The sequence below is a fragment of the Homo sapiens genome, chromosome 2 (assembly GCF_000001405.40).
Source record: "Homo sapiens chromosome 2, GRCh38.p14 Primary Assembly".
NCBI lineage: Eukaryota > Metazoa > Chordata > Mammalia > Primates > Hominidae > Homo > Homo sapiens.
The window spans coordinates 177,494,020-178,647,452 of record NC_000002.12 but is presented as its reverse complement, the minus strand read 5'-3'; the positions used below and the strand labels follow the sequence as shown (position 1 = coordinate 178,647,452).

The window sequence follows — 1,153,433 nt, the reverse complement described above, 5'->3', positions numbered from 1 at the left end:
CTGAGAAAATCATCCCAGAAAAGGAAGTGTCTGTGCCTATCCCTGCAGAGCCAGAAGTTCCACCTGCTGAAGGTACACGGCTTCTCCATAAATCTTGGAAAGATGACAATTGTCTTCATCCTCTTGCTTTGATTGTAGATGAATCTTACGTATTTGTCTGTCTGTATTGAAGTTATTGATATTTGGGGGGTCATCTGAATAATCTGTTATAGAGTGTTACTTAATGTAACTAGGTTGATATGTTAGAATAGTAGTTGCAGTATTCTGTTCTAAATATAGTCTAAAATAAAATACTATGTTTTTTAAAGTTGAAGAGACTCCTGAGGAAATAATATATGAAGAAAAAGCATCTATAACCATTGGTAGAAAAGAGACTCCCCCTGTTGAAGGTATATATATATATATATATATACATTTTTTTAATCTCCTGAAGATTCCTGTTAGAATTACAAAAGCATTTACAGGACAATATTCCTTCTTGAAATTATATACAAGAGCAGTCTAGCATGTTTGACTGCTTTATTTTTGAAATAGTTACACTTCTTTTAAGTTAGAATCTTTAATTTAGTTACTGTTGTTGGTAATTACAATTTCCAAAAGGTACAGTTTACTGAAGCAAAATGGAATAATTGCCTTGGATCCTCAAATGATAACACGGTATCAAATTTTAAAAGTCATCTCATTTGCCATCAATATACATTGAATAATCTAATTAATAGGCAGTTCAAGTAAAAGAACTTTTTCTTATACGTGAATTTTTCTATACATGAATTTGTATGAATTGTATATTTTTATTTTGTGACTGTAATCTTTGCATCAATGTGAAATTTGTATGAGTCTTTTTGAAGAACTTTACATTGCAACCTCATCTCCTTTGTCAACATTCTTTAAAGAACGTGAAATTGAAAAGTATATTAAACCTGAAGAGCCCGAACCTGAACCACAGCCTGAAGAAATACCAGTAAAAGGTATTCAATCCAGTGGACTTAAATCTTCTTTATCATATTCTTTCTCTTGAAATGTATATGGTTTATGTTGTTGTACATATGTAGTATGTCTGTTCCCATTTGTATGTAAAGTATTCTTTGTTGTAAATGTGAGCCTCATTCTTAGGTTTCCATGTAACTTGTACTGTTTCTCTCATGTCAACTGTGGCTTGTCTGGATGCTTTGTTTGTTGTTGTTATTGGTGCCTTTGCTGTATTTCTCATCATCTTTGTAAAGGGTTGATATTTTTATGTTTTATGTTCTGTGTTTTATGTTGGATACTGGTATTACGTACCTTAAAAAGTAAACTTTGTACTTCATATATATATATATATATATATATATATATATATATATATATAATTTCTATTAAATATACTACATATCCACATGCTAACATATACATATACTAACACCTCTGAAATACTCTTTCAAGAACCTGAACCTGAAAAGGTTATTGAGAAGCCAAAACTCAAACCAAGACCCCCACCTCCTCCACCTGCTCCACCTAAGGAAGATGTGAAGGAGAAAATATTCCAACTTAAAGGTAAAAAATGCCACTTCCAAAGTTTTATTAGCCTGCTTCAAACTTCTATCCAGCCATCTGAAATGATGCTTGCAAGAAATGTATGACTTTTAGAAGTGTGTACTTTCAGACATGATTGTACTGTGAGATTGCATAGAGCTGTCTCTTCTGCTGCCCCATGGTTCCTGGGTTGCTTGTCATGCCATGCCTGCTGCTGCAAAAGTCAGAAAGTACATTGATAGCGTCATCCGGGATATCTGAATGCAGGCACTGTCCAATTAACTTTCTTTTGTGGAGTGGGGAGAAAGAGTTTTCTGATTTCAAAGCCTGATTGCTATACATATCATTGCGATCTTATGCTTAAGGAATGTATAAGAAATCCTTGCAAGATATTTTTAATATTGCAGTAACACATTTACATAAAAGCCAAAACTTTGTTCTTAAAGAATTGCATGTGCTTTTAAATATATTACAAGTAATATAGTTATGATTTCCAGTAGCTGATATGTGCCTATATATCATGAAAGGAAAGCATATGAATGACTTGTTACAGTTCCCCCATCTCTTTTTTTTTCTTGCAACTTAAAGAAGTGTTCTGTGTGGTTCTCAGGGGAGCTGGAAAGAGTGGTTATGAAGACATTTGGTATCCAGCATTTATTATTAAACTTCCCTTCCCCCTTCTTATATTTTGATTTTTCTATGAATTGACACAATGTTACTTAATTTTAAAAATATCAGTTTCTTTAAAAGCTGAAATAAACTGGCAGAAACATATTATTCTTATTTTAATAAAAAGTTGTCTTGTGACGTCATATGATTCCCCAATCTAAAATTATCTAGATATAATCTTAGATATGCACTTTCCCTATACAGACCTATGTATCTTCAAACCACAGTCTTCCAGCATAAGACATTGCTGCTGGTGATTCTTGCCCTCTACAACCCTCATAGCCATTAGGGGGACCTTCTGGCACCTCTTGAAAGGCCACCCATCTGTTAATTGACACTCCATGAAGACACACACATAAATACATTTCCCTTAATGTAAAATATATGCTTAAAGGAAAATTTCTTCCTCCTGCCAATAACAAAAATTGTCTTCTTTTTCTGCTGGTCTTTAATTAACTACTGAACTTTGGAGTAAAACTGCAGTCTGTTTTCATGGTTCGAATGCTGCTTGTATGTTCTTTGAAGGCTGTTCTTGGCTGTTATTAATGCTTTCTGGTTATAAGCAAAGCTTGGTTTTGATTCTTGGAGTAGAAAGTTAATCACTTGCTTCAGATTAAATATACAAATAACAAAAGTAAAATCATATTCTTTAAAGCTATTCCAAAGAAGAAAGTTCCTGAAAAACCTCAGGTTCCAGAAAAAGTGGAGCTTACACCTCTGAAAGGTATTTCACAGGCTGAAAAATACATACTTATGTAGTACCCCTTTACCTGACTCCTTGCTCTTTCTGCCTCCATCGAATGTTCTGTCTCTCTTTTTCAATGATCAGAGAGTAGTCCCATTCATTTCTTATATTTCTGTGGCTTTTATGGTCCTGGCTCATGAGTGTTGCTTCCTTTGTCTCCCATCCATTTCATACATGTATAGACATGGTCTATCTTTGTCTCATCTACATATGTCTTCTTGCATTTTCCTAAACTTAAAAATAACAAATTTTACTGGTTAGCCAAAATTGATATCAAGAGACATATGAGATTAAAATGCTGAGAGCTAGTAGTAAACTGTTTTGACATTTCACCTGACATAAAAATTTTAGCCAATGTAATAAGCACTAAAAATAAGTCCTATCTTCCTTTTATATTATTAAGGTTATTTGTAGGGATTTCCTTAGGACTTTCATGTCACTCTCTTCTCACTGGCTCTAAGTCATTCTCTGAGGGGTACGGAACTCACATTTCAGAAAAATTTCCTTATTACTGTAGGTAATTTTTCAAAATGTATTTTTCTGTAAACAATATTTTCCCTAATAAGGTCTCATCTAAAATTAGACCCTAAAGAAAACTAAATGAATTATAAGAGTCTAGAAAACATCTATCAAAAATAAACATAATTTTTCTAATGGGTAGTAGTGTTCTGTTCAAGTAATCAACACATTCAGACCTAGAAATTAAGACTGTTTCTGGTCACTCTGAAATTTTGGGGAAAAAAGTCACCCATATAAATATACATTTCCTGATTTCATAAAGAGGCAATTACAAAATAATGTTATCATGGATATTGATCATAAACATTAAAATAGCATATAATCACATATAATGACTTTAAAAATAATAGCTACAATGTTGGGTTCTCAAACATCAATAAGATTTTTAAAATCAAATAATAATATAAAAAATGCACAGATATATTTTCACTATGTTCATTATATCAGTAAAGAAAATCTATATTATGCCTCCTCACTTTACATTAATTAGATGCATGTGCTTCCTTCTGGGTTTGAGCAATAAAAATAGTTATTAAGAAGATTGGTACCTCTAAAATAGTATTGAAGGCCAACACAATTTATCCTGGATAAAATACGTAATGTTTAACTTTAAAATTTTTACTTAAAATATTTGACATTAAAAAAATGATTATTCAAAACGAAATACATATTTGCCTATTGTAGGTTTAAATTTTTGAAATAAGAGTTAAGCAGTTATCTTTATCACATAAAAAACCATTTAATGAATTGCAAATATCTTGTTTAAAGCCCTAAATAGGAAGTTTTATAGAAATATCTAAAAATTCAGATTCCTAATAGCAAATAGTTACACAATACAAATAAATACTGTTTTAAATTAGATTTTAATTGACATTAGTAGAGAGGAAAATGGTTTAATAATCACCACGTGTTCCTTTCTTTCACCATTCAAATCTATGAGGGCCATAATAGCAAAAGAGGCTGCTCTATAAAATAGCATCATCCACCATGCTCAGTATTCACTGTAGACGCAACAGGAAATTTTGAATTCCTTGCGTTCCTTAATTTGAATGAATTTAAGAACATTTTCTTATTCATGAAAAACGAGCTTCCAACACCAGCTTTGAAATTTTATAATTCTATAATTTTAAATATTTTATCCAGCATTATTTCAAAAAGGAAATCTTAAGAAAGGCTACTCTTCTTCTGTTCAGAAAGTGAGATATGGCCCTTCCCCAGCATCAAAGTCACAAACCGGAACTCTTGGCCACCTTCTTCCCTCAGTGGAGAAGACTGAATGATGGCACTAACACTTGCCAGTATCATTTTCATACATTTAGTGGTTGGGTAGATAACATCGTAGATTTGGACAATCTACAATTGCAGTTTGGGACAAAGATGCTGTCAAGAACCCTGTAATTTGATGAAAGATTCATAAAGTCAGTATGGAGCAACATCCTCTACATGCATTTAAAATGAATACATTTGCCTGCAGTTAATGGAGTTGAATTTCATCACAAGGCTGTATAGATATTTGCAGAGGAGATAACTTGAAATGTATCATTTAAACTTAAATTCTGTGGTATTTATATGCAGCGAAAATTGTTACTTAATGCACTACAGTTAACTAGTTTTAGGAGAGACATTTTTCTTGTTGAAATTCCGTTTTTATATAAATTCACTTCAAAATTTGAAATCATATTCTTTTAAGTGCCTGGAGGTGAAAAGAAAGTTCGCAAATTACTTCCGGAACGTAAACCTGAACCAAAGGAAGAAGTTGTTCTGAAAAGCGGTATAGTATTTTTCAACCATTCTGTCAGCGTTAAGTATATTTTAAAAATGAACTTGAAAGCTTACAAAATGTTTCTGTCCTTTGGTTTTCTTTGAATTGGTTCGCTATTTATCAAAATTTGTTTGTAGTTTCATTGAAAATTAAGAAAAATGTCATTTCCAGATCTTTTTTTTTAAAAAAAAAAGACAGAAATTTTGTGAGCATTCACAGTATTTTGAAATTTAAAATGTTAATAGACATAACTAAGTTGATAATATTCTAAACTAACAACAACTATGACTGCCATTTTCATAACCAAATTATGTAGTAAAGTACACTAAACCTATTAAATACCTTACATGAAACTACTTTAGCTTAAATTCAATATTCAGTTTTAAAGTGTGACACAGGATCACCACAACTAATAAATAACATTTTTAAAAAACTGAACATTTCTTTCTGACTAATAAAATATTAAAGAATGAGAAACAAGATAGTCAAATGAAGAATTAAGTTCTAACATTGTCTTCACATAGAATTACTGATTTTTAGGCTACATTTCTTCAGATATCTCTGCTTAAGTAAACTTTCTACTTATTTACATACTCATTAAATCATTAACATTTAATTATTATTATAATTCGTTGCTATTCAAATTATTCATTTTGTGTTGGAGCTGTTTCTCCCACAGACTTGTCTCAGAATAGACCCTCTATCTAGATAGAAACAAAGTAACTTTGAGTGCTATTATAATTGACAACCTTTGATTTTAAAAAAAACAAAACAAAAAACACTTTCGGTGTAAATGCTTACTTTCCAGAGTGCTAGGTAGCATGCTTTTTTTCATTTTCCTTGCTTTGTACATTATTTGCATTTGTCAAGCTTATTCAACATCTTCATTAGTTTGTCTTGGTTTACATATAAACCTTTTTGTCTTTAAAGTTCTAAGAAAAAGACCTGAAGAAGAAGAACCTAAAGTAGAACCTAAAAAACTAGAAAAAGTTAAAAAACCTGCAGGTAGGAATCTCAGTGACAATTTGTAAGATTATCTTTTAACAAAATGGACATTTAACAAAAGGTTTATCTTGTAAACATAAATGAAGTTAGATGTAAACATGGCTTCATATTTCATCTGTGATGTAGTCTCTGTTTTCCATTGTCTGCTTTCTGTTTAAATATTTTTATAGTAATTCCCAAATCCATTCATGTATTTCCCTGCACTTCATTCTTATCATTACTTTGCAACTTAAGTTCTTCCAGTAGAAATGACTGAAATAATCAAGTGGCTATTCATGGGAGGGTGTCAGCAAAGGTTTCATAATCTGGGGGCTTTTAAATGGGTTGGTTTTTATCATTAGCCTATTCTCAAAGGGCAAAATTATTGGGAACTATTATAGAAGTGATTTAGAAGGAGAGAGCTAAGGGGAGTGGAAGATAAGTGGATGGAATAAAAGGAAGAAAAATAAATGGAAGCAGAGTCAAGAAAATAAAATAGAAATTACTTGATAAACTATAAGGTTTTTTAAAAAACCATCCATAGAGTTTTTGAAAAATAAATTGATATTTCAGATGAGGTGCTTCCTAAATATTCAAATATTAACACTGAAAAAATAATCTTATCTTAAAGTACCAGAACCACCACCTCCAAAACCTGTTGAAGAGGTTGAAGTACCTACTGTTACAAAAAGGGAAAGGAAGATTCCTGAACCAACAAAAGGTACAAATCTACTGTCATTCTTAGTTGTCTCTAAAAATGCAAATATGTATCATTTAAAATATCATTACACTGACATCAAGATTTGAACACATGACCTTAATCTGTTAATCACATATGGCTTAATTTTCTTTACCATCTCACTCTCCTATGCAATTGGCTAATGATTACTCAGTTGCTAAATAAGTTACCTGAAAAAAAATTGTATTTATGGGCAATGAGATAAATAACAACATTAAAACCAAGAACATTGCCTTACTATATTTTCCAAATATTTTGTTTAAAATGAAAACTAATCAAATACTTGATTTGATAATTATATGTATATAAATTCTAATATCTTCCAAGATACGTGGGCTTAATTTTAGTTTTGACTTTGTGAAAAACTTCAAAAATCCTGTAATAATCTGCCCTCTACTCTAAATTATTTCAGTGCCTGAAATCAAGCCAGCAATACCTCTCCCTGCACCTGAACCGAAACCAAAGCCCGAAGCAGGTGAGCAAGCTTATCCTCAATGTCAACAGCATATTCTTTCTGTATTCACACACATAACATGTACTTAATAAAAGATAGTAGGTGAAAGTCAGTATGTATCAAATGATTTCTAACGTCTCAAAATGCTTAATATACTATTCTCTTAAAAACTAGTTATTTGAAGATTTCAAAATTATATCAGAAGAGGCAAATAAGCTACCAAATAAGTTTTTAGGAAGTGACAAATTGATACACTAATGCAATGGACTTCTCTCTACAGAAGTGAAAACAATCAAACCACCTCCTGTGGAACCTGAACCAACCCCCATCGCTGCCCCAGTAACAGTGCCAGTGGTTGGAAAGAAAGCAGGTATTTATCCTGTAGCTTTCTTTTTGCTAGTTTGTTTTGGTGACTTAATAAAAGTATTCACACTTGATTAAAATTCAAGCCCTGTTTATGCTGCAACATAGGTATCATTTCAACTTCGGAGGTTTATGGTAAGTTTCTACCTTTTCTTCATGTGATATCCTTTATCCACCTTGTCTCTTGCCCAGTGGGTGAATATTGTGCCTTAACTGGAATGTACGTTCCTGGGTTGCACCATTTCTTTCATATGCTTTGGAGATTAAGTAATGAATATGTTTGGGGCTGATAAAAACTAAGGAGACAGGCAGAGACCCTGTAAGGGTATACATATAAGAATCCCATGAAGCTTCAAATTTCCCTTATACCCTATTGGAACAATTTCTCTTTTTTAAAAAAGTGTGTATATTGGGATAATGTAAAAGTTCTGGAAATGGATAGTGTTGATGGTTGTACAATATTGTGAATGTATTTCATGCAACTGAATTGAATACTTAAAAATGGCTAAAATGGTAAATTTTATGTTAGGTATATTTTACCACAATAAGAAAGAAAAAGAAAAAAGAGACTCCATATTTCAGTCTTTTAATCTGTATAAGGAATTAGATCAATAATAATTTTCTTAAATGTTCTAACTTAATGATATAGGTATCTCAAGTCCAAACTTAAAGCACCTATTAATTGTATATGAACTATTTAGTATAGTTCATCATTTAAGTGATAATTTGAGATATAATTGATCAAAACTGATTTGATGTGTAATTGATAGTCATTGATAAACATACACATCCTGACTATTTGCCCTTTGGCTCACTATCTGGGTGATGAGATCACTCATATCCCAGACCTCAGCATCATGAAATATATCCACATAACAAAACTGCACATGCATCCCATGAGTTTAAAATAAAAGTTGAAATTATTTTTTTAAAAAAGAAACAACAAAACCAAAAATAAAACAAAGTAAATTTAAAGCGGGGGCGGTGGTGGTGGGGTGGGGAGAAGGCATGTATTGATAATTTTCTAAGATGTGAAGAATCTAAGATATTCAATATAATGCCTTGACAATTTGTTCCTATGGAAAAATGATCATCTCCACTGATAAAGCACAAAATAAAAAATTCAGGGTGAATTTAAAAAAAAAAAAAGAGAACTATTTGTTACATTCCACAGTGAGATGTGCATAGGCCCCGGGAATAACATTTAGAAATGTCCATAATAGTTTGACAGAGAAATTTTTTAATTTAATTTTCTGAACCTAATAATAAAAATTGGCTTATATCTTTAATAAATCAATAAATAAAACTATTTGGAAAAATTATATTATTTTAGATTATTAATTCAATAATTAGTCATTTTATATTTGTTTATATATTTTTATATAAATTATTTAGAAATTTTTTTATTTAAAATTATCTCAAAATATTTGGACATTACCATGTTTAATGACATAAAAAAATACACTATATTCTTTTGACTGTAGTTTAATTTTTAATATTTGTGTTATATTTTGTTGCTGATGTTTATGATTTGGGCATATTCTTTTAAACTTTTATAATGTCAACGTAGTACTTTTATTATTCAGAAAAAGGTGATGAACTGCTCTTGTCTAATTAAGTATGTATAAAAATAAAGCTATTCTCAGTTATCCTGGGGGCTGAAGCTAGAGAACTCATTCCACAGTTTATACTGTCCCTGTATTAATAATGGAATCAAACTCTAAATGTCAGAACTCTCTTGCTTCTGCCTTACTTCATTGTCTAAAGGAAATCTTCAAAGAAACTCATGCATGTGTGGTACATGGACTCTTTTTCCTTAGTCTTCCCTGGATTTGTTTGTCTGCCCAATTTAGACATAAAAAGAAAGGCTTTTGGTAACCTCTCAGCCATTTCCCTTTTCCCTACACTGATTTATTGACAAAACCTTATTTCCTTGGTTCACATAATCAGGACTTACATAAACATATAAAATATTTTGCACAGCTAGGCAGGAGCAAAACTTTTCCTCACAAGGCAACAGTAAGCCTTCCAAAAATGGGAAGATAATAAGGCACTTGCTGAAAGAAGTTGTTAATCCTAAATATGTTGGCAGTTTAGCTTGAGCTCTTCAGTCTCAGAATATGCCTTCCTGGAAATGTGATTATCCATAGAAGTCATATAAATGAAACCAATTTCTCTTTATGCGTTAATATTTATAATGGAGCATGACTCACCCTCCATGGTTTACTATTAAACATGAAATAAGTCCGAAAAGTGTTTAAATGCTGAGTTTTATTTTTATTTCAGAAGCCAAAGCACCTAAGGAAGAGGCTGCCAAGCCAAAAGGTCCTATCAAAGGTGAAATTCATTTTTCTAGTACTTGCATTGTAACCTTCCACTCTGAATTTCCAAAGTTCATATTCAAGGGGAAAAAAATTTCAAAATTCATAACAATTTTTATTTTTTCTAATTGATTCTACTAAAACTAGCATGTTTTCTGATATTTCAAATAATACTTTTAGTATTATGCAAGGAGATATATATATATATATATATATATATATATATATATATATATATCCAACTATATTTTAGCATAGTGAATCCCATAAGTTCTTAGCTTCATTTTTCATATGCATGGTATTTATACATGGCAGATAAAATAATTAGACATTAATCTGGCTATTTTATACTTCAGATTAAAACTTGAGAAAAGGGACATTTATTATTCATGGATTCCTTATACCATCTCATTTTCCTGCCTGAAACAAGGCAGTATAAACTCAATTGGCCTTTCAATTGCCTGGTCTTTAGTTTTCTCGTCTTCTAATTGCTTTACGGCTGGTTTTATCCAGCAGGCAGCCAAGTATGAACTTTCTGACTCCTAAGGAGATGCCAAATCAACTTTTTATTTTACTTTGAATTAGGTGTACCCAAAAAGACTCCTTCACCAATAGAAGCCGAAAGGAGAAAGTTAAGGCCAGGAAGTGGTGGAGAGAAACCTCCTGATGAAGCCCCGTTCACCTACCAGCTAAAGGCTGTGCCACTGAAGTTTGTGAAAGAAATCAAAGACATCATCTTGACAGAATCAGAGTTCGTTGGCTCTTCAGCAATCTTTGAATGTTTGGTCTCCCCTTCCACTGCAATTACAACCTGGATGAAAGACGGTAGCAATATCCGTGAGAGTCCCAAGCACAGGTTTATTGCAGATGGTAAAGACAGAAAGCTGCACATCATTGATGTTCAACTTTCCGATGCTGGTGAATACACCTGTGTTTTACGTTTGGGAAACAAAGAAAAGACCTCCACGGCTAAACTTGTTGTAGAAGGTAATTTCTAGTCTTCTGAACATAATCTATATTAAACTTTAATGTAACAAACCTTAGTAGCAACTTGCATTGTAGTTTTACAAAACCTCTTATTTCCAAGTTTTATTTCATTGAAAATATTGTATTTATTGAAATATATACTGAAATTCTCCATAGAACTTCCTGTGCGTTTTGTAAAAACACTGGAAGAGGAAGTCACAGTGGTCAAAGGACAGCCATTGTACTTGAGCTGCGAGTTAAACAAAGAGCGTGACGTGGTCTGGAGGAAGGATGGCAAGATTGTGGTGGAGAAACCTGGCCGAATTGTGCCAGGCGTCATTGGCTTGATGCGGGCTCTGACCATCAACGATGCAGATGACACAGATGCTGGAACATACACAGTTACTGTGGAAAACGCCAACAACCTGGAGTGTTCATCTTGCGTAAAAGTAGTAGGTTAGTACTTTCCTGGGAGATTTCGTTCTGCTTATTGTTACACTAAGAAAATGGAAGAAAGGACCTCGTTTCCCAGTATTACAATATCAGAAATCTTGTACCTAAGAGGGGAATAACAATATATCCTACAGTGGATTAATTATGCCCAGTATTGTGAAATTTTTCCTATTCCTGAAATTTACTAAGGAAGCTATGTATATTACTTGTTCAGACCTTAATCATTTTTTCTGATCTTATTTTCATATAGAAGTCATTAGAGATTGGCTGGTGAAACCTATACGAGACCAGCATGTGAAACCCAAGGGGACAGCTATTTTTGCCTGTGATATAGCAAAAGATACTCCAAACATTAAGTGGTTCAAAGGATATGATGAAATCCCTGCGGAACCAAATGATAAGACTGAAATACTGAGAGATGGAAATCATCTGTACCTCAAAATTAAGAATGCTATGCCAGAAGATATTGCTGAGTATGCAGTGGAAATTGAAGGAAAAAGATACCCTGCAAAGCTGACACTTGGAGGTATAAAATCTTACCTTTTATTCAAATTATAAGTTTTGCGTATGTGTAAAGCCAAATAACACACCAAAACACATAAAAGCAAAGCATCGTTGGGTTGTCTAAAGCATTATGTTACTTCATCCCTGACCAATACAGAGCGTGAAGTTGAACTGCTTAAACCAATAGAGGACGTTACCATTTATGAGAAAGAAAGTGCAAGCTTTGATGCAGAAATCTCAGAGGCAGACATTCCTGGACAATGGAAACTGAAAGGAGAACTTCTAAGGCCCTCACCTGTGAGTAATTTCACATTTTAAATTGTTAGTCATATAAAATAACCACATCCAATATTCAGGATCTATATCCTAGATTCGGGTTGCTTTAATAATAATGGAGTTAATGGAGTCTTCTAAAGTCTCCAAGAAGGAAAGAAATTTTACGTATCATTTGGGGACAACTTGAACAATTTGTGTAAAATGTTATGACAGGGAATTCTCTGCTTACTTTTATTAGTAGTAATTTTTAAAACTCTATAGAAATTTGTATCTGAAACACTTCTCCTATAGGGAATTTATCTCTTTCAAATGGTTACTAAAACTATTGTTTTTCAGACTTGTGAAATCAAAGCAGAAGGTGGAAAACGCTTCTTAACTTTGCACAAAGTCAAACTGGACCAAGCTGGTGAAGTCCTCTACCAGGCCCTTAATGCAATTACAACTGCCATTTTGACAGTAAAAGGTATGGGGCTTTTAGAATTTGGGGAGGGGTCTCAACTTTATTTCACTTCCCTGTGCATTCTGAAAAGCCTCATTCTTAATGTCTGATTTTCAGAAATCGAACTTGACTTTGCTGTGCCCCTGAAGGATGTCACTGTTCCAGAAAGGCGACAGGCTCGATTCGAATGTGTCCTCACCCGAGAGGCAAATGTTATATGGTCCAAAGGACCTGATATAATTAAGTCATCTGACAAATTTGATATCATCGCTGATGGAAAGAAACATATTCTTGTTATTAATGATTCTCAATTTGATGATGAAGGGGTCTATACTGCTGAGGTGGAGGGCAAGAAGACCTCAGCTCGGTTGTTTGTCACAGGTAAGCGAGCTAATGAGATCTGTGACATCCCATAAAGGCATGCAAATATATGACTTTAAAGATAGGACGCCAAGTTCTAAAAGCTGTGATAATGCATCACTAATTAACTTTCACAGTGTTACCAAAACAACCCCCCTTAATTTGTTTTTAGTGGAGCTCTATTTGGAAAGATGAATAAATAAGTGCCATGTGAAATGGGTCCCTTTTACTCAGGCAGATTAGAATGGAATCTTTCTGAAGGTGAATTGTGTTTCTGAGGCATTATCTATGCTTGCATTTCAGGTATAAGACTGAAATTCATGTCACCTCTTGAAGATCAAACAGTAAAAGAAGGTGAAACAGCAACTTTTGTTTGTGAACTTTCTCATGAAAAAATGCATGTAGTCTGGTTCAAAAATGATGCCAAACTCCATACAAGCAGAACAGTACTCATCTCTTCTGAGGGCAAGACTCACAAATTGGAAATGAAAGAAGTGACATTGGATGATATATCTCAGATAAAAGCTCAAGTCAAGGAGCTGAGCTCCACAGCACAGCTGAAGGTCTTAGGTAAATGTAACCAAGTATAACCAGATAGCCAGTTTCTGAATCATGGGAGTGGGGAGTAATAAAATATTTTGCAACCTTTTACTCTTTAATAAACTTTAATTTTCACATTCTTCTAATTTTATGCTAAATGTCTTTTACAGAGGCCGATCCCTACTTCACTGTGAAATTACATGACAAAACTGCAGTGGAGAAGGATGAGATTACTTTGAAGTGTGAAGTGAGCAAAGATGTACCAGTGAAATGGTTCAAAGATGGTGAAGAGATTGTCCCTTCACCCAAATATTCTATCAAGGCAGATGGCCTGCGCCGCATCTTAAAAATCAAAAAGGCGGACCTTAAAGATAAAGGCGAATATGTGTGTGACTGTGGCACAGACAAGACCAAGGCAAATGTTACTGTTGAGGGTGAGTTGCTCAACAATGTAAAATTTACCCTATCTGAATCTGCAGTTTATTAGTTCAGTCATGCTAACAAAACTGTATCATTTCAGCTCGACTAATAAAAGTGGAAAAGCCTCTGTACGGAGTAGAGGTGTTTGTTGGTGAAACAGCCCACTTTGAAATTGAACTTTCTGAACCTGATGTTCACGGCCAGTGGAAGCTGAAAGGACAGCCTTTGACAGCTTCCCCTGTAAGTCAAGATTAGCTAATTATATAGGAGAGGGGTTGCTTGGTTGTGTAGGGTGAAAAAAGGCATAAAATATCTTGATGATTTGTAGGAATAACTATATAAATGATGTTCTTTCTTTCCTTCTAACCCTCACTCCAAACAGGACTGTGAAATCATTGAGGATGGAAAGAAGCATATTCTGATCCTTCATAACTGTCAGCTGGGTATGACAGGAGAGGTTTCCTTCCAGGCTGCTAATGCCAAATCTGCAGCCAATCTGAAAGTGAAAGGTATGCTCTACTTGTCAGCCACGTTTTTGTATTTTCTCTGCAAGACTTCCTGATACACCCCTGCATTGATCAAGGGTCATCAATGGAAACGTATTCTGACTTCATCCACTGTCCACTTCTTTCAGAATTGCCTCTTATCTTCATCACACCTCTCAGTGATGTTAAAGTCTTCGAGAAAGATGAGGCTAAGTTTGAGTGTGAAGTATCCAGGGAGCCCAAAACATTCCGTTGGCTAAAAGGAACCCAGGAAATCACAGGTGATGACAGATTTGAGCTTATAAAGGATGGCACTAAGCATTCAATGGTGATCAAGTCAGCTGCTTTTGAAGATGAAGCAAAATACATGTTTGAAGCTGAAGATAAGCACACAAGTGGCAAACTGATCATTGAAGGTAAATAGTTTTATCAAATAGTCCACCCCAAAATCATTTTTTTTGCCTTTAGTTTTATATTTCTTCTTTAAAGTGCTTCAATTAATAAGTTCTTTCTTTTTTTTCTTGATAGGAATCCGGCTCAAATTCCTCACCCCTCTCAAAGATGTAACTGCCAAAGAGAAGGAAAGTGCTGTATTTACTGTGGAGTTATCTCATGATAACATCCGAGTTAAATGGTTCAAGAATGACCAGCGCCTACACACCACCAGGTCGGTCTCAATGCAAGACGAAGGGAAAACTCATTCGATCACATTCAAAGACCTGTCTATTGATGACACCTCCCAAATTAGAGTAGAAGCTATGGGGATGAGTTCAGAAGCTAAACTCACTGTGCTTGGTAAGTGCTTTTTAAATTTTAATTTTACTGCATTAAATTCAACAGAAATTTGTGGAGTATCTATTCTATAAAATAGTCTTCTAAGTGTTATATTGCATGAAAGCAGCCCAACTCCTTAAGAAGCTATCACATATGTAATCAGGCTTATTTCTAAAACACTTTACCTTCATTACTATAAGTTAATGAAGATTCTAGCTTACACCCACAAAATAGCCAATTAAAAGCCAACTTAAAATTCTTCATTAATTATTGAGCCCTGTCATGTTTAAAATAGGAGTATATAAATACTTTCTATCTCTTCATTTTATCAAAATTATTTCAGAGGAATGTTTTTCAAGTTTCCCATAAGAGAAGATATTACATAATTTACATTAATAAGCCTCATTGTTTTTCTTGGCCACCTAATATCAACAAGATTAAACATGAAGGCTAACATATATAGACATGATTAAAGGCAAACTATTAATTGATTAAGAAAAACTAACAATGTGAACCTGAAAGCTTAAAAGTAAACTAGACATAATAGAGTTGCTAAGAATTAGAAATTTACCCAAATAATGGAGGAACACAAAATTGTATTTGAAGCTAAATTTCAGTCTTTTTAGCTACTGTTAATAAAATGTTTCAAAATTCAATATGAATGGATTAGATCTTGATAAATCCCACACACTGATTCCCTTCCTAATATTTAGAGAACTTTTGAACATAAACAGGTTAAATGATTGAACACTTGACACAATTTTAAAAGATACTCAGAACTCTGTGAGTTGTGTCTTAAACTTTCCAAGAGATTGTCATTTCCCTAAGGTGATTAATAAAAGCTTTTCACTTATACTTTACTTGCAGAGGGAGACCCATATTTTACAGGAAAACTTCAAGATTATACTGGTGTAGAGAAAGATGAAGTTATTCTACAGTGTGAAATTAGCAAAGCAGATGCACCAGTGAAATGGTTTAAGGATGGGAAGGAAATAAAGCCATCCAAAAATGCTGTTATTAAGGCAGATGGCAAGAAACGCATGCTAATCCTAAAGAAAGCCTTGAAATCAGATATTGGACAGTACACCTGTGACTGTGGGACAGATAAGACCTCAGGAAAACTTGACATTGAGGGTAAGGAAATTTCCATGAGTTTCACTCTTGAAGCATTGGGGTTATTTGTGCCAGAGGCTAATGACCCATGCTGGCCCTTCACTTTTCTAGATCGGGAAATTAAACTGGTGCGACCCCTGCACAGTGTGGAGGTGATGGAGACTGAGACAGCACGCTTTGAAACCGAAATCTCTGAAGATGATATCCACGCCAACTGGAAACTCAAGGGAGAGGCCCTACTCCAAACACCTGTAAGGCTATTTCTGAACTTGTCAACACCTAAAGGAGCTGTGTGAATTAGAAAAGAACAGGTGAAAGTCAGAGTGGATGCAGGACATTTAAAACATGATAGCAGTTTCTCTATCAGACCCTAAGCCAAAGAGAGATGTCAGGGTCTATGAATGGGCTCAGACTGGCACACTTGCATTACTTTTGATCCAGCAGAGTGAGTATAAGGTTGTAGATACTCTGTGATGCTGCTAGTTGGCTCAGAATTATACAGCTAAAATAAATGTGGCTTTCCTCTTAGTACTTGTAAGCTTTACTTCCTAAAAAAAGAGCTCAAAGTTATATAAAGTTTCATCACCATTTATTTGTTGCATTCCTTTAATTAAGATAATCTATCCTTAGAACAAAATTTCAAAGAAAATTATTTTCTATGAAAGTTTTTCTGTTTTGTTGGTACAGGATTGTGAAATTAAGGAAGAAGGCAAAATACACTCCCTTGTTTTGCACAACTGTCGCCTGGACCAGACGGGTGGGGTGGATTTCCAAGCTGCCAATGTTAAATCTAGTGCCCACCTCCGAGTTAAGCGTAAGTATTGTATATTTTTCAGGGAAATTAAATAAACACTTTTTCAGAAAATGAATGTGAGTGAAATTAATTGGACCTATTTTATTAGTTAGAAAATATTATTAAAACACAAAAACTGGCTCTCTTGTATTTGCCACTTTGACATTCCAATACAGAAGTGGTTCAAATCGTAAAGTTTTGGAAATTTTGTTGACCTTGCCATTTGAACAAAAGAAAATTTAGCAAATCAGATTTTCCTGCTCTGTAGTCCTCTCATTGAAAGTAGATACACATACAATGAGAATCTAACTCAGAACCCTTAAAGACCACTTCCCTCAAGTGGCTGTGCAACTAGAGCACCAGAAAGACAAGCTTTGCTGTGTGGGCATTTTAGATTCAAGAAAGAAGGTGGGAAGCATTAGGCTAACGTTTCTGGAAGGTGCAAAGTGTTTGATGGATAGGGACAGCCTCTGATTGAGGGCCCCTTGTCCTCTCCCAATCAGAGTCTTAGTTATTTTGGAAGTCACATACCTTATGTAGCAAGAAGAACTTGACGCCTGGCAGAGAGACAGATGCAGCACAGATTTCTCGCTGACCTTGTACGTCAGAACGAAAGGGCCCCTACATATACTCGCTCTCTGGCTACCAGCTCTCCCCTTCTCAGCGCCGTGGGGCCACGTTCACGTGGGAGTTAAAATAGTGGCCAGTCCTGTGGCTTCTTGAAGAAAGCAACCATGAAGATTCATATCTAAGTCTCTATTTATTCTTTTGGGATTACAAAATGAGTAACGCAAAGCTGTTTCTTCCCTCTCGAAAAGCACGAGTAATTGGTCTTCTGAGGCCTTTAAAGGATGTCACCGTGACTGCAGGGGAAACAGCCACCTTCGACTGCGAGCTCTCCTACGAAGATATCCCAGTGGAATGGTATCTCAAAGGGAAGAAACTAGAGCCCAGCGATAAGGTAAAAAGCAGGCATGCCTTGTCTTTCCCGTTCTTTTTCTGGAGTTCTTCCACCTTCACTTGTATGTTCCTTATTCTTTGCTCTTTCTAATGTCTCTTCCTCTGTCTTTGCCTTTCTCTTTCCGCCTTTAGCCTGATTTCTGCTGAAACTGTAAAGCCAATTTTTTGCATTTTTTCTTAGGTTTAACCTGATGATTTTTTTATTGAAATTGAAATAAATTTAAAGTATGATCATGTTTTAGTTTTTTGAAGAAAAGACAAGACTCATTGACTATGAATGATAGTTTGATTAACCAGAAGGCAGGAAGGATCAAAAAGGCTTTCTGATTGCACGCTCTGCAGCCATGGTGCACATTAAGTTTTAAGACTAACGCTCTCCATCCTATTTAGTGTTCTGCATATAAGGGGATTAAGAGGAGAAGACTGAAATTCCATTTCGGGCAGTTGATCAAGTAGTTGAGATAACTTCTGGGCAGATTTGCTCTTCAAGCATTTCTCCAAAGCTATTTTTAACCTTCAAGTGCTCTGGGCTGTGCGATATCTGGAATGCAAGTGGACTATTTAAAGTGCAACTGATGGTACTGACAAGAAAGAAGGGCTCTGTGGTTATCCACATATGTGGATGAAATATTTTTTTTAAGCTTTGGTAAATAACTAGCTCCTGCTTTTAGCTTTTACTAACATTCTTTATGCCCAAGATTTTACCCATAAGTAAAAACTAAGGGATTATTCAGATAGGCCCACAATACAATTTGCCTAAATTGATCTATATGTTTTGTCCCCAGAAACAACATATGTCTTTAAATTATCTTGACAATCCATCATTAATTTTGAATTCTTAAAATAAAATATATGGAATATGTCCAGCCTGGGTTGGAAATAAAGCACAGGACAGTACATTGTTCTGTGACATATTCCCCCAATATTTCAGAAATACTATTAAATGTGCTATAAAGATCTCAACAAAAATCAAACTTTGAAGACTTAAAGGAATATAATTAAAAAGTGATTCAGTTTAACAAAAAGCCACAGCATTGACTGAAGTATTTGAAAGCAATGCCTTCAAGTAACTGCTTTGAAACAAACAAACAAACAACAACAACAACAACAAAACTAGTATTCCACTAAAGTGATTACAGGGTAATTCACCAGCAGTCATCTGATAGGTAACGCCTGCCTGTTATACAGATAATAAGATCTTCTTGGTCTCCTTTTCCAGTGACCAGAAAAAGCAGCAGTACATTCCATTTGTAGCATGGGAATTAAGTTACATATCACAAAACCTTCCTTACAATGAGGTCTTCTAAATATTGAACTGAGGGAGGCACCTCTACCTTCAAGCTTATTGTTTGAAAAAATATATTTTGCCTATCATGCATGATTTAATTAACTTCATGTCTAAAGGCAGAGAATTGGTTGCTTTTTCAAGATTCTTTCTAGATCTGCAAATTCATGATTTATATATAGGAACACTGCTTAAAGACAAATGATATTATTTTTTCATTACCAAATATCTTTTTGTCATAGTAAGAGCTTCTTATTAAAAGATCAGTCTCAGTTCTAATACAAAAACTGCACTATTTTAATTCAAATGTAGACTCCTAAAAATCTTATTCACATTTTATTTTTAAAAAATTCTCATTGTAACTAAAATTTTTTCTAGGGTTAGAAAGGATCAGTTTACTATAATTCTATAGGGCCCCTTTACATCTCTTTTGGCATAGGAATTTTAATCCTTTACTCTAGGCACCCGAAATACCTTAGCCTTTTGTGAACTTGCTCTTGCATTACTTAAATGTCTCTTTTCAAAAAGAACTTAAATATAAACTTTGAAGTAATAAAATCATTTTGTTACATGTGGCAGATTTTGTTTAAATTAAGTCTGTCAGAACAAACTTGCTCTTGTCAATGTAATTCCGAACTTTAATACTCATTTTATGTAAAAATTTTCGCCTTCAAAACTACAATAACCAAACAAGCAAAAACAAGCTGTAGGAATAGGAAATATGAAGAGAAACTTGTAGACATGAGTTGTTTGCATTTTTTCTTTGTTGTTGTAGTTGTTTTTGGCTGTCAGTTTAAGAAAGGACTGCCAAGTTCCAAATGGCATTTGATAATTTTAAAGTTAAATTTTAAATTTGATAAAATTAAAGTTTAAATACAAAACTTTAATAGTTTTGTCATGGTCATAAGCCTACCGTATTATATTAATATGCTTCCACTATAAATAAATATTTTTAAAATCTCTAACATTATTCTTACAATCTACTGCAAAATCTTCAACATTCATTTCATTGGTTTATTTTTATAAGGCACCTACCAGTTTTCCTTTTTTTTCTTTTAACATAGTGGAGGTAGATTGTATACAAGCTGTTTATTGAGACATACTGCATTCTGAGCAGTGTCCTAGAGTAGCTACAGAGGAACTCAGATGATAAAGCAACATAATATTAATAGATAAAATATATCTGTGGGTGGGTTAGAAACTGAGACACCTTTTCAAATAGCCAAAAGTTGCATGCCAAAATTTATACTGAAATGTTATTAAAAAAACAAATTTTTCCCATTTCAGCACCATGCCCTCGGATAAGTAGCTCTGTTCCAAGGGCATATTTAACTACCCCCTCCTAGCTGTTATTTTTCCTTATTATGTTTTTTGGCCACTCTCAATTATTAAGATAATTATGTGACTAACCATGCCCAGTTCTTAATTAAAGAAAACACTTTTAGATGAAACCTTATTTCTGATTCTTTTCTTTACACTAGCATAACAAATAGTTCCACTGGTGAAAAACTTTACATTATTTTTAACGCTAAGTAAACTCTTAAGCAGTGCAAAATCAGTCTGGATGACAGGGCACAGCTTCTTAGGAATTTTATATCATAGAACTGGAAGAACCCCCAAGTCTCTTATCTTTGCTGTCAGAATGACCCCTATCTGTCGCACCATTGACATCTGATTTTCCCATTCCTGATGCTTAGACACATGAAAAAGGAAGAAGAGTCCAACTTTCATTTGCAGTTTTGAACAAAATTAATAGGTTGTACAAATTATTTAATCACAGGTTTAATTGGTTTGCAAAATAAGTTTAATTGCTAAAATAAATGGGAAGAAGAGTTATAGCTTGTTGTTGCATGGCAAACACCTTACATACAGAACATAAGGTTTACTTTTAGCTTGCCATAGCTGATATTTTCTTTCATCCTTTCATGAATTCGCTTTTCTAAGTTCTTCCTTTATATGTATATAAGCCCAGGGGCAGAATGGGGGCACACATATATATACACATATACGTATATACTATATGTGCTGTATATCTACGCATATGCAAAAAAGACCACAAATGTAAACAGAAACTGGCCTGGGCAATTTCAATGTGAAAGGCCACCTAGTAATTATATAAAGGTAACTATGAAACCCTAAAATTTTCTTGAAAGATCCCAAACTGCATAGTATTCCATGGTGTATATGTGCCACATTTTCTTAATCCGGTCTATCATTGTTGGACATTTGGGTTGGTTCCAAGTCTTTGCTATTGTGAATAATGCCACAATAAACATACGTGTGCATGTGTCTTTACAGCAGCATGATTTATAGTCCTTATACCCAATGCTAGATGATGAGTTAGTGGGTGCAGGGCACCAGCATGGCACATGTATACATATGTAACTAACCTGCACATTGTGCACATGTACCCTAAAACTTAAAGTATAATAATAATAAATAAATTTAAAAAAAAGATCCCAAACTATTGGTTGAAATGATTTTTGAATGCATACGTGCTAAATAGATGATTATAAAACAACTTGGAAAGCTCTATTTCCATTTATTTTTATCTAAATGAATTAAATGCACCCATATACTAGATTGCTGTTTCATGTATTCTTTTTTTAAAAACAACTAGGTGGTCCCACGTTCAGAAGGAAAAGTTCATACACTTACTCTGAGGGATGTAAAGTTAGAAGATGCTGGGGAAGTCCAACTAACAGCAAAAGATTTCAAAACTCACGCCAACCTCTTTGTGAAAGGTAATTACAAGGCTTATTTTAAAAACATGTATAAGGCAGAGGCTCATGAACAATGCCAACTCTCAATTATCTTTATATGATGAGTACTATAGATGTTTAAAATCAACCAAATAATCAAAAGTCTGATTTTACTTTTTAGCATAACAAAATAATTCACAGACTATCTTTTTAAAGAGCCAAAATTGACTAGCATAGGTTTTACTTCCTCCTTCCATCTCTATTGTTTTTATTGCACATCCTAGATTTTCAAAAGCCAGCTGGAGGAAGAATTATTATCAAGCTAGGTATCCATCACTTTATTAACCAAGAGTTGGCTGTTATTTCCTTAATGTTTCCTAGTTTTTAAAAATGATTTTCCTCTTGTCTGTACAAATAATGATAAAATATCATTTTTAGAGGAAAATGTCTGAGTGTAATCAAAACTTGAAAATAAAACTTAGGACAGAACAAAGCCCTGGAGATGGCAGGGGAAAGTTGAGAAGGTACCAAAACTCTTGGAGAAGGAAAGGAGTACCTTGGCTAATGAGTATGATTCTTTCAGAACCCCCAGTTGAATTCACTAAGCCTCTTGAGGACCAGACGGTCGAAGAGGGAGCCACTGCAGTGCTGGAGTGTGAAGTCTCCAGAGAAAATGCTAAGGTGAAATGGTTCAAAAATGGGACAGAAATCCTCAAAAGCAAGAAGTATGAAATTGTTGCTGATGGCAGGGTCAGAAAACTTGTTATACATGACTGTACCCCAGAGGATATTAAAACATACACTTGTGATGCTAAGGATTTTAAGACTTCCTGTAACCTGAATGTCGTGCGTAAGTATTCTTCTTACAAAGGACTTTTCATTTGCAATTCTTTAATAACTACAACAACAAAACAACACAACACTTTTTGCATGCCCTTCTTGGCCTAACTGCATTTCTTGGCAACTTCTAGTATTGACACTGACCTAACCTGATCCTTTATGTGTTTAAAGAAAAAAAGAAAAGAAAAGTCTTATTCTATGTCTGGTCTGATTAATGATGGAGCAATCACTTTTCCCTATGCTTCTTTTCTCTCACTGAGTAGTGAGTAGATGTGCTCTTTGTCTACATGGGGTCAGCCTACTGTATGGATATCCTGATATGGATGAGGAGAAACTGAATTTTAAAGATAAGTAGGGAGTCCTAATTTTAAAAACAAAGTAAAAGTGATTTCCATGTGGAAGGAAAATGAATTTTCAGGTGTGGGGAACAACTAGAAAATGAGCATGAAATTTCAGTCTGAATAGGAGCATACTAGAGATCTGCTGTAATATGACAAAGCACATTCACATGATTCAATCTCTGAGAATAAGAATGGATAAGAAGATGGAGTGAGGCCCTGGATCTTTTGAGTCCTGGACTCTTTGAATGAAGAGAACTCTAATGGTTTTTAACATTACTTCTTCCTCTGGTGAAAAATGTAATGTCTTTTTTCAAAATGCCACATACTAGCTTATTTGTTTCATTCATTCCTTTGTCCAGTGATGACATTTTTCTGCAAATTTTTTGTGCAATATTTGTTTGTTTGGTTTGGTTGCTTCCCATCTGTCAACAGCTACAACCTAGTGACTCTGTGCTTCATGCATCTTGTACCATGTTTTTCTTACCACTTTGTGGTTGCTCTGCTCAAGCTTATGTCAAAGTAGCTTCTTGGGTCTCCTTCTTCACCTTGACATCTACCTTCACTCCAAGAAGGCTCAGCTGCAAGGAGCATATTTTCAAACCTATTAGACAGCATTTGTCTCAGAATCTTATTGCTCAAGAATGGTCATCTTGGGAAGGACTCACAGGGAGCTCTGAAAGAAGGAAGGGCAAGGGGGCAGCTCCCTAATCCTATACACCAGCTGAATTAATTCTACAGATGAATGAAATAACAGATGTAAAATCCTAATCACCCTCCCATACAAAACACATTGCTTTATTGCACTAATAGATGTTATGCCTGACTTATATGTGACGTCTTCAAAGCTGATTTTTTTAAAAAGCTAAATGTATGTTTCAATTACAGCCTCATGCCTCTTAGCCATACACAAGGCTGGCCATAGTGCTTCACGTGTTCTATCTTTGAATTCTGCTAATTTCTCAAAGATTGTGCTAAGTGCCTTAAATAAGACAATGTTTCTTTGCCACTGGTGTCTGAAGTTTCCTTTGACATTATCTTTCAAGTCTGGTGCAGTGCAAATGAAGATTTTTCCTCCAGCTATTATTCAAAAGAACTGAGATGGCTCCCTAGTATATATACTGTACACACACACATGCACACTAGTTGAACATATAGAATGCCACATAATTTTATGTAAACTAAAGAGATATCTAAAAAGCAAAGCATCATACCTGATGGGCAGCTTCAAGTGATTTCAAAGTCAGTTGTAGTCTATTAAGATGGAAAATCCCTAAAAAAGAGTCACTTTTTCTTAATGTATACTATGGTAATGTCAGAGTAAATTTCCAGAAACCTCATTTTGAATTCTGATGACATTCTCTTACAGCTCCTCATGTGGAATTCTTAAGACCACTCACCGACCTTCAAGTTAGAGAAAAAGAAATGGCTCGATTTGAGTGTGAACTTTCCCGAGAAAATGCTAAGGTCTGTGACTGTATACCTGTCATCTTGTACTGTCAAATAACTTTATATTTACTTTTGGTCTAGCCAAAATGGAAAAAAAAAAGTTAGTCACAACTTCTCTGGTCACCACTTTACTTTTAAAGATAATTGTAGTATAAAATGTATTCTTGACTTTAATTGCTCTCTTTTTAGTATTATTAATTTACTATTACTTGAAAAACACTGGACTCACAATCAGGAGATTTAGATATTAGTTTGAACCATATGAAAGTGCTGTTTTCTTAGATCAGAAAGTCAAATATCAGCAATTATATTTCTTTCAACTAAGTACCTCCTGTTGCTATTAACTACCATTGGCAAGTTTCTTCAAGTCTGAGCCTTAGTTTACACATCCAAGAAGTTAGTCTGCATAATGTCTAAGGCTCACTATAGCTCTAAACTTATATGATCCCATTGTTTTTAATAACTGATAATAGTATCACAGCAGCTAACTTAACAGTAATTGGTAAGATTGTTCTTGCTTTTGGGGTTTGTTTATATTTGTGTCTGCCACCTTGGTTCTTCTTCACACTATGAAGTCTTGTTGGTTGCTTTCAGAAAAACTCAGGATCATAGTTTTTCTTAAGGACACCTGTGTGAAGGAACAACAAGAAAACTGATAATCTATTTATCTTAAATATAGGTTAAGTGGTTTAAAGATGGTGCTGAAATTAAAAAGGGCAAAAAATATGACATCATATCCAAGGGAGCAGTGCGCATTCTTGTCATCAACAAATGTCTACTGGATGATGAAGCTGAATATTCCTGTGAAGTAAGGACAGCGAGAACTTCTGGCATGCTGACAGTTCTGGGTAAGAGTAAAGTCATTCTTTGTGAAGTATATGTGTTGGGAAAAAATAATAATTTCCAGCTTAACTCAATGTGGTTTTTGTTTTTTCAATGCTTGCAGAAGAAGAAGCTGTCTTTACCAAAAATCTTGCCAACATTGAAGTTAGTGAAACAGACACTATAAAACTGGTTTGTGAAGTCTCCAAACCTGGCGCAGAAGTGATTTGGTATAAAGGGGATGAGGAGATCATTGAAACAGGAAGATATGAAATACTGACTGAAGGACGGAAGAGAATCCTGGTCATTCAGAACGCTCACCTTGAGGATGCTGGCAACTACAACTGTCGACTCCCAAGCTCTCGAACCGATGGCAAAGTCAAAGTACATGGTATGAAAACTACAGTGAATAATCTTTTATTTCTAACAATTCACACTTGCTAGATTTAAAGTACAAAGACATATGTTTCTAATATCTTGTAACTTTTTCTTCCCAGAACTGGCTGCTGAATTTATCTCAAAGCCTCAAAACCTTGAAATACTTGAAGGAGAAAAGGCTGAATTTGTCTGCTCTATATCAAAAGAAAGCTTTCCAGTCCAGTGGAAGAGGGATGATAAGACACTTGAATCTGGAGATAAATATGACGTTATTGCTGATGGTAAAAAGAGGGTCCTAGTTGTGAAAGATGCCACATTACAAGATATGGGCACTTACGTTGTCATGGTAGGGGCCGCCAGAGCAGCAGCTCACTTGACAGTCATTGGTAAGTTTGTTCTTGCTTTTAGGGTTTTTTGTTTGTTTGTTTGTTTTGTATTTGTATTTACCACTTTGATCATTATTCATACTATAAAGTCTTGTCGGTTGCTTTCAGAAAAACTCAGGATCGTAGTTCCTCTTAAGGACACCCGGGTGAAGGAACAACAGGAAGTTGTCTTCAACTGTGAAGTCAATACTGAAGGTGCCAAAGCCAAATGGTTCAGAAATGAAGAAGCTATATTTGATAGTTCAAAATACATCATTCTCCAAAAAGACCTAGTCTACACCCTCAGAATTAGAGATGCACACTTAGATGACCAAGCCAACTATAATGTGTCTTTGACCAATCACAGAGGTGAAAATGTTAAAAGTGCAGCCAATCTAATAGTAGAAGGTAAGTAATTTATATACCACTAGAGATTTTTTCATCAGTTTCTGTTATAAAAATAATTAAAATCAACATATTTTTCTCCTTTACAACAGAGGAAGACCTTAGGATTGTTGAGCCTCTTAAAGATATTGAAACAATGGAGAAGAAATCTGTCACATTCTGGTGCAAGGTGAATCGTCTCAATGTAACACTGAAGTGGACCAAAAATGGTGAAGAAGTGCCTTTTGACAACCGTGTCTCATACAGAGTTGATAAGTACAAGCACATGTTAACCATTAAAGACTGTGGCTTCCCAGATGAAGGTGAATACATTGTCACTGCTGGACAAGATAAATCTGTTGCTGAGCTTCTCATCATAGAAGCCCCGACAGAATTTGTGGAACACTTGGAAGATCAGACAGTCACTGAGTTCGATGACGCTGTCTTCTCCTGCCAGCTCTCCAGAGAGAAAGCCAATGTAAAATGGTACAGAAATGGGAGAGAAATCAAAGAAGGCAAAAAGTAAGCAAGATCTTTTTATTCTCTATTTCTGTAGCTATATATACACTTTTGACAATTTAGTGGCCATCATTGCAAGCTAACTGATAATCCAATGTCTCCTTTAGATACAAATTTGAAAAAGATGGAAGTATACACAGACTCATTATAAAAGATTGCAGGCTGGATGATGAGTGTGAATATGCTTGCGGGGTAGAAGACAGGAAGTCTCGTGCTAGACTTTTTGTGGAAGGTACATATTAAGTGAAAAAACAATTCTAATGTTACCAATTTTTTAAAATTGTTAATCAAAATGTAAACATATTTGTATTTATTTCACATTTTCTTTCCAGAAATTCCTGTTGAGATCATCAGGCCTCCACAAGATATTCTTGAAGCCCCTGGTGCTGATGTTGTCTTTTTAGCAGAACTCAATAAAGATAAGGTGGAAGTCCAATGGCTAAGAAATAACATGGTTGTTGTCCAGGGTGATAAACACCAGATGATGAGTGAAGGAAAGATACATCGACTACAGATTTGTGATATTAAGCCCCGTGACCAGGGTGAATACAGATTTATTGCCAAAGACAAAGAAGCCAGAGCTAAGCTTGAACTGGCAGGTCAGTCCCTTTATTTTAAAATATCCTTCCAATATCACAGAGTTTAGATTTCAGATTTCACAGTTATTTAATGAGGTAATCCTTGTGAGGGTCTTTCATTTCTAGCAAGCCCTACCCACATGTTAACAACTCTAATTTTGCTCACTACAAAGTAAGTGTCTTGAGTAAGAGGAAATTAATAGCAATAATCTTTACATGCCAGAGCCTTGGACAGTTGCTAGTACATGATGACTATTTATGAACTTAGGCTACAACTAAGCTATCACCCTGAGAGTCTTGGCAAATCTAAAGACGGTCTTATACTCTCCTACTTTACAAACCCCTGTGTGCCTTTTAGGTATGTTCTCATCCTGACCCAGGACATCCTTATACACTGTCCTTATGAAAAAGCCATTAGTGTACCTCTCATTCATAAGAAAAAAGTTTCTCTGATTTATTGAACTAAGTATGCAGTGCCTACTCTATCAAAAAACAAAACAAAACATGTTTTGCACTACACTGAGTCCTATGTTACTATTTTTGGCAAGGAATGCATGTCTTATGATTTTATGCCATTCTCAATCCTCTACTCTCCAATCTAATTTGCACGCACAACAACAACAAAAAGCTATGAGAACTCTAAGCCACTTAGTTTTCTCTGCTATAAAGTTACTGTAGCTTACTTCCAAGGTTATGTAACCAATATTTTCTAATAAATGCATAATAACATGATGTAGCTTGGCTACGTTTAATAGTCGAAAGCGTTCACATGTTATCTTTCTCACTAGCTGCACCAAAAATCAAGACAGCTGACCAAGACCTTGTGGTTGATGTTGGCAAGCCTCTGACAATGGTGGTGCCATATGATGCCTACCCCAAAGCAGAAGCTGAATGGTTTAAAGAAAATGAACCTTTATCTACAAAAACCATTGATACTACGGCTGAACAAACTTCTTTCAGAATTTTAGAAGCCAAGAAAGGAGACAAAGGGAGGTATAAAATTGTGCTTCAGAACAAACATGGAAAAGCAGAAGGATTCATCAATTTAAAAGTTATTGGTAAGCCCTTGGGTCTCTCAGACTTAATTGGCAAAGCACAATTTAAAAGCAAGACAGCACACTAAAAAAATTCCTCTATATGTGAATTTCAGATGTTCCTGGGCCAGTACGTAACTTAGAAGTGACAGAAACATTTGATGGTGAAGTGAGCCTTGCTTGGGAAGAACCTTTAACTGATGGTGGAAGCAAAATCATAGGTTACGTTGTTGAAAGACGTGACATTAAGAGAAAGACCTGGGTTCTGGCCACAGACCGTGCAGAGAGTTGTGAGTTTACTGTCACTGGTCTACAGAAAGGAGGAGTTGAGTACCTATTCCGTGTGAGTGCAAGAAACAGAGTTGGCACTGGTGAGCCAGTAGAAACTGACAATCCTGTAGAAGCAAGGAGTAAATATGGTAAGAAGTTTTAAGTAAATTCAAGTTAGCTTTTAAGTAAATTGCAGTCTTTGCCTTCATCATCGTTACCCCAAACTCATATTTTCTTCTTCTGTGGTGAAATCCAGATGTTCCAGGCCCTCCTTTGAATGTAACCATCACTGATGTGAATCGATTTGGTGTCTCACTGACATGGGAACCACCAGAGTATGATGGAGGTGCTGAGATCACAAACTACGTCATTGAATTAAGAGACAAGACTTCTATCAGGTGGGATACTGCCATGACTGTGAGAGCTGAAGACCTGTCTGCAACTGTTACTGATGTGGTAGAAGGACAGGAGTACAGTTTCCGAGTGAGAGCCCAAAATCGAATTGGAGTTGGAAAACCAAGTGCAGCCACACCCTTCGTCAAAGTTGCTGATCCAATTGGTAAGCCCATCAAAAAAGGGAAATAATTACTGCATGAAATCCAGATATTAGGCCTATCAATTAAAATAAATCAAGTTAAATGAAAGTTAATAAAAAGGTAGAATATCATAAAAATTTGGATAAAGTTTTAGAAACCCAGACTGTGCCTACTTTACTTAGTGAATTTGATAAACCTGTTAATGAGGATGATATAATTGATTACAACACTGTTTTCATAAATTGTCACTAACGTAAATGGTATGCTCCAACTCCTTCTTTTATTCCAGAGAGACCAAGTCCTCCTGTAAACCTAACTTCCTCAGATCAGACTCAGTCATCAGTTCAGCTCAAATGGGAACCTCCTCTGAAAGATGGAGGAAGCCCAATATTAGGCTATATAATTGAGCGATGCGAAGAAGGAAAAGATAATTGGATTCGTTGCAATATGAAACTTGTCCCTGAACTGACTTACAAGGTAGGTCATTTGCATATAAAAAAGAATATTCAATGTGGATCATGGACATAACTGTATGTGTTTTTTACAAATATTAATTCATAATCGTAGGTTACCGGATTGGAAAAAGGAAATAAATATTTATATAGAGTATCTGCAGAAAATAAAGCTGGTGTTTCAGATCCATCTGAAATTCTTGGTCCTCTCACCGCTGACGATGCATTTGGTAAATAGATATTTTATTTTTAGATCGGGGAATAGCACATAGCTACTTTGGGGCAACAGGGACTTAAATATGGCACTGCAAACTCATTAACTTTTCTTCTTTGTAGTTGAACCAACAATGGATTTAAGTGCATTTAAAGATGGTCTGGAAGTTATTGTCCCAAATCCTATCACGATCCTGGTTCCAAGTACAGGCTATCCAAGGCCAACTGCAACCTGGTGTTTTGGAGATAAAGTACTAGAAACAGGGGACCGGGTGAAAATGAAGACCTTGTCTGCCTATGCCGAACTTGTCATTTCTCCAAGTGAACGTTCAGACAAGGGCATTTATACACTGAAATTAGAAAACCGTGTGAAAACAATTTCTGGGGAAATTGATGTCAATGTAATTGGTAAGGAACAAAACATTTATCATCTAAGGTGATTTGGCAGTATTAACAAATATTAGTTCAGACTATTAACAGTGACTCGTGAGTGCATTTTTTTTCAGCTCGCCCAAGTGCACCCAAAGAATTGAAATTTGGTGATATAACCAAGGACTCAGTACATTTGACTTGGGAACCACCTGATGATGATGGAGGAAGTCCGTTAACTGGATACGTTGTTGAAAAACGAGAAGTCAGCCGGAAAACATGGACTAAAGTGAGTTTTGAGCAGCACTGCATCAATGCCAAAAATGAGAGTAGGGGAAATCCCAGAAGGTTGGGATGCCATACAAAAGTCTTATGTGCTACAACTTCTTACCTTTACCTCACTGAAAATGTACAAAAACTTTTTAAGAATGCATCGGTGCTAATGCTTCCTGAGGTAGCTCAACCAAGGATTGTATAATTGTAATTGTCTTGTCTTGTGAGCCTTACCAAATTTGTAATAAAAAAAAAAATTCCCTACTGACTTGGTACCTGCTAAGTACCCAATATGTACCCATTAAGCTAGAAGTGGAAAGTAAATATTTATTTCCCTGGTGGTCACACTTCTTATTCCACTAGAATACCTTAGTTGACCTAATCAGCCATTATTTCCTTGTGTTTATATTAGTTACTATTCTTTACCCTGAATTAAAATCATATTTCTGATAAGCAAACTGGTAGAATCAACACCTCATTTGCCATCTTTTTTCATGTGTACAAACTATGAAGCAGTTTTTCTTATATTGAGTCAAATATTATCATGTATCCTACTTTGCAATTTTCCCTAATATGAAATTAATGTAAGAATAATCCCTAGCATTCAAAACAACTGCAGTTTGTATCCCTGGTCATGGTAAAAATCTTTTGGGTTGGCGAAAGGGTTTTTTGGAAATAACTGATTAACTGTATTTCTTTGTCCCAGGTTATGGACTTTGTGACTGATCTAGAATTCACAGTTCCTGATCTTGTTCAAGGAAAAGAGTACTTATTTAAAGTTTGTGCTCGTAACAAATGTGGCCCTGGAGAACCTGCATATGTTGATGAACCTGTAAATATGTCAACTCCTGCAAGTGAGTACATTCTTGATGATTTCTTACCTAATCTTGTTGCCTGTTTTTGCTTTTAGACCTAGAGTTGAAGTTATGGGGCAAGGCAGGGGTTGGCAATGTGAAGAGAACTGCATAGGTGGCCTGTGTAAGACTGACTCTCTCTTCCAAATGTTGTAGCGGTACCTGACCCACCAGAGAATGTTAAATGGAGAGATCGAACAGCCAATAGCATCTTCTTAACATGGGATCCACCTAAAAATGATGGTGGTTCACGCATCAAAGGATATATAGTTGAAAGATGTCCACGTGGTTCTGATAAATGGGTTGCCTGTGGAGAACCTGTTGCAGAAACAAAGTAGGTTTTTAATTTGGCATGAGAGTAAATGTGTACTCCTAGTCACTAAAATGGGCTTTGTTGGGGAAAATTTAAATGTTTGTCTTTTTTCATTGAGAATCCTATGCTGCCGGTGTATCTGTCTGATTTTTAAAGGTGCTGCTGAATGTACTGCCTGCTCAGGGTTTTCATGACAGTATTGAAATGAAAATGTATTCAGTTATAGTGTTGAAGTAATCCAGGTTTAATTTAAAGACTAGTATTATACCAGGGGTTTGAATTTTTGAAAGATTATGAGTACTACACAATGAAACGATTATCGACATCACAGTAAAACATCCTATTCTGTTTTCTGACAGAATGGAAGTGACAGGTCTTGAGGAAGGCAAATGGTATGCCTACCGCGTGAAGGCCTTAAACAGGCAGGGTGCTAGCAAACCAAGCAGACCCACAGAGGAAATCCAGGCTGTGGACACACAAGGTATCTATTTTTGATTTTTGTCTTATCAAATAGGCCTCTGACCTTAAATCTGCTTGAACTTGATAACATCATAAATAATCTTTTCCAATTCAGAGGCCCCAGAAATCTTCCTCGATGTGAAGCTCCTTGCTGGTCTCACTGTAAAAGCTGGGACCAAGATTGAACTTCCTGCCACCGTAACCGGAAAACCTGAACCTAAAATAACTTGGACAAAGGCTGATATGATTCTGAAGCAGGACAAAAGAATTACCATTGAAAATGTCCCTAAGAAATCCACAGTGACTATTGTTGATAGTAAGAGAAGTGACACTGGCACATATATCATTGAGGCTGTGAATGTGTGTGGCCGGGCCACTGCTGTGGTGGAAGTGAACGTCTTAGGTAAGGAAGGTTCTCATTTTAAAAGGGGATAAACTCTTTGCAGTTACTTTCTTGAAAGAAAAAAATAAAAAAAATGGTGAACAATTTTTTTTTCTGCATCTGTAATGCCATACACAGATAAACCCGGACCACCAGCTGCCTTTGACATCACAGATGTAACCAATGAGTCATGTCTTCTAACATGGAACCCACCACGCGATGATGGTGGATCTAAGATCACAAACTATGTTGTGGAGAGACGAGCAACTGATAGTGAAGTGTGGCACAAGCTCTCATCCACCGTCAAGGATACAAACTTCAAGGCCACCAAATTAATCCCCAATAAAGAGTACATCTTCAGAGTTGCTGCAGAAAACATGTATGGTGTTGGTGAACCAGTTCAGGCCTCTCCAATAACAGCCAAATATCAGTTTGGTAAGTTTCTCAATCAGCTGATAAAAAAAAAAGGATGCTTATGTCAAACTTGCATTTTGGTGTCATATTTATATACAGGACATATAACATTTTACACCATTATCCTGTCTATAGATCCACCTGGTCCTCCAACTCGCCTAGAACCTTCTGATATCACTAAAGACGCAGTGACTCTCACATGGTGTGAGCCAGATGATGATGGTGGCAGCCCAATCACAGGATACTGGGTTGAAAGACTGGATCCTGATACAGATAAATGGGTTAGATGCAATAAGATGCCAGTAAAGGACACAACATACAGGTATGCTCAGAATCCCCATCAAGATGTTAAGACAGCAGTATATTCAAATGTTTACTCTTTAGTATTCCTTGGGATTACAGATGATTATATATTACTAAAAAAATTTTAAACTACTTTTACTCATATTTTCTATTACCTCATAATTTGAAAAATTATATAAATTCCATTCAAGGGCACATTTCTTAGTTTACTCTAAAATATTAACCTTCAGGAAGTTTCAAAGTGTTTGATCCCCCAGTATATTATGATAATGACCACTGTCATAGATATTATAATTAGATTGGTATGTTTGGCCCAGTCTAAAGTGTGTGGCAGTTAAAAAGCAATTTTTAATTTATATTGAAGTGCTTTTCAGTTAAATTTCCAAATCACCTTTTCACAATTTAAATAAATTAGTCTCTTCTGTGTAAAATAAACATAGGCTTCTTCTGCTTCTTACCATGATGATACACATGCACTTTGTTCCTAATTCAGAGTGAAAGGTCTCACTAATAAGAAAAAATACAGATTCCGTGTGTTGGCTGAAAATCTTGCTGGACCTGGAAAACCAAGCAAATCAACTGAACCAATCTTAATAAAGGATCCCATAGGTATTATTTATATAATTTTTGTGGTTATTTCGAAGTTCATATGAACTCCTTTTTGACAAACCTAAACAATGATTTCATTGGCTTGCAGATCCTCCATGGCCCCCTGGAAAACCAACTGTAAAAGATGTAGGCAAAACATCAGTAAGGTTGAATTGGACAAAACCAGAACATGATGGAGGTGCAAAGATTGAGTCTTATGTCATTGAAATGCTGAAGACTGGAACAGATGAGTGGGTCAGAGTGGCGGAAGGGGTTCCCACCACTCAGCACTTGCTCCCAGGGCTCATGGAAGGACAGGAATACTCATTCCGAGTTAGAGCTGTGAATAAGGCTGGGGAAAGTGAACCCAGTGAACCCAGTGACCCTGTGCTTTGCCGGGAGAAGCTATGTAAGTCACTCTTGATGTCTGGGATATATAAATTCTTCTAATATCTGCCTGTGAGCTACGATATGAGAAAATATGAAAAATTCATTACTATTATTTCCTCCTGGCTACATTACTTCTTAATGACTGCCTGCACTTTCAGACTGACTATTGGGTAATAAAAAAAAAAATGAATTTGTTTTCCTTCCTTCTTTTTCAGATCCTCCATCACCACCACGCTGGCTTGAAGTTATTAATATCACAAAAAATACAGCAGACCTAAAATGGACAGTTCCTGAGAAAGATGGAGGGTCCCCCATCACCAACTACATTGTGGAAAAGAGAGACGTCAGGCGAAAAGGCTGGCAAACAGTGGATACCACTGTCAAGGACACCAAGTGCACAGTCACCCCACTGACTGAGGGCTCTTTATATGTGTTCCGAGTTGCTGCAGAAAATGCTATAGGACAAAGCGACTACACCGAAATTGAGGACTCTGTGCTGGCCAAAGACACCTTTAGTATGCTCTTGCACTTAATCTTTGTGACAATAAGTGCTCTCGCACTTAATTTTTGTGACAGGAGATTATCACCTTTCCTCTGGTTTTCCTAATCATTGTTTATTTTATTTTCAGCCACTCCTGGACCACCCTACGCCCTGGCAGTGGTTGATGTGACAAAACGACATGTTGACCTAAAGTGGGAGCCACCTAAAAATGATGGTGGAAGACCAATACAGAGGTAGAATTTGAATTAATTCATAAAGAATAACTTACACTTGGCTGCAAATTCTTAACTGTGTTTTTTCATTAATGCTAATGAAATGCTTTGTTGTTTCAATAGATATGTCATTGAGAAGAAAGAAAGGTTAGGTACCCGTTGGGTGAAAGCTGGAAAGACTGCAGGACCTGACTGTAACTTCAGAGTAACTGATGTCATCGAAGGAACAGAGGTCCAGTTTCAGGTTCGGGCTGAAAATGAAGCTGGAGTTGGCCACCCAAGTGAACCCACAGAAATCCTATCCATTGAAGATCCAACAAGTAAGTAGTGCTGATTATACACAAGATATTGTCTAGAACTTGATGAGACTGTGGATATGAATATTTCACTCTTTTCTCAGGTCCTCCCTCACCACCCCTTGACCTACATGTGACTGATGCTGGGAGAAAACACATTGCCATTGCTTGGAAGCCTCCAGAGAAAAATGGTGGAAGTCCTATCATAGGATACCATGTTGAAATGTGTCCAGTAGGCACTGAGAAATGGATGAGAGTTAATTCTCGCCCAATAAAGGACTTGAAATTCAAGGTTGAAGAAGGTGTTGTTCCTGACAAAGAATATGTCCTGAGAGTGAGAGCAGTCAATGCTATTGGTGTCAGCGAGCCATCTGAAATCTCTGAAAATGTGGTTGCCAAAGACCCAGACTGTAAGAGCACAAGGTCTTTTATAGTTAATAAAATACCCTTTATTCATGCATTGCATTTTGACATACTCTGTTTTTTGCTCTTTTGAATGATATCTTACAGGCAAGCCAACAATTGACCTGGAGACTCATGACATTATTGTTATTGAAGGTGAAAAGTTAAGCATTCCTGTTCCCTTCAGAGCTGTCCCAGTTCCAACTGTTAGTTGGCATAAAGATGGCAAAGAAGTTAAAGCAAGTGATAGATTAACAATGAAGAATGATCACATCTCTGCACACCTTGAAGTTCCCAAGAGTGTCCGTGCAGATGCCGGAATTTATACCATTACACTGGAGAATAAGCTCGGCTCAGCAACAGCCTCAATCAATGTCAAAGTCATAGGTAATCATTCTTTGAAGAAAAACCAGACATTCTTCACATGTAGAGGAAATTAGTTAACTTTGCAGTGCTATTAATAATATAATTGGCTTCATGAACTGGCCACTTGTAAACTAAATGTCACTTCTGATTATGTCTTTCCATAGGAGAAGTAAAACAATTCTAAAGAGATGAAATCGCTAAACGCTTATTAGACTAATTTATACTAGTTTTAGTTAATTGCATGTGAAATACTAATTTAAATAACAGATATTAGCATACCCAAAGAGCATTGAAATGACCACAATTTTTTAATTGCACAGCTTCACATTTTCCCATAGTGTTCTTAACCAGGGATAGTAACATTTTCTGCATTCCCCCCAGCCCTGCAAATAATGTCTGGAAATTTGTGGGGCCATTTTTGCTTGGCACACAGACTTGAGGTAGATACCACTGACATTTAGTAGTTGGGAGCCAAGGATGCTAAATGCTCTGCAGTGTGAATGACACTCCAGCACATCAAAGATTATCCTACCCAAAATACAGATAGCCCCACTTAGAGACAAGTGCATTATTAAAATGCTGATTTTTCAGGATTACTAGAATAATTATCCATTTTTGTAATAGGCCTACCTGGACCATGCAAAGATATTAAAGCAAGTGACATTACCAAGAGTTCTTGTAAGTTAACTTGGGAACCTCCAGAATTTGATGGTGGAACCCCAATTCTTCATTATGTCCTGGAGCGCAGAGAAGCTGGGAGGAGAACATATATACCAGTCATGTCTGGTGAGAACAAACTGTCATGGACTGTGAAGGATCTCATACCAAATGGTGAATACTTCTTCCGTGTTAAAGCAGTCAACAAGGTTGGTGGAGGAGAATATATTGAACTGAAAAATCCAGTCATTGCTCAAGATCCAAAGCGTAAGTTTGGACATGGATGCACTATGGCTAAGAACTAATAAACCATAGTTTTGTTTTAAGAAGGTGGTTTTCCTGATACTAACATTTTTTTCTTGTTCTTCAGAACCCCCTGATCCACCTGTAGATGTAGAGGTTCATAATCCTACAGCGGAGGCAATGACTATTACATGGAAGCCACCTTTGTATGATGGAGGGAGCAAGATAATGGGCTACATCATAGAGAAGATTGCTAAGGGTGAAGAAAGGTGGAAGAGATGCAATGAACACCTGGTACCAATCCTGACCTATACAGCAAAAGGACTTGAAGAGGGGAAAGAGTACCAATTCCGTGTGCGAGCAGAGAACGCCGCGGGTATTAGTGAACCTTCTCGGGCTACTCCTCCAACCAAAGCTGTAGATCCCATTGGTAAGTTTTGTTTCATGGAGTTGCCACTTTCCCATTTTGAAATAAATGAAAATAATGTTTTGTCAGTTATTTTCATCAGAATTGAAAACATTTATTGGTTATGATCACTATAGATGCCCCCAAAGTCATTCTGAGAACAAGCCTAGAAGTGAAACGAGGTGATGAAATAGCACTTGATGCAAGTATTTCTGGATCACCTTACCCAACTATTACATGGATAAAGGATGAAAATGTTATTGTACCAGAGGAAATTAAGAAGCGTGCAGCACCCTTGGTTAGGAGAAGGAAGGGTGAAGTTCAAGAAGAAGAACCATTTGTCCTGCCTCTGACACAGCGTTTGAGTATTGACAACAGCAAAAAGGGAGAATCTCAGCTACGCGTCCGAGATTCTCTCCGACCTGACCATGGTCTGTATATGATCAAAGTTGAAAATGACCACGGTATTGCAAAAGCTCCTTGTACTGTCAGTGTGTTAGGTGAGTCATTAAAACTACACTTTCCAATGGAAAAAGGTTTTAGTAAAACATAAAAATAAAAAGTTTGGGAGAGAGTTAAAAGAAATGGGACATAGCTTCAGCAAGTTATCCTCAATCATATTTTATCTGCTGGCCATGTAAAAGAAATCACCTGATCTTGTTATTTATTAGCTAATGGAATACAAAGATAGATGTGGGAAAACCACAAATCATGTCAGAGGAGCATGCTCACATTTATATTTTCCATAGCAACCCTTCCCACACAAATTTTTGATTACTGTTCTCTTCTGAAATATTAGATACACCGGGACCACCAATCAACTTTGTATTTGAAGATATCAGAAAGACCTCAGTCCTTTGTAAATGGGAACCACCCCTTGATGATGGTGGCAGTGAAATCATAAACTACACTTTGGAAAAGAAAGACAAGACAAAACCCGACTCAGAATGGATTGTTGTCACTTCAACACTTAGACATTGCAAATATTCAGTAACAAAACTGATTGAAGGAAAAGAGTACCTCTTCCGTGTAAGAGCTGAAAACAGATTTGGGCCAGGTCCACCATGTGTTTCAAAGCCACTTGTGGCTAAAGATCCATTTGGTAAGTTTCCTTTGGCATCTAAAGTTTGCCTTTTTACCATGTACTTTGGTATATAATTACTACAGCTTTTAAAATTGCATTTTTATGTCATACTGGGAAATTTACTTCAAATGTTATTTTTTTATCAGGACCACCTGATGCACCAGATAAGCCCATTGTGGAAGATGTTACCAGCAACAGTATGCTAGTGAAATGGAATGAACCAAAAGATAATGGAAGCCCCATTTTGGGTTACTGGCTTGAAAAACGTGAAGTTAACAGTACACATTGGTCTCGTGTCAACAAAAGCCTTCTGAATGCCTTGAAAGCCAATGTAGATGGCTTATTAGAAGGACTCACCTATGTCTTCAGAGTATGTGCTGAAAATGCAGCTGGACCTGGAAAGTTCAGTCCACCTTCAGATCCCAAAACAGCACATGATCCAATCTGTAAGTAGTTCCTTAAGAAGAAGGTGGAGTAGAACAAGCTATTGTACATTTTAAAACCATCAGGGAGTTTGATTTGTCTATCTTCATTCATTCTAGCTCCTCCTGGGCCACCTATCCCAAGAGTCACTGACACAAGCTCTACAACTATTGAACTAGAATGGGAACCCCCAGCTTTCAATGGTGGTGGGGAAATTGTTGGCTATTTTGTTGATAAGCAGTTGGTTGGCACAAATGAATGGTCACGCTGCACAGAGAAGATGATCAAGGTCCGTCAGTACACCGTCAAAGAAATCCGAGAGGGTGCTGATTACAAACTTCGGGTGAGTGCTGTCAATGCCGCAGGGGAAGGACCGCCTGGAGAAACACAACCTGTTACTGTGGCTGAACCACAAGGTACTTAACGTTATTGGAATAAAATTATGGATATTTTCTCTATATGGGACTATTTTTTAATCTTTCATGGGCTAATGCATGACTGTTCTCTTTCAACAGAGCCTCCAGCTGTGGAACTGGATGTTTCTGTCAAGGGTGGAATACAAATAATGGCTGGGAAGACTCTTAGAATTCCAGCTGTGGTGACTGGTCGCCCTGTACCTACAAAAGTATGGACCAAAGAAGAAGGGGAGCTGGATAAAGACCGTGTTGTAATAGACAACGTTGGAACCAAATCTGAACTAATTATCAAGGATGCACTGCGAAAAGACCATGGCAGATATGTGATTACAGCTACAAATAGCTGTGGTTCCAAATTTGCAGCAGCCAGGGTAGAAGTTTTTGGTAAGGAATGTTGCACTGATTTTCACAGGATTTTCCCAAGTGATACTATCTTATTACATTGATTTTTGGCTTTGTTTTGTTTTCAGATGTCCCTGGTCCAGTTCTTGACTTAAAACCTGTTGTAACAAACAGAAAAATGTGTCTACTTAACTGGTCTGATCCAGAAGATGATGGAGGAAGTGAAATAACAGGCTTTATCATTGAAAGAAAAGATGCCAAGATGCATACTTGGAGACAACCAATAGAGACTGAGAGATCTAAATGTGACATCACAGGTCTGCTTGAGGGACAAGAATATAAGTTCCGTGTTATTGCCAAGAACAAGTTTGGCTGTGGCCCTCCTGTTGAAATAGGACCAATTCTTGCAGTTGATCCACTAGGTAAAAGAGAAGGTTTCATTGTGTTTATAGAGTAATGTTTTGCTTCTAGTTATATTATTTACTGAGCTTTATGGCTTCAAACTCCCAACAGTCTCAAAATCTATAGCTAAAGAGTAATAAGAAAAGTAAATCAAAAAACTATTAGCAACATTAAAGATATCATATTTCCTATAATTTCAATGTAATTTGTGGCTGTAAGTATATTAATCATGCATGGTTTCTTGTACTGAAAAACTTGGATCTACAGGGGCTTAATAATAACCTAGAAGTAGTTTAGACATATTATATCTCTCCAGTAGAACACATTGGAAGTCGGGTTTTTAAAACTTACTAGCGTAGTAGTTAAAGAGAATTCAATGTTCTTCTAAAAGATTAGACAATTCCTGAGAATAAATGCCTTAGTCTTCCTCTATATTCAAAAAGTCCCCATACTGGAAGGATAGAGAGGCCCAAAACCAGAAACAGCCTCCAAAGAATAGAAAACCAACCAGAGGGAATCTCCCAGAAATCAATACGAAACACTAAAATTGCACACACAGTAATGCACACTGACATCCCATCTAAGAAAGCAAAGGCTTTGAGGAAGACCCATTCCTCAAGAGACAGAAGAACTTATTCCTTCACCATCACCCCCTGAAAAAAAAAAATACATCCTATATCACTGCTGCAGCTCATCTATGAACGTCCAATATACCACAGGCTGTGCCAGAGGCACCAGAACAGAGCTGAGCTTCCACTCCTTCTGGTTGCAATAACAGTCAACAAGTATGGATTGGGTCTAGTTTTACCACTGAAAGCTTAACTCTTAGTTTGGTCCTTCAGGAAAGAAAACTTCAGCAGCATTACATACATCCTCTTTCCACCATATTTTGAACCCACATGTGAGGCAACATGACTCAAAGTATGTTCATAGACATATCCACTATCTGTTAATAAAAGAAAAAACACTTTGCTCTCAGCTGGTCATTCAAAGCAAAGCTTCACAGACTTACTTTCCTAGTTCAGTAGAATTAGAAGCATCCCCAGTTACAAAGGTAAACAATCTAAAATGTTAAATTAAAAAAGCATACGTGCCCTTGATTTATTTTTCACTGATAATCTTGATGAAAAGTTTGCTAAGAAAAATTCTGTCTACATGAATGTCTATAATTTTGGCAACTGACAAGTTTTAGGAATGATTTTAAATAAGGATGTAAGGTTATGCCAAACAGAAGGCTATTTTTTACATAATTAAGTTGAAGTGAAATATTATTTCTTACATGAATATTTATCTCATGCTAATCATTTTCACTTGCCTCTGGCTAAAGGTCCTCCAACATCTCCAGAGAGGCTCACATACACTGAAAGGACAAAGTCCACTATCACACTTGACTGGAAAGAGCCCCGCAGTAATGGTGGCAGTCCCATCCAAGGATATATCATTGAAAAACGGCGTCATGACAAACCTGACTTTGAAAGAGTTAACAAGCGACTCTGCCCAACCACATCTTTTCTGGTTGAAAATCTTGATGAACACCAAATGTATGAGTTCCGTGTCAAAGCTGTCAATGAAATTGGTGAAAGTGAACCATCCCTACCTCTTAATGTAGTCATACAAGATGATGAAGGTGCGGAATCTGAATATAATAATAATTTTAATGCATTTTACAGTGTGCCTTTATCCCATAAGTTGAAAAAAACATCCTTATGACTTTGTTACTGTTTTTCTTTCTCTTCTCTTTGCAGTGCCTCCAACTATTAAGTTGCGTCTGAGTGTTCGAGGAGACACTATCAAAGTTAAGGCAGGAGAGCCTGTCCACATCCCTGCAGATGTGACAGGCCTTCCAATGCCTAAGATTGAATGGTCCAAAAATGAAACTGTAATTGAAAAACCCACTGATGCACTTCAGATAACCAAGGAAGAGGTATCCCGAAGTGAGGCAAAAACTGAGCTTAGCATTCCCAAAGCGGTCCGGGAGGACAAAGGCACTTACACAGTTACTGCTTCCAATCGCCTTGGCTCAGTGTTCCGAAATGTTCACGTTGAAGTATATGGTAAGTGACTTGCTTTCTTACATCAAAAAGGCATCCAGTGTCTGTTTAAGAATTGCCTTCTCAATATTCTCTGTTGATTCCTTTCCAGACCGCCCATCCCCACCAAGAAATCTTGCTGTTACTGACATTAAAGCTGAATCTTGCTACTTGACATGGGATGCCCCTCTTGATAATGGTGGCAGTGAAATCACCCATTATGTTATTGACAAACGTGATGCAAGTAGGAAGAAAGCAGAATGGGAGGAAGTCACCAACACTGCTGTAGAGAAAAGATATGGGGTAAACTCTTCTGAATATTTTCTTATACACATTAAAAGTACATGACTCTGGTTTGATGCCATTTTAATATAACCTTGGAATTTGATAATTAAACTCAAAACCACACACGATAAGCTGTTATTTTGTTATTGTAGTGTTTAGCCCCACACACATAAGGCTCCTTAGTACATAGCGTTTGATACACAGATACTCTTTTAATTGAGATCCACTATCAGGTACAATACATCTACATATTTTTATTTTAAAAAAAGCTTTCTCCTTTTCTCTGTCTTCCCATGTTTTGAGTCTATATATTTATTTCTTCTTACAGTCATCCCTCCCAAAATAAGTTGAATTTTTAAATGAGTGAAAACCAACATAAGTATATTCTCTTCAATAAATTTCTGTTTTTCTAATTTCTAGATCTGGAAACTTATCCCCAATGGTCAGTATGAGTTCCGAGTCAGGGCAGTGAATAAATATGGAATCAGTGATGAGTGCAAATCAGATAAAGTAGTCATTCAAGATCCTTATCGCCTTCCTGGACCTCCAGGAAAACCAAAAGTTTTGGCACGCACCAAAGGATCAATGCTAGTGAGCTGGACTCCTCCTTTGGACAATGGTGGCTCTCCAATTACTGGCTACTGGCTGGAGAAAAGAGAAGAGGGAAGTCCTTATTGGTCACGTGTTAGCCGAGCACCAATAACCAAAGTGGGATTGAAAGGCGTGGAATTTAATGTTCCTCGTTTGCTTGAAGGCGTTAAATACCAGTTCAGAGCCATGGCAATAAATGCTGCAGGAATTGGTCCTCCCAGTGAACCATCAGATCCAGAGGTTGCAGGAGATCCCATATGTAAGTATGCTTCCGTTTCTGGGGACTAATTTCTAAAGCACAAAGTCACTAAATGGATAATTCTGCCTTAAATTTCTTATATTTTTCTATGCCAAATTATTTTATTTATTAAAATAAAAAAGGTTCATGTTCACATAGACTATCGGAAGTATATATTTATGTGTGTATACATACATGCACAGATATATACATACACACATACATAAAATCATACAGTTTGTAAACTCTTGGATTAAACCAAATATTTTATGAGGAATCACAATAATAAAGACCTGGACTATAAACTCCTATGTCTTCTGATACTTTAAATAAATTTCTATCTCATTAGATACTGGGGAAATCATCTCTCCCACTAAACAGTCAGACCTTCCAGTAGGAATTCAACAAAAAACAGAATGTTGTTAGCTTTTCTATAATATTATTGAACAAAGATTTAGGATTCTCAGGCATAGTCTGTGAGGTCAAATAAGAGAGAAAAATTCTTCTAAAAGATCTGTGAGCAGATTCGTTCAAAAATTAAAAAATACTGTGGCCATAATAATTCATCCTATTTGCTACATATCTGATTAGATTCTCTATAGAAGAAAAATTCAATTATTTGTTAAAAAGAAAATTTTAAATACTCAAGTGCTATGTGGAGCATATATACCTATATAATGAGGTAGTTATTCATTCATTTGCAAACTAGTATTGAACATGTGCTTTGTGCAAGGATCTATATTAACCACTGGAGGGGGAAAAGTTAAGATTAAAAAGACAAGTACAGTAAAAGAATTTCTGTAATTGTAAAGCACTTTCAGAAAGGTAAAGGATTGTTATGGGATTATTGTAGACACTGATCCTGTCCCTAAAGGGCATTAAGATTAGTTTGTGTTCAAAGGTTTACTAGCTATTGATGGAATCCTTTTTAAATTTTCATATTGTGGCAAATTAAATTTAAATCATGTTTTCAGTAAAGGCTATTGTAGAATTTCTTCAAAGGGATCTCAAAAGTAAAGTAGTTTTTTACCAATCATGTATAAATAGAATGTAAATCTAACAAGATAGGAAGTAGTCTTTCTATTCCCAGTTAGTTGTTTGCTTTCTCTGTTTTTGCATTAATGCTAAAGGAAAATAGACCATTTCCTTTATTTCTCTTCTCTAGAAGGCAACTGTATTTCCTTTTAGCATTTCTATTTTAATATTTTAATAGATTAAAATAATATATGATCATGTGTAGTAAAAGACTCCAGCACTTCATCAGCTTCAAAATCTGATGAAGCTTTTTTTTTTCTTTTGTTATTAGTTCCACCGGGGCCACCTTCTTGCCCAGAAGTTAAAGATAAAACGAAGTCAAGCATCTCACTAGGATGGAAACCTCCAGCCAAAGATGGTGGCAGCCCAATCAAAGGATACATTGTAGAAATGCAAGAAGAAGGTACTACTGACTGGAAAAGAGTAAATGAACCAGACAAACTTATAACTACCTGTGAATGTGTGGTGCCTAATCTGAAAGAGCTCAGGAAGTACAGATTCAGAGTGAAAGCTGTCAATGAAGCTGGTGAATCTGAACCAAGTGATACAACTGGGGAGATCCCTGCCACTGATATTCAAGGTACTAGTACTTACTCAGTTTATGTATTCCTCTTTTGATCTTATTATGAAATTGATTAATTTACTGAAGATATTTCAATTACTTTTGACAAATATGAGCTAAATCCTGTTAAATTGTATGTGGTATTACAGAGGAACCAGAAGTTTTCATTGACATTGGAGCACAGGACTGTCTGGTTTGTAAAGCTGGCTCACAGATTAGGATTCCTGCTGTCATCAAGGGACGCCCAACACCAAAATCATCTTGGGAATTTGATGGAAAGGCAAAGAAAGCAATGAAGGTAGGAAAATAACCATTCTCCTCTTTTTTCCACTGAATCACTATAAGGAGTATTTATACTACAACTGACTGTCTCCTTTTCTAATAGGATGGAGTTCATGACATACCCGAAGATGCACAGGTAAAAAAATAATAATTAAAATAATTCAGAATATGGTTGACTTCAATATTGCTATGATTTCATTCAATGTATGACTACTATTTTCTTTGTACAGCTGGAGACTGCTGAAAACTCCTCAGTAATTATTATTCCGGAGTGTAAACGATCTCATACAGGCAAATACAGCATCACAGCCAAGAATAAAGCAGGACAAAAGACTGCAAATTGCAGAGTTAAAGTCATGGGTAAGAAAGACTTTGAAAGTTGCTACAGAATAAAAACAAATTATTTTTAAGCATTTAAGGAACGTTGCTTATATTGTGATTTACATCCAACAGATGTACCAGGCCCACCCAAAGATCTGAAAGTCAGTGATATCACAAGGGGTAGTTGCAGACTTTCATGGAAGATGCCAGACGACGATGGAGGAGACAGGATCAAAGGCTATGTTATTGAGAAGAGGACTATTGATGGAAAAGCCTGGACCAAAGTCAATCCAGACTGTGGAAGCACCACATTTGTAGTGCCTGATCTCCTCTCTGAACAGCAATATTTCTTCCGTGTGCGAGCAGAAAACCGTTTTGGTATTGGCCCACCTGTGGAAACCATTCAGAGGACCACTGCCAGAGATCCGATATGTAAGCTTTAAAATCTAAATTTAAAATATCTTCTCAAAATTGAAGTATATTATTATAAACAACGCTTAATACTTCCTTTAATTATTTTTACAGATCCTCCTGATCCTCCTATTAAACTCAAGATTGGCCTCATCACAAAGAACACAGTGCATCTGTCATGGAAACCCCCGAAGAATGATGGGGGCTCCCCTGTTACCCACTATATTGTTGAGTGCCTTGCATGGGACCCTACTGGGACAAAGAAAGAAGCCTGGAGGCAGTGCAATAAGCGTGATGTGGAAGAACTGCAATTTACTGTTGAAGACCTAGTAGAGGGTGGGGAATATGAATTCCGAGTCAAAGCTGTCAATGCTGCAGGAGTCAGCAAGCCTTCAGCCACTGTTGGCCCTGTGACTGTCAAAGACCAGACATGTAAGTACCAATGTACTGACAAAGAATGTCCTCCTTACAGCTGCCTTCCTAGGTGTTCAATAATAGTTCACAATTAAAAGAGCTATATCTGTACCTTAGGAAGCTACTATGGCTTGAATGTAGACATGGGCACATTACTTAATTACTCATTCCTTCAATTTCCACAGAATTTTCACATTCCCTTACCTGTTACCTTTTCCCTGTTCAAAGGAGATGATGTCTGTAATTTCCTCGCTGTAATTTTCCTCGCAGTCTGTTTTATTTATCAGAGGCTAAAGCAATTTCTCTGCATGCTCCTCAAAAGGGACAGAAAGTAACCAGTCATTTTCTTAGCAACTGCTGAGACCCATTTATCTTCACAATCAAGTTTTTATTTCTCTATATGAGAAAAGATATATCCATTTTAATGAAGTATATATATATATATATATATATATATATATGGTAATAATTCTTCCTCTGATAATTACCATCACTACTGTTGTGTATTTGTTTATTCTCTCATCTAAGTGTGAAGAAACTGTAGTCACTACCCTCTTTGAATATTTCTGTCCTAAATTTGTGCAAAATGGAAAATTGCTTTCCTTTTATTAACAGTTATATTTCTTAAAAGGGGAATTCACCTTCTTGTGTATCCCTTCATAATTCTGTGTAAATATTAAAGAGAGTATCCCATGATACTCTCCTACTACAATCTCCTCTCTTCCCTTTTGTCAGGATATGAGAATATAATAATACACATCATTACATGCATAATGATGCCAAATAAAGTGAGGCAAGCACAGATACATAGCCACATGTAGATCCAATAAAAGATGCTGACCCCGTGTACCTGCTCCCCAAACTAGCGTAATAGTGTTAAAGACAGAACCATTCTTTATATTGGGCTGAGCTACAAAGTCTGCCTACAGTGGATCCAAACAACTTTATAGTAACTGTGAATTCTACTTTCTATCCCTCAATGCTTTTTGCTCCTAATGACAACTTTTTTTAAATAATCTAGGCCCACCATCAATTGATCTAAAAGAATTCATGGAGGTTGAAGAAGGAACCAATGTTAACATTGTGGCCAAAATTAAAGGTGTGCCATTCCCGACACTAACCTGGTTTAAAGCTCCTCCAAAGAAGCCTGATAACAAAGAACCTGTTCTCTATGACACCCATGTCAACAAACTGGTGGTAGATGATACTTGCACTTTAGTTATTCCGCAGTCTCGCAGGAGTGACACTGGCTTATATACCATCACAGCTGTAAATAATCTGGGAACAGCATCAAAGGAGATGAGACTGAATGTCCTGGGTAAAGACTGCATGGTTTGGTTAAAATTACTTGTTTTTCTGTTCATAAATAACATTTGGCTTTAAAATCATCTGAGTGATAAAGGGTTCCTTCTTTAAACCATTTTAGGTCGTCCTGGCCCTCCAGTGGGACCCATAAAATTTGAATCTGTTTCAGCAGATCAAATGACACTATCTTGGTTTCCACCTAAAGATGATGGTGGGTCTAAGATTACAAACTATGTAATTGAGAAAAGAGAAGCTAACAGGAAGACATGGGTCCATGTCTCCAGTGAACCTAAGGAGTGCACGTACACGATTCCCAAATTGCTAGAAGGCCATGAATATGTATTCCGAATCATGGCCCAGAATAAATATGGCATTGGAGAACCTCTTGACAGTGAACCTGAAACAGCAAGAAACCTCTTCTGTAAGTAGGAGAACATTTTCACATACAAAGCCATTTTTACTTTTTTTTTAAATTTCTTATAATCAATATGATCTTTTTCACAGCTGTCCCTGGAGCACCAGATAAACCAACAGTTAGCAGCGTGACTCGTAACTCCATGACTGTCAACTGGGAAGAGCCAGAATATGATGGAGGCTCTCCTGTGACAGGGTACTGGCTGGAAATGAAAGACACCACTTCAAAGAGATGGAAGAGAGTTAACCGAGATCCTATCAAAGCCATGACTTTGGGTGTTTCTTATAAAGTGACTGGTCTTATTGAAGGTTCCGACTATCAATTCCGGGTATATGCAATCAATGCTGCTGGCGTGGGTCCAGCAAGTCTGCCATCAGACCCAGCGACTGCTAGAGATCCAATTGGTAAGCCTGGAAACCATTCCTTTTTTTTAAATCTTATTTTCCAAAAGTGCCTTGGAAAAGTCAAGAATACTAACGTATACTGGCTCTTTGCAGCCCCTCCTGGTCCTCCATTTCCCAAAGTGACAGATTGGACTAAATCATCTGCAGATCTGGAGTGGTCTCCCCCACTAAAAGATGGTGGATCCAAAGTAACTGGATACATCGTTGAATATAAAGAAGAAGGAAAAGAAGAATGGGAAAAGGTAGGAAAACTTGGCACTAAGGAAATGCACTATGAATAAACTAAAAAATGTCATAGTTATTCTCAATCCCATTAACTTCTGTCTATACTTTTTGGATTAAGAAATCAGGAAAATAGCATAATTTTAACTCACATTCCAAACATCTGTTAATGTCAGAAATCGAATCAAAAGTTAAGTCATGTTATTACTAATCTTTTGGTTATAAACCCTGGAATGTGGAATAAATAAATCAAGGTTTAATCATTTGACAATAATTTTAAAGCATAACTCCTGCCAAGTTATTCCATTCAGTGTTGCCTGTAATATCTGATCCCTAAAACCTAAACCAGCAACAATTTTCCCAGAGTAAACAGTTAAATAGGCTGCTGGTGATGCTTTAGGAAGCCATTAAAGCAAGAAGCTACAAAGAACTATTCTAATTATAAAATGTCTATGATTTCTCCCCAGGGTAAAGATAAAGAAGTGAGAGGAACAAAGCTTGTTGTGACAGGATTAAAGGAAGGAGCATTCTACAAATTTAGAGTTAGAGCAGTCAACATTGCTGGCATTGGAGAACCTGGAGAGGTCACAGATGTCATTGAAATGAAGGACAGACTTGGTAATTATCAATCCTTCCTTATGCCATCAGTATTTATGTTTCAGATTGAAGGGGAAAAATCACATTTGTAATTTTCAATTGCTTCCAGTTTCACCTGACCTTCAGCTAGATGCCAGTGTCAGAGATAGAATTGTTGTCCATGCTGGAGGGGTGATCCGAATCATTGCCTATGTGTCTGGAAAGCCTCCTCCAACCGTCACCTGGAACATGAATGAAAGAACCTTACCTCAAGAAGCCACCATTGAGACCACAGCCATTAGCTCATCCATGGTCATCAAGAACTGCCAGAGGAGCCATCAAGGCGTCTATTCTCTTCTTGCCAAAAATGAAGCCGGAGAAAGAAAGAAGACAATTATTGTTGATGTATTAGGTAAATACTTTCAATTTGTCTGTGCAACTTTTTAAACCAACATTCTTATTATATTTACACAAAGCTATGCTGTATGCTGTGTAACAAACATTTTGGAAAATAAGAAAAATCACCCATAATCATGTTGAACATTATTAGAATTTTTAAAAATTTCCTCCTTACTTTTTTATTCTATGTGTATTCTGTATGGTGGGTGTAAGTTTACAAATTATATAATTGAGAAAACAGATGCTAACAAGAAGACATGCATCCATGTTTCCAGTGAACCTAAAGAGTGCATGTACACAATTCTCAAATTGCTAGAAGGCCATGAATATGTATTCTGAATCATGGCCCAGAATAAATATGGCTTTTTTATAGAACTTGCCCCCATAGTGTCTATTATGTTGTTATATAGTTTTCATAGAAGCAACTTTCCTTAAACTGTACATGAATGTTTAACAATCTGCAACTTTCCTTAAACTGTACATGAATGTTTAACAATTTGCCAGTGCTGACCATTTCACATCATGAGACTCTACCCCTATCGCTAAATTATCATAATAATGCAAAAACCTGTTTGAAGGGTTTCAGTATTCTAATTGAAGAGAAGCATCATAGTTGGTTATCAATATTGCATTTCTAGTCACTGAATATAGAGTTGAACTCTATGAGGCTTTTTCATGGCTCTCACTGGAGGCTTTAGTCCAGTGATTTGCTCAGAACACGAAGCCTTTCCACTCAGGGCTCTTTCTAAGCATGTCTCTAGGCACAACAATACTCCAGCCACAGTTTTTATGTGAAAATTGCCAGTTCTATGTTGAATATAATTAATATAAGAATGGCATAAGGAAAAATATTTCATTAAGCAGTAGCCCCACAAACTTTCAGGTTAGTTTCAAGCACCTAAAGCTCTTTTGCCTAATGGTTATTACTTTAATTTGAGAACTGGTACATTTCCACGTTAATTATTTGCAACCTCCTCAAAGTCATTCTGAAATTTGGGGCCTCCTATGCTGCTTGTTGATCCACTGGTCATCCAGAAATAAACCATCTCTCTCTCCGTTTCCCCTGCAGAGGAAACTGGACATAGAAACTGACTATGCCACTCTTACCCATCTCTTGTATCCCTCTGCATGCTTGCCTCCCAGCTCCCTCCTGTCCAACTCACAAATTGCTTTTAAAAAGCATTTTTATTTTCCCTTCAGCCTCTACTAAAACCATGGTAACCAATAACTGTTGCAAACCTACTTCATTAACAAATATGGGGCTTGATGCTATGGCTCACACCTGTAATCCCCTGACTTTGGGAGGCCAAGGCAGGTGGATCACTTGAGGTCAGGAGTTCGAGACCAGCCTGACCAACATGGTGAAACCCTGTCTCTACTAAAAATGCAAAAATTAGCCTGGTATGGTGGCACATGCCTGTAGTCCCAGCTACTTGGGAGGCTGAGGCAGGAGAATTGCTTGAACCTGGGAAGCGGAGGTTGCAGTGAGCTGAGATTGTGCCACTGAACTCCAGCCTGGGTGACAGAGCGAGACTCCCATCTCAAAAAAAAAAAAAAAAAAAAAAAGTGGTTGACTGTTTTTGTATTGACTAGATAGCAGAAGGAAAAACTAACTCAATTAGTAGACACAAAACCTTACTTTCTTCAAAACAACATTTTTGTCTCCTTTTAAAAAAACAAGTGTTGAGCATTATCTTTCATTGAAGGCAAACAGCTTGAATTATTTTCTTCTTATTTCCAGATGTTCCAGGTCCCGTTGGAACACCATTCCTAGCTCACAACCTAACCAATGAGTCCTGCAAACTGACATGGTTTTCTCCAGAAGATGATGGAGGCTCTCCAATCACCAATTATGTCATTGAAAAGCGTGAATCTGACCGCAGAGCATGGACCCCAGTGACATATACAGTTACCCGACAAAATGCTACTGTCCAGGGTCTCATTCAAGGAAAAGCCTACTTTTTCCGAATTGCGGCTGAAAATAGTATTGGCATGGGTCCATTTGTTGAGACATCAGAGGCACTTGTTATCAGAGAGCCAATAAGTAAGTAAAAAAAAAAAAATGTATACTTAATCACTTCTTTACTCATTTAGTACAAGACTATGGTGAAAAAATATGTGTATAAATGCCGTACATTTCATTCACTTGACAAGCAGTTATCACACAACTACTCAGTATCTGATTTGGTAGTATTTGGACAGTGATTGTGAAAGAGATTTTACAAATATGTATAATTCATTGAATTTCTTTTTGTTTTTTTTTTTCTTTTTGGTTTTGTTTTGACACATAGTCTTACTGTTACCGAGGCTGGAGTATAGTGTCATGATCTTGGCTCACTGCAACCTCCACCTCTGAGGTTCAAGTGATTCTTGTGTCTCAGTCTCCCGAGTAGCTGGGATTACAGACATGCACCACCATGCCCAGCTAATTTTTCTATTTCTAGTAGAGGCAGGGTTTTGCCATGTTGGCCAGGCTGGTCTCAAACTCCTGGCCTCAAGTGATCCACCTGCCTCGGCCTCCGAAAGTGCTGGCATTACCACTCCTAGTTCATTTATCAAATTTCTTCCATCTATACCTCACAGATTTTTTTTTAATTTCCCACTTAATGGCATTAATAGAAACTGAATTATTTTCCTACTTCTAAAACTACCAATTCTGAAGACCTTTCCTAAATTATTTTGCCTCAACAAACCTCTATTTCCTCATCTGTCAAGTGAAGAAATTCAATTGTATTGGGTCCTTTTTAACTCTAATAGTTTTATGATGAGATCTCTTTTGCTATTTATGGGAGCAGAGAGTTTAATGTTTAAATGCAATCTTCAGAAAAGGAATATTCACTACATCCTACTACATTCTTAATGTGACATTTTTTTCTACCACAATTCCTATACTTATATTCGCAGCTGTACCAGAGCGTCCTGAAGACCTGGAAGTCAAAGAAGTTACTAAAAATACTGTAACTTTGACTTGGAATCCTCCTAAGTATGATGGTGGGTCAGAAATTATTAACTATGTCCTAGAAAGTCGGCTCATTGGGACTGAGAAGTTCCACAAAGTTACAAATGACAACTTGCTTAGCAGAAAATACACTGTTAAAGGCTTAAAAGAAGGTGATACCTATGAGTACCGTGTCAGTGCTGTCAACATTGTTGGACAAGGCAAACCATCATTTTGCACCAAACCAATTACTTGCAAGGATGAGCTGGGTATGTGTCTACTACAATTTATACTTCTGAAACTTGCACATTTGTAGATTTGTAATAAGACATCAATAAAAATGACTTGCCTTTATAATTACAAATTTTAGCACCCCCAACGCTTCACCTCGACTTCAGAGATAAGCTCACGATTCGAGTTGGTGAAGCTTTTGCCCTCACTGGCCGTTACTCAGGCAAACCAAAGCCTAAGGTTTCCTGGTTCAAAGATGAAGCTGATGTGCTGGAAGATGATCGCACTCATATAAAGACTACACCAGCAACACTTGCTTTAGAGAAGATCAAGGCCAAACGTTCAGATTCCGGCAAATACTGTGTGGTTGTGGAGAACAGTACAGGCTCTAGGAAAGGTTTCTGTCAAGTTAATGTTGTTGGTAAGTCTTATTTAGTGGAAAGAATAGATCTTCTGTTCTTTCAAAAGCAGAAATGGCAATAACATTTTGTGCCATGATTTTTTTTTTCTGCAGACCGTCCTGGACCACCAGTAGGACCAGTTAGTTTTGATGAGGTGACCAAAGATTACATGGTTATCTCTTGGAAGCCTCCTTTAGATGATGGAGGCAGTAAAATCACCAATTATATTATTGAGAAGAAGGAAGTGGGTAAAGACGTCTGGATGCCAGTGACATCTGCAAGTGCTAAAACAACATGCAAAGTTTCTAAACTACTTGAAGGAAAAGATTATATTTTCCGGATACATGCTGAAAATCTGTATGGAATAAGTGATCCTCTGGTGTCTGATTCAATGAAAGCCAAAGATCGTTTCAGTATGCATTATGTTTCTTTTTAGTGATTCAATGCTTGATAAAACTAATATAAAGAAATAAATTTCTAACGCATTTTCCAACATTTGTTACAGGGGTTCCTGATGCACCTGATCAGCCAATTGTTACAGAAGTTACCAAAGACTCTGCATTAGTAACCTGGAATAAGCCACATGATGGAGGAAAACCCATCACAAACTACATCCTGGAAAAGAGAGAAACTATGTCTAAACGATGGGCTAGAGTTACCAAAGATCCTATTCATCCATACACTAAATTTAGGGTTCCTGATCTTCTAGAAGGATGTCAGTATGAATTCCGGGTTTCTGCAGAAAATGAAATTGGTATTGGAGATCCAAGCCCACCATCCAAACCAGTCTTTGCTAAAGATCCAATTGGTATAGTATTAATGGATTTATTCAGTTTTCATGTTATCTAACTTTGTTTTCAGCTATATGCTAATTCGTTTTTTACTTTTATTTTTTAGCTAAACCAAGTCCACCTGTTAATCCTGAAGCAATAGATACAACATGCAATTCAGTCGATCTAACTTGGCAGCCACCACGTCATGATGGTGGGAGCAAGATTCTGGGTTATATTGTTGAGTACCAGAAAGTTGGAGATGAAGAGTGGAGAAGAGCCAATCACACCCCTGAGTCATGTCCTGAAACTAAATATAAAGTCACCGGTCTTCGGGACGGTCAAACCTATAAGTTTAGAGTGTTAGCAGTCAATGCAGCTGGTGAATCAGATCCAGCTCATGTTCCGGAGCCAGTCCTAGTAAAAGACAGGCTTGGTGAGTAAAATGCTCTCACTTGTGTTTGCAAGGAAAATAGATGTCTGATTGTATGTGTTTAATTGTAATCTGCATTATGGATCAAATCTGAGTGTTCTGTTCTCTTTATTCTAGAACCCCCTGAGTTGATTCTTGATGCCAACATGGCAAGAGAACAACACATTAAAGTTGGTGATACTCTAAGACTTAGTGCCATCATCAAAGGAGTGCCATTCCCAAAAGTAACTTGGAAAAAAGAAGACAGAGATGCTCCAACTAAAGCAAGAATTGATGTGACTCCAGTTGGTAGCAAGCTTGAAATTCGTAATGCTGCCCATGAAGATGGTGGAATTTATTCTTTAACAGTGGAGAATCCAGCTGGTTCAAAAACTGTCTCAGTAAAAGTACTTGTATTAGGTAAGAATTTTACTACTTAGGCCATTAAAAATAAATTTTGATAATTTTGAGCTCTTATATGGATAAAATTACTTATCAAACTGTTATTTAACACTTTTTAGATAAACCTGGGCCACCTAGAGATCTGGAAGTCAGTGAAATTAGGAAAGATTCATGTTACCTTACTTGGAAAGAACCACTGGATGATGGTGGTTCTGTTATTACCAATTATGTGGTTGAGAGGAGAGATGTTGCCAGCGCCCAGTGGTCACCTCTCTCAGCTACATCAAAGAAAAAGAGTCACTTCGCTAAGCATCTGAATGAAGGCAACCAGTACCTCTTCCGAGTAGCTGCGGAGAACCAGTATGGACGTGGTCCTTTTGTTGAAACACCAAAACCAATCAAGGCTTTGGATCCTCTCCGTAAGTTGCTTTCTCTGAATACAAAACTATTGTTTGACTGTCTTTAAGAATATTACTTTTTCATCATAACTTCTTCTTTGAAAAGATCCCCCAGGGCCACCCAAGGACCTGCACCATGTAGATGTTGACAAGACTGAAGTCTCCCTAGTCTGGAATAAGCCGGATCGTGATGGTGGTTCTCCAATCACTGGATATTTGGTAGAATATCAAGAAGAAGGCACCCAGGACTGGATTAAATTTAAGACTGTGACAAACTTAGAGTGTGTGGTTACTGGACTACAACAAGGAAAGACCTATAGATTCCGTGTAAAAGCTGAAAACATTGTGGGTCTTGGTCTCCCTGACACAACTATCCCGATAGAATGTCAAGAAAAACTAGGTAATTTTTGGACTAGCAGTATTACCTTATTTCTTTTTAAAATTATTCATATAGGTGAAAATCAAAATCTAATTTTTTCATGTTTACTTTTCAGTGCCTCCATCCGTGGAGCTAGATGTGAAATTAATTGAAGGTCTTGTGGTAAAGGCTGGAACCACAGTCAGATTCCCTGCTATTATAAGAGGTGTGCCTGTTCCTACTGCAAAGTGGACAACCGATGGGAGTGAGATTAAAACCGATGAGCACTACACAGTTGAAACAGACAACTTCTCATCAGTACTTACCATTAAGAACTGCTTAAGGAGAGACACTGGGGAATATCAAATCACAGTTTCCAATGCAGCCGGTAGCAAAACAGTAGCCGTACATCTTACTGTTCTTGATGTTCCTGGGCCACCAACAGGTCCTATTAATATTCTGGATGTTACTCCTGAACACATGACTATCTCATGGCAGCCACCTAAGGATGATGGAGGAAGCCCTGTGATAAATTATATTGTTGAGAAACAAGATACAAGGAAAGACACGTGGGGTGTTGTCTCTTCCGGAAGCAGTAAGACAAAGCTGAAAATCCCACATCTGCAGAAGGGCTGTGAATATGTTTTCCGAGTTAGAGCAGAGAATAAGATAGGTGTTGGTCCTCCCCTTGACTCCACACCTACTGTTGCTAAGCATAAATTTAGTCCTCCGTCTCCTCCTGGTAAACCAGTGGTTACTGACATTACTGAAAATGCAGCAACAGTGTCTTGGACCCTGCCAAAATCTGATGGTGGCAGTCCAATAACTGGCTACTATATGGAACGTCGAGAAGTAACTGGCAAATGGGTGAGGGTCAACAAAACACCTATCGCTGACCTGAAGTTCAGAGTGACTGGACTCTATGAAGGAAATACATATGAGTTTAGAGTTTTTGCTGAAAATCTTGCAGGACTAAGCAAACCATCCCCAAGTTCTGATCCAATAAAAGCTTGCCGGCCCATCAAACCACCTGGACCACCTATTAATCCTAAACTGAAAGACAAGAGCAGAGAAACAGCTGATTTGGTGTGGACAAAGCCTCTCAGTGATGGTGGTAGCCCCATTCTAGGATATGTAGTGGAATGTCAGAAACCTGGCACAGCACAATGGAACAGGATTAATAAAGATGAACTCATTAGGCAATGTGCCTTTAGGGTACCTGGACTAATTGAAGGAAATGAGTACAGATTCCGTATAAAGGCAGCTAATATTGTAGGAGAGGGTGAGCCAAGAGAACTAGCAGAATCTGTGATTGCAAAAGATATCCTTCATCCTCCAGAAGTAGAACTTGATGTTACTTGTCGTGATGTTATTACCGTGAGAGTAGGCCAAACTATCCGCATTCTAGCTCGAGTCAAAGGCAGACCTGAACCAGACATAACTTGGACTAAGGAAGGCAAAGTATTGGTCCGAGAAAAGAGGGTGGACCTTATTCAGGATCTACCTCGTGTTGAGTTACAAATTAAAGAAGCTGTTAGAGCTGATCATGGCAAGTATATCATCTCAGCTAAGAACAGCAGTGGACATGCCCAAGGTTCAGCCATCGTTAACGTCCTTGACAGACCTGGGCCTTGCCAGAATTTGAAGGTTACCAATGTAACCAAAGAGAACTGTACAATTTCTTGGGAAAACCCACTAGATAATGGTGGCTCAGAAATAACAAACTTCATAGTAGAATATCGCAAACCAAACCAGAAAGGCTGGTCAATTGTTGCATCAGATGTCACTAAACGATTAATCAAGGCCAACCTTTTAGCCAACAATGAATACTATTTCCGAGTTTGTGCAGAGAATAAAGTAGGTGTTGGGCCAACCATCGAAACAAAAACTCCCATTCTGGCTATTAACCCTATTGACAGACCAGGTGAGCCTGAAAACCTTCACATTGCAGATAAAGGAAAGACATTTGTCTATCTAAAGTGGCGGAGGCCTGACTATGATGGTGGCAGTCCAAATCTGTCATATCATGTTGAGAGAAGGCTTAAGGGCTCCGATGACTGGGAAAGAGTGCATAAAGGAAGCATTAAAGAAACTCACTACATGGTTGACAGATGTGTTGAAAACCAGATTTATGAGTTCAGAGTGCAAACAAAGAATGAAGGTGGGGAAAGTGACTGGGTGAAGACAGAGGAAGTTGTTGTGAAAGAAGACTTACAAAAACCAGTACTTGATCTGAAATTAAGTGGGGTCCTAACTGTCAAAGCAGGGGACACCATTAGGCTTGAGGCAGGGGTTAGAGGCAAACCATTCCCAGAAGTTGCATGGACCAAGGACAAAGACGCTACAGACTTAACAAGATCACCAAGGGTCAAGATTGATACCCGTGCTGATTCATCTAAATTTTCTCTTACTAAAGCAAAGCGAAGTGATGGGGGTAAATATGTAGTTACGGCAACTAACACGGCTGGCAGTTTTGTGGCCTATGCCACTGTCAATGTTTTAGATAAGCCTGGTCCTGTGAGAAATCTGAAAATTGTTGATGTGTCCAGTGATAGGTGTACTGTTTGCTGGGATCCACCAGAAGATGATGGTGGCTGTGAAATCCAAAATTATATTCTAGAAAAATGTGAGACAAAGCGAATGGTTTGGTCTACCTATTCTGCTACTGTCTTGACACCTGGTACTACAGTAACACGTCTCATAGAAGGAAATGAATATATTTTCAGAGTCCGTGCAGAAAATAAAATAGGCACAGGGCCTCCAACAGAAAGTAAACCAGTCATAGCCAAAACCAAGTATGATAAACCTGGTCGCCCTGATCCCCCAGAAGTCACTAAAGTAAGCAAAGAAGAGATGACTGTGGTTTGGAATCCACCTGAATATGATGGTGGAAAGTCTATAACTGGATACTTTTTGGAGAAAAAGGAAAAGCATTCAACACGATGGGTCCCTGTCAACAAGAGTGCAATCCCTGAGAGACGTATGAAAGTACAGAATCTCCTCCCAGACCATGAATATCAGTTCCGTGTCAAGGCAGAAAATGAAATTGGAATTGGAGAACCAAGCTTGCCTTCAAGACCGGTGGTGGCAAAAGACCCCATAGGTAGGATGTCCTTGTTTTTTCTGATATTACAGCAACTCTTAATCTCAAGCACAGAAGTATTCGATAAATAAGTTAATGTAACATCTAAATCTGTAACATCCAAACTGTATTTAGCAAATATTTTTCCAAATAGACCTTTTACCAAAATACCTAAAAGGTACAAACAATAGTAGATTCTCATTTTTATGAAGGAAAATAAAGAGGACACTAATTGAAAAATTGGATGACCTATATTTGATTAACTGAGAATAGGCTATATAAAATTACACATTGAAGTATCACTAGTAGTAGTTAACTATATGTATATTTTACTTTCAGAGCCACCTGGTCCACCAACCAATTTCAGAGTGGTTGATACAACCAAACATTCCATAACTCTTGGGTGGGGAAAACCAGTCTATGATGGTGGTGCACCGATCATTGGATATGTTGTGGAAATGAGACCAAAAATAGCAGATGCGTCTCCTGATGAAGGCTGGAAACGGTGTAATGCTGCAGCACAGCTTGTACGCAAGGAATTCACTGTTACCAGCTTGGATGAAAACCAGGAATATGAGTTCAGGGTGTGTGCCCAAAACCAAGTTGGTATTGGGCGCCCTGCAGAGCTAAAGGAAGCTATCAAACCTAAAGAAATACTAGGTAAGTCCTTCCCTTAGCATGTGATTCATTCACACTTAATTTCTTATGATTTCCCCACATTCTGAAAAATCAATTAATGACCTTAATGTCATTTGCAGAACCTCCGGAGATTGATTTGGATGCCAGCATGAGGAAACTGGTCATAGTGAGAGCAGGATGCCCTATTCGTCTCTTTGCTATAGTGAGAGGACGACCAGCCCCTAAAGTCACTTGGCGAAAAGTTGGCATTGATAATGTGGTCAGAAAAGGACAAGTTGATCTGGTTGACACTATGGCCTTCCTTGTCATCCCCAATTCTACCCGTGATGACTCAGGAAAATATTCCTTAACACTTGTGAACCCAGCAGGAGAAAAGGCTGTATTCGTAAATGTCAGAGTATTAGGTGGGTTACTAAAATGCTTCTCCCTCCCACTTCAAAAATGAATTTGTTAATAGGGATGCTGAGGAGACATGTATATCTGATTTTATGATTCTTTACAGACACTCCTGGGCCTGTGTCTGATTTAAAAGTTTCAGATGTCACTAAAACATCATGCCATGTGTCCTGGGCCCCTCCTGAAAACGACGGTGGGAGCCAAGTGACACATTATATCGTGGAGAAACGTGAGGCAGACAGAAAGACATGGTCGACCGTTACCCCAGAAGTTAAGAAAACAAGCTTCCATGTAACCAATCTTGTCCCTGGGAATGAGTATTACTTCAGAGTAACTGCTGTCAACGAATATGGCCCTGGCGTCCCAACAGATGTCCCAAAACCAGTGCTTGCATCAGATCCTCTAAGTAAGTATTATGCTTTCTTCCTCCTTTTAACCCCAGTCTCCTATTTTAGCAAGGTCAAGATACTAATACCATTTTAATCCACTTCTGAAAGAGATTTCATTTGTAGAGACCGAAATAGTGTAATAAATATCTATCTCACTCATGAAACACTTTTTTGATCTGTCTCATCTTATATGTTTTGCTTTTAATGTACTGAACTACAGGTTCTATGTACATTGGAGCAAATCCATACTAAAACTCTTATGTACATTAACAAAGGGGATTTGATTAGGTTACCTAGGTAATCTTCTAAATTATGTTTTTCTTCTAGGTGAGCCGGATCCCCCAAGGAAATTAGAAGTGACTGAAATGACCAAGAACAGTGCCACCTTAGCCTGGTTACCTCCCCTACGTGATGGAGGTGCTAAAATCGATGGCTACATCACTAGTTACAGAGAAGAAGAGCAGCCTGCAGATCGCTGGACAGAGTACTCAGTGGTAAAAGATCTGAGCCTTGTTGTCACTGGCCTAAAGGAAGGAAAGAAATACAAATTTAGAGTAGCGGCCAGAAATGCTGTTGGAGTCAGTTTGCCAAGAGAAGCTGAAGGAGTGTATGAAGCCAAAGAACAACTGTGTAAGTAGTCTTTGCTTCATTTATGTCATGTGGTAAGTTTATTAGAATTTCTTCTTTTATATGTAGACATTTCTCCCTGAGGAATCTAGCTCTAGAAATTCTTGAAAAACAGTAGAGAACAGTGGCTTTCAAACACATGAGTGGGCCAAAAACACACAGTAAATAAACTTATACAAACACATATATAACTAAAAAACATTTCCTGAAACAATACCCATTTATTATCATGTGCATTCTTATGTTTTCTACCCTATTCTGTGTTTTTAAAAATATTGGCTGTACAACAAACATATGAAGAAAAGCTCATCACCACTGGTCACTAGAGAAATGCAAATCAAAACCACAATGAGATACCATCTCACACCAGTTAGAATGGTGATCACTAAAAAGTCAGGAAACAACAGGTGCTAGAGAGGATGTGGAGAAATAGGAAAGCTTTTACACTGTTGGTGGGAGTGTAAATTAGTTCAACCATTATGGAAGACAGTGTGGCGATTCCTCAAGGATCTAGAACCAGAAATACCATTTGACCCAGCAATCTCATTACTGGGTATATACCCAAAGGATTATAAATCATTCTACTATAAAGACACATGCACATGTATGTTTATTGTGGCACTGTTCACAATAGCAAAGACTTGGAACCAACCCAAATGCCCATCAATGACAGACTGGATAAAGAAAATGTGGCACCACATTTACACCACAGGATACTACGCAGCCATAAAAAAGGATGAGTTCATGTCCTTTGCAGGGACATGGATGAAGCTGGAAACCATCATTCTCAGCAAACACAAGAACAGAAAACCAAACACCACATGTTCTCACTCATAAGTGGGAGCTGAACAATGAAAACACATGGACACAGGGAGGGGAGCATCACACACTGGGGCCTGTCAGGGGTTGGGAGGCTAGGGGAAGGATAGCATTAGGAGAATACCTAATGTAGACGATGTGTTGATGGGTGCAGCAAATCACCATGGCACATGTATACCTATGTAACAAGCCTGCACATTCTGCATATGTATCCCAGAACTTAAAGTATATATTAAAAAAAATTGGTGGTAATACAAGCATTAATTTGCACCAGTATAGCTCTCCACCAGAAGAAACTTATCCACCTTCCCAAAATTAATATCTTTTCATTTTACTTTCAGTGCCACCAAAGATCCTTATGCCAGAGCAAATAACTATCAAAGCTGGGAAAAAACTCCGAATTGAAGCCCATGTGTATGGAAAGCCTCATCCCACCTGTAAATGGAAAAAAGGAGAAGATGAAGTTGTCACATCCAGCCACCTGGCAGTGCATAAAGCAGACAGCTCTTCAATTCTGATCATAAAAGATGTGACTAGGAAAGACAGTGGTTACTACAGCCTCACAGCAGAGAACAGTTCTGGGACAGACACTCAGAAAATCAAAGTTGTAGTCATGGGTAAGTTAAGTATTAGACAAATGGCCATCTAAATATGAAGCTCAGAAATATTTTTACGTATCAAATCCTTGTTCTTACATTTCTTTCCTCTTGGTTCATGTAGATGCCCCCGGCCCCCCTCAGCCTCCATTTGACATTTCTGATATAGACGCTGATGCTTGCTCCCTGTCATGGCACATCCCTCTGGAGGACGGAGGCAGTAACATCACCAATTATATAGTGGAGAAGTGTGATGTAAGCCGAGGTGACTGGGTCACGGCTCTAGCTTCAGTCACAAAAACTTCCTGCAGGGTTGGAAAGCTGATCCCAGGCCAGGAGTACATCTTCCGGGTCCGTGCTGAAAACCGATTTGGCATTTCAGAGCCTCTCACATCTCCAAAGATGGTTGCGCAGTTCCCATTTGGTATGTTTTTGTGAAGGAGAAAAAAAGTTGTTTTCTTTCTAGTTTGTTACTTAATGTAGAAACTGACATCTTCCTTGTCTTCATCTCCAGGTGTTCCTAGTGAACCAAAGAATGCACGAGTCACCAAAGTCAACAAGGACTGTATTTTTGTTGCTTGGGACAGACCAGATAGTGATGGAGGGAGCCCCATTATTGGTTATCTGATTGAACGCAAGGAAAGAAACAGTTTGCTGTGGGTGAAAGCCAATGATACTCTTGTCCGGTCAACTGAATATCCTTGTGCTGGCCTTGTAGAAGGTCTTGAGTATTCATTCAGAATCTATGCCCTAAACAAAGCTGGATCCAGCCCACCCAGCAAACCCACAGAATATGTAACTGCAAGAATGCCAGTTGGTAAGTTTTGGGGTTTTTTTATTGTTGTTGTTGTTTTAGTATTATGGAGGCACATTTAAATCTCGGAGTCTAAGATTTGGACTCCAAGACACAGAGAGTAGTAGAGATCTGAAGATTACAACTCCCATTTAAGAATATGTTCTATCTCTTACAATGAAGATGACATATTAAAAAAAGAAAAGGACATATAATTTCCTTTAAAGCATACAGCAAGGACTCAAAAGTGCATACTAGTTGGACGGTTATTAAAATGGGATAATTGTCTTCCTGTTGAGCTTGTTACTTAGCAGCAGGGATGATAATGTGAAATATGGAAGTTTAAACTTCTGCTGGTAAGATAAATGGTGAGTGTACCTCTTTTTGTTTTAGATCCTCCTGGGAAACCTGAGGTTATTGATGTCACCAAGAGTACTGTATCTCTGATCTGGGCTCGTCCAAAGCATGATGGAGGCAGTAAAATTATTGGCTATTTCGTAGAAGCTTGCAAACTTCCTGGTGATAAATGGGTACGGTGCAATACTGCACCTCACCAGATTCCCCAGGAAGAGTACACAGCTACTGGCCTAGAAGAGAAAGCTCAGTATCAATTTAGAGCTATTGCCAGGACCGCGGTAAACATTAGCCCACCTTCTGAACCTTCTGATCCAGTGACTATCCTCGCAGAAAATGGTAAGATTCTGCTGAGTATTATAGGCAAAGATGTAACAGCATTCATGATGGTCATTTTTCCTAATAAAAAACTAAATATACACCTAAGGAAAAAAGGAAAATTAAAATGATGTTTTGTATATAGACACAAACATTATGATTATGGAGAATCATAATAACATGCTAAATTAAAAAGCAAGATACACAACTGTGGCAACTATATAATTTCAATAGTTATTCAATAGTGCAGTTATTATTTGTCTATTAAAAATAAACAAAATGAAATAACACTAAAATTCCATTCTTGAAAGAAGCAGCATATGAATTTCCCACTATTATTAATAAGGATTACATAATATAGCTTTGCATACATTAAGTCCTTTATCTTATTTCTTTCCAGTCCCTCCCAGGATAGACCTGAGTGTGGCTATGAAATCTTTGCTTACTGTGAAAGCTGGAACTAATGTCTGCTTGGATGCTACTGTTTTTGGTAAACCGATGCCAACAGTTTCTTGGAAAAAAGATGGCACACTGCTAAAACCAGCAGAAGGCATAAAGATGGCCATGCAGCGGAATCTGTGCACCTTGGAGCTATTCAGCGTGAACCGGAAGGACTCAGGAGACTATACCATTACTGCTGAAAATTCAAGTGGTTCTAAATCAGCCACCATTAAGCTTAAAGTGTTAGGTAACTAATAAACTTCATTGGAATCCCATATTTTACTTTGGATAATGGGATGTAAATAGGATTTACAGAATAATGTGGGAGAAGACATTCATATTCTAATGTGTATTTCCTATGCACAGAATTATTCTTATGACAGAACCACGTTTTAGAGTTAAAAAGAGCTTTAGAAATCACATATTTCAATTACCTAATTTTACAAGTGAAGAAACTAAGATTCTAAAAAATTAACTAACCTCCTAGGTCATATAGGAAATTGACAATAGAAAGACTGCAGCCCAGGTCTCCAGACCTCTACTCTATACTCATTCCCCATTCCACATATTCACTCTTCTTCCTTATTCCTTCAGATAAACCGGGTCCTCCAGCATCTGTTAAAATCAACAAAATGTATTCAGATCGTGCTATGCTTTCTTGGGAACCGCCTCTTGAAGATGGAGGCTCAGAAATCACCAACTATATTGTTGACAAACGTGAAACAAGCAGGCCCAACTGGGCTCAAGTCTCTGCAACTGTGCCTATCACCAGCTGCAGCGTGGAGAAACTTATAGAGGGCCATGAGTATCAGTTCCGTATTTGTGCTGAAAATAAATATGGAGTAGGCGATCCAGTCTTCACTGAACCAGCAATTGCCAAAAACCCATATGGTAGGAACATTTCCCGGTGGTTTTTCATTTTATTTTTTAAAATTATCTTTTAGCCTGGGAAATTAACTTTTCAATCAATTTCTGCAGACCCACCAGGACGCTGTGATCCTCCTGTTATTAGCAACATAACCAAAGATCACATGACAGTCAGCTGGAAGCCACCAGCAGATGATGGGGGCTCACCCATCACTGGCTATTTGCTTGAAAAGCGGGAAACCCAGGCTGTTAACTGGACTAAGGTCAACAGAAAACCTATTATAGAAAGAACATTAAAAGCAACAGGTCTTCAAGAAGGTACCGAATATGAGTTCCGTGTTACAGCTATAAATAAAGCTGGACCAGGCAAACCCAGTGACGCATCCAAGGCCGCTTATGCTCGGGACCCTCAGTGTAAGTGTTCATGAACGAGTTCCATATCCTGTGTTAAAAGCAGCATTAAACACCCAGGAAGGAAGTTTTCATGAAAATTTCCTATCATTATTTATTCTCAGATCCTCCTGGCCCACCGGCTTTCCCTAAAGTATATGATACAACTCGCAGCTCTGTGAGTCTATCTTGGGGCAAGCCAGCCTATGACGGCGGCAGCCCTATCATTGGTTATCTCGTTGAAGTAAAACGGGCTGACTCCGATAACTGGGTGAGGTGCAACTTACCACAGAATCTACAGAAAACCCGCTTTGAGGTTACTGGCCTGATGGAAGACACACAATATCAATTCCGTGTGTATGCCGTTAATAAGATTGGATACAGTGACCCCAGTGATGTGCCAGATAAACACTATCCCAAGGACATCTTAAGTAAGTATTACCAGGGGGAGTACATAAGGCTTTTCCTATTAATCATATTCTAAGAGGGAGACTAGAACTCCCTTAGGTAGATTAATTTATTAACAAGGTGTAGAGCTGGTAACTCCAAGAGTACTTTTTAGGAGAGCTGGGTGGGTACTTTACGGTATTGTGGAACAGGCAAATCAAATGCACATGATTTGTGGTTTTGAAAAGCTTTTCATATATATAAGAATTTCCTGTCTTCAAAAGACATGAAATGAGAGAATTTTATTGGAATGTAAGAATTTTATTTTAGGAATAAAGAGGCCTTTTAACTAAGTAGTGAGCTATTTACTATTCTTAGGGTTTCTGTTTTCCAATCCACCATCTCCCTAAGTATGTGACTGGTGGGCTCTCCATCTTAATTTCCCTTCTTCTTATTTCTTCTATTTGCTTATCCTCCATGATAATTTCCCCTTTATTTGAATTACTTGATATTATATGTCACCCTCCAGGTACTTTTCTTCCTACTATGAAATAATAAAGAGAGCTAGAATATGTGGCAGAATACCTTCATGGAATATAGAAAGGAAAAAACAAGAATGAAAGGGAGCCAAAAATCAATCGTCTACTTTCCTTTTAATATATGTAGCATTTCAGAGTACATAAGGCTCATGAAAGAGGAGGTACAGATCCTCCGGGGGGAAAACCTGGTTAAGCCTAAAGCATAGTGGAAAATGGAAAGATCAACAATTAGTACAGAACAGAAAAATGATTTTGAGGATTGTATTAAGGAAGTTTTAAAGAACAAGAAATCAGCTCTAGAAAATAAATGTATTTTAGGAGTGACAAGGCCAGTCCCTGGAAATACATTTGACTATTAAATTTTTATTTAACTTCTTCACCCAAAATTAAACAGTTCCACCTGAGGGAGAACTTGATGCGGACTTAAGGAAGACACTCATATTACGTGCTGGAGTTACTATGAGACTATATGTACCAGTAAAAGGACGCCCACCTCCAAAGATTACTTGGTCTAAACCAAATGTCAATCTAAGAGACAGGATTGGACTGGACATAAAGTCAACTGACTTTGACACTTTCTTGCGCTGTGAAAATGTGAACAAATATGATGCAGGAAAATATATCTTAACCCTGGAGAACAGCTGTGGTAAAAAGGAATATACCATTGTTGTGAAAGTGCTTGGTAAGTCTATTTCAAAAAAGAATCATATATATTTTAAAATAGCTTATGTATTTTTTACACATTCATTTCTTATTTACCTACTATTTATCCAGATACTCCTGGGCCACCTGTCAATGTGACTGTTAAGGAAATATCCAAAGACTCTGCTTATGTTACCTGGGAGCCTCCCATTATTGATGGCGGAAGCCCCATCATAAACTATGTGGTACAAAAACGTGATGCAGAGAGGAAATCCTGGTCTACAGTGACAACTGAGTGCTCCAAAACAAGCTTCAGAGTAGCTAATTTGGAGGAGGGAAAATCCTACTTCTTCCGAGTGTTTGCTGAAAATGAGTATGGCATTGGTGATCCCGGTGAAACTCGTGATGCTGTCAAAGCTTCCCGTAAGCAAATGAACCATCATCCCATCATTTTGAGTTATATCCTTCCTTTGTTATATGGGGCTTACACTTATCATTTCTCCTTTGCTTTAGAAACTCCTGGACCAGTTGTGGACCTGAAAGTGAGGTCTGTATCTAAGTCATCCTGTAGCATTGGCTGGAAAAAGCCTCACAGTGATGGTGGAAGTCGGATTATTGGATATGTAGTTGATTTCCTGACTGAAGAAAATAAGTGGCAACGAGTTATGAAATCCTTAAGCCTACAGTACTCTGCAAAAGATTTGACTGAAGGGAAGGAATATACCTTCAGAGTGAGTGCTGAGAATGAAAATGGAGAAGGAACCCCAAGCGAAATCACTGTTGTGGCAAGGGATGATGTTGGTAAGGCTCTATGCACACATCTTCATTTTTCCTTTATTGTCATCGAAAGTGCACTCTTGTGTCCCACTCACTAGCTTATCTAAAAATCCGTTAAAAGCTAGAACTATTTGAAAAAGTTAATCGCCTGGCCTTAAAAATAACAGTAATTTATCTCTGCTATTTTACAGTGGCTCCTGATCTTGACTTAAAGGGTCTACCTGATTTGTGCTACTTGGCTAAAGAAAACAGCAACTTCCGGCTTAAGATCCCCATAAAAGGCAAGCCAGCTCCATCAGTCTCCTGGAAGAAAGGGGAAGATCCTCTAGCAACTGACACTAGAGTCAGTGTTGAGTCATCTGCGGTTAACACAACTCTTATAGTGTACGATTGCCAAAAATCTGATGCTGGAAAATACACAATCACACTTAAGAATGTTGCTGGCACCAAGGAAGGAACTATCTCCATAAAGGTTGTTGGCAAGCCTGGCATCCCCACTGGACCAATCAAATTTGATGAAGTCACAGCAGAAGCCATGACCTTAAAGTGGGCTCCTCCAAAGGATGATGGAGGTTCTGAAATCACCAACTATATCCTAGAGAAGAGGGATTCTGTGAACAACAAGTGGGTGACGTGCGCCTCAGCTGTCCAGAAAACCACCTTTAGAGTAACCAGACTTCATGAGGGCATGGAATATACCTTCAGGGTCAGTGCCGAAAATAAATATGGTGTAGGGGAAGGCCTGAAATCGGAGCCAATTGTTGCGAGACATCCATTTGGTAAGTGTCTTAAATTCAGAAGACGTAAAGCAAAACACGGTTTTGAGGAGGCTTCTTATTATAAATCTTGCATTATCTACTTTTTTCTAGATGTGCCTGATGCTCCCCCACCTCCCAATATTGTGGATGTCAGACACGATTCAGTATCTCTAACTTGGACTGACCCCAAGAAAACTGGTGGTTCTCCAATTACAGGTATTTTGTTTGTTCTTATCCTACAGCTTTTACATCAAGATTCCTCACAAATATTTCCCTGAGAACAGTTGAACATGTGCTTATCGATAACATTATCTGCTTATACAGAAATGTGTTTTTATTTCAGTACATATGGTTAATGTTTAATTTTATTGAAAATATCCTAATGTAATAGTTAATAAAGTATTTCTTAATTATAATATCTATTTTTGTAAGTTAAAATTGTTCACCAAAAAAGACAACAACTATGCATATTCCAAGAGGAAAAAAAAAATGGCACTATGCTTGGGTAATAAAAGTATAGATACTAGCAAGAATGACTACTTGTTCAATATATATGGATATGTATAAATAATTTGGGCAACACATATATATTGTAAAATCAAGCTGCATTTATACTTGATACATCCCTGGGTCTTTTGTAGGGTATCATCTCGAGTTCAAGGAAAGAAACAGCCTTTTGTGGAAGAGAGCTAACAAGACTCCGATAAGGATGAGAGACTTTAAAGTGACAGGATTAACTGAAGGTCTTGAATATGAATTCCGAGTTATGGCAATCAATTTAGCAGGTGTGGGCAAGCCAAGCCTACCATCAGAGCCTGTTGTGGCACTGGACCCAATTGGTAAGTCATTATATGAAGAAAAACCCAGGTGCATGTTTTACATGAAGAAAACTGGTATTTGTTTGACTGGTTTTGCTTTTATGTTTTAGATCCTCCTGGAAAACCTGAGGTTATTAACATAACAAGGAATTCAGTGACTCTCATTTGGACTGAACCTAAATATGACGGTGGTCATAAGTTAACTGGATATATAGTGGAGAAGCGAGATCTACCTTCGAAGTCTTGGATGAAAGCCAACCATGTTAATGTCCCAGAATGTGCCTTTACTGTAACTGACCTTGTTGAGGGTGGAAAATATGAATTCAGAATTAGAGCAAAGAATACAGCAGGTGCTATCAGTGCTCCATCAGAAAGTACAGAAACCATTATTTGCAAGGATGAATACGGTAGGTCCATTTTACTTTTTATGTACTTTTTTTTTTAAAGCAAATTAAGCCTCCTTCCTTTTCTGATTAAAATGTATTTTTTTCTTTGCAGAGGCACCAACAATTGTCCTTGATCCCACAATAAAAGATGGGCTAACAATTAAAGCAGGGGATACCATTGTTTTGAATGCCATTAGCATTCTTGGCAAACCCCTTCCAAAATCAAGTTGGTCCAAGGCAGGAAAAGACATTAGACCATCAGATATCACTCAGATAACTTCAACCCCAACATCTTCCATGCTTACTATCAAGTATGCCACTAGAAAAGATGCGGGTGAATATACCATCACTGCTACCAATCCTTTTGGCACGAAGGTGGAACATGTGAAGGTAACAGTCCTTGATGTACCTGGTCCCCCAGGTCCTGTTGAAATCAGTAATGTTTCTGCTGAAAAAGCAACACTTACATGGACACCTCCCTTGGAAGATGGCGGCTCACCAATTAAGTCCTATATACTTGAAAAGAGAGAAACCAGCCGACTTTTGTGGACAGTGGTTTCTGAAGATATTCAGTCTTGCAGGCATGTGGCAACCAAACTTATCCAAGGAAATGAGTACATCTTCCGGGTCTCAGCTGTAAACCACTATGGCAAAGGAGAACCTGTACAGTCTGAACCTGTCAAAATGGTAGACAGATTTGGTATGTAGAGCATGTGAGGGAATTGACATGGAAACATTTATAGCAGAGTTTAGGAAATCATGGATTTCTAATAAATTTGCTTCCTTTTCAGGTCCCCCTGGCCCTCCTGAAAAACCAGAGGTATCAAATGTCACTAAGAACACTGCCACTGTCAGCTGGAAAAGGCCAGTGGATGATGGTGGCAGCGAAATTACAGGATATCATGTAGAAAGGAGAGAAAAGAAAAGCCTGCGATGGGTGAGAGCAATAAAAACACCAGTTTCCGATCTCAGGTGCAAAGTAACAGGACTGCAAGAAGGAAGCACCTACGAATTCCGTGTCAGTGCAGAAAACAGAGCAGGAATTGGTCCACCCAGTGAGGCTTCAGATTCTGTTCTGATGAAAGATGCAGCATGTTAGTATTTGTCTTTTTCAACACCGTTCATTCCAGAGTGCCAATATTTTATCTAAATTACCCAAAAGCCAAACTCTGAATATATACTTTTGTGTCTTTGTTTCTTTCTCAGATCCTCCAGGACCACCTTCAAATCCGCATGTCACTGATACTACCAAGAAATCTGCTTCTTTGGCATGGGGCAAGCCTCATTATGATGGTGGACTTGAAATCACTGGCTATGTCGTGGAGCATCAAAAAGTAGGAGACGAGGCCTGGATAAAAGATACCACAGGAACCGCCCTCAGAATCACTCAGTTCGTTGTTCCTGATCTTCAGACTAAAGAAAAATACAACTTCAGAATCAGTGCCATCAACGATGCAGGTGTTGGGGAGCCAGCGGTGATTCCAGATGTTGAAATCGTAGAACGGGAGATGGCTCCTGATTTTGAACTAGATGCCGAGCTTCGAAGAACACTTGTTGTTAGAGCAGGACTCAGTATTAGGATATTTGTGCCAATTAAAGGTCGTCCTGCTCCTGAAGTGACATGGACCAAAGATAACATCAACCTGAAAAACCGAGCCAACATTGAAAATACGGAATCATTTACTCTTCTGATTATCCCAGAATGTAACAGATATGATACCGGTAAATTTGTCATGACCATTGAAAACCCGGCTGGGAAGAAAAGTGGCTTTGTGAACGTCAGAGTCTTGGACACGCCAGGCCCAGTCCTCAACCTGCGGCCTACAGACATCACAAAGGACAGTGTCACCCTGCACTGGGACCTCCCTCTGATAGATGGAGGCTCACGTATAACAAACTACATTGTAGAGAAACGTGAAGCAACACGGAAATCTTATTCCACAGCCACCACTAAGTGCCATAAATGCACATATAAAGTTACCGGCTTGTCTGAAGGGTGTGAATATTTCTTCAGAGTGATGGCAGAGAATGAATATGGAATTGGTGAGCCAACAGAAACTACAGAGCCCGTAAAAGCCTCTGAAGCACCATCTCCACCAGACAGCCTTAACATCATGGACATAACTAAGAGCACCGTCAGCCTGGCATGGCCTAAGCCCAAACACGATGGTGGCAGCAAGATCACTGGCTATGTGATTGAAGCCCAAAGAAAAGGCTCTGACCAGTGGACCCACATCACAACCGTGAAAGGGTTAGAATGTGTTGTGAGGAATCTAACTGAAGGAGAGGAATATACCTTCCAAGTGATGGCAGTGAACAGCGCGGGGAGAAGTGCCCCTAGAGAAAGCAGACCCGTCATTGTCAAGGAGCAGACAATGCTTCCAGAGCTGGATCTCCGTGGCATCTATCAGAAACTGGTCATTGCCAAAGCTGGTGACAACATCAAAGTTGAAATTCCAGTGCTCGGTCGACCGAAGCCCACAGTGACATGGAAAAAAGGAGACCAAATTCTTAAACAGACACAGAGAGTTAATTTTGAAACCACAGCGACTTCAACCATTTTAAATATCAATGAGTGTGTCAGAAGTGATAGTGGGCCCTATCCATTAACAGCAAGGAACATTGTAGGAGAGGTTGGTGATGTCATCACCATTCAAGTCCATGATATCCCAGGGCCACCTACTGGACCAATCAAATTTGATGAAGTTTCATCTGATTTTGTAACCTTCTCTTGGGACCCACCTGAGAACGATGGTGGTGTACCAATAAGCAACTATGTAGTGGAAATGCGGCAGACTGACAGTACTACCTGGGTTGAGTTAGCAACCACCGTTATACGTACTACCTATAAAGCCACCCGCCTTACTACTGGATTAGAGTATCAGTTCCGTGTAAAAGCTCAGAATAGATATGGAGTTGGACCAGGCATCACATCAGCATGCATAGTTGCCAACTATCCATTTAAGGTTCCTGGACCTCCTGGTACCCCTCAGGTAACTGCAGTTACCAAGGATTCAATGACAATTAGCTGGCATGAGCCACTTTCTGATGGTGGAAGCCCCATTTTAGGATATCATGTTGAAAGAAAAGAACGAAATGGTATTCTCTGGCAGACTGTGAGCAAAGCTTTAGTACCAGGCAACATTTTCAAATCAAGTGGACTTACAGATGGTATTGCTTATGAGTTCCGGGTGATTGCAGAAAACATGGCAGGCAAAAGTAAGCCAAGCAAGCCATCAGAACCTATGTTGGCTCTGGATCCCATTGACCCACCTGGAAAACCAGTACCTCTAAATATTACAAGACACACAGTAACACTTAAATGGGCTAAGCCTGAATATACTGGGGGCTTTAAAATTACCAGTTATATCGTTGAAAAGAGAGACCTTCCTAATGGACGGTGGCTGAAGGCCAACTTCAGCAACATTTTGGAGAATGAATTTACAGTCAGTGGCCTAACAGAAGATGCTGCATATGAATTCCGTGTGATCGCCAAAAATGCTGCAGGTGCCATCAGTCCACCATCTGAGCCATCTGATGCTATCACTTGCAGGGATGATGTTGAGGCACCAAAGATAAAGGTGGATGTTAAATTTAAGGACACGGTTATATTAAAAGCAGGTGAAGCATTCAGACTGGAAGCTGATGTTTCAGGCCGCCCACCTCCAACAATGGAATGGAGCAAAGATGGAAAAGAGCTGGAAGGCACAGCAAAGTTAGAAATAAAAATTGCAGATTTCTCTACTAATCTGGTAAACAAAGATTCAACAAGAAGGGATAGTGGTGCCTATACCCTTACAGCGACTAATCCTGGTGGCTTTGCTAAACACATTTTCAATGTCAAAGTTCTTGACAGACCAGGCCCACCTGAAGGACCTTTGGCTGTAACTGAAGTGACATCAGAAAAGTGTGTACTATCATGGTTCCCTCCACTGGATGATGGAGGTGCCAAAATTGATCATTACATAGTACAGAAACGTGAAACCAGCAGATTGGCATGGACAAATGTAGCCTCAGAAGTCCAAGTAACAAAGCTAAAGGTCACTAAACTCTTGAAAGGCAATGAATACATATTCCGTGTCATGGCTGTAAATAAATATGGAGTGGGAGAGCCACTGGAATCAGAGCCTGTGCTTGCAGTGAATCCTTATGGACCCCCTGATCCGCCCAAAAACCCTGAAGTGACAACTATTACTAAAGATTCGATGGTTGTCTGCTGGGGACATCCTGATTCTGATGGTGGAAGTGAAATCATCAATTATATTGTGGAACGGCGTGATAAAGCTGGCCAACGCTGGATTAAATGCAACAAAAAAACTCTTACTGATTTAAGATATAAAGTGTCTGGACTGACAGAAGGACATGAATATGAGTTCAGGATTATGGCTGAAAATGCTGCTGGAATTAGTGCACCAAGTCCTACCAGTCCATTTTACAAGGCTTGTGACACTGTGTTTAAACCTGGACCACCAGGTAACCCACGTGTTCTGGATACAAGCAGATCATCCATTTCAATCGCTTGGAATAAACCTATCTATGATGGTGGTTCAGAAATCACTGGGTATATGGTTGAGATTGCCCTGCCAGAGGAAGATGAATGGCAGATTGTCACTCCACCAGCAGGACTCAAGGCAACTTCGTATACTATCACTGGCCTCACAGAGAATCAGGAATATAAGATCCGCATCTATGCCATGAATTCCGAAGGACTTGGGGAACCTGCCCTTGTTCCTGGAACTCCAAAGGCTGAAGACAGAATGCTGCCTCCAGAAATTGAACTGGATGCTGACCTGCGCAAAGTTGTTACTATAAGGGCCTGCTGCACCCTGAGACTTTTTGTTCCCATCAAAGGAAGGCCTGCACCTGAGGTGAAGTGGGCCCGGGACCATGGAGAATCTTTAGATAAAGCTAGCATCGAATCCACAAGCTCTTACACCCTGCTTATTGTTGGAAATGTAAACAGATTTGACAGTGGCAAATATATACTAACTGTAGAAAATAGTTCAGGCAGCAAGTCTGCATTTGTCAATGTTAGAGTTCTCGATACACCAGGCCCCCCACAGGATCTGAAGGTAAAAGAGGTCACTAAGACATCTGTCACACTCACATGGGACCCACCTCTCCTTGATGGAGGTTCAAAAATCAAGAACTATATTGTTGAAAAGCGGGAATCAACAAGAAAAGCATATTCAACTGTTGCAACAAACTGCCACAAGACTTCCTGGAAGGTAGACCAGCTTCAAGAAGGCTGTAGCTACTATTTCAGGGTTCTCGCAGAAAATGAATATGGCATTGGGCTGCCTGCTGAAACCGCAGAATCTGTGAAAGCATCAGAACGACCTCTTCCTCCAGGAAAAATAACTTTGATGGATGTCACAAGAAATAGTGTGTCACTCTCTTGGGAGAAACCAGAGCATGATGGAGGCAGCCGAATTCTAGGCTACATTGTGGAGATGCAGACCAAAGGCAGTGACAAATGGGCCACGTGTGCCACAGTCAAGGTCACTGAAGCCACTATCACTGGATTAATTCAGGGTGAAGAATACTCTTTCCGTGTTTCAGCTCAGAATGAAAAGGGCATCAGTGATCCTAGACAACTGAGTGTGCCAGTGATCGCCAAAGATCTTGTCATTCCACCAGCCTTCAAACTCCTGTTCAATACTTTCACTGTACTGGCAGGTGAAGACCTAAAAGTTGATGTTCCATTCATTGGCCGCCCTACCCCAGCTGTAACCTGGCATAAAGATAATGTACCACTGAAGCAGACAACTAGAGTAAATGCAGAGAGCACAGAAAATAATTCACTACTGACAATAAAGGACGCCTGCCGAGAAGATGTTGGCCATTATGTGGTTAAACTGACTAACTCAGCTGGTGAAGCTATTGAAACCCTTAATGTTATCGTTCTTGACAAACCAGGGCCTCCAACTGGACCAGTTAAAATGGATGAAGTGACAGCTGATAGTATTACTCTTTCCTGGGGCCCACCCAAGTATGATGGTGGAAGTTCTATCAATAATTACATTGTTGAGAAACGGGACACTTCCACAACCACCTGGCAAATTGTATCAGCTACAGTTGCAAGGACAACAATAAAGGCTTGCAGACTGAAGACTGGATGTGAATATCAGTTTAGAATTGCAGCTGAAAACAGATATGGGAAGAGTACCTACCTCAATTCAGAGCCTACTGTAGCCCAATATCCATTCAAAGTTCCTGGTCCTCCTGGCACTCCAGTTGTCACACTGTCCTCCAGGGACAGCATGGAAGTACAATGGAATGAGCCAATCAGTGATGGAGGAAGTAGAGTCATTGGCTATCATCTAGAACGCAAGGAAAGAAATAGCATCCTCTGGGTTAAGTTGAATAAAACACCTATTCCTCAAACCAAGTTTAAGACAACTGGCCTTGAAGAAGGTGTTGAATATGAATTTAGAGTCTCTGCAGAGAACATCGTGGGCATTGGCAAGCCGAGTAAAGTATCAGAATGTTATGTGGCTCGTGACCCATGTGATCCACCAGGACGGCCAGAGGCAATCATTGTCACAAGGAATTCTGTGACTCTTCAGTGGAAGAAACCCACCTATGACGGTGGAAGCAAGATCACTGGTTATATTGTTGAGAAGAAAGAATTACCTGAGGGCCGTTGGATGAAAGCCAGTTTTACAAATATTATTGACACTCATTTTGAAGTAACTGGCCTAGTTGAAGATCACAGATATGAGTTCCGGGTTATAGCCCGAAATGCCGCAGGAGTGTTTAGTGAGCCTTCAGAAAGCACAGGAGCAATAACAGCTAGAGATGAGGTAGATCCACCACGAATAAGTATGGATCCAAAATACAAAGACACAATCGTGGTTCATGCTGGTGAATCATTCAAGGTTGATGCAGATATTTATGGCAAACCAATACCAACCATTCAGTGGATAAAAGGTGATCAGGAGCTTTCAAACACAGCTCGATTAGAAATAAAGAGCACCGACTTTGCCACCAGTCTCAGTGTAAAAGATGCAGTACGTGTCGACAGTGGAAATTACATACTGAAGGCCAAAAATGTTGCAGGAGAAAGATCAGTTACTGTGAATGTCAAGGTTCTTGACAGACCAGGGCCACCTGAAGGACCTGTTGTTATCTCAGGAGTTACAGCAGAAAAATGCACACTAGCTTGGAAACCCCCACTTCAGGATGGTGGGAGTGACATCATAAATTATATTGTGGAAAGGAGAGAAACCAGCCGCTTAGTTTGGACTGTGGTTGATGCCAATGTGCAGACTCTCAGCTGCAAGGTTACTAAGCTTCTTGAAGGCAATGAATATACTTTCCGTATAATGGCAGTAAACAAATATGGTGTTGGTGAACCTCTTGAATCTGAGCCAGTAGTTGCCAAGAATCCATTTGTAGTACCAGATGCACCAAAAGCTCCAGAAGTCACAACAGTGACCAAGGACTCAATGATTGTTGTATGGGAAAGACCAGCATCTGATGGTGGTAGTGAAATTCTTGGATATGTTCTTGAGAAACGGGATAAAGAAGGCATTAGATGGACAAGATGCCATAAGCGTCTGATTGGAGAGTTGCGCCTGAGAGTAACTGGACTCATAGAAAATCACGATTATGAGTTCAGAGTTTCTGCTGAGAATGCTGCTGGACTTAGTGAACCAAGCCCTCCTTCTGCTTACCAAAAGGCTTGTGATCCTATTTATAAACCAGGACCCCCAAACAACCCCAAAGTCATAGACATAACCAGATCTTCAGTATTCCTTTCTTGGAGCAAACCAATATATGATGGTGGCTGTGAAATTCAAGGATACATTGTTGAAAAATGTGATGTGAGTGTTGGTGAATGGACAATGTGCACTCCACCAACAGGAATTAATAAAACAAACATAGAAGTAGAGAAGCTGTTGGAAAAGCATGAATACAACTTCCGTATCTGTGCTATTAATAAAGCTGGAGTTGGAGAACATGCTGACGTCCCTGGACCTATTATAGTTGAAGAAAAATTAGAAGCACCAGACATTGATCTTGACCTAGAACTAAGGAAAATCATAAATATAAGGGCAGGTGGCTCCTTAAGGTTATTTGTTCCTATAAAAGGTCGTCCTACACCAGAAGTTAAATGGGGAAAGGTGGATGGTGAAATCCGAGATGCAGCTATAATTGATGTCACTAGCAGTTTCACCTCTCTTGTTCTTGACAATGTCAACCGATATGATAGTGGAAAATATACGCTTACATTAGAAAACAGCAGTGGAACAAAGTCTGCCTTTGTTACTGTGAGAGTTCTGGACACGCCAAGTCCACCTGTTAACCTGAAAGTCACAGAAATCACCAAAGACTCAGTATCAATTACATGGGAACCTCCTTTGTTGGATGGGGGATCCAAAATAAAAAATTACATTGTTGAGAAACGTGAAGCCACAAGAAAATCATATGCTGCTGTTGTAACTAACTGCCATAAGAATTCTTGGAAAATCGATCAGCTCCAAGAAGGTTGCAGTTATTACTTTAGAGTCACAGCTGAGAATGAGTATGGTATTGGCCTTCCTGCCCAGACTGCTGATCCAATTAAGGTTGCAGAAGTGCCACAACCTCCTGGAAAAATAACTGTGGATGATGTCACCAGAAACAGTGTCTCTCTGAGTTGGACAAAACCTGAACATGATGGTGGCAGTAAAATCATTCAGTATATTGTGGAAATGCAAGCTAAACACAGTGAGAAATGGTCAGAGTGTGCTCGAGTAAAGTCTCTTCAGGCAGTAATTACCAACCTAACTCAAGGGGAAGAATATCTTTTTAGAGTTGTTGCTGTAAATGAAAAGGGGAGAAGTGATCCTCGGTCCCTTGCAGTTCCAATAGTTGCCAAAGATCTGGTAATTGAGCCAGATGTAAAACCTGCATTCAGTAGTTACAGTGTACAGGTTGGCCAAGATTTGAAAATAGAAGTGCCAATTTCTGGACGTCCTAAGCCAACCATTACCTGGACTAAAGATGGTCTCCCACTGAAGCAGACCACAAGAATCAATGTTACCGATTCACTGGATCTCACCACACTCAGTATTAAAGAAACTCATAAGGATGATGGTGGACAATATGGAATCACAGTTGCCAATGTTGTTGGTCAGAAGACAGCATCCATCGAAATTGTAACTCTAGATAAACCTGATCCTCCAAAAGGACCTGTTAAATTTGATGACGTCAGTGCTGAAAGTATTACATTATCTTGGAACCCTCCATTATATACAGGGGGCTGCCAAATCACCAACTACATTGTTCAGAAAAGAGATACAACCACCACAGTATGGGATGTTGTTTCTGCTACTGTTGCTAGAACTACACTCAAAGTGACCAAACTGAAAACTGGTACAGAATACCAATTTAGAATATTTGCCGAAAACAGATATGGACAAAGCTTTGCCTTAGAGTCTGATCCAATTGTAGCTCAATATCCCTACAAAGAACCAGGCCCTCCAGGTACACCATTTGCCACAGCCATTTCCAAAGACTCCATGGTCATACAGTGGCATGAACCAGTCAACAATGGTGGAAGCCCCGTCATAGGTTACCACCTGGAGAGAAAAGAAAGAAACAGTATTTTGTGGACAAAGGTCAACAAAACTATTATTCATGACACCCAATTCAAAGCACAGAATCTTGAAGAAGGCATTGAATATGAATTCAGAGTGTATGCTGAAAATATTGTTGGTGTAGGCAAAGCAAGCAAGAATTCTGAATGCTATGTAGCCAGAGATCCCTGTGACCCACCAGGAACCCCAGAACCAATAATGGTTAAAAGAAATGAAATCACTTTACAGTGGACCAAACCTGTGTATGATGGTGGAAGTATGATTACAGGCTACATTGTAGAGAAACGTGATTTGCCTGATGGTCGTTGGATGAAAGCTAGCTTTACAAATGTCATTGAAACTCAATTTACTGTGTCAGGTCTTACTGAAGATCAAAGATATGAATTCAGAGTCATTGCAAAGAATGCAGCTGGTGCAATAAGTAAACCCTCTGACAGTACTGGACCAATAACTGCCAAGGATGAGGTTGAACTCCCAAGAATTTCAATGGATCCAAAATTCAGAGACACAATTGTGGTAAATGCTGGAGAAACATTCAGACTTGAGGCTGATGTCCATGGAAAGCCCCTACCTACCATTGAGTGGTTAAGAGGAGATAAGGAAATTGAAGAATCTGCTAGATGTGAAATAAAGAACACAGATTTCAAGGCTTTACTTATTGTAAAAGATGCAATTAGAATTGATGGTGGGCAGTATATTTTAAGAGCTTCCAATGTTGCAGGTTCTAAGTCATTCCCAGTAAATGTAAAAGTATTAGATAGACCAGGACCTCCAGAAGGGCCAGTCCAGGTTACTGGAGTCACTTCTGAAAAATGCTCTTTAACATGGTCTCCACCACTTCAAGATGGTGGCAGTGACATTTCTCACTATGTTGTTGAAAAGCGAGAAACCAGTCGACTTGCCTGGACTGTTGTTGCTTCAGAAGTTGTGACCAATTCTCTGAAAGTTACCAAACTCTTAGAAGGTAATGAATATGTTTTCCGTATAATGGCTGTCAACAAATATGGTGTTGGAGAGCCTTTGGAATCTGCACCAGTACTAATGAAAAATCCATTTGTGCTTCCTGGACCACCAAAAAGCTTGGAAGTCACAAATATTGCCAAAGACTCCATGACCGTCTGTTGGAACCGTCCAGATAGTGATGGTGGAAGTGAGATTATTGGTTACATTGTAGAGAAAAGAGACAGAAGTGGCATTCGATGGATAAAATGTAATAAACGCCGCATTACAGATTTGCGTCTAAGAGTGACAGGATTAACAGAAGATCATGAGTATGAATTCAGGGTCTCTGCAGAAAATGCTGCTGGAGTTGGGGAACCAAGTCCAGCTACAGTTTATTATAAAGCCTGTGATCCTGTGTTCAAACCTGGCCCACCTACCAATGCACACATTGTAGACACCACTAAAAATTCAATCACACTTGCCTGGGGTAAACCCATCTATGATGGCGGCAGTGAGATCTTGGGATATGTAGTAGAAATCTGTAAAGCAGATGAAGAAGAATGGCAAATAGTTACTCCACAGACTGGCCTGAGAGTCACTCGATTTGAAATTTCAAAACTCACTGAACACCAAGAGTATAAAATACGAGTCTGTGCCCTCAACAAAGTTGGTTTAGGTGAGGCTACATCAGTTCCTGGTACTGTGAAACCAGAAGATAAACTTGAAGCACCTGAACTTGACCTTGACTCCGAATTAAGAAAAGGAATTGTTGTAAGAGCTGGTGGATCTGCCAGAATTCACATTCCATTCAAAGGTCGTCCAACGCCTGAGATCACTTGGTCTCGAGAGGAAGGTGAATTCACAGATAAGGTCCAAATTGAAAAGGGAGTAAACTATACCCAACTATCAATAGATAACTGTGATAGAAATGATGCTGGAAAATACATTCTTAAGTTGGAAAACAGCAGTGGATCAAAGTCTGCTTTTGTAACTGTGAAAGTTCTTGACACTCCAGGACCACCACAGAATTTGGCAGTCAAAGAAGTGAGAAAAGATTCTGCCTTCCTGGTATGGGAGCCACCCATCATTGATGGAGGGGCAAAGGTCAAGAACTATGTGATTGACAAACGTGAGTCAACCAGAAAAGCGTATGCTAATGTGAGTAGTAAATGCAGCAAAACAAGTTTTAAAGTGGAAAACCTTACAGAAGGAGCCATTTATTACTTCAGAGTCATGGCTGAAAATGAATTTGGAGTTGGTGTTCCAGTGGAAACTGTTGATGCCGTGAAAGCTGCTGAACCTCCTTCCCCACCAGGAAAGGTTACACTCACTGATGTGTCCCAGACCAGTGCATCACTTATGTGGGAGAAACCTGAACATGATGGCGGTAGCAGAGTCCTGGGGTACGTTGTTGAAATGCAGCCCAAAGGAACTGAAAAATGGAGCATTGTGGCTGAATCCAAAGTCTGTAATGCAGTTGTTACTGGTTTGAGTTCTGGACAAGAATATCAGTTCCGTGTCAAGGCTTATAATGAGAAAGGAAAAAGCGATCCAAGAGTGTTGGGTGTTCCTGTCATAGCCAAGGACTTGACTATACAGCCTAGTTTAAAGTTACCATTTAACACATATAGTATCCAAGCTGGAGAAGATCTTAAAATAGAAATTCCAGTTATAGGCCGACCAAGACCTAACATTTCTTGGGTCAAAGATGGTGAGCCTCTTAAACAGACAACAAGAGTAAACGTTGAAGAAACAGCTACCTCAACTGTTTTGCACATTAAAGAAGGTAACAAAGATGACTTTGGAAAATACACCGTAACGGCAACAAATAGTGCAGGCACAGCAACAGAAAATCTCAGTGTTATCGTTTTAGAAAAGCCTGGACCTCCAGTTGGCCCAGTTCGGTTTGATGAAGTTAGTGCAGACTTTGTAGTCATATCTTGGGAACCTCCAGCCTATACTGGTGGCTGCCAAATAAGCAACTACATTGTAGAGAAGCGAGATACAACCACCACCACTTGGCACATGGTATCAGCAACAGTTGCAAGAACAACAATTAAAATAACCAAACTGAAAACAGGCACGGAGTACCAGTTTAGAATTTTTGCTGAAAACAGGTATGGAAAAAGTGCCCCACTGGATTCTAAGGCAGTTATTGTACAATATCCATTTAAAGAACCTGGACCACCTGGAACTCCTTTTGTGACATCAATCTCAAAAGATCAGATGCTTGTGCAATGGCATGAGCCAGTGAATGATGGAGGCACCAAAATTATTGGCTACCATCTTGAACAGAAAGAAAAGAACAGTATTTTATGGGTCAAGTTAAATAAGACCCCCATTCAGGACACCAAATTCAAAACAACTGGGCTTGATGAGGGCCTTGAGTATGAGTTCAAAGTTTCTGCTGAAAATATTGTTGGCATTGGCAAGCCTAGCAAAGTGTCAGAATGCTTTGTTGCTCGTGATCCATGTGACCCACCTGGTCGCCCTGAAGCCATTGTTATTACAAGAAACAATGTCACACTGAAATGGAAGAAACCTGCCTATGATGGTGGTAGCAAAATAACAGGTTATATTGTAGAAAAGAAAGATCTACCTGATGGCCGCTGGATGAAAGCCAGCTTTACCAACGTATTAGAAACTGAATTTACAGTGAGTGGACTTGTAGAAGACCAAAGATATGAATTTAGAGTAATTGCAAGAAATGCAGCTGGAAACTTTAGTGAACCATCTGATAGTAGTGGTGCCATTACTGCAAGAGATGAAATTGATGCACCAAATGCCTCTCTGGATCCAAAATATAAAGATGTCATCGTTGTTCATGCAGGAGAGACTTTTGTTCTTGAAGCCGACATCCGTGGCAAACCTATACCTGATGTTGTTTGGTCAAAAGATGGAAAAGAACTTGAAGAAACAGCTGCTAGAATGGAAATTAAATCTACTATTCAGAAAACAACTCTTGTTGTCAAAGACTGTATACGGACTGATGGAGGACAATATATTCTGAAACTCAGCAATGTTGGTGGTACAAAGTCTATACCCATCACTGTAAAGGTACTTGACAGGCCAGGGCCTCCTGAAGGGCCTCTGAAAGTTACTGGAGTTACTGCGGAAAAATGTTACCTGGCATGGAACCCACCTTTGCAAGATGGTGGTGCTAATATTTCACATTACATCATTGAAAAGAGGGAGACAAGCCGACTCTCTTGGACCCAGGTTTCAACTGAGGTACAGGCCCTTAACTACAAAGTTACTAAACTTCTTCCTGGTAATGAGTACATTTTCCGTGTCATGGCTGTGAATAAATATGGAATTGGAGAGCCCTTGGAATCTGGGCCTGTTACGGCCTGTAATCCTTATAAGCCACCAGGTCCTCCCTCAACACCTGAAGTCTCAGCAATCACCAAAGATTCTATGGTAGTAACATGGGCACGCCCAGTAGACGACGGAGGTACCGAAATTGAGGGCTACATTCTTGAAAAACGAGATAAGGAAGGCGTTAGATGGACCAAGTGCAACAAGAAAACATTAACGGATCTGCGGCTCAGGGTAACTGGTCTTACCGAAGGCCATTCCTATGAATTCAGAGTTGCTGCTGAAAATGCAGCTGGTGTGGGAGAACCTAGTGAGCCATCTGTTTTCTACCGTGCGTGTGATGCCTTGTATCCACCAGGTCCCCCAAGCAATCCAAAAGTGACGGACACTTCCAGATCTTCTGTCTCCCTGGCATGGAGTAAGCCAATTTATGATGGTGGCGCACCTGTTAAAGGCTATGTTGTAGAGGTCAAAGAAGCTGCTGCGGATGAATGGACAACCTGCACTCCACCAACAGGATTACAAGGAAAGCAGTTCACAGTGACCAAGCTTAAAGAAAACACTGAATATAACTTCCGTATTTGTGCCATCAATTCTGAAGGTGTAGGTGAACCTGCAACTCTACCTGGCTCAGTGGTTGCTCAGGAGAGGATAGAGCCACCAGAAATAGAACTCGATGCTGATCTCAGAAAGGTGGTCGTTCTGCGTGCAAGTGCTACTTTACGCTTATTTGTCACTATCAAAGGTCGACCAGAACCCGAAGTTAAATGGGAAAAGGCAGAAGGCATTCTCACTGACAGGGCTCAGATAGAGGTGACCAGCTCATTTACAATGTTGGTGATTGATAATGTTACCAGATTTGACAGTGGTCGGTATAATCTGACATTAGAAAATAATAGTGGCTCCAAAACAGCTTTTGTTAACGTCAGAGTTCTTGACTCACCAAGTGCCCCTGTGAATTTGACCATAAGAGAAGTGAAGAAAGACTCAGTGACGTTGTCCTGGGAACCACCACTTATTGATGGTGGAGCTAAGATTACAAACTACATTGTCGAAAAACGAGAAACTACAAGAAAAGCCTATGCTACCATTACAAATAATTGCACTAAAACTACTTTCAGAATTGAAAATCTACAAGAAGGATGTTCTTACTACTTCCGAGTCTTGGCTTCCAATGAATATGGGATTGGTTTGCCAGCTGAAACAACAGAACCCGTTAAAGTGTCTGAACCACCCCTCCCACCTGGAAGAGTAACTCTTGTTGATGTGACCCGTAATACAGCTACAATTAAGTGGGAGAAACCAGAAAGTGATGGTGGCAGCAAAATTACTGGTTATGTGGTTGAAATGCAGACTAAAGGGAGTGAAAAGTGGAGCACCTGCACACAAGTTAAGACTCTAGAAGCAACTATATCTGGCTTAACTGCAGGAGAAGAGTATGTCTTCAGGGTAGCTGCAGTTAACGAAAAGGGAAGAAGTGATCCAAGACAACTTGGAGTGCCAGTAATTGCAAGGGATATTGAAATAAAGCCTTCAGTTGAGCTTCCTTTCCATACTTTCAATGTAAAGGCTAGAGAACAACTTAAGATTGATGTGCCATTCAAAGGAAGACCTCAAGCTACTGTGAACTGGAGAAAAGATGGTCAGACTCTTAAAGAGACAACTAGAGTCAATGTTTCTTCTTCAAAGACTGTAACATCACTATCTATTAAGGAAGCTTCAAAGGAAGATGTTGGAACTTATGAATTATGTGTTTCAAACAGTGCTGGATCCATAACAGTTCCTATTACTATAATTGTCCTTGACAGACCAGGACCTCCAGGTCCTATACGTATTGATGAGGTTAGTTGTGACAGCATAACCATTTCTTGGAATCCTCCAGAATATGATGGTGGCTGCCAAATTAGCAATTACATTGTTGAAAAGAAAGAAACCACCTCTACAACATGGCACATAGTTTCACAAGCAGTTGCAAGAACATCCATTAAAATAGTTCGCCTGACAACAGGAAGTGAGTATCAGTTCCGTGTTTGTGCAGAAAACCGCTATGGAAAGAGCTCCTACAGTGAATCTTCAGCTGTTGTTGCAGAGTATCCATTCAGTCCCCCAGGTCCTCCTGGTACTCCTAAAGTTGTGCATGCCACAAAATCTACCATGCTTGTAACCTGGCAAGTGCCAGTTAATGATGGAGGAAGTCGAGTAATTGGCTATCATCTTGAGTATAAAGAAAGAAGCAGCATTCTTTGGTCAAAAGCAAATAAAATCCTCATTGCTGATACTCAAATGAAAGTCTCCGGCCTTGATGAAGGACTGATGTATGAGTATCGTGTATATGCTGAAAATATTGCTGGAATTGGTAAATGCAGTAAATCTTGTGAACCAGTCCCTGCAAGAGATCCTTGTGACCCTCCTGGACAACCTGAAGTCACAAATATCACAAGAAAATCAGTGTCACTTAAATGGTCTAAACCACATTATGATGGTGGAGCTAAGATCACAGGATACATTGTTGAACGCAGAGAACTACCAGATGGCCGGTGGCTGAAGTGCAATTATACTAATATACAAGAAACATACTTTGAAGTAACTGAACTTACTGAAGATCAGCGTTATGAATTCCGGGTTTTTGCAAGGAATGCTGCTGACTCAGTTAGTGAGCCATCTGAATCCACTGGGCCTATTATAGTTAAAGATGATGTTGAGCCTCCAAGAGTTATGATGGATGTCAAGTTCCGAGACGTTATTGTTGTCAAAGCTGGAGAGGTCCTTAAGATAAATGCAGACATTGCAGGGCGACCTCTGCCAGTAATTTCCTGGGCCAAGGATGGTATAGAAATTGAAGAAAGAGCAAGAACAGAAATCATCTCAACAGACAATCATACTTTGTTAACAGTTAAAGACTGTATAAGACGAGACACTGGGCAATATGTACTAACACTGAAGAATGTTGCCGGCACTCGGTCTGTGGCCGTTAATTGCAAAGTACTTGATAAGCCTGGTCCACCAGCAGGACCACTTGAAATAAATGGCCTCACTGCTGAGAAATGCTCTCTTTCCTGGGGACGTCCCCAAGAAGATGGTGGTGCAGATATCGACTATTACATCGTAGAAAAACGTGAAACAAGCCACCTTGCATGGACAATATGTGAAGGAGAGTTACAGATGACATCCTGTAAAGTAACCAAGTTACTCAAAGGCAATGAATATATATTTAGAGTAACTGGTGTTAATAAATATGGTGTTGGTGAGCCCCTAGAGAGTGTAGCTATAAAGGCACTAGATCCATTTACAGTTCCAAGTCCACCCACGTCTTTGGAAATTACTTCTGTGACCAAAGAATCTATGACACTTTGCTGGTCAAGACCCGAGAGTGATGGAGGTAGTGAAATATCTGGATATATAATTGAAAGGCGAGAGAAAAATAGCCTAAGATGGGTGCGTGTAAACAAAAAACCAGTTTATGATCTAAGAGTGAAATCAACAGGACTTCGGGAAGGATGTGAATATGAATATCGTGTTTATGCAGAAAATGCTGCTGGCCTAAGTCTTCCAAGTGAAACCTCTCCCTTAATTAGGGCAGAAGATCCAGTGTTCCTACCATCTCCTCCATCCAAACCCAAAATTGTGGACTCAGGCAAGACAACTATAACTATTGCCTGGGTTAAGCCGCTGTTTGATGGTGGGGCCCCGATAACTGGATATACTGTAGAATACAAAAAATCTGATGACACTGACTGGAAAACTTCCATTCAGAGCTTACGAGGGACAGAATATACAATAAGCGGACTAACAACAGGAGCTGAATATGTTTTCAGAGTAAAATCTGTCAATAAGGTTGGTGCTAGTGACCCCAGTGATAGCTCTGACCCTCAGATAGCAAAGGAAAGAGAAGAAGAACCTTTATTTGATATTGACAGTGAAATGAGGAAGACCTTGATTGTCAAGGCTGGTGCCTCATTTACCATGACTGTGCCTTTCCGAGGAAGACCAGTACCCAATGTCTTGTGGAGTAAGCCAGACACTGACCTCCGTACTAGAGCTTATGTTGATACCACAGACTCTCGTACATCACTGACCATTGAAAATGCCAACAGAAATGACTCTGGAAAGTACACATTAACAATTCAGAATGTTTTGAGTGCTGCTTCACTGACCTTAGTTGTCAAAGTTTTAGATACCCCAGGTCCTCCAACCAACATTACTGTGCAAGATGTAACCAAAGAGTCTGCAGTGTTATCCTGGGATGTTCCTGAAAACGATGGTGGAGCACCAGTGAAGAATTACCACATAGAAAAACGTGAGGCCAGCAAGAAAGCATGGGTCTCTGTGACCAACAACTGTAACCGCCTCTCCTACAAAGTTACCAATTTACAAGAAGGAGCTATCTATTACTTCAGAGTCTCTGGAGAAAATGAGTTTGGTGTTGGTATACCAGCTGAAACAAAGGAAGGAGTAAAAATAACAGGTATGTTTTAAGAATAAGGAAATTCTACATATCCACGTTAATTTTGCTAGAATAGTGTGAGTCATTCTAATTAGTCGTTATTTCATCTTAAATGCTTTTGGGTTCACACCCTTCACACCCCAAACTATTCATACTATGGCACAAAATGGAATCTCTAGTGAAGAGTCTTTCATTGATTAAAAAAACAGAAATTTACGTAGCTAAAATTGGATAATATATGTTGAATTTAAGTATTATTGAATCTAACTGTATATATATGTAGGTATACATGTTTATATATATATATACACAGATTATATATATATAGTATGTGTGTATGACATATATCATATGTGTGTATGTGCGTGTGTACAGAAATTGTATATAAAGTTTTTTAAAAGATTGTTCATCTTGTTCCTCTTTTTTATCCCCATGGTGAATTTGGAGTAAATTTTATCATTTAATCTGGTCATTTTACCCTTAATTTGGATTTGAATGCTATAGCATGTAATGACATAGCTTGTGGGAGCCTTGGTTGGTTCAGAAGCAAAATGGGTTATGTAAAAAGGAAGACTAAAATCAACATAAAAATATGGCCTTCATTTAAAAGTTTTCTTTTGACAATACATGAAGAGTGCACATTTAAAAGTGCTGTAATAATTATTCACTTTCTTTTGATGCTTTGTTTTCTTAGAAAAACCAAGCCCACCTGAAAAACTTGGAGTAACAAGTATATCCAAAGACAGTGTTTCCCTGACCTGGCTGAAGCCTGAACATGATGGCGGAAGCAGAATTGTACACTATGTCGTTGAAGCACTAGAAAAAGGACAGAAAAACTGGGTTAAATGTGCAGTGGCAAAGTCAACCCATCACGTTGTTTCCGGTCTGAGAGAGAATTCTGAATACTTTTTCCGAGTGTTTGCTGAAAATCAAGCTGGCCTGAGTGACCCGAGAGAGCTTCTGCTTCCTGTTCTTATTAAGGAGCAACTAGGTATGTCTAATTTTGTGTAGAAGCAAAATTTGAAATTATTTGCATTGATTTATGTTAATTTTCAGAAACACTTTTTCACTTTCACTTTCTATACTCATTTTTCAGAACCACCTGAAATTGATATGAAGAATTTCCCAAGTCACACTGTATATGTTAGAGCTGGTTCAAACCTTAAAGTTGACATTCCAATCTCTGGAAAACCACTTCCCAAAGTGACCTTATCAAGAGATGGTGTCCCCCTTAAGGCAACCATGAGATTTAATACCGAAATTACTGCTGAGAACCTGACCATCAATCTCAAAGAAAGTGTTACAGCTGACGCTGGGAGATATGAAATCACTGCTGCCAACTCCAGTGGTACAACCAAAGCTTTCATTAACATTGTTGTGCTAGACAGGCCTGGTCCTCCAACTGGCCCTGTTGTTATTAGTGATATAACTGAAGAAAGTGTGACTCTCAAATGGGAGCCACCTAAGTATGACGGTGGAAGTCAAGTTACCAACTACATTCTACTCAAAAGAGAAACAAGTACTGCAGTGTGGACTGAAGTGTCTGCAACAGTTGCAAGAACCATGATGAAAGTCATGAAACTGACCACAGGAGAAGAATACCAATTCCGCATCAAGGCAGAAAACCGCTTTGGCATCAGTGATCATATAGATTCAGCTTGTGTGACTGTCAAACTACCATACAGTAAGTTGTCCAACTTTTCAAAGATCCAGGTTTTCTTTTACCATAAATGTGTTATTGTCTGTACTAATCTATAGGATTTCTCTCTTTTGTAGCAACACCTGGACCACCATCTACACCATGGGTCACTAATGTTACTCGAGAAAGCATCACTGTGGGCTGGCATGAACCAGTGTCAAATGGAGGCAGTGCAGTCGTAGGCTATCACCTGGAAATGAAAGACAGAAACAGTATTTTATGGCAAAAAGCCAACAAACTGGTCATCCGCACAACTCACTTCAAAGTCACAACAATCAGTGCTGGACTTATTTATGAATTCAGGGTGTATGCAGAAAATGCTGCTGGAGTTGGAAAACCTAGCCATCCTTCTGAACCAGTCTTGGCAATTGATGCTTGTGGTACGTATTTGTCATGGGAAGGGCAGTTCTGATAACAAAAATGCAAATCTTACTTCTGCGAAGCAAAATATTATAAGTGCCGCTAATCTGCTTCTCTTATTACCACAGAACCCCCAAGAAATGTTCGTATCACTGATATTTCAAAGAACTCTGTCAGCCTTTCATGGCAACAACCAGCTTTCGATGGAGGTAGCAAGATTACAGGCTACATTGTTGAGAGACGTGACCTTCCAGATGGCAGATGGACCAAGGCCAGCTTCACCAATGTTACTGAAACTCAATTCATCATCTCTGGCTTGACTCAGAATTCCCAGTATGAATTCCGTGTCTTTGCTAGGAATGCTGTTGGTTCCATTAGCAATCCATCTGAGGTTGTAGGGCCCATTACTTGCATCGATTCTTATGGTAAGCATGCTTAGCACTTTGAATCAAAATTGCTATTTAACTCAGTATTTCCGCATACCTTTTCCTGGTTCTAATCCTATAGAATAACTTTTACTCTGTGCCTTAATGGGGTTTTTGGAAGAAATTATGGACTAGCTGGGAGTCTGAGGAAAATTCCTTAAATACCTTTCCAGCCCTCTTGACTTGACTGTAAAGTGAGAGATTTAGACCTCAGGATATCTATGGGCCTTTCCAACTTCAACCTTTTATGATTGATTGTATGAGTTGGTGCTTTCATTCTGTTTTAAATTATCAGAGTCAATAATTAAACCATGGTTGAGTTCCTAGAGAATATTGCTCTTAAATAAGCCACAGACTAAACAGAGACTTCATTTTTTGGTTTTTTTTTTTTTGTTTGTTTGTTTGTTTGTTTGTTTTGAGACAGAGTCTCACTCTGTCGCCCAGGCTGTAGTGCAGTGGCACGGTCTTGGTTCACTGCAACTTCCGCCTCCTGGGCTCAAACGATTCTCGTGCCTCAGTCACCTGAGTAGCTGGGATTACAGGCATGCCCCACCACACCCAGCTAATTTTTTGTATTTTTAGTAGGGACGGAGTTTCACCATGTTGGCCAGGCAGGTCTCAACCTCCTGACCTCAGGTGATCCACCCACCTCGGCCTCCCAAAGTGTTGGGATTACAGGTGTGAGCCACCATGCCTGGTCTAAACACAGACTTTGATGATGATAGTATTAGCAGCAGCTAACATTTATTGAGGAATTTTCATGAATTCTTTCCCTTAGTTCTCACAGCCCTCATATTAGCCATCTTATAGAAGGGAAACTGAGGCTGAGAGTGCTTTTGTAACTTCCCCGTTAGGGATGGAGTGGGAATTCAGACAGACAGACTTCAGAGCCCTCTCTATCATGGTTAGTCCAAAATGCGTATTCTTCACCATTCTGGAAAATAAGTGGCACATTCAACTCAACAATGTTTTGAAAATTAAAACGTCATGAGAGTCAGGTATCCTGTGACACTTTACCTAAAAGATCTCCATTTGCTAAGAGAAAATTGAGCCACTGTAGTGTCTGGGCAAAAGTATCCACTTCCATCTTCATGCTGAGAATCTCAGGGCTGTTCATTATTTATGAATCAGGCTTTGTGGATACTGAATCAGTGTTTATGAGAGTATAAAGCAAGTCGAATTTAGTTATCTTTCTTGATAATTCCAAACAGCATGGCAGAAAATCTGTCCAGTAATTATGTAGCTCTGTGGGTAGAGAATTCAGACTTTAAGTGTCTGACATGAACCATCCACACTTGGATATCAGTGAACTGGGATGGGAAAAGAAAAAGAATAGGAGGTGCGTAGAAGAAAAGGAAAGAAAAGCTAAAGTGAAAGGAAATGTTTTAACAGCTTCTTCCATGATGTTCTCACTACCATATCCCATTTCTTCACTGGAATAAAGCAACTAATGGACTTTAAAACACATGTAAAAGGTGCTTAAGTCCCTGCACAACTCACAGTCTTTCTACCCCATCTGAGATAGAAGAGTGGCCTATAAATTTTTAATTTTTAAATAATAATTGCATAGAATTATAATGATGGTGTGTGTGTATAATTTAATAATGGCCAATGACCTTACTTTAAGGTTGGTGCAACTATTTTTTTTTCCATCCTTATAATATTTTAAATATTTCTCATCTGTTTTTCTTGCAGGTGGTCCTGTAATTGATTTGCCTCTAGAATATACAGAAGTTGTCAAATACAGAGCAGGTACATCTGTGAAGCTCAGAGCTGGCATTTCTGGCAAACCTGCGCCTACTATTGAGTGGTATAAAGATGATAAAGAATTACAAACCAATGCACTGGTGTGTGTTGAAAATACCACGGACCTCGCATCTATACTCATCAAAGATGCCGATCGCCTTAATAGTGGATGCTATGAATTAAAACTAAGGAATGCCATGGGCTCAGCCTCAGCCACCATCAGAGTACAGATCCTTGGTAGGTGCTGAATACAGACCACTGTCATATTACATTTGCCTAAAGCTTAGTAATTTTGAACAAGTAGGCTTTAAAGAAGTACTAACATCGTGTTTTGTCCTTTCACTGATAGACAAACCAGGCCCACCTGGTGGACCAATTGAATTTAAGACTGTAACTGCTGAGAAGATCACCCTTCTCTGGCGGCCTCCAGCTGATGATGGTGGTGCAAAAATCACTCACTACATTGTGGAAAAGCGTGAGACAAGCCGCGTTGTGTGGTCTATGGTGTCTGAACATTTGGAAGAGTGCATCATTACAACCACCAAAATTATCAAAGGAAATGAATACATCTTCCGGGTCCGAGCCGTGAACAAATATGGAATTGGCGAGCCACTGGAATCTGATTCCGTTGTAGCCAAGAACGCATTTGGTGAGACATGATTTCATTAGAAAACTGAAACGTGAAAAATTTAAAAATAAACTACGCTAACCTGTGCATATGCTTTAATTTTCTTTTATATAACACCTGTCTCATTACCATCCTTTTCACAAGGTGAAAAATATAAAAAATAAAACCAATGTTCTTGGAAAGAATGCGAACATCAAAGGTATAATTTATCAGTAATGTGGATTCTTGTACCTTGTTTTCCCTTCCTTTCTAAATAGTTACACCTGGGCCACCAGGCATACCAGAAGTGACAAAGATTACCAAGAATTCGATGACTGTTGTATGGAGCAGGCCAATTGCAGATGGCGGTAGTGATATAAGTGGCTATTTCCTTGAAAAACGAGACAAGAAGAGCCTAGGATGGTTTAAAGTACTAAAAGAGACTATCCGTGACACCAGACAAAAAGTAACAGGACTCACAGAAAACAGTGACTATCAATACAGAGTTTGTGCTGTAAACGCTGCTGGACAGGGTCCATTTTCTGAACCATCTGAATTCTACAAAGCTGCTGATCCTATTGGTAAGTGCTCATACCTGCAGCATCTTCACCTGTGTCTTCTATATTCACCTGTGTGACTAAATTGTACATGATTGTGTAATTATTTTATTGTGAATGGCCATTCCAGATCCTCCAGGTCCACCTGCTAAGATAAGAATCGCAGATTCAACCAAGTCATCCATCACCCTTGGCTGGAGTAAGCCTGTCTATGATGGGGGCAGTGCTGTTACTGGGTATGTTGTCGAGATAAGACAAGGAGAGGAAGAGGAATGGACTACTGTCTCTACCAAAGGAGAGGTCAGAACTACAGAATATGTGGTATCCAACCTGAAACCTGGAGTCAATTACTACTTCCGGGTATCTGCTGTAAACTGTGCTGGACAAGGAGAACCTATAGAAATGAATGAACCTGTACAAGCTAAAGATATACTTGGTATGTACCTACTGGTTTGATTATGTTTTTTAATAAGCATACTTCCAGGAAATCACTCTTTTTTGCTTTTAAAATTCACTGTATGTATCCATTTTATGTCTACAGAGGCACCAGAGATTGACCTGGATGTGGCTCTCAGAACTTCTGTTATTGCCAAAGCTGGTGAAGATGTACAAGTGTTGATTCCCTTTAAAGGCAGACCTCCACCTACTGTCACATGGAGAAAAGATGAGAAGAATCTTGGCAGTGATGCCAGATACAGCATTGAAAACACTGATTCATCCTCATTACTCACCATTCCTCAAGTTACTCGCAATGATACAGGAAAATATATTCTCACAATAGAAAATGGAGTTGGTGAACCTAAGTCTTCAACTGTGAGTGTTAAAGTGCTTGACACACCAGCTGCCTGCCAGAAACTACAGGTTAAACATGTTTCTCGAGGCACAGTCACTTTGCTCTGGGATCCTCCTCTCATTGATGGAGGATCTCCAATAATTAATTATGTCATTGAAAAGAGAGATGCCACCAAGAGAACATGGTCTGTCGTGTCACACAAATGTTCTAGCACATCCTTCAAGCTAATAGATTTGTCGGAGAAGACTCCATTCTTCTTCAGAGTTCTTGCAGAAAATGAAATTGGAATTGGGGAACCCTGTGAAACTACAGAGCCAGTGAAGGCTGCTGAAGTACCAGCTCCTATACGTGATCTCTCAATGAAAGACTCAACAAAGACATCTGTCATCCTCAGCTGGACCAAACCTGACTTTGATGGTGGTAGCGTCATCACAGAATATGTTGTAGAAAGGAAAGGTAAAGGTGAACAGACGTGGTCCCACGCTGGCATAAGTAAGACATGTGAAATTGAGGTTAGCCAACTTAAGGAGCAGTCAGTCCTGGAGTTCAGAGTGTTTGCCAAAAATGAGAAAGGACTGAGTGATCCTGTCACTATTGGGCCAATTACAGTGAAAGAACTTATTATTACACCTGAAGTTGACCTGTCAGATATCCCTGGGGCACAAGTCACTGTGAGAATTGGGCACAATGTGCACCTTGAATTACCTTATAAGGGAAAACCCAAACCATCCATCAGTTGGCTGAAAGATGGCTTGCCACTGAAAGAAAGTGAATTTGTTCGCTTCAGTAAAACTGAAAACAAAATTACTTTGAGTATTAAGAATGCCAAGAAGGAGCATGGAGGAAAATACACTGTTATTCTTGATAATGCAGTGTGTAGAATTGCAGTCCCCATTACAGTCATCACCCTTGGCCCACCATCAAAGCCCAAAGGACCCATTCGATTTGATGAAATCAAGGCTGATAGTGTCATCCTGTCATGGGATGTACCTGAAGATAATGGAGGAGGAGAAATTACTTGTTACAGCATCGAGAAGCGGGAAACTTCACAAACTAACTGGAAGATGGTGTGTTCAAGTGTTGCCAGAACGACTTTCAAAGTTCCTAATCTAGTCAAAGATGCTGAGTACCAGTTTAGAGTGAGAGCAGAAAACAGATACGGAGTCAGCCAACCACTTGTCTCAAGCATTATTGTGGCAAAACACCAGTTCAGGATTCCTGGTCCCCCAGGAAAGCCAGTTATATACAATGTGACTTCTGATGGCATGTCACTAACTTGGGATGCTCCAGTTTATGATGGTGGTTCAGAAGTTACTGGATTCCATGTTGAAAAGAAAGAAAGAAATAGCATCCTCTGGCAAAAAGTTAATACATCACCAATCTCTGGAAGAGAATATAGAGCCACTGGACTGGTAGAAGGTCTGGATTACCAATTCCGTGTATATGCTGAAAATTCTGCTGGCCTAAGCTCACCTAGTGACCCAAGCAAATTTACCTTAGCTGTTTCTCCAGTAGGTAAGTGATTATTATTCAAATACATTTAGTTTAGCAATTGAACATATTAGAAACAAATATATCAAGGAATGCTTTTCTTCTCTGCATCACCTTCTTACATATCTTCTTGTCACTAGAGAACTGGTCATGTAAAGCAAGAGGAATTATTTTAAGTCAGTCTAATAAACTAATTTGAAGTTCATTTTAAAGACTATGAAATGGAAAGTTGAAATTAATGACCAATATGAGTTTGGGAGATTGAATAAATTACTTATTATAAAAATTTTACTTATTTATTAAAATTATAGAATAATTGTATTGTTCTTCCATGGATGATTAAGACCTGGTTACAAATGTAATGATGCATTTACCTTCCTTATAATTTTTTAGACCCACCTGGCACTCCTGACTACATTGATGTCACCCGGGAAACCATCACACTTAAATGGAACCCACCATTGCGTGATGGAGGCAGTAAGATTGTGGGCTATAGCATTGAGAAACGGCAAGGAAATGAACGCTGGGTGAGATGCAACTTTACTGACGTCAGTGAATGTCAGTACACAGTTACAGGACTCAGTCCTGGGGATCGCTATGAGTTCAGAATAATTGCAAGAAATGCTGTTGGAACTATAAGCCCGCCCTCACAGTCTTCTGGCATTATTATGACAAGAGATGAAAATGGTAAGCATTTACAACTTATTTCCAATGAGACTAAGAGCATTCACATTTTTAAAAAACACATTTGGCCCCTGGCCTGTAAAATGGTAACAGAAACAAATTACCCAAGGTTGCTAAGTGGATGAATTATGTCTTTCTACCTTTCAGATGAAAAGAAGAAAAAAATAATTGGCATCAATTATTTTTTCTATTATTTCACTCCATTCCCATATAAAGAGCATGCAGCAAGTGGGAATGAGTTTTTAGCTTTGTAATTTTCGCCACTTAACAGTACATAAAGAAAAGGTTCTCGAGAATAAGTGTCCATCTTTACTGAAGTTATTAAAATACAACATACATCCAACAACACAATCATCCCCTTGCTTGAATGCAGCTGATGGCCTCTTAAAAGAACTTGTGTGACTGTGCAGCAGTATTAGGAAGTACATGATCTGTAAATGTTTCACTTTCCTTTTTACAAAGAGCAATGCAAAATTAAAAACATGACAGGCATTACAAAGGGAATAATAATAGGCAAATATTTAACCCCATAGTCCAAATTCTCAATTATCAATCCTACTTTCAAAATAGGCTTTGGTAGCACAGTAGAAGTCACTACTCTTCCTGGCCTTGTGATATGGCACTACTGAAAAATATATATTTATGTATGTCTTTATTAAGCCAAACTAATACATAGTATTTCTCTTTCTTTTATAGTTCCACCAATAGTAGAGTTTGGCCCTGAATACTTTGATGGTCTCATTATTAAGTCCGGAGAGAGCCTTAGAATTAAAGCTTTGGTACAAGGAAGACCAGTGCCTCGAGTAACTTGGTTCAAAGATGGAGTGGAAATCGAAAAGAGGATGAATATGGAAATAACCGACGTACTTGGATCCACCAGCCTATTTGTTAGAGATGCTACTCGGGACCATCGTGGTGTATACACAGTGGAAGCCAAAAATGCATCTGGTTCTGCAAAAGCAGAAATTAAAGTGAAAGTACAAGGTACTTTTAAAATAGCTTCTTAATGCTACAATTTATGAACTTGGATTAGAGACATGCCTAGTTGTATTTTAATGGACAAGGAAAAAGAAACTAACTCTAGAAACTTTTTCTTATAGATACACCAGGAAAAGTAGTTGGGCCAATAAGATTCACCAATATTACTGGGGAGAAGATGACTCTGTGGTGGGATGCCCCACTCAATGACGGTTGTGCTCCCATAACCCACTACATCATTGAAAAACGGGAAACCAGCAGACTTGCCTGGGCACTAATTGAGGATAAATGTGAAGCCCAAAGTTACACTGCCATTAAACTAATAAACGGCAATGAATACCAATTCCGTGTTTCTGCAGTTAACAAGTTTGGTGTTGGCAGGCCACTTGATTCTGATCCAGTGGTTGCTCAAATACAATATAGTAAGTTTGCGTTTTTACTAAGCGGTACTATGTCAAAAGTTTAACCTTCCAAGCAAATGCATCTAATTGATTTGGGGTTTTGTTTTTGTTTTACAGCTGTTCCTGATGCCCCTGGCATTCCAGAACCTAGCAACATAACAGGCAACAGCATTACCCTGACATGGGCAAGGCCAGAATCAGATGGTGGCAGTGAAATTCAACAGTATATCCTTGAAAGAAGAGAAAAGAAAAGCACAAGATGGGTAAAAGTGATCAGCAAACGACCAATCTCTGAAACAAGATTCAAAGTCACTGGTCTGACAGAAGGCAATGAGTATGAATTCCATGTCATGGCTGAAAATGCTGCAGGAGTTGGACCTGCAAGTGGCATCTCAAGACTCATTAAATGTAGAGAGCCCGTCAACCCACCAGGTCCTCCCACAGTGGTCAAAGTAACAGACACATCAAAGACAACTGTGAGCTTAGAATGGTCCAAACCAGTGTTTGATGGTGGCATGGAAATAATTGGGTATATTATTGAAATGTGTAAGGCCGACTTAGGAGACTGGCACAAGGTGAATGCAGAGGCATGTGTGAAAACAAGATATACAGTCACTGATCTACAAGCAGGTGAAGAATACAAATTCCGAGTTAGTGCTATCAATGGTGCTGGAAAAGGCGACAGCTGTGAAGTGACTGGCACAATTAAAGCAGTTGACCGGTTAACAGCTCCTGAGTTAGACATAGATGCAAACTTCAAACAGACTCATGTTGTTAGAGCTGGGGCCAGTATTCGCCTCTTCATTGCCTACCAAGGTAGACCTACTCCTACAGCTGTGTGGAGCAAACCAGACTCTAACCTTAGCCTTCGGGCTGATATCCATACAACAGATTCCTTCAGCACCCTCACTGTGGAAAACTGCAACAGAAATGATGCAGGGAAATATACCCTTACTGTGGAAAACAACAGTGGTAGTAAGTCAATCACATTCACCGTGAAAGTGCTAGACACTCCAGGCCCACCTGGCCCAATTACCTTCAAAGATGTGACCCGGGGATCTGCTACATTGATGTGGGATGCCCCTCTTCTTGACGGTGGTGCCCGAATCCATCATTATGTGGTAGAGAAACGAGAGGCAAGTCGCCGTAGTTGGCAGGTTATCAGTGAAAAATGCACTCGTCAGATCTTCAAGGTCAATGACCTGGCCGAAGGTGTTCCGTACTATTTCCGTGTTTCTGCAGTAAATGAGTATGGTGTTGGTGAGCCCTATGAAATGCCAGAACCAATTGTAGCCACAGAACAGCCTGCTCCACCTAGGAGACTTGATGTTGTTGATACTAGCAAATCCTCCGCAGTCTTAGCTTGGCTTAAACCTGACCACGATGGAGGCAGCCGGATCACTGGCTACCTGCTTGAAATGAGACAAAAGGGATCTGACTTCTGGGTTGAAGCTGGTCACACCAAACAGCTAACTTTCACAGTAGAGCGTCTTGTTGAGAAAACTGAATATGAATTCCGTGTGAAGGCCAAGAATGATGCTGGCTATAGTGAACCCAGAGAAGCCTTCTCTTCTGTCATCATTAAGGAGCCTCAAATCGAGCCCACTGCTGACCTCACTGGAATTACCAATCAGCTTATAACTTGCAAAGCAGGAAGCCCATTTACCATTGACGTACCAATCAGTGGTCGTCCTGCCCCCAAAGTAACATGGAAACTGGAAGAAATGAGACTTAAAGAGACAGATCGAGTGAGCATTACAACAACAAAAGACAGAACCACACTGACTGTAAAGGACAGCATGAGAGGTGACTCTGGAAGATACTTCTTGACCCTGGAAAATACAGCTGGTGTTAAAACATTTAGCGTCACAGTTGTGGTCATTGGAAGGCCAGGTCCAGTAACCGGCCCCATTGAGGTCTCATCTGTCTCAGCTGAATCGTGTGTCCTGTCATGGGGAGAACCTAAAGATGGAGGAGGCACTGAAATTACTAATTACATAGTTGAAAAGCGTGAATCGGGTACAACAGCTTGGCAGCTTGTCAATTCCAGTGTCAAGCGCACTCAAATTAAAGTCACTCATCTCACAAAATACATGGAATATTCTTTCCGTGTCAGTTCAGAGAACAGATTTGGTGTCAGCAAACCTCTAGAATCAGCACCAATAATTGCTGAACATCCATTTGGTAAGAAAAATAAAAATCCTATTTCAAAGTCTCTATTATTAAATGTTTCCCCTGAATTTTATAAAATTGTATTCATACTTAATACCTTTGTTTATATTTAGTCCCACCAAGCGCTCCTACCAGACCTGAGGTCTACCATGTGTCTGCCAATGCCATGTCTATTCGTTGGGAAGAACCCTACCACGATGGTGGCAGTAAAATCATTGGCTACTGGGTTGAGAAGAAAGAACGTAATACAATTCTTTGGGTGAAAGAAAACAAAGTGCCATGCTTAGAGTGCAACTACAAAGTAACTGGTTTAGTAGAAGGACTGGAATATCAGTTCAGAACTTATGCACTCAATGCTGCAGGTGTTAGCAAGGCCAGCGAAGCTTCAAGACCTATAATGGCTCAAAATCCAGTTGGTATGTATCACAATTTAAGGGCATATTTGTTTATTATTACTGATTCTAGTAGAACTCAGAGTGGTATATTTTAACCTTATTTTTGCATCCCTTCCAGATGCACCAGGCAGACCAGAGGTGACAGATGTCACAAGATCAACAGTATCACTGATTTGGTCTGCCCCAGCGTATGATGGAGGCAGCAAGGTTGTGGGCTACATCATAGAGCGTAAGCCAGTCAGTGAGGTAGGAGATGGTCGCTGGCTGAAGTGCAACTACACCATTGTATCTGACAATTTCTTCACCGTGACTGCTCTCAGTGAAGGAGACACTTATGAGTTCCGTGTGTTAGCCAAGAATGCAGCAGGCGTAATTAGCAAAGGGTCTGAATCTACAGGCCCTGTCACTTGCCGAGATGAATACGGTAGGAAATAGTCAACATTCTCCTTTTTAAAATTATCTCAATTTATGTGAAAATAAACTCTCAGATATTCATTCATATCTGTTTTGCCTACTGACAGCTCCACCCAAAGCCGAACTGGATGCCCGATTACACGGTGATCTGGTTACCATCAGAGCAGGTTCTGATCTTGTTCTGGATGCTGCAGTTGGTGGCAAACCTGAACCCAAAATTATCTGGACCAAAGGAGACAAGGAGCTAGATCTCTGTGAAAAAGTCTCTTTGCAGTATACTGGCAAACGAGCAACTGCTGTGATCAAGTTCTGTGACAGAAGTGACAGTGGAAAATACACTTTAACAGTGAAAAATGCCAGCGGGACCAAGGCCGTGTCTGTCATGGTCAAAGTGCTTGGTAAGCATGTCAAATGTTCTCACATTTATATAGCATTTTCCAGTGTGGGCAGAAAGAATGATCTTCATCATGGCTTGTCATTACACCTGTTTCAGATTCCCCTGGCCCATGTGGAAAGCTCACCGTCAGCAGAGTAACACAGGAGAAGTGCACTTTAGCCTGGAGCCTTCCGCAGGAAGACGGAGGAGCAGAAATCACTCACTACATCGTGGAAAGACGCGAGACTAGCAGGCTCAACTGGGTGATTGTTGAAGGCGAATGCCCAACCCTATCCTATGTCGTTACCAGGCTCATCAAGAACAATGAGTACATATTCCGAGTGAGGGCAGTAAACAAATATGGCCCTGGTGTGCCTGTTGAATCAGAGCCAATTGTAGCCAGAAACTCATTCAGTAAGTATTAACACTTTTAAATAATTTGACAGTTGAAATGTAATAGAATCAGGGGGAGAAGGGAGAAGGGCAGTCTTATCAATAGTAATTTTGTGCAATTCTCATCATCCTTATTTTCATAAACAGCTATTCCATCACCACCCGGCATACCTGAAGAAGTTGGGACTGGCAAAGAGCATATCATCATTCAGTGGACAAAACCTGAATCTGATGGTGGCAATGAAATCAGCAACTACCTAGTAGACAAACGTGAGAAGAAGAGCCTGCGCTGGACACGTGTCAACAAAGACTATGTGGTGTATGATACCAGGCTGAAGGTGACCAGCCTGATGGAGGGTTGTGATTACCAGTTCCGGGTGACCGCAGTGAATGCAGCTGGTAACAGTGAGCCCAGCGAAGCTTCCAACTTCATCTCATGCAGAGAACCATCATGTGAGCTCCAAGAATCATACATAAATACAATGCTCCTCAAAACTATATGACAGATAATTTTCCAACACACAATCTCTAAGAATTTTTAGAATTTATGAATGGTCTAGAAAAGCACATGCTTATTTGCATGATCATAAATATAGCTTAAGTCAGAGAACATTTTAACTATTACATCTGTTAAGTTAGCAATTAGAATTGCTAAAAGTTGTACAGCATTTTCCAATTAATGAAAAAATATTCTATCAATATGAAAAGAATCTATTTTATAAATTTTCCTTAGAGAAAAATGCATTGTACTGTAATAACTGAAAAGAAAAATGGCAAAACTCCTTTTAAGAAGAGGTTTAGCAGGAACATACAGTTTCTAGTGGTTTCATAAGTTACTGACAAAGTAATTGTGACAAGAGCTTCAAAAATAAGTGGCAAATCCTTTTACAGAGTCTGAGCCCAAGAACTATAAAGGAATAGTCACTGGGACTGAATTGGGGAAGCTAAGGAAACCAATTCTTGTATTCATTAGAAATGTATTGGTGGCAAGTGATACTAACCCAGTGAAAGATAAGCAACTAAAGAAAAGTCCCTAAGAATGGGTACTTTAAGTAATGAGCTTAGCTAATAGAGAACACACAGTAAAGCTGGCCAAAGAAGTAGGGAAGAAATATCTACTTTCCTAAAGCAATTTAATTCTTAAGATAATAATATTAAATTATAATGTGGCACTCTGTGCTGTCCTATAATATCAGGAGCCCAGTTAATAAAGATTATCTTGGTGAGTGTGGACAAGAGCAATAATGCCTTTGTGAGTCTTGAAAACAAAAAATACAAATCTCAACATTTCCTTATTTGCCTAATATCTGCATCTCACTTTTTAAATTCCACAGATACCCCTGGACCACCTTCTGCTCCAAGAGTTGTGGATACCACCAAACACAGCATTAGTTTGGCATGGACCAAACCCATGTACGATGGTGGTACTGACATTGTAGGATATGTTCTGGAAATGCAAGAGAAGGACACTGATCAGTGGTACCGAGTGCATACCAATGCCACAATAAGAAATACTGAATTCACTGTGCCAGACCTTAAAATGGGCCAGAAATATTCCTTCAGAGTTGCTGCCGTGAACGTGAAGGGTATGAGCGAATACAGCGAATCAATTGCTGAAATTGAGCCCGTGGAAAGAATAGGTATTTATCACAGAAGCTTTTAGGTGAATTATTTTCTTCTCACACCTGTCCATGAATTAATTAAATTTTGTCATTAACTTTCCAGAAATACCAGATCTTGAGCTTGCAGATGATCTAAAGAAGACTGTGACCATCAGGGCTGGGGCCTCCTTGCGCTTGATGGTGTCTGTATCTGGAAGACCACCTCCTGTCATAACGTGGAGCAAGCAGGGCATTGACCTTGCAAGCCGGGCAATTATTGACACCACTGAGAGCTACTCATTGCTAATAGTGGACAAAGTTAATCGGTACGATGCTGGAAAATACACAATTGAAGCTGAAAACCAATCTGGCAAGAAATCAGCAACAGTCCTTGTTAAAGTCTATGGTAAGCATTTTACTTAAAATTGGCTATACAATGAGTAGATCCTCTAAAACAATATAGCTTGACCTATGATTGATCACCTCTCTAGAAAGGAACTATGTTGATTATATTTCCCCAAGAAAAAAAAAGCTATCAGGCAAATAGGAAATATGAATCTTTCATTCTGTTTTTCAGATACTCCTGGTCCCTGTCCTTCAGTGAAAGTTAAGGAAGTATCAAGAGATTCTGTGACTATAACTTGGGAAATTCCCACGATTGATGGTGGAGCTCCAGTCAACAATTACATCGTTGAGAAGCGTGAAGCTGCTATGAGAGCATTCAAAACAGTAACTACCAAATGCAGCAAGACACTTTACAGAATTTCTGGACTTGTAGAAGGAACCATGTACTATTTCAGAGTGCTGCCAGAAAATATTTATGGCATTGGAGAACCTTGTGAAACATCTGATGCAGTACTGGTCTCAGAAGTGCCTTTGGTGCCTGCAAAGCTAGAAGTGGTCGATGTCACCAAATCCACTGTTACCCTTGCCTGGGAAAAACCACTCTACGATGGTGGTAGCCGACTCACTGGATATGTTCTCGAGGCCTGCAAAGCTGGCACAGAGAGATGGATGAAGGTTGTCACCTTAAAACCCACAGTCCTAGAGCACACTGTTACTTCCTTAAATGAAGGTGAACAATACTTATTTAGAATAAGGGCACAAAATGAGAAAGGTGTGTCAGAACCAAGAGAGACTGTCACAGCCGTGACTGTACAAGACCTCAGAGGTATGTACCAAATAGCCAAAAAAAAAAAAAAAGTAAAGTAAAATGAAAACATTCAGAATTCGTAACAATTTACCATAAAAATAATGCTTAAGAATAAATGCCTGATTTCTTTCCCATAGTGTTGCCAACAATCGATCTTTCTACAATGCCTCAGAAGACCATCCATGTCCCAGCTGGCAGACCAGTAGAGCTGGTGATACCTATTGCTGGCCGTCCACCTCCTGCTGCTTCCTGGTTCTTTGCTGGTTCTAAACTGAGAGAATCAGAGCGTGTCACAGTTGAAACTCACACTAAAGTAGCTAAATTAACCATCCGTGAAACCACTATCAGAGATACTGGAGAATACACACTTGAATTGAAGAATGTTACCGGAACTACTTCAGAAACCATTAAAGTTATCATTCTTGGTAAGGATGTGTGACAAAGATACAAGCAAGTTGATGTTCAGTCACCCAATTTTGATTTGAAGTAAAAATTAATTTCCTGTATTTCTTCTCTTTCATAGACAAGCCTGGTCCACCAACAGGACCTATTAAGATTGATGAAATTGATGCTACATCAATTACCATTTCCTGGGAACCACCTGAATTGGACGGTGGTGCTCCACTGAGTGGTTATGTGGTAGAACAACGTGACGCTCATCGTCCAGGATGGCTGCCCGTTTCTGAATCAGTGACTAGGTCCACGTTTAAGTTTACCAGACTCACCGAAGGAAATGAGTATGTGTTCCGTGTGGCTGCAACAAACCGCTTCGGGATTGGCTCTTACTTGCAGTCTGAGGTCATAGAGTGTCGCAGCAGCATCCGTAAGTCCACAGGCCCTTCCACCACTCTCCCCACCTCTGATTCTGAATGTTAACAAAAAAGAATTTGTTTTTAATATGCCCTAATGTAAATAAAAATAGGTCACAAAATTAACCCTGTGGTCTTTCTAAGGTTTCTAAACCTCCTTTTCTCAGGTTTCTAAACCTCCTTTTCTCAGAGGTTTTCAACACACTTAGGCTTGATTTTTTTTTTAATATCTTCACTCTTATGAAAGAGAAGAGGAGGGAGTTAGGAAGAAAGGAATGGAAGGAAGAAAAGAGAGAAGGGAAGGAGGAAGAGAGGAAAGGAAGGAGGACTGGCAATGTTATAGTGAGAAAAAAATACAGAGTGCATGCTTAATAAATGTAGAATTGAAGAAAATGAGGAACAGCAAGGAAAGTACAAAATTAAACCTCAGCATCATGCAATATACCCATGTAACAAACTGCACATGTACCCCTGAAGCTAAAAGTCAAAAATTTTTAATAAAAATAATTAAATAATTAAATGATTTAAATTAAAATTTACAAATAGTACAAAAGTGAAACTATTGGAAAAATAGTCATGTGCCTTATGTACCTTTTAAAATACCAACCAAAACCTAAGGAAAACACAAATATATGAGTCATTGTTTTAACGTATTCATATTGCCATATCGTGTTAACCTCTGTCTTGCTGCAGGTATTCCTGGACCCCCAGAAACATTACAGATATTTGATGTTTCCCGTGATGGCATGACACTTACTTGGTACCCACCAGAGGATGACGGTGGCTCCCAAGTGACTGGATATATTGTGGAGCGCAAAGAAGTGAGAGCAGATCGATGGGTCCGTGTAAATAAAGTACCTGTGACAATGACACGGTACCGCTCCACTGGCCTTACTGAAGGCTTAGAATATGAACACCGTGTCACAGCCATTAATGCAAGAGGGTCTGGGAAACCAAGTCGTCCTTCCAAACCCATCGTTGCCATGGATCCAATTGGTAAGGACATTTTGTATCAGTCAAATTGATTGAGTTACAATTTATATGTGGGAAAATTCACCTTTTTGAAATATATAGTTCTATGACTTTTGAAAAATGTACTGTTTTGTAATCACCACCACAATCAAAATGTGGAATATTTTTATTACCCCGTAAAGTTCCCTTGTGTCCGTTTGTAATCAGTCCCTTCCCCACCCCAGCTGCTAGCGATTTCTGGCAAATAATTTTTAATATTCTTCTCTGGAGTCAATTTCCACTTCTTTAAGATGAGATTCATAATATATGCTTTCTATCACACTTAAAATTTTAAAACAAGTTAATATTTCTGGAAGCACTTTAAAAACTGCTGATAAATGTAAGATAATAATAGTGATTACAAATGAAGCACATTTAAGAGAAAGGAAAGTGAAAAAATGTTAAGTATTTTTAGCTGATAAAATGAATAAAATTTTCTTTTTTCTTTCTTTTGTTTTTTTGTGTTTTTTTGAGACAGAGTCTCACTCTGTCACCCAGGCTGGAGTGCAGTGGCATGATCTTGGCTCACTGCAACCTCTGTCTCCCAGGTTCAAGCAATTCTTCTGCCTCAGCCTCCTGAGTAGCTGGGATTACAGGTGCCTGCCACCACGCATGGCTAATTTTTATGTTTTTAGTAGAGACGCGGTTTCACCATGTTGGCCAGGCTGGTCTTGAACTAACTCCTGACCTCAAGTATCTGCCCACCTTGGCCTCCCAACTTGCTGTGATTACAGGCATGAGCCACCACACCCAGCCATGAATAAAATTTTCACAAGACAAAAAAACAGGCTAATGTTAACAGTCCGTTTCAACAACTCATTGAATTTGTTAGGTGGCACAGCTAATTTTCAACTTTGCAGCAACTTTAACCAGTATATTCTTATTCTTATTCTCAGCTCCTCCAGGAAAGCCACAAAACCCAAGAGTTACTGATACAACAAGGACATCAGTCTCCCTGGCCTGGAGTGTTCCAGAAGATGAAGGAGGATCTAAAGTCACAGGCTACTTGATTGAAATGCAAAAAGTAGATCAACATGAATGGACCAAGTGTAACACCACTCCAACCAAGATTCGAGAGTATACTCTAACACACCTACCTCAGGGTGCAGAATACAGGTTCCGCGTCCTAGCTTGTAATGCTGGTGGACCTGGTGAGCCTGCTGAGGTACCAGGAACAGTCAAAGTCACTGAAATGCTTGGTGAGACATATGATCATTTGCTTTCTGCAATAATTGCCATAGACTTATTTCTTAGTCCCCCTACCCCAAATGCTAAATTGAAACCCTACCTTTTTTTCCAGAATATCCTGATTATGAACTTGATGAAAGATACCAAGAAGGTATCTTTGTAAGGCAAGGTGGCGTCATCAGACTTACCATACCAATCAAAGGAAAACCATTCCCAATATGTAAATGGACCAAGGAAGGCCAGGATATTAGTAAGCGTGCCATGATTGCAACATCTGAAACACACACTGAGCTTGTGATCAAAGAAGCAGACAGGGGTGATTCTGGCACTTATGACCTGGTTCTGGAAAATAAATGTGGCAAGAAGGCTGTCTACATCAAGGTCAGGGTGATAGGAAGTCCCAACAGTCCAGAAGGGCCACTGGAATATGATGACATCCAAGTCCGCTCTGTGAGGGTCAGCTGGAGACCTCCTGCTGATGATGGTGGTGCTGACATCTTAGGCTACATCCTCGAGAGACGAGAAGTGCCTAAAGCCGCCTGGTATACCATTGATTCCAGAGTCCGAGGTACATCTCTGGTGGTAAAAGGCCTCAAAGAGAATGTAGAATACCATTTCCGTGTTTCAGCAGAAAACCAGTTTGGCATAAGCAAACCCTTGAAATCTGAGGAACCAGTCACACCAAAAACACCATTGAGTAAGTGCCCTTTCAACCACAAAATTATAAACATTATTTCAGCACTTTTCTGTTTTTAAATGAAAGTCATTGGCTTATAATACTTGGGACTGTATTCTAATACATGTGTGCTTTCCACTTATATTTACAGATCCTCCAGAACCTCCAAGCAATCCTCCAGAAGTACTCGATGTAACCAAGAGTTCTGTTAGCTTGTCCTGGTCCCGGCCCAAAGATGATGGTGGTTCTAGAGTCACAGGCTACTACATCGAACGCAAAGAGACATCCACTGACAAGTGGGTCAGACACAACAAGACTCAGATCACCACCACAATGTACACTGTCACAGGGCTTGTTCCCGATGCTGAGTATCAGTTCCGCATCATCGCACAGAATGATGTTGGCCTGAGTGAGACCAGCCCTGCTTCTGAACCAGTTGTTTGCAAAGATCCATTTGGTAAGGAATTCAGAAGAAGGGGTTAAATTAAAGAAGCAAGCCATGTTTGGTCCTTTTATTTCACCAGTAAAGCTGACTCCCTTTTCATTATTTTAAAATATTTCAGATAAACCAAGCCAACCAGGAGAACTTGAGATTCTTTCAATATCCAAAGATAGTGTCACTCTACAGTGGGAGAAACCTGAATGTGATGGTGGTAAAGAAATTCTTGGATACTGGGTTGAATATAGACAGTCTGGAGACAGTGCCTGGAAGAAGAGCAATAAGGAACGTATTAAGGACAAGCAATTCACAATAGGAGGTTTGCTGGAAGCTACTGAGTATGAATTCAGGGTTTTTGCTGAGAATGAGACTGGGCTGAGCAGACCTCGCAGAACTGCTATGTCTATAAAGACTAAACTCACATGTAAGTAGCCTTTGGTTCTCTACTTATGATTTACAAACTAAACAAGTTAAGGCTAATTCCCCCTCTATACTAAGTAGAACCCTGGAAAGCTTTATTGGAGAGCAAGTGTTAAGAAAGAAAAGCAAGTACACACACAGGAAATATGACAAGTTCTACAGGAAACCATTCCAAGCACACAACCTCAGCAGATGTTAGATGGAGTGAACTGAGCACTTTCCTTGAGTAATTCCCTCTAATGCAATGGTTTCTTTTTAAAAATATTTCCCAACAAGATTTGAAAGGTCAACAATTGTATGCCACTTCAATGAACCTAAGTAAGGGCAAGAATACTACAGAATTATAGAGAGAATTTACAGTCCCTTAAAAGCCTATACATTATTAATCCCCTTCCAATCATAAAGAGAAAAAAACACTCTACATAAAATGTGACGATGTGCTCATTGAATCCCTATTTACCATATGATCCTAGGAAAATCACTTCAAAGAGTTTTTAAGAATTAGGCTAATATGTAAATCATGGTATGTGTCAGTAAATAAGGTAAATTCATTCCTGATATACAAGGACAAAGGATTACAGATTGAGTATTAACAGTCACTTAATATTATCTTTCATATTGTTCAGCTGGAGAGGCCCCAGGAATACGCAAAGAAATGAAGGATGTTACCACAAAATTGGGTGAAGCTGCTCAACTCTCATGCCAGATTGTTGGAAGGCCTCTTCCTGACATTAAATGGTACAGATTTGGTAAAGAGCTCATACAAAGCCGGAAATACAAAATGTCTTCAGATGGACGCACACACACTCTTACAGTAATGACAGAGGAACAGGAAGATGAAGGTGTTTATACCTGCATAGCCACCAATGAGGTTGGAGAAGTAGAAACCAGTAGTAAGCTTCTCCTGCAAGCAACACCGCAGTTCCATCCTGGTTACCCACTGAAAGAGAAATATTATGGAGCTGTGGGTTCCACACTTCGGCTTCATGTTATGTACATTGGTCGTCCAGTACCTGCCATGACTTGGTTCCATGGTCAGAAACTTTTGCAAAACTCAGAAAACATTACTATTGAAAACACTGAGCACTATACTCATCTTGTCATGAAGAATGTCCAACGTAAGACTCATGCTGGGAAATACAAAGTCCAGCTCAGCAATGTTTTTGGAACAGTTGATGCCATCCTTGATGTGGAAATACAAGGTATTTTATTTTTATTTTCAGTGCTTTTTATTTTTAAAGAAAAAAAAATCTCAAAAACACACTATGAAAACCACCACAATTGTATTTTCCCCCAACAGATAAACCAGACAAACCTACAGGACCAATTGTGATCGAAGCTCTATTGAAGAACTCCGCAGTGATCAGCTGGAAACCACCCGCAGATGACGGAGGCTCCTGGATCACCAACTATGTGGTGGAAAAATGTGAGGCCAAGGAGGGGGCTGAATGGCAATTGGTGTCTTCAGCCATCTCAGTGACAACCTGTAGAATTGTGAACCTCACAGAAAATGCTGGCTATTACTTCCGGGTTTCAGCTCAGAACACTTTCGGCATCAGTGACCCTCTAGAAGTGTCCTCAGTTGTGATCATTAAGAGTCCATTTGGTGAGTACAACTTGATTTCTGTATCTTCCTATGGTAAAGTTCCATCTTTGCATAAAATTCTTTTAAACAGAAAGAAATTTTGAAAGGAAATAGCAAAGATTCAGATAAAGTACAAGTGCCTTTTCTTTCACTTTAATTGAATGTTTGCATATCTAAAAGGAGAAATATATATCCTAACCCCATTGTAAAAATAGAACTTTGGTTTTTGATATGTCTTAGTATAAAGTAACCAATTTCATCTTTCTGGAATAGCTATTTTTTAACAAAATTTTGGACTCATATAACATTCTTTTTTAAAAAAATAAGCTTTAATAAAGCTGCCTGTTTCATCTCATGACTCAAATCTTTTTTTTGTTTAATAGAAAAGCCAGGTGCTCCTGGCAAACCAACTATTACTGCTGTCACAAAAGATTCTTGTGTTGTGGCCTGGAAGCCACCTGCCAGTGATGGAGGTGCAAAGATTAGAAATTACTACCTTGAGAAGCGTGAGAAGAAGCAGAATAAATGGATTTCTGTGACAACAGAAGAAATTCGAGAAACTGTCTTTTCAGTGAAAAACCTTATTGAAGGTCTTGAATACGAGTTTCGTGTGAAATGTGAAAATCTAGGTGGGGAAAGTGAATGGAGTGAAATATCAGAACCCATCACTCCCAAATCTGATGTCCCAATTCAGGCACCACACTTTAAAGAGGAACTGAGAAATCTAAATGTCAGATATCAGAGCAATGCTACCTTGGTCTGCAAAGTGACTGGTCATCCAAAACCTATCGTCAAATGGTACAGACAAGGCAAAGAAATCATTGCAGATGGATTAAAATATAGGATTCAAGAATTTAAGGGTGGCTACCACCAGCTCATCATTGCAAGTGTCACAGATGATGATGCCACAGTTTACCAAGTCAGAGCTACCAACCAAGGGGGATCTGTGTCTGGCACTGCCTCCTTGGAAGTGGAAGGTAAAAATAAATAAATTATCATCAAGTTGAGGCTAAATGAGTTATTAACTTGGGGGTGGAGGCTATTGCACTTAAACACATACTGTTAGATGTTGCTAAATTATATTCTTTTTTTTTTTTTTTCTGATACAGTTCCAGCTAAGATACACTTACCTAAAACTCTTGAAGGCATGGGAGCAGTTCATGCTCTCCGAGGTGAAGTGGTCAGCATCAAGATTCCTTTCAGTGGCAAACCAGATCCTGTGATCACCTGGCAGAAAGGACAAGATCTCATTGACAATAATGGCCACTACCAAGTTATTGTCACAAGATCCTTCACATCACTTGTTTTCCCCAATGGGGTAGAGAGAAAAGATGCTGGTTTCTATGTGGTCTGTGCTAAAAACAGATTTGGAATTGATCAGAAGACAGTTGAACTGGATGTGGCTGATGTTCCTGACCCACCCAGAGGAGTCAAAGTTAGTGATGTCTCACGAGATTCTGTCAACTTAACATGGACTGAGCCAGCCTCTGATGGTGGCAGCAAAATCACCAACTACATTGTTGAAAAATGTGCAACTACTGCAGAAAGATGGCTCCGTGTAGGACAGGCCCGAGAAACACGTTATACCGTGATCAACTTATTTGGAAAAACAAGTTACCAGTTCCGGGTAATAGCTGAAAATAAATTTGGTCTGAGCAAGCCTTCAGAGCCTTCAGAACCAACCATAACCAAAGAAGATAAGACCAGAGCTATGAACTATGATGAAGAGGTAGATGAAACCAGGGAAGTCTCCATGACTAAAGCATCTCACTCTTCAACCAAGGAACTCTATGAGAAATATATGATTGCTGAAGATCTTGGGCGTGGTGAGTTTGGAATTGTCCATCGTTGTGTTGAAACATCCTCAAAGAAGACATACATGGCCAAATTTGTTAAAGTCAAAGGGACTGATCAGGTTTTGGTAAAGAAGGAAATTTCCATTCTGAATATTGCTAGGCATAGAAACATCTTACACCTCCATGAATCATTTGAAAGCATGGAAGAATTAGTTATGATCTTTGAGTTTATATCAGGACTTGACATATTTGAGCGCATTAACACAAGTGCTTTTGAACTTAATGAAAGAGAAATTGTAAGTTATGTTCACCAGGTCTGTGAAGCACTTCAGTTTTTACACAGTCATAATATTGGACACTTTGACATTAGACCAGAAAATATCATTTACCAAACCAGAAGAAGCTCTACCATTAAAATCATAGAATTTGGTCAAGCCCGTCAGCTGAAACCAGGGGACAACTTCAGGCTTCTATTCACTGCCCCAGAATACTATGCACCTGAAGTCCACCAGCATGATGTTGTCAGCACAGCCACAGACATGTGGTCACTTGGAACACTGGTATATGTGCTATTGAGTGGTATCAACCCATTCCTGGCTGAAACTAACCAACAGATCATTGAGAATATCATGAATGCTGAATATACTTTCGATGAGGAAGCATTCAAAGAGATTAGCATTGAAGCCATGGATTTTGTTGACCGGTTGTTAGTGAAAGAGAGGAAATCTCGCATGACAGCATCGGAGGCTCTCCAGCACCCATGGTTGAAGCAGAAGATAGAAAGAGTCAGTACTAAAGTTATCAGAACATTAAAACACCGGCGTTATTACCACACCCTGATCAAGAAAGACCTCAACATGGTTGTGTCAGCAGCCCGGATCTCCTGTGGTGGTGCAATTCGATCTCAGAAGGGAGTGAGTGTTGCTAAAGTTAAAGTGGCATCCATTGAAATTGGCCCAGTTTCTGGGCAGATAATGCATGCAGTTGGTGAAGAAGGAGGACATGTCAAATATGTATGCAAAATTGAAAATTATGATCAGTCTACCCAAGTGACTTGGTACTTTGGCGTCCGACAGCTGGAGAACAGTGAGAAATACGAAATCACCTACGAAGATGGAGTGGCCATCCTCTATGTCAAAGACATTACCAAATTAGATGATGGTACCTACAGATGCAAAGTAGTCAATGACTATGGTGAAGACAGTTCTTATGCAGAGCTATTTGTTAAAGGTGTGAGAGAAGTCTATGACTATTACTGCCGTAGAACCATGAAGAAAATTAAGCGCAGAACAGACACAATGAGACTCCTGGAAAGGCCACCAGAATTTACCCTGCCTCTCTATAATAAGACAGCTTATGTAGGTGAAAATGTCCGGTTTGGAGTAACTATAACTGTCCACCCAGAGCCTCATGTAACATGGTATAAATCAGGTCAGAAAATCAAACCAGGTGACAATGACAAGAAGTACACATTTGAGTCAGACAAGGGTCTTTACCAATTAACAATCAACAGTGTCACTACAGATGATGACGCTGAATATACTGTTGTGGCAAGGAACAAATATGGTGAAGACAGCTGTAAAGCAAAGCTGACAGTAACCCTACACCCACCTCCAACAGATAGTACCTTAAGACCCATGTTCAAAAGGTTACTGGCAAATGCAGAATGCCAAGAAGGCCAAAGTGTCTGCTTTGAGATCAGAGTGTCTGGCATCCCCCCACCAACATTAAAATGGGAGAAAGATGGTCAGCCACTGTCCCTCGGGCCTAACATTGAAATTATCCATGAAGGCTTGGATTATTATGCTCTGCACATCAGGGACACTTTGCCTGAAGACACGGGTTATTATAGAGTCACAGCCACTAACACAGCTGGGTCCACCAGCTGCCAGGCTCACCTACAAGTGGAACGCCTGAGGTACAAGAAACAGGAATTCAAGAGTAAGGAGGAGCATGAGCGACACGTACAAAAACAAATTGACAAAACCCTCAGAATGGCTGAAATTCTTTCTGGAACTGAAAGTGTACCACTGACACAGGTAGCTAAAGAGGCTCTGAGAGAAGCTGCTGTCCTTTATAAACCGGCTGTAAGCACCAAGACTGTAAAAGGGGAATTCAGACTTGAGATAGAAGAAAAGAAGGAGGAGAGAAAACTCCGGATGCCTTATGATGTACCAGAGCCACGCAAGTATAAGCAGACTACCATAGAAGAAGACCAACGCATCAAGCAGTTCGTGCCCATGTCTGACATGAAGTGGTATAAAAAGATACGTGATCAGTATGAAATGCCTGGGAAACTTGACAGAGTTGTACAGAAACGACCCAAGCGCATCCGCCTTTCAAGATGGGAACAGTTCTATGTGATGCCTCTTCCACGCATTACAGATCAATACAGACCTAAATGGCGTATTCCTAAACTGTCCCAAGATGATCTTGAGATAGTGAGACCAGCCCGCCGGCGTACACCTTCTCCTGATTATGACTTTTACTACCGACCTAGAAGACGTTCTCTTGGGGACATCTCTGATGAAGAATTACTCCTCCCCATTGATGACTACTTAGCAATGAAAAGAACAGAGGAAGAGAGGCTGCGTCTTGAAGAAGAGCTTGAGTTAGGTTTTTCAGCTTCACCCCCAAGTCGAAGCCCTCCACACTTTGAGCTTTCTAGCCTACGTTACTCTTCACCACAAGCTCATGTCAAGGTGGAGGAAACAAGAAAAGACTTCAGGTATTCAACCTATCACATCCCAACGAAGGCTGAAGCTAGTACAAGTTATGCAGAACTGAGGGAACGGCATGCCCAGGCTGCGTACAGACAGCCAAAGCAACGGCAAAGAATCATGGCTGAGAGGGAGGATGAAGAGTTGCTTCGCCCAGTTACGACCACCCAGCATCTCTCAGAATACAAAAGCGAACTTGACTTCATGTCAAAGGAGGAAAAGTCTAGAAAGAAATCAAGGCGACAAAGAGAAGTGACAGAAATAACAGAAATTGAGGAAGAATACGAAATCTCAAAACATGCTCAAAGAGAATCATCCTCATCTGCGTCTAGACTACTGAGACGACGGCGCTCCCTGTCTCCAACTTATATTGAGTTAATGAGGCCAGTGTCTGAGCTGATCCGGTCACGTCCACAACCGGCTGAGGAATACGAAGATGACACAGAAAGAAGGTCACCTACTCCAGAGAGAACTCGCCCACGATCCCCCAGCCCTGTGTCTAGTGAGAGATCACTCTCGAGATTTGAGAGGTCTGCAAGATTTGATATCTTTTCCAGGTATGAGTCCATGAAAGCTGCTTTAAAAACTCAGAAGACATCAGAAAGGAAGTATGAAGTTTTGAGTCAGCAGCCTTTCACACTGGACCATGCCCCTCGAATCACACTGAGAATGCGCTCGCACAGGGTACCATGTGGCCAAAATACACGTTTTATTTTAAATGTTCAGTCTAAGCCAACTGCCGAGGTTAAATGGTACCACAATGGTGTGGAACTCCAAGAAAGCAGTAAGATTCATTACACCAACACGAGTGGAGTCCTCACCCTGGAAATTCTGGACTGTCATACTGATGACAGTGGAACCTACCGTGCTGTGTGCACCAACTACAAGGGCGAAGCTTCTGACTATGCAACGTTGGACGTGACAGGAGGGGATTATACCACCTATGCTTCCCAACGCAGAGATGAAGAGGTCCCCAGATCTGTTTTCCCTGAGCTGACAAGAACAGAGGCGTATGCTGTTTCATCATTTAAGAAAACATCTGAGATGGAAGCTTCGTCTTCTGTCAGGGAAGTGAAATCACAGATGACGGAGACAAGGGAAAGTCTCTCCTCATATGAACACTCTGCATCTGCAGAAATGAAAAGTGCTGCATTAGAAGAAAAGTCACTGGAAGAAAAATCCACAACCAGAAAGATCAAGACGACTTTGGCAGCAAGAATTCTAACAAAGCCACGGTCCATGACCGTCTACGAGGGCGAGTCTGCAAGGTTTTCTTGTGACACCGATGGTGAGCCGGTACCAACTGTGACCTGGCTGCGTAAAGGACAAGTGCTAAGTACTTCTGCCCGCCACCAAGTGACCACCACAAAGTACAAATCAACCTTTGAGATCTCTTCAGTCCAGGCTTCCGATGAGGGCAATTACAGCGTGGTGGTAGAAAACAGTGAAGGGAAACAAGAAGCAGAGTTCACTCTGACTATTCAAAAGGCCAGGGTAACTGAAAAGGCTGTGACATCACCACCAAGAGTCAAATCCCCAGAGCCTCGGGTGAAATCCCCAGAAGCAGTTAAGTCTCCAAAACGAGTGAAATCTCCAGAACCTTCTCACCCGAAAGCCGTATCACCCACAGAGACAAAACCAACACCAACAGAGAAAGTTCAGCACCTCCCAGTCTCTGCCCCACCAAAGATTACTCAGTTCCTGAAAGCAGAAGCTTCTAAAGAGATTGCAAAACTGACCTGTGTGGTTGAAAGCAGTGTATTAAGGGCAAAAGAGGTCACCTGGTATAAAGATGGCAAGAAACTGAAGGAAAATGGGCATTTCCAGTTTCATTATTCAGCAGATGGTACCTATGAGCTCAAAATCAATAACCTCACTGAATCTGATCAAGGAGAATATGTTTGTGAGATTTCTGGTGAAGGTGGAACGTCTAAAACCAACTTACAATTTATGGGGCAAGCCTTTAAGAGTATCCATGAGAAGGTATCAAAAATATCAGAAACTAAGAAATCAGATCAGAAAACCACTGAGTCAACAGTAACCAGAAAAACTGAACCAAAAGCTCCTGAACCAATTTCCTCAAAACCAGTAATTGTTACTGGGTTGCAGGATACAACTGTTTCTTCAGACAGTGTTGCTAAATTTGCAGTTAAGGCTACTGGAGAACCCCGGCCAACTGCCATCTGGACAAAAGATGGAAAGGTAACCAGTTCTTAAATGTCTCTTTCTTTTATCTTCTAAAATATTTTATCTTCTAAATTCAGCTTCCCAAAAAAAGCTTAAAATGAAATCACTTTTTAAAACACAAATCATTTGCATTCTACAGGCCATTACACAAGGAGGTAAATATAAACTCTCTGAAGACAAGGGAGGGTTCTTCTTAGAAATTCATAAGACTGATACTTCTGACAGTGGACTTTATACTTGTACAGTAAAAAATTCAGCTGGATCTGTGTCCTCTAGCTGCAAATTAACAATAAAAGGTAGGTTGGCTTTTGTTTTTACCCACATTTCTTCAGAAGATAATATTAGGGAAATATTTTCAAACATCCCCCCTTATATACACATACAAGAAAGTATTAAAATAAAATTATTTTCCTAATTCCAGAATACAATTTGTACACCAAAGCAGAAACACACATTTGAAGTTAGCATATGCTTTTCTATGAGCATAAAAAGCAGTTATTAAGTACCTAGTTATATGTGGTATTATATAAGATTCCATAGTGTCAGCCCCTGCTCCCAGGAATATTTAAGAATAAAGTCAGTGAATATACAAAATGGCACTACTTGCCTAAACCTTCACAGTTGCTAATTTTCCAAAGCAGTGCAAAGTTAATTAAAGAACTATTTCTATTTTACCAATTAAAATTAGTTTGCTTTCATTTCAATCTTCTGAAAGATAATTTAATGTTTTGGTTACTCAAAATCTCCCAAATCCACTTATCTCCTAAATCCGTTGACTATTCTTTTCAAGACTTTTTTCCTTAAGTCATATGAATCATCTTTGGCTCAGTTTAGTTTAAGGAATCATTACAGTGATCTCAAAAGTCACACATGATAATTTTCCAAAAGTGGAACTGAGAAAGTATTAGGTATTACCTACATTGCATGAAGAAGTTGACTTTTTTTCTTTTTATGTTTTTCACACGCAGAATCTAGAAGAGTAAAAGGTGGGGGTCTCTTTCTAATTAAGTTTGCCTTACAGAGGTTTCTTTTTTAGCTATAAAAGATACTGAGGCACAGAAAGTCTCTACACAAAAGACTTCTGAAATTACACCTCAGAAGAAAGCTGTTGTCCAAGAGGAAATTTCCCAAAAAGCCCTAAGGTCTGAAGAAATTAAGATGTCAGAGGCAAAATCTCAAGAAAAGTTAGCCCTCAAAGAGGAAGCTTCAAAGGTTCTGATTTCTGAAGAAGTCAAGAAATCAGCAGCAACCTCCCTGGAAAAATCCATTGTCCATGAGGAAATCACTAAAACATCACAGGCATCAGAAGAAGTCAGAACTCATGCTGAGATTAAAGCATTTTCTACTCAGATGAGCATAAACGAAGGTCAAAGACTGGTTTTAAAAGCCAACATTGCTGGTGCCACTGATGTGAAATGGGTACTGAATGGCGTAGAGCTTACCAACTCTGAGGAGTACCGATATGGTGTCTCAGGCAGCGATCAGACCCTAACCATCAAGCAAGCCAGTCACAGAGATGAAGGAATCCTCACCTGCATAAGCAAAACCAAGGAAGGAATCGTCAAGTGTCAGTATGATTTGACACTGAGCAAAGAACTCTCAGATGCTCCAGCCTTCATCTCACAGCCTAGATCTCAAAATATTAATGAAGGACAAAATGTTCTCTTTACTTGTGAAATCAGTGGCGAGCCATCCCCTGAAATCGAATGGTTTAAAAACAACCTGCCAGTAAGTTTAATTATGAATATATTATTGAAGAAAAACTAAAATACCATGTCTTCCACATCTGAAGAACTTCAACATTTCTTTTCTTTTTCCTTTGTCTTAGATTTCTATTTCTTCAAATGTCAGCATAAGCCGCTCCAGAAATGTATACTCCCTTGAAATCCGAAATGCATCAGTCAGCGACAGTGGAAAGTACACAATTAAGGCCAAAAATTTCCGTGGCCAGTGTTCAGCTACAGCTTCCTTAATGGTCCTTCGTAAGTATCTCCTCACCCTTCTTCCTTACATGTTTAAGGCCTTTAGATCGTTTTTTTGCCTCTCTTTCAAGCACAGAAAACTCTAAGAAGCCTTATTAAATTCCATGTGAAAGAGGGACAGCCAACTGATGTGAATTCATTCTTGTAGTCAAACTTTCTTTATAGCTACACAGAAACTTGGATAGATTACATTTCAAAGTAAAGCTACCAACTGCCGTGTAACATTTATTTGCAGGATGCACAATATGTCAATTACTTTCTATATGACTAATCATTTTTCTCCTAGTGATTCCTAGCACCTGCATGTAATGTAATGATAGAAATATAAGGATTCATGTTTTGGAGACATTGAGCTAGCTCTTGACAAATGTATGTATATATGTATTTGCTTATGCTTCAACAGCAAATTGTTTGGGTTATGCTGCTGTGTGTGTGTTGAAGTTTCCATTTCTGTAAGTCAGCGTCATATGTCATCAATTAACCAGATGTCATTGATGTTCACTGTGTATCTGCTATGCTCCACAGCTCTAGTTGAAGAACCTTCCAGAGAGGTAGTATTGAGAACAAGTGGTGACACAAGCTTGCAAGGAAGCTTCTCGTCTCAGTCAGTCCAAATGTCTGCCTCCAAGCAGGAGGCCTCCTTCAGCAGTTTCAGCAGCAGCAGTGCTAGCAGCATGACTGAGATGAAATTTGCAAGCATGTCTGCCCAAAGCATGTCCTCCATGCAAGAGTCCTTTGTAGAAATGAGTTCCAGCAGCTTTATGGGAATATCTAATATGACACAACTGGAAAGCTCAACTAGTAAAATGCTTAAAGCAGGCATAAGAGGTGAGCAATAAAATTACTGGTAGAGGTAGACAAGCCAAGTAACATGGTGTAGTCTTTAGTACACACAATTCAGTAGAAAGCAAATCTTTATTTTTTTCAGTGATTCTAAGACCTTTTTTTTGTCATTGTTCCATAAAGGAATTCCGCCTAAAATTGAAGCTCTTCCATCTGATATCAGCATTGATGAAGGCAAAGTTCTAACAGTAGCCTGTGCTTTCACGGGTGAGCCTACCCCAGAAGTAACATGGTCCTGTGGTGGAAGAAAAATCCACAGTCAAGAACAGGGGAGGTTCCACATTGAAAACACAGATGACCTGACAACCCTGATCATCATGGACGTACAGAAACAAGATGGTGGACTTTATACCCTGAGTTTAGGGAATGAATTTGGATCTGACTCTGCCACTGTGAATATACATATTCGATCCATTTAAGAGGGCCTGTGCCCTTATACTCTACACTCATTCTTAACTTTTCGCAAACGTTTCACACGGACTAATCTTTCTGAACTGTAAATATTTAAAGAAAAAAAAGTAGTTTTGTATCAACCTAAATGAGTCAAAGTTCAAAAATATTCATTTCAATCTTTTCATAATTGTTGACCTAAGAATATAATACATTTGCTAGTGACATGTACATACTGTATATAGCCGGATTAACGGTTATAAAGTTTTGTACCATTTATTTTATGACATTTTACAATGTAAGTTTTGAAACTAACTGTTGGTAGGAGAAAGTTTCTTATGGAACGAATACCCTGCTCAACATTTAATCAATCTTTGTGCCTCAACATACTGTTGATGTCTAAGTATGCCTCAGTGGGTTGAGAAAATCCCCATTGAAGATGTCCTGTCCACCTAAAAGAGAATGATGCTGTGCATATCACTTGATATGTGCACCAATACCTACTGAATCAGAAATGTAAGGCATTGGTGATGTTTGCATTTACCCTCCTGTAAGCAACACTTTAACGTCTTACATTTTCTCTGATGATGTCACACAAAATTATCATGACAAATATTACCAGAGCAAAGTGTAACGGCCAACACTTTGTTCGCTCATTTTACGCTGTCTCTGACATAAGGAGTGCCTGAATAGCTTGGAAAAGTAACATCTCCTGGCCATCCCTTCATTTAACCAAGCTATTCAAGTATTCCTATGCCAGAGCAGTGCCAACTCTTGGAGGTCCCAGAGTGCAGCCAATGCCTTTGTGTGGTAGTTCTAAATTTTAATTGCACCTGAAAAACCTGGGCACCTAAGCAATGAGCCACAGCAAAAAGTAAAGAACAACAACAAAATAAAGCTGTTGTTAAATTTTAAACAATATTACTAATTGCCCAAAATGTCAATTTGATGTAGTTCTTTTCATGCAAGTATAAATTCAATTGTTAGTTATAATTGTTGGACCTCCTTGAGATAGTAACAACAAAATAAAGCAAGCTATCTGCACCTCAAAATGTGTGGCTGGTTGTTTTCTGTGAAATTCTGGGGTGGGGAAGTATGCATCTTCGTGTATCACAAAAACGATCATAGATAGATAAGGCAACTCAAGTTCAAAACAGCCCATGCTGATCTAATTAAACTAAAGAGCTTCTGCACAGCAAAAGAAACTACCATCAGAATGAACAGGCAACCCACAGAATGGGAGAAAATTTTTGCAATCTACTCATCTGACAAAGGGCTAATATCCAGAATCTACAATGAACTCAAACAAACGTGTAAGAAAAAAACAACCCCATCAACAAGTGGGCAAAGGATACAAACAGACACTTCTCAAAAAAAGACATTTATGCAGCCAAAATACACAAGAAAAAATGCTCATCATCACTGGCCATCAGAGAAATGCAAATCAAAACCACAATGAGATACCATCTCACACCAGTTAGAATGGCAATCATTAAAAAGTCAGGAAACAACAGGTGCTGGAGAAGATGTGGAGAAATAGGAACACTTTTACACTGTTGGTGGGACTGTAAACTAGTTCAACCATTGTGGAAGTCAGTGTGGAGATTCCTCAAGGATCTAGAACTAGAAATACCATTTGACCCAGCCATCCCATTACTGGGTATATACCCAAAGGACTATAAATCATGCTGCTATAAACACACATGCACACGTATGTTTATTGCAGCTCTATTCACAATAGCAAAGACTTGGAACCAACCCAAATGTCCAACAATGATAGACTGGATTAAGAAAGTGTGGCACATGTACACCATGGAATACTATGCAGCCATAAAAAATGATGAGTTCATGTCCTTTGTAAGGACATGGATGAAATTGGAAATCATCATTCGCAGTAAACTATCGCAAGAACAAAAAACCAAACACCGCATATTCTCACTCATAGGTGGGAACTGAACAATGAGAACACATGGACACAGGAAGGGGAACATCACACTCTGGGGACTGTTGTGGGGTTGGGGGAGGCGGGAGGGATAGCATTAGGAGATATACCTAATGCTAAATGACGAGTTAATGGGTGCAGCACACCAGCATGGCACATGTATACATATGTAACTAACTTGCACATTGTGCACATGTACCCTAAAACTTAAAGTATAATAATAATAAAATAAAAAATAAAAAAAAACAGCCCATGCTAATAAGTTCTTTTAAGCAAATGTTTAAATTATCGTTAGATGTATTCAGCAATTTTGTTTAAAAAGCCTAGATATAGTTCTCATGGATATATTTATCCCCAAAAGTTTATCTTCTAAATATATCAAGAAAAATATTTTTAGGAGAGCTGATTCAACTCGGAATCAGCTGTGATTCAATATCTTTGATGGATTTTGAACATCTACAATTCACAATCTTTTGTGCTAAACACCACAGGGAACAATACAAAGATGATTAACACGGTATAGATACTGTCCCTCAAAGAGCATAGTGAACGGAAAAGGACAACTTCAGGGAAAATGATCAGTTGTGAATCTGAGTCCATATTGGCTACTGCAGCTCCAAATTGAGACAGAACAAATAAAGGACCTCAGAACTAAAGAACTATTTTATTCCCAAGTCTAGATCAGTTGTTTTAAAAGCATGGTAGAATGACAGTATATGGAAGACTGACACTATTTTAAATAGTGTCATTCTACTATGCTTTTTAAACAACTGATCTAGACTTGGTAATAAAATAATGCCAAAAATATCTGTATTTGTCCACTTCAATTTGTTAATCATAATTATAAGCCTATGATGTTATTTGCCTAAATTCACCTCCTTAATGTAGGTACAGGTGACCAAAGCTGAAGCAAATGTACTGTCAGTTTTCATTCTCCAGAGAAAAATCCTGGGTCTTCATTAATTTATTCAGCAAGTTTTCCGTCTTAAGTCAGATTCCCTAAAAGCAGAGCCTGAGACGGGGATTCTTGTCTCAGAAATTCTTTGAGGGATTATTACTCTCAGGGAAAAAGGGAATGGGGCAGCCAGCAGATAGGGCAGAGGAAGCAAGCTGAGCACGAATGTGGTCTCAGCAGAAGCCTCAGCCAGATCTCACAGGGAGCTTCAATCGTACCACAGAGTTGGTTCCATCTAGGAGCAAGGGGGCTGACATTTTGTACCCCCTTACCAACCAGTCAATGGCTACAGGCTATAAGCTGAGGGGCTGAGGAGGGATGGAAGAGGGAAATAAACCTTCCCAAGTGAAGAGGGGTGCCTGTTGGCCAGGACAATTCTCCGTGGACTAACGCAGCCAAACAGTGAACAATCGAGAAATCGATGGAAGAATACACATTTCCTGGGCATCTAAGTGATGCCAACAGAACCCACTACATCATCTTACAATGTTAAATGCCTATTCTTACCTTAAAATGAGAGGCAGGACTGGCTAGGTGATGCCTAAGGATGATTCCCAGCCTTGACATGCTGGTATTCTCACATATCCTATCCGTGGCTGATATAGTCTGTGCGGATGAAAATTCCAAAACCGAAGACAGGATTTCGCACTTGCTAAAGTTGGAGCTCCCAGGCGCTGAGATCCAATTTGGGCCTGGGAGAGTGGGGAGGGAGAGCAATCTGCCCAGTGAAGGAGAGCTGCGCTAAAGGCAAGGTTTTACTTCTTTTTATCCCTTAGCGAAAAGCCCACTGCCTCTGAAAGTAGCACGGTGTGGCCACACGGACACATGGGGGAAGTCAGTCAGAGGCGCTCCAACAGAACGGCCAGAAGCCCCTTTCCTGGCTTACCAGGCAGCCTCCTTCCCCTAACTCCTCCAGAAACAGCGCTCCTCTGAAGACGCGGGGGGAGGGTCTTCCGGCCCCACACCCCACCTTCCGCAACGCCAGGAGTGGTTCCTCAGCATTATGGCGTCATTTCCGAGTCAGACCCGCTCTTCTCTCCCCATGTCAACAGAGGGCGACAGGGAGCACCAAGCCGAGGCGTGCTTTTTGGTTCCAATCTACGCCCTCCACAAAACCCATGAGCAAGCTTCACTGTCATCCTGCCCCTTTTTTTTATTCACGTCTATTTTATAAACCCCACACCCTGGCTACATGATCAGCCGAATCATGTTGCAATTACATGTCTGCATTCAAAACCCTGAGGGCCCCGCTCAAATCTAGGAACTGCTGTTTACTAACTTACTTCACCTGGGGCAGGTTACCCAACTTCTCCATTCTTTGACATTCTCGTCCATAAAATGAGAATAACAGCAGCAACCTCACAGTATTATTGTGACGATTAGACAAGTTACTACTTGTAAAACTCAGAACAGCGCTTAGCAGAGCACCCAATAAATACCAGCAATCATTATTCTGTTAGGGACCACAGTACAGAATATTGAAGCTAGGGACTAGAGAAGCAGCACTTTAGAGGGGACCTAGCCTAGGTCTCACTGGTACTCATTAGATGTACGGCAGGCCACCTTTATTCTTGGGCAACCTGTCCCAAGATCCCCCAGTGGAATCCTGAAACTGTGGATAGTACTGAATCCTACAAATACTATGATTTTTCCTTTTTTTTTTTTTTTTTTTTTTTTGAGACGGAGTCTCACTCGTCACCCAGGCTGGAGTGCAGTGGCGCAATCTCGGCTCACTGCAAGCTCCGCCTCCCGGGTTCACGCCATTCTCTGGCCTCAGCCTCCCAAGTAGCTGGGACTACAGGCGCCTGCCACCACGCCAGGCTAATTTTTTGTTTTTAGTAGAGACAGAGTTTCACCTTGTTAGCCAGGATGGTCTGGATCTCCTGACCTCGTGATCTGCCCACCTCGGCCTCCCAAAGTGTTGGGATTACAGGCGTGAGCCACCACGCCTGGCCATGATTTTTCTTATACGTACATGCTGATACGGTTTGGCTGTGTCCTCACTCAAATCTCATCTTGAATTGTAGCTCGCATAATTTCCACCTTGTGAGAGGGACCTGGTAGGAGATAATTGAATCATGGGAGCCGTTTCCCCCATACTGTTATCATGGTAGTGAATAAGTCTTACAAGATCTGACGGTTTTATAAGGGGAAACCCCTTTTGTTTGGTTCTCATTTCTCTCTTCCCTGACACCACGTAAGATGTGACTTGCTCCTCCTTGCCTTCGCCATGATTGTGAGGCCTTCCCAGCCACGTGGAACTGTGAGTCAATTAAACCTCTTTTCTTTATAAATGACACAGTCTCAGGTATGTCTTTATCAGCAGCGTGAAAATGGACTAATACGCATACCTATGAAAAAGTTTAATTTATAAATTAGGCAAATTAGGCACAGTAAGAGATTAACAACAATAATAGAATATAACAATGTACTATAATAAAAGTTTTATGAATGTGATCTCTCTGTCTCTATATATCTTATTGTACTGTACTATGGGTAACAGAAACAGCAGAAAGTGAAACCACAGATCAGAGGGGACTAGTGTATTCATTTTCTAGCACTGCTGGAACAAAGTACCATAAATCGAGTGGCAGACACAACAGAAATGTATTGTCTCGCAGCTCTGGAGGTTGGAAGTCCAAAATCAGGGTGTTGGCAGGGTTGGTTCCTTCTGAGAACTCTGAGGGAAGAATCTCTCCTAAGCCTCTCTCCTTTTCTGTAGATGGCTATTTTCATGTTCACACGACATTTTTCCTGCATGTCTGTGTCCAAATTTCTCCATTTTAGGATACCAGTCATACTACTGAGGCTCATCCTAGTTACTCCACTTCAACTTAATTACCTCTATAAAGCCTATCACCAAATAAGTTCGCATCCTGAGGTACTTGAGGTTATGAGTCCAACATCTCTTAGGGAGGGACATAATCCAACCTGTCACCCTAGATGTGGCGGACATGGAACAGCACCTCTTTATAGTAAGTGTTCTGAGGGAATTTCTGAAAAGACAGATTTTTTCTCTATCCAATAGTAGCTGATTATGTAGATGAACCATAGAGGTTGTTAAACCAGAAACGATGAACCATAGAGGTTGTTAAACCAGAAACAGCCCATAAAATAACAGGTTAAATTGATATCTCCATGGTGACTGATTCAAGAAGATTGTTTTATGATCGTGCTCCAGAAAGAAAAAGTAATTTTCAGTTTTGTTTACTCTGCCCCAAACGTAATTTTGAGAAATTCAGGTAGAGAAAGTCATTTCCTTGTAATAGGAGAAAATAGTGACTGCTACTTAAGTAGGACTTTTGAAAATAGACTGGCCCATGGGTTTTTATTCTAAGGTTATAAAATATGAAAACTTGCCTTTATGCATTTTGGTACCTCTGGGTCAATGTTTCCCAAACTCTGCTCTTCAAGATGTTGTGGAAAAACTGTTCCACAGCCTAATAAACTTAGAATTTGGGTAATTTTTCTTCTCTATACAGGATTTCTCAGTCTTTTATGAGCTATGAATTATGTTTCCAGGAGGTGACACAGTGTTCCCCAAATTTATTTGAAGACAGAATTTGCTTTTCATTGGTGCTATGCATAATGCAGGTTGAGACAGGCTATATGAGGTGGAAACACTGAAGATGTGGAAAGGAATAGATCTTGGTTGAAGAGGCAACTGAATATCCTCTAAGAAATGAAGTTAAGTGCTATGATCAAAGAAATCTGGAGTGTTTGGGAGCACATTGCTGAGGCATCTTATCCAGTCAGAGAAAGGGGCAAACAGGCAAAAGCTGCAACCTAAAATATGGGATAAGAAGGGGCAGGCCTCACTTTCCAGGCAGAGGACCTTTGCACCTGCAGAGACCTAGGGGCAAAGGATGGCACAATACATCCAAAAAAGTTTAAAGAAAATTTTTTTTAAATTTAGTAGAAAAAAGATTATAGTGGAACAACCTTTGAAGGGCTGGGTGCAAGAGGCAAGGCCACCTTGCAGAAGGCCTCATATACCATATAATAGAGTTTGGGCTTTTCCCTAAGAGGTAAGGGAATCACTAAAGAGATTTAAGTCAACTAGAGACTTGATAAAATTTTATTTTTACCAAGTCTTTAGCTGTTCTGAGAAAGCTATGACATTTGTTTGCTTTCTACATCAAAGAGCTTATTTCCGCCTATAGAATTCCACTCACAGGAAGACTTCACCTACCACCAAATTTCTAACCCATGATGTCCCTTTTAATTATAGCCCTGGGAGGTTATAGGCAATCGTGGAAAGGTCTTTCCTAAGATTTTCATGGGACTTGGGGGTGCATGTCAATGAAGCCAATCTGTTAGACTTCCCAGGCATAGGAAAAGTGGCAGCAAGGGATGGATATAGGAGGACACCTTACTGCCCAAAACCTTTTAAGTGACAAAGGCCACTGCTATGGCATTGGCAGTGAAGAGGTAGAAGAGTCCTGCCCAGCAAACCAAGTTCCGCTGAGGATGCCGTGTCAAGAATACAGCCGATGGAGATGATACCCATTCACTCCTGCTCTATTTTAAGAAGAGATGGAAAGCAGGTAAGAGGAATGGGCAGCTATGCCAATGCTTCTCAATCTTGTAAGAATTCTCTGCAAAAGATAGTGTGGCCTAAAGGTCGGGATTCCAAACATGAAACTCATGCTTATCCTGAGATTGTTAGTGATCCACAAGGTTCCCTGAGACTGTGTCTATGTATATTTTTTAGGTTTCATTTACAAAGATGCCAGTGGCTTTAAAAGTTTAAGAAATGCTGTCCTACATGTGTCTACGAGGCAGCAGACTAGATAGATAGGATTTGTGAAAATAGATTGGCCCGTGGGTTTTTATTTGAAATTATAAAAAGTGAGAGTTTGGTTTTGTGCTTTTTGGTATCTCTGGGTCAGTATTTCCCCAACTCTGTTCCTTGGGATGTCTAAGCCACCTGAGAAATACCTACACATAGTTCCCCCTAAAAAGAGGCAGTGATGAACTCCATTTTTGAAACCCTACAAAGGCTCGATGCTCAGAATTTCCTTTCCTTCTGCATCCAGGAGAGGCTGCTGCCAATGAACCTTGTGGTTCCTGAACCAGCAGAGCCTCAAGGATGAATACTTCTTGCTATATGCAATAGATACGAATTCCCTGAGTTATAGAAGTCTCCAGCGATGTTGAGGGGCCTCTGTCAGACACCGGTCTCAGCCTTATGAAGGGATGTAGCACATGAATGAATGCAGCTTTTTGTTGTCAGCTGCCACTTCTGAGACCACCATAATCAACTTTTAGCTTTTGGTCAGATGAGGGACACAGGTATTCCTCGTTCTCCAACTTGCCAAGAAATTCGGCCCACATGCATAAGGCAGGCCAGCTGTTTCCCCTTCACTTCCATATCCCTGCCACAACCCAAAGAAGCCAAAGAGAAGGGACACCACCAGGCCCATGAGGCCAAGACCAGGTGGGAGGCTGAGATGCTCTGTCCTAAAAACCTAAAGGACCACTAAGGGGAAGAGAATGAGACCCCAGAAAGAAAGCTCAAAATGGAGAATATTGAGATCCAGGTCTTTGAATAACATGCCCAGAGTCACATGGTTAGCAACAGAGCTGGAACTAGAGGCCAGGTCTCTGTTTATCAGTGTTGTCTTTCCACCCCTTCAAAACACCAAGAACCAAACCTGCTGGAGGGTGAGCAGGCAAGAGAGTGCTTGATTAGGGAGAAGAGGGCTCTTTTCCACTTTGAGAATCATTGTAGTTCCAGGGCAGGGTCAACAGCAAAATGCCATCAGGTTGCTTCCTGTAAAAAAAGTCCTTCATTTCTAGTGTAGGGAATTCCTCTTCTCAGAAAGCTCAGGCCAGAGATGCTGAACCCTTAACTGGCATCTGAAATATAGTCAGGAAATAGGGTGCTTACCTGACCCAGCGTGTCACGTGAAGGGACAGCAATGGGAGAGCTTCCCAGAAACTACACTACTGGACCCTATAGTATTCACACAAAAGAATCGTTCAATCATTGCAGGAAGAAAGCATCCTAGCAAAATAATCTGCCTATTTCTTGGTAGGGGTTGAGACAGAGGGAAGCAGACTGAGAGTTCTTGAAATATTTAAGATACGGGATTGTAGCCACTATAAGAAAGGTTTCTGAGTGCAGGGCATTGTATAGAAATTATTCCAGAGAACTTGGAGGATTTGGCTTTATTAATTGCAGTTTGACACTGGGATGAGTACATTTCTTACTTAAAGGGAAGTAGCTTTCTCTTCCAGAGAATTCTCAAAGGCATGTATAAAGCAGTATCCTTGCAAGTACTGTACTTCTTATTTTTCCTTAACACACAGGGTAGTTGAGAGAAGAGACTGAAAGAGCACTGCCTTCAGCCCAGTGACCATTCTTTGAGCTGTTTTCTCTTTCCCCATCTGAGGGAAGAGTGGAGTTTTGTGGTGATGGCAGTCGTCTCCTTCACATCTGCTCCAGATCAGAAACTCACCACAGCTATTAATCTGCTGATGTGAGCACATAGTACTAGCTTCATTTTCCAACCCCACATAAAAATGTCAAAACTTTAGTCAGAAAACCAGAGAGAAGCAAAAGGCAGGGTGTATGGAGATCTACATTTACCCTAATATCACCTCCAGTAGTGCTTCTCAAACTTTAAAGTGTGTAGCAATCACCGAAGGAACTTTTGAAAACGCAGAATCTAGTTCAGCAGATCTGGGATGGGGATGCTGAGATTCTGCATTTCTAACAACCCCCAAGGGAACCTCGGCCCATGCTAATAAGGACCTATTTGGCCTTTCTGACTGCTAGACGATGGCCACAAACTTTAGTGAGACAGATATATAAAAGAGATAGATCTATATCTATCTATATACACATAGAAACACACATCCCCCACCTCTTCTAAAATGCAACAATCAGAATTGAGAATTTCCATCCAGCTCAATGGTTTGCAAAGCTGGCTACCCATTGGAATCACTGAAAAACTTTCAAAAAATACTGATGATTGGGTCTCACCTTGCCCCCAGAGGTGTTGCTATAATTGGTCTGCGTCAACCTACCCATGAACCTAGGAAATTTAAATGCACCCTGCGGGGCGGGAGTTCTTTTTTTTTTTTTGAGACAGGGTCTCACTCTGTTGCCCAGGCCGGAGTGCAGTGGTGCAATTACAGTTCACTGCACCCTCAACCTCACGGGCTCAAGCAATCCCCACATCTCAGCCTCCCGAGTAGCTGGAACTACAGGCAAGCAACACCACGTCCACGTCCAGCTCTTTTTTTTTTTTTTTTTTTTTTTTGGAGACATGAGGTTTCACTATGTTGCCCAGGCTGGTTTTGAACTCCTGAGCTCAAGCAATCCGCCCAACTCTGCCTCCCAAAGTGCTGGGATTACAGATGTGAATCACTGTGCCTGGCTGCACCCTGGGGGTTTGTAATGTGCAGCCAAGATGGAGAACTCCTGATCTAAACAAATAAGGTGATGCACTGTATGCTTTCGTTTAAAGGTTAGCTATCATCACTACTATCTTTTCTCACATCACAGCACTAATCTTAAAATAGCCAACCAGCTTTTAAATTTAAATGTGCAGCAAACCAGTCACGTTTTTAAAAAGCAAAGTGTTACGCTTCCTCAAACTTTCAAAACATGCTGTATTTAAGTTTTTCTCAGTGGCATGGCAAATTTATTAAACATTTTCCCCCACACTGTTCACATCACTCAGGTTTTATTGAATTTATAAAATTACTACAATATTTTCGACAAGCAGAATTTTTATGACAAAAATATAGAGTATACACCTTTTGGAATTTGGAAAAGAAAAAAATACTCACAAAATAAGTATACATATATTTTTAAATGAAGTTTATTTTCCCCTGGGAATAGAAATTCTATTCTGAAACTTTTTCAAAATTAAAGTGTTTAGTTATAGCAATCAAAATCTGTATTTGCTATTAGGTTTCTAAGTTAATTTAGAGACTAGCTTTTTAAACCAATTCCATTATTTCCAATTTCTTAACTTCTAAACTTACAAATTTTTCACTTAAATACCCATAACTACTTTTGCAAGAATCATTTTATGTATATATATGTATGTATATATATATATGTATGTGTATATACACATATATAAGCTATATATACATCTTATAACTAGCTACAATAAAGACATTTAAAAGGCCAAAAAAATTCATGTGCTTATGTTTCTAACAATATTTAAACACGCAAAGAAAAGACTATTTTAACAGCAATTATGCTACTTTCTAATGCTTGCTTATTTATGTTTAGGTTAAAACAATAGTTAGGGTGCAAATGTGAATGATAAATACTATTCAACTAGTTAACTGAAAAAAAGTGAAAATTTTGGAAAGCCAATTATAATTAAGATAGTCATTGTATCTAAGATATTAAATAATAAAGCAGTGAGTTTTAAATTCACTCAAGAATTAGAAAGCAAAAAAATTACAAAAAAATAATTAGAAAGCAAAGATAAATACTAGCAACATAACACTTAGTGAGTGGTCAATGAATATTAACTGAAGAAATTTTTTAAAAGAGGTAAATAAATGTATAAACAATCCTAAATTAAATGGTTAACAGACCCCCTGAACTCACCGCCATTCCCAAGTGATTATTTTCTTTTCTGAAATAATATACCTAATATAGAAATAGTAAGAAGGCCATTTTGGGGAACTCTATAATCATCTATCAAAACTGGAGAAAAAGATAAAGTGAATAAAATTTTAAAAAGGTAGACAGAATGAGAAAAGTTCATATGTCTTTTTTTGGCTAATTATAGACAACATTGGAAAGCTCTTAGAAATTTACTAACATTCAACCATGATTTCCATAAGAGCTCTTCAGGACAGGTAGAAAGGAAATGTTGAGAAACTACACAGAATTCTGAAAACCAGAGGGCAAGAAAACTCACACAGTGAGTCTTTCGTTTTCTCTAGAGTAAGACACTAATGGACTTGAACTATTAAAAACATCATCTAAGACTATATCCACTGCCGTCACACTCCCCCAAAAGAAAAAAAAAAAAATACCTGCAGGAGTCAAATCCCCAAAAGTGGCAAATGCCAACATACAGTAGAGGAAGCCATATGCTACAAAAAAAAAAAAAAAAAAAGAGAGAGAATGTTATAAGACCAAAAATTGGTAAGTCATCGGTATATAGCTTCCTCACTCAAGTCACCTTCAAGGACCCTGCGTGAACATGGCCTGATTCACAAAAGCAGGAAAGAAAAGTTGCAATCTGTGCCTTTTCCCCTCAAAGGTCATGGCCTAGATTAACCAAATATGGCAAGGAGAATGGAGGGCAACTCATCCCTGTAAGGAGGTTTGCCACTAAAGCAAAACCACAAATGAATTCAAACTCTTCTCTCCAGTGATGACTAAGGGTGATCAAAACACAAAAAGTGACTAAGGTAAAGCACTGATATGCTATTGAATTTCACTTACCTAAACTAGTACTTCTTAGAGAAAAAAAAAAAAAGAATATTGGCACTTTTTTTTTCCTGAGCACCATGTGACAAGGGTCTTTGAATTCATGAAGGCACTATTAATAAGTGAAGGATATACACATTACTTATACATACATATGCACTTAGCCTAAATAAAGACATGACAGGCTATGTTTGTTCCCATTTTAAAGTATATGTATGAACTTAAGAGTTCATCCTAGTTGGATAGTGAAAACAGAAAACAGGGAATCAATTTTAAGTTGTTCAACTTTGCTTATTGTGAGTAAAGATATATATAATCTAGCAAAGTTATGCAAAGTTAGAATATACCCATTGCCCTATATTCTCGATGATAGTTACCCCTGCCACCATTCCCCACACCCTCTTAGTAAGCCCATGCAGACATCATTAATCAAGTAGGTAGGTCATTCTCCGCTAATCCTAGCTGAAAAATCAAAGTCTTAAAATTAGCCACAACATCAGAGATGACACAGGAGTTAAAAAAAAAAAAAAAGGCAGTTTGCTATCCATGGTCATGATGGTAAACCACAGTAAGTGTGCGTACTTATTGCTACACACTTTTCTCTAGCCAACAACTGCAAAACAAGAAAAAAAAATCAATAATAAGCTAAATGAGAGCTGTGTTCTAAAGCCTCCCCAAGATGAGGCACCATTGCAAGAGGCTATGGACAATCACCCGAGGATGCCAATTCTGAAGGCATGCTGAATCACTTGGATAACCCAGCAACCCCTAGCGACCACAAATACCACTGGAATAGGGCATAAACAGAAATGTTCTAATACTGAAAAGATATTCATTTTATGCTCATTTACCATATAAATTTGTCAAATGAAGACTTTTAATTACATGGACATGTATATATTATCTGACAAAAATCTGGGTGGTTAACCCTTACTATCTGTAGGCCATACTTTTGATTGTTGTCAAACAAAAAAAAAAACCCACAACTCTCTATTTTGACCAAGTAGTGGTAACTTCTACAGCAAATTTGTCTCATCTTCTATAGATAAACTTTTAAAATCAATTGGAAAACTAAAATGATTCCAAGTTGCATTGTCCACAACTAAGAAACTGTGCATACAGATGCATGCACAGATAGAGACACAGGCACACACACTGTCACACTCACGCATACACAATTAAAGAAAACCACTGGAAACTCTAGGACTGTCTTTTGAAAGAAAATGGCCTCGTTCTAGCTATCCAGAAAAAAGCAATCCACAGTTCCTTGCATAGAGGAATTAAAAAGAAAATGCCTGTCCAGCCAACAATAATAGGGGTCAGAATTGTTCAACTGTCACACACAAAAAAATACTCAAGTAAAGGTCATAAAGCCAGCTCCTTCTTTAGTACCAGATGCATCATAAAAATGTGCCACTGGGGCCAGGATCCTGACACTGGGAGGCCAAGGCAGGCAGATCACAAGGTCAGGCATTCGAGACCAGCCTGACCAACACGGTAAAACCCCGTCTCTACCAAAAATACAAAAATTAGCCAGGCATGGTGGTGCTCGCCTGTAATTCCAGCTACTTGGGAGGCTGAGGCAGGAGAATCGCTTGAACCTGGAAAGCAAAGGTTGCAGTGAGCCGAGATCGCGCCATTGCACTCCAGCCTGGGCGACAGGGTGAGACTCTGTCTCAAAAAAAAAAAAGTGCCACTGTTTATTTAACCACCCTGCTATGGATGAGCTAATCCAAACTATTGCAATGTACATCTATTTAAAAGTCAATACACAGGAAAAAGGTCTGGAAGAATATATACTAGAAAAGAATGGTTACCTCTAGGGGATGGAGTGTCAAGGTGAATTTTGGTTTATTCATACTGTCTAAATGATTGCTTAATAACTCAGGTATTGCTTTCAAAAAGTAAGAGGAAGGGTGGGAAATACCCTGTTCTCTCAGAATTTTAAGTCCAGAGTGCTGGGAGAAAAAGATGGCAGCACTGAGCGGGACTGAAAAGTTTTCCTAGAACATCTCCTTTCATTACATGACTCACCATTGTTCACTCATAAAATGCTTCACCGCATCCAAAAGGAGTTCTGCCTACTAATACCAGAAAAGGTTGAGAAAGAAGAGTGTGGTTATAGCTCCTGATGGCTGATTCTATTCTCTCTCCTTTGTTCCTAATTGTCCCCATGCTGCCAGATCTGGCAATATACTTTATATTGAGATTTAAGTGAGTAAAAGTCTTTGTGCCAAACTTGCAAAAGCACAGAGATTATCAACAGCACCCTCCTCCCACCTTGCCAGAGTAAAAGTGAAGAAGGAATTCATTATAGTCATACATTTTACTCATCTTTAATATTCTGAATATATTACCCATGGAAACAACCCTTCATTTATGTCAAAAAAAATTGCTTAATGCATTAATATCCCTTTACATTAATTTATTTGGTTTATCTACAGTAACTAAGCAAAACTGAATCCACCCTGTCATATATTCTAGGTTTTGTGGATACATTCTGAATTATTTATTTATTCAACAACTAATGCTAGTCCAAAAAAATCAAGAAGCATGTGAATTTAAATACTAAATAAAGGGATAACTTAAAGGCTTAATGTTTCAGGATACAATAAGATATTCATCATTCTAATCAGTCTCATGAGTTAATCCTGGTGCTGTGCATCTTGGCTGCACTGGTAGTCCTGTACTTCCGCATCTCTGTTATAAGGCTAACATGAGGTAAAGCACCTGGCCCACAGTAAATGCTCTAAATGTTTTATTACCAAAGAGACCAACAAAAAACTTTTTGGGGAAGAGGAACATATTATGGGACAGAAAGGGCAAATTCTATCCTATGAAAATATACTAGATTAGTTACTGTATTTGGAGAAGAGGCAGCATAAGGACGCCAAAGATGGAGAGGTCAGGTCAGGCACGGTGGCTCCCGCCTGTAATCCCAGCACTTTCAGAGGCTGAGGCAGGCGGATCTCCTGAGCTTAGGAGTTTGAGACCACCCTGGCCAACATGTATTTGGAGAAGAGGCAGCATAAGGACGCCAAAGATGGAGAGGTCAGGTCGGGCACGGTGGCTCCCGCCTGTAATCCCAGCACTTTCAAAGGCTGAGGCAGGCGGATCTCCTGAGCTTAGGAGTTTGAGACCACCCTGGCCAACATGGTGAAAAATTTTTGTAAAAATACAAAACATCAGCTGGGCATGGTGGTGCGTGCCTACAGTCCCAGCTATTTGGGATGTTGAGTCACGAGAATTGCTTGAGCCCCGGAGGTGGAGGTTGCAGTGAGCCAAGATCGTGTCACTGCACTCTAACTTGGGCTACAGAGTGAGACTCTGTCTCAAAAAAAAAAAAAAAAAATTAGAGATCAAAGTTCCAGAGATGGATATCAAAGCAGATAATAAGGGGACCCAATAAAGACAATAACAGTCACATCCAGGGAAAGAAGAAAATGCCAGCATCAAGCTAATAGCAGGCACTGTTTTCTTTAGCCACTTTTACTTTATTTACAGCCATTTGCCACGCCCATGGGACTCTACTTTAATGAAAGATAATACAAATGTCCTTACAAATAAAAATCTCCCTCCTTCGAGTATGCGGCTCTGTAGCCGTAGAAAGAGTAGTATGGTTACCTACTCCCACTTCCCCTCTAGAAGAGAATCTCATTATCATACCTCTCTGAATCCAGACACAAAAAAGATACTTAAAATATCTGAAAGAGATTTAAAAACCTAAACTCAGAGTAGCTTCTACCTAGAACACAATTATTTTGTTTTAAAACATTAACTTATAAAAAAAATCTGAAGCAGACCATTAAAAAAATTGAACATAGTATTTAAATTAAATGTTCCCCAAAACACTTTGATTAGAAAATAGATTAAAATTTTACCTATGAAATAAATGCAGGCATTTTGCTTATGTAAGTCCACAACATTTTCTGAAAGGTGTACAACTATTTACAAGAGGTTATGGATACAGTGATGGGAATTTACCATAAAGAATGAAAATTTATTTTTTCACAGTTTTGGAGGCTGAGAAATCCAAGATAAGGCACTGGCATGTTAGGGCTCAGTCTCTCGCTTCCAACACTATGTAGAGCACTACGTCCTTTGGAAGGGAGAGACATTTGGCAGAAGAGCAGGAGAGTGTTCACCCACGCCCACAAGCCCTTTACACGGCGGCATTAATCTATTCATGAGGGTGGTACCCACATGACCTAAACACCTCCTGGTAGGCCCCACCTCCCAACACTGTTGCACTGGGAATGAAGGGAATCTACTATTTCTGTACTCCATGTATTAAGAGTATTACATCTACTGGCGGTAGGTAAGGCATAACAAACATCATCTGCATTATCTTATCTCCTATACTTCATATTTATATGATAAAAACAAAATATAATACCAATAAAGCTTAAAAGCACATCAAAATTGTTATACTCTTTTTAAAACTTTTAAAGTAACTATAACTGATTGGATTTCTTAAGGCTTGAATGTTTCTTAGAAAGATAACACCTAACACCTGAACATTTCATATGAAGTCTAGTTAAATGCAGGGTCGGCTGGGCACGGTGGCTCACATCTGTAATCCCGACACTTTGGGAGGCCAAGGCAGGTAGATGACCTGAGGTCAGGAGTTCAAGACCAGCCTGACTAATATGATGAAACCCCATCTCTATTAAAAATACAAAAATTAGCTGGGCATGGTGGCGAGCACCTGTAGTCCTAGCCTGTAGCCTAGGAGGCTGAGACAAGAGAATTGCTTGAACCCAGGAAGTGGAAGTTGCAGTGAGCCAAGATCGCGCCACTGCACTCCGGCCTGGGCGACAGAGACTGTCCAAAAAAAATGTAGGGTCAACATTATCAAACACTAGATTTTCCCATATATTAGTAATTCTTCCTATGGTGAAACATTTTCACTCAAGAATAAACAGGTTACTGAATTGAGAGAGATAGGAGAGTGCAGTGTGGCTCATGCCTGTAATCCGAGAATTTTGGAAAGTCAAGGCAGGCAGATCCCTTGAGCCCAGGAGTTTGAGATCAGTCTGAACAGCATGGCAAAACCCTGCTGCTACAAAAAAATACAAAAATTAGCCAGGAGTAGTGGTGCATGCCTGTAGTCCTAGTTATTCGGGAGGCTGAGGTAAAAGGATCATTTGAGCCTGGGAGGTCGAGACTGCAGTGAGCTGAGATCACTCCACTATACTCAAGACTGGGTGAAAGAGTGAGACCCTGTCTCAGAAAAAAAAAAAAAAACTGATAGTAGTAATAATAATAATGATAGTAAACAATATTAATAACTAACACTTATTCAACACACTACGTGCCCAGCACTTTTCTAACTGCTTTTTATGAATTGATTCTTCTAATCCTCACAACCCTATGAGGTAGGTAGTACAGTAAAACCATATGAATTAAAAATCACTAGAATGAATTACAAATTAATACTAAAGAATTTTTATTTTTTATACACTATTAGAATTTAAATCTAGACTTTCAGTGAAACATACAAACCAACCACATGAATTTATTTCCTCTACCTCCAAACCACCAAAAGATATTAAAGGAATATAAATAGTATTAATCCACAAAAAAGCACAGACGACAAAGCCATGAGATTTTAACAAAGTTTATACAGATAAAAACCAGGAGGAAGTGCAATACCTAACCTAGCAGAGTGGAGGAAGTTAAAGCCTAAGTACCCAAAAGGGAGAAGCCCAAAAACACACCCCACCAAACCTCTACTAAGTTCAGGACTTGGAAGCACTAGGTATTGTAGAAGATGAGAGTGAGGTATAGGGCTGAAATCAGGACTAGAAGTCTGTATAAAGAGCAACTGGAACCCAGGTCCTCTCCCCTACTCTCCACAGCCAGCCTACGCCCCACCCTCAACCTCCACTGACAGGAAAAACTGAACCTGAGGGTCAGCAGCCAGAGGAGGATTTGGGGGGTGGGGCCGGATGGGCATGAGAGAGGATGAAGATAGAGGGATTAAGTAAAAGTCATCATACAAATCTTGGGGTCCTCAGCTGTCTTTTCTTACCCTACTATCAGGACCCAGTTTTCTAGAGAAACTGGCCCCAAAGAGAAGACCTCCACTGAAATTTAGGGGACCTCAACAGAAAAGGCCAACTCTACCTGATGGCCCTTTAGACAACTTATAAACCCTGCCCACATATAAAGACCTATGACATTAGCTTTTTAATACATGACTAATATGAATAGATGATTTCTAAGAAAGGCTTCAGAATGAAAGAGCCCAAAACAAATAAATAGAAAGCAGAAACATGGTGGGGGAGGGGGAGAACCATTCAAGAAACAGGAAAGATGTAAGAAAAAAATCTTAATTTTATCCTCAGGGAGATATGGGGAAACAGTTAATCTATAAAATAAAAATAGGTTTTTATGAAATGAAACAGAAAAAAAAGACCTCTTAGAAATTAAAATATATATATAAAGAAAATTCAACAGAAGAGCTGGAGGATAACAAAAAGAACAAAGATAATATAACTTAAGGAACAACTAGAGAGAAAAAGCTTTTTAAATTTAGAGGCGGTCCAACTCTGGGAGGTCCAACATTCAAATAACAGAAATTCTAGAAAGATAGAACAAAGAAAATGGAAGAGAGAAAACTGTCAAAAAGATCACACACACACACACACACACACACACACACACACACACCCAGAACTGAAGCAGACAAATCTCTAAATTGAAAGATTCCACCAAGTCAAGTAGCCATCAAGATGAATGAATAAAGACCCACATATTATTATGAAACATCAGAAGTAATGAGAAGTTCCTAAAAGCTTACAGAGTGTAAAAACAGATCCCAGGTAAAGGAACGGTATCAGAATTCTCACAGAAAAACTAAATGCCTTAAGACAATGAAATGTTGCCCTTAAAATTCTGAAGGCATGTTATTTTCCAGACTCCAAACTACCAATCAAGAGTAGAGACATTTTCAGACCTGTAAAGCCTTAAAATCTTTACTTTCTATGCACCTTTTCTTAGGAAGTTACTGGTGGAGGAGCTTTGCCAAAAAAAAAAAAAAAAAAAAAAAAAAAAAAAAAAAACCTAATGTGAGACTAAAAACTAAAGGGAGTTTCAGAATGACTGCTGAACCATAGAACAGGCCTGGAGGGCAACAGTACAAATGGCAGAAGATGAAGGACTGTGGAAGAAATGTCCCTAAAGGATGACAAAATATTTTTAAAAACTTTTTTAAGAGAATTGATACGATTATCTGATGTTTTTCAGCATTTAAGCCTTTGGATAGTCATTGTGACAGGTACATTAAAAACTAAGCAAATTTGAAAATCAGGCAATACCAACCCCAGAAAAAATAACATTCTAGTAAAAAGGAAATAATGATAGTTAACCATGTGGTACATCAGTGAACTACATTTATGTCTATCTATTTCACAAAAAGTTTGTTCTAACTAAAAGTTGTGTGAATATAAATCTATTTTGGGAGGGGTGGGGGAAGAAAAATGTGGGAGGTGGAGAGTTTAAGTAAAGTAAATCCTGTCTACCATAAAAGGTATTCGAGAAACTGTTTCTGAAATTGATAAGTCAACAAAAAGTAGTATAACATTTTCAAACAGGAAGGTAAATACTAACACAAACCACTAAGAGTTCCAAGTGTTTGTCTTTGGAATGCTAAACTGGGGAAGAGGGAACTACACTTTTTCACTATAAACCTTTTAGTTCTATTTGATTTTTTCAAACTATGTACATTAACTAGTTTAATAAAAAGAAAGCTAAAATTAAAAAAAAAACAACAGAATTTCAAGTTAAGAATTCAACATGAATTCAAAGAGTGGATTGGGGAGACAGAAAGACATGAACAAGAAGGCCTACCTACCAGCTACCTACCATTCATTTACCCGCCAGGGTTATTAAAAGACAGACCTCCTCAAAGGAACTCCTGCAGCCTAATCTGGCTTTCTTTCAGGCCAGGACACTCCCTCTGTACCAAGTACCCAGATCAAGGCTCAAAGTACAGACCTAGAGGTGCCTTATTAAATAAAAGAACTAGCAGAGTCCAAATTAGTGGTATTATCATGTATATGGAATTAGTGTAAACAGCAATCTGGTATTAACATATCACAAGGGCGCATTTCCTGAGATCTTGTGATTTTTACATTTCTAAATGTGATAATACATACTGAAAAACTACAATTCAAGGTCAAAGGTTCTAGGGCATCTGTGGAAATGAAGATACTCTATCTTCTGCCTTGGAATTTAAGTTTAAGCAATAGCATCCATTTCTGGATTTTTCCTGACTGAAGATCATGCAATAATCCCATATGATGTAAGAAAATTCAAATTCAGCTCATTTATAAAAGAATTGTATCAAAATCCCTTTAGTCATGGAGGCCTGCGATTCCCAAAGAATAGTGAGCAAGCACTTGAAATGAAAAACAAGCACTGCTTTTGCTTAGAAGATCACTGATAGGCTGCCAAGAGAACCTCCAAATTTCTCAATAACTTTTCATGTTTCTCAATAACCCCATGACCTAGACAAAGCAAAAAAAAGGGACTACTAATAACTAATAATAACCAATAATTTTTCTATAAAGTATAGAACAACTTGACAAGCTAAAATTCTTACAGAATTGTTATATGGTTCATCTTTTTCTTAAAATTCAAAAAAGTCAGGCACACTTGAAAATAAAGGACTCCTCAAAATGCAAGGTTCCCTTAAGCTTTATAGGTTTCTTCATGCTACTAATTCACTGATCAAAACCTGGATATAATTCAAGATATATTTATACTCCCACAAAAAAAATGATTTCACAGATGTGTTTGGTTCCTAACAATAACAACAAAAAGTGGCTCCAAGTCATAACAAAAGACATACTTAGGGATACCGCAAACCTGTTCAAGGACCTGTTTTAAGGGGGAAAAAATGATACAAACCAGAAATAATTGCATTGTATTTTTAAAATATTCACAGAAAACTCTTCACGAACCCATCTATTTGGGTAAAGCAATAGAAAATGGATGTGATTATTTTCTATAAGTTCAAAAGCTTGTTACGGTGTTTTCCTTATAAACCTATTACTGCAAAAAAACTCACTACCAGAAAAAACTCCCAATCAATAGCACCCTGACCTTCATGGTCTTAATACTGTGCAAGTTCTTACTACAAAATTTAAAAAAAAAAAAAAAACAAGAAAAACCTGATTACCTGCTCAACGTCATAACTTACTACATTATCAAACTTTTTTTTTCAAATTAGACATATGAAGTACAACTTATGAGCAGGCAAAGACTCCACTGAATATAGAGTAGTCTGATGACCTGTGTGTTATTTAAAATTACAAACACTTCAAGTAGCATACAGTTTACCCAAACACATATTAATGTATAGACTGTTTATGTCCATCTTAAACTTAAGATGGAAGGCCTATAATTACAGTTTTTTAAACAAATACCAAATATTAATTATTTTAAAATATCCCACATAAACTTACAAGATAAATTGAAATAAAATGAAATAGGTCACACCATTCTAAGCTCACAGGCAACAAAAATTATGCTTCATTTGTGTCTTCACCAGCAGGCCTAAATATACAAACAAACTCAAATCCATTAGAATTATATTAGTGCCTAATAAAGATTAGACAGAATATCAATGAATGTAAAAAATACAATGTATTATATGATGTGTTTGAATGCAAAAACCACGCATTTATTAAACATATGATTAACTTAAAAACAACACACCAGTTTGTTTTAAAGTGCTCCTTATCCAAAACCTTAAACAAAACTATCAGCCCAAAATGAATTCAAAAAAACAGATTACAAGGCAAACAATGACAATAGGTATGGACAGGCACTACCAAAAAATGCTATTTGTTCTTTAATTAAATAATGCCATTCTCAAGTGATATAGAGCAGTCATCTTGACAGAATTCCTTTTTGTATAAATATTCATAAATAAAAATGTCTCTAGATATTGGAAAGAGCTGCAAACAATACTTTACAACAGCAGCTTAATATCTATTTTAGGAAAAAAAAAGCACTAAAATTCTCTTCCATTGAAAGTTGTTTATTTCTCTAGTGTAAGTGAGCAAAGTCACTACAGCATTAAAATCTCTTTTCTAGAACAACGTAAAGAACAACGTATACACATCTTAAATTTGGTAGGTCACAAAAGTTAGAATGCAATCATCTTTTGAGGCAACAAGAAAATAAATACATAAAAATTAAACACTTTAACCCAAAATTTGGTATTGACAAATCAGTAGTGTCAACTTCACATATGAAGGACAATACAGTCTGGTTATTTAAAGATGCTCAATATGTCATGGTATTTGGGCTAAAGATACTTAGAATATTGTGTTTCCTTTTTGATTAAAGGAATACAATACAATCACCATCAAGCTGCTATCGTAACTCATTTTTAGCTGTGGTAAAGTGACCATTTGGTCCATGGCACAAGTTACATATATCACACTTCTGTCAAACTGAAACCTTATAAGATTTCATGTTTATAAGCTACAATACACCCTGACCATGCTGTCAGTCCCCTCAGAGTTTTTAAGAAAAATATCTACATTTGTCCTTATGGATGTCAAAATGTTACACCATCATTTGTTCAAAAAAAAAAGATGCACATTCATACTGTGAAGTTATTAGGAAAATACTCTTGCAAACAAACTATATAAAGATAAAATACACTTCAAAAGTATGTGGTTTGTTTTCTTGTTTGTCTGTTTTACAACATTCTATAAAGTGCAGAGTCCTAAGGGAAAAAACTACTCCCTATAACAATAGTTTAATTACAGCAGCTTTTGCATAGCAATACTTAGAGGAAGTTGGACACTTCAGTTTCTTCAGGAAGAGAAGGATGGAAGAGTATCTTCTGATTCAGATTGTTTTTTGGCCATAAGTCTGCTTTCTTCAGGAATGGTTGCTGATGCCAAATCTCCATTAAGTGTATTTTTTGAACAGTGAACAGGTCCTATGAAGACATTGATAAAAACGTTAAACATCCTGTCAATATTAACTCCAGTCCTCTGTGAAAGAACATTTTAAATTTCCTGTTCAGGGACATGAAATTCCTTTAGCTTCTGGCTAATTTTGTATTTCCTTGTTTGTTTCATGCAGGAAAACTTAACTTTTAGACTAGAGTATCAACAGCCACAAGGAGAAACATCAGAATTCATAAGATAAATGATGAAATTGCCTGAAGTAGAGATTTTTGTTTTGTTCACTGCTAGAATCATGGTTGGCACATAATAGGTAGTCAATAAATATTTGCTGAATTGAATTTAATCTTTATTAATTAACTATTGCTTTTTCAGCCTATTTTAATGCTGTTAATATCCTCCTTGTTCCTAGGCAAAGAAACCAAGACCCATAAAAGGATACATGCCTTACCCAAGATCACACAATTGGTAACAGAACGAGGACTAAATTCAGGTATTCCTCTTTTCATTCTAAGACTTTCTGAGCAAAGCTGACAAGGTACCTCATACTGAAAGATCCCATTTCTCCATTTGTAATGCAGCTCACAGAACTATCACTGCAACTCCATGTTAACACAGCTGACTACACTGGCATAGTCCTGTTCTAAGGCAGTTGTACCTTTATATATATAGTTTGAGTTTACCATCATCATTTATTACTTTCATACTTTTTGAAAAAGCTTGTTAAAGAAAATAGAAGCAGTTGCATCTCACAAGAAGAATATTTTTGAGTAACAACTTTCAACTAAGACTGCCAATTGCAAAATATATACTTTCTGGAAAGAGCACTAATTCAATCTTTGCTTTGTCAGCTAATTGAAACACTAAACTAGTATAAACAGGAAAAAATCTAAGGATAAAATTTCTGACCTAGTCTATACTTGCTAATTTAAAGATGTTCTAGAGAAGTGAACTATATGTATGCGCGTGTGTGTGTGTGCGTGCGTGTGTGTGTGTGTGAGACTAGTTTTGTTACAGTCCATAACAGTTAAACTGGGGGATGCTAAATATAATAGAGCATGTACACCTAGATCTTTTGAAAATTGTTTTCAAATATTCAGGACTAGAGTAACTAGAAGAAAAGAATTCTAAAGAAAAATGGATGGCTTTAAAAAAATTATTTTAGTAATCACAAATGATCCCCTTAAAAAAAAAAAAAGATGTCGCACTTAAAACTACAAGGTAGCATACAGAACTCCTTCATGAACTCTGGATTAAGAGTCATGTGTAAAAGGCATAAAGAATAAAGAGAATCAGAGTCTATCTTACCTGCCTCAGATAACTTTTTTCACATACTCAACCTCTTTAACCCTCCTCCTCTCCTCCTCTTCTCTTCCAGGTCTTGCTTGATTGGCCCAAGAAAGTTTCTTTCTCCCTTCCCCTTCCCGGTTTCTTTCCTTCATTTCTCCACCCACATCTCAATTTAAATTCAAAATGTTAATGAGCATAGAATAGTGCCATATATTAATAAATAGATGATTAATTCAGTTTAAAAAAAAAGTGGGCATTAAAAAAAAAAAAAGATTCTATCAACTCCTAAAAATCCAAAAATGACCAGCAATCCTTTTTAAAATTGCCATATGTATGAACTAAACCTGTTTAACTTTCTGGTTACATAAAACAACTCCAGCTTAATCAGTGTTTTCAATACACTCAAATGCTAGAAATACACCATTGTTTTGTCCCATTTCAGCCATACTATGAATTCACTGGGCTCTTCCAAAGAATGGTTAGCTATCCAAAGAGCTAACCACCACTTATCATGTCATTTCCACAAGAAAAATAAAATCTGTTTTCCAAACAACTGACTTACAAATGAACTAACTATTGGAACACGACCTGTTCCTTAATTGGAAATTGTACATAGTTTCTATCCCACATGCTTCCTGAGAAATAGTAGAGACTTGGAGAGTATAAGTCTATTAATGGAGATGTAATAATAAGACTATATTTGTGTTCACTGCAAATCATGGTCACTACTATCTTACTAGATATTCTGACACACTTTCAAAGCTTCTTCTCTGAAGAGAAAAATTTAAAAATTTTAACATAAATCACAAAACCTTTCCTAAAAACATTCAATCACAGTATGCTGCCTCTTTAATAAGGAAGAAAAAGGTAGAGGAATGAATGCTACTATAATTCACTGTGACTACCAGACAAAATTCTTTTCCTTAGCCATTTCTAGGTATTTTAGTAAAGTAACAATGCTGACTTTTATATGAACTTGGAACTTGCCTTTATTTTCCCCTAGAATCCTGCTAACAATTCATGCCTTCTTCTAAAATGTTTTTTAAGTCCTAGTGGTGGTAAAAGATCATGATATTCTATAAATATATATCTGAGATACGATATTTACAAAGCAATCCTCAGCACTCCTTAGTTAGTAACAAACCTGTTTGTAAGGGGATATATGAGCTTTCATTGATTGAGCGCTGTTTGCTTACCTCTGAATTAAGGAATCAAAGAAACAAAGTACAATGTTCAGTCAGTATACTTCATTTCCAGAAATTACAGAGCCCCACAGTAATTTTGCTGAATATGCCAAAGAAAGAGACAGAATCTATGTCACTTACTATCTGGGTCTTCAAGAGGAATATCACTACAAGAATCTGTATCTGAGTAGGTTCTTCGGCGTCGCTGGGAGAGTCGGTGAAGTGTAGATACTGGTTCTTTTATAGAGTGGCTACTCCTGCAAATTAAGTAAAAAGCATTAAATTGTAAGGCCTTACATAAACAAAAACACACTCAACTGGAATTTTAAATGACTTCTCTTTAAGTGAAAAAAGAATTATTTTTATGCTCAACGTCCCGTGTTAGCAACATTCTACTCAGAAGTCAAAAACAAGTGAACCCATTTAGAAGACAGCTGGTAACCTGGAGAATATGGCTTCTGAGCTGAACTAAAAGGAAGAGGGGTACAATGAAGAAGTAGTGACTTCTGTAGGGGAGACTCCAGAGAGCAGACATATCAGTCGGTTTACAAATGTTTGAAAACTAGAAGTCATAGGTTTCATGAATGCATGTATTTTAAGTCAATCCATATCTGATCAAAACCAGCAGACTGAAAGAGATGGGCAAGGAGTTCATAGAGCTAGAGGTAGACTCACTGACAACAGCAAGAGAAGATAAAGATGGCAAAAAGGGGCCTAGAAAAACTCTTTTAAAAATCTGTCTGAAAAATTTAAACAGAGAAGCAAATCACCACCACCTAACAGCATCTCAGCTACTATTTTTGTAACAGCCCAACTTTACTGTACTTAATGACAACCTTGATTCATCAGGAAACAAATAAGATTTTAAAATTATTATTTTATGAGGTAGAAAGGATAGAAAAATTTCTTTCATAAAAATAAAAGTTGGTCAAAAATTGATTAAGCTTCCATTTTTCTGGAAAATTCAGTTGGTGGGACTCTTGATTCCCTGACAAGGTTGGATATATACATCATTGGATTCCTCTGAGTATTTGACAGTTTAATCAAAGATTATACAATCATCAGGGGAAAAAATTAAAACATGACAAAACAGCATTTAACAGTCCAAATATAGAGAAATAAATGCCAATGTCACTATAATTAAATCACTTTCCAAAGAACTAAATAAGACAACCATAGCAACTTAAAGGACTATTACCTAACAAAATAATAGTTTAACAACTTAGCATTTTGGTAAGATCTATCCAGAAGGTAAAATTTTTAAACGTATTGATATGAATATGTACTTTAAAATATCAAGTGGTTTTCTCTCTTCAGCAAGATCTTTCTCTCTTAATGAAACAACAGCTCAGCATGAATAGATGATGCTATAAACAGCTGAGGTAAAATGAGCCCTAGCTGTGGAGTCTCAACACATCAAAAATGTACTTCTGTCTAACCATCACTTGATATACAGTCATGCGTCTCTTAATGACAAGGATGCATTCTGAGAAATCCATCGCTAGGTGATTCTGTCACTGTGCAAACATCACAGAGCGTGCTTACACAAAACTAGCTAGTATAGCCTACTACACATGTAGGCTATGTGGTATAGCCTATTGTTCTTAGGCTACAAACTTCTACTGCATGTTACTGTACTGAATGTTGTGGGTGACTGTAACAATGGTATTTGTGTATCTAAACATACCTAAACATGGAAAAAGTACAGTAAAAATATGGTATTATAATCTTATGAGGCCACTGTCACATATGCAGTCTATCATTGATGGAAAAGTCATTCTTCAATATATGACTGCATTTCAAACATCTAAAAAAGGTAAAATGGCTGGCAACGTGCTTACCTTGCTGGTTAATTCATTCATTTTTTTCTTTACTGACTACCTACTGAGGCCAGGCCCTTATACTAAATACTAGGAGATAAATACTGAGAGATAAAATGCTGGTTTTGAACCAGACCTAACCCATACAGAGTTTACATTCCACACCACTTGTTAAAGGCCCAAAGAACTTCCCTAGATGGATATAATTTGAGAGAACTTAGTCAGAAGAAAAGGTTCTTTTACCTCTCTGAACTGCAAGAACCAGGGTGGCTGACAGAACGCTTCATCTAGAAATTTTGGAAAAAAAAAAAAAAATTAGCATAATCCATATGTCAAGTAGAATCATGCAGCTCTAATTTACTATTATCATAATAAACATAAATTTACTCAGAGAAAAAGATAACTGGCAAAAAAAAATTTAATCTTTCACAGACTCAAGCAACATAATTAGTACAACATCAAGCTTTCTCCCTAATAACCATTAATTGGAATCTTTTTCAACACACACCAAAAACATGCTGGATTCTTTTTTCAAAAGTGAAAACCAAATTTTATACATAATACATATATATGTGTGTGTATACAAATATAAAAAACAGGGTATATAACTATAAATAAGATATAAATGTGATAAAAAAGGAGTATCTAGCAAGCCACAAAATATTCTAATAAATATCTCTTTTTTAAAGGACAGTAGTAGAGTCTGGCAGCAAAGCTTCTCTTTATCATTAATTATTTAGGTAGCTGATATACAAATGTTCTAAAGTGTGGTTTTCATGGAAAACAGCATTAATAATTCAAGACTTTAAAGAACTCAGAAGAAGAACCCTAAGTCTCAGTGGATTTCCAAAACATATATTTAAAAAAATAAAGAATACCTAATTAAGCAGAACATTTAAAAAATATGATAAATACTAAACATAATTTGGAAGATCCAACTACTCCATCAAAATATAAAGGGAGGCAGCCAAGTAAAACTGATTATTTCAAAGTTTAACATGGTAGCAGAAAAACAAAGATTATACTAAAGGTTTAGGGTGGTTGCTTTTGTATACATGAGCCCAAGAGTCTAACAAGCCCAGGTCTAACATTGATGTTATGCAAATGCCTTCTATATTTGGAACATGAGCCACTAGTTGCTCTGAGAAATACCAGTTGAAATGCTAAGAGATATGACCCACCCAGTTTGTAGTCTGGGAACATCTGATAAGATTGACATTAAGATGCAAATGGCCACTAACATCTCCTTTAACAGAAATTACTTCCTTTAGGCTTACTAACCCAAGGACATCCCCACTATAATAATCACTCAATCTGTAGGTCCAGTGATGGTTGTCTGAACTTTTATGACAACTTGAAATAAAGTTAAATGCAAGTTTACTCTAAGATGAATTCATTGAGATTAACTATATAAAGTGCTTATAAAGATCAGATTAAAGCACTTACAAAGATCAGATTAAATTGTTTTGGAATACTCAAATTTTCAGCTTTATTTTTCATATAAATAAATGTAAGTTTTTCATATAAATAAATAAACAATGTTATTTAAAAAAAAAACATGAAGATTGTCTGACCTTACTTTCCATGCTATTTGTCTCTAGAACTAATAATTATTTTAGTTTCTTATATGTAAAATACGCATTGACTTCTCTGGACTACAGAGCATTTGTAACATAAGGGATTTCCTGAGAAGTTCAATGCAGAAGCAAGGCAACTCTGAGGTGTTTTACTGCATTTGACTCTAAAAAGTACAGCTTAAAAAAAAAAAGTGTACCCTTTGTCTATCAACCTCAGGAACACAGCACTACACATCCATCTCAAAACACTGGTTTCTTTGTTCACACATACTTGTTAATTAACAGTTTATAGCATATCTACAATTGTCCTAAAAAGCAACATTGTCAAACTATGTTTTACTCAACACCACACCACAGTCCTGTAAGATGGTATTAAAAAATACATAAAATGGGCCAGGCGCAGTGTCTCACGCCTGTAATCCCAACACTTTGGAAGACTAAGGCGGGCAGATCACGAGGTCAGGAGATCGAGACCATCCTGGCTAACATGGTGAAACCCCGTCTCTACTAAAAATACAAAAAATTAGCTGGGCATGGTGGCAGGCGCCTGTGGTCCCATCTGCTCAGGAGGCTGAGGCAGGAGAATGGCATGAACCCAGGAGGCGGAGCTTGCAGTGAGCTGAGATTGCGCCACTGCACTCCAGCCTGGGCGACAGAGCAAGACTCCATTTCAAAAAAAGAAAATATATACATATATAGTATTTATATATATATTTATTTTATTTGTGTATATATATAACGGGCTCAATTGTCAAATAAATTTCAGCAACACTGTACACTACACTTCCACCTCTCAGAGATTCATAATACACTTCAGCATAAAAGAGGGTGTGACGGCTGGGCATGGTGGCTTATGCCTGTAATCCCAACACTTTGGGAGGCTGAAGCAGGAGGACTGCTTGAAGCTAGGAGTTTGAGACCAGCCTGGGCAACAAAATGAGACTCCATCTCTACAAAAAATAAATTTAAAAACTTAGCTTGAAGCCAGGAGTTTGAGACCAGCTTGGGCAACAAAATGAGACCCCCCCCATCTCTACAAATAATAAATTAAAAAACATAGCCAGGCACCGTGGTGTGCACCTGTAGTCCCAGCTACTCAGGAGGCTGGAACTTGGGAGTTTGAGGCTGCAGTGAGTTATGATGGTGTCACTGCACTCCAGCCTGGGTAACAGAGTGAGACCCTGTCTCTAAAAAAATAAATAAATAAATAAGTAAAAAGGCTGTGACAAGTCCCATCAAACCCAATTCATATCATTTAAGTTAACCTAGCAATTCCCAAATTAATCTGGCCATAAAACTCATTTTCATGGTACGCTTGCCTCAGAGGAAACTATTAGCCCATCAAATACTGATTAGAAAACAATTCTCTAAATAAATCTAGGCAATAATCTTTACTAAATCTCATAACTAAATTTGCTGGGATAGGTAAGAGAACCTAGGAAGAAGTTAGACCCTATTCTCCTAACAAATAGATCTTCAGGTAATTGCTGAAACAGCAACAAGGTGGCATTCTTACTCCTATAAATGGACTCCTAAAAACACTTTGATGCAATAAACTTGAAGTCTCATTAAAGCTTATCTCACCTACAAATTTCTAACAGCATGCTAGAGCAAATTTATTAGCTCAGAAAGGACAACGAATCTGCCACCCCTGGCAAAAAGAGGACTTGTTCTGAGCAATAAGGAAGTAAGAAACTAACACTGAGCACCTAACAGTAAGCAGGTCAGATCGTTTGCAGTGACTCTCTGATATACACTGTATTTTTACACATGAAGAAACTGAAGATCAGCTACTCTGAGGGTTCAGATCCAAATGCTTAGTAGAGAATACCGTTCCCACCGGAATATGTTTCAAATTCCTTCTAACTCCTTTAAAGATATACGTAATTGTACCCCATTGTGACTAAAATCTCATTCCATTGTGTAATTCTTACCAAGCAGAATAGAGCTCCCCAACTTTTTCTTTGTCACAGCACTTTGTAATATTTTCCTAGACACTGGGGAAAATGGATGAAGCAGCCTGTGGGCAGGCCATGCACAGCCCCTCCAAGGAGAAGGGAATGAGGACACTAGCACAAGTGCTCAGCTCATCAGCTAAGAAGCTCGAATATGAAACAGTACAAACAAAAAAATTCAACTTGTTAGCTGTTCCCCGCCCCCCAACTGCCTGCTTCCACCCTTAAAAATAAATACCAAAATGAAACGAAAACCACATGCAACATTACTACTGAGGGAAAAAACCAAAACAAGAAGTTCAAACCATTTGAACAGGAGAAGGTGACACAGGAGAAACTAAGGGATCCGGATGGTGCAGTTGAAACATCTCAGGTTTAAACTTGGCATTGGCTATCTTCACACATTCCTCAAGCGTTGTGATGAATGTGTTACACGTGGCACTAAGCAGAGAAGAGGCTTCATTCATGTTCTGAAAAATTACACAAAGACTTGAACAGATTTGCATACAACTACATGGAATCATATACAACCTTATCATTAAATAATAAGACATCTCCAACAGACACATTACTATGTTATGTTCAAATTTATTTAAAATACAGTACCTTAGAAAATTAAGCTGGGGCAAAAAAAGAAAAAAGAAAACATTAAAACATCTATGTATAAGAAATGCCTGTCTCCTAAACAATGTATGAAACTAGATTCTAAGAAAAAATAAGCTTTGCATTTAATTATCATATTGAAAAACTGTGTACAAAAGTTTATCTTAGAGAAATCTAACCTAAACAGTAATTTTCACTTTCCCAAAAGTGGACACAGACATGGAATACCCTTAGAGTTAATTAGTGGCAGTACAATTCATGCCTACCCTCTATCCATTCTCCCACTTCTTCCTTGATAGAGTAAAAAGCCCAATTTTGTTCAGGATCGCAAAGTGCCCTGATCCTGGGGGATGAATAGAGACTGATCTAACCTAGTCATGGCTATTCCAACACTCTTTACTAAATGCTCATTTTTTCCTAGTTTCCTTTGAGCCGGAAAAAAAAAAAAAAAAAAAAGATGAGAAGTTGGCTAGGGAATTTCTGGGATTTTTGTTTCCCGATTCAAAACCAAGCACAGCAAGTTGAGAAGGACTCTCTCTACCCTGGCAACCCCACTGCCTCCTGCCTCTTTGTGAGCTTGACAGTCATCTTGACACCTGGGGCATTAGGAGAAAAACTCAACACACCAAGAATGGCAGAGTGGAAGGATGGAACAAGCCTGGGTCCCTAATACTGTCACTGAGCTGCTGTAGCAAGTGTGAGGTCAACTACCTCCAGGGAGCTTGTGGTCAGTTTGTCCTTGGGCTTCTTACACAAGATTCCTCCCCAACAGGAGAAGGCCACAGAAGAAATAGGAAGATTTCTTGCCCCACTTCTACCAAGTTAGGCAAAAAGGGACAGGCAACATGCTGGCCTTTCACCCAGAGAGTGGTATAGCTCACTGGTCCTATTTTACCATGAAGAATGAGCCTATTATAGCCCGATCCTACTAATCTGAGTTTTGATTCCTAAGTCACTGTTCTGAGAAGGATTTGTTTTAAGTTATTTCATAAAGATAAGTTATCAACTCTCATAGTTGAAGCAGGGACCTTATTACCAAAAAAAGAGAATAGCAGCTGTCCAGTGAATTTATGCCGCTAGCCTGGAGAACAAAGCCTGGAATGCTTCTTCCCCACTCCAACCTCCAAATTATCAGACTGGCTGCAAAGACAAGCCTTGACCCCTGGAGAAATATGCTACTTCATGTTCTTCTCTGGCCACACAGACACAATCGAGAAGATGCTACAGATTTCCAGATAGTATACAGTAGGCAGAACCCAGAAAAGCTGAAAATAACTCAATGTGAAAATGCCTGTCATCTTATGGAATGACTGAGGATCCCCCCAGAGTACTCCAAAGCATAACCACACGTGAAGAGATCCTCTTCGCTCTACCTCTGCACTAGGAGATGAATGATTCTCATCATGGTGAACAAATTCCTGTATTGTATGAACTTGCTGCATTAAGAGGTCACAGTAGAGGCGAAGTTCAGACATTTTGGTTTTCAGCGATTCACTGGTTTCACTTATTTCTGAAAAGAATATACATAAATATACAGTTAGATCATTTTCATATTCTTTGAGCAATGTAACAAAATGTAATCATTTAAAAAAGCAATGAATATAAATACCTATAGCTCAAGAAATGTGAGACCTTGGAAACAGGATACAAGAGCCCTAAGGAAACATCTTCTCTTCAGATAATTGGGAAAAAGCTGACAGTTATATGCCTGCCATGTTTAGGTGATTTCCAGAGATAGGATGATGACCACTGGATGTTTTATACAGGATATTTCCATTCCATTACTCATCTTCCATTTAAAAAGTGCTTGGTTTTCTTTTGTGAATTGCTTTTTTATTTTGTCCTTTATACATTTTTTCCAGTTCTGATGTTGGTTTTTCTCTTAACAATATAAACTGATAGTTTGTAAAAGTTCTTACAAATTAAAGATAGTAATCTTTCCTCTATCTTATATACTGCAAATACCTTATCCAGATCTGTTAGCTTCCTTTCAGTTTTCTTTATTTTGGCTTACAGAAGTTTTAAATTTTTATGTAATTAAAACTATTGTTTATAAACATTCATTTATTTTCTTCTGTTTCTTTCAGTTTCATTCTCACATTATACTATTTTCAAAATTTTTTATTAAGAGCATACTTTCTTCCTTAGTATGTCCAGACAAACTAAACATCCAGCCATAATCTCAGCCACTCACAAGCCAATACCTTTTAAACTAGAAGTATAAGCTACAGAGGAGGAAAATTCATAGAGTAAATTTCTGGTGCTTCTCCACACTCCCTGGGCCAGGCCCCAGTGGTCTTGCTCTCTGGTCCTAGCCACAAAGCCACTTTTGCCAGAATGGACAAAGCAGCTCTATCTGCGCATTTAATCTAACCTAAATCAATTCCTGCTCATATTTAAGCCTATTCTTTCTCCTTTTTAAAAAAAACTGTGGTAAAGTATACATAAACATAAAATTTACTATTTTAACCACTTTTAAGTATTCACTTCAAAATGTGCCATTAAGTACATTCGTATTTGTAAAATCATCACCACCATCCATCTCCAGAACGTCTTCATCTTCCCCAGCTGAAGGTCTGTACCCACTAAACACTAACCCTGTTTCCACCTCCCCCTGGGCCCTGGAAACCAACATTCTATTTTCTGTCTGTATAAGTATGACTGCCCTGGGTATTTCATATAAGTGGAATCATAGACTATATGTCCTTCTGTGATTAGCTTTTTTTTTTTTTTAATCATTATTATACTTTAAGTTTTAGGGTACATGTGCACAATGTGCAGGTTAGTTACATATGTATACATGTGCCATGCTGGTGCGCTGCACCTACTAACTTGTCATCTAGCATTAGGTATATCTACCAATGCTATCCCTCCCCCCTCCCCCCACCCCACATGATTAGCTTTTTTTACTTATTGTAATGTCTATAAGGTTCATCCACAGTGTAGCATGTGTCACAATTTGCTTTTTAAAGCTGAGTAATATTCTATTGTATATTTTGTTTATCCATTCCTCTACCAATGAACATTTGGGTTATTTCCATCTTTTAGCTATTGTGAATATTCATTCCTTCTTATCCTACCTGTAGCTATATTCTGTAATGTTTTCATATATTTCAAAATTGTTATAAATTCAATCCTCAGCCTTCATTTCTCAATACCTATAATTTACTTGCTTTCACTAATGTAATTAATTTGCATTTAATTATATAAGTAATACATACTTAATAAAAAATTTTGAAAAATAGAAAAAATATAGAAAAGAAAAATCAAATAACTGTACTATGGTTTGAATATCGTTTGTTTCCAGCAAAACTCATGTTGAGTCTGGGTCCCCAGTGTGGCAGTGTTAGGAAAGTAGTACTTTTAACAAGTGATTAGGTCGTCAAAGGAGTGAGTGAGTTCTCAACCTCTTGGGACTAGATTAGTTACTATGAGAGCGGGTTGTTATAAATCGAGGCTGCCTCTTGGGTTTGATCTCTTTCCGCACACACCCGCTTTCCCTTGCTTCCTCCGCCATGCTATGATGCAGCATGAGGCCCTCACCAGAAGCCAACTAGATACAGCTGCCCAATCTTGAACTTCCAGCCTCTAGGGCCATGAGTCATACCTCTTTTCTTTATAAATTACAGTCTCAAGTATTGTGTCAAAGCAACAGAAAATGAACTAAGACAAACTATAATCTCACTATCAAGAAATTGTCATTTTCACATTATATCTGTATATAGTTGAACTAATAACATAAATCATTTGCTTTGCTTTCAGTTTCTAAAAATCTTTTTGAATTGGCAATATGCGTACATGGTAAAGTCAAAAGATACCAAAGGGTATATACAGTGACAACTGAGTCTCCTTCCCACAAATTCCACTTCCAAAGGTAACAATCTGACCAATTCTTACATACCTTTCCTAAGCCAGCCAATGAATACTAACAATACACATAATTCTGAATCCTGCTTTTTTCAATGATCATTTAACCCTGGGCATTTTCTCACATTGAAATTCCTTTTCAACATCTTACTGTCTATATATCAGCCAGTGAAAGCACGAGTTTAGGCTGGGCGCAGTGGCTCATGCCTGTAATCCCAGCACTTTGGGAGGCCGAGGCGAGCGGATTACCTGAGGTCGGGAATTCGAGACCAGCTTGGCCAGCATGGTGAAACCCCGTCTCTACTAAAAATACAAAAATTAGCCAGGCATGGTAGCAGGCACCTGTAATCCCAGCTACTCGGGAAGCTGAGGCTGGAGAATCGCTTGAACCCAGGAGGCAGAGGTTGCAGTAAGCCGAGATCGCGCCATTGCACTCCAGCCTGGGCAACAGAGTGAGACTCCATCTCAAAAAAAAAAAAAAAAAAGAAAGAAAGAGTTTATTGAGCCATTCCCCTAAATTTATAGCTTTTACAAAATGTTTACTATGATAAAGATATACGTAAATCTACATTTCTAATTATTTCCTTGGGATAGATACTAAAAGTGGACAGGCTAATTTAGTTACATTTATATTTATATTTAAGAAAGTACTCTCACCACAAGGGAAAAGTTTATAGTTACCTTTTTCTTTTTTAGTCCTTGTATCAGTCAAACATGCTTTGGAGCTCCCCAGAGCGACCAGCCACCTCTGTCTTTCAGCTGCATTCACTGCCTTCATGTAGAAATGCTGCTCTCCAGGAATGATTAATTCCATTCTTGTGTTGTCTGCTGAATGAACTATGATGATAAACAAAGGGGAAATACAGTTATAGACTTAAGTAATTTAAGGGTAATCAAATAATCATCTAATCACACAGTATCAGATGCTTCATATACCAAAAACATTGAACTATCATTCATGATGCAGGCAGTGCTGCTCCCTGAGGGGCCACCCAGTGGCACTCCCCAAATCAACATTCTCATATAGACCCGGGGTAACAATGGTGCCAAAGCGATGACAGAGTATGAAAAAGAAAACAGGGACATACTAACTACTGAGAAGTGACAGCCCTCCCCCACCTTGGGGCCACTTATCCTATTAAATACAACTGCAATGAATGTTACACTATCACATATTTTTTACTGATTTCCTTGAAAACAAAGTCTTTGTTTTCATATATAGTGCCTGACACATAGAAGGAATGTAATAAATGACAACTACAGCCACCTTCTGTCAGAAAAGTAACTCTATGATATGCCCTTAATTATGGATCATAGCATAACACATGGAAGGCATGTATATTTTGAAGACATTCATCTCTTCCCCTCTTTCTACCTCTTCTCCTGCACACACACACCTCCTTTGATGCTCTGAGAAAAGAGAGCTAATCAGGAATTATGATGAGCCAATCCCAAGTCTTTGTTGTAAAACAAAATTTGTGTTAAGCTGTCATTCATCAACAAATATTTACTCAGCTCAGAGCAGTGCTAGTAGAAGAGAAGATAGAGGGGAAGAAAAAAGGTGTCTTTGCTTCTATACAGTTGACAATTTAACCAAGAAACAAACTGACACACCAAAAACAATCAGAATACACATATGTTTAACTCTTTGGTGCAGAGATTTCTTGTGTAATTATGAGAGAAAGTAATTTAAAAAGGCTTCAAGAAGAAGGGTTTGATGAAAGCGGGATTTGGTTAAGAAAATGAATGAGAAGAAGCTTAAATGAGAAAATAAACACAGAATGTACTGAGAATATTAGGAAACAAGCATAAATAGAGGCTTCCATTGTAATGCAAAGTAATATTCATACTCGTTTAGCCAGTATAGTGGTGCAAGCATGTACTCCCAGCACCTGTAGACCCAGCAACTTGGGAGGCGGAAGGCTGAGGCAAGAGGATCGCTGGAGCCCAGTACAGGCTGCAGTGAGCTACAATCATACCACTGCACTCCAGACTGGGCAACAGAGCAAGACCCTGTCTCAAAAAAAAAAAAAAAAAAAAAAAAGAAGGAAAAGAAAAGAAAACAAATTCATATTCATGAATGGACAAGCTGGGAGGAGCCAAATTATGAGGGTCCCAGCAAAATCTGGCAGAAGCCCCAACTTAAATAATTAATTGCTATAAATATTGACCAGATGTTTAGTGTATTATGGCAAGTAAGTGCCACAGAAATGTTGCTATCTTATTATTCTACTTATATGGGTCATTCTTAGTTGCAGACACTGAAACATACAACCATGCAACAATCAATTATGAATGCAAAAGATTTCTAGGCTAGGGTAAAACTACTGAACTCCTAAAGCTATAAGAGTAACTCTTCCTTGCTACTTGCCAATACTAGTGAAAGCACCAATACCTACTTTAAAAGAAAGCAATGCTCTAATTTCTAATGATGTTGCTACAAGATGAAACTAAAATAAGATGACTCATTTTTAAACATACCAGAATTTATGCATCCAATCAAGGGTGGTCCCCTCCAAAGTTGTCACCTGAAAAGGCAACAAACTTAAAAATGATGCTTCCAAAACATCAGAAAAGATGGACAAGACCTCTAAACACAAAACTACAAAACATTACTGAGAGAAATTAAATATCTAATTAAACAGAGTTAATGGAACAGAAGACTCAATATCATCAAGAATATAATTCTCCTCAAATTGATCTGTAGATTCAACACAATTCCAAACATTCCAGCAGATAGCTGTGGAAATTTATAAGCAAGTTCTAAAATCTGTAAGGAAATGCAAAGGGCTTACAATAGCCAAGACAGTACTGAAAAAGAACTAAAGTTAGGAGACTTTGGCTATCAGATACAAAGAGAATAAAGCTAAAGAAATTAACACAATGTAATATCTGCACAAGGATTAACAACAACAACAACAACAACAAAAACAGGGCCACAGAACAGAATAGACAGTCTAGAAAAAGACTCACATATACATGGTCACTTGCTTTGTGACAAAGGTATCCCCATGGGGGAAAGGTTGCTATTAAGTCAAGTACAGACCTACTATAGACCTAAATATAAAAGGTAAAACAATAAACATTCAAGAAAGTAACACAGAAGATGTCTTCAGTGGGTCATAAAAGGATCCAATAAAAGAAATTAACAAATTGGATTTCACTGAAATGAAGAACTTCTGTTCCTCAAAAGGTATCATGAACAAAATGAAAACATAAACTACACAGTGGAAGAAAACATCTGCAACACAAAGACTCAACCAGACTATACAAAGAACTCCTACATATCAACATGAAAGATAGCCAAAGTTAGAAAATGGGCCAAAGACTTGAAAGAGGACTTCAAAAGAAGACAACATTCAACCCTTTTTTTTTTTCCTTTTTGTGGAGACAGGAGTCTCATTTTGTTGCCCAGGCTGGTCTCGAACTCCTGAGCACAAGCGATCTGCCTGCCTTGGCCTCCCAAACTGCTGGGATTACAGACATGAGCTAACACTCCCGACAAGAGGACATTCAAATGGCTAACATCTAAAAAAGTATTCAACATCATTAGTTATTGAAGAAATGCAAGTAAAAAACCACCATGAGATACCACTACAAACACCAGAAATATTCCGAATTTTTTAAATGGATAATACCAAGTTTTGGCAAAGATGCAGAACAACTGGAACCCTAATACTCTGATCGATTGCAGAAAAAATTTATATAATCACTTTGGAAAACATCTGGCATTATCTGTGAAAAAGATTATTGGCCAGGCACAGTGGCTAACACCAGTAATTCCAACACTTTGGGAGGCCAAAGCGGGCAGATTGCTTAAGCTCAGGAGTTCAAGACCAGCCTGGTTTTTGCAACACGGTGAAATCCCATCTCTACAAAAAACATAAAAATTAGCTGGGCATAGTGACATGTGCCTCTGGTCCCAGCTACTCAGGAGGCTGAGGTAGGAGGATCACCTGAACCCAGGAGGTGGAGGCTGCAGTGAGCCATGATCACACCACTGCATTCCAGCCTGAGCAACAGAGTGAGAACCTGTCTCAAAAAAAACAAAAAAAGAAAAGAAAAGAAAAAAAAGAAAAAAAGAAAAAGATTCTCTTCTTGACCAAATTTTAGTCAGGCTCATTTGAATCCTGTACTCACCTAGGCTTCCTTCTCCATCCTTGTAGAATCCAGTTTTAGCAAGAATCCTACTAAGTCAGTTTAGCCAGAATCCCCTAACACCATATTTCATCACCCGCCCTTGATATCTGACCACATTCTTCATTCCCTACCATTTCCCAGCAATGTCTGATCACCCTGGCCTCAGCCTGCCTTCAGCAAGAATCCTGTTAGGTCAGTTTAGCCAGAATCCCCCCACTTACCTTTTAGTAACTTTCCCTCCACTGACACTGTCTCCCCCTAACCCTGCTCCTTGGCTATAAATTCCCACTTTTCCTTGTACTTGGAGTTGAGCCCAATTTCTCTCCTCCAATGCAATAGTCCCTAAATCTATCACAATAGTCCTAAATAAAGTTTGCCATACCATTTCAACGTGTCAAGAATACTTTTTTCTTTAACATCTATTAAAGCTGAAAGTATGAATATTCAGTGCCTTAGCATTCCACTCCACTTCTAGAGATACACTAAACAGAAATGCACACATATGTTCAATAAATGTGTAAGAATGTTTATGGCAGCTTTAGTCACTGTAGTCCCAAAACGGAAATAACCCAAAAATCCTTCAGTACTAGAATGGATACCAAAATTGTGAGATATTCACACAATGGAATACTGTACAATGAGAATGACTGAACTACTGTTACACAGAACAATATAGATAAATTTTACAAACATGATGTTGAGTAAAAGAAGCCAGACACAAAAGAAAATACTGAATTATTCCATTTATAAAACATTAAAAGACAACACTTATGTATGGCAATTAAAGTCAGATTAATCGCTACCTTTCAGGAAGACTGTTTGATAGCTATGACCCAGAGCTCACCACGTCAAAGGAAACACACTTCATGAAGGACAAGTATTCAAGCTAGAGTGGAGAAATGAAAACGACCAGGAAGGAGTTTAACAGTCACTCCCCTGGTGCTCTAGTTTTTCCTTCACTCTCTTTGAAGAATTCAGTCCTTTTCACTGCCATTTTATCTGATTTCGCCTCCACCCCACACACTCCAACCACACACACAAATGAATCAATGGTCCATAAAATCTTCCTTCACGAAAATTACAGCAGGACCTATTGCTTTATTTCTCCCCTTTTGGAAGAAAAGGAAACCATCTCTATCACCCAGAGGAACTTACCTCCAAATTCAGCAAAGAACCAGAGTTTATGACTCCAACTTCATACCTTATCAAAACCCTACAGAGCTGGCCCCATCATCTTTAGAGTTCAGCCTCCAACTTTTACAATATCTTTCTATTAATTACAACAATAATGAAATAGAATGCTTATAGACTGAAGGTGGACACTAAAGTAGTATCCACAAGAAATTGTTTGTCAAATCCAAATTGGAAGACTAGCAAAAGTTATTTCCATTCAAAAATACATTTGTAGAGGGAGAATTATCAAAAACTGTGTTTAATTGTGTTAACTGTGATGAAATGCCACTCCTGACTGCTAAGGATATAAATGGTATTAGATGATCCCTACGTGGTTAGAAATGCTTTTTTTCCTCGTCTGGAGTATGCTGAAGAACCCTTGACTATCTAACCTCCAATTCCTCTAATTCTGTATATTCACTTACCTTTAATTTCACAAACTGCCATCTTTATGCTTCCTTTGCTCCCTTTGCAAACATCATCTTGTGAATCATAGTAGGATAAGATTCCATTATCTAAAACAAACCAACGAGGCTGCCAGCCTAAAAAGACCATAAATAACAAAAGGTCAATTGGAAACACATTACTTTCACCACATAGAAAACTGTGATTTCAAAACCTGCCATCCACATTATTTCTTGGCTCTCAAATAACATTCCGATAATGAAATTTTCAATCACCAAGCCTTACCAAAAATGTTTTTGCATCAGTCTCCACTTTATTGGGAGAGGTTTCTGGAGCAAGCTCCAGAGCAGCAAAAACACGGGGAGTAATACTTCTAATTCTAGCTCACAGTGTTCTCATTAACAACCCATAAGGCCCATCCTCAGTAATAGCCCTAAACCGGGTATAGCATAACTGCCCTCTTTTCCTAAAAAGGAACAGAGTTGGGGTTACGATATTATGGGAAAAGCCACAGAAGACAAGGGTTCTAGCCTTACCTATAGTATCATTCTTTAATGGATAATCATACCCTGGGGACAAATCTTTTCATTTCAATAAATCTCTAAAATTCCCAGTCCCTAAAATGTGTAGGTTGAACAAGATGACCTCTCAGGTGCCACCTAGCCCTCTAATTCTGCAATGTGCCTCTTATAAAATACATATTTCTAAGCAAACTCCCTTAAACACAATGAGTGCTAAATGAATTCCAGTCTCTTAAATAGAAGCTACATACCCTATGGTGAGAACACAGATTCCCCATATGACCCCCTCTTCCCTTGTCTGCAGTTGCACAGCTAGGGTTGAAATCCTAGAAACTGCAATTGTTCGATTGATATTTATTCAGTGACTAGAGCTCACATCTATCACAGACTTGGCTCCATGCCAAAGCTGACGACAAGGATGATGACTTTCCTTGGCACCCAATTCCCACTCCTCTTTGAAGCCAAACTTGGTGTTCCCCGGAGTCTTATCAAGCATGCTACTAATTTACAACAGTTCACTGACTATTAACATGGTGACCATGCTGGGAGCAGTGTGACTGTCCTTGTTCTTTCCATGACTATTAAATAACAATTCAGCACAAATATTCATGGCTAAAATGTACATTTTAAACCATGGATGTTCGTATCCCGGTCACTTTTGCCATAGCCTGCCACATGATCAATTTGATCTTTCCAGGGTCAGATAGTGCCGAGAGGGGAGATGGGTCAGTCATCCTTACACTTTAATACAGATCCAGGACTTAATTCCCCAAAAGGATTTATCTGTAACACTTTTGAAATGACAACACTGAGTCATCAAAAAGATTAAATTTTACTTTGTAACCCTGTTTAGGAAGGCAGGGAATGCAGTAATACAGTTCAGAAAGAGAGATATCTAAAGCAACTAAAAACCAGCAACTTTCAGGTTCCTGGAAGATTCCTTTTTATGAAACAACAGAGTATTCCCTAGTGAGACCTAAACAAATTAGAAGGTAAGTTATTTTGGTACATGGACTTTATCTTGTTCATCACTGCATTCCCAGCAACTAGAATGGTGCCTGGCACATAAGAGGTACCAAAAAAATCTATTTCTCAAGTGACTGAATAAATAAATGAATGAATGAATACCCCAAAAGTGAGATATTTCAGGGATTGTTGCTGTTGTTTTGTTTGGTTTTTTGAGACAGGATCTCACTCTGCTGCCCAGGCTGAAGTGCAGTGGCATGAACATGGCTCACCACAGCCTCAACCTCCTAGGCTCAAAAGGTGCTCCCACCTCAGCCTCCCAAGTAGTTAGGACTACAGAAGTGCCACCATGCCTGGCTAATTTTTTAATTTTTTATAGAGACGAAGTCTCATCATGTTGCCCAGGCTGGTCTCAAATTCCTGGACTCAAGTAATCCTGCCATCTTGGCCTCCCAAAGTGCTAGGATTACAGATGTGGGCCATCACACCCTGCAGATATTTCCTATTAACCATGAGAGTATAGACATACAATATATCTTTGAGAGTATATTGTATTGATCATGCATGGAAATGATAAAAACATTATCTTTCCAAACACTAATTTACCTTGCCAAACAAATTATAAGCAGGGGGTGGTGAAAATACATTCCTCCACCCAGGTCTAGTGTGCCTATAGGACAAATTATGATTTTGCAAGCCTGCAGTACTGCAATTCAATATCTCTTTAAAACAAATATTGGGCAAAATGATTCATTTAGAATTTGCAGCAACGTGAAAGGTGAGTGGTTGAACACATTAATATAATCAAGCCTGTTAATTATCTCTACACACTTTTTGAAGAAATATTTAATAAAACAATTTCTAATTGGTTCACACACTTATATAACAGAGGGTAATATCTGTGAAAAAGATTCACAGGTATTCCCTTTTTAAAATTCTTTTTTTTTTTTAATTCTTTTTATCTCAAACTACAAAATGTTACTGAAATTCTTACTCTCTACAAAGGATTCTCAAATAACACTTTTTTTTTTTGAGATAGAGTCTCGCTCTGTCGCCAAGGTTTGAGTGCAGTGGTACAATGTGGGCTCACTGTAACCTCTGCCTCCCAGGCTCAAATAATTCTCATGCCTCAACCTCCCAAGTAGCTAGGACTACAGGTGCATGCCATCATGCCTGGCTAATTTTTTGTAATTTTTGTAGGGACAGGGTTTCACCATGTTGGCCAGGTTGGTCTCAAACTCCTGACCTCAAGCTATCTGCCTATCTCAGCCTCCCAATGTGCTGAGATTACAGGCATGAGCCACCGTGCCTGAACAACACTATCATTACACTTAAAGATCACTTAGTATGAACAGCTGCTCATTCTTATGACCTAAGATGAACTAAAATTAATAATCAGCACACCATCTACCCAAATTTAACTTTTAAAAATAAATTCTTCCAAACAAAAGATTTCTTTTCAACCAGCTTCTACAATGCATACTAGAAGTTGACTAAATGCCCTGCAAAGACTAAAATCTAAATCACATGTGATTAAAAGCTCAACCCCTGGTTATTTAGTACCATAGGAGATAAGGAAATCGCCACCAAGCCCAGGTTTCATCTCAACTCTTAAATTATGACTCATCTCAGTAATGGCCCAATGGTTCCACAACACCATGCTTAGGAACACTTGCAATGAGATGAGCATTTGCATCTCAAAGCATACAAGCTAATGTCTTTTTTTTTTTTTTTTTTTGAGACAGGATCTCGCTCTGTTAGCCAGGCTGAAGTGTGTGGGTACAATCATAGCTCACTGATCCTAGCTCACTGCAGCCTCCATTTCTCTAGCTAAAGCAATCCTTTCGCCTCCGCCTCCTCAGTAACTGGGACTACAGGTGTGCACTACCACACCTAGCTGTTTTTTGTTTTTGTTTTTGTTTTTTTAGTAGAGACCACGTCTCCCTATGTGGCCCAGGTTGGTCTTGAGCAAGCAATCCTCCCACCTCCGCCTCCCAAAGTGCTGGGATTACAAGCATGAAGCACTCTACTGTCTTTAACAGTTAACACTATACCTCAACCAAACAGTATAACTGCTCTCACAATGGCCAAAATGAAAATGCCCAATAAAAAATATTTATCTAACTTTTAAATGTTTCCCGTTAAAACATGTCACTTATAGAAATAAATTGAGTTTTTAGTTTGAACAAAATAAAACATCTGTGTATCATAAATGTTAAAAGCATTTGCTGCTACAAATCTGGCTTTAGCATTCTAATAAATCAAAAAGCAGGTATAACTGTAGCTCAGTGCTTATGCCTTAAAAAGTTTACCTGCACATTTTGCACAAGATCAGGTGGACACAAGTCGAGAGTACCACACAATTACTGAGGGATGTGATACTTTTGGCAGAGCGAAGAAGTGGGCAGCAAGTCATGATTTGCCTATTATGCTAGACCCCCCCCCCCCAAAAAATCTGTTTACTGTTCAAATTTATGTTAAAACCATCTTCTCACTTAGTGAGGTCATGGAATTCTGGAGTTGGAAGGCATCCCGGGGCAAAATAACTAATCACCCTGGCCTTATCAGACTGAGGTCCTGAAAGAATAACTGACTTGCCTTCATTGTTGGTTGATGGCAGAGATTGGACTACAACTCAAATTTAAGGAGCTTTTAAATAAGCCTACAGGCTGCCAATGTCATGGTAAGGGGCCCTTTCCTGCTGGTCTCTCATTTCTTCAAAGTTTTTCCTTCCAACCCACTTCACAGGTGAAAGTGACTTGCCTGTTCCCCTTCTGTGTATTGACACTTTCTTCCACTATTTCTCAGTTAACAGAATTCCCCAACGTAAGGATACTTCAATGACAATCCCTAAGAGAATATTATCTGGGGACAGCTTCCAAAATCATGCTCGCTAAGCTTGAACAACCTCAACAAGACAACGTTTTAAATAAAATGTTAAGGAAATTAAAAGAAATACAAAAAAGAATTAAAATTAAATCTTGTAGTTGAAACAATTAAAGGGTCCATTCCAGTCCAATACTCCGACAACTCAGTTATTAACAAAATGCTCTTAAAGTATGAATACTAAGTGTGAATAAGGACGGAGATCGCAACAACACATGTAGGGTGACTGAGAATTGTTCCTGAGGCTACAGGAGGCAAGGATTAGTATTATTACACTAGCAAAGAAGTGGCAGGTGCACTTCCCACCCTCTAGAAGGTGCGCAGCCTCAAACCCTCCCCTGAAGAGGCCAGAAGGACTCAACAAGCCCTGGAATCGAGTAGAGCGAATTCGCTCTGAGGGTCCGCGGAGGCCAGACGGAGGAAGAGGAGCCCCGACCCGCCTTCTCAGCAGCCCCCCGCCTCTCCCCTCTTCCCTCATCACACGAGCCCCCATACCTGTGAGATAGTTGGTCCACTTGTACAACACCCCCTCCATGCTTCAGAGCCCCACACCGCGCATCCTCCCGGCCCGGCGCCGGCCGCGGTGATGGGGTAGGCGCAGGGCCTGGGGCAGCCCCTCCCGGCCCGCCCGGGCCCCCTCCGCCGGCACGAAGCCGCTTTCTGCCTGCGCGCGCCGCAGGGACGTGGCGGCCTTTAGAGGCCGGGACAGCGGGCGCAGCGTGGAGCTTGGGGGCCGCGAGGCGCGGGCCCAGACATTCCCGGGTAAGCCTCGGCGGCGGCGGCCGCGACAACGGCAAAAATGCGCCCGCGACCGGCCTCCTGCTCGCGCTTCCGCAGCCCGGCTGCTCCCTCCGGCGCCCCGGCGCTGCCTCTTCCTCGCCTGCCTTCCTTCCCCCTGGGCTCCCCGTTTGTTTTCATTGACCCCGACGTCGATTTCACTTCCTGGATGAAAGGGGCCGGATCGTCCCGGGAAACCCCTCCCCGGCGGCGGGGCTGAAGGAGCGGGCGCGGCCTGCGGCCTCGCCGCCTAGCCGGAGGCTGCGCGAGGAGGGCGGGCCGGCGCGTCACACCCTCGGCCTGCCAGCCAGGGCCGCCTTTACTCCTCCCACGGGCCGGTGGCCAACAGTCCCGAGGCTCCCAAGTTTCCCCTTGGCCGCCAAGGCCCAGGCTGACCGCCCCCGGGGGACAAGACCTTCGAGCTCCGCTGCGCGCGCAGCCCCGGTGCCTACCTAAGGAGGAGCTGCCCGCACACTCATCCCGCGGGCACTTAGTTCTCTCGGGTTTTCCTGGGTTTTCTTCAGAAATACATAATATCCTGTTTCTTCATGAAATCCTGTTTTTATTTTACATAAAATCCTGTTTTTTCTTCAAAAATACATAAAAGCCTTCCTATTTCTGTTTGCTTCGTATTTTCCTCATATTCAAGGGGTCTGAAATTATCTCCTAGGAAGGCAATGTGCAGCAGACGGGGTCCTCTGACAAGGAATGGCGAGGGCCCCCAAGGAACTGTCATCACGCCGATAACCTTGGATAGCCACAATTTTATTTAGAATATAAAACATGGAACTCGACTTCGGAATTTTAGTCTAGAAATGGGGACTTCCCCCTAGCTTTTATGATTTTTGAAACTCCTGCTTGGACGCAATTGTCATCTTGCATAATCGACAGTAATTTTCAGGTTTATGGAATTTTGCAAACTTTAAGCAAAGCACATCAATCAGGCTCAGTGCTGCGGCTTTTCTTCGCATCACCGAGGTAGAATAGCACCTCTACTCCCAGAACTTAATCCAGGCGAATGCAGAAGGCCTTTGCTGGTTTTCTGGTTTGGGTAGTCTTTGGGTATTCACTTGGAAACAAGGCGAATTGATGGATGGATAGAGTGATGGATGGATATGTAATAAATATAATATAGTTCAATGACAGGATCCAGATGGTGGGTGTAGGAGAGTTTACTGTAGAATTCAACTTTCTGTGTATTTTAAAGGTTTTCATACTAAAATTGGTGGTGAAGTGGTGTTGTCACACAGATTTGACCAAATCCCTGCTGCGTATTAGCTGTGAGATTGGGACAACATGCCCAATACTCAAGTTTTCTTGACTGATGTGGACAATTACGTATCCCATGGGATGGTACAAAAAAGTCAAAAGAACATTCCCCGCACTACCAGAGGCCCTCGAATCAAGGGCGGCCCCGAGTGGCGGGGAAAAGAAATGCAAGCCAGCGGAGGATGCTGAATTGTGGAGGTCGGCTCTCGGAAACGCCTGCAGCCAGGCAGAGGAGTTGCGGTACCGCAGTTTCGTTGCATCGGGCTGGCCTTCAGGTTGTGCGACTCAGCCTGGAACCTCTGAATGCAAGATTCCGACCTGAGAATGCGCTTCAAGGACACCTCCGAAGCACCCAGAAAGCCACCGCCAGCCTATTTTTTACGCTCCTTTTCCAGCATGCCTCTCCCTCCCCCCAGTATCTATCTGCTCGTTCCCTAGGGGTCTTAGAAGCCTTTTGCTTCCAGAAATGACAACCATATTCCCTGACTCTACGACATCCCAGGCTGTTTATTTCGTCTTATGCCAGTTTCATTTTAGAAAATGCGAATGTTGTCACCGAACCCTGAGGAAACCTGCTGTAAAATACGCGGGTTTAGCGAGAAGAAGCGGAGCGAGTGTGCGTTGCGATCTTAAAGACTGAGGACAGCCAGCCCGAGGGCCTAGAAACAGCGTTAACCGCGCTGAGCCCGCTGCGGGAGGCGGAGGGGTTGGGGCCATGAGAGGGCGGGGCCGCATCTATGGCCCCGCCCCGGCCCTTTGTGACGCAGGACAACGCCTGCCACGCGTCGGAACTCGGCCGCGGGACATCCACGGGGCGCGAGTGACACGCGGGAGGGAGAGCAGTGTTCTGCTGGAGCCGATGCCAAAAACCATGCATTTCTTATTCAGATTCATTGTTTTCTTTTATCTGTGGGGCCTTTTTACTGCTCAGAGACAAAAGAAAGAGGAGAGCACCGAAGAAGTGAAAATAGAAGTTTTGCATCGTCCAGAAAACTGCTCTAAGACAAGCAAGAAGGGAGACCTACTAAATGCCCATTATGACGGCTACCTGGCTAAAGACGGCTCGAAATTCTACTGCAGGTAGGAAATGCTGCGAGCTGCCCGTGCGTCCAGTTGCACAAAATCTTGCCTGCCTCCACCAAGCGGAAGCCTCATTGGTTGGTTGGTTGGGGTTTTATTTTTTAACGGTAAAAGTTGAGCCCTTTATTCATTAAAAAAAATCACATTATATGGCAGTGTTTCTCTAATAAACTGAATATTTTTATTTAAAGTATTGAAAATGTTGTGGCAATAAATTATCAAAAATACGATACATCCACACACACATCAACCACCACCATTACCCTTGGGACCTCCAGAATTAAATCAAGGTTCTGCCTATAAGGATGTTCACATTTTTCCCTTGCCAGAAGTATTGAGTCTTTACGGAGGAATACATGGAATAAAGAGATTTAATTCTGGCCTTCAGAAGCACGATTTTTATAGGTTGTGGCCACTTTCTATCAAGAAAAACAGTTACTTCCCTGGTGACTTCTGGTGGGCCCTGCTCCCTCATTCCACCTGGTGCCTACTCTGATTTAATTGATGGCTTATTACTCAGAGGGAGAATCTTTTCTTTACCCTGTAAAGATAGGACTGGGAAAAACAGTTCCATCCATTTAGAATAAAATAGAGAAATTTAATAAGAATTTATACAATTTTATAATTTAATAAGAATTTAATAAATTATATCATTAGAATTTAATAAGAAAATATACCATTTTAAATTACTATTAAAATGACTTTTTGAGGCTAAAACTGCCCTATCATTTTTTTACAACAAACCCAGGGAGTTAAATGAGTTCTTTGTACAAGCCATGCACCTAGTTAGGGGCTGGAGACCCATTAAAAAGTTAACTGTTGAATAGTTTTTGTAAAGATAACAATTTTAAAAAATGAGATGGCTGTTAATGATTAACTTTGGGCAAATCATACTTCTTTCTGGTGATTATAGGGAAGTTTGAGTCAAACACCCCATTAAGGGTTTTAGAAAGAGTGATTATATGGGAATGATGGTTAGAGAGGACTCCAATTTTAAATGCCCAGCTGTATTTTCAAGTTTGATTTCTTGAAATCAGTTTACTTAAGTATTGCTTTTTGTTATAGCCGGACACAAAATGAAGGCCACCCCAAATGGTTTGTTCTTGGTGTTGGGCAAGTCATAAAAGGCCTAGACATTGCTATGACAGATATGTGCCCTGGAGAAAAGCGAAAAGTAGTTATACCCCCTTCATTTGCATACGGAAAGGAAGGCTATGGTAAGATGTTTAATTTTAATTTCTTGTTTTAGTTATATTTAAAAAATGATTAATAGATTTCTGGGTATATAGGTCTGAAAGAATTGAAAGCACAGTCTCAAAGAAATATTTGTACAGCCATGCTCATAGCAGCCATGTACAATAGACAAGAGATGGAAGCAAGCCACATGTCCATACATAGAGAAATGGATAAACAAAATGAATACATGCATATATGGAAGCCAGGCACAGTGGCTCATGCCTGTAATCCCAACACTTTGGGAGGCCAAGGTGGTAGAATCACTTGAGGCCAGGACCAGCCTGAGCAACAGCAAGACCCTGCTCTACAAAAAAAAAAAAAAAAAAAATGAAATGGAATATTATTCAGCCTTAAAAAGGAAGAAAATTCTGAGACATGCACCAACATGTATCAGCCTTGAGGACATTATGCTAAATGAAATAAACCAGTCACAAAAAGACAAATACTGTATAATTCCATTTATGTGAGGTACCTGGAGTAGTCAAATTAATAGAGACAAAGTAGAAGGGTGATTGCCAGAGGCTGAAGTGAGAGGGAAAAGGGGAATTGTTGACCAATGGGTATAGAGTTTCATTTTTGCCAGATGAAGAGTTCTGGAGATTGGTTGCATGGTAGTGTAAGCGTACTTTACTGAACAACACACTTGAAAATTGTTATGATGGTAAATTTTATGTTATGTGTATTTTACCACAATTAAAAACAAAAAAGTGAAATAAAAAATGATAGATGAAATAAAGAGAACAGTAAAGCCCAATGACCTTAAGCTCTATCTAGTTCAGTCCAGTCCCTTCTTTTTGCTTATAAGGATAATATGACATTGTTTGAATATAGATCTCTGGCCAGAGTTCTTTCTTCTACATTGTGGCAACACTCATGATGATTATATATATTCTATAAGCTCTACCTTAAGCATTTTTATTTGTTTTCAGCATATGTTATTATTACATAAATATTTATAACACAGATCTTTGGTAAGCAGTACCAAAGTTAAATTCATAAAACTCAGAAACTGGAACATGTAGGTTTAGAGTAAAAGGACAGGACGGGCACATTGTAAAAGGAACAGCTGAGATATAATGGGCTGTCAGTCATTATTACCCCAATACAGGACAAGCCTTCAAATGTGCAAGAAATGATCTTATTCTTTCAATATCTTGTCATTTTAAAAATCCTACAGCAAAAAGATCTGAAAACCTAGGTAAAGCAAATAAGCGGGAAAAATGTTTGTAACATGTATGAAGACTTGCTAACCAATAATGAAAATGACATATCCCTAGAAATGGGCCAAATTCATAAATAAGCACCCACTAACAAAAAACTACAAATGGCCTTTAAGTCTATGAGAATACTTAATTTTATTCATAAAGAGAAATTAAAAATGAGACATCATATTTCACTCATCAGATTAGCAAACACAAAACAACTTGGCAAAAGCATGGAAAAACCAGCATTATTGCTGGGAATGGAAATCATTCAACTTCTCTATCAACTGTTATCAAAAGTGAAAATGCAGGCCCGGGTGTGGTGGCTCATGCCTGTAATTCCAGCACTTTGGGAGGCTGAAGTGGGCAGATCACTTCAGGTCAGGAGTTCGAGACCAGTCTGGCCAATATGGTGAAACCCCGTCTCCACTAAAAATACAAAAATTAGCTGGGTGTGGTAGAGTGTGCCTGTAATCCCAGCTACTTGGGAGGCTGAGGCAGGAGAATCGCTCGAACCTGGGAGGCAGAGGTTGCAGTGAGCCAAGATTGCGCCACTGCACTCCAGCCTGGGCAACAGAGCGAGACTCCATCTCAAAAAAAAAAGTGAAAATGCACGTGCCTTCTTATCCAATAGTTCCATTTCCAGGAATGTGCACAAAGGTATATGTAAAAGAACATTCACTGCAGGCATTTTTGGGTGGGAGGGTGGCAAAAGGTTGGAAACCACCTGCCTATCCATCAATAGGAAATTAGTTAAATAAATTATAGTATATCTATACAATGAATTACTGTGTAACCAGTAAAAAGAATGAAGTAGAGCTATACTTATTAATATGTTAAAAATAAAGTGGAGGCCAGGCATGGTGGCTTCATGCCTATAATCCCAGCACTTTGAGAGGCTAAGGTGGGAGGATCACTTGAGCCCAGGAGTCTGAAAGCAGCCTGGGCAATGTAGGGAGACACAATCTCTACAGAAAATTAAAAAGTTAGCCAGGCGTGGCGGTATCCGCCTGTGGTCCCAACTACTCAGGGGGCTGAGATGGGAGGATCCCTGGAGCCTGGGAGGTCGAGGCTGCGGTGAGCTGTGATTGTGCCACTGCACTCCAATCTGGGCAACACAGCAAGACCCTGGCTCAAAAAAAAAAGTGGACAAGACTATATTCCACTTTTGGGATATATATTGAGCATCAGTGCCAGGCTTTGTTCTAGGCACTGGGCATAAAGCAGTGACCAAAGTAGACACTACTCCCAATCCTCTATGAGCTTTCATTTCAGAGGAGGAGTTTCACATATGCATGTATCTACACAGAATACATCTGGAAGAATATGCAGTCATCTGATGACATTAAGTGTTCCTGGGAAGGAGGCCTCAGGGTCAAGGATGAGAAGATTTCTTTTCACTCTAACATTTTGTACCATTTGAAAGTTTTATAAGGCATGTATTAATTTTTCCAAAATTAAAATTTTAAATTACAAAAATTGCATGTAGCAGAACAGAGAAGAAAATTTTTAAAGCAGGCAGGAGGATGGGCAGCCTGATAGGCTGTACCTTGCATCCTTAGTTAGGTTCTTGCTCCGTGTTGCTGCTTGAAGGCTATACAGAAAGAATCTTTGCCTCCTTACCCTATTTAGAGCCACTGCTGACTCCACCGGTTTGAAATAGTAAAGATTAATTTTCCACAATGAGATATTGGCATTGCTCCCAAATATTTCATGGAAGTGGCATGCCTTCTTTGAGGCAGTTGTCTTAGTCATTAAGAGTTCTTTCCAGCAAAATCGGGGCATCAGTGCCCCACACTGGATTGGCGGGTGGTGGGGGGGTGTCAGTGCTTTGAGTCAGACCCAGTCAGGCTTAAAACTCCTAAAGAGACAATTTCCAGATAACTTCAGCTTTATTTTTAATGCTTTTTGCCAATAATTTGATCCCATCAGAACAGCTCCCATGGTACCATAATTCATATATCCTGTTTTTATTTGTATAGGAACCTAGGAGAAAGAGAAGGAAAATTGAAAATAAATTAAGTCAAATGCAATACTTGTGCTAAAAATGTTGTCAAAAGTTGAGGCCACTTCTAGGCAAAATGTTGGAGGCAGAGTTTGCCTTTCAGTCTCTTTCTCATTTTCAAAGTTTTCCTTTCTGTCTTGCGTTGTGTCTTCAGATGCCTCCACATTCTGCCTACCACTAGAGCACCCACTCTCCTATCTGCCTAGAGCACACACATCTGTCATCATCAGGTGCTCATCCAGGGTTCACCGCCATCAGGCAAAGGACCACTTAGCTTATCTTTTTCATAAACTAATTTATGCTTAGATATGAATGACTACCCAGGCTGCCTAAGCTCTTAATAAATCAGAAACTTGCTGCAGAGATATAGAAGTTTGATGTGAAACAAGTTCATATTCAATTGGAGGTATCTCTAACAAACATTAAAGTGATTAATCTCACTAGTAATACCACCAGCACCCTCATTTTACAGAGTAAGAAACTGAGGCCCAAAAAAAGTGTTAATTGGACCATAGTTAATACTGACCTTGCCTGCGTTACATTAGGCATTGTAATCCAATACCTTGGATTACATTATTTTAAAAGTTGCAGTGTAGACCTTAAGTAACTGTTTAACAAACAACCTCTTGATTAAATAAGCATTTAAAAGTAAGTTGTTATTAAGACCTAACATTAGCTATAACTTTATTTTAGGTAGTACTTGAAGAAGTCTTTCTTCTGCAAAATATCCTTGTCTCATGTCACAGAACAACCCTGCATGTCTTGAAATGCATGTGACTTGTTAGTGCTTAAATAACAATACATGCGGTATGTATATATTCTTTACCTTAATTCCTACTTCTTTGATCTGCTTCTCTAAATATAAGTAATTCCGTAGCAAATGCATATTTTCCTCATTTTTATACTTTAGTTTTTTTTAAAAAAAAAAAAAAAACAAGAAAAAGAGGTAATTGGCAATATATCCTTTTTTTTTTTTTTTTTTTTGAGATGGAGTCTTGCTCTGTCACCCAGATTGGAGCGCAGTGGTGTGATTGATCTTGGCTCACTGCAGCCTCTGCCTCCCGGGTTCAAGCTATTCTCCTGCCTCAGCCTCCGAGGAGCTGGGATTACAGGCACACGCCACCATGCCTGGCTAATTTTTGTATTTTTAGTAGAGATGGGGTTTCGCCATGTTGGCCAGGCTGGTCTCGAACTCCTGGCCAGCCAGGCTGATCTCGCCCTCCTGGCCAGGCGCAGTGGTATAAGCCAAATAAGAATTGCTTGAACCTGGGAGGCAGAGGTTACAGTGAGCCGAGATCGCGCCATTGCACTCTAGCCTGGGTGACAGAGGAAGATTCTTGTCTAAAAAAAAAAAGTGGTATAAGCCACTGCGCCCGGCCAATATTTTCTATGTTTATAGCAAAATTGTTCAAAAACTGCATATGTACCTACAATATTTTTTCTTAAGAAATTCAAGTTTTGGGCTGGGCACAGTGGCGTATAGCTGTAATCCTAGCACTTTGGGAGGCCGAGGTGGGTGGCTCACCTGAGGCTAGGAGTTCAAGACCAGCCTGGCCAACATAGTGAAACCCCGTATCTACTAAAAATACAAAAAATAGCTGGGTGTGGTGGCTTGTGCCTGTAATCCCAGCTACTTGGGAGGCTGAAACACAAGAATCACTTGAACTCGGGAGGTGGAGGTTGCAGTGAGCCAAGATCGCGACACTGCACTACAGCCTGGGCAACAGAACAGATTCTGTCTCAAAAAAAAAAAAAAACGAAAAGAAAAGAAATTTGAATTTGTGTTTTGAGTTTGCCTTGAATTATTGTCAGGAGACAATAATTCTGTCATAAGGAGATAACTGGAAAAAATAGGAATGGGTTTTATAAAACAATCATTGACTCAATCTCTAGCTCTTCTACTCTAAAGTCAGGTAATATGTGGTGCATTAGGTTAGGACTTTTATGTTAGTCATATGATGCATGGGTAGATCTTTCTATGTTTTCTCTTTGAAAACTACTAATCTGCTACTCCTTTTGGCTATAACTCACAAACTCTTTTCTCTTCAGACTATATAAAGACTTTAGCTAGAATGCTTCACTTTTTTATTAAAGAAATTGCTGTTTCCTTCCAAGGACAAACATTTTAAAAATAAATGATATGGGTCATTCATTCGGCAAATATTGGACTGCCTGTAGTAGATTAGGCACTGTGTAGGACACTGGCAATATACTGATGACACAAGCTACCCGCTGCCCCTTAGCAAGTCATTTTTGCAAGTCACTTTTATGACATATTTATCTGAAATAGCCCATCACTTATTAAAATCACCTGTGACATCATGGCCTGGCACGGTGACTCACGCCTGTAATCCCAGCACTTTGGGAGGCCAAGGTGGGTGGATCCTTTGAGGTCAGGAGTTTGAGACCAGCCTGGCCAACATGGTGAAACCCCATCTCTATTAATAAAGTATAAAAAATTAGCCAGGATTGGTGGCAGGCACCTGTAATCCCAGCTGCTCGGGAGGCTGAGGCAGGAGAATTGCTTGAACCTGGGAGGCAGAGGTTACAGTGAGCCGAGATCGTGCCATTGCACTCCAGCCTGGGTGACAGAGGAAGATTCTTGTCTAAAAAAAAAAAAAAAATCTGTGACATCAGCTAATAGGTTAACTTAATTAAAGAGAGCAATTCTGGCCAGGCACAGTGGCTCACATCTGTAATCCTAGCACTTAGGGAGGCCAAGGCAAGCGGATCACCTGAGGTCAGGAGTTCAAGACTAGCCTGGCCAACATAGTGAAACCCCATCTCTACTAATAATGCAATGCCTGGTGTGCACCTGTAATCCCAGGTACTCAGGAGGCTGAGGTAGGAGAATGGCTTGAACCCAAGAGGCAGAGGCTGCAGTAAGCGGAGATTGCACCACTGCACTCCAGCCTGGGAAACAGAGTGAGACGCCGTCTCAAAAAAAATAAATAAAAATAAAAATAGGTATTCAACTTATTGCTTAAAAATGTATACAATTTCTTTGTAAAATTGTTACTGAATTTTTATTTTAATTCTTTTTTTTTTTAATAGAGACAGGGTCTCACTATGTTGCCCAGTTTGGTCTCAAACTCCTGGGCTCAAGTGATCCTCCTGTCTCGGTCTCCCAGAGTGCTAGAATTACACGTGTGAGCCACTGTGCCCAGCCTGTTACTGGATTTTTCTATCATTGCACTTATTTTTTAATGTCTATAAAAAATTTGAAAGACAAATATATTAATACTTATGTTTTATTTATGCTTCCAAATAACTACACAAAATCACTTTCTAAAAGATGACTCATCTATGCTTTGCAATTTTTCTGCCCATGCATTTCTTCTCTGTGCCACCTCTCTTCTGTGTTGATGATAGGAGAGTACAGTTGTCTCTCAGTACCTGTTAGAGATTGGTTCCAAGACCTTCTCATGGATTCCAAAATCCACAGAAGCTCAAGCCCCTGATACAAAATGGCATCACATTTGCACATAACCTCTGGACATCTTCCGGTGTACTTTAAATTATCTCTAGATTACTTATAATATCTAATACAATGTAAATGTTATGTAAAAGATTGTTATATTGTATTGGTTAGGGAATAATGACAAGACAAAAGTCTGTACATGTTTATTACAGACACAACTATCCTTTTTTTGTATGAATATTTTCAAGCCGAGACTGGTTGAATCCACAGATGCAGAACCCACAGATATAGAGGGTCATATCCATGCATTAATAAAAAGTTTATGATTTTTACTTAAATTAATCAAGAAATAGTGGTCCCATAGGTCCTTTGAATTGACTTGGTTTGGAAACATATGGAAAAAATATTCCTAAAAAAGTATTTATAAAAAAAAGAGAAAAAAAAACAAAAAAGAAAACTATTGAAAAGCCGAAAAAAGTTATAAAAGATGAGAAAAAATTAAAAATTGTGAGTATTCAGATAGCAATTCTTATCAACATGAAATAATATAATATGGTTATGGCAGTTCATGAATAGATATTTGAACTATATCTTTACATAAGTTAAACTGTTAAAATTTATACCCTTAGCAGAAGGCAAGATTCCACCGGATGCTACATTGATTTTTGAGATTGAACTTTATGCTGTGACCAAAGGACCACGGAGCATTGAGACATTTAAACAAATAGACATGGACAATGACAGGCAGCTCTCTAAAGCCGAGGTAATTCAAACCAATTTCATGTGTATAGTCTAATTTTTTTATCACAGTTTAAATACATCTGTGTTACAACTATTACTTTTTAGGTCTAGCTAGCATGGGCTCTGATCACTGCTTTTATAGAGCTGGTCACTAAAAAATAATCTAAGCGCTTAGAAAAAGCTCTAAGCTTTTTCAGTATAAACCTTGTGAGTCATCCTGTTCAATTGCCTTTCTCCCTGCAAGAGAGTCATTAAAATCCCGAATTATTTGTCTCTACAGTGCTCTTCCAGTTTCTAGATTACACTAGCATATCTCTTTTTCAGACAGCACTGTAAGAATTTGCAACAGGGCAAATAATTCACGCCTCATAGGATGATGAAAAGAGCTAGCAAGGGTCTGAATTGAGTGGGCTAGAAAGTTGGTAAACAGGAGCCAGAAGTTCAGCCAGCTAGCGTCTGTATCTCAGCCTTGTAATAAAGATCTTGTAATAATAATGATAATTGGGCTGGGCATGTGGCTCATGCCTATAATCTCAACACTTTGAGAGGCCGAGGTGGGAGGATTGCTTGAGCCCAGGAGTTCAAGACCAGCCTGGGCAACACAGGGAGACCCCCGTCTCTACAAAAGATTTAATAAATTAGCCAGGCATGGTGGTGCATACCTGTGGTCCCAGCTACTCAGGAGGCTGAGAGGTAGGAGGATCGCTTGAGCCCAGGAGGTTGGGGCTGCAGTGAGCTGTGATCATGCCACTGCACTCCAGCCTGGAAGATAGACTGAGACCTTGCCTCCAAAAAAAAAAAAAAGATAATAATAGATAACATTTATTTTATACTTTTAGTACCAGGTACTATTTATAAGCACATAAGTATGTGAACTTATGTAATCTTCATGATAGTTTATGGGGCAGACACTATTGTCATCATCTTCGCTTTTAGATGGGGAAAATAATAATCAGGTTAATCAGCCAAAAATCACACAGTAGTAAGGGGCAAAACCTGGGCAATCTGGCTTCATGACTGTTCTTACATTTCAATTTTTTAAATTTTTCTTAGAGACAGGGTCTTTCTCTGTTGCCCATGCCAGGGTGCAGTGAAGTGATCATAGCTCACTGCACCCTTAAACCCCTGGGCTCAAGCGATCCCCGCAGCATGCCACCATACCCAGCTAATTTTTTTTTTTTTTTTAAGAGATGGAGTCTCACTACATTGCCCAGGCTAGTCTTGAACTCCTGGCCTCAAGTGATTCTCCTTCTTCAGCCTCCCAAAGTGCTGGGATTACAGGTGTGAACCATCATGCCCAGCCCACTACTATATTTTTAACTTTGGGCCTAGACTGCTTCTTTCAGAGAAAATCATGAATGTTTCAAGTCTAATACTATTTATTGAATTCTAATGTCTTACTTAGTCCCACTGACGATACTCCTGCTTAAAATTAGTAAACCAGCTGTCTCCCCTCTTAACTAGTTAGGAGACATTTAAAAATGTGTAACTCTACCACATAAGTAAGTAGTAAAAGCTAACTAGGTTGATTTCAAGTAATAAAAATAAGTCTTTTTCTCTGTTTCTTTTTCATCTCCCTCTCCAATCCTTTCCCCACCCAGTTCAACTTCTTACACCAGGATATTAGTAATGACTTTCCCTTCAGGCATCTTGGTTGGCCAACAGTGGAAGAAGGAGAAGGGAACATGTCCTGTTCTTAAGAAGAAGGGCAGTTACCGGGGTGGCAAATGGTTCCCAAAGTGTACTTCTCTATTGACTCCTTATCACCCTTTTTTAGAGTGAATAGCAGCTGCAGATGAATTCGCATAGTACCCAAGAGCTCAGCCTATGCACACAGACCACTCATTATCACAGGCACACCAAGAGCCACGTTCTGCAGTATGAATACTCCTCAGTAAGACATTAGATGATCTTAAGTTCTTTTCTGGAAAATAAAAATAGAGAAAATCCAAAATAGTAATCTACTTATCTACAATTTCCCCAGATGTCTATGTGATATCAGCTGCTTTATTGCCAGATGGATGAGAGTGATTTTCACTAACTTGAATAACAATAGCTGTCTTTTATTGATGGCCATAATCATTATTCTAATCCTCATATCAATCCTACAATATAGATACTTACTTATCTCCTTTTACAGATGACAAAACTGAGGTTCAGAGAGGTTAATTTGCAGAAGACCACACAGCAAATCCAAGACAAAGCCTGAAGTAGAAACACGAACTAAAAAAACAAAAACAAAAACAAACAAACAAAAAACTTTATTCATTGTCAGAAAGATTAAGTAAACTATTTCATCAGTGTACAGGAAGGAACATTTAAAAAAGAAAAAGAAAAACTTTCTTTAATATTAATAAAGACGGAAAGGACGGGGGAAATACAGTATTTTATTAAATTAAAAAGTGGAAATAGTGTGGAACCCATTACTAGCAAAATTAAGGTCATGTTCTTACCCACTGTCTTTTTGTACCTCTGTACTGTAGTTTACTGGAAAAGGAGTCAAGTTTAAGCATCAGCAATATTGGTTATGTAAAAATAATTTGACTTACTTAGAAACTGAGAAATATTTGAAGGTATTAAAAATTGTTTACCCCTACATAGGATTGCTAAGCTTTGGCTGGAAGAAAAAAATGTGTCTGCCTCATGTAGGACCAAAGTCCCATTTGAGAACAGTTGATGTATCCTTCATTAAGGTCCACTGATTGCTCTAAAATAAAGTCAACTTGCAATGGGTTGACCCTGGGATATGTATTGCTAAAAACCTCTCAAACTCTAGCTTTCAAAAATACTCTTGCCTCTATAATGCCAGCCTTACTGAACATTACCTCCAGATGATTGTGCATTGCTTTCTTTAGTTATTATAAGGATTAGTGCTTTCCAAAGGAAATACAATTGTTACACATATAATTTTAAAATTTTTATAGTCACATCTTAAAAAGTAAAAAGATACAGGTGAAATTAATTTTAATGTTATATCTTCACTCAATATATCTATAATATTGCCATTTCAATATGAGATCGATGTAAAATTATCAATGAGATAACTTTTTGAAGTCTTCAAAATCTGTTATATATTTTATATTTATAGTAACATATCTCATTTTGATCTAGCCATGTTTCAAGTGCTCATTAGTCACATGTGGCTAGTGGCTACTATATTGGACAATACTTTTAATGTGTGTTTGCATATAGAAATTTTATATAATTAGTGAATACTTCAGGATTCTTTATTTGACATTATTAAAGAGATTATTATAGTTATGTAGACTTGGAGGAGAGCTATAGAAGCATAGAAAAACTTAAAATACTAAATTTTATTTCAAACCCCATGGTTGTGTTTTATTGATTATACAACATATTCATTAGTTTTAGAGATTATAGAAATGCCAATTGGGTTTCTTTCACTAATGGCAGTCATGCGTGATTTTCCTTTGATAATAGGAACAGCATGGATTATTAGAAAGCATTTAGTTTCAACAAAATTCAGTTTAAATATTAATCTTCGAGTATGTACCACTAACCATCTATCATCTTAGGGAAAACTAATTTGAAGACCTGTTTCTCTCCAAAACATTGCTTCAAAGAATAAGAAAAATAAAACCTCAAATAGCTTTTCATACTGTTGTATCATTTACTGTAAGTAATCTTGCACATGAGTTTCATTATTATAACTATTCCTTAAAGTTACTGGAAATTCACTGTGATACCTTTTAATTAAAGGAATGTTATTTTGGCCTTCCAGATAAACCTCTACTTGCAAAGGGAATTTGAAAAAGATGAGAAGCCACGTGACAAGTCATATCAGGATGCAGTTTTAGAAGATATTTTTAAGAAGAATGACCATGATGGTGATGGCTTCATTTCTCCCAAGGAATACAATGTATACCAACACGATGAACTATAGCATATTTGTATTTCTACTTTTTTTTTTTAGCTATTTACTGTACTTTATGTATAAAACAAAGTCACTTTTCTCCAAGTTGTATTTGCTATTTTTCCCCTATGAGAAGATATTTTGATCTCCCCAATACATTGATTTTGGTATAATAAATGTGAGGCTGTTTTGCAAACTTAACTTGCAGGAATGGTATGACTGTGTTTCCTACTGCTTTATTCTGTAAACAAGAATTGTAGCACCATGAAACAGACCTCTGGGTCCCAGTGGGCATTTTTTCCCCTTTCAGGATGTAGGAGGACATGTATAGTATGTCAAAAACTGCAAGCTTTTCCCAACTTTAACCTTACCAGCATGTTAATATCCAGTTTTTTTATAGTTTAAAAGTTAAAGTGCCTCATATTTTGAAAATATCCATTAAGGACCCAGGAATTAGCATTTCACTTGTTTATACATTTTTATAACATTATGAAGACGATATAAAAATCCTAGAACTGAAGAGTCTTCCTTTGGTATATGTGCAGGAAGATAGTTGTATATCTCTGTTCCACAAAGAACGCAACACAGTCTCTAAACTTTTTGGTGTAAGCTTCTAGCCTTGGGTATTTTCCAGTGGGGAATGTTTAAAAATATTTGACCAAACCAAAGACTTTTTGCCTCTTATAGCAAGCATAAAGACTGTACTGCCTGGCTTTTGTATTCCTTCAGACATTATTGTAAATGTGCAACTCCTCTTCCCTCTTGTAAACCTTTATAAGATGTCTGCCACCCCAAGCTTTTGTCTTGATAGTTTTAAATTGATGCCATGAAATTTCTTAGTTTTCGTTCCCTTTCTCTAGTTATCTCTTTCCTTATGTCACCTCATTTCCCATCATTCTTGTCACTAATGATGAATGATCATTACAAATTGGTATGCTGTCAAATTTTGATAAATGTGCCAAACAAAGGAGGATATACAGTGCCATGGCAATTTTGTGTCATGGTCAAGTTATGATATCATATGACTTGAGAATAGTATGTAAGAGATGCTGTAGAAGATCACGTTGGTACCAAAGAAAGGGCACATGTCTATCGGAACATAGATTTTGCATACTGCATGGTATGGTCAGGCTTTGTGTCCACACCCAAATCTCATCTTGAAATTATAATCCCCATAATTTCCATAATCCCCACATGTCAATGGAGAGACCAGGTGGAGGTAACTGAATCATGGGGGTGGTTTTCCCCGTGCTGTTCTCATGCAATCTGATGGTTTTATAAGTGTTTGGTAGTTCCTCTTGCATTCATTCTCCCACCCGCCACCTTGTGAAGAAAGTCCTTGCTTCCCCGCCTTCCACCATGATTGTAAGCTTCCTGAGGCCTCCCCAGCCATGGGGAACCATGAGTCAATTTAACCTCTTTCCTTTACAAATTACCCAGTCTGGGGCAGTTCTTTATAGCAGTGTGAAAATGGACTACTACACTGCATATATAGGAAAGTATGGTCAGACAGTAAATAGCTCTGTTCAAAATAATTGAGTTCCAAACAAGTAAAGTTTTTTCTACCTTCTGAAACTTGCTCTTTCCAAACCATTGTTCATCCTTTAACTTCTTTACACTATCAAAAATTCTATTTAAAAATAGAGGGCTTTCAGATGAGTACATACAAAAACAAACAAAAGTATACATAGGGGTAACACAACCATGAGATTAGTAAATAATACATATGGCTAGCACATAATTTGACACCTTATAAAACAAGAATCTGTACTATCTTTTCCTTCCTCCCAATATTTCTTCATTTCTATGCTCAATTTTCTAATACTTTTTCACATGCTTAATCATTTACTCTTTCATCGCCTTCCCTCAAAAAAACCTGCTCCGTTGAAGTAAACTAAGTAACTCAATATTCTTTATTTTGGTTTGGAACCTGTCTCAATTTTTTGTATCCATATTAAGAAGTCACCCTATAATCTAAACTTTGTAATTCTAATTTTTTTGTCCCATTATCATACAAAGTGCTTTTAAACTTGTTTTTAAAAAATGACAGATAATGCCACATGAATAGGAAGATGATTCATTCTAAAACTTGTATTTACATAATTAAAAATAAATTTATAATCATTCTACATACAATACAGTGTACAAGTATTTCATATATCTGCATGATTGCCTTATGCCTTCATATGCATATATGTGGCATTGAGTGCTGTGACTACATTTTGAGTTCTAGAATTTTTTTTTTTTTTTTTTTTTGCAGGTGCAAGATTTAATAGAGTGAAATAGAGTGAAAACAGAGCTCCCATACAAGGAGGCGACCCAAAGGGGGTTGCCATTGCTGGCTGGAATGCCTGGATTTATATCCTGATCCTTGTCCCTCCCGCTGTGCTCTCAGGCAATAGATGATTGGCTATTTCTTTACCTCCTGTTTTTGCCTAATTAGCATTTTAGTGAGCTCTCTGATTGGTTGGGTGTGAGCTAAGTTGCAAGCCCCATGTTTAAAGATGGATGTAGTTACCTTCCCAGCTAGGCTTAGGGATTCTTAGTCGGCCTAGGAAATCCAGCTAGTCCTCTCAGTCCCCACTCTCAACAGGAAAACCCAAGTGCTATTGGGGAGGTTGGCCGATGACTGCTCTAACTGCTTCCTGCTGAACTGGGGCATAGGAGGGGTTGTGCAGCTGAGATTTCCTTGGGAGGGGTGCCTTCGATGTCATTAACACCAGAGCATGGGCTGGGAGACCGGTCCGGGGGTCTACGGTGGATCTTAGTCATGGACTGCATCTGGGGCTCCATTTGATGAACCATTTGTAGTTTTACAGTTTCAATTCACCTTGGAGGTCCCTTCGTGGTCGCCAAAGTGTTACCGGGGGTCCTTGCTCCCAGAGCTCCCAAGAAGGTGGTGGGCGACTTCCAAAATGGCGGCAGGCCACTTCCAAGATGGTGGCAAGCCCCGTGTTCTCTGACCTGGGGTTGTTGGCCTCACGGATTCCAAGGAATGGAATCTTGGGCCATGCAGTGAGTGTTACAGCTCTATTAGAAGTCATGGGTCACAGAAAAGAACCGTGGAACCCAGTGACTAGTGTTCAGCTCAATTAGGACGAACCCAGGCACTTAGCCGTGCAGGAACAATGGCAAGCCTTTAGCCTGATCAGGAGCGGCAATGGGCGCCTCACTGGATCAGGAGCACAGCGGACACCCTGCCAGATTCAGAGGGATGGGAGTCAGCAGCGGGTCTGTGACGGTGGCAAACAGCAGTGGTGGACGGCGAGCAAAAGCTCAGCTCGAGCCTTAACAAACATGGACCAGAAGAGTGCAGTTGCAAGATTTAAGACAGTGAAATAAAGTGAAAACAGAGCTCCCATTCAAGGAGGGACCCAAAGGGGGTTGCCTTGAGTTCTAGAATTTTAACATTTTATTCATTTTATAATTATTTTAATAAAGGTAAATAGTAATTTAGGTTGTTTGTGTATGAAAAATTCAGATTTCTCAGCAGAGTAGATTAAAAAGATCTTTCAGAATTGAATATGTTAAATGTTTTAAACATTTTCAAAGAAACAGATGTGTCTTACCTGTCTTAACTTCACAATGACCGTATTGCGTTTTATGAAGACAAAACTCGTGAGCATATCCACATCATAGAATGGCAGCCCATTACTACTATCAGTCACCTTGTTAACTGTGTACACAAAACCCCATGTTGAGTTCAGTGTGCTTTTAATTTGATACTGCAATTAAACATTTAAGATTGCATTAAATTATTAACACATTTTTCTCATTTTACCAGACCAAAGGCAATAGTTGAAACACCAAAAGTTGCTACTTGTGCAGTCTTGTCATCCTTACATATTGAACTGAAAGTTGATTGAAAATAAAATTGGTATTTACAAAAATCTCTTAATTATATAAAAAGTTATCTAGGCCAGGCACGGTGGCCCATGCCTGTAATCCCAGCACTTTGGGAGGCCGAGGAAAGTGGATCACAAGGTCAGGAGTTCAAGATCAGCCTGGCCAAGATGGTAAAACTCTGTCTCTACTAAAAATACAAAAAATTAGCCAGGCGTGGTGGCAGGCGCCAGTAATCCCAGCTACTCGGGAGGCTGAGGCAGAGAATTGCTTGAACCCAGGAGGCAGAGGTTGCAGTGAGCTGAGATCATGCCACTGTACTCCAGCCTGGGTGACGGAGCAAGGCTCTGTCTCAAAAAAAAAAAAAAAAAAGGTGAACTAAAATGATAGACTACATCCCAAAAATGATTCTAAAGTGACTGGCATGATTCATAATCTCTGAATTTTATATGTAAATCTTTTTTGATATAAACAATGTTATTAATTTTCATGACAACTTAAGAAATAGACACTACTGTTATAATTGCTACTTTATAGATAGGGAATATGATACCCAGACAGGTTAATTTCTTTTTGCTTTTCTCATTTTAATTTAATTCATCAAAGCAAACCTAGATAATTTAGGGAAGGTTTGTGGCACAACTGCACCTAAAACACCAACACGGTGTATTCATTTTTCATTTTATTTCATCCTCTTGTGCCAAATATCAAAACAAGGAACTGCATGAAGTCTCACATACTTCTGACCATCAACAGAACACTGAAAGCACCCATAAACTGTCTCCCTTTTGAAGTTCCCCATTCCACAGAGTATGCAAGGCCCTTTGGGAATGTTGTGATTAAGTAAGTTAACTCGGATATGGGTCCCTTCTTTGAGTGAAATATCAGTCATGCTGAGAGGTTTGTCATAGTAGTCAGAAAAAAGATCATCCAAGTAAAGCTGTGAACGAGAAATGACATCCATCACTCTTCTATCTAAAAGGACAAAAACAGAAAAGAAATGTGTTAGAAGTGAAAATGAAAAATACATAATGCAAACAGCATTAATAAATATGTGAATCCACTAGTCATGAAATAATTTGGCTTTTTTTTTTTTTTTTTTTTTTTTGAGACAGGGTCTGGCTCTGTCACCCAAGCTGGAGGGCAGTGGCACAATCTCCACTTACTACAACCTCCGCCTCCCACGCTCAAGTGATCCTCCTACCTCAGCCTCTCAAGTAGCTGGGACTACAGGTGCACACCACTGCAACCAACTAATTTTTTTTCTTTTGTATTCTTTGTACAGATGGGGTTTTCTCACATTGCCCAAGTGTTTCAAACTTCTGAGTGCTAGCAATCTGCCTGCCCTGGCCTCCCAAAGTGCTGGGATTATAGGCATGAGCCACCATACCAGCCAGGCTTTTAAATTTAAATTTTTCCTTAACAGATGAGATTACTGAATAGAAAACCTCATGTGTTAAGCCAGGAAAGAAAAAAAAAAGACATTCACAGTACTCTTCAATAAACATACTTCTTTCAAATAGGATATTTCTCAACCTGTACAGCAGTGCAAATGTTGCCGTTTCTTCCCTTTCAAATCCTCCTTTTGACACTGAAGTGACACAAAGGTCTACAAAAAAAATTGTTAGAAGATGTTATAACTTGAATAATTCATATTTTATTGTTTGATGGGGTGATGAATTCTAGTACAAATCATTCATTGTATTGTTTTTAAAAGTTGACTTTTACATACTTTTGGAAAAGGTAACATTCACATGGTACAAAATTCATACAGAAAGGAGATACAGTGACAAATAGGTCTCTGGCCCACCCTGTATCCAGCCACAGTCTTCTACCTCAGGGGCTTAGGGGCACCCGTGGTTTAAGTTTCTTATGTTTGCTTCCAGAAATACTCCATATATTTTATAAGCATAAAGAAAGATGCATATATACATGTATGTGTATAAAATTATTTATGCCCAAATAGTTACATATTATACTCAGCTCTTGAAAAATATCTATTAAAAGTATTATATTCTTATTGGCTTCATAGTATTCTCTTGCAAGGATGCACCATTATTTAGTCTCCTTAATGTTGTTTCCAATCTCTTGTTATTGAGGACTGAATATACTTGCACTCATATCATTTCATATATGTGTAAATATATCTGTAGGATAAATTCCTAGAAGTGGAAGTCCAAATTATATATATATTTTAAATTCTTGTGGATATATCAGTCCATTTACATTCCTCCCAACCATCAATAAAACTGTAAAAACCTAAAGTTATCCAATTAGAATTTACTTAATAAGACCTAGTATTTGGAAGCATAATAGGGTGACTACAGTCAAAATAATGTAATTGTACAGTTTTTTCTCCATCTTAGACTGAGAATTTGTACATTTTTAAATAACTAAAAGAGTATAATTGGATTGTTTGTAACACAAAGGATAAATGCTTGAGGGGATGGATACCCCATTTTCCATGATGTGATTATTATGCACTGTATGCCCGTATCAAAATACCTCATGTATCCCATACATAAATATATATATAATCTACTATATAGCCACAAAAATTAAAAATATTTTTTAAAAAGACAATTTACTTAACATGTAGTTTTGTTTTGTTTCTGGACTCCCTATTCCCTCCTCCTACAAAATTGCAGAAATGAACAAGAACAGGTCTAAAAACATTTGTAAATTACCATGGCTAGGGGCTGCCTTTCCTGATCCCTTGGGCTACACCTGGACTTGTTCCAGTTGGCCAACAGACCTTAAAGACCTGTGAAATGTAGAGACCTAAAGTGAGCTGCACTTAGGTATTATACAAGGTGACAATTTTGGAGGAAGTATTTTCACTTTTTAAAGTTATTTTTTAGGAAGAGTGCAAGGGGAAGCTGGGTCTATGATAAGTAAAACTGAAGTAAGAAAAGCTGTCTTTAGAGGCCCTGGTTTGGGCATCCTAACACTTCAGGCATCCTACTATCTACCTACTCCTCTGTTTGCCACCATCAAAAACTACCTATAAGAAGGTCATTTATTATCTCCCCATGTAAGCTAAGGAATACTTTGTCAGTAGATGGCATTTTAGCTCTTATTTATAATTTTAAATGGGGTAGTGGAGAGTTTACAACCTTCACCAAGAAGCAGAAAAGTGGAATGGGGAAGCAGCGAACGGAGGGTCTTTCTCAGCTATTTTGCCAAAGCATAAGATTGACAGTGCTGAGAGCATCTTCTATAATTGTTAGACACGAGAAATGAGAGAAAAGAGAGAGAGAGAGCACATGCCCTAATGAATGCTCCTTAAAAATATAATCATTTGTATTTCATGCAGACCCTTAACTCACCAAAGGCACCATCCAGGTATATGAAGAGTTCAAAAACACTGAAAGCTATGGTTGTATGTGCTGGGAAAACAATAGCTTTGTCCCTTCCCTTGGGATTCTGTTCATCCATAAAGTGAAACTATATTGAATAAATAAATAACATAATTAAGGATCATAACATGTAAGGATAGCTTTTTGGAGAAATGAAACATTTCCTATAATCCTACCAAAAACAAAACAAAAAATTCCCAAGTAAAGGATTATTCTGCTTGAATTAAACCATTTTTTATAGCAGAGATCCAATTGGTCCAACAGAAACTCCTGGTCTATATTAGGAAATACCTCTGCACTTTTCACTTACTTTGGTATTACAGCCCATGATTAGTGCTACCACAACCATAATGCTCTGGAGCAGAAGCCTTTTTTTTTTTTTTAACAGGAAATCTTAGAAAGCAGTGCCAGAGTTAAAGTTTTCAGCCTAGCCTGTCTACCATTCCAAAGCCCTCCAGAGCTTTTAGTAGCTTTCTAAAGCAATCGCTAACAATCAAGTAAATGTTTCAGTTTGTGCCTCAAAAATGATCCAATGTTAATCAGAATTTGACAGGCAGCTGAATATGCGAAAATAACTTTTATTTGCAAAGACTTGAAAAGATTATCCTTGAACCCTATCTTTCTAACAATTGGTTTTAATCCAATCAAGTCATTATTAGGTGTCACTGAATGACAAAGATAAACAATATCATAATTGAGCTGAAAATTAAACACAGATACTTTTCCAATTTTTTTTTCAGAGACAGGGTCTCTCTCTGTCACCCAGGCTGGAGAGCAGTGGCACAATCATAGCCTACTGTAACCTTGAACTCCTGGCCACTCCTGCATCCTAAGGTGTCCCCGCCAAGTCCTGAGCTCGAACCTGCAAACTGCTGGTTGGACGCGAAGCCCATGGTCGTCAGCTGAGCCCGTGGCCCCGGGCCCCTAGTTGGATGGCTGCTGGCCCCAGAGAAGTCCGAAGGCAAATGGGTGGTTTGGAGAAGAGACTGCTACATCTTCCCCAGCACAAAAGCACGGCTTTTCAAAGCCTCCCAAATTCTAAAAGACAATGACCCAAACCCCGCAGGCAGCCCCCTGCCTCAGCCTTCCGAGTAGCTGGGACTATAGGCATGTGCCACCACAACCAGCTAATTCTTTTATTTTTTGTAGAGACAAGGTCTCATTATTTTGCTCAAGTTGGTCTTGAACTCCTGGTCCCAAGCTGTCTTCCTATCTCAGTCTTCCTAAGCACTGGGATTACAGGCATGATCCACTGCACCTTGCCGCTAATATTTTTTAAAGGATTTAACTAACCTTGAATAAAGCATGTATGGCCATTGATAATATTAACTTTGAAAAACTATTTGAATATAAAAATATAAATTCAGGCCAGGCGCGGTGGCTCACACCTGTAATCCCAGCATTTTGGGAGGCCGAGGCTAGCGGATCACGAGGTCAGGAGATCGAAACCATCCTGGATAACACTGCCGGGCGTGGTGGCAGGTGCCTGTAGTCCCAGCTACTCGGGAGGCTGAGGCAGAAGAATGGCATGAACCCGGGAGGCGGAGTTTGCAGTGAGCCAAGATCGCGCCACTGCACTCCAGCCTCGGGGACAGAGCGAGACTCCGTCTCAAAAAAAAAATCTATAAATTCAGCTTTAAAAAATTCAAAGTGTAAAAACTCTATCACTTAAATCAATTCAACTTAAGCACTCAATTTTTATTCTTAAAACAGCACTTAAATAGTAATATGAGGGACTCCAGTATGCATGTAATTTCACAAGGATTACTGTTTTTGCATTATGTTACACATTTTTTTTTTGGTTGGGGTTTTTGTTTTGTTTTGTTTTTTTGAGACGGAGTCTCACTCTGCCACCCAGGTTAGAGTGCAATGGCACAATCTCGGCTCACTGCAACCTCCACCTCCCAGGTTCAAGTGATTCTTGTGCCTCAGCTTCCTGAGTGGCTTGGGATTACAGGGGTGTACCACCACACCTGGCTAATTTTTGTATTTTCAGTAGAGATGGGGTTTCTCTGTGTTGCCCAACTTGATCTCCAACTCCTGACTGCAAGTGATCCGCCCACCTCGGCCTCCCAAAATGCTAGGATTACAGGCGTGAGCCACTGTGCCCAGTCAAAAACTGTATCACTTAAAAATAAAATCAATTCAACTCACTCAATTTTTATTCTTAAAACAACACTTAAATAGTAACTTGAGGGACTCCAGTATGCACGTAATTTCACAAGGATTACTGTTTTTGCATTATATTACACATGTTTAGAATCCCAAGATTTGTTTTTTTTTTTCATATTCTAGAACAGACATTGCTGTGCAAAATCCTATACAACTGCAGCTCTTTCATCAGAACATTTCACAAAATACACAAGCCTGACTAGAAATTCAATACTTAAAAAAATTCCCATGGCAACACTTTAGTTAGTAAGAGAACCCAACAAGTGTGGTTTACCCGCATTGCTTCCCCTCGAATTCCAGCATGCACAGACAGTGAGCACTGTCGTGTGGTTCGGATGCTCTCCATGACCACACACAATACTGCCTTTCTGCTGCTCCTTGACTGACGTATCAAGCTGTGGTCAAAGTTAATTTTTCTAAAATAAAGAAGATACATTCACAAGACTCTATAACATCTAATTACACATAATCAAATACATTTTTTGCTATCATGTGTTATTCATTCATAGTTCACCTAATAGTAAATCAAGGCAATCCTAATAGTCAGAAAATACACCCAAAAGAAATGTAATAATTTGTCTCTCCTCTCTATTTTCTTAAAACATGCTTATGCAGAATGTTTCACTCTGTCTGTTGAAAGTCTGTTGAAGGGGACTCTATTTGTTGCAGACAGATTGCTGTATTATTTAAATCTAATAATTAAGCAAATGTGTGTAGAGCCAAAGTAATTTTGTGGAACAATTAAAAGTTTTGTTTAAGCCAAGTGGTTTTTTTTTTTTTTTAGCTGGGCAAATCATTTTAATGTGTAACAGTAGGCCAACTGGGGAGGACAAGACCCCAAGCCCCAGCCTTTCTCCTGATGCCCTGGGACCTGTGTGCCTGGGCCAGTCCCATGCCTGCCCCAAGCCCTGAGGCCCACAAGTCCCAGAGAAGAGTGGGAAAGAAAGTTGGGTGGTTGCAGCTCAGCCCCAAGAGTTCAGGGAGGGAAAAACAGGGGCTAGTTGAATTTAGCCTTGGAAAAATCCATCTCCGGATGCTGATCCATGAACTTCTTCAGAATCTCCTGTTTCTTCTGTTCGTCTGAGGTTGGCAGCCCCATGGACTTCTGTTACTGGTCATAGATTGTCTTTTCCACCATGATGTGAGTCTCACTGTCCAGGTCTGACAGCTTGGAATTCTCAGGGTTAATCTTCTTGGTATTGATCTCAGGGTCACTGGACACCAAGCGGCTCCACCACTCCATCTTCTTGATCTTCTCCAGATGCACAGTCACCACCTTGCCGTCCTCAATGAGCCACGAGCTCTCCTCCGCCTTCACTTCGTTGTAGAGCTCCCCATCGATGATCGCTGGCTGCCCCTTGAGCCCCACCTGGAGGTGCCGCCGTTGGATGCCACCACCACGTCCTTCCCTTTCAGCTGGAAGTCCACACAGAAAGGGACCGCCAGGTCCAGCTCCGACAGGGTCTTGGTCCAGCGGTAATCAGGCAGGTCTGCCCTGTTGCCTAGGTTGGGCTTCAGTTTTCCTTTGTCCTTCTCATCTTCCTCCTCCTCATCTTCCTCAGTCTTCTGCTTCCCTGGGGAGTCAAGGCTGCCATTCTTGATCTGGGCCTCATGATTCTCTGCATCCTATTTCTGGTCAATCTCTAGCTGCAGCCTCTCTGCCTCTTCATCAGTTAGCTCCTTGATCTGGGGCCCTGAGGTCTCTGACTTCAGCCAAGTGATTTTTGATATCTATCCTTATTCAAAGTTTGGATATACTACCAATGTATTTCAAACATATCTAGCAAATTACACTAGTAAAATACAACCTCAATGTTTTAAGCATTCTTTGTAATGAAGTTTATATACCTAAAGTATTTAATGAAAACACTGAAATATATTAGGATTATTATACTGACCGTGTAGTAATTTCTTTGAGTAATGTTGATACTTCCACTTCATGTTTGGTTACTATACCAAATGAAGCTTTCACTGCAATGGAATCTGATCCAGCAACGTTAATCCCAACGTCATTTACAATATGGTTACCTCGCCTTCCATAGAGTGAAACATCTGATTCATCTTCATAATTCAGTAATTGATAAGATGAAATACCTTTATAAGAAGAAACTCAGTATTTTTTAAACATCTTTATCTTATGTAGATTATATATAGTAACATGTTAAATTAACAATTGAAGACTCAAATACCCAAATGTTAGAGAAAGGCAACATGACTCACCAAGACTTAAAGTAGTAATTCAATTAATCTTACAACAAAAAGAAACACATAGCCAGAATTCTTAAAAGGAACTCAAATTTTCTATTCAGCCAACAGAACTTCTTAAGCATCAAGATCCACCGGGCAATTAAAAGAAAAAATAAGCGTTTATAAGTAGTAACTCATCAAAATATCAGCTTATTATATAACCTACCCTTCAATACATTTCAGTTTACCAATTGTAATAATTGAATTGTAAAAAATAAATACAAATTATTTTCATCTCATTTGACCATGTAACATAGGTAAGCCCAAATAATATCCCATTTTATAGATGAAGAAATATGTCATATTCTAAGTTGATTTGGTTAAAACAATTTATAAAATAATTGATAGATTTGAAAATTATTTGACCAATAAGAGATTTGATATTATACAAACTTTTGGCATTGTTAATCTTAATAATGTTATTACACTAACATCATAATAAAAGTTGCTTTAATCATTGAAAATGTGTATTACTAACATAAGTAGCATATATGACCTATGTTTAGGTTGCCAATAATACAGATGAATGAGTTGGCACTCCCAAACATTTAAACTTACCAGCTGAAATTTCTCTGTCTCCTAGGAGAATATCTTTCAGTGTAAAAGGTGTTGAAGTAAATTTATATCTAGGAAACAGAAAGCATCGCTTCTTTTTTACCACCAGACTTAGAGGTTGATATTTGTCAGCTTCACTGAGGCTTGGAACAGGAACTAATCTCCCTCCATCTCCAACTTGCTTGACAAAGCTCTTGGTAGCAGCAGCAAACATATTAAAATCAAAACGTCATCAACTGCAACCCCCAGATAAATCCATTTTTAAAGAGGAAAATCAGGCACAAAATTAAGCATTGCTTGTTTTTAAATATAATTATACATCTTAAAAATACAAAGCATGGTTTCACCAAGTAGTTTACCACTGTATAATTCCCTGCCTCTGCTCATGTGCTCAGGTAATGAATTATAGATCAACGGTGTAAAATGATATGCTAAGAGCATGTTTAACTTGGAATGGCAGGCTATAGCACTAAAATATACACAGAAAACTAATAACGTAAAAATATGACCAATGTCTATGATAAGGATCACAGTAGATAGTGATTTGCCACTGGCAATGGGCCAATTTTAAGGGAAGCATATAGTGCTGTGGGAAGCAATGCAATTTAGGCACTAACGATAGTCCCGGATACAATCTACAGTGGACCTAGTCCAAAGGGAATTCCTTCACAAGTCCACCACCGGAATTTTGGCAACACCAAAGTGCTGTTTTGAATCCTCATGGCATACAGCTCATTGATTGAGCATTTCATTCATTTTCCATCTTATATGCTTACAAAACTGTGTTTAATATTAAATATAAATTCACAGATATAAACAATTATATGCAAATCTTTATTTAAAAAATAAAGCCACATTACATATAAGTAACTATATAAACTATTACCTAGTGGTTTCTTACTCTGAAGTTGGGCACACAGACTCTCTCTCTTTGAAATGGAGTCCTGCTGCATCTTTTTGTTTCATTATTATCCCAGCTACTTAACCTTTAACAAGAGCTATATAAAGTTCTGGCCTGTTTTTAAGTAATTTTGTGGCAAAAAATGAATTTTACCTGAGTGCTGAAATGTTTTGCCATAGGTGTTATGCGGAGTTCATATATTGTGAAATACTGACTATGTAGCCCTTCCAATAAGATATCCATTAAAACAGTGATGGATAGTAATCTATATACATACATATATAGACGGAGAGGAAGAGAGAATAGGCTCTAATTAAAGCATCAGATGATATAATTTGATTAGATTCTGAACATCTTTCACTTGTTTCAAGCATCCAGGGCTTACATGCTAACAAAACAACAAATCGCTTTTTTTTTTTTTTTTTTTTTTGAGAGGGAGTCTGACTCTGTCGCCCAGGCTGGAGTGCAGTGGCGCGATCTCGGCTCACTGCAACATTTGCCTCCCGGGTTCAAGCGATTCTCCTGCTTTAGCCTCCCGAGTAGCTGGGATTACAGGCGCATGCCACCACGCCCGGCTAATTTTTGTATTTTTAGTAGAGACAGGGTTTCACCATGTTGGCCAGGCTGGTCTCGAACTGCTTACTTCAGGCGATCCGCCAGCCTCGGCCTCCTAAAGTGCTGGGATTACAGGCGTGAGCCACCGCGCCCGCCCATAAATCACTTTTAATAATATCCTTTCGTACGAATAGCATTGTGCAAGCAATCTTCCATAACACCGAGTAAGCACAGGGGAGCATTTCTGCTAGTGCCTAGCAAGCCCCTGGAGAAGCGACACGTCATCTAATGGCCCACCAAAGGTGCTGCATCCCAGGCAAACGCCATTACAACCGACTACCCAGGTCCCCGGAAAGGCCTTCGTTTACTCCTAACGTGTTTTGCTGGGATGCACTGACCCAGCGTTCCATCTCGCGACGAAAGCCCAGAAGACAAAGGAGCCCGCCCGGCGGGAGAGGAGCGGGTGTTTGGACGTCCCCGCGTGTTCCTAAACACAGGGCTCGGGGACCCGAAGAGCGCACCGCAGCCCCCTGGAGCGTATATATCCGGGGTCTCAAGCTTCAGGACCAGGCCCGGGAGACTCCCTGGAATTCTGCCTTCGTAATTTTAGAATCTTTTTCTTAAAGTGACCCAGCCCCCAATCCGTCCTCCCCACAAAGGCTTAACTTTAGGCCTCAACGACCCTAGACCCACGCCGGACAATCCCTCTAATCCCTCTCTCCCGGCAAGAAACGGCCTCCTGCTAAGGACAAAGAACTGCGGCCTAGGGGCCAGTTACTACAGGCTGGTCAGGGCCGGCAGGGGCGGGCGCGGAGAACCCCCGGGAGCCCAATGCCTGTGCCCACGCGGGAGCGGGGCGGAGCCGGGCGGGAAGGGGGCGGACCCTGGAAGGGACAGGGGCGGAGTTGGGCCGGGACGGAGGCCCGCAGAGGAGCAGCGAGGGGGCGTAGCCGGAGCTACGGCACCAAGGCTCCGCCCCCACCCTGCCTGCCCCCTCGCTGGAGCAACGCAAGCAGGAGGCGGGGGAGTCGGAGGAGGTGGCGGCGCTGGAGCTCCTCCCGGGGACCAGCGACCCGGGGAGCGAGCACGTCGCTCCGCACCGCTCTTCCTCCAGCCGCTGAGCCGTCCCTTCTCGCCATGTCCCAGAGCAGGCACCGCGCCGAGGCCCCGCCGCTGGAGCGCGAGGACAGTGGGACCTTCAGGTCAGCGTGCGGGCAGTCAGGGCCCCAGGGCCGGGAGCGTTGGGCGGCAGGGCCGGGGCGCGGGGAGCCGGCCCTCCAGAGGCATTCTGGGTAAAGCCGTGCCCGGCGCCCACGCCTCCGCGGCTGTGGGTGCTCGGCCCCGCCCTCTCGGCGGCGAGGGTTGGGGTCTGCGGCCGGGCCCCGCCCCTCTCGTGGTCCCTGGCGGCGCGCGGGGCGGGCGGAGGTGACGCTCGGTCGGCGCGCCCGGGAAGGGATCGTCAGGTTTTCCCTGAGAGGCTGCGGCGCTGCTGCCAGCCCTGTTCTGTTGAGAATCTCTCCTACCCGCATTCAAGTGCTCTCTCTAAAGACCTCGCTCACCCCGCCTGCTCCTGCGGAGTGACTGCCGCAGCGGGGCCGGAAGACAGGTGCGCCCCAGCCTCGCCAGCTCTGGCCCTGGCCTCCGGGGAACTCGGCGCCTCCCTCGTCACCGTCGGTGGCGGTTAAAACTGGCCTCTACGCTTCTGCTTCAATCTCCAATTTGGCATGCAAAGCACACCTTTTTGTGGTTTTTGCAGTTTGGGGAAGATGATAACAGCTAAGCCAGGGAAAACACCGATTCAGGTATTACACGAATACGGCATGAAGACCAAGAACATCCCAGTTTATGAATGTGAAAGATCTGATGTGCAAATACACGTGCCCACTTTCACCTTCAGAGTAACCGTTGGTGACATAACCTGCACAGGTCTGTATACACAGTTAACCTGGATGACCGAGTGGGTTGGCAGTCAATACTTGGTGTTGCTTTTCAGTTCGGAAAAGTTCTCTTTTTGCCAGACAGCTGTGAGGAACAGGCTCTGAAACTGAGACCTCTCATCTCAGGTCGTTAGGGCTTTTCAGCTGCATCTGATTCTCTTCCTAATTTTCTCTTCCCCACATACCAAGGAAGCTTAGAAACTAAAAAGTTACCCAGCCGGATGGCTGGATCCTGCATGGCTCTTCTCATACCCTAGGATCCTCCTAGGGTTCTTCTTAGAATTAGAGGGAAGCAGGAAAGGTTCTTGGAGCAGTCATAGCTGGGTCAGTAGGTACTGTGAAGTTTCATAGATTATAGCGGATGCCAGGAGGCATGACCCCAGAATTTTCTGAGCGTCTCTCCTCTCTGTATGGACTCATTTGGCACTTTAGGTCCATTGTGCTACTTTTGATTCTGTATCCAAACAAAATGAGGAAGGGGAGAAGGTCCTCATATATTACATAATAACTTCTAGTTTTTGAAACTGAACAGATATTTTGTATATTATCCACTTTTTAAACAAGAAGAAACAGGTTCAGAGAGATTATAAGTAACATGCGTATAGCAATGAAGTCACAAAGCAATGAAATTTTAAAGTTCATGCTTTCTTTTGGTCTGTGAGCTTGAGCAAATGATAACTAAAGTTGCTCATTTGTAAATGTGGACATTATTTTTCTTATGTATCTATTTAATTGCAAACACAGAAAACATTGGATGCTAAATTTAATTTGGAAGAATGCCAAGAAAAAAATTTAGTAGGAAGGCTCAAGTTCTACCATCTGGAAAATCTGAAGACAGCATTTGTTTGTGTCCCTGGAAGTTTGGAGTCTTTTATTTTAATTGATGCCACTTTAAGAAAAGTTTAAAACTTTTTGTGTGAGGCAGTTAGATTGTAGGTGCTGGCCGGAAGGGTCCCCATGGGAACCATAGAGTCAACACTGCATTACTTACTTTAGCTAGTCTATTTCTAGATAGGAAGAATTCAAGAAAAGGGAGGGTTTTTCCCTCTCAATGTGTTTTAGACCCCAAATTAACAACCTATGGCAACCGTTCTGCCTACGCCCTCTTCTCACACTACCATGGCTTCCTGTGCAAGCTTATCTGCCTCCATGGCTTCTGATACTGTCTAAAGACTAATATTCTGAAATGTCTGTCTACATCCCAAGCCCAGTTACAGAATAGTGTATCAGTCTGTGCTTGCTGAGCATCTTTGCCTGGATGACACAGAGGCCCCTCAAGCCTCTCATTGTCCCAAACTGAATCCATCTTTTCCCTCAAACCCATTCTTCTTGCATTCCCTTTCTATGTAAAGGCTCCACAATCACCTAGTTCAGTAGAAATGTAGGCTTTTGTCTTCCTAACTACTTCCCGTCTTTCTCCCTCTTGTCCAGTCTGTTATTAAACTCTATCCATTGGCGTTTAATAATCCACTAACTATCCATTGAATCTGTCGGCTTCTCTCTTCTGGCCATTGCTACTGCCTAGGCCACCATCATCTCTCACTTGGATTGTAGCTGCAGTCTTGTAGCTACACGTTTACCTTCTAGTCTTGTGATGTCCTTTTGTCACATTACAACCAGTGTTCATTCTTTTTTTTTTGAGACAGGGTCTCACTCTGTCACCCAGGCTAGAGTGCAGTGGCATGATCTTGGCTCACTGCAACCTCCGCTACAGCCTGCACTTAGGCTTGTTGTAACATATCCCATTCCATACTTCAGGTGCCTATTAACAGACAAAAATCCCACACTACTCTGTTGGCTCTTGAGGGCAGGGACCCTGTATGCTATATCCCTAATACCTGTGTTAGCAGATAAATATATGGTTTCTGTGTCTTCTTACACTTGAGGGCCACACTTGAAGGCCACACTTGAAACTTATTCCATGAGGGTATGGGAGTTTGAACTTAAAAGGAAAAAGATGGAATTTATCATTTGCCATTGTGATTGCTTACTGAAATTAGACATCAGTCTTATCCCCAGTCCCAACTTAGCTACCCATGCAGAAGATACAGACCGTCCAGAAGATACATAACAAGCTGTCACCTTATTCCATAAAACTCTTTCCTGTTGTACCCAACACATAATCATGACTGCTCAGCCTAGCAAAGCAGTTTGATACGTTATAGGACAGGCTGTCAGAATAAAATTATGCACATTTTGCTATCAAACAATTCTGCTGTAAATGGTTCCTTTAAAAGAAACTTCTTGCTGCAGAAGAATTTCCCCTCCAGGAATAAAGGAAGAGTAAAATACTAATCTGCATTTCTTCAGAGGTGTGACACGGTCTACTTTATTACCATGTTATATAATAAACATATATAATGTAGAAATAAGGATTTTTATGCAGGTATGCATAGAATTATATAGAACTTTAAAAAGTTATTTTTTAAAATTTTTTCACATGGTGAATATTTTATTACAGTATATAACCATGTAGTATATAACATGTACATATTTTTATGTACAGTATATAACGTACATATTTTTATTACCTAGTATGTGTATGTAAAATCTATAGTGACTTTGTTTTGTGTATTGAAAACATCTTTGTAAGCTGCACATTTTTGTGGGAGATAAAGACTTCTTTTTTTAAATCTTAATTCAGGTGAAGGTACAAGTAAGAAGCTGGCGAAACATAGAGCTGCAGAGGCTGCCATAAACATTTTGAAAGCCAATGCAAGTATTTGGTGAGCTAAATTTCTTTGTATTCAGCAGCTCAAAAATATCATGGCTGAGGTAAGATTAAAAATTTGAACATGCTTACAAAAGCAACAAAGTGAACAGTTGTTAGCATCCTACCTCTCAAATTCTATTTCCTTATGAAAACTTATCATCCATTAAAGAAAACTTTATCCAATCAAATCCAGCAATTAGCTATTAAATGAAGGTGCTCATGAACTAGGCTTTACTGTTTTTTTTTTTTTAATGGGATACAACAGTAGAAAATCAGTGCTTCTTGCAAATATTAATATTAACATTTTGTATTTAGACTTTGATTATTTCTACATTGAAGAAAACAAAGTGTGAGATGGAGAAAGATCCACTAAAAGTACTCTTTTGGGAATTCTAATTTTGAAGAAGCAGGCAGAGGTTTTCTTTTATTATATAATGTATACCAAAAGAAGAGAATGTTAAGTGGGATATTAATTCTTGACATATCTTTCTAAAGTAAGATTTTTTTTTTTTTTTTTTTTTTTTTGAGACGGAGTCTCGCTCTGTCGCCCAGTCTGGAGTGCAGTGGCGGGATCTCGGCTCACTGCAAGCTCCGCCTCCCGGGTTCACGCCATTCTCCTGCCTCAGCCTCCCAAGTAGCTGGGACTACAGGCGCCCGCCACTACGCCCAGCTAATTTTTTGTATTTTTAGTAGAGACGGGGTTTCACCGTTTTAGCCGGGATGGTCTCGATCTCCTGACCTCGTGATCCGCCAGCCTCGGCCTCCCAAAGTGCTGGGATAGATTTTTTACTACTTTAGGTGTTTCTAGATAGAATATTGGTCCTGGAGCATCTCACATATTAAAGTAGTGTCCACTGGGTGCACTCTGGAGCTTGGCATGCTTTCAAGTTCTTCTTGTGCATACACTTACATATGCCTGAAGTACGATCTGTGTAATCAGCTTATAGTTGACAGTAGAGACCCAGGGAATTTGGGATGGGTTTTTTGTTCCCTAGTCATAGAAAGGCTTTTGGATTAGGGGTGTAGTTAGGTTCTCATGTAGTATTCCTCTCTTTTTGTAAATCATTCTAAACCGTTTGGGTAGTTTAGAACTAACCAGTGACATGGCAACCCTCTAGATAAGCAGCTGCCCAAGACAAGCCTTGCATTTCACAAGATGATGCTTGATTCTCTAGGGTCATGCATTATAATTGATCTATGCCAGGCTGGGCGGGGTGGCTCACGCCTGTAATCCCAGCACTTTGGGAGGCTGAGGTGGGTGGATCACTTGAGGCCAGGAGTTCAAGACCAGCCTGGCCAACATGGCAAAACCCTGTCTCTACTAAAAATACAAAAATTAGCCAGGCATGGTGGCAGGCGCCTGTAATCCCAGCTACTTGGGTGGCTGAGGCACAAAAATCGCTTGAACCCGGGAGGCGGAGATTGCAGTAAGCTAAGATTGTGCCCCTGCACTCCAGCCTGTGAAACCCTGCCTCAAAGAAAAACAAGGCCAGGCATGGTGGCTCACACCTGTAATCCCAGCACTTTGGGAGGCCAAGGTGGGCAGATCACTTGAGTCAGGAGTTCGAGACCAGCCTGGCCAACATGGTGAAACCTCGTCTCTACTAAAAATACAAAAAATTAGCCGAGTGTGGTGGCACGCTCCTGTAATCCCAGCTGCTTGGGAGGCTGAGACACGAGAATTCCTTGGACCCAGTAGGCAGTGGTTGCAGTGAGCTGGGATCGCGCCATTGCACTCCAGCCTGGGCGACAGAGCAAGACTCTGTCTCCAAACAAACAAAAAAAAGACATGCCAAATGACATGGCAGGTATTGGGTTCTCCCCCACTGGTGATGGCCATGCTGTTTCTGTATAGCCTGAAGGTGAACCCAACCATTAAGTACATTTGTAGAAATGAGGGGTATGGAGTGTCCTTTCTGCATCTTGGCACTTTGTCAGCAAAAAAAGCTAACAAACTTTACTATATTTGTGCTTCTTGACAGATAAAATGGGAATTACTAAGCTGTAATCAGGCCTAAAGTGGCCTGACTTAATACAGAGACTTTCTCACTTCTCCATCACAATTATTTGGGTAGCTTCGGCATGCAGCATTGTAAGTGAATACTCATATCTCATCAGCCTATGTAAAGCTTGAAATTCTCACAGTTGGAAAAAAAAAACCTTGAGGAAGTGGCAATAACTAAACCTCATTTGTCATGGAAAAATGACTCCAGTTGCCTAGGTGGTACTAACCTTGAAATGCCGCTTATTCAGTTTTAAGTACTGACCTGCTAAGTAACTAGTAATTCCAGACTCCCTAGAAGAGGTTGTTCTCTTTTTCCCTAATCATAATCCCCACTTGCTAAAACCAAATTCATCTAAGCCATCTATTTTCTGCAGGATACATGTAAATCTTAGAGGATTATCCCAGCACTGAGCAGATGATAGATCAAACAGATCTCTCTTCATAGTTCTGTGGATGAAAAAACAGTATTTACACATAATCTGTATTATTCACATTGCCAGGCTAAATTTTCTGGATCATTGTTACTCTTCTGTTTTTTGTATAGTTGTAACAGAGTATTCTTTAAATACATTTTTATGGCATGCCTATTATGTACAAAACACCACAAAGCTTATGTAGGTAAGTGATACATAGGCCCTACCTCAAGGAGCTTACTGTCTGAACAGGGGAGAGGTGTGGTGAAGGATGGACAAATTATATGTATTTGTAAGAGTATATAATTTATGGTAAAACAATTTCAAGAAAGGATTAAACCATGTGTTATAATGTTTCAAAGAAGGGAGAGATTATAAACCACTGGGGTAAAAGGATAGGCTTCTTGGAGGAAGTGACATTTGAGATATATCTTGGATGACCGATCAGATTCCCATAGAAGAGGTCTGAGAAAAGGGCATTCCATGTAGAAGGAATGACAAGAGCAAAGACATAGAGAGTTAATTAGAAAATGCTTGTCATTTATTTCATAATTCGGGGGAAATTATTTTGTTTTATAACACTTTTAAAAAATATTTAGCTTTGCAGTTCCTGACCCCTTAATGCCTGACCCTTCCAAGCAACCAAAGAACCAGCTTAATCCTATTGGTTCATTACAGGTAAGTTGTACAGTTCTTTGCCTACTGATGAAATATATAATAAGTTTGTAATGTCAGAGGGGCTAACACAAGGAATTAATATTTTAAAGACAAGATAGTGATATATTTTGTTTTCCAACTTACGATCATTAGATTAACAGAGCTAACTTGAAATTATTTTCCTATTTATGTTCTGGGTTTTCTTTCATATACAGTATTTGCCTTTGGCTTATAGAATTCTCATTTAAGATCAACAGGCCCTCAGTGCACATGGGTAAAGTGTTTTATACTTTAAGAATAGTTCTTGCTACTCTTGTGACAAATCTCTTTCTACTTCTGTTGAGACAGAAGACTTTATAGAGAGCCTAAATCAAATCAGTGAACCTAACTGAAGAAAAGGAGTCTATTTGCTTATTCTACCAAAAAAAAAAAATTTTATCTATACACACACAAACACACACACATATATTCAGCTTTGAATTTCTATATGCAGAATATCCTTCTTGCAGATTATCCATGTGCTCTGTTAGGCCATTTCCCTCCCCATTATTCAGCCAGTCCTTTGGTCTCCTTTTCCTGCACAGTGAGCTTTTCTATAGTTTTCTTCACCTTCTGTCCCCCACTTTATGCAAGTCTGTTGTTTGCTGTCCCTACTCCTCATGTGTTCTTGGCCAGCTGTGGGTTTGGAAGTCTATAGCTAGGAGGGGAGGGACTTTAGGAACTGATGGCAGTGAAACCTGTAGATGGTCTCCTCTGGTGTTGCCAAAGAGGGCGGTAGTAGCCTGTTTTTCTAGTTGATGTCTGATACCAGCTCACTGTGGTTTAATGCAAGAACACCATTCGTAGCACAAAACTGCTTCAGTTTTGGTATTGGGGTATAAAAATATAAAATGCGGGAATGTCTTTGAGAAATAGAGGGTCTTCCCTCTTTTTTCTGTTGCAGAATATCACTATTCTTTTCAAACATATACATAGAAATGGGATCAAAATTAAGAAAACACTTATGTGATTGAGCCATTGCATAAAATTACTATTAAAGCCTCATCTTGATTTTATAGGAATTGGCTATTCATCATGGCTGGAGACTTCCTGAATATACCCTTTCCCAGGAGGGAGGACCTGCTCATAAGAGAGAATATACTACAATTTGCAGGCTAGAGTCATTTATGGAAACTGGTACTTATTTCTTACAATTAAAGGCATTTGAAATATTTTCAGATGATGAATGACTATCGAAATTTCTGTCGTAATGTTTTCAAATATTTCTATGCAGAAAAATTGATACACTCCTCTTTTATTGTCTCTGACTTTCTGAGGTTGAACTTAAGTATAAATATTTGGCTTAAGATACTTAGTCTTCTTAATTTGATATTTTTAAAAATCATAGATTATTAATAGAAAGACAAACTGTTGGCTCTGTACTTTAAACAGTCTTCATTGATAAATTACTGACTTAAAAAACCTCAATTTGGAGAAAAAGCTATAGTAAATCTCTTGGATTTTAACAGCTATTCTATCTAGAAAATAGGACTAGAGGAAGATTACACTTGAAAATTATATGATTAATAAGAGACTACATGGCAAATAATTGCAGTGAGATAAAAATGAAAATTATCTTTCTTAATTATAGCAACTTCTATGTTATAAAGGATATAAACTATAAGAAACGCTGTCACTTTAAAAAGTACTAGCGAGAATTCCTGTTAACTTCTCTGGCATGTTTTTGTTATTTTCAAAAGTGGCTTAAAATGGGATTTTAGCTTAGCTAGATAATAGTTTCAAGTAATAAGAAACTATTTGCCTTTGGGAGGTAGTGTGGCCAGTACAGAAAGCACCAGGCCAAAAGCAGGAACCTCAGCTTCCGTCCTTGATGCAGTCCTTGATTCGCGAAGTTAAGCAAATTACTTAATTTCTCTGGACCTCAGTTTTTTAATCTATAAAACAAAAGCATGGAGGTAGATATTTATGGTATCTTTCAACTCCACCATCCCCTGTGCCTTTCTTATTCCTGTTAAAAGGAATTTCATATAATCGTCAGTTTAGAGAAGATCATAAGCAGGAAATAGACATTGAGAGAGAGGAGTTATAATTCAGATGTATTTTAATAAATCTAAATAATTGGTCAGAATTAAACCAAATATGGTTCAGTAATGCTAGACATAGGAAAATACAATTATTATAGAAAAACAGAAAGCATAACTATTAAAGAAAAACTTAAAACAAATGTCTTCAAAAGTGTAAGAATTAGTAACTATACAGGCCTGGCACAGTGGCTCACACTGATAATCCCAGCCCTTTGGGAGGCTGAGGTGGGCCGATCATATGAGGTAAGGAGTTTGAGACCAGCCTGGCCAACATGGCAAAACCCTGTCTGTACTAAATACAAAAAATCAGCCAGGTGTGGTGGTGGGCACCTGTAATCCCATCTACTTGGGAGGCTGAAGCAGGAGAATTGCTTGAACCCAGGAGGCGGAGGTTGCAGTGAGCCAAGATGGTGCCACTGCACTCCAGCCTGGTGACAAAGTGAGGGTCCGTCTCAAAAAAAAAAAAAAAAAGAATTAATAGCTATACAAACAAAATAGCATAACAAACAAAGTTATCAGGTCAGTAAGAACATAGTCTAGTATATAATAAAAACCGTGAGGTTCTCTGATTAAACACAGTACTTCATACGTTTGATCATCCTCTGTGGACACTAATTTCTTTTCTAAATCTACCATTTCTTTTTCTTTGTTCAGGAAAGGGGGCATCAAAAAAGCAAGCCAAAAGGAATGCTGCTGAGAAATTTCTTGCCAAATTTAGTAATATTTCTCCAGAGAACCACATTTCTTTAGTGAGTAATGTTGACAGCTATGATGTTAATGTCATTAAGCATTTCTTGCAGTAGGAAACTTTCCTTGATTTCTTATTCTATAGCTACTTCAGAGTTGTGATTTTTAGAAATCTCTTCATTATTCAGTTATACCCTACCCCATTTTTAGCTGCTTCCTGTTTGTGAGTCAGGATCACAGAGGCAATTAGGTAAGAGAGCTTGGGAGACACAGTCAAATTCAGAATAATAGGACGGGATCTAAAGATGATAGGCCAGTAGTGCCATTTTTGCCTTCAAAGTGACAGCGCATTTCCATCCCTTTGTTTGTTCATTCATTCACTTAGCAAACATTTAGTGAGCTCATACTGTGTGCTAAGTGTTGTGTTGGGTACTGGGGTGCAGTGAATAAGCAGTCCCTGCCTCTAAGGAGTTTATAGACTACTGAAAGGAAGGAATTCTATAGGCTAGTCCTTACAGAGTGTGATGTGGGAACATAGAAGAAGGCATCCAACAAAAACAGGTTTGGAGACAGATTCCAGGAAGAAGTAATGTCTAAGCCAAGACCTGTAGAATGGGGGAAAAGAATTCCAGAGAGAAGAAAAAGCGTGTGCAAAGGCCAGGAGTGAAACATCGTATGCAGTCTAGGAGCCCTAAGTGATTTGTTGTGTGTAGAACATAGTGTTGGAGGGAGGGAGTCTCAATGAGGCCAGCAAAGTAAAGAGGGATTAAATCTTAAAGGGACCCCTATATAAGGAAAGTGAACTTTATCCCAAGGGTAGTACAAAGTCATTAAAGAATTTTAATCTGGGAAGGACAGGATCTAGTCTATACATTACAAGGAAATCACTTGGCTGCATTATGGTAAGTGAGTGAAATTAGGATCAAAGAGACCTGCGAGAGTGCTGTTACAGAAGACACGTGAGACATGACAGCTTGAACTAAGGTAGTGGCTGGGAAAATGGAGAGAGATGGGTAGATTTTAAAGTTATTTAGAAAACTGAGGTAAAGGGGCATGGTAATTGATTGGATGTGGGAAGCAAGGGAAAGGGAGGAAATTACTATTTTAAACTTGGCAATAGCAAGAGGGGAGCAGATAATGAACTAAATATATTGAATTTGAAGTGCTTATGGAATAGCTTATGGAATAGCTAAGTGAATATATCGAGTAGCTGAACAAATAAATTCAGAGCTTAAGAGATTGGCCTACACATGATATATAACTTCAGATTCTGATATTCACAGATAGGTGTGTCATGTGGTACATTATCTGAGAGTAGTGTATTAGGTGGGAAATAAAAAAGTACAACTGTAGCAACTTCTTCACTGAGCTTATGATAAAATAAGGGCTCATTCTTTAGAAAAAAATCAAAGACTATATACAAATGAGTAATATAATTTGATTTTACATTTTTAATAGAAAAATATAAAACACTGCATTTACTGCTTTTGGAATTTGAGTCAACAGTATCACCAAAATTACAAAGCACAGACAGATTTACAGGTGAAATTGGTTAAATCTTCAAAGAAGAGATCATTTTCAATGCTATTTAAACTCTTTTCAGGCAATGTATAGATAACATAAAGGAAACTTTTAAATTTATTCTCCAAAACCAACATAATACACCAAAACCTGACAATAGCAAGTTCAACAGAAAAAAAAAAATTACAGATCAATATGCCTTATGGTGAAACACCTTTGTAAAATGTTCAGTACAATATTAAAATAATGATATAGCATTGACAAGTAGGGTTTATTTAACTAAGACTATTTCAAGGTTAATAAGTTGGTTACTTTAATTAACCACATTAATGTGTCAAAGAGTAATATATAATCCTCTCAATGGATGCCAAAAAAATTTTGATAAAACTCAGCAATCATTACTGATAAAAACTTGGAAAAAAACCAAAATCATGGTTATATATTTATACATTATACTCATTCCCATTAATATCAGAAATAAGGACGCCCACCAACACCACTTTTATTTAACCTTGTTCTAGAAGTACCCACCAATTAAAAACAAATTAGACAAGAGAAAACAGTACGAAGTTGGAAATAAGAGGAGATAAAATGGTTACTAACTGCAAATGGTATGATTGTATCCCTTTAAAACCCTAAAGAAAAACTACTAGAAACAAGAGAATTCATCAAGGTAACTGATTATGAAATTAATATACAAAATCAATAACTTTTCCATATTGCCCAGAGTTATGTAGGTAACAACCAGAATAATTAAAAATAAAAAGCTAAAAATTATTGTATCTGGGAAGGGGACCTGAAGGTGGAGAAGGGGCAAGGCAGAGGTTGTTGCTTTTATACTTCTGTACTATTTGATTTTTTGCTGTATGTGTGTATCACTTTGACAAAACTTACGAAGCTTCATAACATTGGTCATTTTATAGAAAAATAGAAAATCCTATTCTGAGAAAATATACTAGAAAAAAGTCAGTAGTTTTCTTATTTACAAATAATAACTAGAATATAGAAGATCCCAATTTAAATTGTAGACAGGGATAGGCTATATGAAAATAAACTTAGAAAGAAATGCGTAGGACCACGTGAGGAAAAGTCTACTAAAGAATAGAGCAGAAAACATTGTAAATATATTTAAATGTAATGTGGTCTCACTCAAAACCTACCAGCGTTTGGCCAGGCACAGTGGCTCACGCCTGTAATCCCAGCACTTTGGGAGGCCGAGGTGGGCGGATCATGAGGTCAGGAGATAGAAACCATTCTGGCTAACGCGGTGAAACCCCGTCTCTACTAAAAATACAAAAAAAAAAATTAGCCGGGCCTGGTGGCGTGCGCCTGTAGTCCCCGCTACTCCGGAGGCTGAGTCAGGAGAATGGCATGAACCCGGGAGGCGGAGCTTGCAGTGAGCAGAGATCCACGCCACTGCACTCCAGCCTAGGCGACAGAGTGAGACCCCAACTCGAAAAAAAAAAAAACCTACCAGCGTTCATTTTGGACCTTGATACACGTTTATTGAAGTTTATCTGGAAAAAAACCCTCAAGAATAGCCAAGAAAACTGAAAAGGAAGAGTTGGGAGAGCAAGGGTGTGCTGCTTTACTAGAGAACAAAACATACTGTAAAACTGAACTTGTCAGACAAGTTACTGGGCCAGGAATAGTCAGAGGAGCGAATAGAGAATCCAGGCGTAGATGCTAATCCACATAGGACCATAGTATATAGCAACAGTGAGATTTCAGATCAGTGGGTGAGAGGATGGATTATTCAATAATGATGTAGAAACAGTTTACATCCACATTTGGGTGGGGGCTATATATATATATTTGTTGATGTGTATGACATCTATTTAGAATGCTTCCTTATTCCTTACACCAAAGTGAATTTCAGATGGATCAAAGATTTGAACATAAAAATTTGAAACAGTATAAATATTAGGAAACATGGAAGAGTTTTTCTTTTTAAAAATCTTAGCATGGGGAAAGCATTTTAACTTAAAACCTAGGTTAAAAGATTAATACATTTGACAACATAAAACCTACTGCACAGCAAAAAATCTGTAAATTAAGACAATAAAAAAGTGGGAAGAAATTATTTTCAACATAGAACTATAAAGGAACTGTTTTCAGTACTACCTTTAAAGCTCTTTTGTACACATCTGCTGCACACAGCAGCACATGCCTGTAGTCCCAGCTACTCGGGAGGCTAAGGTGGGAGGACTGCTAGAGCCCAAGAGTTTGAGAGTTAAGCCACACAGCAAGATCCTAACTCTTAAAAAAGAGAAAATTTAAAAAGCTCTTATGCATCAGTTAAAAAGACAACCCAGTAGAAGAAATGCAAACGATTAAGGGAAAAAAAGAAAAAATATTCAACTTTATTCATGCAAGATAAAATATTTTCACCTTTTAGATTGGCAAAAACTACAAAATTTGATAATAGCTGGTATTAGTGAGGGTATGAGAAAACAAGCCCCCTCCAAGACAGTTGGTAGGAGTATAAATTGGTTCAGAAATCAGTTTGGAAGTATTTATCAAAATTAAAAGTGTACATGTTCTTTGACTTAGCAGTTCCACTTCTAGAAATAATTCTACAGAGAAACTCATTCAAGTGCAAAAGAGTGTTTATTGCTAGTAAAAGCAAGAAACTAGAAACAACCTAAAGCTCACAGTTGGAGATCCGTAAGGTAAATACAGTGCATATATGTGCACTGATAAAAGAAAAATGAACAAGATGTAGAGGAGTAAGTTATCATTTGCTTTAAAAGATTGTGTGTGCTTGCATATGCATAGAACATTTATGGGAAGATACTGAAAAATGTTTAACAGTATGTCTAAGAAATAGAACAGAGGTCTTCAGGGAATGGGTGGTAAGGAAAAGAGACTGTACTCTTCATTATATATTTGTTCTTAGTGCATGTATATTTTTAACCATGTAAATAGTGTTCTTTATTTAAAAACAGTATTTTAAAGTTTCTATAATGTAAATTTTTATTTGGTAAATCTAATAAATTACTTAATTCCATATCATGCCATCTCTAAAATCTTTTGGAAATTGCCTCCCCTCTGTCGTGCTCATTAATAAAACAATATTAAGAGTAGTAACCCTACTTACTTCAGAAAGTAGTTGTTTTTATTAATGGCATATGAAAGCAATTTGAGAACCATAAACTAATATGGAAATATAAGGCATTCTAAGGACAGAGATGAAAAGGGAAGGATATAGGGGAGGATAAAGGAAAGAGGAAAAGCAGAAAGAAAAAGGAAAAAAATACTCAGTTGGGTTCTGGGATAGAAGTCTGATAAGAACTTTTTGACATCCTGTCATTTATTTGAATGACTTGTTCCTCAAACCCAACGCGCACATTTCATGTTTTTTTTAGTTTTTTTTTCTGTTTTTTTTCCTGTTTGATAGCTGTCAGTTATAGTGATTGGTATTTAATACAAAAAAAACCAAAGATATGAAAATTGTTCTATATTTTAATCTGCAAATTGCTCCATTAGGCAGATTTAATTATTTGTGGATTTACTTATGGTGCTTCCAGATATCTTGTACCTCTTAATGTGACCATCAGAAAACTTGACTGAGAAACATTTGTACTATACAAAATACAAAATGCTTTCAGTATATTATTGCAAGTGCTTCTTAAAAACATATAGTATTGTTAAATGTGTACTTTTTAATGTTGTCTTGTTTAAATTGGAAAATTAACCAAATGTTATCCATTTAAACATGCTTTATAACATATTAAATGTGAGTGCTTAATAAGTACTTTTAATGATACTGGTACGGGTGTTGGAACCCAGTCCTAGTCAAGAGTCTAAATCTTCATCTCTGTTTTTCAGACAAATGTAGTAGGACATTCTTTAGGATGTACTTGGCATTCCTTGAGGAATTCTCCTGGTGAAAAGATCAACTTACTGAAAAGAAGCCTCCTTAGTATTCCAAATACAGATTACATCCAGCTGCTTAGTGAAATTGCCAAGGAACAAGGTTTTAATATAACATATTTGGATATAGGTATGATTTTTTTTTCTTTGGCTTTCCCAAGACATGTTTATTTAAAAATGTGTTTGAGGAACAAAAATGTGTTTGAGGAATAAAAATTTCTATTACAATTTATTTTATTGATCAGGGATTCTAAGTATATATAATTACTAGGCCAGTAATATATATAATTGATATGTCCCATTCTTGTGGATAGTAATAATAGCTAACATCTATACAGTTATAACAAAAACAACAATAGCAAAGATAGAGTTTTACTGTGTGCCAGACACTGTTCTAAGATTACACGTATCTACTTACTGAATCCTCAGACTAACTCTATGAAGCAAATTCTGTTATCCTTATTTATAAGTAAAGGAAGAAAGGCACAGAAAGGTTGAGAAACTTGCCCAAGATCACATAGCTAGTCAGCGGTAGAGCAAGATTTGGGGAAGAGTCCCAGAAGATACCCTGGCTGTTAAACTAGCCCTGCTGGGCAAATGAAAAGGCACCTACATTTCTAGCACAAGTACAAGTTTGTGGTGCCCAGACCTTTTCTCTCTACTTTGTCACTGTATGCTGATTCTGGGAGGTAAATGGAACCAAGTCAATTTATAGTTTTATCCCATCTCAGCCATCATCATCTGTATTTTCTCTAGCCCTTAATCATTTGGATAGACAAATATGGACAGATGGGAAAGCAAGTCAGTATGGATTTTCTTTTAATTCAATTTATAGAGCTAATTAGTTGTGTGTGTTTGGTGTCTTGATTTTTTTTTTTTTTTTTTTTTTTTGAGACGGAGTATTGTTTCTGTTGCCCAGGCTGGAGTACAGTGGCACAATCTCAACTCACTGCAACCTCTGCCTCCTGGGTTCAAGCGATCCTCCTGCTTCAGTCTCCCAAGAAGCTGGGAATACAGGCATCCACCACCAAGCCTGGCTAATTTTTTTTTTTTTCCCCAAGATGGAGTCTTGATCTGTTGCCCTGGTTGGAGTGCGGTGGCATGATCTCAGCTCACTGTAACCTCTGCCTCCCAGGTTCAAGCAATTCTCCTGCCTCAGCCTCCTGAGTAGCTGGGACTACTGCTGTGTGCCACCACACCCACCTAATTTTTGCATTTTTAGTAGAGACGGGGTTTCACCATGTTGGCCAGGCTGGTCTCAAACTCCTGACCTCATGATCCACCCACCTCGGCCTCCCAAAGTTTTTTTTTTTTTAGTAGAGATGGGAGTTTCACCATGTTGACCAGGCTTGTCTCAAACTCCTGACCTCAAGTGATCTGTACACCTCAGCCTCCCAAAGTGCTGGGATTACAGGTGTGAGCCACCGTGCCTGGCCAAAGTATCTTGATTTAACATGTGTGAGAAATTTTATATCCCTATCCAACCACAGAAAGATGTGGGGACCTTGCTTGTCAGGGTCCCCTGACCCTGGGAAAGTAGGGCACTTAGGGGCTCAAAGAACTCCTGATATTCTGTGCTACTTTGGGATTGAAGGACGGGTGAAGTGCATTGTCTCAGTAAACCAATAATGATGCAGAACCTGGGAAGTCAGTGCAGACAGATGGTTAGAAAAGGTGGCTGATGAAAAATTAGCTGGGTGTGGTGGCACATGCCTGTAGTCCAGTCTACTAGGGAGGCTGAGGTGGGGACAATGACTTGAGCCTCTGAGGTTGAGGCAGCAGTGAGCCATGATCATGCCGCTGCTCTCCAGCCTGGGTGACAGAGTTAGACTTGTCTCAAAAAAAAAAAAGAAAAGAGGCTGGAGGCCAGGTGCGGTGGCTCACACCTGTAATCCCAGCACTTTGGGAGGCCAAGTCGGGCAGATCACCTGAGGTCAGGCGTTTGAGACCAGCCTGACCAACACGGTGAAACCCTGTCTCTACTAAAAATACAAAAATTAGCCAGACAAGGTGGCGTGCACCTGTAATCCCAGCTACTCGGGAGGCTCAGGTGGGAGAATCACTTGAACCCGGGAGGCAGAGGTTGCAGTGAACCGAGATCGCGCCACTGCACTCCAGCCTGAGTGACAGAGTGAGACTCTGTCTCAAAAAAAAAAAAAGAAAAGGTGGCTGATGAGAGACCATTCATCCAATAAATATTTATTACTGTCTACAGTTCATTGAGGGTTTAGAATACAGAGATGAACGACCCATGTCATGAATAGGACTATGGAGGATACAGAATCTGGGGGAAAAAAGGAAACCCAAGATAAATTTTTAGATTATGAATTAATGATGCCTCTGAAACATTTCTTCCCAGTTTTGAGAACTAAATAGTTCTTGTAGATATGGAAAGCCATCTAAAAACCACAGTCTGTTAATTTGGCTAGTTTATATGCAGCTACCTTCAAAAGAACCTAGATATTCTCCAAAGGAGATATACAAATGGGCTGGGCAAAGTGGCTCACACCTGTAATCCCACCCCTTTGGGAGACTGAGGCATGAGCATCGCTGGAACCCAGGAGTTTGAGACCACCTGGGCAACATAGTGAGAGCCTGTCTCAAAATTTTAAAATTAAAAAAGAAAAATGACCAAATGACCAAAAAATACATGAAAAGATGCTCGATATCATTAGTCAATAGAGAATGCAATCAAAACCACGATAATAAGGTACCACTTCAAATCCACTAGGATGGCTATCATTAATGAAATGGAAAATAGCAAGTGTTGGTGATGATGTAGATAAACTGGAACCTTACACGTTGCTGGTGGGAATATAAAACAGTTCAGCCTCCATGGAATAAGCTTCTCAGTTCCTCAAATGAATTGCCATATGACCCAGCAACTCCACTCCTAGGAGTATAAATAAAAAACTGGTATTTAAACAAATGCCTATACACACAGGTATCTGTATATTCATAGCAGCACCATTCACAAAAGCCAAAAGGTAGAAACAGCCCAAAACATCCATCAGTGAATAAGTGGATAAACAAATTGTGGACTGTCCTTCCAATGAAATATTATTCAGCTGTAAAAAGAAACGAAGTTCTGATACATTCTACAACATGGATGAGCCTCAAGCAGAAGCTGGAGGGTCAGGAGAAAAGAACCTAGATACTAGAACTAGAAAGCCTCTTTACTCATTAAATAATCCCATTGTATCTGGATATTTTCCACTAAATAGAGTATCAAAAATAACATTTTTATTATGCCTACTTCAAATAAATCATACCGCACACGTTTCTATTTCTTCCTCTTTGCCCTCATTTCAGCCATCTTTAGTAAGAGTGGCTCATCAGTTGATGGGAAGAACGTTTGTTTCCTGGGTCAGGTATTGTTTTTAAAATACCATGACCCATTTACAGTATAAATAAAGAACTAGACTCTGCACAGACTTAAAACCTAGGAACATGAATGGACAACAGCATAAATACATACAATTATTATGTATCAATTAAACATTTTTTTTTAATAGAAGACACAAGGGAGGTTTTGCCTTGACCGAAGTTATTCCTGGTTCAAATGCCTCCTGAAAATGACTTCCTAGTGGAAAATACAATCTCTCCAGTCCTCTAGCAAATGGTTCTTTCCCTTTTGAGAAAGTTACTGTGTGGTTCAGTAATTTCCAAATAGTGTTCAACTAACTATATTAGAATTGCCTTGGGAGCTGTTATTTTTTTAAGTGTAGGAATCAGCCACCCCCAACTGTATATTTCTGATTGAGTGAGCTAGAGTGCAGCCTAGATATCTGTATGTCTTTAACACTGTCAGATCATTATGAAGTGTAATGTGTTTGAAAACTGCTACAGCTGAGCAGTTGTGGTTTTTTGTTTGTACAAGCAAAACAAAGATTGCGAGTGGTGTAGTATACCATGGAGGCTTAAAAAGAAAGACAATAATAAGAATTGTATTGTTTTTACAAAGGGATCCACTTTATACATATTGGACATTAATCGTCATCCTTGAATGTGTCATTACAGATGAACTGAGCGCCAATGGACAATATCAATGTCTTGCTGAACTGTCCACCAGCCCCATCACAGTCTGTCATGGCTCCGGTATCTCCTGTGGCAATGCACAAAGTGATGCAGCTCACAATGCTTTGCAGTATTTAAAGATAATAGCAGAAAGAAAGTAAATCTGGAGCAACTTAAAAAATCTTTCAGTAGCACATAAAAAGTTCCCCTCTGGCCCCTTCCCAAGTAAAACTTTTACCGTAGTGTTTATGTCTTGTTTCTAAATCTCTTCATAGATTCCATCAACACTCCAGATTTAATTATCTCCTCATAGTTGTTATTAAGCTCTTTTTAATGGCTTCAACTTTGTATCAGTATACTGTATTTATAAACTTTGTACCACAAGAGAGAGTGTAGCACCCATTTTACAGTGCCATGCACATCAGAGAAAGAAACTGCATGTTTGTTGTTGATGATGAAATAAAAATGCTAGCGACAGTCTTTCTTACTGGTGCTTAAGCTCTTCTTTGCACAAAGCTTTATAAAGGGAATTCAAAGGAAGCCCTTTAGAATTAGAGTCTTGAGGGACAGCACTAACAGGCCTTTATTAAGTATGATTGATTGTTAAATTTCAGGGAACATGATTGGTCTGCTGTGTATTTGAATTCATGTAACAAAGAACTGTTACGATGGGATTCTGCTCATTTTATTAAAAAGCTACTGACTTGACTGTCATCCTGTTCTTGTTAGCCATTGTGAATAAGATTTTAATGTTGATAATTCTGTTATTTACATATCTCTAATTTACTTTGAAATTCAAAGGTGAAAATAAAAAATGATGGCCTAAGTAAAATTTACAAACATACATGTAATGGGTTACTTCCTTACTTTCTCTAAGCGTATGCAACCTTGTATTTTTCTTTGACATAACCATACACAGGTGAATTACTAGTTTAAAAAGCATTTGACCATGCATGTTGGCTCATGCCTATAATCCCAACTCTTTCGGAGGCCAAGGTGGGAGGATCCCTTGAGGCCAAAAGTTTGAGACCAGCCTGGGCAACATAGTGAGTCCCCATCTCTACCAAAAAGAAAATCAGGTGTGGTGGCACACTTTGAGTCCCAGCTACTCAGGAGGCTGAGGTGGGAGGATTGCTTGGGCCCAGAAGATCAAAGCTGCAGTGAGCTAGGATCACAGCACTGCACTCCAGCCTGGGTGACAGAGTGAGACCCTGTCTCAAAAAAAAAAAAAAAAAAAAAAAAAAAAAGCGTTAGTAGAATTACCCAAAAAACCTTCCCAGCTTATTCAGTTCAGTTGCAAGAATGTTCCAAAGTGATGAGTGATTAAAAGGTTAGGAAATAAGTCTAATGAACAGATTTTAACCTTACCTTTTGTGTTTCCATATATAATCTTGTAACATCTCAAGTCTTCCATCTGTCAGCGCCGGCTCGTGCTAGCTTTCTACATTAGGTGGAAGTCTCAGCTCTGTGTTTGGAGTGCAGGGAAAGCTTCATAGAGGAAACATGAATGAAGGTAGGTCTCATGTATTCATACAGAAGGAAGCATGTAGCAGGTATTTTTGTCTGGAAAAAAATCATATCTGGAATTCTTTGAGAACAAAACTACAAAATAAAGGAAAACCAGTACATGTAACTTATTTTAAATTCTAAAGAGCACTTACCATAGTTCCATATTCTAAGCTCCATTTGTTAAACCATAGAAACAGGTACTTTTTTGGCAAGGTAAGGAATAGACTTAAAAGACTGGAAAAAAAACTAGGCATAATAGGATCTTGTGACTCTTTAAAGACTGAACTAAGGTTTTAGTAAATGGTCTTGGATATGGGGGAGGCACAATGAACTCTCCAAGATGACATTAGACTTCTGCATACTGAAATCCTGACTTGGATAAATTGGGGGAAAATTTCATAAGGCTGATGAAAAGGATATTACGTGGTTGTAGACAGTCCGTATGTATTGATAAAATGAGGTCTGAGGATAAGGTGCCCAGAAGATAAAATTGCTGCTGCCTCTGCTTTCCCTGCTTCTGGCTCTGGAGGAAAGTGCATTACACTGTTCGAATGTCACTTCTCAGACTATCCAGACCTTCTAGGGAGTTAGGGATTTTCTTGGACCATCAGGTGTATTCTTTAACACCATTTTGTTTAGCCCTCTGCTAAGGCTCTTAACCAATCTAATTAGTCAAACTTGTTAAATATAGGTTAATTTCTCAAATAGGCTCAACAGGTAATTGTGTCATAGTCATCTTCATAGTGTCAGTTCTAACAAGAACATCCATTAAGTGATAAGTGACTTTAAAAGATGAGGATGGCAATAGCACAATATGATAATACTAATTCAATAAGTTATTGAGCACTAATGTGCCCAGCACTATAGCAGCCTCTGGGAATATGTGGGCCCATATTGTGTTATTTGATGAAGAGCCGCTCCCTTGTTCTCGGGGTGTGCTGTGATATGCCACACAGTCCCCTTCCCTACAGAGGATTTTGTTTTCTCGCTCTGGCAGTGTGCACCCAACGGCCCTCAGCTGTCAGTAGAATTGCCCTCTTAAGTGAAAAGAGCCACCTCATCTGAAGTCACACTTCCTTCTTGGGCCAGGCTGCATGCAAAGACTAGTCCCATTGCCCCATATTAGAACAATCTGAAAGACCATCCTAGCTTCAGAGTTCCCCTTAGTGTCAGCTAAGGCCACCTTTGAGATTGCATCATAGTCCATATTCTTCCTCCACCCAGTGGAGTTTCCTTTCTTTCCACAGGTGGCAATCCAAATCTCCTACCCACTAATCTTCATCTCAGCATCTGTGATACTTGGTATCAGAAGGGTTGCAGGAAAGTAGGTGCTCCAGTGTGCTTTTGGAGCCATTTCTCTTGCCTTCTCACTTATAGGATGAGAGTCTCCTCACTGGGGCAGGGAGAAGTTAACTGCTAGCACACCCTGACAGTGCAGTTATTAAAACTTTGACTAGTGGTGAACTGAGATGGCATGTCAACACAAAGAAATGCACCGGCAGGCACGAAGATCAGGTGGGAAACAGTGTAGACAGTGGAACTGAAGAGTTATTACTGAGCTAGACCGATACCTTGGAAAAAGATAACAGAAGAATGAGAATGGGCCAGGCATAGTGGCTCACACTTGTAATCCCAGCACTTTGGGAGGCTGAGCCAGGAGTTTGAGACCAGCCTGGGCAACATAGCGAGACCCTGTCTCTACAAATATTTAAAAAATTATCCATGCCCAGTAGCTTGTGGCTGTAGTCCTAGCTATTTGGGAAGCTGAGGCAAGAAGATCACCTGACCCCAGGAGTTTGAGGCTGCAGTGAGCTATATTTGCACTACTGTACTCCAGCTTGAGCTACAGAATGAGACCCTGTCTCAAAATAAAAGAATGAGAGTGATTAGTTGGTAATTAGAAGCTGAGTGTGGGACCAAGAGCCGTGGCTCATGCCTGTAATTCCAGTGCCTCAGAAGACTGAAAAGGGAGGATAGCTTGAGGCCAGGAATTCAAGACCAGCCTGGGCAACATAGCAAGGCCCATCTCCACAAAAATTTAAAATCAGCAGGGCATAGTGGCATGCATTTGTTGTTCTGTTACTCAAGAGGCTGAGGCCAGAGGATAATTTGGGTCCAGGAGTTCAAGGTTACAGTAGCTTACTGTGCCACTGCACTCCCAGCCTGGGTGCAACTACACACTCAGCCTTAGTGACAAAGCAAGATCTTGTCTCAAAAACAAACAAAAACTCAGTGTGAGGGCCAGAAAGCCTCCCTCGTAGAATATGAGACTCTCAGGTTCTCAAGCCAATGAGGAGAGGAAGCTGAGGACCAGGCCCAGGACTTAGTCATGAGAATAAAACTCCAAAGAAGTTAGGACCCAAGCTAGGCAGGTCTACTGTGCTGTTGTCAGGACCCTGATTGGGAAAAAATGGAACCCTGACACATGGGATGAAACCATCTGGGTTGATGCACCTGAAAAATCTTCAATCCTCAGGTTTCCAGAACCTTCTAAGGCTACAGAAGTGCCCCTCTCTTCTCTAATAAGGGCTAGTGTGCTCCCTCTTTTGCTTGAAGACAATGAGCTCTCTCTCCAAGGACAAAACATACACTCCTCAGGATCCTCCCCAACTTCCTCTCTTGGCAACTAAGCCAATTAAAAAAAAGTTAAACTGGCGGGGTGCAGTGGCTCATGACTATAAATTTAGTACTTTGGAAGGCCGAGGAGGGTGGATTCCCTGAGGCCAGTAGTTCAAGACCAGCCTGGCCAACATGGTGAAACCCTGTCTCTACTAAAAATACAAACATTAGCCGGGCAAGGTGGTGCGCGCCTGTAATCCAGTTACTCGGGAGGCTGAGGCAAAAGAATTGCTTGAACCCAGGAGATGGAGGTTGCCATGAGTAGAGATTGTGCCACTGCACTCCAGCCTGGGCTAAAGAGGGAGACTCTGTCTCAAAAATAAATAAATAAATAAATAAATAAAAATAAAAAATAATCATGACCCCTTGTCCGATTTCCAGACCTGAGTCCGTTTTTGGATCCAGGCCCATTAACTAAAGAAGAATCTGGGTCCCCAGGAGGAAGGATTGTGTAATACCACAAGTGTGCACAATAATGATTCCTCTAGTCCTTCTCCAAAGGGACCTATCACCATTACTCAGGAAATCATACAGTGGTGAAAGGGGAATACTCAACATTTTGATATCTGTTGGAAACAGGGTCTGAGTTAACAATGATATCACAGAACTCTCACTATATGCCCTTGATTAGAGTAAGGGTTATGGAGGCCAAGTCCTAGGGTGTCCTGGCCCAAGTCTGGCTCACAATATATCCACAGACCCACCTAGTCCTTGAGTGTATAATTGTGATAAATACACTTGATTAGTGGCACCAGGTTTCTCGGTGTGTGTGGTAAGAGCTAACATAGTGATAAAGGCCAAGTGGCCAGGTGGAAGCTTTAAAAATTGACCTCTTCTCCATACCAATACAGTAAATCAAAAAATAATATTTCAGGGAATGGCAGAAATTAATGCCATCCTAAAAGACCTAAAAGATTCGGGGATGATGGTTCAAATTGTATCTCCATTTAATTTACCAGTCTAGCCCCTCCAAAAACCAGATAGTGGGCTACCACAAACTTTATGAGGTAGTAGCTCCAATTGTACCTACAGAGACAGCTACAGGCATCTTTGTTAGAGCAGACCCACATGGCATCAGGTGGACTTCTAGTTCAAAAATGGCAGTGTAGACGCAAGCTGGCTTCACTTCCACACCAGAAAACCAAAAACAAATATACAGCACTGAGATTATCACCAACAATATCCCAGAACTCAGATATGAGGATGAGTCAATTCCTGGGGACACAGAAGTGAAAAAACTCTGAGCATGGTAAAAGAATCAGATTTTTATATCTGTGGTGCCCCTTGCCACAATCTGTCCAGCACCAAGTGTGTGGAAAACTTTCCCCAACTCACAGTTTCTACAATGGAAAAAGTGAGATCAAGGTAGACAACCAACCTCCCTACCATCCTGGATTCCCTGGAAAGAGACCTGTCCCTGACTCACCCCATGGGAAGTATCATGAGTACCTTGAGGGAAAAACATTACCGAGGACAACCAGAGACAAAGGGAGGAGGCAGGACTTCAATCCCCAGCCCTGGAAACTCTGCTCTGTAACTTGATCAAAGAAGATGCCAGATCAGAGTGGTTACTCAGCAGCACCAGCTGTAGGAGATGCATTCCACAGATCCTCTTGGCACAAACCTTTAGCCGGCCTTTCACACTGCCAGGATATCCGCTTTGGGACCTCCCCCATTTGAGAAGGGCATCACTCTGATGAGTTTCTAGAGTGGAGGCAAACCTGGGCTTAAGGTGCCATCAAGTTCCAAAAGGGAGACAGTGACCTAGTGGGAAAATAAGAAATTTAACAGATAAGTCACAAAGAATCTCTAAGCAAACATCCCCGACAGAAAACAAAACAATCAAGACAGAGAAGACTGGAATAAATAATCCTTCAATGCAAAGATATGGACGTACATCCACAAGAAAAACAACAGCAATAGGGAACCATGACCTCCCCAAATGAATAAAGCAAGGAACAAGTGTCTGAATCTAAGAAAATGGTGATATGTGAGCTCTCTGACCAAGAATTCAAAATAGCAGTTTTAAGGAAACTCAGTAACCCCCAAGATAACACAGACAAGCAATCTATAAGTTTATCAGAGAAATTTAACAGATTAAAATAATTTTAAAAAAGCAAAATTCTCATTACTGAGAAATATATTTGCTGAACTAAAAAAAAATTAGATGAACCACAGAATGGATCAAGGAGAAGAAAAAGTCAGTGAGCTCAAAGACAGGCCATTTGAAATTACACAGTGAGGGGGAGAAAAGAAAAAAGAATGAAAAAGAATGAAGATCACTTACAAGATATAGAAAATTATCTCAAAAGACCAAATCGAAGAATAACTAGTGTTCAAGAAAAAGTTGAGCAACAGCAAGGGGTAGAAAGCTTATTCAAAGAAATAATAAAATTTTTTTCCCAAAACTTAAGAAAGATATAAATATCCAGGTATGCAGGTCAGAGAACACTAAACAGATTCGACCCAGATAAGACTACCCGTAGGCATAGTCGAACTCTCAAAGGGCAAGGACAAAGAAAGGGTCCTAAAAGCAGCAAGAGAAAAGAAGCAAATAACATAAATTCCAATTCATCTGGCAACAGACTTCTCAACAGAAACCATACAGGCCAGGAGCAAATGGGATGAAATTTTCAGTGTTGAAAGAAAAAAATGTCTGCCACACAAGAATACTGTATCCAGCAAAGCTATCCTTCAACCATCAAAGCAAGATAAAGTCTTTCCCAGATAAACAAAAGCTGAGAGAATTCACCACCATGAGGCCCATCTTAAAAGAAATGCTAAAGGGAGTTCTTCAATCCACAAGAAAAAAAAAAAAAACACCAATGTGCAAAAACAAAAACATTTGAAGGTATAAAACCCACTGATGAAATTAAGTACAAAGACAATCCCCAAATACTTCAATACTGAAATTGTGGTGTGTAATCCACTTATAACTCTAGTATGAAGACCAAAAGACAAACCTACCAAAAACAATAACAGCTACAGCAACCTGTTAAGAGATAAGCAATATAAAAATATGTAAATTGAGACAAACAAAAGTCAAAATGTAGAAGGGATGGAGTTAAGGTATAAAGGCTTTTTTTTTTAGTTTTTTCTTTTCTTTTTTTTTTTTTTTAATCTAAGATAAGTTGTCATCTCTTTAAGATGACTTGGTATATCTATGTTTTATGTAAGCCTCATGGTAACCACAATGTAAAAACCTATAATAGACACACTAAAAATGAAAAGCAACAAATTAAAACATACTCCAGAGAAAATCACTTAACCACAAAGGAAGACAATAAGAAAGGAAGAGAGGAATTATAAAACAACAATTAGAAAACAAGCACAAAATGACAGTAGTAAGTCCTTACTTGTCAATAATAACACTGAATGTAAGGGGACTCAATTCTCCAATTAAAAGGCTGAACTGATAAAGAAACAAGCCCTTAACTATATGCTGCTAACAAGAAACTTACCTCCCCTGTAATGACACACATAGACGGAAAGTGAAGGGATGGAAAAAAAAATCTATGCAAGTAGAAATCAAAAAAGATCAAGAATAACTATACTCACATCAGATAAAATGGACTACAAGTCAAAGACTATAAAAAGAGACAAAGAAGGTCACTATATAATGACAAAAGAGTGAATTCAGCAAGAGGATATAATAATTTATATATCTACGCACCCAACACTGGAGCACTCAATTATACAAAGCAAACATTAATAGATCTAAAGGGAGAGATAAACTGCAATACAGTAATATTAGGGGACTTCAACACCCCATTCTCAGTAACAGATAAATCATCCAGACAGAAAATCCACAAAGAAACTTTGGAGTTAAACTACATACTAGATCAAATAGGCCTAACTGACATTTACAGAATATTTCACCCAACAGCTACAGAGTGCAATGGTGTGATCTTGGCTCACCGCAACCTCTGTCTCCCGAGTTCAAGCAATTCTCCTGCCTCAGCCTCCCAAGTAGCTGGGATTACAGGCATGCACCCCCATGCCCAGTTAATTTTTGTATTTTTAGTAGAGATGGGGTTTCTCCATGTTGGTCAGGCTGGTCTCGAACTCCCGACCTCAGGTGATCCACGCACCTCAGCCTCCCAAAGTGCTGAGATTATAGGCGTGAGCCACCATGCCCAGCCCAGAAGACACATTCTTTTCTCATTATCCAGAACAGACCATATTTCAAACAAGTCTCAACAGATTCAAAAAAGTAGAAATCACAACATGGCACCACGTATACAATATGCAGCTGTTGATCTGACAAATGCATCCTTTCTATATTAGAAAAGAGGATCAGAAACACATTACCTTGGATCAGACAATAGTGAACATGTATAATCTTCTTAGAAGCATGTTAACTCTTCCAGCTTTTATCATAATATAGTCTGAAGGACCAAGACCAGCTGGGCATCTTGCAGAACATCACTGATTCACTATATCAATTATACCATGTTAACTGGACCAGAAGAGCAAGAAGTAGATAATATATTGGAGCTACCGCACATATACTCCGAAGGTGAGAGACAAACCCTACAAAGATTCAAGGAACTTCTACTGGTGGCTCTCTAGTGGGTCCACAGTCCAGGGCATGCCAAGATATGCCTTCCAAAATAAGCAACAAATTATTGCATTTTGTACCTCTCACCATAAAGAAGGTAGCATAAAAGAATGATAGGTTTCTATGGGTTCTAGAGGCAGCATATGCCATAGCAGGAAATACTTGCTGTTACCTATACACTGGATGACATAAAAGGCTTCCAATTTCAAGTGGGACCCAGAGCAGAAAAGGGCTCTGAAGCAGGTCCAGGTGGCAGTTTTACCACTTTGCCATACCACCCAGCAGATGCTGTTGTATTAGATATATAGGAAAAGATTCTGTGTGGAGTTTATGATAAGTCCTAATGGGAAAATCACAATGCAGACCCAAGAGTCTGGCCATGCTATCTGTAGCAGAGAAGTAAACACCTTTCAACAAACAGCTGCTGATGTGCTGCTGGGCTTTTATAGAGATATAGCACCAGACAAAGGGATGTCAAGTAGCCATGAAGCCAAGAACAATGATCATGAGCTGGGTTCTATACATGTAGAACACAAACATAGGCAAAGGGCACAGTATGTTACATTAGCAAGCAGCCTAGACTCCCATGTCTCTACCACTGTTGCACCAGTGTCTCTCCCTTGGCTTACATTTATTGTCACTGATCCCATATGACGAGCTGATGAAAGAGGAAAATGCATGAATTTGACTCACAAATGGGTATATTTTGGCAAACAAAATAGATGGTGTCTATAGTACTGTGCCACTCAGGGGTGGCCCTGAAAGTCAATGGTAAGGGAAAATCCTCCCAAAGGGCAGACCTTCGGGCAGTATACTTTGCTGTCCATTTGTGTAGAAAGGGTCTCAAGGTTAGAATATACATGGGTAGTGGCAACTGGCTTGGTCATGGGATCAGGGTCCTGAAAATAGACTAAACTACTGGGAACAAAGAGATTTTGAGATAAAAATGGTGGATTGGGCACATGAGAGTGGGCACAAAGCGTTAGGAGCTTTGTACTGCGTTTGATCTATACTACAAAGTATCCATAATGGAAAAGGCCCTGAACAACCAAGTCAGTATCAGGACTTGGCTGGTTAATAACATCCAGCATCTGGCATTGGAATAACTACTGTGGCAGGATTGGAGGCTATGTAACAGACCTAACAGGATGCGCTCCTATACACTGAGGCTGATCTAGTTATATTCACTGCTGAATTTTCAGCCTGCTAACAACAGAGACCAATGCTGCAATGCTGAGTGCCTATTCCTCAAGAAGACCAATCAGTCACTTGGTGGCAAGCTGACTTACAATAATGATCCTAACAAGACGCAGTGACTCATTTTGACAGGAATAGACACATATTCTAAATGATTCTCCTTTTCTATCTGCAGGGCATTGGCCAGCATCACTGAGGGCTTTCAGAGAGTTTGAACTACCTCATGGGACCTGTTTTATAGCAAAGGAGGAAAGAGTGGGCAAACGACCACAGCCTCTGCTTGTCTTATTATTACATGCTGCATCACCCAGAAGCCTCTACCCTGATAGAATGAATAATTAACTTGTTGAAGGCATACCTAACACGAACACCATCCTTTAAGATGAAGTGGACACTTTAATGGTCTTTATGTAGGGCTGTGTTCTTAACAGGTAGAATACATGGGTCCAGGAATCAAGAGGTAGAAGCAGGAATGGCCCTGCTTTCTATCATTCCCAGTGATTCTCTTGGGGGAAATTGTGCTTCCTGGCTCCACAACACTGGGTCCTGTCATTTAGAGGTCCTGCTTCCTAAAGGTGAAACACCTCCACCAGCAGATGTAGTTTATAGTTCAGTGAGACCCAAGAAGAGACTCATCAGTTTCATTGAATTATAAGCTACATCTGCGGGCTAGGTACTTCAGGTTCCTTGTACCAAGAAAGTAGCAGGCAAAAAGAGGAGTCACATCCTGGCAGGGATAATGGATCTTATCATAAAGAGGAGGTAGGACCACGGTTACAGTTGGAGGAAGGAGGAAAATGTTGGTAACCAAGCACTGCACGTATGCACCTCTTGGTATGCTCTTGCCCAATTCTGATTGTAAACGGACAGTGTAGCAGCCATTATGAGCCTAAAAAGATTATAGGGACCGGGGACTCTGAGCCTCTAAGGATCAAGGACTGAGTTTTATCACCAGGTAAGTCACTGAGACCAGCTGAGAGTGTCACTGCATCCAAGGTCACCCCCATCTTTGGGTTCCTTGCATCCAGTGACTGGGCAACAAAGTCCTGACCTTCTTGCTCCAATATGGGACATCAAAAGGGCCAACCAGCTTTAGAGTTTCCCATGGGGTCAGCTGAGAACACTGTTGACACTGTATCACAACCCAAGTCCTCCTTCCACCCAATCCTGATTTCTTTCCATTCCTTCCACGGATGATGATCACAAAAGCATTCCCTAATAAACCTTCTGCCTACTGTCTCCTGAGTCTGCTCCCTGAGAGTCCCACCTGAGATATGGAGTTATAGTTTAGTGAAAAAAGATGATAAGAATATCATATAAATCACATAATTTAAGATATATAAAATTACAAGTCAGCATTGGAGATACTCTGGATTCTCTTCAGATCATATATCTTTTGCCTTTTATTAGAATTTCTAGAGAGAGGATAAATTATGAGTTTGTAGCCAGTTTTTTCTTTGCTTTTTATTTTTGGCAGGGTTGCTATGGTTTGGATATGGTTTGTTTGTCCCTTCTCCTGCAAATCTCATGTTGAAATTTGATTCCCAGTGTGGTGGTGTTGGAAGATGGGGTCCAATGGAAGGTGTTTGGATCATGGGGGTGGATCCCATATGAATAGATTTATGCCTTCCCTTAAGGATGAGTGAGTTCTCACGCTATTAAATCCCAAAAGAGCTGGTTGTTAAAAAGAACCTGGCACCTCTTCCCCACCCCTGCTTCCTCTTCCCCAGCCCTGCTTCCTCTCTTGCATGTGATCTCTGCACACACCAGTTTCCCTTTACCTTTGCCATGAGTGGAAGCAGCCTAAGGCCCTCACCAGATGCAGAAGCCCAATCTTGAACTTTCCAGCCATCTAAAATCAGGAGCCAAATAATTTTTTTCTTTATAAATTACCCAGTCTCAGGTATTCCTTTAAAGCAACACTAAACAAACTAAGACAAGGTTTCTGTAGAGAGTGTGTGTATGTGCCGCGACAAAAAATATTTGCATTTTCAAAAGATTTCTTTCAACATTATCCAAAACAGTATGTAGGAAATGAAATAGAAATTATGCTAATTTGAGGACAATGTCCACTGTGAGTAATGCTGCATCTAGAATAACACTGCATCTCAAGGTCCAAAGAAGTTAAAAAACATGAAACAGCCCATATTGTAATATGAGTTCTAAAAAGGATAGTTTCGTGGAAGTTTCAGAGTATTATAACTAAGCAGCAGCTCTTACTACATTGAAAAAATGAATTTAAGGCAATAAATTATAGCTTTACCTGAAAAATTGTAAACTTGTGGAAATTACTGAAGATGTGGTCTACTCAGAACATTTACAAGCTTGACAACATATTCAGAATTACCAGCTTGACAGTATATTGAGATAGCAGATCATGATGGCTTTCTGCCACAAATACAGCTGATATCAAAAAGGAGACGATAACAATAAGCTAAGTCTTAAATTTCTTGTACTTAATTTATCATTTTCTGATTTCCTCATTTCCCTCAATAATTTTTTTAGATTAAGACTTATCAAAAAGGCCATCTGCAGAGAACAGTGTGTAATGAAGATCTGATAGCTATTCAGTCAATTTGAATATTAGAGAGGGTGAAGTAGATGGATTGGAATATGTGGGTTTTTTTTGCTTCACTGCTTGGGCTGGGGCAAGAGTGGGACATCGTGGAGAGAAGACCTGAATAAACTAGTTTTTCTTTCTATGCTGATCTGAGTGAATGGATAGCTGCCACATGTTTATAGCATTCTGTGCTAATAGATACAGTAGAGGTTTGAAAAATATTTACATATATCTCACCAAAAAAAAGAGGCAGAAGACAGAGGCAAACTGTTTTCAAGTATATGAGCTAAAACCAAAGAAAGGCTTGGACTTACAGATGTCTCCAGTCATAATTTTTTAAAATAAGATGAACAATTGGAGCACATTTAGATGGCAGATTAAGAATTAGATAGTATAGTAAATGCTGGGTTCTATTACAAATATTTACATTCTTATTTATGAGCTTGTGCTTTCATTCTAGTGCAATCTCCGTTATGGCCAGATGGGTGTGTTACTGCACAGGATTTATTTGAAATTCAGAAACTGACAGTACCTGTGCCTGATTGCTTGGTTTATTTTATTCATTTTATCTCATATTTCTAGTTAAGAAAGGTAGTTTTAATGGCAAAAGAAAGCAGGCTAAGGATTTAATATTTTGTTCATGCACTTAATAAAGGACTTAAGCAAATGCTTTGTTTTTATTTGTTAATAGTAGGACAGTAATAAAAATTAGTGTTAATAAAGATCAACTCACATGATGGGACTTTTGCTTTGAAACACTGGGCTAGGAACAAATTCATACTGAGCTTTAGGATTTTAAAGAATAATTTAGCTAGACTTTATTAAGGATTGACTATGTTACCTACACTGGACAAAACATTTTACATACATATATAAAGCCATTTTTCTAAGAAGCTGTACAGAACAATAATTAAGTGAGCATCTCTAAAGACAGACTGCCTGGGTTTGAATTCAAGCTCCATCACAGGTAAACGGCTGTGTGATTTGGGGCAAGTTGCTTAACCTTTCAGTTCCTCAGTTTCCTCATCTCTAATTTAAGGGTAACTGACTTCTGCTTCCAAACATGATATAATAACATGTGTGGGCTAGCCCTCCTTTCACTGTAAACAACTTTAAAACTGGACAAAAGACAGAAGGCAGCTCCTTTCAGACATTGTATATGATAAAGAAAAAAATTACTCAATGAGGCAAGGTACAGTGACTCACTCCTGTAATCCCAGCACTGTAGGAGATTGGGGCAGGAGGATTGCTTGAAATCAGGAGTTTGAGATCAGTCTGGGCAAATAGTGAGATCCGCATCTCTATAAAAATAAAAATAATTTAAAATATTAGCTGGGTTTGATGGTACCCTCCTGTAGTCCTGGCTACTTGGGAGGCTAAGGTGGGAGAATCACTTGAGCCCAGGAGTTTGAGGCTGCAGTGAGCTATGATTGTGCCACTGCACTCCAGCCTGGTGACAGAGCAAGACCCTGTCTCCTGAAAAAAAAAAAAAAAAAATTTTTAAATGATACTTGTTAAAGCACAATAAGGCAGATTTTAGGACTATCTCAAAAGGTATAGGGACCGTTACAATGGGATTCTGCAGTAGGGGAGAGAGGTTAGGTTCAGCTATGAATATAGCATGGGCAAGAGGGAATTTATAGCCAAGGGGCAAGGTAGTGGCAGTGGATAGACAATTACTAAGAGGAAACATCAAGGGTAAGGGGAATTCTGCCTAAACCAACCAATCTAACAGGATTCTTGCGAAGTCAGACCAGATTAATCAGATGTCACCTGTGGGATGGTAGAGGCTGAGGAACCCAATCAGATATCAAGGGTGATCAGATATCAAAGGTGGGGATTCTTGCTAACCCAACTAAGCAGCGTTCTTGCTACAACTGGCTTTTACATGGAAGTGCACAGATGGGCTTAGTAGAAGGCTCAGGAGCCTGATTAAAGTTTGGGGCCAAGCAAAGAATCTTAGACAACAGCACAGATTGCTAACCTGAGAGAGGGGAAACACATGAGATGATCCCCCTGGTGGCCCTAGATTTCTGCTCAAGAGCCCATTTTGGACTGCAGAATGGAAAAGTGAAGTCCAGAGAGACCTCAGGGATGCTGAATTGCCTAGAGTAAGTAGGGTAGAGTACCTGAGGATAAGGAGTGGTGTAGAGAAGGAACTACAGAATCCTGCATAGGGATTCCCCTGAAGTCTTTAGCCAAATACAAAGCTGTGCATGTGCAGAGTAAGACTCTGTGAGGGCCAGCAGAGAACAGTTACCACTGATGAGTGACAAGCTGAGTCAAGATTCCACAAGTCCTCCAGTGTTGGAAAACACAGGTGATCAGCACTGTCCAGCAATATATATTCTGAATATGTGTCACGTTTTCCTGCTTTTCTGATTCTCTTATATTTTGATAGATTATATGCTGGACATTACAGATTCTACATTGCTGTGAATCAAGATTTTGTTGTCTTCCTTTAAAGAGTATTGAGTTTTTTTCTCACAGACAGTTAATTTAGTGATGGATCACATTGATTCTTATAGGAGGGGTATTTTAAAAGCTTTGTTAGCATGGGTTTAAAGTAGCGCCTTCCTAGAGACTAAAGCACCCCTATTCTTCAAGTATGACTCTTTCCACAGCATTGCAAGTCACGAAACCCGCCCAGATTCAAGAGGTGGGCCCAACTTTTCACGGGTAGAGTTAAAAAAAATCACATTGCAAAGGGTCTGCCTACAGGGAAGTATTGGAGACATTCTTGCAATGGATCTACCACAGTTCATTTCAATCTGTTTCTTCTCCACTACCCGCATATTTCTGATGCCAAGCAATAGGTCACATTCATATCATAGTGTGACCTCTGGCCCTGCTTTTATATGTAGGGTGTATGTGAACCCGCATAGTCACTAGTAGGAGTATTCCTAGAAACCATTCCAGTAGTGGTATGACCATTACTTAACTATACATGGATGTGACTACAAACCACATACATATATCCCATTAAACCCAAACTCAATGTAGTCTCAACTCAATTTATCCCTTGGCCAAATCCCAGAAATGCCCGTGATCACTCCAAAACTTTAAAGTCGGGGGTTGTGCCTAGCCAGAGCAAGGAAGAGTATTGGGATGGGAGACAAGAGGGAAGTCAGAGTGGGAAGAGACAGCAGGTCTAACTGTCAAGGGCCGAGCTTAGTTCCAGAGAGTTGAGGTGCCAGAAGTCAGAAAAGCAGTGAAGACAATAAGCCAATATGAAAGGAAGGGTCAAGGCTTTAATCCCATGCTGTGATAGAATGGCACCAATCCAGGGTCAGGTGGATCAGCACAGCTTTGCTGAGAGAACCCTTGAACAAAAGGCTCCTGCAGTTTTATGGACCCAGGGCCTGGGATGAGGAGAAGGTGAAGGACTTAGAGTGGAAAAGTACTCAGTACTGAGTCCGAGTGGGGAAAAGTGTCTTCAAGCTTCCTCCTGTCCTCCAATAAGGAGATGTCTGCAGGAGTCCCTGAGGAAGCTCTCCCTCTACATAGAGACCTCCAAATGGACCCCATAATGACTTGGTCACTCTGAGTCATTGTTCTCTGGCATCCTTAATTCCAATATTCTTCACATCACATGAACTCTTTGAGCCTCAGTTTCCTTACCAGTAAAATGGGGATAAACTGCTCTACCTTCCTCTCAGGTTAGAAAGATGAAATGAGATAATAAATGTGCAAATGCTTTGAAAACCTTGAAGATGCACAAATGTAAGCCATTTTCTCCTTAAAAAGTTATGAAATTGAGGTGGCCAACTCTAATATAAAATTCCCTCTGTAACATTTCAACTTAACAGGCTTTAAGGGATCAGCTAAGTAAAAAGCAAATGTTTTACCCAAGCACAGGATTCCAAGGTTATTTATGGCATTCTCTGAATCTCTGTAGTACTTCCTATTGTTACAATCTGTCCTGCATTGTCTGATGATGGCCTTTTATCTTAAATGAGGCTGAGACTTTTTGTTACTATTACATCGGCACTGTCTGAAAAAATATAATGCAAACCATATACATAATTTAAACATTTCTAGTAGCCACACTCTTTGAGAAAAGAAACTGATTGAATTATATTCTATTTAACCTAATATGTCAAAAACATTATCATTTTAACATGTAATAAATATAAAAATTATTAAGATATTTTACATTCTTTTTTACATACTATGTCTCTGAAATCCAGCCTATATTTTATATTTTACATTTACAGTACATGTCTTTTTTTCCTTTTTTTCTTGGAGACAGAGTCTTGCACTGTTGCCTAGACTGGAGTGCAGTGGTGCGATCTCAGCTCACTGCAACCTCTGCCTCCTGGGTTCAAGCAATTCTCCCATCTCAGCCACCCACGCTCAGCTAATTTTTGTATTTTTAGTAGAGACAGGGTTTTGCCATGTTGGCCAGGCTGGTCTCAAACTCCTGGCCTTAAGTGATCCGCCCACCTTGGCCTGGCCTAGCTGTCACTGACTTTGTAAGGAGTTTCTGCAAATGCTTCTTCAGACTTTTCCCACGTTTTTTAAAACCCCTATTTATATTACTACTTAATGGCAATTTCTTCCACGGTCACAGAGAACACAAAGACCTTTGATTTGCTCTTTCCACCACAGAATATCACTCTAGGAAAGCATTCCATCATAATGTATATAAGGTGCCTAAACTGTGCTATAATCTTAAGCATTACAGGGACTCAGAATGAGGTCGTTAAAGCAGTGTTTTCCAAAGCGTGTTCCGCTGACCTAATCCCATACTCAGCGTATGCAACTTGATATTTTAATTTGTACCCTAGTGATCTAGTCTTATGCCTTCTGGGTACATATTGCATCATATCTTTAAACACATCCAGCTTCTAGAATGGTGCTGTACACGCAGGAGGTCGTTGAGCTTCACCTTCCTGCTAATGACAAAATCAGCAATTGCCTTTAACCACAGGAACTTCAGCCCGTTGGTCACTAGGGGGAGACACACACGTGGTGGGCCTCTCCAGGCTCCTCAAATCCCGCCAGAGTCGCCACTGTGTAGTCTGCCCAGAGAAACCACACCCAGTCTTAGGAAGAGGAAACTGACTGCCATCCATTTCACGCTACTGTGGCCGGCGAGCTCAGAGTGGAATCATTTGCAAGGCAGCTCCTCCAAGAATAACCAAGCCGAGATCTAGCTGATCAACGATTGAATTTAGAGTAAAACTTGACAGAATAAAACTCCCTTCGGTTTGTCCGTACTACCTGGGTTTGCAGAAATGCTTTTCCTTAGCATTTAATTTTGGGACCTGTAAATATAACTGCTTTTTAGATGCATTCCATAATCCTCAATTAACTTACTGCAGTAAAAAGATAATTAGGTTAATATAAACTGCTCCAAGGGGTTTCTGATCAGACTGAATTTTATTTCATTTGAAATAAGGTCGTTGTTTAATCTTGCAAGTTAAATAATCTTGATTTTACGCTGAATAGGGGCCTGAGATAGATGAAAGAAAATTTCCTTTTCATACATGTGAGAAATAAACTGTTTCTTACACTCATATTCACAAGTGTGACCGTTAGTCCAAGTTGAGGCAATTAACATATTTAGGAAGAAAAAAACTTCCTCACAGAAGGATTGGCATTGGCCCTTCTGAACAGTATTGCAAAGTCTGAAGGAAAAACCCTATTGACACCACTTTCTAGCCAAATGCTATAGGACGATATCAATACTTACTGTACTGAGTGGGCATTTATTTAGTTATTTCACAGTGAAGATATCTTTTCTGGAAAATTCCTCATAAGAAAACTGAAATTCAAGCTCCTGCTCGTTCTTCAGCCACCGCTACTCGTTCCTGCTTTTTGTGCCCATAGGTTCTTCTGCCCAAAACAAAAGCTGTTAAATCACCGCGGCGGCGCTGACGTCAGGGAGCAGGGCCGCGAGGCCCCACCAGGTCGCCAATGAAGCCTCCCCTCGGCTCTGCCGGGGGCTTTGCGGGGCGCATAGAGGCTCCCAGGCGGATAGAGGCTCCCAGGCGGAGGAGTCCGGGAACCCCTAAAGACCCTTTAGGAAGCAAGGTCCGGAAAACCAAGCACGAGCAAGAGGCCCCGGGCGGCTGTATCCCTGCCCGGCGAATTCAGAGGGAGCGGGCGCCGCGGCCACCCAAGAGCAACGAAGACGGCGGCGCGGAGGAGAGGATGGGGAGGGGTGTGGGCCGCCCAGAGGCGCGGAAGCTGGGAGCACCGCGCGGCTTAGGAACTAAAATAAATGCTTGTCTGAATCTGCCCCGGGTGGGGGATGAAGGAACAAGGGCTTGGGAGGAGACCGATACATTTTAGAAATTGCCGGTGGGGGAGCCAGGGGCGGTGGCTCACGCCTGTAATCCCAGCACTTTGGGAGGCGTAAGGCGGGCTGATCACCTGAGGTCGGTAGTTCGAGAGAGACCATCCTGACCAATATGGAGAAAGAAACCCCATCTCCACTAAAAATACAAAATTAGCCGGGTGTGGTGGTGCATGCCTGTAATCCCAGCTACTAGGGAGGCTGAGACAGGAGAATCGCTTGAACCCGGGAGGCGGAGGTTGTAGTGAGCCAAGATCATGTCACTGGATGTTATTTGTTAATTTTTTGATGTACACTGCAAGATCACACAAGAAATGAAGCTATTAAGCCCAGGTATTGGGCCTTTTATAGGGGTGTTTTTTCATGGTGAATGGGTAAATATGTCTCTACTTTGTGTGCTTATTAAACAACCCTGACTATGTGGTCTTGAAAGGAGAGATCCTGCCTTAGTTTCGCCTCTCATTAGCCTTATGTGAGAGCTTTTTTTCAGAGACAGGCAACCAGGAATATTTATTCCAGAAGCAGTCATTGCAGTGGAGAATTTGGGGTTTGAATCATAGAAGACAGAACTAGATAAAATCCTAGATGTTACCTCCAATCCCTTCATTTAAAAATTTGAGGTCACCCAGGCCAGGTGCAGTGTCTCACGCCTGTAATCTCAGCACTTTGGGAAGCAGAGGCAGGTGGATCACCTGAGGTTAGGAGTTCGAGACCAGCCTGGCCAACATGATGAAACCCCGTCTCTAATAAAAATACAAAAACTAGCTGGGTGTGATGGTGCACACATGTAATCCCAGCTACTAGGGAGGCTGAGGCAGGAGAATTGCTTGAACCCGGGAGGCGGGGATTGCAGTGAGCCCAGATGGCGCCACTGCACTCCAGCCTGGGCGACAGCGCGAGACTCTGTCTCAAAAAAAAAAAAACAACAACAAAATTGAGGTTACCCAAATTAAGAGAATTGGTAGTTAAGACAGACCAAGATTAATAACTTTTAGACATTTGTAGACCCTAGTTATTGGGGGTGCTAGACTCTTAACACTTTTCCAAGAAAAGGGGTAAATCTTGTGTTTCTTAATTCGGAAGGAAAAAAAAAATCTACCACTTGCAATTTGGCATGGGCCAGAGGCAATATTATCAGTTATATGCCTCTACGGTGTGATATTGAGTGATATACATGGAGAGAATATGGGCTACATTTTATGGTTTACTGTTTTGGGGAAATGAGGCCTTTGACATGCAGGGTAATTATTGCTGGGGACTCTGCTCAATAGGAGGCCATCACCTGGGCCCCATGCCAAAGGGAAAGCTTGTAAATTCCACTTCCCTGGAAGGCTGATAACGTGTAATAATCATGACATGGATTACTTGGTCCTGTTGGGTCCCAGCTTGTGAGATTCTTTCTGATCAAAGTTACCATCATGGGCAAACTGTGGTTAAATAGGCTTTAATCTCTGTGTTCATAAAGTTCTATTATCCTGGTCCAAGAGATTGGCAGTCTATAACTTCCTTTTTTTTTTTTTTAACACAAACATGAAATTAACACTTTTTGCTCTAAACTAATTAAAGATTCACGGGAAGTTGCAAAGGTAGTATGGAGATGTCCCTGTACCTTTCACCAAGTCCTTCAGTGGTTACATCTTACATAAATATAGTGCAATATCAAAACAAGGAAATTAACAATGGTACAACATGGATATAGATGTCATTTTTTTATTTAAAAATTTTACTTGTGGTAAAGTACACATAACATAAAATTTACCATCCTAGGCTGGGCATGGTGGCTCATGCCTGTAATCCCAGCAATTTAGGAGGCCAAGGTGGGGGCAGATCATGAGGTCAGGAGTTCGAGACCAGCCTGACCAACATGGTGAAACCCCATCTCTACTAAAAATACAAAAATTAGCTGGGCATGGTGGTGCTCACCTATAGTCCCAGCTACTCAGGAGGCTGAGGCAGGAGAATGGCTAGAACCCGGGAGGCGGAGGTTGCAGTGAGCTGATATTACTCCGTTGCACTCCAGCCTGGGCGACAGAGTGAGACTCCATCTCGAAAAAAAAAAAAAAAAATACCATCCTATTTTTAGGTGCACAGTTCAGTAGTGTCAAGTACATTCACTTTGTTGTGCACCCAATCTCCAGAACTCTTTCTCTTGCAAAATTGCAACTGTGTATGTACCTTTTAAATACTAATGTCCCATTTTCTACTCCTCCCATCTCCTGGAAACCACTTTTCTATTATACTTTCTATTTCTATGAATTTAACTACTTTGGGTACCTCATATAAGTGGAATCATACACTATTTGTCTTTTTGTACCTGACTTATTTCATTTAGTATAATATCCTCAAGGTTCATCCATGTTGTATATGCATCAGAATTTATTTCATTTTTAAGGCTGAATAATATTCCATTTTATGTATATACCACATTTTGTTTATTCTTCAGTCAGTGAACACTTGGATTACTTCCTTCCACCTTTTGGCTATTGTGAATATGGCTGTGTAAATATCTTCTCAAGACCCTGATTTCAATTCTTCTGGATATTGTTATGGGCTGAATGTCCCCACAAAATTCCTATGTTGAAGCCATAATCCCTAGTATCTCAGAATGTGACTGTATTTGGAGACAGGGCCTTTATAGAGATAATTAAGTTAAAATGAGGTCCTTAGGGTGGGCCCTAATTCAATCTGACTGATGTCCTTATAAGAGGAAATTTGGGCACACTGAGAGACACCAGATACTTGTATGGGCCGAGGGACCACGAAGAAACCACACCTACTGATTGATGCCTTGATCTTGAACTTTCGGTCTTCAGAGCTGTGAGAAAATAAATTTCAGTTAAGTCACTCAATCTATGGTTTTCTGTTATGGCAGCCCTAGGAAACTGATGTAGGTATATACCCAGAGGTGAGATTGCTGGATCATATGGTAATTCTATTTTAATTTTTTGGGAAACTGTCATACTCTTTTCCACAGTAGGTGCACCATTTTACATTGCCATCAGTAGATCACAAGGGTTCCAATTTCTCCACAATCTCATTGACACTTGTGTGCTGTTTGTTCGTTTGTTTATAGTAGCCATCCTACTCTCTGTGATGTGGCATCTCATCGTGGTTTTGATTTGCATTTCCGTAATGCAATGTAGTGATGTTGAGCACCTTTTAAAGTGCTTGTTGGCCATTTGTGTATCTTCTTTGGGTAAATGTCTATTCAGGTCCTTTGCCCATTTTTAAATAAAGTGTTTGCTTTTTTGTTGTTGAGTTGTAGGTTTCTTATCCTTTAAAAACCCTCTTGTTGGACCTAAACCCTGGGAGAACTGATGACCATAGAAGTTTTCAAGGAACCTAATTTTAGAAAGAGAGGGGGCTACAGATATGTAGATTAATTGTGTGACTTACTGTCCAAACCGGACACTTTTGAGAAGGGGGTGCTAAACATCATTATAATTTTATATTTTAAAAAATATTTATTGACCAACAAATTCATGTTATTATATTGGTGGACTTATAACAATTGTATTCAATTTTCAAAGAAAAAATTCTTTTTTAAAAAATAAAAATCTAGAAAATTTAGAAAGTTTTATTCGTAAAAGAATATACAAGGATTTAAAAACAAATTTAAAAATGTATTCATATTGATTATCTGAACATTAAAAAAACTCAACAGAATAATAACTTTTGGTACATATTTGTGTCCACTAATCAGTTACTTAGATGTATCTCTAATATTGTATCACTGGCATTTTCCAAAGTGCGTGTCTGGTCTTATTATTTTTCATTTTCTTCTTAAAATTGCCTGCAGTGTTCTTTGACATTGTGTTTTATGGTTAATAATTTTGTGATTGTTTACATCTTCAATTGTTTCTTCACAGTAGAATAATATTTTTAACTGAGAAACTACTCTCTCTCTGCAAGTGCTGAAATACTTGGTAAATTTGGGGCAAATCCTGCTAAATGGAGGATATTCTAAAATAGTTTTTGTTGTGAAATGTGTAAAATTTCAGCCTAAATATTTTCACAAGAATTGTCCTTTTGCCATTCGTCAGAACGCCTGAAGCAACAAATAGTTTTGACAAGACAAAATATGTCAAATAAATTGTCTCCAGATTCTTTTGAATGTTTTGTCAATTTAAATGCTGCAAAACCATTGGGCGGTCTTGATTTTATTCCACTCGAATGAAGAATATAAATTTATGCAATTAAAAATAAGAACTAGATCAAAAGATTCTTCTTGTAAGTCTCGACATTCCAAAGTCCAGTTAGAAAATTTTAAGATTATGTCTACATTGTTTGAGCCCTCATCATTTAATTTATTCAGTTCCTGTCTTCTGTGAAGGAATAAAATGTAGTGTTATCCTGTTTGGAAGTTTTGTTTTTCACTAATTGCAATTCATTAAAAGCTTCAAAAACTGAAGTTTTTAGCATGCTATTCATGGAATATTTAGATTAACAATTTCTAACTGATTTTGTGCAAAGTACAAAATTTAGGGGACTTGTTACATAAAAGTTCAATACCATTGTAAGATACTTAGGATGATTTACAAAGTAGTACTTCAAAGGCTCAAATATTTTAAAATTCAATTGATGATAGATAGTAAAAAAGGTATATAACTATGCTGAAAACTTCAGGGATTTTAAAAATTGAATATCAATTTTGCTAGAAAAATTTTGTAATTTGATTACGTATACTGGAAATTATATAAATATTTGTTAAATGTGACAGCTACTTTCATTGGTAAGATTTCTCTGTTTGAACACAGTTTTGAATTATACTATATATATACTATAGCCAAATATATATAATATATATAATATATATTATACTATATAATATATATAATATATATTATACTATATAATATATATAATATATATTATACTATATAATATATACTGTAGCCAAAATCTAGTATATACATATTTTTGTCTTATTTTATATCTAGTATATTTTTGCCTTGAAGTTTTCTTAATAAGAACATTGCTTTTACCACAATGCTATACCCACCGACATTTGCATCTTCACAGCACAGTTGAACTTTTGAACTGAATTTTTAGTAACGTTCACAAAATAGTGTCAGATATTTTATTTTCGACACAATTAACTTCTAAAAGTTTTACTTTGATTTCATAAATTGGATGAAAAAAATTGAACTACTTTTGGAATTACTTCAGTTGATTTTCTATTTGAAGCATCTTATGCCAGTGGTATAAAATTGACATTATTTAACTATCTGCAAAGTTCTGCTCTTGGAGCCAACACACTAACAGCTATTACTTCATGTTAATGTACACACACGAAACTTGGATTAAAAAATGAGTAAAGGTAATTTAGAAGTAGAGACATGTGAACTGAATGAAACTCATGCTTCACGGAATGCTATGAAAATGTCCCTTCTGCTTTGGGAGGCTGAGGCAGGCAGATCACCAGAGGTCAGGAGTTTGAGACCAGCCTGGGCAACATGGTGAAACCCTGTCTCTACTGAAAATACAAAAAATCAGCCAGTCATGGTGGTGCATGCCTGTAGTGCCGGCTACTCAGGAGGCTGAGGCATGAGAAATGCTTGAGCCCTGGAGGTGGAGGTTGCAGTGAGCCAAGATCTCACCACTGAACTCCAGCCTGGGCGACAGAGTGAGAATCTGTCTCAAAAAACAAAACAAAACAAAAACAAAAAAAAACAAAAAAACAAAGCCCCTTCTGCTGCTCTGTGTGTCAAATCACCATCTTTAGGCATGAAGTTCTTAAAATAACAACTAACTTTTCAAATACATGCTATGGCTTATTCACAAGATTTAAATCTGGTTTTCAAGTTAGAGACTGAATATACAAACAGACAAGGCCACATCATATATGACAATAGAACTCTTACCCACAGCCTCTACAGCAGGGGTGTCCAATCTTTTGGCTTCCCTGGGCCACACTGGAAGAAGAATAATTGTGTTGGGCCACACACAACATGCACTAACACTAATGATATCTGATGAGCTAAAAAAAAAAAAAAAAAAAAGTAAAATAAATCTCATAACGTTTTAAGAAAAGTTTATGAATTTGTGTTGGGCCACATTCAAAGCTGTCCTGGGCCACATGTGGCCCACAGGCCGTTGGTTGGGCAAGCTTGCTCTACAGTAACCGGTCCAGGAAACCGTATTACAACTCCTACAACAATCAGTCCAGAACAGTCAGGACTTGTTCAATGGCTGCCAACTTCCCTGTTTTTAACCCCTCTTCCAACTCAGGACCAACCAGAGAAAGTCAAACATGCTCCCTAAACCAAACACCTAAGAGGCCTTGCTTCCACTTAGCCCACCCGCATCTCTTCCTGCCAACAACTTCCAAACCAAATATATCTGAAATTGCTTAAAATATAGAGCTTGACTATTCTCTTTCCTGCCTTTGAGTCTCTGCCAAATGCAAGTGATGGAGGCTGACTCTCTTGCTATAGCTAGCTCTGAGTCAGTAACCTCTGCCCTCATTTGGGTGGTCTTCTCTACTTCCCATCATTGATTTCATGATGGATGAAATGACCAATAGTGGATGGTAAACATTGATGAACACTTGGTACAAGTTACATATCCTTTATCAATTTTCTTTTCCTTTTTCTTTTCTTTTTTTTTGAGACGGAGTCTTGCTCTTGTTGCCCAGGCTGGAGTGTAATGGCTCACTGCAACCTCCGCCTCCAGGGTTCAAGTGATTCTCCTGCCTCAGCCTCCCAAGTAGCTATCAATTTTCTTAAAAAACAAATATTCAGTACTCTATCTCTTATTACATGTGTCCTTTTTTAAAAAGCTAGCTTCTTACAACAAACAAAAAGTTGTTATCGGGCCGGGCGCTGTGGCTCATGCCTATAATCCCAGCACTTTGGGAGACTGAGGCAGGAAGATCACTTGAGGTCAGGAGTTTGAGACCAGCCTGGCCAACATGGAGAAACTCCATCTCTACTAAAAATACAAAAATTAGCTGGGTGTGGTGGCGTTCGCCTGTAGTCCCAGCTGCTTGGGAGGCTGAGGCAGGGGAATCGCTTGAACCCAGGAGGCGGATGTTGCAGTGAGCTGAAATCACACCACTGCACTCCAGCCTGGCGACAGAGCAAGACTCCGTCTCGTTAACAACAAAAAAAATTATTATCAACCAAGAAAATAAATGAACAGTAGTAGACTTTCACCATGCAATAAATACTAGAATTACTATAGCAAGAGTGAACGGACTGTTATACACTCTTCCATAAGACTGTTAAACCTCTATGTACTCTATAACTTTCCACAATTTTCATTGACCCTGCTTCATGTACCTTGCATGCCAAGGCACAGACCACAGCACAACAGACACACCAAGTAGCTGAGCAGTAGCATCAACTGCTTCTCCCACACGACTGGAAGGATCCGGCTGTCCTCAGCCCCTCAGTCTGAGCATACTTTGTCTTATCATCAAGAACCATGGCTACTCTCCTTGAAATTTTAGGACGTATTTAGTTATATTGACTCCTGCAAGGGTCTGTGAGAGAGAGAGAGGATATTGTTAAGGTTTTCACTTTCTTTTTTTTTCAGATTTAATCATGTGTTAAGTGAGAATCTTGTTCATTGTATGCATCTACTCATATACTGCTAAGTATATGAGTGAGACCATGTCTCTAAACTAAAAGTAAAATGTAGATCTCTAATAAGCTCATGCTGGCTTATTTATTTATTTATTTAGAGACAGAGTCTCACTTTGTCCCCCAGGCTGGAGTGCACTGGCATGATCTTGGCTCCCAGCAACCTCAACCTCCCTGGTTCAAGAGATCCTCCTGCCTCAGTTTCCCAAGTAGCTGAGACTAGAGACACATGCCACTGCACCCAGCTAATTTTTGTATTTTTTGTAGAGACAGGGTTTTGCCACATTGCCCAGGCTGGTCTCCAATTCCTGGGCTCAAGCAATATGCCCTCCTTGGTCTCCCAAAGTGCTGGGATTACAGGTGTGAACCACTGCACCACAGTGTCAAGAGGCTCAGGAGCTGATTAATAAGTTTCCCACTGGCCAAAGAGGAGACAATTTAAGCATCAGTAAAAATAATAACTGCAACGGGTTAAAACATATTTAAATTATTACTCCTAGCATTTTGGGAGGCCGAGGCGGGCAGATCATCCGAGGTCGGGAGTTTGAGACCAGCCTGACCAACATGGAGAAACCCCATCTCTACTAAAACACAAAATTAGGTGGGCGTGGTGGCACATGCCTGTAATCCCAGCTACTCGGGAGGCTGAGGCAGGAGAATCACTTGAACCCGCGAGACGAGACGGAGGTTGCAATGAGCCGAGATCGCACCACTGCCCTCCGGCCTGGGCAACAGAGTGAGACTCCGTCTCAAATAATAATAATAATAAAGCAATTGGGGAAGATGAGCAGCTTAAAAAATAATAACCAAAAAATACTATGCTAACATATAGAAAATTCTGAGAATGAAGTAGAAAATTAAGTATTTTGGAGGAGAATCTTAAGGAAGAGAAGGGTTGAATGTGAGGTGGTTTGATTTTCTTTGAAAGAAAAATTCTCATTCTTATATTTCTCTTCTAAAATTTTATAAATCTGAATTTGAAGGGTAAAGTACTAAGCTGTTACATTTGGGAAGTTTACTCTTGGTAAACTTTAAAAATGATGGACAATTTCAGGAATAAGTAGGAAATACTGAGCTTTCATTATTTATACCTTAGAGTACTTGCTATATGGATGACCTCGTTAAGAGACTTGAGAGCTTCCTGGCAGAGATTTATTTTTATAGTTTTCACTCCCTCCCAACCCATCAAACCCATTGTTTTAAAGAGAAAACAGCCCTGTTAGCATGTATGTTAGCAGAACCTGTGCTGTTGAAGCAGGCTGGTCTTCAGGCAGACAGCTGTCCACATTGCACAGCTGCCTGGCCAAGCAGCTGCCAGACAGGCCGTGCAGTTCTGAGTCAGGCCAACCCACATCCTTCAACGGTCAACCCTTGCCATCTGATGGCTTTCTGTCTGAGTCAACAAACTGTTGTCACGTATTCAGTTGTTTATCCCATCGTATCCTCCAATTCTGTACTTAGCAAGCTAAAACAAAACCAAGAAACCACTGCCTACCACCAGCAATAGTTTAATGTAACTGGGGCTATATGCACTTTTATAAAAGATTAATTCTCTGGCATGATTTTATAATTGGGCAGGAAAACTGACTTATGGCAACTGTGACTGTATAATCACAAACTATGCAAATGAAAGTTTCATCTATTATGTCTCTCTATTTTCAATTTGCTTCCCAGTTACTTAAGTACATATGGCAAAGGGGGTGGGGGCATTTCTTTGTCATTTCAAGTGTTTAGCATTTTCTCAATCTTCTCTCGCCACCTCCCCCTTCCCTCTAAGCTGATAACTTCTGGTGCATACACAGAAAAGGAGACAAGACTGACTTCTTTGTGTGTTCTTGCCAACCACATCAAAGTTTCTCCTCAATAGAGCCCTAGGAACTTATCCCTAGGACGTGATATTACAAGGTCCTCACATTTCTGTGATTGGACAGTGTCAGGATAGACTGGGTACCAGCCCATAAATGCACCACAGTGAGGCCAGGCTGTAGAAAGGCCCCAGAGCATGTGAGTTTATCACATTCCAGCAGGATTGAAATAGGTTGACTACCAATGTTTGTTTTACAAAAAACAGATTTTGGGATTCCAGTTAACCAAACAGTTGGTATGTTGTTTTGACACTCTGAAAATATTTCTTCCTCTACTTCTTTTGAAGAAATTGGAGACTTGGAGATTAAGACTGATAAATCATCTACTTATAATACGTGTACAGATTACAAACTAAACACATCATCATTGTTTTATTGAAAGTGTTTTCACCATTGACAGATAGAAAATAGCCCCCATGAAATCTCTCTTCCCAAGGGAGAATTATTGAATGAATGTAAATGAATCCCTAGAACTTTCCCAAGAGACCAAGATGGAAGAAACTCTCACCTAAGTGATTGTGAGTTTCCTGCAGACTTCATGAACTACAGCTTTTCTCCCATAATCTAGAAACATGGGAAACTGAAGGCAACTCTAAGTCTTTTTTTGTTTATTTATTATTATTATTACTATTTTTTGAGATGGAGTCTTGCTCTGTCTCCCAACCTGGAGTGCGGTGGTGTGATCTCGGCTCACTGCAAACTCTGCCTCCTGGGTTCAAGTGATTCTCCTGCCTCAGCCTCCCGAGTAGCTGGGATTACAGGCATGTGCCACCACACCCAGCTAATTTTTGCATTTTTAGTAGATGGGGTTTCGCCGTGTTGGCCAGGCTGGTCTCAAACTCCTGACCTCAGGTGATCCACCGCCTTGGCCTCCTGAAGTGCAGGGATTACAGGCATGAGCCACAGTGCCCAGCCTTAAGTCTTTTAATATTCAGGAAAATTCAGTTCAAAATTCAGGAAAAGAATCTGTGTTTTAGTATTCGATTTGAAAACACATGAAGAAGACCTGGAAATATAGTCAGATATAAGTACTCAAGCTTTATATCCTATGTGAAGTCTCTTGCTTCAAACAGATAAAAATATTTGGCAAATTTAGTAATTTTTGTAAAATTAGTAATGTAGAAAAGTCATCAGGACATACTGTACACAAAAAAATCTCTTTATGTAATTCATTTATAATTTATTGAGTTTCCTGTGCTGTTACAAATGTAACATTCTCATATACAACATTCATTGAAGAGGCACAATTCTTATTTTGAGGTGGCACAGATTAGACAAATTTTTCAGTGAATAATTCCTCTTTCATTAGGAAATTTAACCACAAGCTGTATTTTCGTAGAAAGTTGCTTGAAATTCTTTTCCTAAAAAAATTTAATTTTTCTATCTCAAAATGACCGTATGCAAACGAACAGTACATAACTACTGTCTTCATACCTTCTAATATAAGCAGAGTAATTTCACAGTGGAGTTTTTTCAAACAGAAATTAAAAATATGTATTATTTTCAGGGAAGAAGCTGACCTGGATCAAGAATGTCCTGCTAGACCTTCTTGTTAAGTAGGTGATCAAGAGTGTGCTTTGCCACAGGATTTCCCTGCAGGCTTTCCCTACCAGTCAGGACCTCATCAGTCAACTGAAAAACTCCCCTTAGAGACATAGACAAAGCCTAAGAGAGAATGGAAGGTGAGGTGGGGGTACTGATTCTTGGCTTTGAAGAGTAAACTTCTGGTTATCTGGCTGGTTAGATTGCCTCTAGGAATGTATTTTTACGTTCTCCGGTTTAGCAAAAATCTTGCCTTTTAGGTTTCAGAGTTCTGTCCTCCCCACTCTTTATCTCCATATTACAGGGCTGGCGTTGGGACAGAAGTCAAGAAAATGACAAAGTGGCAAAGTGAGTCACAGGTCACTGAGCTCTAATTTTTTTTTAAATGTCTTTTTTATTACTTTTTTTTTTAAGACAGGAACTTGCTCTGTCGTCCAGGCTCAGGGCAGTGGTGCAATCATAGCTCACAGCGGCATGGGCGTCAGGCTCAAGCCATCCTCCTGCCTCAGCCTCCTGAGTAGCTGGGACTACAGGTGCGCACCACCATGCCCGGCTCAGTTTCCGGTTCTTGAACTAGACTTTCCTACTGAGTGTCACATGAAAAAAAACAAACAAAAAAGACTGAGGCACAGGGACAAAGGAAAGAGTATTTAGCTGGCACACTCTCACCTTAGTTCTCCATCTACCTTAAAATGTCCCGGGGGCAGAGGGTGCTTGTTACAATGAGGATTCTCGGTCCACACCCTAGATCTGTGGACTCAGAATCTTTGGAGGGAAACTCAGGAATCAGCCTGTAAACAAATATCCAAGATGATTTTCGTGGCCCACCTGGGATCCAACCATATGCCCCCAAGAAGCAAGATCCCTGCCCCAGTTAGAGAACCTACTTTTTTCCCCAGATTCCATTTCTCTTGTATTCATTCTTGCCTTGTTTCTTCATTAGCATTTCATGTTAACCATTTTGTATGTGATCTTGTCTGGAAAGTTTTCTACTTTTGAGCAAACTTTTAGGCTCCGGATATAAGGAATAAGGCTTTTAGGCTCAGGATGTAAGGAATAAGCTTTCAACTTGCACAACTGCCAGTAAGTTCACTGGACACTTTCATTTCCATTGCTTTTTCAAAACTAGGTTTAGTAACTTTGTTTCCAGATGGGGAGAGAGGATATTAGCAGAATTGGAAAAGCAGCATTCTTGAGCACTGGGTGTTTCAAATGTTTGTGACACAAAAGTGGGGTTGGGGTGGGGGGATGATAAATAAATCAGCATAGGCTACTTCCCTGATCATCATCATCAAAATATCATTTCAAGAGCAGTCATTCTGGATACCGACGGCTTTGTCAGTGAGTCTTTCATTACACAGAAGAGAAAAACACTTCCCAGGGTTTCCTCAGCGCCACCACCAAGTGGTGTTACATCACCAGAAGCATGGAAATTAATCCATTAATTTACTTGGACATTTTGACATAAAAAAATAAATGATTGTTTTCTAAGCATTTCAAATCTAAATTTTTTAAATAATTTTTTTTCATTTTTGGGGGAAAATCTAAAATTTGTACCGGGCTACCAGAACTAGGACTTAATGGGATTCTTTCTGTTACAACATGTTACTACTTGATGGCGGATACTGGGGTAATGGAAGGGGAGGGTGCATATGCACGTGGCCTTCTAGAAAAATCCCATATGCAATACATATAAGAAAATACGCTAACTTTTAAAAATAATAAAAGCAGATCAATGGTTGCCTCAGGATAGAGGATGGGGAAGGATTACAAAGGGGCAGGGGAAACTTTTGGGGATGATAGATATGTTCACTATTTTGATTATGTCAAGGGTATATACATACATCAAACTGTATCAAGTACTGTTCAAATATGCGAAGTGTATTATATGTCGGTTATACCTTAATCAAGCTTTAAAAAGAACTTGAGTCCAGGCGCGGTTGCTCACACCTGTAATCCCAGCACTTTGGGGGGCTGAGGCGGGTGAAACACTTGAGGTCAGGAGTTCGAGACCAGCCTGGCCAACATGGCAAAACCCCCGTCTCTAACTAAAATACAAAAATTAGCTAGGTGGGTGGCACACGCCTGTAAACCCAGCTACTCGGGAGGCTGAGGCACAAGAATCCCTTGAACCTGGGAGGCGGAGGCTGCAGTGAGCCGAGATTGTGCCATTGCGCTCCAGCCTGGGTGACAGAGCACTCAAGACTCTGTCTCAAAAAAAAAAAAAAAAGTACAGCAATATCAATAAAATTAACAAAAAAAGAACTTGAAAAGACAAAAAAATTCTAGCAACAATTTTATTAAAAAACTAAATAGATGAGAATTAAGGGAAAGTGGGTGTCTAAGATAAAAGAAGTAATAGTTCTAGCATATTCTCTAACAGTATTAAGAAGTTCAATTGCTCACTTTATGAATTAAGTGTTAGAAGAAACAGGTGGAACACAAATAAGATGATACTTTGCTTTATGAAAACTTAATATTCCTCTCTCTACAATTGCCCTCACTTCTATTTGGGAGGAAGGAATGGCTAGAAAAAAAAATTGCAGAAAATAAGAACATTTTTGTTTTATGTTTTTTTCTTACCAATTTGAAGATACCAAAGTAACTAATAAAATGTATTTATGGGGTCATATGGTAATATGTAATCCATGAAAAATTAATAGTATTCACTAGGAGGCTAACTGAAGTGGTTTTCAATATTGAATGTCTCTGAAACTGTACATAAATACTGTATATTTTACAAACAATGACACAGTGTAAAAGAACATACATGTGTATCTATGCCTTTCACTATGTTAGGAGCAAGGCTGGAGAAAATGAACTAAATCAGATGTTGTTTTGGAAAACAAAAGGATGCATATGACAGGTAAGTTCTTTTCCACTTATCTGTAAGCTGCCTTAATCATGAAGCTTCATTTGCTTAAGATGTTGGACATGTTGGTCCATCACAACAATTTTTAAAGACCTCCTTCTTTAGATCTCATTTTGGACGTAATAAAGCTAAGTCTTTCTTAGATAATTTGCCATCTTCTTTAAAAGCAAAAGCTACAAAAAAAGTCTTTCAATTCAATAACAAATATATGCTCTTACAATTATGTATTAAACAAAGGTTTAGTTTAACAGAATGATTATGCAATGTACAGTTTAAACGTATCAGTTTTACAAAAGAAATTCAGTTAGGACTTACAGGACCGAATCCTACTTTGGATAGTATTATTTCTAAACAACTGGGAAGCTTTTGGGGAAAAAAAACCCCAAATACTTTAATCTTAACTCCATTTATACATTTCTTTCCATCTTTCCCCAAAAGAACATTTCTAGAGCACAAAATAGATTCAAAATTGTTTAATTAGATACATTTTATATATCCTGAACATAATGGCTCCCATAGAAATAAACTAGTATTTTGTACACAAACTTTATTTACTGTGCCACATTCATAATATACTGGGCCAAGTGCAAACATTTATTACATCCCCTGGTGTGTGCAGAGCTCTGCTCCCACAAACACCTCATTATCTAGGATGACAGAGAACAAGATTAGACAAGATGGATAATTAAAATCCACAAGGTAATAACAAAAATGTACTTTATGATTATAAACTCTTCTCCAGCTACAGCTGTAACCAGTACTAAGCAAAACAGTTTAATCAGGTTTTCCTCCCTAAATCCAGCCCCCAAGCCACTGCTCCTTGGGGCAGGATCTAATAATTGATTAGTGGGGTTGCTGAAAGGCCTAGGGCCAGAATAATCTAGAGGAAAAGGTTTAGAAAATTGACAACCTGGCATCTCATATATTGAAAATCCTTTGGTTTCTCTTGCCCAGAAAATTGCATTTTTTCCCCACATATAGTTGATATGTACCATTAAAAGTTATCTTAAATAAGGTTTATTTTTACAATTGCCTGAAAATTATGGGGTAGGTATTTTAAAAATAATCCATGAAAAACAATGGCTTAATTTAAGAAAAACAATAAAATAACAGCAAAAGAGAGTAAATCTGCACCCTGGGTGACAGCATATGGAATCGATGAGCTTCTGGTCAGCCTCTACCAGTGCTGGTGTGTGCCATTGATCCGCTCAGTCTAGCCAAGTCCTCAGAATCATCGTCACTTATTACTGCTCTCCTCAATGACCATCTCCAATGAGATGAAGCAGCTTATGAATAAACCATGGGAGAAGTATACAGGCATATTATGTTCTCCTCTATCCTAGATCCTTTTAGGAAAAAACAAGAAAGTAGGCCTGAAATAAAAAGGTTTGTATAACATCCTAAGGAATAAATCAGGTCTTATTAAGAGAATGATCTAATATTCTACCCTTTTGCTATTTAGTCTTGACAGCCCAAATACTACGTAGATGAAAATTCCAATAGAGTAAGTCTCTTCATTTTATAACCACCATGTCAATAAAAAGTAAAAAAGGGGATGAGGCCATCGCACCAATGAATATTCCACAGGAGATATGATATTAGTGAATTGGGTATTATAGGAATAGTAACTAAAACTTAACTGAACACTTGAATTGGAATAATCAGACTATCTGAATCCCAAAAGAGATTCTAAATCTGAGATATTATCAAATGTAGTGATTTTAATAGACATTTTTCTCATTCTCATCTTGAAGTCCTCATCAGAGTGTCAGGCTACCTCTGACCAACATTCACTCACCTGATTTGTACCATGACCTTACTGTCTGGTAAAGATCCTTTCTACTATTTTTTCTTTTTTGTAATTATAACCCAAATTGCTAAGTACAGTCGTTGCTTCCCTGATGGGTCCTGGATCCTCTTCCAGCTACCTGATACCACATCTGATGGTCAGCTGCTGCTCCCTTTCCTTCATCTCTGCTTGTAAAAACCTTTACTTTGCAGGATTGTTTTCTTATGTTTAGGCTATTTTGAGACTGTTCAGGGAAGTGCTAGTAAGTACAGACCAGAACCACTTTAAATAGTATTTAAAGCTTTATCAACCATAGGAGAACAGACTCCCGTGAGGAAGTCAATAGGATTCTTATTAAAATTAACGACATGTATCTCAGGATGCAGAAAAAGAACATCAAGATGAATGAGCAGAAAAAGAATCAATATCAAGGGGAAGATTTTACTGCCGCAGGGCAAGCCACCTATGGATTTAAAATGGGAATGAGAGGAATAGAGAGGGTATTGTTGAAGCAGAATGCTTAGATCTGGTGATGGATTCGAAAATTTACCTGAGAATGAAATTCCATTCTAAGCTAATGCAGACTGTACACATAACATAAAAACTCAGATGCAAGGGAGGAGTTTTGGATAAATAAAATATTGCGCCATCTAGTGGAAACGTTAGCGCTTTCTCTTACACTCTCATCAGCAGTTTTTCATTTGATGGTGTATTAGCCATTATTAGGAATGCTTTGCTGAGGAGAAATACCACTAAAATCAACACCTCATAATAAAATGTAAAGTGTCTGTAACTGTATCAGAGTTTTAAATAACACTTAAATTCTAATGGTAAGAATCCAAGAATAAACATCTAACTAACAATAAAATATATGTAATTTTATAATTCCCTAGGAAAATCTCTGAGGAGATATTTTAAAAAAAACATACAGGCATTTATATAGTCACCTACGTGCAGAAACAGGAATACTGATGCAAGTTTTCTGCAAAAGCCTCTGTATATTAGTGGAGGAAAAACAAATCCTGAAGTATGCAAAACACACTTCTGCTTTCCTGCTTTGGGATGGATACATTCCTTAGCTTAAGTTTCATATCTCTGCCAATAGCAAGGTAAATGCTTAATATGTAGCCATGTACCATATGGAATCACTTGATGAAAATTTGAAATATGATTTTGCATAGAATTCATTTAAACAATGCAAATAAACTACTATTATTCTTGCTTCTGTTCTCAGTGGAATTCGACTAGTGTCAGTGGAGCGGGCATGGGATTGAGACATGGATTACATGGTGCTTCACTCAAAAACAATTACATTTATAGTACTACTAAGCCCACACAGGAATTCCATATGCTTTTTGTTATTTCCTTTTAAGGTTTTAACACTGATGACCAAATGTCCAAATCAAAGACAGATTTTTCCAAATAATAGGGCACACTGTGAGGTTAGGTGGAAGAGGGATGGTTTATTATCTGGACGCAGGACAGGAAATTAACGAGCCACGTAAATACAGAGATCTACTTAGCACGTCTTTTCCTTCTTTCCCTTCAGACATACCATATGGTAACTGACTTATCAGAGTAAAGCACGTGTTGTTCACTTTTAAAAAACCCATTTAAGTTAGTCTCATAATTGTCCTGATTGAGAAAGTGAATCATGCCATGATTCAAAAAATCTGTTCTTCACATAAACCTATGAGCACACATTTTAAAAATGATTTATTGTACATCTTTGCATTTCTTAAGGCATGAACAATGGCATACAGATGGAACAGGTTCTGAGAAGCATCACATCTTTTTCGACAAGGCCAGCACAATCACACCACATCAAACAGACACACTTGAAGTCTGCACTGACCGACTGCTTGTGGCCCAGGAGTCCTGCGATAGGGGATGGTGCTTCCAGACAGTGGAACAATCGTGTGGTTTCTATGTTGTTGTTAACTTTCTTGATCAGCTTTAAGCACCAGTTACCATTTGTTTTTCTTTACAAACTGGTCAGACTTTGGATTTTATATTCTGCTCCTTTTATTCTGCTTTCCAAGGACGGTGTGGATTTTTTTTTTTTTTTTTTTTTTTTTTTTAAGGAATATGGTTGCAGCAAAACAGAAAGGATCCCAAAGTGGTTAGGGGCCTTGTCTAATGCACTTCTGAAAGTCCATTATAAAGATGAATAGAAAAGCAAATGGTAGGTTTTCAGTTGACCCAGAAACCACACATAGCTATAAGAAACATAATTGTGCATAGTTATTTATTCATTCAGAATGTGATATGTTGGCTAGCTCTACATTCCCAGTCTACCAAAGAACAGGGCTGTCTACTTTGCTAAACCCAGGGTCCTTTCGAAGCTCCCAGTAGGTGTCGTTAGAAACCCAGGCTTCTCTTTGATTGGCATCAATAACTTTTCTGTGAAAATATAAACATCAACATTAGTCATGAATCACATCAAGGTAACCTTAAATAGGACCCTCTCCTATAGATTAGACATGGACATATAAGCAGTGTTTGTAAGCCAGTTAGTATCTTATCTGCTAGCTACTGATGATGTGACTATTTTTGACTGGAAGTGAAGTCATTTTTGTTGTTAAATGTGTGAAATGGAAGTAGGTAGGGCCAGGGGGAGAGGAACTCAGGGCAGGAACAAATTACCTCCTGGCAGGGGTAAAAAGTAAATAGCCCCCAATAAAGCATATACAAATACTGTAACTAAGAGCTTCAGGTCCCAGACCCACAAGAATCCTTTCTCCTTCACTAAAAGTATGCAATATCAGTAGCTCTAAGAGCCCCTACTGGGCCCATGTCCAAGGAGCACATTTTAGACATCTGAAGGGCAAGGCTGCATTTCTACCCCAGGGCAGTAATGACAGGACAAGTCTAAAGGAGATAAGGTTACCCTGAGCTTTTTGTCCTGGCTCTGGAGGGCAACAGATGCATTTGGAAACCTCAGATTAATCTGTGTGATGTATATATAATCCTGCAAATAATCCTGTAATAATCACCTACTATCATACCACAGAGAGACCAAATCTAAACACACACAAGCTTTGTGTGATAGAAATAAAATGAAATCCTAATAAAAGCCAGGATGATCTTGTGGGCAGTGGGGTCTGGTTCAGTCCCTGGCTAAGGGAGTGGGAACCAGTTTCCACCATTCTAAAGAGTGCAGCTGAAGGACAAAGAGCCTTCTGGGCAGGATGCTCACTCTTTTCTGCTGCCCATGAAAAGAGAAGAGCTGTAGAAAAAATTTCTTTTTATAGTTACTAACTTTTCATAAGTGCAAAATCGATTCAATATTTTCACTGCCAAAAGCAAAGATACCAAAATCCATTTACCCATTTTATTTTCATTTAACTGGAGTTTCTCATGGCCTGTGGCAACCATTTGCAAAACATGAACTTGCTATGGGAGTTAACTGACTTACTTAAAAAATTTTGGTATATGTTCAAGATTGTTTTCTTCCATATATCGTCTCCGAGATCTCTGGAGTTCCTCTACTCTTTGCTTCTCTGATGCTGCAGCTTCTAAATTTCCTTCTTCCAAAAATCTAAGCAGAAAGCAGTTGATATTTTAACATATTATCCTCTTTTCTGGGGGAAAAAAAACCTCATTTGCACAAAATTGTTTTCTAATTGCTATGAACATAAAATACCGCACAGTAACGGACGGAGTCTTGCTCTGTCGCCAGGCTGGAGTGCAGTGGTGTGATCTCAGCTCACTGCAACCTCTGCCTCCCAGGATTTACATATTTTCTATGTACATGAACTGAATTATTATAATCAGCAATATCAGTGAAAGGTGGGTGGTTTGGCCTTGAAGACTTTTCTATGCTGTCTAGGGTTCTATAACTTGAGATTTTCAGGACAACTGCAGAGTCCAGGGTGAGAAGAGCGTGAAGTCATAGCCATGTTCCTTTTCTATATTATCAGAAAGCTTTTGCTAAAAGGCCATAGAATGGAGGATGGTAACTGGCTATTCTCCGTCTATTTTGAGAACAGGCTGAGAGGGAAGGAGCTTTCCTGTTTTACTGGAGAGGGCAAAACTGATGAGAAAAGAAAAGGTAATGGGGAAAATTACAAAAGGCCACAGAATGTGAAATGAATAGTAAATGAAATTCAGAAAAGGAACACTGAAATAGAATTGAGAAGGAAAAAGCAGACTGAATGGTGACTTACAAATGCTTACATTTCAAAATGAGAGCAAAGAACAGGAATATAATATGCTATACATTGTACAGGAAGTTTATTAATAAATTTGAATGTCAAATAGCAAGACAACATGTTCTAGAGAGAGAGGGCAAAATAGAAGAGAATTAAATAGTGGAACATTCAAAACTGAGAGCATTTTGGCAGATGGCAGATAAAGCCACAAATACATGGGAAACAGAAAATTGATCTTGAGTGGAATTTGTATGGCATATAGAATTTTTGGGAAAAGTAAAATGAATTCCATAGGAATGGACATCATGAGTTCAGAGCTACATAAGAATAAAAAACTAAGAATCAGAAGGTATTAAAGGTACTGTATTTTGAGTATATCTCATACTCTGTGGGATCAAAACCACATTGGGCAAATTGCAGACTTGCACTCAAAGCATTTCTGAGTTCCCCTGTAACTTATCCTATTATTCTTCAGTTTAAAAGATACTCCATGTTACAGAGTTATAGAAGTAAAAAGGTCAGAAACACTGGGTGAGGACTGATTATATATTTAAGAAAGAGTTCACAAATTTACAGACCTTTGGTAAATTTTAGGGGGAGGGAGAAACTTTGTTAAAAAATATCTCTGTTATCTTATCTTCTGTGGGGAACTATGTGCTGAGATAATCTGTTATGATCATTCTATGAATACTGCTTTTCCTGGCATAGAAAACTCAAATATTGCTGAGTGAATAAGGGAATGGAGAAAGGATTGAATAAAAATACATGATGGTAGTAAAAATAAGTCACAATGACCTCTAAAGCCCCAAGCCATAATAGTCTGCCTTTTTTTTTTTTTTTTGCCAGGGTCTCTCTCTGTTGCCCTGGCTGGAGTACAATGGTACAATCATAGCTCACTGTGGCCTCAACATCCTAGGCTCGAGCGATCCTCCCACGTCAGCCTCCCTAGTAGCTGGGACTTTAGGCATGCCCCACCACACCCAGCTAATTTTTAATTCTTTTTTTTTAGAGATATAGAGTCTCACTATATTGTCCAGGCTGGTCTTGAATTCCTGACCTCAAGTGATCTTCCCTCCTCAGCCTTCTAAAGTGCTGGGATTATAGGCATGAGCTACTGCACCCAGCCATAGTCTGCATATTAAATACCACTGCCATCCTCACCTTTGATCTGGCCGGAACCGGGCGTCTGTTGGTGGAAGGAGATCTTTTAGTACTGGATCTAACTCATTGAGCTCAATAGCAAACCTTGTGAAGCCATAGTACAGCTCATAGTTTGTTGGCATGGAACCTGGAAAGAGGCCAATGAACCACTGTGAGAGGCAGAAGGTTTATGGAACTGGAAGAAGCTGACTTACCCTAGTACTTAGTACCTACACTAACACCAAATTTGTAGTCATAAACACAAGATTATAGATTTTTTCAAGTGAATTAAATTGGTGGTATTCCTAGGTAGGAAACTTTGTGTTGATGATCAGAATTGACAGATTCATATATTTAATACAATCCTGTCTTTCAAACAAAACTGCACATATAGTAGTCTTCATTAGCTAAACTACTCCATAATATTTCTCTTGAATATTCAATTGGTTAACTAAATACTATGGCAATTAACTATGAACATTAAGAGTACACCAGAAACACTTGTTTGCTTCCTTTTAGAAAAGAAAAATATGCAGACCTAAATTAATATTTTTTGCCACTTTTTAACTAAACTTGAAGGCAGGATCTTTGTATGTCTTGCTCATTGACGTATCCCGAGCTCCTGGAATAAAGCCTGATGTACAGCCAGCACTCAATAAATAGTTGCGGAATGAATAAGCTAGCCACTCTACTAGCGGGAAATTTAAATACTCATTGATGTCTCTTAGGAAACTAACAACTAATTTTAGTTAGGGATTAACTGACAAAATTCCAGTGACAATAAATGTCATGTGGATACTTGTTCCATTTATACTTGATATTCAATCATAAGCTAATGTGTTATCAGAACTCTTTTGATGTCTTTTATTAAATGTCAACATATTGCTGTCTCTTGAGGCTCAAGTGAAAAGATTACTTATTCTGGTGAGTTATTGAATTTGTGGATTACAAATGTTTGTAGTCTTTGTTTTATTAAAGCAGAGAATAAATAACATGAGTAAGGTTTTAAGTTTGTATACTTCAATTATCTAAAGTCTTTAATAAATATACCTAGCTTTTCAAATGTAGGCATTACACTTTGAGCAATTTTTCATGAAGCCCAATCTCTGACTGCCTGTCAGAGATTTGGCCTACATTCTTTATTATGAAATATCAAATATTGGGGCTTATGTATAACTTCTATGTTAAGTATGAATGTAACTATAATTGCCATAAGCATCTACGCTTTTAATCTCACTCTTAAAGGAAACATAATGTGAGTTGCATAAGATGACCTGATGTTCTCTTCCCTTCTGTTGTCCATAGTGCCCTCCTGTTGGCAGAACACTCAGGCCACTCTCACCTGGTCTCCAAATGCACTTTGCAGAGGGGGCCACACCACAGTAGAGTCCTTCATGCCACTTTCCAAACAGCCGGTACACCGCCTTCCCCTCCTGATCTATCACCACCCCCTGGACTTCATTCATGTTAGAATTCCAATAATTCACCTGGAAAAACCAAACCCCAATTGTGACATTTGATGGCTTTAATAACATCATTCCCTGTATTTTCCATATAGAAAAATTTCTTAGCCTTGAAGTCCCTTATTCAAACCATTTTCAGAAATACAGAAATCTCAAAACGTTTTATATGGAGGGCTGGCTTTCTAAGAGTTAGCTTAACTTTCAAGAAAGGGATGGTCTCTATTCCACGCATAACATGGTAGTATATCACAGAGAAGGCTCAGCTTCTATCCCAAGAACCTAATATTAATTTCTAAGCTAGCAATTTTTTTTCCTCTTGTTTTGAATTTTCCTCTTGCTCATGGATTTTAATAAATTTCAATTGGCCATGCTGCAGAAATTGTTTGTGAAATAATTTTCATAGTATCTATAAATGGCCAAATTTTATGAGGAGGGCCCTCAAGTGGCCCTTCCAGCCATACTCCTTCCCAAGGGATAAGAAGTCTATGGGAGTTTGCCTACCCCATGATTCCCCTTCCAGATCAGGCCCCAAGTATACAGGACCCTAGAATTCCTTGTCCAAGTAGCTCCAAGGTTATTCCACAGCTGGCAAGGCCCTTTTCCTTGGATTCATGCACCCAAGGGCAGACCACCCACCAGCGTGTGCACCTTTAGGTCTGAAGAGTGGCCAAGGGTGGTTGTTTGTGGGGGTGTGAACAGAGCTTAGATGTGTGGGCTGGCCTGCCTGTATATGTGTGTATGAGGCCCCTTGCAGTCAAAACAGAGCCAGAGGTGGGAAGAAAGTAGGGAAGGCCGTGGGCCAGGACTGGCTGTCCTACATTGCCAGGGTTACAGCACAGAGTTCTGAAGGGTCCAACCTGGCCTCACAGGCTTTGTTATAAAAAGTGTATTTGTCAAGGCAAAGAAATAGAGCATATTCTATTTTATAGCTTACAGACTTGATTTACATATTTTAGTTAATTATACAGGCTCTGCAAGTGTTAGAGACAGGACTGCACTGCAGCTTCTCATAGCCTACAAAGCCAAATGTACATATTTACATCATCACCCAGCCAGAGCACATAGTGATCTTGGCTCTTCAGTTCTAGGTACCTTACGAGTCTCTAAGAAAAAAGGTAGTGAAAACATTTTGGGCTAAAATAAAGACACTCAATTAAAATAAATACAACCTTCCAATATGGCTTAAAAGGATTTAACTGAGAAAAGAAAATATTAGAGTCTTAAGACTCCAATATGTTACCTGTTTACCATATTAGAATGGGATCATGAATTGAACAGGTATGGTAGCTGGGTGGGGTTTCTATACTATGTTGAATTCTGTAGCACATCCAAACAAACACGGCAGTGATACTGAATGTTCCACTTCAGACCAGAGAAACTGAGGGAAAATGGTGCTTTTTGGGCGTTTCTATCCCAACATATTTTCTTGTTAATGAGGCTAATTTTTCCTGTTGAACTTATTTGAATTATAACAGTGGCAGGGTTGGATAAGCATGTACTGACTGGTGGTGATCATCTACATGACTACATCAAGTGTCTTCAGAAAATGACAACATTATAATGAGTTCCCGAAATTCAGATCACTTGAACACATATCAAGCAGGAAGAGAAACAGAAATATAAACCAGAAGATTTATAGTCAAGAAGTGTTTTCTGGAATTTTACTTAGTGAACAACTGACTGGCTACTTCAAAAGAAAATTCTTTAAAAAGACATGTGTTTTTTTTCTGTTTTAGATGATGCCTTTTTTGACCTCCATATGTTCAGAAACTTGCATGCCTTGAGAAACTCTATCAGTTTGTTCTGCTTTCTTATCTAAAATGTCCGTAAGGACCAATGATACAGGACAGATTCACTTGCTGCTATTTAAGGTGATTATTCTATTTCTTCTTTAAGAAGCATTTTATACTCATTTTCCTTTACTGTTGTATGATAGTATTTACCTTGACAAATGTGAGTTTGCAAATGCAAACACTGCTTTTGGTATTTCTGATGGTTACTTCTCCATAATGTTCTATCCATCTTCTCCCACTGAGGATGTTGTGTATGCAAGTGGTGACTTTATTCCACACATAGTAATCTCCATACCTAGTGAAGAATGTAACACTGATGAAAAACAACCAAGGTCACAAACACATATAACTGTTTCTGCTAATGAGAATATTCTTTGGCCAAAGCTTCCTTTTCCCTCATTCTCCTCCCATTTGTGTCTTGAAATTCTCTCTGTGGTCATTAAGTATTTACGATGTGGTTAATTCACTTAAGGAACATTTAAGTGCTTTCTATGGGCCAGGTGCTAAAGTTACAAAGTGGAATAGGGCCTGGTTCCTGCTTTTCTGGAGACAGAAGTATGGGAGGGTAGATGGATATGCAAACAAATACTTAAAATATGCATATCATCGGAACACAGAAGGAAGAGTTTTTAGTCCTTCAATCTACCTGGAACGTGGGATGAGTGTCAAGGAAGACACCTTAGAAGAGGCTGGGTTTCGTGTAAGCACAGATGGCAGATAAGAGGGCACTATGGGCTGGGGAAAAGCATCCACAGAGCCACAAAGGTCAGAAGGGCACAAGGCATCCAGGCCTGTGAATGCTGTGCTCCAGGTGAGTGCGGGTGGCAGGACGCAAGGCAGGAAAGGTGTGATGAGGCAGAGCCGGGAAGGCCTGCAGGGACGTACCAAGGAGTCTAGATTTACCCTGCAGGCAATGGGCCACCGCAGGATTCCAGGTAGGAGGGAGGCACCACAGAGTGTGCACTGAAGAAAGATCACTCTGGGAACACTGTTTTGTACTCCAGGTTTAAGACCTCAGATGTGAATAATTCTTCGGGAAAAGACTGAAGAGCATACTAAGATGGCACAAATCTATTACAAATTCTGGGGAACAAGGTTACAGAATTTCTGCTAAGAAATGAAATGATATAGCTTCAAATCACATTTAAGTTTGTACGTTACATATATTTTCAAATGAAATGTTACATCAACATAAAAAAGATGCTTCTAAGTTTCTGCAAAGTTTATGAATTGGTATGATGTAGGCACCATATATACCTAGGAAAACTCTCTTCCTTATACATTTTTTTTTTTCTTTTTTGAGATGGAGTCTTGCTCTGTCACCCAGGCTGGAGTGCAGTGGCACAATCTCGGCTCACTGCAATCTCCGCCTCCCAGGTTCAAACAATTCTCCTGCCTCAGCCTCCCGAGTAGCTGGGATTATAGGCGCCCGCCACCACACCCAGCTAATTTTTTGTATTTTTAGTAGAGATGGGGTTTCACCTTGTTAGCCAGGATGGTCTCAATCTCCTGACCTTGTGATCCGCCCGCCTCAGCCTCCCAAAGTGCTGGAATTACAGGCGTGAGCCACCGTGCCTGGCCTACATGTTCAAATATTCAAAGTTTATTTTGTGGTCCTAGGAATACCTCCCTCTCTTCACCTTCTTCCATATCCAGTTCATCTGGAAATTCTGTCATTCAAATAGGTAAAACCGAAGAAACAATCAAGTCCTTGGCCTCAGTAAAAATTCCAATTAATTTCAAAATATTTAGAGGCAGTATCCTCTAGAACACAACCATAAAAGGATTTCATCACTCTTCTTTGATAAAATACTCCCTGGATCTAAGATGAACTCAAAAGTGAAACTGAATTGTATAGCAAAGAAATGGCTAAACAGGAGAACCTTTTATATACAATCAAACTAGCATGATGACTGGGCCATGGGAGGTACCTGGTGGTGTTGACTGAAGAATGGAGGATGTGAAGAAATAAACAGGAAGCTTTGCTACATATGCTTAAGTTCTCATTTGTTTTTGTGGGAGTCTATTCTCAAAACTTTGGCAAAGGTAACAGAAGTTTGGGTATAAAGAGAAAGAAACCCTTACCATCTTCTAGAGTTTAAAATACCCATTTATGATTTAGAAAAGCAGACAAGAGGCCAAAAGGGAGGTGTGAGTCACCTACTTTGGAAGCATGACATTCAGTGTTCCAACAGGCAGGATTTCCATCGACTTCCCCCAGAACTTGTTTTTCCATCTGATATCTAAATGACATAGGGAGAGGACAAGAAATACATACCCCATATCTAATCACCTCTTCTATAAAAACTAACTTTTGTATTACACTTTATGAAACACTTTGGAATGACAACTGATTCTATATTGCTGATTTAGTATGACAAGTGCCTGCAAATGGCCCAAGGTGAAAATATTAACTGTGAACCAAAAAATAAACAAACAAACAAACAAACAAAACTAAAAAAAACCCCCACTATCTATGTTTCTCTATAACATATGCTCTTTATTTGTTTTCAACTAACAGAGCTGGGAGAAGCCTGGAACAGTGTGTGTGCGGTGTGTGTGTGTGTGTGTGTGTGTGTCTGTGTGTGTGTATTCACATTTTACATACAAACATAGACTCTACTGTGCTTTAATGTCCAGACAGCAATAAAGGTTGTTATAAGTTTTAACTAAGTGGTAAAAATAGTTAACAAATATATCAAGCATAAGATGTACACTAAAAATAATTGGAGTATAGCAATACAATTAATTTATATATACATTTCCCCCCATATCAAAGACATATAATTTGGGATTACAGTTAAAAAAAATCTCCAAATACAGATAAAATAAAATTTATAAAATAAGATTTATGAAAGAGTGGGATTAACTTAATGAATGTTTTTATACTGGTTGTTAAGATATAGACCAGGGCCCAGCACTTTACCTCACACGATGGCTTTATGTTTTACGTATGGAAACTTAGATTTATTTGTGCATTTGTGATAACCACCTGGTTCCATTTTGATGAACTATGGGAACTTCGTGCCATCTCCACAAGATGCCTGATTCTTGGTGATGACCAAGAAATGATCTGTCATCTTTTTGTAATAAAGTACAGCTACAGTGTTCTATCATTTTTATGTATTTTCAGGTTAAGAAAATGCTCATGAGAAGTCATTCTGTGAGTAATGAAGCACCCTTCCAAACACGAAGGAACTATTTACACTTAATGTTCACATTTACATAAATATTCTTTTCTTTGTAAAGGAGTTTAGAAACTTTTTTGTATTAGGCAAGCTTGTAACATTCTGACTTAACTCAGTAGAGACTTCAATCCAAACTCTGGAGCCCCAGTGAGTTAAAGGCCAGGAATTACTGTAATGTTTGCATATCTATTTAGATTATGACCATTGATGATGTGTCATAGAGCCTTCCTTCAGAATTAAAATGTCTTTGCACACCCCGAAGAACCAAGAAGGCAGCAGATGGAACCTCCATGTTACAGATGCAGACAATAAGGAACATGAGATAAGGTGGTGGCTCTCCACCGGCACAGTCCGCATGGAGCTCTGCTATTCCATACAGCATTGTTTCCAAGATAAGCAATCTCATCTCCTAGCTGAAACTGTTTCATGTTGAAACCAGGAATTTTGATTTCTCAAAATGAGCTCTGCACCAATTACTAACATTTGCTGAGTTCCAAAGGTAGAAATCTAAACTGAATACAGTGTCCCTTTGGAAGCCAGATATTTTTTCATAGGCTCATACATTTGATTTTAAATTATAATTGAAATACAAACCTTGCCAAAACACAAAATTCTTTGATTCACAGTGACAGGCAGAAATGGGTGGATGATGGCTAACCTGGTAATTAAAAACAAAAAAAAGGCAGTATCAGTGTTAAGACTTCCACATGGTCATCCATTTCTCTTACTGAATTATTCTCAAAATGTATAAGTAAATCTGTAAGACTTCATGCTTTAAAAACACTGAGAACTTATACAATTTAGAGGGGAAATAATGCCCATAAGTGAAGTGAATTCGTCCTTCCTTCCTTCCTTTCTTTCTTCCTTCCTTCCTTTCTTTAATTATACTTTAAGTTCTGGGATACATGTGCAGAATGTGCAGGTTTGTTACACAGGTATACACGTGCCATGGTGGTTTGCTGCACCAATCAACCCATCACCTACATTAGGTATTTCTCCTAATGCTATCCCTCCTCTTGCTCGCCACCCCCCAACAGGCCCCAGTGTGTGATGTTCTCCTCCCTGTGTGCATGTGTTCTCATTGTTCAACTCCCACTTATGAGTGAGAACATGCGGTGTTTGGTTTTCTGTTCTTGTGTTAGTTTTCTTAACTGTGTGAAAAGAAAATAAATCTCAGGACCACCTGCCTCCCATTTTATTCCTAAAAAAGATAGCTACAAAGATTTTTTTTTTTTTTTAAAAAGGCTACCTCTCTCCCTCACAATTTGCCCACAAGGAAATTCTTTGTGGGCCTCAAGATCTTTACCCTAAAACAGTTCTGTTGAATTTCAACCTGGCAATGTACATTGATAGCTTATCTTCACAGGTATGGGACAAAGGATTGACAGAACTCAAAGTCATCCTTCTGCTCACCTGAGAGAGATGCATATCTGATTACTTCCTCTGCCCTACTGTCTATGTAAAAATGCAGATTCACAGAGTGAGACTGAGGCATAAGTGACTCTCTCTCTACCACCCTCTCACATGTAAATTGTGTATTCAGTGAAAGGCTGATCAGAGACCCAAAAGAATGCAACCTTTCTTATCTACCTATGACCTGGAAGTCTCCATTTCCAAGTTGTCCCACCTTTCTGGACAGAATCAATGTACATCTTACATATATTGATTGATGGTGCATATCTCCCTAAAATGTATAAACCCAACCTGTGTCCAGAACACCTTGGACACATTTTGTCAGGACCTCCTGAGGCTGTGTCATGGGTGTGTCCTTAACCTTGGCAAAATAAACTTTCTAAACTGATTAAGACCTGTCTCAGATACTTCGAATTCACAACTGGTATCATAACCCATCCCAACAGATTGTTATCGAAATGGTGCTTTCATCACCGAACTGTCCTCTTACCTATATAGAAACCTCACTGAGTCCAGTGGCGCTTACCTGTTCTGAGAAAAAGCGGAATCCCTTGTCTTCTCTAATGCATTCATAAGTCTCCCCAAGGACTGGGTTGAATGGCTTACTTCCTGCTCTGAAATAGGTGGAGCAGTATCCTGAAACTGCAAATGCGGCAACGAGAACCTGTTAAAACATTGAAGAAAAGGGAATAATATAGGAGAGACGACTGCTGGGTCTGTTTGTTCCTCATCCCTCTAGATTTTACACACCTCATGTGGATGGGTGTTGATTTGATGACAGTTGCATTTTCTATTGTCTGTACAGAATTTTTATCAACTCATGGGGAAAAAAATAGGTAAGATTAGGTAAAACCACTCGCACAGAAACCAGCAGGCCACTGAGGTGAAGCATTTTTCACCCTTCCATCCAACGTCATGAGTATCACAGAGTTCAAAGGTTCTGAAACCCAGCTTATTGGTTCTGCCACAGGCATGATCTTAGCCTCATGTGCATGAGGATTGTGGTTGCGGGTGCTTTTCAGAGGGCATGGCATGTTTCCCACAGCCATATGGGATAAAGGGTGAAGTATAAACAGAAGTTATTTTCTCAGACCTAAGTTCCTGAACAGATGGGCTATCCTGACATTCAGGAAAAACTGATAAAGTGAGGCAAGGTGTGCCTTCAACCTCTAAGGAGTATGAGACCTTTACACCTTAACTTTAGAAACACTCTAGACCAAGGATAAGGCACAAAAAGTGTGTCTTCCTGTGTTGGTATCTGGGAGGTTTTGGCCTTGCCGGATTTATGCAAACAGATCAATTCCTCTTTTACTATGCAGTAAGAATATTATGCAAATGCCAAATATATCATAATGAATTCTGGCTTAGCCCAGGTCTAGGGTTGGCAAATCCCTGAGGGGCGCTGCTCTGTTAGTTATTTATTACCATGCGCTCATATGGATCATCAGTTTCCGAAGCCTTGTCCAGGAGCTCGCTGTATTCCATTTCCTCACAGAGGTGCTGCAGGGTGTTGAGCGGCTCGTTTAGCTCCACAGGCATAGAGACTTTAGACAGGTCTTTACCAATGTTGTTCCTCAAGATATTCCACAGGTTAATGTTACTGGTGTCAGGACAAGGAGCTGGCAGGCATGCTCGACGCCCATTTCGGAAGGCCCCTCCTGTAAGCTCCCCATTCAGGACTGGAAGAAGGAGAGTCACAGTGAAGGACACTTTGCTGTTCTGATTTCACAAAATCAAGAAGGGAAATAACTTTCAAATAAATCTGATTTTGAGACCTTTCATGAGTCTTCATTATATCTTTTCAAAAGTAAATGGAATTCTTTCAATGCAAGGTTGCTAATAAATGCAGAAAACAACAGTGTATAGTTTTATAAATAAGGCATTAGATACACTCAAATATCATTCAAGACAAGACAGGCTAAGTTTTAAAAAATTAAATACATTTAATAAGAAGGACTCAAGCTGTTGGTTTGAGAAAGAGGAAAAACGTTTTCTCTTAACTATTTACCTAACAGATTTTTTCAACCATTTACCTCAAGAGATCATACAAAATAGAATGTATTGAACAATCAGCTGCCAAAAGAACAATTAGCAGGGGTGGGGGTGGCGTGGGAGGGGGAATGCCTGTTCATTAAGTCTTCGTGTTGCAATTTGGCATGTAGATAGAACAACCTGGAAGCTCAAATGATGCATACTTTGCCGAGAAATATTGTCTGCAACACTGGTGTTGTCTTCAGATATATTATCACTCACATCACTGATGTAAGACTCATCATCTGAAGCCTAAGGAAGGGAAGAACATACAAGGATCAGAATTCTTGTTCAGTTTTGCAAGCTCAGATAATCAAATGATTAAAAATAACAAAATATTGTTCCAGTGAGAAGCAGAGGTCCTAGAGGGAAAAGTATTTGACATATGTGCAATGAACACTTGAGGGTCTTCATGAACTAGCATATAGGATCACTAGAAGGGAGCCTGGTCTTTAGCTCCTTATCTTAGTAGGGGCAGGAGGGCAGGGGAGACCAGTAAAGAACCAGAAATATTTTAATATAATACACTAAGAATGTTTCAGGTTGGTGCAAGAGTACTTGCGTTTTTGCCATTACTTTCTTTTGCACCAACCTAATAACTAAGAGAAGGCCCTATGACTCTACCTTAGAGGACTCAGGAGAGGCTGCCCAGGGGGCAATATTTAAACTGGGTGTTAGAGAATGAATAGGAGTTGCCCAGTTATTAGAAGGGACAGAAGCACACAAAGAAGAGAGATCGTGCAAAGGTAAGGCCCATGAGAGCAAGATTTATCCCAGGAATGCAAGGATGTTGAGAGTGGCTGTGACAGAGGGGAGAGAAAACAAGAGGGCCCGACAGTGAAGGGCTTTTCATGCCAACAAAAAGGGTTCATATACAATCCTAAGAGTTAGTAAAACCAACAAAAATGCACAGGATGTTGGAGTCAGATTTGGTTTTCAGGAAGATATTTGGCAGCTCTCCCTAGGGAGGCCAGATACTAGGATGCTGTGTAGATCTGGGTAAGAAATACAGCTCAGTCAGCTGGGTGTGGTGGCTCACGCCTGTAATCCCAGCACTTTGGGAGGCTGAGGCAGGCAGATCACAAGGTGAGGAGATCGAGACTATCCTGGCTAACATGGTGAAACCCTGTCTCTACTAAAAATACAAAAAATTAGCCGGGTGTGGTGGCATGCGCCTGCAGTCCCAGCTACTCAGGAGGCTGAGGCAGGAGAATCGCTTGAACCCAGGAAGCAGAGGTTGCAGTGAGCTGAGATCGTGACATTGCACTCTAGCCTGGGCGACAGAGCGAGACTCTGTCTCAAAAAAAAAGAAATACGGCTTAGATTCAGTTGGCCTCTGTGACAATGGGGAGAGACGCAAAGTGAAGCCACCCCCTGCATGAGAAAAATGTGAAACTAAAATGAAACACAAATTAGCAGAAAAATGAAATTAAGGAACAATGTACATACTAAAGGGACTTAGAAACAGAGCAGATCAGGAAAGAGAAGATAAGATAGAACATCAGAGGAATGGGAAAACTAATGACTTTCCCACAGGCAAGAAAGCTGCTGATACTTACTTCCTTCAAAATGGAAACAATGCTGTATTTTTTTCTGAATATAAAACATTCTTATTGTAAAAAATTAGAAAACAAGTAAGAGTAAACAGATGAGTATGAAAATTACCCATCAGCCCATCACCTATAGGAAACCACGTAACATTTTGGTGAGTATTATCCTCCAATTTCAAAATGACTGTACAAACATATTGACACATCTATCTTTATATACTGAAAAAGGAGATCAGTTTACATATTGCTTTATAGCATTCTGAATACATTTTCATTATAGTAGCTACAGCTACTTTATTTGGAAAGGCAACATATTTCATTATATGATTATAACAAGGAATTTAACCAGCATATAGGTGGTTTCTAACATTTTATTATTATAGACAATACTTGGATGAACATCCTTGTAAATATATTTTCATAAATCTGCCTGGTGATTACATTAAAATTTATTTCTAGATCAGATGGGTCACTTTGAGGCTTTAGTTCCATGTTGCCAAATTGCTCTCCTGAAAGACTGGATTAGTTTGTTCTCGTCAGCAATATATGGGAACATCATCCATCTTTCCACATCCACTTAAACACTTTACACTATCCATCTTTTTTAGTATTTACCTAGTATACATAAAAGATCACTTTTTTTTTTTTTTTTTTTTTTTTTTTTTGAGACAGACTCTTACTCTGCTGCCCAGGCTGAAGTGCAGTGGTACCATCACAGCTCACTGCAACCTGAGCTCATAACTCCTGGGCTCAAGGGATCTTCCTACCTCAGCCTCCCAAGTAGCTGGGACTACACGCACACACTCCCATGCCTTGCCAATTAAAAAATAAATTTTTTTTTAGAGATGAAGGGTCTTGCTACGTTACCCAGGCTTGAACTCCTAGCTTCAAGCAATCCTTCCACTGCAGCCTCTCAAAGTGCTGGTATTACAGGTATGAGCCATTGCACCTGGCCAAAAGATTGCTTTAAAGTTTAAATTTCACCCTTTATGAACTCCTTGTCTTATCTTTCACACATTTTTCAGTTTGACATATAGATTACATTTTTCTTAACTTGCATTTTTAAACTTTGTTTATGCCAATTCTTTTGTCATGTAAACATTTTGAATTTGTACATAAAAACAACTGGTCTTTGTCTTTAAGGTTTCTGGATTTATTGCTAATGTTTTAAAAATTAGGGTTGAGAAGAGTTCATATATTTAGGGAGAACAGTGATGGACAGAATGATTGCACACATGGATGAATAATGGTAATTTTGTTTTTGCATACAGAGTAAGCCCATAAAGATGACAAATTGAGAACAAAATCTTTTTCTGATTCATATTTTCCCGCTGCAACTGGTTCCCACAGTTCCTACTGACTGCAGCAGAGCTGAAGGTTAAACCATCAGGCTCATGAAAAGCCAACTTCTTATGCTTGAAAGTGAAAAAAAGTAAATCAAACTCCTCTGGTGATTTCTCTGAAAAAAATCTAATCATACACAATTATGTTTGAGGAGACAAATGTCTACCTAAACCAAATTCACATTGCATGCATGTTTATTGTTTGAACATTTGTTAAGAAAACACTCATGTTTATCCTACAAACAGCTATAAAGTCTATTCTTCCTCGATTTCTTTTCTTCTCTCTTCTTTCCTTTTCTGTTTCTTTTTTTCTCCTTCCCTCCTTCCTTCCTTTTCTCTCTTCTTTCTCTTTCTTTTCTTTCTCTTTCTTTCCCTCCCTCCCTGCCTCCTTTCTCCTTTTCCTCCCTCCCTTTCCTTCCTTCCCCTCCCTCCCTCCCTCCCTCCCTTCCTTTCCTTCCTTCCTTCCTGTTTCTTTCTTTCTTCTTTCTTTCTTTTCTTTCTTTCTTTCTCTTTCTTTGTTTTTCTTTCTCTCTCTCTCTCTTTCTTTCTTCTTTCCCTTACTTCCTCCCTCCCTTCCTTTCTTTTTTTCGTTCCTTCGTTCTTTTTTGATACAGGATCTCTTTCTGTCACCGAGGCTGGAGTACAATGGTACAATCACAGCTCGACACAGCCTTTCCCTCCTGGGCTCAAGGGATCCTCCCACCTCAGCCTCCTGAAGGAGCTGGGACCACAGGTATGCACCACCATGCCCAGCTAATTATTTTATTTTATTTTTTTGTAGAGGTGGGGGCTCCCTGTATTGCCCGGGCTGGTCTCAAACTCCTGGTTCAAGCAATCATCCTGCCTCTGCCTCCCAAAGTGTTGGGATTACAGGCATGAGCCACCATGCCTGGCCTTCCTCTTCAATTTCTAATCTCTCCCAAACTAATATATCATAGAAATGATCAGAAATCACTGGTGTAAAAGAATTCTACAATAATAGTGGGCCTTGAGTAAGATGTATACATGTCACATGTGTGCAGTAACTAAGGCTGGGCTATCTTGCTGTGGTCAATTCACGCTACCCTGCACAAAGAGCCAAGGCTCTGCACTATTGTAATCAAACAGTTTGTCCTCTGCCCCGTGGTTAAGAAGTCCTGGAACCAAGTATTTCTCTTTACAAACTTAGGGATTCAAAAGAGTTCAGAAAATATATATTTTTCCTAAATGTGACCAGGCATGCAGCATTGCAGAAACAAGTTTAAAAGTAAAGGCAAATAGATTATTGTGGAAGCAAGAAGAACATTTTTTAAAAGAGCAGAGGATTCATTCAGTAAAGTGCATTGGTAAATAACATATAAAGAGGATTTTTCCCTCTGCCATGGAAAATGTTAATGTAAGACAGCTAATGCCCAGATGTTTCTCAGAATAATCATTATAAGCATTTCTTCCTTTGCTCAGTTAGCAGATATTTATTGAGTACCTGCTCTGGGCTCACCAGAACTGTTTTAGTGCAGGAGACACAGTGGTTAAATCTCTGCCTTCATGAAATTTATGTTCTAGTGGGGCAGACACACAACAAATGAAATATAGGAAATATATATATATTTAAGACAGTGATAAGCATGAAGGAAAAAAAATGAGGAAAGAGGGATACAAAAGGTCAGAGGAGGCCAGGCGCAGTGGCTCATGCCTGTAGTCCCAGCACTTTGGGAGGCTGAGGCAGGCGAATCACTTGAGGTCAGGTGTTCAAGACCAACCTGGCCAACATGGTGAAACCTCATTTCTACTAAAAATATAAAAATTAGCCAGGCGTGGTGGTGCATGCCTGTAATCCCAGCTACTCGGGAGGCTGAGGCAGGAGACTTGCTTGAACCCAGGAGGTGGAGATTACAGTGAGGCAAGATTGCACCACTGCACTCCAGCCTGGGTGACAGAATGAGACTCTGTCTCAAAAATAAATAGAAAAACCCCAAAAGGTCAGAGGAAAGGAAGAAATGGCAACTCTAAATTGTAGATAGGACAGCCAGCATAGGCTTCCCTGGAGGTGACCTTTGAGTAAGGGTCTGAAGAGAGTGAAGGAGCTGAAGTTGTGGATCTCTGCGGGAAGTGCTTGGGCCAGGGTAGATGGCAAGTGCAGGGGCCCAATTTCCTTTGGCAGCTGCAGTGCAGGATACGTAGCTTGAGCCTAGCCTGCAGCTGCTGCTAGGATTCCCACATGTATAGTCAACTCACCAGGTGGGTTGCTAAGACTATGAGTGTGAAGGCGTGAGGAGCCTTCTGGGGAGACCTCACCACAAGGTGATACAGTTTGGATGTGTGTCCCCATCCAAGTCTCACACTGAAATCTAATCCCCAGTGTTGGAGGTGGGGCCTGGTGGGAGGTGATTGGATCATGGGAACGGTTTTCTCTGGAATGGTTTAGCACCATCCCCTTTGGTACTGTCTTCCTGATCGTGAGTGAGTTCTTGCGTGATCTGGTAGTATAAAAGTGTGTAGCAACTCCCACCTTGCTCTCTTGCTCCTGCTCTGGTCATGTGAGGGCTGGCTTCCCCTTGGCCTTCTGCCATGGTTGTAAGTTTCCTGAAGCTAAGCAGATGCCAGCATCATGCTTCCTGTACAGCCTGCAGAACCATGAGCCAATGAAACCTGTTTCCTTTATAAATTACCCAGTCTCAGGTATTTCCTTATGGCAATGTGAGAACTCTCTTATACATAAGGGAACTTAGAGACTTGGGCAGATGAGATTGTCCCAGAAACCGAGCCTTAGCTGAAGGGGAAAAGCAACTCTGAGAACATCATAATATCTGTCACTTGGGTTTATCTGCTGGCCTACCCCCTTCAAATACTTAAGGCCAAGTGTTGTGATAAAGGGAGAAGTTGCAAGTAAAAACAGTTATTTTATGAAAACCTGTGAGGTATGGGGCACAAGGAATGGGGGTACAGTTCAGCTCTTTCCAGTGTGAGTTGTAGGAGAGAGTCACTCTCCTTGCTACAGCAAGGGACACAAGGTATCTTTAGCAAATGGGCAACTCCAGAAATCATTCCTTTGGCTGTTGGAAGGCTCCAGAAGACAGGTGGCATGAGGCTGGAGAGACAGCAGGCATCAGATTATAACGGTCTTTGTTTTAATAGCTAAGGAGTTTAGAATATTATCCTAAGGACACTGGATACAGTGTCCTTAGGAATACGGACATGATCAGATTTGCCTTTTAGGAAGATTACTCAGGTTCCCCAGTGGAAAATGGATGGGAGGCAGCAAGATGGGAGACTGGAAAAGTTATGAGACTGATGGGGTGATCTAGGTGGGGAGCAGATGGGAACTGAATTGGAGCAGTGGCACTGAAGCTGCAGGAAGATGTACAAATCTGAGAGTATTTAGATGATGGAAGCTATAGAACCCGAGTGAATCAAGGTGGGTGGTAGTAAAGGGAAAGAAGGAGTGAAGGAAAATCTTCAGGCATTTGGTGTGAATAGTTGGGTAGGGGGCACTTAGATAGGCGATATGAGAGGTATGGGCAGGCTGGGGTTTCTCCCCTGGCGGAGTGGTGGGGCTTGTTGATGAACTCTTTTGGGACGTGCTGAATTAGAGGTTCTGTGAGTACCAGGTGTCAGTGTCTAACAGGTAGCTGGTTATGCAGATCCTGAGCTGACTCTCTCTTGGACAGTTCTGTCCTTGAGTTTTAGACTTAAATATGCAAATGCCTGACAGGTAACTCCACTGAGAGGTCTGATAAACTCATGATGCCTCACAGTGAATGTCTCATCTCCCTGCGACCCTGCCCTCCACCTTCTTATCCCGCTCTCTGCCACCACATTCACTCCCCAACCCCTCACCTGTCCCAGGGTGGCACCACCATCTTGCTTGGACTCATGCAATAACCTGCTTCACATCCTCTTCATTTCTGTATACCCAGTGTCCAGGGCAAGCAGTACCTGGGGTCCCAGCTGGGGTGTGCCCCAGGGACTTGGAAATATCTCTCAGAAAGGTAAGCTAGGAAGTCATCAGATGATAGGTAAGAACTCACATAATGCACGGTCAAGTCTGACTGTAACCTGACTAAAGAAGGATGAAGGGGTCGGGCGCAGTGGCTCATGCCTGTAATCCCAGCACTTTGGGAGGCTGAGGCAGGCGGATCACCTGAGGTCGGGATTTCGAGACCAGCCTGACCAACATGGAGAAATCCTGTCTCTACTAAAAAAAACAAAATTAGCAGGGCGTGGAGGTGCATGCCTGTAATCCCCACTACTTGGGAGGCTGAGGCAGGAGAATTGCTTGAACCCGGGAGGCAGAGGTTGTGGTGAGCCAAGATTGCGCCACTGCCCTCCAGCCCGGGCAACAAGAGCGAAACTCTGTCTCAAAACAAAAACAAACAAAAACAAAAACAACAACAACAAAAAAAGAAGGATGAAGGATGGGTCAGCTATGGGAGCTCAGCAAGGCAGAGTCAGAAAAGGAAATTTTGGTAGCATTATCGACAGCATGGTGGTCCCTGGGGGTGCAGGCAGACAGACACAAATACCAAGTCCTTGTGCCAGAGTATCCCTATGATGGAGGGTGAGTATGGAGCTCTAACATTCTGGCCCTGTAGCCTTAAGTTTACTCATGTCCCTTGCTCATCAGGCAATCTCTGACTAGAATTAGGCTTGCCATGCAGATTTGCCTACAGGAAAAGAGGCACTAATTAGCAAGGATGATTATTCTGTCCATCTGAGAGTATGTATCAGTTACCATCACAGATCATTAAATTAGCATTCCAGCCTGTGAATGGAAGTCGCTGTGAACCTGTTAATGCATGCCTTGGGATCTGACAGGCAGGTGCATGCCTTGGTATGCTGACAAATTCTGTATCTGATATAAGAATTCTATTTTACTTTTCTCCCATTATAAAAATGATATGTATTCACTATTGCTTTCTCTTTTCCACTTTGTCTTTGTTTCTAAAATCACTCATAATTTCAAACATCCAAAAACAACTACTACTAATTGTCAGGATGTTTCCTTCCAATCTGTTTTCTATGCATATGGAAATAATGTTTAGCAATGATTTCATTTCTTTTTTGTAAAAATGCAGTATAGATTTGCAATCCCAAATGACAAAATTCCTAATCAGCTTTGTGGAAAAGAGTTTTGGCTGCTTTTCTCATGCCAGAAAAAGTTGACTACACTGTAGCAAAAGAGCTAATTTCTGCAACCTGACCAAGGAAGAGGTTCCCAGTTTCCAAGACCTTGGCAAGAATCATAAGCATGAAGAGCAATCCAGTACAGCTTTTATGATAGTCAGCGGTTAACCTCCAAAAAGCATAATTACCCAACTAGCTATGTGCTACACATTATCCTTCCAAGTTTAAATTCATGTCCCTAGCAAAAATATCTAATATGTATGTGTCTGTGTATGCGCATGAACGGTGCTTTCCTAATTCTCTCATTCTTTCTATATTTATTAGCTAGTCTCCTTCTATAAACAGCTCTGTCATAAACTCTTTTGTTACCCTGAAATAGGAATCATAGAAGACACTCCAATAAATGTTGGTTCTTTCCCTTAATTCATCAAATTTAAATTCTTGATGCTCAGAAACGTTAAGTGCTCAGTAATTGGGAACTCATAATAGTTTGCATGCTTTTAGCTTTGCTGCAATTTGGACATTTTACTATGATGTAAACAAAAAAACAAATGAAAGTAATCACCAAAAAGTTCCACAGTTTTATGTTCTTTAACTCAAACTCAGTCACAAGATGTTGAGGCCAACAAGTCAAGGAGGCATACATACCTCATTCTCTGACGAACTTGCAGAGAGGAGCACCTCTTGGGCATCAAAGAACTCAGAAACAGACTCTGACATGGAGAGGCGGCTCTCATTGGCTACTTGCTGTGATAAGGGGAGACTGACATGGATTTGCTCACCAGCCTGCAGAAGACAGAAGCATACAGTGTAATTGCTTTTCTCCCTGTTAGAATAGCTATTCCTTCAAATTAGCCAGATTTCTACTCTTTAATACTGTATGTTAAAAAGTGGCAGCCACAAGCAATTTTCACTTGCAATTCAGCAATGATCACTGTATAAGTTTCCTTCCAATGTGTCTAAAGACCCCAAAAGGAATAGTTGAAAGGTGTTGGTACTGTGCCTTGATTTTAAATCTTTGATTGATTGATACTGAGTCAGGTTAAGCCGCTATGAATACCCTGATTGACTGTAGAGACAACTTCATTCTCTTATTCTTAGGTCTGTCATATTCTAACGGTACATTAAACATGAAGAAATATTCGTAGAAACTACTAGAGTTATGCTAAGAAAATCTATAAAACTAATTTTTGAGACAGACTATATACGTCACTTTCCAATTTGATCATGAATTTTAACCAATAAAACACATGACTGGAATATTGAACCTTATTTCAAATTATACTTTTATTCAATAAGTGATAAATAGTTTTCAAGGAAGCTATTTAAGTTTCAATAAAAAATGTAAGAGAAATGTATATATATATTCTAGTGCACATTTCAGGTTGAAAAGAAGATTCCAACTGAGATTATCAAATTATTTTTGAATGACAAATTTTAGAAATACTTCTAGATTCTGGGCAGTTGAGTGAATACAAGTGTTATCTGAGAACACAGGGCCCATGGAGGTGAATGGATTTAGGGTGGAAAACTTAAGTCAAAGACAAGTTGTCCTGGGATAACGTTTCCTAAGAGGTTAGAACCCTTGTACCTATAGATTTCTAGTAAAATGTATGTTTTTGGTACAAATATGACCTTAGTATCAGTTAAACCTCTCATCTTGTTACATATATCACCACTGTATATAAAGCTCTAACATTACTGTTAAAAAGTGTAAGTTCTCATGCTATAAAGTAATAATTTTATGGAGAGTCATAAACAGAATTATACACTTAAGTTTAGTTTAGCCCATATACTGAATGTTCTCCTATTCTCTTTTCTTCAATCTGAAAAATGGAATAATAATACCACCTAACAGAGCGTTGTTGAGAGTGTCAAATGAGATAACACATGCAAAGTCATTAACACAATACCTAGCACATAGTAAGCATTCACTTGACACATGTCAGCTATTAATTAGCAGCAGCAGCAGCAGTAGTAGCTGTAGCAGCACCGTTAGTATTATCTTAACAAGGTCAGGTGACTTCTGTCCTTAGGGCTTTCAAAACAAACGTTAATAACATTTTTACTTGGCAACTTCTCAGCTAATTTTTTTTTTTTTTTTGCAACATTTCACCGGCCATTTGATGCTAATGAACACTTCCAATGATGAATGAGACAGACATTGAAAATTAACAAGCTGGAGTAGATATATAAATCAAATATTCAGTGGCATCAGGTGAACATAGGAATAAATAAAAATAGACACTGATCACCAGGTATAAATGATGTCAAGCTCTTATATAACCTTTACTTCAAAGAACACTGAACTGTCAGTGACACAAATATTTATGGAGGGAACCTTATTAACTGTGAAAGAACTGGATATAAATAAACAAAAATATGCAGTAAATTTAGATGCTAAAAAATAGGTACTCTGCATCTATTTAAAATGAGTCTTACCTCATCAGGGCTAGGAATAATATTTACACTGACAACCTGATCACAAATAATAGACTCTGAATGTATTCTGTTCAACCGACTCCTTAGTTCAGCATTCTGGTTGAGTGCCTTAAAATAACAAAAACCACATATGTAATTTAAAATTAATAAGCAAGCATAAAACAGAACAAGTACACAGGTACAAGTTAGACAATAATGTCTGTGATGTTCTTAGCTCTAACTTTTGAAGCCATCATGAGCCAGACCCTACCAGCAAGGAGTAAATAAATGGCTCAAAATTAAGGTATTCATTTTTTATAAAATAAGATTGCTACTTTGCAGATTGGTGGGCTGAAAGAGTTAATAGATTTCATAAAAGTGATTCATGAAATTTTCTTTCCTTTAGAGTGAGTCCCATTATACTCAAGCCCAGTCTACCACTACATATATATTACTTTTTGCAGCCTGTGATGAAAACTATTGTTTTCATTGAAAATTCTTTCATGTTTTTGTTCTAGTTTCTAAAGTTTGGGAGTTGTTTCAAAGCTGGGTAGTTATCTTAAAAATTAGTTAGAAATAGAATGAACTGGCTTTAGTTTATAGAATTATATTTTAGTGTGTTTAAAGAAAACATCTGTATTTTCATTTTCCAGGAGCACATAATTAATATATATGACAGTGCTGCAGAACTAACTTAAGTGCAAACAAAAAGGTGTCTTCACTCAACAGTGTAGACACTGACAACCATAACAAAGAACATAGCACTGAAAGTACCCCAGCTCTAAGTTCTCCTCATAACACTACCTCCAACATGCTTTAAGTTAGCATCAGTAAAACACTACTTGCTATAACACGGTTTAGTATGTGGAGCAACTGCATTTATTACAAGAAGAGAACAGCTTTACATAAGCATGGCATCCCTACAAGGACCCTATTGACAAAGGTACAGTGAATCCTCTGGGAATGAACATCCCATTGATACACAGAAACATGTTCCATTTATAGACTACAGATGTAGCTAACTGGAATTATATCAAGCCTCAAGTTAAAGACCTGTGAGAAGACAAGGCCCAGAGAAAAGATAGTCTTCTTTTCCTTCCCATTAAGATCAGCGATTAGAAGATGTAAAGATATAAATGTCAGTGCCTAGTAAAGAGGGCATCTGCTTCAGGGAATGGGCATTCCGCTTCATTCAGAGCCAATGAATACAGTAAATCAATACATACACAAATATAATCTCATAATTACAACTCTGTACCTATTAAAACACCCAGGGTAAAAACAAAGTAGCTAAACTCTTCATTGCTTACTCCTTGAGCATGGAGCACAGAGCAGCCTCTTCTCTCCTCTCTCCATCCTGGTCCCCATGTCTTCCCTTCCCTCAACCCAGTTTTTGCTTTTTGAGGACAGAACTATCAGTTGCAGCCTTTGGATTTTGTTTGAAGCTGTTAGAACCAGTTTGTAAAATATGTCAAATCATATACTTGATCTGGAGGGCTGTCACATTGATGGATTAAAGGTGGATACAGATTCTACAGTCATTACATTTGGAGATAGGAGGAAGTATGTCTCTGACGATCTGAGAAAACAGGAATGTTTTATGGGAAAAAAGGTGATAACATTCTTAGTAGATAAACCATGTGCCTCAAAGGAAGACTCCTAGTATCTTTTCATCCTGAAAAAGTGCTCAGGATCATTTTTCTTGGAGCAAAATCTCAAACACTTAGAATTAGAAAAAAACCCAGCAACGACACTGCATTACTCTTATCTATTGTGAGTACCATAGGCCTTTCTCCTATAAGTTAGGACCACAAAAGATGCTGATTTCTTCTTTGTTGCTTCTCTGCCTACAAGTAAATGCATAGTTGCCTTAGTTACTGAAACATTTGGAACCAGATATGCTTTGGTGTCATGTAAGTGGGAGGCCTCATGGTAAGCTATTTGATAGTTTTAATTGCAGAATCACAGTTTTGTTGTTGTTGTTCGTTTTGAGACAGACTCTTGCTCTGTCACCCAGGCTGGAGTGCAGTGGTGTGATCTCAGCTCACTGCAACCTCGGCCTCCTGGGTTCAAGTGATTCTCATGCCTCAGCCTCCTAAGTAGCTGGGATTACAGGTATGCACCACCACATCTGGCTAATTTTTGTATTTTTAGTAGAGATGAAGTTTTGCCATGTTCGCCAGGCTGGTCTCAAACTCCTGACCTCAAGTGATCCTCTGGCCTCAGCCTCCCAAAGTGCTGGGATTACAGGCAGGAGCTACCCTGCCCAGCCCAGAATCACAGTCTTGACCTGAGGGTTTCATACAAACCTCAAATAATGGTTCCTCCAAAGTAGCTATACCTTCTGTTGCCACTGTGAGAGTGTTAACAAAACAACCCCACAAAAACTCAAGGGCAAAGATAAGTAGTGGTTTTCTTCAGGGGTGGGAATGTTAAAGATAGGTTTGCCATTTATAAGAAAAGCTTGCTCTGGATATTTAAAAAAATTAAATTCTTATTTAAGCTCTCATCTTACCCCATGTTCATTAAATGTGATCATGCCTACAGGTATGTGTGATGGGAACACAAGATAACATCTAGCCATTAATATCAATAAGAAATGAACTCAGAGGTTTTTAAATTAAATATAATTTATTCTTTTTCTTAGATGTGATGTGAAAAATAAAAATTCTAGCCTGGGAGTCAGAAGATCAGGTTCTCTTGATCTCAGGGCTAAGTAGTCTTCACCAAGTTACTTAACCTTTCTGGGGTTGTATTAAATAAACATACAAATTTGATTGAAACGCTAAGTCAGAATCCTGCACAGTGCTTCTTGGTTATCATGATGAAGATCAACTAGTGTCCAGAATAGTGCAAAAATAATTCTGGGTTTGGGGATTTTCTGATGCTTAGATTATGGTTCATAGGAATTTCTATACTTTATGGGGCAAATCATCAGTATTTGGCTCTCTGATAAGAGCATAATCAAGGTATTTTTACATTCTATGCAAAGTTTACTTTGGCATTCATTGGGATGGTCTGGAGAGAGTTTTATCACCTGTGTCCTTACTTAATTCTCTTATTGTTGAAACCCTGTTCTCTCTTCCATTGATGGCAAAAAGAGTAGCATGGGAGCAAAAGAGATAAATCTCAGTTAAAGTATTTCTTATTAAGATGAAGGCTGGGTGTGGTGGCTCATGTCTGTAACCTCAGCACTTTGGGAGACCAAGGCAGATGGATCACTTGAGGTCAGGAGTTTGAGACCAGTCTGGCCAACATAGTGAAACCCCAACTCTACTAACAATACAAAAATTAGCTGGGTGAGGTGGCACACGCCCATAGTCCCAGCTACTCAGGAGGCTGAGGTAGGAGAATCACTTTAACTCGAGGTGGAGGCTGCACTGAGCCAAGACTGTGTCACTGCACTTCAGCCTGGGCAACACTGAGAGACTGTGTCTCAAAAAAAAAAAAGGATTTTTTTTATTAAGATGAAGAAAAATAGAAGTATTTTTATTTGTTAATTTTTTTACATTTAATTTTTTAATGTAAATTTTTTTCAAACTTCAAAACTATTTTTTTTTTAATGATGGCAAATACTCAAAGCCAAAGATCTCCTGTAGTTTACCACTACTGGTAAAGAATTACACTTTCCTGCCAAAATATTAACATTGTGCCAAAAGAAAACAGTTTGGTTCCATTTTAAGTAGATAATGATGCATTTTGCTAGTTCTTATTTTAATCACTTTTAGAACTGAGACAAAAGTAGAAGACTCATCTCTCCTGCTATGATTTCAAGCCAGATGTTAAGCATGTTGAGTTCAAAGCTAAAAGTTTTAAAGACATCATTTTATTAATAATATCTATGCAGTGGTAGAAAAGAGTTTGCTGTTACATAGCACAGGAAGCATGGAAATCAAGACTGTTCCCACTCTGGCAACCCCAGTGGTGAAAAGTGTAAGCCGGCAACTGAGCATGCAACAGCCCCTTTCTGCGCATCCTCCCCCTTTTGCCTTGATCGTACAGGCTGTTTTTAAAGTTTGCTACAACCAAGCGCCATGAGCTTTCTGGTGTAGTGCTCTCAGGTAGTGCTTAGGTCTACATTTATTATTTCCTGCCCTAAAAATTATTTTTATCTAATAATACCATGTTTCTATAATAATATCATTGAAACTTTGGGAGAAGTATTGTCAGGGAAGTGATGTTCTTCATGACAACAGAAAAGGGCCTAGAAGATGGCAGAAATAAAGTAGGGCATATACCCAAGAGGAGTGAGCAGTGGCATAAGCAAGGGAAAAGGAGGCAGAGGACCAGCCCCTGGAACCAGCCAATGAGCAAGAAGAGCTATGGAGACTTGTCAGCAATAACATCGCTATTAGTGGCATACAGGACCAAAGGCCTAACAGGGAGGAAGCACCTTGAAGCCAGGAACTGGGCACAGATTCTTCACGCAGCAGGTTTTATGCATATTCTCACCACTTGCTTTACTGAGCTCGGACTGCACTAAAAACTACAATGCATGCTCATTTCCCCACACCTCATGTCCCTTATGCACATTTCAAGGCTAATATATCCAAGAAACACACAATTCCTTTCCAATGCGTAAAAGAAGTTACTGTCTTAAAGATTTGAGCCAGAATCAATTACCTAAATTGCCACCTCCTTAGCTACTAACTACCATTCATCAACCCTGGCAGGTAATTCCTAGGTGAAGATTTATCTTAGGCTGGGTGAGACTCTGGCATAAACATTTTACTAAATGGAAATGTGGGTTCTGGGAGAAAAACATAGAAGCCTAATGGCTGGAGAAGGATATGAAACATATGGCAAGATGAAATCATCATAAATTTAAACATTTTAGATAAAAATAAAACTGGTTCAAAAGGAATGAGAAAATGAGCATAGAAACTGTCAAAGCTAGAGCTGTCAAAAACCAAATCCTGGGTCTCTCTTAAAAATCACTTGCTTTTTCAATTACAAAAATACCATTATAGTATATTTGGAAAATGCAAAATATAGACAAATTTTTAAAAAATGCATCTTACTACCCGACTGTTGGTAGCTTGGCCCATTTCTTTCTAGTTTTTTTTTCCTCTGTATTTTTTAATATTGTTTAATGGGTGCACAGTTTACATACTGTATCTGCCCCTTATTCTTTGCACATAAGCAGTTATTTTGTTTCAAACTCTTCACACACATAATTTTAATAGTTGCATTAGCAAGTATTTCCTACTATTGGACACTTATGCTGTTACTGATTTTTACTAGTATAAATAATACTGCCATGAATATGTGCATGATTGTTTTCTAAATTTCAGCATTAATAGACATATCAGCCATGGACCTACAGGGTAAAAGGGTAAAAACATTTTAAGGCTTTTAATAAATATTGCCAAATTATGTTCAAAATGACAACAATTTAAAGTTTAAAGAACATGTGAAGGATTCTATAAAGAGTATCTTCACATACAACAAATTTGGCCAAGTCTCAGGGAACTATGAAATTAAGGAATAAACAAATACACTTGCAACTTTTATTTCATCACAGAATAATTATTTGGGTATGTGAAATGTTGTGGACAGGGAGGATGACAGATATGACTTGGATTTTACATTATGCTACTATATAGTATGTTAAGCAATTTTTTTGCTTCAATTCTATTTACATTTCGCTGATTCTAAGATGCACATTTCCCCCCACATTCACCGCCTCTGAAGCACCGTGTCAGTTCAATTGACAGCAGTGTTTTTTTTCCTTTTCTCAGTAATGCACAAAATGATGATGCATGTAATAATTGATGGCATCTTGATTTAATAAAATACAGTGATTCTAGCTGGAATAGATGGGTCATATTCCGTTATTCACATTTATATGAGCCCAACTCTCACTGCGTTTAACACAAGCTGTGCACAATTTCTGGGGCCAGGAATCAAACTAATAACAGTGATAAAATGTAATGTATTCAAGATAGGCTCAAGATGAGTTGGATTTTTATTATTATGGTAATCTGGGGTGCTGAGGTTGCCTTAGTTTTATTACAGACTATTTCATTTTGGTGTTCAGGGTACTGCATTAAACAAGACATAAGCTGGGTGCAGTGGTTCATGCCTATAATCCCAGCACTTCGGGAGTCCGAGGTGGGAGGATTACTTGAGGCCACGAGTTCGAGACCAGCCTGGGCAACATGGTGAAATCCCATCTCTATTAAAAACACAAAAAATTAGCCGGACGTGGTGGTTCATGCCTGTAATACCAGCTAGTTGGGAAGCTGTGGCAGGAGAATCACTTGAACCCAGGAGGCGGAGGTTGCAGTGAGCTGAGACTGTGTCACCTCACTCCAAACAGGGCAACAGAGGAAGACTCTGCCTCCAAAAAACAAACAAACAAAAAAAGATATGAAATTATAGCTGATGTCAAATAAAGTCATTTATAAGGGATAGATGCCACATAAAATGTCCTGTCTATAGGCTTGGGTCCAACATCCAGGCTCCCTCTCAAGTGTGAAAGTTTAAGTTTCATGGGGGTTAAATAATAGAATTATATATGTTTTTGTGTACATATAGATTGGGAAATAATATTACTTTATTTATTTTTATTTTTTTAAGACAGAGTCTCGCTCTGTCATCCAGGCTGGAGTGCAATGGTGCGATCTTGGCTCACTGCAACCTCTGCCTCCCAGGTTCAAGCAATTCTCCTGCCTCAGCCTCCCAAGTAGCTGGGATTACAGGCACCTGCCACCACGCCCAGCTAATTTTTTGTATTTTTAGTAGAGAAGGGGTTTCACCATGTTGACCAGGCTGGTTGAAGTAACATTACTTTAGAAGAGCAATTCATTAGACTGTCCAGCCTTGCAAATTTTTGTTTGCTCAAGGCAGGTAACAATTTATGCTAAGCATGTTGTAAAAATGCTAATTTCAAGTATTTTATCTGCTATGTGCCTTCGAAAAGACGATAAAATTTGCTGAGTCTGATATATTTAAAGCCTTGTTGAAATGCAGCACTTTAATCATTAGACATACATCAAATAGGACTTATGTCAAATAAAACATAGGCTTTAAAAGTTTTAGACTACTTAAATAAGTTTTTTATTTATTTATTTTTGAGATGGAGTTTCACTCTCATTGCTCAGGCTGGAGTGCAATGGCATGATCTCAGCTCATTGCAACCTCCACCTCCTGGGTTCAAGTGATTCTCCTGCCTCAACCTCCCAAACAGCTGGGATTATAGGCGCCCGCCACCACGCCCAGCTAATTTTTGTATTTTCAGTAGAGATGGGGTTTCGCCTGTTGGCCAGGCTGGTCTCGAACTCCTGACCTCATGATCCACCCACCTCGGCCTCCCAAAGTGCTGGGATTATTTTGAGCCACCGCGCCCGGCCAGCCTGTCGTTTAAATGTTAATGTTCTCTACAGCAGCAGGAGCACCACTGACCATTTTATTCTGACTGCATTGCAACTCGTCAACATCTATAACTGCCCTGATATGCAGGGGCATCCATCTTCCTCTCTAGCCTAGACCTGTCTTCTGAGCTCTAGACATAAATATCTAATTGCCTGTAAAATGCCCCACAGACACCTCAATCTCCACAGAAATCCATCATCAAATACCTAAAGCAAACCAGCTCCTCTTGTAGTCCCACCTTGGGGACAATAACTTTCACATACCCAGTTATCCAAGCAAAAACCCTGGACTGTCTCGACTCTGTGTCCTTGTCCCTCTCTAACATTCCGCTGATCTCCAAGCCATGCTGATTCTCCCTCCTGGGTGTCTTTGAAATGTATTCCCTCCTTCCACCAATGCTGGCATGGCACTTCCTCAGTTTAGAAATATCTCAAATGTACAAGCTATTCTCAAATTATCTCAAATACCATAAGAATCTGTCCAACTAGCCTTGCCTCCCAATTCCACCTACCCTCCATACTGTACCAGAGTAATCTTTCTAATATGCAGAAATATGCTGTAATAGTTCTAATTTCTGGCATTATCATTTACCAGTTAAAATTGTTAACTGATAGGATAAATCCAAAACCCTCTGTGGAGTCCCTGATGAGCTGGTTCTTGCCTACTTAATCAGCTACTCTTAAGAGTAATTCTTCCTTCTTCATCTCCTACTTCTTCCACTATGAACTACCTGCCATTCTCCAGACACCTCTCCAACGGCCTAACCATGAATAACAATTTGTTAGAAAGGAAAGAACTGTCAGTAAACTTAAATACCTTAAGCAAAGGCTGCTGTGGTTTCCAAAAGGGAGTCCACACTTAGAGGTGACGGGAATAGATGGCCAGTGGGGGTGCGACTACGCCGAGGGGAAGGCATGGACACACACGGGGATGTGAACATCACCAAAATGCTGGGATGACACACAGCTGCAAGCACTGAATTATCTACTGGATAGGCTGTAACGGTCTATTTGAAACTTAATAGTTCCAAATTATTTTCACATCTTTTAAGGCTAAAATTGAGATTTTTTTGTAAAAATAAAAATAAAAAATCCAACAAAAATCTATTGAGGCTCTAACTTTAGATGCAAATAAATATGTGTTGACAAGAGAGGGAAATATGTTAACCCCAAGGAAGCACAGTTGATCAAATTTTGCTTTATTTTACTTTTATCATGTTAGCATCAGACCCTTCCTTGTGAGCGGCTGCTGTCTACTCAGGCCAGGTTCAAGGTCTGATTCCTCCAAGAAGCCTGATCTGTGGCTCTGCTCTCAACTCAGGGATCTGCCATTCCTCTGAGCAACCAGAGCCCGGGAAATGTGCACCACCATGTACTGCTCTGAATGTACTACGGTGTGCTCCATTTCACTGTTTCCTGCTCATCTCATGAATCAGATCACGAGCTTGCTGGGAACATGGCCAGGGCTACTTTAACCTTGGTGTTCTGTACCTTGCACAATACCTAGCATATAGTCACCCGAATGGAATACAATGAATAAGGGAATGAACAAATGAATAACTGTTGTAAAATTTCTCTTCATAATTATTTCTAATCTCACCTGAAGCCCGACCCGAGATCTTTATTTACCATTCTCTGTTTCACCTACAAGCAAATAAAAGCAAGCAAGCAGGCAAGCAAGAAACAAATGCATTTTCTTGTTTTTCTTAGTAAAGCTTGACTTCTAACTCTAAGCCTCCATCATTAAATACATCTGAAGGAATCATTGCAACACTTAGGGGGACAAGAATGTATTTTATATGTTTACAAGATGACATTTGAATGTTTACTTGACCAATATTTTGATCTTTCTGATTCACGATACTTTCAGAATAATGATTTGGAAGACCAATTAACGTCAACTGAGTGTTCGACCGATCCATGACATGAGAAGGGTCCAGGGAAAGCCATTAAAATGTTCTTCTAAATAAAGCCCTCTGAAGACTGGCAGAATCGTAGCGGATTTTCACGCTCATGCTCCTGAGACCCCTGGCTTTATACTGGAAGCAGCATATGCCCCTCAGCTGACAGTGTTTTATGGATAATGCAGAAAGTGTGGCCCATATAACAACATCCATGACATGAAACTTAACACTGAAAATACGCCGACAGTTCAGGGACGTAAAACACGGTGACACGGTGTAAGTCTACTTTTTAGGGACCGAGGGAAACTGTTCAAGCAGGATCTGCTCCACGCGGAGAACCACTTACCCAGGATTTGCTTGCTCCTTCACTCTGATCCAAGGCACCAGGAAGTGAATAATATTTTATATAGACACCGAGTTCTCACAAAATCACATAACGACATTGAATTCTTAAAGGAGTTAAGTCAGTGCATTTATAGACTAAAGAAAATACTTACTTCTAAGGAACTACTCAGTTGAAAAAAGCATAAGCACAGCTCTAAAGGATTTTTATCAGAAATTTCAACTTTGATATAGATACATAGGGATTTGATTAGTATTAATAAGATCAACTCTATAATATATATTGAAATATAAAAGTCTAGTTCAGGGAGCATAACTTAGGAAGAAAACCTCAAGAGTGCAAATCAGAAAAGAAAAAAATGAGTGATAGTAATCAGTAATTTTAAACAGATTAAGATGTAAGTGGGAAAAATATTAAGTGTGGAAGATCTAGTACATTTTTAAAAAATATTCACTATTGGACTGAATATATCCTGGAACACATTTCAGATGTATAGGTCAAATAAATGCATAATTCTTTTTTTAAAATGAGGGGCTACCTTATAAATGACCTTAGAGAAGCATTAAGTGTTCAATTGGCCAAAATTACCATTATACGCTTACAAGCAAGTTTGGTTTATTTTCACTCTTACCTTGAAATTTTGGGGAAGAAAAGTAGTAAAATCTAATACTGACACTGCAGTCTTTTGGGGGAAATTCTGCAAACTGTACTATCCCCATGACTAGCCACCTCCCTGCCAGCCCCCCATCTTTTGATCTTTCATCTTACAGGGTTGGGAGTGTGTCATGTACATGCAAACACACACTCTTTGCCTACCTGAGACAGTGACTGTCGGAGCCGTGCCATCTGCGTGCTGTGGCCTTTACTGTGATCCTGCTCGGAAACCATCTGCTTCAGCTTCTCCTTCTCTATAGCTATGCTATTAAATGCAGACTTCAAAAGAGAATGCACTGGGTGGGGAGAAAAGTGAGAAAAAACTGTCAGATATGTGCAGAAAGAATACACAACATTATAAATTTCTCCAGACTTTCACTCACAAATAGGCATTTTTTGGAAAGGCTATGTAATAGTCTAATTAAAAATCAGCCTTCAAAAGGAATCTTTATCAGGATATCTATACTCCACACAAATATTACAATGGCAATTGATCAGAGTGAAAAATTTGTTTTTTATACCAGACAGGCCAACAAAAATCTGGAAGTAGCATGTAAAATATCAAGATCAATGCAAAGTATCAATATTTAGAAATTAACTTATAATCCCTAGAAAGAATAGGGAACAAGTTTACTTGCCATATTTGATTATCATATTTGAGCAGTTCTGTGTAGCATAAAGTCTCACATAAATAATTTAGAACTATCCAAAAATATTCTCCAAAAGCATGCACCCAAAAAGAGCATTTTATGCATTCTGCCAACATAAAACAGGTGGCTGATCAAGAAGTTTTGACTGGTTCTCTTGGAGGTAGGAAATGATATGCCTTTAAGAACAGCACTTGCGTTGCTTTCTCAGACAGGAATATCTTGTTGTTAAAGTGCTTTGATTTAAAAGCAACAATAAAAACAACACCCCCTCCCCATTTCCTACATACCTAACAAATTAGCATTGGTAAAATCTGAGGCAGTCTTCAATCGTGAACTACAGAAAGGGTGACTTTCCAACATCTATTTTTATAATAACAGAGTTTCTATAATATGCAAAGTATTCTAAAATAGGTATTTCCTTATTTGAGAAAGGTATTTATAAAAGTGGAAATTTTTAGCATAAAATAGAGTGGCTGAATTACAGGGGGAAAATGGCAGGATCACAAGGGATTCACGATCTATTGATTTATGTGCTACATTCTGTCATCATCAATTTAAAGGTAATAACTTGATAGCTGGATTACATTAATCCTGCTGGTAGCTCTAAAAGCAAGCTCTTCATCCATTTTAAAATAACGCTTCCAAAAAAGTTCATGCAATAGTCATAGAAAAGTTCTTTTGTTTCTTTGCCTAGCATAGAGAATTTGTGTGTCTGTTGAAAATATGTAGTTTCAATGGAGGCTTAAAAATTTTTTTTATTGTGTATGTATTTAAGGTATATAGTATGATGTTATAAGATACATATAAGTAGTAAAATGGTTAGCTTTAAAAAATTTATTGTGTATATATTTAATGTATACAACATGATGTCATAAGATACATATATGTAATAAAACGGTTACTGTGGTGGAACAAATTAACATATCCATCGTCTTATCCATTTCCCGCCCCCCCACCGCGCTGTGGCAAGAACAGCTATAATCTACTAATTTAGCAAAAGTCCTGAATATAACACACTATTATTAACTATAATCTTCACAATGTAGATTAGATCTTTCTACTTGTTCATCCTACACATTTGCTACTTTGTGTCCTTTGACCTACATCTCCCCTCCACTGCCATCCTGGTAGTCACTGTTTTATTCTCTCTCTATATATACTTGACTTAAAAGAAACAAAAAGTTTCCATATATAAGTGAGATCATGCAATACTATTTTCTGGGACTGGCTTCTTTTTTTTTTTGAGACAGAGTCTCACTTTGTCACCCAGGATGGAGTGCAGCGGCACAAGCCACTCATTACAACTTCCGCCTCCTGTGTTCAAGCAATTCTCGTGCATCAGCCTCTTAAGTAGCTGGGATTACAGGCAGGCACCACCACGCCTGACTAATTTTCGTAATTTTAGTAGAGACGGGATTTGCCATGTTGACCAGACTGCTCTCAAACTCTTGGCCTCAAGCAATCTGCTCACTGCAGCCTCCCAAAGTGCTGGTATTACAAGTGTGAGCCACTGCACCTGGCCAAGTCTGGCTTATTTCACTTAGCATAATGTCCTTCAGGCCCATCCATGCTATGGCAATTGGCAGGATCGCTTCCTTTTTGAAGGCTGAATAATACTCCATTGTGTATGTGTATACCACAGTTTCTTTATCCATTTGTCCACTGACAGATACCTGGGTGGTTTCCACTTTTTGGCTATTGTGAATAATGCTGCAATGAACATGTGAGTGCAGATAACTTTACAACAGGGTGATTTCGTTTCCTGTAGATATATGCCCAGAAGAGGGACTGCTGGGTCATATGGTAGTTCTATTTTTAATTATTTTAAGAATCTCTGTACTATTTTCCGGTGTATATGGCTGCACCAACGTACACTCCCAACAACAGTGTACAAAGGTTTCATTTTCTCCACACCCTTGCCGACATTTGTCTCGTCTTTTTAATAACTATCCTAACAGGTGTGAGGTGGTGGCGCATAGTGGTTTTGATTTGCATTTCCCTAATGATTAGTGATGCTGATCACCTTTTTATGTACTTGTTGGTCATTTTTATGTCATCTTTGGAGAAGTATCTACTCAGATCCTTTGCTCATTTTAAAATCAGGCTATATGTTTTCTTTTTAAAAACATTTTTATTTATTTAATTTTTTTATGAGACAAGGTCCCACTCTGTTGTCTATTGTGGAGTGCAATGGCGTGATCATAGCTCACTGTAACCTCTAACTCCTGGGCTTAAGTGATCCTCCCACATCAGCCTCTCGAGTAGCTAGGACTACAGGCACACATTAACATGCCTGGCTAATTTTTTTAATTTTATTTTTTGTGGAGATGGAGTCTCACTATGTTGCTCATGCTTGTCTCGAATTCCTGGCCTCAAGTAAAGGTTATACGTTTTCTTCCTATTGAGTTGTATGAGTTCTTTATACATCCTGGATATTAAGCCCTTATCTGATACATGGTTTGCAAATATTTTTTCCCATTCTGTAGGTTACCTTTTTCTTTTGTTGATTGTTTTCTTTGCTGTGCAGAAGCTTATTTTTAAAAATTTACATGACAAGCTTTTTAGTTTGAAATTTTCCATTTATTTATTTTTGATTTTTTAGCCTGAATTTTTGGTGTTATATCTAAGAAATCCATTGCCAAGAACAATGTCAAGGAGCTTTTGCTCTACGTTTTCTTCTAGGAGTTTTATAGTTTCAGGTCTTACATTTAGGTCTTTTATCTATTTTTAGCTCACTTTTGTGTATGGTGTAAGATAAGGGTCCAATTTCATTCTTTTACATGTGGAAATCTGGTTTTCTTAGCATCTTTCATTGAACAAACTATCCTTTTCTCATTGTGCCTTTTTGGTGCCTTTGTTGAAAATTAGTTGATCATATATGTTTGGATTTATTTTGGGGCTCTCTTTTCTGTTCCAGAGGTCAATGTATCTGTTTTTAAGCCAATACCATACTATTTTGATTACTATAGCTTTGTAATATAATTTTAAATCAGGAAGCATGATGTTTTCAACTTTGTTGTTTTCCCCCCAGGTTGCTCTGGTTATCAAATTCTTTTGTGGTTCCATGTGAATTTTATTTATTTTTTAAATTTTTTTATTTTAGTTTAAATTCTAGGGTACATGTGCACAACGTGCAGGTTTGGTACATAGGTATACATGTGCCATGTTGCTTTGCTGCACCCATCAACTCATCATTTACATTAGGTATTTCTCCTAATGCTATCCCTCCCCCAGCCCCTCACCCCTGGACAGGCCCCAGCGTGTGATGTTCCCTGCCGTGTCCAAGTGTTCTTGTTATTCAATTCCCACCTATGAGTGAGAACAGGTGGTGTATGGTTTTCTGTCTTTGTGATAGTTTGCTGAGAATGATGGTTTCCAGCTTCATCCATGTCCCTGCAAAGGACATTAACTTATCCTTTTTTATGGCTGCATAGTATTCCATGGTGTATATGTGCCACATTTTCTTAATCCAGTCTATCATTGATGGACATTTGGGTTGGTTCCAAGACTCTGCTGTTGTGAATAGTGCCGCAATAAACATATGTGTGCATGTGTCTTTATAGTAGCATGATTTATAATCCTTTGGGTATATACCCAGTAACGGGATTGCTAGGTCAAATGGTATTTCTAGTTCTAGATCCTTGAGGAGTCACCACATGGTTTTTCACAATGGTTGAACTAATTTACACTTCCACAAACAGTGTAAAAGCGTTCCTATTTCTCCACATCCTCTCCAGAACCTGCTGTTTCCTGACTTTATAATGATGGCCATTTTAACTGGCATGAGATGGTATCTCATTGTAGTTTTAATTTGCATTTCTCTGATCACCAGTGATGATGAGCATTTTTTCATGTGTCTGTTGGCTGCATAAATGTCTTCTTTTGAGAAGTGTCTGTTCATATCCTTTGCCCACTTTTTGATGGGATTGTTTTTGCTTCTAAATTTGTTTGAGTTCTTCGTAGATTCTGAATACTAGCCCTTTGTCAGATGGGTAGATTGCAAAAATCTTCTCCCATTCTGTAGGTTGCCTGTTCATTCTGATGGTAGTTTCTTTCGCTGTGCAGAAGCTCTTTAGTTTCATTAGATCCCATTTGTCTATTTTGGCTTTTGTTGCCATTGCTTTTAGTGTTTTAGTCATGAAGTCCTTGCCCATGCCTATGTCCTGAATAGTATTGCTAAGGTTTTCTTCTAGAGTTTTTACAGTTTTAGGTCTAACGTTTAAGTCTTTAATCCATCTTGAATTAATTTTTGTATAAGGTGTAAGGAAGGGTCCAGTTTCAGCTTTCTACATATGGCTAGCCAGTTTTCCCAGCACCATTTATTAAATAGGGAATCCTTTCTCCATTGCTTGTTTTTGTCAGGTTTGTCAAAGATCAGATGGTTGTAGATGTGTGGTGTTGTTTCTGAGGCCTCTGTTCTGTTCCATTGGTCTATGTATCTGTTTTGGTACTAGTACCATGCTGTTTTGGTTACTGTAGCCTTGTAGTATAGTTTGAAATCAGGTAGCGTGATGCCTCCAGCTTTGTTCTTTTTGCTTAAGATTGTCTTGGCAATGTAGGCTCTTTTTTGTTTCCACATGAACTTTAAAGTAGCTTTTTCCAATTCTGTGAAGAAAGTCATTGGTAGCTTGATGGGGATGGCACTGAATCTATAAATTACCTTGGGCAGTATAGCCATTTTCACAATATTGATTCTTCCTATCTATGAGCATGGAATGTTCTTCCATTTGTTTGTGTCTTCTTTCATTTCATTGTGCAGTGGTGTGTAGTTCTCTTTGAAGAGGTCCTTCACATCCCTTGTAAGTTGGATTCCTAGGTATTTTATTCTCTTTGAAGCAATTGTGAATGGGAGTTCACTCATGATTTGGCTCTCTGTTTGTCTGTTATTGGTGTATAGGAATGCTTGTGATTTTTGCACATTGATTTTGTATCCTGAGATTTTGCTGAAGTTGCTTATCAGCTTAAGGAGATTTGGGGTGGCGGCAATGGGGTTTTCTAAATATACAATCATGTCATCTGCAAACAGGGACAATTTGACTTCCTCTTTTCCTAATTGAATACCCTTTATTTCTTTCTCTTGCCTGATTGCCCTGGCCAGAACTTCCAACACTATGTTGAATAGGAGTGGTGACAGATGGCATCTGTGTCTTGTGCTGGTTTTCAAAGGGAATGCTTCCAGTTTTTGCCCATTCAGTATGATATTGGCTGTGAATTTGTCATAAATAGATCTTATTATTTTGAGATATGTTCCATCAATACCTAGTTTATTGAGAGTTTTTAGCATGAAGGGCTGTAGAATTTTGTCAAAGGCCTTTTCTGCATCTATTGAGATAATCATGTGGTTTTTGTCATTGATTCTGTTTATGTGATGGATTACGTTTATTGATTTGCATATGTTGAACCAGCCTTGCATCCCAGGGATGAAGCTGACTTGATCGTGGTGGATAAGCTTTTTGATGTGCTACTGGATTCGGTTTGCCAGTATTTTATTGAGGATTTTTGCACTGATGTTCATCAGGGATATTGGTCTAAAATTCTCTTTTTTTGTTGTGTCTCTGCCAGGCTTTGGTATCAGGATGATGCTGGCCTCATAAAATGAGTTAGGGAGGATTCCATCTTTTTCTTTTGATTGGGATATTTTCAGAAGGAATGGTACCAGCTCCTCTTTGTACCTCTGGTAGAATTTGGCTATGAATCCATCTGGTCCTGTACTTTTTTTGGTTGGTAGGCTATTAATTATTGCTTCAATTTCAGAGCCTGGTATTGGTCTATTCAGAGATTCAACTTCTTCCTGGTTTGTCTTGGGAGGATGTATGCATCCAGGAATTTATCAATTTCTTGTAGATTTTCTAGTTTATTTGCGTAGAAGTGTTTATAGTATTCTCTGATGGCAGTTTGTATTTCTGTGGGTTTGGTGGTGATATCCCCTTTATCATTTTTTATTGCATCTATTTGACTCTTCTCTCTTTTCTAATTTATTAGTCTTGCTAGCAGTCTATCAATTTTGTTGATCTTTTCAAAAAACCAGCTCCTGGATTCATTAATTTTTTGAAGGGTTTTTTTGTGTCTCTATCTCTTTCAGTTCTGCACTGCTCTTAGTTATTTCGTGCCTTCTGCTAGTTTTTGAATTTGTTTGCTCTTGCTTCTCTAGTTCTTTTAATTGTGATGTTAGGGTGTTGGTTTTTGGATCTTCCTGCTTTCTCTTGTGGGCATTTAGTGCTATAAATTTCCCTCTACATACTGCTTTAAATGTGTCCCAGAGATTCTGGTAAGTTGTGTCTTTGTTCTCATTGGTTTCAAAGAACATCTTTATTTCTGCCTTCATTTCGTTAATTACCCAGTAGTCATTCAGAAGCAGGTTGTTCAGTTTCCATGTAGTTGTGCGGTTTTGAGTGAGTTTCTTAATCCTGAGTTCTAATTTGATTGCATTGTGGTCTGAGAGACAGTTTGCTGTGATTTCTGTTTTTTACATTTGCTGAGGAGTGCTTTACTTCCAATTATGTGGTCAATTTTAGAATAAGTGTGATGTGGTGCTGAGAAGAATATATATTCCATTGATTTGTGGTGGAGAGTTCTGTAGATGTCTATTAGGTCTGCTTGGTGCAGAGCTGAGTTCAAGTCCTGGATATCCTTGTTAACCTTCTGTCTCTTTGATCTGTCTAATATTGACAGTGGGGTGTTAAGTCTCCCATTATTATTGTGTGGGAGTCTAAATCTCCTTGTAGGTCTCCAAGGACTTGCCTTGTGAACCTGGGTGCTCCTGTATTGGGTGTATATATATTTAGGATAGTTAGCTCTTTTTGTTGAATTGATCACTTTACCATTATGTAATGGCCTTCTTTGTCTCTTTTGATCTTCGTTGGCTTAAAGTCTGTTTTATCAGAGACTAGGATTGCAACCCCTGCTTTTTTTTTGCTTTCCATTTGCTTGGTAGATCTTCCTCCATCCCTTTATTTTGAGCCTATGTGTGCCTCTGCACTTGAGATGAGTCTCCTGAATACAGCACACTGATGGGTCTTGACTCTTTATCCAATTTGCCAGTCTGTGTCTTTTAATTGGGGCATTTAGCCCATTTACGTTTAAAGTTAATATTCTTATGTGTGAATTTGATCCTGTCATTATGATGTTAGCTGGTGATTTTGCCTGTTAACTGACGCAGTTTCTTCATAGCATCAATGGTCTTTACAATTTGGCATGTTTTCGCAGTGGCTGGTACCAGTTGTTTCTTTCCATGTTTAGTGCTTCCTTCAGGAGCTCATGTAAGGCAGGCCTGGTGTTGACAAAATCTCCCAGCATTTGCTTGTCTGTAAAGGATTTTATTTCTCTTTCTTATGAAGCTTAGTTTGGCTGGATATGAAATTCTGGGTTGAAAATTCTTTAAGAATCTTGAATATTGGCCTTCACTGTCTTCTGGCTTATAGGCTTTCTGCTGAGAGATCCACTGTTAGCCTGATGGGCTTCCCTTTGTGGGTAACCCGACCTTTCTCTTGGGCTGCCCTTAATATTTTTTCCTTCATTTCAACTTTGGTGAATCTGACAATTATTTGCCTTGGGGTTGCTCTTGTTGAGGAGTATCTTTGTGGCATTTTCTGTATTTCCTGAATCTCGATGTTGGCCTGTCTTGCTAGGTTGGGGAAGTTCTGGATAATATCCTGAAGAGTGTTTTCCAACTTGGTTCAATTACCCCATCACTTTTAGGTAAACCTATCAAATGTAGATTTGGTCTTTTCACATAGTCCCATACTTCTTGGAGGCTTTGTTCATTTCTTTTCACTCTTTTTTCTCTAACCTTGTCTTCTTGTTTTATTTCATTAATTTGATATTCAATCACTGATACCCTTTCTTCCACTTGATCGAATCAGCTACTGAAGCTTGGGCATGCATCACAAAGTTCTTGTGCCATGGTTTTCAGCTCCATCAGGTCATTTAAGGTCCTCTCCACACTATTTATTCTAGATAGCCATTCGTCTAACCTTTTTTCAAGGTTTTTAGCTTCCTTGTGATGGGTTAGAACATGCTCCTTTAACTCGGAGAAGTTTGTTATTACTGACCTTCTGAAGCCTACTTATGCCAACTCATCAAAGTCATTCTCCATCCAGCTTTGTTCCATTGCTGGCAAGGAGCTGTGATCCTTTAGAGGAGAAGAGGTGCTCTGGTTTTTAGAATTTTCAGCTTTTCTGCTCTGGTTTCTCCCCATCTTTGTGGTTTTATCTACCTTTGGTCTTTGATGTTGGTGACCTACAAATGGGGTTTTGGTGTAGATGACCTTTTTGTTGATATTGATGCTATTCCTTTCTGTTTGTTAGTTTTCCTTCTAACAGTCAAGTTCTTCAGCTGCAGGTCTGTTGGAGTTTGCTGGAGGTCCACTTCTGACCATTTGACTGGGTATCAACAGTGGAGGCTGCAGAACAGCAAATATTGCTGCCTGATCCTTCCTCTGGAAGCTTCGTCTCAGAGAGGCACCCACCTATATGATGTGTCTGTTGGCCCTTACTGGGAGGTGTCTCCCAGTTAGGCTACATGGGGGTCAGGGACCCATGTGAGGAGGCATTCTGTCCGTTCTCAAAGCTCAGATGCCATGCTGGGAGAACCACTGCTCTCTTCAGAGCTATCAGACAGGGACGTTTAAGTCTGCAGAAGTTGTCTGCTGCCTTTTTTTCAACTATGCCCTGACCACAGAGGTGGAGTCTATAGAGGCAATAGGCCTTACTGAGCTGCAGTGGGCTCTGCCCAGTTCGAGCTTCCTGACTGCTTTGTTTACCTACTTGAGCCTCAGCAATGGTGGATGCCCCTCCCCCAGCCAGTCTGCCGCCTCGCAGTTCGATCTCAGACTGCCGTCCTAGCAGTAAGCAAGGCTCCATGGGCATAGGACCCACCAAGCCAGGCACAGGAGAGAATCTCCTTGTCTGCTGGTTGCTAAGACCTTGGGAAAAGTGCAGTATTTGGGTGGAAGTGTCCCGTTTTTCCAGGTACAGTCTGTCATGGCTTCCCTCGGTTAGGAAATGGAAATCCCCTGACCCCTCATGCTTCCTGGGAGAGGTAACGCCCTGCCCTGCTTTGGCCCACCCTCTGTGGGCTGCACCCACTGTCTAACCAGTCCCAATGAGATGAACCACGTACCTCAGTTGGAAATGCAGAAATCACCCATCTTCTGCATTGATCACACTGGGAGCTGCAGAATGGAGCTGTTCCTATTCTGCCATCTTGGAATGGAGTGCCCATGTAAATTTTATTATTGTTTTTCCTATATCTTGGAAGAGTGCCATTAGCATTTTGATAAGAATTATATTGAATCTGTATATTTCTTTAGGTAGTATGAGCCTTTTTTAGCTGTTATTTTAGGTTTGGGGGTAATATGTGAAGGTTTGTTACATAGGCAAACATGTGTCATGGAGGTTCATTGTACAGATTATTTCATCACTCAGGTATTAAGCCCAGTACCCAATAATTATCTTCTCTGTTCCTCTCCCTCCTCCCACCCTCCACCCTCAAATAGGCTCCAGTGTTTGTTGTTTCCTTCTTTGTGTTCATAAGTTGTTATCATTTAGCCCCCACTTGTAGTGAGAACACGTGGTATTTGGTTTTCTGTTCCTGCGTCAGTTTGCTGAGGATAATAACCTCTAGCTCCATCCATGTTCATGCAAAACACGTGATCTTGTTCTTTTTTTATGGCTGCAAGTATGAACACTCTAACAACATAACTTTTTGATCCATGAGTATGGAATATCTTTCATTTATTTGTGTCCTCTTTAATTTCTTTCACCAATTTTTTTTATAGTTCTCAGTGTACAGGTCTTTCAACTCCTTGCTTAAGTTTATTCCTAAGTATTTTATTTTATCATAAATAGGATAGATCTTGATTTCTTTTTTAGCTATGTTGTTATTCGTGTATAGAATAACAGGGTTTTGTATGTTCATTGTATATCCTGCAACTTTAATGAATTCATTCATTAGCTCTAACAGTTTCTTGGTGGCATCTTTTGGGTTTTCTACACATAGGATCATGTCATTTGCAAATAGAGATCATTTTACTTCTTCCTTTCTTATTTGGATACCTTTTATTTCTTTTTGTTGTCTAATTGCTCTTGATAGTACTTCCAGTACCATGTTGAACAGAAGCAGGAGGAGTGGGCCACCTTGCCTTGTACCAGATCTTAGAGGAAAAGCTTTCCATTTCTCCCCACTAAGTGATGTTAGCTGTGTGTTTTTAATAAAGGACCTTTATTATAATATATTGAGAAACTTTCCTTCTATACCTAAACCATTAAGAGTGTTTTTTTTATCAAGAAAGAGTATTGAACTTTGACAAATGCTTTTGCTGCAAATGACATGATTATGTGGTTTTTGTCTTTCAGTTGGTTAATGTGATGTATCATTCAACAGAAGCCTTAAAACTCTGTTGATGCTTGGATTTCCTGGAAGCTTCAGAATTGCAACCAAATACACAAAGTTTTCCTGGGGCTGCCTTCCAAAGTACCATCTCCCCTTAGCAGCTGTGCCATACTCATATATTCAACTCACACATCTGTGGTCACACTCTACCTTTTGCACCTCCTTCCCCAAAGTAGAAGTTACTGGCTATAAATCTATGCTGTTACATAAACAAATTAATATTGCTCTAGTCTAATATCATAATTAATATCCAGCTAAGAAATGCAATGAACATACACCAGGAGTAAAATGGCAGGTAAGAGAGAGCTGGCCTTACAGAAGAGTCTCAATTGAGAAATCTAAGGGGTTTAGCTTAATTGTTTTTAGAATCATAGAATTAATGAAATCTGACAGCATATTTTTGCGGATGGTTTGAGATTGCAAATGTTGGCTGATTCAACATTTCCAGAGAGATCTTCAGTGTGCCCCCTTCTTTTCCACCAGGCTGTTGAGTCTCAGGGAGGCACCTGAGGTGTTCTATTTAACATATTTGTGACGAAAAGCAATACAATGTTTATCTCTCTCTAGAAGATTTTAAAAGACAACGCCTGAGAAGATACTATCTTAAGAACAAACTTGAGTGGCTGAAAGTTCAATACTCTGGCAGTATAGGGAGCCTAGACTCTTCTTGTTAAACATTGACAGGACTGCTCAGTCCATCTACTCTCCACTATCCTGCTTATTTACCATAGCCTACTCTCTGCGGCTGATTATAACAATTTAATTTATACAACAAGCCTCACTGAAAATTTAACATAAAGAAGAGGCTCAAATGTGGGATCAATTTCCCCTCAAATCTGAGCTGGCCTATGGTGCTTTGACCAATAGAATACAATGGAAGTAGAAGGCTGCACCAGTTCCAGAGCTGGCCTTGAAGAGGACGTGCAGCTTCCACTACCAGGCTCTTGGAACCCTAAGCTGCCATGGAGAGGAAGGCGGCACAGTTGTGTGCAGCCTTCCAGCTGTCGTGCCAACGTGCTAGGCACAGGAGGGAAGCTACCTTGCGTCTTTCAGCCCAGCTCAGCCTGCAGCCGAATCCCAGTGACTGGGGCTAGTCAAAGACATCTGGCACAGAGGCTTTGCTGCTTAGCTGAGCCCTGCCTGAATTCCCGACCCACAAATTGTAAAGTCCAATACATGAGTGTTATTTAATAAAAAAAGAAATAAACAGAATCTAAAGAGAACCAATAAATACGTATTAAATGATAACCGAGAGACATTGAAAAAAATGTTGAGTAGTAGTATCTTGCCAGATTGCGTACAATAACTTTTTATCCCCAACCCCATGGCACTTTCTTTCTTTAGTCAAAACTGTAAACCTGTGATGTGTGATCTTCCAACAGGCAAGCATCATGTCCTGTTGCATTTTTGTATATAGAACTTCAACCACTATATCCAACCATTTAATCTTTCTATCATTACCACAAAGACAAAGATAAAAGAACAAAGGATAATCTTTCATCAAAGAAGAGAGCTTCTTTAAAGGGCGCATTATTTTTGTTCTTACCTTTCTGTGCGATTAGACAAAATTCTTCTTGCAGCTTTGTATAATCTGTTGAACTTTCCAGAGGGTCAGTGAGGTGGCTAGGGGGAGTCTGAAATTCAATATCTGCACAAAGGTTGGGGTTGGAGGAATGCAAGCGAACTGGTGACATGGTAGCACTGAAAGGAACCTGAAAGGGGAAGATACAAATTATTAAACAGCAACAGTGCATTGTTTCACATTCTCCTACATAGAAAAGACCTCTCCCGTTCTTCAAAATAATAGATTCCTCTCTGATAACACACTTGGAGACACTCAGTACTCATTTATTTTGCAGGCAGTTGGGGTAGGAAGAGGGAGTCTCATTTTCCATTGTTGATTTAGAACTGCCACAGACTCACCAATTTTTCACTGCTACAGAGAGAAATAACTATAGAATGACAGGAAGAAAAGACATAATCCCAAGCAAGCTTAAACTCTGAACTCATACTTGCACCTCAAAAATAACTGGCAGAAAAACAGCAGTCTGAACTGTGATGTAGCTGACCTTCTCTTACAGTCTGGACTATCTGATCCTGGAGCAGGATCTTACTAAACCTGTGAAAATTCAAGAGATGCATATACTGGAAGATTCACTTACTCTGTAGCCATTAAATAAAAAACAAATCAGGCTTAACAGGAAATACAGTAATGGCTTAAAGAGACTCATACTTATTTTGGAAACTGACTTATTAAAATCTATATTAGTAAATGAAATATATATGATATAAATCTCTGTGGTTTACCTTTGTATGTTACACACAACTCTATTACATATATGCACATGGCTCATGAACCAGCCAATACTGAGAAGCAGTAAGTAGAAAAAGTCATATTACTATAGATTTTTCCACATGGCTAGAGGTACTTCCTTGCCCAGGCTGGATATGGACTAGGTTCCTGATTGGTGGAGGCAAAGCACCTTTTCCTCCCCTTTAAGAAGGCTTTACCTGAACATTACAAATGTCAGCCAAACATTCCTGGAAAAGGAAAATACCAATTCTTCCTGCAAATCAGATCACAAACAACTTTTCCCTATTTCTTACTGCAAAGACGTGCATTCAATTATCTTCAAGAACCAGACTCTTAGACTCCACCACAAGTTGAAATTTTGTGTAACTGACAGGATAATTCACACCCCCTGGCTAACAGGGAATGTGCTGTGGGAGGAAGGAACCATTACCTTCTGATGGATATGTATGTCAGGACCTCTTCTTTTTTAATTTTTTGGTTTTTGCTTTAAACTTCCTATTTGGTGAGAGAAAGGGGGAAGGAGAAGAGGGCACTTTTTCTCCAAGGATTTAGAGGACACATGGAAGAGATGGAAAGAATCAAAATATCTGGCCTGAGCTGCAGGTTAAGGGCAGTTGAGACAGAGCGTCCTTCTGATGCAGCATTGTCCTGGCAGGGATTTATTTCTCTTAAAAGATATCCAGGACTTACTGGGGAAGAAAGTGAGCATGAAGCTTTCCCCTCCCCAAAATTCAGCTAAGCTAAGCATGCTAATATATGTTATTTGAATCATTTGGTATCTGGAGTTATCAAAGGAACCCTACCTCATCTTCTTTGGAGAACTTGGCTACACTGGGCTGGGAGATGATTGTTAAACAGCTTGTTTATCAATATTATCAGGCTGAAAATTTCTGGCTATTCTAGATTTGAGACCCAGAAGTGGCCAATAAGCCATTTAAGAAAATGGAGTGCTGGGGTTCAATACTCTGCTGGAATCCTGTCCAGGTAACTTAATAATAACAAGGACTGAGGACCTTTTAGGATACTTACAAAGGAATGGTATTTATGTGGCAGAATGTCAGAAGACAGAGAAAGGAAGTTCAGACCCTAACTGTGGTGATGCTCAATCTAGAAAGAGCAGTCAGCCCATTGAGGGACACAGACTCCATGGAAAAGTTGCTGGAGATTAGGATGTCATGGGGAGAGACTGTGAGTGGAAAAAATAGGTAGATCTGGGAGTTTTCAGAATTAATGGTACAGTTTTCTGATATAAGGAACTAGAACAACATTAAAAAAAATAAATGCGGGTCTTTGGTAATATGTTGAGGATCATGGAAAAGGATTTTATCTGCATTCAGGTGCCCTCAACACTCTGAGGACTCACATGGCTTGGAAGAGGAGTCTCTTCCTCTAGCGGGTGAGGAATGGGGTCATGAGAGTTGGCGGGAAGCTTGTATAGGAGGCCATTATGCAGTGAAAACCCAGGGAGTCCAGGAAGGACCCAGACTTGTCCCTGAGATAAATTATTATTTCTCTATTAAATGTTGGAGTCAGATGCTGAGAAGAAAAACGTAAGTTACAAATTTATATTTTGAACACAATGGAAACTTAAATTGGCTATTAAAACAGTAAAAGTGGTTTTGCATATTACCCACAGGGAAAGAGACTTGAATGTTCCATTCAAATTGCAATCAGATGGTTCCCTGGGAATTGAGAACTAATTTTCACATACTTCTGACTGAAAATGTTTATATATTGGTATACTTTTTTTTGTTAAAAGAGGTACGTGGAATGGGCCATTTTAATTGAGGAATTCATGAAATGAAATTGAGAATACAAATTGGGATGTATTAATCTAACCCTAATTGAATATCTGTTCAGACTGGGGACTTATTTACTTAGCTTTTTATTCATCAATTTGGGTATTATAGGATTCAAAAATCTAAGTGGTAACTGGTTTCTCTGTCAGTGATGGTTGGAGTGGGAGCTGCCTACAGCTCTCCATGTTGATACCTGAGAACCCTCAACACTCAATTTGGGCCTTTCTACCCTGCGCAGGAAAGAAATCCAAGGCTTTCTTGAAGTCCTGTGAAAGGAGGGAAGCCTGATCGTAGAATATTCTGGTAGTAAGAACTGAAGTTTGGAATGGGGACATTAGGAGATGCTCTTAAGTCCTGTCCATGAATAAGTCAAAAGTGAAATGAATTGACAATGGAGTTGCTGACAGTGAAATTCAGCAACGGTAGACATGAAAGTCTACACAGTAGGTCTAAGGTAGATACTATGCTTACAGGACTCATCGAGCCAGTGGGAAAAGTCTCCTGCTGTTGCTGTTCTGCACTATGTGTACAGGGATTCTTTGAGGGTACTGACTGCATTGGGATCCTCAGTGTTCTTCCATGGGAAAGAGCCAGTATTTATCTTTTTCCAGTCTCCTGTTCTGTTGGGTCTGGCTGCTGCTGTGAGTTGGCTGTTCTGAATGCTAGTGCTAAGAGTCATCAAGAGCAAATTTCTGAAACATCTGCTAGATGTTGCTGCATTTTGGTATGGAGACAAAGCTATAGATCCTGGAGTAGCCAGTCCCCCTAGTTATTCCTGAATACCTTATTAAATGTTGCCAGTAGCTTTTCTTACTACATGCTGCAAAGTTTTTCTCGTAACTTCTATAGTCACCCTGGGAGGTGGGCATTAATGATTTCTTCTTTTAAAGGCTTTTTCTCTTCTACTCTCAATTTTAAAAATATAAACCCATTCTATTCAAATAGGTGCTAATCTCAGTTTTATTATATTCACTGTATGTATCTGCAATTTAAAAGAATGAACACAGAAGAGACAGAATCACTTCTCTGCATGCCATCTTAGATGTATATTGCTTAAGAAAACAGTGTTTTCATAAAATGATGGACTGTTCCTTTCCATACTAAGTTGTTGTTCTCTCTCTAATAACCATGTGTATTTCTTAATTTTATAAATGGAAAATTACCTTTAATAATACTTAACTGATTATATATGCATCTATTGTCAGAATCTGTTACCACATCAGTGTCATGGGATTTATTCATCTGCATTTGAATACATGCATAAGATATACATGGACCATGAAAGCTATTTCAATAATTTGTTTGTTCAAATGTTTACAAAACTGTGAGTTTAAGAGTCATTTCCCTAATAAATTCCAAGTCACTGGTTCATTTCATAATCAAAAGCAAATTTGTTTCTCAGTCTAGCTAAACACCCACATATAAGGCAAGAGCCAATTACTAATCATAAAGTAGAAAGCCACCCATCCTCATACCAGCATCCATTCTCCTGCAATGCAGCCAAAACTTTTTCATATTTTTTCAGCAATTCTAGTCTTAAAATACATTCCACCCTTAGTGACAGCAAGACTGCTGTTAATTAAGGAAATATTATCTAATAGCCAAAAAACTAAAATCTATGATTGCTGTGAACTCAGTAATCTATATTTTAAGATGTTCATAGGTGCTCATGATTAAACAAATATTATAATTGGCTTTTATCCAGCAAGGAGTTCTTGTGTTTTGATAGTCTATTTTATATTCTGTAGACAAGTCACTCACTATCCATTTGCCTTATCTACCTCGATATGTTCTCTACTCTCCTTAAATCCATTCTATTTTCTCTCAGAAAAAAAAACCTCTAGATATGGATTTAAATACCATAAAACTGTCTTTTTTTTGTCATTTCCACACTACAGTTTCTAATTTTCATGTCAATATTCTTTTCAGAAAACAATTTTCCCTTGCTAAGTGTAACTTGGGTAGCCATTTAGAGATGACAGCAAAATTCACCTTTTCTTACCCTCTCATTTCTTTATTCTCACATCCTTTTCAAATAGTCACACTGCTACAAAAAAAAGCACAATTTATGCCTGTAGTAACATGACTTTTCTTAGGAAAAGAGAAATCAGTTAGCAAAAGTTCCAATATCAGTATGGTCAAAAAGAAAAAAAAACAATATAATTTAAGGAAAGCTCACATCATGGGGCACTGTACTCAATTTTGCAAATTTGACTTAAATTATGTCTTCATGTATAGTAGAAGAACTAGATTATATAATAGTTCTCCATTGTAAAAAGGAATACCCGTGTTCGACTCCTGCCATGCAAAGACAGCCAGAGAACATGTGAAAGCTATGCTGCCATGATTGGGCTACAGGTGATGCCATCACACACCAGTGGCACCATCAGGACAGGGGAGTCATCCTTGTACACAGGTTCTCATTCTTATTAAACTTCCACTTGAGATTGAAATCCACTCACTGTTGTAGCCACTGCTGCCGCTAGCCTCTGCCGGCGCCGAGTTGTGCTGAACTGGCCCTTCGCGGGTGGCCCTTCCTGACGGTGAATGGGAGAAGAGGGGAGGAAACACAGGACGGGGGAGGAAAGGATGGAAGATGGGAGGATGAAAGATAATCAGACAAGGAGAGGGAGAGTTTTTAACTGAAGTCGACTTTTCTTAAATCAGCATCGAAAAGCGCTCACAGGGGAGTTCATGCTATGAGAAATGTTCATCATTCTCATTACTCAAACATCTGAATTCTATTTGCTGACTATAACCCACACCCCAAAAGGAGATGGAGTTATAAACTGATGGACAGCCTGCGATTTTAAGGTAAAATAAATATGCATACTGTTTTATTCATATGATATCATGTTATATGAAGTCAAAAGGTATTCAATAAACGGTAGCAAGGAAAAAGTAAGTTCAGGAAAAACTGATGAAATAATGTGGGAAGGCTAAAATGAACAGGTTGTAATGAGAGCCTCATAATGGCCAGACAGAATTTTTTTTGTTTTTTTAATTTCTTACTGGAAGAAAAAAAGTAAGGGAAGGGTATGAGGGTTCTTCGACTTCCTACTTAATCTCCTATTATACAGCTCACTATCTGGGACTCAACATCAGTAAGAGTGCTGGGATTTTCAAGTCTAAGAATTTTCCAAGGAAGATGCCAGACCCCATAAGATCAGAAAAGAAAACTTAAGTTCCTCAGTGGGTGAGGACAATGCCTATAAAAATCAACTATGAAAACCTGAAAGCATAGTTTTCATTTAGTAATGTGCACCTATGCACAAACCGGTAGAAGAATCCTACAGCTTTCTTTCATTTTGTTTTCTTCTTCTTGGTGGATGGGATTAAGGGATGATGATATTTCCTTCTAACCATTCAACTTTGCCTCCATCTGACAGACCCTGACACCTCAAGGTTGTGAGCAATACTTTTTTTTTTCTTTTTTGAGATAGGGTCTCACTCTGTTGCCCAGGCTGGAGTGTTGTGGCACGATCATAGCTCATTGCAGCCTTGAACTTCTGGCCTCAAGCGACCCTCCCACCTTGGCTTCCTGACATGCTGGGATTACAGGCATGAGCCACCTTGCCCAGCCATGAGCAATAATTTCATTTCCAAATAATTAAGATATACTTTCTTAGAATCTCCTAACAGCCCAAACTGAAGAACCAGTAGGACCACTTTAGTTTTTTTTGGGATGTCAGAAAAATATTTAAACTTTTTCTACCTCTAAATCTTCAAAAAAGTTCCAAAATTACGATCTTATTTATTTTCCATCTTCATAAGTCTTCTGCATACATATATGTATATGTTTGTCATACATACATACACACATAATCTGTTTTCCACAAAAAAAAATTTCTAGACAAAATCCTTTCTACTTAATGTAGTAAAAGGGGGAAGAACTTATTCTCACCCTTCAGTGTAATTTGAGCATCTATGAGATGCAGGACAGCTACACAGGAGCAACATAAGATCATCTGTCTGCTACTATGTACTTTCTACTATTCCTCATTCCCTTCAACATCCAGGGATCTAGTATTTAATTCATATGATCAGCAACACAGGAGATCTAACCGCTCTTTCAAAATCATTTCCTTCTTGCCTTCCTCTTACTTCATTTAAAACACAGCCAAATTGTTACTGCATAATGGTACTGAGATTTTTATTCGAACCAGGAAGTTTGAAGTTTAGGAGGCAAGAAGAAATCCTTATTCTAAAAGGTAATCTCCACAGAACCCTCTAGGACAAATGCTGACTTCATGAGTTATACAATGTGGATTTCTGAGGCCAACTGCCCAATAGTTTCCAGTAGAAACATGGCCATACCAGTCTAGAATTTAACCTTCTCATTTAATCAATAGCACAATCTAACCTACACAAGAATAAGCAATCAAACATCCAGTATAACATGTTTTTCATTTTTACTTTCTTGCGGTCAATTTTTTTAATGATCTATTTAAAATTTTTTCAAAATGACAACTACTATGGAATACTGAATACAAAGTTCAGTAACACAACATTGATAACAACAACAGCAGCAACAATACCACAACCACCACCACTGAATGGTCTGGGCACCTTCACAATGGCTGTTGTACTTAGTTACGAAGAAGAGTGGGGACAGAAAATGAGCTCTCACTGCTTGAGAGCCTCTCATATTGGCTGCAACATCAGCGAAAGTGGTTTGAGTGGTGAGATGATCATTGACTCAAAACAAATACTTGGACTCATTAGATAGAATTCTCATGATCAAAACATTTAAAACAGGAGGGGAAAAAGCTGGGTATGAGGTAGGAGAAAGTGGTGGGTATCTTTAATCCACTAGAGTAAAATTAGATGCTATGCCTCTCTCTAGGCAAAATACTGAGTAAAGATTTTCATGTTGTCATACTCATCCTAGATGAACTTATGATTCCCTAGCCAAGTGTGAATTTTGAAGGATCTTGGAGGAACTTCCCAGTAGTAGAGAATGAGTATCCTGAGGCTCCTGCAAGACCTGTTGGTTTGGGCAAGCAGAAAAGGTCCACAGATAGGACCAAGCTCTGCTGTGTTCCCCTTAAAATACCTTTTGTTTTAGTCCAGGTGGAAGTGGAGTTTCTCTGGGAATGATTAACAGCTTACTGTCTATTTGTTTCTTCTTGGAATTGGAACTAAATCTCCCACTTCCAATAGGCAGTTGTCTTTGAGTGTCTTTGAGGGATGAGATGATTTCAATTTCCCTCAAAAGTAACTAAACTAGAATTACAAAGGCCATTTTATTACCCTTAGCAAAGTCACAAACAAGGTGAAATAGCATAAATAAAAATTTAAAAACAAATGAACCACCCAAAGATGTGGCGGAAGTATGAATGAATATTTTCTAGCTTTTTGGACATTTTCTCCTGATGACTCAAAAAAATCTTCATAACTTTTCTGTCTATGTAAAACCACAGGCTGAGAGGCTAGGTGGTATAGTCCCAGTTGCATTCTGTGTCCTTCAGAAAAAAAAAAAAAAAAAAGAATGATTTGGGGGTCTCTAGTGGAGCTCCTAGATGCAGCAAGGTAGCTGGGACATTGAACTACAACTCACTGAGAACCAACCTATCCAAGACAACAGCTCTGAACAAGAATGTGGTCAATAGCATACACTACAGACACAAGATTAAAACAATATCTATTAACAAGTGTATGTGTTCTTTCTTGTGATGCAGGCCTTCTTCAATTATTTTATTTAGAGGAATGATTCTTTTACTTACAAACAAAACTAGACACTCACAAGTTCAAAAACAATAAAACTGCCAAAAGCAATTTTAAGTAATTTTCTTGTGAAATCACTCGGCACATCTGTCCCTACAATATTAATTTTATGAACAGAAGGGAAAACACACAGAAACATACTGAGCAAAGGAACACAAAAAGTTGTGTTTATTGAATGTAGACATTCTAATAAAAAAAAACCATGGGTATTAGTGCTTATGAAAATTTATTTTCAAATATATCAGATTAGCAAGCAAAGCAAGTTTGTTATTTACACAGTCAGAATCGTAATATGAAGAATGTTATTAATGAAGTCAAAATTAGAGAAGAATTATTTTGTTAATTATTCAGAAGGGACTGAAGAATTCTGAAAAGTACTTCTTTCTACCTTTGTATTAGAATATAAATTTATTTGTAGTATAATTTTAAAAAGTCAAATCATAAAGTCTAATCTTGATTGTGCAGGATAAGGGCCATGTATAATATGCATTTAGGAGGAGAATAATGGAGATTCTAGTTTAAAGATCTGAAAGTAATATGGTTTATGACATAATCTACCATATTTTGAATCACTGCAACACAATAATATAAAAGGATCTTACTTTAAGAACATTACTCATTTCAAATACATAATTTATTTCAAATAAATTTCAAGTACATTTATTACAAGCTATTAAGAATTTAGTTCAGATTTTAAGGTGATTGTTGAAAGCCAAATAATATTTATTTTTGTAGGATCATAGAATTTTAGAGTTGAAAGATAATTCAGAGCTTATTAAATAAACTCTATTACTTTACCCAGGAGCAAACAAAAGCTCAGGAAATTTAACAGAAATGTACGAAATTATACTGCCAGAAAATCACAGTGATTAGACTAGAATCTGGGTTTGCTGATTTCTAATCTATTGAACCTCCTACACTTTTTCTTGATAGAAAACATTTGGACAAAGCTGACACATAAAAGTCCCTTTTAAAATCTAGTATTTTTAAATGAGTGTTCATTATAACCCACTAGATTTTTAATCTAGATTTTTAAGGTAACTTTTTGTTAAAATATATTTTAATGGTTCAAAGGCTATAATTGTGAATAAAAATGCCATTTTGAACACATATCGCATAATTTTAACCTTTCTTTTAAATCCTTCTCACTTATGCCAGAGTAAGAAAAATATAGAGATTTTCCACTATTTTAGATAATGTAACAGTTTGAAAAGTGCTGGCTTTAAAGCAGTTAAGTTGCCCTTTCAATCTAACGCCCATAAACTGATGTATAAAGACTAGTACTTTAAAAATATGTAGAAACGTGAATGAAGGAAAAGTAAAATCTGTACCTGCAGTTGTATTTTTGTATCTTTGCTGACACTTTTTGTTCTCCATCGTCTTGTGACCCGCTTGTCTTTCTTTGAAATATCTACACAGTTAGCCTACATTACACAAATAGTTAAAAGCAACAAAGTATTATTAAGTTCACACAGATGATACAGATATAGACAAGAGCACAGCAAGTTACTAAAGGTCATTGTTAGAGCCTATAAGCAAACCAGCCAGGACAGAAAGGCATATTAGACGAATAGTGGGCATTAAAAAGCAGAGATAAGAACTTAATTATAAAATATATTTTACTGATAAACAAAATGAATACAGGATTAGAAATCTCTAGCTTTGATTTCTATATGAAAAGACAATAATAATTCTGAGAGTATCTAAAGCATATCTTCAAAGCTACCATTTCTAATAGGACACAAACATGGAAGAATAATTCAGATACTGAATGTATTTCTTTTGGTTAGTGTGTATTTAAATGTAAAATGTTTTAAAATAATCATCTTAACACACTGACACTGAGATTCAAAAATATTAAAAATAACTCCAGAATATAAATGAATGTCTGTATTGCAGTTATTTATCTTTAAATGTTACCTTATATATTCATAGAACAACCCAATAAAGAGTATTAATTAATACCCTAAGTCCTTTTACCAGCAGCAGGAATATGTTTACCTGCATGTCAGTAAAGTTAGGTGCCGACTGAGTTCTCTGAAGTATTTCCAAATTTTGCAGGAGTTTGCTAAGTTCCACAAGGTTTGACTGGCAATGTGCAAGATCTAATAAGAAATCAGAAATAAAAATACGTTAAAATTGGGTAGGGAGCGGTGGGGATGGTAATAAAAGGGTCAATGCAAATTATGGCAAATATAAGTAGGCAGATCCATGTTTATATGATGAAGATACTGGCAGGTGAAACAAAACAGACCCTTTTCTGGTGCAGAACCAAAAACCATTCATTATATTTCAAAGCTCACTCTTAAAAGTTAATAGCTATTAGTGCAGAAACCATGAAACTCTCAGTCACACTGTATGTGATCCCTTTTCTGCTCTGATAGCTTTTGCCACATGGGAAGCACACTCAAGTGAACTTCAGCAGTCCTGTGGTTTCATTGTTAGGAGCTTGTCTACCTGCTCCTCTAACATGCTTTAGAAGATGGTTATCTGGAATTTGGGTAGCGTTAAAATCAAGTTCAGAAAAATAGGACGGAATACAGAATCAGTTAAACATATTTTCTGTAATTTAGCTCACTAACAATGTTGAAATGAATGACTTTAAAATTTCTTAGAGACATTATATTAACCAAATCAGATTTTCAAAGTGCATTCGCTGGTCCAGCAATATCATCATCACCTGGACATCAACTCATTCTGTCTGAATTAACGTTTAGAATGAAGAAATGACATTTAGTTTTCTTTTAAATTTTTTGGTTTATTTAGTACAAGAGAATATTTAAAAATCTATACAATAAAATATCACTCTTTAAAAAAAAAACTGACCTTTAATATGTGAAATTAAACACGGTCAAGAATATTGGGCTGGGTGCGGTGGCTCATGCCTGTAATCCCAGCACGTCGGGAGGCAGAGGTGGGAGGATGACCTGAGGTCAGGAGTTCAAGACCAGCCTGGCCAATATGGTGAAACCCCATCTCTACAAAAATTAGCCAGGCATGATGGTGGGTGCCTGTAATCCCAGCTACTCAGAAGGCTGAGGCAGAAGAATCTCTTGAACCAGGGAGGCGGAGGTTGCAGTGAGCAGAGATAGCACCATTGCACTCCAGCCTATGCAATAGAGCAAGACTCCGTCTCAAAAAAAAAAGAGAATACTGAGTTACTTTTCTTATTTTTGTGGTCAGTTGCTAAAAATTTCATTTTGAGCTTTCTATCCAGGAAATATTACATTCATACTCCCTAATATTTGTGATTGTTCTATATAAATGGTGCTATATAAGCATAGAAATCTGGAATTGGGGCTGAAAACCATCACCCTTTTTCTAACAGAATGAAAACAGAACTTTGTGAATAATTCAGTTTAAGGCCAAGGACTCAAAACTAAGCGTAAGGAGACATCAATTTAGATTTTTCAGTTGTAGTTTCCTTATCTGTCAAATGGTGATAGTAGCATTTAGCTCTCCTACCTGCTTACTGAGATGGTAGATGAGAAAGTTCTATGAAAGCCAGAAATGGTCTCTAAGAAATACTTACTGCGCTATGTCTCATCACCCTGCTAGAGCCTTCACCTGGGCCATGCTACATCATTCTTTGTCACTTCTATTATTTACAATAAGAAAGAGAGGAAATCATACTTTCACATAAAGTCTGGGATGTGAGTATCTCAGAAGGCTGATAAAAATGACAAAAAATGCTGCATACTTTGAGTCCACATGCTGGTAGAGTAAGAAAAAATTCTTTTGGTTGGAGGACTAACATAGATTACCAAATTTTAATTTTTTTAAGTGAGAACACAAAAAAGTGATCTAATATCTACTTTTATTATAATTTTATAAGAAAAAATAATTTGAAAAAATAGGCCCAATATCATCTTAGGATCATCTAAAAATAAACTAATTGAGCCGTATTAAACAGTGTCTGCATTGCCCTTGTTTTTCTCGGTTTTGAAGGTCAAATGAAAACTGTCTCATAGAATGGAAATGGTCTGTAGATCAAGTTTGAACCATTGTGCTCTGGCTAATTACGAGGAAGGTGAAGGTAAGAAGAGATGAAGAGGCTCAGAGATGGCAGTATGAGAGAAGCAGGTATTGGTTCAGAATATTGAATCACTGATCCACAGTGGAGCACACTAACAGGTAACTGTGGATATAAGATGCAGCATTTTACAACTTTGCCATTTATTGCCGAGTTGTCAGGAAACATACACCTGCTCCATGGGCAAGACAGAGCAGAAGAGAAGGCAGCTGCGGAAGTGACCTAGTGAGGACGACAGAGCAGTGATTCTGGGACCATGGGCAGAGTAGGCTCTCCTTGGGGGTTACTCCTCTGTGTGACTGCCCCAGGATCCAGGAGCTAAAGAAGCCAGAAGGAAATGGTGAAAAGACAAGGAGAGAAGGCTGAAGTGGGTAGAAGTCAGGGGAAAGGCAAGAACCAGATTCAACTGCTGTGAGGGTGCAAGAGAACTGGCAGGTAAGGAGCCTGAGTCATGGCAGAGAGAAGGAGCTGGTGCATAAAAATAAGAACAAGGGGGAGAAAGAGCAAGGAAAGGTCAAGACGATCAAGGCAATCAGGGTAAAAGATGTAGCACTCATAATTGACCTCTTCGGGTTTTGTTTCTTGTTTGGTTTTGGCTTACTCTCAGGCCACACTGGGCAAGAACTAACCTTCTGCACACCTGTCCATCTCTTCCGAGTCCTGTAACCAGGCTGCCACTTTACTCTGGCCAGTTGTGCACGTTGCAGGGAGGCTATTGCTGCATGGTAAAGGGGACTGCCACGGAAAGCTGTTTGGTTGCATCTACGGCAAACAAAGATGAATTGTATGGTTATGAAACAGTACATTTCAATGATTAAAAAAATACAAGTATCCTCAAAACCGTATTAACAAAGAGAGGAAGAAAATGCACACTCAAAACATGGAAGAAGCCTCTTGGCTAAATGTGGTTTGTGCCCAGTGAGGGCGACATTCCTAAACAGCAACCCCTCATTAAACTGCCATCTCCATCATTCAATGAAGGACAACATTTAAGTGTGTTGTATCTCATAATTACAAGGATCTGCCAACTCAATTTCCCAGTAATTTTTAATCGCTGAGTAAATTGTATTTGCAGTGTCCTTACTGCAGTACTCTTAACTCATGATTTAAGGTCTTTCCTTTCCAAAAGGTTTCTGTACCCTTATGACCACTCAAGTTCTCCTCAACCACATGTGATTCCTAAATACATTATCCACCAGTAAGCAACCTTGCAATGCCTTGAATTCGTATTGGAAATTATTTATAAAAAGGCAGTCATGGCAAGTTATTATCTATAGCTTTCCATTAAAGTTATTATCTATAGACTTCTCATTAAAAAGATTTTATGTGAAATAAGTGAAAATTGTATTAAGTATATAGATACTAAGGTGCCTGCAGGAAACAGTGAAAAAAGAAGAAACTTAATTCTTAAAAAATTGAAATAATTTTAAAACTCCATAGTTGACTTTAATATCCAACTACAACTGAGTTGTGTCTCTTCTAAATCATTACAAAGTGAATGATGCACATTCTTAGCAAACCCAGGCTTATTTATTACTCACAGAGGGCCACAAACTAATTAACATTCAGGAGTCTCATAATTTGATATGTAGAAGACAGGCAAAGTGATAAAAAGCTCTTTTCACTCTTTATTGCATGTTGATAAATGTAATGGAAATCTTTCACCAAGCAGATCTTAGAGGTATGTCATTAACCAGAGCAATAAATCTGTTTTGAAAACCAGAGCTGAAGAGCTTTCTTATTTCAAGGCAAACAGTGGGGAGGATTTGATTTTAGTCTTCCATTCTCAGATATCACCCAAGTTATTTAACAAATAAGGGATGAAAATAATATATTTTCATCAATAAATTTAATAAATATTTTAATAATTTAATAAATAAGAGATAAAATATTTTCATCAATAGTCTGTGCCAGTGATGTAGGCAGAAGCTGGATGAACCAAGTAATTAAAAATTTATATTTTTTAAAGATCTATTTGGAATACATTTCTCATTTAACAAGGACTAAATCTAGGATTCAGTCTGCCTTCTGGTGAGAACACAGGAGGCCAGAGAAACTCGGCACTATCTTGGGCATCTGTAAGTTCCCAACCTTCCTGATGCCCTGACCAGATGGTTCGTTCCCTTTTTTATTTCAGAACTGGTTGGTATTAGGGTTAATCCAACACCCTATTCCTAGAAAAAAGATAATTAAATAGTCCTTGGCAAGGCTGCAACCAGAATGGAATAATGTGAGGTTTAAGGCCAGGTGTGGTGGCTCACGCCTGTAATCCCAGCACTTTGGGAGGCCGAGGTGGGCAGATCACTTGAGGTCAGGAGTTTGAGACCAGCATGGCCAACATGGCGAAACCCTGTCTCTACTAAAAATGAGCTGGGTGTGGTGGTAGGCACCCGTAATCCCAGCTTACTCTGAAGGCTGAGGCAGGAGAATCAATTGAATTCAGGAGGAGGAGGTTGAGGAGGTTGCAGTGAGCCAAAACCACACCACTGCACTCCAGCCTGGGTGACAGAGTGAGACTTTGTCTCAAAAATAAATAAATAAGTAAATAAATAAATAACGTAAGGTTTGAGATAATTTTAACATCGTTAATAGGATCTATCAAAAACTGCCATTAAAATAACAAAAACTGAATATAGTAATGTTTCATTTAATCTGATTTGGTTAGTATTGCAGTTACTCTATGAGGTTTTTCAATGGTTTGCAAAGGAAACTTGGATGTATGTATGACATACATTCCTGTGTAAGCAAAGAAAAGCAGAATCTTCATTGGAACGTTCTTGAACACAACGTACTGTGGCAGCCAGCTTCCTCACCCTCTCTGCCCTCAATTTCAGGTGCCAAATGTGAAGGCGGAGCACCCCTGCGCAGTGCAGTGGGGCTAGGTTTCAGGAAACTTAATTATTGAATCAAAGGCAGAAACAGCTGTTTCCCTGTCTGTTGACTTAACCTTGATTTTTTTTTAACAAACAACATCTCTTGCTTTTCATCAACACAGAAGTGAACTCTTATTTCAGCCCAGAGAACAAGGTCAGCCTCCCTTAGTCTGGCACCTGGTAAAAATGGAAAGGGCACTGACTTTGGGAACAGATGTGGGCTTGGATCCTGGCTCAGCTGTTTAATGGCTATGTCACTTCTGGACAAATTTTTTACTGTCTCTGAACTTTGGTTATTTGAAAGATCAGAGACGAATGAGTGCCAAATGCTTAACACAGTGCCTGACCACTTAAATAGGCTGCTATTTATATTATTGTCACATTCTTGAGCTCACATGTAATTACTTCATGGAGAAATTTAATAGCCTCTCATGTATATATTATAGGTCAAGACACAAAGGCAAGTTTCATTTTCAAGACTGAGGTTTTCTTATTACCATCCAGGAAGGCACCTGATTTCTGAATGTTGATTAAATAAATGTTTACTTACTTCCTAGTATTCCTACAAAGCCACATAAAGTTAAAAGGTAGTCCGTTCATAAAAGGGAAAATTAACTGCTAATTCTCTTGGTGATCCACATTTCTGCCTAATTTATACTTGCAATTAACTTTCATGCCAAATGTCACTGTTGTCTTCTGAGTGTTAGTTTACAAAGCAAACCTCCTCTTTCTGGTTTTCCCAAATGAGACTCAGTTATGCATTTGCATAATTTTCTTTTTTATTTTATTTTATTTATTTATTTTTGAGACGCAGTCTTGCTCTATTGCCCAGGCTATTCAGTAGTGGCACAATCTTGGCTCACTACAACCTCCGCCTCCCAGGTTCAAGCAATTTTCGTGCTTCAGCCTCCCGAGTACCTGGGATTACAGCTATGCAGCATCACATTTGACAAATTTTTGTGTTTTTAGTAGAGATGGGGTTTTCACCATGTTGCCCAGGCTGGTCTCGAACTCCTGGCTGTCAGGCGATCCACCCGCCTTGGCCTCCCAAAGTGCTGGGATTACACACGTGAGCCACAGTGCCTGGCCAAAATTTGCATAATTTTCTAAGCAATTTTCAGGCTGGTTTTTATAGAACAAAGTCATACCTTTCCATCCATTACAGAAACATTAGCAGCTGGTGAGGATTCAGCTGTGGACGTTGAAGGAAATATGTGAAAACTAGCATCTCTTGGTGATCTCACAATTTCATTCTGACGATACAACCGATGATGTCGCAGTTTGGAGACCCATGCATCAAACCAGTCCTGGGATTTCACCTAAAACAATGAACGAGAGGAGAAAGTAATTGTAAAATAACTCTCCTGCCTACCACTGGTGTAGGCAAATCGTTTCCCCTGATAATGGCAGAGAAACTGTTGAAAACTGATTTCACCTTCAAATGATAGATGTGCTCTTCGGTGTCAAGGTCTATTCTTCGAGCTTTCTTTTTAATTGACATGACTGAGAGTCCCACATCTATGCTCCCATGGACCTTTCCTTTCTGAATCTGAAATCAAAAGACTAGTAAATAGGCTGAAAGGATATATGATTTGATGTTTCTGTACTGTATTTAAGTGAACTCAAAGTAATCTTTAACTTATCTATGGGAAGTGGAATACTACATATACCTCCTTAACAAACAGAAAATAGTTAAGGTTCTATGGATTAGGTTCTAGGACAGTTGATGTTGCAGTGACTTCACGTCAATTTTTATAAATAAGACTATTCATCTTATTCCTGTTTTGGCATAGAATGTAATACTAATTCTTCATAATTCTAGATTGCACAGCTTATATTCTCCCAAAAGGACATCTTTAGCGGTCCTAAAATAACTGCGGTCAATCTTTGACGTATAACCCAGAACATCCCTGAGTAATCAGCTGGCAGACAGCTGCTGGGGCAGAACAGGGCAGCTGGGACCAGAAAGCAAGGAGCAGCCAGCTCTTCCTTCTGGCTGCTCCACTGATCAAGGACATGGCTGATTCAATGGCAGGGATGGGGACAAAACTGAAACCTAAGCCTTCAGTTACTTCCCCTACACCACAATGATGAAGGAAGGAATTTTCCAGTGTTACATGCAAACTACTCCTTTGTATACTAAACAAAAACAATTTGAAATAATTTTTGTGAATTGGGATCTCCAAGATAAAAAGATGTATGACGTAGAAATAAAATTTGTAAGATAGTTTTTAAAAGGACATTGACAAGAACAGAGCAGCACACATAAAGCAGAGTTTATTGGAAGATGGAGGAAAAAAGCCCATTTGCGTTTTCTATCCAAGTGACAGAAGGTGATTTTACTCATGCGTCACTTTTAAGGTTTAAGCTTCTGTTTTTAATAACACACATCAAAATAGTTAAATCTTCATGCACTAGGTTGACACACTTTAGAACATGGAGGTTTGGGAGCTTGTGAAATCTTACAGGCCCAGACATGCACAAAGCTGGTAACTATGGCACAAGGCTTGTACAATTACAGTGTTTACTCACTTCAAGCAGAATTCGAAATCAACCTTTGAAACATGTCCTGTGTGCTACTTACATCGAGTGGTGCCTTTGAATACTTTAACATTCCATTATCCAGGACAAAAAAACGCTGCAAGAACCAAACACCCCCAGTTACTGTCTGTATTTTGAATTACATAAAACATTCACAAATGTGGGTCTAATGTTGCTTGGCATTTATTAATCAATATGTTTGATCATTTTAATGTATCTGGATTCAGTGCATTTGGCCACAGTCAGTCACATTAAATGGTAAGGAGATAAGAGCTCTAGTTCCATACTGTTAACCTACCAAGATTCTTTTATACATAATCCAATGGGGATGGAGTCTTTTCACCATGATTTTTCTTAACAGGGGAGGAATCTGAGGACCTGAAGCTACAATCCCCTGAATGAACCACATTGGGATGTTTTTCAAAGTGAGAAATGATCACAGTGACTCTGTAAGGAGCTCTATACAGGTCTACAGGGAATTTTTCACCGTGAATATAAACTTCTGAATTTTCCCTGGATACCACAGACAATTCCTGAAAATGTTCATGTCCATTACAGAAGCCAGTGGACTGAATCTATGAATAATGAATTATCTGGAAAATTTAAGTGGGCTTAGTAATATGCTTGCATCTCTAGTTAGCAAATGTTTGCATTCTACCATTAATCAAAGAGGTTGAAAATTATTTCTGAACTACACTAAGGGTAAAAAAAGAGAGGGGTTTTTGGCAATTTTTTCTCCTCCAAGATAATCCTAGTACAGTCTGAATGGATTTGCCCTTTTTGCTCTACAAACACTCAGGAACTCTCAGCTGTTGATTTTTCTTCCACGGGCAATTCACAAGAGAACAAACAGCTCCCAGGGCCCGGTCAAAGAATGGGTCCTGTGCCCTCTAGTTCTACAGATGCAAGGAATTTTTCTGTTCCTGGCAAATTACTCTGCTGGTAAGTTTTTATGTGATTTGGGACCTCTTAGCTGCTAAGATGGCAGGCAGTCAGGCCTCGGGATCGCCTTCTGTAAGTACAGTGGCCTTCTGTGAGTTCTGCACAGAGAACCCCTATGAGTTCTGCACAGGACTGACAGAAGGCCACTGTAAACCCTTTGTTACAGGTTCTGCGGGACAACAAGTAAACACTGGAAAAAAAGAGTCTCTACGGTTGAAAAACACTTGATTAAAATCAGTTGCCCTTAACTTGGTCAATCAAATGGGCTGACATCTGAATAAACACATGGTGGTTGTAGAGATCAGAAGAAAAGACAACAATGCAAAGCAGGCCCTCCTGTTATTTATGTAGCAAAATGTTCAAAGGCACGGTCTAGAAAGTTGCTGCCAAACCACAGCCAGTTTTGTTGAAACATGGACTGAAAGTGCTAAATTAAAGTTAGCAATTCATACAAAATTTGTTTCTTTGACGGTTTTTTCCTGTGGTTTCCATTTCTGTCTATCCAAGAATTTCAGCAGAGATCACCTATAGCATATCATAAGGAAAGAGATTAGCAAGGCCATCAATTTGGGGAAACACAAAGGATGAAAGGCAACAGTGATTGTAGGAAGGAGGATGGCCAATTGGCGAAAATCTCAGGAAGAACGACAGTGAGGACAGGTCCTTGGCACTACGATAATATTATGGGTTCAGGAAAGATCGTTTCTGACAAGGAAGAAGGCACTTTCAGAGACAGGGCACCGGGGCAACATTTCCCATGTGTTCATTTTTAAGTCTTTCCCTTAAAACACATAAAATGTTTCCTCAAGGAAGTTAACATACATAACCTCCCTGCACTGAGCCAATGGGCAGCCACCACTGGCCATTTGGGCCAATAAATTTATCTGCCCTGAGATGAAATCCACGTGCAGATGTGCCAAATATATAGATTTATTCTTCCACTGATTTCAAAGAGGATACTGGGTGGCCCACTAAAGAGTTTAAACTGACGTGGTGGCTCACGCCTGTAATCCCAGCACTTTGGGAGGCCGAGGCAGGCAGATCATGAGGTCAGGAGTTTGAGACCAGCCTGGCCGATATGGTGAAACCCAATCTCTACTAAAAATAAAAATAAAAAAAAATTAGCCAAGCGTGGTGGCGTGCGCCTGTAGTCCCAGCTACTCTGGAGGGAGGCTGAGGCAGAAGAATCACTTGAACCCGAGAGGTGGAGGTTGCAATGAGCCGTGATTGTGCCATTGCACTCCAGCCTGGGTGACAGAGTGAGACTCTGTCTCAAAAAAAAAAAAAAATAAGTAAATAAATAAAAATAATAGTTTAAACTGAAAATGTACGGCAACTTTCTCCTCCTTAGTATGACAGAATCCTTGCTATTTGGGTAATGGTAAAATGCAGTAAAAAATATTTTCTCTATAATTTAAACTTAGAGATAGGACAAGGATGTTGGGAGGAAGGAGAGGAATAAACTGTAGCCTTCAAAGAGCAGTAAACAAACTTCTGGGATCAGTGAACTCCAGCTTTAGTTTGTACTGGTAACAATAATTCTAGGAATGTATCCCAAAGAACTAAATAGAAGTTCATGTGTAAGGATGTTCATCACATCACAATAGTAAAAAAATAAGGCATGTCTTACATATCCAGCAACAGGGAATTAGTTCGATAGCAGTGGGATATATAATATAGATCCATCCAAAGTGATACATGCATGCATTTAAAATACCTCATATTTCAAAGAGTATTTAATGAGAACTTATCTATACTAATTTAAGTGAAAAAAGCAAATCAGACAACAATACATACCAACTGGATTAAATATCACATATTTTTTTCCCTCCATATGTATATTACAGATCTCAGTCTCTGTTAACTATAATAGACTACAACCCATGTGGTTAAAATAAGGCCTTAAAAGTTAGTTTTACAGCCGGGTGTGGTGGCTCACACCTGTAATCCCAGGACTTTGTGAGGCTGAGGTGGGCGGATCACTTGGGGCTGTGAGTTCAAGACCAGCCTGGCTAACAGGGCAAAAATCTGTCTCTACTAAAAATAAAAAAATTAGTCAGGCATGGTGGCATGCACCTGTAGTCCTAGCTACTCAGGAGGCTGAGGTGGAAGAATCGCTTGAACCTGCGAGGTGGAAGCTGCAGTGAGCTGAGATCATGCCACTGCACTCCAGCTTGGGTAACAGAGTGAGAATCTGTCTCAAAAAAAAGTTTTAAAAAGCTAGTTTTACACATACTGCCATATTCTTAGTTTCCCACCCCATGATAGCAAATAAGATCTTCTTTATTTATGAAGATGGTCTGAACCTGAATATGATAAAAATGTTACCTTGTGCCAGCCTTTTAAAGGCCATTTTCTTTTCTTCAGCATAAAGCCCTCATGTTTGTCTGGTTTCTGGACATTGGTTTGGCCTATTTTCAGCCCTTCTATAATTTCCCAGCTGTCAGCTTCCTGAGAGAAAAGAAGAAAAACAAATCACATGTTACTCAGTGCCTGATGACACACTTAAAGCAGATTCTTAAGTAGAAGTTGCTTTTGAAGCAGTACTAGGCCCACCAGAAAGAAGGATGAACAACATTCCGGAGCAAATTCTAACATCAAACACAGCTATGCACTTTTAACTTCAGTTAAAAAGAGTTTCCCAGGTAGACCTAGAGGTAAGTGGGGTCCATCAGAGACTCAGTGGAGCCACCTTGTCTGTTTGGGGTAGGATGGAAATTCGATTGCCTGTACTCAGAATGTTTAAAATTCATTTTTCCAGACAGTGAATCCCTGAACACAGAGGCACTTTAAAGTTTCAAAATAAGACTACTTTGATGACAAATGTTCAATTAGTGTGTGGACCTGGCTTTCTGTGTAGAAATGGAAAGGCTGCTGTTGTCTCAAGTGGCTCAGAACCTGCTATTAACAGGGAATAACAGCGCTGTGGTCACGGCTGCTCTCGGGGAGGTTTGCTTGCATTCCAAAGTGCACATAAGACACCTGCTCACCAAAGACACACCAAAGAACTTCGTGCTTTCAAAGATACACATGCCCCTGGGAGCCCCTGGGTTGCATTTCTTAGTAGTGAATTGCAATTCAACAAGTTAGCACTGTTTATGAATAATGTTTAGAATAATAGGAGAAACTAGTAGGCTCTTATAAAAAGTCTAATGCCTGTGGCTTTTGACTCACACAGAAAGTTAGATGACCACTATATTCTAGAAAATAATCTCCATCTATGTATAAATATATTCATTAGAGCTCTCTCTCTGTTCTTAGAGAGATATCCACTATATTTAGTGGCACTTCTATTTTCAGTAGCCCCATCCATGGATAATATCTCTGGAAGAATAATATTTTTATTTCTGGCTAGATTTGGAAGTTTGTGTTCACCTTTGGTTTACTGTGTGTCTACATGTGGATGATGAAGAATATTCTGTGTGACTTGTGAAAGTGGAAACATTTAATAAGTGCAGATCTTTGCAAGTTTTCTTCTGACTAAACTCAGATTGTAGTAATGGCTACTAACTACTAATTTCTTTTTTCCAATTTTTTATTTTTTCATTTCAATGGGTTTTTGGGGAACAGGTGGTGTTTGGTTACATGAATAAGTTCTTTAGTGGTGATTTCTGAGACTTTGGTGCACCCATCACCCAAGCAGTGTACAATGTACCCACTGTGTAGTCTTTTATCCCTCGCCACCCCCCACCCTTTCCCCAGAGCCCCCAAAGTTTCCAATGTATCATTCTTAGGTATGGCTACTAATTTCTATCACAGTGTTTTTTTTCTTCTTTGAGAGTTTAACTCCAGAAGGGGGGGAAAAAGAGATAAGATAGAAAGGCAAAAAGTTAAAATGTATTTCTTAAACATAGATGTGACAGCTTGGAGCAAATAATTTTATTCAGTCTGATGCAATATTACTAAGTCCAGTAAAAGAAATGGAAAAGAATCCTACTATAGTTCTCACAATTAAATAGGCTGTCAACCTGACAGAGGCAAAAGATAAAACCAGAGCAGACAATGTTCCCCCGTTTCAATTATAAATGCTGTGGATAATGTTACAAATACAGTGTGTAAGAAATGAAACAACTCATCTCAGTATAAAATAGAACCTTCTATGTTCTATTTTCCATTATGTTAAAATTTCTCCCTCTATACTTAGTAGACTAGGACTATCTTAAGAAAACTAAAATTGATTTCTGAAAATTGAAGAATTTGTTTTTGTAATTTCAGTTGATATTTTTTCTGTTTAAAAGTCTCCAATTTTCCTGGGTTTACTTATAACAGAGCTAAAAGCCATAATGTGATCATGTCAGTACTTAAGCCAGATATATACATATTTTTGGTATTATAAGTTTTAAAAATACTTTTAATCTAATAACAATAAATAAGAACAGACAGTAATGTCATAATCGCCCAAGTTTTTTCATTTGGAAAAAACAGAGACATTTCCTTTCTGAAGGGTAAACTGTATGTGCACACGTTTGCAGATGTATGTGGGTGAGTGTGCATGTGTGTGGGTACATAAAAATGCTTTAGCAGGTGAATGCATCAAGCTTAGGATTGGAACAAATCCTGATCAGGACAATGTGTACTTCAAAAAAAAAAAAAAAATTCTTCCACCACTAATCAGTGCCCAGGAAGCCCATCTCTCAAAGGGGCTGAGAGATGGTGAGATGTGATGGTACCTGGGTTAGATATGGCCCTCTGATTTCATGAGGCCCCAAGAGATGTGGTGTCTACTGACACAGAAACACAACCAGGGTTTATTAGTCCTACAGCAAGATCTAAGTGGGCAACAACATGGAGAAGTAATGGGAAGTAGATGCTGTTTGTACCCTACCCAGATTCCTTTATATCAAGCCAGTGGACCCAAGCCCCATCTGCTGTGAGCTGGGCTAACAGCCACCTCCTTCTAGGAAGAATTGCTGTTTGACCAAGCTGGGGCCTTCATGCCGGAAAACTATGCCATAATTATCAGTAAAGTGAGAACAATATTGATATGTACTTCAATGAGTTGGGGGCTGATTAAGTGAGATAATACATGTTCTAATCCAGTGCCTGGCGTAAAGTAGGTGCTCAATAAATTTTAGCTACCTTTTTCCATTGCCCTTTTATTTATTTGTTCTCTATTTCCTTTAGCTAACTATAAGAGAGAATTGCTATTTCAAAGAGATTACTAGTCATATTATATTTACCAGGTATACAGTCTGTACTCGCTATTCAAATGGAAGTCAGACCACTTATGTTTTATAGTTTAATAACTCCCTGCTTTCCATGGTTTAGCAGTCTATTCTTGTCTGATAGAACAAACTTTATAGCTTGTCATATCTTTACAGTTTAAAGAGGTTCAAGTGTATATATTCCATACAGTTGGGTAGTAAAGTGTTCTTTTCTAAAAGGATTATGTTTAATATAGAAAAGCAAGGTGTAATGATCAGTTTTACATATTTAGAAGTTAACCGTCTTTGGGTATAAAGTGCTATTTTTATACTGGAATTCAAAGTCTGTATGCATTCTATTTTCAGAATTTCTCAATAAAGGAGGAAGCCCATTGAAAATCTCAGGGAGGGATGGGCAGGAGTAGGATGGTATCTTTCCAACTTTTCCCTATCATTTTTACATTTTAGACATACGTGAATTTAATTTTCCCCAGTCTGAGGAAGAGCAGGCTGAAGGGGAGGGAACACTGGCTCCCATGACACAGAAAAGGTCTTCTAAATAATCTGCAGTGTTCTCTCACGAGCTCATTGCTAGGAAGGCCAGATGTGAGAAGGAGCCTAGAAGCCAGAATATACAACAGTCCCTCCGCATAGGTTCTATTTTACCTTGCAGCTTGGGAAGAGCTGACAAGCATTGGTTGTGGAGTTGGACAAGTCTAAGTTTGAATTCTTGCTCTGCTATAATCCTTGATAGCTTATTTACTTATTTATTTATGTTTTTACTATGGGCAAGTTATTAACTCTCAGTTTCCATATTTGTAAAATGTGATAAATACCTACACTGTGTGGAGCTGTTTATGAGAACTATATTAAATGGGATAATAGATTTAAATACTTCTCATAGTGTCCGGTGATGCAGTACATGGGCAATAATGGTAGCTGTTATTATTTTTATTGCTGGATGCAGTTTTTTTTCTTTTCCATTAGCTGGGCATAGAAATATTTGTTTATCTCCAACAGGGAAGGCAATAGCTTCTTTTTCCTTCTTCCCTTAAACAGAATTTTGGACCTTTGAATGTAACCCTACAAATCCCAGCAAAGTATACATTCTCTGTTCTCTCTTATAAAGGGCAGAGAAACTCTACTCCTTGGAAGCAGAAAAAGTGCAAAGAGTTGCCTACAAGTGGCATCACAAGTATTTTAGGGGAGTCAGGTGTAAACGTTATTCACAGTTCAATTGGCCCCAGAGCAGGCATCATGCCAGCAGAGAAAGCACCGCATTTCATCACTGACCTTGGAGAGGGGGACTGGCTCCGGTTCTAGCAATTGCCGACTTACAGAGGGCTCGGTGCTAGAGGAAGCAGTCCTCTCCAGTATGTGAATACTCTGAAAATAAATGAAAACATAGCCCAGGGTTAGACAACTCACTTTTCATGTGAATGTGCATGGGGATGAAATCATACACAACACAGTCAAAACAGTGAGCTATGTTAAAAATGGCAAGTTCCTGAAAAGACCAAAGATAGCAGCAACAGACAGAAAAATATGTCGGCACAGGATTTTCCCCTCCTCTTCTAGATTTGCTGCTGAACTGCTGCTGCAGTGCCGGTTTCAGTCTTGGAGAGTCAGAGGAATATCTCTCGAAAAATTTTATGATACACACAAGAAAACTTACAACTTTATGACAAAGACACACCTTCTACTTAGACTAATCAGGCTTACATAGAAATATTTGCTCATCTCTCCAACTGGGAATAGCAACAGACAAAAAGAAAGGTCTACCTTAAAAAATCCAGTGGCGGCCAGGCATGGTGGCTCATGCTTGTAATCTCAGCACTTTGGGAGGCTGGGGCAGACGGATCACTTGAGGTCAGGAGTTTGAGACCAGCCTGGCCAACTTGGTGAAACCCTGTCTCTATTAAAAATACAAAAATTAGCCCGGCATGGTGATGGAAGCCTGCAATTCCAGCTACTTGGGAAGCTGAAGCAAGAGAATCGCTTGAACCTGGGAGACGGAGGTTGCAGTGAGCCAAGATTGCACAATGCACTCTAGCCTGGGCAACAAGAAGGAAACTCCATCACAAAAATAAATAAATAAATAAAAATCCAGAGCCTTCACACCCTTCAGTCTCTAAAGTTTCTTACAAAAACGCACAGAGAAGAAAACAATTCACCAAATACCATAAACGGTAGGTGTCTTTTACAAAGAGCATTTATATATTAGCAAGATAAAATTTCAACAGAAAAATGGGTGAAGTACACGAATAGTTAACACATGTAAAACATTTGAAAAGATGTTCTAACTTAGAAGTATTCAAAAAGAGAATCAAAATAATAATTTCTTTTACCCATCAGATTCAAGAATGAAGTGGGGTTGGAAGAAAGAAAATATAAATTAGATATGATCTTTCTAAAGCGGAATTTTGCAATTATATTAAAGCCCTTGCGGGGGAAAAAAAGTACATGCCTTAACCTAAATTACATAAATCTACTCATTAAGAATACTTCACTATCTTGGCACATTATGAAAGCATAAAAGAAGGAAACAAATCTTGTTTCATGCACTCTTCAAATACATGAGAGCGAAACTTCCCTACTGTAAAGACTACAAAGATTTTTTTTAAAGGTTTTTTTTTTTTTTTTTTAAATGCATGAGGTGATTTTTCTAAAAAAGAACCATGGCTAATAAAGATCAAAGATACGAGTGTCACTGTAAAGATCAAAGATACAAGTGTCACTGTATTACAGAGATATAAAATGCTTCCCCCACCAACAAATAAATTACCTTATACTTTGAGATAATTTTCCATAGGAAAAGAAGTTTCCAACGTAATTTTTGAAATAACCATTTAGAAATTACACACTTTAGTAGCAAGTTTCTCCCTCACTATTTAATAGAATATCAACAAAAAACTTCATTCAAATAAATATAATAAAGTACAAGACCAGAAACTACCAGTGAAATACGTTATTTATTCATTCATAGTTCAATTTATCAACATGTCATTATTAGGCACCTACACTTTGCCAGGCACAGATGACAGGGCCACAGAGAACAAAACAGACAAGAGAACTACTCTTATGATGCTTATATTCTAGAAAGAGTTCTTATCATACAAAAGACCAAATCATGGTTAGGACTTCTTTGTAAGCCCACATATTAACCTTGTTTCATGTGGCTACTGCTTTTGCTTACTTTAATCTTCCAGTCAGGTATCTCTGATCTGAGCTTCTCTTTAACGACTCTCCCCGATCCCCATCCTTTCAGGTTGCTGGGCAATAAAACACAGATACATCACCAACTGTTTCCCCCACCTCCAAAAAAACGTGGTAAGAAAAACAAAACCTGGAAAGAAACTTGACCTTAGTAACTATGTAGGCAGGAAATAAAGTAACTAAGCTAGGGAAAGGAAATTAAATCCCCTAACTTCCAAGTCAAGCCATAGATATAGAAATCAATGTGGTATATTTGAAGTGTGATGGAAATAAATTTTTCCTGTATAGATACGAGGGGATACTTAAGATGTTGCCAGAATTATGTGGGTCAGAAGGGTTAGTTAGCAACCACACAAACCAGGACCCACAACTGTAAAATACCTACCACAGTACCTAGCACAAAGAAAACAATATTAGTCTCTTCTCCATTTGATGTTACAAAACAGTTTATATTATGGAAGAAAAATAAGAAGTTCAATCACTTCAAATATAGCACAATATATCTAAACCCTAAATTCTGTTGATTTGTCAAAGCCCAGAGAATCATAAAAAACATTTAGTGAGACATAGCAAGTAAATGAATATTTTTATTATCACTAATGTATGTATTTGTTACTGAAAAAGTTAAAGGACAATTTAGAAAACTACCAGCTGCTACCCATTATTGTAATTGTAACTAGCTTCAAAAAATAAGCTATTCCATGTAACCTCCAGGATGACAATGAAGAAGCCAACAGCTCTTGTAGAAACTCACGAGTCTAGAACCTATCATTGTCTATTCAATAATAAAAAATTAATCCACTACCTTGAATTTTCTCCAAACTCATGGTTTTAAAAAAAGCATAACCCTAAAGTTATGTAATTATATACCAAGCAATTTGTTATTTTAAATGAAATATCTAAGTAATTGAATGTTGTATTTTTTTACACCAGCAGCTATAAAGAAGACAGTTTAAACTGACCATACCCAGTCCTGGCCTCTAGCTAGATTGAGTGCTCCTTGAAGGTGGGGACAAGCTCATCTTCATCCTGGAATTCCATCTTCTCTACCCGTAATCCACCCCATCCTAGCACAACAATCTGCACACTGAAGCCAGTCAAAAATGTGTGGAATTTTTTAGTGCTAATTTGCAGAGAACAGTCCTTCAGCAATCAATTACCTTCCAGCTTTATCTTGGAATTATTATTATTATTTTTGAGACAGAGTCTTGCTCCATCGCCAGGCTGGAGTGCAGTGACACAATCTCAGCTCACTACAACCTCCGCCTCCCGGGTTCAAGAGATTCTCCTGCCTCAGCCTCCAGAGTAGTTGGGATTACAGGTGCGTGCCACCACGCCCGGTTGTATTTTTAGTAGAGACGGGGTTTCACAATGTTGGCCAGGATGGTCTCGATCTCTTGACTTTGTGATCCACCCGCCTCGGCCTCCCAAAGTGCTGAGATTACAGGCGTGAGCCACTGCACCCAGCCTATCTTGGAATTATAAAAATCATGCTCCAATAGGATAGAACTTTTGAAAACAGTTAAAAAGCCTAAGTTTTAAAACAGGAAAATCTAGCGGATTAATCACAGAACTCTTACTTATTCAATTTAAAGCTATGAGTAGTCATTAGGGAACACATCAAATTTAATTTCATGACATCTTCAGTTATAAAAATCAGTTCTTTTCATAAGGCTTCCTTTAAGATCATAATTTGTGGTATAATTTTTGTACTTTTCTTCACAAGATAGCTGTTTTCATATTCTTTCAGAGTGAATTGGAAACACATGCCACTACTTTCAAGGTGTTACACACATTATGTAAGCAAGTTAAATAAAGGGTTATGTAAACCAGTTAATTATTCTTCTAAAATCAAGTTTCCTCTCAAATGCTAAAATTATAAGTTAATTTCCAGGTCAGTTTTTTAAGGAACTTAGAACACACAGAGAAGGTGGAAGTACTTACCCGCCCTCTGTTTCCCCTGATCAGAGATAACTGATGCATATTTAGCTTAAAACCAGGAACCTGGAACACATATTTCACTGTAGCTCTTTAATTTGGTAAAAATATGCTCCTCAGGTTAGTGTTCATTGATCTCAATACCTCCTGAGCAGCAAGTGGAAATGTGCCAACATGACTGTAGTCTAGTTTACTTGGTATCAAAGACATAGGTAAACAGACAGACAATGAGACACTTAATAATAGCTGAATGGTTTGGTGCAACTCACGCGGAGAGAAACGTGATTCTCAAAATGAGAGTCCAGGAGATCTGTTGAATAGGGATCTTGTCATTTACTTACTTAAATTTCATTACAAAGATATAAAGACATTGCTGGAAATGTTTTAGACTGAGGCTACAAATTTCTTTACAGACTCACTTTTTCTATAAATTTAGGACAGTAGTAAAGAGAATTGGTCCACTGCTCTCTGAATGTTAACTCCATTGAAATTGTTCACCTAACTATCTTAGCTAAGCTATTTTTATATTCACAGATTACCCAAAATATTTTCAAAGAAAAATATCCAAAATAATTTAGGAATTTCTAAAGTACGTTCTTCAAGCTTTCAGCTATCTCGCATGTATCTCTTCTAGTTATAGCTGCTACTTTGAACGTAGCAACACTATTTCAGTGGTACTAGTAACTTCTGTAGGATAGTGTTGATGATAATGATGACAATGGCAGTTAATAGTTACTGGTTTTTACATTCCTATCTCTATGCTTTACATGAATTATTGCATTCCATCTTCACAAGCCTTTGAATAATGACTATTTAATGATCTGCCTGACTGACCAGATAAAGGGATATAGAGATTAAGAGAGGCACACAGTCACTAAGGGTTGGAGTTGGAAGGTGACAAGATTTTACTCGAGTCAAGCTTGTATATATGGCCTTCTGAATTAACATGAAAGCTAATGTCAAATGACAAAAATAACAGAAATTTCAAATTGATAAATGAACATATCACAAAGCATTCTTTACCACAATCTTCTGTGGATATAGAGAAGTAGAAATGAGTGAAATAAAAAAGAAAAAATTATAGCACTCTTAAATATGGTACAATCTTAGGGATAATTTCTTTGTTACCCTTACAGCACACTCAAGTTAATTTCCAATTTCTAATTTTATTTTATTTTCAAAAACACACTCAAACCAGACAATTTGTAATTTTCCAGAACTGAGAGCAAGTCAGCTAGCTTTTACTTTGGGGGTATGGTGTATGGTGCAGACAAAAGAACATAAATTTTGCAGCTCTACAGACCAGCATACCAACCCTCATCTGCTATTTACTATGACACGTAGACAAACCATTAACCTCTTTCAACCTCAGTGTCCTCTATCTGTAAAATGAGGATAATAATATCTACCTTACAAGACACTGCAAGTCACAGGGTAGGCATCCAGTGTATGCACAGTGCTGCCCAAAGGCTGGCACACAGTAGGCACCCAATAAATAGCAGCTATCATCTCAGTTATAAACATTACAGGAATAAATATCTAGGAATCTTACGCATTCCCATGCCACAGAAAGATGACTTTCAAACACTTTGCTGGTGTCTGACACCTGGGAGCCCTTTTGGAAGTGAGGAAGCCGTGCCTTCCATGACCATCACGTTACCCAGCAAACCCAGTAACCATGGTCAGCATCACCTCATGATCAGGACATCAAAATTTGGTGAGAGAGCTGTCAACGTGAGTTGAGAGAGATGGCCTAGATATTCTCTAATGGGAAGGCAACAGCAGTGATGGCGGCATAGATTGCATCCTTCTGAATGCCTGCAGCAGAAGATGCATGTGGATTTTCCTTCAAAACAGTTTTTTCTTTGCACTAGCATAAAATATTAAAATCACCAAAGCCAAAAGGCCATGGCTGAAGAAGTAGCAATTATACTACTTTCTCCATTATCTGGCCTTCACTGAAAGATGCAGAAGTGCATTAACAGTAGGTCTCTATATAAGCACCCTTAAAATGAATGAAAGTAGAAAATTTTAGAAACAGTGGCTGAAAAAAGTCTACACAGCACACCTGGGAAATTCTGAAGGGAGAAAAGCAAAGTGAGCACAGTCCCATCCCTTCCTGCACAGAATTATGAATCAACCACTATAGCCTCACCATTGAACTGGCCTGTTTTAAGACACCCTGTATTGTAAGAAATACCATGTGGACCCATCAAGTGGTCCATTGATAGCAAAGAGTAGTTCAGCAATATTGACTATGAAAGAGATAAAAGGTATGGGAATAAACAGCTTTTTAATTCCCACAGTTGCCTTTAAGTAGAAATAGAACCAGAGCTTACTGGTGAACTTCCTCCTTATTCTGTACTCATAACACTCAACAGCATAACTAAATCAGAGGAAACCACAGCAACCAGAGTATAAGCACATACGGATCATGCTTCATTACGGCAATTATAAACAAATGGCAAATCACATAGACAAATACCAGGGCATATCAAGAGCTAACGCTCTGGAACATGTAGAGTCAGTTTAAAGGCAGGAAAACTGTGACCTGAAAATAATACTAAAGTTAATCTGTAATTTTCTAAAAGGCTTTTAAAATTACCCAGGGTAAGGATTTTTTAGTATGATAATCACTTACGTGATTTTGCTAACAATACAAGCAAAAAAAAAAAAGTCCATATACATCTTTTTAATATTTATGTAGGTTCATTTGAGACAGAAAGTTGGACTGTTTTGATCACCCTTATAAACTGAGAGCATATCATTCATATATATATCATATTCATTCTTTCAGCAAATATTTATAAGAACATGTATTGATATCAGATCTTATATTTATGAGAATATATGTTCTTTCATTCAGCAAATATTCATCATATACAATATGTTCTCATAAATGTTTGCTGAATGAATGAATAATTATTCTATATATATATATATATATATATATATATATATATATATATATGGTGTCTAAGTTTCTGCTGCGACATAATTAAGTTAAATTACCGTGAGATCAAATGTAAGCAGGAAAGAAGACAAAAGGTGACCCACCTCATGCCTCAGCACCTCAAAGTGGTTTGAAAAACTTGTGCCAAGCTTCCTATGTGGCATAATATCCTTCATACTCATTTAACTTCTAATTTTATTCTTATCGAGGTAGGGTTTGCAATTTCATTATATTTTAATATAATACATAATGATATTTAATATTTGCTGACAATTTTATCATATTTACTACATTCCAAATACTGTTTTAAAGATATACACACACAAACTCATATAATATGACCTTTAGAGAAACACATTCTTTGCAGAAATTTTGGGGGGAAAACAGAAAAATAGAAATTAAAACCACCCATAACCAGCAATAAACTTTTTCAATATTTTGATATATCTTCTTTCAGCTTTTTTTCAATGCATATACACACTCAATTCTTAAAAACAAAATAAAAATTGTACTATTTTTTCAATTTAATAGCCTTTTTGTTTGTTTGTTTTTTGGTTTCAATTAGCAATACAGTCCTCCCTTGGTATCCTTGGGGGACTGACTCCAGGACCTTCTGCAGATACCAAAATCCACAAATCCTCAAGTCCCTTATACATAATGCCATAGTATTTGCATATAACCTATGCACATCTTTCCATATACTTTAAATCATCTCCATATTACTTGTGATACCTAATACTATGTAAATGCGATGTAAGTAGTTGTTATACTGTATTGTTTTTTATTTGCATTATTTTGATTGTTGTGTTGTAGCAGGGGGGATATTTTCAATCCACGGCAGTTACATAAACCATGTTATGTATGTAACTCTTCATATGGCTCAACAATGGCTGGTTCAATCCACGGATCTGGAAACTGTGGCTACAGAGGTTTTAAAAGTAAAAGGTTCCCACAGCATTAAATATTCAAAAGCATTTTTAGCAGCTGTGCAATATTTCACTGTGTGGCTATGAGAGAGGTTATTTAAATATCTCCTGTTGAACATTAGACTGTTTCTAATTTTTTTACCACTATAAAAATACTTTGATAAACATTTTTTTAACTGAAATCTTTAACATGTATCTTTGTTTCCTTAGAATACATGTTTTTAGAAGCTGAGTTACTGGGTCCCATGGTATGACTTTTTAAAAAGACTTTAGATACATATCACTAAATTTCACTCCAAAAAAGCTAAATCAATTAACATGCTTAGCAGTAGTGCAGGAGAGTATCTATTTCCTTGAAGCCTCACCAGTGCTGGCTATTAAAATTTTTGAGAAATCAGCTCTTAATTGGGAGTTGAGGTCAGGAAGTCTGGCACTTGAAATATAAAACATACAGTATGTGCAGAACTTTCCTTTACCTTTGTAAGAATATTTCACTTCCAGTCCAGGAGAGTTACAGTGGATACTGGACAAAGGGAGGTAAGATTTTCTGTTTGTCCAAGTTGAAAATCAAATAAAGCAGTTTTGTAGACCTATGGTCCTTTGGGATGACGTTTTTATAGTTCTAATGAAACACCTAAAAATGTTCTCTGTAAAGTGATCATTTCCAAAACTGAGTGAATAACAGTCTCCTGGGGTGGCTTCTGTAAACAACAGATTCTCAGGCCTTTTCAAGGGCCTACTGAATGAGACCCTCTGGGCTTCATTAACTCATGATACTGTGGCCCTGTCTATTTGGTGTGATGCCTGAGAACCGAACAGGCAGTGCTAATCTTGGATCTGACAGACGAATTTGCTGCTATAAAAATGTCACCCAAAACCAGTCATCTCAAGGTAACAAGAGATAACCTCCAAAGTAAAAACCTGATAAAGGCAGGCCTAGAGAGCTGAAAGGCTTTGGCAGGCACACCAGGGAAAGCAGTGAACAGACTCCTAACCAAGTAGCACTGGGTTCTGAATCATCTGTGGGTAATGAGTATCTGTGTGCCATTATATAATAGATAATGATATTTAATATTTGCTGACACTTTTGTCATATTTACTACATTCCAAATACTGTCTTAAAGCTACACACACACAAACTCATAAAATATGACCTTTAGGAAAACACATTGCAGGTAACAAATCTCTTTCTAGTGGTCTCAATTTCAGCACATTTGACATGGACTGAACATGTACCGTAAACACCATGCAACAGTGACAGAGATCTCCAAAAGGTGGCGATGCCAAGAAAGCTGTGGAGCTGCTCGTTGAAAGGTTAACAGCAGTTGTCAATAAAACTTCTCATTGCAAAAAGATGATCAAAACTTCTCATTCCAAAAGCAATACGTGTAGTAAAAATGCAAAAAATTGAGAAAAGCACAGATAGCATAGAACTCACCTATGATGGCAACAGTTCATAATAACTATTAACATTTTAGTCTATGTACCATTTGATTTACAGTTTCCCAAGCCATCAAGGATGTGAAAAATTACTATTATTGCTCAAGGAAAAAAATGAGGAGGCAATACCTAACTAAAAAATGATTGACAAATGCTGCCTACAAGGTTCACTTCAAAGTATACAGGAGGCCTGGACATCCAGCTTGGCAAGCATTACAACATCTAATAGTGGAGGGGCCAAGAACAAGGGCTCCAGAAACTGGGTTCCAGGGAGCAAATCCTGTCTCCACTGCTCATTAGCTGTTGGCAAGACATTTCACCACTTTGGCCACACTTTGTTCTTTGAACAAAGTGATGACACTTCCAGCCTTCCACAGTGAGAGCTCGTGAAATATTAGCTATTGCTGGTGTTATTCTATTGGTTTGTTCATAAACTTTGCCTAATATTTAGACTCTTCAAAATACCCAGTTTGCATCCAAGTAACAAAAATTGGTCCCAGTCTGAGCTTTTGCAAACAAATATTATTTTCTCACTGACACTGGTCCTAAGTCCCAAAAAGTTGATTCCATGGGATGAGTGGATTCCCAAAAAGGCTAAACTGAAATTTGAATCAACTCAATAATTTAAATATACCTAGCACTCCAGAGAGGACACTGCAGATTTTCAGATCAGGTTAGTGTTTCTCTCTGAACTGACAGCTGGGTTCCAGGGTCATCCTGCAAATCCCTGGGTCCAGTGGAATTCTACACAGAGCTAATAATTCAGGTTATATTCCTCCTTACTGGTAACACTGGAGGTGATTGTAATTGGAGGTTAGGTATCAAATCAGGGATGCTTGACTTTCTTTTCTTTAGAAATTAGAACATTTTTGTTTGAGATAACATGCTACTTTTCACAACTCAAGGAAATCCATTTCCTATTTAGAAGATTTGACACTATGTTTCAAAGTAGTGATTTAGTTATTTCATTCAACAGAGCGATTTGAAGATGCTACAGAGGCTCAGTCGGAGGAGACACATTCCAATTCAGTTCACGTATATGCTGGGGGATCTTTTTATTAGCCTGTTTGTTCAACAAGAAAACTTGTTATGAAAACTTTGCACATAAAGGATAGATGTTGATGAGAGACATTTTTACTGTCTGGTTTTCCAGGCACCTTCTTTACTTATAATGAGTTTCCTGTATAACAGATGCTGCTGAAATCTGCTGTGAATGGCCATGCCACTATCCCATGGTTACACCAGCACATGGTCCCACTGAGTCACTGCTGGGGATGGCCTTAATATGTCACCAGTGGGCTTTGAATGAATAGGCCACTGTTGGTTTTGAAATGCATTGCTGTTGATAATACATAGGAAACATTTTAGATACTCATGTAATTGAAATATATAGTTGTTAAAAGATGGACCATTATACGGAATATAGATTTCATAAAAACTGGTAAGAAGATGAACTTCTAGCCTCTTATGACTTATTTATTTTTTATTATTTATATTTTTTCCTTAAAATGTTCTTTATTTTATTATCTCTGAGCTTCAGCAAACTTTGAGTCATTACGAGGGCTGGCTGGCTTTTTCTTCTTTGATTTTTCATTGAACAAAAAAATTGACTCATTTAAGGATTTACAAGGTCTAACCTGGTGGAGATACATATAAGAATTCACCCATAACAGATGCTATCACCTGAAAATTATGCATTCCAAACCCTACATTCTCAGAGCCATAGTGTCTGATTTTCTGATATGACTTGAAAATAATACAAATAAAAATAATCATTGGCTCCAAATACAGGACTTGCTTTTGAAAATGCAGATCCTTGGGCATAATCCCAGAACTACTGAAAATGCCTCAGAAACATATATTTTGTTAAAATTCTCTAAAATATGTAAGCATAGGCCAGGCGTGGTGGCTCATGCTTGTAATCTCAGCACTTTGGGAGGCTGAGGCAGGTGGACCTCCTGAGATCAGGAATTTAAGACCAGCCTGGCCAACATGGTGAAACCCTGTCTCCACTAAAAATACAAAAATTAGCTGGGCGTGGTGTTGGGCGCCTGTAATCCCAGTTACTCAGGAGGCTGAGGCAGGATAATTGCTTGAACCTGGGTGGCGGAGGTTGCAGTGAGCTGAGATCACACCATTGCACTCTAGCCTGGGCAACAAGAGCAAAACTCTGTCTCCAAAAAAAAAGAAAGAAGGAAAGAAATGTAAGCATAAAAGTAATTATGGAAACAAAATCCAGTCAGTGGGTCACAAACTGAGTGACCTTATTATATAATGTGACCATAAAATATATACTGATCAGGAAGCAATAACCTTCGTTTTAAAATAAAGAGAGGCTGGGTGTGGTGGCTCATGCCTGAAATCCCAGCACTTTGGGAGGCTGAGGTGGGTGGATCACTTGAGGTCAGGAGTTTGAGACTAGCCTGGCAAACGTAGTGAAACCCCATCTCTACTAAAAGTACAAAAATTAGCCAGATGTGGTGGCAGGCGCCTGTAATCCCAGCTACTCGGGAGGCTGAGGTGTCAGAATTACTTGAACCTGGGAGGCGGAGGTTGCAAAGAGCTGAGATTGTGCCACTGCACTCCAGCCTGGGCAACAAAGCGAAACTCTGTCTCAAAAATAACCAAAATTATCTGGGCATGGTCGTTCATGCCTGTAATTCCAGCACTTTGGGAGGCCGAGGCAGGCGATCACCAGAGGTCAGGAGTTCAAGACCAGCCTGGCCAACATGGTGAAACCCCATCTCTACTAAAAATACAAAGTTAGCCAGGCGTGGTGGTGCACCTGTAATCCCAGCTACTCGGAAGGCTGAGGCAGGAGAATCACTTGAACCCGGGAGGCGGAGGTTGCAGTGAGCCGAGATTGTGCCATTACACTCCAGCCTGGGCAAAAAGAGCGAAACTCCATCTCAAAAAAAAAAAAAAAAAAAAATTACAAAAATCAGCTGGGCGTGGTGGTGCTCGCCTGTAGTCCCAGCTACTCTGGAGGCTGAGGCAGGAGAATCACTTGAGCCCAGGTGGCAAAGGCTCCAGTGAGCTGAGATGGCACCACTGCACTCCAGCCTGGGCGACAGACTAAGACGCCATTTCAATTTAATTTCAATTTAATTTGACGCCATTTCAATTTAATTAAATAAAATAAAGAGATACCTCCCACCTCCACCAATATGTTTAACACCTGTGCAGAAGAATGCTCCCAACTCTCTGCTTTTGTCTGCTTTTGTCCTTCACATGATTCCACTTATTCCATCACACGTCCACTCTCAGGAGCAAGAGGAAGGGACTGTGCTCTCTTAGGTCCTCTCTGCTGCCTTTGGGCTATCCTTCATTTACTCTCAAAATCCACTCTTGTGGGACTTGGAACTCCAAACAATATCATCTCTCCCTGTTGTCATCTCCTGACCTCATGATTATTCCTTTGCAGCTATCAAGACCTCTGGAGCCGAGCTCCCAATCTTCTCTCCATCCTGACTTCTCATTCATTCATTTATTGCTTCTAATACATCTTGAGCATACCAAATGTGAGGCGCTGTACAAGGTGCTAGGAATACATTATTGAGTGAAATAAAACCCTGTTTTCATAGGGCTTACATTTCAGTGTTAGGGAATACAGGAAGGGGATACAGACATAAACAGGAAACAAATACAAAACCAAATAGATAACATGCCAGGTGGTAGTCAATGCTTTAAAGAAAAATCAAACCAGCTAAGTGGACAAGGAGAGATGGGTACATGCAGGGAAGGGCAGAGAAGGCTGCCCAAGGAGGGTATATTTGGAGACTGAGCCAAGTGTATGACAAACCGGGGGATGGCTAGATGAAAAGCAGGTGAGGGTGAGGGGACCAGAAGTGCAAAGGCCCTGAGGTGGGTGTGTTCTTAGCACATCTGAGGAATGTACTGGAGAGAACCACTTAAAGGGAACATGGTATGCGCTCAGAGGGCCAGGCAGAACCAGATTATGAATGGCATCGTAGACAGTGGTCAGCAATTCAATATTATTTGGACAGAGATGGGAAGTCACTGGAGGGCTTGGTGCAGAAGAGTGGCTCACTCTGACTTAGGTTGTGAAGGTACTACTCCAACTGCTCTGTAAAGAATGACCTGTATGTTGGGCAAGGACAGAAGCAGGGAGACCCACTGGAAAACTGTGACGATAGTCCAGGTGAGAAATGACGGTGGCTCAGACCAAGGTGGAGGGGGAGGAGGTGGCAAGCAGTCATCAGATTCCAGGTATATCCTGAAGGTAGAACCAAAAGGATGATTCCTGGATTCCTGGATTTCTCACCAAATGAAAGAATGGAGTTGTCATTTATGGAGGCAGTGTAAGCTGGGCAGGAGTAGATTTGAGAGGGCAATTAAGAGTTCAGTTTTGAGGCTGGGTGCGGTGGCTCACGCCTGTAATCCCCGCACTTTGGGAGGCCGAGGTGGGCGGATCATGAGGTCAGGAGATCGAGACCATCCTGGCTAACACGGTGAAACCCTGTCTCTACTAAAAATTCAAAAAATTAGCCGGGTGCGGTGGCGGGCACCTGTAGTCCCAGCTACTCAGGAGGCTGAGGCGGGAGAATGGCGTGAACCCAGGAGGCAGAGCTTGCAGTGAGCCGAGATCGCGCCACTGCACTCCAGTCTGGGCAACAGAGCAAGACTCCGTCTCAAAAAAAAAAAAAAAAAAAAAAAGAGTTCAGTTTTGGGCATGTTAAACTTAAGGTGCTTTCTTAAAATCCAAGTTGAAATCACCCTTGGTAAGTTAAATATTACTGACCTACTGACTGACCTACTGACATCCAGGATCAGAAATTACAAATCCAAATGCTTTAAAGGGCAAGTCAGTCAACATAAATAAGTATTGAGGGCAGGTGAAGACTGTAGCTGATCAAAGAGTAAATATCCCAACTACACTGGAAGGCATTATTGAGCCCAGTCTACTGTTGTCATCAGAAATCTGGGATCAATGTCCCTAGACCTTCCAATTTTTTCATAGAAGGAAGAATCTAAATTTGTAACAATCAAATCTTACAGGGGAAAAAGTTCCACAGTCTACTACATTCTAGAATTACTCAGTTAAATAAAAAGTTCTTACTTCGGGACTTATCGGTGTCCTTAATTTTGTAATGCACATTGCAAAAGATATTTTGTTTAGCACTTCTCTAACTTATTTGACAGAAGAACTCTCTTTTAATACAACATCTCAAGTGGCAAGCATTCCTCGGCACACACTTTGGGGAATGCTGGTTTATTGGTAAGTCCTAGGTGTTTCATCAACAACCCTTATGCTCCCTCTTGGAATGTTTTAGGGCATATATTAATATGTTTATTGCAGCTTAATGAGTCATAGTTGATCACACACACAAAGAGCCAGTTTTGCTAGATGTTCTAACAGCTCATATCAGATTTAGTGAAATGCAAATGGAACAATTATTAAAGCCTTCTAACTTGTTAAATAACTAAGAGGAGGCTTGATGCTATCATTGGTGAAGAAACACTTACTGAGATCACAGGGGCACTGAGTCATTTTATTTCGTAGCTCCTCTCCCTTCTTTACCAATTATGCTATCTAATGTAGTGACAGGAAGGACAGGTAATTACTATTATGCACAGATGTTCTTTGTTTTACTTATCCATGAGGAAGGAAGAAGAGAAGGACAAATAAATCAGGAATGGAAAATTTGTAATAAAAATACAAAACTAATGTTGTTGCAGGTCTTTAAAATATATCCTCCAGGATATATTAAAACATTTGAGGTTCAAGGCTGGTCTCTGAAGACTTAAGAGTACATAGTCTGTATACGAGAGCTCACAATACAGATGAGGAGATCAGTACATAAAAAGATAAGCAATATAGAACCGTCAAATATTGTCAAAAAGGTCTATAAAAGTTCAGAGGAAGGAGAGGGTAAAGTGGGTTTGCGTGGCCAGTGGGAGTGTCATATGAGCCGGTCTTTGAGGCATAGGGAGGCATCTGGTTGAGAGGAGGGTGGTGGGAATTCCATGCAGGAAAGGCAAGTAGAGATAAAGACAGGGCAGTTCAGGACTATGATCAGACAAGACTGTTGAGGTTGGGAGGAAAATGGAACACAAGCCTGGACCAGATCATGCTAGACATGGGGTTCCAAGTAAGAAACTGTGGCCTTAATTGTGTAGGTAACAATGAGTCTGATGGATTTTGAGCATGAATCTGCCCTACTCAGGACATTTGAAATGGTGAGGCCATAAGTGAGATAGTGAGGCAAGCGCACTCTGCAGGATCCTGGGTAGAGGTGATGAGAGCTGTGAGAGGGAGCTGACAGTGGGAATAGAAGGAAATTATAATATTATGAAGGAGGAAATGATCAATAGGACTTGTTAACCTATTGAATGTGGGAGAAGCAAAGGAGAAAGACAGACATTGACCCTGGATCTCTAAGAGAATGGTTATCCTGATAGCAAATTGGTTTATACATATTGATTTAAGACACAGTGGTACCACTCAAGCGGCAGTGCATTTAAGTAGAAATGCTCAATCATTCATTAGTTACCTACGATTAGAACTTGAGAAGGAAAGGCAAATAATGTGCATTAAGATACCACTGTATTCTCAGCTATGTGCTAGATCCTAATTTAGGAGAGAAATGGGGCTGGAGTTTGCAATTTGGCACCATCTGCATAGATGTCAGTCAAATCAGGAGAATGGAAAGGATTCAATGAAGCCAAATTTATCACACTTTCTCTATGTCCCTTCACTATGAAAACAGTTATCACACAAAAATAGATGCATATAAAAAACACTACATCACATCACATGATCAGTCAAAATATCTGAGTTCCCTAAGTTAATTCTGAGGTTTAGGCAGTGATTGAGATAAGGAAGGAAAAACAGAACTGTAATTGATCTCTTCTATTCTTCTCTCCCCTTAGGGAGGTAGACAGACACAAAACAGGAGTCAGGAAGGAACCAGGGAAGAAAGTTTTTGGGAGCGTTTCCACCTGCTGAGATAAATAGGAGTAAAAATAAACTCTCTCCTTAAAGAATAATAACCCTTTGAAAAGCGTCTCTTACTTTTCTAGAACTCATTATCCATGTACAGACATGCTCCTTTCATTCCCATCATAAAACTTTTCATTCACAAGCCAGTGAGGAGTCACACATTCCACCTTCATGCTCCCTCCGGCACACCAGGGTCTCAGTGTTTCCCTATTGCTTTGCGTGCCCGTCCTGGAGCTCGGGTGCAACAGGCAGAATAACAACGCATGATAGATGTTTCTACAGGAGTCATCCGTCTTTACCATTTGCCACAATTCTCCAGGGTGAGCCGGGTCAACTGCTTCCTTCTTCCCAGCAGTCAGGAAGGTCATGCTGCTTACAATGACTCTCTCTCTGTTTAAATGCCCAGGGAAGGGAAAAATGGAAGAGCCATAACAAGAAAGAACAGCAGGGCAGGCAAAGGTAGACTAAATTTGCAAACTTAGAAAGCATCTCAGAATATAGTAGTTATTTAATATAAAAGTGCTTCCATTCCTGGTACTCTTACTTTCTTTGACTCTGTAAGTGCAATACAATAAATATTATAACTGTGTGTAATCACAGATTTAATGGCATGACTACTTCTAAAGAACCGAATATAGGTGTCGTCTTTGAACTCAATAACAAAAGACACCAGTATCAAAAGTTCCCCAAGACCCTGGAGTAGAAACACCTGCCTTAGGATCTGTGAAAGATATATACATTAGCACCCCTGGATTCTTACAGATTCTCCTGGAATTTCTTGCTAAAAAGGGAGAGAGAGTGTTGGGAGGGTTTCCTAAAAAGCATCCCCAGCAGTGTACTTGCACTATCGAAAATGAATTCATTTTTGGAAGTGGCTGTCTCAAGACCCATGTCTATATGATGGCCAATCAAATAACTGATGCTCACACTCCTAGAATCTAGGTAATATGCTCTGAAAACATAAAACAGGGGGTGAGGGGTGGAGGGGGTGAAGGAGAACCTGCATGATGCTCACTAATTGAAAGTTGCCAAAACGGAAAACTTTTATAAAAAGGTAATAACACCTACTTATTGGGAATTTCCAGTTACACAACCAAGATACTATCACAAGACAAATTATGATGGAAAATAATCATGCTCAGACCTGTGCTGGCTGAAATAACAACCTGTTCTGACAGTGAAGAACATTCATACGATGAAGGCTCACATAACCCTGCCAGCAGAATCGCCACTTCAACAGTAATGACATAACAAAAATAACTTGCAAAACTGGCTCAAATGGGACCATGGGCGTTTTCTACCATGATTAAGTAATAACCATTTACTTTCTCTGTTGCCTGTAAACATTGTTTGGGTTCTCACAGCTCTTAATTCCTGGTATTACAATTTTATCTGTAACCTAATTCCTGAATCTAGCTGTTACCAGATTCCACAAAATACCAAACAGAGTTAGGGCTTGGCAGCCCAGTGACAGCCTTATAGGAAGACGTCCTTTGCAGGGTTCACAGTTCCCTTTCCACCTCCATGAACGAAGAGAAGAGTGTTCAAGTTCTTGATGCTGGCTCCCCCTCCAGGTGCAGGGAGGAAAAGACGGCAGGGCTTCTCATAGCCACCCTACCAGCCTTCTGTGTCTGCCTTCTAAAAAAGAGTCCTAAATCACAGAGAAGCAAGAGTGGGAGCTTCATGACATCAATGAACGTACCTACAGAAAATGACGATTTTTCACTTGGAATAAAAGACTTTACAACAAAATTTCAGAATTAATTAGCAACCCCATCCTATCTCAGTGGTATTGCATTTGCATAAAACAACCAAAGGCACTTAATGCTCTTCTCTTACCTGCCTACTGTCCCTTTGGGAGGATGTTGAAGAGGAGGCACTTCTATGGGTTGGAGTGGATGTTTTATGAGCAGGGGAAATGCCCTTCTCATCTGAACTCATCGCTGCAGTTAGAGTCTCGTTTTATGCACTTAAGACCATCCCAATCTTCTCTCAAATCCACAAACAAAGAAGTAGATGATTTTTCAGCTTCATTCCATTTCATGAATCAGGTTTGACTAGAAAAGAGCAGGCAATATTGAGGGTGTCCAAACCACCTAAAAGCAAAACAAACAAGCCTCATATAAGTAATTAAAAGTCAAATTAAAATCATTATCTTTAGGATGAAATATTAATTTGTGTTAGTGAGAGGAGGAACTCTGACACATTAGGAAATACTTCTTCCTCTAGATTTTAAGGCGGAAGATGAAAGTGTCAGTGTGTAAAAAAAAAAAAAAAAAGGACTGTTAACAAGCAAAATGGGAAGAAATCATGTACTAAAGTCATATTCTCTCCTCTTGCATTTTCTTTGTTTTAAAGCAGATTATAACGCTATATTTGAGACCCTGATGCTAAAGACGCCAGATTCTCCTCCGGAAACGTAATCTCTCCTACCCAATGGACTAGAATAAGAGCTCGGTCCATGTTTGTCTTCAGTTTAGTTTAGCTATGTCATGTATGTGACGGTTAATCCAACACAAAGTAGTCAGTTACAAAAGAGTTAACACATTGTGTGCATCCTGTGATCCAGCATTTGTGAAGGATCCAGGAATACATATATCCACATTTATTTGTACCTCAAAACTACAGCATGCCTACATGTGACTCTCAACAACCAACATGCTCGCAAACATCTACAGATTGACAGGTTATCTTAGAGCAGGGGTAAATGGAGTTCCTTCACTTATGCACAGCCAACAGCCACTTCAATTTTTTTACTTGGATTCATGTAAGGAAGGTTTGCATTGTTAGTATTAAGGTTAAAGCTTGTGTCAGAGAGAAGCTCTTAAATTGGCCTTGTCTCCAACACAGCTATGCTAAAAAATGTTAAAAGGTAAGCACTATGGTATAACATTAAAAGCTTAAAAAATGATATTTCCCAAAAGATAGACAATTAAAGTGAACTTTATCCTCTTACAAGAAGAAGGTCACATTCTAGCCCCCATCTTAATGCTAATATCTTCTTGGAGGAAGTACAGAACACCAGAACACTTGTGTAGGCTTGTTAGCACAGGCTGGGAAGGAAAGCTGCTAGCAGGAAACAGAAATCAATTTTTAGGCCACAAAAAAGTGAGACCTGAACTTCAGTCCAGAGGGTGAGACACTGAATCAGATAAACAAAAAAAGATGGAGATATATGGGCATTATGAAGACAGTGACTGAGGTGAACTAATGGATCTGGGAGTTAGAGCTGAGGTCCAAAGAATGAGCGGTTTACTAAGTACCAGGGTGTCTGGCGTGACATGATCAACAGATGAGTGGTAGCCAATATGACTAGAGTCAGAGATATGGCGATATGGTGGTCAAAGAAATGCAGAGACCAGTCCCTGCAGGACCTTGTAGGCCATGACAGTTGCTATGGTCTGAATATGTGCACCAAAATTCATGTGTTAGAAACCTAACCCCAACGCAACAGTATTGGGAAGTGAGGCCTAATGGGAGGTGTTTAGGTCATGAGGGTGGAGCCCTTGTGACTAGGTTAGTGCCACTATATAAACAGCTTGTGATATGGTTTGGTTGTGTTCCCACCCACATCTCATCCTGAATTGTAGTTCCCATAATCCCCATATGTCATGGGAGGAACCAGATGAGAAGTAATTTGATCTTGGGGGCGGTTACCCTCATCCTGTCCTCATGAGAGGTCAGACCTGATGGTTTTGTAAGGGGCTTTCTCCTCTTTTGTTTGGCATTTCTCCTCGCTGCTGACATGTGAAGAAGGAAGTGTTTGCTTCCCCTTCTGCCATGATTATAAGTTTCCTAAGGCCTCCCCAGCCATGCAGAACCGTGAGTCAATTAAACCTCTTTCCTTTATAAATTAGGTGCTCTTGGGTATGTCTTTATTAGCAGCATGAGAATTGACTGATACAGCTTGTGGGAGTGGGTTCTCTCTCTTCTGCTTTCCTGCCATATGACGACATGAGGTTCCTCCTCTCCAGAGGATGCAGCATTTGAAGTGCCTCTTGGGAGCAGAGAGACAGGGCCCTAACCTGCTGGTGCCTTGATTTCCCAGCCTTCGGAACTGTGAGAAAGAAATTTATGTTCTTTATAACTTACCCAGTCTTGGGTATTCTGTTATAGAAGCACAAGTGGACTAAGACATTGGCATTTTGATTTTTATCATAAGCATGAGAAGCCATCGAGACGTAACCAGATTTGTGTTACTAAAGGGTGATTTTGGCAGCTGTGGGGAGACTCCAAGTGGGGAAGTAAAGAAGATGAGGAGGGCCCAATCAGGACTCAGGAGAGGATGGGAGAGTGCTGGCAGAAATTCCAACATTGAGTCCTGTGTCCTGTGACTGGACATGGTCGGGGAGGCAGGGTTGAGGCTAAATCTCAGGTCTCTGGCATTCTGAGCAAGAAATGGTCAAAGGAAATCCAAGATCCATGGGAAAGTCATGACTGTGGTTAGAGACATTGCTGAAGACATTCAGTTGGAGACAAACTCTTGGAAATGTAGGTCTGGAGCTCAGGGAAATCTAGGCTGGAGATGTAAATGTTTAATAGACTATGGTAATGATACAGATATATTAATCAGATCCTTTAAGATCATGTAAATTTCATATGTGCCAGTAAATGAAATTTTATATGGTCCTATAGTTATATTTTTAATAATGGATTATGTCACCCTGAATGTGTTATTCAGGATTTTAATGGTCACCTGTTTATAGAGAATACCTAAAAGAACAATCCCAATAATTACAGGGGGAATTTTTGTAAACTGTGAAAACTGGACATTCTAGTGAATAGAACTTGTAATCCAGTCTTAAAATTTCAACTTCACTGTCACCGCAGGAAAAATGAAAGCTACTTTCCCTCCAAACTGGGAGACTTTCTCTTGAAACAAAACTAGCCTTTGGACAAACAGAAATGGAAAGCGCTGTATATCTCTTCTGTGAGCTAGAGATAGTTTCATTCATTATTGGCAAAAGGTAGTAATAAACCTCCACTTGACAGATGATCATCTAATCTTTTTGTTTTATGAAGGCATTCTAATAAGTGAGTGAAGTTTCTGATTCCAAGCTGTGGTGCCAGCAAACAGAATGCACAGACACTGCTCGGATCCTTGATTTGAAGTACTTAGTTTTCTGGTCCCAGATGTTTTACAAGTAGATACTGACTCTTGAGCCAAAAAGGAGGTACTTTTGTGATGCGTTCAAGTGCTTCCAAGGGATGAGGTTGTAACAACCTAACTCATTAAACTGAAATCCATTTGGAAGTAAATTCAATCCAAGGTATATTTCCTCTGCTGGATTTTTTCATTTAAAAAACTGTACTTTTTTCATTAACATCAATGCTAACACCTTGATTTTTGTTTTAATTTAAAATGGCATTTTCAGGATAACTTGTTTATGATAAAAGGGCAACATTTCAGTTGAACTACAGTTTAAATATGTTGAATAATAGCAAAATGAAGAAAAAGTAAGAGAACTTAATTCATTCCAAGAATTGTTTTTGAGGTTATTGTTGTTGTTTCTATTAATTTTTGTTATTTTTTTTAACAGAAAGGGTTTCAAGTACTTAATATAAAGTTGAATGAGATGCCCTTTAAAGATTATTCCAACCAATTTTCAATCAAGTGTTTGACCACCTGCTCTTTTTCAAATGCATTATAAAAGTAAGTCTAAACTCTGAGAGAAGGTTATTCTTTAGAGTGTAGGAACTGCTATAACATAAAAAAAAGTCATCTCTACGAAAGAACATTTTCAGAAATTGCCTAAACAATATTCTAAACCAAAGAAAGGCCATAAATTTTAAAGTCAACACAACACCAACATAATTACTATACTCAATGAGAAACGTATTGTGACTGAAAATAACAGCAATATGAGAGAGCTGAACATCTAATTTTTCTGTCTCATTCTTCCTTTGTAACAGTGGGAACACTACAAGTATTGCTAAGTGCTGTAACATTTGCATTTTCATTGAGTGGCATAAATCTCAGATTTATGACCCAGGGACCTAATTAAAGCAAAAGCTGGTAGGGAAGACTTCTAGAACTTGCTGTTCAAAGGCATCATAAATTGTATGTGTCCAGAAAAACACTTAAGATTGGGGACCACTTGCCCTGGGCTAAGTTGCAATGAGTCACAACCAAGCCCCAAATGTCTTTCTCACAGTCCTGAAGGCTGATAAATCAAGGCACCAGTAGGTTAGGGCCCCGTCTCTCTGCTTCCAAGAGGCTTACAAGAAAGGTTTATTTTTAGCTCATTTACATGTCCTTTAGGTCAGCTGCAGACCTACCTTGAGTGCTCTTCATTCCAGGCTTAACAAACAGCCCCCAGGAGAGGCAGGGCAAAGAGCCATTGCAGAACCATGGGATGGTTCTTAGAGCTTTTGCTTGTAGGTGGTACAGGTTAGCTCACTCACGTTTTATTGGCCAAAACGAGTCACATGGCCTAGGTGAGTCAATGATGCATGAAACTATAGTTCTCCCAGTAGGCGAGGCAGTAGATATTTGGGTATAATGATAATTTACTATATAAACTATAGGAAAAGATTAAAAGTACAGTTGAAAATATTTAAATTGACTCCAGTTACATCACTGAGAGATAACCCTTGTTAACATTTTTGGTTCTACTTTAATCAAAGTAGAAGCATAATATTCACACTATCTGCAGTATGGTTTTTTGATCAACAATATATCACTAATGGCTTTTTTGATAAACAAAGAAACTTCAACAATACCATTCTTAACCATTACAAATAAGACTACCACACAGATATACCACAATACATTTAACCATTCTTCTTTTGGGACGTTTAGGTTGTACTCAGTATATTTTGGAACAATGAGATTTATCACAAAAGAGTCTGTAATAGTTATACATTTAGTCTTGATCATTATAAAAATGACCCTTTTCATTCCTTTTAACACTTTTTGTTTTGCTTTATCTGATATCATCTCTTCCCTTTCTGCTTGCAAGTGATTAAATAAACTTTGTCCATCCTTCCCATTTAAACTTCCTGTATATTTTATATTATGTGTCCCTCTAGTAATGATCAGGTTGAATTGTTCAAAAAATCTAATTTTAGTGAAGTATTTCCAATTTCTATTTAATGTTTTAACTAATAATTGATCTTACCCCTGCCATATCATTTTGTACTTTCTATTTTTTTGGTTCTTCTTTGTTTCCTTTAATGCTTGATGGCTTTGCTTGGTAATCTGGCTTTTGCAGCATACTGACTTTCATATGGTTTTAATAGCCTTTTATATTTGACAATAATTTGAAAGATATAATTCTCCTTTTAAAGTTCTATTTCCATTTCCCTTTACATTTCTCTAAATCACGCTGGAATCTACAGTCTGTAAGTGACAGTTAAGAGTAAAATGGGACTGGGTGTGGTAGCTCATGCCTGTAATCCCAGCATTTGGGAGGATAAGTAGGATCACTTGAGGCCAGTAGTTCAAGACCAGCCTGGCCAACATGGCGAAACCCTGTCTCTACTAAAACTACACAAATTAGCTGGGCATGGTGACACACGCCTGTGATCCCGGCTATTCGGGAGGCTGAGGCACAAGAATCACTTGAACCCAGGAGGTAGAGGTTGCAGTGACCTGAGATCATACCACTGCACTCCCACCTAGGTGACAGAGCGAGACCCTGTCCCCGCTGCCCCCGCTGTAAACAGACAAAAAAAGCAGACCTTCATCCTGCCTCCCTTACCCTCTCTATGGCAGATACATCTGACAGCAATAAGTTAAGCACACCCTGAGAGTGACCCTATGGTCTAAGAAGAATGTGTGTCCACAGTCCCAAGCAAAGGAATAATGGAGTGATCCACCTGGAGTGTCACTCCTTGTCTATGAGGAACATCTGAACCCCCTGCCCATCCCTTGGAACGCTGCCACTTTTTCTAATTGGGACCTACAGGGATCTCAAAGTGTGAGGACAAATTGTAAGAAAAGCCAACTCCTTTTCTGTAAGTGAAGATAAGGTTTGTCATAATCAAAACTTGGCTAGATTTTCCTCAATTTGAGATATATAGCTTTCATAAAATTAGGGTTTAGTCCTCTATAGTTTGACATTGTATTATTCTGTTTGAAGCTAGTGTTTGGGTTATTGACAGTTTGTCTTTTTAAATATTTGCGTAACTATTTACAGAGAATTTGGAGGAACCTCATTAGAAAATCCTAGATGCAAGTTTCCTGATTTCAACTCATCAAGCCTCTAATCTCTCTCCACTCTTCTTAGGCCCCTTACTAAGTAAATGAATAAGACAAACCCTCATCCTTGATGTGGACAGCCATCAAACCTGATGGGTGGGAAAAGGGAAAAGAAAGAATGAAGAAGGAATCATATCTTTTACTTTGTTTAGCTCTACATCTGAATTTTGTATCTGAAGTAAGTTTTACAGTGAACTAAATATTGTAAAACACTTATTACTCTCATATTGACACAATTTAATGTAATCGTTACCAAAATCATAACAGGATTTTTAATGACTTGGCAATATTATTTTAAAGTTCATCTGGGCTACTCTGGATGCACTGCTTATGGGTTAACTTTGCTCCACAAGGAGCGAAAGAAAGAATAGAAAGAAACAAAACAAAGAAAGGAAGGAAGGAAAGAAAGAAAAAAAGTAAGTTCATCTGGAAGAGTAAACATATGAGAATAACAAAGAATATTCTAAAAAATAATGAAAGATACTTTACTTATCACACACTAAAGCTATTTAACAGCTTCCCTGGTTAATAGTAGTAGTACAGGGCCAGGAAAAGCAAATGGAACAGACAAGAATTCTAGAAACTAGTCTATGCAACGACAAAAAGGATCTTAAAAATATCAGTAAGAATATTATTCAGTGCAAAAAAGATATGAGCTATCAAGGCCATGAAAAGACATGGAAAAACCTTAAATGCATAGTAAGTGATCATTTCACCAGTAATAATTTTCCAAGACTTGTCAGTCACTTTTTGATTCATCACTTGGTTTCTGGCCTTTGCCAACATGTTTTGAAAGAAAGATTAGATAATGTCATAGCTCATATTTTAACAGAAAAATAATACTGGGAAATATGGTTTCAATGACTGCTAACAGATACCAATTGTCAGCACAGTGCTAAGACTTTTTGGCAACAATAAGACATAACAAAATATTTTGCCCTACTTTGTGACCTTAAATGATGACTCATAAATCCCTAGGTGTGTACAAATTCTTACTAAGGCACTATATGATTTCAACAGTACATGTCCTGTTCTCTGGAGCAATTTCCTGTCAAAACAACCATTTCTGCACTGAGTCAAGGCATTCTGAGGAGTTGGCTAAAGCAGACAAAATGACTTGGGTTAAAAATGTCCTTGAACCAACCCTTGTGCATTGCTGGTGGGAATAGAAAATGATGTAGGTCCTGTGGAGAACAGTACGGCAAAAAAAAAAAAACAAAAAAAAAAGCAACTAAAAATAGGCTGGGCATGGTGGCTCACACCTGTAATCCCAGCACTTTGGGAGGAAGAGGTGGGCAGATCACCTGAGGTCTCTAATAAAAATACAAAACATTAGCTGAATGTGATGGTACTTGCCTGTAATCTCAGCTACTCAAGAGGCTGAGGCAGGAGAATTGCTTGAACCTGGGAGGTGAAGGCTGCAGCGAGCTGAGCTCGTGCCACTGCACTCCAGCCTGGGCAACAAGAGCAAAACTCCATCTCAAACAAACAAAAAACTAAAAATAGATTGCCATATGATCCAACAATTCCACTTTTAGGTATATGCCCCAAAAGAACTAAAATCACAGGCTAAGATACTGTACAACCATGTCCATAGCAGCATGTAGCCAAAATGCGGAAGCAACCCAAGTGTCCATCAATGAATGAATGAATATATTTAAAAAAGGGTTATATCCATACAATGGAATATTATTCAGCCTTAAAAAGGAAGGAAATTCTGACACATGTAATGACACAGATGGACCCTGAAGGCATCATTTTAAAGTGAAATAAGCTAGGCACAAAAGAACAAAAAACAAATACTGTATGATTTCACTTATATGAGATATGAGGTATGCAAAGTAGTCAAATGTATAAAGACAGAAGGTAGAATGGTGGTTATCAGGGTCTGTAAGGAGGAGGAAATGGGAAGAGTTGTGTTTAGTGGTTACAGAATTTCACTTTGAAAGATGGAAAGGTTCTGGAAATGCATGGTGGTGATGGATACCAAACAATGTGAATGCACTTAATGATACAGAAGTGGACACTTCAAAGCAGTTAAAATGATAAATTTTATGCTACATATTTTACTACAATAAAAAGTTCCTGAATCACCAGCTATTATGACTTCTACAATATGCAGACATTAATTTTATACTATTTTGTGGTCAAGTTTCATCTTCTTTATGAAATCTTTCCAACCTATTAGACAGAATTGTCACGCCAATCTGCATTTCTTCTATACATACACATACATATATTTCTGAACATATACTGCACTGTATTTATTTGACTTGATTCTGTAAGATCCATGAAGGTGAGGAGTATGTCACTTTTCTCATCATAGTCAAATGTCATGAGCCACAAAAGCCATTCAGGTTGTTTACTGAGCTTATCACTTTAATTAGGACTTAAATCTTCCATCATTATATCCATTAAATAACATTGATTGTGCTTGCAGACTGTAGATATCCACCCTAATATTAGTTCTTTTTCTTTTCTAATTTTTTTGAGATGGTGGTCTCACTATGTTGCCCAAGCTGCTCTTGAACTCCTGGACTCAAGCAATCCTCTCACTTCAGCCTCCCAAAGTGTTGGGATTAGAGGCGTGAGCCACTGTACCCAGCCTAGTTCTTTAATTTTACTATATTTGCCTAAAGATAACCCAAAATAATCCACATGCTTTGTAGACTGGAGTTTCCTATCTGTTCAATAGTGAGCTGGAGAGAAAGACTGTACAAGGTTCAACATTCCCAAGATAAAATCTCTCAGTTGTCCTAAAAAAAAAGGCCTGCCAGACTGCTAACAGTACTATAGGGGCCTGAGGGACATTAGGAATAGGAAATAGATGCAGTAGCATTAATTCTTTCAAAACACCACTGATGGGTTAGCCTGGCCACACAGAATTATGGCACCTGGCACCTGATTTACTAGATACCATCTACTAATTACAACATCTCATGGTCAGGAATCTTAAGCAGAATTTTGAAAACCTGTCATCCTCCAGAATAGCAGTGTTTATGCAAGCCATTACCCACATATCAGGATGTCCAAAATTCTACTCGTGTTGGGCATTCGAGCATGAGTGTTGGTTTCAATTATTGCTCATTCATTGTTACATGAGAGAAGGAACAGCTGACATAACCGAGAATCCACTGCCAGGTCCCAGGTTCTGCAGCCTTGTGAACTCATTTAATTGGAGTGTGGTAACCTTGGCACGTATCTAGTGGTGAGCTGGAGCTGGCTTGCACTAGCTCAGGAGCTATGTGCATCTCTCCCCAGTTTAGGGCTTCAAAGACATTCCCCTGGGACCTTGAAATAGACTATGGTGGGAGTATCTATGCCATGTGAATGCTTCAAATCTGGGCTTTTTGTTTTGTTTTGTTTTGTTTTTAAGAGCTGATTGTTAAACATTTGCCAGTACACCAGTGTGTGTGGTGGTTTTCATTGTAGTGGTTTCTCTTGTAGTGGTTTTCATTTTTATTTTTACTCTAAAATATCCCATGGATTGCCTGGGTTTGAAGCCAGTCCCAACACCGCCATTTCCTAGCTATGAAACCTCAGGCAATTTACTGAAGTCTCTCTTTGCTTCAGTTTCCTCATCTATAAAACAGGGATAGTAATAACTCTTCTTCACAAACCCCAAGCTTGGGAAATGGCAGTGCTAATCATCTACTACATAGGTTCTCAAGGGTACCATTGGGATCAACGTGTCACTTGGGAACTTCCTGGAAATGCAAATTCTTGAGTTCATCTATGCTTGTGAATCAAAACCTCTGAGGGTGGTGCCCAGCAATCTGTGCTTTAATAAGCCTGCCAGCAGGCAGCAGGTATGCCGAGTTGCCAATTGGGCCCCATTCTTCACTGGCCTAACACCAACAAAACTAGGGAATAGTAACACAGTATCAGACACAGAATCACCGCCAACTCACAGACCTAAAGCCCCAAAAATAAAGGAATTGCTAAGATTTTTCCTCTGAAATTAAGAAAGTTTTGGAACAAGAATTTTAGAGATAATTAAAGCATGTAGCATTTAACCTGTATATATTCCTAAATGGTTTTTATACTGCAAATTAGTTTTAACAACTTTAGATAGCTTACAAAAAATGACTTTCTTATAAACACAGTACCTCCATTAATTTTTTATTATAATTAATCTTTAAATAATTTTATTTTTATTATAATTGTGTTTTATTACAATTTTTATTATATAAACACAACACCTTCCAATAAGGAAAACAAATCAAAAAGCTCTATCATGAGCCCACAGGACTTCCATTGTCCACTAATCCTTGCAATTGCAAAGTGTATCAGATTCCAGATTCAGTAACCCAAGGAGATAACCCAGTCACTGTCTTTGACTAGATGGGGGATGGAGGGTAGGTGGTGCTCTGCAAAGCTTTCATGCAAAGGGTCAGACAGAAAATATTTCAGGCGTTGTGAACCATACAATCTCTGCTGTGGCTACTCAAACTGCCGTTGTAGTGGAGAAGTAGCCTTAGACAATATTCAAGTGAATAAACATGATTATGTTCCAATAAAACTTTATTTATAATAACAGGCTGCATATTTGGCTTGTGGGCTATAGTGCTGAACCTTGGAGTAACCGCTAGACTATGAAATAACAAGATGCATTCTTAGAACCAGGTGTTGGCAAGTACTTTCAAAGACTGTAGATTACTAAACAGCATCCCATGGCAGGCAGGTCTGTTAATCTGCACTACAGTTGGTAAATCATTTACACAGGACATTCTGAATTTAATTGCTTCTCACCAACTCCAGATTTCCCTATCTCCCCTAACACGTGAAAGAAGATACTTTATGCTTGCAAATGTACAAATTGAAAAATATTAATAAGATAAAAGAGGAACTTGTTTTCATCAAAGTTTTATTTATAATGTTAGTTTCATTAAAAACCCCATGAGAAAAAGAATTGCTAAGATCCACCTGAAGGATAAAACCCTAAGTAGTCCAAGAGTATTTTAGGAAAATGTATGAACTAAAAAGAAAAAAAGACCTCGAAAATTGCTAAGAGAGTAGATTTTACATGTTCTCACCACAAAAAAAAAAAAAAAAGCTAATGGTGAGGTAATGCACATGTTAATTAGCTCAATTCAGCCGTGCCCTCAAGTCTATATATTTCAAAACATGTTGTACGTAATCAAAATATACAATTTTGATTTGTTGATTTTTAAAAATCCAGAAATGTTCCAAAAAAAAAAAAAAATAGCTGTGGTGGCCGAAACTAACTTACAATGGTTTGACTTAGAATTTTCCGACTTTATGATAGGTTAATCTCATCATAAATTGAGGAACAGCTATACTAAAATCTCTTCTCCTAAAGCTGATGTTATCCCTTAATCATCATCCTACATTCCAGAAGATATCTGTTTTAAACATTAAATGCAACAACCTGCTCTTAGCACTAAAATTTAGCTCATGAAAATCTTCAAACATTTGAGTAGCTTAATTGTACCTTTCAAAAAACGTTTTCCAATCAATATTGGATAATTTTAAGACGTCTGTTATCATGTATTATTTGGTAATGATGATGACTGTCTCACTCTCTTTCTGCCTTTGAAACCAAATCTGGAGAAATATGTCTATTCAAAATATTTTTTAGATTCTAAAAATATCTAGTTATTTAGGTTTTACCTCCTTTTTCAATTAGGTTCAAAATTGGTATAACCCATAATTATATGGAACAATGCAGTGCATTTATTCTAGGCATAAGACACCTAGTGGGAAAGTAGAATAAAATAATTGAAAGAGAAACTGAATCAGAAAATCCAGGACATGCAGTCAATGTGCACATGGTGACTGCTGATAATTCTTTGTTTTTCTGAATACTTCATTATTATTTGAATAAAATACTCAAATGGATTTTTTTAAAGACTAAGAACTCACTGTCAAGTCCTAGATCCTAAAGATTTTCTCCTATTTTTTTCTAAAAGTTTTATAATTTTACTTTTTATATTTAAATCTGTGATCTATTTTGAGTTAATTTTATATAAGGTATAAAATTTAGAGGTTCACTGTTTTATATACAGATGTCCAATTGCTCGAGCACTATTTGTTGAAAAGGCTATTCTTCTTTCATTAAATTGCTGTTGTGCCTTTGTCAAAAATTAGTTGGCAGAGGCTGGGAAGGGTAGTGGAGGGTGGGGGGAGGTGAGGATGATTAATGGGTACAAAAAATAGTTAGAATGAGTGAATAGGGCCTAGTATTTAATTGCATAACAGGGAGACTATAGACAATATAATTTAATTGTACATGTAAAAATAACTGAAAGAGTATAATTGGATTGTAACACAAAGGATACATGATTGAGGGATAAATACCCCATCTTCCACGATGTGATTACACATTGCATGCCTATATCAAAACATCTCATGTGCCCCATAAATATATACACCTACTACATACCCACAAAAATTAATCATAAAAATTTTTTAAAAATTAGTTGGGCACAAAGAAAAGCAAAAACGTAAACTAACTCTATTTGTAGGTTGTATTGGATTGCTGAAGTTTAAGAAATTAAAATGAAGCATTTTAGATTATTTTTTGTCTAGTTTGAAAATAAGCAATGGGACAAAAGTCCAAAATGGAAAGAGAATTCAGATCACGGGTTCTCCCACCCACCACTCTCCCCAAAACCCCTTTCTGTGGAAGTGTGGCTTCTTCATCTTTGTAAATCTAAGCAACACTGTACTTGATTCAGTACACATTTTGGCATTTCTTCACCAGTATCTTTCTTTTAAATGTTTTATTTTGGAATAATTTTAGATTTGCAGGAAAGATACAAAAATACTATGGGAAGTTCCCATACACCCTTTACCCGAGACTTCCTCCAGTTTTCACCAGTTTTTCAGAAGCTGACAAAACAAGACATTTTCATCTGAAACTTTAACTACTTATAGTGCCAGTTGAAAAAAAATAGACATTTGAAAATAAATTCAAATGCCAAAACTGCAGTTATTGTTTAAATAAACTCTACAGTACTTTCAAATTTGGTATTCTAAACATGAAAAAGTCAGCAAATCACCCTGCAGTTCTCAGATCAAGTGTTACCTCAGAATAGGCACACACCTTGTCACTTTCTAGAACAATACTCTTTTCATTTCCTTCATAGCTCTTATCTCACGCAGTATTTATATTATCTGTGTACTGGCTTACTGTCTGTCTCCAGAGACCTCATCTGTCTTGTTTCCTGCTCTCCTTGTTATAACCCCAGGGCCCATAACAGTGCCTGGAGGATACTGAGTGGACACTCAATAGACTTTGCTGGATGAATGAATGGATGGATGGATGAATTAAAGCCTGTCTGAATGACCAAACACTTGAGATATAGAGGGGATGATGTAAGACACATGATAAAAGACATCTATTTAGATGACTCTTAGTTCTAAAACGTTAAACCTTTAAATAACTAGCACCAGCCATATACAGTTGAAGTTTTGGGGAGCGTGTGTGTTTTTCCTTCATCTTTGTAGTCATTTCTTCCAAGAGCAAAGTTTAGAATTGTTGCTTGGAAAGCCAAACCTTTCAAAGGAGATTTGTGTTGTTGGTTCACTGCAACAGTAGTTCCTGTCATTAATCATTTGATATGCAAAGTGAATAAAGTAAAATTTTAAATTACCATCAAAGTTAGACTTATTAAAATATTAATCATTCTTCTGTATGTAAAACATATTTGAAAAATAATTCACAAATGTTGGATTTCAATTTTATGGTCATTTGGGAACAAGATATTTTGAGAAGACGGGTTAAAAGTTTACTGGAAGGTCCTGTACCAATCATTGAGTTTCGGGGAAAAAAAAGTTTACTGGAGGGTGGGGGATGGGAGGAGGAGGGAGAGGATCAGGAAAAATGACTAAGGGGTACTAGGCTTAATCTGGGTGATGAAATAATCTGTACAACAAACCCCCATGACATGAGTTTACCTATATAAAAAACCTGTATATGTACCCCTGAACCTAAAATAAAAGTCAAAAATGAAAGTTTAAAAGACAAAAGGGGGAATGGTCTAGATCTCCATCTTCCCTTCCATTGCCTACCTCTGAGATTCAGGTTCAAGGAATTAACTGGTTGTAGGAAAAAGACATCAAGGATGAATGGATGGATGGATGGATGGATGGATGGATGGATGGCAGGCAGGAAGGAAAACAGGGAAGGAGGAAAGGAAAAAGGGAGGAAGGAAGGAAAGAAAGGAAGGAGGGAGGGAGGGAGGGAGGAAAGAAGGAAGGAAGGAAGGAAGGAAGGAAGGAAGGAAGGAAGAGACTACCTGTTCCTATATTTTCTATGAACACTAACATTCTCCACGGGTCAGATATAACAAAATGTGTCCAGGAAACAATGCACTTGGTCACTTGACAAACCAAAGAAGAGAAAACCATTCCAAAACAAGTACCGTAAGTATCCATTTATCAAATAAAAGGAAGCAATAAAAAGAAGAAGCAATAAAATAAAAACACTGGAACACCTTCAGTCTCTCTGCTTTATTTAGAGTGTTTATCTTTCCTTTGTTTCTGGACCTGCATGATGATGAACAGTGGACACTAACAAAGCCATTCAATATGGCACACACTGATCTACCATCCAAAATGTACAATCATCCCACTGTCACTCCTGGAACACCTGCGTATGATGCAGTGAGTTGCAAATAACTCAGATAATCTGGTGAACTAAAGATTTAATAGACTGAATATCACTGCCAAGAAACATATCAACATTAATACTAAAAATGGAGTTGGGGAGAAAAATTCATCTTCTGTCTTCATACAGAAATTTTGAATGACTAAAAATAATAGTGATAATAAAAGGTAAAAAAAAAAACACCTCATAGTTAACTCTTTATTCTGTAAGATTTTCTCTACATAAAAATATAACAATAATTAGTAGTTTTCATGCTGAAATTATTAATTTGAAACTATTTTGTGTGCCCAAAGGATAAAGTAAATACATTTATAATGCTGTTTTGAACCAATGGTTTCAATGTAAAAGAAAAAAGATACAAATATAAAATTAAAAAATTAAGACTCCATAAAGTTAACTCAGGAAAATCAGCATGAACTCATCATTTTTTTTTTCTTTTTGGACACATGTATTTCCCACCTTGTTTCCTGAAAAGGCATGGAAACACTGACAACCCATGGAAATGAGCACCCCTAGTGCCTGACTATAGTTTCTAAATTCTGTTTCCTATTAAAAAGAACCAGGCTGCTTAGAATGGCTGATTCTTAGACTGGGGTATGGAATGCACAAAAAGAATTTGGGGCAACCTGTTGTATCAAAAAGTAGAGTCAAAGAAATTAATAGGACCAGGGATGCTTTGGGGATGTTCTGTATCTTGGTCTGGGTGCTGATTATATAGGTGTGTCCAGTATGTGCAAATTCACTGTGATTCACATATGATAGGTTCTCTTTTCTATACGTATACACAGGAGCCAGGTTGAAAGGGCTCATAATGAACAAAGAAGGTTTTGTTTGAGCATCAAAATGAAAAAAAAAAAAAAAAACCACTACAATTAAGTATGTGAAACATAACAAATATTTTTTTAAATCCTTGAATTTACAATGATTCTCAAGAAAAAAGGGAAGTTTCTCGCTAAAAAGCAGAAATATCACCTTTTGAAGAAACTATAGCACCAACTCTGATATTGTCAATTACTAGGGAAATATTAAGCAATCACCCTGCCCTTCCTATATGAACTGTATTTCAGGGCCACCAAATACTAGTTGATGATGGAAGTTCTTTATAAAAGAATGACAGCTAACAAATGTAGAAGGAATAATAGGATGGGGTGGGGGTCACCATTTTTATAACCCCTAATGACATAATGTATTCAGGCAATGATTATTGGCTGACAAAATCATGAAGTGAAAAAAACGGATGGGGTAACTTTAGAACAGGGGGATCAGGATGTTCTTCCCCGAAACACGGTCCAATGACAGCATCACTAAAAGTGGGGTAACTAGACCATATGTGCCTCCTGAGGTGGCACTACGTAAAGTACACAGCAAAAGGAAGCAGAATTCTTGCCAGAATAGTTAGATCTGAATCCAATCAAGCCTCTTGATCTAACTTCCAAGTTCTAGTAAATCTGAGTAATAGAGAAAAAAGTTAAGTAACAACAATCAGCCAAACCTAGTATGTGGAAAGTTCTATTCCCAAAGTGGCTTAACTTCAACAAGTGAATGACTTGAGAAAAGAAAGGGAATATTCTAGATAAGAGTTTTATGAGACTCAATAGCCAAATGAAATGTATGCACTTCTTCAGATCTGGTTCAAATAAACCAACTATTAAAAGAGAATTTTGAGACAATCAGGGAAATTTGAATATGGAATGAGTAGTAAATGATACCAAAGAAGTATCATTCATATTGTTAGGTGTGACATGGCAATATGGTTCTGTAGGAAAATGTGCATATTAAAATATGCCTACTGGAAAATGCAGGGGTGGATATGACATGATGTCTACTTCTAATGACTTCTGATAAATGGAGAAGGAGATAGATGAATCTGAGTGTGTGCGTATGGTTGTTCATTATGCTATTCTTATACAAAAGCCTAAGTTTGAAATTTTTTCAAATGAAATGTATTTTTAAAATATAGAAAACAAAAACTGGCTGGGCACAGTAGCTCACGCCTGTAATCCCAGCACTCTGGGAGGCCGAGGCGGGTGGATCATGAGGTCACGACTTTGAGACCAGCCTGGCCAATATGGTGAAACCCCATCTCTACTAAAAATACAAAAATTAGCTGGGTGTGGTGGCACGCATCTGTAGTCCCAGCTACTCGGGAGGGTGAGCCAGGAGAATCGCTTAAGCCCAGAAGGCAGAGGTTGCAGGGAGCCAATATTGCACCACTCTACTCCAGCCTAGGTGACAGAGCGAGACTCTGTCTCAAAAAAAAAAAAAAAAAAAGAAGAAAAAGAAAAAGAAAACAAAAATCAACAGAAGAAAAAAGTCTTAATAAAGAAAAAACGTCCCTGGCCGGGCACGGTGGCTCACACCTGTAATCCCAGCACTTCAGGAGGCCAAGGCGGGTGGATCACTTGAGGTCAGGAGTTCAAGACCAGCCTGGCCAACATGGTGAAACCCCGTGTCTACTGAAAATATAAAAAATTAGCTGGGCGTGGTGGCGGGCGCCTGTAATCCCAACTACTTGGGAGGCTGAGGCAGGAGAATCACATGAACTCGGGAGGCAGAGGTTGTAGTGAGCTGAGATCGCGCCACTGCATTCCAGCCTAGGCAACAAGAGCGAAACTCCCTCTCAAAAAATTTAAAAAAAAAAAAAAAGTCCCTTTTCCCTACTATTTATATATGAAAACCTTGATATGAACAGTATACTCCTTTTTTTCCCCCACTTAGTTACTTATACAGTTATACATACTTTTACTGGATATGTATTCAAGGTACAATTTATTTTTCAGAACTGGTCTAAATCTTTCAGGTGTTTGGGCGACTCATTTTTCTAAAACCTCACAAACCAGATTGTGATGGACAATGAATGCACAGGCGAGAGCTGGCCTGGGGCACAGCCCTTCTCTCTGGACAAAGAATCTTCTCTTGTCCCTCCTTTGTTTCCATACTTTTCAACAGGCAAGAACGAAGTTTTGGGGTCTCACTCCTTTTCCCTGGAGAGAGGAGGTGGCTACTGGCCTGCTACTTCCTCTGGGTCCCTCAGCTCTTCAGATTAGGTGCTCCTTGAGCAGAAGAGACCCCCTTTAACCTGAGGGAAAGCCCAGGACAGGAAGAAACAGGGCAGGTGAAATGGTGTCTGCATTGCCAATTCCTGCTTGCTATTCTCTCCATTTCCACTACTCCAGGGGGAAGTCTCATGACCCAAAAATGATAAAAGGGAGTCAATGGCAGCTTCCTCACCATGTCAGGGTTGAATACTCTTTCTCCTCTTCCACTTTTTACCTAACCATGTTATTTTTGCTCACTGGTTAGTTTTACTTAAAAAAAAAAAAATCAACCTGTTTCATATGTCAACAACAGCTCCTAAGCCCTCCCTACAATTTTTCCCCCATTTCCCCATTTTTTCGGTCTTAGTTGTCACTTCCTCAGGGAGTTAAAGGAAATGGAATGTGGAGCTGATAACAGGAACTCCAAGAAAACGAGATAAGAAGGTTTTCTGAAAGCATTTCTGAGTGTACATGCACACATACTCTTTAATTCCTGTAACCAAAGAAATAAAAGCAAATTTCTTTCTTATTTTTTTGTGGGGGGTAGATGGGGGGAGATAGGCTCTATGAATCTAGCAAACAAAATTCATGTAGAAAATGAGATATCAATCACCTGAAATTCCCCTTCAAAAAAGAATTCAGTTTTTTTCTCCTATAGTCAAGTCACAACTCAGCAAAAGTGTGGAAACAAATTTTCAGGTACTTTATTTCCATGAACTTAAACTTGATACTCAAAGGGACTCATGCACGATTTCAACTCTGCATGTTGTCAAGTATTGAGAGATCCTAGGCAATACTGATCTAACAGAATCCATGAGATGGAGCAAAGTAATGCAGGCAGAAGGAAACTAAGATACTCAAAATAAAAATCCCACCCATTGGCCTTCTTTCCTATGTGCCTCAACATTTAAAAATGGATACCAATCAAGAAGAGATTTACAATGTGTCTGATGTATCTAGGGGGGAGAAATGGATACCCTGTGGCCTGAAATCTGCTTAAATAACAGGCATTACCAGTTGGACTCTAAATGCATTATGGGAAAATATCTGTAAATCTTATTTTTTAAGTAAAATAATTTGTTTTTTTTTTTTTTTTTTTTAAAAAAAGAAGAACCATTGTTTTAGGAGTATGTCAGTTTCCCCACGTTGAGTTTAGCTAATGCAGGCACAGAAATGCTATGCCTATAAGGACCCTATGATTTGAAATGCTTCCATGGTTAAAGTATTTTATTACCATATAAACATTTGGTTCAATATCAAATTGACAGAAACATTACGCATGAATTTCATTTAGCAACAATATATAGCAATCAAAGATGAGGAAAGACAAGTTTGTGAGTAACTACAACTCACTGTGATGGAGGTATGTCTAACTCTGACGGCAAGATTTCTCAATGCTAAAAGCTCTGCACATATAGAGGGCATAGCATTACTGTTCTCTGAGTCGCCCTGGTGTCCAGAATGAGTGAGGGCCTAGAAAATGGACTCTAAATCCCTACGGGGGTCATTCAAAAAGAAGGCTACTTGGTGAATCAGTTTACGTCCCTGGAACCAAAACAGTCAGATCAGGCAACTGAACTCTTAGGTCATGAAATATCAGACCCTGAGATGACACCCTCCACATCTGGAAAAAATGATGCAGAGCACATCACTATGAAAATTAGATCTCCTTAAGCCCATGGCCTGAAACATCTTATCTTTGAAAAGTCTTCTTACTTCATAGGTAAGCCTGGCTGGCAAGTGTCAGCTTCTCAAAGCTCATACATTTTATATAAAATAATAAATGCTAAAATAATAGCAGAGGATAAATACTAATAGAATGTTATATTAAAGTACATAGAAGTGACCTCATATACAGAGAGCAGAAGAAATTGATGCTTAAAGCAGGACTCTTGAACTCAAAAGCCTACGTGTCCCAGGCAGGTGCCATAATCTGTAAGATTGGTTTGGTTAAATATTTAGGGAATGCAAAATACTAGCAAAGTACAGTTACTAGGATAGTAACAAGACCAGATTTTTAATCTTCCAAGAGAAACCAGATATCTGATCTATCTGATTTTTATGTGAAGTTTCCAGATTTTCAAATGTTGGCAATTAATTTTCTTATAAAAAGAAAATTTTTACAGGTTAAAAAATGTTAGCAAAAAATTTGGCCTGTGGGCTACTTTGCAAGCTCTAATCTAAAATGCGCTTTTAAACAATACAGTAATAAACAGAAAGCTTCTAATATAACAATGATTACACTAAATTACTGAGCCTTGGTTTCTGCTCTACCAAGAGGAACCAGTCCACGCTAGGAAAGGGCGGGAATGGCATCAGGATACAAAAGAAACTTTCCCAAATCATATATGTCTGAATTGTCATCACCACTACCACCACCATCCCTGTGCCCCTGGCAAATAAGGTTTGAGCAGAGGATGTGCAGCTTGTAAAAAGCTCCCGAAGACGATTAATGCCACAAACTTCCACCCTGGGGATGGCTGACCTTGAAGAAATAGAAAGCTTTGGATAACTGGGAGGGTGCAGCTAAGTGGTGAAGACCACAAACTCAGTAGGCCTAAGATATCAAATAGTTATATAAAGCGGCTCTAAAATAATAACCACAAATATCAAAGATGACAAGGATACCACAAAAAGTATTGCTAGTACCACAGCCATTTCAGTCTCATGAGCAAAAAGAAAAGTTGACTGTCTCATTGTTTACTATGGAAGATTATAAAAACTGGATGCATTTTAAGAATGTGTACCTGTAGTCAAATGTGGGTTTGTGGATATGTGTATAAAGAAAGCAAGGATAACATTTTGGCTATTTTAAGGTTTAGGTCTGCACGTTCATTGCTCAAGAAGGGAAAAGCAGTATCATATTTCCACATGATGCCAGACTACATACAGAAAACAGAAAATGGTTACCAAATATTTTCACATTTTTCTACTTCCTATCCTTAAAAAAAAAAGAACTTTTTATTATAAGGATTATGACATATTATTTTAAGATCTGACATACAAATAAGAGATATAAAGAAACACCTTCCTGTGACTTTGTGGTGTCCCACTAATCTGTTGCTATTATTAAGCGCTGCCTAACCTAACCCTGCTTTTGGTTTTAAGCTTGTGTTCTTCTAACTCACCTTGCACCTTGGAGTCAAAGTCTTCCAAGTCAGCTTTATGGTCAAAGCTGTTTCACAGTGATTTATCCTCAGATGCCTGCAGCTTTTCTCCTTGGGACATGATATGTCTTTGACCTTGCTGGGGCTATCTGGGTAAATTATAGGGGTGGCTCCTTAATATCCTTCTGTTGCTGTTTTCCCAGCAAGTGGCAGAACCTGAAAAAGAGAGATTACAGTCATATAGTACATCTTTACAAAACTTTCGTGAGCCTCTCACGGGGACTGCCTATGGCCAATCAGAAAATTCCTCCCAATTTATCTTTTGAACAGGAAGTTCATATGGGTACATGCCTCAGCTTTTTATCTCCTTTGTTCAGTTTTATGTAACCTCAAAGACGTAACCACTGACCTTCTCAGTAATCAGTAACATTCATAATTTACATCTCACCCAGAGCTTGGAGTATGAAAACTCTCAAGTGATATAGCAAATATTTCCTAAAAGGGGACAAAATATATTCTCCAGGACCACATTTAGCCCTCCAATTAAATATAAACCTCAACAGGGCTTTTTTGTTTGTTTGTTTTGTTTTGAGACAGAGTCTCGCTGCAATGCCCAGGGTGGAGTGCAATGGTGTGATCTCGGCTCACTGCAACCTCTGCCTCCTGGGTTCAAGTGATTCTCCTGCCTCAGCCTCCTGAGTAGCTGGGATTACAGGCACACGCCATCATGCCCAGCTAATTTTTTTATTTTTAGTAGAGATGGAGTTTCACCATGTTGGCCAGGCTGGTCTCGAACTCCTGACCTTGGATGATCTGCCTGCCTCGGCCTCCCAAAGGGCTGGGATTACAGGCTGAGCCACCATGCCTGGCCCAATAGAGTTTTTAAAAATAGTAAGTATGAAGTGGTTTCATCATACATGCACATAGATGTACAATCTCTAATGCCCTGAAAAAAACGCATGAACAGTCTCTAATTTGCTGTAGAAGAGAACTGTAGCCAAACTCCTAGAACAATCCTCTAGCAAGAAGAACAGACTCTATACATACTATAAAAGAATATAGTTTTTAACTTGACATAATTTCTCAGAAAGCAAAGAAACAGTATGCTATGGTTTGGATATAATTTGGCCTCACCAAGTCTCATGTTGAAATATGATCCCCGGTGGTGAAGGTGAGGCCTGGTGGGAGGTGTCTGGGTCACAGGAGCGGATCCCACATGAATAGCTTGGTACCATTCTGAGGGGTGAATTCTCACTTTTATATCCCACAAGAACTGATTGCTGAAAAAGAACCTGGGACTCCTTTTCTCTCTCTCTCTTGCTTCCTCTGTCACCATGTGATCTCTGCATAACAGCTCTCCTTCATCTTCTGCCACGAATGGAAGCAGCCTGAGGCCCTCACCAGAAGCAGATGCTAGCACCGTGCTTCTTATACAGCCTGCAGAACCATGAGCCAAATAAACCTCTTTTCTTTACAAATTACCCACCCTCAGGTATTCCTTTATGACAACACAAATGGACCAAAACACAGTATTTTTACAAGAGAATAAATTCATCATAAGATAAGAGAAAAATGTGACAAGTAATCCAAAGAAGTTACTCTCTGATCCTGAAACATGACAGACGTTTTTATCCTTCCAGCCATAAACCTCTCTAGCAGGCTCCTTTATTCACAAGCCAGCTTTAAAAATCACTCCCTGGGTTTGACTTTTTCAAGCCTATCCTTTCACTCTGTTTTAGTTTTCCTTTTTTTTTTTTACTTATTGAGAATGGGAAAAATGCACACACAAGCACATGTATACATACATACATATTCTAAGGCTACAACTTACTGAAACTGCAGAAGATTTATGTTTGGCCAGCATCCAATGCCATGATTGCCCCCTTAAGTACCATCTTTCTGCAAAAGTTTTTGTTCTAACTCCCCTTCCACTTCTTTAAATAACATTTTTAAAAAAAATTCTACTGTGTTGTAAGACGATTCCGTGTACCTTGTAAGTCCTGAGTAAAATTTAATTGTTGATTATGATGATGACCTTGAATACTAAGGCTAAGATCCATCAGAATTCTTTTTGTATGCTCAGCATTGCATCTTTTTATTTTCTGCACACTACTCAGTCTATGCTCTTTAATCTCATTTAATTACAGGCAGATGGAATATGAATTGTCAGCTATAGAAACTCCCCTAGCAGGCCAGGCGCAGTGGCTCACACCTGTAATCCCAGCACTTTGGGAAGCCAAGGTGGGTGAATCACCTGAGGTCAGGAGATCGAGACCAGCTTGGCCAACATGGTGAAACCCCATCTCTACTAAAAATACAAAAAATTAGCTGGGCATGGTGGCAGGCACCTATAATCCCAGCTACTTAGGAGGCTGAGGCAGGAGAATCGCTTGAAACCGGGAGGTAGAAATTGAAGTGAGCTGAGATCATGCCATTGCAGTCCAGCCTGGGCAACAAGAGCGAAACTCTGTCTAAAAACAAAAAACAAAAAGCAGAAACTCCCTTAGCCATCTCTTCCTTCCTCCTTCCTATGATGAACTCTGTCAAGCTTTGGAAACAGAGAAGACACTGATAAAGAGGAAAAAGAAAAGGCAAGCTAAAGAGTCCCCTGTGCTATCCTGCAGCTCTTTTTGCTCATTCACCCCCGTTCCTCTGTCCTAGTCTGATTCTCCACAAGTTCTTACCATTCTAAAATAACAAGTGGGAAGGTAAACCAGAAGAGAGGACCAAGGGGGTAAGATTAAGGCTTCCTTTCCTTCCCGCTGTTTCCTCCACTAAGCAGCAGCAGAGGGGAGGGATAAGACAAGTTGAATCTCACTAACCATATCTAAGGAATTCCTCCGCCCTCTCCCATCGCATCACATATGCTGTGTGTGTGTGTCCTTGGCTACCTGCCTATGTAAATAAAACCTTAGCCCAAGGAGCATCCATCTACTTCCTTCTTCTTTCGCCATAGTCTTTGCCAATACAGCCTTCAAAATCCAGCACAAAACTGCAACTCCCAACTCCTTCACTGATCTTTCCAGTTAGGAAGAAGAAGCTGCTCAGTACTTTTGGTCAGTTCTATTTGTGTCAGGCTGTCCTGGTCTTACAGTTTTATGTGTGAACTGTGTCTCCTATACCAGACTGTGTGTACTCCGGGAAGCAGGGACCGGACCTTAATTCTGTGCAAACAATTTTTTTCCTTTTAAGTTCTGGGGTACATGTGCAGGATGTACATGTTTGTTACACAGGTAAATGTGTGCCACGGTGGTTTGCTGCACCTATCAACCCGTCACCTAGGTATGAAGCCCCACATGCATTAGCTATTTCTCCTGATGCTCTCCCACCCACCACCCCCCTCACCACAGACCCCAGTGTGTGTTGTTCCCCTCCCTGTGTCCATGCGTTCTCATTGTTCAGCTCCCACTTATAAGTGAGAACATGCAGTGTTTAGTTTTCTGTTCCTGTGTTAGTTTGCTGAGGATAATGGCTTCTACCTCTGTCCATGTCCCTGCAAAGGACATGATCAAATACAGACACATAGACCAATGGGACAGCATAGAAAATAAGACTGCACGTCAACAACTATGGGATCTCTGACAAACGTGACAAAAACAAGCAATGGGGAAAGGATTCCCTATTTAATAAATGATGCTGGGAGAACTGGCTAGCCATATGCAGAAAACTGAAACTGGACCCCTTCCTTACACCTTATACAAAAATTAACTCAAGGCAGATTAAAGACTTAAATGTAAAACCTAAAACTATAAAAACCCTAGAAGAAAGTCTAGGCAATACCATTCAGGACATAGGCAAGGCAAAGATTTCATGAGGAAAACGTCAAAAGCGGCCGGGCACGGTGGCTCACACCTGTAATCCCAGCACTTTGGGAGGCCGAGGCAGGCGGATCACCTGAGGTCAAGCATTTGAGATCAGACTGGCCAACGTGGGAAAACCCTGTCTCTACTAAAAAATACAAAAATTAGCCAGGTGTGGTGGCGCATGCCTGTAATCCCAGCTATTCGGGAGGCTGAGACAGAATTGCTTGAACCTGGGAGGCAGAGGTTTCAATGAGCCTAGATCATGCCATTGCACTCCAACCTGGGCAACAGAGTAAGACTCCATCTCAAAAGAAAAAAAAAAAAAAAAAGTCAAAAGCAATTGCAACAAAAGCAAAAATTGACAAATGACATCTAATTAAACTAAAGAGTTTCTGCACAGAAAAAGAAACTACCAGAGCAAACAGACAACCTACACACTGGGAGAAAATTTTTGCAATCTATCCATCTCTGACAAAGGTCTAATAACCAGAGTCTACAAGGAACTTAAACGAATTTACAAGAAACAAACAAACAACCCCATTAAAAATTGGGCAAAGGATATGAATAGACACTTCTCAAAAGAAGACATTTATGCAGGCCTGCACACAATTGTTAACTCTGACACTGTGTGTTAGAGTTTAAAATAGAAATTTACAAGGTTTTGACTTACATGTATTCTGTAAGAAACTAATCTATTATTGTCTATTTTGCTATTAAATGCACGAAAGTGTATATTTTCACACAATGCATATGAAATGTCAAAGAACAGAGGTTTTGGCTTGTTCTGCAACCATAATTAATGTTCATGCGAATATTCTGTACAACCTTCAAAAAGACAACCAAGATGAAGTGTAGTACCCGCTATAACCTCCAGGGGGACTGAGTACTCTGAGTTAAAAATTACCACCACACTATTAACACATGGTTCAGTTATAACCAATCATCTCTGATAGTTACTCAAGCCAAAAATATTAGAAACATTTGTCTTAATTCAGCTTCAAAAGCTTGATTAGGACATACAGGTTTATATAGTCACATTCACATTCCAAATTTCTAGGTGACATATATTATTTTAGAAAGCCAGAGTTCACTAAGTGGCAATTCAACCTCATTTTATTTAATTTTATTTTTTTTAAATTTTTTTGAGACAGATCTCACTCTATTGCCAGGCTGGAGTACAGTGGTGCCATCTCAGCTCACTGCAACCTCCACCTCCCAGGTTCAAGCAATTATCCTGCCTCAGCCTCCCGAGTAGCTGGGACTACAGGTGTGCGCCACCATGCCCAGCTAATTTTTGTATTTTTAGTAGAGGCAGAGTTTCACCATGTTGGCCAGGATTGTCTAGATCTCTTGACTTCGTGATCCACTCGCCTCGGCCTCCCAAAGTGCTGGGATTCCAGGTGTGAGCCACCGCACCTGTCCCAACCTCATTTTAATTAAGAAATTTCACTGGGTCTTGTTTTACCTTGCACATAAACTGCATGCAGGGCAGAAGTCCAAAGGTGATAAGTGTATAAAGTTCAAGCCTGATTACTGCTTGTGACAAAGTACATTGAAGATTAATCCTTAAAGCCACACTAAGAAATACCCCAGTTAAGAAATATACTCAGAGATAGGAAGATTGGTTCTTTCAAAAAGTATAACCAAAATTGGCGTGCATGCGTGTGTGTGCATGCACACGCGTGCACACACATGCGTTTTCGTACAGCACATCTGGTTTTAACTGAAACACATTCACAATAGGAATCATGTTCTATTTAAACATATCCTCTGTAGATCAAAAAGGATGCTAACATTATCTTTCTAAATCATTAATGAGCAAAAGTTGTAAAGGTTGAAAAGGTTGATTTAAACAAAATTTCCCACACTAACCAGTACTAGCCAGTGGGCGTCTCTGGAAAATCTCATTCAGAAGAGTTTAGTGACTTGGCAATGGTTCCTTCTGAATGGCTCATTCAGGAAGCAAATGATCCATTATCTTTGCAACAGAATTTTCCTTTAAGCTATGTGACTAATCCTCCCAACAGCCTGGGTTTTGCCCACATGTTCTTGTCTAGTGCATTCCCCGCACATTCCTCTCCTTTCTTATTCAAGCCCATCAGAAACCAAGATGTAGTCTACCAAAGATTAGATTGTCCCATGTAGCTACTAGGTAAATGCATATAATGCAAAATGGAGACAAGATTAAGCAAACCCCAGCACTCTGTACAATAATAAAGAATTCCTAAAATAATAAAGACAACCAGAAGAGTTATCTATGTAATCTAGATAGCAAAGTCTATTTCATACCAAAAACAAGAAATGAGACACTTTTGATCATTTTCTCACATATGTGGGCCATGGTTTTATTTCAATGCTCACACCATTTCTACAAAGAAGGATTGGTCTTAATTTAGGGTTCAACATTCTAAATTGCTTTTCTAGAAATCTGTAGCACAATACACAGTACAACACCTTTTTTTATTATCTTGCTTACTTTGCCTATTGTCACCACTAACTTCATTAGTGAAAAGATAATCATTTTGCTTTTTTCCACTGGCAGCAATGTTTAGACAAGAAATTGATTTTTCTTTTCCTACCTATGAAAGTTTCAAGTTCACTGAGGGTATCTAAGTCTCTGGAGAATATAGTTTAAGTGCCACAATCCAATAGGTTTAATGGAAACAGGTTGTGCTGGGGTAACTTCCTGAAGATGAAATATACAAATTTCAGTCATTGTTACCTAGTAACTACTGTGGCTTTCTTGTTAATAAGTAAAGAGCAAAAGACATTTAACCTCAGAAAAGTATCTTATCTCATTAATGTTACTACATATCAAAGAAGTTAAAATTCACAAGCTGAAATAACATATCAGAGTTTTCATATCCACCACTAAGTATTGATTGATTAATCCACAACAGTAAGTCAATTATGTAGTTATTATATATAAACATCAAAACCAGACTCTAAAGAGGATCTAGAAATGTAACAATCAACAAAAACCAGGCTCTTGCCCTTAAGAAATTTAGAGGGCTCAAAGCCCTAGATAACAGGAAAAGGTATGTGAGTAATCTTTTTAAGTTACAAAAGCAAAATATGTACTATGAATATTGATGGCATGAAAATAATTCTAGCTTGGCGTTTGTGGGCTGGGTGGGAATCAGATCAGAAGAAGTTCCTCAAAAGAGGAGGCATTTGAAAGATGAGTAGATCAGGCAGAAAATGGGCATGCAGGGATGAATAAAGGACATTTCAAACAGTGAGAAAAGTATATGAAAATCAAGAGACGGGAAAGTGTAGTCTGTAGTTCAGAGCTCAGAGCTTAGGGGACAAAGGAGGAGAGTAGAGCAGGGGAAGCCAGAGAAAAGGTTTGAAACAGCGTGGAAGGTCTCAAATGCTGGTGAGAGATTGAATTTCACTGTGTGGGCTGTAAAGAACAGGAGCGAAGTTCAGAACAGGAGAGCCACGTGATCATACTTCATGGAGGGGGATCTAGCCGCAGAACAAACGGGAGGAAAAAGACAAGAGAGAACCTCAGAGATCAGATGGGAGGATGAAGCAACCTGGGAGAGTGGAAACAGGAGGGGACAAACCAAGAACTAACAGTGGACAGGACAGAAGGTGAACCTAGACAGCCTCACGTGTTTCTTGCCTTAGCAAAATAATCAGTGAGAAACAAAACATTCATGATTTTTCAGAAACATGATCAAAGTATAACAAGATATTTTATTTATAAATGCTAATAAACTATATACCCTAATAAACTAATTTGCTCAAGACAAACATAATTTTCTCAGTCTATCACAGTTCTACCATTTAGCCAATTTTTTCAGATTTTTTTGTTTGCATATAACTTAGATCTAATTGACAATATTTCTCTGAGGGTAGGGAAAGTGTTTTCTTTCTTCAAAATTCAAAAGCCAAGCACAGGGAGGACTTGACATTTATTAACCATTCAAAGATTTTTTTCCCCCAAATTAAAGAGTATTGTTAATGCTGACAAAAATTCAGATGACTGATCATACAGCTAAGAATTCTGAGTAGAGGCTATTTAAAGGAATCTGCAATTTTATTATTCCCTTGACAACATCTGTGTGAAATCCAAAGAATAAATATTACAGAAACCACTCAATAGTTCTATTATTCAGTTGAATAAAATTGCATAAAAATTAATAACTCCATTAATTCTAAAACACTATAAACATGCTTAGGACACATCCTAATCTTCTGAAAGGAGTATGCTCTAAAGAAAGAGTTAGCAAACTTTCTGTAAAGGTCCAGATCAGTGAATATTTTAGATTTTGTGCAATCCCTTGATGAAACTACTCAGCTCTGCTGCTGTGCCAGGAAAGGAGCCACAGACAATATATAAACAAATAAACATGGCTGTGTTCCAGCAAAACCTTACTTATAAAAAAGTGGTGGGCACCTACTGCAGTTTGCTGACTCCTGCCTAGCAGAGAATCCAGCTGTGGTGGCTTGATATGGTTTCATTGTTCTTGCTCCTCAATGCACATAACTCTGATGAAGTGATTTAAAAAATTATTGTGAGAAAATGGGCTCAAAAAAAAAAAAAAACTCTTCTAGTGGAGTAATAAAAGGGAAAACAAAATGAAGAAGTTCTGAGGAAGCAATGGATTCACGGAGACAAAGAGAAGTTCAGGGAAACTTATAAAGAAGAATGTAAAGGCCAGGAGTGGTGGCTTAAGCCTGTAATCCCAGCACTTTGGGAGGCCGACGTGGATGGATCACTTGAGGTCAGGAGTTCGAGACCAGCCTGGGCAACATGGTGAAACCTTGTCTCTACTAAAAATACAAAAATTAGCTGGGTGTGGTGGTGCATACCTGTAATCCCAGCTACTTGGGAGGCTGAGGCAGGAGAATCACTTGAACCCGGCAGGCAGAGGTTGCAGTGAGCCAAGATCATGCCACTGCACTCTAGCCTGGGCGACAGAGCGAGACTCCGTCTCAAAAAAAAAAAAAAAAAAACCATTTAGAATATTTAAATATTCTAAGTAGAAATATTTAAAAATGTGACTCACGAAATCATTTCAGGGGATATTCCAACCAATGCCCAAATTCTCACTGAGAGAAAACTTCAGGGAAAGCTTAAACTATCATATAAAAATATTTAAGAAATGCATGAATCTTGACAGAATATTTGCATGAGAGAGGCCTAGGGGATTGGTAAATTTATGAAAGTCTCAGATCATATTTCCCTCATGAATTATGATGATCGTAATATATTTACTTGATACACTAGGGGGAAAGTAGAAAATCCTATCATCAAAGCTTACTAATCTATATTTAAATCTTTAAAAGAGTTAAAAAACTATCTTAACTCAATTACATTTGCTTAACAATGCTACTGCTAATTTACCATTGAAAGTGACTTACTAGCTCTGTGACCTTGTGAAAATTATTTTACTTCTCTGTGCCTCGGGTTCCTCATCTGGAAAAAGTAGCTCTTTCACTGAATTGCCTGAGGATTAAGCAAATTAATGCATGTAAAGTGTTCATAACAGTCCAGGCATACGGAAGTGCTCAAATGTTCTGCTGCTGCTGCTGCTTCCCCAAGTCTCTTCTCCCCAAGTCAGCTTTACTGGTTCCTCTTTTTTTTTTTCCCTCTTTTTTTTCTCCGTTTGGCTTCTCCTGAGTGACCTTGTCTCGCTTTGAGGCCTTAAACCTACCATTTGCTGGAGACTACTCAATCCGTCTCCTCAATGCTGACCTCTTTTCCAGATTGCATTTCCAATTTCCTACTGTCGATTCCATTGCAATATATCAAGGGCACCTGAAACTCAGTGTGTTCAAAAATCAAACCCATTATTATTATTATTATCATTATTATTTTTGAGACAGAGTCTCACTCTCAGGCTGGAGTACAGTGGTGCAATCTTGGCTCACTGCAACCTCCGGCTTCCGGGTTCAAGAGATTCTCCTGCCTCTGCCTTGTGAGTAGTTGGGATTACAGGCGCCCATCACCATGCCCGGCTAATTTTTGTAGTTTTAGTAGAGACGGGGTTTCACTATGTTGGCCAGGCTAACCTCAAACTCCTGACTTCAAGTGATCCACCCGCCTCAGCCTCCCAAAGTGCTGGGATTACAGGCGAAAGCCACTGTGCCCAGCACCATTATCTTTCTGCCCTTGCCCCTTTTCCTTTCCTTATATTTCCTTAGTTAGTGACATCACTCTATATCCTTACTTCATGCTAGAAAATAGTTATTTTTCCATTACCATTTCATTTCTCTACTCCCAGTCATTATCTCCTCCAGGCCATCTTTCATTGTCATCGGAGTTATCTTTCTTAAAACATAGATTTGATCATGTTATCCTGTTGCTCAATTACTCTCTATTGCTTGGGGAAAAGATCTGTGGACCTAGGAGTGCGCTTCAGAGACTCTGGAAAGTGTCTGAAATTGGATACAAAAATTTCTGTGTCTTTCATTTAAAAAAAAAAAATCATGGTCCTAGAGGACAATTTTTAAACTGCTCAGCAGGGTACAATCTGAAGTTTAAGTTGCATCCTAGTCACACTCCTATATCTGAAACATACTGTTGAGTGGACAACAAAAGAGATGTAAATATATTTTTGGTGTCTGGATATTGTAATATTGGTTTGAAATTTCTTAAATTCAAAGTTTCACCTTATAGAGAATACATAGTTATAAATATGTAGACATACATTGTGTTTACTTAATTAAATCTAGGGACACCCTTACTGGTGTCCCTGGATTTGAATGAGATCAATGGTAAAGACCGGAGGCCTAACAGCCTAGGTTCAAACCCTGGCTCAGTCAATTGCCAGTAATGTGACCTTGGGCAAGTTACATAGCTTCTGTTCCATGATCTGTGAAGATGGAGAGAGTAACAGTACCTGCCTTTTGGGATTATTCTGAGGATTAAATTAGTTTATTATGTACAGTTTATTTATTAGTTTATTTATATATAGCACTTAAGACTACATAAGTGCTTGCTATTATCATAATTATTTATTGAAAGCCAAGACTCAAGTTTGCAAGAGATAATCACAGAGCAAAAAAAAAAAAAAATTGACCTCGCCCACATAAGCCTCAAGCTTTAATCAACTGAGTTAGTTAGCCAGAGAATACTAACAAAGATGGCCCTCTTCACTAATGTTTTTATCAACTGAAAAGTGTTGCAAGCCTATCTGATAAAATTCTTTTACTAGCTTGCAATAACTAAAAGCATCAGCTCAGAATATTTCCAAGGCACACTATAGGTACACTAAAATAATTACTTTGAATAGAAAAAAGCCAGAGCTGCTCTTTCCTGGGCAGCAAATCAATGGGCATCTCATTGCTTACCACGTGCCCAATGTAAAGGGAAAATGCTAAGTAGGAAATTGGGAAGAAAGATAAAGGAGCTCAATGACTCAGCTTTCAAACAAGCTGGTGTCTTGTTTGCCAGAGATATGGGCTATTAGGCATTATCAACACCCACCTGGCCAAGAAAAAAGCTGTGAAATGTAGATCCCAATATCAGCAAATCTATGGACAAATCAAAATAAGTGTATGCTGTATGCCTTAGCTGACTTTCTCTGAGTGATATGGTTATGCGATGTATTTGCAACTGCCTCTGTTTAAAATTGTCAGCCAAAAAATGCTATTTTCACTCATATTATAAATACTGCAGTTGTATAAACAGTAGTATTTGTTCCCCAACAAACTGCCAAAAGGATCACTTTACTGTTTATTAATGGCATAATAATCAGACCTTAGGTTAAAATACTTTTAATTTACTTGTTTACTTTTTTTTTGAGACGGGGTATCACTTTGTCACCCAGGCTGGAGTGCAGTGGCCCAATCTGAGCTCACTGCAGCCTCCACCTCCCAGGCTCAAGCAATCCTCCCACCTCAGCCTCCCGAGTAGCTGGGAATACAGGCATGCACCACCATGCCTGGCTATTTTTTGTAGAGATGGGGTTTCACCATGCTGTCCAGGCTGGTCTCAAACTGTGAAGCTCAAGTGATTCACCTGCCTTGGCCTCCCAAAGTGTTGGGACTACAGGAATGTGCCACAGCCCGGCCATATTAAAATACTTAAGTTAATACTGAAATTAGAGAAAGACAGAATAAAGCCGAAATTCCTTAGCCTACTATTAGAGATCCTTCATGATCTTACCTCAACTAACTTTCCACCTTCCTCTTCCAGGATATACTTCTTGAAATCTTCAAGCAAATGAAACGTCTTGCAATTCCCCCAATCATACTCACTCTTTACCCACTCTGTGCATTTCCTCTACCTAGAACAGTCTCCCCATTACATCTCCAAAGTCTAAATCCCATCCTTTTCAGGCCCTGTCTGGATGACAAGAAGCCATTCTCTGTGGCTCAGTGGAATTATCCAGGATCTTAACTTTCATAACTTTCACTCAGCACCTATGGGAATTTCCTCAGCCCATCTTGATCAAAGTTACTAACACATGCCTTTTATTTTCAAGACTGGATGCTCTCTGAGGGCAATGTCTACAACTGCTCCATCTTTGTAAGCCCACCTGCACCATTTGCACTTATGCCCATGGCAGGTGCTCATGCTTTTTGCTACAGTATGCAAGAAGGATGCTAAAGTGTGCTAAAGCTCAAGTGACTGATCATTTAAACCAAATGGACAAGTACCTGCACTCAGACAAGTTTTGCTGAAGAAAGACTTCAGTTAAAAAGATATGCAATGAGACTTGTTTCCTTGTGAAGCAAACTGAGAGAGGAGAATTGTAATGCTACTCCCAGGGCATTTACCGACTAGTGATCTGCCAACAGCTACTAACGGTGGTGCATTAAAAGCTTCCTTCCCATTGAGGTAACTGATAATATACTTCCAAATTAGATAAATCATAAGATAGCTGATCCTGTCTTTCCCCTGCTGCAAACTTAAAATACTGTTTGCCTCTGGGGCCTTGGATCAAGAGCTTTCAAGATCTGCGTATACAGTGATCATTTCAATCATCATCTCTAATATGCCTTTAACACTAAATATCCAAGTACCAAAATGCAAAAATTACATAGTCTGATACATAACAGAACCCCCAAGTGCCAAGACAGGGAAAGATTAACAAAAGTATATCCAAACATCAGCAGTCTGATACTACTTGGGCAGAAGTTGACAAGTCCTAACATGGCACTTGGCAGTAACTGAAATGCTTTTTGGATCGCCAAGTGGAGGCTGACTTCACTCTTACATGAAGCTCCAGGGCTGTGCTGAACAGTAAGTTCTTGCCAGACCACTGGACAGCTGCCCACTGTCTGCAGTCCTGTGTTCACAGATGAGATTTCTCTGGCTATTCAGTTCAAAACCTGTTACGTAAATGAGTTTTGATATTCACTCTTGGACAAAAGTAATTTCCCTAAGCCTCAAATCCTGAAAGAACAATCTAAGTCCTAAACCAGATGAAAGAACAGACTTTTACAGAACTGTCTTGACTAAGTTGTGCTAATGGGAAATTTTCTGTTGGGTCCTCTATCTGGTAGGGCTTTCATATCAATGACATCTGGAACATTCAGTCTAGAATATCACATTTCTAGTATCTATTGGATTACTGGAATGGCAACTGAATCCTTGGGCAGGGAGCAGGAGATTCTAAGTGTTTTAATTGAGTCAGTCTTTAAAATAACTATTATGTATATTCTTTAAAGTATAAACATGTTTGTCACATGCAAATCGAGGTCAAAATAATGTTTAAAAATTATTAATAAATTAGGTGAACACTGTTAGTAGCACTGCCATAAATTATACAGTTTTTGAAATGATAAAATAGAGCCTCAATAAGTCTAAGGTTTGCATAATCTGTAACATTTTTCATATATAGCTTTACTGAATAACCCTGGCTGAATTTCTCTTTTTTGTTTTGTTTTGTTTTTAAGCAAAAACAAAACATTGTTAAGCAGCCGAATTTCTCTTTGAGTCAGTTCTTCAGTCTCCCAGTCTGCTTTGAGGGAATTATTTCAAGCTGCCCCATTTCTTAGGCCTCTTGCTGTATCTCTCTTCATCTAGATTTCCATTTGGTTTCCACAGTGACTTGTTTGCTCATTAGAGCACAACAAAATTTAACAACTAAATCAGGCATATTAGCATTCTTATGACTAAAGCTTCCTGTATTTAAATAGATGGTATTGTCAGTAAAATTGAAATAAATTTTAAAATGCCGAGACAGTGAACAATGCCATCCATTACAATTCAAAGCTGTTCTTCTGGAAATATAATTTGATGTCATAGGCTGATTTAAAAAAAACTGGATAGGGCAAACAAGGTAGACTATGATTTCCTTGAAATTGAGAGCTTCCTTTGGGCACAAGTGGAAGTCTGTGGTACTGTGTAAAGATAACATGGTTTCGGAGTTAAACAGGCTTAATTCCAATCCCAGTGTTGATGTTTTCTAAATTTGAAGCCCTGGGCAGGTTACTCAGCCTATCTGACCCTCTATTTCCTCATCTGCAAAATGGGGATTTGGCCTGATAAAACCTAGTTCAAGTTACTTTTGAGATTACAGGTAAGGTGTTCAGGGCCTAGTACTGTAAACTTTCTAACATAGATCAACTAATATTAGGTTAACATTTTTCTTTTTCAAAACCAAGACCAATGGATTATTCTAACACCTCTATATACATCATACTTTCTTCACACTAAAAAATTGCCATCTCTGGGAGAAATTACATCCCCAAAAGATTAAAAACATTCATATCAAACATCCAACTTTTGTGAGGCTCATAGAAATAAAGACCATGAATTTAGAAGTTCAAAGCACCACAAAGAATAGGCAGCTGTCATGCGGTGAGTGGCTAAGAGCCCCGTGTCTGGAACCATGTCGGTTCACATTCCTACTCTTCCACCCTCTAACTGCGTGACGCTGGGAAAGGTATGCCTCCTCTCTGTTCCTTGGTTTCCCTATCTGTGAAATGTGGCTACTAAGAGAGTGTCCACCTCACAGAGTTGTAATGAGAATTAAACAACACTGCCTGGTATGTAGGAAGTGCTCAATGTTACCTTTTATTATTATTAAAGCAGCTTTGCCCAAAAGTCACATTGCACATATTTCCAGATTCAAATCATTCATAGTCATGCTTTATGATTCTCCCTGTTCATCTCTCTCCACACAAAAAGAAAATAAGAGGTCATCTTTGATAAGGGAGCCAAATTGAAGAATTTCTTGGAAAGCATTAACTGCCTGATTGCTGTTCTCCATGGTGCAGACCTGTCCTGAGCCTACCCCCAACCCTGCTGCAGGGGTCCTATCACAGGCTCCCTCTTTACTACCAGGCAGTCCGCAAGTCTGGCCTACTCAGGGAGCAAAGAGAGGCTGTGGCCACTAACCCATACCTGAACAAGCCAGTGTGTTATCGTCCGCCCTGCCTGACATTCTGCAGCAGTAGTAAAGCAAGAGTTATCGGCACAGAGCAGACTCTCAATTAAGTTGGGATGAATGACATGAACCTGGCAAGTGATAAAGCTGGAAGCTTTGATCTCCATAAAGGTCAGAATTCAGTAACTGGCTGCCACTATGCTTTTCCTATTATTTGCCTTCCTAAGTGATGGCCCTACCTCAGGATCCACTTGAATACTGACCGAATGCCTATATTGTGCCTGGCCCTGAGCATGTGGCAGTAGGAAATCAGGTACTATTCCTGCTCTCTGGAGCCTACTCTGTAATATAACAAGGCCCTGAAAGGGAGAGGCAGGGTTTGGAGTCTGGAAATATGAGTAATGCTAACACTGGGAAAAATTCATTCCCTCCCTCCCTTGGGTTGCAATGACCAGAGTCTTTATACATTTTAAATGAACTCTACTGACATCTACAAAACAGTTAAGGATCCATATTTAAATTCTCTTACATTGCTGTTGGGAAAATGAATTGGTATGACCACTTTAGAAAAATGTTTGGCAACATCTTCTAAAGGTACCAATACTCTATGACCCAGCAATTCCATGTTATATACCCAAGAGAAGTGAGTATTTATGCCCATTAAAAGACAAATTGTTCATAGTAGCTTTATAAACATTAATAGTAGTCCCAAACTTAAACTAACCCAAATGTCCATTAACAACATAATATTGTGGGACCTTCCAGGTTGGCAAACACAATGAGGTCCTGGAAGAGTGACACACCCAAGGGGGGCACAGAAGCTCTACATGCCCTCCTGGCCCATCCCCTCATGTCCTGCCCTATACCTCTCTTCTGTCTGGCTGTTCCTCAACTGTATCCTTTATAATAAACTGGTAAATGGTATTAAAGAAGAGTTAAATGAGCAGAGAGCTATACCCTGGCCTGCCAATACTGACACACAGGAGAACAAGAGCTATGCAAAGCAATATGGACCAATCCAAAAAGCATACCCTCAGCACAAACACAAAGTTGCAGATTGAAGCTCAGTGCACATACAATCATGCAGGAAGCACTGGAGGCCATCTTAGGACAATGGGGCAAAAAGTCCAAAGATGGATGCCAACATGCTCAGGAAGGAGGAAAAAATGGGCAGGCGTGTCACTTGCTGCCATCTCTGAGCTCTACCAACCCAGATGTGAACCTGCCTCAATGCTCTGGCTATAAGGAGGAATAAATGTCTCTATTTTCTGGGAAAAAAAAAAAGACAGAGAGACAAAATATAGAATATTGTGGAATAGTCATATGATGAAATAATAAACAGAATAAAAAAAGAATGATTCATGCAACAGCATGCAACAACATGGATGAATTTCAACATAAGAGAGGACCATTGTATAATTCCATTTATATGAAGTTCAAAGACAGGCTGCACTAATGTGTGGTGACAGCAATCAGAATGGCATTCCAAGGGGAGTATGGACTGAAGAAGTCATGACAGAACCATCCAACATGCTAGAAATGCTCTATATCTTCATCTGGAGGTAGTTTTGTGTATCCATATAGATATAAAAAATAATCACAGTTACATTTAAGATGTGTGTACTTTACTATAATTACACCTTTTAGAAAATTTAAATAAGGGCCAGGTGCAGTGGTTCACGCCTATAATCCTAGCACTTTGGGAGGCTGAGGCGGATGGATCACCTGAGGTCAGGAGTTCGAGATCAGCCTGGCCAACATGGAGAAATCCCGTTTCTACTAAAAATACAAAAATTAGCTGGGCATGGTGGCAGGTGCCTGTAATCCCAGCTACTTGGGAGACTGAGGCAGAAGAAACGCTTGAACCTGGGAGGCAGAGTTGCAGTGAGCCAAGATCACATCATTGCACTCTAGCCTGGGCAACAAGAGTGAAACTCCATCTCAAAAAAAAAAAAAAGAAAATTTAAATAATCTAAAAGCACCATATTTACTTTAAAACCTTTAGTGTTCTCCAGCCTTGAATCAGTCATTCACTCAGTAATTCATTCATGCCAATATTTACTCAACACCTACCACTATGGTAAGCACTGCAAGCCCACCACGCATGGTCTTCATCATTAGGAAGTATGGATATTAGCAGAGAAAATCACTCCACTGATAGCGTCATTCATTTGGCAATAAATCACAAACTACTTTCTGACACCTCATCTTTTTTTTTTTTTTTTGCAATTACTTGACATTTTATATGTTGCTTATAGTTACAGCTGGTCTCAATTTAAAATGTAAATTCCTTGGTTGTTCCAAACTTTTCTATGCTGTTAAATGCCTAGTGCAGTATCTTATACACAGCAGGCAGGTGACAATTTCACATTTAACCTGTTACATCACAGTACTTTTCTTGGCCTCAAGTTTTCTGGCCAATGTTCTTTTTCTCTGGGTTTTCATTTTTCTCTGCCCCTGATGAAACCTGAAAATCACTTACTAGAATAATATATAGCTTATACTTACATATATCCTACAACGAGAGTATTAGATGTAGCTTTTGTTATTTTCAGTTTTCTTTTCATCCTATAATAGAGCTTAAGAGTATGGGAGAAGTGAAGTGGGGAAGGTAAAGACATAATAGATAGACTCATGTCATTGAAGAAAATGATAAACCTTGTTTTGTTTTTTTTTTTTTTTTTTTTTTGAGATGGAGTTTCACTCTGTCACCCAGGCTGGAGTGCAGTGGCAAGATCTCAGCTCACTGCAACCTCCGCCTCCTGGGTTGAAGCAATTCTCCTGCCTCAGCCTCCTGAGTAGCTGGGACTACACACACAAGCCACCATGCCCGGCTAATTTTTATATTTTTAGTAGAGACAGGGTTTCCCCATGTTGGCTAGGCTGGTCTCGAACTCCTGACCCCAGGTGACCCACCTGCCTTGGCCTCCCAAAGTGCTGGGATTACAGGCATGAGCTACCATGTCTGGCCTAAACCTTGTTTTGACAATTTGCAGTGCATTGGCAAAAACAAAAATAGCCATGTCTCTCTGGCTCTCCTCCCCATGCTGCTCAAGACCCCACTGACACCATCTGTATCAACATGTCCAGAAAACATCCTTGTGAATGACACAGAGAGTTCCAGTCTTATCTACCTCCTAGTATTTTTTTAAGTGCAACTTTTCTAAGGGTCACTAATGTGGAAAAGATTTAAAAGTACCAGGAAAAAGCTTGGACCCCACAATGGAATGTGGTTAACAATAGTAATAATTGCACTTACAAATGGGGGCAAGTTGAAAGAACTTTGAATTGCTTTAGTTTCATAATTTTCTTTTCTGTGGTCTTGTTGCACATAGTGATTCTTGAAGCCACCTGTTATCACTGGAGTGAAGAGACTGTGAGGGGCGGTGCTCTGAGGTCTCAACCTCGCTCCATGTGTTAAGGCTTTGTGTTCATGTTCCTGCTGACCTGCAGGATCCGAGCAACTGAGTACCATCTGCTCCCTCACAAGAGCCATGCCCACCTTACAGACGGAGCAAGCTGATCAACCACAAGCCCGGTGGCTTCTGTGGTAGAGCATGCTGACATAACAGAACTGGCTTCTGTTTGGTTCTTTCACTGTTCAAAGGCAGAATCCCAAATGCCACAGGATTTCACTTTCCATCCTCTTCTGAGACACCAGCTCACTGTAAATTATAAGGTATCATCCTGGGTGCAATCACTGTAAGTCATACTCTAAGTTGTAATAGGTCAATAAACAGCTGAACACTTAGTGTTATCCTACAAAAATCAGAAACACACATATATGGGGCTCCAATAGTTCACGGGGCTCACTGTGGTCTTCTTGCGATTGAGACCAGAATCCCCAGCATGCCCCGTGAATCTCAGTGTGATCTGCCCCTGCTTCCTTCCTTGCCTCATCCCACACCATGTTACTCATCCTCTTAATTCCTAAAGCAAATTCTGTTTCCTTGGCCCGAAAAACACTTCTTTCCCTTTCCTTAGCATCTAGTTAATCCCAATTCAGCCTAACCGTCAGTTCCCTGGGGAAGTATTCTCTGATCCTGCAGGCTGGGCCGGATCTCTCTGCTTTGCAGTCTCATAGCACCTGCATTTTTGTTTCAGCATTTATCACAGTTTGCAATTAGAGATTTCTGTGATTTTTTTCAGGCATATGTTTTACCCACTAGTCTGCAAGTTTCTCAAAGCTACATGATGCTCAATAAATATCTGTAGAACAAAGTGGGGAGGGAAACACAAAAGGAAGGAAAGAAGGTAGAGGAGGAAAGGGGAGCGAGAGAGAAAGAAAATAAAAAAGTTTACGAAGGTAGTGCCTGCTTCAGTCTTGTCAGATTTAGGCTAGTGACAGGGCCTAAATCCAACCCAGATTAGACTCCCCACCAAAAGGCTGCCATGCTTCCAAGAGCTGTGATAAATCTTCCCACTTAAAGCCACCACAAAAAAGAACCAGTAACCTCTAATACGCTGAGGGACAATTATTCAATACTGGAACTGAAACTTGGAAAACAGCATGAATAAATTAAAGCATCCAGCTGGCACGTTGGCCTGCACCTGTAATCCCAGCACTTTGGGAGGCTAAGGCAGGAGGATCACTTGAGCTCAGGAGTTTGAGACCAGACTGGGCAATATAGGGAGATCCTGTCTCTACAAAAAATAAAAATAAATTAGCCAGGCCTGGTAGCACACACCTGTGTTTCCAGCTACTTAGGAACTTAAGGTGGGAGGATCACTTGAGCCCAGAAGGTTGAGGCTACAGTGAGCCATGAGTGTACCACTGTACTCCAGCCTGGGTGACAGAGCAAGATGCTATCTTAAAAAAAAAAAAAAAAAAAAAAAAAAAAAAAAAAAAAAGTCTCGTCTGGGCCAGGGGAAGTGACTTATGCCTATAATCCTAGCACTTTGGGAGGCCAAGGCAGGAGGACTGCTTGAGACCAGGAGTTAAAGACCCGCCAGTACAACATAGCAACAGAGTAAGACCTCATCTCTAAAAAAAAAGTGAAAAAAAAAATCAGCCAGTACTAGCTACTCAGGAGGCTGAGGCAGGAGGACTGCTTGAGCCCAGGAGTTGGAGGCTGCAGAGGGCTATGATTACACCACACCATTGCACTCTAGCCTGGGCAAAAGAGCAAGACTCTGTCTCTAAAGAAAAAAAAAAAGTATCCTGGTATCCTATGCAAACTTTTTGGGTGGTATTCAGTCATTTTATAGAAACACACGTGAATTTTTAATAAGATAACAATTAGTACAAAATCCTAAAAAAGTAAAATATTTAAAAAGTCACTGTGCCACACTGACAATACTCTTGAGTTTTCACATTCCCTTTGAGGTCTATACAAATGATTCCCAATGTAAGGGCTAGGGACCCATTGGAGAATATGCAATTGTAAGGGGCCTGAAAATACACACACAGAGGAAGTATTGCCTGCAGACTGAATACATTAAAACCCAATTATCACGTTGAAGACCAGGAAATTTTGTATGTTGAAAAAGGTCCTCATTCTCCAAATAGTTCAAAGCTATGCAATTTAGAAATTAGTTATAATTGGTCCTGTTTCCCAGCACAAATGTTAGAGGTCCTCTTGTGAAACGGGCCCTTATCACTCTGTCTGAGTCAAAATTGTTTTCAACCTCATTAGGGAACTCACCAGACATGCAAGGTGCTGCAGTGCCTAATCTAGTGCTTACAGGAATATGCTCAATTTTCAGGAGTTAACATTTCTGAATTGCTATAAGGTCTTTAAAGGAAATGATGCCATAAAAACCCAGTGTTAGTGTGATAATGATCAGTTTGGACATTTATATGAGAGAATGATGCTTCAAATCAAGTAATTTCAAGGGACTTAATTTACTTTTTTTTTCATGTTTTATGGGTTTTACTTTTTCCTGGTTAATTTTCAGAACTGAGTGATATAACTGAAAGATATTACTGGACAAAGCAATTGACATTCACCAAGGAAGTTAGGGTAGTGTCCCATATCACAGCCCCATTGTGGGTGACCAGGAAGGGAGGCCCTGCCACCAGACAGCTCCCTGAGCTTCATGTTAACATGCCACAGTCCTCTCTGTTGTAAATGTGGGCTATAAGTGACTAAAAGCACTGGCCAAACAGCAGAAAGAAGAAGCTTCAGGGATCCTGAGGCAGTTTTAAATTTATCATCATCATTTTAGAAAATACTGAGAATTTTCTGTTTCACCTGTGTACACGCACACACACACACACACACACACACACACACGTGTACACAGTTGAGTGTCTCTGCCGGTCCTCAGACATGAGGTATGAGAGATGACGTTTTGCAAGCAGGAGCCTGCCATGTCCCCAAGCACACGTTTGTGGTCACAGAAAGAAAAGAGTGATCACCAAGCATCCCAATACAGCAGAAAACCACACTTACCAAGAGTCAGATGTCTGGGTTTCTAGTCATGGTTCTGCTGCCTTGATGTGTGTCACTTTGTACAAGTAACTTACCATCTCTGGGGCTTGAACTCTTTATAAACCAAGGATGCTAGGCTGCTAGAGGATTGCAAATCTTCTTCCAGCTCTGACAGTCTATTCCTTTTTTTGGGACTGAGTTTCGCTTTTGTTGCCCAGGCTGAAGTGCAATGGTGCAATCTCAGCTCACTGCAACCTCCGCCTTCCAGGTTCAAGCAATGCTCCCATCTCAGTCCCCCAAGTAGCTGGGATTACAGGCATGTGTCACCACGCCCAGCTAATTTTGTATTTTTAGTAGAGATGGGGTTTCACCATGTCCGTCAGGCTAGTCTTGAACTCCTGACCTCAGCTGATCCGCCCATCTCGGCCTTCCAAAGTGTTGGTATTACAGGCGTGAGCCACTGCGCCTGGCCTTGACAGACTATTCTATATGTGCTTTTATCCAAGATCATACTAACACCCTGTTCCTGGAGAAAACTATCATGGAACTAATTCTCATTTCAGAACAGATAAGATCCAGCAAAAGTTTTTTTTTTAAATCTAATTTTTCCACCCATTTCCATGATAAATTTGAAACTATAGCATCGAAAGACTGAGTCTAGAATTTCTAACAAGACAAGAATTAATGAAGTATCAGAAGAGTCTGTTGAGTACTATATGGAATTTGGATGCACTTTTTCCAACTCTAAATTTCAACTGTATTTGATTCCTCATCTCCATCCCATATTTACCCAAATTATTAATTCTTAGAAACAGTTTAAAGTGAAGGAGATCTATATATATTAATGTCTCCTAATTTTTCATTAAACACTGGTCACTAGGATGATGAATATAGTTGCCTATGCCCTAACACTGTACCTTTAAACAGTGATTTAGAAACTTAAGCATTCAGATTTCTCTCTTCCACCATTAATCCACTGGATCCCACATCCCTAAAGAGGGAGACTATTAAGCTACTTCCTGTCGAAATATCAAAAGGAACTCTGCTCTTGTCACACTGCATTTCAGTGATGTCTATTTCAAAATATTAATATTTTTCTTTTTTAAAAATGAATATTAAGCTTAAATAAACACAATGACACTTCTGGTATCATTTATTTTGATCATAAAATCCTTGCCTTGGAGACAAATTCTGAATAAGAATGAAGTGGAGTTTGGCTAACATTTTGTTACTACCCTAAAATACTGGTAAATTTGCATTTTCATTCATCAAAAACAATTTTCTTTTGCAATACATATTATGGAAAATTTAATACTCAAACAATTATTTCACACATTAATCTGTTAAATATTTAACAAATTTACTTCACTATTGAAGATATTCAATTTGAAAACTGACATAGTTTTGAGACTGGCATTTTAAACCTGTATGGCAGAGATTTTTTAGCAAAGCAAAAAATTCTATCTCTATGCTTTATCCTAAATTTTCCTATAAGTAAGTAAAATAATTCAGGTCTTCATCTCAAATTGTAACATACATACTTATAATGTTTTGCCTTAGATATAAACTCTGTGCATGACACATATATCCCTACCCTGCTTAAGACAAAATACTAACCAAAATGCCTTACACATTGCCTCTCATTAAATAATAATAACAGCAACATTAAAGTTTAGGATCAGTAGGAGAAATCTGACAAAAATGGTGACATAGCTCTCATCTGACTATAAAGGAAAACCAGAACCACTGTGGACATGAGGGGTTTGTACCCAGCCAATCTTGTCTTATATTCATACACTGAATATCTCATTTCTAGAGATAAAATCCCTTTTCCAAGAAAGTGTTCAAAGTGAGAAAATAGTTGAAGAAAGGTCAACCAAAGTTGAAATTCGTTCAATACAAAATTATCCATTTGAACTTCTATAATCTGTTTTCTGATCTCTTCACTTCACATAAGACACTTTGCATCAAGGCCTCCAGCCATTTCTGTACTGCAGAAGCCAGTAACTAATAATATTTGCGTTTCACCTTTCTGAGTCCTTTCTTTATTCAGACACATTTGAATGTAGTTTTTCTGAAAGGGAAAAGGAGTAGACAGAAAAACAGACTGTATAATATTTTAAGATCCTTTTGCAGTTCTTTTTTCTACAATTTGAAAATTATGTCCTTAGCTCCTTCTATATTATAGTCTTTGATCAGTTACCCCATGCTTTTCTAACTAATCATTTTTTAGTTAGTTCTCTTACGTTTTTCTTCCTTGTTTTTTTTTTTTTTTCAATTATAATGTTCCTGAGGAGTAACATGAGTAATTCTTAGGTATACAGGGTGATGTTTTACAAATGTATACAACTACGTGACCACCACCCAAATCAAGGTATAGAAATTAACCTCCCAATCAAGAATTCCTCAAAGAACCACCATTTTGATTTCTAATACCAAAGATTCCTTTCTTCCAGTTTTAAACTTTATATAGATAAGCATCAGGGGTTTTTTTGTTTTGTTGTTGTTGTTTTGTTTTGTTTGTATTGTTTTGTTTTGAGATGGAGTTTCACTCTGTTGCCCAGGCTGGAGCGCAGTGGTGTGATCTCGGCTCACTGCAACCTCCACCTCCCAGGTTCAAGCGATTCTTCTGCCTCAGCCTCCCGAGTAGCTGGGATTACAGGCGCCTGCCATCACACCTGGATAATTTTTGTATTTTTAATAGAGATGGAGTTTTGCCATGTTGGCCAGGCTGAACTCAGGTGATCTGCCTGCCTCAACCTCCCAAGGTGCTGGGATTACAGGCATGAGCCACCGCATCTGGCCTAAGCATCAGTTTTTAACTTGAAATTTCGTAACATCCATCTACAGCAGGATGAAGAAGTAAAATGGTTTCATTGAGAACTAGGATTTTTGGCATGACAGAAAAGAAGTAACGATACATATTAGCGAGTTTGAGTTTTTAAAAAATCTCTTGTTATTTCCAATCTGAATTAGAATTATCAGCATGAGCTCAAGAAATAGTTTATTTAAAGGTAAAATTTCCTAACTTTATCCTCTGAAAAGGCCTAGAAATAATGACTAACCAAGTAGTAATCACCACCCCTTGTGCCCATATTGTATCTGGAAATACCATTTCCATCTTAGAGCTCCTTAGAGAGATGGCCAATCCCAGGTCTGCAGACAAAAAAATAGAATGAGCCTGAAACACCTTGTCTACTAGGACCACATTATAAATTAGTAGAAAGACAGACAGAGAAGACAGACACATACATACACATATACATATACATACACATACACATACACATATACATATACATATACATATAGCTTGGAAGTCAATTGGAAGGGCTCTCCTAGCCAAAAATGGGATAATTAGATAATCCAAAAGAATAATTACTACAATTGAATTGAAACATATCAAATGTGTTTAAGTCCATATGGTTATGATGATCTTCTAAAAAAACAATTCATTGGTCACCTTTGGAGGTCAGCTAACCAACCCATCTTGAAACTGGTGCATAAAAGAAAATAATAAAGAATTTATCCTGCTTTTCTATGACACATCATTAGCAGCAGGTAGCTGAGGCCTTAATGTGGAACAGTTATTTTTTACAGAATCATTCCAATTAATGAAGAAGAATATTAGAATTAGAAGATTACCATTTTGCATCTCCTAATGAATGAATGGAACCTCAGCAAATATCATCCATCGCTGCTATGGTAATTACCAAGGCCAGTCACATCCTCTCCAAGTTTCACATAGGGAAACAGATCACCCAGTATAGACTCAAGCTTAAGCGGCAAAGGGAGTAAAGCCAAAGTTAATTTTACCATTTGGACTCTCTTCTCTCCAATGAGTTAAAGAAATTATGAGTAACTCAGCAATATCAGCCCGCAAACTTTCTTTGGAATAGAAACTGCCGCCTGTCAAAGAAGCCAGAGGCAGTTATAAATTAGTTCATCCCTGGGTTCACTGCTCTACTTAGGAGTATTTCCTATATAAACTCTTACATATGTCTTCCCTAAAAGCTAAAAGTAAGGGTAATTCTGACTTTTTTTTGGTGGGATGGGGGTTCTGTGTTCTCTTCCTCCAACCTAAAATAGAGATAATTAAGTTAAAGAATTCAAAGAAAATTCCCTGAAGAAGAAAAACACATTTGGATCCAATTCGACTGTTGAGTCCTGATTTCTTTTAAATGAAATGAAATGCAAGCTCTGGGTACAGTAATTTAACCACTATTTTGATCATTTCTCTTCTACTTAATTAGCAAAACTGAACCATTAAGTAATCTCGTTAAAAATGAAGAGACAGGTAAATGGCTTTCTGGATTTTACAATTATCAGCGCTTGACCTTAAAAAGTCAGCACAATCTCAAACGGAATTTGATCAAAAGACCTCCAAAGACATATATGCTTTCTGTCACTCATTTTCCAGAAAAGTAAAATAACAAAAACATATATGCAGGTACACTTGGGGAAAATAGGGGGCAGGAAGCACGGTGGAGAAGCATCTGTTATATTAGCCAATGACTCAGCTAGCTACAGGCAAACTACTTCACAATGTGGCATCTCCTCCAACAACAACCTTCAGAAGAGAAACAGCTCTGTCACTGGAGAGAATGATGGATCCCTGATCAGGAAAACTGTTCATCTCTCTATGTGAGCTCAACTAATAATGAGAGGAAGCCAGAGCTTGGGTTTTCTCAGAGTATCATTCAGAGAATTATCTTTCTGTAACTATGAGTTCAGGCTATAGCTCCAGACTCAACAAATAGTATTATATTCCTGATTAAAAAAAACCAGACGTTTACAGACTTGAATCTGAATAAAAGAAGCCACACACAAAAGAACACATACAGAGAGATTTGATTCATAAGAAGTTCAAGAACAAGCAAAAGTAGTCTCCAGTGGAAAAAAAAAAAAGTCAAAACAGCCCTGGTCTGGGCAGGATGGGGAGTTGACAGCAAAAGGACATACAGGAATTTTTTTTGGAGAGACAGAACTATCATGATAGGCGTATGAGTTACATAGGTATAACCATTTGTCAAGACTGTATAGCTAAGACTAGTGCTTTCAGTATAGGTAAACTTCTTAAAAATTTTTAAAAATCACCATCATTATCATCACGTGGGGCTGAGAGTTGGTGGATGTATAGATGATATAAGAATGGTGGGATATCAATAATTGTCGTGGCTGAGTGATGGGTACATAGGTGTACAGTATTCTGTTTAATCTATACATGTTTGAAATTTTCCATGATAAAATGTCTTTTAAAAAACTAGAGCCTGGCCAGGCACAGTGGCTCACGCCTGTAAATCTCAGCACTCTGGGAGGCCGAGGCGGGCCGATCGCTTGAGGCCAGAAGTTTGAGACCAGCCAACATGGCAAAACTCCTTCTCTACTAAACACAGAAAAATTAGCCAGGCATGGTGGCACACGCCTGTAATCCCAGCTACTCGGGAGGCTGAGGCAGGAGAAGCGCTTGAATTGGGGAGGCGGAGGCCATGGTGAGCCAAGATCGCGCCACTGCACTCCAGCCTGGGTGACAGAGTGAGACTCCATCTCAAAAAAAAGAAAAAAAAACTAGAGCTTTAAGCCAGTGCAGTGGCTCACACCTGTAATCCCAGCACTTTGGGAGGCTTTGGTGGAAGGATCACTTGAACCCAGGAGTTTGAGACCAGTTTGGGCAACATAGGTAGACCCTGTTTCTACAAATAATTTTTGAAAATCATCTGGGCATAGTGGCACACACCTGTGATCCCAGCTACTCATGAGGCTTAGGCAGGAGGATCACTTGAGCCCAGGAGGTCAAGCCTGCACTGATTGTGCCACTGCACTCCGGTCTCAAAAAAAAGAGCAAGATCTGGTCTCAAAAAAAAAAAAAGGAATTAAAAAAATATAGACAACTAGAACTTTAGTTCCCTCTCCACCATTTAATAGCTATTGTTTCCCTGAGAAAGTCACAACCTTTCTGAACCTCAGTTTATTCTTCTACAAACTAGAGATAATGACCCCTGCACACCTTATTCAAAATAACCTTAGGTTGCTGCTAAGTAACAAATAAGGCAATTGATATAAAAGTAATTTCTAAACTGTGAAGCAATATATAAATATAGCAAATTCATAGTAATGAGGATTTGTAATTACTCATAGGCCATATTCCTTGTTGAAGAAATCATTAATATATTACGACAGAAAAAGTTTATTCACTTTTTAATATTTCCTGCCTAAAAAAATAGCAATAGAAATAATATGACAGAAGTATGTATAATAAAAACGTTATTTGGTTACAAAGTATACTATATGATTCATTTTGCATCATTTCCTAAAAATGCAAAAATTTAAGCCTTTAGAAAGTTTGTATCCTTGAACATACACAAACTTGATGGTCAAGAGAAGATGCCTAAAAGCATATTCTAGAAGGAAGTTTGTTTAATATTTTAAATGATCTGGATAATTCATGTTTATAGTTGAGAATCAACCATTATAAAACTCACTGAAGCTTTACCATCCAAAATAATATTCATGAGTTTATACAGAATTACATTGGGGGTAATAGACATTAAATTCTTAATGGGACTCAACTGTACTTAGAAACTGGAAAGCTAGATATTTGGCCTTCCAATGCTAAGACACACATATATTCGATTCAAGAAAGTCCAGCTAAAAGTAGATATGTGGACCAATTTTTAATTTTTTTTTTAAATTTGTCTGTTAGGCTTAGTCAGGTGACACTATCCACAAAATACAAGTCATATTGAGAGACAGTTGCAGGTGTAATTCTGCTGTAATGTTCTGGTCTAATCCCCAGGAGTCAGGGGAAAAGACAAACTAGGCTGGCCTGGTGTGCTGTAGCTGGCTCAAATTTCAAAGTGAGTTAGGCATGCCAGAATGCTGTTTTAAATAAGCATATTCTGGTTCAAAAACATACTTATAAGAAAATCACTTAGGTAAAGTATTTTGCATTAATTTTATCTTCAAAAAATAAATGTGTGTAAGTGCCTACTTGCCGTGCTCCAGAACTTCTTAAGAATTGGCTTTCGGGAACATATGCCATTCATTTCAGCTCTGCCATGAAATGACCTGGTGAACTCCTCAGCCTGCCTCAGACGCTGCATTCACTCTTTTCCACACGACTTCCTTGAGAAGCACTGGCTAAACCTACCAACTGCTGGGTTTTAGGAGCTGCCTGAGGAAGACCATCTGAGTTGCTATTTATGAAATTACTAAAGAAAAGCATGCTTGAAACTGACTACTTGTTCCTTTGTTATGGTAGATGATACTACACAACGCCATAGCAAAAGGGCTGGCCCCTTCGAGATAAATCAAGGCTTCAAGCTAAAACTCCCACTCCAGTTATATCACCCTGTTAGCAAAATCTTCACATCTAATTCCACAAAATACCAAAGCTATGTCCTAAGTTATATTCCTCCTTACAGTCTAACATGTCCTATCCACGGAAAGGGTCTTTTTGCTAAGGGAGTGTGCTGCTTTCTCTAAACACCAACTTGTTTTTTGTTCTAATTCATCACAGAACTGCACAGCTTTTCTGCCATCAAAGAAGAAAGCTTCTGTATCAGCCCAGGAAACCACATGCTTGATCATCCATGTGGTCCACTAAGTCAAGAGAGGAGATACCCAAGAGGAGCTGAGCTTCTCAACTGTTTGCCCCTGACTTCGATTTGCTGCCCTCCAACCCCCCAGCACAGAAATCAGTTATCAAGGTCAAACCACAGATCCTGTGAATACTAAAGTTTGAATGGATTCCAATGATTCTGGACCAAACGTTTTCTTCCAAGGCCATTTTACCCTCCAAAGTTCTAACATTCAGAAAGAAACAGCAAAAGCTGGGAAAGCAGAGAAACTGAATGAGAACAGTGAGCTGGAAAGGAAGCTCTCCAGGATTTGGAATTGAATCATTCTGTCATTCTCCTCCCCCAACCTAGTTTTTTTCCAACATTCCTCCAAACCCAGATTCTGATATCCCACAGTGATATGAAGGAAGTTAAGGTGAGAGATTAGGAATTGGTCTGTAAGAATTGAAGACCAGCTCTGCAGTACCCAATGGCTGAATCAATGGAGAAAAACGCTTAGAGAGTCTCAGCCAGTGGAAGACAATGGTATTGATACCAGAGAACTATCTGATATGGTTTGGCTGTGTCCCCACCCAAATCTCATCTTGAATTGTAACTCCCATAATCCCCATGTGTCATGGGAGAGACCCAGTGGCAGGTAACTGAATCCCTGGGGAGCGTTTTTCCCATGCTGTTCTCGTGATAGTGAAGAAGTCTTACAAGAACTGATGGTTTTATAAAAGGGCAGTTCCCCTGCACACGCTCTGTTTTTGTTTTTGTTTGTTTTTTGTTTTTTGTTTTTGAGACGGAGTCTCGCCCTGTTGCGTGGCCAGGCTGGAGTGCAGTGCCACAATCTCAGCTTGATGCAACTTCTGCCTCCCAGGTTCAAGCAATTCTCCTGCCTCAGCCTCCCAAGTAGCTGGGACTACAGGCATGTGCTACCACGCCCAGCTAATTTTTGTATTTTTAGTAGAGATGGGGTTTTGCCATGCTGGCCTAGCTGGTCTTGAACTCCTGACCTCAGGTGATCTGCCCACCTTGGCCTCCCAAAGCGCTAGGATTACAGGCCTGAGCCACCGCTCCTGGACTGCACATCCTCTCTTGCCTGCCACCCTGTAAGACGTGACTTTGCTGCTCAATCACCTTCCGCCATGATTGTGAGGCCTCCCCAGCCATGTGAAACTGTGAGTCCATTAAACCTCTTTCCTTTATAAATTACCCAGTCTTGGGTATGTAGCATCATGAGAACAGACTAAATACACTACCTCCTTGAGAATTTCTGTTTCAGAAAGCACCAGTGAGTGAGCAGTATAAAACAACAGGCCCCAGAACTTTTCACAGTCACTTCGGGGCACTGTTTAAAAATACCACTACCTACTCCCTGGCATTTTAAGTAAGTTCTCCAGCTGGGTGCTAGGATTTGGAAACTAGTACATTCTAGTGGCCACCACTAGCCTGTCTTTCTCAATTTTCATCTTGTGTGCCCCCAGAAGGGGTGCCAAACAAAATACAGGACATCTAGCTAAATTTGAATGTCAAATAAATAGTCATTTTTTAGTATACATTTCAAACATTGTAATACTAAATAATTCCTTTTCTGACATTCAGATTTAACCTGGTGTCTGTCTTAGTCTGCTTTCTGTTGCTCATAACAGAATATCTGAAATTGGGTAATTTATAAGGAAAAGGAATTTCTTTCTTTCTTTTTTTTTTTTTTGAGACAGAATCTCAGACTGTCACCCAGGCTGGAGTGCAATGCCATGATCTCAGCTCACTGCAACCTCCGCCTCTCGGGTTCAAGTGATTCTCCTGCCTCAGCCTCCTGAGTAGCTGGGATTACAGGTGCCTACCACCACGCCTGGCTAATTTTTTGTATTTTTAGTAGAAACGGCGTTTCATTATGTTGGCCAGGCTGGTCTCGAACTCCTGACCTCGTGATCCGCCCACCTCGGCCTCCCAAAGTGTTGGGATTACAGGCATAAGCCACCATACCCGGCCAAAGGAATTTATTTCTTACATTTACAGAGACTGAGAAGTCCAGGTCAACAGGCTGCATCTGGTGAGGGCCTTCTTGCTGGTGGGGACTCTCTGCAGAGTCCTGAGGTGGCACAGAGCATTACACAGCAAGGGAGCTGCATGTGCTTCCTCAGGTCTCTCTTCTTTATAAAGCCATCAGTCCTATTGCCATGATAACACATTAATCCATTAACCCACTCAGGAGGGCAGAGCTCTCATGACTCAATCACCTCTTAAAGGCCCCACCTCTCCATACTGCCACATTGGGGATTAAATTTCAACATGAGTTTTAGAGGGGTCAAACATTCAATCCCTAGCAGTGTCCAGTATTTTATTTGCAAAACTGGGCAACTCAAACTCCCAACTCCACTACAATGATAGGTAAAATCAACATGCACATAAAAAGCATATTGTTATATTCACTTTTGACTTGCTGGCCCTGAGTTTATTCATTAAGAATATATTGCATGTGGATACTACAGCAAAATATGAGAATGAGCATAATGATATTACTAGGATAAGAACCATTTCCCCAACTGTCAAATGGAACCAGTTGGACCAGATGTAAAATTCCATTAAATCACTGAATTATTAACAAGGCATTACCCATACCAAATTTAATAGTCAATATCTAAAATTCTCATGTCTACTGGAAGAGGTTTCCTCATAGAAGATCAACTCAACTTATCCATTTCTATTTCTCCTTCAAAAGCAATTCCTGAAGACTATTTTCTCACAACAGTGATGACTTCTGCTCATATACAGTGGTTTAAGGCTGGGCACAGTGGCTCACCCCTGTAATCCCAGCACTTTGGGAGGCCGAGGTGGGTGATTGCCTGAGGTCAGGAGTTCGAGACCAGCCTGGCCAACATGGTGAAAACCCATCTGTACTAAAAATACAAAAATTAGCTGGGCTTGGTGGTGGGCGCCTGTAATCCCAGCTACTCAGGAGGCCGAGGCAGGAGAATCGCTTGAACCTGGGAGGTGGAGGTTGCAGTGAGCCGAGATCATGCCATTGCACTCCAGCCTGGGCAACAAGAATGAAACTCCTTCTCAAAAATAAATAAATAAATAAAATACAGTGGTTTGAATGTTCTCCTTCTATAGATTCTGTCTAGTCCACTCTGTAGGGGATGTCCAAGAGCGGCAGAGAAAACAGTGGTCCCTTATACCAACCACACCAGGAGCCATGACTACATGTAGTGATCCCTAACGTATTACTTGCCAAAAGATCATACTATTTTAGTGGAAGATCCCAAATAATTCTAAAATGGGGTTGTATCATGAAGTTATTTCATCAAGCCAGGAAGGAAAGAACAGCAGACATCTAACTCATGCTGACCAAAGACAGTCTAGAAGTATTAGCATTAATTGTAAGGATTTACATCTATCTGCCTATCTAAATTTGGTTTTATCCTAGTGGCCTCAAGTAAGCTAATCTTGTTATCTGTGATGTAGATCAGCATCTGATACAATCATATATGTTTAACAAAGACCACTGACCTCCTCTGCAAAATCTGAGTTTGAACCCTGACCATATGAGAAAGTCTCCTATTTTTTTTGTTTTACCCAATTCATCTTCCCCGGTTTAAATGTTTTGGTTTGGGCAATTATGCTAATTATGGCCACAAAATATGGTCTGTGGGCCAAATCCAGCCCTCTGCTTATTTTACAATAAAAGTTTTATTGGAATACAGCATGCCCACTTATTTACATTTTGTCTACCGCTGCTTTTGAACTATAATGGCAGAATTGAGTAGTTGGCAACAGAAGGTATGGCCAATCAACCCTCAAATATTTATAACCTGGCCCTTTACAGAGAAAATTTGCCAATCCCTGCTGTAACTACAAAGATTAGTAACAGTACTAATATTAACATTAGTAACATTAATGTTAGTAACAATACTAACAATTATACCATTTTTAAGAAGGAGAAATGAAACGATAACATTCAAGTTTTTATACCTTTTTGGCAACAATTTAAGAAAATGAATGGTGGTTTCCAACCCAAGAACTAGCAATCTACTACTCAGCCCGTGCCATCTCCAAGTGCTCAGAGAGCATTTTTGGTGTAGCAGCTCATACGTCTAACTGTAGTTTTAAAAGAACATCACTCTTCAGCCTCAGGTGTCCTTAAGAATCCAAAGAATAAACATACAAGCATGAAAATACAAGAAAGCATATTTCTTTCTGCTGGGAATCCAGCATTTCAAAAGGGAAAATTACACAATGACAAGCACATGCGCAGGATTGCTGCTGCCACCATCATTTGTAGTCTGATGAAAATGCAGTAGAGCAGCAAAAAGGAAATTGTCTCCATTTGGCGCCAGTGCCTATGAGGTAACTGTCACTGTTATAGGAATTTAGAATTTAAATCAACATAGTACTTCTGTGGCTTCACTGCTTTAGGCAGGAAGAGTGCGTGATCAGAAAGAACAACTGCCTTCAAAACTAAAACTTCTGTGAGCCTTAAAAGATCCCTAACACAGGTGCCTTGGAGGAGAGATTAGATTGCCAGAATGACATATTATAGTTTCTGAGAGGCTCTTGGTGAATACTGTCCCTTCTACAGTAATCAAGCATGAAGGGCCCCTTGTCATTTTATTTCTGCTCCCATGGAAACCCCTTGCAAGCAGAAATGGCACACTCACAGTTAATGAAATTTTATGCCACAGAAAATTAAACACTGATATTCTTCTAGTTGAGAGGAGCGGGAAGGAAAAAAAAAAAAAAGAACCATAGTAACCGTTGCTAAGTCTGACTTTATAATACTGACAGAGTAGACGGCTTACCGAATGAAAACTTTTTAAGAACTGAGTCTAATGCAAGGCTTCAGTCCTGATTAGGGATCACTGTGGGCTCTCTGACCAGAACAAGAGCAGGAATCTGGCTCTTCCTACCCTCCTTTGATTCTTACTCCTCCAGCATGGATCCCCCTTCTGCTCTCTGGGACCACACTCCCTTGTTAGGCTAAAGGTGGCTCCCATGCCTGAAGGCCTTAGGCTCCTACTGGACAAACACAGAGAATCAAATACACACTCACTCTTCTGGACAGGAAAAGAAACATCCAGCTCATCTCACATCCAGGTGCAACCAGAAAAATATGTTTACACTTTCTTTTCTTTTTTTTTTTTTATTCCAATATTTGATGAATGTCTACCATGGGCTTAGAGTTGAGGTTCAAGGGTGCATAAGATAAGACACAGCACCAGCCTGACAGGTTAATGGTGGGGAGGTATGAGATCAATAATGACACAAATCTAACTAAGATTACAAGTTGGGTTCAGCACCATGAAGGTACAGAGCAGGATCTGTGAGAATACAAAGGGAAGTCCTCATTTATAGTGCACGATATGAGACGGCTTCTGCTTTGTGGAAGTGACATTTAAAATGAGACCAGGAGGAGGAGCAGAAGTCGTTCAGTTGGAGAATGGAGCCCAGGAGTGTTTCAGGCAGGAGGAACAGCCGGTGCAGAAGCCCTGAGGAAGGGAAGTGGGGCCTTGTCAATCAAGAAAGGTAAAAGTAAGGCTGGGAAGGCAAGCAGCCGCCTTTGTCAAAGTGCTGATTTTTATTTCCTTCTACGTACAATGGGAAGTCACTGGCAGGCTTAGGAAAGGGGAGTGAAAGATTAGAGCTGCATTTTTAAAAGATGATCATGTGAGGACTGGGCCTAAGGAGCAAGAGCAGAAACTTAGGGCAGGAGTTTTGAGGCAGGAGATGCTGGCCTGGTCTGGGATAGAGAACAGTGACATTATCCAAGATATATTTGAAAGATAGAATCAGCAAAAATATTGGCAAATGAGAGAGAAGGAGGTACCAAAAATATCTCCTAATTTTCTGGAGCTCCTAGGTAAATAGTGTACCATTTACTAAGATAAGAAATACTTAGGAAGATGCTACAGGATGAAGCATCAAGAATTCAGTCTTGGAAACCAAACGGCATCAGCATAGCTGTTAGAAGGACAGTCAGATTTACTAACTTCTGTGTTAGCATCTGTGCCACTGTTTCCATCATCTGTGAAGTGGGAACTATGGTAGAACCTATACGGTTGCTGGCATGCAGTAATCTCAGTAAAATATTAGCAGGTATTGTTAGTGTTATTGTGTACTTAAAGTTTGAAATGTCTATTGGTGACCTTAACAAAGATGTCTAGTAGGCAATTAGGTAACTTGTTTCAGAACTCTCTCCTACTGGAAGTGGGAAGGATGAAAAATGTTCAGGATTTGAGTATGCTAATATAAGATTCCAAAAAAAAAAAAAAAAAACACTTCTAGTTAGGGATTTTATAATAGCAACTGGAGATTTACTTATAAATTGGCTCGAAAGTCAGTCTCTGGGTGCCAACAGCATATTGATAACAACCAAGGTTGTAGAAAGTAGAGGGATTGATGCAGAAATGAGCCTTAAAGGAGAAATACTGAGTGCATCAAGAAATGAGCCTACATAGAGAGTACCTTAAACGCAAAGCAAAGATGAAAAGCTGAAGCAAAGCAAATAGACAGAAAAAGGTTTCTGTACATTTTATTCTATTATTCCCTCTAAACAGAAAAAAATGACAATCAATCCTTAAGAGTCAATAACTCCCTTACATATCAGAGATATATACAAAGTCACATTTGCAAGACTATTCACTGTACTACTATCATAGTGAAAATCCTAGTGAAAATCAACAATAGGAGACGGATTAGGTAAAGTGTGGTACATCCCTGTAAAGGAATAAATTTATAGCTACTAAACACCGTGCCATACATAGATGATCAATTGGAAAAAGTTCACATTTTCTAGGTATGTCAAAAAAGTAGGCCACAATCTAGCATGTAAAACATAATATTTTGCTTAAAAAATACAATAGAAGCTGGGCATGGTAACTCACACCTGTAATCCCAGCACTTTGGGATGCTGAGGTGGGTGGATTGCTTGAGGCCAGGAGTTCAAGACCAGCCTGGCCAACATGGTGAAACCCAGTCTCTGCTAAAAAGTACAAAAATTAGGCCAGGTGTGGTAGTGCACACTTTATAATCCCAGCTACTCAGGAGGCCGAGGCAGGAGAATCACTTGAACCGGGGAGGTGGAGGTTGCAGTGAGCCGAGATGGCACCACTGCCCTCCAGCCTGGGCATCAGAGCGAGACTCTGTCTCAATAAATAAATAAATAGAATGAAAAATAAAAAATACAAAAGGTAATAGAAAAACATGAACAGGAGAAATAATAACAGAAAATTAACAATAGTTAATTCTGGACAATGAGATTTCAGATGTTTTTTTTTCCTTGTACTTTCTTGTTTTTCAAAATGGCAGCATTGAGTCATGTTACTTGTATAAACAGAAATGGAACAAACAGATAATTCTCATCTCTTCCTCTAAAACACCTAATACTGGCAATCCTCAAATCCCCAAACAAAAAGGTCAGGAGCAACACTGAGATGGAAGACTCAATAGAAACATCTCCATCCTCAGCCTCACAGCAAAAGGAACCAGACACTTTTGCATACATGAAGAACAATATTCCCTAGTCCTTCCTTAATAAAACAGATCCATGTTTTCCACCAGCTGTCCTTTCCTAACCCCAAAACAACTAACATCAGGGTTACAAATTGGATTATATGTTTGTTTGTTTTTCATTGATTTCAACAATATGCATCAAGAAAAAAAAATCACAGGAAAAAAACTGTCATTTCACTGTGAAAAGATAAAGCCATACAAACTTTTAAGTTTGTAAATATTCATATACCATCATATCCACAACCAAATCTGAAATTGTATTTTTTAAACAAATTATTAAACATTTTTAGAGCACCTTCACTTCCCTACAATACTTTAAAAATGTATCAGGGAAACTTACATTGTCCCTCCGCTATAAGTAAACTTCATAAGATGGGACTAAACTTTCTCACAGATATACAAAAAAGAATATGGTCTTCTTATATTCTGGTACTTAGTATCTGTGCCATCTTGGTCAAGTCATTTAGCCTTTCTGAATCTTCGTTTTGTATCTACAAGTAGGGAGAATATAACTTTCCTTGTAGGAGCTTTCAGTTTGAAGGACAATGGCAGCCACATGGATCCAAAACTCTTTATACATCCTTCCCAAAAGACCACATAATCAAGAAGAGGGCAAGTATCTTCAAAAGACTCAAGCTGTTCAGCATTCTTAGGGACAGAGAATACCACAAACTTCAAATTACCTATAAGTAGAGAAATAAACACTAATTTCCAACAGAGCCCCTGCTGCTGCTACAAACCTGTGAGGTATAAGGAGCAGGGAAACTGAAAGGGAAACAGGGGCATGGAGAGGATTTGACAGAACACAGACAAAATACTCCCCAAGGAAAGTGCCGCACTAAATGCCCACATTTCAAACACAGGCCCAAGAGCTTGCAGTTCTCAGGACCAGCTACAAGTAGGGAAAGGCCCAAAGATGAGGGAGTCTGGAGGCTTTGGAGAGGTGCTACTTCTGGAAGAGAAAAAGCTACAGAGGAGGGGTGCTGTTGTGGCAGTGAAGGAAGAAGGAGAAATTGAAAACACTGCACAGTGAAAGAGAAGCAAGACATGCCAGACCCTCACCATCCACCAGCACTGTCCTGGGCCACCAGACATGAGAGCTCCTAAACCAAGAAGAGTGCCCATGACATGCCTAGGAATAGAAACACATCAGAACGAAACCAAACAGCTGCTGAAAACTCTCCCTGCCAAGAAACCATGAAGCAAAGAGAAATTCTAACACAACACTCCAAACTGAATTAAATATCCTCACACAAGCATTTTGGAGAATTTAGAAAAAACCACCTAGAATCAGAAATACAAAAATTAAGAACAGAAATGGACAACACCACAAAAGGAAGAAATGCAATGAGAGTTGATTGAATACAACAAACAAAACAAAACAAATAGACAAAATCATTTCTTCTTCAGAGCTGAGCAGTAAGTTATAAGGTGCCCAAGAGAACATCGATTCCAGTTGAAATTTAATAAGGAATACAGAAGAAAAGAAGAAAAACAACAAAAGCAGGAAATTATTAAAAAGCTTAAGGCATTTGGGAAATGGTGAGAAGTTGAGTACACAATAACATGGGGGGGTGGGGAGGGGCAGGTTACAGGGAGATGAAGTTCCAAGGGAGGTTGGAACCAGATTCATTCATTCAAAAACAATTTCAAGTCTACTGCATGCAAGGCACAGCTGCTAGTGATTGTGAAGAGACGTGGCTCTGTCCCTGTGACGAAGGCAAGTGCAGAGTCAGGGGCCTTTAATCAGGACAGTGATAGAATCAAACTAAATTGAGAGGAAGGTAACTCTAGAAGCAGAATGGAAGACTTTCTGGAGTGGAGTGAGACCAAAAGGAAGGCTAATTATGAGGCCACAGTAAATAATTCTGAGATAAATGCATCAAGGTTTCCTGATGACCTTATATGAAGAAGACACCAAGGTTTTTATTTTGGGAAACTGGAGAATGATTCCATTAATAGATGGAAAGGATTTCAGCTTTATTTTGGGCATGGTACAATATGATATAGCTAGACCGTAACCTCAGGAGAAAGGGGAACTGAAGATTTGGGGAGTAATCACCTTCTTGATGATCCAGGTAGCTACTGGACATGGAGAGATGGCCCCTGGTAACTCAGTTCTCACACCAGGCCATAAAGCAACTTCAATGCTGAAGGAGTAGGAGTGGAGGAAGGGCACTGGAAGTCACAGAAGCAGAAAGAGTGCAGCCACAGGAGAAGGTGCCCAGAGCCACAGGAGGAGATGCTCAGGAAATGGTGGCTGGTCCATAGTCAGAGACTGCATGGAGACCACGTAGAGTGAGGAGTGGAAAACGGGAACTCAGATAGCCCTGGTGATCTTACTGATGCAGTTTCAGGTTAAGGATTGAACGGCCTTCATAAAGGAGAAACAGCTAATACTCTCGCAGTGAAAAAAGAGAAAGAAGACAGAGAATGGTGACATGAAAGAGAAGTGGGATCAAGGGAAAATATGGGAGTGGAGATAGGTGAGAGCAGGTGGTAAGGTCAAACACTGACAAGAGGATGTAACTGATGGAGTGAGAGAGGAAAGGGCCAGGGACCAGATGGAGGCTACCAGGTCAGCTTCCGGGGTCTTTTACAGAACTACAAGAGCAGGGAGTGCAGGGCCTGTGTGTAGAATACTCTTAAGCCACCATCCAGGGCACACAAACATCAGCCTTTCCCTTCCCCGAATTCCTATAGGATGTACTATGGAATTTAGGGCTGGGGGCTTAGAGTCTAAGACATGGCTCTGCATGCCAGTTCTGCCACTTCCCAGCTGTACACCCTTGAACATGTCATAAGTCATCTGAAGCTCAGTTTCCCCAGCAGTGAATGAGCTATAACAATGCCAGACCCCCTCCTCCCCAAGCTGCTCCAAAGGCTTGTTGTGAGGATCAGATGACATGTTATATGTGGATGTACCCTGAAGTCAACACAGCATTAAGTTACTGGATTGGTATCTAGTTATCCCACGTATACTTGTTTCCCACTACAGGTAGCATTTGTTCAATCTGTGGTGCATCCCACACTGGGTCTAACATAGTATTTTGTACTCAGATTGTTTAACACACACTGACTTGGAATAAGCACCAGCCTCCTCTTAATGAAGGGTGTGTGGCTGAATTCTTTCTATGTCCTATACCACTACACAGTGAAAACATCATACTTGAACCTGGGGTAGGTTTCCAGCATGAATTTTTAGTAAGGCTCCTAGCAAACAACAGAATTCAACTATACATACATTGTCACAGCATTTTCAAATGAGCAGAAGTGCAATTATGAAAAGGTTGCCAATCATTGCCATAAGTCAATGATTTTTTTAAAAAATTAAGAACAGTAAGAAATCATGTTCCAAGAGCTTTTGGCCACTGGGTCTAGAGAAAGCATCTAGTGAAAATCAACCAGCACATCCAGGCTGAGTGAGGAGGCAGGCATTCCTCATACAGCTCTGATGTGGTGGAAACCCACTATCAACGAAAGACACGCTTGAGTTCTGTCAAATCATCGAGTAAGAAGTTGCTGCAGTATAATCCATCGTGTCATTTTACATTTGCATCCTTATTACCCCTGAAACGGAGCATATGCTGGAAAAGTACATTTTAATATGGCTGCTACAGCCTCACTTACCATTCAATCAAAATCTTTTTATTACGGAGATAATATACCATCTGTAACTTAGCACATTGTTGGGGGAAAGTAACACATGTGGAGAAAATATTTTTCCCATTACCAAAGCAGGAAATTATTTTTGCTGTTCTGTACAGTACAGTAGGGCTCGCTCATACATTTTAAACAACCTAGGTAAGTGCTTTTTTCCATTTGAAGGAAGTCTCAGTAGTGATTTCAAATTAAATTGTTAACCAAGTGTCAGAAACCATGAAATAAGCATAAGCAGTAGTCTCCCTCTGCATAGCAAATGCCAGGATATTCAGAATCATATAAAACTATAAAAGCATATCTATCAAATGCCTTCCAGTTGAGAAGGCTACCTACTATCTTTAAGAACCAAGGGGGAAAAATCAGGAATATGATATTATTCCCTTTTTATAAAGACATTCAATGATTCATTCATGCAAATATATACTGAATCCCTAATATGTGCCAGACACAGTGCTAAGAACTGGGGGTATGGTGTTAAACCAAAAGAACTTGTTTTGTGTCATGGACTTAAGGTCTAATAGGAGAGATGGATTAAAGTATTAAATAAATAGCTAAGCCTATGATTACAAATATTAAATGTGAGAAGAAAAAGAACATGGTATTAGGAGAAAAAATAAGAGAGGAGGACCTAAGTTATAGTAGTTCTAGGGGAGGAGAAGGCTTCTCAGAGGAAGTGACAGTGAAGCAAAGTCTGAAGGGCAAGGAGGAGGGGACACTCCAGACAGAGGGAGTAGCATGTGCAAAGGCTCTGAGGCAAGAAGGGACTGGGTGTGCCAGGAATTTAAACCAGACCAGCGGAGTTTGAGCAGTGTGTAAGGCAAAGGAGGGCATGAAATGAGGTGGTGGTAGGTGTAGGCAGGAGACAGATAATTTACAGCCAATAAAGGATTTTTTTTTCTTTAACTACAATGGGAGATGGTGAAAGACTTTAAACAGAGCAGAAAAAGGATCAGATTTGTGTTTTTAAAACAATGAATGGGCCAGGCGTGTTGGCTCACGCCTGTAATCCCAACACTTTGGGAGGCTGAGGCAGGCGGATCACGAGATCAGGAGTTCAAGACCAGCCTGGCCAACATAGTGAAACCCCATCTCTACTAAAAATACAAAAATCAGCTGGGTGTGGTGGCAGGCACCTGTAATCCCAGCTACTCAGGAGGCTGAGGCAGGAGAATCGCTTGAACCTGGAGGCGGAGATTGCAGTGAGCCGAGACTGAGCCATTGCACTCCAGCCTGGGCGACAGAGCAAGACTCCGTCTCAAAACAAACAAAGAAACAAAAAAACCCAGAATGAATGGAGGAGAATGAGAAATGGGGAAGCTATGGCAATAGAGTTGGGAGAAGGGGATGAGTTTGGAATATATTTTGGAGATGAATGGATAGGGCTAAGCCATATGGGTCGGGGGGAGTGCAGTGAAGGAATGAGGCACCAAAGGTGACCCTGGGTTTCTGACTGAAGCAACTGATTGAATGGAGTGGCCCCTACAACAACAGGAACAGCAAGAGGCACAGGCTTAGTTGGCAAGTAGGGGATCAAAAGATTGGTTTTGAACAAAGAACTCAGAAGTTAAAGATGCCTTTGAGACTTCCTCAGGTACGTGGTAGGATTAAGTGAAACAGAAATGAAGCATATGTGCCATTTCACTCTTGAGAACTAAAACTGTCCTACCTTCTTTGAAGGAGTCATTCCCAGCTTCCCACTAACCTCTGGATATCTTCCACTCCCATGTCAAGGAGCAGGCCAATGGGATGGGAACACAGGGCCTCTCTAAGAACTGTGAACAGTGCTCATTCTTAACTACAGCAAATTACATACTGAGAATGTACAGAAGTCTGCTATCAACCGACTACACAGAGTTATTGATTTTATACATTTTTACATACAAGTTGTTTATATTTTATAAATGATATATTTATAAAAATGTGCTACTATATGAAATATATAATTTTAAAATATTAAATATATGTTATAAATAAACTTTACATAAGAAAAAAATATGGCTGCATTTTCTAAGGTTTTATGTGTGTGTATATATATATTGTGACTATTGCTTCATAGCTGTCTTGTGAAAACAATTTTAAATTTACAGCTTTTTAATTTTTTGGACAGGCCTTAGATGATTAAGTGAGGTCATCCACCATTTCTTTGATAAAAACTTAACGCATCGATATCCTGCTCACATTTTGGCCAACTGGTAGTATTTTGAAAAGCACTACAAGATGGTATAAAATCACTGCATCAACCATTGATTCAGCTGCAGGTTATAAGGGACTCTTAATTCAAATCTAATTCCAGGGTTGACTTTGGTGTTTTTTTAAAACTAAAGTATCACAATTCAAATTTTTTTGTTCAATGCAAACTTCCACCAATTTAAATAAGAGCAAAAACTGCAGAAGCAGGCTCGCCACACTTGACTCTTGGCAGGGCAATATTTAACACCCGTGTGACTGCCAAATACAAAGATGACGTCATCCACATCTGCTGATTCACTGGGAAAGGAGGAAAGAGGAGGAGGAAACAGCAAAGCCAAGAGAGATGTGGGAATTGGGATTACATTTTGCTGGAAAGTAGGCTGCTCAGCTAGACAACTACATAGAAAGGTTCCTGGGAACCAGTGAAGAAAGAAAAGGCAGGTACTTTTGAGATGATGTCAGAGGAGTCAAATAATATTGGTTAAGGGGGAAAAATAAAAGGCAGAGTTCAGCTGTGAGTGTTTAAGACCACCAAGTGTTTCCTTTTCTTTTTTCTGAGTACATACTTTCCACATCAAATCCACTTAAAGACAGTTCTCAATCACACTTTCACAACATATGTACATGTTAGTGAAAAGGATATGTTCTGAGAAATGTCTTTAGGTGATTTCGTCATTGTGTGAACATCACAGAGTGCACTTACACAAATCTAGGTGGTGTAGCCTACTACACACCCACCCTGTACGGTATTGCCTATTGCTCCCAGGCTACAAATCTGCACAGCATGTTATTGTACTGAATACTGTAGGCAAGTGTAACTCATGGTATTTGTATATGTAGACACACAAAAATAGCAAAACATAAAAATACTATATGATAATCATATGGAACCACTGTCATATATGCAGTCCATGATTGACTGAAATGTCATTATGTGGCCCATAAAATCATCTTAAAGTCACTGTTGTCCAAGGCAATTATTTTAACTTGGCACAACTTTAAGATGTCTTTTAAAAAGCCTCAGGCCAGGCACAGTGGCTCACGCCTATAATCCTAGCACGTTGGGAGGCCGAGGTTGGCGAATCGCTTGAGGTCAGGAGTTCAAGACCAGCCTGGCCAACATGGAGAAACCCCGTCTCTACTAAAAATTAAAAAATTAGCCAGGCATAGTAGTGCGAGCCTGTAATCCCAGCTACTTGGGAGGCTATAGCAGGAGATTCACTTGAACCCAGGATGTGGAGGTTGCAGTGAGCCGAGATCACACCACTGCACTCCAGCCTGGGTGACAGAATGAGACCATGTCTCAGAAAAAAAAAAAAAAAGCCCTGGCCGGGTGCAGTGGCTCACACCTGTAATCCCATCACTTTGGGAGGCCGAGGCGGGAGGACCACGAGGTCAGGAGTTCAAGACCATCCTGGCCAACGTGGTGAAACCCCATCTCTACTAAAAATACAAAAATTAGCTGGGCGTGGTGGCGTGCACCTGTAGTCCCAGCTACTCGGGAAGCTGGGGCACGAGAATTGCTTGAACCCAGGAGTCCAGAGTAAAAAAAAAAAAAATATCTGTGCTATATGAGCTTAAACTGCCTTAACTATAAATTTCTACCGTGAATATGAATACATGCAGAGTGGCATTAGTACACTTAAGATATCAAATTTAAATGAACTAAATATGTAATCAGAAGCCATGCCCATTTTCATAGAAATCCCTAAAGAAAAAAAGAAAAAAAAGATTGTAGTCCATTGTTATCACATTATTTAGTCAATAATTATTTCCCACTATATACAAGGGACCATGTGCCACATAATGGATAAGATGGATTACTGAGCCAAAATTAGGATACTATCTGAGAACTATGAATAGGCCCCTGGGGACAATTAGTAATGATAGTGGTATAGAAATAATAATAGCAATTATTAATTATTAACATTAACTTTTATTAAGTGATTATGTGAATGGTTCTCAGCTAAACACTTTTTATTTTTTGAGAAGGAGTCTTGTTCTGTCGCCCAGGCTACAGTGCAGTGGTGCAATCTTGGCTCACTGCAACCTCTGCCTCCCGGGCTCAAGCAATTCTCCTGCCTCAGCCTCCTGAGTAGCTGGGATCACAGGCTCCTGCCACCACACCCGGCTAATTCTAAACACTTCTATTTATTTATTTATTTCATTAGTTAGTTAGTTAGTTTTGAGACGCCCAGAATGCAGTGCAGCGGCAGGATCTCGGCTCACTGCAACCTCCATCTCCTGGGTTCAAGTGGTCCTCCTGCCTCAGCCTTCCTAGTAGCTGAAACTACGGTGTGCACCACCGTGCCTGGCTAATTTTCGTATTTTTAGTAGAGATGGGGGTCTCGCCATGTCAGCCAAGCTGGTGTCGAACTCCTGACCCTTAAGTAATCCACCTGCCTCAGCCTCCCAAAGTGCTGAGATTACAGGTGTGAGCCACCGCACCCAGACTTATTTTTAATTGTGGCAAGATACACATAAAATTAGGGTATTAAGTACATTTATACTGTTGTACAACCATCACCATCATCCATCTCCAGAACCTTTTCATCTTCCCAAACTAAAACTATGTACCCGTTAAAAATTAACTCCCCATTCTCGCCTCTCCTCAATTTCTGGCAATCACCATTATACTTGAATATTATGACTTCAAAAGTATAGGCAATAATATGCTTCTTCTATTTGAATCCACTTGTCTGTAGGGTAACTTTTTCAAGTAAGACATTGAAATGAAAAATCAAAATAAAATATACTTAAATTTGTGTGTAACAAAGTATTAAAATTTGATTTTTTTAAAAAATGAAGTTCAGGCTGAGCACGGTGGCTCACACCTGTAATCCCAGCACTTTCAGAGGCCGAGGCGGGTGGATCACGAGGTCAGGAAATCGAGACCATCCTGACTAACACAGTGAAACCCCATCTCTACTAAAAATACAAAAAAAATTAGCCGGGCATGGGGGCAGGCACCTGTAGTCCCAGCTACTCGGGAGGCTGAGGCAGGAGAATAGTGTGAACCCAGGAGGCAGAGCTTGCAGTGAGCCGAGATCACACCACTGCACTCCAGCCTGGGCGACAGAGCGAGACTCCATCGCAAATAAATAAATAAATAAATAAATAAATAAATAAATAAATAAATAAATAAAATAAAGTTCATTAAATTAATAATATCTTAGAACAGGGGTCTCACTGTTATTTTATTTTTTTGAGACAGGGTCTCACTGTCACCCAGGCTAGAGTGCAGAGGCGCAATCTTGGCTCACTACAACTTCCACCTCAGCCTCCCAAGCAGCTGGGACTGCAGGCATGTGCTACTGCACCCGGCTAATCCTTAAATTTTTTGTAGAGATGAGGTCTGACTATATTGCCCAGGCTTGGTCTTGAACTCCTGGGCTCAAGGAAGTGTTAGGATTGAAGGTGTGAGCCACTGTGCCCAGCCATCACTGTTAAAATGTTAAATATTATTTTCATCTTCCCTCATCTTTGTAAAATTTCTATTTCATATAACATAATTCTATTGCATGTGTATCAAATTTATTAATAAACATATTTTGGGTGTAACATGCTCAAAACCTTTTTACTGATGTAGTATACAGCCAAAAAATGTTTGGGGAACTGGTGATATAAAGGACTGTGATACCATTAATGGGGATCAGTGAAAGAAGGGAAGGTGAGAACTTTGATTTTGAAAATGTTGAAATATATTTTTTAATGTGTCACATAGACGATTGAAAGGCAAAAGGACACATAAGCCTGGATGGAGTCCATCCAAGAGACAAATCTATATTTGGAAATCATCCACATGGAGGTGACTGTTAACAGGCGGGAGAGGGGATAAGAAAATGTGAAAAAGCACACAGCAGAGGCCCACATGAGTTGGGGGGAAGTACCTACATTTAGAAAGTATGTACAGTAGAACCCCTTATTTTGGGGGGATATGTTCCAAGATCCCCAGTGGGTACCTGAAACCATGGATAGTACCAAGCCTGATTACCATCAGTAGGAACATTGTTCATTGTCTTCCATCCACAACCTTAATGCCTTTTCTGTCTTAACTAAGCATCTATCAAGTATTATGGCCATAACTTTTGCAGTCTGAATATGACAGCAAAACCAGCAGGAATTTTTTTTTCCTTCTTCCCAATTTTACAGATAGAAGATTCGTTCTTACCACAGCTCTCAGCAACCTCAGCTTAGGCTTTATTCTTTTTCCTTATTAAATCAAGAACTTTCATCTTTTCACTTAAAAGAGGTACTTTATGGCTTCTCTTTGGCATATCTGAACTGTTGGGATCACTAGTCTTGCACTTTGGGGCCATTATTACGTAAAATAAGGGTGACTTGGACACAAGCACTGCGATACCATGACCATCTGATCACTGAGATGGCTACTGAGTGATTAATGTGTTGACAGTATATATGCTGGAAAAAGAGATGATTCATATCCCGGGTGGGACAGAGCAGGGCGGCATGAGATTTCATTATGCTACTTAGAATGGAGAGTAATTTAAGATGTATGATTTGTTTATTTCTGGAATTTTCCATATAATATGTTCAGACCTTGGTTGACCATGGGTAACTGAAACTGCAGATAAGGAGGGACCACTGAAGGAGGCAGTCAGGGAGATAGGAGCTGACCCCAAAAGAATACATGAGATGAATACCATGACATGCTGACAGTGTTAAAAGTTGCAGACAATCAAGGAATTGAGAAAAGGTCATTCCCTGGATTTGGCTGCCAGGTCACTGCAGACCTCTCAGAGCATTTTCCAGTAATGAGTATTGTCAGAAACCTAACTCAGGATTGACTGGATGATGATTCAGTGGAGATAAGAAGTGAGTGGTCCACAGAGAAGCTTGTAGTGATGGGAATGAGAGGAGGGTAGCGATGGTTGGAATGGCTTGATTGCAAGAATCATTTCTAAACCAGTGGTCCTCACAGAGGAGTAACTTTGTGCCTCCAGGGACATTTGGCAATGTCTGGAGACATTTCTGGTTGTCACAACTCCAGGGTGTTACTAGTATCTGGTGGGTAGAGGCCAGGGTTGCTGCTGAACATCCTGCAACAGACAGGACAGTGCCCTACAACAAAGAATTATCCAGCCCAAAATGTCAACCATGCTGAGGCTGAGAGAGATCTGAGTATTTTTGGATGGTGAGGAGCTACTAAATTTAAATTACAATAAAGGAAGAATATAACTGATAAATCAGCATCTCACAAGAGTGGGAAGGTGTATGATTAAGGAAAGAAACAGATGGGTGGGCAACAGAGGAGACCTTTTCAATGGGTGAGCAATAGAGGAGACCTTTTCAAATTGTTTGAAACAGGAGGAATGAAAGCATAGGCAGTAAGAATGCAGAGAATTTGAGACAAAAACAAAACAAAACAAAAAAACAAATTGAGAAAACATGTATCTGATAGCCTTGATCTTACTAGAAAAGTAAGCAGCAAGAATTCTGCAGAGATATGGGGACAGAAGTAGGGTCTTGGCGAGGAAAACACTTGGAACAGCCCCCATGGAGGTAGAAACAACTAGAAGGACACGAAAGGATTATTAAGTAATCCTCACTTAAGTACAGTATACTGTGAGGGCCCAGCAGCAGGGGGAATAAAAATATCAACTCAGTGTCCTGAATATCTTACGCAAAAAGTTATTTATCCCCAGAGTAAAAGGTAAAAGAATGACATTAGGGTTTTCTCAAGGTCAGTATTGGCCATATGGCTGAGAGAGTATAAGAGGTAAGAGAAACTAGACAGTCCAGCTGAATTAGCCTACTTGAGGTCCAAGCTAAGGCCATGAAACCCAAACCAGAAGAACAGAGAAGACAGGAAGGAGGCTGGGGGCTGAAGTTAGGGCAATGCCAGTTTGAGTAAAAGGAAAAGTGAAAAAGAGAAAGAGTGATAGGGAGCTATGGTCAAAGACGGTAATTCTGGGGTCTCAAATCCTGGAGGATAAACTGTTTCAAATTATCATGAAGGTTAAGACAATGTTATAAGTGACTGTAGACAAATTCTGGCATCCAAGCGGGGGCGGGAGAATTCAAGCATCCTGGACTATATCATACATTCCTACCAGCATCAGTCTTTGGAGACCACTTACTTGAGAATATGTCTCTGTTTACAAAAGCCAATCACACTGTCACTGGATCCCCTGGTATCTCCCACAGCACATGCTGGTGGTATGGCCATCTGAAGTTAGTAGAGACTGGCTGAGTGACCAAGTTCCCTGTCACCAGGGGTAGCAGGCCCACACAGAAACCAACGCTGTCTGACATCAGACTCTCCCAAAAGGGCTGCAAGTGCAGAAGGATGATATCATGATACAGTAGCATATTATAATTACAGGATGGACATTGTGAATTCTTTGACCACTCCACTGTGGTAAAAAGTGAAATCCAAACTTTACATCCAAGGCAAAATTAGCTTTCTTTTCTTGGCTACTGAACTCTAATTAATTGAACTAAGACAAAAACATCATTAAGCACTACTCACTAAACTTATAATTTTTTTTTCAGGATTAAGATATAAGAGTATTTCATCATCATTTTAGCTGCTACCTTTAGCATAAGCATGTTCTATCATCTTAAAGGGATAATTTAATTTTTAAGAGACTGTAGCAACTAGAAACAAGGATTAAACAGAAGCAATGGTTGCAGAGAACATATAAAATGAGAATACAACTTGTAAAAAAAAAGTCTAACTTGTTAAAACAAGTGATATAAAATTGAGACATTTAAAAATTGAACCCATGTAACAAGCCTGCACATGTACCTCCTGAATCTAACGTAAAAATAAAACAAAAATTGACATTTTCATATTCTGATTACATTCCAACATCAAATAAAATATCCAGCTATGAAAAGGTCATTTTTCATTAAAGACACCCAAGGAATAGTTCTTTATGCTAATGAAAAATACTTGAAAATTTTAAAAAGAGGAACCAAACCATCTAAAAATTAGATTGTTAAGCCATAGGCATATTGATACTTATCAAGCACTGTGCATCTTTTTCCAAATAGAAATTGTATAAAATGCCAGGTGCAGTGGCTCACGCCTATAATCCCAGCACTTTGGGAGGCCAAGGCAGGCAGATCACGAGGTCAGAAGATTGAGTCCATCCTGGCTAACATGATGAAACCCCATCTCTTCTAAAAATACAAAAAATTAGCCGGGCGTAGTGGCACATGCCTGTAGTCCCAGCTACTCGGGAGGCTGAGGCAGGAGAATTGCTTGAACCCAGGAGGCAGAGGTTGCAGTGAGCCAGGATTGCACCACCGCACTCCAGCCTGGGTGACACAGCGAGACTTTGTCTCAAAAAAAAAAAAAAAAAAAAAAAAAAGAAAAGAAAAGAAAAAGGAAAGAAAGAAAAAGGAAAAAAAAAAGAAATTGTATAAAAATATCTGTTTCAATGAAAGGAAGAAGAGATACAAATAAGACCACAAAAAAACCATTAACCCCAAGATTATATATGTATAACTCAACCCCTCCACCAAAGTATTCTATAATTAAGTAATTCATGCATCAGGACCAATGTCTTGCCTCTTTGACAATTTATGAACATTAACTGGGAAGGTTTTTGTTATATATATTCTACTGCATACTGTTCAAAGGGATCCAGAAAAGTAATACCTAACAAATAACCCATTTATTAAGTATGTTCTTTGTATAACAGAAGAGTATCCGGCAAAGTACCTATTCTGGAGCTCATCACAGAGGTTAACAAGATAAATTTAGAAGTTATCCAAACATATTTGATAAGGTGGTAAGAGTGAGTGGCATGATTCACAGACAAGGCAGAACAAGAAGAAAAAGGACCCAAGGCCAATCTCTCTGAAACAGTGGTTCCCAGGTTTTAGGGAGCTTCTTAAATGACTACCAGACTCCATTCCTTGAATCTGATTCAGAGTGTTTGGTGTGGGGCCCAAGCAAATGGGTTTCGTAATAGGTACTACAAATGATTCCAAAAGCAGGTACTGTCTGGAAAAGCCTTTGAGAAAAACTACCCTAGATCATAAAAGGAAAAATGGATAAATTGGACCTTACCAAAATTAAAAACCTTTGCTCTACAAAAGATCCCATGAAGAGGATGAAAAGACCAGTTACAGACGGGGAGAAAATGTTTACATATTTGAATAAGCTCTGTGGATTGTACTAATGTCTATGTCAGGGTTTTGATACTGTACTATAGTTTTGTAAGATGTTACCTTTGGGGGAAACAGTGAAATGTACACAGTACCTCCCTGTACATTTTTGGGCAACTTCCTGTGAATCTATAATTATCTTAAAACAAAAAGTATTTTTTAAAAATGACTCTCTCTCTCTGTCTCTCTCTCTCTCTCACTGGTAACAAGCCGGTAGGTTATACTGCGGCCTGAAATACATTTTATTCTAAAGGGCTTAAGTCCAGCAAAGGTTGGCAACTCACAACCTGTGAAATATTTAATGATGACAACCTGAATTGGACAGATATTCTCTCCAACTCCATATTCATTCAGATTCAACTGCAAAAGTTGATGTTGTTGTCATTATTATTACTATTTCATTTTCTAAAGTATTATTATGACAGGTACCATAGAAATTGAGTAAATGATATGACTTCAGACATATATGGTAATTAGCATTAAGAACTGTTATGAAAATATTTCCATTTTCTTCCTATTAATGTAATACTGAGTGAACATTCAGTCTTTAAGACTATATGATTAGTATTATTAAATAGCTGAATAAAGTAAATTATTCAACTCTTGAGAAAAAAAAACTGCCACTAGAGAACTATTACTGTCTCAATATGTAAAGCATGAGGCAAGAGTATTTTCAGTGTCTCTAGAATTGTGTCTACTGTGAATAATATTACTAATGATAATTACTAGTGCTTATAGAAGAATTATCATGTGCCAGATACTGTGCTAAGCTCATCATCCTAAGTAGATCAGCTTAACATTCACAACAACGCATGAGGTGGGTACTGTCACTAAAGACTCAAAAAATAGTGAGATTAAATAGCCTGTCCATGGCCAGATCCCTTCTGATGCCAAAGTTCAGCCTCCAGGTACTGAACATCGACTGAAATCTCCCTCCCTGCCCATGTGTCATCACCTCCTTAACATTTCCAGAGGCTGAGGGATCCCCAGGATGATGCTCTGAGTCATGTGAGTGAAATCAAAGACACTGACGTCTGATGAGATTTTTAATCTGACACTAAACATTTCAATGACTAAAGTAATAATATCCCCAGTAATTCTGGATGAAATAGCATTGAAAGCAGAACTGCCAGAAATGAAGGGGTCCTACTCTCAGATGGTTGAGAAGCCTCAGCAAACACAGAGGATGCAGCCATAATAAAATAAGGCCAAGTAAAACCCATGAAAATGGCCACAGTTTTCAGAGAGCAAGGCTGGTTCGCAGGAATTAGATATTCAGCATTGGAAGTTGGTTGCCACCCGATTTCTAACTTCACCTTTACTGTGTATTTCATTTCTGAAGCAAATTCAAGGATTCTTTTTTAAAGGGGAAGAAGCAAATTCCAAACCTATCCAAGCCTGAAAAAACTCCACTTCCCATTTCTGCCCTCAGAATATCGAACAGGTTTCTTGAATCAGCTGTTTTGAAGGTACTTGAAGAATTGTAACAAGTAGAAAATAAGAATGTAAAGTTCCCAATATTACAAAAATAATTACCATCTAGGCAGTACACCATGGGGTGTTTCTACTCAGGCCATCAGGAATTAGCTTTGTATAATTGCTTGATATCCAGTGTCGGTTGCAATTACAAATTATCTGAAAGTTTTAAAAGAGTCAGGTGTTCTGAGTTATTCTGAAGTGTTTCTCAGAGACAGGAGTTCAGCGTATACACGAGTACATCTGAGGCCCAGTAACAGGTCCTACCCCCACTACACAGAATGGAAAGGTACTGCGAGGGATATTTCTGGGGTACTGCTTTTGAAAGACCAATTGGGAGCTGTTACCAGAATAAAGTACTGGGCTGAGTAGAAACCTCAATATTCTGGTAATAAGAAAAAAAAAAACAGCATGTGATTTCAAGACAGTAAAAACAATAAGCAAAATGTAACATGTTACTTAAATGCTAAGAGTAATGAGCTAGGTAACTGTTTCCTCCTCTATAAAGGAATAATAATAGCAGCTAATGATTATTTTGTGAAGTGTGACAGTGTTCTACTCACCTTTTGATTTAGCCATCACGACTACCTTATAGTACAGGTTCTATTATCCCATCTTACATATGAAGAAATTGAGGCTCAGATAGGTTCAATAGCTTATCCAAGATCATGCTGCTGGTTGAACCACAGCTGGGACAAGCACTTTTGAGTCCAGAGCCTTCCCCTCTCTTTAACCTTGGTGCCCTATGTCTCTGGGATTAGTAATTTCCAAACTTGTTTACTTCCTGGAAGTCAAGGTACTCATGAGAAACATAATTTGAGAGTCAGAGGATGAGGGTCAAAAAAGAAAAAAAGCAATAATTGATATATTAAATTTAAAGTTAAAATATACCTTTAAGATGTTATAAAAATATATCTTCATTATCTTAGACCAGATTCTAGAATAAGCAGCAAAATATAGCAAATGTTTAAGAAAAATGTATAGGAAAAGCTTCAAATAGAGGAAAGCTATAATATTATTTTGGCTAAGTGAGAAAAGATATTATTGTTTTACCCAGTTTATGGATCTGAGCAGCAAAACACCTGTGTCTAGTTTCTATGGCATAGGAGTACAGTTTAAGAACCCCTAAGATGATTATCAAAGACATGGAAATTTCAACAAGAATTAACCGTGTTTAAGTTTATAAATTTGCTTAATAGATTTGCAGAGATTAAAAAGGATGCTAGACCAGGAGTTCAAGACCAGCCTGGGTAATGTAGCCAGACCCTATCTCTACAAAAAGGTTTGTTTGTTTGTTTGTTTTTTAATTAGAGGGACACAGCAGTGCACTTCTATAGTCTCAGCTATTTGGGAGGATAAGGCAGGAGGATCACTTGAGGCCAGGTGTTCAAGGCTGCAGTGAGGTGTAATCATGCCACTTAACTCCAGCCTATGTGACAGAGCAAGACCCTGTCTCAAAAAAAAAAAAAAAAAAAAAAAAAATGGGACCACCCTGGTGGTGGTCAGGATGGGGGAAAGGGCTGCTCATATTGGTATAGAAGTTAAGAAGAAATTACTTAGGCAGATAGTAAGGGTACAGGAGTCCTTGGTAAGGTTTTCCTTTAATGACAAGCAGCCCCAAAATAATTTTCCAACAAAGAGCAGCCTGTAAAATCGAGCTGCAGACATAGACAAGCAAGCTGGAAGCCTGCACGGGTGAATGCCAGCAGTTGTGCCCATAGTAATATACTACCTGGGACTAGGCATGTTCAAAATGGCGGCTCCATCTTCTCTTTTTGCCAGCCACATGTACAACAAGAAGCAGACAAGGTGGCCTGGCCAAGTGGAAAGCCCATTTGCATAATAAGATTAGGTGGGGTGACCAGCTTTCCCTATGTGCTTTGTAAACATTACACCTGGTCAATCTAACCGGAGGGCCCTAAGTAAATCAGACACCGCTGCTCAAGCCTTCCTATGAAACCTGCTGAGGTCCACCACAGGCCAGCCTTTTTCCCATTTTTGGACACCCTTCTCTCACAAGAGAGAGAGCTGCTCTCCTCTCTCCTTTCTTCTGCCTGGTAAACTTTCCATTCCTTAACCCACTCTGTGTGTGTGTCCCTGTCGTTAATCTTCTCAGTGTGAGATGACAAACCCCAGGTATCTACCCCAAACAACAATGCTACTTCAATATGCTGTTGTGGGTAGAAATGTATATCTATGTTCACTATAGTGCTAATTATAAATCAGAAAGTGAAAGCTATTGAAATATCCCATGACAGAAATTTGTTAACAATCAGACATGTATTTATTGATATGGAAGGTATTTGTGCTATAAGGTATAGGGAAAAGGCAGACTGCAAAACCACACAAAAGCATAATCCAATTTCTTTTTTATATTTATAATCTAGGTAGGTAGACAGACCAAAATGTTAATGGTTATTATTTTTGTAGAGTAGGTTTAGGATACTCATACTTGTCCTTTGAACAGTTACACCTAGGGCTAAATTCTGCCTCCCACACAATGCACCACACACAACCTTCTCTGCATTAAAGAAGTTGGTCAGAGGCTGATCTTGGTGACTCAAGTTCTCTCGGGCACCTTTCACGTTTAGACATATTTCATAGTACCTTTGAGACTTCCTCGGGTATTATATACATCCATACTTCATGTCTTCCACTTTTCCGAGGAACCCAGTATGCCAGTGAAGATCAGAGACTATGAAATAATAAAATCAAGGTTAAGGTCTAGGTTGCAAAATAAATCAAACTGTGCCCACCTATTGCAGTAAAACTGCAAACTGCCTTCAGTATCCATTCTGTTTTTTCCTGTCAGGAACAGAACAACTTCCTCCACCATCTCACCTCCACAAGTTTTCACTTGGCACATGATCAGCCAACTAATCTACAATTTCCAGCCTCAGAAACAGGGTAGGGCCATTTAGCTCTACTCAATGGGATCTGAGCAAAAGGATGTGGGCAATGTTGTGTAACAGCCTTTAAAAAAGGAAAACTGCTTGTCCAATCTGTCGCCTCTCCCCAGCACCCAACCTTCCTAAGGGTAGAATGCAGAAGTGCTCCTAGCTGGCCAGCTTCTACCCTGAAGATGAGAACAACACTATGAGTGATGGTTGAGCAAAAAGGCAGAGAGACTGAGGGCTGGTCCATTTCTAGATAGACTAAGTGGTTCTCAAACTTTAATGTAGATCAGAATCACCTGGAGGACTTCTTTAACTCAGATGACTGGGCCCACATCCAGAGTGTCTGAGTTGCTATTTGCATTTCTTTTTTTTCTTTTTCTTTCCTTTTCTTTGAGACAAGGTCTCATTCTGTAGCCTAGGCTGGAGTGCAGTAGTGCTAGCATGAGGCTTACTGCAGCCTGGACCTCCTGGGCTCAAACAATTCTCCCACTGTAGCTTCCCACGTAGCTGAGAGTACAGGTGCACACCACCACACTTGGCTAATTTTTATGTGTTCGGTAGAGATGAGTTTTCGCCATGTTGCCGGGGCCAGTCACAAACTCCTGAGCTCAAAAGATCCACTCGCCTTGGCCTCCCAAAGTGCTGGGATTACAGCAGTGAACCACCTCACCCAGCCCACAGTTTGCATTTCTAACAAGTTCCCAGGTGATGCTAATGCTGCTGGTCTGGGGGTAGGGAAAGGGAATGGGAAGCACGCCTTGATAACTAATGATCTAGACCTGCTTTTCCATTATGGTGGTCACTAGCCAAATGTGGTTACTAATCACTTCAAAGGCGGGTAGGGAGACTAGGGAACTGAATTTTTTATATTATTTCATTTTAATTAATTTAAACACCATGCACGGTCTAGAGATCATTCAGAGACAAGGCTCTAATCTATCTTGTGTGTCCTCCAGAATTCACGTGTTGGAAATTTGGTCCCCATTGTGGCAGTATTGGGAGGTGGGGCCTGTAAGAGGTGATTAGGTCATTAAGAGGGATTCATGTCACATTCTCAAGAGACTGGGTTAGTTAACACTAGAGTGGGTTGTTATAAGGCGGGGCCACCCCTTGTATTTTGCCCTTTACACACACATGCTCCCATGACCTTCCACTTTTCTGCCATGCTGTGAAGCAGCACGAGGCCCTCATCAGATGTGGCTGCCCAATCTTGGACTTCCCAGAGTTCAGAGCTGTAAACTAAATAAACCTCTTTTCTGTATAAATTACCTAGTCTCAGGTATTCTTTTATAGCAACAGAAAATGGACTAAACACATCAATATTCAGTTCAGTTAATGGTAAACTAAATATATTTAGAACATCCTGGGTTTGTGAATCTACTTTTTCAACTATAAATTTTATGAAATCTAAATATAGATCAAGTATTTCTGATGAAAATTTAGCATCCAAGTTCAGATGTGCTGTAAATGTAAAATACACATCAGACTTTGAAGACAATATGAAAAAAAGAAGGTAGACTATTTCACTAATAATTTTTATATCATTATATGTTAGCATAATATTTGGGTTATATTGGGGTAAATAAACTGTTAAAACTAATTTCACTTGTTTCTTTGTCCTTTTTAACTTGGCTATTAGGAAATTTAATATTATGATATATGTGGCTTAATTTTTTTATTTTGTTTTTTGAGATGGAGTCTCGCTCTGTCACCCTGGCCGGAGTGCAGTGGCACAATCTTGGCTCACTGCAAGCTCCACCTCCCGGCTTCACGCCATTCTTCTGCCTCAGCCTCCCGAGTAGCTGAGACTACAGGCGCACGCCACCACACCCGGCTCATTTTTTGTATTTTTAGTAGAGATGGTGTTTCACCATGTTAGCCAGGATGGTCTCGATCTCCTGACCTCATGATATGCCCACCTTGGCCTCCCAAAGTGCTGGGATTACAGGCATGAGCCACCGCGCCCGGCCGTGTCTTAAATTTTTATTGGATGATAACTAAACTATTAAATGAATGAGAGAAAGTGGAAGAGATACCTTCTATTTTGTTTGCACATTAGTTTTGTTTGGAATATCTTTGTAAGTGCTGCTTAGTCTATATCCTGATTACCTCTTATGCAAAATGTATAATTTCCAACTGCTGTAAATGTACTGTGCTACTCTTTCTTTTCCACTTGTCCTAGTCTTTTTTTTCTTCTTTTATTCTACCTCAATTGCACATAATTAAATTAAACATAATATTTGATATAAGACACATTCACATGTGGGTCATGAAGGCTGCCCTCATTCACACATGCTTCATAGAGAAAACACAAAAATTAAACGTTGATAATAACTTATCTACCCAAATGGTCCTCCCATCTCATCTTCCTGCCTCCCCCTACTGAGGTAACAACCATCTTGAACCCCATACTCAACATTCTACTGCTTTCCTTTTTAATATACTATCATCTTGTTTATATCTATTCCTAAAAACTATGGTTATAATTTTAGTTGCTCTTAAACTTATAGAAAAGGGCACTAAATGTAGTATCTTTAGAATTTTTCCATTTAATATTGCATTGCTAAAATTCATCTATGTTGCCGTTATTTCGTTATACTTCATTTGGATTTTGGCATGTATTCCATTGGATGACTATACCACAGTTTATCCAACCACTCTTTTGTCCGTAGACCTTTGAGTTTTCCCAAGTTTTTTATATGTACAGGGCAAATATCAACATTTCTGGACGTATTTCTTGATGCACATGTGCCAGGATTTATTTTATATGTAAACCTGAAAGAGTAAAATGCTGAGTTGCAGGAAATGTGACTGGTCAATTCTATGACATAATGCCAGAACTATTTTCTGTGGTTGTTACAACAATTTACTAGCAGGATATGAGATCCTGTGGATCCATATTTGCCCTAGCTCTAGATATTAACAGACTTTTCTATTCTTGCCAATTGAATGGTTATAAAATGGCATCTTTATGGCAGTGACTTGCATTTCCCTCCAAATTACAAATAATGTTAAACATTTCTGATAAAACTTAGCCATATGTATTTCCTTTTTTGTAACTGTAAAATACCCATGCATATCCTTTGTCCATTTTTCTAGTGGGTTGTTCACACTTTTCATCCTGAGTTATTGGACTTCTTAATATATTCTTAATATATTCTACTATCCTTTCATCTTTTGTGTGTAGCCATCACCCAGTTTCAAAAATGATCAATTTTGTTTCATTTATATCTCCAGCTATTCAACCTTCATTCCCAGAAATTGTATTGAAGCAAATCTCACACAACATACAATTTCAATAAGGCCTCTTTAGATTAACAATATTCTTAATTTTAATGGAGTCAAATGTGTCAATATTTTCTTTTACATTAAATGCTTTTTGTGCCTTAAGAAATCTTCTCTTTCTCTGAAGACTAAAAGTCTTAAAGAAAACTAAGGAAATCCGTTTCTATCCAAGTCTAAAAGTCTTAACATTTTCCTTCTAACATTTAAGACCTAGAACCTTCTGAAGTTGACTTTTTTGTATATAGTATGAAGCAGGAATCCGTTAAAGATAACCATTTCTTCTCTGTTCCATATACTGAATAGTCCCTCCTTTTCCTACAAATCCGACATACACCAAAGTTCTAAACACATGTGAGCATGTCTCCAGCTCCTATAAAAAGGATTATTTCATAAATAACTTCTTTTCCAAATGCTTATGCTTCCAAAGGGCAAGGAGATCCTTATAGAACAGGGATATGTGCACACTGTGAAGGTTCTTATTCATTTGCCTCTTCCCACCCCAGACCCATTGTCTAGCCTTCTCTGCCCTTCTCTGGGCTCCAGGAAGCTGACCTACACCACCCAGCATCCCTTGCCCACTGCACCACCAGCATGGAAGGTGACTGCACCACCCAGCATCCTTTGCCCACTGTGCTACCAGCATGGAAGGTGACTGCACCACCCAGCATCCCTTGCTCGCTGGCTTCCAGAGGGCTTTGGCTCACAGGAGCCACCAGCAAGAAAGTGAGAGCCAGAAGAAACGAAGTATCTATGCCCAACCCATCTCCTTGCCCACCCCTACCCAGGCTGTCACTGCATCCACACTTCCTCCTCCATGACTAGAGCTCTCAGTGGGCCCTAGGAACACAGCTTCCTCCCTTGCTGCTTATGGCCCAGAAAAGGTATTGGTTCCTTCTGTTACTAGCTCCGGGCTGCTTTGCCTTCCTTTGGGGGTTCCCTGGACTCTGCCCTCACCACTTTAAGTCATTCTGTCATTAAATATTCTTCAGGTAAATCTTCAGGATACACCATCTGATATGGTTTGGCTCTGTGTTCTCACCCAAATTTCATCTTGTAGCTCCCATAATTCCCATGTGTTGTGGGAGGGACCCAGTGGGAGATGACTGAATCATGAAGGTGGGTCTTTCCTGTGCTGTTATCATGATACTGAATGGGTCTCATGACATCTGATGGTTTTAAAAACGGGAGTTTCTCTGAACAAGCTCTTTCTTTGCCTGCTGTGTAAGATTGTGACTTGCTCCTCCTTGCCTTCTGCCATGATTGTGAGGCCTCTCCACTCATGTGAAACTGAAAGTCCAATAAACCTCTTTCTTTTGTAAATTGCCCAGTCTCGGGTATGTCTTTATCAGCAGCATGGAAACAAACTAATGCACCAGCCCCTACCTCCCAGGGCTCTGACTGACACCACGGTTTTCTGTAACTACAGAATCCCATCACTAGAGAACATCTGAACAAACTCAAGGGTCTGAAATCCAGACACTACCTTCACTGTCCAATATTTATGGAGTGACTACCTTGGATAGCATACTTTACAAAGTGCTGGATGTGCCAATTTCAACTACTGTAAAATTTGCATCTCTCTTATACTCAGTCTGAGATCTGCAGAAAGAGGGGGTCTTCAGAACAGTTCTGAGTATTTCAGCAGTGAGTCACAGCCTTTTTTCTTTTCTTTTCTTTTCTTTCCTTTTTTTTTTTTTAAAGTAATGGGCACCTGACCAAGGGTTCTGTGGTCAGCTTACTGCTCTCTAGAGAGGCTTTCATCCCAGGGCTACACAATGCCTTTCTGCCTATTAGCATCTGCATTCATTCAGCTTATTAGAGCAACTAAAACACTGCCACCTGTCATAATAGCCGTCCTGGCATATCTATAGATTCTTTAGATGTGTTTTGTTAAACACACACACACACACTCAGAGAGAGAGAGAGAGAGAGAGAAAGAGAGAGAGAGAAGCAGAGAGAGATAAAGAGAGAGACAGAGACACAGAGAGAGAACTATTTATTTTTCAGACAGGGTCTTGCTCTGTTGCTCAAGCTGGAGTGCAGTGGTACAATCTCAGCTCACTGCAATCTCTGCCATCCGGGCTTGAGCGATCCTCCTGCCTCAGCCCCCTGAGTAGCTGGGACTACAGGTGCATGCTACCACATTCAGCTAACTTTTTAATTCCTTGTAGAGATGGGGTCTCATTATATTGTCCAGGCTGGTCTTGAACTCCTGGACTCAAGCAATCCTCCCAGTTCAGCCTGCCAAAGTGCTGGGATTACAGGGTTAAGCCACCACACCTGGCCAGAACTGACTTTAACTACACTAGTTTCTAATCTATAACAGTTCTGATTCATGAAAGAAACAAATAAAAATGCGTCCTATAATTCTGAATGGTGTCATTCTGATTCTGGACACAGGATTTACTCAGGCTGCAATGGAGAGTATAGGAAGAAGACAATGTTATTTCCTTAAAAAGGAGTCAATCAAAGACATTCACATGCAAGGCTGTTTCAGTGAAAAAATATTTTCATTGCATTTTCAGAAGTCTCCAAAGTTCTTTTTCCCTCTCTAGATAGTCATTTATTGGCCATGGATTTTTTTTTCTAAACATAACTTTTCAATCTGCATTCTTGGTGTACTTCTGCTCACTCTGCAATAGACAGTTTTCTTATTCACAAATCATTTGCTCTTATTCACTATTTAGTGTCTACCATTTGCTTCAATGCAACCTTCTCTTCCCTTCCAGCCTCTCTTACATCCCTTCTCTCTTGATCCCCCTTTCCTTTATTGTCTCCCTTCCCGGGTTCATTGTGAGATCATGGCATCCCCTCACTTCCCCCCAATATTAACCAAGTGTCCTAAAATCACTGCTACTCCAAGGACAGAGTTCCTCCCTTCAGATGCGGCGTTCCCCTTGGGAATTGGGCTATCCTTGGGGCATTTGATTAGAAGCCAGTAAGGTTGCCCAGGCAACCAATCCAAATTGTCCTAAGATGACTGGCAAGTGTGTTTTCCGCAGCCTGATGTGAAGGTCACACTAGCCAACCCTGTGACAGTTAAAGGCAAAGTCTCTGTGCAATCAGCCAAAGGCTCAGAAAACATCCATCAAAATGAGTTCAATAACATTTGAAATAATCATAAAATTGTCAGACTCCCAAGGCCATAAGGACCCACTCAAAGCTGTTTCAAAGAGCCAAAGATACCAGATTTGAGAATGAGTAACAATAGGTGAGTGTGCTAAAATCATTAAAAAGAACACTTTAAAACCCAACCAAATGGAATCCAATCACTTAGTCAGTGTAAATACTAAATACTCAGTTTTCTCAAAGGATTTAAAAACAGTTCTACCCCAAGGCAAAGAATAAACTGAAGGGCCTGGGAAACGTCACTCCATATCCTTTTACTTTTTACAATTTCCTTAATTGTAAAACGTATTTAATAAACAAGAGCCAATATCGAAAGATATACATATACCCACTTAACTAACAATACATTTGACAAAATCTCAATCAAGATTTGAATCCAGTGGGGGAAAATATCTACAACAAGGCAGACAAGAAATCCATGTCTCTAATACATTATGCTCTCACAAAACAATAAGCCAAAACAGGAATATCTTTAAAGAAAAATGGGAAAAACACAAAGGAGGGAATGTAACCACAAAATTCAAATGGCCAACACAATACAGAAAAATGCTCTATCTGAATAATAGAGATGCGATTTAAGACAATGTAAAATCACTTTTCACATAACAGGTTGATAGAGAATCAGAGTAAACTTTTAGAGTGAACTAGTAACAAGTCTTACAAGGCTTCAACATCTTTAAGAAGCTATTTTAAGCATAAAATCAAGCAAGTACATACTCCTGTGTACAAAGATGTTCATCACAGTGTTGCTTATGGCAACAACAAAAAAATAGGACACAACGTATGTGTCCACCAAATCTCTGCAGCCATTATAAACAATAATAAATATAGAGCTACCAACTTGGAAACACTGGGGAAGGGAGAGGTTTATAAAGCAGCATGTGTGCATGACTATTTTTATGAAAAATAAATATAATAAATGATTTACAGGAATATAAATACTAGAGAAGAAAATATGAGTATTTAACACCAAATATTATCTATTTCTGGATAGTGGGATCATTTATAGGAGATTTTTATTTCTTGGCAGAGGGTCTATCTTATTTCTCTCTGCCCTGTACAAATATTACTTCTTATAACAACATTTACTTTTCAAATGTTAAAAGGACTTACAATTAATTTTTATGCATACCAAGATTCTGTTTTATTTATTTATTTATTTTTGAGACGAGTCTTGCTCTGTCACCCAGGCTGGAGTGCAATGGCGAGATAGATCTCTGCTCACTGCAAGCTCCGCCTCCTGGGTTCACGCCATTCTCCTGCCTCAGCCTCCCAAGTAGCTGGGACTACAGGCATGCGCCACCTCACCCAGCTAATTTTTTGTATTTTTAGTAGAGACGGGGTTTCACCGTGTTAGCAGGATGGTCTCGATCTCCTGACCTCGTGATCCGCCCGCCTGGGCCTCCCAAAGTGCTGGGATTACAGGTGTGAGCCACCGCGCCCAGCCGATTCTGTTTTATTTTATCAGCAAACCTTTGTTTTGGGCCAAGATTATGAAATCTCTCTGTAATATCTGAGTCTCTACAAATTAGAATATAGAAGGTTTATGGACATCTATGGATTTTAGGTAGATGAATGAACCAAGGATTAAAATTACATCACCAGCATCAATTCCTGTAAACCAGGCTGGTGGCAGGAAAGGCTGCAGCCTGGGGTTGCTCCGTGACAACTACAGAAGCAGAACTTCCTGGGGCTGGAAGAGAACGTGCTGCAAACCATCAATGCTTACAGTCTCCATAAAGGTGACTCTTTAGTTGATGACTTCCTTCATTCCTCTCCATTCCCAATGCATAACATAGAAAAAGAGAGAGAAAAGTTGGTAGTGTGGCAGAGGACATGGGATGCGAAAGTGTGCACACTTTCAAACACAGCACTCCTTGGTGATTTACTCCAGTGGGAACAATATAAAGGCTATGCCTGTGACAGGTCACTTCACAGTACAGATCTGAACTCAGGAAAGTGAAGCCATTGATTTATACCTGCCTGCCAGGTAACAGTATCTAAAACATGCTACTTCATGTATTGATTGTGAAACCAGCCCTCCTCCCTACTCCCCAAAACATGGTTGGTTGACTGAGTCAATTATCCTGTGAGTATCACTCACTGACCAAAGCCACATCTTTGCAAAGTCAATCCTCATCTCTGTAAGAATAGACTGTACTTGGCTGATAGACGGTGCTTACTGATGATCAGCTAAATCACTGTAGGAATATTTAGAAGTTTACTACTTGAAAAGGCCAGTGAAAAATGTGTGACACGTACATAATCGACAAAGATTTCTGATCAAATAATTATCTTAGAACTTAACATACATTTCCAATAAACCATGCTCATAGCTTCATCTACTCTTTCAGAGTATTTCCTTCAGTTTCGCTCAATAATGACCCAGTCACGTATTAAAGAGCTGTATATTATCTTTACAATGCATTCTTTCAAGTAGTACTACCTGCTTATTAGGTGTTTCCCAGTGATGTTTCTACCCTACACTAAAATAGCTGACAATACCCTGTGGTCACCCAAATTTAAACAACTTCTCTCAAATTCTTTATTTTTATTCAATTTATATTTATTTATCTTCTTTTCTTATTCTTTCTCTGGCCATCTCTAAACTGCACACAATCAAGATTTCCACAGACTGTTTTTGGTGGCTGGAATTTACATTTGATATGAATAGTCTAGTTGAAATAGCCAAGCCCCAGAATGGAGGGGGAAACAAAGAGCCTCTTTACCTCAGAGAGCCCTGAGCTGCCTCAATGGGCTGAAGAGTCAATTACCTCTGAGCTAAACCCACCATAAAGACGGCACTCTGGGCAGATCCTGGCTTAATGGACACAGCCTGGGTCTCCCAAGAGGGCGATTTTTTTCAGATGCTTTCACTGCTCAGCCACACTCCAGCCATGTCCTGTTACTGCATATTTCCATGCAGCATCTCAGCAACATCCTAAACATCCAAGATCGACGAGAATATCCCCCTTTAGGAGATCAACCTGATGTCAGCAACAGAGGTAGAACCATAAGTGACAGAGTATGGCTGCATAGACAACTCATCTGCTGCTGCTGCTGCAACATCACATTTTACTTTCAACAGAAAAATACATTTCAGCTTCTGCATTTTTCCCTACGAAATTGAATAAGGATGTGTACTATGAGATATATTTTATAAACAAAGATTTCAAATTCCAATAAGAACACTATTCACTTTTTGGCTGGGCACAGTGGCTCATGCCTGTAATCCCAGCACTTTGGGAAGCTGAGGCAGATGGGTTGCTTGAGCCCAGGAGTTCAAGACCAGCCTGGGCAACATGGCGAGACTCTGTGTCTACAAAATGATACAAAATTTAAAAAAAGGCCCAGCCATGGTGGTGTGCATCTGAAGTCCCAGCTACTAAGGAGACTGAGGTGGGAGGATCACTTGAACCTGGGAGGTAGAGGTTACAGTGAGCCAAGATCACCCCACTGCACTCCAGCGTAGGTGACAGAGTAAGACCCTGTCCACCCGCCTCCCCAGCCCCCCAAAAAAGAAGGAGATTGTTCATTTTTTAACTTAAAAAAAGGCAGGGGTGGGGGTGGAGGATATACTTCCCATTAATCCAAGGTAGTCAATCAGCAAAATGGAACTCGATGTCTAAAGCCTCAGCCAAACCAGTTTCCACATTCTAGCATTTGTTATGTGTATGCCTCAGGTTCTATCAGCACATAGTAGTTATTACATTTGAGCTATGGGGGAACAGACACCTCCATGGTCAGCTTTTAGACCTACAGCATGACATTATCCTCTGTCGATATCTCCAGCCTATTTCCTAAGCACTCGAAATCTTAAAACTTTCAGTATTAATCATATTTTTATGTTTCTGAAATCCCCAGACCACCACTTAGGAGGACATCCTGAACCTGTTGCCTTGAAATAGCATTGCTCGGAAGGCAGTGAGGATGATGGTGAATGTGGTTATTTTAACCTATCCAGCCTGCTAGGATTTATTGTCCACAGTTCAGCACATTGAAGATGACATGCCACAGTGTCACTAATTGCTCCTGACATGTGAGGTCTACCACTGGAACCTCTGAATATAAAATGGGTCTTGGATTTAACAGCACGTAATTAGTTGCTGTTACACTCCAAAAGTAGAATCTTGCTGGAAAGGGGTCCGATGGGATGGCTTTCAGCAGCAACATGCACTGATTATAAATAATTACTTGCCAAGAATCAGCCATTCGGAGGCTGACACATATTTCAGTTTCCCTCCCCAACACCCTAGCCTAATAACTGCTACAAAACTCACTTTCTCTGGCTCCTCATTGATTCTCATGTAAATGACACCCTTGGCCCCTAGGGTGCTATCTCCAAACCCAATTGTTATGGAACTAATACCCTTAGGCCAGATAGTAGGATTAAAGCACCACAGGTTTTGAAATTCACCTTGGGATCTGGAAACTTGGCTTTGCCACCTACTATTTTTTATTTTCAGTAAGCTGTACTGCTTCTGTGCTTCCATTTCCTATTTTGTAAAATGGGGATAGAAATACCTACTCCAAAATGTTGTTGTGTGGTTTAAATCTGAATATAGATGATGCAAGCAACCCAATTCTTGGCCCACAGTAAGCATTCATTAAATGGTATCTTTAATAAAACTCCATTTTTTTACAGTCTATCACTAACAGTCTATTTTATGTTGGTCTTGCTCTTGAATAAAGGCAAATTGGACAAGTAGGATTACATCTAGAATCCTTCAGGCTACAACAAAAAGGGAATCGAGTCAAAGCAGGTAAGTAGGGAAACAAAACTGTCAAAGACAGAAGAGTCAGGAGTGGAGAGAATAAAAAAAAAGCAAAGAATTATGTACAAGAGGTAAAAATTCAGGTCTAATAAAAAGGAGCAGGGATAGGCTGGGTGTGGTGGCTCACATCTGTAATCCCAGCACTTTGGGAGGCTGAGGTGGGCAGATCACGAGGTCAGGAGTTCAAGACTAGCCTGGACAACATGACAAAACCCCATCTCTACTAAAAATACAAAAATCAGCTGGGCATGGTGACGCACACCTGTATTCCCAGCTATTCGGGAGGCTGAGGCAGGAGAATCACCTGAACCCGGGAGGCAGAGGTTGCAGGGGGCAGAGATCGTGCCATTGCCCTCCAGCCTGGGCAACAGAGCAAGACTCCATCAGAAAAAAAAAAAAAAGAAAGAAAGAAGGGGGATAAAAGACGGGGAGAGAAAAAAGTCAGTAAAAGAGGAAGAAGTTGAAAGAGAATCATGGAAAAGATGGTAAGGAGATGTTTGAGAAGCAAACAAGGGGAAAGCCATTTCCATTACCAACCCAGAATACCTCTATTAATAGAATGAAGAGCATTTTGTCAAGAATAGCTTACCTTGCTATAGCATTCTCTCTCTCTCTTTTTTTTTTTTAATTTTTTTTTTTTTAATAATGCTTACAGATTTATCTGTTTGCCCTAAGAAGGACTCACCCAACAAGAGAGGCCAGGCAGAAACTGTTATCCTGAATTTACATCTGAGGACAAAGAGTCAAGAGGCTGACTTGTCTACAGATGGACCACGTAGGCATTTCCTACTTGTAAAATAAAATCTTTAACACCTTCCAACCTCCTTTTCAAAAGCACAGTCTGGTTAGCCTTTTATAGCAGAAACAAATTCTATCCTATTCTGGTCAAAGAAAAAGGAAATTAAAACTTTTTTGGACTTGAGGGAAAGTTCTTGAAACCTTAAAAAATTTATTTTAAAACAATTTCAAACTTACAGGTAAACTCTCAGAACAGTACAAAGAACGTCCATATCTTCACTCAAAAACCCTATTGAACCTGCCAACCACTGATACAAAAGTTAGGAAGAATTTACTTGGGCAGATAGTGAGGACACGGAAGTCCTCCATAAGGTTTTCCTTTTCATGAAAACCAGCCCCAAATTATTTTCCTTTCTAACAATGGGTAGCTTGTAAAATTGAGCTGCAGACATAGATGCCAGCAGTTGTGCCAATCATGTTCAAGATGGCGGCTCCATCTTCCCTTCTCTTTGTCAGCCACCTGTACAGTAAGAAGCAGACAAGATGGTTCAGATCAACTGGAAAGGCTATTTGCATAATAAGATTAGGGTGGGGCAACCAGCCTTCCCTATGCACTATGTAAATGTCATACCTGATGGAACCAATCTGTGAGCCCTATGTAAACCAGACACCACCTCCTCAAACCTGACTATAAAATCAGGCACATTCACCACCTGCTGGTCCTTTCCACTGGGAGACCCCTTTCTCTATAGAGAGAGCTGTTTCTCTTTCTCTTCTCTTCTGCCTATTAAACCTCCACTCCTAAACTCGTGTGTGTCTGTGTGCTAAATTTTCCTGGCGTGCGATGACAAAACCCCGAGTATACACCTCGGACAATGTAGCCACTTCACCATCCCACTGACTTCTTTTGTAGCAAAAGGATTCAGTTCAGGATCATTCATGGTATTTGTCATGCCTCTCAGTTTCCTGCAATTCAAAACAGTTCTTTGGTCCTTCCTTGAGTTTCATCACCTTTAAAAATACTCTATTTTAAAATAACTTAAGTTGCACGAACAGTACAAAGAACTCACACTCCTCTTTCCCTTTCACTTAGACACTGGATTATTTAGTCTTCAGCACTTTCTGAATCATTTGAGAGTGAATTGTGGATATGATGCCCCTTCACTCCTGTATATTCCAGTATGTATTTCCCAAAACAAAGGCACTCTCTTATATAATAATCATCTGACTAGCTCAATCAGTGACTGAATGCTAATAGAATATTACTATCTAAATTCACAAATGCCATTCAGCTCGTCCCAACAGTGGCTCTTTCTCCTTCCAGGCCCAGGATCCAATTTGGGACCATGCATTACATTTAGTTATCCAATCTCTTCTTCAGTGTGGAGTAGTTTCTCGGTCTTTCCTTGCCTCTCATCCTTGACAGTTTTAGTGAGCCAAACCTTTTATTCTCTCAGATGACTCAGGTCACCCTCAATTTGAATCCATCTGATGTCTCCTCATGACGAGACTCAGGCCATGCATTCCTGGCAGGAAGATGCCAAAAAAATATAAAGTCAACATTTTCCTCCTCGTAATTGATAGGTACGTTGTAGAGAAACACTATGAGACTATGCCAATATCCTGTTCCTCAAGCCTCCATTCTTAGCATCCACCAAACTTAGCATCCATTGACAATTCCTGCCTTAATCAACCATCACTATGTTTGCCAAATGGTGATTATTCTAGTTCCTACATTCCTCCTACATTCATTGGTCAGCATTCTCAACCAATAAAAGAAGAGCTTCCTCTCTCTCACCTCCGCTTATTTATTTTTATCAACACAGACTCATTGAATCCTATTTCATGTAATGACTTACAATCTGTTACTCTCATTTATTTTGACACTCTAGTTTTCCCAGATATGGTCAGTGAGAGTCTTTCATACTTGCCTTTTTATAAAGTAAATTGAGTGAATATGATTTCATGTACCAAGGGGTATATTCAGGGCCAAAAACCTCTGCTTTCTCAATTCACTTTGGGAGTTATAAGACAACACAGAGAAATCATTCATGAATGTAATCCTTTTTCCCCCTTTCCAATATCTACTAACCAACATTTAAATACAAACAGATATCCTCTTAGAATCAGCTGTCAGGTAATATTTAAAGTGGCATGTCTATATTACCCTTTATAAAAAGATGAAAGATGTAAAAAAGAATCTTTGGTACCAAGGTCCTATGGATTGATTTTGTGCTTGCCTAGCCAGCCCCCTCAAATGAGTAAGTTAGGACCTTCCTCAAACTTCTCCCTTGGTTCAAGACCCTCCTTAGGTGATTTCACCCAGGCTAGAAATAACACCAGCCTCCAAACCAATAAATGAAATTGTGTGTGTGTCACGCACCAGACCCAGTGTAGATGCACAATACATAGCAACTCTTATCTTTTGTCCCCTTCACCTGCCCCAGAACTAAACATTCATTTTTCCTCCAGTACCACACACCTCCATTACTGGTCACCTCAAAGTCATCTCCTCAGTTGACAAAACTCTGCTAGTGCTAGAACCCAGCCTCTTTTTTTCAACATTGCTGCCAAAGTTTCAGCTCCAACTCCTGCCACTAACACTCTCCCTCCCTTCCCTTACTTCACCAGATTCCTCTCCCTAAATCACAGGAACACGACACTCCCCGAGAGAGGGCTTCTTCTCTCTCTGCAGAATAAAGCTGGGTCCCCAAGCTCTGGCATCAAACTAGGTCTCTCTCACCGTCTATACTCCAACCTCACAGAACTCTGGGCCTGCAATTAGGTTTTACTTATTTGTCTACCACAATCCAATGCAAAGCCTTGAAATTAGGTGGTATTCAGCCTCATCTCCACTGCCCTGCCCTGAGCTCAGTAAATGTCTGCTGTGATAAACAAAAAGGCACCTGTGGAAGACACAGTTGTCCACTTATTAGAAACACTACACATAAAAGGGCCAATTTTTCCAGAATTTTATTACTGATTCACATTTGAATAGTGATACATTTGTTTTGGATAGCAGAGGAATGAGGTTATTTGGCATACATCAGCAGAATAGGTAAAAACTTATTTTATATAGACATTACTTCCATAGCTCATAACTAATAAGAAACCCACTGAATAAAACATTTCATTACCATTCCCAATCCCAGAAGTACCAAGGTTTTTTTGTTTCTGTTTTTTCTTTTTTTTTTTTTTAAAGGATAATTTTGCTTTTAAACCAGTACTTTGCATCAGAGACTTATTTGATGGTCAATTTTATGTGTCAACTTTGTTACAAGCTACCGTCTAGTTATTAAACCAAATACTAATCCAGGCATTGCCGTAAAGGTTTTTGTTTGTTTAGAGACATGGTCTTGTTCTGTTGCCCAGAGTGGATGCAGTGGTATGATCACAGCTCACACAGCAGCCTCGATCTCCTGGGCTCAAGCAATCCTCCTGCCTCAGCCTCTTGAGTAGCTGGAACTACAAGCACGTGCCACCATACCTGGCTGATTAAAAAAAAAATTTTTTTTAAGAGACAGGGTCTCACTATGTTGCCTAGGCTGGCTTCAAACTCCTGGGCTCAAGTGATCCTCCTGTCTCAGCCTCCCGAGTAGCTGGGATTACAGGCATGAGCCACCGTGCCTGGTTCCATGTGAAAGTATTTTGTAGATGTGACTAAAGTCCATAATCAGTTGACTTTAAGTGAAGATTATAAGTGGGCCTGATTGAATCAGTTGAAGCCTTAAGGGCAGAGCCGAGTTCCCCGGGAAGAAATTCCACCTGTGAACAGCAGCCCCACCCTGTGCCAGAGAATTCCAGTCTGTTCGTCCAGACAGCCTGTCCTACGGATTGATTTTGTACTTGCCTAGCCAGCCCCCACAAATGAGCAAGCCAATGTGTGCAATAAATCTTTTATCTTCTATTGGTTGTGTTTCTCTGGTAGAACTCTTGACCAATCTACTTCCAGAATGAAAGGGGAAAGAGGATGTAACAGCTGAACAGTTAGCAAAATCTATATAAGGCCTTTACAGGATTGCCTTATTTTGGAGTGGGAAGTAGTCAGGCTCCTAGAACATCAGATACCCCATATTCAAACATAAGTTCAAATACATATAACATATGCCACGGCTTCTGTCCAACTGCATTCATTACACATTCAGTTGGCAAATATTTGTTATGAAAGGCACTGGGGAGAGAATAGTGTGCCAGACAGGCATGGTCCCTGCTCTTAGGGAGTTTACAGGATAGTGGGACATCATCAGTCATCAAACCAGTAATTATACAAATACTTGATTAATTATAATTATAATGAGTGCTGGGAAATACAGGATGCTGTTGGCATATTTAGTAGGGGAACTAACCAACTGGGGAGGGCTTTTGGAAATGCCACCGAGGAATGACACTGAAGATGAGAAGGGCAAGCAGGCAGTAGCCAGGCAGAGGACAGGAGGAAGAGCAGTCCAGTCACAGCAGACACATGTGCAAAGGCCTTATGCAGTAAACCATCTACATGAATTCAAGCACCTAAAAGATGACCAGTCAGTCTGGGCTGTTGTAAATTAGGAATGGGGAACATATAAGTTCAAACAGCCACACAAATAAAAGACAATGATTGGTCAAATTTGTCAAATAACTGACAGCAACTGCACGTGTTTAAGCACATAGTGACATGATCAGACTTGTGCTTTTAATATTTTCCTAGCAGGTGTGTATAGTTTGGCAGGAAGCAAATTGGATTGATGGAGACCAGTTGCAAGGCTTCTGTTACAGTCTAGGAAGGAGACGATGGAGGCATGAAAAAGGGCAGGGTGATGAGGATGGAGACACATGGTTAGCGGTAGAATCAACAAGACATGGAGTTTAGTGTTGGGTGATCTCCTAAGTGGAAGAGCCAGGGCAGGGTGGGAAAGGGTGGATTTGGGAGGGACAATCATGGTCTATGGTTCTGTTTTGGGCATGCACAAGTTTGTAATTCCTGTAAGATAACCATATGAAAATGTGCCTCTGGAATTCAGAAGGGACCTGGCCCAGATAGATAAATTTGGAATTTGCTAGCAGAGAGTCAGAACTTGATGCGGTCAAGCAGGGAGGCAGTATGGAGTGAGAAGACTGAGGATAAATTCCTGGAAGTACTGACATTTTAGGTGGGTGGAAGAAGAGCTTCCAAAAGTATCTAAAGAGGAGCAATCAAGAGGGTCCGTGCTCGGCCGGGCGTGTTGGCTCACGCCAGTAATCCCAGCACTTTGGGAGGCCGAGGCAGGCGGATCACGAGGCCAGGAGTTCGAGACCAGCCTGATCAACACCGTGAAACCCTGTCTCTACTAAAGATACAAAAAATTAGCCGAGTGTGGTGGTGTGCACCTGTAATCCCAGCTACTCGGGAGGCTGAGGTGGGAGAATCGCTTGAACCCGGGAGGTGGAGGTTGCAGTCAGCTGAGATAGCACCATTGCACTCTAGCCTGGGTGACAAAGAAAGACTCATCTCAAAAAAAAAAAAAATTATCAAGAGGGTCTGTGTTCACACAGGGCACACTCGTTTACATAAAAATGTTTTCCAATGAGCTATTTTAGTTTTAGCCTCTGCGTTTAAAAAATTGCATACTTTCACTGAAAAGGAAATAACCAAGTGTAAGGGGAAAACCCAATTAGAATGGACACAAGTAATTTCCAGCTAAGGTGTTTTATACAATAAGTATCACCTCACTGATTACTGTTTGCAATAGTTATTCGGTCTTTGGGACCAGCTGTACTTTCTGAAGTCACTTCTTCTTAACACTAATAGCTTGGCTCTTTATGTATAATTAGAGCCAATTCAGGCAATTAATTGTAAGGCTCACCTCAGAACACACTGCTTTAATCTTTCAGAAATCACTCTGTGTCACATTATTCTAAGAATGCCTCACTTGAAATAAAACACTGAACCGATAGGAAGTATTAATTTTAAAAAACTCTAAGAAGAGTGCCCTGGCCCCTAAAAGAATCACACAAATTAGCGCAGGCTCAGTGACTAAAAGAACTCGGGCTCCAGGAAAGGACATATTTAAATTACAATTGCACTCTGTCAGACTAGGAACACTTCTTGCCTTAATCCTCCCCATTAGCATGACACAGGGTATGTCAGGGAAACCTCTACAGTGTGCTGAGCTTCAGAGGGCAATTTGTAAGGCGGCCTTGTTAGAGTTTATAAAAACAGGCCCAGCAGAGGCCTCACAGACTCAGCAGGCACAACAGCACGAGGCACAAGTGGGAGCTTAATGAATATTTGATGATGACATTTTTTCTCCCTTGCATGATATGGCAAAGCAGCCCCCAACTTCCCAATGGAACCTATGCCAAAACATGGGTTGTTCAAATTTATGACCTGGAAATCAAAACATATACTATTCCTTTAAAATGTGTTATAATTGGTGGAGTCCAGGCCATGTGGGAAGCCATAACAGAGTTAGAGTTCCTAACCACCACTTACAACAATGCTTTAATGAAGAAAACACAGTGCATTACAATTGAAGACACCACTCCTCCAAGGAGAAGGGAAAGGGCTCATGTGGCTCCGAGCTGGGAATCTGGGCAGAGGGTAATGGTAGGGCAGCAATAAGGGACTGGGGCCAGTGGCTGACACCTGAGAGATCCAAAAGCAAAGATGAAGATGTAGTGAGTGCTTCAGAATGGGGTCAGGTAGAGACTCCAGCCCTGGCAGGGCTGCAGAGACAGAGGAGGGTAAGGCATCCCTATCAAAATGGCATCTGGCTGAGGTCAGGAAATAAGGAGCAAGTGCCGGAAGCAATCTTGCTCTGGCAGGAGCCCTGAGGAGACCGGAGGTCCTGGGGCTGGGACAAACTGAAAGCTGAGCCCTAGGCACAGTCAGATATTAATCAAAGACCATCCCCTTGGGCCCCAGGACACAAGGTTATCCAGTCTCTGAAACCATATTGAAAGTCAGGCACCTGCTCACCTATTTGCATACAGGGGTTTTAGGATTAACTGAGTGGTTCAGGACCTCCTTGACTTTTTTGGGTTTTCGTTTATTTGTTTGTTTGTTTTTGAGATAGGATCTCACTCTGTAGCCCAAGCTGGATTGTGGTGGTACAATGATAGCTAACTGCAGCCTCAAACTCTCGGCTCAAGCAATCCTTCTTCCTTAGCCTCGTGAGGAGCTGGGACTACAGGCGCGCACCACCACACATGGCTAAGTTTTTAATTTTTTTAGAGACAGGGTCTTGCTATGTTGCCCAGGCTGGTCTTGAACTTCTGATCCTCCTGCCTTGGTCTCCCAAAGTGTTGGAATTACAGACGTGAACCACTGCACCTAGCCTCGATTTTATATCTTGCTCTATCCATGTAGTATAAATTCATGCCCTACACGAATATAGCAAGATACAAAGGCAAGAATGAGTAGCTTGGGTTTAAACAACCCTCTACCCCTGTCCTTGTCCCAGCCTCTGAGCCATTCCAGCAGAGAGGGGTGTGTGTGTGTGTGTGTGTGTGTGTTTTTTTTTTTTGAAACATTGTCTCACACTTGTCACACAGGCTGGAGTGCAGTGGGGCAATCTGGGCTCACTGCACCCTCTGCCTCCTGGGTTCAAGTGATTTTACTGCCTCAGCCTCCCAAGTAGCTGGGATTACAGGCATGTGCCACAATGCCCGGCTTATTTTTTATATTTTTAGTAGAAGCGGGGTTTCACCATGTTGGTTGGCCAGGCTGGTGTCAAACCCCTGACCTCAAGTGATTTGCCGCCTCAGCCTCCCAAAGTGCTAGGATTACAGGCATGAATCACTGTGTCCAGGCAAGAAGAGTCATTTTTATGTCCATTGTATATAAGGCATAATGTATCTACATTTACCTTCCTAAATTGATATCCAAACCCAAAAGGCCATCAAATAATATCCTTAGGTTGAATCATCTAACAGTAAAATACTAAGGTGTCCTAATTGCAGGGGAAGGTCAGTTTGAAAGTCTTTGTTGGATTTTTTTTAACTGTCAAATTTACTTATAGGTCAGGTGTGGTGGCTCATGCCTGCAATCCCAGCACTTTGGGAGGCGGGAGGATCACTTGAGGTCAGGAGTTCAAGGCCAGCATGACCAACATGGTGAAACCCCATCTCTACTAAAATATACATAACAAAGTTAGCTGGGCATGGTGGCAGGCACCTGTAATCCCAGCTACTCAGGACGCTGAGGCAGGAGAATCTCTTCAACCCGGGAGGCAGAGGTTGCAGTGAGCCAAGATCATGCCACTGCACTCCAGCCTGGGTGATAGAGTGAGACCCTATCTCAAATAAATAAATAAATAAATAGATAAATAAATAAAATTTACTTATAGTCTTTATCTTTAATAAAGTCTTATTTTTCAGAGTACATATGGCTATAGTATGGAAAGAAAGAAAAGCGGGAAAAAAAGGCACCATGTCTTGGGAAGCTTTTTAAGTTATTTAGTAGTTTTTTTTTTTTCTTAATGGTAGCCAGACCTGTAGCCTTCAGGCAAAAGCTTGTGAGATCTCTGTGAAATCTGCCCAGTCTAACAGGAAAACCTCAGGATGCTGCTACTGTAGTGAGAGTGGGCTTCCTTACAGGACCAGCTCTGTCCATGAAGCCCTCAGTTTAAAAGACCCACTTGAGTGCTTGAAGCTCTCAAATCAGCTCCCTTGGGGACTCACTCTTAAACAGAAGCAGGCAAGCCACAATCACCAGATATCTGAGGAAAAACTCAAACATGAAACACAGATCAAAACAAACATAAAGAAAGCCACTTGGAGGACACCGAGGTTTCCCTGTGCAGGGAGCAGAAAATGTCAATAACCTCAGAGGGGTGACAGAAGATACTGCATCATCCATCAAACAAGAAAGGGATGCTAAAAAAAAAAAAAAAAAAAAGAAAGAAAGAAAGAAGAAATTTCAAACATGCAAAACTCAATAGAAAAGCTGGAAAATTGCCTCTTTGAAAACCCAGAAAATAAAAAGAGGAAAAGGGAAATAAAGTTGAGGAAATCACCCAGAAAGTAGGGCAAGAAGATTTAAAACAAAGAAATATGACAGCAAACATAAGAAAATTAAAGAACCAATGAATCCAGAAAGTCTAATACCCAAATAATCAGAATTCCAGAAAAAGAGAACAGGGAAAAGTGAGGGGAAGAAAGCATCAATAAAACTAATGAAGATGTTTCAGATCTTAAAGACCTTAATTTTCCAGACTGAAACGGCACACCAAAGACGGACAAAAGATTGAACATAAAGAGAGAAAATACTACTAACTACCAGACAGAAAAACAAACTTAGGTTTTAGAATGGCTTTGGTCTTCTTAACAGTAAGTTCAGAAGCTAGGGGGCAGTGGACTAAAGCCTTGAATATTCTAAAGGAAAATTATTCCCAACCTTGAATTTTAGGCCCAGACTATAAATCAAGAATGAGAATAGTGTAAAAATATTTATAGACATTTAAGATCTCAAAAATTTTACCCTCTCAGGAAGCTAACGGAGGGTGTGCTACATTAAAAAGAAAGAAAGGGGAGGAAGGAAAGAAGAGAGGAAGGAAGGAAGGATGGAAGGACAGAAGGAGGGAAAGAGGGAAGAAGGGAAGGAAAAGGAAAGGAAAGGAAAAGGATGGGAGGGGAAGGAAATGGAGGGGAAGGGAGGGGAGAGGAGGGGATGGGAGGGAAGGGGAGGGGAAGGGAGGGGAGGGGAGGGAAAGACAGAGGGACAAGCAAAGAAGAGGAAAACATGAAGACATAGAAAGCAGGAGATCCAATACAGGAGAGAGGTGTGTGTTGACAATAAAAAAGGTTTAAGACCAAAACATAAGCAAATAAGTATTTTGAAAGGATCTTGAGGGAGGATATCAAATGTACAGGAGATTTTTCTAAAGCTAAGTAATAATTGGTTTGAAAGAGTCTAATTTAAGAGGTAATAACTTCGAGCAAATTTTAAGAGCATTTTTTTCTTTCTCAACTATTTGATGATAAGCAAGTATTAATTAATATTCTATTGGATGGCACTTTGTTTCTTTCTTTCTTTTTCTTTTTTTTTTTTTTTAGACAGAGTCTTACTCTGTCACCCAGGCTGGAGTGCAGTGGCACGATCTTGGCTCATTGCAACCTCCACCTGCTGGGGTTGAAGCAATTCTCGTGCCTCAGCCTCCCAAGTAGCTGGAACTATAGGCACGTGCCACCACGCTGGCTAATTTTTTGTATTTTTAGTAGAGATGGGGTTTCACCATGTTGGCCAGGCTGGTCTCGAACTCCTGACCTCAGGTGATCCGCCCACCTTGACCTCCCGAAGTGCTGGGATTACAGGCATGAGCCACCATGCCCAGCCCGGCACTTTATTTCTAATAAAACTTTGCTAATTGTCACACTGGCACACAAGTTCTCTAAATTCAATCTCCATAATTTGGTTAATATTTGCTTATCATCAAATAGTTCAGAGAGAAAAACATACTCTTAAAATTAGCTTCAAGTTATTACCTCTTAAATTAGACTTTTTCAAACCAGTTACTACCTAGCTTTAGAAAAATATCTTGTACATTTGATATCCTCCCTCAAGTTTCTTTCAAAATACTCTCTCCATCTCCATCTCCCACCCTCCTCCCCAGACAAACACAGCAGCTCTAACTCCAGGTCAGCACACAAGAGGTTCTCATAGGTGACTTCCCCTGCATACTCATGGCATGCAGATGTTCCCAAATTTACTTCTGCAGGCATCTCCTGATGCAGATGTACTCACAGCTGGAAAAACCAACTGCAGTTGGCTGAAAAATACACACCGACCCCACCCTTAAAAAATTATGTTCACTTCCTAATCCCCTGAGCTTGTAGATATTACCTTATATGGCTAAGAGAGAATATTTTACCATATATGACCCCAAAACATATGATTAAGTGAAGGATACTGAGAGGAGGTGCTTATCCTGGATAATCCAAGTGGGCCCTAAATACAATTACATGTATCCTTGTAAGACAGAGGCAGAGAGAGTTCTGACACAGACAAAGAAAAGGAGAAGACACACACAGAGGAAAAGGGATGTAAAATAAAACAGAGATTTTGAGTTATGTGGCCATGAGCTAAGGAACACCAAGGACCAGAACAGGAGAGAATACATTTGTGTTGTTTTAAGCCACTAAGTTTGTGGTAATTTATTACAGTAGCCATGGGAAACCAGTATACCACTCTGCCACAGCAGCACTCACAGGTGCACCCACACAAGACCACCTTTATAGGCAGGGACCCACTGGCTATCGCTTTCTCTTTAAAAACAAAACAAAACAAACAAACAAAAACCCCAGCACTTTGGGAGGCTGAGGTGGGAGGATCCCTTGAGTCCAGGACTTTGAGACCAGCCTGGGAAACACAGCGAGACCTAAATTCTCTACTAAAAACAAAACAAACAAACAAAAACAACAACAGGCTGGGTGTGGTGGCTCACATCTGTAATCCCAGCACTTTGGGAGGCTGAGGTGGGCGGATCACCTGAGGTCAGGAGTTCAAGACCAGCCTGACCAATATGGTGAAACCCCATCTCTACTAAAAATACAAAAATTAGCTGGGCATGATGGCAGGTGCCTGTAGTCCCAGCTACTTGGCAGGCTGAGACAGGAGAATTGCTTGAACCCGGGAGGCAGAGGTTGCAGTGAGCCGAGATCGTGCCACTGAACTCCAGCCTGGGCAACAGAGCGAGACTCCATCTCAAAACAAAAACAAAACAAAACAAAACAAAAAAACCTCCTGTAAGAAAGAGTTGGTAAAGAGCTTACTAAAGCCTTTAGTAAGTAAACTAAACCCTATGGTAAGTGATTCAACATAAATCAAATTTTCTATCCCTTTCTTCATCTTGAAAACCAAAGGCTGGATAATGATATCACTAAATATACAGGTTATGTGACAGTGGCCTCTTCATTTTGTGCTGATTTTCTGTCCCATTGTCCACTGTATAGAGAGGAAGATGATCAAGTAAGGACACCGTTTTTCCTGTGAACTCAGTCTCATTGCTATGTCATGCCTCATAATCCCTAACCACACAACTTTAAGTGCTATTTGGGTTCTCAGTTTCCTTTGTACTGACACAGTATATGCTAGCTTTTTCACCACACATAAACCCGAGACGGGTCTTTTTTGTTTCATTCTACCTGTTGGAAAATACTTTAGTTCTTCACACAAGACAAAAATTAGATGCCAGCTTTCTCAAAACAGCCAATAAGAGAAATCCTAAGCATGTGGCTGTGTAATACAGTATTAAAAAGAATTGTGGAAAAGTTGGATGCATCATCTGATTAATCAGCATATTGGGTAGGCTCAAGTAGTTGAAGGTTACTTACTAATTCAACTGTGACTAGATTTTAACAGTTTGAAATATCATTTTCAAAAAAGGCAAAATTAATACTTTTTTGCCCACCCTTTGATATTTTCATAGCCAAGAGCCAAATGCTTCTAAAGTGTGACAAATGATCATTCTAATTAAACTGATCAAACACTTAGCTGTGCTGCTTAGCGACATAATGCCCTTAAGAGGATTAGACAAACAATTCTGGAAATATACAAATCTATCATATTTATTAATGAATTCGTGTTTCAATAAGTGACTACATGTAACTTCTCATTTGTCCAAGTCGCTGACCTAAAAGTGACTTGGGCATATATACGGGAAATATCTCCTGCTGTGCTGCTTGATTTTTTGTCCTCTGCACAGTGTTTTTGCTGAAAAGATCCTTCAGTAAAGTCCCATTTGTCTATTGTTTTCCTTTATCATGAGCACTCTTTATGTCCTGTTTAGGAAATCTTTGCTTATTTTCTTTTTCTAGAAGCTTTGTTGTTTTACCTTTCTCAGACCTACAATCTATCTGGAACTGTTATTAGAGATCCAGAACTTATTAGATCAGGTAGAATTCTAAGACTTCTTTCTCCCCCATCACTCCTCACTGTCATCATCTGGGGCTAACTACAGGCTCCCTTGTTTCTTTAAGGCCATTACAGCCATTGTCCACACCATAGAGAACTGAAGGCCGCTGAAGCTTCTTTTTTCTTCCCATCCACCAGCCTTCATCTTTGGCTTCCTCTCTTCCCTGTCTACTTAATCATGAGCTGTCACTTCAACCTCTTTTTAGCACTCTCAATTCCCCCCAGCTCACTGTCTCAAACACAAATCCCAACCCTGGCAAGGAAAAGGCATTATGGGCCAATTGGCTTTGGAGCTACAGGAAACTGGGTTTGAAATCTGATTATACAATTTACAAACTGCAGGAGCTTGGCAGTCAGTTGACATTTCTATTTTCTCATCTGTGAAACTGAGAAAGGCTGGGGCTCACGGTGGGGGAAGGTGGGGTACAGTGTGGGGGTAAAGGATTAACAATACCAACACCTTGTAGGCCTATTGTAAGGATGAGAAATAATGTATGTTAAGACCCTGGTGCAGAGTAGGCACTGAATAAGTAAATGAATAGTAGCAAAAAGGAATCAGTCAATGAATCAATAAAACTGCTAGCCAACTCACTCAACTGCATTGCTAGAGTAACTCTCCCTCTCAGGTGGGCTTCCAATGGTAAGCTCTTTCCTCTTCACCGCACTGGCTATGTTAACTTTTACCACAATCCCTCAAGACCTCCACTTCACTCCTCTGCCTGCCTCCTCACTTTCAACAGATATCTGGGGGACTTCTCCTTCTGGCCAAGATGAAGGACTGAATTTATCTTCCTGTTGGAGACAACCAAGAAGTGGACAAAACATACAAAGAAATAGTTTTCAAGATATTATCAGGCAACAAAAGACAGTGATCCCCAAGAGAGAGGAAAGGAGTGAGGTGAGTCCTAAGAAAGACTACACTAGGTTACTACCTTGAGTGAGTTTCCAGCAGTGGCACAGGGAGGGGGAACCCAGGCCCAGGGCAGCAGACTTGAGCTGACAGTTCAGAAAAACCAAGGCAGCTGTAGTCCAAAGGAAAAGGGAGATGTTCACAGAGAGATTTCCAGAGATCTGCAGAGAGTTCCCATCAAGAATTCAGTGAGGCCGGGCAGGGTGGCTCACACCTGTAATCCCAGCATTTTGGGAGGCCAAGGTAAGCGGATCACTTGAGGTCAGGTGTTCGAGACTGGCTTGGCCAACATGGTGTAACCACCCTCTCTACTAAAATGCAAAACTTACCTGGGTGTGGTGGCATGCACCCGTAGTCCCAACTACTCGGGGGGCCAAGGCATGAGAAACGCTTGAACCCAGCAGGCGGAGGTTGCAGTGGGCAGAGATCGCGGCACTGCACTCCAGCCCAGGCAACAGGGTGAGATTGTCTCAAAAAAAAAAAAAAAAAAGAAAAAGAAAAAGAAAAGAATTCAGTTAAGTCATGCTCATAGGTATAAGGAAGCCAAAGAGGTTGGAGAAAAAAACACTAGAACGCACTAGAGATGACAGAACAGTGCCTACACTCACAGAATCAAGAACAGTCTACTCCCACCTGCCAAACTAGAAAGCCTCATGATTCAGCGGACATTGGGTACAGTACACAGAAGGGTCTTGCCTAGTTCATGGAAACAATTAGCCTTAAATTGAGCACTATCTGGTCCCACTAAACAAATCTTAAAGCCAAGACCTTAAAGAGTGAAACTATTTCTAAGTAAATTAATTGCGTCACAGAACAAAGCTCAAGAACATTTACAGGAATGCAAAAATATCCAGCACCCAACAAGGTAAAATTCCCAATATTTAGCATCCAATCAAAAATTACCAGGCACATAAAGAAGCAGGGAAATATGACTCATGGTAAGGAGATCCTGACCCAGAGCTGTCACAAAGATTAGAATTAGCAGGCAAGGATATTAAAAACAGTTATAATTATATTCCGTATGTTCGAAAAGTTAAGTAGAGATACGGAGATATTTTTAAAGACCCAAATAACACTTCTAGAGCTGAAAACTACAAAGTCTGAAATTAAAAATATATCCTTGGATGAGATTAATACTGTAGACATTGCCAAAGAAGAGATTACTAAATGTGGGCCAGGCACAGTGGTATAAGCCTATAATCCCAGCTACTCAGGAAGCTGAGGTGGAAGGATAGCTTGAGCCCAAGAGTTCAAGTCTAGCCTGGGCAACACAGTCTTACCTCATAAACTGAGGTGAGACTCTACCTCAATTTAAAAAGAAAAAAGTTAAAAGAAACTAAGTGTAAAGACACAGCAATAGAAACTATCCAAAGTGAAACAGAGAAAAGAGAACTTTAAAAAATGAACATAGCCTCAGTGAGCTGTGAGATAACTTTAAGCAGCCTAATATACAGTACATGGACTCCCCACAAAAGACAGAATAATGAAGAAAAAACAGAAAACCATGTGTGAAGAAATAATAGCAGAAACTTGTCCAACTTTCTTGAAAACAAAAATCCCACAGATTAAAGATGCTTAATGAATCTCAGTGGCACAAAAGACATAAAGAAAACCACATCAAGGTACATCCTGATCAAATTACTCAACACCAATGATAAAAAGAATCTTTTTCTTTCTTTCTTTTTTTTTTTTTTTTGAGACAGTCTCACTCTGTCACCCAAGGTAGAAAACAGTGGCACAACCTCAGCTTACTGCAACCTCTGCCTCCCAGGTTCAAGTGATTCTCCTGCCTCAGCCTCCCAAATAGCTGAGGTTACAGGTGCCCACCACCACGCCCGGCCAATTTTTGTATTTTTAGTAGAGACAGGGTTTCACCATGTTGGCCAGGCTGGTCTCGTACTCCTGACCTCGAGTGATCTGCCACCTCAGCCTCCCAAAGTGCTGGGATTACAGGCGTCAGCCACAGCGCCCGGCAGATAAAAAGAAATCTTAAAGCAGCCAGAGAAAAAAGATACAGTATGTACAAAGATAAGGATAATAGATTTCTCACTGAAAACAATGCAAACAGGAGGCTACATCTTCAAAACACTAAAAAGAAAAATACAGTCTACCTAGAATTTTATGCCCAGTGAAAATATCTTCAAAATTGAAGGCAAAATAAAGACACTTTCAGACACACAGAAGTGAAAAAGTTAGCACCATTGGAAACAAGAAATGTTAAAGAAAGTCCTTTTAAGAAGAAAGAAAATGATTCCAGATGGAAATATGCATCTGCAAAAAGGAATGAAAGGCACCATAAATGGTAAATACATAGTAAATATATGATTTTGTAAATTATCATTTACATATCTTTAAAAGATAACTTTTCAAACAAAAGCAGTAACAATATAATGTGGGGTTTATTACATAAATATGACAACAATAGCACAAAAGTCAGGAAGAGAGAAAATAAAGTATATTATTATAAGGTTCCAATACTATAAGCACTCACTGTAGTGTCAGATTGGAATGGCTGATTAAAAACTGACCCAAAGTCTATCTGGATTCTGCCATTCCCGAAAGTTCTATGAGCCTACTATGTGACTTGATCTTAAAGCTGACATCATATCTGATAAAGCACTATAACTGCAGTTAACAAGCACATGTAAGAATGGTCATGGGAACACTGTCAGGCACACTTCTCAGGTTGAAAACAAATGCCACAGGTCCCTGTCAGTATTTTTTCTACATCTGTACATACATGTTTTCACAAATTAACTCTAATGTGGACCATGTGCCAGGTCAGGATGATTTAGTATCTAGGCATGTGATGGTCAGTACAAGTCTGGCACTGGCTCGGACACCTCACCTCTCAGAGCCTCAGTTTCCTCATCTACAAAATTACTTCTAAGATACTTTCTGTGATTTGGGTAATGCTGGAAAGACTAATCTGCTAGTTAAGTCTTAGATATTGAGCCACTAAGAAAATATGTCTCTTGCCGCGTGCTGTGGCACACAACTAAAATCCCAGGCACTCAGGGGGCTGAGGCCAGCAGCTGGAGGCTGTAGTGCACCATGATCATGTCTGTGAATAGCCACTGCACTCCTGCCTGGGCAACATAGTGAGACCCTCATCTCAAATAAATAAATAAATAAATAAGAAAATATGTCTCTTGATACAAAATATTCTCAAAGTAATCCCAAAAGAATCACTACATTGGAAAATGGCCATTTTTTCACTCTCAAGTTGTCACTTTGAGTTGCTTCTATGAAAATCAGATGCCTACAAACTGCTAACTCCCAACATTGCCCACCAATATTTTCTTTGGACAGAGTAACCATGATTCTTAATCTTCAAATCAGAAAGGTAAATTTAATCTTAATTCTAAATGAAATATTAATATACATTTGTAGAGTCTACAGTTTTAGAAAATACTTATTTGGGCCAGGCACAGTGGCTCACACCTGTAATCCCAGCACTTTTGGAGGCTGAGGTGGGCAGATCACAAGGTCAGGAGATCAAGACCATCCTGGCTAACACGGTGAAACCCCATCTCTACTAAAAATACAAAAAATTAGCCAGGCGTGCTGGCGGGCGCCTGTAATCCAGCTACTCGGGAGGCTGAGGCAGGAGAAAGGTGTGAACCTGGGAGGCAGAGCTTGCACTGAGCCGAGATCGCGCCACTGCACTCCAACCTGGGTGACAGAGCAAGACTCTGTCTCAAAAAAGAAAAAAAAAGAAAAGAAATATTTATCTGGAATTCCTAAAGCATTTCTGGAAGTCCTAAAGAAAATCTGTTTTAGAAAGAAAATGTCAAGGAATTATAGAAAATATTAAAATCAAGGAACACCCCTGTACAACACTCCATCACCATCCTCAAAAATATATTACTAATTTCTTATAATAGTAATCATCTATGCCAGCAGAGGAAAAAGGAAGAAAGTTACATCATGATTTGTGGGCAGTTTTTAGAAGTGTCTGAAGAGCCAGGCACAGAGGCTCACACCTGTAATGTCAGCACTTTGGGAGGCCAAGATAGGAGGAGCACTTGAGGTCAGGAGTTCAGGACGAGTCTGGCCAACATGGTGAAACCCCATCTTTACTAAGAATATAAAAATTAGCCAGGCATGGTGACACACACCTGTAGTCCCAGCTACTGGAGAGGCTGAGGCAGGAGAATCACTTGAACCCAGGAGGTGGAGGTTGCAGTGAGCCGAGATTGCACCGCTGCACTCGGGCCTGGGTGACAGAGAGAGACTCCATCTCAAAAAAAAAAAAAAAAAAAAAAGGTCTGAAGAAACAGAACCTTGCTTGCTTGCATTTAACTCATACATTATTGATTTGCATATAAATGTCAAATGACCCATTTTAAAAGCAAAAAGAAGCAACTAAAAAGCTCCAGCACCTCCAACTTAAAGAAATGTGCTTTAATCTTTGTATATTTTATTGCTGGCTTTGAAAAATGTAATCCCTAAACCTCATTATTTCACAAAATTTGGCCAGCTCACAAAGAATAATTAGGCATTATTCTCGAAGAACTTTTTTAAAATATTTCTTACACAGAGAAATAATTGTCAGTTAGCTACCCAATAATGGACACTTTGAGACTAGAAGTACAGCACTGCCTTATCCAAATATGTGTTTTCCTTCAAAGTTTAAAGGGAAAAAGCTTAAAGTATTTTTTTCCCAGTGTTCCGAAAGATTAGAATGTAAACACAAACCAAACAGAACTATAATTAGCATTTCAAACGGCAAACAATGTACAGTGTAATTTTATACGAATCAATTAACAAAAATTGTATATTTATCAACACTTACTGAATGTCCACTATGTACAAGGCTATGTGATGTGGGAGTTAAAAAGATGAATACATAGAGCTTTCTAGTTCTATGAAAAGCCCCTTAATAGCATTAGTTTTGGGGATTTAACAAATGAAAAAAAAAAAAAAAACCCTTAATGGTTATCTTGCAGAGGCTCCCCATGACATTTGAGCAGTCACTCACAGGCAGCTAAAGGTTGAAGACTCAATATCTCAGAGAGCCAGGCAACCATAGGATTTGGCCCCAAACCTAAGCAATAAAATCAGTCGGCCTTCTAGAAAGACCCAGAAAAACACTTAGCAGTAAATACCCAAGCATTCCCTCAGAAGCAAATTAACAGAAATATTAAGTGTGTAGAAAGAGTAATGGTAGGGGTTTAAGGGGGAAGAGAAGAGGACGGAAAATAATGTGAATTTTTATTTGTTTAAAGCAGAATTTCACAGTATAATCAAAATTTAAAACGCTGCCTTTGGATACTGACACATGAAAGCTCTCATTTGATTTAAGAAAATTGAGTTTTATGTTTATGTTTCTTTTAATCACACATAGGGATTAATAATTTTGGTCATATTTTACTATCTGCCAGATAGTATTTATGCACTGAACATGGCAAAGCCTGAGTGAAGAATCCACAACATCCAATGGATATATGATGCATTTAATTTCCTCTCAGAATATAACAAATGCACAAACTGTCATATCTAATAGTCACTAAACACCAACAATATACCCAAGGCCAACTGAGTTAGACAAAGATGAATTTGAAAGAAATGTTCTATTTGAATGCTTAATACTTGAAAAACTGAGATCCAATTAAATTATCCTTGGTCATTTTAGCTATTGTACCTTTGGGGGTACTATTTCTATAACAACAACTCCCTAACATTGCTGGCAATATGTGGTGAGTTTTTACTCTGGGCCAGAAGTTCACAGAATATTTGACACAACTGGAGAGTTAAGCCCTAATAGTATGTCCATATTACAGATAGTACGTCCACATTACAGATAAGGAAAACACCTTGGGCAGATTACTTAACCTCTTTGTGCCGCAGTTCTCTTATTTATTTATTTATTTATTTATTTATTTATTTATTTATGAGATGGAGTCTCGCTGTCACCTAAACTGTAGTGCAGTGGTGCAATCTCGGCTCACTGCAACATCTGCCTCCTGGGTCAGACCTCATGAGGTCAGGAGTTCAAGACCAGCCTGACCAATATGGTGAAACCCCCTCTCTACTAAAAATACAAAAATTAGCTGGGTGTGGTGGCATGCACCTGTAGTCCCAGCTACTAGGGAGGCTGAGGCAGAAGAATCGCTTGAACCCAGGAGGTTGCAGTGAGCCAAGATTGCGCCACTGCATTCCAGCCTGGGCGACAGAGCGAGATTCTGTCTGGAAAGAAAAAAAAAAATTGATACTACACGCCAAGATTCTTCATATTTCTTTTCATTATAGTCAAATACCTTTGACTCTCCTCTTCTTTTTTAGGACAGTAGTTTTAGTTTTTAAACTAATCCTTTTCATTTTCTCCAAACTTGAGAACTCTCATCTCAATCAGCAGTGCCTCCTAACGAGGAGCCTTGGATCTCTCCTGGTAGTCCCCACCTATCTGTTCCCTAAACTTAGTGTATAAATGCTTTGAGTGGTTCACTGTTGGAAAATTTCTCATGGCTCCCTCAACTTCTGTTCATATCATTTTCTAAGTCCACAACAGCCTTCCTCTTCTCAGCATGACCACTTCCTGCTCAACCTTTTTGCAAATTTCTTCCATGAACTCTGGGCAACTCATGCCTATGCATAGGGACTGCATCTTCATCTTTCAACTAATATCTTGTAGGCTTATTGTCTTGTGATAACTCTATTGTCCTTATTTTCTTTTTCCTTAGAACCTTAAAATATCATCACTGGTCCATGCATTATCCTCTTTCTTTTTTTTTAATACAATATCTACCCCCATCCAAAGTTTCAATTACCCATGGTCAATCTGGTTCTGAGAATAGGTAAATACAGTGTAATAAGATAATTTGAAAGAGAGAGAAACCACATTTACATAACTTTTTATTACAGTATAGTGTTAATAATTGTTCTGTTTATTATGATTGTTAATCTCTTACTGTACCTAATTTATAAATTAAATTTTATCATAGGTATCTATGCATGGAAAAGAAGCATATACATAGGGTTTGGCACCATCGGAGGTTTCAGGCATCTACTAGGGAACTTGGAACATACTCCCTTTGGATAACGGGGGAATTACTGTACAATGATCACCTAGAAACTCACCATGAAACCCAAGGACTAGGTCATTATCAATAACAAACATCCATGTGTGTGTTCCTCCCCACATGCTACCCTCCAGTCCATATAAAAGATAACTGCCATTCTAAGTTTTACGTTCATCATTCTCTTGCTTTCTAAAAAGATATGTATTTCAACAGACATATATGCAAAACAGAAGTGCATGTTTTTATTTAGTGTTTGTATTTGGTTGTTTCCCTGGTTTATGTAAATTAGTACAACCATTTGGGAATATAATTTGGCAATACTTAATAAGTTGAATATTCACATAACCTACAAACCAGCAATTTTATTCCTTGGTATTAACCCAAGAGAAACACTGGCACGTGTGCCCAGGAAACAACAATAATCAGAGCAACACTGCAATATCTCAAAAAAAAAAAAAATGGTCAGAGAGGAGAAAAGAGAAACATACTGCGTTATAAGACACATAATGGAATATTTTACTGCAGTGAAAGTCAGTGAACTACAACTACATACAGTATGAATGAATCCAGAGATATAATATTGAGTGAGGAAAAAAAAGTTCCAGAAGTCAATGGATACTATGAGACCCTTTTTCCCCCAAGATTTAAAACCACTTTTTAAAAAGTATCATAATTATGACCTAACCTTTGCAGCAAAACAACAAAATCCTTCTTTTGAGAATGTATGCCTTACCTTTCAAAACTATATTATCTTCTCTCTAGTCCAACAGTTTCATGAGTAAAGTCATAAGAATTTTTATCTCCTTATGCAGTTTACCTAATCCGGTATCTGTGGTGGTACTAAGACCTCCAACCACAAAGATTTCATCTTGGAAGGACTTTATTTTTCTCCTTGAAATAAAGTTAACTTAAGGTTATAGCAATCTAGGGATAAGAAAACTTACATATGTGATCCTATAAAAGTCCAGCAGAACTACCTCATACTAAAGCCAAGAGTCACCTGACAAGTCATAGTAATCTGAAACTGAGGTACCGCCAAAGGTAATCCATCCACTGAATGTATAATGGCGTTATCAACATTGCATCCAAAAATATGAGCAAAACCAGAATTTTTAGGCTTTCTAAAAGCCTGAAATTTTAATTTCAAAATATTTCATTTTTACCTTAAGAAAAATTATTTTTTAGGGAAAAAATATATGAACTCCTACTGCAAAAGAATAATAATAATAAAATCCACCAATCAGGGCCTTTCCCAATGAGGGCTATGCATATTCTCTGTAGGTGATTATTGCTGAATTACACTGCAGCTTCCCTTCGACCTTGGGAACCCTGCTAACTCTCAGAGTTACTGCGAGGTCTTCTGTTTCATTTATTATTAGTCTTTGTCTCCGCAATGCTGTAGCATGTGATAGAAATATCAACGTTGTGAGCTTGCAGTACCCAAAACTGTAGAAATGTTTCCAAAAAATAAAGCGGGGGTTGGGGGCGGGGGGAAGGATGAAAGAAGGAAAAGAAACAAAAACAAAACAAGAGGAAAACAAAGTTAATGTATTAAGATGGGAAATTTCTTATTTTTACCTTGTGAAGACTACATTTCCTAATCAGCTTAGTGATATGTAACCATTAGTATGCAATTTTTAAATTTAAGAAAAGATGTCCAAGAAAATTATTTAGAAAAAAAAAATCACAACTGAATATAATAGACAATTGGCTAAACTTAGCCCAGCAATTTAAAAATGAAAGTTCCTATAGAAAAAACCTTACAGGATTTTGTGTCCAGAAGAGAGAAATAATCTGGCAACCCAGTGGGTTCACTTAGTTTCGTGTCATTTGCTTCATGTCCATTATGTAATGCTTCCCCTAGCTTTAGGTCTCTATGTTTAAGCAACCGTTCAGGTATATCATAGAATTGTCACAAAATCAGTATCTGGTTATAACTTTCAAAAACAGCTTAAAAGGTGCCTTGCAGATGTGTCTATACGCAGCAGAAGCTTTGGGGAGAAAATCCGCTTGTGTCATTACTTCTCCAGGCTTTCTCCTCAGGTCTCCCATTCCCTCCTCCCCCAGCATCCCCGGCGACACGATCTGCGGGCAGCTCCCGGCTTGATGCAGGGGAAGCACGTCTTGACTGCAATGCAAACGCTGTCCCGGTCTGAACCAGGGAAGGCAGACTTGGCCCTGGCCGGGGGAGTGGACGGAGGCTGCCGGGAGGGCTGCAGGGGCGCCAGCAGCGGGTGGGCAGGGGTGCCCCGCGAGGGCAGTCCGCAGTGCACGCGCACAATAAAACCCAATGCACAACTTCCCCAGCCGCTCCTCTCGGCTTCCCCGATTCCCTGAAAGGTGCGGCGTAGGCGTTAGCTCTCGCGGGCGCGGGCGCTCTCACCCGCGCCGGTTCGGTTTTCCGCTGACAATTACATCAGTCCTTCTCCCTGCCCCTGCTTCAATCCCCAGGCAGCCTGCGGGGAGCAGGGGCGCCGGCCCGCGCGAGGGAATGCGAGCGCTAGTGGCAGGCGGCCGGAATTCCCTGGCAACGAGGGGGAGGGAGGGCGGCAAACCGGGACCGCGATACAGACGCCCCCTCCCATCCCGGCCGCGAGAATGGGCTGACACCGCCGCCCCCACTTCCCTGTAGCCCGGGCTATCGGCCGGGGGCGCCTCCAGGGGGACGGCGATGTCCTGGGGACCCGAAGCTGCGGCTGCCCACCCACGCGTCCCTCGGGGTCCTCGGCCCGCCGGAGGCGCACAATGCCCCCGGGCCGCGATGCGGGCACCTTGGCGCCCGCCCCAAGCAATCCCTTTGCAGCTAGGACACCTACCTGGAGGGCGAGCGGTGGCGCCGCGGACTCTGCGGCGGCTGCGCGGCTGCGACGGGAGGCAGGAGGCGGAGAGCCGGCCCCGGCAGGCGGACTGGCGCGCGGGCTAGTGGAGGAGAGGAGGCATGGGCGCCGCCTGCACCGAGCCGCGATCTCCAGCACCGACAGCGGCGGCGGCGACCGTGCTGCGCCTCCAGTGGTCCGCTGCGCTGCAGCCCCTCCTCTCCCACGGGCGGGGCGCGCTGGCGGGGCGGCGCTCCGGGTTCCCCGCCCCCGGCTCCCGCCCGTCCGCCCGGCTGGAGTGGAGCGGCAAGCGGCTGGGGCTCATGCTGCGCACCCGCCCTACCGGGCGCCCCTCCCTGCGCCGCCAGATGGGCTAAGGACCCGGCGCCCTGCGCCCTGGTCACGCGGGGTCCCACAGCCAGGGCTCTCCCCTGGCCCGGCCTCCGTGGGAACCCGTGGTGTCCCGAGATCACCCGCAGTGGAAACCCCGAGTTGCCATCCGCGGGCCTGCGCGCAGTAGCGGAGCCCTCGCCCCGCGCAGTCCGGCGGAGGTGAGCCGGCCGCGCTCGGGAGGGTTGCCCAGAACGGCTCCAGCGCTCGGCCCAGGAGCGCCGCAGCCGGGAGCACTGCGGGAGACCGAATTCCGAAAGGAACGGCTGCCTGGCGGCCTCCGCTCGGGGCTGCCAAACCCATGTCCCTGGGCGCCCTTCTGAGGTCGTCATTTCATACACTTACGCGACTGTGCGTGCCTGCTCCCGTCCCTGACTCGCTCGGGAGCAAAAACTTCCCGGGCCCAGAGAAACACCTGGGTTCTGCGAAAGGAAGAGCCGGTTCCTTCAAGCCCCTGGCAAAGCCGATCAAAGTCAGTCAGTCCCGCCTCACTACAACCCTTCCACACCCTTAAACCCTTCCACACTCCAAGCCACTCCCGGCCTGCGTTCGGTGTGCAGATTAATCTAAAGGCAAATTTGCTGGGAGGGACGGGGTAATGTAAATATTTGTACAGACATTCTGTAAACGAGTGACTGCGGACATGTCAATATTTCAAGACATTTGTGTCATCATCATCTGGGGGTGGGAGGCGGAGGGGGAGTCCAGAGGACATCGACTGGACTTAATGGGAGCTATTACAGAACATGCTGGGGTGCCTTCAAAAATGGAAGATATTGCTTACTAATGAGGCAACTGTGATGGCATTTCATTGTGCCCTGTGCTGACAAAATGATTTGCTATGAAACATAGTCGACTTTATGCACTCCTTCCCACATGCAGTTTCTCTTGAATCTCCAATCTCACCTGTTGGATTAGCTTTTTCCATCTAGACTAGCAATGTTCTCATGTCCTCTGGTCACAAAATAATAGATGCGGGACCCTGCGACAATGGCAGTTTGTCCTTCATTCCTTTGCTGTGAAGACAGGCTCCTCAAGGGAGCAGCTGGGATGCTGACCTCTGCTTCATCACAGCCACCCTTTCTACTTACTCCTTCTGAGTTCCATTAACAGAAACTCTACTGAAATGGCTTTCTCCCTTAAAAGAAAAAAAGCTAAAACCCATGTATTTAAAAAGAAATACAAAAGTGTGAACGGAAATGAGAGTACACACAGCACACAGAATCTTTACCTAAAGAAGTTCTCTAGGCCCGGCGCGGTGGCTCACGCCTTTAATTCCCGCACTTTGGGAGGCCAAGGCGGGCGGATCACTTGAGGTCAGGAGTTGGAGACCAGCCTGACCAACATGGTGAAACCCCGTCTCTACTAAAAATACAAAAACTAGCAGGGTGTGGTGGCAGGCACCTGAAATCTCAACTTCCCGGGAGGCTGAGGCACAAGAATCGCTTGAACTTCCTGAAATCTCAACTTCCTGGGAGGCAAAGGATGCAGTGAGCTGAGATCGTGCCACTGCACTCCAGCCTGGGCTACAAAGTGAGACTCTCAAAAAAAAAAAAAAAGAAAGAAAAAGAAGAGGTTATCTAATTTTTTCTCTGAACCCCTAATAGCAGAGAACCATAAACTATGGGGAAAGAGAGGGGACTACCACAACCTAAATCTCACGTTTTAGTGTAAGAATGTTCTCACGCTTTTCACTCTATTCCATAGTATCTATGTGTGTTTTAATAGTTTTAAAAAATGGCTTTAAACATCAGGGGAAAAAAGTCTCCCCCCATCTCATTGATTAATGGTCAAATAAGAGGTAACGGTACTACACGCATCCATCTGGGGAAATGGGTGGATTAAACACAGCGGGCTGTGCGGAACTAGAGATCAAGGCAGTTTCTCCACCCTATTGGTGCATCAGTGTATCTTGAAAACTCAGACTGGCATAGATATGTAAATATGAATAACAGGCTTTTCACTGCTTTTTGAGCTATGGCAGGATTATTGCTCAAAAAAGTGCCAGTGCCAGAGAGCAAAGTTTTCATTAAGCGTACATTCTTGCTGAGTGTTAAAGTCACAAGTCATATGTTGACTAAAAGGATCTCAGCTCCCCTAATCCATCCCTTTTGTCTCAGAAAATACTTGTTCATGGACTTTTCCAGTGAAGAAAGATAATGATGTTCTTAAAAGCCATCGATGCTATAATTCCATCACATACAACTGAACTGAGCCTCATAGGAATCAGTTTCCCCCATCAATTCATCCAAGTCCCACTTCGTTTTCATTGCATTTTCTTAGATGAGTACTATTTTAGCTGGAGTTTTTAGGAAGGCTGAAGTGCTAATGCTTCCTTGAAAGATGCAAACCCAGGGCAACAAATGAGGAATAGGAGAAATGAGACAGGAAAGAATAGAAAGCAAATACATAGTGATATGTTACCAACCTGGCCTGTGCTTCATGAACCTGAGAAGACACAGCCAATTGCTTAGCCATGCAAAACTGTGCCCAAGAACAGTCTATCAAAGAAAAGACTGAAGAAGAAATTTACCTGAAAGCTACCTCCCATTTCCTCCAGCTTCCAGGATGAGTCGTCATCTGACCTGTCTGACAGCGACTAGAGAAACAAATCCCATACTTTGCAGACAAGGTATGGTCATCATACTAGATTGTTCTATAGGCAACATGGTTATGCTGGAAACTATGTTTCCCCAAATCCCCTTTTGTATATGCTTCCAGACAGACAAAATTGAAGTTACCTGAGACTTAGGAGGCAATACTGAAGCAGCATCTTCATTTGTCTCTCGCCACCTCTAACCAGTGACAACTGTCAAGATGTAATGAAAGTCGTCATTGGTTAGAGGTGGCGAGAGACAAATGCCATTTCTAACCAATGAGAAGAGATGCAGGAGAGTTCCTGTTTGTTCTCATTCTTCCCTGCTCTGTATTCGCTTCTGACAAGTAACTGTGACCACAGGCTAGCTAACAGACTCTTCACAGAAACTCACAGAGGCAGCAATCATAAAGAGCCAACAACCTTCTGTAGATGTCTACACCAACCATCTTTGTACTCTCACTACAGCAGCTGGATGTGCCTAGCCTAATATCCAGATTTCCCTGCAAGCTTGGACTCCTCTGCCCAAATCAGGATTGTTCTCTGATCCCTTAACTCCCCTTTTCAGACTTTTAGACTTTTACTTCTCCAACTCCTCCCACAAATGTGACGTAATGTCTTTTTTTTTTTTTTTTTTTTTTCCTTTTTTAAACAGAGTCTCCCTCTGTCGCCCATGCTGGAGTGCAGTGGTGTCATCTCGGCTTACTGCAACCTCCACCTCCTGGGTTCAAGCAATTCTCCCGCCTCAGCTTCCTGAGTAGCTCAGATTATAGGTGCCTGCCACCATGCCCAGCTAATTTTTTGTATTTTTAGTAGAGATGGGGTTTTATCATGTTGGCCAGGCTGGTCTTAAACTCCTGACCTCAGGTGATCTGCCTACCTCAGCCTCCCAAAGTACTGGGATTACAGGTGTAAGCCACTGTGCCCAGCCCTAATTTCTATAATAAATTCCTTATTCAACATATTCACAATGGTCCTGCTTCCCTGATGGAAGCCCGTCTGCCAGGAGCTTAGGCTGGATCTGCTTCAGGAGGCCTGGATGGGAGCAGTCACTTGGGGACTGTTAAGGCAGGGCAAATAGCTAAGAAACCTGGAAAAATGTGAGGCCAAGAGACTCTAAGGATGAACGCTACCTGTGCTTTATTCAAATAGCAAAAATATTCATAGTTTTGCCTTGTATTTGTTACTTGAGAGAGTTCAGCTTTGAAAATGTTTTTATTATTACTAAATTAACCTACTTTGGTTAATCACTCTCATATAATCAAAATGAATGATGGCTTATTTTTTGCTTTTGTTGAGACATTGTTTTGACTTTTTTGACTTTTAATGTGGAAAATAGCAGATCAAACCTCAGCTGGAAAATTCTGACCATTGCCTTTCCCTGGCTATGGAAGCATCCTAACTGAGTTTCCCATTTTGTTATAAATTTGAACATAAAGATGAGTAGTAGTCCTTTGTAATTTACTTTTTGTAAAGTAGATTTTCTTTTTCTTTTTCCTTTTTTTTTTTTTTTAACATTTACTATTTTTACAATACCAAAAGAACACAGTGAGAAAATCAAAAGTCAGGCCGGGCGCGGTGGCTCACGCCTGTAATCCCAGTACTTTGAGAGGCCAAGGCAGGCAGATCACGAGGTCAGGAGATCGAGACCATCCTGGCTAACACGGTGAAACCCCGTCTCTACTCTAATACAAAAAAATTCTAATTTTTTTTACCCCGTCTCTACTCTAATACAAAAAAATTAGCGGGGCATGGCGGTGGGTGCCTGTAGTTCCAGCTACTCGGGAGGCTGAGGCAGGAGAATGGCGTGAACCTGGGAGGCGGAGCTTGCAGTGAGCCGAGATCGCGCAATTGCACTCCAGCCTGGGCAACAGAGCGAGACTCTGTCTCAAAAAAAAAAAAAAAAAAAAAAAAAAACAACAAAAAACAAAAGGCAAACTCTTTGACATAATGATTTCTTGCAGGAAGGATACAATGTTCCCTAGTGCTTTGAGGGCTGAGGGGCCTTGGTATACTCTTACCTGCAGTCTGTTCATTGGTCAAATTTGGTGTCACCTTTGAATATGTGCATACGTTTATTTCCCCAATTGACATAATGCTCCCTAAAAATCACGTATTTTGTTGAAACTTTTCTTACCAAGATTATTGCCATCAAGAACTCCTGGGTAAGCATCCAGCAAGTTTAGAAGGCCAACCTTCAGTCCTCAACTCCATTTAGTGCTATATCCTTTATTCCCACACTCTCATCATCCACCCAGATGACTTGCTGATCCAGCCCAGAGAATATTGTTATATCTACTTCAGAGTGAACCTTTCATTCAGAGTGCTTATCAAAGTGCCAAAAATGATAGAGAATTGAGATTTCATTGAGCTTGGACAGGTTAAGCTGTTACGGGGAAAGGGTTGGGTACCTGTTTCAATTATTTAATTCAATAATACTTTTTGAGTGCCTGCTATGTATTAGGCATTATTCTAGATGCTTGAGACATTATAAGTAAGCAAAACAAAGACCATGCCCTCATGGAACTTACATTCTAGCTGGGGAATATAGACAATAAACAATAGGCTTGATGTATCAGTAAATTACACAGTGTTTTAGAAACTCATAAGTGATATGGAAAATGTAAAAATTTAAGCATGTTAAGAGGGTTGGAGGAGGGTTGCCAGGGTGCAATGTTACACAAAGTGGCCAATATTGGCCTCACAGAGAAGAAGACACTTAAGCAAAGACTTGAAGGAGATGAGGGAGTTAGTTAAGCAGATATCAGGGAATGGTGGGAGGGGCTGTTCCTTTTCCAGTCAGGGAGACCAGCCACTACAAAACAAGTGGAGTGAGCATGCCTAGTATTCCAGAGGGGCAAGGAGGTCAAAGCATCTGGAACACATGGACCAAGACAGTGAAGTAATTGAGGCCAGCTTATGAAGGCCCTATAGGCCATTGTTTGCATTTGGACTTTTACTCTAAGTGAGATGGGGATTAATCATAGGATTCCATGCAGAGGAAGGGAATGGTTTGACTCATGTTTACGAGAGTGACTTTGGCTGTTGCATTGCGAATAGTCTCAAGGTGGGCAAGGCTGAAAAGAGAGAGGAGGCTGTGGCTGTCATCCTGGTGAGTGATAAAGGTGGCTCAGCACCAGGTGGTAGAGTAGAGGTGGCAAGAACTGACAAAATTTAACATGCACTTTAAAGGTAGAGCCAACTGTATTTTCTGATGGATTGGATTTCTGATGGATTGGATCTTGCTGATAGTGTTTGCATGAGATATGATTAAGTCTTATTTTGGCCGGGCATGGTGGCTCATGCCTTAATCCCAGCACTTTGGGAGGCCAAGGCAGATGGATCACCTGAGGTCAGGAGTTCAAGACCAACCTGGTGAACATGGTGAAACCCCATCTCTACAAAAATACAAAAATTAGCCGGGCATGATGGCAGGTACCTGTAATGCCAGCTACTCAGGACACTGAGGCGGGAGAATCGCTTGAACCTGGGAGACTGAGGTTGCAGTGACCCGAGATCATGCCACTGTACTCCAGCCTGGGTGACAGAGCAAGACTCCCAGCCTGGGTGACAGAGCAAGACTTTTTTTTTTTTTTTTTTTTAAAGAAAGAAAAAAAACTTATTTTCATTGCACTATTCACTCGTTGGTGAGGTTGTGGGAGGAAATGCAGGGCCCTCCTAGCTCTCAGGAATGCTGATCACTGGCAAAGATCCTAATACCTGAGAGTGACCATTACACTTGCTGCCCAGCAACACAGCAGTGCTCAGTTCACTGGACTTTTATAAAACACACACTCAAACATAGGATTAGTCCACATGGAAAAGTGGAATGTTTCGGTATACACATGACAAACCTCATAGGAAGTTTTTCTCCAAAATTGTTGAATAAAATTAGCAAAGTAGAATCCACTGCTTCATATCCCAGGGTCTAATTTTAGAAAAGTAGACTTTTTTGTAAGTAAACTCAGACTCAGAACATACTTATTCAGCCCATAGGCCCTTTTGTGGGACTAGATCCTTAAGGTTTCCTTGTTATTACATTAGTCGCCCTCTATTACATTAGTCCCCTTGCCCTATGGAAGAGCTAAGGGAACAGGAAGCCAACCTTCTTGATTGACACAGATGCTGTGAAAGTGAAAAGCTCTCCAAAAGACGGAGATTCTAAACCTAGTACAAACCTTTCCTAGTTGTTTGACTTTGAACACGTTTCTGAACCTCTGTCTAAGCTCCAGGTTGTTCCTTTATAGAAGAGTTGGAAAAAAAAACTTCCAAAGCCTAGTAAGATTGTTGTGAGAGTGGTTACAGTAATGTGTAAAGTAACTCATATATAGAAGGCTCTGGACAAAAGTTAGTTGGGTCATCTCTGCCTTCCAAAAGTCCATCTTTCCTTGAAGATGAAATACGAATGTCATGATCTTCATGAAACTTTTTCTGATCCTTTGCAGGTTTGCATTAATCCCCGCGTAATAGCTTCCTGCACTCCTAAATTCAGGTTTTCTTAGCAGTTGTTTTAGACTTGTCTTGTTCCCTCTATTTGATTATAAGCTTCATGAGGGCAGCTGTTTGTCCAAATTGTTGTATAGTATATGGTGCGTGATTAGTACATAGCAACCTAATTTAATTAATCATTTTTAAAATTTATTTTAAATTGATACATAAAAACTGTATATACTTATCATGTACAACTTGTTATTTTGAAATATACATACTGCAGAATGACTATATTGAGCTAATTAATATAGATTACCTCACATACTTATTTTTGTGGTAAGAACACTTAAAATCTACTCTCAGCAATTTTCGAGAATATAATACATTGTTATTAACTATAGTCACCATAGTTTTTTGTTTGTTTGTTTGTTTGTTTTTTGAGATGGAGTCTCGCTCTGTCACCCAGGCTAGAGTGCAGTGGCACGATCTCGGTTCACTGCAACCTCCGCTCCTGGGTTCAAGCGATTCTCCTGCCTCAGCCCCCTGAGTAGCTGGGATTACAGGCACCTGCCACCACACCCGGCTAATTTTTGTATTTTTAGTAGAAACAGGGTTTCACCATGTTGGCCAGGCTGGTCTTGAACTCCTGACCTTAGGTGGTCCACCCGCTTGGCCTCCCAAAGTCCTAGGATTACAGGCGTGAGCCACCGTGCTCTTTGTCACCATGTTTTACGATGGATGTCTTGAACTTATTCCTCCTATCTAAATGAAATTTAGTATTTGACCAACATTTCCCTAAACCCCCCTTGTCAGCCCCTGGTAACCACCATTCTACTCTCTACTTGTACAAGTTCAAATTTTTTAGATTCCACACGTAAGTGAGATCATGCAGTATTTATCTTTCTGTGCCTGGCTTATTTCACTTAACATAATACTCCTAAGTTCATCCATGTTGTCACACATGACAGGATTTCCTTCTGTTTTAGGGCGAATAATATTCCATTGCCTGTATATAGCATATTTTCTTTATTCATTCATCCACTGCTGGACACTTAGGTTGATTCTATATCTTAGTTATTATAAATAATGCTGTAATAAACATAGGAGTGCAGCTAGCTGTTGACATGTTGATTTCATTTCTTTCTTTCTTCTTTTTATTTTTAGTAGAGACAAAGTCTTGCTGTGTGCCCAGGCTGCTCTCAAACTCCTGAACACTAGCAATCCTCCCACCTATGCCTCCCAAAGTGCTGGGATTACAGGCATGATCCACCACACCCAGTCTGATTTTATTTCTTTTGGATACATACCCAGGAGTGGGATTGCTGGATCATATGGTAGTTCTATTTTTAATTTTTAAAGGAACTTTTATACTGTTTTCCCTAATGGCTGTACTAATTTACATTCCCCAATGACAGTGTACAAGAGTTCTCTTTTCTCCACGTCCTCTGCAATACTTGTTATTTTTTGTCTTTTGATGATTGCCATTCTAACAGATGTAAGGTAATATCTCATTGTGTTTTTGATTTGCATTTCTCTGATAAGTAGTGATTTTTAGCATTTTCTCATACACCTGTTGGCCATCTGTAAATGTCTTCTTTTGATAATGTCTATTCAGATCTTTTGACCATTTTTTAATTGGGTTATTTGTTTTCTTACTATTGAGTTCCTTATATATTTTGGATACTAACATCTCCTATCAGATGTATGGTTTCCAAATATTTTCTCCCAATCTGTAGACTGCCTCTTAATTCTGTTGATTTCCTTGGCTGTACAGAAGCTTTTTATTTTGATGTAATCCCATTTGTCTACTTTGCTTTTGTTGTCTATTTTGGGGTACGTATTAAAAAAAATCCTTGCCTAAACCAATATTATGGAGCTTTTTTTCTATGTTTTCTTCTAGGAATTTTACAGTCTTAGGTCTTACATATAAGCCTTTAACACATTTTGAGTTGATTTTTGTTTCTGGTGAGAGATAACGGTCTAATTTCATTCTTCTGCATGTGGCTATCCAGTTGTCTCAACACCATTTATTAAAGAGAATGTCCTTTCCCCACTGTGTGCTCTTGGCACCCTTGTCAAAAATCAATTGACTATAAAAGTGTGGGTTTATTTCTGGGTTCTCTGTTCTGTTCCATTCATTGGTCTACATGTCTGTTTTTATGCCGGTATCATGCTGTTTTGACTACTACAACTTTTAAATATGTTTTCAAGTCGGGTGGTGTGGTGCTTCCAGCTTTGTTCTTTTTGCTCAGTGTTCCTTTGGCTATTCAGGATCTTTTGTGGTTTCATACAAATTTGAGGACTTTTTCTATTTCTGTGAAAAATGTCATTGGGATTTTGATAGGAATTGCATTGAATCTGTAGATTGCTTTGGGTAGCATGGACATTTTAACAATGTTAATTCTTCCAATCCATGAACACAGGATATCTTTCCATTTATTAGTGTCTTCTTCAATGTTTTTCATTAATGTTTTATATGTTTCAGTTCACAGGTATTTTTACCTCCTTGGTTACATTTATTCCTATTTTATTTTATTTTTACCTATTGTAAATATGATTTTTAAAGAATCCTTTTTGAGATCATTCATTTTTACTGTATAGAAACACTACTGGCCGGGCGCAGTGGCTCACGCCTGTAATCCCAGAACTTTGGGAGGCCGAGGTAGGTGGATTGCCTGAGGTCAGGAGTTTGAGACCAGCCTGGCCAACATAATGAAACCCCATCTCTAATAAAAATACAAAAAATTAGCTGGGTGTGGTGGCAGGTGCCTGTAATCCCAGCTACTCTGGAGGCTGAGGCAGGAGAATCGCTCAAACCTGGGAGGTGGAGGTTGCAGTGAGCCGAGATCGCACCATTGCACTCCAGCCTGGGCAACAAGAATGAAACTCCATCTCAAAAAAAAAAAAAAAAAAAAGAAGCATTACTGACTATATTCTATCGTCCTGCCTTGACAACTGTATCTTTGTAATGACCTGGAAGGAATTCGGAATTTTTAAACTCCATGTAGTTCTAACCAGACAACATGGCAGTGCAGGAGGGTATAGCCCTGAATCCAGCCTGTGCCTCTTCCCTCCCCACTTCCAGCTCTGGCCCATCCCAGTGGGGGAGGGTCTTGATGCTCACACATAGGGAAAATCCAGTTCCCACATCCAAGCTCTGTATACACTTTCCTCAAACAGCTGCCCCTTAGCCTCAGCATCCCAGGTATCCAGAGTGCAGTGTAGAAGAGGGACAAAGGCTCTGGGTGGGCATGCCACCTGTGCATCTCTTGCCTAAAAGGAGGTTCATGGCTGGAAGAGGGCCAGAAAAGACCTTTAAAACACAGATCCCACAGCAATGGTCCCCTCACCTGACACAGAACAGTTTGCCCTGCACTCAGATTTACCTAGTTTAACTTCAACATTTCCCAGGAAGAAAAATTAGTTAAACCAGTTGCCTTATACATATAAAACCTGTCAATCTTTTTACTTTATCATTAAACTCCATCATTACAGAACTATAAAAATGTTCAAACCACTCTTTATATCTGAACTTCCCCCCAAAATTATTGTTTTTAATTTTACCTGCAGATATATTAATAAACAGTGATAGTCAAATTCTTCTTCTTCTTCTTCTTCTTCTTCTTCTTCTTTTTTTTTTTTTTTTTTTTTGAGACAGAGTCTTGCTCTGTCAACCAGGCTAGAGTAAAGTGCCATGATCTCAGCTCACTGCAACCTCTGCCTCCTGGGTTCAAGCGATTCTTGTGCCTCAGCCTCCTGAGTAGCTGGGATTACATGTATGCACCACCATGCCTGGTTAATTTTTTGCATTTTTAGTAGAGGCAGGGTTTTGCCATGTTGGCCAGGGTAGTCTCCAATTTCTGGCTTCAAGCGATCCACCCACCCACCTTGGCCTCTCAAAGTGTTGGGATTACAGGCATGAGCCACCGTGCCCAGCCAAATTATTCTACATAGAATACAGAGAGGAAATTGGGAAAAGTAATTCATAAAATATACATTCTATTTCTGCCCAAATCTAATTTGCAATTTAAACAGATGGAGACCAATTTCTCTTTAAGAAGGTGTGCCTTCAACATCTGAAAACTAAATGTATATGAATGAGTAAAACAATATAGCAAACCGTCCAAAGTTTTATTAAAGAATAGGTCCAGAAGTAAGAGTCAAGACAGGGAAGGTTCTTGGATCTGTTTCAGTGAGACTTCTCTTCCTTGGGTTTTGTCATTTCGATTCCCTTGACACATCCACACCTGACTCCTAGGAGTTCTGGCCCAAATACAAAGCTCTTCTCTTTGATTCCATTGAGCAGAGCTGACATGTGCTGACATTTCCAAAATATCTTCACTAAACAGTAAAAGCAAAGTAAATGGCAATAACTGAAGATAAATTTATATAATTTAAACATGGCCAGCTTCATTTCCAGAGTAAGGTTTCTGCTTCTGAGTCAATGAGCTGTATTTTACCACCCACAGGTTATTGTCTCCCAAGTAGCTCACATGGTTTTCTTGCCCTAAGGATTCCCTGCCTCTCTCTTGGCTGGGGGTCTCTGGCCATCATCTCATCATTTTAGCTCCCCAGGAATAATTTAATTATCCACTTTATCCAGTCCTGCGGATAAGAATCCAGTTCGCAGATGCATATTTATAGATTCCTTTGGAACCTCTCACACAGGCCCTGTTTTTAATTAGAAGGAATAGCCTCTTGCAAAGCTAATTGTGAAGATTTTGTTAATTGATAAACAATAGGTAAACTTCAGTGATCAACTCTCTCCACAGCCAAATAACTCAGAAGAGATCTTTCTCCCTTCTCCAAATACAGGGAAATGAACTCATCTGTTATCAATTCCCCATGAGGATATACTGACCACAGAACAATATGCTTGGATAGGCATAGCATTAGTGCGGCCCAAAGAGTTAGTTTTAAAGAGTTAGTTTAAAACAGTTTTTAGGGAAATTCCCTTAATTACTGCAGCCAGGGGGGACAATTAATCTTATTATGAACAAAATATAATAACCCTCTCTTTTTTGCCCAGCCAGGATCTAATTTTAAAATAGAACACAGTTTAGGGGCCAGGCATGGTGGCTCATGCCTGTCATCCCAGCACTTTGGGAGGTCAAGGCAGGAGGATCACTTAAGCTCAGGAGTTTGAGGAGACCAGCCCAGGCAACACCATGAAACCCTATCCCTACTAAAAATACAAAACATTGGCTGGGCCTGGTGGTGTGCACCTGTGGTCCCAGGTCCTCGGGAGGCTGAGGTAGGAGGACCACTTGAGCTTGGGAGGTGGAGGTTGCAGTGAGGCGAGATCATACCACTGCACTCCAGCTTGGATGACAGAGTGAGATTTTGCCTCAAATAAAATAAAATAATAAATAAGTAAATAAAGTGGAATACAGTTTAGAAGTGTGCTGATCAATATAGTATTCACTAGTCACATGCGGCTATTTATATTTCAGTCAATATTAATTAAAATTCAATGAAATTTAAAATTGTGTTCCACAGCTGAACTAGCCACATTTCAGTGCCCAATAGTCACATGTGGCTTGTGGCTACCCTATTGACAGTGCAGAATAGAACATTTCCATCACCACATCAAGTTTTATGGGACAACTCTGATCCAGAAGATATATATATATATATATATTTTTTTTTTTTTTTTTTTTTTTTTTTTTTTGAGATGGAGTTTCGCTCTTGTCACTCAGGCTGAAGTGTAATGGTATGCTCTCAGCTCACTGCAACCTCTGCCTCCTGGGTTCAAGCAATTCTCCTGCCTCAGCCTCCTGAGTAGCTGAGATTACAGGCATGTGCCACCACACCTGGCTCCTTTTTTGTATTTTTAGTAGAGATGGGGTTTCGCCATGTTGGGCAGGCTGGTCTCGAACTCCTGACCTGAGGTGATCTGCCCACCTCATCCTCCCAAAGTGTTGCGATTATAGGCGTGACCACCGCACCCAGCCCAGAAGGTATTCTTACTATTAAAAAGGAACAGAGGCCGGGCATGGTGGCTTACATCTGTAATCCCTGCACTTTGGGAGGCCAAGGCAGCCAGATCACCTGAGGTCAGATGTTTGAGACCAGCCTGCCCATCATGGTGAAATCCTGTCTTTACTAAAAATACAAAAGAATGCTTTTACACTGTTGGTGAGAATGTAAATTAGTTCAATCATTGTGGAAGACAGTGTGGTGATTCTTCAAGGATCTAGAACTAGAAATGCCATTTGACCCAGCAATCCCATTACTGGGTATATAACCAAAGGATTATAAATCATTCTACTATAAAGATACATGCACACGTATGTTTATTGTGGGACTATTCACAATAACAAAGACTTGGAACCAACTCAAATGCCCATCAATGATAGACTGGATAAACAAAATGTGGTTCATTTACACCATAGAATACTATGCAGCCATAAAGAAGGATGAGTTCACGTCTTTTGCAGGGACATGGATGAAACTGGAAACCATCATTCTCAGCAAACTAACACAAGAACAGAGAACCAAACATCACATGTTCTCACTCATAAGTGGGAGTTGAATAATGAGAACACATGGGCACAGGGAGGGGAACATCACACACTAGGTCCTGTCAGGGGGTTGGGGGCAGGGGGAGGGATAGCATTAGGAGAAATACCTAATGTAGATGACAGATTGATGGGTGCAGCAAACCACCATGGCACATGTATACCTATGTAACAAACCTGCATGCACGGCACATGTATCCCAGAACTTTAAGTATAATAATAATAATAAAAAAAAATTAGCCAGGCATGGTGGTGGGCGCCTGTAATCCCAGCTACTCGGGAGGCTGAGGCAGGAGAATCGCTTGAACCAGGGAGTCAGAGGTTGCAGTAAGCCAAGATCACGCCACCGTACTCCAGCCTGGGCGACAAGAGCAAAACTCCATCTCAAAATAAGTAAATAAATAAATAAATAAATAAATACATAAATCAGACCCCAGAACTTAAAACGTTTTTCCTGTTACCGCAGTCTTGAGCAGAACACTAAGGACTCAGACAAGAGTGAGATAAAAGCTGCAGGGCTCACGGGTAGAAAAGAAAGCTTTTATTTATTTATTTTTTCAAGTATGTATCAAGTGTTAAGACATTTTCAACATTTCTGTGTGTGTGTGTGTGTGTGTCACAGAGTTTCACTCTTGTTGCCCCGGCTAGAGTGCAATGGCACGGTCTCACTGCAACCTCTGCCTCCCGGGTTTAAGCAGTTCTCCTGCCTCAGCCTCCTGGGTAGCTGAGACTACAGGCACCTGCCACCACGCCCAGCTAATTTTTGTATTTTTAGTAGAAACGGGGTTTCACCATGTTGGCCAGGCTGGTCTTGAACTCCTGACCTGAGGTGATCCACCTGCTTCGGCGTCCCAAAGTGCTGGGATTATAGGCATGAGCCATCTTGCCAGGCCATTTTCAACATTTTGGAAAGAAGCAACACCTATTCAATAATTAATGGATACAAAAAAAAATCTATGCTTAAAGTGAACTTTAAAGTACACAAATAGAGAGTAAGAATACATTTCCCGATGTATGAAGTGGAGTTCCAGTGCAGGCCAATGTAGGTAAAAGACAGAAGAGACAGTCAGCAGAACCAGGAAAAAGAGAGCATGAGACTGGACCAAAACAGATATTACTGTCTTAGAAGCCACATCTGGCTATGAGATTTTGCCAGTTCCTTAGTAAGAAAGAATTACAAATTATCAGAACCCCAGTACATGCTTTTTATATTTTCTTTTTTTGTTTTTGTTTTTGTTTTTGTGAGACGGAGTTTCGCTCTTGTTGCCCAGGCTGGAGTGCAATGGAGCGATCTTGGTTCACTGCAACCTCCACCTCCCGGGTTCAAGCAATTTTCCTGCCTCAGCCTCCCGAGTAGGTGGGATTACAGGCACCCGCCATCACGCCCAGCTAATTTTTTGTATTTTTAGTAGAGACGGGGTTTCACCATGTTGGCTAGGCTGGTCTTGAACCCTTGACCTCAGGTGATCCACCCACCTCAGCCTCCCAAAGTGCTGGGATTACAGGCTTGAGCCACCGTGCCTGGCCTTTGTTTTTATTTTTTAAAATAGATTATGTATTTTAATTTTTTGTAGAGATGGGGTCATGCTATGTTGCCCAGGCTGATCTCAAAGTCCAGGTCTCAAGTGATCCTCCTGCCTTGGCCTCCCAAACTGCTGGGATTATAGATGTAAGCCAATGTGCCCAGTTCCATGTCGTTTATAGTTGGTTACATATGATTTTGCTTAATGACATAATAAAATTATACATAGTGAAAATGGCATATGCTATTAGACAGTGTTCTAGCATGGTAAACAAAAATCAAATAAAAAGTATTTATAAAAATTAAAGCTATCAGTAAAGCAGATAGAAAATATAAAGAAATCTTAGAAAGCAAATAGACCTATGTTTTATGCTACCTGGTTCTAATTATTCTATTTATTTTGGTTTATGTTAACTTTAAATTTATATCCCCTAAGTCATATGGTTCAGAGATATGTAAGATTTGGTTAATTCATTCTTTTTTCCAAATGTTTCTGTCTAGAAAATCAATTTTTTTTTGGAAAGGTGATCACGAGTTATATTTTTGTTGCTATTAACCATTTGATCTCCTGTTTATTTGGTAAGCCACAGGATCTTAGTCAGGTACAAATCCGTTCAAGAAGCAGGTTGATCAAGCATTTAGAACTTGATTCAATGTAAGAAGCAGGGTAATAATGTTTCTTTTCTTAAACACACCTACAATTTTGATTTCTTCCCTGCCCCTGCCCCTGTGACATAGCATGTTTCATAATATATATTGAAGGTTTATAGGTTTGTATATCTTCCAGTTTTTTAAGGTTTTTTTTTTTTCACAGTCTTGCTCTGTCACCCAGGCTGCAGTGCAGTGGCACAATCTCAGTTCACTGCAACCTTGGCCTCCTGGGCTCAAGGGATCCTCCTGCCTCAGCCTCTTAAGTAGCTGGGACTACAGGTGTGTGTCACTACACCCGGCTAATTTTTTTTGTATTTTTGGTAGAGATGGAGCTTTGCCACATTGCCCAGGCTGGTCTCAAACTTTTGGACTCAAGCAATCCGGCCGCCTCGGCCTCCCGAAGTGCTGGAATGACAGGTTTGAGCCACCGTGCCCAGCCTATCTTCCAGTTCTCTAGCCTCAATTAAAGGATTCTAGGTAGATTTCAGCAAAACTATTTTAGGCCTACAGTGAAGTGAAAATACAAAGCTCAGTTTACACCAGTCTAAGTCTAGGGAGATAATCAGAATTTGATTAAGACAAGAACAGAATAAATGTGCCCCTAACTGCCAGAAGGATGTCTCACCAACAAGGCCGACGTGGTAAAAAACTACTAATCTCATTCATCCCACCAGTTTCTCACTACACATTAGTGCTTTCTTGCTTTCCATGTCCCTTTTTGTCCATCTTATATTCCAGGGTCCACTGTTATAATAATTTCTCCCATAAAATTTCCTCAATTCCTGAACTGCTCTTTCTGATTGGCTATATTTGAACCCTGTAAGAACTCAAGTACCCTAGCTACTCTTGCTCTGCATGTGACCAGCTGAACATTGGTGGAGAAAATTACACATTGACTTCACTCTACCTTTAGAATCTTAGTTCTCAAAAGTACTCATTATACAACACAGCAATCATACGACTTTTCCTGTAGCTTTCTTTTTTGCTCCCAAAAATACCATCTCATATATTCTTCTCCATCCTCAAATCTGCTACTCCATACCACTTCAAACCTCTATCTGACAATCTTGCATCATTCTTGTTGGGAAGTTAGAAGTTCAAACAGGAAGTTATTGCTTTCCATTTCACCCATTTACAAACCTACCTGCATCTAATTCTATCTTCTCTTTCTTCCCTCCAATTACCACTGATGGATTCCCCCTCTTCTCAGAGGCCAATGGCATAGAAAACATGTGTCCTGGATACCAGTATTCTGGCTACCTCAAGGACTTTGCTTCTTGAGTCATCCCTTCCCTCTACTGTAGGATTAGCCACTTCCTCTTTCTGGGATCTTTCCAAGAGTATACAAGCATGCTCTAGGGCTAACCATTCTAAAAAGCCTCCCTGATCCTTTTCTCATCTCTCCAGCTGCTGCATGCTCCTCTGTTCCATTTCATAGCTAATTTTCTCTACCTTCTCCTTCCTATTCCCTCCACAGGCCATTTCTATCTATTTAATAGCTTCTGCCCTACTATCTGCCAGACTGCTCTCATTAAACACCACAGGTTGGTCTTAGTGACTTCCATGTGGCTAAATCCAATGTACGACTTTCTATCTACATCTTACTTGATCTTTTACCTGCATTTGACAAGTTTACTACTTCTTCCTTGAAACACTCATTCTTCTTTCTTGATTTCTGGGAGACACATTGTCATGATTTTTCTTCCTAACTCTGACATATCTCTTTCAATTTCTTCATGGTGCTCATTCTATTAACTTCTTTTTTGCTTGTTTGTTATTTTTTTGTCTATTAACTTCTAAATGTTGGTATTTCTGAGCTTTCATCCAGGGTCACAGATGGTTCTCTTCTCTATGTAATCCCTCCTTGCAAATCTCTTTTCTGATCTACAGACACTGTTTTCCAACTTCCTACCTAACATCTCCACTTAAATGTTTCACAGCATTTCAAACTTTACATGTTCAAGACTAAACTCATTTTATTCTTACCAAACCTCTAGAGTTTCTAATTTCAATAAATGATACCACATTCCACTTAATTGCTCAAGTCTAAAATTTCACTTCTCATATCTAATCAATCATTAAGTCCTGCTGTTTTTACCTTCCAAATATATCCAGTATAGTAATGCGGACTTTCCATTTCTCTTTTCTCTCACTGGAAATCTTATAAAAACAAAAGAAGGAGAGAAAGAAGAAAAGAAGGAAACGCACAAGAAATGTTTCCCGTTAAACTAAGGAAACAGCTAAAATCTTAAACCAGAAAACAAATTATGTGGTTCCCCCAAAGCAGGGAAGATCATGCAGGAATTCACATTAACAAAAGCAGAAAGAGTGTTTGCAGATGTAAATTTCATAAAAAGATAGCAAAGAACATTTCTTCAAGGTAAAAAGTATGTTTTTATTTCCAAAATCTCAATACCTTGTTTCTAACAGTAGGGACAAGGCATACATGCTGGCCACGAAAGCACGCCTGGACCTGGTTTGGTTCTGAGAAGTGGCAGAGGAAAACTTAAGTGAGAAAACATATAGACAAGCCATACTATAGGAAGCAGTCTGTCTCTATGGCAGAACCAGGGGAAAAACGCATTGTGAAAATTTTCTGCCTGTTTACTTTGGCTGAGGAGAACTGAAGGCTAAACAAAATTACATAAAATCAAGACTATAAAAAATGTTCCACTAATCAGTAAGTAACCCTGGTCCTTCTATTACATGAACCTTTTTTTTTTTTTTAGACGGAGTCTCGCTCTGTCGCCCTGGCTGGAGTCCAGTGGTGCAATCTCGGCTCACTGCAAGCTCTGCCTCCCAGGTTCACGCCATTCTCCTGCCTCAGCCTCCAAAGTAGCTGGGACTACAGGCACCTGCCACCACGCCCGGCTAATTGTTTTTTTGTATTTTTAGTAGAGACTGGGTTTCACCGTATTAGCCAGGATGGTCTCGATCTCTTGAGCTCGTGATCTGCCCGCCTCGACCTCCCAAAGTGCTGGGATTACAGGCGTGAGCCACTGTGCCCGGCCTACATGAACCTCTCGCATGTAGTGGCACAGGAGAAACTCAGCTGTTTCAGTGATGAGTAATCAAAAAGGAATATGCACAGTATTCACACAAAGATGCTACACAAAAAAAAAAGAAGAACAGGAAGAAACAAAGGGTTGATAAAACACACTTACAGAAAAAATGTTTTCATAAAGCAGCTTACAATTATGATCAAACATTTTACCACTGACCTTAAACATAGAATGAATGAATCTCCTCATTGAGGAAGAACCACAAAGCAAAAATATAAGAGCTTATGGAACAGATGTTAACACAACAGGAAGAAATGAAATGTAAGCTGATAGAGCATATGGAAGGGAAGAGAAAAAAAATGTAACCATTGCAGAAATAAAAGCCAAATGGGAAGGAATATGTAGGTAAATATGCCCCGTTGAAATCACAAAAAGGGATATATTAAGTAGAAATGAGGAAGTGAGCAAAATGAAATGGAAATGAAGAGATTTTTAAAAGGATTAGATAGCAATAATTGATATAAAAGGCAAGCAAAGGAGAATCAATTGCCTAATTGAAGGGTGGGGAAAACAATTAAACAAAAGTAAGGAAATAATACTTAAAGATATAGTTGTAGAAAAGTTTCCTAAGATAAAAGAATACTTAAAATCCTAAAATTGTATCTTTTCTTTTCTTTTCTTTTCTTTTTTTTTTTTTGAGTCAGGGTTTCACTCTGTCATCCAGGCTGAAGTGCAGTGGTACAATCACAGCTCATCACAGCCTTGACTTTCCTCGGCTCAGGTGATCCTCCCACCTCCTTCTCACAAGTAACTGGAACTACAGGCATGTGCCACCACACCCAGCTAATTTTTGTATTTTTAATAGAGATGGGGTTTTGCCATGTTGCCCAGGCTGGTATCAAACTCCTGGACTCAAGCGAACTGTCCACCTGGGCCTCCCAAAGTGCTGGGATTACAGGCGTGAGCCACCATGCCCAGCCAAAATCGTATCTTGAAGGGACCCAATTTATTCCAGGAGAAACTCTGTTGGAACAATGACTGAGCCATACCCTATTAAAATTGTGGAACTTTAATCAAGGTGACATCAACAAGAAAGCAGACTAGGAGGTCTTAATGCTTGTCCCTCCATAAAAACAACAATTAAACAATCACCTACTGACAAAAATAGCTCTGGGATTGCTCCAGATTACAAAGAAGAAGCTGCAGCAAACCAGTGGAGCACAAAACCAAGGATGCCCATATAAAAAGCATAGCAAACATTTTACTCACATTATCTTGTCCCCCAGTTCATCACAGCTCAGCACCAAGATGGACCCCCTTGGCTGTGACCTCCTCCCAGTGGGAAAAAACAGACTAGAGGGATTCTGGCAACCTTTGCCACCAAAGACTTCAGCAGTCCTTACCACCGCTGCAAACACCTGCAGCTTTTGCCACCAAGGACCACCCTTCTCCCCAGTTATCGCCAACACTGGTATCAGCTGATGGAGCTGATCTGAGTCCATGCCACTATGCTCTCCAAGAGGAGCAGCTACCACTGCAGCCCCCTTGTAGCTGGAGCTGGCATTCTCATACCTATCTGTAGATTAATGTCTTTTCCCATTGAAGCCAGTCCACAAAGTCTAGAAGAGGTGACTGCTCCCTCAAATATTCAGACATCCCTGCAAGGCTATAAGGAACACAAAAATTCAAGAAAACATGACATCATCAAAGGAACACAATAATTTTCTAGTAACTAACCTAAAATGAAGGAGATCTATGAATTTCCTGACAAAAAATTCAAAATAATTGTTTTAAAGAAGCTCAGTGAGCTATAAGAGAGTACGGATAGACAATTCAATGAAATGCAAAAAATAACACAAGAACAAAATGAGTTCAGCAAAGAGATAGAAATAATAAAGAAGAACCAAACAGAAATCCTGGAGCAGATCAATACAATAAATGGCATGAAAAATGCAATACAGAAATTAAACGGTAGACTCAATCAAGCAGAAAAAAGAACCTGTAGATCATTTAGGCCGGGTGTGGTGGCTCATGCCTGTAATCCCAGCACTTTGGAAGCCAAAGAGGGTGAATCACCTAAGGTCAAGAGTTCGAGACCAGCCTGCCCAACATGGTGAAAGCCTGTCTCTACTAAAAAATACAAAAATTAGCCAGGCGTGGTGGCATTCACCTGTAGTCTCAGCTACTCGGGAGGCTGAGGCAGGAGAATCGATTGAACCTGGAAGGCAGAGGTTGCAGTGAGCTGAGATTGCGCCGCTGCACTCCAGCCTCGGTGACAGAGCGAGATTCCATCTCAAAACAAAACAAAATGAAACAAAACAAAAAAACAAAAGAATATCGGCTGATTTCTCAGCAGAAACTTTGAAAGCCAGGAGAGAGGGAGATGATGTATTCGAAGTACTGAAAGAAAAAAACTGCCAATCAAGGATAAATTATCTTTTAAAAATAAAGAGGTAAAGCCTTTCTCAGACAAACAAAAATGAAGGTAGTTCGTCACCACTAGACCTTACAAGAAATGTTTAAGAGAGTTCTTAAAATTGACACAAAAACATGCTACACAGCAAAGTGAAAACATGAAAGCATAAGTCGCACAAGTAAAGGTAAATATATAGACAAATACAGAATGTAGCACTGTAATGGTGGTGTTTAAGTTACTTTTAACCCTAATAAAAGTTAAAAGATAAAAATTGTCAACGGTATACAATATAAAAAGAAGCAAGCTGGGTGTGGCGGCTCACACTTATAATCCCAGTGACTCAGGAGGCTGAGACAGGAGGGTCCCTTGAGGCTAGGAATTTGAGACCAGCCTGGGTAACATAGCAAGCCACCATCTCTAAAAAAAGAAAAAAATTAACTGGATGGAGAGTTGTGCCCACAGTCCCAGCTACTTGGGAGACTGAGATAGGAAGATTGCTTGAGCCCAGGAGTTTGAGGCTGTAGTGAGCTATGACTGTGCCACTGCACTCCAGCCTAGGTAACAGCAAGCCCCCATCTCTGAAACAATAAAAATAAATAAATTTATAAATTTATAAGAAAGCAAATTCTGACTACAAGAACATAAAGTGTTGTACGGGAAGTAAAAGTTTAGTTTTTGTATGCATTTGAAATAGTTATCAACTTAAAGTAGGTGGTTACAACTACAAGATATTTTATGCAAGCCTTGAACTAATTGCAAAGAGAAAAACCTACAATTGGTACCTGAAATATAAAAGAGAAATGAATCAAAGCAAATCACTGCAAAAAAAATAAATAACAAAAAAAAGCAAGAGAAAAAGAGAGAGGGAAAAAAAGACTTTAAAACAGACAGAAAACACTTAATAAAATGGCAATATTAAGTCCCTACCTATCAATAATCACTTTTTGAGATGGAGATTTGCCCTTGTCGCCCAGGCTGGAGTGCAATGGCACAATCTCAGCTCACTGCAACCTCCACCTGCCGGGTTCAAGCTATTCTCCTGCCTCACCCTCCCAAGTACCTGGGATTACAGGTGTGCACCACCACGCCTGGCTAATTTTTTTTGTTTTTAGTAGCAACAGGTTTCACCACGTTGGCCAGGCTGGTCTCGAACTCCTCACTTCAGGTGATCCACCTGCCTCAGCATCCTAAAGTTCTGGGATGACAAGCATGAGCCACCGCGCCTGGCCAATAATCACTTTAAATGTAAATGGATTAAAATCACCAATCAAAAGGCATAGAGTCGCTGAATGGATAAAACAACAGGATTCAGTGCTACCTTGTCTACAAAAGACTCATTTTAGATTTGAAGGCACACATAGTCTGAAAGTGATGGGATGAAAAAAGACATGTTACGCAAATGGTAACCAAAAGAGAAAAGGGGTAGCTATTCATATATCAAATAAAATAGACCTTAAGTCTAAAACTGTCTCTAGAGACAAAGAAGGTCATTTTATAATGTTAAATTATACATTTACATGTATAATTTATATGTATTATACTTTTACATGTATGATGGAAAATCAATAAACTGTTGACTTAAAGAACGTTCTAGACCAAATGCTCTTAACAGACAGAACTTTCCATCCAAAAGCAGATGAATACACATTCTTCTCAAGCGTGCATAGAACATTCTATAAGATATATCACATCTTAGGATTCAAAACAAGTCTTAATACATTTAAGAAAATCTAAATCATTCCAAGTATTTTTTCCAACCACATGGGATAAAACTAGAAGTGAATAACAGCAGGAAAACAAGACAATTCACAGATATATGGAAACTAACAACATGGTCTTGAAGAACTTTAAGTCAAAGAGGAAATTGAAAGGGAATTTAAAAGGTATCTCAAGACAAATGAAAATAAAACACAATATAAAACATCTTATGTGATGCAGCAAAAGCAGTACTAAGATGGAAGTTTATAATGATAAAGGCCTACATCAAAAAACAAGAAAAATTAACTAAGTCCAAAGTCAGGAGAAGGAAGGAAATAATAAAAATTAGGGCAGAAATAAATCAAATAGGAAATGAAAAAAAAAACAGGAAAAAGCAAACTAAAATTTGGTTTTTGAAAAGATAAAACAAAACTGACAAACCTCTACTTATACTAAGAAAAAAAAACACTCAAATAGATAAAACCAGAAATGAAAGAAGAAACATTAGAATAGATGCCTCAGAAATAAAAAACACCATAAGGGACTATTATGAACAATCATATGCCAACAAACTGGATAACCTAGAAGAAACAAAAAAATCTGTAGACATATAACCTACCAAAACTGAATCAAGAAGAAGTGGAAAGCCTGAATAGACCAAAAACAAATAAGGAGATTGACTCACAATCAAAAACCTCCCAACAAAGAAAAGCACAGGACCAGATAGCATTGTTGGTGAGTTTTACCAAACATTCAAAAATAATTAATATCAATTTTTGTAAAACTCTTCCAAAAAAGAGCAGAGATAACACTTTGAAACTCATTTTATGAGGCTAGCATCACCCTGATGCCAAAACCAGACACAAACACTACAAGGAAAGCAAGATACAGGCCAATATCCCTGATTAACATAGATGCTAAAATCCTCAAGAAAATACTATTAAATGACCGGGCACAGTGGCTCGCGCCTGTAATCCCAGAACTTTGAGAGGCCGAGGCAGGAGGATCACGAGGTCAAGAGATCGAGATCATCCTTGCCAACATGGTGAAACCCCGTCTCTACTAAAAATACAAAAATTCACTGTGTATTTTTGGCATCCTTGTCAAATATCTTAGGAACACAGTAACAATATAATATAAACTGTAAAGTGACCTTAACAACAACAACAAAAAAATAGAGAAAGTACAAATACACAGAATGATAAACGAAAAGGGAGAAATAGTTGCTTATGTAGAAGTAGACAAAGAATCCAGTGACTCTGCTCACCCCTGTTATAGAGAGCTGCTATTATCTATGAAAATAAAACGGAAAACAGGAATGAACAGATGAATGGACTTTGAAGAGACGTTATAGTCTTTGTTTCAACAATAAGGATTACCTTATTCAATACATTATTTAGGTGTATGATAGTTAGATACATATAATTTGCCAAAAGTGACTCCAGAAGAGACAGAAAATCCAAATGGACCAGTTACCACAATAGAAATAAAGTAGTTTCGCAGAAAATTCATAAAGGAACAGAAAATTCCAAAGCTTTTATTTTTATTTATTATTATTATTTTTTTTGAGACAGAGTCTCGCTCTGTTGCCCAGGCTGGAGTGCAGTGGCGCTATCTCGGCTCACTGCAAGCTCCGCCTCCCGGGTTCACGCCATTCTCCTGCCTCAGCCTCCCAAGTAGCTGGGACTACAGGCACCCACCACCGCAACTGGCTAATTTTTTGTATTTTTAGTAGAAACAGGGTTTCACCGTGTTAGCCAGGATGGTCTCGATCTCCTGACCTCTCGTGATCCGCCCGCCTCGGCCTCCCAAAGTGCTGGGATTACAGGCGTGAGCCCACCGCGCCTGGCCCAATTCCAAAACTTTTAAAACTGTTTCGAAGTATATTAAAAGAAAGAAACATTCTAAATTATTCTCTGTCTCTCTCTCTTTCTTCCTGAGACTGGTGCTAATCTGTCATATAGGTTGGAGTGGAGTGGGGTGATCATAGCTCGCTGTAACATTGAACTCCCGGGCTCAAGAAATCCTCCCACCTCAGCCTCTCCTCCGGAGTAGCTGGCATATCAGGTGGGTGCCACTGTGTGTGGCTAACTTCTTAAAATTTTTTGTAGTGACAGGGTCCTCACTGTATTGGCCAGGCTGGTCTCAAGCTCTGGCCTCAAGAGGTCCTCTTGCCTTGGCCTCTCAAAGTGCTGAGAGTACAGGTATGAGCCACCACGCCTGGCCTAAATTATTTTAATAACCCAATATTTGCTTTTAAAAAGCCACACAAAGCAATCTCATTTATGACTATGGATGCAACGTTTCTAAAAAAGCAAACAAACAAAACAAAACAAACAAACAAACAAAAAATTGCAGTAGTATTTAGTAGCATAGGAAAATTATAAGTCCAAGTAAGTAAGGTTTATTTTTAAAATGCAAGGATAATTTAAAATAGAGTGATTCATTGTTATAATGGATATAAGGAGAAAAAATCATAATATAGTTTCTATATTCTATCTATATTCTATATCTATATTAGAATATATTCTAATAGAATATATTCTATATTCTATTTCTATCAAAAAGGTATTTGATAACTTTCAACAGTTACTATTGGTTTAAGAAAATTAACCTCCCAACAAAATAATAGGAATAAAAGGAAACGTCCTTGACATGGTAAGACATAGCTACCTAAACCCGAAAGCTAGTGTTATGCTGAATGGGTAAATACTAGAAGCATCCTCATCAAAGTCAGGACAAGTCAAGGATATTCTAGAAGTTTAACACATGATAATTTAAGACTATCCTAGAGGTACTAGCTAAATTCAATTAGAGACAAAAAAAGTAAGATGGGGTATAATTATCATAATTTGAAGATTATATGATTATATATTTGGAAAATCCAAGAAAATTGACTATTACAAACAATAAGATAATACGATAAAGTTGTTACCTGCAAAATGATTATATAACAAGTGAACATATACATTGTCCTCCCTAAACCAATCAGAGTGTTTCAATGGGATGGGGTCAAACTGATTAGTGTGGGCCAGTTGGGCTCACACCGCAGTTAGCATTAAGGCAAATCACATTTAAACAGCTTGGAATGGACTGTCCCCCACTCCCCTGACCCCCCTAAATTTAAGGGCTGTTTACAGGGAAAAGGAGAAATGGATACTGGATGGGAAATAACACATGTCCACTCAACCAAAGAAGGATTAGGCATTTTGGTTAAGATTAGGAGCTACTGCTAATCTCTCATAAAATGGGGCAAAAGAAATAGTATAGTGATTACTAAACAAAGATATTTAAAGAGAAGCTAGCAAGAATAGTAAAAGTGCTAGGATTTTTATTTCCTCCAGCAATATTTAAAATGAAGTAATTGTGTCTCAAATCCTGATAAATCGTAACAGGCTGCGTTACCCGTTCCATCTTCCTGCCATTCCTCCCCTGTTGTTTACTTTCTCTTTTGGCACATAAAATTGTCCAGATGAGCCATCTAGGAAGGGTACATTAATTTAACTGGGCATACGTGAGCATTAAAGGCTTGTGACACACATTGTTACATAAAGAATGCTGAATGCTTGTATACTGTAATGAATGTGTGAGGCCAATAACTTTTTAATAGACACATCATTTGGTAATTGCAGATTATTGGATCCCAAATACCTTGCTCATTAACAGGTGCTCATATATTTCAATTACTCTTATTCTCCTTGGTTGGTTTAAAACAATACTTTTTTAAAAAGTCTAATTAAGTGGTCTTCTGACATTTTAGCCAAGATGACTTTAATAATAGCAATAATTATATAGCATTGACAATATTTTCATGACTTACAAATACAGAAGTTTCACAATTGCCTTTAGAAGTGTACTTTGGCTACGCATTTTTAAAAACAAGTTACTTTGGGTGTCAGAAAGATAATTGAGAATTTCTTCTTCAGAATGAATTGTTCTTCACTGGATTAAAATTCAATATCTGTTTACGTTAGATAGAAAATGGAATTTTTATGATCCACCACCAACTTGACTGAATTATAGTAATATGGCAGTGGAGAGATGACAGGTATCATTTGTGTGTGGGAAGCATTTGGCAACATGTTTTGATGAATTTCATCCTGATACTTTTCTCCAACAGGTATTACTGGGTTTAGGATGATAATTTTTTAAAGTTCTATTAAACATTTTTAAAGATAAAACAGCTAAAATAAATTTATGGTAATAATTCAGGAAGATGAAATAAACATGGAGCTTGTAAAAGTAGATAATGTAACTGTTGTTTGTATTTTAATGCCTCAACCTTTAAATTACAAATATGTAATTTCATAGAAAACATGCATTTGTAATATACATTTATATTGTAGTTAATACACATACTAGTTTGATACATTAAAATGATTATAATACTGTTTCAAATGCAGAATGTAAAAATTATTGCACGCTATAACATACTAATATAATTCACACTCAAAAATTTTATTTTTAACATGATCTAAAATACTATTTTTTTCTCACTCATCCCTTTTAAAAGGCACAAAATAAGGAACAGACAATGAAAAACACATTTGGTTGAAACTAAAATAAGAATACAGTATTTTTTTTTTTTGAGACAGTCTCCCTCTGTCGCCCAGGCTGGAGTGCAGTGGCGCGATCTCAGCTCACTGCAAGCTCTGCCTCCCGGGTTCACGCCATTCTCCTGCCTCAGCCTCCCGAGCAGCTGGGACTACAGGTGCCTGCCAGCACGCCTGGCTCATTTTTTGTATTTTTAGTAGAGACGGGGTTTCACCGTGTTAGCCAGGATGGTCTCAATCTCCTGACCTCGTAATCCACCTGCCTCGGCCTCCCAAAGTTCTGGGATTACAGGCGTGAGTCACCGTGCCCGGCCAGAATACAGTATTTTTAAACAATCAGGTTTTTTTGAATAGTTGATGCAAGCACTTTATGGTAGATAAAAAAGGATAAAGTAAAAAAGATAGCTCTTTTTCTTTGCTGCTGCCAGGTGTCCAGCTCTTCTCCCTGGAGGATACACTATTACCAGTTTTTTTTTGTTTCCTTTCCAGAGCTGTTCAATGCGAAGAAGCTAATGAATGGGTAGAAATTATACAAACAGTATCACTGTACACATGTTCTATACTAGGTTTTCTTAATTGAAGAACACTTCTGGGAAAATATTCCATATTAATGCCCGTAGAAATACCACGTTACTTTTTAACGTTTGCATAGTATTCCATTGAACGATGCACCGTAACTTATTTAATCACTTCTTGTATTAGTCAGGGTTCTCCAGAGAAACAAAACAAAGAGGACATGTGTATACATATAAAATTTTCTTTTAAGAGAATTACAGATGCTGGCAATTCCCACATCTGCAGGGTGGGGTAGTAGGTTGGAGACCCAGGGAAGAGCCAATGTTGCAGTTCAAATCTGAAGGCCAACTGCTGGCAGAATTCCTTCTTGCTTGGGGAAGGTCAGTCTTTGTTCTATTCAGGTCTTCAGTTGATTAGATGAGGCCCACCCATGATATGGAGCACAGTCTTCTTTACTCAGAGTTCACTAATTTAAATATTAAATCTCATCCAAAAACACCCTCACCAAAACATCAGAATAATGTTTAACCAAATATCTGGGCACCATGGCCCAGTGACTTAAAATTAATCAACACAGTTCTCTATCAATGGCTAGTTTGTTTATAATTGTTGGCTAATATATTGTGTATTCTAACATATACATATTTCATAGATATGCAAGTATATTACAGATTAAATTCCTAGAAGTGGAAATGCTAACAGTCCATGGGTGTATGCTTTTAACATTTTGATAAATATTGCTAAATTGTCTTTTGAAGTGCTTGTACCAGTTTATATTTAGAAGGATGAGAGTGTCGGTTTTTCCTGTCCTTTCTAACACAGTGCTATGAAATTTTTTAATCTGCTATTTGGATGGGTATGATATGAGTCAGGTAACTAATAAGAAGGCGTAGCCGGGCGCGGTGGCTCACGCCTATAATCCCAGCACTTTGAGAGGCTGAGGCAGGCGGATCACGAGGTCAGGAGTTTGAGACCAGCCTGACAAACATGGTGAAACCCGGTCTCTACTAAAAATACAAAAATTAGCCAGGCGTGGTGGTGTGCACCTGTAATCCTAGCAGGGCATTAGAGGCAGAAGAACCTCTTGAACCTGGGAGGCGGAGGTTGCAGCGAGCCGAGATCGTGCCATTGCACTCCAGCCTAGGCGACAGAGCGAGACTCCATATCAAAACAAAAACAAAACAAAAGAAGGCATTGTATGCATTTTAGCAAGGATATTTCCCATCACGTATACAGATTCAGGATGTGCATAGTAGTGTTATCATAATAATGATGTAATGGAATGTAGAATTCAATGTATTTTAGTATTAACATTAGTGCTAAGAGGTTATAAATGAACCAAAATTCTTTATTTATCATTAAGAATCTGATACAGACATTTAAAATTTTCAGTTATACTTTGCTATGGTCTGAATGTTTGGGTCCTCCCAAAATTCATACTGTATGTTAAAATCCTAACATCAGGTGATTGATGGCATTGGGGGGTGGGATCTTTGAGAGGTTATTAGGTCATGCAGGTGGAGCGCTCAAGAATGGGACAAGTGCCTGATATGTATGGTTTGGATCTGTGGCCCCACCAAATCTCATGTTTAACTGTAATCCCCAATGTTGGAGGTGGGGCCTTGTGGGAGGTCATCGGATCATGGGGGTAGTTTCTTATTAATGGTTTCGCACCATTTTCTCAGTACTGTTCTTGTGATAGTGAGTAGGTGAGTTATAGTGAGATCTGGTTGTTTGAAAATGTGTAGCGTCTCCCCCTTCTCTCTCTCTTCCTCTTGCACTGGCCATGTGAATTGTGGCTCCCACTTTGCCTTCACCATGACTGCAAGTTCCCTGAGGCCTCCCCAGAAGCTGATGCCACTGTGCTTCCTGTACAGCCTGCAGAACCGTGAGACAATTAAATCTCTTTTCTTTATAAATTACCCATTTTCAAGTATTTCTATATAGCAGTGTGAGAATGGGGAATGGACTAATACAGTGCCCTTATAAAAGCAGCCTGAGAGAAACTCCTTGCCCCTTCAACCATTTGAGAACACAGCAAGAAAGAAAGGTAGATAAAGAAAATGTGGTATAAAACATACAATGGAAGACTAGCCTTAAAAAAGAAGGAAATCCTGTCATTTATGACAACATAGATAGCCTGGAAGATATTACACTAAGTGAAATAAGCAAGTCACAAAAAGGCAAATGCTGCATAATTTCTTTTATGTGAGGCACCTAAAATAGTTGACTTGTAGAAGCAGAGAAGAGAATAGTGGTTGCCAGTGGCTGAGGGAGGGAGGGAGTGTCTGTTCAATGAGTACAAAATTTCAGTTATGCAAGATGAATTATCATGCACTTAAAATTTTGTTAAGAGAACAGATTTTGTGTGAAGTGTTCGTACCATAATACAAGTAAAATAAAACAACATAACATAAAATAATTAGATTTACAAGTGAAGAAGGGGGAGGAGTTGGGAATGATGACCTCCATTCTCTTACTATTCTGGCTTTGGAGATTGATGGGAATTCATTTCTGAAGGAATCATTTTGAAGAAAGACCAAGTTGTGGACAGATTTTAGATTCCTCCTATTTTTCTGTCACTAGTTACTTACACTGTTGTCTTCAGTGGAGACTCAGCACATAGAAGTTCCCAGAAGCAGAATTATGGTGCCTTCTGGCCTCCTGGCCCTCTAGAATTCCCCTTTCCCCTCACCCCTCGCCCCTGGGGTTTGGGAACTCTGAGGCGCTTCTCTATTCAGTCACACATGACTCACAACAAAAGTGAAACTCATAAGGAGTTTAGAGTCTTCTTCCTTCTCTCCCTCCTTCCCTCTTTCCCCACTTCACTTTCTTCCCTTCCTCCCCATTTCCTTCCTTTCTTTTTAGTACTTTTCTTTCTGCCTTTCATTCAACACCTTTACCAAGGACCTTCATAATCCGGGCAATGTGTTAGGTCCTGATCATACAGAGATGAATAAGACGCAAAAGTCACAGTTCCTTGAGGAATTGATAACTTCAAAAAGAAAAATGCAAATCTGTCATTTCTCAATATCCTTTATTTGTGTATTATTTGCTTTGTGGTAGCTGTTGAAGTATTTTATTCTAGTAGCCAAAATTTGTTTTTAAAATATAGAAGTATAAACAAGCAACATAAGGAACATATTTTCAACAACAAAAGATGCTCACGGCTCACCCTATTATGAATAGCTCTTTTGTTACATAATATTTCAGACATTTCCATCAGGTTTCACCAGAGGTTTGATCTGTGATTAACATAGTATCTTAAGTAAATTATATAACAGTTATGAAATTTATAATTTCAATCACCATTACATTGAATCTATAATTAAATAATAAATATCTACTACTATACTGATTGTTTATTTAATTAGTTACTTTTCCTTTATCTAGGAAGGCATTATTATATCACTGTGCTGTCTTATAGTTTAATAAATTGTTCATCTAAAATCTCATACTAATTATGCTAATTTTGCTTAATATTTAGAAGAGGTACAATTTTTTTTTCCTTTTTTTCATTTATTTATTATTATTATACTAAGTTTTAGGGTACATGTGCACAATGTGCAGGTTAGTTACATATGTATACACGTGCCATGCTGGTGCACTGCACCCACTAACTCGTCATCTAGCATTAGGTATATCTCCCAATGCTATCCCTCCCCCCTCCCACAATTTTTTTTTTTGAGAGAGGGTGTCACTGTGTCACACAGCCTGGAGAGCAGTGTTGCAGTCGATCATGGCTCACTGCATCCTTAAACCCCTGGGCTCAAGCGATTCTTCTGCCTCAGCCTCCCAGGTAGCTGTGGCTACAGGCACTTGCCATCATGCCCAGTTAATTTTTAAATTATTTTATACAGATAAGGCCTTGCTATGCTGCCCAGGCTGATCTTGAGCTCCTGGCCTCAGGCAGTCCTCCTGCCTCCTGCCTTGGCCTCCCAAAGTGCTGGGCTTTTAAGTGTGAGCCACTGCATCTGGCCAAGGAGGTACAAGTCTTAATAAAACTGCAATCAAAATGATCCAGAACAGAATGGGGACATTCAGAAAGTCTAAGCTTATTCTCCTATTCCATTATGGACACTCTGGAAGACATTGAGGAGGTTCTTTCCCATGCCTCTTTTTCTGCAAGTCAATTTAGATGAATCATTACCATCATTTTGTGACTTTGAAAATCTGGGGTTTCAGAATAAAGGGTTAAATAACTTTAAACATTTGAAAAGAAATAAATTTAAAGAAATTTATTCTTCATTTCTTTTCTTTTCTTTCTTTTTCTTTTTTTTTTTTTTAAGATGGAGTATTGCTCTGTTGCCCAGGCTAGAGTGCAATGACGCGATCTCAGCTCACTGCAGCCTCCACCTCCTGGGTTCAAGTGATTCTCCTGCCTCAGCCTCCTGAGTAGCTAGGATTATAGGCATGTGCCACCATGACTGGCTAAGTTTTGTATTTTTAGTAGAGACTGGGTTTAGCCATGTTGGCCAGGCTGGTCTCGAACTCCTGACCTCAAGTGATCCACCAGCTTTGGCCTCCCAAAGTGCTGGGATTACAGGCATGAGCCACCGTGCCTGGCCAAAATTTATTATTTCTGATTCATAGAAAAGTGTTAACATCAAATTATTTTTAAAATTATGTTAATAGTGAAAAACATAATAGAAATTTCCTTGTCATAAAATTAAATTTTGTTTCTTTTTTAAGGAAGTAAAATATATTAAGGTATTACATTTAAATATAACTTTTATATGGCAATAACAATGGATGAATCTCCATTTCATTTCACTATAAACTATATAATTTGGTTTCCTACTGCAAGGGCTTTAAATCATGATACTTAAAAACAGTCTTATTTTCCTAGTTGCAAAAAACTCTGTTAATCAGAAAATGTACTCTTCTGTTCACAGAAACAGATAGTATGTAATATTTGACCTTCTCAGAGAAAATAGAATTTAAAAATACTTGAACAAGAGTACAAACATCTGAATTTTGAAATGCTGCAGGTGAATACACAATTTCTAGTTAAAAACTCTCTTAGAATACATCTCTCATCAAATACCAGGCCTTGCTTGGGATAAAGGAAATCATTCATTGGAGTACTCTGCTTCTCTTTCACATCTCTTGGGAAAAGAGGAGGAAAATCAGACAATGAGAAAATGAAGAAAGCAAACTCTAACCGTCAAGGTTTCAAATGTATAGTAGACATACATTGCGTTGACTACCCAGTTCACAATGCTTCTCCAAATGGCTATATTTTTCCTACTTATCCCACCCACATTTGGGAAAATGTTCATCCTCCCCTTGCTCTGAATTGGAGGTTTTATCCTGTTAGTTATATAACTCCCTGCCCCTGAAGAGATATGCATATGACTCAAGAAGGGCTAATCACTTGGCCATTGTTGATTGGTCCAAGGGATGCATGTATGAGTTAGTCTATGCCAATCAGTCTCCTTCCCAGAGATTTTCCAAACTGGGGCCAGGAGGAAGCACTTCCTTTCTGTTTGGTTGCTAAGCTATGAGGCTAAGTTTGGATCCATCACAGGCCATGTTTCCAGTCTTACACAGATGGCAGACCCAAAATCATAAAGCTAAAAATCAGAGAGAAGCAGATTCAAGCATAGAGAGAGAAAGAGAGGGAGAAGACATTTAAATTATCACTTCACACCCATCAGGATGGATGGCTACTATATTAAAAACAGTGTTGATGAGGATGTAGAGAAATTGAAACCCTGTTGGTAGGAATGCAAAATGGTGCAGCTACTGCGGAAACCAGTATGGTGATTCCTCAAAAAATTAAAAATAGAACTACCATATGATCCACCAATTCTACTTCTGGGTATATATCCAAAAGAATTGCAAGCAAAGTCTTGAAGAAATAGTTGTACACTCATGTTATCAGCAGGATTATTTCATGATAGCCAAAGTGGAGAAACAACCCAAGTGTCCATGTCCATCAATGAATGGATAAAGAAAATGTAGTATATACATGCAATGGAATATTATTCAGCATTAAAGACAAAGGAATTGTGACACATGCTAGAATAAGAATGAACCTTGAGGACATTATGACACATGCTAGAATAAGAATGAACCTTGAGGACATTATGCTATGTGAAATAAGCCAATCACAAACAGACAGACACTGTATGATTCCACTTATATCACTTACATATGAAATATATAGAGTAGTCAGGTTCATAGAAACAGAAAGTAGAAGGGTAGTGGTTGAGGGCTGGAGTGAGAGGGAAATAGGGAATTTTTGTTTAATGGACATAGAGTTTCATTTTTGTAAGACAGAGGTTGTGGAGATTGGTTGCACAACCGTGTGAATATCCTTAACACTACTGAACTGTACACTTAAAAATAGTTAAGATGGTGAATTTTATGTTAGTATGATTTTCAATTAAAAATTTTTAGATTAAATTAAATACATTTTTATAATCATTAGAAGAAAATCTAGGTAAAAATATATCAAATGTAAGCATGACATCAAAAGTAAAAGTCATAACAGAGAATGTCTATGTATACAAAGAATGTGTTAATGCTGATTATCTGTTGGCCTTTGTGTTATGGTTACTTTTTAAAATCTTTGATTTGCTATTTTTCTGTAATGAACATTACTGAGTTACATAATGAGGAAATGCAATAAATAATTTTTAATTGGGACAAATGAAATATTGTGGGTTTTTTTGTCATTCACCAAAGATTGTGAATAATTATAAAATTCAGTGTTAGCGAAGACATGAAAACAGCTACTCTTATACACTGCTATGGGAATATCATCTGGTACAACCTTTCTGAAAGGCAATTTAGTCACCTGTACAGGCCAAAATTGATCTGTGGTTTCTAAGTCTCTTTATCTGAATGAATTGCATTCTGTTTGTTTGTTTGTTTGTTTTTTGTTGTTTTGAGATGGAGTCTTGCTCTGTTATTCAGGGTACAGTGCAGTGCGCCATCTCAGCTCATCAACAGCACACAGGAAGCTCCTTACCATGGTGGAACCATTTGCTATCACTTTGACATCTTGTCAAAAAACAAGGGCACGTGTGGAAAGACTGAAAAATGCCTGATAAAGGGCCAACTTTAAAAATAGAAAGGAGATAATTAGGAAAACACAAATCAACATGCTTAATGTTTCTGTTTAGACAAGATCCTGAAGCATTAAGCTGTAACATTTAAAAAATATTTTTCTCAGTAGAAGGAAAAAATGGAAAAAGGGTGTTTGTTTCATAATACTGATAGCATATCACACTTATATTACTTGAAAAAGCAAAAAAAAATTAGTAATATCCAGGACTACCTAATTAGGCAGAATTTTAAATCTGACATCCCTACAGATACAGTTTTCTTAACTTAAACGTTGATTTCTATTGCCTATGGTCTGATAAAAATAGATGTTAACAAACAAAACAGAGCTAATTTGTGTCATAAGAATTAAATCTCAGTCTGTTTCTGCAAAAAATGATTTAATCTGCTAATGCCTGGGGTAAAGGATTTATAGCAATTTTTCAAATAGGAATAGTTCCAAATACTAGCTTTTCCCAGATATTTCCCCCAAGGACTTATTATAAGAGAACTTCAATTGATGTGTAAATGAAGAAGACAACTGCCTACATGGATGATTCAGGAGAGTACCAAAACCATCTATCTTACTAATGCCAACAGATTCATTATCTTCCTTCCACCAATCTCTGGGTATGTTTTGAATGGAATAAGCCTTAAAAAAAGAAAAAAAAAGTTTCTTTCTACTGCAAACTCTTTAAGGAGAATGATACATTACATCCTGTTATGAACTAAATGTTTATGTCCCCTGAAAAACTCATATGGTGAAATCCTAACCCCCAAAGTGATAGTATTTGGAGGTGGGGTCTTTGGGAAGTAATTAGGTCCTGAGGGTGGAGCAGGATTAGTGCCTTTTTAAGGAGAAGAGCTTGTTCTCTCTTTTTCTGTTTCCCCACATCCCCTTCCTCTTCTTTCTCTGCTCCCTGCCATAGGAGGATACGTGGAGAAGATGGCCATCTGCAAACCAGGAAGTGTGTCCTCTCTAGACACTAGATCTGCCAGCACTTTTATCTTGGACTTCCCAGGCTCCAGAACTGTGAGAAATAAATATCTATTGTTGAAGCTGCCCAGTTTATTGTAGTCTGTTATAGAAGCTGGAATTGACTAAGTAAGGCAAGTCAGCTCCAGTAGGGATGAGTTACTCTTCTGAGAAGGGAGGAGCCATGCAATATGAATGCATGGAACACAGGGATCACTAGGAGGCAGGGGTTGAAAGAGGGAGAAAATAGCAAAGAAAAGGGTGGTGGACCAGACAAACTTGTCCTACACCTTAACTTGCCTTCCCAAGACAGACTCTGGCTTCCTCTTAGGCTTTTTCTGTTCCCATTCTCAGCGTCTATATCTTTCCACTTCATGCTGTTTGATCAAGAGAGGGAAAGTGGAGCAGGCAAAGAGAAGCTCATAAAATTTTAATGTTATAAATTATAGCCGTATTTAATAGTCAGAAAGTTGAAAAATAATAGTCCTTTGTAACTCCAGAGAGAAACCAGTTACCGAGATGGCACAGGTAGGCTTTCGGAGAGGCAGACTGTGAGTCAGAGATGAGCAGGCAGGAGGTTCATTAGGCATGCTCCAAGGATCATCACCTAGGACAGGAAAGGCAAGGAAACGGAAGGGACTGGCAGAGGGAGAAGTGGAGCCGTGATGGATTGATGGATTCTCAATGAAACCCTTAGCCCTCTGGGATGTTCTGAAGCAGGGATGACCTATCAAAGATGCCTTGAATTGGGGCAACAGGGCTAGGCCTTTATACCTCTGCATTGACCAGTGATTGGATGTAGACCACCCCAGAAAGGGACTGTCACCTTAGGCAAGGAATCTCTCTTCAACTGAGGAAATTCCTGAAAGGAACTGACAGCTGAGGGCTGCCTTGTCCACAGCATTCCTTGCTGCTTGGGGAATAAAACCTTGAGTCCTGAAGGGGGAATCTGAGCAGTGCATCACAGTGACCACCACAGAAAGAAAACTTGTACCTACCACAAAACTTAATGTATGTTTAATAAAATTTGTTTAATAAATGAATATCCTTGTTCTGTCTTGCAAATTGTCCCCCTTCCCAACAAAAAAATAAATATGGTATTATTAAAGTTTTTATAGACAATTGTCTTCGATAACTAGTTTTTCTCATGTGAAAGACTGGCAAGATATCGTTCTGTAGCTAAACCTGTGACCAAGGAAAATGGCATTATGTGACAAATATCTGTGAGAGTCTGCTGTAACTTAATGTACGTTTAGTTTTGCATTTTTGTGAAGAACAATTTGCATTTTGAAGCCATGTTAAACATACAGAAAACTTACAGAAAGAGGACAAAGAACTTTTGTTACTTGAACAGTTTGAGAGTAAGTTGCTGACCTGATGCTGTATTACCCCTATACTTTAGTGTATATTTTCCTATAGACAAGGATATTCTCCTATTTAACCAGAACACAGTTACTCAAGATCAGGGAGTTAACATCAGCACATTGCTATGATCTAATCCTTAGACCATGTTCAAGTTTTGTCAAATGTTCCAATGTAATTTATAATAAAATAATCCAGTCCAAAATCAAGTACTGCATTTAGTTCATCTCTTTAGTTGTCTTCAATCTGGAACCATTCCTGTCTTTCCTTGACTTTCAGGACCCTGACACTTTAGAAGATTATAGGTCATTAATTTTTATAATGTTCCCCAGTTTAGCTTTGTCTGATATTATCTTATGATAAGGTTATGCTTCTTTGGCAAGAATCTCACCGAAGCAATGCTGTGTTCTCATTGCATTCTATCAGAGGGTCTACATTTTCAATTTGTTTTATTACTGAGATGTTCACTTTGATTATCTGATTAAAATGGTATCTTCTAGGCTCCTCTATTATAAATTAACCTCATTTCCCTTTTTTTATTCATAAATATTTTGCAGGACATACTTTGAGGCTATGTAAATATCTCATTCTCCACTAAGTATCAATTTATTTATTTATTTATATGACTGAACTCATAGATTTATGCTTTAATCAATTTATTACTATTATTTACTTTGATGCTCAAATTGTTCCAGATTTATCTAGTGGTGTACCCTTCAAGCTGACTTCTGAGTCATTTTGACTTGATGCTTGCACAATTTTGGGGGGCACTTCTTACTTTCTAGCCTAGTAAGATGTTCCAGGTTAATCTTGTATTTCCTCTGCCCTAATCCTGAAATCAGCCATTTCTCTGAGCTCTGTTATTTTTTATTTTTGGAGACACAGTCCCTCTTTGTTACCCAGGCTGGCGTACAGTGGCTCCAGCATAGCTCACTGCAGCCTTGAACCTCCTGGGTTCAAGCAATCCTCTCACTTTAGCCTTCTGAGTAGCAGGGACTACAGGTATGCACTACCACACCTGTCTAATTTCTAAAAAATTATTTTTGTAGAGACAGGTTCTTGCTATGTTGTTGATATGGTTTGGCTCTGTGTCCCCACCCAAATCTCATCTTGTAGGTTCCATAATTCCCATGTGTTGTGGGAGGGACCTGGTGGGAGATGATTGAATCATGGGGCTGGGTCTTTCCTGTGCTGTTCTATGATAGTGAATGGGTCTCATGAGACCTGAGGGTTTTATAAACAGGAGTTTATCTGCAGAAGCTGTCTCTTTGCCTGCTGCCATCCATGTAAGACATGACTTGCTACATCTTGCCTTCCTCCATGATTGTGAGGCCTCCCCAGCCATGTAGAACTGTAAGTCCATTAAACTACTTCTTCCCAATCTTGGGTATGTCTTTATCAGCAGTATGAAAACAGACTAATAAAGTAAATTGGTACAAGTAGAGTGGGGCGTTACTGAAAAGATACCCAAAACTATGGAAGCGACTTTGGAACTGAGTAACAGGCAGAGGTTGGAACAGTTTGGAGGGCTCAGAAGAAGACAAGAAAACGTGGGAAAGTTTGGAACTTCCTGGAGATTTGTTGAATGGCTTTGACAAAAATGCTGACAGTGATACGAACCATAATGTCCAGGCTGAGGTGGTCTCAGATGGAAATGAGGAACTTGTTGGGAACCGGAGCAAAGGTGACTCTTGTTATGTTTTAGCAGAGAGACTGGCAGCATTTTGCCCCTGCCCTAAAGATTTGTGGAACTTTGAACTTGAAATAGATGATTTAGGGTATCTGGCAGAAGAAATGTCTAAACAGCAAAGCATTCAAGAGGTGACTTGGATGCTGTTGAGGGCATTCAGTTTTATAAGGGAAGCAGAGCATAAAAGTTCAGAAAACTTGCAGCCTGACAAGGCAATAGAAAAGAAAAATCCCATTTTCTGAGGAGAAATCCAAGCCAGCCTCAGAAATTTGCATAAGTAATTTGGAGCCAAATGTTAATCCCCAAGACAATGGGGAAAATGTCTCCAGGGCACGTGAGAGGTCTTCATGGCAGTCCCTCTCATCACAGGTCTGGAGGCCTAGGAGGAAAGAGTGGTTTCATGGGCTGGGTCCAGGGTCCCCATGCTGTGTACAGTCTAGGGACTTTGTGCCCTGCATCCCAGCTGCTCCAGCCACGGCTGAAAGGGGCCAATGTAGAGCTCAGACTGTGGCTTCAGAGGATGCAAGCCTCAAGACTTGGCAGCTTCCACGTGGTGTTGGGCCTGTGAGTGCATAAAATTCAAGAATTGAGGTTTGGGAACCTCCACCTAGATTTCAGAAGACGTATGGAAATGCCCGGATGCCCAGGCAGAAGTTTGCTGTAGGGGTGGGGTCCTCATGTGGAACCTCTGCTAGGGCAGTGCAGAAGGGAAATGTTGGGTGGGAGCCCCCACACAGAGTCCCTACTGGGGCACCACCTAGTAAAGCTGTGAGAATAGGGCCATCATCCTCCAGACTCCAGAATGGTAGATCCACTGACAGCTTGTACCATGCGCCTGGAAAAGCCTCAGACACTCAACACCGCCAGTGAAGGTAGCTGGGAAGGAGGCTGTACCCTGCAAAGCCACAGGGGTGGGGCTGCCCAAGACTATGGGAACCTGCCTCTTGCATCAGCATGACCTGGATGTGAGACATGGAGTCAAAGGAGATCATTTTGGAGCTTTAAGATTTGACTGTCCCACTGGGTTTCAGACTTGCATGGGGCCTGTAGCCCCTTTGTTTTGGCCAATTTCTCCCATTTAGATTGGCTGTATTTACCCAATGCCTGTACCCCTATTGTATCTAGGAATTAACTAACTTGCTTTTGATTTTACAGGCTCATAGGTGGAAGGGACTTACTTGCCTTGTCTTGGATGAGACTTTGCACTATGGACTTTTGAGTTAATGATGAAATGAATTGAGACTTTGGGGGACTGTTCAGAAGGCATGATTGGTTTTGAAATGTGAAGATATGAGATTTGGGAGGGACCAGGGGAAGAATGATATGGTTTGGCTCTGTGTTCCCACTCAAATCTTGTCTTGTAGCTCTCATAATTTCCACATGTTGTCAGAAGGACTCGGCAGGAGATGATTGAATCAAGGGGGCAGGTCTTTCCCATGCTATTCTTATGATAGTGAATGGGTCTCATGAGATCTGGTGGTTTTAAAAACAGGAGTTTCTCTGCACAAGTGCTCTCTTTGCCTGCCACCATCCATGTAAGCTATAACTTGCCCCCCTTGCTTTCTGCCATGATTGTGATGCCTCCCAAGCCACGTGGAACTGTAAGTCCATTAAACCTCTTTTACTTTCCAGTCTCAGGTATGTCTTTATCAGCAGTGTGTAAATGGACTAATACAGTTGTCCAGGCTGGTTTTAAACTCCTGGGCTCAAGCTATCCTCTTGGCTTGGCCTCCCAATGTGTTGGGATTACATGGGTGAGCCACCACACCTGGCCTATGTCTCTGAGCTCTATTTAAGGTCACCTCTCCACTAGGGCACTTCACCCATCATAAGGATATAAAAGTATGCTAAAGAAGAGTTTATGAAAACTATATAATGGAGTGTTTCTTGCTCTTTAAGTTTGAAAGATACAGCACTCTGTGCTTGGAATTCTAAGCTCCAAAGGTACAGATGTCATAGGTTTATTCCAATATCTTTACTGTGTAGATGTGTATCTTTAGCATATCTAGGAAGTAATGTAAATTTAATCGTTTGCATAACATAGTACAATTTATATAGCCAAGGCCTATAAAAGGTGATAAAATCCATTTAAAACTGCTCTGTGGTAAGATTTGTGATTGCCAGTTCAGCAGCATAAGGGTGATGGACTTTGAACAGAATAGACAACTTGGGTTTGTGTCTCAGCAGAACCCTTTAGTAAGAAAATAATCTCTACCTCACTAGGTTGTGTAAATATTAAATAAGATAGCTCTTATAAGGCTGCCATGTAAACTGTAAAGGGCTATTTTTATATAAAATATTATTTAAAAATGCTTACAGTCACATAACTATTAAAACCTCAAAAAGTGAACTTGGTTTTCTCAAGGAAAGAAAAACCAATGTGGCAAAACAAACAAACAAACAAACAACAACAACAAAAAAAAACAAAAAAACCCGGTAACACTATTAGCCTTTTAAAACTGAGATTGTATTTACCGGCTGCATTTTTTTTCACAGAACCTTAATACAACTCAAATTGCCATTGTGCTGAAATCTCTCTAATGATTACCATTATTGCTTAACTTTCTTACATGCTTTGTTAAATTCAGGATACGCTATTCTTTGGGGTCATCTACAGATAAATTGTTTGTTAAACTGTTAAAATTACTGAGAGTAAACCACTAATAAAGAATAGTCTGCAGCTCTTTCAAAGGTTTATAAACTATGGGTGGACCTGAATAATGAGTTAGGAAAAAAACGAACTATTAAAGAATTCATACTTGTTCTTATTTAGTTGGAGTTTTATAGAAAAGAAGAGCAAACTAGTGAATTGCTGTTAATTTTGTAGGTAAGAGTGTTACTGTCTTTTTAAAAAGTGATTAGCTTCTAGAGACATACTAAAACATGAAAAAATGTAATATGAAAGAGACATTTTTCCTGAGATGAGTGGATGAAAGTCTATAGTTCAGGAGTCAGCAAACTTTTTCTGTAAAGGGCTAAACAGTAACTATTTTTGGCTTTGCAGGCCGTACAACTTCTGTTGCAACTACTCAACTCCACTACTGCAGCACAAAAACAGGCATGTAAACAAAAGAGTATGGCTGTGTTCCAACAAAATTTTATTTACAAAAGCAGGCGACAGGCTGGATTTAGTCTGTGGGTCATAGTTTCCAACCTCTGGGGACAAATGAAACTAAATTTGCTGAGATTAATGTTTATGAAAGCTCCGTGATGGGTACATAGAAGTTGTTACACTATTCTGTGTACAGTTTATATATTTAAAATTTTCGATAATAAATTTTCTATAATAAAAAGTCAAAAACAAAGAAGAGATAAAATTTTGATAAGAGAGAAGAGAATGAGATAACCAGGCTGTGATAAAATACCTTCATATTTGATACACACACATTTTACTAGTTTATTTTAATGATCTGATTTGCTGGCTATTTTCCATTTATTTATTTATTTATTTATTTTGAGACAGGGTCTTGCACTGTCTCTCAGGCTGGAGTGCAGTGGCTTGATGATGGCTCACTGCAGCTTTGACTTCCTAGGCTGAAGTGATCCTCCTGTCTCAGTCTCCCATGTAGCTGGGACCATAGGTACATGCCGCCACACCGGGCCAATTTTTTGTATTTTTTGCAGAGACAGGGTCTCATTTTGTTGCCCAGACTTGTCTTGAACTGCTGGGCTCAAGCTATCCTCCCATTTCAGCCTCTGAAAGTGTTGGGATTACAGGCATGAGGCACCACACCCAGCCTATTTTCCTTTTATATAATCTGCCTGATCATTTTTTTAAAAAGGTACTGAATTGGAATATTTATGAAACTATTTTTTGGTAATATACTACATTTGGCATACTTAAGTGCCAAGAGATTTTAAAACCTTTTATTTTTAAAAAACCATCACATGAAATAAAGGATATATTTCATATAGGATTCTAGGACTTTGGATTACGATGCTATTGATAGTTCATGATTTGCATTATTCCTTTACTCAAAACTCATGGCCATGATACATAATACATTAAAGGAAAAAAATACACAGCTTTTTTTTTTTTTTTTTTTTTTTATAAAAAGGACTTAGCTGTGTTCAGTAAGATAAATCTCCGTGAGCCAGGAACAGAAAATACAGTGAAGAAAATTGGTAGGTGGAGGCCGGGCGCGGTGGCTCACAACTGTAATCCCAGCACTTTGGGAGGCCAAGGCAGGTGGATCACGAGGTCAGGAGATCGAGACCATCCTGGCTAACATGGTGAAAACCCGTCTCTACTAAAAATACAAAAAATTAGCCGGGTGTGGTGGCGGGCACCTGTAGTCCCAGCTACTCAGGAGGCTGAGGCAGGAGAAAGGCCTGAACCCGGGAGGTGGAGCTTGCAGTGAGCTGAGATCACGCCACTGTACTCCAGCCCGGGGAATAGAGTGAGACTCCGTCTCAAAAAAAAAAAAAAAAAAAAAAAGTAAAGAAAAAAGAAAATAGGTAGGTGGGAGCCATGAGCCTGCTGAACTCTGGGTCACTAAGTAGATAGAGGCAATTGTGAGTTCATATCCTTTTGGGAGATCAGAGACAGGTTCACTGCCTAAAACCAGGAGCTGGGCTGGTGATCCTTACTCCCATCCCTTTCACAAAGAAGCTTAAAAAGCTGCTGCTGACTACTGCCTGGGACTACAGCTTTAGGGGAAGCTGTGAGCTTCAGGAGGCAGGACAGAAACACAAGCTGGCAACCAATATTCTACATGTTATCATGAAGGATGTAATCAATGACTGGTCCAAATTATCATTTTTTAAAAATTTTAAGTTCCTGGATACATATGCAGGACATTCAGGTTTGTTACATAGGTAAACGTGTGCTGCTGCGCGTATCAACCCATCACGTAGGTATGAAGCCCCACATGCATTAGCTATCTTTCCTGATGCTCTCCTTCCCCCTACCTGCCCTCACCAGCAAGGACAGACCCCGTATGTGTTGTTCCCCTTCCTGCGTCCATGTATTCTCATTGTTCAGCTCACACTTATGAGCGAGAACATGTGGTGTTTGGTTTTCTGTTCCTGTGTTAGTTTGCTGAGGATGATGGCTTCCAGCTCCATCCATGTCCCTGCAAAGGACATGATCTCATTCCTTTTTATGGCTTCATAGTATTCCATGGTGTACATGTACCACATTTTCTTTATCCAGTCTATCACTAATGGACATTTTGGTTGATTCCATTTCTTTGCTATTGTGAATAGTGCTGCAATAAATATATGCATGCATGTATCTGTAAAATAAAATGATTTATAGGTCCAATTTATTTACCCCTTTTTGTGCCCATATCCCTTGCCATTGTAACGTTGAAGTTCTTCCCATAAAAGGCAGTATGGCCGGGTGCAATGACTCACGCCTGTAATCCCAGCACTTTGGGAGGCCGAGGTGGGTGGATCACGAGGTCAGGAGTTCAAGACCAGCCTGGCCAAGGTGGTGAAATCCCATCTCTACTAAAAATACAAAAATTAGCCAGGCGTGGTGGTGGGTGCCTGTAATCCCAGCTACTCGGGAGGCTGAGGCAGAGAATTGCTTGAACCCAGGAGGCAGAGGCTGCGGTGAGCCAAGCTTGTGACACTGCGCTCCAGCCTGGGTGACAGAGTGAGACTCCGACTCAAAAAAATAAAAATAAAAATAAAAATAAAAAAGGCAGTATATTTTTCTGGGCTCAGCCATGGGATATGCTTTGGCCAATGGGGCATTAGTAGGTATGATGAAAGCAAGGGCTTGAAATGTGCTTATCTAATGGGGCTTGCCCCCTTGTACTTTTGTCACCACAATAAGGAGAGTTTTCCCCAGGGTAGCTGATGCCCTGGGCCCCAGAATAAGCATGCGTAGCAGAAGTGCCCTCCCGGTTTGCAGACCTGGCAACTCCACTCACCTCACACCATCTCTGTGGCTGACAGTGCCCCAGGTGATATGATCCAGCAGCCTCCTGGCCTCGTCCCCTCCACTCTCCCTCTCTCACTGTTCCAGGTCCATAGCTTCCTCCCTCTCCCTTGAACACCTGCCCCAGGGTGTTTGCACTGGCACACCCTCCCCCATTTTGCCCAGCTGGGCCCTTCTCATCACCCATAAGTCAGTACAATTGTCATCTCCTCAGAGAGGCCCAGGCTGCCCAGGGCCCCAGATTCCAGCTGCGCCTCAGAATGAGCATGTGGAGCATAACTGTCCTGGCTGCCTGAGACCTGCTTTATAAAGTAAAGCTACTTCAGCGACTGCAGCCTGAAGTTGCCCTAACTGACCTGCAGACCCATGAGAAAATTAAAAGCTTATTAACAAAATGAAAAGCTTATATGTCACTGAGATTTTGTGATTGTTTCTTATGTAGCAATAGTAACCTAATCTAGAAGTCAGCACCTAATACTGGGATGCTGCTGTAATCAGAACCTAAAATATATGTTATTAGCTTAGGGTGGTGGATATGGTGAGGCAACTATTAGAGAAACTGAAAAATGGCAACCTGTATTTGTACAATGGTTGCCCATAGTAATGTGGAGGATAGTAGGATAGTTTCTAGGCATATGTCAAAGGTATGGGGCTAGGTGCTTTAAGTACTATTCTTTTTCTTTTCTTTTTTTTTTTTTTTGAGACCAAGTCTCACTCTGTTGCCCAGGCTGGAGTGCAGTGGCGCAATCTCAGCTCACTGCAACCTCTGTCTCCCAGGTTCAAGAGATTCTCCTGCCTCAGCCTTCTGAGTAGCTGGGATTACAGGTGTGCGCCACCACATCCAGTTAATTTTTTTTTGTATTTATTTATTTATTTATTTATTTATTTTGAGACAGAGTTTTGCTCTTGTTGCCCAGGCTGGAATGCAATGATGCGATCTCGGCTCACTGCAACCTCCACCTCCTGGGTTCAAGACATTCTCCTGCCTCAGCCTCCTGAGTAGCTGGGATTACAGGCATGTGCTACCATGCCTGGCTAATTTTTTATATTTTTAGTAGAAATGGGGTTTCTCCATGTTGGTCAGGCGAGTCTCGAACTCCCAACCTCAGGTGATCCGCCCGCCTCGGCCTCCCAAAGTGCTGGGATTACAGGCATGAGCCACTGCGCCCGGCTTTATTGTATTTTTAGTAGAGACAGGTTTTGCCATGCTGGCCAGGCTGGTCTCGAACTCCTGGCCTCAAGCGATCCACCTGCCTCAGCCTCCCAAAGTGCTGGGATTACAGGCGTGAGCCATCGCTCCCAGCTTTAAGTCCTATTTGCTAAAATAACAAGAAAAATGAGAAATTCATAAAAAAAAATCCCACTGACTTGCAAGAAGTGTTTAGAGAGCCCAGAACCTGCTTAGTTGAAGAATAAAATTCTTAATCTCCAGCTAGTGAAAGTGTTTCAGATCCAGCCTGGGAGAAAAATATCAAACTAAGGGCAAGGCTGTAACGTTCTTCATTTAGACATCTGAAAGAATTAAGGTAGTGCCTGGTAGATCCTTTCACCTGGAAAAAGGGGTTTCTAGAAAGCTTAAGGGCAGGGTCTCTCAGAAGTCGAATGAGAATTAGTTCCTCATAATAAAGTCTAGAAAGAAAGGCATGTAGCAGAAAGAATTGTGGGTGTGGGTTTTTTTTTTTTTTTTGAGACAGAGTCTTGCTTTGTTACCCTAGCTGGAGTGCAGTGGCGCAATCTCGGCTCACTGCAACCTCTGCCTCCTGGGTTCAAGTGATTCTCCTGTCTCAGCTTCCCGAGTATCTGGGATTACAGGTGCATGCCACCATGCCTGGCTAATTTTTGTATTTTTAGTAGAGAAGATTTCACCGTGTTAGCCAGGCTGGTCTCGAACTCCTGACCTCAGGTGATCTGCCCACCCAGGCCTCCCAAAGTGCTGAGATTACAGGTATGAGCCACCGCGTCTGGCCACATAAATTTTAAAAAAGAATAAATTATGAAACAAAATCAGGCTTTAAGTGATCCAAGAACAGGTAGAAAGAGTTTTTAAAAAATTTGCTGGACATGGTGGTGTATGCCTGTAGTCCCAGCTGTTTGGGAGGCTGAGGCAGGAGGATGGCTTGAAGCCAGAAGTTCAAGGATTCAGTGCACTATGATTGCTCCCGTGAATAGCCACTGCACTCCAGCCTGGGCAACATAGTGAGACCCTGTCTCTAAAAACGTAAACATTTTTAAAATAAATAAAATAAAAGAGTAAAAAATTAGGAGAACATACCAATTTAAAGACTCAATGGACATTCTAGACTGCACACAGTCTAAGAAAGAATTACTATATTTTAAGGTGTTACTGAGGAAATAATGTAAAATGCAACAGAAAGAGGTTTTTTAAGATGAGTGAGAAAATAAGTGACACAGAGACCAGACTGAGAGGCTGCAACTGTCTAATAAAACTTCAAAAGATGAAAATAGACAAAATTACAAACAAGCAATATTTGAAGAGATAGGGGCAGAGAACTTTCCAAAATTGAAGAATAATCCCTTAGAGTAAAAGTACATTCTGTACCAAGCAGGATAAAATATAAACTCTTATGTAGACACATAAAAGCAAAACTGCAGGATACAGAAAAAATTTAAAGTTATCAAAGAGGGAACAAAATTAACCATAAAAGAATAAAAATTAGACTAATAACAGATTTCTAATTGAGAAAAATAAGTGACAGGATGCAATAGAATAATTGTTTCAAATTGCTAAGGGAAAATTACTCCGGATGTAGAATTCTATACTCAGCCAAAAGCTACTATCTAAGAGTGAAAGCAAAATAAAGGCATTTGCAGACAAAAGGGAAACAAAATGAAACAAAACCCCAAAATACATCTCACTGAAATAACCATTAGAGCTTGCAAGAAGAAAAGTGAATGTAAGGGAAAGAAGTTAGATGCAAAATACAATGGTGATTTTATGGTATGCGAACTGAATATCAATAAAATTATTTTGTTTAAAAAGAAACGATGAGCATAAAATTGTCATGTTTGAATTTTTTTTTGTATTTTATGATAAAAATGTTGAAACTGAATTTCCAGACAACAATAAAAGAAAAGGTAGGAATTTGTTAATGAGTAAACAAAATAATGTCCTTTTCCTGTTTGGAAGAAAGATTCAAATACCAAATAACTTTAGACTTTAGTAGGAAGTTTAAGGGTGGCCCCTAAGGAACAGAAATGTAATCTATAACTTCCAAGTAAGGAGAACATCAAAGTGGGGGGATAGTAGAAAACCTTATCAATTTGGCAGATGACCAGAACTAAAGAAGCAAATGTAAATAATAGTAAACACATAAAACAAAATGATAAAAAATAAATGCAAGAGCTAGGCACGATGGGCCAGGTACGATGGCTCACTCCTGTAATCCCAACACTTTGGGAGGCTGAGGTGGTTGGATCACTTGAGGTCAGGAGTTCAAGACCAGCCTGACCAACATGGTGAAACTCCGTGTCTACTAAAAATACAAAATGAGCCAGGTGTGGTGGTGCACACCTGTAATCACAGCTACTTGGGAGGCTGAGGCAGGAGAATCGCTTGAACCCAGGAGGCAGAGGTTACAGTGAACCAAGATCACACCATTGAACTCCAGCCTGGGCAACAAGAGCAAAACTCTCTCTCAAAAAAAAAAAAAAAAAAAAAGAGCTAGGCATGATGGCACACACTACAAGTCCCAGCTATTCGGGAGGATGAAGCAGGAGGATCACTAGAGCCCCGGAGTCTAAGATCAGCCTGGGCAACACAGTAAGACCACACTTCTAAATGAATGAGTAAATAAGTAAATCTAAATGTCGTGAATCACAATGAATGTAAATGGGTTACTGACCTACTGAAAGGCAGACTATCAGATTCCACAAAGAACAAAATACAGCCACATGTTGCTTGTAAGAGATACATCCAAAGTAAAATGTCACAGAAATTTTGAAATAAAGGAATAAAAATACACTACACAGGGTTCTGATTCTGAAAATGATAGAGGAGCTTTTATCAGACTATGTCTCCTCTAACCATTATAAGCTCTGGGCAACATATATATATTCAATTAGTTCACATATATATGACCTAATTGAAGGTGCTTGGAGAATCACCAAAAGCAGACAGAAACCAAGGGGAGTAAATATTGAAAGAAGAGAAACACACTGGGTGAGAGTCATGCTTATGAAATTTTACCTCAGCACAGCAATGCTAGAACTCAAGCAGAAAAGTGCAGTCTTACTGGCTTGAGTCAATGGGCAGACTTTGGGGATGCCTAAGCCATTTGAGAACAAGGGAGCATCCCCCAAAAAGGATAGAGCCAAAAAACAAGGAGTCCCAAAAATCTATGGTAAACCTCACTCAAAATCTTTGGCTGACTCTTTGACTTTGCATGGGCAAGGGAGACTACCAGAGGTGGTGGTGATGGAAAACAACAGCTGAAAGGATGAGAAATCCAGGGGCTGCCCACTGCAAAAGAGGCAGAGTTAGAAATGGGGGTCCAAACAAGCTAAGTGCCTGCTAGAACAGAAATGAAGACTCTTCGTATAAAGGTAATAGAGTCTAGTCTAAACAATGTTTGATTCCCAATGTCTTATATATGATAAAGCTAAACATGTGAATGACTAATGTAACAACTGTTATTCTTACAGTGGGTTACTCTTCAGCCATGAAAAGGAATGAACCACTGATACACACAACAGCATGGATGAATTTCACAGAGCTCATGCTGAGTGAAAGCAGATAAACCCAAATGAGTACATAGTCAACTCTCTGTATCCCTGGGTTCCACATCTGTGGATTCAACCAGCCTAGTTTGAAAATACGTGGAAAAAAAAAAAAAGGATGGTTGTGCCTGCATTGAATACATACAGATCTTTTTCTTGTCATTATTTCCTAAACAATACAGTATAACAAGTGTTTACATAGCATTTACATTGTACTAGGTATTATAAGTAATCTACAGATAAAGTAAACAAGAAAATGTGCATAGCTTACATGCTAATACTACACCATTTTATTTTTATTTATTTTTGAGACAGGGTCTTGCTCTGTTACCCAGGCTGGAGTGCAGTGGCATAATCTTGGCTCACTGCAACCTCTGCCTCCTGGGCTCAAGTGATCTTCCCACCTCAGTCCCACAAGTAGTTGGGAATACAGGCGTGAGCCACCATGCCAGGCTAATTTTTATTTTATTTTATTTTTTTTGGAGAGATGGGGTTTCACCATGTTGCCCAGTCTGGTCTCAAACTCCTGAGGTCAAGTGATGCACCCACCTCAGTCTCCCAAAATGCTGGAGTTACAGGCGTAAGTCACTGCACCTGGCCTACATCATTTTATATGAGACTTATCCATTTGAGCATCCACGGATTTTGGTATCTGCGGGGAGATCCTGAGAACATTCCTCCTCAGATACCAACGGACAACTGTATAATGTATGATTCCATGTATGTGATGTTCTAGAAAAGGCAACACTATCTAGTGTGAATGAAATCAGCAAAAGGATATTCTTGTGAGATTGATGGGAAAGGGGCATGAGGGAACTTGCTGCCCCAATAAAAATGATCTCTATCTTGAAGGGGTGTGATGGTCAAGAACTGTGAAGGGTCTGAGATGTTACTCTACTTACAAGATAAAAAGCCTGCCACTATCTCCTGCATCAGAGACAAAGGACTTCATTATCCACAACACAGTAAGCAGCCTGAGCTGCATGTCTGCCTTGGCTCCTATTGTCCCTTAAGTCTTACAGAGGTAATGCAGAGTGGCCCAAGTGGATGCTGTGCATGTCACAGTGTGTGCTAGAACTGAGGAACACCAAGCTTAAGGAGCCTAAATCTTTAATCAAGAGCTGTAACTCTGCTTGCCCTTTGCCCTGGAAGGAGACATTATCTTAATTTTACTAAACAGAATTTGTCTTTTGCTCCAGAGGGAGACACTAACTGTCTTCTGATTCTGTTTACTATATAAGCATCCTTTAAAAGATAGTGCCTCTGCTTACAAGACAAACAGAAACACAACAGACCCATGGGAATAGTCTCCAAAAGTGGGTTATAAGAGTGTATGCATTAATCAAGAATTCTCAAATCTTACACTTAAGATGTGTAGACTACACTGTAATCTTTATCCCCCAAAACACAACAATAAAACCCTTTAAAACAAACACAAAAGCAGAATTAGGTGTGGACAAATTAAGGATGACAGAAAAGGGGGATTCCTGTGTTCTTGTGAATCTTCTAAAATTGATAGGTTTGGGAGAAGCCAGCCTGCCTTACTGGCAGCTGACCTCACTGTAAACTACTTCTTCAAACTACGTTATATAATAGAAGCTTAAAATAATTATATAAGCTATTATACATAAGGGCAAATAAGTCATCTTTTTTTCTTTCTCTTCACCATTATGTCCTTGGCAGCTAGTACATACATGTTCAATATATTATTGTTGAATAAACTTGTACAACCAAGGTGAAAAAGGAACCAACACTTTGACCCCGAAGTCACTGAGTCACCCTCTTTATTCTGTCATCTGTAATCCTTTTCTCTTGCTTTCACTTCTCATCTCAGTTATACTTTTCTTACTTTATCCTTCCACCTCATTCTTTCAAGGAGTCATACAATGGAATAAAATTTTTTCACAATTACATGGTCTATTTATAACATAAAGATTTTATACTTCCTTCTTGAAAAACAAACAAATAAAACCCAGAACAGTGGTTGAATTAAACAGCGTGTAAACTTAAAAAAAAAAAATCCTTAAACAAGAGGCCTCAAAAAATTGGGTAAAGACTGTTCCCTCCACGGAAATCTTCAGTAAAAGGCAAAAGATTTATATGATCTGAAGAGAAACCAGAGTATCACAGTGTGTGAACTTAAGTGAGGCCATGGAGTCATATTTCTTGAGCGCGAATCCCAGCTCCATTACTTATTTGCTATGTGTCCTGTCAGAAGTCATTTAATCTCCCTGTGCTTCACAGTATTAATTTCACAGAACTGTTAGATGCCTAAATGGGAAAATATCTCACAGTGCTTGGAACAGTAGTGATATAGTAAGAGTTTAACAAGTATCATCTATTATTCAAAAATCACCTAGATTTGTATTTGGATTGTGAACTAGGCACTAGTAAAATTGTACAAACAACAAAAACACAACATTAAAATAAAAATTAGCATAATCTTTAAAAATAAGCCTAAGTAAAACTTCAGTTTGAAAAGGTAGTACCTAAACAATTATTGCAATATCTATAGAGAATACACACTTGTTTACAGAATCTCTGCAGGAGACATACATAGGAATACTTCATGCTGTAATCCAAATGGATAAAAATTTATTTTGTGCCTGTTATGTGTAAGGTGCATAGCTGTGTTTGAGGTTACAAAAATAAAACACAGGCTTTGCTCATAAAAACTTTATAATCTAGTAGGGTATACAGTATATTTAAAAAAAAAAAATTTTTTTGAGATGGGAGTCTCGTTCTGTCACCCAGGCTGGAGTGCAATGGCGTGATCTCGGCTCACCGCAACCTCCACCTCCCGGGTTCAAGCGATTCTCCTGCCTTAGCCTCCCAAGTAGCTGGGATTACAAGCATGTGCCACCACGCCTGGCTAATTTTTTTTTTTTTTTTTTTTTGTCTTTTTAGTAGAGACGGGGTTTCACCATGTTGGTCAGGCTGGCCTCAAACTCCTGACCTCAGATGATCCACCCGCCTTGGCCTCCCGAAGTGCTGGGATTACAGGCATGAGCCACTGTGCCTGGCACTTTTTAGGTTTTTTTTTTTTTAAAGTACAAGTGTTCACCAAGGAAAAATGGAAAATAGTGAAAAGCAAATACACCCATATGGCTCTTTCAAATTCATTCTAGCTTAAATAAATCATTAACTACATTATATGCAATTTTGTATTCTGCTTGCTTTCTCTAAAGAGTAAGCATGATTTCCATTCTATCCCATAGTTTTGGAAGGATTTGGTGTTACATAATATTTGATTAGTGTGTGCATGTGGTAGCATCTGTAATCTTCGTTATGGTCATTGATATTTAGTGTAGTGGTTAAGAGAATGGGCATCAATTTTAAGTTGCCTGTATCTGAAGCCCAGCTTTCCCATTTGCTGGCTGTTACTTGAGCAAGTTACTTTATTTCTCTGAATGTACTTCAGCTTCCTGTTGATAAAATAGGAAAAATAGTACTTACACCATAGAGTTTTGAGATACATGTAAAGCCACTCACCCAGTGCCTGGCAATAAATCTAGCTAAGAAGCAGTTTTAGACATTGTGTTTGCCTTACCAACATGTTTTCCATACCTTCCCCATTATATTGCAGTCATGCAGTTGGGAACAAGGCTAGACACTGATTCATTTAAACAACTCAGGCTAGTCCCATCCTTCCAGCTAGTGATTGTTTCAGACTAATCATGAATAATCCAAAGAGTCCATGACATTCATATGATCATAAGAATGGACAAGTAACCAATTTGGGCAAACAGATCTCATTGTGGATCTATTGAGATGTGTATTAGAGTTCAAGAGCAGCCTGGGCAACAAAGTGAGACCCTGTCCCCGAAAAAAAAATGTGTATTAACGGTTTTTTCCCCCCAATGGGAACTGCTCTTTCATCAAAGGATAAACCCTACTTAGCAATGGTATGTTGTTCTTTGAACACATAATTTGTACTACTAATATTTTATTTAGGTTTGCTTGCATCCATATTCATAGGTTAAAGAACAATTTATAGCTTTGATTTTTGTCTTTTCAATGTTTTGGTGTCAGGGTAACAGTAACTGCACAAAATTTAATGTGGTGTACACTCACCTTTTTCTGTCTGCCAGAGAAAATTTATATAACATAGGAATAACGTGCTTCTTAAAAGTTTGGGAGAATGCATAGAGTGATCAGGACTCATTTGAGGAGATACAATTCATTGGTTACTACATTAATTTTTTTCTTTGGTTATCGACCTGTTTGAATTTTGTAATTCTTGAGTGGGTTTTCTAAACTCGTGTACTGAATATTTCATAGCAAATATTTAAATTAAAACAATTAAGGATGACATTTATTTTTTAATAATCTGTTTTTCATTAACTTTATTATTTCTGATTTTGATTTTTTTAGAAAATGCATTTGCCAGGAGGTTGCCTATTTGCTTTCCTCTGATTTATTTCTAGTCTTATCCATATTGTTACTTTTTTCCCTTGTGTTACATGTCTAATTCATTCATTTTCATGTTCTAAATAATAGTGACTATCAGTTTTCCTTTCAGCATAGCTTTAAACACATCCTCTAATTTTTATTTGCCATTTTGTTTTCACTCAATTTTACTGGATCTTTTTGACAAAACAACCGTTTAGGAGGCTTCTAAATTATTTTTCACATGATTGTGATTTAATTATTAAAATTTTTAAGTTTTATTACCACGTATAACTTTTGCCCTTTAAAATGCACTGCAGGGAAACTGTCAGGCTCTAAGGATTGCTTTCCGTTATTACAGGCCATTCAGATGCTGAAGTAACGTACAGCAGGTGAGCACTGAATGTCAGAACCATTTCATTCCTCCAGGAATCCAAGGCGGCCTATAGGATCTAAGCTTAGGGTAGAAGAGAGTAAGAGGTGTCCTTGCAATCAGACCAAAGTATTTCAAACAGAGAGGCTGGAAAGAACATGTTGGAGGTGTTTCGTTTATCCTGCTAATAAATACTGTAAATCAGCTAATGTGCAGAAAGCTAACAGATCTTTCTGGGTCCTCTATGCTGCTTTTGTCATTCGGCATTGCTTTCTGATCAATTTGTAAACTACCATTTGAGAAAAGATATATATTTTTTTCCTATACATATTAATTTTGTTTTATTTTTCATTTCTTGTGGATAATTTCTCTCCATATTTGATTTGTGTTGTAATGGTTCACAGAACATGTTAAGGTTTCCATCACAATCCCTACACTATTGTAAAGTGTACTTTTTACTTTCACATTGTAATATATAAAAGTATATATATAATATATATTATTAAAATATATTATATAAAAATATATTATATAAAATATATATTTTATATATCAAGTATATATAAAGTACTTTGTAATTTCACAATTTAATCCTATATGAGCCCGCGTGTGTCAGGGTCTGTTGTTTTTACTAATTGTAATTTTGTCAGTGACTATGCTTCTGTTATTTAGCCTTATAACTTCTCCTTAAATTGTACTCTGAGATACTTTTTGTGTTAAGTGTGTGTGACAGAATTGGATTTAAAGGTAAGTCTCTTGAACGAAGGAAATAATTTCATTTTGTTTTTAGAATTTAAAGTTTAAACAGTTTTGGTCTTACGTGCTTTTTTTTTTTTTTTACTTTTGTCATACACACAATTTCACTTTTGTATTGTTCAATAATTTGAAGAGGAGACATTCTGTTATTAATTTTATTATTAAGCACCTTAACAGACTTCAAAAGATTCTTAATCTTACATTTAATTATCAAAGTAAAAAAAGAATGAATTTTAATATTTCTTTACAAAAGAGAAGGATTTTACCCCTCACCCACCTCCATCCCCCCCAAAAAATAAACTGCCATTCCTTCTTGGCCTTCATTAACTTAACCTAGGGTTATAAATCCCACTGAAAAATTTCGGAATAGATAAGTCATATAATAAAACTTTTTTTAAAAAATGAAATTTACAATTACCTTCATTATTCTAATAGTTTCAGTGATGATTTCAATACTCACCGACTGGCCTTTCTTTCCTTCTTCTTTTATTCTTAATTTTGATTCATTTTGGGAGTGTGGTGATTAATTTTTTTCCAGAAAGGGCAAATGAGCAGTACATTGTATATCACAGAATGCCTGTTACCTTTACAATTTGGATGAGTAGAGGAATCTTGGGCTACAAAACTACAGACATTGCTCCATTCCAGATGGCATTTAAAATGTGTAGAAGAGGATCTTCAGTCTTGTGACTTTTAAAATTTTTTAGATCAACCATGTTTCTTCTATTAAAACGAGTTATTGTTTATTGGGAACATCTATTAGTCAAAGGATAAATCTCTGTAATCAGCCTTTTTGATCTGCACCTTTTCTCTTACTATATTTGTCGGAGGGTGCTTTTTATCTTTTGCTCTGGTGCTTTTTGTTCATCCTAACTTATTTAAGCTGCAGAGAATCCTTTAAAAGAAAGCTTTTAAAGCACAATATATAACATTGATGAAAGCAGTTCTGATCTGGATAATGAACAAAAAGTGGGGGAACTTCCCTCCATCTTCGCTTTGTGGACTCATGAGAACCCACAGGATTCTGAAAAGTAGTTCAGTATTCACTGTTCATCATGGATTCAATTTTCTTTAGTGCTATGACTATTTACTATTTCTGACTCAAATATTAATTTAGCTTCTCCCTTTCTTTTCTCACTCTTATTTTCCTGCCCTCTTGCCATCATAATACCCTGCTGCACCATAGGGGGAGCAAAAGCAGATATTTTCTAATATTTTTTGTTCTATAAGCACTGGAAGAACAAAGTCCTTCTTTCTAAATGCTTCAGGACATTGTTCTTCTCTCATTCTGCAGAACTGTCTGTTTCACCAGCCTCATGCTGATTTTTGCTTTATTCACTAAGAAAGAAAAACTTTAATTGAAGTATAAGATAAATAAAAAATGCATACTCCATAGAGTACAGCTCAAAAACGATCAGTTATCCCCATCCTGGTCAAGAAAAACAAGACCACCAGCACACCATAACTCCCTTTGTGAACTCCCCCATTCCATTCTGCTCAAAGATATGTTTTGCTTGTTTTTGAACTCTGTAACTGGGAATCCTACAGCACATCTTTTGTTGGCTGGTTGCTTTTGTTCAACATTATGTTTGTGAGATTCCTTCAAATCATTATAAGTGTAGCAAGTTAGCTCATTTCCTTGCTATAGAGTGTCATATGCATTCTGTTCATGGACATTGGGGTTGTTTCCACTTTGGGGCTACTATGAATAATACCAAGAATGTTTTTGTATGTGTCTTTTGGTACATATATGTACACATCTTTGTTGGATATATGCTTAGAAGTGGAATTGCTGAGTCGAGGGTATACATATGTTCAACTTTAGTAGATACTGTCAAACATTTTCCCAAGCGGTTGAGCCAATTTGCATCAGCAGTTCTTGTTGCTTCACACTGTCACCAGTACTTGGTATTGTCAACATTTTAATTCTTGCTGTTCATACCACTGTTAGGGTAGCTTATTGTAGTTTTAATGAGCAGTTCATTGATGACTAATACGGCTGAACATTCTGAGTTTTAAAAGATTCTTAAGCTTATATTAACTATCAAATTAAAAAGAATATTTTAATATTTCTTTACAAAATGAATCTATCCACTACTCCTGTCCCCTGCCAAAACAAAACAACCCCAAAACAAAACTAAATAAAACTCCCCAAACAAAAAACCCTGCCCTCTTCTTGGTCTTCTTTTGTGAAGTGCTTGTTCAAATCTTTTGCCCATTTAGTTACTTATTTCACAATGAGTTTATCTAGGCCAATTGCAGAGAACTGTCAGACTCTGAATACTGCTTTCAGCTCTTCCACAGCTTACTTAAGTAAGTGCTGATATAATATCCAGCAGGTGGTCAAAGGTGTTAGACTCATTTCATTTCCCCAGGAAATCCCAGGAGGTCCATCAGATCTAGGGTAGAAGAGGGTAAGGGACTTCCTTGCAATAAGATCAAAGTTCTCAGGGCAAAGAAGCTGAAAAGAACATTCCGCACCCCCCCGACCCCAACCGCTATCTACATAAGTATTCTAAATCAGCTGATGTGCAGAGGCTAAGACATCTTTCTGTGCTGGTTATGTCACCTTTGTCATTCATACTCTTCTGGTCAGAGGCGAGATCTTTTATGACTCCCCTACTGAGCTGAATGCCGCATGTGGTTCTCTTAGTCAAGGAAACCTCCAACATAGTGCAGCTTCAGGGCCACTAGTGAAGGAATGCAGAAAGAAGCCTATTATGACAAGACTCTCAATAGCTGTCTCAAATTAACAGTATAGCCTTCTCATACATAAGTTAATAAGGAGTGTCAGAAGATGGGAGGCTAAGGTGTCATCTTGTTTTATTTGTTTTTGTTTGTTTGAGACGGAGTCTCGCTCTGTCGCTCAGGCTGGAGTGCAGTGGCGTGATCTCGGCTCACTGCAAGTTCCGCCTCCCGGGTTTACACCTTTCTCCTGCCTCAGCCTCCCAAGTAGCTGGGACTACAGGCGCCCGCCACCACACCTGCCTAATTTTTTGTATTTTTAGTACAGAAGGGGTTTCACCATGTTAACCAGGATGGTCTCGATCTCCTGACCTCGTGATCTGCCCACCTCGGCCTCCCAAAGTGCTGGGATTACAGGCGTGAGCCATCACACTGGGCTGTCATCTTGTTTTATTAACAGCATGTTCCAATGCAGAATTGGAGTCAGCCATTTTTTAAAATCCTACCCCTTACTGGGATTCTACTGAATTTCTATTTAGTAGAAATTCTTTCTAGTTTCCACTAACCTTAACCTAAGTTTCTATGATTGATATAAATTTTCTTCCTACTTAATGTTTTCCAGGATGTTTCTGTAGAATCCTGAGAGACGAGGGTTTGCAGAGGCTTGTATTTACACTAATAATTATTATCTTTCTTATTTTCTAGATGAGAAAACAGACCCAAAAAGGCCATGTGGGTACCACATATGAAACTCATTTTTGGGGAACTAAAGGCTAATAATATCAACAAGATCTAGAAGACATGATAAATTCCTGCTACAAATAGCTAAAAGCTATTAAGTAGAAGCTGGATATTCCAGGCACATTGCTAATCTTTAAGGATGATGTAAGGGAGATTTACTTCTGATTTCTTTTTGTGTGTGAAATACCTCCTTTGAGTTATCATAGTAAAATAAGACTGTAGGGACAACATTACAGTACCTGGTATAGACTCCCTATTGCCTATGATTCCCAGATTTAGGCTAAAAGTAGTAGGAGATGAGTCCTGTTAGGAATTTCTGGTGAAATAAACAAGCCAAGATGGTACCTAATGGTAGATGAATCCTGGTAGGAGTTGGTGATGATAAACCAAAGGTAGGTGCTATCTTTCCTAGTACACTCTTTTTTTGCCACTGTTGGCTCAATCTTGATATTGCCAAAGCAGCTCCCCTGTCCAGTGCTCTCAGCAACTATTGTAGATTGTTTCTAAAGTCAGTCCTTTAAGTAACAGATTAAAATCTTCTTCTCTATCCTCTTCAAAATGGTCACGCTGGCACTTGTATTAAGTTACGAATGTACTAATATAGAAGAGGGAGGAAGAGTTTTGTGCCAGTGGGGCAATGATATAAGAATGTAAAAATTATCTCCTAGGGCCAAAACCCAACACAGTGGATAGGCTTTGTTTTATTTTAAATTTATTTTTGAGATGGAGTCTTGCTCTGTCGCCCAGGCTGGAGTGCAGTGGCGAAATCTTGGCTCACTGCAACCTCCGCGTCAGCCTCCTTCATAGCTGGGATTACTCCAAGAGATTATCTCGCCTCAGCCTCCTTAGTAGCTGGGATTACAGGTGACTGCCACCATGCCTGGGTAATTTTTTTGTAGTAGAGACAGGGATTTACCAGGTTGGCCAGGCTGGTCTCAAACTCCTGACCTCAAGTGATCCGCCCACCTCAGCCTCCCACAGTGCTGAGATTACAGGCGTCAGCCACTGCGCCCGGCCCAGATAGGCTTTGTTGACAAAGAGAGAAAAAAATGAAATTACATATTTTTATATATCAGAACTTCTAGTAAATTAGTATATAACTTTAAAGTAGATGACTTTAATTTTTTTTCTGGCATAAAAAAACAACAAAAAAAAACAGAGCAAGCAAGCAAACAAAACCCTTAAAAACTCTGAGCTAATGAATGCTGTTACCTATGTCTTGTTAATGCTAGAAAATATTAATAATATATGAGCAAAAAAATTAGTTGTAACATCATTACTTACAAAATCAGAAAAGAATTTGGAGAAGAATTCAGAGAACGTAGTTTCACAGAAGTTATTGGTGGGAAGCACTTTGGTTATTCTTCTGTGCTCAGTATTTCCCCCAGTTTCTGTAGAAAACAGTACTGGTACTTGCCTTTTCACACAGTTCTTGAGTTTTGTACCTCATATACAAACAACTGTTTAAAAATGGTCTTCCGATGCCTTCCTTCTGCCACTTCTGCAGCATTTTGGTCAGACAGGCAGTTTCTAAGAGTCCCACGGTGGTATAGCCTAGGTTAGCTAGCTCACATGGACCTTGACATCCAGATACTGTCTTCAATTCATATATGACAGTCACAGAACTCCCTTTTTCTCTGATAATTACTCAGATAAATTTTCACAGGGCCTCGTAACTTTCTCAAAGTATAGTGGGAGCTGCATTTTCTACTAAGGACAAGACTTTTCTACCTTAAATAAAGTCAAAGCATGGCCATTGTAATGAATGAACTACAACTTGATATTTTAACTGAATATTTCTGTCTGATCTCCTATCAATACCATACCTTCAGTTCCCAGGATCCATGTGTTCTTGAGCTACTGTTTCTAGAAAAGGAAATAATGCAATCCATTTATTAGAATTCAAGTATTAAAATGGAACTTCTTGTCTAATAAGGATGACCATTTTTGTTTTCTCTTTACTGAAATCATATGTAAAAATAACTGCCCTGATTTTTAATAGCGCTTACCATCCACATATGGAACAAAGCCTGTGTGTGGCATACCTCTAGGTGAAAAGGCAATAGATTTCACTTGTTCTTGCCCTCACTGATTTTTAGCTTTAGTATTTATTAAAGCTATTGAAAGTTACAATGTACCTATAAATCAAAAGGTTTTTGGGTACATCAAAAAAGCATTCGTTTTACAAGAAGATTCATCTTACGATTATAAGAACACTCACATACACACAGAGGTATTTCTGTACCCTTTTGATTATTCTATTTCAGTTTTTTTGACAATGATAATTACATCTCCTTCATACTCCTTTGTCATTTAAAACAAATAACATTTACCTACGTACTTCTTCAGAACCCCAATCTTTGGTAATTTACTTAGACAATTCACTTAAAAATAAATGTAAATAAAAATATTAGGTAAAAGCTTTGAATGGCATAAACAATTACTATCCTTTACAAACATCAAAAAATATTCACTAAAGTAAAAAAAGATGGCCTATTATTTGTTATTTGTGAGACTGTGTTCTTCAATTTCTTAATGCAATTCATATTTACTGATATTAACTGAGGAAAAACCAGATGCTTAATTCTAAAAAATGCCCAAGGTAAAAAGACTAGGAAACAACTTCTCGATGCCTTACTTTTACAACAGTCCAACCTAAGGTCCAACATATGAAATCTCTTTGGGCCAGTATATTCCAAAGTGAATGCCACTGACCACCCCATCATAACCACAGCTTGTTCAAAAACTCACCCCAAACCTGCAGAACCAGTATACCTACATTTTAAACAAACACTCATGGTGATTCTTGTGGACACCAAAGTTAAAGAACCACAGTTTTGGCTGGGTGCAGTGGTTCACGCCTGTAATCCCAGCACTTTGGGAGGCCGAGGTGGGCAGGTCACCTGAGGTCAGGAGTTTGAGACCAGCCTGACCAACATGGAGAAACTGTCTCTACTAAAAATACAAAATCAGCTGGGTGTGGTGGCACGTGCCTGTAATCCCAGCTGCTCAGAAGGCTGAGGCAGCAGAATCGCTTGAACCCGGGAGGTGGAGGTTGCGGTGAGCTGAGATCGCACCATTGTACTCCAGCCTGGGCAACAAGAGTGAAACTCTGTCTCAAACAAACAAACAAACAAACAAACAAAAAAGAACCGCAGTTTTAGGCATTTCAAACACCATCATTTCCATCTCAGTGCCTTAAATTAAGATTGGAATGCTGCACTTTATCACCAATGTTTATCACCACCTAGTGGTAAAGTCCCTTATTTCTACTTTCCATGGATTCATTCATACTGAATAGGATCCCAATTAAGAGAGAACAAAATTCAGAGAAAGCTAAAATTTTAGAGTAATAATTTCCTGGCTATTTTTCACTACCTTTTTATCTACAGTAGATGAAACCTGTGAAACTAAAAGTACTGAACATTTTCTAAATGTATTTAACTTTGAAAAATTCTTTCTAGTATTTCAAGGAACATAGTTTGGAACATGTTGCTTTAGAAGCAGCAAATTTGACAGTTGCTTTCAGTAATCTACCATACAAGACCTCAGTTAATGAATTTACAAGAAGGCTTTAATCAGGCTTATTTTAAATGTTATTTCTTATTTTAACCACATAGTTGAGAGGTTTATTGAGATGTATTGCTTATTATTTAAAAAAATTTTTAAAGAAATATATACTAATAAAACTTCACTGTGTTGGCAGTTTTAATAACTAACATTTGCTGGGCATCCAAGTATTTATATATTATGTTCTTATACTCAAAGTGCATCTGAGAAGTAAACATTAAGGTGAAGACATAAACAACTAGATTAATAAATGCAATTTTTTAGGTTCTAGAATTTCCTCATTCTAAGAAAAATCTAAAATTCTGGCTTTTAAAATACAGCTTTAGGGATCAACTGCAAAAGATAGGAAGACAGGACCAAGGCTAAATAACTGAGAGGATTAAGATGAAATGCACTCTGAAGCTGAAGTAAGCATTGTTTACTGAGACATGCAATTGGGAAAGAAAACAAAACAACAGGTTGTACTGAAAAAGCAAAGTGTTTTGTAGGTAGAGAGGTATCATATGATCTCTTTAGAATTTATACTAGGATTCAAAGAAATACATCTAGATAAGGCACTTTACTCTTACCACAACTGTTTGCTGGGACCGGCTGCCTGACTGGTAGAAGGGAGAAACCGGGATCATTTAATCTGAACAGAGAATGTGGAGGGCTGGCCAGGTATATGATAGCTACCATGTGACAGATTCAAGCTCTCCTAGAAAGCCCAGTGAAATACTCTAATAGGGGAAAACTGTAGGAAATAGGATCTTATCTCAATTGTGAAGATTAACCAAAGATGCAATGGACTCAGGTAGGAGGTAGAGAGCTCCTTTCTATAACTGTTACTTTTACACTGTTTAGATTAACCACCTGGCAGAAATATTTTTGAGATAATTCAAGCATTAGTTACATGGCAGAGCCCAATAACTTGTAAGGAACAATTTAATTCCAATCTGTGAAAACTGAACTATGTGTACAGTAAATGAGTTTGGGATAACCACACCTATTTTTTGGTAATTAATCCACAACTTCCCTTGTTTAGGTTTTTCATTGCTTTGTTCTTTTAAAAAATTAAAAACAAAGAAACAGAGGACAGTGGCTATTCACAGGTACAATAACAGCACTCTGCAGCCTCGAACTCCTGGGCTCTGGCACTCCTACCGCCTCAGCCTCCTGAGTAGCTGGGACTACAGTCGCGCCACTGCACCCAGCTTTGCTTTCTCTTTAAAATACATCCTCTGCCTCACAGAAAGATACCTGGCCCAATTCTTGTCAGCAGTTTTGCCTGTGAAGGCACAACTAAATTTTCTTTTCTAAATTTGCTAAAATCACTGACTTTTAAAAGAAAAGATTTTAGTTTTCCAATGGAGATGTCCAAGTATAAGATACTCAGTTATTAAGATTGCTGAATTTAATCTTTCATCGTTTGAGTCAGAATGTGAGAAGTATAATGAGGAGATAATTACGTTTTAACAAATGCATGTCATTTATAATACCTTTTTATAAAAAGTGCCAAATGCTTGATTTAGATATACCTTTTTTATACATATCAATTCAATGTCATAGCTAATAATTTTTTTTTGTTAAAGTTTTCAAAATACAAGCAGAATAGATCCCTAATTTTTAATCTTTATTTAGTTTTAGTTTTTATTTTTGAGACAGGGTCTTGCTCTGTTGTCCAGGCTGCAGCAGCACTATTGTGGCTCACGGTAGCCTCGGTCTCCTAGGCTCAAGCAATCCTTCCGCTTCAGCTTTCTGAGTAGCTGGGACTGCAGGCACACACCACCACGCCTGGCTAATTTCATAATGTTTTGTGGAGACCGGGTCCTCTATGTTGCCCAGGCTGGTCTCCTCTTGAACTCTAGGGCTCAAGTGATCCTCCCACCTTGGCCTCCTAAAGTGCCAGGATTATAAGTGTGGTGAGCAACCACCCCTGGCCCTAATTTTAATCTTTAATTTCAAAATAACTATACCTCCTATTGTAGTCTGTTTTGAAAATTCCTTACATGTCATATTTTTGGAGTGGCCATTATTTCTATAAAGATAAAAATGTCCATCCCCCCAAAGCCACTGACATTTATTTAAATTTATTATCAGAAAGTTTTAATTTTTTTATCACTGTTGGCTTATAATCTTAGAGCTTCACAAAATTACCAACACATTTTGGTATAACTAAAAAAAATACAGTACAAAATATTTCCAATGATTTTGTCTTTTGTCCTTAGATTAAGTGTAAACAGTTAAGCTGCATATATAGATTGAGTAGCAATTACCATATTTTATTGACTCTAAGATGCAATTGATTGAAAAAAGCACCTTTTCATGTTTTATTAAGAAAGAAAATAAGGTTGTCGATTACACTATGCCATACAACTGATATTGAGATGCTTCTACTTTCAGGGGTGTTAAAATGTGAAAGATGTGCATCTCAAAATCAATGACATATGTCATTTAGTCAAATTCTAAAGACTGTCTATTAAATTTTTCCGTTCTTGTCTTTCACATAAATAAGTCATGATTTAGTTAAGCAAAGAAAACTTTATTTCTGCTACACGTAACAACATATTGCTCTAAGGAACAACTACTATATTCGTTTTAGCATTAATGTATGGATTCAAAAATACATGTCAGCAATCCCTGCTTCCCAGACAAAACAATGCTGTACACAGACTATCAGGTATATGGAAAAAAAAAAAGCTGTCAACTGTCCACAGGGAATGCGTCCAGTCACATTTTCAGTCAGTCAGCTGAGGATTATGTCATTATTTAGTCTTTGTTCTGTAGAAAGAACACAACACAAGTATGAAAATCATCACCTGAAAGGAAAGGAAATAGCTGTTGTAGTATTCCTAAAATGTTAGGAATTGTTCCTTTATTTCAATATACCCAATGTTATCTGCTTAATCATAGCTGCCCCCAAATAAAACCAAACTTACTAAGAAGGGCGATGCAGGTGCTGAATTTCTAGAGGGAAAGTGTTGTGAATTAACAAAAAATCTGATGCTCTGAAATACTAAAATTTATATTTTCCTCAAATAGAAAGAGAATTACATTGTGGTTATCAGACCCATCTCAAAATAGAATTCAACTACTTTCAATGTTATATCCTTGGATCAGTTGCTTCTATTTCCTAGGCATGACTCACTTAATCCCAGGCCCATACCTCAGAGATAAAAGAAACCAGCCTTCATGAGCTGTGTTTGCAGCCTTTTAAAAATTAAAGAAACAAACAAAAAAGTGCACCTACCCCAAAAAACTTGTCACAATCATATAAAATTTGGCAAAGTCTTCCACAGTATTTTATCGAAACTTAAAATAAGGTAATATGTTTATTTAATACACCAACAAAGAAGAAGAATCTCATAATGGAGTCCATTGTAAATAGGAGATCCGCAGCAAAAATAAAAAAAGCCATGCTGCAATTAGAAGAAATTCAAAACCGTGTAGCTAATCGTATCCTATCCAAACAGCCATTTTCAACTAACCTGACCCTATTTTATCTCTGCCCTGAATATGCGTAACAGTTCAAAAAAGGGAAAAATGATAGATTAAAATTTTTATGAACAGCCATGCTGAAAATGCAATTCCTCTGATGTAGGAAATTGGATGAGTTTAAGGGAAAAATGTGGTATTTATAAAGCTTAGTTCTCACAGTACCAACTGGCCACAAGGTAGTTTTATATCATTATACTTTTAGTTTCTGATCATTTGGATGTCATTATTTTAGATAAGAGGACATCTCAAAGGTTTCACTGAAGCTACAAATGCAAGAGTTTTAGTTTAGACTTGCAAAGCCTTTTTTTCATTTTACATTTTGTTGACTCATTGTCTCTCAAAAGCCCTATGAGAAAACTGGGCCTCAAAAAGGCAAAGAGGGTCAGTCGCAGTGGTTCATGCCTGTAATCCCAGCACTTTGGGAGGCCGAGGAAGGCAGATGACTTGAGCTTAGGAGTTCAAGGCCAGCCTGGGCAACACGGCAAAACCCTGTCTTACCAAAAAAAATTACCTGGGCATGGTGGCACATGCCTGTAGTCCCAGCTACTTGCAAGGCTGAGCTGTGAGGACTGCTTGAGCCCAGGAGGCAGAGGCTGCAGTAAGCTGAGATCAGGCCACTGCACTCCAGCCTGGGTGACAGACTAAGATTCTGTGTTTAAAAAAAAAAAAAAAAAAAAAAAAAAAAGGGCGTAGAGACCAGCCCAGTCACAGTTAAATGGCTTTTTATTTTAAGCCCAATATTCTCTTTAACATGTAAATAATCATTAGAAAAGGTTCAACCACAAGAATAATTTATATACTTTTCTATACTGAGAAGTCTAAAGTCTATATTATTGTCCTTTTTAAGAACAAAGATTTATTGAGTAAAAGCAAGAACTATTTATTTCCTATTATTGAAATATTCACAGACTAGAAAAAACACATTTTTTGCATGCTAGAGAATAGCTTCTCCAAACAGAATTCATTCTTAACATTTTATCCATAAACAGGAAAAAATGCTTGCTAATTCTTTTCCACTCCCAATTTAATATATCCAGGGTTAAATTGCTAACAATGTATGGTACAATGAGAGTGGTTTTGTCATTTAATAAAACATTTAAAAAGATTTAAAAATTAGGATTATGGGCCCAATGGGCACTTTCTCTTGTCAAATGCCTTCTATGAAGCTATGAAGGAGGAACTAATCATGTGATCTGTTCTAGGAGAGGAAGGGTCATCAGCAGTGAGGCCTGGCAGGAATCATTCTCATACGTGCTAGCTCACACAATTGGTCAGAAAGAAAATCTTAAGTGAAAAAAATAAAGGTTTCAAGCCAGTAACTTCAAACTGAATTCAAAGTGCCTGCCATCTACTACATTTGACCTATAGTAGACTTGGAAAGTTAGTGTGTGGGAACAGGAAAACGGCTTCCCCTGAAATTCAGAATTATTTTACAGAATAAAAACCGCCAAACTTTAGGCCAGGCGCAGTGGCTCATGCCTGTAATCCCAGCACTTTGGGAGGCCGAGGCGGGCGGATCATGAGGTCAGGAGATCGAAACACGGTGAAACCCCGCCTCTACTAAAAATACAAAAAATTAGCCAGGCGTGGTGGTACGCGCCTGTAGTCCCAGCTACTGGGGAAGCTGAGGCAGAAGAATCACTTGTATCCAGGAGGTGGAGGTTGCAGTGAATCGAGATCTCGCCACTGCACTCCAGCCTGGGTGACAGACCGAGACGTCTCGGGGGAAAAAAAAAGTCAAACTTTAAGGAATGTTTCCCCAAACCACACAGATATAAACTCACTGTCACAGTCAAATAAATTGTAGTTTGATTTTTGAAAACTAATAAATAAAATAGGAAATGGAATTCATATGGCTGTATGTATCAAAATTTACAATAAAGAGTTTTTGGTAAATTGTCAGGTTTTCTTAAAAAATACATATATGCATACGAGAATATTTTCTGAATGTATTGTTTTAATGCACAAACTCACAAATACAAGTCCAGAAAACACCAACATTTAGGTTCAAAAGGTCCAAAAATGATATATTATTTGATATTGCTTTTTAGGCATTTCATTAGAGAGAAGTCAAAACATTATCTTTATAAACGACTGTTATAAATTACCTCAATTCATAACTCAAGACACCAATTTTTCAAGTTAAAAATCTTTAGAAGTATTTCAATTTTTTTTTAAAGCAATCCTTATTCTAGCACCGGACAACTTAAAAGTTTATATAAGCACATAATAAAAAGTTGAATTCTTAAAATCGAAGATTTCACAAACAAAAAACAATTATTTATCTTTCTAAATTGAAATGTGATTTTATTTTACAGAAGGGCAAAAACATTCTTCAGTAAATGTCAACAATTTTTAAAGTTTAAATAGTTGCAAAGCTCTTTTAACTGACAACTTCTAAATCACTAAAAAGAAAAGTTTATAAAGTACTTACACATATTCCTCATATACTATTTACTCAATATGTTTTAAAATTCAGATTAAAAAGGGCTTACCTCAAGAATCAGTAAGTTCTTTGCCGTTTGTTAGATTCTTCTCTTGGCGAATCTGCCAGCATAACTTTAAGTCTCACCCCATTCAGAATCTTTCCATGTAGAGTGGCAATGGCATCATTAGCACTTATTCTATCGGCATACTTGGCATACCCCACATTTTTTCCTGACACAAGGTAAACTTCGATCAGGTTACCAAAACGACTGAAACAAAGTGAAAAAAATAATCAACCAAAATTGATAAATACAACTGCTCAGGTCTAAAATTTGGAGTCCATTCTTGACTCCATTTTCACCCTTCTCCCCAGATCCAACATCCAACTCATGTCAATCTTAAACATCTCAGTCAATTCTATTCATTCTCATTCAGATCTCTCTTCTCATTCAGACCATCATCTTTTCCTTAATCTAACTCCTTTTTCACTAGTTTCCTTACCCCTGAGCTTGTCCCTCTTCAATCCATTTTTCACTCTGTCTTCTGAGTGATCTTTCTAAAACATAAATATGATCATTTACTCCCTAAAAGTCCCCTCAGCAGCTCCCCATTGCCTCCATGGTGACAACAAATTCCTTAATATAGCTCTAGAGCCGTTCTGACATTGTCCTTGGACTCTTTAGTTTCATCTTCCTTAACAATCTCTCAAATTCCCTATTTAACAGCCCTTCTTTTACATTCTCTATGGCAGAAATAACCATGCATACCCCCAGCTTTCACCTGTGGAGAAATTATTTTTATACTTCAGGTCTCCACATACACCTTCCTTCTTTCAAGGCTTCTCAGAGTTTCTAAGGTAACTGCTCCTCCTTTGTATCTTACACATTCCTTATCACAGCAACAATCACCCTGGGTTGTAATTTTCTGTTTACTTGTCTGTTTCCTACATGAGATCAGCTCTAAGAGGACAAGAATCATAATGTCTTGTCCATTTAATATTTTGTTTACATGTCTCTTGTACTTAGCACAGTTCCTGCCTTGAACAAAGAGGAGGTTCAAGAAGAAAACTAAATATATCAGTTAAATAAAGGTCAAAATACTTGAACCATATCCTGATATTTTTTTCCTTTTGAGCCTCAATATACTATCACATTATGTCCCTGATATTTTGTGCAGCTCTTTAACAAGCTTCCTGTCTATCAAATTCACTAACATTCTTGTAAGGCAAATGGGAAAAAGGCCTAAAAGAAAAAGCAAAGAAAGGAGTTATGTTAAAAACACAAAAATAAATAAGAACCTTCCCTTTTTTATTATAAAAAACATTTATGTATTTTTCCCTACAATCAAGTAATTGTTTACACAATGCGACTGCATAACCCTTAAGGATCCTACAATGCACCAACAAAACAGAAGATGCTTAGCAAAAAAAACACAAAAAACAAAAAGGGTCTCACTCTGTCACCCAGGCTGGAGTACAGTAGCACAATCTTGGCTCACTGCAACCTCGACCTCCTGGGCAAAAGCAATCCTGCCACCTTAGCCTCCCAAGTATCTGCGACCACAGGCATGTACCACCATGCCTGGCTAATTCTTGTATTTTTTGTAGAGATGGGGTTTTGCCATATTGCCCAGTCTGGTCTTGAACTCCTGAGCTCAAGCGATCCCCTGACCTCGGCCTCCCAAAGTGTTGGGATTACAGGCATGAGCCACTGCACCAGGCCCACTTTATGTTTCAAAAACAAAATAGCAGGAAATTCTCTATGGAGCCTTAGGATGTGTGACTGATAAACAAGAGAAGAAAATAATCAGAAATTGAAAAAGATGATACAAATAAGGAGGTTTTAAAAGCAGAGAACTAATACTCTCTACTTGATAGGTACTGGGTGAAGGAAGTGTCTAGATTATAAGAATAATTAAATTACTAGTGTAAATAAAATATAACAAAAAATGTAACTTTCTTACCAGAATATATCTTCTAATACGTCTAAAGGTAAAGGATGAGGATTAAACACAATAAAAAGTCTTTCTTTCACAGGAGTTTCAGCAGGAGCTTTTTTTTTGCATGATGGAAGTACAACATCTGTCTGGATTTGAGGCAACTGTGATCCAGAGCTTCCTCCAAATTGCTGTTAACAGGTAGAAAACAAGAAAAAGAAAAAAATGCCCTTTAGGGATTTTTGGCCAAGAGCTAAAGACAGATATGTATCATGGCATCTATGTGGTCTTCCACAATAGCTCTGAAAATTTTCATACACAGATAATCAACAAAGCATGATTTCTCTTCACATTTATTTTATATGCTATTGATATATTATAAAGGTTAAATTCTTACCTACTTACCATAAATTGTTGCTGACTTGGGTTATTCCACACCATTGATGCAAGCTGTGCAGCTACCATCTGTGTTGCCATTTTTCTAAGGAGACTGGAAAAAATAACTGATAATTTACAGAAAACTAAAAATATTCAGTCTTTTAACAGTAGCTTGTTTTGTGTGACTTTCTCACCTGAGAGGTCAATTGTTTCTATTTTTATTCTTCAAGTCCTATCAATCATGTACACTCAAAGCTCGGCTTTAGACACTCCTGGAATGGTACTTACTCTGTTGCATTACTTCCATCATCAATGAAGGAAACACCTATTCGGTTCCCAGGAGGGTACTGAAATCCATGTAATTTGTATTTTGCATAAATAGCTGATGCTACATTAAAATACTGAACCACTCCATGACCTAAAATAGAGAACATACAGAAATGAAAAAGGAAAGCAGACTGAGTGCCTAAGGCCTATGTTACAATCTATCACAAAAATGAAACCATGTAGAACTCTAATATCACACAACTAGTAAATACAGAATCGAATGTATCAGAAAACACAGTTCTGTTATCATGTGTGCAACAGGTGTATTCCTAGAAAAGGAAGAAATAATTTAGGGAAAAATATGAACATGATATTTTAGGGAAAATGGAATATTAACATACGTCCTGTCTAATAAGTTTAGTTTTAGGATACTAGCTTTTCTTATATGATACCAATATACTTAAAAGTCTAAATTTTTATTCTTTGAAATCTACTTTGAAATTTTAAGATTTTCCCAACCATACTGGGTAGGAAATGAAATGAGAAGTGATAGTTGAAAAGAATATATACTCATCCCGGCTATCTGCAGCAGTAGGGAGAGGAAAAGTGATTTGAATGAAAAACAAAAAGATAGGGAACAGAGGATCTCAGATCACAAGTGATATATTTTACTTTCCTTTGGAGAGATTTCTGCCAAAGGGACGAATTTCAATTTAGGAGGGTGATGTTGAAGGGAGGGACAATGTTATAATGCATTCCTTAGAGAGCCCAGGAGTTTGTGACACAACTAAAAGGTTTTCACTTTTATAATACAAACCACTGGGGAAACACTTATAATTTATGTTCATCTGGAAACCCAAGCATCCAACATTTTAATGAAATTAAAATAAAACACAGAAATCAAATGACCATATAAAGTTAATTCAAATGAGATTCGAACTATATGATGACACCTCTATTAATAAAAAGATGTTCCAATGACACATATATTTCAGACACATCCAACCAGAGAAACAAAACAGGAGGTACAGGAACAAATACATTTTGACATACCAGATAAAAGGGAGGGAACAAAACAAAATGAACACAACTTCATATGCATATAACAAATGTGCCAGAGAACACAAAAATGTGTGCCTAGAAGTCTTAGAACAGAGAATGACGCATATGATCGGGTTAAGACTGGGGATGGCTCAAAGACAGTTCTACAAAAAGACTAGTGCTGGGTTGGGTACTAGTGAGTATGTGGGGGTGTCTGTATGAAGGGTGGAGTTACCTTAGTCCTGTTGGTCCACATGACCAAACTCACGTCACTACTTCTATGTCAATAGCCATGCCACTCTAAAAGGACTAAATCAGGTATCCTTACAAAACTGGAAGAGATGCCAACCAAGTATGATTTCTCTCTACCACCCCTCACTAACAAAGAAAAAAAAACCCCTTAGATTTACTGAGTGCCCTATTACATGCCAGAACTTGCATTAAGTTATTTTACATATATTATCTCTAATTCTTACCTAACCCTGGCAAAGAAGGTATCAATGATCCCATTTTACATACGAGGAAAGAGAGGCTCAGAGGGGATAAGCAAGTTGCCAAGGTCTCAAAGCTACATGTCACTGCTGGGATTTGTACCCGATTCTATGCAAAATGGAATGCCAGACTTTCCCATTATGCCACAATGCCTCCATTAACAAAGAGCCTTAATAAAATCAAAAGCTTAAAACACAAAGATGGGTTAGCTAATGTTAGATAATGGGTTTAATCAATTAACTAATTAATAAGTTCAAATGGCTGATATTGGAGACTTGCTTCCATTGAGAATTGGAAGAAGCAGGAGAGAAGCAGGGCATTTAGATGCTTGGAATGAAAGGAAGGAGGGGTATAAATTTAAGAGAAAGAGATCTAGGGATGAATGAGGAGGAAATTTTGTGAGTTTCGTAACTTTGTCTAGCATTAACCAAAAGAGTACATAGAAACAGAGGCTCTATCCAGAGGTATTTTTTGTTATGCAACTGGAATACAGAATGTTATATTTTGTGGGAGTTAAAATATATTTTACAGTGAACAATTTTGTAAAAAGAAGATATATTTCCAGGGCTTTGTTTATTAAGGTATCACCATATTTTGAATTCTAAAGTAGAGAAAAAGGAAAGATAAAATTCCTGTCACATGAGCAGTACTTGACATAAAAGTGCCACTAGAGAAAAGCCATTTTAACAAAACTCTGTGTGTGTGTGTGTGTGTGTGTGTGTGTGTGTGTGTGTGTATATATACATATATATATATTTTTTAATGTGAACATTATTTTACCATAATTTGAATAAGGATCTCGTTGAACTTCACAATATTCCAATCCTGGTACTATATCAAAAATGCTGAAAAGCTGTTCTTCAGTGAAAGGAACTCTTGATACAACTGACAAGCGTTTGGAGATTGCTTCCTGGCCTCGGCTATCATTCTTGTCAAAACTTGAAAATTCAGATTGTTGTTCTCCGACAATATAAAAAAAAGTAAATCTTTAGATTTCTACACAGCCAACAATTCGCTTAACATTTTAAATACTAGAAAACAGAGTCCATTGTACTGAATAAAGGCACTGTATTTTGTAGTACGCTTCTGGTCATCAGAACTACCGATGGGACTAATGACAAGAAGAGACAACTCTCCCCACTCCCCTACCTTTAATGCAGAAATATAAGAAGAAATGCATAGTCTAATTTCACAGAAAGAAGTTTAGTATGCAAAACTGAAAAATATGGTAAGTATTTTACCTGAATGTTTACGTCAAATAACATTCACAGGCCTTACTTTCATTACCCATTTTCCCCTTTTTCTATTAGAGCTTCTACTTTTACCATTCCTCTCCTTTCTGTAGCCCTAATTTTAAAGTAGCAGTAGTTCTGGAACAAAATTTTAGGACTCATACGGAGAGGATCTCTACATATGTCTTTTTAAGTTTTTGGTCAGCTATATAGAGGCAGAAGCTCACCCAAAAAAGTGGCAGTGGTAATAGTTTCTAATATGAGGAATGCGTAACTTAACAGAGAAAACTATAATTAGAAATCAGTTAAACAAAATAAGTGTTAAATATTAAGAACTTTAGGAGTCATAATCCACATTTTAGGAATAAAAAAACTACATTTAAGATTTTTATTCACTAGGTGAAATTTATAGATGCCCAATAACAGAGTATTCTTTAAAACCCAAATTAGATTGCATATACTACATTATACTATTAAAAGTAAAGGTTGCCTACTTACCAAATGGAAACATATTTACTCTAGGTTCATGTCCCAAAGCTTCTTGCCTCATATTACTATAATAATCTTGTTCAGAGGATTCAGATGCTTTATTTTTAGGTTCAGCCAAGATTGCTCTAAAACCTGAAAAAACCCCATGAATTTCAAGTTTCACAGCAAATTTAACATACCTGCAAATATACTTGATTGCTAGTGCCTGACTCAGCTTTATAAATATAATTGTACAAAGCAAAATCTATACAATGGCCATCTCCTCCAGACCTACTTCTTTGCTTTCTGGAAGATGGCAAAGAGTAAATGACAAACAGCAAGTATCCCAAATTACGGGTCAATGTAGACATGAAAGATCAGCAATTCTATGCTATCCTTTCCCATCTCCCCCTATTACAGATAACATCGTCATTCATTCACCTAAGCTCCTCAACATTAAAATCCTGTAGGGCTTCTTTATATTTAACCTGTCACCAAGTTTCTTCCTTTGAAATGCACACAATTGGAATATGCTATCTTTTACTCTAACTTCCCTGCCTCTGTTTTTAATTTAGATTCTCTTCAATTAATTACAAGAGCCCTTTAACTGTTTTTTTTGCTTCTGGATCAAGGGTTCTTAACTAGGGGTCCAAGGATGAGCTTCAAAAGGTGGGAAGATTCCACAAACCCTCTGACACTTCAAACAAAATGCTTATTATGCATTTATGTGCACATGGGCATATTTCAAGGGTTCAGTTTTCTTCACATTATTCAGTGGCTTAAAAAAAGGATAAAACCAGCCAGTTTGAATTCTTCTCTGGAAATCTATCATTAATACAGTGGGGTTAGATCAACTGTTCTTACTTTTGTCTTTCTAAACAATCTACAAAGGAATCCTAATGCGGACTAACCTTGAACTTTTCCTAACCTCCAATATATGGTTCCCATGTTCCAATGTACCTAGTTAACTGTGTCTCAGAATGTCTCAGCAGAAATACTGTGCTTTACTCAGACAGCTGCCTTCACAGCACCAAGCAAAACACATGTTTATTCCTGGCATTGTGCCTCTGCTAGCACTGCTCTCACCTTCTGTCCTGCCTCCTCGACACCAGACACAAGTCCTACCCCCTCGGCATGTGTTGCCATGCTCATCCAGCACTTGTTTTTCACCATTGACAGACTCTACCATACACTTATGAACATTTTTTTCATTTGGCAAATTCTTACTGAGTCTACTATAAATGGCATTTACTTTTATAGAGAGCTTAATAAATCTTTATTGAGGGCCTATTATTGTACTAGATACCTGGAGTGACAGACAAATAAGGCATACTTCTTGCTTTCAAAGAGCCTTTAAAAAAAGTTCTTCCATTATTCTTTATTTTTTGCCTATTAGATCTTGGCTACCCAATACAGCTATAAATTCCTTAAATGTGAGGGCTGCCATATACTTCATCTGTATCCCTCTACTTAGCATATTGATCAGTATACTGCAGGTACTCAATTACTGCTAGCTAAATGAGAAATTTAGAAGGATCTAAGAGAAAATCTGGGTATGTACCTTAGGGGTATCTAAGAATTCTACTGATTAACAGTAATTCTTTCCAGTAAGTATATATTTTTATAATGTCCTAAAATCCAGTAATTTAATTACTCTACATATCATTTCTAAAGGTCAATATACCTAACTAGAAGTATACCAACAAAGAATATTCTCTTTGACATCTTTAAAATTCTTATTCTTTATATATACAGCAACATCAGAAGATCACATTCATGTCACTCTAGCTTGAAATTAACCCTATCTATATCAGTTACCTATGTTAGCACATCTTATAAATCTTACCCTTAACCTATAGGTTTATTAGTTATACTTTATAGTCTTTGGGATGTAGATCAAATATAAACAAATATAAAGAATATTTTAAAAACCTTGAAAAGGTAAGTCAAGTTTTTAATACTTAAAATTCTAAAATACACTTAAAAAACCCTAAAAACCTATAAAAATAATACCCAAAGTATGCATTTCACTTACTAAGTTAATGTAGTTGCTCTTATTTCTTCAAGATAGTGCCTCAATGAATGTTTAATCATAACCCCAAAATATTTTTCTTCCTTGGACTGTAAATATTTAAATACCCACTGCTAAAATTACATTAGCAGATACAGTTATTAGCAAAAACTAATATTAAATTCAGCTATTTAGAATAATCAGAATTTTTTACAAAAGTTTTTAACAATGTTAAACACATCCTTACTTCGATCACAGTTTTCTATTGCTTGGGCAGCTTGTGATGGTTTTAAGTATCGTACGTAGCCCAAACCTTTACTTTCTCCAGTCACTTTATTCTTAATAATGCTGCAATACTCGATATCTCCATACACCTAAGAGAGTTAAAAGACATGATTTTAGGGGACTTAAAATTAATTGAACAGAGTATTTCAGAACTAAAAATTTGTTTATATGTGACCCTTGCATGCAAACAAAGAAATAGGCAGTATAAAATATGCAGATATTGCATATTTGTATTTGCAAATATGCTTATTTCATAGATAAGGAAGCTGGGCTTTAGAGAAATCAAAGAGGGACAAAGTCACAGAAGAGTAAGAATTTGTACATGGTCTGGATAGCTCCAAAGTCTTGCTCAACAGTGGTTAAGAGCCAGAGCTCTGGAATTAAACTTTCTAGATTGAAATCCTGAATCAACCACTCATTAATTAGGCAGTTTACTTATTCTCTCTGTGCCTACCTCTTTATTAAAGAGGCTAGCAGTAGTATCTACCTCACAGGGTTGTTTAAGGGTTAACTGAAGTAAAACATGTGAAGTGCTTACATGGGGCTTGGAACATACTCAAAGAACATTAGCTATTATTACTTGTCTGTCTTCTAACAGGAACATAAATGATTGTGTATTCTTTTGAAGGAGTGCTTTTCAAAGGGTATTTCTAAAATATGCTGGTTCACTCAGAAAGTTACTATTCTGAGAAACATGCAGTAGTGTTTACTTTCAATGTTCAAAGAAATATGGAATATAATTGGTATTTATTATTTATTTTATAAATTCTTATGTAATCAATTAGCAACTTAATTACTATACATTAAAGTGTTATATTTGTTCATTCAGGAAAAGAAAAATTTATAAATATTTAAGGTAAAAAACATTTTCCTTACTACTGGAGGATGTATAAAATATACGTTTTTGGTATTTGTTATTTTTGAAGTATTTCATTGAATTCTCAATTGGGGTAGGAGAGAAAGTTTGAAAATTACTTTTTACTGCTTGTTTTCTTTCTTGCTTGTTGCCACCCAATTCATGGGAGGATTAGTAGAAAAAAGATAAAAAACTACAATTCAAAACAATTAAAAAATTGCTTTTTAATAATTTGTGTGAAAGCTCATCACTGCATAAGTTAATGGCTAAAAAGACATAAAATTATCCTCAAATTTCACTTATATAGGTCAGAGCTATATTTACGTTTTCTTCTTTAAATATAATTCCTTCAAAGGCCCAATTTTAGGACAAAAACTCTTCAAAGAATAAGCCTTTCTGTGAATGAGTACCATGTCAACACACCATAGGCCCGTTCTCAATACTAGATAATACAGTTCACACACTCAGGTCTGCCTGATTCGCCTCTACATGCCAGGCAATAGAGGGGAGTGATAAAAGCGTGCTTTGAAATTTTAAAGACCAAGAGCAGGCTCCAGACTCCGACAGCCTGGGTTTAAATCATAGCTCTACCACCTACTAGTTGTGTGACTTTACTTAAAAGTTTCTGAGCTTTATGCTTCATTTCTGCGAATCTCTACTTTCACAATAAAGTAGGGAGAGACTACCATTACTATTTTCCAGCTTTTATATATTCTTTAATTTTAAAAACTAATTTATGCTAGGTTTAATATTTAAAGAGTAGATTGAAATTGATGAAAGCAGTTATGTAATTCCCCAAGACTACTCTATTGACCTTATTCCAACAACATTTCAGATTTAGTACCCATACAACCTATGCAGGACTATGAGTTATCACATATGCTAGCTGATTAGAATAAATACCTTAAATTTTTCCCGCAGATCTTCTTCTGTGTAGGACTTTGGTATCATAACAAAGATTCTTGTAAGTTCTTCATCTTCAACATCTCGGTGACTTCCAGATGATCGGGACTGAGCAATGAAAACCTAAGAAACAAACAAAACTCCCAAAATAAAATAATGTCAACTATTTTCCCATTTCTTAAATTTTTTCAAAAGCAATTATTCTTGCAATGACTTTTTTTTAATCTTTGAGACAGGGTCTCAAAGAAAAAAAAAAGCAGGCTGCAGTGCAGTGGTGTGATCATGGCTCACGGCAGTCTCAACATTCTAGGCTCAAGTGATCCTCCCACCTCAGCCTCCCAAGTAGCTGGGACCACAGGCACACACCACCACACCCAGCTAATTTTTTAATATTTGTAGAGACAAGGTCTTGCTATGTTGTCCAGGATGGTCATGAATTCCTGGGCTCAAGTGATCCTCCCACTTTGACCTTCCAAAGTGCTGGGATTACAGGTGTGAGCCACTGTGCTGGGCCTGCAATGACTTTTTTTTATGAGATAATACCAATCTCTGCATTGTGTTTTTCCCAAATGTATTTCTACTTTTGCATTTATTTTTAGCCAGAGTAATTTGAAGAAACGTAATACAATTAATTAAAACACCATAAACAAGGGCACTTGCATTGTTTGTTTCTTTTTCCTTTAAAGGGGTCTCTATATCTTGGTCTCTGATCCACTGCTGGTAAAGGGGGCTCTGTATCATTAAAGCATGAGAAAACTGGAACTTATGAAATTCCACAGTAGGAAGCAGCAACCAAGAAAACCACAGTGTTAGAGACATATCCCTTTATAGTCTACTTCTAGTTATTCCTTCAATAAATCTATACTATATGTCAAGCACCATATGAGTACAACTATTGAGTAACATGGAAATGGCCCACTAGAGTCTTGTGGCTGATATCAGTAATAAATGGTAAATAGGGAAATACAAATAGGGAAGCTTTAAGTATATGCAAAGACACTAGAGAAAAAAAAAAGAACCTCAGGTAAGATGAAATTGGAAGTGCCATCAGAGCACAGATTTCTATATTTTAGAGGACTGAGGTGTTTCAAATCTCTGATAAAGGAGACAGTCTATGTAGAACATACGTAAAATAATTAACCTCCTCATGGTAGATTTCTCCCATAAATTTTTACCTTCATAGACTGAGTGTTCATAGGCTCTAGATAAGAAGCATTCTTGCAAAACTACAGCCAAGATTTTTTTCTTCTGTTTTCTAGGTTTCCCCCTTTCCGCCAGATAACATAGTTGGTCACAGAATAACTTTTACTTGGACAATCTTTTCTGGCTGAGGGCTGGTAAGATAATATTGTTGTCTTACAGATCCTCTGAAACTTTGTAAAAGCAAAGTACAATAGAAATATTGAAGCTGAATTAATTTAACTGGAAATGCTGAAAACAACCCAAGAGTGTTCCAGTTGAAGATGGCTCAAGCTGCAGCTGCTGAATGAAACTAGTCTGTTAGGGTGTGGTGGCTCACAACTGTAATGGGAGGATGAAACGGGAGGCTCACTTGAGTCCAGGAGCTTGAGACCTGCTTAGGCAACATAGTGAGACCCTGTCTCTAAGAAAAATAAAAAAAATAAGCTGGGCATGGTGGTGCACATCTGTAGTCCCAGCTACTCGAGAGGGAGGATGAGGCAAGAGGATTGCTTGAGTCTGGGAGGTGGAGGCTACAGTGAGCTGTGATCAAGAAGCCACTGCACTCTAGCCTGGGTGACAGAGTGAGATTCTGTCTCAAAAAAAGAAAAAGAAACAGAAACTAGACTGTCTAGCTAGGTACTACAGTGAAACAACCTTCTGGCTAAAACTGAATAGTCAAAAATGTGACAAAGAAAATAGTAAAGTTTATTTCTTTTTGGGAACAAGATCTTTAATTTCTCTGAGGCTAAAAGAGAGGGTACATTTCGGTGTTGGGCCTTTAATTTCTCTTATAGAAATTTATCAGGGGAAGGTGGTCCATCAATTTCAAATATGGGACAGTTTTTTGGGCTGCCCACAAGGGCTCTGTGGCCATGTTACACTCAAAATATAAAAATCCTCTCCACTAAGGTCATAATTGGACAGCGATAAAATTCATTAGTCTAGTACAGGGGTCAGCAAACCACAGCTCCATTTTTGGTATAGCCCATGATGTAATAATTGTTTTTACAGTTTTTAAGGACTGTAAAAACAGACAAGGTTATGTGACAGAGACTGTATGTGGCCTGCAAAGCCTAAAATATTTACTAGTCAGCCCTTTACAGAAAAAGTTTGCCAATTCCTGATCCTGTATGCTGTGGCCCTACAATTAATTTTGTTGCTGTCACTCTGACACACTTCAGAGGGTTGGAGAAGTGGGAGGAAGGGACTGTTTACTGTGTTGTTGGTAGAGTCCCAGGCTCCTTCTCTTTGGTGGATGGAGCAAGACCTCCAGAGACTGAAATATCTCTGAGCCCTTTATTTACATAAATCCATATTAATACCATTCTCAGTTTGGAAAACAATTTTTTAAAAAATTGAGAAAATATTTTTGTGCAAAGTACCAACAGAATAACATACACAGCAACTATTTACATGGGGCAGACGAAGGCTACAATTTAAGCAATTGCCAGATTCTCAGGATTGAGTCCTGATTTGAGATCACAGGGAGTAAGCTGTGACATCTTGGCTACTACTGATCAATAACAAGGACATTATTGAGGGCTTACCCTGTGTGAGGCACTGTGCTGACAGCACATATTATGTCAAATAACCCTCAAAATGATCCTTCCTGCCATGTGTCATTATCACAATGATTTGGCTCTTCTTAAGGCAGTTTACTTTGGTCTGCTTTCAAAGAAAAGTTGCAGTAACAGAAAGGGTCAAGAACCAAATGTATGCTATTAACACTTTCAGAAACAGAGCTCATTCAAAACAATTTTCCAAAATAACAAAATGTGAAGAATATGTAACAGTGACCGTTTTAAACACCTGCACTTATTCTTTCTGTACATGTATTCTTTCGCCTGGTACTAGGAAAACGTCCAACACCAGAGGTCCCTCCCCAGTTTAAAGTACTTCTGTCAAGTTGTTAACGCCTCATCTGTACCTGAGGAAAAGTAGAGTTTTTCCGTTTTTTATATATGGAAATCTGGGCATCTGAGAGAGGAAGGTCAGAAAAGTACTCAAAGTAGGCTAGGACGAGTTTGGCAGTGAACTCAAGAGCTGGTGGATTAGTGAGGGCGAGGGAGAGGGGAAGCCCAGCCACTGCTGTTCTGTCACCCGGTGGCCGCGGCTGCCGGGTCCGCTCTCGTGGGGCAAACACTCCGCATCCCGTCCCCTTCCCTGCAACCCGGCGCAGCTTCGTGGGAGGGGAGCCTCTCCTCAAAGCAGCCCCTGTCCCCAAGCCAGGTGCTGTCTGGTCAGCTGCCGGGAACGGATGTTCCACTCCTCCCTCACCCCGGCAGAGCAGCAGGTGAAGGGAGGTCCAAGAGGCCCACTCCTTCCCCCGAGGGCACCCCGACCCGGGCACCCGCACCTTGATGGGCTTGGTGTCGTTGGGGCCGAGGCACTGGCCATGCATCTCCTCCATGGCCCTGCAGGCCTGTGAGCTGCGGGCGAACTTGACGAAAGCAATGCCCTTGGACTCCTTGGTGTGCTTGTCCCGCACCACCCAGATGTCCTGGATGTCGCCAAAAGGCGAGAAGCGCTCCCTCAGCACCGACTCAGGTGTGTACTTGCTGATCACAAGGAAGATGCGGCTGTTGGGCGGTTCGTCCAGGCTGTCCACGCCCGGGCGGAAGCCCCCGCCGCTCGCAGAGCTGCCAGCTTCGTCCATGGTGCTCCACCCGAATGCAGGAGCCTCACTGCTCTTTGCTTCTGCGGTGTCTGCCACCGCTGCTGTCTCACACCCAAGCCTTTGCCGGCTCGGTGCTCCGCTTCCGGGAGAAAGAGGAGTCCGGCGCCAGGCGCTGTCCAGCCGCGCAGGATGAGGCCTTCCGGGGAGCGGCCTGCAGCGCCCCCTGGCGACGCGGGGGACCCTGACCCAGTCTAAGTCTCAAATCCTCAAATCCAGCTGAGCCTAGGCCCAAGTTATCAGTTGTGCAATCGTTCCCTGCAGGCAGAACAGCGCTGCCTAATGCACAGGCTTTCCCAACGCTGGCTTTACCCCACCCCTAAGGCCAAGGATTCTTTCCAGTGTTAAAGAAAAAATTATTCATGACACTCGTTAGAGATGGTACAGGAAGGCCGACTTTGACAAAGGGAGCCATGGAGATAGGTCCAGGGACAGCTGCAATGGGGTCTTGCAGTGGGAGAGAGAGATTGGACTGAATTTTGACTCTAATAAGGACAAATTTCTAACCAAGAAGCTTGGTGGGAGGTCAGTGGATGGAAAATTACAAAGAGGGAACATCAGTGTTAAGGAGGATTCTGGCTAAACCAACTTGACAGGATAGTTGCTGAAGGCAGGCCAGGGTGATTGATATCCATGGTAGTCAGACACCAAGAATGAGGATTTTCACTACACTGATTCAGCAGGATTCTTGCTCAAATTGGATTCTACAAGGACAGAAAGCCCAAGATCAAGCCTAGTCAAGCAGAGGACTCAAAGGAGCCTAACTAAGTTTTGGTCAAAGTGGAGAGTTGTCACCATCTTGGTCATAAGCTCAATAGATGATCAATATAGGACAGAGTTCAAACTATATAGCATTAGAGTTGGAAGGAAGCTTTGAGATCATTCAATTTCAGCGTCATTTGTTAGAGATGAGGAAACTGAGGCCTATAGCATAGCCAAAGTAATAGAGATAAAAAGTACGACTAAAACCAGAACTAACTTGGCCAGGCGCAGTGGCTCACGTCTGTGATCCCAGCACTTTGGGAGGCCGAGGCGGGCGGATCACGAGGTCAGGAGATCGAGACCATCCTGGCTAACACGGTGAAACCCCGTCTCTACCAAAAAAATACAAAAAAATTAGTTTGGCGTGGTGGCGGGCACCTGTAGTCCCAGCTACTCAGGAGGCTGAGGCAGGAGAATGGTGTGAACCCAGGAGGCACAGCTTGCAGTGAGCAGAGTTTGCACCACTGCACTCCAGCCTGGGGGATAGAGCGAGACTCCACCTCAAACAACAACAACAACAACAAAAAACCCAGAACTAACTCCATCTGTTGATTTACTCAACTTCTACAAGCAACCCTGGGGTTGGAGGGCAGTGAGGGTGGACTGCTCAGCTGTGGAACTAAGAGAAATCATAGAGTGCAAGCAAAGTGGGAAATGCCTTCTTGTTAACAAGCCTTAGAGGAGAGGTCAGAAACCCAGTAGAAATCCAGAAACAAGGCCTGGATTTAGCAGTGGCATTGGAATGAAGTGAAAGGAATAAACCCCTAAGTAGACCGAGGGCGGAGTTCTTCAAATGAACAAGTTCTGGATGCTAAGACCTAGGTTGCTATGAAGTCAACCAGATAAATACTTATTGTACTCCAACTGTGTGCCAGGCTCTATGCCAGGAGCTAGATATATAATGAGGAACAGGAAAGACATGTCCCGAGGGCTTGTTTTCCCCCACTGTGGAAATCTTACATGTAAATATATAATGCAAAGTAATATCAGATTATGTTACATGGTTTTGCTACTGAATTGTGTGAGCCTGGACAAGTTACTTAATACTTGCAGCTTCGGTTTCATTAACTGTAAAGTAGGAATAATATTACCTACTAAATAGGTAATACATATTATTTTGTGGTTGGATTAGTTAAGCTTGATAGCCGCCTAATAGCTACGCAGGAGCATGACTATCAAGTTTAATTAATTCACCCATTCACTTAATAAGTATTTTTGACTATCTACTATGTGTTAGGCACTGTGTTATACTGAAGGGATGTAGTATTGAACAAAATAATTACTCTTCTTCCCCCACAGAGTTAATCATTTAGCCTTATATAGTTATGCTCATATAAGATAATATATATGGAGTTCATAGTTTAGAGATCAAATGAGATAATATTTGTATAATGGTATAATTGAGATTAATTTTCTTGTTCCCTTTGACTATGGTATCCACTCCCCCACCACTGATATTATACAGTTGTGTGATGACTACTGAGAGTCAGGGATTGTGGGTTGTCACCCTGGATTTAGCACTAAGATTTTTATAATTTCTCCTTGTATTACATTCCATATCTGTAGTGAGGGTTCTGTTTACCCTGAGGCTGAACAACTCTAGGAAGTATCTTTTCTTGACTTTCCATTTCTCTTTTTCCTACCCACAACAATCAAGGTAAATGAAAATAATTTGATAGTGTGAGTTTTGTTGATGAGAGGAACTGCAAAGCAATATTATTTGCAAACCAGTGCCATCTAGTGGAAAATGTGTAATTTTCTTAAATTGTCCTGACTGGGCAATCTCTATTCTTTGTGAAATAAGACTACTGATTGGTGTCCTGAAAATTTTAGGCTGTTATTGAGAACAGTTAATTCTTTTCTCAAAAAAAGATAAAAGATTGCATAAAACAAAACCAGGAACGCAAATATTGGAAAATGCCAGAAAAGCAAAATTTCTTTACTATCCAATTATGTGAAATATGACATATTCAAGGAAAATTAGAAATTTACTTATAAATTAAAAAAAGTAAGTACATTTTCTTCATGACATGTATTTATTTTAAACAGATTTATTGAGATATAATTCTTCTTCTTATCTTATTTTTTCTTTTCTTTTTTTTTTTTTTTTTTAAGGGATTGGTGTCTCACTATGTTGCCTAGGGCAATCTCGAACTGGCCTTAAGTGATTCTCTTGCCTACGCCTCCTAAGTAGCTGGGATTACAGGTGAGACCCACCACACCCAGTGAGTTCTAATTCTTACATCATACAATTCACTCATTTGATGTATTCAATTAAATCGTTTTTAGTGCCTTCACAGCATTGTGCAAGCATCATCGCAATCAATTTTAGAACATTTCATCACTCAATGACCAAATTGTTATATTTCAAATCATAAAACCTTTGAACATGAATTACATGTAACTAAAACACCTAAAAATGTCTGAGGTTTAAAAGAATGATTTTTAGTTAGTCTGCTTAATAGAAGAAACCAGGTGCTGGGCATTTGCAGATTAAATTTTTTTCAAGGCTTTAGAACATGTAGCCTATAAAGCACTGTTATTAGAATGTGCACACATGTTTGTTTCACATGAAATTCAGATTTTTTTGAAACTTTTTCTCCCTCAAATCTTTTCTTTTTAAAAATGAGAGGTGATATTGTGACTAATTTTTGAAATGCCAGGAGCAAATAGTAAATTTTTGTCATTATTTTCCAAACTGAAGTACAATGAGGCTTACTTAGTTGGTGATATTAGTCTTCATATGTTACATCAATTAACTAAAAATATTTCGCCCTATTTGCAAATTTTTTATAGGTTTTAAAACTAAGACTTATTGGTGATCAATTAGTAGCTTTCAGATTGTTGTATATGAATATGATCCAGAGTTTCCATTTGACCCATCTGTAAGGCTACTGTCTACTGATAACGTAGGCAATTACTTAGTCTGACCTGTGGCAGGCACTCAAGAAATGGTAGTCTCCTTCTTGAGTTTGCATGCCTTTGAGTTTGAGAATAATATCTAACACCTGATTTTTTTTTTCACAGTATGCCTGCTCCTTTTGATTCAACTTGATGACATACATCTTTTAAATGTGTAGATCACAGGACAAAATTCATAGATACCACTTAGAATAGTTTCATTAAAGCATCTGGTGACTGTGGCTATTTAAATTAAAATTACTTAAAATTACCTAAAATTAAAATGAATTATAATGAAAATAATTAAAAATTCATTTCTTCAGTTGAATTAGCCAGTTTCCGACAGCTCAAGAGCTATCCACAGCTACTGGACAGCGGGCACGCAGAGCCAAGCACTGCACAGCAAGTACAAGGCTTTAAGCCTCTGCGAGAGGTGAGATCCCACGGGATCTGGGGGCCAATCAGCAGTGGGACCGGGTCCCGGCTTGCCATTGGCTGGCGATCACTGGTCGCGCGCGTCCGGCTGCGCTTGCAGCCCAGGGCGTGAGGTGCTCTTTCTGGATCGCCAGCCTCGAAGTTGAGGCGTGGACTCTGGCCAGGTGGCTGTTCCAGGTGACTGCTGGGAGCGGGGGCAAAGGGAGGAACCGCTGGCCGTTTTTAATGCCAATATTAAAAAGTGTTTCATTAGCATTTCTCTTTTTATGAAAAATAAGACATAGCAATGGTATGTACCCACCTATTCCTCTTTAAGCACTCTCAGTTGGGTAAAAAGTTGTAAGCATCTGCAGTGTTACAGATATTGTGTTCAACACAGGGTTGCCAAGTCACCCTTAAAAAGTAATTGTTGGCTTGGCATGGTGGCTTACGCCTCTAATCCCAGCATTTTGGGAAGCCGTGGCAGGCGGATCACGAGGTCAGGAGTTCAAGACCAGCCTGACCAACATGGTGAAACCCCGTCTCTACTAAAAATACAAAAATTATCCAGGCATAGTGGTGCATGCCTGTAATCCTAGCTACTCAGGAGGCTGAGGCAGGAGAATCACTTGAACCCGGGAAGCGGAGGTTGCAGTGAGCCGAGATCACACCACGGCACTCCGGCCTGGGCGACAGAGTGAGACTCCGTCTCAAAAAAAAAAAAAAAAAAGAAAAAAAAAGGAATTGTTAAACCTATAAGATTATAGATTGAATATTAATTCTTCTCCACTGCTCACCAATCTGTGACCGTAAACAAGTCACTTAATTTCTGTTTGCCTCGTTTTCTACATCTATAAAAATAGAGATGTTAATGGTATCCATCTTACAGGGCTGTTGTGAGAACTAAATGAGTTAATAATATATAAAGTGCTTAGAATATGCCTGTCACATACTAAGCACATACAAATGTTTGCTACTGTTACTCTATTTAATGTTGAAATTACTTCATTCTTGGAAGAATGACCATTTTCATACTAGATGCCACATCTTTGCCTATTTCAGTGAGATATTTCTTTTGAAATATGAAATGCTGATAGAGTGCCAAATGATTATAGGACAAAATGAATTCTTTTCATATTCTTCCTGTCCTTCTTAAGATATTCTATCCCTTGCTATCCTGCTCTTCCCTTCCTGCTATTACTGAATCTGTTGGTTTTAATGCACTTGGAAGAGGGTCATAGGTATTTGCACTGGCAGTATTCGTCTATGATTAGAGAGGGCAGAAGTAAACGTTTTAATTGTGATTAATGCTGGTAGTTTTAACAGTTATAATGGAAATATGTTACACGTGACTTTAATGTGAAATCTGTAGTTTATGAGTAAGGACAGTTTTTTGTTTGTTTTTAAATGTCTGGTTTCCTGAATTACTAGCAACATTTACTTAGTATAAAAATCAATATGATTTTTCTTTTCCTTTTTTTTTTTTTTTTTTTTGAGAGAGTCTTGCTTTGTCGCCCAGGCTGGAGTGCAGTGACACGATCTCGGCTCACTGCAACCTTCGCTTCCCGGGTTCAAGTGATTCTCTCACCTCAGCCTCCTGAGTAGGTGGGACTACAGGCATGCACCACCACACCCGGCTAATTTTTGTATTTTTAGTAGAGACAAGGTTTCACCATGTTGGCCAGGCTGGTCTCGAACTCCTGACCTCAGGTGATCCAACCACCTCGGCCTCCCAAAGTGCTGGGATTACAGGTGTGAGCTACCATGCCCAGCCTCAATCTGATTTTTCTGCTTTGTATAAAAATTGGAAATAAAGATTATCTAGTTAGTGCTTAGATGACTTTTTTATGATACAAGCTTTATGGTTATGGTGAATGTATTTTGTGAAAAGGCCAAAAATGTGCTTTTGTGAGTGAAGTTTTATCCTCTATGGTCTGTGCTCAAAGGCTCACTGAATTCTGAACCTATTTAGGTAATTAATAGAACTGATAATTGAATGCAGTACTCTGAGTGATGTTTGAAGTTTTAAAGTAAGCTTCTCTTGGATAAAGTAAGTTTTCTTACCCGGCTTTCCATGAAACCTGAACTATTGGTTAATAGCTTAGTTGTTTTTGGATACTGCCTAAAGAAAACTATCTTCCCTTTACTTGGATTGTTGACACTGTTATGGGTTTCCACATAGATTTAAAGAAGTTAGGGAGAGCTGGTTTTGCAGGTTGTTGTGTATAAAGCATTGGCCTTTCTTGGAGCAGTAACTAAGAATGTTTGTGTTATTCTGCCAATATTGAAGAATACAGATTGTTTAACCACAGTATGTTAAACAATTTATGAATTGTAGTTAAACAATAGGTTTCTTCAATATTGGCAGAATAACACAAACGTTTTCTGTTTCTATTGATAGATCAATATGTGCTTAGGACTCTACTCTCAAAGAATTTGGTATTTTCATGATGTCTGTAGTAGTAATTCTTTGTGTTCAAATCCATCCCAAACCCCATCTCCCTTGCACTCATTCTTCACAGAACACAAAAACAGAAAAATAGAACCCAGACAGCATATTCCTTACTATATTAAAGTACACTTTTTTTTTTTTGGACAGAAACCGCAAGTGTTTATTGCAGAAATCTGGCCAAGGTCCCAGTTGGCTGGGCAGGTGAGATAGGGAGGGGTGGAGGAAGTGATCTGGCCCAGGGGCTCAGAGCTGTGAGGTGATATTGGGTGCCAGGCTGCAGGTGAGACCTATGCCATCAGGTTCCACATTCAGGGCCTTCATTATGCCATCCTGTACCACCATGGAGAACCTCCTGAGACATCGATAAAGTACAATTTTTTGATAGTTTGAACTTATTTTAATTTTTACATCATTTTAGATGGAGGAGGCATTTATTTAGTTATAGAATTTTTAACAGTCTCAACCAAAATATCTTTGTAAAAAATTTATTTTATATGTCTACCATCATACAGTAAGGTTTTTGTTTTTGTTTTTGTTTTTTGAGAGGGAGTCTCTCTCTGTCACCCAGGCTGGAGTGCAGTGGCGCAATCTCAGCTTACTGCAACCTCCGCCTCCCAGGTTCAAGCAATTCTCTGCTTCAACCTCCCGAGTAGCTGGGATTACAGGCGTCCGCCACCACACCCGGCTAATTTTTGTATTTTTAGTAGAGATGGGGTTTCACCATCTTGGCCGGGCTGATCTCGAACTCCTGACCTTGTGATTTGCCCGCCTTGGCCTCCCAAAGTGCTGGGATTACAGACATGAGCCACCGCACCCAACCCAGTAGGGTCTTTACTACTTAAAACTGTGTATTTTCCACTACATTAGTATTAAATGCATACTATTGCTGACTGAATTCAATAATGTTATTTCTGATTGCTTTCAGATAATGCTTGATCTAATCTGGTATCTATAGCTAAGAATGTAAAGTAAATGAGAAATTATGTTACATACAGGTTTCTATGGCTGCATTCTTTTCTGTATAATTTTTATTTTTACAGTTTGATTATTGTAGACATATAAATACTCATAGTAATATCATAGTTAAACACCTTTCCTATTTGTTCTATTCTTATTTTTAAATAAGGGGTTGCAAAATTAGACCTATATGTTTTACATCATCTTTTGCACATGCACTTTTTAGAAATGAAAAGGAATATAATTGACCTGGATAAATTAATATAATTCTTTGAAGGCTGAAGTAAAACCCGTTTGATACCAATAGCAGTTTCTGAAGTAGCTATGGCTAGAAACTTAAAATAAGCCTAATTAATGAGATGATTGTCTTTATGAAATTGGATGTTATAATATATCTGTGTTTTTGAGCACTCATACATTAAAGCTTGCATGCTTTAAAGGATATGTTTTTGTTTAACATCATCAGCATTCACTTCAGTCAAAATGATGGAATTCTTTTTTCTCCCCGGCTTTGAAAATCTAATATATATATTTTTTTGGTTTGTGGTTTTAATGTTCCATTGCAGAGCAACATGGGAGATGCTGAAGCAGGCAAGAAGACCTTTATTCAGAAATGTGCTCAGTGCCACACAGTGGAAAAAGGTGAAAATCACAAGACTGGTCCAAATCTCTGGGGCCTCTTTGGCTGAAAAACAGGAAAAGCACCAGGATTTTCTTATACAGAGGCAAACAAAAACAAAGGTAAAAACTAGCAGTTGTGGGAGAGAACCAGATACACTGTAGGAAAGAATAAAGCATATGATTTGGCATTATAATAATTTCCTAATTTGCAGCGTTAAAAATGGACCACTCTTTACATATTACTGAAATATGGATTTATATCATAAGACCTGCATTTGGATAACTGATCATCCTTTTAATCAGAAGAATTAAGAATCTTGTATGGCATAGGTTTTTGCCTATACAGGGTATTTGATTTTAGGTAATACATTTTTCTTGAAAAAGTATAAGCTAGATTTTTAAAAAATCATATTTTAGTGGTATAATGGCAGTAGTGATTCTATTTGTAGTATTGATTTTAGCAGAGTGGGAGAAATACTATATAGTTTGAAGCGTATATTCAGCATGTTTTTTTGTTTGTGGGAAGAGGGTAAAGTGAGACAGTATCTTAGGGTTAAGATCGAAGTGGTTGGAAAAGACTACACTATCTTTGCAAAGCAATTTGTCATTCCTGGATTAATCATATGGAGATTTATATGTGTACATCTATCTATCTATCTATCTGTCTAAGAATGGAAATTATAATATGATAATCCTGTTAAATATATATATGGTTTTATATATATATATCAGCTTTTTTGAGATTATATATATATATCACCTTTTTTCAAAATAGGGTATAACTCTATTTGAAACTTTTCTTGGGGCCTAGCATATCTTATAGGTTGGCATTTCAAGTCACTACTATTTGAAAAGGATTTTATTTTATTTTTTATTTCTTTTTATTATTTTTATTGAAGTGAAATTTATATAACATAATTAGACATTTTAAAGTGTACAATTCCGTAGCATTTAGTGCATTCATAATGCTGTAAAATCACCGCCTTTCCCTATTTTCAAAACTTTTTTATCACTCCAGAACAACTGCATCCATTAGGTAATCACTCTGCATTCCCCCTTAACCCTATTCCCTGGCAACCACTAATCTGCATTCTGTCTCTTTGGATTTGCCTATTGGATCATATAAAAGGAATCATATAATATGTGACCCTTTGTGTCTGACTTCTTTCACTTAGCATAATGTTTTCAAGGCCCATCTAAATTGTAGCATGTATCAGTACTTCATTCCTTCCCCCCCCACTGGAAATGTATATTTAACAACAACAACAACAAAATTACAACAAACAACCTGGAATACAACAGGTGGTACTGAGAAACTAAGTCTAATAATTTTTTATGGCAATCAACACTTCTTGTGATGCTTTTCATTCCTTTTTATGGGTGAAATTCTAGTTATGACCTCTAGCTACATAATTCCAATCTCTGACTTTGTTATTACATGACCCCTGTGCATCTCTGTCTTTACATGACCATTTTCTCATAATGACACCAATCATATTCATAAGGACACCAATCATATTGGATTAAGGGCTCATCCTACACCAATATGACCTCATCTCAATTAATCACATCTGCAATGACTCTATTTCCAGACAAACTCATATTCTGAGTTACCAGGGGTTAGGACCTCAACATATCTTTATTTGGGGGAGACTCATAATAAAGGACTACTTTTACATATAAAATAAATACATAATTGGCCAAACATGGTGGCACACACATGTAATCCCAACACTTTGGGAGGCTGAGGTGGGAGGATTACTTGAGGCCAGGAGGATTACTTGATCTGTAAGACCAGCCTGGGCAATGTAGTAAGACCCTGTCTCTACAAAAAATAAATTAGCTGATGGCTGGGCATGGTGGCTTATGCCTGTAATCCCTGTACTTTGGGAAGCCAAGGCAGGTGGATCACCTGAGGTCAGGAGTTCAAGACCAGCTTGGCCAATATGGTGAAACCCCATCTCTAAAAAAAAAAAAAAAAAAAAAAAAAAAACTTAGACCAGGCATGGTGGCTTACGCCTGTAATCCCAGCACTTTGGGAGGCCGAGGTTGGCAGATCACGAGGTCAGGAGTTCAAGACCAGCCTGGCCAACAGAGTGAAACCCCGTCTCTACTAAAAATACAAAAATCAGCCAGGCATGGTGGTGCACGCTTGCAGTCCCAGCTACTTGGGAGGCTGAGGCAGGAGAATCGCTTGAACCCAGGAGGCAGAGGTTGTGATGAGCCAAGATCATGCCACTGCACTCCAGCTGGGGCAACAGAGCAAGACTTTGTCTCAAAAAAAAAAAAAATTAGACAGATGTGGTGGCATATTCCTCTAGTCCTAGTTACTCAGGAGGCTGATGCAGGAGGATGCCTTGAGCCCAGGAGGTTAAGGCTGCAGTGACCCATAATCTCACAGCTGCACTCCCGCCTGGGTGACAGAGTGAGACCCTGTCTCAAAAAAACAAAAAAAAGAAATTAAGTAAATAAATTTATAAATACATAATTGATAAAGTACTTATAATAAAAGTACATTGAATAAAATTTAATATTTGTCAAGTCAGTAGTATTTTATCATCTTTTAAAATATCAGCATATTTATTATTAACACAATATCATTGTATTTGGGAAGTGCAAAAATGCTGGTACTAGGTACTGGTAATAATTTGGTCTTTGTCCTGGGTTCCTGGCAAGGAACCTCTAAAACCTTGGAATTTCTAGAGTGACCGGAGTATGTTTGTTATTATAGTTGGCCCCTGGGACCAAGACCTGAGTTTATGTTAATAAGATGAATTGCGGTGAACTTCCAGATAGTTTCAGAATGGGTGCTGACCAAACTGCAAGGACCAATCAGGTGATTTCAGAATTAAGGCTTTGAGCTAGATGAGTAAGTCTGACCTCTGGGAACAGAAAGGGGGTTGGAGGTTGAGTTCAGTCACATGGCCAGTGATTCACACAGTCATGCCTGTGTATTGAAGCCCCAATTAAAAACTTTAGACACTTTCAACTGGAACTCTGGTTGAGCTTCCTACTTGGTGAACACATCCATGTGTTGGGAGAGTGATGAGACCTGATTCCACAGATAAATGACTCAGAAGCTTTTCATTTGGGACCCTCCCAGCTGTCACCCTATGGGTCTCTTCCCCTGACTAGTCCTGATTTGTATCCTTTATAATACAACTATAATTGTAAATATAGTTCTTTCCTGATTTCTGTGAGTTGTTCTAGTAATAAATTATTGAAGTCGATGAGGTTGTGGGAACCCCCAAATTTGTAGCCAGTTAGTTGGAAGTTTGGGTGGCTTGGGGGCCGCTGAGCTTGCAGCTGGTGTCTGAAGCAAAGGTACTGTGGAGTCTGCCCTTACTGTGGGCAGGTAGTATTAAACTTGTATTGCAGTTATTGCAATAGGATTTTCAGTTGATAGACTACTGAATAGATCAGTTTTTAACTCATCTTCATTGTTAGCATTTATATAGCTTTTTAATTTTTAAAGTATTTCTCTATAGAGTCATTTTATTATTATCCTGTTATAAGCACAATTTTTGAACTTCTAATTTGTAGAGCAGACTTAAGCCAATGTTGTTCCTCTAACTGCCAGTAGTTTGAGGAATTTATTCCTCAATAGCGTTGATTTGAAATAATATTAAAACTTATACCAAATATGCCTTTTATTATGTAGATTGTTGCCAATGGTTGAAAGCTGTATAAGGCTTGGGTTTAATATTATTTAAGAATTAGAAATAAAATTTCCCTAAATTGGATTATTTAGGTAATATTTGTGACTGATTTGAGGATATAATATTATTGTTTGTTAGTTCTGCTGATGAGATAAGAACAATAAGTAGCTTACTATGTTAATTGCACTAGGATTTTAAAGTAAGTTTACTTAAAACTAAACAAGGATTTAAAAAATATGTTAGCACAGCTTGGCTAAAAACAGACTTCAATAATTAAGAAGAACCATGAAGTCAGTAGTTCAGTGTTAATAAAAATTGTGGTGCACTGTCAACCATATTTTATTTTTTTGTGTATGACCTTTCTGTTGCAAATAATTACACTATTTTTATTTTCAGAAGAATACAGAAATTCTCAATTTTAAAGATTCTTTGTCCCATATGACTTGTATAGAATATAGTTTTACAAAACTCATGATTATAATAATCTTATGTGGTTTTAAAAATTGTAGCAAAATATATATAACATAAAATTTACCATTTTAACCATCTTAACTTACAATTCTGTGTCATTTTAAGCACACACTGTTTTGCAACCATAACCACCATCCATTTCCAGAACATTTTCATTTTCTCAAACTGAAACTCTGTACCCATTGAATAGCCCCTGGCGACTGACATTCTGCTTTTTGTCTGTGAATTTGACTGCCCTAGGTATATAATACAAGTGGAATCAAATCATACAGTATTGGTCCTTTTGTGAGTGGCTTATTTCACTTAGCATAATGTCTTCAAGGTTCATTTATGTTATAACGTGTTGAAATTTCTATCTTTTTAAAGACTGAATAATATTCTATTATATGTAGATAGCATTTTGTTTATCTATTTATCCGTTGATAGAGACTTGGGTTGCTTCCACCTTTTGGCTCTTGTGACTAATGCTGCTATGCACATGGGTGTACAAATATCTGTCGAGTCCGTGTTTTCATTCTTTTGGGTATATACCCAGAAGTGGAATTGCTGAATCCCATGATAATTCTGTGTCTAATTTTTTGAGGAACAGCCATATCATTTTTCACAGTGGTTGCACCATTTTATGTTTCCACAATTCCATTGTGAATTAGAATACACAAGGGTTCTAATTTCTCCAACTTCTCAACCAACACTTATTTTCTGTTTTTGTGATAACAGCCATCCTAATGGGTTTGAAGTGCTATCTCATGTGGTTTTGGTTTTCATTTCCCTAATGATTGGTGATGTTGAACCATATATACTGTGTTTTTCTTTGTTCTTCAATTTTTTTTTTTTTTTTTTTTTTTCTCTTGAGATGGAGTCTCACTCACTCTGTCACCCAGGCTGGAGTACAGTGTTGTGATCTCGGCTCACTGCTACCACTGCATCCCAGGTTCAAGCTATTTTCCTGCCTCAGCCTCTGAAGTAGCTGGGATTACAGGCGTGTGCCACCACATGCGGCTAATTTTTTTTGCTGTTGTTGTATTTTTAGTAGAGACGGGGTTTCACCATGTTGGCCAGGCTGATCTCGAAATCCTGGCCTCAAGTGATCTGCCCGCCTCGGCCTCCCAAAGTGCTGGGATTACAGGCGTGGGCCACTGTTCCTGGCCGTACTGTATTTTTAAAAACATCAGTAAATGGATAAAATTTTTCTTTTGAGAATAATGTCTTTATAGTGCATTGAAGCACCACTTGCATTTTTGGGCAATGATAATTGAAGCGGGTTTTAGAAACAAATTGTTTGAATTAATTCATGATTTTTCCAGGATTCTATGCTAATAAATGGTGGAACTAGGATACAAACCCTGGTTTTCTTGGGCCTTTAAAGAAATCGTATCATGAGATTAGCATATTAGCTAAACTATCTTATTAGGGATTTAAGTCTTTATCTTTTGCTTATTGTCATGTCAAATTTTGTTAGTGGATGCAGTAGGAACACATTGAATCATAAATGTATTAATAACTTTAAAAATATTTTGAAATGCTTACATTATACAAAAATCCAAATAGTTCAAAAGAAATATTTACCATTATGTGTGGTAAGGAAATTATGTATGTTCACTTTTCCTGACATTCTCCTATTCCTGTCCCTCTACCAACTAAATTTATTTGGCAATATTATTCTTTTTGACAATTTTGATAGTCATATTTATACTCTAAAGAATATCCATGTGCCTCTACAATTAGATTGATCTGCATTAAGCAACATCTGCTTATCCTCCTCTATGAAGGATGAGAAAGCCAAAATATTTATACAATCTCCCATTTTTCATAGTCTCCAACTCTTACCACTTATGTATGTTGTTATTTCTACTCTGAGATGCCATATATCATTTACACCCCATGTAACCATAATTACCACAGTTGTTTTTAATGTTTGTTCTACATTTAAATAGTACCAGTGAGTGTTCCCAGATTTTACCATATTATCTTCATTTATCTTTTGGTTAGTGGATGGTTTTCTATTCATTGTAACAATAAGAAAGTATTACCAGAACTATATTGTCCCAGTTTTTGGATGTTTAAATACAGCTGGGGATTGTTATTACACTTGAATGATAATTTGGTTGTAAAATGATTGGGAGACATTTTAATTGCTCAGGATTTTATATGCTTTATGTTGAATTATTGTTTGGAGAAATATGAAACCAGCCTGTTGCCTTTCCATTATGAGTTACTTGGTTTTTTATTTTATTTTTTCCCCCTATGTTTCAGTAAAAGTCTTACTGAGAGTTAGCAAATTTGCTAGGCTATATCTAGGCCTTGATTGATCAATTTCACTATCTCCTGGGACATGTTGTATTCTTCCAATTGATAGATTCAGTGCCTTTAGTTTTGAAAGTTTTCTTGATTTATATGTTGTAATAGTTTTACTCTATTTCATTTGTTTTTTAAAAATCTTACTTGGGCCACCGGTTGTGCAGATCTTGTATCTCCTTTGTCTGAGTATCTTCTGTATCTGTCATTTGACCTTAGAGCTGATAGCTAGAGTGATCATTTAAAACTATTTTTTCCATTTCATTTTTATCAGTATTTTGAAGTCTGATTGTGCTAGCAGCAGCATTGTCCATTTTTGCTGTCATTTATATGTTTCTGTTTTATCATTTTCTACTAGCTTCTTTGTAGCTCTATGATATGGTTTGGCTCTGTGTCCCCATCCAAATCTCATCTCAAATTATAATCCCCATAATCCTCACATGTCGAGGGAGGGACCGGGTGGGAGGTGATTGGATCATGGGGGTGGTTTCCCTCATGCTGTTCTTGTTACAGTCTTTGAGTTCTCACGAGATCTGATGGTTTTATGAGTGTTTGGAATTTCCTCCTTCACACTTCTCTCTCCTGCCACCTTGTGAAGAAGGTACCTTGCTTCCCCTTCATCTTTCTCCATGATTATGAGTTTCCTGAGGCCTCCAAGCCATGTGGAACTGTGAGTCAATTAAACCTCTTTCCTTTATAAATTACCTAGTCTCGGGTATTTCTTTATAGCAGTGTGAATGGACTAGTATAGTAAATTGGTACCAGGGGTTTGGGGCACTGCTATAAAGATACTTAAAAATGTGTAAGAGATGGCCGAGCACGGTGGCTCACACCTGTAATCCCAGCACTTTGGGAGGCCAAGGCAGGTGGATCATGAGGTCAGGAGATCAAGACCATCCTGGCTAACACGGTGAAACCCCGTCTCTACTAAAAATACAAAAAATTAGTCGGGTGTGGTGGCATGTGCCTATAGTCCCAGCTACTCAGGAGGCTGAGGCAGGAGAATTGCTTGAACCCCAGAGGCAGAGGTTGCAATGAGTTGCGATTGCACCACTGCACTACAGCCTAGGTGACAGAGCAAGACTCTGTCTTAAAAAAAAAACAAAATGTGCCACTCCAGTTTCAGCTATGGCTAACTGGGTAATGGGCAGATGTTGGAACAATTTGGAGGGCTCAGAAGACAGGAAGATATGAGAAAGTTGGGAGCTTCCTAGAAACTTGTTGAATGGTTTTGACCAAAATGCTGACAGTGATGTGGACAATGAAGTTCAGGCTGAGGTGGTCTCAGATGAAAATGAGGAACTTATCAGGAACTGCAGTAAATGTCACTGTTGCTATGCGTTAGCAAAGAGACTGGCGGCATTTTGCCCCTGTCCTAGAGATCTATGGGACTTCGAACTTGAGAGAGATGATTTAGGGTATCTGGTAGAAGACATTTCTAAGCAGCAAAGCGTTCAAGAGGTGACAGAGCATAAAAGTTTGGAAAATTTGCAGCCCGACCATGTGGCAGAAAAGAAAAACGTGGGCCAGGCGCAGTGGCTCAGGCCTGTAATCCCAGCACTTTGGGAGGCCGAGGCGGGCGGATCATGAGGTCAGGAGATCGAGACCATCCTGGCTAACACAGTGAAACCCTGCCTCTAGTAAAAATACAAAAAAAAAAAAAAAATTAGCTGGGCTTGATGGTGGGTGCCTGTACTCCTAGCTACTCTGGAGGCTGAGGCGGGAGAATGGCGTGAACCCAGGAGGCGGGGCTTGCGGTGAGCTGAGATCATGCCACTGCACTCCAGCCTGGGCGACAGAGCGAGACTCCATCTCAAAAAAAAAAAAGAAAAGAAAAGAAAAACCTGTTTTCTGGGGAGAAATTCAAGCTGGCTACAGAAATTTCTGTAAGTAACAAGGAGTTAATTGCCAAGACAATGTTAAGCACCAAGACAATGGGGAAAATGTCTCCAGGGCATGTCAGAAACCTTCAAGGCAGCTCCTCCAATTGCAGGCCTGAGACCTAGGTGGGAAAAATGGTTTTGTGGGCCAAGCCCAGGGCCCCACTGCTGCTCTGTGCTCTGTGCATCCTTGGGATTTGGTGCCCTGCTTCCCAGCCACTCCAGTTCCAACTATGGCTAAAAGGGGCCAAGGTACAGCTCAGGTCGTTGCTTCAGAGGGTGCAAGCCCCAAGCCTGGAAAGCTTCTATGTGGTGTGGGGCCTGCAGGTACACAGAAGTCAAGAATTGAGGTTTGGGAACCTCTGCCTAGATTTCACAGGATGTATAGAAACACCTGGATGTCCAGGCAGAAGTCTGCTCTAGAGGCAGAGTCTTCATGGAGAACCTCTGCTAGGGCAGTGTGAAAGGGAAATGTGGGTTGGAGCCCCATCACAGAGTCCCTACTGGGGCATTGCCTAATGGAGCTATGAGAAGGGGGCCACCATTCTCCAGACCCCAGAATGGTAGATCCACCAACAGCTTGCATGTGTGCCTGTTTTGCCACAGACACTCAATGCCAGCCTGTGAAAGCAGCCAGGAGCAGGGCTGTACCCTGCAAAGCCACAGGGGTGGAGCTGCCCAAGACCATGGGAACCCACCTCTTGCATCAGCGTGACCCAGATGTGAGACATGAAGTCAAAGGAGATCATTTTGGAGCTTTAAGATTTGACTGCCGTGCTGGATTTCGGACTTGCACGGGGCCTGTAGCCCCTTTGTTTTGGCCAATTTCTCCCATTTGGAATGGGTATATGCACCCATTGTTTGTATCCCCATTATATCTAGGAAGTAAATAACTTGCTTTAGATTTTACAGGCTCATAGGAGGAAGGGACTCACCTTATCTCAGGTGAGACTTTTGACTATGGACTTTTGAGTTAATGCTGAAATGAGTTGAGACTTTGGGGGACTGTTGAGAAGGCATGGTTGGTTTTGCAACGTAAAAATGATGTTAGATTTGGAAGGGGTCAGGGGTGGAATGATATGGTTTGGCTCTGTGTCCCCACCCAAATCTCATCTCGAATTGCAATCCCCATAATCTCCACGTGTGGAGGGAGGGACCTGGTGGGAGGTGATTGGATCATGGGGGCAGTTTCCCCCATGCTGTTCTCATGATAGTGAGTTCTCACAATATCTGATGGTTTTATAAGTGTTTGGAAATTCCTCCTTTTCATGCTTCTCTTTCCTGCTGCCTTATGAAGAAGGTGCTTGCTTCCTCTTCACCTTCCACCATCATGGTAAGTTTCTTGAGGCCGTCTCAGCTATGTGGAATTGTGAGGCAATTAAACCTCTTTCCTTTATAAATTACCCAGTCTTGGGTATTTCTTTACATCAGTGTGAAAATAGACTAGAACACTCTACTTTGAGCCCTTAATTCATAAAGGCCTTTTTTGAATCCATGGAAATATGGCTATGATTTTCATCTGCCTATTTATTAATACATAATTTCAGATGTGTATTTTTCATTTAACATTTCGTTTTTGTTTTTCGAGACAGGCTGTCACTCTGTTGCCCAGGCTGGAGTGCAGTGGTGCGATCTCAGCTCATTGCAGCCTTGACATCCTGGACTCAACTGATCATCCCGCCTCAGCCTCCTGAGTAGCTGGGACCCCGGAAGTGCACCACCATGCCCGGCCATTTTTTTTTCTATTTTTTGTAGAGATGGGGTTTCACCACGTCACCAAGGCTGGTCTTGAACTCCTGAGCTCAAGCGATCCACCCGCCTCAGGCTCCCTAAGTGCTGGGATTGCAGGTGTGAGCCACCATGCCTGGCCTAACTTTTGTTTTTCATATTCCTTTCTGCTGTGTGTATGTATGTGGTGTGTGTGTGTTTGCGTGTGTACTGTGTGTATTGTGTGTATTGTGTGTATTTTCAGTACTTTCTTGTGCTGGTTATTTTTTATTATTACCCATCTTCTGATGAAGATAATCTTTTTGGACTAGTTATTTGCAGAAGGAAAATAAGGATGATGGTCTGAGTTTTCCAGTTAGTTTTGATGTCTTCCTTATGCATAGTTATATTAGCGATAACATATACCTGAGCGTTTATGGGTTTATGTTTTGGTGGGGCTGTTATTTGGCTCTTTACTTCAGCTGGCAAAGACTGGCAGGCCTGGGGTTATGTTACCTTTGCAGTTTCTCTTGTACCTTATAAGTTAGAGTGCTTCTTTCAAAGAGGACATATTTATGTTTTCTTCATTCATCCTGGCTCCCCTGGTCCTCCATGGTGTAAAACTGAATTTAAGAAGACTTTCATGGCCAGCTGATATATCCTATTCTTTTTGAGCTAAACAAAGGCTTATGCCTTTGCCTTTCAGAGTGTGTCACATACTTTGGAGAGATGCTTAGTGAAAGGTGTCATTTCACTCTGGTCTAGGTTTCATGTCCTTGGTAGACTTCTAATTATAACAATTATAACAGGTGCTTCCTGAAAGGTTTTATCAAAAGTGAAGGTAGCAGTTCTGTTTCTCTTTCTCCATGTTCTTTTTGACTGGTTTTAGAAAGAAAAGAAAGGAACCTTTCTCTATTGTCTTAAAACTGGATTTTTGAAATCATGGATTTTGATGGAGATCTGGATAGAGGCAGCTTGGTATGATAGGTAGAAAAAACATGCAAATATGAGTTAGTAGTCATAAATTCTTGACTGTAGGTAGCTTTGTAATCTTAGGACAAGCTTTGGACCATCATTTACTAATCTACAAAATTAGAGATTGGATTGCATGATCTCTAAGACCTTTTCTAGAAGGAACTCACTCTGATTCTTGGAGGATGAGGAACTGCTTAAGCATAACATGTCTTTGGTGGTAGTTCATTGGTTTACCATAGAAGACCCTAAACAGTATGCGACTGTTTCTACAGTATGGATTTCTACAGAGAAGCCAAGGAGTGGAGACACATTTTGGAAATTTCTTATAGGTCAGAATCTATAAGTCTCAGTTAAAATAGCCTCCCTACTGAGTCCAAGATTAATCTTTTGTTCACATATGTGGGTCAGATCAGAAAGTGAGCCCTACAAATGTAACTACACAAACTTAAAACTTACCTTCACCTTTGTAGGTATTGTATGGGGAGAAGAGACTCTGATGGAATATTTGGAGAACCCAAAGAAATATATCCCTGGGACTGTACGTGGTGGCTCACACCTGTAATCCCAGCACCTTGGAGGCCGAGGAGGGCGGATCACCTGAGGTTAGGAGTTCAAGACCAGCCTGGCTAACATGGTGAAACCCCATCTCTACTAAAAATACAAAAAAATTGCTAGGCATGTTGGTGCATGCCTGTAATCCCAGCTACTTGGGAGGCTGAGGCAGGAGAATGGCTTGAACCTGGGAGGCGGAGGTTGCAGTGAGCTGAGATCGCGCCATTGCACTCCAGCTTGGGCAACAAGAGCAAAACTCCATCTCAAAAAAAAAAAAAAGAAAGAAATATATCCCTGGAACTAACATGACCTTTTCTGGTCTTAAAAAGAAGAGTGAGAGAGAAGATCTTATTCAGTATTTGAAATGGGCAACATCTTCACTTCGGAAATATGTTATAAGCCAAAATTTCTAATTTCAAAAATTGCACGTTTAGAGAAGTCATATTTGATCATTTTTGATCAGCCTGTAGTAAGTTTAACATTTTAAAATAAAGGTTGATATTTTTTATTGTGTGTGATCTACTGATCAGGAGCCCTTCAGATTCTGAACTCGCTTTTGTTGGCATGCTAAGGAAGGGGATAGGTCAGGATGGAGGAGGAGAAGGAAGGAAACTAAAATCTGTTGTGGTTCAGTAGTCTCTACATGCACAAAATAGTTTGTAAGTCTAACAACTACTGTTGATGATGGCTTCCACATACTTATTTCTCTGTAATTTAAATGTAAATATAGAAGACATTAGCTTTAATTTTCATTAACTTGTGGTTGGTTATGTGTTTGCTTTTTATTATAAACAATACTTAAAGCAACTTTTTAAAAAGTAGGGAAAATAAGGTCACATAGTTGATCTTACCTTAGGAATGTTTTTGGGAAAAAAGAGCCAATGTTGACCTTGGGTGACTTAAAATAAAAGAGAGAAGGAGAAAAGCATGTCCAATGTTGTTAAATATTTGTATCATATAACATGTAATCTTTCTGCATTAAGATACTCTGCTAATCCTGAGTAATATGAAGGTAAATTTGCAGGGAAGGATAGCAGGGACACTGAGAGAGAGGGAGAAAAAAACCCTAAAACCTTCATCATAAATGTGGAAAGAGCCCCCCCACCCACTTACAGCAAATATAAGAGACGCATGGTGGGGCAGGTCTACAGCAGGGCCTGGGTGGAAGGGAACAGTGGCTTTGTGTAGTGTGAGGCAGCCCCTGCAACAGCTGTGCAGTCCTGCAAGTGTTCTATCACCCAAATGATATGGCCCAATGCAAGAAGGAGAAGCTGAGTCTGTACCAAAGGGATGGGTAGTGGACTAGGTCAGGAATCATTATGGGTGAGGATAAGACATCTGTTACCTCATTTACACTTCACAACAATAGCCCTGTGATGTGGGTTTTACCTTCTGTGTTGACACCTAGAGAGATCTGGCACCAGAACCAAAACTTGGATCTTCTGCTCCAATTCCTTGCGGCTTTTCACCATTATCATAGGGATAATATGTTAGCTAGTTAAGATATTAGTGGGCTAGGTGCAGTGGCTCACGCCTGTAATCCCAGCACTTTGGGAGGCCGAGGTGCACAGATCGCTTGAGCCCAGGAATTGGAGATCAGCCTGGTCAACATGGTGAAACCCTATCTCTGCAAAAAATACAAAAATTAGGTGTCCATGATGGTACGTGCCTGTAGTCCCAGCAACTCGGGAGGCTGTGGCAGGAGAATTGCTTGAGCCTGGGAGGTCAAGGCTGCAGTGATCTGTGATTATGCCACTACACTCAGCTTGAGCAACAGAGTGAGATCCTGTCTCAAAATAAAATAAAATAAAATAAAAAAGATATTAGCATATACCTTCTATGAAGATGTCCTAACAGAGTTCTCAGAGTGAGGGGAACATATTGACAATGATTTCCAGACGGTTCCATTAAATCTGCTAAGTGCCCAGGCTTACTCTTAATGCATCTGGTAAGTCGGGGAGAATGCGCTCCTCATGGAGCCCAGTGCCAGTATTGTGTAGGAAAGAGTGCCTGTGGGGGCCCAGGGAGGGCTTCAGAAAAAGCTGAGCTTGTTATTCTCTCCCTGAAGGAATTATCTGATAAGGGCAGAGACATCTGTAGGGACTGTAAGAGTGTCCTAAGGATGTTGCCAGTTTCAGAGCTCAGTTAGGTTTGCAAATATGTAGAATTAGGTGATGTACCTACCTCCTATCCTAATTGGCATGAGGCCAGAGAGCTCTCTGAGAAAGCACTTGAACTCCATCCACATTTATAATTACAGTTTGGATTTATACAACCCTGATGGATGAACTTGGTGGCACCGATAAAAGCCATATTGCAGGGGGAAGTAAAAGGCCCTCAGGTTTGGAGCTTGACTTATGGGAAGTAGAAAGAAGATAGTATGAGGAGAGTTGAGATGAAAAAAGGCAGGCGGGTAGAAATGGAGAAATATTAAGTAGATTTCCATTAAAAAAATTGTAGTTAAAAATAATGTGTTCAGTGTTGCTTTATGTTTACCTTAGAGCAAAATAAGTATCTCTTTGCCGATAGCAATGTTTCTTGTAAAGAAATAAAAGTTGGAAGAAAGTTTGCAAATGAATGCAATAAGTAAAATACTTTATTGTGATAGGTGTTATTATTGAATATATATTATTTCTGAGAGGCTTAAATCCATTTTAGGATGAATTTACATAAAGGGTCTTTTGGATGTGGTGGGGATTTTATACTGTGCCAATTTAGCTAAGCTGGAACTGCATTTTCCAAATTATTCTGTATATAGTCCTCAGTTAGGGCTGGTCACAAGAGAAATTTGTCTGAGATTCAAAAGGGGTCAGGCAGAAACTTTTGCATTTGGAAGGTCAGTTCAGGGCCCCAGTTACAAATTATACTTGTAACTAATCTGTTGGCTCACCTTTGTGTGGTGGGACAACAGCTCTTCCAACTCCTGCCACATATTCTTTTATAGCTTCTCTAAGTCTTGGGCCAGGACTACGTGGAGCTTCGAGGGGAAAGGGCCTAGGTTTTTCAGGCCATTCCTATCATCCAGCTTTGAAATGGGGAGAAACAGATAACACAGGTACCAGTTTACCCTCACAGGCTTGTCATTGCTTTCTGTGTTTGGCTTGCAGCTTTCTTTCCAAGTACTTGCTCTGCTGATCTACAACAACCTTAGGCCCATCACCAGATGCAGAGCCATTAACAAAGATCGTTTGACCAGACTTGAGTCAGGCTCCTCTAAACTGTCTTCTCGACTAGGCCCTGACCTTGGTCTCTGTCTTTGATCCACTTAGTGCAGTTTTAGCAAGAACTGTGCTAAACTAATTTAGCAAAAATCTCCCACCCTTGGTATCTGATAAAATTCCTCACACCTCAGCTTTGATATCTAATCCTCTGGCCTGCCTTCAGCAAGTATCCTGTTAAGTTGGTTTGGCCAGAATTGTCTCTTACACCTGGCGTTTCCTCTTAGTGTTTTTCCGTCCACTGAGCTTACACCCTGCTCCTTAGCTATAAGCTCCACTTGACCTTGTTGTATTTATAGTTGAGCTCAATCTTTCTCCCTACTGCAAAACTCTCATTGCAGTAGTCTCTTCTTCAGTAACATCTTTCTTCCTGTCTTTAACAAGTGTTGGAATAATTTTTTTCTCTAACACCAACAACCTCCCATAGTCGTCTTCACTAGTTCTGCTTTGTGGTCTTACTGACTTTCCCCTGATCATTTAACTGTCCCTTTCTCGACCTTTATCTCCTCAACTTCTCCCCAAATTGTGGAAGGCCTAATTCCTATAATAAATTCCTTATTCACATCAATCGTAGTGGTACTGCTTATCTGCTGAAACCCTAACTGATACGGGCACCATATCTGTGCAACGCCTACTTTGTGAAAGATGAGAACCTCTAAGGAAATTACTCTTTGAGTGCACTTCCATCTAAATTAGGTGTACCCTGACAGAGCAGAGGAAATAATAATTAACTTTTACAACTCTTTACAGTTGTCAAGTTGTTAAAGTCTGGAAATGTCTCCTACACTTGAATTAAATATCCAGTAGGAAAAGGATTCATGTTAATCAGAGAACAGATTTCTATCATGATGAACTCTGAAAAAGTAAGTATTTTTGTTTTGTAGTACCGTTAACAGGAACCAGGAGAATTTAGTGACCAGGAAATGTTATGGTGATAGCATACCCACAAAAATATATTTAAAAATATGTAGACCATTGGATGATTATATAGGAACACTGATCACTTTTAGCATAGGCAATTCTAATTCATGTCTTCATAAGGATCTAAAAGGACAAAGTGTTGTTTCATTTAATTAAAGTGAAAATGTGAGATTAGTTAACTTGGCAATTATTTGTGTGTTACAGAAGGTACAGAGAGAACTCTTCAGAAAGCAGTGGAACATTGTTAGATCCTGCATTCTTAAAATTTTTTTAGACTAGTGAGTGAAGTACTTCCCAGATGTAAACCTCTAGTCAGTAGGTCTTGTGGGAAACAACATATCATTTATTTTTCAAGAAGAATAATTTTTTGAATTGAACCCTTGTGTCCTACAATATGTTGTGTATAATACAGAATAATTTTGAGCATTTATGTTTTGCTTATTCTTCCTCCTCATCACATTCTTCTGAAATATTAACATAGATTAGAATTTAGAATCAAATTGTCTTCTTTGCATTTTTCACTTTGTGATCAATATGATCAACTTGAGTTTGAAATTACAATTTCAGGCATTTCCTCAGCTTGAATTTCTCATTCCCCACAAAGTGGGGCTTCATGTAAACACATAATACTGTGAGAGTAAGGCAAGTCAGAGTGGGGCGCCATCATGTGAGTCAGGGGTTGCATGAAAGACAGAGGTGGGGAGCTTCAGTGCAGAAAAGGACAGTATTTCCTCATCTATAAAACGTGAGGGGTTGGGCCAGGTCTCTCATTTTCGAATATATTTTATTTGCAGAACCACTTGTTTAAATGCAGCCCTCCTCCAAAAAGAAAAAAACAAAAAAAAAACTCAGTGTTTAAAACAGAACCACTGTGATTGAGGAGGAGTGGGACACCTTCCCTTCTCCTCCATATCCTTCCTCCCTACTCCTAAGTATAAAACTACTTTCAAATAAAGTGTACAAAGGTTAGAAAATGTTTGAAAACTTACAGTTCCCACACTCTCATTTTATTTTATTTTTGTTTTTTAAAATTTGTATAAATTTTGTTACATGCATAGATTACATAGTGGTGAAGTCAGAGCTTTAGGGTATCCATCACCCAAATAATGTACACTGTACCCATTAAGTAATCTCTCATCATCCACCTTCTTTTCTCCTCCTCCCTTCCAAGTCTCCTTTGTCTGTCATTTCACAGTCTATGCCCATGTGAATACATTATTTAGCTCCTACTTTTAAGTGACAGCATGAGGTTTTTGTCTTTCTGTGTCTTGTTTCATTAAAGTTAATTGCCTCCAGTTTTATCCATGTTGCTGCACAAGATATGATTTTTTTGTGTGGCTGAAAAATATTCAATTGTGTATATATACGACATTTTCTTTTTTTTTTTTTTGAGTTGGAGTCTTGCTCTAGTCATCCAGGGTGGAGTGTAATGGCGCGATCTTGGCTCACTGCAACCTCTGCCTCCCAGGTTCAAGCAATTCTCCTGCCTCAGCCTCCTGAGTAGCTGGGATTACAGGCACCTGCCACCACACCTGGCTAATTTTTGTATTTTTAGTAGAGACGGGGTTTCACCATGTTGGTCAGGCTGTTCTCTTTGGCCAGGCTGGTTTCGAACTCCTGATCTTGTGATCTGCCCACCTCAGCCTCCCAAAGTGCTGGGATTACAGGTGTGAGCCACAGCGCCCAGCTGACATTTTCTTTATCCAGCCATCCATTGGTGGAGGTTGACCATATCTTTGCTACTGTTAATAGTGCTGTGATAAACATACAGATGCAGGTTTCTTCTTGTTACAATTATTTCTTTTCCTTTGGGTAGATACCCAGTAGTGGGATTGCTCATTTTAAAGTTGAGAAAACTGAGGCCCAGAAACTTCTCCAAAGTCAAACAGTTAGTGTTAGTCCTCAAAACTGGGACTAGAACATGGGTCCTGGTTTCACAAAATCTGATTTTCCTACTTTTATGTGGGGTTCTGGCCAGATTCATACACTTTTAACGACTGTTGTCTATCCAACCACTTCCTCACATTTAACTTTTTGTCCTTCTATAAAAACTGCAACAATCATATAAAATAAAAATTTTTAAATGGAATCTTTCTGTTTTAATCTTACCAAGAGATTTAGTTTTGGTTTGTTTTCCTTTTTTGATAAGTATTTGGAATAGTATTATGTGAAAATCATGGCTCTATAAATTGCTGTTTGATCATAAAAATAGGGTGGTCATTTTAAATCATGTATGCCCATCTCTACCATAGATAAGAATGTGGTCTGTTACAGTGGATTACCATTCATTAGTTTATTCAATAAATATTTATTTATTGTGCATTATGGTATCTGGTCTCTAATGATGGCACCTGATAAACCATGCTTCCAGCTATTCATGCCTTTGTGTAGAACTCTCTCATGCTGAATCCGGGTTGACTTTGATTACTTTAACCAATAGGATGTGATAGAAGTGATGTTATACTAGTTCAGATCCTAAGCATTAAGAAGACCTGGAAGCTTACACTTTTGCATTTTTTGGAAGACCTACACCACCATGTAGGAAGGTCGGCAGTCCTGCTGGAAACAGCGTGTGGAGAAACCTTATGCAGAGAGAGGCCTGAGACTATTGGAAGAGGGGAAAGGGGAAAGATTGATTCAGCCAGGAGATGGGGAGAGAGAATTTGAGTGATCAGTGGTTCCAGAGTCCCAGCTGAGCCCAGACAGAGTGATCCATCCAGTCCAGTCAAGTCTCCAGGTGACTTCAGCCCAAAGATTGTTTTTATTAAGTTACAGTCTTTTAAAAACCTAGGATAGTGGTACTTTTGATAGCACAACTGTCTCCGAAAATCTGTTTGATTTTTGTTCTTTTTGTCAATCGTACTTTGTGCTTGTCAGGCTTTCATAGAGTCACATTCTTTTTACTGAGCCATTTCTTTGCCCCGGTACTGAGTTTTAATTGGCCTTTGTTGCAAGACTATTTTTAATTTCATCTGAAATTGAGATGAGAAATAGTTGCAGATTTCAGGTGGGCAACTTCTAGGATCTCTGGATTCTCTATTTTCCCTTGAATCCCTGCTTATAAATAGGCCAGTTCTTTTTCTGAGTTCCCTTCTTGTACAGTCTTGTTAAACACAGCTAGTAATGACCAAATACACTAGTAACATTTTGTTCTTCAGTTTCTTCACCTGAAGCTGTATATTCTTTAGGTTTATTTTTTTTTTTATTTCAACTATTGTTTTAGGTACATAGGGTACATGTGCAGATTTGTTACATGGGAATATTGTTTGATGCTCAGGTTTGGAGTATGGATGCCATCACCCAAGTAGTGAGCATAGTATCTGATAGGTAGTTTTTAAAACACCCCCCTCCACAGTGTCTTTTGTTCCCATATTTATATCCATGTTAATTAGATTTTTTACCTGTTTAAGGTATTGTAGGTGACAGTTTCACCAAATATTTTATCCCTGTATAACATAGGTCACCATTTTTCCAGCTCCTGATAATAGTTTCCATGCCATTCTCTGTCAGGTATTGAATATAGGGCCATATATTTTGGTGATAGCAGCACCTCACGTCTAGGTACCAATTTCTGTATGTTGACTTGCTATAGTAACAAAATCTCAGGGACCTGCAACAACAAAACATTTATTAATATTTCTCATTCACATGGCATATAGACTGTGGTTGGATGTGGTTTTGCTCCAAGTATCTTCTCATTCTAGAACCCAGGTTAAAGAAGTACCTATATGGACATTCCCACTTGTGTGGCATAAGGAAAGTCCAAGAGCCATGGAAGAAGCTCCTGATGTTTCATGAAGCTTCTGCTTAGATGTGGCATACATAATGGGTGCTCACATTCCACTGATCAAAACTTATGTTAAGTAGGCAAGGCCAATGTCAATTAAATGAGAAGGTATACTTTCCCTGAAGGAGGAATGCAAGTCACATGACAATAGTTTGTCATTCTTTTAGAGGGAAGAGGGTAGTAAATAATTGCAAAAAAAAAAAAAAGCTGTCTACCATAAACATGTATACGCATTTCTTTTTGCTTGTATTTTCACTTCATACAATCTTTCTGTTGAACCCAGTCTCATTGCTCTTTGACTTACCTGTTAACCCGACCAGTCATGCCCTATGCATCAACTTCACTTTATTCTTTTTTCTTGTTTGTATAGTTGCTTGCAGCCTGCCTGCTCCCATGTCAGACTTGCTCATGTCTGCATTCTGGCTTGCGAAACCATCAGCATTTCTTACTCTCCGACTACTTCTCCAGTTCTGATATGTGAGCAACAAACCAAGCCTTTGTAAAATCCAAGTTTAGATTGACTATGGGCTAGTGATCAAATTATTGTGCAATTTTACTTGAAGCATGAAGAAATTAGATAACTGAGATTATTTGATAGCTAGGACTAGAAGATTCTATTCCCCAATTATATCCAAGAACCTCACTGAGCTACTCAAGGAGATAATTTGTCATTGAGGTTAAATTCTGATTTAGAAAAGAAAGTTATTTCTCTTGTAATTCTGGTTAGAATAAACATGGTCTTTTTACCTTGGAGTGTTAATTTTACTTGAAGATAAAAGTCCTCTTTGGATTTTTATACTTTTGAGGTTTTATTTATTCTCACATGGAGGGATAGCTATAATACACTATTGAGTAAAGAAAGCAAATTTCTGATGGATCTTGTAGAATGGCTCACTTTTCTATATAGTTTTTTTCTATACATACAAGAATATGTATATTTGTGTATATATGAACGTATCTATATAGCTATTGGCTATTGATACATACCACACTGATAAGTATGTGTTTCTTGGGAATGGAGATGGAAGACTTATTTTTTCTTTATATAATCTTACGTTTAAATTTTTACAAGCATATATTATCCTTTTCATAAAAGAAGAAAAACTAAAAGTATAGCTCAAAGTCACTAAAAAATTTTGTCAGATGCAAAAGCAAAATCTGTGAAACTGTTTTCTGTCACTAAATTTCATATTATTTTATGAAAATCCAGAAAGAGGAACATTTTCCTGCATAGGAAGTTATTAGGAAACTTATTTTGTATGTATTTGGGGAATGTGGTGTTATTAGTTGTACAGCCAATCAAAGGTATGAGGAACTACTTTAGCAGGAAAAGGTAATTCAGACACTTTCTGGTAGGGGTCTTTGGATCTATATGACTGCCCTCGACATGTGCTTTCTTGGCCAGTCTGTGGAAACCAACATAGCCAGTTCTTTGGAAAAACAAGTGTGTCATTTTTCTGAGCAGTACTTTAAAAAAATTTTTGTTTTTATTTTCTGGCTTCTCAAGTTGGTTCAATTTCCTAACACTTTTGTGCTCCTTCAAATATTTAGTTCTACTGGCTGGGCGAGGTGGCTCACGCCTGTGATCCCAGCACTTTGAGAGGCTGAGGTGGGTGGATCACTTGAGGTCAGGAGTCCAAGACCAGCCTGACCAACATGGTGAAACCCCGTTTCTATAAAAATACAAAAATTAGATGGGCATGGTGGCAGATGCCTGTAATCCCAGCTGCTTGGGAGGCTGAGGCAGGAGAATTGCTTGAACCCGGGAGGCAGAGGTTGCAGTGAGCTGAGATTGCGCCACTGCACTCCAGCCTAGGTGACAGAGCAAGACTCCATCTCAAAAAAAAAAAAAAAAAATTTTAGTTTTACTGAGTTCTGTTTTTCTATACAGTGATTTTTCAATTAGCCCTAACTAGCAGAAAGTATGTGAGAAATTAAAATTCTAAGGCCTACAACTGACTGAACAGACCATCTCTTGGCCAAGGGGATCAGAGTAACCTTGAAAACTAAGTTCTCAGCCATGATTGTGTGAGAGGTCAGATATGGCTTGTTACACTTTCTCCCTGGCTAACTCTCTCCTAAGAGTACAACAGAAACTAGTCCTTTCACTGATAACAACCAGTCACTTGATGCTGCCCCACCGACCATGGAGTGGTTCTGGCCAGTCCACCCAGAATGCACAGTGAGGGTTTTTGTGTCCTCTGCTTTACATTTGATGTCAGAGAGCAAAAACATCACCCTTGGATCATGCTAATGCTTCTGTTTTTTTGTACGTGGGCCCCACGAAGGGACATAAAGCTGAACTGTGCATGCACTTTGTTTCTTCTTTCATAAATATTCATGACTCCTCCTATAGCTGATTGAATATGTATGTTTGGCCACCCTGCTAAGCATAAATTCCTGTTCCCTTTGCCCTTCCCTCAAAGTGTCTGTTTCCAGCTTCTGACTGGAGACTATGCTTCCCAGCATGTCAGAATGGCCACCCTGCAGGCTGCAACACTTATGAGGGTTGAAATTTATAAACTGGCATTTTTTAGTTGACATATGGTTTTTAAAAAAGGTTTTACTATTAAAAAATGGTATACGTATTTTAAAATTGTATTTCTTTCAGGTGTATGGACTGGTGGCTAAATTAATGATAACAACAATAATAATAGAATGGCTAACATTTATTGAGAGTTTACTATGTGACCGAAACTGTTCTGTTTCTTTCTTTTATTTTCAATCCTGCTCCTTTTGTACAGATACTGTTCTAAGTGCTGTATCCATATTAACTCATTTAATACTCACAATTCTATTAATGATTCACATTTTGCAGATATAGAAACTGAGGCATCTTGCTCCACCATGGCTTGATACTAGTGGGAATATGCAAAAGGGAAATTGAGATCAACTTAATTAAAGGTGGTGATGGAGATGACATTGTGCCTGAAGTCCCCCACAATGGCCTTCACTATGACTGTGTGACAGATAGCACTGCTCCCACTTCAATTGGAAATCTAAATGAGAAAAGCCAACCTACGAAGTACTGGGTAGTCTCTGATACATATTTAAAGTATGAGTTCTATTGCAGAAATGCAAATGACTTCAACCTTGGTGTCCTTTTGTGAGGAAACCTTTGACAGTAAGTGTGGAAATGATAACTTTTAATAATTTTTAAAAAAATTACTTGTGCAAATGTTGAAAGAAAATCACCAGAATTGTTTGCAACTGAAGAAAGAAAAGACTGAGCTAGAAGTAATACAATGAAGTCACTACCACAAACAAACAAACAAAAAAGTGCTTAAAACTCCCTCCAACGTCAGTGTCAGAATATCCTTGGAGGGTTAAGCTCATTTAGTAGGGGAAAATTTGGTGAGGCCCTGTTTGAAGAGATGGGTGAAAGAATGCAGGCAAAGGCAGCCAGGCTGAGAAAGATGCCATTTTGGTCATTGTTAACAAATGACACTTTGTACTGTGCTCAAAAGAATATTTGATGAGAGACTGAAATTAACCAAATTCTTTACCTTATTATTGTAGTATAGCATGAATTGAATAATTTGCTCAATTTTTTTCTTTTTCTCTATATTTTCTTTTATAAACTGGTAAGACATTTAAATTGGTCTATTTCTTGGTGATAAAATAGCTTGTAGAAAAGTTTTCCTATAAACACAAGAGTCTCATTAAAAAGCAGGTTATGTGCCAAAAACGTGTATTTATACACAAGTGAGAAACTCTTTCAGAGGCTAAACTTCAGGAGGAATATCTAGCATCAGGTTCTGTCTTTATTAATTCTTCAGTGCACAAGGGTATATTCATTAGCTGTTTTTATAACACGTAGCTGTGATGTAATTAGTGTTTCCAGAATGATAACTAATTATATTAGTACTATTTCATATTACATTGCACATTAGTAAGGTTAATTTGGCAACAGATTCATGGTTTCTCAAAGTTCAAACTACCTTTAATTTTGATATATTTATTTTGGAAAGATAAATTCTGACATTAAAACATTATAAATGTTTTATGAATAACTTGTACAGTATATTTTTAAAAAATGCTTATTTGATACTAGAGCTGGTTGGCCTTGCTCTAGTCTGTCATTTATCATGATCACTCAAAAAATAAAATAAATAATTGAGGGTTGGCATGTTTTTTTTAATTTATTAGTTGCTGTGGAAGTTACTCTTGGGAGTAATATTTCATCTTTGAATCAAGCCATAAATAACAGATGAGACTAATGGAAACTGTCTTTTAAATGATAAGGCATTTATATTCTAATTTTATAAAATTTTTCCTATAAGAAATGTAAAACAGTGCAGTGCTGGAATGATTAATTATTTTTGATTTAGTGAATAAAGGCATGGCAATTAAGAAGAAAGGCATCAGTGCTTAATATTTATTTCTACCCTTCTTCTTCTTCTATATAACTTCCCTGAATTCAAACCTAAATTAAAATCTGTTGTTGGACACATAGACCAATGGAACAGAATAGAGAACTCAGAAATAAGACTGCACACCTACAACCATCTGATCTTTGACAAACCTGACAAAAACAAGCAATGGGGAAAGGATTCCCTATTTAATAAATGATGCTGGGAGAACTGGCTGGCCATATGCAGAAAATTGAAACTGAACCCCTTCCTTACATCTTATACAAAAATTAACCCAAGATGTTTTAAAGACTTAAATGTAAAACCCAAAACCATAAAAACCCTAGAAGAAAATCTAAGCAATACCATTCAAGACATAGGCACTGTGGCAAAGATTTCATGACAAAAACACCAAAAGCAATCACAACAAATGCAAAAATTGACAAATGGGATCTAATTAAGCTAAAGAGCTTCTGCACAACAAAAGAAACTATCACCAGAGTGAACAGACAACCTACAGAATGGAAGAAAATTTTTGCAATCTATCCATCTGACAAAGGTCTAATATCCAGAGTCTACAAGGAACTTAAAGAAATTTACAAGAAAAAAGCAACCCCATTAAAAAATGGACAAAGGACATGAACAGACACTTCTCAAAAGAAGACATTCATGTGCCCAACAAACATATGAAAAATGTTAAACATCACTGACCATTAGAGAAATGCAAATGAAAACCACAATGAGATACCATCTTATGCCAGTCAGAATTGTTTCTTGGCAATTATTAAAAAGCCAAGAAACAACATATGCTAGCGAGTTTGTGGAGAAAAAGGCATGCTTTTACACTGTTGGTGGGAACGTAAATTAGTTTAACCTTTGTGGAAGACAGTGTGACTATTCCTCAAAGATCTAGAACCAGAAATAGCATTTGACCCAGTAATTCCATTACTGGGTATATACTCAAAGGAATATAAATCATTCTGTTACAAAGATACATGTACGTGTATGTTCATTGCAGCACTATTCACAATAGTAAAGAAATGGAATCAATCCAAATGCCTATCAATGATAGACTGGATAAAGAAAATTTGATGATATGCACCATGAAATACTATGCAGCCATGAAAAGGAACAAGATCATGTACTTTGCAGAGACATCAATGGAGCTGGAAGCCATTATCCTCAGCAAACTAACGCAGGAATAGAAAACCAAACCCACATGTTCTCACTTACAAGTGGGAGCTGAACAATGAGAACACATGGACATGGGGAGGTGGGGAACAACATACACTAGGGCCCATCAAGGGGACGGGGGAGGGAGAGCAGCCCGAAAAATAGCTAATGCATGCTGGGCTTAATACCTAGGTGATGTGTTGATCTGTGCAGCACACTTTTACCTAGGTAACAAACCCGCACACCCTGCACATGTGCCCCAGAACTTAAAAGTTGAAGAAAAAAAGAATCTGTTGTTGAATTTTTCCCTCCAGCTTTTTCCTCCTTTTGTTCTATTGTTAGTAGGTCTATACTCTCAATCTTAATACTAGTTATGGATTGCTATTGAATATAAAGAATATCATATTGCATTTAAGGATACTTCTGATTTTTAGAAAATAGAATTCCTTGTCTGTCAGACTTCATCAGTGGTATCTTGTATTGTCAGTTGTTCTTTAATGTAAATGTTCTACCTCCCTAGCTATACTGTACATGTTCCTTGAGGAAAGACATGACTCTTAGACTATTTTATATTGTCAATGTCTTAACTCAACAATCTTGATTATTTAAGATATTTTAGCAAAGTTACGTTTATGAAGATTCAAGGAATATTTTAAATATTGAATTTATCCATATTCTACTAAGTTCGAATCTCCAAATATATAGAAAATATTTTCAATAATGAAAACCAACCAACTTTTTTATCAACAAGTTATTCTTCAGCAAGATATTTTGATTATTGCTGATTTTTCTGGTGAAAAATACTCTTGATTTTAAGATGAAGAAAATATGTAAAACATTTATGGCATGACATTGAAGCTCATTTTTCTGTAACTTTATGGGTCATTATCGTTCACCAAGATATCTTTGAAATTTTAAAGACTTACCTTCTAGATACTTATTAGTCTTTAATACAACTATAGGTGGGCTTCTGGCTCAGAGTGCTTTCAATTTCTAAATTGATAGAAGAAGAGATAAAAGACTAGTAAAGTGTGTTTTAATGTTAAATGTTTTTTAAATGGAGAATTAAATGCATCGTGTTGGGTTGAGTAAACACCAAGTGTTCTATGGTTTATAGCAGGTAGATGACCAAATGTGTGGAAGCAGGACACATAGGACACAGCACAGCTTTTTACTGGGGAAGCAGGAAACATAATATGTGTGACATTTGAAATAGGTGTTAATGGAAAAAAGAAGTTTGAGAGTCAGGGAAGGGGAGAAGAGCATTTCAAGTAGAAGCCCAGAAGAGAGAAGGGGAGAATGCTTGGAGAGTTGTGGCAGGAGGTGAGAAGAGAGATGGAAAATAAAGGTGCAATGAAGAAAGCTCTTGCATTCGTTTCCTAGGGCTGCTGTAACACATTACCACAAACATGGTGACTTGAAACAACATACATTTATTCTCTGACAGTTCTGGAGGCCAGAACTCCAAAATCAAGGCATTCAGAAGATTGATTTTTTTTTTTTTCCTAAGAGCATCTGTTTCATGCCTCTCTTCTAGAATGAGGTGGCCACCAGTAATCCTGGATATTCCTTGGCTTGTAGACCCATCACTCCATCTGTACCTCAGTCTTCATACTACCTTCTCCTCTGTGTGTCTCTGTGTCTTCTCTTTTGTACATATATTATAAGGAAAGTGTCACTTGATTTAGAACCCACCCTAAATCCAGGATAATCTTATCTTGAGATCTTTAATTACATCTGCAAAGACCCTCTTCCCAGTAAGGTGACATTCACAGATTCTGGTGGACATAGCTTTTGTGGAGCTGCAGTTTGACCCATTACTTGCCTTTTGACAAGGCCTTAATGTGCCATTTTTACGTTTGTTATGTGGAAGGTGATACTGGTTGGTAGAGAATGGACAGATAATGAAGGCTTGAATTAAGGAAAGCAGGCTTGGAGAAGGCAGCTGGATTTAAACAGAAATTTCTGCAGTAAAATATACTGGATTGAGTGATTTCATGTGGGTGGGAGTGAGAGTGATCTTGGAGATGAGAAATTTGAGGTGCCTGTGAAACATTTAGGAGCAAATATTTTGCAGTAGTTAGAAATGGGGCTTTGGCATGATCATGCCACTGCACTTATCTGGGCAGCAGAGTGAGACTCTGTCTCAAAAAAAAAAAAAAAAAAAAAAAGAAAGAAAGAAAAGAAAAGAAATGGGGCTCTGAGGTTCAGGAGAGAGTTTGTTTGGTGAATTGTTGGATGAGTGGCTCCCAGTGAACCACACCTGTGAGTATTCATGTCCTTGTCCCTCTCTCAACTGATGTGCTTGGCTATATAATTGGCTTTGACCAATGGGGCATTAACAACTATTATATAGGCTTGATAGGCTCTTGCATATTGGGCTTACCCTCTTGCAACACTCCCTCTTGAAACCCAGATGCCATATTGTAAGGAAGCAGGTTATCCTGCTGGAGACAGAAGCCACGTAAAGAGGAACTGGAAAATTAGATACAATGTGGAAAGAGGCCTCCTGGAGAAAAACTGAGCAGCCTCAGCCACAAGTCAGCACTGAGGCCCTAGATATGTATGAGAGGCCTTACTGGACCATCCAGCACATCCCAGCTGCCAGTTGAATGCAGCCACATGAGTGACTTCAGCCAATACCAAGTGAAAGAGAAGAACCACTAGTTAACCTACAGAATTGTGAGAAGTAGGAAAATTGTTGTTTTAAGTAACTAAGTTTTCAGCCTCCCTTTACATATTTGATGATGCTCAGTGGTCACACAATAAAAGTCAGTAATGTCTGTTTTAGGAGACGAATAATTAGGAGGCAAACTTAGGAGACAGAAATTCATTGGGCTTTAAGAGGTTAATACCAAATTGTGAGATGTTGCTAAGGGTGGGATGGAACTATGAGATCAGAGGTTGGCCTGGCAGGTGACTTTGGAGGAGTTATGTGTCCACTCTAGATTTCAATGTAACCATGAGCAAAATGTGGAAAGCATAGTACTAGAAGAACTATAAGCTTCCATCCAGTACTAAAATGTAATGGGATAACAAAAGTTATCTTGCCTGCCACCCAATGTTTTGCACATTGAAAGTACTCAATAAATGCTGATTGGCCATGATAAAGAAATAAATACTTATATTAAAAAGGAACTCCTCATTCTTGAAAAATACAAATAGGAAGTCTCCTTTATCTTCTTTAATGAGAGGCTACTTGGACAATCTTTACAGACTGATAGAGATGGGAAAGGGTAGATGGAGAAGGAGCCTGCAGAGCCTCTTCCTTGCTCTGAGTGATCTATCTTCACAGTATCATGCCTTTTCACGTGTGATAGTGCCCTGGGGGATTCTATGGACTGCACAGTATCTTCACAATATCACACCTTTTCTGGTATGATAGTTTGTGCCTGAGGGGGCTTTATAGACTGCAAATGTTGTCATGGAGTGTATTATAGATAGTTTCGATGGAATTAGCAGATAAGCAGAAGAGGTCAGAATTACACAGAAAATTATATGGAGCTATATTTCCTAAAGGGAAATATATTTTTATTTTCTTTACCAAAGGAACCCCTTCAAGGTTCCATATTGGCCATTCTTTCCTAGTGGGACCTCTTCCATTATTTCCTAAGGGGACCTCTTCAAGTTTCCATATAGGGCCAAGAATCATCCTTTCACCCTTTCAGATCTTATACAGATCCTGCTTTGTCCCCTCCTACTCTTTGCCCAGTGAGGATGAGGTATCAACAGGCTTCAATACCTTCTAGCTTGTATCTGGTTGCTGATAGAAGGGAGGGAAAAGAATAAGTTCCAGCTATTATTAATATTTACTCCTAATATCCCTCCTTTGAGGTTAGCTTGAGCTGTTGATGTCTTTTTTTTTTTTTTTTTTTTTTTTGAGACAGAGTCTCACTCTGTTGCCCAGGCTGGAGTGCAGTGGTGCGATCTCAGCTCACTGCAACCTCTGCTTCCCAGGTTCAAGGGATTCTCCTGCTTCAGCCTCCTGAGTAGCTGGGATTACAGGTGCATGCCACCATTCCAGGCTAATTTTTGTATTTTTAGTAGAGATGGGGTTTCGCCATATTGGGCAGGCTGGTCTCGATTCTTGACCCCAAGTGATCTGCCTGCCTCATCCTCCCAAAGTGCTGGGATGACAGGCATGAGCCACCATGCTTGGCCTGTTGATGCCTTTTGATGGGCTGTCATTGCTCCCCTCAAGGCAGAAGTCACTATCCAATCTTCTTTCCTTCCAAGTCCTAGTAACTTTTTCCTCCTCTTCCCCTCATGTCTAGGGGTGGTAACTTCTCTACCGCTATGAGTCCCAGGTTTCTTCACTGTTTCTGTCATTTACCTATATTCCACCTTTGTAATTTGTTCCTTTGTAAATTAACCTTCTTGGAATTTAATTTGAGTGTGCTCTGTTTCCTGTTGGGACTATGACTAATACACATACCATTCTGCAGATTGAGAGTGAAGATAAATGGCAATGTGGCCACACCAACACACATCTTATTATCAGCCCTCCATTACAGCCCTCTGGACTATCTTATGTGTGCTTTCTGTCACTTTCTCATTTTCTTCCCCAACCATTAACTCCTTTAGTGACCTCACACACCAAGCAGGGAACATGGCTACAGCCGATTCAAAACGCAGCTCGAAATGTTGCATTCAGTTTTTCGGATTTCTCTTCTATTGCTTTCCCCATCCTTCCCAGTATTCTTCTCCACTCTCACTTCTCTTGGTGCTGTAGACGGAGATCTTTAGTCAAAAGCACAGCTTTTGTCTTGGTCTTCTTTTGTCCCCAGAGCCTGGAACATGATAAATGCCAAACAACTGCTTGTATAATGAATACATGGAAGATGGAATTAAGGAAGTGTCTTTATTAAACTTTCTGTTTCTAGGAAGCCCAGGGTTGGTCTACTTCTCTCACTTCCCTGAGAAGCTCATTGCTTCATTTTCATCAGATCTCTACTCAGTGCTTTTCTTGTCTCCGTGCACAACACTGCTGCTGTATTATCACCAGTCTCAGGGTAGTAAATGTTTTTTGTTCTTATCTTGTAACAGCTTTATTGAAATATAACTTACATACCATACGATTCATTCAATTAAATGTACAATTCAATGAATTTCAGCATATTCAGATTGTGCAACTATCACCACAATCAATTTAGAACATTTTTATTACCCCCCACACCCCCCAAAAAACTCATACACATTAGCGTCACCCACTTCCTCTCCATCTAGAAAGTAATCTACTTTCTGTCTGTATGGATTTGCCTATTCTGGACATTTCTTACAAATGAAATTTTACACTATGTGGTCATTTGTGAGTGGCTTCTTTCATTTTGCATGATGTTTTTAAGCTTCATTCGAGTACTAGCACGTGTCAGTGCTTTATTCCATTTTATGATTGAATAATATTCCATTGTATGGAGTTATCACATTTTATTTGTCTGTTCCTCAGCTGATGGACATTTGGATTATTTCCACTGCATATCCGTAAATGTTTAACAATTAGCAGTCCATTAAAAAAAAAAAAACCCTGACACATAACATTTGCTGATTTCCATGGTGTAAACATTCCCGTTGTGACTGATTGCAAACTCCATGATGTGACTGAATACAGAATTGGAAAGAGATTTTAAAATAGGCACTTGTGAGTCCTTACAAGCCAGTTTCAACATATCACTAACCATCTTTACTGATAGATCACTCAAGTGACCAGAGACATAGCTACATTCAGTAAAGTTTCCATACATCGTCACCTTAGAATAATAATAATAACAAAAGTAATACAACAGCTAACATTTACTGAGCACTTTTTATGTGCCAGGCACTATGCTAAACGTTGTTTTTTTTCTTTTTAAATCTTGATCACCACTCACCTTCTTGGAAACCAGCAGCTCCAAATTACCAGGATTCTATGCTTGGTTTACTGTCTCCTAGCTGGTCTCCCTGCTGTTAATTAAATACTCCAGACTCTTCAGCACTTACTTCCTCTACCTGGTAAACTCTTTTTCTGTACTGTGTTTTACACCCTTTCTCTGTGTAATCTGTCTCTGCCCCAGGTACATGAATTTGGTTAAAGTCATGAATTGCTCACATCGGAAACTTTATTTGCTATTTTCGGGGAAATGCCATTCCATTAATATTTACTGAGCACCCACAAGGCGCTGGGCAGTGTTAGTGAGCAAGTCCCAGGAATCCTGGGAACCAACAATCCACAGTCACATCCCAGAAAAATAACCCTGCCTGTCTCTGAGGGTGAACGACACTCTCGATTCCTCGGAGTCCGCTTCTGTGTTCAGATCCCTGCAAAACATCAACACTTGTATCTCGGACTCCCACTGGGCTCCCGCTGGGCCTCCTCGAAACGCTAACGGATTAAGGGGCGCGGTGAGTAGGGAGGGTTGGGGAGGTAAGGGAGCAAGAAGCGGGGAAGGAACAAGGTGCGTTTCCCTCTTCTAATCGTGTTCCAATCAGGAGTCCTGTACCCAGGCGCCGATTCCGGCCGTCCAGAGACTCTTCCAGGAACCGCCTGGCAGCCTGGGCCGTGGACTTTGGCTGGTCTGGCGTCCGCGGCTCCCTCCTCTTCTCTCCTCCCTCCAGGCTCCGTGCCTCACTCAGGGGCGTGTCCTGCCCTACCTCCCTGTCACAGCGGTCCACTCATCCGGTTACAGCAGCAGTTCCAGCAGCAGCGGCGGCAGCCAGAACAGGAGCAGCGATAGCTCGGGTTTCCGGAACAGGAGCCGGGGCAGCGGCGGCAGCTCAGTGCTGGGCACCTGTGCGGAGCAGGAGTAGCAGGACCACGGGGTGGGGTCGGCGCCAGCCACTCTGAGCCAGAGAAGGAAGGGGCATCTCCCAGATTCCACTGCTGGGAATAATCTCCAGGGGAGGTGGCGCTGAACTGGGAATACTGGTGGGGGTGAACATGTGCAGGAACAGCTAGAGGCCTCGGGGCAGGAAAACATTTGGTTCACGTGTAAACAGGCAAGGAAAGCTGTCTGGGACCATGGCAGCCTCCCGCCTGGACTTTGGGGAGGTGGAAACTTTCCTGGACAGGCACCCAGAGTTGTTTGAAGATTACTTGATGCGGAAGGGGAAGCAGGAGATGGTTGAAAAGTGGCTGCAGAGGCACAGTCAGGGTCAGGGGGCTTTAGGTCCAAGGCCCTCTTTGGCTGGTACCAGCAGCTTGGCTCACAGCACCTGCAGAGGTGGCAGCAGCGTTGGTGGTGGCACTGGACCAAATGGCTCTGCCCACAGCCAGCCCCTTCCCGGTGGCGGGGACTGTGGTGGGGTTCCCTTGAGTCCCAGCTGGGCCGGTGGCAGCAGGGGCGATGGGAACCTGCAGCGGAGAGCTTCTCAGAAAGAGCTAAGGAAGAGTTTTGCCCGCTCCAAGGCCATCCACGTGAACAGGACCTACGATGAACAGGTGACCTCCCGGGCTCAGGAACCCCTGAGTAGTGTACGACGGAGGGCACTTCTCCGGAAGGCAAGCTCCCTGCCCCCCACCACAGCCCATATTCTCAGTGCGCTGCTGGAATCGAGAGTGAATCTGCCTCGGTATCCCCCTACAGCCATCGACTACAAGTGCCATCTGAAAAAGCATAATGAGCGTCAGTTCTTTCTGGAATTGGTCAAAGATATCTCCAATGACCTTGACCTCACCAGCCTGAGCTACAAGATTCTCATCTTTGTCTGCCTTATGGTGGATGCTGACCGCTGCTCTCTTTTCCTGGTGGAAGGGGCAGCTGCTGGCAAGAAGACCTTGGTCTCCAAATTCTTTGATGTGCATGCAGGAACACCTCTGCTGCCTTGCAGCAGCACAGAGAACTCAAATGAGGTGCAGGTCCCCTGGGGCAAAGGTATCATTGGCTATGTCGGGGAGCATGGAGAAACGGTCAACATTCCTGATGCCTACCAGGTAGGACTTTGCATTGTCCCCTTCTCCCAGAGCCCCATTGGCTTGGGAGATAAGCCTTCGGTTATCATCTGGCATCCAGGAACACATTAATTTAGGCTCTTTACAATACAAATTTTGCTATTTAAATTCCCGAGTTTAGACTAGTTAGAATGTTACTACGGCATCTTTGATGTGTTGGTCCTTTCTTAACACCCAATGGCTTGTGGGAAGTTAATATATCACCCAATAACACCACGTATTTCTCTGTCAAGACACTTTGTCTTTAACACTGACACTTTGGCTGGTCTGGCATCCACAGCTCCCTCCTCCTCTCTTTAATATGTCAATGTGTGGTTTTAGTATGTGTTTGTGAGTTGCTAGAAAAAGATGTGTGCTCCAGAATTCCGGTGTTAAGATGAGCATTTTGGTGTCTTTGGTGTCTTTTGGGGACCATAATGCTTCATTCTCTAAGTCAATATTGGAAAGAGAACAAAGTGCTTAACTACTTCCCTGTTCCCTTCTCTAGATTAGAGTTGCACAAGTGGTAAGCTAGGGAAAAGAGGAAAAGAAGAGGAATGTCAGGGGAAAAATGGTCCTGTGACTCACTTGTGCCTTCTTAGTATCGTAACTGTTTCTGTTATTAAGATTAGAAAGATTGGACAGATAGAGGGGCTAGTTATCTTTAGGCTCAAATATAGCATTATCTGTAGTCAGCTTTGATAGGACTGAGCAAGTAGGTTTTTAATTTATGAAACAAACAACAAATATTGATAATTTTTTAGCAACTCCAAAGCCATCAGCAGGGTAAACATGTTAGTTTCAAGTGGAAAAGGAAACCCAACATGCTCTCATCTGGGTTTTCTGAGCCTTTCATTTTCACAGCATTTTGAACTTGATATTAGATGCTGGATCTGAAACCAGTCCATTCTAATTTCTTCAGTACTTATTCACTGAATATGATGAGACTTGATGTTATTTTCTATGAGACTTCTTCAGGGTTCATAAGAATTAAAAATTCTCATCCTTGGTTAGGAAAGTTTTATAGTCATCTGGTAAGTACTTCTTCCAGTGGTCTCAGGGAGCTACATGTTTCTCTAGAGTTTAGTTGCTGTTGCTGAGAATAGCAAAAAGAGTGGGAAGGACACTAAAGGTAAAATTTTATCTATTTCATCTGAAAGTTGACAATTTTACATAGAAAATTGACTAGCTTGTACTAAAGCCAAGTTTCATATTTTTGTGAGATATCTGCCAACCTAACACTTTAATATTAAAGGATGTTTCTCAAAATACCATTTTTGTTAACTTTTTATTATAGACTAAGTGCATTATTCATTGTATCTTTCTTGGAAACTTTAAAAGGTGTAGGTGAAGCAACAATGAGTGGTTTTCAACAAGTGTTTATTCCTCTACAATCCTAGAAAGCTATGAGAAGAAATATAAGCATTTAATAATTCATATGTTGAAGATTCTATAAAAATTTTGTCACAAATTATTATTTCTAGAGAAATAAAACAATCACACATTTTCTTCTTTCCAATTTTTTTTTCCCACATCCTTTTTGTATGCTTGGGCTAAAGAAAAATCCCTTCCTAGTTCAATGATACTTATTCCAGCCTAGGGTTGCAGCCTTTTCTCTTTATTGCCCTTACTTTTGAACTTCATCCCCAATTGATTTTCTCCCATTTCTATAGCTTTTATTTCTTACCGTCCTCTTTCAGGCCCTAACCTTTATTTCATACTGTCCTTTCTTTAAGAGCATAATTCTTAGCCTCTTCAACAGTTAACTTGTCTTGCTGCTGTCTAGAATTGTGGCTGTAGGTGTCATCACAGGCAGGGGAAAGCAGGTTTTCAGCAGCTGATGCTTCCTGTGGGCTCTACCCTTACTCTGCAGAGTGTAAAGCAAAGTTGCCTTTTAATATTTTTGGAAGCTGACATTGGGAAAGAGGAGTTTTTTTTTTTCCCTTTTCCCCCCAGAGTAGTAATGATGGCCACAAAAGGGGACTGGGTTGTTGGGAGGACTGGCAAAAGGCAGGTAGGGGAAACGTGCTGTATGGGTTGGGAATTTACCCTTGGTTTACCTTGTTTTCATTTGGTTAGAAAGTTTCTCTTTTCTTTTTCCATTGGCTTCTTTTATGTATCTCTGTATTTTTAACTTGGTGTAGTTTTCTTCATTTTACTTATGCTACTCTTCTTTGATAAAGCTACTTTTTTTTCTTTATTATGGGACGCTACAGTCACCAATGGTGTGACCTTGGAGAATTTCTTAATCTCTCACAGCCTCAATTTCCTCACCCATAAAATGGGGACAATAATACCTACCTAGCAAAGATTATTTTTGTTTATCTCAATAAAATGAGATATTGTGTCAAAGCCCCTAAAATAATATCTGGTACATTGCAATTACCCAGGAAATGGTTACAGTTTATGAAGATAATGATGATACCTAGTTTGCTGATATTCTTTTTCTTTCTGTTTACCTTATTTTATATTGTTTTTCTCCTTATCTGGAACTGAGATGTGAAGTCAGCACATTTTGACCAGCCTAATCTTTTCCATGCTCCACCCTTAAATTAAGTATTTTGAAACCAGGTTTACATTCAAGGAACATGAAAATATCTATCCTTCCATTCTCTACTTAAAATGTCCCTAAATGTGGTTTGGTAACACTATATCCTAGCCTATCAAAAGTTCTATACTTTGTTCCTGTTAGTAAGACATGCAGTATAAACTTTTTATAGGGTTGTTGTAGGGAAGGATGTTGCATCCTTCCCCAGTTCTAGCATTTTCCTCCATCCTTTGCATTTCCTGGTGTTACAGATTTCTCTTAATGAAAACCGACAACCTTCCAAATACATGTTCTTTTGTGATGATGTTTTAATTTGTACCATATATGCAAGCATCTTGAAGTTTCTATGTAAATATGTAACCATCCTTCCTGATTCTTTGTTAACTACTATATTTTTAAGGTGTTTCTTGCTCAGCTTCAGACAGTGTATTTTTTCTTCAGGAGGTAAGGTTTTTTTTTTATCACACAGAATTTCCAAATTTAATCATTTAATAATTATATTGATGATACTCTTGGGGGTTCCTAATATGGGCAAGAGAAAGGCATTGAAGAGACAAAATTATGATGATAAGCGTGGCATTCTGGAGTCAAGGGTAGAATATTTAATGAAATGCTAAAATTGAATAGAAGTTCTGACAGCCCAAAACCCCTCAGTTTATTTCATTATTTTGCATTACTTTCCTCAATTAGTCCTAAAAGACAGACTTGAAATTAGGAAAAAAATAAATCGTAAATGGAAAAAAAAAAAACATTCATTTTTAGGTATCCAGTCCAGATCATAGTGACTGCAGTATACCTTTCCCCAGATAGTTATAAGTTATTTAACAGTCCACTTTAATATAGTAATGAAAAAATTGCCCTCAAGAGGTTGAAAATAAGAGCATTCAAGTAACAGGTGTTCTCTGAGATTATTCTAAGCATTCAGAATATAGCACTTTAAACATTCATAAAAATCGTGAGGTGAATTTTTGTCAGTGTTGATAATGATAATACAGGTGTTTGATGGGCTTGGGTGTGAAAAGCAGCAGGATGTTTTGTTAGATGAACTGAGAGCAGGAAAGGGGATGACGCTGAAGGGTTACAGGTGCGCCTGCCTTTCAGAAGGCCTGATCTGTTTACACAACAGCTTCATTTATTCATTAGTTCCAACAAACATGCACAGAAAGAGCCCATTATCCCCAAGGCCTTGGGTAGAGGGCCTATCGGTGTACAAAGGGCAGGATATGCTTCTGCTCTCCAAGGGTGTACAGTAGACAGCCATGTACTGTCCACAAAAAACTAGTACCAAGCTGTACAAACTAAATGATGTTAGTCTTGGACAAGTATGGAGTCACTTTGTGACTGGGCTCATAATGAAAGACTTCATGGAGGAGGCACCATTCCAGCTATAAATAGGATTAGATTTTCCAGTTAGAGATAGTTGTGGGGTAGGGAGAAGTGATTCCAAGTCCAACAAAATAGCTTTAGCAGAGACACAGTGATGACCAAGCATAAAATATGTATAAGGGAGAGTGAGTGGTTTAATTTGGCCAAAATATTGCATATTGCATATATATGACATTCTATTGTCATAGAATGATTTGCAAAAGTAAGGTGAGGACAAAAGAAGGAAGGACTTTGAACACCTAGCTAAAGAGTTTGAACTTCACCAAGAGTAGGCCACAGGGAGCCATTAAAAATATCTTAGCATGATCAAAGTGGTGTTTTGGGTAACCTGGTGGCAGCAGCTGAATGGATTGAACAAGGAGAGGCTCAAAGCTGTGGAAATGATTAGGAGTCTACTGTCATGGTCTGGTGGAGCCATGATGAACAATTAAACTCAAGCATGAACAGTGGGAATGGGCAGAAGGAGACAGATGGGAAGTGGCCTGTGGGTTTGGATTTGGGAAAGGAGGGAGGGAGGGCAATGATGACTCAGATTCTAAACCCAGGAGATATGAGGAAGTGTGATGCCTTTATCCAGAACAGGGAGAGAAGCTGGGTTAAGGGGAAAGATTCTAAGTAGGGCCAGCTACATAATCTGTGGAGCCTAGTGCAAGATGGTAAAGCAGGACTCTGGCCGGGGTTAAAGAAGTCAGTCTCCCCTTCCCAAGAGTCTGTCCCCTAATCCATAGCAAGCTCCAGTCTGAGAGTCCGAAGGGATTGCAACCTCTAGGCTGAGGCATTCTCAGTATTTGGATTGAAGGTGGGCAAGGGGCCCCCGCTGAATTGCCTGCCTGAGGTGCCATGCTGCTGCCAGCTCTGGGTGAGGAGGGCCACATCCTTGCACTTCCCTGAGGTGGTGTGGGGCATGCACCTGCCCTTCTCCGTACCCTCCCTAGACCCCATCTAAGAGCAGAGTGCAATGGCAGACATGAATGTGGGCCTCTCCCTCAGCCCATGTGACCTGGTTGCTAAGGGCAGAGGTGAGACTGGGAAGGATGGGTGAGGCCTGGGACACCATGGAGCGGGGATCAGGTGGCCAAAAACCAGTCCTGGGCAGGCAGTGGGAGGGGAGACTGTATGTGAACCAAGGTTCTGGACTCTGGGGCTCATACTCCATTGTTCCATTGGACTATGCTTACAAAGCACAAATTCAATGATAAAAAGTATTAAGAATCTCGCACAGCATAGCATTAAACCTCAAGCAGGGGTCTTTCATGCCACTGCACTGGTCACATGCTCACGAAGCGGGCCCTGAATCTGAGTCATATGGAGTCTAAGGTAGAGAAGTTCAATCTTAATCCAGCCTTGTCTACTTCAGCCCTTCATGTGGCCTCAGCACCATCCTAATTAAATTATAGGCTGTTTTCAATGCCCAGATAGTGCTTTTCTATTCCTGTATTTTGCATCCTTTCTGCCAGGACTACTTCTTCTCCATCTTTGCTCATTTAGAACCTGCTTGCCTTCTCATGATATGAGAAGAGAGAGCTGAGTGCCTTATCCTTGAAGAGAGGAGTTGGAAAACAACACAAAAAATTATACATAAAATTGTATTTAAGAATGCATTATAATATGCTGATATATATTTATTATATATATTTTCTAATAATATGAATAACAATATTTAGTACTTCATTGAATTTCAGTTTTCTTTTTGGAATAATCTCCATTGAAATAATCACATTGAAAGTGTTTGCCTCAGGAGGAATTAATTTTGGGTGTCTAGAAAATTCAGCGATGAGAGTGCTTCGTTCCCTGATGAGCCAGTGCTGATAGATATGGTCTACACTCATGTTATTGAGTTGCTGAGATTTGTCTAAAAAGGCAGATGTTGATCCTACTCCAACACTGATATTATAAAGGAGTTTCATGAAATCTTATTCCAGCTTTGCACAGTGTTTAAAAAAAATTCCCCCAAGCGCGCAAACATGTTCACTAGCCCAGAACCAGAGTTGATTTTGTGTTTGAAGTAGGAAACTCTGCTATTTCAGCCTCTCTTCCTGACAGACACATGATCGTGATAAACACAAGGACAAATTACATTTGCTGCTTTGTACATGAGGATAGATTACAGAAAGGCACAGTTCCTACAGAATCATGTAAAGGTAATTTAAGGTTAACTAAATTTTTTTCCCAACCCATAAGCTAAATGTTTACTATTCTGACCAATTTATTTTGGTTCCTGAGGTTTGGGTCACCTGTTTATTGACAAGCCTGGCTTAATTTGGAAGTTAGGGTTTCATGTTGAATATAATGTTGAAGAGTCATACAAACTTTTCTCTGAAACAGCTTTTAGTTGTTTTATAGGAAAGTCAACAAGGTCCTTGAGGTACATTGCTTGCTGCTTATTTTAAGGGTAGTATTTTGCCATATAACCACATTCTTTTGGAAAGTGAAATTTTAATCAGATAAAGGCAGTTTAATCATAAAAGAGTGGGTTAAGTTGCTAATATTTTAGGAGAAGTTTCAGTTCCTGGTCATTTATAGGCATTGAGGCTATATTTATTTATTTGGATTAAAATAGTAAAGAAGGTTTTCTGGCATTAAAAAATATACTTTCTATAATTCCTGAGGTTTTTTTCATTAATTGGTTGTTTTTGACTGAACAGTGGTTTCATATATTAATGACAAATTATGTTTCCTATCATAAAATATAGCTTAAAGGCTGTCGCAAATTCAGGAGAAAAAATCTTTTTTTCCTGAAGAAAAAAAAAGGGGAAACCTATGAGATACCTCTTTAGGGTGTCTATTTTTTTCTTTTTTTTAGAGACAAGATCTTACTATGTTGCCCAGGCTGAATTAAAACTCCTGGGCTCAAGTGATCCTCCCACCTCAACCACATGAGTAGCTGGGACTATAAATGTGTGCCACTGAGCCCGGCAGGGTGTCTACTTTTTTTTTTTTTTAACATAATAACAGAAGGTAGAGGGAAGCTTCACTGTGGATGAATAGTAACTTCATTTATGGAGTACTAACTTTGAGCCACACAGCTCGTTAGCAAGCATTGTCTCTTTTAATCCTCTCAACAATCCCCTGAGGTAACTATGACCACACCCATTTTACAAAAGGAGAAACTGAGGCTTGGACAGTTTAAGTAATTTGCTTAAAGTGACTCCGTTGGTAAGTGAGGGAGCTGACTCCCTTATTCTCTTCAAGTTATTCTGTTTATTCGTGAGATTCTGTATCCCCAAAGACAGTCCATAAAAGGTAACCTTGGCCGAACACACCTACAGCGAAGAGGTGACTTTGATCTAGTTTGTGCAACCTGTTCTCTGTACAACCTCATTAAATCCATTTGCCTGACAATTGAATTCTTAGGTTACTAATAACATTGTTAAACTGTAAAAGGCATCAGAGTGTGACAGAACATGCTCTAGACTTACAGTCAGGAATTGTGGTTCTATTCCCAGTTCTGCCTTAGTTTTTTAGCTATAATATAGGGATAATATGTTCAGACATGTCTACCCCATAGTATTTTGTAAACCTCTAATCATCAAATCTAATCATTAGATGGCAATGAGATAATGGAAAAGCATTTTCCAATGGATAAAGTCAGAAATGTAAGGCCTTATTAATGTTTTAAAATACACAGTCCAGAAGGCTTTATTCACAGTGTTGTCTTTGGAAAGGGCTTTGAACATAATAGGAGAGTTTTGATCTAAAATGTGGTAGTACCTGTATTGACTATAATTCCACATTTTCTGTGTTCTTGATGTTCTAGCATTTGAGGCTTACGACCCTGGAGAGAATGCCCCTCCCAGGGCTAGCTAATTTCTGGAGAGAGTGAAGAACTCCCTTTTGAGGGTACCTCTGATATATAAATCAGCCGATCCAGAGCCCTAACTATCTCCTTTATCAAAATCTCATACACCCAGACAATATTCTCCTTGCCCTAAATCACCCAGGGCCAGGTACCCAACAACTAAAGACCACTCCTATAGCCCATAGTTTGCCAAAATTATTCAAACTAGCCAATCCTAAACTTACTCAGCTACCTACCCTGTCTAGTTCATCCTTCCCTGAAGACCCTAGTAAAGGTTCTGTGCCATGCTCTGCCCTGTTTCTGCCTCTGGACTGACCCTGGCCTTTCCCTATGCGGCCCTGCACAGTGTGCCATGCCTCCCGTTTCTAGGGTCTGTGAGTATGAACTTTCTTCATGACAGTCATTTCTGTGTTTGCTTTACCATACCCCATTAAAACAAATCCTAGGTACTGTTTAACACAGTACCACACATACATAATCCCTGAAACACAAGAAATGATTACTTTAAAATGTAAAGAGATCAAATCCTTTAAATGAATATTATGCTGTCAGGATTTAGAGTCCATAATAAATATTCTACCTTTGACAAACACAGATATGTTAAATTTCTTGTTACAATTGATCAACATGCCTATTTTTCTAGTACAAAATGCAATTTCCGAAGTATACATTGGGTCTCTGTGAAATAAATCCCCATATGAAATCTCCAAGTTGATGATTTGTAGTTTTGTTGTCAAAATATTAAAAATTTTTAAAAATGATGGTATTTGGCTCAAGCACTTGCAAACTAAATCAATTCTAGCAGCTGGCATTAAAGAATAAATGAACACTAAATCTCATGCCTATAATCAAGATCTAATAATTTAGTAGGCTAAGTATATCTATGACACAATTTTATTGCAGATGTGTTGACTATTCCTTATATAAAACATAGGCTTTCTTTATGTTTTTGTGTTTGGAAATGATGATACTTTTAATACTAGCATTACATTTTTGCATTTATGTTGCATGTACTACTTTATCAGATTACCAGAATGTTTTAACCTTTACATTTTTCAATTAAAAAATTAAATGGTACTCCTTTTTCATTTAAATGGGTATGCACAGTTTAATGAACTAACAGTTTTTATGGGTATTTGGCAACTTAATATGCATGATTACATATTTAAAGTTTTCATAACAGCTGTAATGGCATTAAGAACTGCAGGCTTGGGACACTGTGGGAAAGATTATCCCAGGGTTGCTCAAGAAACCAGTCCAGATTTTTGTTCTTTTCTGAATAAAGTCCTCTGGAAAAGTGAAGCTCTAATTCCCTCTTTCTAATGGCCACCTTTATGGCTACTCACACTTCCCTGTTAGCCTCTTTTTCCTTTTGCTTCCAGAGAACCACTAAGTGAGAGGGTGCACACTCTGTTACTCTGTGCAACTGCTAAGGTAGCTTCTTTTTTTTTTTTTTTTTCTGTCTTCAGGTATATGAGACTGGAGTCAGATTCTCTCACTTCCCCATCTTTGATCATTGGCTTTGAAAGCCCAAGACAGCCCTAGCCATAGCCCTCCTTTTTATCATAACCCTAAAATTATCATGCAGAGAAGCAAAGAGAGGAACCAGTGGCAGCCAATGTGCCATGAATTAACCAAGCAGGGAGACGAACAGCTGGAAGCTGAGGCATCTCTCCCCAATCTCTTTTGCCATTCATTTTTAAAATGAATGAACAAGAGGAACAGCCTCTGATTTGATCCTTTCTTTTACTCATGCCTGCTGTGAATAGATAGAAAGGAGTTTTAAAATATAAAGGGCAGGAAAATATTTTTCTACCTCTGACTTAACCAAATTAAGATTATTTGCTATGTTAAAGAACAAAAAGGTCAACTGGGGGAAGAAGAGCTACTGTCATTATAAGAATGTTTCATACTTAAGACTTTGGGTTTCTGTTGAAGAAAAAACTAATTTTGTTCTTCAGAAATAGCCTAAAAAGAATCAGGATCAACCATTCCTGTAGGTAGCAATATAGCAATATTAATCATTTCTTGTGACTACCTTGTGAGGTTATATATTTAATGAAGAATCGCATGGAAATAATTTAATAGAAAATTATATAGAAAGATATGAAGGTATAAAATGGAATAGATATGCTTTCTTACTACCAAGTGAAGTCAAACTTTGCTTCCGAGCCACCTCCTCTCTTTACTCTTCCCTATTTATCTCACCCTCATGCTTGAATTCTAACTTAGTACCTACCACGGGATCTGGCATAGAGTAGACGCTTGGTAGATCATGTTTGAGTAAGTGGAAGAGACTTTATTATAAACTTTATTTTGTCTCAAGACTGACACACACTGATGAGGTCATTATGTGGGTTAGCTTTCTCAACAGGGGTATTATTGGCATCTTGGACAGATAATTCTTTGTTGGAGGTAGGGTGACCTGTGCATTGTAGGATGGTTGTTTAGTAGCATCCCTTGCCTCTCTCCACTAGATACTTGCCTAGTCTGGACAATTTAAAAAGTCTCCAGACATTGTCAAATATCCCCTGGTAGTAAAATCACACCCCCACTGCCCGACTCTGCCAACCACAACTGATATAGGATAATTTGGCAAGAACCGTATACTGCCTTAAGAATAGTCACAACTTCTCCAGCCTGGCCAATATGGTGAAACTTCGCCTCTACTAAAAATACAAAAAATTACCCAAGTGTGGTGGCACGCACCTGTAGTCCCAGCTACTTGGGAGGCTGAGGCAGGAGAATTGTTTGAACCCAGGAGGCAGAAGTTACAATAAGCCAAGATCATACCATTGCACTCCAGCCTGGGTGACAGAGTGAGACTCTGTCTCAAAAAAAAAAAAAAAAAAAAAAAAGAATATTTACAATGGCTTATGTAACAATTCCAGTCATGCTAAGAAAAATTTTATGGGTATGTGCAAAGATTTGTCTATATGAATACTTGTTGCAGTATTATCTATAATAATAATAAATTATCAATCCAAACATCCAACTAGAGGGTTGGATGAATCAATTATGATATATTATAAAAGGGAATATTTAATCATAGGAGATTGCTCAGAGAATACTATTAAGTGAACAAAGTTTATTCAACAGAATCTCAGTTTTCTTAACAGTAACAACAGACGCATAAGGGAAATGGTGGAGTGCATCATTTTCAGAATCAGACCGAATTCGATTCCCAGTTCCACCATATCCAAGGGCTGTGCCATATTTTACCTCTCTAGTTGCTAGTTTCTGCAATTCTAAAATGAGGATAATGATACCTTCTGTCTTAAGAGGTTGCCAAGATTAAACCTGAAAAGTGCTTAACACTGTTTGTCACTTTGTTTGGGCTCAGTAAAAAGAAATTAGAATACTGCATGGTCAAAGGGTGGAGGTCAATATGCCAAAACATTGATAGAGGTAATCTCTGAGTGTGGGCTTATGACTAATTTTTCTCTTCTCTTTTTGTTTTCTTTTATTTTTTTTCCATATATGTACTAATCATTACTTAAAGAAACCATATTTGCTTTCTCAGATACCCTTCCAAAGCTCAGTGGCACACAGGAGTAACACAATGGAAGCTCATTTCTCACTCTTCTGAGGCTCAGCACAGTCTTCCTGATTGATAGATGGCTCTCCTCCAAGAGAGGATTCTTTCCTTCCTGAGCCTCAACACAGGGGTTCAAAGGGTGCTGTCAGCATTAACAGCCCATCAGCAGATGAGGGAAGAGACAGAGAAAAATGGGAAATGAAATGAGAGATTTTCCTGTCCTGTCAGGAAGTGGCACACATTTCTTGCTCATATTTCAATGTCTTTCTAGACTCTAGAACCCAGGGATGTGGCCATAGCCAAGTGCAGGGAGGCTGGCAAATGTAGCTTCAACCTGACCCAGAGTGGGCCCCAGCCCCAGTCCCATCCAGTCACTGCATGCCGTCAAAGTCCAGGGCCTTTAAGTGGTGAGCGTCCTCTCCAGCAGGTCATGATTTTCACAGGCCTGTGCTTGTGTGCATGATTAACTGCCCATAACAAAATCTGAGAGGGAAAGCCAGTTAGGCTTTGGGAAAGGGATCAGAATGGCACAGGGAGATGATTCTTCCTGTTTCAGTTTTCACTCTTCAGAATGGATTGGAGAATAGGACTCTGGGAAATAGGACACTGGAGGTAGGAAATTTGCTAATGAGATTGTTGCCTCTAAGCTCTGAGGGTTACAAGGTCAAGAACTGGGATCAGACCCAGCTACATAATTTATAGGACTCAGTGAAAAATGAAAACAGGGGTCTTTCTAGGGACAGGGAAGTCAATCTCCCCTTCCCTAGGCCAGCCCCTGCAGGCAGCCACCCGACCCATGGTAGATGGGCAAGCCCCAAAAGATGACAACCTCTGTGCCTGACAAGCTTGCTACCTGGATCAGGGGTGGGCAGGAAGCCCCCATAGAGTCACTTAATGAACATGCCATGGTGCTGCCGGCCTGGGGTGGGGACATCCCAAGATGGCCAGGGCCTTTCCCTACCCAGGGACACTGACTCTCCCCATACCCATACCCTGGACCCTGCTAGACACAGAGGGCAACAGTAGAACACAGGTATCTCTGTTCATTGACCCTGTTGCAGCCCTGAATAGAACAAGGCAGGGCTCATGGAGCTAGGGCAGGAGGCAGAGGCTGAGAACCCATCAGGAGGCTGGACTGTATGTGAACCTCTGAGGCATGCTCCATCAGACCTCATGTACAAAATAAAAATTCCAAAATAAAATTATTAAGAATTTCAAGATAATGACTGTAGTGCATTAAACTTCAAGGGTGGGTTTGGGGACTCTTCTTGGCACAGGACCCTGGGTGAATGCACTGGATGCAGGCTCATGGAGCCAGACTGGAATGAGGCCTAGACTATGACTTTGTCAAGATAAATAATGAGAATGGCAAACTCTCCATGGAAGTTCATTCTTTTTTCCACTAACTTCCATAGTAATTTATCTGTATGACTCTTGCTATTTATTCCAGTTTTGGTTGCTTTAATTTTGGCTCACCTGTCTTTCTCTCCATTAGACTGTGAGCTCCTTGAAGGCAGATGCTATGATTTTCTTGGCTTTGTAGCACTCCCTGTGTTTGGCATGGTACCTAGCACATAGTAGGTAGATACTCAATAAAAATGTTATATGTTACATGAATAAATGAGGGAAAGGAAATGTATTAGTCTATTCTCATGCTGCTGATAAAGACATACCCGAGACTGGGAAGAAAAAGAGGCTTAATGGACTCACAGTTCCACGTGGCTGAGGAGGCCTCACACTCCTGGCAGAAGGCAAGGAGGAGCAAGTCACATTTTACGTGGATGGTGGCAGGCAAAGAGAGAGCCTGTGCAGGGAAACTCCCATTTTTAAAACCATCAGATCTTGGAAGACTCATTCACTATCATGAGAACAACACAGGAAAGATCTGCCCCCATAATTCAATCACCTCCCACCAGATTCCTTCCACAACATGTGGGAATTGTGGGAGTTACAATTTGAAATGAGATTTGGCTGGGGACACAGCCAAACCATATCAGGAATATAATGAAAAATTCAGTCACAGGGTAAGTGGCCTAAATACCAGCACTGGGTTACAAGGTCAGATTAGGACCAGGGGGTTTAGCTAATAATGCTGAGCTAGGGGCCAGGCGCAGTGGCTCACGCCTGTAATCCCAGCGCTTTGGGAGGCCAAGGTGGGTAGATCATGAGTTCAGGAGTTCAAGACCAGCCTGGCCAACATGGTGAAACCCTGTCTTTACTAAAAATAGAAAAATTGGCCGGGCACGGTGGCAGGTGCTTGTAATCCCAGCTACTAGGGGGGCTGAGGCAGGAGAATCGCTTGAACCCAGGGGGTGGAGGTTGCAGTGAGCCGAGATCACGCCTCTGCACTCCAGCCTGGGTGATAGAGTGAGACTCCATCTCAAAATAAATAAATAAAATAATGCTGAGCTAGGGCACTTGTAGGCCAAGAGTCCTTGCATTTTCTCATACATAAGGGTAGGACAGGTTCCCTGGTCAACTGGTCAGGTGCAGGGCTATCATGCTCCAGGCTGTGACTGTTGGAGACATGAAGGTTCAGGGGATCAAGCAATTCATCTATTACCAGTAGAGAAGAGGAATGAACAAGGTTGGAAGGATGGAGCAGGAGAGAAAGACTGTGACTCCAGTGGTGATGATGTAGTTAATAATGGCAATGTTGGAGCAAAGAAAATGTATTCTGCATTTCATATGTTTATTTAAATCACCGTGGTGATATCTTTTGGGCAAGGCAGAGTGATTTGCTAGGGAGAATATAAAAGGTCAGGCTGGGAACTCTCTGATGTAAGGGTGGTAACTTGAAGCACATTAATGTATGTAAAGAGCCAGAGCTCAGCCTTTGGTGAAAGCAAATGCTCTGCCACCACCACCACTTCTGCTTTCCCCTGAAGAACCAAGAGCACAGAATATTTATGTTTTTCTAGTCTGTACTTCTCTACTTGCTTCCAGGAAGTGTCCTCCAAGATTGTCAGATTTGTTTTTGGACTCAAGATATTTTTATTTGGATTATCTACCATTACCCTAGAAACTACTTAACCCCCGCAATTCTTCTAAAGTCATCTGTGACCAGTTTTGTTAAACAGCTAAATGACATTTCCAAAGACAGTGATCACAACAGTTAATGCTCCAAAGCTCAAAGGAATAGTTAAATGCATTTATCTATCATGCTTCAGAGTCCCCTGAACTGCTGGCTATCTCAACATCTCCTCTTTTCTCTTAGTCTTTCTGTGTTTCCTCTCCTCTTTCCATTTATTTGTCTTGTCCTCTTAATTTCTTCTTTTTGGACATCCCACACCTGCCGTTCCTTTTGTGTAATGGCTTCCCCTGGTGCGCCCCATTTTTCCCCTTCTCCCTCCTCCTATCCTTCATCTTGCCTGTCTCTTTTTCTCCTCATTCTCTTTTCTCTTTTCCTAATCCTCTTCTTGCCTTCTATGACCTTACTTACCTTACTATCAAACTGATATAATATGAAAATAAGTATTTGTTCCCAGTTTTTAATTTTACAATCATATTTTTAAATCTCATTGGCCTCTTTCATAAAACAATTATTTTTTTACTTCCATGTGGCCTGTGAGTGTATCCTTCTTTTCCATTTTAATATCAGATATATGAAATACTTGTTTTTCTTTTAAATACACAGAGTTTAATTACACTTTAAACTGTTACCCCATGTGGCCCTTGGTTGTAATTTATTTGCTATATTGCAATGTCTTGCAATGTAAAAAGGACCTTGCCCTTCCATTCTAAGTAGAACAAGTGACAGGGAAATTTGTATTTAAACACTTGGTATGCAATATCCAGGCTTTTATTAGAATGAGAACGATAATAAATATTCTTTCTTTGATATATCTCTTAGCCTGGTATCTACCAGGAACTTTTAGCAGCAGCAACCCAGGAGTTACCATGCCAGCAATTCTCAGGCTCATTGATTGAGGTCTTGTCTCTGTTAACCTAAAGTTCCTGATGGTGAATGTCCCCTTCAGGACTCTTTTTCTTTCTTTTGTATACAGAAAAGAAATATTTTCCATCTTCCTGAATCCACCAGGAAGGATGTGGGACAATCACCTTTGTTATTATATTTCTTCTCCCTCAATATGTTAACGCTCCAAAACTTGCTTAGTGATTTGTAAAATTCAGCCACAGGACTTGCTGGTGCCCTTCTGTGACAAGTCGTCGAAGGGAAACTCAACCACACTTTATCAACCGTGTAGCTGTTTCTGAGAGCTTTTTTTTTCTTGACTAAAAACTACACAGAACCTTAATATCTGCATCTTCATTATTTTTAGCAGAACATAATCCCTGGGCTTGTATGTGAAAGCGTATTTAAAAAAATATCACCCCAGGTTTATGAAAGATACTTTTTTTTCTTTCCTAGAAAAAAGAGCCCATTTATTACGAATGCATTTCTTATTCTCAAATTTTCTATAAGTGTACAAAGCTAAATAATAAGGCCAGCTTTTCCATATTTGAAATAGAAAAACGTGAATAAAGGAGCATCAGATGACTTTTCTTTCTATCTCTTCCTGTAGGGCTGTCATCTTTGATAACCACTATTTTCCTAAGGAGAAGTATATAGTAAAATAATCATGATAATAATAATTATTATTACAATAGAAATATTAGTTGGTCCATTATTAATTTTCTCTTTGTAGAAATTCCATCTATAAATTCCTTAGTGAATGCATTTGGAACTACAAGTGATGTTTCCAATATTTGAATATGACTTTGAGCCTGGCACTTTATTTTTTTATTTTTATTTTTTTATTATACTTTAAGTTCTAGGGTACATGTGCACAACGTGCAGGTTTGTTACATATGTACACATGTGCCACGTTGGTGTGCTGCACCCGTTAATTCGTCATTTACATTAGGTATATCTCCTAATGCTATCCCTCCTCCCTCCCCCCCACCCCATGACAGGCCCTGGTGTGTGATGTTCCCCACCCTGTGTCCAAGTGTTCTCATTGTTCAGTTCCCACCTATAAGTGAGAACATGCAATGTTTGGTTTTCTGTCCTTGCGATAGTTTGCTCACAATGATGGTTTCCAGCTTCATCCATGTCCCTACAAAGGACATGAACTCATCCTTTTTTATGGCTGCATAGTATTCCATGGTGTATATGTGCCACATTTTCTTAATCCAGTCTATCATTGATGGACATTTGGGTTGGTTCCAAGTCTTTGCTATTGTGAATAGTGCCAAAATAAACATACATGTGCATGTGTCTTTATAGCAGCATGATTTATAATCCTTTGGGTATATACTCAGTAATGGGATGTTGGGTCAAATGGTATTTCTAGTTCTAGATCCTTGAAGAATCGCCACACTGTCTTCCACAATGGTTGAACTAGTTTACAGTCCCACCAACAGTGTAAAAATGTTCCTATTTCTCCACATCCTCTCCAGCACCTGTTGTTTCCTGACTTTTTAATGATGTCCATTCTAACTGGTGTGAGATGGTATCTCATTGTGGTTTTGATTTGCATTTCTCTGATGACCAGTGATGATGAGCATTTTTTCATGTGTCTTTTGGCTGCATAAATGTCTTCTTTGGAGAAGTGTCTGTTCATATCCTTTGCCCAGTTTTTTATGAGGTTGTTTGATTTTTCTTATAAATTTGTTTAAGTTCTTTGTAGATTCTGGATATTAGCCCTTTATCAGATGGGTAGATTGTAAAAATTTTCTCCCATTCTTTAGGTTGCCTGTTCACTCTGATGGTGGTTTCTTTTGCTGTGCAGAAGCTCTTTAGTTTAATTAGATCCTATCTGTCAATTTTGGCTTTTGTTACCATTGCTTTTGGTATTTTAGACATGAAGTCCTTGCCCATGCCTATGTCCTGAATGGTATTGCCTAGGTTTTCTTCTAGGGTTTTTATGGTTTTAGGTCAAACATTTAAGTCTTTACTCTATCTGGAATTAATTTTTGTGTAAGGTGTAAGGAAGGGATCCAATTTCAGCTTTCTACATATGGCTAGCCAGTTTTCCCAGCACCATTTGCTAAATAGGGAATCCTTTCCCCATTTCTTGTTTTTGTCAGGCTTGTCAAAGATCAGATGGTTGTAGATGTGTGGTATTATTCTGAGGGCTCTGTTCTGTTCCATTGGTCTATATCTCTGTTTTGGTACCAGTACCATGCTGTTTTGGTTCCTGTAGCCTTGTAGTACAGTAGCGCGACGCCTCCAGCTTTGTTCTTTTGGCTTAGGATTGACTTGGCGATGCGGGCTCTTTTTTGGTTCCATATGAACTTTAAAGTAGTTTTTTCCAATTCTGTGAAGAAAGTCATTGGTAGCTTGATGGGGATGGCATTGACTCTATACATTACTTTGGGCAGTATGGCCATTTTCGTGATCTGATTCTCCCTATCCATGAGCATGGAATTTTTTTCCACTTGTTTGTGTCCTCTCTTCTTTCCTGAGCAGTGGTTTGTAGTTCTCCTTGAGGAAGTCCTTCACGTCCCTTGTAAGTTGTATTCCTAGGTATTTTATTCTCTTTATAGCAATCGTGAATGGGAGTTCACTCATGATGTGGCTCTCTGCTCATCTATTGTTGGTATATAGGAATGCTTGTGATTTTTGAACATTGATGTTGTATCCTGAGACTGCTGAAGTTGCTTATCAGCTTAAGGAGATTTTGGGCTGAGATGATGGGGTTTTCTAAATATACAATCATTTCATCTGCAAACAGGGACAATTTGACTTCCTCTTTTCCTAATTGAATACCCTTTATTTCTTTCTCCTGCCTGATTGCCCTGGCCAGAACTTCCAACACTATGTTGAATAGGAGTGGTGAGAGAGGGCATCCCTGTCTTCTGCCAGTTTTCAAAGGGAATGCTTCCAGTTTTTGCCCATTCAGTATGATATTGGCTGTGGGTCTGTCATAAATAGCTCTTATTATTTTGAGATACATCCCATCAATACCTTATTTATTGAGAGGTTTTAGCACGAAGGGCTGTTGAATTTTTCGAAGGCCTTTTCTGCATCTATTGAGATAATCATGTGGTTTTTGTCATTGGTTCTGTTTATATGATGGATTATGTTTATTGATTTGTGTATGTTGAACCAGCCTTGCATCCCAGGGATGAAGCCCACTTGATCATGGTGGATAAGCTTTCTGATGTGCTGCTGGATTCAGTTTGCCAGTATTTTATTGAGGATTTTTACATCGATGTTCACCAGGGATATTGGTCTAAAATTCTCTTTTTTTGTTGTGTCTCTGCCAGGCTTTGGTGTCAGGAAGATGCTGGCCTCATAAAATGAGTTAGGGAGGATTCCCTCTTTTTCTATTGATTGGAATAGTTTCAGAAGGAATGGTACCAGCTCCTCTTTGTACCTCTGGTAGAATTTGGCTGTGAATCCGTCTGGTCCTGGACTTTTTTTTGTTGGTAGGCTCTTAATTATTGCCTCAGTTTCAGAGCTTGTTATTGGTCTATTCAGGGATTCAGCTTCTTCCTGGTTTAGTCTTGGGAGGGTTTATGTGTCCAGGAATTTATCCATTTCTTCTAGATTTTCTAGTTTATTTGCATAGAGGTGTTTATAGTATTCTCTGATGGTAGTTTGTATTTCTGTGGGATTGGTGGTGATATCCCCTTTATCATTTTTTATTGCATCTATTTGATTCTTCTTTCTTTTCTTCTTTATTAGTCTTGCTAGCAGTCTATCAATTTTGTTGATCTTTTCAAAAAACCAGCTCCTGGATTCATTGATTTTTTGAAGGGTTTTTTGTGTCTCTATCTCCTTCAGTTCTGCTCTGATCTTAGTTATTTCTTGCCTTCTGCTAGCTTTTGAATGTGTTTGCTCTTGCTTCTCTAGTTCTTTTAATTGTGATGTTAGGGGGTCAATTTTAGATCTTTCCTGCTTTCTCCTATGGGCATTTAGTGCTATAAATTTCCCTCTACACACTGCTTTAAATGTGTCCCAGAGATTCTGGTATGTTGTGTCTTTGTTCTCACTGGTTTCAAATAATGTCTTTATTTCTGCCTTCATTTCGTTATGTACCCAGTAGTCATTCAGGAGCAGGTTGTTCAGTTTCCATGTAGTTGAGCAGTTTTGAGTGAGTTTCTTAATCCTGAGTTCTAATTTGATTGCACTGTGGTCTGAGAGACAGTTTGTTATAATTTCTGTTCTTTTACATTTGCTGAGGAGTGCTGTACTTCCAACTATGTGGTCAATTTTGGAATAGGTGTGGTGTGGTGCTGAAAAGAATGTATATTCTGTTGATTTGCGGTGGAGAGTTCTGTAGATGTCTATTAGGTCTGCTTGGTGCAGAGCTGAGTTCAATTCCTGGGTATCCTTGTTAACTTTCTGTCTCGTTGATCTGTCTAATGTTGACAGTGGGGTGTTAAAGTCTCCCATTATTATTGTGTGGGAATCTAAGTCTCTTTGTAGGTCTCTAAGGACTTGCTTTATGAATCTGGGTTCTCCTGTATTGGGTGCATATATATTTAGGATAGTTAGCTCTTCTTGTTGAATTGATCCCTTTACCATTATGTAATGGCCTTCTTTGTCTCTTCTGATCTTTGTTGGTTTAAAGTCTGTTTTATCAGAGACTAGGATTGCAACCCCTGCTTTTTTTTGTCGTTGTTTTCCATTTGCTTGGTAGATCTTCCTGCATCCCTTTATTTTGAGCCTATGTGTGTCTCTGCACATGAGATAGGTCTCCTGAATATAGCACACTGATGGGTCTTGACTCTTTATCCAATTTGCCAGTCTGTGTCTTTTAATTGGAGCATTTAGCCCATTTACATTTAAGGTTAATATTGTTATGTGTGAATTTGATCCTGTCATTATGATGTTAGCTGGTTATTTTGCCCGTTAGTTGATGCAGTTTCTTCCTAGCATCGATGGTCTTTATAATTTGGCATATTTTTGCAGTGGCTGGTACCAGTTGTTCCTTTCCATATTTAGTGCTTCCTTCAGGAGCTCTTGTAAGGCAGGCCTGGTGTTGACAAAATCTCTCAGCATTTGCTTGTCTGTAAAGGATTTTATTTCTCCTTCACTTATGAAGCTTAGTTTGGCTGGATATGAAATTCTGGGTTGAAAATTCTTTTCTTTAAGAATGTTGAATATTGGCCCCCACTCTCTTCTGGCTTGCAGAGTTTCTGCTGAGAGATCCACTGTTAGTCTGATGGGCTTCCCTTTGTGGGTAACATGACCTTTCTCTCTGGCTGCCCTTAGCATTTTTTCTTCATTTCAACTTTGGTGAATCTGTTAATTATGTGTCTTGGAGTTGCTCTTCTCAAGGAGTATCTTTGTGGCGTTCTCTCTGTTTCCTGAATTTGAATGTTGGTCTGCCTTGCTAGGTTGGGGAAGTTCTCCTGCATAATATCCTAAAGATTGTTTTCCAACTTGGTTCCATTCTCCCCGTCACTTTCAGGTATACCAATCAGACGTAGATTTGGTCTTTTCACATAGTCCCATATTTCTTGGAGGCTTTGTTCATTTCTTTTTACTCTTTTTTCTCTAAGCTTCTCTTCTCACTTCATTTCATTCATTTGATCTTCAATCACTGATACCCTTTCTTCCAGTTGATCGAATCGGCTACTGAATCTTGTGCATGCGTCACGTAGTTCTCGTGCCATGGTTTTCAGCTCCATCAGGTCATTTAAGGTCTTCTCTACACTGTTTATTCTATTTAGCCATTCTTCCAATCTTTTTTCAAGGTTTTTAGCTTCTTTGCAGGGGTTCGAACACCCTCCTTTAGCTCAGAGAAGTTTGTTATTACCGATCTTCTGAAGCCTTCTTCTCTCAACTCGTCAAAGTCATTTTCTGTCCAGCTTTGTTCCATTGCTGGTGAGGAGCTGCGTTCCGTTAGAGGAGAAGAGGCACTCTGATTTTTAGAATTTTCAGCTTTTCTGCTCTGGTTTCTCCCCGTCTTTGTGGTTTTGTCTACCTTTAGTCTTTGATGATGGTGATGTACATATGGGGTTTTGGTGTGGATGTCCTTTCTGTTTGTTAGTTTTCCTTCTAACAGTCAGGACCCTCTGCTGCAGGTCTGTTGGAGTTTGCTGGAGGTCCACCCCAGACCCTGTTTGCCTGGGTATCACCAGCAGAGGCTGCAGAACCGCAAATATTGCAGAACGGCAAATGTTGCTGCCTGATCGTTCTTCCGGAAGCTTCATCTCAGAGGGGCACCTGGCCGTATGAGGTGTCAGTCTGCCCCTACTGGGAGGCGCCTCCCAGTTAGGCTACTCGGGGGTCAGGAAGCCACTTTAGGAGGCAGTCTGTCCGTTCCCAGATCTCAAACTCCGTGCTGGGAGAACCACTACTCTCTTCAAAGCTGTCAGACAGGGATGTTTAAGTCTGCAGAAGCTTCTGCTGCCTTTTGTTCAGCTATACCCTGCACCAGAGGTGGAATCTACAGAGGCAGGCAGGCTTCCTTGAGCTGCGGTGGGCTCTACCCAGTTTGAGCTTCCTGGCCGCTTTGTTTACCTACTCAAGCCTCAGCAATGGCGGGCACCACTCCCCAAGCCTCGCTGCTGCCTTGCAGTTCGATCTCAGACTGCTGTGATAGCAGTGAGCAAGACTCCGTGGGTGTGGGACCCTCCAAGCCAGGCATGGGATGTAATCTCCTGGTGTGCCGTTTGCTAAGACTGTTGGAAAAGCACAGTATTAGGGTGGGAGTGACCAGATTTTCCAGGTGCCATCTGTCACAGCTTCCCTGGGCTAGAAAAGGGAATTCCCCAACCCCTTGCACTTCCCAGGTGAGGCGATGCCTTGCCCTGCTTCGGCTCATGCTCCATGGGCTGCACCCACTGTCCTGCACCCACTGTCAGACAAGCCCCAGTGAGATGAACCCGGTACCTCAGTTGGAAATGCAGAAATCACCTGTCCTCTGCGTCACTCATGCTGGGAGCTGCAGACTGGAGCTGTTCCTATTTGGCCACCTTGGAACTTCCCCCCCAAGCCTGGCAGTTTAAAGACAAAAACCTAGGTCTTATCTTTGATTACTTTCTTTTATTCACCTACCATATTAGGTCCATCAGAAAGTTCTTTTGAGTTACTTGTAAAACCATCTCAAATCTGTTCACTTTTCTCCAACTCTACTACCACAACTCTTAACATATGCCACTGGCACTTTAAGTGCCCGGCTCAAAGTCATATTCAAATATTGGAATATTAAGGTTACATTCAAATATTGGTTATTCAAATATTCAAATGTTGAACATTTAAATATTCAAATATTTGTTATTAAGATCTTCATAATAACCTTTTGAGAAATGTAGAGTAGATGCTATCCCTTTCCTTTCATAGATTAGGAAACAAGCACTGAGAAGTTAGGTCCTCTTCCTGAGGTCACAGGGCCACAGTGTTAGAGGAAGGACTCTGTGTTCCTCTCCCACTGTTCCTCCCACTCTTGAGTTTTGAGAGGACCCAATACCTACCTTCTTTCTTCCCTACCCTGAACCAATTCAGATGAGAAAAAAGACAAAAAAGAAATGCATATGGGATATCAAAATATCACATTTATGGCTTATGAAACAGATACTGGAATATGGGCTTATATTTATAGGCGTGTATAATTCTCAGCACCAGAATTAGATAAACCTACCCTCCCAAGCACAGAAAATGCTGGATGCCCATAGTCCTCCCCATGCAAGGGGCCTGTCCCTTTGGAAATTACAGCATCGAGGAACTGAAGGACTGCTCTTTGGGGGTGGCCTGACTCCCAAGGATTAAAGGGAGGAAGGAGCTAGGTTGTGCATGCCCTGTTAGTCTCCCTAATTCCCTCATCAGATAACTCACCCTACCTTTCTGAGGAGGACCAAGGAATGGATCCAAAGGGTGGACGGGTTAAGGGAAGTCTCTCCTCATGGAAAACAGAAAAGGGGGAAATATTGTTCCTCCTCTGACATATGCCATGCCACCTCTCAGATTGTTATACACGGAACATTGAGAGAACTCTTTCTTTCATGCCGCGCCCCCAGCCCCCCATCCCAATACTCTCTTGCCTCTGCCTTATCTTCTTTATCTTCAGTTGCCCAAGCCAGAACCCTAGGTGTTACCTTTGATTCCTTCCTTTTATTCACCTACATATTAGATCCGTTAGAAGGTTCTTCTGATTCACTCCATAAAACAATCTCCAATCTGTTCACTTTTCTGCAACTCTACTACCACAACTCTGATTCAAGTCACCATTATCTTTCACCCAGATTATTGAAACTGCTTCCCAGCTGCTCTATCTACTTCTGTCTGTAACCATTTCTCACGTAGAATGTTCATGAGCAAAAGGAGTTCATCCTGGGTAGGCAGTGGATAGGATGGTAGAGCCAGATTATTCGAGGGCCTTGTTATCTTAGTCACCTTCAGTTGAAGACAGTGAGCCATGGAAGGCCTGGGAGCAAGAAGGGGCATAAATCTGGGCTTCCCTGCACTCATCATCTATGGGAATGCAGGCAGATGACCTCTCTCTCTGGCCCTCAGAATCTCCATATATAACATGGGGGGGTTAGGAAAATGACTTCTGAGACTCTCTCAGCTCTAAAATTCCATGTTAATTATGAAAACACAGAGGAGAAACCTTACAAAATAATCCTTCCCCAAAATTTTAAGCTACTAGCTTTGTAGCAGGTTATTCTTGGTGTTGAATGAGGCTCATGTCTGATCTGCTCATAGTGTGACTCGTGGCTGCTCTATCATGTTACCAGAGGGGCTCTGGGCTGTCATCTGACTGAAAGTACTGATGAGGTGACTTGTAACAAAGCTCTATTTGTGTAACAGCATGTTGTTTTATATATCTTTAGGATAGCTGGGGAAAAGCCATTCTTTGATACTGCCACTGGGTGATTTTTTTTTTTTTTTTTGAGACAGACTCTTGCTCTGTGGCCCAGGCTGTAGTGCAGTGGCATGATCTTGGCTCACTGCAACCTCCGCCTCCTGGGTTCAAGCTATTCTCCTGCCTTAGCCTCCCAAGTAACTGGGATTACAGGTATGTGCCACCAGACCTGGCTAATTTTTTGAATTTTTAGTAAAGACGGGGTTTCACTGTGTTGGCCAGGCTGGTCTTGAACTCCTAACCTCAAGTGATCCATCCGCCTTGGCCTCCCAAAGTGTTGGGATTACAGGCATGAGCCACCATGCCCGGCCTTGGGTGATATCTAGAAGAAGGAAATTATCTGGGTCCAAGTTTGTTTCTGAGTCTTCCCATCAACTGCAATAAAGGATATAGACAACTATCATGTCATAGGATCTGAGTCCTTTTGTCTCCAAGTAAAAAAAAAAAAAATCCCAGAAAGTTTTTCTGCATAATTATTCATCTAAGAACACATAATAAGTCTACAGGAATGAGATAGGCCCTAGACATAGGAATAGTGGACAAAAGATATATGCCTCAAACTAACAACTTCACAACCTATAATTCTTTTATAGTTCTATGCACCTCAAGATTCCTGGCTTTTCCAACTGTAAGAGTCTCCAGACATCTCTGAGGACCCATGAGCAGTGAACAAGTTAATTAGTGATTAACACTAACAGAAATAAATTTACCACTTGATATGAGCAATAATTGGACCCAGGATAGTTACATTGACCGAGAAGAGTAAAGAGAATCTACAAGGGAACTCAAGATGAACTGACTACCTCAGCTTTGCCAAAAGCCAACCATGTTTAAGTCAGCCCTGCCTGACTTGAAAGGGGCAATCAACAGCCTTCCTTGACCTTCTATCTATCATCTCACCTTCTGACTCAATGACTATTATTCTGAAGTTCTGACTCCAATTCTTCAATTATAAAAACAAACAAACAAACAAACGAACAAACAAGAAACCTAAGTAGAAAGGAGACATTGATGGTTACAATACAGAGATCAACTACTTTCTCAATGTTATCTTTCTATAATTTCTTAGACAATCTACTCCATGATTGTTTCACACTGTAAGATTTATTATAAAATCTTCCAAAAAGTGAACTGAATTCAACATTATAATAACATAAGACTTCTGCTGATAAGACTTCATCCATACATTTTATAGTCCTCAAAGGATCAGCTGCAAAAAATTCATTTTTCAATTAACACACAGGTGAAGAGCTCATATCAACTGTACCAACCAACCCCCCCAAAAAAATTAATAGTAATAGCCAGTATTTATTGGGAATATGTTATGCAGTAGGCACTGTGGTAAGATTTAGTTATCTCATTTAATCCTCACAAGGTTCTATGAGATAGACACCGTTACTTCCTACATTTTACATGTGAGGAAGCTAGACTTGAATAGGTTTAGTAACTTTCCCAAGTTTATACAGCTAGTAAGAGGCAGAGACCAGATGCAAACTCAAATTATCCATCTCTGTTTAGATTCTACAGTTTTACCATTATGGGAAATATTAAGGATTACATTCAGGTTCTGTTCACATGTTCAAGGCTGGATTCCTGTCCATGAAAGAAGGCGGCTCCTTGATGGAATATGAAGTTCAAAAATCTGCTAGAATGCATTCCAGAAGCTGTTTTAGCCATTCACATCCATTGACACCAGGTAACTGATTATTTTTGTGCGAAGATCCCAACAATTGTGTCAGGTTTGGAGAGTTTGGAACAAGATGCCTCAGGAAACTTCATGGTTTGCAATATAATCCATTAATGCCTGTGAAGGCGATACTACTACTACTACTACTGACAGTAGTGATAGTTAACACTTATTAGAAGCTTTCTTAATTTCCCCAAGGTCACACAGCTATTAAGTTGGAGAGCCAGGGTTTGAACCCATATTGTTGGAGCCACAGTTTGTACTCTTAACCACCACAAACTGCTGTCTCTGGTGTGGTATGTAAACAATGAGTGGCAGTCTGTTCAACAACATCTTTTCACAATGCTCTTTACCAAAGTTGTGAGACAGTGTTGCCAAGGACTAAACAATATTTCTGGGAGCTATGTTGTGAGTGTGCAAAATGGATAGTTTCATTAAATATGAAAAACTTTCATTTTTCATCACAACTAATCAGTACCAAAACCTGCAGGGAAGGAATCTGTTTATATTACTAGGAATTAACTGGAGGATATAGTTAACAGATTTCCTACAACATTTTAGAGAGTTTTCAAGGCAGAGTTTGAGTTGCTCTATGCAGGTCTTATACTTGCATATATCCATCATAAAACAAAGAGATGTACAATTTGTCTCTGAGAAAAAACCTGAAGCTCTAGTGTATACAAGCAAGCAACTTATTCTAGAAAAAAACTGCACATTTCTCTTTATTGTGAAACTTTTTGTAAACTCTAGGTGACCTGTAGGTAGGGCACTGAAGCTACAGCCATACCGGTGATCTATTGATCCAATAGCTTTTTGCTGTTTGGCTGCAGGGAATGTCCTTTGGGGGCATTTGTTGCCTTAGTCATGGATTGGTTTGATTGCTGGAGCTAGATACCTACTGAAGCAATCAAAAATAATAAGTGGAGTGGGGTATAACATCCCCCAAAAAAACATCTAGGGACAGAATTTGGGAAATGGAGAGTTTCTAATGTTTCTAGTCTGATTCCTGTTCTGTATTCTGAATGTGGTGATATACTTGTGTAGCACTTTATGATTTATAAAATGCTTCACCACATACTACCTAATTAATCCTTGCTGTCTGAAAGGTAAGAATTACTATCCTCATTTGGAGGGTAAAGAAACAGTCTGAGGGAAGTTAAATGGCTCAGTTTGGGGGCTGGGCAGGGGATTCAGGACTTGTGGCATCATATGCAGTGCTTGTTATACCTCCCAAGAACTTCTTATGTGACCATGATCATGAGAGGTTTATATCAGAAACAAGAGTTTTATATTGTTTATATTATAAACAAGGGTTTATATCAGAAAATCATACATTTTACTGATGTATACATACATATATATGTTTATGTATATAAACATATATATAAAGTTTATATATATATAAACATATAAAGTTTATATATATAAAAACATATATATAAAGTTTATATATCTATATACACTTTCTGTTTTTGGAAAATATGGTAAAATCAGGATTCTTCACTTCTTTGGTCATTGCATTATTTTTATGAAATGGCCTATTACTGGAAAAAATATTTGAAAGACATTTGCAATTCATGATGTTCCTACTCTTCATGAAGCAAGAGCTTCAAGCTTTTGGGGAGATATTTTATTTCTTCTATGTTTTCCTTCTGCAGAAGTCAATCTTTGCTAATATATTTAATCATAGACTGGAAAAAATAAAAAGACCTGGTGTTGAACTGGTCACAAGAAGAATGGCAAGCAGTATTAACTTCTCACTCTGTCCTAGTACATTAGGCTGAACATAAACTACTGTTTGTACCACTGACAAGTTTCTTTATGATTTTTGAGCTGTATTAAACACCAGCATGGACAGAGGCCTTGAGGACAAATTGCTAACTCTTCAAAGTAACATAATATGGTGAAAAGAGCCCAAGCTTTAGACTCAAGCATCTCTTAGTTAGCATCCTGGCTCAGTTATTGGTAAATTACTTAACATGAGATAAGTTACTGATCTTCTCTTAGCTTCAGTTTCCTCATATGTATAATGGGGCGAATAGTATCCACTTTGCATGGTTGTTGTGATTATTCCATGTGTGCAAAACTCTGGCACAGATTTTTGCATACATAAATGCACAGGTTATATGGTAGGCTCCTGGTAAATGATAGCCATCATTGCTATTATCTGAGGAATCAATAAGTCTTATAATTGCCTCAATTTCTTTGCAGTTTAAACTGATCACAAGTCTCATTTAGTGCCTGTTTTAAAGGCTAGCTCACCATATGTGGTGCTGGAGTAATTGGTATGACTCTTATGTCTCCGCTTGTCTACTGGCTTAGAAGATCAAGATTCAAAGCCAAAGTTATGAGCCATCTGCCACTGCAAAACCAGATTATGTTGTCTTTCTCTCTTCAAAGCAAGTTTTGATGTCTGAAGAACCTTGATCTGTCTTTTCTGGATAGTCAAATCTGTGTACCTTAGCAGGATTTGACTAATATCTTGAATTTAGTGTGAAAGGAGGACCCAGTGGAGAAATTTCCTGGGGAATTCATGCTATTTATAAGCCATCAATGTGAATCATCTGCCCATGACAGATACTGTCTGTTAGGGAAATAGCATTGATTCTTATTAAAAATGTACAGTTCCTTAAGTTCCATTTCACAAATGGGCACCCAGTACCTAATATCAGCCAGATATAATATAATAGTATATAAGACTGCACTGCATAAACCACAACCAGAAATTATCTTTGTGACAGTATCAGTTAGAAACTATAACTAAAGGCAAATGATTTATTTTTATCCTGTAAAAGGAAAAAAATCTATAAAATCTTTAGCAGCCATGGATGCCTCAGCCCCCATGTCCAAGGGTGCCAGCTGTCCCTCGCCTCCCACCATTCTCTCTAATGATTTAATGTGAGGTTAATACAGAGCAGCTTTGCAGCAATAAGCAATGCCTTGGTTAAGCGCTCTTGCCCCTAAGTGTAGGGTTTTTGTTTGTTTGTTTGTTTTTAACTTCTGTGTAATATAGTTATAATTTTAGAGGCTTCATGGCAGAATATCCTGAATGCTTGCAAGTTTTTAAAATCAAGTTTAGTATTCTGAATGTTACTTAAAATCATATACTGAGGCTCATTGTGGGGAGACTAGAAACTCCATCATGTAAAATAGATTAGCTACACATTAATATCTTTCAATTTGCCACCAGTTTATTGACTTGGAATAGCCATTTACTCTTTAAAGTTGTATACGTAAGGGGAAAGTTCCAGGTTAGATCTTTCAGAACATGAAATAGATCAAATATATAACTAGGATGGACTTTTTTCTTCTTTTTTTTTTTTTTTGAGACAGAGTCTTGCTCTGTCACCAAGGCTAGAAAGCAGTGATGTGATCATGGCTCACTGCAGCCTTAAACTCCTGGACTCAAGCCATCTTCCAGCCTCCGCTTCCTAAGTAGCTGGGACTACAAATGTGTGCCACCACACCTGGCTAATCTTTTTCTTTTGTAGAGGCGGAGTCTCAATGTGTTGACAAGGCTGGTTTCAAACTCCTGGCCTCAAGTGATCTTCCCACTTTGGCCTTCCAAAGTGTTGGGTTTACAGGCATGAGCTACCATACCCAGCCTTAGGATGAATTTTATTTAATTGTAGGTATCTTTAGAATGTTTGAATAAGAACTATTTATGAGGTATGTGAAGCCAGCTGAGGCTGCATAAGAAAATTACATTTACTAATTGTCCTCTTTCCTCACACAAGAACCTAGACCCATTTAGAAACAGAGAAAAGGAATAGTAATGTTTACACCATGCCTTTACAATTTTTTGAAAAGAAAGCAAAAACCTTTTCTGTGAGAAAATTACTTTTGTGTGATCATCTAAACTTTGGGGCATATGATTAATATGGGCCTTATCAGAAATTTATGTTCAAGGTAGTCCTTTAATTTGCAGGCTGGTTCAGCTGTTTGTAACATCTAGGGGGATAATGCTTGAAACATTGTCTTTTCGAGGAGTAAAGGATACAGGGCAGATGTGAAACTGGACAAACAGCACTTCCAAAGAGGAATTTAGTGCTTTCGATGCCTTGGCAATGACATCTGTCATCCAAAGTATTATGAAAAACTGAAAAACTTGCCATGCAGACTTAAAATAAATATTAGCTTCTACCATTTTTGGAAAAAAAACATATGTGTGTGAAAATAGCTCATTGTAGGTCTTATCTAGTTAAAAGTTAATACTGAATATGCCTTATTTGCAGAAGTCACGTGGTTCTTAAAAGAATTTTCTGGCCGGGTGCGATGGCTCACACCTATAATCCCAGCACTTGGAGGCTGAGGCGGGCGGATCAGAAGGTCAGGAGTTCGAGACCAGCCTGACCACTATGGTTAAACCCCATCTCTACTAAAAATACAAAAATTAGCCGGGCGTGGTGGTGCATGCCTGTAGTCCCAGCTACTCGGGAGGCTGAGGCAGAAGAATTGCTTGAACCCGGGAGGCAGAGGTTGCAGTGAGCTGAGACTGTGCCACTGCACTCCAGCCTGGGTGACAGAGCAAGACTCTGTCTCAAAAAAAAAAAAAAAATTTCTGAGCTTGACATGGAGGCTCACACCTGTAATCCCAGCACTTTGGGAGGCTGAGGCAGGAGCATTGCTTGAGCCCAGCAATTCGAGACCAGCCTGGGCAGCATAGCGAGACCTCGTATCTACTAAAACTCAAAAAAATTAGCTGGGCATGGTGGCTGTGCCTGTAGTTCTAGCTACTTGGGAGGCTGAGGAGAGAGGATCACTTGAGCCTGGGAGATCAATTTTGCAGTGAGCTATGATTGAGCCACTGCACTCTAGCATGGGCAACAGAGTGAGACCCTGTCTCAATAAATGAATAAATAAATAAATAAGTAGATAAAAATTTCTGACTGCTCATTTTTATCATTCTGTATTTGTTGACTTTAAATTACGTGCATGTCAGACACTATTATGAAAGTCATAAAAATTACCTGGACAAAACAATGTAGAAAGAACTGTAAAGAAGGAAGGCAATTCTATTTAGTAGATTATCTGTAATAAATGGTAATGTCAAAGCATAGTAAAAGGAAGAGAAAAGTGAGCAAATTGAGGTATGTAGTTCTCTGAAGAAACATTCCATTTTAGTATCAATAAGTCTATGGAGTGAAATTTTAGTTTAGTGGTTTAGCCACAGTGTTCCTATTAACATAACAAGGGTTGGGTTGTTAACTGCTCATGTTGCTAAATCATAACCCTAAGAACTCTGCGCATTCAAAACAATATGTGTGCTGAACATATCGGAAAGGACAAGAGCTTCAGTTCTTCAATTTTCATTATATTGTCCATTGCCTTTAAAAAATTGTGAAATGCATCATATATTCAAATGGAAGAATAAAATATATACGTACAGCATAAAGAAGAATAAACTGGACATCCTTCTACTCACACCAGATTAAAATGTAAAACACTAGCTGGGTGCGATGGCTCACACCTGTAATCCTAGCACTTTGGGAAGCCGAGGTGGGTGGATCACTTGAGGTCAGGAGTTCAAGACCAACATGGTAAAACCCTGTCTCTACTAAAAATGCAAAAATTAGCCAGGTGTAGTAGTGCACTCCTGTAACCCCAGCTACTCAGGAGGCTGAGGCAGAAGAATAGCTTGAATCCAGAAGGTGGAGGTTGCAGTGAGCTGAGATTGCGCTGTTGCACTCCAGCCTGGGGAACAAGAGTGAAACTCTGTCTCAAAAAAAAAAAAAAAAAAAAGCCACTACATTGAAATCTTCTGGTGCCCTTTCACAATAATATTATCCTTCCTCTTGTCACCACCACCTTCATTGTCATGCTGAGTGTTGTGTGAAATATCCCCTTGTTTCCCTCCCCATGACTTTGCCACCTATCTTTGTTTTCCTATACAATATGCAATTTAATTTTGCCTGCTTTTGAACTTTGTATAAATGGAATCATTCTACATGTATTCTTTTGTTTCTTTTTCTGCTCAACATTATGTTTTTGAGATTAATTCATGTTGAAATGTGTAGCAATAATTTCCAGTGCCGTATAATGTTCCTTTGTATAAATATATCACAATTTATCATTCTACTATTGACAGACTTTTGAGTTATTTCTAGTTATTTTATTTTATTTTATTTTTATTTATTTATTTTTATTTTTTGCTTTTATCAGTAATGTTGCTATGGGCATTTTGTATAGGTCTCCTGGAATCTTGGCATCATATTTGCATGACCGCAGACTTTTAACTATTCATTTTTGTAACTTTTATTTATTTATTTTTAACTCTTAGGTTTGGGGGTACATGTAAAGGTTTGTTATATAGGTAAACTTGTGTCATGGGGGTTTGCTGTGTAACTATTTCATCACCCAGGTATTAAGTCTGGTACCCAATATTTATTTTTTCTGCTCCTCTCCCTCCTCTCACCCTCCATCCTTAAGTAGACCCCAATGTCTGTTGTTCCCTTTTTTGGGTTCATGAGTTCTCATCATTTAGCTCCCACTTATAAGTGAGAACATGCAGTATTTGGTTTTCTGTTTTTGTGTTAGTTTGCTAATAATAATAGCTTCCAGCTCTATCCATGTTCCAGCAAAAAGACATGATCTCATTCTTTTTATGGCTGCATAGTATCCATGTGTATATCCAATGTGTCATTGATGGGCGTTTAGGTTGATTCCTTGCATGTCCTGCAAAAACATTGATTCCATGTCTTTGTTATTGTTAATAGGGCTTCAATGAACACTCGTGTGCATGCCTTTATGGTAGAATGACTTATATTCCTCTGGTTATATAGCCAGTAATGGGATTGCTAAAAATATGGAATGCCTCATGAATTTGCTCATCATCCTTGCGCAGGGGCCATGCTAATCTTCTATTGTGCCAATTTTAGTATATGTGCTGCCAAAGTAAGCACAAGCATTCGTTTCTTAGTTATTCAGTGTTCTTCTTGTTCCGCTGCATCTTCCTCTTTACAGTGAATATATATGGGGCCAGGACCACCATAGTCACCAGAGCACAAATTCTAGCTTTCCCTACCAAGCCCATTCCCCTCATGGCCACCTGATCTATGGACAGGGTCCTCATTTACCTCCCAGCCAAGAAAAGAACAGGCTACTCATGGTTGGTATGAAAGTATAGACCATGCAAATGTTCTGGGGTGAGCTCAGTGAATGACTCCCCCTCAACCCTCTTTTCATATGTTTGTGTTTTCTCTTATTGTGGAGTACTGGTCCATGTCATTGGCCCATTTTTTCCTATTGAATTTGCTTTTTTCTTATTGATTTGTAGGAGCTCCTTATATACATATATATTCTGAACACCACCTTCCTTATTGGTTATATGTATTACAAATATTTTTTCTTCTTTATTGCTTGATTTTCATTCTTTTTTTTTAATAATGTGGAATGAAAGAAGTCAGACAAGAATGCATACTGCATGGCTGATTTAGATAAAACTCTAGAAAATGCAAACTACTCTCTAGTGACAGGAAGCAGATCAGTGTTATCTGAGGTGGGGGATGGTGGGGTGGGAGGGATGGAAGGTGGGATTAAAAAGGGCATGAAGAAACTTTGGTGGGGGTGATAGTTATATTCATATCTTGATTGTGGCCATTTCATGGGTGTAACCATATGTCCAGACTAATAAAATCATATATGTTAAATATGTACAGTTTTTTTATTTCAATTATATCTCAATATATCTGCTTTTTTATAAAAAGAAATTTGAATATTTACATTAAAGGGTATCTAATCTATAACCCTTAGCAATTTTTTTTTTATTATACTTTAAGTTCTAGGATACATGTGCAGAACATGCAGGTTTGTTACATAGGTATACATGTGCCATGGTGGTTTGCTGCACCTATCAACCCGTCATCTAGCTTTTAAGCCCCCCATGCATTAGATATTTGTCCTAATGCTCTCCCTTCCCTTGTCCCCCACCCCCTGACAGGCCCTGGTGTGTGATGTTCCCCTCACTGTGTCCATGTGCTCTCATTGCTCAACTCCCACTTATGAGTGAGAACATGTGGTGTTTGGTTTTCTGTTCATGTGTTAGTTTGCTGAGATTGGTGGCTTCCAGCTTCATCCATGTCCCTGCAAAGGACATGAATTCATTCTTTTTTATGGCTGCATAGTATTCCGTGGTGTATATGTGCCACATTTTCTTTATCCAGTCTATCATTGATGGGCATTTGGGTTGGTTCCATGTCTTTGCTATTGTAAATAGTGCTGCAATAAACACATGTACGCATGGGTCTTTATATTAGAATGATTTATAATCCTTTGGGTATATACCCAGTAATGGGATTGCTGGGTCAAGTGATATTTCTGGTTCTAGATCCTTGAGGAATCACCACATTATCTTCCACAATGGTTGAACTAATTTACACTCCCACCAATGGTGTAAACGTGTTTCTATTTCTCCACCGCCTCTCCAGCATCTATTGTTTCCTGACTTTTTAATAGTCACTATTCTAACTGGCATGAGATGGTATCTCATTGTGGTTTTGATTTGCATTTCTCTAATGACCAGTGATGATGAGCTTTTTTTCACGTTTGTTGGCCACATAAATGTCTTCTTTTGAGAAGTATCTGTTCATAGCCTTTGCCCACTGTTTCATGGTGTTGTTTGTTTTTTTCTTGTAAATTTGTTTAAGTTCCTGGTAGATTCTGGATATTAGACCTTTGTCAGATGGATAGATTGCAAACATTTTTTCCCATTCTGTAGGTTGCCTGTTCACTCTGATGATAGTTTCTTTTGCTGTGCAGAAGCTCTTTAGTTTGACTAGATCTCATTTGTCAATTTTGGCTTTTGTTGCAATTGCTTTTGGTGTTTTAGTCATGAAGTCTTTGCCCATGCCTATGTCCTGAATCGTATTGCCTGGGTTTTCTTCTAGGGTTTTTATGGTTTTGGGTTTTACATTTAAGTCTTTAATCCATCTTGAGTTAATTTTTCTATAAGGTGTAAGGAAGGGGTCCAGTTTCTGTTTTCTGCATATGGCTAGCCAGTTTTCCCAGCACCATTTATTAAATATGGAATCCTTTCTCCACTGCTTGTTTTTGTCAGGTTTGTTGAAAATCAGATGATTGTAGATGTGTGGTGTTATTTCTGAGGTCTCCTTTCGTTCCGTTGGTCTATGTATCTGTTTTGGTACCAGTACCATGCTGTTTTGGTTTCTGTAGACTTGTAGTATAGTTTAAAGTCAGGTAGCATGACATGTCCAGCTTTGTTCTTTTTTCTTAGGATTGTCTTGGCTATACAGGTTCTTTTTTGGTTCCATATGAAATTTAAAGTAGTTTTTTTCTAATTCTGTGAAGAAAGTTAATGGTAGCTTGATGCGAATAGCATTGGCTCTATACGTTACTTTGGGCAGTATGACCATTTTCATGATCTGATTCTCCCTATCCATGAGCATGGAATTTTTTTCCACTTGTTTGTGTCCTCTCTTCTTTCCTGAGCAGTGGTTTGTAGTTCTCCTTGAGGAAGTCCTTCACGTCCCTTTAAGTTGTATTCCTAGGTATTTTATTCTCTTTATAGCAATCGTGAATGGGAGTTCACTCATGACATGGCTCTCTGCTCATCTATTGTTGATATATAGGAATGCTTGTGATTTTTGAACACTGATTTTGTATCCTGAGACTTTGCTGAAGTTGCTTATCAGCTTAAGGAGTTTTGGAGCTTAGACAATGGGGTTTTCTAAATATACAATCATGTCATCTGCAAACAGAGACAATTTGACTTCCTCTCTTTCTATTTGAATACCCTTTATTTCTTTCTCTTGCCTGATTGCCCTGGCCAGAACTTCCAATAGTATGTTGAATAGGAGTGGTGAGAGAGGGCATCCTTGTCTTGTGTTGGTTTTCAAAGGGAATGCTTCCAGCTTTTGCCCATTCAGTATGATGTTGGCTATGGGTTTGTCATAAACAGCTATTATTTTTTGAGATATGTTCCATCAATACCTAGTTTACTGAGTTTTTAGCGTAAGGGCTGTTGAATTTTATTGAAGGCCTTTTCTGCATCTATTGAGATAATCATGTGGTTTTTGTCATTGGTTCTGTTTATGTGATGGATTACATTTATTGATTTGTGTATGTTGAACCAGCCTTGCATCCCACAAAAGAAGCCAACTTGATCGTGTTGGATAAGCTTTTTGATGTGCTGCTGGATTCGGTTTGCCCTATTTTATTGAGGATTTTCACATCAATATTCTTCAGGGACATTGGCCTGAAAATTTCTTTTTTTGTTGTCTCTCTCTGCCAGGTTTTGGTATCAGGATGATGCTGGCCTCATAAAATGAGTTAGGGAGGATTCCCTCTTTTTCTATTGATTGGAATAGTTTCAGAAGGAATGATACTAGCTCCTCTTTGTACCTCTGGTAGAATTTGGCTGTGAAGCCATCTGGTCCTGGGCTTTTTTTGGTTGGTAGGCTCTTAATTACTGCCTTAATTTCAGAACTTGTTATTGGTCTATTCAGGGATTTGACTTCTTCCTGGTTTAGTCTTGAGAGGGTGTATGTGTCCAGGAATTTGTCATTTCTTCTAGATTTTCTAGTTTATTTGAGTAGTAGTGTTTGTAGTATTCTCTGATGGTAGTTTGTATTTCTGTGGGATCAGTGGTGATATCCCCTTTATCATTTTTTATTGTGTCTATTTGATTCTTCTCTCTTTTCTTCTTTATTAGTCTAACTAGTGGTCCATCTATTTTGTTAATGTTTAAAAAAAAACAGCTCCTGGATTCATTGATTTTTTTCGAAGGGTTTTTCATGTCTCTATCCCCTTCAGTTCTGCTCTGATCTTAGTTATTTCTTGTCCTCTGCTAGCTTTTGAATGTGTTTGCTCTTGCTTCTCTAGTTCTTTTAATTGTGATGTTAGGGTGCCGATTTTAGATCTTTCCAACTTTCTGTTGTGGGCATTTAGTGCTATAAATTTCCCTCTCAACACTGCTTTAAATGTGTCCCAGAGATTCTGGTATGTTGTGTCTTTGTTCTCATTGGTTTCAAAGAACTCCTTTGTTTCTGCCTTAATTTCATTATTTTCCCAGTAGTCATTCAGGAGCAGGTTGTTCAATTTCCATGTAGTTGTGCGGTTTTTAGTGAGTTTCTTAATCCTGAGTTCTAATTTGATTGTACTGTGGTCTGAGGGAAGTTTGTTATAATTTCTGTTCTTTTACATTTGCTGAAGAGTGCTTTACTTCCAACTATGTGATCAATTTTGGAATAAGTGCAATGTGGTGCTGAGAAGAATGTGTATTCTGTTGATTTGGGGTGGAGAGTTCTGTAGATGTCTATTAGGTCCACTTGGTCCATAGCCGAGTTCAAGTCCTGAATATCCTTGTTAATTTTCTGTCTCATTGATCTGTCTAATATTGACAGTGGGGTGTTAAAGTCTCCCACTATTATTGTGCAGGTATCTAAGTCTCTTTGTAAGTCTCTAAGAACTTCTTTTATGAATCTGAGTGCTCCTGTATTGGGTACATATATATTTAGGATAGGTAGCTTTTCTTGTTGCGTTGATCCCTTTTGTCTTTTTTGATCTTTGTTGATTTAAAGTCTGTTTTATCAGAGACTAGGATTGCAACCCCTGCTTTCTTTTTGCTTTCCATTTGCTTGGTAAATATTCCTCCATCCCTTTTTTTTTGACCCTATGTGTCTTTGCACGTGAGATGGGTCTCCTGAATACAGCACACCAATGGCTCTTGATTCTTTATCCAATTTTCCAGTCTGTGTCTTTTAATTGGGGCATTTAGCCTATTTACATTTAAGGTTAATATTGTTATGTGTGAATTTGATCCTTTCACCATGATGTTAGCTGGTTATTTTGAACATTAGTTGATGCAGTTTCTTCATAGTGTCATTGGTCTTTATATTTTGGTGTGTTTTTGCAGTGGCTGGTAACAGCTTTTCCTTTCCATATTTAGTGCTTCCTTCAGGGGTCTTGTAAGGCAGGCTTTGTGGTGACAAAATCCCTCAGCATTTGCTTGTCTGGAAAGGATTTTATTTCTCCTTATGAAGCTTAGTTTGGCTGGGTATGAAATTCTGGGTTGAAAACTTTTTTTTGTTTAAGAATGTTGAATATTGGCCCCCACTCTCTTCTGGCTTGTAGGGTTTCTGCAGAGAGATCCACTGTTAGTCTGATGGGCTTCCCTTTGTAGGTAACCTGACCTTTCTCTCTGGCTGCTCTTAACATTTTTTCCTTTGTTTCAACCTTGGAGAATCTGATGATTATGTGTCTTGGGGTTGCTCTTCTTGAGGAGTATCTTAGTGTTGTTCTCTGTATTTCCTGAATTTGAATGTTGGCCTGTCTTGCTAGGTTGGGGAAGTTCTCCTGGATGATATCCTGAAGTGTGTTTTCCAACTTGGTTCCATTCTCCCCGTCACTTTCAGGTACAGTAATCAATCATATGTTTGGTCCTTTCACATAGTCCCATATTTCCTGGATGCTTTGTTCATTCCTTTTCATTCTTTTTTCTCCAATCTTGTCTTCACACCTTATTTCAGTAAGTTGATCTTCAATCTCTGATATTCTTTCTCCCACTTGATAAATTTGGTTGTTGATACTTGTGTATGCTACAGGAAGTTCTCGTGCTGTGTTTTTCAGCTCCAATAGGTCATTTATGTTCCTCTCTAAACTGGTTATTCTAGTTAGCAGTTCCTGTAACCTTTTATCAAGGTTCTTAGCTTCCTTGCATTAGGTTAAAACATGCTCCTTTAGCTCAGAAGAGTTTGTTATTACCCACTTTCTGAAGCCTACTTCTGTCAGTTCGTCAAACTCATTCTCCATCCAGTTTTGTGTCCTTGCCAGAGAGGGGTTGTAACCACTTGGAGGAGAAGAGGCATTCTGGTTTTTTGAATTTTCAGTTGTTTTTTTGCACTGTTTTTTTCTCATCTTCATGGATTTATCTACCTTTGATCTTTGAGGCTGATGATCTTTGGATGGGGTTTTTGTGTGGGGGTCCTTTATGTTGATGTTATCGCTTTCTGTTTGTTAGTTTTTCTTCTAACAATCAGGTCCCTCTTCTGCAGGTCTGCTGCAGTTTGCTGGAGGTCCACTCTAGACCCTGTTCGCCTGGGTATCATCAGTGGAGGCTGCAGAACAGCAAAGACTGCTGCCTGCTCCTTCCTCTGGAAGCTTCATTCTAGGGAGGCCCTGGCCTAATGCCAGCCAGAGCTCTCCTGTATGAGGTGTCTGACGACCCCTGTTGGGAGGTTTCTCCCAGTAAGGAGGCACAGGGGTCAGGGACCCACTTGAGGAGGCATTCTGTCCCTTAGCAGAGCTGGTGTACTGTTGCTTTTCATTCTTAATGGAAAACCCAAGTCCTTTTTTTTTTTTTTTGAGATGGGGTCTCGCTCTGTTGCCCAGGCTAGAGTGCGGTGATGCGATCTTGGTTCACTGCAACCTCTGCCTCCCGGGTTCAAGCAATTCTCCTGCCTCAGCCTCTCCAGTAGCTGGGACTACAGGCATGTGCCACCACGCCCAGCCCAAGCTCTTAATTTTAATACTACTTGATTTATTGATCTTATAGAAATTTGCATTTTTGTTCTTATTCTTGAAACAGGGTATGAAGAAAAATATTCTCCTATAGTGTCTTTGGAAATTTTTATAAATTTGTTTTCATATTAAGTATTTAGTTTAATTGTAATTCCTTTTTTGTGTTAGGGTGTAGGATATGAATACAATTTTATTTCTTTTCTATTTGAATAAGCAATTGACCTAGGGTCATTTATTGAGAAGTTCATCTTTTCTCATGATCTGTGATGACTGCTTTGCCATAAATCCATTTTCTATATGTGCATGGGTTTTTTACTAGGCTCTCTATTATTCTGTTGGTCTATTAATCTATGCCTGTATTACTATCACACTGCCTTAATTTCTGTAGCTTATAGAAAGTATTAATATCTAGTAGGGTGAATCTTCTCCCCAACCCCTATGACTTGTTCTTCCTCAGGAGGGTCTTGGCTTCAGCTGGCCCTTTATTCTTTCATGTCAGTTTTGTAATCAGCCTGTTGAGTTTCACACATACACACACATGCACACTCTGATAGGATTTCAACTGGAATTGCACTGAAGTTATAGGTCAGTTTAGGGGGAATTACTGATGTATGAGAGTCAGTCTTCCTACCCAATAATATGATATATATTTTTTTCCAATTTAATCTTCTTTAATGTCTTTTAAGTCTTTTTTTTAGTTTTCACTATAAAAGTCTTACACATTCTTTGCTATATTGTATCCTAGGTATTTAAAAATGTTTATTGATATTTTAAACAGTATATTTAAAAAATTATATTTTTAGTCAATTCTTGTGTTTATCTAGAAATGCAATTTACTTTTGTGTATCAATTTGGAATCCAACAACTCTTATTTAAATTTTTATCTGTAGCTTGTTTAAGATTTTCTGTGTAAGCAATCATATCATCTGCAAATAATGACAGTTTTCTTTCTTTACAATCCTTTACCTTTTATTTCTTTTTCTTAGCTCCTACTGTGCAAGAACCTCCAGTATCATGTAGAACAAGACTGATTATAACAGGTCTCTTTGTCTTGAAACTGAGCTTATAGAGAATGCTTTCAGTTTAATCATTAGGTATGAGGTTTCTGTGGGTTTTTTGAGATCCCCTTTATTGGGTTAAGAAAGTTCCCTTCTATTCCCAGTTTGCTAAGGAGGTTGTTGCTGTTATTTTTAAAATAATAAGAGAATGCAGAGTTTTATTAACTTTTTCTGCCTTTATAAAGATATGAATTTTTTTACCTTACACTATTAATGTGGTGAATTACTTTAATTGATCTCATATTAAACCAATCTTGCATTCCTAGGAAACATCAACTTGGTTATAAAAAGTGATCTTTTTTTATGTATTGTCTGATTTGTTTCACAAAAATTTTGGTTTTTAGGGTTTTTGCATCTATATCCATTCATAAGCAAGACTGGCCTATATTTTTATATTTTCTTCTTTTTGTCACCCAGGCTGGTGTGCAGTGACACAATCACAAGATTCACTGCAGCCTCAACCTCCTGGGCTCAGGTGATCCCTGCACCTCAGCCTCCCAAGTAGCTGGGACTACAGGCACATGCCACCATGCCTGGCTAATTTTTAAAAATTTTTTATAGAGACAGTGTTCCACAATGTTGCCCACTCTAGTCTCAAACTCCAGGGCTCAAGCAATCTTTCTGTGTTGGCCTCCCAAGTTGTTGGGATTACAGGTGTGAGCCACTATGCCCAGCCTTTTTTTTTTTCTTAGAATACTCTTGTCTGATTTTGAAAGCAAAGTTATATCACAAATGAACTGGGAGAATGGTCTTTCTTTTTCCATTAGTTGGAATAGTTTGTAATAAATTAGAATTGCCCAATGCCATGATGTTTGGTATAATTTCCTAGAAATCTATCTGGATCTGAGGATGTGTGTGTATGTTTAACGGGAATATTTTAAAGTACTGATTCAATTTATTTAAAGCTTATAGGACTCTTTATGTTCTCTAGTTTTTTGAAAGATTTTTTGGATAAGTTTTTATCTATTTATTTCATCTAACTTTTCAAATTTATTGGCACAAAGTTGTTCATAACACCATTATATTTGTTTAATCTTTGTAGCAACTGTAGTTTTAGCCCCATTTTATTCCTGATTTTTTAAAATATAAGGCCTCTCTCTTTTTTTTCTCTCCTGATTATTCTCTCTAGAGATTTTCATATGTTATTCTTTTTTTGAACTTTGTTAATTTTTGTCTTAGTCAGTTTTGTGCTGCTATAACAGAATACCATAGACTCGGTAATTTATAACAAACAGAAATTTATTAGTGCACAGTTCTGAAAGCCAGGGAGTCCAAAATCAAGGTGTCTGCATCTGGTGAGGGCCTTCTTGCTGTGGCATAACATGGTGGAAGGCATCATATGGTGAAAGGGCAAAGAGTGCTGGGGAGAGGCAGACCCACTTCTGCAATAATGAACCCACTCAAGTGATAATGGTATGAGTGTATTCATGAGGGCAGAGCCCTCATGACCTAAACACTTCTTAAAGGTCCCACTTCCTAATATCATCACAATGGCAATTAAATTTTAACACGAGTTTTGAGGGGGAAAAACATTTAAACCAATTGTCTTCAATATATATTGAATTGTCTTCAATTGTCTTCAATATATATTTCCTGCCATTTTCATTAACTTTTGCTCTTATTTGTATTATTTTTTCCATTTTCTTGAATTTATTTTGCTGTTCTTTTCCCCTAACTCCTTATGGTTGGATGATTATTAAGTTGAACATTTTTTTTTTCCTGAGGTAAGCATTTACAACAGAACCTTTAAGAACTCTTTAACTGTGGACCACGGTTTTGATATATGATGTGTAATCATCCTGGTATTTTTATATTTAGACATTATTTTTCTTAGTATTTTCTAAGTATTTTATAACTTCTATTTTAATTTTTTGATTGATGGGTAATTCAGAAATGTATTCTAAATGTTTAAATATTTGATTTCACTAGTTATCTTTTTATTATTGTTCCTAACTAAAGTGCATTGGAGTTAAATTATATTTTCTGTGTGATATCAGTTATTTGACATGGTGATTTCAAACTGGCTAACCTGATGACTTAGCTTTTGGTGAATTTTCATAAACTTTTCATGTCAATCATGGAACTAATTATATGAAATCTCTTGTTGTTGGGTGCAGTGTAGCTAGATGTATCAGATGTACGTGAGCATGCTGATGGGTGGCTTATGGTGGGGAAGACAATATCCAATGATGCCTATAAGATAACCTTTCTTAAGTAAGGCAGAGGGACTTGGAAGCTATGAAATTTTTCAATTTGTTTTTGAAATGCCATCTGAAGGAGTATCTAGGAGTCTTATAGACTTTGGTAGCCTAGGGCTTGTTGCAATTTCTACTGCTTCTGTTGTTCCGTACTATGCAGATCCTAAAGTGAAGAATTCTAGTCGGTTAAATTGATTGCTCATTTTACTGGAACACCTCAGAAATGAATTGAGATTTATAGAATGGTTCCTGGCCCTGTTATTTGCATGAGAGTAAATGCTAGCCGATATATCAGATCTTTCTAGCCCAGCAAAACCCAAACCTGAAAAATATGAATGGTCTAATTAGCTGGCTATTCCAGGTGCTTGAATTAGTTCATAAAACAAACACTGCAGCATTTTGCTAGCTGGCTAAGAAAATGACATGTTACAAGGCAGCAGACAAGAGAACAGTTCTAAGAGGAGCTAATCAACTCTATCCAAGGTGGAATAGCTTAGATGAGAGTGCCAATAAACATGCCGACTCATTTCTCCAGTGTGTCTGGCTAGAGGGCTCCTACTCACAAACATTTATGTGAAAGCACTTTGGTGCTTTATTTAAGGAAAAGGCACGCTTGTATTTATCCAGATTATTTACAAATGATTCCTGCTGATGGGATCCATCCTCTGAATGACTTCCCCCCACAGGTTGACACCTTCAGTTTGGTATGTCACGCCTACTCTCATATTATAGGGCAAGAGATTCATGTCCCCATTTTTTTTTTTTTTTTTTGATGGAACATGTGACTATATAACTTCTGCAAGGAGTCCAGGTACTCTCGGCACTTTGCTTATTTGTAGCTGAAGCGAGGGTGAACACCAAGGAAATAAAGAGCCTGGCCTGGGAATGGAGAAGGAAGGCTTCAGGGATGCAGGGACTTATAGTGGGGAAGGGAATGTGTATGGAACCAACCAGCTCCAGGGATCCACCTGGAAGGTTGGTGGGAAGTAGTGTTAAGCTGCTTCCAAGTCCTTTTCCCAGTAGAAGATGCCTGATTTTTTCTAACCTGGGCTTTCAGTGGTGGAACACACTGCTGTGGCTGGAGGACTTGTTCACAGCAATCTTTTACAAACTTATATTTACTGGTTTAATAGTTTGTTTTTTTTAGTTGATAGTATTCATTCTTTTGGAAAATCAGGATGTTTTCCAATATTATATATGCTATGCCACATAAGAGGTTGTGATATTTCACATTAAATGTGGAGAAGGTCAGAATCTGAGAGAGTTGAAAAATCCATCCATTTCACATATCAGAACATTGCCCAATTATAGTATCTTGACAGTCTTCTGTTCTTTGTTCTTTGTGATTTTCAGGCAATACCACCAAGTTCCTTTGGCATTCTGGGTAGCAGGTCAATTGGACCTTTTATGATAAGAGATTTTTTAGCTAGGGTGATAGTGGCTTTAAAAAAACAGCCGGGGCCATTTGGATTGCTAGCTTGGACTCGCTTATATCTTGCTGAAAGTATAGGATGCTATGGTTTTTCATAGAGATAAATTATTTATGAATATCGACCCACCTCCAGCTTGACGGCTGGTGTATGTTGCCTATCTATTTTACTGACAATTCAGTAGCATAATGACTTCTATGTTTTTGGAGGGCACTTTTGAAACTATTGTGCTGTCTTAGATGGTAATTTCATCACCCTTAGGAAATTATGCTAATTTTACTGAATTCTAAACCACTTTTCTTCATGTAACTTTCTCATGTCATAATAAAACCACTTATAACATGTAAAATAAATTCTAATGCTTTTTTTAGTGGTATTGTGTCTATATCATAATATAATCCATTTCCTCTTGAATATGTAGATATTTTTCAATTTTTCCTTATCATAAATTCCTAGAAATGAAATTATTAAAGAGCATAAAAATTTTTAAAAGACTTTTGTTACTTCTTGCCAAATTGCCCTCCATATTTATTGCACTAATTTATATTCTCATTAGCAATGTATAAAAGTAGACATTTCACTGGTCGTTTCAATAAAGCTAGATATTGGCATCTTAAATGATTAATACTATAGTATTTCATGTTAAAATAGGAAATATGTCTTGGCAGGGTTTGAGTAAATTTTTTGTTTTACTTTTGCAATTTATTAAGAGATGAGTACATTTAAGTCTTTATTCTGCTTGAAATTAATTTTGATGTCTGATGTGAGATAGGGGTCTAACTTATTTTTCCCAAATATGTAACTAGTTGAATAATCCATAATTTTCTGACTGATTTGAAATAATACTCTTTTGATTAACTAAATACACTTATTTCTATAGACATTTTATTTAAAAATGTGTTTTTAAAACATTTCAAAACCTAAAAAACTTTAAAAAGCAGATTTTAAAAAATTACTTTTTTCTTTTCTTTTTTTTTTTTTGAGACAGAGTCTCGCTCTGTTGCACAGGCTGGAGTGCAGTGGCGCAATCTCGGCTCACTGCAACCTCTGCCTCCTGGGTTCAAGTGATTCTCCTGCCTCAGCCTCCTGAGTAGCTGGAATTACAGGTTCCTACCATCACGCCCAGCTAATTTTTGTATTTTTAGTAAAGACGGGGTTTCACCATGTTGGCCAGGCTGGTCTTGACTCCTGACCTCAAGTGATCCGCCCACCTTGGCCTCCCAAAGTGCTGGGATTACAGGTGTTGGCCACAGCGCCCGGTCAAAAATTACTTTTTAACATTAAACTTTTGTCAAAGAGGAATTGTAACCTTTGCATATTAACAATAAAACCTAAACAAATTATGTAATTAAAATATAACATATCACTATGACTCTATAAATTCTGGTATTTGCCATAAATGTGGGAAGGATCAGCATTTGATTGAGATAGCTGCCTACATATCAGTTACATTTTTGGGCCACTTTTCGGGTTGTCTCAGTTGTCTTCAGTGGGAAGAATTCCAAAGCTCTCTGTTGGAGGTAGTCTGTGTTAGGTTCTGATGAATGGGTGAGACCAAGTCTCCAATGTCTCACTGTTAGATCTGTTCTTCTGACCTGGACCTGGCTTTTCATGCATCACTGTCTTGACCTTGGCTTGCCCTGTATTCTCTACTTTCTGACTGTTTGTCTGGTGTCTGAATCACAGCTTCATGCTGATAGTTCCCTTCCCCTTATTTGCAGACTGCCTGGCCTTCCTGGTTTTACCTTAGAGCCTCATTTCCCTGATTCATTGCAGTTCTTAGATGGTCTCACTGTGTCAGAAAAAAAGGTGCCTTCTGGTTAGCTGACCCTTCCCATAACTCTTTCTTCAGGTACTGGCCTTTTCTTAGACATTTTCCTTATATGCAATAAAGCTTATAGAGCATGAGGTTGCATTTTAACTCTAGGTACAATATATTTGCAGACTTACGGTAATAGATATCTGGGCTGTCTATTAAAGCAGTTTAAGAATTCATCATTTTCTTTTTTACTACGTCAGTTGCGCTTTGGTTTCAAGTGTGGTGTGGGTCTTCATTTTCCTGTGTATTTTGCCTTGAGATTTGTATTTGTATTTATTGTAATAAAGAGAAATAATAATAATCATGATGATAAGACAGGACCAAAGAAAAGTGCCAACTAAGAAAGGAAGAACAGAGGGAAATAAGATCAGCAAACAAAGTTTACTTTAGCAACGTGACTAAAAAAAGGGATAATGCCCCAAACAACATGGTAATCACAATAACTGTTTTGAAACTTCATATCAAATTATTTGATGGTGTCTATCAACCACCAATTCTATTTGAAAGACTTAAATAAAGGTATGCCCTTTAAACATTTAGCAAGTAGAGCTTACCTATGTGAATGTACAAAATACTCCAATTCCAACTACACCACTTCAGGTCCATAAAAGAGTGAAGCTTCAGAAACAATTTTTGGTAATCTTTTGTACTATTTAGAACTCTTTAGGAAAGAATTTGGAGATTCTTTTTTGTTTACTGTACAGCAATGAAATTCTGCAAATACATATTAAGAACAACAATGATAATTTTTCACTTTTTCTCAGCAAATATCAAATTAGGAGGCCTAAAGAATGAGCTATGTAGTTGCCACATGCTGTGTCTTTGTTTTTATGCAGTGTAATCTCAAGTCTTCCATCAATTCAGAACAATTAGTTCTTCTTTCTATGAAGAAAGTAAGAATAATAGATTTCAAGTCATTAAAGACTAATCAATTTTCGAAAGCTTTGCCTTCCAAGCATTTTCTGGAAAATAAGTGATGTCTACTGATAAGTCATAAGTGTAAGGAGATGATTTTATGAATTGGAATTAAATGAGTATTACTAAATGATATAGCAATAAAAGCAATTTTTTGAGCTTCAGAAAGTTTGGCAATCTATTGGTTTGTGTTTCAATGGATTATTCATTTTATGTTTTTTTATTTCCATTAACTTCTCTACATTACAACTCCATAAGGCATTTGAAACAGGATGTAGATGAAATATGAGACTGAACTTTTTCTCTGAATCTTTTGGTGGGGCAATGGGCTAATATGATGTTGAAAAAGGTATGCAGGCCTAGTTCATGAAGCCTTCAGGGAAAGTGTATGGAAAAGACAAAATAAAACAAAAGCTAAATCTCTAAAGCATGGTTTATAACCTGTTGTCTTCAGACCCCAGAGGCCTTGGATTTTTATTTTTTATTTTTATTTTTTAAGATGGAATCTTGCTCTGTTGCCCAGGCTGGAGAGTAGTGGCACAATCTCAGCTCACTGCAACCTCTGCCTCCCGGGCCCAAGCAATTCTCCTGCCTCGGCCTCCCGAGTAGCTGGGATTACAGGTGTGCACCACTATGCCCGGCTAATTTTTGTATTTTTAGTAGAGATGGGGTTTCAGCTTGTTAGCCGGGCTGGTCTCAAACTCCTGACCTCAGGTGATTCACCCACCTCAGCCTCCCAAAGTGCTGGGATTACAGGCGTGAATGCCTGATGAGGCCTTGGATTTATTAAGTGACCCTCTAATTCAGTGGTTCTTAACCCTACCCTGACAAACAGCCAGAAGTCAGATCCCCTCCAGGGCCCCTCCCCCTACCAATTGTGATTTAATTAGTTGGGGTGGGGCTAAAACATCAGTACTTTCCTAAAGGTCCCAGGTGATTCCAGTATTAACAAGGACTGCCAAGCTCTGTTCTATTCCTATGTATGTCTAAGTGTCTGTAGGCCGAAGAATACCTTATATACATGCATATCTTATTTCACCTTTTCTCTCTAATTTCTTTATAATTTTTCTCTGTAATCTTCTCCACAATTTACAATTATAACTTTATAATTTTTGAGCTATATTTTGTAACTCAAAGACAAGGTCATTTGAAAGTGTTATGGAATTAATAGGGGCTTTTGTCATTACATATTTCCTCATAAGTATGTTCAGGAAACATAATTACATCATGTGGACACTCTTAGACTTGAACAGTTTGAGCATTTTGGCTATGAAGGACCTAAGGTAGATTCAAGATTCTGGTTTTTAAAAATCACCCTTGTAGATTAAACATTGGTCAAGATTAGTTCTTGGCTTAATCATGAGTACTGGAAAATTTTACTATAAAGTATTGGGGATAGAGTCCTTAAATACAGAGGGAATAAAAGAGATCTTAGGCAACCCATCTTTGCCATGAATGTGGGACCTGGATAAGATTCTCAACTCTGAATCTTGCCTTAGGGAGCCTCCAGTGATTTCTCTGAGAAAGTAGAAAGAGAAGATGGATTTGTTTTGCTTCGAGGCTTCTTTCGTACCTCTAAAGTGTGTTTTTTTGGGGCTGGCTGGGATTCTTGAGCATATTAAATATAATTCTTTCTCAAAGACATGAAAGCTGAGTTCAGAGGTTGCTTTTTACAGCCTTTGTGGATCTTGAAGGTGGGAATCCTTTTTCTGGGTGTGCTTCATGGCACCACATTCAACTCAGAAACTTGCAGATGGGTTTGCAAGTGCAAGATCCTGGGTCAGAAATGTATCCAATTACTGTTCTCTATGAAGGAGGCACAGGTCAGTTCCTTCACTGAGAAGTAAAAATTGCTTTTGGCCTTGTGACTTTGTCTTTTTAAAGGTTAAAAATCATGGCTGCGTGTTATATACAAAAGACAGATCTGCATAAAAGGCATGGAAAAGATTTCTGCACTTCTCAAGAGCAGTTGTACTTAAAATATCTGAGATAGAAAAAATATTATGACATAAAAATACTCAAAGCGGTAAGAGTCTACCACAATTATAACAGCTCATTCCAGATTTTAACAACTTTACTTTACCTTAATTTATTAGAAATCTCTCCTGTTGTAGATCATTTCTTGTTCTTTTGTCCCAAGGGAGATGAGTAAAAATTGGGCACCATTCTCCATATGATATTTCATTATAATCCTTGAGGCATTTGTTAGTTTCCTATTCAAGTTTCCATTTTCAGAAACAAGCACATTTTTTGCCTTCTTACTAGTCCTGTTTCCTCCTTACCTGGCCTTCTGTGAAGCTCTGCTGGTGATTGTGATGACCTTCTGAAGATCCTGGGCTTAAAAGCTGTTAGGCAAAATTCCCATCCTTACCTAGACAATTTTTACTTTCCATTTCAAGTCCTTTTCCTGAAATTAAAAAAAAAAATCGTCTATGTCTGTATCTATATCTAAATCTATCAAACTTCTTTTTGAGCATCTGTACCATGTGGATGACCCACAGGCAACTAAACCTTGAAATGTCCACAACGAAACTCATATTCCCCAGAATCTGTTCCTTACTGCGTTCCTCACTCAGTGAATCATCCCACTACCCTCCCAGACATCTGCACCAGAAATATGGAGTCATTTTCACTTCTCTAACTTTCACAGCCTTCCAAATTAATCAGCATAGAATCAGTTCTATTCATTCTACCTCCTAAATATCTCTCAACTCAGTCCATTTTCCACCACTCCTACTACCACTAACCACCATCCCAGCCCAGAGATGGTTCATCTCTCACCTGGACCTCTTGCTTCCAATCCATTCTTTACATGTAGCCACAGCAGTCTTTCTAAAATGAAGACTCAGTCATATCACTCCCACTCACCTTCTTAAAACTCTCTAGTGACCCCTCGCTTCCTCTATGATAAATTTACAATTCTACACCTAGTTACTAGACACCCTCTCATCAGCCTCCAGCTGTCTTTCCTACCCCATGTCTGACACTTCCCACAAGAGCCATCTTCAACTTCTTTCTATTCCTCAAATTAACCAGCGTTTATTGCCTCTGGACTTTAGAGATACTATTCCCTCTTTCTGGGACACTCCCTTCCACCTCTCCCTAATGCTTCTCTCCTTTTTTTCTGGATAATTCCTATTGATCCTGTGGGTATCACCTTAAACACTTCACTTTCTTTGGGAGATATTGTCTGACCTTAGACTAGTTGTGGCACCCTGCTGTTGTGTTCCGTAATGCTATGTGTTTCCTCTACTATTATACTCATTTGTGGTGATTACTTGGCTAGTTAAATCTATTTTTTAATTTCATCTATTATTAAACTTTTGTTCCTTCTATAATATCAGAGTAACATGTTCCTTTATCTAATTATTTTCCTAATTTTCTTCATCTACTATAATTCATTTATGCCTCAATTTGGGACTCAGCTTTCTTGATTGTTTTTAATTGGAAGATTAATCTACAGATTTATGTATATATTAAGAAAGTACATAATTGTATCAGCGATTCTGATCTCCCATTAGATTAATTTGATTTTATCAAGTTTTGAGTTAATTTGTGAGAATTATCTTATAAGTAGTGTAATGAAGACACAGACAAAGCATGTCCTAAGATGCATTATTTTTTAAAACCATTAAGACTTAATGGAGGCTGGGTGCGGTGGCTCATGCCTGTAATCCCAGCACTTTGGGAGGCCGAGGCAGGTGGATCACTTGAGGTCAGGAGTTCGAGACCAGCCTGGCCAACATGGTGAAACCCCCATCTCTACTAAAAACACAAAATTAGCTTGGTGTGGTGGCACATGCCTGTAATCCCAGCTACTCAGGAAGCTGAGGTAGGAAAATTACTTGACCCTGGGAGGTGGTGGTTGCAGTGAACAGAGATTGCACCATTGCACTCCAGCCTGGACAAAAAGAGGGAAACTCCATCTCAAACACACACACACACACACACACACACACACACACACACACACACACACACACCAAGACAAAAAAACAAAAAAACAAAGACTTAATAGAAAAAATCTTTCTTCCTAGCTTTTATTTTAAATTAAAAGATTAATACTTACCACATGTATTAATACAATTACATTTTCTCCTTTTTGTTTTTGAGACAGAGTCTTGCTCTGTCGCCCAGTCTGGAGTGCAGTGGCGCAATCTTGGCTCCCTGCAACCTCTGCCTCTCGGGTTCAATCGATTTTCCTGACTCAGCCTGCCGAGTAGGAGTAGCTGGGATTACAGGCGCCTACCACCACACCTGGCTAATTTTTGTATTTTTAGTAGAGATGGGGTTTCACCATGTTGACCAGGCTGGTCTTGAACTCCTGGCCTTAAGTGATCCACCCACCTTGGCCTCCCAAAGTGCTGGCATTACAGGCATGAAGCACTGCTCCAGGCCACATTTTCTCTTTAAGTTATCAGTTTATCAGGTGGATTTAGAGAGGTGAGGAGATGGTGGGGAGAGTTTAGACCATTTTTGTGACTCCTTGTCATGCTAAAGCATCCCAGTGTCTATTGTTCTCATGTGACTTTGGATGCTTTAGCAATGGGGTAGCAACCTACTCCATAGCCTTGGTGGTTGGTCTACTCAGACTCAGAGTTGAGTTTTGGTCGGTAAGAGACCCTTCTCCAGAGATGCAGATTATCACAAAGGTAAGGGCAAACAGGCTGTTCCTACTGCAGAGTGGATTTTCAGTCCATTCCATCATGGCCAACACCATTGATATGCAACCATCAGAATACATACCACTCTTCTTGTTCCTCCCCATTTTAAGGCATTTCCCATCAATAGGTTTTATTGCTCTCACTAATGACTAAAGTCTTTATCATTTAGGACAGTGGTTCTCATATGAGGATAACAGAGGAGCATTTAAAAAAATACCAATGCCTAGTAATGATTGATTCCATATGTGATGACTTTCTCAAGTTAATTTTCAGATGCAGTCAGGGGGAACAACCACTGATTTTGGTCAAAGATGCACTTCACCTTGTTTAATAAATTGATTTATCAACCTTCTACTCTCTTCATATGTAGACTTTCACCTTTATCTCAATCTCCCCCATTCCAGTAAATGATACTTCCGTCCACGGTTTCTCAAGTTAAAATCTGAGGCTCATTGTCTTTTGTCTATTCTCCCCTCCCAACCAATTCATCAGGAAGTACTACAGACTCAACTTCCAACATATTTGTCTACTTCTCTTTACCCTCATTGCCTTTTTCTTAAACCCAGACTATCCTCATACCTTACCTGGACCACCAAAATTTCCCAACTGGTCTATTTCAATTCTGTGTCATCCTCCACAAAGTTCTTAATTTTAGATAAGAATAAGCCATCTAGGTTTATAAAATCTTAATATTTTACTACATTGGGCTTTTTTTACATAAAAGAGTCGAATATGTTTTATTATATAGCATTTTATTTTTAGAAATTTTATTTCATAGAATATATTTTTATATTAGAAAACTTCAAATGGGAAAATAACAATTTTTTATACTTTTATACTTGTAGGCAGATTGTTTTAAGACAAGTAAAATAAACATATTTGAGAGATTAAGTTTTCATTTAGAATGTTTGATATTTTCATACAATTACAAAGGAGACTTCTTCCCTAAACGGAACTTCTCTATATTCAGCAGCTTTCCAAGCTCCTCTTCTTAGGATTTAGAAATTAGTAGTGTGAGATATCAGCTTTTTCTAATTTTAATGTTTCCCAAGGACATGGAACCATCAGTAGCTGATATCAACTGAACAGAGGGGGAAATTTTCAAAAATTAAATATTGTCTAATTTTCTGCAAAGTCTTTGTGCATGAATTAACAGTCTTTCTCTTTGTCTATCCTTATCAGGAAAAATACAGGAGATGTTTGATCACATATTTAGTAATTAAACTGAATTCTGTTTAAGAGATTGGTAAATGAAGATGCAAAAGCTCATATATAATGTTTAGTTATACTCTGATTCTGGGAAAGAAATCTCATTAACTCACCAGAAAATGGGACTCAGTTGCACAGTTTCTTGAATACAAATCCTCTCAAACTTTTCCTCAAAGATTAAATTCTGGGCTGGGAGCAGTGGCTCACACCTGTGATCCCAGCGTTTAAAGAGGCCAGAGTGGGAGGGTTGCTTGAGGCCAGTAATTTGAGACCAGACTGGGCAATGTAGTGAGACCCTGTGTCTACAAAAAATAAAAAAGAATAGCTGGGCATGGTGGTGTGCACCTGCAGTCCTAGCTACTTAGGAGGCTGAGGCAGGAGGATTGCTTGAGCCCAGGACTTTGGGTGATGAAAGTGAGCTATGATTGCACCAAAGAGTTTTGTCTCAACAATGAACTTATCTGTTACTTCCTTTTTATTGTTAGTGGAATGGCATGGCAGAGCAGAGGCAAAGATAAGTACTTTTTAAGGTGTTAAGAATTACTTTTTAAGGTGTTAAGTCTAAAAGGTCAGAGCTTCCACAGCATGGCAACAGCTTTCCAGATGCCCCCATCATGATAGTTGAAATCACAAAGCCCGGCAAAGGTTAAAGTCAAGTGTGCCAAAAGGCCTGCCTTGGCAGCTTTCCGTGATGCGTCTGCATAGACATAGTTTGAAACAACTTGTTCAAAGTCTTAGTGACTAAGGAGAGTGAGGGCTGTAGCCAGGGAGTAGTCCATCGCAGAGCAAGGATTCAAAGCAGCAGCTGGAAGCAGGAGCTAAACACTGACAACCCCGTCACCAGTCCAGTGGACAGACGCAGCCTTGGAAACAGAATGGCGGCTGGGTGGCAGGTGAACATGCTGTGCTCCACACCATCCTGGGGTAGGTTGGCCCTAGGGATGTGCTGAGACATGGCAGGTCTGACCAGTGGGGTTCAAAGCAACAGAGATCAGCTTCCTTGGGTGCCACAGATTACACTCAACCTCCAGAGAACCACCATCTTGCTCCTGAATTGTTTTTCTTTCTTTCTTTTTTTTGAGACGGAGTCTCACTCGCCCAGGCTGGAGTGAAGTGGCGTGATCTTGGCTCACTGCAACCTCCACCTCCTGGGTTCAAGCAATTCTCCTGCCTCAGCCTCCTGAGTAGCTGGAACTACAGGCACCTGGCACCACGCCCGGCTAATTTTTTGTATTTTTAGTAGAGACAAGGTTTCACCATGCTGGCCAGGCTGGTCTCGAACTCCTGACTTCGTGATCTGCCGGCCTCAGCCTCCCAACGTGCTGAGATTACAGGCGTGATCCACTGCACCTGGCCCCCCGAATTGTTTTTCTAAAGAAGTAAGCTTTCTTGTTGTAGTTGAAGCCTCCTCTGTGGTTCTCCCTGATGCCACTTCCTTCCTTCCTCTCCACAGGTAATCACTAATATAAATTTAGTGTTTATTATTCCCTTACATGCTTTTATACTTTTGCTACATATTTGAATCCATAAATGATATTTAGTATTATTTTTAAGTATTGTGGTATTATATAGATTGTATCAGACTGCTGCTTGTTTGTTTCACTTAACATTATGTTTTTGACATTTGTTCATGTTGATACAGGTAGCTCTAATTTATTCATTTAAATTGTTGTATAATACACTACCAAACCACAAGATCATAATTTATTTTTCTCTTGATCAACATTCAAATGGCTTCACGTTTTTAATTTTCATAATTGATGTTGCAGTGAACATTTGTGTACCTCTCTTCTATATATTTGGAAAAATGTCTCTACATACATGCCAAAGAGTGGTATGTGGCGCCTTAGCGCCTTAACAACTTTTCTATATTCTGCATAATTGCAATGCAATCTTTTCAAAAGAATAAATTATTTAAAAAATATTATTGTGCATGTATAATATGCATGCCAGAATGAAGCAGTAAATAGGAGAGACAAAATCTCTGCTGTCTTAGATTTTATATTTTAGTTGGGAGGAGAACAAGTAAACTGGTAAGATAATTGCAGAGAATCTAAGTGCTAAATAGTGGCCAATGCTATTCTTCTGCTTCAAGATCTTCAAAGGTTTTCCATTGCATTTGGGATTAAATATAACTCTTTCTAGGCCTGTGAGACTTGGCACCATTTGGTCACTGCCTCCCTCTTTCACTCTCCCTTTGTCTCCCTCTACTCTAGCCACATTGACCTTTGACTTTTTGGAACTTATTAAGCTTTTTCCTGCTTCAGGACCTTATATGTATTGGTTCATCTTCCTGGAAAGTTCTTTCCACCACTCTTTGCCTAGAAAATTCTTACTCATGATTGAAGTCTCGGCTTATTTGTTCTGTTTTGAGAGAGAACTTCCTTGATCCCTATAAAAATAAGTCCTTCATATTCAGTCTCTCTCACGCATTTTGCTTTTTTCTCAGTAACACTTACCACAATATATAAATATACATCTATACATTGTCTGCCTCACCTACTTGATTGCAACTTCCACCTAGCCCATAGCCTGACATGTAGTAGTTCCTCAGAGAAATTTAAAAATAATTAATACAGATTGCTGATTTTCTGAAAGTTTGGTCACATACTTATTTTGAGCAGGAGATTTGGTTTTGTTTGGGTTTTGATTTCCCTCTCTTTAATTGGACTCTCCTCTCTCTGGGGTTTAGTGTGGCCTCCATGGATCACCAGACCAGAGCCAGGCCTCATAATGGCATTTAAAGACTCCTGGCCGGGCACTGTGGGTCACGCCTGTAATTCCAACACTTTGGGAGGCCAAGGCGAGTGGATCACCTGCGGTCAGGAGTTCGAGACCACCTTGGCCAATATGGTGAAACCCCATCTCTACTAAAATGCAAAAAAAAAAAAAAAAAAAAAAAATTAGCCAGGCATGATGGCTTGCATCTGTAGTCCCAGCTACTTGGGAGGATGAGGCAGGAGAATCGCTTGAACCCGGGAGGTGGAGGTTGCAGTGAACCGAGATCAAATGACTGCATTCCAGCCTGGGTGACAGAGCGAGAATAGCATAGCATAGGCACCAGTGCTTTGTTTTTGTCTTTTAAGCCTCCTTTAACAGGGGTGTGCAGAAGGTACAGGAAGAAGCCTCACTCCAACCCCTGACTTGAAATAGTTTATCATCAGACTGGATCCAGTTTATCATCTACCTTGGAGCATTTTTAGTCACAGTTACTCAGGAGCCAATCTTTTTCTTTTTTTCCTTCCACCCTCCTTTTCCTCTCTCCTTCCCTTCTCTCCCTCCCTCCTTCCATCCATTCGTTCCTTCCTTGAAAGTGAGTTGAAGGTATGATATTTCACTCCCCAAATACCCTAGCATGTATATCCTAAGAATAAGGACATTCTGCAGCATAATTACAACACCAGTATCATACTTAAGAAAGTTTATAATGATATAATTATCTGACTTAACTTTCTCCAATTGTCCCTCCAGAAATATCCTTTGTGGAATTTTCGGAATTTCTAGTAAAGGATCACATATTTTATTTGGATTTCAGGTCTCTTCAGTCTTCTTTAAATTGGTATAGCTCCCATGGTTTAACTTTATATTTATTTAAAAAAACTTTTTTTTTGTCTTTCATGATCTTGACATTTTTTAAGCATCCAGCGTTAGGTTTCTGATAGAATGACTGATGATTTCTACATTTCTTAATTTTCATTTCTTGAATAATTAGATTCACGTTACACATTTGACAAGAACACTGTATTCTTGGTGATGTTGTGTCCTTTCCATTGCATTATATCAGGAGGCACATGGTGTTAATTTTTCTTCTAAAGAGTGATGCTAAGTTTACTTGTTTGAGGTAGCGTTCACCAGATTTATTCACTACAAAGACACCTTTTACCTTTGTAATAAGGAATCTTTGGGTGTGGCACTTTGAGACTGTGTGACTATACTGTTTAAGTTAAACAATTTTCACCCAATGGTATTAGCATACTTAATGACCCTTGCTTGTAAACATAATTATATAGGTAGTTGCAAAATATATTGTATAATTTTATCATTTATTTTATATATTTTAGCTGGCATTCTATAGAGAAGTCTTTTATCTCCCCATACCCCACATCTTTTTGGGAGGATTTTGAAATATCATTATGTACTCATAGATTTTTTTTTCACAGGATCATTTTGGCCAGAAATAAAGTAGCTCTATATTGAACAATTTTTCAGTGTTTAGTATATATTTCTCATGTAAGTTTCTTATATGACATTTCATATCCTGTCTTTTTGAAATAACATGTTTTCATAAATCACATAAATCGCTTTCCTTAAAAACACGTTTCCCCAATTTTGATGTGTTGCGGTTGGGCTTAAAGTCTCTCTCTTCATTTACTATGGCAAACAACTATGGCATTGACTTATTTGGATTTATATTCCTTTGGTGAATTAAAAATGAAGTCAAATCTGTTATTGTGATTAAAAATTCATGGGGCTAGTTCCCAGTGATAAGGTATCATATGCAGAAATAAACCTCTCTCTCCTTCTCCCTGACAACAATGCACATGCAGTTAATGCTTTCTTTGTCTTATTTTTAGGATCGACGATTCAATGATGAAATCGACAAGCTAACTGGATACAAGACAAAATCATTATTGTGCATGCCTATCCGAAGCAGTGATGGTGAGATTATTGGTGTGGCCCAAGCGATAAATAAGATTCCTGAAGGAGCTCCATTTACTGAAGATGATGAAAAAGTAAGATTTCATGCCTTTTGTGAGTTGTACTTTTCTTCTTGGTCATTGATTGCTATTCTCCTTTAAAAGACAGGAATTATGTGAATAGCTGTTGGATTAGCCCATTCATGGATCAAAGAGCTTTTTCTCATGGTATACAAAATGAAATGGGAGTTTTTCGATATTTCATAGAATGTGGTAAAATTGAAAATAATTACTTCATCTTTTTTTGTAGCTTGCTTTTCATTATAAGCCTCGGTAGTATTCTTGTTGTTCCCTGGTCTTTGTCTTCCTTATAAGTAAGATAAGGATCACAACTCCACCACACATGGCCTAAGGGAAGATAGAAAATATAGGAAGATTGCTGTGTTTCAGAAACTCAGCACTTTCTCCTATATTTTTATAACTACAACAAAGAATTGTTTTCTCAGTTCTTATATAAAAATCTCAATAAAAACGAATGTTATTTAATTGTTATTTCAAATTGCTAATAAAAAGAACATTACTTTTGTCCCTGAAGAGTAATTGACCTTGGTGGAAGTAATGTACTTTTTGCTCTGAAATTTTAAGTTCTTTCACTAGTAGTTTATTTACCAGTTTATATTAAAAGAGAGAGAGTCCTCAAAGAACTGAAGTTCTGGCTTTGAAGCTTCTACCTTTATATTGAATAAAATCTGGTTGAATATTTATAAAATATGCGCTAAAAGCAAATCTCAAATTAGTTTGTTTAAGTTTGATGACTCTCATATTTCTATTTAATTAAAAAACACTTTATAATTTAACCTTCTGGATGTGGGTTTGTCATTTGCCAATGCTAATTACAAATGCATTAAATTAATGCAAATGTTCTGGCACAGAAGGTCAACATGAAATATGATTGTAAGGAAACAAGAAGGTTTTTAAGTGAAGACAGTCCTTGATTGAGGTCATTTTTATAGTGGAATTGAGACGGCCCAACTCTCCTTAAAGGTTTTTGAATTCATAGAGCATGATAGGACCTCAAAAGATTTCTTACAATGAAGTAAAATGCTATGGGGTATGAGGCACTTGTATTGGGATCCTAAGAGGCACAAAGATAAATCCCAATCATGTTATGTCATCCAGGAGCTACACAAGGCAGGAGACAAGAATCATCAGCAAGTTGTTCTCAGACAGGCTGGGGGCGCCTAGGAAAGACAGGCTTGTTCTCACTTGGATCTGAAAAGGCTTCCTGGAAGAGGCGGTATTTGATCTGTCCTCTGAAGCAAAAATAGGCCTCCATCAGACAGAAACAGATGAGAAGGAGAGGACGTTGTTTAGAAGTGAATATAAATGTAGGCCACTTTATTCCAATAAAGATATTTCCATGGAATGTAAGATAAAGCAGAAATTTCATTTTGTGCATTTTGTATCATAGATGGCAGAGTCCTGAGATGATGTGCCTCTTATACAGATTTAGGTAGAAGGATGTGGGTTTTGCGTCTTTCCAAATATAACCACTACATACCCATACCATACCCCTAACAGTTCAGTTTGTACACAGATGGTAGTCCTGCCTTTGCTCTGCTGCCTTCATTTAAAAGGAACTCATTATATATTTAGTTCTTATCTTTGATTCCATTTATGTTAGATTTGTTTTCTGGACTTTTCTTAATGGACTTGTACCTGTGAGATAGAGCTTCATGAGCTGTGAATAATTTAAAGGGAAGATTTGCACAGGACTCTGTACCTTTCTTGAATAGCATCAATGTTTAGTTCTATTAAGAATGAGAGCCTGGGACTGAGTCCCAGCTCAGCTAATGACAGGCAGCTGCTTGGATGCACAGCTCACACTTACCTCTGACCTGAAGTTTTCTCATCTGTCAACTATACTATTCACCACTCTATAGCAGGAGAGTTAAATAAGATCATCAATGAGAAATACTTTGCAAAATACAAGAAACTAGGCAAGTGTAAAATACAATTTTTTTAAATAATTAATATTTTCCCTATGAGTTTTAAAATATTCTTAATTTGTCACTTATCCCCAAGCAACTTTTTCTTAGATTCAGCCTTATCTGAATATTTTCTAGCTTGAAATGATATATTTTTCTCTTCTGTAGTTATCCCATGTGCCACAGTGGCATTTTATCTTCCAGCCTCTACAACTCCCACACCTGACTTGAAAACCCTACTCTAGTTTTGCTTCTTGTAAGAAGTCCTACCAGTTAGTGCAGGTAGATTGTGTTCATGCAGGTGGCACCAGCTGGAGAGTATTTTATCTCAACAACTTCTGCGTATGGGTATTGTTATTTCCTGAAAGGATCCTATATATTGCAAACCAAACAGAAAAGGTGAAGGAGAAAAGCAGAAGACAAAATCTAGAAGTGATTCACGGGAAAGTATTTCTTCCAAATAAGAGAAGACAGCAAAGTATAATGGCTGTACTGGCCATATGGTGAGTCTATCTGGGTTGAAATTACATCTCTGCCATGGCCTCAGTAACCTTGGGCAAGTTACTTAGCTTCTCTGGGCCACAATATTCTCCTCTTAGAAGAGGGGTGATAGTAACACTTACTCACAGGGCTGTAGGGAGATTAAATGAGAGAATCCGGGGAAAGAACTTGGAAGAGAACTTAGGACTTAGTAAGTTCTCATGAGCGATTGATTAGCTTTTCCTGACAGCACGTGAATACATGTGAGGTATCATGTGTATGTCAGTCAGGCCTCAGTTTAAAAATTACCTTTGTCTAATTTAAGTCTATACATTCATATCAAGTGGACCTCCCAGGTTGCTGAAAGGTGGTAGCTGGGAGGGTGGCACACCCAGAGAAGGATCAGAAGCTCTGCACCTCTTCCCCTATACCTCGCCCTATGTATCTCTTCCATCTGGCTGTTTCTGAGTTACAACCTTTTATAAAATTATAAACTGGTCTTCTATATGAGAGATTGGGTATACAAATGGACAATGACCAGTCCACATATAATGACAGACCCACATTCTCTTCAGCAGGCAGCTTAGAAGGCCAAATCACAGTCTCTGTAGCAATCAGCTTAGCACAGCCAGGATTTGGTCAATGACCGCCACCTTCCCTATTTTTTTGCTCTCATCATGCCCTCCACCCCTGCATACTTACAACTCAGAGCCACTGAGAGAAAAGCCAAATATATTCCCTGAACTCATTACCTAAAATGCCGTGCTTCTAGTTACCCTGCCTTCAGCTTCCCCATGCCAACAACCTCCACTTAGAACATACCTAAAGTCTTCTATTTTTTTCACCGTAAAACTTGTGCACTCCCCTTTGAGTGTTCCAAATGCAAGAGATGGTGACTGTCTTCCTTGTTATAGCATGGGATGAATAAATAGCCTGTGTTTGTCCTCATTTAAAGATAAATTTTTATTAAATACAATGTATATGCCAGATGATCCTCCCTTATTGGGATTTCTCCAGTTAAAAGGGGAATATATTTCTTTATAAGTTCATGAATCTCTTGCCTTATTAATACACATACTCTTTTACTTGGGTGTACAAGGTTATCCTTATATGTACTAATTTGCATTCTACGTTTTAACCCAGTTATTTCTTACATATGCGTCCACATACGAATATATTCTACATTTGTCATTTTGGGAGATCATAAAATTTTCTTCTTTTCTTTTTCTACAGAGCCTCGATTGCTTAGTCACTGTCCTATTAGTGAGAATTTGGATTTTTCCCCTGTGTTTCACTAATACAAATAGCCCTTGAATGAACATCTTGAACAAATTACCTTTTTCTTTGGTGTTATTTCCTTGAGGTTATATTCCAAAGACTGAAATTACTGAGTCAAAGGGCAAGAAAAGTTTTATAGCTCTCATTCCATGTTATAGATAGCTTTTGGAAATATTGATCCCATTTACAATGGTAGCAGTATGTGTACCTAATTTCTCAGAGCTCTGCCAACTTCATTCACTTCACATTTTAAAACTCAAATTAGTTTTCCTTGGTCAGCCAAGCAGACTTCAGAAAACCTTGTCCCACGTTCAATAGCATAAACTGCAGCAACCAAAGTAATTTCAATGTTGCCTACAAGTAAGAAAACAAGGAAGCAAAAAGGAAGCCATGTCGTGAGTGTTAGGTGAGAGGCTCTGGAGTTAGAAAGTCTCCAAAGCAGGTTCAAGTCTTTGCTCTGCTGCTTATTAACTGAGTGACCTTCAGCAAGTGGCTGCATCTTTCTAGCCTCAGAACCTCCATCACATGGTTGTTGTGTGGAGTAAAATAGATAATAGATGTAAAGTGCTTAGGGTAGCACTTATTATCAATAAATGAGCCTTATGAAAGTTCACCATATATTTCAAAGCCAGACTAAAGTAATTTGAACCCTGTTCGTAATTTTATTTTATACACATAACTGCCATGTCATCATTCACATGAGTAGTGGTGAATTTGTTGCACATTAGCATAATATGATTTGTATGTCCTGATATCTTAAAATGTCAACATCTAGAGACTATAAGTTATGTTCTGTATAATTTCAAAACATTTTGTAATATGGAAATCAGTAAATCATTTGACTGAGATAAATTAAAAATTAAATGTGGTATACTGATTTCTGGGCTATTTATGTACCTAACATAATTGTGCATAGGACCACTATATTGTGTTTCTTGAAAATTCTACACCTATAATTCAGTGGCTGTGCTACATCATGTAATACATATACCCTGTAGTAGAAGAGACTGGAAAAATCACCAAGTCCATTCCCTGCCACCTTTTCCTTCATCCAATGCAGGAAATTTTACCTGACAGATAGTCATCCAGCCTCTGCCTGAAAGCTTCCCTTTTAATGACTTTAAAATCCTCATGCTCTTTAAAGTTCTTGGATAATTAGCAATAATTTTATCAGCAGTGGTGAGAGTTTGTATGAAATATAGCCTACTATATTCACATATTAATAATTTAAGTTCCATACTGACAAATTACTAGTTTGATAATTCACTTTGAAAGTACACACAAAGGCAGACCATGCAGGAGAGATGATCGGAATTTTCTGGTTCACTTTGTGGGTTTCAAACAAATATTCCTATTTTTCAGCAATATGTATAAACTAGCTGATTTAGGTGGTATGAGTAGACTCTTTGCATTCAATTAAGTCATTACTTTGTTATTCCTGGGTGATTGATGGAAGGTATTATTTTGAAGAAGAAAATAATGAGACCTCGATAGGAGCAAACATTTGTGATCTATTAAGATGTGTGGGCACGCCAGCATAAACCTGGGAAATGGAAAAGAGCAAGGGCTCTTATCTGCCTTCCCAGGTTCCTATACATCTGCCCTAAAAGTGTCATTTCATATTACAGTGTTCCATAAAGTATGATATGTTTATTGCAGGTACTTTCCAACAGCCAATGTATTAGCAGCTGTGGTTTGAAGTTCTTCTTTGGCTAATCTCTGTAGGTTTCTTTAGCCCTGGTCACCTCTCTTCAGCTCATGATTCAGAGTGTTTGGTTACCCTGCTGCTCTCCTTCATGCCGACATGTTCCGCCACCCCATAAAGCTGGGATGCAGCCAACTTGAGCTTGGTTGCTGAGGGGCTGGCTGTGTTCCAGGAGCTTGTTACTGATGATGCTGCTCTGCCAACTGGTGTTGAGGATGGTGCCTGAATGATGCTAATGAGTCTCTGCGGAAGCTGGAGTTTTGTTATCAGCAACAGGCCTGAGACTCACAGCCAGATAATAGGGAAAATTTTATAAACTCCTAGCCTCACATTTCTAATAGTGTGAGGAGAATGTTTAAGATTATTGAGATGTCAGGGGTGCACAAGGTATTTAAGTTTACTGTAGTGAGGAGGGGAATATTGACTGCATCATGCTGAGAAGGGGCAACAAATTGATGGCCCCAGAAGACTGAATGCAGCTCACACATGTATGACTTGCATGGGATTTGACTGGCATAGAACTGATTTTTTTAAAAAATTAGATTACCTTTAGACATGGCTGCAAGCTGTAGTACTACTATAATAGCCAACCCTCAAACAACTAATCAGCTTAATAAAGTCAATTTCGTGGGAGCAAAGAGATTTCTTCTGTCATCTTATGAATAGTTTCCACAGAAGGTACTTTTCAAAGGTACTTTTTGAATATTTTTAAAAAATATTGTTATGTACATGAATAGTGGTATTACAACAACTCTGCCAGGCAACTTTTTATGTTCTATATTAATTCACCATTGTCTTTATAAAAGATACACAAATGCTAAAAAAAGAATAACTAATTATTTAAAAATTCCCTTTGTGTTCTCATTTCATTTTTTTTCCTTTTCTGCCTACATTTCAACTAAGTTAGATTTTTGAATCTGTTGAAATAAAACCATAATTAAGGCCAGGTGAGATGGCTCATGCCTGTAATTTGAGCACTTTAGGAGGCCGAGGCAGGCAGATCACAAGGTCAGGAGTTCGAGACCAGCCTGGCCAACATGGTGAAACCCTGTCTCTCTAAAGATACAAAAAAAATTTAGCCAGTTGTGGTGGCACATGTCTGTAATCCCAGCTACTTGGGAGGCTGAGGCAGGAGAATTGCTTGAACCCGGGAGGCAGAGGTTGCAGTGAGCCAAGATCTTGCCATTGCACTCCAGCCGGGGTGACAGGGCGAGACTCTGTCTCAAAAAATAAATAAATAAATAAATAAATGAAAATAATAATTAAAAGTCGGTCATTAGCAAAAAGGTTTTAAAAGTCCTGGCAGATGGCTCATGATTTCGTTATATTTGATCATTAAGACTTCAGTCCTGGAATAATTTGGATTGAATCCCATAACTCATTAATTCCAATATTTTATCTATATTTAAATGATCTACTCACAGCACTATTTGCCTTTTAAAAGCTGTTACCCAGGCTTCATATGATCACTGTGAAACTATAATTTGTTCACCAATTTGTTTGTGTTTTATGTGTTCACTTGACTATATCTGACTGAGTGGTTCAAAAACAACCAAGATTCTTCTTTATCATAATCCATCCAACTGTTTACAAAAAAATTTAAAATCTGGAACTCAAGTGGCACTGCAGCTTTCTACCAAAAATAAACCAGTTTCTGTAATTCAGTAATAGCTTTAGAAGGCCAATATAGTTCAGAGAAAAATGAAATTAAGAATTATATTGAAAACAGAGACCATTAAGTTCTCCAAATATGTTTCATTAATTATTTTGCTCATTTTTCTGAAAACCTTCTTGCCTTATCAATAAAAAACATTCACTTCTCTTCTTATAATTGAATCTTAACATAGATGTAGTGGGAATAAAATAATGGAAATAAAATTTATTGAACACTCTGGCAAAGATGCTGTGGTAGATGAAGTTGGAGTTACAAGGAAGAAGCAAGTATTGGCCTGGCCTTGAAAGAACTGAAGTCTTTCTCATTCACTCTTCTAAAATGCTGCCAAGACAGAGGCAGAAAGAAATGTATAATACTGTCAAGCATACTTTCATTCTTTATTAAGAGAAACAGGTATGTTTGGAATTCAACATCTTTGGTTGGAATGCATTGGCTTCCCCCCCCCCCCTTGTTTTGACAGAAATGGAATTAAGTGAAAGTAGTTAGTCTTTTCTGTAGTCTTCAAATTTTATAATGCCGTTTATTTTTAATTTAATCCCATTCAATTATTTAGTTGTTATACATTGACATTAACTGCTGTATTTTATGACTTTGTTCAATAATTTTGTTCTTTCAGGGCTATAAATAAACTTAAAAAAACAACAACAACCAAGATTTATGGGAAAACTATTACCAACACAGCACCTGCCAGAACTCAGGTTAAACTTCAGGGATTTTTTTTCTATTGGAGCAATATTGCCATGGTGTCATGGCTGTGGTCTTTTCCTCTTCTTGACTTTAGGGTAAAAAGGCAAATTTGCCTGCCAGGGTCCAGCTTAGGGGTTAACATTCAACAAAAACTGGTCTACCCTGCCCCTGATTTTGTCTTGGGCTTCCCACTCCCATACTTTTCCTTATATTCTTATCTAATTGCATGGAATTCTCATTTCCACCTTTCTTTCAAGGCTTAAGCCAAATTCTGTCATCTCAGACCTAAGTAGGCACTATTTCAAAAGTGATTATTCTTTGTCTTTAACAGTGTTTCCTAACATTTTATAGTTTAACATTTTTTTCCAGAAGTCCCCAAAAGATTGCAGTTGAATTTTGAGTAACATTTATTGAGAAAATATATAATGATCAAATATTAAGGAATTTAAGGAAATCAGTAACACAATAATTGAACAAAATGAAGGATGATACCTATATAGTGTATTTTTAAATTCCAAATGCAGATAATGCTTGGTATGCATGTAGATTTACAGGCCCCTTTCAGCAGAAATTCCAGTGTCTTCTTGATGGCTAATATACTGGCATTTGTAATTTCCTGCTTCCCTAGCTCCTCTTTTTATGTTTCTAAGAGTTACCAAGGAAATGATAAATGCTTAGTTGCAACATCCTTCTTTCTATTTCTTTCCACATACTCTGCAGGATCTACATAAGGTAGTTTGCAGTTATCAGGAACATGAAAAATAAATGAACTTAGTAAGTTATAGGGCTGTTACTGTTACAGTGCTGAATCTGGAGGACTTTGCATGATCATTGATCTGCATACTATTTTTAATAGCTATATAGTGTTCCATTTGTGTGGAAGAACTATTCATTCATTCACTATTTATTGCGTTTCTACTTAGTAGACAGTATTATGTTTGAGACACGGTTCCAAATGCTGAAGTTAAACTGATGAATTAGGCAGACAAAAATTCTTGCCCTCTCAGAGTTTACATTCTAGTGATAAAAAACAGACAACAAACAAAGTAAATATATAAGTATATAATGTAATTCCAAGTAGTGATTAGATACATAATTTTTTAAGAGATGGGGCTCACTATGGTGCCCACGCTGGTCCTGAATTCTTGGGCTCAAGCAGTTCTCCCCTCAGCCTCCCAGAGTGCTGGGATTACAGGCATGAGCCACCTTGTCTGGCCAGGATATGTAATTTTCATAATTTAGATTATTCAATTTTTTTCTGTAGCTTTTATTTATACGAATGTGCTTAATTAGTCTAGGTAATATCAAAAGGGCTAGCAGTAAAGTAGGGTATTTCACTAGGAAGCAAGATTTGATCCAGAGCTGTCGCTCAAAATAACTATGATAAATTGTGACTGACTCTTCAACAGAATCTTTCTTTTTTTCCCCTTTACTCCAGGTGTTCATGTAAACTGTGAACACCTGGAGTAAAGGGGACTCAACTCAGTTACTGAGTTCATTTATTTTTCATGTTCCTGGTAACTGCAAACTACCTTACCTAGATCCTGCAGAGTATGTGGAAACCCCTCTAGGCTGCCTTAGGCACTAAAACTTGAAGTTCAAGAAAGTATTGTCTTATTATTATGTTCACCTTAAGTAACTTTTTGTTGTATCTTCTTATGAGTATTAAGTTGTAATCACAATTTCAGTTTGCCATCCCCTGAACTGGGGAAGTTAAGAGACTGGATGATAATAACCTGACATAGCCAGGCTGTAGATATGCATCATAGTGCTGAAGAGACAGGACTCTGGCACATCTAGGAGGAAAAGTTTGGGGGGTAAGGAGAGCTTGCTGCGTTCTGATTTAAGGGACTGATACATCCATAGCTCTTGATGCTGGCAGGACTTGAAACAGTATTTTAGTTAAGCCACTTCTAAAAGTGCAAAATGACAAAGAACTGTCTTATAAACTCTTCTCTGATTTATTCAGGACTTGGACAGGAGAGAACAATTTGCAACTGTAGATTAGAAATAAATTTGTTGGCAGGCAAAATTGTTATTAAAGAACTAGAATGGGATGTGGTGAATTGTTATTTACTGGGGATTTCAAATTAAGATGGATAACGGTCTTCTTTGAATAACTAGTTTAGCATTATTTGAATAAAAGAGCAAGGTTGCTTCTTTTCATCTTAGAATGCTGAAATACTTGAATTTGAATTTTTAAAAATTAAATTCCTTTCTGATGAAAAGTAAAATTTAATAGAATCCAAGTATATTTGTCTATCTTTGAATTGGGTATCTCTGCCTTTCTTGGATTTTTTTTCCTTTTCTTTGGTGATAAGATTATTTCCTAATTTTAAAAGTAATATGAGCTTGTTATAGAAAATTTGGAAAATACAAAAAAAGGAAAAATTAGTATCACCCGTAATCCTAACTTTCAGAGATAATACTGTTAAATTCTTGGTTTATTTACCTATATTTATTTATTTTTACCTACAAATAAATATATGTTTTAAAAGTTTGCATAAAGTAGTACACACAGTATTTTATCATGCTTTAAATAATTCTTCAAAGATGTAATTTACATGTTTGCATTATTTTCCACCATGTACTTATACAATAGTTTATTTAATCATTTTATTTCTTAACATTTAGGTTGTTTCAAAAATCACATTCTTACAAAATTACAAATATTGACATCTTTACAAATAAGTCTTGGACTGTGTCTTAGAATAGCTGTTAGGTTGAACTATTAAATTGCTGTTCTATAGGTCAAAAATGATCCGATATCTGCAGTTTTATATGGTTCAAACTAATGCTTAGGATTACTGAGTCCAGGGATTTAAACATTAATTTTTAAACAGTGTTATTGGGATATAATTCACATACCATACAATGCTCCATTTAATTCAGTGGTTTTTAGTATATTTGCAGAGTTGTGTAAACCATCACCACACTCAATTTTAGAACATTTCCATCACCCCAGAAGAAACCCTATACCCATTAGCAGTCACTCCCCATTTCCCCCAGCTCTCCTACTCCTAATACCAGTCTAGGAGTGGTACCTTCTAGTCTACCAGTCTACCTTCTATCTCTGTGGGTTTGCCAGTTTTGGACAATTCATATAAATAGAGCCATATAATATGTAATCCTTGGTGACTGACTTCTTTCCCTTAGCATAACGTTTTCAAGACTCATCCATGTTGTAGCATGTATCAGTACATCATTTCTTTTTATGGCCCAGTAATGTGCCACCATGTGGATATACCTCATTTTATTTGTTCATCCATCAGTTGATGGATATTTGTTGCTGTTTCCACTTCTTGACTATTATGAATAATGCTTCTATGAACATTTATTTACAAGTTTTTGTGTGAACATAGTTTTTTCACTTCTCTTGGATATATACCTAGGAATTGAATTGTTGGGTCATAAAATAACTCTAGTGTTTAACCTTTTGAGGAACTACCAGACTGTTTTGCAAAACAGCTGCACTATTTTGAATTGCATCTTGCAATGTATGAGGGTTCCGAATTCTCCACACCCATGTCAGTACTTCTTACTATCTTTTTAATTATAGCTATTCTAGTGAGTGTGAAGTGGTATTTCATTGTGGTTTTCATTTGTCTTACCCTGATGGCTAATGATGTCGATCATCCTTTCATGTGCTTATTGGTGGAACGTTTGTTTTAAGGGCTCTTGATAAATTTCACTCATTTTTCTCTCCAGAAAATTATATTAATTCATAATGCCAGTAGCAGTATATGAACTCACTAAACTTTTATCAGCTTCAATCATTTTTAAAATTGCATTCCCTTGATTTCTAATTTCACTTTATTTCCACCCTTTGGTTTATTCAGTGTATGCATGCCTTCCACAAGGAATTAATCAACCATTGGTCTAATTTTTGATATAATTTTTTGTAACTGGCATAATTTTTTAACTAGAAAATAAACACTAGCATGATGCAAACTGACCTAAGCCAATTCGACCACACGACTTCTAGGTTATTCATAATACCTCCTAGGTACCTTATAATAGCTTCAAAAGAGTTTGAATTTGGTGGAAGCTGGCTACTTTCCTATAATCTTGCTATTTGGTTTTAATAAAAGCAGATCTCATTTCCCAAAGAACTTAAAACAGATCTACCATTTGACTCAGCAATCCCATTACTGGGTATATATCCAAAAGAAAATAAATCATTCTACCAAAAAGACACATGTACTTGAATGTTCATCACAGCAGTATTCACAATAGCAAAGCATGGAATCAACCTAGATGCCCATGAACAGTGGATTAGATAAAGAAAATGTGATACATAGACACCATGGAATACTATGCAGCCATAAAAAAGAATGAAATCATATCCTTTGCAGCAACATGATGCAGCTGGAGGCCATCATCATAAGCAAGTTAATGCAGGAACAGAAAACCAAATAATGCATGTTTTCACTTTTAAGTGGGAGCTACACATTGGTTGATCATGGACATAAAAATGACACCCATAGACAATGGGGACTACTAGAGGGGGAAGGGAGGGAGAGGGGCAAGTGTTGAAAAACTAACTATTGGGTTATATGCTCAGTACCTAGGTGATGGGATCATTCATATCCCAAACCTCAGCATCACACAATATACCCATGTAACAAACCTCACCTATATACTCAAATCTAAAATAAAAGTAGAAATTATAAAAAATGAAAATAAAAAGCAGATAGACCAAATCCTGCCACACATAAAGATGTTTATTTAAACAAAGTTTTGTGGGCAAGTTGGGTCAAATGGTTCATATACTCTATTCAGTAAGCTTCATGAAGCCCAAGCTCTCTTTATTTTAGCTAATCCTAACTTTCCTAACAATATTTCAAAGGCAGAATCTGGTTTTCTGCTGGTGGGCAACCACCAATCCTTTGACCCAGTGGCAGGATTAAACAACTTCAGGGCTTATCTCTAAGGAAACAAGTTTGGAACTTACTAGATTTTCATACTTTATTAATGCAAAGGTAGGTTGTATGTTCTAGAGACCTAGAAAATTATAACTGCATGTATCTTGAATAGGACTAATTGCAGTAATCAGAGTTGATATCTAAAATCCATTGTGCCGATTAACAAGCTACTGATTTCACCAGTGAAATCCATTTCTAACATTGCAAAGCCCCATGCTATTGAAGGCAGATAAAGATCTCTGGAGCACTTGTAATAGCCACATTTTGAGTGCAGCTTTCTGAATATCCCTGGAGTATAAATTCTCACTAGGGCAACTGTCTGCTCCTTGATGGCATATTAAACCTACTACACACACACACACACACACACACACACACACACACTTTCACATTGTCTTTGCTAAGGAATGTAAAGCAAATTATAGACATCAGGACAGCATGCAGTATTTCTCAGTGTTTTCTTTTCTTCTTAAATGAGAAAATAATGGAAACATTTAAGAGTGTACTCTGTGATAGGTGCTTTGCATATATTGTCTCATTTAATCCTCACAACAACACTGTTGATATTATTATAATTCTCACCTTATGGATGAGAACACTGAATGTGAGCAATTTTAAAAATGTGTCCAGGGTCGCTTGACTTGTGCTTGCAAAGCCAGGAATTGTCTGCAACTGTCTGTCTTGGCACACCACATGGGGACACTCGGTGGATGTTCATTAGTTTCCTACTGTTGCATCTTCACTTTTGGGACCCATGAACAGGTAGATGGGCCTGATATACATGTATAGATGGTTAAATAAACTGAGGTTTAATACTTTTGTGTGTGTGTGTGAGGAGAGGGTACTTGACACGAGGAAAACATTATTTCTAAATTACATTGCCTTGTGGCATTTCAGCTTTCCATAAATATTTGTAACCACACTTGAGCTTTGTGTCTGTAAGAAAAAGTTTAAAACTAACAGAGAGTTAGAAATCATTAAAAAATAATAACGGCTTTGTACATATACAGCTATGAGGTAGATACTTTAATATTTTCATTTTCTTCAATTTTGTGCTTTTACTGACAAAACATTTTTAAATTTATGGTTGTTTATTATATTTTCCTCAACTGAGAATGAAAAGAAGGTGAGGATTAGTCTAATTTTAGCATTTTTCTTGCTTTAAAAAGTTGTGCCTCAAATCAGAATTTGCAAATAGCATTTGATTGCACTGAGTGATAAAGTGAGGTTTTCCAGTATAAATTACCCTGCAGCTTACTTAGAGCATTTTCCTATGTATAGCAAAATTTATGGAATATGCTGTTTAAATGAAGCCACATCATATTTCCTGTTGGAGAATTTCAAATATAATATAACTCTGTGACATACTTTGTAATTTCTATTTTTAACAGTATGTAGTGATTTAGAAAATCTACTTGGATATTTATTTTTTCCCTTCTTTTCTGAATTGAAGGCAGAAATGAAACCATTTTCTGGTCATTTTCCATTATTTCCTTTTATTTCTCCCACATGTGCCGTGGATAATATCCTGGCTAGATATGATTGTAGGTTATTTTCACTGGCAGATTCTGATTCCATTGCCAATCAACAAAAGAGCATTTCCCCCACCCCTTTCATATTCTGCATACTCTATTTAGAAATGAGAAAAAGTCTCAAAGGTAGGCATGACTATATTACCAAAGCAGGCAGCAAGGTGCCCCAAGGGAGGGCCCAAGCTGGAGTGAGAGTATGTTAAGAGGGGAAGAAAGTAATGAGTGGTTTTGAAAAATGAGGTTATGTAAGTTAGAGCTACCCAGAGATGCTTTGAAGGTCTATTAGACACAGTTCTTGAAAGGGGGTTTAAATAAAACTAAAATATAATAGCAAACTCTCTCACTGGAGAGAATTTAAAATGATTCCTCACAAGAATTAATTGACACCATCAGAAGGCTGGAACGGGCTTTAACCATCCAAAAAGTGTGCTTGGTATTTTGGAAGAATTGCTCTCCATAGCATATAATAAGTGGCTGTGGGAAATCAGTACCTTTTCTTTAAAGGTGCCACCCAATGTTTAATAGCATTGGGTAGCATCATAGCGTCTGGGCAGTTTTAACTCCATTCTCAGTGCTTGGTTATTTGGTATACTTCATTTACAAAAAACCTATCCATATCTGTCTTCTTTCTCTTAAAAAAAGTGTCTGATTAATTTTTCGAAGCTTTAATATCGACATCAATTTTGTTTGTCCTAATATCACAGTGATACTTGTGATGTAGTGTAACTGAAATTTGTTATAGGTATTCCACTTTTATTTCCAAACCCAGAGTGAGGCATCAGAATAAGTCTTCAGTTATTCTCCCTTGTCATGAAGACAGAGAACCACGATCCTTGGATGAACCTATAAATGTCCATTGCTTCTTTTCAGTGGTTGACTCTAAATTTATTTTTAAGTCTTGGCTTAACACTTTGACATGATTCCCATCATGATTAGGACCACGATCCTTGGATGAACCTATAAATGTCCATTGCTTCTTTTCAGTGGTTGACTCTAAATTTATTTTTAAGTCTCGGCTTAACACTTGGACATGATTCCTATCATGATTAGGACAGTCACAGGACATGATGGGCGTTTTGCTATTCTTATTCTTTTAACCTCTGAAACAGGGTGGCAGAAATTATTGTCTCTATGAGACTGAAAATACATTTTGCACTAGATCTAGAGTGCCCATTGTTTTAAGATTTGATCCGGATGATGTGGCTTGTTGCCATGGATGTTTCCATTGTTTTACACTTTAAAGAGCCATCCAGTTGGGTGTAATAGTGCAGGTAGTGGGCTTGGAGAAGTGCTGAGGTGGCAGTGGTGCCGGCAAGGATGAAGATAGTGGGAGCAGGCCCTGGGCTTGTCGCTCACCATGCCGATGGTAGAGGAGCTTTACGGCAACTATGGCATCATGGCCGATACCACGGAGCGAGTGGGCCAGCATAAAGATGCCTATCAAGTGATACTGGATGGTGTGAAAGGTGGTACTAAGGAAAAACGATTAGCAGCTCAATTTATTCTGAAATTCTTTAAGCATTTTACAGAATTGGCTGATTCTGCTATCAATGCACAGTTAGACCTCTGTGAAGATGAAGATGTATCTATTTGACGTCAAGCAATTAAAGAACTGCCTCAATTTACCACTGGAGAAAATCTTCCTCGAGTGGCAGATATACTAATGCAACTTTTGGAGTCAGATGGCTCTGCAGAATTTAACCTAGTGAACAATGCCCTGTTGAGTATATTTAACATGGATGGAAAAGGGACTTTAGGTTCATTGTTCAGCCAAATACTTCAAGGAGAGGACATTGTTAGAGAATGAGCAATTAAATTCCTTTCTACAAAACTTAAGACTTTACCAGATGAAGTATTAACAAAGGAAGTGGAAGAGCTTATACTAACTGAATCCAAACACGTCCTAGAAGATGTGACTCATGAAGAATTTGTTCTATTCATGAATTACTGTCTGGGTTAAAAAGCTTACAGACAGTAAGTGGAAGACAGCAACTTGTAAAGTTGGTGGCTGAACAGGCCGACCTAGAACAGACCTTCAATCCCTCAGATCCTGAGTGTGTGGGCAGGCTCTTACAGTGCACTCAGCAGGCAGTACCCTTCTTCTCTAAAACTGTCCATTCCACAAGGTCTGTGACATATTTCTGTGAGCAGGTTCTCCCTAACCTTGGTATCTTGACTACCGCAGTGGAAGGTCTTGACATACAGTTGGAGGTATTGAAATTGTTGGTGGAGATGAGTTCATTTTGTGGTGACATGGAAAAACTAGAAACAAATTTAGGGAAACTATTTGATAAGTTATTGGAATACATGCCCCTCCCTCCAGAAGAAGCAGAAAATGGAGGGAATGCTGGTGATGAAGAACCCAAACTACAGTTCAGTTATGTGGAATGTTTGTTGTACAGTTTTCACCAGTTGGGCCAAAAACTTCCAGATTTCTTAACAGCCAAACTGAATGCAGAAAAACTCAAAGATTTCAAAATCAGGCTGCAATACTTTGCACGAGGCCTGCAAGTTTATATCAGACAACTTCACTTAGCTCTCCAGGTGAAACAGGTGAGAACAGAAAAGAACAGAAAACAGAAGAGAACAAAATTAAAGTTGTTGCATTGAAAGCAACAAACAATATCAATGTTTTAATCAAGGATCTCTTCCACATTCCTCCTTCTTGTAAGAGCACAGTAACACTATCCTGGAAACCTGTATAAAAGGTTGAGATTGGGCAAAAGAGAGCCAGTGAATATACAACTTCAGGTTCACCACCCCAGAAATCTTCAGCAGAACAAAAAAGAGATGCCAGGCAGATTTATAATCCTCCCAGTGAGAAATATAGCAGCAATTTGGGCAACTTTAATTATGAGAGGAGCCTTCAGGGAAAGTAGAGGGGGCCGAGGTTGGGGCACACGAAGAAATCGTAGTCGTGGAAGACTCTACTGAATAAGACATCAGCATTCTTCAGCATAGTCATGAGCTTAATATACTTAAATTCTACTACTCATTGGATTTCCGGGGGTGTCCCTTTAAACAGACTGCTGCCTTCAGCTAAAAACTTAATGTTCTTTATACCTTTGTATGTATGATCTATTTTTGTAACAGACCATGGTTGTATCCAAGGTAAAATCACAGTGATATGTTTGGATGCTTCGTCTGCAATATTGAGTTGTTTTTGCAATATCATTATTCAGACTTCAAATTGTGAATCTTTTACTTTTAAATATGTTGATAATTTGTTGTTGAGAGCTGTTCATTCTAAAATGTAGTGAAATTCAGTCTAGTTCTGCTGATAAAGACTATCAGTTTTGAAAAGTTACTGATTTTCCTCTTTCCTCTGTTTTAGTGTTTTGCCCAATATATGGAGAAGGGTAACTGTAAATCTTAACATTTTGTTTTCATTGTTTAATAAAGCTGCTAGGCAGTGGTGCAACATTCCTGTCTAGTGTCATAAAAGCATAATATTTACGTTGCTTTCTTAAAATGTAGGAATGACATTACATTTTTAGGAGAAAGTAAGTTGCTTTGCACTGCTTGCTTAACTTTTTTCCATATATTATGATACAAACTTTTGAATACGGACCCTTACTATTTGAATAGAAATGTCTATATATAATATACATACATACATAAGCGTATATGTGTGTATATACATATATATATATATATATGTATATATGTATGCTGTGAAACTTGACTACACGACATAAATCACTTTTTTAAATTCCAGGAATGGGTAGTCTGACACAGTGATTATCCTTTTGGGGCTGAATCTGTTATTAACTTGTTATTTAGGTTTTTACTCCCAGTAGCCAAGGATTCTAAGTCAGTTGCACTTACATGATTATTGTTATTTAAAACTAAAAATAAAGGCTGTGTTTTCTTTTTCTTTTTCTTTTTTTTTTTTTATTTGAGACGGAGTTTCACTCTTGTTGCCCACACTGGAGTGCAGTAGCGAGATCTCGGCTCACTGCAACCTCCACCTCCCAGGTTCAGGTGATTCTCCTGCCTCTGCCTCCCAAGTAGCTGGGATTATGGGCACCCACCACCACACCCAGCTGATTTTTGTATTTTTAGTAGAGATGGGATTTCACCATGTTGGCCAGGCTGGTCTCGAACTCCTAACCTCAGGCAATCCACCTGCTTTAGCCTCCCAAAGTGCTGGGATTACAGGCTTGAGCCACCGCGCCCAGCTAGGCTGCATTTTCAAAGACAAATTGGAGATTGCTATTGGTGAAATACAGCCAAAATACTGAATCTGATGTATGTATAGATTTCTACAGGAAGAGATAGTATAATTTAGAATTTGGAGATTTCATAACCAGGGCTACCCAGAAAAAGTGACTTGATAACATGGTACCAATAAGGAAGGGAAGCTCTCTCAGTTTGCTTTTGCCATTTTCAAGATTTTTAACTTCTCAGGTTATTAATCAAAATTATTGTATAAGTTAGCCAATAGAATTTTTAGGTTAAAACAGCAGATGCGGGGTGGGTGGTGTTTGTGGAGTATTTAATGTCATGGGCATTTTTAGTAGCATAGAGCCTTTGTTCTGCATTTGAATGTTTAGTATATTTTTGTTTCACAGTTAATCTTCCCTCCTCAAGTTTGCTATTCAAATCAAACGCCTGAATGACATTTCTAGTAGTCTGATGTATTTTTTTAGGAATAGTTTGTGATTCCAAAGCAGGTGTCTTCATTACCATTACCTCTCACTGCAGAAGAAGCAAAATTCCTTTGTTAGAATTACTGCACATGCATATGGAGAAAATAGTTCTGAAAGGCTAGAATGATACAAATGAGCAAAAGTTGGTCAGCTTGGCTATGGATTGGTGGCAATAATCTCTAAACATTCCAAAAGACTGTAAGCTGAACCTAAACTCCCTTGGAATCTGAACAGACAAAGGAATATAAAATTGCCATTTGAAAATTGACCCGCCACTCTGGACCTCAGAGATAGATCAGCCAGTGGCCCAAAGCCATTTCAACTACAGAAATTGTGTTGAGACTACAGCTAAATAAATTTGAACATTAAGTATAATTTTTCCACTTTTCCTCCTTATAAGCATATTTGTAAACTCACAGCTGAGCAGAAGTGACTTTACTCTCTCAAGTTTGATACTGAATTGACTGTTCCCTTACCCCTCACTCTTCCCTTTCCCTTTCCTAAGACAATAGTGCACAACTTCGGTTATTTTTGCTTCTGAATTTGAATGAAAAACTTAACACTGTGGTTTTTTTTTTCTTTTGCAAGACACCTGTTTATCACCTTGTTTAAATGTAAATATCCCCTTATGCTTTTGAAATGAATTTCTTTTTGTAATTAAAAAAAAGACCCATCCAGTTTAAAACAACAAAACTACAAATTATGGCAAACTTCTGATCAGCAGCATGGATTTCTTAAGTAAAAGAAAATGGGAAACCAAACTGCTTCTTACATTCTTGTCTTCAAATTGTTACCAAGGGGAAGATTATGCACAGATCATTGGGTCAAGTAAGGGTTTTTGTTCCCTCAGCAATGCACATCGTAATAAGTCATTCTCCTTCTTGAAATTACATCTTCACTAGGATCAGTATATAAAACACAGTTCTATTTGTGCTAGAAGTACAGGGTCGCAGCCATTCACCTGGAAGGTGATCCTTCACAATTATCCCTAGGAAAAAAACTTGGAAAAATACTCTGTGCTTTTTGTGGTTCAATGATGTAAAATGTTTGTATCATGCTCATTATGGACATTAAAGGCAGGGAGTTTATCCAACACACAGACATGTGGGTCTGGTGCTGTGTTTAGAAAGACAGTTAACTGGAAGATGGTAGCATACATGCCATGTATACAGCTTTTTATGTTTACTCTCTTAGAAGCTGGTGGAAACATCAATCATTAAGATAACATCAAAATTTACATTTGCAGGCCAGGCACAGTGGCTCTTGCCTGTAATCTCACCACTTTGGGAGGCAGAGGCGGATGGATCACTTGAGCTCAGGAGTTCGAGACCAGCCCGCCCAACATAGTGAAACCCTGTGTCTGCTAAAAATACAAAAATTAGTCAGATGTGGTGGTGGGTGCCTGTAGTCTCAGCTACTTGGCCAGCTGAAGCAGCAGAATCGCTCGGGGAGGGGGAGGTTGCAGTGAGCCGAGATTGCTCCATTGCACTTCAGCCTGGGCAACAGAGTGAGACTCTGCCTCAAAAAAAAAAAAAAAAATTTACATTTGCGGAGTCTAATCTTCACATATATACATATATATTAACTCATATAATTCTCTCAATATTCTTATGAGGTAGGTAAGAATTGTTAAATTTTTTTCTTTATAGATGAGGTAACTGCAGTCTGTCTTGTCTAGCAAGAAGTTAATAGTGGAGCTGGAAACTCATTGTTCTTTCCTCTCCTTTTTCCTGGCTTGTCATTTTTCATAAACAATGCATTGACTATTCCTACTACTTAGGAAGAGGGGAGCTCAAAGTAAAGAGTACCCCCATTTGATGAGTTGTAAAAATGATGTCACTCAATATGCCAAAATATACAGATAAACAATCAATAGGAAATGCAATATTCTATTGGAAGATTATATCAATGAAGTCACAGATAATCAGGTTGCACATTGAGCTTGTTAAAGACATAAAGGCTGCACAAGCCTTATTTTATCAATCCTTACAGAAAAATTTTAAGAACCATGCACACTGAATATATGAAAATCTTAGAAAGCAAGGGGACTTTAAAAATTACTTTATTCAAACTCTCATTTTAGAGCTAAACATTTTTTTTTTAAAAAGAAGAAAAATAAAGAGGTTTCGAGATTTTAAATTATTATTAAATTTAAATTATTTGCTCCAGGTTGCACAATTAATTATTTGCTCCAGGTTACACAATTAGAAAACCACACAGCTGAGAGTTGAATCTGTGCCTTCAAATGCCACTGTCCCCTAGCCCTACTCTCTACCACGCAGATGTTTGGCTGCCTGTGGGCAGAGGGCCAGATGACAGTGGTGGTTCCATTCAGCTCTGTATTTCCTTGGTGAGCAAAACCACAATGGTAGCCCCATTTTATGAGTAGGAAAATTCTGGTTGAGAAGTGCCCCTAGAAACAACAGTCAGTGGTGTAACTTAAGTCTCAAGTGCTTCTTTGCTTGTCTTCTCACAGATAGTGGAGTGTACCATGTTTCTGCTTGCGGAGAATCATCTATATATTTCAGCCATGAGAGTTAAGAATTAAGAAAAAACGAGAAAAAAAAGAATATCTGTTTTCCAGCTATCATTGAAGTAAAGTATATATTGTCATGTTCTTTGACAATCTCAATTATGTTGGAATCAAGTCAACATGCTAAGGGGTGAGGTTATAGGCAGTCATAGTTCTGACTTTGTTAAGGCTGATATTTGGATAGATCAATGTTCTATTATGTCAAACTGAGGGATCTTTAAAAATTGTTATGTAAATCAGAAGCATGCTTAGCTGAAGTATCTTAAAAGAGTGCTTCAGCTACTTAACTATCTTCTGATGACCATTGATCTCTGGCCAAATCATTGACACAAGGGTTTAAGAATAAAGAGAACCATTGGAATAAAAGTTTATACAGAATGTACTGTTAACCATTAGACATAGAAACATTAGTGGAAATGGATTAAGAATAGGTAGGAGGCGGATACTTACTGAAGAGGCAAATAGCATGAATGGTAGAAATATTTTGGTAACTTCTGTTTACCATCTATATACATAGAACATTTTGATTCAAGTGTTTTTGATGCAGGCGTTTTGACAGTTAAAGCAAGTGGATGCCCTGGAATCTTTTTCCACACTTAACCACCATCTGATTTCTGGGCAATTTTTATTTTCCACTGTATTAATTTATATACTGTTTGAAAACTTTGTTAAACTTTGGTCTTGTATTACTTTTATTTCTGAGATGAATCCTGTTTGGTGGTAGTGTATTATTTTGATATAATGCTGGGTTCAGTTAGCACTTAATATGGATAATGAAATTGATCTGTAGATTTTTTGGTGCTATTTTTATCTCTACTGTCTTTATTAAGATTATGTGAGATGTATTATTTTAGAATTAGAAAAAAAAGCAGTAATATATTATTTAGTCTTTTATAATTAGGAAGCCTCTAAGAGGTTATCAGGTACTCCCCCCAAAGCATTATTATAAATGAGTTTTACTATAAGGGTAAATGTGTTATTTAGAGAACAGTTAGAAATTTAATTAGGGTCTCTTGTCGGACTGGAGCTGAGAATAGGAGATTGTATTATGGCCCAAATCTCTTCCCTTAAGTATGTACCCAATTAAAAAGAAATCTCAAAAAACTTATTGGAAGAAGATAATGCTCTTTATATAGATGTTTTGCAGCACTTAAAAACTCATGCCATCATAAAAATCTAGAAGAATTCTATCCTGACCAGCCATGAAAAAGTTGTTTGATGTGACTTTCTATAATTTGCATATGAAAAGAGTATATATATTTTCATTTCCAAATATAAGGTATATTATTATTATTATTATCATTTTTTGAAATGGAGTCTCACTCTGTTGCCCAGGCTGGAGTGCAGTGGTGTGGTCTCGGCACACTGCAACCTCCGCCTCCTGGGTTCAAGTGATACTCCTACCTCAGCCTCCCGAGTAGGTGGGATTACAAGTGCCTGCCACCACGCCTGGCTAATTTTTTGTATTTTTAGTAGAGATGGGGTTTCACCATGTTGGCCAGGCTGGTCTCAAACTCCTGACCTCATGATCTGCCCGCCTTGGCCTCCCAAAGTGCTGGGATTACAGGCGTGAGCCACCATGCCCGGCCCAATATATTATATTTTACTTTTTGAGACAGAGTCTTACTCTGTCGCCCAGGCTGGAGTACAGTGGCACAATCTTGGCTCACTGCAACCTCCGCCTCCCAGGTTCAAGCGATTCTCCTGCCTCAGCCTCCCAATCCTGAGTAGGTGGGATTACAGGTGAGTACCACCACACCCAGCTAATTTTTGTATTTTTAGTAGAGATGGTGGTTTTACCATGTTGGCCAGGCTAATCTCGAACTCCTGACCTCAAGTAATCTACCCATGCTGGCCTCCCAAAGTGCTAGGATTACAGGCGTGAGCCACTGTGCCCAGCCAAGATATATTTTAAATACTTGTTCTTTATTTTATTTATTTATTTATTTAAGATGGAGTCTCACTCTGTTGCCCAGGCTGGAGTGCAGTGGCATGATCTCAGTTCACCACAACCTCTACCTCCTGGGTTCAAGCAATTCTTCTGCCTTAGCCTCCCAAGTAGCTGGGACTGCAGGAGCGCACCACCGTGCCCAGCTAATTTTTGTTGACCTTGTGATCTGTCCACCTCCACCTCCCAAAGTGCTAGGATTACAGGCATGAGCCACCACGCTACCCTCCGCCTTTTTTTTCCTTTTTTTTTTTTTTGAGACAGAGTCTCGCTCTGTCACCCAGGCTGGAGTGCAATGGTGCGATCTCAGCTCACTGCAACCTCTACTTCCTGTGTTCAAGCAATTCTCCTGCCTCAGCCTCCTGAGTAGCTGGGATTACAGGCCCACCCTACCATACCCAGCTAATTTTTGTATTTTTAGTAGAGATGGGGTTTCACCATGTTGTTCAGGCTGGTCTTGAATTCCTGACCTTGTGATCCCCCTGCCTCAGCCTCCCAAAGTGCTGGGATTACAGGTGTGAGCCACTGCCTGGCCTTAAATACTTTTTGAAACTATCCCCCCCAGATACTTGTAACTCTGAAAAATTACTGCTATAAATTTTGAAAATGAAAATCGTTAAGCTCTGTTATTGATCAACCACATTATTAAAAGGCAAAAATAAGTGAGTGTTAAAATTGTAACATTAAAGCAGGAACCACAAAGTCCGATATGCAGAAAATTCCATATACAAGTGAATTTTCATTGACTAGGCAGTTATCTGATTGAAACAATTTATGTTTCTTTCTGAAAAGAGTACATGGTTACTAATCATGTAGCTTGTACTAGGTTAATCCTTATTCCACCTCTATCCTTACCTATCCCCGTTGGTGCTGGGATGAGGCTTATCAAAGGAAAAAGTATGTTGGTTCTGCATATTATTATTATTTAAAGAAGCTGAAACTGTAGTGAGTGGTGTGAGTTTTAGGTTGGATTCAAATGTCACATAGTCAATTCTCTCTCATTCTCTTTCCCCCTTCTCTCCCTTCATTTCCATCTTGTTTCTTAAAGGATTTGAGGCATCTGATGGAAAATATTGGAATATGAATAAACTTTCATGGCCAGATAATGTGATAAGCTGGGAATTCTCAAGGAGTTTTTTGGTTTTTCGTTTTTATTTTTTTTCAGTGCTATGATGTGATGGTAATTTCCAGCTACTTTTTGTCTTGACCAGAATGTGTCATTGATCCACTCTTTCTGGCATGAGGTGAGGCTGGAGGATTCCAGTGGACTCCTGGTATTTAGATAAATGCTCCTAACCTCAGGTTGAAGGAATTTCAGATGAGGAGCAGTGACTAACTGAGCATGCACTTCTTGATTCCTGCCAACCAGAAAAGCTATTCTCTCTCAAAATTGGGACATTCATTAACTGCAGTGAAGATCCTTGCTAACACATAAGTATAACTGTTAGGATTGCATCCCCAGTGGGTCAGTGAGTGGAGTCATTTCCCCACTGTGTCAATGGCATCAGTCCCTAGTCTGTGCATAAAGGAATTTACAGAAAAAGTATCCTCTGTTTTACAGAGGAAATGAGCGTTTATTTCCTTTCTTATTTGTAGCTCGCCTCTGAGTATGATAGAAAGATTTGACTCTGGGCAGAGTATTCTTTCTGGACTTTGTTCATACTGTGCTATGACTACTAGCTTTTCATCATAACCACATCCAGGATTGATATTGCTTTAGGAAACAGCATTCCACATCTCTAGTGAATTGCTTATCTTTCTTGAAAAAGAGTAGATTGCTCATATTGTCATTCTTGTGTATTTTCTGATGTAATAGAGGCACTAAAACTATCAATTGCTTTAGACTGTATGACAGTATTGAAGGCCACTTAACAGAATGCTGAGTAATACAACTGAATCAGACTCATCTCACCAAAAATTTGAGCATGTGTATGTGGATCTTTGAACGCAGTTAGCAGGCAAGCCTATTTTGCCATCCTCTCTGAGATATAATACTGAAATTTTGCAGACAGAAGTGATACATTTTTTATGTACAGATAACACACATATCTTGATGCATCTAGAAACCCTGATGAGTTTTGAGCAAAGTAAAAATAACGGGACTACAGAAGACCTCACAAAGGTTTCAGAGGACTCAGTTTCAATGGACATTTCTTGCTGCCTGTATACCTGTCATATGACCAGGCTTTCCACAGCTGCTCTAAGTGGCCCTCAGCTTGGCTCATCCTTTTGACTTCCAACATTAATTCATGTCTTATTCCCAGTGCCACAGACAGTGAAGAGAAGATGACTGCCACATGAGAATAGAGTTAGACAATTCAGACACTCTGGCAGGACTGGCTACGTAATTTATAGAGCCCAGTGTAAAATGAAAAGGCTGGGACCCTTGTTCAAAAATTAAGAATTTTAAGCCTGGGACAGGAGGACTTTAAATCAAGCACAGGACTCTTCTAAGCATGGGGTCCCTTGTGACTGCACAGGTTGCACGCTTATGAAGCCTGCTTTTTTAGTCTTGAAATAATGAAGGTAGAGAGGAATTTGCTTTACCTCTACACAATTTGGAAAGCAGTAATAGAATGCATGAATTTTGTTTACAGTGTCTTAGAATATTAAAGCTAGGGAAACCACTGAAGTTTCAAGGTGGGTGATGATAGCATGTACTCCTTTACAGCATAGCAGGAACAAACTCTTTCTCTGAGAAGTCACACAAGGTAGATCGAAGAGTTTCTTATTTGTGTTGGCCACAGAGTTGGGTTGAACCATGGAAGCATCAAGAGGTGACTGTGAATACCAAGCCTGAGCATGGGTGACATTATTGAACTCCTGGTCTCAGGATAATTATAGAAGGCTCAGAGTAAATGTGTTTATTGATCCAGGCCTGGGTTGCTTTCATCAGAGCTTTAGAGTGAAGATTCTCACAAAACTTAGAAGACATGAGAAGACACTTCTGCACAAGATTTTGTGTGTGGCAATGGTGGTACTCAGTGACTTCTCACACTTAATTCACTAGAAATTGTGTTTATAGTCTCTCCTCTTTCTGACTTTAATTTTACATAGCTGGTCAGCTTTTAATGCATGGACTGTGACAGTGGGGAAGAAAGACTTTACAAAGACTTCTTTGAAGGAATGTTCTGGAGCCATTGAAAAGCTAATAAAAGAATATCGCCTGGTTCTTCTTTTATGATAACACAAAGTATTAAGCAAAAAATAAAAACATAATAAATGATAAAAATTAAAACACAACTGAGAAATGTCTTTATTCTTTAAAATTCTATAAGAAGAGAGTTGACCCCAATTTTTAATGCAATAGTCATGCATAGAATATTTGTTTCTGAACAAAATAATTCTAGAGACAGCAGCCTGTTTTCTACTCATCCTGCAATTTAATAAAACATTTATTTCTGATGAGAAAAGATACTCCTGCAGGGATATGAAAGTGTGGAGTGGCTCACTGTGGTAGAGACTTTCATTTACATCATCTTCTTTATTATATGTAACTACCCAATTTGGTATGTATCATTATCCCCACTTTGAGATAAGAAAAATGTGGTTCAAAGTTAAACATTTCAATAAGAACGTCCCTCAGAACAGTGACTGTGTAAGGTATCAATTAATAGTTGTTCTATGGTAATTGAATGGTTGGAAAAATACTTGATTTAGCAAATATTAGAGAAGATTAGGAAACTTGGAATATGTAATTGACATTCTTGGAGTAGGTAATTGAGGCCTTTGGTTCTTTACCCTTTTCCCTCTTCATCCCCTTAAGGGTTAGAGAGTCCTCTGCCTCTCGATTCTCACAGTAAGAAAAGCTGCCCTCGTAAAGCAGCAAGAGAATGGTATTGGCTATAGCACTGCAGGCTGGTGGGGGACATATTTGGGGGACATGGTCTTCATGGAATTGTTGCAGTTTTACTATTTAAGTAGATATCAATTGGTTAATCTATTTCTGTTTGTGAAAACACATTGAAGGATGTAGTTGCAGAAAGTTTGCTGAGAAATACTGGACACTAAGTATTATATTTAGTCTTCAAAGTTAACATTTTATGGTAGCTTTTATGTATGGCTGAACACCATTCTAAGCACTCTACATGCACTATATCATTTAATCTTCATCATCTAGTGAGATATATACCATTATTATCCCCATTCTTTTTTTTTTTTTTTGAGATGGAGTCTCACTCTGTTGCCTAGGCTGGAGTGCAGTGACACGATCTCAGCTCACTACAACCTCTGCCTCCCGTGTTCAAGCGATTCTCCTGCCTCAGCCTCCTGAGTAGCTGGGATTACAGGTGCCCGCCACCACGCCCAGCTAATTTTTCGTATTTTTAGTAGAGACAGGGTTTCAGCATGTTGGGCAGGCTGGTCTCAAACTCTTGACCTCGTGATCCTCCCACCTCGGCCTCCCAAAGTGCTGGGATTGCAGGCGTGAGCCACTGTGCCTGGCCCCATTATCCCCATTCTTAAGAAGACAAAATCAAGGACCAGAGGGTAAAACGCATGAGTAGTAAGTGGTGGAATATGGACTGGAACCAGCTCCTTAATCACTATGGATATTGTGTCTAAGAGGAAGAACATAGAACATTCATGAAACATGTTCATAGTGGGTAGAGCAGGCACACAGAGACTGTGAAAAGGCTTTGACCCTGCTGCTAGAGATGCTTCTGTTTGTCCTCGGCTTCTCTAGTTTCATGGCTCCTGAAGGCTGACTCTGTGCCAGGAGAGAAGACAAAGCTGAGAATGGGGAAGGGATTCAAGGATGGATTAGCCTGGTGTTAGGATCTGGAATCCCCACTTTCCTGAAGGTCTCCAGGTGGAAGATGATAACAGGTGTGTTTTACCTGTGTGTTCCCCCGATCCTACAGGGTCATGGTAATTTAGTGCTATCACTATTCTTTGCAGTGTTTGTAGTTGCATACAACAGGGTGGGGTTAATCTTACTCTACTTTTGGACAAAAAAGGACTCAGAAAGTGAGCAAAAGGATCCTTTTTGCCTTGTTTCCTTGCTGCTTGAAATAGTTTGATAGCTTCCTATTTGAGAGAACTTGTTCTAGATAAAAGGGTTTTGGTTAAAGATCACTTTGGCTTATGTTTTTTAGGGCAATTCCACCCTTCTGCAACATAATGTGTAAGCTTTAAAGAAGCAAATGCAAGCACTTGCGCATTGTTCTGCTCTTCACATAGCAATTTATAAAACTCTTGCAATCCCACTTTTTGTCTTTGTACTGTATCAATTCTTAAAACTTTAAAGTTCAACAATAGAAATCCTCTTATTTTACAGATTAAGAGACTGAGGCAGATAGAAAAGACTTGTTCAGTGAGATACACAGTGCAAAGTTTGGATGAAAATAGTGTTTCTTAACGTTGAGTTCAGAATTCTTGCATTGCCTCCATGCCACTGATTAAAGAATTAATGAATTTCTCTAAATATAGAGGCTGAATGCCCAAAATGCCATTGCAAGTGAGAAGAGAATATTATCCCTTACTGATTTTTTTTTGTTTCAATGAGTCCCCTGAAGATGAGAGGAACCTCTGTTATGCCTGTGTTCCTTGCCTTGTGTAATTTTAGTTCAAATCACAGCAACGCACAGATTAAATGAAATAGCTGGAGGTAAATTGTGTCAATCCTTCAATGAGGTATAGTAATATTAAAATTCAGAACTCTAAATGATCACTTTTCAAGAAAGCTTTACTATGTATCTACATTATTAATTTCAGTTACCAACTCTATTTGACATGTAGACATTTTAGTAGAGTTGTTGAAGAAAAAAAAGCACTATATTAACTATAATCACCTGAAGTGATAATAGTCACAGCACAGTGACTGTCAGAAGCAATTGAAGACCATTACTGGAAAAATCAAATATGCACCTGATTTCAATTATATCAAATGCCAATTGATTTATTTGTTCATTAGAGCAACTGGTTGGAGATAGCTGAGAGAAGTTGGAAGGTTCTCAGTAAGAGTTTTTGAATTTCTACTTTATGAACTGCTGGGTGGTATAATAACAACTACATAGAGACACAGAATGTCTAGGCAACTTGCCAAAGACCATAAAGCCAGTCAGCTTTGGAGCTGGGTAGACCTCAGGCACTGTGGCTGTTAACCACCATGCTTCAATCTCTGCTCTACAAGGCGAGCTGGGAGCTTTGGTAGAAGGTATTCTTGAATTCAAAACTTAGCTCTGCTACTTAGTAGTGTGTAGTAGTACTTGGCAAATTAACTTATACCTCTGTTTTCTCTTTATTAATAGAGAGAGCATTAGTCCTAATCTCATGGGGGTTTTTTGGTGAAGTTTATGTATATAATGCTATCTACTGTACTTATCACAATATCTGGCATCTAATGAGAACTTAACATGTGTAGCTTTTATTTTATTAATATGATTTTTATAACCATGGAGGAGTTAAAAATTAGCAGATACATTATATATCCCAAGGAGCTCTTGATTTAATTGGGAACTGAAACATACAATTAGGTGCAAATTTATCAAGAATAAAAACATAAAGAATACAATCCTATAATTTGAAAATGCTCCAAGGAGGCACAGATATAACCTATGTTTTCTTTCTTTCTGGAGTTGTTTTCACTCAGTTAAAAGTATATGTATGCCATTCACCCCTATCTTCAGCAATATGGTATGGTATCATGAGAAAGGTATTCATTCTATATTTTTAATATATAGTCTAAGTTTTCCCTTACCCTGTTGCTACAATCTGTTTACAAGAGCAAGCAATTTCATGCAGTTTGCTATGCATCACTTTTAGCTCTTTCCTTAGGCACCAGTCTAAAATCAGGGTAGCAGTAAGCCACTTTCAAATTATAGTGGTCTTTTCCATTCATGTCTACGTTTCAAATTTTTATATAAACCACTTCGCTTCCCAAGCTGTCCAACAATTGCACAGCAAGAGATAATCGTTTTGGTATTGATTGATAGCTGCTAAGTAGAAAAAATTTCATAGAAGGAAATACGAGCACCAGTGCATTAAAGAGAAGGTATATTGCTAATTTGTTTTATTAATTGGTGCTACTTTGGGAGTCGGTTTTGTCATGCACTTCTGATAAGAGCTTCCAATCACCTTCAGAACTCTTCATCTAGAAGGTCACTTTTCTAAGCTGTCAAAGTCAGTTGCCTTGCTTAGTTGACTGAAACAATCAGATTACACAGACTTGCTGACTAAACTTGTTTATGTTATGGCTATATCTAGTGAACTAATAATTCTTAGTTTTCTGGCTATCTTGCAGTTCAATGATAAATTCATCAGTGCCATGTATTTCAAAATAAAAAATATTAAGAAACCCAGAACATACAAAAAAGTTTCCTTTAGTCCACCAAATAGCAAAACTCTCATGCATTTATGTTTGTTTGTTTGTTTGTTTTTTAAGTAATTAATTTATCACAGTAAGTGGCTTCTTAGGTTTGGTAGATGGCCTAGAGTGTGGTTTTGATTATAGCTGCTTTATTTTCATTTATGTAATCTTTATTCATCTTTATTCTGCATTGCAGCCTCAGACTTTTCCAGTTTTCTCAAAGCTACTTGGACTGGCTCACTTTTTAGAGTAGATGTTGATTAAAAGGTGCATCAGTAGCCCATTGCTTATAGTGCCACCGTGTGGCCTTCATCCATCACTGCTGCCCACTTAACAAACACAGCAGGTCCTCAATGGGGCTGAATCTAAAATTAAGTTTCTTTAAGAAGTGCATCCCTAGCACGTGTAATTATTTGTTTTTAATCACTATTTTAGAAAACCAAGGTAAAGACAAATTACAAAGTGAGAAATGACTATTATTGAGGACAAATTAGAAATAAATTTCTAAATTTAGAAATAAATCTCTAAATTACTTAATACTGTCAAAGGGAAAATATGTTTGCTTTATGAAGTCTGGATTTATAGTTAAATTTTTCATGATTTTTTTCTTGAGACAGGGTCTCACTCTGTCACCCATGCTGGAGTGTAATGGCGCGATCTCAGGTCACTGCAAATTCCCCCAGGTTCAAGTGATTCTTGTGCCTCAGCCACCCAAGTAACTGGGATTACCGGTGTGTGCCACCCCGTCTGGCTAATTTTTGTATTTTTAGTAGAGATGGGGTTTTACTATGTTGACAAGGCTGGTCTCGAACTCCTGGCCTCAAGTGATCCATCTGCCCACCTTGGCCTCCCAAAGTACTGGAATTACAGGTGTGAGCTACCATGCCTGGCCTTATTTTTATAGTGTAACAAGAGGCTGGTGTACATTTGAATTCTTTTTTTTGGCTATCAAGAAATTACATTTTGCTAGCAGTTTTTAGAAGGCAAGAAATTAGGTGCCTTAAATATCATCTTGTTAAATTGTGAAATATTTAATCTGTTCCTCCTCATTTTGATTCTTCTTCTCCCTTCACATTGGCATATGAATCTTTTTTCTCTGCCACATGGTTCTGTCATAGGAGGTCATTAAGGCATTTGAATGAATCAACATAGCCCTAAAAACCCCCACCAAGGTGTCGTATCCCCTACTGGCCTGCATTCTGTCCCCAGAGAGTCCTATTTTTATTTCCTTTGCTAACTAATTTGAAGTCTTTTTTTAGGTTGTACCCATGATTGCAATGTTAGAATATTAAGCCTTCATAGCATGTTGCAGTTTGGGGCAAAAATATATATCATTTTGTAAAACATATGAAGAAATAGAAATTAATGTGTAGTGTTTGGGCATTAAGTTCCATGATGAGAGTGGAGTTACAATCAGGGTTATGGCAGAGAAAACTGGCCAAAAAAAATAACAAAAGCTTATATTACTCACTCAAGACATTTAAGGAGAAAAAAAGAAATTAGCTGAAAAGGATTCATTTTGATTAGTAAGTATGTAATTTATATTCATTGAAGTTCCATTAAAGAGCCGTTCTCTTCCATTCGTGATTAGTACAATTGAAGTTGTTAGACGATTAGCACACCATTCAAAGTAAGGATACATGCCCTTTCTCTGTGTAGTATATACTTTTGCAGGCCCAGTCGCAAAGGCCTGTGCCAGTTTTCTTTGCCTCAAGACCAGGAATCTATAGAATGGCAAAGGAGTCAATATCCTGCCTTTCCGGATTCAGCTAAGCGCAGGAAGGATACTCATTAAGTTCATACCTATGTCATTCCATTGAAAAGACTGAGTACTCCTTCCTTTAAAAAGAAAAGAAACAGAAAATGAATCACTAGAGAATGATATTCTACAATTTTGAAGTACTTCATGTACTAATGTATCTCCTGCAGAATATTTCTAGCAAGATAATTTCATAAATAATTGTTATAGGGTGAGTTGTGTTCTTCCCACACCCCTGCAAAAGATAAGTTGAAGTACTAACCCCAGTTCCTCAGAATGTGATTTTATTTGGAAAGAGGGTCTTTACAGAGGTAATCAAGTCAAAATGAGTTCATTAGGGTAGACCCTAATCCAATATGACTGGTGTCCTTTAAAAAGAGTCAATTTGGACAGAGAGAGACCAATATCCACAGAAGGGAAGACTCTGTGAAGAGATACAGGGAGAATGCCATGTGAAGACTGGAGTTATGCTGCCATAAACCAAAAAATGCCTGGGGATACCAGAACCTGAAGACAGCAAGGAAAGATCTTTCCTTTACAGTCTCAAAGGGAGCAGGACCCTTCTGACACCTTGATTTTAGACTTCTAGCCTCCAGAACTGTGAGACAATACATTTCAGTCGTTCTAAGCCACCTAATTTGTGGTACTTTGTTATAGCAGCCCTAGGAAACTAATACAGTAAATATTGAGCTAGTACTTTCTGCCATGCCCTTTGATGAGCACTTGACAAAAATTGTCTTATTTACATCTAGGACCAATCTCAGGAAGGCTATTATTATCTTCCCAAGATACTAACAAGTCAAGATAACTAGCTTACTGGAGGTTAAGTGATTTGCCCAAGATCACACAGCTATTAAGTGAAGGAGCTGGGATTTTAACTGAGATTGGTTTAACTCTACCTTCTGCTGTGTGTGTGTGTGTGTGTGTGTGTGTGTGTGTGTGTGTGTGTGTATCTAGTTCTCACTGGTTTAAGGTCGTAGCCACTTTCACACCACCCTCATGTCTCATTGAGAACCACCCACCTCTATTTAAAGAATTGCTCTTGAAATTCACTGACAACCCCACCTTTCATGTTCAAGGGCACAAGTAAGACTCTTCATTTCTCTGACAATAAAAGGTTGGTAATATTCTCTTGACTCTTTGTAATTCGAAATTTTTATAGCCTTATTGGCCTTTTCGCCCACGCCTCTCAAATTATTTCTGCTTTTTTCCATCACCCAAATTGTTGTAGTTTAATATGTGCAACAGAGTGAAAAATCTGCATGGAGTCAATTTTCTGCTTCAAAAGAATTTCTTTTAAAAAATCCAACCAATGTCTTCATAAAAAACTAAATAAATCTGCATTGAATTGTGTAGATGTCAGAGACACTGAACCTGGGCTAAAACTTAGAACCCAAAATTGTATCAGTGAGAATAACCCAATCATTCTGAGAACAGCTGTCTTCCAAAGGTCAAAGTAAGTGCCGTATTTTTACTAATACTTATGTCTATGTTACAGTTTGACTCCATTCACTGATCAAAAATCCAAACCAAGAAAAAAGTTTAATTTATAACAATGCCACAGGTTGATGCAGTTAAAAAAGAATTACGGTTAGACCAATAGTTACACAATACAGACAGTTGATTGGACATTAGTCATAGGATATAAAAGCTAAAACTATCAAATTAGATTTCTATTAACTCATCAGAGATAGAATTGGGAATATCGGGATAGACTTGATTTATAATGCCTAAAATTTCTCCTTAGCTGGTATTCTTCGTTTTTTTTTTAGGATGTCACTTTCTACTTATTGGTCTACCTTAAAGCAGTAGGTTTGAAACTTTTTTGACTGTGACCCATAGTCATGGCAGTCAGGGGAGGAGTTTCAAGAAGGAGGGCTATCAGCACTGTCAACTGCTTCAGAGAGATTAAAAGGATGATTAAGATAATCTTGATATTTGGGGATCATTATTTATTGAAACAAATGTTCTTACTATTGTTTGATGTTTTCACTATTGTTTGATAAAAATGATCATCTGCCGGGCGCGGTGGCTCACGCTTGTAATCCCAGCACTTTGAGAGGCTGAGGCAGGCGGATCATGAGGTCAGGAGATCGAGACCATCCTGGCTAACATGGTGAAACCCCGTCTCTACTAAAAATACAAAAAATGAGCCGGGCGTGGTGGCAGGCGCCTGTAGTCCCAGCTACGCGGGAGGCTGAGGCAGGAAAATGTCATGAACCCGGGAAGCAGAGCTTGCAGTGAGCTGAGATTGCGCCACTGCACTCCAGGCTGGGCGACAGAGTGAGACTCTGTCTCAAAAAAAAAAAAAAAAAGATCATCTGAGGATATCCATTCACACTTGAGTAATAAAGCTGTCAGAGAGATGCAAGTCCCTGGATTCCACAGAATTGAGACGCTGCATACCAGGAAAACCCTACCTCTTTGTAGGTGTTCCATGTTTCAAAAACATTGCTATATAGACAAACCACCAAGGCCTTAGGCAACTCACAAGACAGCATTTATGCATCCTGAACCTTGAGTTGGCTATCTCATAACAATATAAAAATAATTACCAACCATGTAAGCCATATTTCATTTTCTTTTTCTTTTTATATTGGTCACCCCCAACACATTGTTTATAAAGTAGGAAGAAGTCACTAGTTTTATATGTCAACCTAAAATAACAGCAGAGACAGACTTTCCAAAAAGAAGTTTATTCAGGAATAGCAAGGGATTGCAATCTGGGACATATGCATGCTATGGTGAACCATAGACACATCCAAAGGGGTTGGGGAAAGGGGGAAGCTTTTAAAGATAAAAAGGAGAAATTCATGTAAGCCATTTTCTTTCTTTTTTTTTTTTTTTTTATTATACTCTAAGTTTTAGGGTACATGTGCACATTGTGCAGGTTAGTTACATATGTATACATGTGCCATGCTGGTGCGCTGCACCCACTAATGTGTCATCTAGCATTAGGTATATCTCCCAATGCTATCCCTCCCCCCTCCCCCCGACCCCACCACAGTCCCCAGAGTGTGATATTCCCCTTCCTGTGTCCATGTGATCTCATTGTTCAATTCCCACCTATGAGTGAGAATATGCGGTGTTTGGTTTTTTGTTCTTGCAATAGTTTACTGAGAATGATGGTTTCCAATTTCATCCATGTCCCTACAAAGGATATGAACTCATCATTTTTTATGGCTGCATAGTATTCCATGGTGTATATGTGCCACATTTTCTTAATCCAGTCTATCATTGTTGGACATTTGGGTTGGTTCCAAGTCTTTGCTATTGTGAATAGTGCTGCAATAAACATACGTGTGCATGTGTCTTTATAGCAGCATGATTTATAGTCCTTTGGGTATATACCCAGTAATGGGATGGCTGGGTCAAATGGTATTTCTAGTTCTAGATCCCTGAGGAATCGCCACACTGACTTCCACAATGGTTGAACTAGTTTACAGTCCCACCAACAGTGTAAAAGTGTTCCTATTTCTCCACATCCTCTCCAGCACCTGTTGTTTCCTGACTTTTTAATGATTGCCATTCTAACTGGTGTGAGATGATATCTCATAGTGGTTTTGATTTGCATTTCTCTGATGGCCAGTGATGATGAGCATTTCTTCATGTGTTTTTTGGCTGCATAAATGTCTTCTTTTGAGAAGTGTCTGTTCATGTCCTTCGCCCACTTTTTGATGGGGTTGTTTGTTTTTTTCTTGTAAATTTGTTTGAGTTCATTGTAGATTCTGGATATTAGCCCTTTGTCAGATGAGTAGGTTGCGAAAATTTTCTCCCATGTTGTAGGTTGCCTGTTCACTCTGATGGTAGTTTCTTTTGCTGTGCAGAAGCTCTTTAGTTTAATTAGATCCCATTTGTCAATTTTGGCTTTTGTTGCCATTGCTTTTGGTGTTTTGGACATGAAGTCCTTGCCCACGCCTATGTCCTGAATGGTAATGCCTAGGTTTTCTTCTAGGGTTTTTATGGTTTTAGGTCTAACGTTTAAATCTTTAATCCATCTTGAATTGATTTTTGTATAAGGTGTAAGGAAGGGATCCAGTTTCAGCTTTCTACATATGGCTAGCCAGTTTTCCCAGCACCATTTATTAAATAGGGAATCCTTTCCCCATTGCTTGTTTTTCTCAGGTTTGTCAAAGATCAGATAGTTGTAGATATGCGGCATTATTTCTGTTCCATTGATCTATATCTCTGTTTTGGTACCAGTACCATGCTGTTTTGGTTACTGTAGCCTTGTAGTATAGTTTGAAGTCAGGTAGTGTGATGCCTCCAGCTTTGTTCTTTTGGCTTAGGATTGACTTGGCAATGCGGGCTCTTTTTTGGTTCCATATGAACTTTAAAGTAGTTTTTTCCAATTCTGTGAAGAAAGTCATTGGTAGCTTGATGGGGATGGCATTGAATCTGTAAATTACCTTGGGCAGTATGGCCATTTTCACGATATTGATTCTTCCTACCCATGAGCATGGAATGTTCTTCCATTTGTTTGTGTCCTCTTTTATTTCCTTGAGCAGTGGTTTGTAGTTCTCCTTGAAGAGGTCCTTCACATCCCTTGTAAGTTGGATTCCTAGGTATTTTATTCTCTGAAGCAATTGTGAATGGGAGTTTACCCATGATTTGGCTCTCTGTTTGTCTGTTGTTGGTGTATAAGAATGCTTGTGATTTTTGTACATTGATTTTGTATCCTGAGACTTTGCTGAAGTTGCTTATCAGCTTAAGGAGATTTTGGGCTGAGACGATGGGGTTTTCTAGATAAACAATCATGTCATCTGCAAACAGGGACAATTTGACTTCCTCTTTTCCTAATTGAATACCCTTTATTTCCTTCTCCTGCCTGATTGCCCTGGCCAGAACTTCCAACACTATGTTGAATAGGAGCGGTGAGAGAGGGCATCCCTGTCTTGTGCCAGTTTTCAAAGGGAATGCTTCCAGTTTTTGCCCATTCAGTATGATATTGGCTGTGGGTTTGTCATAGATAGCTCTTATTATTTTGAAATACGTCCCATCAATACCTAATTTATTGAGAGTTTTTAGCATGAAGGGTTGTTGAATTTTGTCAAAGGCTTTTTCTGCATCTATTGAGATAATCATGTGGTTTTTGTCTTTGGCTCTGTTTATATGCTGGATTACATTTATTGATTTGCGTATATTGAACCAGCCTTGCATCCCAGGGATGAAGCCCACTTGATCATGGTGGATAAGCTTTTTGATGTGCTGCTGGATTCGGTTTGCCAGTATTTTATTGAGGATTTTTGCATCAATGTTCATCAAGGATATTGGTCTAAAATTCTCTTTTTTGGTTGTGTCTCTGCCCGGCTTTGGTGTCAGAATGATGCTGGCCTCATAAAATGAGTTAGGGAGGATTCCCTCTTTTTCTATTGATTGGAATAGTTTCAGAAGGAATGGTACCAGTTCCTCCTTGTACCTCTGGTAGAATTCGGCTGTGAATCCATCTGGTCCTGGACTCTTTTTGGTTGGTAAACTATTGATTATTGCCACAATTTCAGAGCCTGTTATTGGTCTATTCAGAGATTCAACTTCTTCCTGATTTAGTCTTGGGAGAGTGTATGTGTCGAGGAATGTATCCATTTCTTCTAGATTTTCTAGTTTATTTGCGTAGAGGTGTTTGTAGTATTCTCTGATGGTAGTTTGTATTTCTGTGGGATCGGTGGTGATATCCCCTTTATCATTTTTTATTGTGTCTATTTGATTCTTCTCTCTTTTTTTCTTTATTAGTCTTGCTAGCGGTCTATCAATTTTGTTGATCCTTTCAAAAAACCAGCTCCTGGATTCATTGATTTTTTGAAGGGTTTTTTGTGTCTCTATTTCCTTCAGTTCTGCTCTGATTTTAGTTATTTCTTGCCTTCTGCTAGCTTTTGAATGTGTTTGCTCTTGCTTTTCTAGTTCTTTTAATTGTGATGTTAGGGTGTCAATTTTGGATCTTTCCTGCTTTCTCTTGTAGGCATTTAGTGCTATAAATTTCCCTCTACACACTGCTTTGAATGCGTCCCAGAGATTCTGGTATGTGGTGTCTTTGTTCTCGTTGGTTTCAAAGAACATCTTTATTTCTGCCTTCATTTCGTTATGTACCCAGTAGTCATTCAGGAGCAGGTTGTTCAGTTTCCATGTAGTTGAGCGGCTTTGAGTGAGATTCTTAATCCTGAGTTCTAGTTTGATTGCACTGTGGTCTGAGAGATAGTTTGTTATAATTTCTGTTCTTTTACATTTGCTGAGGAGAGCTTTACTTCCAACTATGTGGTCAATTTTGGAATAGGTGTGGTGTGGTGCTGAAAAAAATGTATATTCTGTTGATTTGGGGTGGAGAGTTCTGTAGATGTCTATTAGGTCTGCTTGGTGCAGAGCTGAGTTCAATTCCTGGGTATCCTTGTTGACTTTCTGTCTCGTTGATCTGTCTAATGTTGACAGTGGGGTGTTAAAGTCTCCCATTATTAATGTATGGGAGTCTAAGTCTCTTTGTAGGTCACTGAGGACTTGCTTTATGAATCTGGGTGCTCCTGTATTGGGTGCATAAATATTTAGGATAGTTAGCTCCTCTTGTTGAATTGATCCCTTTACCATTATGTAATGGCCTTCTTTGTCTCTTTTGATCTTTGTTGGTTTAAAGTCTGTTTTATCAGAGACTAGGATTGCAACCCCTGCCTTTTTTTGTTTTCCATTTGCTTGGTAGATCTTCCTCCATCCTTTTATTTTGAGCCTATGTGTGTCTCTGCACGTGAGATGGGTTTCCTGAATACAGCACACTGATGGGTCTTGACTCTTTATCCAACTTGCCAGTCTGTGTCTTTTAATTGCAGAATTTAGTCCATTTATATTTAAAGTTAATATTGTTATGTGTGAATTTGATCCTGTCATTATGATGTTAGCTGGTGATTTTGCTCATTAGTTGATGCAGTTTCTTCCTAGTCTCGATGGTCTTTACATTTTGGCATGATTTTGCAGCGGCTGGTACCGGTTGTTCCTTTCCATATTTAGCGCTTCCTTCAGGAGCTCTTTTAGGGCAGGCCTGGTGGTGACAAAATCTCTCAGCATTTGCTTGTCTATAAAGTATTTTATTTCTCCTTCACTTATGAAGCTTAGTTTGGCTGGATATGAAATTCTGGGTTGAAAATTCTTTTCTTTAAGAATGTTGAATATTGGCCCCCACTCTCTTCTGGCTTGTAGGGTTTCTGCCGAGAGATCCGCTGTTAGTCTGATGGGCTTTCCTTTGAGGGTAACCCGACCTTTCTCTCTGGCTGCCCTTAACATTTTTTCCTTCATTTCAACTTTGGTGAATCTGACAATTATGTGTCTTGGAGTTGCTCTTCTCGAGGAGTATCTTTGTGGCGTTCTCTGTATTTCCTGAATCTGAACGTTGGCCTGCCTTGCTAGATTGGGGAAGTTCTCCTGGATAATATCCTGCAGAGTGTTTTCCAACTTGGTTCCATTCTCCACATCACTTTCAGGTACACCAATCAGACGTAGATTTGGTCTTTTCACATAGTCCCATATTTCTTAGAGGCTTTGCTCATTTCTTTTTATTATTTTTTCTCTAAACTTCCCTTCTCGCTTCATTTCATTCATTTCATCTTCCATTGCTGATACCCTTTCTTCCAGTTGATCGCATCGGCTCCTGAGGCTTCTGCATTCTTCACGTAGTTCTCGAGCCTTGGTTTTCAGCTCCATCAGCTCCTTTAAGCACTTCTCTGTATTGGTTATTCTAGTTATACATTCTTCTAAATTTTTTTCAAAGTTTTCAACTTCTTTGCCTTTGGTTTGAATGTCCTCCCGTAGCTCAGAGTAATTTGATCGTCTGAAGCCTTCTTCTCTCAGCTCGTCAAAATCATTCTCCATCCAGCTTTGTTCTGTTGCTGGTGAGGAACTGCGTTCCTTTGGAGGAGGAGAGGCGCTCTGCGTTTTAGAGTTTCCAGTTTTTCTGTTCTGTTTTTTCCCCATCTTTGTGGTTTTATCTACTTTTGGTCTTTGATGATGGTGATGTACAGATGGGTTTTCGGTGTAGATGTCCTTTCTGGTTGTTAGTTTTCCTTCTAACAGACAGGACCCTCAGCTGCAGGTCTGTTGGAATACCCTGCCGTGTGAGGTGTCAGTGTGCCCCTGCTGGGGGGTGCCTCCCAGTTAGGCTGGTCGGGGGTCAGGGGTCAGGGACCCACTTGAGGAGGCAGTCTGCCCGTTCTCAGATCTCCAGCTGCGTGCTAGGAGAACCACTGCTCTCTTCAAAGCTGTCAGACAGGGACACTTAAGTCTGCAGAGGTTACTGCTGTCTTTTTGTTTGTCTGTGCCCTGCCCCCAGAGGTGGAGCCTACAGAGGCAGGCAGGCCTCCTTGAGCTGTGGTGGGCTCCACCCAGTTCGAGCTTCCTGGCTGCTTTGTTTACCTAAGCAAGCCTGGACAATGGCGGGCGCCCCTCCCCCAGCCTCGTTGCCGCCTTGCAGTTTGATCTCAGACTGCTGTGCTAGCAATCAGCGAGATTCCGTGGGCGTAGGACCCTCTGAGCCAGGTGTGGGATATAGTCTCGTGGTGCGCCGTTTCTTAAGCCGGTCTGAAAAGCGCAATATTCGGGTGGGAGTGACCCGATTTTCCAGGTGCGTCCGTCACCCCTTTCTTTGACTCGGAAAGGGAACTCCCTGACCCCTTGCGCTTCCCAGGTGAGGCAATGCCTCGCCCTGCTTCGGCTCGCGCACGGTGCGCACACACACTGGCCTGCGCCCACTGTCTGGCACTCCCTAGTGAGATGAACCCGGTACCTCAGATGGAAATGCAGAAATCACCCGTCTTCTGCGTCGCTCACGCTGGGAGCTGTAGACCGGAGCTGTTCCTATTCGGCCATCTTGACTCCTCCTCCCTCAGCCATTTTCTTGAGTATTCTGAGTCACAGCCACATATATCTAATGGGCTATCAGATCTTGCCTGCTGTGCCACAGAACTCCCAAACTGCCTTATCCACTCTGGCCCTATCTCATGAAGCTTTCCCCATCTCTCATCAGAGCTGTTATCATAGGCACAACTTCCCTTCTCTCAGTTTAGCAGATCCAAAGCTTTTCTTCCCCACCTAAGTGCCTACCAACCTCTACCCTAGTCCCATTTATTTGGTAACTGGCTCATTGGTTACAGAGAAGGGCGTCTGGTAGGAGCCTTACCTGTAAACTGACCAGTTGGGATGCTTGTTCTAACTTCTTAGCCTCTGTCCCACCGATGTCCCTTCTTCTGTCTAGGGCCAACTCCTCCTCATATACATAGGACCCTTTGCCCACCCATCTTCTTTATAGCTTTTTTTTCTTTCAGCTTTTTCTTCTCCTCTAACTCATTCCCCCTTGCTAACCTCTCCCCTATCATAAAACATCCTTTTTGCAATTCAGCCATTCTTTCCACATCTCTCTCTCTCTGCTTTCCTTGAAGGATAAACATCTTGAGGGAGGATTTTACACCTGATGTGGCCACTCCATCCATTTTCATTTATTCTTCACTCTAGTTTAATTTGGCTTTCTCCCCACCACTTCACTGGATGCTTCACTGAGGTTGAGTATTACCTGCCAGACAAATCCCAGGGTGTATTTTGAGTCATCAGCTCCTCTTGATCTTAGAGCAATAACTGATACTGTTTGAAATCTCTCTGGCCTTCTGTCACTGTTCTCTTCCTGTCTCTTGGACCATTCCTTCTCAGGCTTCTCTTTCCTGCATGCCCTTCAGTGTCAGGGTTCTTTATGTAATCCTCTTCTACAAATGGTCTACATTTTTTAAGTGGTCTTTTTCCTTTTCATGACATTGTCTACCACTTTTACCTTGAGATTTCTAAATTGCTCTTTGTAGCTCTGCTCACCTATTATACAAACTTAGCTTGATGGATTTAGCTTTTGTATCCTACTGCTGGTATCACTTTCATCTAAGTGAGGAAGACAAATAAGAAAGTGATATGTATTTCTTACTTTCTTATGAGACTCTATTGGTGTCTAGATGGTTCTATATCCAGTTCTTATTATGCCCAGAAGTCCACAATGGAAAGTCACTACTGGGTAATCACATTATGTCTTTTATAACTGCCTTTTTTTTTTCTGAATTACTTAGAGGTTGCTATTTTCTAGAATTTTCTTTTTGAATTGTCTGGATGTTCCCACCAGCTCTGTAATAAGTTGAGTGACTGGTATTATTGTCCCTTTTCTGCTATTATATTAATGGGCAGGAAGAGAAATACCCTGGTGACCTTACATAACGGGACTTATTATAAATATCAGCCTCCTCCATCCCCTCTCTCTTCCTCTTCCTTCCCCCATCTCCTTCTCTCTGTCTAGACAGTGGATGACCAGTCAATAAAGGATGTCCCTATTTGGTGTTCTTCAACTTGGAACAGATCTATGTTTTAGTCAGTTATTTCAGTTTAGTTTAGTATTAGTTTAGTCAGCTAAGGTAGCAGGATGACATCCATGACTTTGTGAAAAGCTTCCTAAAACTGAAAGTATCTGTGGAGGTAGGATAATTGCTAGGGACTTTTGAGCCTTCCTAGCCTGACAGGCTAGCTGTGGGGACCTGGGCAAGTCACTTAGCCCTCATGAGTTCTAATATCCACATATGTAAACCTACTGACTTCTCCTTCCTACTTCATGGGCAGTTTGTGTGGGAGAAAATCAATATGAAAAGAAAAGGAAAAGTAAATATACTGTAGGTGGCTGGTAACTATTTTTGTATTGTTATGAAATAGCCGGCTCAAGGTTCACATGCATAGCTGCTGTCTTGTGAGTTGCCTAAGGCCTTGCTAATGAGTGGTTTTTCTATACAGCAATGTTTGTTGGAACATGAAGAGGTAGGGTTTTCTTGTTATGCAGCTTCTCAATCCTATAGAATCCAGGGACTTGTAGCTCTCTGACAGCTTTATTACTCAAGTGTGAATGTATATCCCCAGATGACTATTTTAATCAAACAATAGTAAGTACATTTGCCTCAATAAGTAATGATCCCCAGGTAACAAGTAATCATGGTCATCCTTTTAATCTCTCTGAAGCAGTTGATGGTGCTGATAGCCCTCCTTCCTGAAACTCCTCCCCTGACTGCTATGACTCCATGCTGTAAGACTCTGGTGGACTGCCTGCCTTAGTCTTCCCCTGTTGTACCTCCCGTGATTCACTTCTTTTACCTTCTTTTATCTTGAAGTGGTGGTGTCTCCAAAGTTGCTGTCTTCTGCTTTCCTTTATGTTCTACAGTCTATCTCTTGGGAGTCTCATTAGCGTACATTATTTCAACTAACACTTTTATGCTAAACCTAGGTCACTAGGCTTATTTGACTTCTGAAGCTCCAAGGCCCCACAGGTCATTTCTGTTTGGATCTTCTGCTTGCTTCTCAAATGCTACATACCCTGAATCAAACTCACTAACTTCCTCTGCTTGTGTCCTGAGTTTCATCATTCTCTTGAGTTTTCTGTGTTGGTCAGTTTTTCAACTACTTGGCTAGAGGCATTGGCATCATCCTTTATTCTGCTCCTCCCTCTAATCTCATGTCTATATCTAACTAATTAGATATAGTCAAAGTCTATCGATGTGACCTAGAAATGACTCTTGGATCTATAACCTTTAAAAATGAGAGTTTATATTTCTACATTCTTGATTCTTGCTCTCACTCTCTGGACTACTATTGCTAGAATTACATTTTTACAGTCCTAATGTAAACGTGTCAGTTTAAATATTTGACAGCTCTCTATTGCTTCTAGCATAAAACCAAAACTTTTTAGCATGGCATTTGAATGGTTTCAGGATTGAGTCTCAACTACTTCTCGAGTCTCTGGACAAATCACCCATATGTTTCACACTTGATTTACGTTGGAATTTTTGCCATTTACAGTACTCGAAATGCATATTCCCAGCTTGTTATCTTTGCTTATTCAATTCCTTTAGTCCAGAATTCATTTAAAGTCACTAACATTCATTAAAGTTCCCCATATGATACCATTCAATAAATGTTTCTTGGATAGAATTATCATTATTAACTTCCCTCCTGAGCATAAATATGAAAGCAGAGGTCAATTTTTTTTCAACATTGTATTTCCAGTAATTAGAAGAATGCCAAATGCATAGTAGATATTCAAAAATATTTACTTGGAAATAAAATCTTTAGAATGACTAGTCTTCACGGTTATATGTATTTTTAATACTCATTTATTCCCCAGGAGATACAAAGTAGTGTAATACAATCTTGTAAATACAAGATTGGCACTGACATAATTAGTTGCAAACCCCACTTTTAGTCACTAAGATCTGATTGTTGATAATAATGAATATTTATAGGGAGAGGCTTACTTACTTTTTTTCTTTACATAAAATTTTGCACATATAGGAATCATGGGTTTCAGTATCATATATTACAGGGCACATCTCTGTTCCTTGATTTCTATTAGCACAGCTTAACAATATAGTGCTCATGGAACACTGAGTGTTTATATCAACATTAACAGTGAAATTATGGGTATAATGCAAACACTGGAGAGTTTTTTTTTATTATTTTACTTTAAGTTCTGGGATTCATGTGCAGAATGTGCAGGTTTGTTACATAGGTATACATGTGCCATGGTGGTTTGCTACACCCATCAACCCATCATCTAGGTTTTCAGCCCCACATGCATTAGGTATTTCTCCTAATGCTATCCCTCCCCTTGCCTCCCAACCCCGACAGGACCGGTGTGTGATGTTCCCCTCCCTGTGTCCATGTGTTCTCATTGTTCAACTCCCATTTATGAATGAGAACATGTGGTGTTTGGCTTTCTGTTCCTGTGTTAGTTCGCTGAGAATGATGGCTTCCAGCTTCATTCATGTCCCTGCAAAGGACACGAACTCATTCTTTTTTATAGCTGCATAGTATTCCATGGTGTATATGTGTCACATTTTCTTTATCCAGTCTATCATCGATGGACATTTGGGTTGGTTCCAAGTCTTTGCTATTGTTAATAGTGTTGCAATAAACATACATGTGTATGTGTTCTTATAGTAGAATGATTTATAATCCTTTGGACATATACCCAGTAATGGGATTGCCAGATCAAATGGTATTTCTGGTTCTAGATCTTTGAGGAATCACCACACTGTCTTACACAATGGTTGAACTAATTTACCCTCCCACCAACAGTGTACAAGTGTTCCTGTTTCTCCATATCCTCGCCAGCATCTGTTGTTTTCTGACTTTTTAATAATTGCCATTCTAAATGGTGTGAGATGGTATCTCATTGTGGTTTTGATTTGCATTTCTCTAGTAATGGTTAGCTTTTTTTCATATGTTTGTTGAGAGTTTTTAATAATGGAAAAATTGGTTCATCCTATAGGAATTTATTTGACTGCATATGAGTATTTTCACCTGAATTGTTTGCTTTTTAAAATAGTTATGTAAGCTTGGGTTTATTTGGAATTGTATGTAGTAGTTCTTTGTTATCTTCTCAACTAGTGAGCATCACTTAGAAGAACATCAGAATTACAAATTTTCTTTAGTTTGCTATAGAAAAAACAATTTCTACCTTAGCATAATTTCTGTGATCTAGATAAAATAGGAATCAATCAAAATCTAACAAAAAGGAGAAATATTTGTCTTTTTAGCTGGGTTTGCCTGAACAAATTATTTTATTGCTTTGAGAACCACAGGGAAGACTAATTGGTGTTGACATAAAAATAAATGTTTCTGTTGATAAACCTTGATTTATTAGGAGAAAAAAGAATATCTTACAGTTTAGAGTCAGAATAAATACAGTCTCTGTTTTTTGTTGTTGTTTGTTTGTTTGTTTGTCTTTGTTACCTTGTTACCAAGGTCTAGGGGATAAATAAGAATTAGCACCTCGTCTGATAAACACCTAATCACCACTCTCCCAGCTGAGAGGGTGTGAGAAAGTGATTAAAAGCATGGATATTGAAATCAATGTGGCTTGAATTACCATTTATTATCTGTGTGACTTTGGGCAAATGGCTGAATCTCTTTCAGACTCAATTTCTGCATTCATGAAATAGGTATTCATTTATTCATTCATTTATTCAATTATTCAATAAAACAAGCAAAAATACATTTGTCCTCATGGAATTTACATCTAATATGGCAATAATAACAGTACCTAGCTTCCACAATTGTTATGGGAATTAGCTGATAAATGCAGATAAACCGCTTAGCACAATGCCCAGCACCTAGTACATCTAGTAAATTAGAGAAAGTGACTAGTATAGTTTGACACACATATAGAAGAGGTGCTTGTGTGGGGATGGGCCCTGGGGAGACAGTAGATTGGGGCCAGGTTTTAGAGGCTGAGGTTTATTCAGTACTTACTACTGTCAGTCTATACTAGATGCTTTAAGCTTGTAACAATCCTGTGAGGCAGATATTAGAAATTAACGTTTATTCAATCATTCCTTCATTCAATCAAAAAACCTTTATTATAAACACAATCAAAAGTGACAAAGGAGGCTGGGCATAGTCACTCACACCTGTAATCCCAACACTTTTGGGAGGCTGTGGTGGGTGGATCACCTGAGGACAGGAGTTCAAGACCAGCCTGGACAACATGGCAAAACCTTGTCTCTACTAAAACTATAAAAAATTAGCTGGGTGTGGTGGTACATGCTTGTAATCCCAACTACTTGGGAGGCTGAGGCAGGAGAATCACTTGAACCCAGGAGGCGAAGGTTGCAGTGAGCCGAGATCCTGCCACTGTACTCAAGGCTGGGCGACACAGGGAGAGTAAAAAAAAAAAAAAAAAAAAAGACAAAGGAGACATTACCACCAATCCCATAGAAACACAAAACACCCTCAGAAACTATTACAAACACCTCCAGGCACACAAACTAGAAACCTAGAAGAAATGGATAAATTCCTGGAAACATACAGGAATGAACCAGTAAACAATTGAAACCATGAACAGACTGATAATGTGTTCCAAAATTGAACCAGTAATAAAAGCCTACCAACCAGAAGAAAACCTTGAATTAGATGGATTCATAGCCAAATTCTACCAGATGTATAAAGAAGAGCTGTCACCAATTCTATGAAACTATTCCAAAAAACTGAGAAGAGGGACTCCTTCCTAACCCATTCTATGAGGCCAGTGTCATTCTGTTACAAAAACCTTACAGAGACACAAGAAAAAAAGAAAATTTCAGGCATACATCCCTGATGAACATAAATGTAAAAATTCTCAAAAAAATACTAGCAAACTGAATCTAGCCGTATGTCAAAAAGCTAATCCACTATGACCAAGTAGGCTTTATTTCTGGGATGCAAAGTTGGGTCAACATATGCAAATCAATAAATGTGATTCATCACATAAGCAGAATTAAAAACAAAACCACAAGATCATCTTACAGACACAGAAAAGGCTTCCAATAAAATTGAACATCTCTTCATGTTAAAAAAAAACACCCTCTATAAACTAGGCATTGAAGGAACAGGAACATACTTCAAAATAATAAGAGCTATCTATGACAGACCCACAGCCAACATCATACTAAATGGGCAAAAACTGGAAGTATTCCCCTTGAGAACTACAGCAAGACAAGAATGTCCACTCTCATTGTTCCTATTCATCATAGTACTGGAAGACTCAGCCAGAGCAATCAAGCAAGAGAAAGAAATAAAAGACGAGAGGAAGTCAAACTATTTCTCTTCCCAGATGATATGATTTTATACCTAGAAAATCCCATACTCTGTGCCCCAAAGCTCCTAGATCTGGTAAACAACTTCAGCCAAGTTTCAGGATACAAAATCAATGTACAAAAATCAATAACGTTTCTATATACCAGCAATGTCCAAGCTGAGAGCCAAATCAAGAACACAATGCCATTCACAATAGCCACACAGAAAATAAAACACCTAGGAATACAGCTGTCTAGGGAGGTAAAAGATCTCTGCAATGTGAATTACGAAACACTGCTGAAAAAAATCAGAGACAACAAATACAAATGGAAAAACATTCCATGCTTATGGATTGGAAGAATCAATCATTAAAATGGCTATACTGCCCAAAGCAGTTTACAGATTCAATGCTATTCCTATCAAACTACCAATTACATTTTTCACAGAATTAGAAAAAACTATTTTAAAATTCATATGGAACCAGTATGAGCCCAAATAACTGAAGCAATACTAAGCAAAAAGAATAAAGCTGGAGGCCTCACACTACCTGACTTTAATCTATATGACAAGGCTGCATAACCAAAACAGCATGGTACTGATACAAAAATAAACAAATAAACCAATGGAACAGGTTAGAGAACCCAGAAATAAAGCCACACACCTACAACTATCTGATCTTCGACAAAGTTGACAAGAACAGGCAATGGAGAAAGGACTGTCTATTCAATAAATGGTGCTGGGATAACTGGCTAACCATATGCAGAAGAATGAAACTGGACCCCTTCATTTCACCATATATAAAAATCAACTCAAGATGGATTAAAAAGTTAAATGTAAAACTTAAAACTATAAAACCCTAGAAGAAAACCTAGGAAACACTATTCCGGACATAGATCCTGACAAAGATTTTATGACCAAGACTCCAAAAGCAATTGCAACGGAAAAATTGACAAATGGGAACTAATTAAGGAGCTTCTCCACAGCAAAAGAAACTATCAACAGAGTAAACAGACAACCTACAGGATGGGAGAAAATATTTGCAAATTATGCATCTGACAAAGGCCTAACATCCAGAATCTTTAAGGAACTTAAACAAATTAGCAAGCAAAAAGCAAACAATGCCATTAAAAAATGAGCAGAGGAGATGAACAGACACTTCTCAAAAGAAGACATACATACGGCCAGCAAGCATGTGAAAAAAGCTCAGCAACACTAATCATTAGAAATGCAAATCAAAACCACAATGTGTTACCATCTCACACCACTCAGAATGGCTCCTATTAAAACATCAAAAAATAACAGATGCTTGTGAGGTTGTAGAGAAAAGGGAACACTTATACACTGCTGGTGGGAATGTAAATTAGTTCAGCCATTATGGAAAGCAGTTTGGAGGTTTCTCAAAGAGCTTAAAACAGAACTATCATTTGACCCTGCAACCCCATTACTGGGTATATACCCAAAGGAATAGAAATCATTCTACCATAAAGACACATATACATGCACGTTCATCGCAGCACTAGTCACAACAACAAAGATACAGAATCAACTTAAATGTCCATCAGTGATGGACATGGATATACACCATGGAATACGATGCAGCCTTAAAAAACATGAGATTGTGTCCTTTGCAGCAACATGGATGGAGCTGGAGTCTATTATCCTAAGCAAATTAACACAGGAACAGAAAACCAAATACCACATGTTCCCACTTTTAAGTAGAAGCTAAACATTGAGAACATATGGACACAAAGAAGGGAACAATAGACGCTAGAGCCTATTTGAGGGTGAAGGGTTGGAAGAGGGTGAAGATCAAAAAACTACCTATCAGGCACTATGCTCATTACCTGGGTGATTAAATAACCGGTACAACAAACCCCTGCAACATGCAATTTACCCATGTAACAAACCTGCACATGTACCCCCTGAACCTAAAATAAAAGTTGGAAAGAAAAAAAATAGAAATAGAGTTAAGTAGTAAATACATAATCAACTAAATAGCTAAAAGTTTAATATGATTAACTCGGAGAAATAGATATGTGTATTATATAATTGAGGGATTGGTGGATAGAAGATAACACTTCTTTTAAAAATAAAACTTGAGGTTGCACTGAGCTGAGATGGCGCCACTGCACTCCAGCCTCTGTGACAGAGCAAGACCCTGTCTCAATAAAAAAAAAAACCAAACAAACAAAACAGAAATAAAATAAATCCTGTTGATTATTTGACTTTTTCAAGTTATTTATATGTATCACCTGGAAAATAATAGAAATTAAATAATATACAGTAATTTTTAAAAACAGCCATTATTGAGGATCTTCTCTATACCAGGCATTGTGCTAGGCACTGGAGATAAGAAGATGGGTAAGACTCAGGGCCTCCCTTGCAGAATCCACTCACGATGACAGTTCAGTGGAGGGCATGCCATGGCAGAGTAAAGCAGAGTACTTCCCCTGTACCTAACCCAGTCTGAAGGGGTGCAGCTGGATGGTGGAGGCCACTGGAAACATCTCCAGCTTGGGTTACAAAATGACTCCAGTTCTCAAGCAGCCACCGTGCCCCATCCTCAAGTTTTATTTGTGGCTTTCTAGATACTCTCTGGAAATTTGCCCTATACTTGTGCTTTAGGATAAAAGCTATTTTCAGATATCATATTTCTGCAGACAGATTTCAAGAGAGAAGCAGAGAATAGGGAAAGAATGGGTTGGGTGTTTCTCTGGATCTACTTTCTCACCTTGCAGGTGGACCAGGGGAGAGTAGTACTTGGGAAGCTGAACTGTGGCTAGGTGCAGGCAAGAGTGGATCTATTCACTCCACTGGACTTGAGTTTATCTTTGTAAGTTGGGAAAATAACTTTTCCTTGGAGTCATTTTTCATATTCAAAGGAATTATAGTAGGAACCTTTAAAGATCTGCTCCTGCTCTGATATCTCATAATTCTCCATGGAGGAGTGTAGGTCACCATATCATAATGCATATTTGGGGGTATGTGGAATGCTGGGTTACACTAGCACACACTCAGGTCTGTTTCTGGTTGATGTTTCCTCTGGAATCCGTATAGAGCTCATCCTGAAGATACAGAAATATTGGTGTTTTGAGGGAATGAGTGAAAAAATTGTCTGAGTAGGAACCTTTATAAATTTAGTGGAAGATATTTAATCATTTGGAAGCAGTAGATTTTAGTTTCTTATTTTTCTCTGTTTGAAATAGTTAAAGGACATAGATACAGAAAGCCTACTGACTGCCAGATTTTATTTATTTTTCCTACAGAAGGCACAGGGATCTGGAATAATTCCCACCACCCCAACTAGTTTCTCTATTTACTTTGTCTTAAAAATTCTTCTTCGCAACTTTTCTTTTGAAAATTAAAACTTTGATCTTCGGGAAATAACAGTTCAGAATATTTTTTAAAAAAATGCATTTGGATACAGTATTAACCAAACCTCCAGTTCAAATCAGAAAATTTATGAGATTTTTTTTGAGATTTTTTTTCTTTAGCTTTTTATTATCTCCCCCTGAGTTTACTTGTGTTCATTTTTATGATAATGCACACTTTAATTTGTCTAATAAATATGTTCCTGAAATAGGAGTCAAGCTGCATTTAAAATGTTGTTAGGATTTGCTGTTCAAATGGCCTCTACTCTAAATTTATTTTGCAGTGTAACTTATCTGACCCTAATTCATCTTTCATGTATGCTTGGATTTTGATCTATTGGGTTTGTCTAAAGCAAGGCACATCAGTTAACTATTGGATCTATTCCTGCTTATTACTTTCATAAAATCTAGAGCTATCACTTTAAAATTTTAAAATCCAGAATCTCATGTGATTAACACTGTTACTATTAATAGCGATGTTTTCCTTTATTTATAATATATTTTATATCCATGATAGTATACTATATAAATTCATTATATAATTAAATGGGCTTATTAAGTTTGAGTATTTTCATTTTACCGATTGTATAACTACAAACTGTGACTAGGGATATTGATACATTTGTGGACATTTATTTACTGAACAAATATTTATTTAATGCCTACCAAGTGCAACACACTGGACTAAAAACACTGTGGAATGTGAAGTATAATATATGACCTTCTTTAGGAAGTTATGGTATATTCAGGGAAATAGATATACACACATAATAACTTACATGATGCAAGGCTTAAATTGCAATATGAGATGACAACATAAAGTAGCATTTCCCAAACTGAGATATGTGAGATAATTTTAGGTAGTAGGCATAGACAAACTTTTTTTTTTTTTTTTTTTTTTTTTTGAGACAGTGTCTCACTCTGTCACCCAGGCTGGAGTGCAGTAGTGTGATCTTGGCTCACTGCAACTTCTGCCTCCCGGGATCAAGCAATTCTCATGCCTCAGCCTCCCGAGTAGCTGAAATTACAGGTGCATGCCACCACACTCAGCTAATTTTTGTGTTAGTAGAGATGTGGTCTCATCATTTGGCCAGGCTGGTCTTGAACTTCTAACCTCGGCCTCCCAAAGGGCTGGGATTACAGGCATGAATCACTATGCCCGGCCTACATAGACAAACATTTTTATATTAATGGTTATATTTTACAATTATCTTCAATTTATGTAAAATGTTATTGGCTTTCCATTATGGTCATGATCTAAAATTTCCTATAAAATTAAATGTAAGTAAAAATGTGGGAATTGGCTTCAAGAAAATAATAAAGACCAAAACATAACAGGTAGTATGTATTGACTTTCCATTATGGTCATGATCTAAAAATTTCTATAAAATTAAATGTAAGTAAAAATGTGGGAATTGGTTTCAAGAAAGTAATAAAGACCAAAACGTAACAGGTAGTATGTGAATATGGGAAAAAATAGTGAAGGGTATGTGAATACTGAGATTTTGGAGACGGATGAAAGAAATGTCATACAGTTATTTGTAACAAGGCATGTTGCCAGCGATACAGCCTCTATACTAGAGAAGGAAAGGTCTCAGCAGGCTGGGGTGTCAGGGCAGGCTCCATGAAGACTTGAGACTGGGCAGAGAGAAGGGTGAGCTTCATGCCTTAGGTGAGATTCTCACCGATTAAAAAAAAAAACCTGGAGGCCAAAATTCACATTCTCTTCTGGGACAGAGAAAGAGTTTGGAGTAGAGGTTCTGTGTAGGAGAAGATGGGAGGAAGGTCTGAAGCTATCAACTGGAGAGAGGAAAATTACACAGGACATTGAATGTTGGGCTGAGAAACCTGGACTCTTCCTGCTGTTTGTAAGAGGAAGCATTTTACTCCATTTGGGGGCAGCATCCTGGAGGAATGATCAGGAAGGTTCTGAAAAGCCGTCTGGATCACATATATGTCTCTTAGCATGACAGTCTCAATACTGTAATTACTGAAGCATTTGCTATCTAAGATTGACATCTTCTTTACCACTGACGGTGGTTCTGCATCAACTTGTGACCTGAAAGACCAACCAGTCGGGAGGCAACATTAGGATATGTATGGATCCATATAAAGGGGTCATGTCTAGGGCAAGACTAGACTAATATTAAATATGGGATGCTGGGCAGCCCAAGATAACTTTCAATAGTTTTCCTTAGGGCAGACCTATTTTCTCTAAATAGCTATGTTGTACATGTACAAGAGTTGTGATTAATGTGTTATATTAGATTTGTTTTCATGTGCTTCATTTTTTTTTCTTCTTGACTTGGCAGCTTTTCTGTTTTAGACAATTATATAAGACTATGGAAAATCTCAAATTCCATTCTATATAGTTTGCTTTAATTCTCTCGTGTGGGCAGCCTGGGCATTTTTAGCAACCTGGGAGTAGTTCTCCTAAGTTTATTCTGAAGTATGTTTACATACAAGTTTGGCTATAAAAAAGTAGACATGAAATGACTCTAATGTTTTATAATGAAATTCAATTTCAAAAAATACTCATAAATAATGAAAACCATTATTAATTCTACGATGTAGTTGAAATTTTTTCATTCCCAATGAGTTTCAAAATGGTACCTTTAGCTTCTTCTTTGATACACAATGGTATCAAAGTGGAACTATTTTCAAATTGTCTTCTGTCTTCTAGGTGGATGAAAAGGAGAACTTTGGGCCCCCGTCTCTACTACAATTAGGGTTTTAAATTAAAGTCCGCTTTAATTTATTTTTATATCATTCTCTGGTGACACTTTGAAACTCTAAAATAATGATGAAAAAGATAATGGAAACTTTAAGCGACGGGGAAATTTCCTAAGTGGTCCAGAGATAAAAAAAAAATAATGACAGTGATTGCTCATCAATCCTGCCAGGAGGTGCTGGGCTAATTCTAAACCTTTAGTTATGTATCAGTAAGCAAGGACATTGCTGTGTAAGCTGGGATTAATGCTTAGCTACTTAGGAAAAAAAGAGTATGAATTTTATTGTTACTTTATTAAAAGGATAGTATAATTATTTATTCTAATCATAAACATTAACCAGTATTTCTAATACCGAAAATTTTGAAGGCATTACAATTGGAGTAAAATTTAAAGAAATATAATATATAACCTTCTCACCAATACTTAATAAACCTGTAACTCCTTGCTTCCTTATCTAAATCCAACTCTACTTGATTTGAGTTTTGGATATCCGATTGATATATCAAATTTTAGGCCTCTTTGCAACCTATTTTCTCCAAAGCCTTTCCTATTCCAATAAAGGACCACACCATTCCCCCAATTGTTCAACCCTGAAATCTTTTTCTCACTACTCAAATTAATCAATTCATCAGCAAGTCCCTGTTAGCTTAAAATATATCACAGTCTCTGCTTTCTCTCTGTTTATACAGTTACCATCCTGATCATGATCCAAGCCACCCTCATTTCTTGTCTGGACTATTGGTATAGCCTCCTATTGGGTCCTCCTGATTCCACTAGTGCTCCATGACTATGTATTCTCTTTAGGGTAGCCAGAGAGATACTTTAAAACTGTAAATCAGATCATGGCACTTTTATGCATAAAAAACTGCCACGGGCACTTTTGGCACTGTATCCAAATTCTCAGCCCTGGCTTCCGAGGTCCTGCATCATCTAGGCCTGTCTTCCTTTGAGACACCTTTCCGTCTTCTTTCCATCATGTTCAATACTCTCCAGCCATAGGGATTTTTCTGTTCCTGACTCATACCAAGCTCATTCTAGTCTTAGGGTTGTTACATGTCTTCATTCCTCTTCTTGGCTCTGGTTTCCAGATCAGCTTCTTCTTTTCACTCAATACCCCTTCCCTGGGAGATCTTTTCCAAATTAGTCCGTTGACCTTCAAGTTACTCTTTTCTTATAGCAGCGTAGTTATTCATTTACTTGTTTATTGCCCATCTCTACCTCCTCCACTATGGCATGTAAGCTACTGGAGAACAGCAACCTTATCTTCATGGGAATTTCTTATTTCCAATAATTAGCACAGTACCTGGAATGTAAAAGGGGCTCAATAAATTTTGTTCAATTAGTCAATCTATTAATTCAGTATTTTTTCTCCTTTTATTTCATAAATTTAAGGAGACAAACCTTTAGTTATTTTTCTCAGTTTCTTTCAGTTTGCTGTTACTATTAATCTCTAACTCTGGAATTATATGGAGAGGCAGGAAAAAAATAGCACTTTTCTCTACTAAACCCAGCTCTGAGAGTTGCTCAGTTTAAGGAATTATGTCCGTTCCTTAAGGCTTGATTCTGGTGAAATTCACCTTGAGGTTTTAGCATTTCTCTTTTGATAGCCATTCTCTGTACTTCCTTCATAGTGCAGAAACCAAAAGAGGGAGATTAATTAATCCCAGTGTATGCAAGAATGATATTCCATGATTGTCTCTTTAAGGTTACAAGGGAATAACTTACCCCTCTCAGCCTTATCTTATTTCCATTTGTAGGTATAGATTTGTTAGTCTGAATTTTCTTTCCACATCCAAAATAAAATATACTTGTTCAACAGTTAAATAAAATTGCACAAACACTCAAAGCAGAGATAAAATGCAAGAAGTTTCACAAAGGGCTTGCACTATTCTTGGGATGGCCTTGTGCTGCTCACAAACATTTCTCCGTCAAGGTCATTTACCAAATCCTTTTACATCCTTTTATGTACTGAGGAGAAAAAAACATGCTGCAATACTTTATGTACTAGAGGATTCTATTTATTTTTTAAAATGCATTGAGGCCGGGCACGGTGGCTCACACCTGTAATTGCAGCACCTTGGGAGGCCGAGGCAGGTGGATCACCTGAGGTTAGGAGTTGAAGACCAGCCTAGCCAACATGATGAAACCCCGTGTCTACTAAAAATACAAAAATTAGCAGGGCATGGTTGCGCGCACCAGCTACTTGGGAGGCTGAAGCAGGGGAATAGCTTGAACCTGGGAGGGGAGGTTGCAGTGAGCCAAGATTGCGCCACTGCACTCCAGCCTGGGCAACAGCAAGAGACTCCGTCTCAAAAAAAAGGCATTGGAAAAACAAAGGTAAAGGATAGAGCAATGTATAGGTGGTCTTCAACAAATAGTTTTGGAGTTACAGGTATTTTTGTATTCTTTACATCTTTGAAGACTTTCTAGATTTTAAAACAATAACATGTATTGCTCTTGTTTATTATTCTTATTACTTTTATAATCATAAAAAGAATACTATTTAAAAGAAAGAATTATTGTAACTAAAACCCAAAGGTGGCTGTGAGCAGCCAACCCTCTGGCACCTTTGAGTGTGACAAGAGAGAGGGCCTCCATCTCTTATCTCTAATAACCTGGAGAATCACATAGCTCAATGGGCTCTGTTTTATTTTCTGGTTTAGAAAAGCTGGTTTCAGGTTCACAACTGGGTTTGAAGTGTAATTGTTTTCCAGACAAAAATGGTTTAAAAATCACAATGTACTACATAATGGGATTTCATTTCTTCCTGAGCAACATTACCCAGGGGAAGTTTTTTGTTTTGTTTTGTGTTGTTGTTTTTAGGATTTAAAAAAATTACTTCCATTGAATTGATAATGTTTGGTTCAATGAAAAGAAACACTACTGAATTTAACAGTTCTAACCATGGAAGTTCTGAGACCATTGAAAATAAAGAATTAAGTTTGCCATCTTCTTTATCCTTTTTTGTTGGGAAAAAATAGCATATATTATATACAGTATTGAGTTTTCAAGAAAAGTGGAAATATTTGTACATTTATGTTCTCTTGTGCTACGAGAAGCCAGTGCAGTTGATGACATAATTTTAAGTATCTTGCTACTGAAAGTCTGATCTATGGACCAGCCCCTTGTTTGTTTTTTTTTGTTTTTTTGCTCTTTTCTTTTTTTTTATTTTATTATTATTATACTTTAAGTTTTAGGGTACACGTACACAATGTGCAGGTTTGTTACATATGTATACATGTGCCATGTTGGCGTGCTGCACCCATTAACTCGTCATTTACATTAGGTATATCTCTAAATGCTATCCCTCCCCCACCCCACAACAGTCCCCAGTGTGTGATGTTCCCCTTCCTGTGTCCATGTGTTCTCATTGTTCAATTCCCACCTATGAGCGAGAACATGCGGTGTTTGGTTTTTTGTCCTTGCGATAGTTTGCTGAGAATGATGGTTTCCAGTTCCATCCATGTCCCTACAAAAGACATGAACTCATCATTTTTTATGGCTGCATAGTATTCCATGATGTATATGTGCCACATTTTCTTAATCCAGTCTATCGTTGTTGGACATTTAGGTTGGTTCCAAGTCTTTGCTATTGTGAATAGTGCCGCAATAAACATACGTGTGCATGTGTCTTTAGAGCAGCATGATTTATAATCCTTTGGGTATATACCCAGTAATGGGATGGCTGGGTCAAATGGTATTTCTAGTTCTAGATCCCTGAGGAATCACCACACTGACTTCCACAATGGTTGAACTAGTTTACAGTCCCACCAACAGTGTAAAAATGTTCCTATTTCTCCACATCCTTTCCAGCACCTGTTGTTTCCTGACTTTTTAATGATTGCCATTCTAACTGGTGTGAGATGGTATCTCATTGTGGTTTTGATTTGCATTTCTCTGATGGCCAGTGATGATGAGCATTTTTTCATGTGTTTTTTGGCTGCATAAATATCTTCTTTTGAGAAGTGTCTGTTCATATCCTTCGCCCACTTTTTGATGGGGTTGTTTGTTTTTTTCTTGTAAATGTGTTTGAGTTCATTGTAGATTCTGGATATTAGCCCTTTGTCAGATGAGTAGGTTGCGAAAATTTTCTCCCATTCTGTAGGTTGCCTGTTCACTCTGATGGTAGTTTCTTTTGCTGTGCAGAAGCTCTTTAGTTTAATTAGATCCCATTTGTCAATTTTGGCTTTTGTCGCCATGCTTTTGGTGTTTTAGACATGAAGTCCTTGCCCATGCCTATGTCCTGAATGGTATTGCCTAGGTTTTCTTCTAGGGTTTTTATGGTTTTAGGTCTAACATTTAAGTCTTTAATCCATCTTGAATTAATTTTTGTATAAGGTTTAAGGAAGGGATCCAGTTTCAGCTTTCTACATATGTCTAGCCAGTTTTCCCAGCACCATTTATTAAATAGGGAATCCTTTCCCCATTGCTTGTTTTTCTCAGGTTTGTCAAAGATCAGATAGTTGTAGATATGTGGCATTATTTCTGAGGGCTCTGTTCTGTTCCATTGGTCTATATCTCTGTTTTGATACCAGTACCATGCTGTTTTGGTTACTGTAGCCTTGTAGTATAGTTTGAAGTCAGGTAGCGTGATGCCTCCAGCTTTGTTCTTTTGTGGACCAGCCCCTTGTTAGAAATGCAGAATCTCAGGCCATTGCAGACCTACTGGCTGTTTAACCAGCTCTTCAATGTCTCTTAGACACATTAATTGGGAAGCACTGTCCTAGAATACTTTGGGAATTTCCAGGTCCTAACTGCTATACCTCTAGCTTCATTTATTGCCCTTTCTCCTTTTCATCTTTTATCACTCATGACCAGTAACTTATGGAGAAGTCTGCAAAGCAGGACTTCTTAACCTGGGATCTGTGAACTCTCAGGGAATTGTGGGTGATTTGTGAACCCACTGAAATTCTACATAAAATTATATATGTATACACATACTCAGCTTTCATTAAATTCTCAGGAAACAAACAAACAAGTTAGCCATTCCAGGCTATAAAACCATAAATACCACCATGCTTCTCATTAAAACATGGAATTGGATGACTCTTGTAGTTACAGAATTATTATTCCTACCCGGGAAAAATCTAAGAGAAAACATCAATAAGCCTTTCCCATTGTTTTAATAAAAAGAATCAAATTGACTAGAGAATTGATCACAGAGACCAGGAATTTTTGGAAGCAGCTTTCTAATTCCCAAAAATTGAATTATGCTCCACTGGTCCTGATGTGGTAGGTTAGGAGAATATTGCTTTTTTAGTACTCATATGTCTTGCATGCTTTAGGGTAATTAAAAATAAATGTCTCCATAATGTGAGTTTTGTGCCTTAACTATCATTTTGATTACTTTGATTCCCTATGACAGAGCTCCTCAACCCTGGCTGCATATTAGATTCATCCCACCCCAGACCAATTGAATCAGATTCTCAGATCCCCTGGGGGTGGAGACCAGGTTTACTGGGTTTTACTTTGTTTTAACTCTCCCTGGGTAATTTTAAAGTGTAGCCAGGTTAAGAACCATTTGCACAGAGCAATGTTTTTGATAAATTCCAGAATGGCCTTACTGGGGAATCGTGTGTCTTGCATTAACTAAGGGGCACTTGATTCTCTTCCCCCTGGGCAATGAAATCCCTTTTTCTATTGAAATATCATTATATATGTGCACTGCTGTTCTGTCTTTCTTCATTTTGTCAAATGGAGGCTGATGTACAAAGAAGCTGTCCAAATCTGGAACTGACTTCAAGAACTATTGAATCTTCCAGCATTTTGTCTGCTGCTCTAATTACCAGTCCATCTCAGAAAAGCTTTCTGATTTTTATATTACGAGTGACTTTTCAAATACAATAAACCTGAAAAGGACCTCTCTCTTGGGCTCTTTTATGGAGGATACTTGATATGCTGTAAGAATGATGGAAATGAGTAATTGTGCTATAACTAAAGAAGTTAATTGTAAGTAACATTTCCCCCCCATTAGAAGTACTTGGCTGATAGTGGAGTTATAGAATGAACAGCCTCTGACATTTTACAAGGCTAAGAACACATAAGAATCTGTAGGATTGAGGATTTCAAAGGAAACAGGGAAGCATTATAGACCAGAACACATAAGAATCTGTAGGATTCAGGATTTCAAAGAGAATAGGAAAGAGCATTCTAGATGGGAAATAATATACAGTCACTAGTATGCCTTTCACCAAGTAAAGGAAGTGAAATCCCATGATAAAGTTTCCATTTGTAAAGCTTTCCACTAAGGCATATTTGCAAATTGATGCCCAATTACATATTCAGATTTTTCTATTTGGTACTCTAGCATTATTCGATTTTGCAAGCAGTTTTCCGAAAAATAACCTTAGTTTGCGAACTATCCTTTTCTAAAGGAGATCTCTGGCAATCTGGGCACTTATCTTCTCACTTTTGGGAATTTCCATGGGAATTAGAAGGATTTGTACTCACCTCATGTTCACCTCAGGGATGAACTCACCAAGGGTTTATTTAATTACAATTTCCTCTAAGATGATGAGAATGCATTCCTGAGAATGATAAATTAACATCATTTTAGGAGATGGGAAATAGGGAATGGAGTTACAGAATAATTTAAATCTGATGAAGATATTTTTGAAGTAGCAGCTTGTACTCAACATTAATGAAAAAAATTGGAACTGATTATTTTCCTAGTATCTATGCTTTAGTCATAATGCTTTCTCAGTCTGGAGAAAATAAATTTTCAGAAAGATATAATGTAACTTGTATGATATTAACTTTTCTTAAAAACAGGATATTCACTTTTCTTTAAAACATTATGATATTCACTTTTCTTTCCTTCTGGCTAAGGGATTTCTCAGTTTTTCTTTGTGAATATATTATGATGAAAGTGATTTTCTATTTGGAATGAAAAATGCATGCAGATTATGTTTATGCCTTTAATCTTTACATTGGCTTTTTTAATTGTAGGAACCTCACCAGGAAGCTCTGTGATAAAGTTGCCCTTCTTTCTAATGTGCTTCAGCATCATTCTTGGAATTTTTATTTGTTTGTTTGTTTCTGATGGAGATTATAGTTTTGTGACAGCTAGGCCCTTGTCTGTTGTTTCACATTTTTCTATCTTATAAAATTTCTACACCTGAGTTCATGAGTTACCTGCCTATTTCATTTCCGTGGCTTTGATGGACTTTGCTTTTAATTTAAGCCAAACTAACATACTCACAGAGGTTTGGCAACAAATCTGAAATATTTTCCTGCTTTTCAGGAAGACAAATGATGGTTGAGTTGTGAAGCTTAATAATCATTTTAAATTAAGCCCACATTTATGACTGTCTAAAATGTCTCAGGTTCTGTGTTAGGCATTCCAGGAAAAGCAGTAATTGCCTGTCAGGGAATCACATATGAGAGGGGAAATAGAAAACTAATAACTATAATATAGTGTAAGTGCAATGTACAGAGTGGGGGCGAACCACAGAAAGATGGCAGAGACCTCTGAGAGAGTTGAAAAGGGCTGCAAGAAGCAAGAATGTAAGTTATTAATATCACCTGTTCAGTTACAAGTAACAGCAACCTCTTCAAGATAACAAGCCAAAAGAAAGAAAATAAAGAGGGATCAGTTTCCTGGAAGGATATGGGTTTCTGACAGAAAAAGAATAAAAGAAAGAAAGCTGAACCAGGCCTCAGAAAGTACCCAAACTGCTGAGTTCTGAGCATCTAGGTATCAGAAACTAAAGGACAGTTCCTAGGGGGAGTTACTATAGGATGAATTGACTCCAAATGTTTTCTGTCCTTGTGTTGCCTCCCTCAAGATTCACAAGAGAAAATCCGGTGTGGGCCACATGCCTACCACTTAGATAAGACAGGGGAGGCACTTTGATTTACAGTGCAATCAAAACTGTATGCAATGAGGGAAGGGTAATTCCCAAAGAGAAATCAAAGTGCAATTACTGGAAGAAAGTGGAATGGATGCTATCAAGCAAAAATAACAGAAGTCTGTTCCAGGAAGGGATACTTAATCCTTGGAATATAAGTAGGAGTCTCTTAGGTGGAAAGTGGAAGAATGGCCTTCTAAATAGAGGGCATGGAATAAACAGTCATAAAAGAGTCTACTTTGTCATGTAATGGCAAGACATTTAATATGGTGGGAACAAACTATAAATGAGGAAGTTTAGGTAGTGAGAAGTGGCAGGAGGTGAGTTAAGAAAGATCTTCATATGGAAATACCTAATGTAAATGACAGGTTGATGGGTGCAGCAAACCAACATGGCACATGTACACCTATGTAACAAACCTGCACGTTGTGCACATGTACCCTAGAACTTAAAGTATTTTTTAAAAATTGCCTTTTTTTCCCCTAAACAATCCTCTAAGAATGTTTGCAAAGAAAATAACCTTGGAAGATAAAGATAATACTTCTCTCTGAGGAAAAGGCAAGTTTGTTTCTGCCAAGTACGATGAAGATAATATCTTCCTCTGGGGTTTACTGTCAGGTAAGCTTACTGCCCATTATAGAAGAGTTGGGCTCTTCCATAATGCTCAGAATTCCTCCCCCATAGCACTGCCCATTGCATGAACAGGTGTCACATATCCCACTTGCATTGCCCTTTGGGATTGAGTCTCAGAAAACCTTCACAAATGCTGATACTCTCATTACCACTATTACTCTAAGAAGTAAAGTTCTTTGTCTCTGACCCAGGAATCTCATGCCTTCTGTCACCATCCATAAAATTATGACAAGCTAACTAGATGATTTCAAGTGGGGTAGGATTTTAGATTCTTCACTGTCTTGACAATAACAACACCTGAAAAAAATATAAACTATCTTTCTCAACATTTTGTGTCATTGAATTCCATTGATAAGTTATGGAAAACACTTATTAAATTTAAGACATTCTCATATTCAGTGATCAAGAAGATACTGTCATAATAAACTTTCACTAGAATCCAGCTATTAAAGCCTCATGTACTTAGCCAGGCAACTAAAATTGCCCAAGTTGAAATTAGTAGTTCAGTTAGACCATAGGGACACCTGGCTCCTTATAAATATCATTCTTCTTTCCTTCACTTTTGTATAAGACTTCTCATTTTATTTCTGTTCATACTTTTTTTTAAGTAACACTTGTTTACACTTAGCTCAGAGGAACATTTCTATCTAACATAAAAGATTCACAACAGGAAAGTTACACAGACTTGAATTGGTAAAATATTAGTTGTGTTTGCATATATCAATAATGTTAATTGTCTATATCACAGTTTCTTCATCTGTAAAAACAGAATATTAATACCTACCCTACAGACTTAACAATTTTCTTTTTTTTTTGAGACGGAGTCTCACTCTTTTGCCCAGGCCGGAGTGCAATGGCACTATCTTGGAATGCAGTGCCGCTATCTCAGCTCACTGCAAGCTCCGCCTCCCGGGTTCATGCCATTCTCCTGCCTCAGCGTCCCAAGTAGCTGGGACTATCGGCGCCTGCCATGGCGCTCGGCTAATGTTTTGTATTTTTAATAAAGACGGGGTTTCACCGTGTTAGCCAGGATGGTCTCGATCTCCTGACCTTGTGATCTGCCCAACTCGGCCTCCCAAAGTGCTGGGATTACAGGCGTGAGAAGGACGAAGCATTATTAACATGGTATTGACATGGATGTCACAACTCCCCATATCCTTTTCTTCCCATTTCTCCCCATCCTGAAAATCTCTGCCCCTCATTCTCTCCTAGGCTAGACTATTAATACTGAGGATAATAGCCTGGTCATGCCTACTTAGATGTACGCTGCCCTGTGACTTCAGGGAGATTTTGTCATTTTTAGACCAGATACCAGACTTTGAGGATGAAGACTAAAGCATAGACAGAGATGGGCAGAACCCAGGTAGCAGAAGATGAGAGAAATAACTAAGCAAAAGTGAGTTATAAAGGTAAAGAAGAAGGAGAGCTAAAACAAGAGGTAAGAAAGAGTGAAGGCAAGACATTCCTGGGGAACTCTAGCAAATTGAGCTCTGGAGAGTCTGGAAAAGGTGCAAAAAAAAAATGGGAAGGAGAGAACAGAAAGTAGGAAAGTATTGTTAAGAGTTACTACTAGGATTCCCAAGCTATGTAATTAAGAAATAAAATTGCTTTTGTAATTTGGAGATAGTGTCAGAAGAAAGTAGCTGTTGAAACGTGGTTCTTTGAATGCAACATTATTGTAAGTTTGAATCACGTAGATCACGTATCTACAGTATCAGTACTTTAAGTTATACACAAACTGTTATATCATGTTCTCAACAAAGAGCATTATCTTTATTTTTCCTGCTATTCCAGAATTAATATGAAAAGAGGAATATAAAATAAAGGAGACCTAGATTCCACTGTCAAAGGCAACTAAGATATTTATTTGTATTTGCATCACGCCCTATAAGAATGATAGTAGAAAAGCTGTGAAAGCTCTCATTGTCAATCTGAAATGACTCTACTGTCTTTGAATAATGCAGACTTCCCAGTTACCCAACAGCTCCTTCCTTTGAGTGCTGTGATGAGGCTAGGTTAGGCCCTTAGTGGGAGTCATATTAATCAAGTCATTACAGATACAGGATCATTGTCATTAGGTATTAAGTACTATATGGCAAGCACTACATTATGCACATCACATGTTTTATCACATTTATTTCTCACAACACATGATGTGAGAAGTATTATTATTATGATCACCTCCATTTTATAATAGAGCAGGAAGCAGGCTGGAGAAGCTCTGAATTCCCCCTGGCTCAACAGGTCTGGTTAATCCAGATGCCTACTCAAATAAGACCAGCTGGGATGGATCTATATACGTATATGAAGGAAACAAAAGAAAATATTGAGAAAGGCTATCTCTGGATGGAGGGCTATCACCACACTTCAGTAAGTGTGGGTGACTTTAACTTTCTTCTTCATGCTTTTCTGTGTTTCTCAAATTTGTAATGAGTACATGTTGCTTTTCTTTTTAATGTAAAATTAAAATAAAGATTTTAAACTAGAGATGTATTTATAGAAGTGATTGTGTAACAGATCACTTCTATAACTCACCAGTATAAATGGCAATCACAAAATTTGTTTAGGATGACTGATTTTAGCTCTAGAATGGGGCAGGAATGAGACTGAAATTTGGCATTCTTAAAGAGTACGGCACCTTGTCAAATACTGTGTGTGTAGGATGAGCACTAGAATATTTTTCCTGTCTTTTTAAGATGTTTTATATTAGTTTATATCTTGTGATTAAACATTTTAAATACAAACAAACCCCAGAAAGATCTCCATATGCCATGCAAAAAGATTAAGACTTTTGGTAATATATATAATCAAGTTTTATTATTAAATTATTTTTTTCAGAGACAAGATGTCACTCTGTCACCCAGGCTGGAATGCAATGTTGCAATCATAGCTCACTGCAGCCTTGAACTCCTGGGCTCAAGCAATCCCCCCTACCTCAGCCTCTCAAGTAACAAGGACTACAGGCATGTGCCACCACTTTTGGCTAGTGTTTGAATTTTATTTTTTGTAGAGATAGTGTCTCACTGTGTTGCCCAGGCTGATTCTAAACTCCTGGACTCAAGCAATCCTCCTGCTTCAGCCTCCCAAAGTGTTGAGATTATAGGCACAAGCCACTGCACTCAGCCTGTTATTAATTTTTTAAACAATTTAAATCAGTAGAAAAATAAGCAGAAAATTGGCAAAGAAATTTAGTTGATTAACATATATAAGAAAAATGTTCAACTTTCAGAAGTGAAAGTTAATGAAAAATAAACAGATACTATTTTCTACCTATCATTTTTCTATCTAGAGTTTGAGAAGACCAGCTGGGATGGAGCTTTTATATATTGTACATAGGAGTATAAATTAGAAAAAGTGTTATTTTTCTAGAAAAGAATTCGACAGGTATATTAAGATTCTTAAAGTTTTCTTCATCTCTGATCCAAAAATTCTACTTCTAAGGTTTGGCTTGAAGGCAATAATCATGGATGCAAACAGATACTAAGTTTCAAGGATCACAGTGTTTTATGAAATCAAAAAATTGGAAAATTTCTAGAAAATAGTAAGAGAATAAGCATATAAACTATATATCCCAATTCAGATGTTAAATCATGTTTTCAAAGAATTTAAAATAACACAAAAGGATTTTCATGTTATATTAAATGAAAACGTAGTGTATACATATACACACATGCACATAGTATTATTTTGACTCTGTTAAAAAAAAAAGGTCGTGCACACATACAATTACCTACCTACCTGCCTACCATCTATCATGATCTATATACATATATGAAGGAAACAAAAGAAAATATTGAGAAAGGCTATCTCTGGATGGAGGGCTATCGCTGAAGGGTGGGTGGCTTTAACTTTCTTCCTCATGCTTTTCTGTGTTTTTCAAATTTGTAATGAATACATGTTGCTTTTCTTTTTAATGTAAAATTAAAATTAAGATTTTATTTTATTTTTTTTTTATTTTTTTATTTTTTTAAATTTATTTTTTTATTGATAATTCTTGGGTGTTTCTCACAGAGGGGGATTTGGCAGGGTCATGGGACAATAGTGGAGGGAAGGTCAGCAGATAAACAAGTGAACAAAGGTCTCTGGTTTTCCTAGGCAGAGGACCCTGCGGCCTTCCGCAGTGTTTGTGTCCCTGATTACTTGAGATCAGGGATTGGTGATGACTCTTAACGAGCATGCTGCCTTCAAGCATCTGTTTAACAAAGCACATCTTGCACCGCCCTTAATCCATTCAACGCTGAGTGGACACAGCACATGTTTCAGAGAGCACAGGGTTGGGGGCAAGGTCACAGATCAACAGGATCCCAAGGCAGAAGAATTTTTCCTAGTGCAGAACAAAATGAAAAGTCTCCCATGTCTACTTCCTTCTACACAGACACGGCAACCATCCGATTTCTCAATCTTTTGCCCACCTTTCCCGCCTTTCTATTCCACAAAGCCGCCATTGTCATCCTGGCCCGTTCTCAATGAGCTGTTGGGCACACCTCCCAGACGGGGTGGTGGCCGGGCAGAGGGGCTCCTCACTTCCCAGTAGGGGCGGCCGGGCAGAGGCGCCCCTCACCTCCCGGACGGGGCGCCGGCCGGGCAGGGGGCTGACCCCCCCACCTCCCTCCCTTCCGGACGGGGCGGCTGGCCGGGCAGAGGGGCTCCTCACTTCCCAGTAGGGGCGGCCGGGCAGAGGCGCCCCTCACCTCCCGGACGGGGCGGCTGGCCGGGCGGGGGGCTGACCCCCCCCACCTCCTTCCCGGACGGGGCGGCTGGCCGGGCGGGGGGCTGACCCCCCCACCTCCCTCCCGGACGGGGCGGCTGGCCGGGCAGAGGGGCTCCTCACTTCCCAGTAGGGGCGGCCGGGCAGAGGCGCCCCTCACCTCCCGGACGGGGCGGCTGGCCGGGCAGGGGGGCTGACCCCCCCCACCTCCCTCCCGGACGGGGCGGCTGGCCGGGCGGGGGGCTGACCCCCCCACCTCCCTCCCAGACGGGGCGGCTGGCCGGGCGGGGGGCTGACCCCCCCCACCTCCCTCCCGGACGGGGCGGCTGGCCGGGCGGGGGGCTGACCCCCCCCACCTCCCTCCCGGACGGGGCGGCTGGCCGGGCGGGGGGCTGACCCCCCCACCTCCCTCCCGGACGGGGCGGCTGGCCGGGCAGAGGGGCTCCTCACTTCCCAGTAGGGGCGGCCGGGCAGAGGCGCCCCTCACCTCCCGGACGGGGCGGCTGGCCGGGCGGGGGGGCTGACCCCCCCCACCTCCTTCCCGGGACGGGGCGGCTGGCCGGGCGGGGGGCTGACCCCCCCACCTCCCTCCCGGACGGGGCGGCTGGCCGGGCAGAGGGGCTCCTCACTTCCCAGTAGGGGCGGCTGGGCAGAGGCGCCCCTCACCTCCCGGACGGGGCGGCTGGCCGGGCAGGGGGGCTGACCCCCCCCACCTCCCTCCCGGACGGGGCGGCTGGCCGGGCGGGGGGCTGACCCCCCCACCTCCCTCCCGGACGGGGCGGCTGGCCGGGCGGGGGGCTGACCCCCCCACCTCCCTCCCGGACGGGGCGGCTGGCCGGGCAGAGGGGCTCCTCACTTCCCAGTAGGGGCGGCCGGGCAGAGGCGCCCCTCACCTCCCAGACGGGGCGGCTGGCCGGGCGGAGGGCTGACCCCCCCCCACCTCCATCCCGGACGGGGCGGCTGGCCAGGCGGGGGGCTGACCCCCCCACCTCCCTCCCGGACGGGGCGGCTGGCCGGGTGGGGGGGCTGACCCCCCATCTCCCTCCTGGACGGGGTGGCTGGCCGGGCTGAGGGGCTCCTCACTTCCCAGTAGGGGCGGGCGGGCAGAGGCACCCCTCACCTCCCGGACGGGGCGGCTGGCCGGGCAGGGGGCTGACCCCCCCACCTCCCTCCCGGACGGCACGGCTGGCCAGGCGGGGGGCTGACCCCCCCACCTCCCTCCCGGATGGCACGGCTGGCCGGGCGGGGGGGCTGACCCCCCACCTCCCTCCCGGATGGGGCAGCTGGCCGGGCGGGGGGCTGACCCCCCCCACCTCCCTCCCGGACGGGGTGGCTGCCGGGCGGAGACGCTCCTCACCTCCCAGATGGGGTGGCTGCCGGGCGGAGAGGCTCCTCACCTCCCAGACGGGGCGGCTGCCGGGCGGAGGGGCTCCTCACTTTTCAGACGGGGTGGTTGCCAGGCAGAGGGTCTCCTCACTTCTCAGACGGGGCGGCTGGGCAGAGACCCTCCTCACCTCCCAGACGGGGTCTCGGCCGGGCAGAGGCCTCCTCACATCCCAGATGGGGCGGCGGGGCAGAGGCACTCCCCACATCTCAGACGATGGGCGGCCGGGCAGAGACGCTCCTCACTTCCTAGATGTGATGGCGGCTGGGAAGAGGCGCTCCTCACTTCCTAGATGGGATGGCGGCCGGGCGGAGACGCTCCTCACTTTCCAGACTGGGCAGCCAGGCAGAGGGGCTCCTCACATCCCAGACGATGGGCGGCCAGGCAGAGACACTCCTCACTTCCCAGACGGGGTGGCGGCCGGGCAGAGGCTGCAATCTCAGCACTCTGGGAGGCCAAGGCAGGCGGCTGGGAGGTGTAGGTTGTAGTGAGCCGAGACCACGCCACTGCACTCCAGCCTGGGCACCATTGAGCACTGAGTGAACGAGACTCCCTCTGCAATCCCGGCACCTCGGGAGGCCAAGGCTGGCGGATCACTCGCGGTTAGGGGCTGGAGACCGGCCGGGCCAACACAGCGAAACCCCGTCTCCACCAAAACCAGTCAGGCGTGGCGGCGCGTGCCTGCAATGGCAGGCACTCAGCAGGCTGAGGCAGGAGAATCAGGCAGGGAGGTTGCAGTGAGCCAAGATGGCAGCAGTACAGTCCAGCTTTGGCTCCACATGAGAGGGAGACCGTGGGGAGAGGGAGAGGGAGACGGAGAGGGAGAGGGAGAGGGAGAGGGAGAGGGAGAGCGCTCGCATCTTCTATCTGTCCAAACTGGGACCGAGTCCTCGGCCTCGGAGGCTCCACGCTCCCTCTCTCACAGCCCGCACCTCGGCGGTCTCTCGGAGGAGGGAGGAAGCCGAGGTACCTGGTAGTCGTAGCTGAGGAACTTCTAAAATTAAGATTTTAAAGTAGAGATATATTTATAGAAGTGATTGTGTAACAGATCAAGCAATGCAGAGATCTAATAAAACTGTTCATTTTCTAATTGTTGGGTATAGCAAAGAATGTGAAGCAACCTAAATTTCCATCAGCTTTTTAAGCAGAGTCTTGAAAAGTAAATTCACATAAGCAAGAATCCTTAGTGTAGTTCCACCTTGTTATATAACTCAGTTAGAGGGCACCCTATCTGTTGCAAAGATCAATGATGAAGGCTGTTTCAGAACACTTTACCAGTTACACATTGACAGAACTTTCTTTTGGTTATATTTTGATTATTGGTTATTTGGTTTTTGGTTATTTTGGTTATATTTTCCATATCCTCTAATCCAAAATTTCTCCTGCCCTAAGGTAAAATACCTTTCCTCTTGTCTCTTTCTAGAGGATGGAAGGAAAAGATGGGTCCAGGTCTTTATTTTCATCCTTCATAGACTAGAAGCCTGCTTTCACATTACCATACAGTCTTCTTTCCTGTAGATTCCAGAATAAATCATGCAAATAACCTCAGAAATGACAAAGAAAGTCCCATGCTCTGATCATTTTTTTCAGAACGTTTGACAGCATACTGTAAACACACATTAAAACAAACAAACTCAACATTAACTTCTGAATGTGTAAAGGACATTTAAAAGTGGCTCCATCAATAAGTTGTGCTGGGAAAACTGAACATCGACATGCAAAGAATGAGGCTAAGGCCTTATTTTACACCTTACACAAAACTTAACCCAAAATGGATTAAAGACCTAAGTGTAAGACCCAAAACCATAAAACCTAGTAGGAATCATAGGGGGAAAGTTTCGTTACACTGAATTTGGCAGTGGTTTTTTGAATATGACGTCAAAAGCATAGGCAACAAAGGGAAAAATAGACTGGGTCTATATCACACTCAAAAACTTCTGGGTGTCAAAGAACACAATGAATAGAATGAAAAGGCAACATATAGAACAGAAGAAAATACCTGCAAATTATATATCTGATAAGGAGTTAATATCCAGACTATATAAAGAATTTGCAAAACCCAACAATAACAAAAACTAACATGATTTAAAAATGGGCAAAGGACTTAGACAACATTTCTCCAAAGATGATATACAAATGTCTAAGAAGCATATGTGGAAAGATGCTCAACATCATTTATCATTAAAGGAATGAAAATTCAAACCACAATGAGATATCATGTCGCACCCACGAGGATGGCAACTATCAAAAACAAAGAAAAAAGAAAAGACCAAATGTTAGTAGGGATATGGAGAAATTTGGAACCCTTGTGAAGTACTAGTGGGACTGTAAAATGGTGCACCTGCTCTGGAAAACAGTATGGCATTTCTTTAAAAAATTAAAAGTAGAACTACCGTATAATCCAGCAATCTCACTTTTGGATATATATTCAAAGAATTAAATGCAGGGTCTTGAAGAGATATTTGTACACCCATGTTTATGGCAGCATTATTCACAATAGCCAAGAGGTAGAAGCAATCTAAGTGGCCATTGGTGGATAAATGGAAAAACAATATTGTGGTATTGTACACCTACAATGGAATATTTTTCAGCTTTAAAAAGGGAAGAAATCCTGTTACATGCTACGACATGAATGGCCTTGAGGGCATTATGCTAAGTGAAATAAGACAGTCACCAAAAGAACAATATTGTATGACTCCATTTACATGAGGTATCTAAAGTAGTTGAATTCATAGAAACAGAAAGTAAAAGGATGGTTGCCAGGGGCTGGGAGGAGGGGGAAATAGGGGGTTGTTTAATGGGTATAAAGTTTCAGTTTTGCAAGAGATAAAAGTTCTAAAGGTCTGTTGTACAACAATGTGAATATACTTAGACTACTGAACTAGAGACTTAAAAATGGTTAAGATGGTAAATTTTATGTTATGTGTTTTTTTTACAACAATTAAAAAATTTAGCCGGGTGCGGTGGCTCATTCCTATAAATCCCAGCACTTTGAGAGGCCGAGGCGGGTGGATCACCTGAGGTTGGAAGTTCGACACAAGCCTGACCAACATGGTGAAACCCCATCTCTTCTAAAAATACAAAATTAGCTGGGCGTGGTGGCACATGCCTGTAATCCCAGCTACTTGGGAGGCTGAGGCAGGAGAATCACTTGAATCTGGAAGGCAGAGGTTGCGGTGAGCCGAGATCACGCCATTGCACTCCAGCCTGGGCAACAAGATCAAAACTCTGTCTCAAAAAAAAAAAAATAATTTTAAAAAATAATGGTTTCAATGGATGGTGTAAGGAATAATAGCTAACATTTGCTGGGCACTTGTTAGGTGCCAGGTCCTGTTTTAAATGCCTTACATGGTTAATCTCATTTCATTTTCACAACAGGTCTATTAGGTAGAATCTATTATTACCCCAATTTTACAACCAGGGAACTGAGATTCAGAGAGGTTAAGAAGTTTGTCCAAGGTCATAAAATGAGGGAATGATGAAGCCAGGGTCCCAACCTCAGCAATCTGGCTGCAAAGCCTGTGTTCATAGCTATTATATTACAAGGCTAATGTAGATGAACATGTTTAAAGCAATAGCATTTCTTGTAGAAAATAATTAATATGGGAAAGGAAGGCCCTCATTACAGAAGGACTGGAATGGGAGTATGAAGTCCTGCTCCGTAGCCACAGTGACCCTGCTTTTGTCACTGAAATTCCCTGAGCTTATCTCAACTAGATGGACTAGATGATATTTAAGGTCCATTTATGCTGCCTGAGCCTGTAAATCATATGCCAAAATATCCTCTAGAATTGCAGCTACAAAGTTATCCAGGGCTTCTGCCACAGGGAGAAATGTTTGGAGATTCTGCAACACTCCACGTTCTGTCCCTGCATCTTCTGAGTCCTGACTATGGCCAACAATTTCCTTCCTTAAAGTAGAACATGTTACTTTTCCCTATCTCCAATCCGTGTGCACCAAAATAACCATGGCAGCATGGGGAGAGGGGAGGAAGGAGAGGGCAGCTGGTGTAATCAGGTCAAATAAAGGTAATTCCAGAACCCCGTTTGCCTGGACTGGTGAAGCATTCTGTATTCCAGATCTCTTTGTAGAGAGATTGAAATGTGCTTTAAGGTGCTTTTTAAATTACCCTGTCAGGTGGGGCAATAATAGTGATTCAGGGTACTCGGTATTTTGGGAAAAAATTGGAATCTCTACACCTGAATCAATCCAGGAAAAATTGCCATGCTGCTATACAAACACTTGCATCAGGAAAAGGATAGGTGGAAAAGATGTGGAAGGGTGGAGGGGGTTAGGGTTTGGGGATTGAGGAATTTAACTGATAAAGGGGTCCTCATGCGAGTTAGAAGAAAGTAAAGTATTGAACTTGGTGGAATCTCAGCTTCTACACTTACTAGGTGGAAAGTTTAGGGCAAGCTGCCTGATGTCTTCAAGCCACAGTTTCCTAGTCTGTCAAAATGAGTTAGTAATACCTAAATCAGAAGATTGCCGTGAGGATTAAATGAGATACTCTATTCAAAACACCTAGCACGGTTTTCAGCTTGCAGCAGGGATTGAACGAGTGCTGGCAGGAAAGCTGAGAAAGGCGCTTTCATTACCTGGAGTTCAGCTGGGAGTTGTGGAGAAGATTAAGAGCCCTAACCTTCTCCCAACTGGTGTTAATTTTTACTACATATTCTCTTTATTTAGATATTGAGTCCAGATTGGTCTGGTCTGAAATATGGTCATGTAAAGCTTTGATTTGACTAAGAAATATGTAAACTTGAAAACAAGTCAGTGCTTCCCAGCATGTGCATCATGAAGCACCATTTCTTCTAGACTGCAAGATAGAGGGTAAACGATGTCCTACTAAGAGACTCACGGTATATATTCAAGTGCAGGGAATGAAAAGTATTTTCCCAGATTTTGTTTAATTTAGTGATTTTTAAATTTATTTGACAGAGCCCTTATCCCATGACAGCTATTAATACCATGCAGAACACACTTCAGGGTGATTTCTTGATTCCTATTATTTGCAAAGTGAATTGCTTGTATTTTAAAAATTACCAGAATATATGTTTTCTAAATGAAATTGATAATGGTATTAGCTAGGAGTGCAATGGACAAATAGGAAGGCAAATTATTATAAATAGGACTTGCATCCTTCCTTCAAGAAGCTGCTGAAATCCTACCTTCTTAGTTCAGCTATGCTGGAATAAATAAAATAGAATCAGTTCTCAGGACTCTATTAAATCCTGATTATCATTTCATGTACTTTTTCAAATATAATTCCAAATATCATCAGGGCTGCCTTTTGGCCTGGATGTCTTCAAAAAAACATAACCCAACAACAAATAGGTTGATTTAGATACTCAACCTCTGAAGAAAAAACCAAATTGGAGAATGTATTCTTAATATATTGAAAAAAAATCTTTAAAAGATACTGTTTTAAGAAAAATTATGGAAAGCTTCATCCTGTGCAGATTAGATAAAATAGTATAGTAAACCCATCCCCCAGTTGTACAACCATTCACTTCTGGACGATCCTATTTCATCTCCACTCCTACCCATTCCTCCTCCTCCTCCCATGTTATCGTGAAGCAAATTTCAAACGTCATTCAACTTTATCCACAAATATTTAAGTTATATATCTCTAAAACAGAAGGATTCACTCTTTTAAAAAAAATTGAAAAACTATTTTTGCATTAAAAATTAACGATAATTTAATTGCTTCATAAAATTTTATAAGTTTATTTGTTCAGAACAAGGTCCACTTATGATTGGCTGATACATCGTTAAATATTTTTAAAGTATAGATTCCTTTGTTCTCTCTTTTTTTCTCTTGTGATTTGTCTGTTAAAGAGAAGGCTAACATGCCCAACTTGTCCTGGTTTGCCTAGGACTTTTCCTGTGTTAGCACTGAAAGTCTCATGTCCTAGACAGTCCCTCAATCCAAGAATATTTGCCCTGTAATGCTTCCCACAATATGGATTTTGCTGATTGCATTCCAGTAGCTAACATTTTTCTCTGTAACTATCTATTTCTGTAAATTGGTAGTTGGATCTAGTGTCTTGGTTAAATTCGGAGTCAACCTACCTTCCTTCCTTCCTTCCTTCCTTCCTTCCTTCCTTCCTTCCTTCCTTCCTCCCTCCCTCCCTTCCCTCCCTCCCTCCTTCCCTCCTCCCTCTCTCCCTTCTTTCTTCCTTCCTCTCTCCCTCCCTCCTTCCTTTCTTCCTCCCTTCCTCCTCCCTTCCTTCTTCCTTCCCTCCTTCCCTCCCTCTCTCCCTCCTTCCTTCCTCCCTTCCTCACTCTCTCCCTCCTTCCGCCCTCCCTCCTTCCTTCCTTTCTTCCTTTTTTCCTTCCTTTCTTCTTTTGGTAATATGGCTTTATTAGTTGTAGTGTAGTATGCCTCTGCCAGGAGATATATAATGTCTGCTTGGCTCTCCTTTTGTAATGTTAGCAGTTGTTGATAAACAATGTTTAGCCTAGCAAAACATCTTAAAAATCCTTTCCCAGCTCCGATTTCTTCAATTATAGAAGTTCCTGGTTGCATGTTATGCAAGTTTGCTAGGGCTGGAATAACAAAATACCAGAGACTAAAATGGCTTAAACAACAGAAATGTATTTCCTCACGGTTCTAGAGGCTAGATGTCCACCATCAAGGTGTCAGCATGGTTGTTGCTTCTAAGGCCTGTCTCCTTGGTGTGCCACTGGCCATCTTGTTCCTGTGTCTTCACATTGTTTTCCTTCTGTACCTGTCTGTGTCCTAATCTTCTCTTCTTCTAAGGACACCAGTCATATTGGATTAGAGTTCACTCATGTGACTTCATTTTATGTTAATTACCACTTTAAAGACCAGCCCTGATTATATTATGTGGTATTGGGGTGCTGGTTAGGAACTTCAACATACTGGTTTTGTGGGGGAAAACAATTCAGCAATCACACATACCAAACACCCTTTATTCCTCTTCTTTCTTTTTAATAGGAATCTACACTACACCTCACTACGATGGGTTCCCAGGTAGGGGAACCTAATTCTGAGCCACAGGTGGGTGAATTATGGTGGGTCTAGGCTATCTGGTGGTCTTATTTTCCTTGCCAGGGAATTGTGTAAGCATAAGTAGGAAATGCAGTTCCAGCCAGGTCAATGGGATGTGAGGAGGCTGCCGAGAAGCTTCTGAGGAGGATGGTTCTCACTAATTAGAAAGAAGACACAGGAGAAGAAACAGAACTGCTTCTGCTGGAACCTGATGGAAGCAAGCCAGCCTGCTGGTGCACCACACACCTTTAGACTGGTAGGCATGGCAGAGCAGAGGGATGGATGGACGTCCTTGAAGAGCCTTTGGAATCTGAATCACCTAACCCTACCTCCTTACTGTGGAGTTTCCATGTGTGATGATAAGTCTTTTCCCTTTTAAGAAACCCTAAGCTCATATTTCTGCCACTACTTTTGGAGGCATCCTAAGCAGCATGTCCCCTAAACTCTGTCTCTTAAACATATTTAACAACTCCAAACCCAGCTGCTAGCACTCTTCCCTCCTCCCTTCCAACCTTCCCTTTCACTCCTACATCCTTCCTTTTATCCTAATTGTCATTCTTTCCTTTTTCACTCTAAAATTTTTAGCTTCTCCTAGTAACTCCTTATCTATTAATCCCTGAGGTTGGAGGTCAAAGAAAAATATTGGTAATACTCACAGTTACCAATTTCTGCCTGTCTTCATATGATATGTCCTTTTGTCTTTTGCATTGCACCTAGTGTTTATGTCAGTGTCTTTTGGCTGGTTGAGGCTCCTCTTCAGAAAATAAATCTATAGCCTTTTTCTCTATTTCTTGGAAAAAGAGAAACTTTCCTGGAAGTGCCCCTTGTATTGAGTGACAGATGAATCTGCATCCTGTCTGGGGTATACAGGATCTTCTATTCACCTTGGAGATCAAGGCAAAGTTAAAGTGTTCTTGCTCTTCCCATTGTAGGTTTTTGGAAAGAAAAGAGAGAAAGTAAATTTAAATCAACTTAGAAAGTAGATTTCACAAGAAAAGAGTCATATCTTCTTGCCAAGAGGCCTGGACGCGGTGGCTCACGCCTGTAATTCCAGCACTTTGAAAGGGCGAGACTGGCAGATCACGAGGTCAGGAGTTTGAGACCAGTCTGGCCAACATAGTGAAACCCCGTCTCTGCTGAAAATACAAAAAATTAGTTGGGTGTGGTGGTGTGTGCCTGTGGTCCCAACTACTTAGGAGGCTGAGGCAGGAGAATCGCATGAACCCAGGAGGCAGGGGTTGTAGTGAGCCGAGATTGCACCATTGCACTCCAGCCCAGGTGACAGTGCAAGACTCCATCAAAAAAAAAAAAAAAAAAGCTTTCAATTTATTATGAAATTTCTGTTTTTAATCAGTTGTGTGTCTTTCATGTCTCCCCCAGGGTTGACATTTATAACTAAGTGCATTAGAGGTAGAGTGACCATATAGTGTATCATCCAACTGTGAGCAAAAGGAGGTGGTTCAACAGGCAGAAGCCAGGTCACTCCCAAACTGTGATGTATGATCACTCTAATTAGAGTGCTGTAAAAGCACGTACAACGTTCTTCTGTTGAAATGTGTAAAGAGATGCCTCACAAATATTTTAGGGGCATAGTAACTAGTCCACACAGTTCAACAGCAGCCTAAACTTTCAGAAAATTGAAGCTCCGAGAAGTATCAAAAAGATATTAAAATATAAATATTTAATAAAAGTATCCCTTAAATTTTTTTTTTTTAAGATGGAATCCTTCTCTTGTCACCAAGGCTGGAGTGCAATAGTGCGATTTCAACTCACTGCAACCTCCCACCTCTTGGGTTCAAGCGATTCTCCTGCCTCAGCCTCCTGAGTAGCTGGAGTTACAGGCGCTGGCAACCAAACCCAGCTAATTTTTGTACTTTTAGTAGAGACAGGGTTTCACCATGTTGGCCAGGCTAGTCTTAAACTTCTGACCTCAGGTGATCCACACACTTCGGCCTACCAAAGTGCTGGGATTACAGGCGTGAGCCACTGCACCTGGCCATATTCCTTAATTTTTAAAGTCCTGAAATAAATTAATAAATTTCCAATCCAAGACAGTTTTCAAATAGCCACCTATCTGTGGTAGACCCTCTGTGATGGGAAATCTTTAGAGACCTGTTCTTCTCAGCATTTTTTCAATTAGGGAAGATCTGTGAGCAGTTGATAAGTGAAACGCTTTGCTTAAACTACATCAAGAGCACAGGGGTGGCTTTCTGGCCTTGGTTCCAAACAATGAAAATAATGTGAGCTTTTTTTTTGAACCTGAATGAAAAATAGATCTGGTGTCACTCGCAGAATGTGAAATGATGGGCTGCAATTCTGACATTGTCACACAAATACCAAAATACAGCCAAGTTCAAAATAGACCAGACATGGAAAATTTTAGCAATATGTTCTGGGAGAGCAAGAACAAAAAATGTAAAAGAACATTCTTTATTATGGTTCGATACTCAGTTTTTCACACTTCAATCTGCCAAGTAAAACAGGCGCTTTCCTTTTTCCTCTCTGTCAACATCTCACTCTCTCAAATAACATTCCACCCATCTTTTTCTGTGGTTCCCTAAGACGGTAGGTTAAGATAAATACATAGATGTCTTAGAAGACATTGAATTTCCCAAAAGAGTTTAGGAGAAAATAAAGCAAAATTATATAAAGAAGAGACAACGTGTGTTGAGGAGTGATTTTATGTTCCCAGACACATCATGGAGCAGGTTGAGAACTGATCAGGTTGCTGTGTTGAATGGCCAATTCCTTAGGTATTCTGGTCTTTCTGACATCTCTTGGAGATAGGGAGCTGGGGCTAAGATCCCTATTACTCCCTTTTGGCTGATGTTAATTATTTTGCTCAACATCGCATTTATGGTAGGTGTTATAGTCAGAGCTGGGCCTTAAACCTAGGTCTTCTGGCTCCAAGTCTCAAGCTCCTTCCATGGCATGCCCCTGAGCATCCTGCCCCAACAGATCTGCCTCTGGTTGCTCCTTCCCCCAAGGATCTCAGGACATGGCCTCCAGCTGGCAGGGTGAGGCAAGGGCCCCACCTTGAGTGTGGAGGGAGTGGAGGGGTAGTTGGTTTGTGTGGTCTCTTGGGTACTGCCTGTGATTTGTTGTGTCATGCCTCAGAACAAATACAACTTTGCACTAAGGGGGCAATTTGAGGCAATCAGTTTAAAAGCAAAAGCACTACCTTGAAAATTTTATATATAAATCAATATGGTAAAATGATGTCTCACAATGACATTCACTGCAGCTAAACTACTCTTGTTTTCTGGACCTTTGCAAATTCGTGGCTATTTAGCCCAACAATTTCCAACACAGTAACTCCTGACCCCTCGCAGTCTGAGAAGTGGTGGTAAGTAGTGGTGGGTAAGAGTTGAGGTGTTGGTAAAAGGTGGAGGGCCATGAGTAATTACATAATTCAAAAAGACTAAGAGAGACAACATGCTTAACCAGAACAAGTCTATGTAGATTAAATAGAACAAGATATTTTGTGTGCTTTTGGTGGGAATTTTATCAATATCTTTTTTTTTGTACTTTTATTTTAGATTCAGGAGGTACATGTCCAGTTTTGTTACCTGGGTATATTGTAAAATGCTGAGGTTTGGGGTACAGATGATCCTGTCACTCAGGTACTGAGCATAGTACTCAACAGTTTCTCAACCCTTACTCCCCCCTCCACCTCTAGTAATCTCTAGCGTCTGTTGTTGCTATCTTTACATCCATGAGTACCCAAAGTTTAGCTCCCATTTATAGGAGAGAACATGCATTAATTTGCTTAGAATAATAGCCTTCAGCTGTATCCATGTTGCTGCAAAGGACATGCCCTCACCCTCTTTTATGGCTGCATGGTAGTCCATGGTGTATATATATCACATTTTCTTTATCAGATCCATTGTTGATGGGCATCTAGGCTGAATCCATGCTTTGCTATTGTGAACAGTGCTGTGATGAACATGCAAATGCATGTGTCTTTTTGGTAGAATGATTTATTTTCTTTTGGGTATATACCCAATAATGGGATTGCTGGGTTGAATTGTAGTTCTGTTTTAAGTTCCTTGAGAAATCTCTAAACTGCTTTCCACAGTGGCTACAGTAATTTACATTCCCACCAGCAGTGTATGAGCATTCTCCTTTTTCCACAGCCTGGCCAATATCTGTTGTTTTTTGACTTTTTAGTAATAGCCATTTTGACTGCTGTGAGATGGTATCTCATTGTGGTTTTGATTTGCATTTCTTTGATGATTAGTAATGTGGAGCATTTTTTTACATGTTTCTTGGCCACTTGTATGTCTTCTTCTGAGAAGTGTCTGTTTGTGTCTTTTGCCTATTTTTAAATGGGGTTATTTGTTTTTTGCTTGTTCAGTTGTTTATGTTCCTCTTAGATTCTGGATATTAGACCTTTGTCTGATGCATAGTTTGCAAATGTTTTTTCCATTGTGTAGGGTCTGTTTACTCTGTTGATGGTTTCTTTTGTTGTGCAGAAGCTCTATAGTTTAATAAGATCCCATTTGTCAATTTTTTTTGTTGTTGTTATTGTAATTGCTTTTGAAAACTTAGTCATAAATTCTTTCCCAAGGCCAGTGTTCAGAATGGTGTTTCCTAGGTTTTCTTCTGGGATTCTTACAGTTTGAAGTTTTACATTTAAATCTTTAATCCATCTTGAGTTAATGTTTATATATGGTGAAAGGTAGGGGTCCAGTTTGATTCTTCTGCACATGGCTCGCCAGCTATCCCAACACCATTCATTGAACAACGAGTCCTTTCACAATTGCTTATTTTTGTTGATGTTGTTGAACAACAGGTGACTGTAGGTGTGTGGCTTTATTTCTGGATTCTCCTTTCTATTCCATTGGTCTATGTGTCTGTTTTTGTACATGCTGTTTTGATTACTATAGCCTTGTAGTATAGTCTGATAGTGTGAAGTTGAGTAATACCACTGGCTATTTATTTATTTATTTATTTTTTATGGAGTCTCACTCTGTCACCCAGGCTGGAGTGTAGTGGTGTGGTCTCGGCTCACTGCAACCTCCACCTCCCTGGTTCAAGCAATTCTCCTGTCTCAGCCTCTGGAGTAGCTGAGACTATAGGTGCAAGCCATCATGCCCAGCTAATTTTTGTATTTTTAGTAGAGATGGGGTTTCACCATATTGATCAAGCTGGTCTCGAACTCCTGACCTCAGGTGATCCACCCACCTCGGCCTCCCAAAGTGCTGGGATTACAGGTATGAGCCACTGTGCCCAGCCTGGCTTTGTTCTTTTTGCTTAGGATTGCTTTGGCTATTTGGGCTCTTTTTTGGTTCCATATGAATTTTAGCCTAGTTTTTTCCAATTCTATGAAAAATGACATTGGTAGTTTGATAGAAATAGTGTTGAACCTATAGATTGCTTTGAGCAATATGGCCATTTTAATGATATTGATTATTCCAATCAATGAGCATGGAATTTTTTTCCATTTGTTTGTGTCATCTACGATCTTTTTAAACAGTGTTTTGTAGTTCTTCTTGTAAAGATCTTTCACCTCCTTGGTTAGATGTATTCCTAGGTATTTTATTTGTGTGTGTGTGTGTGTGTGTGGCTATTGTAAATGGGATTATGTTCTTGATTTGGCTCTCAGCTTATACATTATTGGTGTAAAGAAATGCTACTGATTTTTGTACATTAATTTTACATCCTGAAACCTTGCTAAAATTATCAGTTCTAATAGCCTTTTGGTAAAGTCCTTAGGATTGTCTAAGTATAGAATCATATCATTAGCGAAAAGAGATAGTTTGACTTCTTCTTTTCCTGTTCAGATGCCTTTTTTTTTTTTTAACTCTTGCCTAGTTGCTCTGGCTAGCACCTCCAGTGCTATGTTGAATAGGAGTGGTGAGAGTGGGGATCCTTGTCTTATTCTAGTTCTCAAGAGGAATGCTTCCAGTTTTTGCCTGTTCAGTATGATGTTGGCTGTGGGTTTGTCATAGATGGCTCTTATTATTTTGAAGAATATTCCTTCAATGCCTAATTTCTTGAGGGTTTTTATCATGAAGGGATGTTGGATTTTTATCAAGAGCTTTTTCCTCATCTATTGAGATGATCTTTTGATTTTGTTTTTAATTCCATTTATGTGGTGAATCACATTTATTAATTTGTGTATGTTGAACCAATTTTGCATCCCAGAAATAAAGCCTACTTGATTATGGTAAATTAATTTCTTGATGTACTGTTGAATTTGGTTTTATGTATTGTTGAATTTTGTTGAATATTTTCATGTCTATGTTCATCAAAGATATTGTCCTGTAGTTTTCTTTTTTCATTGTGTCTTTACCAGGTTTTGGTATCAGGGTGATGCTGGCTTCATAGAATGAATTAGGGAAGAATCCCTCCTCTTCAATTTTTTAGACTAATTATAGTAGAATTGGTACCAGCTCTTCTTTGTACATCTGGTAGAATTCAATTCATATGGTCCAGAGATTTTATTTGGTTGGTAGGATTTTTATTACTGATTCTATCTCAGATATTGATATTGGTCTGTTTTGTGTTTCAATTTCTTCCTGATTCAATCTTGAGAGATTGTGTGTTTCCAAGAATATATTCATTTCCTCTAGATTTTCTAGTTTGTGTGCATAGAGGTGTCGTAATCATCTCTGAGGATCTTTTGTATTTCTGTGGGATCAGTTGTAATGCCACTTTTGTCATTTCTGATTTTGCTTATTTGGATCTATTTGGGTCTTTCTTTTTTTTTTTTTTTTTTTGTTAATCTAGCTAGTGGTCTATTGATCTTGTTTATCCTTTCAAAAACCAACTTTTGGTTTTGTTGGTTCTTTGTGTGGATTTTTGGGTCTCAATTTTATTCAGTTCAGCTCTGACTTCAGTTATTTCTTTTCTTCTACTAGCTTTGGGGTTAGTTTGTTCCTGTTTTTTAGTTCCTCTAGGTGTGATGTCAGATCGTTAATTTGAGATCTTTCTAACTTTTTGAGGTAGACGTTTAGTGCTATAAACTTTGCTCTTAACACTGCTTATGCTGCATCTCAGAGATTTGGGTATGTTCGTCTCTGTTTTCATTTATTTCAAAGATTTATTTTTATTTCTGCCTTGATTGCGTCTTTTATCCAAAAGTCATTCAAGAGCAAGTTGTTTAATTTCCATGTAAGTGTGTGGTTTTGAGAGCTCTTCTTGGTATTGATTTCTATTTTTATTCCACTGTAGTCCAGGAGTATGGTTTTTCATGATTTCAACTTTTTTGAATGTATTGAGACTTGCTGAGAGTAGATTTTAAGTGTTCTCACGACAGAAATGATAAATATGTGGGAGAATGCATATGTTAATTAGCTCAGTTTAGCCATGCTAAAATGTATATATGTTTTGAAGCAACATGTTGTTCATGATAAATATGTACACTTTTTATTTGTCAATTAAAAATAAATAAAATAGAACGTTGACAACAAAAGAAAATTAGAGATAGGTGGAGTTTTTGTTTGTTTGTTTGTTTTGTTTTGTTTTGTTTTTTGAGACGGAGTTTCGCTCTTGTTGTCCAGGCTGGAGTGCAATGGCGCAATCTTGGCTTACTGCCAGATAGGTGGAGATTTTAAAACATAGTATCTATAAGGAAAAAAATAACAAAAAGATGTTCTTGTTGGGGAAAAGTGTGGGATCTATGGATTAGCCTGTGACTATGTGAGTCCCAAGGGGAGGTGATCCTGGCTAAGGAGCCACAGTGCAAGACTCCCTGCATATGAAAGTTCTGGGGCTTTTCTAATTAAGGTTCAGAGACCAGTTGAGGCTAAGCATTCTACCATCCTCTTTGGATCCTTAGTAGGTCCCGGTTGGTTCATGGATCCTCTTTGGGATTCAGGGTGTGTTAATCAGGATGAGCATTTGCATTTGTCCAGGGCTCCCAAAACAACCCTGGGCCTTGTGTTAGTCAATGCCTGTCTCTACTTTCTCTGTGTTTGGCCATTTCCGTGGCTGTCCTACACAGTGCATGTGGTAGCTTCCCTATGAATAGTTGTGGGATGAGATTTCTTATCCTTTCTACTCTTCTGTGAATCTTATTTCCAGATAGAAGAGGCTTGGGCCATGGAGGCTGTTTTTCAGTTTTCTATACTATTCAGTATTCTCTGTTACTCAGAGTAGTTATTCAGATTCTACTTTTAACTCTGATTACTGCTTCTGCCTTTACCCTGGGCTTCCCTAGGATGCATACTGGGAATCATGCCAAGACTTTTTTTTTTTTGGTCTATTCTAATCTGTATTAAGCTCATTTACAACTCATCCAGGTATTTTTATTGAATATGGTTGTTTACTTGCAAGGTAGCCATTGTACAGCTGCTAATACCTGCTTGCCTGCTTGGCTACAGGCCTTTTCATTTTATGAGCATGCACAGTCTGTCTCCTACATGCACTGAAGGAACTTGTTTAAAAGTAAAACAGCCTCTAATCTGTTTTCTCAAATTTATCAGAAAAATTAGCTTCAGAAACACTAGTCACTTTATGAATAGCAGCACAAATATAATGATATTGTGAGAGGGCTGTTGAATTTCACATAATTAATCGATCAATTGAATTAAGAATAAGCTTTAAATTGAGCAATGAGAAATCTAAAGTATTAACTGCCAAATCACATACAGATACTGACAAAATGAACAGCCCACACTTACTCTATCAAACTTGTAAATGGTGATTCATTGCCGTTACTTGGCAGGGAGTGTATTTTGTTTATTATAATCATATTTATCCTGGAACTCTGGTTTGTTAAGTAAATAACTTATACAATGGTAGGATTATTGCTCAAACAGCAGTTACCTATTTACAGATCCTATTGCTGTCTTTAGAGTCCCACACAGGAGCAGACTGAAAGAAAAGCAACATGGTGGGCTATGATTTCTGTGCTGTGAGCTTGATGTGAGACTTGGGGGGAAAGCTTTATAAAGTTCTAAGTGGAATTTATTCAACTACAAAATTAACTCTCTCTTCCCACACCCCCACATTCACCCACATACAGCCTCCTGAAGTAATTTAATTGAGATTAACTGTAAAAGAAACCCAGGAAAATGCCAAATGTTGAAAGGGAAGGTAGACCACAGAAGCCACTTCATGGGAATTATGAACTGGAACAAGAGTCTTGTCCTTGTACGGATGAAGCTTCAAGTTCATCCTAGCAGGCTTTAAAATACTGATGCAGCCCTTAAAATACAGTTATAGCATACAGTTACTCAGAGTATAGTAGTCTTCCCTTCTCAGGATTCATGCAGTTACTAAATATCTGTTTAGGTCTGATCTTAGAGACATTGAATCAGTGTTCCTGAACATTTTGCCCAGCAAATGGAGATTCTCAGCTAACAAAAAAGTGGTATCTCAAAATATGGTCTCTAAACCCCAGAGAGTGTGAACTCCTCTTGAAGTGCCAGGAGCAAAACAGGGTATGAGCCTACACCCTGTGGGCTGGTGCACACTGCTGTTGTGGGAAGGAGGGAAGAGCCATCCGAAATGGAGGGAGGAGATTAGGAGATTTGGATGACTGTGAGAGAACCCAGGCTGGGAGCACTTGCAGAGAAAAGTTGGCTAGGCTTGTCTGGATTTTTCGCCTGTGCAACACTCAAGTTCCCCTGCAAACTCCAGCAAGTCTTTTGAAGAAAAAAGATTTCATTTTTTTTAATCATCCCCCCATGTCGACCTAAAAGAGCACAGTTTACTTTTTCAAGGTTCTCAAACACCTTCACTTTAAGGAACATAAATATTGAAAACCTAACTTCAAGATTATGTATAGACTATTCTGTTATTTTTATGTATTTATTTTTTTTTGAGACAGGGTCTTTCTCTGTAACCCAGGCTACAGTGCAGTGGCACAATCATGGCTGACTGCAACCTTGACCTCCCACACCCAAGCGATCCTCCCACCTCAGGCTTCCAAGTAGCTGGGACCACAGGCATGTGCCACCACCCCCAGATAATTAAAAAAAGAATTTTTTTAAGCAGTCCTCCTGCCTCAGCTTTCCAAAGTGCTGAGATTATAGGCATGAGCCATTGTGCCTGGCTATTCTGTTATTTTAAACAAAGTTAATTCTTCAGTTTCAGTCAGAATCAGAACTTATATAGGAACTGGAGATACTGCACTTATATTAGTTTTCTACAGTTCTCTCTCTCTCTGTCTCTCTTTCTCGTATTTAGAGACAAGGTCACCATCTGCTACCCAGGCTAGAAGGCAGTGGCAAGACCATAGTTCACTGCAGCTTTGAACACCTGGGCTCAAGTGGTCCACCTGCTTCAGACTCCTGAATAGCTGAGACTACAGGTGTGCACCACCATGCCTGACTAATTCTTTAATTTTTTTTATAGAGATGGGGTCTCACTTTGTGGCCCAGGCTGTTCTCAAACTCCTGGCTTCAAGTGATCCTCCTACTTCAGCCTACCAAAGTGTACAGTTTATTCTTAGAATCACATAAGTAAAATCTTTACATTCTGTCAAGTGATTGTCATAAAGCTTTGTGAGTATTCATTAGATGAGATTTACCAATTGATGTTTCCTCTATCTCATGGCTTTTTTTTTTTTTTTTTTTTTTGAGATGGAGTTTCGCTCTTGTTGCCCAGGCTGGAGTGCAATGGCGCGATCTCGGCTCACCACAACCTCCACTTCCCAGGTTCAAGCGATTCTCTTGCCTCAGCCTCCCGAGTAGCTGGGATTACAGGCATGCACCACCACATCTGGCTAATTTTGTATTTTTAGTAGAGACGGGGTTTCTCCATGTTGGTCAGGCTGATCTCGAAGTCCCAACCTCAGGTGATCTGCCCATCTCGGCCTCCCAAAGTGCTGGGATTACAGGCATGAGCCACCGTATCCGGACTATGTTCTTTTAAAATCCACTGTAATAATATATGATGAACTTGGCATTATTGTATTTTAAATAATAAGTCAGAGATTTGAGATACTCTTTTGCTTTATGAAAGCAGTTAATGTTAGTATTTCTTTCTCAAAGGTAGACAAACTAATGCAAAGATTGGGTTACTAAAACAGTTATTTTATTGTCCCATTTTACCAATGATTTGATATATTGTCAGCAAAGGTTTATGGAAAATGTGTTTTTCTGGAACTCCTGTGTTAAACACTTTACTCTTAACTCTTTCATTACCAGGCACCTAATGGAAGAGTTTCACCTTTGACAATGTGAACCAACAGTCTGGTATCCTGGAGTGTAATGAGAGTTTTGTTCTCTTATAATCTCAACAGTTAAGAAATGAATGTCTTTCCTCTTCACATTTCCATAGAACAAAATCGGTGCTGGATATTCATATTGGATATTGGACATTTAGGAAGTATTTGCTAATTTGACATAAGTACGACAAGTGGCAGGTTTACATTAAGGCAAATTTTTTGAAATTTAATGCTAAATAACCAAGAAAGAGAATATATTTCAAATGCAAAGGTTGACCTGAAAAGTTTGACTAGCTGTCATGGCAATAATTGATTTTTAAAAATTAATGATTGAAAGGAAGAGAGCTATTGTTTGGTTTTATATTTCACTTCATAGGTGTGGGTCAGGGTCACTTGTGCGAAGGCCAAGAGAAAATGAGAGTGGAATATATGTTGGAGTCAGATTGTGAAGGTCCAGGAATGCCCTGACCTGAAGGCAGTAGGGAGTTGCTGGGGACATTTAAGCAGAGACTACATGATCAGATCTGGGGAGTAAATGGTGGCAGAGAGAAGAGGAGATCTCAGCAGGGAGACACTGGAGGCAGAAAGACCAGTGAAGAGATTTTTCTCATGGTGCAGGTAATCATTGATTAGGATTTGCAGATGTGGAGTAAAAAAATTACCAGAATGATCCAGGCCTTCGGGTCCTCAGAATGAGCCAGGATTTTAAGTACATAGGCCCCAAAATATCTGAATAGTGGGAGACTGAGTAGAAGGAAAAAAAACCAGGAAATGTAGATAATAATAAATAAAATATTATCTGTACCACATTTTGGACTTAAGCAAAATCAATAAATAGCTATGAAATACTATGAAATTATCAACTCCTCTTTGGAACATATCTGAGAAGCAATCCTTTCTTCAAACCTTTCAAACCTTAAAATCTGAAACTTGCTGTATCTCTTATTTGTGTGCTTCATATTTTACTCCCTAGAGCTGTTCGCCCTCAGTGCCTTAATTTCTTACTTGCTTATTTGAGTTCTATCTACTGAATTATAACATAAAGATTGAGGAGATACTGAGTTATGTATCAGTGAACCAGTGCCTTAAGCTGATTCTTTTAGACATAGAATTTGTTTCTGAGACAGTAAGAGTATACAGATAAGAACATCTGAAGCTAGTATTTTGCTATAAACTTTCCCTAAAGTATCATGAAATCAAGAAGGAAAACATAAATTCCTTTTTAACTTTAAAAAAATTTAGTAGAAGTACAGATGATAAATCAAGAATCTTTTTTTTCCTAGACAATGAAAAAATACTTCTGAAATTAGCTTAAAGCATATATTGAGAATGGCTATCTATGAGATGTTGGCAAAATAAGATTAGTGCTGAGTCTAATGTGGAATTTACACAAATAATGCTTCCAATGACAGGAATTGTTTATTTGTTTTGGTTTCTACTATCTTTATTATCTTGCTAAGTTGATATATATTTAGAGAGAATTTTTGCTGCTTTCCTATTTTTCTTCAAATGGAGGAAGGAGATTTGGGTGACTGTGACAGAACCCAGGCTGGTAGCACTTGCAGAGAAAAGTTGGCTAGCCTTGTCCTGATTCTCCCCCTCTGCAACACTCAGGTTCCCCTGAAAACTCCAGCGAGTGTCCTGAAGAAAAAAGATTTCATTTTTTTATTTGATCTTCCATGTTGACCTAAAAGAACACAGTTTAGTTTTTCAAGGTTTTCTTCTTCAAAGAATAGGGAAGATTGTATACAAGAAAAGACTGCATAATGTAAAAGTTGATCCTTTATCTACCCCAACCCACGCCTGCCTTGTAAGCTTCTTGGTAGCTGTGTGTATGGGAAGATCTGCCCCACGTTTTCCTTTGGTAAGTGATTGTGCCTAAGGGCTAATATCCAGAATCTACAATGAACTCAAACAAATTTACAAGAAAAAAACAAACAACCCCATGAAAAAGTGGGCGAAGGACATGAACAGACACTTCTCAAAAGAAGACATTTATGCAGCCAAAAACACATGAAAAAATGCTCATCATCACTGGCCATCAGAGAAATGCAAATCAAAACCACAATGAGATACCATCTCACACCAGTTAGAATGGCAATCATTAAAAAGTCAGGAAACAACAGGTGCTGGAGAGGATGTGGAGAAATAGGAACACTTTTACACTGTTGGTGGGACTGTAAACTAGTTCAACCATTGTGGAAGTCAGTGTGGAGATTCCTCAGGGATCTAGAACTAGAAATAACATTTGACCCAGCCTTCCCATTACTGGGTATATACCCAAAGGACTATAAATCATGGTGCTATAAAGACACATGCACACGTATGTTTATTGCAGCATTATTCACAATAGCAAAGACTTGGAACCAACCCAAATGTCCAACAATGATAGACTGGATTAAGAAAATGTGGCACATATGCACCATGGAATACTATGCAGCCATAAAAAATGATGAGTTCATGTCCTTTGTAGGGACATGGATGAAATTGGAAATCATCATTCTCAGTAAACTATCGCAAGAACAAAAAACCAAACACCGCATATTCTCACTCACAGGTGGGAATTGAACAATGAGATCACATGGACACAGGAAGGGGAATATCACACTCTGGGGACTGTGGTGGGGTAGGGGGAGGGGGGAGGGATAGCATTGGGAGATATACCTAATGCTAGATGACGAGTTAGTGGGTGCAGCACACCAGCATGGCACATGTATACATATGTAACTAACCTGCACAATGTGCACATGTACCCTAAAACTTAAAGTATAATAAAAAAAAAAAAAGAAAGCTTAACAGCCGGCAGAATGTGAATCAACATATAAAGCCATAAAGATATATATTTGTGTGTATGTGTGTATGTCAACTCAAGAATTATTTCTTGAGAAGCATTGTACCAGAGATTGTGCCCTGTTTTAGAAGGAGAGAAAAATAAATAAAATATTGACTCTGATATCAAGGAGTTCACTTTCTCTTCATGATTTGACACTGGATCTTATAAATTCCTTGAGTGATGGCCTTCTCTAGCTCTCGTGGCCATGAATAAGTGTTAGAGAAGTCATGGAATCAAACTAACTTGCAAGAGTTAGTCTGCCAGAGATATTCGTAAGGAAAATTTCTGCCCTTTAAGACCAATACAAACAGGCATCATTGCTTTTGGCTCAGGCAAAACTCTACTTGGTAGTCAGCATTTCTGTAGTGTCAGCTTAGGTCAGGCTCTGATTTGATCATGGCCATGGATGCTATAATATATCAATATAAATCCAAAGTACAATTTGGGTTCATATGTGATCATATTACATTTATTTGAGTAAGTGAAGACAAGAATTTAAAGCCATGGCTCATATTCTGAACTATTTCTTTTAAAGGAAAAATAAAAAAGGAGGTGGCGAAAATCTACAGATGTTTCTTTAAGCCAACACAAGCTGTGTCCGACTTGCTTACTCATTAAATAATAAATTACACTTTAGAGTAAAGCAGATATCTGGGTTTCTTGACCTGGTGAATATATGTCTTTATATATGACATTTTTATACATTATCTTAGACCTCTTACAGACTGTGTTATTTATTAATTGATTCTTTTATTTATTTAACACATATTGCTTGAGCCACCACTCTGTGCTAGGTATTGCGCTGGATGTTCAGAAACATCAGCCTAACATTCTTAAGAATTCCGGAATATTTTTAGAAGTAGATTTCAAATTTTATGAAATCTAAATAAGTGAGGTAACACTGAGAATTCTGCCTGAAATGAAGGTTAATTATAACTTTCTCAAATAACTTTATATTTGTGTACATTTATTATCTTGGACATTCAGCATCTTGATAGGAGGATTTGATTTTCCTCTGGAGAACTATCTTGTCCCCACCTCTTAGCCCAAAGCTCTACTCAAAGCTCAATCATGGGCATATGGCTAAGTTCTGGCTAAGTCTACTAGAGGATTGGTTTTCTTTGGCCTCAGAGATTGGGTCAACAATGACCACGTGACCCAATTTAGGTCAATGAGAGTGAGGGACAGCTGAGATAAAAGGAGGATGGGTCAGAATTTTAATGACCTCATTCAAGGTCTTATTCATCACTTACTGAAGCTAGCCCTACCCCTGTACTTACTTTCTTTTCTTTTCTTTCTCCTTTTTTTTTTTGCTGGGGGAGAGACAGAGCCTCGCTCTTTCATCCAGGCTAAAGTGCAGTGGCACAATCATAGCCCATTGCAACCTGAAACTCCTAGGCTCAAGTGATCCTCTCACCTCAAGTCTGCCATGAACTGTGACTGTGCCACTGCACTCCAGCCTTGGCAGCAGAGCAAGACCCTGTATTTTTTAAAAAAATTAAATGAAAATAAATAATAAATTAATAAATTAAAAATATTTAATATAAAAGTACTGCATTAGAGGTATGTACAAAGAGCTATAAAAGCATTAGAGCTATAAAAGCATATAAAGTGCCATTTCTTTGGTGGAATGAGGAGAATGCAGAGAGACAATGGTAGAGCAAATCGAAAAGTCCAGAAAGATTTTATTGAGATATTTGAACTGGTCCTTGTAAAATAAGTAGAGTCTGACAGATGCACAAAGTAGGCAAGAAGGTTCTAGAATGAGGGAATTATGATGAACAAAGACAGAGGTATACAACTTAGTTGTACATGGGCATGGATAATCTATTGTGACTGGAATACAAGAAATGTAGAGGGAGAAGAGTGCTGGAAGATGAGTCAAGAAAAGTCCACTGTGTGTTGGGAATAGATTATGAAGGGCTTTGAGTGTAGGCCCTGTAAGCAATAGGAAGCCATGGAACAGCCAGAAAGGTAGCTTGGATTGGAGTGGGGGTGAGGGAGTGGGAAGTGATGATTAAAGGAAGCAGACAATGTTGAGACATAACTAACAGGTAAAATTAGCCGGACTCAGTGATGTCAGGTATGGGACATGGCTCCAGGTTTTTGGGTTCAGCCCTTTGTGGCAAGATGGTGCCTTCACTAAGATATACTCCTCTTGGAAGAGAAATAAGTGGTTGAGGGTGTTTAATTATTATTATTATTTTTTGTTGTTGTTATATATTCTTTTTTTAATTTTATTATTATTATACTTTAAGTTTTAGGGTACCTGTACACAATGTGCAGGTTTGTTACATATGTATACATGTGCCATGTTGGTGTGCTGCACCCATTAACTCGTCAAGAGGGTGTTTAATTATGAGTTCTGTCTTGGACATAAAGTATTTGAGGTGCTTTTGAGACATCTAAGTGAAAATATTGAGTAAGCTGTTGGATACACACAGATCTTGGGCTCAAGGGGGTAACCTGGGTTAGAAATATAAACTTGAGAGTCATGCATGCAGAGGTCAATTTAATCCAGTGTTGTAGATAAGATTTTTTAGAAAGAGAGGAGAGTGAGATAGGAAGTCTCAGAATCAAGCCTCGAGGAATGCTAAAAAGTAAGTCAGATGGGAAAAAAGTCATTCTGCAAAGGAACGTGAGAAGGAGGAAAGTTTTGTAAAGTTAACAAAAGTAAGATATTTTAATGATATTCATTTGAGATAATTCTTTTTCCCTTCCAGCTTCCTGTCTGTCAGATTTCCCCATTCATCAGGCCACAGACATTCTTGGGATGTAGCTAGGGAAGAAGTCCAGCTGTAGATACTTTTGAGTTTAGTAGGATAATTTTTATGGTTCCCAATCCCTTTTGTGGAAAGTTGTTGCTAGCTTTATGCTGTAGGAACGGCTTTTCTGAATATTCTTTTGCTCACCATCCCAGTTCACTCAACATCTTGATGCAGATATACAAGGTCAGTGGTTGCATTTTGATATGAAGGTGGTCTATAGTATGTGGGTCTGGAAGAATATGTATAGTGAAGGAGAAACAAGGTTTGAAATGTACGAAGTCAGAAACTAGTCTATGGAAAAAAAATCTTCCAATCAGACTCGTAAAATGTGGTTTTTCATAGATGCCTATTCAAATAGAAGTTTTATGCTCTCCTATCAGGAGCATACTCAAAAATGCAGCATATGCCATGATAAACATGTTTTTTTTCTTTTTTTTTTTTTGCTTTTAGATGAGAATTATGCAAAATATTATTTATTGGAATTCCTGCATTTGTAGGACACAAACCAGTACTAGTAGTGCAAATAGGAAATGTGTCTCTGGGTAAAGTTGTATGTATTATGCATCCCATCATAAATAATATAAAGCTCATTTGTATCAATATGCTAATGAAAATGGAATTATTTTCTGTATATCTATAGGAAAATAATATTAAAATTTATAGTTACATGCAGAGGCAATAAAAAAGCATGCTGTCAAAAATTTGGAAAAATTAATACAAATATGCTACGTTTCTGGATCTTGCGATGTTTGGGATATTGTCAATTTAAAAAAAACCTTGTACATTATGATTTCTTTCCTAATACTAAAAAAAAAAAAAAAGTTATTTTTGAAACAATTTTTTTTTTTTTTTGAGATGGAGTCTCGCTCTGTCGCCCAGGCTGGAGTGCAGTGGCACGATCTTGGCTCACTGCAAGCTCTGCCTCCCGGGTTCACACCATTCTCCTGCCTCAGCCTCCCAAGTAGCTGGGACTACAGGCGCCCACCACCACGCCCGGCTAATTTTTTGTATTTTTAGTAGAGACAGGGTTTCACTGTGTTAGCCAGGATGGTCTGGATCTCCTGACCTCGTGCTTCGCCTGTCTTGGCCTCCCAAAGTTCTGGGATTACAGGCATGAGCGACCGCGCCTGGCCCAAAACAATTTTTTAATTGAAGCAAAATATACTTATATAATTTACCATCTTCACTATTTTTAAGTATAATAAATAGTACTAATGGTGATAATAAATAATAAATAAATTTCTAAGAATAGAATTGTAAAGACAAAGGGCCTGTACTTTTTAAAGGCATTTTATATATTTTGCAAAACTGTTCTTCAGAATTGTTGCACCAATGAATCTCCCTCAATAATTATATGAGAATGCTTGTTTTCCCATATTATTATTGGCCCTGGGTATTAATTTTAATGATAATATTTGTCAATATAGTAGGAGAAATCTGATAGCTCATTGTTATTTTAATTTATATTTCTTTGATAATTAGTGTCCTGAACACTTTTTGTTCTTCTTTTAGCTATTTGTGTTTCTTTTTGGCAAACTTCCTGTTTATATCTTTTGACCATTTTTGAGGTATTTTTTTTTCTGATTTTTTCCTACTTAGAGGTTCATAATTATCATAAACATTGCAAATAATTTTCCCAGTGTGTTTTGCTTTTTAATTTATTTTACATATTGAGATATAGATGTTTTCAATTTTAAATGAGTGTGAAGTCTCTCATATAATTTCCACATATAGGGTATGGTTGGAAAGGCCTTTCACAATGAAGAACTATGTAAATGTTTACCATATTTCCCCTATGGCTTTTATAGTTATATATTTTTATTCTATCTTTAATTTCCCTGGGCTTTTTCAAAAAGGATTTTCTAATTTTTAGGCTTTTTTCCAAATGATGAACTATGTCCCAACACGATTTATTGATGAAACCATCCTTTTCTTACATATGAGCTTATTTTATGTATTTTGTTCTGGACTTCTGTTCCTTTAAGTTGCATGATTATTCTGTCCTTAGTACTATTCTGTTTTGGTCATCATAACCTTACAATTGGTTCCTCTTATTTCTCGTTTCATTTAATATTGACTATTGTTAAACATTTTTCACTTCATTTGAATTTTAGAATTACCTTTTTTTTTAAATTCCAAAAATATCATTCTAAGTTTCACTAGAATAAAATTTATAGATTAATTTGGACAGGTAATTGATATCTTTTTAATATTGATTCAATATCTTTTTATTGAGAAATATGGCACGTTTTTCCATTAAAAAATCTTTAATACCCATTATAACTTATTAAAAATTTTATAGCCATTGGGTATTGGATTTTATCAAATGACCTCTTAGAATATTAAGATGATCATTTTTTTGCTTTAAAAGTTAATATGAAAGTTTGGAATAATTGATCTTGAAACATTGAACAATCAGTTTATTCTAAATATAAATTCTTAGTCATGTTCCATTTTTCAATATTTGGCTAAATTCAACTTTCTAATATACAGGTATGTATAGATATCAAATCTTCTGGCCAGGCGCAGTGGCTCACATATGTAATCCCAACACTTTGGGAGGCCGAGGTGGGCGGATCACGAGGTCAAAAATTCAAGACCAGCCTGGTCAATATGGTGAAACCCCACCTCTGTTAAAAATACAAAAAATTAGCCAGGCATGGTGGTGCGCGCCTATAGTCCCAGCTACTCAAGAGGCTGAGGCAGAAGAATCGCTTGAACCCGGGAGGCGGAGGTTGCAGTGAGCCATGATCATGCCACTGCACTCCAGCCTGGGCAACAAAGCGAGACTCTGTCTCAAAAAAAAAAAAATGTTAAATCTTCTAATATTTTTATTTAGAATGTTTCTTATCTGTTTTCATAAGGGATCTATTCTGTAGGTTTGATTTTTGCATTATTTTTATCATGATGTGCTATCAGTAATAAATAATGTGTCTTCAAAAAATATTTGAGAGTCTCCTTCTCTGGATTCTGGAATTGTTTGAATAGCATAGGAATTTTCTTGTTCTTGAAGATTTGAAAGAATTTGCCTATGAAGCCATTTGGACTAGCCCCTTTTCTGAGAATGAGTCTTTTACAAGTTTCTTTATTATTTCTGTGGTGACTATTTTACTCAGAAATTCTCAGGTCTTCTTGAAGAACTTGATTCAGTTTTGTTAATTTATATTTTGCTTAAAATATACAAGTTTACATCAGATTTGCAAATATTTAAGTTTGAGATTATGGCAAAAAATGTCTATTATAGTTCTTTTCATTTTCTTCTGTAGCTGTGACTCTATTTCCTTGATCACTTCTGTTTTAGTATATTTTCGGGGTTTTTCCCCTATGATTAAACTAGCTAGTGATTTATTTGCCTTATTGCTTTTCCCTACATGAGCTATTTCTGGATTTATTTATCAATTCTAATGGTTGTTTTCTCATTTACTATTTTCTGCTTTTATTTTAATTAATTCTTTCCTTCTGCTGTCTTTAGGCTTATCATTTATTCTTTCTGCTTACTTTGTATGTAATTGAGCCCTCAAAATAAATAGCTGAACCATGAAGAGAAAGGAAGCAATAAAGGACAGGCTGAGACTCTGTTGCAGATAGACTGAATATGGGTGGAAAGTAGAAACTGTGAATAGGGGCAATAAAGTATTTTGGCTTTGAAGCTAGCATCTTAGTTTGTAAGTTAGACTGTTCTAGGATACCAAATGAGAAATCTTGCTGAATTACTGATGACTCATGTAGACAGTTTCCCCTCTGCTATTTTGGATTGATACCCCAGTTTGTTAATAAATGATTGGCCCTTCACAAAGTTTTGTTTGTTGTTAGGCCAAACTTTAAAGCTCTTTTTGTCTTCAAGGCTATCCATTAAGAATGCCCTGAATTTACTAGGTACCACTTTTGTGTTTTAGTTGCATAGATACAACTTACGAATTATATCAAGGCTTTTACACTTATAATATTCATTTTAGGGTACTATTACATTAATTAAATATTAATGCTCTAAGCATATTTTCATAGCCTTCTCTGTTTTAAACTCCACTGGAGAATATTACTGGAAATTAAAAAATAGTATGGTTTATTATCCATGTCATTAGTGTTGCATTTGGATGATGAATTATTTTGGAAATTAAAAAAAAGATATATAAGTAGAATAATCCCCTCTGGGTCTCATGTGTTTCTCTAAATAGCAATTTTATATTTCCTTATTATTTTTCCTGAGATTATTACATATCTTCCACAGTGTCTGTAAAATGCTAAGCCACAGTCTTAAATATTGGAGATACTTTCTGATGAGCTTCTAATGAGATTTTTAAAAATACTGTATGTGGTATGAAAATGCTCACGCAAATGTAGTTTGAAAAAGACTAGTATTTAATATGTGTAAGACATATTTATACCTTACATTTTAAAAAGTTAAGACAATGGAGCACATTGGGATGGATAGTCAGTGTGTTTAAATTTATAGCTTTCCTGGATGGGAAACAAAGGTTACTGGGTTCTTGTCACATTGCAAGGATGAAAGGATCTTGGCTACTGTTGCAGCAATGGTGAGAGATCTGGGAACTATTACCAGAGATGGTGAGTGATGGCAGTGCTGGAGCAGGGGAAATCAAGGCCATGGGAACAGAAGTTTCAAAAGCTCCTGAATTGCTTATGCCTACATCTGGATAGCAATCAATGATGGCTCCCAGGATTTGGAATTGGGTGATTTGAACTTTAATTTTTTTTTTGGCACATATAGGGTGGTTTTGGAGGCGGAAGCCCTCTTTCTTTGGAAGGACAAGGGGAATTGAGATGATAAACTTGGTTTCAGAATGCTGAGTTTGTGGTAGTATAAGAACCTTCAAGTTGGCCGGGCATGGTGGCTCACGCCTGTAATCCCAGCACTTTGGGAGGCTGAGGCGGGTGGATCACGAAGTCAGGAGATCAAGACCATCCTGGCTAATACGGTGAAACCCCATCTCTACTAAAAATACAAAAAAAAAAAAAAAAAAAAAATTAGCCGGGCGTGGTGGCAGACACCTGTAGTCCCAGCTACTCGGGAGGCTGAGCCAGGAGAATGGCGGTGGACCCGGGAGGCGGAGCTTGCAGTGAGCTGAGATTGTGCCACTGCACTCCAGCCCTGGCGACAGAGCAAGACTCCATCTCATAAATAAACAAATAATTAAAATAATAATAAAATAAAATAAAATAAAAAGAACCTTCAAGTTGAAATGTCCTCTAGGCACCTGGTGATGTGAAGCCAGAGCACAGAGAAAATGTCAGCACTAGAGAGCCCACTTTGAGAATCGTTCCAGAGGTAACTACAGAAGACACAGATAGAAGGAAGGGACTTTGGTGCCTGTTCGGTCACTATGGTTGAATTCAGAGTTCAGTTCAGTCTAGGACCAGGAATACTAAAATTAGACTATAAGATAGAGGAAGCAAATGTTTTCAGAGCTCAAGCTGTGTCTGGATTAGAGACTGAAACGTGGGTCTGAAAGGTAGCAGATGTGGCTGATTAGAAGTGGGGTTAGGGATGTAGGAAAGTGAAATCAGAGGCAGAGGGAATTCGTGACAGACCAAAGTTCAAGAGCAGAAGGAGGAAGACTTCTCAGCTGCCTTAAATATATGGCAGTACTGAATTTGTTGTCTTTTCTGACTCTTGCTCAAAGGTTAATTCCTGCATAGCCAACCCACTTTATTTTGTAATATTCTTATATTGTAGAAATAAATAAATGCTTAGAGGGAGAATGTAGAAAGGGACAGTTAGAAGACCAAAGACTGAACCCGGGAATATAACTTGAACATGAGTGTCAGAAACGTAGAAAAAGATTAAATAGGGGTGTATAGTCCATGGAAGCCAAAGTTTCATATCTAGCTGGTGATCAAGTGTTAAAGGCTGCAGAAAATAAGAATGTATTATAGGTGTATTTCATGTTCGGGTAATTGGGATGTCATAGACAGGCCACAAGCCAGCCATTTCTGAAGACTGCAAAACTGTAAGCAAAATGACAGGGAGTGAGGACATGAAGCGAAGCAGATGTAGATTACACAGTGAAGGTGGAAGCAATACCAAATGAAGGGAAACACTCCTCCTTTGAAGGGACAGGGAGAACCCAGACATAGGAAAGGGTGGGAATGCAAGATGGCACAGCCACTTTGGAAGACAGCTTAGCAGTTTCTTGCAAAGCTAACGATACGCTTACCATGCAATCCAGCAATTGCATTCCTGGATATTTATCCAAATGAGTCAAAAAATTATGTCTACACAAAAACTGGCACATGAATGTTTATAGCAGCTTTTTTCATAATTGTCAAATCTTGGGAGCAATTGAGATGCTCTTCAATAGGTGAATGGATAAACAAACATGGGTATATCCAGTTAATGGAATGTTAATCAGTGATAAAAAGAAATGAACTATTAAGCCATGAAATTATGTAGAGGTACCTTAAATGGATATTGCTAAGTAAAAGAAGCCAATCTGAAAAGGATATATACTGCGTGGTTCCAACTATGTGACATTCTGGAAAAGGCAAAGCTACAGAGTCAATAAAAAGATCAGTGGTTGCCAGAGACTGAGGGAGAAGGAGGGAGGGATTAGCAGGTGAAGCACAGGGAATTTTTAGGGCAATAAACTATTCTGTATGATACTGTAATGGTGAACATGTACATTTGTCAAAATCCGAATAATGTGTGACACAAAGAGTGAACCTATTGTAGACTTTGTAGACTAGACTTTAGTTAATAATGTGTCGGTATTGACTCATCAGTTGTAACAAATGTACCACTCTAATGTAAGATGTTAATAATAGGGGAAACTGTGTGTTGGGCAGGGTCTATGGGAAATCCTTGTACTTTCCACTTAACTTTTCTGTAAACCTAAAACTGCCCTAAAAAAAATCTACTTCTTTAAAACAAAATTTTAAAAGGAATAAAGTACTGATATATCTTCAATATAAATGGACCCTTAAAACAGCATGCAAAGTGAAAGCAGCCAGACACAAAAGGCCACATGCTATATGATTCTGCCTTTATGTAATGTCCTGTACTTTATGAACCAGGAATTATAAAAAGGAAGGAGTTTGATAAACGAGACAGTGAAGAAAAGCCTTCTGCTACTAATAGGAGGAAATAATGTGAATGTATTTCAAATTTAAAGAAAAACTTAGGCATTTCTCATCAGAAAATAGTGTAAGAGGAAATTTTATGTTCGTATGTTCATTGTGATATAATAAGATTTTTCTAGCATTTCAGGGTGTTGATACCTTGACACCTTGACTAAGTTACTCTATTGTGTAGCTTCCTGCATTTATACCTGTGCTGGGTAAGTGGGGAATCATAATGATCTTAATAACTAAAACTCAAGAATGCTTGGATCAAACAGCAGCTCAAAACAACTTTTTGCAGAAGCTGTGAGTTACAAAGGCAGATGGAATAAATGGGCAGGATGATATATGTAGGTCAACCTGCTTATAAAAATAACCTTGGCAGAGTTATATAGGCAGATATCTTTGTAAAAGATCTTCACACTGTGAGAGAGAGTAGGCCAAGTTTATGGAGCCATAATATTATTCATCTTAGACAAAGCGCTCATAGCTTGTAGGCCTAATGGATTATATCAAACAGATGACAATTACTGTTTGATTATCAAGTAAGATTCATGAATTGTGAAAATGGAAAATGTTTAATATTCTTAGCACATAAAGGGTACTTACTGAGCAATAAGTAATAGATGAATGTCCACTAAAAAATAAACAAAATAAGCAAAAGAGGCCATATTTTAAAATACAGACAACCAACAAATTATGAAAAGTGTTCAATCTATTAATCAAGTAAATGTCAGTTAATACAAAAATGAGTACTGATTTTATCTGTCGGATAGACAAGATTTTAAAAGAATGGTAATACCCAGTGTTGTATGAGTTGGGGTAAATGAATCCTCTGATTACTGTTAGTGGGAGTATAAATTGGTAGAGCCTTTTTGGAGGATGATTTGGCAGTAGTAATTAAGATTTTTTGAGCATATGTTCTTCAACCTTAAAATTCCACTTTTAGGAAACTGTCAAACAGAAGTATTGTCCAGGTGCATGAAGATTTATTTGTAAGAAAGTTGACAGCAGCATTATTTGTAATAAAGAAAAATTAGAAACAATGGCAATGTCTAGTAACAGATACAACCACCCCCTAGAATATTCTGCAGACATTAAGATGAATGAAGTAAGTTCTCTTTGAATTAACATGTAAAGATTTCCAAGATATATTGCCAAGTGAAAAAGAAGGTATCGAAAATAACATAGTGTGATCCCACTTATGTTTACAAACAACCCTAAAACTAGATATTGTGTGACTGTAGCCATAAAACATCCAGAAGAACACACTACAAATGCTAGCAGGGTTGTACCTTGAGAAGGGAGTGGGTAGTGGGACAGGAAATTAAGGGGGAACTGTCATTACTTTACTCTATGCATTTCTCTACTGTTTTCTTTTAGCAAAAAGTAAATGTGTTTATATTGTTAAGGATTATTTTAAAGGGTACACAACCCTCAATTAATTAATATTAGTAAAGCATTTAGAATATTGCCCGGTACAGAAAAGCGCTATATAAGTTGTGTGTTGAATAAAGTAAGTTCCAATATCAACGCTTTACTCTAAGAAAATAATAATGGGATTCGGAGAGATTTAATTTCTAGGATGTTTAACCCCAGAATTATTAATCTAAAATTGGAAGCAACCTAAATGTCCAACGTTCTATGATTGACTAAGTAAACTACATTAATCCATACCATGAACAGAGTATTTATGGTAATTTTTAAAACTTTCTTGAGGTATATTTTATATATCATAAAATTCACACATTTCAAGTGAGCAATTCAATGACTTTTAGTAACATTATGAGAGGTACAACCATCACCATAAATCCGTTTTAGAACCCACTACCAATAAGATCCCCTATGCCCATTTACAGCAAATCCTGTTACTGCTGCTAACCCAGGCAACCACTAATCTACTTTCCTTCTCTATAAATTTTATGTTTCTGCACCATACAATGGGATATTTTGCATCCATAGAAACTGGTCATAATAGGTAATAGCTAGTTATAAAAAGTGAAAAAAGCTGATAAAATATTATGTATAGGATTAGCCTATTTGGCTTTATGTGAAAGGAAAAAGAGAGAAGAAAACTTGAATATATTCCAAAATGTTAATAATGGTTACCCTTGAGTGGCAGAAATATGGGTATTTTTTTTCTCTTGAAATCTATGATCAGAAAAAAAAATTATTTTAGAAAGGACATGGGTCCTGCAATAGATTCCTTCAGGGTTTTCCCTGAGGGTCTGGAAATAAGAGGGTGGGAATTAAAAACTGCCCCCAGACATGAGAAGGTTATTTCCCTAAAGTTGTGGGGGTGGACATAGGACCAAATAGAAATAAGGTTATTGAGTGATATGAGTAGTACCTGCATGATTCAAGCACTCAGTAGACCAGAGCTTCTAAAAAGTCAAAGAGAATAGATGTTGATGCTACTAGGCTACTTGCCAGGAACTGAATTCAGCATCTCTGCCCCTGGATAGCCTCCTGGGGATATTTTAGCCAACACTAGCTTGTAGGAGAGGGGCTAGAGTAGTGGAAGGGAGCTCATTCCAACCTCCCTGGGGTCCCAGCTTTAATACTCAGGGACAGAAGTAGAAGCACCTCAATTTCCCTGTCCTAAGAAGGGAACATGGAAGAAGAGTGATGAGGACGCCTAGACAGGAGAAGGGGAGCCTGTAAAGATTCACGCTTTAGGATGTGTTCTGCCCCAAATTTGGACCAGTGAGGAGCCCACCTTGGGTTTGCTTTCCTTGCTTCCCTCCCCACATCTCTGATCCATTATCTTGTCCTTGTTTCTGTCTCCAAAAAACAAAGCTTCTCCTTCTTTTTTATTTGCCCTCTTGTTCTCCCTTGTCTTTTGTGAATGAAGTCCCCCACCCTATTCTTCAGAATGTCAATTCTCATAGTGGACAATTTCAAAAGACATGTAATTGAATCATCTATTCCATTACAATTTTTTTTTTTTTTGGAGATGGAGTCTCACTCTTTCACCCAGGCTGGAGTGCAGTGGCACAATCTCAGCTCAGTGCAACCTCTACCTCCCAGCTTCAAGTGATTCTCCTACCTCAGCCTCCTGAGTAGCTGGGACTACAGGTGCACACCACCACGGCCAGCTAATTTTTGTATTTTTGGTAGAGACGGGGTTTCACCATGTTGGTCAGGCTAGTCTGGAACTCCTGACCTTAAGTGATCCACCTGCCTCGGCCTCCCAAAGTGCTAGGATTACAGGCATAAGCCACCGCGCCTGGCCCCATTACAATTTTTAAAACAATGTTTTATATTTATTTGTATCTTTTGGAGACTGTTTTCTTTGAAAAGGGCGGAACACTGGTGGAAAAAGGCATGCCTTAGCCAAGGTCATATATTTTGGTATGAACTAACAAAAGTCATTTATGATTCTGATTCTTAAAATAAAAGCTCCATCTTTCATCTTTATTGAATTTGTGTAGAAACAAAATTGCAGTGAATGAAGCTATACCTCTGGAAGCAGGGCTTTCCTCTGGAATCTCTGGAAAACTGCAAACTCATTTAAAAATTATTTTTAATATTATATTCCTAAAAATGCTCTGAAAGTATTTCATCGTATGAAAATAATGTGACTGCTTTCATATTTTGATATGTTATTTTCTAAATTACTCTACTTGAAGAGTTTATTCAGCATTTGAATCACAACTGTCTTAAAACATCCCCAGTTCCAAATCAGTGGGCTCCAAATCAGTGAAGCTTTATCATATAGTTACTGCCTGAGGGCAGAAGTGACTTTAAGAGTCCTGTTTTCAGAATCTACACAAAGGGAGGAGGTGTTATCTGTAGGTGGGAAAACCTTTTTTTCACCTGTTCATTTAGCTGACAGTGATGTGGCTCTTCAAGCTGTTTTGCCTTCTACAAGTAGGGTCCACGAACGGGATGGCCCCCTTCACTAAGATTCTCCAGTGTAGACCCCCGGCATTCTTCAATGATGTATAATTGGACCAGACCACACAATGGGGCTTTAATAGCCTTTCTCTGTGGCTTGCAAGTTTGAAAAGGCTGGCTACCTACTGTCTTTTTTTGTGTACATTGATAGAAGGCCCAGTGCTCAAATTCTATGCATATTAGTGATAGTTTAATGAGTTTCCAGGGCTAAAGTGACTTTTTTACACTGTTTAATGATTTTCAGTTTAACTCTCTTTCTGAGTGGGATGTTGTAAAGATTAATTAGCCAATGTTCATAAAGTGCTTTCAAGCCGAAAAGTGCTGCACAAGCGTGTACAGACTCATTTGCTTCTTAGTCATTAAGGCTTTTTAGACCTTTGGCATTCTGAAACTACATAGTGAAGGCCAAATTAGTTGGTTTTTTTGGAAATGAGGGACTTCAGAAAGAGCAGAATAGCAGAATAGAGCAATATATATATGTGTGTGTGTGTATATATATATATATATAGAGAGAGAGAGAGAGACAGAGAGAGAGAGACATCTGTAACACTGGGACTGAAAAAAAAGATTAAAATATTTTGTTTTTCATTTTCTATTTCTACACTGCTTCAGTTTTTCTTACTGCCTCTTTTCAAAAATGTATTTGCCTGCTTCTCCTGCACATTTCTTTAGAAACTCCATAGATCATACTGTCATATGCGTATACATTGTGCAATTGAGTCTGACCCCAGAGGGCTGAATTGTCATGCCAATGAATGACACAGGGTAGAACATTTCCTACATTAACAAAGATTCTCTCTCAGTGTGCAATGAGTCATGAAGGTATAATATTGTCTCCATCCACAGTAATGTTTGGCCAATATATACATTGGAGGTTACCATGATTCAATTAAGCCTTTGATTGAGGCTGACAAAATACAAATTGGCTACCAATGACATAAAGAAGACCTAAAAGAAACCGGAGACAAAGGCAGATAATCTACCAAGATTTTGATTGGCAGCTGGCTTTTTAGCAGCATCAGTTGCACTTGATAAGGGAATAATATGTTTTAAGTACTGAGAGAAAATAAGTGTAAGCCTAGGATTGCATACCCAACTACCTTACCTTTTAAGATTGATTATAAAATAAACATATTCATACAAAACTAAAAGCATTTATCACCAATGCTAAAAGATACTCTAAAGGATTGTCTTTGGAAAAAAAATAAAACTATATCACAGAAAGAAGGAAGGAGGTGTTGGAAGGAATGAGGAGGAAAAAACTGGTACACATGTGGGTAAATCTAAACAAACATTAATAATAACAATAGTAGTAATGTCCAATAGGGCCAACATTTGGAAGGCCTTAACAGGGAGTTGAAATTTGAACTTTAGCCTGTATTTTTGTGAAAATATTGAAGGAATTTGAGCTGGCTAGTAATCCTCTCAGGGATGTAGCTGAAACTAGTGGTAAACTTGAAAATAGTAATGGTGTCATGCAATTTAGTGTACGGGCTGCATATTAACCCAGGGCCTGACGGGAGAAGGCAGTCGGGCGGCTCTTGTTAAATTGAGCTGATCTGTGCATTCCCAGTACAGTGAGTTGGGTGTTCATTTTGCCATTTGCTTTTGTTTGGATGCTGTTATAGGAGCATTAACTTGAAAAATTGGAGTACACAAAACAAGACAGCAGGAGTCTCTTTTGCCATTCAAAATGCCATGTTAAATGCCTTGTAATTGGCTTAAAATGGCAGAGTTTTTGTTGTTTTTCATCTCCACTAAAGGATAAGAATTGGAAGTATATTGTGATATAAGGAGTTTGTTACATTTGTATGAGAAAATTTCATGAAAGTGACATTTGCTAGATGTGTAAAATGGAGGAAGATTGTGGTGTTGCTTTTCCTGAGGTTGTGACAAGTAAATACCATTCATCTGTCAGGACTAAATTGAGGGGTGCTTTGTCGGACACAGTGGGGTAGATGAAAAGAACTAATACCGATCTGATTTGCATGCTTTCTTGATAGTACATTGTACTATTCATGAAGAATAGCTTATACTACTTGGAAAAAGTATTTGCAAATTCTAAATTTTTAGATTAAAAACTAGGTTTAACAGAAACAAGATTGGATGAGGATGAAGAGATTTGTGATTGACTGACAGTTTGATGTTGGGCTGTTCCTAGGCTTCCGGGGACACTGCAGTGTTCCCACTGGGCTAAGACTGGAACCTCTCTAGCCATGTGTGGAACACAGCCTGGTTCCTGGTCCCTGATTCATTTTCCACGCTATAGCTGGACGCACACCACAGGACCCTCACCTGTGGGCCCAGCTTTGCCACAGCCCCTATCTGTGAGCAGTTCTGTGTCTCATTAAAACATAGTGCCTCACATTTCATACCTGATGGGCCCCTTCCTTTCTTCTGCCATTTCCCTCCCTTTCACTACCAAGAGTATAAGCTGATCCTTAAAGCTCCACCTGGAGGCGAGGGCCCTGCTACCTGCTGACAGGCTCAGTTTCTTTTCTGCCCCAACTTTCTACTCTGGCCTTCATAACCACACTCTGATGCCTATCAGTGTGGTCTGCTCTCTACCTAGGATTTCCCTTACACCATCTGCTAGACAAATTGCCCCCTGAGAATGGTTGCCTTGTTATCTCCGGAAACTGGGTTTTGCCTGCTCTACCAGAACTGCTTCCTGCTTCTGCAGTCTCCTGTGACTGCTCATACACTGGAATAATGGAGTGCTAGTCTTAGTCATCTATCTTGCATTGCAGTTAACCAGACTATCATATTAATTGTATGAAAGATATGTATGACTTTGGGAAGCTGGAGAATGTAGAAGTTAAGAAGGTAGATCTTAGGGTTAGGCCACTTGGATTCTAAATTAAGCTTCTCCATTTGCTATCTAGGTGACATTGTTAAGATTTGTAAAGAGTCTGATTTTACTATACAGTACATGCAGGCTAGCAAGTTAGTCTGCCACAGTCTCATGGATGCTGACAGAAGACATGAGACTCCTGGATCAGTGACAAAAAAACAGTTTATTACTCACAACAATAGCAATAGTTTGAGCATCAGCATTTTTGCTGGTTCCCTGACCCCAGTAATAGCACATATAGTAGATTGCATGACAGCAGAGGAACCTGAAATGTAAGCAACCCAAATCTTTTATAATGAACGGTGAGCCTGCCTGACCTCTGTCTAGAGGGAGATATTGTCTTTATTATACTGGATAGTAAACACTTCTGTTCTTTGCTCTGAAAGGAGACAGTATCTCTATCTTCCAAGGCTGTTCATTGTATAAGCATTCCAGAAAGATACAGCCAGTGCCTCTCTCTGCCACGTGTACAGAAACATAAAATATCCATAGAGAATTATCTCCCAAGAACTTTGGGTAAGTTCTTAAAGCCTCAGTTTTCTAATCTGCAAACTGGGATTAATGGTAAAACATAAGTGAATATAAAACAGATGTAATGCATATACAATGCTTAACATCATCCCTGACACATAGCATCATGCCTGACACAATGACAGAAGGGCTTAGCCAATGGCAATTACTATTATAAATTATTTTTTCTTGAATAAGGTGCAAGCATGTTTACTGAATTCTGTTTTCTCTAGTAAATAGAATATTGCAGCTTAATGATGTTTTGCATTATTTGAATCACCAAAGATTAGAACTAAAAAAGACCATAAACCTGGCATTTACAGATAAGAAAATAGGTTCAAGAGCTTATATGATTTGTTGCACTTCACACAGCAAAACTGTAAAAAGAACAAAGATTATTTGATTTAAAATTCAGATTCTTTTTAATTTAACATAATACCTGGAACTCAGTAAATATTGGAATTACAAATGAAGTGAAGCAAGCCTATGATATATTAGAAAACATTTCACATCTTCATTTGATCACTCTCCTCTTACTTGCTTGACTTACCAACCACCTTAAATTTGTCCCCTGAAGGCAAAAATAAATAAAACAAATAAGTAGTGGAAAGTTAAAATAAGTCTCCTCCTTGCTTTTATCCCCGTTATAGTCATTGTCTCCATGGCAGAAAAAAACAATGAGCCAAAAACAAAACCTCCAGAAAACTACAAGGAAAGTGCTTGCTCTATGTGTAGGTGATATTGAAAGTGGTCCCATTCTGCCTAAAGGCAGGGAAATTCTAATGGAATATCTGGCAGCTTTATGCCAACAGCTTTATCTTGGCTTATGGACAGACTTTCTAAGGTATGAGGGGGAGTAGCAAGAAAGGGGAGAGTAGGGGGTAACAGAAATAACATCTAGTTCCAGAAGGCAACATGTGAAAATCCAGGGAAGGAATTTATCCCCAAAACATCTGCAAAAATCATTGATTTTTGTATGTCTTCTTAATTCGGATCCCATTGTTTCTCTATCTTCTTTAAAAATGAGGTCATAGCTTTAGTTTTTATATGGCTCTGAAATTCTTTCCAGGACCCTAGGTCAGAGTTGATCATGCCCAGGTAACCAAGGAAAGATTTTAATAGGAAATTCAGCGATAGGGAATGTGAATTGCCCTTCATCTTTTGTGTACCTCAAGTCCTCTGCATAATTGCCTTGCACTCCAGGTGATTCTTTTCTGGATGTCCTGGGTGCTTCACAAGTGCTTCCTGAGTTGGTGGAGGCTGCTGTCGTCCCTCACCCACAGCGGGCACTGCACTGCCCTCTGCTGGTTACAGCAGGAATTGCTCTATTTTGCCAGCGCTTGTTACCTCTTCCTAGGGCACCATTGTGTGCGTGCGTGCGTGCGTGCGTGCGTGTGTGTGTGTGTGAGAGAGAGACAGAGAGACATAGAGTCTATGATATAAACATGCTTTTTTCCCTCTTGCTTTAGAGAAGTCCCAAGTATGTCACTTGTTTCATCTACATTGCGAAGAATTTAGGGAAATAGTTCTTTCAGTTTTTACTTGGAGCATTCTATCTCTCTGGAATCAGAGATTCTGGAGATGAATTTCTTGAGAGTGCAAGGCAGTAGTAAAAATCCCTATGCCTAAACCTCCATGATGAGAAAGTCTTTGTTAGGGGTAGGCCCATCACGGCTGGGTGTTTCTGCCCATAGGAGGACTTCTCCATTACAGGCTCCCAGCCTTTCCTCATCAGGCTTCTGCAGAAGCATCCCACCAGTATGATTTGTGTCCAGTTATGTCTACACAGTGGCAGACACAATTAGAACTCTGTCGCAGAAGGCTGCCAGGCCTGCTGACCCCTAGTTCCCACTGGGCCCATCCTGACAGGCATGTTTAAAACTGGTAGCAGATAGGTCTAGAATCAAGCTGAAATCCCTGCTACAGATGTGAATTGTATGCCATATACATATGGTATATGCCATATGCCAACGAAAGAATTGACTTATATCCTGCCTACCTCCAAATGTGAGTATGGGCACATGCCTTAAATTCCAGGTATATCACAGTTCATTTACTTATTTATCCTTCTTTTATCCAAGAAATAATACAAGCTGCTTTAGACACAGTTCCTATGTCACAGCCCTCATAATCTGTTGCTTCACTTTATGTCTTCATAGATGTGAATTCTCTAGTTAAAGCTTGATTTACAACATATTTTAGTTAACTTTGAAAAATATTCATAATGAAGTTAAAATACTAGTATCAACAACTCTCTGTATTCAATCTCTATAGATGCAAATAAAGTATTACAATCAGGCATATAGAAGAAGTGTGCAATTTAGTCTACAAGGGATGTATCAATGTTCTTATGTTTTAATGTTCTTACTACTCTCTTTGTCCCAGGTTATGCAGATGTATCTTCCATTTTGTGGAATCGCCATATCTAACGCTCAGCTCTTTGCTGCCTCAAGGAAAGAATATGAAAGAAGCAGAGTGAGTAAATAAAAACATTGTTGACACTCCTCAAAACTCTCTTTCTGGTTTCTGTAAGTCATTATGTCTTTTAAAAACAGCCAATGAATGATCTTTGAATAGTACAGGAATCTTTTTTATTTGTATAATTCTGCAAGGCTGTGGTTGAAGATACACTTTAAGCAATAAGCCCAAATGGAAGTGGATACACATTATCTGTTGTTATTTGGGGGAAGGGGTACAAGCTTCTTTTAAAAATGAAATTGGCTGGGCACGATGGCTTAAGCCTGTAATCCTAGCACTTTGGGAGGCCAAGGTGAGTGAATCACCTGAGGTCAGGAGTTCAAGACCAGCCTGGCCAACATGGTGAAACCTTGTCGCTACTAAAAATACAAAAATTAGCCGGGCGTGGTGGTGGTGCCTGTAGTCCCAGCTACTCGGGAGGCTGAGGCAGGAGAATTGCTTGAACCCAGGAGGCGGAGGTCACAGTGAGTGGAGATCGCACCACTGCACTCCAGCCTAGGTGACAGACTAGACTCCATCTCAAAAAAAAAAAAAAAAAGGAGATTAATATCACATCTATACTATAAGGCAGCAGATATATCCTTGCTTACTTATGGCTTTGAAGCAATAACACAATTTGGTGATGCTTTTACAACTAAGTTCCTTTAAGAAGCAAGTTATGTTACAAACATGATCTTACCCCCACTTCCCAGATTTTATTTTTGAATTGAAACAATTTTTGGATTGAAACCATTTTTGGATTGAAAGGGTTTCTGAAAGTGCCCTTCACTAGATACTTGGAACAATAATGCAAAGACTGTTTTACAGTATTATAAAGAAACACTTAGAGAGCTCTTTTATACCTTCAGGAGCTATAGATCTAAGTTGCAAAAAAGGCAAAGTCTAGTACTCAAAAAATGCTACATTATCAAATAGAGATTAAATTATATTATACTCATTCTAATTTTAAATATAGGAAGATTACTGTAACAACTTAGAAATATATTTAACAAAACGATGTTCAAAAAGGTTTGAAACCCTAATTAATCTGGCCATCAAGTTGATTAAAATTTCATTTGCTAATTATTATGATTTATGGATATTTTTATCAGTAAACAGATGAACATAGTTGACTAATATAGCCATGGTCTTTAGCATGACATACCACATCTTTTCTCTGTTTTGATCTTCTTTTCATCTTTAGCCCCATGTCTTACCGTGCTCCTGCTTTCATCTGGAACTCCAGCAATATAGTCCCCAATTTCCAGCAAACAATCTGTTTCATTTGATCATACCTTTAGCCGTATTCCTCCCTCGGCCTTCAATGCCTCATGTCAATCCAACTCCTTCCAACCACATCATGTGCCTCACACATTCTTCAGGACCCAGCTCAGCTTTCTGATTAATCTTCCCTTCTTCACTTATGGTTTTGCCTTGTATCTACTGCCACTATTCTATTATGAATACTTATCACACTGTATTATGATATTTGAGGAGGGCCCGCCTCTCCAACTACATTTTGAACTCCTTAAGTGAAGCTTCATATATGATTAATCTTTGCATTCTTGTGTATGGCACAATTAATTTATTCATTCAACAAGTATTGATTATGTAGTTCCCTTCACATGCTGTCTATCCAAATCCCTACCCTTACGGAGCTTACTATTCATGAGAACAATACATATTAGATAAGAAAACAATTTTTTTAAATTGCATAGTATAGGTAGCAATAAATACTGCAAGGAAAAATAAAGTGAGATAAAGGGATAAAGGGTTGAGGAAGGCTGAGTTGGGAGGATGTTTATTTTAGAGGGTTATCAAAAAGGTCTGTATAAGGACATGATCTATAAGCAGAAACTTGAATGAAAAGAAGGAGCAAAGCCACATAAAGGTCTGCGGAGAGCATTTCTGGCCATGGAATACCAAACACAAAGGACCTGGGGCAGGAGAAAGCTTGGTCAGTGTGTTTAGAGAGCAGAGAGAAAGGGGAAGAGTGAAAGGGAAAAAAAATAAAATGAGGACGTGGAGGCAGGCCAGATGGTAGAAAAGCCTGTGGGCATGGCAAGGGCTTTGGCTTTCATTCTGAGTGCAATGGAAAGCCATTAGATGATTTTGAGCTGAGTCTGACTTACTTTTAATAGAGTTCACTCTGGCCTCCCTGGAGATAATAAACTGGCTGGGGAGGGAGGGAGAAGGCTGGAGCAGTGAGAGGACTTAGGAAAGAACTGTATTGAAGTCAAAAAATAATATGGCTGGGACTAGGGCAGTGAGAAGTGACAGATTTCCTCCAAAATCAGTGGTGAAATCTGTGGGGGCTTGCTGATATGGGAAATGAGTGAAAGAGACTCTTGGCTGGCACAGCTGGCAAGTAAACAGTTGGATACAGGAGTCTAAAGCTCTGGGAAGATGTCAGGACTGGAGATTAAGATTTGGGAACCAGCAGCATATAAAGGCTATTTAAAGCCAGGAATCTAGCTGGGTTAATTTAGGGAAGAATATGTAGATAAGAGAATGGAAAGCTCCAAGGACACATCCAGGAGCAAAAGAAGGTCACTAGAAGGAGGGACAAAATGCAGATACTCATTTCCTGGAAGGCAAGTGACATCAAGAAGCAGGGCCTATTCAACTGTGTAAAATACTTCCATTATCTGTTGAATTGGATATTGTCACACACATCCGTGTGAAGAGAGTCTACCAACAGGCTTTGTGTGAGCAACAAGGCTGTTTATTTCACCTGGGTGCAGGCAGGCTGAGTCTGAAAAAGGAGTCAGCAAAGGGTGGTGGGATTATCATTGTTTCTTATAGGTTTGGGATAGGCATACAAAGTACATTCTTAAGGGCGGGGGAGAATATTACAAAGTACCTTCTTAAGGGCGGGGGAGAATATATCGTATCAGTTAGGGTGGGGCAGGAACAAATCACAATGGTGGAATGTCATCAGTTAAGGCTATTTTCACTTCTTTTGTGGATCTTCAGTTGCTTCAGACCATCTGGATGTATACTTGCAAGTCACAGGGGATATCATGGCTTAGCTTGGGCTCAGAGGCCTAACAGATATTATCCTAGATTTTCTTCTCTTTTTCTCCTATCCTGGAGCTAGTCTGCATTGTTATTTGTAAAACTTCCATCACTCATTAATAAAGCAATTTTAAATTAGAAACAATAAAATTACTGTAATGTGATTTGTCAGTGCAAGACTCAAGGCACAATTAATTTTTCCTCTGAGATAAATATTCTTGTATATGGATCCCAGAGGCTCTCTCCATGCAATCACAACAAATTGAAAAGTTAAATAATTGTTCAGTTAATATGATCCATCTGAAGAAATAGTCTAGATGATTAAAGAAATAATGTTTTCCCCATTAATAACAGGGCTTTTTGCTTGTAATTACTGAGACAATTGTCTCATTTTTAATGTCTAAACATGAAATTATTGTTCATTGACCCCTTACAGAGATTTGCTGTCCAAATGCCAAATATCAAGATTCACTTAAAAGTTTTTTCACCTTTTGATGTTCCTGTTTGCTTTGGGATCATGGAGCAATATGGTCCTTAGCTCTGTTCAGTCTTTCTTTAGAGATAATGTAACCACCCAGTGGGTTCACTTTGCCTGCTGCCTAGACAAAGCTGATTTCTCAAGACAGGGGAATTGCAAAAGAGAAAGAGTAATTCACACAGGGTCAGCTGTGCCAGACACCGGAGTTTTATTATTACTCAAATCAGTCTCCCTGGATCAGAGTTTTTAAGGATAATTTGGTGGGTGGGGGAAGGCCAGTGAGTAGGGAATGCTGATTGGTTGGGTTGGAGATGAAATCATAGGGAATTGAAACTGTCCTCTTGCCCTGAGTTAGCTCATGGATGGGGGGGGTCACAAGATCAGATGAGCCAATTTATCGATCTGGGTGGTGCCAGCTGATCCATCAGGTACGGGGTCTGCAAAATATCTCAAGCACTGATCTGAGAAGCAGTTTAGGAAGAGTCAGCTGTATGACTCCTAAGCCATAATTTCTGATCTTGTGGCTAATTTGTTAGTCCTTCGAAGGCATTCTAGTCCCCAGGGAAGAAGGAGGTTTGTTTGGGAAAGGGCTATTGTCATCTTTGTTTTAAACAATAAACTATAAACTGTGTTCCTCCCAAAGTTAGTTCAGCCTATGCCCAGAAATGAACAAGGACAGTTTGGAGATTAGAAGCAAGATGGAGCTGGTTAGGTCAGCCCAGTTATAATTTTGCAATGGTGGTTTCAATAACCCTACCCAGGATATTTGGTCCTCTTTCAATTGCTCATTGAACTGGACTCATTTCATGGATTTCTTAACTCATTCACATGTTTTTTTCTTTTCTTTTCTTTCTTTTTTTTTGAGATGGAGTCTCACTCTGTCATCCAGGCTGTAGTGCAGTGGCGTGATCTCAGCTCACTGCAACTTCCGCCTCCGAGGTTCAAGTGATTCTCCTGCCTCAGCCTCCTGAGTAGCTGGGACTACAGGCATGCACTACCACACCTGGCTAATTTTTTTGTATTTTTAGTAGAGACAGGGTTTCACCATGTTGCCCAGGCTGCTCTAGAACTCATGGCCTCATGTGATCTGCCTGCCTTGGCCTCCCAAAGTGCTGGGATTATTGGCATGAGCCACCACACCCAGCTACTCAAATGCTTTTTTACCTGAATAGATTCAGAGAAGAAATTGTCACATTTCAAATAATTTCAGGACAAATCAAATTCATTATTGAAGTTGAAAATTAGTCATGTCCCTGAGATGATGATCAGCACCATGATGAATAGATGTGAATTTGACAATTCATGAATTCCTTTTGTGAGAGGTCAGACTTGAGATTGCACCTCTTTCTACATTCTGTTGAATCAAGTGCCCTCTGGGCAATTCACTGACTATGTAATTTTCTGATTGCTCTCTGAGAGAAGCATAATGTCTACCACCTGTACATAACCTACTAATCTTAAATCTCTGGAAACATCCATGCCATTAAAAATTCCAAACAAATATTATTTATTATTTATTTTTTATTTTTCACAAATCCATACCTGACCTGAGCAAACAAACATTATTTCAATGCAAAAAAATTGCAGCTAATTTCTTAGCTAGAGAAAACCACGGGTTACTACAATTTAATTTTTAAATAAGTACACAGTTTTCAAGTTAGAGCTTAAGATTTTTTTCTAAGTTGTCTGCTTTTCATTCTGCTGTTTTAAAAAAAAATTAATGTGTTTTCTTTCCTGATATATAAATATCTAAATGTTCTTCTGGACAGTTTGGGATAAAGCAGTATTTCCTCTTGGGTAGAGGAATTAAGGAGGGTACATATGTATGTGTGTATATATGTATATTTTTGTATATGGAGGGTATATATATTTTATATATATGAAGGGTATGTATATATTATATATATTTATATTATATATGTAATTTATGTATTTATATTTAGCAAAGACTAAATGTAAATTACATATATATATATATATATTTAAGAATCTGAAACTTAATTAGCATTCACCTCTCTAATTCTTTCAGAGTTATGTAAGGGATGTGTATTAGTGAAAATGTCTCAAGTTTGACCAAGAACCTGTTTCTTCCTGATAGTGAGGAAAAGCTGCTTTGTAAGTTTCTGAAATCCATGTGCTTTGGAGGTATTCATTATTTATAAAATGTTTTTTGGTTTTGTTTTTTTGTTGTTATTGTTTGTTTGTTTGTTTTTTAGAAAGAGTCTCACTCTGTTGTCCAGACTGGAGTGCAGTGGCGCGATCTCAGCTCACTGCAACCTCTGCTCCCTGGGTTCAAGCAATTCTGCCTCAGCCTCCAGAGTAGCTGGGACTACGGGAACATGCCACCATGCCTGGCTAAATTTTTTTTGTATTTTTAGTAGAGTCGGGGTTTCACCGTATTAGCCAGGCTGGTCTCAAACTCCTGACTTTGTGATCCACCTTCCTTGGCCTCCCAAAGTGCTGGGATTATAGGCATGAGCCACTGCGCCCGGCCAAAATATTGGGTTTGTACCTAGTTGCATTGCAGAAAAATCACTACAGAAAAGTGGAAATGCCTGTAGCTAATGGTTATATGATCCCTGTGTCAAACTGAAATATTAATAATCAGAATCTAGTTTTAAAGAGTTTATTCAAGTGAAAAGCTGGGAATGGCCAATTCGGGAGATACAGACTCCAGAGAAATGGGGTAAATGTTCCAAAGTTAAAAGTTAAGCTCCTGCTTCTACAGGCACAAAGTAAAGAAATTTAATAGGGTTTCAGCATTTTCTATACAAGGCCGGTGTATGAGTTATAGCAATATAATTAGTTACAGTTTGTTTTCTTTTCTATACAGCTTGTTTTCTTCATAGCTGGTTTTCATTTTCTTTCCAATTTAAAAGAGTATATTTAACATTCCATCTTAAGGCAATGTTATGGCTATGGAGTCCTTGTGTGAGAAGAGTAAGAGGGAAGTTAATCTGTAATGAAGATCAACAGTGAAGAGGGAAGGGGTATTCTCTGGTGCTCATTAGTAATTTTCAACATTTTACCAAACAATTTTGGTAAGGAAGAAGGCTAATCTATAGTCAAGAGAAACAAGGGTTATAGCTGCCTTGGTTACACCTGCCTCTCAAGTGACCCCTATAATCAGCATCCTTTAAGACTCAAAATAATCTAGAGTTCCAATAGCTTAGGTTTTGAATTACTTATCTTCACACCTGTTACAAGAACTAGCTCTATTCTCAAGTTGTATTTTGCAGTTTAAGCATGTGTTCTAAAATTGAGAGATAAAAATATGTCAAAACAATCATAAAATTTTTTAAAATTAGCTACACAAAAAGATTTACTATATTTTATTGAAGCAAAGATTAAATTTTAAGAAGAAAAGCAACTTTTTTTCAGTTTTACATCCACTTATATACATCTATTTCATCTTTTCTAGGCTTTGCTAGAGGTGGTTAATGACCTCTTTGAAGAACAGACTGACCTGGAGAAAATTGTCAAGAAAATAATGCATCGGGCCCAAACTCTGCTGAAATGTGAACGCTGTTCTGTTTTACTCCTAGAGGACATCGAATCACCAGTAAGTTATCTTTTATCTTTTAAAGTTGAAGACTGTGTGAATGGAATAAAGTTGAGTTTATTTATAATTAAACTTGTGAAATTGTGACTTGATTCACTCTTCGTGACTCTTCAACCATGGGGCAACTTTTCATCAAACAAGTTTTTTATTTTCTTTATGTGTATTTCATTCTCTTTTTGCAGTCAACTTAGAAACATAGACTTTTAAGCTAACAGGGACTTTAGAGATCTAACCCAGGCCTTTGTAATTGCAGATGAAGGAACTAAGGGGTTCAGTGATTTGCCCAACCTCACACAGCTCCATTAGAAGATAAACTCAAGTGTCTGTCTCACATTTTATTTACCTATGAAGGGTAAGGCCCTCAGCATTTCGGGGGGTGGATTTCAGTCCAGAGAATGCTCCATGGTCTTCTTAAGGCAAGGAGGAAGCAAACAAATGAGTGGAGATTCAGTACCCTTAGCTCTTGGAGCCCAGACAAACTGGACTCGAGCAGAATGGAATGGCCAACCGAAGCTGGGCCCTTCCCTGCAGCAGATTTGTCCTGTGGAGGCTTCCAGGTTCTTTCACAGCTGCTGTTAACCTGCGAATTCTGGCACAAAGTAGCCTTACCAGGTGAAGGGGGCTGCTGTTCACTTCCCTGCAGGGGTTCCTGCTGCTCCATAGGGAAACATCTCGTTCAGAGCCTTAGGGCTGCCTCACCGTGGCAATTTGTGGCCAGCTTTCTGGTTTTGTTAAGCCCTTTGGCTTTCAGGGGGAAATCTGCTGGGTAGATAAGCAACAATATTGAAATAATAATCATCATCAATCTAAATTCTTGAAAGTTAAATGTCTAAACCCTTGGCAGCAATTTAATATTTTTGCTGAGAACTTGCTTCAAAGATCGGGAATTGTGTAGCAATTATTTGCTTTAATACCTGACAGAATGTTATTTTGCCACACTTTACTTAGAAAAGATTATTCCCTTTGCCTTTGGGTTTGTTTTCCTCAAAGAATAGGAACCTTAGGGTAAATTTTGGACATTTAATAAGTATTGTAAGACTTACAATATTGAGTATCTTTTAAAATCTGTATATGTCTAAAATGTTTAGGAGTGTTTCCCCAGATTTTAGCAGAGATTGGGGTTATTTCTGTTTCAGTCAGTGCGGTTTACACAAACAATAGCCTGGAAAGTATCCTGTGATTGTATAAATCTCAGCTGAACCTTGGGAGAACATGCACACACACACACACTCCAATAGGCCATACTTATGGAGTGTTTCCAGAAACGTTGTGAAACATTTGCATTCTTTTAATCCTTATCTTATAAGGTAGGTGTTACTATCATCCTATAATAATTTTATAGATGAGGAAATAAGGCTCAGAAGGTTGTGTGACTTGCCAGTCACCTCCACTGCCTGACTCTAAAGCCCCTTAAAGGAACGGGAAGTGGTAGGGGTGCTCATTAATACCTGGCAGATTTCAGGGCCACAGAGAAGCCCCCATTAAACAAAGGCAGGAAGGGGCAACTGTTGGGGCTTTGGCTGCCAGGATAACCTGAACCACCCCAAGGTCCCTGTGGGAGCAAGTGGCTGGGGGTGAGGGTCTGGGGTATGCAGGCTGGAATCTGGACACAGGCAAACTCACTGTTTGCTAGCTCACTTGTAAACAGATATAAAAACAACTTAAACCAGTTAAGCGTGGTCATTCTTGCTAATCTTCTAACTTCGACTAATTTTTATGGTGTGGTCTAACTCTTTGGCAAATGACCAAAAAAATATAGATGATGGAAGTTGATATAGAATGTTGGGGCAGAGCTGGAGGGAGCAGTAGAAACAGCAGTATCTTCATGGTATAAAGTAGGAAGAGGAGTGATCAAAATACACCATCTAGATAGAGTAGATGGTACAAACGATAACAGCGCTGGCTGGTATTCTACTGAAAGTTCAAAAGGCCTCTTTGCTATCACTGCTGAACATTCTAAGACTAATGTTGGGGCAGAAAATTCTGAACCACTCCTCATCATTTCTTCTCTTTTCTTACCCATCCCCCTCCAAAGTGATATTGATGGAAAAACCAAACTCCATAAAATATTTTATTTTTGTTTTGTTTTGGCTTTTTGATTTTTTAAATTCTAATTTTCTAAATTTTAATTGATAAATAATAATTTTATGTATTTCTGGTATACAGTGTGATGTTTTGATACATGTATATATTGTGGGATAATTATTAATGTATAATTTGTAATGTATATGTATAATCAAAAACATAGTCCTTCTATCTAACGAAACTTGTACACTGTGACCAACAACTGTCTACTCACTTTTACTTTTAGCCTCTGGCAACTACCATTCTACTTTTTTCTTCTATGAGTTCAACTTTTTAAATTCTAGAAATAAGTGAGATCATCCAGTATTTGTCTTTCTGTACCTGGCTTATTTCACTTAACATCCTTCAAGCTAATTCATGTTGTTTGAAATTACAAAATGTTATTCTTTTTAAAGGCAGAATAGCTTTTTTTTTTTTTTGAGGTGGAGTCTCGCCCTGTCCCCCAGGCTGGAGTGCAATGGCGCGATCTCAGCTCACTGAAACCTCCACCTCCTGGGTTCAAGCAATTCTCCTGCCTCAGTCTCCTGAGTTGCTGGGATAACAGGCACCCACCACGATACCCAGCTAATTTTTGTTATTTTTAGTAGAGTCAGAGTTTCGCCATGTTGGCCAGGCTGGTCTCGAACTCCTGACCTCAGTTGATCCACCCACCTCGGCCTCCCAAAGTACTAGTATTGCAGGTGTGAGCCACAGCACCCGGCCCAGAATAGCATTTTTTAAATGGATAATTGTTTCTGTTACCTTGTGTATTTTGTAGACTTATTATTGAAAGTTTTCTCTGTCATCAAGTCCCTCAGAGCACCTCCAAAAAAGCATCTCTTGAAATATGAAACTCACTCCTTTTTTTTTTTAATTTTAAGTTCAAGTATACATGTGCAAGTTTGTTATATAGGTAAACAGGCTTATTCTGAGCCAATATGAGTGACAGTGGCCCAGGGAAAATACAAACAGAAGAAGCCTTGAATAAGTGGTCCCAAGGTAGTTGGATCACAGTTTGGTTTTATACATTTTAGGGAGGCAGGAGTTACAGGCAAAGACATAAATCAATACATGGAAGGTGTATATTGGTTTGGTCCGAAGGGCAGGATATCTTGAAGCAGGGACTTACAGGTTACAGGTAGGTTTGGAGATTGTTTAATTTGCAGTTGATTAAAGGAGTAAGGCTCTATCTAGAACTTAGAGTCAGCAGAAAGGAATGTTTTAAATTAAGATAAGGATGCTATGTAGCAAGATTGGTGGCCTGCAGGAATGACTTAACCCTTGCCTTACATGGTGTTAGGTCTTGTTTATAATTTGGTATATTATTGCCACAAAGAGTCTGTTTCGTGAGTCTTATGATCTCTATTTGAACATTAATGCTGCTCAGCTGTGTATGAACTCCAAAACGGAGGGTGAATAATGAGGAGGCTATTCGACTTTCCTTCCATTTATGGCCAGGAATTCAGTTTTTAAGGTTTTTCTTGGGTCCCCTTGGCCAAGAGGGGGTCTGTTCAGTTAGAGTAGGATTTTATTTTTAGTTTATAGTGAGAATGAGCTCCTGTAACACCATACGGATGAACTCTAAAGGTTAAAAGTGAACCAGGTGAAAAAAAATATTAATCTGCTCAGTATTATTCCAGAAGCAGTGAAGACTTTTTGGCAAGTCTGCTGCCTGTGGAGGTGGTGGGAGAAGTTTGGGGTAAAGGTATCTATTTATGTGGCATCCCCAGCAGAAAACTTACCAACACTAGGCATTCCTTTAATACACTTCTCACCAAAGGCTTCTCAAACCTTTAGGCTTGTAGGTGTCACAGTTCTGTGCACCACCCAAGTTGTACAGTAGAAATTATAGAAAGGATACTAGAAACAGTCCCACCACATTCAGGAGAAGAAGCCAGGATAAACAGGAAACTGTTTATCTCTGCCCCCACATTCAATATCAACTTCCATCATCTGTACATTTTTGGTCATCTGCCAAAGAGTTAGACCACACCATAAAAACTAGTCCAAGTTAGAAGATTAGCAAGAATGACCACCCTTCTAATCTACTGTATTAGAAGATTTTCAAACTTGACAAAGTTATTTTTACTGGAAATATTTCAATAATAGGTATATTTTTATAATAATAAGGGAATCCATATAAGATCTCAATATTACCAAGCAAATCCACAATTATACCTTTTCCATATTACTTATGACCTTTCTTTCCTTATTATTATCAATGAACATATCACTAGCAGGATGCTTCTTAGACAGTCTTCATCACCTCTGATGCCCCTGGTATTTATGATAAACACCAAAGAGCTTTTCCTTATGCAAAGTGCTAGTTCCATTTTTAGATGTGTTATAACCAATAGTTATCTACATAACATAAAACAAAAATTTCAGGAAAAAAAGATTGATATCAAGGGGTTAAGGGAAGTCCCCCTGTCCACACCCCTCCCCAACTTGACAGTAAGCATGTGGTATGTTACTTCAGGGGAGGAATTACTCATAATACAGGAACAGCTAAATGGGTTTTTAGGTTCCAAAACGGGCTTTTAAAATTTATAGCAGGGCTTTGCACAGTAGCATGCACCTACAGTCCCAGCTACTCAGGAGGCTGAGGCAGGAGGATTGCTTGAGCCCAGGAGTTCAAGGACAGCCTGGGCAAAATAGTGAAACAACACCTCCGAAAATCAATCAATCAATAAATAGATGAATAAATAAATAATATAAAATTTATAGCAGGGTTATTCTGGAAAACCAAAACTTTTTCCTAAAGGCTTGAATGAATCAGAACCTAAAATTATGAACAAAACAGTAGAATGAAAAGAGAATAGATGAAGCCCTAGACTATCCCATTCTTGGATTGCCTGGACTAAGGGAGGAGAGGTGGAGAGGAGAATAATAAATGTGAGGTTGTCAGTCTTCCTAACCTTGCTCCCAGACTCAATTCTCCGTATAGTGGTGGTGGTGGGCATTGGAGAGCAGGTGGGGGGAGTTGAAACTTCCCCCAGGCATCATGGCAGGAAAAAAGAGGTGACAATGTCAGAGGCAGTAAGAGGCAGTGAGAGCCTGACAGCTTTTCTAGAGTCCCAAAGGAGCATGAGAGGCAAATGCAACTTTTCCCATTTCCTGGCAGACATTAACAGATGAGGGCTGGGGCCTGAAGAAGCCTGGCTGTCAGGATGAGGAAGGGACAGGGTTGTGACCTAGTCCTGGAGGGGCTGTGGATATTTATGCATATCCAGTGTTAGGAATGACTGTGCTGAGGGCCAGCAAGGCCTTCTTATCTCAGAACAGAGGCCAGTCTGGGTGAGCAGGTGACTGCAGGCCAGCCATGTCTCCTCCAAGCACCCAGAAAGGTGCATGTCTCCTTGGTGAAAATTTCAGTATTAAATGAGTCTAAATCTGAAATGACTGAGAAAACCTGAAGTGGCTGAGTTTAACTGGAGTAATCTCTTTTGTCTTCTGCCAATAAGCAGACTTGAGGCTTAAGCAGATAAATTTAGTTGAGTTATAGAAAAAGAATATGTTACTTTTTTGTATAGCTGTATCTGTGAACTTTTAAATCTATAATCAATATGCAAATTATATTCTCTAATTAGTTATCTTGTATTCAATCCACATATATAACAATTAGATAGATGGGGAGAATGATGTATTATTCTATGAATGTTTTGGAAGCAAATGGCTGGCAATTTGGAAAAAAACCGTAAGAAGCTGGATTTCTAGTTCATACCTATAAAAATATAATTTTATAAAAGGCAAAATTATGATTCATATAAATATAAAATAAATGCAAGTTGAAGATTTTTTAAACTCATTAATGTATGAGGGAGCCAATATGACGTTAAAACCAGTCCAAAGAGCACTTGAAAAGTTAGGTGTTTATGGGCAATGTTAAGATACAATTTCAAGGTTAAAAACAATACTGGTTAAAGACAAAACTAAGCCATAAACTATAATCTTCAAGATTATCTTTTCTTTTGGAGAGAATGACTTGTATCTCTACCAGAGAAAGGTACAAGTTAACATGTAATTTCACTAAATCTGGAGTCTTTTATCTGTATTAACCAGTGAGAGGAAGGAACTAAGTACATTTCTTAGATCAGAAATTGGCAATTTTTTCTGTAAATGCCCAGAGAGTAAATATTTTAGGGTTTGCAAGTCACACAGTCTCTATTGCAGCTACTCAACTTGGCCCATTATAACACAAAAGCAGTCATAGACAATACATATAAAGAATGAGCATGGCTGTGTTGCAATAAAACTTTATTGACAAAAATAGGTAGTAGATCAGATTTGACTAGCAGACAAGGGTTTACAGACCACTGTTCTAGATAATCCTTTGCCGTCTTATAACATTGAAAAATGAGTACCCAGCTTTTTGCCTTATTTCTGTAATGCCAATGTAAACTTCAGAAGAATCAAAGATTCAATGTTAAAAAATCAAATGCAAAAATACTGGTTAATATGTTTTATTCACTAGGTAGGTAAAGGCTCTTTAGAACAATCATTCAATTCTGATGAGAATAAGCACTTTCAAACAGCTCTATGATTTTTTCAGCCATCAGATTGGTAAAGCTTGAAAATAATTATAATAACCAGTGTGAGTATGGGCATTAGAAAATTGACTTTCTCATTACTGATATGGGAACTTAAGTTGGGATAACTTTTATGGTCATAAGTTTGGTAAAATATATTTGGAGATGGAGTCTTGCTCTGTCACCCAGGCTGGAGGCCCAGGGTGGAGTGCAGTGGCATGATCTCGGCTCACTGCAACCTCCGCCTCCCGGGTTCAAGCAATTCTCTTGCCCCAGCCTCCCGAATAGCTGAAAATATATTTTAACTTGAAAAAGGGGTAACCTTTGCACCCAGCAACTCCTCCTCTTAAAATTTAGAATAAGGAAATGGATGGAGATGAGACCAAAATGAGTATATAAGGATACTTACTGCATTCCTATAGTAGTGAAAATGTAAATAATTCAAATATCAATAGAAGTTTATTTAATGAAATTCTATGTAGTGTTTTAAAACAATGATATATGACTATATTCATAGAAACAATGTCTTTGATATAATTTTAGGTGAATAATAAAGGGGAGAAACAACATATATAAAAAGAAGCTGTTTTTATCAGAACATGGGTACATAAATGAGATTACATTTTCACAACTATTAAATTGACAGAGCTTTGAATTTTCTCCTTTTGAGTCATATTTTCTTGTATCTTCTCTTCCAGAAGGAGTCATGAGTTTATCATCTCATGGAAGGAAAGGGCAGGTAGTCAACCTCTTAGCAAGAGAACAAACTTAAAAGTCAGGGTGTCAGGAGAGAGGATTTGCTAAATGGATTTATCTTTTAGCAATTAAAGACCAATCTGGACCCAGGACAAGACATGCAGACTCCATAATCCACAAAAGAAGTTCTCATAACCCCATGCCACAAGTCATCACTCCACTTCCACCCCATATAAGGTTGGGAGGGCTACTTAATTCAGTAGAAATTAGATAAGATGAAGTATTTAATAAAAGGCTGAGTGAGGTTACTTCCCTTCAGCCATCTTGGGTAGAGCACAATGTTCACCAAAATAAGTCATGTATACTTGCTTGAAACAGTAAGAGCAGGTGCCTGGGCAGGCTCGGGGATGTTTCTTGAGTCCTCCTTGCTGCCATAGATTGGCAGAAGGTGTGGCCAGGGTGAGTGGAACAAGGAAAGTTGCAGACAAGTCATCCTGGAAACAAGGCTGTTGATGTATCAGGATAAATAGGAACACAAATGGCAAGTCACCCTGCAGCTGCTTATCTTGGCCAGATGAAGATATTTGAAGGCTAATTCATTACACAAAAATATCTATGTCATATTGGACTTTACAGTAAGCACAGGAGACTTCTCACCAGGCAGAAGCTGAAATGGCTGCTCAGAGCAGTGTTGGTGAGAACACACTCAAAGACAATAAACTGAAATTCAAATGCAGCCACCCTAAATCATTCCCCTGACTTCACCCTCCCCATCCATTATTCATTTAAACACTAACACACAACAAAGAGCCACTAGCAGGGGCTCATGCAAAGATACTCCAAAAAAAGAAGTAGGAAGGGATGTGAAAACAAAAGCCAAGTGAAAAACACACACCAGAAAAATGCTTAAAGTTTTCCATGAAATGAGATAAAAAATAATAAGATCTCTCAGGAAAAATAAAGTTGTTCAAGAAAGAGATACAAAAGCTTAAGGAATAAATGATAAGCAGTATAAAAGATAAGAAACTGGGTTGGTAGAACTTGAAAAAAAGTAGAAGAAAAATATGTAGCTGCACAGAAAGGAATACTAGATTAAAAACAAGAAGAAATAATACTTCTAAAATACTTTTAGGCACACAAATAATAAAATTGAAAATAAAATGGATAATAATAAAGCATTAAAAAAGGAGAATGATAAAAATGGAATCAGAATAACAGAGGTCCAAACTAAGTATTCTGGGCAACTCTAAAGAGAACATGGCAAATGGAACAGGAAAAAAAAAACATTCAAAATTATAACACTAGGACATTTTACTGAAATAAAGGCAATCTTGGATTTACAGACTGAAGGAACACACCATTTCAGGCAAAACTGATACCGACTGCTTAGCACTGAAACACATTTGGTGTTAATAGACTTCAAAGATGTTGAAAAAAGCATATGGGCATTTACACACAAAAAAATCAAAGCATCTATTGCAGGAAAATTCATTCTGATGTTAGACTACCTAGTTGCAGTCTCCTGTGCTGGAGGACAATGGGCAATATCTACAAAGTCCTCAGGGAAAGAAAATGTGACCCTATAATTTTAAATCCAAAATTTAAAGCCAAACTCATAGACAATTACACAAGTTGCAGAGAGATATTTTCAAATATACAAAGAAGAGCACAGCAAATGTAGTTCTAAGAAGCCCTTCCTGAAAAGTATGAGAGTTTGAAATCTAGCCAAGCAGGTGATGAGTGGGGAAGTTGGGATAAGTAAGATGGGTATTGAGTATTGAATGTATTTAAATATCGAAGTAAGGCTAAAAACAGTGGAGCATATACTTGTAGATACAAATGTAAACCTTATATTGTAAACCATAACAATGGTGCTGGTTCCCCATGTTCTCCAAGTTCCACAGGTGCAACAGGTGGGTATGGGCATGCACATGCACTGGGTCATATTACAGAAGAGGTCGTATTACAACACTGTGCTTGGGAAATATATCCCTTTTCTGTGGAGTGGTATCAAGCCTGATGTTTGTCTGTGGAAAGATGTTACTTCATCTCCCAGGTTTGCTCACTGCAAATACAATCCTGAGAACTGAACTAGGGCCTTAAAGTCCTGACATGCATGGCTTGGTTTTGTGGATTGCCTCTCTCAACAGGTATATTTGTGGAATATTTTAATTTTAATGTGTCAAATTTATTAACCTCCTTTTTTGATTTTTGCTTTAAGGGTTTTGTTATAAAAATCTTTATCTACCTTTAGCTATAATGGCATTATTGTATATCTTTTTACATCCATTTGGTATGCATGGTCTTTTTTATCCATCTAGAATGTTTTTGTGTGGGGTATAAAGCAGTATGTGTATAACCAATTGTCTTAGAACTGTTTTGCCTCCACTTTGTAGTGGCACTTCAAAATTATAGTTTCCATATATACCTGGGTCTGTTTCTGAGCTCACAATTTTGTCCTGCTGGTCTATTTGTTTATTTCTGCACCAGTATCTATCTGAATTTCTGTAATTTTGTAATGCATTTTGATATCTGATAGGCCAAGTCCTCAGTGTTGTTCCCCTTTAAAACTGGCTTGCTTATTCTTGACCTGTCATTCTTCCATAAAATTTTAATAGCAGCTTAGCAAATTCCATGAAAACTCTGTATAGATTTTGATTGAAATGTATCTAATTTATGGATCAATTTGGGTGACTCCTGCAGGTAACAGAATATTCAAGGGCAAGTGGCTTTCACACTGAGAACATTTATTAACTTACATGACTAGAAGTCTCCAGGAGGTGGTTCTGGGGATGACGCAGCAGCCAGATGATGTGATCAGGGACCCAGGCTCTGTCCATTGCCCTCTGTTTGTCTCAGTGGTTGGCCATCACCAGCTGGCTTTTCCCTTTATAGTGCACTAGGCAGCACGTCCACACATAACTGTGTCCAGGAGAAGAAAGAGAAACTTCTTTTCACATCCCTCTCTTTTCTCTCAGGGAGCAAAATCCTTTTTGTTTGTTTGCTTGTTTGTTTGAGACAGGGTTTCACTCTGTCACCTACGCTGGAGTGCAGTGGCACCATCACAGCTCACTGCAGCCTTGACGTCCCAGGCTCAAGTGATCCTCCCACCTCAGCCTCTCAAGTAGCTAGGACTTCAGGTGCACACCACCACATCCAGCTAATTTTTGTGGAAATGAGGTTCCACTAGTTGCCCAAGCTGGTCTCAAACCACTGTGCTCAAGCAATCCTTCCACTTTGGCCTCCCAAAGTGTTGGGATTACAAGCATGAGCCACCGCACCCAGCTGAGGAAAATCTTTTTTTTTTTTCTTTTTTAACGGCTTGTCCAGCCGACGTTTCCTAAGACCCCGTTAATCAAGAATGAAATGTTGTCCAAGTCATCTATATTCTTAATACTTTTCTATTCTTCATCTATCAATCTCTGATTATGGGTGTGTTCAAATTTTTAGCTTAACAGATTCTTCAGTATTTTTTGTCCAATTATGTAGGTTGTTGATTTAGTTGTTTGTATTAATTATGTGTTTTTGAATTTGGGATTGCAGCTGATTTGGATGGGAGAGTGTTTTTGTTTGCTTATGCCATTGCTTTCTTTCTTTCTCTCTTGCCCTCTTTCCTACCTGTCTAATAGTTTGCCCAGCTTCCTGACCCCTAATCAAAAACCAAGACTTATTCTGGTGGCTCAGATTTCCTGCTATGTAGTAATATTACACCAAGCTAGAGGCAGCTTGGTTCAGTTTCTTGGGGTGAAGCTGGGTCACCTGTTTCCCACACCCCAGCAGGAGCTGAAATTCCGACCATCACTGCCAGCCTGTTTCTGGACTTGGAGTTCAGCAGGCCTACATGTCTTCAGGCTTGTGACTTTAGAGATCTTTTCCCTCCTTTCCCTTCTCCTCCCTTTCCCTCTCCTTTTCTTCTCTCTTCCTTTCAATCTCTAAATGTCTTTCTGATTTCCTCTGTGTTTTATCAGTCTTTGCTCTGTTTTTGGAAAAGATCAGATGTGTAAAAGCATGAACTTATAGCACCATCTCTACTGGCATTCTGTACACTACTTTTATAATTAGAAAACAAAACAGTATCATTCAGGAAAATAAAAGTTTCTCCCTCCAAAAGTAAGTTTTATTTCTATTTTATTAGAATAATTCCTGAAAACAAAAGTTCTATTTGTATTTTGTGATTCTAATACTTAAAAAAACTGCTTATTGCAAATTTATGTTTTATGGCCTTTATATTTGAAGGGAATAAGGGAGAAAAAATTAATTCTGGTTGTAGAAGCTTTGATTCACCAAGATCTTAACTCTGTGTTTAGAAACTGCATTTGTGGTCTTTAAGCTAGGCACTCAGGTGTAAACTGTTCAGTTTACTGAATGGATGCCAAAAATAGAAATGAGGAATGCTGTTCTAGCCCTTTCTCCTGACAAAATTAATATTTTGCACCCTTTTGCTTCTCTTAAGTGTTTCAGTCCATTGATTTTAAGTGATTTTGTCAATGGCATTTTCCATTAGACTGGGAAGAAGGAAAGATTGCTCCATAGCTGGCTGCTGCTGTTAACATTAGGAACTATTTAGCTCCTTGAACTGAATATTCCCTGCTTACTGTTATTCCATCCTATGAACCTGTCTAAGCAATTCCTATCACTTCTCTTAGTTCTTTCCAGCTCATGCATTTACTATTATTTCTATTTATTTTTGTGTGTAGTCAAGGAAAGTGAATGTAGACATTTTAATCTTATGTCCTAAGGCACTGTCTCAAGTCCTAGTTTTTACAAGTGTTCTCTTCTCATGTATCATCTTGATGGCTGGCAGCTATTTCGTTGTTAAGAACTCTACGAAGTACTTTCTAACTAAGCTTATAAATACCTGGCTAGTGTCTGGAGTTTCTTTACAAAACTGTGAAGCATAAGCTAGCTAGGCACACTTGTTTTCTTATATCCTCCTTAGCTCCTTGGTCCTTATGTAAATGTACATACAGTTAAGCCAATGAACTAGACAGTCTTCCTGAATCCTACACTCAAGGGGAAGAGATGGGGCGAGCATCCTCCGATTGTTCTGGGGCAGTCCGTAATTCAGTGCCCTCCTTCTCAAGTGAGTTGCAAAAATTGCCTCAGCCTTTGCTTTCTATATCACTTACTTTCCATTTCCCTACCTTTCCTTCTTTGATTTTCCTTCTCCCTATAAAGAAGCCCACTTAAATTCAGTTTGATTTTTGCTCCAAGTGTTTTTCTAGTGTGCAAAGTGGAGAGTATTTAAAAAAAAATCCTCTGATGATTACCCAAACTATTATTGTTATATACACAGTCATCCCTCAGTATCTGTTGGGTATTGGTTCCAGGACAGCGCATGGATACCAAAATCTATGCACACTCAAGTCCTGCAGTCAGCCCTGCAGAACCCACAGATATGAAAGGTCAGCCTTCTGTATCTGCAGGTTTCACATTGCCCTGAATGCTGTATTTTCGACCTGCATTTGGTTGTGGATGCAGAACCCATGGATAAAGAGGGCCAATTATATTAACTGAAAAAATGTGCATATATAGTACTATATATACACACACACACACACACACACTCACATCATTAATGTATCATATTACTTGTTCATACATATTAACTCATTTTATTAATAACTGTATATCAATATAGTAAATCAACTCACATCATTAATCATTTATATGTTAAATAAACATATGTATGCATATATATATTTATATAATCTTCAACTACTGAACCCCTAACCCCACTGTCCATCTCCATTACATCCCATCCCAAATCTTCTCCACCTCTGATATTTCCTATTTAGCCAATAGAACCATCACCATTTAGTAAGTAACTCAAGCTAAAAACTGTAGAGTAGTTTCTAAGTCGTTCTCACTATTCTACATTCACTTGTGTCTATGATCTGTTGCTTCTACCTTGAAACATCATTTCTAGCCCTTCCTTCTCACTCTTTCTACCACCTTCTTCACTGTGTCTTTACTGATCTCTCACTAGGACATTTTTCTCCTGACTCATTTCTTGCTTGCAAAGAGGGCACTCTTCTTTTCAATTACTGCTTCTTTTTAAACATGCACTGGCCTCTCCTATGATTCAAAACATTGGTAGTTGTCTATTGCTTGTATAATAATGCTCACACTACCCAACATTCAAGGCCCATCACTTCTGCTTCTAACTTAACTTGCGGTTCTCCTCTCTGGTCCTCAGCCTTGCTCTATCCTTTACTTCACCTCTACCCCACCTCCCCATGGTCAGCCTAAGCATGTACTAGCCTATTAACACAAAAGATGCATATCTTTGTGCAAATAGTCCCAGTGAAAGACAAAATGCACCAGACAATGAAGATCATTTCATCTGGCTATTGCAATAGGGAGAATGCTCATTAATGGTGAACATCTCAAAGAAAAAGATGGGGTTTCACAGAAACGTATAGACAAGGGAGTTACCTACATCATTCATGAGCCTTACAGGAGTCATGAGGAAGGATGGAGAAATGTCTTATTTTGAAATGTGCTAGGGCAGAGTGGTCTGTTGAGGATAGCCAATTCTGGAACAGTGATAGGGAGATTTCTTTATCATTACTATTTTGGGGGAGCACAGAGCTCAGGTAAAGTTCAACATTGTCAACTCTACTGGCTACTCTCTGGAACCTCTCCACTCCCCAACTACCTATGGTTGGTCTTTCTGTCTTTACCTCAGTGCCCTTGAGGGCTGATCTTTGCTTACCACACCACTTGGGCTTTCTTGTCCTCTGGCTGCCAGTTGGGTTTGACAAATAGAAGGTATGAGCAGAAGATTTAAGGGCCAGAGGAGTGAAAGACATTGGGTGTAGTTATTTTCCTCATTCCTTGTTTACCAGTTCTAGTGGTGGCTAGATCTTTCCATGGCTTCTCTTCACATGGATATCAAAATCACCTCCAGGATCTCAAAATCACCCTTCCCTTCTCCCCTCCCTCCCTCTTGTGTAACCTCAGACCTAGGAGTATTAACTGCTTTCCAAAGTTGCTAGTGCCTGGGTGCCTCACCATTCCTTATGGGCTTCTTTTCACCCTACCCACACTTCTATAGCTTGCCCCTTTATTGAATTATGTTCAGTTAAACTCTTTTGAGAGTTCTCTATTTTCTCCCAGAACGAACTGATTTGTTCCCTCAGCCTGGGAAACTTCCCCCACTTGTCAGCCTAGAGCGTTCCTGCTTGTCACACAGTTCACATGAAGACTTCCTTAACACCTTCCTCTGTGCACTGGTAGCATTTTGGACATACATTGTGGTGAAACATTTGTGAACTGTTTGCTTCTCTGTACTGTGTTGTGAGTTTCTCAAGGATAGGATATGGTTTGTGCCCCTTGGTGTTTATAGAGCCTATAGCAGTGCTTGGTGCACTAAGTATTTGATAAATGCTGACTGCATGAATAAATGATTAGAGTAAATTGGCATAAGTAAGAGATTTATTAAGAAGCATAGTAAGAGATGATTGTTTAATTCATTCTTTTTCTTTTTTTTTTTTTTGAGACAGAGTCTTGCTGTGTCACTTAGGCTGGAGTGCAGTGGTGCATCTCGGCTCACTGCAGCCTCCACTTCCCAGATTCAAACGATTCTCCTGCCTCAGCCTGCTGAGTAGCTGGGATTACAGGTGCATGCCACCATGCGTGGCTAATTTTTGTATTTTTAATAGAGACGGGGTTTCACCATGTTGGTCATGCTGGTCTCGAACTCCTGATCTCAGTTATCTACCCACCTTGACTTCCCAAAGTGCTGGCATTACAGGTGTGAGCCACCACACTTGGCCTATTTAATTCATTCTTTTGCCATTTTGAGTAGTCCTCTTATAGAAAAATAGAGATTCAGAAAATTAGAAAACAAAAATCATGATTACTTAGTAGATAATTTTTATTTTGGTGCCCGGAATATCTATTTGAGTATAGTTTTTATTTTTTTAACTTGTTTTTAAGTTAAAAGAACAGAGAGAAGCCAGACCAACTAGCACTTGATAAATATCCAAATCAAAAAGACTTCTGTCCATGGAGCTTTTCCAAAGAACAAGCAGGGAGATGTTTTGTTTACTTCACTTGGCAGGTACACTCCCTTCCCCAGGGTGCAATAATCAGGGCTGATCAGCAGCAAAGGAAGCTTGAAACCAGTTGTTTTGTGTCATTGATTTAGAAACCACTTCTGATATTTCCCTTATAAGATTCTCTTTTTTACTTAGTGTGTGTATATTAATTTATTTAATCCATGTTCATTTAGTAAATGTATAATAAAATCAAAGTTGGATTTAGATAGTAAACTTTTAAAATTAATAAAACTAAGAATTATATAATTGGTCCAAGTCAGGAATAAAGCATAAATTCTATTCTATTTTATTTATGCCTTCACCTATTTGGTATTGGTCATAATTTCTGCAATGTCATTCTATATATCCCGTTAAATTATATCCAAATATTTAAGCCGTTTTTGCTGTTTTATTTTTTAACCCAGGTATCTGACTATAAACAATTTTCTCTTTGAATGCATTATATTTTCAATTCTTTTTAAAAATATAAGTTGTCTGATGCTTTGAGGAGCAGCCAATGGCCTGCCTGCCTAGAATTTGCTATTCAAAGACACTTGTGAGCGTGAAAGTGGGCACTATTAATAATTGTCCCTGGACAACAGGCTTAATTGGAGTGGAACTGTCCCCTGCCAACTGGGGATATATCCTCGAGTATATCTCTTACCACTTACCCTGGTGCCTAAAATTTCTATCATTGCAATACTGTTTCAAATTAAAAGATTATGTCTCCAAGAATCCTCTTTCTGAATATAGCTATATTACATGGGAATATTAATACATTAACCTATCATTAGCCATTAACAATTTAGCAAAAATAACTGATCTGGCCTAGAAATGGCTCTACACCAGAGAAGTTGGCAAACTTTTAAAAATAAAGGTCTGTCTACTAAATATTTTAGGCTTTGTGGCCTGCACGATCTCAATTGCAACTATTCACTCTACTGTTATAGTAGAAAGCAGGCACAGACAATACTTAAATTAATAAGTATGGCTTTGTTACAATGAAACTTTATTAATAAAAACAGGTGGTAGGCCAGATATGGCCCATGGGCCATCCTTTGCCCACTCCTGCTTTTGAGGACTGAGAGGCTGGCAGATGAATTTACATCTCCAGAATTATGTTACTTCTCAACTGTTCATCTTGCTGCCTCATCACGGACTAATGCCACATGTATATTGCCTTGCCAAATAATCTGATGACTCAGGGTCAATTTGGCTGTGAATCTAACCTCAGAGGTCAACTCACCTTGCACTTTAAATTTTTCTTCTTTAAAATGTTGCAGTAGTTGTGGTTCTCCTGAGAAACAGAACCAATAGGAGACTAGATAGATAGATGGATAGATAGATAGATAGATAGATAGATAGATAGATAGATAGATAGACAGATAGATGATAGATAGATAGAGATAAAGATATTTATTCTAGGAATTGGCTCACATAATTATGGAAGCTAAGAAGTCCCACAGTTTACTGTCTGCAAGCTAGAGAACCAGGAAAGCTGGTGATGTAATTCAGTCTGAGTTCAAAGACCAGAGAATCAGGAGTCCCAGTGTCTGAGGACAGGGGAAAAATGGATGTCCTAGCTCAAACAAAGAGACCACATTTGCCCTTCCTCTTCCTTTCTATCTGAGCCCTCAGTGGATTGGACAATGCCCACCCACATTGCTCAGGACAATCTTCTTTACTCAATTTATTGATTCGAATGCTAATCTCTTCCAGAAACACTTCACAGACCACCCAAAAATAATGTTTTGCCAGCTATCTGGGCACCCCTTAGCCCAGTCAAGTTGACACATACCAATTAACCATCACAAATGTTAAGTCTTAAAAGGTTAGAGACCTTATTTATTATTTCTTTGGTATCTCCCTGTGCTATCCAGTACTTTATACACACTGGATAATCAATATTTAACCAAAGATCAGTAAACATCAGTATCTTCATTTTTCTTCTAAAGACACTAATGAAGATTAGTATCTTCATTTTTCTTCTAAAGACACAGGAACCTAAGAATTATGATATAAGTGTAAAGTTAGGGAACATAGTCTACAATACTTTCCTCATTCCTGACACCATTTATGAGTTTTGGAGTTCCCAAGACCATGCTAAGTTTCAGTAATTTGCTAGAAGGGCTCAAAGAACTCATTGAAAGCTGTTACACTCACAGTTACAGTTTACTACAGGAAATCATACAGATTAACATTAGCATGGGGCAGAGTCTAGGAAAATTCCACATGTGGACTCTGCTCATGGAGTCATGGATAGTGTCAATGTCTCCTGGCTATCATGTGTGACAAGATGCATGAAATTTTGCCAACCGGGGCCTGAGCCTTAGTGTCTAGAGTCTTTATTGGGGCTTGATCACAAAAATAGGGTTGACCTGCCCATGCGGCTGACCTCTGACTCCTTTCCTCCAGTGGTCAACTGATACCATGTGTCCCAAAGCTCCCACCCAAATCATATTGTTGGTGTGGCTTGAAGCCCCCATTCTAAATCACACTGTTACTCTTTGCACATTAATCAGGCATTACAAGGGTTTAGAGATTATCTCTCAGGAGCCAAGGACAAAGGCCAGACCTCTCTTTAGGGAAGGTTCAGTTCTTTCCTACATACAAGGTCAATCGTGGTTCATGAATACAGTGTCTGACTTTGATCATGGCACCATAAGCCATTTTACTGGAGGACACAGCTAATGCATTCTATGGAATGCTGAAGTTGAATGATACATAGTCCTTGACTTTCCCCTTATACATTAAAAATGAATTTAGAAAACAAAACAAATAAAAGTTTTGTCCCTATTTTTCTTTTCAGCTTGTAATTTATGTTGGAGTAAGATGTTCTAACATTTTAGAAAAAAGTGTTTTTTCCTTTTAGTAGTTTCTCCAACTTCTTTTACAAGAGTTCAAACATCCTGTCATTTCATTAAGAGATGTATATATCTTATCCATTCTCTGTAGATCTACAGGTTCTATGGCTTTGAAACGCTATTATTTCCTATTCCATTTCTTATATCCCTCAGTTGCTATTCCTCAGATGGAAAAAATATTTTTAAAAGATCTTTATTTTCTTTCATTCTCTGGACATTTCTCACATTTGTTTTCTTAAGATGTGAAACCAGAAGTGCACTTATTTTTTCCAGGGAGCACTAGTTTTGAGGAGCCAGGGCAAATTAAGCTCCCTACCATAAAGCAAGCTCCATAACTGCAGAGATTTTATTTTCTTTTACTTTCACATTTGTAATTCCATTGTACACTACACTGCCTGACACATAAGACGGTACGTATTTGTTGTATTGAAAGATAATTTTCAAAAAGTTAAAAACTTAACTCTTGCAGAAATCTAAAGCAAGCATGTATCAAAGATTTGTTTAACTCATCAAAAAGAGAAACCGCAGAGTGGCAAAGTTGGTTCTAAAATAGGCACTGAAAGAATGCCAGCATAAGATTGCTAGATTAGCTTTTTAAAATGGTTACTACCAGTCAGGATAATACAATTGTAACCATTGAGCTTTTCTTTTCTCCTGCACAGAAATCATTTGCATCTTTACTTGGATAAAATTTATTTGTATTGCTATCAGATTTGCAGAAATTAACATCTACTCTTACCACGCTGTAAATTATTCTAATCAATAGTAAGAAGTAGGCCAAATGAAGCATTCTTATTAATATTGGAGAATTTAATCTCATTTATCAGATCAGGAATTAAAAAAATGTCCTGCTCAATTTTGAAATGCAGAAACAATTAACAGTTTATTGATAATATGATTAATCTTATACCAAGCCAAGTGTTTTACTTCAAGTTACTTTTTAGTCTGTGTTTACTCAAATTTGGGCATATAGGAGGTACTCAATAAATATTTGTAGAATTAGTAAATAAAGTAGAGTTTATTCTGGTTTTGAAGGAGTCATGTCCAAATAATTTGCTGCTGCAATAACACTTGCTCTTGCTTATTAAAGCAGTGAGAAGTGGGATCACTGGAGCTGTGGAATCAGAACAACATGGTTCAAATCTCGGTTCTGCAATTTCCTGCTTGCATGGCTTCCAGCAAACCACTTAACCCCCTAAGCCTTAATTTGCTGTCAATAAAATGAGGATAAAATCTACCTTCTGGGATGTTGTAAGCATTGATACATGCATAAAGGATTGTTTATAATGTGTGAAAAATCCCTCATTTGCAGGAAAATGTCCTCTCTATGTGGTTTGGCTCCCTTTCAGCATAGTGGCCTGAGGGTAGTTGCACTTCTTGCATGGTGACCGAGGGCTCCAAGCACACATATTTCATCAGGCAAGGCAGAAGCTGTGTTGCATTTTACAACAACCTTGGAAGGCATGTAGCATGTCTTCCATATGCTCTATTTGTTGAAGCTTTCAGAAGCCCACCGGATTTAAGGAGAGAGGACGTAGATCCTACCACTTGGTAGGAAAGTGGCAGGGTTACATGGAAGAGAAGAATATGGGATAGAAGATATTGTTGTGACCATCTTTGGAAAATAAAATTTGCCACAATGAGTGATTCTGTAGAGGCTTAATTCATATTACAATATGAAATGAAATATGTTCTATAGTTGTCAAGGGTATTTCCTTGCAGTTGAGCTATTGTCATTGCCCTACATTCATCTGGTCACACAGAATTTTCTTTGTGATGAGCCCTTCTTTTCTATTTTTTCCCTAATGTTGCATTTGCCTAGCTTGAGTTCATTACCTCACTGATAAAGCTTTTTTAAATATTTAATCTATTCCTATTTTCCAAATCATTTTCTCAGGTGCTCATCAATTCCTTGTAAGTGGTTAATTTAAAAGGCCTTTGAAGCATGACTGCGTACGGCTAAGGAAAATCTAAATGTCAACCTTGGAAGCATTCTATGACATTCAGATGGACTCCTTTCACTATAGGGGCTTGTTTTTCTATCATGTGGTATATCTTGTCAAAAGAGGGTATTGGGGCTCAGAAAAGGAGACTTCAAAGCATGGTGCCTTGGCATACTGAGCACGTTGATCTAAAGGAAATTAAAAGGCCTTGGAACTGAGTCCCCTCAGAGCCAAGAACTTTCTAACCTTTTCTTGTTCCTCCTCACAAGTACAAGATGGAACTCTCTTCCATCCCCTCCCTGAAATTTTATTAACCAGAGAATATTATTCGCATATCACAGAAAGGAAGACTGAGGAATGTCCCCATGCCCAGACAGACTTTCCATCTGTTCTTCTGAGGGCACTCTGAGAGATTACCCGGGAGACTTTATCTGCATAATAAGATAACCTTTGGCCAGATGCGGTGGCTCGTGCCTGTAATCTCAGCACTTTGGGAAGCCAAGGCTTGTGCCTCATCTGGGGTGAGGAATTCAAGACTACCCTGGTCAACATGGTGAAACCCTGTCTCTACTAAAAATGCAAAAATTAGCTGGGCATGATGACACGCCCCTGTAATCCCAGCGACTTGGGAGGCTGAGGTGGGAGAATTACTTGAACCCGGGAGGCGGAGGCTGCAATGAGCCGAGATTGGGCCACTGCACTCCAGCCTGTGCGACAGAGTGAGAACCTGTCCAAAAAAAAAAAAAGATAACCTTTGTTTGCAGTGAAGTTCCACCCCTAACTTGCTGCCACCTCCTCCAGAGCTCAGAGAAACTTTGTCCCTGGTCATTGTCTGTTCTTTGGGCTCATTTAATTCCTCTGAAATTTTTTTCTACCCCTCAAAATTGCCTACATCCCCCGTCCGTCTCCCCTATAAAGAGGATGCTATTTAAGCTTCAACCATCTGGCCCTCCTTTGAGTCTCATACTTTATATGGCTTCTGTGCTTCTGCACATTAGTAAATTTGTATGCTTGTTCTCCTGTTAATCTGTCTATTGTCAGTTTATTTCAGCAAACCTTCAGAGGGTAGAAGGAAAGGTTTCCGTCCACCCCTACAAGGGCCAGAAATAGTGCATTTCTCACTCAACATTTGTAGTGTTGAAAGAGCTAGCACTCTAGCATCAGAGAGAATTCCTTTCATGCCAGTTGCCTTATTTAATTGTGTGAAACTGAGTAAGTCTTTTTAAAAATTAGGGGTTAGTTTCCTCATCTATAGACTGAGTATAAAATTCTCTACTTTAGATTTATAATAAAGAAATAATCAAAAAAGCTTCTGCTGTAGGGCCTGGTTTACAGTGTAAACTCAATATTAGCTAATAATAAGAAAAACTACATTGACATTTTCTGTTCCATAAATTCCCCCTCAACATAAGCCTTGGTCAACTCTCGCACTGGTATGCTACTTTCACTGGAGAGGTGAGAGAGGAAGTGTCCACACAAGAATGATTGTTGAATAAGGTGGCTTCCTCTTTACCCTTTAGGTGGTGGTACCACGAAGCTCACCTGAGAACAATGATGAGCCAAGCTTAAAGATGAACTAACTTCAGGAGCCTGGGGTTGACAGAGGGCATCTTCTTTGAGGGGTGTTCTGTCCCTACCTGGGTCTCTTATTGCTGTTGATTGGGTTGTTAAAAGAACAGTTTTCTTTTTAAGTATTCAAATGAGATTTTCCTTTACCTGACCTCCATAGCTCATTGTACACCTAATTGTAAAAATATGTACATGTTTAGTGAAATGTATTAAAACTTTGACAATGTATGCTTTGTAAGAAATAAGATACAAGATGTAGGATGGGATTCTCCTCTTCTACTCTGTCTTGGGATTTCTCCACTTAAAAATCTCTCTATAATCTCCAAGTATTATAATCATTATAAAGATGAAAATGTTTATTACATTATTTTAAACGGCAATAAAGCTTTAATTGACCTGGATTTATTATCTTTCTATGCGACAGGTGGTGAAATTTACCAAATCCTTTGAATTGATGTCCCCAAAGTGCAGTGCTGATGCTGAGAACAGGTAGGGCTTGTGGGGTTCATGGGTCTTTTGATGTTCTTTTGTCCTTGGTGTTAGCAGCATTGCATAATTCTTAGAAGATAGTAGTAGTTCTTTATATTAGCAAGCACAACCAAATATCGTGACTCTTCTGTATTTCAGGGCTTAAATTAAAACTATATCTTAAAAATAAATGCATATACGGCCAGGCGCGGTGGCTCAGCCTGTAATCCCAGCACTTTGGGAGGCTGAGGCGGGCGAATCATGAGATCAGGAGATCGAGACCATCCTGGCTAACATGGTGAAATGCCGTCTCTACTACAAAATACAAAAAAAAATTAGCCGGGCATGGTGGCGGGTGCCTGTGGTCCCAGCTACTTGGGAGGCTGAGGCAGGAGAATGGAGTGAACCTGGGAGGTGGAGCTTGCAGTGAGCCGAGATTGTGCCACTGCACTCCAGCCTGGGTGACAGAGCGAGACTCTGCCTCAAAAAAATAAAATAAAAATAAATAAATAAATAAATAAATGCATATACATCTAGCTTGCAATCAGTTTTTAGGGCCAACTTTTAGTACTTGTAATAGGATTAAAATGTTGCCTTTAGCTTCCTCTTTTCCCTGAACCTTGTAAATTTTTGTTTGTTTGTTTGTCTTGTTTTTTAACGTGGAGTCTCGCTCTGTCACCCAGGCTAGAGTGAAGCACTGCAATCTTGGCTCACTGCAGCCTCTGCCTCCCAGGTTCAAACGATTCTCCTGCCTCAGCCACCTGAGTAGCTGGGATTACCAGGGCATGCCACCACACCTGGCTAATTTTTGTATTTTTAGTAGAGACTGGGTTTCACCATGTTGGCCAGGCTGGTTTCGAACTCCTGACCTCAAGTGATCTGCCCGTCTTGGCCTCCCAAAGTGCTAGCATTACAGGTGCGAACCACTGTGCCCGGCCACCTTGTAATGTTTTGAAATAAATCTTAAGATACTCTGCTGACTCCTGAACTTTGAATCCAAGTTATTTAGGTAAGTTAATATGGAATAGTACTGGAGCAAACCTGTTTTCATTAAGCCAACAGTTTCAGTTTCTTTTCACATCACATATTTGACTAAATCTTCCAATAAAAAAAGTAAAATTTTAGATGTATCTTAGCTGTACAGACAGCCTAATTTTTTACTTTATTTTTGCTCTTTGTTTCTCTTCCTCCCTCTTGTTTGTCCATAATTGGCCAATAACATCCGCTTGGAAAAAAGACTGAGAGAGTTTCCAGTAATTCACTTCTTGTTCTCATTGGCATCTTTGAGGCTATAACAGGGTAGAAGTGAAGATTGCAAGCAATCAGTGAATTTCTCTTAGCTTTTTACTGCCTTGAATAATAGCTGTGTTGCTACAAAAATTCTCTTTGGTTGCCTCTAGAGGAAGGGTTAAAAAATAGTGAAATTAACCAAAATGCAGACATGGAGAAAGAATCGTAAAGCACTCAGGGCAGTATGATGATGATGACAATGATGAAGATATTGATACTAAAATATGAGCAACCTCCATTATTTGACTGTTATGTGTTCCATGTAGTATGCTAAATGATTTATAAGCATTTAATCCCCCAAACAATCTTTTGAAGTAGGCATTCCCCCCATGTTATAAAGGAGAAAGCCAAGGTTCATCAAGTTTAAGTAACTTGTTTGAGGCCCTGCAACCAGCAAGTGGTAGCCACCAAGGACAAGGTCACTTAGATAAGACTCTCCCAACCTCTGAACTTTGATTCCATAACCACACGTCATTTAAAATCTGCTTGTTGATCTCATCTAGTGAATACCTGTCAGGTTAATGTTTCCCAAATCTAATGGGTCAATCAGAATCAGGCTTAGAAAGTTTAGTAGAAACTAAATTCTCAGAACATACACTGAGAGATTCTGATTCAGTACTGCAGAAGTGAAGTCCTAAAGGTCTATATGTTCTAAAGGCCCTCTGGGTAATTACCTATTTCAAGATGTAATACTCAAGAGTAATTTGATTTTTATATCCATTATTGCCTTTAAATTCAGGAAATAGAAACCAGTAAGTAAAAATAAAAAGTAAATTATTTTTTATCAAATGCATGAAGTTTAAAAGGGGCCTTTGCTACATACTATATAACTTCATTTACAGGACATTCTTAAAACATCAAAATTATAGGAAGAGAAAGTAAATCAGTTCATTTCCAGGGACAGGAGATGGAGAGAGGGGTTGACTTCAAAGGGGTAGAGGGTTGTGATGGAACCACGCTGTGTCTTGCTTGCAGTGGTGATTATACAACTGTATTTGTCAAAACTTGGAGAAATTTACCTAAAAAAGGGTGAATTTTACTGACTGTTAATAATACCTTAAAATGGAAATTGAAATGGGAAAAAGAGGTCTTTGGTAAGAGGTTTTATATTCATAAAAATGTATTTATATTCACATCTATATTTAATGCCAGCTAATCTATACCTAACCAAGATATTTAGCATAGAAAGTTACTAGTAGTATACTCAGCAATTTTCCTAAATAGAATGTTATAAAACAACATGAAATACGATAGAAAAATCTCTATTCATGCTGATATCTTTAGCTATTCATGACCTCATATAAGTTATATCTCTCATATATGAGAGGGGAAGCTTTATGTAGTTATTAAAACACAACTTTTGAAGTCCTAATGCTTCAATATTGTTATTTTTTATACTGCTGAACATGTTCTCATGGTCACTTCAGAGTTAAATACTTCTGTTTTTTTATTATTTTTAATCCTGAGAGAACTTCCATGTCAAAATGAAATGACCCAAGACCTAGACTGCTCTTGGCAAACTTTCTGATAATAAAAGACAGAAAGAAAGGTCAGGTTTTCTTTAAAGAGACATTTGAAAAGTGCCTTTGAACTTTGACATTATGAGATAGTCCTATTCATCATTCTATTTATGGCTTTTAAATTAATGTAGAATGTTCATTTATCTCAGAAGACCTTTCCATCATTGTCCAGTAATTCTCCTCGTGTAGATCTGAGTTCCTTCAGTCATTTATTGGAAGTTAAAGGAACCAAGACAAGTGACTCCAGAATTTACTTCACCAGTGACATGGAAGGGACATTGAAATGGGCTATGAGTCTAAAAATCACAGCTTGATCTCACAGTCTGATCTTTCCTTTAACCTTTCATCATTTAACATCATCACTATAGATGATGTCTATTAGATACTTTAGTCCTCTGAACATCAGTCAGAGTTATAATAGTGTAGTTTTTAGAAGACAATTTCTATGGCTCCTTGTAACAATGTTTCAGGGTATTATTTCAATTCTGATGAACTCTGGTTTGAGGCTTGCTGATTTTTATAGATAGTCCTTGAAGCCATTTTTAAATAATAACCAGTTTTGCTGACTCATCACTTCTGCTTAGTGTCTTTCACTGCTTTGTCATAGCTAGTCTCCTGTTGGTCTCCATGCAATGAGTACCAATCAATTCAAGAGCTGGAAATGATTCAATCCATCTCCCTCCATGAAGTGTGCTCCTCTTCCAGGGTATCACTGGCAACACCTCTAGTGACAGGATTCTCACTATGTCATGATAGACTTCTTGCATTTATAAGGGATTCTAGTAGTTAGAAAGGCATTTTATGTTGAATTATATTCCTATAACTTCTATCTGTTTATTCTAAATTTGTTGTTTGGAGGCAGTTATTCCTTCCTTCAACAGTCATATATTGAGTACCTACTCTGTGCTGAGTTCTCTGCTAGGTGATAGGGCTACAGAGATTTTTTAAAAATTAAAAGCAGTCTCTGTCCTCAAGGATCTCAAGGGCAATGAACAGTGGTGGGAGTGGGTTAAAAATATAATACAAACATAACCAGATTTCACCAGGCCTCCAGACTATGGCTTTAAATAAATAGAGTCACATTAATAGTTATAATTTATATATTTGGCTGCTTAAGCATTTCTCCTATGTAGTGTAACATAAGAACCCTAGTCCCTTGTAAAAGCCATCCTTGAAGTATTCCTGGAGTTTCTAAGATTTCTTTTTTTAGAGACAGGGTCTCACTCTGTTGCCCAGGCAAGAGTGCAGTGGTGCAATCATAGTTCACTGTAATCCTTGAACTCCTGGGCTTAAGCAATCCTCCCATCTCAACCTCCCAATTAGCTAGGACTGCAAGTGCATGCCACCACACCTGGCTAATTTTAAAATTATTTTGTAGAGACAGGAGTCTCACTGTGTTGCCCAGGCTGGTCTCAAATTCCTGGCCTCAAGGGATCCTCCTGCTTTGGCCTCCCAAAAGTGCTGGCGTGAACCACCATGCCAAGCCTAAGATTTAAAATAATAATAATAATAATAATAATAATAATAATAATAATAATAATAATTTACTACTGACTCATCATTTCTTCCAAGTGACCACCCATAAATCCTCTCCCTCTGGCCATGACAGAGCAGCGTTCTATGATGTGGGCTTCCTTGCCCACTCCGGAATTCCCACGGGCATAACTGCACTCCTCACCAGTGCTGTGCCACAGCTCCCCAGCACTACCTTAGGTGCACTGGTGACCTTCACGAACCTGGGACAGGCTGGGTCATTTGTGCAGAAATGGGAAGAAGGCTCACTTTCTCCCCCAGGTGTCATAGTCTGTTGCCTAGCCCCTAAACAACCCCGAGTGTACCCCATTTTTTACAGACCTTTTAATTCCTAAACCTTTGTTAGATGTTAACCCACAGAGATCCAAGTGCATATAGGGAAAGGGATGCACAAAAGAAAAGGTGGAGGACAGAGTGTTAAGTAGCCTGAATGTTAAACCTTTTATGTGGACATTTTTCCTTTTTTAAACACCGTATTTTCTCCGAGTTCCCTGGTCATGAGTATTGATGGCTCCTGTCCTTTAGTGAACCAGTACACTCAAGGCAGGATGAGATAATCTGGTATATTTTAGAACAATAAGGAATTAGAACTAAAAGAGGTTCTATTTCCAGAATGAATACTTTTTCACTAACTGGGAGAATACAGGTATTTGCTTCATGAGCATATGGGAAGAAAAGGAGCCAGCTCTTAAGCTCAGTTAAAAACAACAGAAACAACATGACACTATTTTTGAGTTTTACTATGTGCTAAGTACTGCACATGAATTATCCCGTTTTTTTCCTATATTACAGATAAGAATTAAGAAATATGTCCAGGGTAACACAGTAAGTTACAGAGGCAATATTTGAAACCCAGTTAGCCTGGCCCTGGCACTAATCTTCTCAGCCATTACGTTTATTACTTGCAAGTAGATTACCAGGAAAATTCAGTAGAATTGCTGAAAGAGCACAATGCCTGGCACATAGTAGTTGCTCAATGATTTTAAGGCACTTTTTCTCACACTTAACATGTTGAAAGTCAGAATGGTATCTTACTACCAGTGATGTCTTAGTGACAGTTGGTGACACAGCTATTGCCTGTGCATGTACAAACTTGGTCAGAGCTGTTTGTGTTATCTGTTCAATTGTGTATTGTACGTTGTTGGTACTACATAGATTGGACTTAAATGCTGGTTAATATGTGTGTCCAATGAGATTACAGTGTGGTCTGGCATTGAAATGAAAAGTTATTGTTTTGCAGAAAAACGTAGAAATAAGAAGTGGAGTGTAAATTTGATATTAGTGATGAAAATATTTGTTTTTGGAAAACTGGTCCCATTTCTGTATGTTCTTTCAAAGCAACAATGAAGGAAGAAACTCTCAAGAAGATGAAGTGGTGCTATATTTGGTTACTGAAATACATCTACACGGGTCACCTAACACATGTCAAGTTATGCAACTGAAGGCAGGAGAAATTGCCAAAGCTCTTATAATAAGTGAAATAAATTTCAAAACAAGAGGCTGATATAACTAAACTCGTGCATGATGCAGGACTGTTATTAAGGTGTGGAACATCAATTTGTCAAAAATTTTCAACTGATTGGAAACTGCTTAACATCCAGTGACATGTAATTCATTTAGGAAAAACTAGGAATTTAGTCAAATAGGAAATGCTGAGAAAACCTGTGTCCTTTGACATACCTGCCAATGCCAAGAGTGCTAAAACAATTAACACTGAGAACATAGATGACAAAATGTACAGCATTTCAATGTGATGTCATGCATGGTGTCAGGTGGTCAAAACTTGTCACCATATTTCATTTTGAACAATATCAAACTAAGTGTGGGAGGCAGAATGTTGACCCCCAAGATCCTCACCACTTGTCATATATTCACGTTACATTACAAGCCAAAGAGATTACAGAGATAATTAAGATAACTAATCAATTGATGTTAAAATAGGGAGATTATTCTGGATTGTCTAGGTGAGTCTGATGTAATCATGTGAACCCTTAAAACAGAGCCTTCTCCCAGTTGAGGACACAAAAGGAAGCTGAAAAGGCTCAACAGAAGGGAAAAGTCGGAGACATGTTATGCACGAGCAGGATTCAACAAATGTTGCTGGTTTAAATATAGACAGGGCCAAATGTCAAGGAAACCTGGACCTCAGTCATACAACTGCAAGGAGTTGAATTCTGCCAACAACCTGAATGAGCTCCATTCTTCCCCAGAGCCTTCAGAGAGGAATATAGCTCTGTCAATTCCTTGATTTTGGTCTTATAAGAGCCTGAGCAGCAAATCCAGCACGTCATGATGAACTTGTGACTTCCAGCCCTCTGAGATAATAAATAGGTGTTGTTTTAAGCTGCTATATGTATAGTAATTTGTTATGCAGAAATGGGAAATGAATGCAATTTTAGTGTGTGAGTTTGAACCCATTCTCAGATGAAAATGAGATTGAACTCAATGCTGTTATCTTTTGTGTGTGCACTCATGCATGCATGCACATACACACACATAGAGATGAATGACAGGTGAGCTGATGAATGAGTGGTGTACAGCCATGTGGAAAGATGGCCAGGAGTCTTACTTAACCTTCAAAGTGATGTTAGCTGTTGGTGCATTTTTAGACATGTATCTGCACAGTGAAAAAATTTCTAGTGGCAAGACTGGACATTAGCAACCCTTAAAATTGCAGCCAACAAACCAAGGAAAGATCACTTTAGGAAGGAATATGAGTTTGGTTTTATCTAAAAACCCTCCAATGGTATCTTCTACTAAGTTCAATAAGTGACGGCCTCAAAACTTACAAGAGAGTGTCAGCAGCTTGGAAGAAATTTCTGGAGATGATAGCAGAGCACTTTTAAAGATACATGCTGCATCATTAATATCCTGATGGCTTAGAGGATAAGATCTGTGAACACTGACGACTCTGAATTGAGAATTGATTCAGAAGAGTGACATTCTTTATTTTCCCTTGTGTATAATCAACTTGTATAGTTTTACATTTTCCTTCAAGAATGGTATATGATAGAATTTATATTGAATCTGAAATATCTTTTAAAATAAGATTAAAATATTTTAAGTGATAATGCATTGCCTCATAGCATTTTTTTCTTTTAGTGGGCTGACAACAACAGTCCATCTTACAATCGATGCTCTCATAGATTCAATGACATAATATGACCCTAGAGCCGCTTTGTTTTTCCTGTGGCTTTTCCATCCCTTAGCTCATCTATGATTTCCCCCAGAGAGTACATATACCTCAACTTTGAGAAGCACCTACGAGAGTTTAGAGTTTCTTTAAATTTTAAGATGAGACAGCCCTGTGACTTTTCTCAACATTAGTTTTGTGCATTGCATTTTTTAGGTTAGAAGAGTGAATCTTCTGTTTCAATGCCTTATTGACTTTTATTTTCTTTTCCTTTACACATCTGTGTGGAATCTAGTTTTGCAAAACAGATTACCCCTTCTAGCAATGGTTTGCAACCATTCCTGACTTCTCTGTGACTCTTCCTTTAGATTTCCAGCCACCATGGCCCAAATCCTATCATTCTTTTAAGGAGAATTGACTCCCATGAGACGTAGCTCTAGTGAGGCAAACCACTGGATGAGCTCTATAGTTAGTCCAAGGAGCTCTTAGCAAGACTCGAGAGATGTCTGGGTTACCACCCTTTGTCTTTGTCCAGCAGCAATGATACAGTCAGGAATAAACTTGGAAGAGACTGTATTAGCCTGGAGAGACGAAGTATGATGAGTGAGGATTTTGTTTATTCCGGAGTGTACTATGATTGTACCCTGCAATCATATTGCAATTGTTTTTCTTTTTTTTGAGACGGAGTCTCGCTCTGTCACCCAGGCTGGAGTGCAGTGGGGTGATCTCGGCTCACTGCAACCTCTGCCTCCTGAGTTTAAGTGATTCTCCTGCCTCAGCCTGCCGAGTAGCTAGGACTACAGGCCCGCCACCACACCCAGCTAATTTTTGTATTTTTAGTAGAGATGGGGTTTCACCATTTTGGCCAGGATGGTCTCAATCTCTTGACCTCGTGATGCGCCCACCTTGGCCTCCCAAAGTGCTGGAATTACAGGCGTCAGCCACCTCACCCAGCCCATATTGCACATTTTATAACTCTGAGATGTACCTGGGTTACATGAGGTGATCTCCAGTACCTAATCAGATTATGAATATGATTCTGGGCCTGGAGGAGCACCTCTATGCACCAGAAGGTTTTATGTGACTCACTCCACTTGGACATTATCACTCAAAAGCATGCAACCCTGGTGAAGCTTTTGGGAATCAGAAATTCTGTTCCTACTTTAAAGAATGTTACTAAATGTCTTTATGTAAATTCTGACTGTGCCAACTTTATTGTGTGTCCCTTAGATCATGACTTTCAAATCTTTTCTAATGCAATCCGTGACAAAAATATCCAAACCTAGGTAGTGTATATAAATACACACACAAGTATACACACACACATCTAAGACAAATATTTTATGAAACTATACTTACCTTTACTATGCACCTATATTCTTATCTATTCTTTTAAGGAAAGAAAAACAAAACTAAAACATCTGCTGTCATGACCCACAAAACTGATTTCATGATTTACACTTTGCAGTGTCCCAAAGTGTGAAAAACACTGCTTTAGACTTACAGGCCTTGTCTGATTTGCCCATGCAGTGTTTGTGGCCTCAGTCAGTACCTATATTGGTTATTATTAAGTACCATGATTGTATGAAACTGGTATTTCCCAAGCATTTCAAGAACTACTTCACTCAAATACATATATTATCCTTCGAATTAGGCACCTTGGAGAGTAGTTTGTTTATGTAAGTCTTTTATACATCTGTTTAGTACAAGCGAATACAATATATCCCTGGAATCCCAGAGACACATGCAGACACATTCAGTCCTACTAAGGCCTTTCAGCTACATTCCTCAAGTCTTGTACTATATTCCTTCTTAGACATACATTCATGAGTCACTTCTGCTCTCCAAAGAACACATGCCAATATTAGATGAGCAAAAGGTTTTTCAGGAGAAACAAATGTGAAAGCTAAAGAGAGCAGGATCAGCAGTAGATGGGGAGAGCATTTGACCACAGTGCTCTGTGGAAGAAGAGAGACAAGTAAGGAGTGAATATAAAGAGTCTTTGGTCACAGTGTGGTTTGGAAAAAATCACTGCCTGGCCAATGGGAAGTCCCGAGCAGAATTTGCCAGTTGGAGAAATCATGCTTTCACGGGAGTGACCCAGTTCCTGCCCTCATCACGCTCAGTCATTGACGGGGAACAGCTCCAGGGGAGGCTTGGACCCAGAGGCGTGGAGATGGAGGTGTCAATCAGCTATACTTCCTGATGAGGTTCTCCTAAAGGGAGATGTGAATAGGGCATCTCCATGGCCACAGCACTTGGTAGGCTACTCAATAAGTATCACTTGATTTGTTCAACTATCCAAAACAATTTTTATTAATCTTACTTGGCAGCGTAATTATCATATTTATGCTAATTATTCTTATCTTTAAGTTTTTTTTTCTTGAGATGTAATTCATATACCACAAAATCAACATTTTAAGGTGTTCAATTCAGTGGTTTTTAATATATTCACAAGGTTGTTCAACCATACCATTGCTGTCTGCTTCCAGAACATTTTCATCACTCCAAAAAAGAAACTCTACCCATTAGCAGCCACTCCCCTCTCTTCCCTCCTCCAAGGCCCTAGCAACTGCTAATCTACTTTCTGCCTCAATGGATTTGTCTATTTTGGACATTTCTTATAAATGGAATTATATAATATGTGACCATTTGTGTTTGGTTTCTTTTACTTAACATAATGTTTTCACTATTCATTCATGTGTACATGCACTTTATTCCTTCATTCTTTTTTATGGATGAATAATATTCCATTGTTTGGATATATCATATGTTTCTTATTCATCAGTTGATGATGTTGTTTCTACTTTTTTGGCTATTAAGAATAATGCTGCTGAGAACATTCATGTACAAATTTTTGAGTACACATAGATTTTCGGTTCTTTTGGGTATAGGCCTAGAAGTGGATTTGCTAGGTCATGTGGTAACTCTGTGTCTAACTTTTGGACCAACTGTCAGACTGTTTTCTACAGTAGCTATACCATTTTACATTCGCACCAGCAAAGAATGAGGGTTCCATTTTGATGCTTATCAATCCTTATTTTTATTTCTTTCTTTTAGTTATAGCCATTTTAGTGGATGTGACACAGCATTTCATTGTGGTTTTTGTTTTTTTGGGGGATGCAGGGGATGGAGTCTCACTCTGTTGCCCAGGCTAGAGTACAGTGGCACAGTCTCGGCTCACGGCAACCTCTGTCTATTGGGTTCAAGTGGTTCTCCTGCCTCACCCTCCTGAGTAGCTGGAATTAAGGTGCCTGCCACCAAGCCTGGCTAATTTTTGTACTTTTAGTAGAGATTGGGTTTTGCCATGTTGGCCAGGCTGGTCTTGAACTCTTAACCTCAGGTGTTCCACCCACCTTGGCCTCCCAAAATGCTGAATTACAGGTGTGAGCTACTGTGCCTGGCCGATTTGTTTGTTTTTAATGACCATGCTTTTTGCAATTAGGGTGCTATTCAGGCTCAGAATTCTAAGCCTAAGCATTGTGTAGTAGCAAGAAGTGAATGACCACTGGAAAATGACCCGTATGATTACTTTTAAGTAGTAATGCAAAAGGGAACTCATTTTGTTTATGGCATCCCTCGTGTGTACAAAACAAGCATATAATAAAAGAACACTATAGGTTATCCCATCCATTAGTCACCCCAAAACATAGTTCATGTTACTTAAGATCATTTTGGATCTAAAAATTTATCCTTTGAAGAGTGCTATCTCATAATTGATTATCTCCCTTTATGCCATTTCTGAAGTACATGATGTGTCCATATCCTTGCTGGGCAATTTGTCTCTTTGTTTTTCACGTATTATGTAATTTTATTTTCTTTGAAACTCTGCCACAATTCACATCAAATACTTCTATATTTGGACCATCATTTTTCTCTCCTCTACCACTTTTTCTACTTGCTAAATTCTTTTTTAAATAAGTTTTATTATGTATATTTAAGGTATACAACATGTTATGGAATACATATAGATAGTAAAAATGTTACTTTAGTGAAGCAAATTAACATAGCCGTCATCTCACAGTTGCCCATTTCTTTGTTTTTGTTGCAAGAGCAGCTAAATTGTACTCCTTTAGCATGAATTCCACATACAATACAATTGTGTTACCTAGGGTCCTCATGTACATTATTTCTCTAGACTTGTTCATCCTACATATCTGCTACTTTGTATCCTCCGACCTACATCTCCCTATTTTCTTCCCACTGACTACTACCCCTAGTAACTACTGTTTTGTTCTCTCTGTATATTTGAATTTTTTTCAGATTCCACATATAAATGAGATTATGCAATATTTTTCTTTCTGTGTCTGTCCTGTAGCACCTAGTGTAATGTCCTCCAGGCTTATCCATGTCATGGCAAATGGCAACATCTGATTCTTTTTTAGGAATGAATAACATTCCATTATATATATGTACCACTTGATAATATTCAATATCTTTATCCCTTCATTAATCAATAGACACTTACTTGTTTCCATATGTTTGCTCTTGTGAATAATGCTGCAATGAATATGAGAAAGTAGATATCTTTATAAGGTGGTGATTTCATTTCTTGTAAGTATGTATCCAGAAGAGGGGTTGCTGGGTCATAGGGTAGTTGTATTTTTAACCCCTTTAGAAACCCCATACTATTTTCTATAATAGTTGTACCAATCTATATTCCCACCAACAGTGTAAAGAGTTCTCTTTTCTCCACAACCTCACCAACATTTGTCATCTTTTGACTTTTTGATAGTAGCCACCCTAATGGGTATGAGGTGTATCTCACAATGGATTTAATTTGCATTTCCCTGATGATTAATGATGTTGATAATGTTGAGCACCTTTTGATGTACCTGTTGGCCATTTTAATGTCTTCATTGGAGAAATGTCTATTCTGATTTTTTGCCCATTTTTGGATTGGGCTGTTTGTTTTTCCACTTTTGAGTTGTATGAGTTCTTTATAAATTTTGAATGGTTAACCCCTTGTCAGATATATAGTTTGCAAATATTTGTTCCCAATACATAGTTTGCTATTTCATTTTGTTGGTTGTTTCCTTTGGTGTACAGAAGCTTTTTCATTTGATGTAGTCCCATTTATTTACTTTTGCTTTTGTGGACTGAGCTTTTGGTGTGATATTCAAAAAATCATGACCAAGGCATTGTCCAGGACTTTTCTCCCTATGTTATCCTCTAGGAATTTTATAGTTTTTGGTCTTATATTTAGGTCTTTTTCATTTTGAGTTGATTTTTGTGTATGGTGTAAGATAATGGTCCAATATCCTTCTTTTGCATTTGGAAATCCAGTTTTCCCAGAACCATTAATTTAAGAGACCATTATTTTCCTGTTGTGTCCTGTTGGTGCTTTCATCATAAATTAGTTGACCATACATGGTTTGGATTTATTTCTGGGCTCTATATTCTGTTCCACTGGCTTGTGTGTCAGTTTTTATGTCAATATCTTACTGTTTTATTACTATAGCTTTGTAATATAATTTGAAATCAGGAAGTGTGATGCCTCCAATTTTGTTTGTCTTTCTCAGTATTGTTTTGGCTATTTGGGGTCTTTTATGGTTTTATACAAATATTAGGATGGTTTTTTCTGTTTCTGTAAGAATGCCAGTGGAATTTTGATAGGTATTGTACTGAATCTGGATATGCTTTAGGTAGTATGGACATTTTAACAATATTACTTCTTCCAATCCAGGAGCATAGGATATCTTTCCATTTATTTGTATTTTCTTCAGTTTCTTTCATCAGTGATTTATAGTTTTCAGTGTACAGATCTTTCACCTCCATGGTTAAAGTTATTTCTCAGTATCATTTTATGCTATAGTAAATGGGACTGTTTGCTGGATGTCTTCTTCAGTTAGGTCATTATTTGTATATAAAAATGCTACTGATTTTTGTATGTTGATTTTGTATCCTGCAATTTTACTCAATTCATATATTAGGTCTAACAGTTTTTTGGTGGAATCTTAGGAGATTCCAGAATTATGTCATCTGCAAATAGAGATAATTGTACTTCTTCATTGCAGTAAGTATACTTTACAGTTCCTTGGAGAGGCATCTCATTGTAGTTTTGATTTGCATTTTCCTAATGGCTAACAATGTTATGCATCTTTTCATGTGATTATTGGCCATTTGTATGTCTTATTTAGGAAACGTCTATTCAGGTCCTTTATCATTTTCAATTGTGTTAATGGTCTTTTTATTGCTGAGTCTTGGAGTTTTTGGTATACTTTGTATACAGGTCCCTTATCAGATTTATGATTTATGTATATTTGCCTTCATTCTGAGTTGTCTTCTCACTTTCTTGATGGTGTCTATTGAAGCACAAAAGTTTTAGATTTTGATATTCAATTTATAATTTTTTTGTTACTTGTGCTTTTGGTATTATATCTAAGAAGTGATTGTTTAATCTAAGCGCATGAATACATATGCCCATGTGTTCTTCTAAGAGCTGATTATTTTAGCTTTTGCATCTAGGCCCTTGATCCACTTTAAGTTAAATTTTTGTACATGGTGTGAGATAAGGGGTCCAATATCATTCATTTGTACAGGGACATCCAGTATTCCAGCACCATTTGTTGAAAAGACTATTCCTTCCCAATTTATTTGTCTTGCCACCCATGTGGAAAGTCAATTGACCATAGATATATAGGTTTATGAGACTCTCAACTCTACTCCATTAATCTGTATGTCTTCATGCCAGTATCACATTGTCTTGGTTACTGTATCTTTGAAGTAAGTTTTAAAATCTAAAAGTGTGAGTCCTTTGACTTTTTGTTTTTCATCTTGAAGATCATTTTGACTATTTTAGGTCTCTTGTATGTCCATATTAATTTTAGAATCAACTTGTCAATCTCTCCAAAATTAGTAGCTGAGTTTATTTTAGGGATTGCATTGACTCTGTCAATCAATTTGGAGAGTATTGCAATCTTAACAAGATTATATTCCAACTCCTGTATATAAGTTGTCTTTCCTTTATTTGTATCTTCTTTAATTTCTTTCAGCAATGTTTTGTAGTTTTAAGTGTAAAAGACTTACACTTATTTTGATACATTTATTCCTGTTTTTTTCTTTTTGATATTATTGTAAATGAAATTATTTTCTTAAATTTGATTTGTTCAATGTTAGTGTGTAGAAATACAGCTGAGTTTTGTATATTGATCTTATGTCCTGTAACCTTGTTGAACTTGTTTATTATAATAGTTTTTTCTGAATTCCTTAAAATTATCTGTATATGAGATTTTATCACCTGCAAATAGGGATAATTTTACTTTTTTCTTTACAGTCTGAATGCCTTTTTATTTCTTTCTCTTGCCTGATTGCATGTCTAGAACCTCCAGTACATTGTTAAATAGAAGTGGTTAAATAGCCAATATCCTTGTCTGATTCCTGGTGTTAAAAGTAAAACATTCAGTCTTTTACCATTACTGTGTTAGCTGTGCATTTTTTGTTAAGTGTCCTTTTATTAGTTTGAGGAAGTTCCCTTCTATTTCTAGTTTGTTGAATGTTTGTTAAGTGGCATGAAAGCATGTTGGATTTTGTCAAATGCTTTTTGCCTATTGAGATAATCATGTGATTTTTGTCTTTTATTCTATTAAAATAGTATATTATATATATTGATTTTTGGATGATAATCCAATCTTACATTATTGGGATAAATGCCATTCAGTCATGGTGTGCATACCTTTTTAAATATTGCTGGATTTAGTTTACTAGTATTTTTGAGAATTTTTGCATCTATATTTATAAGGGTCTATAGCTTTCTTGTGATATAATTGGTTTTGGTGTCAGGGCAATGCTACCCTCATAGAATGAGCTGGGAAGCAGTCTCCACTTTTTTTATTTTTAAGAGTTTGTTAAGGACTGACATTTTAAAAAAGAGTCTTCTTTAAACATTTGGTGAATTTCACCAGTGAAGCCATCTCTTCCTGAGCTTTTCTTTGTGGAAATATTTTTAATTATTAATTTAACCTCTCTAATTATTATAAGTTTATTCTAATTTTAAAATTCTCCTTGAGTTGTTTTGATACTTGCTTTATGACCTAACATATGGTCTATAATTGTTACCTAATTTTTTGGCATACCATTATTCATAATATTCCTTTATAATCTTATTTCTACAAAGTTAGTAGTTAAAGCCCCTCTTTCGTTTCTTATCTTAGTGATTTGAGACTTCTCTCTTTTTTTTTTTGGCAAAACTAGCTAAAGGATTACCAATTTTACCTTTTCAAAAAACAAATTTTTGTTTTGTTGATTTTCTCTATTGTTTTCTGTTCTCTAGTTTGTTTATTCTCCCTCTAGTCTTTATTATGTCCTTTCTGTTTGCTTTAGGTGTAGTTTGCTCTCCTTTTTCTAGTATCTTAAGGTGGAGGGTGAGGTTATTGATTTGAGACCTTATTCCTTATTTTTCCTTTTTAATGTAAGCATTTATAGCCATACATTTCTTTCTAAGTACTGATTTTGCTGCATCCAGTGTATTTTGGTATGTTTTATTTTGTTTTCATTCAAAGTATTTTCTAATTTCCCTTTGATTTCTTCTTTAACTCTTACTTTGTTAGAAGTATTGTTTTACTAACCAATATTTGTGAATTTCCCAAACTTTTTGGTTATTCTTTCTAATTCTATCACATTGTGTTTGGAGAATTTTTTTTTTTATCATATGAGCCCTCTTAAACTTATTGAGACTTGTTTTTTGACCTAAAGTATGGGCTATCCTAGGGAATGCTTCTTGTGCTCTTAAAATATATATATATTCTGCCATTAGGTGGAGTGCTCTATAGATGTCTGTTAGGTCTAGTTGTTTTATAGTGTTGTTCAAGTCTTCTACTTTCTTGTTAATCTTCTGTCTAGTTGCTCTATTATAGAAAGTGAGATGTTGAAGGCTCCACTATTATTATTGTTGAATTATCTATTTGTCCTTTCAGTTCTCTCAACCTTTGCTTCATATGTTTTAGGGATGTGTTATTAGGTGTATGCTTATTTATAATTGTTATTTTTCTTTTTTTAATATCAAATAATATTTTATTGTATAGATATATCACATTTTGTTATCCATTAACCAATTGATGGATATTTTGTTTTTTTCCCCTTTTTGGCTTTTATAAAAATGCTGCTATGAATATTTGTTGTACAAGGATTTTTTTAAAGTTTATTTATTTTATTTTATTTTTTTATTATACTTTTAGGGTACATGTGCACAACATGCAGGTTTGTTACATATGTATACATGTGCCATGTTGGTGTGCTGCACCCATTAACTCGTCATTTAGCATTAGGTATATCTCCTAATGCTATCCCTCCCCGATCCCCCCACCCCACGACAGGCCCTGGTGTGTGATGTTCCCCTTCCTGTGTCCAAGTGTTCTCATTGTTCAATTCCCACCTATGAGCGAGAACATGCGGTGTTTGGTTTTTTGTTCTTGAGATAGTTTGCTGAGAATGATGGTTTCCAGCTTCATCCATGTCCCTACAAAGGACATGAACTCATCCTTTTTTATGGCTGCATAGTATTCCATGGTGTATATGTGCCACATTTTCTTAATCCAGTCTATCATTGATGGACATTTGGGTTGGTTCCAAGTCTTTGCTATTGTGAATAGTGCTGCAGTAAACATATGTGTGCATGTGTCTTTATAGCAGCATGTTTTATAATCCTTTGGGTATATACCCAGTAATGGGATGGCTGGGTCAAATGGTATTTCTAGTTCTAGATCCCTGAGGAATCACCACACTGACTTCCGCAATGGTTGAACTAGTTTACACTCCCACTAACAGTGTAAAAGTGTTCCTATTTCTCCACATCCTTTCCAGCACCTGTTGTTTCCTGACTTTTTAATGATTGCCATTCTAACTGGTGTGAGATGGTATCTCATTGTGGTTTTGATTTGCATTTCTCTGATGGCCAGTGATGATGAGCATTTTTTCATGTGTCTGTTGGCTGCATAAATTTCTTCCTTTGAGAAGTGTCTGTTCATATCCTTCACCCACTTTTTGATGTGGTTTTTTTTTTTTCTTGTAAATTTGTTTGAGTTAATTGTAGATTCTGGATATTAGCCCCTTGTCAGATGAGTAGATTGCAAAAATTTTCTCCCATTCTGTAGGTTGCCTGTTCACTCTGATGGTAGTTTCTTTTGCTGTGCAGAAGCTCTTTAGTTTAATTAGATCCCATTTGTCAATTTTGGCTTCTGTTGCCATTGCTTTTGGTGTTTTAGACATGAAGTCCTTGCCCATGCCTATGTCCTGAATGGTATTGCCTAGGTTTTCTTCTAGGGTTTTTATGGTTTTAGGTCTAACATGTAAGTCTTTAATCCATCTTGAATTAATTTTTTATAAGGTGTAAGGAAGGGATCCAGTTTCAGCTTTCTACATATGTCTAGCCAGTTTTCCCAGCACCATTTATTAAATAGGGAATCCTTTAATTGTTATATTTTCTTATTGGTTTGACCCTTTGCCATTATAAAATATTGTTCTTTATCTCTAGTAACCGTTTTTTAAAAAAAACTGTTTTATCTGATATGAATAGCTACTTCAGCTCTCTTTTGCTACTGTTTGCATGGTATAATATATATACTTTTTCCATTTTTTTATTTTAACCCAGTCATGTCTTTGAATCTAAAGTATGTCCCTTGTAGACAGTGTAAAATTGGATCATGTTATTTTATCCATTCTACTGATCTCTGCCTTTTGATTGGAGTGTTTAGTCCACTTACATTTAATGTAACTAGTGATAAAGTAGGATTTACATTTGCCTTTTCTGTATTTGTTTTCTATATGCCTTCTGTCCTTTGTATTCCCCTATTCCTTCTTTACTGCCTTCTTTTGTATCCATAGTATACAAAAACTTTGCTCCATATAGCTTTGTTCCCTACCCCTTCATTTGTGTTACTGTTGTCCTACTAATTACATCTTTTCATACGATAAGCCTATCAATGCAGTTTTATAATTTTTGCATTATGCCATTGTCTTTAAATGAGATAGTAGAAAAAAGAGTTACAAACATACATTTATACTATCTTTCATATTTACTTATAAAATTTTCTTTATCGGTTCTCTTTATTCTTCATGTGGATTCAGATTGCTCCCTAGTATCTTTTCATTTCAGCCTGAAGGCTTTTCTTTTTGTATTTCTTACAGGACAGGTCTACTGGAAACAAATTTTCTCAGTTTTTGTTTATTTGAGAATGTCTTAATTTTTCATTTTTGAAGTATAGTTTCAGTGGATATAGAATTCTTGGTTCATAGTCTTTTCCTTTTGGTACTGTGGATATATTTTTCAGCTGTTTTCTAGCCTTATAGTTTCTGATCATGGAGATATTAATCTTATTGAGGGTTACTTTTATATAATGAGTTACATCTCTGCTGTTGTTTTCAAGATTTTTTCTTGTCATTGTCTTAGGACAGTTTGATTATAATATGTCTAGATGTGGTTCTCTTTCAGTTTATCCTACTTGTAGTTTATTGAGCTCCTTTAATGTGTAGATTAATGTTTATTTCAATCAAGTATGGGAAGTTTTCAACCATTATTTCTTCAAATATTCTTTCTGACCCTTTGTCTCCTTTTTTGCTGAGAATCCTCATTATGCTTATGTTTGTATGCTTGATGGTATCCCACATGTTACTGAGACTTTGTTCATTTTTCTTCATTCTTTTTACTTTCTGTTCCTCAGACTAGATGTTTGAATTGACCTATCTTCAAGTTCAATGATGCTTTTTTCTGCCTTTTCAAACATGCTGTTGGGTAGCCTAGTGAATTTTTTATTTCTGTTACTATACTTTTCAATTTTTGAACTTCTGTTTGGTTCTTTTAAATAATTTCTTTCTCTTTATTGATATTATTTATTTGGGAGACAGCCTTCTCATATTTTCCTTTCAGTCTTTAGATATGATTTCCTTTAGTATTTTGAATGTATGTACAATAGTTCATTTAAATACTTTGTCTAGTAAGTCCAACATCTTGGTTTACTCAGGGACAGTTTCAATTGACTGTTTTTTCATATATGGAGTATCCTTTACTGTATCTTTGCACGTCTTATAAATTTTTATTGAAAACTGAATGTTTTAAATAATGTAATGTGGAAACTCTGGAAATCAAGTCTATCCCCTCACCCCACGATCTAATGTTTGTTGTCATTTCTGTTTGTTGCTATTATTGTTGTTACTGCTATTTGCTGTTCAGTGACTTGCCAGAACTAATTCTTTGAAGTCTGTATTTTTGGGAGGGTTTGGCAACTGAAGGTACTGCTCAGTTAGCTTGGTTGTCAGCTAATGGGACAGAGATTTCCTTAAAAGCCTGAACCAATAAGTCTTCCAGCCTTTGCTGAGGAGCTCTATGTGCATATGAGGGATGCCTTCAATCCTCTGACAGGGATTTTACTTAGGTTTCATTTTCCACTTAACACAGAGCTTCAAAATCTGCTAGAGGTGAGAGCCTTCTCAGTTCTTTCCCAGACATTCTTACAGTAGTGTGTGTGTGTGTGTGTGTGTGTGTGTGTGTGTGTGTGTGTGTGTGTTGCATACGTTCTAGATGTCTATGAATATGTACAAGCTTTTCAAAGCCTTCTGGGAGCATCTCATTCCCAAGCTTATCTCATTAAGCTTTTTGCTCAGCTTCTTGTTAGCTGCAAGTGTTATCACCACCTGAAGCAATTGCCATGTTAAACAATTACTGCTGACTTTTCCCCACAAATATCCCTGGGGGTAAAGGCTGTTCTCAATAAACAAGCCCTGAGTCAGGTCAAATAAAGACAAGTTCTGTGAATGGAGGTTTCCATGGAACTGCCAAACAGGTCAAATAGTGACAATTCTCTGGGGATAGAGCTTTTGGGGAGTTCCAAACTCATTCTTCCTCTGCAAGTGGCTGCTAGGCTGCTGATTTTCACAGCTACCCCAGAGATGGATAGAGGGAGATGCAAATAAGGTAAATTAAAAAGCCATAGATCTTGCTGTTTTTCCTGAGATTCAACTACAGTTGAATAAATACTCATTGGATTATTGCAAGTCTTTGGTTAATTTCTAGAGTTCTGAAAAAGTTGATTTTGACAATTTTTGCTAGTATTCTCGCTGCTTTTATGGAGGCGCAAATTTTCAGTGATCTACTCTGCCAATCTGGAACTTCTTTCCTCTTCTCTTTACTTTTTCTTTTATTTCTCTATGTCCAAGGTAATAGGGAATGTAAGTCAAACTTACACACTGATATGAGACAAAATATTTCCACAGTATATAATGAATATTTCATATTTGTTCTGTTTTCTTCTGCATGGATCTTCTTTCTTCTACTGTGCCTCTGCTAGGAAGGATGTAATAGGTGTTTTGTATAAACAAAAATATGCTACATATTTCAATGTCAAGGAAATGAAGAAAACCTTTATAACATTAAAAAATTAAAACAGCACCATCACTACCACGACCTGTCGTCTTGGAATGTAAGCAAGATTTGTGTTGCTATGTAACTTCCTTTAAACAAGGACTTTCTTTTTGACTACTCTCTAGCATATTAAGGGTTGCTGAACCTCATTTTGCCAATATTTAATGTTGTCAATTGACAAGCAAGTGATCCAGATAACCTTAGAGGCTCATTTCTATTCCCTTTCTGGCAAGGAGGTGGCTGAGCAGGTCTGAATTAGCTCAATGGAAGACAAGACTGGTGCCAGAAGTTGAATTCTGAGTCTGCCTCTTGGTATCAAAGCCACTTCATTTACCAGGAAGCTTCATTGTTACAAAGTTACCCAGATATTCTCTGCCGCCTTTCGCTAAAAAATATGCGGAGTGTATGAAGTTGGGGTGATCCACTGAAACACTATAGGCTTGACCTAAGCACATCTCTCAGGGAATCATGTTGCTTTGATACTTCTGGGATTCCATATTTTCCCCCACAAATAACCCTATTTTGTAAATATACTCCTTGGCACTAGTGAAGTATGTGTCTGTGCCCCATTTGCATGATATTAATTATAAGAGCTAAACATCAATGAAGGAAAGGAAGCCTTGGTAATGAAGTTGTGTATCTTCCAAATTCATCTTAATGAATTTGGAAATGTATTTTTCAAGCATCTAATCTTTACCTCTTACCCATATGTAATTTCCATCTTTTCTTTTTCATGGCATTGAATATGAAGACTCAAATGCTCTCATTACCCCTATTTATTTCAGACCAATGAGCTTGTCACTCTAGTAAAACTGTCACAGACGAGAATGAAAGCTATAAAAATGTTCCATGATAATAAGCCATGTGAATAAGTACTGAGATCAAGCATAATAAAGTAGCCTATATAGGTCAGCTGTCCCTCAGATTAATACTATGCAGTAAACAGAATTATGGCAATTTAGAAACCTTAGCAGTTGGTTTTTATGTTTGACTGTCTTGCTTTAGTAGGTCTCTCATTTAACATGCTTTAATTAATATTTTAACAAATTGAATCTGCTCCCTTTCTTGCTGTGTGTGTGTGTGTGTATACACATATATATAGATATATATACACACATATATATACATATATATGCACATATATACATATATATCTATACACATATATAGATATCTATATACATATATAGATATATATACACATATATAGATATATATACACACATATATATACATATATGCACATATATACATATATATCTATACACATATATAGATATATATACATATATAGATATATATACACACATATAGATATACACACACACACACACAAACACACACACACACACACACACACACACACACATATATATATATATATATATATATATATATATATATATATATATATGCAGGACTTGTTGGGAAGGTGTGCCCTCAATCTAGAGATGTATGGAGGTATCCACAGCACCCTCACAGAGAGATATTGTGGGGCTACTTGAAACCTCCAGCAGGATAGAATCCTGACTGCTCTAGTATCAGCAGTTTTGCCAGCTGGCACATTTTCTCCTCAGTATTTCTCCAAATCTGATAATGATGCCACCGTCAAAAACATTTAACATCTCTCTACTGTCCTAGAAGTTAAGCAGTTAAACAGAGCATGTCTCACCTTGGTGTTTTTAATTAAAGAAAAATCTTTGTGATATAAAGAGCCGGTATTTATTGAGAGCCTTCTATGCGCTATGCAGCCTTCAACATTCTATTATTTTATCCTCCAAACAGCCCTGCAAAGTGAGTTTTATTTCCCATGTTTTCCATTATGGAAACTAAAAATTAGAGATAATAATAAAATTATCTGTAATCTCACTGACAGGAAATGTTGGACCAAGATTAACAACAACAACAAAAAAACCACCCAGATTTATTCAGCTGTGACAGAAGCAGGCAATTGTCATTATATGATGCTAGATGGTAGATACCAATCACTTACAGCAATGTCATCTGACACCCATCTGATAGTCACAACTGCACAGTGACACCGGCTGATAAATCTCATCATTCTAATTGCAGAAGTTGAGGAAATAAAAGATAGAAAATGTGTTCTTTGGTCACCATGTGTTAATTTCTGTTAATACAGAATGCTTAAAATGAGAGGAATAAAAGTGTGATGAAGTGTCCTCAGGCAAGACATTAAAGGCGACTCCACTAACAGATCATGATAAATTTAGGAACTCCTGCAACTTAGAGAATCTTCTTTTCCTACCACAGGGTAAGAGCTGACAGGCTGGCTCTGCTTGTTAATTACACTCTCTCCCATTACTTTATATGACTAAAAGACTTGTTCAATAACCTTCAAAGATATACTTAAGCCATTAAAAGATTTTTAATGTCCCAAGTCCTGGGTGTTCGAGACTTTCCTGCTGAGGTCCTAGCTTTGAGTCCCACTGGTATTTACTTAGTTCCCTAATCTCCTAATTAAAAGACAACTTCAAAAAGCATTGCACAGCTGGAGGCTTCAGGAAGGGCTCCAGGGATAGACAGGCTGAGCTGAGGGGGAAAAAAGTAAGGAATGCAGTTTCTTTTTGTGAACCCAACCTCAGATTGACCTCTAGTCAATGAAACAAAATGTCAAATACTATCATATAGATCAAAAATCAATATTTGGTTTGCAAAGCATTAAAAAGAAATCTGTCCCAAATAGTTATTTGAGTTCCTGACTCTTTGCCTCTCTGGCTCCTACCCCTCACTGGGTAACACTCAAGCTGTCAGAAGGGCAACTGACAATCATTCCTTGGTAATGAGAAAATAGATTGTGCTTATGTTGAAACTTTCAGTCCCACCCTAATCCTCTATTTTTAGTTAATGGTCACACTCTTCATTAATGACCACTAGTGCATCAAGGGTAGTGTGTTAGTTCGATCTTGAAAATGGCAACTTTGAGGTGCTCAGGAGGAAGTCCCCAGAAAGTACTTAGGTATATACATAGGGAACTCTGGACTCTAGGGGCTGCTGATACAGAGAAGAGTCATCTGTATGGGAAACCAAATATGGCATGCTCTCCCTTATAAGTGGGAGCTAAATGATGAGAACACATGGACACCTAGAGGGGAACAGTGCACACTGGGGCCTACTGGAGGGTGGAGGGTGGGAAGAGGGAGAGGAATGGGAAAAATAACTAATGGTTACTGGGCTTAATACCTGGGTGATGAAATAATCCATACAACAAACCCCCATGACGCATGTTTACCTATGTAACAAACCTGCATGCCCTGAACATGTACCCCTGAACTTAAAAGTTAAAAAAAAAGACATTTTAAAAACGAAAAACAGAAAGAGTCATCTGTATGGATGTAGTTTGGGATACAAAGCTTGTGCATGAAACCACACAATATATTGGTTGGCCTCTTCCGCAGTAGCCTTATTCACCACTTCCACCGTGTATCCTAAGCGTCAGCTCTATTATTTACTATACCAATACAGAAAATCCCACACTTCTTTTATTTTTATTATTATTATACTTTAAGTTCTAGGGTACATGTGCACAACGTGCAGGTTTGTTACATATGTATACATGTGCCATGTTGGTGTGCTGCACCCATTAACTCGTAATTTAGCATTAGGTATATCTCCTAATGCTATCCCTCCCCGATCCCCCCACCCCACGACAGGCCTGGTGTGTGATGTTCCCCTTCCTGTGTCCAAGTGTTCTCATTGTTCAATTCCCACCTATGAGCGAGAACATGCGGTGTTTGGTTTTTTGTTCTTGAGATAGTTTGCTGAGAATGATGGTTTCCAGCTTCATCCATGTCCCTACAAAGGACATGAACTCATCCTTTTTTATGGCTGCATAGTATTCCATGGTGTATATGTGCCACATTTTCTTAATCCAGTCTATCGTTGTTGGACATTTGGGTTGGTTCCAAGTCTTTGCTATTGTGAATAGTGCCGCAATAAACATACGTGTGCATGTGTCTTTATAGCACCATGATTTATAATCCTTTGGGTATATACCCAGTAATGGGATGGCTGGGTCAAATGGTATTTCTAGTTCTAGATCCTTGAGGAGTCGCCACACTGTCTTCCACAATGGTTGAACTAGTTTACAGTCCCTCCAACAGTGTAAAAGTGTTCCTATTTCTCCACATCCTTTCCAGCACCTGTTGTTTCCTGACTTTTTAATGATTGCCATTCTAACTGGTGTGAGATGGTATCTCATTGTGGTTTTGATTTGCATTTCTCTGATGGCCAGTGATGATGAGCATTTTTTCATGTGTCTGTTGGCTGCATAAATTTCTTCCTTTGAGAAGTGTCTGTTCATATCCTTCGCCCACTTTTTGATGGGGTTGTTTGTTTTTTTCTTGTAAATTTGTTTGAGTTCTTTGTAGATTCTGGATATTAGCCCTTTGTCAGATGAGTAGATTGTAAAAATTTTCTCCCATTCTGTAGGTTGCCTGTTCACTCTGATGGTCGTTTCTTTTGCTGTGCAGAAGCTCTTTAGTTTAATTAGATCCCATTTGTCAATTTTGGCTTCTGTCGCCATTGCTTTTGGTGTTTTAGACATGAAGTCCTTGCCCATGCCTCTGTCCTGAATGGTATTGCCTGGGTTTTCTTCTAGGGTTTTTATGGTTTTAGGTCTAACATTTAAGTCTTTAATCCATCTTGAATTAATTTTTGTATAAGGTGTAAGGAAGGGATCCAGTTTCAGCTTTCTACATATGTCTAGCCAGTTTTCCCAGCACCATTTATTAAATAGGGAATCCTTTCCCCATTTCTTGTTTTTCTCAGGTTTGTCAAAGATCAGATAGTTGTAGATGTGTGGTAGTATTTCTGAGGGCTCTGTTCTGTTCCACTGGTCTATATCTCTGTTTTGGTACCAGTACCATGCTGTTTTGGTTACTGTACCCTTGTAGTAAAGTTTGAAGTCAGGTAGCATGATGCCTCCAGCTTTGTTCTTTTGGCTTAGGATTGACTTGGCAATGTGGGCTCTTTTTTGGTTCCATATGAACTTTAAAGTAGTTTTTTCCAATTCTGTGAAGAAAGTCAATGGTAGCTTGATGGGGATGGCATTGAATCTATAAATTACCTTGGGCAGTATGGCCATTTTCACAATATTGATTCTTCCTATCCTTGAGCATGGAATGTTCTTCCATTTCTTTGTATCCTCTTTTATTTCATTGAGCAGTGGTTTTAGTTCTCCTTGAAGAGGTCCTTCACATTCCTTGTAAGTTGGATTCCTAGGTTTTTTTGTTTTTTTTTTGAGATGGAGTCTCGCTCTGTCGCCCAGGCTGGAGTGCAGTGGCACGATCTCAGCTCACTGCAAGCTCCACCTCCCGGGTTCACGCCATTCTCCTGCCTCAGCCTCCTGAGTAGCTGGGACTACATGGTGAAACCTCATCTCTACTAAAAATAATAATAATAATAAATAAATAAATAAAAGGTATTTTATTCTCTTTGAAGCAATTGTGAATGGGAGTTCACTCATGATTTGGCTCTCTGTTTGTCTGTTATTGGTGTATAAGAATGCTTGTGATTTTTGCACATTGATTTTGTATCCTGAGACTTTGCTGAAGTTGCTTATCAGCTTAAGGAGATTTTGGGCTGAGACGATGGAGAAAACCCCACACTTTTTAAAGCTTTACTCATGCTATAGTTTTGACTGAATTGTTTTTATCTTCTTTCTCTTCCAGGTGAACTCTTACTTATCCTCTAAAGACCAGCTTAGACCAACATCCTTCCACATCCTTCCATTAGGCCATTTATCACAATTCAGTATCACTATTGTGAGCTCCCTGAGAGTATACCCCTTTGGCTTCTGCCCATACCCCTTTCTGTATAAGTAGGGGCTAGGCTGGGCTGACATCCGTGTAAGGATGGGTTTCCATGTGCCAGCTTCTTTCAACAACAAGGAAAAGATCCTTATTGTTCGCTTAATGCAAGATTTGGCTCACTCCTGTCCAGCACTTAGTAGAGGCCAAACTAGTTGTCATTCTTGAAAGACTCTTGAGAGTTTCTAATGAAGACATCTAAGTAAACTGTTATGTTGAGAAGAGAAACATGAACACAAGCACAGTCTAATGATTAGCATTATTTTATTAAGATGTTTTGTCTTCTAATGTGGAGACTCTTTTTTTTGGAAAAGTAATGCTGAAGATAGTCTTTTTATTTTCACACAGTTCTCTGTATTTGAACCTTCAGCTAAGCCAGGACTTTCAGACAATTAAAGATGTTGAGTCACTTGTTCTGGGGTATTTTATTTTGTCTTGTTTTTCTTTGCTCGTATTGATTTACCTCCTACACGACTCTGCAACTTGTCAGCCCTGAGGTTTATATATACCTCACCGGCCCTCACTTCAGGGGCAGCCACATTTCAGGAATTACGTGTTTTCTGTAATAGGGCAATTCTCTTTTATCCCTCCACAGTCAATATATTTGAGCTCATGAAGCTCTCTTTGAAGTCAGTTTGAGTCTCACATTTGGAAGCAAGATACCACTGAGAAGAATCTAAACTACAGCCCTTTACGTGAAACTCACTTAAAAACCTACATTTTCTTATACCCCTTTTTCTAGCAAAATAACAAGATAAAGGATTTCTTTACAATTAGAGTGTTATGCTGAAGTGAATCGAGCTTAGGGAGGTCTACTTTGTAGAGAGTTAAAATAAGCTATTAAGTGGTTAACTATGACCTTTTAAGGAAGTTTCACTGAAGTTCAGGTGTCAACTATGTTTCTTTTACTTTTCTCAAACATTTATATCAATATATTTTTACTGTCTGCTGTTTTTTTCCTTTAAGCCAGAATTTTTTAAAATATCCCCACTGTAGGGATCAAAATAGTGTTGTGACTTAAATGTATGAAGCTATTAAATATGGACAAGTGAAATTAAACATGGACAAATGACTTGCTTTAAAAAAAAACTTTAGAAACATTTGAATGGTTTCTCAATCAACCATTAGTCTTCAACAACAAATAAATGTTGCTAAGAATTCTATGCCATTTTTTCTTGTTATGCACCAGTGTACAGTTAATGTGTTGGCTACACACACACACACACACACAAACACACCATTCACACTAGACATTCACTTGCATGAGGAGATTGATAAGGGTCTTTGTCTTTTTGCTGAAAGAATGAGTTGGTACATGAGTACTCGTCTAATGTGAATGGGCATCCCAGCCCTGCCCTCTATGTCTACAGAGAGGGGTATGGGCAAAGGCAAAAGGAGCTGTTTAAATAGGAAACTAGTGACAACGTGGGCACAAGCAATATGGCATTAGGGCTCAGGCACCAACATGCTGCATAGAGCTTGGCAGACAGTATTCTTCCCTTCTTCTATGAAGCTTTGGCAGTCTGGGAGCTACGGGTCAGGCTCCCTCAAGTGATTTCTAAGCAGTAGGCTTTAACAACGGGCCTTGAATGAAAGAATAAGTATCCCCAAAGGTTGGAGGTCAGGGAAGGACTTGGAGGTGTCTGTCGTCTTACAATTATATACATGGCAGCTAAGAACCACTGAGTTGACATGAACTGATTTGCACCCATAAGCTTTGGAGGCCTGGTTGTAATCAAGGTGTAGTTGTGTTTCCAAACAGCAGTGAGTCTCTATCTTGGTTCTGGCCCAAACTGAAAATCTTAGTATTGGATTTGTTGGCCTTTGATATCTCTGGTGGGAGTTTTTAGACTCAAGAAAGTTGGTTAATTTAGACTCAAGAAAGTTGGTTAATATTAATTTAAACTTCCAAAAACTTATCAAAAATAAGACCTATTGGGAACTATCACTCCTGATGTTTGTTGCTAGAAATAGGTTCTAGAATGAAGGAGGTGGTCATACCCACTTCATCCTACTCAGACCCCATGGAGAGAACTGTGGACTGGACTGGCTTTCATACTCCAAAGGACTATTAACAAGGGGGGTTACATCTAGGGCTGGCATGGTACGAATAAGGAAGGCATGCCACAAGAGGAGTAACTTAAGGAATTGGAGACAGGTGGGAGAAGAATGATGTTAGGTGGATGATCATGGGTGACATGTTAACTATTGCTAAATATTTTGAGGGCTGTCAGATAATGAGGTCCATGCTCTGTGGCCACAAACCATGGAACTTGGAACCAAGGATGATGACTATTAGAAAGTAAACTGAGCTGCCACAAAATATAATGTAATATATGATAGGTAGTGAGTTTCCTGTCACTGATGGTGCTCCATTTGAGATTACATGCCCAATTTTCAGATGTGTTGAAGAAAAGCTTGAAGGAGGGCCATTGAAAGCCCATACAAATGTCTCTGTGAGAATTAGGAAAAGGTGCCCTCTCCAGGTGGATGCAACTTCAAGCAAACAAGCACAGTTAGACTAATTTCCACCCCCACTTCTCCCTTTTATAGGGCATCCGTGTGCAAGGCAGAACCTGCACAACTAAACGTGGCTGTGTCTGTGATCTTACCATGTTCTGTCCCAACAGCAACCAATTGCAAAAGAGAAAACCATACTGAATAAAAGTTCCCTCATAAATCAGGGGGAGGTGATGAGCTGTAGGAACTTTTTGAAAGAGCTTACCCTAAAAGTTAGATGTGTCCTTCCAAAAGCAGAAATAATTTGGGCCCTTTCCTTTGTGATTAAACTCACAACACCACATCACTGAAATGTATAAAGGGGTACTGTCATGTGCAGAATTTGCTTTAAAAGTTGTGATGCTTTTAGAAAATGTTTGCTATGGGCTAAATAATATGCTGAGCACTTTGCATGAATTATCACCTTAATCTCTACAGTAGTAGTATTATACCCATTTTACCAAGGAAGTTTTCCTAAGATCACTTTGCTAGAAATCAGCAAAGGGGACATTTGATTGAGGTATGCCAAAACTCATGATCCTAATCATAACATAAAATTACCTTTTGTTTGTAAAGAAGAGAAGCAAGCTTTTGAAAGCTCTAACTCAGTGTTACGATTCTGCATTATAGTAGACCATTAGGAATTCCAGCCTCTCCCTCTCCCTCTCCCTCTCCCTCTCCCTCTCCCCACGGTCTCCCCCTCCCTCTCTTTCCACGGTCTCCCTCTCATGCCGAGCCGAAGCTGGACTGTACTGCTGCCATCTCAGCTCACTGCAACCTCCCTGTCTGATTCTCCTGCCTCAGCCTGCCGAGTGCCTGCGATTGCAGGCACGCGCCGCCACGCCTGACTGGTTTTGGTGGAGACGGGGTTTCGCTGTGTTGGCCAGGCCGGTCTCCAGCCCCTAACCGCAAGTGATCCACCAGCCTCGGCCTCCCGAGGTGCCGGGATTGCAGACGGAGTCTCGTTCACTCAGTGCTCAATGGTGCCCAGGCTGGAGTGCAGTGGCTTGATCTCGGCTTGCTACAACCTCCACCTCCCAGCTGCCTGCCTTGGCCTCCCAAAGTGCCGAGATTGCAGCCTCTGCCCGGCCGCCACCCCGTCTGGGAAGTGAGGAGCGTCTCTGCCCAGCCACCCATCGTCTGAGATGTGAGGAGCCCCTCTGCCTGGCTGCCCAGTCTGGAAAGTGAGGAGCGTCTCCGCCCGGCCGCCATCCCATCTAGGAAGTGAGGAGCACCTCTTCCCGGCCGCCATCACATCTAGGAAGTGAGGAGCGTCTCTGCCCGGCCGCCCATCGTCTGAGATGTGGGGAGCGCCTCTGCCCCGCTGCCCCGTCTGGGATGTGAGGAGCGCCTCTGCCCGGCCGAGACCCCATCTGGGAGGTGAGGAGCGACTCTGCCCGGCCGCCCCGTCTGAGAAGTGAGGAGACCCTCTGCCTGGCAACCGCCCCGTCTGAGAAGTGAGGAGCCCCTCCGCCCGGCAGCCACCCCATCTGGGAAGTGAGGAGCGTCTCCGCCCGGCAGCCACCCCGTCCGGGAGGGAGGTGGGGGGGGTCAGCCCCCCGCCCGGCCAGCCGCCCCGTCCGGGAGGTGAGGAGCGCCTCTGCCCGGCTGCCCCTACTGGGAAGTGAGGAGCCCCTCTGCCCGGCCACCACCCCGTCTGGGAGGTGTGCCCAACAGCTCATTGAGAACGGGCCAGGATGACAATGGCGGCTTTGTGGAATAGAAAGGCGGGAAAGGTGGGGAAAAGATTGAGAAATCGGATGGTTGCCGTGTCTGTGTAGAAAGAAGTAGACATGGGAGACTTTTCATTTTGTTCTGTACTAAGAAAACTTCTTCTGCCTTGGGATCCTGTTGATCTGTGACCTTGCCCCCAACCCTGTGCTCTCTGAAACATGTGCTGTGTCCACTCAGGGTTAAATGGATTAAGGGCGGTGCAAGATGTGCTTTGTTAAACAGATGCTTGAAGGCAGCATGCTCGTTAAGAGTCATCACCACTCCCTAATCTCAAGTACCCAGGGACACAAATACTGCGGAAGGCCGCAGGGTCCTCTGCCTAGGAAAACCAGAGACCTTTGTTCACTTGTTTATCTGCTGACCTTCCCTCCACTATTGTCCTATGACCCAGCCAAATCCCCCTCTGTGAGAAACACCCAAGAATTATCAATAAAAAATAAATAAATTAATTAATTAATTAAAAAAAAAAAAGGAATTCCAAAATTGAGCTGGTGCGTAAGCCAGAATGTGATTACTCTGGTCTGAATGTTTGTGTCTGCCCAAAAATTCATACGTTGAAACCCAGTCCCTAATGTGAGGGTATGAAGGGGTGGGCCTTTAGGAGGTGATTAGGTCATGGGGGTGGAGCTCTTATGAATGGAATCAGTGCCTTTATAAAAGAGGCCCCAGAGAGATCCCTCATTCTTTCTACCATGTGAGGACAAGAAGGCACTAGACACTGAACTAAAGCAAGAAGGCACTAGATACTGAATCTGCCAGTGCCTTGATCTTGGTCTTCCTAGTCTCAAAACTGTGATAAATAAATATTTGTTGTTTATAAGTCACCCAACTTATGGTATTTTGCTCTAGCAGCCTGAATGGACTAAGACAGTGATGTAAATACCAAGTGACAAATCAACTTTCCTATCTGTCTCTCTGAGGATCTGATCACTCAGGCCTTAATTTATGTTCCTGTGCAACATTAAACTGAAGAAATGCAGAGGTGATTTTCAGAAAATCTGTTTGCACTGTTGCACTGACCTATATAGGTCAGTTTGAATCTCACCTCCTCTCTGAAGCCTTAGCTAGATTACAACACCTGAAGTCATTTCTCCCTCCATGGACGTCTTCAGCACTCGTGATTGGTACAGTTGACTTGGTAACTTATCAACACATCTATGTGAAAAATTTTTCATTTGAAATTTGAAGTGGGCATTTAATTTTTATATTGTTTATATGTCAGTGTGTTTATTTCTCATCTCCCCAGTTAAGTAGCAAACTCCCTGAGAGCAGAGATCATAGCTTATACTTTAGAAACGGCCTCAACCCTGCCTTGCACAGAGTCAATATTCCTTCTACACTGTTCACTGATTTTACAATGATTTCAATTCAGTATGCATACTGAACCAAGCCACATTCTAAGCATGTTTTAGATTTAGAGTGAGTTTTTCAGGAGCCCCTGCTCAGTAAGTGTTTTTGTCATCGTATCTTCTTTGGGAATTCTGTAAGTAGGGACCTAAAGCTCTTAATTATCAACTCCAATGGTTTTTCCTCCCTGTTCCTGTGACTAAAGTCTCACAGTGAAGTGTTTATTATCTTTAGCAGCTTCCTTAAACTCTCTCTGATGTGGACTGCCCCTCCCTATTTGTTCTTAGGTGACAACCCACTATTCTTGCTATAACGCTATCCATTAACTCCTTCTGAAAGGCAACAGGAAAAATACTATAATTTAGGATGTTGGGGTCAGATTTAGGTGAAAATTCTATCTCCACTTGGGAAAGTTATTGAGCATCCTAGGTCTCCATTTTCTGATCTATAAAATATAGAGAAGCATATCCATCTCACAGGATTTATCTGAGGACAAAACAAATTAGTTGGGTAAAGTATCTGGCCTGACCCTTGGCCCACAGTAGATGGCAATAAATTTCAGTTTTTCTTCCTTAAAATTTCTTCTCTTTCTCCCTTCCCCCTTTATTACCACTTTTCTCCTCCTTCCCTTCCCTAGATATAGATTTCCCTACGTGTTCTGTCCCTGAGTGATCTCATGCATTTTATTCTCCGTGAAAATTATCCTAACTCTGGATTAGAGTTTTCAGTCCTGAGGACTGATAGGATTTTGTTCCTGGACTTTCAAAAATGAACATGTCCCAGGCTTACAGAATATCTGTCATCTTTCCCCTATCTCCCCACTCCTTAAAACAACTGTGTTCTGCTAATAGGGCCACAGGCAGTCGGGAACAAAATGTAAGCCACTGCTATCTGGCCACAGAGCCTGTGGAATCTTCTGCAGTACCTCTTGAGTCACCAGCACCATCACCTCCCACCTGCATGACTTCTGTGGTTTACAAGACCTCTTCCCATCCTCAGTGTCTCTTACCCAGTTCTTCTTGCTCATTGTACCTGGATTAAGCTTTCTAAAATCACATCTTAAACCACGTCACTTCCCTGCTCCATATTCTTAAACAGTTCTCCATTGCCTATAACTAAGGTCTCAGCAACTTGGTCAAGGCCTCACCTTTGAGCCTTGGCCTCTTTTTCAGTTTTATTCCCACCATACAATTACTCATTGTGCCAAGAACACACTTCGTACTCTGCTGCATTTGTGTCTTTTGTTCCTGCTGTTTCCTTCTAACTCCTCCAATCTCTCCTTGTTGAACTCTTTCTCATCCTGAAAGACCCAGCTTGAAGATTGTTGACACTTATTGGTAAAACTGGCTCCTTCCTTGAGCCCCACCCTACCCAACCGTTTTACTTCTGTGCCCAGACCTCTCCCCAGCTCCTGCTGCAGCGCTGCTTCCCACACTCCACAGAACACTCTAGGTCAGCAGCTTCGAAACGGTGTGATCACAGAACACCTCAAAAATTAAAATGTGGAATAAAGTACACAGTGCAGAATGAACTGGCAAGCCAATTAATCCCTGAAAGGTCAGAATTTAGCCCATACCCTTTTATAAACTTAGAAATGACTTCACTAAGTCATTTAGATCTTTGTGTGAGGTGCATTATCTTGTTTCTCCTAGATTTTGCTTTCATTGCAGCACAACATAAAATTTCATCTCATGAAATGAGATGCATATAAAACAGCAAAAAGAAAATAAAAACTTTTTTGTTCTTTTGTTTTGATTTGTTTTAGAAAATAAAGCTTCTTCTTCTCTTTGAAGTACTCAGTCTTTTTACTTCTTTGATTTAGGTGCCATCTAAGAACTACAAGACTCAGCTTTTTATTAAAACTTCCATTTTTCAGCCAGAGAGCCATAGAGAATAAAGTTTATGTATTATTAATGTTTAATATGCAATAAGGGATGAATAACATTACAAATACATGCTGAATTTATCAGACACAGGCCAGCAATCATTACAGATGAGATATATTAATGATGTTAAATAATGTCTATGTGTCCCACTCACTCATGCATCCAATGGCCTTTCCATGCAGTTTCCTGCCTTCTCAACATGGCATAATTTTACACAGGGACATTATTGCATAATAACAAAGACGATGTGCACATTTAGTGTTTTCTTACATATAGTGCAGTTTAGATTAAAAAGTCAATAGAGTGATGATTATTCTTGCTGTAGTATACTCATTTAACATCTCATGAAATCCAGGGTTCCACATAAGGCAGCTTGAAAACCTTGCCCTAGTATGCTTGCATCCATCCACATAATTTCAGTTATCACTTGCCAAGCGACAAATCAGACATCCTCCAGGAAAATTTTCCTTGCCAATACTAATTTGAACAGTTCTCAATTTTGTATCTCCACGGCTCCTGGCAGTGCTCAATATATACTTGTGGAAGAAAAGATGGAAAGGAGAAGAATGAGGGATATTAACTAATTCTTACAGCATTTCTGTTTATGTAGTGTCTGTCATGAAAATGATACAAGGGAAAGTTCAAAAAATCATTTGGCATAAAATTCCTTGTTCAAATTAAATATGAAAATAGTTTTAATTATTAATGTTAAGGGTCTGTTGCATTAAATAGCCTTTTAAGTGAGATTTTGTAAGTGGTATATGGGCTATTGTTAAGAAACATAATCTAAAATTACCAAAATAGTTAACTAAGATACTAAAAGTTATTAAAATATTAATGTTATCAAAATAATGACTAAGATAGTAAAATTGTTTTTCAAATAATTACTAATTAAAAGACCATAGTCTAGATACATTCTTTTGCTGCATTTGTAATTTTTTAAATTCCCAATTTACTTCCTGATTTTTCCCTACTTGGGTTTCATTCTTCCTTGTGCCAAAACATCTAGTCTGTTCAATTAAAAAGGGCAAGCTGGGAAGTTGATGGAATTTTATTAGTTGTTGGTGTCTTATTGTTAATTTTGGTCCTTACATGTGTTTGCCAGCTTTGGGACCTAAATACAGCCTAGAGTCTCTCTGAATCATAGGGAATCTATGGTTTCTGCCCATGGATTTAATTATTATACATTATAGCAGGTAAGTCATTTCGAAGTAGCTACTGATAATTACCTTGCTATTGTTCTGTGACTAATGTCACTTATTTTTTCTTAATAAGGACAGATTATCCTGATATTAGTGTAGTTTATAGGGTTTCCTTTCAAGAAAACTTACGTTTCTCTCTTTTCTTCCTGCCTACCTTGGTGCTCTGATAGTTTCAAAGAAAGCATGGAGAAATCATCATACTCCGACTGGCTAATAAATAACAGCATTGCTGAGCTGGTTGCTTCAACAGGCCTTCCAGTGAACATCAGTGATGCCTACCAGGATCCGCGCTTTGATGCAGAGGTAAGAGGAGCCCCTCTGGTTGCAATCCTAAGTTTCAGTTGTCGCACTGTTGAAAACAGTTGAAACACAAAAAGGAATACTTACCAGCAATTCTTTTGCATCCTTCCCCTGTGATCTTATTTTTAGCATTGCCTACTGTTGACTCTAAGTTAGAAAAACTTGTCTGACTCTACCATGATTTGTAGCAAGATGGTTATCCTTAGTCTGATGCTCGTTTATGATTGGGTATATTTTATATTAAACTATGAACTATTTAATGAAAAGTGTATATAACAAAGTTATTTCCCAATAGACCCTAAAACAACTACCATATTTATAAAAATTGCTCCCAAGAAACAGTAAATTGGTTGGCATTATTGTTTAATGTTAATTATCTAGGCACACTGTGTTGATATACAGAATATATTAAAACAATTTTGAAGTTTACATTCTAAGGTAGTGTAGAGTATCATACAGATAAATTCACATGAACTGATAATGTCTCTATGTACATATGTGTACTCTCTATATATATACTCATATATACATATTGAATATACACATTCATTAAATACAAGGTTTCCTATTGAAGATTGTCCAGCTGAAGTCTGAAGAGTAGGAGGCATTTTTTTGGTGAGGAAGGGTAAGGAGATGTGTGTTCCAGGCAAAGCTGAGCAGGCATGGGGAGTTGGGGAAGTGAGATGATCTAATGTGGCTGAAGGGCCATGATCCATGAAACTGGAGAGGGAAGCAGGGACCAGATCACCAAAAAACTTTGAAAGGCATGTTAAGAAATTGGAGTATTTGTTCTGTGCAATGGGGAACCATTGAGTTTTAAATGGGGGAGAAGCAAGAGTTATATTTTAGAATGATCACACTGGCTACAAAGCAGGGGATAGGTTAGTAATGATAACAACTGAACAGTTAAACTTCAACCCTGAGAAGTAGATGTCATCATTCCCATTTTACAGAAATTGAGAGCTGCTCTATGGCTCTGGAGGCAGACAAAAATTCAGTCCTACTACCTCTCAAACTCCACAGCCCATAATCTTAATCCTGCCCTGTGCTGTCTCCATTGTCTGTGGCCAGGACATGGTGATGGCAGGGAGGCTGGGGTCAAAGTCTAATTTACAACTTCAGTCAGATCATCTTTGCAGATCTCTGCAGGAAAACCTTATATTCCCAAACTTACCACCTCCCTGTAGCTGCCTAGAACTCTCTTCCCCAGGCTACATTTTCCATGTATTTTCTATTCCTTCTTGAGGTTAGAGGCTCCTAAATCCTTAAATGAAGTCCTAGTCTGCGTTGGGTGCCTTTCCAGCTGCTCCCTTGGCTATCCTAACACTGACTACCCTCTAGTTCTCCTCAGTTTTTATACACTAAATTTGAAATTTGACTTACCTTTCCTTGGGAAAGTTCACAGTTCAAAGTTCTTCAGTTCTCCTCTGGTAAGGTAGAACACTACTAACTTGGTTATATGACTGGAGCACTGAAAATGATTTACAGATGTCAACATTTATATACTTTTCCATTGTGGTTGAGTTAGGACTGATTTTATATCAGAGAAGTTAGTCTCTTCTCCCCTGTAGGCCATCGAACTCCAAACGGTCATGCAACCAGAACCACAGACGATGGCTCCCTTTTACTGGGGACACTTAGCTAGGCCTCTGGGGGAGATCTGACTGCCATCTTCCCAAAATAGTGCCCCCTGTCAGCAGGAAGCAGTTAAGATCCGTCTTTGCCCCTATTCTAATGGCAGTTAGAATTACCTCTTTGGAGAAGGAACGATAGACTAAATACTAAAAAGTATTACAGCTTTTGTCTTTCTTTTAAAAAAATATTTCATTTAAGTGCTTATTTTCCTTCAAACCAATTAATTAGAGCTCTTTTCTTTATAAACATAACACACATAACACATATATGATTATGTAGACAGACAGAAGAAAATCTAGTAGTTGTAAGATTTTTCATTTGCCAATCTAATTGGATTATTGGCCTCTGGGTGGAGCCCTTTAAGAGCAAGGCTAGGAAAGCTTGTATTTTCTAGGGCCTAACAAACAGGTATGGCTGGAAGACAAAAACAGATTTTGAGAGGGATCTACCTGCCTCTAATTTCTGAGGTTCCATGAGGAAAACAGGTTTCTCACAAAATGGGATCTGTGGTGCCTTTTCTGTTTTTGCCAAGGAGTCACAGGCCATCAGAAATTATTTTAGGGCCTCTCATGTGTGCCTTAAGAGTGGCAAGACAAAATGGAGAAAAATAATTCAATCAACTGAGAAGAAACCTTTTTCCAGAAAAACAAGATTCAAGAAGGGAAAAAAACCATAAAGGTCCTTTAAACATACTTGGGTATCTGCTTTTAATTAAGCTGAGCACTCCTTAAGAAAGTCCTTTTAAATCCCGTATTACCTGACTTTAGCCATGTCAAGCAGCCAATATTTCTGGCTTTTGAACTTTACCAAAAGTAACCTCACAGGTGAAACCAACAAGCCTCAATTAAGGTTATGACTTTACTACCAGTGTACGAAGTATTTTCAAAGCAGGAGGTAAGCAGTTTTTACAACATCTAGAATCTTTAAGGGTAGCTCAGAGAAGGGAAGATTTAAGAAGAGAATCTAGAAGTTGTTCATGGAAGGGAAGAAAATCAGCAAATGGTAGAAGTCACACAGCTATTAACTTGAAAGTACTCATTCTCCGTAAACCCGGGAAGCAGAGCTTGCAGTGAGCTGAGATCGCGCCACTGCACTCCAGCCTGGGCGACAGAGCGAGACTCCATCTCAAAAAAAAAAAAAAAGAAAGAAAGAAAGTACCCATTCTCCAAGCCAGGATTGAACCTGAGCCACCATTGTAAAATGTCAGACTAAAACAAAGCACTCCCACGTAGTTACAGGTCATGCTCCCCAGGATGTAAACAAGATGCAAGCCTGCAGCAAAGTTTGTTACTGACCAGTTTGCTGGGCTGACTTGAAAAGTGGACTTATGGGGTCCTACACCCACATCCTGTCCTAAAGTACCTCTCTTTCTGATAGAACCATACAGAAAGACATGCAAAGCATACCAGATTGGCTACAGCTTAAGACCAAACTCATAAATCCTTTTTCATTAATCAAAACTTTACAGAGAATATAAACAGTGATCCTTACCATTCCTTTTACCGGTTTGCACACGGAGGGAGAGGCCAAAAGTCCAACTGGTAAAAGAAACTTTTACCCTTTTGCTGGCACGTCAGGTTTCTGGATTCCCTTCCCCTTGTATCTGGAATTGGTGGGTTCTTGGTCTCATTGACTTCAAGAATGAAGCTGTGGACCCTTGTGGTGAGTGTTACAGTTCTTAAAGATGGTGTGTCCGGAGTTTGTTCCTTCTGATGTTCGGATGTGTTTGGAGTTTCTTCCTTCTGGTGGGTTCATGGTCTCGCTGGCTTCAGGAGTGAAGCTGCAGACCTTCGTGGTGAGTGTTACAGCTCTTCAGGTGGCGCGTCTGGAGTTGTTTGTTCCTCCCGTCCGGAGTTGTTCATTCCTCCAGGTGAGTTCGTGGTCTCACTGGCCTCAGGAGTGAAGATGCAGACCTTCGCTGTGAGTGTTACAGCTCATAAAGGCAGTGCAGACCCAAAGAGTGAGCAGCAGCAAGATTTATTGCAAAGAGCAAAAGAACAAAGCTTCCACACTGGGGTAGGGAACCCAAGCGGGTTGCCACTGTTGGCTCCGGCAGCCTGCTTTTATTCCCTTATCTGGCCCCACCCACATCCTGCTGATTGGTCCATTTTACAGAGAGCTGATTGGTCTGTTTTACAGGGAGCTGATTGGTGCATTTACAATCCCCAAGATAGACACAAAAGTTCTCCAAGTCCGCATCAGATTAGCTAGACACAGCAATGATTGGTGCATTTACAAACCTTGAGCTAGACACAGGGTGCTGATTGGTGTGTTTACAAACCTTGAGCTAGATACAGAGTGCTGATTGGTGTATTTACAATCCTTTAGCTAGACATAAAGGTTCTCCAAGTCCCCACTAGATTAGCTAGACCCAGAGCACTGATTGGTGCATTTACAAACCTTGAGCTAGACACAGAGTGCTGATTGGTGTATTTACAATCCTTTAGCTAGACATAAAGGTTCTCCAAGTCCCCACCAGACTCAGGAGCCCAGCTGGCTTCACCTAGTGGATCCCGCACTGGGGCCACAGGTAGAGCTGCCCATCAGTCCTGCACTGTGTGCCCACACTCATCAGCTGTTGGGTGGTCGATAGGACCGGGTGCTGCAGAGCAGGGGGCAGCGCTCGTCGGGGAGGCTCGGGCAGCACAGGAGCCCACGGCAGTGGGGAGGCTCAGGCATGGCAGGCTGCAGGTCCCGAGCTCTGCCCAGCAGGGAGGCAGCTGAGGCCCAGCGAGAATTTGAGCGCAGCGCCAGTGGGCCGGCACTGCTGGGGGACCCAGCACACCCTCTGCAGCTGCTGGCCCGGGTGCTAAGTCCCTCACTGCCCAGGGCCGGCGGCACCAGCTGGCCGCTCCGAATGCAGGGCCCGCGGAGCCCACGCCCACCCAGAACTTGTGGTGGGCTGCCAGTGCCATGCGCAGCCCCAGTTCCCGCTTGCACCTCTCCCTCCACACCTCCCCACAAGCAGAGGGAGCTGGCTTCAGCCTTGGCCAGCCCAGAGAGGGGCTCCCACAGTGCAGCAGCAGGCTGAAGAGCTCCTATAGTGTGGCCAGAGTGGGCGCCAAGGCCAAGGAGGTGCCAAGAGCAAGCGAGGGCTGCCAGCACGCTGTCACCTCTCACCCTCAGCTCAGTTCTAGACCAAGCAGTTTAAGGTCTGGGAAATTAACTTTTCCCAGTTTGGAGGATGCATCCGAGGGGAGTATCCTGTAGTAGGGGGACACAATTACCCCTCTGTGAAGAGAGGACAGAGGAGGAAAAAGGAAAAAGAAGGCATTTTCTCTAAGGAGCCCCCCTGCCTCAGGATGCATTTGAGAGAGGTACAGACTAAAGATGAATGGTTACCCAGCTAGGAAGACAGGATAAGGTGTCCCTAATTCCTTTGTCTTCCCAGCAAATATGGGGTACATGAGGCAGAGAAAGAAGAGGTGTTTCTTTTCTTTCTTCTGTCCTTGTATCTTCAAGTCCTGGCAACCTTGACAGGGTGCTATCGATAGGTGTCAGTGCAGCTTCCACTCACGTTAACACAGGGGCCTAGAGGGTGGGAATATCGTACTCACCCACATACACCCTGTCTCCACTGTTGTCATAACCTTTGCGTTCCTTAGACCTTGACAGACTGCAGCCAGCAGCTGGCTGCTGCCTCCTTATCATAAGCTGAATGCTAAGGTAAAGCTGAGGAGCTGGGTTCTCCTCCAACAAGGGAGAGAAAAAGGGTGTCTTGTGAATTTGGGTCCTGGCCTAACAAGATGCCTTCCAAAATGAAAAAAAAAACTCTTGCATAGAAAAGCTCCCTATATCTGCAAGGCTGCATTAACTGCCTACAGGGTGGAGAAAAGGAAGAAAAAAAAGCTTAGGTGCAAGCCTGGGAAGATTCCTGGGGGAGAAACCTCTTATTCTTATGCAATGGGTTTCTTCATCAGGGAGAGAAACCTTTCATTGCTGTCTCCTTCCTGGGACTCCCACTGAGCTGGACCCCTTGGCCAGGGGAAGGGAAGACTGCGTGGGTGCCTGGTGGGGAACACTGGCCAGCTAGCCACCCCAGGCCCAGGCTGTGTGCCCCAGACAGGAGGGGAGTGGGGCAGGGAGCCACTGCTCACCTGTCTGTCCTGTGCACATGCCTGCAACCATTGGGGTGAGGGTGAAACACCCCTAATATTGTAAAAGAAAAGATAGGTGCCAATACATTCCCCCAAAAATGAAGGAAAATCCATGGAAAAGACTGGGTTTGACTGAGGCCGACATTTCCAATGCCTGAGAATGATGGGGTGGGGAAGGGGGCAGTTTCCTCTGCCTTCAGAAAAAGTCTGAGGACAAGAAAGCTCAGAAACAAAAGTGAGAGAGATGTTTGGGTCTGCATTTTACTCACCCTTCTGACAAGTCCCCGTAGAGGCCACCAAAATGATGCAGGATTTTTTTGCTCCTTAGGTCAGCTAATCTGGGTTCTTGTCTCATGACCAGGAAGAATTAGGCAGGCAGACACATTGAAGGGTGAGGAGGGTGGAATGTATTAAGTGAAAAGAAACCTCTCAGCAAAGAGAGGGGGTCCTGCAAGCAGGTTTCCACCTCCCAAATTGAATACCAGGGCCACTACACACCAGCTGAAGAGGCCAGGCTCCTCCTCTGCATTAGGCCCGAATTTCTGGTGGCTCCACACCATTCCCCCAGTGCATGTGGGCCTCTAGTCTGCCGTGGGCATGCCCAGGTAAGCCCCCTGTGCAGGTTCCCTTATCTGCACAAAACATCTGGTGTAACACTTGTGGGGCAGGTTGGAAATTCTCCAGAGATCCTTCTCTATCTGTCTACGCCTTTGTCTGCCTCCTGCCTCTATCACTAATATCTATTCTAAATTTCTCAATAGCTCAGTGGCTAATTCTGGCAATGAATTCTTTTTACTGACCCCAATTCATCAGAAACTGGGATAGAATGCCCCAAAATGGATTGGCCCTATTCTGGGATTTCATACTATGGATACATCAACTTTCAGTAAATAGAAATATTGGATATTTTTTAGCTTACAGGGGAGGAAATGGAGACTTGGGGAGCTGGTGGTCTGCCAAGACCACACAGCTTTCTTAAGGCAGATCACAGAAAACACTCTGGGCCTTCTGGTTCCTGATTCAGTGCTCTTTCCTTTAGCATCCTCTTGGGGAGAGCATCAGCTGCTGAGGGTCTGCCTAGGCAACAGAGTCACCACATTCTTCCTTTCTCCTTCCTCACAGGTACATGAACTCATGGCCAGCATACCTACTTTTTTGTCCTATCTGCTGTGCTCAAGAGCTGAGGAGTCTTGGACATATCACTTAGTTTGCAACATGTAAAGTCCTACATAAATATCTTATAAACTGTGCAGATATAGTCACCAGGTCCTCCCTTATAGGACCCAGCAGTATGATAAGAGTGGCCAGACATCCAGGCACCAGGTTTCCTAGGCACATTGGAGATGATTAAATGTGGGGGCTGGCTGTGTTAGTGGTGGCAAATCCATGTGGGTCTGCAGCAACCTCAATTCTTGCCTCCTCAGAAGAAAGAATTTGACTGAGGGGCGTTAGGCAGAAGAAGAGACTGTGGCAAGTTTTAGAGCAGGATTGAAAGTTTTTTTAAAAAAAGCTTTAGAGCAGGAATGAAAGGAAGTAAAGTACACTTGGAGGAGGGCCAAGCAGGTGACTTGAGAAATCAAGTGCGCTGTTTGATCTTTGACTTGGAATTTTATGCATTGACATACTTCCAGGATCTTTCATTCCTTCTCCCTGGCTCTTCCCTTGGAGTGTGCTGTCTGCATGCATAGTGGCCTGCTAGCGCTTGGAAGGGGAGCACACATAGTGTGTTTACTGGAGTTGTCTGCATGCTTACTGGAGGCATTCTTCCCATACCAGCGGAATGTTTCTCGAAGGTCATATACCAGTTAAACTCTTCCATTTTGTCTCTTAATGCACATGCTTGAGTCTGCTTGCCCAACTCCCAAGATCTTATCAGGAAGCGACTTCTATTAGTCACCTAGAAGGACAGAACTAATAGGAGATAGATAGATAGATAGATAGATAGATAGATAGATAGATAGATAGATGGATGTGAGTATTAAGGAGTATTAACTCATATGATCACAAGGTCCTACAATAGGCTGGAAGCTGAGGAGCAAGGAAGCCAGTCCGAATCCCAAAGCTGAGGAACTTGGAGACCGATGTTCGAGGGCAGGAAGCATCCAGCACAAGAGAAAGACGTAGGCTGAAAGGCTAAGCCAATCTGACTTGTTCACATTTTTATGCCTGCTTTATATTCTATCTGTGCTGGCAGCTGATTTGATGTTGCCTACCCAGATTAAGGGTGGGTCTGCCTTTCCCAGACCACGGACTCAAATGTTAATCTCCTTTGGTAACACCCTTACAGACACACCTAGGATCAATACTTTGCATCCTGGAATCCAATCAAGTTAACACTCAGTATTAACCATCACACTACTGATCACTAGTTTCAGGGTTTTTCTATCTATCAGGAGACTGCCTTTTGTTGGCACTGGCTGTGGCCAATTATTATTTTAGAGAGACAGTTTAACAACCACCTGACCATCACCTGATGGTCACCTGACATTCGTGGAGGGGTCAGGGGGGGCCTCTCCTGCCGTGCTCCTTCCTGACTAGATACCTACTGTAATACCTGTACTGCCCAAGCCTATGCAACCCACCAATCCTTGAAACATATAGCTAAAGCCGCACCAATCCTTAAGACATAGCTAAAGCCAGTTGCACTTGTATATTTCAAACATAGCCCTGATGACTACATTTACAATCCCTGCATCAGTTAAAGTAATAGATAAACTTCAAAATTTCTGTGGTTTAATATAATAGAGGCTTAGTTTTTGTTCATATTAAGCCCAAATGGGTTTTCCTGATCAGTGTTGGTGGGATAGGGAGGTGTTCCCTATTATGTGAATGAAATATTTCAGCAGCAACTTATGAATGACTTGCCCCATGGACCATATTGTGAATTCTTCAGATTGATAACTGCTGGTGCTGATCCCAATACACCCACTTGTGTGCATTTGATAGCTTCTTGTTCAATTCAGACTAGCATAGGAAGCTTGCCAATTTGGGAATTCATGACACCAGTGGGTATTTTCTGTTAGTAAGAGATAATTTACTCTATCAAGCTTTGCTTTAGGCATACAGTTAAGGTATGAAGGGAAACTAGATTTCTAATTTCTGTGTCTTTCCTATCTTGATAAAATTCAGGGAAGTCCTTAGAAACTCTGCCCAAGATATGCAGCAAGAGAATGATCCTTATTTTGAAATCTCAGTTTTGAAACTGTTGGTCTTCCTTTTGATAGGAGCTACAAAGGGATGTCTTTAATGTGATGTAAACCCCATCCCAAGTGCTGTCAGATGCCTGCTGAGAGGGCTATGGGGCAAGTAATCATAGTTGTTTGCCTGCTGGGTGTTCTCTTAGTGATTGTCTTAAATATTTAATGGAGTTCCCTCCTTGTGGTGAACAGAGCAGACTTAGCAGGTGAGCCATAGTGATTATTTGCCTTCTGAATGCCTGTTTGAGTTGGCTCTCAAAAGTGGCACCTGCTGGGCTTGATAGCATACATGGTTTTAAGGCCAGACTCTTTGGCTTATGGGTGGAAAAATTATGACAAAAGATTATATGTCACAGAGCTAGAACTACATTTGTGAGCTTTAAATTCTGCGACCTTATGAAAATCACTGTTTATTCTGTTACAAGATTCTATGAAAAGAATGTAAGACAGAAAAGACCTACTCAATATAATATTATATTTATTTATAGTAGTACAAGAAACCCTCATGTTTATGGGTCATCTGTTCTTAGGTTTTGTAGCTTTATCAGTCATCTGCTCCATGGGAACAGGGTATCCATGTGTGTTTCTGAAGACATTGTCAGGGTTATTATGTATATTAATTTTCTATTGCAGCAAAACAGATCACCACAAACTCAGCACTTAAAACAACACCTGATTATTATTATTATTATTATTATTATTATTATTATTATTATTATTATTTGAGATGGAGTCTTTCTCTGTCTCCCAGGCTGGAGTGCAGTGGCTCATTCTCGGCTCACTGCAACCTCCGCCTCCTGGGTTCAAGCAATTCTCCTGCCTCAGCCTCCCGAGTAACTGGGATTACAGGTGCACACCACCATGGCTGGCTAATTTTTCGTATTTTTAGCAGAGACAGGGTTTCACCATGTTGGCCAGGCTGGTCTTGAACTCCTGACCTCAAGTGATCCACCCACCTTGGCCTCCCAAAGTGCTAGGATTACAGGCGTGAGCTACCGCGCCCAGCCAAAACAACACTGATTATTATCTCACAGTTTCTGTGGGTCAGAAGTCTGGGCATGGCATTGCTGGGTTCTCTGCTCAGGGTCTCACAAGGCTGAAATTAAGATATTGGCCGTGTGGAATTCTCATTTGGATCTTGGCGTTCTTTTTAAAGATCATTCAGATTGTTGGGAGAATTGAGTTCCTTGCAGTTGTAGATTGAGGCTCTCATTTTTCTGCCGGCCATGGCCCAGGGTCTGTCTTAGCTCCCAGAGATTGCCCTTGAGTCCTAGAATGTGGCCCTCTCATCACATGGCAGCTTACTTCTTCAAAGCCAATGGGAGAATCTCACTCCAGTTGGCTGTGACAGAAGCTTACCTCATGTCCGGAGTGGCTTATATAATCTCAGGAGTGATTATCCCATCGTCTTTGCCATGTAACGTAACATCACCAGGGAAGTGACCGTGCTAACATATTCACAGGCCCTGTCCACACTCAAGGGAAAGGATTATTCAAGATATGTAGGAAGCCAGAGTTGGGGGTGGTGGCAGGTGGGATTCTTAGAGGCCATCTTAGAATTTTGCTTATTATAGGCTGGGCACAGTGGCTCATGCCTGTAATCCCAGCACTTTAGGAGGCCGAGGCAGGCGGATCACAAGGTCAGGAGATCGAGACCTTCCTGGCTAACGTGGTGAAACCCTGTCTCTACTAAAAATACAAAAAAAAAAAAAAATTAGCCAGGAGTGGTGGCACACGCCTGTAGTCCCAACTACTCAGGAGGCTGAGGCAGGAGAATTGCTTGAACTCAGGAGGCGGAGGTTGCAGTGAGCCGAGATCATGCCACTGCATTCCAGCCTGGCTATAGCATGAGACCCCATCTTAAAAAAAAAAGAATTTTGCCTATCATACCCTAATAAAGACTAAAATATAGTCCATGCACAATGTCTACCCCATGAAGCAATCTATATATCCTGATATTTTAAAATGTCTACAAGAAAAAAGTAAACAGAGAAGTATGTTTAAAATAATGTATAGAAGTATGTATAGAATAATATATGTGGGTATATACATAAACAGTATATGCATATTTTTAATAGGTATTTTAAACTTAACATGTCTAAAGCACAGGCCACAGTCTCCTGCCCCCCAAGCCTGCTCCTCTCTCTGTTTCCATATCTCTATTGAGGCAACACAATCCTTCAGGATGCTTATGTCAAAAAAAGTATAGGCATGATTCTCCCTTTCTCTGATGTTGAACATGAATTCATCAGGAAGTCCAATTGCTTAATTTATCCAGAATCTGACCACTTCTTACCACTCAGCTGCTACCACCGAGATCCAGCCTACTATCATCCCTGTACTATTTCATGTACAAATCCTCTTAAACTGTCCCTCTCCTTCCACTTTGCCCCTCTATACTCTTTTCTCAACACAATAGTCAGAGGCTATTAAATTTTAAGTTATGTTACAACTCTGCTCACACACTCTTCAGTGTCTCCTTATTTCACTGCAGTAAAAGCCAAATTTGCAATTCTTTCAGAGATCTACAATGCCATACACCATCTGGCACCCTATCATCCACCCCCATCCCTTACTCATACTATGCAAGCCACACTAGTCTCCTTGTTCCTATAATGTGCCACTTACACGCCCACCTCAGGGGCTTTGCACTGGCTACTCCCTCAGCTGAAATACTCTTCCCCCAATATCTGCATGGCTCATATCCTCTCCTCTTTAAGACCATTGTCCAAATGTTACCTGACAGTAAGGCCTGATACCCTTGGTACTCCTTACCCCTCTTATCTGTTTTTTCCCTATCATCTTAACATCTTCTAACATATAATTTATTCATTTATCTTTGTATTGTTTACCATCTCTCTTCTATCACTAAAATGTAAGCTCTATGAAGGTGAGGATTTTGTTGTTGTTTTTCACTGCTGTATCCCCAACACCTAGAACCATGTTTAGTAAATAATAGACATTCTTGTTGAATATTGTTCAATATTGTCAAATATATTATCTATGTGTAATTTATGAATATGCTTTATGTCATTAAATATATTATATATTGACATGAACTTAATACATATTTATAAGAAAAGGTGAGGAAGGACTTGTACCAACTTGTTAATAATTGCTATCTCTAAAGATGGAAAGGTTAGAGCTTTTGATTTTATTTGTGCTTTAAATTTTTCATGTGTTCATATTATTTTTATAATCATGAAAAATTTTAAAGATATTCTAAAATCTTAGACTATATCTTATATGAAATTATGTTTTACCAGGTTATTTTGAGTCTTCTTAAAGTTATAAACAATTATCTAAAACCATTATTGAAATAATATAATATCTAAACAAGTCAACTTGCCTTGCTGTATCTTTGGGGAATTCAGATGGATTATTTTCTATTCGCCTTTGCCTCTGTTTCTTGGGATTTATTCCAACTAGGAGCATTGTCTGAGATTGCCCCAATAGCATGTACATAAACTGCATTTGCAGATGACCGCCTCTTGTATTAGGTGACTTCTTAGAATGCATACTCTATTTACAAATATCCTCACCATTACAATCATTCTGTCCTTGCTTTCAACTGGCATTGTGCCTCGGAATTCAATTTTCTGTAGTTAGTTGCACTTTAGTATATCATCTGTGACACTTTCTGCCCTTCTCTTCTTATTAGATTCAAAGAATGCATTAAAATAAATACACTAATGCAAAACAAGCCATTATTTAGTCAGTCTAAGGTATTATATTCCATTGTTTAATTCAGTATTTCCTTCCATTTGTGTAGTTATGGAGAGAATTTTCAGAGCCATCACATGCAGTATTTGCTTTTTGCCTACAATAAGAATGAACACTTGGACTCAACATTTAAATAGAAAAGGTTCATTCAGCAAAGGGAATGTCAGAAATTAACTAAAAAGTAGGGCAGGCCTTATGCATGGATGGATTTGGTGGTCCATTTATTTGTTACAAATTCAGGAGACGTGGGAAATCCATCAGTACCTAGATCTTCTCTGCCATGGAAGGCCAATGCCCAGAGTTACACAATTAACACTAAGGTGGTGTGATCTGAACTCTGTAGCTCTTCAGTCCCATGCAATTCTTCCATGTAAAGTTTTTCCTCTGATTTTTTTAAAGCCTATTATAGACAACTCAATATTACTTATCCTCGTCATGTAGCACTTAAGGATAATGGGGCTCCAGGCTCTGAGATTCTCTGATTTAGAGCATTAAAGCCCATTTTGCCTGCCAGATCTTTGTGGTGGAGCACTCCCGCACCCCCACAGTGGCTGCTGAGAGCTAGCCTGGCAGGACAGGTCATTCTCTATTCTCTGTAACACCTTCTGGTCTATCAGTTATGCTTCTGTTGCAAAGGGAAATGTGCAAAATTGGAAACATTAAGAGACAAAGCTCTGTGGATCAGCTGAAATTCATTTGCTCTTGTCAATCTTCTCTCAGTTTCTGTTACTTAGTGTGAACCAGTTTGAGAACCTTTCCTGAGAAGAAGGGTAGATTGGACAGTGAACGTAAGAATTACAGTTGAGCAGAAGGGAAAGGAAGGTTAGAGGTTAGAAGTTAGGGGGATTACTAAGACTTAAATAAAATATAGAATGGGGAAGCAGTGGGTAGTGAAAACAAATACAAGTCCCACAGTTCTAAGAATCCAACAGACTTTGCTGCATGGGCAGTGGAGAAAATGCCTCAGCTCCAAGCACAATCATTTATTTTTCAGGAATTTAAGGAATCATATACAGGCACTATTCTACAAACCATTAGGATTTATCCTATGTGCAGGTAAGATAGGCCAAACTCAGTTCTCTCTCTATTATTTCATGGAAATCAAGGGACTGACTGGGAACATTGGCTCCCTCAGCTTGTCTGGTTACTAGAATTTCTCACCACTAGATTATCTTTGGGGAGAAAGTGTTGCTTTAGATTATTGTTAAAGTTGTACGTATCTTTCTAGAGAAAGGAAATACACTGAACATTAATAAATAGTATTATATTATCACCAATTTATTTAACATTTCCTTTGACCACCTTTGAGAGGCTAGAAAATATAACAAGTACATGTTGATGGCTCCAAGAGCTAAACCATCTTTAATTAGATCCATTAATTGGAAAGGCCCCATGAGGACAGAAACTAGTTAACATTTTTAAGTAGACATATCTTTGCTTGGAAAGAACTAAGCACTCGCAGAAATATATTTAGTTTAACTGTTGCCTTCTAGAAAGGCTGCTTTGTCTCATGTTGTCTAACTTTTGAGACTCTAATGGTGTAAATGTTAAACCAAGAATGACCAAGGCACCATGTGGAACAATAAAGCAGATTTTTTTGGCAGTTGTTCCTTTCAATATTAGCAATATTTGTATTTGTAAAACTCCTTACAAATTTTGAAACCCTTTCACACACAAATTTTCATAAAACAACTTGGAAAACAAGAAAAAGCACAAAGATGAGAATCAGCTGTGAGGCCAAAATATGAAGATAACCAATGTTACCATTTTGGTGTGCAGGAGATAAATATTAATGATAAAATTGAGGCATTGAAACTTTGGGTGACTTCGTTGGGGTGGTGTGGCTGATGGGCATTTTTGAGCTCCATTGACTGATTTGATATGGAGAGTTGGGGTTATCTGGTGAACAGGAATGATTCTTTCCTTCATACTTGCTTATTACTCTTTCTCCCTGTTTGGAATTTATTCGTTAGACATCCTGTGCTTCTTTCATCTCCCTTCTCCTTTTCCTCCAGCCCCTGCAGAGGATAAAATGGACTCCTGGGCCTTGCCTTTTCATATGGTTACATGAACTAACCTGGATTAGCACAGTTTTCCAGAAAAAATAGCTGCTGCCGCAAATAGGCAATTAGGGGATTTCATTAATGATTTTAAAATGGAAAAATTCACTCTCCTCACACTCTGCCATCCTTCCTTGTTCTCCTCTCCCACCTGATTGGGCTCATCAAGCATGTTGATCATCACCATTCCTTAGCCTCACCTCCTTCCCTCAAACACAGTGGAAACACTTTAAAGACACCCTCTGCATTCTCTGATGCTTCACCTCTTCTCCTGTGCTCAGCTCATACAAGACTCCAGCTCTGAATAGTTGCAGCTCTGCTTTCTCATTATGGCCTTCCTCTCTTCCAGGACTAACCACTTGACTTTTATTCCTGATCACATCCTTTCTTCCCTTGACCATTTTTGCCTTCAATGATCCCACTATGTTGCTAAATTCAGTAAGCCATTTTCAGTCCTTATCTTATTAGACTTCTCTATAGCATTGGACACTGCTGCTCCCCCTAAGTTCTACTTAGAAAATAACTTCTTCCCTTATGGACAAATTATCTGTGTTTATTATCTAAAATTTACAAACTAGGAGCAATAATTTTAAAATTCTAATAGCCAAGAAATTCAAAGGAAACTATTATGGTCATAATTTTTCTAGGATCCTTCAATGTATATAATATGCTTTTGTATACCCATAGGCATGTACACTATTATCATTTAATATATTAAATATTTTCCATATGAGTAACTATTCTTCTATAGCATGATTTTAATTAGATGCATAATATTCTGTTATGTGAATGTGCTATGATTTACTTAACCAACTGCCTTCAGTTGAATATTCATGTTATTCTAATAAATCACTAAGATAAATAATGCTGTGGTTCACACTTTTACATGTAAAGCTTTGTGCATAGCTTTGATAATTACCACAGGATAAATTCCTAGATATGAAATTGATAGGTCAAAGAGTATGTATTTATACTTTTTAGGCTCTGGATACACATCAATAAACCTATTTCCGGAAAGGTTGTAGAAATCTGTTCACACACATTATGGATGCAGTAAAGCCTTCAGGTTAAGAGCATGAGCTTTGGAGTTCTTGTCCATCCCTGTCACTGATGTCACCTTTTTCTTCCAGCACTAAATATTGTGTTCCCCAAAGTTCAGTTTTTAGTCTTTTTGTTGGACAAGTTCTCTCTTGCAATAACTATGCAATTAACTTAAATCTTACCCATGCAATTAACCCAGAGGACTGGTGACTCCAAGATTGGTATCTCCAGCCCCTCTCACTTGTAATGTGTGTCCATTTGGAGTTCGTATCATTTCCCTCAAATTTCCTGTGTTCCCCACTTCAAGAACTCTTCCACCTTTACTCAAGCCAGAAACCTCAATGTTATCCTCCATGGGGATGGGAGAGTGCATACTCCCACTTTCCCAGAAGAAAAAAAAAAACTCTTTTGGGGAACTGTAGTACTTTAAAAGTGATGGGTAAACAAAATTCTCTTTTATTTAACTGGCGAACAGCCTAAGGTTTGTTTTTCTCACCACCAGCTTCTAAATTGTCTTTCTTACTGCATGTTCCTTTTCTTCTTGCCCATTGTGACCTGTCCTTCAGCTGCCCAGATTTCGTAGGAAACGTTAGACAGGAGCTACTGTTGTCCCAGAGTTGGCAGAGACAATTGTGTTTACTACTTGGTGCTGCCTCAAACCCAATGGTCTGTACAATGATATGTGTCGCTCCCACAGCAAAACAAAGCAGACCCAGCCATCCTAGTGCTGCTGTGGCTAGCCTAAGTCTGTAGATTATACCTTTCTAAAATTGGCTTTCTTCTCTTCATGCTTACTGGTATTGCCTTAATTCAGATTTTATCCTTAGGGAGGGGAAGAAAACCAGTTTGTTTTTTTGGAAGATAACTTTGATGGATGTGTTTGCCATTGGCTGTGCTCCTTTGAGCCAGTCTCTCTCATTCAAGGCAGTTAATCTCCCTAAGTCTCATCTGATAAGAGAGGATGATAACAGTACCTACTTCATGGGGTGGTTGTAAAAAGTATAAAATAATGCATAAGAAAGTGCTGAGCGGAATGCCAGACAGAGAGTGAACATCTAGCAAATGTGAGCTTATCATCATCACTGTTGTCTTTGAAGACTCATTGTAAAGGGTCTTGGGCTGCTCCTGATTTCTCTAAACAGAGTGAATTGTTGTCTTTCCAATAGTGTTTGAACATCCTCTACTTGGACACTTATTTTATCTCAATATTTCTATCTTTCCTAGACTGTGAGTAGCTCAAGGGTAATGACTATTTGAATCCATTTTTCTATCCTCAATACTAAGCAATGTGTCTGGTGCATAGAAGGTGGTAAATAAATATTTTTTGGAAGAGTACACTGGACGAATGATTTATGCTTACGTTTTTGTTTTTGCATCTGGAATTCTCAAATATCAATCAATCTAATTCACTCTATTAACAAAATAAAAAAGGAAAAATCACATAATCTAAAATTACATGACTAAAAGGTATAAGAATTAAAGGATAAGATGACGTGATCATGTGGCAAGAAAATCCAAAACACTTTACAGGTAAGACATTAAAGTTAATAATTGAATGTAGCAAGATTGATGGAAACAAATTTAATATTAAAAAGTCGATTGTATTTTTATGTACCAATTACAAGCATTAGAAAATAAAATACTACTGTTATTTACAATAACATGAAGTTTTTAAACATCAGGATACAAATAAAACAAATTATGTGTAAGAACACTACATGGAAAACTACCAAACTTTGCTAAGAGAAATTTTAAGAGCCTTAAATAAATTAAGGGATATTTATGGATTGAAAGACTCAGTTTTGTAAAGGTGTCAATTCTCCCCCAAACAGATAGATTCAAAAAATACCGATAAAAATCCCAGGAATGTATATGTATGTGTATAAACTGCAAATTGATTCTAAAATTTATATGTAAATGCCAGAGGTCAAAAATAGTCAAGACAATCTTGAAGAAGGAAAAAGTTGGAGGATTTGCACTACCAGATACTGAGCCTTATCATACAACTGTATTATTTAAGACAGTGTGGTATTGGCATAAGGATAGATACCTAGATCAATGGAATAGAATAGAGAGTCCAGAAACAGATCCAAATATATATGGACAGTTGATTAATGAAAATGATGGCACAGTAGAGTGATGGGGAGAGGTATTGCTTTTTCCCTCAAAACAGTGCTGGATCAACTGAATATCCATTTCAAAAAAAAAAGAAATTTTGACTCCTAGCTCATATTATACATGAAAATCATTTTCAGTTGGATTATAAATTTAAATGTGAAAGTTAAAACAGTAAGGATTCTAGGAAAAGCACAGAAGAATATCTTCATGAGGTTGGAATACAGAAAGATCTCTTGAACAAAACCAAAAAAATACTGACCATAAATTTAAAAATTGAAATATTTGCCTATATCATATTAGGGACCTCTGAATCAAAAGACACCATTAAAAGAGTGGAAAAACAAGCCATGGAATAAGAAAAATATTTGTAATACATATATCTTGCAGAGGGCTCTTATCCAGAATATAGAAGATACTTTTACGAGCCAATTTTTAAAAATCAGACAACCCAACAGGACAAAAGACCAAAGTTCTGAACAGGCACTTCATGGAAGAGAGTAGAAATAGATGATAAGTATATGAAAAGTTGCTCAACTTCATTAATCATAAGTAGGAAAATTATAAATTTATTGTCCAAATTTAGACACTTTTGAGAATGAAAGGCATATTATTAATAATTATGTCAGGAAAACAGACTTAAACCAGGATTTATGGTCACCCTAGTCATCAGAGATAATCAAATTACTTTCACAAGGAGATATAACCACATATCTATCAGAATTGTCAAAATTTTTTTTTAAAAGCCTGACAACATCAAATGTTGGTGATGATATAAATCAACTGGAACTCTCATACACTTCTGGTTAGAAGGTAAATTGGTACAAGTACTTTGCAAAAACTTTAAAATATATATTTTGAAGCTGAACAGGTGAATAACTCAGCAATTTTATTATAAGTATATGCCTATCAGAAATGCATATATGCACTAAGTATGTACAAGAATTTAGGGGTTTGGAGGTGGCTTCTGGGGCAGTGATAATATTCTATGTCTTGATCTTGGTGGTAGTTGCATAGATCTGTTCATTTTGTAAAAATCCATTAAGCTGTATACTTACAATTTTGGGGCCTTTCTACATGCATGTTAATCTTCAAAAAACATTGAAAAAGAGAAACTAACATATTGGTACAATGAATAGAAGATATCTGGAAAATTAACTTCTCAAAGAGAAATGTCAAAAAGAAAAAATCCAGTATAAAATTTAGGTATGTAAATTAACTTTTAGTTTCAAGTGTTTAAAATATGTGGCTCTTGCCTTCAACAAAGAATATTTTAAAATATCTTTTTATCTCCATATCCATGATCCAAAACCTTCATATCTTATTGTTTTCTCCTATTGTATTAGAACAATAGATTGACCTCACTGAAAATCAAGGTCATATTAACTCCCTAAGACCCTTTCACTCTTAGTGGTTTCTCTCTAACCATTCAAATATGGACCACTGTTTTTAATATTAAATGGAGTTTGTTACTCAATGTTTGATGTTGATAATTATACCTCTGTATTTTAAATGTCACCTCCTGACATATTTGGGGTACAGAAGGAAAATATTCAAACCTCTACCTCTATCTTACCTTTTTTGTATCTAGATTTGACAACATACATAATAATATAGTAACAGTAAAAATATAGAGTATTAAAAGTAAATGTAAATATGACAGCATTATAGGCACAAACATGTTTTACTAACAAGTGCACCCAGTCAAAGATAAAAATTGATCACTGGTTTAATTAAAATGCTTTAAATACCCAGAGGAGAAACAGTTGCTGGAATTCTTGTCTAGTGGTGTGGTCATGATCAAGATAGTTTTATGTCCAGCTCTCTATGGCTGCAGGGATTGAAGGAGGTCATGTTGGTTTTGGATTTATTTGGTTGATTCATATTTGGCTTGGGTTTGATTCCTTTAGGATGTTCATTGTGATGAAGGAGGCAGGTGAGTGAGTTTATGCATTACAAAATTAGGTTACAGTGTATAAAATAGCTTTAAAAAGTTATTTTTGAATATCTGTTATGAAAAATGGAAAAAATGTAAATCAAAAATGAATAGTTAATATTCAATTTTAATTAACTTCTTTCTTGTTTCCTAGGCAGACCAGATATCTGGTTTTCACATAAGATCTGTTCTTTGTGTCCCTATTTGGAATAGCAACCACCAAATAATTGGTAAGAGATGACCTAAATAGTTAAACTTCTTGAATAAAGAAACAGAAGTTTGCTTTAAAATATTCCCATATCTTTTTTATGTGTTCCCTCTTTTTATGGCCAGGACTCATCAAACTATGTCTCACACTCTCGTATAATTTCATAAGCACAGGCTCCTAATGAATCAACATTATCCACAACTTGAACAAATATGTATTAAATTGAAAGAACCAATAAATTTTAAAGTCGTAGAGAATCTGAGTTATCAACCAATAGAACTCTTTTATCTCACCCTGTGGAAATAGAGGCAGAGAGTGAAAAAAAAAGCCAGAGAGAGACAGAGACAGAGAGAGAGAGAGAGAGAGAGAGAGAAAGAGAGAAAGAGAGAAAGAGAAATGACTTCAAGAAGGCCACAAAGTTAATAGCAAGGTCAGGAACAAAATTCAGGCTTCCTAACTCCTAGTGCAGACTTTCTTACTATGTCAATGTGTTTACATCTGTGCTTTTTATACATGGTGTAAAGGCAAAGGAAGAAATAACATTCTATATTGGACATATACTGAGCATGCATTTTCTGCCTGGGCAGTTCTGAAATAGGCCACATTTTCCTCACAATAAGGGAATCATGGGCAAAAGCAGCTTCCAATTTTTCTCTTCCTCCATTCTCCTTTCCTTCTCCTCAAAAAAACTCAATTAGGAAAGCATCAAATTCAAGAAAGAAGCCCAGGCAAGGAGAATTCATGGTTGAAATAGAGAAGTCATGAAGGATGGAGGAATTAGTTGAAATTATTGAAACACAATAAAAATGTGACTTTTTTTCCTAAGAGACGTAAGAACACTAATTCATTTGGTAACTAATGCATCCATTTGCCTTTCTCTGCTTCCCCCTAAAATTGCCTGTTAAAGTCTAAGACACTGCTGCTTATTAAAGGATTTAGTATTCTGTGAGTGTTTTTAAGATATGAATTCTGAGATAATGTTTTTCATCAGCTTAGTCTGCATAAGAATATTGGTATGTTACTGAACATAAAGAATATTCTAAGGTTTGGGATCTAAGCCTCTAGTACAAAGACTTAAACTACATCATGCACAGAGTTTTAAATAAATTTATGTTTAAAGGGAAAGTCCATAAGAAACACCATGTGTTACCTGTTGATATTCCGTGGCAATCTCGTAGTCCTACATTTCAATCCTAAAAGTAAACATCCCTTATTACTTCAAAATTAGAACCGTAGTTTGCCTGGTTACATGCTAATAGTTTTGTGTTTCATTATTTATATATATATGTCTTCTTGCATATGATGACTTACCTCCCTGGTGGGAAGTTGGGTGTTTTTAAAAATACAAGCATACTTTAGAATTACAGCTGGTTTTTTTTTTCTTTTGTACTAAATGGGGACACAGGCTAGTGGTTTTCAAGATAGTTGATTTTTCTTGTTAAACTTGTGTATTTGGGAAGTCATGCCCTAAAACATCTGGTATAATACTAGAGGTGAAGTTTGGAAAAAGTAATCACTCATAAATTAAGATTTGTAGAACTATATGTACCCCCTGGTAGCAGGAAACAGAACTAACTTTGCTTTGAAGGTTAACTGTATTATATCAACTTTTATTGCTTGTAATAATTCCTAACATTTCTTGAATGTTTACTCTGAGTGAAGCAATATGCTAAATGCTTTATGAACATTCTAACATTATCTCATTTAATCTTCATAACCTTCTTAGGTAGTTAACATTTTAATCCCCATTTTACAGATGAGGAAATTGAGTGCTAAAAAAGTTAGGTAACGTGCCCAAGGTCACACACCTGATGGTGGAGTTGAAATTTGATCTCAGATCATCTAAGTCCAAAGCTTATGTTCTTAATCACAGTGCCATACTGCCTCTTTCAAGTATTGTGCTTCAGAGTATGATATATATATATATATACACACATATATATATATTTTCAGTTGAAATATATATATATATGTAGCTGAATACACACACATATTCAGCTACATATATACTCAGTTGTATATATAATATATGGGCAATATATTAGAGTTACTGTAACTAGTCATCTAGAATCAGATTAAAGCCTTGGTAGAACTCCGAACTACTGAGATCTAGTCTAAATAAATCAGCCTTGAAGAGAGAGTGCATTGTCCTACACCTCAGATTTATTCTCATGAAATCGGCAGGCACTTGAGAGACCAGAGTTTAAACTGAGTGCAGTTCCTTAAAAAAGGCATAGAGTTAGCTGTGGCTACTCTATTAGAGAAACACAATGTCCAGTACTAAAAATGACCACATAATCCACTCTTTCCCCATAGGAGTGGCTCAAGTGTTAAACAGACTTGATGGGAAACCTTTTGATGATGCAGATCAACGACTTTTTGAGGTAAGAAAATAAATTTATAAACCAAGTGGAGTCATCAATAGTCCCCTGGTTGCAGCTTGCCCAAATTTGAAAGACAAACAATTATTAGTCAATTATTATTATACTTAAATGGAGGGCAAAATTAACAGGAAGATTTAAGGAATATGTAAATGCTTAAGTGAGATTTGATCCTATTTTTTATGAATTGGATTATTTTGTAACCATCCATTATTTTTATCTTAATTTTATTACAGAATTACCCTCTCTTTTCCCCAAAGTGCTATTTTCTTATTCTTGTCTTGTTTGTGTGTGTTCAGAGTCATGAAACCCTGAGCCAGCTCTGCCAGGCGTGCTGCCCTCACATTTCTCTTGTTTACACGCTTCCGTGCATTCACTCCAGGCGCTCTAGCTGGAGAAGCTAGCCTTGAATGGGCTTCCTCATAGACTGTACCAGTAGCCAACATGAAAACCCATGGTTATCTTTCTCTAATCAAGAATACCTCATAGCTTCTTTATTAATGGTTCTAACTCAATCCTCCTTCCCCTTAACATTTACCTTATGGTTACATTAACTTGGTTTCTTTACCAAAGTATTTTATAGCCTAGCAACTAAAAGAGGTTGCTTTGGTTAAATAGAATGGATTTACTAAAATCAGTCCACAACCTAAATAAATTAAGAACCCACTTAAACAGAGTGTAAGTATGTTTTTAAACATATGAAATAGTTTCTCTACAATGACATTAAATTCATAATTTTTCCTCATGTGCAGTGTGAGCTATAAAGTTGTTATATAACAATAGTAATTAAGAATTTTAATGTGCCTATTTCCCCAAGGCCTACCTCTGTGTACAACAAGATTGTATTTTCAGACCCATCCCTGGTGGCTGCCTGCTTTCATATTAGATTTTGCCAATGAGTTGCTGCAATGTTTAATTAGCAGGTTTGCTCTTTCCTAGGCTTTTGTCATCTTTTGTGGACTTGGCATCAACAACACAATTATGTATGATCAAGTGAAGAAGTCCTGGGCCAAGCAGTCTGTGGCTCTTGATGTAAGTACAGTGTTTATGTCAGGTTTGTATGCTGTCAGCTCTAATTTTATGAGGGAAAAAATTTCCCTGGTTATGGGGCTTAATTTCTCAAATTTTAATTATTCATTGGGCCTTAATCATTTTAGGTTGTGGGTTTAAATCTCATGAAGTCCAGAGAAACACAATGTTGCATATGATTTCAGGGGTTCACAGATGCCTTGAAGCCCATTCATATAAGTCCTATGTTTAGATATAGATTTTTTAAAATTACATTTATTAAATAGTGACAATCCAAAGATAATTTGGCAGGATTTCAAATTTATTTTAAACTTAGATTTGAATATGTATAGATAATCTATAAAGTCACAACTTTTCTTATCGTAGGAGAAGAATTCACTACAAGGATATATGACCTAGATGGGGAAAGCTACTCCTGTCATTATCCGATTCCCTTTCTTCCTCCCTCCCCCAACACATGTCCCATCAAGAACCTTGACCTGTTCCCATGTCTGCACATATGTCCTCTCAGACACTAAGTTCCAAAAGAGCAGTTCTAATCTCCCCTGAATCTCAGACGCTTGTTTTGACTCAAGACTCGTTTTTTTCTAGCTTCTGCTCTGTAGTTGTTTTTTTTGTTTTGTTTTTGTTTTTGTTTTTTTTGCCCAGGCTGGAGTACAGTGGTGCCATCTCGGCTCACTGCAACCTCTACCTCCCGGGTTCAAGCAATTCTCCTGCCTCAGCCTCCCGAGTAGCTGGGATTACAGGCATGCACCACCATGCCCAACTAATTTTTGTATTTTTAGCAGAGATGAGGTTTCACTATGTTGGCCAGGCTGGTCTTGAACTCCTGACCTCAGGTGATCTGCCCGCCTTGGCCTCCCAAAGTGCTGGGATTACAGGCATGAGCCACCACACCTGGCCTGCTCTGTAGATTTTACCAAATATTTTCTTTATATCTATGAAATACTTACTAAGTAGGCAAGATAAAATGTCAGTGCCAAGATAAAAGTATATAGAAGAGTATGATATAATACACATGAAATCTTCAAAATATTCTGTGTGTCAAGCCAGATATAAGAAGTAGGCAAATTGATGTTACCTGCACTGCTCTGATTTGAGATGTAAAAGATGTAAAATTATAGTTATCTATCTATGTGCTTTTAATTTTCTGGCTAAATCATGGATTCTAGAAGCACAGGGATTTTTATTTGCAATGCCTAGCAGGGTGCTTAGTGCAAAGTTGGGATTTATTGAATAATTTTTGAATGGAGGGTGGGAGGGAAAGAAGGAGGAAGGAAAGAATCCCTTACCTTGGCAAGGGATGCTTTTTGCTCTTCTGAGACAGCCCTGCTTCGTTTATATGTAATATCTTTTTATAGTAAGGACTAAAAACAGTATCTATAAGATGCATCAATAAATGAGTGAACTATAAGTATTCAACCAACTGATAAGAATCATTAGTATAGCATTAAGGTCTGTGTGCAGAACTATTTTCAAATCCTGGATCTGTCACTTACCTCAATTGTGAGAATTAAATGAGATGAAGCATGTGAAGATGTTAATAAGTATTCGTAAAATCATAGCAATAATACTATTATTATTTGTGGTAGTATATTTATTACTGAGAAATCACCATGGATTGGGGAGAAATAGCAAAGGACAGGAATTTAGAACAGCAAATGTTGAGTTATGCCTCCTTCACCATCATCAAATTCTGATCTCCACAGTGTTGCTTCACCCATTGTTTTTCAGTAACTGCAGCTATTAAAAAGAAGGACACACCATACACTAGTCCCATCTAAATCCTACTTCATTATGTCACAGTATAATTAACACACAAAGAGAGAACATCTTACATATGCCCATATTCTCACTTCTCATCTACCTCTGGCACATCGTCGTCCTCTTGAGAAGGAGCTAGAATAACTGCGTTGCAGCATGAATGGCCATTTACCCCCAGATGGGAAGATTCAGTAAAAGGCACCACTCTCACTGGCACTACTCCTACCCCAATGAGCCACAGTTACCATTACCTAGAAAATGCTCATATACCCTAGAATTTCTGGCCCCAGTCTCTTTACCCATGAATTGCTTATTTCAGTTCATAGTGAACACCTCTTGTTTATGTAACTCAGATCCCTCTGTCCTTAGACACAAAAATTATTACTGACTCTGACAAATCTCTAGCCCAACTCTTAGCCTTGTGACAATCTGAAACTTTCAAGAAGTTGACTTATAGGCATTGACTTCTTTGTTCCACATGCTTTATTTTGTGCCAGTGTGGAAAGTGGCATTCCCAGTCAGAATTATGGTGTTGCCATCTTGCTCTTGCCGCTTCCACTCTCAGCCAACTCCCACCCCACTGAGTACGAAATTCTTGACACTAGTGATCAGGTGGCATCCACCCCGCTCCCTGGCCTAGGAATCCATGTGCAAGAGTATCTGGAAGGATTTCTTACCCTGAGGACTTTATAAAGACAAAAAGTGATTTTTTGAGAGCTACTAAACCCAAATTCAGGAATGAGATATACGTATATTATAATATACATCAACTTCTGAATATATATTTTTAAATTTATGTATTTATACATATTATATATGAATATGTGTAAGTGTAATATTTTTCTAAATATTTCTATGGAAAGTATGTATTTATAACTTGCTTAGTCCCATAAAAGATTTGAGCTACTTTATGAGAATATATATTATGTAACAAAGTTTTTTAAAAAGTAAAATAGTAATAACAGAGCTGAGAGAGAAAGCCAAATGCCATGTTACCCTTCTATCATTCCTATCCCTTCTTTCTGAGATCCTGGGCTAGTGCTTTCCCCTTTTCCACTGTGGCTAAGGGAAGATTCCCCACTCAGGTGTGCCCAGGTTCCTCTTCTCCTTGTGTTGTCTCATTTTTGCTTATTCTTTTCCATTATTGTCCTACTTGACCTTGACCCCAAAAGAGCTGTGTCTAAATGTAGCTCTTTCAGTCCCATAACCTTATTGCAGTGTCTTTTTTTTTTTCCGGTTAGCAACAAGAGTGGAGGGAAATAATCCATTCCACAGCACCCAGTGACAAAAACCACCCTAGAATCTTTTCCTTCCTTAAAAAGGGAGCACAAGTAGTTCATGGCCTAGAGAGTTAATGGGAATACATGTCTTGCTGTGTGTTCATGAGACTCAAGAGACAGCACCACACTGTTCTCTTCTGTCTTTTAAAAATCCTATTCCCAAGGCATTTTTCATAAAAATACTTCTCTCCATGGTACATCCTCTGAAAGTAAATATTCTCCATATATATTCCCTGGAAAGACTAATAATTCTCACAAATGGGGCAGAGTACAGTCTCTAAAACACTCAGAGCTCACTGGAAGTACACTTAAAAAAAATAGGGCTTTAACTTTATTTTTTTCTCCCAAACAGCCACTGATTTCTATATATTCATTTAATACTGGCTACTTTTCCTAATGATTTTGTTACTGGGAAGTACAGGAATCCTCAGTTCTTGTCTTACCTGGGAGAAAGAATTCAGCCAAGAGACCAATTAGTAATGTAAGCAAAAGATTTATTGAAAGAAAATAAAGAGTACAGAGTTTATTGAGAGAAGGACACTCCAAGAAAGGAGCAGGCTGGTCCAGCTGGAGAAACAGGAGTAGTAGCCTCAAAGGTTAGGTAGTAGCAGAGACAGTGCACGCTGAAAGATGAGGCAGAGCAGGGTGTTTAAAAGGGATAAGCCAGCAGCAGCCCCAAGAGTTCTGCATTGTGGTTATTATGGCAGACTGTTTCTTCAGGCTTCTGCCTCTGCCTCAAGTTTCCACCTTTGTCTTTGTCTAGTTCCCACTTCTGCCTTAAGTCCCCACCTAGTTTCCACTCCAAATTTGTGGGATTCCCCCCTACTGTTAGTTCACATGTATGTGCAGGCCAGTGTTGGATACAAATTCTATATAATGCCTGCATTACTCATTATCACCACCTGAGGAAGGTTGGAAAGTGGTTAAAGCTGTGCTTATTGCACCTGTGTATCTCTTAGGAATTTCTCCTTTTTCCCTCTTTACCCGCTTAACAGCATGTAGCTAGCTACATTCTGACAGGACAGTTTAATTGTGGAGTGAGTGATTACTGGGAGTCAAGGGGCATCTCTTTCTCCATAGGTATTTCCCTTCCTCTCTGCTCATAGCTAGGATGCATGTTTTGGGTGGTCTCTGGGTTATGAGATTTTTCCAAACCTCCCTTTTCTCAGGGGACTCACCCTCCTGCTCATATCTAGCTTATCTGCCTGCTTGAACAAGTTGAAATACCGCATTAAATTATATAAATTCTTATATATATTCAAGTATATTTCTTTACATGTTACTTTGTCCCATTGATCTACCTATTTCTAAACCAGAAACTTCATTGCTTTAAGTACACTTTTAATGCAGATCTTGCTTTGTGTCAGTGTCCCCTGCAGAAGGAGGTTGCTAACTTTATCCATGCAAAAGGCAGCATAGGGAGAAGATTTAAAGTGTCGATTTTAGTATTAGCCTGATCAGTTTAGTTAGGCTTGAATCCTGGTTCAGTAGCTATTGACCTTGGGCAAGCTACTTAACCTCTCAATCTTGTTTTATTCATATGTTAAATGGGTATAAGAAGCCTGTTTTCCCCATAAATATATATACCTACTATGTACCTACAAAAATTATAAGTTAAAAAAAAATTTTCAAGCCTGTTTTAACAGTTACAAAAAAATTACAGGGAAAGTGTTTAGAAAGAGTGTTTAGTTACAACTGGTACTTAATAAAAGTTAGTTGTTCTTACCAACCAGTGCATTTGGAGTCCTTAATCTTCATTGAGTTTTGTCTACTTAGCCCAAGATTTCTTGTAAGACTATGCTGACTGGGGAGCTATAATTTTTTCGCCTGTTTTATCAGGAAAATTACTACCTGCTTAAAGTCAGAGCTGAAAACAGATTGCCTGTTTCCTAGTTCTTTGATACATGCTGTTTGGTCACACCACTGAACATCCCAGAAGCATCGCAAGTGCAGCTGCTCCAGGGCACCAGTGTTTGCTCAATGCAGGCCCATTGTCTGTAGCCTGTGTTACTATACATGTATCTGCAGAAAAGTCTAGGGCATAGAAATACAAAATTTACCATGTCAGAAACAGAACAGGTCTTTAAAAGCTAGACATCTCCAAGGACAAAGCTTCCCCAAAAGACTTACCATGCAAGGCAGTCCTTTCCCTGTTGTCACATATTGGCAACTTCAGCTTATTTCAGCCATAATCCACACATGGTGAGAAATAGAAATGTAAGCATACAAAACATTTTCTACTGTTCTAGCCTTTAAAAATTGGAGTGACTAATACATTATCTGGATTTTGTTTAACAATTGAATTATCAACTCAATTATTTTGATGACTGTTTTTCTTAATTTCTTGTAATTTAATTATACAATTCTATTGTTAAAATCCTTTGTCCTAAATATATAAAATTAATACTTTAAGGCTCTTAGAGAGCAGAAATGCTCTTAAAGCTGAATAATGGAACAAAGAGAGGCATTTACTATCATTTTAATAACTTTAATTTCATGATCCTGATTTCCATTCTATATGACCAAGAGCTTCAGAAGAGCTATGCTAATGTAGGTTCATATTTTCTGAGAGTAGAAATTCTTAGGTAAAAGGAGGAACCTTTTTCTAAAAGCCACAATACAGAGAAAAATAAAATAAAAATGTAGATGTAGAATATAACTTCCTCATTTTGAACATCAGGAACTGTCCTTTGGGGTGTCTTTCACAGTTACTGCAAATGAAGCCTTACCTAATACTGAAGAGAAATTTGCCAGAAAATATAAGTCTGTGTGCTAAGGGACACTGCATACAGCTTTAGGATCAGAAGAGGGAAGAAATGAGGGTTTGACAGAGAGTAAGAAAAAGGCATATGCTATCAGGATCCAAGCCTCTTTTATTCTACCTCCCCAAAGCCTCTCCCATCTATTTCTGCCTTTCCAATTGTGACAGCAACCATCCTACTTAAGGGCTCCATTACCTCTGCACTGGACAATTGCAATAGCCTTCTACTTGTTCTTCCTAAAACATATTTTAGATTTCATCACTCACCCACTCATAGACCTTAAATTACTCCCCCATTACCTATTAAAGAACAAATGTCCTGGCCTTTGAGGCCCTCAGAAATCTCATACCAAACTTTCCTACCCCTGGCTCTCATTTCTCTTCTCAAGAGTATTATATGCTACTTACAAACCCAATGATGTCATAGTCTGAAGACCAGCTACCTGTTTCTCTGCCATCTGATCTCTGCTCTAACCTCCCCTCCACTTTTGTCATTCTCTGTTTCAATTATGCCATATCCACTCAAAATGTTCCCATCATTCAAAGCACAATGTAAATGTAATCTCCTCTATAAAAATTTCTAATCCCAAAGCTTTTTTGTTCCTGTTTGCCCTACATTGTCATTAATTGTAAGTCTGTATGTTTACCTCTGCTGAAACATATGTGCCTTGAAGTGTGTGATCATGTCTTATCTAGCTTTTATTCTTTTCAGTATTCTATATATAATTGGTACTCAATAAAAGTATATGGAATAAATGAATGCATCCCACCACAAATAATCATTTTGTCTGCCATGACAACATTCTGGAATGGAAAAGCTTGGGCTATGTTGGGAGAATTGACAGTCACTCTTAGTGGCAGTCTTGCTGACCACAGACTGGCATAACATCAGCTCGTATTCCCTTCCTCCTTCATAAGCCATGGGTACAGATACAGAGTTGCGCTTTTATTTGGGGAGGATGGTAGACCTCTTCCTAGATACCATCTTCCATGGGATATATCCTTAGATGAGGATGAAGAAGCCAATCTGACTTCCTGAAGGTAAGGGAGAAGGAGAGAAGTGGAAGCAGTGATTCTTTCATCAGGAATCTTCTAAGCTCCGAGGAAAGATTTTCTCTCACTGGATGAAAGGGCTAGACTCAGAGACTACAAGTAGAATGCCACTTCATTCTTTCTCACTCTTCTTCCTTTAAACTTACTCTGTTGAATCAATCATCCCCACTCCTGTATAAACTGTCTAGTACCATTCCACCACTTTTTTGGCACACACAGATGTTAAATTGTCTGCACACACAGATGTTAAATTGTCTCTGAGCTTCTTCCCTTCCCTTCATTTAGAAGCCTGTAGTCAGGAGAGAGACACAGTCATAGCTTCTTTACTCTTCCTCACTTCACCTTATCTCCCAATTCAGGTACAGGGCTCAAGAGGGAGGTAGGATGAAAGGGCAAAGTCTTAGGATTTCCTAACTTGATTTCAGGGCCATCTGTGTCAGACACCAACATTTTCTTTTTGTAATGAGCTGCTTTTATAAATTCTTCAGATAACTGCCTGGCTGGGAATCTCCTGTTAGCAATTACTTGTGGGTTTGCCTCTCCTGACTAACAGCTTATAATCCATTCTCATTCCTGGCTTCCACTGGCCCATCCTGACCCTCCCTCTGTGGGGGTCAGCTCACTTCTCTAGGCAGTCCTCTTGGTGAAGGTTATTTTTTGTTGTTTTTGTTTTTGTTGTTGCTTTAAAAGAGTGGTAAAATAAACACATGAAATTTATGACTTTAACTGTTTTTAAGTGTAAAGTTCAGTAGTACTAAGTACATTCACGTTGTTGTGCAACCATCACCACTATCCATCTCCAGAACTTTTTCATCTTCCCAAACTGAAACTCTGTACCCATGAGACACTAACTCCCCACTCCCCTCTCTTCAGCCTGTGGCAACTGCCATTCTACTTTATGTCTATGAATTTGACTACTCTAGCTACCTCATATAAATAGAATCATGCAATATTTGTCCTTTTGTGACTGGCTTATTTCCCTTGGCATGTCTTCCAGGTTCATTAAGGTTGTAGCATGTGTAAGAATTTCCTTCATTTTTAAGGCTTGAATAATATTCCATTGTAAGTATATACCACATTTTGTTTATCCATTCACACATTAGTGGATACTAGGGTTGCTTCCATGGTCTGATTATTTTTCATGGGTCTTTTTGGGTCAGGGGAAAACTCACTCAATTTAATGAGTCTTTGCTCATTAAATTGTACAAACACAGGTCCCCTCAATGTAGCACTCCACTCTCTTCCTTCTGTCCACTAACCTTTAGAATTTTTAGGTATGGATCAGCTACCAGTGTCTGCTAGCATGTCACATCCTGGGCAAATACATATTAGGTTCTCCAAGTAGTTCTGTAGAAGGAAGCTTTAAGAAACCCTAGCTAAGAAATCTTCCATATAAGGCTCTCTCATAAACTGTTACCCTTTTCTTACACAATTCAGAGATGAACAGTGAGCAGCTCAGCTTGGAGGAGGTAGACCTAGTTTGGGGCATTTTCTTTCCAAGTCCTATGGCTTAGCATGTACCTTTAGAATATAGTACCTGTTGTTCTAAGTTATAAACTCAGGAAGAGTTCCACTTAAACATCCTTTTATCTACCAAAATAATTTTTTCAGACCAAGTTACTGTCAGACAATGATCTAGTGATTGTCCAAATGATAACTATCTACTCATGTTGATTCACAGGTACAAGGAATACCAAGCTGTCAATTAGAAATCCAAATGTAGCACACCAGTAGATACAGAATTGTTCTCATTTGTAAATTCTTCTTTACTCAAAACATGTTAGATTAGGTAAATATTTTTTTCCATTGCCTACAAATTAGATCTTTCAAGATTCTCCACTATTGACATCAATATCTCGCTTCATCCCTCCATGAAAAAACCTAGATTTATTTGTGTTTCTCAAATATATCTTGAAATTTTTATTCTGAAACTTTTCTCCATTTCCTTAAAGTATTTTCTAACAAACCTCAAATTTCACGTCTTTCATTAATGTTTTCTCACCTACCCCAAGAGATGTGATTGTTTCTTACTTTTAATCTCTTTATAAAAGGGCTATTGACACATAAAAACTGTTTTTTAGTTAATCTTCATATATAAATATTTTACAAAGACTAGTGAAAACAGTAGTAATCGTGTAGATATTTGGTATGAGGATAAAGATTAGTCAGATAGTTTTCTGAGGATTCTTGTATACTAAGTGTAACCCATATACAATATTTGTCTTAGTTGTTCTTTTAAAAATGTTTTTGCCAGGCCTGGTGGCTCACGCCTACAATCCCAGCACTTTGGGAGGCCAAGGCAGGAGGATCACTTGAGCCCAGGAGTTCAAGACCAGCCTGGGCAACATGGCGAAACCCCATCTCTATAAAATACAAAATACAAAAATTAACCAGGCATGGTGGCATGCGCTTGTAGTCCTAGCTACTTGGGAGGTTGAGGTGGGAGGATTGCCTGAGCCCAGGAGGTCAAGGCTGCAGTGAGCTGGATCATGCCACTGTACTCCAGCCTGGGTGACAGAGCAAGCCCCGTCTCAAAAAAATAAAATAAAATAAAATAATAAAAACAAAAATGTTTTTAAATTATAAGAACAATGCAATTGTTATAGAAAATGTAAAAAGTATTTAGAAGAAATCAAATCAGTGGTAACTTACTGCTTAAAGCTAACTACCTTATCATTTGGATTGACAGTTTTTTCTTTCTTTCAGCCCTTTTAAGATACCACTGTCTTTTGGCTTCCGTTGTTACTAGTGAAAACTCTGCCATTATTTTTGTTGTTCCCCTAAATGTAATGGGTTTTTTTCTTTACTGCTTTTAACATTTCCTTTTAGATCTTTGTTTTTCAGTCATTTGACTATGATGTACATAAATGTGTTTTACTTTATGTTTCTTATGCTTGGTGTTCGCCGAGTTTCTTGGATCTAAGAGTTGATAACTTTCATTGATTTCAGAAAATACTTGGCTAATATCTTTTCAAATACTTATTTTTTCCTATTCTCTCTCTCTTTCTGGACCCAGTTACGTATATGTTGAATCAAATGATATTGGCCCACAGTTCTCTGGCACTCTGACATTTTTCAGTTCTATAAATTTTGACTTGGTTCCTTTTTAAGGTTTTATTTCTCTGCAGAAACTTACCAACTGTTATTAATTATATCCACCTTTTCTTCTATAAATTTTTCTATATATTCTAAAATTTCTTCTATAAATTTTTAACACATAATTCTTTATAATTGTTATTTCGTATTCTTGGTCTTTAATTCTAACATCAAGGGCATCTGTAAGTCTGCCTGTATTGATTATTTCTTCTCTTGATTTTAGGTCACATTTTTCTGCTTCTTTGCATGTATTCATAAGTATTTATTGCATATCAAACATGTTGTATAGAAGGACAAAAGTAAATAATATTTTTACTAGATTTGTTTGAACTAAATAAAATCTTTTGTTTTGTTCTATTTCTCATAAAGAGGATATGTGATTTTTTAAAAATGTCAGACAGCTAGAATGAGAGGCTGATCATAAAAATTTGACCATCTGCAATGCTTTAGCTGGGGATTGGCTGAAGCTTTTTATTAGTTTCAGTTTATTTCTGCTTTAAAAAGAGATTATGAAGATTTCCCTTTGCCCTTCAACCCAATCCCAACTACCCAGGCTGCATTGAGTAACTGGTCACAATCAGGATTTGAGCTGGGAGGGGTTTGAATTGCAGCTAGAGTTCATTTCAGTTCTCTTTGGCATCAACTCCAGCCAAATTCATGTGCAAGAATGTAAGATTTCAGTTTTCTGGCTCTGCACTCATCATCAATTTCACAGCAAATTCCTGTGGCAGAGAATTTTCAAGCCAAGAGGTTTACTTTTGCATTTGTGGCTCTTCTAGATAAGAGTCTGTTTGCCAACCCATACTATCATTTGAAAAATTGCTAGTTTTTCTCCTTTTAGGAGTTGCTCTATGATGGCAGGCTCATCTCTCCACTATGTAACCAATTGGTCCCAGATATGGAAGCAGTCACTGCTTTTTATTGGTCTATAAAAGGCTTCTCTTGACTGGAATTTTATTTGTTTAGACTTCTCTTTGTCTCACATTCACTCTTTGACAGCTTTAAAATGAAGTATGATTTTTGCTTTGTCTCTTTTTTCTTGTTATGAAGGCAGTGATAATCTTTTGAGATCTTCTTTACCTAACCATAAATTGAAACCACTGGCCAATCCTTTCTATTTTCCACTACTGATCTGAATGTATCAGATATTAGCATTTTGGTAATTTCATGATATTTTGTCAGGAAGGAATATAAACATATTTTTAGTCTATCATCTATCCCTCTCCTTGAATTGTTAATATTTCTTGTTTTATACATTTTTATTCCATATTATTTGCAAAAACAGGTTCAAGAACATGAGGTGTTTCTTTTATAGATTTAAGATTACCCTTTTACTTCATTGATTTGACCTTGGAATCGACTTAGTTTGAAATTAATGTTGTTATCTGTGCTTTCTCTTTTATTTTACTCCTTTTCTGGAATACAGTCATTCAGTGAAAATTTCCTATTTCTAAGCATTGGGTTGGGCACTGGAAATAAGGCAGTGAGCAAAGCAGGTTTATTTCTGCCTTAAAGAGCTTAGAATGTGGAGGCAAACTGAAAAAAAAATCATGGAAACCAGAATATAGTAATAGTTGTGATAAATTCTTGTAAGGAGAAAATACAGGATGCCATAAGAGCATCTGAGAGGGGACATAACCTCTACTGGGGTTTTAGGTAAATCCTTCTTAAGGATATATATTTAAAACAATAATTCCTGACTCATCTGTTTATTTTATTTTTTATTTCTGGGTCATTTTGTTTTAGGCATTTTTTTGTAAACTACATACATCTAAATATATATATATTTTTTAATTAAAAAATATATTTAGGGAGTACAAGTGCAGATTTCTTACATGGATATATTATGTAGTGGTGAGCCAGCTTTTAGTGTATCCATCACCCTAATAGTGAACATTGTATCTAATAGGTAATTTTTCAATTCTCACCCGCTCCCAACCTCCCACCTTTTGTAGCCTTCCATGTCTATTAATCTACTCTGTATGTCCATGTGTACCCATTCTTTAGCTCCAACTTATAAGTGAGAGCATATGTTATTTGCCTTTTCTGTTTCTGAATTATTTCAGTTAAGACAATGGCCTCCAGTTCCATCTATGTTACTGCAAAAGACATAGTTTCATTCTTTTTTATGGCAGAATAGTATTCCATTATGTGGATATATATATAACATTTTCTTTCTCTCCAGTCTTATACTGATGGACATTTATGTTGATTCCATATCTTTGATATTATGAATAGTGCTGTGATAAATATATGGGTGCAGGTATCTTTATTATATAATGATTTATTTCTTTTTGGGGATATACCTAGTAGTAGGATTACTGGATTGAATGGTAGTTCTGTTTTTAGTTCTTTGAGAAATCTCCATACTGTTTTTCATAAAGATTTACTAATTCCTATCAACAGCATATAAGTATTACCTTTTCTCCGCCTCCTTGCCAATATCTGTTGTTTTTTGACTTTTTAATAATAGCTATTATAACTGGTGTAAAATGGTATCTCATTGTGGTTTTAATTTGAATTTCTCTGATGATTAGTGATGTCAAACATTTTTTTCATGTATTTGTTGCCGGCTTACATGTCCTTTCCCCACTTTTTAATGAGGTTACTTGTTTTTCTTATTGAATTATTTGAGTTCCTTATGGATTCTGGATGTTAGCCTTTTGTCAGATGCATAATTTGGAAACTTTTTGCCCATTCTGTGGGTTGTTTGTTTACTTTGTTGATTTTTTTTTCCTGTAGAGGAAGGTTTTAGCTTCAGTCTCATTTGTCTATTTTTGTTTTTGTTGCCTTTGCTTTTGAGGGCTTGGTCATAAATTCTTTGCCTAGGCCAATGTCCAGAAGAGTCCTCCCTAGGATTTTGTCTGAGATTTTTATAATTTGAGGTCTTACATTTAGGTCTTTAATCAGTCTTGAGTTCATTTTTATCTATAGTGAGAAATATGGGTCCAGTTTCATTCTTCTGCATATGGTTATCCTTGTCTTGTTCCAGTTCTTAGAGGGAATGCTTTCAACTTTTCTCCATTGAGTATGATGTTGGCTGTGAATTTGTTGTGTATGACTTTTATTATGTTGAGGTATGTTCCTTCTATGTCTGATTTGTTGAGAATTTTTATCATGAAGGGATGCTGAATTTTATTGAATGCTTTTTCTGCATGTTTTGAGATGATCTTATGGTTTTTGTTTTTAATTCTGTTTGTGTGATGTATCACACTTGTTGATTTGCATATGTTGAACTATTCTCACATCCCTGAGATAAATCTCACCTGATCATGGTATATTATCTTTTTGATGTGCTATTGGATTTGATTTGCTAGTATTTTGTTGAAGATTTTTGTGTCTATGTTCATCAGGGATATTGGTCTGTAATTTTCTTGTTTTGTTGTGTCTTTGTCTGGCTTTGGTATCTGGGTTATACTGGCCTTGTAGAAAGTGTTAGGAAGAATTCCCTCTTTGATTTTTTTGAATAGTTTCAGGAGGATTGGTATTAGTTATTTGTATGCTTGGTAGAATTCAGCTGTGAATCCATCTGCTCCTGGTCTTTTTGTTGTTGTTGTTGTTGTTGTTGTTAGGAGATTTTTTTTATAAGTGACATAATCTCACTGCTCTGAATATAATTTTTTATCTAATCTAAGATTCTGCTTTTAATGAGGGATTTTGCTTTATATCTATTATTTCATCTTATTCTATCTGAGCTTCTACTTTCTTATGCTTTGCTTTTCCTGAATTTTACTATTTGGACTATATTTTGCTTAGTTTCTTTTAGTCCTTACTTGAAGTGAAAATTATTTGTTATCTTTTTTTTACAAAAGCATTCTTTAATCAATATTTCTCAAGACAAAAATGAATGAGTATCTTTTAATTTCTTACTATATAAAAAAAGAATTGGAGTATGCACTTTCCCTATAGTTTCCTAGTTTTTGTTCATGTATTGTAGATTTTTAGTTACATTTTCATTAGCAAATTTTTAAATTTATACAAGTGCTTTTGCAGTATGAATATACCTGTATTCATAACATTTGGTTAGGCATAATCTTTTTGTTTTGGTAATCTAATCTTGCATATCAAAATGCCCCAAAATGTATTAGCTTAAAACAACAATTTTGTTATTTTTCAATAGGAAAAATGTCTTGATATATTATCACCCCAGAAAGTTCCCTTTTGCTCCGTCCCCAGGATATCACTGCTACCCCCAGACACAACCAGTGTTCTGATTCTTTCCACCATAATTCTACCTGTTCTAGAATTTCATGTAAATTCAGTTATACAATATGTACTCTTTTAGGTAAGGCTTCTTTCAACCACCATAATGCATATGAAGTTTGTCCAGGTTGGGTATATAACTTTGATGTTTTTAATTGCTAAGTAACATTTTATTATATGATTATACCATAGTTTATCCATTCTCCTCTTGATCAATACTTTGGCTATTTCCATTTTGGGGCTGTGTGAATAAAGCTGCTATGAACATTTTTGTATAAGTATTTTTGTGAACATATGCTATGATTTCTCTTGGGCTAATACCTAGTATTACTTGGTCAAAAGGTCAGTATGTGTTTAGTTTTATAAGAACTTCCAGGTATATATTTTTCCAAAGTGGCTATACCATTGTACATTTCTATCAAGTAACTATGAAAGTCTTAGTTGTTCTGCAGTCTCACCAGTATTTAATGCTATCATTGATTTTAATTTTAGTCATTCTGGTAAGTGCATAATATTCTATTGTGGCTTTAATTTTCATTTCCCTTATGACTAAAAATGTTGTACTCTTTTTCTATGTGCTTATTTACCATTTGGATGTCTTCTTTTGTGAGCTGTCCAATTTTTTTGCCCACTTTTAATAGGATTGCTTGTCTTTTTATTGTTGACTGGAAGAGTTCTTTATACATCCTGGATACTAGTCCCTGGTCAGATATATGTATTGTCAATATTTTCACCCAATTTGCAGCTTGCTTATTCATTTTTTCATGGTGTCTTTTGATAAGATTTTTTCATGGTGTCTTTTTAGCTTTGATGAAGTCTAATTTATCAGTTTTTTAATTTAAAGCTTATTGCTATTAGTGATCTAAGAAACCTTTGCCTACCCACAAATCAAGAATATATTGTACTGTTTTCTCCTCTAAAAGCTTTTTTGGGTTTAGCTTTTACATTTTGCTCTATGATTCATCTTGATAGCCATTGAGGTTCATTTTTAAATAAAATATTTATCATTTATTAAAAAGTTCTTCTTTTTCCATGGGATCACTTTGGCACCATTGTTTAAAAAATAAGTGTTGGCCCATTTCTGTTCTGCATTCTTTTCCATTGATTGTTGATTCTGAGCTCTTGCATTTAAAAAATATTTATTAACTCCAATGTGGGCTTAAATTCTGCTATTATAATTTGAGTTCTTTTGAAACTGTTCCACATTTTAACCATCTCTGTTGTTGTCTATATATTCATTCACTGAGTAAATGTTTGTTGAGCTTCTACTTTTTGGTAGTCACCATTCTCCATACCGAGGACTCAGCAGTTAAAAATCAAACAGTATTCATATTGTCATGAACCTTATATTCTAGTAAGACAGGCAGTAGACAAGTAAACAAATAAATTAGCAAGATAAATTTATTATACTGTATCATAAAGAAAATAAAGCAGGATGTTTTAATAAAAAGTGACTAAAAATATGGGGCTACTGTGGATACATTCAGGAGAGACCACCCTGAGCAAGTGACAGTTGAACTATGTTAACTCATTCTTCTGTTTGTTTTATAAATTTCATTCAAACATATTTTGCCTATATGGTTTTCTGATCCACTTTCAATGATGCTCTTTCTTCTTGTATCTTTGAAGATACTAAGCATAAGATTTCTAAAAGGTTGCATGCATGAAACAATTATCAGATGTATTAAAACATTCTCTCTGGGTTTTTAGGGTGCTTCTCTCCTTCCCTTGGACTGCAGTGTTTGCCAACAGGCAAGACTTTGGGGTTGCCCCTGAGCTCTTTTGTGGTCCACTTATGTCCTGTTGAATCTCCTTGGTTAGATATACAAAAGGGGAGCAAACTTATGTACTAATATTTAGTTACTAGGCTGATTCTCAGCATCTAGCATGTAGACATAGATCTAGTGTACTCCTGCTAGGCTGAGATGGAATATTCTTCCCCCCATCAGGTCTCAGTGGATTCTGGATCCCTTATGTATAGAAATATGTCTATGGGTCTGGTTCACCATTATGTGCCCAGTACCAGCAGCACACAGTAGGCATGTAGGAAATGTTTGTTGAGTGGATCAAGTATAGTAAAATACAAATAAAAATCATAATTAAAGTACAAGAATCTCAATCCTCAGCATACGCTGCTACGAGGGTTTTTGAATGAACTACAGTTAGGTGATTAAAAGGGCAGGCTTTAAAATTAGACTGTTAGAGGCTGGGCACGGTGGCTCACACCTGTAATCCCAGCACTTTGGGAGGTCAAGGTGGGAGAATTGCTTGAAGCCAGGAGTCTGAGACCAGCCTGGGCAATATAGCAAGATCTCATCTCTACAAAAGGGAAAAAAAATTAGCCAGGCATGGTGGCATGCACCTATAGTCCCAGCTACTCAGGAAGCTGAGGTGGCAGGATCCCTTGAGCCCTGGAATTCGAGGCTGCACTGAGCTATGATCATGCCACAGCCTGGGGAAGAAAGCAAGACCCTGTTTCAAAAAAAAAAAAGAAAAATTTTTTTAATTAGACTGTTAGGATTATTCTTAAGGTTTTTTTTTAACCTTTGTTCTGAGACTATTAGGATTTTAATTTCAGCTGTGCTACTTTTTTACCTGTGCATCTCAGGGCAGGTCAATTTCTCTGTGCTTCATTGTTCTCACTTCCCAACCTTGTGGGATTGTTAATAACGATGAAGTGAATTAACGCCAGTAAAATCTTTACCACTGTGTTCATATAATGTCAAAAGTAGTAGTTATTTATATTATAACATCCCCCACCCCCCACCATCATACAGTGCTTTATTTGCAGTGACTCTTTCCCACAAGATGAAAGCGAATACTTCAAAAACAGCTACCATTCAGTAGAAGGTGAACTGGTTAATTTTCTGGTTAGCACAGATCCTGGGTCTCTGAATGAGAGCTCAGACAGTACAGAAAGGAACACTGCCCTCTGGAGACTGCTTTCAGAACAATGCCTTCCCATCTTCTTTCAGACCAAGGGGGACTGCTTCATTTTGGGGGTGGAGATAAAGCATGGTTAAGCTACTAGTTATTTTTCTGAGTCCAGCTGCATCTGCCTTATACTTGGTGAAAATTCTTCTCATATTCTAGTAGTAGGTTATCAGTTTTAGTTATTGATGGTTTCTAGGTTTTCATTTAGGTATTCTGTGGAAAGTGGGAGAACTTACATGGAGAATCAGCCGTGAGGTATCATTTTTTAGAAATAAACTTTATATTTTATGACAGTTTAGATTTACAGAAAAATTGGGAAGATAGTACAGAGAGTTCCCTTATACCTCATACCCAGTTTCCTCTATTAAGATATGGTACATTTGTTATAATTAATGAACCATATTGCTATATTATTATCAACTAAAGTCCATACTTGATTCATATTTCCTTAATCTTAACCAAATATCCCCTTTTTGTACCAGGATCTCATTCAGGATACCCTATTACATTGATTCATCATGTCTCCTTAGACTCTCCCTGGCTGTGATACTTTTTCATACTTTTCAATTTTGTTGACCTTGACAGTCTCGAGCAAACTGGTCAGGTATTTTGTAGAGTTTCCCTCTATTAGAATTTGTTCAATGTTTTCCTCACGATTACACCAAAATTATGGGTTTGGGGGAGGAAGGCACAGAGGTTAAGTGCCATTTTAATCACATCATATCAAGGGGACATACTATCAAAATGACTTACCATGATTGATGTTAACCTTGATCGTCTGGTGGAAGTAGTGTTTGTCAGGTTTCCCCAATGTACAGTTACTCTTTTTTCCTCTTTCTACACTGTAGTCTTTAGAAGGAAGTCACTATGCACAGCTCACACCTAAGGAGTGGGGAGTTATGCTCCACCTCCTTGAAGAGGAATTATCTACATATATTATTTAGAATTCTTTTGTATGGGATATTTGTCTCTTCTCTCTGTTTATGTGTTTATTTATCTCAATATATTTATATACTCAGGATATATATACACCAATATTTGTTTTACACTTAGGGTTATATTCCACTACTCCTTTCTTCATCAGATATCATTTTATACCAGAATCCAGTAAGGTAATTTTTTAACAGCAACAAAAAAGAACTTATGTGTATGCACAAATGGTGCTTCTCTGCAAATAGTCTGCAGGGGAGTCTATGTACTACTTCTAATAATTATATCATCATTTAAATATGTTTGAAACACTTTAATGGAAACCATGAGATTTGTAAGATAAATAATCATTAATGTTACGAATGGATCACCTATTATGTGCCAAGAACTCGATTTTCACCAAAACAGCATAGAGTAGACTACGACTATGTAAATTTCATAAGCTGTAGTACAATCTCATGTGATTTCAGTCTAATAGAGGACAGAGATAAATGAAAGTATGATTACTGCCAAGTGTAACGAGCTCCAAGAAAGAGGTAGATATGTTAGGGGAAGCATAGAGGAGGGGGCATCTTGTTCAAAGTCAGACATAACTGCTTTGCATAGAAGGCAATTTCAGAGTGACAGGTAGCAGTGAGCTATACAATTTCTAAAGACAACTAGCAGGAATGCTCCATGGAGAAGGAAAGTCATAGGTAAAAGTAGGGAGAACTGAAGTAGCATGCTATTCAAGCACCTCAATGCAGACAGGGAAAAGGGCACAGCAGGGGAGAGGCAGGGCCTGAGGCTGGAGAGCTACCCGGGGTCAGATCACAAAGGATGCTTGTGTTACATGAAGGAATTTGAACTTGATTCTAAAAGCAGTGGAGAATCATTGAAGTGTTTTCAGCAGGAGAGGAACATGATTAGTTTGACATTTTAGAGAGATCATGTTGGCAGCTGAGAAGATAAAATTTATCTTAGTATTTCATAATCATACTTTTTTAAAACAAAATTGTTGATCATGTTTTTATTTTATTTTCTGTTAAATGATTTTTGTGGTTTTCCAAAATCAAATCTGCTCTCAAATGATTTGCCACCACTGTCATGGTCTAAGGAACGTACTTTGAGATCCTGGATAAGAGTTCCCAAACACAGCAGAACATTTGGAGTAACTTAACATAGTCCCCATAGTAGCCTTAAGAAGTAATTGTTATTTGGATGCATTTGTTCTGGTTTATTTGTTTAAAATTTTTCTTTCATTACCTTACATTCTTCTTATTTCTTCTGCTTTTGCTATGTTATTTTGGTCCTTTTTGAAATGCTATATTTATTAAATGCTTATGTGTCAGGCATTAATTATGTGTTTTGCATATGTATTTTATTGAACCTTCACCAAAACAGCATGGAGTACACAGTATCATTCCCATTTGACAAGTGAGCAAATTGAGGCTCAGAAAGGTTTAGGAACTTGCTGAGAGAGGTTTTGTGGCTTGCATTTCACAGCTAGAAGTAGAGCCAGGATTCAAGCTCAGATCTATCTGTTTCAAAGGGCCATGTTGTACAAATTGTACCGCAAGGGCTCTTTTGAGGAATGTCCTATCAGTTGCAGGAGAGCATTTACCACTGGAGCCCTTGGCTGCCCTGATGGAAGTGGGAGGAGAGCCAAGGTAAAGGGCCTGTTTTCTACACCGGGGGCATGCTTCTGGTTTATGAGACTGTGATGACAGTAATTAAGGGTAAATAATGAAGACTTGCCCATTGATTTAAAAGCTCAAACTGAATAAAGCACCCTTGGAAATGTATTGTCCTCCTCCTCCTCTTTTACCTCACTGAAAATTACTAACTTGTCAGTAAGGAAACTGTTTCTTTCAACCCTAATGCTTTTGGTTTTACAGTGCAGATCCTAGGAGTAATAGCCAGTGTCTCTGTTGGGCTCCAGCAGCTCACTTTTTTCTGGAGCAGTTGCTGAGTCTAAGTTAGTTGACTCAGGTCAGTTACCCCACAGTGTGCGAAAGAGAACAGCTTTCTGTAGTGGAACAGCCATGCCTTTGCCTGCTGGCTTCTCTTGTAAAACATTGGCTTATGAAAGCCGTGTTTATAGTTGGCCAAGTAAGAAACTGACATTCACTTTAGGCCCAGTGCTCAGTATCTTGATAGTGCTGTCATAAGGGGACAGTACCAGGATGCTGCTATCAAAAGGTGGCAGATCACACCCCAAATCCAACCAGAAGGAACTAAGCCTACAAACCGTTTAGAAGACATTGGAGTTACTCACCTCCCCTTCCCCCTAGATCCCCCTCCACACTGTGCTGGATTTTAACAGGTGTGAGCCCTACATTATGCACATTTCAAACTTGGTCAACCCCACACACAGCCCCTGCAGAGGTGCATCCAGAGGAGCCCAAATCTCAGGGGGAAGCCCATGCAGGTACTGGCAATGGGCTTGGGGCATTTGGGGTACCTGGGGGAATTTGAGATACCTGGAATTTAGTTTGGCTGATCCCAGGTACCTGGAATATAATCTGAATGACATCGTCCCGGAAATCCATGGACTTTTCTTTCCAGGGGATAGAAGAGACAGAGTGGAGCCCTTCAAAGCTTGGGGCCCAGGCCAACTCTCACAAGTCAGTCACCTGAGTGTCACAAAGACACTAACCAGGCTCCTGTTCTGAGTGTCTCCATCCCAGCACCTGCCTTCATTATGGCCTTAAAGTCACAGTCAGGCCTTTCCAAAAAGACTTACTGTAGCTAAAATCTTACAGCAAAGATATATATATATCACTTTAAGATATATTTCACTCCACTCTCTCCACTCTAGATCATAAGCCCCATACTGGCATCTTAAAGCAAAGATATATATATATATATATATATATATATATATATATATATAGTTTAAACAAAATAATAGTAATAATTATCTACAATCCCCAGAGACAACATGGGAGACTTTTGCTTCACGTGGCCCTCCCTAACCACCTGAAAGTATGTGATGATGCAGAGTCTTAGGGAGGTGGGATCCACATTTCTCAATACATAAAAATGATAAACACTGAGGGTGGTGGATAGCCCAGTTTCCCTAATTTGATCTATATACATTCTTTGCGTGTAACAAACACATGTACCCCATAAATATGTAAATTATCATATATCAATAAAGGGTAAAACAAAACCTGCTTGGGGTTATCTTCAATTCCCTGCCCAGTGGAAAGAGGAGAGGCCTGACTTTAGGTACCCAAGAAGGCATTTCAGAAGGTCTTTGACTAGCACCTAAAAACAAAGAGCATAAAAGCCCCCACCCCCTTCTCCATGCCCTAAATGTGTGTGTGTGACATCACATATATTGATAAACTCTGTGGCAGTTAAGCCGAAGCGGGTAATCAACACTTTCTAGCAAAAACATCTGCTCTTGGAATGGAAGCAAACAGGAGCCAATCAGAACATTGGCTCAGGTGTTGGGCCCAGAGCAGAGACTGGAGAAACCTACCTGTTGTAGCCCCTTCCCGTTCCTGTCATCAGATGTCACCAGGTGATGAATGTAAGGAAGTTTTCAAACCCTCTATTTTTATATGTCTATTTCCAAAAGTGTGTCCCACCCTAAACACTCCTCCCATTGTCCAGAAACTCCAAATTTGGCCCCATCAGACCCATCTCCCAACCTCACATTCAACTTCCGTGATTAAATTCATCCCGTAGAATGAAATAAGAATAAAGGTTAGAATGCCATTTTAAAAACCAGACACCGGCTGGGTGCAGTGGCTCATGCCTGTAATCCCAGCACTTTGGGAGGCCGAGGCAGGTGGATCATGAGGTCAGGAGTTCAAGACCAGCCTGGTCAACATAGTGAAACCTCATCTCTACTAAAAACACAAAAAATCAGCTGGGCATGGTGGTGGGCACCTGTAATCCCAGCTACTTGGGAGATTGAGGCAGGAGAATAGCTTGAATCCGGGAGGCAGAGGTTGCAGTGAGCCAAGATCGTGACACTGCACTCCAGCCTGGGCAACAGTGCGAGACTCTGTCTCAAAAACAAACAAACAAACAAACAAACAAACAAACAAAAACCAGACACCAATTAACAAACAGCAGACATTCGTTTGTCGGGTGTGTTGGGGGGTCGGTGTAGGGGTAGGGGTGGGAATCATACCCAGATTGCCAAGGAATTAGATTCATCCAAAGAAAAAGATCTGGCTCATGTGGGTCTGTGGGGCTGACAGCAGCCCCTGAGCTTAACAGAAATGAGGGGAAAGCTGCCTTTATCTCTTTGAAAAGGAGGAAAATGGCTCCTTAATTTAGCAAGTATACTGGGCCCAATTCGATGAGCCTGCCTCTGGGAAATTTGTTTTTATCCCCAGCAAGTGCCTACACTTACTTGTTTTAACAAAAGGCCAAGTTACGATGGTTTCCAAAACTTCTGTGATCTAATCCCTGGTCCCTCTATGACCTCCTGTTATTCTCACTTTCCTCACTCTGTCCCACTGGCCTCTTTGCTTTTCCTTAAACAAGCTGGGCACATTTGTGCCATAGGACCTTTGCACTTGCACCCTACACCCTCTCATCCTGATATCCACACGGCTTGCTCTCTCTGCAATTTCAGGTTTTATTTGTACTATTCAGTGCCACCTTCCCAGACAGTCTTATTTAAATCTGCCGTGCCCCCTTTCCTGCCCCCAACATGCTAATCTCCCTTCCCTGCTTTGTTTTTCTCCATAGCACTCATCATCACTTGATACACTACCTTTTCCTTATTTCACTCCACTCTCTCCACTCTAGATCATAAGCCCCATACTGGCAGAGATTTTTGTCTCTTTTTTTGACTGATGTATCCCTAGCACCTACAATAGTTCCTAAAACATAGCTGATACTGAATAAATATTTGTTGACTGAGAAATGTTTAAAGGCATTGTGTTTCCCAATACTGGTGCCCATTCCTGCCTCAAATTCATAATGAAATTCACTATCTGCAGCTTCAGATGGCTGTGAACCAAAGTGGTCCAGTCCCTCCCCATCCTTCTACTGACTAGACACCGGAGCAAGTCAGTGTGCCTGATCCCTGTACTGCCGCAGTGTGAGCGATGGAGCCAGGTACTCACAAGCAGAGGGAAGCAGCCTTCCTTGTTTTGGGTTCCAGTTTGCTTGTATGTGGCCTCACATGCCCTTTCCTCCTCCTTTTTGATGGTCTCTGGTGTATGGCTCCTTCCTTCAGGGACCGGGACCCGGGACTGAGTGCTTCTGTGGCTCTGGTCCTTTCCTCCCTGAGTGGAGCTCTTTTTTTTTTTTTTTTTTTTTTTGCAGATCCCTGTGTATTGTCTCCACAGATCGAGGTCTCGCATCCACCATCCTCATCCAGCCACTGTTTTCCCTCCCACATCCACTCTTGCCCACCTCCAGTCCACCCTCTACACAACCAGGGCCATGTTCTACATGTAATATGAATCCATTTATGTAAGTTCAAGAACAGGCAAAACTATATACTACCCCAAGGGAATGAATGCCACAAAAGTCAGAGTGGTGGTCACTTCTGGGGTGGGGTATCACTGAGGAGGGGCACATTAGGGCCTTCCAAGGTCATAATGACTGGAAAACTAATGAGACAATGTCAGCCTCTTGCCTGAAACCCTGGATGGCTTCCCATGGACTCTAATGAAGTCTTTATCCGCCTGAAAGGCCCTGCATGACTAGGCCTGTGCCCAGCTCTCCTGTCTCCTCTGCCCACTTACATGCCCTAACACCACACAAAGGTGACTGCTCCCTCTGCCCAGAGCTCTTCCCCTACCCGTTGGCTGGCTGGTTCTTTATCATTTTCCAGGTCTCAGCTTAAGTATCATGTCTCAAAGAGGTCATCCCTAACCAACTTCCCTGCCACTCCCTGCCATTCTTCCCACCTCCTCCCATGGTTTCTTTCGCATTTTGCTACTTGACTTTGTAGCAATTATTTCAACTTGTATGTTTGCCTGTTTAGTGACTGCGCAGTTCTGGGCACAAATTAAGTCTTCAATGGATATGTCTTGATTGAATGAATGGTTCATTCATCGGTACATCCCAGACTGCATTGATGTGATTCCCTGGTTTACTCAAATCTAATCTGATCTCCATGGCCAGCAACCTTGGTCCAGACAGATTGGAAATTGCCCTTTGCATTTTTATTTCATCCATGGTGACGAGTCACTTCTGTGGCCCTAGTGAGTTTGACAGTGGCCCAAACTAGGCCTGATCTCTCCTTATTCCTTTTACTTCAGGAGCTCCCAGCAGAGCCACGCTGTTTCAAACATAAAATGCTCCATGGTGTTCCTGCATAACCAGTGCAAATAAGCAATGTATCTCTCTCTCAAAGCATAATGGTAATCCTTTGATTATGCAAAAACCATGGGGGGAGAGGAATGGAAAATCAGTATATATAAATATTTAATAACATGCTACTCAGAAGTATGGTCTTAAGTGAAATCAGACTACTAAAAGTTCTAGTTATATAAGTTATAGATTTGAAAACAATTTGGCACATATTATAGTGGTTTCAGAAACAGCAATAACCAATCCAAGTTGCTCAATTATACCCGAAGAATGCTATGTTCTTCTCTGTTCTTATTAATGAGAAAAGCAAATAAGCAAGTAGTTCATTAGAAAAGAATTTGTGAAACATTAATACATTTAATAACCTATATGATTAAGAAAAACAGCCTCACTTTAAAACAGAATGAGAGGAGTAATGCAATTGTGGGAATGGAACACTAATTTTGAAATAGTTATAAATTATAGTCCAATATGCATATGTATAGAGCCATATTTAATCTCACTAAGAATTAATCATTAAAACCTTTTTAAGTGTTAATGCCTGAGATCCTTTATAGGAGAATACTAAAAACTTAGAAAAATCAGAAGACTCATTATCACATGCAACGTTTTCCAAAGAAATAGGCAATTTCTTTCACCTTAAGGACATTGAAATGATTGAAATTAATAACTAAGCATTTCACAAAAGTTATAGAACAAAAATAAGCCAATCATTTTCCTTAACATAATTATTTTCTCCTATAGGTAACAAAATATAGTAAAAGCAATAGTACTTAATGGTCATATACTCTATGTACTATGTATGTTAAATATAAACAATATTTAAGAAACATATACTATAATCTTACTTATTTGGAGATCATATCTATCAAACACAACCCTGAAACACAGGAGAGAATCAGGAAGTAAGCAAAAGTCAAATAAACCACAAATGTATATACTAGAGTTCATACATTGGACTCATTTGCTCTGACTTTAAACACTATTCTTTTTTTTTTTTTTTATACTTTAAGTTTTAGGGTACATGTGCACAATCTGCAGGTTAGTTACATATGTATACATGTGCCATGCTGGTGTGCTGCACCCATTAACTCGTCATTTAACATTAGGTATATCTCCTAATGCTATCCCTCCCCCCTCCCCCCACCCGACAACAGTCCCCAGAGTGTGATGTTCCCCTTCCTGTGTCCACGTGTTCTCATTGTTCAATTCCCACCTATGAGTGAGAACATGCAGTGTTTGGCTTTTTGTTCTTGTGATAGTTTACTGAGAATGATGATTTCCAATTTCATCCATGTCCCTACAAAGGACATGAACTCATCATTTTTTATGGCTGCATAGTATTTCATGGTGTATATGTGCCACATTTTCTTAATCCAGTCTATCATTGTTGGACATTTGGGTTGGTTCCAAGTCTTTGCTATTGTGAATAGTGCCTCAATAAACATACATGTGCATGTGTCTTTATAGCACCATGATTTATAGTCCTTGGGGTATATACCCAGTAATGGGATGGCTGGGTCAAATGTTATTTCTAGTTCTAGATCCCTGAGGAATCTCCACACTGACTTCCACAATGGTTGAACTAGTTTACAGTCTCTCCAACAGTGTAAAAGTGTTCCTATTTCTCCACATCCTCTCCAGCACCTGTTGTTTCCTGACTTTTTAATGATTGCCATTCTAACTGATGTGAGATGGTATCTCATTGTGGTTTTGATTTGCATTTCTCTGATGGCCAGTGATGATGAGCATTTTTTCATGCGTCTTTTGGCTGCATAAATGTCTTTTGAGAAGTGTCTGTTCATATCCTTCGCCCACTTTTTGATGGGGTTGTTTGTTTTTTTCTTGTAAATTTGTTTGAGTTTATTGTAGATTCTGGATATTAGCCCTTTGTCAGATGAGTAGGTTGCAAAAATTTTCTCCCATTTTGTAGGTTGCCTGTTCATTCTGATAGTAGTTTCTTTTGCTGTGCAGAAGCCCTTTAGTTTAATTAGATCCCATTTGTCAATTTTGGCTTTTGTTGCCATTGCTTTTGGTGTTTTGGACATGAAGTCCTTGCCCTTGCCTATGTCCTGAATGGTAATGCCTAGGTTTTCTTCTAGGGTTTTTATGGTTTTAGGTCTAACATTTAAGTCTTTAATCCATCTTGAATTAATTTTTGTATAAGGTGTAAGGAAGGGATCCAGTTTCAGCTTTCTACATATGTCTAGCCAGTTTTCCCAGCACCATTTATTAAATAGGGAATCCTTTCCCCATTGCTTGTTTTTCTCAGGTTTGTCAAAGATCAGATAGTTGTAGATATGTGGCGTTATTTCTGAGGGCTCTGTTCTGTTCCATTGATCTATATCTCTGTTTTGGTACCAGTACCATGCTGTTTTGGTTACTGTAGCCTTGTAGTATAGTTTGAAGTCAGGTAGTGTGATGCCTCCAACTTTGTTCTTTTGGCTTAGGACTGACTTGGTGATGCGGGCTCTTTTTGGTTCCATATGAACTTTAAAGTAGTTTTTTCCAATTCTGTGAAGAAAGTCATTGGTAGCTTGATGGCGATGGCATTGAATCTATAAATTACCTTGGGCAGTATGGCCATTTTCACAATATTGATTCTTCCTACCCATGAGCATGGAATGTTCTTCCATTTGTTTGTATCCTCTTTTATTTCATTGAGCAGTGGTTTGTAGTTCTCCTTGAAGAGGTCTTTCACATCCCTTGTAAGTTGGGTTCCTAGGTATTTTATTCTCTTTGAAGCAGCTGTGAATGGGAGTTCACTCATGATTTGGCTCTCTGTTTGTCTGTTATTGGTGTATAAAAATGCTTGTGATTTTTGTACATTGATTTTGTATCCTGAGACTTTGCTTAAGTTGCTTATCACCTTAAGAAGATTTTGGGCTGAGACAATGGGGTTTTCTAGATATACAATCATGTCATCTGCAAACAGGGACAATTTGACTTCCTCTTTTCCTAATTGAATACCCTTTATTTCCTTCTTCTGCCTAATTGTCCTGGCCAGAACTTCCAACACTATGTTGAATAGGAGTGGTGACAGAGGGCATCCCTGTCTTGTGCCAGTTTTCAAAGGGAATGCTTCCAGTTTTTGCCCATTCAGTATGATATTGGCTGTGGGTTTGTCATAGATAGCTCTTATTATTTTGAAATACGTCCCATCAATACCTAATTTATTGAGAGTTTTTAGCATGAAGCATTGTTGAATTTTGTCAAAGGCCTTTTCTGCATCTATTGAGATAATCATGTGGTTTTTGTCTTTGGTTCTGTTTATATGCTGGATTACATTTATTGATTTGTGTATATTGAGCCAGCCTTGCATCCCAGGGATGAAGCCCACTTGATCATGGTGCATAAGCTTTTTGATGTGCTGCTGGATTCGGTTTGCCAGTACTTTATTGAGGATTTTTGCATCAATGTTCATCAAGCATATTGGTCTAAAATTCTCTTTTTGGTTGTGTCTCTGCCCGGCTTTGGTATCAGAATGATGCTGGCCTCATAAAATGAGTTAGGGAGAATTCCCTCTTTTTCTGTTGATTGGAATAGTTTCAGAGGGAATGGTACCAGTTCCTCCTTGTACCTCTGGTAGAATTCGGCTGTGAATCCATCTGGTCCTGGACTCTTTTTGTTTGGTAAGCTATTGATTATTGCCACAATTTCAGATCCTGTTATTGGTCTATTCAGAGATTCAACTTCTTCCTGGTTTAGTCTTGGGAGAGTGTATGTGTCGAGGAATTTATCCATTTCTCCTAGATTTTCTAGTTTATTTGAGTAGAGTTGTTTGTAGTATTCTCTGATGGTAGTTTGAATTTCTGTGGGATTGGTGGTGATATCCCCTTTATCATTTTTTATTGCATCTATTTGATTCTTCTCTCTTTTTTTCTTTATTAGTCTTGCTAGCAGTCTATCAATTTTGTTGATCCTTTGAAAAAACCAGCTCCTGGATTCATTAATTTTTTGAAGGGTTTTTTGTGTCTCTATTTCCTTCAGTTCTGCTCTGATTTTAGTTATTTCTTGCCTTCTGCTAGCTTTTGAATGTGTTTGCTCTTGCTTTTCTAGTTCTTTTAATTGTGATGTTAGGGTGTTAATTTTGGATCTTTCCCCCTTTCTCTTGTAGGCATTTAGTGCTATAAATTTCCCTCTACACACTGCTTTGAATGCGTCCCAGAGATTCTGGTATGTGGTGTCTTTGTTCTCGTTGGTTTCAAAGAACATCTTTATTTCTGCCTTCATTTCATTACGTACCCAGTAGTCATTCAGGAGCAGGTTGTTCAGTTTCCATGTAGTTGAGCGGTTTTGAGTGAGTTTCTTAATCCTGAGTTCTAGTTTGATTGCACTGTGGTCTGAGAGACAGTTTGTTATAATTTCTGTTCTTTTACATTTGCTGAGGAGACCTTTACTTCCAACTATGTGGTCAATTTTGGAATAGGTGTGGTGTGGTGCTGAAAAGAATGTATATTCTGTTGATTTGGGGTGAAGAGTTCTGTGGATGTCTATTAGGTCCGCTTGGTGCAGAGCTGAGTTCAATTCCTGGGTATCCTTGTTAACTTTCTGTCTCATTGATCTGTCTAATGTTGACAGTGGGGTGTTAAAGTCTCCCATTATTATTGTGTGGAAGTCTAAGTCTCTTTGTAGGTCATTCAGGACTTGCTTTATGAATCTGGGTGCTCCTGTATTGGGTGCATATATATTTAGGATAGTTAGCTTTTCTTGTTGAATTGATCCCTTTACCATTATGTGATGGCCTTCTTTGTCGCTTTTGATCTTTGTTGGTTTAAAGTCTGTTTTATCAGGGACTAGGATTGCAACCCCTGCCTATTTTGTTTTCCATTTGCTTGGTAGATCTTCCTCCATCCTTTTATTTTGAGCCTATGTGTGTCTCTGCACGTGAGATGGGTTTCCTGAATACAGCACACTGATGGGTCTTGACTCTTTATCCAATTTGCCAGTCTGCGTCTTTTAATTGGAGCATTTAGTCCATTTACATTTAAAGTTAATATTGTTATTTGTGAATTTGATCCTGTCATTATGATGTTAGCTGGTTAATTTGCTCGTTAGTTGATGCAGTTTCTTCCTAGTCTCGATGGTCTTTACATTTTGGCATGATTTTGCAGCGGCTGGTACCAGTTGTTCCTTTCCATGTTTAGTGCTTCCTTCAGGAGCTCTTTTAGGGCAGGCCTGGTGGTGACAAAATCTCTCAGCATTTGCTTGTCTGTAAAGTGTTTTATTTCTCCTTCACTTATGAAGCTTAGTTTGGCTGGATATGAAATTCTGGGTTGAAAATTCTTTTCTTTAAGAATGTTGAATATTGGCCCCCACTCTCTTCTGGCTTGTAGAGTTTCTGCCGAGAGATCCGCTGTTAGTCTGATGGGCTTCCCTTTGTGGGTAACCCGACCTTTCTCTCTGGCTGCCCTTAACATTTTTTCCTTCATTTCAACTTTGGTGAATCTGACAATTATTTGTCTTGGAGTTGCTCTTCTCGAAGAGTATCTTTGTGGCGTTCTCTGTATTTCCTGAATCTGAATGTTGGCCTGCCTTGCTAGATTGGGGAAGTTCTCCTGGATAATGTCCTGCAGAGTGTTTTCCAACTTGGTTCCATTCTCCCCGTCACTTTCAGGTACACCGATCAGACGTAGATTTGGTCTTTTCACATAGTCCCATATTTCTTGGAGGCTTTGTTCGTTTCTTTTTATTCTTTTTTCTCTAAACTTCCCTTCTCGCTTCATTTTATTCATTTCATCTTCCATCACTGATACCCTTTCTTCCAGTTGATCGCATCGGCTCCTGAGGCTTCTGCATTCTTCACGTAGTTCTTGAGCTTTGGCTTTCAGCTCCATCAGCTCCTTTAAGCACTTCTCTGTATTGGTTATTCTAGTTATACATTAGTCTAAATTTTTTTCAAAGTTTTTAACTTCTTTGCCTTTGGTTTGAATTTCCTCCTGTAGCTCAGAGTAATTTGATCGTCTGAAGCCTTCTTCTCTCAACTCGTCAAAGTCATTCTCCGTCCAGCTTTGTTCCGTTGCTGGTGAGGAACTGCGTTCCTTTGGAGGAGGAGAGGCGCTCTGCTTTTTAGAGTTTCCAGTTTTTCTGCTCTGTTTTTTCCCCATCTTTGTGGTTTTATCTACTTTTGGTCTTTGATGATGGTGATGTACAGATGGGTTTTTGGTGTGGATGTCCTTTCTGTTTGTTAGTTTTCCTTCTAACAGACAGGACCCTCAGCTGCAGGTCTGTTGGAGTTTGCTAGAGGTCCACTCCAGACCCTGTTTGCCTGGTATCAGCAGTGGTGGCTGCAGAACAGCGGATTTTCATGAACCGCGAATGCTGCTGTCTGATCATTCCTCTGGAAGTTTTGTCTCAGAGGAGTACCCGGCCGTGTGAGGTGTCAGTCTGCCCCTACTGGGGGATGCCTCCCAGTTAGGCTGCTCAGGGGTCAGGGGTCAGGGACCCACTTGACGAGGCAGTCTGCCCGTTCTCAGATCTCCAGCTGCGTGCTGGGAGAACCACTGCTCTCTTCAAAGCTGTCAGACAGGGACATTTAAGTCTGCAGAGGTTACTGCTATCTTTTTGTTTGTCTGTGCCCTGCCCCCAGAAGTGGAGCCTACAGAGGCAGGCAGGCCTCCTTGAGCTGTGGTGGGCTCCACCCAGTTCAAGCTTTCTGGCTGCTTTGTTTACCTAAGCAAGTCTGGGCAATGGTGGGCGCCCCTCCCCCAGCCTCGCTGCCGCCTTGCAGTTTGATCTCAGACTGCTGTGCTAGCAATCAGCGAGACTCCATGGGCATAGGACCCTCCGAGCCATGTGTGGGATATAATCTCCTGGTGCGCCGTTTTTTAAGCCCGTCGGAAAAGCGCAGTATTAGGGTGGGAGTGACCCGATTTTCCAGGTGCCGTCTGTCACCCCTTTCTTTGACTAGGAAAGGGAACTCCCTGACCCCTTGTGCTTCCCGAGTGAGGCAATGCCTCGCCCTACTTCGGCTCATGCATGGTGCACTGCACCTACTGTCCTGCACCCACTGTCTGGCACTCCCTAGTGAGATGAACCCGGTACCTCAGATGGAAATGCAGAAATCACCCGTCTTCTGCGTCGCTCATGCTGGGAGCTGTAGACTGGAGCTGTTCCTATTCGGCCATCTTGGCTGCCCTCCCAGAATTGTCTTTAAACGCTATTCTAACATAACTTGCTATTTGATTGCCCAAACCATTGTGGTTACCATCAGTGCTCATCATCAGTTTTTTTTCTGGTTCTCTCCTATCTGGGCCCATGATCATATTACACTGCCTCACTTCCTTGAAATCAGGTGGAGTGCTGTAACTTGCTCTGGCCAGTGAAATATGATTGAAAAGTGCATATATTTCTCACCTTTTACTGATGAGGAAACTGAGACATAGGTTATATAATTAGGCCAAGGTTACAGGTCTAGTGAGCCAGGATTGTGAGCTCAGCAGTCTGACACAAAGCCCCTATGCTCAAAGACCAAACTATACTGGCCCCCCATTGTTGGCACACTAAGCATTGACAAATTAAGAAAACAAAGTTTTACTAAATGAAAGGAAACAGCCTGTCTTAAGAATTGCTGTAGGTAATCTATACAGCAGTTAATCCGTATAAACAGATTAAATCCTACCACTGACCCCTGCAAATAGGGAGAGAACAAGTTCAGACTACAAGCCTAGGGCAATTCATAGCATGAATTCTGATTTCTGTGCTCAAAACTATGTAGTAGAGTTGACTTACATGATTATAATTTTAAGCTGGATCTTAATCAGATTGCTTTCATAAGCCAAAGATGTCACAGGGCAAACCTCAAAATTGGAACTCAGCTTGGGAGGTCACATGGGTTCTTGGCTTGTGCAGGAAAGAATTCAAGAGCCAGCAATAAAGTATAAAGTGATAGAGTAAAGTGAAAGCCAGCAGTAAAGTGACAGAGTAAAGTGAAAGCAACTTTATTAACTAAAGGAATAAAAGGGTGGCTACCCCATAGGCAGATAGCAGCATGGGCTGCTTGACTGACTATACTTATGGTTATTTTTTGATTATGTGCTAAACAAGGAGTAGATTATTCATGAGTTTTCTGGGAAAGCAGCTGAGAGTTCCCAGAATTGAGGGATCCTCTCCCGTTTAGATCATATAGGGTAGTTTCAGGACAATGCCACGGCATTTGTAACTGTAATTGTAATTGTAAACTGTTATGATGTTGGTGGAGTTTCCATTGGTATGCTAATATATTATAATTAGTGTATAATGAGCACTGAGAATGACCAGAGGTTGTTTTCATAGCCATCTTGGTTTTGGCAGGTTTTGGCAGACTTCTTTACCACATCCTGTTTTATCAGCAGTCTTTGTGGTCTGTATCTTGTGAAACAAGTCCTGCTGAATTCCTTTTTCATCTCTCCTCAGAGACTGTGCACTCTTCCTTAATCCTAAAAGGTTGTAGAGGGACAGAGGTTTCATCTTCTGTAACTGCTTCATCCTGAACAGGAGCTGTCATCTCTATCTGATCTGGAGGCATAGAAATCTCTCACTACCTTATCTAATGATTTATAGGGACTCAGTCCTTCCTGCAGTGGCACAGGCTGGAACCCTTGAGTCAATTATCATGTTTGTCTGGAACTTTGGTAGCCTGGAAGATATAAACTTTACCCATCTGAATACCTGTTGAATATAACAAATAATTTTTTAAATGAAATAGCACCTAGTGATAATTAATAAAATGCTTAACCCCAGTTTAACAATGCTTATAGGAAGAGATCAATGCCATTTGAAATCTAAGTGAATAGGCTGGAAAACCAGTACCCTTTTGTCTGAAATACAAAGCCAAACAGATTTTCAATAAGAGGCGTTTTTGTGGAAACAGAATAAAAACAAAGGTTAATTTTGGGCAAAATCTATCCAGATGTTAGACTTAAAGCATCTTTAGTTACAGAAGAGTAATGCAGTGGCAATCTGACTCATTTTTCTTGCCTATATTGCAAGGAATAAGCTTTAGCTTGCAGGGCCTCAGGAAAAAAGGTAGTAGTAATTTTAATGAGCTTAATAGAAAAAATGGAAGACAAATATGAAAATGTTAGTTTGGGTACTTGTTGCTCAGAAAGAATTTAGAAATCAGTCCAAATTCCAGGGGGAAAAAAACCACCTCAAAAACATGGACAAGACTAGAATCTAACCACTGAGCTAATAAATAACTTAAGACACATATGAGAACTTCTGAAGTATAACAAGGTGAATGAAATGTTATCTAACCATAGGCCCCAGCATTCCTCACTAAGACTAAGGAAGGAGTTGTATGGGAAAATCCTTGACAAGCCCTCTTGATATTGTACAGATTATGAGGGAATGAATATTGACTGCCTCTAGTAATCAGAGGATGTGGGAAATGATTCTGTATGAGAAATGAAGAGAATTGTGTTATTATACATTTGAATATAGGGAGGGGGAAAAGAGAAAAAGAGAAAGTTACATTGGAGAGAAGCCAGAAATATGAGTAAAGGCTGAGACTGTACGAGATTAATGGTCAGTGAAATGCCCCATTGGTGGCAGGGGCAAAATCTATTTTGAGAATGGTGGAGCTGATACTTCATGAGAGGGTGCTTGTTTGTTTGTTTGTTTGTTTGTTTGTTTTGATGCAACTTCATAATTTGTCTTTTCAGAAAGCAAGTGGAGAGGGGAGAGATAGAGAAAGAAGGAAGGGAAGGATGGAGGAAGGAAAGAAAGAAAAGAAAGGGAGAGAAAGAGAAGAAAAAGGAGGGAGAAAGAGAAAGGAAGGAAGTAGGGAAGAAGGGAAGAGGGAAGGAAGGAAGCAAAAAAGAAAGAACCTTCTTCACATTATACTAAATTTATGAATTCTTGATGTGAGTGGATTTTTTTGGTGTGGAAATTGAGGAGGGAGCTGAATTTCACATTTAGTGTGATGATTATATAACAGATACAGCACAAGAATACATAAGAACTCAAAGGCCAAGATGAGAATATAAACCTGCCAAGAATATGTAGACATTTTGAAAAAGGCTTTGAATTTCCATAGTATTTCATGAGTTTAGGGGTTCACGTTGATCTTACCTAGATTTTGAAAGACAAGGAAGCTTCAGTTGACACCTGATTACAGAAATCTTTGGATGGCATAGGGTGGCAAGTCCCAGTTGAATGTTGATAATGTTTTGTTTATTTATTGCTTTTTAACCACTTTTTGGCAACTTAATGGTTTAAACACAAACCCCACATAGAGTCAAAGGGAAGGGACATAGACCCCACCTCTCATAGAAATAGTGTCAAAGAATGTGTGGTCATCTTAATTCACCAGATAATAATTTGGATGTAGTTGCAAAGTACCTGTTAAATTTCAAGATTTATATAATACAAGATATGTTATCCTCTGGCAAGGGCACAGGTACCAATATTTAGAGGGAAAGATAGTTTGGGAAACTGCCAAATGAATGTCAGTGTTGTCATTATGTACTAGCTAATGAATAGTATTTAGCCTTATGAATGCATCTTAATGGCTTGCATTTAAAAATTAGATTGAGATTTAAAGTGTGGTTACTAAAATTAACATTTTAATCTGGGTAATGACATAGAATGATTACATTAAACCTTTGATTTGGGTGAAAAAATGGTGAATGAATTTCTCATCCCAAGTTGAGGGCCCACTCAAACCACTGGAGAGTTGGCTTCATACCTTTGGATAAAACAAAAGCAAAAACGGCATATCTCTTTGGTCAAGAAGTTTAATTAAAAGAGAATTCAGCTGGACATGGTGGCTCACACTTGTAATCCCAGCACTTTGGGAGGCAGAGGCGGGCAGATCACCTGAGGTCAGAAGTTCAAGACCAGCCTGGCCAACATGGCGAAACCCCTTCTCTACTAAAACTACAAAAATCAGCTGGGTGTGGTGGCACGCACCTGTAGTCCCAGCTACTTGGAGGCTGAGTCAGGAGAATCTCTTGAACCCAGCAGATGGAGGCTGCAGTGAACTGAGATCAAGCCACTACACTCCAGCCTGGGGAACAGAGTGACAGACAGAGTCTCAAAAAAAAAAAAAAGAAAAGAAAAAGAAATTGAGAATTCAGCCAAGATGGGCAAGGTCTCAAATTGACCGCAAACTCTATTGGCACCATTTTTGCAGCAGTGTGTGTTTACTTTGTGTTTTTGTGTCACATTTTGGTAATTCTTACAACATTTTATACGTCTTATTATATCTGTTACAATTATCTGTGATCAGTGATTTTTAATGTTACTATTGTAATCCTTTGGGGCACTATGAACTGTGCCCATATAAGGCGGTAAACTTAATTGATAAATGTTTTGTGTTCTGACTGCTCTGCTGACCAGCTCTTCCCCATCTCTCTCCCTTTCCTTGGGCCTCTCTGTTTTCCAAGACACATCAATATGGAAATTAGGCCAAGTAATAACCCTACAATGACCTCTAAGTGTTCCAGTGAAAGGAAGAGTTGCACATCTATCACTTTTAATCATAAGCTAGGCATGATTAAGCTTAGTGAGAAAGGCATGTCAAAAGGTGAGATAGGCTGAAAGCTAGGCCTCTTATGCCAAACAACCAAGTTGTAAATGCAAAGGAAAAGTTTTTGAAGGAAATTAAAAATGCTGTTCCAGTGAACATATGAATAATAAGAAAGTGAAACAGCCTTTTTGCTGATATGGAGAAAGTTTTAGTGGTCTGAAGAAAAGATCAAATGAGCCACAACATTCTCTTAAGCCAAAGCCTAATCCAGATCAAGGCCCTAATTCTCTTCAAATCTATGAAGACTGAGAGAGGTGAGGAAGTTGCAGAAGAAAAGTTTGAAGCTAGCAGAGATTCATGAACTTTAAGGGAAGAAGCCATCTCCAAAACATAAAAGTGTGAGATGAAGCAGCAAGTGCTGATGTAGAAGCTGTAGCAAGTTATCCAGAACATCTAGCTAAGATCATTGATAAAGGTTGTTACAGTAGACAACAGATTTTCAATGCAGACAAAACAGCTTTCTACTGGAAGAAGATGCCATCTAGGAATTTCATAACTAGAGAGGAGAAGTCAATGTCTTCAAAGCACAGGCTGACTCTCTTGTTAGGGGCTATGGTAAGTTGCTGGTGATTTTAAATTGAAGCCAGTGCTTATTTACCATTTTGAAAATCCTCGGGCCCTTAAGAATTATGCTAAATCAAGCCAGAAGTGGTGGTGTACACCTGTAGTCCCAGCTACTTGGGAGGCTGAGGCGGGAGGATCACTTGAGGTCAGGATTTCAAGACCAGTTTGGGTGACAGAGTGAGATTCCCTGTCTAAAAAATAAAAAATAAAAGAATTATGCTAAATCTACTCTGCTTGTACACTATAAATGGAACAGCAAAGTCTTGATGACAACACATCAGTAAACAGCATGGTTTGCTAAATGTTTTAGGCCTCCCATTGAGACTTACTGCTCAGACAAAAAGATTCCTTTCAAAATATTACTGCTAATTGACAATGCACCTAGTCACCCAAACACTCCGGTGGAGCTGTACAAGGATATTAATGTTGTTTTCATGCCTGCTAATACAGCATTCATTCTGCAGCCCATAGATCAAGAGTAATTTCTACTTTCAAGTCTTATTATTTAAGAAATACATTTTGTAAGGCTGTAGCTGCCATACATAGTGATTCCAACAATGGATCTGGCTAAAATAAATTGAAAACCTTCTAGAAAGGATTCACCATTCTAAATGCCATTAAGAACATTTATGATTCCCTGGAGGAGGTCAAAATATCAACATTAACCGGAGTTTGGAAGAAGTTGACTCTAACCCTCATGTCTGAATTTGAAGGGTTTAAGACTTCAGTGGAGGAAGTAACTGCAGATGTGGTGGAAATAGCAAGAGAACTAGAATTACAAGTGGAGCCTGAATATGTGACTTAATTGTTGCAGTCTCATGGTAAAACTTGAACAGATGAGGAGTTGCTTCTCATAAATGAACAAAGAAAGTGGTTTCCTGAGATGGAATATACACTTGGTGAAGATGCTGTGAACATTATTGAAATGAAAACAAAATATTTAGAATATTACACAAATTTAGTTGACAAAACAGTGGCAGGAATTGAGAGGACTGACTCCAATTCTGAAAGAAGTTCTACCGTGGGTAAAATGCTATCAAGCAGCATTGTATGCTACAGAGAAATATTTCATGAAAGGAAGAGTTAATTCATGTGCAAACCTCATTGTCTTATTTTATGAAATTGCCATAGCTTCAGCAACCACCGCACTGATCTATCAGCAGCCCTCAACATTCAAGCAAGACCCTCCACCAGCAAAAATATTACGACTTGCTGAAGGCTCAGATGATCATTAGCATTTCTAGCAATAATGTATTTTTAAATTAAGGTATGTGCATTGTTTTTTAGATATGCTATTACACACTTAATAGGCTACAGCATAGTATAAACATAACTTTTATATGCACTGGGAAACCAAAAAACGTATGTAACTCACTTTAATGCTACATTCACTTTATTGAGGTCGTCTGGAACCAAACTCTCAATATCTCTGAGGTATGCCTGTATTTTATTATTACCCCATGTTTGGCAGGTATCTTTTATTCTACTTTCAATTTTAAAAAAATGAATCTTTCTTAGATTTTTTAAAAATATTTTTTATGATCGATTCTGAAGGTCATGATAACAGATCACACAGCAGACACAGTTATCTGAAGTACCTTTTGAACATTTCATTCTATTATACAGCAGTGTCTTAAATACTTGACAATAAAAACTGATGATTTCTCAGTTTCAACGCGTCTGTTCAGTTGCCATGTCTTTGAATACTGTCATCATCTTGTTAAGAAATCCTGGAGTATGGTTCTTCATATAGTTAGATGACACTTCTGTCGGGTTATTCCAAGTAAATTGGCTTTTCATTCCTTGTGGTTTGTCATCTTTCTTAGTTTAAGGACTACTGCTGAGAGCAAAGCTTCTTTATTTCTTTGGAGCTCATCAATATAAATTATTTGGGATTTTACTTCAGATCAGCTTAGCTTAAGTCGGCCATCCAGCCTTTACCAAGTGCCACTTTGCCAGCAGAGCAATAAACGTATTCATGCAGCCCTTTTGTGCCTGAGACACTCAGTCTGGATCCTCAGTGGGGTCTTTGTTCCTCCTCGCTCTTAAGTGCTTCTTTACATTTGTGTTTCTCTCTGCTGGTATAATGGTCCATATCTCATTTCAGGAGCAAATGGCTGCCCAAATCCACAACAAATTAACATTCAAGACAATTGGTGCAAGAGGTCTGTCTTCCAGCTACTCAGGGACAGTTCTGGGGGCTGCAAGACAAGCATTTGGTTCTGGTCCTGAACTGCATGTAGAGAATGGCAAGGCTTGATCCAGTGGTCCTATCTCATAGCTCTGCCCATTGTTTTTCTTTTGAAATATAGTTAATTGTCTTTTCTTGCTGTGTAAATGCAACACAAAAACGTGACTTCTTTCCTCTCTCTTTCATGGGTCCGATAATTGCCTTATCTGCTTTTTTGTTGTTGTTTTGCTGGAAGCAAGTTCAATCCAAAAGTTAATTAAAGTTGGTATGGTTTTGCAAATAGTGATTTATTTTAGAAACTATAAAAATTTCTTAAGTCAGAGCTCACCAACAAAACTGAGTCAAAAATATTTGCTCAATTAATACCAACACAAAAGATAAATCCATCTATCAGAAATTTTCTTGTGAAAGTTTAATGCTCATCAAGTGTTCTGTGGATTAACTGTTTGCTTTTGTATGTATGCTTTACACAAATTTTATTTAGCTGTCGAAAAAATTAACTGATATGTACGTTATAGTAATACTCTCATAACCTGTTTCTCATAGAGTATGATAGTATATTTATAAAACCATGTCTTACAAATGCCTCTTTCTTCAAAACTATTATAATGCATTCAATTAAAGCATTTTTACTTGATCAAAGGTATTATTATTCAAAAATGTATGATGAACCTAGATACTTGCTATGAAATATATAGTTTGGAATTGTGGAGGAAACTAACTTATCCAGGAAGGTAGGGCAATAGTACTTTTAAATAATATGATTCTGCAATTTGTTAAGATTTATTCTCAACTATAGAAATTTGCCTGATTTTTAGTCATTATCTGAGCCATATAATATTATTTATGTATATAAAACAGTAACGATTCTCTTGAAGATTGACTATGCTAAAAGTAATTAAGAATTACTTTTTTTATATTTCCTTCAATGGCCTCCATAGATTTGTGACAGGTCTTAGGTTAATGAGGTTATGTGACTGTATAAACTTGCTTGGGCTGCCATAACAACAAAATACCACAGACTGGGTCACTTAAACAACAAATATTTATTTTCTTACAGTTCTGGAGGCTAGAAGTTCACAATCAGGGTGTGTATCAGTTCCTTCTTACTCTGCTAATAAAGGCATACCCAAGACTGGGTAATTTATAAAGGAAAGAGGTTTAATTGACTCACAGTTCAGCATGGCTGGGGAGGCCTCAGGAAACTTACAATCAGCAGAAGGGAAGCAAACATGTCCTTCACATGGTACAGGAAGGAGAAGTGCCGAGCAAAAGGGGGAAAAGCCACTTATAAAACCATCAGATCTCATGAGGACTCACTATCATGAGAACAGCATGAGGGTAACTGCCCCCCCATGCTTCAGTTACCTCCCACCAGGTTCCTACCATGACATATAGACATTATGGGAACTACAATCCAAGATGAGATTTGGTTGGGGACACAGCCAAACCATGTCAGGATGCCAACATGTTCAGGTTCTGGTGACGGCTATCTTTCTGGCTTGCAGATGGCCACCTTCTCTCTGTGTCCTCACCTGGTCTTCTATTTCTGTTATTCATATTCCGAACTCCTCTTCTTGTAAGGACCCCAGTCATATTGGATTAGGACACACCCACATCCCACATGACCTCATTTTACCTTAAGTACCTCTTCAAAGGCCCTGTCTCCAAATACAGTCATATTCTGATGTCCTGGGAATTAGAAATTCAATAAATGAATTGGTGGGGATTGGGGGGCACAATTCCCCTCATAATAGTAGCATTGCTGAAAATATTTCAGACTTGAGGCATTTGGTAAGCTTAGCAGATAAAATATTTTGGAAGAAATGTCATTGGGAGATGTTGTGAGGTGGGGGTGAAAGGAGAAACAGTATTTTGGCATGTAGCTTAGCGTTTTCCGGATTTGTTTCTAGCCTTCTTAATTTGGAGCATGTAGAAGGAGGGTTGCCAGATAAAATACAGGACACTTAAGTACATTTGAATTTCAGATAAACCATAAATCAATTTTAAGTATGCATATGACACAAATAGTGAAAATATTTATTGCTGATCTGAAATTCAAGTTTAACTGTGGGTGTCCTCTATTTTTATTTGCTAAAACTGGTGATCCTACCTACATTGCTTACTTTATGCTCATATATAAGGCATATCATGATTTCATTGAAAAAAATACACTAATTCAGGCCATTAATAATACAAACAGTGAGACATATGGGTAATGGAGATACTGTTTTAAAATGTTTTTATTTTTTATTCCTTGATTCATTAAATATTTACTAAGTGCCAACTAAGTATCAACCATACTCCCAGGGATAGGATATACCTTCATGACCAAAACTAGACCAATCCTTGCCTTCAAAGTGCTTACAGTCTAGTAGGGGAGGCAGGTGATGAATAAGATAACAGGCAACTCCAATTGTGCAAGTGGCATGAAGGAAACAGCCACTTAACTCAGAGAATAATGGAGTTAACAGAGGCTGATTTCTCATGGTGGTCAGGGAATAAGTCACTGAAGGGGTGACATTTAACTTAGTTTCAGAAGATGATACCAATGAGGTGATGAGGACAGGGAAGCTCTGAGGTAGAAAAGCGCTTGGTGTATAAATGAACAAAAATGAACAAAAATGAGTGTGGCCAAGTGTGTAGAAGACAGAGCACAGGCAGCACGAAGTTTAGTTTGAGAACGTGCCAACAGTCAGATGGTGCAGGACCTGTCCAGTCACGATCCAGGCTTTGGACCTAACCTCATGAACCTGAGATTTGTGACCAATCTGTGGATGCCATTGAAGGAAATACAGCAAAAGTGCAGTGGGAAGCCACTGGTGACTTTTCAGCTGGGAGATGGCATGATTTGATTTCTACTTTTTAAAGATCACTCTGGCTGATGTGTACCAAGGAGACTGGATTAGTATCCAATTGATACTAATTGATTGGATGGAGTGGCACTTACAGAGCTGGGGAAGACTGAGAGAGAAATGGGTTTGTGTGGTATATTAGTTTCCTGTGGCTGCTGTAACGAATTACCACGATCTTAGTGGATTAAAACAACACATACTTATTATCTTACAATCCTCAGGTCAGATGTCTGAAATGGGTCTTACTGGGCAAAATTCAAGATGTATGTAAGGCTACATTCTTCTGGAGACTCTAGGGGACAATCCATTTCCTTGCCTTTTCCACAGAAAACCTACCTGCATTCTGTGCTCGTGGCCCCTTCCATTTCAAAGTTAGCAATGGCTAGTCAAGTCTTTCTTACATTGCATCACTCTCATTCTCCTGTCTCCTTCTTTCACTTATAAGGACCCCTGTGATTACATGAAGCAAAGCCAGATAATCCAAGATAATCCATCTCAAGGTGACAAGATTAGCAATCTTAATTCCATCTGCAACCTCAGTTCCTCCTTGTGACATATCATATACACAGATTCCAGTGATTAGGACATGGACATCTTGTGGGGGAGCATTATTCTGTCTATCACATATGGGAAAATCTTCATGTTTATTTAGACGTGTTAAATTTGAAAAGCCAGTGAATTGACCAAGTTGGAAGTTAGTAATGTAGGCAGACGAATATGTGAGTGCAAAACTCAAAGAGATTTGAAAGTTATCAACACAACGATGGTGTATAAAGCCATGAGAGTGTATGGCATCACTGAAGAAGAGACTGAGCCTAGAAGCTTCCACATTTACAGTTAAGGTAGAGGATGAGGGGCCAAAAAAGAAAACATAAAGAGCAGCCAAAGAAATAGGATGAAAACCAAAATAATGTGGTGTCATGGAAGCCCAGAAAGGAGACTTTTCAAAATAGGAGTGAGTGCTCTCCCAAGTTTAATACTGCTGCAAAAGGCAATTGGAGATTCATCAATGGATTTGTTGGCAAGAAATTGAAAGCCTTGACACGAGCTGTTCCAGTGGAGAGGTGGGGGCAGAACCAAAACTGAGGCATATTGAGGAGTAAATGGGATATGGCCAGTGACCATAGGTGATGGGGAAAAGTCCTATGTGACCACAATAGCATGTGTAGATGCTTGTTAAAATTAGCAAGGCAAATACATTTGGTCACAGGCTTTTCAACAAGAAGCTGGGAGCTAAGCAGAAACTTAGCTTGGTTGTGTATTTACATCCAGTCAGAATCGCATGATGGCTAAATTGATACAATACATGAAAGAGGTACAGATATTACTGGGTTCTCGCTGTGCCCTGTGTGTAAAACCTGCAAACACTGAGGGTAAACTGAAGCACCACCATCTTTCTGAATGCATCCCAGAAAATCCTATGGGACCAAACAGAAGGAACTGCTTAAAGAAGAAAATCAGAGTTCTTAAGCAAGATTTAAGGGTCTCTTATCTTAAGGAATCCACTCCTCTGGCTTGTTGGTTTTTCTACGGATTCTTAGAGGGAACAATGCTACCATCTTCCTGGACTGTGGTTTAGCAATAGGGCCCAGTCCTTCAGAACAATGTACTCCTATTAGCCGATGATTCCTCCCTGCTCACCAACATGGATTGTACTCTTCTGGGAAAAGGTAGTTGAAAGATTCTTTAGCTAGACCATTTCTCTCCCCCCTCTACTGGTTCTTGGAGTCCTACAAACAGGAACTCTCAGAAACAAGAAGATCCAGAAGGTAAACCAGAAGCTTCCTTATCATTAACTTTGTCTAATTAGGTAGAATAAATAAATTCCTATGTACTTAATAGATTAGCCAGTAGAGGCTTAAAATCTCAGGATACAATCCAAAAAAGCTTTAGGTCTAAGATGTGGCCCATGAAATTTAAGAATCATGAAAAAGTAACCAAAGCATGTATTTATTTCGTTAAGGTCTTATTCTTTAACTGTACATACATTTAATTTCAGATGTATCATAGACCTAAACATAAAAGATAAAACTATAAAGTTTGTAGAAGACAGCATGAGGTATATATTCACAACTCGGGGGCAGTAAAAAAATTTTAGAAAGGATATGTGAGATTGAGCACAGTGGCTCATGCCTGTAATCACAACACTTTGGGAGGGAGAATTGTTTGAATCCAGGAGTTCAAGACCAGCCTGGGCCACATAGTGAAACCCTGTTTCTATAAAAAAATTACCTGGGCGTGGTGGTGTGTTCCTGTAATCCCAGCTACTTGGGAGGCTGAGGTGGGAGGATCACTTGAGCCAGGGAGGTCAAGGCTGCAGTGAGCTGAAATCATGCCACTGTACTCCAGCCTGAGTGATAGAGTGAGACTCTTCAAAAAAAAAGAAAGAAATAATATGTGAAACGATAGCAATTTAAATAATTGACAAATTACACTTTATCAAAATTTAAAACTTCTGTTTATTAAAAGACACATTAAAAGAAAATTAATAGACAAGCCATAGACTGGAGGTAATATTTATGAAACATATGTCTGACAGAGGACTTGAATCCAAAATATACAAAGAACTCCTACAACTCAATAACAAACAAAACAAACTATTGTAATTTTAAATGAGCAAAAGTCTTAATCTGTAATAATTGTCTGCTTCACTGTTTCAAATTGTTTCAATTTAGTGGAGTAAATAGCTTTTTTTTTTTTTTAAATAAAGGAAGTGGGAAGAGTTGATTTAAACAAACCTAACTAAGCACCACCTGGTGGCATAGATTTTGAATTGCAGCTTGAGTTTTTGTGGGTTATTTTTTAAAGGTAAAGTTTGAAGAGTGAATCTGCAGAAATAGACTTGAAAACAGTAAGAAATTCTAATAAAATGACAGCCAAATTAAATTTTACCACAGTAAAACTGAAACAAAAGAGCAAAATCAATTCATCTGTGCACTGAAATACCTATTGATATTTTAAGATAAGATAATGACATAACATAATATCCAGCCAAATATTTATTTGGTAGAATTTTAATTGAATATTAATACAATACCTATAAGTTGGCTATTTGTGTGCCACATTATTTTACATGTAGTATTGCATTTAATCTTCCTAAGAACTCTGTAAAGTACAGGCCCACTCCATAGAATATTTCCTTGGTTAAAATTTCCCAGTAGAATATATCTTTATTTTTAATAACCAAACCTCATAGAACATATTTATCTCTCAATACAACATTTTTCTGAGTCCCCTCCCAAAGATAAAAAAGGATTGAGAAAACTATGGAAAAACAAGTAAACTCAGTAAAAAAAAGTCTACAATGGAAGAGAAAGTATTACTTAACACAAAGAAACTTTTTGTTAATAACTATATTAGTTATGATCAGAAAGTAGCATTATTTTTATTTATTTATTTATTTATTTATTTATTGAGACAGAGTCTCACTCTGTCACCCAGACTGTAGTGCAATGGCACGATCTCGGCTCACTGCAACCTCCGCCTCCCGGGTTCAAGCGATTCTCCCGCCTCAGCCTCCCAAGTAGCTGGGATTACAGGCACCCATCATCATGCCCAGCTAATTTTTCTATTTTTGTAGAGGTGGGGTTTCATCATGTTGGCCAGGCTGGTATTGAACTCCTCACCTCAGGTGATCTGCCCGCCTCAGCCTCCCACAGAAAGTAACATTTTAAGTAACTATAACATAACTGTATTTTTTGTTTTAAATATACCTATGAATTTTACTGTGCTTTAGTTGAGTTTTAAGAAGTTGCTGCAGATCTTATAATACACTGTAATTTTTTTCCAATTAAAAATAATTAAAAGTAGACTCCTTGTTAGTGTTTTCAGGAGGAGCCTCTACGTTAAGCAGGAGATGCCTGTGTAGTATTATGTTATACCACCTTATAAATGAGACCCAAAGAGATTAAACCACTTGCCCAAGCTCCCAGGGCTCGGAAGTGGAGGCGTGGCAGCCTGACTCTGAAGGCTGTGTTCTAACCACCCTGAGACACTGCTTCCATTGTGGCTTTGCTTGTATCACACAAATGGTATGTGCCATAGGTCAGTGCTTCTCAAAGTTCTTGGTCAATAGGTTATTAGGTTGAATGTTACCAGTTTAATGTTACCTAAAAGGGAGTTCTGTGGCTAATTAAATTTGGGAAATACTAAGTTTAATGAAATAAAGCATGTTACTTTACTTTTTGCAGCCAAATATGCACTGTGATTCTCTAAGGTTTGTAGGTGAAGAAGGAGTTAGCATTTCCCAGACTTATTTGTTTGAGATTTGTGTAGATTAAGAATGTAGGCTGGGTGCGAAGGCTCATGCCTATAATCCCAGCACTTTGGGAGGCTGAGGCGGGAGGATCGCTTGAACCCAGGAGTTTCAGACCAGCCTGGAAAACATGATGAGACACCTGTCTCTACAAAACAATACAAAAATTAGTTGAGCATAGTGGTGTATGCCTGTGGTCGCAGCTACTTGGGATGCTGAGGTGAGAGAATCGCTTGAGCTCAGGAGGTCAAGGCTTCAGTGAGCTATGATCACACTACTGCACTCTAGCCTGTGCAATAGAGTGAGACCTGTCTCAAAAACAAAACCACAACAAACATGTGTCTGGCAGCATAAAACATATAACATACATATGCTATTTATGTGTGAGTGTGTATATGTCTGTAAATATGCCTTATAAAATGCCACCAATGTGCATTTATTTGTCTCACACAACAAGAATTCTGGGGCAGGGGAGCCCAGGGTCCTTTCTCTTTCCCTTTCTGTTCTGTTCACAGCAAGCTGGCATTCACTGCCATGCTTGTCACCTCATACACACCAGATTTTGCTGCACCTCCAGGCTTTACAGCTGTATTCCATGAAGGAAGAAAAAGAAAGAAGCAGCGCCGACACTCCCACTTATAATTCATTGACCAAGGCCGTGTCATAAAGGCCACCCTATAGGACCACCCCAGCTGCAGGGAGCCTGCGAATTGGGGTTTTTAACTTTTAAGCCTCTGTGTCAGTGAGTTATGATGTAGATAAATTGCAAAAGTTGATTCTCACTCAAATGACATGCCATCAGCTGCAGGTTGGCTGCAGTTCTACTCAATATATCTTCTTTATTTGGGGGCTCAGACTGAAGGATCGGCCCCTCTCAGGCCATGCCCTTCCCTTGGTGGAGGGAAAAAGGAGGTGGCAGAACTATGTGATTGCTGTTGAAGACACACTCAAAAGGGCATTTGTTACTTTTCCCATTGACCAAAAGAAGTCATATGCCAATGCTGATGTCAATAGGGCAGGGAAGCACAATCCTCTTACAAAAGGGGTCACAGATATATATCAATATAATCTTTCCTAATATAATAAAAGCAGGCAAATGAGAATAGGTGAGGAAATGGAAGTTGAGTCATCAACCTACAGTGTTTGCTACAGATCGCACACACATGCTCTAGCTTTTCATTTGCTTGTAGAGCATTTCACAGGACAAGTATTCACATCCTTTGGGAACTACAGTTTTGAGCCACAGCATGCCTTTTTTTTTTTTTTTTTTTTTTTGATAGGGTCTTACTCTGTCGCCCAGGCTGGAGTGCAGTGGCATGATCTCAGCTCACTGCAGCCTCGACCTCCTGGGCTCAGGTGATCCTCCCATCTCAGCCTCCCTGAATAGCTGGGACTACAGACACACACCACCATGCCCAGCTAGTTTTTGAATTTTTTGTAGAGACAAGGTTTCGCCATGTTGCCCAGGCTGGTCTCAAATTCCTGGGCTCAAGTGATCTGCCCATCTTGCCCTCCCAAATGCTGGGATTACAGGCGCGAAGCACTGCACCTGGCCATTGTCCTTTTGATGACATAACTACCCATAGAAAAATCCCGGTATAAAATATTCTTTAATATGTGAATTATGTCAGAGAATGTTATTAGACATGTTGTTTCTTGTCATACATTAAAGTCCACCTTTAAATCAAGGTGATATACATAAGCAAAGCTTATTTTTAAGCCAGGAGAATTTCAGAAAATACAGTCATGTCTAGTTATTAAAATTATTTTTTTTTCTTCTGAATCAGGTGCTATCATACCATGCAACATGTTCAAAAGCTGAAGTTGACAAGTTTAAGGTAAGGAAGAAAATGGTTTCCTTATTAGTGCATACAGTTAAACTTCTCCTGGCCTCCTGAGCTCTGTCACATGCCTCTAGAGAATTAATCCTGCCCATTGGGAGCTGGAGGACTAGCACTGGGCAAAGGTGTATTTTTATATTTCTGTTTTAGAGGGGAAGAAGGACTTTTGTATAACTGAGTAGTCATTTTATAATCATGTACATGATTCAGTATTTCTTCCCATTTATTAAGAAAGCACGATATCAGGGAAAAAAAAGTCTATAATATGGTGAGAATCAGGACACCCGGTTTTGGCATCAGTTTTACCTCTAACTTGCTGTTCAGTTAAAAGCTTAGGGCTGTATTTCCATCTGTAAAAATATGTGACGAGATTGGGATAATAATAGCTAACACTAAGTGCTTGCTGTGTGCCAGACACACTACCAAGCGTTTTACCTGCATTAATTCATTTAATCCTCACAATCCTGTGAAAAACATACTATTTTACAGATGAATAAATTGAAGCATGGAGATGCCAGGCCAAGGTCAAACAATTGTAAGACGTATGACAATCTGGTCCCAGAACTGGAGTTCTTAACCACCATGCTTCACTACCGCACAGAGTGATCCCCTTTCAACTCCAACATCTGATGAGTCTATGAATGAGTGTTAGATATTCCTTATCACCTTAGTTACTACCATTTCCTTAAGTGCAATTCAGAATTCCTGCTTGTGTCCCTGCACTCCTACCAGGCAGTTTTAGCAATGAGCAAAACACGGGAGTAAAGGGAAATTGATTTCCTTTCCTTTTGAAAGTTTTGGTGCCTGCCTTTTTATATTTAGGTGGCAGTTCAGAAAATTATCAGGAAAAGCTACCACAGTGATGAGAAAGATCATGTTTTATACTGCAATATTAGAATGTAATATCACTTGGTGATGGACACTTTTCTAAGAGTCCCATTTGCATATATATGGTGCAGAGACCATTGGGCCTAAGAATTGAATCAGATCATTAGAACTGAGCACTTGAATGACAAAAGGGAGCAAAGGAAGATGTTTGTTCCAAACACAAGCGCATGAATGATGAAAGGGAGCAAAGGAAGATGTTTGTTCCAAACACAAGCGCATGAATGATGAAAGGGAGCAAAGGAAGATGTTTGTTCCAAACACTGAGAGTAGGGATAAAAGAACTCCTCGCAAGGGCCGGAAGCAGCACATACACTGCAAGCATAGGAACTGCTCAGGCTCCATCCAAGGATAGGGTCTATTATTGACATAGAGAGATGCTTTGGGGAAAGACCTGCAATTGTAACCCAGATAAAAAGGGAGAGATAGGGTGCCACCAAGAGGTGACAGCTGACAGCAGAGGGAGGAGACAGAACAACTAAAACCACAGCAGTCAGGGCCCATTTGTTGCAGAGGAAAACATCCTGCATACCAGCTTGAACTCAAGCTCCATCAGGACAGCACTAATTGTGTTTTATTCACTGCTGTATCTCTCCTGCCTTTTTTGGTCCTTGGGACATAGTAACACTCAATAGATACTTGTTGAATGGATGAATGAATGAATGGAAAAGTGAATGAATAAATACATCTGAAGAGCACCAATGGTTCTAGAACTCGAAGCAGTTGGTCATTAAGAAAATTTTAAAACGGTGATAATATATAATTATTTTATATATTTCATATAAATTTTACTTAATGTATGTAAATTTTATACATTTTCCATCAAAAATATTTAAGCTTTTTAATGTTAGCCAATAAAGTTCAATTATTTAGGAATCCTATTTATGAAAATATCCAGTTCCTGCTAAAATGCTAATGTAATGTTTATATTATATTTTTGCTGTTGTTATAATTATCATCATTGCTAAAAGAGGGTGGGGTAGGCAAGAAGAAAGACAGCAAAGATGATAATATGAGCTTTGACTCATATGACTAGATATGACTGCAAGAGCTGCCCAGAGATATAGCAGGCCAAAATCCATAGTTGTTTACTTTTTTTTTTTGAGACAGAGTCTTGCTCTTTGTCACCCAGGCTGGAATGCAGTGGCACAGTCTCAGCTTACTGCAACCTCCACCTCCCGGGTTCAAGTGATTCTCCTGCTTCAGCCTCCCAAGTAGCAGGGATTACAGGCGCGCATCACCATGCCCTGCTAATTTTTGTATTTTTAGTAGAGACGGGGTTTCACCATGTTGGTCAGGTTGGTCCCGAACTCCTGACCTTGTGGTCTGCCTGCCTCAGCCTCCCGAAATTCTGGGATTACAGGCATGAGCCACCATGCCTGGCCTAGCTGTTTACTTTCTAAAGGCACCAACATTCAGGCTTAATTTTTTGCTTAAAGAAAACATTGTCCTGGAATTTGGTATGCATTTCTATTGTTAGCTCACAAATATATTAAAATATGAAGTTTTTAAATTTGAGAACAAAGGGTTATTTTATCTTAAAATTATCAAGATTAATAATTTAACTGATTTACTCCAGATTTTATCATGACAGATATTAGCTAGTATCCTATTACAATGTAACTGAGATATAGTAGATCATTTTAACCATTTTAAAATGGGATTTTTCTTGATATAGACAGTAAATAAAACATTATTCTAATTGGTAGTTGATGTCTGTTATAACTGCAGCAATAACATTAAAATGTAGTGGGCTTAACATAATCCTGCACATAGACAGTGAAAAGCGTTTACTGAAATTCCAGGCTGGAGTATGTGCAATGGCAGTTTTCTAACATTGTAGCTAAATAATAGTAAATACATGCTTTGTTTTGACCAATATATATGACAAACCATGTTTACGTTCAAGTGTATTGTCATTCTTCCTACCTGCAGTACTTTTTTAACAAACATGATTGTAAAAAAGTTTTTTTAAGTGTGCAATGATTTGAAGTCTGGAATCAGTTATCCGTGAGATTTCATGAGTTAAAGAAGGGGTCCTTAACCCAGCCCATGGACTGGTACCAGGCCACACAGCAGGAGGTGAGCAGCAGGCGTGCAAATATTACCACCTGAGCTCCGCCTCCTGTCAGATCAGCAGTGGCATTAGATTCTCATAGGAGTGCAAACCCTATTGTGAACTGCACATGTGAGGGATCTAGGTTGCGTGCTCCTTATGAGAATCCAATGCCTGATGATATGAGGTAGAACAATTTTATTCCAAAACCATTCCCACACCCCCACCCCTCCCAGGTCCATGGAAAAATTGTCTTCCATGAAACTGGTCCCTGGCGCCAAAAAGCATGGAGACCACTGAGTTAAAGGATGGCTGAGTCCCAGTGTATTGGATTATACCCGACCAGACTAGTGATCAGTGATTCAGAGCTTAAGCCAGAGTTTGGGAAGAAACTGATTCATCCAATGCTGACAAAAATCTGGAGGTCAAATTTTACATACGTAAATATGACAGACTTCAGTTGGAACCCAAGTTGCACCACATCTGGGATGCAGAAATGTCTGGGAGACAAGCTAGTTGTAGTTATTTACATGAGAGACTAACAGGCCTTCTGAGTCAAGAACTCTTCCTCATGAAAGTTAAGGCCATGGACCTCAGTGTCTAGATGATTCCAAGTTCAGCATGTAGTTTGTACCTTGGATTTATCCCTCACCTCAGCCTCCCATGGATCCATGTTCTCAGCTCAGAACGTGAGTAAACACAGAAGGCATGAGCTTTGGTATGGTTTCAGTGCATCAAATGCTCCCGATAGAATGGGTCAGTGTGCTAACAGAAGGCAGCAGCCTAATGAAGGAAGCATCACTACGGACCCGTGGCAGGGCCCCTTCCTACCTGTGTGACCAGCAGAAGCTGATGGCATCGATGGAATCAATGCAGGCTCAGTGGTCACATTTTAAGGCAGGTAAGGTACACCCTGAGGACTCCCAAAAATAAGTAGGAGAGATGGAGACTCTGTACTATTGGAGAATGTGATATATACACCATTAATTACTCTTAGTTTGTACCATTTGTACTCAGAGATTGTGGGGCCTAAAGGAAGATTGATTTCACATAAGATAAACCTGTAGTGAATCTTTTAATAATCATTAATGCTAGGCTGATGCCATCTTACCCTTCCTCATATCTGGTCTTTCTGTTTCATACTCCTTTATGTTTTGGGATTTTCTCCCCCTATTCTAGAATGCCTTGTTAGGGAGAGTGTTGTTGTTCTGTTTTGTTCTGATAACCCTATTACTTCTGTTGGGAAAAATTTCCTTGAGGAGCATGTAGTAGTGATGGGTGGGAGAATGGGATTAGAGTGTGAAAACCTTTCTAGAAGTGTCCTTGGACTGTGCAGCCAGAATAAATAGATAAAACAACATATAATTACTCATCCAAGAATGTCAGAATTTGGGTTTATTTTTCCTGATTCTGATATATCATTTATACTTCAAGAAACAGTCTTTCTTGCAGCTTCACCTATACACAAAAAGATCACAGAACTTCCTGGAACTAATGAATTAACTATTTCAAAAGTCTGATTCAGGTTGTAGTATCAATAAATTATCCTTTATGGGTTGATTGCCCTGTGCATCTAATGAGGAAACCAGGATCTAAAAAATGGTTTTTAATCCTCATTAACATTTACTGATCTTCCATGAACTTGAAATAAGAAAGTTATATACAGAAAATTTGTGCATATTTTAGTGACTGTTTTTATCTCTGCAGCTCTGTGCTAACAGGAATAATGTATAAAGACCACATTGACAATTACATCTCCTTGAAGATGGCTGGTTTAAAGGCTTTCAATAACCTAAAGATGCCAGCTGTGATAACATAAGAAAATGAGTTTAGTACCCCAATTATATGCTCCTGTAATTTTATGGACTTTCCTTAAATTGCAATGCGGTGGACAGACCAAACAATTCTCACTATATATTGCCAGTTTACCAATTAAAATCAACTCATGGATGTTGTGGTGTTATATTGCCACCTTGTATCATCCCTTCCTTCAATTGAGCACTGCATGGGTTACGGCTGCAATCAGAGATGAACTCATTTACAGCACTGTAACTGCCTCAGTAATTAAGCACCAGTAACTCAGGTTGGGGTTTGGGTTTGGACTACCTCATACATATTTCAAGTTTTCAATGTTAATGACTAGGCCACAAATTAATATCCTAGTAAATAAAATAAAATAAAATAAAGTACCAAGAATAGGTACTCCTTGTGGCATTTATATACTGAAATAAGAATGACTGCATCAAAAATAGGATCTTATGACCTCCTTTGCAGACTGAGCAATAGGATGTGATTTACTAGGCTTAAAAAAAATTAGATTTGATAAGACACTTTAATCCATGAAATAGTGTATAATAAGAAGCTTCAGCCCTCAAGACTGCCTTTACAGCTATGCCAGGAGATGTGTCTGCCTTATGCCCTGCACTAGGGCCCCTTGCACAGCAGGCGGGTGCAGGGCTGCCCCCCTTCTCTTGGCTGGCCAAGTGCATGGAGTGCCTTTTAGTAGTTGATCCACCAGGTGGCGCTCCTTTCTCCAATTGCCACAAAGGCACTACACGCGCTAGCCACCGCCCTGTGCAATCAATTTCCGAAGCCCTGGAAGAGCCCAATTCTTGCAGCAGCCCCTTGCAGAGGCGGAGTGCACTATGCAGACAGAGGGTAACACCATGGCATTTACCCAAACTCAGGCGACACAGAGAACGCCGAAGAGGAAGAGGGGTAGACCTGAGTCCCATGGACAGCAGCGGGGTGGCAGAGGCCGGGAGCTTACTACCCACCCCATCGGTAGGGGCACCTCCAGCTCCTCCCCCTCAGGGCAGATGACCCATAGAGGCTCCTCCACAGCCGGGGATAAAGCAGGACTTCTGGGTACCAGAAAGAGGGCAGGAGCTTTGTCTTGTTTATCTACAGTCTCAGTTCTCATGGCCTTCCTGAAATGCTACCTTCTGAAATCCCAACAGTGGCTTTCCAGTGCATCTCGGGTCATTTCTAAGGTTGTTTAAAAGATTACCTCGAAGCTATATAGAAGGAATTCGTTACCTAGCCTATGCTGTCTCCTCTTCTGTGCCCGCCTTTGGAATTTAGGAAGTTGTTTTGACTTTAAATAGTATTTATGTCAAGTTTAATATCCGAGTTTTTTTTTTATCGTCAGAGAAAGTTATTGAACCTTCACCAGGAAATTGACTGCAGAGGAAACAGCTGCATCAGCACCCTAAAGGGCATCTCCTGCTCACAAGCAGCAGCCGAGCCGGGCGGCTTGCACTGCTCAGGACGCATCCATAAATATGCGGAGTGCTTCGCGTTCAAATGTCCGGCTGTCTGTATGAATTGTGTCTTAATCAAATGCCACATCAGAAAAAGGATGGTTGTACTTTGTCACTCTTGAGTATTGAAGATAGTGGCGGAGGGCGGGGGAGTGGGTGCTGAGCATGAGGGGAACCAGATCTGCAAGCCCAGGCTCGTCTTCCCTCCTGCTGAGCTAAGCGGCTAGGTATTGAGGGCCCTTCAAGGACCCGCCTGACCAAAATACATCCTGTGGTGACCCTGACCTCCCCTCACATCAACTTCAGCAGCCACTATTTGTCACTTCTTTCTATTTGAAAACAAAGCGAGGACACTCTCCCCAGAAGATCACTGTGAGCATCTCCTTTCCCTGGGAGGAAGAGCGGGCCTGGAGGATTTTCTCCCACCTTCTCCCTCCCCCATGTTAGCACAGCAGAATTCACTGCATTCCCTAAGTGTCACACGGGAAGGCGCAGGAAGTCTGAACTTGAGGCAGTGAAACAAAGGAGGGCTCATTTTTGTTTCAGAGCGCTAGGAACAAAGCGGCGACAAGTCCTGAAGGTCCAGTGGAGAGCAACAGTGTGGCCCAGTGAGATCCCTGACTCCTGAACTGTGAAGGGAACTGGAGAGGTTAAAGTCATCAGAACCTTCCAGAACACTAGCGCATCTGGGACTGTATCACTTTATCTTCTTTTTAGTTTTCCTCTAATTAGATCCATTGATAACTCTAGCTGTGACGCCAGGAAATGAAGAACACGTAGTCCCTCACTTCAGTGAGAGGGGCTTGGGTTAGCCATCACAATGGGTGGCCTTCCCTCTACTGTTCGTTCAGTGTGCACAGAGCTACGACCTCCTGGCTGTTGGGCTTCTGTAGCCCTCAATCTCCAGTTGCACACTTTGGCTATCATTGTACAGTCATCATGGGGTCCTCATCACTGCCCGCCCCCACATGCAGTCCCGTCCATTCTGCCTTCCAAACATCTCCTGCTCCTGTCCATCCTCACAGCCCTCACTAGTTCAGATCCTCATTCTCCTTCAGGCAGGCCATTATTGTACACTGCTTTCCTAGCTGGGTTCCCGCCTCCTGCTGTTGACCCTATCCGAGATCCATCCTGTGCACAGCTAACAGATGAACAGATGAACTCTTCTGTTGGTGTAGGTTCCAGCTCACAAAGTTTAGTATCTTCTAGAAGCCTCTAGATTCTTTCAATTCGAATTATTTAATTGGACATTAAAAGTATTCCAAACTCTAACTTTCAGCTCACTTTTCCAGCCTGTTTCCCATGCTCCCACTGAGCTATCCTTAACCAAATAGTTCTACTTGGTGTTTTCTGCCCATTCCCTGTCCTTTTATATGTTTGCACCCATCCTTCTCCCTATCTGTATATATAAATCGCTAACAATCTACCTGACCCTTCTCAACTGCCCCTTTCTCCATGAAGTCATTCCTGCTGTCCTTCAGTCAAAAGTGACCTTCTCATTTGCCTTTCTTCCTACCATATTCATCACTTTCTACCTTGCAATATAAATCTTGGTGCACCTGTCTACTCAAATGATTAAAGCAGTTGCATTTTTAGGAGAGAATCCTTGACTTACTCATTTGGTAACCCTTATATCACCTAAAGCCATGCCTTGCACCTGGGTGCTGGAGAAATTTCTACCTTGTGACCAAATTCCTTGAAATGTTCGCCATTTTTATGGCAAAAGAACTTATAATGCTTGGGTGGAATTTTGAAGCAGGGACCTATGACGATGGAAATTTCTGACAATTTCACCCCAATCCTTGCTTTATGCTGTTTGAAACCCCTTGTTTTTATGTTCCTGGTTGTTGTCCTGTGCACCCTAAACTATATGAAAATAAAGGGATTCGTTTTCTTTGTTTAGGATAGGTACTCCTATCCTCTTTGGAGTGTGCTGTAATGATAGTGTCTCTCTTCCCCGCTGGAGGCAAAAGCCCCTTGCCCTTTAACTCTTAGTTGATTCAGCAATCTCTTTACTACTAAATACGTTTCTTCATTCATGTATCCTCCTACCACCACCCTGCTGACTAAATTTTTTTAAACCTATTTTTTTGACCTTCAAAACACCTAATGCTTTGTTATTTGTATTTGTATTTACTATTTTATATAGTTCTATAGTCTGTCTTTCCTGTTTTTGAAATCATGCTCTGGTTTGGCTGTTCTTCCTATTTTTCCTCATTTGGAAATGGATTCATCCAAAATCTTTTAAGTGTTTGTGAATCATAATTCTCTTGGTCTCAAGACACCCTATGAAATAGGAAGTTAGGAGACAATGTCTGGCTGAAGGGTTTTCTGCAGTCTCTGTAGCCAGATCTGCCCTTTTAACAGTCTTTGTAAGACCATGGACACAGTAAGACAAGAGCAAGCAAGTGTATAAAAAGACAAAGTAACCACCAGACCTTTTGGTTAATTTCAATTTCTAGGCTCCAGGTTTCCTCATCTGCAAAACAAAGCCATCTCTAGCTAAAAAATGCTATAATTTTATGAACCTATAAAATTTATCTCTAGGAAGAAAGGGGAAAATAAAACATAAAACAACATAAATGTTGACAAAACATTTAGGGGTTTTTATGATTTTCGCATACTCAAATTTTTTAATTCAAGCTCTGTTCAAGATAGCTCAGCTTGATTTAATTACATATAAGTAATTTCCAAAGCCCCCATGACTATATTATATTTGAAAGGTAATATAATATAATAATACTCATGAGGAAGATGTGTGATTACGTGGGTAAAACAAGAGTCTCAATCTCATCAGTATAAAAACTATACACTAATGCTACCTATAAATGTTTAAATAAGAAAAATGTCTTAAGTACTAAGAAATTGCAGTGTATAAAAACAGGTACATGTCCATTATCTCACTTGAGGCTCACAAAGTCTTGGTGAGGGCAGGGTTAGCATATCTCCATTTTATGTAGAAGGCAACTAAGGATCAAAGAACCAGCAAGAAAAATGGAACCCCTCTGCTTTGGTTTTTCTTCTGCAATGTTTTGTCTGTTCCTGAAGACAATGCTGTTCTTCAAGTGGCGGAGTAGGAAAATGGAAGCAATGTCATGGAGTTTCATTTTTAAGTCATTTCTTTTGATTCAGCTATTATTCTTGAAATCTTGGTGGCATTTTGACATTTTGGGGGTCAAATAAGCATGAATGGTAATGACGTCTGAGAAAGACAGAATTGTTGGCTGAACTCAACATATTGACTTTTAGTAAGACTGTTTATGGTACTCTTTGGGCAATTAATACGTAATGTTGTTTTATTAGAAACTTCTTTTTGTATTGTGGTTGTACTATCCATGTGACTTTTTGCCCTGGGGTTTTAGATTACTTGGGAACCTAAGGAAATTGGAAACAGAAACATTATGGAGACATTGCATCATTCTTAGCAAGAGAGTATATGGTTCATTATTCTGACATCTCGCCTGTCTTCCTTACAGTCTGATTGGCTATCTAGCTGTATCAAAATCTCTTGACATCTGGAAAGCTCAAAGGAAAAAGAGTAGTCCCACTCTATTATCCTGTGCTCTCCAGGCCTGCCAAGTACCTTGTACGAAAGATAACAAGGATATGAGATTGCAAACATCAGTTTCATGATAAAGCACTTGTCAGGTGATAAAGTCTTATGTTTAAGGCATGAGCACTTATGAACTAGAGACTATTTGGGGGAATATGAAGTGAAGAATGTGAGACTGGGCTTGCATTTTTTATAATATTTCCTATAGTGATACTTGATATTGGGAACATCATGGATGGTAATCTGCACATCTGAAATATGATGATTTTAACATAAAACTCTCAAGGTAAATTTTAAAGATTTTTCAGAAATTTTAGCTATTCTGAATTAGCTCCTGATACTGTTTCCATTTGTGTGTGCGTGTGTGTGTGTGTGTGTGTGTGTGTGTGCACGTGCTCCAACTTAACGGGATAGTCATATGATTTGGAGTTTCAACTCTGGCTTTACAAAAGGATCTCATGGCAATTCATTGTCTCCAAAGAGAGAAGCAAATGGAAAATCCCTGAGAAAACAGGGTCTGAGATGAAGCACTTTGGCCACTGGGTGCCATCCTTGCTCCACGTAAGGATTTGCTGAGCCACATTTCTAGGAAAATGGCTAAAACCCCAGAGACAGTAATTTAAAAGTAATATCGAGATATAATAATGTTTGTGTGTACGCATGACCTGGAATATGTTAGTGACATGGACAGCTTATTCATTTGCCCAGGCACGAGGTGGAGGGACTGGGGGACTCTCCCCTTTGGTTTAGCCTTAAGAACAAAGCCTGTGTAAGGCCCTTGTGCTTGCTGTATCCCAGTGAGGCAGCCGGCGGGTGGCCAAGGAGGCACCGTGGAGGTCTGGGGATTGTTGATGAGGTGGTGCAGTAGGCATCTGGAGGTCAGCAGGTCAGATGCTACATTAATTCTTTTTATTGTGGTGTGTAATTGCAGCATGCATGCAGCCAGGAGATTTGAGCCTCGCTGTCTGTGTGCCTGCACTCTATTCCTTCAATGCATTCATTTCCTTGCCAGAGCTGATAGAGCCATCAGGCACTCCTTCTCTTCCTTTTCCCCAGAATACTGCATGTTGGTGAAATGGTAGCTCTGTTGAGGTGCTTTTCGCTTCCCTAGAAGCAATTCATAACGTTCACAAAGACACCACCTTAGCCAGATATCAGAACATCTATAGTCAATACACAACATCTGTGCAGGATTTTTCTGTCTTTGGATTTGATAGCCACAGAGAATGTTCTTTGAATATTCTTTTTTTTTTTTTTTTTTTTTTTGAGACGGAGTCTTGCACTCTCACCCAGGCTGGAGTGCAATGGCGCCATCTCGGCTCACTGCAAGCTCCGCATCCCGGGTTCATGCTATTCTCCTGCCTCAGCCTCCCGAGTAGCTGGGACTACAGGCGCCTGCCACCATGCCTGGCTAATTTTTTTTTTTTTTTAGTAGAGATGGGGTTTCACCGTGTTAGCCAGGATGGTCTCGATCTCCTGACCTTGTGATCCACCCACTTCGGCCTCCGAAAGTGCTGGGATTACAGGATTACAGGAGTGAGCCACCGTGCCTTGCCTCCACAGAGAATATTCTAAGACTGTCATGTAATTCAGGATGATGTTTCCATCCAGGGCCTAAAGCATTTCATTGAGACTAAAAGGAATTAGGCTGTGAACAAGTCAGAATTTTAATAAAAACTGCAAGTCTGTTACAGTCCCACTGTAACAGAAAACTCTAGAATCGTTTCTATAAGACCACATGGTAGAAGGGATCTAAGTTCAAAACAGATTTCACCTCATCCCCCCAGGCTGGGGGCCCCAGCATCTGGCCTCATACTGGCTCTGAAAGCCTTCCCAGAGCAGCATCCACAGGTACTTCTTTACACTCACTATAATCAAATCCACACCCACGAAAGGTGAGAGTCTGAGAAGGGCTGGTAAGAACTTACAGCGAGGCTCTGTTCAACCTATCCAGGGATAAGAGGCTTAAATACTGTTCTGTTGTTAAGCATCTACAAGTGGACGGACTTTAAAATACATTTCCTGGGCTTTCTGTAGGATAACATGATACCAATCATTATACATTTTCAAATATTGCTGTTCACTAAGACAAATGCTATGATAACCACAGCATTTTTGCTGATTCTAAGTGCTTTCATAGCTCTTATTTCATTGAATGTTAACAGCAAGCCTCTGAAGGAGGCATCAGCGGCTCTATCCCATTTAAGGATCAGGCAGCTAAGAGAGATGTTACACTGCCAGTTTGGAGACCTTGGTTCATGCTGCTGAGGCCCTTTTCTTGGGCCCCAGTATATGCTCAGTCTACTCCATGTGACAGTCATCTGGAAAATAAACATTTACTGAACATTTTACCAGCTGCCAGGCCAGTTTTTGGTGCCTTACCTGTATTAATTTATTTAGTCTTCACAAAAACCCTACTATTATTTTTCTTATTTTACAGATGATAAAACTGAGGTACAAAGAGAAACGCCCAGGTAACTACATTGCACACATTAAGAAATTGAGATATGGGTGGGCATGCTGAATTTGTAAGATCCTTTTTGAAATGTCATGGAATGCGTTTTGTTTGAGATTCTTCTCGTCTTGGCTTGACCCTCCTTATCGTCTGATTGTGAGCCCTTGAATAATCTTGGTTTACTTTCTCGATAGATGGGTTCAGGTTTCAACAGACCTTGCTAAGAATGTTTTGGTTTGTTTATGTGTTCGTTTGTTTGTTTTAAGGTTACATAGTTTGAAAAGTAATCCAGCCCCATTGCTTGAGCAGGTATGATTCCTTAGCCTTCAACATTCTAGAATATCAACTTCAAGGGACATGTTTGTGGGCGCTAACAGCACTTATTTTCTCCAAAGGGCAAATTTCAAACAATTCCTGTGCTGAGTGATCCCATTCCTCTTGCTACTAGGTTCATTTTCCTAACACATACTATAATTCACCTCTGGCCTTCCTGGAGATGGAGACGAGTTCTGTGAAAACCAAGCTTTGTGATTTCTGTGGGAACAGGTGGCCGTCCTCAACACTTGGGCTTAAGTTTGTCAAACAACTCCGTAAACCACTGAAGCTGGCTTTTGAGGAAAACCACTTTTTACTCTTCCCCTCACCACCAACAGAAAAGATTTAGAATTCAGAAATGAACGAGAAGAGAGTGAGAGGCTTTCTGTGATGACATTTCTCCAATATGAATTTAAAGGGAATTTCTTTCCCTTTAAAACCATGAAGAAATTTATGCTTCTGCCTGAAATATCTTTTAAACCATCAGTGGTCTTCTTGAAAACAGCTTTACTCCGGTTCTCTGAGGAGTTGTGTGTGAGGGCAAAAGCTGGTTATTTTGATAACCCCTGAAAGACCAGGGGCCCACTATTCTAGTGTTAGCAGTGGCCCTGTCTGACCTGGGGTGCAAACAAGCTTCTCTCCCAACAGGAACTCTTTCTCTTATTGTGTGGTAAATTCATTAGTGGGAAGGCAGGGTTGAAATGGCCCCAAGGTCCCAGATGTAAAATCTCCTTCCTCTATATAGTATGTAAAAGCCCAAAGTCTTCCCAGGAAGTGTTACAAATGAGAGCGTAGTGCACACCAAAAGGAAACCCTGCCCCACAGAATGGGCTCCTGCAAAACCATCTGCTACCCTCAGAGCCACTTGGTGATTCCTGGGGCTGGCTGCTGTGACTCTCCACTAAGCACCCAGGTGGCCCCTTGGGCCAAATATGAAAAGCCTCACATTGCACATGGAGCCCTTGGGTACTCACTGCAGACTGGCTTGCTCTACAAAGGGGTAAAAGTGGCCTCTGGCAGAGCCTGGGTTTCTCATCTTTCAGCAACCCCTTCTAGAAGGGAACTATGGAGTCCCAAGTTCCAGTTTGGAAAATATCAGGGACATTTTCTGATTGGTCCGCTTGGCCCACTTGGTTCCCCTGTCCATCCCTGGACCAGTCAACTGTGATGAGGAGTGTGTGCTTAGGAAAGTGTGTCAGTTGGAAAAATCAAATCCAGGTGGAAACATGGGGTCGCAGCAGAAGGAGGGCCAGTTCTAGAAAGGAAAGAGGTACCTGGTGGATGGTATCATAGCTGTCCTTCACAGTACATGCAGGTAACTTTTGCATGACCCCATGCCCTCTTTTATGGCAGGCAGGCATTTCCTGGGATACAGGCAAGATGCTCACAAGAGCCTCTTCGTAATGTCTAGAAACTGGGTGACACCCACAAGTGATCGCTCTGTCTGCTGAAGTGGTTCCACAAGTGATGTTGGCTATATAGCATTATTGAAAAGAATGTTCTACTATGTCCTTAAAGCATTTCTATTTCCACAACTAAGTAGAATCAGGGGTGACCCCACTGATGCTCACCCTGATTTGGCTCTCAAACTTACCCAAATATTATAAGGCAAATAAATATAACTTCCAGGGACATGCCAATTAAATTGGTCCAGGAACTCCTCACTAATGACTAGCCCATCAGGTCATCTCAGATCAGCCTCTTTCTCTTGTGTTTGAACACTGTAGTCTCTGATATATAGAAAAGCCCCCTGCAACTGGATCAACCAATAACCCACAGATTTCTTCTAGTCATTTCTTCATGAATTTATTGGGACCTGCTGGAGAATTAAGGAGATCAGACAGGCCAAACATCCCTAGATCTGATATTTGAAACTCATAGTAAAATAGCTCAATTCCTAATCTACTTCCTGGCCTCATTAGAATTCAATTAGTAGAAGGACATTCCTTCCTAGAGGCTCGTTGGCAGATTTGTGTGTGAACAGTTAACCCGGTGTTAGCAAAAGCAGTTACTTGTATCCAAACAGCTCTCTCCAGCTGCAAAGCTGAACCCCAAGGCTGTTTAGACAGGACTGTGCTTATCCTCCCACCAGGATGCAAATATTTTAAGTGGACAGAGTGAGATAAAATGCAGCCAATGCTGCCCCTGACACTGACCGCATACTGTGCCTGCTGGATTTTTGGACTTGAAGGTCAGGGGAGGAAGGTGAAGGAAGGGACGCTGGAGACAAGGAAGCAAAGAAAATCTTCCATGACTTTGTTGAAAATTATTTTCCAAATAAACAAGCTTGGGCTTTAAAATGTATGAACACAAATTCTACCAAAGTATGTGGAAATACCCATATATTTCTTGAACAGGAAGAACTGCTCATCAGACCATAAAAAGCAGGAGATCTGAGGGTAGGACAACCTTGAGTTTTTTTGTTTTTTGTTTTTTGTTTTTGCATTTTTTTTGTCTGCAGTATTTTCTGCAATGTTCTTCAGATGCCTGAATGTAGACTCAGGGAGATTTATTTTTCTTCTGACAGGGTATGTTATAGTTGTCACTCAGCCTTGAAATAGTCTTTCCCTCCAGTGGACCATCAGGCCAGTAATATATTTGCGTAGCTCTTCCCAACTGTCACTCCTCTGCCAGCCTTCATGCGTCAGCATTGCACAGTATGCCTAGCCAGCCAATGGCAGGCTTTGAAGCTGCTGCCTTTAAGGAACTTGTTTTCAAAATATTCGCAGTCACCCAGCAACAGGAAAAGGCATTTCATTGGCTCTCTCACTGTCAGCTGGAAAGGAGGATGATCCAGATGGGCCTCAGCTGTGAAGATCAAGATTAGACATGGGGGGCGGGGCAGATATTTGGACACAGAAGCCTCTCAGTGGCAAATGTGGTATTTTATAAGTATCAGATGAAGCAATGCTTTCATCCATAAAAATCAAATGTAAAAAATGTGACACCACACCAGGGCAGGTAGTTTTCATCTGCAGTGTCATAGGATGCATACAAGATAGATGTTGGCCCCCCCAATCTTATCTGCCTGATAAAGGGAAGTGCTGCTGAGGGATGGGGAGGGCCTCCGTGGAAAGTGAATTAGGGCTTTTGGTGTGGAAGCAAGCCTCTCTCTGCTAGGACTAACATGCCATATAGGGTGGGTATTCTAAATGCAAAGCAAGTCCCCAAAGTTACTCTATCACTAACTGATCCTGTGAATTATCTTGCCCTTAAAAAGTTCGTCATTCTGCTTGACTCTTCAGGCTGATTTTTCTTCCTCAGAAAAAAGCAAAGGAGAGAACGAAGGAACTAGTCAGGGTTGCCTGGGCCTTGAATAACAGGCTGCAGTGCCACCTGTCTACTCTAATTTCTCCTTCATGTGGACCTGGGCTATTCATAGGGAAAAATAAGGTTTTCCTCTTTCTGGTTTTACTCTTTTGTTGTTACTATAACACAGAAAATTAATATTGATGGAATGTATATGTGAATCAAAGCAACTAGGGAATGCTCTGAAAAGAACATGTCATAAAACAGACAAGAAAAAATAAATGATTAAATTACTGACATTCGGTCCTAGCTGAGGATCTGCCCTCTCAGCACTTCAGGCTACATGTTGGAAAGGCATTCACTTTCAATGACAACAAACAGTTAAACTCCAAATGCTTCAATGCCAGGAATCCATACATTAGTTGTCATTAGTTGTGGACTTGAGCCTAATTCAGGGCAAACAGTTTGATTTGTAAGAGCTCACTGAATATACGTTCTTCACTGCCATTCACCTGGGCATCTGCTCTTTCCCAGTTCAGAGCAGCAAAATGGAGGGAAGGTGCTTTTTGCTTTTCCAGAGAGCTAGACAGATTGGAAATTAACTATAACTAACAGTTATGATAATCAACAATGGGCAAACATATTAACTTAGATTGAATACTATTACATGCATGTTAATTCTGCAGACTCGCATTAACAAATTAGTGAGTGAATATCATTCCTGTGAACCTCTAATGGGTATAAATAATGATACAGTCAGATTTGCCTTAGTTAGACTCTAAGCTACTTGAAAATTGCTATTATCTCCGGTGACTAACAAAATGCCTGACACATAGTAGGCACTCAATAAAACATTTGTTGAATGACTAAAGCAATACATTGATGACTGAATTAATGAATTGATAAATAAACCCGAACTTGCAAATCTACCTGAGCTTCACAGATGATAAGCCTTGGAAAGCTGTGAAACATTTCGATCTTTTACATGTTTGGGTATATGCGTCTAATGGAAAGTAAATTCAGGAGACCTGAGTTATAATCTTGTTTATTCACAACTCTATGAGACAAATGTTATTATTACCTCATTTTATGGATGAAAAGACTGAAGCCTAAGGAGGTAAAATAAGTCACGGAAGGTCACAGAATTAGTAATCACAGTATAAGATTTAAATCCAGGTCTAATCCAAAGCTCATGTTGTTACCATTATAAGAGTCTACCCTGAAACCTACGTATTTTTTGAGTAATGAAAGAAGAACCCAGGGAGCAGGACAGGCCACATTTCACCACAGCATTAACCCTTCTTCTGTTTCAAAGCCCAGAGTAGAACATTGAAGAGAATATGCGTATAAAATTCAGATACTATTTTGGAGATGATATGAAATACACTGAGAGTCACGATGCAGGCCGGATGAAAAACCTGAGCTCTCAACAGGTCACTGATCTCAGGCTGGAGTTTTTCACATTCTTTTTCTCGTGGTGAGCGCTGCAGAGGTGGGGAACTGGCTCATCTGGCTCTGGTTTGGCCATCACCATCACTAGACGTGGGTTCAAGTCCCAGCTCTGTCTCACGTCCCACTGTAGGCAACACCTTAACCCCTTTGGGCTTCCCTTTCCACAGTCACAAAAATGAGAACAGAAGAATCACCTCAAGGGGTTGTGTCAGGATTAAATAAGATGGAAATATGAAAAAACCTGTATGTATCCTAGCACATTGTAGATGCTCAATAAATATTAAATGCCTGTTTCTCCTGTACTCTTAAATAAGATGAATCTCATTTGTTTAGAATATTATAAAATGAGTCTATAAAGTCATCTCATTTTTCTCTTTGGTCTTGCTTAATCAGTAAATTTTTGTTTCTTATTTAAAGGGGAGGAGAAATGGGTTTTCTCTTCCAGTAAAACTCTAGAAAATCTCAGACACAAGGAACAAATTTAAAGCTAGAAATCTGCATTAGACACAGCTTTCTGAGGCTCCACCTCCCAGGCTTCTTCCCCAGCTCCCACTTCCCAGGGAAACTGCACTAATGATATGGACATTTCTGGGGCTTCCAGGACCTGCCAGCTCAATGGGAGAAAGGCTTTCATAAATTGTAGATAAAGTCTTGGAATGTTTACCTACAACAGAGGTTCTCATCATTTTTTGTGAGGAAGCGCTATTAGTCATTTACATAAAGTTGGTATAGTGGCAGGTGTAGGTTTTCAGGAAAGGTTCTGGGTGGAGCAGGCAGCCTGTCCCTTCCTGCTGAAAATGACAACCACCAAGGAGAAGGAAGTGTGATAGGAAGTAAGTCCATGAACAGGCAAATCCACATATCAGCTAAAACTCCAAGATCAGTGAGTAGATCCAGATCTGACCCCAGGAAAAGCTTCTTTCTCAGACACATCAGAGCTTTGGAGAGCTTTTTTTTTTTTTTCTTACTCACTATGACTCTATGCATTAGAAAGGGGATAATTGGGATGCATAAGTGAGAGGCTTCTGTCAGTGGCTCTCAGCTCTGGCTGGACATTAGACTTGGCTAGGGAAGGGAGCCTTTGAAAATAATACCAATACCTGGATGTCACCCCAGACCAATTTAAAAAATGTTGGGCAGTGGGCCAGAATTGATATACTTTTTAAGCCCCCAGGCGATTCTGTAATAGAGCTAGGAATGAAAAGCACAGGTCTAGCTAATATTTCCCAAACTGGTATCTCATAGAACACTGCTCCACAGAATATTAATAGATGTACCACATGGCCACAAAAAGTGTTTTGGTACTCAAATAATTTTTTTAAATGCTATATTAAATAAAGTTAAACAGGTGCCTTTACTGTACAATTTCTGATACTTTATACCCTTGTGGGCATTGTGCCTCAAATGGTAGAGTACTAACTTCACCCAGCCAGTTTTGACCACACCTTTTACAAAGCCCATCAGCTGGTGGCTTCTATAACAGTGTACTAGGGAACACCAGTCTAAGCACATGCTTGCCTTGGACTTGGCCTTGGCCTCACATTGTCAAAAGAAAGGCAGAGAGAATCTTGAGCTGAGGCATCCACCAGTGGCCATGTTCTGTAATCTGAAATGCTGCAGGACCATCCAGATCCTGGCACTGATACTATTTCAAGAATGAGCCTTTAATTATTATGCTCATCATTAAATAATAGTTGCAATAAAGACTTATCTCAGGAATTTCCAAAGAGCAAGTCACTTTAATTACAGTAATGTATATTTCAAAGCTGCTTCATTTTTTATTGTCAGTATTTCCACCCTGAAAAGAAAATTTGTTGCTGTTTTGAGTTATAAATTGCCCCCAAAGAAGGGGAGCTCCTAAAGATTCATATTGCCTTAGTATACCCAGAGACACTCAGAGAGCAAGTCTTTACCTCCAGCCAGGGATCTCTGAAAGGAGGTGGAAATAAAACCGAACTGACAATGATATTGAGCTTGAGTATGTGCAGAAATTAACGATGTACTAACTATCTAACTGCCTAAAATAAAAACGGGTAGTCAGTGATTTGTATTTTACTGAGCAGAAGTGGCAAGGTTTCTTATGTGCAGCTGAGATTATGTACTGTTGTAAATGAAACCCAAACTCTAGTTTTCAGGATCTGAGAAGGGAGCTCTTTGAGCCTGCATCTTCCCTTCCTAATATGAGCCTACATATTCCCTGAATATCTGACTTACTCCCTTTCCAACAATGTCATTTTTCCATTTGTAGTTGGTAATATATAACCATGAGCAATTTCTAAATCATGTTAAACTAAACTAGTGACCATACTCCATGCCAAGGGCCTTAGAAATTATTCAAGTTAGGTATAATGAAAATAATAATAATAATTTGTATTACCATTATTACTATCATTAGTTGAGCACTTACTATATGCCAGATTACATGTGTTATCTTAATTTAATCATTAAACAACTCTTAGTTGTCTGGGGAGCTGTGGTGTTAGATTTGCCTGAGAAAGTTGGCTGGAGTATGGCCCACCGACAGTAGCCATAGAAAATAGCAAAGCAAACTAGCTTCTTAATCTCACAATCACTACCCAGAAAGGAAAGAATAACTTTGGACATACTTAACCTGACTGAAATATAAATCTAATGTTTGTTAACCTCTGGGAAGAAAGTATAAAAAAGGACAATATATAAAGAAAGTATAAAAACAACAAAAAAGAGTTAGAATATTAGCTCCTACAGTGGCTCATGCCTGTAATCCCAGCACTTTATGAGGCCAAGGCAGGAGGGTTGCTTGATCCCAACAGTCTGAGGTTACAATGAACTATGATTGTGCCACTGTACTCTCCAGCCTGGGCAACAGAGTGTGAGAGACCCTCTCTCACAAAACAAACAAACAAACAAACAAACAAAACTCCTGTATTTCCAGCAAAAATAATGGTAGATGGGTGATACTCTATATAGTGTCTGATGGGAAAAGCAGTCCAGCCTGGCCTATCCATCCTTGCAATAGCACACACTGTATTTGGCTTAAAGAAAATGGCTTTTGGCATTTATCCACATTATTTTCCACTGTCTAATTCTAAAGCACAAAATTTCTAGTTGTGGTAAAAGCTATTTTTATATTTTATTTTTATTCCCCAGAAAACAGTTTCCAATGTTGAAGAACAATAATTTTATCAATATAAATAACCTACCTGCAGGTGTTTTATATCATATTCAATGACAAACTATGAAATGTAACATTTTTGCTTTGACAGCCCATGAAATCCATCATCTATTTTCATAGATCCTTCATTCAGAAAAAGATTTGATTTTCAGGATTTATGGTCCGATCAGAAATATTTGAATTATAGATTTGCAGCTTTTGAAATCAACATCAGGATTTACTAGTAAAAACCTAGAGTCAGTGGGTGAAATGTTATTGTAATCATTTATCCTTTGTGACCTTTAAAAGAATAAAAAAAAAAAACTGCTGTCTCATGCCTATAGTATATATCCCACAACACTAGATAAGAGCAAGAAGCTTTTTTCATTCACCCTACATAGTTCATGACTCTTCCAAGAATTACCAGTACACTGTTGCTAGGAGGCAGAGGCATTGCACGATCTCAGTGTTTAATAATACGCAAATAGATAAGATAGAAAAAGGGCTTTATTCACCTGCTGTGTCTTTATAAGAGTAACCAGAATGAAGAGAAATACGACTTGATTCATTTTCAGAAGATAAATTTACAATCTGTCTACTCTTTCTCTGATGGGTTAGCATGCAGGACTCCTGTATGAGTCCAAAAAATGGACTCCATCTAGAATTTCTGTTTAGTCAAATCATCCTCATGGAGGCAAAATGTTTCCTCTCAGTGGTAATTCTGACTTTGAAAGTATTCTGTCTTAAATAAATTATTTATCATATCATTTATTGGATTTATTAAACGTGTTTCCATGTGCTGGAGCTTTCTTGGCATAAAAGTAGAAGTATGACCCTTATTATCTGAAATGCCTCGTATTCCAGACACAAGCTACACAGTGCTACCAATTAGAGTCCAATCTAAGAAAGATTGAGCAGGGCATCCTGAATGTTGGCAAATTCTGCCTCAGATTGAAAGGGGACTTGGCAAGGACTAGAGGATCGGGAGGGTCTGGACTGGAAATGGTAGATTCTAATCCTGGCTCTGCCACCAACAGGTGCTCTCACCTTGGGCAAGTTATTCGACCTCTCTGGCATTAGACAAGCAGGGATCGGCCTACTATCATTTTCAGGTGTTCTGAGTGATATTCAGAGGCCCACAGCCAATCTCTTGTTTGTTCCTAGTGAGCTGAGCTGAGGATGAGACCAAGGTCTCTCAAAGGCTTTCCTGAAATCCCCGAATGCTACAGGCAATACGATAAAAGGCAGGCCATATGTTGCCTGAGAACCCAAAATTCAAAATGGAAACTTCAGCATTGGATCCTGGGTGGGGATGGAAGTGGAAGAGGAAAGGAGAAAGGTGAAAAGGATAATTCCAACATCTCTAAGCTTTTAAACTAGCCCAAGAGACCAGTTTGGAACACCGCCAGAATTGACTTCTTTACCTTCCTTCAAGAGTAGGAGACCCAGAACCATTTTGGACTTGGCCCAGATGCTCCACAGCAAACTCCCTGTGCCACCCATTCTATGTAGAGGTGAAGTGTGTGACTTGAGGTGCACGGAGGCTGGAGACCAGGCTTCTGGGAGTTCAGAGCCAAAAGCAAATGTGTCCAAAGTAGAGCACCAAGGTCAGAACAGGGTCTTTCCCACAGGTGGGGTGAATTTAGAAACAGGAGCCAAATTGTCAAAACAAGGCACAGTCGAGGGAACGCTGGCTGTATTTCAGGAGCAATGAAGCAGGTCCCTGACAAAATCATTGATGCTTTTCAAGTTGTTCTTTACTTTCTTCTCTACTAGTGAGAATCCTACCCTCAGAGTACTGTTATATGGAGACAACAGGTCAGTGTTTCCCCAGGACTCTTGCACCACCACAATAAAGCTTCAGAACACTCCTACTTCTGGCCTCTATCCAGCTGACATTACAGAATGCTTGCTTTTCCTTCTTTTCTCCTCTCCTGTGCCTGCCCACTTCATACCCTGCCTCTATCCTCAGTTTTTCTGTCATTGTTTAATACTTTCAGATAGTTCTTAGTTTCCTCTGGTATCTATCTTATTTCAGTAATCCTCATTTGATGCTAATGTTAGATAATCCCAGTCAATCTTTTATTACTTCACATTTAGGTTTAGCTCTCTATACTGCAAGTTTCATTCTCACCATCTTTTTCCTCCCCTCTTCCCCTCTCACCCTCAGAGTCTCTGTTCAGGCTTACTTGTATGGTTAGAAGCTCTGCCTTACCCAGCCACAAATCTTTCTCTCACACTGACAAGTGAAGCCTGTCTTTGCTGGGCATAGGAATCTAGGATTGCAATTCTTTTGTCTCATATGTCCATAGATGTTATCTTTTAGCTTCCAAGTTTGCCTTGAGAGATAAAATACCAGACTGATTCTTTTTCCTTTTTAAGTTATGCATTGTTTCCGTTTGGCAGCTTGTAGAATTCTTGTTCCTTCCACCTTAGATGTGATATCAGAATATGCCTGAGTATGGGTCATTTTCATTGTTTCTACAGACTCTGGTCTTTCCTTGGTTTAGGGAAATGGCTTATTTTGGTTTGTTTAGTTATTTCATTTCCTCAATAGGTTCCTTTTTTTTCTTCTGGAATTTCTGGTGTTTGTTCCGTTTCCTCCCAGATCTATCCGCCAAGTATTTTGTGTTTTCCCTCCAGATTTCCAAATTTTTGTATCTTTCTATGCTTCAGTATATTTCTTCCACTTAATCTTCCAACTCACTACTTCAGATCTCAACAAGAACCATCTTGTTCAATTTACCTACGAATTTTTTTTAGAAAGTCTCATTTTTAGACCCATTTTTCCTGCTTTAACCCTTAGATGTGATGATGATTATGATGATATGCAAATTGTCTTCTGTCTACCCCAGCAGCTCTATTTCTGTCTGGTGGCTGGGTTCTTCCTATGCCTTGTTATTTTCCTTTGTTCATTGAGGCTCAGGTCTGACTCCTGGGAGACTTCAAGGGCAGCAGTCCAAGGACTATTGAAAGGCATTGAGGCCCCACAGGTAAGCAGTGGGGTTCACAGTTCACAGGCAGGTGGTTATCAACCTCTATGGAGACTTCAGCAGAGGACCTCTTGGGCTCCCTAGTCTCCTCAGCTGGCAGCCATGGCTGATACCATCCCCACCTCTCAGGAGTGGAGGAGGACTCAGCCCGCCTGACAAGCTGTAGTGGGCAAGATATACAAGAGGGCTGGGAAAACAAATACACTCACATATGCTGTTGCTGTCCTCCTGCCAAGAAGGACCACTGGGGACAGGGTGTTCCTAGAATTCCTAGTGCTCTCCAGCATAAGGCCTGGGCTCTGATGTGGCCCAGAGAGGCCAGCATCTCACACCAGCCTCAGAACCCTTCAGGACCTGGGCTTTGCTGGCACTCTCAAGGCCCAGCAAGCCTGCCAGTGGAGTGGGACTAGCCCTGGCTTCCCACCCTGGCATCTCACTGGCATCACCTGGGGAATGTTTAAGAAATAAGGATTCTAGGTCCCGTCCTAGACTTACTGAATCAGACTCTCAACGTGGGGCCTGGAAATCTGAGTTGATGCTTTCTCTAGGTGAATCTAAAACAGGGCTGAGTAGCAGAGCCACTGATTTAGGGTGGAAGCTGATGCTTCTGTCTAGGGGAATAGGAGGCCATTTTAGATGTGTTTGGAACAAATATGCCCTGGTAAGAGTTCTGGCCACTGTGTTTTATACCCAAAATGCTAACTCTCCCAAAGACCTGAGATATACTCAGTTTCTCCTTCTTTTTCAATATACCAGTTTCTCTCTCTTTCATGCCATGATTTTTTGTGACATGGTCTTCTATAGCTTGGGATAAGAAGGAAAGGTATTTGTGAAAAGGAATGAATATCCTTTATTACAAACACTGGACCTAAAAATGCTGGGGCAATATAAAATGAGGAGGGCATACAGAGAAAATTGTTATGATAGCAACTTTCACTAGGTTATGTTGCGGAAAGAAGCACTGCAAAGGTTTGTTTCTAGCTCTCACTATATTTGAGCGATGGGTTGGCTGTGGCTCTGTTGCTCCTTCATCCAGGATTCAGGCTGAAGTAGAAGCCCCATCTGAAACATGCCATTCTTATGGCAGAAGGAATAAAACAAGAGAGCTAGCAAAACCGTATGATAAACCTATGGTTTCTGCTCCGTGCATGTGCGTGTGAGAGAGCATATATCAACCCACTCACATTCTATTGGCCAAAGCAAGTCACGGCCAAGCTTGAAGTCACTGGACAGGTAAACATCATCATTGCTAGGGAGGCCCTGGGTCACATGGCAATGCATGCTTATGTAGAATCCTCTCACATGTAGGAAAGTGGATACTGGAAATAATACCATTCATCACAGCCATTGAGCTTGAAAGCATCCCTTTCAGAAATTATCCTCATTAAGAGACTCAGTAGAGAAAACCACCTGATAGATAGTGATTGAATAAGGTGAACTGGACCCTTGACCTCCTACACCTCATGGCTGGTGGTATCTCAGCACTCAGTGATTCAGGCAGGTGCGAGATGTCCTTTCTCTTCCTGCCCTCCACAGAGCAAACAAGCAAAAGGAATCCGAAAGAAGTCTGAACATACTTTAGATTCATGTTGATCTCTCTAAAGTCATATAGTAAAAAAAAAAAAGCATGAAACAATCAGAGAGGTCCAACTGGTTGGCACACTCTCCCCCAGGCAGATTATCACAGACAGACTTCAGGGGCACCCTGCAAGGTCACTAGAGCATGTCTCTTATCCTCCTACCCCCAACTTAATAACTCTTCCTCTTGCACACATCCCTTTATTCCCTTCCCCCAATACCTCCAACTTTTTCTGTTTTATAGCTTCAAGGTTTTCTCCTCCCCTCTGTTTCCTGAACTGGAGTCCCCATTTGGTCTTGACTTTTAAGTCTCCAGCCCTACTATTCCCTTTCTTGCTTGGCTTCACTGCTGGGCAGGGGCAGAGGAGGAGAGGAGGGGAGGAAAGCCCCCAGGTGGACCCCAGGTGGTAGCAAGCTTATCTTTCTTTCTGAGTGATACAGATACCTAAAAAGCAAAAGTTATCTCACCCAGTCAAGGCTGGCAGAGATTTTAGGGCCTTCTGCTCACACATTCTCTCATTTCCAACTTGAATTTCATCCATAGCCCCATTCAATCACCCCTTCCTGATTTCTGGGTGTTAGAGTTGTAAAACTGTCCAAGTTCTTACTCTACCCCACTCCCTACCTTTTCCCTTTAGGGTTATAATATAGTAATAACTTATTGCAGATTCTTACCAGCAAGTTAGTTAACTCTCTAAGCCTTATAAGGGTGTGAATTCAACAAGAAACTAACTGCAGGTGGTAGCCACTTAAAAAATGCTAATTCACTTCCTTTTAATTTCTCTTCAAGGGATCTGAGTGAACTATAACTTCTTGGCCATCCTAGACCAAGTGAGGTTGATTTTCCTGACATCTCTACCCTGTACCCTTTTATCTGAGAGTTGTGCAGGCATTTCTACCCTGTGCCCTGTCATCCAATGCTTGCACAGTTCAAGGCATACTGTTGGTGCTCAGTGAGCACTTGATGACCCAATTTCTTTCTCTCACCCTTCACTTTCCTGTCCTTCATCTTACAAGTTTCATGCCCTCTTTATATGTCCTTGTTCTTATCTCTTTTCTTTCACAGCTGAAACCAAGAGAGCAGTATTTGCACATTTAACCTTTGTGTGGTGCTAACAATTAGTGATCCTATAACTAACAAAAACCATGAGAGTTTAACAGAAAATAAGTACAATTATTTAAAACTTGAGTTTCACCCCTGGTTTCTGTAATCAGCATCTGTATTAAGCTTTGATTCTTTCCCTTTCCTTGTCCCAAAAGAGAGCTAAAGAAAAATCATTTTCAACAGCTTTATTATCCACATCATTAAATCATGTTGTTGTTTATGCAGAAGCAGGAGGCGAATTCAGAAACACATTACCCACGAATTCCAGAAGCATCAGAGTAGGAAAAGCAGCTGATATTTATTTAGCTGCTTGATCATTTCGCTTGTGCTCTGGGACTGGTCCCTAACACTTTCCTCTTGCTGGCTCTGCCACCTCTCCTCTTAGCTGGGGCCTCCCTTTTCAGGATGGGGATTAAAAGTCAGAACCTCCATTACCTCTACTGACCTTTGGAAATGGAGCTTTTCTTCAGACCTCAAGACATTGCCTCCTTTTACTTTCCTAGCCTTGTCTTCCTCCTGAGGAAAGTGTTCTCAGAGAAAGTCCCCTTTCACATCTGTCCATTGAATTTAGCTAACATTTAGGGACAGCCTGCCAAGGGGTGGACTCTCTAGCTGGTACAAAAATGAGGCAAACACAGTTTCTGTTCTGTCCGGCCCTTCAGAGAGTCCCTGTCTTGTGGGATGCATAGATACCTGCATAGCACCTGGCAATGTACCTGACACATAGCAAGCCCTCACTAAGTATTTGTCAAATGAACTGAGTGAGTGGTTGACTGCACAGCAACTTCGATGGAGAGCAGTCTATGGTAAATGCTGTAGGAGAGAAAAGGACAAAATGTAAGGGAAGATCGAAGTGACAGACATTGCCTGTGCTTGGAGGCACCAAGAAAGACTTCATCAGGGGCAATAGAGAGGATTAGAGCTGCAGGCCAGGGGTTCCGTAGAGCTAGATGGGGTGAGACAAACTGGGATTGTCATACTAGGGCTCCCCGAGAAGGGAAAATCTTTCCTGGACCTTTTCTAAACAGGATAGTCATGTATAGTTTTCTCTAAATACAGGGAGTATAATGATAGGAACCTAGGCATAGTAAGGGAGGGTGCACTCAACAAGATTATTGGACTGGAGAAGCACTCCACTGCCAGCTCTTCACAAGAGGGTCTCCTTCCCTGGCAGACTGTGCAGCCTGATAATTGCATTTGACAAGGTTACAGTCCTCTGATCCTTATCTTTTTTTTTTTTTTTCTTAAGAGACAGTGTCTCACTCTGTTACCAAGGCTGCTGCAGTGCAGTGTTGTGATCCTAGCTCACTGCAGCCCTGAACTCCTGGGCTCAAGCAATCCTCCCACCTCAGCCTCCCAAGTAGCTGGGACTGCAGGCGTGCACCACTGTGCCCGGCTAATTTTTTTTCTGTACAGATAGGATCTTGCCTAGGCTCATCTCCAACTCCTGGCTTCAAGTGAATCTCCTTCCTTGGCCTTCCAAAGTGTTGGGATTACAGGCATGAGCCATCACACCCAGTTCTTATCTTTAACTTGGACTTGATGTATCATGTTTTCCTCCAGTGTATCTTGGATAACCCCATATTGAATATATTTCTTTCCAAGAGTGAATATGGTGCAGTTCCCTAAAGAGAAAAAGCCTTTCTAGGTTGCGTTCTCTAAGGCACCAAGGAGAGAAAGAACTAAAATTGTAATCAGGACACTTTAAAGGGACCACCATTTTTGGGTCTGACATGGAACATTTATTTTGAATTTCTAGATATTTAGTGCTCAATTCATTTGCAATAATGATAACTGTCTGTTATGGACCAAATTGTTTCTTCCCCACTCCCAAATTCATATGTTGAGGCCCTAATCCCTAGTACCTTAGAACGTGACTGTATTTGGAGATAGGGGTTTTAAAGAGGTCATTAAGGCTAAATGAAGTCATATGGTTGAGCTGTAATCCAATGACTAGTGTCCTACAAGAAGAGGAAAAGACACCAGAGGTGCACATGTACAGAGAGAAGGCCGTGTGAGCACGTAGCGAGAAGGCAGCCATCCACAAGCCAAGGAGAGAGACCTCAAGAGAAACCAAACCTGCCAATACCTTGCTTTTGCACTTCCAGCCTCCAGAACTGTGGGAAAATAAATTTCTGTTGTCTAAGCCACCCAATTTGTGGTATTTTGCAGACTAACACACTGTCTTTTTCTGAGGGCCTCCTATGAACCTGGCACTGTGCTAAGTATTTTGTCTCACTGAAGCTTTTCAATGACTGTAAGATAGTTATCATTGTGTTCCCTTCTCAGAATAGGACACTGATGCTCAAGGCCACAGCTTTAGCACGCAGCAAACTCAGATTCAAATGCACATCTGTTTGGCTCAGGAGGTTATGCACTTGGCATCCCACCAACCCACATTTATTAATTACTTGCCATGAGAAAAGTACTAGGCTATGATAATTGCTGACATATGAGAATCTGAATCCTTTCCTTATGGAACTTATGAATGATGAGAGACAGATTCACAAGACCACAAAAATAAATAAGTTTTTTAAAGCTGCATGGAAGAAAATCTCTGGAAGCAATAATTCCATGCTGTGCTGCAGTGGATCTAAGCTAAGAGGCATTCAAATGATTGTGTGGGCAATATAGGGTAGTGGTTACAAACACAGAGGGCAGGGCTAGATTCATTGGGATTGATTTCTAGTCCCAGCAGTTTTCTAGTTATGTGACCTTGAGAAAGTCGCTTATCTTCTTAACCTCAGTTACTTCATCTGTGCTATGGAGGCTAAACTGGGACTAGTAATAGAATCTTACCCATGGGGTTGTTGCAGGATTAAATGGAATACTATAAAGCACTTAGCACAATGCTTGATACACAATATGTCTTAATAAATGCACCATGATGAAAAAAAGTTTCTAATGCGTGTTCCACCCAGCACTAACAAAACTAGCCAACCTGTCTAAACATGGTTGAGTTCTTAATTTTTTAAATTAAAGCTCTTAGTGTTGTTAAATTTATGAATATCTTCACTGACCTTTGTATGTGGGTTATTCAAATATAATTTCATTTCCAAGGTAGTTTTGCTCTGTCCACCATATTCAGCTTAAGTCAGATACTAACATATTTCACCAACAACACAGTCCAGGCAAAATTCAAATGTTTGTCTGTGTGGAATAACAGTCTAACAGAACTGAAGACAGAATGGACTAATAAAATATCTGAGAGAAGTCAAAGAGCAGATTAAAAACGAAGTGTGTACATGAGATGTGTGCATGTATGTACTTGTGTGTGTATTCAGGAACACCACCATCCAGCCAAGAGTAAATCCAGGTACAATTCAAGACAGGGAATTGTGGCTCAGGAATCAGGACACACACCCCTCTTTGCCTCATTTGATAGATTACTTCCTCACTGCGAGTGATGGCTTTATTCAGCCCTAAGAGTAGAAACCTCTTTCATAATGCTTCATGTGCTTTTATGGCAAAAACCAATATAAATATTTACTGGATTTACAAGTAAAAGTATATAAATTCTTATTTATCTTGCTGCATAGAGGGACCGTGAAAAATATGTGGAAACTAGAGTCTGTTTTTCTTTAAGAAGACACTCAACTGAATGTTGAGACAACAGCAGAGAGATGCTTCATTTCAGAAGTGACAAAGAGACTCTACGATACTTTTTGATGCACAGGATGGGAAATTGTTTATATTGAATGCATAAATTTTGAAACATTTCTTCTGACCAGCTCACTGGAAGGTGATGATTGGGTAACTAGCCTCATGTGTCACTGGTGACAGAGTACACTCCTATCTCCAAATAGCAGGCCAAAATATGGGAGCTTGGGGTACAGGACAAGATTGAGGAAGAGCATGGGATCCAGTTAGTAACATGAATAGAAAACCCAAATAAAACCCCTCTTCTGGCAGTGGCTTTGCACCATCCTCTTCATCCTCAAGGTAGCCTACTATTGCCATTAGCTACTAAGTCTAATCCCAAGGTTCCAGTTTCACCCTTCACTGGCTTTGCTGCACGGTGGAGTGCAGCACGTTGTAACAGGACCATTGGCACTCATCACCCCAGGACAAGCAGGGCAAGATCAGGTTAATTTTGAACAAAACGATAAAAACAGGAAGTTGAGCCTCCAGTTCCCTTTGCCCTCTAACATTGTTCTCTACCATTTCACAGGCCTTGAGGCTTGATGCCCCTTGCTGTCTTTTGTGCGTTAAGAGCTTGGTTCCATGTTAGTGTTGGCTTGTTCCTTTGACTTATTGTTACTGGCAATGCTTTGATAAACTTGACATTTTAAACTGCAGAAACAAGGGAATATGATGTTCATTAGGCTTAGCTGTTTGACACTAAAGTGCTAAACCAACTCATGTGGTCTCTATTATTAGTTTACGAACCCTGGTCCATCTCTAGAGGCCGATGTTTCCAGACAGCTTCATTTCCTGCTGGTGAACAAGTTCTCTCATTATCTTCCTTCTTTTTCTGCCTAGTCACTGAAACAGTCATTGAATTGTTGTCTCATGCCTGTGTGCTATCAAGCACCATGGAATATGGAAGAAGGAATAGTGGTTGTGCCCTCCCTCTCTCTGGTGAGGCTGCAGCAGGGAGGGTCAGTGAGGACTCAAGAAAGACCCACAATGCAGCAGGTTGAGGTTGATGTAGGCAGGAAGCCATTAAGATTCAACCGAGCATGTGAGTTAAGAAGCAGTATACAGAGAGCATAGTAGGTCTGAGCAGAACCAAGACAAAAGGCAGCAATCTCTGAGCCAGAAAGATCATGCTGGACTGGCAGCATCATCTTTGGGGAATTCGTATCTTACGTCTCTAAACCTTAATGTGTAATGTAGTCAACACAAGCTTAACTGCCTCTTGTCTCCCCCAAGAGCACTTCCTTCCTTCCATCACTTTCCTGCTACTAAGACATAGAAAGAAGGACACTACAGGAAATTCATGACAAACTCACAGAGCCACCATGCTGCACTCACACATCCACCCTGCAAGGACCTACCTTCTTCTTGGAGGGATGAAGCAGGCTAACCTCAGAGTCACCCAGCTGGTGAGCTCAGATTGGAACTTGAAGATTGGGGTCACAGGGTTAGGGACTCCTCTATGTGTCTTCTACTAAAAACTGCCCCACTGATGTATAAAAAATGGAGCACCGGATTCACACAAACTTAGAAGGCAACTTGACTCACCTATATTACCTGATCTTGGATTTCCATGTGCACGTGTATCTAAGTGTGAGGTAATCACCAGGGTGGTTGGCAAAAAGTTCACACAACTCAAATTCACCAGGGGATATTGTGGCATGGTTTGGGAAAAACTAGTAAGATGACTTCCAGCAGGATTATCAAGCCTTCACTCATTCATCTGATAAATATTTAATGAGTTTCTCCCATGTGCCAGTTACTGCCTACAGTGGTGAAGACTGCAATGAGCATTTAGGACACAACAGTAAACAAGACAGACGTAATTCCTATCCTTGTCCATCAGACTTTCAACAATAATTACACAACATATTAATGATGGACATCGTTAACCACTGCCTTGGCTCTCAGGAAGTTTTAAGCTGCTTCATTTCAGCTTCCCAACCTAGTTCAGGTGTAGAAGCCTTCTCCACCTTCCACTCCCACCCTCCCAGCATTCCTGTAGGTTGTAGGTATCCAGAACCCTGCCCCTCTCTCTTGGCTTTTTTTTTTTGAGACAGAGTCGCCCAGGCTGGAGTGCAGTGGCGTGATCTCAGCTCACTGCAAGCTCCGCCTCCCAGGCTAATGCCATTCTCCTGCCTGAGCCTCCCAAGTAGCTGGGACTACAGGCACCCACCACCACGCCTGGCTAATTTGTGTGTGTGTGTGTGTATGTGTGTGTGTATTTTTAGTAGAGACGGGGTTTCACTGTGTTAGCCAGGATGGTCTCGATCTCCTGACCTCGTGATCTGTCCACTTCAGCCTCCCAAAGTGCTGAGATTACAGGTGTGAGCCACCGCACCCAGCCAATAATGTGATTTATTTTATTTTATTTTATTTATTTATTTATTTTTATTTTATTTTGAGGCAGAGTTTCACTCTTGTTGCCTGGGCTGGAGTGCAATGGCGTGATCTTGGCTCACCGCAACCTCTGCCTTCCGGGTTAAAGCGATTCTCCTGCCTCAGTCTCCAGAGTACCTGGGATTACAGGCATGTGCCATCATGCCCAGCTAATTTTTGTATTTTTAGTAGAGACAGGGTTTCTCCATTTTGTCAGGCTGGTCTCGAACTCCCGACCTCAAGTGATCCACCCACCTCGGCCTCCCAAAGTGCTGGGATTACAGGTGTGAGCCACCGCACCCAGCCTCTTTCTTGGCTTTATTAGTGTCTTTAGGTATTGTGTGTTTGGTGACTAAGCAAGGGTGCATTACCCAAACAGGTGTCATTTCCATTGGGTGGTCAGTGGTTGAGGTGCTGGATGCTAATGAGCTAAAGTCCTTACCGCTCTTCCATGGGAGGAAGAGCTGGTGAACTCTTGAGTGCAAATAATGAGAGGTTTCAACTTAAACATGGGACAGTCCATGGATTCTGATTCAACTGTCACTTAGCTTATGGGAGCTCCAACATGGGAGTCCTTTGCCTCCATGGGGGTCCTTTGCTAGGTGCATCCACTTTCTAGGTAAATGCACAAGGATCAGCAGCCATGCTCCCAGGGGCTGTCTCCTTCCCTCTCTTTCCTCATTCCTGTATCTCTGTGAAAGGGGGAAATTCTTCTTCCTCCTCCCTTTCTTTTTTTTTCTTTTTTTTTTCTTTTAGATGGAGTCTCACTCTGTCACCCCTGCTGGAGTGCAGTGCTCGCTGCAACCTCCACCTCCTGGGTTTAAGCAATTCTCCTGCCTCAGCCTCCTAAGTAGCTGGGATTACAGGTGCCCACCACCACACCCAGCTAATTTTTGTATTAATTTTTGTATTTTTAATAGAGACGGAGTTTCACCATGTTGTCCAGGCTGGTCTCGAACTCCTGACCTCTGTTGATCCACCTGCCTCGGCCTCCCAAAGTGCTGGGATTACAGGCATGAGCCACTACGCCTGGCCCTTCCTCTGTTACTTATCTCCCCCGGGAGCACGTCCTTCCTTCCTTCTGGTTCTAGAGTACTCTCTCTTTTTCCCTGGTTCTTTCAAAATAGATAGACCCATTAGACCCAGAACCCCACTCAACCGAAAACAAATTCCTTTTCCCTGGAGGACACAAAGGGTTGCTTGGTCTTCAAATATTCCCAGGAGAGGAAAGAAAGGGTTCGCTGTTGAGTGCAGCAAAGAAAGGGAAAAGGAAACACTGACAATTGCTTTCCCATACGAAAACGGCCCAAACATTTGCCACCTGCCACAACTAAAATTGGGACCAGAGCTTCAAAGGGGAAGTTCTGGGAGGTTTGGCCATAGAGAATGGAGACTGGTCACTACCAGGGGTCAAGGGAGCCAACCTGGCATGGACAGCGAACAGAAGTCAGTCCTGGAGTCACAGGCAAACCAGGCGCCTGCACTGTGGTCCAAGGCCACTGGAGCTTGGCAAAGCGGATGCCCTTTACTTGGATGAACTCAAGTTTTACAGTTGTTTAGGCAGCCAAGGGGTCCAAGCCTATTAGAGGAAGTCTTGGATCTCTGTGAACAAGCACTGTTTTTTTGTTAACAATGGGGCCCTGTCTGTGCCTCCTGGTATTGCACCATCTTCAGGGGAGATTGGAACTCTACTCTGTAGTGCTGTTCTCCGCCATGTTTCCTTATTCTCCTGGTGAACTTGTATTCACCCTCCAATGCCCACATTAGATGATCCTCCTCCATTGTGCTTCTTTGCATCTCATACGCTCATTCCTGTTGTTGCCTCTGAACTTTATGCTTCTGGTTTTTTGGGGTTTTTTTTTTCCACGAATCATTGTTTTTTCTTTCTTCTTGGGTAGGCCATGAGCATCTCAGGAATGGAGTCCACGGCTTTTCTTAGGTTTTGATACATTCTCTATGACCTTTAAACATTTTTTTATCATAGTAACTATTTTTAACTGTTTAAATTACTAAATATACTTTATAAAGCTGAGGTTTAATGACAGTTTGGAATTAAGGCAGGAACGTGAAGCCGAATGTATTTCACTAAACTCTCCCGGGGGTTCCTGTGGTGCCCCGTGTTTCCCCCATCGCAGCTCTTAACCCATACTGTTCTGTAATTGCCCGTTTGCTTCTCTGTATCCTCTGACAGGCTGCGAGCACAGGGACCACACTAATTTTACAAACATAACTACAGCATATGCCAGTGCCTGGCGTACAGTTAGATGCACAATACATATGTACTGAATTAAAATGGATTAAACTGGGCGGTCTCCTGGGGCAGAGGACAGAGCTTGACTCTTCAGAGTCTAGTTACCAAAATCTTCTCCACTCACCCTATCCTTCTATGGGGCTGCTATCAGTATAAAAATCATAATGAGCATAACAACAACACACCAACATCAAGCGCCATCATGCCAGGCACCGTTACTTACTATTTCCTATTTCCAAGCACTGTGCTAGGCTCTTGTGTGCATTATTTCATTCACTCCTCACAACAGCCATGCAACACAATTTTGTGATTGTTTATACAAAGAATGCTCAATCTGAGGCTTACTTTAGTTTCTTGCCCACTGCCACTCAGCCAAGTAAGTGTTAAAGGTAGGATGAGAGCCCATATCTGTCATGAAGAGTGTTCTAGGCAACTACAAGGCAAATTTAATGAATGGCATCAAGAGAAAACAATTGCCAGGAGAATTTAAATCCTACTTTTTTTTAAGAGATGGGGTTTCGCTGTGTTACCCAGGCTGGAGTGTATGCAGTGCCTATTCACAGGCGCGATCATAGTGTATTGCAGCCTCAAACTCCTGTGATCAAGCAAAAACTTACTTTTTCATAACATCGCTGTTCTGCTAATACTATTTATCTCCTCGTTTGTCACCTCCTCATTGTTTGCTCCCCGAGAAGACAAGTTATTTTTTCAGCATGGTCTTGGGAGTATTCGAGTTGATTCTGGGTTAGCTACAATCAACACAAAGTAACAATTTGGGTTCATTCCAAAGTCAGCTCTGAATTTGGAGACTTTCCCAAGGAGTTTTATATAGGTAAAGACAAAAACATTGTCCCTCACATAGGTCCAGGTTGCTTATAATAAAAAACGGATTGAAAAGCTAGTCATCTGGATATAAATCCCAAACTCCAGTCATGGTGCACCCAAGTTAGTTTGCATAATACAGAAAGGGGGACCCTCGCTTGGCATAGGCCCATTTTGAGAGGCAGTGTGATGGTTAGGAGCCAGTCTCTAGCACAAAGCTCCCCAGGTTCAAATCTGCCTCTGACAATCACACTGCAAATTTGACCAACTTATTCATTATTTATTTCAGTTGCCTCATCATAACATGGAATTAAAACTATTCCCAAGCTTTTAGGGTTCTCGTGAACATCAAATGAGTGAGTATATGCAAAGCATAACACTAAAACAGTATCTGGCACATAATAAGGGCTATAATTATATTGGCAAAAGAAAGAACTTTGCTGTCCCTTCCACATCACCACAGCTCAACCTCCTGTCTCCATTAATCCCAGAATCGTAAGGCTCCTGACTACTGCTTTTTGTCCAGAGGATTAAGAGAGTGAGTGGGCTGGAATTAGCAACAAGTCAATTTTCCTTTGAATTGCCAAGGCTGGACTACCACCCACTTTGTTGTTTCTTCCCATTTTCTGAGCATCACAAAATGTAATATTCATGTGTCAAGGGATCCAGGATTGTATTTTAACATTTTATGGCCTCTTTGTAAAGCTACCTTTTCAATTTTAGAGGAGGCAGTTTTATGACTCCCTTTGATAACCACTTAACTGTTAAGACCCAAACAAAGAAGAGGAATGGTCAAAGGATATCAGGTGCTTCCAGCCAGCTAGAGTCTCACTTCTTGAACATTATTCAAATTAGCTCCAGGACTCATAATTCTGTGTTTTCATTTATTGCTGCAGTAAAGTAAATGGTTCTTTTATCCAAATGTTATTTTCTGGCTATTAATTCAGTAGTTATTTTGGATTGTGGCACTCCTCTTTGATTTAGGGATATGACACCTTATAAATATTGAAAAGTTGAAGACTGACATTTGGAGAAATTGACTTTGATTTGTTTTGTTAATATCCTATGGCTAGAGTAATTATAGGTTTGGAAGATGCAATCTCATTTTCTGTTTACTGGAAGCAATGGGGAGCACTGTGTCTCTATAACAAGGAATTTGTCAATGGAAGGCTATTCCCAAATCTTTTATGCTTGTCTGCTCAGGATACATACTGCCTGTTACTCTTCATAGTTTTCTCCAGAACCTGCCCTTGAACCCAGCAATGTGGGGATGAAAACTACCCAGACTTCTCAAAATAGCTGAAAATGGTCATTCTTGAAAGGCTTGGAACTTTCTTTCATCTACAAGTGCCAGCAAGGGTTTATGGCAGGGCTTAGTGTGATCTACACACCGGTATGATTTAACCATGGATCAATCAACCTATTAGGGGAAAAAAAGACAAGGTCAATAAGGATGGGTCTTGGTGAACCAGAGGTCATTTTACATTTTCAACGTAATGTTCTTATTTCCTTTCCATTAACACTTCATAATGAAAAAATTCCTATATTCTTTAATTTTTAAGATAATTAAGTGGATTTAGTGCCTTTGGAAGGTAGAGGATTTATAATGGTATCAGGGAATACACTATTAATAATCTACAAGACAGGGGCCACCTGGAGTGGAGTAGTGCTGCCTCTATCACCATTTCTGCTTCTTTGGTAACAAACTGTAACAAGGTTCAGCCTCCTTTGCCAATTCAGAACTAAACTTCTCTCCTGAGACCAGAAAGATTTGTGTCTTTTGGGACAGGGCCTCTATCTCTTGAAAAGTGTTTTTCCCACTAACATTTGATTTTGAATTGGAACAAATTACCACAAGCACAGATCTTTCTGAGACCTTGGTATTCTCTATTTACAAACCCTCAAACACATGATAGGAGTAAAGAATTGTTTGGATCTTCCCTAAGAAAAATAAACATGGCATCTGCCTCTAAGATTGTTACAGCCTAATAAGTGAGTTCACTGGCACAAGTGAACCCACAGGGGCGCAGAATAAGAGAACGAGATCTACATGGTTGCAGCCAGGTGTGCACATAGAAACAAAGGGCCTACAGACCAAAGGCTGGCTTCCCTCTGAGTTCTCCAAGCTGACCATTCTAGGTATCATTTAATAAAGATAACTTCATTTATTTTTGGATAAAGATGATAGATTAACTACACTCATTTTCTTTTGTTCTCTCCCCATGCCCTATTAAAACAAAAATAAAGGTTTTTTTTAGTGCATAAATTCTCAAAGCCAAAGAAATTGGGAAGGGACTTAATGGTGACAAAATTTTGGATGCTAGAAAACAGATGGATGAATAGAAAGTAATTTAGCAAACTCAAGACAGCCAAAATAACCTAGCAATGGGAAAAGCTGAGAGGCAAGCAGATTTATACCATAGACTCCTCCCCACAGATAGCTCAGGAATTGACTAATTAAGTACCTTTGGAAGTGCAAATGAAGATGGGCTTATAAACAGGAAAACAGAGAGTCTAAGAAGCAGTTAGAGCCCCATATCCTTTGTTCTACTCCCCCACTCCATAAAGACTAGAGGCTTGTCCTCTGGAGAGAGTATAATCTTGGGTCTTTGGGTTAGGGAATCGTCAGTGCAGAGGGTGAGGGTGGGCGTGCAGGGTGAAAGCAGGAGGACTGAATGAACAGGAAACCAATGCTGAGACTCCTCCTCCAACCTGCTTCCCCGCTAGGCTCCAGCCAGAAGACTCTTCTCTGGGGATTCTGAGTAGCTAAAGAGTAAAGACACAAAGACACTGATATTTGGTGGCTTCCCCAAGGAAACAGGTCAGACACATTCCCCCTACAGAGAAGCCCCCAGAAGCTCCAATAGAAACTTTTAGAGCCCCACTTTTACACAGGAGTGGAAAACTAAAGATTATCAGGCCGCTAAGGAAAACCTCTAATATTTCTAAAGCCTCTAATGTATTAAAATAATTTCTTGAAAGTTGGCTGATGAAGACAGAGATGAAACGATTGATGAATGGAACAAAAATGTGGTATATGCATACAATGGAATATTATTCAGCTTAAAAAAAAGAAAACCTGTCATATGCTTTAACATGGATAAACTTTGAGGACATTATGCTGAGTCAAATAAGCCAATGACAAAAAAGACGAATATTGCATGATTCTACTTGTAGGAGGTAGAGTAATCAAACTCATAGAAACAGAAAGTAGAATGGTGGTTGTCAGTAGCTGGGAGGAGGAGGAAATGGGGAATTGTTTAATAAGTATGGAGTTTCAGCCATGCAAGATGAAAAAGTTCTAGAGATCTGTTGTATGACAATGTGCATATAGTTAACACTACTGTACTGTACACAGTACAGTATTTTTACCACAATAAAAAAGGAGAGACTAAAACAAAGTACAGAGAGTGAAGCCAATTATAAGAAGAGAAGAAAATGACAAATAGAATTGTCATTCACATCCTCAGGCAGGTAAGAGAAAATATTGTATCCGTGAAATAAAATTAGGGTACTATTAAAAATACATAAAAAGGAATATCCAGACGACAAAAGAAGAGCTCTTAGAATGAAAACCGTGGTATTAAAATCTCAACAGTAAGAAGAAATTTCCTAGAAAGCAGAGCAAAAAGGAAAAGAAAAAATATGAGAAATGAAAAACATGTAAGAAAAAGAAAATAAAAACTAAAGGAAAAGAGAAATGAAAGAAAGAAAAAGAAAAGAAAGACAAACCAGTCCAAAGGTCAAGTTAAGGGAATTTCAGAAAAACAAAGAGAGGAAGAGATCTTCAAAGAGCTTATTTTAAAATGTTTTTCTAGAATTAAAAGACATAATTTTCCAATTAAGAAAAGGGCTTACAACCAAACACCGCATGTTCTCACTCATAGGTGGGAACTGAACAATGAGAACAGTTGAACACAGGGCGGGGAACATCACACACCGGGATCTGTCGTGGGGTGTGGGGAGGGAGGAAGGATAGCATTAGGAGATATACCTAATGTAAATGACGAGTTAATGGGTGCAACACACCAACGTGGCACATGTATACATGTGTAACAAACCTGCACGTTGTGCACATGTACCCTAGAACTTAAAGTATAATAAATAAATTTTTAAAAAAGATTTAAAGTGACAACAAAAAATCAAAATGCAGAGGGGGATGGAATTAAGTATCTTTTTTCCCTCTGTTTCTTTTTTTGCAATCAAAATTAAGATGTCATCTTAATAATTTATTATAGCTAATGATAAGCCTTTAAAATAATTTACTACAGCTAAAGCTAAGCCTCATGGTAACTACAAAGCAAAAACCTGTAATAGATACACTGGAAAAAAAAAGGGGGAAAAAAGAAAAGGGCTTACAAAGTGCCTAGGATAATGAATGAAAATAAACTCACACCAAGGCACATTTGTATGACATTTCAGAACTCTTGAAGCAAAAAGATTCTACAAAAACTCAGTTGGAGGGGGGAGTTATTTTCAAAGTATAATAGCACAGAATAGCTTCTGACTTCTCAAAAGTAACATCGAAAGCTCAAAGAGCAATGCCTTTAACATTCTAATGGAATGATTTCCAACCTAGAAATCTTACCTAGGCAAACTATTAATGAAATGTGACAGTAATACAAAAACATTTCAGACTGCACAGCCTCACAAATCTACCCCACACCTTTTCTTGGGAATCTGTTAGAGGATGTGTCTCACCAAAATGAGAGGAGAAAGCAAGAAAGAGAAAGATGTGGGCTAGAGAAACAAAAGAAAGAGAGAAAGGCATCCCCACAATTATGGTGAAGGAATATCCTAGGATGAAAACTACACATCAGACTTATAAGATAGTTGGTCTAGACTGGAGAAATGCGGGAAGTTCCAGGAGTGATTTATTCGTGAAACTGACGGAATGCCCAAAGCATATGAACATTTTGAGAAGAGACTTAGACAACTGATAGAGAGTTTAGGGGTTGAATTAATTGCAAGTACATGGAAAAACTAAGCTCCACCTATGGAGGAGCATAGAGTTGGGAAGCAAGGATTAATTATGTGGTTTCTGGAATGCTTAGAGCAGCCAGAGTTGGATTGAATCTCTTAGCCAAAGTAAGTAGCTCCAGGGCATAAATTACTGTCAGGGTAATTTAAACCCAGTGAATAGATAGGAATATGAATACAGAATGGTCTCTGATAACCTGAAAATATAAAAGTGACTCCCTTACCAAGAGTGATCCAAAGAATATGGTAAACCCAATGAAATCACCATACAAATGATTTCCAAAGATTTTTTTTCTCCTCTTTAGGCTCGTTTGTGGGCAGCTGATTGACAGTTGCCTAACATGGGTGTTTTGAAAACCTTGAATATGTATGACCAGTATTGTAATTATGTTGTGATGTTTATATAGAATGAAGCTAAACAAGAAAGCAAAATTGATCTCCTCAGTGAAACATAGGCTTATGCTAAACCTTCAGATATCTCTATTTTATTAAGGCAACATATTTCCCACCAGAGATGTGCTGTCTGATCCTTTCGATCATTCTGAATATACAGAACACGTGTGTAACAAAGAACACGTGCAAGCTACAGGATATAAGGATATAAGAAACAAGGCAAAGTGGTGTATTCCCTTCTCCTTCTCCTGAATAGCATCAATTAAAATTCACAGCTGCTGGCTGCCCAGATGTTTCTTGCATTTAGTGCTCTGTAATATGCATCAGAATATATTGTATGACCACAGTTTCCATAAACTTGACAGTTCTGTATTATAAATTCTGCAGGCTAGATCCAGTGCGTGTATTTTATCTTCAGATTAGTTTCCCTCCCCCCGCCCCCAACCCTGCCCCCACCTTCATTTGCTTGGGGCATTTGCAGTTCAGAAACAAAAGACATTTACAGCTCAGAGTTTAGCTGTATCAGGGTGTAAGTGCAGGTCAGGCCTGATTTATGTGGCACTTCTGATAAGCAGGGGAGGAGAGCAGGATGGGGGTTTGGGAAAGCTGGTGAACTTGGCTTGACTTATGTCTTTTGCTTTTCTAGGCAGCCAACATCCCTCTGGTGTCAGAACTTGCCATCGATGACATTCATTTTGATGACTTTTCTCTCGACGTTGATGCCATGATCACAGCTGCTCTCCGGATGTTCATGGAGCTGGGGATGGTACAGAAATTTAAAATTGACTATGAGGTAAGATGTCTGTCTTGGGTGATCCAAGCAGTTCACCTGGGACAACGTGTTAGCCACTCTGAACCACTGGTTTCCCAAATACAAAATGGGGATGATAATCCCTGCCCTGCACACCTCATGGGATTACTGTGAGAACCAGAAGAGATGTTTGTGGAAGGCCTTTGATCACTGAGGGTTACTCAGATATAAGGCACCATTGAGATAAGGGTCCACTAGAATCACTTACAACTGCCTGACGCACCCTCTCCCTCCCATTTCAGACACTGTGTAGGTGGCTTTTGACAGTGAGGAAAAACTATCGGATGGTTCTATACCACAACTGGAGACATGCCTTCAACGTGTGTCAGCTGATGTTCGCGATGTTAACCGTAAGTGTGCTTAGTGATGGTGGAAGATCATTTCTCATTCGTAGGAACTGGCAGGCCTTCTCCTTTACATTTCCATTTCTCTGAAAAATTACCATGTGATCATTTTATGTTGGAACTTACCTACCCTGGTTATGAAAGTATATATGTGCCAGCAATTTCTGAGCTTGAAAGCTGTAACATTGTTGACCCCTTGAAGCCAGTGTAGCCTTGGAATGATTACTTGAGCTTCTGTTCAGTATTTTTTCTTGGTAAACTTGTTCTTTTACAAAAGAAATGCTCAGATTTTTAAAGTAATCTTTTTGCAGAGGAAATGTAGTTGAGTAACAGAACAAAGAGATCACTGGATATGACTCTCTTGGCTGGTGGAAAGCCAGTAGGGAGGTGTGAACATCACCCGCAGGAATATGGAAATCCTGAGAGGATGCTTATTTGAGACAATGCCCAGGGAGGCCAAGGAGAAAAGAGGGGTAAGAGTGCGCACTCTCCAGGTTTAGGGCTTACTTGCCTTAAAATCTCGTCCCGTGGGGTTTTAACCCAGTGATGGTGGCCAGTCTGTTTCACGGAGATATCTAGTGCAGCTGGGCAGATATAAGCCTTGGAATTTAATCTCAAAGCAAATGTTTGTGGCAAATATTGAAACAAATCCTCTATTTACTTCTTCTGGCAAGAAATAAGGCTTTTTTTGGCATAATTTCTACTACATTGTTACACTATCATCAAGTACAATGTTTTCTGGCTTAAATATGTTGGTTTCTTTGGCTTCATAGTTATATATACACACATGTGTACGTACATATCTGTGGGTGTGTGTAAACATATTGCCATACAAAAAAAAAGAATGTGAGTCTTGGACTCTTCCAACATAAAATAAATACCTTATATTTTTGCACCCAGACTAAAATTTAAACACAAAATCAGAACGCCAAATGAAATGCATTTTCCTTTGGTCCAAATGAACAAAGACAATTCTGCTTCTTTCTCAAAAAAAAAAAAAAAACTCTGCCTCATTTTCTGCCTATTAAAATTTTACTCATCCTTTAAGGCATTCATCTAGTGCCAGTTTTTCTACAAAGTCTTCCCCTTTCTCCCAAATCATCAATAATTACTTCTTTCCCTGTACTGTATCTAGTACAACACATCTTTCTTGCTACTGTGTATTTTAAGTTACAAATCTGTCATCCTCCTATAGAGTAAGCTGCTGAGGGAAGAGATCATTTCTTGTTTTTTCAACAGCATCTACTTATTTGCTCAACCACCATTTATTGAGGGTCACACCAGCACCCTGCACTCTGTCATGTACTTGGTGGGTTTTCAAAAAATGTATGTTGAATTGACATGAGCTGAAATGTGCATCTAGCATAAGATGGGGCCAGAATGTCTTTTATACTAGGGACTTGTGCTTTGGGTCCTCAACTGCTTAATAAACAGGCAGACTGGCCTGGGAAAACTGGACTGATTCCATTCTTCTGTTGCATCCACCGTTAGAGGAGTGAGCCATCAAGTGAGAAAGGAAGGTGCTTTGAACCATGAGGCTTAATAGCTCAAGTAACAACCATTGCTTGGAAAAAAAAAATCTTCATTTTGTTTTTCCATATCCTACCTCAGTAAACAAGGTATAATGTTTTGTGTACAGATTTCATATGTCTGGCCCACAGAGGACATTCAATAAAAAACTTTTTAACCCATTATTTGGGAAAACCTATGGATTTATGCGAATTGCCAAAATAAGTAAGTAGGAACCCTGTTCAATGAAGGAAAAAGAAATGGCTGTGACATTTTTGAGTTAGAAATGTCAAGGACAGAGACAGATTTTTATAACAAACCTTAAAATAGTTGGAATAGGGGAAACTGGCAAGAGCAGCAGGGTCACAGTGGACACTTAGGAGCAAAAGGAAATATATATCCAGTTTTCTGCAGTGGGTATTTCCATTATATGGGCAATTTTGATCCTTTCCAAGAAATTGAAGAGAATAGAATTCTTAAACTATGTCACCACAATGGGGATGCTCATATCGTCAGAATATTTCCAGGGTACAGTTGTTTTTGCAAGTATGCTCAGCAATCTTGAAGAGCAGCATTGTTGGAGAAGGCTTAGGTTTTGTTTTTTTGCATTCATGCTAACACAGAAAGAGGAGACTTCATTGTCAAATTTCTCTAAGGAGGGTGGGTGGAGGAGATCACAAAACAAAAACATGACTTCAGAAAGAATACAACGTTATTTTGTTCTCCTTCACATTGTATTGAGTAGCCACATCTGGAAAAGATAGTATTTTCTGCTCATTAAATTTTGTTGAACTTAACTAAGGGTTACAGTCAGTTAAAAGTGTCAACATTTGTTTCTCTCTAACGTAAGTATCTTCTCCAAGCTTGACTCTGGTCAATCTGGTTAATCAGAATTTTTTAATTAAGAAAATAATTACAGAAGTAACAAAGACGACTCAATCAGTGTAGCTAAAAATAAATTTAACTCGCTCATCAATTCTCATCTCTGGAATGTGACTCGGCCTATGGTAAAATGATGCCCTATTTCTTACCACCAATGGGCACTCATGCTTTTGGCACTCCTGAAGATTCTAAAAGCCTTTCAATGTTTTGATCTTATCAGTGATTAAAATTCCATTCCAGTGATCTCATATTTCCTGTCTGTGGGTTGTGTTAGAACCAAAATTCTCTATTAATCTGGGGGGAAAAAAGAAAGAAAAGAAAAGAAACTCACCATGTACCAACCATTGGATTCAACCTGGGTCATGTCATAAGGCTAAGAAAGCACAGCGTGTGTGTGCTGAGGCTTCCTCTAGATGGCGCTCCAAGGCAAAGTTTCTCAGCTGGTTTCCAGAAAAGGGGGAAAAAACCTTACCCACCTTCCTTGAAAGTGCTTCTTTTCTTCTAGCACAGGGAATACTGAGGTACACACCCCACCACAAAATAAATGTTTTTCCTAAAAGAGATAGCAACAAAACCAGTCTGTCGGAAAAGAGCATCTCCCATCAGGATGGGCCTGTTTTATGACTGCCACCTTGCATACCGTGCTGTTAAAGTGAATAATAGTGTTCTCCGTGTGACCTTAAATCTGTGATTGTGTATTTTTCCAAGCCTATTGTCTCTGGGAATGGGGAAATGCATAGTTGTGTGTCACTGCTGAACAAATTTTGGCACCACGTACAACAGGACAAGCAAATTATAAATATATGCCCCAGCTTCCTAACCTTTAACCCTAAAATCACTTCACGGGTGGAAAATAAACTTATTGACTCAGCATTGTGTTTTGCAAAAGTATTCAGGTTCATGTGTAGGTAACAAAGCGGTTTTGTTCCTTTAGAAATTAAAAAAAAAAAGAACTACTGTGTAGGACAGGCAAATTGATATAAAATGATGAACATTTTATTCACTGGGAACCCTGTTAATGACTTATTAATTTGTTCCATGCCTCTGGTCTGAAATTTCACATTTATAAATTTGAAAGCTTCAATGTTATTCTTTGTTTTTAAAAAGATATTTAGATAGTTAAAATTTCCCAAATACTTTGAATTCCTCTGACAAATACAGTAGGTAGTGACAGTTATTATTTGTGGTTAAAATGAGGAAGAAAACCTGCAGATGAATGATCATCATATAAATTTTCTTTACTAATAGAAGTTTATAGAACAAATATTCCATCATGCACATACATAATAAATAAATTATAACTATAAATACATGATAAAAGATGAGGGACATATTTCTTATATTCACGATGTAGACTAGATATCGGAAATGACTCTGCTTTTGTTTGTATTCTGTAAAATAAAAGGCATGTAGTGGTGCCAAGGTTGCAGAGACATTTTTTTCGGTTTTATAAATGATGTATGAGCTCTGACAGATTTTCCAAGGGGAAAAAAAAAGATTTCTTTAAGAGTCAGTATTCTTTACTATCCCATAAATGTACTCATTAGCACTTTGAGCCATGCCCTGCATCCTGTAGGGTATCAATAAAGATTAATTGAATGAGTGAATTTAGTTTAGGGTAATATTATTCAAGGAACCATGTTGCTCAGTGTCCAGTTAAAAAAAGCTATAAAATGGTGAACAACTATTATTGCTTGAAATCTTGTTCTTTCTTCATATCACACTAAGGTTCAGCTAGGGTTCATATAGAATATTATGATCTTGCAGAATTCACTGGATATGAAAAGAGAAGAGCACATGATCACATTAAAATTTATGGTGGTGCAGGCAGCGTGGCGCTGGTGGGGAATTGCAGTTAAACACTAATAATAACCAAGTATCACAGCAAACACATTGACACCCCCTGACATTTACTGGGGGCTTCTTAAATCTTAATGTGGAGGTAGCGTGTTTAAATCCATATTTGTGTTGTCAACAAGGTTATTTTCAGAGATAAGCCAAACCATTTTATTGATAATTCAAACTAGAAAGCAGAAGGGATGTTTAGGGAGAAAATCCATCCTATTTACCAGCTTGAGGCTGATGTTCTGTCCTCTGACTGCAGTTTCCAGAAAAGTCCTTGATTTTTGAGGTAGAAAATTCATTCTGGAAGATCTTAGAAGCACAGCTGAAACTCCTCCCTCCCTGTCCAAGAAATACAGAACCAATTGAAATTTTAAATAAAATATTTTTACTCAATAATCAGAATCCTAATCTCAACAGAAATCAAATTCCTTTGTAGACTGTAACACTGGAAGTTACAGAGAGATCTAGATGTTTTGTTCTGTAACTGACTGAAATAAATTAATAAACAGTAATCATATTTGTAATCATCAAACATCATTTTTACATTGTATTTCCTTATCAAAAAAGTAGTAACTTGTTATATTTACTTTAAAATAAATGGCAGCATTATTGTAATACTATAATAAAATCTACATGATAGAATAACCAACTCTTTAATCTTCATGCAAATGTAACCTACAAGATGGCAAATTTTTAATTTAGAAAAGGAGTAATTTTTAAATGTTTTTGCAGAACATCAGCACCAGACACAATAAATTAACTATGGGGCTAATCAATTTGAATACTGTGTTTAAATTACATTTAAGACTCCTGTCTTTTAATCATTTAAAAAAGGTTTCTATTTTTCTTCTCTCTGACTGCATCTCAGAGCCCCAATTAGGCACTCCATGCTTCCAGCTGACATTGCCTTTATCCACATTTATTTTATAAAAGAAAAAAGGCAAAGCTGCACATAATTAAGAACCTGGTGTGCTAATAACCAAACATACAATTGGGCAGAAGGATAATCCAATCCATTTCCTCTCACAGGAGAGTAACCTCCATAACTCACTTTAAGCGCTGCCATTCATGAGTTATGGGTCATTCCCTTTCTAGTGAAAATAAATTCTCCCGCACCATCAGCCAGAGCTGGGTATTTTTCTTAGGACATGTAAATTGTAAAAGTGTATGAACATAATCATGTCCGACGTTACAGGGAAAGTATAACCTCTTGCTCACGGACATAGGCTTATACGTAAATGTATGTGGTTTCGAGGCTGGGGCTGCCTAGTTACAATATAGGATTTTTGATTAAAGTGAATTTATTCTTGAGATTTTTATGATGTTGGTAAACTGCTTAATCTGTCGCTTTGTGTTTTATGACGCCAGCCAAATCCTCCAGGTCAGGGAGACCCAGCAGCAGAGCCATGGTCATTTATCACAGCCTCCATTTTCCACGGTGTATGATTTCCTAGTGGCACTTTCTTGGGACTGAAACCTGGCACCTAAGGGTGTTAAGTTGGGAGCTATAAAAAGTTTTAAATTTTCATGGGTCTCAAGTTTAGTTTCGGCTGAATTATGGCTAATAAAAATTTGAGCTTTGAAGAAGCCTCAAATTCTTGAAATTCACCAACCTGGGCTCTGTGGCACTTTGAGAGATCTGTCTTTCTACACAATTAATGTGCAGCAAGTGATCTGCTTCATTTTCTGTGGTCATAAACCATATGTTATATTATATGCAGTTCACTGGTAATTTATCAGAAATAAAATATAAATTATATTTCTAAACATGGACAAAACATACCGTCCTTGTCCTCAAAAAAAATCATAAAGCACAAATATTGTTAGGGTTGAAAGCTAAGTCCTTAAGAATCTGATATTTTTCTTTTGGTTCCTTTTAAAATGCATTATATGTGCTATATACATACAGCTATGTTTATTTATTATCTTTTGATGTAGAAACCTCCACTTTCTCAAGTCTTATTATTTAGTTGAAAATTTCCTTATATTATTTGTATATCTTTTTGTACATTTTATCAAAATAAGACAGCAGAAATATATTGAGCAAATTTTATTTGACCACATTAGGACTTCTTGAGAATGAAATAGTGTTGACAGATACCAGAGGTTTGCTTTGAAATACGCTAGCAAACAAAACAAAACAAACACACACTGCATGTGAAGAGACAGATGAAACAAGCCGCAAAACCTGGATTCCTGCTGAAGTTAGGCAATGACTGCACTGGGTTCATTATATTAATGGTATTCTATTTTTTGTATGTTTTTAACTCTCCAAAATAAAGAATTTGAAATTTATGCTAATAAACAGGTTAAAAATTAAGCCTTAGAAGTGGTTATAAATGTAATAGAATATAATAATAAAGTTATATATAAAATTAATCCAATTTTTAAATGTATGCATCAAACATCTACGCAACATATGTAATTGTACTGGACTGTGTTGCCTTTCTGAGACTTACATACACAAGCACTTGCAACCGTAGTTGAGGCTAAAGGGTCAACATATTCCCAAAACATGACTAAGGTTTTATGATTTGATAGTAAGTGCCTTCAGAAGCTTCTGGTTGGGAAAGAAAGTCATTTATATATAGACTGTAAGGTTTTTCCAACTCTGAGCTTGGTAAGGAAAGGACCAGTTAGGCCTAAATCAATAGTTAATTAATGCCAAATCAATATTTGGTTGCATTCATCTTGAAAAGAAAGATAAGCAAATTCAATCAAAACTATCCCGTTCCCATGAATAATTAGACAACCTGCAATTGGCTTGTTACATTGCATACTCTGGTAAAGGAGACATGTGAGTTTGTTGGTCCTAGATGGTGATTCCCTATCAGCTGGAAAGGTTCTGGTCTCTGGACCTCAAAATGGGGCTAAGGTGCCCCCTTTTCTCTTCAGCAGACCCATTTATTGGTAGACAAACTTTACTGTAAATGCCGAGGGAGTATGACCACTAAATCTAGATGCTATAGTTTGCTCAGTAGGGATTTTTTCCCCTCCATTGAAGTTTGTGGTTGCATACCTGTTCTTCCCCTTATGCTTTCATCACACACTGTCTCTGATTGACAAAGGTAAGATCCTTTTTTAAAAAGAAGGTATGCTGCGACATCCAGTAGTATAAATACTCATAAGCACTCCTAGTAAGCAATTGAAATCTGCTTCCACTCCAAAGCTTGAGATAGTCCTCTGCTCAATATTATTGCCTTGGAGCATATAAAACAGTTTGATACCCATTAGGCTGCCCCTAGGATCTATATGTTGAGTGGTTGCCATTCCATCACAAAGCAAATAAAATAGGGTCTCAAAAAGAAGCATACTGGGGTTGCTGTCCATGCACATGGAGCCCTAACATTGCCCTAACAATTCTCTGACCACCGTGATCCACCCATGAGTGGGATATGTGCTGAACTTGGGGGTGATTGAAGGCACCCTTCTTATAGAACCATCAGCTTCCATTAGGAGATGTAAGTTTCACAAGCAGACTCTTCATGTTAAGTATGACCCAGCAGAGCTGGACCAGCCATCAGCATTGCAAATTGGGCCTTTTTTTTTGTTGTTAAGATGATATGAGCATCTTGTTTGTGGCATTTACAATGAAACCTTCAAAGAGCACTTTTTTGGCTGAAATAAATGTGATTTTAATAATGTACCAAACAAAGACCCCAGAGAGTGACCCTGCAACACTCTACGTACCAGAAATTTTAAAATACCAGAAATTAAATGCTTCTTCTGTAAATACTGCCTTTCTGTTCCAAGCTCATAAGGCCTTCAAATTCAAGCCATCTATAGATCAGCAAAGGCACGATGACACAGATTAGGAATATGGTGTGCAGACTCTTCTAGAGGAGGCACCTCCTTGAGAAACCATGTCTCTCCAACCCCTTGGAATTGTCTGAGCCGTACTTTTTCCTCTTCTTTTCCAAAAGAGTGAGAAAGATGAAGAAGAGGAAGAAAGACTCTCCAAAATCTATCATATTGTCCCTCAACCTTAGCCAATCCACCTAGGGCTCTGCTGCAGTGCCTGGACATCAGAATCCATGGTGGAGCATATGGAGCCTACTGTCTTCAGCTTTAGGGTGTCTGCAACCATTAGGAATTTCTAGTACATCATTAGATTCCCTCTGTCTTAGTTTGCCATCTGCTACATCTCAGAATCAACAGGATGAACTCATCAGGAAATCCCTTATCATTCAATACTTCCGATAGTTGGGTTCAAAAAGAAAGGTGAGAGCAGAATTTCTGGCATCATTTTCTCAGATTGCTGAGCCAGGACTGCACACATGGCAAGGGTGTGCAGTCCATGGTGCACCTCCTCCAGAAACCAAGCAGGAGGAGCTGGACATTCCTACCAGTTCTGTCTTCCACAAAGCACAACCAATGTTATGACAGCTTCTCTTTAGAAAACAGTGCTCTGTGGCACTGCTCTGCTGGCTCGAAGGGTAACCAGATTCTATGTGCAGCAAGGGGCGGCTGTCTTCTTCACTGCCCTGTTCCTAGTGCCAGGAAATCAGTAAATAATAAATATTTGTTCAATGAATGAATGGACACTTTTTAGAATATCACTATTTCATTTCAAGCTGGGACAGTTTGATGAAGTGTGGGCTAATTCTTGAAACAAAAAAGAATGTACAAATATACATACACGTGTATAAATATAGATGTTCTTATAAACAAATGTTCTTTATGGAAATTTTAGACACAAAGGAAAAAATTTAAGCCAACTGTAATTCCACTACTGATAATATCTTGATATACATCTTAACAGTCTTTTTCCTATACATATATTTAAACATTTTATAAAGTTGAGATATTACAAACTATTGTATCTTTCTTTTCTCTCCAAACCTCACTTATAAAGCACTGTATATTATCAAGCACATATTGATGTGACAGAGCCATATTTAAACTAAAAATATCCAATGGCTCTGCAGTATCAATCTCTTCCTACTCAAGAATAACGTCCTTCGTGAAATAAAGCACACACCAAGGGATTCTTTACAGCCCTATTATCTAACACTGTATCATCACAATAGGATTTAAAAGCTGTGCAACTGAACCCACACCTCAACTTAGGGGCTGTGTAGCACAGTAAGTAAGAACACAGACTGGGGAGCCAGGCTACCTGGGCTTTTATCCCACCTCTCTTACTTTGTAGTCTTGTAACCTGGTGCCTCAATGTTTTCATCTACAAAATGGGAAGATAAGAACAGTTACCTGTCTCAGAGAGTTCTTGTAAGGATTAAATGAGCTAATGAATGTGAAGTATTTAGGAAAATGCCCGGCATATACTAAGCACTATAAAAGTTAACTGTTGTTGACATTATCCCAGGCCTCTTCTCAAATCTACCCAGTGCTCAATATATAATAGGCACTTAATGACACTTCTTAAATTAGTAAATTGTCTATAGCACCATCTAGTGTTGATATTATGGGTGTTTTTACACCTGTTTGGATTCAACAGAGTCACAAAGTAACAGTCATTTTTCTCTGGCTATGATATTCCCCCATTCACTGGTATCATACAGGATCAACATTAAAATGAGAGTACATCCTGGCTGATTTAAATTTTACATTGGCTAATGATAGAAATTACTGGGTAGTCCAGGAGACCCTGAGAATCAATCTTACTGGCTTGGGTCTTTTGGAGTTCTAGTTATTATATGCCGTAGTGGCTGGGGGTAGGCTTATCCCAGTATACATTTCAGCCCAATGAAGGAATATCATTGGAGGCCTGCTCAGAGGACAGGTGAAAGGCTTTGCTGGAGGGGGTGACATGGGAAATAGGTTTATATGCCCTGGCTGACTCTTTACTTAGATATATTGTATTTACTGCTTATTATTTCTGATACGAACTGTGAGGGAATACAGGTGAGAAGATATATTAACATTAAAGCTCAATAAAACCCATAATGATTGGGTCAGGAGCAGAAAAATATAATTTTATTTGAAAATAAAAGAATAAACCAGAGTCAAGAATGGGGTAAATGCATTAAAATATACTTCCTGCCGCCTCTCTGTTTTCTTTTGAAAGTATATTGTCTTCAGCAGGCAGTTGACTTTTTCTACTCAATATCAGTACGTGCAGGCCTGAATGGATAGCCCTGGGAGGAAGATGGATGAGGGCGGGGGAGGGGCAAAAGGACACTTAGTGGCAGGTGGGCATTTTTCAGGCCTGATGACTCCCAGAAACCATTTACCAGGCAGCTTTAAATCACAGTCAAGAGATAGGTGCTGCTTCAGTAACTCAGGTATCACCGTCGGGAGAGGTAAATATGTTTTGTGTGACTGTGTGTGGGTGCTGTACTTCAGGGATTCTCTACTCCGAGGATCTAGAGATAGGCTCCATAGTCTTTGATATTATAAAATTATAGAAAATGTTCTAGGAAGAGAGTCTAGGGCTCTGTTATGTTCTTAAAAGTATCCATGATACCAGTAGTTTAAGACCAAGATGCTAGATTTCTGGGCAGAGCAGGGGACAGGGACTGTGTGGAACATTTTAGCAAAATATGTTCCATCTTATTATAAAATGGGTGATAACTGATGGCTTAAAAATGGCTGGGGATTTTGATCTCAAATCTATTAGATGGCATTTGATTTTAACTACTGATTAAATTTCTAGTCAAATTACCTTATTTTAACATTATCTCTAACTTACTGCTCTGATTCATCAGCTAATTCTAGTCAATAGCTTTTCCATGGGCAAAGTCTCTCTAAATTTTAGCACAATATCATTGCACAACACTTATTTCTGGAGTATCATAGGTAATTATTTCATACTTGATAGACTTTTCAAGTTTTACCTAGTATTAGCAAGACCAAACTCAACATTTTGAGTTTTAAGATGATAGAGATGACAACAAAATACATTTATCCCCCCTCCCCTTCTCAAAAATCATCCTCAAATAATACGGAGAGAAAGAAATGTACACAAATCCTGCCTTGCATGGACTCATAACACATGAAGGCAGAAAGTGAAGGGAGGATAGTTCATAACTTAGCAGAGAAGAGAAACCCAAGTGTCTTCAGAGGTGAGGGTGTGGAGGAAGGGGTACCCATAAGAAATAATGCTACCCCCAGCACCTAACGAGACTCAGGAACTGGAGGCCTCAGATACCATGAAAATTAGGTGATGTGGAATGAGGGAGTGATGGAAACAATGAGTGCCTAAGTCTCCATCCCCTCTCTGTAGCTGGAGGGCTACTTTTCCCCCTGCCTCTGCCATAACCAGAGTATTTGCCAGAAAAACTGAATCCCAGAGTTGGGTACACAACCTAAAGCAAAGTTAGGATGAGGTGCACACTCAAAATAAGAGGATTAAGTGAAAGCCTACATCCTCACAGGTGGACAGCTACAGTTCTCTTTTCTCAGGATGCCAACACACGTGTTTACACCATTCCCAGGCAACAGATTGGAAAGTCCAGAGAAAATGAGTTTAGATGTTGACATTTGGGCATCTCCAGCAAAAGACCAGCTGGCCACACAGTCACCCCGTGATAAGACACAGCAATCTCCAGGCACCACCCACATACACTGGTGCACAGTGAGTTTTGTGATGCTTTACTCTTAAGAATGAAAAGACCACCAAAGGTTACCAGACAGACACTTGAGAGAAACCACCAAACACAGAGAAAAGAAGGAGTTCAGAGAAAAAAGGCAATACGGGGAACAGAAGAAATTTTCAGAAGAATTATAATCAATATCTTCAGAAAGACAAGAAAAGATCATGCATCCATGGGAGAAGAATAGCATGCTATTATAAGACAAGGAGCAGCAAACAAGAAAATTTTTATAAACTAAACATATTATTATGCCTGGAAAGTAAGAGGAAAGACCTATATAGGAAACAGAAAAGAGGAGATAAGAAAATCAGTACCAGAAGTCCAGTATCCAACTAATTGGAGTTTCATTCAAATAGGGCAGAAAAAAACTCCTGAAGAGAAAATTATTTTAAAAAAAAAAGAAAAGAAAAAAAGATTAGTAAATTTCTTCATTGTGCTGAAGAAATTGATTCTCCAGATTAGGCTTAACACACAAATTGAACGGGGAAAAAAGTTCCAACCCAAAGCATATCTCTGTGAAATTGCTGAACACCAGAAATAAAGAGGAAATTCTAAAAGAAAGAAAATCAAATAACATTCAAAGTATTAGGATTGAGAATGGTATGTTCTTCTCGAAAGCAACTTTGGAAGCTAGAACACAATAGAGCAGGCCTTCAAAATTCTGAGTGAAAATGTTTCAGCCTAGAATTGTGAGGCACACTGAGTACGAGAATAGAATAAAGATGTTTTTTCAGTCATGCAAATCCTCGAAAACAACCAACTCCTCCAGTGTTTAAAAACAGTAAGACCTTTTCTCATGAAGCCCCTGCAGATGTGCTCCTGTAAAATGAGGGAGTAAATGAGGAAAAAGAAAGGCATGGGCTGCAGGAGGTGGGGAACCAGACACAGGAGGGGAAGGAGGAACCCCCTGAATGACGGTGGAGGAAGCTCCGAGGGCTGCTGGCAGCAGAGGAGAGAATCCAGACCAGACCCCAGGGTCAGGCTGCAGGAAGGAGTCCCCAGGACAGGAAGGATCTAGAAACAAGCTGTGACCGTTCTGACCCACTTCAAAATTGCTTTGAGAAGCATTTTGCAGAATTGTGTAGGGTGTGAGAAGACTTAGATGTTTCACAGAAATCCTAACTCCAGGAAACAAGAAAATGTACATTATTAAGGAAACAATCATTGTATACTGGTTGGCTCAGCGGTGAATGATATTTATAGGATGGTAATATAGGAAAGCTCTGTGGATCACATTGGGAGTGTGAGGGGAGGGTGACCATAAACTCACCCGCTGCTAGACGTCGCCAGTGTTCAAGGGCAGATTCTGGTGAAAGGATGCTAGGAGCTTGCTCCCTTCTGCTATGCACTAGCTGGGAGACCCTGGGCATATGACTTAGCCTCTCTGTGACTCAGTTTTCTCATCTATAACTGGGGACAGTAATAGTTTCTACCTAACAGGACTGTTATGAGAACTCCATAAGTTAAATGGCTGTAAAGCTCTTAGAACAATGTATGGTACATAGAAAGGACAATATGAGTACTTGGTGAATAACCAAGTGCTAATAATATGTGCATGCTATATAGAAATATAGTGGGGGGCTGGGCGTAGTGGCTCACGCCTGTAATCCCAGCACTTTGGGAGGCTGAGGCAGGTGGATCACAAGGTCAGTAGATCGAGACCATCCTGGCTAACACAGTGAAACCCCATCTCTACTAAAAATACAAAAAATTAGCTGGGCGTGGTGGCGGGCACCTGTAGTCCCAGCTACTCAGGAGGCTGAGGCAGGAGAATGGCATGAACCTGGGAAGCGGAGCTTGCAGTTAGCCAAGATCGCGCCACTGCACTCCAGCCTGGGCGACAGAGAGAGACTCCGTCTCAAAAAAAAAAAAAAAAAAAAAAAAGAAAAAAGAAAAGAAATATGGTGGGAAAACTACGAATTTAGGTGAAAAAGAAAATAGAAAGTAGTTGCCTTCAGGAATCAAGAAAGGAGAATAATGAGGGACTACTGATTTTTAGTTCTAAGTCTCAGTATAATTTGAATTTTTTTAGTTACTGCAGGTAATAATTTAAGTAAAATAAAATTAACTTAGAAAAACTAACAGCCAACTGCAGATTTTAAAATGAAGGGCATATACAAGCTTTTTTGTTTGTTTGTTTGTTTGTTTGAGATGGAGTCTTGCTCTGTCGCTCAGACTGGAGTGCAGTGGTGCCATACAGGCTCACTGCAACCTCTGTCTCCCGGTTCAAGCGATTCTCCTGCCTCAGCCTCACGAATAGCTGGGATTACAGGCGCGTGCCACCAAGCGAGGCTAATTTTTGTATTTTCAGTAAAGATGGGGTTTTGCCATGTTCATCAGGCTGGTCTCGAATTCCTGACCTCAGTTGATCTACCCACCTCGGCCTCCCAAAGTGCTGGGATTACAATTTTGAGCCACCGTGCCTGGCCGGCATATGCAAGCTTTGACATGGACTATTTCATACTCCCAATTTATTAACATTCCCATTTGCTATACAAATGAAGTTATATGTATTTCTAAATGTAGCAGTGGACCCAAGTCTATTTATTAAAATAAAATTGTCAGCCAGGCGTGGAGGCTCACACCTATAATCCCAGCATTTTGAGAGGCCGAGATGGGTGGATCACCTGATGTCAGGAGTTCGAGCCCAGCCTCACTAATATGGTGAAACCCCATCTCTACTAAAAATGCAAAAATTAGCTGGGCGTGGTGGTGGGTGCCTGTAATCCCAGCTACTGGGGAAGCTGAGGCAGGAGAATCACTTGAACCCAGGAGGCAGAGGTTGCAGTAAGCCGAGATGGTGCCATTGCACTCCAGCCTGGGTGATAGAACAAGACTGTCTCCTAAAAAAAAAATAAAATTGTCAACACAGAAACCTGTTATTCAGTTATTTCTGCAACACAAACATAACCAATTTAAAAACAAAATTTTCATTTTACTAAGAGAAGTGTCTTACAGGTGTGGGCCAGTGATCCTAGATTTGGTGGAAAAAAACACATGAAAAGTGAAGCAATTTGTACCCTAATCCTCCCCCTCCTCCCACTCTCTGATAAAGATTTTAATAAGTAATGAAATGGGAGACTTACAAAGTAAAAGAGGGGGAGATATAAAGGCCTTCGATCAAGAAAATGCATAGACCTGCATTCCCAGAGGTCCACTTCCTCTTCTAAACTAATGAAAGGGCCAGCAGCAACCCAAGAAGCATTGCTGCTGTTGATTACATAATTATGTCAACCTGCTTCTAAAAGAAATCACATCACAGCTGTGCATTTCACCAGCAAGCTACCACAAGATAAGAAAAAAGAATTCCCAGTAATGGATACCCCACTCAATCCTCAGTCTGGGTTGACAATCCTCTGACAAATTCTGGTGTCCATGACATGCACTGCCTTATTATCTGTATGAATTTCATCTGTCTACCAACCTAATATGAATTAGGGTATTTACAAGATAACCTCTAGGATGTCATTGTATAACAATTTGAGTATGTTAAAGTGTCTCCTTTTAATGTTAAAAAAAAAAAAAAAAAGAAGGGTTGTGTTCTCCTTCTGCCTGCTCTCATTTGGGTGGGATCTGGCAGGTGTAGTGTTCACTTTGCAATTCACTGCCCCTTCCTATTCCCCAACCTCCAACCTCCAAACCCTATGCTCATCATTAAAATGTATAATAACAAAACACATTTTGCCCTGGGCCTTTGCTAAACTGTCACTGTCTCTGGATAGTCCAACCTTCTCTCTAAAAAGGGAACAAAATAGTCTGAACTATGTCCCAGTGTGGCAGCGTGGGCTGCTGTGACAGCAAGCTAATTCATCACTGTGGGGACCTTAGGCTGTGCAACTGACCACCCAACTTACTGTTGTCTGAGGGAGTGGCAGTTAATCATCTCCTTAAATGATGTGGGTATGAAAACAGAGTTGACTGTTGCTCAGCACCTAACCTTATCCATCCTCCGTACCCCAGTAGTGACTGTTGCCATTTTCCCCTTCTTCCCAGACTGCTGGGTTTCAAGACATTCTGACCGAGGTGGAAATTTTAGCGGTGATTGTGGGATGCCTGTGTCATGACCTCGACCACAGGGGAACCAACAATGCCTTCCAAGCTAAGTAAGTGTTCTAAACTGTTGTTATTTTAATGCATTTGCCTTTCTGTTCAGAGCCAAAGGTGACGAATGCTAAAGAGTAAAGCATTAATTTCTGGCATCCGAGGCCAAGGCCATGCAGGCTTGGGCGTGCATGTCATGGGGCCCATCCATCTTTATAATTCCCTATTCTTCTTTTAATTGCAGATTTGCCCTTCATGTCATGCTTGTTGATTTGGTCGGTCTCTGTTGACCTTACTCAGATAACAAAGCTTGGATTTTAAAGGGTCTACTTTTTTCCTCCCAGAATATTTGCCTTTATGGCGTTATAAGCTTCTTGGACTTGCTACTCTCAAACTCTGGTGTGAGACTGTTAAAATAAAAGCAGTCTTAGGAAATTTGATGAAGCAAAATATAGTTTTCCTTCTCCAACAGAGTCTCTTCCAGGATTCTTTTGATGTTGGGTATTATATAAACTATAGTAAAATAAAGCCACGTTCAAGGAATATAGTTTTTGCTCCTCCCATTCCCTACTCCCATAGAAAGGTGGAAGAAACAAAGGAATTACAGAAATACAGGGATGTCTGGGCAACTATTTGCCACACACATGATGTGTATAGATAGAATAATCTGTCCCTAAGCAGGTTTTCCTGGTCAAGATAGCTGTTGCTTTGTGGCTCATACTGTGGCCAAGGCCACAGAACTTATGGGTGCTAGAAATAAGACCAAAACCCAGGTCTCCTGACTTGTATATTGAGAGTCTGCCGTTAATGTTTCTTTCACTGTCTGCCTGCAAACAAAAGACAGAGGCTTTCAGAGGCTGGAGAGAAAAGTTTTGGGGTAGGGAAAGTAGAGAAGGCCTCAACGAAGAGGTAAGATTAACTTCAGATGACTGATTTCACAGCCTCTAGAACAAGTCAGCCTCTATTATCTGAAACTTTCACAGTCTGCTCTTTGTCAACAGGTTCTTTTCAGCTCATCATTCTCTTTTTTCCTCCAAACATCTACCCACTAAGACTTCAGGAGTCTTGGACTCTTGTATTTACTCCTGATCTAGCAGATGAATTTCAATTTTGTGCCCTCTGTCCAATCTGTATCCTATAGCCCATCACTTCAGTGCTCTCTTCTCAATATCCTATCATTTCCTGACCAAGTCTCTGTGACATCCACTCTGCAGAAACTCAGTCCTGGTTCAGTCTAACAATTCAGTCTCTTGCTACTCTGCCTAGACTTATAAAAGCTTTAGGAGAAAATGTCACAGTTGTGAGAGTTAGAGACATACCAAATATATATTCCTCCCACTTGGCTGGACGCTAGAACTCGCTGCCAGTCTTTCTGTGTCCCTAGCCAGCCCCATTCCCCATTGCTCTTAGCAGTTTCATATACCAAACTTGTGTCTTCCAAAACCACCTCCTGCTCCCCCGCCTCCCCCGCACCACTCAGCAGATCACCTTGCCTCCTACTTCACGGAGAAAATTGAGGCCATCAATCGAGAATTCTCTCAATTTCCTCCCCTGCCACCTACAAACTTATCTGTCCATCCCCATCCTTCCCTCCTTCCCTCCTATCTCGGTAAGAGGGCTGTCCTTCCCTCGTCCGAGGCTAATCCCTCCACCTCTGCCTTGGACCCTTCCTTGCTTCTCCTCTGGGACTTTGTGCCATCAATCTTCCTCTCCCTCCTGTATCTGCTGTCCCTTTCTGCTGGCTGTCTGCATCCTATTAATAGAAACAGCTCCCCCGCATCTTGAAAAAAGCCTACCCTAATCCCCACTTCACTCTCCAGCTTCAGTTCTATTTCCTTCTTTCCTTCCCAGTCAAGCTTCATGGAAAGCTGTCTGGGTTCACTTCCTTCCCTTCTCCCAACCCCTGTCCTCCCACATGGCTTCCGGTTCCAATCATTGGAGAAACCACCTCAGGAATGACACCCGTGGCCCCCTTTTCTCAAAGCTGTCGGACCTTTTCGTTGTCCTTCTTTCATAATACCTCTTGCCATGAGATATACTTTGTCGCTCCCTCCTTCCTGAAACTCTCTCTTCCTTTATCTCACAGACAAAGGGTTTTCATCCACCTGTACAACCTTGAATCTCCGTTGGTTTCAGGCCTCTGTCCCTCTGCCCCAGCCTTCACTGATGATGCCCTCCCTCTTCCTCTCTCACTCTTCACGATCCTTCAGGCAGGGCCACCAGCCATCTGCTGATGAGCCCTGAATACATTTCTTTGAACCATAATTCCCAGCTTATCTCCAGGCACTTATTCCATTGCTTGAGGAAGACCTCCTCTTCAAAGTCCTACAGTCCCCTCAACCTCAGTCTTTCCCTCCATGCCTCTTTCTTGTATTCTCTACCCCAAGGAATGGCCCCACCAAAAATGCGCCAGTCACCCAGCCTACCCTGCAGCTCCCCTCAAAGCCAGTGCCTCCTCTGCATGCTTACAGCAAGGACTGCTTCTTGGCATGACTCCTGGTTTGCTACAACGAACAGCACGACTCTCCTCCCGAGGCTGCTTGGCACTCCAGAATAATCTTTCTAATTCACAAAGCTGACCAGGTCACTCCCCTGCTTAAAAGCCATCCACATCTCCTGTGGCTTTTAGAATAGTGTTCCAGTTCCTTAGCTTAGCCCCTTCGGGCCCTTTTCATTCGGACTCCTGCCCATTTCCCTGGCCCAGTGCCCACTCGCCGCAGCTCACCCTACTCATGCATCTATGTTCCAGACACAGGGACTCCAAGAAGCACTGGTGGGGTCCTGCTCAGTCACATCTCTCTGCTGCCCAATATGCTGTTTCCCCTGCCTGGCATGCCCTTCTCTCCTTCTTTCCCCAAAACTCCTCTGAAAGCATCACCTTCGTGTTTCTATCCACCCTAATGTACCCCCATGGTCAATTTCCTATGCCCTGGTTGTGCCTTTTCCAAAGTGTGCACTTCATGCCATTTTAATTGCTGACTTGCAGATGTGTCTTCCCTTCTTATTTGGCATGTACAACAGTGCATGGACAGTACTTGGGGGAGCATAATAAACAATAAATGTTTGGTGAATGAACAAAGGATAACTGCATGAGTGGATGAGATATCTTTAACTACAGCACTTTAACAAAGTTTCCTGATTTCTTTAACAGATGCAACCTCTTATAAATTATTATAAAACATTGCTTGTTTGTTTTTAACTTTTATTTTAGGTTTGGGGGTACATGTGAAGGTTTGTTACATAGGTAACCATGTGTAACGGGGGTTTGTTAAATATATATTATTTCATTACCCAGGTATTAAGCCCAGTACCTGATAGTTACCTTTTCTGCTCTTCTCCCTCCTGCCTCAAACAGACCCCAGTATCTATTGTTTTCTTCTTTGTGTTCATAAGTTCTCATCATTTAGCTCCCACTTGTAATTGAGAACATGTAGCGTTTGGTTTTCTGTTCCTGCATTAGTTTGCTAAGGATAATAGCCTTCAGTTCTGTCCATGTTCCTGCAAAAGACATGACCTCATTCTTTTTTATGGGTGCATAGTGTTCCATAGTGTTCCAGGGTGTATATATACCACATTTTTTAAAATTCAATCAAATGTCATTGATGGGCATTTAGGATTCCATGTCTTTGCTATTGTGAATAGAGCTGCAATGAAACATTGTTTTATACATTGTCTTGATGCTGCACTAAACAGCTGGAGCCCATTGTGTACGTTGTGTATGCTTTCATTGTAGGGTCCGATTGCTCCTTGTTTGGAGTTCTTGTGTCTGCACTGCATTACTTTTTTAGGATTCCTCTCTCCCCCAGGCCAATGGTATCATCATCACTGTATCTCCCTCTAGCATGCTCTCTCCAGCCCCCTACCACTCTACCACTTATGCAGAAAGATGGGATAACTGTGTTAGAATTGTGTCTGTAAAACAAGAGTCAGAGCCTTTTCAGTACTTTCAAGAGTGAAGTGCCCAATACTTATACTCAGATACCAATGGCCCCTCCCCAGAGAGAGAGCTGGTGTATGGCGCTGACAGAGGCTGCTCTTCTTGCTAGTTGATCCCTCAGCTGTTGGGACCAACAGTGCACACCTAATCAAAGCTGGACCGATCGGATTTTATCTCACAGGAATTTGGAGTTGGATTACCGTGATATTAAGACAGTTAGCTGCAGGGATCCAAGCTGCAGGCTCATGCAGATTTGGGAGCTGAGGCTGCCATTTGGGAAAAGCTATGATGACCACATACCAAGCGGATGAAAAAAACAAGAAAACCAGTCTACAAAGAGGAGAGAAGGATGGAGCTGATATTCAAAGAGAAGCAGAACGGAGAGACTGTGTAACCTGAGAGAAAGACAGAAAAAAGACAGGCTTGATGCCTGGCTCTCTCCATCCTTGTTCCTATTTCTAGGAGACCCAGCCATGCTTGTGAAAATTGGGCTACTTCAGAGTTCCTGGTATCATTCAATCAGCCTTCCTTTTAGTGAAGCTGGTTGTACTCCACTTCTGTTCTTTGCAACTAACACTTCCTGAGACAATGAGAAGAACTACAGTTTATTTATTGTTTACTGTGTCTTAAGCCCTTACCAACATCAACTCTTTAGAGTTGATATTCTTGTCTCCATTTTACAGGAGGAACTGAGCCTCAGGAAGGTAAGTAAACTTGCCCAAATCCATTCATGTGGTAGACTGGAGCCTGGACCAGGGCTGTCTGTTTTCAGAAGCCATTCTTTAACCACTGTATCACACTCTGGTCCATGACTTTGTGACATCTATTTTGAGTTGTTGAGCTTCCAGTTTATTGGCTGCCTTTCCAGATATGTGAGCTCTTGAACTAAAATATATTTTGACATCCAACAGTTCAAAGACATGAAGCCATAAAAATTATAAAACCAAAGTAAACCTTACTAGCTATGTTTTACACTTCCTCAATTTTACAAAAAAAAACAAAAACCGAGGTCCCCAAATCTCAGGTTGCTTGTATAAGACTGAACAACATTCACACATATGAGGTAGGTATTGAGTCACTAGTACTAGATTTCAGAGAGTTTTTTTGCATCCTCACATCACATGATCAAATCTGCCTATTCCAAGGTAGTGTGATGCGTTTTTCTCAAGACAATTAACTTTGTACGCAGTTTATCAGCTCATGGGATGTCAGGGGCACTGCACCTACCTTATGGAGTCATTTTTGCACTTAGGACACTTAATGCCACCATTACCCAACCTCCGTTAAGATTTCCCTTGACGATGAATGCTGAAAGAGGCTTTTTAGCATCATGGTCAAGGAACTACCTTTTTATTGATTAGAATGAGATTTATTCAGTGAGTGTGCCATTGTTGAGAAAATCCCTTGCAAGAAACCTATCTTCTTTTCTTGTTTTTTATTTCCCAGTAAGTGAGTATTTTCTATATTCAAGATGCTGTGCTAGGAATTGTGGGAGAAATAAAGAGATATAGCAAACATCCCTTCTCTTAAAGTGCTCCCAGTCGAATTCTAGTCTTTGAAGTGATTTGAAAATGGGATTTAAATGCACCAATTATTATGCAGCAAAGTATATGCTACCTTTTTTTCATATATAAGGCTATAAAAAAACAGGAGACATTTAGCAAGGGACAAATTACTATATAAAATGCAAAATGCCTCTACAATAAAAAGTGTGGCTTTCGTTAGAGCACAATTTGATTTATTCTCTTAGCCTTTCTGACAAGTGATCCTTCGCATTTTCATATTTTGTTCTTAATTTTTAAGTATTGGAGTGCATACAATGAATGATCAATAGGTAGAGAGGGCAGCAATACCACAGTGCTTTGAAATTGCTCTGTTCACACCTCTCCCCTGTTTTCTCTAGGGACAGCGTTCCCCACTCATCCTTCTCTCTATTACAGCTGCCCCTGATGATTAAATATCAGTACCAAGCAGCTTTGTAGTATATTCTCCTAGGAGACTTCTTCTATTCATTTCTAGCATAATCTCTTATACTCATTTCTTGGGAATGAAAACCCATCTTGTCGCTTTCGGCCAGGTCCCAGAAGTGAAATACTGGGGCACATTAATCTGCCATGACAGCCTAATCCCATTCCTCACCATCTCCCAACAACTCTCAATTTCCTAATTACCTTTCATAGTTTTCCTTTTTAAAGTTTCCTTTAAGTCACAGCTGCACACTGCCATTCAGTCTCTTTTTCAAAGAATATGCATATCTAGGGAAGTTATGAAGGTACATTTACATTTGCACACATTTTTGGTGCCTGTGCAAAGTGCCAAATGCCTATAGGGAAATTTCCACCTTGACTTTTCTTTTTAATAAGTTTCTCCTCATTGAGCTGCCTATCCAAAATGAAAAGCTTTAGTATGTTAAGATGACCTACCATCAATAATGCACATCATGAATACTTACATGTATAAAGGTATTTGTACTTATGGAATTTGGATTCTCTTCTCTTCCTCTCTCCATACACCCTATGTATATATAATCATATTTTCACAACTAAAGGATGTGTGCCCCAAAGACACTTATATGATGGATATACTTAGCACAAACAATTAAAATGAGGTGTGCTGTTAAAGTCAATTTTTTCCATATGTGATTGATCTCAGGGTTTTTTTTTCATATTTTATGTGAGAAAGTAGAAGCATACCTTTATAAGTGGAAGTGTATTATGTGAGAGACATGACCTCTTTAAAAATGGTTTTACAATCAGCCAGGCACAGTGGCTCATGCCTATAATCCCATCACTTTGGGAGGCCGAGGCGGGCAGATCACAAGGTCAGGAGTTCGAGACCAGCCTGGCCAACATGGTGAAACTTTGCCTTTACTAAAGATACAAAAAATTAGCTAAGCGTGGTGGTGCATGTCTGTAATCCCAGCTACTTGGGAGGCTGAGGCAAGAGAGTCGCTTGAACCCAGGAGGTGGAGGTTGCAGTAAGCCAACATCGCGCCATTGCACTCCAGCCTGGGTGACAGGCGAGATTCCGTCTCAAAAAAAAAGAGGTTTCACAATCAATTAAAAGTAGATAATGCTGCTTGTTATGTTCCCCTCCCACAAAATCACAATGCATTTTCACATATTGCCGCCTCTGGAAAATCCTTACCATAAATAAACAGATTCACTTTTTAAAGCCAGCATTTTCCAAACTTATTTGGCCACGGAACCCTTTTTACTTCTTCTCTTAATGCCATTTAACATTCAGAAGAACTAGTATTCTGTAGAATACTTTTTGATAAAGCTTATCTTCACAGATATGTTTTATTTATTTATTTTTTTTGCCACTTATATCAAGACTGTAGACTTGGCTCTTGGTGGTCCCAGGAAGTTCCCAGTGTGTAACAGCAGATACAGGCAGCATTCCTAATGGGCCTTGGCCTGAGACAAAAGGCACTGAGGGCTTTGGCAGTCTAGAAAATCTGCCAGGGGCCAAATCTAATAGTGTAAATAAGGGATCCATTTGGAAATGGAAGTATTCTTGCTTAGATGGTTTTACTTTAAAAAAACCCCTCAAAGTTGAGTTAGTACCATGCTCCATTCTCTGAGGGCTAAGATGGCACCTTGTTTGCAGAAAAGTGAGCATTTTTAGTGCAAGGTTGATCAGAGAAAAATTCCTGACACAATTATAGGGGATTGTGAGCTTCCTGAAGGTCAGAACATGTCTTATTTCTCTTTGTATTCCACATGCCTGGGGCCTGACATAATAGTTATCAATGCTTATTGGTTGAATGAATGATAGATGAATGAATGAATAACAAAGTCTCCCCACACTTTCATGGCATTAGTCTGGTTCAGTGGCAAAATCTACCTATTTTCTGTGATTGAATCAGTATTGTGTGAGGCTGGGCAGAAAGTAAGATGGAATTACAAAAGAGAACAAAGAGGGAATCTGACGAGGAAGATGGTCAAACCATAGACAGTGGCTGCCTTTGCACAAATACTGGGAGATAGAACACACCAGATCGGAGACATATGGATATGGGAGAGAGGCCTCCATCCTACGCACAGGAAGGAGCAGTGCCTCAGAAGCCATGGTGTATTTGTTAAAAGCTGTTGTTATCGTCCCCATCCCCACTCCCTTAAAGGAGAAAACATTCCTTATTCACCAAAACAAAGAAGATACAGAGTGACTTCTGATCATCTAGCTGATGCAGCTTTTGTGGAGTCTGTTAACCCAACATGAATAAGGGAAGAGATAACATTTTGTATCTTGACTAGATACAAAAGATTCACACTAGTAAGTGAGGTGCATGTGAGCATGGCTGATTCATAGGAATGATCACAGGAATCAGCCTGTGGTTAGCAATGATACTAATAGAATTCTGAATTAGATTTTGAAATCTTCTTTCATTGATAACAATCAGCTTAGTAAAAATGGAGAATCAAATGTCAGAAATGTATGTTATAATTATCATTTTCATTATGTAACAAGAAGCTTAAAAACTTGGATTCAAATCTGGAACTGGTACAAGCTAGCTGTGTGACCTTGGAAAAGTTACTTAACTTCTCTGAGCCCTGTTTTCCTCATGTGTAAATGAGAAAATAATACTTATATCATGGTCATTGTCAGGACTAAATGCTATAATGTATTAAGTTGTTAATATATAGACTACCGCATGGTAGATACTAATGGTAGCTTTATTAATAATAATATTAGTATTATAAAATATGCTAACACACTTATTATCAACCTCCCAACTTGAACTGTAATCTCTCGACATAGTAACTACTGTAAGCTTATTAGACAAGCAACCAATATTTTTTAAAGCACTTACTCTATGCCAGGCTCTAGGATGTGATATGCATATAAAGCATCACAGAATTTCAACAGCCAAGACAAAGGCATATAGTATACGTTTTGAAACACGTGTCTTCATAGAAATGAACTCTATGTAAGACAAATAGTAACTAACATTAAGTATTAATTTATCACTAAGATTCGCCTAGCAAATCTTCACTTATTAAATAATATAAATTAAGGCAAGATTTAAAGAAATAACACATATATGATTAAAATCTAATACCCTCCTTACTAAGCACCTAAGAAAAATAATTCCGATATTTTACATTATATTATATTATATTCAATAATTCCTACCGAACCTAATCCTGCTGGAAAAGCTGACCACATATTGGGAGAAGAATTGGGGGAGTCTTTCCAAGAATTGCAGGTCACTTGTATTCTTGAACCGACGGTGGTTTTGGGCTGCCTCCCACTGAAGTTGGAGGAAAGCTTGGGACCAAAAGTCTTCATGTTGCACTTAGATGCAGTCCTTGCTTCTCTCACTAGCAGGACAGATTGTATGCAATCAATCTCCAGCATTTCCAAGTTAAGGCCAAATTGCCCTTTCAATATCGAAGCCCCCTGCAATAAGCAAGAAAGAACAAAATGATCTAGATGGATCCTTATCCTGAGTCCCATGGCTGCCGTTTACACTGTGGGCTTCTCTGGGATGTCTCTTGATTCTTAAGATGCTCTAACTCCCATTTCTTAAACAGAGTTGGACACGAACCTTTTTGAACTTTTTTTTTTTTTTTGAGACGGAGTCTCACTCTGTCGCCCAGGCTGGGGTGCAATGGCATGGTCTCAGCTCACTGCAACCTCTGCTTCCCAGTTTCGAGTGATTCTCCTGCCTCAGACTCCCAAGTAATGAACGCTTTGCAGAACTGACATTGTTAAGGAATGGGTTGTTCTACATAAATGAAATTTACAGATAACTCAAAGTAATCCCTTTAAGTATCAATGAGTATTTAACTAATTTAAAATGGAAATAGTCATATGTGTTTCAATTATTGATTAATAATTAATACAGACTACAATCTACTACATGCTGGGAACTGTAATAGGCATTTTCAAATATTTTATTGTTCTCATAAATAACAGGTTAGGTAGATAATATAATCTTAGAGACAAAGAAACTGAGTCTTAAAAAGGCCAAGTAACCGTCCAAAGCTACTACTTGGAGGAAGAGCTGAGATTTCCCTCCAAATCCAGAGAACTTTTCAGAGTTCCACACTGAGATATCACAGTGTGACTATGGACTGGAAAGCTGTAGTAGAAGGCTGTCAGCCTTTCATGTAGAGTAGATAAAATGCACTCTGCAGAATATTCACAAGGTCTTCTCCTATGGAAGGTCAAATACGTTTTGTATAAGACAGTTGTTCTGAACACTCAGAAGTCACAGAAGGTTTAGTTCATGAAGCTTCCCTGATCCCCGGAGCCAGAAATTATGTCTTTTTTTCCTCAGAACGTCCATAGCACTTCGATTGGACCTGGAACACATTTCTACAGTGATTAGTATTTGCATTGTTTTTATGTGCATTATTTTTCCTTGTTATCTCATCTCATCTTTCTTACTAGTCTGTAAATTTCTTAGGGGCAGAGACTGTGTCAAATTCATCAAATATCATTTGCAGCATCTAGCCTAATACATAGAAAGTTCTATGTATTAGGAACTTTCTTATATATAGAAAGTTCCTGAACGATTTATTTCATAGATGAATGGACTACAAAAGCAGTTACCTAAGGATGTGTCTGCTCATGGTCCTTTGCCAAAAGCAAGAAAAGCAGTTTGATCCAAAAAGCTGGTGTGGGGGAACCATCGATAGGCCCTGCTCACTCACCCTCTGTCCTCTTTCAGGAGTGGCTCTGCCCTGGCCCAACTCTATGGAACCTCTGCTACCTTGGAGCATCACCATTTCAACCACGCCGTGATGATCCTTCAAAGTGAGGTACAGGCCTGATGTTCTGCTTCTCCCCTTAACAGAAACCAAAACAACTCTTTGTTTCCTCCCTCTCTTCCTTTGTGGTGCCACAGGTAGACACAAAGCAGTGGGAAAACCATTTCTAAGTCAACTTAATGGGCCTTAGTAGCTTTTTCTGTTCCTATAGATGCCTGAGCAGGACCTTGCAGAGTCTTCCTGAGCTGATTTACTTGGATTTCATTATTGGTTAGGAGGCTTTTCAGATTCACTTAGCAGGGTAACAGATATAGACTGCTTGTCACCAGAGCATGACCTGACCTTCCTCAAAGGATACAGAGCACTAAGGGAACAACTTGATCCAAATAATGAGCGGCCCAACATTCCCATTTGGTAAAACTCTCAGTCATTTTAAAAGATGGTAGAAGCAAAAACAGAGTGAGAAAGTTACACTTCATTAGCACAATTGAGAAACTATACAACTTAAAAGAACTTAAAATTGCTGGTGGGACCAGTTAGGAAGTGAGAACTGCAGCTAAACTTAAGACCCAGAGCTAATGCCATATGCCTGATTTTGCTTCATGTGGCAATGCAGGAGTTAGAAGTAGTTGGAATTTTATACTTTTAGCTCTCCACAGAGAAAAACAGAAACCACTAACTGAGTCTGGCTGCGGCATCTGAGTTTTAAATTGCCAGGAAAGGATCTGTTTCATTTTCTGCAAGCGTACAGACTTTTTTTTTTTTTTTTGAGGCCAGGAAGGGATCATCTGTTCCCCATTATTTGTCAGTTCTCTAGCTGTGCCATTAATTATTATTATTATTATCATCATTAAGGCCCTGCTTCACTAGAATAGCATCATTAAATATGGAGGTTTTTTACCTCCAGCCTATCTTGAGAAAGCATGTCTTTTGCAATATCATGGAGGCCTTCGACCCCATAAAGGAGAGTTGGCACTCCAGAACCTGAATGCAGACTGCGAAAGGGAAAACCTGCTGGGAATGATGTATTTTCAGTTGGGAATTAAACACCAAGAGTTAGGCTCTCAGTAACTGGCAGAAGCCAGCATCCTGGCCTCTGTGGCTGTGGAATTGCCCTCCAAAAACAGTGTCTTAGCTGAGAACTATGGAAGAACTTTGGTTCAAACTATCTTTTCTGTGTTGGTAAAGGTGATGAGTATACACCTCTGACAAACCACCACCTTTGTAATAACAAGTATTATAAACAGGATGTCAGGTTTCCTCAGGGAAACAAACCCCACTCACTCAGAATTTGTGTTCATGCAAACAAAACACATTGGCCGTCCTTCACTCTGGGGTTCCCTATGAAGAACAGAGACTATCAATGACGGAACCATGCACTGTCCCAGCACTGCCTCCAGTCCCCTGTGGTCCTGCCCATCAGAAAGGCAGAAATGCAGGTGCTATTATTGTTCCACTTTCCAAATGAGCTCTGGTGCAGAGAAGTTAGATAGCTTGAGGAAGTTTGCCCAGACCTTTCTTCCTCCAGATCTGCATGTCTTTCCATTAACACCACACTCACCACCTCCCTAAACAAAGAGTAGATGCAGTATTTCAGGGAGACTCAAATCTACTTCAGGGACCAAAACGTTAAGGCACATAACGTGAAAATAGAAGACTAATTTGCATATAAACAATAAACTGATTGCAAATTAACTTTTTCTGGCTAGCACTGTCACTCTTAGCTGTAAATAGCATTAGTGATTATATATCCTTCAAAGTACAGTCACATGCAACATGTTTTGATCAACAAGAGACCACATTGGTGCGACGGTGGTCCCATAAGATTATAATGCCATATTTTTACTGTACCTTTTCTATGTTTAAATAGGTTTAGATATACAAATACCAACCATTGCGTTACAGTTGCTCACAGTGTTACAGACAGTAATATGATGTATGGATGTATAGCCTAGAAGCAATAGGCTATCCCATATAGCCTAGGTATGCAGTAGGCTGTATCATCTAGTTTTGTGTAAGTGCTTTCTGTGATGTTCACACAATGAGGAGATCACCTAACAATGTATTTCTTGGAATGTACCCTCCTGTTATGTGATGCATGACTGTAATAAAACACACATCCTCATAAAATAATCCACATCCTCAAATTCAGACCAGATTTCTTCATATCTCAATGTTAACTTTTACTGTAACTTGCTCTTAAATGCTGTGTTTCTTTGGGAGATTCTGGGTGCATCGCTGGACCCAGGTGACTGCTTTTCCATAGCTTCCTACCACTTTTTCTCTGGCCCCAGAACACCTGCCTGTGATTGATCATTGGGTAATGCACAGGCAAAAAAACCTGGGCAGAATTATGGTGCAGCATTCCTTTCGTTATTTGTCTTCTTCTTAACAGCTGAATTAAGGGTCTGAAGAGCTCATTTGAAAATTATTATTAATATTGGACCTGGTCCCAGGTAGAACCAATATACTCTAGTCTTTAAGGAGTGGCGGGTTCACCCAATGAAATAAATTAACTTGGGGAAACAGATAATCATCTGGTGCCTGGTAAGACGTAATTTGCTAGTTGATATCCTAGTTCCCTGAAATAATTAATTTACCTCTCACTGGAGAATGGTTCATTCTCAGGCAGTCATTCCACCACATTCCTTCTCCAGCATCTTCCGGCTCTCAACACGAGATTTAAAACTGGTCCAGTTCCCAGGCCAGATGCTCATGAGTTCATATTTCACACTAAGAAAACCTAAAAAATGAAAAGTCCTGACTTTAAAAACAAACTAAGTGAATTGTTGGTCACTTTACAGAAGGATTTTTCACTTTACTAAAGACAAATATTTTAGCCTAAGTGTAGCTAACACAAATTTTGATGAAAACAAGGGTACCTGTCAAAGGTATGAGGATAAAGATGTCATCCTAACTTTACTTAGGTAAACGTCATTTTAGAGTCCCACTGTGCCAAGAACGATGTCTTATGCATCCTAGCTATTCAGAATTATTCATATTCACCATACTGAATTTAGCCTGCCACACACTTCATCAAAGTGCACCTTAATGGTGGGAGGCACGGTTCCTCCGCTTCAGCAGCAGTGACGTGTTGGGCCAGTAAATCTTTGTTGTGGGGGTCTCCTGTGCATCATGGGATGTGTAGCAGCATCCCTGGCCTCCACTGCTAGATGCCAGTAGCACCTTAGCCATTTGTGACAATCAAAAATGTCACTAGACCTTGCTAAAGTTCCCCATTGTCAAAACGGCCCCCAGCTGAGAACCACTGTTCTAATGGCTTTTTATTCTTCTTAAAGTCATTTGTTGCCATAGCAAGTGTTTCCAAAATGCCAGCTTAAACCTTCACTGGTAGTGAAAATAGCATTTATTTTAGGGGGAGAAATGTTCCCAAATGTTTCACAAACTTCTCCTCTAAGTAATTCCATAGGAAATGGGTAGTCAGATGGAATTGTGGGCACAACATATTCATAGTAAGATAAGTTCCAACAATTTCAGATTTTCCCTTTGAGACTAAGCATGTAACAAAGTGTCCCTTGTTAGACTTTGTCAAAAATGACTGCATTCTGGCTTTGCTAGGTTTGCCAGAGAATCTGTTTATATTTATACAAAATTTCACTATGCTTTTTAAAAAGTGATTTTTTTAATGTTCCCAGACTTTTTTTTAAATAGAGGAAAAACATGTAATCAACAACCACAGATTTAATGTCTTTTGTGACTTTTTACTTTCTCATTACAGGGTCACAATATCTTTGCTAACCTGTCCTCCAAGGAATATAGTGACCTTATGCAGCTTTTGAAGCAGTCAATATTGGCAACAGACCTCACGCTGTACTTTGAGTAGGTATTGGCATTTGATCTGTTTGACAAATGGAAGTTCCATCCTGTAACTAATCTCCAGGTCTACACTGGAGGTTACCTGTTATTCTAGCATTGATATCAATGTGTAAACCAGCTAAACTTTTTTTGTTGTTGTTTCTCTCTGATATAAATGAAGTCCATTAAAGTGGTGTGTATAAGCCAAGAGAGTCAGGACTACAGTCACAAGATTTCTATTTTTCTTCTGTTTTATGAGCTTGTTTGACACACAACTCTGAAACTAAGTGATGGCCATTTTTATCTTAGATCCTAGCTAATATTGCTATTTAAGACTGTTAACTTCTGGTCAGCTGTATAATGGCATTGATAACGAAGATGAAAAATATTCAGTGATGGAAAATTAACTAGCAATGCAACAGTTCATTCCTTGATTCTTTTCTATCTCTTTCTTAGAAGGGCTTTCTCTCCTTTTCACCAAAGTTCAGGCCTTTCTCTAAGCTGGAAATTGCACCCTCCCATTTCCAGTGGGACCTGCTCTATCAGGCGCCATCTCTCTTAGCAGCCTGGAAATTTCTTCCACCACTCATTTGCACAATTTTCTCCTATCTTAAAGACCAAAGCCTGTCACTCCCTTAAAAAAATTTTTCATTTGACCCCATGGAGATCTTTAATTGCTTTTTTATTTACCTTTCTTTTACTGTCTACCTTTTTAAATAAACAGAGCACATTTAGTACCTCTATTTTCCTAACACCCATTTACACCGTGAAGAGCAGAGTCCATCTCCGCACTCTATCAAAATTGTACACTCAGAGGTCACCAGAGACATTTCTTTCCTCAAATTCAATGGCCTGTACTCATTTTTGATAGTTTCCATCTTCTCTGAGATATCTGAAGGTTTAGTTAGTTATTATTAATTTCTACTCTCCTTGCTTGCCCAATCTCCAGCTGCCTTTCTCTCTTCTTTTCTAGATCCTTGGCAGGTTTCTTTTCTCCTTGCTCCTGTGTATAAGCTCTTGAAACATGTTCTTCTTTCTCTACTCAGACCACTCCCCTGGCCTCATTTCTATGTTACCTATATTTATGTTATGACCTGTGTGTAGAAGACTCTGAAATTCTTCACTCCAAACTTCCTCACACTGTAGACCTCCAGCTTCCATCTCAAAAACCTTCAGTGTCCACATTGCTTTCAAAGGAAGTTCTAAACTTGGTTTGACTTTCAAGGCCCTCTATAATCTGCCCCCAACCTTTTTTCATTCTTACCTTCCACTTCTCCCCTACATGATTGGTCTACGTCAACCAGACTAGTCTACGCATTACCCTTTGGAACACCCTGTGTAATGCCCCCTGTGCCCTGATGTATCACCATTCCCACATCGAATCCTGTTCCTCCACTCGCCATCTTCCTGACTGACCATCCTTTAAGATCTGTCTCTTCTGTCACTTTTTCTAGGAAGTCTTGTGCCATTCGCTTTGAAATGACTCCCTTTGAAAAGCACTGTGGCATTGCATCAGTTAGAATTAGGTTCAATTGTAAGGGATGTTCAAAGCTTAAGACACGAAAAGCTCAAAGAGATTGCTAGAAAATCAGTATATAGAATGCTTAGCACCCAGGAAGTCCTCTACTAACACAGCCAGGTCACTCCCCTTATTCTACCTTTAGAAGGCCAGAAATGTATCCTCTGGAGAAATAAAATGAAGAGCTCTGAACTGAGGAGAGGCACAGGGTGGGAATGAGATACAGTGCTCAGAAGAAGAGATTAAGTTAAGTGGAACCAGTCTCTGGATTGAAAACCTGTAGGCCATAGCCAAGCACTTAGAAGCTAGGAGTCTATAAGCCATACACCCAGGGTTGTCAGATTTAGCAAGTAGAAGTACAGAAAGTCCAGTTACATTTAAATTTCAGATAAACAATAAATACTTTTTTAGAATAGATAGTTAGATGTCCCATGAAACATTTGGGACATATTTATACTAAAAATTATTTTTTGTATATTTCAGAATAGCTACAAGAGAGGACTTGAAATGTTCCTAACAAATAGAAATGATAAATATTCAAGGTGACAGATATCCTAAATACCCTTACTTGATCATGGCACATTCTGTGCATGTAACAAAATGTCATATGTACCCAATAAATATGTATAAATATTATGTATCAATAAAATATTTTTAAAATAATTATTTTTAACGGAAACAAATTATTTTATCTAGCAATTATACCCCTCCCCCCCCACACACAACTCCCATTTAGCTTTTTAATACCTTACTATTACATGCAGAAAACCAAGAATCACAGAACATTTTTTCAGCATCCGATAGGAAAGACAGAGGCCAAACAAACAGAAAAAAAAAATGAAATTCAGAGAAAACAGGGAGAGGAAGAAAACAAAACTAAAAACTGTTGTTAGAATTCTCAGAGAGCTAAGATATTGCATCCATGAAACAAGAACAGGATGCTTTTTAAAAATAGTAGTAGGAGCAACTATGAAAAAGAAGGCACTTTCAAAAATTAAGAACATGATAGCCAAAATAAAAAAAATCAAATGAAAGCATTAGGAAACACAGGCCAAGGACAAAAGCCAGCAAAATAGAAAACACTGCTATATTTCATTGTATCTCTTTTAGTACTATTTGATTTGTTAACTATGTTCATGTATTACTTTGATAAATATAATTTTAATTAGTTTAAAATATATACTTAAAAATTAAAATCCCAGCTCTGCCACTAATTAGCTGTGTGTCATCAGATAAATTATTTACTTCTCTGAGCCTTTCTTTCAAGTATAAAATGGAGATAACAGTACCTATGTCATGTCTTAGAAATGGTGACATCTACAACCTCATTTGCTTTATAACCTATTTATTTTGCATGTTTTGTGGCCCTTTGGTTGACTTAAATATCATGATCTTTCATCTATTTTCTGGATTAATGCTCCTTGATTTGGGATTTATGGAAAGTCTGTATCCTTTTAATGTTTTATTGCCTGTCCCTGACACTTGCAGGATCTTGTGTTATTTTCCTCAAAGTAGAAGAATTTTCCCAAGCCATCTTTCCAAGTAACTTCTAAAGAGAGAAAAAAAAATATCAACACTCAGAGTCCATTTATCAAGCTCTGTTAGGGATTTGACGAATCACTGAGTGACCACTGGCATGCAGTCAACGAAGTTGGTTGCAACTCGTTTTCTCATTACTCTGTTCTTATCTTAATGCTGCAGCCCCTGCTAATGTTTGCTGACTCCCAAAGAAGCTGGCTTGTTCTCTTTTCATCAGCATTATTGTTTTTTGAGGTTCTGAATAGCTGCCCATTCTCTAATCTAGACTTTCAGAGGATTGATTCACTTGCCTGTCTAAAGTTGCATTAAAATATTGCCATATTTTTAGCCAGAACAATCCCTAGAGTTATAATGAGAGGGAAAGCAGCTACTACAAACTGTCGCCCCGATGTTTTTATTTAATAAATGTGCAATTGTGGAATCGGAAGGATCTTAGAAATGATGCAATCCAATTCATCTCCTTTTTTGCTGATCAGGCACAGAGGTCCAAATGGTTAAATAGCGTAGCTTAGGTCACATAACTCATTATTGGTAAAACTGGAACCCACACCTCCTCTTTCAGGGCTTTTTCTTCAATCACCATGCTTCCCTCTCTAATGGAAGAATCAAGAAATCATTGTCATTTTAATTGGGGATATATTATGTGATAATGTTGACTCTTTCCAGGTGTTCTGTAATCAGTTTAAACACTAGCTTGAGGCCCCTGTGTCCTCTCCCAAAGCAAAGTTGGAGATAAAGGCTTGCATTCAGGTAGTTTAGTTTTGGAAATGACACCAAGAATAAGAGTGAGGGGCTGGGACAGTGAAATGGGGAAGGAGGGAAGCCAGTGAAAGGAAGGACACATTTCTTTGTTGTTCTCCACTATGGTCAGCCAGTCTTGATCCTGCAGGGACCATCTGAGAAGTCTCATATATCGCACTTCAAAATTGTCCGCCACCCACCATCCTCATCAACCAAATGTTGATCTGTGGGATGTTAACTCTCATGTACTTCCATGTTGTGTGTGCCTGATGACTGGGCATTCCTGCAGCTGTCTCATCCCTGTTCTCACACATGAAGTCATGTGTGAAGTGCCAGGGCAGAAAGTATGTGATCCGCAGGACCGCTGAGGCACTGCGTGTAGCAGCAATGGCAGGAGAGGGGTGGGTGAGCCAAGAGGATATTAGGCTCCCCGTACAATTAGTTTCTGGAAGTCTGGATTATTGTTGGTTCTTCTGCCCTGACTACTCAACCTAAAAGTCATGATACAGTTGAAGAAACCAAAAAGGAAGCTCACTGCTTTCCTCCCCTAGAGGGAGAAAGTCACTCTAGGAAAGGGCCAGGCTGGGCAGGGTAGAGCCCTGCCTTTTGGAGACAGGTTTCTGACTCATTCCTAGAGGCAAGATTTCTTGCCATGCTCTAAAAGGAAAAAAATATATGAGATTCATGGAAATGTGGAAAGGCTTTCAAAACATCCACAAAAACTTATGACTTTAATTTCTAAAGACCTTGTGTGTCCTTGGGATTCTATGTCATTCAAATGGCATATGAAAGCAGAATTCACAAGATTAAAATACAAAAACAAACAAAATCCTTAATGTGAATTTCTAAGTTTCACAACCTGAGCCTGGGGGTTAATGATTCACTCTGATTTTCCAACTCACTGAAAACGTTTTCCAGTTACTGCTGAGCAACTTTCTGAAATGATTTCTGTGCCTGTTTCTGAGTCCCTGCAGTGAATAAGGATTTGATAATTAAGTAGTAATTTCACCAGCTTTGAGAGTCGGATCTCTCTTTGCCTCAGTTTCCTTGTCAGCAACAGGGGTATAGGCATATCACCCATTCTAATCTCCTAGGATCCTTGTGGCAGTGAAAAGAGATTAATTTTATGAAAGAGCTTTGACAATGTAAAGTACCTTATAAAAAAAGGAATCACTCAGCCAGAAAACTTAATAAAACATGCACCATAAAAGATGATGCTTGTTGGAGTGGGCAGAGAGATCTAAAATTACAAATGTTATAACTTCAAAGGGATGATACAAATGCCCTGTACTATTTATCTGCATGTAAATCAACAAAGATGACCTATGCACCTTCCACTATTAGTAATAAAAACAACAACTAATACTTTTTGAGTGCTTACTTAGGACCTTTATATATACATTATGCCATTCAACAGTGAAAGCAGTCCTATTAAAATAGGTACTATTATTAATGTCAACCTAAAAGAAAGAAACTGTGGCAAAATTAATATAAGTAGAGAGTTTATTTGAGCCAAGATTGAGGACTGCAACCCCGGAGCATGGATTCAAGTTGCCTTAAATATACAGTCCAATTAGCAGCAGTTACAAGTGGATTTTCAAAAGGAAAGGAAAGGTATTTTCTACATTGTTTACCAAGAATTTACATTAACATAACATAAGCTATTGATTGGCTTTGTTACATTGTCTCTTGTATCACAAATTCTAGGAACATGAAGATAGTGGGTGAGGTAGCTAGTCAGAAACAAAATGACTTTCAACAGTGGCCCCCAAGCATGGGTTAGGGGAGTGGGGAGCGTGACTGAAGTCCCATACTCATTACTCTCTGGGCCTTCAAGGAGCTCAGACTGCTCTGAGCTGTTTTTTCTTTTCTCATTAACCCCACAGTACACATGAGGAAACTGAGGTTTGGAGTGATTCAGTAAATTGCTCACAATATTAAATAGTATATCTGGAATTTGAACCAAGTAGTTGGACTCCAAAATGTTCTTAGTTACTCTGCAGTTATATAGCAGTCCAAGAGTACTCAAGGGGAAACTGGGGCCAATCCAGGAAACATTTGGGCATTAGAAACAGCAGAAATTTGAGGATGCAAATGTCTAAAGCTAGTTCCAAACACACTTTGTGTTAGCATGCTAAGTGTTAGCAATTCAGCTAATGCCAGGCCCCACCACTGGGAGTGCAGGGTGGATGTGGAGGCTCCAAGTCAGTGATACTCGGACCCAGTCTGGTGGGGCTAAGACTGCAATTAGAGGCTTCTTGTGTGAAGTTGAGCTAAGTTGGTGCACCAGGGGTTGAAAATTCTGTAGCTTTAATACAGTCACAGGGGTTGTTGCTATTGGGTAGCAATAAACAGTTTAGCACTGATCCTCAACAGGTTGTGATTACATAACGCTATATCTCATCCTCTAGGTGCCTGCTCCATGCCCAGCACCATTCTAGGCATTACAGTATCTTCCTGTATCAGCACTGAAATGGAAGCTCTATGAATGCAGACACCTTACTCTTTAGCTCACTCTTGGAACCCACAAAACCTGACACACTGCCTGACATAATGAGTTCTCAAAATAACTTTTTGATACTGAATTATCATATCAATGTGCAAGGTAGATATTGTTAGCCCCATCTGATAAATAGGGAAAACTGGGCTTATAGAGGTTGAGTAATTTGTCCAAAGTCACTAAGTTGTCTGTGATCAGTTCTCCATGACACAATGCCTCAGAGCATGATTTAAGCAAATAATTTTCCAATAATTCAGATAAATCCACTTGGGTGCTCAATGCTTTTAAGATCGGCTTCCTAAATTAATCAGACTTATCTTCAAATTGAAAATTTGCCACCTCTCTTTGTGATCTACACTCATCAGCAATTATGGAAAATGCCCAGTCTGATGGTTTCTTTGTATTTGTCTCTCGAAAGGGATGCAGTAAATAGCATTTCTCGAAAGCATCTGATGATGACAGAAAAATGCACTAAACTATTTTAAATTGTTCAATGTGATAGTTTGACCAATTCTTTTAAAAATTAGATTAATATCTAGACAATTCATTTAAAAAAATTACAGTGGGAACTCAACAAATGTTTCTACTGCTAGGCAAACATTCATTCATCATTCAACAAAAGTTTATTAAAAGCCAGCTATGTTCAGTGTCCTCAACTTCCACAGTTGCCTGCGCTCAACCAACCCCATACTGGAAAGGATGAAAGTAAACTGATTAGTAATAAGGTGTTAATGACTGACAAAACTTAAGCCATTACTCTATCCCAAACATTATTATATTTTAACAGAGCCTGATGACTTAACTCATTGAAATTATATATTATTATAACATTAGGTCAGCAGCCCCTGTAGTAGGTTGATGGAGGAAATATTTTGGTAATTCTTGACATATTTCAAAGAATTTTTCCATATACTCATTCCATATCCCCATCCATATGATATCAAAACTGACTAAAAAATGAGAAATGTAGCCAAATAGCACTTCTTAATGGTTTCTTTGTGCCAGGCACTGTGCTAGTTGCTGGTAATGTACAAGCAGATAGGACACGGTTCTTACCTTCAGGGACTCAGAGCCCAGTGGGGAAGAGAGAAGGCAGCAACATCTAGCAGCGAAGGGCTGTGTGGAAGTGAATGCAGGAGCAGCTGGAGTGCGCTCCTTCTAGCCATGGCTTACACAGCTTCTTTGCCTGGTGATTGTGGTTTGAATGAACTGACTGCTGGGGCCTTGTGGTCTCTAATCTTCTGCCATTTTCAACATCTAGAGTAATTCTTATCTCTACTTCCTGCATTTTGCCGGTTTTATTTGTGCCATCAACAAAAGCACAGCATCAAACAAGTCATTCACTCAGGTTCTTGGCAGGCCCTTGTATTATCAGTGCTAGTCTGAAGCAGGGAGAAAGTTCACTTCAAAATTAAATAGAACACTTTTTTTCTTTAGTCATAATAACTGGAGTTAACATCTGTATATTAATTTTCTATTCCTCTTCAATGTTTGTATGCAAAGAAAGTCCAGAAATCTCTCTAGAATCTGCATGTAACAATTAATTGCAGATGTATGATTTGCCTGTTGAGCAAGCTGTAAGAAGACCAAAAGCACCCACTCACCGCATCCACACATCTGTGCACCCTGCAACCCCTGCCTGACAACTCTGGAGTTAAAATTGAGGAGAGTTACAGGCCGGGGACAGTGGCTCACGCCTGTAATCCCAGCACTTTGGGAGAACAAGGCAGGTGGATCACCTGAGGTCAGGAGTTCGAGACTAGCCTGACCAACATGGAGAAACCCCGTCTCTACTAAAAATACAAAATTAGCTGGGCGTGGTGGTGCATGCCTGTAATCCCAGCTACTCAGGAGGCTGAGGCAGGAGAATCTCTTGAACCCGAGAGGAGGAGGTTGCGGTGAGCCGAGATCACGCCATTGCACTCCAGCCTGGGCAACAAGAGTGAAACTCCATCTCAAATAAAAAAACAAAAAGAAAGAAATTGAGGAGAGTTACAGTGATGATTTGCCACCTCAGCAGTAAAACCTTCCTAATGTTTATGGACTTTCAGTAGATTCAAAGGAGTTAGATGAATAGATAAAGAATATATATTCCTAAGTACATGTATAGATACATAAATTTGCAAAAAATTTCATGATTAAAATGTTCACAGAAATGGTGATTTCTCACTTTACAAATAAAAGATGCCTTGCAGATAAATTACAAACCAGAAAGTTTTTCAATGTGGTGATGGGTGACTGGTAACCAATCTTTAGAATTATTTTTGAAGGTAATTTTAGCCGTTCTGTTCAAATGATGCTTTTTTAAAGACTGCTATTTTTCTGAGTGGGACATATGTCAGGCGAGCAGGATGAAAGCCTAATAAAAACATATCTGATTATAAATGAGATTTTCCAGTAAGTTGCTTTTCACTAGCTGAGGTACTTGCCATTGTCCTTGAAAACCAAGGTTCCCCATGATCTGCGTGAGAAGTTAATGATACAGTTCCTCATGACAAAGAAGTCTGGATCCAGCGGGTATTGGGTATTTTTGTGGATTTTCAAATATTCTTTTTAGCAGCCTCATGCTTCTAAAAATGCCCCTGTTTCTAACAGTTTCACATATGTTCATGCTGTTTACTCTGTTTAATCTATATACACATGTACATTTAGATGCTAACAGAACAGCTGTATAGGCAAACTTGTTCCCAAAAGCACAGTGAATTTCACATTGTTACTTTGTAATGATTATTACTAGGGAGAAGGTCAGAAATACATCACCTGGAGCTGTGAACCACCAACCTGGCACAAGCAATCTGCAGCTCTTCTTTGGAGCACCCCCTTATTGATGATGGAAAGAACCCTGTCTGTGTCTGCCTTGATACTTGGTATTGCCTTGGTACAGCAGCCTGTGATGCTGTTACATAGCATGAGGGCTGCTGGCCCCACTGTCCATACACTTACAACATGAAAAGCTATCTGGCCCAAAGGTTTATGCTACACATAGTTTACAAAGATTATCTCAGAGGGCAGAACCGGGAGGCTGGGGACTTATAATCTACCCAGAAGGAAAAGTTCTTCCTTATAGAAGATTTCAATTAACACACATGGAAAGGTGGAAATGGAAAAATCATCAGCTGGCAAATACCACGGTAGTAATTTTTATTGGCAACAATAAATCTTTCTGTAACTGCCCTGGGACCTTGAACAAGTCACTTCACCTTCCTTCACCTTGAGTTTCCTCACCTATAAAATGAGAGAATTAATAGGAGATTTTTCTCAAAAGTTCCATACAGCCCTACCAGTCTATAACTATAATGAAAATTCAAACATAGAAAAGAAGTCATTCTATGACCCAGCAATTTTACATATACATGTACATATTCATATACACAGAGAGAGAGAACTCACACAAATTCACAAGGAAACATGTACAAGGTGGTTCATAGCTGCATTGTATGTAATAGCAAGAAATATTAGAAAAATATAAATTTTCATCTTCCAGGAAATGGGTAAATAGACAGTGGTATAATAATAGATGGAAATAGCATACATCAGTATGAAGGAATGGCCTAGAATTATATATAACAACATGGGTAACTCTCGCAAGCATTGAATGGAAAAAGCAAGTTGCCAGAGAATACATACACTATGATGACCGTATTTGTATAAACTTTTAAAACACATAGAGCAATATTATACAAAATTTGCCTAGTAAAATTATAAGGATATATGTGATGATGCTTTATACACAATTTAGAAAATGGTCATTGTATGGTGAGTGGGAAGAAGACAGAAGCAACAGTTGGGAGGTGCACAGGGCCTCAACAGGACTGGCAGAGACTTACTTCTAGGCAGGGAGGTAGATGGAAACTCTATGTATGTCCACTGTGTAATTTTTATACCTTTTACGTTTATTAAATATGCACAATAAATTTATTACATGATCTTGCCATATCATCACTTCAAAATCCTTTTTGTAGCCTTGTGAAAATGATTAACTCTATCTCCTGAGCTTTCAAGAAGGATTTTTTTCAGGAACTTTAAAAAAATTTAAATGTGGCCAGGCACAATGGCTCATGCCTGTAATCCCAGCACTCTGGGAGGCCGAGGTGAGTGGATTACCTGAGGTCAGGAGTTCAAGATCAGCCTGGCCAACATAGCAAAACACCATCTCTACTAAAAATTAAAAAAATTAGCTGAGCATGGTGGCAGGCACCTGTAATCCCAATTACTCAGGAGGCTGAGGCTGAGGCAGGAGAATCACTTGAACCCAGGAGGCAGAGGTTGCAGTAAGCCAAGATCGCACCATTGCATTCCAGCCTGGGCAACAAGAATGAAACTCCATCTCCAAAAAAAAAAAAAAAAAAAAAAAAAAAATTTACATGTACTTTGGTTTAAACTTTAAAATATCTCTTTGGCTATTTTATATGTGACCAAATACATTACCAGATGTGTTATACATGGTTCCACCAGTGACTACACCTTTCTTTTCCTTTTTTTTCTTTTTTGAAACAACGTCTCACTCTGTCGCCCAGGCTGGAGTGCAGTGGTGTGATCACAGCTCACTGCAGCCTTGACTTCCCAGGCTCAATCTATCCTCCCACCTCAGCCTCCCTAGCAGCTGGGACTACAGGCGTGTGCCTCCACATGTAGCTAATTTTTGTATTTTTTCTAGAGACGGAATCCCACTTTGTTGCTAAGGCTGGTCTCCAACTACTGGGATTGAGCAATCCTCCTCCCTTGGCCCCCCAAAGCACTGGGATTACAGGCGTGACCCACTATACCTGGCCTCTCATGTTTTTCTTGACAAAATTATACAAGTTGATGAGTTCCTCATGATTCCTATTATCCAGAAAGATTCCTAATCTCTCTTAAGAACATAATCAAACCTTGGGACGACAGAGTAAATAGAACTTATCACGAAGTAGCCATCCTTTTGTCTGTGAAGGAAGAATCAAATTAGCATGCTACGTTTTGATATACCCAATGAAAAGGCTCCTCTCACTGTTCCCTAGGAATACTGGATGTTCCCTTTTGTCCTAGTGTTGCTAATGTGATGTGAAGTCTATGACTGATTTTGATTCTGTTGATTTAAGACCTTCACACCAGCAACTCTAGCTGTTAAAATTTCTATCATTGGGGAATTTATTCTTATGATGCTGTTTGATTTTCATATCATAGATTTGCATTTTTTATAGAAAGGAATTTGGGCCAGCACGATGGCTCACACCTGTAATCCCAGCACTATGGGAGGCCGAGGCAGGTGGATGACCTGAGGTCTGGAGTTCGAGACTGGCCTGACCAACATGGAGAAACCCCATCTCTACTAAAAATACAAAATTAGCCAGGCCTGGTGGTGCATGCCTGTAATCCCAGCTACTTGGGAGGCTGAGGCAGAGAATCGCTTGAACCCAGGAGAACCCAGGAGGCAGATTGCGCCTCAGAACCAGTGAGCCAAGATCGCGACATTGCACTCCAGCCTACTCAACAAGAGCGAAACTCCGTCTCAAAAAAACAAAAAAAAGAGAAAAAAAGGATTTGTTTTCTGCAATGAGTTAGTCACACAGGGAACATGCTTTCACTCTGCATCAAAGATGTTATGTTCCCTATAGTGAACATACTATGGGCAGATATAACAATCGTTAGTGGAAGGTGAGTCAGATATTGGATGGAAATGGTGTTCTTACTTTCTACAACTTGTTATGTTGCCCATTTGGTTCATGTTAGAATCTACTCTGCAAGAATCTGACAGGGCTTTTCCTGAATAGATTTTGTGTTGTTTACTTACCTCAATCTCTCTCTCCAAATGGCAACTGTGAAGCCCCTAGAAAAATTAGGATCTAGGTGAAACCAGTGTTTAAAGAGTTTGTTTGTTTAATGATTAGCTTTCTAAGATAATCATTCTCATTCATTCATCAACAAATATTTATTGAGCTTCTACTACATGTCAGGCATTGTTGTAGGTATTAAGGGGCAGAAGTGAACAAAAGTGGGCCAAGCCTTTGTCCTCATGAAGCTTAATTCTAGCGATTTCTTGGAATAACTCATAGAATTGAAATGGCCACCCAGGAACATATGACAAGGAGGATGGCTGACAAACTTTCAGAAAGTCTTTCACAATCCTCCAGGATCCTCCCAGCCAAGCAAAGTGCCTTCCTCTGTGCTCCAAGGACACCCTGGATGTATCTTAGCTGCTTGGGGCAGCTGTTATTTTAACCTACTGTGTTTGTATCCCAGCTCTGCCACTCACCATCTGTGAAACCTTGAGCCAGGTACTCACCCTTCTGAGCTTAATCACAGTAACTAATCCTTACTGATAACCTAATTTTGCCAGGCAATCTGCTAAATGTTTTACATAAATCATTTCCTTTGATCCTCCCATCAACCCTACAAGGCAGATCCCATTACTATAACTCTTTTACTAATAAGAAAACTGAAGTCCAGCAAGGTTAAGTAACCTACTCAAGGTCAGTCATGTAAGTAGTGAGTGCCAGACCCCATTAAGTCTGCCAGGAACACAGTAAAGACCCAGTGAATATCATCCTCATCAGGGCTGGAACTAGGGTGAAGCAAGTGAGGTGAGTGGTTCAAGTACAAGTTCAGATCTTGTCTTTATTTAGAATTTTGTTGTTGTGTTCATTATGGATGTTTTACATTTATTTTTATTTTGTTAAATATCACATTAAAATATTTATCTTGATAACTAAGTTTTTTGGCACCCACTTCAGTTTTGTGCCCCAGGTGAGTGCCTCTCTCACATCACTCTAGTCCCAATATTATTATTCTCATTAATATTACATTTAAAGAGGGAATTACCTATTTATTTGTTGGTAGCCCTGGCTAAACTCAGAGACATTTAAAAGTAACACCCAATTATCATGTGACCGTAAAGCCTAATAAAGACTTGTTACAGAGTAGATGTTCAATAAATACTTGTTGGACTTCATAATAATTTGAAAAAAAGATGAATTTCTATGTAGTGAGAGGAGAAAACTGGGCAAACTGTTAGATCTCCATTAGTCCAGTTAGTCCAATTTGTATTATTGTTGGCAGTAATAGTATTAATATTGTTTACAAATTAACCATAGCTTCAGGTATTGAGTATCTAACAGGGCCAAATGTTTAGTGCACCTTATCTCAATTTCTCACTACAAAGCTGGAAACTAAGGCTCAGCAATGTGAAATTACTCACCCAAGATCACACAGCTAATAAGTGACAGTCAGCATTAAGCCAGGTCGGTGTGGGTCCAAACCTGGGCTCTTTCCACTCCACCACTTCCCTTTCTATTTCACTTCACAGTCAGTGACTGTAATGTTGTAGAATAAACTGGGTTCTTGTCACACGACCAGAAAAGATTAGGCAAGCAGACACTTTGAAGGGTGAGAGGTTATGGAATTTATTGGGCAAAAAGGAAAAAGACTCAGCAAAGCAAGAGAGGTTCCTGTTAACAGGCCCCCATCTCACAGACTGAATCCCAGGTTCCCACACAGGAACAGAAGGGGCCAGGCTCCTCCCTACTGCAAACAGCGCAAACTTCCGGAGGCCTCACCCATCCTCCCAATGCGCAGGCGGGTTGGAGATTCTCCGGGGAGCTCGTTTTACTTGGCTATCTCAGTAATATGAAAAAGGCACGACCATTGGTCATGAAGAAGGGAATGGGTCAAGTGAAGAAGATAAGAAAGTTATATGAAGAAAAGAACTGTATACACCTGCCCACCCAAAGTAGAAGGAGTTCCTGGGCCCTTCTGTGTAATTGGGTTATGCCATCTCGCCAGTTGCCGTAAGGTTGTCTTGGAGATTCTTCCATGCTGTATGTAGTATGGCCTTGACCTGCATCATCTTGAAAGGATAGATCCAGGACCTGTCTTTGTGTCTCTAATACAGAAGTGAACTATACATTTGTCTTCCTGACCTGTCTCCTTTCAAGTAATTTTAGTAGTTAGTCTGACCCATTGGCAAGAAATCCACACAGTTGGTCAGTTGGTGATAAGCACCCCAGGCCAGACACAGAGGAGCCAGTTGTTCTCAACCTCTTGTCCTTTGTCCCCCAGTACAGAGGGTCAGCACTAAGTTTCTGAGATCCTAGTCTGATTTCTACCATAAATTATATGTCATGATGGTATTTTCCAAATATGTCTGATTTCTACCATAAATTATATGTCATGATGGTATTTTCCAAAGTGTAGTTTTTGAAACATCAGTACTATGTGGAATTTTGTGATGAAATAAGGTTAAACAGGCTTTTCTACGTCCATATTTCTCAGAGACTTCAAAGGCTAATATAGATGGTGTCTCCAAGAGAGGTATATTAAGGGCAGCATTTCTCAAACCTACTTGGCAGGAACATCTTCACATGGAGCACCTCTTAAGTCTAGCATTTTGAGAGATGCGTTTTGGGAAATGGTGTGTTAGGATCTCTTAAATATTCTCTCATTAGCAAGTGCCAAGAGGATGAAAACTTGGGAAGTGATTCTTAAATCAAAATGGTGATGTCCTCTTTTTTTCCTTTTCTCACTAAAACTGAAAATCATCTAACTAAAATATTCCTTGCTTGTCTTTTCCGTATCTACGCATCTCCAAATGGATTTCCATGGGTGTATGTGTGAGTTGTAAACCAAAAAGTGTCTGTGACAGGACTTAATCAATTTAGAAGTTTATTTTGCTGAGGTTAAGGACATGCCTGTGACATAGACTCAGCAAGTCCTGAGAACATAGGCCCAAGGCGGCTGGGCTACAGCTTGGTTTTATATGTTTTAGGGAGACATAAGACATCAATCAATACATGTATGATGTACTGGTTCAGTCAGGAAAGGCGGAACATCTTGAAGTGGGGAGTGGCTTCCAGGTCATAGGTGGATTCAAAGATTTCCTGATTGGCAGTTAGTTGAAAGGGTCTATCTAAAGACCTGGAATCAATAGAAGGGAGTGTCTGGGTTAAGATAAGGGGTTGTGGAGACCAATGTTTTTGTTATGCAGATGAAGCCTCCAGGTAGCAGCCTTCCAGAATAAATTGTAAATGTTTCTTATCAGACTTTAAAAGGTGCCAAGCTCTTACTTAATTCTCCCCTGGATTAGGAAAAGGACCTGGAAAGGGAAGGGGATTCTCTACAGAATGTAGATTTTCTCCAAAAGAGACAGCTTTGCAAGGCCATTTCAAAATATGTCAAATAAATATATTTTGGGATAAAATACTTTGATTTCTTTTAGGGCCTGCTGTCTGTCATGTTGATATCTTATTGCTACAAAGTGTCTGCTTTGTCAGTCTTAAGGTCTCTGTTTTAATGTTAATGCTGGTCAGCTGTACCTGAATTCCAAAAGGGAGGAAGGAATAATGAGACATGTCCAACTCCCACTTCCCATCATGGCCTGTACTAGCATTTCAGGTTAATTTAGGAATGCCCTTGGCCAAGAGCAGAAGGCCATTTATTTGGTTGGGGGCTTAGAATTTTATTTTTGGTTTATAGTGTCAAGCACTTAAAATGTTGAGACACTATGCTACATGCTTTCCACATGTCATTCATTTAATCCTCACAGTAACTCTGTGAGTTAGCAACTGAAACCCCCGTGTTAGAGATTAAGAAATTGAGACTCAGAGGATTTAATTAACTTTCCAAAGCGAGTTGCTGAGCGAGTGTTTAAACACCGTTACTTTCAGACTTCATAGCCTATGCGTTTAAGCACTGAAATGGTGAAATAGTTATTTTCTAACCTGGAAAAAAATATATTTATCTTGAATTTACTACCAGGGAGTTTATCTTATCTTGGATCATCATGCAGCTCAATTCTTTGTTGGATGATAAAAGAACATTCTAGAATTGTCCCCACTTTTTATTTGTCCTTGCCTCCTTTCTCTGACTTTCAGTAAGTATCACTAGGGCTTCACAGCACATAATCCTAAATGCCGCACCACATTGTTTTCTGTTTTATGGCTCTATAATCTCCTCTGTTGTAAATACATTCAGAAATGATTGTGGCTTTTCCTTGAAGCCTCAACATTTTTTAGAAAGTGATTTATTTTGATAGTGCTTTAGCCTCATGATTTCAAATATTAAGTTACTTGGTTCAAGTGGTCTTATGTTTTTCCCATAGATGTGTTTATGTCACCCCACAGACTGGGAAATCTCATTCCAGTTTTTTTTTTCTTTCTTTCTTCATTTGATTTTCCTGCAGGAGGAGAACTGAATTCTTTGAACTTGTCAGTAAAGGAGAATACGATTGGAACATCAAAAACCATCGTGATATATTTCGGTAAGAAAAAGCTCTTGTTTATGTGTTTCTTCATTATTTGGACATTTAGTCCACATAAATTTTCTGACAGTACTAAGAGCATAGAAGTGATTTTTAAAGTAACAAATCTTAGCTTACATTCAAAACATTCAGAGATCAGTTGAATAATTAAAGAAATTACTGAGAATGTCTTTTCATCTTATAATTTATTTTTGTCTCAAAAATCTGCCATCAAAATTAGAAAATGAAGTTCAAATTAGTTCAGTTTTGGCAAGCCATGATTTCTTCTGTTTCCTGGGGAAGTGGGGGTGCAAGTTGGGTGGAGAAGGGATTTTTGCATCCTAGAAATCAGAGTTACATAGCACAAAGGAAGTGGGGAGTAACTTTTGCTTTTCTTTAGAGACAATAGGCATTGCGGATAGAAAACCAGTCAGAACAATATTGGAGGTGGAGATAAGGAGTCTGTTCTAGCCTTTGCCTGGGACGTCTTCCAAGTTGTTTAGAAAGGACAGTAGCAACCCACTCTGTTTATGGGGCAAATTTTAGCCTCTCTTGCAGCCACTCCAGAGAGTGGGCACTATTCCTCTTTCTCTCATACCCCATCCTTCTACTCTCTCCACCTCAACCAGACCTTCTGCTGTCTTATCCCTGTTCTAACATTGCTAAGTTTTGCTGGGAGAGCTCGTGAGGCCAGGGTTAGGGCACACTGGGTCTGCTCCACAACCAGGCAACTACTGGATTACCCCAAGCGGAAACCTTGACATAGTCCTGCCGTATCTGCTATATAAAATCTCTGGCACCATCTTCTGAACACAGGCCACTGCCTGCCCCACCCTCTGTAGCTGTCCTCATGTCACCTTCCTGCAGCCCTCTCCCCAGAGGGCTCTAGTTTTTTTCCTCTATGCTTTAATATTCCTCTGTATTATCTTTACAGGCCTTTTTCTTCATTTTTCATCTTCAAGACCAGCCCCTCCACTGGTGCCCTAATTCCATTCCTTCCACCTCCTCGCCCCTTACCCCAACCTGGCTCTATCAATCATGCTCCTTCAGCTTCCATTTTCAAAATCTGTTTTATTAATCATGACCTTTCTAGACCTAAAAACACACTTCTGCCTCCCCAATCAAAAAGTCATCCCTACAGGCTGCCTTTTCTCCAGACCCCATCATAGTTTTCTCCTTCCCTTTACTCCCACACTTCCTAATTTCTTGCAAGGCAATTTCTTTCTTTTTGTATAATTTTTAATGCCATGAGTAATTATATGAATATATATTTTCTGTAACAAATCAAACATTGCTAATAAGCCCCCAGATCTCCTTTGAGCTCAACCCCCAATTCCCATACTGGTTGCACAGCTGTATTTTGTTATTAGTGTATTGTGTTTTTCCAGACCATTTCCAAAGCATTTACATACACATGCACCCTTAGGAAAAATACTGTTTAGTGTGTATTTTGATTGTCTATTTTAACATAAATTGTATATTTACATACCAATGTGAACATGGTTTTCCACTCAACTACATGCTTTGGAATTCTTTACATGTTTTTACCTCATCATCTTTTATCGTTGCACAGTATTCCAAAATACAGATATACCACAGAGTATTTACCCATTCCTTACTGAGGAATTAAGTCTGTACTATGTGATTTCTGCTTCTGTTGAACCACAGTCACCTTCCAAGTATTAAAAGCTACAACCTTTGTTCTCTTCAGCTTCCTGATCTCTTTATAGCCCCTAATTGTGTTGGCCTCTCTTTTCTTAAAACCCTCTACAGCCTTGGATTCTGCAAAGCCATATACGCTTCTGGATTCTCTCCTTTATTTCTGACTCTTTCCTTCTTAGTCTTTTCTAGCCCTTCTTCCCCCCACCATCCACTAAACAGAACTGTCCCCCAAGGATGTATTTTTTATTCTCTTCTCTTTTTCCTCAGCATCCTTCTAGTGTCACTACTATCTCTTCTCAAATGACTCCCAGCCCTTTTCTTGGGCTTGCCTCTCTTCTGAGCTCTTTTCCTGAAATGCCATTTCTGAGTTTCTCTGCCTAGATATTTTCCTACAGAGATTTTCAAACTGTTTTGACAAGGAACCCCATATGGAAGAAATATCTTATTTGGAAGCATGTTACATAAAATGGAGGTGCTCTGGGTTCTCCCCTCTCCCCTCATCTGCCCTCCCTCCCCCATTTCATGGTTACACTCTGACCACCTTGCACCAAGGGTGGTGCTCTAAGGGAGCACCATCTGTAGAGAATTTTAAAATAGTAATAAAACCAACTAAAAGTCAGTCTGCTTTTTATTACCACCATGTGCCAGCAATTCTAAATAGTCAATGGTGAGATATACCTCCTAAGAAATGTCTTTTATTGGTATAAATTCCAAACAATTGCTGAGGTTACTGTTAAGATAAAAATAATTGATATGAAAGCTTCAAATAAGCACATGTTTATTATTTATCCTTTCTTTGCACACGTAATGTAAGTTAATTCTAAGAATGCCCAGGCATACAGCTGGCTCTTGACATAGGTAGATGCAGCTATACACTTTCAATAGTAAGTTCCTAACCATTTAGAACCTCTCAAACTCTCTGGGTGTCGTTTGTGTTTCTAACCTTGCAGAACTCATATTCCTGCTTTTAAAGACTATATTCAGAACAAACAATGATAGCACGGTGATGGTAAAGATGAAGACATACAACTTGAGATACTTTCATTCTGTCATTTTATGTGATCATTCGTGGGTTTTATTCATGGTTAAAATTTAAAACTGAAATAAGTGCAAACTGCAAAGTGTCATATTTTTGTTAGGCAAGTGCAGATTTCAGTCTACACAAAATCTTTGTACTCAATTTGAATATATCTTTAACATTAAAATTTGTTCATTTTAAATTGTTTTACAACTACAGAACAAATCAAGAAGATAATGATTGTCACAAGATTATTATTGAAATAATTTTGGCATATAGAGGAGAGGTATGTTAACTCACTATAAACTGAACTAGAATTATAGGGACCTCAGTCTAAAACAGTTAGTAAAAACTCTCTCCCTGGTCTTTTACTCTCAAAAAGATCTTTCACTTCTTGAAGAGCCTTAATCTAAAAAATAACATAGAACTGCTCATTTGTTTTCTTCAGTTCTTCCTTTGCAATCTTCCATCCCTGTGCCTCCCTTCCCACTCTCCCTTCCTTGTTTTAGGCTCCTATCAATTTACATCTCCAATGAGTCTCCTTCCTTCCACCCTCTCCTTCTTCAAACCATCCTCACATCCACCACCTAAAGTTTCCTCCCTAAAGGTCTATCCAGGTCCCTCCTGAGTCCCCAGGCTTAGTTGACTCCCCAGTGCCAGATGGACAAAGGTTGCAGCCACTCTACCCGTCCTACCTCTCAGCCTGTCCTGTCTCCCTTCTCTGCATGGACTTCTTGCTCCACTGTATTCATTGAAGTAGAGATTCTTCTGTCAGACAAAGGATTCCAATCCCAGCTTTGACACTTAATAACTGTACAACCTTGTGCAAGTTACCTAACGTTTCTGAGCCTTATTTTTTTAACTTTAATAAGAGATAATAATAGTATCACTACCACATATAGAGACTGAGTCAGTCACCCTGTGGAGACTTCCCAATAAGTGGTAGCTATTAGAATTATCATCTGAGGACCTAGCAGATACTCAATAAACTTGTTGATCAACTGATTAATGGCAATATGCATTTGAAGAGAAAGTTTCAAATTATCAACTGGACAGAACCTAAGTAATTATCCACATTATGATACAAATAGGCAACCTCATAGAGATTATTTGCTATGCAGGAGAGATGCTGAGAAATCCAATGCTTTAGCCAGTCTTGTCCCCCTCCAGTACTGTCAGCATCCATGTGTAGTAAGAGGGCATCTGGTAGCTTTGTGATAGGCACAGAATCCTGAATCATTTACTCACCTTGGGAAGGGAAAATGACTTAATCTCTGTGTGCTTCTGTTTACTTATCTGTAAAATAAGGATAATAGCAACTACCTCTGGGGTGGTGATGACGATTCATTTAGTTAGTAGTTTAGTTAGCAGTTGGTTAGTAAAGCACTTAGTACAGAAGCAGACACACAGTAAGCAGTGTAGAAATGCCTGATACAGAAGGTCAAAAATGAATAGACTGATGTGTCTCCCTTTGCGTAGTTCTTAACACAGGGATGTTTGGAATTAGAGGTTTCATCAATGCTGCTCGAGTTGAGAGGGCTGCTGATGCCGGTGCCACCTGGTTGTGCCTTGAATGACCTATTGTTATCTGTGACCCTGCCTTGTTCCCTGGAGGGGTTTCCTGTGGGGGGACCCCCCTGCCATCTAAGCATGCTCTGCCATCTGGGCAGCAGACATGTTTCCAAGGCATTAGATCTGGCAGGGTATGAAATGTTAACACCGACATCAGGACAGCCCTCTGACCTTTGGTTGCATACCCCTTTCTTCCAAAAGCAGTTAGCCAAGATGTGGTTCCCCAGCTCAAATCCTATGTTACTTTTCATCACATTCTGCTGGTTATCAGCACAAAGAAAGCAGATTTGGGACAGAGTGTGCCTTATTTTTCCTCCTCCCACCACATTAAATTATATATAAGCACCAGAGCTATCTACAATTTGAATTGTTCCCAGTGTTTCCATGGTTCCGTATGAATTATGGTTAACCCTGCCCCTCAAAACTCTGATTCAGACCATTCCTGTGCTTTCTTATGTGCCCAAATTAATGAGAGCTGGAGCTGAGTATGTTTCTTCTTCATAATGCTTATAAACCATTGTTGGAGCCAGGTAGTAAACTGGAGTGAAATGATACAGCTCTTGCCCATAAATCTTAGCTCTGTAGAGCAGATGAAAATGAAGGAGCCCCTTATGTGGCATGTGCCTTGCCTCTTTGGTGTGGGTTTTCTTTTGTTCCCATCAATCAATGATAAGTTGGTAAGTAGTTTCATCAGCCATGTATATAGTGTTATATACTGATTCTCTTGCTTATAGTTTAAAAAAACCCAACAACATTGTCCATTATAAATTATTTTAAGCAGAGCTTGCTTAGCTCAGGTGTACAGAAAGTAGTGCTTTGCTTTCCTTGATTTGCTGCAGACAAAACAAAAGGGCCACCAGAGGATGTGTGAGAGCTTTGTCTTCCTAAGCAGCGTGGCCACATGATGGAGATGCTGAACACAGGGACTATAAACAGTGCTGCCCCTTGTTGAGGAAAGGAAGATGTGAGCTGGCCTCGTTTCCATTTTATTTTATTTATTTATGTATCTAGGACGGGTTTGTTTAGGAATGCAACAAAAGATTATTCAGGCTGTTTTGTTTGGTTCTGTTTTTCAGATCAATGTTAATGACAGCCTGTGACCTTGGAGCCGTGACCAAACCGTGGGAGATCTCCAGACAGGCAAGTGGTGATTAATGGCAGGGCTCAGCAGAGGAGGGACTGGGGGGCGTAAGGGGGACACAATATTCCCAGAGCCCTGACTACCAGGCACTGAAACCCTAGTCAATTTGCATCAGTATTAACATGGTGTAAAAAATAGCAGGAGGCTTAGGCACGACACAGTTTATTGCACAGCCCTTTTTTTTTTTTTTTATCGTGCTTTCACTAAGCAATAGTATTTCTGACTCTGTAAGATATTTTTAATGTGCGAAATCTGAATAATACATTGACCATTAAGGCAAGAGTTTCAAAGATAGGATTTTTGGCAAGATAATCACATCTCAGTACAAAGTCTTGTTTTCTTTTTTTTTAATATCTGAAAATAAAAGGAGGCAAAAAGGAAATTATATTTTTCTTTTTAAATATTATTTAGATATCAGAAACCTCTGTGGTCAAAATATGCAGTATCCAATTTAACTTGCAGAAAAACAAACCATGCCTTTACCACCTATCTGATTTCTCTGCCATAAAGCATTAGTTCTATAAGAATAGTTTTCAATTTAAGTAACTACCCAACTGAAGACCAGGGATTACTGATGGTATTTAGAGGTTAATCGTTATGTGCGTTTTATGATGCACCTACTGTGTGGGGTCCAGAACAGTAACTTGGCATCTAAAGACTTGACGTTTTAGGGAAAATAAGATGCATTTCCATATCAATAAATAACTAATATTTATTGACTGCTTTATATATACTATCTCATTTAATCCTTAAAATTGTAGTCAGCTGAATAATGGCCACCCAAAGATATCAGGTCCTAATCTCTGGAACCTGTAAACATTACCGTGAAAGGAAAGAGTATCTTTGCAAATGTGATTAAGCATCTCAGCTGCAGACTGATCCTAGATTATCCAGGTGTGCCCTAAATCCAATAACAAATGTCCTTATAAGAGGGAGCAGGGGGAAATTACACACTCAGAAGAAGGCAATGTGAAGACAAGGCAGAGATTGCAGTGATGCAGCCGTGAGCAAAGGAAAACTGGAAGAGGCAAGGAACGAATTCTGTCCAAGAGCCTCCAGAGGGAGCACATCCCTGCTGACACCTCAATTTCTGCCCAGTGAACTGATGTAGAACTCCCGGCCTCCAGAACTATGACAGAATACACTCCTGTCGTTTTGGCCACTAACTTTATGGTAATTTACAGCAGCCTTAGGAAACTAATATGGTTATTATCCCCATTTCACAAATGGGAAAAATGAGGCTTAGAAAGGATAAGCAGCCTGAGTTTAAACAGCTTGTAGGTGGCAGAGCTAGGTATAGATTCTAGCAGATTAGGCTCCAAAGCTTTCATTCTTAGCAGTGTGTTATGGGTTCCTTCACATGATGCATCAGTCAGCATTTTTAAATGATGCAAGCGTATCCACAGAATAGGCTATGTTATCATTTTACCCAAGATCTTAGTGGCTTTAAACAACAAATTGCTCACGAACATGGGCACCTAGGGTTGGCAGGCGCCACTTTGTCCTTATTCTGTATTGGGGCTGAAGGAACAGCCACTACCTAGATCATTCTGACAGAGGCCCTGGAAGGTCTTGCACTGGCAATTAAATGCTTCCCGCAACAATTCATCAGCCAGAACTTGTCACATGACCCCACCCAACCAGGAAGTACCATCCTTCTATTTGCTCAGAAAGGAGAAAGCCAGAAATAGTGAATGCATGACTACCAGAGTTTACCCTTCTCATCACCAAAAATGTGATTCATTCTCCCTCCAGCAGACAAAATATACCCATCCTTCCTCCAAGAAAGACAACCCAAATGTCCCATCAGTCACGGCATCAAACTCTTAAGTCCAGGATCTCTGGGAGATACATGCTAGTCTCTACAACAGATCTGGATGCAGATTAAAGACCTACACACACCCAAAATACAGAGTCCAACATGCACCCAAAGACTCCCATTCGGAAAGGGAAGAGATGAGCGATATTCATAGCAATGTGGAGTGGTGAGTGGTCCATGGCAACTCCAAAATCCCACTGGGTACTCACTGTGAGGTGTTCTACCATGCAGGGGACCCTGATTCTCTGGGAGATGTTCTCTGGTTCCTTTTTCCCTTGACCTTTCAATCCTCCCTGGGAAATTATTCCTTTCCCATCACCCTTCTTAGCTTTATCTGAAGGTCAAACTGCCTTCTTCTCACCTAAAGAAGGTTGAAGTCCCAACACTTGTTTTGTGTAATCATGGGCTTAGCGTTTCTTTGGCACCAAAACTCTCTTGTACGTTTAGTCAGCTTTTTATGTTTTTGATTCAAGTCCTTTCCATTTGCCCATAACCACATCCACATTCCATACAAACATCTTAGATTTTCTGTATTTATTTGCTTCTTTACATTTAGGAATAAAGAAATGTGGCAAATATATTTATTTCTTTCTCTCTTCTGACTTAATTCCTAGTGCCTTGGGCCTAACAGGCTTCAGTGAGAGAACCATATAGGTAAATCATTTAATCGAGCCATTTTTGTCCAGCTAGAAGGATATGCTGCAAACTACCTAATTCATTCAGATTCTAACTCTAGATGTCTTTTATTTGATTCTTGTTACAAAGCTGAGTCCTAATCAAACTTCGTCAAAGTGTATCGCAATTTTCATTTTCATAGTTTGGAATTGAGAAGCAATTTTATCTTCCATCCCTACAAGTCCCTGAATTTGCGACTATTTCCATTTCCTTTCATTCCTGGTTATAAGCCTGTTCCTCCTTTTCTAACTCACTTCCTGTAATTCCTCGCAAAACAGTCAATGGCAATCATCACATGCTACTAACATTTTGTTTTCTAATCTCATCTCCGAAGACTGTAAGTTTATTCAGAACATTGTTAGCTTTTAGTTATAATTGTACAAATTATTTTGCCATGGATTCTCATCCTTATAGCCTCCTCACTATCTTGATACCTGGCCCCCAAGCTGATGACACATATTTTAGGGTCTTTTTCTGTCTTTCTCTTCTTTTCTAACAGCAGCACCTCACTTCCGTACCAATTTTTGTATTAGTCAAGGCTAGGCTAGGCCTTGGTTCAGTAACAAGTATATTCTTAAATTCCAGTTGTTCAACACAAATAAAGGTTTATTTCTTGCTCACACTGTCCAATGTACATCAGGCAGTTTTCCAATAGAGTATTTCACCAATTGTGCTTTGGTTTAAATTTCAGTGTGACATATTTGAAGTTACAAAAAGTCACATAAAGCAGGATAATTGTGAAGAATTTGTGTGGTTGACTAGCTTCTTTCCACATCTCTGCCCACTGTTCATCTTACCCCCTCCCCTTTCCCATGTGGGAAGGCCTCCCTTCTGGGAGAGTTGGTGAGTAGACTGCAGGGAAGAGGTAGGAGGCTCTTCCAGGTATTGGGAAAAAGTGTAGTACTGGGGGAGGCTCCTGTAATAGGGATGGAAGGAGGTGGAGAGTGTGAGGAAGTTAGGAGGACTGAGAGAAAACTAGAGAAGAGCAGAAAGGGAATGGGGTGAGGTATGATGTGCCAGCACCTTCAGAAACCACAGTGAAACGCATGTCAAGGACTCAAGGAGCAGTAGCCCCAGGGAACAGGAAAGTGACAGGGCAAAGTACTTGCAAGGAAAAAAATTTCTGCCTTGATATTTTAGGCCGACTTGGGAGGCCCAGTAGCTGCTTGTAGGTGGTCTTCTCGGTCACTAGTGTAAATATTATTTTATTTTCTGGATGTGAGTTTCTGTTGAAAAGTGCAGAAACATAAGAGCTCAGGGAAATAAAACACAAAACCGTGTTTTTCCTAATGTTTCCATCGGAAAGCTTGTCACAGTTCTAAGCTAGCAATCTCATTCTTGTTTGTCTCCAAATTGATGGGTTAAATTTTTTTTTTTTTAATGCTCACTTCAAAATTTTAGGAAACATTTGGAGAAAACAATAGGCCCTTCTTTAAAAAATATTTCTCTAACTTCCTGGATGTTGATTTTTTAAAATTCCCTTTCAGAATGTTTTCTGCTGGGGTCTATTCCACTTTCCCTTCCTGCAACAAGACTCTAAGCATGTGGGTTTCCCCAGTGATTCCCCCAAGGCCTGATTAGCATCTCAATTTCCTTCTTTAATAAAAAATTCAATCAGTAACCACTTAATGTTCCTGATTGGGTTTTTAAGTACCAACAAAGCAGTTGTGCAAGTTAAGCTGTGAAAGGAGCACAGGGGAGATACCAACAAGTACTTGAGAAAGAGCAACGACAGAATTTTGTTTTAATTTCTTTTCTTTCCAGGGGCTACAGACCTATGCAGGACTCCCACCTTGAGGCGCCTGATGTGCACATTTACATTCTTTAATGCAAAAGACCTAGCTTAGAGCAATCTGAGGGAGAGTTCTGGGAACTGAATAAATGAGGTCATACCCTTAGGGGACCATTTCCTCTTCAAAGGAAGGCCAGAGAAAGAAGAGAGAAGCCTGGTGTGCTGAAATGCAGGGTAGCAGGAGAGACTGGAGAGGAGACAAGTGAATTGAGTCCTAGAAAACAGGCACATATACAAGAGGCTGGGGTGAAGGGGATTTTTCAGTCAGTTCCAACTAGTTTTTTGTGGTTGATCTTGAAAGGGGCCCATGTTTCTTAACAGAAATATAGAAATCTGAACTTACTGGATATTTGATTTCTTTATATGTGACTGCACACATGCTACTCTCAGATGTGTGTGTGTGAGTTTAGCATTGTGTTTCAGTTTTATCTATAATCTGTGATTGAGCAAATCTCTTGAGAGATCAACGGAGTTAAATTATCTTGATACTGTGCACTTGACCAAAATTAAACTGTCTCATCTTTGCCAGATTTAAGAACCTTATCTTCATAAGAACTTGGAATAGAGAAAAATTTGTTTGGTATCCATGCCCTCTTACCATGAAGTTGTCTGGGATTTATTCTACTCTTCCAATATTTTTTTAAATCCAGCTAGTTCATCTCAGAAATGTCCTAGATGCACACTGTAGTAGCGTTGAAAATAGCCATTCAACATTTAATCTGTCATATCAATTTGCTTCCCACACACTATCCTGAGAAGTGAAGGTGTGGAAAAGAAAAAAAAAAATCTGTTTAGCTTGGCAATAATCAGTAGCTGCTGACCATCCAAGCTAATGGATTAAAAGTAGAAAAATATAAGTCTCTATTTAAGGTTTCAGGTAGAACAAGCATCCCATTGTCCTTGTACCAAGTAGAGCCTACCATAAATTAACACTTTTAGTGCGTAGATCCAGACAGCCTGAAGACCAAGTCATGCTCTTCAAACTATACCGTGACCTACTGTAAAAGTCTGCTATGAACAGTGAATCTGGCATTAGTCCTGCCTCTTGATTGATTGCAACAGTAGGAAGCAGAGGATGTGCCCTGGGGTTATCCCTCCCAGAGTGCATACAAATATTGGTAGGGAGGGAGTTGAGGAGTTTTCATGTGGCAAATTGAAGCTGGGCTAACATAAAAGTATGCAACAAAATAAATAATCTACATAGAAATAATAAAAAGTGGCTAAACTATCATTACATAATATAATAATAATTACACATTATTATTAAATGAATATTTGCTTCACTTTTCTGTATAAGAACTTTTCCTGCTTTGAAGCTGGCAACCTGTTGCCTCATCCCAAATATGGAAGCCGTACTGTGGCAGATTGCCTGTTGGCATGCATCTAAAATTACATTGCACAAGTTGTCCTGATTAAAAGGAAATCAGTTTCATTAAGTTCTATAACACCTTCAAACATGAAAGGTTAATATACTTACTTCCTCATAAGCTTTTTAAATGATTGTGTTGATGAGGATCACCAAATACATAAGCAAGAAAGAACTTCTGAGTCTCGTGATAAACTACACATAATCACAGATTAAAATATTTATATGTTTCAGGTGGCAGAACTTGTAACCAGTGAGTTCTTCGAACAAGGAGATCGGGAGAGATTAGAGCTCAAACTCACTCCTTCAGTGAGTTCATCCTTTAATTATAACGTATTTACCCTTTTGAATGACATTTTCAAAAAGAACTCCAAATTACAAGTTGGAAATGGGAAAGACTGAAAATGGGTTTAAGGAAGCACTCCTGAAAGTTTAAAACCTTAATTAAACTCAAATGCTAAACACTCTTATTCCCAAGTTTCTGATTAAGAGTGGTGAGCTACTTAACAAGCATTTCCTGCGCACCCACAGTGGGACAAGTAGGCACGAGGGAGGATGAGCAAAGTGGAGTTTGAATAATTCAAAGCCCAGTGCTGGCATTTCATGTATGCCTACTTTAGAATAGAAACACTGTGCATCAAAAATTAAAGGAAGGCTTTCTAGCTTTGAGAAGCTAGATTTTATTTTCCAATTTCCAACTTTCAAAATCCCAAAAGCAAATCATTTCAAATCTCTGTTTCTTTTGTCTGTAAAATGAAAAAGTTTCACCTGGGGAACTAGGTTCTGGTGATTTGAACGCTATTTATATTGGACTTATCTGCTCAGTTATTACTTAAGAATGTTTACTTTACGCTCAAGATGATGCTGTTTTTAAGCATAAGGATGCAGAAGACATAACTGCGTCAGTCACCACCTCAAGAGGGGCAGCCTCTTTATTACTAACCAATGATTAGCTAAAAACATATAACCCAATGACTCTGAGAGTGGTGCAAAGCATTTTAAAGCCTAGCATAGCACAGTAGATTTAGTGATACTCAAGGAAGGTATCAATTGTCAAGAATGTCTGTTTATGAGAACCCAAATTAACTGAGCTTGAACATTTGGAGGTATTTATAAGGTCTTCAAGTTTTAAGACATCCTTCTTTGCTGACATTTAAAAACAAGGAAAAGCAAGAGAACTAGCTCCTAGTTTGAATAGTTTCATCTGCTTGAAGTCAGAACGCACAGTCTTGCTAATTTTGAATATTCTTAATTGGTTGCTTATGTACAAAAGATCAGGAGGCTACATAGGTTGAAACACACACAACAATTATTTGAGTTTTCAAAGCAACATTGACTTAGTTTCTCAAAACATCCCTTTTTTGGTGGTGTCATCAAATTTGGTTATAAAAATAAAAATATTAGCTTGGGATACATACAGTTAATGTATAAAACCTAGTATGACCCAAATTCTGTCATATCTACTTTCAAATAAAAGCTTTTCCCCCTTTAAAAACTGTTTCAGAGGCATACTCTGAAGGGTTTACAATGCAGCAATACCACAGGTCATTTAATTAAATGAAAAAAATATGAGTAAATTGCCAGCACTGGTGAGCTGGTGGGTGCAGTAGCGCAGCACTAAGGAGCCTTTATCTGTAGGCTCAGGTAAGGCATTTTCTGTAGACATAAATGAAATTAATTTTGCGGTAGAAACATAGCTCTAAATGCTCCTGTCTTCTCACAAAGACTACGGAGCACCACTGATGACCATCTCCTCAGGGGAGGCCTGGCTGATGTGGCAGGGTTAGCCCTCAGTTCTTTTCCAGAAATATCTGTAAATGCATGCACCCAGAGCTGACAGCTGCTGTGCCCATTATCCCTTGATATTTAGGAGGAAAACTGTCCTGGAGCCCCCTCAGGTATCATGGTCCCAGGAGTCATGGGAGTCACTTCATGGAGACAAAGGCTAATCTGGCCCACAGCCAGAGGGTCAGGATTGGAAGCAGTGAGTCAGTTAGGAAAGCCTGCCTGAGTGCCTCCATGTGTCGGGCATGAAGCAAGGCACCTTGTTTCCAGCAATGAGTAAGACACCATCTTCCCTGCCCTCAAGGATCTTGTCAACTGGTGGGAAATATAGACATGAAATAAATGATTACTAATACTTATTTTATGAGATGCAAAATGCTGTGAAGCACAGGACTGTGTGGGGCCTCACACTCATTTTTTTTCTCATCAAGCATTGATTAAGAAGTGACTAGTACAATAATAAATCCCCTAAAATTATGGTCAACTAATCTGCAGCATGGGTGCCAAGATAATGTCTTTTCAACAATGGTTCAAGGACAACTGCATATCCACAGGCAAAAGAATGAAGTTGGCTCCCTACCTCTCAGCATACCCTGAAATAAACTCAAAATGGATCATACACCTAAATGTAAGGGCTAAAACTATAAAATTCTTAGAAGAAAATATAGGTATAAATCTTCTGGATAGGGGTTAGCCATGGTGTCTTAAATATGAAACCAAAAGCACAGGAGACAAAAGACAAAATGACCCAGAGATGTTGGTCCAGAGATGTTGAATTGAGCTTCATTAAAATTAAATTGAACAGCCAGGAGTGGTGGCTCACGCCTTTAATCCCAGCGCTTTGGGATGCTGAGGCGGCCTGATCACTTGAGGTCAGGAGTTCGAGACCAGCCTGGCCAACATGGTGAAACTTCTACTCTACTAAAAATACAAAAATTAGGTGTGGTGGCAAGCACCTGTAACCCCAGCTACTTGGGAGGCTGAGGCAGGAAAACCGTTTGAACCCAGGAGGCAGAGGTTGCAGTGAGCCCAGGTTGTGCCACTGCACTCCAGCCCAGGTGACAGAGCAAGACTCTCTCAAAATAAATAAATAAATAAATAAATAAATAAATTGAACTTTATCAAAATTAAAAACTTTCATGGATCAAAGGACACTATCAAGAAAGTAAATTTTCCCATATTATGGGAAAATATTTGCAAATCATATATCTTTTATGGGCCAAGTATCTGGAAGATAAAAAGAACTATTATAACTGAACAATAGAAAGATAACTCAATTTAAAAGATAGGCAAAGGATCTGAACAGACATATCTCCAAAGAAAATATGTAAATGGCCACAAAGCACATGAAAAGATGCTCAAAATCATTAGTCATCAGGGAAATGCAAACTGAAACCACAATGAGATATCACTTCACAGCCACTAAGATAGCTATAGCAAAAAAGACAGACAATAACAAGTGTTGGGTGAGGCTGTGGAAAAATTGGAAGCTCATACATTGTTAGCAGGAATGTAAAATGGTGCAGCTGTTTTGAAAAACAGTTTGTCAATTCCTCAAAAAGTTAAACAGAGTTACCATATGACTTAGAAATTCTACCTCTAGGTATATCCCCAAGAGAAATGAAAACATACATCCACATAAAAACTGTATGTGAATGTTCACAGCTATTATTCATAATATCCTGGAAGCAACTCAAATGTCAATCAACTGATGAACAAATAAATAAGACATCTATACAATGAAATATTATTTGGCAATAAAAATGAATGAAGTGCTGATGCATGCTACATGGGTAAACCTTGAAAACAGTGAAAGAGGCCAAGTCACAAAAGACCACATATCATAAGATTGCATTTATATGAAATGTGCAAGATAAGCAAATCCATAGATAGAGAAAGTAGATTAGTGGTTGCCTAAGGCTGGGAGTGCGGAAAAAAAGCGAGAATGACTGCTAATAGTATGGGGTTTCTTTGAGGATGATAATAATGTTCTATAATTGTAGTGATAGTTGCTCAACTTTGTAAATATACTAAAAACCACTGCATTTTTTAAAAAAGTAACTTTATAATATCCACTAGAAATGGAATAATTAAATAAATATGAAAATTTTAGACAGAACTATAGAGAAAAGAAAACATAATTTTTTTTTTTTTTTTTTTGAGATGGAGTCTTGCTCTGTCGCCGAGGCTGGAGTGCAGTGGCACAATTTTGGCTCACTGCAACCTCTGCCTCCCAGGTTCAAGTTATTCTCCTGCCTTAGCCTCCCAGGTAGCTGAGATTACAGGTGCCCACCACCACACCCAGCTAATTTTTTGCATTTTTAGTAGAAACAGGGTTTCGCCATGTTGGCCAGGCTGGTCTCAAACTCCTGATCTCAAGTGATCCTCCCTCCTTGGCTTCAAAAAGTGCTGGAATTACAGACATAAGCCACCACACCCAGCCCAGAATAATATTTTTTAAAGAAACATTTTGTGTATTTATTTCTTTATTTTTATTTTATTTTATTTTATTTATTTATTATTATTATTTTTTTTTTGAGACTGAGTCTCACTCTGTCACCTAGGCTGGAATGCAACGACATGATTGTAGCTCAATACAGCCTCGACATCTTGGGCTTAAGCAATCCTTTCACCTCAGCCTCCTGAGTAGCTGAGACGACAAGTGTGTGCCACCACAGTTGGCTAATTTTTTTTTTTTTTTTTTTTTGTAGGGACAGGGGCTTCACTCTGTTGTCCAGGCTGGTCTTGAACTCTTGGGCTCAAGTGATCCTCCTGCCCCAACCTCTCAAAGTGCTAGGATTACATGCATGAGCCACCGCAGCCAGCTCTAAAGAAACATTTTGGATCAAGACTCATATTATTCACAAGAACTATCCCTCTCTCCAGCACATTTTCACAATTTTCTCCAAATTCCAGTCTTCTTTCCTGCTATTTCCCATCTTCCATTGCAAGACAAGGATGAGAAAAGCCTGGTGGAATCAGTGACCTTCTCCCCAATTTGGAGATATTTTCCTCAGATTTGGCAGCTAGTGATTTCTGCCCCACCCACTCCCACTCTTGTTCATACATCTGAACGATGCAGGATTTTCCTACATCTCTGGACCAAAGGGATTGCTTGGCTCCACCCTCATGGCCTATAAGGACACCAAAATAATGTGAATGCCACATTTTATGTAAAGGAAAGATAAAACTTACTATATAACATTAAGGGAGGGCAAGTTATAACTAGATAGCCCAGTCTTCTAGATAAGTAAGGGCACAAGGGAGCTTCTCTGGTCTGGGCCTGACTCCTTAAGAACAAAGGGAGAGACAGTCTCACTGGCACAGAATTGGCAGTGTTTGTTCAGTGAATTAATTTTAACACTAAAATTCCAATTGATTGTTTCCCTTAAGTCTGCCCAACAGAAAAATGTCATTTATTTTTCCCAAAAATATACCTAAATTATCTCAAACATTATATCATCATAAAGCTTAAGGGCTGGGAATGAAGAGATAATGAGTCCACCCACCATCATCCATACAATGATAAATAAATATTTAAAAATTTATTAATGACAGAACCTTACTGAAAAACATATGCAATTGCCAAATCAACCCCTACCCAGAAAAATTAGTATAAATGGTTTCTATTTACAATAAAATTGCTTTTAAGGATATTTTCCGATTTGTCCTATTCTATCCCAACCTCTCATAATGCAGAAATAAAAGCCTGCATTATTTTTGTGGCAGTAAAACATATTCCTTTCCCCTTGACCTGTACCCAATTCGCAGTGACCTGATGACTTGATTTAGTAGCAGTTACTTATATTTGAAGACAGGTTTTTGCCCCAAGAAGTTGCACGCTAGAAAGTTCAAGTAAATTTGCTTACAAATCTCATAAAAAGAGGTAAAAACATTTTATTTCTCATCATAGATAAAGGAAAAGAAAGTATGTGTAAAGATTGATTGTGATTTGCGAAGGGTTCAGTTTGTAAAAAAAATGGATCATTCTAGCAAAGTGTTTGACAAAGCACCCTGTAAAATACTTTGGTGTAATAAAGCGAGGTTCTTCCTGCCCCCCATTCTAGGCAATTTTTGATCGGAACCGGAAGGATGAACTGCCTCGGTTGCAACTGGAGTGGATTGATAGCATCTGCATGCCTTTGTATCAGGTACTTTGATTTGGGAGGGCCTACATGTTCTGACTGAATCAGAAAAGGAAAAGTGTGTATTTCTCAAAAGCACTCATTTGAGGAGACATTTCCAGGGTATGCACATTGCGGAGAGCTCTGGCTGCAGTTTGTCTTTCTTGGATTTCTGACTGTGCCCTGGCTGGGAAGAGTTGGTTCTAGGAGGCTGCAGACCTGCGTTCTCCACTTTCTAGGATATAATCTCCATGGGCCTCTACTCCCTCATCTGTAAACCAGGGATACTAATATTTTATTTACTATCTCTCAAACTGTGTCCCATAGAACATGAACATCCAGCCATCATCTAATAGCTATCTGTTCAAAAAAAGCTCACAGGCCCAAGAAACGTTTAAACTTGATCAGCTCAATTTCTCAAACATATTTGACCATGGAAATTTTTTTTTTTTACAAATTTTCTTTATTAATATAATGTGGGAATGAGGATTCCATGAAACATGGTGTTCGGCTCTGACCCCATGGTCTGATACAGGGGGTTTTGTGACGCACCTTCCAGCTTCAAAATCTGCCTGTCTCTGAGATGCATGAGACAAATCCCAACCAGTGAATTCTGAGCGAGATGTGCTAATGTTTCCAGCTCTGCTACTTGGTGTGTAGGCCTCTCCTTCTGAAAGGAGAAAAGTGTCGCTTTGAATGGTTCACACTGCACTTTTTGAGTGCGGATCAGGGCTGGCATCAGTTAACACTAACAGTTTATTGTACATTGGCTTTTAATTCTACTTCTAAGCATTTGCTTTCATTTGTAAAAACCTGGCAAGTTCTTTACCCACAACCTAGCTCAGTCAGACTGAGCTGCTTTCCTAACTTCAAAGTGAGAAACATGCAGGGAAAGCAAAAGCTCTTTAGTTCCTCACCCTATGTAACCCCATTAAAAACGCAGTATTGTTTTTTAAGGACCTCACAACCATCAAGTTCAAGATCATCTACCACTTTGTTTTCAGCACTTTTAGGAACTGCTGAGCCCTGTCACAGAACTCTGAAAACAAACAAACTTAGAATACTGTCTTGAAGATGGATATGTAATTTTTGATAACTATAACAAAAATAAATTCATTTTTGTTTTATATTAGCCATTAAATACATGATACCATAAAATCAGGTAAAGTTTTAAAATAATCTACAACTGCTTATTTTAGTTATAAAAGGAACATAATGTTCTTTTATTTAATAATGGAAGATTGGGCAAACAAAATAGAAAATGATGTATACTTTATTTTAAGGGGATCCTCAACTCTTTTTTCTTCCTGTCTGCTCCTCCCATCCTCAGTGTCTCCGAATAAGCAGTCCCCCATGTGCAAAGCTCAACAACTTTTGGGTCAGGTGTATCTTGCTTTGCAAAACTGACCTTGACTATACATGTTGAATTACTTTTTAATGTTATTCAGTTTTGTGTGCACACTTAGGCAATAAATGGGATGAAGAAATTATTCATGCAATTACTACATTCCTTTTACTTTGGGTAAAGCTTAGGAGGATGAAGATATGTATTGGGGTGGGAAGCTGATTAAGTTTTGGTACTAGTTTGCAAAGCTATTTTGGAGTGAACTCAAAGTCTACACACTCTTCCTATGTGTTGGTTATAGGAAAGGCTGTAAAGGATCCTCATATGGTTTTCCATGTTAATTTGTTTTATTACTGATTGACAATCCTTTAGGGCTTATCTTATGCTTCCTATTAAATGCTTTGAAATCTTTAGGTTACAAAGGAAGTTACTTGAATTTAAGTGGAAATAGCAGTTTCTAGAATTTAGGGAGTAATATTATCCCTTCACATTATATATCGTCCTGATTTTTCACATCTGTTTTACTTTACTACTTATCTGTCGGTTAGATACATCTGCTATTTTCAGCTTCAGGAAATTAACATATAGAAAGATTAAGTGATGCTCCCACCAAATTAGAGTTGTGTCCTGCTCACCCCTGACCTTTGTTTTGGTGTAGTGACCTTTCTAATGCCCTACTTCACCTCTGATGGAAATTTCTTGCACCATTTTTTTATTATTTAACTAACTGGGGAGAGATGTGTCATGCTGAAAGGGAATATGGAAGGAGCTATTTACAGAAGCTCATATTCATACTTGCTGCTGTATCTTTTCATTTAACAGGGGGTGAAAATCTTGCTCTTTTTGATTCCTTGTCATCACTAAGTAAAAAAAGATCTCATTATTTCATTTGTAAGTTTTATACAAGGCTTTGAAACCAATCATTTTAAGAGCCCTCAACTGAAACTTTGTAGGGTGAGTTTAAGTATCCTCTCTGAGGGTCCTATTTTATTTTATTTGATCTCATGCAGTGTTCTCCCTTCCCTCCACTATTTAACTGGATAATCTCACATTAACTGTTGGTGCTTCCGAAATGAAATTGAATCAGTCAGTGGGCAGGAATCACCATTTGTAGGAAGACACAACACCTTGAGGAAGTGACGAGCCAGGAAGGTCACTGATGTGACACCATTCACTGAGATAACTCAGTGAAAGTCAAGTTTGGGGTTTTGAACATAAAAATGCAATCATAAGGAGTCTGAGAGGATCGAAGGCAAGTGGGAAGTGTGCAGGTGGCAGGAATCCCTGATGTGATTGGTCTGAAATACAGCATAAGAATTCAGCTTTGCTTTACCATGTTGGTCTAGGCATATGGCAAAAGAATACCGAGGAGTACACATGAGACAAAGCATGTCCCCTCTAACAGCTAAGGCCTGACCCCAAGGTAGGGCAAGGTTGGGTGGCAAGAACCTTCATGTAGAGCCCAAGGCAAGCACTCTCATAGAGAGAGCTGGGATCTTCCTGCAGGTGGAGGAGGTTGGAGAGTTGGAGTCTACAGAGGGTGGGAGTTGACCCAGGGCACCCCACGGCTGGAGGCTCTTGAGTACAGCAGTGGGACAGAACAGCGAGTTTGGCAGGGGCGGGTGGCCAGGCTGCTGGGCAGTACATATGCATATGGTTTTGGTACAGCTTTTTGACTTCATTGACTTTCACTGGGTAGTTCAGTTTTACTTCATGGTTTTAAAAGGGTTGTGCTTGTCAAATATCAAATAGATAAAGCACTTTCTGTTTGTGTTCCTGTTTGCTGAGTTTAGCTCTTCTCCAAGCAAAGGGGAAGATTATCACTACTCTCAGTGCCTGAAGGGCTACTTATTTATGTGCCTAATTGGCACCTGCACCGGTATATTTTGGATGCCCAGTGCATTTAAAATCGAAACTCTTATCTCTGATAGCTTCAAGTTCCACTCAATTTTTTACTACATTGAGGGAAAACAATGAGGAACTCCTCCTCCTCCAAAATCTATTCACTAGGAAGTTATCTAAGTAATCTTGAGATTGACAGAAAGCGACAGACAGAAAATATATAAAAATATTTAAATAAAACAGAAAAAAACGATGTGCAGGCCCTCTTTACCATATATATTGTCAACGAGAGAGGCTGACTGGTTCTATCTCAAGTGGAGAAAGACAGCATGTCATTGTGGTATTGATTTAGCTCTCCCAACATGCCAGGTGGGTAGGACACATGCACAGAACAGTCCCAAATCGATGAATAGCTATCTAATAAGGATGTAGGCCAGGCTTATATCCATATGTTTATATGTGAGCATAGAGTTCTCTGGAACTTGCTCTCTTTTTAATCTTCAGACTTTTCCTTAAAGAGAGAGAGACAGAGAAGGAGAGAGAGAGAGAGAAGAAAGAAAGAGAGAGAAGGAATGAAAGAAAGAAAGAAAGAAAGAGAGAGAGAGAGAAAGAAAGAAAGAAAGAAAGAAAGAAAGAAAGAAAGAAAGAAAGAAAGAAAGAAAGAAAGAAAGAAAATGATTGTAACAGGATGAAGTCGTGATTTATGGGTGACAGCCTTTTAATCAGGAAGCCAAGAGTGGGCAGGGAACCATCAAAGCACATTCCCCAAGAGAAGACTCAAGCCCTGGTTAGTTAGCTGTGTCCTAGCAGGGTATCTCGAAGGAATACATTGACATCTGATTCCTGCACTTTCTGCTGTCTTTGCACCCTGCTGGGGATCCATTAGCCCTGCTGCTCAACGTCTTTGGAGGGGGAAAAAAAAAAAGAAGAAGAAGGAAGAAAAAAAGACACAATCAAACTTTGAAATTGCCACACCAGCCTTAGGGATAAACAGAAACCCTCATGTCACAGTATCATTTTGAGCTTTTGTCTGCAATAGCAAGCTAAGTTCTGGCTCCTTATTTTCATTCTCAACTTAACCAAATCTCAGTGTACCTAGAATGTCAGTGGTGCAGAGTCATTATAAATCTTTTGTTTGTTAAGAACTGAGAGATTCCATTTTTATTATGAATGTAATCTGATTTTTAGCTCATCCCAAACTGGCTTTTGATTTTGGAGTGGATATTTTCTCACAGATAATGCAAAAGGATGTGACCTGGCCAGCATCTAGCCAGAATAATTTTCTCTTTCCATTAAGAGTAGGAAAATTTTGGTAAGGGTAGTGCCTCTCTATTAAAATGTCATGAGGTTTCTGAAGCAGGCAGGGCTGCTAATGTTAAGATTTACAGTAAACTTTGATTTTTTTCTCTGCCTTCACTTTTTTTTTTTTTTTTTTTTTCCCCCTGAGATAGAATTTTGCTCTTGTTGCCCAGGCTGGAGTGCAATGGCTTGATCTCGCCTCACTGCAACTTCCACCTCCCAGGTTCAAGCGATTCTCCTGCCTTAGCCTCCTGAGTAGCAGAGATTACAGGCATGCACCACCACACCTGGCTAATTTTTTTGTATTTTTCGTAGAGATGGGGTTTCACCATGTTGGCCAGGCTGGTCTTGAACTCCTGACCTCAAGTGATCCACAGGCCTCAGCCTCCCAAAGTGCTGGGATTATAGGTGTGAGCCACCATGCCCAGCCTCTGCCTTCACTTTTAATGGTCATTTTGAAAAATACATTCCACATGATGCAATATTAATAGGTTCTCTGGAAAAAAGGGAGAAAAAACTTTAAAATATAGTTGAAATAGTAGAATGGGAGTTAGAAACTGACAAACTAGAAAAGAGGATATAAGGTGCTACTCCAGGACACTTTCTCTGGATACTGATGAAAGTACTTTAAAAGCAATCCAGTGTTCCCTAAAAACAACTTCATCAGATATTAAAAAAAAAAAAAAAGACACCACTCAAATCAGTTAGTTTCCTATAAGTGTTTCTCTATGACTTTTAGTATTCTTGTGGATGAAAGGAAGAGATAGTTGGGTCTAGTTTCTTACTTGTCCTTACAAAGGGGGTATATATATGGAATGGCATCATACATAACTCAAAAAATACAGGAAGAAAGAAGGAGGGAGGAAGGGAGGAATGTAGGGAAGGAGAGAGAGAGGGAGGGAAAAAAGAAGAGGAGAGGAGAGGGGAAGGGAGGAGAGGCAGAGGAGGGAAGGGGAGGAGAGAAGGAAAGACAGAAGCAAGGAAGGAAGAAAGGAAGGAAAACAACTTCTTATTTTCTCTATAACTGATCTATCTGGCTCCACTTTTTCCTGGTGATGGGGAGTAGGGTGGTGGCTGCATTCAGGGACTATTATTTAAACTTGACTATTAAAGTATCTCAATCTCTTCTGGTTAAAGTACTCCTAATCAGAGCTCTTTCTCCTCCCCAGCTGACATCTAGGTACCAGGGAACTCACCTATGGTTGTGATGATTTTGTGACCTTCAAGAGAAGGACCCCTGGTACACATCTTGCCTGTTGGGTCTTTCTGGGTTAACTGAGAGGTGGCTGGTCGCAACTCTGGCTGTGATGCTGTGCCAGCCCCGTGTGACTATGGTGTGGGTGTGATGAGTACTTTGTGCCAGCCCTGGCCACCAGCTCTGGCTACTTAAGTCTGTGGTCCTTGTGGCAGCCTCTTGGCAAGCCCCCTTCACCACCCCCAGCAGCTTCCTGGCCAGTTCTAGCTGATTGGTTCTCTTGGCATTTCCTCAGTCCCCCTGGGGCACCCATGAACTCCCAGCTACTTTCTCTTCACCCTGCTGTCCACATAACTTCCTAAGTCTTTTCTAATATGCTGCCTGGGCGATACCAACTTGCTTTAGGAAGATTCTATTATTTTCCTGAATTAGGCTCTGAAATTTGAAATAAAAGCCCTCCCCTTAAAGGTTTGACCCCCAAGGAATGTGAAGCCAGGACTACTCTCCCTCTCTCTCACCCGCCTCTTTCTGCTTTCTCTCCCCTCTCTCTTTCTCCTCTCTTCTCTCTCCCTGCCCCTCTCCCCACTCCCCCTCTTCCCCTAATATTTCCATTTGCTTTGCTTTTCCTGATGGGAACTATCCTTACATGGTCTCCTCTGTGTTCTTCCTGCTAGAGCTTTGTAGTAAAACTTGAAGATCTAACTTAGCCAGGTTTGGTTCTTAATAGAGAAAGGAGAGTTCTGAAATGTAGAAAGCCACTTCACCTTGCAAAGCTACAAGTAGGGCTATTCTTTTTCAAAGCTGAATGATGGCAGCTTGTTTCTAGCTGGGAACCGCCATTTGCCTGAAGGAGGGAAGCCTACTGAGATGACGGGAGAGGAGCCCCAGGCATCACCATTCAAACAGAATGGAAAATGCACTGGTTTACCATTCTCAAAATATTGTCCTTGTTACATAATAATGTACCCAAATCTGAGTGCTGATAGATAGTAAAGCCTGTTTATCTCAGAAAATATTCTATGTGTTATTAGTCAAATATGAATGGAAGAGAAACATTAATATTCAAAAGTGTTGGTTTTATGTAATTTATAGGCCCCTCCACTACAGTCTATCTTCCAAATTTTTGACAAAATGATGTTTTTTTAAAAAGAAATCTGATCACAGCATCTCCCTGCTTTAAAGACCTCAGGTTACTATCACCATCTATAAGGTACCTTCCGAAGTCCTCGGTATAGCATTCGGAAACCCCCTCATTCATTCTGAAGCTCACATCTATTCCTTGGCCTCATCTCCTTTCACCCTGCCCACTTCCTTACCAGACACCCTTTGCCCAAGCTCAGGACTCACTAGCCCTTTGGTCCATCTTCCCTGGCCTCTGCCTATGCCTCCTCGCTCTCATATGTGCCTGGAAGACACCAGCCCAAGCTGTGACTTCTGTAAAACCTCTACTTCCCCACAACATTCCACAGCACTGTCTCCATCTCTTTATAACCACACACTCTGTATGTGATTATCTTTCTGTCTCTTCCCCATTAGACGGGTTTCCTGGAGCCACCATATTCCTGGCACCTAGCACAGTGCTAGCACATTAGAGCTGCTCAGCCAATGTTTGTTGAACAAAGGAATGAAGAAACAGAAAAGTGAATGATGGGATGCAGTATAAGCAGTGGAATGTATGAAGTAAGCTTATAATGTCATTTAGTTATCACCTATAAATACAGTCATGTGTTGCTTAACAACAGGGATACATTCTGAGAAATGCATCTTTGACAATTTCGTCATGCAAACATCGTAGAGTGTACTTACACAAACCTATATTGTACAGCCTAATACACACCTAGGCTATATGGGATAGCCTATTGCTCCCAGGCTACAAACCTGTACAGCATTTTACTGCACTGAATACTGTAAGCAATTGTATCACAATGGTAAATATTTGTGCATCTAAACATATAGAAAAGGTACAGTAGAAATATGATATTATAATCTTATGGGGCCATGGTTGTAGATATGGTCCATCATGGACTGAAATGCCATTATAAGGTGCATGACTATGTATAAAACCTTTCATCAGAGTATGCACTGTTATATTCCTGCCCATAATCTGGAGTATATGGCCTATGATATCTTTTTATAAAGTGGTTTAGTTCTCATCATAGTTGAATTCTACTGTAAAGGGCCAGTTAATAGCCATGAATTCAGAGCTTTGACTTTTTCAGCTAGGAAATACATTAAATTTTCTTTTATCCAGCATTGCCAGAAAATGTAGTCCTCTAGTTATTTTAATATTCAGGTTAAGAGATGGAGCTAGCATATGTCACAGATAGATTTCAAGAAATGTATATTGTATATTGCATACATATGATTTCGAGAAATTATAATACAATAAAATACACTAAATTTATCATGATTAAAATTTAATCTTTCTTTGACTTAGAAAACTTTTAGGATCCTGTAGTGTCTAAAAGTAATCAGTACAAACATCAACTAAGAATATGCTCTGTTCTTAGCCAGGCATGGTGGTGTGTACCTGTAGTCTCAGCTACTTGGGAGTCTGTGGTGGGAGGATTGCTTGAGCCCAGGAGTTCGAGGCTGAAGTGAGCTATGATTGCAACACTGCACTCCAGCCTGGGTGACAGAGCAAGACCCCATCTCTTTAAAAAAAAGAAAGAAAGGAAAAGTAAAAAAGAACGTGCTGGGCAGGAAGAAGTTCTGAGTAGCAGTGAGGACTCATTAATAGAAGAATGGATTAGTTCCTGTTCCTTCCAACATTATGCATGATAATTGGCAGGTGAAGGCATCTCATACCCTTCGCTACATCTCAGAGTTCTTCCAGCATACCTGATGTTTTTCACCTCCAAAAAGTCTTTTGACCTGATAAACAACCATCTCTATGCATATTTTTTGGTAAATAAAATGGACTATAATTTGTTTTATTTCATAAAACTTTGAAAAAAATACCCATTCTTTGTATGTTAGTATTAATATATTCCTATTCATATGTATTTTATGAGCTCAAACAGTGCCATGAATCCATATTAAAATGCTGGAATCCAATGGAAAAAAATAGGATATACCCACAATAAGGTTTTTGAGGACAGATTTAAGATAAGATCTTAATTCTTATCTTAAATTCTTCTTATCCAGCTGACCAACATACGTAACTCTTTTTTAAAGGATTTCTGCTTTGGAATAATGAAGCTAAATGTCTTAACCCCAAGTCCTTACAAGGCTTGGAATGTTCTCTTCCCTTAAGTAACTTTATAGTTTTTTTAGAGAGCATATTTTAAAAGCTTATTTGCCTTTTCTTCATGAGCCTCTCTTCTTCGTCTCTCTTCGGAAGAAGTAGGAAAGAAGCAGGAAGGGTGGGAGGAAAGGAGGGAGGAAGGAAAAAAGGAGAAATATATGTGAATGTTAAAAACTCTGCTGTTGAGGTATCAAAAGCAAATGAGAACAGTAAAGAAAATATACATCACCTTAGAGAATACCTAAATTGTCAAGAGTGACTGTTGGGAGAAATAAGAACCTCACATTCTCTTATTCCTGATACCCCTTCATACTACTGTCCACATCCAAACACATTTTTACCAGGGTACATGAGTGTATTCTGCTTTGGTCACAACATAAAGTTCTTAATATGTTTCCATGTTTCTACATAATTTTTACATTGTCCTTTTTTCTTTCTTTCTTTATGAGACAGAGTCTCACTGTTACCCAGGCTGAAGTGCAGTGGTGCAATCTCGGCCCACTGCAACCTCTGCCTCCCAGGCACAAGCAATCCTCCCACCTCAGCCTCCTGAGTAGCTGGGACTATAGGCACACGCCACCACACCTGACTAATTTTTCTGTATTTTCATAGAGACAAGGTTTCACCACATTGCCCAAGCTGGTCTCCAACCCCTGAGCTAAAGTGATCTGCCCACCTTGGCCTCCCAAAGTGCTGGGATTACAGGCATGAGCCACCGCATCCAACTTTCACATTATCCTTTGAAATGGCAGCCTAGTATTCCGATCAATTGACTTGTTGTAATTTATTTAATTGTCCCACACTTTTTTCCTAATAGAGATAATTCTGAAATGAGCACTTTGGTGCCTCATTTTATTGACTTATTTAATAGTATTAAGCATGATTAGAAATAATAAAGTTGCATTTCTTTTTTTCAAAGAAAGATATACACTCTGAAGGAAACAGAAAATAAGTGGAGATAAGCTATCCTCAAATATTGGAAGCTAAGAAGGAAGTAATCTCCCAGAATGTCTGCACAAGGGGAGAGCAACAGGGAGCCAGCCGATCTGCCTTTCAGAAGGAATGCCTGAGAGGCTCAGGAGTTAGGAACAGCCAAGGGTGGATATGTTAGTTTCCGAGGGCTGCTGTAACAAAGTACAGCAAACTGGGTGGCTTAAAATAACAGAAATGTATTTGCTCACAGTTCTAGAAGCTAGAATTCAGGTGTCAGCAGGGGTGGTTCCTTGTGAAGGCTCTGAGGGAGAGTCCGTTCCATGCATCTCTCCTCGTTGCTGATGGCTGCTAGCAGTTCTTGACATCCTCTGCCTCTGCCTTCACATAACGTTCTTTTGTGTCTGTGTTTTCACATGACCTTCTTATAAAGACACAAACCATTGGATTTAGGGCCCATTCTAATCCAATATGATCTCACCTTACCTTGATAACTAACATCTGCAAAGACCCTATTTCCAAACATGGCCACATTCACAGGTACCGGGGTTAGAACTTCAACATAGCTTTTGGGAGTACACGAGTCAACTCACGACAGAGAGGTTGAGAAATCAGCCTGGAAACAAGAGGGAAAGAAAGGTTAGAAGTTGGTAAATGGGATCTCAGGAATCTCCCACAACCCACACAGCCAGGTCAACAGCCTGTGTAGCCACTGCCAAGTCAGGAGACTGGAGAGTTCTCTCAGAGCACTCATGGAGAGAATCCATGGCTGAAATCTAAAGCCCATGGAATGATTTGCTGGACTCTCAGATGCCCTACGACTCTGCACCTGGAGTGCCAGCAGCCAGATATCCCCAGAAGCAGAAAAGTGGGAATCTTCTCTAGGGAAACAGAACAGCCTCAGAGAAAAGATCTGCATGGACTTGCACTTCATATTCTCTCGATGAACCAATTCCCTGCAGGATGCCCTTAAAATGGAGCCACCATTTGACAATCACAGCTCTCCCACTTACCTGCCCTGGTCCACTTTGTACTCTGCCTTGAATAGGTCTTTTGTCTTTCAGTGCCTTGCATTTAAATATATGCAAACAGATAAGGTCCACAGAATGTTTGAGCAAAGCCTCCAATATGAAAGAATAGATGCAAACCAAAAAGCATGAAAGAGAAGGGAATTCAGAGCATACAGTAAAGGCAGGAAACAAAAGACAACTTCAAAAAAGCTTCCATTGCCATCAAAAAGCTAAGAAATATGTTGTAAAACAAGGCCAAAATGCCTGGGGTATTTTTTCTTCTCTATTAGTTTCTAGCTGTGCCATCATGATTTTTCTCCTTCATTTGGATTCCCTATATTAGTAGGGTCTCCTGACTGCCTCCTTGCCAGCTGCCTCCACTCTGATCCCAGTCTCATGCGTATAGTCCCATCCTCAAGGCTCCATGTCACCACCAGAGCTATCCTCCCAAAGCACAGCTGATTGCATGGCTCACCTGTTTAAAGTCCTTCAGGCCCTCCCTCCCCCTTACTACAGGAAAAAAATCTTAGTTGGCACAATTGACCTTCCCATCCCACCTCCTCTCTCTCCTTCCTTTGTACCCTCTGCTCTTGCCATAAGCTAAATGTTCCACACCCCGTGCCTGTGCTCACCTAGCCGTCTGCAGGCCTACCTTCCCCTCCTCTCCCCATGCAACTCCTAGTCTTACTTGAGGACTCTGCTCAGATGACATGTTCTTAGGAAACCTCTGTTTGCCCCCAGGAGGTAGATATTCTAGCCTCTGGGACCCTCTTTGGGTTCCTTTATTAGAACATCTTAATTGTTTACATTCACTGTCTCTGTTACTCAGCCAGGATGCCCAGCACAGCTGAATCTACCAACCTCTTCCCTCATCCAAGCTGCAGCAGCAGTGTGTGTGTGTTGTTATCAGCCACTGGGAGACCCCACAGGGCTGCCTCAGCAACAAAGCAAGCGCAAGAGAGTGACAGGAACGGGAAAGATCGGGTTATCACATTGTTACTAGTAAGCGCTTGCATTTCCTCAGCATCTTATGCTTTCAGGATGCCCTGAAATAACCTATCACTCTTGAATTGCCCTGTGGCGGTGTTAACATTCCTGCCTTTATTTCACGGATGAGAAACTAGGGAGGGTATACTTGCTGCTCACAATCGCCCCAGTGAATTAGGGGAGTTTCAGCATCTGAACCAATAACTCCTACAAGCAGAGGGATGAGCTACAGAACCATAAAATAACAAAAAAGGACAAATTATTCTCCAAGTCTTTGATTCAATATATCATCATCGAATTTAGGTTTTAGTGTTACAGGTGATCTGAACAGCTGAAAAATCTAAAGAAGAAAAGAGAAATAGAGAAACAGAGACATACAGAAAGAGAGACAGCAGGAGGGAGAAAAAAAAAGACCTAAGAAGAGGGCCTAAGAGGAGGCAGTAAGGGCTGAGTGTTTTTCTAACTGTCCTCTTTCAAACCTGCCCTCTACACTCATAAACTGAGGACTCGCCATCCTCAGCTTTCTTTTTATGGTGATCACCACTGGCTCGTAGGTTTGGCTGAAAGCAGCTTCACTCTGCACTTTTTAAAGGTTTTGGGCCTCACAAAGTGACTTTCTTCTTGGAGCAAATGGAATTGATGATAGGCAATATCAACCTTTCCAAGAGTCTGAACAAAGGGAGGTGAAGTATGTGGAAAAGCTTTGGGAAGAGTACACCTATTATAGTTAAAGCCCTCCAGCATGTGAGTCACTATTGTTATCATTAATATCATCTCTCAACCTCAGTATCTCTGCTGTAAATTTGGATAATAATAGCCAAGCTTCCTGTCTCACAAAGATGTAGTGAGTCCATAACAACACTTTTGAGCACTTAGTATGTGCTCAAGACTAACTTTCCAAGCATGATCTGATTTAATTCTCTTCACAATACCAAGTTAGATGCTATGAGGATCTTTTTATTTCAGATGTGAAAACTGAAGCTATAGAGCTTCTGTAACTTACCTAAGAATATATAGTAAGTGACAGGGCATAGATTCTTTCTGCTTTCAAATCTGTGACTCCTAACCAGTATGACCTAGTGCTGCCTGAGATAATGTATGTGCAGGTGTTAGTATTATACAAACCTCAGATCATTTATTGGGTCACCTTTAACAGAAGAAACATGCTATTTTTATACTAGAATAATTAACTAGGTGCATACCTGCAGACCATCTGTAGGAGGGGAAAGCAAAACCCTGAAAGGTCACTATTAAGTGACCTGACTTGATAATGGCAGAGCTGGGTTTAGAACCCTAGACTTTGGACTTTTTGTTTAAGGTTTGTTCCAATATATCCTACTATCTATGTATAAAATTTGAAATATATTACCTCAAAGTTTTCAAAACTATTCTAAGGAAAAAAATTTTAAAAGGAAATCTACTGAAGTAGCAAGTTCTGCTTGCTTTCAAACAAGCAAAAAGCAGACTGAACCAGAGAGTTTGTTTTGAAGGGCAGCATGGTGAACCAAGATGCCTCCAAGAACAGGGGCAATGGAATGAAAAGTCAGCAAACAAGGTAGAAAAGACAGCCCTGATAGGGCCTGAGAAACTGAACAGAAAATCTGAAGGAAGATAAATGGATAATTTAACAGCCATTCAGTTTATAAGAAAGACAAATAACAAGCTACATTGCATCAGAAAAGGACTAGAAATGATGATGGATGGGACCCTTCAAATGAGTGGTGAACACAACAGAATCACAGTTGCCTGCAGAATTCCCAGCTGAGGGCAAATTTGAGGAACTAAATAAGGATATGAGACTGATAGGGATTGAAGAGTTTTTCAAAATCTATTTAATGGCCAGGCAGGAGACATCGATCGCTTTTCAGAGGAAATGCTGAGGAGCAATGAGGTAGTCAGCCTTTATTTGTGATATGGATGGGGGAGTGGGAGGAGGGAGGTGTTTATTTATATACGATGTTATTGCAACATACATTAAGGTATTAAAATTATTTTTGAATTATGGTGGTAAAGCACTAAATTTTTTTGATCTTTGTGGAAATAAGCATTTCTACTTTGTGCCCCTGTACTTGTAAGCCTTTTTTAACAATTAACCAATCAGGTGATTTAATATTTCTAACACATGACCAAAGATTGCTATTTCCTTTATCTGTTCATGATAGACTTTTAAATTTTTTATTGCTAAATAGTTTAGACACCCTCAGTGAACACAATTCACAAAGTACAAAAGGCACAAATTATCAGAGAAAAGAGATCCTCCCTCATACTCCTTTTTGCAAGTCACCCAGTTCCTTTCACTGGGGCAACCACTGTTAACCAATTCCTGCGTATGCTTCTAAAGATAGTTTATATACAGTGTGTTTTTACACTGTTTTTAATACATAATGCTTCTACATTGTTTTCTATGTAAATATAGTGCATATGCATGCATCTATATATACTATGCTCACACATATGTATCTATGTGTAAGTGCATATGTATCTATGAACATATATGAGCATAGTGTATATCCTGCTCCATATCTTGCTTCTTTACACTTAATTTATTTTTTAGATTATTCTTTTTCAGTCTCCATGCAGAAGATGTCTCATTCTTTTTGATGGCTGCATAGTATTAGATTTTAAAGATGAAAAATAAATTATTTAAACAACAATTAATTATTTATTTATGGACATTGATGTTGTGTCTAATTGTTTGCTGTTGTAAACAATGTGCAATAAATATTCTTGTAAATACACAATTTTCATACTTTATTTTTAGGAGAAATACCAAGAAATAAGATAACTGGGCATTTGGCATATAAGCATTTGAGATCGTGATAGATATCACCAAATTTCTCTCTGTGGAGTTTGAACCAATTTACATTCCTATCAGTAATGTCTGAGATGCCTATTTCTCTATGCCCTTACCAACACAATGTATTACCAAATTTCAATTTTGCTAATACGATAGCTATAAAATCTATCTCATTATAGTTTCAATTAGCATTTTCCATATTATAAATAAGTATGATCATATTTTTAGTATAGATTTATTTACTTAGAAGCCATTTGTATTTCTTCTGTAAATGCTTTATATTTTTGCCTATTTTTCTATTGAACTAGGGCTATTTTCTTACTGATCCATAGGAGCTCACTATCTATTAAAGAAATAAACCCTTATTATTTGCAAAGGTGACAAATATGTTTCCAAGTTTGTTATTTATCTTACCTAGTTTTCTTCACATCAGTTTTTGACTGAACTCTTTCCTTATTATTTGAATGGTCACTGTTATCATATACTGATTCCCTTAACTTTGTTTCTATTTTTAGTCTTTCTATCAGTTCTACTGATCTATCTGCCTAGTTATACTATTTTAATTAATATCACTTTATAATATATTTTAATGTCTCATAATCCTAGTTTCACCTTCCTTATTATTCTTTTTCAATATTTTCTAGGTATTCTTATTTTTTCACATAAGCTTTAAAATTTAGTTCAAAAGGAAATCTGGTTTGTCTTTTTACTGGCTGCTTATTTAATTTTACATGGTGAATGTTCGAGAGTTAAATTAATATGAAACTTTCCAACATTTAAAAGATAGAAAATGTTGCCCATTAGGAAGTTTAATTTATAAAGTTATTATATTCCCTCTTAAACTGCACTCTAAAAATGAAATAAAACTACTGAAAATATTGGTCCCTCTGTGCCTACACAAACAAACTTTTCCCATATCTTTGGCTTTTGGGGAGTTAGCAATGTAGTTAAAGAAGAGCCACAATAACATACCTTCTACCGGGTCTTCCAGTAGACAGACTGGCCCCTTTCTAGGACAAAGAGAAGGCCAGCTAATGATACAATATCCTCCTCAGACATATACCTAGTGGTATATGTAACATATTCCCTTTCTATCTTTTTATTATCTCAAAATTGTCACTCTTTTTTGGAGACAGGGTCTCACTCTGTCACCCAGGCTAGAGTACAGTGGTGCTATCATAGCTCACTGTGACCTTGAACTCCTGAGTTCAATAAATCCTCCTGCCTCAGCCTCCTGAGTAGCTAGGATTGCAGGTGCACACCACCACACCAAGCTAATTTTTAAATTTTTCTGTAGAGACAGGGTTTCAATGTGTTGTCCAGGCTGGTCTCGAACTCCTGGTCTCAAGCGATCCTCCCACCTCAGCCCCCCAAAGATCAGGCATGAGCTACTGAGGTTGGCCCACTGTCTTTATCAGGCTGTAAAATTAAGAAAAAGAAGTTTCCCTTGCCATAGGGAGAGAGACCACCAACATAATAAAGGATTTTTATCCCCCAAGGATCTTTACCTAAAGACAAAGCATTTCTCCTCGATGCTTTGGGTCTGGTCCTCTGTAGATCCGGGACATTGGGATTCATGGACTTGATGGTTCCTCCCCGTCTCAGAACTAAGCATGTCTGGTGCTAGGCAGGAAGCCACCTTTAAACTCTTGCAAGAAATGCTCAGTAGTCATCATATTTGCATGGTGCACACTAAGCAGTTCAGTAGTGTGTATAGTTAGGACTCTCTTTTGGGACTCTTTTGGCACCCTCAAATATAAGCTAAAAATTTAGAACCAATGCTAATAGAATATTCTAGAATACATTCTTTGAGGTCCTATAGTGACTTACACCGAGCACCATTCACACCAAGGACAGATATTGGCAATTCTGTATTTGTAAACCCATTCCCACACAGACACCCTATCCATTATTTTAGGAAATCCTAGAACTTGAGGCATGTGGGAAATATACAAAAAATGTACAGTGAATGAATGTTTGCAGCTCAACAAACTAAAAGTTTTAAGTGATCCTTTTTACACATTGAACTTTGAAAAAATAATAGTTTTATATATTTCTATGAAATTTCAGGTGATGGTATTAGCAGAAAACATTCCAGTATATGGAAAATGGATTATTACCACGTGACTGCTTTTTAGTTACATGTTCCAACCACCTCTTGTAAGAAGCCCCATTCATCAAAGGCTGTGGCTTCTGGGTCAGCAGCCATTCCTTCCAAGTCAGAAGTTGCCTACACAATGAACATGATTGATTAGCTACCAGTCTGCTCTGAAAATCCAACTAACAGGATAACCAAGGACAGCATTCTGGAGGGGCTCATTATAACACAAGAAACTGTTCTTGCTCCCATTTACATGAGCTGTCTTTAGGCTTGCCTGTCCTTTACAACTTAGAACTCTTGTTTTATTTTCCCAGGGCAGGGTAGAGTAGATGAGTCAAAGATAAAAGATGCACAGACTACATCTAACGTTTGGGAAGTGGTGTTTCTTCTTTACTCAGCAAGACCTCCACTTTCCTGTGAATCTGTTCTGAACCAGCATCAGAGACATAGAACAAAAAAAGTTGCACCATTGTCCTCAACACTGCAGTAAGGTGTGAGATACCCATTGTTACTAGTGTGCCAGTTGAGACCCCTGATGTAAAGACACCATGAGCCTGGTACTCAGCCAAGCCTGGACTGACATTTCAGCTCTGCTGTGTACTTAACCATGTAAACTTTGGCTCTTTAACTTAGTTTTTCCAATTCCAGGTTCCATATCTGCCAAAACAGAGCCAATAATAGCTATCTCACAGCACCATTCTGAGTTGTAATCAGGTCACATATGAAGAACTCCAAGTATGGCTCCTGGAACATAGGGCACATGAATACTCAGTAGTTAATTCATGTTAGCAAGATGTGCTTTACTTTCTATCACAGCAAGCAAACAGGTGGCCCACAGAATAGATTCAGCTCACAGACTTGTTTCATTCAGTTGAATACAGTTTTTAAAATTGTAAAATGTCCAGTTTGCCATAGTCCCCACCACTCCCAACTCTATCATGCAGCCTATTTCAGTCATTAACTTTAGTGGCCTGGCCCTGTAAACATTTTAGTTTCAGACTCTTGCCCTATATTATGGAAATAACAATGCAGTTAATCCAAAAAGACTAACATTCCTGCCTCATTAATTCAGAATGTTAATGTCATTTGTGAATATTATTTTCCACAAAAGAATCTCTTGTGCATATAAATAAGCAAAACAAGTAACTTGAGAGGTCAGGAAGGAACTGGAAAGAGAAAAGAAAGAAGGAGATAAAACTGCTGTAATGCATTGTTGCATTTTCACTTTTACATGCACGACTAATCTGCTTCAAATCTTGGGGAAAAAATGGTCTCTTCCTAACTTATTACTAATAGTATAATTAGCTTACAGGATATTAGACATTGATGCTACAAACATCATCTTTTGTTATAACTTGGGTAGACTATGCCCTTAATATTCCAACTGCAAATCTGAATTATTCTTGTGTTGGATTCTAATGAGCTAATATGCCTTCATACTAAGCATTATCTTTGAGTATCAAGATGCCCAAAACACTGTGCCACCTGCACAGATAGTCAGAAAATAGAGACCTACAATATGAAATCAATTTTCTCATTTAGGAATTATATTTAGCTCCTAGTAAAAAATAAAAATAATCTAGAAAAGCCAATGCTATACTGCTATTATATGGCAGTTCCATAGCCATCAGAAACCTAGTTCTTGGCCAGGCATGGTTGCTCATGCCTGTAATCCCAGCACTTTGGGAAGCCAAAGTGGTGGATCACTTCAGGTCAGGAGTTCATGGCCAGCCTGGCCAACGTGGTGAAACCCCGTCTCTACTAAAAAGATTATATATATACAAAAACTAACCAGGCCTGGTGACACACACCTGAAATTCCAGCTACTAGAGAGGCTGAGGCAAGAGAATCACTTGAACCCAGGAGGTGGAGGTTGCAGTGAGCCAAGTTTGTGCCACTGCACTCCAGCCTGGGTGACAGAGTGAGACTCTATGTAAAAACAAAAAAAGAAAGAAAAAGATAAAGAAACCTAGTTCTCCTTTATCTTTCCTTAGCACATGGCTGCCGTAGTCAAGTTTGCCTCATAGTCACAAGATGGCCACTCTGGTTCCAACTATCATGTGCATATTTGTATTAGTCCGTTTTCACACTGCTAATAAAGACATACCCAAGACTGGTTGATTTACAAAAGAAAGAAAGGTTTAATGGACTTACAGTTCCACGTTGCTGGGGAAGCCTCACAATCATGGTGGAAGGCAAGGTGGAGCATCACATTTTACATGGATGGCAGCAGGCAAAGAGGGAGAGCTTGTGCAGGGAAACTCACATTTTTAAAACTGTCAGACTTTCTAAGACTTATTCAATATTATGAGAACAGCATGGGAAAGACCTGCCCACATAATTCAATCACCTCCCACTGGGTTCCTCCTACGACATGTGGGAGTTGTGGGAGTTACAATTCAAGATGAGATTTTGGTGGGGACACACCCAAACTGTATCATTCCACCACTGGCCCCACCCAAATCTCATGTCCCCACATTTCAAAACCAATCATGTTTTCCCAACGGTCCCCCAAAGCCTTAGCTCATTTCAGCATTAACTCAAAAGTTCACAGTCCAAAGTCTCATCTGAGATAAGGCAAATCCCTTCTGCCTATGAGCCAGTAAAATCAAAAGCAAGTTAGTTACTTCCTAGATAAAATGGGAGTATAGGCATTTGATAAATACACCCATTCCAAATGGGAGAAATTGGCCAAAACAAAGGGGCTAAAGGCCCCATGCAAGTCTGAAATCCAGTGGGGCAGTCAAATCTTCAAGTTCCGAAATTATCTCCTTTGACTCCGTGTTAAAACAAGAGTTTTAGCATCCAGGTTATGCTAATGCAAGAGGTAGGTTCCTGTGGTCTTGGGAAGCTCTGCCCCTGTGGCTTTGTAGGGTACAGCCTCCCTCCCAGCTATTTTCATGGGCTGGCATTGAGAATCTGCAGCTTTTCCGGGTGCACAATGCAAGCTGTCAGTGGATCTACCATTCTGGGGTCTGGAGGATGGTGGCCATCTTCTCACAGCTCCACTAGGCAATGCCCAGGTGGGGACTCTGTGTGGGGGCTCCCCCCCACATTCCCTCCCACACTGCCCTAGCAGAGGTTCTCCATGAGGGCCCCACCCCTGCAGAAGACTTCCTTCTGGATATACAGGCATTTCCGTACATCCTCTAAAACCTAGGCAGAGATTCCCAAACCTCAATTCTTGACTTCTGTGGACTTGCAAGCTCAATACCACATGAAAGCTGCCAAGGTTTGGGGCTTGCACCCTCTGAAGCCACTGTCCAAGCTGTACCTTGGCCCCTTTTAGCCATGGCTAGAGTGGCTGGGATGCAGGGCACCAAGTCCTAGACTGCACACAGCAGGGGGACACTGGGCTTGGCCCACGAAGCCATTTTTTCTTCCTAGGACTCTGGGCCTGTGATGGGAGGGGCTGCTTTGAAGACCACTGACATGGCCTGGAGACATTTTCCCCATTGTCTTGGGGATTAACTTTCAGCTCCTCATTACTTATGCAAGTTTCTGCAGCTGGCTTGAATTTCTCCTCAGAAAATGATATTTTCTTTTCTATTGCATTGTCAGCCTACAAATTTTCCAAACTTTTATGCTGTGTTTCATATGCCCTTTAACAGCAGCCAAGTCACCTCTAGAATGCTTTGCTGCTTAGAAATTTCTTCCGCCAGGTACCCTTAATCATCTCTCTCAAGTTCAAAGTTCCACAAATCTCTAGGGCAGGGACAAAATGCTGCCAGTCTCTTTGCTAAAACATAACAAGAGTCACCATTGCTCCACTTCCCAACAAGTTCCTCATCTCCATCTGAGACCACCTCAGCCTGGATTTCATTGTCCATATCATTATCAGCATTTTGGTCAGAGCCACTCAACAAGCCTTTAGGGAGTTCCAAACTTTCCCACATTTTCCTATCTTCTTCTGAGCCCTCCAAATTGTTCCAAAATCTGCCTGTTACCCAGTTCCAAAGTTGCTTCCACATATTCGGGTGTCTTTTCAGCAATGCCCCACTCTACTGGTACCAATTTACTGTATTGGTCCGTTTTCACACTGCTGATAAAGACATACCCAAGACTGGGTGATTTACAAAAGAAAGAGAGGTTTAAGGGACTTACAGTTCCATGCGGCTGGGGAGGCCTCACAGTCATGGTGGAAGACAAGGAGGAGGAAGTCACATCTTACATGGATGGCAGCAGGCAAAGAGAGAGAGCTTGTACAGGGAAACTCCCATTTTGAAAACTATCAGATCTCGTGAGACTTATTCACTATCACGAGAATAGCATGGGAAAGACCTGCCCCCATAATTTAATTGCCTCCCACTGGGTTCCTCCCATGACATGTCACGTCTAAAACCTAGGCGGAGGTTACAATTGTGGGAGTTACAATCCAAGATGTGATTTGGTTGGGGAGACAGCCAAACCATATCAATATTCCAACAGCAAGAAACAGATAGGGACAAGAGCAAGAGAATGCACCTCCCAGCAGAATAAGCCCCATTTAAAGAGTTTTCTCTGAGCCTTTATGAATTCTGCTTACATCTCCCTGGCCACTCCTAAGCTCAAGGTAAATTAAAACGTGTATTGGGTAGGCAACTAACAAACTCTGCTAGGGATACCACAGTTCTGGCAGAATAAATGACCATGTCCTTAAACAGGGCAGGAATTATAAAGCTAGAGCCCTTTAAACTCCATTGTTTTCTAGTCTGAGAAGAACTCAGCTGTTATGAACCCACTGAATCAGCTATTTAAGTCCTTGCCTCTGCCTAAGTCTTTTCTTATTATTTCACCCTTGGTCGTGTTGCCAAACTTCAGCCTTGTATGTAGGTAACCTTGAACCCTGTTCACTCTTTTCCAGGGTGACTCTGCCTCTTACTTGCCTTCTGACCAATCTTGACCTCCATAGACCTATGTCATATGAACATGTCTGAGACCACAGCAGCACTTGAGTCTGTTAAGGAAAACATTTATTAGCTAATGAGATATTCCTGAAGATAAACAGGCAATTCCTATCTAGAAATGCACTTTTCATTCATAATTCTAACCAGCAGGCTGACCTATTCAAACTCACATGCCAGCATTACACATATGGTAGGTGGTTACTAACTTGGGCTCTGGAGTCAGAGACCTGGGACCAAACCCTGGCTCTGTGGCCCCAGGCAAATTATGTAGCCTTTCTGAGCCTGATTTTCTCCTCTCTAAAACGGGTTGATAATGCACATACCTGGTAGTTTTGAGAATTTAATGAGATAAACTATATGAAGCACAAATATACCACAGTGTCTTACACAGTTACATGTGTAACCTACATAAATAATTATTATTAATTTTCCAACTTCTGCAAATAACACAAAAAAGATATGTTTTTAAGGCTGGTATCTTTAATGTGAATGCTTAAAAACAGCCAAGGAAGTCTGGGCTTCCTTCTGTGTTCACCATTATAGGTTGATTATTTGTTTTTCAAAGCAAGTTTTAAAAACTGCTGGAAGCCTTCTATGGTAGTTAATACATTATCTTAAGCAATTTAATACAAATTAATTTTTACACAACCTTGAGTTTCAAAAGCCATTGAACTGGGGAGGGAAGGAGTGAGGTTTAGGAGGAGTCTGTTTGCTGCCTCCCATCTGGACTCCACAGCCAGCTCCATCTGCTCTCACATATAGTAACTAACATTTTAGCTCTCTCCTGCCAAACGCACCATGTGGAGTCTAGCTTTTTTTTTTTTTTTGACTCAGTAAAACGTGAAAATGCATATAAAGATGTGTACTTCAGGATTTCTAGAAAACTTAGTGGGATTATTTTGGCATTTCAAAGTTCTGTTTTTGTACCATAACCCAAGTTTTCCATCAGTCTTTATGGTTTTGTTTCTGTTTTGTTTTGTTTCTGGATTTCATTCTCTCTTACTACCACAATACTCTTTTCTGATAGGGTCTTATAGGCCACATTGAGGGATTTGGACTTGCGATGATGAGCATATTCATATCAAATAGGAGCCACTGAAAGTCTCAGAGAAGTGAATGGCAAGCTCAGGTTTCTGTTTCTGATTGACTGCTCCATGGTGGCTTCCATATGGAGTACCGATTGGACAGTGGCAGAGGAAGGCTGGGAGACTGGTTAGGAGGCTGCAGCAGATTTAAAACAGTCAGGGGGATGATGGTAGCCTAAACCAGGGTTGTGGAAATGGCAACAGAATCATGTTCAAAGAAACTTTGGAAGTGGGATTGACAGGACTTTTGTGACAGATTGGATGTAAGGGGAAGAGGAAGATGTCATGGATGACCCATGGATTTCTGGGTAGGACAGCTAGATAGATGATAATGCCCAGTTCCCTGACAGAGTAAACGTAAGAGGAAGGCTTGAGGGAAGGTGAGGAATTCAGTTGTAAACAGTCCGTCCACTGAGTTTCTGGCCTCTACAACCCATAAAAAAGTAGAAGGCTGGAAAGCCAAAGTGATTTCCAGCCAACTGCAGCACTGAGGTGTGGCATGTAAAATCTGGGAGTATCTCAGATTAAATCATGAATAATCTTAACCTTTGGACCTAAGAGGGATTAGCAGTTCAACAATTCACTAATTTATAACTTAGGCTCTGCTCCCACAATTGGCTACCTGTCTCTGAAGTCATACACCTTGAACAGGAAGCTGTTTCTTGAAGATGCTCTTTGCATCTGTAACTGCTGGACAGGCACACGAATTCATGAGAATTTCAGGGCCTGCCACCATTTGCATGTTCTCTTGTCCCTCCTGCTGAAGAATCTGAGCAGAGATGATAACAGTTGGTCATATCATCAGTGGTTTTCCATTTCAAAATACCAACTTCCAATGATTTTTTTGATATTTTCCTCCAGAAAGGGAATAATCATGGTAGTAAAGTGATCATGACCTCATAACAGGAATACGCTGCCTCAAACAGATACGTAAGATAAGTTCCAAGTCTAACTTTATAGTTTTAAAAATCAACATTAAAAAATACTCTAAGTTCTTTCTCCTCTATGGTATATTGTGTCACTTAGTTTCTGATTCTCTTGGGTAAGGTGGGGGTGAGAGAAGGCAAAAAATACTAAGTGATGTCACTAGCAACTCTGGAAATAGATTTCAACAATAGGGGGCCAAAACCATCTTCTCTCTTTGTCCTTTTTTTTCTTAATAAATGTCTTTTTTTCTTAATAAATGAATAGTCAGACAATTTCCTCAAAGTTTTAAAAAATATATTAATGACACCGTTGGACATTTTCAGGTTCAAACACTAATCTGGTTTTAATTTGATGGGGTTCCTCTATGCCCCTTTCCAACAACAGAGTATAGGAGTACTCACATTTTCTAAGAGCATGACTTCTCTCTGCTCCTCCCTTGTCCCACATCTGCCCTATCTATCCAGCAGCTGGGTTCCAAGAGGTAACTGTGGTCAACTAATAAGCACAAACTGAGCCAGATGATAACAGATGTGGACCACGATGGCAGAGAAACACAAAGGCCAGGATCTGGCTCCTAGCAGGTTGGCAAACTGATAAAAACAAAGGCCCAGGAATAATGGTAATAAGAGAAAATATATCCATTTCCCAAGTGGCTCATTCTAGATGTGTTTTTACAGCAGGATTTTGTAGCAGGTCAGAACATCCTAACCCCACTCTCAGCCACTGGCAGCTGTCCTAGCCTTAACCCTTCTTCCTGCCACTGTTCTATGGGGAAGAATGGAGGAGAGGCTGCTGCTTCCTGGGGTCACTGTGCCAGATGTTGAAGATACAAAGATAAAAGGCCTTGTTTCCACTGTCTCTCTGAGCTTGTGGGATACTAAGCAAGACAGAGTTTTTAAAACCAGTGATAAGGGACCTCTACTACTAGCCATGGTTGAGTAACGGGCCAAAACAAAACAAAACAACAACAACAACAAAACCCCAAAACCTGAAAAATATATGAAACAACACTTTTCAGACAATGGGCAACAGACAACATAATACAGTGGTTCCTGAGTAAGGGGAATGAATGAAGTGAGTCCTACAACTGTTCCAGCTTGTGGCCTGGATAGAATTTCTAGGCCACGGCACAGGCAGGGGGAATCCAGGCAGAGCCCAGTGATCTTGCTGAGTTAAGGAGGCAGAGCTAGGAGTCTAGGGAGGCCAAAGAGGTTACAGTTCCCAGGGAAGAGTAAGAGAGAAGAGAGGACTGCACAGAAAAAGCCCAGAGATCTGCAGAGGGCCACTTTGAGTCTTCAGGTTAGTGATGTTCATCATATCCATGTGAGGAAACTACTGAGGCTGAAGCAAAAAGGAGCAAGTAAAGTGATCCACAGAGGTCACACAGCCTGGGGAAAATAGTCCATGCTCCTGCCAGCTAGAGTACCCAAGAAAAGCCTTGAAATACATGAGGCATTGGATGCAGTTCTCAGAAGGGTATTGCATCAGTAGTGGGAGCAAATTAGCCCTCCACAAAAAAAAAGGCTGCTTTGGACCCAGCTTGCGCAGCTGAAAAGCAAGCCTCAAAGGGATTGAATTATTTCCAAATAACCTGACTATATTCCAGAACAAAACTGAAGAAGGCTTAAAGCAAAGGAAAAAAAATCCATCACCCAACAATATAAACTTTACAATGTCTGATATTCATCAAGAATTATCAAGCATGCAAAGAAGCAAAAACATCTGACCCATAATAATTAGAAAAATCAATCAATACAAATTCAGAGATTATATAGATCATAGACTTGGTAGAAAAAGACATTAAGATAGTTATTATACTTAGATATTTCAGAGGGTAGAGGAAAGATTGAGCATGATTAAGGGGTCATGGAAGATATTAAAAAGACCCAAATCAAACTTCTAGAAAAGAAAACGCTAATTTTTGAGGTAAAAAAAATATAGTAGGCTGGGCGCGGTGGCTCACGCCTATAATCCCAGCACTTTGGGAGGGCGAGGCAGGTGGATCACAAGGTCAGGAGATCGAGACCATCCTGGCTAACACGGTGAAACCCTGTCTCTACTAAAAACACAAAAAATTAGCCGGGCACGGTGGCGGGCACCTGTAGTTCCAGCTACTCAGGAGGCTGAGGCAGGAGAATGGCGTGAACCTGGGAGGCGGAGCTTGCAGTGAGCGGAGATCGCGCCACTGCACTCCAGCCTGGGTGACAGAGCGAGACTCCATCTCAAAAAAAAAAAAAAAAAAAATATATATATATATATATACACGTGTATATATATACGTATATATGTATGTGTATATATGTATATATGTATATATGTATGTGTATATATGTATATATGTATATATATATATGTATAGTAGATGAGATCCATAGCAGATTAAGCCCTGCAAAAGAAAAACTCAGTGACGCAACAGAAACTATCCAAAATGATATAGAAAAGATGGAAGAGAAATGAGCAGAGCATCATTTGAGCTGTGAGACAATGCCAATGGCTAAATATGTATGATTAGAGTCCCAGAGGGAAAAGACAGATGTAAAACATAGCTGAAGACAGGATGGTGGAAATAAATGTACAGAACCAAGATTCTCAATGAAGCCAAGCAGAAGACACATGAAGGACACTACAGCAATGCACATGAGAATCAAATTGCTGAAAACCAGCACTTTTAAAACTTGGCTTAAAAGGACCCAGAAGGGGGAAAAAAGACAAGTACAAAGAGACAAAAACACAATCCAGAACAGGATCTTTGAAGAACTGCAAAAAAATGCAAATACCTTTTCAGTGCGATAGATAGAATTGGAGAGATGGAGAGTGTGCTACAGGCATGCCTAAGGAAGGAGAGTTCTGGTTCCATACCAGAAGACCAGAGAAGACTTCACAGAGAAGACAGAATGTGAGCTGAGTGGCGAAGGATTAGTTCTCTAGGGAAGGAATTTTTTACACAATGCATTAGAGTCAGAAAGACTTAGGTAAACATCCTGGCTCCATCTCTCATTATATGACCATGGACAAGGCACTTAACCTAAGTGAACCTCAATTTCCTTATCTATAAAGTGAAGATGATAAAAGTACCTACTTCGTGGGACTGCTGTGGAGATTTTATGAGATAATGGCCTTTAGGCCCCGGCCCTAGCCCAGCACAGTGAACATTCAATATATAGAAACTCCTCTTATTTCTCCTTCCTAAATGTCTTCAGAAAAAGGAGGTGAGGAAGAGTATGTATTTGGCCCAAGAAGAAGTCTTTCCTTCTCTGCTACCAGAGATGCTGCTGGGGTTCAGACTGTAGCTAGTTACTTTTATTCCTCCTTCTATTTGAGGGGAAGCTGAGTTCATTGAAGACCTGATGGAGACGAGATAATGCTTAGAGGCAGCAGAGCAGTGGTTCTTAACTGGGAAGATGCTGCTCCCCAGAGGACATCTGGCAATATCTGGAGACATTTTTGGTGGTCACAACTTTGGGGAGGGATGCTACTGGCTTCTAGAGCATTCTATAATGCAAAAGACAGCCCCCACCATAAAGAATTATCTAACCCAAAACATCAATAGTACTGAGGTAGAGAAACCCTGCAGTTTCAGTTCTTCACTTACCAAGTGAATGACCACGAGTGAGTTCTTCATCCAGGCCTTGGTTTTTCTTAATTATATATATATAAAGAGGATAATAATAGTAACCATTTCATAAAGTTCCTGAGAAAATTATATGACAGTGTTAAGCACTTATTACAGTCTGACTCCAACTAAGCATTCAGTAAAAGTTTGCTAATGACAGTAAGAGTCCATGAAACACACTGAAAACACCTGTAACTGGTCAAAAATGATTGATATGCTGTAAGAGATTTCAGTAGATTCAAGTACCATTTGGGGAGTTTCTTTCAGAGAGGGAGTAAAATCAAAACCTTCTGGACAACATGATTATGATGCTTCAGTGATACCAAGTGTACTGTGTAGAAATTAGCATCTGGAGTATACAGAGAAGAGAGGGATCAAATTCTAGATTTGTGTATCCTTCTTAGCTCTACCCACCCTCACACTATCTTTCCAAGGCCTTAATCTAAACAGTAGCTATGGTTTCTGTTCCCTCTCTTTTGTTAGTATGGCTATTATAAAAATCCTGCTATATATCTTAAGTAAAATTATATTTGTTGATTCAGTAATATCTACCAAAACGCAAATACACATTCCCTTTCACCCAGCAATACCCATTCTAGAATTTGACTCTCTGATAAACTTCACACCTATGGAGAGGCTATGTACAGGGATATCCATTACAGCATTATTTGTAATGGCCAAATATAAACAATGTTTGGGTTCCATCAAAAAGGAACTGGTTAAACAAATTTTGACAGCAGTGGAATACTAGATAGCCATAAAAAATGAGGAAATCTAATTTTGTAGTGATATGAGTTTTTCCCAAGATATATTAAGAATAAAAGGCAAAGTGCAGATCCCTCTGTATGGTGTACTACCATTTGTAAAAAGGGGCAAATATATTTATGTTCTTACACATTCAGAAAATTTTTCTTGATTATCTACTCAAGACACTGAAAACATCTGTTGCCTCTAGGGGAGGAAACTGAGTGTCTGGGAAATAGTAGAACGGAGATTTTATATTGCACCTTTGTACCGTTTTGTATCCATGGAACTATGTGAATGTGTTCCTTATTCAAAACATAAATAAAATACGGAATAAACTGTATATGCTGGTCACAAGAGAACTCAACAGTGGAGTGTGAATGAAATCAGGAAATAAGTGGGGTCCCTTGGCCACCTAGATGACCAGATGCCCAGGCTGTGTCCCATAGTGGGGCAAGTATCCGAGGTCCTGTCTGCGATGGGCCAGGAGGGAACTGGAAGGAACATGGGGCCCCAGTGATGTCAAAAAGGTTGCCCCAAGGGAGAAGCACTGCATCCCAAATAGGGTTTTTAGGTCAGCATCAACTCTAACCTACACTTGAAACAAAACCTGAGTTATCAGTCCTACACTACTAAAGAAAATTCTGGTTTAAAGAAAGAGCACCCTAAGGATTAGAACCATTAGGTAGAAGTTACAGGGGTATAGATTTCAGTCCAACATAAAGGAACAACATTTTAAAAACAGAACAATCAAAAACTAAATGGACTCCCCTGGGAGGTTGTGCACGCACTGCCTCTGAAAGGGTTTCAACGGTAGCTGTGTGGTCACGCAGCAGGGATGCCACAGAGGAGAGTCAGGTGTCTTGAGGCTGATGCAGCCGCATACATAACCTTTAGAGTTCCTCCGTGTGTATATGGAGAGTGATCAGATGGGTGCTAAGTTTCCCCCCTTCTCTTTCACTGAGGAGCAAGTCAAACTAGACAATAGCATTCTCACAGAACCCATCCCGTATCACTTGATAAGAAACTTTTAAATACTAGAAGCAATTCTCTTGCTGATGACTCACTACACATAATCACCATAAGCCTTGGAATTTAGGTTCGTGGATAAACCCTTGCTTTACTAGTATTTTAATAGTTCCATATTCTCTCAGCTAACTGCATTTCTGTAACAAATTAAGAGTGTAAGAATAAGTCGGCCGGGCGCGGTGGCTCACGCCTGTAATCCCAGCACTTTGGGAGGCGGAGGCGGGGGGATCACGAGGTCAGGAGACGGAGACCACCCTGGCTAACACGGTGAAACCCCGTCCCTACTAAAAATACAAAAAAATTAGCCAGGCGTGGTGGCGGGCGCCTGTAGTCCGAGCTGCTCGGGAAGCTGAGCAAGAGAATCGCTTGAACCAGGGAGGCGGAGCTTGGAGTGAGCCGAGATCGCCCCACTGCACTCCAGCCTGGGCGTCAGAGCGAGACTCCTTCTCACAAAAAAAAAAAAAAGAGAGAGAGAAAAAGTAAGTTTTCAAGATAGGAGTTTTGTTACCTTTGCCTAGAACCAGCACCTGGCCACAGGAAAACGATATTCTAGTATGGCAATTCTGTGTTTCAGGAGAATATAAAACAAAGAGAAAGGAATTCTGAGAAATATGTATTCCTCCTCCCTCCCCAATTTCTTTATTCCATACAAAGGAAGCAAGAAGGAGAACAAAGAGCAAGGATAAAGGGAAGAAAGCTGTTTGGGGCTATGCCAAATAAACTTAAATGGCTTAAGGAATAAATTGGTGGAATGATTCGAATCATGGGCAGGTGCTATGAATGTAATTTAGTAAATGCTTGGGTACCTGCCAGGGAAGAAAAAAATGTGTTGCTTTTAAGATCATTTCCCAGCAGCTTCATAAAAGAAAACTGATTACAGGAATTTAATAAGTAAAACAGAGCCAGAAATATTGTAATCAAATGAGTTTTTAATTACATATCAAGCAGAAAAAAATTCTAATTTATGCTCCTGGGATTAAAAAAAATAAGTTCTGGAGAAATGCTTTTGTAGCAGGAAAATAACATAAACACTAATTTCCATAGGAATTATAGTAGTCAGTTTAATTAAAAGGCTTGATCAGAGTAAAGAGGAGCTGGTGCCAAGCTATACTAAATAAAACCATGGCAGTTGTGGCTCCCTCACACTATTGTCTAAATAAAAACACTATGCATTGAGTGGAAAACAAGCACCTGTATTTTTCTCATGGAAATAAAGGGGATTTTGATCGCTGCTGGAGTTACAATGTTGCTTTGTTTTATTATCATATGAAATAACTAGTAAATTTGATTTAAAATTAGATGTTTCTGTTTAGTGTGATAAATATCACTGTTAAGAGAGAGACAGAACATACTCTGTCTTAAGGACATCGGGCTTTCAACCCCCACCCCCACTCCGTTAACTTACATCTAGTTACATTTTACTCATATTCATATAACTCCCTGGAGCAGAGGATTATTTGAGCAGATAAATTAGGTTTACTAACAGGTGGTTTGCAGTTGTGCTTGGAGTCATACACTCTGGCATTCTAACAGAAAAAGAGCTATTCTTCCTGTTGGAGGACTTACTATTGACTACTCCCTAACCACAGTCATGCTTGGAGAAGGCTTTTCACAAGGTGTGCTGAAATCATAGTGGTTTAATGATATGTTCACCTTTTGTCCCCCTTGTGATGAATGGGATGCACCTGCAAGGTGTTTACACGGGACCAGGGATATAACCCTGTCCACAGAACAAAAAATAGCTAACTAACCCAAAGCATAAAGTGGGAAATCACCTTTCCATAGGCTAATAATCTCACAACTTCTGTGTTCTTTCTTTTATTTCTTTATAAGGAAAATAAAAACTACCTTATAGGCCTTAGTGCAACAAGAAAGGGAAACTTTAATTTGTCAGAATTCTGGGGAGCCTGGGAAAAAACTGGCTGGCTGGCAGTCCAGATCTGTATAAAAGCAGTGAGCTAGGGCTGGGGAGAAAACTGGATTACTCTCCATGGGGTAAAAGACTGTGCCCTTTGAGATGAAAAGGAGTATGTAAGAGTAAGTCAGTGGGTAAGTCACTTCCCCTATGACAACCTCTAAAGTTCGGTACAGTTAGTAGGCATCCAAAATGTTGAGGGTGATGGGATTTCCTGTGAAAAGGGGAAATAAAGTGAAATACTGCATTAGGAATGATGCAGAATGGAGTCAAGAGGGCCAAATAGACTCAAGAAGAAGTCAGAGAGTACAAGGAAGTAAGACTTGGAAATCACTGGCAGGAGTCTGAAAGGTCCCCCAGAGCATGAAATAGATTTGAGGTCTAATCTCAAGTCTAAAGGGTTGGGGAGGCCTCAAGTGACATAAGATTACATTCAAAGAACAATGTCAGAATTCATGAGAGTTGTATACATATGCAAGATGATGGGTGATAGAATTAATGGATAAGAGGAGAGAAGAAAGGAGAGATGGGTATGAATAAGTCAGAAGAAAGGTCCTGGTGTCAACCCTTACCCCAAATTGATGACAACAGCAATCACATTCAATGTGTCCTCAGAAGTTCATGTCTTCAGTCTCCTCATCATCATCACAGTCTCTAAAAACAGGAATGATACAATTACTAGCTGGTTGGAATTGTGCATTGACAAAGGTTGAAGCCATACAATTTCAAGACGTGTATCTTATTATTCCTTGGTTTTTCTTCTTGACTCTTTAAGAGCTTCCCTTTTATGTTACATCCTCAGCAGATTTCTCTATATCTTCATTCTATATGGCAGGCTAGTGTCCTATCCCTGACTTTTACTTGAGAAAAACAATGGTTTTCTCCATAGCTTCCAAAACAAATGGAAAGATTACAAAAGGAAGCCCTAACTTCCTATATGGATTCTTACCTTCCTCCTGTGATGGAAAGGCTAAGGATCATTTATGATCCTAACATGTGGGGGACATGTTTTATCATCTGTAAGATGCACAGTCATTGTGAGGAATAGCTGAGATGAAGTATGCAGAGCAGCTGGCAATGTGTTTAACACATAGGAGGTGTTAGGTGTTAACAGAAGCTCCCCCTCATCCACGTGGGATGCCAGCTTTTTATACTTCTTTCAGACCCTGGAGATGGAAAACAGGCCCAAGAAGTATGAATGCTTAAAAATCCATACATTCTCATTGATTCTGTCCATTTTTAAACTGAGATTATAAAATACCATATATATATGTGTATATATATACACACACATATATATGTATATATATACACACACATATATGTATATATATACACACATATATATGTGTGTGTATATATATATACATGTATATATATATATATACATGTGTATATATATATATATATATATATATATATATATATTTTTTTTTTTTTTTTTTTTTTTTTTTTTTTTTGAGATAGAGTCTCACTCTGTTGCCCAGGCTGGAGTGCAGTGGTGTGATCTCAGCCCACTGCAACTTCTGCCTCCTGGGTTCAAGCGATTCTCCTGCCTCAGCCTCCCAAGTAGCTAGGATTACAGGCATGTGAGGCATGTGCCACCACGCCTAGGTTGTTTTTTTTTTTGTTTTTTTTTTTTTTTTTTTGCATTTTTAGTAGAGATGAGGTTTCACCATGTTGGCCAGGCTGGTCTCAAACTCCTGACCTCAAATGATCCACTCACCTCAGCCTCCTAAAGTGCTGGGATTACAGGCATGAGCCATATTTTAGATGTTCTGATCATTTCACCAGTTAGAAACATAATAGAAAGATTCCATTCAAGGCAAAACCCAAAAGTTAGTAGTGTCTATCTCTTGAGTTATGAGATTATAAATTATCTCCATTTCCTACTTTTTAAACCTATTGTTTCTATATTTTCTAACACTAACATGTTACTTAAAATATATAAAATAACTGTGAAGGGAAGAAAAGGTATTATTTTTAAAACAACCCCCCAAAACCTCATGGTTTAAAAGGACAAAGACCATGTTTCTAAAAGTTAAATGTCATCAAAATCTTATTTCCCTTTTCATTGAGCTGTCCAGAAAATTAAAAGGCTCCTAGATCCTTTGTTACATATGTTTTACATGGGTGGCTTTACTTATTATTCATCTTTACAGGCATATAGATACATAATAGAGATTTTTGCTGATCATATTTTACTGGTTGAATATGTTAGAAGCCTTTCATTATGAAAAGTAAAAAAAAATTAAAATAAGGAAAATGTAGATATTCATGCATTTAAAAGAAAGAAAATAATCAGTAAAGTAGAGAATAGTGGAATTTTCCTGTTGGGCAGAGTAAATTCCATGCTCCTCTGACCTGTAAAATATTTACCTATTGCTCTTTAATCTGAGCTCCTTGAATTTGTTCTAGTCCCAGTTCAGAAACAAAATCCTCGGCCCTGCCCCCATGTTACCCCCTATCTTGGAGAAGCCCTCTGATATGAAAGCTGAAGATGGACTCATTTGCATTAAATTAAAGTAAGCCATCTTACTTTTAGGGCTCTCATTCCACTACCAGGGGCAACCCAGGAGCGGTGAGACAAGCTTATACCATTTGGGAACAGGAGGACTCTTAAAAACACACACACACAAAATTAAGCACAAAAGAATATACTTAGAAGGGTCTGGCACAAGTGAGGATGCTGAAGCCTGACTTTCATCAGCCTGGTCGTCCATCTGCCCCTGGCCACACCCTACATTTCCTCTTCCCTCATCCCCCTTTCATCCCTCTGTCACTCTCTTCCACACTGCTTCCCTTTCTGCCATGTCTATTTCCATGCATGTTTCCATGCTTTGTATATTTAGCACAACTCCCAGATCTTTAGCTTTAAAAATGAGCACCTCCTCATTTCAGGATTTTACCTGACCTTTCCTATTCAAGTAAGTCCACCCAGAGTCATCTATGGTAAAGCAATTGTAGGATTATTTTGTAAAAATTTAAGTGCATAGTCAATTGAGATCTGGAGCCCTCTGTGGCAGGCAAAGATGCACACGTAAGTAGGCATATGTGAGCTGGATATTTTGTTTCCTGTCTTGCTTGATGTAGTTGTAAAACAGGATTTGAGTCTACATGGCTGGTGTCCCCTAGAGTTGTACACAGCTATGCTGGTGATGTCTTATTTTTTCATTCTCTAAGTAGGCTCTATTAATACAACATATTGGTGTTAAATGCATATTTACTTCTTGTAAATAGCTCTTGTTTACCAAAATAATCATCACTTTCATTTCCTATAGCCAGTTTCCATTCTCCTCATAAGTGAAAGGTGGAAAATCATGTCAGTTACTCTGTTTCCTCTCTCCTCCACCTGTGTTTTGTTTTGTTTTGTTTTAGGCACTGGTGAAGGTCAACGTGAAACTGAAGCCGATGCTAGATTCAGTAGCTACAAACAGAAGTAAGTGGGAAGAGCTACACCAAAAACGACTGCTGGCCTCAACTGCCTCATCCTCCCCTGCCAGTGTTATGGTAGCCAAGGAAGACAGGAACTAAACCTCCAGGTCAGCTGCAGCTGCAAAATGACTACAGCCTGAAGGGCCATTTTCAGTCCAGCAATGTCATCCTTTTGTTCTTTTAGCTCAGAAAGACCTAACATCTCAAGGATGCACTGGGAAGCATGCCTGGGCTTTCACCTTGAAGCATGGTCAGCAGCAGAGAGAGCAACGGGAAGGACAAAGAAAGAGGTGGGGCAGGGAGCACACCCCAGGACCCTCACTTTTCCCTAATGAACACGCATGGGCTGAAATGAAGGCTCTGGGTAGGGGACTGTTTTGGATCCAAGGACCTGTGGACAGTCGGCCTACTTACTCTGAGCTGAGGGAACACTGAACAGTAAAAGCGTCATTAGCGCTGCTTCGTTTTGTATAGGGCTTTTCTGTTTGTTACAAGCCAAACACTGCCTGTCTTTGCTTCCTGTCCCTGAATGCCTTTTTGTGCCAGACTGTCCCAAGAATCCTAATTTGTATTCCATAGAGGTATTTTATTTTTAATCCTAGAGCTTCTTATTGATGGATCCTTTAGAATTGCCTACCTAAAAGGTAAACTATACTATCCTTATAAATACTGATCAATCCCAGTTCTCCCCCTAAAAATGAATACATAGTAGGACTATAGCAAATGTGTTTGATGGGTAATTCTAGACTGGGACTATGGTACCCTTTTCCAGAGTTTTAAAATTCAACCTTCATTACAGACAAAGTTTTCTCCCAGAAGGAATGGATTGATAGATTTTGATTAAAGTAAGGGTGGAAGGAAATCTGTAGCTGGATTTACCACAAGTGACATCTAGAAACTATAGTTCACAGGACAGAGCAGAGCCATGGAGACTAAGCATTGACTACCTTGAGTTCTCCTAGTGAGGAGTTCTGGTATAAAATTTAAGATTACTACCAGTAACCAACTTAAAGCAAACTATAGGGGTCCCTAATTTTGGATTTTTCCTTAAGTGTAAGAAACAATGCTTCAAATGTTAAGAAATAACAGTCTGGGCAAAGAACGCATATTCTATAGGAAGCCAGGTTTACAATAGGTAAGAATAAACTGTATTAAGTAGATGTAATGACTAGAAAGCTGCTTTGCTCCCTATATTGAGAAATTGTGGACATGGTATGTGTTATCCAAAGAACATTGGGCTAGAAGATAGATTTCTATCCTTAGCTTTGGCATTATTGACTGGATTGACTTGAACAAGTCACTTAACTTCTACAAGCTTGTTTCCTTATTTGTCAAATTAGATTACACTAGGAAACGATTCTCGAACATGTTTTAACCTTACAACTCTTTGTTCAAATAAATCTTTCAATGAATCCCCAACATATAAAACGTCAAAAAGCTGAATTCCTATGTGAATTATAAGCAGGGTTTGGACATCCAGAGCACCTACAAACCTTCATCTCTTTGATTACGTACATGGGGGTCCACAGGGACTCTGAAGAGTTTGAAAATCCCTGGCCTAGATTAAACCTGAGAGCCATTCTAGCTCTTAAAAAAATCTGAAATTTACAAACCATTTTTCTTGTTATTGTTTTTGTTTCTTTGTTTGTTTGTTTTTTGAGACTGAGTTTTCACTCTTGTTGCCCAGGCTGGAGTGCAATGGCGTGATCTCGGCTTACTGCAACCTCTGCTTCCTGGGTTCAAGCAATTCTCCAGCCTCAACCTCCTGAGAAGCTGGGATTACAGGTGCCTGCCACCACGCCTGGCTAATTTTTGTACTTTTAGTAGACACAGGGTTTCACCATGTTTGCCAGGCTGATCTCAAACTCCTGACCTCAGGTGAGCCACCCACCTCTGCCTCCGAAAGTGCTGGGATTACAGGCGTGAGCCACCGTACCCGGCCCTTGTTATTGTTATTAATCATTATCAATCATTAACTTTACAGATATTAAAGAAATAGGGGCCATGTTCTACATGCGACATTGTTTTCCTGGCACACAGTAGACAATTCAGGAAATGTCTGAAGAAGGAATGGGTAAAATTAAGATACCAAAATGGAATTGAGGGGAGAGCAGGTAATTGTAGAGAAAAAGACTCTTTATGGCAAGAAACAAAGTAAAAGAAATGTATAGACCGGGCGCGGTGGCTCACGCCTGTAATCCCAGCAATTTGGAAGGCCGAGGCGGGCGGATCACGAGGTCAGGAGATCGAGACCGTCCTGGCTAACACGGTGAAACCCTGTCTCTACTAAAAAACACAAAACAAATTAGCCAGGCGCGGTGGCAGGCGTCTGTAGTCCCAGCTACTGGGGAGGCTGAGGCAAGAGAATGGCGGGAACCCGCGAGGCGGAGCTTGCAGTGAGTCGAGATCACGTCACTGCCCTCCAGCCTGGGCGACCAGCGAGACTCCGTCTCAAAAAAAAAAAAAAAAAAAAAAAAAAAAAAAAAAAGTATAAACCAGACTAAGAGGGGAATAAAAGCAAGAAGAAAAAGAAACGTAAGAACACCAGTAAAGGAAAGACAGGGACCGAGACAGGTGGTTAAGGGAAATGAAAAAAAAAAAAAAAAGGTGAAAGTCAATCCAAACAAAGAAAAATGGCACTTCCAACCAAAAAAAATGAAGGTGTAGAACCCTGTCATCAATTGCTCAGAAAAGAGAGACACTTGAGCAGGGAGGGGTTTGAGAAAGGGGAGAAGGAAGGAGTGAGAGCCCTAAAAAATAATGTTCCTAGCTACCCTTTACAGCTGTCTCTGCAGGGAAGACTGGAGAAAGTAGAGGGGGAAATGAATGCAGGAAGAAACTGCCTCTGCAGAGCAGGTAAGAGGAGGTTGTTCAGATTTATGGATTTTATTAAGCCAGTTTTCTGTATCACTCTGCTATAAAGGAAAATAGCTTCTGCAGGGCTGTCTCTCCTCCTTCAGGTGGGGAACAAAGGGTGGGTGGAGTCAGGGACAGAGTCTGGTCTGCGAGATCGTGACGTGTCTGCAGCTCCGAAGCACTGCAGGTGTTTCTGGGTAATGTGCCACATCATGTTTATATCACGAACGGGAATTGAAAATCAGTCTGTGTGAGGCAGAGATGAGCCCACATCTGTTATCCTCCCCAACAATAAATAAATAAATAGCCCAGACAAATGGATGCCAGTCCATCTACAGCAACATTTTAAAGCATGTGCTTTATGACAAAACTGGACCCAGGGTCTGACAGAGACTGCAGGCTGCCGTGAGCACTGTAGCTATCCTGAACATTGATGCTACATATTGCTAAGGGGAACATAATTTATAGCATAAACCCTACAAGCTTCCACTAAGGTTGAGTTTTCCTCTCATTTTCTTGCCGTTTTATTGGCTTCACTGCATGGTTGCCAATAGCAACATCCACTGGTAGCAAGGGGAGTTCAACACCATTGCAATCTGCCATACAGTGGAGCCCTGACAATGTCAACCATCAATCTAGTAGCTGTTTGTAATTGCCTCCATCTATTTCTCCTGTCTTGAGGTATCTTTCCTATTGTGGGTCAAGATTTAGAAACTGCTGACTAATGCCATGGGTCTGTGTCTCCATGACTATGAAGCAGTGGACAGGAAGGTAGCAGCTTCCTGGTGCCAACAACCCCAGAGGTTAGAGGTTGAACTCTTGCGGGTTTCAGGCGTTTTTAATCCCTTTTCTAAACAATTTATAATTTTGCAAGAATGTGAGGCATATGCAGTTATCCATATAATCTGCTTTTCCAAAAAAGAGAAAGGAAGTTTCCCAGTCCTTATTATTAATGTTTATTTCCTATTGGAGAAAGACATTTGAAATATGAGCCTTCTTGTAAAAACTCAAACTGACCAGATTATGTTTGCTTCCTCAGGTCTCTTGGCATTAATTGTTGAAATAACTTCATCCTACTTTTTCGATGAGATGTATTTTTTTCAGACATATTTATTCTTACTAGTCACTATGTAGCTATTATGTGCACAATCTACAATGTAGTGGCAATCCTGGTGGGTAGGGACAGCTTCACATACTGCAAAGGGTGCCATTCAGTGCATAGCAGACTGGAACTCCCTCCTAGCTTGGCCACCAGCTGAACCTGTAATCTTAGGACTCTCCAAGTCTTAGAATCTCCATCTATTACATAAAAGCACTGACTTTTATTCAGTCCCCACACCAAAGGACCAAGACGTGTTTAGCTTTAAAGAAATTTTCCAGATAATTTTCTTTTTTATTCTTCTCAAATAAAATAGCAACAAACCTAAAGCAGTCATCTTCTTAATAAAGACATAATAAAACTTACATATATGGGGTAGATGTAAGCACAATCATACTACAGATGTATCTTGAGCCTGTCTCTAATTATGATGAAAGATGTAGTCATCAATACAATTTAAAAAAAGATATGTCCTTTTTTTGAGACAGGGTCTTGCTCTGTCACCCAGGCTGGAGGGCAGTGGCACAATCACAGCCACTGCAGCCTTGACCTCTCCAACTTAAGTGATCTTTCCTGCCTCAGCCTCATGAGTAGCTGGGACCACAGGTGTGCACCACCACACCCAGCTAAATTTTGTATTGTTTGTAAAGACGAGGCCTCACTATGCTGACCACACTGGTCTCGAACTCCTGGGCTCAAGCAATCCTCCTGCCTTGGCCTCCCAAAGTGTTAGGGTTAGAGATATGAACCACCACACCCACCTTATATGTCCTTTTATTTCATAAAAAACAATTTTAGATTATCTGATATCACACATATCCCATAAATGGTAGTCATTAATTTAGAAGTGAATTTATAAAGTTAAGAGAAGTTAAAATTGCACATGCATTTTGTTTCTAAAATCTGAGATGTCTATGCATTTCCAGGTATTGTATATTTGCAAATACATTGGGTTAGAAATCATCTTTAACATTTTGTGTTAGTGTAATAACAATATTATCTAATATTAATGCTGCCAGAATCCAGTTGCTTTTTCTGTGTATCAAAATTTATCATAACTTTTTCCACTTAACACTAGGTAATTAAACAGAATCTGCCCAATTTATTCTGCAGTAAAATTATTTTAAAATCTATTTTTCCTGCTGACTCTTAGAAATTGCAGAAAGACAAAAACCAGTTTCATCTCCAGTAATAGTGTGAAACAATTTCCTTCCAGTGGGACAGAAACCTAGACATACTAGGGAAAGATTTAAATATAAAGAAAAATGCCTTGGCTGAAAAAAAAAAAAACCACCAAAACACAAAAAGGATTCATTAAAGCAACAGAACAAAACCTAATTTGGGACCCTAAAAACTCTGGCAATGCCACTGTAATGAAGTTTCATTATCTGCTTCAGAGTAACAGTCTCTGAAATTGTTATTCTGCTACATGCTGTAAAGAACTCCCAAAACTCAAATGTATCAGGAAATGTAAAGGTTAAGTCTGACTACAAGAAGGCCAAAATTGCACCAGCTTCCTAAGTGAAGAATAATAGAATAAAACATATAGAGGGCAGAAATAAAATGAGGTGTATCTGGAGAATTTCATGATGAGCATTTAGATTTAGCAATGCCCAATGTCATGCTGACACTGTTTGTCATGACCTTGTCTTCAGCTAGTAATTTGGGGTTGTACTTTTTTAAATTTAATTTTGAATGTTCTTGCATGTTTGGTACCTCTCTCCTCACTGCTAAAGATAAATTGTTTATCTGTATAACATAACTACACCAATGTCATTTTTGTATACGCTAGTACACAAATGTGTTTTTTTATTAAGTAATGAAGTATTTGCTGTGAAAAATGTATTATTTGTGCCACCGTTTATATCTGTGTTCATTTTCTGTGTGTATATGCGTGTGTATTCGAATCTCAATTTTTCTTTTACTCTAGTTTAGATTAAGACATATTTAGATGAAATTTTAAAAATAACATTGGAAATAGGAGGCTAAGTTTTGTTGAGTCTCATTCCCTTGGGGGGAAATTGCTTTTGCCATTTTATTTTCATGTACAATAACCTAAAAAGGATCTCCTACTGACTTCCTTCCTAATTATTATTGTTTTACACGAAAGAAAGGAAATACGTTTTCAATTGAGTTGTTTGAAATCATTCACTTTGTGTAGATTTCCCAGACTGATGTTTCATTGTAAGAATATTACATTATAGACAGGTTGGCCATTTCACAAGCAACTAATCCATAGTTTTGGAAGCCCGCTTTAAGAGACCTGAATATCTTTGTTTTTAATAAAATACTTAGAGTTTAACTAAAGCTCTGGAATAATCTTTATTTCTTTTGAGAAGGGTGATTTCAGGGCTGAAAGAAGGAAGCAAGCATCCAAATACCTACAGTTTAAATGTTGACTGTTAATTTAGTCCATTAACCTTGTGTTGATCTGTGATGTTTTCATGTGTGAGAGGGACACTAGGACACGCCTGTCCATATAGCTTTTTAAAGATGACAAAAGGTTCTTCAAATTATCGAAGTTTTTCTGGAGGTAGGAGAGTCTGCGGACAAATGCTGGGTTCCTGTGTCCGTTACAGATTGCTCAAATTTGCATGGGCAATTACACAGGGGGATCGCATCAATGCAGGGCCGCTAGCCACACTGTCGCCATACAATTACACAACGGCTTCGGTGCTTAAACTTTAAAATTCTTACACCATTGTGCCTGTTCTATTAGAACAAACTGCAGCAAATGATCCAAAGCCAATTCAAATGACTGGAGAGGAGGTGGCCAGGGAGAGAGAGGGAAGAGGTGCAGTGTGACCCTCTACTGGCCAGCATAAGCAATCACCATTGCTGGCTGCTGCAATCACTGGCTTCTTTGTGCTTTGCAGTCTGCAGTTTTAAAGTGGGGCCCACAGTAAGGCTCACCTAATTCACAGAAGGGCTGTGAGGATTAATGAGGGAAGTTAGGCAAAGCAGGCCTGATACTCAAAGTACTGCATAAACACAGGGGCTTGGAGTAGCTCTTTGTCTGAATGGTTGATTTTTTTTTTTTAAATGCTGCTGTATCCACAGTTTTGCCTTCTCCATTAATCCCTTTTATAAACCAAAATGCTATTGTGTTCTCCCTGGGAAGTTAATTTAGACAATAATACTGTAAACCCCAAAATACAAGCTACTTGATCAAAAGCAAGGGATATTCAAGAAGGAAATCTAATTAAAATATTAATAAAGCTGGAACTACCCGCAAAAGGAGAGTTCATAATGAGGTTAAATGTCACACCATCTGAGGACAAATGTTCTCAAGTGTTGATTTTAGCATACACTCTTTCCCAAAGTCTTAAAAGGTGGAACAGATGCTCCAAAAAGTCAGTCAACTATATTTCCAATTTGGCACTAATTTATAGTTTTCTTCTCTGTTCACGGTAGAAGACTGGAGTGGGAGAAAGGGGATGCAAGATAACTGAACTCCACAAACTGTCCATCCTGAAGAAAATGGTCTGAAATCCAAGGGAAAAAGAAATAACAACTGGAAAATGGATTTGCAGAAGGTCCTCCCTTATAAAGGAAGATGTTTGACCACAGCTGTGGTTGAAAAACTCACAAATTAACAATGTTTACCAACAGAAAGGGGCCACAGATACAGTATAAATAAGACATACCTGCCAACTAGTTTTAAAAGAGAATGCCAAATAGATTGTACATACAAATAGAATATGGGACTTGATCATGGCATATTTTGGCAGGCAGAACATAAGTATGCTAAGAACCAAGCATCATGCTTTTTGTTCCTATCTATTTCGCCTAAATGAAACTCTTCTACGTGATAAACATGTCTCCCTTTGTGTAGCAAAATCCACCCTGAGTCCAACTCAAATTTCATCAAACTACAATTCCTTTCTACAAGTCACCAAATCACTTTATTGCAACCACCAAATGCTTTCCTATTAATTGAAATGGTATGATACACTTACTTTTTGATATATCCTCCAGGTTTTCAAGATCCTATTGCAAACAAAATGATGCTTTATGACACTTTATAATATTCCACCCTATTTCATTCTTTCCATAATTTCTATCATTAAACAGCCTTCTCTCACCACCACGCCCAACAAAACTAATCTATTCCCCAACTGCCTATCAGAGACCAGATAAAAGTCAGTCTATCACAGCAGCAGTGATGGTCATGCCAATTTCACAGTGTGATTTGTGCACTCATTTCATTTTGAAAATGACCCTGCCCTCCATCTGTCTAAGCAGAATGTCCTGCTCTTTTCAAGCCAGGCCTCTGGAGCAGCATCACATGAAATAAGGAGGAAGAGACACAGAACGGCCTCCCTCCTGCCCACTTCAGCCACCATGCTCACAGGTACCCACACAAAGAGGAGAACCCCAACTGAATCCTGGTAGGGATCCCAGAAATTTGGAGGAGAATATAGTCCTTTTATTTTCATACATTTTCAAGAAGCCATTTGAAGATGATGTAAATACAACTCTGCAAAACAGAGAGAAAGACTAATGAAGGGCAATTTCCCATTCCCATGTTGTCATCTCACCTTAATTTAATAGCAAATTACCTAAGGTAACAGTACATATATAAGAATTTTAAAATACTGAGCCTTGCGAGGCACAGTGGCTCACACCTGTAATCCCAGCACTTTGGAAGGCCAAAGTGGGAGGGTTGCTTGAGGCCAGGAGTTCGAGATGAGCCTGGGCAACATGGTGAGACCCTATCTCCATTAAAACATTTTTTAAAAAAGATTAGCCAGGCATGGTTGTGCACCTGTAGTCCCAGCTACTCAGGAGGCTGAAGCATGAGGATCACTTAAGCCCAGGAGTTCAAGGCTGCAGTGAACTATGATCATGCCACTGCATGTCAGCCTGAGCAACAGAACAAAGCCCTGTCTCTAAAAAATAAATAAATAAAATACTGAGCCTAAATTCCCAAGGGAGAACCATCAGGCAGCCTGCTGTAAAGAAGTCGATGCACCCCTTCCCCCAATTTATTACTGAGCAGTATCCTCTACCCATGTACCTCCTTGGGCTTAAGACTCTAAAAGGGTGCACCAAGAGATCAGATTGAAAGAAGCCTCAGAATAGAGTTATAGTAATATTCCACAGTTGCTTTCTGTGGGGTCTTAGGTGAGCCAAAGTCCCATTCAATCCTGAAATGGGTGCAGTTTCCCTTTCTTGGAATTGATGCACTGGGAAGCTCCTTGTCTAGTTCCAGCCAAAAAGACCCAACTCTGCCAATTCCTGGCAAGGGAGAAGACTGAGTAAGTACATAAAGTCAGTCATATGATGATATGAGCAATCACACACCTACTAAAAATCTCCTTCCAGTGATACTGGGTAAATACGAACTACACAACTCCAGTAGTCACATCTGCTCACAGCTGGAATCAAGGCCTAGAAGTTCAAAGTTTACTAACTACACAAAGTTAGTTCATTGTTTTAATGGAGAAACAAAGACAATAATATTCCTTATACACACTTAGCACCAAACAATGGGCCCTTACAAACTCACGTACATGAGATACATGGATTGGGTTATTCATCAGTCACTATTTCCTATTGAAATTGGTTATTGGATATCATGGTTCAGCCCCTACCTACCTAGATGTGGCTTTAAACAAACTATTAATTTAATAGTTTGATTTAATTAATGTAATACTTAAATCTTTAAACCTTTCTAGCCCACAGACTTCTTAAACTACAATATGCAGAATGCAGGCTGCTTATTCAAATTAGAAATACTATATGTAAACAGTCTCTAATAGAGGTGCTATATGATATGGTTGACATCGTTATCAACCGTATGATAGCTGTGAAGTTTATATACAGAAAAGATTTATGGGCAGTAACACTATTATGGATGCATACAAAGGATTTGCAGTAATTATGTAGCAAACAACACACTTTTACTTGGATTAGGTTTATATTAGGTGCTAGAGAGACCAATGGATATCATGGGAGATGACAAAAGATACTGATTTCTTATTGGCAGAGACAGTTGGAGGACCACAGCAATGGATACAACCAAGTGTAAACGCCAACATATACTCAGTAATTTTTTTTTTGTCATGGAAAAGGAGAGATACTGCGATCAAAAACAGATCCTCTCCCAGTACCAATTAAGATTCACAGCACTTTTTCCTTATTAACCTCTGGAAACCACCAAAATAAGAAGGATTTCTGTTTGCTGCTGTATTCTGTTCTTACAAACTGTGCCCTCGGGGTAGCATAAGAACCTGCTCTAATTCCAAGGGAATTCAAGGAGTTAACTCCCTTTTGCCATCCCGCTCCTTTTATTAAAAGGTCCTTTTATTGTACTGACGATCTCTACTTTATTAAAAGTAAGCCAAACGCCAGCATTAGTATAGACCACACCAATGCACAAGGCTCAAAATCGCCAGAACATGGTGCCGGAAATCTTCCTCCGATTCGCTAGAGACCGAGGTGGCACAACAGACACAGAGAGTGCCCCTCATCTTTAGGGGGCAGGGAAGGCGAGTGACCGTGCGTCCACACGGGCCGCGAGTCGGGTCGGTGCAACAGGGACTACGCCTCCCAGCATGCAGTGCGGCCACGCCTGCGCAGCGGCGCCACAGGAACGATGCATGCCGGGACCGGGAAGATTCAGTCTCTGAACGGCCCGGAGTAGTCGTCTTTCCCCTTCTGACTGCCGCCACGCTGCAGTCCAGAATATTTGAAGATCAAACCGAACTTGAGAGACTAACGAGAACGGTCCCTTTTTATTCCTAACAGATTCCTTCCGTGGCAAAGTAACCCGTCGTCTTCCGTTTCCGGTTGCCCGGTTGCCCTGTTGCCGTGGTAACCGCACGCATAACAGCCGTGGTGGTTATGGCTGGTCTGAGCGGCGCGCAGATCCCCGACGGGGAGTTTACCGCGCTAGTGTACCGGCTCATCCGCGATGCCCGCTACGCCGAGGCGGTGCAGCTGCTGGGCCGAGAACTGCAGCGGAGCCCCAGGAGCCGTGCCGGCCTGTCGCTGCTAGGCTACTGCTACTACCGCCTGCAGGAGTTCGCGCTGGCGGCCGAGTGCTATGAGCAGCTGGGCCAGCTGCACCCGGAACTGGAGCAGTACCGCCTGTACCAGGCCCAGGCCCTGTACAAGGCCTGCCTTTATCCGGAGGCCACTCGGGTCGCCTTCCTTCTCCTGGATAACCCCGCCTACCACAGCCGGGTCCTCCGCCTGCAAGCTGCCATCAAGTATAGCGAGGGCGATCTGCCAGGGTCCAGGAGCCTGGTGGAGCAGCTGCTGAGTGGGGAAGGGGGAGAAGAAAGTGGAGGCGACAATGAGACCGATGGCCAGGTCAACCTGGGTTGTTTGCTCTACAAGGAGGGACAGTATGAAGCTGCATGCTCCAAGTTTTCTGCCACACTGCAGGCCTCGGGCTACCAGCCTGACCTTTCCTACAACCTGGCTTTGGCCTATTACAGCAGCCGACAGTATGCCTCAGCACTGAAGCATATCGCTGAGATTATTGAGCGTGGCATCCGCCAGCATCCTGAGCTAGGTGTGGGCATGACCACCGAGGGCTTTGATGTTCGCAGTGTTGGCAACACCTTAGTTCTCCATCAGACTGCTCTGGTGGAAGCCTTCAACCTTAAGGCAGCCATAGAATACCAACTGAGAAACTATGAGGTAGCTCAAGAAACCCTCACCGACATGCCACCCAGGGCAGAGGAAGAGTTGGACCCTGTGACCCTGCACAACCAGGCACTAATGAACATGGATGCCAGGCCTACAGAAGGGTTTGAAAAGCTACAGTTTTTGCTCCAACAGAATCCCTTTCCTCCAGAGACTTTTGGCAACCTGTTGCTGCTCTACTGTAAATATGAGTATTTTGACCTGGCAGCAGATGTCCTGGCAGAAAATGCCCATTTGACGTATAAGTTCCTCACACCCTATCTCTATGACTTCTTAGATGCCCTGATCACTTGCCAGACAGCTCCTGAAGAGGCTTTCATTAAGCTTGATGGGCTAGCAGGGATGCTGACTGAGCAGCTTCGGAGACTCACCAAGCAAGTACAGGAAGCAAGACACAACAGAGATGATGAAGCTATCAAAAAGGCAGTGAATGAATATGATGAAACCATGGAGAAATACATTCCTGTGTTGATGGCTCAGGCAAAAATCTACTGGAATCTTGAAAATTATCCAATGGTGGAAAAGGTCTTCCGCAAATCTGTGGAATTCTGTAACGACCATGATGTGTGGAAGTTGAATGTGGCTCATGTTCTGTTCATGCAGGAAAACAAATACAAAGAAGCCATTGGTTTCTATGAACCCATAGTCAAGAAGCATTATGATAACATCCTGAATGTCAGTGCTATTGTACTGGCTAATCTCTGTGTTTCCTATATTATGACAAGTCAAAATGAAGAAGCAGAGGAGTTGATGAGGAAGATTGAAAAGGAGGAAGAGCAGCTCTCTTATGATGACCCAAATCGGAAAATGTACCATCTCTGCATTGTGAATTTGGTGATAGGAACTCTTTATTGTGCCAAAGGAAACTATGAGTTTGGTATTTCTCGAGTTATCAAAAGCTTGGAGCCTTATAATAAAAAGCTGGGAACAGATACCTGGTATTATGCCAAAAGATGCTTCCTGTCCTTGTTAGAAAACATGTCAAAACACATGATAGTCATTCATGACAGTGTTATTCAAGAATGTGTCCAGTTTTTAGGACACTGTGAACTTTATGGCACAAACATACCTGCTGTTATTGAACAACCCCTCGAAGAAGAAAGAATGCATGTTGGGAAGAATACAGTCACAGATGAGTCCAGACAATTGAAAGCTTTGATTTATGAGATTATAGGATGGAATAAGTAGTTATGACTGATAGTGGCTTTTTTCAAAATGGCTTTCTTACGTACCACACTTTTTTTTATCTGTATTTAGCCTTGGCATCTTTATATTTGTCTTATTTTGAATCTTATCCACTTTGTAAGAACAAGTTTATGTTTGAGCAACTTTTTCATTTAATCCAGAAGGGTAGGGACTATGCAGTGTAAGCTGCATCACTTCTGCTTTCTTCCTACTAGTGACAATCATCTGGTCTTGCCCTCAAGCAACAATTGCTAGAGTAACATCTTTGTATAAGCAAGTAACCCCAGATAGAGTTGACGTTTCAGCTTTGGGCTGTCAAAAGGGTATGTCATGGACCAAAGCACTGTTAGTACGGGTATGTTTGCATTTGGTCACTGATATGTAAATGACTGCTAGCCCACGGCTGGACCACTTCTCAATCAGCAAATAAAGCCATGTCTATTTTGCTATCTCAGCATAGACTATGCTGTCTGATAAATCTAATTCTTAACTCTATTTCTCCAGTTTTTTAGTCCTTTAACTTTCTGGATTGCAACGAAGTCTAGTTTAGACCTCTAAGCCCTTTTAGAAGTACAAGTATAATGGGAATTTCTTTTCTTGGTTCTTTTCAGGTTATGAGGTTTGGTCAGTGACAAAATTTTTTTTCATAATTTGGTTGATTGGTTGCTTCTTAAGTTTTATAATAAACGTTTTTCTTCATGTTCTATTTTTGATTTTACAGAAATGATTTTGCCTCCTTGTGGATACTGACATATATTAAGTGTGGAAGCTTATTAATATTTTTGGTTTTTTAAAAACTGAAATTTTTAATTTTTACTTTTTAATTTTTTAGGAAAAAATAAGCACTGAACTGAGAATGAGAAGAATAAAAGTATGAGTTCCATACCTTCTAATTTTAGGCTGTCAGAAATTCCTTTATTCTTTGGGATTTCACAATCATTTGAACTATCAGAAGCCTTTACAATTACTTTTAGCTGTAACATCCGATTCTGTATAAGCCACATAGAAAAAAGTTGCCTTTCTTTTTTTATGACCTGGATATATAAGCAAATCAGCTAGGAAATATATAATTGTATTTTATATTAATGTTTTCTAGGATTTTGGCTTACAGTAAATGTTAACCCCTATGGTAAGTGATTGTTATTGTTGGATGTTATACTGATTATTAATAAGAAATTTGGATTTTTGCCTTTTTACCTGGAATTTTTGCTTACAGCCGTAGCTATGAATATATATAGGGTGGTCCCCAGTCTCTGTTATGGTTGCGCATAAATTAATAATTTTATAAGTATTTAGAAATGGTATAATTCTCTTAACTTCCTCTTTCAGTTTTTGTACTAATGTTTGTTTTTGTTCGGGAAGAGGAGATTTGCTTTTAATCCTTCCAAAAAATGATGAACCACCGTTCCATTCAGTAGTTTGACAAGCTGTTATAATGTGTATTTTTTCCTCAATTATTCTTGAAATATTTAGAGCCTCTCCTGCTTCTAACATGAAGGCCTTTAGATGCCAGTCTGCCAGAAATCTGGAAACAGAGGAACCGGTGAAGTGAAGATGTAATGGAGATTTAGCTAATGATGTACTTCACAATCCACCTTGGATCTCCTGCATGTCCAAATCTCAGTAGTTAATCAAGTGTCTGCTGCCATTAACAGAACAGAAGTAATGGATAACAGAATGGAAATAAGAGATGCCAGAACTACTTCCATAACTAACTCACCAAATCAAATCATCAGTCCTCATATTCTTGTTTTATTTAATACAAGGAGAAGAGGCCATGCACTTTCCAAAAGGTCAAAGCCACATAGAATAGGAAGGCAATCTCTAGTTTAAAGCTTTCTCTTGGAGTGTTTTCTCCCCCTGTCTTCAAAGGGTCTACTTGAGAGATAGTGGTGTTTACTGCTGCAGCATGTATCACAAGATAAGAAATGAAAAATCAATCTTTCTTACCACCCTGTTCTCTTTCCCTTTTTTATCTTTTCCCTTTTGTCAATTATAGAATTATAGGGACATTTTTCTCTGATAGCTGGAAGTTGAACCTCAACCAGGTATAAAAGATGCATAACAACCTTTTAGCAGTAAGTGTCAAGTGAGTGAGCACTATGATTATCAAGGTGACTTTGGAAACCTTTTAAAAATGCATTTTTGCAAAACAAGATAACATATATTGATAAAAAGTGACTCTCAGATTGGTAATGCCAGAAAAAATTTTAAGAGGACTCACCAAAAGTACTAGATCTATGTAAGTTGTAGAATAGAGTGAAGTTTTTTTATATATTTGTGGTAGCCTCCATCTTTTAAACTTTTTGAACTCAGTAGAAAAACAGACTGAAATTTTAAAGACATGCAGTATTTGTATCATTTTAAATTCTGTAACACTGGGAATTAAATATACTCAACTTTAGAGGACACTTGCCTTACTGTAATCTATAATCATTTTATATTGAAAAATAGGGCCAGACATTAGCCAAACGGTAATTAATTTACTAGCCATAGGTATAGTGTTTAATATTCTCTTGGGGAGTGAGTCTTTACTAAGTGATTACTCTATACTTGATACCACTATTAATTGAGGTTCTTTTGGTTGTTTAATTAAATCAGCTCCTTTGGATTTGGGCCAAGATTGATCCACCACATACTGAAATCCGTTCTACAACATCATAATGTGTATTTACTAGAAAAGGACTTGCTTCATAAGGAAAAATTATTAGAATATAGAGACTTATAAGTACATTTCTAGTGTGAAAAATAAGCATTTGTTAGTTTAAGTGAGACCTGCCAATAACTTGATTGCAAATATTAATATCATGTGAACATATAAAATGGGCCCAAATCCTTGTTCAAAAGTGAAATTTGCACGTTTGTGAAATAAAACACATCAATATCAATGACTGAATACCTTAATTCAAAACAGCAAATGGCTAAAATTATACTATGCAAGCAGGACCCTAGTAAGTTATGTGGGAAAGCATTTATTGCTGCTAATATTTTATTTTCAATTATTTCATTAGGAGAGTCAAATGCTTAAGATAGAGGACACATGACTAAAAGTTTCACCAGCACTCATGGCATCTGCTATAAAACATGTGTCCACAGAGTACCCACAAACTCTCAAGATCTTAAGTCTCAACAGTAAATTACTGGTTAGTTTTTCTAATCAGAGTCTCAACGTCTTAGTCCCAATTCTTCCAAATTTTCCAAAACCATACACTATAGTGTATATGGAAAGGAGAATATGTACTTTTGTGAATATAAAGTGTCTGTTCCATTTTTAGTCATGAAGTACCATAGGAAGAGATGGTCACACCCTAACATTGTAAAGCAAAAGAAAGCTTCAGGAATCAGACCATAACAGCAACACTTTGCTGAAAAATATTTAATTAGAAGGCAATACCACATACTCACATATGCTAAGGAGTGCAATTATTTTGTATGTTTACTGGAAAAGGCAAAAAATTTTTCTGTAGTTAAAACAATATTTTTGTTTCTAGAACTTTTGTTCTTGTACTGATTCATTACCATTAAACTGTTTTCACAAAATGCCAAAGAACAGAGGAGAGCTATACATGATTTGACCAAGACGCTGCAAGTAGTTTCAGAAACTGAGGAGACTATTTTTCTGACAATGTATATAAGATCTATAATGAAATGATTGGTAAAATTATAAAATGGTTCTGGAAATAATCATGTAAAATATAAAATGGGAAATTGTAAATGTGATTTTTTTACATTTGTAGATACGACCTAAATAGGTTCTTTTAAATTACAAATTAAGGATTAAGATAAACATCTGGAATGTGTCTGCAGCTAGAGTCTGAACAATGAGGGCTTAGACCAGTTCATCTCTTGAATCATAAAACTGAGGCTCAGAGAGATTAAGATGTCTTCCCCGGGATAATATGATAGAGCCAAATAGGATCCGGGCAAAGCCTGGATCAGAATTCAGGGCGTCTTACTCAATTCTCCTGCTCTTTCCACTCTACTACCTTTCTCTTAGGGCAGGGACCCCTCTTAGGGGCCTACAGGGCCCTCCAAGTATAGAAATAAAGGAAAATCCTGAGTTCCTACAAGGGAAGTTCCAGCCACCTAGCTAGCCCTGAAAAGCAAATAAGCAACTTGATGAGCAAGAAGGTATTAGTAACTTAAGGCGATAGCCAAAGAAATTGGAATCACAGGATGTTTGGTTCCCCTATAGGAACTAGAGATAACATCTTAACATATGTCCTTGAATTGTTTTTCAGAAACCCAGACCCCCACCAAACAGATCTGCCTGCACATAGACCTCAGATAAGGGGGAACTGAGGACTGAACTCTGACTGCCGTTCTTTATGGTCTAAATTTTTTTCTGAGGTGCCTGGAGGAACCCACACCCAGGAGCCAGAGCTTACATTCTTTTCTGCTGACCCCAGAATTTTTAAACAAACCTTCTTTTCCATAACCAATTGCAAATTAGAAAATTTTTCAATCTATCTATGATCACTAAGTCCCCACTTCAAGATATCCTGCCCTTTTAGGCCAAACCAATGTGTAAACGCCATATATTGATTTACAATTTTGCCTGTAACATCTGCTTTCCTAAAATTTACCCCTGCCTTTAAAAAACCCTTGCTTGCAAACCATAAGTCAGGACTTAAGCAAGAACTGCCTGATCCTCCTTGCTTGGCACTCTGCAAATAAATGTCCTCCTTTCTCCTGCTGCAAACCTCAGTGTGGATGTTTGGCCTTATTGTGCCAGGAGGGCGAATCCCTGTTCAGTTCCATAACACCTTCTCTTAGGTATTTTTTGTTTTTTTATTTGTTTGTTTGCTTTCTTTACAAATTTTTCTATCAGTGCTAGGCATTTCTTTTCCCAGAGCTATGACTTTTGCCACTTCAGTTCCTGCTGATAATTTAATCAGTGGTTTAATAGGCTTTTTCCAAAATACACTTAGTGAGAACATTCCAGGGCTGGCCTAAATTACACTATGGTTTACAAAAGTGCGTTGAGGGTTCCTGAGCAGGTGTGCTGTGCTATTTGCAGCAGCGCAGATTTAGCTGCGGTGCAATCTGGGCTGGGCAGAAAGATTATTGACTCACCTGTTGTTTCATCACTGCTTTGAAAAAAATCACCTTATATGATCCTTCTTCAAGTCAGTGATTTTCTTCTCTTCATTATAGTTTCCAGCCACCAAACACGTAAAAATGGCTGTCAGAAGGCTTCCCTACACCTTAAGTGCAAAGAGTTGTGACTCACTTATCCAAAAATCCCAGCATAGAGCCAGCTGATTTCACAAGTATTTACAAAGTGTTACCAGAGACTTTTGAGGCCCCGTAAGGCTTTACCTTTACTTGCAAAGTCCGTTTGAGCTAAACTCCTAAACACCCTCTTCCAGGAGATTGATTGCTCATTTTGCTTAGGTTTTGAGGAGGAAAAATTAAAAGCAAGCAATTGAGCCATGATTAAGTCCCTGTTATTTACCTTCTTTTTTCTTTTTGTACTAATAATTCTTAGTCCACATTCTACATGAGAATCAGTGGGTAAACTTTTTAAAAAGTAAAGATGCCTTGGCTCTAACCCCTAACAATTCTATTTCTATTTATGGAGATGGGAGTGGGAGGAGGGGTCAGTTTTTTTGTAAGTCCCCCAGGTAACTCTAATGTATAGCAAAGGTTAAGAACCATTGTTCTGTATACACACAGTAGTGACCATGTGACTGCTCTGTGCTGGTGTGAAGGTTGTGGTGCAACATGTTTGAGAATAAAGTAATCCTGATGCCCAACCTAAAGAAATGATGCAAAATGAATAAATGGAACAAATCAAAGGATCTGAATTTTTTTTAGAGGCACTTAATCTGGGGTATTCCGATTCATTAAAAAATAGCTTTTAAACCAGTGAAACTTTTTAAAAACATTTTTTTAAATCATACATTCAATAATTCTTAAGGAAACTTTGGCTTTCATAGAAGGAATTTTAAAAATACTGAAGTAGCTAAAAGCTATACAATTTGATAGTGGAAGCTAAGAAGAGTTTTCAAAATTTAAGAACATGAAAATATTCTCTTTGTTTTCAAAGACTCATAAATGTCATTTGCTGTTGTAGGAGAGGAAAATTTTTCTACTGTCCTCTTAGGGTTTTCAGCTAGGATTGACGTAAGACAGATTAAACAGGAGAAAAGCAAATTTTATTTACATATACACGGGAGCCCCCACAAGGACAATGAAGACCCAAAGAAGTGGCTAGGCCTAAGCAGTTATACAGTAGTTTGAACAAAGGGTGGAAATTGTGGAAAAGTAACTAGGAAGATAAGTTAGTTTAACAAAGTTTGTACAGATTTCTCTCAGCCTCAATTCCCTGTCTCTGGTGATAAGCATGTTGTTTCTTTTGTACTGGTATAGGGAGGGTATCTTCCACTTGGGAGTTTCATCTACTGCTTTCGGGAAGAAAAGGGGAGATTAGAGTGCCCTTCCTATACCTGCTATTTCTCAAGTGCCTCTATTTCAAAACAACTAAGATGCCAAGGCAGCATATTTTGGAGTGGCATGTCCTGAATTCCTTCACTGTCATCTCTACTTAGTTTATTAGTTTAGCTTTGCTAAAGTCAAAAGTGACTGTGCATTATCATAACCATGCTTACAAATGCTTTTGGTTGACTTTGGATACACCCAATTTGTTCTCCTAATATTTGAGCCATATTCAACTGTTCTTCCTATAAATTTGGATTCCTCCAAACCAGACTCCAGTCCCACATATGCATTTATAGATACACATACATTTTTTAAAAATTTGCATTGGAAATTAATAATACTCAATGGTTATGTTGATTTATTTATTTTGAGACACGGTCTCACTCTGTCATCCAAGCTATAGTGCAGTGGTGTGATCATGGATCACTGCAGCCTTGACCTCCTGGGATCAAGCAATCCTCCCACTTCAGCCACCCGAGTAGCTGGGCTACAGGCACACACCACCACACCTGGCTAATTTTTTTTTTCTTGTAGATACAGGGTTTCACAAGTTAGCCAGGCTGGTCTCGAACTCCTGGGCTCAAGCTATCCATCTGCCTTGGCCTCCCAAAGTGCTGGGATTACAGGCAGGAGCCACTGTGCCCAGCCCTATATTGGTTTATTATTCAGTATGAATTCTCCAGCTTCACTCTGCCCCCACCCCCAAACATTTGGTCTAAACTGATGGTTCTCAAAATGTTTGACTGCCCAGTAGAATTATCTGAGAAGCTTTTAAAGCTCTCATGCTGTATTAGTCCACTCTTGCACTGCTATAAAGAATTAACTAAGACTGGGTAATTTATAAAGAAACAAGGTTTAATTGGCTCATGATTCCACAGGCTGTACAGAAAGGATGGCAGCATCTGCTTCTGGGGAGGCTCAGGGAGCTTTTACTCATGGTGGAAGGCAAAGTGGGAGCAGGCGTCTAACATGGCAGGAGCAGGACCAAGAGAGAGCATGAGGGCGGAGGTGCTACACACTTTTAGTCAACCAGATCTTGTGAGAACTCACCATCATGAGAACAGCACCAAAGGGATGGTGCCAACCATTCATGAAGCATCTACCCCCATGATCCAATCACTTTCCACCAGGTTCCACCTCCAACTCTGAGGATTACAATTGAACATGAGATTTGGGTGGGGACACAGATACAAACCATGGGGACACAGATACAAACCATATCACATGCACCAGGCTGCATCCCAAAACAACTAAAGAATTTCTGAGGGTGGAACCCAGGTATCTGTATTTTCCTGAGCTTTCAAAATGCAGCCAAGGTTGAGAACCGCTGGTCTAATTGATCACTATAATTTCCCTTTCCATGATTAATTTAGGAAAAGGCATGTGACCCAATCCTTACCAAGACACAGGAAGTCTCCTGGAAGGCTGCTGGGAAAGCTTTCTTTACCCCTTTGGAAAAAAAAAAAAAAAGGACATAAGAAAAAGTCTCTCTTCATCAAGCATTGTTGATCTGAATCTGGTGCCACCAGTTTGTGACCTTGATGGAGGGTCGTGGTGACTTTGGGTGAAGGTGACTTTGAAGATATCTTAAGAAACAGAAAGAATTTGAGTCCTTGATGATCCTGGAGCCTGACCCACCTCTGAGTCTTCAGTAGAATGGAAATAATATCTTATTGTTTGAACTTGTTTGAGCCATATTTTTCTGCTTCTTGTCTCTAAAAGCACCCAGAAAACACCATTGAAAAAGATTTTCTCTTTGACAGAACTCTACTCAGGCTCCCCTGAACTTTTCAAGTAGGCCTTGACTTTTGGACTTCCGTATTTGTCCCTACACTGTCCAGTTTTTTTTTTGTTGTTGTTGTTTTGTTTTTTTGAGACGGAGTCTCGGTCACCCAGGCTGGAGTGCAGTGGCGTGATCTCGGCTCACTGCAAGCCCCGCTTCCCAGATTCATGCCATTCTCCTGCCTCAGCCTCCTGAGTAGCTGGGACTACAGGTGCCCACCACCACACCCGGCTAATTTTTTGTATTTTTAGTAGAGACGGGGTTTCACCGTGTTAGCCAGGATGGTCTCAATCTCCTGACCTCATGATCCACCTGCCTCAGCCTCCCAAACTGCTGGGATTACAGGCGTGAGCCACCGTGCCCGGCCTGCACTGTCCAATTTTAACAAGAATCCTTGGCTTAGTAGACTCCCTCTTCCTTCATATCTGATTACCCTCCAGATGTTACTGGGTCTCTTATTCTCCACCATTCCTCAGGTATGTCTGATCACCCCAGCCTGCTTTCAGCAAGAATCCTATTATGTCAGTCTGGCCAGAATCCCCACTTAGCCCTAATGTCTGCTCTTAGTACTTTTCCATCCATTGATCCCCACCCTGCTCCTTGGCTATAAATTCCCACTTGCCCATGCTATATGTGGAGTTAAGCCCAATCACTCTTCCCTACCGCAAAATCGCATTGCAGTGGTCCTGTATACCTATGGAGGTAGTTCCCACATACACACCTTAAATAAAGGATGCCTCATCATCTAAAGTGTCATTGAATTTCTTTTGGCATCACATATACGCCATACATTTTGACTATTGTTCATAGGGTGATGAATCTTTATGCGTATTCCCAAACACTCTGGGAGTATGTCTTCCTTGAGACCCAGCGTCACTCCTCAAGTTCAGGTGAGTAGGACAAAATTAACTGACCTTTGTAAAGATGTTACCCAAAACCTTGACTTCATTAGCATTAACTGCTCATCAAGTCTTTTGAAATTGCAACAGCTACTCATAAAATTGGATATGAATTCACTGGAAGAGCATTCACTTATGTAGAGTTAAATAGAGAGTTAAATTGTTCCACCCAAAGAACTAAGTCTAAACCTTGCTTACTGCTTCTTGGCAAAAACACAAGGTAAATACCAATGCATACAGCAAGTCACAGAAAACATATTCCCCAGTTTTAGAATTTCCTCCACATTCACAAAGGTGATTTCAGTAAAATCTCAGTAACGATGAAAGAATGAAAACAACAGCAGGATTTAGCGTTGAAGTGAGACAACCTAATCTATTCTCTGGTGAGAAATGCTAATCTATGTACAGCACTATTGCAGTCTTGGCCCTTTCCAGCTATAAATCTGGTTAAGGGAAAAGCTTCATAAAAAGTAAATACTTTAGGTCTTCCTGATAATCCCCCTCAGCATTGCATTCCACTTATCAGGCCCAACTTAATTCTGAGTTGTTGGCTTATTTCGGTTCTCTAAAAGAAGGACGCTAGAAATTAAAATTCAAACCGGATGGTCCACATCACATCAGGGGATTGGGACAGTTGATTTACTCCTATAATCTCTTTAAACATCTACCAGGAGAGGTTCTAAGGCAGAATTTATTGCCTCCTCCTGCCATCTTTGGGCCTACAAAAAACGAAGCAAAATCCTTCTATGAAATCTGAAACTCCAGTCACTGATTTCCTGGCTGATGTCATTTCCAAAGCACGATGTAGCCCTGTGATAGTCACAGCGGTAATCTGCCTCTCTATGGGGTTTCCATCTGTTTGCCATCAGAAAGAACCTCTTTGGGAAGCCACGGTAAATGCAGAGAACCCATTCCTCCACATGGGTCCCAGAGTCTTGTATTAGCTTTTCAGTCTTCAGGATCAGCTGCTGTTAGAATTGAATATGCTTAAATTTCTGCTGTAACTTTCATTTTCATCCATGTTTGGTTTATCATGGGCTACTTGGTAAAAATCTTCCATATGATTCTGAAACTCTTATGCAAATGTTACCAAAATGAAAATTTAGCCGCTGCAGTTCTTTCCTTTGGGAGAAGAGTTTTCTATATAACTTTAGGTAATGCACTTCTTAATATAAAATGGATTGTACTTGAAGCAAATCTTTCTGAGCTCTTTAGGTCCAAAGTTGCTTAAAAGTGTAATATTTTGTGTTGAAAGGCTGTTTATTCACTTCTTTTTAAAATTAAAATTTAAATTTTACAGATGGGGTCTCACTATGTTGTTCAGGCTGGTCTTGAATTCCTGGCCTCAAGTGAGGCTCCCATCTTGACCTCTCTAAGTGCTGAAATTACAAGCATGTGCCACCATGCCTAACCTAGGTTATTTACTTCTTATTAAGTGTTAACAGAGATGATATAATAGGTTAGAGCCAAGAAAACAGATTACAATGACAAGACGTTTCAAAAGTGATCTTTTGTGGGTCAGCTTCAATACAGATAATTCACTGTAAATAATTGGGGGTTCACAGCAGTATCAAGTTATAACTAACTGGGAATTGTATTGATCCAGCCATAAATGCATAATGGTCGCTTTTTTTACTGAAGAAACAGAGCATGAATTAATTCCACAGGAATGTTTAATAAAGGAAACGATTTCATGAAGATCAGCCTTTTTCTCATCTCCATTCTTCCCTGCAAGTACTTCAGCCTTCACAGTGCCCAAACAAAAACAGACTCTATTCTGTTCCTCAAGGAATAATTTATTAAACATGTTTTTGTACATTGGTCTTTCTGTGTTTATGTGCCATTTCCTCAGAGAAGGCTGACTATGAGGATGAAATAGAAATAACATCACTGTTCAATATTCTTCAAGCCCCAATTCCTAGGAGATGACAAGGATGCAAAGGTCTTTTTATTCATCCTGTCAAATGCCAGTTTGTTTCAATGTGGTTTCCCTGAGTTCAGTGTCAAATGAGGCACAGTCCCCAGTGGGCAGTAGAGAAAGACGTTTTCCTCACCACACTGGAGAAAAGAAATATGAATACTAAACCAAATGACTGTCAAAGGATGGAAAAGAGATGAAGAAAGGCCTCAAGGAAGAGGATAAGGCAGAAGGGCAAGACCAGATGAAGAAAGGCAATCAACAACTTGCCTTTAAAGGAATGATGAAATTATGACTACCGTATTTACATGACTTAAACATGAGGTGCTACCTCAGTGTTTTGTAAAGCATGTTACACGCATGCAATAATTAATGGAGAAGAATTTGGCACACAGATGAACATTTTTCAAGAGCCATGTATTTATTTTATCGTGTGTATGGTTTATGTACCCATTCACACACATACGCAAACACATATATACCTAACACATCAAACCTGAAATTTCATGGATTCTATTGCTTAGGATGAAGCTAAAATAAAAATGGTTTTATTGAAGGAAAAATATTAAATAATACACATAGTACTAGGCTATGGCAAGAAGCATGACAGTGATAGTTGAATGACTGAAGTTTAAGAAATCTTGGTAAAGGCAAATGAAAGAGTTTCATGAGAGAGTGTGGGGAGAATCCTACTCTCCGCTGATCAAAAGTGTGATTTTTATTTACATTGATTCACTATTTTCAAAAAGCTAGCTTTATATTTTTAGTCAGATATTTTCACCACCTATGGTGAAAATTTCCTTGGGAGAATGCTGCCTAACAAATGTATTGGAAAACAACTGTAAACTTTCTAGAGCTGTATTTGCTTGTCTGAAGAGTTGAAACTTTATAAACTATGTTTTTTGTTGTTGTTTTCACATTTCCTTACCACTCTAATCTGTTCTGATATTAGGATTTTTCCCCCATTTCTCACAAACCTAACAAGTTCTGACTTTTTGGTGGATGACAAATCCTACCAGTAGAGGGGGCCTTATTCTGCTTGGAAAGTCCTCTAAGCTCAAGGATCTTTGCAGGAAACAGGATCACCCCTCCATTTGTTTGCTGACCACCACCTCCTTTTACTCTGACTTAGTCATTTTACAGTGTCAGCACCAGCCTGTGGATCTGTCTGACAGCGGATGTATTGTCACAGTGCAGTCTGAGATCCAGCCTTCAGCTTTTGTAAGAATCCAGTTAGCCACTGCACAAAACATCTTGTTAAAATCGTGAGTGTTCTGATCATTACCACATTTTTCATTATGTGTGTGGTAATCCTGGGCTGACTAGGCTGGGATCCAATTGTGTTCATTTTGAGTTGGATTCAAAGTTTTAGAGTTGGAAAGATTTTTGAAAGCATCTGTTCCAACTCTCTCATTCCACAAAGTATAGACACTCAAAGAACTTATGTCCCACAGAAACTTACTAGTGTGGAAATAGGATTATTCAGCTTATGTGAAAAAGTCCTTCACAGCCCACTTTAGTCCTGACTGCATCTAGGGGCTGTGCAACTTTGGGCAGGTCATTTAACCTCTGAGACTCCGTTTTCTTTTCTATAAAATAGGTAACCATTAAAATCACTTCAGTTCTATTCTATTGGGATCACTGCCACTAAGCATTTAGAGGCAGATGGAGTGCTAAGGTTGTAGAATTATGAATGATTTGTCTTTTACTGAAAAAAGTTTATAACTGTTGCATAATCTTTATCTTCTATTTGCAGGCAATTCTAAGGCCTCTTCTTGGCTTTATTGTTCCTTTCTGTTCTTTAAATTTGTAAATGATTTTTAACTTTATGAGCATAGAAGGCATTAAAATTCGACTATACCGGAACAAAAATTTATAATTCCAGCATGAATGCAACGATCAAAACGTTAATCCAGGACGGTAAGAGAATGTGGAAAAGTGAAAACAGTTGGCATATTAAGGTTGTAACAGTGTGAATGATTTGTCTTTTTTTAAAAAAAAGTTTATAATTGCAAAATAAACATAATTCAGAAGGATGAAAAAGTCCATGTAAAAAGCAATGCAGAGGTGAAGGATCCGCAGTCAGCCAGAGATTTTAGGGGGTGAAGCCAGAGCAATCAGCAGACCCGTGAGCGCCAGCACTTCCCACCAGACCCCACTCCTGGTGTGTGCCTCAGCCTTGCAATAAAGCTTCCCCTTCTTCAGGATATTGAATTGGGGTTCAGAGAAAGCCAGACATCATGTAATCAGTTTGAAATTACAGCGTATATCTAATAAAAGCCCACAAAACTTGCCAAAAAATTTTTTTTCCCTGAATCTCTTAAAGAGCAATGTGTTTGCTAAGAAAGGGGGACATGGGAAAGAAATCATGTATAAGAGAAACCTTTTCACAGAACCAACACAACTTCAGACCCGACACACATACTGGCAGATAGCTTAAAATAGGAACCCCGTCACCTTAGAAGGAGACAGAGAATCACAGTCTTCACCTTAGAGTGAGGAGAGCCCTGTTCAGCCTGGATCCCAGGAAGGTCCACTCCATCTCTTTTCCTTCTGTTGACATAGCTGCTCTGTGGAGAGGACAAAGGTCTTTCCTGCTAAGTAAAATCAATGCATTAGAGTGTTTTGATGATATACATTTGGATTGATTCTATTGGAGACACAGGGCTCACTTCATTGGATGTGGGTTCTGTGCAGTCACACAAAGCTTTACACATAGGAGGATCCTCTTCGTGCTTGGTTTAATCTCTGCTGTCACTGTTTTGAAATTCTTAATAATTTGTGAACAAGGGACCTCACATTTACATTTTGCACTGGGCTTTGAAAACTATGTAGCTGGTCTTGGCTGGGCGTTTTTTATGAGGCTGTTCACATTGTTACATAGATTTCTTACATTACTGCTCTATGGTTAACCCTTTCAACATACTTAGCCTGTTGGCCTGCTGTGGGCAACATGTGGCTTGCTGTGAGTTGGGTCTGTGTCTTCCCATGTGTTCTGTAGTGCAGAGTGTGGGTCCCTTCCATGCAGATTAGTCCTTTCACCTCTTGTAAGCTCCAGGTCAGCGCCTGTGTCTTGCACAGACAATCCAGCAGGTTCTTTGTCTCTTCCCCAAATGTCCAGAGCTTCATACTCTTTTTACCACGGGTGCTCTAAGAACACACCACCCTTTTAGAATCAACATTAAAGGTAGTTGAGTTCTTCTGAAAACTTTGCCTGGGTAAAACATTAGTGTAAATCTGTGCTACTTTGAGCATGCCACATTTACCCTCATAGGCCTTGTATGTGGCAAACGACGAAGAGACCTTCAGTGTTGTACTTCCTCTTGCTCAAACATCTGTTGATTTTTAACATTTGATTTTCTGCAGGTCAGGGTCTGCTTTAAGATTTGAAAGTGGCTCCTTTGAATGCGTAAAATACAATTTAACTACAGCTCTGTAGCATTTCTAGAGCCAAAACCCCATGGGCGACACAGCAAGAACTGGCAACCTCCCTACTCTAGCCCCATACACAAAAGGCCCGGAGGAGGATCAGAATGGCCCTTGGGTAACATAGCTCCTTTAATATTCTAGCAATAATTTTCTTCTCCCCTGCTCTCCTCCCAGAGCAGAACAGGAAAGAAACCAAACACTGTCCTATACAAAAATGGGGCCTAATGCCCCAAGGGGGGAAAGGAGGAGAGAGAGAAGAGGAAAGGTACCTTGCAAATTTGGGAAATACTTCTCAATATCAATGTAAACGCTATCATCCCAGAGCCTGGCACAGTGGCTCACGCCTGTAATCTCAGCACTTTGGGAGGCCGAGGTGGGCGGATCACTTGAGGCCAGGAGTTCAAGACCAGCCTGGCCAACATGGTGAAACCCTGTCTCTACTAAAAATACAAAAATTAGTCAGGAGTGGTAGTGGGTGCCTGTAATCCCAGCTACCCAGGAGGCTGAGGCAAAGGAGAATCACTTGAACCTGGGATGCAGAGTTTGCAGTGAGCCGAGATTGTGACCCTGCACTCCAGCCTGGGCGACAGAGCGACACTCTGTCTCAAAATAAATAAATAAGTAATAAACTATATTTTTCCTGAAAATGAATGTGGCCATTGGATGAGACTGGCAGACACAGCATAAGAGGTGAAGGGATGAGCACGCCTATAGCTCACCCTGGTAGAAATATTGAAAAATAAATCTGACCAGTAGACTTCAGACCCACCCTTCTCCATGCAACAAGAAATGCCCCCCGCCCCCCGACCACCACACACCTTATTGTTTCGTGAGGTTTAAATAGGAACAGCCATCACTAACCATTTGGTCGAAGTCCTGGATGGCTTCTGCAGACCAAATGACTAGGGGTGTTTGGGAGTGGAGTTTTCCTGAAAGGAATGGGTGTGCACCTGAAGGCTGATGGGCTAGTTGTGACCTAGGTTGGGAGTAGGAATCCACAAAGGGTCTTTTTCCTGTGAGCAGGCTTATATCTTTAAAGTGCATCCCGTTTGACATTCAGGGCAAAGTCCTAATTAGCAGGGTCGTGACTTTTCCTCTGCTATATAGGTTTTTCCAAACCACATGACCTTGGATGAACTGAAGGGGCAGAGTGTCAATCTTTGGTCCAGGGGAGGGACATCACCTTATCAAGTGGACCTGGACTCAGAGAGGTCAAGACAGAAAGTAGAATGAGGCTGTCTCCTTTCTCAGTCAGTGAGAGTTAGCTGCCCTTTGAAAAAGGAAAGGGCTGAGACTGGACATTCAGGTAACTGAAAGAAGCTGGGCTCCTATTGTGGCCTAGCAGGGGCCCTGCACTTCTTGTGTTCACCTTCAAAAGGAATTCTTTGGAAGGGGCATTCTGGAGCAAATCACCACCCAGTTTCTAAAACACCAAGGACACAGATAGCCTTAATGTTTCCCTCAGCGTAACTAAACTTCAGACGGGCTTCTTCCTGACTTGAGGCTCTGACCTCTCTTTTCTTAGAGCTTTTTTTTTTCTGAAACAGGGTCTTGCTTTGTCACCCAGGCTGGAGTGCAGTGGTGCTATCATAGCTCACTGTAGCCTTGACCTCCTGGGCTCAAGTGATCCTCCTACTTCAGCCTCTGGAGTAGCTGGGACCACAGGAGCGCACCAGCAGGCGTGACTATTGTTTTTTTTTTTTTTTAAATTGAGTCTCACTATGTTGGCCAGGCTGTATTTTCTTTAGGAAACTTTTAATTGTAAATTTGTTCTCTGCTCCTTTGAGATATACGTAAATCTTTTAAAACATCCCTTGCCAGTTTTACTACCCAGAAATGTGTTTGTCAAGGATCTAGGATCCATGTCTTTGAAATATAATCATCAAAGAAGATAGCTTTGAGCCTCATAACATATCCTGTGGAATGACAGGAACCTAACTTCAGTGGGTGCCTTGCTCCAAGTTGTAAAACTACCACCTGTCATAAAGATATGAGAAGTTTGCTTTCCTTTGGGTAAAGCCAGTTAGCAAACACAGATAGCTCACACATCTCCCTCTCACTCCAGCATTCAAAAACACACTGTTTCCAGTGGAGTTGAATTCAGACAAAGTTCTGGCCTCTCTCCCCTATTGCAATAGCCTTGAATAAAGTCTTTCTTGCCTGTTTAAATTTTGGGGGTGCCACTTTTGCTTTAACGTCAAAAATGTAAATAAACTCAACTAAAATGTATTGTGTCCCTATAAACCCCGGTTGTTTTGCAGCATGAAAAGATCCATGATTAAACTGCAAAAGGCAAAATGCCTCTTGGTTTGTGCATCTTCCTGGGGGATCATGGGACAGTGAGTTACAGTTGACACAGGAAGGAGGGATGTCACCACTATCGTAACTGAAACATTGTCAGGGAGCAGCAAGAGGCTGGCTGGAGCTGGGCTGGGACAGAGCACCTGCCTCACCCCAGGCACAACTCTAAGCACTTTGCAAATAATTCCTCATTTAATTCTTACAACAACCTTATGAAACAGATTTTATTAGTAGCCCCATGTTTTCAGGTAAGGTACACCTCTGTCACCACAGACATTTGGTAAGCATAGAACAACTGGCACTTTGGTTCCAGGATTTGTGTTTTAACCACTAGCTTATACTTCTAGATTCTGCAGCTAGAACCAAAGAGCACAAAACCCCAAGGCGTGGTAGCGGGCCCACTGAGACCTGATCAGGTAACCAGGTACATGTCAGAGAAGTCTCTATGTCTCTACCAGAGAGCAGTTTCCTATTTCAGGACTAAAGCAGCCCACAACAGGGCCACCACAGCATCTACCTGTGATGTCCCCTGTCTCACAGAATAGGACAATTCTGCATCTCACCAATTCCTAAGGTCAGAGGGGGTTTCTTCATAAAAGGCTATGTAGGTTCTTCCTATAAATCTGCCTTCACATGACCACAAGGCTGGCAGTTCTAGGAAAAAAGCCTGTTTTTCTGCAAAGGGTGAACAAAGGTGGCAGTGTCTGAGAACAATTGAACAGTATCAAAGCTGCTTCCTCCAGGCAGTTCTGAGGTGACCCTGGCTGATCTCTGCAGTACGTGCTGAAACTGAAATAGCCTTGACTACCATCAAGGGCAAACTAGATTCTGCACTCAGTATGCTGAGTACCTTTTCCCCTTGCCACTTGCTCCCTTACAACTTACTTTCTTCCCTTGCTGCTTCAAAAAGTGTGGGAGAAGCCCTTTGATAGAGCAAGCTGATGCTTGCACAAAGAGAAGTAAAATTGCTTTTGCACCTCAACTACACAAAAACTAATCCCTTTACTGGGTCCCCAAGGCCCCCAGTGTAGCCCCTGGATGTCTCTGCCTGGATGGCTGTAGGCTGGGGCACCAGGTTCACCATTTCATTCTTTGAACCTTCCTTTTTCCATCTGTGAAAAGAGAATCTCAATATTTTGCCTAGTACTCTCCAGAGCTGTTATGAGGCTCAAATGAGATAATGTATGTAAAGCACTTTATAAACTGTAAAATGCTTTACAAATGTAAGGGATTATTATAAACCACAATACACTGATGTTTTATGCTTTTATAAAACTACTGGCTGGAACTGCTGTAAGGGGAATCCCTCTGGTGATTTTTATTTTGGAAACAGGAGGACTTGGGTTTGCCTCCTTGCCAGGAATTGGATTCCTGGCAGCAGCTGTTTATTCCATTTCACTCCGCAACACACATATGGCCACAGCACGCCTCCTGCAGAGCTGACAATATGTACTACTGTGTTTGAGCACATCCACGGAAAGCATCCTTTCTCCACCCTCACTATTTCTAACTTGCCAAGTCTAACACCTAGGAAATACAGACTTTCAAATCGCATTTCACCACAGCAACATTTGTTTTCTTAGATGAGGTTTTTCCTCCTTAGCAACCAGAATTTTGCAGTCAAACTTTCACCACGAAAACAGTTTTCTCTTGAGCAGATTGAAAAAATTGGATGCTGCTTTATTCAACCTTTGCCATGGTTAAAATGAAAATGATATTAATATTTGTCCTGAGACCGGGCTTGGACCAGCTGAAAAGGATTAAAGTACTAACACGTTCTTTTTTCCTTGTACCTGCAGTGCACAGATAGACTGGACCAGCGCTGGGTGACGGTGCTCAATCTTTCTGCTGCAATGGAATGGAGTGCACTGACGCTCTGCACAAATATCTGCACAGGGCAGTGTTATAGATAACCACTCACTGCTCCCTGAGGGGCTTGAGATCATTCGATGTCTAAGAACTACTACTGGCTTGTAAATGTCAAGAGAAATTATGAACATTTGTAGAAAAGTAACTGTTTGACTAATTTCCTGTTCCATGGAGCAAACACACTGCCCCATGTATTTAGAATCTGGTGCTGACAGCCAGGCCATGGCAAGCTTCAAGGTTATAGGATCATAAATGGGATTAGATAAGCCAGACAGTGCGGCTCAGACTCCAGCACTTTAAAAATATTATTAAAACCCCAGGAAAGGCAAACAATTTTGAAGGGAAAGTAAGATATAACAGACTCCCACCAAGAGAGAAAAGAATCTTGGATATGATACTGGAACTTGGTAACCCCTTCCCCCACCCACCCCCCGCTGCCCCCGCCAGAGCACTTCCAGAGTGTATGTTAGTTAGCATCAATCAACATTTTAGGACATAAGACATAATGCAACAAGTCATGCTTTGTAGCTCAGACAGATTTTTCTATTTGATTTGATCCATGACGAAAAAAAAAAATTTTAAGGAAAGAACAAAGAAAACTTACTGAGAAAACCAAAATCGACAATAAGAAGTCGCAGTTCCAGAGAGCAGAATGCAGTGCCCCACCTGGAAGCCTTTGTGTTTTAAATTATCTGTTTCTTTTTAATTGACCAGATTAATTATTTCCACCTTGCTACTTGGCAGGTAGGGTCACTATTCCTTTTTACAGCATTAATGAACTCATTCACTTTTTTTTCCATGTAATTAAGACTATGAGTTGCAGATCACATTCTTAAATCGGCTTAGTGTACAGCCAATTCAGTCTTTATTAAACAAAATATATGACATCAGGTATTTCTCACTGAAAAAGAGTGTTGAGTTTCTACTGAGTTTTCCTCCAGTTGAGAGAGGAGAGTGGTGACTTTGTTCTTTTTATTTTTTGGAGAAGAAACACAGACCTTGTAAAGGTTGTAGCCTCCAGGGTGGTGTTTCATTCTTAATAGACTCAAAGTCTGGAGATTTAAAGGGCAGCTGATGGATTCATGTTCAGGTATTTCTATTGCCACCAAAATTCTGACCAGGTCCTTTCATGAGCTATTTGAAAAGAAATAACTTTGGGTATGCTGTTAAGTTAGTTATGTGAAATATATTGCCCTCTTCTGTTAGCTTTATTTCTAGGCCATTTAGGAAGCCCTAGGAATATTAAGAGTTTCTCAGTACATTGACTACAGTAGCCGAACACAGTACAGAAGGCCGTTTGCGGTGTCTACAGTCCTCCAGAGAGCAAACTTTAAGGCAATGCAAACTATCTCCCAAAGCATTTGGTTTCATTCAAGACTTCTGGATCTCAAGTTGATTCCCAGAGGAACTCAATTTGGAAGTAAAGGGTAAGGTGCTTTAATCTTTCCAGGACCCAAATGAGATTTCCTCCATTAAATTGAGTCTGGTGGAGCACCTGATCGAGAGAGAAACTGATGGGCAGACATCAAGAAATTGATGAACAGACATCTTAATGCTGGTCCTCTTTGCCACTAGCAAAAGACAAGCAACATACATTTAAAATATTAGGAATACCAGTGCATTGTTTTTACATATTAAAAGCTTGTGAGAAATTCATTGCATTGTCTGAATACAATGGGATTGGAATCAAAGGTACAGCAACTGATGTTTTTCCATTTATTACTCCACTTCTTAGTAGAAATGGAATCTTCTAGTTACAGGTAATAACTCTGTGACAAAAATACTCAAGTATGTAACATAACTTAGTTCCTAATTTTTTAAATGGAACCTATATTTGGCAATCTTCTGTCCCACAGTTGTAAAACTTGATGGTATTCTTATTTTGTTTACTGAGATTTCAGGTGGTTAACTGCTGTATTTCCTTCCAACCCAAAATTCAAGTGTAGTAATGATATCCATGTGCTTCAAAAAAGGTATGTTGGCCTGTGGTTATGTTTTAAACAGGTGCCTAAACACACATACTCACATAGGGTCACGGAGTCACCTGGAATGGCATTTCATCTTGGTCTCATGCACAGCAGACTGCACCCTGACAAAAAACATTCAAAGCTAATAGCAGCGTGGCTTAGGGTAACTCTGTCTTTTGCATTAAAAATGATAGTGTAAATGCTTCTTATCCATTGTTGTGATGGCTTGAAACAGTGTGCAGTCTTTATACAAACAGGCCATTTCAAATCCATGTTATAGGCATGTGTGGGAATGGCAGTGATGAGAAGAAAAACATCAATTTCAGGGAGTTGGAGTCTTTATGCATGCTGTTAGAGTCCTCTTTGTGGCTTGTACCCAAATTGTTTTGTGCTGGATACAGCTGAAGCCTGGGTCTCTGGAAAGCACAGTGATTAAAGGGAAATGTGCTCAGAGAAATAAGGCTTTCAACTTCTAGGAAGCCAACCAAACTTGGGAACCACCTCAATGTATTACCAGTCCTGGCTGGGCCAATTTCACCACAGGGACACAGTCATTTTCAATGACAGTGACTCCATTGCTCTGCCCCTCCAGAAATGCAATGCCAAGAAGCAAAAACATCTGTCTTGGGGAAATCTTTGGGCATCATAAAAGTTCCCTGCTCTCCCTTCAACCAGATTTTCCTCCTGCGCTGGCATGGAGGGCTGCCAGACACAGCACTTGGGGAAGCCTGCACATTAAGATGGCCAGCTCGGCTACCCTCCGTTCTGGGCTAGGTCCTCTGGAGTCTTATTTTCAGCAATCCCTCCCCTCTGTGCCTCCCTCCCTCCCTTTCCCACAATTAACTTACCTCCTTCCAGGCTGGAGTTGGGATCAGGACCTTTGGGGACACAAAGGGGAGAAAAATAGGAATGATGTCTGGGTTAGGTCTTGAGAGTTTATTCCACTGTATGAAATACTCCATACACCGTTTAAGAATAATAACCATGAGGGATCTATCTAGTGATTGCAGTGCTGGTTTTTGGTTGTCTGATGTTTGGTATAAATGCTATTTTATGCATTCAAATACAGATATATTTATTGGTGTAATAATGTTATTTTGGTCATCAGTTAACTTGGTTCTCCCTTTCCAATTCTACCCCGCCTGTCTCCTACCTATCTCCTGTGGGCGGCAAGCCACCCAGGTGCCGAGGCAAGAGACCGAGGGCACGAGCTGTTCCAGTGTAATAAAATATATAAAATAAGAATAGTTATACTAGATATAGATCATAGATATGATTATATATGAATATAATTAATCACTAGCTTGTAGCAATTACTCTTTATTCCAATATTATAACAATCCTTGCTCTACAATTATAACCTAGGAAAAACCAGGCCATACAGAGATAGGAGCTGAAGGGGCACAGTGAGAAGTGACCAGAAGACAAGAGTGTGAGCCCTCTGTCACACCTCGACAGGGCCACTACAGGGCTCCTGGGTCTAGCGGTAACGCCAGTGTCTGGGAAGATGCCCGTTACCAAGCGAACCGTGGTCTAGCGGTAGCGTCAGTGCCAAGGAAGAACACCCGCTACTTAGCAGACTGGGAAAGGGAGTCTCCCTTTCCCAGGGGCAGTTTAGAGAAGACTCTACTCCTTCACCTCTTGTGGAGGGCCTGTTATCTGGAGTCCTAACCGTCTCCCTGTGATGCTGTGCTTCAGTGGTCACGCTCCTAGTCTGCTTTCATGTTCCATCCTGTACACCTGGCTCTGCCTTTTAGATAGCAGTAGCAAAATTAGTGAAAGTACTAAAAGTCTCTGATATGCAGAAATAATGGTGTAAGCTGTCTCCTCTTTCTGTCTCTCTGCCTCGGCTGCCAAACAGGGAAGGGCCCCCTGTCCAGTGGACATGTGACTCACGTGACCTTATCAATCACTGGAGATGACTCACACTCTTTACCCTGCCCCCTTTTGCTTTCTATCCAATAAATAACAGCTCAGCCAGGCATTCGGGGCCACTACCAGTCTCCACATCTTGGTGGTCGTTGTCCCCTGGGCCCAGCTGTCTTTTCTCTTATCTCTTTGTCTTGTGTCTTTATTTCTACAATCTCTCGTCCCCACACTCAGGGAGAAAAACCCACCGATCCTGTGGGGCTGGACCCTACAATCTCCCACCCCAGTCACTGATACCCTCACCACAAGCCCCTTCAGCCCCTCTTTACCACTCAGCTTTTGTAATTCCTTGGCTTCCCTACCCCAAAACCCAATGGCTTCGCTGGATTTGGTGGTGGGAGGAACCAGATCTCCCTGCCTGGGAAGGGAAAGGGTAGATCCCAGTTGGGCACATCCCTCCTGGTCATCTGGAGAGATCACACTGCTGCAGCTGGAAGTTACTGGCCAGATTTGGGAGTGGTGCAGATGTGGTGGGCCACAGAGCTCCACTCAAGCGAGCCACAGTGACAGAAAGGGCTGAAGTCCTGCTGGGCCACCGACTTCAAAGGCAGCAGCTCCAAGGGAGGCACAGACCAAGGTGGGGGCGGTGACTGAAGGGACAGCAAATTCCATCATTTATAAATTACCCAGTCTATGGTATTCTGTTACAGCAGCACAAATGGACTAAGACAGTGGGGGAAGTATAATTTTCTCCCAGGGAGGAACAGCAAATATTTTGAATAATAATACAATCTATCATGAGTCCCATGATCAAGCAAACATATAAAATGAAAAGTCTGGCAGAATGAGAAAAGTTACAAACATTTGTCATTATCAGGGAGAGAAAGCTTGACATTTCTTTGACAAACATAATTCATCAATATAATTCCCTCTATAACAGAAAACAATCTAGAGCCACATGGTGGAGCTCAGCAGTTTGGTGGTGGATACAGTATGAACCAGAAAGGAGAGTGCAGCTGAGAAAGAAACATCACAGATCTAATGGGGCCAGTGCCAAGGGGCAGGCAGCTTTGGGAGCCAGGATGTCTTTGACCCTAACCTCTTGGTTACATAATTTCCATTGACCTCACTTATACCCAGCCTGTAACCTAGCACAGGAATCTCCTTTCAAGATCACATTGAAAGGGCTGAAATGTCTCTGCCCATTTGCTTGACCCTTTGATAGCAAATAGCTCTGAGCAGCCAGTATCTCCTCTACCTACCACTGCCTCTGCCCCTCAACCAGAAGACAGGGAGAACTGGCTCATCATCGGACAGATGTTTCCACATCTGCCTAGATTGTATGTAGTGTTGTCTATCCAGGAGCCGTTCTGAATTGTTTGCCTCTTCCTCTAAGGAAGAACACACCGCTTATGACCACAAACCTTTTGGCTTTGCCTAGATACAAATTTGAGCTCTGGTAAGACCCTGGTAGGCTCAACTGCAGGTTCCCACACAGACCCACTGATCCCTGGAACGCAACCTGAGTAAGTGGCTGAGGGGCACAGCAGTTCTCAATTATGACCCTCTGGACCCTCACACCCAGAAACACTTAACTCTGAGCCGCATGCCCATTAACAAGGGGTGGGTCCTGGTGGTCAGCTGCTTGCACAACAGGCTGTAATGGAGCTGTGTAAGCAAGCAGGCCTGGGCTGGCAGGCCCTTGGTGGCTCTCTGCTCTATCCCCATCTGAAATGTGAGGATGATTAATTGGAAACATCTCTATTAGAAACTCACCTTCTTGCCAGGTCTGACTATTCCTTTGAATGTATTAACTCCACCTCCATGTATCCCAGATCCTTTATGGAAGTAACTGGTTTTGAGAAGGAGGTGTAAAGCTGCCCTAAGCAAAGGTGTAGCTCAGTGAAATGTATGTGTAAGAAGTAACCAGATTATCTGACTGGCAGAATGGTTTCAAGGTGAAACTGTCTCCAAGGCTGAGAGACTGTGTCTCCTCCTGGCTAGGCGACAGTCAGTGGTGGATATGCAGCTATTTCAGCTAACCTGAGGCAGTGGACAATCATCAGAATCCACTATTATTTTTATTTTTAAAATACTTATCTGCTTAGTACCCTCCACTGCAAACACACCTGTCTTCTGAAAGGAGTTCAATTCCACTAGCTGCAGGGATGGGAACATACGACACAGTTTGGCTCAATCATAGGACCTCATATGCTTGGCTCTAACAGGTAGGTGACAATCCACCCGGGACTGAATGGAATCCTCTGTTTAAGTGGCAAATTGCCTCTTGTCCCTGACAAGACAATTCAGTGGCATGGACAGCCACTGAATTCAAGTGTGGCTGATCTACTCATTTATCATTTGTGTGTTTGTTTTGACAGTGTGCTGGAACCCACTGCTTATGACCACAAACCCCTAAACCTTGCCATTTCCCTCCAGTTATGAAACACATTCTATAGCTTTGTTGTCCGAACCCATGTACCTTGTAGTCCATCATTCTTCTTGGAACCCACTGGATATCTTGGCCCTGACCATTTATCATTTGAAAGGCAAGGGCCACGGGAAGTGCTAGCTTAGCTCATCCATCCGGACAGCCCTCAGCCACTTCTATCTTCCAGCATCAGGGAGGAAGTGGGACTATGCCTCTCATGAGTCTTTGAAGATATATTCAGTCTTTCCAGCTATCCCTGAAGAAGCAAGGAGTAACCATGTTCTTAGATGTTCCCCCAAGTCTATCTGGGTGTTTTCCCCTGATGGCACTCTCCAGGTTGAACCCCAAGTGAAAGAAGAGTTAAGAACACTCAGGTCTGACTTTTTGTCGTTCTTTCTCCTTCCTGCCCAGAAAGGCTTCCTACTTCCCCTTCCTCTTTAATCAGAACTGTGCCTAGGTCATGTCTTCCTTCTCTATGTAGCACTTGCCTTCCTCCCCTTCCCCTTCCCTGGGAAAGTGATACTGGAATGGCTGCAGAGAAAGAAAGTGAATTTCCAAGATGAGAAACCAATTGAAAAGTGTCTTCCAAATAGTGACCTCTATGGCCCAGCATGGTGGCTCACGCCTGTAATCCCAGCACTTTGGGAGGTCAAGGCAGGTGGATCACGAGGTCAGGAGTTCAAGACCAGCCTCACTAAGATGGTGAAACCCCATCTGTACTAAAAATACAAAATTTAGCCGGGCATGGTGGCAGGTGCCTGTAATCCCAGCTACTCGGGAGGCTGAAGCAGGAGAATTGCTTGAAGCAGGAGAATTGCTTGAACCTGGGCGGCGGAGGTTGCAGTGAGCCAAGATTGCATCACTGCACTCCAGCCTGGGTGATAGAGTGAGACTGTCTCAAAAAATAAATAAATAAAATAAAAAAACAAAATAGTGTCCCTATTTCTCCAGCAAAACTCATCAATCTTAGATGAGTCTCCTCATATTTATTCATTCAACAATTATTTACTGAGGAGATGGAGAAAAGGTCCTTGGCTGCAATAAAATCACAGTTTCATGGGAAGGCCAATGAGCAGCTAACAATTACAAAGATCTCAGCACCTTTCAAACTGAATGACATTTTCTCAGTTCCATATGTTTTCCCCTAAAAGATGGGGAGACCTTTGGCCAAGGGCTGTGTCTTATTCCGTAGCACCTAACAGAGATGGTGCTTAAAAAAAAAGTTTGTTGAATAGGTGAATGAATGAATGAACAAATGTAAAAGATAGTGTTGTAAGGGCATACATATAGGGCACTATATAAACACACAGAAGGGCTTCCCACTTTCACTGGGATGGGGAAATGGAGCCTCAGTCAAGCAAAAAGTTCCAGGCGAAGATGGTGTTTGTGCTGAGCTTGCTGTTGAGCAAGCATTAAGAGGTGGAGAAAGCACATTCCACACAGAAATACTATGATGGAAAGAATCCCACCATGTCTCAGAAATCGCGTGTTGGAGCTGCAAATTGCAACACGCCTAGAGCCCTTGTTGGGAACATGAAGCTGGTGAGTGTGCAAGATCTAGACTACATAGGGCCTTGTATTCATGCAAGCACTGTGTCAAGATTTTTGCTCCAGGTGGAGAGGAGTTTTGTTTATTTGTTCACCATTGTATCTCTTGCACTTCTTTTTTTTTTTTTTTTTTTTTCTGATAGAAGTAGGGTCTTGTTTTGTTGCCCAGCTGGTCTTGAACTTTCTTCAAGGTACATGGGTTCAGACAACAAGGCTATAGAATGTGCTTCATAACTGGAGGGAAATGGCAAGGTTTAGGGGTTTGTGGTCATAAGCAGTGGGTTCCAGCACACTGTCAAAACAAACACGCAAATGATAAACAAGTAGATGAGCCACACTTGAGTTCAGTGGCTGTCCATGCCACTGAATTGTCTTGTCAGGGACAAGAGGCAATTTGCCACTTAAACAGAGGATTTCATTCAGTCCCATGTGGATAGTCACCCACCTTTTAGAGCCAAGTATATGAGGTCCTATGATTGAGCCAAACTGTGTCATATGTCGTCCTCCCACCTCGACCTCCCAAAGTGTTGGGATTACAGGTGTAAGCCTCCCTTGAACTTTAATCACAGTTTCTTCTTCTCCATCACTTTAGCTTACATGTGGTTTCAGCCAGCCATGGCCCGGACTCAATGACAAGTCAGCCCTACAGCTTGTGCCTCTGCACTGCCTCCATCACTCTGTATTTCCTAATTCAAATTTCCAGGAGCATGGATCTGATTGATGTGGCTCAGACTTTCCCAGAGGGCCACATTAGGGGTCAGCCAATTGTATATCTATTCTGGGTGAGGTGCCCAGCCCTAGTCCAATCAGCCTGGGCTGCAAGGGCAGGTCACATGGTACCAGACTTGGTCATGTTGGCAGGAGGGCTGTGAGCTTGTGGCATTCCTTTGTGGCGTGGGGTCAGTGAAGCAGGTACAGGACTGATGCAATCAGTACAAGTCCTCAGAGAGATGGAAGGAAGAGGCCAGGACTGTGTCTTTTTTCTGATTTGCATACTTAGTGCTTAAATAGTGCTTCATATATGTTGAATCAATGGATAAATGAATGAATGAACATATAAGGGAATATGGGAAATTAATGAAACAGAATCAAGTGCTGCTCAGAAGACAATTATTGTAACGCCAGAACAAGAAGCCCGGACACTGCCCAGCAGCCCTCTTGAACCAGAGCTGTGTCTGGCACACTCTGTTCCTACACCCCAGCCCTGGCCCCTCAGAGGGTGCCCCTTGGAGCGTGAGCAAGGAAAAAACCCTGTCTGCCAGGGGTTTCACCCAGAACCTCCTTCTGGCTGTGAAAACTGACCCTAGGCCAATGACAGGAGCTTGACTCAAGAGGCCTCTGGAAGAGGAGAGGACTTCAGTTGCACTCCCTAATTAATCTCAGGTTGGCAAGAGTGACTGGGAATGCCAGACATCTCTAGTCAAACAGATGTTTCTCCTGAGCTCTAACAACGAACAAACTTGTCAGTTACATTGAGAAACAAGAAGCCATAATATTATTTAAGAGTCCAGTGCCTTTGCTTGAGAGACATGGAAAGGAAAGTACTGGGCTTGGACTCGGAAGGGATGAACTTCAGTTTCAGTTTGGCCCCATATAAGTCATTTGGCTTCTAAGGCTCTCACTTTCCTTAAAAATAAGGATAATCACTCTGTTCTTCCTACATCTCATTTAGTTGTAGTGAAGGTCAGTTTAGATGCCTTTTGAGGAAAGAGTGTAAATGAGTGGAATACTGTACAGGTATGACGAACTATTACTAATATCAACAACAATTAGCAAACAAATGGATGGTGACGGGCACATCTAGAGGTAAAAAGTTCAGCTAGGAGGCTGCTGCAGGTCACCAGCCTGCAGGTGATGCCACCTTCAACCAAGCAGAGGCAGTAGGAACAGGAAAAAGAGACAGAGACCCTGTCTTGACTTTTTGACCCATATGGGGCATCTGAGCTATTTAATAAATGAACTAATTAAGTATAATAAGCAATTCTTTGGGAAGAAATCATCATACTTATCAAAACAGTACTTGTTATTGTAATTTCTGAATTCTGAATTTCACTCCTATTTTGTAAGACCCAGTAAACTTGGTACATATTTTATTATTGCATTCATCACCTGATTTAATGTATTTGTTACATTTTTCACCTCTTGTTCTAGGTTTGAATCCCTGCAGGGCAATGGCATGTTGAATTAATATTTGAAACATCTCTGGCACCCAGCATACTGCTTAACACATAGTCAACATGTAATGTTTGATGGATGAATGAAAGTTTAATCATATCACTATGGATTAATTTATTACTTCAAATCTTTACAATCTTGCAAAGCAGATATTTTAATTCCTATTTTACCGATGAAGAAAGTAAGACTCAAAGATGTTAAGTAACTAAGTTGCCAAAGGCCCCATAACTGGTACAGCCTGGATTCCAGTGGGCCTGCTCCAGAGCCCGCTCGGCCTGTTTCCCCAGTGCCTGGCTGACAATAGCAACTGCAGGTGAGTATGTCCTTGTAATTTGGCATTTATCTTGAAGTTGCTGAACTTCCATCTACTCCAGCACTTGTCTTCACTTTGGGGAGAAGGGAAAAGGCTTTTGGAAGGAAGGCACTGATATGAAGGCCATGGGAAGGATGAGTGTTTAAGACCTCTTCTGAAAGCAATCAGCTTCTTGGCCAAGGTCCTTGGCAATAAAGTCTGATAGAAACTTTTCAACAGAGCTAACGGAACTTCATTGCTAGGAAACCTAGCACATCCCTCCTTGTCCCATGGGGTCTTTTTTGTTTCAGGAGAAGAATAGCACAGGGAATGTGGAAAGGGATAGGTCTCCACACCTGTACAGCCAGGAAGGTGGCTGGCAGGGATTGTCCAGTAGGAAAGGAGGTTCTTAATAGTAGTTTAGAATGTATAGTTTATTTTTATTTTTATTTTTTTATTTTAGAGACAGAGTCTCACTCTGTGACCCAGGCTAGAGTGCAATGGCACCATCTCAGCTCACTGCAACCTCCGCCTCCTAGGTTCAAGCAATTCTCACGCCTCAACCTCCCAACTAGCTGGGATTACAGGTGTGCCACCATACCCAGCTCATTTTTTGTATTTTTAGTAGAGACTGGGGTTTTGCCATTTTGGCCAGGCTGGTCTCAAACTCCTGGCCTCAAGTGATCTGCCCGCCTAGACCTCCCAAATCGGTGGGATTGCAGGCATGAGCCACCATGCCTGGCCTCAGAATATGTAGTTTTTAAAGGCTGCTTGTCATTAAGAAGGAAAACCAAACTGCCACTATGTGCTTGTTATGTCCCTTTTGTGTTTTTTTCAGTTATCAGAAGCACATCCAACCTGCCTGATCCAGCTAATACACTCACAGCCAAACATGTTCCTCTACTAGAGGATCCAGAATTCAGTGCTCTTCATAAAACACCATTAAAAATTGTTACATTGAATGTCATCGTACAAACCAGGGCCAATTTTGCACTCAGAGACAATTGGCACCAGGCACTAAATATTTAAGGATATTGAACAAATCTCAGAGAGTACAGAAGGGTATAAAATGATGAGTAAATGTCTCCTTCCTGAACTGCCACTCATAAGGAGCCCTAAAGTGAACCCTGAAAATCCCTGAATTTTCCTGAGCCAACCAGTCCATCAATCAGCGCTCACTTTCTTCTGAGATACAAGGTCAAAGGTGAGTCTCTCCCTGCCCTCCCCTATAAGTGGAGAGACATGCACACACCTACAAGGAGAGCTGACCATCCAAGGAGATATGTGATAAGTACCAAAGAGTGGACCAGACATTTCCCTGATGGCAGTTGGAGGAGGGGTAATTTAAAAACAGACCTTTCCTACCACAACTTCTGTGCTCTGAGCTGAACCTTAGCTGAATGTTAGACCTTGAACTCCAGTTATTTATGACCCTGTCATTGTCTCCTATTAAACAGGAAACTAAGTTCCTCAGAGCCTTCCTGGATAGCACCTAGCACAATGCCTGGAACATCATAAGTGCTCAATAAATAATAAATTTATACCTAAGGCCTGATATTTAGACCGAATATCAGTTACCTGATATTTAGATTTGTGATGCATATGGGATAGATAGTGAGTGCCCTCTCAGGGCAATTCTTCTAGTATTATCGTTGCCTTTGATATTTCTTTCTAGAAACATAAAACACAAACATCTCTGTATTAATGCCCTTTGACAGCTTACTTTTGGAAGGAGGATGGGGAAGAAGGTAGTAAGCCTCTTTGTTTAAAGAAAACTCAAAGGATTATAGAGACAGAAGTGAGTCCTGATCCAACTACTGACAGATGTTCTGCAATCACTCCTGGCAGCAGGAGATATGGAGAGAGCTGAATTTCTGATGGATACAGACCTGCCTGAATGTGACAAGGAGGACCATTCATTAAAGCCCCCAAACCATTGCCAGAGGCCAGCTCCAGGGTTCCAGGGTGAGTCTGCCTCTTTGGGCCTGCACCTGGACCAGAGGCCTGGAAGATTACCTTGATGGCCACATCCATTTGGCAGAAATGAGAAGGCACGGGGCTATCCAGCAAGCTGCGCTGAGTGGCTGTGTTTGTAATCTTCTGGCACTTGCAGTCCTGACTGGCTGGCTTTCCAGCTTACCCTGGCACTCAGACCTGGCATTTCAGAAACTACTGGCAGCAGATCCTGGAAATAGTACCTTTAAAAAAAAAAAGTAAGGAAAGCTAATGTTGCATTGGCAGAGCTCACCTGAGGCCACCTCCATCTGTCGTTCCCTCCCTTTATGATTCTCCATTTTCACTTTCTCTTTAGCAGCCAGAGCCTCTGCTGTCCTTTCCATGCCCTCTCTGGGGACAGTCCTGTGGACAGTCTTCCACCATCCCCTCATTGATGACTCCCTCCTCCGTACAGTGTGACAGCTGGGCAAGACAGCTGAAGTAATTTCCATAGGGTTGTCAACTGAGCCTGGGATAGATGGGAAGATGGTTTCGACATGAAGGGGACAAACCTGACTCCCTGCCACAGATGGGCAGAGGGACTACACAGAGCATGTGATGGCCATAATGAGGCAGCAGAACTCTGGGCTCCACCCGCAGTCCAAGGAGGGCCCAACAGAGACAGTTGTGGGGTACTGGGACTTTCTTGCCACTCTCTGGACATCAGCTAGGGTTCCTTAGTTACAAATAATGGAAACTAAATATGTTAAATTTAAAAAAAAACAAACAGAATTTACTGAAAGGATACAGGCCAGCTCACAACATCATAAGAAATGCTGAATCCCTTTGTCTTAGAAAGGGCAGGAAGAAGGGAAGGTCTTGGGATCAAGGTAACAGGGCATACAGTACAGTTTACCCCTTCAGGACATTTTCTGTCCAGTATCAAGCCGTTCAAGATTCCTAGTGAAAGCTGGGCCCGGTGGTTCATGCCTGTAATCCCAGCACTTTGGGAGGCCAAGTTGGGTGAATCACCTGAGGTCAGGAGCTTGAGACCAGCCTGACCAACACGGTGAAACCCTGTCTCTACCAAAAATACAAAAATTAGCTGGGTGTGGTGGCAGCACCTGTAATCCCAGTTACTCTGGAGGCTGAGGCAGGAGATTCACTTGAACCGTTCAAGAATCGCTTGAACAGAGGCAGAGGTTGCAGTGATTAGATTGCACCACCGCACTCCAGCCTGGGTGACAGAGTGTGACTCCATCTCAAAAAAAAAAAAAAAGTATTCCTGGTGAATCTGTTTGACTATCTTGGGATCAAGTGACCCAGTAAAGCCAATTAGATTGGCTTAATTTGATTGACAGTCCACCAAGACTTTACAGAGCACAGTGAAGGGCTTGATCTACCAGGGTGGAAGAACAACTGGGTGGTCAAAAACAGCAAGTGTCCACCACCTTCAACCCAGAGAAGCCCTTTTTCTTTTTTCTTTTCTTTTCTTTTCTTTTTTTTTTTTTTTTTTTTGATACAGGGTGTCACTCTGTCGCCCAGGCTGGAGTGCAGTGGTGTGATCACGACTCACTGCAGCTTTGACCTCCCTGTGATCCTCCTACCCCAGTGATCACTGAGCAATCAGGGAGCCAGCTCAGTGATCCTCCCACCTCAGCCTCACGAGTAGCTGGGACTTCTGTACTTTTTGTAGAGACAGGGTTTTGTCATGTTGACTAGGCTGGTCTTGAACTCCTGAGTTCAAGCAATCCTCCTGCCTGGGCCTCCTAAAGTGCTGGGATTACAGGCATGAGCCACTGCACCTGGCCTCCCTTTTTTTTCCACACCTGTGTTTGCTCTAACTTGCCAACAACTGGATTTTAATGTGAGAAAAATGGAGGAAGAGCTCAGGAAACCAAGAACAGGAGGGGACTTGATTACTGTTTGTAAGTAGGTTAGATCTCAAGAGGTGAGTTCTGGAGCAGATTTCTGCTCCCCTGAAATCCAGAACAGAGGAATACCATTTACCCAAGCCAAAAACCTGTGAGTCACCCACAGGTTTCCATTGCCTTCTCTCTTCCCCCCAAATCAAATAGGGCATCAATTTATTTAATTTTATCCCCCAAACATCTTTCATTTATATATAACCTGTCAAGCCTCAACTTTTCACCTGCCCAGGGCCAGAGCCTCCTAACCAGTCTCTCTGCCTCCAGGCTTTTCCCTTAAATACTTGCCGACTGCAGCCAGAAGTATGTTCCAGAAACCTAAATCAATCAAGACTCTCCCTCTCAGGGGCTTCCTGCCGCCTTTGGGACAGCCTTAGCCTAAATGCAGGGTCCTTGTGATTTGTCTGCAGGTCACTTATCTGGCCTTCTTGTGAGATTCTCCTTTCTTTATAACTTTCACATCGAGTTTCTTGAAAGCCGTATTAGTGCCTGCTGACTGTTTGCAATGAAGAGGTGGGTAAAAGAAGTACCATCTTCATTACCTGGATTCCATGCTAGGAACCAACCTGTCCCCCTTAAATTTTGTATATTGAAGCCCTAAACCCCCATGTGACTACATTTGAAAACAAGGCCTATTAGGAGGTAACAAAGGTTAAGTGAGGGTGTGAGAGGGAGGCCCTAGTCTTATAGAGCCGGTGTCCTTAGAAGAGAAAAAGACACTAGCGCTTTCTCTTTCTACCATGTGAAGACACAGCAAGAAAGCTGCCATCTGCAAAGCAGGAAGACAGCCCTCACCAGAATTGCCCCTGCCAGACCTGCATTTGAGACTTCTTCCCCCAGAAGTGTGAGAAAATTAATTTCTTTTTTTATGCTACCTGGTCTGTGATATCTCTTATACCAGCCTGAACAGACTAGGGCAAGGGCATACCCTGAAACAGTCTGCAAAAACCTTGACATGTCTTTGAATTCTTTTAAAACATTTACTTATCTATATTTACTTTTTTAGAGACAGGGTCTTGCTCTGTTACCCAGGCTGGAGTGCAGTCAGTGGGGCAATCATGGCTCACTGCAACCTGGAACTCGTGGGCTCAGGTGAATCTCCCACCTCAGCCTCCCAGGTAGCTGTGACTACAGGCATGCACCACCATGCCTAGCTGCTTTTTTTTTTTTTTTGTAGGCACAGCATCTCACTATGTTGTCCAGGCTGATCTCAAACTCCTGGCTTCAAGTGATCCTCCTGCCTCAACCTCCCAACGTGCTGGGAAGTCTTTTGTTTTAAAATAAGTTTTGATATTCTTGTATCCTGCCTTGTAATAGCCTTACAGGCTTTAATATAAATGTATTATTTCCAATCACACATACAGTAAATCAAGCCATAGTCATAGTGACCTGCTGACTTCTAGTATCCCCAGCCCACCATGCCTCACCATAGGGAATTTAGAATCCAATTTCGGAGTCCACCTCAGTCATTTCCACCTCAAGGCTTTTGGATACTCTGCTCTTTGCTGGAAAATTCTCCCCCGACTCCATTTTGTCCATTTGGTGAATCCTTTAAAACAAAAACTCCAATGATCACTTCCTCTATTAAGATGCTCCTAGCTCCACACCTCAGTGCAGAGCTGACATCTTCCTTTATGTGCTCACTGTACCTTTTGCAGATGCACAACCCTTTATTACTTGCACATATGTCTATGTTTACATGTATATGATGTCTACTGAATTGTAAGCTCTCTGAGGGCAGGCAGGAGGTCTGATTTATGAATGAATCCCCAGAGCATAGCAGAGGGCCAAGCACAAAGTATATGCTTGGTAATTGTTGAAGAATAAATGAATGAATGAGTGAGTGAATGAATGAATGAATCACAAAGCAACTTAAATTAAAGCAGAGGGATTTTTCTAGGATGTATCTGGAAATAGTAATAAAATGTTGAAATACAGACAGTCCCTGATTTAAGATGTTTAGACTTAGGATTTTTCAACTTTACAATGGTACAAAAATGATATAAAGTCAGTGGAAAGTGGTATGATACTCTCTCACAATCATAAGGGTAGACAACTGATACTCTACAGTGAAATATGTTGCCAGTTTTGTCCAGCTGTAGGCTAATGTAAGTGTTCTGGGCACATTTAAAGAAGCGAGGCTAAGCTACAATGTTCAGTTGGTTAGGTGTATTAAATGCATTTTTAGGTTACGATATTTTCAACTTACAATGGGTTTATTGAGATGTAACCCCATTGGAAATAGTGGAGCATCTGTATCCCCAAAGATTGACAGCAAAATCTCCATGGCTGTAGCCACCCCACTGCCTTAAATAGGACTGAGGATTGGTTAGAGGGTCTCCTGAGATTTCTCCAACTCATTTTGTGTGAGCCTATTCTTCAAAACCTTACTGCATCTCTTGTTGATCCCCACCCCTCACTCCCTCTGAGCTCTCTCTAACTTAGTTGAGTCCTTAAGTAGCTCATGCTTGGACTACCACATTTATTTCTTAATTAGGCCACCTGCCTAAAAGCACCTCTCTCTTCTATGAGTCTACATATTACCTACCGATTACTCACCCCGCCCAAAATCCCACCCAAATCTTCCACATATCTGAAGAACATGGCCTAAGGTATTTAAGCTCTTTCTGTTTCTAACCTTAAGTTACCTTTCAACAATAGTCAAAAAATGTGAATTGCCAACAAGGCTGTAGGTATTCACAAGATGAAATACAATGGACAAAACTCCCTGTCCCCAAGACCTCACACTCCTCCTCCAGCTTATCTGCCCTGCCTCCCTTCTCCATCTTCCCAAGCTTTTCCCTCATCGGAACACAGCTCCTCATTCCCATCTCCTTGCCTTTGCTTCCACTATTGCCTGTCCTGGAATGTCACCTGAGCCACACTTTCCTGAATCTCAGTCAAGGCCTCTGTCTATGAAGACCTTTATCCCAACCTCAGCCCACAGCGATCTTTCTTGCCTTCCTCCTCAGAACTCTTGAGGTACTGACTCAGCCTCCACACACTTGCATGGATGCATGTTAGGTGGTTTTGTGTGGAAATGTGTGTGTGTGTGTGTGTGTGTGTGTGTGTGTGTGTTTCCCACCACTCAAATGTAAACTCTCTGTCTCCTCTGCATCTTGCTCAGCTCTTGGCACCTGAAGCTGAATCAATATGACAGGGCAGGGAAGGAGGTTGGCAGCGAGCAGCTCTGCAGGGTTCTCCCTGACCTCCTTGGCTTCATTTCCCACTGCCCTAGATGTCCACTTCTCTCTGTTACTGTCTGACTCCTGTCAGCCGAAGCACACATGACAACCTGTCAGGCTGGGGTAATGCCCTGCACCAGGGCATGGCAGTGGGAGAAGGAACCCAAGTCTTGAAGATTTCACAGGACAGCCATTTTCCTTGAAGCCTGATAGAACCAGTCAGAATCCTCTTCCTTTCTTGGCTCCTTTATAATAGAAACTGTGTATATACTCAGGGGCATATTCTAACTAGTGGGAGATCCTCATTTTCTTTCTGAAGGACAAGGATGTTACAGCAGAGAGGAAAAATAAGGCAGAGAAACGACCTCCAAAGAGCCAGGATGTCCTCTCAGGCACTCCATTACATGTACAAGGGCCAGGGAGCCCACAGCTTGCATGGCCACTAAAATGGAGTCACAGCATAGTTCTCAGCAACATCCTGCCCAGAGGGTTGCACTGGCGTAGTTGGACAGAACCTGCTCAAAACATGCATGTTGGTGAGTAGTCCCTCCTTCATAGCGGACTTCATGGCCACCACCATTTCTTGCTGTCCCCAGCCATTCCTACTACCATCTGCCAAAAGGGAAGAAAGAGAAGTTGTTCACAGATATCATCACTTGCCCAGCAACTCAGACTCCCCACCAAATAAGGCAGCCAAGACAGCTCCTGCCCTGTGACTGAATTAAAGAGAAGAATTTAAAGAAAAAAAAATTTCTCCTAGATGGCAAGACCCACAATGCTCTGGGGCCACATCTAATTAACTTACAGCCTCTGATGTCAACAGCTTCCAAGGCTGGTGTAGTACATTCGCAAACACATTCCAGAAGAGTCAACGTGATCTGGTGTTGACACAGGCCCATAACTCTCAGAGGCAGTAGTTTTCAATTTATGGATGCCGTAAAGCTTTGGCAATATGATTGCTACAATGTGTAGTGTGTTTTTGACAATAAGCAGGAGGTAGGGGGTTGGGGAGTATCAGCTCCACATTTGACTATGGTTGTGGGCTCATAACAGAAAACCTGTAGTGATTTCTGCAGTTGCAAAGCAGCTACAATAATGGCTGCAAACAATGAACCTAGGAATGTTATGTGGTTCTTTACTAGCAAACTCTGGACTTCTACATCAGCTCAAAGGTACATTAGTCATTCAACAAGCATGTATTACCACCTACCCTTTGCCAGGTACATAGTGCAGAATAGGTACAGAGTACAGTGGGAACAGGAAAATGGATGGTAGGTTTACCTCCAAAGGATTCAGTAAATGCCAGGTCTCCTTACTTCAAGAACCCTCCTAAGAAGAACCATGATGGAAGGAAAAAAGAAGGAGAAGGGCAGTGAACACAGCTGCCATCAGCCTTTTCTTCTATCCTGACAAGATGTGTGTGTCCTTAGATGCAGGTGTGTGAGATTTGTTCATGTGGGCAGCAATAGGAGGAGTGACTTTTTCATGGTCTAAGACCCAGATATAATACTAGACTTGATTATTGACCAAAATAAAACATCAACAAAACTTTCTTCATTTGTTATCACTTACTGGCCTCAAGGCCAATATTTGGATGTACTCAGAGTCTGGAGCTCAAGAGTCTAAATAATACAGTCCCAAGCTAGAGCATAAGAGTGTGTGTGTGTGTGTGTGTGTGTGTGTGTGTGTGGGCGCGCGCGTGCGCGCACGTATGCATGTATATGTGCATGCATATGCCTAAATGCTGGTCTGAAACTCTAAATGGATTCCTTATGGTTCTCAAAAGCAGAGGCAGCTAGGTCATTAGAAGCCATGCAACCAGCAGATATTTGCTAACCACCTATAGGGTGCCAAGTATGGTGCTAAAACGGAGGGGCTAAGGGACAAACTGTGTGGCTCTCAGAAGTTAGTGTATTTTTGCTTAAGAACAGAGAGTAGATAATATATTAGATTCATATTCACATACTCATTGTCAGGCAATTCCAACTAAAAAAGGCTTTTTATCTTTTTTTTTTTTTTTAAAAAAACGTTGCCACTACACACCTATTAGAATGGCTGAAATGAAAAACGCTGACAATGTCAAATACTAGCAAGGATGTGGAGTAAAAGGAACTCTTACTTATCACCAATGGGAATGCAAAATGGTATAGAAACTTTGGAAATCGGTTTGTTGGTTTCTTACAAAACTAAATATACTCTTACCATATGATCCAGCAATAGTGCTCTTTAGTATTTATCCAAAAAAGTTGAAAACTTATGCCACAGAAAAACCTGCTTGTAGATGTCTATAGCAGCTTTATTCAGAATTGCCAAAACTTGGAAGCAAGCAAAATGACCTTTGGTAAGTGCTTGGAAGCAACCAAGATGACTTTCAATAAGTGAACAGATAAACTATGTCATGTCTAGACAATGGAATGTTATTTAGCGCTAAAAAAATGAGCTATCAAGCCACAAAAAGACATGGAGGAACCTTAGATGTATATTATTAAGTGAAAGAAGCCAATCTAAAGAGGCTATATATTGTACAATTCCAACTATATGACATTTTGGATAGAGCAAAATCATGAAGGCAGTAAAAAGATTAGTGGTTTTCAGGGGTCTAGGGAGAGAGAGGAATGAATAAGCAAAGCATAGAGGATTTTTAGGGCAGTAAAATTATTCTGTACAATACTATGATGGTGAATACATGTTGTCTTAGTTCATTTTGTGCTGCTACAACAAAATATCTGAGTCTGGGTAATTTATAAACAACAGAAATTTATTTCCCACAGTTCTGGAAGCTGGGAAGTCCAAGGTGCTGACATCAGGTGTCTGGTTAGGACCATCTTGCCGAATCTTCCAGAGGTGAGTAATGCTATTTCCTCATATGACAGAAGAGCAGGAGACAGATCATTCTTCCCAAAGGCCCATTTTCTAAGAGAATCCATTCAGGAAGGTGGAGCCTCATGACCTAAATACCTCCCATTAGGCCTCATCTCCCCACACTGTTGCATTGGGGATTAAGTTTCCAACACCTGAATTTTTGGAGGGGACAAACACACTCAAACCATAGCACATGTCATTATGTATTTATCAAAACTCATAGAAAGCACAACTCTAATGTAAACTATGGGCTTTTATTGATAATGATGTGTCATTGTTGGTTCATGAGACTGTAAGGACTGTTACAAATGTATCACTGGGGTGCCAGATGTTAATGGTGGGGGAGGAAGTATATGAGAACTCTGTACTTTATGTTCAACTTTGCTGTAAACCTAAACTTTTCTCTGAAAAATAAAGTCTACTTCATAAATAAATGAATAAATACATAAATAATTAAATAAATGACAAAGAATGGCATTCTAATCTGTGGGCAGTTGTAGAAAGAAATCAATAGATCTGATGATTAAGTTACTCAGTTAGGGCCCTGAGCAGATTTCTTAGGTTCTTTTTGACATGAGAATGTCTTACATTTTTATGCTGACATTGCTCGTCCTGTAAGTCCATACCCATGTTCAGAACTGGAATAGTTTCATACTTGGGGCTTTCTGGATGACTCCAAAGATCCTGTCTCCAGCCCCAGTGTGCTAACACTTTGAAACCTGGAACCAGACAAGGTGAGCACAGAGAACTGGTGCATGAGAAGCTGTTGAAGACAGGCACTCTCAGTGTCCTGTGAACATGAGGAATGATGTTGAAGAGTGAGAATGCTTTTTTAAAACAATTTTTGAAACAGGGTCTCACTCTGTTGCCCAGGCTGGTGTACAGTGGTGTGATCTCAGCTTACTGCAACTACCGCCTCCCGGGCTCAAGCAATCCTGCCACTGGCACACACCACCATGCTTGGCTAATTTTTAAATACTTTTTGTAGAGATGAGGTCCCACTCTATTGCTCAGGCTGGTCTCAAACTCTAGGGCTCAAATGATCCTCCCACCTCAGCCTCCCAAAGTGCTAGGATTACAGATGCAAGCCACTACACCCAGTGAAGTGAGAATGCTAAACCAGGCCTAGTAACATGACTCTGATACATTTTTTTAAGAAACTTACCAAAAGTGCATAAATGGATGGTCCCAATTCTGCTAAATAGTCCATTTGATCTTAGATGAAAGATTAGAAAGACATGCTAATTGTTAACAGCAATTGTCTCACGAAGACAGCTCATCTGTGATTCTTTGTTTTGTTTTGTGCATCTTGATGTTCCAAATTTTCTCCAATAAATATGTATTTTTTAAAATCAAGATTGAGAGAGAGAGAGACAAATTATGAGAGACAATGATTGTCCATCAACAGAGTAGTCACTGAGAGTTCTGGGTTTATCAAGATGAGAAATGACCAGCAGGAAAACCCCACATCTGACCCAGAGAGAGCTTCTGAAGAAGGATTGGGGTACAGTTGGGTTTATTTTATTTTTACTTTTACATATATATATATATGTGTATATATATATATATATACACATATATATATACATATATATATATATATATATATATATATATATATATATATGTTATTGTTTTTGAGCCAAAGTCTTACTCTGTAGCCCAGGCTGCAGTGCAGTGGCATGATCTCACCTCACTGCAGCCTCCACCTCCTTGGCTCAAGCCATCCTCTTCCTCAGCCTTCTGAGTAGCTGGGACTACAGGCGCACACCACCACACCCAGATAATTTTTGTATTTTTTGTAGAGACGGAGTTTTTCCATGTTGCCCAGGCTGGTCTTGAGCTCCTGGGATGAAGTGATCCTCCTATCTTGGTCTCCCAAAGTGCTGAGATTACAGGCATGAGTCACAGCACCCAACTAGTTGGGTTTAAAATAAAAACTGCAAGTAAGAAGACAAATCTATATGTGTTGTTTGTAAGTCAACTATATGGGCCATAGCAGTAAGGACTTAGTTAGTTCTTGTTGACTCCCAGGAGAAGGGCATCAAAAGAGTACAAAGTATTTGAATACGGTAGGTTTTCCCATCAAGGCCCAACCTCTTCATGATGGAAGAAAAAGCTATTTCCAAAGCTATAAAGGCTAAGAATGACAGTGGATATAGCCCCCAAACAGATACAAATAACAAACCAGGAGTTATGGGCCAAAGGGTTTAAATCTTAATAGGTTGAGAGTAGGGAGGTGAGGGGAGGAGACAGGAATTAAATAAACCTGAACCACAGCCAGAATCAAAATCTAACACCTTCCACTTGATGTGATGGCTCTTCCAGGAGCCTGTTAACACCTCGTAACTATAACTGAGGCCCACAAAAGAAATCACTCAACAGGGGAAACACACAACAATCCACACACCCGAAAGTGATCATGGCCTTCAGTGCAGAACAGATAATTCTTCCTAGAGAGGTTCAGCTGTGAAAAAACAAGAGAAATTGGGGGCATTTATTTAATGTTCCTCAAACTCCTGGGTGTGGGCTGCTTGTTCAAATCCTCAGTTTCGTGGAAATGCATATTTTTTATATTTCACCAAAGGGACCCTATTTATTTGACACGTGAGGTAGTGGTTTTCTGGATCCCATCTTGTGGTCTGGATGAGAACTTGAGAATGGGCTGTGAGTTTCTACCAAGAGTTGGATCCACTGAAGTGCTGCCACCCTAGATCCTGCTAACGTGGGGAGACTCAGTGATCCTGAGTCAGGGTCACTGCTGACATCAGGCCTTTCACATTCGAAGGATCCGTTGAAGGTCACATCAGTGAGGTCATGCAGGTGTTGTTCCCATCCTGGCCTTTTTTTAAAACAAACTAGAGTTTAAAAATTCCCAGAAGTGTATAAATTGGCATATAGCATAGGTTAGAGAAGGAGGTGTGCAACTGGGCATGTATTTAGTAATAGCCTTTGTGGGAGATTTTTATGATATATGAATAACTTTGATAATCACATCTCATTCATCCTTTACCAGAAAGCTAAATGGTAACATTGCCACTCCTATTTTACATGAAGAAACTGAGTCTCAGAGAGAATGACCTGCCTAGGATGGTAAGCTAGTAAGTGACAGAGCTGGGATTTGAACCCAGATCTTCTAACTCAGTTCATGTACCTACACTAGGGGAAAGTACTACGATCCTATAGCTACAAAGGAACATCCAAGCAGGGCCTGGGAAGGGAAGCCTGAAGAGACTAAGAGCCTTTTCAGGATAGGGATCACGTCCTGTTTATCATGTGTCTCATCAAGTGGTGAACAAAGGAGGAAGGGGGTCGTGATGAGTACTGCAGTCAATGGAATGCAGCGCCTTCCCACAGATCGATGGCTTGGGGTGAATCAACATCATTCCCATGACGGGCTCTATTAGAAGGCGAAGCAATGAAACATCTTAGAGCACCTTCAAGGACAGATGCATAATAGGGACTGCAGCTGTGAGCATATGGGATCCTCCCTCCTCACCCTTTGAGAACTTTCAGAAACATTAGGCCACTTCTGGGGTCAGAGCTTGGGCAAGTAAAAAGGAGGGAGGTAGACTTCAGCCATTGAATATAGAAGGTGATATTTAAATTACCTTTGTTTTTAAAGATAGAATCATCCCTATTTTTGCACTTATCAATCGGTAGTAGTCATCTTTCCAAATCAGTAAACATATAGATATATATCGCCATGGTTAATAGCTGCATTGTTCTCCACAGTATACCAGAGCACAATAATTTACTTAACTGATACCCCATTGATGGGCATTTATGTTGTTTCCTACTTTTTGCTATTATAACGATGTTGCTGTGTACATCCTTGCAAAGACAGATTTTCTGAATTTAATAAAGAGCATCAAATGGTCAGAAGAGGAAAGATGACTTCCAGTTGGGGAAGGAGAATTGAGGCAGGCTTCACAGCACATATGAAATCTGAGCTGGATTGAAGGCTGGGTCGAGAATGTGAGATGAGGATTGGGGAGAAAGGCAATCAAGGTGGCCGGGCGCAGTGGCTCATGCCTGTAATCCCAGCACTTTGGGAGGCTGAGGCAGGTGGATCACCTGAGGTCAGGAGTTTGAGACCAGCCTGACCAATATGGTGAAACCCCATCTCTACTAAAAATACAAAAATTAGCCAGGCGTGTTGGTATGTGACTGTAGTCCCAGCTACTCAGGAGGCTGAGAAAAAGAATTGCTTAAACCTGGGAGGTGGAGGTTGCAGTGAGCCGAGGTCGCACCACTGCACTCCAGCCTGGGCAACAGAGTGAGACCCTGTCTCAAAAAAAAAAAAAAAAAGAAAAAGAAAAAAAAAAAAGAAAGGCAATCAAGGCAACTGACTGAACTAGAGAGTAAAAGCACAGAGGTGGGAAAGGGTGGGGACAAAGAATACAGTGAAATGAGGTTGGAGCACAGAGTAGATGAAGCAGAGGGGCTAGAAGTAAGATTCATAAGTAGTTTTGGACAGCACTGGAGGAGGTCTTTGGCTGCCAGGCAAAGGAGTCTATTATTATGTATCAACAAGACGATTTAATGCTGACTCATTCGTCTTAGAGATCACCCATCTATGCCTCAGTACTCAATGGGTAATGCAATCTCAACTCTCCTATTAATGGTTGTAAAAGAAAAAGAAGGCCCTTGATTTCTGAGTGGGAGATCTGAAAAGAAAATTCACAGGCTCCAAGAAGCTCAATGAGATAATGCATGAAAGAACACCGCATGGACTTGCACAGAGTAATAACTGTGTGGTAAGAGTGAATTATTAGTTTAAACAATCATAACAAAAGGGCATTTTTAAATTCTGGGGTTTTGCAGTTAAAAATTTAGCATTTTTAAATGTTCACTTGGCTCTGCCTGCATCTGTGCTTTTAGTTCCCCATAAAGTTGCTCTGTGAGAAGGCAAGTTTCCTTCAAGGAGAGAAAAGGAGAAACCCAATCCATGAGGTGGCTACCAGATGAGTTTTCAGATTGCTTATCTCTTTAATATTCTAGACCTCACCATCTGGTCATCAAATTCACTTTGGTCTAAACTGGGCTATGATTTTTTTTTCTGTATTTGGAGTTTGTATTAGAAATTAAGATTTACTGCATTTGCAGACCATTTTTAGTCTTTTATGAAACAAGTGGAGGCAATAGAGACCCACTTGTCCAATGTGTCGTTTTAAACACGGTGGGCAAGTGCAGGGTGGCAGCTTTATTTATCACCACATGCTCACTGGAGTGCTGGTAAATGGAATTGCGTGCTTGGCCAAGCACACAGGGAATAAGCACAGCATTGAGGCTGGGTTTTTACAGCAGCTCTGTGATCATGAATTATGAAAGGATTAGACAAGGTTTGGGAGAAGGGAGGTTCTGTTGTTTTTCTTCCCTCTTTTGTAAAGATTTGAGGGTGAGGAAAAACCTAGAATAAAGGCAATAAAAAAGTCCACCAAATGATGCTTATTGGGAAATAGGTTGGGAGATTCCTAATTTATCCCTCTGGTTATTTGCCAAGTCAGAAACCACAATGCAAATAATGACTTCTCTCTCTGTAGGAGGAATTCATTAGTGTTAGACTCAAAGTCCTGCCGTGGCCCTGAAACACTTGCTTTTACTGCCAACCAGAAGAGCCACAGTATTCTGTTTCCATGAATTTGAGAGTTGAACGCATGCCTACTTAACAATGTTATTAGTAAGTGAACCACACTTTTCAGAGTTACTTATCTTTTCTCTTTACTGCTAAGCTGTGTCAAATCCACCTGATCTGCAAGCTGATAGCATTTAGATCTCTTCTTTATTAGAGAGGCTACAGATCTCACTAGTACCATTTCTAGGCCAATGCCTTATTTCTCTCTGCCTGTCTAACCTTTCAACCATGCCCACAGGTCCCAAGGCACATTCCATCATCCTCGGGTGCCACTGCAAGACTGGTGCAGGATAGAAGCCTGTCTTCCTGGGAACCTTATTCAATTCCTTAGTGAGGCTCTCCCTTCAGATCCAACCTCAGTTTACCTCTCCATCCTTATCTGTAGCCACCAAGCTCCTTAAATAAGTGCTGTTCTCTCTTATTTCAGGGCCTTTGCAAAGGTTGGTTCTTTGGAAAGAAATATCCATCTGTCTTAGCTCAGGCTGTCATAACAAAATACCATAGACTGCATGGCTTAAACAACAGAATTTATTTCTCACAGTGCTAGAGGCTGGCAATCTGAGGTTAGAGTGCCAGGATGGTGAGGTTTTGGTGAGGGCTCTCTTCCTGGCTTGCAGGTGAGTACCTTCTTGCTGGGTCCTCGCATGGCAGAGAGAGAGGAGAGAGGAGAGAGGAGAGAGAGAGAGAATATCTTCCTCTTCTTATAAGGGCCTTAATCCCAACATGAGGGACCCTCCTCATGACATCATCTAACCCTAATTACTTTCCAAAGGGCCCCATCTCCAACCACCATCACATTGTGGGGTTGGGCTTCAACATATGAATTTGTGGGGGACACAAACATTCAGTCATCCCACCATTGTTTGGTACTTCACTTAAAGACAACTTCTGCTGGGAGTCTTCCCTGAAATACCCAAGGCTATGGTTTCTTTCTTACAGCATCTCATATTTACCATGGTACTTACCATACTCTATTGCAATTGTCCGCACACCTGTATGTCTTCTCTTACCAGGTTGAACTTCTTAATGGCAGAAACGATGTGTTATTCGCTGATGGATGCCTACTACCCAGCATAACAACATGCACATAGTAAGCATTTACTTAAGTTCCTGTTGCCTGACTGAATTAGTCAAGGTAATGCTATTAGAATTAACAACAACAATAAAAATTAAGACATAGAAGTTATTTTCAGGTGCACATAACAGTCCAGTGCAGTTGTTCGGCAGGCAGTCTTCCATGGAGTGATTTGGGACTCTAGTTCCTTTCATTCTATGGCTCCACCATCCTCTAGGGTCTTGGAGTCCTTCTGTTCCAGTTAGAGAATGGGAAAGAAAGAATGAAGATGACACACCTACTTCCTAATTGCATCTGCCTGGAAGTGGCATGCTTCTGTGCCAGTCACATCCCATTTTAAGAACTGGCCCCAGCTAGAGGCAAGGGATGAGAGGGAAGTGGGGGCAAACTGAGAGATATGATCCCTGATGAGCACCTGCTTCCAAGCAACCCTCCTCAGAATGGAATGAATGAATGAGATCAAAGATACAGCACAGTGGAAAGAACTGAGGAATGTCGGGACCAAGAGAAAAACCATATTAAATCACCCAATACTCTCATTTTATAGAAGACGCAAGTCCAGAGTAGATAAATAGCAAATAACACAACTATTTACTATTTACTTAAAGACCTGGGGTTTGAATTCAGATGACCTTGGTTCTCGCCCTAGTTTGTTGAATGTCAAAGTCACCCCTGCCTCTGTGAGCTTCAGTTCTGTCACCTTTAAAATATGAGGTTTATGCCAGATGCTCTCTAAGATTCAGACTGGGCTGAAAGTGCCGCCATAACCATGATAGTGGAGGTTTGTTCTGGGAATGGAATAGTTCAGGTCCCTGGGACCACACTCAACAACCAAGAAGTGAAATTTCAATCTCTTGCTCAGTTGTTTTATCTGCACATGCTCTGTTGATCAGAAACCATCCTTCAATAAAATGAACCGCACTGTAAAGATGTTTTAGAAAGAGGAGTCAAAACACTGTCCACACACCTTCATCCATCCAGAATTGGCCTGGGTCCACAGGTGAGGTCACCGAGCATGGCATGAATACCTGTGTCACTCCTCAGGCAGAATTTAGACTATCACAGAGTAAGAATGAGAGTGACACTGTCTCTTAGTCGTTTGAGATCTGAGGGTATTCTGATTGTTAATATCAGCCCTATTCTTTCTATTTAAACAGTTCTGTCCACGCATCTCATGCTATTCAGATGTGCCCTAAGTCTCAAATTTTAAAATATTTGGGTAGGAAAGAGAAAAGAGCATTGAATAGTATGCTGACTTCATTAGAAGCCTATTTAGGAGATAAATACATTTGAATGATAGAAGTTTTCAGAAAGAACTCCGAATAGAGGTAAACAACTTGAACTAGTCATTTTTTAGAGGTTAATGAGAAACTTCAAATGTTTTTGGCCTGGAGACTTTCTTGAAACTATAATGACTTTCTAGACTCTCATATAGCTAAATGACTTATGCTTAAATCCTCAAAGTACAAATTAGTAAGAATGTGTTCTAGAAGTCTTATAAGCATTTATTTTCATTTAGACCATTGCATTTTCTCAGGAGAAAATGAAAGGGTTCCCCAGTGTTCTGAAAGCTGCGTGTTCCATGCATATATCTCAATATATAGGATCATAACATCTCTTTCAGACCTCCCAAACCCCATGCCCTTTCACAGTGAAATCCTGTTTTGACTGATGTCCCTTACTTCCCTGTCCTGGCGAAAAGCATCAAGTAACTATTCTCCTTCCACTTCCCCTTCCCTATATTCCTTAATTTGGGTATCTACTTCCCAACGTGGCAAAGGGTAGCACAGAAATGACACTGCTTTGGAAGTCACTGGCAGAGCACTCCCTAGGTTCAAATTGGCAAGACAGGTTCCCCCACCCTCAGCCCTGCTGCTGCCATTTCACACAATTTACCTTCCACACCAAATCTGGAGCACCAGTCTATAAAGAAAAGAGGAAAAGCAAGCTGTCTAAAGAGTCTTCATTCTTCTTCATGGTATAAAGCAACATGTTGCTGTGGCTTTTGACCTCCAGGGGTTGGATTAGATGATTTTCCACATGGTTTATTGTGAAAGGTTTTATTGCACAGATCCCTCAACAATTTAATTGCCATAAAAATAGCTAACATATGTGGCAGGCTTTAAAAATGTCCACCCGCCAAATGGATTTGCTTCTCATGTGGCCACCGGGAGCTGGCAGCTTTTACCTCCACATACCTCGGTGGGTTCTAAGCTAAAGGGTTGGAGTCACCCCGACGGGCTGTAATGAATGCAGGTCTTGGTTTCCATTTTGCTTTTTCTGTACTGTTGATGGTTCAATTTGTTCGCTTGCTTGTTTTTCTTCTTTTGGGGGTGTGTTTTTAAAGACCTATCTCTGAGGGCAATAAAAAGGTGGGAGTCTTAGATTCCATGAGGGTGGAATGAACTGACACAGCTCTGGGCCACTGTCCCAATGGCTTAGTCTGATCCTCATAGTCTCTCAAGTGTTCTCATCTGAGAGCTACCAACATTCATAACCTATCTTTTAAAAGCCAAAGGAGAGAAATCTGTCATCTACTAGAAACACTGCAACCATTTCCTTGACAGGAAGCCACTGTCTTTACGTTGCATTAGCTAGTAAAAACAATACTAAAAAAAATCATACATGGATGCACTTCTCTTCACATTGCAGTTGCTACTTCTTCAAAGGAGGCTGCCTACTGAGTAATCCTTCCAGGTCTAGCTAATTAATGTTTCCTCCATAGACCAAATAACTATGTGTGAGCTCTCTGTTGACCTCTCTTCTGTCACTTTTGACTCTTTTGTCAGAGTCTCCCCTTGCTATTCCTGGGGGGCCCAAAAGGCAGCCTCACAGTGTTCCACAAACTAGCCTGTGAACAGCAATCCCCGCTCCTTCTTCCGTAGTGGTTCCCCTTCCAGTTGCATACAACTCATCTGGAAGAGGATATTGCCCGATAGAAGAATGCCAGTAGGCCGGGTGCAGTGGCTCACGCCTGTAATCCCAGCACTTTGGGAGGCTGAGGCAGGCGGATCACTGGAGGTCAGGAGTTTGACACCAGCCTGACCAACATGATGAAACTCCGTCTCTACTAAAAATACAAAAATTAGCCAGGTGTGGTGGCACTCGCCTGTAATCCCAGCTACTTGGGCGGCTGAGGCAGGAGAATCACTTGAACCTGGGAGGTGGAGGTTGCAGTGAGCCAAGATCGTGCCATTGCACTCCAACCTGGGTGACAAAAGCAAAACTCCGTCTCAAAAATAAATAAATAAATAAAAGAATGCCAGTATCTGTTCCTGAGTGCCAACCAGGTCTCTCCTGTTCCAGCTACCAGAAGGAAGTCAGGAAAGGTGGGAAGAGGCCTCCTCCTGCCCGCCCCCCCACCTCCCCACAGACCCTTGTCTGTTTACCTGACTGAGGCATCTCCACCCAGGCCCAACGAAGTTTCTCTTGAGCAGTTCCACCAGCTTCTGATCTTCACCCCTCTTTCCACAGTGGCTTGAAATTAATTCAAGGACCAGGGAGGGTCGCTCCACTCTTCATCCTCCTGGTTAAACTGGCGTTTTTGATCCCCATGTTTCTCTCCCCTTTGGTAACAGTAGCAGGGAGGTAAACATTGTTTTAGGAGCTAGTAGCAGAATTTACCTGGTGGAGACTTGTTTACCAAAACATTTTGATAAGCCACTTTGGCTATAGTAAGATGATCCTTAGGGCCTGGGCTGGATGAGATAAGAAGGTTTATAAAGCGAGAAGAATTTTTGAGTTTCTAAGAGCAGTGCTGGAGGAAGAGGGGGCCCGGGGATGGAGGCAAACTAGGAGAGATGAGAAGAGGTGATGAGAAGAGATGGACCAGCAAGAGAGGGGGCAGTCTGTGACAGAAGGAGAAGAGAAAGTGAGTGAGAAATTTCCAGTGCAGGATAAGACATGTGGACTTTCTAAGAACAGAAATATCTAATCTTTTCAGTATAAAGTTGCTTATTCTGCCATGGATACCAGTCTTATATTAAAAGAAGTTGAGTTAAATATATTTAATAAAATCATCAAATCCATTTAAAGAAAATGCCAAGGTATAGGTTTAAAAGTAATGGGCTGGGCGCGGTGGCTCACACCTGTAATTCCATTACTTTGGGAGGCCAACGTGGGTGGATCATGAGGTCAGGAGATCAAGACCATCCTGGCTAACATGGTGAAACCCTGTCTCTACTAAAAATACAAAAATTAGTTGTGTGTGGTGGTGCAGGCCTGTAATCCCAGTTACTCAGGAGGCTGAGGCAGGAGAATCGCTTGAACCGGTGAGTCAGAGGTTGCAGTGAGCTGAGACCATGCCACTGCACTCCAGCCTGGCAACAGGGCGAGACTCTGTCTCAAAAAAAAACAAACAAAAACAAAACAAGTAATGAAGATCATTATTAACCAATGCATATAATTATTAATTAGTTTAATACATCAAAATGTGTTACATATATAGACACCTAAATATACTGAAGTTTGGTTTACATGTAGCTACATATTGTAACTGGGATAAGAGATGTGGGTTTTTATGGCTGTTCTTTAATGTGACTATGCTTAAATACACTCCCTTCCTTAGTGTTATTCCTACTTAGCGTCTGGTGGCAATGGTGTTGGGGAGAAAGTAAGGAAAAGGGGCAACTTTCATATTTGTATAGTTATAATGACTAAAGAGGGGATATGCCATGAAAAGTGAGATTCATGAGAAATCAAGAGTTCAGTAGAAGTGAGAAATCCGAGTATGAAATATTGGGGTGGGGTAGGGTTTCCAGATAAAATCCAGCATGCCCAATTAAATTTGGACTTCGGATAAACAACAAATGATTTTTTAATATACTTATATACTTATTCTACTGATGTATACAAATAAGTATACAAAATATACATATTCTACTTATACTGATGTCCTGTAGTTTTATTTGCAAAATCTGGCAACCCTATGGTGGAGGAATGCTGGAATATATTAGCAATAAAAAATCTTAATTTAAATATCATAGGAGAGCATGACTTGGGTACAGAAAATATCTGGTTTAAATAATATTGCAAATTTTCAGAGGTACTGTAATTAGAATCAGGCTCAAAGCCTTTTACAAACTTACATGAGTGACGTGGTTTTTTACACTATGAAACATGTAATGTGAACATCCTCCTCCAACATCAGAAATAGCTTTGAGACCTTCAAGAAGGTCCTAACACTCTTGTCTTACTGATTGTCTAAAAAACTAGCTATTCTATCTTGCTATTCTATCTAAAGGGAATTGTAGACATTTAGATTTATAGAGAAACTGATTACTAGATGGACAAATGAATAGCTCCCTTCCTCCCAGCCCCTACCCATGGAGTCAACAGAGTGAAGGGCAGCCTGGGGACTACCACCTAAGAAAGAATAAAATTCTCCACTAGGCCGGCCTAGTCATCATATAATGAAGTCGGGGCCCTTTCCCCACTTTCCTACTAGCTGGCTTTTTCAAGCAATCACAACCATGCTTTTAAAATGTCCAAATTTTATTTTTTAAAAGATCTAAGCTGTTCACAGAGGCAAAATGAAACAATAGGAAATACTTGTCAATTGAAAAAAAAGTTATTACAAACATGCTTAATAAAATACAATGTAAAGGTACTTAATAAAGTTACAGCTTAAAGTGAATGTAGAAAACCTGTTTCATTTTTATTAAAGCTGGATTTATAGCTTTGGTTTATTGGTTTATGTTCTCAGAACTTAATTTAGTCTCTAGATGATTTGCCCAAAAGAAAGCAGGTGGGTGGAGCTGTGTGTTGGACTACACTAGTCTAAGGGGTTGTGATATAGGTATTAACACGCCTTGGTCTGCACCAGCTCCCCACAAACAAAAACCTAAAAAAAAGGGATGGGCACAGTGGCTCAGGCCTGTAATCTCAGGACTTTGGGAGGCCAAGGCAGGCGGATCACCTGAGGTCAGGAGTTTGAGACCAGCCAGCCCAACATGGTGAAATCCCACCTCTACTAAAAATATAAAAAATTAGCCAAGTGTGGTGGCGGACACCTGTAATCCCAGCTACTCAGCAGGCTGAGGCAGGAGAATCACTTGAACCCAGGAGGCAGAGATTGCAGTGACCTGAGATCGCGCCACTGCACTTCAAGCTAGGCAACAAGAGTGAAACTCTGTCTACCAAAAAAAAAAAAAAAAAAAATTTTTTTACAACTTCATCAGGATGAACTTCCTACAAATTCCACCCAGCCTTTAAGGCTCAAGTGATAATGCTATCTTCTCTACAGTGTCCCTTGGTTCTCTTTGCTGACAGTTCTCAATGGGAGCTGCACTACTCTTAGGGGGCATTTTGAATATTTGTGGAGATGTTTTTCTGCTGCTGTCATGACCTAGCGTTATATACATTAAACTACACACTATTTTACTGTAAATCATTTTCCTTTTATTATTCATATTATAGTAGGGGCATTATGTTGATTTTTAAAATTAGCCATGTAAGGAAAAGTAAGAACCAAGAATTGGCACAACAATTTACCTCTGAAAAAGGAAAGTACAGAGATGGTATCCACCCCACCAGATATTAGGATTTATGATGGGCCTATGGAGATTAAGACAATGTGGCATTGGTCCAGAATTTGATAAAATTTATCAGTGGAATAGAAGAGAGAGCCTAGAAACAGACCTATGCTTATAGGGAACTTTGTATTTGACAGAGGTGGTATGTTAAATTGAGGTAGACTAAAAGACTGTTCAATAAATGGAGCTGAGAAAAAAAAGGTTATTTGGAAAAAAAATTAAAATGAATCTCAACCTCACATCATATAGAAAACTCAAGTCCAGATGGGTTAAAAATTTAAATGCAGAAACAAAACTGTAAAAAAAGAATACAATTTAGATTAAAAGGTTTTTAAAACAATACATAAAAATTATTTACTATAAAAGATTAATAAAATTAACTACTTTACCCTAAATATAAGTGAAAAGTTACAAACCAGATGTTTGCAATTCACATAACTGATAAAGAACTAGTATAATGACTACATAAAGAACTCTTACAAATCAATAAGAAAAGCACTAACAATCCAACAGAAAAATGAGCAAAAGACAACAAGATCTTTACAAAAGAGAGTCTATATGGCCAATAAACAAAAATTATGACAATAGCAGGTGTTAAAGAGGATGTATATTTACAGAATATTTTATACACTGTGAGTGGGAAGGTAAATTAGGGCAACAATTGTGGAAAACAGTTTGGCTTTATGTGATAACATTAAACATTCAAATAGTCTACTGACACAATTCCACTTCTGGGTATATATATAAGAAAAACTCTTGGATGTGTACACAAAGAGGCATATATAAAAATGTCCATAGTTGTACTTTTCAAAACAGCAAAAACTCAGAAACAATCAAAATGCCCATCAACAGGAGAGTGGGCAAGTAAACCATGCCAAATTCACACAATGGTATGTAATACGGTTGTTGAAACCAGTGAATCTCCACAATGACATATGCGATAATATGGATGAATAACATTAAAAGGGTATATGCCATGTGGACCCTTTTCATAAAGCTAAAACAACTAAAATAAAAATATGTCCAAGAAATCCACATAGATACAATGAAACGATATAAAAAGGGAAGCAAGACAATGAAAACAATAGATTTAGGGTGATGGTTACCTAGGATAAAAGAGATGGAGGATGGTTTGGGAGGTATCTTGAGAGTCAAATGTAGGTCATAGTAAAGGTCTTGTCTTTTATGCTGGGTGGTGGCTTCGCTGCTGATTATTACATTATTAAAACTAAACAAAGAGAAGACTAGGAGAGAGCTATGCATGGATCAATAATGAAAGTGTGTCAATGACTAAAGATTATGATTAATCAGTTCATGCACCTGAGATTTAAAAAAGAAAAAGAAGAAATTATATGTGTAAATATTATATATTACATATGAATTTCAATTCAAAATAGTAAAGAGGGCCTTAGAAAATATTTGTTTTAAAAGGAGGGGCAAGGTATCTGATACGGTTGCAAACTGCTGCTCCAGCCAAACCAGGGTTTGTTTTTACTATAACACTGAACCTCTGTGTCATGTTGTATCACTTTTAAGGCACTGTCCACATTGCCTGGATTACAATTTTTTTTAATGTAGCTGTAGTATCTCCTCTGGGCTGTAATTTTCTTGAAAGTTCTGGATCCTTCATGATGCCTTGAGTGGAGAAATTACTTACTAATTTGTTTAATGAACAAAATAAACTATTTAACTTGAAACTTTGATTTCTTAGAGAGAAGCAGGTTTAATAAACACACTACTTTCTGCCAGATATTTGCCCTTCCACATTCTAGAGTTTATCAGACATTTTTTTTTTTTTTTTTTTTTGAGACAGAGTCTCGTTCTGTCGCCCCGGCTGGAGTGCAGTGGCACGATCTCGGCTCACTGCAACCTCTGCCTCCTGGGTTCAAGCAATTCTCCTGCCTCAGCCTCCCGAGTAGCTGGGACTACAGGCATGTGCCACTACACCCAGCTAATTTTTATATTTTTAGTAGAGACGGTGTTTCACTGTGTTGGTTGGCCAAGATGGTCTAGATCTCTTGACCTCGTGATCTGCCCACCTCGGCCTCCCAAAGTGCTGGGATTACAGGCATGAGGCACCACGCCTGGTCTTATCAGACATTCTTAGGAATGTAATATCAAGTGGAAGGAGAACATCTACTCCTGGATGGCAGATGTTTAACTTAATAATTTTGGCCCACAGTCGTTTAAGCCTAAAATAGTCTGATAAGAATCCCAAGGAACCACAATAGCTCCCTTTATGTAAAACTAATAGTTCAAATGTATTACATATCTGCTCTAGGCCAGATGCTTTGTATTATCTTGAACTCTTGTAATAAATTTACACAGACGTTTTTTGTTCCTGTTTTACCAATAAGAAAACTGTGTTTCAATGAGGTTAAGAACTTTTTCATGGCTACACTGTTGTTGATGGCAGAACAGGGATCTCACTTCAGATGATTTTATATTGAAATGGCATCTTGAAACACACTCTGCTACCTGAGGACATTTTCATGTCTTGATCAATTTTTTGTTTATTTCTTTGTTTTTTTGTTTGTATAGGTTCTTTACAGATGGAATGGAAGGTCTTCATGGTTTCATTTGCTGAGGCCAGAGAAAGACAAAACTGTATTAGTTTGTTCCCATGCTGCTATGAAGAAATACCTGAGACTGGGTAATTTATAAAGGAAAGAGGTTTAATTGACTCAAAGCACTGCATGGCTGGGGAGGCCTCAGGATTTTTTTTTTTTTTTTTTTTTTTTTTGACACAGAGTCTGGCTTTGTCCCCCAGGCTGGAGTGCAGTGGCACCATCTCAGCTCACTGCAAGCTCCGCCTGCCGGAATCATGCCATTCTCCTGCCTCAGCCTCCCGAGTAGCTGGGACTACAGGTGCCCGCCACCACGCCTGGCTAATTTTTTTGTATTTTTAGTGGAGACGGGGTTTCACCATGTTGGCCAGGATGGTCTCAAACTCCTGACCTTGTGATCCACCCGCCTTGGCCTCCCAAAGTGCTAGGATTACAGGCTTGAGCCACCGCGCCCAGCCCAGGATTCTTATAAGTATGGTGGAAGACACTTCTCCATAGGGCAGAGGAGGGAGAATGAATGCAGCAGAGGAAATGCGGACACTTATAAAACCATCAGAGCTAGTGAGAACTCACTATCTTGAGAACAGCATGGGGGAAATTGCCCCCATGATTCAATTACCTCCCACCAGGTCCCTCCCATGACACGTGGGGATTATCAAGGTTAGAATTCGAGATGAGATTTGGGTGGGGACACAGCCAAACTGTATCACCATCTCTAAAAAGTCCTCCAATGGCATAGAGATCCAGAGGTAAGAAAAGTACTTGATGTGCTTATAAAGCAAAATAACATTATTAAATTCTTCACTAGAAGAAAGTCACAGCCGGGCATGGTGGCTCACATCTATAATCCCAGCATTCCGGGAGGCCAAGGCAGGCAGATCACTTGAGGTCAGGAGTTTGAGACCAATTTGGTCAATATGGTGAAACCCCATCTCTACTAAACATACAAAAATTAGTCGGGCGTGGTGGCGCATGCCTGTAATCCCAGCTACTAGGGAGGCTGAGGCACGAGAATTGCTCGAACCCAGGAGGTGGAGGTTGCAGTGAGTTGAGATCGCACCACTATGCTCCAGCCTGGGCGATACAGTGAGACTCCATCTAAAAAAAAAAAAAAAAAGAAAGTCACTAAATCAATTTAAGTTCTCTATATCACCCTCAACTTCTAATACCATTTATAGAAACCATTTCTTCCAAAATCATTTGAAGTCTCAGTCCTAAGACATTCCTATACACTCAGGCTGCAAGAGTCACTGGGGTGAGAGCAACAGCACTCCACACCTGAGACAGAAACACTAGCACAGAAAGACAAACCACTGGGAGGTCTATTTTGTACAACGATCCCATGATTTCCTGGGAGAAATGGTAAAGTGCATTTAAAGGCTTAATGAGGTCCCCAAAGTAAAATCCTGAACAAAGAAGGGAGATAAAGTACCTTGTAATCTTTGGAAGCATTCCTGGAAGAGATGAAGGGAAACCATTTATTCTGCAAGAAGGCTTACTGCCGTATCCAAGAGAGAGATGGTGGTGGCAGAAACCAGAGCAGTGGTGGTAGAGACTGGACAGAAGTATACAGAGTTCAGTTAGTTCACAGGCAGAATTGTTAGAACTTGAGCCATTGAATGTGGGGAGTAAGACAGCAGGTGGCTTAAAGGCCAGGCTTGTTTTCTAGGTTGGTCTCTTAGTCCACCAGCACAGACCCAGTGATATGGTTTGAATGTTTGTCCCCTCCAAATCTCATGTGAAAATATAATCCCCAGTGTTGGAGGTGAGCTTGGTGAGAGGCGTTTGGATCATGGGGTGGATCCCTCATGAATGGCTTAGTGCCATCCCCTTGCTGATGAGTGAGTTCCCACTCTGAGTTCCTGCAAGATCTGGTTGTTTAAAAGCATGTGGCATTTCTTCCCTCTCTCCCTTGCTACCACTTTAGCCATGAGAGCAAGAATGGTCTAACACACCCAGGAAACGTGTTCCATAACTCTCCACAGAAAAAGCCTCAAAAAACAAGTGCAGTAGTTAGGTTGCTGCTCAAATACCATGGCAATTGTCATCCAGTTCTTAATTATTCATAAGGCTGGTGTGGTCTAAGGAAAGCTAATTGTATACACTGCATTAATCTTAGCAAGAAAATTTAAAGCATAAAGCAATAGGACAATTTTGCATATTGCCGCTGCTCAGGACTTAAAGATAAATCTGACCAGGCCTATAAAATCTTACGCAACAGTCAAATGAAAACCTGTGTCATTTCAGACAACTGGATGGCTGGCCATCAAAGGTTGTCTGATGCCATGGAACAAATAGTTTGAAGGCTTTGCAAGCCAGAACATGTGTTCCTACAGGCTGATGACATTTTTCTTTTGGAAATCTTATATTTTGACCATTGGCCTCAAAGATCCTTCCCATCCAATTTATTACTTTCATGGCTTTATTGCAGAAATAAAAACAGGCATTAACAGGATATCTCTGACCATGAAAGGTTCCAGTCTGGAGGAAAGACATGATACTTCAATGTCGCTTACCTCTTAGAAGTGAAAGCAGTAAAACATGCTAAAATAATCTGTGTAACATCCCCATTAGTGTATCCCACAGCACACTCCAACTCTGAGGAACAAATTTTTCAACGGTAGTACCGAAAACTGTGTCTTCTCTGCTAATTCCTTTGTATAAATCATGTGATTGTGTTCTGCCTAATAAATTAATTTGGATAATAACACCCGTCTTAGTCTATTTTGTGTTGCTATAGCATAATACATCAGACTGGATAATTTATAAGAAAGGTTTATTTAGCTCATGGTTCTGCAGGCTGGGAAGTACAAGAAGCACGGTGCCAGCATCAGCTTGGCTTCTGGTGAGGGCTTTTGTGCTGCATCATAACATGGCAGAAGGTCAAAGGGGAAGCAGACATGTGCAAAGGGGCAAAACCCAAGAGCATCTTGCTTTATAACAACCCACTCTCATGGGAACTAATCCATTTCCATGAGAATAATCCAGTCTCATGAGAGCAAGAGCTCACTACTGCGAGAACAGCACCAAGTCATTCATAATGGATCCATTCCCTTGACCCAAACAGCTCCCCTAGGCTCCATTTCCCTATACTGCGGCACTGAAAATAACATTTCAACATGAGTTTTGATGGTGATGAACATATGCAAATATAGCATTCTGCCCCTAGCCTCAAAAAAATCATGTGCTTCTCATATACAAAATACAATCATTCCATTCCAGTAGTCCCAAAAGTCTTAACTTGCTCCAGCAACAAAAGTCCAAAGTCTCATCTAAGACTCATAGCAAGTTCCTTCCAGCTGTAAGCCTGTAAAATTAAAAATAAGTTATTTATTTTCAAGATGCACTGGTGGGACAGACATTTGGTAAACATCCCCACTTGAAAAGGCAGATATAGGCCAAAAGAAAGGAATGACAGACCCCATGCCAGTCTGAAACCCAGCAGGGCAGACATTAAATTTTAAGGCTCCTGCATAATCTTTCACACCATGTGCCATCTCCTGGGCACACTGATGTGAGGGGTGGGTTCCCAGAGCCTTGGGCAGCCCTGTCCCACTTGCTTCACTGGGTGTAGCACACATGGCTGTTCTCACAGTTGAAGTCAAATGCCCATAGCTTTTCCAGGCAGACATTGCACATTGTCAATGGCTCTACAATCTTGGGGTCCCAAAGGTAGCCCTATTCCCTCGATTCCTACTTCCCTGGTAGGGACTCTTTATGGCTGCTTTGGTCATACATTTCTGCTCAGCATTGCTTTAGTAGAGGCTCTCTACAGTGGCTCTGCCCCTTTGACAAGTCTCCCCGGGCTCCAGGCTTTCTGATACATCTTCTGAAATCTAGGTGGGAGCTGCCATGCCTCCATCACTCTTGTATTCTGCATGCCTACAAAATTAGCACCATTTGGATGTGGATGATGCCAAAGCTTACAGCTTGGGATCTCTGGAGTGGCAGCACAAGTAACACCTGGAGCTGCTTAAGTCACCAGGATGCAAGAGCAGCAGCGTGAAGTGGTTGTGGGCAGCAATTTCACAGAAAACACCCAGGCTTGTCCCTCAAAACCATTCTGCCCTCTTAGGCCTCTGGGCCTTTTTCCCAATATCCTGATGCACAGTACTTGACTCCCTTATATGCATACTAATCTTTTTAGCAAGTAGTCTCTTGACTGTACCCTTGAATTATTCTCCTGAAAACACTCTTTCATTTCACATGGTTGGGTTGCACATTTTTCAAGTGTTTACATTCTGCTTCCCTTTTAATTATAAATTTTGCATTTAGATTATTACTTTGCGGTGCCATAACTGAGCATAAGCTATTAAAAGTAACCACATCACTTCTTGAGTGCTTTGCTGCTTAGAAATTTCTTGCACCAGATACACTAGTTCATCACTCTTAAGTGCTACCTTCCAAAAATCCCTAGGGAGTAGACATACTGCAGCCAATTTCTTTGCAACTGTGTAACAAGGATGGGCTTTACTTCAATTTTCGATAAGGTATTCTTCATTTCCATCTGAGACCTCATCAGCACGGCTTTTACTATCCATATTTCTATCAGCATTTTGGTCACATTACTTAAACAATCTCAAAAAAGTTCCAAACTTTCCCTCATCTTTTTGTCTTTTTCTAAGCCCTCACCAGAACTGCCCTTAATGCTCTGTTCACTGCAATACAGTCTCTTTCTAGCCTGCTCCTCCTCCAAATTCTTTCAACCATTGCCCATTACACAATTCCAAAGCAGATTTCACATTTTCAGGTATCCACAGAGCAAATCCCACTCTTCGGTACCAATTTTCTGTGTTGGTCCATTTTGTGTTACTGTAATTGAATAAATACCCAAGGCTGGGTAATTTATAAAGAAAAGAGGTTCATTTAGTTGATTGTTCTGCAGGCTGAGAAGTACAAGAAGCATGGTGCCAGCATCTGCTCAGCTTCCAGTGGGGTTGTTTGTGCTGCATCATAACATGGTGGAAGGTCAAAGAGGAAGTGGACATGTGCAAAGGGGCAAAACCCAAGGGCAACTTGCCTTATAACAACCCACTATTATGGGAACTAATCCATTTCCACGAGAACTAATCCAGTCTCATGAGAGCAATAACTCTCACTACTATGGGAACAGCACCAAGCCATTCATGAGGGATCCAGCCCCATGACCCAAACATCTCCCAACACCACCATGCTGGTAATCAAATTGTGAGATTTGGTGGCAACAAACCACATCCAAACCATAGCAATACCATAAACCCAGAAATAAAAACTGTTTGATCAAAAGCAAGGCATATTTAAGAAGAAAATACATTACTATTTAAAATATTAATAAAGCTGGAACTACCAGAGAAAAAAGTTAATTCCATAACTGGACAGCCTAAAGAAAATGCCCTGGAATGAATGGGAGACAGAAATAACAAGTAGAAAGTGGTTTTGCAGAAAGTCTTCCTTTATTAAGGAAGATGGCTGACCACAGCTGTGGTTGAAATACTCATAAATAAACAATGTTTACCAACAAGAAGTAGTTATTATCATGAAACAATCACTTCCAAGTAGTTTTAAAAGAGACTGCCAAATAGAATATACATGCAATTTGATCATCTCATATTTTGGCAGGCAGAAACACAAAAGTGTTAGGAACCAAACATCATGCTTTTTGCTCCTACACATTTTGCCTAAATGGAATTCTTCCACATGGTGAACATGCCTCTGCTTATTCAGCAAAATCCACTGCGAGTCCTAAACCATTTCCTGAAAGCTAAATTCCCTTCGCTAAGGCACTAAATCATTTTATTGTAAACACCAAATGCTTTCTTACTGCTGGGAGTGGTATTATAGACTTACTTTTTGATATATGTTCCAGCTTTTCAAGATTTTGTTGTAAACAAAAAAGATACTTTATGATATTCCACCCTGTTTATTGCTTTCCAGAGTTTCTATCATTAATTAAAGGGTCTCCTTCCCCTCCTCTACCACCCAAAAAGCTGATCTACTCTCCATATGCCTATATGAGACCAAATAAAGGTCGGTCTATCACAGCAGCAGTGATGGTCATGCCAATTTCACAGTGTGATCTTTGCATTCATTTCATTTTGAAAATGACCCTGCCCTCCATCTGTCTAAGCCGAATGTCCTGCTTTTTTCAAGCCAGGCCTAAGGAGCAGCATCACGTGAAATAAGGAGGAAGAGACACAGAATGGCCTCCCTCCTGCCCACTCCAGCTGCCACGCTCACAGGTACCAACAAAAAGAGGAGAACCCCAACTGATTCCTGTAGGGATCCCAGAAATTTGGAGAAGAAAATAGTCCTTTTACTTTTCATACATTTTCAAGAAGCCATTTGAAGGTGAATGCTTTCATGATGCAAATACAACTCTGCAAAATAGAGATAAAGCTGAAAGATAGGAAAGACAATTTCTCATTTCCATGTTCTGTCTTCTTACCTTAATTTATTATTACCCAAGGTAACAGCTCAATATATAAGAATTTTATTTTATTTTTTTTTAGAGTCAGAGTCTCATTCTGTTATACAGGCTGGAGTGCAGTGGTAGGATCACAGCTCACCACAACCTCAAACTTTTGGGCTCAAGCAATTCTCCTGCTTCAGCACCCCGAGTAGCAGGGACTATAGGTACGTACCACCACGCTTGGCCTTTTTTTTTTTTTTCGGTAGAGATGGGGTCTTCCTATGTTACTCAGGCTGGTCTTGAACCCCTGGCCTCAAGCAATCCTTCCACCTTGGCCTCCCAAAGCTCTGGGATTACAGGCATGAGCCAGAATTTTTAAATTAAGCCTTTTGCATATTGTTTCCAAGGGACAAGTGTCAATCAGGCAGGCAGTAAGCAGAACACCCCCTACTCCTTGAATATTGAGCAGCACTAGCCAGCATCTTTCAATCTACAAACACTTCTGGATTGAAAACTGGATAAGGCTGTAGCTGAGATTGGGGAGAAAGAAGCCTTGAAATAGGGTTACAGAAGCCTTCCTCAACTGCTTTCCCTGGTGTTCTTGCATGGTCCAGAGCTACACTCAACCTCTCTAAAATGAGTGCACTTTGTCCCTTTCTTGGTATTGATGCAGTAGGAGGTTTCTTGTCTGTTCTCATCTAGAAGGACAGAACTGTGGCAAACTTCTCAGCAAGAGAGAAGAATACAGGAGTACGTGAAGTCAGCTGCTTTATGGTATAGCATTCAGATGCCTACTGAAGTTCCTTTTTAGGTATAACAGGTGACCATTCCCAACTAATCACTTTCTAATACTTGCTCACAGTTACGACTTAGGCCAAGAAGTTCAAATTTCCACTGGCCAACCCAAGGTGGCTGGTTGCTTTAACAGGAAAATAACAATATAAAAAAAGCAAGACACTAATATTCCCCTATAACTGGGCCCATACATGATAGATAGAGTTAATTCATCAGTGACTATTACCTACTGAACTTAGCTTTGGAATTTCATGATTCAGCTGCTTCTTATCTAGCTGTGTCATCTCAGGCAAGTTGCCTAATCTTTCTGATTCACATGTTCTTCATCAGTAATATGCAGAATACAGGGTGGTTATTATGATTAGAAATAATATATATAGGTGGTCTAATAGAATGTGATGCAATATGGTTGGTGTTGGCTCCAAAATTTATATGTAGAAAAGATTTATGAACAGCAATACTGTTGAAGAGGCAGTAAGGTACCTGCATTGAAGTATTTAATTATATAGCAAAGACATGCTCTGACTTGGACTGTTTATCATGGGTGGTAGTGAGGCCAATGGACATCATGGAAGACTACAAAAGACAATGCTCTGTCCCAGGCCACCATATGATAGATGTTAATGAATTACAACTATTATTGTTACCTTGAAAACTACACTATTTACAAGTACCTCACTGGGATAAGCCAAATTCATATTTTGCTATCTTGTCTATGTCCCTAATTCTTGATTGAAAAATTGTATTTATTCTCCCTTAAAGTCTATGGTCTCCAGGTCAGTTTATCTAGGGGTATTTTTTAAATTGGTGATTAAATATAATTTTATGGAATAATTAAGCCCCTAGTTTTTCACAGCCCCATCATGGCCACTAATAAACTGAAAAAAAATTATACAAAAATAGCCCCAGGATAATAACATGGAATCTACAGCATCTATTCCAAATATATAACAAAGAATGAAAGAAAACCCAGAATGATATCTTGTACAGTCTAGCAAACCTGCATAGAAATCTTCAAACTAAGAATCTGGAAAAAAAATTAAAGTGTAGGCAATCTTTTCTTATTTTAACAGAAGAAAATCCATATTTATCAGTTCAATATCCAAAATCCCTAGAAGGCTGAAAAGTACAAACTGAGCATGTGTGTCTCTCACACACCCACACATCACTGGCTGACTAATTTAGTAGTTAAGAGAGAAGAGTAAAAATGCATAGGGAAAGGAGCACATTTTAATGTCTTGGATTTTCCCCTCTTGGAAAAAACTGAAGTCATGCATTTCTCCAACGTTTCTACCTAGTAGTGAAAGTTGGAACTCCAGCGCAATGGGGATGGCCAAGGGTAAACGCCAATATATACTCAGTAATATTTGTTGTTACGGGAAAAAAGAGCGGGAGATACTTGGACCTAAAACCGAAACTCTCCCAGTACCAATCAAGATTCACAGTCCTTTTTCCTCATTAACCTCTGGAAACCACCAAATTAAGGATTCCTGCTCGCCGCTCTATTCCGTTCTTACAAACTGTGCCCTCGGGGTAGTGCAAAAAAGAACGTGCTCTAATTCCAGGGTAATTCCAAGAGATAACTCGCCTTTTGCCATCCCGGTTCTTTTACTGAAACTAAACCAAAAGCCAGCATTATTATCGACCACACCGTGTACCAGGCTCAAAATCGCCAGGAACATGGGGCCGGAAACCTTCCTCCGCCGCGCCAGAGACCACGGTGCCATAACAGACACAGTGAGCGCCCCTCATCTTTAAGAGGCAGGGAAGGAGAGTTACCCTGCACCCCCACGGGCCGCCGGTTCGGTAGGTACAGCCGGGACTACGTCTCCCAGCATGCAGCGCGGCTACGACCCGCGCCGCGGAACCACTGGAACGGTGCATGCCGGGACGAGTAGATTCAGTCTCTGAACGGCCCGGAGTAGTCTTTCCCCTCCTGAATGCCGCCACTCCGCAGTCCAGAGTATTTGAAGATCAAGCTGAAATTGAGAGACTGACGAGAGTGGTCCCTTTTTGTTCCTAACAGATTTCTTGCGACAAGGAAACCGGCAGTCTTCCGCTTCCGGTTGCTCTGTTGCCATAGTAACCGCACCCATAACAGCCGTGGTGGTTATGGCTGGCCTGAGCGGCGCGCAGATCCCCGACGGGGAGTTCACCGCGGTCGTGTACCGCCTCATCCGCAATGCACGCTACGCCGAGGCGGTGCAGCTGCTGGGCGGAGAACTGCAGCGGAGCCCTAGGAGCCGCGCCGGCCTGTCGCTGCTAGGCTACTGCTACTACCGCCTGCAGGAGTTCGCGCTGGCGGCCGAGTGCTATGAGCAGCTGGGCCAGCTGCACCCGGAACTGGAGCAGTACCGCCTGTACCAGGCCCAGGCCCTGTACAAGGCCTGCCTTTATGCGGAGGCCACCCGGGTCGCCTTCCTTCTCCTGGATAACCCCGCCTACCACAGCCGGGTCCTCCGCCTGCAAGCTGCTATCAAGTACAGCGAGGGCGATCTGCCAGGGTCCAGGAGCCTGGTAGAGCAGCTGCCGAGTAGGGAAGGGGGAGAGGAAAGTGGGGGCGAGAATGAGACCGATGGCCAGATCAACCTGGGTTGTTTGCTCTACAAGGAGGGACAGTATGAAGCTGCATGCTCCAAGTTTTTTGCCGCCCTGCAGGCCTCGGGCTACCAGCCTGACCTTTCCTACAACCTGGCTTTGGCCTATTACAGCAGCCGACAGTATGCTTCAGCACTGAAGCATATCGCTGAGATTATTGAGCGTGGCATCCGCCAGCACCCTGAGCTAGGTGTGGGCATGACCACTGAGGGCATTGATGTTCGCAGTGTTGGCAACACCTTAGTCCTCCATCAGACTGCTCTGGTGGAAGCCTTCAACCTTAAGGCAGCTATAGAATACCAACTGAGAAACTATGAGGCAGCTCAAGAAGCCCTCACTGACATGCCACCCAGGGCAGAGGAAGAGTTGGACCCTGTGACCCTACACAACCAGGCACTAATGAACATGGATGCCAGGCCTACAGAAGGGTTTGAAAAGCTACAGTTTTTGCTCCAACAGAATCCCTTTCCTCCAGAGACTTTTGGCAACCTGTTGCTGCTCTACTGTAAATATGAGTATTTTGACCTGGCAGCAGATGTCCTGGCAGAAAATGCCCATTTGATTTATAAGTTCCTCACACCCTATCTCTATGACTTCTTGGACGCTGTGATCACTTGCCAGACAGCTCCTGAAGAGGCTTTCATTAAGCTTGATGGGCTAGCAGGGATGCTGACTGAGGTCCTCCGGAAACTTACCATACAAGTACAGGAAGCAAGACACAATAGAGATGATGAAGCTATCAAAAAGGCAGTGAATGAATATGATGAAACCATGGAGAAATACATTCCTGTGTTGATGGCTCAGGCAAAAATCTACTGGAATCTTGAAAATTATCCAATGGTGGAAAAGATCTTCCGCAAATCTGTGGAATTCTGTAACGACCATGATGTGTGGAAGTTGAATGTGGCTCATGTTCTGTTCATGCAGGAAAACAAATACAAAGAAGCCATTGGTTTCTATGAACCCATAGTCAAGAAGCATTATGATAACATCCTGAATGTCAGTGCTATTGTACTGGCTAATCTCTGTGTTTCCTATATTATGACAAGTCAAAATGAAGAAGCAGAGGAGTTGATGAGGAAGATTGAAAAGGAGGAAGAGCAGCTCTCTTATGATGACCCAGATAAGAAAATGTACCATCTCTGCATTGTGAATTTGGTGATAGGAACTCTTTATTGTGCCAAAGGAAATTATGACTTTGGTATTTCTCGAGTTATCAAAAGCTTGGAACCTTACAACAAAAAGCTGGGAACAGACACCTGGTATTATGCCAAAAGATGCTTCCTGTCCTTGTTAGAAAACATGTCAAAACACACAATCATGCTTCGTGATAGTGTTATTCAAGAATGTGTCCAGTTTCTAGAACACTGTGAACTTCATGGCAGAAACATACCTGCTGTTATTGAACAACCCCTGGAAGAAGAAAGAATGCATGTTGGAAAGAATACAGTCACATATGAGTCTAGGCAGTTAAAAGCTTTGATTTATGAGATTATAGGATGGAATATATAGTAATAGCTGATAGTGGCATTTATCAAATGGCTTTGTTATGTAAATTTGCATCGCTTTATTTACCCTTTGGCATCTTTATATTTGTTACATGTTGAACTTTGTACACTTATGCATTATAAAAAAAAAAGTAGCTAAAACTTTTGCTGTTAAATTTCCCAGAAAGTGACATATTCTAAGAACTTTTACCCCAGGAGTTATGAAAAATTCCAAACTTATGAGGAATGTTTATATCAGAAGTTGTAATACGTTTGTTTCCTTTCCTCTGTTATCTTTTGTGCTTTGACGTATCTTGAGGGGTCTTTGCACAAGGATTACATCATTCAGGGACCAAGCACTATCTCAGTAATAGTTAAGAGTAGTCTTTAAATAATCATTTCAGGGATTGTGTGAGAGTAGTCTCACAATTTACACTCATTAATTTGTAATGCATACTTTTTATATAGACTTTAGGATATTTTGGCAGTGTTTATTCATATGGATATAATTCTTTACCTAACCAAAATTCCTTAGGTTATAAGTGGTTTTAACGTGCAAAAGTCAGTAAAAAATTTTGTTGCCTTAACAAAATTATGGTGCTATAATGTAGAGACAATGAACGATTATCAAAGAACAAATTTCCCTGGTTTTCTTTTGTTCCCTTTAATAATTTAAATATATGAACAAGATACACTGTTACTATTTTCCATGATAACTTTTTAAATATCTCTGTGAGAAATAACAGAGCTATCCTGAGAACTCAGGGGTTTGTTTAAGAGACACAGGTTTTGTTATGTTTGTTGCCCAGGCTAGTATCCAGCTCCTAGGCTTAAGCATACTCCCACTTCAGCTTCCCAAGTAGCTGGGACTACTGGCACAAATCACTGGGTCCAGTTCTCAGTTCTTAATTCCTACCTTTGTGTTTGCAATTTAGGATATGCTGGCTGTACAGTGTTTCCATGTTGTAGCCTCTTGAATAAGGAAAAATCTCAGCCACCAGGTCTGACCAAAAAGGTCAATTCTAAGTTGTAATGTTCATTTCATGTCCGCAACTCCCAAGAGTTATTTGGAGTTCCCACTGGGAACCACATGCATTCTGATCAGGCATTTTATTTTCTGAACCTTACAAGAGCCTTACTATTTGATTTCCCACTCCTCACTCCTCTCTTCCCACAAAAAGTAACTGTCAATCCTAACTTGACCTGGCTTAGAAAAATCAAGTGTATTAGACTGAATCATATGCAGTTGTTGATTTTGACAGTTTTTGATGTACAAAACTAGCAGTTTCTCATAGCTCAACCTAGTAGCTTTCTTCTGAATGATAGGGAACCTCTGCCATAATGAGATGATTTTTTCCTTCAAGGAAAAGGAACCACTTAGCCACATAAGTACTGATAAGAAACATGCTCAGCATAATTCCTCTGTAGCATGACCTCCTGAGTGCTCAAATTGTATTATACCAGGAAATTTGGCTTATTGTGAAGTTCAATGGTTTTGAATTTATGGCATTTTAAATCTTAATTATCTGAGCTGCTATCATTTACCACTGATGCTTTAGTCTCACATGTGGAGGACAAGCAATGTTTAGTGACCTCTTCACTGCATCCCATAGCACATTCAATGTCTGGGAAATGTTCTTTGTTTGACAACTTCTGTACTAAAAGTGTTGCTGCAGTAGCTTTGTGCCCCTGTCAGTCTTGGTAGCCCCTTAAGATTTGGAAAGTAAATGAACTGAAATCTTGTTTTCAATGGCCATATTAAAATTCTTTTTTTTTTTCCTGTTTCTTCTAAACCACACTATTTTCTTTAGGGGGAAAAAAAAGCATAAAGTGTAACTAATGTTAACCACCCAAAAACAAATGTTTTCCAGATTCCCTTTTGCAAATAGCCTGGTCTTTATTTGGCCACAATTTATTTACCCAGGTGCTATGTGTTTGTGGTTTTCATGTATGTGTAATTTAACTTTTCAGAACATAAAAAGCTTTTCAGAATGGTTTTTAACCCCTTGCTGCTGGGCATTTGGGATTTCCTGCTTAGTAATGTATAAGGAAATCCTGACTGCTCACACCACTAAGAAATAAAGGTGAACCATGCCATTTGTCCCCTTCCTTACCCTGGCTCTCAGAGAGGAACCCACCCAGATTCAGATTGCTGCTGGCAACAACAAAGTCTTATGAACCACACAGAGTCAAGAAGTCTGGTGCTGAGGCCTGGGAAGACAGGGCATTCCTAACTCCCCTGGCACTTGTTGTCCTTATTTTCAGGATATATATCTTTAAAACTCACATTCAAAGTACCCTGCTTTGCTTCTTGATTCTAAAAAGAAAATGACTTCACAATGACCCCATATTTTGCCATTTGAGTGAAAGCTTCTGTACCTAAAACTCAAATGAAAGCTTTATTCTGTGCTCCTAGAGTACATAAAGCGCTAAAAGCACTTTTCTTGACAACAATGAGTTCATTATGGAAATATAAGGAATATTTTAAGATTTCTTCATAATACCTGCATAGTCTATTTTAAAGGAATCAAATATCGAGTATTTCATCTTAAGTCAACCCCTTGGTCTCCACACAGGCACACACAAAATAGGAATGTGTGCTTATACACAAGTAGTTATATTTGTTTTCTCAGGAACAAGAACTTGATCTCTCTGTGCAGAACCAGCAAGCACAGACTCCTTTGATGGGTGGCATGACATGCCTGTCAAAGGATTTTTATTCCTCACGACAGTCCCCCTTTGAATGTGGCCTCAGCTGCAGAATGGATGTTTGCCCCAATACCATCTGTGAAGGTCAGGTGTGGTGGCTAACTCTGACCCATTCATGAGAAGCAGACAATTGGGAACTGGGATGACTGTGTGGGGATGAAGGTGGGTCATCTGGCAATGGGATAGCTGTCATCATAGGAGGGACACTCCTAACCTGAGGGGTGTATGGCCTCACAGGCTTAGAGGAGCACCTCAGATGGAATCCATACAGAATCACAGTGATAGGTTTGGCCCAAGGTCAGAATGATTTGTTTAGAGAGGGCTATGGGATAGATGCCCAAATAAATATACTTATTAGGAAATGTGAAATTAGAAAGGGTAAATGGCTTGGAGGGGAAGCTTTAGAAGTAACTTTCTGACCCCTCTGCCCTGTAATCCTCATCTGGGCTCATTTTCTCCCTGGTGTCCTGGAGGGTTAGCAGTGTTGGAAGTCTGACTACAGTTAAGCAGAGTGAGACTACCTAAACAACCTAACTTTAAAAGGATAACATCACTAAAGAAAGACTTCACAAGTGAGTATCAGGATTTTCAAATATAATTTTTATGTTTCAGGTTCCCTTTCTTCTTTTTCTTAATGACTCTGGGTGATCTGGAAAGACCTAGAGGTTGTGTTTCTGAGAGTGTTCTCTGCCACAGAGTAGTTTCCTGGTATTAGTGTGACTTGCAGCTCATTCTGCACCATTCACTAAATGCCTCTTATCCCTTGTTGACCTACCTCTGGGACTAAAGTGACATGTGGGTTTTCAGTAGTTTTCAGTTTTTGGGCTATGCCCTTTGTATTCAGTCAAACCACATTTTGTCATGAGCCAGTAACTCTTGGGTTTTGGTTGTCCAACTACATAATCACCATGACTGTAACCATCAGATTCTAAACTGATACTTTCATTCCAGTTATATATACTTTTTGAGTACCCTAATGTAGCTCAAACCCTACAGCAGCAACCTGAATCCTTAAATTAGTACTTTTAAGGAATTGTGACTTTCCTAAGGTCCTAGATTGTCTCTAGGTTATAATAAAACATTTCTTTAATCTCAAACAGTTCTTTCAATTTCCAGTCTCCCAATGGAAGATGTATAACTTATAGAAAAAGATTGTCTTATATTTTTAAGTGCAGCTCAAATAGTACTATATTAAAGTTATAAAAATGCAAATTTATTAACTCCATCAGATATTTCCTTTTATGAGTTTCACATTAAACCCACAAAATCAGTGCAGGATACTGTGGGTTAAACATTTACACAGCAAGACAATATCTGAGAAAAAACCTTTCTGGCATTCTATGGCATGTGGTCACAAAGAGAGCAGCTTCTACTCTGTAGGAGAAAGAGACTCCATCTTCTTACTTGTTGTTGGGAAAAGCTGAGTGTTGGGAGAAGCTGAGGCAGGGTTTGCATTTCTGACATAATGTAAAAAGAGTCCTGGAACATGTCCGGGGGCCAGGGTCTAAAACCCCTCGTGGCCTTTGGAACACTGAATTCTGTGCTAAAGGGTGGAAGACTACCCTGACGCACCATCATCTAAGCCCAGGGCATAAAACCCCTCGTAGATTGGAAAGAATCCAGGGCTCAGGGCATAAAATCCCTCATGGCCTCTGGAATGTGTCTAGACTTGCTGGCTCCTTGCTTCTAGCCCTCCCAGGCTCCTAGATCAATTGTGTCTTAGAATTGGCCATATAAATGTTAAACCGTCACAGCTGTAAATCATGTGCTTAATGCAACGCTCCCTTTCAACCCCACATTCTCACCATCTGTTTCTTTGTTTGATCACCAATAAACAGTCTGGGCTTCCAGAGCTCGGGGCCTTTGCAGCCGCCATACTCGCGTTGGCCCCCAGACCCACTTTATCTCTCAAACTGTCTTTTCTCATTCCTTTGATTCTACTGGACTTCATCACCCCGATGACCTGGTGTTGGGTCTGATCACCCCAACACTTGTGCCCTTCTGTAGAGGACAACAACTAATAATCTACTTTAAAAATACATTCTGTGTACATCATAGTCATCCAGCACAAGTAGCCTACAGCAGTGAAGCAGCCAGCACACAGGTACTGGAGTTAGTCACCTGGCTCCACAGCCCTGCAATGCCACTTCCCAGCTACTAATGGTGGGTGCTTCTTAACCTAACCAAACTTCAGTTTTTTTCACCAGTAAAAAGGGGATGATACCACTTACTTCACAGGGTTGTTGTGATAACAATGCTACCTTCTTGCCTGTCTGGCAAAAAAGGATGAATTAAAAAATTAATTATATAATAATCAATTCTAGGGTAGTGTTCAGCAAAAAAACACAGACTCATTAGAATCACTGAGACAGAGTTGAAAGGGACCTCAGAGTTTTTCACTATATAAAAGAAGAAATGAATAGGGAAAGTGACTTGAAGTTCATTGAGAAAAATGAATCACACCCAAAATGTCCAAAATAGAACCTTATCCACTGCTTCTTGTATTTAGAATCCTATCTTCTAAGTTACTTTACAGTGGTAAAATTCTGCCATTTTCAAAGAAGAGCAGCTTCATCTATCTAATGTTAGCACAATGAGGTACAAAGGACATGGCAAAACTATGCAAGGGTGGATTTCAGAGCTTGTCCATCAGGCAATACCAGGCCCAATCAACAGACCACATCAGAAAATGCAGTAGAAAATGGATTTGAGTCTTTCAAAAAGAGAGACACGCCCCTGAGGCCAAACATAGGCAAAAGGAAATGTGATGGCCGGAAAGTTTCATTTCTTTTTCTTATAGGGTAGCACAGGAAACTGTAGTAGTAGCTTTATCAGGATTTCACTGTGGCAGCAGAAAATGTTAAGTAAACATGATTACTTGTTTATCTGACATAAATGCTGATTAACTGAATAAAAAGCGTATTTGTGGCCAAAATGTAAAAATATAAGTTGGACAACTGTATGTCAAGTGAAAGTGTAGATGTCTGAATCCTGAATGTTCTTTCATGGATGAAATGTCAGAATCATGGGTCAGGTAGGCCCTTGTAATGTACCAATTATCTGTCATTACTTGGATGAAAATCCAGACAGTATTTGTCTCAATTTTACTGATGACCTGAAGCTTGACGGCACAGAAAATATTCTGGGCAAGAATCTAGATCCTAACATTTTGAAAATATGGAACTAACTCCAGTAAGATACAAATTTTAGTAAAGCTAAATATAAGTAATGGGGCTTTAAAAAAATTAGCCTCCAAGGAGATGCGGCCAAAATGTCACATGGAAAAGACAATCTTTGGTAAATGGCATATATTCAGTATGAGTTGACAGAGCAATGCCCACCAAAAATGCTTTTTTATTAGTGACTACACTAGAGGAAGCATTGGTACTACTCTGGAAGATTTGTTTTCAGGCCTAGACACCTCACTGTAAAAATGTAAAATGGGCACATGTGAGGAAGATTAGGAAGGTGAAAGTCTAGAAATGACAGGAGCAAAAGTTGATAGGAGAAGGTGTTGAGGAACATGAGACCTGACTTTAAATACCTCAAGAGCAGCCCTTCAACAGAGCAATTGGACAATTCTTTATGACTAAAGGTGGCAGAAGTTGTATAAGGGATAGAAGAGGAACACAGATTTCAGTCTAATAATAATTTAAAAACCTCCTAATACTTGAAGATTACAGAAGTTGGAAAAGGCTTCCTGGAAAGGCAATGAATATGCATTTGTTCACAGCAAATGTTCAGGAAGACTAGTTATCTGCTTGTAGCCTGGGGAATGTTAGGTAGCAATTATGTTCAGATGGGATGAAATAGAAATAAGATGGGATGATTTCTAGGGTTAATTCAATCTGAACTTACATAAGCCAGGTAGAAAATTGCTTTTCTTAACTATATAATACAAGAGCTAAAATCTTAGTGTGGCTAGTGATTACTGAAATGTATCATGTAAGACAGAGTTCAACAGGTCTGACCTTCAGTCATTTCAGAGCCCAGACAGCTACAACCTTCCTTTCAGTGTGGGAGCCACAGGCAGGGATGTTATAAAATCAGTATCTGCATTAAAATCTGCATATATCTGCATATAAAATCACCATTATAAAATCAGTATCTGCACATGCCCTTCACTACCGGAGAGGGTACTCATGGGCACAAAGTGTATCCTGTTTGTTTTGGCCGAGTATAGCATGCTGTCAATAAAGGTTAAATAGAACCAATATGAAATAAACAACAATTTCTATAACAATGGGTGGTTGTGGTATTGATTTATTTTTCCCCAGCACATCTTAAAAATCACACATGGGCATTTGCTTATAGAACAATACAGTCTAAGAAAACCAGTAAGAGGAGAATCTGAACACACACTGAAAGCACGGAATACTGACTATGTGTTGAGCCCTTGTGGAAAACAGTATGGCTCAGTCGGAATTGACAAAGCTATGCTGGAATCTCTCAGGAATTTTCCTTCCCACTGCATATCCCCTTTTAGACTATAAATGTAAAGAGAAGAATTGTTTGTATGCATTAGTTACAGCAGTATAATGGCTTACATACAAGTGCTTACTCACATGTAGTTCCCAAAGGATTACTACAGTCCTGGCAGGAATATGTACTGCCTTGGAGGAAGACTCAGGATAAGATATTATTCAAGTTAAGTTGTATCAGAGCCAAAGTATTTCACAGGCTTAGCAAAAATGGACAAGAATTAATATAACCTACATATATTTCTCATAAGATTTAATCATTGTCCAGAACAGAAATATTCGTTATTCTGAAGGCACCATCACACGAAAAAGGACTGACACACAATATTAGGAATAGAAACCACCCGCACTCCCCAGCTCCACAGGTTCTGCTCCTCAGGGAGCCTGTGAGCAAACATCCAGAAAGAATGTAGTGAGTGTCTTGAGGCTCAATGCCAAACCCACCAAGCCACAACTTAGGGCTACTAGGTTGGGGCAGTAGGAATGAAAATGTAGGAAGGAAAAGCACATACAAATCCCATTGACTGATTCGATGTGTATCAGAGTACAGGTCCACCATACAATTAGTTAAATATACTAGAACAGATTATCCAAAACAACACTGTGGAAAGAATTACCAGTGTTTCCACATATAACTGCTTAATTCCTGACATGTTCTTGAAGAGGAATAGTCTTGAACTGCTGAATGACCTCTGTCTAAAGACTTACCCTCTCCCACTCATTTAAAATAATGGCTAGTTCATGGAAAAAAAAAATCCCAACAAGGCACTGTGAGCTTTTGGGGATATAGTATAAGTAGCTCAAAAAATAACTACTTATAGAAACTTGTATGCCAGTATGAGCATTTCATGTCCTTTTCTGATATGTGAACAAGATTAAAGGAAAAACATGTTTCCTAGGGTGCATATGGTGTTCAGGAAAAACACTGCCAACAAAAGGTTGTCTTAAAAACATGTATATATGTTGCTTAGAAATCCACCATGAAACAGATTTTTTTCCTTTTCTTTCTCACTCAGATTTGGAATTCAGAGTCTCTGCAAGATGTTTTTCCTTGTGGAAAAATAAATAATCTCCTTTGGAAACCAAAAAAGAAATCTTTTCATGTTCACAGAACTAAAGTTACTAAATTCTGTGATGGTTCTTTGGCTTGAGGGTTCTATATGTCAGTGGTCCTTACTCTGATTTGTTAAGGAATTAATTATGATTAGAAGAGCACAAGAGTGCTCACTCTTTGAGGATCTTCCAAGGTTCAAAAGGGAGTGCTTCAGGTTCATAGGAGTCTCAAAGCCTCCTGGGAATACAGCATTGATTTTAAAAAATGATTAGGGATTGACAAAACCTAGCTAACAATATCCTCAGCTATAAATCCAAAGAGATTTAGTCACAAGTAGGTTGCACTTGATTTTGCACTTGATTATGCTACAAGCAACAAAATTATAAAAATAAATTTTGTGTTTTCAAATCAGTGGAAATATGAACATGAAAAACTAAAACTAAAAGAAAAACTCATATGCAAATAAAAGAATAAACAGCTTCACACTCCCTTTGAAGAAAAAAAATATTAGACCCAGGTCCATTTTATTAATAATATGATCTATAATCTCTTGACATTACAAGTAGTTTTTACAGTTAAATTTCACACTGAAGACAAACACTGTTTGGCTTAGGGAGCAGAAAGCTGAGTAACTTACATCCTTTATATCAGACACTATATTTTAACAGTTTAAGAAAACCTTTTACACTTTCTGGATTTAAGCATCAATATGTAAGTTGTTTCCTTTACAGGAAACTGAAATTAGTAAGAATTAAGTGAATATACTGACAGATGGCTCATTTGGGAACATGAAGCCTAGAGCAAAGCCAAGCTTCTATAACTCATAAAGTCAAAGGTAAAACATTCTGGATTCTTCAAACCTAAATGGGCACTTGTTATTTTCCACTTTTCTTCAACCATGAGCTAAGCCCTAACTAAAATCAAAGTTGATAAAGATTAAGTGGTAAACAAAAAAATTATTAAAGCTGTCCTTAACTCCTGTCTGAGTGTTTTTTAAGATATAGATATGCTTTCCACAGCATTCCATTTTGGCTGCCTCAAGCACCAGCACATGCAGTTTGTGAATCAATCTGTAGTAACTGTGTTCTAGCATTTATACAGAATGGAAGTTCAACCAAACCCAGCCCCATATGAACAGCCAAGGGAACACACTTCAGTGTAGGACTACAGAGCTTCTCTGATAAGCTACAGTTAAGTTGTAGCTATAAAGGAATATGACAAAGGAAAGTCTGGGTGCTAACATGCAGAAAGGCATTTTCAAAAATGCAAGCTAGGACTTAGCAGTTACTAATAGACTATTCTAGTGGGGGAAAAGGTTTCCTTGCAACCATCTGTATCTGGTATACCATACACACCGATGGAAGCTCATCCTTTATTGCAATTTTGTTTTCAAAATACATCAACACAGGCAAACTAGAAGGCTCCCAACTTCATAAATAACTTTTAAGTAATAGTACTACAATATGTAAGCACTTTTAGGAAGAAAACTCCTACTTCCTTAGAAGAAATAATATAATCCTCTTTTCTTTGTGTAAAATGATGGGCACAATAAACATGTGGTTTCCACAATTCTTACTAAGCTAAAAACAGCTCAAAGTTACTTATCATAAGACTAAATTCACTTATGCACTACTAGAAATTGCACCAAACATTAAGGCAACAGTTTCTCTAAGGGTCTATAAAGCCTGTTCATATTGAGTCTTTAGTATTCAATGCCATTTCTCACTAGCGGCAAGTTACTATTCCCACTGAAACCCCAACCCAAATGTGACATTACCAAATTTAAGTAAATTATTGCAACTATGACTAATTTAAGAAAGTCAGTGTTATGCAGTACTGAAAACCAAATAGGCAACAAGTTTTTGAAATTAAAAATAAACATTAAAAATGAGTTAAGAAGTGTCATGTAAACAGTGTTCTCCTGACTTAACTTTTATGAAGCCATTTTCAGATATTATAGAAATAAGAGGCATGGTTTAAGTGCTTCTGTGCATATTCATGAACTCAGTCCTTCACAGATACCAAGTCTATACTGAGGCACCTCCCAGAAGGTATGTGAAAGTGGGGGCTGGGGGTAGGGGGAGGCTTTCTGATTTACTAAATCAGAGTGAAACAGTACTGATCAATATTCTTGTGTTTCAAAATGATTTCGGTAGAAATGATTCCACCTACAAAATGCAGTCACCATTATAAAATCAAGGTTGGGGAGTCCTGCATATACTTGGAAAAAGAAAAACAAAGACATAAATCATGAATTTCCATAAGGTTCATGTAGAATAGTGAACATAATAATTTCAGGTGTTACATTTACAGTTTCCTAATATCAAGTATGGATTTCTGAGGTTGCTGAAATTGAACTCCCTGGGAAAGAATGTTATAACAATCACATGCAAAGGAATGGATCTTCTTATTAACCTGTTTTATTTTTTAAAAATTACTCAGAAACATATACATATATATATATATATATATACACACACACACATGCATACATATATATATATATATATATATACTTCCAGTGAGACATTAGTACCTTAATTTTATATTTTGATCACCAATTAAAGAAATTACCTTCGTGAACAGATGCATTTTATAAAGCTGAGATTTTTATAATTCTAGAGGCAACTTCCTCATCAAGTGTCCAACTAGGTCAAATATCAAGGGCTTAAAGCAAAGATCTGTTGGAAATTTTATAATTAAAAATAAATGACCAATGAAGAGAGGCAGCTTCTAAAAAATAAATATTTCATTTTGTTGTTAAACTGATATTTAATTCTAATTTAATTACAGATTTATTAGTTTGAGGCCAATTTTAATAGTTAAAAATTATTTATCATTTTGAAGTCTTAAAAATATCATTTTGTCAATTTTAAATTACCATTTTTCTGGTTAAGGCTACTTCAGATATAAAAGGTATCAAACTGCCCAAAAATACTTTGGAGCTGTTGCTACATACACAGACAATGCATCCTTTTAAAGGATCGTCTGCATTTTGACTTACATTATCTGATCAAATATTAGTTTTAAAAAATTATCAAAAGTTAGGTATTGCATTAAGAAAAGAATCCATCTCAAAATGTGAATCATGAACCTTGGCAGACAGTGATTCAAAGTAATCATTTCACTTTAATATCCAGGTTTGAATGTACAAATGCTTGCTAAATGTGATTAATGTTCTCATTATTTAAGAAACAGGATATTTCAAACTTTTGATTATGGTATATGCATTAATACATTACATTTAAAAAAAATTAGGTTAAACCAGTTATTCAAAAAAGGCATTAAACCATTATTAAAAACTAAATTGAAACTTTACTTTTTATATGAAAATTTATCATGCCATTGGGATTAATTTTAAAAAATCAAAAATGATTTTTGTCATTGAAACTGCTGAGGCTTTCAAATTCAGTAGTTGAATGATGACTGTTTCTTTAGTGAAACAATTCTTGCAATTGGAGACATTAAGTCTAAGAGTTTTCCTTCTGCTCTTGCTGTAGCTGTTTCTTCTGCATTTCAGCAACAAGAATGTGAAATCAGAAACATTAGGACTCTAAGTTGAATAAAGGCATTCATTTCATGGTAAACCTGTTCTTCACTTGCAATGAAGGATGTCAGCTTTTCTTACAAAACATATTATCAATGAATTAGAATATAACAATAGGTTATCTCAGTGATACAAATACAACTCATACCACAATAGAAACAGAAACATGGAGAACAAAAACATGTCCCCTAACAGAATAATTTGTATATTGATGATACAAGGTTTTATGCATGTATACTAATTTAAAAAAAAAAGTAGGCCAAGCACCTTACAGACGTGAAGGCTTTCTAAATAACAGGTTGCCTAAATTCTTTCATGAATATCCTTCCCCTTAATGGCCTACTCACACTAGACTATGCTCTTAAACAATGTACACGTGTATCACTCCTCAGTGGAATCCTTCCCTAGACATCTGATTCCCAGAAACGTTCTTTTAAAAAGAGGCTAGCTGAGCAATCAATGATACCAAATCTGTCTTTGTTCCCCAAGAGGAAGCAACAATACAAAACAGCTGGCAGCAGCTTCCTCTGGAATAATTGACAGCTTTGTGCTGCCTGACTAAAATTTGAAATGACAACCGCTGAATGTAAAATGATGTACCTACAATGAGAGAGATTTAGGAATACTATCTGTCAATCCATAGATGTAGAAACAAAACAAACTACAGAATGAAAACAAACTTATTTTAAACCAAAGAAACAAATGTATCCAAAATATAGTCCATGATATATTTGATTACTAGTATAACCACAGTTGAAAACTTAAAAAAAAAATTGACATTTTTTTGTAATGGTACTAATGGATTTATAAAAGGTTTCTGTTTCCAAAGATGTTATTGGGGTCCACATATTCCTTGACAGACTTCAGCATCCCAAAGCCGACATCAGAGATACTTTCCTTTAGCCATTGCTTCCGTAACTTGCCCACTGGAAAAACAAAATCAAAAATGCTTCAATATATGCTATGATACTGGGAACCAATCAATCTTGTGACCATGAGTGAACAAACACTGTGTGATAAATGCTTTTATTCAAAAATGAGAAATGTTTTGCTTTATTTGATTTATTGAGCCCACCAGACTATCAAGCTCATTAAGCCCAATGTATTCCCAGGGGAAGTCTGTGCTCCACAGTGTCTCCTTTCTCTGTAAACTATGAAATGGAGATTGAAGGAAGCTTGGACAGAGATTATAGCCCATTTTACAAATAACAAAATGAGAAAAACGTGCATTTCGAAAGAACCCACCTCTGCCTTAACTACCAAAACACACCCAAGTTTTAGAGAAAATGAAGTTAACTAAAGAAAAACATCACATTGAGACGAATTTGTTGGGTAAATTCAGCAAAAATGACAGGATATATATCCTTAAAATATTTTAACGAACATAAAGGCTTCAAATAATAAGAAAATTTGAAACTTTAATAGGCTCAAGAAAAAATTCTGGCTATTAAGCTTCTATTTACATTTTCTTTTCACAGTACTTTTAAATAAATTTGCATGTTCCCAAATAATGGTTACTTTCTTCCTACTGTTTTTCCAGATTTAGAATTTTTTTCCTAAGGCATTAAATAAATCAAATACCTAATCCATCGTAAACTTAATCTTTTGCTTTTACATACTGTACAAAGTTCCCTTTTTTTGTTTCTAGGTCTTGCTAATTTGTTCTGAGAATAGTGAAGTAACATAATGGTTAGCAGCATAAATTATATTTCAAAAGGTACTCAATGAAAAACATAACCTTTTGTAAGTAGAACTTTTGTAAGAAAGAATATGTACTTAATCTGTAAAAGAATTCTGAAATGTCAGTTTGCTCTGGTATTAAAAAGCAAGCAATATGCTAACTTATCTGTGGCAAAATGGATAAATCTTTTAATTTACAGTTAGGATTATTTGTACTTGTACTTCTCCAAAAAACCTATTATCATACTAATTGAATTCAAACGGTCATTTTCTACAAATGTTCATTAATGATCCAAAGTCATCAACAGTGATTTAATTGACCAACTGAAATGGGAAACCTTCTTTCATTAAAGTATTCAGCCTGTCATTCTATAATGCATTCCCATTTATTAGGCTATAGTGATACATCATAGCATCTGCCTTTTGGAAACCTTAAATACCATTTCGAGCTCAACTAAAACCATCTTTTGTGTCCAGTTCTCTAAGAAACCATCAAATTGTCATCAAAATAATAAATACTGTGATAATCTCAGAAAGCAAATTATCTGCTTGGCTTTCAGAAATAAAAAGGTATTGCTGGTATTAAGACGGGGGGAAATGAAGTTCAGCAGAAAAAAAACCTTAAATTCAAAATGAAAAATTTTGTTTGAGATAGCTCTAAAACCAGAAGCTAAGAGTAAATAAATCCCTATTCCTGCAATCTCTACCACCTAAAAGATATTCTACCAGGACCTTCTATTATCTCCTAAGGGACTGCCCATGACTATGATTCAGCCTGTTTTTTCACTTGCAAATGGATTAGACTTTATAAGGTCTCTTCAACTCTAATATTCTATGATTTTAAGCACTTTTTAAAAAAGTTAAAAATCAGTTTTTTCCAGATTTGCTCCACAGGATTTTTTTTTTTTTAAACAACTACTCTGTGAATGGTAAAAGGGGCTTTACCATACTACTATAAGCTGCCCACACTGAGGCAGCTGAAGAGAGAGAGGGGTGACGAGCAGTGAATACCAGTCTCCACTGTTATCTGTAATACAGTTTCACTGAATGTATCCTGTGGTTATGGATGTAATTGTCCTGAAAAGACTGCAAACAACTGCTCCAACAAGATGGAGCACATTAGAACCTCAGCAGGATGCCCAACAGCTAGCTTGTCTGCCTGGTTTTACACCTCTAGTAATAATGCAATTCCACAAGGAACTGAACCATCGTCTGAGAAGCCACCCAACAGCCATTGCATATTTAATGAAGTCACTCACCAAGCGCTGGAAAACAGAAGGTGCTTGGAGTGCATCATTACTTCTGTCAGAAGGATAATTTACACATCTATCTTGTCAAATTTTCTATGGTTTATACTTTTACAATAATCAATCTAATATACATTTGATTAGTGAAGTAGAAAGTAGAAAAAAAAAAAGGGCAGTACGGCCAACAAAGCTGTGGCCCCTCATAAACACATTTGATAAAAGCATTTAACCCCTTCGTGGCAGAGGTCTGGCACTTCTTCTGCCACTGATAACAGAATTTGAAATGGGGTCAGAAATCTTGGTTTATGCAATTAAAGGTACTAGAAATCTTTGGCTTTGTTTAACAATTTAAGTCAACTACTTCACAGGATACATATACAGGTAGAAAACACATTCAAACAAAAACGTTCAATATGCCTTAACAACAAGACAATTATTGGAGTCTTCTTGAGATTCTGGAGAACCTTATGTAGTTACCCCACATGGATCAATAAAACAACAAACACCACAGGCCTTAATCTTGGAGAAGAAACACACTTCAAAGTACAAGATTTTTATTCCAGAGCTAAACACCACCACTAATAATGCCCTTTGTACAATTCTTAGTTGTACTGCTGGGCATTCAGAAATTAGCTGACCATACTGATCTGTACCCATGTTAACACACATGGGTATACAACTATATAGCAGTTCCTTATTAAACACCTGTAAAGCTCATTTTCAGAAAGGGAAGAAATTATACTCTGTCCCTTATGTAGCACACCATATTAAAGGAAGGGAAAATGAATTACTGAAGACAGCAAATAACAGGTGGCCTAAAACTATTTCAATTTACCTTGTATGTGATAGTTATCTACTGAAAGGCATGTGTACACATACCACATAAAGCCTATTCTTCTTTTTTAGACCTGAATCATCTGATGTGGGATATTCATAGCTACTGACCCAACATATTCCTTTGACTTCTGATGCTCTAGAAGTATAAATCTAGCCTGAGAGTCAACACTAGAGCTACAAAAAGCCAAGATCACCATCTCTGAAAACAAGATAAGTACCTTGCATTCCATAATTCTCTATTATTCTAAATATATGATTCCTTAAGTACTTAAGTATTTAGATGTATTTTATAAGACATAAAAAAGATGGGCCAAATACTGAATATTACAGAAAACTAGGCCAGGCACAGTGACTCATGCTTGTAATCCCAACATTTTGGGAGGCTGAGGTGGGAAGATCATTTAAGCCCAGGAGTTCAAGACCAGCCTGGGTAACATAGTGAGACCCCATTTCTAAAAAAATAAAAATAAAAAAATAAAAAATAAGCTGGATGTGGCGGCACGCATCTGCAGTCTCAGCTACTCAGGAGATTGGGCGGAAGGAGAACTTGAGCTCAGAAGTTTGAGGCTGCAGTGAGTCCAGATCATGCCACTGCATTCTAGCCCAGGTGACAGAGCGAGACTCCATAGCTCACAAAAAAAAAAGAAACAAAAAAGAAAAGAAAAGAAAGAAAACTAATGGGGCGGGGGGTGGGGGGCTGTGCTTAAATTAAAAATGGAGTTCACTGTTTTACAATTTAATTTCTAATAATGTATATAGAGACTGGATCAAACAAGTTGTGTGTATTCTTCCACAACACATAGTACATTTTTAAAACTTTACTTTTGGAACAGAGAATATGAAAACTTTCAAGTACAGTTTTTCAAATTACAGGCTCACTATTCCCCTGGATGCTAAGAGATTCAAGAAAGAATGCAAGAAAGAAGTTGTGGTATGATCAACAGCATAAATGAATGAACAGACATGTACGCAAGGTATAAGAGATAAAATGATGTACATGGAAAATGTGGACATGGAGGCCAATCTGGCCACCAAAAATTATCTGAAACTACTCTTTGAGGCTTAACGGATTGAAGATTTAGCAGAAACTACCAAACAGTCCTAATCTAAAAGGGATAAATCCAGCGTCTGCTGGTCACAGAGGTCTCTAGCTAAATTTTAATTTTTTGAATCACACATTTGATTATAAGTCAAAAAGATTATAGACTTATTAAAAAGAACAAATTATGAAATGGGCCATACATTTAGAAGATCATTGAAGGTGAAGCTCAGAAGTAGACTTCAGCCAAAGCAAAAAGCATCTAACCATTATAACAACTATATTTTGAAAGTTCTAGTTTGAGTATCCTGGATATCTCTTTAGCACTATTCTATAGGTCAGATTTTAAGAAGAAAACCCAGACTTAGCTGCTTATACGAGTGATCTGAGCATTGACTTTGTATTTCAAGATTTAATTTAATCTGACCAAACTACTGCTGGATTATGTAAGAAAGTAGTGTTAGAGGGGACAACCAACCTCTTCCCAGGATTAACTGTTTGCTAATCACATGAAACTAACTATAAAAGTATTCTGTAACAATGTAATAATGTAATACAGGCATTCTCAGATTAACAAACATATTATTTTTAAGTTATAGACATAAAATTGTCAAAGAGAAAAAGTTCTCTTTAGAGATCCAAAGCTAAGTGATATTATCCAAGCCACCTATACTCACTCTCCTGGTGATATACCTGAGGCTAGAAGCTACTAAAGGTACAGCATGTGGTAAGAGACAGCCAACACAATGTTGTCCCTGGCCCTTTTGTCTTGGGCTTGGCCCCTGTAGTCACACAGGGGTGGGGGGATGGTGGGGTGGGGAGCAGGGATCAGTATCTTCTTGCTACAGATTTTTCTGTCAGCTCTCAAATCTGTTTAACCTATGCTACAGCTGAAATATTAATAGTTTAATGTTCAGTTAAATTGTGGGTTAAGTTGGTTTCCACAGTATGTTCTTACACTCTAACTACAACATTGCTTCAATGGAAAAATATTATAATCAACATATACGTTTTGTTAGAAAAGGCCAGTCAAAGAAACTGAAAAAATTAAAAGGCAAAACAAATTTTCTATCTTATAGTAATCTGATAAAGATTCAGTGTTGGAAAGGCTAAACTCATCTGGTAGCTATCAAAGGAATAAGACATTGACACTGATATAGTCAAGAACAGTTCTATCAAACTAAGGATCCCTGCGCTGTTTACAGTCACACCCTCTCCAGCCTCAACTTTTGGAAATCACTAATCTTTTTTTTACTCTTAAGATTTTGTCATTTCAAAAATGTTATAGAAATAGAACCAGGCAGTATGTAACCTTTTGGGATGGATTTTATTCACTTAACATAATTCCCTGGAGAGTTATTCCAAGTTGTTGCATGTATCGATAGTTCATTGTTTTTATTTATTGCTGAGTAGTATTCCTATGGTATGGATGTACCACAGTATGTGTAGGCAGCCATTCACCAGCTGAAGGACATCTGGGCTGTTTCCAGTTTGGGTCTATTATGCTATTATGAATAAAGCTGCTATGAATATTTATGTTAAGGTTTTTATGTGAACATAAGTTTTCATTTCTCTGGTACAAATGCTCACATGTGCATTTGCTGGGTTGAGTGGTGATTACATGTTCAGTTTCATAAGAAACTGCCAAACTGTTTTCCAGAATGGCTGTACCACTTTACATTCCCCCAAGCAATGTACGAGTGATTCAGTTTCTCTGCATCATTGGCAGAATTTGATATTGTCACTATTTTTTTATTTTAGCCATTCTGATAGGTGTGTAGTGATATCTCCTGTGGCTTTAATTTTCATTTCCCTAATAGCTAACGATGTTGAACATTTTTTCATGTGATTATGTGCCATCTGTATATCTTCTTCAGTGAAATTTTTCTTCATGTCTCTTGCCTATTTTCTAATTAAAGTATTTGCTTTTTACTAATGAGCTATGAGATTTATATATAATAGATATGTCTTTTCTTGGATATAAGGTTTGCACATATTTTCTCCTACTCTATAACCTATCTTTTTATCCTAACAGAGTCCTTCATAGAGCAAAAGTTTCTAATTTTGATAAAATCCAGTTTATCAATTTTTTATAAATTGTACTTTTAGTGTCCGGTCTAAGAATTCTTTGCCTGGCTCTAGATCCTGAAGATATTCTTTAAATTTTTCTAAAGGTTTTATAGTTTTGTTTTACTTTTAAGTTCATTATTCATTTTGAGTTAAATTTTTGTATAGGTATGAGATTTAGGTCAGAGTTCTTCCCCCCGCCCCCTCCGCCCAGTACTATTTGTTGAAAAAGCTATGCTTCCTCCGCTAGATTGCTTTTGTACTTTCGTCAAACTCAGCTTGGCATATTTGTGTGCTCTATTTCTGGGTTCTCTATTCTGTTCCACTGATCTATGTGTCCTCCTCCAATAACACACAGTCATGACTACTGTAACTATATAGTAAGTCTTGAAATAAGGTAGATTGACTGCTTTTACTTTATTCATTTTTTCAAATTTGTTTTAGCTGTCTAGTTCCTTCTCCTTACCATATAAATTTTAGAATAATATTTTCTATATCTATTTAAACATCTTGCTGAAATTTTGGCAGAAAATGCACTAAACAGATAGATCAATTTGGAAAGAACTGACAGCTTTACTATGTTGAGTTTTCTACCAAACCATGAATACTGTATGTCTCTTCATTTATTTAGGTCTTTTTTGATTTCTTTCATCAAGATTCTGTAATTTTCAGAATACAAATTCGGTATATATTTTGCTAGATTTATGCCTATTTCATTTTCTTTGGAACAACTGCAAGTGGTATTATATTTTAGATTTGGTTTCTATATGCTTAATTGTTAGTATTTAGAAATGTAATTGATTTTTGTGTGTGATCTTGTATCCTGAAATCTTGCTGACTTTGTTTTTGTACATTCTTTGGGATTTTCTATATAGTCAATAATGGCACCTACAAATAGGGATAGTTATACTTCCTCCTTTCCAATCTATATGCCTTTTGTTTCACACTACAAATTAACAAATGGCCCTAAACTGATTTTTTTGTTCAGCTTCTTTGAGTAGTTTCCTTTTACTTTTAAAGTTTCTAATACTATTAGATTCTGGTAAGACTACCAAAAAAAGGTAACAGCAGCTGCCCTATAATTATAATAGGGAGTAATTTTGGTTAGGTAAAAAAAATCAATATTTAAACTAAGGCTGGTTATACTTAATCAAGGTTTTTAACTTCCTGACAAGGACTTAGGTATGATTTTAGCAAATGAACAACTTAAAAACTTAAGTCATAAATTGAAATTAAATACATGGCTGACATAAACTTTGCTATTGAAACTGACCAGCTCATCAGTTACAAAAACAAGCACTATGAAGATTAAGTTAAGTAGGCTTTATATTTCCTATAGCCTCCAGTTCCAGACTACATCTGTTTTCTCTGATACACAAAACCAGAGTTAACATAGCTCCATTTATCACAGCATGATTGTAGGCAGACAAACCAGCCTGTTGCCAGATAGTGAAAGCAACTGTTATTAATCACAATTACAGGCCAAACCCTCTAAGAGAAATTGCATCAATATTCTCCCAACCCCTGGCCCTTTTACTCTGGAACTCAAAAGTGGTACTGAGAGTGTCATGACACTGCCTGAAGGTCAGTAAATAAAGACGCTACTATGAGTTCAACTTGAGTTTTAAGTTCAGGGTGCAAATCAAGAAAAATCTTTTCTATACATAAAAATAAGTGATCTCTCAAAAGCTCTAGCATTGAATAAGTTTAGTAAGGTAACTAAAAACATTATTTAAAATTTATGTTGAAAAGGTTTCTGCTTTATGCAATTATACTGAATAGCAGCAGGCATTTGAAATACACAAATTATATGATTACCTATAAACAGAAAAGCTATTATGAAAATAACATTCTTCGATAGCAAATTTCATAGCCAATACTGTGAAGGAAATTTATTTTTCTTTCATGCTGATTGTAAGAAACTTTCCTATAGGGTGAGATCAACTGTAGTTTATAAATGAAGTGTTAAAACTATTGTTGAATCATATCCCTTGAATGTATGGATCTTTCTCAAATACACTGTAATCCTTTCTTTAATGGTTAAGGCAAGAGTGCCAAACAGATTGCCACCTGGTGCTGTTTATTGCTATTATTAAAAACAAACAAACAAACAAACAAAACTATTGTTTTTTAAGCACTTACTAAATGTAAGGCATTTAGATGTTTTACATAGATTAACACGTTAAGTGTTGCAATAAACATATGAGACAGGTACCATTATTCCCATTTTGCAGGTGAGGAAAGTGTAAGTCAGAGAAATTATTTCCCTAAGGTCACACAGTTAAATGCAAAACCAGGAATCCAATATAGATTTGATTCCATAGCCTACATTATTTCCCCTCTGTTGTTCAGCCACTCAAATTTATATTGGTTTTAAGACAAAAAGTTCGAATGAAACCTTACATACTTAATGCATTTATGGAAGAACACTAAATGGTTGGTGGTATGGAGTTGCAGAAAAATGCACATTATTTTACCCTACTTCTCCAGTGAATAACTAACTCACTCTGCTAATATGCTTTCCCAGAAATATTAGAGAATAAACTGAGACTTTCTATGACTAAATATGACCCTCTATTCAATATTTAGGCCTAGTTACCAAATGTTAAGCTAAATTAACTACAAGACTACTGCCTTTTTTCTTTTCTTTTTTTTTAAGAGACAGGATCTTACTCTCTATCACCCATGCTGGAGTGCAGTGGTGCGATGCCAGCTCACTGCAACCTTAACCTCCTGGGCTCAAGCCATCTTCCCGCCCCAGCTTCCCAAGTAGTTAGGACTATAGGCATGTGCCACCACAGTGAGCTAGTTTTTTTTCTTAGTTTTTGTAGAGATAGAGTCTTGCTATGTTGCGCAGACTGTCTCAAACTCCTGGGCTCAAGCACTCTTTCTGCCTGGGCCTCCCAAAGTGTTTGGAATGCAGGTGTGAACCACAGCCAACTACTGCTGTTCTAATATAAAAGAATAATATGCGGCCGGGAGTGGTGGCTCATGCCTGTAATCCCAGCACTTTGGGAGGCTGAGACAGGTGGATCACCTGAGGTCAGGAGTTCAAGACCAGCCTGGCCAACATGGTGAAACCCCGTCTCTACTAAAAATACAAAAAATTAGCTGGGTGTGGTGGCGGGAGCCTGTAATCCCAGCTACTCGGGAGGCTGAGGCAGGAGAATAGCTTGAACCCGGGAGGCAGAGGTTGCAGTGAGTGGAGATCACACCATTGCACTCCAGCCTGGGCAACAAGAGTGAAACTCCATCTCAAAAAAAAAAAAAAAAAAAAAAAGGATTAATATGCAAGATTCAGAGCTATTTGAGAATTTGCAAAACTGCTCAAATTCTGTGAGCATTTATTTGGGCATGCACTTATCCACTCATTTAACATATTCATTGAGCATTTATGATGTTGAACTATGTAGAGCAGCCAGTCACTGTTTAGGGAGTGAGAAATACAGTGACAAACAAGATAAAGTCATTAACCTCAATAAATTTAATTCAAATGGGGATTACAGAAACTACACAAGAGGACAGGGAAGATCCCTCTAAGAAGGTGACATTTTTATTAGAGACCTAAACAATGGTAGAAAGTGAGTCATGCAAATATCTGAAGGAGAGGACAAAAGAAAGAACATTATAAAAAGAGGGAACAAACAGCAAAGGCCTTGAATGGGAAAAGGGATTAGTATGTCTGAGGAATAGCAAGAAGGCCAATGCTGCTAGAGGTACAAAGTAATCAAAGCTGAGGACAGAGTGATATACAATGTATCCTTGAAGGTCATGATAAGGAGTTTTCATTTTGTTCTGAATGTGAGAAGAAACCATTGATTTTTTTAACAGATTAATCGAGCAGCAAGAGAAATGAGAATACAGTAGCAGAGTGGAAGAAAGACCAGTTAGGAGGCTACTGCAGAAAATAGTGATTGCAACTAGGGTAGTGGTATAGAGGTGTTATCTTTTGATATCTGGGAGTTAGCATACAGATGGTCTTTTAAATTGTGAAACTTGAGATAATCATCAAATAAATGAGTGAATATAGAGAAATGAAGGTCTGAGGGCTGAGCCCTGGAAGACTCCAATATTTAGCAATTTAGAAGAGAAAAAAAATAGAAAAGGGAAAGCATCTTCATTTTATCAGCATACCTAAAGTATGTTTTGTATTCAGACTTATCAAAGTTTCTTTTTCTAAGCACTAGAGAAAACCAGGTATTTCAGAGTCTGTTTCCATGCGGTCATATTTTGACCACATAGAAAATAAAAATACAAGAAATAGGATAGACATAAAAGATTTCTATTTAAATGAGGCAAAACCTCTAAATAAATTAATATGCCATCAAACGTTGCTAGATTCAACTTCAACCCAATAATTCCTAAAAAATAAATTATTTCACCAAATTGGGAGTCTTCAATAAAAGAAGGCCTATAAACCTAGAACCTGAAAAATGCACATAACTTATACACATAGCTTTAATGTAACATGATATGACCGCCATTTGTTCTATTACCTGATACTGCTGACATGTTAGGAACCTACTATCAGGAAGTATAAAAGCAACCAGAAAGTAAAATTGACTTATGGGAAAGAACTGAGAAAACAATAAAAATATCTATGATGAGGAAATTAAAATTTTAATTCACTAAAGAAACAGATTTTATATTTTAAAATAAAAATAGTAATGTATAATATTTATTTTCCTTTTATTGATTGATTGAGACAGGGACTTGCTCTGTCACCCAGGCTGGAGTGCAATGATGTGATCATGGCTCACTGCAACCTCAACCTCCCAGGGTCAAGCAATCCTCCTACCTCAGCCTCCTGAGTAGCTGGGATTACAGGTACATGCTACCATGCCCAGCTAAGTTTTGTATTTTTTGTAGAGATGGGGTTTTGCCATGTTGCCCAGACTGGTCTCGAACTCCTGAGCTTAAGCAATCCACCCGCCTAGGCCTCCCAAAGTGTTGGGATTACAGGTGTGAGCCCCCATGCCCAGCCCATATACATTTAAAAAAAAATTAATTACATGTCTCTTCTCAAAGCCTGTCATTTTCAATCTTTTTAGATTTTACTCATTCCAGACATTTTAGGCTTTTAATTAAGAGGACAAGGATACTGAGGCAGGAAGACCTGAGTTCAAATTCAAATTCTGGCACTAACAATTATTACTGATTTTTGGGCCAGTTACTTTATATTCAGAACCTTAGCATCTTCATGTGAAAGACAGGAATAATATCTATTCCACTGCATTAAGCAGAATTAAAAGAGGTTAAGTATGCAGAACACCTAGGCAAATATTCACAGCTTTATAAATGTTAATTCTTTTCCTTTATTCTATCCCCTTTCTCTTCACTGTTTCAGCATCTATAGCATTTACATGTTTATTAAAGGCATCTTTTGAATGCTCTTCAAAGAAAAGGGCAGACTCTTACCTTAAAGTAGCAATAATATAATCCCATCAGTTTTTGTCAGTAGCTTTTGAAATGGTATAATATTTTATTCTACTGGACTATAAGGCCCTTCACGGGAAGGACTGCCATTCTTTGAAACCATATTGCCTAGTAGACCAGTAGTACTTATAATATGGAAAACAGATTATACAACATTAAAAGGTATTAAGCATACTTTGTATCAAAAAATATAACAAGCACTTTGGGAGGCTGAGGTGGGCGGATCATCTGAGATCAGGAGTTCGAGACCAGCCTGGCCAACATGGTGAAAACCCGTCTCTACTAAAAATACAAGAATTAGCCATGAATTGTGGCGCATGCCTGTAATCCCAGCTACTCAGAAGGCTGAGGCATGAGAATCACTTGAACCTGGGAGGCAGTGGTTGCAGTGAGCTGAGATCGCACCGCTGCACTCCAGCCTGGGTGATAAAGTGAGACTCAGTATCAAAAAAAAAAAAAAAAAAAAGACAAGAAGCTATTTACATTATTTGCTTTGTGATCAAGAATTGAATAAACATGATCTTATAAATTAACATTTTCTAACTATTTGTTAATTAACTTTTATTTCTGTGAATTGATTACTATAATGGACTATTACCATAGCTCTCACAAATGAAATCCAGGTTTCAAACAGATTTGCACTAGAGTTGGTTAATTCTATTATTTTATATTTGTGCATATTTCCTTTTTTCTGTAATGACAGCTTTATGAATATATTATTTCAAGTATGTTTACACAGACTCTGTTAGAGCCTACCAAGAAGCTCTCAGTGTCTGGGGTACATCTGAATAAGTAAAATCAGCAGTTCTGCCATATTACACTTTCTGCATCTTACAAATAGACACTATTAGAGGGACTTGAATTTCCTCATAGACCCTAAAGAAGCAGAGTCACTGGCCGAGGAAAAAACTGTTGGTTTGGTTTTCCTCTGTAATGCATGCAGTCATTTGGTCATTTCCAACTTCTAGAGAATTTCTGACACTGTATAAAGACTGAATAAACTGAGAACATCATCCCACAATTAAGGAAACAGCTCATCTAATAACCAATTACCTAAAGACAATTAAGCCTCTATTTCCTTGTTATATATATGATTCAGCTGCTCTCACCCTCTTGCAGAATCACTTCTCCCCCATATTTACCATTATAAACACAGAAACCACATTTCTTGATTTTAAAAGAGAAAGTAAACTATTGGCTGCTGACACATACCAAAGGGCAAATTTGTTGGCTACACTGGGAAAGTTTTAATTTTTCTTCAAACAAGTAATTATGGCTAAATCATTTCGCTTCCTCTGTCCCATGTAATCAATTTAGACAAAAAACAAACGAATAATTCATGATATATTTATATATATTAAAGTTCCCTGAATATTAATACAGTGTCATTTTGAAACAGAATAAAAAATATTTAAAATAATGTATATGGCTTTCTGAAAATTTTACAGGAAGGTGCTAAAATCTAAGTATCTTTAAGTAACTCCTCATTCAAATTTCCAAAATTAGGTTTGGACTTTTAGAGTAATCGGAAGCTTTTAATTCCACTTGAGAGGTTTCTAATATTCATTTCCCTCCCTTTTCCATTTTTGTTATGCTAGCATTCATGAGAACCACCATCAAATGAAAGGATAATAAATAGAAAAAGGAGAGAGGAGCATATTATCTTCAATGCTATTGGCTAAGTTAAGAATTCATTTGTGGGGGTTAAGAGAAAAGTATAGCAAAAGATTAAATTGACACAATGACGTTGGGAGCTACTTTATTCATCAACATTAGCAATCTTTTCCAGACCTTGCTGTAAGAATATGATATGGACACACACCTTCCATAGTCCACTCCTTTTCCAACAGAATTCTTTCATTCATTCTGCATCAATGTATGGAGGGCTGACTGGGGCTAAGCACTGTTCTAGGTGCTACCATATAGCAACAAACAAAACTAGAATTCCTGTCCTCATGGATTCTCACTTTGCAGTAGGAAGACAAAATTTTAAAAAGTACAAATATACAGCATATTAGATAATAATAAGTGCTATGAATGAAAATTAAACAGGAAAAAAAAGGATATAAGGAGTCCAGAGCAGTTGAATTTTTAAATTAGGTGGTTATTGTCACTGTGCTTCCTAAAAACTATTTAAAAATCTACACATTTCTATTTTCCTAGGCATCAAATTATATTGAGGGATATATTAAGAACAAATTTCTATTCTACAGAACAAGTGGATAACCTCAAACATTGCCATTTTAATAACAGAATGGCCATTGTTTAAGTTTTAAAGGGTTGCCTCATTATTTTCATAAGCATGCTAGTAACAAAGATAGACATATTGTAATAATTTTTATTGGTGATGTGATAAATTCTGACAACACTCGATACTTACCAAAATGACCACTAAGTAATAACAAAACAGCATTAAAACCTTGAAAAAAGATTTTTCTCATATCCTGTCTTGATTAATTTGCTGAGCTTTGGGTGGGCAGAACAAACAGCCCTTCAATATATTATATAACTGATGACCAGCTACATTCCGATAGTGGCTGAAAAACATTTATGTAGGTTTTCTTCCCCATCATCCTTTAAAAACGTTTGCTGTAATGGTCAAGTACCTCCCAGGCAAGCTGGGCTATTCTCTGATAACATGAGGTCCCTGAGACCTCAGAAGGTTGCCTGGGCTCCATTTCTAGGCAGGCGTGTCAAAGTAAGCTTCTAGTGGCTACTACCACAACCTAACTATCTACCTCAGTAACAGCTATTTCAAAGACATAGAAACTTTAAAGAAACCTCAAGTACTCTCATATTATTCATACCATGTCTCTCCCTAGCATTTTACTGAACTGAATATTTTTTAAAGTAAGAATATTAGAAATTCTACTCCCAAAAAAGAATACCTCCATGGTGATGTGACAGGCTCCCTCCATTAGCAAGGATTTCTTCTCTAGCAGCTGCCTGTATTTGGAAACAACACAACAAATTGTTGCTAGTTAGATTTCATTTTGCAGTGAAAGAAAAAGACCCAACTCCCAAAGAAGGCACATGTTTCCTGGGTTAAATAATAAACTAGAAGCCTAACTTTCCTCTCTTTTGGTCAAATGTGTTTAAAAAGCAATTAAATAAGTAGCCTAGCTTCATAAGTTTTTTTCTAGTGAATAGTCACAATGTCTAAAGATCACTTTGAGATTCTAGGGAAAAAAGACAAAATGACCATTCAGCACACTAAATTGTTAATAATATTAATAACTGCAAAGTTGTAAATGTAGAGTCAGGTTCTACTTAGTAACGAACATCTCTCATTATACCAACAAAGTGACTAAAATTTACTGACTGCTTCCTATAAGTGTACCAGAAAAGTTCCAAGTAATTTGCCTGCAGTATCTTATTTTCAGTATAGCTTTATGAAATAACTACAATTACTCCCATTTCACAGATAAAATAAGGCTTAGATAGGTTAAATTATTTGCCTAATATCATATAGTGGGCATCAGAGTTATAAAGCTATTAGAGTCTTTATTAAACCTATTAGAAATCAACCATAAATGCCTTTATGGAGAACACTTCTTAGGTCAATGACTTGGGATAAATTACTTGTCAGTCTTATGGATACCTAAGAGTGAAAAGAAAAACCTCGTTTTACCCTAATATGTAAGGTCCTAACCAAGCTCCTTATAGAGGACACAGGTAGGAAAAGATAAACACTTGTAACAAAATATAGAATGACTAAAGAGCACTGTAAAAAAGGATGACAGAAACTGGAATTGCCTTCAGTTCCTAATGATTCGTGAATATATAATGGCTACGAGGTAAAATATCTATAGTACCTTGGGCCTCTCAAAATTACTCAGTTGTGTATGTATAAACTATCAGGAGTTAGGCCAGGGTAGGAGAGGGCCCAGGTGGGACAGACGGACCACATCCCACTGCAAAGTAATCTATAAGAACCCTCGGCTGTGTGCGGTAGCTCACGCTTGTAATCCCAGCACTTTGGGAGGCCAAGGTGGGTGGATCACTTGAGGTCAGGAGTTTGAGACCAGCCTGGCCAACTGGTGAAACCCTGTCTCTACTAAAAATACAAAAAATTAGCCAGGCATGGTGGTGCACGCCTGTAAGTAATCCCAGCTACTCAGGAGGCTGAGACAGGAGAATCGCTTGAACCCGGGAGGCAGAGGTTGCAGTGAGCCGAGATCACGCCACTGCACTCCAGCCTGGGCAACAGAGTGAGACTTCATCTCCAAAAAACCCTCATTACTTAGGGTTTTCCGAATGAATCATACATATGCCCTCCCCTGCTCTAAGAATTTATATCCTCTAACAAATTACTTTAAATTAAGCAATAGCTACTTGAGATCAGTAGCACTTAGAGACCAGCAGTTTGGACTGAGAAAGAAGGAATAATTTCACTCTGTGGTACTGTACAGAAGGGACATTTGGGTAGCCAGAGGGCAACACTGAAGCAGTGAAAGGCTAAAGTGACAAAAAAGTACTCAGACTTTTGGGAATGATATTATTCTGACTGGGGTGATGGTTTCACAGGTGTATACATATGTCAAAACTGTACACATTAAATATATACAGCTTACTGTACTTGAATTGTACTTCAAAAAAGCTGCTTAAAAAAAAAAGAGGAGGCATAGGAGGAAGCCAACCAAACCCTTTCTATAGTTTGGGTCTAAAAGTGTGCTACTGAAATTAGCTTTAGCAGGTGTGCAATGCAGTTAAAACAGTAGAACACCTGAGTTTTTAAGAAACCTCAGCTTCCTACAGGATCCTCCACACTCTAGTCTGTTTAGGCGTACTCATAAGGAGAAATATTGGTTATCAAGAGAAAGCTTTATAAAAATAAACAGTTTGACACTCTTTAAGAAAGTAATAGAAACTGCTAGCTAATGAACCCAAAGCACCCACTTACAGCTATAGCATATAAAAAAATTACAAATCTAGAATGACATTACAACAACACAGACCAAGGGCATTAGGGCTGCTGACCTCAACAGCAACCACCATGTGGAAATGAGTGGGCTGTGAAAGTGATATCTAAGATTCCTATATAGTTATTTAATTTAATGAATTCCTAATTGTTATTTAATTTAATCAGCTATTATGTACTGTAACAACTGAAGAATCACAGACTAGGTGTACAGTACCTTAATTTTAGACTCACAATTCAGTACATAAGCCAGGGAAACAAATATGCTTTTCATTTCTAAGGGCTAACAGCTAGGCAAACCATGTGTGATTAAAGAGACTCAACTTAAAATTCATAAATTGACAGTAAAATTTATTGAAATTAATCAACAGCTGTAAAAGCTATATGCAGGTATGCAAAATTACCTCAGTTTGTTCAAATACGGTCAGTGGGTCACTAATTCCCCTGTAGTTAAAGGCAAAATAGAAGTAGATACAAGCACCTGCATCGTAAGTCTGCGTCACCCTAAAAAACAAACAAAATCCCCACAGGGGCTTTAAGTTAAGTGAAATCAGATTTAACATCTAGAAACTGAAAGTCAAGACGACCCAAATGATTAGTTTAAGATATAATCTCAGTTTCTTCCCAGCCTCTACTCCATGGAAGGAATACACATTGGCTTGCTTTAGAGTTGTCCGCCAAAACAGGTGAACTGAGGACGCAGTGCAAAACAAGAATTTTACCTTCACTGAAGTACCAAATTAGTCAATATTATAGGTACATATTCAATCTTTTTCATGTCTGTCCCATGTTACTAAAACTTCTATTGGGAAATAACCCAAAAACTTTTATACATTGTATCAGAATTTTATGATGAAATGCCATTTTCACTGATTTTATTGTTTTGTTATCTAGAAGTAATGAGAACTATCAGCAGCATGTGTGAAAACAATATATATATAGTCAGGTAAGCATGAGTATTCATTGTTTTAAATTGCATAATCAAAATGACATTTAACAAAATTACTTAAAAACATACATATCTTGACAATAAAAGTAACACTAACTTTTTCTCTTTCTGCTATTTAACAAATTTTATGCACAATTAAGTTCTTCATGTGACTTGTATAAGACAAAATTTGAGGCACTTCCATACTACAAATAGTACAACTCCATTACTTTTCAAGAGCGTGTTTTCCTGCCAAAGGACCACACAATGAGCTCCATATGTGCAAGTGAAAACTACATTTTGTACTGCCACAGTAAACAGATGGGATGCAAAACATCTGCCCCTTGAAAAAGGCAAAATTAGACTCAAAACAAGAAACCTGGTTCCTTTCATTGGCTCCGTCACTGCTGAGGATAGGAACATGAAATGCATAGAATACATATGGACATGCAAACACTGACTAAAGTCAATTTTCATTATTTAAAAAATCCATATTGATAGAGAATGGGCAAATTATAATCTCTTCAAAGTACATTAAGTCCTCTTGTCAGGCATGTGAATCAGAGCAACTGCATCTTAAATAGGAGCTGGGTAAAATGAGGCTGAAACCTACCTACTGGGCTGCATTCCCAGAGGGTTAAGCCATTCTAAGTCACAAGATGAGATAGGAAGTCAGCACAAGATACAGGTCATAAAGACCTTGCTGATAAAACAGATTGCAGTAAAGAAGCCAGCTAAATCCCACCAAAACCAAGATGGCCAGGAGAGTGACCTCTGGTCATCCTCACTGCTACACCTACACTCCCACCAGTGCCATGTCAGTTTACAAATGCCAAGGCAACATCAGGAAGTTACCCTATATGGTCTAAAAAGGGGAGGCATGAATAATCCACTCCTTGTTTAGCTTATCATCAAGAAACAACCATAAAAATGGGCAATCAGCAGACCTTGGGGCAGCTCTGTCTATGGAGTAGTCATTCTTTTATTCCTTTACTTTGCTGATAAACTTGCTTTCACTTTGCACTGTGGACTTGCCCTGAATTCTTTCTTGTGTGAGATCCAAGAACCTTCTCCTGAGGTCTGGATCATCCTGGGACCCTTTTCCTGTCACACTCTGGCAACAATACTATGAACTCATCATTTGTTTGGATTCTCCTGGCTCAACAGACTTAAAGATTCTGGGTAGAAAAAAAGCAAATCACTGCAGTTGAGACCAAAACAAAGACACTGTTCAGTTCTGGCTATAACTTTAAAAATAAATGACAACAAAATAAATATCAATAATATTTTTTTCTACACAGATAATTTAAATGCACTAGAAGAAACTCTTCTAAGCTGTATATAGCCAAAATATGACATAGTCTAAAGATACAGAATGACAAACGAGATTGAAGAATGCTGAGAGAACATAAAGACAGACACCATCAATTAGCTTATGCAGCTTAAAAATCAGTCTATACAAAGAATAAGAAAATTGGGATAGGTCGGATTGGGAAAAGTGTTCTGGAAAGGCATACCTAAATGGAGACTGACAAAGAAACATAAGATATTGTTCTAGGTAAAACAAATGCCAATATTACTAAGATATAGGAGAAATCAACCAGGAGATAACAAAGGAGAGTAAAAAAAGCTAGACATCCATGAGTAGAGGAACCAGATGAACAAAAAGATTAAGGGAAAAAAGCAGGGAAAAATGAGCTGAAAATAACTACAATTCTGACATCAGGAATAAGAAAAACCAAAGAACTTGAGGAAGAAACCAATATCAAAGGAGCAACGGCTATCACTGCTGTGAAAGCTTGAGGAGATATACCTTCACTCAGCACCAACTCTACAGAACACAGACCCTCTGTGGCCCACAGACCTGCTTTTCTTTCTCCCTAGGCCTCATATCTTCTCACCTTTCTCCCTAGGCCTCATATCTTCACACCTTGCCTCAATCACTGACTCTTCCTAAGTATGTGCGCCCATTTTCTTCCTCTTCAAAAACCTACTTTCCCAGATCAAAAGGACACAGAAGCCAACTTAAAGAAACTCCCAATAGCCACACTGGGAAAATCTGAGCAACAAAGTGAATAATGACAATAATGGCTATATTCCAGACAATAAAATGTCTATGAGTCCCTACTGATAGACTCATATACAGACAGATAGATAGTGGCAAGGGGTGGGGGGCGGGCAGAAAAAGAGAGGAGAGGAAAGCTCTTCTTTACAGTGAATTCCAATTGATAAATGTAAAATGAATGATTAAAATAGAAAATCACCATTTACAAGTATCACAATTATAACTGCTGTAATCAAGAATCAACAGTGGGATATTGATGTGATTAGGAGATGATATAAGAAACAGGATATTTGCATAGTCTCAAAGTTTCTCCCCATAAGGTTTTTGGGTTTTTTTTTCTTTTGAGATGTAGTTTTGCTATTGTTGCCCAGGCTGGAGTGTAGTGGCACTATCTTGGCTCACTGCAACCTCCATCTCCCGGGTTCAAGCGATTCTCCTACCTCAGCCTCCCGAATTGCTGGGATTACAGGCGCCTGCCACCACACCTGGCTAATTTTTTTGTATTTTTAGTAGAGACGGGGTTTCATCATGTTGGCCAGGCTGGTCTCAAACTCCTGACCTCAAGTGATCCACCCACCTCAGCCTCCCAAAGTGCTGGTATTACAGGCGTGAGCCACTGTGCCCAGCCATAAGATATTTTTTTAAATACAATGGGGAAAAATAGTAATTGTAGAGTGGAGAAACCTGGCAGGTACCACCCTAACCAAGTAGTCTAAGTTAATGTCACCAATAATGAGACTTAATAAATATCATGCTTCTTCTGAGATGATCTACCATGAAGAGCACTTCACTATCACTTCTGAGGTAATCTTGCTGAAATGTGTAACTTGAATTTGATCACAAGAAAACATCAGACAAACTCAAACTGAGAGATGTTTTACAAGATAACTGGCCAGTATTCTTCAAATGTATGAAGGTTATGAAAGATAAAGATATCAGTAGGACAAATGATAAAGAAAGGTTTGTGAGTTAGGTAATCATATTGAAACAACACTAATTTTTTGGTTTTGATAATCATACTATAATTACATGAGATATCAGCATTTGAGGAAGATGAGTAAAGGGTACACAGGAAATATTTGTACAATACTATTTTTTTTTAAGTCTAGTTACACCTCCCCCAAAATTAGAAATTTAAAAGCAATGTAAATGTTTTTCCAATTGGCCCATCTCCATCAAGAGGGATTCTTTTTTAAAAAACTAAGTATACTGCACTTAAAGTCAGTCACTAAACAGACCAGATGAAACGTGGTGATCAGTTAAGTTTTCCAAACTCCCTCGAAGTTAAAAGAAATAAGTATGAGATATGAGAATTAAAAACTAAGAAATGGGAGAAATGCCCAAATACCAAATATGATCAGACTGAGTGAAATATAGCATCTTCACTAAGTTTACATTAATAATTAGTAAGCCTTTGGAAAACAAATAGGATGATTGTACCAAATGCAGTGACATAGCCTTAAAATACTATGACTCAATATTTATACATGTTGAATGTGTATATACAAAAGATATCAAGAATGTTAGATTATTAAATCATATATATAATATATATCTGAGCTTTCAAAATGCAATTAGGAAAGCATTTAAAAGGGAGGTAAGGTAATCATAGTCAAATCTCCATATGCAATTTACAGAGGCTCCCACAAAGAATTTAATTTAACAGAAGGAGCAAATGCAGAGGAAATACTCTTTTTACTACACAATACAAATAGAATCTAATCTACAATTTTAATCGCATTTTAGGCCAAATGTTAGGTGCCTCAGAACAGAAGAAATGAACTGTTTAACAATGCTACTGTCAATTTGCCAGCTGTGTTTCTCTTCTAGTGTTAATTCACCCTCATAAAAAAAAGATCCCTTGAATATTTACATTTTAAGTACCAGATATACAAAGTTTAAGAAACAACGGAGAACCATTTTAACTCCAAGGGCACTATCATTAGGAATAACCAAATTCAAATAAAGTGTGAAGGATAAATGAATGAAACGAACTTGCAGAAATTAGTAAAATATATATCACTCATAAGAGAATCACTAACATTCATAAATAGATGTAACTAAATATTAATAGAGCATTATCATCTTTCAAACAAATCCAGCATCTATGTATTACACAGTTCAGTTTTCAGTAGATGAACAGATTACTGAAGTCATAACAAAGCTTGATGGGCCTGATTGATTAGTATCTCAGACAAGTCCAAATAATGAAAAACACCTTATGGAATACCTTAATTTGGGTCCATTTCAGAAAGTGACTTAGATCTAACACCTTTTACAATAGATCAACTCTATCATTTAAGACACTTAAACACTAACCTCTTTCAAAATCATCTGGACAAGTAATAGCGTGGTTGTCAAAGTCACTACATTATTCTTTAATTAAAAAAATTTTTTTGTGCTCCCTACTTTTTGGAGTACTTTATTTGTATTAGACTCAATGACTAGCAATTACTTCCCATATAACGTCTTCAGAAAAGTTTGGACTGGAATTTCTATTCCAATGTACAAAGTACATTTTAATGGACAAAAATGAAATAAATGAACTCAATAAATGTACCCTACACCTGAGTTATTTTTCTTAGGATCCTTGATTTTAAATAGATCCATAATTATTTTTAAATAACTTTGGAACAGCTTTGTAAAATGTTATTTCAACTTTGATTTTAGATATGGGGGTCTATGCACACGTTTGTTAAGTGGGAATATTGCGTGATGCTGAGGTTTGGAGTATGGATCCTATCACCCAGGTAGTGAGCATAGCACCTGATAAAAAACTGGTTTAAAAAATACATCTCACATATTCAACATGGAATAATCTCCTTAGCCACTACTAAGCAGGTCAAACCAAACTAAACTGAAATCAAATTCTAATTAAATGTTAGTTTAATCAAGTATGAGCCATAAGAACCATAAAAGTCTTATTTATCAAAGCCACTCAAGTAACTAGGCTTTGCATATTCTAACTGGTTTTATAAGATGGTCACAGAAACTGAACACATAAGCTTTTATAGGAAAACCATTCTTAAAACATAGCTACTGCTATTTAATAAAAATGACATATGGCCAATTCAGTCTAAATATACTAATTCTACTTATCTACAATACAGAATGAAGATTCTTAGGCCTCATGAATACATTCTGAAGAACCTAGATTTAAGTGTAATTACAGAATGTGCCCTAAGGCAGAATATTTTACTTCCTAATCATTTTCCATAGGTAGTGGTTTATCACGATAGTTTCATAATGTTACAGCGGGGGTGGGGTTCTTAAGAGATGTTGAACAGGAACTTGGGGGCAGAAGGAAGAAGGGGGAAGGGTAAAATCTGTTAAGTTACCATTCAAAAAAACAAAGGAATAAAAATTTCTCAACTACACAAGAATAGATTTGACTATCTAAAATGTTTCAAAATCTAATGGTAACAAATAGCTTTTGGATTATTATGTCTGATTTGTTTTCAGGATTACAATAAAAGAGAGCTGACTGCTAAAAGACTGGGCTATCAAGAGAAAAATGAAGCATCAGTTTGGGTTGATAATATAAACACAAAAATTTTTGTCTTAGATTTTAAGGACTTTAAGATAAAAGGTGCATTGTTAAAGATACCCCCAAATTTAAAATAAATTAAAAGTAACATGACATTCTTACACCCACTATGTCGACATTAGCTTAATCCCATTGTAAGCTTTTTACTACAGAGAACAAGACCTCTCTTTGCCTTTCCTTCAGATATCTCGAATGCCCAGCAAATAATCTCTAAAATCTACTTTTTCAGCTTTTATAATCTCTGATCCTATCGTCAGTGTACTTGCTTAAAACATGTTAATATACAGATGACTTAGTACTTTCTGCAAGGCTTGTTAAACATGGACAGTGTCTCCCACACAGAAGCAGAAACGGCTACTTTAAGGAGATCCTTTTGATTGAAATGAACATTTAAGGTGTAAGAAAGATGCTTTCCTCAGATCTCATGTTAGAATTTTACTTTCTTACCTTGCAGAAGTGCAATTTAGCAAATTCTAAAGGGTATCTCTTCCCAATGGGAACAATAAGGAAAACTAAGAAACACAACACTAGTACTAGGAAAGTACAAGATAAGACAATAGAAAAGATAGAAAAAAGACAAAAACAAAAACACACACACATACAATTAGCAGTTTAAAGAATACAGAAATATTTCTAGTCTTGGAAAACAAATATATGCAAATTATCATGCTATAAGGAGCAAGTAAGCTTAACAACTGAATGCCTTAATGAGGACTTGTCATTGGAAAGGAAAGGGAAATATACAAATTTTCCTTACTAATACTAGTATGGATTATCTACCTCAAGCTTAATGTAATTATGTCAAAACAATACTACAGCAGAACCTAACAGTTTTTTCATATGCTTTCTCATTTCATTTTTACAACAGTCCCATGAAGAAATGGCATTACCACTATTTTACTGATAATATTAGAGCTTGAAGAGATTAAATTACTAGTAAACAACAAAACACTGCCTTCACTCTTCAGAGTCATGTTGAGTATGTATATAATTTATAATTTCTTGACTATATAATTTATAGTTTCAGTGAGTAGAGTAGTCCTCTTCTTTTTCCAGGAGTCCAGACACCTGGCTCTTCACTGCCATGCCACCCAGATGGCAGGGAAGGCTTACTCACAGAAGGGTGTCCTACTCCTAAAAGGCTCAGGACTACTGTAAAATTCCAGTGGCACAATCCTAACAAGGTGGTAAGTGAAGGTTAGGAAAGCTGGCCAAATGTAATAGACTGAAGCTTTTTCTCAGCTGGAAAATTATATTCCCCCCCTTGATTAAAAAAAACATTTTTTTCAGAATAAGAAGTATAAGAACAATTTTTAAAACTTACCTGCATGTAGAAAAAGGAGCAAACTGAACACCCTTCTCTTTGCATTCCCTTGTTATTCTTTCTTTTACATTTCTACAGAGATCTACCACCCTAAAAAAAGATAAATGAATACAATATTAAGTTTTCAAGTGAGAACTACACAAGTGCTAATAAACGTTGGTTAATCTGGCATCATTCAAGTCTGACATTTTCTTAGCTAAAGCTTTCATAGTTGTCCTTTCAAGAATGGAAAAGAGCCCTGATCACTCAAATTGAGCCCTCCATTCCTAACTTCAAAAAGAAGAAAGTTTTTTCTTTTTTTGACTTAAGGAAAACAGAAAGTCACAAGAACACACTCAAGTCTCCTGAATGTGGTTTCCTACACTTAGGAAAGCCTGATTTCAAAATCAATTTGATTATAAGATTTTAAGAGCTTTAAAAAAGCTATAAAGATGTTAATGAAAATTCGATTCTAGGTTACAGGAATACCAATCTTTACCCATGTCTAAGAAGTTTTCCTTAATTTAGAAATAACTCAGGCTGGGTGCATGGCTCACACCTGTTATCCCAGCACTTCAGGAAGCCGAGGCCAGAGGACTGCTTGAGCCCAGGAGTTTGAGACTAGCCTGGGCAACAGTGAGACCCTATCTCTACAAAATATTAAAAAATTATCCAGGCATGGTGGCACACACCTGCAGTCCCAGCTACTCAGGAGGCTGAGGTGGGAGAATCGCTGGAGCCCAGGAGGGCAGGACTACAGTGAGCCATGGTTGCGCCACTGCACTCCAGCCTGGGTAACAGAACAAGACTCTGTCTCAAATAAAATAATAATAATAATAATAATGATTCAATTAATAATCATGATGTTACTAGCCTGGGCAATATAGTGAGACCTTGTCTCTACTAAAAATCAAAAAAATTAGTTGGGCAAGGTGGTGCATGTCTGTAGTCCCAGCTACTTGGGAGGCTGAGACAGGAGGACTGCTTGAGCCTGGGAGGTTGAGGTTGCAGTGAGCCAACATCGCACTACTGCACTCCAGCCTGGGCAACAGAGCAAGGCACTGTCTTTCAAAATAAATTATAATCATGATGTTATATCAAATGTTCGATAGCTTACTCACAAGCTGAAATCCAGTTTGACAAAGATCTACTGAAGACAAACGATGTAAAGTATTAATGTGTTATGCTGGACTATTTGATATTAAAGTCCCATTTTATTCCCCAATAAATATCCTGGCCACATAATAACACCGATTCTGTGTTTTAAACCTTGATTTGTTTAGCATCATGAGACTTGAAATGATACCAGAAAAACTCAAAAGGTTGGCTTATCTCTAGTCTCAAGACGCAGACTTGACTGTATGAGAACCACTTTGATAAAAAACAGTAGCATTTAAACAGATCATACTTTATAAAAGTTATCCATATTGTCAATAAGAACAAACAGTATATGATTAAAATATAAATACAAAAAGGGCTTTAGTGTCTTATTAGCATGTCACATTTTTTATCTTTATGAATACAGTATCTGAAAGTTTTATAAAATCTAATTTTATAAAACAATGTTCTTAAGTTAAATTCTTTAATTTATGAGAGTTGCAGGTATACATGACTTATCAATGTTATCTATGCATCACTTATGCATGGCAAGGATGCACATTTAAAAAAAATCTCATAAAACATTTAGATGACTGATATTTAATATGTCTTTATTTTGAATATATACCTTATAAAACAAATATTTAAATATAAATAAAATCTATTAAGCTTTAATATTTATAAGAGTTAACGTATATTACAAATTTATAAAAGTAGTAAGTTCTTTTCTTTGGAACAAGTTCTTTATGTTGGCTCTAGAAAATGAAATTTAAGTGCTACAGCTAAGTAGTCTAAAAAAAATCTAAGAATACAATCATCTGCTGTTACAGTCCTTTGCAAGTTATGGCACTGTGTGAACTGCATTTCAGTTTAAATGCACTTAAATGTATCCAATCATCTTAAATACAATAGTAAACAGGAAAATATTAAGAGCTCCTTATATCTAAACCCTCACTGATAGTTGAATAATGAAAAGGAGATGGAGAAAGGACCAGACTGAACAGTTATAACCCACAATGGGACACTTTCAGTAAATGATTTTTAGGGAAAGGTTTCTGAAAGTATTCTCTCACAGAACTTGATAAGAGGCTAACACAGTCCACTTGGATCAATCCTTTTATAGGACAGAAACATAACTGCATATTTTCAAATTCTTACTTATTAGCAAATTTAACACTTGACCATTTCCTCCCTGAAAAAAACTTCCCTGGGCTTTTTTTACATCATTGGATTACCTCTACATCCTCTAGATATTATTATTCAATACACTTTGCCACCTTTTGTTTTGTTTGTAACCTTAAATGTTGAGGTTCCCTGGACCTCTTTCTTAGGCCTTCTTTTTTTTCCTTCACTCCATACTATCTATAAGTGTTTGTATCCACTTTCTTGGTTTTAATCAGAAGACTTGCTGGTGTCTCCAAAATCTGTAACATCGGCTAGGCACAGTGGCTCATGCCTGTAATCTCAGCACTTTCGAAGGCCAATGCAGGAGGATCGCTTGAGCCCAGGGGTTCAAGACCAGCCTGGGCAACATAATGAGACCTCATCTCTACAAACAAAAAAAATTAGCCAAGCATGGTGACGTGCACCTGGGATCCTAGCTAGCTAGGAGGCCAAGATGGGAGAATCATTTGAGCCCAGGCAGTCAAGGCTGCAGTGAGCCGTGATAAGCGTCACTGCACTCTGGCCTGGGTGACAGAGCGAGATCCCATCTCAACAACAACAACAACAACAAAAAATGTATATCTCCAACCCTTAAAATATCTATTTTTATAGACTGTACTCTCAAATTATTCCCAAGCTCATTCATAAGAATCTATGAAGAATATTCATTGAGAACCTAACAGGTGCAGCCATTGTGGTAGGGATGGGATGGAACACAATAGGATGGGACACTTAGGAATACACAAAAACTAGTATGACCGGTAATCCCTTAAGTGGCTTATATATGAAAAAGCCAATAATCTAATAATGTGTGAAAGTTAAAAGACCGTGATCCCATGGGCTACTGCAAACATGTCCTCTAGCTAGTTAAAGGTTTGAAAGAAAAAGAAAATTGCTAAATGGTTGTCAACAAGTAAATTTTACATAAAAATGTAGTTGCCTTCCATTAATATTATTTATTAAAACTTCGGCTGAAGAAATTGTTTTAAAGGAAAACAAATGTGTAACTGCATAAAACAGAAATTATCAGTGTGTCAAATAAATATGTAAGTATATATAAAGAATAGATGAAAAACAAAAAAAAATTGCACATTATTAGCTTCCACAGTTGGAAGAATAAAAAAACAAGATGTCAATCATCAGTACTAACTGATGACAAGGAAATTCATTAACTCTTAAGAGGTAGCATTGCACTAATCCACTGTCCCGGTGATTTGGACTGAATGTTTGCATCCCTCTCAAAATTCATATATTGAAATCCTAAGCCCCAGTTAGATGGTATTAGAAGGTGGGTCATTAGGTCCTGTGGGTGGAGCTGCATTAATGGGATGAGTGCTTTATAAAAAGATATGAGAGGGCTTGCTTTCTCTCTCTCTCTGCTTTCCTCCAGGTGCAGGTATTACTAAGAAGATGGCCATCTATAAAACCAGGAAGAAGGCCTTCACCAAAACCCCAACCATGTTAACATCCTGATCTCAGACTCCAAGCCTCCAGAGCTGTAAGAAATAATTGTTTCTTGTCTAAGAACATTTAAGCTACCCAGTCTAAGGTGCTCTGTATAGCAGGCCAAACTGGCTAAGATACCCAAAGAGAGGAATTAAACACTACAATGGTCTTAGACGCGTTAAAAGGTTTTCCCCAACTTTTCAAGTCCCTTGTCTTGTGTTGTATTTGTGGGGAGGGGTTGTTTCAGGGTTTCTTTTGGTTTTTCCTGCCAGGTAGACAGAACTGACATAGAAAAAGGGCTGGAGAGAGATTCTGTTGCGTAGACTAGTCCTGTGGAAAAAAACAAGCTCCGTTAAAATGTCTGCCTTACTGGTTTCTCCAGGGAAGGAAAAATATGTTTCCACCTTTTTTTCTAAGTATTCGTCCTTAGTTTTGATTTTGGAAAGATGTTAAGCATTTATTTTTAGTTAAAAATAAAAACTAATTTCATACTAAAAAAAAGATCTTTGAGACCACTATGAATAGCTGCCAAACTGCTTCTTTTTTTTTTTTTTTTGAGATGGAGTCTCGCTGTGTCGCCCAGGCTGGAGTGCAGTGACATGATCTCGGCTCACTGCAAGCCCCGCCTCCCGGGTTCACACCACTCTCCTGCCTCAGCATGCCGAGTAGCTGGGACTACAGACGCCCGCCACCAGGCCCAGCTAATTTTTTGTATTTTCAGTAGAGACGAGGTTTCACCGTGTTAGCCAGGATGGTCTCGATCTCCTGACCTCGTGATCTGCCCGTCTCGGCCTCCCAAAGTCCTGGGATTATAGGCGTGAGCCACCGCGCCCAGCCGCTGCCAAACTATTTCTACTACTCAAAGGCTGATGACTTGATAATTTTTTTATTGAAAGGATTTATTCCCCTTGTTAAAATTTAGCATCAAAATTTGTGAATAACATTTCAACTTGAGAAATCTGACTTAAAAAATAAAAAAAATTGTGAATGACTGAGTGATAGTATAACATAAACTGGGTTACTAGCTAACAATGCATGGAATACGAACACCAGCGTACTAACTCAGTAGATGATGACTGCATGTAGAAAAGTAAAAAGTTTTCTGGGGGAAAAAAGAGGGATTGGAAGAAACCAAAATATTAAGATATGCAATCTAAGAAGTAGATTCACAGGGAATTGTTCCGTCCTATACACTTCATTGTAGATTTAAAGTACTTTATAAATTTTATAAAGAAAAGTAAAATATCAGTATACTAGAAACAAATAAAAATATACAGGTTGAATATCCTGCAAAAAACCAAAATGTGAAATGCCCCCAAATCTGAGAGTTTTTGAGTACCAACATGATGATCAAAAGAAATGCTGCAGTGATTTCCAGTGAAATTTCCAGATTTGGGATGCTCAACTGGTAAATATATAATACAAATATTCTAAAATCTCAAACACTTCTGGTCCTGAGCATTTTGAATAAGGGATTGTATAGACAATCTCTTTGAGGATTTTTTTTATTACTGGATGAGTTATAATACAACTCACAGGTCTATTAATAAACCATTTCGCATTTCCTAATCAGTTTTTATTAAGTCACTAACCAATACTGTATGTATGTATTTCCAGTAAAGAAACCCTTCTAAAATCTATTTCCATCTATCTTATTTGGGCCATTTCCTAAAATATGCTCCAGTATCAACATTTTGCTTAAATTTAAAAACAGAAATTGTACATAATTTCCTAAACTAAATTTCCTTTATAAACCACCTAAATTCCCATTTTTACACATACAAATATCAAAAACTAAATAATATTATAAAGGACAGTTAACTGGTTTTATACTTTGGGAGGACTTTTTAGAGAACATTTAAGCAATATTAATCACTTAAGAATTTAAGTCAAAGCGAAGTATAACCACATAGTAACACTGAGCATTCAATAACATTCTTCAAAATGTAAACTTCAACAATACCTTCGTTCTTTGGATCACAGACAAATTTTCTTCAACTCCCTCCACCCAATAAAACACTTGAAAATACGGCATTCTGATGAATATATTAATTTAAATAAAGTAGCTGCCTTGTCTCAATGTTTCTTCATAAAATGTTTTAAACTTACATATTCACACAAAAAGAAACATTACTTCAAGCAATTCATATCGCATATTTGAATAATATCAGGCACTTTAGTATATTTTACCTGTCCCAAGGAGCAGAAGTCTCAAAAGATTCTCCTAATACATAGTATTCCAAAGCCAAGTCCTATTAAGACACAAACAGAAAAATCAAGAAACTACAACAGATGCAGAAGAATCAATAACACTGTTAGTCTTTCATATTCATTGTTAGTATCACATGTTTCTCATTTAACTTCATCCACTCTTTACTATCCACCTCATAAGAGCACTGAAAAGTTGTCCCTGGAGTGAGATGCAGCCTCCGTAACTAAAGGAACCTTGTCTGTCTTATTCTCTGTATCCTTGGCACCAGGCAGAGTGCCTGACTCAGGGCAAGAACTCAAATTTATTTCTTTAGTGAATGGAGTTTCTATCCAGGAACAGTCTGTGTACATGTAGAGAATACTGACAGAACAGAATTTTAGTGGCATAAATAGTAAATTAACCAATATCGAAAATTAGTCAAGATCAAAGGAGTAGGAAGATCAAGAAGTGAGGGGCAGGGGGAAGGTGTTTAGAATGAGGAGATTTTTTTCTTAAAATCAACTTTTCTTTAAAAACAAATTTAGAAAACATAGTAATATAGTGCAGCTATCTGAAGTGACAGAATAGATCAAACATCTGGAGGCACTTCTACTACGAAAATATTTTACAGTATAGAGGATATAATACTCATATTACAAGTAACTTATAATACTTAATTTCTTTACCCAGAGCAATATTGTTTTGTTATCAAAATTGGAAAGAAAGCTTCACAGAAGTCCAGAGATTTTAAAGAAAATTTTATAAGGCAGAAAACTCAACATATGTTAAGTTTTCACTTCAAGTAAAATGAGTCATTTCAACCCACCTGTGTTTGGGGAAAAAAACAAAAAAATCCCCAAATTACTGATCTGATCTAAAGCATGTGTTTTTCTCTAATGCACTCATTTATTCAGTAAAAATATATTTAGAGACAATGGTATTAACCATTGTAAAACTTATAAAAACAGAAAACATGTAATCCCGGGGTAGGGGGGGCGGAATCCCTAACTTGCTTTTGACTCAGTTTTAACATTAACTAGAACCTTAAAAATTAAGATAGATACTCCAAATTGTGTCTATGCTGTACTTGTTACAGTTATATTTCATTTTCTAGAATTCTGAATTCAGTATTATGGGGAAAAGGCCAATATCCTCAGAGAAAATGCCTAACAAACAACATTTTATGTATATTCAAAATGCTTACTATGGGAAGAAACTATGATATTGACAATTGATAATTGTAGATATTATTTACAAGATCTACAATCATCTATTACCTTTCATGATCAGTACATCTCTTAGTCAAAATTTCTAAAATGCTGAACAGGCAATAAATATACTTTTACTTATCATCATCACTGTGGGGGCAGGGGACAAAAGAGGAGGACTATATGCTTCAAATTCACTGCAATTTAACATTTAGATTTTAGCTGGGATTAAATTTTTGCTAAAATGAGAACATATTAATTCAGCCTTTTTTAGAGAAAAACATGTTGTACATAAGCTTACAACAATTGTTGTGTATAAGGTTCAAAATTTCCAAGAGAAAAATTAGTAAATTTAGTATTTGGAGGTGATGGATATCCCAATCCTGATTTGATCTTTACATATTATATGAAGCTATCAAAATATCATACGTACCCTGAAAATATGTATATTTATTATGTATAAATTTCCAAAAATTTTTATAATTAAAACAAGAAAGCTGAGTATTTGTGGAAGCCAAATTCTCAATAGGATATCTGAAAAAATGACCTTTTAGAGTAAGATCATTCAAATTATGTAAACAGGAAAAATAAAAAATAAAAAAAGTAACCCCAGCAACAGCAGAAAGCAATTAAGAAATTTGAATTTGTTACAAAGTAGAAAAACAAAACTAAATTGAAAAAATAAAATTTCAAAAGAACAATTTCATATCAGTAAATACAACAGACTTGAGATAATAAGACTATTTCAGTATATCGTAAGTAGAAAATCTAGAATTAGAAACATTTGAGTGTTCAAGTACACATAATTATTTCTTTAATTCTATAATCATCATCAGTGAACAAATAACTACTTCAAGTTAAATATCAAAATTTTACAACACAGTTAAAGATTTACACATCATTAAAACAGATTATTAAGTGAAGAGTGTTGCTAAGTAAAACAGCTTGATTTTAACCAAGTAATGTTATGAATGGTATGCTCAACTTTTAAACAGAGAAAGGCTCCATTCTTTTAAAGAGCAGAAAGACATATTAAATCATCTTTAACTTCTTCAAGAGCATATGGAGAAGGTTTAAATGGGCTTCTGAAGATTTGTAGCTAAAATAAGGTTCATGTAAAATGATATGCTAAATTACAGTAGCTTAAAATTTTAAAAAATAGGGAAGACAATTGCATTCACTTAAAGTAAGAAAAAGTATTGTTTGCAACATAAATTAAGTGGCAAGGGAAATATGATATAACTTACTCGAATGTATGCAATAACATAGGTCAGCAAATAACCTCTCTGTCCATTATCTTCTCCAGCTGCCAACCCACTGTAATTAAAGAACAAACTGTTAATAAATTTTTTATCTTAATCTCATTTATCATAAATGTATCAAAAAGCTGTCAAGAGAATAAGTTTGAATAACAAAAATCTGAAAACACTTTTAATATTTCTGTTTCATCTTAATTTCAAACTTTTATCCACGAAATAAAATTGACTCATAAACTCAACTACTTCTACCCATATTCTCAAAAAAGCACAGAAAGAATTAACTATGAGAAACAAATAAGCTGAAATAATCTTCACACAAGTATTCTTATTTTACTCATCATATTCTTACTCATATATTCATATGTTATTACTGTCTCACTCATATTTGAAGAAATGTGACGACTAGGAACTCCCCAATACTGAGAAGCTTCCAGAATACAAGATGAGTACATAGTATTTGGAATGTTAGATGTGGTGTTTATTTTATGAAATTTATGATTTAAATGAGAGACAAAACATACTTACATAGAAATATTTTATAAAGCAATGTATAAACAAACACAAGACCAACACAGGTAAGGTCTTACTACTATGAACATATAAACTATCTCTTTCAATTGGAAAATTTCATCCATAGAAATTGTATTTGATGATCTAGTTAGAATTAATCCCATACAAATATATAATTCAGTCCAAGTACTCTTGTTTGTAAAAGTTATTCTTATTTTAAAAGACAATGAATGAATACTGTTTTTCCACTACCTTTAGTAAATAGTTTTTAATTATGCTTTTTCCATTATCATACAGAAATTAAAATTTTAACTTTAGTCAACTAAAGGAAAAATTGTTTATCTTATCACCTCAATTAACACCTTATAATTAAATATTTTCTTCTTCTGAAGTTGTGTTGAATTTGGTAGTAAGTAAACACTACAATGTAGATGTACTCTTGTTCTGTACAAATACTGTAAGATAATTTCAAGCTAAATGGGCTAAATCAAAATTTCCTGACTTGCCACTATAGGTAGATGGTGTTATCCAAAAGAAGTGGCAAAGATTTGATATAAGCAGCTCTAGTCTAGAACTACTTGAGAATGGGGTATAATAAAAAAAATGAAGGGGACTGTTTGTATTAGAATGTTAATGAGCAAAGAAGATAAAACTTTGGTCAAGCAGCTGAAAGTGAGAAGAAGAGATAAAACACAATTCTGAGTTGGATGTGAGGTTGGAGGTAGAAAGCCTCCAAGTTTCAAAACAAAAGGAAAACAAGTCAGAAAACTGCTGTGGCAAGTGCGTAAAGGAAAACAGCTTAGCCCATAGCTCAAGTAGATATAAAATAGAGTCAGACTCTGAGTCCAAGAGAGAAAAAGCACCACAGGTCTAGGAAACAGAAACAGTTCATCCATCCTGAACCTAGTGGTGGAAGGAAAGGAAAAGAGAGTGAGGAGTAGGAAAAGGTGCAAGGCACCTGTGTTGGGAATATTTGAGAAAAGAGAATGCCAAGTATGTATCTGATGAGAAGTAACAGGTATAAACATTTAATAGGCTTGCCTCTGTTATGTCGAGATGAGACAAAAAGTCTTACTTTTCAGTCCTAAGTCATCTTTCTTTAGACCCTCTTCTAATATTTCTAATATCTGGCAGTAGGGAGGAAACAGATCTGTTCACATTAGGATCCAGGGAGACAAACCACAGAGAAACATGCATTTTCTAATTCAAAGCAGGAAGAAATTGGATGTCCTTTCTAAATTCATAAGCCCAAAGAAGTAGAGTCAGTCTGGGCTTTACAAGGAAATCATAGACTTATGACTGAACTTTTTGAAACTTTTCTCTTTTTAGCTTTCAGAACTGTCAATATTCTAGCCAGAATTACCTTAAAATACAATATATTAAAGAATAGTAGGGCTTAAAAATCAAATGCTTCTAAATTGTGACTTTTGTAATCACTCCAAAATGACTGCATGTAGATTCAAACTGCTTTATGTTAAAGTAGCAACATCGATCCCCTACTTCCTGCTGTCCCCACAAATTTCAAACATCAATTCAAGGTTTTTAAACAAATTTAAAGCTGTCTCATGAGGAAGGACTGGAAAGACTAATGAAAGAGGAATGAGAGACAATCTTTTTATATAAAAGGGCCATCTGGTGAACCTAATCACTCTCATGTTGAATTATATTAAACAACTTAAGCATGCTTTAAAAATAATGATAACATATTACCTTAAGTTCTATGGTAAATGTCAAAACACCTGTCATGAGTGCTGACAGGTAATGTTTATTCTGCTCTGCTCTTGGAGAAGTTAAAATACATTACTAGCAAACATGGATAAACAATCAAAGTATGATTATTCATTATGTGGCTACTATGTTCTGTTGGGTCATATGTGTTCAAAGGTATTGAACTATGTTGGGGTGTGAGTGAAGGGTAAGCAAAGAGAAAAAATGGCTAAGACAACACATAAAAATGCTCTAAATTGTTGGGAATACTTCATAAAAATCAATGTAAAGCTAATAAGGCAGTAGAGAGTTTCATAAACAAATAAAAAAAAAGGGATAGATGAATAATGCCCCAATTCAAAATAAAATACATGAGCTAAACTAGCACATGAAAACTGTAGCAGAAAGAAACTTGGTGGTGCTTTCTTTTGTCTTGTTATGCAGGAGAGATGATTGAGGATTGAGGTGGGAAGAGTGGCATTTTACCTAAGTAAAATATCCTTGAATCTTCAGTGATTAGAACAAAAAATTAGTGCCTACAGAAAACTGGTGGGATACTAGAACTTCTGGTAGAAAACCAAAAGAAGATATTTCCAAGTATTAAAAACTTAAAATAGGCCAGGCGCAGTGGCTCATGCCTGTAACCCCAGCACTTTGGGAGGCCAAGGTGGGAGTACTGCTTGAGACCAGGAGTCTGAGACCAGCCTGGGCAACATGGCAAAACCCCATCTCTACAAAACACACACACACATACACACAAAAATTAGCCAGGCATGGTGACGTGCACCTGTAGTCCCAGCTACTCAGGCGGCTGAAGAGGAAGGATCCTTTGAGCCCAGGGAGGCTGAGGCTACAGTGAGCCATGATCATCAGGTCACTGCACTCCAGCCTGAGTGACAGAGCAAGACATTGTCTCAAAAAAAAAAAAAAAAAAAAAAATCGAAATGGCTCTAAGTAATCTAAGTAATCTGCCAAATAACAATCTGGGTTGTTTAAAATAGAAGATGTCCACATCTAATAAAAGGGAGCCAGAATGAAAGCACATTAAGAAATTAATTATAACTAAGAAGGAACAAATAACAGCAAAAAAAAAAAATGAGACCTCAAACGGAGCCAATCTTTAACTCTTTACCCTTGCTTTAAATTGAGTCTCATTTACTATAACCTATTTTTAATGGACAAATTTGATACAAGTTTTGTTTGAGTAAGCAAAACTGCTAGAAGTACAGCAATAGTGCTTGGGCCTAAGTGTCAGTATCTGAAGGCAGCTGGATGCCATATTTTAAAGAAGATTCACTTATAGTTTTAATTGGTAAATGGATAGTGACATATAAGAAAACAAAACTGGCATTACTGACATTCATGTCAGTCGGTGGCTCAAATTAAAACTGACAAAATAATGCCTGTAATCCCAGCACTTTGGGAGGCCAAGGCGGGTGGACCACGAGGTCAGGAGTTCGAGACCAGCCTGACCAACATGGTGAAACCCCATCTCTACTAAAAATACAAAAGTTAGCCAGGCGTGGTGGCATGAGCCTGTAATCCCAGCTACTCAGGAGGCTGAGGCAGGACAATCACTTGAACCTGGGCGGGAGAGGTTGCAGTGAGCTGAGATCACACCACTGCACTCCAGCCTGGGTGACAGAGCAAGACTCCGTCTCAAAACACAAACAAAAACAAAAACAAACAAACAAAAAAATCCTGACAAAATGTATTGACAAATACCTAAAGATGAAAATACACTGTTTTACAGGTGGCACAGTAATTAGGCATAAACAAAGTAGAATAAAAGATATCAGGAAAATATAGTATTCACTTTCATTCATTCATTCAACAATTATTAAATCAAGTATCTAGAATGAACTAGACATCAACAGTGATGCACAAGAAAAAGATAGGTCATGCCCTATAAAAATTATGAGGCACAACAAACAAGCATTATGTCATCATCCTACCCCATTCTAACAGGAAATGTGACACATTACTAACTAGTAATGAGTTACTAGCCATACTTAATTGAAATTATAAAGATAGATCCTAAAAACTGAAATTCCTCTGTGTGTGGGTGTGTGTACAGATGTGGAGGTGTGTGTGAGCAGAGAGACGACTGAGGTGAAACTAAGCAAATTTAACTCTATATACAGTTATTTAAATGATAAAGCAAAATGCACCCTTCCATTTCCCTACAAGCCCTTCTTAGAAATTATGAAATCCAAGTAAATATTTAAATACACAATGAACAATTTTTTAAAGCTTCAGTCTCTAATATTTAAGGCTAGAGTAGGTTTTAAATGTCCTTGTGCCTTACTAACATCATATGTTTTAAGAAAACAGTCCTTTAATCAAATTACATACGTACTCCCTATAACTTAGAAACTAAAAAACGGGTACATACATAGGGCTAAATTCCTTCTGGGAAGGAAAACATGTACATTTCAAAAATTCAAACAAAAATGAGATGACCTGAAATTCAAGCCATCTGGTCATTACATGGATTTTATAGCACAATTATTTTTAAGTGATTTAGTTAAAATATCAGCAATTCCCAAAACAGCTATCGAGAAAAGATGAAAGATGAATAAACTTTCTCTTTTACTGAAAAAATTAAAATTCCATTTGCCAATTTCAGAATAGGGTAAAAGTGAGACATTTTCAATACTTAAAAATAGTGCAAAAGAAAACTAAAATTTAAGTCTAAGATTAGACTATTTTCCCCTTTAAGAATACTGCACGTTAACACTAAATTCAGACAACCCTAGAAATAAAGGGCTAATATTAGATATGAAAAAAAATACATAAAAGTGGGGCATTCTAAAACACATGGGTCCAAATTAAGTGTTCATTTGTTTTCTTAAAAAACAATGAAAAAGAAATGAAAATAAATATTTACAAAGAACTAATATTAAGCATAATGTATATGATATATTTTAATCCCTGAAATCAAAAAAGAAAAGATTAGTGTCTAGAAACTGTTAGTTTATGTACTTTAAAAGGAAAGGAAAAAACATAGTCCTGATAAATGGCATTTTCACTATAGTTCTCATCAATCAGTCTTATAATCCATCAAGAAGACAGAGAGAAACCACCCTACCATTATTCAGTTGGTTATAGATGTGAAATGTTTTCTGTTTCTTTATACCAGCACAAAACAGTAAGTGACAGGGGGTGCAGTATAGATAATTTATCAAATACCTTCGATTAAACACAATTTCCTTTTAAAAACACACTAGTAGCACGCTTTATACATACACTATTATCACCACAGAGTAAGAGGACAATGAATTTTCTATTTTACTCTAGTAGAACAAATATCATGAAATTGACATTAATGTAAAAATCTAGGAAAAATACAATGTTTAATAATAATATATATATGATTAGACAAGAGCAACATATCAATCTAACTTCCTAAAAATTCTGGATGTAAACCAAAACAATATTTTAAGTTTACTATCATAAATTACCACAAATTTAACACTAAACTGAAATTAATAACTACTTTGAGACATGCAGTCTGTTTGGAGACATTAATGCCTAGTACTTTAATAATTGCTTGGTGATATTAGAATCTTAGCTTTTAACTCTTTCTCTTGGCATTATGAACTTGAAGCCATACCCAAATTTTGCAGCAATATCATACACTTGTTTTTCATGTTGAAGAACCTTCTCACGATCCCCCTCAAACAGTAATGTGGCTACACTTAGCTGATTTGGGTCAAATCCTTTAAACTACAAAAAAAAAAAAATTTATTATTACAGATAAGTCTTATCCTACAAAACAATAAATCAAAATACATTTTGCTCTTTTCCTTCTGATCTGGGCTCAAATACACTGATTTCTTAAAAATTGAGCTTTGGAACTTTACATGTCAATCACTAAGAATGTTTAATAAACCTATTTAGGTCATTACAACGTAGCAAAGCTATTCAGCATAGAAAAAAACACTTTATTTCAAAGTATGCCACAGTGTTAATCATAATAACATATTGCTTATGTAAATACAACAAATAACTTGTTGAAATAATAACTATGATAAAGAATCAAATAAAAAACTGCAGAATGATAGAATAAAGTAGCTGGATATATTGGGCGGGAAGCAAAAATCAACAACATCCCTACATACTAACAATAACTTCTTATTAAATAAAGTTTTCAAAGGCGATCTTATGCATAAAACAAAAACAGTATCTAACAATCTTAAAAAGAAATATATTAGGAAACATATCTAAAACACATCCAAAAAAAGATGAGTAAGACGTATGCTCCCAAATGCATAAACTAAGTATTATAAACCAGTCAATATTTCTCCAAATTAATGTACTAGTTTATTCCAATTCTAATTAAAAAACACAATGAACTTCCTAAAATGATGAAAAGTTTCTAAAATTTTTCTAGAATAATAGGTGATGGTGATAACAAGGAAAATTCTGAATAGCAAGAGGGAAAAATAGACCTACAACAATGAAATCTATTTAATTTTTCAAGAACAAAAAGCTCATTAAAAAAGACTGAGATGCACTAAAATGGAATCTATTTCTTAGATAAGTATATAAGATATGAGGCATAGCAAATCAATGTATGAGAAGCACAGATTAATTAATGGTGCTGCCACAACCGGTTAACAATTGGAGGAGCAGGAGGTGAAGATTAATTTAGATCTTTTTCACATAATAAAATTGAAATAAATACAAATAGTAATAAAGACTTTTTTTTTTTTAAATTCTCATTTAGTATAAGAGAGAGAGAGTGAAGAAAATGGCCCTGATCATATTACTGGAGGAAGGAAGGCTTTTCTAAGCTTAGACTATATTAAATAATCACAGGAAAAGATATAAAAATTTGAAACTTTTACACCAAAAAAGAAAAATCCCTATTAAAAAAGGAGATGCCTGACTGGGAAAAAAAATTACTTACAACATTTATGACAAAGGACATCTAATAATTCCAATCTCAAAAAAAGATACATCAAAGTACCAAGAAAAAAACATGAAGCTGCACACCCCCCACCACCACCTGGCAAAAATAACCATATCCAACGAATTCACACAAAAATTAGATCTAGAAAATAAAAAAAATGTTAACGTTCAGTCTCATTGGAGCTTCAAAAAACATGAACTAGAAGAAAGTACTGTTTTCCCCCTGGTAAATTAAAAATGTAACAAAAAGAATCCCACATGGAATAACAAGGATGCAAGGAAAAGAAGGCACACATGTATTATAAGATGGCTTAACACTCTAGGAAAAAAATTCAACAATCAAAGGTTAAAAAAAATCCACACTCTTATTTCACTTTATGGATACCTTCCATAAAGGAAAAAATTTAAACTATAGAAAATGTTATGAAAACAAAACTGTTCAAATGCAGTGTTATTTTTAGAAGCTTCAAAACTGGAAAAGAAATAAAATTTTCTGAAATTGACTGCCTGATTTACTTAATATTTATTCCAACATGAAAAACTGTAATTCTGAAATGTACATAGCAACATGGAAAAACACCCTTACAATAGGTGCATGTGGGAAGAAAGCAGAAAACAGATATCTTAAGCATTTACAATTTTAGCATTTTATAAAAATTCTTACCTTTGTAATATAAAACTTTTTTAATCCGTCCAAAAATGATGTAAAAATAGAGGAAACCTGAGGTTTAAGAGCATGACCTAAGAAGAGAAAAAAGTTTATATTAATAGGTTAGTCTATGTTTTTCAGAAGATCAAGAAGCTACTCCAACTTAGAATCCTAAAAGAAAGTAAAAGTTTTCACAACTTTAATTTTTAAAATCTTCCCGTGTTATTTACATAAATATTTATATTACGATATATAGTTATATTAATATTTGCTACTTTTATCTTCTTTCAAATGTCACAAACAACTTTTTATTTACAAAACCCATTATCAATTTGATTTTTTAAGTCAAATCACTATATGTAATTAATACTACACATAGTTTAGGTTTTCTTTCAACGGTATGGTTTACACATAATAAAATTACTTCATTAATTTTTATTTCATTAAGAACACCCATGGTGGCTGGTTTTACTTTTTTTTTTAATTATATAGAAACTATTCAGAACTATCCAAATATGGAGTTAATGCCAAGTTTAAGGTTGTTTCTTAATTAATTGTTAATTCATCCAGAATTCTTGGCATAAAACTAGCAATTGCTTCCTTAATCACACCCGGAGAGTTAAAATTGCCAAAATAACATAAATGGAGTCTCAAAGTCTGTTAAATTAACATCTTTGCCTGCAGATTAAGCTTAATTGAGTGAAAACCTTTTACTGTTTTCTCACTTTTCAGAAAGTAGTAACGACTCAACTCCTATGATTGCTACATTTAAGAGTCATGCATCTGGCCTCAGTGTTAGCAGCCCAATTCAGAAAAAGGTGTCATACCATTTATACAAAATTTTTATAAAGAATTTCAGTCTTAAGTAAGTCAAAATTATCTCCAAATAAAAAGTTTTCTTTTTTAAAAAAGCCTTTAAGGTTTGGGGATTTTGTTTGTTTTTAAAGTGTAGGCCCTTCCTTTCCTTCTTTTAAAATAGGTGCAAAGAGCAAACTAGCTGTTTCTAAAACTATCACTGGTAGTTTTTTTCTATCCATTTTTTATAAGAATCTCAATCTGTAATACTACTTACTACATTTTTGCTGATTATAATAGGAAACTGTGTTACATAAAAGACCAAGTAATAGAAGTCTTAACCAGAGGCTAAGAATTAGATATCTATGCTATACCTGAGGCATTAAAAAACAACAACAAAGAAACAAACTGAACTGCAGGTTAGATAGAGATCAACCTAGCAATCTTTTTGAGCTCCTGGATCACAAGTAAGAGATACGCTTGGGGATTTTTTTCTTTTATTTTAAACTATCAGAGATGCTTCCTAGTATAACTAGCGCTTTAAGAGACAATTTCTAATATCTATAAAGATAGAAATAACGTATCATCAAAACATTCATTTCTGGTCCCAAATGGAACTCATCCTATATTAACAACAATTAGAAATACATATATAAACATTTATATATTGAATGTGCATGTTGTGTTCTTGGCAGAAGTTGAAATTATCTATTCTTTATACAAAAGATTCACTTATCTTTATACAATGCATGCGGACTCCATATGATACTACTCTGATATGAAATAATCCTTAAGGGTAAATGTTCACTTAACTCATCGAGATTTATATGCACAATTTCCATTAATGCTAGTAGAATTACTCACATACATCTGTGATACTAAGGTGACATGATAGCTTTGAAGAATAAATTATTGTAAAAGTGATACTGACTTTTAGGTGGGTCAAGCATTAGTATCAACTAGATAATATTATCTTTTACTTTTTCTTAAATATGTTGCCTAACAATATAATTACATTTTAAATATATTCTAGCTATTGTGGGTTTGTTTTTTTTTTTTTTTTTTTTTGAGACAGAGTCTCACTGTGTCACCCAGGCTGGAGAGTAGTGGTGTGATCTCGGCTCACAGCAACCTCTGCCTCCCCGGTTCAAGCAATTCTCCTGCCTCAGCCTCCCGAGTAGCTGGGACTACAGGTGCTCGCCAACATGCCCAGCTAATTTTTGTATTTTTTTTTTTTTTTAGTAGAGACAGGGTTTCACCATGTTGGCCAGGCTAGTCTCAAACTCCTGACTTCAGGTGATCCGCCTGCCTTGGCCTCCCAAAGTGCTGGGATTACAGGCGTGAGGCACTGCACCCAGCTGCTATTGTGGTTTTTTAAAATATTAAACTCACTTCCAAATTTACTAGCTGGACAGTTTGATCAGTGAATTTTCTGTTATTTCAATGTTAATCGTGTCATTTAACAGGATTTATTAATTATCTATATTTTAAAGCAGTGGTTACAGACAGTGCAAAAACTCCTGGGCTTTGTAGTCAGACAAATCTGGGTTCATCCCTAGCTCTACCACGTATGATTTGTGGACCGTAGTCAAAATAATGAGTCTTTGAGTCATTTGTAAAGTGGGGATACCACTCTGACGAACAGTCATGAATAGAATTTTATAAAGTGTGCTATTGACAATGTAATCAGCACTATGCCATCTAGGATTTGTTCACCCCCTTGCCAATTTGATGATTAATTGAATCAACATATAAATGCCTATTACGTGATAAGTGCAGGTGATAGAAAAATGACTAAGAAACATACCCTAAATTCGAGAAACTTTGGTTTATAGAGGACATCTTTGGATTATTTCAATATACACAATGATATATATCATTTCAATATACTAAAATTAGATAATGTCAATATAATGTATTAAGAGTTGTACCTGAAGTAGAGATTATATTAAAAATATTAACAACTAATAATATGGCATGTGCTTTGTTAACAACCAATGTGGTATAAACACCGACCAATCAGCCATACGGTTAGTGCAGGGTCTGGGGCACCTTTTGTTGTGCTAAGCATTATTTCCTCTTTTGCTTGATCATGAAGCCATGGCAGGATATATTAATGTAAAGGCTTCAATTAAAATTGAGAAATAAAAAAGGTTATATAGACAGCCAAAAAGCATGATCAGATCTGTATTTCAAAAGGATCACTTTGGTGGCTAAGTAAAGGGCAGAGAGAGGGGAGACACAGTAAAGACTAGAGAAGGTAGAACCTATAATACCACAGACAGGAGCAAGCTAGAGGGGAGCAAGTAAGTATGTTTTCAGGTATAGTAATGAGAACATGGAAGAGGGATGACAGGAAGACTTTCTTTAAACCTTCACTTTAAATTGTTATGGACTCCAATTATAAATAAGTATGGCCAAATCATAACTAATTTTACAAATGCCTAGGTCTAACATTGTTTACAACAACAATAACATATAAACGAATAACACAGTCTTATTAATTAGATGCATGGCTCTCTTTAAGACCTAGATCTTTAAATGCAGGCCAAAACACACAAGTGGTTTTTCACTTGATTTAAGTATTTCATTACTTATAGAACATATTTATCTTAAACTTTTGTCAGTAGTATAGTATTTTGAAAGTAATTTACTTAAAGAAATAAACAATTATGACTAACTTAGAAGAATGTAATTTTAAAACTCTTAATATGTTACGAACCTGACTTTAGTTAAGTTTCTATGTAACTATAACCATGCTTCCCTAAATTAAAATCTCAGCTTACTTTTAGACATGACAAAAGCCTGCCTATCTTTGCCTTTAGTATTTATTACTGAACGATCACTCTCATGATTTTAGGAATTGTTTTGAGGGTATTTAAATTCTATAAACTTAAATCCCAAAGTAAATTTCACAATATAACTACAACCCATTATCATATCTTTTTCCCAAGACCACCACCCAT

The 1,153,433-nt window shown here is 39.1% G+C and overlaps 11 protein-coding genes, 9 long non-coding RNA genes and 6 pseudogenes across 127 annotated transcripts in view, besides 59 other annotated features; 10 read left to right on the top strand and 16 right to left on the bottom strand.

Moving 5' to 3' along the window:
* Nucleotides 1-5,136, bottom strand: part of LOC124906100 (uncharacterized) — a 71,929-nt gene extending 66,793 nt beyond the window's left edge. Inside the window, exon 1 of the long non-coding RNA XR_007087318.1 lies at nucleotides 2,952-5,136. This is a non-coding gene — a long non-coding RNA (uncharacterized LOC124906100). The remainder of the gene's footprint in view (nucleotides 1-2,951) is intronic.
* Nucleotides 1-121,464, top strand: part of TTN (titin) — a 281,435-nt gene extending 159,971 nt beyond the window's left edge. For 8 of the 21 annotated variants that reach the window (XM_017004821.1, NM_001267550.2, XM_017004820.1 and 5 more), the window contains 150 exons: nucleotides 1-72; nucleotides 309-389; nucleotides 894-968; nucleotides 1,423-1,533; nucleotides 2,837-2,905; nucleotides 5,136-5,216; nucleotides 6,138-6,212; nucleotides 6,823-6,912; nucleotides 7,343-7,405; nucleotides 7,665-7,754; nucleotides 10,034-10,084; nucleotides 10,654-11,055; nucleotides 11,212-11,490; nucleotides 11,738-12,013; nucleotides 12,149-12,288; nucleotides 12,604-12,730; nucleotides 12,824-13,087; nucleotides 13,370-13,636; nucleotides 13,777-14,040; nucleotides 14,127-14,266; nucleotides 14,409-14,535; nucleotides 14,661-14,927; nucleotides 15,040-15,306; nucleotides 16,153-16,419; nucleotides 16,510-16,649; nucleotides 17,086-17,212; nucleotides 18,010-18,152; nucleotides 22,057-22,180; nucleotides 22,722-22,988; nucleotides 24,686-24,783; nucleotides 25,445-25,613; nucleotides 25,712-25,978; nucleotides 26,085-26,351; nucleotides 26,460-26,738; nucleotides 26,828-27,236; nucleotides 27,341-27,465; nucleotides 27,566-27,832; nucleotides 28,600-28,869; nucleotides 28,962-29,264; nucleotides 29,372-29,674; nucleotides 29,941-30,128; nucleotides 30,219-30,333; nucleotides 30,440-30,724; nucleotides 30,823-30,974; nucleotides 31,665-31,812; nucleotides 31,969-32,146; nucleotides 32,485-32,606; nucleotides 32,700-32,987; nucleotides 33,105-33,401; nucleotides 33,516-33,702; nucleotides 34,177-34,292; nucleotides 34,381-34,680; nucleotides 34,877-35,176; nucleotides 35,291-35,396; nucleotides 35,499-35,695; nucleotides 35,776-36,081; nucleotides 36,182-36,460; nucleotides 37,064-37,363; nucleotides 37,467-37,769; nucleotides 37,883-38,245; nucleotides 38,545-38,847; nucleotides 38,976-39,275; nucleotides 39,372-39,668; nucleotides 39,768-40,052; nucleotides 40,139-40,432; nucleotides 41,740-42,039; nucleotides 42,158-42,466; nucleotides 42,555-42,745; nucleotides 43,148-43,577; nucleotides 44,863-45,171; nucleotides 45,303-45,451; nucleotides 45,539-45,571; nucleotides 45,666-45,795; nucleotides 45,889-46,188; nucleotides 46,282-46,599; nucleotides 47,603-47,899; nucleotides 48,008-48,307; nucleotides 48,391-48,705; nucleotides 48,799-48,947; nucleotides 49,395-49,545; nucleotides 49,634-49,915; nucleotides 51,644-51,946; nucleotides 52,807-53,109; nucleotides 53,211-53,492; nucleotides 53,586-53,885; nucleotides 53,978-54,280; nucleotides 54,370-54,678; nucleotides 54,793-55,074; nucleotides 55,176-55,475; nucleotides 55,561-55,854; nucleotides 55,949-58,915; nucleotides 59,234-59,554; nucleotides 59,653-59,937; nucleotides 60,036-60,335; nucleotides 60,646-60,948; nucleotides 62,106-62,381; nucleotides 62,485-62,784; nucleotides 62,875-63,177; nucleotides 63,547-63,846; nucleotides 64,226-64,513; nucleotides 64,861-65,157; nucleotides 65,245-65,547; nucleotides 65,649-65,954; nucleotides 66,844-67,131; nucleotides 67,224-67,514; nucleotides 67,605-67,892; nucleotides 68,060-68,647; nucleotides 68,738-68,842; nucleotides 69,268-69,465; nucleotides 69,555-69,851; nucleotides 69,943-70,530; nucleotides 70,622-70,924; nucleotides 71,037-88,142; nucleotides 88,816-89,112; nucleotides 89,218-89,805; nucleotides 89,898-90,200; nucleotides 90,309-90,605; nucleotides 92,301-92,588; nucleotides 92,701-93,000; nucleotides 93,237-93,539; nucleotides 93,646-93,951; nucleotides 94,057-95,823; nucleotides 96,193-96,486; nucleotides 97,180-97,467; nucleotides 97,584-97,883; nucleotides 97,980-100,046; nucleotides 100,148-100,450; nucleotides 100,548-100,853; nucleotides 100,951-101,241; nucleotides 101,337-101,633; nucleotides 101,760-102,065; nucleotides 102,947-103,252; nucleotides 103,338-103,619; nucleotides 103,791-104,384; nucleotides 104,504-104,791; nucleotides 104,890-105,189; nucleotides 105,869-106,171; nucleotides 107,083-107,385; nucleotides 107,487-108,071; nucleotides 108,202-108,507; nucleotides 108,614-108,913; nucleotides 109,536-110,111; nucleotides 110,210-110,515; nucleotides 110,878-111,471; nucleotides 111,604-117,212; nucleotides 117,337-117,493; nucleotides 118,234-118,925; nucleotides 119,026-119,179; nucleotides 119,705-120,007; nucleotides 120,146-121,464. The exon at nucleotides 1-72 is cut by the window's left edge and continues 12 nt beyond it. In XM_017004821.1, coding sequence (XP_016860310.1) covers nucleotides 1-72; nucleotides 309-389; nucleotides 894-968; nucleotides 1,423-1,533; nucleotides 2,837-2,905; nucleotides 5,136-5,216; nucleotides 6,138-6,212; nucleotides 6,823-6,912; nucleotides 7,343-7,405; nucleotides 7,665-7,754; nucleotides 10,034-10,084; nucleotides 10,654-11,055; nucleotides 11,212-11,490; nucleotides 11,738-12,013; nucleotides 12,149-12,288; nucleotides 12,604-12,730; nucleotides 12,824-13,087; nucleotides 13,370-13,636; nucleotides 13,777-14,040; nucleotides 14,127-14,266; nucleotides 14,409-14,535; nucleotides 14,661-14,927; nucleotides 15,040-15,306; nucleotides 16,153-16,419; nucleotides 16,510-16,649; nucleotides 17,086-17,212; nucleotides 18,010-18,152; nucleotides 22,057-22,180; nucleotides 22,722-22,988; nucleotides 24,686-24,783; nucleotides 25,445-25,613; nucleotides 25,712-25,978; nucleotides 26,085-26,351; nucleotides 26,460-26,738; nucleotides 26,828-27,236; nucleotides 27,341-27,465; nucleotides 27,566-27,832; nucleotides 28,600-28,869; nucleotides 28,962-29,264; nucleotides 29,372-29,674; nucleotides 29,941-30,128; nucleotides 30,219-30,333; nucleotides 30,440-30,724; nucleotides 30,823-30,974; nucleotides 31,665-31,812; nucleotides 31,969-32,146; nucleotides 32,485-32,606; nucleotides 32,700-32,987; nucleotides 33,105-33,401; nucleotides 33,516-33,702; nucleotides 34,177-34,292; nucleotides 34,381-34,680; nucleotides 34,877-35,176; nucleotides 35,291-35,396; nucleotides 35,499-35,695; nucleotides 35,776-36,081; nucleotides 36,182-36,460; nucleotides 37,064-37,363; nucleotides 37,467-37,769; nucleotides 37,883-38,245; nucleotides 38,545-38,847; nucleotides 38,976-39,275; nucleotides 39,372-39,668; nucleotides 39,768-40,052; nucleotides 40,139-40,432; nucleotides 41,740-42,039; nucleotides 42,158-42,466; nucleotides 42,555-42,745; nucleotides 43,148-43,577; nucleotides 44,863-45,171; nucleotides 45,303-45,451; nucleotides 45,539-45,571; nucleotides 45,666-45,795; nucleotides 45,889-46,188; nucleotides 46,282-46,599; nucleotides 47,603-47,899; nucleotides 48,008-48,307; nucleotides 48,391-48,705; nucleotides 48,799-48,947; nucleotides 49,395-49,545; nucleotides 49,634-49,915; nucleotides 51,644-51,946; nucleotides 52,807-53,109; nucleotides 53,211-53,492; nucleotides 53,586-53,885; nucleotides 53,978-54,280; nucleotides 54,370-54,678; nucleotides 54,793-55,074; nucleotides 55,176-55,475; nucleotides 55,561-55,854; nucleotides 55,949-58,915; nucleotides 59,234-59,554; nucleotides 59,653-59,937; nucleotides 60,036-60,335; nucleotides 60,646-60,948; nucleotides 62,106-62,381; nucleotides 62,485-62,784; nucleotides 62,875-63,177; nucleotides 63,547-63,846; nucleotides 64,226-64,513; nucleotides 64,861-65,157; nucleotides 65,245-65,547; nucleotides 65,649-65,954; nucleotides 66,844-67,131; nucleotides 67,224-67,514; nucleotides 67,605-67,892; nucleotides 68,060-68,647; nucleotides 68,738-68,842; nucleotides 69,268-69,465; nucleotides 69,555-69,851; nucleotides 69,943-70,530; nucleotides 70,622-70,924; nucleotides 71,037-88,142; nucleotides 88,816-89,112; nucleotides 89,218-89,805; nucleotides 89,898-90,200; nucleotides 90,309-90,605; nucleotides 92,301-92,588; nucleotides 92,701-93,000; nucleotides 93,237-93,539; nucleotides 93,646-93,951; nucleotides 94,057-95,823; nucleotides 96,193-96,486; nucleotides 97,180-97,467; nucleotides 97,584-97,883; nucleotides 97,980-100,046; nucleotides 100,148-100,450; nucleotides 100,548-100,853; nucleotides 100,951-101,241; nucleotides 101,337-101,633; nucleotides 101,760-102,065; nucleotides 102,947-103,252; nucleotides 103,338-103,619; nucleotides 103,791-104,384; nucleotides 104,504-104,791; nucleotides 104,890-105,189; nucleotides 105,869-106,171; nucleotides 107,083-107,385; nucleotides 107,487-108,071; nucleotides 108,202-108,507; nucleotides 108,614-108,913; nucleotides 109,536-110,111; nucleotides 110,210-110,515; nucleotides 110,878-111,471; nucleotides 111,604-117,212; nucleotides 117,337-117,493; nucleotides 118,234-118,925; nucleotides 119,026-119,179; nucleotides 119,705-120,007; nucleotides 120,146-120,441 — 67,907 coding nt within the window. In that variant the 3' untranslated portion in view covers nucleotides 120,442-121,464. The remainder of the gene's footprint in view (nucleotides 73-308; nucleotides 390-893; nucleotides 969-1,422; nucleotides 1,534-2,836; nucleotides 2,906-5,135; nucleotides 5,217-6,137; nucleotides 6,213-6,822; nucleotides 6,913-7,342; nucleotides 7,406-7,664; nucleotides 7,755-10,033; nucleotides 10,085-10,653; nucleotides 11,056-11,211; nucleotides 11,491-11,737; nucleotides 12,014-12,148; nucleotides 12,289-12,603; nucleotides 12,731-12,823; nucleotides 13,088-13,369; nucleotides 13,637-13,776; nucleotides 14,041-14,126; nucleotides 14,267-14,408; nucleotides 14,536-14,660; nucleotides 14,928-15,039; nucleotides 15,307-16,152; nucleotides 16,420-16,509; nucleotides 16,650-17,085; nucleotides 17,213-18,009; nucleotides 18,153-22,056; nucleotides 22,181-22,721; nucleotides 22,989-24,685; nucleotides 24,784-25,444; nucleotides 25,614-25,711; nucleotides 25,979-26,084; nucleotides 26,352-26,459; nucleotides 26,739-26,827; nucleotides 27,237-27,340; nucleotides 27,466-27,565; nucleotides 27,833-28,599; nucleotides 28,870-28,961; nucleotides 29,265-29,371; nucleotides 29,675-29,940; nucleotides 30,129-30,218; nucleotides 30,334-30,439; nucleotides 30,725-30,822; nucleotides 30,975-31,664; nucleotides 31,813-31,968; nucleotides 32,147-32,484; nucleotides 32,607-32,699; nucleotides 32,988-33,104; nucleotides 33,402-33,515; nucleotides 33,703-34,176; nucleotides 34,293-34,380; nucleotides 34,681-34,876; nucleotides 35,177-35,290; nucleotides 35,397-35,498; nucleotides 35,696-35,775; nucleotides 36,082-36,181; nucleotides 36,461-37,063; nucleotides 37,364-37,466; nucleotides 37,770-37,882; nucleotides 38,246-38,544; nucleotides 38,848-38,975; nucleotides 39,276-39,371; nucleotides 39,669-39,767; nucleotides 40,053-40,138; nucleotides 40,433-41,739; nucleotides 42,040-42,157; nucleotides 42,467-42,554; nucleotides 42,746-43,147; nucleotides 43,578-44,862; nucleotides 45,172-45,302; nucleotides 45,452-45,538; nucleotides 45,572-45,665; nucleotides 45,796-45,888; nucleotides 46,189-46,281; nucleotides 46,600-47,602; nucleotides 47,900-48,007; nucleotides 48,308-48,390; nucleotides 48,706-48,798; nucleotides 48,948-49,394; nucleotides 49,546-49,633; nucleotides 49,916-51,643; nucleotides 51,947-52,806; nucleotides 53,110-53,210; nucleotides 53,493-53,585; nucleotides 53,886-53,977; nucleotides 54,281-54,369; nucleotides 54,679-54,792; nucleotides 55,075-55,175; nucleotides 55,476-55,560; nucleotides 55,855-55,948; nucleotides 58,916-59,233; nucleotides 59,555-59,652; nucleotides 59,938-60,035; nucleotides 60,336-60,645; nucleotides 60,949-62,105; nucleotides 62,382-62,484; nucleotides 62,785-62,874; nucleotides 63,178-63,546; nucleotides 63,847-64,225; nucleotides 64,514-64,860; nucleotides 65,158-65,244; nucleotides 65,548-65,648; nucleotides 65,955-66,843; nucleotides 67,132-67,223; nucleotides 67,515-67,604; nucleotides 67,893-68,059; nucleotides 68,648-68,737; nucleotides 68,843-69,267; nucleotides 69,466-69,554; nucleotides 69,852-69,942; nucleotides 70,531-70,621; nucleotides 70,925-71,036; nucleotides 88,143-88,815; nucleotides 89,113-89,217; nucleotides 89,806-89,897; nucleotides 90,201-90,308; nucleotides 90,606-92,300; nucleotides 92,589-92,700; nucleotides 93,001-93,236; nucleotides 93,540-93,645; nucleotides 93,952-94,056; nucleotides 95,824-96,192; nucleotides 96,487-97,179; nucleotides 97,468-97,583; nucleotides 97,884-97,979; nucleotides 100,047-100,147; nucleotides 100,451-100,547; nucleotides 100,854-100,950; nucleotides 101,242-101,336; nucleotides 101,634-101,759; nucleotides 102,066-102,946; nucleotides 103,253-103,337; nucleotides 103,620-103,790; nucleotides 104,385-104,503; nucleotides 104,792-104,889; nucleotides 105,190-105,868; nucleotides 106,172-107,082; nucleotides 107,386-107,486; nucleotides 108,072-108,201; nucleotides 108,508-108,613; nucleotides 108,914-109,535; nucleotides 110,112-110,209; nucleotides 110,516-110,877; nucleotides 111,472-111,603; nucleotides 117,213-117,336; nucleotides 117,494-118,233; nucleotides 118,926-119,025; nucleotides 119,180-119,704; nucleotides 120,008-120,145) is intronic. The other 13 variants (NM_003319.4, NM_133437.4, NM_133432.3 and 10 more) reach the window with 3 other exon arrangements.
* Nucleotides 19,925-20,125: a silencer, noted in NCBI's record as "peak3948 fragment used in MPRA reporter construct". NCBI's record gives its function as "represses an SCP1 promoter by STARR-seq MPRAs in K562 erythroleukemia cells {active_cell/tissue: K562}" and the evidence as "EXISTENCE:reporter gene assay evidence [ECO:0000049][PMID:32103011]".
* Nucleotides 25,204-26,403: an enhancer, noted in NCBI's record as "BRD4-independent group 4 enhancer chr2:179485777-179486976 (GRCh37/hg19 assembly coordinates)". NCBI's record gives its function as "activates an origin of replication core promoter dependent on BRD2, P300/CBP, MED14 and CDK7 cofactors, and independent of BRD4, by STARR-seq in HCT116 cells {active_cell/tissue: HCT116}" and the evidence as "EXISTENCE:reporter gene assay evidence [ECO:0000049][PMID:35650434]".
* Nucleotides 27,236-124,626, bottom strand: TTN-AS1 (TTN antisense RNA 1). 2 transcript variants are annotated; one of them, NR_038272.1, is made up of 17 exons: nucleotides 124,593-124,626; nucleotides 123,817-124,001; nucleotides 111,625-111,721; nucleotides 109,762-110,092; nucleotides 107,563-108,755; nucleotides 107,284-107,346; nucleotides 105,092-105,231; nucleotides 64,747-64,881; nucleotides 64,272-64,462; nucleotides 63,532-63,929; nucleotides 62,460-62,880; nucleotides 56,139-56,314; nucleotides 49,772-49,857; nucleotides 48,780-48,897; nucleotides 47,703-47,859; nucleotides 46,786-46,977; nucleotides 42,048-42,722 (listed from the first exon to the last, which is right to left on the bottom strand). It is a non-coding gene; the product is annotated as a TTN antisense RNA 1 (long non-coding RNA). The 2 variants fall into 2 exon arrangements; NR_038271.1 differs by lacking the exons at nucleotides 42,048-42,722; nucleotides 46,786-46,977; nucleotides 47,703-47,859; ... (10 more) ...; nucleotides 111,625-111,721; nucleotides 124,593-124,626 and adding exons at nucleotides 27,236-27,700; nucleotides 32,079-32,130; nucleotides 32,649-33,418; nucleotides 39,187-39,286; nucleotides 76,004-76,153 and having other exon boundaries at nucleotides 123,817-124,262.
* Nucleotides 32,133-33,332: an enhancer, noted in NCBI's record as "BRD4-independent group 4 enhancer chr2:179478848-179480047 (GRCh37/hg19 assembly coordinates)". NCBI's record gives its function as "activates an origin of replication core promoter dependent on BRD2, P300/CBP, MED14 and CDK7 cofactors, and independent of BRD4, by STARR-seq in HCT116 cells {active_cell/tissue: HCT116}" and the evidence as "EXISTENCE:reporter gene assay evidence [ECO:0000049][PMID:35650434]".
* Nucleotides 39,048-40,247: an enhancer, noted in NCBI's record as "BRD4-independent group 4 enhancer chr2:179471933-179473132 (GRCh37/hg19 assembly coordinates)". NCBI's record gives its function as "activates an origin of replication core promoter dependent on BRD2, P300/CBP, MED14 and CDK7 cofactors, and independent of BRD4, by STARR-seq in HCT116 cells {active_cell/tissue: HCT116}" and the evidence as "EXISTENCE:reporter gene assay evidence [ECO:0000049][PMID:35650434]".
* Nucleotides 54,644-55,843: an enhancer, noted in NCBI's record as "CDK7 strongly-dependent group 2 enhancer chr2:179456337-179457536 (GRCh37/hg19 assembly coordinates)". NCBI's record gives its function as "activates an origin of replication core promoter dependent on BRD2, BRD4, P300/CBP, MED14 and CDK7 cofactors, with strong dependence on CDK7, by STARR-seq in HCT116 cells {active_cell/tissue: HCT116}" and the evidence as "EXISTENCE:reporter gene assay evidence [ECO:0000049][PMID:35650434]".
* Nucleotides 67,672-68,871: an enhancer, noted in NCBI's record as "CDK7 strongly-dependent group 2 enhancer chr2:179443309-179444508 (GRCh37/hg19 assembly coordinates)". NCBI's record gives its function as "activates an origin of replication core promoter dependent on BRD2, BRD4, P300/CBP, MED14 and CDK7 cofactors, with strong dependence on CDK7, by STARR-seq in HCT116 cells {active_cell/tissue: HCT116}" and the evidence as "EXISTENCE:reporter gene assay evidence [ECO:0000049][PMID:35650434]".
* Nucleotides 70,776-71,975: an enhancer, noted in NCBI's record as "BRD4-independent group 4 enhancer chr2:179440205-179441404 (GRCh37/hg19 assembly coordinates)". NCBI's record gives its function as "activates an origin of replication core promoter dependent on BRD2, P300/CBP, MED14 and CDK7 cofactors, and independent of BRD4, by STARR-seq in HCT116 cells {active_cell/tissue: HCT116}" and the evidence as "EXISTENCE:reporter gene assay evidence [ECO:0000049][PMID:35650434]".
* Nucleotides 103,351-104,550: an enhancer, noted in NCBI's record as "CDK7 strongly-dependent group 2 enhancer chr2:179407630-179408829 (GRCh37/hg19 assembly coordinates)". NCBI's record gives its function as "activates an origin of replication core promoter dependent on BRD2, BRD4, P300/CBP, MED14 and CDK7 cofactors, with strong dependence on CDK7, by STARR-seq in HCT116 cells {active_cell/tissue: HCT116}" and the evidence as "EXISTENCE:reporter gene assay evidence [ECO:0000049][PMID:35650434]".
* Nucleotides 104,763-104,812: an enhancer, noted in NCBI's record as "active region_16811". NCBI's record gives its function as "activates an Ori minimal core promoter by ATAC-STARR-seq in GM12878 lymphoblastoid cells {active_cell/tissue: GM12878}" and the evidence as "EXISTENCE:reporter gene assay evidence [ECO:0000049][PMID:35858748]".
* Nucleotides 109,877-111,076: an enhancer, noted in NCBI's record as "BRD4-independent group 4 enhancer chr2:179401104-179402303 (GRCh37/hg19 assembly coordinates)". NCBI's record gives its function as "activates an origin of replication core promoter dependent on BRD2, P300/CBP, MED14 and CDK7 cofactors, and independent of BRD4, by STARR-seq in HCT116 cells {active_cell/tissue: HCT116}" and the evidence as "EXISTENCE:reporter gene assay evidence [ECO:0000049][PMID:35650434]".
* Nucleotides 115,969-116,018: an enhancer, noted in NCBI's record as "active region_16810". NCBI's record gives its function as "activates an Ori minimal core promoter by ATAC-STARR-seq in GM12878 lymphoblastoid cells {active_cell/tissue: GM12878}" and the evidence as "EXISTENCE:reporter gene assay evidence [ECO:0000049][PMID:35858748]".
* Nucleotides 116,329-116,408: an enhancer, noted in NCBI's record as "active region_16809". NCBI's record gives its function as "activates an Ori minimal core promoter by ATAC-STARR-seq in GM12878 lymphoblastoid cells {active_cell/tissue: GM12878}" and the evidence as "EXISTENCE:reporter gene assay evidence [ECO:0000049][PMID:35858748]".
* Nucleotides 116,419-116,808: an enhancer, noted in NCBI's record as "active region_16808". NCBI's record gives its function as "activates an Ori minimal core promoter by ATAC-STARR-seq in GM12878 lymphoblastoid cells {active_cell/tissue: GM12878}" and the evidence as "EXISTENCE:reporter gene assay evidence [ECO:0000049][PMID:35858748]".
* Nucleotides 116,839-117,028: an enhancer, noted in NCBI's record as "active region_16807". NCBI's record gives its function as "activates an Ori minimal core promoter by ATAC-STARR-seq in GM12878 lymphoblastoid cells {active_cell/tissue: GM12878}" and the evidence as "EXISTENCE:reporter gene assay evidence [ECO:0000049][PMID:35858748]".
* Nucleotides 124,061-124,573: an enhancer, noted in NCBI's record as "H3K27ac hESC enhancer chr2:179387607-179388119 (GRCh37/hg19 assembly coordinates)". NCBI's record gives its function as "activates a minimal SCP1, AML or CMV promoter by ChIP-STARR-seq in naive H9 embryonic stem cells {active_cell/tissue: H9 hESC(naive)}" and the evidence as "EXISTENCE:reporter gene assay evidence [ECO:0000049][PMID:30033119]".
* Nucleotides 124,235-124,384: an enhancer, noted in NCBI's record as "active region_16806". NCBI's record gives its function as "activates an Ori minimal core promoter by ATAC-STARR-seq in GM12878 lymphoblastoid cells {active_cell/tissue: GM12878}" and the evidence as "EXISTENCE:reporter gene assay evidence [ECO:0000049][PMID:35858748]".
* PLEKHA3 (pleckstrin homology domain containing A3) lies at nucleotides 130,990-166,996 on the bottom strand. Of its 2 annotated transcripts, none has more exons than NM_019091.4 (8): nucleotides 166,544-166,996; nucleotides 161,696-161,812; nucleotides 156,639-156,794; nucleotides 153,464-153,600; nucleotides 151,793-151,957; nucleotides 148,199-148,242; nucleotides 146,277-146,392; nucleotides 130,990-143,693 (listed from the first exon to the last, which is right to left on the bottom strand). In NM_019091.4, exons 1-8 carry the CDS (start codon nucleotides 166,581-166,583, stop codon nucleotides 143,566-143,568), a joined length of 903 nt encoding a protein of 300 aa, NP_061964.3. In that variant the 5' UTR covers nucleotides 166,584-166,996; the 3' UTR covers nucleotides 130,990-143,565. The 2 variants fall into 2 exon arrangements, with proteins under 2 accessions (NP_061964.3, XP_047301533.1); XM_047445577.1 differs by lacking the exon at nucleotides 166,544-166,996 and adding an exon at nucleotides 158,439-158,485 and having other exon boundaries at nucleotides 161,696-161,783.
* Nucleotides 132,516-132,585: a silencer, noted in NCBI's record as "silent region_12151". NCBI's record gives its function as "represses an Ori minimal core promoter by ATAC-STARR-seq in GM12878 lymphoblastoid cells {active_cell/tissue: GM12878}" and the evidence as "EXISTENCE:reporter gene assay evidence [ECO:0000049][PMID:35858748]".
* Nucleotides 164,969-165,018: an enhancer, noted in NCBI's record as "active region_16805". NCBI's record gives its function as "activates an Ori minimal core promoter by ATAC-STARR-seq in GM12878 lymphoblastoid cells {active_cell/tissue: GM12878}" and the evidence as "EXISTENCE:reporter gene assay evidence [ECO:0000049][PMID:35858748]".
* LOC124907911 (uncharacterized) lies at nucleotides 165,755-166,108 on the top strand. Its single transcript, XR_007087320.1, has 2 exons — nucleotides 165,755-165,845; nucleotides 165,971-166,108. It is a non-coding gene; the product is annotated as an uncharacterized LOC124907911 (long non-coding RNA).
* Nucleotides 166,603-167,242: a silencer, noted in NCBI's record as "silent region_12150". NCBI's record gives its function as "represses an Ori minimal core promoter by ATAC-STARR-seq in GM12878 lymphoblastoid cells {active_cell/tissue: GM12878}" and the evidence as "EXISTENCE:reporter gene assay evidence [ECO:0000049][PMID:35858748]".
* Nucleotides 168,853-183,789, top strand: FKBP7 (FKBP prolyl isomerase 7). 7 transcript variants are annotated; one of them, XR_007076405.1, is made up of 4 exons: nucleotides 168,853-169,174; nucleotides 170,240-170,391; nucleotides 174,311-174,424; nucleotides 177,671-177,759. XR_007076405.1 is itself a non-coding variant. In NM_001135212.2 (4 exons), the coding sequence occupies exons 1-4, from the start codon at nucleotides 168,954-168,956 to the stop codon at nucleotides 181,681-181,683; spliced, it is 666 nt and encodes a 221-aa protein (NP_001128684.1). In that variant the 5' UTR covers nucleotides 168,853-168,953; the 3' UTR covers nucleotides 181,684-183,789. The 7 variants fall into 7 exon arrangements, 5 of the variants coding, with proteins under 5 accessions (NP_001128684.1, NP_851939.1, XP_011509651.1 ...); XR_007076404.1 differs by having other exon boundaries at nucleotides 177,668-177,756; NM_001135212.2 differs by lacking the exon at nucleotides 174,311-174,424 and adding an exon at nucleotides 181,522-183,789 and having other exon boundaries at nucleotides 177,671-177,801.
* LOC124906102 (uncharacterized) lies at nucleotides 173,486-176,016 on the bottom strand. Its single transcript, XR_007087322.1, has 2 exons — nucleotides 175,929-176,016; nucleotides 173,486-173,598 (listed from the first exon to the last, which is right to left on the bottom strand). It is a non-coding gene; the product is annotated as an uncharacterized LOC124906102 (long non-coding RNA).
* Nucleotides 185,351-196,075, bottom strand: PJVK (pejvakin). 8 transcript variants are annotated; one of them, NM_001042702.5, is made up of 7 exons: nucleotides 195,684-196,075; nucleotides 193,833-194,065; nucleotides 192,926-193,121; nucleotides 191,302-191,443; nucleotides 188,826-188,943; nucleotides 187,007-187,105; nucleotides 185,351-186,471 (listed from the first exon to the last, which is right to left on the bottom strand). In NM_001042702.5, the coding sequence occupies exons 2-7, from the start codon at nucleotides 194,041-194,043 to the stop codon at nucleotides 186,179-186,181; spliced, it is 1,059 nt and encodes a 352-aa protein (NP_001036167.1). In that variant the 5' UTR covers nucleotides 194,044-194,065; nucleotides 195,684-196,075; the 3' UTR covers nucleotides 185,351-186,178. The 8 variants fall into 8 exon arrangements, 7 of the variants coding, with proteins under 7 accessions (NP_001036167.1, NP_001340704.1, NP_001340707.1 ...); NM_001353775.2 differs by having other exon boundaries at nucleotides 193,833-194,022; nucleotides 195,583-195,850; NM_001353778.2 differs by lacking the exon at nucleotides 195,684-196,075 and adding an exon at nucleotides 194,716-195,109 and having other exon boundaries at nucleotides 193,833-194,022.
* Nucleotides 191,810-192,737, bottom strand: NUDCP2 (nuclear distribution C pseudogene 2; annotated as a pseudogene).
* Nucleotides 196,006-196,785: a silencer, noted in NCBI's record as "silent region_12149". NCBI's record gives its function as "represses an Ori minimal core promoter by ATAC-STARR-seq in GM12878 lymphoblastoid cells {active_cell/tissue: GM12878}" and the evidence as "EXISTENCE:reporter gene assay evidence [ECO:0000049][PMID:35858748]".
* Nucleotides 196,006-197,122: a biological region, named in NCBI's record as "H3K27ac hESC enhancer GRCh37_chr2:179315058-179315632".
* Nucleotides 196,278-216,039, top strand: PRKRA (protein activator of interferon induced protein kinase EIF2AK2). Of its 6 annotated transcripts, NM_001316362.2 has the most exons (9): nucleotides 196,278-196,487; nucleotides 197,042-197,211; nucleotides 199,867-199,948; nucleotides 201,918-202,027; nucleotides 202,953-203,031; nucleotides 204,069-204,186; nucleotides 205,749-205,843; nucleotides 211,134-211,308; nucleotides 215,199-216,039. In NM_001316362.2, exons 5-9 carry the CDS (start codon nucleotides 202,975-202,977, stop codon nucleotides 215,354-215,356), a joined length of 603 nt encoding a protein of 200 aa, NP_001303291.1. In that variant the 5' UTR covers nucleotides 196,278-196,487; nucleotides 197,042-197,211; nucleotides 199,867-199,948; nucleotides 201,918-202,027; nucleotides 202,953-202,974; the 3' UTR covers nucleotides 215,357-216,039. The 6 variants fall into 6 exon arrangements, with proteins under 6 accessions (NP_001303291.1, NP_003681.1, XP_047302094.1 ...); NM_003690.5 differs by lacking the exon at nucleotides 201,918-202,027; NM_001139518.1 differs by lacking the exons at nucleotides 196,278-196,487; nucleotides 201,918-202,027 and adding an exon at nucleotides 196,825-196,891.
* Nucleotides 196,548-197,122: an enhancer, noted in NCBI's record as "H3K27ac hESC enhancer chr2:179315058-179315632 (GRCh37/hg19 assembly coordinates)". NCBI's record gives its function as "activates a minimal SCP1, AML or CMV promoter by ChIP-STARR-seq in primed H9 embryonic stem cells {active_cell/tissue: H9 hESC(primed)}" and the evidence as "EXISTENCE:reporter gene assay evidence [ECO:0000049][PMID:30033119]".
* CHROMR (cholesterol induced regulator of metabolism RNA) lies at nucleotides 207,210-233,794 on the bottom strand. 3 transcript variants are annotated; one of them, NR_110204.1, is made up of 5 exons: nucleotides 233,340-233,794; nucleotides 220,792-221,087; nucleotides 216,564-216,683; nucleotides 213,978-214,071; nucleotides 207,210-208,586 (listed from the first exon to the last, which is right to left on the bottom strand). It is a non-coding gene; the product is annotated as a cholesterol induced regulator of metabolism RNA (long non-coding RNA). The 3 variants fall into 3 exon arrangements; NR_110205.1 differs by lacking the exon at nucleotides 207,210-208,586 and having other exon boundaries at nucleotides 213,362-214,071; nucleotides 220,948-221,087; NR_110206.1 differs by lacking the exons at nucleotides 207,210-208,586; nucleotides 220,792-221,087 and having other exon boundaries at nucleotides 213,362-214,071; nucleotides 216,564-216,758.
* Nucleotides 232,303-232,877: an enhancer, noted in NCBI's record as "H3K27ac hESC enhancer chr2:179279303-179279877 (GRCh37/hg19 assembly coordinates)". NCBI's record gives its function as "activates a minimal SCP1, AML or CMV promoter by ChIP-STARR-seq in naive and primed H9 embryonic stem cells {active_cell/tissue: H9 hESC(naive and primed)}" and the evidence as "EXISTENCE:reporter gene assay evidence [ECO:0000049][PMID:30033119]".
* Nucleotides 232,303-232,924: a biological region, named in NCBI's record as "H3K27ac hESC enhancer GRCh37_chr2:179279303-179279877".
* Nucleotides 232,665-232,924: an enhancer, noted in NCBI's record as "active region_16804". NCBI's record gives its function as "activates an Ori minimal core promoter by ATAC-STARR-seq in GM12878 lymphoblastoid cells {active_cell/tissue: GM12878}" and the evidence as "EXISTENCE:reporter gene assay evidence [ECO:0000049][PMID:35858748]".
* Nucleotides 233,426-233,625: an enhancer, noted in NCBI's record as "active region_16803". NCBI's record gives its function as "activates an Ori minimal core promoter by ATAC-STARR-seq in GM12878 lymphoblastoid cells {active_cell/tissue: GM12878}" and the evidence as "EXISTENCE:reporter gene assay evidence [ECO:0000049][PMID:35858748]".
* Nucleotides 233,426-234,030: a biological region, named in NCBI's record as "H3K27ac hESC enhancer GRCh37_chr2:179278150-179278725".
* Nucleotides 233,455-234,030: an enhancer, noted in NCBI's record as "H3K27ac hESC enhancer chr2:179278150-179278725 (GRCh37/hg19 assembly coordinates)". NCBI's record gives its function as "activates a minimal SCP1, AML or CMV promoter by ChIP-STARR-seq in primed H9 embryonic stem cells {active_cell/tissue: H9 hESC(primed)}" and the evidence as "EXISTENCE:reporter gene assay evidence [ECO:0000049][PMID:30033119]".
* Nucleotides 242,896-243,075: an enhancer, noted in NCBI's record as "active region_16802". NCBI's record gives its function as "activates an Ori minimal core promoter by ATAC-STARR-seq in GM12878 lymphoblastoid cells {active_cell/tissue: GM12878}" and the evidence as "EXISTENCE:reporter gene assay evidence [ECO:0000049][PMID:35858748]".
* On the bottom strand, nucleotides 244,560-453,679 carry OSBPL6 (oxysterol binding protein like 6). 50 transcript variants are annotated; one of them, XM_047443123.1, is made up of 28 exons: nucleotides 452,779-452,941; nucleotides 430,512-430,682; nucleotides 362,332-362,526; nucleotides 341,167-341,423; nucleotides 325,087-325,162; nucleotides 323,184-323,276; nucleotides 319,075-319,197; nucleotides 315,848-315,901; nucleotides 314,699-314,812; nucleotides 314,412-314,582; nucleotides 311,020-311,152; nucleotides 308,359-308,462; nucleotides 307,689-307,781; nucleotides 303,093-303,167; nucleotides 298,064-298,229; nucleotides 285,638-285,771; nucleotides 275,220-275,327; nucleotides 273,426-273,563; nucleotides 264,946-265,033; nucleotides 264,176-264,429; nucleotides 263,277-263,414; nucleotides 261,932-261,995; nucleotides 260,314-260,392; nucleotides 258,300-258,444; nucleotides 256,236-256,380; nucleotides 254,915-255,041; nucleotides 253,018-253,140; nucleotides 244,560-252,002 (listed from the first exon to the last, which is right to left on the bottom strand). In XM_047443123.1, exons 4-28 carry the CDS (start codon nucleotides 341,256-341,258, stop codon nucleotides 251,894-251,896), a joined length of 2,946 nt encoding a protein of 981 aa, XP_047299079.1. In that variant the 5' UTR covers nucleotides 341,259-341,423; nucleotides 362,332-362,526; nucleotides 430,512-430,682; nucleotides 452,779-452,941; the 3' UTR covers nucleotides 244,560-251,893. The 50 variants fall into 50 exon arrangements, with proteins under 50 accessions (XP_047299079.1, XP_047299080.1, XP_016858755.1 ...); XM_047443124.1 differs by lacking the exon at nucleotides 325,087-325,162 and having other exon boundaries at nucleotides 430,599-430,682; XM_017003266.2 differs by lacking the exons at nucleotides 325,087-325,162; nucleotides 430,512-430,682 and adding an exon at nucleotides 416,940-417,027.
* Nucleotides 283,797-283,955: a silencer, noted in NCBI's record as "fragment chr2:179228225-179228383 (GRCh37/hg19 assembly coordinates)". NCBI's record gives its function as "represses an EF-1alpha promoter that drives an FKBP-Casp9 reporter gene in an ReSE screen in HepG2 liver carcinoma cells {active_cell/tissue: HepG2}" and the evidence as "EXISTENCE:reporter gene assay evidence [ECO:0000049][PMID:32094911]".
* Nucleotides 294,485-294,985: an enhancer, noted in NCBI's record as "H3K27ac hESC enhancer chr2:179217195-179217695 (GRCh37/hg19 assembly coordinates)". NCBI's record gives its function as "activates a minimal SCP1, AML or CMV promoter by ChIP-STARR-seq in naive H9 embryonic stem cells {active_cell/tissue: H9 hESC(naive)}" and the evidence as "EXISTENCE:reporter gene assay evidence [ECO:0000049][PMID:30033119]".
* Nucleotides 313,257-313,551: a silencer, noted in NCBI's record as "tiled region #7285; K562 Repressive non-DNase unmatched - State 15:Elon". NCBI's record gives its function as "represses a minimal TATA promoter and a strong SV40 promoter by Sharpr-MPRA in K562 cells {active_cell/tissue: K562}" and the evidence as "EXISTENCE:reporter gene assay evidence [ECO:0000049][PMID:27701403]".
* Nucleotides 369,518-370,018: an enhancer, noted in NCBI's record as "H3K27ac hESC enhancer chr2:179142162-179142662 (GRCh37/hg19 assembly coordinates)". NCBI's record gives its function as "activates a minimal SCP1, AML or CMV promoter by ChIP-STARR-seq in primed H9 embryonic stem cells {active_cell/tissue: H9 hESC(primed)}" and the evidence as "EXISTENCE:reporter gene assay evidence [ECO:0000049][PMID:30033119]".
* Nucleotides 435,074-435,651: an enhancer, noted in NCBI's record as "OCT4-NANOG-H3K27ac-H3K4me1 hESC enhancer chr2:179076529-179077106 (GRCh37/hg19 assembly coordinates)". NCBI's record gives its function as "activates a minimal SCP1, AML or CMV promoter by ChIP-STARR-seq in naive H9 embryonic stem cells {active_cell/tissue: H9 hESC(naive)}" and the evidence as "EXISTENCE:reporter gene assay evidence [ECO:0000049][PMID:30033119]".
* Nucleotides 435,652-436,229: an enhancer, noted in NCBI's record as "NANOG-H3K27ac-H3K4me1 hESC enhancer chr2:179075951-179076528 (GRCh37/hg19 assembly coordinates)". NCBI's record gives its function as "activates a minimal SCP1, AML or CMV promoter by ChIP-STARR-seq in primed H9 embryonic stem cells {active_cell/tissue: H9 hESC(primed)}" and the evidence as "EXISTENCE:reporter gene assay evidence [ECO:0000049][PMID:30033119]".
* Nucleotides 435,757-436,051: a silencer, noted in NCBI's record as "tiled region #9723; K562 Repressive non-DNase unmatched - State 7:EnhWF". NCBI's record gives its function as "represses a minimal TATA promoter and a strong SV40 promoter by Sharpr-MPRA in K562 cells {active_cell/tissue: K562}" and the evidence as "EXISTENCE:reporter gene assay evidence [ECO:0000049][PMID:27701403]".
* Nucleotides 451,957-452,251: a silencer, noted in NCBI's record as "tiled region #8011; HepG2 Repressive non-DNase unmatched - State 4:PromP, and K562 Repressive DNase unmatched - State 1:Tss". NCBI's record gives its function as "represses a minimal TATA promoter and a strong SV40 promoter by Sharpr-MPRA in HepG2 and K562 cells {active_cell/tissue: HepG2 | K562}" and the evidence as "EXISTENCE:reporter gene assay evidence [ECO:0000049][PMID:27701403]".
* Nucleotides 452,698-453,387: a silencer, noted in NCBI's record as "silent region_12148". NCBI's record gives its function as "represses an Ori minimal core promoter by ATAC-STARR-seq in GM12878 lymphoblastoid cells {active_cell/tissue: GM12878}" and the evidence as "EXISTENCE:reporter gene assay evidence [ECO:0000049][PMID:35858748]".
* Nucleotides 492,724-493,225: an enhancer, noted in NCBI's record as "H3K27ac hESC enhancer chr2:179018955-179019456 (GRCh37/hg19 assembly coordinates)". NCBI's record gives its function as "activates a minimal SCP1, AML or CMV promoter by ChIP-STARR-seq in primed H9 embryonic stem cells {active_cell/tissue: H9 hESC(primed)}" and the evidence as "EXISTENCE:reporter gene assay evidence [ECO:0000049][PMID:30033119]".
* RNU5E-9P (RNA, U5E small nuclear 9, pseudogene) lies at nucleotides 504,802-504,905 on the bottom strand (annotated as a pseudogene).
* RBM45 (RNA binding motif protein 45) lies at nucleotides 508,442-535,016 on the bottom strand. Of its 11 annotated transcripts, XR_007069527.1 has the most exons (12): nucleotides 534,607-535,016; nucleotides 531,069-531,191; nucleotides 529,272-529,398; nucleotides 527,044-527,166; nucleotides 526,094-526,273; nucleotides 523,802-523,931; nucleotides 523,541-523,625; nucleotides 523,163-523,326; nucleotides 521,269-521,469; nucleotides 513,553-513,592; nucleotides 510,870-510,990; nucleotides 508,442-510,699 (listed from the first exon to the last, which is right to left on the bottom strand). XR_007069527.1 is itself a non-coding variant. In XM_047443321.1 (11 exons), exons 1-9 carry the CDS (start codon nucleotides 534,904-534,906, stop codon nucleotides 521,277-521,279), a joined length of 1,854 nt encoding a protein of 617 aa, XP_047299277.1. In that variant the 5' UTR covers nucleotides 534,907-535,016; the 3' UTR covers nucleotides 508,442-510,990; nucleotides 513,553-513,592; nucleotides 521,269-521,276. The 11 variants fall into 11 exon arrangements, 9 of the variants coding, with proteins under 9 accessions (XP_047299277.1, XP_047299280.1, XP_047299278.1 ...); XR_007069526.1 differs by having other exon boundaries at nucleotides 510,870-513,592; nucleotides 534,178-535,016; XM_047443321.1 differs by having other exon boundaries at nucleotides 508,442-510,990; nucleotides 534,178-535,016.
* Nucleotides 534,811-534,980: an enhancer, noted in NCBI's record as "active region_16801". NCBI's record gives its function as "activates an Ori minimal core promoter by ATAC-STARR-seq in GM12878 lymphoblastoid cells {active_cell/tissue: GM12878}" and the evidence as "EXISTENCE:reporter gene assay evidence [ECO:0000049][PMID:35858748]".
* On the top strand, nucleotides 539,114-1,024,209 carry PDE11A (phosphodiesterase 11A). 4 transcript variants are annotated; one of them, NM_001077197.2, is made up of 21 exons: nucleotides 539,114-539,199; nucleotides 542,977-543,151; nucleotides 632,993-633,151; nucleotides 742,266-742,355; nucleotides 749,255-749,395; nucleotides 771,530-771,594; nucleotides 807,070-807,202; nucleotides 827,158-827,233; nucleotides 829,528-829,595; nucleotides 830,532-830,624; nucleotides 878,080-878,130; nucleotides 919,281-919,427; nucleotides 919,688-919,795; nucleotides 935,575-935,684; nucleotides 946,242-946,332; nucleotides 950,021-950,121; nucleotides 966,550-966,627; nucleotides 971,935-971,998; nucleotides 977,886-977,960; nucleotides 983,504-983,587; nucleotides 1,017,891-1,024,209. In NM_001077197.2, exons 2-21 carry the CDS (start codon nucleotides 542,990-542,992, stop codon nucleotides 1,018,044-1,018,046), a joined length of 2,052 nt encoding a protein of 683 aa, NP_001070665.1. In that variant the 5' UTR covers nucleotides 539,114-539,199; nucleotides 542,977-542,989; the 3' UTR covers nucleotides 1,018,047-1,024,209. The 4 variants fall into 4 exon arrangements, with proteins under 4 accessions (NP_001070665.1, NP_058649.3, NP_001070826.1 ...); NM_016953.4 differs by lacking the exons at nucleotides 539,114-539,199; nucleotides 542,977-543,151 and adding an exon at nucleotides 574,676-575,927; NM_001077358.2 differs by lacking the exons at nucleotides 539,114-539,199; nucleotides 542,977-543,151; nucleotides 632,993-633,151 and adding an exon at nucleotides 724,616-724,745.
* Nucleotides 542,983-554,953, top strand: CYCTP (cytochrome c, testis, pseudogene; annotated as a pseudogene).
* Nucleotides 597,271-597,771: an enhancer, noted in NCBI's record as "H3K4me1 hESC enhancer chr2:178914409-178914909 (GRCh37/hg19 assembly coordinates)". NCBI's record gives its function as "activates a minimal SCP1, AML or CMV promoter by ChIP-STARR-seq in primed H9 embryonic stem cells {active_cell/tissue: H9 hESC(primed)}" and the evidence as "EXISTENCE:reporter gene assay evidence [ECO:0000049][PMID:30033119]".
* Nucleotides 608,450-608,551, bottom strand: RNU6-629P (RNA, U6 small nuclear 629, pseudogene; annotated as a pseudogene).
* On the bottom strand, nucleotides 628,828-629,471 carry SDHDP5 (succinate dehydrogenase complex subunit D pseudogene 5; annotated as a pseudogene).
* On the top strand, nucleotides 648,576-652,636 carry API5P2 (apoptosis inhibitor 5 pseudogene 2; annotated as a pseudogene).
* Nucleotides 673,489-674,157: an enhancer, noted in NCBI's record as "NANOG-H3K27ac-H3K4me1 hESC enhancer chr2:178838023-178838691 (GRCh37/hg19 assembly coordinates)". NCBI's record gives its function as "activates a minimal SCP1, AML or CMV promoter by ChIP-STARR-seq in naive H9 embryonic stem cells {active_cell/tissue: H9 hESC(naive)}" and the evidence as "EXISTENCE:reporter gene assay evidence [ECO:0000049][PMID:30033119]".
* Nucleotides 674,158-674,826: an enhancer, noted in NCBI's record as "H3K27ac-H3K4me1 hESC enhancer chr2:178837354-178838022 (GRCh37/hg19 assembly coordinates)". NCBI's record gives its function as "activates a minimal SCP1, AML or CMV promoter by ChIP-STARR-seq in naive H9 embryonic stem cells {active_cell/tissue: H9 hESC(naive)}" and the evidence as "EXISTENCE:reporter gene assay evidence [ECO:0000049][PMID:30033119]".
* Nucleotides 741,037-741,331: an enhancer, noted in NCBI's record as "tiled region #7527; HepG2 Activating DNase unmatched - State 4:PromP, and K562 Activating DNase unmatched - State 12:CtcfO". NCBI's record gives its function as "activates a minimal TATA promoter and a strong SV40 promoter by Sharpr-MPRA in HepG2 and K562 cells {active_cell/tissue: HepG2 | K562}" and the evidence as "EXISTENCE:reporter gene assay evidence [ECO:0000049][PMID:27701403]".
* Nucleotides 802,186-802,920: an enhancer, noted in NCBI's record as "NANOG-H3K27ac hESC enhancer chr2:178709260-178709994 (GRCh37/hg19 assembly coordinates)". NCBI's record gives its function as "activates a minimal SCP1, AML or CMV promoter by ChIP-STARR-seq in naive H9 embryonic stem cells {active_cell/tissue: H9 hESC(naive)}" and the evidence as "EXISTENCE:reporter gene assay evidence [ECO:0000049][PMID:30033119]".
* Nucleotides 805,711-810,873, bottom strand: LOC124906099 (uncharacterized). 2 transcript variants are annotated; one of them, XR_007087315.1, is made up of 3 exons: nucleotides 810,326-810,873; nucleotides 807,054-807,248; nucleotides 805,711-806,233 (listed from the first exon to the last, which is right to left on the bottom strand). It is a non-coding gene; the product is annotated as an uncharacterized LOC124906099 (long non-coding RNA). The 2 variants fall into 2 exon arrangements; XR_007087316.1 differs by lacking the exon at nucleotides 805,711-806,233 and adding an exon at nucleotides 808,583-808,670 and having other exon boundaries at nucleotides 807,168-807,248; nucleotides 810,326-810,509.
* Nucleotides 811,942-812,111: an enhancer, noted in NCBI's record as "experimental_56479 CRE fragment used in MPRA reporter constructs". NCBI's record gives its function as "activates a minimal promoter by MPRAs in K562 erythroleukemia cells, with activity observed for both the introgressed and non-introgressed 2:178700154 variant alleles {active_cell/tissue: K562}" and the evidence as "EXISTENCE:reporter gene assay evidence [ECO:0000049][PMID:34662402]".
* Nucleotides 815,962-816,506: an enhancer, noted in NCBI's record as "OCT4-NANOG hESC enhancer chr2:178695674-178696218 (GRCh37/hg19 assembly coordinates)". NCBI's record gives its function as "activates a minimal SCP1, AML or CMV promoter by ChIP-STARR-seq in naive H9 embryonic stem cells {active_cell/tissue: H9 hESC(naive)}" and the evidence as "EXISTENCE:reporter gene assay evidence [ECO:0000049][PMID:30033119]".
* Nucleotides 849,163-849,730: an enhancer, noted in NCBI's record as "NANOG hESC enhancer chr2:178662451-178663018 (GRCh37/hg19 assembly coordinates)". NCBI's record gives its function as "activates a minimal SCP1, AML or CMV promoter by ChIP-STARR-seq in naive H9 embryonic stem cells {active_cell/tissue: H9 hESC(naive)}" and the evidence as "EXISTENCE:reporter gene assay evidence [ECO:0000049][PMID:30033119]".
* Nucleotides 863,265-863,314: an enhancer, noted in NCBI's record as "active region_16800". NCBI's record gives its function as "activates an Ori minimal core promoter by ATAC-STARR-seq in GM12878 lymphoblastoid cells {active_cell/tissue: GM12878}" and the evidence as "EXISTENCE:reporter gene assay evidence [ECO:0000049][PMID:35858748]".
* Nucleotides 883,418-883,712: a silencer, noted in NCBI's record as "tiled region #15369; K562 Repressive DNase unmatched - State 12:CtcfO". NCBI's record gives its function as "represses a minimal TATA promoter and a strong SV40 promoter by Sharpr-MPRA in K562 cells {active_cell/tissue: K562}" and the evidence as "EXISTENCE:reporter gene assay evidence [ECO:0000049][PMID:27701403]".
* Nucleotides 915,470-916,149: an enhancer, noted in NCBI's record as "OCT4-NANOG hESC enhancer chr2:178596032-178596711 (GRCh37/hg19 assembly coordinates)". NCBI's record gives its function as "activates a minimal SCP1, AML or CMV promoter by ChIP-STARR-seq in naive H9 embryonic stem cells {active_cell/tissue: H9 hESC(naive)}" and the evidence as "EXISTENCE:reporter gene assay evidence [ECO:0000049][PMID:30033119]".
* PDE11A-AS1 (PDE11A antisense RNA 1) lies at nucleotides 924,164-974,131 on the bottom strand. The gene is made up of 5 exons (NR_136171.1): nucleotides 974,028-974,131; nucleotides 948,882-949,024; nucleotides 946,225-946,359; nucleotides 944,704-944,965; nucleotides 924,164-924,364 (listed from the first exon to the last, which is right to left on the bottom strand). It is a non-coding gene; the product is annotated as a PDE11A antisense RNA 1 (long non-coding RNA).
* Nucleotides 984,156-984,658: an enhancer, noted in NCBI's record as "NANOG hESC enhancer chr2:178527523-178528025 (GRCh37/hg19 assembly coordinates)". NCBI's record gives its function as "activates a minimal SCP1, AML or CMV promoter by ChIP-STARR-seq in naive H9 embryonic stem cells {active_cell/tissue: H9 hESC(naive)}" and the evidence as "EXISTENCE:reporter gene assay evidence [ECO:0000049][PMID:30033119]".
* Nucleotides 987,321-987,965: an enhancer, noted in NCBI's record as "OCT4-NANOG hESC enhancer chr2:178524216-178524860 (GRCh37/hg19 assembly coordinates)". NCBI's record gives its function as "activates a minimal SCP1, AML or CMV promoter by ChIP-STARR-seq in naive H9 embryonic stem cells {active_cell/tissue: H9 hESC(naive)}" and the evidence as "EXISTENCE:reporter gene assay evidence [ECO:0000049][PMID:30033119]".
* Nucleotides 989,377-989,877: an enhancer, noted in NCBI's record as "H3K4me1 hESC enhancer chr2:178522304-178522804 (GRCh37/hg19 assembly coordinates)". NCBI's record gives its function as "activates a minimal SCP1, AML or CMV promoter by ChIP-STARR-seq in naive H9 embryonic stem cells {active_cell/tissue: H9 hESC(naive)}" and the evidence as "EXISTENCE:reporter gene assay evidence [ECO:0000049][PMID:30033119]".
* Nucleotides 1,012,225-1,012,304: an enhancer, noted in NCBI's record as "active region_16799". NCBI's record gives its function as "activates an Ori minimal core promoter by ATAC-STARR-seq in GM12878 lymphoblastoid cells {active_cell/tissue: GM12878}" and the evidence as "EXISTENCE:reporter gene assay evidence [ECO:0000049][PMID:35858748]".
* On the bottom strand, nucleotides 1,028,215-1,044,393 carry IFT70A-AS1 (IFT70A antisense RNA 1). Its single transcript, NR_198966.1, has 3 exons — nucleotides 1,044,280-1,044,393; nucleotides 1,029,933-1,030,152; nucleotides 1,028,215-1,029,165 (listed from the first exon to the last, which is right to left on the bottom strand). It is a non-coding gene; the product is annotated as an IFT70A antisense RNA 1 (long non-coding RNA).
* Nucleotides 1,028,409-1,028,638: an enhancer, noted in NCBI's record as "active region_16798". NCBI's record gives its function as "activates an Ori minimal core promoter by ATAC-STARR-seq in GM12878 lymphoblastoid cells {active_cell/tissue: GM12878}" and the evidence as "EXISTENCE:reporter gene assay evidence [ECO:0000049][PMID:35858748]".
* IFT70A (intraflagellar transport 70A) lies at nucleotides 1,028,711-1,034,454 on the top strand. Its single transcript, NM_152275.4, has one exon. The coding sequence runs from the start codon at nucleotides 1,028,752-1,028,754 to the stop codon at nucleotides 1,030,747-1,030,749; it is 1,998 nt and encodes a 665-aa protein (NP_689488.3). The 5' UTR covers nucleotides 1,028,711-1,028,751; the 3' UTR covers nucleotides 1,030,750-1,034,454.
* On the top strand, nucleotides 1,042,776-1,051,045 carry LOC124906098 (uncharacterized). The gene is made up of 3 exons (XR_007087317.1): nucleotides 1,042,776-1,043,055; nucleotides 1,043,547-1,043,710; nucleotides 1,049,320-1,051,045. It is a non-coding gene; the product is annotated as an uncharacterized LOC124906098 (long non-coding RNA).
* Nucleotides 1,094,049-1,094,852: an enhancer, noted in NCBI's record as "H3K27ac-H3K4me1 hESC enhancer chr2:178417329-178418132 (GRCh37/hg19 assembly coordinates)". NCBI's record gives its function as "activates a minimal SCP1, AML or CMV promoter by ChIP-STARR-seq in primed H9 embryonic stem cells {active_cell/tissue: H9 hESC(primed)}" and the evidence as "EXISTENCE:reporter gene assay evidence [ECO:0000049][PMID:30033119]".
* Nucleotides 1,094,391-1,094,680: an enhancer, noted in NCBI's record as "active region_16797". NCBI's record gives its function as "activates an Ori minimal core promoter by ATAC-STARR-seq in GM12878 lymphoblastoid cells {active_cell/tissue: GM12878}" and the evidence as "EXISTENCE:reporter gene assay evidence [ECO:0000049][PMID:35858748]".
* IFT70B (intraflagellar transport 70B) lies at nucleotides 1,094,657-1,098,455 on the top strand. Its single transcript, NM_152517.3, has one exon. It carries the CDS (start codon nucleotides 1,094,690-1,094,692, stop codon nucleotides 1,096,685-1,096,687), a length of 1,998 nt encoding a protein of 665 aa, NP_689730.2. The 5' UTR covers nucleotides 1,094,657-1,094,689; the 3' UTR covers nucleotides 1,096,688-1,098,455.
* Nucleotides 1,094,853-1,095,657: an enhancer, noted in NCBI's record as "H3K27ac-H3K4me1 hESC enhancer chr2:178416524-178417328 (GRCh37/hg19 assembly coordinates)". NCBI's record gives its function as "activates a minimal SCP1, AML or CMV promoter by ChIP-STARR-seq in naive H9 embryonic stem cells {active_cell/tissue: H9 hESC(naive)}" and the evidence as "EXISTENCE:reporter gene assay evidence [ECO:0000049][PMID:30033119]".
* The window catches only part of AGPS (alkylglycerone phosphate synthase), a 151,062-nt gene continuing 101,247 nt past the window's right edge, over nucleotides 1,103,619-1,153,433 (bottom strand). For all 3 annotated transcript variants that reach the window (NM_003659.4, XM_011512041.3, XM_047446104.1), the window contains exons 13-20: nucleotides 1,149,688-1,149,764; nucleotides 1,147,723-1,147,835; nucleotides 1,141,878-1,141,947; nucleotides 1,139,422-1,139,483; nucleotides 1,133,545-1,133,634; nucleotides 1,126,085-1,126,184; nucleotides 1,123,648-1,123,705; nucleotides 1,103,619-1,109,379 (exon numbers count right to left, since the gene is read on the bottom strand). In NM_003659.4, coding sequence (NP_003650.1) covers nucleotides 1,109,258-1,109,379; nucleotides 1,123,648-1,123,705; nucleotides 1,126,085-1,126,184; nucleotides 1,133,545-1,133,634; nucleotides 1,139,422-1,139,483; nucleotides 1,141,878-1,141,947; nucleotides 1,147,723-1,147,835; nucleotides 1,149,688-1,149,764 — 692 coding nt within the window. In that variant the 3' untranslated portion in view covers nucleotides 1,103,619-1,109,257. The remainder of the gene's footprint in view (nucleotides 1,109,380-1,123,647; nucleotides 1,123,706-1,126,084; nucleotides 1,126,185-1,133,544; nucleotides 1,133,635-1,139,421; nucleotides 1,139,484-1,141,877; nucleotides 1,141,948-1,147,722; nucleotides 1,147,836-1,149,687; nucleotides 1,149,765-1,153,433) is intronic.

What these genes read in the sequence shown, in the direction of transcription:
- FKBP7 (NM_181342.3), top strand. Translation starts at nt 168,954, where the DNA reads ATGCCAAAAACCATGCATTTCTTATTCAGATTCATTGTTTTCTTTTAT. An exon ending in GGCTCGAAATTCTACTGCAG is followed by an intron (nt 169,175 to 170,239) that starts GTAGGAAATGCT and finishes TTTTTGTTATAG; the next exon opens with CCGGACACAAAATGAAGGCC. An exon ending in GGCAGCTCTCTAAAGCCGAG is followed by an intron (nt 177,802 to 181,521) that starts GTAATTCAAACC and finishes TTGGCCTTCCAG; the next exon opens with ATAAACCTCTACTTGCAAAG.
- RBM45 (XM_047443322.1), bottom strand. Translation starts at nt 534,906, where the DNA reads ATGGACGAAGCTGGCAGCTCTGCGAGCGGCGGGGGCTTCCGCCCGGGC. An exon ending in AATAGAAAACTGTGATCGAA is followed by an intron (nt 527,167 to 529,271) that starts GTAAGGATGTGT and finishes GGGTTTTTTCAG; the next exon opens with GTTTTAGAGCAATCTTGGCT. An exon ending in GATGGAAGTAATGCAACAGA is followed by an intron (nt 523,626 to 523,801) that starts GTAAGTACCATT and finishes TATTTTTTCCAG; the next exon opens with TCTCCTTAGAAAAATGGCAA.
- IFT70A (NM_152275.4), top strand. Translation starts at nt 1,028,752, where the DNA reads ATGGCTGGTCTGAGCGGCGCGCAGATCCCCGACGGGGAGTTTACCGCG.
- PRKRA (NM_003690.5), top strand. Translation starts at nt 196,423, where the DNA reads ATGTCCCAGAGCAGGCACCGCGCCGAGGCCCCGCCGCTGGAGCGCGAG. An exon ending in GAGGACAGTGGGACCTTCAG is followed by an intron (nt 196,488 to 197,041) that starts GTCAGCGTGCGG and finishes TGGTTTTTGCAG; the next exon opens with TTTGGGGAAGATGATAACAG. An exon ending in CAGAGAACCACATTTCTTTA is followed by an intron (nt 205,844 to 211,133) that starts GTGAGTAATGTT and finishes TCTGTTTTTCAG; the next exon opens with ACAAATGTAGTAGGACATTC.
- PJVK (XM_017004221.3), bottom strand. Translation starts at nt 195,009, where the DNA reads ATGTATGTATATAGATTACTATCCATCACTGTTTTAATGGATATCTTA. An exon ending in CAAAACATTTCAGCACTCAG is followed by an intron (nt 194,023 to 194,883) that starts GTAAAATTCATT and finishes GCTGCTACCAAG; the next exon opens with AGCTTTGTCAAGCAAGTTGG. An exon ending in AGACAGAGAAATTTCAGCTG is followed by an intron (nt 193,122 to 193,832) that starts GTAAGTTTAAAT and finishes CTTCTTATAAAG; the next exon opens with GTATTTCATCTTATCAATTA.
- IFT70B (NM_152517.3), top strand. Translation starts at nt 1,094,690, where the DNA reads ATGGCTGGCCTGAGCGGCGCGCAGATCCCCGACGGGGAGTTCACCGCG.
- PDE11A (NM_016953.4), top strand. Translation starts at nt 575,016, where the DNA reads ATGGCAGCCTCCCGCCTGGACTTTGGGGAGGTGGAAACTTTCCTGGAC. An exon ending in GACCTCACGCTGTACTTTGA is followed by an intron (nt 950,122 to 966,549) that starts GTAGGTATTGGC and finishes ATTTTCCTGCAG; the next exon opens with GAGGAGAACTGAATTCTTTG. An exon ending in CGTGGGAGATCTCCAGACAG is followed by an intron (nt 971,999 to 977,885) that starts GCAAGTGGTGAT and finishes TATATGTTTCAG; the next exon opens with GTGGCAGAACTTGTAACCAG.
- PLEKHA3 (NM_019091.4), bottom strand. Translation starts at nt 166,583, where the DNA reads ATGGAGGGGGTGTTGTACAAGTGGACCAACTATCTCACAG. An exon ending in GGCAGTTTGTGAAATTAAAG is followed by an intron (nt 156,795 to 161,695) that starts GTAAGTGAATAT and finishes TTATCATCATAG; the next exon opens with TTCATTCAGCAGACAACACA. An exon ending in TCCTCTTGAAGACCCAGATA is followed by an intron (nt 143,694 to 146,276) that starts GTAAGTGACATA and finishes ATGTCTTCATAG; the next exon opens with GACCTGTTCACTGTTCAAAA.
- OSBPL6 (XM_047443123.1), bottom strand. Translation starts at nt 341,258, where the DNA reads ATGAGAAGGGCATTTCCCCTGCTCATAAAACATCCACTCCAACCCATA. An exon ending in CTAACTTTACTGACATGCAG is followed by an intron (nt 307,782 to 308,358) that starts GTAAACATATTC and finishes TGTGTAATGTAG; the next exon opens with GCTAACTGTGTAGATATTTC. An exon ending in CAAGTTCGTCAGAGAATGAG is followed by an intron (nt 265,034 to 273,425) that starts GTATGTATGCCT and finishes TCCCTTCCTTAG; the next exon opens with GCTTCAGATGATGAGTCTTA.